This window comes from Antedon bifida, chromosome 3 (genome assembly GCF_963402885.1).
Source record: "Antedon bifida chromosome 3, ecAntBifi1.1, whole genome shotgun sequence".
NCBI classification, from domain to species: domain Eukaryota; kingdom Metazoa; phylum Echinodermata; class Crinoidea; order Comatulida; family Antedonidae; genus Antedon; species Antedon bifida.
In genome coordinates, this window is record NC_136228.1 from 5805503 (window position 1) to 6929420 (window position 1123918).

Consider the following 1123918-nt stretch of genomic DNA (forward strand, 5'->3'; position numbering starts at 1 on the left):
AAGGGTCGAAAATTTCCCTGTACTATAGTACATGGATTTTTTCAAAAAATGACCAAATTTCGACCTTTTTATTTCCCGATAAAACTGGTTACTATAGCATAATGGACATGCGCAGAACCCAATATATGACTCTGCGCATGTTTATTATGCTATAGTAACTATTTATGTCAAAAAATAAAAGGATAGCCTAATTGACATGCGCAGAACACAATATTCGACTCTGCGCATGTTTATTATGCTATAGTAACTATTTATGGCAAAAAATAAAGGATAGCCTAATTATCGTGCGCAGAACCCAATATTCGACTCTGCGCATGTTTATTATGCTATATTAACTATTTATGTCAAAAAATAAAAGGGTCGAAAAATTCCCTGTACTATAGTACAGGGATTTTTTTCAAAAAATGGCCAAATTTCGACCTTTGTATTTTCCGATAAAACTGGTTACTATAGCATAATTGACATGCGCAGAACCCAATATTCGACTCTGCGCATGTTTATTATGCTATATTAACTATTTATATCTAAAAATAAAAGGATAGCCTAATTGACATGCGCAGAACACAATATTCGACTCTGCGCATGTTTATTATGCTATAGTAACTATTTATGGCAAAAAATAAAGGATAGCCTAATTATCATGCGCAGAACCCAATATTCGACTCTGCGCATGTTTATTATGCTATATTAACTATTTATGTCAAAAAATAAAAGGGTCGAAAAATTGTCATTTTTCGAAAATTTCCCTGTACTATAGTACATGGATTTTTTCAAAAAATGGCCAAATTTCTACCTTTGTATTTTCCGATAAAACTGGTTACTATAGCATAATTGACATACGCAGAACCCAATATTCGACTGTGCGCATGTTTATTATGCTATATTAACTATTTATGTCAAAAAATAAAAGGGTCGAAATCTGGTCATTTTTCGAAAATATTCCTGTACTAATGGTGGTAAATGGCAATGAATACTGTGTGGTTAAGTAATATTACAGTTGAATTGTGAAATGTTTTTATTTTTATATATTATTTTTTATGTAGGAAAACGATTTTTGAAATTAATATGGGCCATCAAAGGCAATATACTATTTGTAGCCATGAAGCAGAGAAAAACTTTACTAAATCGGTAAGATCAGTAGCGGAGAATGTTCCTTAGAGAATCTATAAAATACAGACTCTGCCTTGTGTCGTAAAAACAACATATTTTACTTCAATATTATGATCATAACTGGCAATATATAAACACAAATGGATGGTTTTATATGCACGTATATAAGACTTGAAAAGAACACTGCTTTTCTTTTTTGCCTTGAATGTTTTTGATAAGCTGAATTTGCGTTCGAAGTAGGTTGCATGTGGTTCAATTCGAACCATGCTTGTGGAGGCAGAGTTCAGATCGTTGGGCAATTTTTTTGTAACTGAAAATATGAATAAAACGCATGAGATATTAGAAAATAAATGGGAATAATCAAACCATTAAATTAAATGCAATATATTGAAACACGTAAATTGTCTAAGAAATGTCGAAGATCCCAAGGCATGAATAATTATTTCTAGATTCGTCACATTTTATTTTCTTATATGAAACATTCGAATTATTTTAGAGTAGTTTATTAAAAAGGCGCTAAAATGATGAAAAGGTAGAATGAAATCGACGACGAATTTGGTTGGATTTAAGAAGTATTCTTACTACTCCAACAATAATTAAATAAATAAATATAATTCAATAGTTTCTATGGGCCTACGAATTAATGCGCACAATAACTAATTATTACCTAAATAAATTCCTGTCGTTTGACCGGAAGATTGTGGGTCACATGACGTGCAATAGTACGTACTATTTAGCGCAAAATAACTAATAATATATAACACTAAAAATCATGGAGTTAAGTTAGGTAGTTAGGGGGAGGGGGGATTTCGTTGCGCCCGTAAGCCAATTTAGAATTTAGTATCTTAATTCTTAGTTACGCATGTAGTTAGTATTGTTGCTGCGCTTGTTACCTAAATACATTTTGTTTTTCTTCTCTTGTTCCAACCTCGTTTCATATTTATTTTTTATCCTGGTTACTTGTGCCTAATCAACCTTAATACACCACGCATAAATTCTGAAATATATTGTATATAATAATCACAATTTTATGTAACGATATTAATATGACATGAAATACTATCGGTTTATGCGAGAAATACGATGCCATCTAAGACACGTCAGAACACTTTAAATTGAAGCGTCTTCCTCTAAGTCAACGGCCTTACATTATGTTACAACTGTCACATGTAAGTACGTGGTTTCACGAATCTGTATAATTGGCACGTCTTACATTGAAGTTACTGCTCGTTGTCGACATGCGGCTGATACAAACGATATATAAGGCCTCTCGTGGCGCTTCTTATGCGATCACAGCTTATCCTTAATAACTATGCTGTTAGTTTCCAGCGGCCCATTTAACTTTGATTGCGAATGTTAAAGGATCATAGTTCACAGGAATTGCCTTACTTATATAGGCCTACATAAATTTACATTAATGTCTTTAACTTGTAGAATGCAATCCTTTAATAATTTTGAAACATTTAATAACACAAACTTTTACAAAGAGTTGCATTTTTAAAACGTTTGAAATGTTATTAAGCCGCAAACGACATTATAAAAAAACATGCATTAAATTGATTAGCGCTTGTGGCGACAATTACACTGATAAAACATTTAAAACAGCATCTATTGCTAACATTGTTATCGTTTCTTGTGTTTGCACCTTACGATTTCATAAAACAAAAGCAATTGAATACTTTGGAACTACTTCTGGTTCCCGTCGGATTACATTAGTCACCAGTGATAAATCATGGCGTAAATTGCTTTTCAGTTTAATCACGTGATAAAGCAAAGAATACTAAACGATATATCGTATACTGGCATTAAAATATCACAGTCGATTTTCTATTAAGAATCGTAGATATTGTAGCAAAATCTTTATATTTAAGATTACTATTTTCTTTCAACCAATATTGCACGTTGCACCAAAACTATATGATATTTTTACAAATATTAAAATTGAATAAAATATGTACCTGTACCTGTACTCGATTTTCTATTAAGAATCGACGATATTGTAGCAACCTCGTTATATTTAAGATTACTATTTCTTGTAACCGATTGCACGTTGTACCGAAACTATGATATTTTTACACATATTTTTACAGATTTTAAAATTGAATCAAATATGTAGGCTACCTGTACTAAACAGTAGCCTTATGCTACTTGAAACGAAGTAATATGTCGTGCTACTTAAATACAGTACTATATTTTAACTAAGTAAATATGTAGCCCACATTTTAAATACAGTACAACATTTGAAACTAAGTGAGATAACCTTACGTTGTTATATATTAATGTATACACATTGAACCTAAGTGAGTATGTAGCCTATACATGTGTTACTTAAATCATGGAGAAACTTATTTCTCCATGCTTAAATACAGTACAGGATTGAACTAATTAAGTAAGTATACCGTAAGTATATCCAACATTGTTACTTAATTACAGAACAAGACTTGAGTACTAAAGTAATACGTTGAACCATGGAGGTATAAAAATGTATACCTCCATGGTTGAACTACTGTAAGTAAGTATGTAGCCCACATTGTTACTTAAATACAGAACAAGACTTGAGTACTAAGTAAGATCTATGTTCTTATAAAAAACACATATTCGTTGAACTACTGTAAGTAAGTGTGTAGCCTACATATGTTAATTAAATACAGTATCAGATGCAGATTGAAAATAAACGTGTATTAATTCAACACGCGATTAATTTGTGATACATCTGTCCTATATCTTGCATACGGTAAAAACCTTTAACGTGTATGTTTAAGTCCAAATGACAAGTAACGGCTCCTATAACATTAATTACATAGTACTGGTAATTAACGAGCATTCACAGTATCTACGACATACGACAACATGCAACAGTTGATATCAAATAAGGAGGTCACGAAAAATATCCAGAAATTAGAATCAGACGATCAGCACGTACAAATGCCAACTTTTCGCGGAATTGCTTTGCATAAGCATTTACCAGTCTTAGACACCCATCTATAGGGTTTCTTGTACCTCGCATGAACTGGTGCCGAACTTTTATGAAGATTTGTTGATGGGGATTTTTTATCTTCATCAGTTTTGTTATCATCTTCATTCGTCACCTCTTCTGGAACTTTTCCTTCTTCCGGAACTGTTTCCTCTTCCGGAACTGTTTCCTCTTCCGGAACTGTTTCCTCTTTCGAAACTGTTCCTTCTTCCGATACTTCTTCCGTTACCGTTTCATCTGGAGACGTCTGCCACACCGTTGCAACTTCTGGACTTTCCAACTCTAAAATATCCTTCACTGCCACTGTCGACAGCTGATCATCTGGCTTTAGGTTTGTGTTTGTGTTGGCGGGAACCTTTACTGTGGTTCCACTACCGTCTTCTTCATTATCAAATAGGTCTTTATCTGGAAGTGCCGTAACGTAAACAAAGGCCAGAGCAAGCAGCAAACTGCTAACGACTAGTGAGCGTTCCATAGTTAACCTTCAAAATAAAACTACCAATATTTAGGCATATAAGTTTCTGCAAAAATAATTTTGTTAAATTATACTGGTTTTACATTTACAAAAACAATGTTTTTTACCTCAAAAGAAAATATACCGTTCGTTCAACAATGTTTTTACCTCAAAGACTTGCAGATAAAATGTTCGTTCAATCACACGAAAAACGTTAATCAAACTTGCCGTAAATATTCACAAAAAAATCACGACGAATATATTAAAATATTACAAGTGAGTGTAGAAAAGCTGTGTGGACATGACCGCGTTTCACGGAGAACTTATCGACAAAGATCTCTATAAAATGTTAACGTCTGTTTTAATTCCATTCATGTTCACCGCGCTTGCGCAAACTGTACTAATGATTGGTCGAACCAATTCGGAGCCAAAAACACTACACGGTTATAAATGGACCTAATACAAAAACCTGTCATTTCTATTCTAGCAGACAGAAAATCTAATTTTGTAGAAGTTTAATAGTATTAATGTATTGTTCGCCTTTTAGAGAAACACATTATTTTACGACTTGAAATGAAAATACTAAATATGCGTCTTATAGTATTGTGTTTGCGACAAATCAGTAACGTTCAATAAATTTTAATGGATTTTAAATGTTGACAATTATAGATTAGTTCGATTCTTTTAAAATTAATACTAATGAAAACAAATTCTCAACAAAAACAAGACCACTTTGCGGGAACCGAGGTTCTTATGAACTGTACATAATCGATCCGTCATCCGCCGCAATCATCAAGTATTAGGGTGAAGGGGATACAGAAGCCTTAATAAATAATAAAAACGTGTAGCGTACATTTTATATCATGGAGGAAATTATATGATAGGAGGGCTAACTTAATATCAAAAGCAACAACCACCACCTTTCGTTGCCGTGTAAATAGATGAATAAGATTTCACGTATTAAGCTTGGTTCCCACTTTACTAGGACGTAACGCAAGGACGTAAGAGCAACGCAAGCGAGCTGATCAATGACAAGCGACAGTTCGAATAATTTATCGCGTGTGATTGGTCAAATTATTTGCGTTGCTCTTACGACTTTGCGTTAGGTCCTAGTGGGAACCAATCTTTACACTGTGCACTTGGACATATCGTTGCCGTGTAAATAGACGAATGAGCAGTAATATTCACGCGGTGTTTTCCTTCGAAACATTGAGTACCAAAGCTGTACATTTTTAGTTGTCTACACTATCAAACTTTATGTGACATAAAATGTGATGTGCCCATATATGGACACGATGATGTCATATCACTACCATATCTAAGCATAGACCTATCCCTACCATGAACACACATCACACTTTTTTGTCAAACTGGTTTGTTAGTGTAGAAAGAGCTTTAAAGCATGAAGTTAACAAGATTATAATTCACACTCTGGCGTTAGGGAATATTGTATTGACGGTTAATAATCAGTAATTTGATCATGCTACGGTTTTTATTCAAGTTGTCTCACCTTTATATTCAATTAAGCAGAAACTTAAAACGCACATTCTGTATCTTTTTCGATACGTCTTATATTTACCTGAGATCAGTTACATGTATTATCATTACTTTATTTTATTATTATTTCCGTTCGTCTCATAAAAGTTTATTAGTAGGTCGAATTATATCAACTTCCTCAAAATCTGACAAGTTTTAAATTAGAAATACATAACGTTTGAAAGCAGAAACCCCGAATGTATTTAAGATGACCATAATAAAAGAAAAAGATGCCTAGATAAACTCAACCATCCAAAAACATTTCTCAATTAACATAAATGTTATGTTAGCTAGGGACTTTCTTAATGGTCGCACAAATTCTATAAAAAAGCATGTCCGAAGTTTTCCAGTTAGTATACACTATATATACACTAATTATGTCCAAATCAAAATGTTTCCAAAATGGCGATTTTACAAGAGAATAACAATACAAGAAAAATGACGATGATTATGACGCTAATCATTATAAAATATGTATTTGTTATACTGTACACTAAAGCTCTGTCTACACTATCTACACTATCAAACTTTATGTGACAAAAAAATGTGATCTGTCTATATATGGACATGATGATGTCATATCACTACCATATTTGGTCATATCACTACCATATTTGGGCATATCACACTTTTTTTGTCAAACTAGTTTGATAGTATAGACAGAGCTTACATTGATATAATGAAACGCCCCAAGTACAACTCGATGAATATAGCCTACCACAAACGAATTCTCTCGTAGTACAAATTCTAGGTGGAAGGGAACGAGACTCGCACATTATTAAAATTAAGCTCTATCTCCACTATCAAACTTTATGTGACAAAAAAAAGGTGATGTGCCCATATATGGACACGATGTGGTCACATTACTACCTTATTTGGGCGCATGACACTTTTTTGTCACATAAAGTTTGATAGCGTAGACAAAGCATTAGGCTAACATTTCACATTTTCGCACTTTTTAACTCGCATTCATACCTTAATGTCAGTCATCAGAAATTTCAAATTAATGTAAACAAAATGAAGATAACTTTATGTATACATAAACACATACATAATGAGAATACTAGTAATGTAAAAATATTCTACATGAATTAGATATTCAAGTTAAAAGATGTTTAAAGTGAAAACAATCAAAATCAGGTTAATATAGTCACATGACATAACGACCTGCCCGAAGATACGTACATATAAACGACATGTTTAAAGAGTTCACGTACAAATAAATGATAAATTAATGAGGTTGCGTACATATTAAAGAAAGATTAACGAGGTTATGCACATATTAATGATAGATTATTAGTAATTTAACTATAGAACAATTGTAATCTGTCAATTGTTATGTTTATTACCAACTTTATTACCTTTGTTTGCTTTGAAAACTGTTACTTCAATACCTGCTAAATTGCAATATAAAACACGTTTGTAGATGATCCTATACAACGAAAAGTTCTTATACCGTCTCTTCAATGAGCTTTCTTGCTTATCATATTATTAACCGCTCTTAATCAACGACTGTAGGTTCTTTGTGTACAACTGCAGAGGGGACATTGCCCATTACTAATGTCTATGATGTCAGATGATGAATACTACCCAAATGAAATCTTCCCAAATACTTTCCATTATTTACTCGTATATCATGATCGCAAGATGAGGTCTAGCAGCAACAAGTTCCATCAATGCAGAAAATAAATCTATTTGTTCGACAAAACAACCACAGGGCAATCGGTGCTGCATACTGATTAACATTAATGAAATACATGAAAAATAAACCTGTAAGCTAATATGTACCATTAGTTATTTATTAATTTAAATAGCTATATAATGGAAATGTATACATACTTGCATTGGTGCATGGCAGAGCAATTTAAACGCATTTGTGTCGAGCGCCTCTATGCTAATACATCTGACTTGCTCTAAAAGAATAAAATGATTTAATATTGTTTATTTCAGAATAATCGCTGGATAGATTTTAAATTCTGGCAGTAAACAGTACTTGGTGTTAATTCCTTACCCTTTATCAGTTGAGTTCTACTCAATTGTTTTCAGTGTTCTACTCGGTTAATATCAGTGTTCTACTCAGTTGCATCTTGTAATGTACTCGCTTATTATAAGAGTTCTACTCAATTGTTTTCAGTGTTCTACTCGGTTAATATCAGTGTTTTACTCAGTTGCATCTTGTAATGTACTCGCTTATTGTAAGAGTTCTACTCAATTGTTTTCAGTGTTCTACTCTGTTAATATCAGTGTTCTACTCAGTTGCATCTTGTAATGTACTCGCTTATTATAAGAGTTCTACTCAATTGTTTTCAGTGTTCTACTCTGTTAATATCAGTGTTTTACTCAGTTTCATCTTGTTAATGTACTCGCTTATTGTAAGAGTTCTACTCAATTTTTAATTGGATCTACCAATTAGGTCAGCTGCTGTTGATTCCTTGTTTTTAAATGTACGCAGCTCTCACAACATACAGAAATTAAAAGAGTAAAAATTGATGTTTAAAGTACTTCCTTTAATATGCACCATCCACAATAATATCCACTTTTGCAAAGTAATTCCAAAACAAAGTAAAATCCCAGAAATATACAATAGAAATAAAGTGTAAATAATAAAACTGTAGAGCTAGAGCTGGTAAAAGAAAAATAATGGCTGCTTATGCACTTGCACAGACCTGTACCCTTGCACAGGCAAACAACAACTGAGCAGAACAAAAGAAATCAGGACAAAAGGAAACAAAGGAGAAACAGCACACTGTGCACACTTGGCAAATAATATGTAAATGAGAATGCAAATAAGAAAGTAACAGAATAAATGAATATTCATAGGGCAGAAACTTCTAGAATAATAGGAACTAAAGTAATATAAAATAAATACATGCACTCTGCAGTAACATGGCTCCCTCAAGGACGTAAAGTAATTAAATTAACATTGAAGTCCTTGTAAATTATACATAAAAGTTCTTGTTGAAACATTATAACATAAGTTCTTCTCAACAAACAAAGTTCATTGTTTACAAAATACTCAAAAGTTCTAATGCATATCCAAGTAAAACGTTCATAAAAAAAATAAACAAAGTTCTTGATTCCATTCATCAATGCATCAAACGGTTGGCTCCCTGACTGGGATTGGACCACTTCAAGAATCACTAGCCACTAACAATATCAACTTGTGAATAGGTCGTTCGTAATGACCACTCTGATGACGAAGTTTGACCTTCCTTACGAGATCATCCTTGCTCTTCATCACTTCCACAATTCGACCAAGCTTCCAATCATTGCGTGGTGCATTTTCATCCTTGATGATAACTATGTCACCTACACAAAAATTTCTTCTAGTGACGTTCCATGTTTGTCTGGTTTGAAGAGTGGTGAGATACTCGTTACGCCACCGATGCCAAAACTGATTGGCCATAAACTGGACCCGCCGCCATCTCCTTCGGCAATATATATCACTTGCCTGGAATTCGCCTGGTGGTGGTAATAGAATATTTGACTTCATTGTCAATAAGTGATTCGGTGTGAGTGCTTCTGGAGCTGTAGGATCTGAAAGATTGTTTACAGTTAATGGACGTGAATTTACAATACTCTGTACCTCACACAAAAATGTGCGAAAAGTTTCATCACACAGATGATCTCCACAGCTATTCAATAACGGTGTCAACGCACTGCGCACAGTCCTTATTTGACGCTCCCATACGCCTCCCATGTGACTTGCTGAGGGAACATTAAGTATCCATCTGCATTGCCGGTCACGTAGAAAGTTTTGCACTTTAGAGAACTCGTTGATCGCCCCAACAAAATTTGTTCCCTGGTCCGATCGCATCTGGTAAACTGGACCTCTTATGCTTAAGAAACGTCGCAAGGCGTTTATGAATGAATTTGTTTCTAGTGAGTTGACTGATTCAAGGTGTATAGCCCTAGACGCCATACAAGTAAATAATACACCATATCTCTTGACTCGACTCCTTCTCTCTTTGATAATAAATGGGCCAAATAAATCAACTCCACAATATGTAAATGGAGGCGATTCCGACAGTCTATCCATAGGTAAGTCGGCCATTTTTTGGGCACCTAGTTGACCTCTGGATCGTCTACATGTCACACATTTCCGTAAGTATTGCGAGACAGCGGATACTGCGCCGATCAACCAGAAACCACCTTGTCTTAGACTGTTTAACGTGGCACTTCTGCCCATATGGTTTACTTTCTTGTGGTGGTGATCAACAAGAAGAGTCATTAAAGGTGAGTATTTTGGTATGATTATAGGATGTTTTATTTCCATAGGCATAGATGAATAATGTATTCGACCGCCAACTCTCAGAATTCCAGATTCATCTAGAATTGGATGTAATTTACACAAACGGGAATTCTTGAGTGCAAATTTCTTGCTTTTAGCCACATCTCGGTCCGGTAAGTCATCTTTAAAGTTTTGCAAAACATTAAATTCAGGTAAGTAATGTTCACATTGTACAGAACGAATGATTATTGTCTCTGCTACCTGCAAATCGTCAACAGTCGGTATGAAGTCTCCTGATAACTTGTTCATGATGCCATTGGTTTTAAGTTTGATTTTTGCTGCAGTCATTAATCTTGTCTTAAGGTTTAAAAGTCGAGCAATCACTATCTTTACCATTTTCCATTTGGAGAACTTCTTAATTACTCTACCAATCACATCATTCTGACTTGTAATTACAGCTGTGACAGCAAACGAGCGTTTAAATTCTGTGGAAACAAGTTTTGTTGCTTCCTCATCGACGGCATTTTGTCCCAAACATTTTAATTCACCATCCTGCTTCAGAAAATCCGGTCCACTGATCCACTTTGAAGTTGTGAGTAATTTGAGAGTTGTCAGCCCTCGGCTTGCCTCATCACTTGGGTTATCTAAAGAATTGATGTAGTGCCAATCATCAACATTAGTTTGGTCATGAATTTGTTGCACTCGATTACCAACAAACATTTGATACCGTGTAGCTACATTCTGTATGTACCCTAGTACAACTTTACTATCGGTCCAAAAGTAATCCTTTATTGGTACTTTAACATCCATCTCATTCTTCAGGATATGACTGACTCGAGCTGATACCACTGCTGCATTCAGCTCAAGGCGAGGTATCGTAATCTTCTTATTAGCAGGAGTTACTCTGGCCTTGCCAAGCAAAAAGGAGACAACTGCCTTCCCATCTCTATCAGTTAATCGCAAGTACGAGCATTGACCGTACGCAGCTTCACTTGCATCTGAAAAATGATGACATTCTGCGGTCACTGCTTTAAAATTGGTTGGTTTATAACAACGTGGTATGCTTAGTGTATTTAAGTTCTTTATGTCTTCGCACCATCTCTCCCATTTGCTCTGCTCTTCGGGACCCAAAGGATCGTCCCAATCGAGATTCTGTGCACAGACACTTTGCAGAACCATCTTCGCAACAATGAGGACAGGAGCGATAAATCCTAACGGATCGTAAATGGAGCATACGGTCTTGAGAACATTTCGTCTGGTAGGGAGATAATCATTTAGTTGCACCCTAAATTGGAACTCATCACTTTCGATGCACCACGATACGCCTAACACTCTTTCAATAGGTAGAGTGTCAGACTTCACATTGATGTTATATAATGACTTGCCTCGTTGTCCTTCTGGAATACAGCTGAGAACTTTCCTATCATTTGAGATCCATTTATGCAGTCTCAAACCGGCTTTAGCACATATACCTGTACTATTTTGTATTAAGCTTATTGCTTCATCAGCTGTAGACAGGGACTTTAAACCATCATCGACGTAGAAGTCATTCTTTATGAAGTTTGCTGCTTCTTTTCCATAGAATTTTTCGCCATCTTCAGCTGCTCTCTTCAAACCAAAATTAGAGCAACCTGGTGAGCTAGTTGCTCCGAATAGATGAACCATCATTCTATATTCAATTACTTCATTGTTTGGATTATTGTCTTTAAACCACAGGAACCGCAGCAGATCTCTATCCGCATTAGCAACAAAGAATTGATGAAACATCCCCTTGATGTCAGCCATTATTGCGACGTTCTCCTGTCTAAACCTCAGCAAAATTCCAAGTAGACTGTTAATTTGGTTCGGACCGGGCAACAAACGTTCATTCAATGATGTACCTTGATACATGGCAGAACAATCAAATACCACTCTAATTTGACCAGGTTTTTTTGGGTGATATATTCCCGTGTGTGGTACATAGTTTATTCTTCCGATAACAGGCTTTGTTTCTTTAGGAACTTCTTCAGCTACATCCGTCAGTACATCCTTCATGAAACCAAAATAATCTCTCATGAACTCTGGTTGCTTTGTAAATCGTTTCCTCAGACCGTTGAAGCGTTTAACAGCCAATGGTTTATTATCAGGAAGATTTACATTTGGTGAACGGAGTGGTAATGGCATCTCGTAATGTCCGTCACTTCTCTGACGAATATTATCACTCAGGATGTTCAGAAACCGTCTTTCGTCAACTGACATGGAAACGCCAACACTTCTATCTGAAAAATCAACTTCCATCATTTCTTTAATGTGAATTGGTGATATTATTTCTTTATGTTTAACAGTGTTAGTAATGTAGGAAACCAAACGATGAGACGTAACATCCTCCGGTTTACAAATGGTGCCAATTATTCCCCAGCCAAGTATAGATTGTTGAGCATATGGATGGTTTTCTTCACCAGCAATTATGTTCCGAGGTCGTAGTACACAGGGCACATTATTTCCTATTAACAAGGCAACTGGAACATCTTGCATATGAGGCACAATTTTATCAGCAATTTGTTTTAGGTGATCCCACTTGCTCGCTACCTCCGGTGTCGGTATCTGCGACCTTTTAGCTGGTATGCTGTCTCTCGTGTAGACGGCTGGTAGAGGTATTACTTCTTTCCTGTCAAAGCTTACTATTTCGAGATCAGCTACCCTCATACAATCTATTAAGGAACATGAAGCATGCATGGTAGAAAGTTTAAGTTGTGCGGGATGAGATTTTACACCCAGTTTACCAACCATATCTTCTTTAATAAAGCAGGTATTGCTTTGTGAGTCTAAGATACAGTAAACTAGTCTTTCGGATATACTACCTCTACCTCTAACCCATACCGGTAAAATCATAGAGTTGTCATTGCATACGGTTTCATCTCCGCATACCACAGTGCATTTGCCATCCACACTTGCTAGCTTGTCGAAGTGAAGACAGGATATATGTCCTTTGCTATTACAGTGATGGCATTTCACCTCAGTCTTGCAGTGCGCTGCAAAATGACCACCAGTACCACACCTAAAGCATAATTTTGATGCAAAGATAAATTTCTTCTTTGTATGCACTGGCTGAACTTTAAAGGAATCACATTTGTCTAATGAATGCGAGGACTTACAAAAGGGACATGTAGTACTAGTAGGTGCCTCACTCTTCTTTTGGTCTGTTTTGATGTTCTCAGTTTCCGTCGATACATCTGTCTTCAAAGTCAAATGGCTGGATTTTCTTGGTTTGTGGTCCTCCTTTGCATAACGAGAAGAATCCTTCATCTGTCTCGTAGCTTCCAGCATAGGAAGATTAGCTTCTTCTGCCTTATTTGTCAAAAAGACAGCAAATTGCGCAAAGGATGGACTTATTTGATTTTTTTGACATGAAGCTACTATCCCTCTCCATTTGGTCTCAATGTAAACTGGCAACTTATTAAGAATCTTACAATTCTCCGCAGAATAGTTAAGTATGCCTAAATCTGGGATTGTGGCCTGAGCAGTTACAATTTCATTTATGTAGTCAGAAAAGTCGCGTAATCCTATGTGATCTCTTCCATTAATCTTGGGCCAGGAATCCAACTTCTTCAGGAACGCCTGTGCTAAAACGGAGCTGTGACCATACCTATTGCGCAACTCTTGCCTAGCCTTCAAGTACGCATTTTCCGTTCCAAGTAACAAGTAGTTCTCCACCAAACTCTTTGGTTTACCATCCAGATGTTGTCTCAGCAGATACAATTTTTCATTAACTGAGACCGCCTTACATTCTATCAAGGAAGAGAATGCTGCTTCCCACGTAGGAAACTTCAGTGGGTTTCCATCAAATTTCTCCACTACAACAGGCGGTAGCTTAAATGAATCGGTAAGTTGACGTAAAATGTTAGTGTCATAAATGGATACTAGATCTGGTCGCACATCAGCTGCAGGCACACCTACAGTAGACGACTGAATAGATACTACAGGTACACTCTTAGATGATGATATAGAAGTTGTGTTAATTGATGAAGTATATAGATGCGTCGAAGGTGTACTGCCAGATGACACACACACCGGAACAGGTAGGTAAGTCATTGGTACATTCACTGGTGCTGCACTAAATGGCACGTAAGTACTAGGTACTCCTGACGACGCACAGATTGGAACGTAATTTGATGTGGGCTGTATACTCACTGATGCTGTACAAACTGGTAAGTAATTCACAGGTACACCAACTGACGACGCACTAGTAACGTAAGTTGATGTCGCACACACAGGCACGTAGGTAGAGGTGTAAACTGGAACGTACAGTGATGGTACATTAGTATAAATTGAAGTTGCAGGAACTGTGTACGTCTGAGAAGCTGTACAATTAATATTAAAGTTAGTTGCAGGCATTGCATTAGAGGCACTAATATTTGGGACCCTGGTAACAGTAGTGTTGCGTACATCTGCAAATGATAATGGTTGATTAATGTTAGTGGAAATAATATGGGTGGAAGTGTCTATTGCCGACTTTGCAATATAAGTAGAAGTGGCAGAGGTACGTACAGTCACACTCGTGGTTGTAGATACATTTGAGGAAGGAATAGTAAATTGAGCTGATTCTGCAACAGATTTAGATCTTGCCACAACTGCCGTTGGTTCACCAACTGCCTTTGGTAGATCATCAAGGAATTTCTGCAACCCAAGAGGAATGTAATCATCGTCATCGCCACTTAGCAATGCCTGTGAGTCATCACTCACTACATCATCCTCACGCAAGACATCTATTCTAGCTTCCATCTTTGCTAACTCCTTCTGTTGCTCAATCAAAGTAGTCTCAAACTCAATTTCTAACATCTTCTCCTCCATCTTAAATTTATGTTCTGCCGCTTCACGTTCAACCTTAAGTTTATGTTCCTTAAGTTTGTGTTCCATTCCACTAAATTCTAATTCAGCTTTCAATTCTGCCCTTTTGGCTTCTTCGAGAACTCTTAAGTGTTCCCTTTTTGCACTAGACGAAGACCTCCGGGTAGTAGAAGAAGAATTAGATGAATGTTTCGACTTCCGAGACGAATGTCTTGATGAATTAGAGTGATGTGAAGAATGTTGTGTTGAGTGCCTAGAGGAATTACTTTTCACTGAACGACATGGTTTCACACTAGCTTGTACATTACCAGATGTATCTACACCTAGATTCTCAGCTTCGGCAACTTGACCTCGTCGATGCAGATCTTTTGTCACTTCATTATGCGACAACTGCAACATATTAGTGTATTCTTCTCTTTCAACAACATTCAAAAGTGGACAGAGCTCTGAGTATACTTCACGCAGTATTATCTCCTGGTCTACCATGTCACTTAGGACACCCTCATTTGGTTCCACGGCATCACTCACGGCGTCTATGAGTCTGTGCAGCCGCTTTCTTTCTCTAGTAAATGCCTTAATTTTAACCTCACGGTTATATTCTAGACCCTTCTCGGTCAATGTTCTTCCTCTTTTCTCCATAATTATTACTATATAATTATTTTTCTTTTACTTTAATTGGATCTACCAATTAGGTCAGCTGCTGTTGATTCCTTGTTTTTAAATGTACGCAGCTCTCACAACATACAGAAATTAAAAGAGTAAAAATTGATGTTTAAAGTACTTCCTTTAATATGCACCATCCACAATAATATCCACTTTTGCAAAGTAATTCCAAAACAAAGTAAAATCCCAGAAATATACAATAGAAATAAAGTGTAAATAATAAAACTGTAGAGCTAGAGCTGGTAAAAGAAAAATAATGGCTGCTTATGCACTTGCACAGACCTGTACCCTTGCACAGGCAAACAACAACTGAGCAGAACAAAAGAAATCAGGACAAAAGGAAACAAAGGAGAAACAGCACACTGTGCACACTTGGCAAATAATATGTAAATGAGAATGCAAATAAGAAAGTAACAGAATAAATGAATATTCATAGGGCAGAAACTTCTAGAATAATAGGAACTAAAGTAATATAAAATAAATACATGCACTCTGCAGTAACACAATTGTTTTCAGTGTTCTACTCTGTTAATATCAGTGTTCTACTCAGTTGCATCTTGTTAATGTACTCGCATATTATAAGAGTTCTACTTGTTGTTTCTCAGAGTAGTACTTGGTTAATATCACAGTTGTATTCAGTTATTGTAAGAGTTCTACTCAATTACTTTCACTGTTTTACTTAGTTAATATCATAGTTCTACTCGATTTCTTCTCATAGTTCTACTCAATTGCTTCTTGGATATCTACTCGGTTGCTTCTCAGAGTAGTACTTGGTTAATATCACAGTTGTATTCAGTTATTGTAAGAGATCTACTCAATTACTTTCACTGTTTTACTCAGTTATTAACATAGTTCTACTCGATTTCTTCTCGCATTACTACTCAGTTGCTTCTTGCTTAATATACAGTATACATATATATATAATAAATATATAAATAAGTGTTATATTAAGTTGCTTTATCAAAGTTCTACTAAGTTTCGGAGTTCCAACTCGGTTGCTTTCTGTAGTATGTATTACTAAGTTGCTTCCACAGTTTTACTCAAGTTCTTATAGAGTTCTACTCAATTTCTGACACTGGAACAGATTCTTTTCACATACAAGTTCAATAATATTTGCCTCATACTTTATTTCGAATCAAAAAGTTCCAACTGTCTAACCATTGTAATGAATGTAGCTCAGACATACTTAGTGATCTATCAGCAAATGTCAAAGGCCGGAAACTTAAATATGTAATAAATACTGATGTACACCAAACAGCTAGCAGCGACAGGAACATGTTTCTTAAGTTTGATGACCTGAAATAAAGTACAGTAATTGATGAGGCTAGTGTATATTGTATTTTAGATGACTGGAAAACATTTTGAACATTTAAAAATGATTTGCAATGTTATAATTACATTGCTTTCATTTTTACTATGGTGTTCATCAAGTGAGTTTTGCTTAATTTAGTGTATGTGAAACTTTTATGGAAATTAAAAAACGATTTGTTGTTTGTCATCAAAATAAATGTTTAATTTGTTTATAATTACCTTAGAACATGAATGTATATAACTTCAATGGTAACGGCCAACAGAATGATTTTGAAGATGAGCGCCGATAGATAATGATGAATAAACAATGTCCTTTCCATAAGAAAGAAGGGAAGATAATGTATCAACCAACCACCAAAAAGAAGCAACAAACTCTGTAACAATCGCTCCCATTCATCTACAAGAAAAATAAACAGAATTGATGGTAGAACAAGTCTTCTCGGATAAGGACTATAAAGGTCCAGTTTAGACATCTAGCTCATGTGCACTTTAAAGATGAGAAAAGGGGTTACCCTGGTGTACTAGTACATTACAGCCACTAACTGGGCTCTATGGGAGTCTAGTCTTTGGCTGAAGACGTCGCTAAGTATAATAAATAATAACAAACAAAACAAACATAAATAAATAATGAGATACTTTTTTAGGGTTTTTTTGAGTGACAACAATTGATAACAGGTAGCTTTAATTTTTATTCAGCCAAACAATCTGCAAACTGATATTAAAGCTCTGTGTACACTATCAAACTAGTTTGATTTGCCCAAATATGGTGGTAATATACCCAAAAATGGTAGTGATATGACATCATCATGTCCATATATGGGGCACATCACTTTTTTTGCACATAAAGTTTGTAGTAGTACACAAAGCTTTAAAAGCATTAATCTGATTGCTGTTTTATGCATTCAAGACAAAAGCATCATGGCTCAGGTTTCTTGACACAATCAATCTCAATATACAGTTGTATAATGTTACATACATGTAGGCCATCTACTGTCATTCACAGGCTTCTATATCAAGTTTTTTTACATCTTAAACTTGATACAAGTTAATGATTTATGACAATCTCTTGTAACCATGGAGATATTATTAACACTAGAGGGCGAACTACAAAGTTACGCAATATGGATCTACCAAAATGGCCATCATTTCTGTTCAAAAATGTCTTAGTACAGTCAACTCTCCCAATCCGGATACCTTTGGGCTGGCAAAATAAGTTTTCAGAATGTGTTTTTAATCATAAAATTAATTTGGGACCCTTTTAGACCTCAAGAAGAGTTTCCGGTTTTCAAAGAGTCCGGTATTAGGAGAGTTGACTGTATATAAAAATATGAAGAACCCATAAGACATGACAATTATGTGTATACTCAATAGAATGTTACTGCAGTACCTACATTATGCAAGTACTCATTTATACTCCTGGGTAAAAAGGGAATAAAATATCAGTTTAAAATTCAAATTCTATTAAAATATTGTATTGGGGCAATTCATATCTGACATAATGGAAAACAATGTGGCAATCTAATATCATACCATCATTCAAATCTTGACACTGTCTTCTTTGTCTAATGACAAAAATGAGAACGATGGCGACAAACACAGGAATAGCAAGCGAGGCCGTCCACCAAATTACAGCATTACCAAGAAAATGGATTTGAGCCTGTAACCAAGAACAAATATATAAATAATTTTGTTGTATTACATCAATCATTCTTTCCATCTTTAAAGCTCCATTCCAACATAGCGTGTGTGTGGGTGTTTTCCCAAACGATCACTTGAAATGATCAACTAGCATATATGTTCCCACCTAATAATCCATTCATAGAAGTACTTAACTGAATTTTATATAATAGAAAGTTTTGAATAGTCTGTTAGGATAGAAATGAACGATGTATATGTTTTACTGACGCTTTATAAATAACTTTGTGCATAAATTGTGAAAATAAATATATATAATTAATAAATACAATTGATAATTGCATTACATCAATCGGCATTCCAAAAGTTTTCTCCTTGGAATATGCAAGAGCATGAATAATGCATATGCTCAATATAATTTTTATTACAGTTTAAGCTTACATTTGATTGGCTGTCCATCCAATAGGCCACACCCCTTTCCATAAGTAGCCACTCCAGTGGATTTGAACTATACTCATGTTCTTTGATGACATTCTTATTGGCTGCTAGCATCTTCCACTAACAATAAAAAAGTTTCTTAGTAATATTTAAAGTCTGCTACTATATGCGACAAAAACTGTTATGCGCCCATATATGGACACAATGATTTCATATCATTATCATATTTGCGCACATTTTGTTTAATAACATATACTGTTTGTATACCTGTAACTCTAAAAACTTCTGCCAAATACTCAGTTCCTTGTCTGGCATTCCGTACCCTTCTTCTGGTCCAACTTCCACACCTTCTCCTTCTGCCTCTTTGTATACTAGATATTGTAGAAGTAGAAATAATGTTACACAATTACCAAGATATCCATTCATTCATTTTAAAATTTATGTTTAGATTAATAGATATATATAAGTATAACGCGATGGTTAACAATTTTGCCTACTAGTACCAGGAGCCAGGGTTCAAATCAAAGTCTGTACTTACATCTAGTGTATTTGTGTTCTTCAACATTCCACACAGTTGCCTCTTGACCTATGACCCTATCTGCTGCGACCTCAAATTGGTTGAATCCCCAATCAGGAAGTTGGGAACCAGTAACCTAGAAAACAAAAATAAAGATGCAAAAAACTATAGAATATTTAACATTATGGTAGAAAGTATAGGAAATACCTAAAATAACTTTTACATCACTGTCACACCACTAAGGTTTTTGGAACTGTTAATATGCTTTAACTGAATTTCTATAAATTCCAAAACTATTGTCATTAATTTGTGATAATAATTAATATTGAAGGAAAGAGATATTTTTTATCCAGAATCCTGCAGACTATAAATAATTTAGAATTAATACATAAAGACAGTTATCAAACCTTTACAGCACATGAAGTGTTCATATGTACAAGTCTAATCTGAGATTTAATGGTTTTCCAAATACTGCCCTCAGTTTCACGATTCACAATATCCTGGAGAAAATAAACAAGTAGACAAAAGTTTTTATACATTCTCAATGAACAGAGCTCCTCATTTTGAATTATACTGTTAAACCTCTACATAGTTTGTTGGTTCAATTCAATTGAAAAACTTTATTTAAACTCGACATGTAAATCTTATATATAAATTTACATATAAAACACAGTATAATACAAGAGTTATGCTTACAAAAAGATCAGTTTGTGAGGAAAAAATTAGGTGACAATAACAATATAGCACAAACAAACAAATTGGTATAAAATTGTATTTGTTGGTCATCAGTCCTACTTATAATACAATCATCAATAATGTAATTTAGGTAATTATTTACCACTTTCCATAGATTTTGTGCAGGATATGAAATGTTGTAGTCAATATAACAGGACACTTCCATGCAATATGGCGACATAGGTGCTGCAACATCATGGCTAAACAAATTCAACAAAAGAATAATATATTTTAATCTCCAGTGTTTTGGATACATTAAAACTGATGAGGGTGAATCTCCCCTCTATTTCCCCTTTATTCATACATGACATGCATGGATGATTAATCCATAGCAACAAACATAATTTAGGTAGATAATCTATATTTTAATAATCTTACCTGTTTAATTAAATAAATCAATGTTAACTTTTTGGTTAAACCAGTTGACAAGTACTTACTTGCTACGTTTCAGCTACTTTCAGTAGCCTTGATCACGCAAATGACGTTGACATGATGTTCTGTCATTCGTCATAGTTCGGTGACTTGCGCCATCTTTCGTCTGATGTTCAGCTATCTGCTGGTGTCCCCCTTTGGATGCTCGGGTGTCCCTTTTTATTAAGTCATCATAGATGTGGCTCAGTTCATGTCCTCCCTGGTCTCTGTTGATGTTCATATTTGTTTTTCTTATCCAAATGGCTTCTTTTATTTTTCTTGATAAGTAGTGTTGTTCTTTGTCTAATATTTTTGTATTTTCAAAATCCGGTATGTGATTTTCTATGGTGGCGTGATCTGTGATAGCTGATTTGTGTAGAATTTTAGATTGTGAGTGGCGAGCGCTCCTGGTTCTTGTCCCTACCGTATTTTTTTCCACGTCTGTTTTGTGTTCTATTATTCTTGTTTTTAATGCTCTGCCTGTTTCCCCTATACATAGGGGAAACAGGCAGAGCATTAAAAACAAGAATAATAGAACACAAAACAGACGTGGAAAAAAATACGGTAGGGACAAGAACCAGGAGCGCTCGCCACTCACAATCTAAAATTCTACACAAATCAGCTATCACAGATCACGCCACCATAGAAAATCACATACCGGATTTTGAAAATACAAAAATATTAGACAAAGAACAACACTACTTATCAAGAAAAATAAAAGAAGCCATTTGGATAAGAAAAACAAATATGAACATCAACAGAGACCAGGGAGGACATGAACTGAGCCACATCTATGATGACTTAATAAAAAGGGACACCCGAGCATCCAAAGGGGGACACCAGCAGATAGCTGAACATCAGACGAAAGATGGCGCAAGTCACCGAACTATGACGAATGACAGAACATCATGTCAACGTCATTTGCGTGATCAAGGCTACTGAAAGTAGCTGAAACGTAGCAAGTAAGTACTTGTCAACTGGTTTAACCAAAAAGTTAACATTGATTTATTTAATATATATTTGAAACCAGATGAAATTTTTTGAGAATTACCTGTTTAATGTTCTACCCGAGATTCCATGAACCAGTTGAATGACATCACCATGCCTGACGACATGGGGCTTGTTTTCCACAATCAGACTAGTGCTAAAAATAAAGGCAATACAATATATTATGTCATAGTCTTCTGTACTTTATAGCAGTTCAAACACCCTTTGTCACTAATACACATACAACATGGAAGTTCTGTATGTGTTGAAGCCCCCATGACAGTCACACAAGACAGCCAACATTATATAGCCCAGAATTATTGATATTCTATCAAAAACGGCATCATTAATGAAAATTAAATACACAATAAATTACCTTTGTGGATCTTTTACAAGCCACCAATTATTGATATCCTTAAACGAGTAACATGTGACCTGCTGCTGAGCGCTACTTCCGCGTCCATCGGCGTAACGCATTGGATACGTATGAGGGTGAGAATGCAACCAGCATGTTCTTCCATGTGTAGGTCGTAAAGTGACCTGTGACCCAAATGCAATCTCTAATGGTTGACCTTTTGTAATGGATGACAAACCGCCCTGCAAATAAAAAGGTCAACATACATTAATACAAGACAAATAAAGATTATTACACCTACACTCTGGAATAAAAATCTGAAAACTACACAATTTTCGAGTTATGTTCTCCCCTCAAAGGGGAAAAGGCCTATGTCATTTTATCCAGGTAAGCTAGTCACAAAATACACTATAGAAACTTTCTAAAAAATCAATAGTTTCAAAGTCATGTTGGATATTTTAAGTGAGTACAGATGTAGCTAGAGTCTAGAGAGGGGATGGGTGTCAAAGTGTTGAGGGTGAATGGTAAGTAGGCTTTTAGTTTCAGTATGATCACAAAGATATAATTATATCTTTGTGATCATACTGAAACTAAAAGCCTACTTATAATAATAATTTCTTTATTGACTACTAAATTAATAAGCTGACCTGAAGTGTGGCCTGAAAAGCACTGGTCATCCAATCATCATGAGGTCCACTGCGGTTCAAAATGGTCAAATGTACAAAGAAAATACTAAGGTATATAATGACAGGCACGATGATTAACAACCCAACATGACAACCAAACTGGTACAGTAGATCCCTCTAAAAAATAAATTAGACACAGGACAAAAAAACAACAGTAAGCACATACATAAACACTTAAACATACATTTTGATTGGATTTAATCAATCTTGTAATGCTATGTGTAAAATCATCATAAATTATCTTATATTACCAATTGTAAGGATTTATCTGCTATTAGCCTCCAAAGGTCCAGACTGATCGATGCCATCACAATCAGGACTGTAAAGATACCATTATATTTCACACTGAAAAAGGATAGCAATTTTAGAAATTAAAATGTGCTATATTATTTTTTTTTTCAATTCCAATTTACAATTAATTCTATACAAGACAATGTTGTATAGATAGATACAATACAACCTTAAAATTGATTAATGTCTTTTATTCATTCTGCATGCATATGCTGTTTGGTTAGTTATTTATTTTATTATTTATAGAAAAATATTTTAAAATGTTATTAAAAAAATTGCTATTATGGCCATATGATGGATTTGTGGTCTAATATTTTATAATGTGTTTATATTAATGTTATTGCAAGTTGAAAAGAACTGAAATAAGGTAGAATTTCAAAATGTAATAAATTGACATTTGGAAATTACAAAATTGTTCTTGAACTTTCTTGGTATTTTCCAAAAATTCTTTATTATATATGATATAGACACAAATATATAGACACAAATGGTTTAGTAGATATCATAATATGAAGAATATGTTGTGGAAAAACTAAATATCAGTTTATTCATAATTCCTAATTTGTTCACTTTCTTTGCCACATGATTCCAACTTGAAAAGTAACACTCTGAAAACTCCTCATTAGAGAAGATTTGAAGTTATATTTCTATGCTTTAAATAACAAGTAAACCATTTCAAAACAATGCCTCTAACTTTACCTTCTAATTTTCTTTAAAAGAATATCACATATTCACATATCATAAAATGAGATAAAGACTTTGGATAAAACCTAAATCCATTGGCCTGTAATTTGAGACTGTGTTGGTAAAAATGAAGATTTAATTGAAAAATGTGTTTAATATAATAATTAAGATATGCATGGCAATGAACCCGTATATATTAAGGTAAAGTTTACAGACTATTCTAAAAAACATAGCCTATGTAAATACGTGAACGTGATTGGTTGAAACTGCATCACATAACTACCACTGCGAGGATCGTAAATCGTATGTATATATCCTCAAGAACAATGATATTGACTGAGTAATTTTCGTGTGGCAACACTCGCGTTAAACAAAAGTCATCTACTGGATCTTGAACTCGCGATGGAATTGTCACTCCATCACAAGACAACGCTTTACGCGCTGCGCCACGGAACTTGCTTGAAGAATTTAATCAACTAAACTATTTAAACTATGCATACATAGCGCCCTCATTTGTTATTAGTCCTCCCTAGATGTGATGAGACCATTTGTGATTGGTTAATACTCACAGTAGTAACCGGTACGCGCGCGACGCACGATACTCGCAACTGAACATCCGGTGATTCGGCTCGAAGGAAGAAGATGAATTATTATTTATTCGGCCTATGATAACATTATTATTATTAATGTAGGCTTATTGATGGAAATTCTTCTGTTATTATTTAAACGACCTAGGCTAGTGAATATTTTATTGCCAAGGAATCATTAATTAGTAATTATCTGTATATTATTCTTCGCAAGGTAAGGTGTCTAGGCAGCTTGTTTACATACAATACAAAAAGGAGGCCTAGCCTAGCTTCACCCGACCCAGCAGACTTGTTCTTGGCTATGTAATATAACAGATATCGCCTTTTATATCGGTAAAATATAAGATTTAACATCCCCTCGGGATGATATTATGTTCTCGGGGATGTCAAATCTTATATTTCACCTCTAAGCAGGTAATATCTGTATAATAAAGACTTTGGATAAAACCTAAATCCATTGGCCTGTAATTTGAGACTGTGGTGGTAAAAATGAAGATTTAATTGAAAAGTGTGTTTAATATAATAATTAAGATATGCATGGCAATGAACCTGTATATAGTAAGGTAAAGTTTACAGACTATTCTTAATTTTCAGGTTTTTCCAAAATGTTATTTATTATGTCAATATTTTATGCACTTCATTCTGAAGGATAACTTGAGTAGTTTGTCACAATTGATCAAAATATTTATTAACTTGGAAAATGCAATTTAGGTGTTTGTTTTACATAAGATTAAGAAGAAAAGGATATATAGATAAAAGAGCAAACAATGCAACAATGCTATTTGCACCACACTTTCATTATTTGAAAGTTATATAGGCAGGGGCGGACGCAGGGGCCCCAGTTGCCCGGGCAACACTCTTTCATACTTATTACTAAATGTTTTTTTCTGCCACTAAGTTAAAATTTAGATCCCATTTCATTACATATATTAACCATTAACGTTATAAAGTCCAGGGTTGGAAGAGTCAATATGTAAATTGACTGACTGCAGCGTAAAATTAACTGTGCACAATTTAACGGCGGTCAGCATTTTTTTTTTTTAGATACGTTTCTGAACATGCTCAGAATGAATTTCTGACTGTTTGGATTGCTTGTGTGCGTTATGAAAAGATACACTACGTGGAAAACCCCGTCATATGGGCCGTTTATAGACTGTGTTGGTAAAAATGAAGATTTAATTGAAAAGTGTGTTTAATATAATAATTAAGATATGCATGGCAATGAACCCGTATATATTAAGGTAAAGTTTACAGACTATTCTAAAAAACATAGCCTATGTAAATACGTGAACGTGATTGGTTGAAACTGCATCACATGACTACCACTGCGAGGATCGTAAATCGTATGTATATATCCTCGAGAACAATGATATTGACTGAGTAATTTTCGTGTGGCAACACTCGCGTTAAACAAAAGTCATCTACTGGATCTTGAACTCGCGATGGAATTGTCACTCCATCACAAGACAACGCTTTACGCGCTGCGCCACGGAACTTGCTTGAAGAATTTAATCAACTAAACTATTTAAACTATGCATACATAGCGCCCTCATTTGTTATTAGTCCTCCCTAGATGTGATGAGACCATTTGTGATTGGTTAATACTCACAGTAGTAACCGGTACGCGCGCGACGCACGATACTCGCAACTGAACATCCGGTGATTCGGCTCGAAGGAAGAAGATGAATTATTATTTATTCGGCCTATGATAATATTATTATTATTAATGTAGGCTTATTGATGGAAATTCTTCTGTTATTATTTAAACGACCTAGGCTAGTGAATATTTTATTGCCAAGGAATCATTAATTAGTAATTATCTGTATATTATTCTTTGCAAGGTAAGGTGTCTAGGCAGCTTGTTTACATACAATACAAAAAGGAGGCCTAGCCTAGCTTCACCCGACCCAGCAGACTTGTTCTTGGCTATGTAATATAACAGATATCGCCTTTTATATCGGTAAAATATAAGATTTAACATCCCCTCAGGATGATATTATGTTCTCGGGGAATTATATATATCCCTCAGCTGCCGCTTCGGGATATATATATTCCCTCGAACATAATATCATTCCCTCGGGGATGTCAAATCTTATATTTCACCTCTAAGCAGGTAATATCTGTATAATAAAGACTTTGGATAAAACCTAAATCCATTGGCCTGTAATTTGAGACTGTGGTGGTAAAAATGAAGATTTAATTGAAAAGTGTGTTTAATATAATAATTAAGATATGCATGGCAATGAACCTGTATATAGTAAGGTAAAGTTTACAGACTATTCTTAATTTTCAGGTTTTTCCAAAATGTTATTTATTATGTCAATATTTTATGCACTTCATTCTGAAGGATAACTTGAGTAGTTTGTCACAATTGATCAAAATATTTATTAACTTGGAAAATGCAATTTAGGTGTTTGTTTTACATAAGATTAAGAAGAAAAGGATATATAGATAAAAGAGCAAACAATGCAACAATGCTATTTGCACCACACTTTCATTATTTGAAAGTTATATAGGCAGGGGCGGACGCAGGGGCCCCAGTTGCCCGGGCAACACTCTTTCATACTTATTACTAAATGTTTTTTTCTGCCACTAAGTTAAAATTTAGATCCCATTTCATTACATATATTAACCATTAACGTTATAAAGTCCAGGGTTGGAAGAGGCAATATGTAAATTGACTGACTGCAGCGTAAAATTAACTGTGCACAATTTAACGGCGGTCAGCATTTTTTTTTTTTAGATACGTTTCTGAACATGCTCAGAATGAATTTCTGACTGTTTGGATTGCTTGTGTGCGTCATGAGAAGATACACTACGTGGAAAACCCCGTCATATGGGCCGTTTATAGACTGTGTTGGTAAAAATGAAGATTTAATTGAAAAGTGTGTTTAATATAATAATTAAGATATGCATGGCAATGAACCCGTATATATTAAGGTAAAGTTTACAGACTATTCTAAAAAACATAGCCTATGTAAATACGTGAACGTGATTGGTTGAAACTGCATCACATGACTACCACTGCGAGGATCGTAAATCGTATGTATATATCCTCGAGAACAATGATATTGACTGAGTAATTTTTCGTGTGGCAACACTCGCGTTAAACAAAAGTCATCTACTGGATCTTGAACTCGCGATGGAATTGTCACTCCATCACAAGACAACGCTTTACGCGCTGCGCCACGGAACTTGCTTGAAGAATTTAATCAACTAAACTATTTAAACTATGCATACATAGCGCCCTCATTTGTTATTAGTCCTCCCTAGATGTGATGAGACCATTTGTGATTGGTTAATACTCACAGTAGTAACCGGTACGCGCGCGACGCACGATACTCGCAACTGAACATCCGGTGATTCGGCTCGAAGGAAGAAGATGAATTATTATTTATTCGGCCTATGATAATATTATTATTATTAATGTAGGCTTATTGATGGAAATTCTTCTGTTATTATTTAAACGACCTAGGCTAGTGAATATTTTATTGCCAAGGAATCATTAATTAGTAATTATCTGTATATTATTCTTCGCAAGGTAAGGTGTCTAGGCAGCTTGTTTACATACAATACAAAAAGGAGGCCTAGCCTAGCTTCACCCGACCCAGCAGACTTGTTCTTGGCTATGTAATATAACAGATATCGCCTTTTATATCGGTAAAATATAAGATTTAACATCCCCTCGGGATGATATTATGTTCTCGGGGAATTATATATATCCCTCAGCTGCCGCTTCGGGATATATATATTCCCTCGAACATAATATCATTCCCTCGGGGATGTCAAATCTTATATTTCACCTCTAAGCAGGTAATATCTGTATAATAAAGACTTTGGATAAAACCTAAATCCATTGGCCTGTAATTTGAGACTGTGGTGGTAAAAATGAAGATTTAATTGAAAAGTGTGTTTAATATAATAATTAAGATATGCATGGCAATGAACCTGTATATAGTAAGGTAAAGTTTACAGACTATTCTTAATTTTCAGGTTTTTCCAAAATGTTATTTATTATGTCAATATTTTATGCACTTCATTCTGAAGGATAACTTGAGTAGTTTGTCACAATTGATCAAAATATTTATTAACTTGGAAAATGCAATTTAGGTGTTTGTTTTACATAAGATTAAGAAGAAAAGGATATATAGATAAAAGAGCAAACAATGGTGATCCTGCCTACTATTGTGAAAAAAACACTAATGATCATAAATTATTGACATTGGCTGTTCAGTATTCGATATAAAATGAATATTTTGATGTTGCTTTCCACATTCTGAACAGCCTTAGACGACGCAACAATGGCCGAGCAAAAAGAAAGCCCATTGATTCCATGCATAAGACAACTTGTTAAATGTTCAATTTGCAACAATCAAAAGTTGAATCCTAAAGTTCTTCAATGTGGCCATTCATTTTGCAGTAGATGCCTAAACAACAATCAGCAGGCTGAGATATCATGTACTACCTGTGAAAGGGTAACCTGCATTGATCAGATAACTGGTATACAAGGACTTCCCAATTGTCCTGTGTTTCACAGTGCAAAGAAAGCCTTGGATAAACATATCAAATTTGGCTTCAATGTTAAATTTCCGATGTGCCGCAGACATAAGCAAGTTGAGAAATACTGGTGTGAAACATGCAAGAAACTAGTATGCAACAATTGCAGACATCAGAATTTGCATGAAGGCCACAATGTAGAAGAGTCGAGTTTCAGTGAAGGGTTTGACAAATATCGTGATGAAAATCGCCACCGTGAAGAAATAACTGCATTACTAAATGAATTGGAACGAGATGGAGCTGCCAAAGCAGCTGAAATAATAAGCATTAAAGAACAATTGAATGAACAGAACAGTCAAATTGCAGAACAGAAACAGAGGTTAGATAATATAATTACTATGGGTTTTATAAAGTGGTGTACATATTTCTTTCAAAAAATGCCAGAGAAAAAAGATTTAAAAGAAAGGAGAAGGGCTGAAGCACGACAAGAACAAGCAAATGAATAGAAAGAAGCAGAAGGAAATGCAGAACACTTCGGCCATAATCAACATTAAAAAATTGTTCTGATTTTTCATTTTCATTAGCTTTTTCATTTAACTTTATTATGTATTTGCTTAAAATAAACAACCTAAATATTGTTAAATATATTACATAACAAAATTGTTGTTTGTTTCTAAGAAAAAAATGTCTTTAAAATGTTTTAATCAATAATCAATGTAGATAAATGTGACTTCATTTTAATTTTGTGTTATTAATATTAATCAACATTCATTTTAATTAGCAACTTTATTTTGTATTTGTTTAAAATAATCAAAATATTTTTTATATAATTATTATATATATATGTTTTTGTTTGTTTCTTAGAAAATTTGTTTAATAATAAACAATGTAGATTTCATTTTGTGTTATTTTAAGTACTTAAGTTTGATGTGGTTATCATTACTAGTCTAAAAGTTTTAAGATAAATACTTAAACCTACTTTTAAGTTTTAGATTTAAAATGTATATTGGCCTATACTGAAATGTAATCAATTTTTTAATGTATAAATCAATGTTGAAAGATAATTAAATTGCTTATTAATAATACTAACCAAGACAAAAAACTGAAATGTTCTATGTGATGTCTTGGTTATCAGATATTATTATAATATTATACAGACTTAAAAAAATGTTTGTTTTGTTTGAAATAAAAATAAAATTAGCACATTTCTATTTGTACTATTCTTCATTTCTTGATCTAAAGAAGTAATAATTTCAATTTGAATTCAAGCTGGTTTTCATGATGTACAATATGACTAGTAAAAAAGTAAATGAAAGCACTGAATTACTTGGCAAAATATATCAGAGAAAACTATATTCGGGGAGAGAGGGCTCACTACTTGATATTTCGGTCTATCTTAAAAGAAGCAGAGGGCGTGCTATTTAATCTATATATATAAAAGGCAAACACAAAAAGTCTGTCCTCTATGCACACCGTGGTACAACATCCTATCGGTGTGAATTCTGCACTTAAGATCAATCTTGCAACGGAGATGGTCATGGGCTACAGTTGGTAAACCAAACATTTACTGAATTATGACTTATAAAATATTTTAAAAATTTCAAAAGGCTATGAAATGTGAAATTTTCAGAGGGCATCATTAAAGCAGGAACCTACAAAACGGCAGCATTATTACCATTCAGAGAGGTGAGTCGATAGGGTAGGCATACAGTAATTTTTAAGAAAAGTCACATGGTCGTGGATTACCTCAGTTCACTTCCATTTGTAATAGAACATTTATATTACATGGTGAATGGTTGAAACTGCATCACATGACTACTGCTGCAATGATCGTAAATCGTATATTTCCTCAAGTAAGATGATATTGACTGAGTAATTTTCGCGTAATTACCGTGTCCCTGTCATTAAACATATAAAATCCAGTAAATTTTCGAGTACGATGATATTGACTGTGTAATTTTCATGTGGCAACACTCACGTTTGGCGATAAATAAACAAAAGTCATCTACTGAGAATTGAACTTGCGAAGATTAGTCCACATCATCACGAGACAATGTTTTACCCACTGCGCCACCTAACTTGCTTGAAGAAATTAATCAACTAAACTATTTAAACTATGCATACATAGCGCCCTCATTTGTTATTCGCCCTCCATAGATGTGATGAAAGACCGTTTGTGATTGGTCAATACTCACGGTAGTAACCTGGTACGCACAGCCGTGCTTAACATCCGGTGATTCGGCTCGAGGAAGATGAATTATACTACCTGCTAATAATATTATTATTATGTGTAGGCTTATTGCTGGAAATTCTCCTGTTATTATTTAAACGACCTAGGCCTAAGTGAATATTTAATTGCAAAATCGTACATTAAAATAAATCATAAAATTATGTTACTATACTGATAATATAAAATAAATAATAATAAACTGAAAATTAGCAGACTCGGGTGGTGTAACGTTGACAATGCTGAATACGATGATACAATGGGACTTGTAGATACATCAGTATCTTTCATGTAATTTAAATTAATTAAAATGCATTCCAAACTTTTTGATTACAAATTAGGAAATCCAAAGTAAACAAATTATGCCACATATGTTTGTTAGTGTATCGGTAGCGCAGCAGTTTTTGATACGCATATAGAAGAAGATGATCAAAGAAATAATGATTTATTTTGATGTCAAAATGATTAATTGTTTTGATTGACGTGTGATGTCCAAAGAACTAGATAGTGAGTGATAGAATTACTCGCCTTAACATTTTTTCCCCATATACTGTAGCTTATGTTAGTTTTCAAATTTTGTCTATCCAAGTACACTATTGTAATGAAAGTCATACAGTTAAATAAGTGTTAATGTATATAAGCCCATGGAGTAATTTATAGTTTTTTCATAAGATTCCCAATTAATGAATACAGTAAAGATAAAAGCGTTTAATTTTATATCTTATTTGTTTTGTGTATTTGGTTTGTATTTCAGTAATATGTTTTATTTTACGAATTTGTAAATAACAGTGGACTTTCTTTTTGAACTTCAGATTACGGACGTACGTAAAACTTGCAAGTGTATTTAAAATATGTGTAAAATGTTGTATTTAATTTTGTTACAATGAATTTTACTGACCGCATATATTGCATACTTATAATAAGCATTCTTTTTAATCCTTTGTGTACAAATGGATTTAAAAAATAAAAAATGAGAATTGATAAGAATCTCCATTGTGCTTACCTTATACAACACACCATTGACAGACCTGTGGAGATAAGCCAGAACCACCAGGCTAAGGAGTATGACCTGGAAAAGTAAATACAATAAATTATTGCAATATCACAAAAGAACTAGGCTTGAACTCAGTGCACTTTGAAGAGTTAGTTATAAAATGCACACAGAAAAAAGATTTATGCTATTATGATCTGAAGATCAAGAACATTGTTGTTGTCAGTGTGCCCTCTATTTTGTGTCTTTTGAGTATATAGGCCTACAGTATACACTATATATTGTGTACATACTACATACAGTGTAGCGTAGGTGAAAATATGGGACCCGCCTTTAATTATAATTTTTAACACGACGTCATCAAAATGAATGAAAATTGTCGGAGCAACAACATATTTTAACGTGTGAAGAAATTTGGCTACGTAGAATATAGATACGCGCACTTTCATATGTGATGAACTATGACGCTGTAAAAAAAGACATAATTTTGACGAGTTTAACTTTTTCATAAAAAACATGTGCGAATTGTCTAATTCGACGTGCTCATATGACATGATTTTAATTCTAAATGTTTTCAAATTTGGTAAAATTAATAGAAAAGGATGGAAAGCATGATGTTTGTCTTAAATGACGTCCCATCCTTTGATGAGTTCATTAGAAAATCTGTTTTTAGTTTTAAAAATCGTGTGAACACAAGTAGTAATTCTTGATCATGGCCATTAATCTGCACGTTCTTAATGTGTCAAGAATGCACATACAATGGAATGCCTTGTTGCATTGACTTTATATATATATTTTTGTTTTTGTTCTCTTTTCAGCTCTTAGATTAAGATTTTTTTTTCTCTCTTTTTCTATGGATATATTATGTCACCATGGTATTCCAAATAAAAAGATGAATGAAAGAATGAAATACATAATTCACGCAAACAAATTATGTTTTTAACACTACATGAGCACCGCGCACGTAAAAATTTGCATGCGCATGGGAGTTTTTGACATGCGCAAAATGCCATGATTCGCTTAAAAAGTTGATTAGAAATTAATTTTGCACATTTTAAAATTTTCACCAAGTGTCAACACAAAATGACTTTTAGTTTTTAATCAATCAATCATTGAAATTCATAAAATCGTACGTAAGTCATGTTGCGCAATGACGTTTTAAAAAAATAGGAGGTGCACAACTTCACGTAAATATGTTGACAAAGTTACGATATGTTCTCTTTACACGTTTTACAGAAACGCGACTCACAGATTTGAACTTGTCACTTTGACGAATTCGGGTTATCCGCGGAAATGCATGTACATACGTTAAACTATATGAACATCGAGAATTATTATGCCATCCTATGACATGAAGGAAGGAAAAAGAAAGGATATAGGAAGAGATAAAATGTGGATAGAAAAGAATGAATGCAAATATGTGAGGTTCAGTACTTTGTATGTATTATTTACAAAGAAAAGGGATCAAACCTATGCATAATTGCGCTGATTTTTAAACTTGTCTAGACTCTGTGCAAAGACAAAGATTAAGCAAGTCCTTGTGCATGAAGAACTCCTGTATTTAGATGATGCTGGCAATGTTGCCCACTTGCTGCTCCTTTTCAAAGGCCTGCTCAGATTTTGGAATGTTGATCAACATCGGCAAAACAGTAATCCTGGCTCAGGGTGCACATGAAGAACCACCTAACATTTTAATTCTCGGTTCTACAGTAAGTGACACTAACTCACTAGATGTTGAGCCTAATACACGAATTGGAAAAGCAGCAACCACTTTTGGAAGACTTCATGCTCGTTTATGGAACAACCATAACCTTACCATCAAATTGAAGACTCACATCACATTGCATGTGTGCTAAGTGTCCTGTTATATTGCTCGGAGTCCTGGGCCATGTATCGTCATCAGGAGAAAAGACTAAACTCTTTTCCCTTTTGTTCACTGCGCTCTATCTTAGGTGTTTCTTGTTGTGATCGTGTACCCAATAGTGCTGTGTTGTCAATTACTGGTACAAATGATATATTTACGATTCTTAGGAAACAGCGCTTATGCTGGTCTGGTCATGTTATTCGGCAGGAAGATTACAGCCTACCAAAAAATATTTTCCACGATGAACTAGCTGACTCATCTCGACCATGCAGACGTCCAAAACTCCGTTTTAAAGATGTTATTAAGCGTCATCTTTTATCTTTTTTCTTTTAACATTCTTACTGGTTCTTGGGAAACTCTCGCCTCCAACCGAACCTCCTGGCGTTCTAAATTGGTAACTGGTCACCAATTATCTGCCAATGCAAATGTGAAAGGCTCCGTAGTATTCCTAATTGCAGATGTTTATAAATTACTGTATAAAATATTAACAAATAAATGAACCCAACAGAACTCATCCGTAGCAGATAAGTACTTAGCTTAGTTAAATAACATTTTGGGCCTGAGGTTATCATCTGTCAAAAATGACCGGGGTAATATTATATGAAGCGCTTAGAAGCTTTGTGCAACAAGCACTATATAAGAACAAATAATATTATTATTAATCCAGCATACAAATTTATCATAATGATGATGATGTATTTACCTGTGTTTCTGTTGTTTGAACTTGAGTAATGATAACACAGAGAGAACATTGAAGAACAACAGCATAGAATCAATCAATATAAACCGTGACTGTATTATCAACGTGTTTTCTGAAATAACAAGATCCATGTAACAATTATATGATTTTGTACCATTATTTACTTTTACACACCATAATACAATATCTGTACACACAATTTTAGTTACCATTTATTTGTGTGAGAATACCCAGTGATTTACAACCTACTCTTCGCTGAAGTAACCAAGACAATAATCTCCTGTATGACAATGGTCATACTGGGCACCATTCTAATAGCAATTTCTTCAAACTAGCAATTTCTTCAAACTCGAAAAACTTAAACCATTAATATTACTATAGAGATCTCTGGTACACAAATCTGGTCCCTGTGAAAAAAATTCCTGGAAGCACATTATCCTATCTCCTATACATTATGGAAAAGGGTTTACCTTTAACATGCGCCATGACTCAAACTCTATTCTATCCCACAATGACTTTCAAAATGTTACACATATTCAACAAACAGGAAAAAGTGTTATAGGTTTTTTCCCTACATTCAATTACCAATTAAATTATCTTAACAAATTTTATATCTAGACTGGATAAAGAATAATGATAATGGCATACTTACCAAATAGAACCAGAAATGCAGCCAGTGAAGCAGCACCATGTGAATATCCAACAGCTAGCACCAACTGGTATACAGCAGGGATGAGAAGACTACCAAATATGGCAGGAAGCAATCTGAGATGCCACACTGGTATGGATGGTGGATATGCTGAAAGAAAAAACACAATCAATGCAAACATGTATTATATCTAATAATAACTATAGACAATTGCATCCACCTCGCTCCTCCTCACCCAGGTGACTGAAATGGGTACCGGTATGTAAAAAGTGCTGGGAAGGTAATTCAGACTCGTTTGTGAGGGACTGGTACCCACTACAAACATGTACAATACAGTGTGGTCTGGCCTAAATGCTAAGTGGAGATAGGCCAACAATAATAATATACCAATCTTTATGTTCTCAAAATACATCAGTAGGGGAAAAAGCTTTGTCGAAAAGCATACATTTGTTTAAAGGGATTAATGTCGGTGCCCTGATCTCATAATTTTGGTTTTTGTGTTTCTTATCAATAGTTCTATACCTTCACCAATTTTATCAAAAAGAAAGTTTCCTTCAAAACCAGAGATGTAGGCTGTGAGTGCAAGCAAAAGTTTCCCCAGTGGAGGATGGACATCAAAGAAGAAGATCCTGTTGATGTACAGACTTGTAAATTGACCAAAATGTACTTCATCAAATCTGTAAATATAAAAGTAACGATAATATACAACACATAAATGTAATGGAGCATGACAATTGAATGACATTGGGTAAGAAATGAGGAGGGCAAAAAGGGGTGATGTAAAATGTTGTAGTCAAAACACCACATTATTTTTCATCAAGAATAGTAGAATTTAATCACATGCTTATCTTCAGAAAACCTTTAGTCAAGATTTTATTCTCAAATACAATTAAATGAATAACAACTAAACTACAGATAATGTAATAATTTAAAATAATAAATGTTCGCTTTGCTAGAGAAAGAACCAACCAAAACTTACACTACTCCTCGTGGGTTTTCAATGCCAACAATCCTCAACCAAGCTGCTAAGATAGTAAAGAAAACTAAAACAACATTCACTTTTACGTGGAATGTTAAGTATGGTTCTGAACTGATGAATGAACCTCTGATGGCGACATTCTTGCTTCCGTCTTCATCCTCTTTCTTCACTTGCTCTATCATCGTTTAATTTTGAACCTAATTAATAATTATAAAGTTAATATTTTGCTATTGTACTTTCGCACCTCATCCATCAATGTAAAAATACTCGCTGCGTGAAGTGGATACCGAGTCTTAAAAGAACTCTTCTTTTATGCCCAGTTAGGTGCGAAAGTACAGTGGAGGCCCTGGGCCTAGATAGAAAAGTAGGAGAGGATTGGAACAGAGCGCTACGCCCTACTAAGGCCGATTAAAATATCAAGATCGGTTTTTAGGAATGTACATTCTATTAGAAAACATTGCTAGGCGTCTAGTCTACCCACACACGTATCTCGGATTCCCCGTATCTCAACCGTTCGGTTCCCCTCATTCAGTCTCTTCTTCTTCGCTCGACTTGTGATTTGTGAGGCATTTTTAGAACGTCATTTTGACGACTGGAGCATTCTCTACTTCTATGGAGCGCCATTTATGCATTTATTAACTTCGAAAACCCAATTTGCCAATCGAAACATAGGGTTCAGTACATAATGATGAAATAGCTCAAGAATCACATACACAAATTCAGTTTCCTAGCATGTTATGGGCATACCGACAACGATGGAGCAGGAGAGGTTTGAACAATGTGTGGTACGACAATGAGTAATTTGCAACAAATGAAACATGGCTTCATTATTCCATTCATACTTAAACATAGTATTTACACACACAAAATAAATACAAAGTTGAAGTTCGATCTTACCACATTGTTCAATTTCTCTTTGTATTATTCCTTTCTTCTAGCAAAATATCGGTCCATTTTCAATATTCCCTTGCTTAGTATATCGTCGTTAAACAATTCCAATCTTTGGTGCCGCCTTTTGATTGGTTCCATTGAGATCTATTTGCATGTGACACCTGCTTTGGTCGTCGACGCGATATACTGTAACAGCCCGAGAGTTAATACTGCAACTAAGCACAGTGTTCGACACATTGAGCACAACATACGAATAATAGAAATTAATATATAATATTAACTATATTTCTATTTTTTATAATTAACAGTACTACTCCATAGTTGACAATTTAATTCACCTTGAGTACAATATATTAAAGATGTATTGTCCCCCTGAACAAATATTTTTATTTTTTTTTTTTTTTGAATATGCCATTTTAATGAAAAATGAAAAAATGTAATTTAAAGCTAAAAAATGGTCAAATTGGCTGCCAGCCAATGGTTTTTGGTGAAATTTAACTATTTATTTTGCCATTTTATAAGTGATACGGAAGTGATTAACTTGATTAAAACTACAAAATAACATATTCAAAGTCTGATTTAATGAATCTTCATTTTTTATGTTTTTGGGGGACAATAGATAGGTTTCGCAATCTTACGACTACGATAACGAAAACGGATACGTCACGCGCACGTATTCGTTTTCGTAAGCCATAAAAAAATCTGTTTCGCATGGCAACGAAATATCGAGGCGCGTCCAAAATATGACTGCGGTAAATTTGAGCGAAGCGCAGGTGGTACGTGTTGCTTGGTGCTTGGCTGCCTAGGCCTAGCGTAATATCAAAGCGAGTGAGGACTTTAAATACTGCTATTTATCAAAATTGACTGGCATTTTAGTAAATTACTTTAGTAAATTACTTTCAATAAATCTATAATTATATTATAATCATGAATCATTCCTGATTCAAATGCAAAATGTGCAAAATATATCAAAAACTATACTCGTTTTGTAGTTACGAATATGACTGGTGATATTCGTCAACACGAATACGCTTTACGAATATGAAATGGGGATCAGCTCAAAAGTTTCACAAATGTATGACGTATCCGTTTTCGTTATCGTATTCGTAAGGTTGCGAAACCTCCCTATTACATCTTTAATAGACGCGTACCAGCAGTATGCAATATTTTAGAACTTCTGACCAATCATAGAACAGAATAATGTGTTACGCCCAGTCGGCAATAATTTAATGACTCCCTAGCTAGCCACACATTTTAAAGACCACACAGTGATACTACCATAAGCATGTTTATTATGAAAATTTCCGATAAAATTTTTGTTTAATAATCCTAAATTGTGTAGATGTATACCTACACGCTTCATACGTATGATAAAACTACTTGCATTAATATTACCGTTTATTCAAGGATAACAATTTAAAAAACAAAAGGCACAAATGGCGCGACATAAAGGTATAGAACCTCCAAGTCGTCCAAAATTACGTTATAAATGTACCTCGAAATTACTGATGATGAAAAGCGTTTAACGCCAAGTTGGTATGTGTTCCGATCCTAGCCTAGTTTTTGCGTTTATTTTCATTATTATCAACACATTTACACTGTGTATATTTTTCGCTAAGTTTTTATTATCTTGTAGGCTATATAGTAGGCCTAATAAATGCCAACAATTAGCCTACTAGGTACCTACTTTACTACTAACTAGGCTAGGCCTAGAGGAGGAGGCCCTGTTAGACTTAGAGAGGGTAGTCTAGACCACTCTGGCCGCCGTGCGTCTGCTGCCCTTTCCCTCCTAGTATATATAGGCCTACTAGGCCTACACATACTTTTCTTTTCCCTGATTTGTAGATAACCATATAAATAGATAGCCTAGGAACTATGCCTTAAACTAATTAATCATTTAGCGGCAATTAATATATTTAAAACATTTAAAATTATTATTTTTCACCATTTTTAGGCAATTACTGCAGTAATCTATGATTGTTACAACAATGAACAGCAGTCAGTTGCTTACAAAGTACTTCAAACTTGAGATGAGCGTGATTTCTGGCATTTTTATTCGTGTCTTTCACTTGGCACTTACCGTTTCTATCATCTGTGTCCTCATTTTCATGGATACAGGTACAATCTGACAATTATTTTATTCAATTTGAAACTTTAAAAAAACAAAATATTAAATGTATCACATTGTTTAGTACACAGCAAAATAATTTATTTTATTTTCCATGTCTTTTTGCTAGAATTGAAGAATGCAATCAATGACCGAAACATTTTCCTAATTTCTGCATTTACTGCATTGGTTACAGTGTCTGGATCACTGTATTTTGCTGCTAGCCTCATGGATCCAGGATATGTACCAAAGGGTAAAGAAAGGGTAAATTTATTGGTGTTTTTTTTCCAAAATCACAATCAATTTATTCACGTTACAGATACAGATAAAATTTATTCCATCCTTCACAGGAAATTCAAGGTCGCAGTTCAAGAATACAATAATGATGAAATGTATACAGCATTAATAAAAGACAAGACAAATTATCTCCAAAAATTTTCATTAATAAAACCATATGCCTGATTGATATTATGTAGCTTTTTTGGAGCAAATTACATGAATTCTACATTTATCTTTTTCAGAGAAAAGCCACGTTTACCGTCAGCTTGAGTTCATCATCTGATGATTCTGAGGAAGACGAAGACCGTAACATAGAATCCGAAGCGGCCATGATGCTCGGAAAGCTACGTCGCAGGAAGTGCGACTCCTGCTGTGTAGAAGTAATTAATATTTTGATAAAAGATAATCACTTTTCATTACTGTTGAGTACTTTATGCATACATACACAATTTATATTGCGCCTTATCAAAAAATGTGAAGGCGTATTACAAATAAGAATAACTGGCATCTCAGTTTCAAACAATATGAACAAGTTTTATTTGAGAAGTTGTTTGAACTTAAGGAGAGTGGATGCCTCGCACGAATATGCTGTGGAGGCATAATTCCAAATATGGGGAGTCAGCCACTGATTCAATAAACTTTGTTTGTTTTCAGCAACCAGTACGTTCAAAGCACTGCTCAGAGTGCGGTCGATGTGTACGCAAATTCGATCATCACTGTCCATGGCTAGAAAACTGTGTTGGGGAACGAAACCATAAGTACTTCTGGTTATTTCTTCTCTGTGAGATGCTACTGGTTTTATGGGCCATTAAACTAACTTGGTAAAGCCTGCTGTTCTTGTTTTGTAACCCAAGGTGGTGGACCTCTCGGGCCATAACCAGCATGAGGCAGACGAGGTGCTCGCCCCGTCATCACCCACCCCAATTTCCCGTATTTTATATTAATAATTATATTTAAAGCATCTTTGCCTTGTCTGTTTTTAACCTCTCACTACAGCCTTGCAGTGTTTGGTCTGGCAGCTATAATATGCTATAATTATTATACAATATACTGTACAAAGTAAGAAACAATGGGTGACTGACGCAATGGCAATATGCTGGTTGCCCTTAACTAATTGTTAAATAAAAACCAATTTATGTATAATACAGTGTACTTACAGAACTTTCTCCTTAGTAAAATTCTAAAAAAACCTTAATTTTCTTTTTTTACAGGAGTGGCTTTAGAACCGAAACGACGCCTGACAATTGGTTGAAAATGAACGCCATAATTCTCATTGCATTTTTAGTACTTTTATTTTCTGGGTTCGTTGTGGGCAGTCTGTTCTGCTGTCACACGTTCATGATGTTTACTAACCAAACTACATGGGAATTTATGGCACGTCATAGGATAACGTATTTAAAGAACATCGGCGAGGACGTGAACCCGTTTGACGAGGGTTATATAAGAAACTGCCTCAAGTTCTTGTGTTCGTGTGCTTATAAACCTTGGGAGCTTGCTTTAGGAAGACATTATGAACTACAAAAAGTTTAAACAATGTTAAAACTAACAAAGGAAGATCCTTGGTTGTGGTGGGAGGGGTGTTGGCAGGGAGGGCCCCTAAACGTTGAAAATTGCAATACAAATGATTGGAAATTAGGTTCAGCACTCTTTTACAAACCTGAAATCGCCACTGTTAAGTACTGTAGTTAATTTCATTGTTGCCAGCTAGAAATGAATGGGAGTACAAACTCAACTTAATCAGATGTGCTCAGCATATGTTGATGCCGTGTGGTAGTATGGATGGTAATACTGTATTTACACTCCTAACCTCATGATAGAGTAACTAAACTATGACTAGTTATAAAGCATTTAATTCTGTATTGATAACCAAATAAAAGTGTTAAAGTAATATTGCATTTAAAAGCGTATGAATTACATCTTTGATTAAATTAGGCAAAAAAAAGAATAAACTATCATTTTACATTACCAGTGTTTTTCATTCCAAATATGGCAAATTATTTAATTCTGTAACAATTCTGCTTGTAATTTATTCTCTAGAGTACTAACAGTACTGTATATGCAATATTTTCTGTTTATTAAATTGTATAATTAATTCACTTGTGTGTGTTTGTACTTTGTTTTTAATTATTAGATAAAGACAATACAAATCGTAGCCACCATTTATCAGGAATCCCATTTATCTAGCCTTTAAAGATATATTGTCCCACTTAAAAAATATTTGATTCAATATTTTTTTTGAATATGCCATTTTAATGTCACGTAAATAGTGAAAAATTATTTACCTGAAAAAAATACTTTCTGTCAGACAATGGTTTTTGGTTAAAATTAACAGTATCTTTTTATAAGTGAAATCATTTTTTTTTACAGAATTAAATAACTTTATTAAAACTGCAAAATTACCTATTTTATTAATCTTCATTTTTCATGTTTTTGGGGGACAAAACATCTTTTGTGTATTTGATTGTACAGTATTTGTCCTCTCACTAGAAATGATTAAAACAAATGAGGCATAATGAATTCCGTAACAACGCACCACATGGTGTTGCGACAGCAGCTACACAAGAATGAAAAATTAAAAAACGGGAGAAAAATTGAGTCTAATGGAAATGGTAATTAGTGTGCCAATTAAGAGGAAGACAACTGGCTCTCAATTGTTTTTATTTTACAACCAATAATTGAAATACATTTAATCACACAGGGATCATGTCAAGTTATTCTACTGTAGGTAAAAGTACACCATAGCTACATTTTTTTATGGCAATGTACGATTTTAGTGGCAATGTACGATTTTAGTATCAATGTAGGTGTATCTTTGCAATAATTATACTCTGTGTGGTTACTAATAAAAAAACTTACTCAATAAGTGAATATATCGGTTAAAGAGTAGAAAATGTATTGCAGAAGGCAATTTTGACATTGTCCCTTATTTATTTTAATTTTAGTTAGGCCATGTTTCAGCAGACATAAAAAAAATAACAGATAATTTTTTTTTTAAATCAGGTGTGCATGATCGACCATTACCGTAACACAAATCGCTCAATCACAATGCAACAATTTTTCCTTTGGGTCAAACGTTTTATTTGAATGTGATAATTATCTGTTAATTTTTGGCTGCGGAAACGGCCTTAAAATGCTTGTCTGTTGCACATAAAAGTAAATTGGGATGAGTGCAAAGAAACATTGACAAACCCCATTTACCTCACATCCATAGAATTGTCCATTGCATACAACGATCAGTGAGTGCTTTTCTTGAACAATTAAAAGTTGTACAGTTAGTAACTGCTGTATAAACATTTTCCTCTTTTGCAATCCATGAAAAAAATGTGTACTAACTATTTCAGTTCCACACACATGAATGTGTCCCTTTTCCACTTACCAACTTCTTTTCTTGCATTATTATTTATGTTCATTATCAGTTGTATATTTACAGTATTATGCTACTCTGTATTTTGCTTTATTATTTGTGGAAATAAATATTATTATTAATTACACAAAAGGTTGTTAAATAAAGAAACTCAACAATGTTGGTCGAAAATTCTAGATGACGTCATGTGACATTGGTAGCGCTTTAGTTTGTTCTGTTCATACATTTAAGATTTGCCAGGTTTTCCCACAGCCATCTTTTGAAAATCTTGTTGCAATTTGGACAGTTTTTCTCGGTGGCCATCTTGTTTTTTGTCAATACTCTCTATTAGTGTCTGTTGACGTTTTCTGAGGGGGAAAACCCAATCAAATGCAACTTAATTTAAGAGAAATTATGTTAGTAGTTTGCAAAGAAAATGAGTACAGGTTAAATGGCATTTTATACTTACAATTCAGCTCCAATGTATTCTATTCTTTTGGAAACGGTTTGTTTAGCTTCCACAAGATCTTGAGGCACTAAAACAGGACCTAACATTTTGTAAACTTTACAATCTGCTTCCAGTAAATCTAGCTCCTAAAAAACAAAGGAAAAATTTTCAACATTAACACTGTGTACATATTATTACTGGGTTCAAGTCACGTCACATGTCAGAATTTTTTCTAAGGACAAAATTACAACTCCACTCCCAAAGACTTGTAATAATACTTTGTTTATGCAGAGCATCTTGTGTATATGTTTGTCTTGTGAATCCCTAATGATCAGCAATTGCTGGATGGATCAACCTCATTAAATATGGTTAAAAAAAAAAAAGCTTTATGAAACCAAGGACTTATTGCATTGCTGGTCGTCACTACCTGGACCTAACATCCGACAAACCATAGAGATATACATATAACCACAGTGAATTTTATGAAATTGAATTCTTCCCCTACTATGGATTGACTAGTTAGTTATGAGGTTTTGTAATTATTATAATAAAGTTTAACTTAAGATTTAGTCTTACATCTTTAACGATGGTGTTTTCACTTAACTGAGCATCAAGCTGTTGCCGTGCTGTTGCTGCTGTTTGGAATTCTAAATAAAAAGATTATCACAATGTCATTTAAACAAAATTTATTTGTAGATACAAATAAAGTCAATATCAATCTACGCTTTGAGATCTGCATTCAAAATCACTTACAGTACATTCATCACCGCAAACTAAAAAACATGACCTATTACTCTTCCTTCACATGTCATCATGTTTGTTTGTTCATGTGTCTCTTTTTCCCCCTCTAGTTTAATTGCTTTCTGCTGTCTTCTTCTTCTTCTTTTTTTTTATTTCTCTTTTAGATTTTTATTATTTAATCATAAGATATTTATCAACATTAATTAGGCTGGGCCTATAATCTACGTAGGCCTAGGCTGTTGGGCCTAACTAGTACTTACCTAGACTAGGCCTAGTAGAAGTAGGCCTAGGCTAGTCCTGAATGAAAGGCTAGATAACCGCATCGATCGTTTTACGCCCCTACCATCCTAGTCTATTTGCTTGTGAGGAAGAAACACTTTTTCTGGCCTGAAATTTGAACTTTTAGGCTCTACTGCATATTTACCTGATTGCACAGCTCTCAATTTATTCACTTCCTCTTGCATTTTCTTCTGAATAGCTTGTTGTTCCTTTTCCGATCCCATTTTGTCTTAGGTTTAGCCTAGCCTGGTTCTCACGTGTTCTGTTTTCAAATGGTTTGATTCTGGCTGGCCGGGACCGGCAGCCTCTGCCTGCCTTCTTGCCGGTTGAACGCGTGACCGAGTTGGTTGGGTGCGAGTTTTGATTTAATAAAAGTCATAAACTATGACACGCAATACATGCATTTCGTAACCCGTTAACCTTCGATGAGCTAACTTGGCCTACCATTTTATTTTATTCGGTAAAAATATATATATTATTACATTCTAAGAATACATGGAAAAGAAATGGCATTACACAATCTACTAACTGTATTATTGCTTTATTTATTCAACATTTGACATTGACGATGTTTGCTTTTCATAGGAGAAGCTGATTCGCTCGAGATAAACACATTTTTTTACTCGAGCGGGATGTTTGATTGCCAGTCGCGGATCTGCTGAGATCCGCTGATCAGTCTTCTACCCCTTATGCACTAAAAACTTGATATTTAAGTTGTTTTTTTTATTAAGCTAGAGACAGGTTTGACAACTATACAGTATGGAGCTTCTAAAGTGTTCTTTACGGCGAATATTTATGCAGGTTAAATGCCATTTATGTGTTTGGTCATGTCGCGAAAATTCATTTCATTGAGAATATGGAAATGTTTAAACAAGATATGAAACGCTAGATGTGCATAAATAACACATCCTCTCAGATAGTACTGTCCTTCATGCTCTAAGCTATTTTCTGTCTCTGCTTTAATCTAAAACTAAAAAACATTTATCTAAATTAAAAACCTTTTATAAATTATGACTAAATTTGTAATCATAATAAAATTTGTGATCATAAGTCTTTAGCGTTGATAAAACTAATTCTTTTTGCAGGCAAAAAAAACAAGCACTATTTGCCGATATTCCTCAAATGGACGGAAAAGTGAAGAACCATCGCCTTATGGCAACTTGTTGCTTAGTATACCAGTCATTACATTCTGTCTGGGAACATGGCAAGTGAAACGAAGAAAATGGAAGTTAAACCTGATAGAAGAATTGCATAATAAAACCACAGCTTTTCCAGTACCACTATGTTTAGAGTAAATAGTTATATATTATTCTGGGAGTGTTGGGGATAGCGTGGCTGGGGTAGGGGATGTGGTGGTTCGATGGGTGCCTAATATATACTGGGAGAGGTGTCTATACTGAAAGGGGTGCCATTGTCAAATTCTGCAGTATTTGGGGTTTTTTTTTAAATTAAGTGACAGATATTATTTATTATTTTCATTATGTAAAATGTCTAGCTGTTTATCATTGTATAAATGTTATGGGTTTTAAATTAGAAATTGTTGCACCCTAATTATTTTTAAATCCAAATTTTGGTTGCAATTTGCAGCCAAGATAAACTAGCAGAGTTGGAGTATTGCAGAGTGAGTGTGAAGGGAAGATTTGAGCACAGCAAAGAGATGCTGTTGATGCCAAGACATCTTGTAACGAACAAGGTGGAGAACCAAGGAGGAAGTCTGTTCTCAAGTCAGGGTGAATCTGGTGCTCAAGTCATTACACCATTTCACTGCACAGAACTAGGGTATGTCTTTAAAAAGAAAAAGTGGAGCTATAGCTTGGTGGTGAACATGCTTGCCTTCCAATCCCAAGATCCAGGATTCAATCCTGACCTATTCCCCGGGTGTAACTCCCGACTCTTTCAACTCCACTCCCAAAGCCTGGCTTTAAAAAGACAAAGTGGAACTATAGCTTGGTGGTTAACATGCTTGCCTTCCAATCCCAAGATCCAGGATTCAATCCTGACCTAGTGCCAGGGTTGTAACTCACGACTCTTTCAACTCCACTCCCTAAGCCTCAAATGAGACTTAGTTTATAAGCACAATAAATTATTAAATAGTTTATCCATCCTGTAATTGGCGAGTTACTCATTCTTGGATGCGTATGAAATTAAAAAAAAAAGTTCTGAGATCTGTGTTCTTTTACAATTTCAGTAAAACCCTATCATTGGGGTTCTACTGCTTAATAGGGGTTCTAGTCAAATTTGTTTTCAATAATAAAACAAGTTTCGTTACAATTTATAATTTCCTTTTGATATAGTACAACTATTTTAGTAAATCGTGGATGGGTCCCAAGAAATCGAATAAAACCAGAGACAAGAATTGGCGGACAGATAGCGGATGAGGTTACAATTGTAGGGATTGTTAGGTCTAGTGAAAAGGTGGGTTTTGGAAATTGTACCACCTCACAAATTTATTCATAAAATTTATACCATAACTAATAACGTAACATGGATCAAACTATTATTTTAAAAAATAGAAAAATATTTGTATACAACAAAGTTCAAAATGAAAACAAAAGCTATTTATTCCTGCATTCGTCATATTATTTCTAACTCCTCATTTCGACAGAGAGCACCGTTTTTACCAGATAATGACGTAAAAAATAATCGTTGGCATTTCCGTGATCATCAAGCGATGGCAGTATATTCTGAAGCTAGCCCAATACTAATCGACAACGATTTAGGTTGGTAACCAAAGTTATATATATACTTATACAAATTTACTGTACTGTACAAACGTACATAAGTGGATTCTAAAGATGTCCTGGATTTAAGTTTTAAAACTTTCTTCTTTTCAGACAGCAGTATTCCAGGAGGACCTATAGGGGGGCAAACGCGGGTCACATTAAGAAATGAACATTTGAATTACATAATAACTTGGTAAGTTTATTTTAAGTCAATGTTTTCAAAACTTACTCAAATGTATATTATGCTTTATTAATGGTTTTGAATTTATAAATAATATCACGGAAAAGGGAGAAATTTAAAGTTTATGCCAGCTCCTAAAGAGTATGGGAATACCTTCTCGTTACTATTAACGTTTTATTCTTGCATACAGGTACAGCCTCTCAATTGCAACGTTATTACTGTGGTATTATGGTATTTTCAAAAAAAGAAAAGTTCTATCTATGAAAACACCGTAAATACAGGTTAGTTATTAATTATATATCTTTAAAAAGAAAACAAATACAAAATGTATCATTAAATAATATAATTAATGTTATCACAACTGCTAAATGGAACTATGTAGAAGAAAAAACTACTAAAAATGTAAATAGTTTAAATAGAATATAATTATACTGTATATTGCTGTGCAGCTGTGTTCTCAGTAATACATATTTATTGTATGTATCTGTGAAAATAAAAGTACAATTTAATTTGTGATTCACTTGTTATTCCTGTAAACAATGTTGTCGGTCTATAAAGCAAATATGCTAAATCAATATTTCAGCGTACAGTTTGTTTTGTATTTTTTATAGGCACCTGAACAAATTCAACATACCATTGAAGAATCTTGGAAACAAATAGATTCCCTTAGACAGCCACAGAATGTAAACATACAGACATATGTTAGTTTATTATTTAAGTACAATTTATACAAAATTTATTTATAAAGAAATTATAATCTAGTTTTGATTATTATCAAACAAATAAGTACTATAACAATATTTTAACAAAAATTAATTTATATTAAGAGTAGCTGAACAACTCTTTGAGACAGTCACCCCTATTCAGGGGACACTTGAGTGTCTCATTAAGGGCTAATAATACTGTATTACCAATATTCTTAATGATCACATATGGACCACTGGGCTAGTTATCTTTACACTGTACTTTAGCCTGAATTGTCCAGATATAAACATTTTAAGTGAGCCTGATGCTGTCAATTGAATCTACAATAATTACATTGGGCTAGTTTAAAACTAGAGAGGAATCGAAATAAAAAAAGCTTGATTGATTGTGTTGTGCAGTTTGATAAATAAATTATAAATAAACTCAAAATCAATTTAAGTAATGATTAACTAAACTAGCCGGTTATTGAAACATAACAAATACAATTTACTTTATAGCTTTCTAGCGAAAATAATGTTGATTTAATTTTTCCCTCCGAGTGCAAAATCTCACCACTGCTGATTACATTGCACTGCAGAAAAAAACTGAACTATGGTTACACCATCATCTATGTGTAGTTCATTTATAATGATCCGTTGTAGCCTCCATGTCCAGAGTTACAGTATCATTCTTCAGTTAGATCTTCAGTTGAGAGTAATGGTGTTTTCTCTCCTGTAGCAGCCTTTTTTACTTCTCTCATGACCAATGGCAGACTTGCAAGGAATAGCAGAGCTCTACAATCGATATGAAGCATATTATTTACATAACATTTTTAACAAAATTAAAAATGAAATAAATTCAGACATATGAATGGTTTGCTGAAAAAACTTGTGTTAAGCTCTGTCTACACTTTCAAACTTTATGTGATAAAAAAAGTGTGATGTGCCCAAAATATGGTAGTGATATGCCCAAATATCGTAGTGATATGACATCATCATGTCCATATATGGGCACACCACACTTTTTTTATCACATAAAGTTTGATAGTGTAGACAAAGCTTTAGTTATCGGGACATTTGTAATAGTAAGCTACCTTAGTAAATGTACATTCATTCTAAGCTACTGTACATATCTATAATACTAATCTTTAATTTAAAAAGGAAAACTTACCCGGCCACGTAGCATCCTGGGTAGAGGAGCAACAAGGCAAAGCGGAAATTTGTTGCGTCTTTTAGTGGAGGCACAAGTAAAGGCATGTTACCACCAATATTGCTGATGATAAACAAATAGACGGCAACGGCAGAAGCGCGGTTACTTGATGGTACAAGTTCAACGACCACGGCTAAGGTCACGCCAACCCACATTTCACCTTCACAAATAAAATTTTAAAAATTAATAAAATGGTGAATGCTTTAATCTGTCAAATAATATCAAATTTACAGACACTAGTTTGATACTCCCTCCCCAACTCATCTTTCAAAATCTTGGTTAAGCTTTCAGTTTACTGTAGGTACCAACAAAAACGAAGGCTTCCTTTTATATAAAAAAGTATTCTTACCAAATATATAGCATGGTATTTGACTAATAAAGGCCAGAGGTGGTTTTAAGTACAAAGTACCAATAGCAAATGGAGCAGCTATCAACTGTTGATTTAAAAAAAAAGAAATATAGGTTAGTAACTTTGATAAACACTAAATATATGTTACTAAAACAAATCCTGTACACTTTCAGGCTGCAGAAATTATGTCAAATTTCTTTGCTTGCTAAATTCTCAGACGGGTTTGGAGGCATGCATAGTTGGCTTGTCTTTTGTGTTATGTAGTGCAATAGTAACATTCTTTAGTGTTATGTAGTGCAATAGTAACATTCTTTAGTGTTATGCAGTGCAATAGTAACAGTCTTTTATGTTATGTAGTGCAATAGTAACATTCTTTAGTGTTATGCAGTGCAATAGTAACAGTCTTTTATGTTATGCAGTGCAATAGTAACAGTCTTTGATGTTATGCAGTGCAATAGTAACAGTCTTTGATGTTATGTAGTGCAATAGTAACAGTCTTTGATCTTATGCAGTGCAATGGAATACTTACTAAGCTGGCAATCAATATCAACACTCTGGCACTAGGTCCTCGTCGTTTCACAAATCGATCAGAAATAAAGCCTCCAAAGGCAACTCCTAGGCTACCACCAACCAATGGGATCCAAGAAAACCAATTACCAGTGTTGATGTCAGGGTAGTAGGTGTTGAAGAACAGCTGTGTGTTATAGCCCCACACATACCCAGCTTAAATAAGATGAAATCTATAGTTAGAGAATGTCGCCGGCTGGCAGGATATCAACATCACTCAGTAATTATCAGAATAATATAACATAATGGTGTCATACAGCTAACATATGAAAGTGTATGTTGTGCCCAAATGTGGTAGTGATATGACTAAATATGGTAGTCACATCACACATCACATAAAGTTTGATAGTGTAGACAAGGCTAACTGTGGATCACTGGAGAATGACGAATATGTTGTGAATGTAAATCTTCTGAAGCTCATAAGAATTACAAATACTTACCGCCATTTCTAATAGAGCCTGCGATACAAATCATAATGAGGGCAGGCTTCAGGAACGGTTTCCACATGCTGACCAGCTTCTCCGACGTTGTCTGTTGTATTAAACCATGCTCTTGGACTTCGGATTTATTCTTCTTTCTTTCTGGTTCTTTTAAAGTCAAAAAAATGATGATTCCGAGCAAAATTCCAGGCATGCCTGCAATATAGAACGCCCATTGCCATCCCTATAACATGTAAAACATAACATATTATTAATCACTCGCTCAGTGTTACAATATGCAATGCAGTATAGTACTGTATAAACAAGTTTGTCATATAGGGACATATTTATACTAAAGCCTTGTCTACACTATCAAACTTTATGTGACAAAAAAATGTGATGTGCCCATGTATGGACATGATGATCGTCATATTAGTGCCATATTCGTGCACATCACTACCATATTTGGGCACATCACACTATTTTTGTCAAATTAGTGTAGACAAAGCTTTTTGAATCTACTGTAAATTATTTTCATTACGATACTCACAAGTGCATCTGTGATGAAGTTGCCAACGGCATAAGACATACTGTAGCCCATGTAAATACCCCAGTTGTAGATGCCTATAGCAAAGCCTCTCATGTCCTCAGCAAAGTAGTCTGTTATGATACTAGCAGCGAATGGCGTACAACCTGCTTCACTGTAATACAGAAAACAATCAAAACATAAACAGCACTTCGCTTAAGCTCTCTGTCTACACTATCAAACAAATTTGACACAAAAAGTGTGATGTGCCCAAATATGGTAGTGATATGATCAAATAATGTAGTGATATGATCATATCCGTATATTGGCACATAATATTTTTTTGTCACATAAAGTTTGAAAGTGTAGACAGAGTTTTAGAAGAAATGTATAATTTTTTTGTTCTTTCTTTCTTATTAGTAATTAACTTACGCTGCTCCCAAAATAAGCCTTAAAATCACCAAATGCCAGTATTCCTTAGAAAACCCAGTTACTACAGTAGTTGCGCTCCATAAGATGATGCAGCCTGCCAGTAGATTCTTACGATTCGTTCGGTCAGCTGCATACCCAAGAAAAATACCAGAAAATGTATAGAACACAATAAAGACAGGACCAGCCAGCAGTTGGTACTGTAATCCATTGCCGGTGTAGTCCCACTTGCAGGAATGTAATGTTTCGTTGTTGTATGTTACCGTGGTATTATCACAACTGAAATGTACAATCAAGAAATTATATTTTTTGTCTTTTGTGAGATCCACTTACTCACTGCATTGTGGTTATACAGTATATATCCTGTTCAAGGGAAACCCTTTATTTAAGGGACACTACTATTCAAGGGACACTACTATTCAAGGGACACTAATATTCAAGGGACACCACTATTCAGAGGACACCTCTATTCAGGGGACACCCCTCTTCAAGGGTACACCTCTATTCAGGGGACACCCCTCTTCAAGGGTACACCTCTATTCAGGGGACACCCCTCTTCAAGGGTACACCTCTATTCAGGGGACACCCCTCTTCAAGGGTACACCGCTATTCAGGGGACACCCTTCTTCAAGGGTACACCTCTATTCAGGGTACACCCTTATTCAAGGGACACCTCTATTCAAGGTAAACCCCTATACTTTACATTTTCCTATACACTTTACCATGAAACACGGCACAAGGGAAAGTATATGTCATAACACTATGGTCAATTCCTATTCAGAGGACACCCTATTAAAATATATATAGCGTTATTTCATAAAGATCAGAGCGCTTTGAGTGTTTGTTGATTATTAAATTATCTAGACTCTGAGCAGGAAATAGGCTAACCAAAGACAACCATTTAAAAAGGTCTTGAAGGTTTCCCAATAGGGGGTCTACTGCCATTGTAATGACTGCTTTTGTCTCATTGCACATAAAAGATATTCGACATGACCAATAGACTTACTACTGTTGTTTAACATCAGTGCAGTTAACATGTGCGTTATCTTCAACCGTTTTGTTAACGGTTGAAATACACCCTTGGTCGCCATAATGAATATCTTGGGCCATATGTTTTGTCACCTAGAAATAAACATATTTATGCAAGTGAATCCTAATTAATTCCAAGTATCAACATCTCTACTAAGCTGGTAGGCCTAATGCTCATAAATTCAACATATGGGACCAAAGTAGCATGACACAGCAAAAAATAATGAGTAAAATATGAATGACATTTAAATCTCAATAAGTCATAATTCATTATAGGCCTATATCATGGTTGCTAGATTCTTTGAATATGGGTCCCCCCGTACCCTCCCTTTAAAATTAATTGGAGGTGGGGAGGGGGTGCGCCTATTATTGCAAATGTCCATTTATTCTGTATAACTTACAATGGCAAGAGTATAGCGGTCAAGTTGGTTCAAGAGGTACGCCAGTAACAAGAGCAGCAGTACGTAAAAAGAATAAAATAATTCCTTTCGGTCTTTTCCAGCAGCCATCATATTTGAAACGTTAACTGTGCCAACTTCTGTAAAATTATAAAAATTAAACTTCTGTTTGTTAAGACAAAAAAGTGAACTTAGAACTACTGCAAGATCCTAATAAGTATGAATGTTTAAAATAAATTATTTGTTTATTTCAATGAATAAAGCATTACCTAAAATATAAATAACTACAATAATGAACCAACCCCGTGGTCTGCTTTTATATCAGTTAGGCTACCCCTGATTGAGCAGAGAACTTTGTACAGGTCCACTTGTCCAAAGTGGCCTATTATATCAGCAGCAGAGATCTAATCTACTAATTGTTATCATGCGGCCTAGCCTAGCTTTAGTCATGCGGCAAGAATATACTACAGGTATTTTTATTTAGTAACAGAACTTACCTGTAGTAAAAAGAAATCTATATTCGCTAAATCAAACAACTTATATAGGACTGGCCTAGCCTATATCACCAGGAAAAGACTTTAGGTTCTCTGCTTTAGCTCATCATGTGATTATGTGTATTGTTGTGTGGCTCTATGTTATGTAAGTTCTTTCGTCGCGCTTCGCCGCGTATTTTCTTTCAACACAGATAATAAAATCAATGCTGCTTTTTGATTGGTCGGATGTTCTGTGCATGGAGGAAATTTCGCTAAATTTGCATTTTGTGGTCAAAGCATAATTAGCTCAAAATTAGAAGTTTTACATATTTCTATATTTACATTATTTATGTATTCATTAATTTTATTTTGCTATATTTTTATTTTAATAAATGATAAGTTTTTAATTATCTCTTTTCTTCAAAAATTACATTTATTATATATGACACTTATTTTGTAAAATAAAAAAAAAAATTAATTAATTTAGAATTATCAACTAATTTTCCATCTTGGATATAATCAGATAAACTAGACTTATAAAATATTAATTATTCCATTTTTATTATTTCAACATGTTTAAATATCATCATGTAATACTTCTTCTTAAGATTAAGTTTGTCAGCTTAGCATGCAAGCATACATGAACAATGTGTATTATGAACTTCTTTTTTAGTTCCTTTCCCCTTTGATCCTGGTTGGACACCAACACTAATAATTGGTTCCCACTAGAATGCCACGAAATGATGCAACGCAAGCAAGCTAGTTGACCAATGACAAACAGCAATTCAGATAATCCATTGCTTGCGATTGGCCAATTTACCAAGCTTTAGTCAATAAAGCAGTACCCATTGCAACTGCACTAACATAAGAGTGCACTCCGCCTCCCAGAAGTGGATCATAACATCATACTCTCCTCTCCCCCTCCTCCAACTAAAACATATAGTATACGTTCGATCTGAATAGGAAACTAGATATTTGTTCTAAGATAACAGAGTACTGTATTTCTATATTATCTTAATAAAGTAAATATATTTCTATAAGACAACATCAACAGAAATAATACATAATATATAATACACTTCTATTGTGTTTTAAATAGTGTAAAAAAAACTACAAAAGTTCATAAAAATCATAAATTATTTAGTGTAGAAAACGTCAGTCAAAACTGTAAAGCATAAGTCTATATAAGGTTTGCTTACAGTATATTATTAGTTATATTGACACTACTATCATAATTTTTAACAACACCTTTCACCTATAAGTATGTGTTTTTAATCTGAAACATATTTCCATTTAATATCTCCCTGTAATATTTCCTTGTAATATCCCCCTGTAATATTTCCTTGTAATATCCCCCTGTAATATTTCCTTATAATATCTCCCTGTAATATTTCCCTGTAATATCTCCCTGTAATATTTCCCTGTAATATCTCCCTGTAATATCTCCCTGTAATATCCCCCTGTAATATCTCCATCACCCATATTATTTGTGGTTATACAATACACTGTTAAACGTTAGAGAACATCTGGTGTTGCAAGCCCACTGCTGTTGGGCTGCGGCAAAATTCACTTAAGCCTGTTTTCCTGTCGACGTTATTCGATGATATCGTTAACAATAATCGGCAATCTTCTACTTAATCATTGAAATGTTAACGATTTACAGGAAAAGGTACTCGCTATCATTATAATTTCAACTTGATCGTTTTCAAACGATCGTCGTTGAACTGTTAACGATCAACCACGATATCGTCGAATAACGTCGACAGGAAAACAGGCTTTAACTGGTGTTTTACTGCAGATAAGGAATTTCTTTAATTCCGTTTCCTTAGCCTTGGACCAATGAATATGGCCACTGGTGCCATAAAGCTTCCGATGCTGGCCTGGTGCTTCCATTCTGCTCTTGCAATAATACTTTCTCTTTTTCCCTAGCAAATGTATTAATTACTATATTAATTTTGAATTAATTTTTGAATATTATTTTAATCAGCTCTTTGGCAAAACAAAAGGCGCCAACATGAGGTCTGCAAATATGATTGACGGGATGTTTATAACCGTGAAGTCAATGGCGGAACTTCACCCACTGTTACTCATCTGAAAACAGAAATAAATATCACATAGTAAAATATTATGACACTAAAATATACAATATCCAATGCTCTAATTACACTAATTTAAATAAGTGAAGTGCTAATATGAATAATTCATATTGAATTATGAATAAAAACTATACACTTTATACTATACAGTTTATTCAAGGTAATTTCATATTTATTTATTCAATACATTAAATATTTATTTTTGTATGATTATTTTTTTTTATTTAACAACACATTTATCCAGGATTACACAATCAGGTAAAAGAAAAACTTATTTTATACAAAATAAATTTGGGGATAAAAAGTTTTAGTTTGTGAAAAGAAATTAGATCAATATCTAGCTTCAAATAAAGCAATATATCAGGTCAAAGGTCAAAATATTGATGGTAACACTAACACGTTATTGCTTAATCTTAAGCTCTGTCTACACTATCAAAAAAATGTCATGTGCCCATATATGGACATGATTATGTCATATCCCTACCATATTTAGGCATATCACCACCATATTTGGGCACATCACACTTTTTTTGTCAAACTAGTTTGATAGTGTAGACAGAGCTTTTAATTAATAATTGAATACTCACTGCACGCTCAATACTGTGTTCTGATAACTCGGACATACTTGACATGAACATTGAAATGTGGTGTGGCACAAACAGTTTTTCCACTGCTGACTTCTTGGTCGACACTTTTCCTTTCATCGTGGGTTTTACGTTATCTCCAACCCTACAAAAAATAAATATATAATTTGGTATTGATCTCTCAATCTATTCTTTTAGATATCAATATTTGACATCAGCTAGTCAACTCTTCCAATACCAGACTTTTTTTGGGGTCCAAAAGTTCCCAAATTCCTTTTTACCGTAAAAAACCACATTCCGAAAAACCAGACATATTTGGCTAGCCCAAAGGTGTCCAGTATTGGGAGAGTTGACTGTATTATGGTATACCCTCGACATGTACAGCAAAAGTTATTCAAACTTTTCTGATACAGCTATGTTCTAACTTACCAAGCAATGAAGATAAACTTAACGGTTGACACTTCATGTACAACGTCAGTTTTCCTATAAAGAATATAAATAACTTTGTCATCTTCTAAAATATTTTTAATCTCATCACTATCTCCGGTTCCTTCCGACAACAGAACAAGCGGTTTTTTAACGTCTCCATTGTCAAATCCTGCGGCCACCCACGTTGTTGGATTATCATCACTATGCAGATTTTTTACAGCTGTCATTAAATCTTCATTTGCATTCACACCTGGGCCGGTTGGCACAGCGATTGCTTGTACGGTTTTCTTTGTGTCTTTCACCTGATGCTGTGTGAAACCCCTTTCTGGTAATCCATGTTTTTCATTTTCCAAAACTTTATTGTAGACGCCACTGCTTTCCTCTAACTGACAAGCAAAATGAATATGTATTCTTTTTAAAATCTCCTTTTTATGAATAAATATTATCTCCCAATATGTTTTAAAATTATTTGTTAATAATTTATTGAATGTCGAATGGATTTATACCCCAGAGTTTGGTTATATCTGGATCAATAATAATGATTAGAATAAAATAAATTATTACTTTGACCGTAATATATAAAAGGAAACGAAACCATAAAAACCAATAAAGATGTATTGTCCCCCAAAAACATGAAAAACAAAGATTAATAAAAAAAGACTTTGAATAGGCCATTTCGTAGTTTTTTCAAGTTAATCACTTCCGTAGAAAAAAAATAATTCAACATAAACATTAAAATAAAAAAAAATTTTCTGGGAGACAATATATCTTTAAATTACAGTAGATGAATTATTAGTACAGCATTTAGCAGTATATGATAATATGTTAATTAGATATGTGTGTATAACATAGAGGTATAAGTACTCTATCTCCCCCTCTAGTCGTAATAACTCTATGTACCTGTTTAGTTATTAATTCCAAGTTAAGATCATCAAGACTACTTGTTTCAATGGTTAGATGAGCATCACCAATTTGAGCTCTTACACTTCCATGGACAACACCAAAACGACCCTTTTTAGAAGCCGGAACTTTTGATCCAATCCTGTGAAAAAAAATCACGATAATATAGTCAATCATTTTTCTTGGTTGTGTGCAAATGAGAAATTATATATATATATATTTGTTTACATTTTGTACATAATTTAGTTCAAGTTTCCTTGTAAATAGGCCTATTAAATTGTTTTTTTCTTTACCTTTTATTTTACTTACTCTGGATGCACCTTCATTCAAGAAGTGTGCCACAGTTCGTGTAGCTTCCAAATAAATTATTATTATATAAAGATACATGTAATCAAGTGAAATGTGTCATTATTATATAGATTCCTCAAATAAAAAGAGAAATTTGAGGTTGAGGCAGAACTTTTACTTACCAATGGACATAGATAAATTTGACAGCTACCGTCATATCAACGGTCACTGAGTGGCGCAAGAGTCCATACAGAACAAGGTCGTCAGACAACTTTGAAACGAAATCACTGATTTGAGCCTGGGAGCTATTATCAGTGTCAACGAGACTAATCACATTTGGATTTTTATCTACATGGCCAATCAGAGCCCAGCTTTGCCGAGCGAGTTCCGCTTGGTCAGATCTTACGGATGACAATGCAGACTGAAATGCTTCTGTATCTTGAATTTCTACAGCAGTACTCATTCTGAAAAATGAATTGAATTGATTCTGATTTAATTAATTTAATATAAATAGAGCACACAAATAAATAGGTATAGTATACTCTATCTTAAAGCCCCCTTCCCTATGTTTTTTAGATCTAATTTAAGATCACAAACTATATTTAATGTAAAAATAATACTATATGGTCCTATTGCGATACCTTTTTTCGTCTTTAAACGGTTAAAAATGTGAAAAATAAGTCGATTCTAATAATTATAGCGGCCCGCTATAAATCCCAAAATGCATTGCGCGCGGATTGATATTTTTGTTTTTCACCTGTATTTCGCCCACTTTTCGATCGATCGTGAGGCCAAAACAAACAACTTTTCAGCGAAAATACCGGGTTTTCCCCGATTTGTATCAACGGAGTCTGGCAAAAATAGAAAGACAATTAATGCAGCAACTATACAACGTCAGGCTAGGTATATAGCTAGCGTACGATGTTCGTACATTACCGATGTTTACCAGCTAGGCCTACAAAACTAAGCCTAGCTAGGCTAGGCCTAAGACCGTCCACGAGAGATCGATCGCCGCGAGCTACTTAGGTAGTGCATTGTTTCTCACTTTTTATCATAATTTACCATAAAACGTACATTTAAGACAAGGAATGACATGGTTTAAAGTGATATACAGTATATGTATTATTTTCCAAAAAACGTCCAAAATTGCAGGGAAGGGGTCTTTAATAAATATAATAATTTCTACAATTTGAAAAATAGATATTAAAATCATTCATAGATGATATGAAGATTCATTATAACAATTTTAATATCTTTGAATATTAAATGATTGGAACAACATGGACCTTATAATATAACATCACAGCCTACTAGAGGTTAAAATATAGCCTACTTCGCAAATTCACGGCCACCTGAAGGATCTCTTGGCTCTTGTCATGACTCGACACAGCACTAATTTTACAGTGACTAGGCCTAGGCCTAGTTTTGCTCCATGCAAGCAGCATGGTTTTATTATCATAGGCCTACTAGTAGTTCACTTATTCATTAGTTTTACCAGTTCTGTTTTCGACAATTACTTTTTAATTATCGGCAATTGATATCTTTTTAGGTTTAACTTACATGATTTAATTTTCTAGGCCCAGCACATGAACTTAAATTACCGCACCCTGACAAACCAAAATAAAGTACCGCACTCTACACTTCCGCATGTGTTTTTTGTTGATTGTGGTAGAATCATAGAGGGCGCTCATCATCTAATGAATGATTGAGATTTTGAGTTTCAACTCATGAAATAAAAGTTTTAGCAAAGAAAACTTTGGTTTTAGAAATTGATCTCTATCGCTATAAACATACATATGACATGATCCCGACTAACATGCACTATCTGTATTTTAAATTGCATAATATGTGACATTTTGTATATTTTGTTCTTTTTTTGATTTGGAAATTCTCTGCAAGATTCATATTTGTTTTCCTCAAAACAATAAAAAGATGCTATGAGTAAATCACATGCCACTATCAATTATGTCATCTTCTCTTTTAATGTGAACGCACACCTTAGTATTGAGATTGGTTGATGATGTTGTTAATTAGAGCGCCACTGAAATAACCAGTATACATCAATTTGATTGAGGATGAAAATTACTTTATTTTTGGTAACTGAAATAGAACATGCTTCTACATGTAAGTATACACATTTTATCACTAAATATCACTTTATTAATGAATCATAAGTTTGAATACATTATTTGACTAAAATATAAATAATTTAATTTATAAAACAATGACATTTATATTAAAATTATTAGAACTGTTGCTGAAAAACTTATCAACGATATCGCTTGGTTTAACGTTAGACCATGTTATGTGTACTTACAAAAAAATCTCACAGCTGTTCTTGTTTCCTTATACATGACACCATAAAAAAAACTACCATATTCTTAACCATTGTTCTTTTAAAATTGAATTGTGCTTGTTTCTGAATGTTGCCTGGTCTGTTTTAGTCTAGGTTATAGACTGCATTTTCGTTTAATACTTTTGAAAAGATAAATATGTTGGCACACATGGCGTTTCATACGTATAATACTTGAGCTCGAAACATAGTAGTTTCTGACTGATGGACTAAACATAAAAAAGACAATAACTACAGACTTGGGGTAAGTGTACTGTAGGTCTGAATCTATCAATGCAAATAATTGGTATCCAAACTGACTAGCACTTGCTTCTTTTGTTGCCTTTTGTAAATTTCAATAAATGTGATTTAATCAAGTGGACATTTTGAATGTGAACACAGCACTAAATGATAACCGGTATTACATCAGTATTGATCCAGGTGAAACTTTCTTTATTTTCAACCAACATTAATTTAATAGAAATTTATTTCTGTGCCATAAGTTAAAGCATATATTGTTTGAAGGTTTGCATAGCAAAATAAAATGTTGATATAAAGTTTGCGGTACACCAGTTCTGAATATATTACATATTTTTAAATTAATTTATCTATTTCAACAATATTTTACGAGGGTGGTCCATCCAGCCGAAGCTGATCATTAGGGACCCTCACAAAAATACAACATGATGAGACATAAACATGTGGTGTACCAAAAATATATCAACAAGCTAAAGCATCTTTATTTCATTCACGTGTTGCGCCTCCTCTTATTCTTTACTCCATGATTAAATAATTTTAATAAATCTATTAACATTATATTTTTGTTATGGAGTCTAAAAGCAAAAGAGCAATTATTAAAATAAAATAAATATTTAAATTAAAATTCTATAAGAAATTAATTAAAAAAATGAAATTTATAAATTAAAATTATTAGAATTGTTGCTGAAAACCTTATCAACGATATCACTTGGTTTAAGAAAACATGTACTGCCAAGGAGAATCTGCAAAAAACAACAAAAAAAACATAAAATTTGGATTGTTTGTCGATTAAAAGATTAGATCTGAAAGGTGTTGACTGTAAATAGCTACTATTACTACTACTACTACTAATTTCCGATACAATATTATTATTCTTAATTTTTTAGAAAATGTTTTAACATTTTTTTTATCTCATACCTCTTGATTTGATTTATTTGAAATTTCATTGACAGCTTTCACTTCAGAACACGTCACTCCACCAATGACGAAGACAATTAAAAGTGGATGATCACTGGGGCGTGGTTTACTTACATTCATGAACATTCTATTAAAAAAGGAACATAAATTACATAGTTTGTGGCACTTAAATTGAATCTGTTCTTGGGCTGCAGAAGGCATCAGCTTGGGCTGCAGAAGGCATCTGCTCGGGCTGCAGATCTACACAGTACTGGATTAAATGTATCAGTCTTTCAACCTGTTTAGTGAATGTTTTTGGTCTTTGATCTTGTCTTGTATTTAAAACGGTTGTAAAATGGGAAAGAATTAGATAAAAAATTAAAGATTTTATCAGACAAAAATAAAATTAAAATCAAAATAATGCACTAACCTGAAGCTAGTTTTAAGTCGATCACGAAGACCAGTAGATCTATGTTGTAAGTCAGTCAATTCAGGTTTAGAGGAGTCTACAATCTGCTCCAGCAAGTGCTGTATGAAAGACTTGTATGTACACGGAAATACATCATTTCCATCAACGACTATATTTCTGAAATAAACCATTATTTGGGTAAAAAAATATTAACTGTGACTCGTATTCATTATTCAATTCAATTCATTTTCCACATACTACAAGCATGTACATGGAGGATGCATATGATATGACCTTAAAATGTAACAATTCTCCTGTATAAATTAATACCACTTAAGTAAATATTTATTGACTTAGGTGCGAAATACCTTTACTGAAGTGTGATTGAAGATGTTGGAAACAAAATGCCACATGATTTTACCTAAAGCTCTGTCTACACAAGTTTGACAAAAAAAGTGTGATGTGCACAAATATGGTGGTGATATGACATCATCATGTCCATATATGGGCACATCACATTTTTTTGTCACATAAAGTTTGATAGTGAAGACAGGGCCTTAACTACACTATCAAACTAGTTTGACCAAAAAAAAGTGTGATGTGCCCAAATATGGTGGTGATATGACATAATGTTCATATATGGGCACATCACATTTTTTCGTCACATTAAATTTGATAGTGTAGATAGAGCATAAGAGCCCTGGGCTAGGTAAGCAAGCATATTAAACACAAGTTCACTCCAACCAACTTACCTAAATTGTTTTAAGTGTTCTCTTGCCATTCCAATATTATTTAACTGTTCAAATATGGCATCAATACCTTGTTTTGAATCTGTAAAATGTTATATTAAAACACTGATAAAATATGTGGTGTTGTCTGTTATACAATTGTTCATACAAGATAAAATGGACTAAAACAAAACAGAGATAATTGTGGGACAGCCCAAGGAATTGACTGTATACTATACATTTACCATGTCAAATTATTCTACTGCATTTACTGCAGTATCTACACTTTCACCTGTTTATGAAATTATTAGCAAGCTTTTTTTGGTAACCATACACACAATTATTGCCTTATTATAAACCTACATTGAAACATACAAAAATCATAATTGCAGTAGAATAATTTTGACATGATCTATAAATTATACATAAAAGATGATGTTTATTTAACAAACTAAAGAAAATAATCACCGAAATAAGACTGCATTTGTTCGTTGTTTGATGCTACATAATCAGTAAGAAGTTCTTTCAGTTCATCTTCATCTTCTCTTGAAATTGTTCCGTGCAAAGAGTACAGATAAACTAAACTCCTTAACATTTCTTCTGCATCTTGGCTAGAAAAAAGTAATAAATTGTTAAATCCTTTTAAAATAATTAAGACATAAGACAGAAGAAAACTTTATTATCTCCAACAATCCAAAGAAATTAAAAAGAAATTACTATAGGTTCAATTCTGCAGTAAGTAATACCAATATAATCAATCTATTAACACATAATTAATACATAATAATAAGTTTCCATAATTTGTCCTTATCTTATAGTATTTCTTTGTTTACATTTTTTTGGTGGTTTTATTTGTCACAGGAGGAGAAAGTTCATGTTGGTACATAATGGTTCTATGTGCATACATAACTAATGGTTCTTCAAGAATTAGTTTTTTCCTGTCAGTCATTAGGGCGCTCAATGACCAGTAATGTGTGATCAAAGTTTGAATGATCAATTTCGTATTTGTAATTTATTGTATATTTAATTATTTATTAACACTGGAACCAATCAATTTTCTATAATGTATGTATTTCATGTATATTGGACAGAATAAATTATTGAATTGAATTGTTGGATCAAGATGGCCTAAAAACTGATGAATGCATTTACCTTGTTTTTTCAGCGGCATTGTCTTTGTAAGAATCTATTAAACATGCACTTGGTGAAGTAGGTCCACTTTTTGCCTGTAAAATCATCTTTTCTAACAACTTGTACTTGTCAAATGACTGTTGTTGTTGTAATGACTGCAGACAAGCCACACTTAATTGTAATAATCCACAGTTTTGCTCAAACGCTTTGCTGGACTTTTTAACACTGCAAGGATAAGTGAATGGTTTATTATTATTTATTTATACTGGACGACCTCTTCAGTCAAAGACTGGTTTCCCAGATTATGATCATGATCAGTGGCTGTGATGTACTAGTACACCGGAGTAACCCCTACTCATCTCGAAAGATGTACTAGGTTCTTTAAAGTGTGCATGAGCTAGATGTGTCCACTGGATCTATGGTTTATAGTCCTTATCCGAGAAGACTCGTTCTTCCACCAGAATCATGGAGCGAGTGAGCCTCAAACCCATGCCTATGTTAAGGCTACATAATTACGGTTCCACTCACTCACATGGCCTTTATGAGTTACAAATAAGCACTGTTTGATGGCAACACTTAACCCTGGAGGTGATTAAAGTTGTATTTTTAACACTTACGATTATCGTATAAACACAATATAGATATGATTTCATTATCCATTCAAAAAACAGGAGCAAAATACTAAATACAGACAAAATAGTCATTAATAGTTAGTTTAAATGTTGTTAAAACAATCCATTTTTTTTAATTACCAACTAATAACTAATATCTAACTAATTTTCGATTCAACCTTTTAGTAAAACCTCTCTGAGCATAACCTAATTAGAGTGTCAAATGTGTCACCATAAAATCTCACTAAATCATTTGTTCTTACTTAAACAATTCTAAATGCGACTTAAGCAGATCCACTCCTCTGCCCATCTTCATTGACACCTGTGGGTTTATTTTTTCCTTCGCTATTACGTCAACAATTTGCCGGTTCACTTCCATCAAACTCTCCTAAAAGAAATCAAATTTGTTAACGAAGAAGAAAACAATTACTGCAACACGATGATCAATTATTACTCAAACCCATAATACATTGTAACTGATTATACAGTAGAACCCCTCCTTTGGGACACCACTATTCAGAGGACATCACTATTAATGGGACACCCTATTAATAAGGGGACATCCCTATTAATAATGGGATACCCCTATTAATAATGGGACACCCCTATTAATAATGGGACACCCCTATCAATAATGGGACACCCCTATTAATGGAAGACCCTTATTAAAGGAACACCCCTATTAATGGGACACCCCTATTAATGGGACACCCCTATTATTAATAGGACACCCCTATTAACAATGGGATACCCCTATTAATGGGACATTACTATTCAGGGCAAACCCTTATTAAAGGGACACTTCCTTATCAAAAAAGAAGGGAGGCAATACATGTTTTAACACTAAGGTCAAACAACCCCTATTCAGAGGACACTCTTATTGAAAGTTTGTTGTGTTCAATATGTTTCTCTTTAATAAGTGTTCAAATGGTTACCTTAGTTTTGCTCATTATTAGTGTGTTAAGTACATCATGACAGGTGTTGTCTTCAGGCTGTGACAGGCAACCAGGACTCAACACTGATCGTTTATTATTGCTAAAATAAAAAACAGAAAATTACAGCTTAAATACAAGAACAATGAAATCAAAACTGTACTGTTAGAACCTTAAACTACACTGTTAAATTTAGTCTATTAAACCGTAAAATACGTTATTAACTCAATGAATTTATGGATGAACAAAAAGTATTGTAATTCTCATATTATTTTTTACCTTTCGTTTGAACACAGCATGGACATGTCGATTGCAACATCTGCCGTATGACCTTTTAATCTGGGTAGAAACTCAAAGATTTTATCAGCTATCGTTTCAGAGGCATGACTGACAGGCCCTGCAAGATCCAGTGTTCTGTCAAGCACAACTAATGACGCTCGCTTTGATGCGGCCTGCAAAAAAAATTATTGTTAAAATAAATAACTGCTATTGTCATTAGTAAAGTTCGGTCTACACTATCAAACTTAATGTGATTTGCCCATATATGGACATGATGATGTCATATCACTACCATATTTAGGCACATCACTACCATATTTAGGCACATCACATTGTTTTGTTACATAAAGTTTGATAGTGTAGACAGAGCTTAAGGTGTAAAGAGAGACATTTTACACACACAGTAGTATTCTTAATATGATTGAATCATGCAAGACAGTGGTGCAGCACCCTGAGGATTGCCATGAGTGCAAAGCACTATCGAGATGGCTCTCCATATACTGCACTTGAACATATAGAAGTAAACAATAAAATACAAAGATGTAAAAATTGAAAATCAAATTGAGCAATAATTAAAATTGAATATAAAAATATATATATATATAAATATTATTTACAGATAAAAATGATTGTTTAAAGAGAAAAAATAAATAAATAAAAAATAAAAAAATTTAAAAATTAAATAAAAAAAAAAAAAATACATACCTTTCTTCTTAGCTTAGCAGAAGGCAACGCTGCCAGTTGCGTGGCGATCTGTTGACTTGTTGCTCCAATGCAGTAGATGTCTTCATTTATTTCCAACCTTTCACACAAATCATCAAGATAAGAAATCATCAACTGAAAATAAAAAGGAAAACACTTTGAAATAGTTTAAGAACTTTTATAGTAAAAAAATAAGTTTATTGGGACACATTCAGGCTTACTTATTTACACGAGTATAAAGGTGGCTTCATGGACATCAACAAAATCAAGTAAATAACTAGCATGCCCTTGGTGAAGTCTTTAGCATTCAAATCATACATATGCTACAAAAAATGTATTTGATTTTATTAAACGTTTGTGGGTAGATCATCAACAAAATCAAGTAAATAACTAGCATACCCTTGGTGTAGGCAGTAAGTCTTTAGAATACATATGCTACAAACATTTTTATTTTATTACTTGGTAAAATAGAATTTTGCCAAGTATTACTTGCTTTGTTTGTTTGCTAGCACAATAGCACCTACAATTTTTAAGTTATCGTCCTGAATGTTTGGGTGTTAATAGGTATATACTTACAGAACATGTCTATTAATTTTCTGGAAAATTTTTTCCTGAAATATTTTGCCAAGTAATTAACTCAGTTTCTGAGTGCTTTTCATTTAACATGTTTAAATCAGATAGATCAGTTAAATCAGAATAAGATAGATCAGTTAGAATCATGATACATACTTTATATTCTGTCTGCATTTCAGACGGTAACATTTCAAAATAAACATCATTTACAATATCTGAATCACTATGTTCACCAGCCTATAATAAATAAAAAATAAGACTTTTATTATTGTTGTTAAACAAATGAATATTCATTGGATTGGTATGACAACTTGTGTTTGCGGCCACCACATGGCTTTTTCTGATATTACATAATAATAATATAATTGATTGTCACACAGCTGAGATTAACTATAGTACTGCCCTCAATTTTACTACAAGAAACAGATGAACAGAGCTCAGTTCATATGGCTTAGATTTAGAGGGCTATTCCTGTTAATTAATCCTGCCAATTGTTTTTACCTGTGCTTGATCTTTCTGCTAATATCAATAATCTGATATAGATATCACAAGGTCAAAGTTGATAGCTTGTCAAGAGGAGTGCTACCCACCCTACGCCTCTGTTTAACTCACCTTAGAGGACAAACCTTTGATCTTCCTCAAGTCTGTTGTAAACATTGGAACAAGTTGAGAAAAAGCTGGTACAATAAACAGATTAGAACAAACACTGAATTCCATCAATGGTAGAAATGATACGCTACATCGAGCATACTGCAACAAAAATACATCGTCTTAATTTAATTTAGTTTAAGTTTAGCTTCTTAAGCTCTGTCTACACTATCAAACGAGTTTGACAAAAAAACTGTGATGTGCCCAAATATGGTAATGAAATACATCGTGTCCATCACATTTTTTTGTCACATAAAGTTTGATAGTGTAGACAAAGGTTTATACTCTATTAACCAATTACTCAAATGGTAAAATTGTTTGAATAAATTTTCAACATCTCACCTTATACTTCATATAATACTCAATGCGTTGTTGAATTTGCTCAAATACAGTTTTTTCGCCGGCATTTTGTTGGTTAACAATTGGCTTGCTCGTACAAATGACAGTACAGTTGTGAAACTGACTAGCCTCTACAATGTCACAAATGGTATCCTGAACATCGTCGTTTAGTTGTCTGCTTAGCACAAACACTGCTTTTGTGTCGCCTTTTTCTCCACACTGAAATAATAATTGATGGATGACTATCAGTATTTCTCAAATTCTCTAATTGGTCAGATGTTTGCCCTAGTATTCCTCTGATTGGTCAGATGTTTGCCCTAGTATTCCTCTGATTGGTCAGATGTTTGCCCTAGTATTCATCTGATTGGTCAGATGTTTGATGAATAAATTAACAGATTTAAATTCAACATTTTGATTGATGTATGTCAATGAAATACTAATTTAATATAGCAATGATATAGTGAAGATGATCAGATAAATAATAATAATGATATTGATGATGATGCATAACAAATTGATAATAATGATTATGATAAAGATGATGACACATGACAAATGATGATTATAATAAAGATGATGTGGTGTAAATTATAGTATCACCTCAAATGCATTAAAATCTTTGATAGCGATTGCTCCTGCCTTAAAAACAGAGTCTACACTAATCGACCAATGAAGACACTCGGCACTGAAATCATCAAGGAACACTACAGCCTTAGAAACATGTTGTAATAATGCATCCCATGATGCACTCTGGCTCTTCTTTAAACCATTCATTCTATAATCTGTTTTTTTAAAATATAATATAAAAAAATACAAATGAAAATGTGTGTAAATGTAGTATATATAGGCCTAGTAAGTAAAGATTAATTTTAAAATGCAAAAACTAGTCTAATCTAAATAGTAATTATTAGATTATTATTAGTAAGTATTATGTAGGCTAAATATTATATGTTATCATTACTACTGCTTTGACCTAGGCCTAGACTAGGCCTAGATAGCAGAGAGGCCTAGCTAGCTAAGCTAGCTGGATAGAGAAGTTTATACAGGCCTATCTAGCTAGCTACTACTACTACTACTAGTAGTAGTACTAGGCCTACCTACCTAGTTAGGCCTAGTAGTTAGTAGGCCTTTTAGCTAGGCCTAACTGGGCTTAACAACGCTAGGTCTAGGCCTATCCCATATAATATAATATAGTATAACATATCATTTATGCTATATGAATTGTGCAAGCTAAAAATAATAATAATATTTAATATAGGCCTACTTAATAATTTTTAGATACAAACAAACTGCTGCTGCTAAAAAGTACCTGGTTCATTCAAGCGTGACAATTCTCCATGTACGTGTCAAAGGTTGGGGAAACCCACGTCGTCATGAGGTATAAAAATATACCAGATTGGTAGATGAAGCACGGTCGACTTTTCAACTACCGTACGTCTGGATGATAGAATTGATCGGAGTAGCTAGGGACTGTTCGATTTTGTACTTCCTCGTGATTGGTCAAATTAGGCCTACTAGCGTACTTGCGTTATTGTGGGAACCAAGTTTTCTGGGGGAAAAACCGCAACGGATCATCTCCCTGGGAAAATTTAATAGTTAAAATAAATGTAAAAGTCTAATAATAACAATGTCACAAAATACAGCGCAGACTTTCATAAGCGTATAGATACGTAGAGCGGCCGCCTATAATTGTAGTTGTTTTTATGGATTTCTTTATTTATTGTAGACAGAGAGAGAGAAATAGATAACAAACAACGTAGAGCAAATTATAATTACCGGATCTGGCTCATGCATGAAATGATCCTCGCGTGAGCTCAAATGGGTACGACAATATTACTTATTCACGCAGGGCCACTGATAGCAAAATCCATAATTCTTAGATTTTGTTCAATATATTAATTGTTCTGTATCCGCTATCAATTGACATCTAGTTAATCTTTGGTAATCGATAACAGTGAAAGAACAATAGGCTAAAAAACCGTGTTTGTGGATTCAGTCAATTACAGAGCAGGACAAGACACATCTGTACAATTCACACGGTTAAAGTGTGATCTATACAGTGTTCTATATTTATGTTAGTCTGGGCTCAGTAACCCGTGTAAATGGACACAAACTCGGACGGGAGACGAATTAATTACTTAGGCCTACACGCGTTGTGTCTGATGTAATTATAGCTGAATAAGATAATTAATTACTGTTTTTTAAAATGGAGGAATCTATCGGTAAGTTGATAAACAATTCGTATTGTTATTAAAAAGTTTCTTTTTAATTATACCTAACTTTATTTATTTATTTTATAAACTTTTAAATTAAAGCGAATTAGTATGTTAGGCTGCATAACATACATATTTAAAGATTAAATACAGATTCAGGGCCTACGTGCAGAATGAGGGTACACAACTGTATTTTTTTTTCACTCATTAATTTTCGTTTCAGACATTTTACTGAATTACGCCGACTTCTCGTCATTTTTTTTTATAAGGGTTTTATTTTGAAGTTTGTAATTATTTTTGTATAATTTTAGATAGGCCTTCTAATTGTGTATCATAAATTATCTTTTAATGAATAATTTATAATCAACAGATATGCCATCATGTTTAGTTGGCATCAACATATTCAACAACACTAGACCATTGCTGATTCCCAAATTATTTTTTTTTAATTTCAAGTACAATTATTAATAGGCATAAATGCCTAGTTATTTTTATCAAGTTTCTGTTTTTACATGTTGGCCGCCTATATCGATCTCTTACGCTTAGCCACATAGCCATCATGTATTTTTAGCCGTGGTACCAATAAGTTCAAACCCAGGGTACATGACAACCAAACTATTGTTGATAAAACCACGGACATAATACAAGCAATTTCACATGAAAAGTAGGCTAAATAAAAATTAATCTTGTCAAATATTGTTGAAATAAATAAATGGTATTTGTTTAAATTGGTTGGGTGTTGCTATTGCACGGACAGACATGTAGCAGTATATTGAAATACGTGACAAAATATGTTGATCTTTTATTATGATAAAACAAAACAAAAGTTATTAGCTGATTCTTATTATTCATTGGCCTATTTATTCATAAATCAATTTACAAAATATGTATAAAATTGGTTAAAATTACTGCTATAGGTTATAAAAAACAAATTTGAACATCAAAACACATATATGAAGAAAGAGTAAAACTACATTAAAAGGCAAAATTACAAATTATTCATTTAAAACTAATCAAATATGGAACACTGGACTGCACAAATGGCGTTTGGTATCACATTGAGTTTCAACTAACGTGTGTCTATGGCTAGTATTATAAGGAGAAGGGCTGTAAGATAAAAAAAAAACATGTAGAAGTCTAAGAGAATCTCTACAGAGGCTTTTGGCATAAATAAGGTTCTCGACGTCTGTCAATGTACCTAAGCACAGTTCGACCAAGGTATCATCGTAGGTGGAATAACACGGCCAAAAAGTATTATCAGCTAAATTGAAAATGTTGATAGCTCAACAAAATTAATAGGCCTATACAGTAGTACATTTTGCCACGGGGAAAACACTTGTTTCTCCATGAGTATACTAATGTAAACGTACTTGCTGCTTGTGGATGTGATCGTATTGTATAGGCCTACCAGCTGTTACACTCCAGCACCTTGATCATTAGATAGATATCACAAGATAACATAATTAATCATTGTTTACTTAATCTATTAAGTAATGTTACAATAATACCAGTATACCACTGCTAGGTTCCAAAGCAACCGGAACAAATTAATAATATAATTGCCTACAAAATTATATAGTAACGCTTAGAATTGCTCATTTTGGTCTTTTGGTGTATCATGAGCACATGGTTGTTCGCAATTCTAGGACGCAACGCAAGGACGTAAGCGCAACGCAAATTTATGACCAATCACAAGCGATTGATTAGCCTCGAGTGATTGGTCAACTCGCTTGCGTTGCGTCTACGCGCTTGCGTTGCGTCTACGCGCTTGCGTTGCGTCTACGCGCTTGCGTTGCGTCTACGCGCTTGCGTTGCGTCTACGTCCTTGCATTTTCTCTCCTAGTGGGAACCAAGCTTTACACCCAAATTATTATTATTATTATTTTGTTTTGATAATTAGTGAGAAAATGATTTAATAATAATCTGATGACGATCTTGACAATGACATCCATGGATAATAACAAATTACAGACAAATAGAATGTTGACAGATTTTCTATTTTTAAACATTTTTTCTTGCCCTTGTACGTGACCGTGTGCTCGTAACTGGGGTAAACAAGTCTAGCAAAGTGACGACTTTTACATATTTTGCGTTAAATAAACCTTGGAGATGAAGCCTAGACAAATAGTCCGAATAAACCAGCCGACAGTTCAATCTGAATGTCTTATTGTCTCAATCGAGTTTTTATATTTACATTAAACAAGTCTGTTCACCGTTGTTGGAATTCGGCATCGGCTACATATGAGCTTTTATACAAACAATTCAATTATGTATTGTCATGATTGATCAGAGGCGAGAAGTTGAGCGGTAGTCAGTTTATCGACAAGTAGTCGGGGATACAGCGTGGGAAATGGTTGCACGCGGTACGCGATCCGGTTAAATAGCGATCAATATAAATGATCTGATTAAATTCAGATTTAGAATAGTTTGTATAGGAACAACAGAAACTTGACTTTGTGACTGTGATTTCCTAATTGAGTTGCTTTGTTACGTTTGTTGTTGACAAAAATGTTGACAAATTTGGATTAAATACACAATCGATCGAACACGAGTTCCAAACAAACATCTATTCAAAATTTACTGATCCTGTTGAAATTCATTTTTTTTAGGAACTGGGTTAATTATAAATCACGCGTCATAATCAATATATTGGGAATGTATCCATTTTGTAATTAGAATTACTGATGAATTCAAAACAATTTGGCAAAACTCGGATATCAGGCCACCAACAGTCAAATCTCATAGAAAAAGATCAACAACAATTAAATTCGATGTCTAATTGAATCTAAGAATTGGGGAAAGTTGCTCTAAAAAAAGAAAATATCTTTCAATACATGTAATTACAATATGTAAAGAATTAGTACTAAAGATAGTATAAAATTCGGCAAACTGTGGTTCCTATCACTGATTTGTATATTGGTATCAAAACAATCAATATTTTGGGAAATTGCTTCCCATATTTTTCTTCAGAAGCAGTTCGTCAAAAGATCGACGAAACAGTTATGTACTTAAGGTAACTTTTTAAAAGCAATGTTTTATCAAAATCTATGAATTGTTTTCTATTTCTTGAAGGATTAAATTTGACACAATGTCCAGGAGAGCTAAGCCCTAGTCAGAAAGCCGAAATCCTGTGTCAAGTGTGTGGCGACAGGAGCTCAGGGCGACATTACGGCGTCTACAGTTGTGACGGTTGCCGGGGTTTCTTCAAGAGGAGTGTTCGTCGTAACTTGGGCTACGTGTGCAAAGAGTCCAGCAACTGTATCGTTGATGTCGCCAGAAGAAACCAATGCCAAGCATGTCGGTTCAAAAAATGCCTCGACGTCAATATGAACCGTGACGGTAAGAAATACATTTGTTTATTATTCTCCCATCTTCATATCTCTAGTTTTAGCAATAGCTTTGTTAAGACGGTTTTACGAAATATGCGTAGGTGTAGCCAAAGTCACCGAGTCCTCGTCACCAAACACGTTTTTATGCATAACATGAATTAACCACGAGTAAATCATTTCCCAAGATGTAATTTTTACACATTTGGAAACATTGGATACTTTATTAATTAAAACAATTAAAGACATTCGAATACAACATATGCAACAGAAATTTTCTAACAAGTTTTTACTATAAAAACTTTCATTGAAGAACATTTTTTTCTAGACCTATATTTTTTAAGTATAATAGTTTGGAAAAGCAGGTTGGGCTATAGCATGTTGTGCTTGAATGGTTTGACGAATTAATATATTTCACGATCAACAAACAACTCAACAATTGGTAACTTATTGATAATCTTTGCCTTTCACTTAAGATCGAAGAACATGTTCTTAAGTTGCTCGCCTTGCTGGATATTTGATAGTTTAAAGAAGTGATACCAAACAAAAGCTATTATTCTACATAAGAGGCTATTAATCTATAGACTGTTTAATTATTTAAGAATGTGTACTATAAAGTATCAGCGATCACGTATTTAAGTACCCGTATGTTAAAGAGAACCGGTATCCGTTGCTAAATGTTGCGTTGAAAGTCGGGAGCAACGACGCAATGAAAAATGACGTAGACGAAACATTTGACCAATGACAACTCACCGCCGAGGAGCCGTGGCTTGCCATTGGTCATCAATTAGGACTACTTTATGCTTGCGCCATGGTGTTGTGTTAGTGTATTTCAACTCGCGGTTGTCAAACTCATAAACATTTTTTCAAGTCTTTGCTCTGATATCGATATATTCGACGGTACTACAGCAACCAAAGAATAAGGAGTAGTAAAATAGGCATGTTTATGAAATGATTCACATTTTCTATTCGCGTACTCTAAAATGTGCGCGTACATCGCATATCTAACGCATACTATTGCAGACCATAGTCATTGACTATTACGTGCAGACAGATCAACCATTTCTAAAGATTTTGTGAATGTGTATTATTTCCCGTCAGCTGTTAATTACTCGTAGAGGCACGATCAAATTGTCTAAACGTTCGATGATCGTTTGTCGTCATTAGTAATTGATCGACGTATTTCATTGACAAATTTGCTCAGCCATTAATAGTGAATAGAAGCCATACTTCTTTATAAACGTCAGGTGAGAACTAGCCAGTGTTCCAGCTAGCAGACGATCAATGATGGTACACCGTCACAGATCGCAGAGGCACGCGACTATTTGGTTTTATTGACGTTGGGCACATATAACAATCAGCCTATAGGGAATTCGGTGATTTCCGCTTGTTTGCTTTCATTGATTTTTTAACGTCAACAGTTCAAACATATTGGTATATATACTTTTGTTACTTTATGTTTTATATTCCATCTGGTTTTCAGTTTTGGTTCACATTGTCGCGCGAAACACCAAAAAACAATTTTTAGATATATAATTTTATATATTAAAGATAAATATTTTGGCACATGTAGCGTTTCATACGTATACTACTAAAAATCGAAAAAAATAAATAAAAAAGACAATAATACAGACCTGGGGCAAGTAGTCTAGGCGTAGGCCTACACAACATATAATTGGGATTGAGAGCGAAAAACGCGATGGAATAATCGATAAATCGAGTTTGAAACCATTTCATAAACGATATCATTTTAAAAGCTATTTTTAGTATCATTAATCTATATTTAGATCTCGAGTCTAAAATTACTTATGCATCTAGAAATATATTGACTATGGGTCAAGATGGGGTCTTCAAATAAAGTGTCGATAATAATGAAGTCATGTAGAAAGTATGACGTAAGAGCTATCAATTTTAAAATTTAAGATTATGATCGTTCAATTGCCGTGATGATTTATAGTTGGGCGTGGAACGCTTTAAAGCTAGCTCAAAATACTCACTAAGAAGTGTTCAACCCAGAGAGGTGATATTAAGTCGAAGATCTTTAAGGTCTTTGATTCAACCAAACATTACACAATTTTTCAAGTCAAAAATATCATCAACATTTTTAACTGTTGTGTAAACTGTACGTTTGGTCGTTGGCGTTTAAATTGTTACGTAACGTTTCCACTAGACGCGACGCACGTTTGACCAATCACAAGCGATAGATAACTGTCGCTTGTGATTGGTCAACTCACTTGCCCTGCGCCAACGTCGTTGGGTCCAAGTGGGAACCAAGCTTATATTTTATTACGTTAAGATTGGTTACGTTATTATCAAATCCGGTTTAATATCAATTACTCTTTCAATTTGAACTTGATACGGTGATAAAGACTAAAAGTCATTAACACCACAAAAGGGTATAAAGCACTTATGATATCAACATATGTTCTGTTCCCATTGATATGAAATACGCCATGTAAAGAGTATATCGATGTCCGCATGTAACCTGTAGGCCTACTTTCGGTTTATTTATAAGCTCAACTCCTTTATACCGTTCACCCAAGATGATACGAACTGTGTGTAGTAGTGATTTAGTCAAAGCGCTGCGCGTATGTCTACGTCACGACGCTTAAGAAAATGCCCTTCCAATCATTGTGTTTGCCCCCGCCTGTGTGAAATCAAACCTACGACGTTTGCAGCACTATTGCGTCGTCGGTTCCTACTTGTGATTACGCAATACAGCACTTTGCGTGATACGTCGCTGCGTTGCGTTCTAGTGGGAACCACGCTTTTAGTAGTGATTTAGTCAATGTGCTGCACGTGATTTAGTCAAAGCGCTGCGCGTAGGTCTACGTCACGACGCGTCGTTCTGTTGCGTCAAAGGAAACCATATCGAGCAGTCTTACCGTAAAGGTGTCACTCATACTATAAATATCTTCCTTTCTATTTATAACTGCCGATATACTATTTATAGATTTACTTTACGATCTTTAAATACCATATAAAACATGAACAAATGCGTGAATAAGTCAACTAGATAATACCGATACAGAAAATCAATTGGTTCTTGAAGTGTGCTGATCGTATGTCATTGTTTTATGTCGAATAGTTCAAGTGCAGTCATTCGCAATCAAGGTTACAAAATAAATATACGTCAAGTCATGGATTTCAGGTTAATTATTACAGACATCAAACATAACGGTTATTAACTTTTAAATGAGCTTTTAATTATCTAATAATCGACAGTATCCAACCACACCTTTCAATACTACTAAAATACTTCTATTGATCAGTTTGCTTCGTCGTATCTTCGATCACGGAGGAAATAATATTATACAGTACAGTAGTTACAAATAGATTTTGTCGTTTCTTGCGTACGTAATGGTCGGTAAAGCGTGGTTCCCACTAGAACGTAACGCAGCGACGTATCGACACAAAGTGCTGCATTGCGTAATCACAAGTGGGAACCGACGTTTGCAGGACTGTTGCGTCGTTGGTTCCCACTTGTGATTACGCAATACAGCACTTTGCGTCTATACGTCGCTGCGTTGCGTTCTAGTGGGAACCACGCTTAATGCTTGGTTTCGACTAGAGACGCAACACAACGAAGTAAATGGATTTGACCAATCACCAGCGATGGATTTATTCGACTGTTGCTTGTCATTGGTCAACTCGTTTGCGTTGCGTCTACGTCCTTTCGTTGCGTCCTAGTGGGAACCAAGCTTCAATCTTATGGAAACTTTCTACAATGTTTCCAGTTCAAGTGTCCTACTGTAGGCCTATATGTAATTTAATGTCTTAATTACAGCCGTGCAACATGAAAGAGCACCGCGGTGTTACCAGTTCAGACGAGAAAGTCCAAATTCTGAAGATTCAGTAGGCCTAAGTCCGACCAAAGAAGACCAATACAGAGCTCTTCAACGTGAGGATCCAAGACGATCCGGCTTTACCCCAGTCACCCCTGAATATGTAGCCCGCTTGCCTCCACCATCGGCAACTGATGTTCGTAGCAACGGGTTCTTCACAAGTCTCATACAAGCTGAACCACGCCTGGAGATCAAAACCGGACAACCTACTGGTCAAGGCAACGACAATCTTGGTAAAATGTCTTTTTATTTTATTAGTAGAGCATTAACATTGTCCGTCATCACAGGAAATCCCTACATTTCGAATAGTACAAAAGTTATGACATCAGATTAAGCTCATTTCACCATTCGGTACACTATTTATGGTACTGTATAATGTTTGGCTCTATTTCAAAATCCCAGCAGATCCGCCACTAGTCGTAGTAAAATAGCGGAAACATCGTTGTCTCACCTTAACTTTTGCACTAACGGTACATTATTTATGCTCAATAATCAAGAGTGAAATTACACCTACAATTTCACTCTTTTCTGGTTCTATTTATCTCGTATCTAATCAGTATTATCTGATACCATCATTTTTTTGTTTACTGTAGGTGAGAGGGCGAGCGGTGATGTATTGTTTGTCAACCCGACAGAGAATGTCTACGAAGCCGCCGCTAGGGTCTTATTCATGACAGTCAAGTGGGCCCGTGGTATACCATCATTCCTGTCACTTCCTTTCCGGGATCAAGCAATCTTACTGGAGGAAACTTGGAGCGAACTGTTTATCCTGAGTGCGTCGCAGTGGTGTGTTCCGTTAGATCTTGGTTAGTATTTACAAAGGCTACGAAACCGTGTATAAAGGCCAATTTTTAAAGACGAGCGGTAACGGCAAGCGGAAAACCGCGTAGCCTGTTCCACGCAGAACCTGTATCTATCGTGAGCGGAAACCGCCCGTCCACTCCCCGTTGTGTGTAAATGGTCATAAGGAATAACATGATCCTATATTTTTCTTACTGTTACAGCTCGTCTGTGTAAATTGGCCTTAATGGAATAAAATGACACTTTACATAAAACAACAGACCCTGCCGCGAGAGCGATGACAATACTGATAGTTCTACGGAACTACCTAGACCAATCTAACAACATTCTTTGGTTTTATTCGCAGGTATGGCTATCGCATCACCAGGATTTCTATCAAAATTAGAATTGGGTGACAATTTAGAAGTACTTGCCGATATCAGACTTATGCAAGATGTTATGGCACGCCTAAAACACATGCGAGTCGACCCAGCAGAGTTCGCGTGTCTCAAAGCAATTGTCCTTTTCAAGAGTGGTACGTATATTTACTTGTTTCTGTTGTCCACTAAGGAGGACCATTCCCATTGGTCATCACGATCAATCACAACCACACGTCACAACTCAACAAACCACCGAGTGCGTAAAGATACGCACGTACGCACATACATCCACCTACGTGAGTGCAATGGTTCCAAATGATTGAGTGCAATGGTTCCAAAGGATTGAGTGCAATGGTTCCAAAGGATTGAGTGCAATGGTTCCAAAGGATTGAGTGCAATGGTTCGAAAGGATTGAGTGCAATCGTTCCAAAGGATTAAGTGCAATGGTTCCAAAGGATTGAGTGCAATGGTTCCAAAGGATTAAGTGCAATGGTTCCAAAGGATTGAGTGCAATGGTTCCAAAGGATTGAGTGCAATGGTTCCAAAGGATTGAGTGCAATGGTTCCAAAGGATTGAGTGCAATGGTTCCAAAGGAACCAAAACCCAATGCTCTAATATTTATAAATGCCATATATAGGTCCTCTGTTAGCGTCATATATGACACATTCAATGTTAATATTTTTGTATTCGCCAGATATTCGAGGGTTGCGACAACCAGCTCAAGTCGAAGCCATTCAGGATCAATCTCAACTAATCCTGTCAGAGTACATCAACTGCAGATCGCTTGCTCACAATGTCCGCTTTGGAAAGCTTCTCCTCCTACTTCCATCCATAAGAGCCATCAAATCGAAAACAATCGAAGAACTATTTTTCCGTAGAACAATCGGTAGCGTACCTATCGAACGATTGCTGTGTGATATGTTTAAATCAAGTTGAAACGGACAGTGGCGGAGGAATATACCAAAGACAGCTGTTGTTCGAAATAGATTTATTAATTGTATCGATATATAAATAAAATGTAATGTTAAGATTGGCGGGCACCATGCAAAAAATTTTGTGGAAATAACCGTTTGGAAAACCTACCCTATTTATATGAGGTATCCCGCGAAATGTAAATTTAAAAACACTGTAGTTGATTAATTTTCGTCACTTATCACGACAAAAAGTTGGTTTCGATTCGCGTTGTGTTGTTACTTCAGGATTTGCGCCTTATTATGATATAAATATCAACTTTGATTACAGATTTTTAATTTTAACAATGGTAATACCCATGTTTTGTTTCGCTATTCCATTTCAAACGCTGTAAATTATTTATTTAAATAATTTTTATTTATAAACCAAAGACAAACCGTTATATATTAGGGATTGACCTAGTTTTTAAACATATTACTGTCTCTTGTCTACTAGGAGTGTCTTCTGAATAGGGTTGGTGATTAAACACATTGTCTCTTGTTTATTTCATGTGAAAATGTCCCCTTTATATGGGTGTCCCAAATGAGGGGTTGTACTGTATAAATTATTTTGCTTCTTATACCGTTCGCAGTTGACGTTCATTATCTTCCATGATTATTTAACAAAGATAATCATTTTATATTTAATTTAAAAAATGTTTAATTTTTATTTATACATTAGTGCTGAGTACAACTCATGATCAACAAGCAATAAATGTACATACAAATAACAATAATTATTATAAAAAAAATGCAATAAATTTATGTATAATAAAACATTTCTTGAAAATATGAATAAATTTAAGAATTTTAGTTACTGACTTTTTTTCTTTCCCTTTTTCGACTACAAAATAATTAAAGGGGTTTCTTTATAAAAACAACAAATATTGAAAATAAATTTTGTTTTCTAATTTCTGGGGAAGTTGTAATCGGTAAAATACGAATACTGTACAACTAGAGACACCACCATTTCCATTACTGGATATGCTGGGAAATTAGGCAACCATCATTCCATTAAAAAGAGAACACTCTGAAGTTCAATTTCCAGCAAGTATATCCATATCTTAGAGCCTGTTCAGACCTACGGAGTTATGCTTTCGAAAGTCAAGCATCAACGATATTGACCTCTAACCAATCAAATTTACACCTGCATACCAGATGTTCACCCCAATCGGTGACAATTCAGTTCGTAATGAAAGCGTTAGGTAGGCAAATTTGAACACTTTGCTGTTACGATGGTAATTATATTATGACATTGTTTGCGATACGAAAGCATAACTCCATGGATCTGAACATACCCTTAGACTTTACATTTTGATACACTAATATCCTTATTTTGTACCTGTGGTATGCGTCAGTTCTCAAATTCTGATAATAAATCGATTACCAGTTATTCCCTCTTTTCCTCTGTACAAAGAGCCTACCTTCTATACTTTAGTTGGACTATGTATGGAAGGCCGCATGAGTCAAATATTCCCTGCATAAAAAGTGTTTGTGTGCAGGGTGTGTCTTTGTTACATTATGGTTATGACATCACTGATAGTAAAGTTCAAGGTTCATCCCATCATGAATTTCATCTGATTTTTAGATATTGAGGAAAATAATTGTGACAATTATAGTTTAATTAAGTGACAATAATAATGTATGTTTGTCACTTGTTGTGTCAGGAATGTCACAGATTGACAAAAAAAGTTTGATATGCCCAAATATGGCAGTGATATGACACTATGTTCATATATGGGCACATCACATTTTTTTGTCACATAAAGTTTGATAGTGTAGACAGAGCTTAACAATGATGATGCCGGTTGTAATGATTCTTATAATACAATAAGGATACAGTCATCCAATGAGATGTGATTCTTGTACACTGTATACCATTTCTTGATAACTATTCTGTCCCATTTTGTACCGGTCTGAGCTGCAACTATCTTCTTTAAATCTCCTATTGTGTCTGAGCCGCTGGTAAACCAAGTTAAGGATTAAAAACAGACTTTATGTTATAAGAAATTTTTACAAATAGACTGAATACAAAGCTTGGACAATTTTCCAGGTGGTTTCTGATGCGAGACAGGCGGAAAATGCAGTTTTCGCCTTTTTAGTTAAAGATGTATTGTCCCCCAAAAACATGAAAAATGAAGATTAATTAAATCAGACTTTGAATATGTTATTTTATAGTTTTAATAAAGTTTGACCATTTTTTGCTTTAAATTACAGTTTTTTCAGGTAAATACATTTTTTCGATCCAATTTTTGGTCAAAGTGGATAACTATTATGTTACATTAAAATGGCATATTCAACAACAATTTTGTTAAGAATTATATTTTCAGGGGAAAATACATCTTTAAAAAACCTATTAGTAGTAACAGCAGTAGTAAAGAGCTTAAAGTTTATTATACATTTACTGTATCAGGATTTTTTTCCATATCAGAAATAATCAGGAAAAATAAAATAGTAGGACGATTAGAAATATTGGGAGGAAGAGGTCAGCATTGCGTTTGTACATTGTGTTCAAAGGATACTTGCACTTAACTCGGACCTTCTTGCCCAATCGGTCATTGCAGGTCACCTCAATCATCTTGCTTTTGTGTATCAGGAATTGTTGAAAGGATCTGAAATGCAATTGGTCTTATTATAAGATTCATTTCTTGATTACTACTGTATATAATCAGGCATTTACTTTAATTAATGTATTTATGCCTAATAATAATACATTGTTTACAGCCACCAACGATGTCAATACAGCTGCTGCATAATTTTTATGGAAGAAAGAGTTTATGTTATTATTAGAGATAGAGTAGGCTACAGTAAAAATAATTTAATTAAAATCTTAAAATAGATTAGGTATTATTTTGAATTTACCTATATAATATTACCAGGTATTATAATTTACTAAATAAATTAACAAGCATCTAGGCCTATCTAGTGATAGTTGTACTACAGTTCAGTAGTGGCTAGGCTACACAGAGGGATGCCTAAACCGACGAGTATCCACCGATAAAATCGGCTTGAATTGCCATACGTCGGCTTTACGCGAGTATTGAGTAATAATTGGCCTAGCCTAGCTATATCAATGATTTTTGTTAAAATTAAAAATGAGTTGTCGTTTTTCAGAAATCCAATCTATTCTACCTTAACTCTATTATTACAGTCACTAAACATGCCATTAAACTAATTTAATCTGAATTATAATTCCACTTTCTTTAATTTACTTACGCTTACGGTTACGAAGAGCGTTCGTCGTGTGTCGTGTGTGTTTTGTTGGAATTTAAAATAGCGCCATCTACAATAGTTTAAAATTCACCTTTCATGATGATTCGCATGAATGACTTCAAACAATAACAACAAACATGTTGAAGAGAAATGTAAAAAAATTCTGTTTCAAAAATTAGTCACAAGCCATACTAAAAGCATGTTACCCGTTATTCTTTAGGTGTAATCTAATAAAGGTTTGATTTGTTTTAACTTCATACGTTTTTATATAATTCATAGTTTCCGACTACTGTATATAGGCCTAGGCTAGGCATAGCTAGGCCAATTTAGGCCCTGCTACTAGGGGGACTAGCCTGCTGACTGAGTAGAGATGGGTTTGTAATTGGTAGGATCCCCCATGGGGGACAGGGTTAAGATCAAAGAGAAGCGGAAACAGTGAAACCTCGTTATAATGGCCTTGCAATACAGTTTCACTTTCCATTCCATTGTTGGTTAGTGAAATGAAAATGATATTTATTTTTATTGTTTGTATTTCGATATCTGTAAGAAGTAATCAATCACCCTTTTTATGATCATTGACAAAACATTAAGGATTATGTATTCTTACTTTATTCATACGAAATAATGAAAAAAGAATGATCAACAGTAGCAAACAAAATTATTGTGGGATGGTTTCTGAAAAGTCCCTAAAAGATTTATGTATATTTACGATAAAGGTAAAACCCCATAAATGAGGAAGTAAAGAAATTAAACCCTATACCCTATAAACCCTATAATACATTTACAAGGAAGTTTACACATGGTCTAGACATTTTTATGTTCTTTCTAGTGAGTCATCATCTAGTATCAAATCTATTAACTTGTCCTAGTTGTTTTCTTACTGTATATGAGGTAGTGTAGAGACTGTGTATAGTCGAGTCATAACAATTCAGAAACAATTATATACTGGATTACGTTATACAGACCTCTGTAAGTATTGTTACTGTTGTATTAAAATAGCTTGTAATCTTACGCTCTGTCTACACTATCAAACTAGTTTGACAAAAAAGTGTGATGTGCCTAAATATGGTAGTGATATGCCCAAATAAGGTAGTGATATGACATCATAATGTCCATATAAGCACATCACATTTGTTGTCACATAAAGTTTGATAGTGCAGACAGAGCTCTGAAATTTGAATTCTGTAACTTTTTAGTACAGTACCATTGTTTAACTACAGTAGTGATGATAAACTGAGTCTGATGCTCAAATTACTATTACAGTAAATTGATATTTTAAAGTAACAATCACCATAGTTCCTGACTTTGTGCTGGTATATGTATTTTGTATTCATTTCTTATTTGTAAATTTGTAAATATGTTTTCCAGATGATAAAGAAAAAAATGATGAGGTTGATATTTTTCTTCGCTACTGTCCTTCTCATCGGTCAAGTCTATGGCTACAAACCATTAGTGATTGTTCATGGAGTATTGTCTGACCCATCTCATTTTGGTGGATTTGTTCAAATGGTTACCAAGGTATAGTATAACCCCTATTAAGGTGTTCCTTAATAAGGCTGCCTCTGAATAGATTTGTTACTTGGAAAAGTATCTCTTAATGGGGGTTAAATGTATCCACTGAATAGGGGTAAATTAAAAGCAAGATTGTTTTATTTATTTATATTAAAGTGTTATTGCATTTCAACTGGTAACAACCAGTAAAATTAATTACATGATTTTCCTGAGTTGATGCAGTATGCCATATTTTTATTTTAGATTTCCAAATTCTGAGTACAAAATGACTCACAGTAGGTCAGTTGTCAAAATAGTTTGGAATATTAATAACAAATGATATATTTTGGTGCTGGGGTATAATCTCTGTTTTCAAAGCCCAGTTAATCAACAATACTAATAACATATTTCAACAGGCTCATCCAGGAACAAACATCACCATTATCAATGAGTATGACGGGACCGAGAGTCTAACTTCCTTGTGGGAGCAAGTTGATAAATTTCGGAGTGATATAAAAGCTGTTGTAGACAGCAGTCCGCAAGGAATTCACCTTTTATGTTACTCACAGGGTAAGTTAAAATAAGTTCCTCTCTTAAAGATGTATTGTCCCCCTGAAAAATAATTCTTCAAAAATTTTTTGTTGAATATGCCATTTTAATACCACCCAATAGTTATCCACTTTGACCAACAATTGGATCGAAAAAAATATATATTTACCTATAAAAATGTAATTTAAAGCAAAAAAATAGCTTTAGTTTTTCATTGAATTTAACAATTTATTTTGTCATTTTATAAGTGAAATGGCAGAGAAAGTTGGTTTCATCATGCAACCAACAACACCAACTTCTTTTTGTCCTCTCTGAAGGACGTATACACAAATAAATAGCAAAAATGATAGAATGTTTTTTTTTTCATCTATAGGTGGTGCTATTTGCCGTGGTGTAATCGCAACATTACCTAACCATCAGATCCACAACTTTTTTAGCTTATCCTGTCCTTTACTCGGACAATATGGTGGTAAGTTTTCATTATGAAAAATATTGTCATAATACAATATAAGTCATATTACAATACCATGAGCATTGGCTAAGTACAATTGACAAGCATATATACAAAAATTTGATCATTCATTAGTGTACAAACGAATAAAATAACCTGATAAACTTTTTAAAATTATTATGATTACATTAAATGTGTTATAAATTTGTACGAATTATATTTTTCGTTATTGTTTCAGAAACTGATGTCTTTACCAAGTATGTCCCAGCAAAGTACAGAAAGGATATTTACAAGTAAGTTGGTCATTAGGAGGGCTAGCAAATCATGGCGTGCGGGATAATTAAATGGCAGGTTTACTGTTAGTCATTCAAATGTGTTTTGTGTTGTAATTTTGTCATTTTTCTCTTGATTTGTATTCCTTTTAAATAGATTTTGTTACACAGAGCTGGGTCAAAAAATCTCAGTATGCAACTATTGGAATGGTAAGGTTATACAGTTTTAACATTTTATTTCATGCTATTAGAAACATGTGGCATTATGCAGAATGCCATATTTTTCACGATTTAAACTACTACTTTTTTTTCATTTAATTGCAGATCCACATCAACATGAATTATACCTAAAAGAAAATATTTATCTACCAATTCTAAACAATGAAACTGAAAATCAAAATAGTTTCGGTAAGTTAGAAAAGATACTGTATTCCAGATTTTACTTTTTTTGTGATAAATAGAAAAAAATACAGGCTTGATTGAAATAATAAGTATCAACATTGAGATTTGGTCATCAGTCTGTTGGTCATCAGTCTGTTGGTCAGGGGGAAGTACAACTATCCAGAACTGACACTTACAGAATGAAATACTTATGAAACTAGAGAACAATTCAAGCACTTCAAAATGCTCAAACATTTCCTGGTTTTAGGTTTACATAATAACAAAGAAGAGGAAGATTTCATAGAAATAAGTTATTAAAGCAATTATGTAATGTTTCTACATGTTTATTACATTCAAAAAGGTTTTTACTTCATTTTGTTTTAGAATGGAAGAAAAACTTTCTTCAAATAAAGCAGGTAGTTTTGATTGGAGGTCCAGATGATGGGGTCATAACCCCATGGCAGTCAAGGTACTGTGCCTTAATACATTATTATTGAAAGACTGAGCAAAAATTGGGTGAAAATGAGGAGCAAAGAAGCCTGCTTGTTTGCCCTCTACTAGGCCTATATGTTGGTGCTGGAACAAAAATCTTCTCACATAAAATCCATAGCCAATAGATCAATATATGTCATACTACAGTCCTAATACAAATTTTAAACTATTATGTCTTTTAGTCAGTTTGGTTACTATAATGCTAACAACACTGTGGTTGAGATGCAAGGCCAAGAGGTATTGTACATTAATATTTCATTAATTTAGTAATTGAGCTTTTTTCACAGAATTTTTAATTAAAAAGCTGTAAAAAAAGTGTGCATTATAGAATGTGTACGTTACAGATGTTGAATCTAAACATGTTTACTGGGCTAATACTGTATACATTATACAGTGACCTACAATAATAAGGAGGAGGGTTTGGGAACATCTCTCTAGCCAACATAATACACAAATTTACTCTTTTACATCTAATCAAGTATATAATAACACATCACACCTACACCTATATGAATTATATGTTACTAACCATTTTTATTTGATTCTTAGGTCTTTTTAAAAGATTCATTTGGTTTACAAACCATGTACAATAACGGACAAATCCACACATGTACAGTTCCTGGAGTAGAACACACGACCTGGCATGACAACCAGATGGTGTTTGACAAATGCATCGTGCCATGGCTGACATAGGTGGGACGTCTTCCATGAGACAACAGAATCAAAATCTCAAGTAAAGGTCTATAGTACTCAGAAAAATGAAAGCAATAACTGACAAATAATGAATAATTTAATTTTATAAAACTTGTTCATTCAGTGTATTTAGTCAAAGGTCAACGTTGGAATATTAATAATTTGTTTTTGAAATATTGATTAGACTATTTCCTATCTTTTAAAGTATGTTTAAAAGTATATATATATCTTTAACTAATTTTTTTTAGGAAGCCAGTTATGTTTTGTACACATACAATTACCTATAATGTTTACAGTATTTGTACTTTTTAAGTTTTGTTTTTTTTATTTATTTTGCCGTTAAGATTAAGTAACTTATTTTAAAAATTTGTGTAAAACCTATATTATAATATATATTTTCTATATTAAAAATACTGTAAGAAAAAAACAAGAAAAATACAAATGTGTTTAATTATCAAAAAGGGGTTAATTAATGTATAAAATATATTTGAAATAATGCTCTACATCGAATTAATATGGCAAAATATATATTTCCAAATTGGCGAGTATTCCAAAGAAACTGCCAAATATGGATTACTGTATACCTAAATGCAGATAAATATAATTGTTTATTTATAACATTTTTTCAGTGAATAAATTGATTTGAATGTGAATTAGTTGGCCATACAGTGATTGGTGATATGTTATACTAATACGCCTTCTTGCCAAGATCAGCCTTTTATTTATTTATTTTTTATTTAAGAACAAAATAACTTCGAATGAATTGATTGCATACACATGCACAATATTTGCACAATTTGATAAAAATAAAATTTATAGAAAGAAATTTTTTTTTAAATTTTACTTTTTGTTTCTTTTTTCCATTTTTTATAATATGAAGAATATGATTGAAAAGGTTTCGTATGATGTACTTTTAAGCAGATATAAATATTGTTTATAAAATGAATTAATTTATGCAAAGTTTTTTAAATATTCATAAAATTTAAACACATATTCAAATTTATTTCCTTTTATGGATATATGATGGATGATGGAGGTGGTAAAATTGTAAAGCGCCATCTATAGATCGAAATATTTGCTGTGTCAACTTTTTTTTAACAAAAATAAACAACATTGTTGTTGTATTTTTCTTCCTTGCGGATAACGTCTGCTTTTAAAAGATGGCTAGTTTGACAGCACCTACTGAAACCATAACTAAAACAGAAGAACAACAGCCTTCAGTGCGTAAAACGTGAATTTTATAATCATGTTAGGCTAGGCTGTAGGCCTAGTCTAGGCTAGGCCTACATTTAATTAAATACCTCACATGGAAGGTGGTCCAATACAAAACATGAGTCTGGTCGTTTCGGCCCTCTGTATATAATGGCAATAAGACAAACACGAAAGGGACAGCCAACAGAAAACGATTAATTAAAAGAAATTCTGAATATATTCTAAATAAATATAATTTATTATCTGTTTTGTTATCCAAAAAGCCATCCGTTACTTTGAAGTTAAGAAAACCAAAGTCGGACAAAAAAGTTAATTGGAAAGAAGGTACAGTGGACAATGAAAACATGGGGAAAAAGAAATCGAAATGTAAGTATTTATGTTTCTAGGCCTATTTCCTTCCTTTGTAATCACAATTTAAATTGGGAGATGCCATTGAGTGCCAATCTAGAATGACATTGACAAGTACCTCATATGAACTACTAAAGTACAACTTAGAAAAAAACCTACAGTATTTAATCGTGGAAAAATCTTCTTTTTTCTTTTTACTTAATAAATCTAGATATATGCTCCGATTTCTCCTATTTAATATTTTCAATGGCTCGGCCTACTACCACTATATTAGACATGTGTTTATTTTCTTACACAATTTTAACTTGTGGTTGGTAGCCAATTTATTCCAGTAAACTTACTGGAAAAAACCAACTAAAGCATTCTATTGATTAATATTCATTATTTATTTTAAGGTTGCTGCATCTATGAAAAACCTCACACATTTGACGAGAGCTCGTCAAGCAGCGGAAGCGACGACGACGACGAATGTAAAATGTGCAAACACCAAAAAAAGGGAAAAAAGCCACATGAACATGAAGATGACACCCAGCAACCAAATGAACATTGACATTTATACCAAATAAATTATAGTTATGCGAGTCATCAATTACTTTTGAATAATGAACATTCAAATGTTATTAAATATATGGACACACTGAAATTGCAAAATGATATAAGATCGTAGCATATTATTTTGTATTAATAATACACAGAACTCAACTCAAGTGGATGCTTAACTCATTTGGCAGAAATGCATACTTGGTACAGTAACCATGCTAGCTAGTTTTCATATGTTGGTGCAATAATGTTGTCATCTGTTGTAGTGAGCTACTTGTCATGTGATAGTTGCAACTGATGTCAAAGTTCAGTCTTAAACTGTTGTAATGTGTCAAGAGGAACTGTTGTGTATAAAATATGCTGTGTGTGTGTGTTGATAAAATGTACTGTATTGAAAGAAATATTGTAAAAACAGCAATGGTGTGCGCAGAACTTACATAATTTATTACTTTAGATGAATTGATTTAATGTAATATATCCAATAAAAAAATTATCTATAATATAGAAATACATATTATAATATGATATAATAAATTTACAGCCACTAAAGAAAGAAAGAAGAAATTCGAAACCACTCGTAAATGCAAGAGGCTTGGGTGCAATGTTTGGGCAAAAGTAGGGGGTAGGATTAAACTCAAAATTAATTAACAGTGTATCCTAAATTTTATTTATATATGTGTGCAGCATCACTTTCTGCAGTAAATATGCTGTTATGCCTCTTTTTTTGTCAATGGTGGCTTGGTGGTTAGCGTGCTTGCTTTCCAATCCCAAGGTCCGGGGTTCAATCGTGACCTAGTGCTAGGGTTCAATCGTGACCTAGTGCTAGGGTTGTAACTCGCGACTCTTTCAACTGCACTCCCTAAGCCTCAAATGAGACTTAGTTTATAAGCACAAACAAATTGGAAACAAAATTGTTACCTCCTAATTTGGGCAAAGGGTCAGATTTTTATATATCTGAATTCAGGCATCTGTGAAAAGTACTGGGTTATTGGTTCTAGTTTCATGTAATAGAGGTATGAATAAATACCACCTCTGCATACCCTACAGTGTCATGTTAAATTGCAATGTTTTTTAAATGATATTTTATAAGTAATTGTATGTTATTTTGATATTTTATAGCATACAGTAACAGGGAGGGGAAGTCCCTCAAATTTATTATGTGTGTACTTATTGTGTTGGATCAACAATAAAGAACAAGAATATTGAAAGCACAAACACTTCTGCATTGTATCTTGTTTAATTAATTTCATACTGGAGAATCCTTATGTCTACAAATATATTGTAGTAATGTAATATTGACATAATACAATTCAGAAATAAAACTGCACAAATGCTATTTGTATGAGACCCATAACCTTAAATATTAAACTTAACTTAAGCCACTCCCTTTCTGGCCTGCATTCGAAAATGTCAATGCAAAAGATAACATCTTTTTACCTTACCTTTTTTAACTCCATTTTACAATTGTTATCCCCTTGTCAATAACATGGAGAAATCTCTATGGTATTATAAAGCTCTGTCTACACTATCAAAGTTTATGTGACAAAAAAGTGTGATGTGCCCAAATATGGTAGTGATATGACATCATCATGTCCATATATGGGCATGCACATAGACTTTGACAGTGTAGACAGAGCTTTAGACCATAGAACACATTCTTGGTCTATGGTAATACTAAGTTAGTAGGTCTATTGAATAATTTGATAAAGATACAAACAATTGCTGTTAAACAGTATACACAGTTTAAGTTAATAACAAATAGGAAACTATAAAATTAAGTTACCTCCTTTCAATCCATAGATCTTCTTTATAAATCCAATAAAATAAATTCAGTAAAATAAATCCAATGTAATAAGAAAAGAAAGGTGGAGGATGAGATAAGGTGTGTTACTGTACACTACCACACTGCAACTGTACAGGTACAGGTAGCAGAGAGTTAAACAAAGGAACATAACACAATAGAGAACAGAACACTTGGCCTGGAGATGCAAATTAGCCAAAAAAATGTAGTGAAATTAAAATGAGAAAAGGAGGAATAGTAAATTAGAATATACAAGAGGGATAGTAAATTAGAATATACAGGAGGGATAGTAAATTAGAATATACAGGAGGGATAGTAAATTAGAATATACAGGAGGGATAGTAAATTAGAATATACAGGAGGTAAATTAGAATATACAGGAGGTAAATTAGAATATACAGGAGGGATAGTAAATTACAATATACAGGAGGGATAGTAAATTAGAATATACAGGAGGAATAGTAAATTAGAATATACAGGAGGGATAGTAAATTAGAATATACAGGAGGGATAGTAAATTAGAATATACAGGAGGGATAGTAAATTAGAATATACAGGAGGGATAGTAAATTAGAATATACAGGAGGGATAGTAAATTAGAATATACAGGAGGGATAGTAAATTAGAATATACAGGAGGGATAGTAAATTAGAATATACAGGAGGGATAGTAAATTAGAATATACAGGAGGAATAGTAAATTAGAATATACAGGAGGGATAGTAAATTAGAATATACAGGAGGAATAGTAAATTAGAATATACAGGAGGGATAGTAAATTAGAATATACAGGAGGGATAGTAAATTAGAATATACAGGAGGGATAGTAAATTAGAATATACAGGAGGGATAGTAAATTAGAATATACAGGAGGGATAGTAAATTAGAATATACAGGAGGGATAGTAAATTAGAATATACAGGAGGGATAGTAAATTAGAATATACAGGAGGGATAGTAAATTAGAATATACAAGAGGGATAGTAAATTAGAATATACAGGAGGGATAGTCAATTAGAATATACAGGAGGGATAGTAAATTAGAATATACAGGAGGGATAGTCAATTAGAATATACAGGAGGGATAGTCAATTAGAATATACAGGAGGGATAGTAAATTTTAAAAAATACAGCATTCTTTCAGTGAATTTAAATAATATATAATTTAGCATAAACACTTTCTATATTAGACAAATATACATGTTAAAAATTTAAATATTTACAAACACTGTACACACAATAGATGATATAAAATTGTTCAATGATATACTGTATAACTAAAAAAACTGGCTGAATATTTATATGCAGTACAAAATCCAAAAAGTTACATTATTTAATAAATGGGTCACTTTTATAACAAATATCAATATTTAATCTAACAGTCCAAATTGGGATTTGCATAATAATTATTTTGAATTCTAAATTTGTGATAATGAATTGCTTTTTGGAAACGACAATTCAAGCATAATGATCAATTGTATTTTGTAGTCCTACAAATTGTTTTATTTTAAATACCTTTTATTTTTACCGTTGCTTTATTTTAATTGCCTTTTAATTTTACCATTGCTTTATTTTAATTGCCTTTTAACTTTACCATTGCTTTATTTTAATTGTCTTTTATTTTTACCAATCGTTTACCATTTCATTTATTTCACAAAGGTATGCATGAATATCAAATAGCAGTAGCAGTATGTGCAAATAAGAGAAATTGAATTCATTCAAATCAGTATATCTTACAATGACATCATTCACCTGCATATATATCATATTTACATTATATTTGCTGAAACCAATTACAAATTGTCATTATAAAACTTCAAAGATAATTAGTAACACAAGTATCATATATGCTATAAATATTTAAAATACCAAAAATGTTGCAAGAAGTTAGCAAGTTTGATCAACCTAAAGCTCTGTCTACACTGACAAAAAAAGTGTGATGTGCCCAAATATGGTAGTGATATGCCCAAATATGGTAGTATATGCCATCCATATATGGGCACATCACGTTTTTTTGTCACATAAAGTTTGATAGTGTAGACAGAGCTTAACAATCGTAATGCGACAGTTTTTCTGACATTCTTTCTTTAAGAAAGGGTTGGCTGTAGTGTTAAAACATATATTGCTCTGCATTCGTTTCATGAGAAAGTGTCCCCTTAATAGAGGTGTCCCAGAGGAGTGGTTCTACTGTATAAATAATGCAACTACATACTAGCTGATGGCCTAATATGTCTAGTTTTCCAGTATCTGATTTTTAGAGAGTCTGGTATTGGGTACTTTTTAAGTACAGTATATGCAACTTGCTAGTCGACAGCAGCTACAACCACTGAAAGGTGTGACATAATAACTTGATCAATTTCAGATGCATAGCCATGAAATTTCCTGTTTTAACTTTTGTAGGTCAGATGCATAACGTTGCTTGATGTGCTCTGAACATGGATAATTTTATAGCTTCATGCCCTGAACAAGTAAATTATCTATTTGATCTGTTCAGTTTGATCTTTGTCTCTATTGGTGGTCTGCATAATAGACACAGGTTGATGGGCCCTGAACATGGATAATTATCTGTTCAGTTTGATCTTTGTCTCTATTGGTCGTCTGCATAATGGACACAGATTGATGGGCCCTGAACATGTAAAACAGCAGCACACATGTCCACAGTTCAGGAAAAGTATGTTAGACTAAAAATAACAAATCAAAATTATTATTATTATTATTAAAAGTTCCAATTTCAATTAAATATACAATGTACACTTTTGTTCTAAATTAAATACTGATTATTGGCTTTTCTAAAAAAAAAAATAATTCAAATTCCAAAACACTCACATTATTCTCCAAACAAACAACGCATTCAGTGTTGATATGAACTGTGACTTCCGACGGAGCGAGGGCGCCAGCAGCCGATTCAATCTCTTCCGGTGGTGCGGATGGCATAGCTGATGCTCCTTCAATTTCTTTGGTTTTCTTCTCGGAGTTCGCTTGCTCAGCTGCATAGTCATCGATAGCCAATAGGATGGCTTTACGAAGATGAGGCTCTCTTACGCCAATCTAATAATAAAGGTACATAAAGGTAGAATGTGATGTTGAGAAAGGCTACCTGTTAATCTTCACACACATAATCAAATGCATTGAGCAAGACTAGAGCCATGAACACATATAACATAAAACACACTGACTGTCTAACACTTTATACTAACCTTTGCTATAAACAGCTGGTGGATATAAAACATGTTGCCTTTTACAGAATGATTATTATGCATGCATGATCTCCTTGATTCATGAATAATTCATAAAAAATATTGCAACATTTACCAACCAGAAGTCTATTTAAATTTCAATCTCACAATCATCATGATTAAAATAATAAATGAAATAGAAGGTGACGTACTGTTTTAAGAGATTCATCGTCCATCTGCAGTAAGCTCTCAATTGAGACATGGTTCCTGGCAAACATTGGGATATATATAGTAGCAGCCGATATGTTTAAGATATTTTCCACGGCATACTCCAAGTTACTTTCCTGATAAAACAAAACAAATAAATTATATTTATGTAGTGGAGCTGTAGCTTGTGTGTTAATGTGCTTGCCTTCTGGGCCCCACAACAATTAAGATATTTACTTTTTGGGATATCCATTTAACTTACTGTTGTACTCATGATTGTATTGTTTTAATGATATAATACTGTATGTATTGTGTGACTCTGGTTTAATAAAATCAACTTACCAAGTTGATGAGTGACTGTGGCTTACGATCAAGGAGTCGTTGGAACTGAATCAACCAGTAATCTTGTTCGTCATCTTCGCGTCTTTTTTCCATTTCCTCCTACAAATAAATGTAAAATTATTTTATTTGAAAGATGGCATTTAATGTAATACTGTACAGGTTATTCATATGTAAATTGTAATTACATTTCCCAAACTGTCAATGTAACAACATACTTTAAAAGATGATTTTTTAACAATTTTATGATCAAAAATAATATTTATATATATTTTTACGAGTAAGAGATAACTAGATTGTCTATTTACAGTGCTCGATACCATTGGTAGAGCTAGATATATATCAAAAATTAAAATTGGTTATTTCATAGTGCTTTATTACACGGCAAATTTGTTTCATATGCTAGCAGGGCTAACGCACTCATCAGTGATAAGTATAAACATAATGTTTGTCTTTTAATAAAGTACTATGAGGTATTACAAGTTTTATTTTTGATATACACATATTTATTTGTATGTATTCAATTTATATATTTGCATATTCCTTCATGATTTAACTACTGTATCTATGTATTTGTTAGCATATATTCATGGTACGTACTAATCTCTTCTTAAGTTCAAACTCTCTGTTCTCTCTTTCCAGCATCAGTTGTTTCAATAAGCATGTCAAATCTAGCCTCTTCTGCTCCAGGACTGCCTGCTCAGTGTCTGCCCTGGCGGCTGCCTTTTGCATCTCAAACATTGTTAAGTCAGCTAGCTGCTGCTCAATTAACCCAATCTAAAGTGGAAACAAAGCATTAAGTACACACTTAGTGTAATCGCTTAAGAATCTTAATATCATCCTTCAATCCTTATCTATGGAAGCAATAAAGGTGTGCTTCAATAATGCCTTACACCTTATTTTCTCTGCAGTAGATATATGCAACAAATAACATCAGAAGCTAAAATTAAAAAAAAAAATTTGCAAGTAAAGCTCTGTCTACACTATCAAACTTTATGTGACAACAAAATGTGATGTGCCCATATGGACACGATGATGTCATATCACTACCCTATTTGGGCACATCACACTTTTTTGTCACATAAACTTTGATAGTGTAGACAGAGCTTAAGTCAAGATTAAGTGGATATTGTCTTACCTCTCCAGTAAGTCTCTTGTGCCTGGCATCTCTTCCAACCATCAGGGTCTCAAAGGCCTCTCTCTGGAAGGCTTCTTCCTTCATAAGTTCTTGTACAATACTTTGTTGGTTAACTTGTTTGGCATTTAACATGTGACCAAGTCTTTCAAACGCATCATTTTCACTGAATAAAAAAAGTAATGTTTTATAATATAATATATAAAACAATCATTTAATATCTTTAAAATCCAGTTTGTAGATATTTATTGACTTAAGTGAAATACTAATAGTATTTAAGGCAAACATCTCACTGAAGTGCGATAACTGAACTCTAAAACTTTTACTTTGACTGAGCCTTCCTCATAATATCTTCTTTATTTCTTTCATAAGCCATTCATAACTTACCTTGACTGAGCCTTCCTCATAATGTCTTCTTTATTTCTTTCATAAGCCATTCGTAACCTTTCAATAGTAAAGCTTTCGTTCAGAATAAGATTCATGCCGTCCATGATCTCCTGTTTACGGAGGCTAGCATGTTCCTCTGTTGCGACCTTGAAGATTTCTTCCAATTCCATTCTACAAATAACAATTCACAAATGTTCACAAAAAGTATCATAATTAACTATTGTAGCTATTGAGAAGTGGCTATGTAAGAGACGGGTACATATCAGTGGTGTTTAACAAATTGATTAATTTATTTACACAAAGCAAAATTCAATATAACAAAATATGTACAGCAAATAGTTTATGCATTGTATCTGGAGAAATCTAATAAGCTCAGAGAGGTTTATAACATGTTCCACCAGGAAAAAAAGTTGTAAAAATGCAGATCAATGGACAGAGACAAACAGAGGTTACAGACGGTACATACACTAAGCAAGAGACAAAGTATGGACAAGACAAACAAACAAACAAGGGTAAAAGAGGAGATTGAAATTGGTCAAATTAGTTGAAATATTATAAGATAAAGGTAGTAACTAGTCATAAATACAAATGGTTATTAGTTATGAATTTGTAATGTGCAAAAAACAAAAATGCTGTAAAAATGAGATCAAGGAGAAGTGAGAAAGTGAAAGTTCATGTCAGCAACTAAAGGATGTATTGTCGCTAACCGGGGTTCGAACTAATGATCTGAGGTTAGCGCTTGAGTGTTCTATTCATTCCATGTGTTTCCCAAAGTATGCTTAAGAATGTCCTGACATCTCAGTTATTATGCAATGCTGGAGGACATATAAACAAATAAATGAACCCTACACTCACCGTTCTTTTTCCAATTGTTCAATAAGTGCCTCTTGTTTACGAGCTCTGGAAAATAATATATTTTCATCACTAATTTTTAAAGCATTCAATAACTAAAAATTGTCACAATACAAATATTATGTTTATCTTTTTGTGTTTCTTTATTCACATGCAAATGAGTATAAAGTATGTTGTTACTATATTTATGCGTGTAATACAATAATCTGGAATAGCAATTCAATTAATAATTAATCTGTTAACTAAAAAGAATATAAATTACTCACTTTTCATTTATTTCTAACAGCTGCTTCAAAAGATGATCAGATTGATGTTCAACTAAATAAAAAAAACAATTTTTTTTACTATTACTAATTAGAAAATTATTGTTACTTAAATCCACGCTCCCTCGTAAAAGGAATATAAATTTTGTTTAAAACCATGCCACTACCAAAGTCACATTATTATATCACCAACTTATTTTTAAAATGTTCTAGCCTAGGCAGGTCAGTCAGTGACCTTGGCATTACGTTTGAGTGAATACTCACCATCTGAAAGTGTTGCAACCATTTTCTTTCTGTTCACATCACTCACTGTTTGTAGTTTAGCTATTCCACTATCAAGCTGTTGCTGATCCTAATTTTCAAAATAAAAAATAAAAAATGATTTATACTCTGTCACAAGTGATATACTGTACCACATTCACACTTGCTAGAAAAATCTGGAGTTTGCACACAGCGAGGAAAACACCATACACAACATGGGTGTGGATGCCTGGTGTGTGACTTTTGATAGGGGTACTAGAGTATGATAGCTTATGTCAACATTATCTTGGGAATATAAGGATAACAGATGTCTCAAATTGAGTTAATAAAGACAAATTCTTACAATGATTAAACCTATTATGGCACCAGGGTCTAGTGGTTAGGGCACTTCTTATGAAGAAGTCATGGGTTCAACTCAATTTCTGAAAATCAATGTTCCTACATAGTACATTACTACACTTTATTAATTTATAAATATGTAATTCTTCTGACCCTAGCTAGGTCCATGACAAGCCGTTGTCTCTGGTGATTGTTCTTTATCATCAGCTTGGCCGTTTCCTCATCGTACTTGTGCATTTCTTTTTCCACCGTCAAATGTTCCAAACGTTTTTGTTCCTGAAAAAATTCAGATTCATATATCAAACAAACCGACCTCTATTATTGACCTTCGACCTCTTCATGACTTAATATTTGTAAGTCGTGGGTCGCAAATCAAAAGTTTTGAATTTATACTCAGTAATAATAAAGCTGTAAGTTGAACGTTGGTTGTTGATAAAATGAGGTGGGCGAGGTGTTAACACTCAAGCAGAAGGTTTTGGGATCTGACACTACATGCATAACACTGCAAAATCAACACGTATTACATATGGAATCATAATAGATAATACTATTGTAATAAAGCTGTGAGGAAACCTGAGAATGTTAAATCTTTTGTTTGTTCATTCCATGACTATTCTCCAGACTAGGCCTTGCTTAATATACATATTTATTCTCAAAATTTCTTAAGTTCTGTCTACACTATAAAACTTTATGTGAATGTGCCCATATATGGACATGATGACATCATATCACTACCATATGTGGGTATATCACTACCATATTTGGGCACATCATACTTTTTTGTCAGATAGTGTAGACAGAGCTTTAAAGCAAGTACAGTAACAAGTGTGTGCTGTTGTAGTTATCTATTACAGGTATCACATACATTTATTTAAAAAAGAAACAACTAAAAACTTTAACTTACTATAGTTAGTCAATTACTAATAATCAATATTTGGATAAAATCATAACTAAGAAAAAATATAATATTTAATAGAACACTATTCACACTTACACCTTAAGCTCTGTCTACAATATCAAACTTTATGTAACAAAACAATGTGATGTGCCCAAATATGGTAGTGATGTGCCTAAATATTTTAGTGATATGACATCATCATGTCTATATATGGGCACATCACATTTTTTTAACCATAACGTTTGATAGTGTAGACAGGGGTTTACAAAAACAAGAACAATCAGGATAGGATACACTTTGGATCATGCAATGTATTTTGGAATGGTCGCCAAGCAACATACATACATCACCCTTGACAACATGCATTCTACTATTTAACCAACCTCCTTGTCATTCACCATAGCAATGAAACAACCAATCAAATTTCATAGAAAGATAAGACACAAGAATCAAGTCAGAAAGAGAGAAAAAGTAACAAAATAAACTGATAGAAATAAAGTGTTTTGCCTCTTGTTTAAAATAATAATATAAGATAAGGAGTGCTAAAGGAAGAGGGTTTTGTTTCTGTTGACCAGGTTAGTGGTCAACAAGGGGACTCATTGTGCTGCAGTTGTCATGCCTCAGCCTGGCTGGTGCTAAGGATATACAATTTTAAAACTGGCAACCAGCTATCTACAATATGGCATCCAACTTTTGTATTATTGAAATGGGCTAAATAGTCGAAATTTAAAACATCAATTTACCTTAATCTTCTCGTACTGCATAATCGAGTTCTCGAGGGCAGCATCTTCCTGTTCTATCGCCCTTAGAGAATGCGCTTGATGATTGCCTGCTGTGAATACTGGAGGATCAAGAATATTTAGAAGATGTTGGCTCGGAGGGCTATAATCTGTTCCACATTCTGCAAAGAAATAACACACCCATAATCAAATTATAAAGTAGTTAAGAACAGAATGACTAAAGCTATGTTTATATTATCAAACTTCTTTGACAAAAAAAGTGTGATGTGCCAAAAGATGGTAGTGATATGATCAAATATGGTAGTGATATGACATCATAATGTCCATATAAGCACATTATATTTTTTTGTCTCATAAAGCTTCTTTTTTTTTTTGCAATTGAATTGAATTGAATTGAATTGAATTGAAGAAGGACTTATGTTGGGCAAGCCTGAAACATAATATAAAGCTTGATAGTGTAGACAGAGCTTAAGGTTGAATGAGCATTGCAAACAAATAATTCTAGTTGCATTTTTTCAGAGCGTCTGCTTAAGCTTAAGATTGATCTGATTGGAACCAAAATATAGATGCAAGATGGTTCCATTTTATTTATCTTTCACCTAATAATAATGGCAAATCTTAGTTGTACAGTAGTAGACTCTCATGACATAGACTGTACAAAATGATAAATAGATGTTTGCCAAGAACTTCAGACAGATTTGAAGTTGTGTGAAGTGATGAGGGTTGAAGATTAACGTTTATTACCTGCACACAGATATCGCATAATGGCTTCAGTTCCGCCTGAACAAACACTAGAGGGAGGCACTTTGAACTGATCAGCATCTAACGATAAAGTCTATAGGAAAATAAATCTTTTTGTTAAGCCATTACATTGCTGTACAAATTATAGGATATGAATGACCTCACAAGTCTTTAGATAGACAGTTCCCTCAGCCTGGTATTTAAGAGAGATTACTTAAATATCAGGAAATCTCTACCTCCAGTTATCTGTCATCCAAATCTCTTCAAATTAGTTTGGATATACAAACAAAATCATATTTATAGTGTATATAGATATATTCTCTACTGCCTACAAGACCTTTTAATTGAAGGTGCAAAATGGGTCCCAAATTGGATACCTCTAGTCACCTTATACAAGTTGGACTAGAGATACTATGTTCAATAGAACATAAACCCAGTCAGAGGAATACCATTAAAATAATAATAGTTTCATAAGGGTCAAAAACATTATATTTACGATACTCTTTAACATGATGTGTACTATTAAATAGTGTATGGTAATTTCTGCTTTTATTTATAAGGCGCACGTATATTTAATGATCATTACTAACCTCTAGTGTCCGGACATAACACAGCTCTAAGGGCAGCTTGTTGAGCTTAGGGTTGCCCACGACATCCAACATTCTCAATGATTTCATCTCACGTACTGAACCAGGCAGACCTTGCAGCTGATTACCTATAGACGTAAATAAATTACACAAATTCAAACGAAATAATATTTATTTATTCTTTATACTGGGTAGCTTCTTCAGTCAAAGACTGTTCTCCCAGAGGGCCCAGTTATGATCAGTGGCTGTGTGTGACAGTGGCTATGTGTGTGTACTACTACTACCCCGGGGTAACCCCCTACTTGTCTCAAAGATGTACTAGGTTCTTTAAAGTGCACATGAGCTAGATGTGTACACTGGACCTACAGTTTATAGTCCTTATCCAAGAAGACTTGTCTACTACCAGAATCATGGAGCGAGTGAGCTTGAACCCTTGCCGATGGCTACATAGTTACTGTCTTAACTGCTCAGCCACTCACTTGCCTATATAATATTATGATTTAATTACTACTGTTTATTTTTTTGTGTTAATTGTTTGCATTATTATGTCACTGTTGTCACATCAGTTGCACAGCCAATTCTATTTTATATAAATAATGAGAAAAAAAAAACCTTTTAAGTTGAGTGTCTGTAGTGATTTCAGTTTTCCAATCTCTTTTGGCAAAAATTTCATTTTATTATCTTGTAAATTTAACACCTGTAAGCAGATTAGCTGAGTGATGTCATCAGGCAATTCTCGAATATCATTGCTATGCAAATCAATCACCTGGAAAATAGTTATTTAAAATTATTTATTATTACATTGTATAACTTCTGACATGAACTAATAATCATTTTGTCACATCTGTTTAAGGTTCAACATAGTTAAGTCAATATAGTTATTATTAATGGAATCTTAGCTTGGATGGTTCCATTATTGTTTTAGGGACAATATCATCCAAAAACATTGGTCATAGATAGTTTATCCAGGTAAGTGTTCATGATTTACATACCCTTAAATTGCAAAGGTCTTTCATTTGTCCACCTCCTTTCAATGTCATCAAATTATTGTTATGTAACAACAAGCCCTAAACATTGTAAAATAGAAGAGAAAATGAAAAGGAGTTTTGGATGGAGTAAGAAATAGATATGAGAGTAAATGGTCAAGTCTTTAAGACAGTGGAAAGAGCCATAACATCAGCAAAGATTTGAGGCTCACTCGCTCCATGGTTCTGGTAATGTTCGATTTATTATTATGGTAGAACGTGGTGGTAGAACAAGTCTGATAAGGACTATATAGGTCCAGTGTACACATCTAGCCTATGTGCACCTAATACATCTTTCGAGACGAGTACTAGGGGGTTCCCCGGTGTAGTAGAGTACACACACAGCCACTATCACACACAGCCACTATCACTCACAACCACTATCACACACAGATCATAAACTGGGCCCTCTGTTCATAATAAAGAAATAATAACAAACAAAAAACATGATGTTGATATACAGAAATTGGTTTTACCTCCTTCCTAAGCACATTGCAGAGTGAGTACACACCAGGAGGCACCTGTAGGTATACAATACAAATACATTTACAATATCCTGATTTAAAATTGAAGTTATAAGTAGATATGTTTCACTTTTTGTAACTCACGCAACATTGACAATTTAAATATAAACTTTTAAATCTATCTTACCTCTGTCATCTCACAATCCGACAGGTCAAAGGTTGGCTCAGGACTCTCTCGTGCCTAAAAAAAAAACAGAACTACAATTTACAATATTTCCAATTCTAAACCAATATAACCGCACTAAAAAAGTTCTGGTCTGATCACCCGTTAAAATACAGCCCATCAAAGAAGAATATGTTCTGGTCAAGTGAGGCACAGAATAAATAAATGCTTTAAGCCTTGAAATCAAGGTAGAGTCAGGTAGGTAGATCCAATTAATATCATAATTAAATATTGTAAAACATGGAAGACTGTAATTTCTCTAAAAATGAACAGAAGAAAATAAATCTTACCAAATACATTTTATGTTCCATTTTCTTCTTTCCCTCATGGCTTTGTTTTTTCCTTAAAAATGGCATAATAATCTTGTTTTGACAAAAGCCTTCAATATAAAAACATATTACTCACATTAATGATTAATTGAATTCCCACACTGTATCACAAAAATGTGTCCTTAAAACCTCTTGTGAATAAAAATTAACTTTTCTATTTTTGGCAAACCTCTATGGATAGTAGTAAGTTGGTCTATGCATGACCCATAAAAAAGAGAATTTACAATCATATGCCATGGAACCATCTCCGTGCTACTTATAATATATTTTAATACTTTGCTGGATGATGACCGACCGGTTTGAGAGCCAACACCCCCCCCCCCCCCACAAAAAAAAAAGAATTGTAATTTTTTTTTTGTAATTATCAAATCTTTGAAACTTGGGTTGGATCACGTCTGATCTTTCTTTATCGCCTTATTATATTAATTAATGGAAGGCCTATCAGACTATATTCTAGACCTCACAACACCACCTAGGCTAGGCCTAGGCAGATTATGCCTACCACGCACCGAACAACGGGAAGCACGTGACCGTCAGGCACAATCGGACCCTAGGGCCTAGCCTAGACTAGAAGGAGAAACTGCAGTAGCGCCGGCCTAGTAGGCTAGGCTAGGCCTACTACTACTAGCCCAGGCCTCTTTTTGTTTGGCCTAAGCTATTATTATTAGGCAAAGCCTAGAGTTAAGTCGGCGTAAACATAGTTTATGCTAGACTTAATGGAGATCCAGACTTAATTATACAGACGACTATATCTATGATCACAAATGATTGTAAAAAACATTAACATTTTACCAGACGATTTCTGTCGACGAATATTGAAGACTTGCCTTTTTATTTTTCTCTGGTTGTTGTTTTTATCATCCTAAACACGCCCTCTATAGTTTGAAGAAGGTACTAAAAATAACTATTATGTAATAAGTCATGGAGTTATTAGTCACTAGAGTCACTGGCCTACACCAAGTTACATTTCTCAATCTTCAATTAAAAAATTAAAAACAAATATATCGATATATTTTTATAATTAACTTTATATATGATGGTGATCAACAAACATTATTTGTGGAACTGTGAGAATATATTACTAAATCTATAGAACTAATATAGTGTAAACATTATTTTTTTTTAATGAAATATAGGTCTTTGATTATAATCAATAACTGTAATTATAATTGTTATGGCAAATTTAAATCGATTTTTTTTCTTTAATACAGTGGAAAAATGAAATCTACTATGATATGATGTTTTAATACTGTTTTTCATACATTTCTTCTTTCTTCTTCATATATGAACATAGTAATCTCTAGTTCTCACTTATATTCAACACAAGAAAATAAACAACAATCTTATTAGTGCAAAGTAATCTTTTATTCATTTCATAAATACTATGAAATATTTCAATAAGCAAAAAATAATTATCGTTTGCAAACAAAATCTAATCATCATAAATTAACACAGAAATATGAATTCATTAAATGCAGCAACATAAATATAACATTATGTATTTATTTAAACAGAAGCTTTGGGGTTTTATGTAGCCATTCATTGTACAATAATTACAATATAGCGTTTCTTTTTTACAATAAACACATTATTTAAAAATAAGCAAATAATAGGAATCAAGAATTTTAAAATGCAGCAACATAAATATAAAAAATATTACTTATTTAAATGGGGGAGTGTATTTTTATGTAATTTTAATCATTTTTAATTCAAAACAGTGATTTGCAGTTTGTGACGATTTCAGACGGGTTTTCTAATTCATTAAAAGCAACAAAATAAAGCGCAAAATAAACAATTTACACTAATAAGCAATATTTAAATGCTAAATATATTTGAAGAATGATTCAAAATTCGCGGAAGCATGGAGATACTTGAATTTAAATTGATCTTCCCTCCAGTCTGTTTCCTGTAAAGAATAAAAAAGAAATCATCAATATTACGAATTAAAAGACGTTTACTATATCATTTCAATATAAAATTTATTGACAAAAAGAGAGATCAACGTTTCGGTACCATCATAGAACCATTTTCAAGATCAAGTGAATACAAAACAATAATAAAGTTGGTGACAGGAAATGTTAGTGAGGGCTAATTAAGTAATTAGCTCCTCCTATTGAGTTAGATAAACAATTTAGCTTTGATGGAAAATGGCTCTATGATGGTACTGAAACGTCGATCTCTCTTTTTGTCAATAAATTTTATTTTGAAATCATCACTATTTAATTGTTAAATATTTTTAAAATAGCAAAAAGACTAACAAACTTACTATAAAGGGCAGGAGTTGGTCTTAGCACCAGGTGAGTAAACCAGTTTATTTTTACTTTGCAAAAATTGACTCATATAGGCCAGTTATTGAGAATGTTTTATTTTTATTTAAATGCCCAATAAAAACCTATCATAGATTTTATTATTTTATTATCACCAAGCTACAGTGCCATGACCAATCAGACATAGTAAACCACGTACCCCAGAGGTTGTAATCAGTCTCTTTGGTTGTTCCTCTGTTCCTCTGATACGTCTTAGCATCAGATTTCCAATAACTGTCTTTTGTCCATTCCAGCGTGTATGTCACATCTTCACATGGCACACATTCACAGTTGACAGCCACATCGACATACTTAGTATAACCCTCTCCATCTTCGCAGGTGAACTCTGCCGGTTTCTTGATGTGTTTGGTTGGACGGCTGTCAACACAATAAAAAACATAATATAAATACTAAACAAAGAACTTAGAGCGAATGAATGTAATAATTAATTAATTAAGCATTCATCCAAAATTCATTTCAGTTATCTACCTATTTAGGAGTTTGACTAAAGTTGCGATTGGTGATCAAAAGGTTAATAATAATTTGGAAAAATTTAACAAATTAAATATACCTGCACATTTCCGCGGTTACTGCTTTCTTAACACCAGAACGTCCAACAGAGAGGACTTTAGCTGGTGGGGCACCAACACATATTAAATCTTTGATGACAGCATTACAGGCTCCTTGACGCTCGACGATGACGCTGGAGTACGTCTCACCGTAACACTTGTGTGCATCTTCTTTCCACCAATCCACTAAATACAAGAAAAACACAATATTCTTCTAAGAATTTTTTACTGGAGGATCTGATAAGTGGTCAAACATATAAGACTTTGATGCTCCAGTTAAAGAACATTCAGGAATCTACAGAATGGATAAACTATTTATATAATTTACTGTACTTCTAAACATAGTCTCTTAGGGAGTGGAGTAGAGTTGCGAGTTACAACCCTGACACTGGGTGTGATTGAACCCGGAATCTTTGGATTGGACTGCAAGCACGTGAACCACCAACTCAACTACAATTTTCTTATTAAATTAATTATTGTAACTATACATACAGTTAGATGGCTTGATTATGGCTTCCATGGAACGGAGCAGGTTCTGACCGATGTACACTTCATAGATCTGGTCCAAGATATCGATTGGTTTCACTTCAGTGGTGGCTACATCAAACACGCTGTTCACCCCAAATATGGTAAACTGATCTTCATGTTGTTGCTCACGGTGCTGGACAACACCAAAGGCCTTTTGAGCCTCCAGTAAAGCTTTGGTTACTTCCCATCTCCATGTGCCTGTAAATAAAATACTCATTTAATTTTACCATTCTGCTTATCAATAGGTCGGTCTACATAAAAGATTTCTTTGGGTTTCTGAGCATATTTAATTATTTTTTTTAATTTTTTATTTAATTAAACTTTGTTTAATGAGGGTGACTCAAAACAGCCGAGGCTGACATGCATGAGGCCCTCAACACTTAAAAAACGATATAAATACGTAGATCACCTATTAACGGGACAACTTCAGGACCAACGATGCAAGAAAACGGCAAAGGTCTACATAAACATTTTTGTGGGTTTCAAGACATAGCATTACAGTATATAACCTATCAACAGGACACCTTCGGGACCAATTAAAGTGCTCCCTTAATATCCCTTGAATAGAGGTTGACCGTTGTGTTAAACTACACCATGTTCTTATAACAGGAGTTTCCTTTGAATAGGAGTGTACCAAAACAGGTGTTATACTGACTGTATAGTTATATTGACTGATGAGTTCAAGGAATTAAAGAGGAACCTACCAGTTCTTTCCTGACCAGTCACAACAGCAGGATAAGGAACTCTGCCAAAGTTACATTGCTCAACAACGCTGACATCCTTCTCGTACAACCTAATCGCACCAGTTGGGCAAACAAGAATGTATTCTTCTGGTCGTTTAGAACTATCAGCGTTCAGTAGCTTCTGGAATTCTTGAGCTTCAAAGAAAGAGATGTCACCACCTTTCTCTTCCAGACAAGCAAGAGCACCAGCGTAATCGTAGTATGGTTCAGCAGTTGTCTCTTGGCATTTTTTGTCTCCATATCCAATGCAGCTACTGCACATATCTTTCTGGTAGGACTAAGGAAATGACATGAATATGTTTAATTAGCCATTGAGGAAATACTGAAAGAGAACAGTTGCCACAACCTTTTAAGATCTCAAGGGTTTTTACTCACAACAACCAGTTGACAGCATATTGTAGGTGATCTTGTCCCGTCCAAGGTATTTTATTACACCAAAAATTTATGGAACTATATCCATTGTGAGCTAGACTATTTCACAGTGTCCAGTTTAGATAGTGTATTACTTTTGGTTAAATCTATCTTATATCCTCATCCTAAGACGTGTATTTTTGTTAGGCGCTCTGTTCTTGGTAGGGCGCCATATAAAAGCTTAATATATTAATAATTGCACAACTAACAACATCTTTGATTTATTATAATTATATTATTACAATTATAATCATAATATAGTTTATTCTTTTATTCAAAAACAAATGTTACAATATTTTTCAGTTACCTGCATGGTGTTAATAAAGTCAGCATAGCCTGAAGACAGCCAGATTGGGTTGTTATAGCGATTGAATTCACGTTTACGTATTTCAGCATCTTCAAATATTTCACTGGCAAAACCGACCATGCTTGGGAAGTATATCTGGAGGTAACTCTAGTAAATAAATATAAATTTATTTTATATATATATTGCTATGCTAGGATTACATTGAATAGACAAAATGACAATATGATTTAGGAAATATCATATGAATAAAGCTGAACATTGACATTGAAGCTGAAAGAACCAGAGGTGACAGGCTAAAATAAGATGCTGTTTTACACACATCATGCTTAATCAAAAATTTAAAAAGAAATAAGCACAAGCTTAGGGAAAAATGAAGCAGAAACACCAGCAAAAAGGAAAGTAGAACACAAGCAAAAGAATAAAAAAGGCAGAAAGAAGATAAGTAAAAACAGGCAAGAAAAAAGGGGAGTGAAACACAAGCAAAGAAAGAAAAAAAGCAGAAAGAAGGTAAGTAAAAACAGGCAAGGAAAAAGGAGAGTAGAACACAAGCAAAGGAAGAAAAAAAAGCAGAAAGAAAGACAACTATTTTACCTGAACAGCTGGATGGCTGAGCCAATCCTCATCATCTGTGCGGATGTCTTGTAGAGTTGGAATGTTGTGAAGTAATTGCATGATCTCTCCTAATTTTTCCATTCTCTCTGTGCGTGTTTGAAGCGCATATGACAATATCTTCCTCCTTATTTGCTTGTCGCTTCTGAAATGAATGAGAGTGTATTATTATTCTCAATTTAACAAATTTCCAAGGATAGCCATAAGCAAATGAATACACTGTCCACCACAAAGGTGCCAACCCTGTACACAAACAAAGTCTTTGATTGTGGAGTTATTTTTTATCATGAGAAAAATATATTGACCGCTAAATTCTTTAAATGAATAATATGATTCTACTCACTCTTTTCTCTTGGAATTAAACATGTTGATTGGAGGATCGTCCAATTCTGGTGACTAAAACAAGAACATTATAATGATTATATACAAATAATATTCACTCTCCAGTTGAAAATAGATGTGAAACATTATTTTTTATACCTATTAAAAATACTAGAACACCATAAATGAGTTTGCTTAATTGCGCACTTCCCCAGCAGAATTAGTTGAAGACACCTACCATGAGACCATCTGGGTAATTGAGGATATCTTCCAACATGTCCCAATCAATGTCCTCATGTTGACCGTGTTCAACTCTTGAAATTCCTACTTCTTCATCAACTAACTCCAGCAATGATTTCAGAGTGCTGTTGTATAAGAACAAGTACAGTACAAATATAATCAACCATTTTTTGCAAGCCATATCTATTTCATTGCCATTGCCAAAGAAGGCTGTTTAATCATCACAAGCTAGGCAAGCCTTATGTACCGTTACTTCCGCTGCTAAAGTGGGGAGGGCCTTTTAAATACTCTAACCCTCCTGACTACAGACATGATGTTCAACTAATTGATGACTTTAGATGCTTATTCTTACGCTGGAGTATATTTGTTCCAGTTGTAATAATTCCAGGTAGCTGGTGAGTTCCAAATGAACCAATCAAAACCAGTAAAGTTGTAGAAGTTTAGGCTCCTGAATCCCCAGTTAATTTCATGTCCCATAAGCAAGTCAGCGTCCATTCTCCATATTGCCGGGTCAGATCCTTGTAAAAAAAAAACCAAAATGATCTTAAAGCCTGTTCCGACTATACAAAGTTATGGTTTAGTATTGTACGAGACAAATAAAGCTCTGTCTACACTATAAACTCTTTATGTGACAAAAAAATGTCATCACACTTTTTGTTAATAGTTTGATAATGTAGACAGAGCTTAACTCTATGAATTAAAAAAGATCACAAACAAATATAAAAAAATAAATAGTTTCAAATATATTTTTTCTTTTACCTGGAAGGCAAGAACGGCCAAAGTATCTTTTGACGGACTCGAAAATTGAACCGATACGTGGAACAGTTCCATTGGCCAAGAGCCAGCCAATAGGATGGTGGAAGGATGACAACTGAAATATAAAACAAAAACTCCATATAAAAACAAGACTATTTGTGAGCCTTAGGCTCTGTCTACGCTATCAAACTTGAATACCATTTGCGCACATCACACTTCTTTTTGGGTCAAATTAGTTTGATAGTGTAAACGGAGCTTTACACATCAAATAAAAATGTTAAATTAAAGCTCAGGTACAGGCATGAATTTTAAATATAATATTTGGTCAATTGTACATAAATCAAATATTTGTAACAGAAATCAAGACGAAAAAACATGAATTTCCCTTAATATGGTCAAATACAAAATATGGCAAAATTCTTCCATAAAAACCAGGAAGACTTTTTTCAGTAGTTAGGTAGTTAACCTAATGTAATAACATGTCTGGTGACTCCCTAGAAGGTGAAAAAAGATGGTGGATATACGGTGGATAATTTTTGCTATAGCATGAAAATAAAAATCTGAAGTTGAACTAGATTTGAACTCGTCACTACGGACGAGTTAGGTTATCCGCAGCCCAAAAGCCAAGTGCACGTCATACGTTAGAATATTGCACACAGAAAAAGATTATTATGACTACTATACTATACTATAGGTCCCTGGACCTATTTGTTTATCACAAATATCCAATCAGTACTTAGTCTTATTTGGCCTGCTACATTATAGCAGTAGGTAGGAAATAAATGATTTGGGCTATACCAAATGCCGTTACAGTATATACAGTATAATCTTTATACGTACTATATACAGTTCAGAATAGGTGAAAATAAGTGACCAAAGTTATTGACGCTTTTGAACATGATGACGTCATCACAAATTTAAAAATGGTAAATCATGCGAAAGATAATTGATTGACCTAGACATTATATAAAAATAGGAGGAAATAGAATACGGATAAGTAGAGATGAGCTCTACTAAATGTGATGCGCTATGACAAAAGAGACAAAAATCCTATATTTTATATTCGAGTGGCCATACGATGACGTCACAATGTCCGGTTAGCCATATTCATGCATGATTCGATATCTACAACTCATCTACTTCCAGAATATGTAATTTAAAAAAAGTTCACCACGTAGTTTAGAATTTATGACTGTTTGAAAAAGGGCATAATTTTCACAAATTTTGGAACTTTTTCAACAAAAACGCGCGCAAATTGTGCAATTCTACGTTCTCGTATGACGTGATTTTAATTCGAAATTGTTTAAAAGTTGGTAAAATTACTAGAAATGGCTTGAAAAACCAAAATCTCGCAAAAAAGGAGGTTTTTTGCGCTACGTGCGCACCGCGCGCGTAAAAAATGCGCATGCGTGGGAATTTTTGACATGCTCAAAATGACATGAAACGCGTAAAAAGTTGATTAGAAATTGATTTTTCGCATTTTTAAATTTTAAACGCGCGTGCGCGCGTAACTTCGTGTGAAACATGCCATTTTTTTCCACAGTCAGTTAGCGCAAGACATAAATTAAACTTTTGTTAAGTTTCAATTAAAAATGTTATTTGGTTTTTGACCTATGTTAAATACGCGAAATTCATAAAATCGCGCGAAAATCACGTTGCGCAATTGCAAACGTCGTGAAAACCTTCGCTGCACAACTTCACGTGAATGGCGATATGTTGAGAAAGTTACGAAACGTTACGTGTGCAAGTTTTTGAGATACGCGTGACACAAAAAATGGAGTAGAAGGGTGGAAGGTAAGAAATAAATACTAGATTTGAACTCGTCACTACGGACGAGTTAGGTTATCCGCAGCGCAAAAGCCACGTGCACGTCATACGTTAGAATATTGCGCGCAGAAAAACGATTATGCCATTGTAAAAATGTTAGTGCGCTCTCTATTTTGCGTCACGTCAAAGTATATACGGTATACACTATATTCTGTATACGTACTACATACAGTGCAGAATAGGTGAAAATAAGGGACCCAAGTTATTGACGCTTTTGGACATGATGACGTCATCACAATTTAAAAAATGGTAGATTATGCGAAAGATAATTGATTGGCCTAGACAATATAACAAAATGGGAGGAAATGGAATACGGATAAGTGGAGATGCGCTCTATTAAATGTGATGAGCTATGCGAAAGAGACAAAAATCCTATATTTTATATTCGAGTGGCCATACGATGACGTCACAATGTCTGGTTAGCCATATCGATGCATGATTCGATATCTACAACTCATCAACTTCCAGAATATGCAATTTTAAAAAAGTTCACCACGTAGTTTACAATCTATGACTGTTTTAAAAAAGGCAAAATTTTGACAAATTTTTTAACTTTTTCATTAAAAACGCGCGCAAATTGTTTAATTCTACGTGCTCGTATGACGTGATTTTAAGTCGAAATTGATTGAAAATTGGTAAATTTACTAGAAAAGGCTGAAAAAACAAAAATCAAGCAAAAAAAAGATGTTTTTGCGCTACGTGCGCACGTGCGCGTAAAAATATTGCGCACGCGTGGGAATTTTTGAAATGCTCAAAATGACCTGAAACGCGTAGAAAGTTGATTAGAAATTGATTTTACGCATTCTGAAATTTTAAACGCGCGTGCGCGCGTAACTTTCTGTGAAACATGCCATTTTTAATCCATAGAAAGTTTGCACTTGATATGACTTAAATGTTCACCAAGTGTCATTACAAAATGACTTTTGGTTTTTAGTCTATGTTAAATACGCAAAATTCATAAAATCGCGCGTAGCTTACGCTGCGCGACTCTAAAGTAAAAAAACGAACTGTCCTGCACTTCTACAGATAGAGGTAAATCTTCTGACAAAGTTATACGATGTAATGTTGATCAGAATTTGAGATACACGTGACACAAAATTCTGGGAAAGAAAGAAGAATAACATAGAAAAACTAGATTTGAACTCGTCACTTCGACGAGTTCGGGTTATCCGCGCAAACGCAACATGCACATACTTTAAACTATATGAACTTCGTCAATTATTATACCATCCTATGACATGAATGAAGTATGTTTACAGTGCTGAATTGTACCTATTTTGTAGCATACAGCATATTACAGTATTTACAGAATACACTGTATGTTATATACAGTGTAGCATAGACGAAATTACGAGACCCATCTTTTAAATCCAATTATTAACACGATGACGTCATCAAATTGACATATAAAGATAACTATTTTAGAAGATAATTATCTAAATAATTACATTAATACAAATTTGAAGAATTTTGGGCACGTAAAAGTGAGATGCGCTCTCGTTTAAACGCAATGAACTTTTGCGCAAGAGATGAAAATATGACTTTTTGAATTCAACTGGCCATATAATGAAGTCACAACATCTGATTGGCAAAATATTCACATGAATTTGTATCTACAATCCAATAGCTTTCAGAAAACGTTTTAATCATGATTATCACTTTTTATTCTGACGAGTTATAACAGATTGAAATTTACTGTAAAGATGAAAATAGGTGACCCACGTTATTTACATTTTTAGACATGATGACGTCATAAAAATTAAAATATTTTTAACTCATGCGAAAGATAGTTGATTGACCTAGATAGTATTAAAATATATGAGGAAATGGAATACGTATAAGCGAGATGCGCTCTATTTAATGTAATGAGCAATAACGAAACAGTCAAAAATCCAATATTTTACATTCGTGTGGCCATACGATGACGTCATAACATCCGAGGGGTAAAGATTCTGCATGAATTCATATCTACAACTTATCTGCTTCTATATTAAATTAAAAAAATTGGGGGTAACGGTTGATCCTGAGGAGCTATAATAGATTAAAAATAGGCATAATTTTGACAATATTTTGTCACTTTTGCAACTAAAACGAGCGCAAATTGTCTAAATCAACGTGTTCATATGACGTCATTTTAATTTGAAATGATGTAAATCTTTTTTAAAATGACTAAGAAAGGCTGTGAAATCATAATTCAAGAAAAAAACACATGATTTTCATGCTCCGCGCGCACCTTACGCGTAATTTTTTTTGCGCGCGTGGGAATTTTTGACATGCTTAAAATGTCATGATCAGCGTAGAAAGTTGATTAGAAATTAATTTTGCGCATTTTAAAATTTTAAATGCGTGTGCGCGCGTAACTTCTTGTGAAACATGTCATTTTTAATCCATAGAAAGTTTGCCCTTGATATGACTTAAATTTTCACTAAGTGTCAAAACAAAATGACTTTTGGTTTATAATCTATGATCAATCATTGAAATTCATAAAATCGCGCGTAACTTACGCTGCGCGACTCTAACGTCATTAAAAATATGGAGGTGCACAACTTCAGGTAAATGTCCATATAATGACAAAGTTATACAAAAGATATATTCACAAGCAATAGGGGATATGCGACGCACAAAAATCCGGGAAAGAAAGAAGAATAACAAAGAAGAAGATGAAAAAAAAGATATTTACAATCACATGGGTTATCCGCAACTTCTAAGTTGCGGATAACCAAAAAAAAAAAAAAAAAAAAGATCCTGACAATAACAAGGGGTTATCCGCCAAGTGCGGATAACCAATAAAAATACCAGAAATGTAATTTTCAAGTTATATTACCTATATTTAGTCATCTGATAACATTTTTTACCACACCGTTTATTTTTCATAGCTTTTTAAAATGACTCTCTATTTACAAAACTTGTGTACAAAAGAATAGAGATTTTACTGTGTAATTTGAACTATCCCCCCACTGATAAGAAATTGCTTATTTTCAACAAGCTTGTGTAACACAAATAAAATCTCAAAAAATATGAAACATAGGGGAAACTATAGATCGATAATTATTGGAATGTATGATCAATAGAAATTTTTTGCCCGCACCTGGCCTTTAATACTTCATAATATGAAACGACTATATTAGTTTTCCAAACTCACTTTTCTCATGCCAGCATGGCAAGTGTTCAAATCACGTAGACTGGTGATTTCACGGGTATCAGCACCATATAAATCGTAAAACCGATCTTTCTTCATGATACCAATGGTGTACGTGTAGGTAGTATCATTAAATGCATTCTTGGTGATGCCTGGGTAAATATCCTAAAAACAAAATTGTCAATTAATGTTAATAATACTATTATTTATCCAGATGACTAATAAAGCAATTGCATGATGGTAATGAAAGGTACTCTTTTAAAGATTAGGTAGTGGCGTGGTCAGTAAGACAAATAGCTCTAAGAAGGTTCAGTACCAGTCAAATTGAACCTCTATTTTATGCCAAGGATGTACAGCAAATTATTATCAAGTCAACGGCAATTTTCGCTTCTAAATTATATGTGTTCTGCCATAGTAAACACATATCTGTATAAAATCAACAAACTGAACTTACAGTAGTAAGGGTATCAAAGTACTGGCTGAGGATTGGTTGAAGTTTGAACTCACGACCCGCAATGAATGTTTCAGTGGCGTCGGTTGATAGGAGGTCTGCAGATCCCTCCTGTACAGCTCGCATACACTCCATTTTGGACGGCTTCAACACACATCCCCATGCTACTGTATTAACCTATAAACACACAAAAAGCAATACCAGAAATATATAGACAGTGCTCTGCAGTGTTTGTTCTTCACTGTATCATCAAAAACCCAAAATTGTTTTATTAAAAATTGTTACAGTAGAATCCCTCCTTTTGGAAACACCTAACAAAGGTCAATATATGTTTTAACACTCTGGCCAATCCCAATTAATTGGAGATTTTCTTTGGCCCTAAAGGTATCCCCTGAAAACAGAATTCTCCAAAAAATACAGAATTTGGTCAAATCTAAGCATTTCTATCTTCCATTTTGATTTTGATCTTAAAAGATATTCTTTCTTTTTACCAATTCCGTTTTGTCAAAGTTTTCTTTAATCTTTAAACACTTGTCATAGGCGGTCTGAGTAACAACACAGAACTTAGCCCTAGGTTGAGGAACCATTGTCATGCAGCTTGAATACTCTTGGATGTAATCTGCGGCAAAAGGTTTATCACCAATGGCCACAAATTCACGTATCTCCTGCGCTTCAGCGTCTCTGAAGATGACATCTTTTTCGTAGACGCCTTCACTGATTTGACATTTGTAGCTGAGAGACTCAAACAGTTTAAAGCTGCTCACAGACTTCTTGCCATAATTCTGTTGGCAACAAAAATATTATGTAAATGCCCAACATATTTTTATTTTGATATAGTTATTTTAACCATCATTATTTTGCATATTATTTTGTCTTAAGTTCTGTCTACACTATCAAAATAGTTTGACAAAAAAAAGTGTGATGTGCCAAATATGGTAGTGATATGACATCATCGTGTCCATATATGGGCACCCATCATACTTTTTTTTGGTCAAACTAAGATTAAGAAGTGTTGGAAACTAAACATCTGTACACACAAGATGTGTTTTAGCATTTTGTCATTAGTTTACTAAATCTGTGTACACAGCAAACCTAAATTTAATCACACTACAAACTTGAACATACTTTAGATGCCTTGGTCAAAAGGTCCATAACAGTACTAATGTAGTCAGCGGTTTTGTGAGGGCTGACCATCACCGTGGGTCTAGGGGTCACAGCAAGGTGACATGCTTTGTTGGTCTTCCACGAGTTGGCGTCATTCTCAAGGTCAATAGATTCCCCTTCACAGACCACCTTGTATTTGCTTGCACCTGTATATTAAAATGTATGCAAATTAGATTGTTGAATTGAAACAATAGACTCCTGTAAATTTAAGAAATTTTCGTGCATGATCATTTTTTCACAAAATTTGACAACGCTGTTATAAGTGACTCTCACAAAGATGGCGACCCAAATACGAGTAACGTCAGTAAACACATTTGAGTATTATAATTGAAAGTTTAAAATGGAGATTCTGTGTGGCATGCAGTACAACTTTTATTTCATGTTATTTATAGTTTTATTTGTGAGATTCTGTTTTCAGACTTTTTTTTCTGTTGTCTTGGTCAATTTATTCGGTTTTCTTAGGCTATTTCGTGGTTTATTTTACATCAACATTTTCATTTTTACACTTGTGCTAAACAACGCATAGAGACTATTTGTATTTTGCGCTATATAAATTTAAAACCATTAAACCCTATTGTTTAATTTACCTGTATAAAGTTCTATTTTAACTGTTTGTATTGTATGGAGTGTGTGCAGAATCTTATTATGATCTTAAGCATTTAATTTACATTTAAAAGACTTTCTGTTGAGAAATGATCAGAATGTCTTCTTGGTAACCCTTTCCTTTGACTATTTCTGAAAATGTCTTACCGCCATCAGCAATGATCTTCTCCAAAGATTTGTTGTCAATGAACGTGACCTGTCCCTTTGACTCATCGACACATCGAAGAGAGCCCTCAACGCCTGCGTATCTATCAGAAATGCCGCAAAGTCCGTTGTTTTTAGCGCAAACATCACAGAGTTTCAGTGGGTAGGTAGATTGAACATTATATTTCTCATCAAGAATACCTATGAAACAAAATTATCAGTAACCTCTGTCTACACTATCAAACTAGTTGGACAAAAAAAGTGTGATGTGCCTAAATATGGTAGTGATATGACATCATCATGTCCATATATGGGCACACCACGTTTTTTTGTCACATAAATTTGATAGTGTAGACAGAGCTTTACATGGATACTGTACATGTAATCAATAAATATAATTAACAGTCACCTATAAACAAAGTGTAAAGTTCTGTCTACAAAAAATGTGCCCATAAATAGACACAATGATGTCACATCACTACCATATTTGGGCACATCACACTTTTTTTGTTAGACTAGTTTGATAGTGTAGACAGGGTTTTAGAGTTGACTAAAATTATGTAATTGCAAGAAATATTAGAGCACAATAATAATTTAAAAAGTTCCTAATTTTAGTGATTTTGAAAAAATCCATGACTATGTGTTTTGTTGAAAAGGCTAAATGGAAGTGCTATAGGTTCTTAGGTCAGTTTTTGAATATATTCCTATAAACTTTTGTCTTTGGTCAAAAAGTGCCGCACCTTTATCGTACAACATCTCATACTGTAGAAAGCATGGGTGTGTGTGTCATATCCTATGTGGAAATTAAAACAAAAATCATATATCCATTTGCAGAAAAGATAGCAAACAAAGTGTTTTACCAGGAACACAGCTTCCTGAGAAATACTGACTAGCACTTTCAACGTAATCTCCATTCCGTGGAATGATGTCTTTTTGGATCAGGCTGCAGACTGGAGCTTTGAAGCTGAATATTTCTTTGATGCCAGCATGGCAAGACTTCTTTCCACGAAGATCAGACCATCTGGTGATGTCTGAATTATCTCTTTTAGTTATGGCAAGAGTGATACTTTCCCATACATTCAATGCCTCAGATTCTGATGAACCCTGATATAAAAAGCACAAAATTACGGATAAGCTTATAAATACAATGCATGTCAATCAATTAAACTTATATAGCGCTCATGGTATCCATATATTATTGTTTAGAGACAAAACAGGAAATGCTTCTGTGTGAGTTTTTAGACGTTTTTTTGACATTTGCATGTATTTGATGCAAAGGATTGGAAACAATGGTTTAATGATTATGTAAAAAGAATACAACATTTATTTATTTCTTTATTATTTAACACTTTCAATCGTTCAGTGACAACATAATATAATAATATATACAATATTTTTTTTAAATGTAAACTATTTAGTTACAATAGTAAAGGTAAACAATTGGTTTTATAATAATGCTTCCCAGAGTGAAGATTTAAAAGTAGCAAGAAACAACTATTATGCGACAAAAAACGTTTATTTTAGATGGACAATATATATTTAAGGTGAGATCTGTGATTTAAATAATAAAAGCATTTTAAGTTTACCAATAGGTTAAAAATAGGCACTACCTATACTCTAACAGAATTTTCTGAAAAACAAAACTTAATATAAGCTGTACTACCTTGATGACAGGTGCCTCGTACGCAATTGGTTTCAATTTGTACTTCTTGATAGCGGTATAAATGCCATCTACACGGGCAACAGCGACATCAGCAAATCTTTTAGAAACCCTAATACACACCAACAAATAAATAATTATTATTATCAATTGATTCAACATTGTATTTATAAATTGTATGTCTTTAAATAAATGTATCTATCACTCATTGTTTTGTTGTATCTTTGTAATGCTTTGAATGAAATAAATAGAATGAAATATTATCAATCAATGTAAATTATCTACAATCAAAAGTGTCTTAATCAATATATCTATCAATCAATGACTTTATTTGAAAAATCAATTGAAACAACTTAACTAAAAAAAAAGTTCAATAATAGCCAAAATAATTATAAGGTAAATTATCAATCACTCAGTTTATCTATTACTCAATAAATTATCAATCACTCAATTTATTTATTCTATTAATCAATAAATTGTATATCAATCAATTTATCTATTAATCAATAAATTGTATATCAATCAATTTATCTATTAATCAATAAATTATCAATCACTCAATTTATATATTAATCAATAAATTATATATCAATCAATTTAACTATTAATCAATAAATTATCAATAAATCAATTTATCTATTAATCAATAAAATCACTGAATGGGGCTTACAAGTATGCACAGTGTTCTCTTGACTCAGCCTGTATACATCTCCAATCTTGACGTGGAATTAGATTATAAATCAACTCGTTAACCATACGTTGGCATTTCTTGTATTCGCAGGCACTAGGGACACAAAATCGTATTCTGTCTTCCGCCTCTGGGATGATTTGATCAGGTCGTAAATCGGACAAGGTTTTATCTATTGATTTTGGTTTTTATTTAAAAAAATAAAATAATGTCAATTATAGTCTCTATCAAAGCAGAACATGAGTGAAGACGCTATACTTCATATACTACTATATGTTTTTATTTATATCTATTTATCTGTTTTGTTTTATTTGTTTACTATTATTAGAACAAAAACATGAAAAACAATGAGGATTACAAATATTAAAAAGTAAAAATATGCTTTAAAAAGTTGAAAGGTTACACGAGCCGCTGAGGAAAAATAGATTGCAATTTAATGTTTTATAAATTTATTAAAGATAAACAATTTGAAAACAATTTTAACAATGTGTTGTCACATAATAGTTTCATTAAAGTTTAAAACTTTATTTAACTAAAAAAACTGTAATTTAAAGCAAAAGATAGTCAAATTGGGTGCCAGCCAATGTGTGTTTGGTTGAAACAACTCACAACAAACAACAACCTCAGTATGGACGTGTTGGTATTTGTTTAGGCTTAAACGTCAAAATGATGAATTAAAAAAGTTCTACTTCACATTTTACAAAAGCATTCAGGGTGTCTAGAAAAGTCAGATCTCAGATATATCTGAGTTTTCTAGATCTAAAAAACTCAGATATCTGACTTTTCTAGAAAAGTCAGATATCTGAGTTTTCTAGAACTAGAAAACTCAGATATCAATATCTGAGTTTTCTAGTTCCAAAATGGAACTAGAAAACCCAGATCTTCAAATGGATCGTTCCATTAGTATTAGAGGGTAGCATATTTGAAATACTACACAGTATACGTTTTCTTACTAATAATAATAATTATTGTAACTTGTAGTAGCAGCCTACGACTTAAATCATAAAGAAATACAGTATACTTATAATACTTTACACCTTTTAAAATGTAGGCTTAGCATTTAGGCCTAGCTAAGCAAACTCAATTAAGGCTCAACGTGTGGGCGCTATCGCGATGTATCGCGAAGAGTAGGCCTGGTCCTACTAGGCTAGGGGTCAACTCGTACCCAAAATAACTCGTACCTATTCCCAACTTAGCTAAAACTCGTACCTCAACCAACTCATACCCACACCAACTCGTACTGTACATACCTCATTTTTAAGCCTACATTTTAACGGTAACAGCCGTAGGCCGCTTCTACATGTTACAATATTAGTAAGAAAACGTACACAGTAATTAGTTTTAATAATACTCTAGTATTTCAAATGACCTACCTTCTGATTAATAATGGAATGATCCAAATGACTTACCAACCAATCATTTGATATCTGAGATCTGAGTTTTCAAGATCTGAGTTTTCTAGACACCCAAGCATTCAATATCTACCCAATATTGTTGATTTAAGATGTAAAGCACAGGATGGCTGACCATATTGCTCACAACATGTTAAAGGCAGACCCAAGTAACTATACTGTGAACAGTGGGCTGCATGGACCCATGATAGCAACATTAATTGAACACAGAGGAAGCCCTGAGGAAAATAGACAACTTGTATTGTGTGTTGATATTGACATTAGCAGCGCTAATACATTTTCACTTAATATATTACACAATGCATGAATTACATGCGTTTAGCGAGTGGAGTTGAAAGAGTGGTGAGTTACAACCCTGGCCCTAGGTCAGGATTGAACCCTGGACCTTGGGATTGGAAGGCAAGCACATATTAACCACCAAGCTACAGCTCCACTACAATTCTAACAAAAAAACACATTATTATTATTATAACACCCTTGCTATTTGATTTGTTTCAATTACGTATCACATGCGGTAAAAAAATTAAAAAAATATCCTCAGCAGGAATTGAACTAGGAATCTAGGCTCAATATATAACCATTACACCAAGCTCACATTCACAATTAGACAGTGCATTGAATAGTACATGAAAGGATGATTTGTTTTTTATTCAAAAGAGTGTATCTTTATAATTTCTATCTTTTACTTGCGCTTTTCACAAAATAATGGAACATCAATGAAACTTACCAGATATTAAAGATTTAGCATATGGTAATGCGCACATTGATCGACCATTAAAATTACAGCACATTGGCATGTGACCAGTGTCTACACAGTCTTGCGCTGTATTGCATGGATGTCCTGATGGGTAATAGCCAGGTGGACAAGTAGGATTATTCTCTGAGGAAAAAAAAAATGTTTCACTTATTTATTTTAAAAATTGTATATATTTTTCTTATTTTATGCGCTTCCAACAGCGATGGATAAACTATTTGAATAATTTAATTTATAAACTAAGTCTCATTTGAGGGTAGCGAGTGGAGTTGAAAGAGTGGTGAGATACAACTCTGGTCCTAGGTCAGGATTGAACCCTGGACCTTGGGATTGGAAGGCAAGCACATATTAACCACCAAGCTACAGCTCCACTACAATTCTAACCAAAAAAACACATTATTATTATAACACCCTTGCTATTTGATTTGTTTCAATTACGTATCACATGCGGTTTGGTATTAGTGAGTGAAAAATACTATCAAATGATGATAAAATGTTTTAAAAAAATTAAAAAAATATCCTCAGCAGGAATTGAACTAGGAATCTAGGCTCAATATATAACCATTACACCAAGCTCACATTCACAATTAGACAGTGCATTGAATAGTACATGAAAGGATGATTTGTTTTTTATTCCAAAGAGTGTGTCTTTCCAATTTCTATCTTTTACTTGCGCTTTTCACAAAATAATGGAACATAAATGAAACTTACCAGATATTAAAGATTTAGCATATGGTAATACGCACATTGATTGACCATTAAAATTACAGCACATTGGCATGTGACCAGTGTCTACACAGTCTAGCGCTGTATTGCATGGACTTCCTGATGGGTAATAGCCAGGTGGACAAGTAGGATTATTCTCTGAGGAAAAAAAAAATGTTTCACTTATTTATTTTAAAAATTGTATATATTTTTCTTATTTTATGCGCTTCCAACAGCGATGGATAAACTATTTGAATAATTTAATTTATAAACTAAGTCTCATTTGAGGGTAGCGAGTGGAGTTGAAAGAGTGGTGAGATACAACTCTGGTCCTAGGTCAGGATTGAACCCGGACCTTGGGATTGGAAGGCAAGCACATATTAACCACCAAGCTACAGCTCCACTACAATTCTAACCAAAAAAACACATTATTATTATAACACCCTTGCTATTTGATTTGTTTCAATTACGTATCACATGCGGTTTGGTATTAGTGAGTGAAAAATACTATCAAATGATGATAAAATGTTTTAAAAAAATTAAAAAAATATCCTCAGCAGGAATTGAACTAGGAATCTAGGCTCAATATATAACCATTACACCAAGCTCACATTCACAATTAGACAGTGCATTGAATAGTACATGAAAGGATGATTTGTTTTTTATTCCAAAGAGTGTGTCTTTCCAATTTCTATCTTTTACTTGCGCTTTTCACAAAATAATGGAACATAAATGAAACTTACCAGATATTAAAGATTTAGCATATGGTAATACGCACATTGATTGACCATTAAAATTACAGCACATTGGCATGTGACCAGTGTCTACACAGTCTAGCGCTGTATTGCATGGACGTCCTGATGGGTAATAGCCAGGTGGACAAGTAGGATTATTCTCTGAGGAAAAAAAAAATGTTTCACTTATTTATTTTAAAAATTGTATATATTTTTCTTATTTTATGCGCTTCCAACAGCGATGGATAAACTATTTGAATAATTTAATTTATAAACTAAGTCTCATTTGAGGGTAGCGAGTGGAGTTGAAAGAGTGGTGAGATACAACTCTGGCCCTAGGTCAGGATTGAACCCTGGACCTTGGGATTGGAAGGCAAGCACATATTAACCACCAAGCTACAGCTCCACTACAATTCTAACCAAAAAAACACATTATTATTATAACACCCTTGCTATTTGATTTGTTTCAATTACGTATCACATGCGGTTTGGTATTAGTGAGTGAAAAATACTATCAAATGATGATAAAATGTTTTAAAAAAATTTTAAAAATATCCTCAGGAAAAAAAAATTGTTCACTTATTTATTTAATTATTTAAAAAAATTGTATATACTTTTCTTATTTCATACGCATCCAACAGCGAGTAACTCACCAATTACAGGATGGATAAACTATTGAATAATTTATTTATTGTGCTTATAAACTCATTTGAGGGTTAGCGAGTGGAGTTGAAATAGTGGTGAGGATTGAACCCCGGACCTTGGGACTGCACATTACTGTGAAAGGATCGATATATAACCGTTACACCAAGCTCATATTCACAATTAGCCTAATCACACTCAGCGCTAAGACATAAAAATAGCAAAATAAATGTTGGGGGAAATCTTATGTAGGGAAATTATAATATAGATGTAGGTATGCACTCTCTACCAGTGATGTAGCCACAAGAAATATATTGTGTGCGGTTTTTGTAAGAAAAGTGAAGAATCTGTGTTCAAAAGCCACTGGGTTGTCAAAGCCCTCTGTGAAAAAGTGGCCAGGTTGAAACCTTACCAACCGTACTGGTGGTTACGACCCTGCTCGGAATGCGCTTCTAGTTCTTAATAAAAGTGAAACAATAATGCAATATCTTACCACCAGATATTAAAGATCTACTGTTAGGAACAGCACAGACTGAAAAACCAGGCATAATCTCACAACATATCTGATTAGCTATGTTTGGATTTTTCTTTGAACAATCTTCTGTTGCGTTGCATTCCATTGAATAGACCTTCACATTCCCAGCTGGACAAGCATCTACCTCTGAGGAAATAAATAATAAATTACCTTTGTTGTCTGATATTTCTTCAGATACTGTATGTGTAATTTGTTGCATTATTTTTATAATTTACAATTAGCTATCCAATTTAGAATCATACTGATTTTCATCTTTTAACTTGGCAAAATAGAATTTTGCCAAGTATAATAGTACTTGCTTTGTTTGTTTGTTTACACGATAGCGCCTACAATTTTGAAGTTATCAATCAATTTCTCGGTGTAAATAGGTATATACTTACAGAACATTCCTATTGAATTTCAAGAAAATCGGTTCATTAATAACTTCACAAATTTTTTTAACATGGGCCAAAATATCAACATGCGCCCTCTGTGGCAATATTTTACCAAGCACTTCAGTCACTGAATGCTTTCATTTTATCACTTTGGTGTTTTTTAGATAATAAAGAAATAACTGTACTCTTTGAACAACACACTGTTTATGTTTATTAATAAAAAAGTAATATCAATTAATATTATATTATATTAATAGGCAACACTTCATTAATTGTTAAACATCAATAGACATAGAATAGACTTATAGAACTATTTGTGCCATTTATTCTTGTCGTGGGCCAAGAATAATTAATATTAATAATTATTATTATTATTACTAATCAATTTATTAATAAAAAAAATAATACGATAAAATTAAATGATTAAATGATAATTAAACAATGATAAGATTTAATAATAATGTGAAAAATAAAGACAAAAATATAATACAAATTATTTTTGAAAATGTTTGTGAAAATATACAATAAGTGATGACTATGAAAATAAATTGTAATTAATTAAAAGTTATTAATAATTTCAAATTCTAGACATTCACAAAATAAAAAAAAATGTAATGAAAATAGAGAAGCATAATGAGATGATTAAGTACTTCTCACAATCATACCTGTCCCTCCACATTTTTCTCCAGGTTTTCCAATATCACAAATTTCCCACCTTGACGTTGGATCTGCCGTGTAACACCAAGCAAACGGCTCTCTATCAGGGTTACGGCAGAGGTTGTGATCTCCCAAACCCATATCAGGGTAGTTTACTGACGTTCTTGTATGACCATGAGGTGTCTGTGAGGTCCAAGGTTGACACGCTTTACCAGTTTCAGTTGTATTGACTGAGCCTCGGTAATCTACAGCATCTGCCATTCTAAAGCACTCTGGATATTTCTCAGAGTGCCACTCTAAAACATGTGTTAATTTTTATTAAAGATGTTTATTGAAGAATGAAAAAAAAAGAAACATGCTTAATGTATGACAGTTAAATGACTGTAGGAAAACTCATCAAGCCATCAAGCAATTACTATAGGCTCTGAAATTAGAATAAGAATAGAATAATCGCCGCAATTGCATTACAAACAAAAACAACTTGATTTTTTAAAATAAAGCTCTGTCTACACTATCAAACTAGTTTCAAAAAAGTGTTATGTACCCAAATATGGTAGTGATATGCCCAAATATGATAGTGATATGACATCATCATGTCTGTATATGGGCACATCACATTTTTTTGTCATATAAAGTTTGATAGTGTAGACAGAGCTTAAGGTTGAATGAGCATCGCAAACAAATAATTCTAGTTGCATTTTTTTCATAGCGTTTGCTTTCATTGTGACTATATAAATTAAGATTACGATACTGAATTTTTAAAATAATACAGTAGTAGTAATAAAAATGATTATGATTATATCAACAATGACAATGAAGATTATGATTGGTAATAATAATACAAAGCTTTTAATTTGCGACAACCAATGAACAACCTACATATCTCTATTTATTATTATTATTATTATTTTATTATTATTTTATTATTATTATTTTATTATTTAACTTTATTTCAGATTTCTCCATATACAGTACATATAAAAATATAAAAAGTAAGTAAAACATACAAACTACATATAATAATAATAATAATAGTTCATTCTTATATAGCGCATATAAGCAAGCTCTCAATGCGCTGAACATTATTACCCCAGTCATTTTTTTGGATCAAACACGTATGGAAACATACTTCCATAATGCAGCTAGTAATCAGCGCAAAGTTGTGTCTTGATCTAACCGGGTACCCATTTATACACCTGGTTGGAGAGAGGCAAACGTAAGTATCTTGCCTACGGATACAAGCAACACACTGCGCCACACGCCCTCACATAAATATATATATATATACAAAAATATCATAAATAATTATGTCTTTGGTCGTTGCCTGTGGTGGGGTGGGGGGTGGGGAGCAAGGACACACATTCCAATATATCTGCATGTGCACAATGAACTAACATGAGATAATCGTCAGTCATCGCAATGTAAAAGCTTCCTAATACCAGCTAAAATTTGAGTAAAAGTATTAAAAGAAGTAATGATGATTTTTATGAAAATGAATATTAGTAATTTTTAAAATAAATATATTTAACTATCAAGTAAGATTTGTATAAACCTTGTCCATTCTCAGTTTTCATAAAGAACAATAAAATATATTTAAATTTAACACATACCAGATTTTATTTCCTTTGTTTTTGAGAAAGCACAGACTTGGCCAGCAGATTCTCTAAAACAGCATAAAAGATCGTCCTCACACTCATTGTCGGAAGAGCAAGGAATATTTGTGAAAAACATGTGTTTGTTGCTCTTAGGACACATAGAATTAAGTTCTGGAAATGAAGAAAAAAAATTCTAATATATCCTGTATATGAATGTACAAGATTTATTTGGTCATTTACAACAAAAACATGCTTAATAACATTTCTTGGATATGCAGAAGGTTCTTATTTTGGTTCCCACATGGATGCAATGCAACGACTGTCTACCTTCTGTCTACACATCAAACTATTTTGACAAAAAAAGTGTGATGTGCCCAAATATGGTAGTGATATGACATCATTGTATCCATATATGGGCACATCACATTGTTTTATCACAAAGTTTGTGTAGACAGAGCTTTAAACAACATAGGGGATCTTCCTCATTCATTGTCCGCTAAGCAATGAGTGCGAGACAAGTTAAAAAGTACAACCAACTGTTTTCATTGTTCTTACCTAATCCGCAATTTTGTCCAGGTCTTCCAATATTACACACCTCCCATCTTGTCTTTGGATCGGTTGTGTAGCACCAGGCAGAAGACTCCTTATCAGGGTTACGGCAGAGGTTGTGATCTCCTACACCAGAGTCTGGATACCTGTCTTGCCGTCTTGTATGTTTATGAGGTGTCTGTGAGGTCCAAGATTGACATGCTTTACCAGAGATGGTTGTATTGGCTGCACCTCGATAATCTACGGCATTCTCTGTTTTGTAACATTCTGAAAAGTAGATTTTGGGTAAAGTATATCACAAAGGGATTCTGAAAAGTAGATTTTGGGTAAAGTATATCATAAAGGGATTCTGAAAAGTAGATTTTGGGTAAAGTATATCACAAAGGGATTCTGAAAAGTAGATTTTGGGTAAAGTATATCATAAAGGGATTCTGAAAAGTAGATTTTGTGTAAAGTATATCACAAAGGGATTCTGAAAAGTAGATTTTGTGTAAAGTATATCACAAAGGGATTCTGAAAAGTAGATTTTGGGTAAAGTATATCATAAAGGGATTCTGAAAAGTAGATTTTGATTATCATAAAGGGATGATAGATGCAGAAAAATTTGGTGGAGGTGGGGGGGGGGGGACAGTGCCTTGTGTAGCACGCATCCTTGTTGTTCACATGTGCAAATGAATTCTATGATGTCATAATCAATGATTTGAAATCAGGCCAAAAACATAAACTCACCAGATATTAAAGACTTGGTCTTTGAAAATGCACATGCCTGGCCTACATTATCACCATGACAACATAGCAGATCACTGGGGCAATCATCATCCGTTCCACAGGCAATGTTTGTGAAATAACCAGGAAAGGAACTTAAAGGACACAAAGAATTTAACTCTGGAAAAAAAACCAAAAAAACCTAAAAAATGTTTGTGAAACTAATTATTGAATGATATATGTCATTATTTATACTATAAAATAATTTTGTATCTCTAGTCATGCTGCAGCATCAACCCATATTCAGGGCACACTTTCAGGGCCAACAAGGTGTCCCTTTAATAGAGGTTAGCTGTAGTGTTTCCCTGTTTTTTTTTCATGAGAATGTGTAACTTTATAATGGGTGACCCTACAGCATACTCAGAGCAGGATATGTACACTTGTAACTTAATTACCTGTAACTAAGTTCTTTGTTTTTGAGAAAGCACAGACTTGGCCAACAGATTCTCTAAAACAGCATAAAAGATCTTCCTCACACTCATTGTCAGAGGAACAAGGAATATTTGTGAAAAACGTGTGTTTGTTGCTCTTAGGACACATGGAATTAAGTTCTGGAATAAAAGAAAAATTATTGAATACATGTGGGTACACATATTACTTTCAGTATTTGATATTTTGTTGGTGGACAAACATTTAATTTTTAATCAAACTGGGTTTAAAACTACTAAACAATACAAATAATTTAATACAATACAAAAAGTATTTAAAGAAGCATAAAAATGTTGAATTTCACTTATCATAAACAAGTTTTATAAATAATTTAAAATTAATAACTACAACACACTTAAAAACTCCTACCTGGTGTTCCGCAGTTTTCTCCCGGATTGCCAATGTCACACATTTCGTACCTCGTAGTCGGATCTGTTGTGTAGCACCAAGCAGAGACCTCTCCATCAGGGTTACGGCAGAGGTTATGATCTCCCAAACCTTTGTCAGGATATTTTACTGTTGTCCGTGCATGCTTATGAGGCGTCTGCGAGGTCCAATATTGGCACGCTTTACCGGAGATGGTTGTATTGACTGAGCCTCGATAATCTACAGCATCGCCCATTTTATAGCACTCTAGAAGTAATATATTTGTGGTGTATGATAACAAGTTTCAGTAACAACCATTTTGTGCGAGTAAAGAAGCGAGTCAACCACGACTCAAGTTTGACTAATTTAACAATCCCAAATAAAAATTCTGTACAAAGATTTTAATGATAGTATGCTTTCTATTCTCATTTTGCTGCCACTGCATTCCGCCACTGCAATGCCGCCACTGCAATGCCGCCACTGAATTCTGCCACTGCAATGTTGCCACTGAATTCCGCCACTGCAATGCCGCCACTGCAATGCTGGCACTGAATTCCGCCACTGCATTCCGCCACTGCAATGCTGCCACTGAATTCCGCCACTGCAATGCCGCCACCACAAAATAATTTGAAAACTTACCAGATATTAAAGACTTGGTTTTTGGATAAGCACAGATCCGAATACCTTTAGAATCCAGACAGCATATCATACCAATGGGACAAATATTGTCGACTGAACATGGAATTTCGGTAAAGTAGTTGGGGAAATAATTTGGAGGACACATAGGGTTTGAATCTGAAAAATAACAAAAGTAAAAAGTTGTGCTCCATTATCATAATCAGTGATGACTATTGTTTTAACAAGAGGCCAGGCCAAGACCTAAACCCTTTGAGAAGGCAGCAATCACATCATACTCGAGCATGGGATTATACTTGAGCATGTGATTGTAATCAAGTAATATTCAATTCAAAAGACATCTATTTTTGTGCAACAAACAGGCAGTAAGAAAAAATAAAGTAGAAATTGAAATTTAACTAAAGACAGAATACTAAAAAGATAAAAAAGGGAAAACAACAATAAAAATAATAGCAATATGACAATAATTTAACATAAGATCTTACCGGACAGTAACGCTTTACTCTTTGGCTTAACACAATACGGGATACCAGCACCGAAACAGCAAAACGTACCAGTTTCACAGTTGGCGTCTGTTGTACATAGTAAGTATGTGATGGTGAATTTATCCGGTGTTTTACATATGTCATTCAACCCTATCAATGAAAATATATAATAAATAATAATTAAACATTTGGCAAATAGCTCAAGAGGAGACCATGGGCCCATATCACTTGGAAACCTCTTGAAATATCTGTAGTCTATTTGACAAATACTCCAGATGGAATGCCATCCTGAGATTGGTAGTAGTAATTTGTCTTGTTTATTTTATTTCATTTATATGTAATTTTTACTTTCTATGGACCAGAGATTCCGAAATAAAAGATTGAATGAATTTATTGACGTACAATCGTTGTTTGTAGAGGAAGACAAAAATAGCAAATAGGATGCTAAAAAAAATAAATATAAGAAAGGTCAAAACAGTGAAATCTATATTTTGTTGCCTATATGTTACTACTTTCATTACTTTTTTACCGTTTTTTGTGTTTTTTAGGCAAAATAAAAAATGAAAGGTGTTAAATCTTGTATTAGAAAACAATTTGAAAAAAAAACATTACCAACAAAGTTCATTTTTTAATTAATTTCTTTTTTATAAAAAAAATAAGCAAATAGAGATACAGCACCTTCTGTGAAAACTCCCTGTTGTAAGCTTCGACTGGGTTGTACGTCAACGCATCCACGAGCACCAGGTTTACAAGAAAGAGGGCAGCATTTCTGCGTAGCAGCACACTCTGTGTCCGCCTTACATTCAGTGTCTGGGCAACGTGCCGTTAGCTCCTCGGTTGAAATAGGCGGACATTTACCGGTGTGTGGTTCTAAAAATCACACAAAATTGTGAAATTAATATATTCAATTTATGTATAAGTTTGAGGAATTTATAAAATATTATTTTTTTTTATTTACTGATGAATTAGTTAAGTTTGATAGACATAATGATGATAGTATGCCCATGTTAACGGCGAATTATGTGTGATAAGCCGTAGTACGTTAGGGACGTGCTTAATGGCGCCGTATCAATTGTTTCTCTGTTTGTTTTTGTTTCAGTTTACCGGATGAACGGATGAATAGTAATAAAGTGAGCAAGTGTAGCTCAAGAAAGAGAAGCTATTCTTCTGTGGTTTTGTCCGCGTTTAAACTGCGGGGGTTCCATGCAGAACAGATGTATATAAATCAGTAGACTTCAAAATTTGTCATAGAAAATAAGGCTTTACAAGTTGAGTAACATTTGTATTTAGTAAATATTAAATTACCAAATTGCAGCCATAATTATAATTAATTTAATAATTTTATTAATTTGTTTTATAAACTTACCAGACACTAAAGAATATGACGGAATACCACAGACCATGGAACCCCAATCCGATATACAACACCGATAATATGGTAGACAATCTGCATCTGAAAAGCAGATAACATTCTGACATCCCCACGTGCATCGTGGGTGATCTAAAATAATAATATGAAAAATGTATTTTAATTTTATAGAGTTTTTGTTATTTAAATAACACACCTTAATAATATATTCTTCTCATTTGATTGGACGATTGTTGGTCACATAGCATTTGATTGGACGATTGTTGGTCACATAGCATTTGATTGTACAATTGTTGGTCACATAGCATTTGATTATCTTGAATGATTGGTACATTTCAAACATGAATTAATTATTTATATAAAAAATTTAAAAAATAGAATAAAAACAGGTTGACGATAGTTGTAATTAACAACTGAGAAATATAAGATCATAATATAAAAACAGGGCCCAGTTGACCCAGCCGTAAAGTAAATAAATTAATTAAATGTACCTGCATTTTTAGTAGCCATGGGATTCATGGTAATACCTTGCTGTTGCTCTTCTAGCATAGGACCAGGTGTAGGTGATGGTACGGCAGTAACGCAGGCAGTTACTATCCTATTAGTGTCATATTTAACGCAACTAACTTGGCAGCACTTTTCATCAGGCCTCGTACATTCGTTATCGCTAACACACTTGGAAGAAGGACATGCCCTTCCATGTGGATCTAGATCAAGTTTTGGACATCGGCCATCATTCACTAAATAAACAGAAGAGAGTGATACATTGAACCAAGTCAAGTTGTTTGAAGGTGTTACTGCTGCTTCTGGTGCTCCAAATGGGTGTACCATAATCAATAATTGGGAGTAGCCAGTAACCAGCCAGCTTTTGGGTCAAGATCAAGTACTGGACATTGGCCAGAGAGTGATACATTGAACCAAGTCAAGTTGTTTGAACACAGAGGTTCCAAACGCAAACAAAAGTTTTATAATTAGTGGGTGTATGAGAGGGTGAGCTCTATTTAGCATCTTTTATAGAGGTGTTACTGCTGCTTCTTGTGCTCTAAATGGGTGCATCATAATCAATAATTGGGAGTATCAGCATATTGTAAATGAGAAGTACAGTATTGGCGTCAAGAAGGCAAGTCGATCGTGCCAGTTAGATCAAAGCTTATACTAATTAATAGTAGGCCTATGCCAAGTGAGCTTATTGTCAATATAATCTCCAAGTAAAGGTGTTTATGAGTGGAGATAAAAGAAAATTATAAGATAAAAGATGTATTGTCCCTGCTGAAAAAATAATTGTTCCAAGTTTTGTTGTTGAATATGCCATTTTGATGTTCCATTTAATAGTTATTCACTTTGAACAGAAATTGGATCGAAAAACAAATTGATTATCTGAAAAAAACTGTCATTTAAAGAAAAAATGGCTGGTTGCTAGCCAATTTTATTTGTCTTTTTATAAGTGAAAACATTAATTTTTTTTTCTGCAGAGGTGATCAACTTTATTAAACCTACAAAATGGCCTATTCAAAATCTTAATTTTTCATGTTGTTTACATCTTTAATAATTATTATTCTTAATCAAAATCATTGAAGACATTAATGTTTTTGTGTTTCTTACCATTCTCACATTCATCGAGATCACATGCTAATATTTCCGTAGTTTCACCAACACAGTCGGTAGTTATGCACGGTCTGCTACGTGTCTTTGTAGCTGTACCGCAAGTAGCGCTACATTCGCTCCAGTCACCCCACCCTGAATAAGAAACAATACATCCATTAAGGGTGTTTCAAAATTATTCCACTGAAGTTACTGCAGTAACTATGTTTTGTTTACATGTTTATCTGTTTTAAACCTCAATATAATGGGTCATACAATCAAGTGCATGAAATTTGAAACATTTGAACTAATATTATTGTAACAAAAAAAGTTCTGGCAATGGATTAGGTACTGGACCTAGAGGAAGAGAGAGGTACAGTACCTTTGAACCAAGTCAAGTTGTAGTCAAGGTTTAGGGATCAAGAAGGGGACCTTTATAGCCAGCCACCGCCTTATTAATATTACTGTAGCATTTATGATTTAGTACAAGCGCCACATACGTTTTTGTGATATGTAGAATAATATTAAATAGGCCTAGGCCTATATAAAAGAAAAAATGGAAAGGCGCGGATTTCAAAAGTATACAATAAAAACGTGGGTATCACAATCATCCGAGCGAGAGAGGGCGGAGTACAGAATAGATATAAAGCCTGGCACAGCCGGCCTAGAGTAGGCTACACACAGCACTCTCTCAATAAGTTTGTAACTGAGCATAAATCTCTCTTAAACTGAAGAAAACTACAATAAAATGTTTTTGACTAGTTTAGCCCTTGTTTTTGTCTAGTTTTCCCAAACCCTATTGTTGTTCTCAGTCGACATTTCAGTATGTGGTGGTCGCTGCTGCTGCTCTGGTCAGCTCTGGCCGCCGGTGGTGTGATACTTGGTAGTATCATACGTATGAAACGCAATATGTGCATTTTACAAAATATTAAGTAGAATCGTCGTCTTACATAAACCTGACATAAAATTTTGATCTAATTTCGTAGTGAAGACGTGACGTTCACTGGTCTACAAAGAAACTTTATCAAAACTTTGTTTACTAAAAGGTTATCCGAATCCTGTAGAGAACATTTTAATTTGTTTTTTAACTGGTATTTATGCACCATTCTGACGATCAGTTTCCTTAACTTTGCTGCTGGATCTGCGACTTACGGAAGTGAGTCGCGATTTTTTTTGTACATTAGTTGGGGACTCATTGTGAAAAAAACTACTTCCTAAATATAACTTAATCTAAACCTCTAAATAATCTCTCTCTCATTAAAGAAGCTCAGCTAATGGGATTCGAACCCCATATATCGGCATGATATGCCTACAAAGTCCATAGTTCCATTCGACTCACACAGGCTGCTCTTACGTCACACCACTGATGGATATGGCTAATCAATTTTTATGTTATTTTGTGACGGGTCCCATGCATAAATATTGAAAAATACATAATATATGGTTGAGAGGTCCTCCTCATTTCAAATCCTGCATCTACTACTGCACACATCAACACAATACAAAATGTATACTTACCGCTAGGAGTTGGGACAGCAAAAGCGGCCGCCAATAAGCTAAACACTATGAACGACTTCATGCTGTGTGTGCCTCCACACTTTTCTTATGAAAGGTTTGATGGGCACAAAGACAAGACAATTGTGATTATCTGTTTGCCTGTTTCTTATATAGCATCTACGCTGCCAGGAACCGCCCATTTTAATGATTGGCAGATATAGATAACTACCCTGGATCCGGAACCAATAACGATGTATTCCATCACTGTCAAAAATTATAAGGGAACATTATACCGAAACACAAACCAATATTGTTTCCATTGATTACTGTAAACCATTGACCTATAAAAAATCGGTCGATCATATTATACTGCATGCCAAAGTAAAATATTGGAGTTATCGGGACACAGACTGCTACAACCAAGGATTCCGATAAACCGTTCCTTTATTTGAGGCTACAATACAACCATGGATTCCGATAAACCGTTCCTTTATTTGAGGTTACATTACAACCATGGATTCCGATAAACCGTTCCTTTATTTGAGGCTACAACAATAGAACCACGGATTCCGATAAACCGTTCCTTTATTTATTCTTATTTTACGGTTACTGTAAATTTACAGAGAGGGAAGAGGTGTAGAAAGAAGTGTGTTTCTGTAAAATGCGTTATGCAATAAACGAAACTATTACTGTAAAAACAATAAAAAACAAATACAATATTCATCAACCTATCGAATTATGACTGCTCATGCGCCATTTAAGCATAACAACATTGTAACTAAATTACATTTAACATTTAATTTTACGTAATTCAATGACTGCAGATTAATGTAATCTATGAAATAGATACCTTGATATGGAATTCATCACATCAGCAGTTTCTTTTATTATCTTATTTTTTAGTTTCCTAAATTTGTTTTTCTAAAATTATAATCGTGTCATTCTATCCTTCCCATATGGTACAAATGTTCTTCAACGCGTATAAAAAGAACTTCGAAATGGACAAACGAAACATAGTTCCAATATCTTGCTATACTAAGAACGTACACGTAGACTTCTTGCGCCAATATCGATTAGGCCTATACACTGTCGATACTTTACAAACGACATACAGTATATAATCTGCTCATCATTGACTAAACAAACCTAACAGGTCACAACAAGTTCTTAAAATGTATTAACGTGAATCTAAAATTGTTGATATAGGCATAAAAGTATCACCGAGAACCATACCGAATAAGATCAAATAATATTATATTATGTCTGTCTCTATTCACTAACATTAACATAGGCCTACCACATGAAATATACTAGTATATTGGTTTAAAATGTTCAGTTTCCGAGTGGTATGTTTTACATTTTATATGTTTATCTTTTTGTATAATGTATTTTTACTATGACGATGTACATACTTATTTTATTATATTTGTAAGAATGAAACTAATATATATTTAAAAAAGCATAACAAAGAAACAAAAACAGCAATTTCGATTCAAAGAAAGTTTGTATTACAGTATGTTTACAATGTTAAAACATAATTGTTTTTTTCTCTCTGTATATGTACTGAAAAGGAAATAAAGGTGAGTGTATCTCACGAAAGACAAACACATAATACTAGCTAATGGGGACATAGGTGCGGAACATAGGCTATAGATGGATGTTTCTGGCTTAACTTGAACAGTCTCTTGAAGAAACCATTTTTGAATCGTTGCTAGGCGATTGATTGCGCGTCAAACTCCATTATCTAAGCCAACTTAAGAAAGTATACAATCGTGTATAACTTGCGTAAAACTATAAACCTGTGAATTTATAACACAATAAGCTATTGTTGACGGTTTAAAGGATTTCGATTTATATTACACATTATTACCCTTGATCGTTATCCGCTCAACGGATACTTGTTCCTATAATTTCTACATTTCCATTACCAATAGCCCTAGGCGCCAAGGTCAATAAAATAATTTCACAATAATAGTACAAAATGACAACAAAACCTAATTTTGACCTTTGATGAACTAACATATGTTTGATGATTGATCATGACATCCAGATTTCGATATCACTGATATCAGTGGTGATGGTGTGATTGTGAAAACAATACACTTAGGCCTATGCTTCAATCAACAAAAAGCATTCTGTAAACGGAAGTTATAGTTGTTTGCAGTAAATTTAGTCTTTTTTTGGACCTCAACAAACTTAAAAAGGGGGAGGAACAACTTTGAATGTGAATTGACATTTTACAATCATCTATAAACGATTGGTTCACTTCATACTACTGTAGGACGTAAACACGCCGACACACATAGATTGCGTTATAAAATCACAAGCGACGGCGGAAAATCCGAACTTGCGCTTGTAATTGGTCAAAGTATTTGCGTACGTCGTAACTGCGTTGCGCCCTAGAGTGGCAACCAGTAAACAGTTCTCGTATTTGTTATTTTTTCACCAGTCTCTGATGCTTGTTGCATACATACAGTAAATCGGTTTAATTTATCTATTTAATATTTTCTTCCAAAAAGAAGACAAGGTTGCATTCACACGACCCTCGGTCTCTCAGGCAAACCAACACTACATTGATTTACACGATAATTAAATTGTATAATAAACACAATTTCAAACAAAATGAGTACTGCTATTTCCTATCGATATATAAGCAAAACTTGAATCACATAATACTAAATTAAAACATTTATTTTCCTTCAATTATTGCGATAACTTCTGAAAACAAAAGTTAGATACAATGAAAATTGACGGATTGATTTAGAATTGGCAAAATTATGTCGTTTTGAAAACAATTTTTACACAATTGTTTTTTTTTTAGATTAATGTATATGGTAGTCACCATAGATATATAATTTATAGTATTTGCTCAGCAAACACTGTTCCCAGCTACAAACTAACAATAAATAACATGCCAACTCATTTTATATACACATTTTGGCTTTTCAAAACAAAACTCTACAGTAAGGCAAATTGCTACATCTGTCAATGCACAGAGTTTTGATCACGTGTGCGTCAAAGTTTGTGGTATCTCATTTGTCGACCATGAACATTAAGCTTGGTTCCTATGACGTGCTTTAAGCTTGGTTCCCACTACAGACGCAACGCGAGGACGTAGACGCAACGCAAGCGAGTTGACTAATGACAAGCGACAGTTCCAATAATCCATCGCTTGTGATTGGTCAAATCGATGAAGTTGCGTTACGTCCTTGCGTTGCGTCTGTAGTGGGAACCAAGCTTAACGCAAGTAAGTTACTTTGTGCGCGCTTTTTACGTCCTTGCGTTAAACCAAGCTTTCTCAATGGCAAGAAACTAAATCATAACCCAAAATGAAAACAGGCTCAAAAGCTACGCCATTAAGTGCAGTTACAAGGTCCGATTTAAAAATTGAATAACAAGCAAAATAAAATTAAAACACAATCAACTATCCATCTTACATTGCTTGATTATAAATGGTTAAATGTGGTTTACTTTCCAAAAAGATTGGTTCCCACTTGGACGCAACGCAATGACACGATCGCACCATAAGTGATTTGACCAATCATGACCTGATAGATCATCCAAATAGTCGCTTGTGATTGGTCAACTCGCAAGCATTGCGCCCATCAAGCTTAAAAGAAGATACCTTTGTAAATCGACACAAAACATATATTTTCAGATGTTTTATGAACAAATTGATATTCCTAAACCTACAAACCGGTATGTTTGATACTGTTGAACTTATTGCTACTATTCACCCTATGTTATAGATCACCACATTTTAACTCTGTTTGTCAGTGAATTTGACGGAAATATAAATTTTAGATTTATTATATGAATTACAAAAGTAACAGCACCATTTGGATATGCTTATTTGAAAATTGGATGATCACAGTATAAAGCTCTGTCTACACTATCATACTAGTTTGACAAAAAAAGTGTGATGTGCCCAAACATCGTAGTGATATGTTTGTTTTTATATGATATGACATCATCATGTCCATATATGTGCACTTTTTTTAACATACACTATCAAACTCCTAACAGTGTTGGTATAACAGACAAACTAGCATTCCAATACTGTCATACAATTCTTGGTACTGTATCTATATTTCTCCAGTATCGTAGGAAAATGCCATAAAACAGCATGGATCACAAGTATTATCTAGTATCATACCATAACCTAACGTTACATGATACAGGCACCACATGTGATAAATATAAATGAGATACTGCATTACCAAATATTCGTATGATACTGGGCAAATATTGTTGTATGTGGAGATACAGCACTGAGAATCGGGAAAAATGGTAGAGAAATGGAATATATGCTTCCCTCTACTCATTAAAATTCAAAGATGCTAAATATCGAACCAAATAATTTTATAAACATATAAAATATATATCTATATATAATTATTATTTTCTGAATAGCATAGTAGAGATATGATGAACTAATTCACAATAATTATAAACTAGAGTTTTAAAAACAACAATGTTGTCTATGGCAAGAAATAAAATAAGCAAATTATAGCTATATAAAACAAGAGTAAATTATAAACTGCCTAATTGATAAAACAAACACTTTGTACATTTTAAAAAATAAATAATTAAAAGAAAAGCATTATATTTCTTTTAATTATTACACTTTGTGCCTCCATAATTTTCAAATAAAAAATTGTGTTTTTTTTATAATTGAAGTTCAATAATGTACTATTTTGGAGTTGTGATGAAATGCAAAGGCTACCTAGATAAAAACAAGCTATTATTATTATTATTATTATCATTATTATTATTATACTCACTTAGCGTAAGAATAAATATATATGTGATATAAAGATTAACAACATTATTTATATGTACACTATTATACAAAAAAACATTAATTGTACATCTGAATTCCTATATGTCCAGTTAACATTGTACATATGATTTCCTATATGTCCAGTTAACATTGTACATATAGTTTCCTATATGTCCAATTAACATAATTCTCAAATTTTGAACAATAATGCAATAAGATATTTATCCAGTTAACATTGTATATATGATTTCCTATATGTCCAGTTAACACTGTACATACAATTTCCTATATGTCCAGTTAACATAATTCTCAAATTTCAAACAGTAATGCAATAAGATATTGGTACAAATTGGCCTGTGAAATGAAACAGATGTGGTCCTGAACCTGCATGCATTAAACTAGGCCAGTTAACCCTCATTTATTCCTCCACAAAGGGCAACAGATGTGACCTAGGTCTTAATTCAACCATATTTTATTCGATCAAATCCACAAATAAAGTAAACATTCTGGAGCCTTGTTGACGACGTCTAAAATAATGTCAGTGGGCCAATATCAAATTAGTACATGGTTCGTTAAGAGTTTAATTTAAGAAATATTAATCACCCTTTAAAACAAAGAGCACCAGATTTCAACCTTCATTCAGTATCTATACAGTAGTCTCGCCAGATTTGGACCCTAATCGTTCCCGCGATTGTTTAGCAACAGATTCCACGCCCTCAATGCCGTCTGCATCCTCAAATATTGACGAGTCGATGTCAGGAAGGTTGATCGATGCGTTGTCGTCATCTAGATCTTCGTATTCGTTTAAGAAAGCGGCTGCGTCTTCTTTAACTGATGTTTGTTTCACTTTCTGCGCCATTTTTAATCGTCTTACCTAGAAAATAAAATTAATATTTGTACAATGGTCGTAAAAAAGCAACAGTATTCAAGCAATTTAGAGGCTCTGAGAAAAAATATAACAGCTATAGTAAGCTTAAAATAGAATAAAAATGCTGTACATGTTTACATTCACTATTGCTAGAGATTATAAGTAATAAATAAATATTTATTTATTTATACTGGGTCAAAGACTGGTCTCCCAGACGTCTTAGTTATGATCAGTCGCTGTGAGTGTGTACCAGTATACAGAGTAACCTCTACTCATCTCGAAAGATGTACTAGGTTCTTTAAAGTGCACATGAGCTAGATGTGTACACTGGATCTGCGGTTTATAGTCCTTATCCGAGAAGACCACCAGAACCATGGAGCGTTGAACCCTTGCCGATGTTATGGCTACGTAATTATGGTTCCACTGTTTTAACCGCTCAGGCACTTACTCAGTTAAGTGTGCTGATATGTACTATAGTCTATTACTTTTCATTTATGTGAGAGCAATTTCTGCAACTAAATTATGGGACAGAACCAATGAATGCTAATTACCTCAGCTTGTAATCCTTTAATTATATTGTAGAGTTCATGAACATTCTGAAATGATTCTGTGTTGCTAAGCTGCTCTTTAGCTAATAGTTCTTGTTTCTGAAAAAAGGTAACAAACAATTAGTAATTAGAGTGTGTTCGGAGTGAACGTGTAGCTTGTTTTAACTTCACTCAAAATTGGAAACTTCATCTAGGTCTGTAATGTACACCAGATATTTCACAATTTTGCTGCCTTTTGTCATTTTAAAAGTTGGAAAACATGAAAAAGAAAGAGATGAATAAAATCAAACTTTGAATATTTTACTTTTCTTCCCACCCATGGTAAATGTGGATTACTATTAAGCTTGGTTCCCACTAGGACTCAACGTGAGGACGTAAAGGTAACGCAAGCGTTGACCAATGACAAGCGACAGTTCGAATAATCTATCGCTTGTGATTGGTCAACTTACTTTCGTTGCGTCTACGTCCTTGCATTGCGTCCTATTGGGAAACAAGCTTTATGTGACATTAAAATGGCACATTAAACAAATAAAAAAAAAAAAAAATCAAGGGTAATAAAAATTGGAATTAATTCTAGGTGAGTGAACCTGGCTGCCTTCTGATATGTACATTTTTATTTTTTTTTAAATAATAAATATCAGAAATTATATAATCTGTAAACGAAAAAAAAAGAATAATTGTATGATATATGCACTATATCATGTGTACGTATATGTAAGCAGTGCTGTGAAAATACAAATGCTTGTTATAGCCACACGTCCACCATTTATTATTATTATACTCCCATTTTATATTTAAAACACTTCTAGGCTCTGTGTGTATCTTTTTAACGGACTAATATGAAGAATTCAAATCCAATTCACCAATAGCATAATTTCACTGTTATTATTATAAATGAATGTAGGTTTGAGAAAAATTTAAAAAGCAAAGGATAGATTTACAGTATAAGATATAATTCAACCAATCAATTTTTAGTGTTGCTAAGCATTATGGGATGCATGTCCTTTAATGAAATGAAGCAGACAACCTTATGACCTTTAAGAACATTACCTCTATCATTTCACAAAGAAACTGTTGAACTTCCGGCTTAAAAATAAATACATGGAAAAATGCATGCAACGTAAATAAATTTTAAATTTTATTAAAGATTTATATATAAATAAAATTGAAAAAAAATACGTACATTATACATGCTTTTAGAAAGATAGATTTGTTTTGTTAGCACAAAGAGAAAAACACCAATAAATATACTGCACAAAACCAATCATGCATATTGTATATGAAGACATAAATTACCTCTACGTGTAGATCTGCTATACGTTGGGTAAATTCTGCTAATGTTGCTCGTGTTTCTGTTTCTCGTAAACGTATCGACATTAACTCTTCTTTGTTCTGTCCACAAGAAACACACAAAAACAAGTTGAGATAAATATATAAATGATTTTAAAATGACAATTTGTGTATGCAAACATTCATAAAATTCAGATGGCCACTGTTCATGAGAAGAATCAGATTAGATTAAAATAATAACCGATTTCTCACCTTAGCTTCCATTTGACACAACTCTTTCTTAACTGTGTTTAGTTCCAATCGTAGACTTTGTTCTCGTTCTAACGCCGTGTCTAACTCGGATTTTAACATCAACCTCTCCTCCTCAATTCGTCTCATCTGGTTACTTGTCATTTGATTCTAAACGATTAGAAGAAAAACATAGACAAATTGTTTAAAATTTCATTTAAAACTAGGATTACATTCATTTATATTTCATACGATAAATTCCTGACAATTATTGTCATTCATATAACAAATGTTAAGGACACATAGAAAAATTGACAAGCCTCAAAATATATCAAAGAGAAGGTTGTTCATCTTGCATTGGAAATTAACAAATGAACAATGCTTATTGACTCATACATACTACAAATTTTACTTACTACAATAATACTTTTCCTTTCATTAAACAGCAGTACCGTATTGTTTTTCTAAATATCATGGTGCAACATATTATTTATTTTGTTTTCTTAGTAGGGTAGGCCTCTCAGTAATATTAATGAAAACTACCCCTCCGAGGAGCCCTACAACACATTTAAAACATAATTTAAAACAGCTTAAACTAAACAAAACTAAATCATTGAAAGGTAGTATATGACTTAAATTAAAAATGTGTTATGACTGTTTACAGAACCTGGTGGCTACTTTAAACCATCCTGTAGTAACATACCCTCACTCAAACAATTGACCAAATGTGGTAATGATATGCCCAAATATGGTAGTGATATGACATCATTATGTCCATATTTGGGTACATCACACTTTTTTTTGTCACCTAAAGTTTGATAGTGTAGACAGAGCTTTAGAATCTACTTGTATATTAGAGGATGGTTTTACTTTTACAATTATGTTAATGCACAGTATTAGTGTATCAGTATTTTAATGATATTTATTTAAGCTCAAAATTACGCGTACGTGCAACGCAAGGACGTACTTGCAACACAAGCGAGTTCACCAATGACAAGTCACTGTTCGAATAATCCATCGCTTGTTATTGGTCAAATCACTTGCGTTGCGTTACGTCCTTGCGTTGCATCACTAACCAATCTTAATTTTTAACTGTTCTTTAAATAAAGATATAAAGAAGAAGACGACCTCTAACGTGGTGGTTTTTGTAAACATACTTAAAAGGAAGAAAGCGGGACATAATGGCAGCTATGTGTTAATGAAACAAGATCTAAGAATATTGACCTATAGAGCTACAACAACCAGCTTAGCTTAAAAACCTCAGACAACTTGCCTTATAGTTGAATGAACTTTCTGTTGAGTTTTCATCAGGCTCTTCGTCTACACTACTGGAGCGTAACTTAAGTTTCTCTTTCAGCTTAAAAAGCCGCAGCTAAAAATGGCAACCAACGATCACTGTGATTCATTCTGAACACTATTATATTTTGAGTTATTAAACCTTAACCGTGACACACTAGCTATACCACCATACAAACCAGAGATGTAGACATGCCTGAGGCTAAGAGAAGCCAGCAAACACATGAATTCATACATAAGACGACGTGCCATATATATGTTGATTAGATAGGAACATTGCAGAGTGCTTTGTATATCAATATAAAATATAAATGTACAAAAATGAATGTTTATATGTAGTTGTATGCTCATCTTCCTACACATCAATTTTAAACAATTTTTGAAGAAGATATGAAATATCTAAAAAGTGAAAATTACGCTATATAAATAGTATGAAACCTATAAAGAATACTGTAGCACTTAAGCTCTATCTACATTATCAAACTTTATGTGACAAAAAAAGTGTGATGTGCCCATATATGGACATGATGATGTCATATCACTACCCTATTTGGGCACATCACCACCATATTTGGGCACATCAAACTAGTTTGATAGTGTAGACAGAGCCCAAAAAAGGATGTTGAATAAGAAAAGTCAGAAACTATATGAAACTACAAAAGACCAGAACTCAATTGTAACTGAAGAAAAGTTAACGTTTGATGACAATAAAATATAATTTTATTTTCCTTTGTACCATTCTAATCAAATAAACCTTATTTGTTCCAAGAAAGATTAAATGAAAAAATCTTTCCGTCGACAGAACACACTAATAAGACACTTTCTCCACACATACAAACAACAAATTCTTTCAACGTTGCATTGAAAAGATTCACCTACTGTTCGTCGTCTAGGATTACATTTTGCGTTTACGTGGATAAACTAACTCGTCACGATGACGAGTTAAGTTTAATTCATAATTATGATTATTATATAAAAATGTACAAAATTACTATACAAGTTCATTTAGTTGATATATTATGGAATAACCTTGAAAGTACAAGATTGTTATTAACATAACTATCTTACTAAACATTTTTCCACATAAAACCTGGAATTACCACACTATAATATGTACAAAAGTGTATGTCCTTGTCTTTCTACACATATGAAATTGAAATGCAATTAATATACTATTCAAAGTGAGGCAGAGTATCTAAATATCTTAAGATGACTCATGGCTAATTAACATAATTGTAATTAAAATAATCAAATTTATCAAACAATAGGATAGAAAGACCTTGGTTGTGTTTGACGCCGAGGCAATGCGATGAAAGCTGGGATTATATACACTCTCATCCCTCAGGTTATTATAATGATCAAGCATAATACAGTAGTTCAACTTCCAACAGCAACAAAATATAATCTACGATAAATTACAACGCTGATATATTTTGTAATCCACTCGCTGTGTGTGTCACAACAACAAATAAGTAATGATTTACTATTTACTGTTGTGGAATCATTAATTTGCATAAACAGAATAAAAATGTTAAAAGGACAACTTTACCGAGAACTATATTTTGACAACATATTAGGGATGTACATATGATTTCAGAACAATTGCAAGATTTACAATTTCCCCGCACACGCTCACCGTATATCTGTTGCTGTAAATTTTGAAATCTATCTATTGTACTATGCATTAGAGTTAATTATTAATGGTGGAAATTTGTTTTATATTTTTGTTAACAGAACTTTTAAATGTTGTAATTTTGATGTATTTAGTAATGCAATTTTTAAATGCCCCTTTTCTCAATGTGTTTTACATGCTTTTTTACCTGTATATTTTCCAATTTCCGTTTAATGTAAAGCAATCGAATTCAACATATACCTGCTGATTGCCATTTTTATATCATAATAAATATTTAAAAAAAAAACAAATTAAAAATTTGAACTAATATTATTTGGCACACATTTCTGAATTGATATTTTGTTGTCATTTATATGTCATCAGCGTCTTATTCAAAATACGGTATGTTCAATGGGGGCAAGGAGTGAATTTTTTAAATAAATTAATTTTGTTTGCATATTTTAAGTTTATTTTCTTCAATAAATAAATAAATTTAATTTTTGAAAAACAAAATAAACAAATTATCCATTTAATTCATAAACACAATATATTATAACTAACTTTAATCTTCATTGTTTATATTGTTTAATTTAATAATAACTACATTGCCCTTTTGAGATGAAATACAATTATAATTCAATTATTCGACTCTAAATATAGATTATTTTAATATTATTAATATGTTCATTTACTTTGTCACTAAACAAATATGCATAATTTAATTAATATTCATGAGTTTATCATCATTTACCATTGCAGAATAATTCTGTAAATTAAAGTAAATTTTCATAATTTACAGTAATTTATGTTATAATTATAATAAGAAAACATGGTTCATCGGGAAAAAGTTTGTAGTACAGTATTATGTCAGTAATAAATAATGCCATATTTCACCATAGGATCAACCAATAGCTTTACCGATTTATATTATGTCCTAACTATGCAATATTCAGCCTATAGGATAAACCCTGCTGATCTAATACACAAAACTAAATGAGTTTTTTATAACCAAATGCTAGCAGTCTCTATTAATGTACATTTAAACACCTCATTTATGCTTGGTTATTATTTATTTCACTATATTTCAAGAAAACAACCCTACCAATGTAAGAATTTAAAAAATATGTCAGTAAAGATGCAAAATTCATTATGTGATGAAATGTCAACAGAAAATTATTTGGGTTAATGGCTAAAACACATGAGCATATTACTGGGAGAGACCTAGTGTTGGTTGGCTCAGTGAATGTGGTGTAATCTAGTAGTTACATCCATCAAATAGAAGCTATATTTTATCTTTTAAATAAGCAAATACATGAGCATATTACTGGGAGTGACCTAGTGTTGGTTGGCCCAGTGAATGGATGTAATCTAGTAGTTAAATCCATCAAATAGAAGATATTTTATCTTTTAAATAAGCAAATATCTCCACAAACAAATACATTCAAGAACATAGCAAGTCATATCCACCAAGCAAGAAGAATATTAAGTATATTATAGAACAGGATACTTGCCCTAGCTCTACACACACATACATTCAAGAACATAGCAAGTCATATCCACCAAGCAAGAAGAATATTAAGTATATTATAGAACAGGATACTTGCCCTAGCTCTACACACACATACATTCATGAACATAGCAAGTCATATCCACCAAGCAAGAAGAATATTAAGTATATTATAGCTGAGATGCAAATAGTATTAGTAATGCACAATAATGGATGCAATATATATGTTGCTGTAAGCATAGATCTCAATATAACAACATAACATAAAATACTTTAATCAATATTTATATCGGTTTATCTGTTAACTACCATAATGTGTACTATTAGTATTACAGTGTGGGCCATTATATATAAGCAGTATTATATAGAAATAGATATGACTCTAATATCACAATTAATAAAAATATACAAATACTATATATCAAATAATAGAAAAATAGGTCAGATAATTTCATTTTTCTAATTATGACAGGGATTTTAATTGAATAGAGACTGCATTGTTACAAAATTGTGCTAGAGCTTGAACCTAACCCTGCAGCTATCAGCGCAAACTGGGTGGTCTAGAGCATAAATGCCAGGCTAATGATCCGCAGGTCGTGGATTCGAGTACCACCACAGAACATAAGTATTTTCATATGTATTTCATATTTTATTTATTCATGGTCAAACACAGTAAAACAAAATTGAGTATTGGATCAAATTACTGGAGAGTGTTTAGACAAGAAATCTGGTAATGATAAAAGCAGAATTGAGAATATTGACACAATGTAATGACCTACCTGAGTCTCAAGCTCCAAAACTCGTTGACGCGATTCTTTAAGATCTGCTACAGCTTCGGCTTCTCGTAAGCGCACACCTATCAATTCATCTTGTAAACCATTGACTGTTAATTTACTATTAGGATCCTTACGTCTTGACCCCGACGATGACCTTTGCAAGTGTTTCTAAACAAAAATAGAAATAAAAATTCATTAACAAGTCTGGTCCCAAGATCAGAAATCTCATGTGCATATCTTTATGTTTTTTTGGTTTTTATATATTTAGATAAATTGGCAAGGATAACCATAACTGAATTCATTATCCTTCTTAAATGTGATAATTCTGTTCACAAGACAAACATATACACAAAGTCTTATTATAATTCTTTGGGAGTGGAGTTGTAATTTATCATTTGAAAAAATCCTAACATACAGGACTTGAACCCAGCACCCTTGGATTGGTAGCCAAGCACCATAACCACCAAGATTAAAAGAAAACAGAGAATGGCAGCTCTGAAGATTACTGCACTGGTGATTTCACCAATTAATTATTTCTCCCATATTAGTATGATTAACATTATCCATATATTATATTATCATCAATATAAGAATTACTGTGTATATATTGAAATTGAAAATCTATAACTAATAAATTCCAATACATTATTTTGGGTGATCAAATTACTTGGGTGTTATTATACTGTCTTGAAATTGAACTTGGACTTGTCCATTAATGAACTTTGACCTGTGCATTACCTGCCAATGATCTTCTAACTCCAATACTTTATGTTTCAATTCTTTAAGTGAGAGGTTAGCCTCAGCCTCTCTCAGTTTCACTGCTATTAGCTCCTCCTGCATTGTGTCAACCGTCATCCCTGCCTCTGCCTGTCTTATCTTTTTATTTGTCTAAATAAATGAATTAAACACAACAAATATATAAAATAAAACGTATCTTACCATTGTTGATGTTAACATGTTGATGTAGAGCAAGCAAATTATATGATAACATAAATCTGCTTTGCTTTATTAAGGTGTTTTAGTTGAATGGTTTTTATGTCGCACATAGACGATTGAGGTAATATTTACTCTCGTTGCACCAGACAGTGAAAATCCAATACAACAGTTGATACTACTCAGAGCGGATTACTGCTCTGCATAAATAATATCTCCAATGAATTCTAAATTCCATAGAATTGATTATTTATTTAAAATTTACAAAACAATAGAACGCTCGGAGGAAGACTAGCAGCAAAGATGTACACTTTCAGACACGGTGTAATTATGTTTTACATCTGCACGAGCAAAGTCTTTCATAACGTGACTAATAAATTTAATTATCATAGAGTCGATCAAGCGTAACTTATGCTTGAACGAGTATCGTTTGCATCAAGAGACATGCTACAAGACTAGAGGGAGCATGTCCATTAGGCAAATGAAAATAAAAGAAGCGAAAGTCTATATTAATGGTTTCAACTGTAATATGCATGCTATTACGAAGATTTACGACAAAAACCTGTATGCTAATGTACACTATACTATTTCAATTAAAATGTACTATTACTAGTGGAGCAGTTATATTGAGAAATTCTGACATCATCCTTTCGTATTATAAATTTGAAAAACAAAATTTATCAATGCAAATGCTTCTTATCATATATTTATGAACGGTTCTATTTATATAATGGACAACAAATAAATATAATTCCTATACATGAACATTTAATAATATAACCAACACATAATGAAAACAACTAGTTTTGATTAGTATATTGATGAAGTCTAGCTGACAGCTATACAAAACTGTCTTGAAACGCAAGTTACATTTTATACTGGTATACAATCAATGAACTACATTATTAAATAACATTACAAAAATTACATTATTATATTTTGGCATAAACATAATTAAGAAATATAAATACTAATGTTTTTATTGATCTATTTTGTATGCATTACCATTAATGTTAATTATTATAAATGTATTAATGTTTAGATAATATTTCTTTTAGAAGCATGTAAAATTGCATTTACTACCACTACCATATTTAGGCACACTTTTTTGGGTCAAACTAGTTTGATAGTGTAGACAGAGCTTAAGAGAGTAGGGGTATGCTCAATCATGGAATTCTTGGTCATATACGGTATGGTACTTTGCTTAAGAAAACTAGAACATAAATATATTTTTTGGTAGCTTTTAATGGTTATATCAATTTATAGCTTGCAAAAAAATGTTCATCTTATTTTAATATTGAGCTCATTAAAGTTAGTAAAAATTAAAAATAAAGAACAGAATAAATAAAAAATTTTTGTTTAGCCAGTTTTTATTGCATATTTTAACTAATTATTGGAACCAGTATAAAGTAATGTTTATAGTATTTTTGATGTTCTTATATGTTGCTTTTAAAATGTTGTATCTCTGTAGTATTCATGTCTGTTTTTAATATATTGATTGTTTTAAATAATATAAATATTGTATATAGTAATAATTTTATTAATATACATTTTAAAATTTTGAAAATGTACTCATATTATTTCCATTTTAATTGGCAAAATAAAATTGAATCTTGAATCTTGAAAATGATAAAATTTACCTTTTCAAGTTCAATAATTTTCTGTTCCATTTCCCTAAGAGATTCCGACGTCTCCGCTTCTCGTAGTCTGACTGCGATTAACTCTTCTTGTAATGCTAGAATGATAGCTTCAGCTTCTGAGTCTATGTAAACATTTGATGTTCCTTCTCGAGCCTGAAAATACATTTACATAGCCACAACATATAAATATATTAACATGCCAGAGATTCACTATTGTAACCATCATGTTCTCATAAGGACCGGACTATACAACCATAAATACAGTAGAACACAAGAGTGGACAATTTTATGACCTAAATAATAAAGTTCCCCCCTTAATAGGGATATCCCTCTATAGCGGTTGGCCTTAATATTAAAATATATATTGTCCTTGTTTGTTGTAAGGGAAAGTGTCCCCTTAATAATAATATGGGAAACCTCTCAATAGCGGTTGGCCTTAGTATCAAATCATTTATTACCTCATAGTTCGTTTCCAATAAAAGTTTCCCCTTTGACAAGGATGTCTCATAGAAGGTGGGGGGGGGGGGGGGGCGATACAGCACAACCTTAGTACCCAATAAATATATACTATAAACCTGGAGCTGAGGGAGGGCTGGGCAGAGGTGGGGAGAGGGAAGATAGTTTTCCTAGTGTTTAAGTTGCCAGAGAGTACAAACAAATAAGATTTCAACTAAAAGGAATTCAAATTTCTTTAAAGACAGGACTGGTCACTGCAGATACAAAAACCAAGGATAATCAATATCAATCAATATCATCAATATAATTAAGCAAGTTCAGCCTTGAAAAATAAGCAACATTTAAAGAACTGAATCTAATTCTTTCCTTAAACTATAAACTTCTCTACATTATTATTATTTTACAGTTATTCTATGATGTAATTTTATGTATCTATAACAGGTTAAATTCTTTTTATAAAACATATTCTATAATTCTGTAAAAAAACAATTGAAAGCAAAACTTTAGATTTTTATCTTCGGTATGAACTGATCATTTTCTTATAATGTGATCTTTCGTAGTTGATGTCGAACAATAAAATAGAATCCATTGAATGATGTGCGACAACCATTTTTATTGCAACAATATAAATTTTATGCAACAAATTCTTCTGTAATAAAAATTGTCCACATGAATTGTTTTTAAAACCTACTAATAATAAATAATAAAAACCAAAACATGGTGACCACCTGTAAAATGTTAATATTTGATTTATGTAAACAAATTAAATATGCTTTATTTAAAAAAAAACATATAAAACCAGTTTATACATGCAATGATTTGTTTCTTAGGAGATAAAAAATAATAATTTGAGTTTTATTTTGATGCATTTATTTGTGAAAACATGATAAAAACTAATAAAAGATATGTAAATAAAATAATTATGCAAATAATATTTAGTCATGCAGCTTATGCAAATATATGCAAATTATGATATGATTATTATATTTACATGCCATAAGAATCACAAACACAGTGAATAATCAGCCACACAAAAAATAATCACCAGCAAAAATGAACCATCAACTCAATTGAAAAACTAATGCAAATTGTTTACAAATAATGAAAAAAAAAATATCCCAAAAATTAAAAAACTGTAGAAGTATCTCTTTCAACTTGTTTATTTTTTTAAAAAGTCAAGAAGTTAAATATGAATTAATTCAATTCTAATGTAAACATTATTTAGACATTGATCTGACAAAACACCAGCACCAAATTGGGGTTACTAAAAAAAGCATTAATAGACTCTGTACCAGCCACTACATATTACCTTTTGAACCATATCTTTCATGAACCCTTGGGCCTTGAGCAGTTTGTCCATGGTCTATTTGGAATAAGTGACAGCGTGATGATTAAGAACAACAAGTTTTGAAAAGCCACATTCAATAGATGAACCAAAAAGAGGACACCAACAAATGCAACATGGAGAGAGATACACTGATGTTTACGTAAAACTTGAAGAATTAAGAATAATGTCAGCGGATAGGAACTATACATACACACAGACTTTACTTACTGAAATAAGCCTGTATAAACACACTATCTTTTCCAGCTCAATATTAACAACAACAACAATACTAATGTTTAGACAATTGCTTGCTGAAGTCCACAGCATCAGGAATTGGCATGATTCCTAAATTAGTACCAACAGAACTACTGGAACCGATATAATGGTAGAACTACAAGCATACAATGCATTCAGAAAAAAAGGTGTGTTTCACTGTTTAATGATAGAGTGGTTTAATATGTTAATATGAAATAAATAAACCAGGTAGTACAGGTGAATAGGTTTACTGTGTGTGAACTAATCATTTTAACACACGTAGCAGCAGATTGGAATTTTAATAGTAATACCCCCTGCTGTTACTTTACACTTTACTTTTATGTCTATTCAGAAAGAATCAATGGTACTCCAGTCTATTGACCACATGGTTGTAAGTTCAAATCCTGAACTAGATACGTACCCTATCTTCACATTAATCTCTAAAGCTCTGTCTACACTATCAAACTAGTTTAACAAAAAAAAGTGTGATGTGCCCAAATATGGTTGTGATATTATGTTTAAATATGGTAGTGATAAGACAACATCATCTCCATGTGCACATCACATTTTTTTTGTCACATAAAGTTTGACAGTGTAGACAGAGCATGACGATGATGAAACTTCAACTCCAAATGTTATAGTTTATTTGAAGAATTTACAAAAGCCATTTATACATCAAAACAAAAACACATTTACACAACAATCATTAGCATTTGTACTCATATCACCAATGAACACACAACATTTTAACACCAAAGTGCTAGTCTAAAACAACAAAGAATTTTTGTTTTCAAAAGATGATAGAAGAGCAAACAATACAAATATAGTAAACACATTAAAATTAACTATTAGCAATTTACTTGAATTACTTGTTGGTCAATTTGTTGAGAATTTTGATAATTATGCGAGATTTAGAGTGATTTTAATTTCTTGGCTGTGACAGCCTCGATTAGAACACAATTCACAGATTATGGGCGATCTTTATTGCAATATCTAACACATGGGTAAACTAAAATTTAATTTATACTTTCTATCTATTGCGCTTAGCTTTTGTACTATTTTAATCAAATTTTTTTACTTTATTTAATACGCACTTTGTAGACTAAAAGATCTAATTCCTATTTTCAAAATATAAGCAAAAAAATGTGTTGGAACCAAAACAAAGTGATGTTAAAAGAAACAGCTCCACAACAAATGTTACCTACTTTATTCTTTTTGAACCTGAAGCTGAGACGTCCTTTAGGCTGCTTGCAAATGAATAGTTATTAAAAATATTAAATTGTTTTTACCAATAAAAAAAAATTTATCACACGAAAAAATGGTATTATCACTGCTCTATTTACTTCTTAAATAGTATCGCTTCATTATAAATATGTTAGAATAGAAGGAATGGTGGTTTTACCATACTGTATAAGCCCACTTATGAATTTTAAGGATATGGGCTTACATCTGAGACTGTAGTAATTAGGACTCTTTAAAACCTGGACTAGTTGGTGGTTGATTTTGAGTTTGTTATTATTTATTTATACTGGGCGACCTCTTCAGTCAGCAGCCAGAGGGCCCAGTTATGATCAGTGGCTGTGAGTGACAGTGGCCGTGTGTGTACTAGTACACCGGGGTAACCCCCTACTCGTCTCGAAAGATGTACTAGGTTCTTTAAAGTGCACATGAGCTAGATGTGTACTACGGTTTATAGTCCTTATCTGAGAAGACTCGTTCTACCACCAGACCCATGGAGCTAGTGAGCCACGAACCCTTGCCGATGTTATGGCTACGTAAATTACGGTTCCACTGTCTTACTCAGCTACTGCAATGATATGCATGACTTCACAAGAGGGTTGTGAAAAAGTCCAAAGGCGAGACAAAAAGTCATTAAAATTCAGAAATTTCTAAAACATGCAAGAATGTTACCTTCTCTTTGAGGTCTTTAATGACGATCTGAGCGCTATCCAGCTTGTCCAACGTCTCCTGTTCTTGTTGCTTAGTATAATGCAGTTCTTGCTTTACTTGGTACGAGTCTTCCGCCTCTTGCGCCCGTGTTAGTTGGTCCTGGATTAGCTTGTCTGCCAGGGTAATATTCTCTTTTTCTAGGATGTCGATTCGCTGCCGAAGAAGTCTAGTTTCTGTGCGTAACCTCTGTGGAAAGATGTAGTTATAGTTTATCATTAAGGGGAATTTATGAATAAAATTATTTTATATTTCATTTATTGGAATTTAATTAAAACAAAAAAATTATTGAATTATATTGAAACATTCAGCAGTTATCTTTCATTTTTTAAAACAAATTTGATAAACTTTTTTTATTTTTGTTATTTCATACGCATCGTAACTCGCCAATTACAGGATGGATAAACTATTTTATAATTTATCGGGCTTATAAACTAAGTCTTATTGGAGGCTTAGGGAGTGGAGTTGAAAGAGTCATGAGTTACCACCCTGGCACTAGGTCAAGATTGAACCCCGAACTTTGAGATTGGAAGTCAAGCATGTTATCTACCAAGCTTCATACTCTAAGCTCCAAGCTAATACTCATTTATACTATACTAATTTGTAAAATTATGAAGGAATTGTGCTTTCTAAAAGCTTTGCCCTTCTCTTTCTTACTGTTTTATTTTATAATTTTGATTTAGCTTTCTGCTTATCATATTTGTATCTCTTGTCTTGTATCCAGTCACTGATACACACAGAATTTTTTCAGTAATTTGCCTTTTGATTTATACAATATATTAATGTTTGTTTGCTATATGATAACCAACATACAACAATGAAAACAAGTCTAACTTTGTATAATTAATTGATGAAATGAAAGGGAAAATGCCACCTACCCTCATTTCAACCTGTTCTTCCGTCTCTTTGGTCTTAAATGCTAAGTAATCCTTTTCTAACCTGTCAAATACAAAGAAGAAATGGGTTAAATGTATGGCTCTGTCTACACTATAAACTAGTTTGACATAAAAAGTGTGATGTGCCCAAATATGGTAGTGATATGCACATTATTTTGTCACATAAAGTTTGATAATGTAGACAGAGCTTAAGACAACAAATCAATAAAAACATCTCCAATCCATTTTGTTTGTTTCACGAGATGATGGTTTAAGGAGGCAACTGTCTACTGAAATATTCAAATAATATTCTTACTAACCTTTTCATTTTTTTGGCATTATACTTGACTAGAGAGGCACTATTAATTAATATATCATGATCTTGACTATGTTTTAAAGGCACTGTTTTTTGAAGAAACTGAAACAAAAAAAGAAATATATGTAATCCGAATTGTTAATCAAAAAGTTAGAGTGGCGTTTGTAGTCTAGAGACCAATTTCGTTACCGTTTATGAGTATAGGATTAGTGACCAATTTGGTTACCATTAATGAGTACAGAATACAATTAGAGATCAATTTGGTTACCTTTAATGAGTATAAGATTAGAGACAAATTTGGTTACCTTTAATGAGTATTAGATTAGAGACCAATTTGGTTACCTTTAATGAGTATACTGTAGGATTAGTGACCGATTTGGTTACTATTAATGAGTATAAGATTAGAGACCAATTTAGTTACCTTTAACATCTCTTCCATATCCATGGCAAGAAGTTCATCATGATGCATTTGAAGTATCGCCATTCCAATGCGAAATATAGTTTCCATGCCCTGAAAATATACAAATTTATAAAATTAATGTGTATTTACTATTAATACTACTATTTATTTTATATATATTATTTATTGATATACATAATTGCCATGTAATTTGACCAATTGTAATGCGATGGATCATCTGAACTAATGATTGTGATTGGTCAACTCACTTGTGGGAACCAAGCTTAAAAAAAAAGACTAAAGCTCTGTCTACACTATCAAACTTAAGTGTGATGTGCTCAAATATGGTAGTGATATGTAGTGATATGACATCATCATGTCTATATATGGGCACATCACATAAAGTTTGATAGTGTAGACAGGGATTTAAATATAGATAATACTTACATCTTGAATAAATAAATCCATAACCCTGCATGATAGTGGTATAGAGAAACACACTGAGAATAGCGTGAGGAACCAATGTGATGCGTACATAGACGTGTGAAAACCTTGCGTGATAAAGTGGGTGTACAAATCTGGTAACAGTTCCTGTAGAAAATAAAGACAGATAATATCCATTTTTTAGGTTGGGATAATATGATTTCATTTTTATTAACTTAATTTACAATGCTGTGTTTTTATCATATATATGCAAAAATCCGTATAGTGCTTAACTTTATTTTTAACAAAATGCCCATAGTTTGCTTTGTGTAAGTAATTTGTCTTATTTGTTTATGTTTGTCATGGTTTTTATTGTTCTTGTTCTTTTTATATGTATAATGGTAGCCACAAAAACGAGCATTGCTCTTCTGGTTTACGTTTTGCTTCATTTAAATATTTACTTTATTATTCTTATTGGGGGGTGGTGGTGGGTTTGGTTGGGGTGGGTTTGGTCGGGGTGACTGTGTGCTAATAGTGTGTATGATGAAGGAATAGTATTTTCAGAAAGCACTAATTTCTTGCTCTTGTTTATCGTTTTGATTTAGTCACTGATAACCATTGTCATAATTCAGTAATTTGCTTTTGGATTTAAATATAAATAATAAAGCTCTGTATACACTATCAAACTAGTTTGACAACAAAAGTGTGATGTGCCCAAATATTGTAGTGATATTCCCATATATGGTAGTGATATGACATCATCGTGTCCATATATTGGCACATCTCATTTTTTTTTTGTTTGATAGTGTAGACAGAGCTTTAGTCTTTAATGAAAGAGAAAATGTGGAGACAGAAAGTAAATCCATCAGGAGGTGTTTACATAAAGAACTTTCAGTTTTGATTTAGAGAACGTTTAAAATCTACAACAAAAGCCATCAGTAGACAAATGAGATCTTAATGTAACGTAGCTTTTTGTTTATCTGTATTGTTCATTACATTATAAGTATAATATTATATTAGTAATTAAAAAACTAGTGAAAACAGGCCTAAAGCTCTGTCTACACTATCAAACTAGTTTGATAATAAAAGTGTGATGTGCCCAAATATGGTAGTGATATGCTTAAATATGGTAGTGATATGACATCATCATGTCCATATATGGTCACATCACAGTTTTTTTTCACATAAAGTTTGATAGTGTAGACAGACCTTAAGAAATTTGAGAGGAAAACCATACCTGAACCATAGATTCCAGCTGATACATACATAGGCCTAGCTCAGCCATTGAAGGCTTGAATAACTCACGTAGTCTGTACTCCTGCATTAGTTTGACTAGAACGCAGAATGCTTCCTCTTCTGGCATCTTAAACAAAATCAGAACATTTTATAAATGTTTAAAAATGATGCAACTCAGACATTTGATACTAGATCAGTGTGGTACTTGGTGCATTGACGCCTGCAGCTCAAAACAAAGCTGGTATTATTTTAACTACATGTACAGGGAAGATTTTAACCAGGGAAGCATAGTCAAATGCTATACATTACAATACCATCTCTAAAGCTCTGTCTACACTATCAAACTTTATGTGACAAGAAAATGTGATGTGCCCACATATGGACATGATGTCATATCACTACCATATTTGGGCATATCACTACCATACTTGAGCACATCACACTTTTTTGTCAAACTAGTTTGATAGTGTAGACAGAGCTTAAATGGTAAGCAGTTATGTCTAAATTTTCACCAAAAATGTTGCATGTTGTAGTTGTATATCCTTGATATTCTTGTTGATATTTATTTGTTTGTGTTTACAGTTATCACCTAATTCTAGTATTATTTTAATTAGATACAGTAAGGCACCAAATCGTGTCCTTCCCACCCCACTTTAAAATGGTAGAGTCCATTATGGATGGTCCTATATTTGATCAAATGCAACATATATTTATTATCGAATTATTTTTAGTAGGAACTTAGTTTAAATGAAAACAAAGCAATAATTATCTAAAGGAAGTGAGTATATATTTTGTGTGATTTGAATAATCAAATATATTAATATATTTAATCCTTACCTGCATTAGTAACAAGCCAACAATAAAGGCACTACCTTGGCAGTAGCCCACCTCACGATCATGTAATGAGTATGCCTAGGAATCAAATAATACAAGCAATATTAATTGTCATTTTTAACAGTAATTTACCTTTGGATTTAATTTTTTTTTATTTCACATAAATAACAAATACTGTTGATGAACAATAACTATTTTAGATGAGAATATTTCTTACTTTCATAACATTAAATAATGTTTCTTGTCCTGGTCCATCTTTTTCTTTAAAGAATGCGTGTTCTGGATAAGTTCGTGCAATATCCCTTCGTATAAGCTTTTCATGCGGTGATGTTTGTTTTAAGTATTCCGCGTAGCGATCTCGTAGAGACGACCCATATGCACCACACAACAGCTGCCAGACAATACCACGGAAATGGTGAGGAATTCCTGCTTTTACCAATTCCTGATGGGACAAAAATATAATTTTATTATTAATATAAGTTAATAACATATTAAATAAGATAAAATGATAAAAAAATTCAACATTGTCTTCTTTCTTTCTCACCTACTTTCTACCTACAGTAATAGTAATAGGATGCTGTTAGCTACTAAACAACAAAAGATGCATTACACATGTTACAAATGAAAGTATGACATATAAAGCTATTTGTTAAAGTATGTGGTGCTAACTAAATTTAGACACACCTTACAAAACTCATGGTGACACCTACACCTGTTTTGGGCGTGACCATTACCAATATCATTACATTAGCTCCACCCAACTTAAATTCAAAACAATTCCTAACTAGCCTAAAGCAGCCTTATCTACACTATCAAACTTTATGTGACAAAAAATGTGGTGTGCCCATATATGGACATGATGATGTTATATCACTACCATATTTGGGCATATCACTACCATATTTGGGCACATCACACTTTTTTTGTCAAACTAGTTTGATAGTGTAGACAGAGCTTAAGACTACTATAATACCTTTAATTGTTTAGGTTTCTTTCTTGAATATTCTTCCCAGTCGTTAACGATCTTGCCCCATGTTACCCACAATTCATTGATGTCCATCTCACCCCCGCTGCTGGCGTTTGTGTTGCTCATATTGCTTTGAACCGATCCTGTCGATCTAAGACTTGAATTTGACCCACGCCGTGATGACCTTGTTGAGTCCGTCAGCGATTTCATAGACTTCGTATCAGCTTCTAACAATCTGAAAAATATTTTAAAAATGAAAACATTTAGAAATTAAATGAGTAAAACACTAGATAGATAGATTTTATTATTTTAGTCAACATTTAAAGGGTTTCAAAGTGGAAGTCTTTTTAGTCTTCAGTTTGAATAACAACAAACAAACATACTTCTTGGTGCAAACATAAGAGATTTGTCCCGAGTACAGTATACAAATATGAGAGAATCATGTGAAAACTTCAACAATAATATTATATTCATACTACAGTAAGAGTATGTCAACAAAATAATATACTGATAATTATTCAAATAATAAAAAAATAATACAATTTTAAAATACATACATATACAAATATTATAAGTTATGAAAAAAATACATATTCAAATGTATAATCTTTTCAGCAACAAAGTGTAAAAGAAAACAAAATGATTAATGAATATATGTACTTTATACCATCATATCATTGACTGTAAGCTGACCCAATGATTCTATAGCATATAATCAATGTATTTAATCACACATGAACAGCATGTACACTTGCAAGGTCAAAGGTTGATTATTGTACACAGTTGACTCCAATACAAGCACGATTGACTTTGTACTACAGTATATGAACTTTAAAATAAACACGTGCTTGTTTTTCTAAGAGAGTTTGACTGTACAGTAAGACTAAAATAAATTACTAAATGTTGCAAATCCCTTCATCGTAAAAATAAATGTTGACTTTCGGATGTATTGTCGTATTGAAAAAGAACGTTAATGTAGCATAAAACATGTGGTACACACTACATGTGATGAATGTTCTTTCAAGACCATGGCATAACCAAATATGGGCAAACAACATAGGTTCGAAGGTCAGACACTGGCTGTACAGTACTAATATAATTTTCACTATTAAAGCAAGGTTAAATTAACTCTACAAAAATCTTACTCAAAAAGTCAACACAAGTAATCATTAAAGTATAACCATACTCCTCTTTCACTTTCTCCGACACACGACATAATTGTCTGGTACCGTGCAGTGTTACCAGTCATTATATACACAGTAATGCAACAGTCTTTTTCAATATTCAATAACTTAGTAGAAGTATAAATACCTACCCATCTCCAAAGAAACTTTGTAAATAAGTGAAAGTGTCCATTCCATATACTCCTTACAATTCCACTAAAAATGTTTCTAGGCCTAGCAAACTGATCCAATGATTGAGACAAGAAGCAGACCGTAAACAGAGTTTAAACACATCAACAACTGTGAGAATTTAAACAAGCTGCAGGGCTTGGTAGACTAGGCCTCCTTATGAGTTTATTATGTCAACTGAGGTCATCATCGTTATCCAACTGAGGATAAAGTCCAATCAGAAAAGAGCTTTCACACAACTGTATTATTGGAGTACAGTGTATTGGAATATAGTGTTTGTTTTAGCAAGTTGTAGACAATAGTGCATTCCATACATTGTTCCCATAACATGCCCAGGGAATTACAATATCTGTTTTATTTTTTGAAGTATAATATTATTCACCTCAATAAATTAGAAATAAATTTAAAAAAAATTAACTATATGAAATTTAAAATAAGTTAATTACTAATTAATTAAGAATTCATTAACAAACAAAATGTACTATTGTGTGAATCCAGTCCAGTCTATATTGGCAACCTACCAGTATTTTTGGCTTACTATAATAATACAAGCTATGCAGTTAAAACTAGGAATATCCAGTAGTATATAACAGGGAGACATCTCCCTGTATATAACAACCTCTTGTTTGGACATTCCTATTTTTAGACTACGGTCAATGCCTACAGTAGGCTATTCAGGGAACACACACCTATTTTAGCAGGCTTTGCAAGATACTAAATTTACCAACCTTAAAACATAGAAAATAGATATTCCTGCAAAACATCTACAATATTGAAAAGAAGTGTTTGCAAAAGTCAAATGCAATCTCAATAAGTACTGATAATTGACTGCTGAATGTTGCATCTCATTTAAACATTGATAAATTTAAACTAACAGGTCATATTGGACACATTGCTAGTATTAAAAGGTACAGTAGTAGTCCATTGATTCTATATAGTGTCTGAAGTTGCTGTAATCAGGGTGTAATTGGTACTTTCCAAGTGAATGTACAGTATTATTGTAAGACTATAACGATTTCCTTTCAATAACAAGTTCCTTATATAATACAATTTAATAATGATAGAATAAAGAGCAAACGGAAACATTAAAAAGTTACAATTAAAATAAAAAGTAGAACAAATACCGAAAGCTCCTAATCCAACAGCTTGGATGGGGGTGGGGGTGGTAATTTGGTATCTATCATGCTCCAACTCAGTGTAAAATAAACAAATTACTATTCCTGCAATGTAGGAAAACAATACACAAACCAGAAATGGTGGTTGTCTAGTTCCGCTTACCTGGAAAAACTAACCTAATCCCTTTCCCTGAGCCACTAATTCTTTTCCTGCAGGAAAATTAGGGCTACAGTAATGTTTGTTAAGGAAAGCTAGGTATGAAATAGACAATTTAAATGCTTGTACAGTACAGTAGCTATAAAAAAACTTTATAATAAGTCTGAAAAAGACTCTTGAAACTAATCTGAAAAAAAACCCCTTACTACCTTACCTGTTGCTGATACAACATCCCAGTGTCTAATACCGTAACAAACGCTGTACAAGGATGTCCTATTCTCTATAATTTCATACAGTGTGGCTTTCGAAAAGTTCTGCAACCATTTACAAAGTATGCCTTTTGTTCTTATAATAAATTAAGTTTCTGTTTCTAATCAAACACTTTCATAATCTATTCTATATTATTTTTTAAAAAGCGTTTCGCTGACTATTCTAAGAATTACAGTATAAAAAAAAAAACTGCATTCTAAAAGTTACAGTTAAACTACAGTGAACTATAACACTATAGTATATAATTTTGTATTAATTATTAATATTCTATTAAAAAATGAATGAATAATTTTTATATTCAAACACAATAAATGAAGCTACAGGTGTAATCTAAAGAGGGCAGCATTCAGAAATTACTTATTCTGTACAAAGTGGAACAATTGATAATAAACAGTATTAAGCAAATATTTCACAGGCAGTTATGAATTTTGTATTAATACTATATAAAACTACTGTACATTAGTAGTAATAGAAATACTGTACTATCATATACAATATGTTCCAGTTTTAATTGAACAACCATAATGACTTTTTTCTCTAGATGACATGGTTCAAATTATTTGACAAAAAAAACTTGTTTTCCAAAATGTCAGTATAGAAATAAATAGAATTTGACCTAAATTGTAAAAAAATCTTGTAATTTACAATACCTTCACCTTCTTCAAACTTGAAACTTTTCCAAAACCAGAATTTGTTTAAAGCTCTTCATAAATTAATTATTAATATCATGTAAAAAAAAACTTTCTCTAAAAGTAGACATTTTACTGTAGGTGTTTCTGTTATTGACCAGCTTGGCAAGGGTATCCATTTTGGGATTATCCTACCGACTTTATGTATACCAATAACTGATCCATAATATATCACGGTTTTTACCTGTTTTGAAGTTCTAACTTGGCCACAAGCTCTGCCTCGCTGTTAGCCGTGATAGACTCAATCGCTGCTGTCTTCTCCATCAGTAAGTCCACACTTTTCGTTGAACTACTATCAACGCCGCTATCGCAGCCAGACAGTTCCGATTCAATGCTTTTCATCTCTGCGCTTTCTACACTGCTACAGTTTGACAAAGCCTTGCCATTGGGGGAGTTGTTCGGACTTTCACCGGTATCGTTGCATCCTTCCACGATTATCCTGGTAGGGGTGGATGATGGGGTCGACACACACGCCATCAACTGCTCACAGTCTGTATACTGTACCTATAAAAATAGATTAAAATTCATGGGTTAAAATGTGGCAGAAAATGCTATAAGTCAATACCCAATAAAAAAATAATTTAATTATTATTGGTAAAAAGTGATCCAGGTGTACAAATGGGTTTGGTCAAGACACAACTTTAATCTGATTAATATCTGCTTATGACCGGGGTAATGAGGGCCCCAGTGGAAAGCAGTGATATCATTGATCTGGGCTTCCCTCTCTAAAGAAGACTAATAAAAAAAAAGTTAATATAAATTTCAGATACAGATACTGTAGATCCTAAAGTTACCACTCAATATCTGGTGCTGTATACCGAATTCCTGACCGAATCTGAACTCCATGAAAAACTACACACTACTGTATATAACGATTTTTCTCTCTTGTCAAACATGGAAGTTACTCACTACTGTATGTTCCATGTCAATAATAAAAAGGGCAGAAAATAAGGCAGAATTGAAGTGTATTTTTTTAAATCCAAAACTTCCTTGTTTACATAATACTATGAAAAGTAACTAAATAATGAATTCTATTGCAAATGAATTCAAACCAATCGTAGCTCACAGATTGTAATTATTAGTTGTGTTATGCGTTTATGACAAACATATTAATATTAGAAGTAAATCCTTTAAAAGAAGTAATGAGTCGACCTCGCCGATTAGGTCAAATAATTACCTACTTGTTTTGAAACATATGTTCAACATATTGATTGATTCACTAATGAACAAATTGAAAGGCACTAAAAATATTACTGTATCTCTAGTGTCAAGTACTGTATACTATATAGGAAAAGTTTATAAACATTATCAACTTTAGTTGTACTGTAACATGCTTAGGAATAAATTGAACAAATTTCACCATACATGGACACATTTTGTACTGTAGTTGTTGTGAAGAATGGAGGTACACTAATAGGCACTTTACATCAGGTCAGCCCACTCTCCCAATACCAGACTCTTTGAAATCCGGAAACTCTCCCAAAACCAGATTTTTCATGAGGTCCAAAATGTTCAAAATTCATTTTTACCATTATTTAAAAATTACACAAAACAGAAATGACTCCCACTTGAGTGCATGCTTTGTGGACTGTACCATTTATGGAAAGGGACCTTCAATGAATTTTCTACTTTTCAAGTATATCTCACTCTTCGAGGAGAATAGGGCATTTTTCGGTTTATCCAGGTAACCTAGGCACAAAATAGACACAGGATACCAGACTTTTCAGAAAACTCAACATTTTATAATTACTGTAGGCAGCCCATCGTGTCCAGTAGGAGGATATTGGGAAAGTTGACTGAAGTATTATTGTTTATAAATTAAGAAGTCTTTGAAGCCAAGAAGTATATTCCTTGTACAGTGATACAGGTACAGTCTAGGGCCCATAAATGAAAACAATAACTAATTGCTAAACACTGCATTTAATATACATTGTACAACTTTGATAATGTTGTTTTTTGGCGGTTTAAAATAAGAATTTAACCAGAATATAAATAAACAGAGACATTTTCTACAATAATGAGCACTTAATAAGTTAGCAATGTTCCAGAGTGCAATTTCAACTCCCTATTTGAGCATTGCAGCTTGCAATGTCCAGGGATGCAATTCCAACTTGCTATTTGAGCATTGCAACTTGTAATGTCCAGGGCTGCAATCTCAACTTGCTATTTGAGCATCGCAGCTTGCAATGTCCAGTGCTGCAATCCCACTTCCTATTATTGAATGGGATGTACAGTACAGTCTCTACTATGTTGAATGAGAAACAGCTGTTTAAGTACACTAGTAAGTACAAACCTAAGCTAACATCTAATACTTGGAATATCACATGCTTAATCAAGTCTAAAATCATATTAGACCTTTTTTGTTTTGAGAGTTTAAATCAACAATCATCAGAGTTTAAAAGGTACACCTATTAATCCAAGATGGTTTGATCAGCAGCTCAATAACTTGCCTATAAGCCATCAAACTTGATGTGACAAAACAATGTGATACGTCCATATAGACGATGTCACATCATTACCATATTTAAGCATATCACTACTACCATATTTGGGCACATCACACTTTTTTGTCATAAAGTTTGATTGTAGACAGAGCTTTAGAATTTAAATTTAACATGACAAATCGTTAATATTGTAGATTTGATGACTTTGAAATATTTGCTTACTTTCTTCAAAGAACTTTTAAACTAAAGATTATTTTAAAGTTAACTGCAGAATTAAATGTTTTATGTACTGTACCTGTAAGTTTACAAAGGTTGTTCTTATTTATTAACTGTTTATTATTCAATGTTTATGGTCTGAACTTGATTAGTTCCATGATTATTTTTCAGCCCTTTCCTTGATATTGATAATGATGATGTTAAGTTTAATTTATGTTTACAATGTTTATAAATTATTTTTGGGTAAATAAAAGAAAATAAAATCATAGTACTGTAAACAAATTTACACTAAAAACTTTTATCAAATTAATCTAGTAAATGTACAGTAGAAGCACAATACTATACAGTACATCTCAAAGTGTTACAAAAGACTTTACATAATACATTCTTCCCATGACAGATTATTATTATTATTACAGAGGTTATTCAATAAACATATGACAACAACAGTGACAAAAGTGACATAACAGGTAGTCCCCTTTGACATGGAGCTTACGTCATTACATCAACAATACTACTTCCTGGATGACATGACCCTGACAACAGATTAGATCATAGAGCAATTTTTTTTGTGGATATATAGAGTTAAACATTTAAGATCTGTATGTTCTCCTTTAAAAACAAAGCACTTCCTTACAGTACTGACCAATGTCAAAGATGGAGCTATAAATTAATACTAATTTTATAGCTCCATGGTCAAAGTAAGAAATAAAAATGAGTTGTAAAGATATTATGGAGTTCAAATAAGACAGTTGCAGTAAGTAAAGATTCCTACTATATTATACAATAAAGTACTGTAACCCTGATATTTAAAATAAAAGATAAACAAATTTATACAATTTTATACATAATTATAACAAAAATGTAAAAAATTAAAACACTTACTACAGTACATTAAAAAAGAAGGAAAATTCATGTGACAATCTGTACGACAAACGTTCCATTTGAAAATGATTATATTCGTTCAATTCACACCTTAACTTTAATATGATAATTAGAAACAATTAATAACTGGTTAACCATTTCCTAAACATCGTTTAAATTGACCAATCACATTCATGATCTAATTCATGTTATAATTCTATTTGGGTAAATGAATATTTTCAGGTTAACTATCCAAAATAATGTTTAATTTGACCAATCACATTCATGTTATAATTGTTAAATGGTGTGAACTCTTTTTATGGTCAGATGTTTATAGGTCCTTGAAATGTCACGTCCTTCAGTTACGCAGAAATATATAATCTAATTTTCGCTTTTTTAATTCAAAGTACAAAGAATAATTTTATATTTAAAATACAACTGATTTACTAGAGAAAATGATTGAATTGATAAAGAAAAAATAGAGTTAGGAGAAAAATGTCAAAATCAGCACAAATAGATATATAGATTATCTGATTTCCCATCCTAGAAAGTAGGTCTTTTGCTACCCCCCCCCCCCCCCCTCCAATGACTGTACTGTGATAGCTACATTCACTCTTGTAGTTTGTTTAAAAATGGAAAATCATACTACTGTATAAGAATTGAGCAGTGCCATTTTGCGTTCCATAAAACAGTGAAGGTACTGTACATTAGCTTTAAGTTTAATATAGCTTACACTACAGTAGCTATACTTTAAAAACAAAATTACAATATGTCTGAGCATAATGTAGACTGACATGGAAGATGCATGTTAAAAAAAAGAAACTACAGAGTACTGTACTCTCTCCAATAGTGGATATTTTGAATGGGTTATTTTTTATTTATTTATTTTTTGACCATATTTAATGAGGGTGATCCATCCAGCAATTGCTGATCATTAGGGACCCTCAGAGGTTCACAAGATCACCAAGCCACAACTTCACTCCACAGAGTACAAGTCACAACCATAACACACTTACTGTATGTTGTACACATTTGTGTCGTCGTCATTGTTCAAGTCTTCTGGTTGCATATTAAAGTACCAGTATCTTTCTTATTGTACAGTAAGCTGGGTATTACATACTGTATAGCTTCTAACAATAAAGAAAATAAAATCTAAACTTTACCTTCATAGTATTAGTAATGATAAACATTTAAACAACTCTTTAGAGAACAAATAGTGAGTTGAGTATGTGGCATCACATTAGGTACAGTAGATAGATCCAAGGGAAGGGGGAGTGCTGCCTTCTAAATTCTAACAATTTCTACTAAAAAGATAGGACATTGTGTAGTTATATTTCAAATCTATATAGAAAAATTCAGATGAAAAATGACCTAATTAATCTTTACATCAAGACGAATTGTAGTTTCCATTGGAGTCAATTAGTTTATTTAAGTGCAGCATTTCATTTCACCGTTTTTAGGCCTTGGGTCCTTCTTTTTAAAAAATCTGGATCGGCCAACTGGGTAATATGAATAATATGTAGACTTACTATCAGTACTGTACGTCTTACTCTTTTCAGCTTAATGTCTTAATATACAGTACAGTATAACAGATGTAGCACTTCCCTCCATGCATTAACTAAGACTATGTGATATTAATAATTATTTTCAAAACCCTGTCTCACAATTGTGGCAAAATGATTACTACAGTAATCATTTCATAATAATGAGTTATTTTTTCCACTATTCATTTCAAAACAGCCCAAATTTCCGGCTGAGGTAACGTAAGATTGTCAATAGCAATGAAGGTGAATAATTAAAATCAATAAAAGACAATAACGTTCACGTTACTATATTAGCTGGATTGTACCAACTACTACTAGTACTGTACCTGTACCAATGTTTACTGTAAGTTGCAATGTCAACAACTTTGTAGCCTACAAAATACTAAGTACAAACTAAGTAATCTTGTTTGTTTTTTATTTATTTTTCCAGAAGTGAAAGCTTTCAAGGATTTTTGGAAACAATTGAGTTTTAGCATTTTTTTGGAAAAATCCTTATACTGTTACTAATTAGCCATCTTCTGAAGGCATTCAGTAGTCATTACTTTCTGTTGACATTCTTAATTACAACATTTTTTTTTTACTTTTCGACCATAATATTTCACTGTTAAAAAATTTAGATCCACAGACAATATCGGGGATAATTTTGGAATGAGAGTTTATCCAACATAATTATAATTTGTGTAGTATGTTTTATCCACAGTACATTACAACCATTTTTCAACAGTACAGTATAAGTGATTTAGCAGACCTATGACCTAATATTATTTATAAGGTCGCTATCCAATGTACACTTTCTACCCTGGATAAATTACCTATTTGTTTTGCTTTACACCAGTAATAATAATAATATCACTAAGATTGTTTTATTATTAGCTTCAACAATAAGGAATTTTTTAACTGTAACTGAATGACCAACTGAAAATAAATTCAATTATTCCCACAACTCTATGAACTATTAGTACAGTATATAAATTTGAATCCATATACAGGTACTCTGTACTGTATAGTTAAGAAAACATTTCCGTAAATGATCCATTTTTCAAGTGAAATCTAGATCCTTAGATTAAATCAACAAGTAACAACTGTATAAGCATTATTATCCGTCAATAATTATCAGCATATCCTCTGCAACAAGAATAGCTTAATTGTAAACGTCACTTTTGTTCATTTTTTCCCAACGTCATCAGTAACTTAAATGACCTTCATAGGTTTTAACCAGACACAAGAATGAGTAATCCAACAGGTTAACAATGGCATACAGTATTTTAATTTACAAACTGAAATAAAATATTTTGTACAGTACAATCATCTGTGAATATTTCCATTAATAGTAATGGGAACTTTTCAAACTCACAAAAACTTTTGATTACATTTTTGTTTTGTTAGAGGAAGGAAACATTCAGTAATAACTGTAGAACTTTGGGACCTATTACCATTAATGGTTTCATTGTTGTATATACTTAAACTGTACTACAGTAATTATTGAAATAATATTTATTGAAGCTACACCATTACAGCGGTGGCACACGTTCATACACGTTGAGTTTTTTAAATAAATATATATCTAGACAAAATCAATACAACAGATACAAAATTTAAATTGTATGAGAACAGATGATATTTTATATCTAAATTATCTAATCTATATCTAATTAACTTTAGTTTAATTTTATATCCTGTATTTATATTACACTGTTTGATTTGCACTGTCTCTATTACATACAGTACAATAAAAAATATCAAAAATATTGACAATATAATAATCAGTTGTGAAACAACTTTCAACTGGTATTCAGATGTAGATGTTTATTTTTAATGATATCCTGTATTTTTTTTTTTTTTTTTTTTTTATTTAGTTATTTTGTTTTTTTATTTTTTTAACTTGGTTTTTCTGTTTTGTTTTTCTAGATATATTGTACAGTTTAATTAAGTAATGTATTTCCATACATATCTGTAATTAGTTATTAATTAGTTTACATTTTGTGTTGATGTTATGTATTAGTATTTAGAACTTTGTGGCTTATGTTATTTGTAATTTTGTCTGTAAATTGGATGCACCATTAACTGATAAATGTGTGCCACCGACATAAAGGTGATTCCTATGAATATGAATCTTTCTGCAGGAAATCATACTGTACTTTGTACAACAACAATAAAAAAAGTGGTATAAGAAAACAGGAAGTAGAATGATACTGTGGTACAGAACAGACAGTATGGAGTAATTTAATAATTTACAATGTTATCTCATTAGCTCTGAACAAATATTGCTTTTCCTAGCAAATTCGAGTATTCAAACAAAAGAAGCAAATAATAATTTTTGAAACATTTTATATTTAGGCACTCTCTTAGTAGGCCTACAGTACTGTATACTAGGTATACAGTAGTACACTATGTAAACTTTGTTATTTAATCAAAAGAATTGAATGTTTTCTTTAACTTTCTAGAGGTTTATGGTTTAATAATGAAACTATATAATAAAAATAAATAAAATGAATAATTCATTATTTATTAAACAATATCGGTAAAGTATCCACATGAGAAAGACCTAATTTTATAATTTATGGATTGATTTCACTACAGAAATATTTATTTATGTCATTAAATAAATCAATTGACACACAAAATGATAATACATCATTGAATGAATCCACTGCATAGTACAGTTTTATGCCATTCAGCTTACATTATTCACAGTAGAGCAAACTAGCCTTTACAATAAAACACACACTGGGCAGGGACACCCACTTTGTATGACTCACTACATATTACTGTACAAGTTCCACTACTAGTCATGATACAATTTTATACACAGTAGAAGAGCTTACTATTATAGTATTATATATCACTATTTTATCACAATGACAAATTTTAAAAGATTAATTATAGCTCCTTGCAGAAACTCCCCAAAAACCATAATTGTCTTTAGTTTAGGTTGAACTGATTTCTCTATGGATTGAAAAGGTCCCTAATTTTTAACTAACTGTATTACTATTCCTTTTCCAGACTGTAATAGACCAATGAAGCATGGAGAATTAACGATAATTGTTCGATACTCTAATTCTCAGTTCTGGATAATTCAAAATGTGTGGCTTATGACTATAATTGGTAATTATAAACACTCAAAATAAGTTGATAGTTCTACATCCTCAAACCAAGACATATTTTACATTGTTTTTTTTTTAAAGTCCTACTTTAATAATCAAAATATTTGAACAATATCCAAGATACTGCATTAGACTAGACAGCCTGTTGTTAGTCATAAATTAGCTTTTAGGAAGACTTGGATTATATCGCATTATTCATTCTTTCTTATCTGTCTAGCTGTAACAAACTATTTAATGTTACTTTCTACATAATTGGAAGAATATACTGAAAAATTAGAAAATACAGTAAATATAAAATTTAAATTTTTAAATAAAATGTTGGTTTTGGTTAATAATCTTTTTTGTGTTCATTATCAACACATTGTTCAGTACATTCTGCTGTGCAGCTAAAGAAGGATAGTACAGTATATCGTATCGGCGTCGCCAATCAACAAGGTGCTGTTTCTCAAGGGGGGTGGGGGCTGTTATTAACATAACTATTGATTGTTTTCAACTACTACTTGATAGGCCCCGTATGTAGTCTTTCAGGAAGGGCCCTCAATTTTTATTTGAAGGATTCTACAGTTTTTCCAGAAATGATATCTTCTGGTAATTTATTCCAATGGGGCCTAGGCCTAAATTAATTATTTAATAGTATAATAATTATTACCAAAAATAGTTTTTTTGTGATTTCTGTTTTTGCCTGCCTATTTTTGGATGGCCGTCGGACTAGGCTAGATAGCCTAGTGAGGCTCAACATAAGAAAATTCTAGTCTGACCTCTCTTTAGTAGTCTAGGCCCTAGAGTATGCCTAGCTAGCAAGCAGCATGAGTGCAGGAGGTAGGTATCACCTCCACCACCGTCGCCGACCAAGCAAAGTACAAAAGTAGCCTAGCTAGTACTAGGCTAGCCTACACTGACTATTAAGTAGGCCTATTATCAATATTTATCATTCAATAGTTTAGGTTACTTACTTTTAAAGCACTACTTCTTGCAGAAGAAGTATGGATAAATCACTAATTAAATCATGTCAACTTTCACAACTAAAAATATCTTAACTTGTCCCTCCTGTGTCAAATCAAAACACTGCTGTTTTACAGCAGCAAGCCTACAACTCGACAAAGCAGCGGACTTTGTGGGATGGACCGCGAAACGGAGATTTATCAAATCACGCCCTCATTTTCAGAACAACACAGTACTGTACATTGTCATCAGTGACACGTAGTTGAACACTGTATGGCGAATACCACTGCAATGCAAAGTGTCTATGTTTTTTTGACGAAAGTAGTTTTCATTCAGTCGTTTTGCGGCAACCAAAATAAAACAGACTGGATTGACAACTAACACTCGGTCCGGTCCACTCTCTCCACTCTCGCAAAAAAAAAACATGGCAGACCAAGATTTACCGGAGGGATGGGTTATTCGTGAAAGTCGTAAAAACGGTTAGCTGTTTTTGCTTAATTGAAAGAAAATAGATAAGTAACATGTAAAAGCCATATTGATGGCCAAAGATTTTTCATAACAAATTTTCCCCATGGAATTAATACTTAATTTGATGTCTAAAGTTAGGCCTATCTCGGGTTGGTTTGAGTGTGATGCATGATTGAGAATTTTCTTGGGCGAGGAAAGGGGTTTTCCCTGGCTTTATTGGGATTTACCCTATTGCCATGATAATACTACTGTAATAACATGTAACTGCTCAACAAGCACTAGTCTTAGTAGGACTTAGTAGCCATATGCAGGACTAGAATATAGAGAACTAAGTTTTACATACATAATTATTTTTTTTCACTTTCCATCAAAAAGGTAAAATATACTATCTGAATACGAAGACAAATGCGAGTCAATGGGAGAAGCCCACAGCAGCGGCATCGGATACTATGAGGTGTTCTCATCTGTTGGTGAAACATGTGGAATCGAGAAGACCATCGTCATGGAAACAGGACACCATAACCCGATCCAAGGACGAGGCACTGGAGATATTAAAAGGTTTAAATTGTATTTAAATCATGGTTAAATTAACATTAATTTTAACACCTTTTTTCATAATAATTAATACAGTATATATTGTTGTGGAAGAGCTTTTCCAGTTACAGTTTCAAAATCTAACTTTTTTTCAGGTCACAGAGAACGAATCGTTAGTGGTGAAATAGAGTTCAGCGAACTAGCATCTGAAGAAAGTGATTGTAGCTCAGCTCGTAAGGGCGGGGATCTAGGATGGTTCGGTCACGGTCAAATGCAACGTCCATTTGAAGAAGCTACACTGGCCCTTAAAATTGGCGATATTAGCGAACCTATTTACACCGATTCTGGAATTCATATTATTTATCGTACAGGGTAAACAAGGATGAAAGACTCTTAATAATGTCATACTCAATGTTTCCTTGCTTTCCTACCTTCTAAACATGGATGTCGCAAAGCTCTGTTTACACTATCAAAAAAATGTAATGTGCCCATATATGGACACGATGATGTCATATCACTACCATATTTGGGCACATCACACTTTTTTTGTCAAACTAGTTTGATAGTGTAGACAGAATTTTACAAAGTATTATAGGCAAAAAATATTAATATTAAATGTACTATTATCTCTTTTCTTAAAATTGAACAAAAATTAAAGATTATTTAGATCCTAAATTCTTATGAAGATTTGAGTAAATGTTTTTCTAGTATCACTAATCATGATCAACATTCTTGTTCTTGCTAATACTTCATTATCTTGTATTAAAACCGTATTGCACAATTATTGGACAAAAAAGTAAATTACTGTATTTTGCTATAATCAATGAAAAATATGCCTTTTCAAGTTTTTTTTACATATAAATTAAAGTTTTAGTTGAGTTTAATTTGATTTATTTATCGTATTTTTGTCAAAAAACTTGTGTACTTAATACAAATTCTATTGTACAATTGTTTTGTTAGATACATTTATTGCAAGGTAACATTGTATCAATGAACGGAACTCTACACCTAAACCATGTCTCTTGCTATACTAATTGCCAGTATTTATGGAAATTCTACCCAATATCTATTCAGTTGAGTACCTTCCTAATAACATACAAAAAAAACATTGTACATTCATTACACCATTATAAATATGTTTTTTTATGGTATTTAAGTGACCTACAGTAAGACTTATTAATTGGTAGCCCTTAGCAGTAGACCACACGGTCAACAAATCAACACCTATCTATAATCAGAGGCCATTCAAGACTCCCAATGTATATAAAATGCAACAAGTTTTATATACAGCTTATAGTATATGAACAGTTAAGCACAAAATGTGGATTGTATTGGCCTTTTTGTAGTTTATTATGCCATATAAGGACAAAAATGTTTAGAAAGAAACAACTTACATGTATATTAATAAATAAGAAATCACATGATTTTTGTTAACACATACTAAAGGAAACATTTTAACCTGTGAAAAAGTAAGATTTTGTCAGACAAATCAATTTTACATTGTACCACCTGGAATAAATAATCACAGGTGTCAATGATAAAAAATCTAAAGAAATAAACAGTTCTTCTTTTTCGTAAGTTTCGTACATTTTTAAAATAATTGATATTTCTTTTGTTTCCTTGATATTTCTAAAAATGTATATAGTGTAATATAAAAAATACAAAAATCAAATACAAAACCATAGCTGCCACAATCAATGATATGGGATGTGACCTAATTTAATCAAGATTACCCTCAGGTTAAACAAAATACATACCAACATACCTAAATATTTTCGTATTTCTGAATATTTTCGTATTTCTGGTATCTATTTTAACGTTTTTGTATTTTTTCCACTACTTTCCCATTGTTGCAGATGATAAAAAAAAGTGGTTTGCCAAAATATAATCCTCGATTATGAACATATTTAAGCAGTAAAGTAATATTTTGAAATGTTATAATAAAATTAGTTTTTTTTGGACGATTTATTACTAAACTCAACTGAAATATCTTTTTGGTTTTTACGTATAACACTATTGCATGTTAGTTATTTCTACATTCACCAAAACAATACCAAAGCCATGCTCTTAAAAAAAAAACCACATACATATTAACATAATTTATGTATATATCTATGAATAAATCAACATAAATTAATAATATGGTGGATATACAAGTAACTGTGTGAAGTGGTGTACACATTCAAGGAATGCTTTCAGTCAACTCGTTCGGACGCAAGTTGCGCAATGTTTGATGACGTGCGTACATTGTTCATTTCTTGTGACCACCAGACGTACGGGGAAAGGTGTAACGGTTACGTGATGCTGCCTGATACTGGTATTCATATGCGAGTGGGTGGATTTTAAAACCGTAAAGTCTGAAAAGTAAAACAAAAAGTTATGTAAATGTCTAAAATGTGAATTTTTTATTTCCATAAATCTTGGTTCCCATTTCAACGCGGTGCAACACAAATGAGTTGACCAACCACAAGCAACATTTTGGTTTGGTCAAATTAATTAATGGTTTTGCATTGTGCCCAAGTGGAATCAGAGATGGTTGATACAAAATTTTAAAATAGTGAGAAAAAAATTATAATTCTGCAGTTTTGGACAGTAATCTATTGGAGGTAAATATTTGGTACCTATTTACACCTCTGGGTGTGACATGACAAGTCTACATACCTGGGCACAAACTGGTTGGCTGGTCTTTTAGGACGATACTCAGGATGAACCATAAACAACATGTGTGGGAAGCCGGTACCAAAATAAGCACCGTCTGTGTGGTGGTGACGAGATGACTTAGGTGTGTAGACATCTTGACATTTTGGACAGTAAAGTTTCACCATTGCCTCCCCTGGCACGTCTGATAAACCTGAAAACATAACCAATAATAATTTACACATTTTGTTTTTTTTTTTCTAATTTTAGATATATAAGAACATTCACTAATTACTAGTACAACAACGTTTTCTAAAGCTCTGTCTGCACAATCAAACTTTGTGACAAAAAAAATGTGATGTGTGCCCATAGAATTCTGCGGTGTTGACGTCACACTGATAGATGGCGCACGTCACGATAGATGGCGCTGCGTGGTTGTTAGACAACCAAAAAATGCTATGATGTTTGTAATATACATACCTATTGGTAGGACTGGCTGATTTTCACAATATACCCGTGGACAATGGCCGAAATCACCCTGCTGATACTTTTCAACCTATAAAATCATCAAGAAAAAATACTATTGATCAATCTATTTTACTTTACATATTCATCTATTTGTTTATAAATTTTAAATTTACAAAGTGCTATACATGTACTGAAGTTTTACTATTTTGATTAGTATTTACTTGGGCCAACTACATTATACTTAAAAATAAACGAAAGAAACCTCATGTTTAATACGGCACTCCTACATAGAACCCGGACACCCCAATTAAGACACTTTCAGAAGGTGTCAAGTTTAAAGCTATGTCTACACAATCAAACTTCATATTATGCAACAAAAAATGTGATGTACCATATGGACATGATGATGTCATATCACTACCATGTGGGTATATCACTATCATATTTGGGCACATCACACTGTTTTTGTCAAACTAGTTTGATAGTGTAGACAGAGCCTTAAGCTAAGTTTTTAATACAGCATGTAATATTAATATCCAGTAGTACTAGAACCCCTCACCCCCATGGGGCCTACTAGTTATTTATCTAAGATGGAGGTAAACACAGCCCTGAGCTCACCATTAATGCAATACCCCTATTTGTCATTATAAATCTGGAGTGTATGAGTCCATATAACATCTCTGCCGCCTGTTCTATCAAATCACTCTGATTCGGATTCTCTTCTAGTTCATCATCTTAACAAAACAGAACATTTCATTATTACAAAAAAGTTACTCAAATTTATCAAGTATGAAGTACAATTAGATCGGGGAAAAATATCTGCCCAATTTCATTATCCAATTTCAATTAGAAATGAATTGCCAACATTTTGCCAGTGACACAACCATTGTAACGCTCATGCATTTAATATATTAGTATTTAAAAAAGATTTTCTAGCTATGCTATGCATGCAAATGAAAATGTTAGAATCCTACCAGCGATGACCTAAATTTCTTGATGATAAAATGTTGTTTGTTTTGTTTGTGAAGCTCTCTCTTTTAATCACTCTTTTTAGTCAAACACTGAGATTGTGTATAGAAAATAAAACTGGGTTGATGATGATGACTATCGATGCTAATGACATACTAAGAAAAGACAGGTTTTTATTTGATCACAAATACCTGGTTCTAAGTCTAATATCATATCTAAAGCTTGTCTGTAATGTGGAACTTGTTCATTCAGTCCTGTTAGGTTAAACTTGTCTTGAATATAATCTTCATCAACCTAAAAGAGAAAAAATATCATAAATTATGTTAAACATATTAATTGGGTGAGATGGAGTCATGGGCAGATTCATAATTTAGGAAACAGGTTACACACAATAATAAAGAAAGTAAACAAATGGCAAATAAATAAAATAACACAATTAAACGATAACATTATCACTTACTTCACAGAAGAATTCATTTCCTCGTAAACCACAGAACCAGGAAATCCATGAAACCTCTTCTGAACTGCTCATTTTCTGTAAAATGCAAAATTTTCTGTAAACATCATTTTATTTCACAGTGTTTCAAAAGGGAATAGAAAACAATAAGGTACCACCATTGACGGGAAGGTGAATTTTTTTCAATCACACAATCATATGAACAACAAACAACCCAACTATTCCCTAGTTCCAGAGTGTCTCTGACATCATTTCATTTTGATCCGATTAAAAGCACAGATCCTAACCACAGAGAGGTCACACACAGCAAGAAGGAGGGCAGATAGAGGGCCTACCAACAACAGAAGAGATGCAGTTAAGAGGACATTTAAACAAGTCACAAAAAAGTAAGATAAATAGTAATCAGATAAATGTACATAAAACCGACACGCATTTCATGTAAGTTATAACAGAAATCAAGGCTAGCCTCATCGTTTTCCACATAACAAGCATAACCGCAACCAACCACAGCAGCAGTCACCAGTTACCCGGCGACTGCACACCGCGAGGAGAGCTCATCATGAAACCTCAGCCTGCCAATCCCAACTCCCGCGAAATACCACCTTATCAAAAGTTAAGATAAAATCACTTACATTTTGTTTAATTTGTAGATACTACAACTATACCAAGCCCAAGATTATCACGCTTTTAAAGGTGTTACAAAAAACATCAGTCACTTTCAGTTATAACACAAATTGATTGTTTTAATTTTGTAAATTTCGCCTAAATTCTCTGAATCAATGGACTTTCCATACACACCGTACCTTCCTGCTCAAATACCGCCCTCTCTAGTTACCGGGTTGCAAGAGATTTTATTTTTATAAACTTTTTATTTTGAGTTGTACATTTTTTATGCAAATTTGTTTCAAACTAATTTATAATATTAGTAGTGGACCAGAAGAAGGCCAATCTAACCAAGACACACATCAGGATGATATGGTCTGGTAGTAATTTAAATCATCATGATTTATTTCTGTAATTCCTGTTTATAATGTGGCTTGTTTCCCCATTATTTTTTGTCAGGATTTTGTTAACAATGAATTTGCAAGAGCAATTGGCATCATCCAAGAGATCACTGAAGCCAGTTAGCACAAAAGTCATTACAGTTGATGGTCAAACGTTTACAGAAAGAAGAAATGAAGCTGGACAATTTGATGTGACAACAAGAGGAGGAAGTGACGAAGGAGCATGCGGTGGAGGGGGCTGTTTCTTTGTAGTAGATTCTAAACCTGACATACAGGTTCTGAAAGTTCGACCTGGGTTATATCTAAGTAAATGTTTAAAATAATTATGTTTAGAGATACTAATAAGCACCAACTACCATCGGACCCAATTGCCATCAACAGATTTGATTTTGTCCTTTAAACTATATATGGGGGTTGATGTCCACGAGTGATTACATGTTGGCTATACTTTTGTTGTATTATATATGTATTATATTTCATGCAAAGCTTATGCTTTCCTTCAATAATTATTTCTTTATAATTATCAAATTCCATCATTTTTTTCCGGAAGCATTTTAATTAAAAAATTTTTCTTTTCTAGGTAGCCAGGATGTAGCACATCGATTGGATCTTTTGAAAGAGCATGGTATTACGCATATTTTAAACACAGCTACTGGTGTACAAAACATATATCCTGATGTGTTTGTATACAAACATGTTGAGCTTTTGGATTTACCGGAAATAGATCTTACAAGGTATTTATTAAGGCCATGTCAATTGGGGTCACATGTTTTTATAAAAAGAAATGAATGCAAGTACAGTAACATGAAGCAAGGCAATCTAACAACAGAACACTGAGCTTGTCTTGCCAATATAGAAACTCCAGTGATGTAGCCACAAGAAATAAAGTGGTCCGCAGGTTGAAACCTTACCAACCGTACTGGTGGTTACGGCCCTGGACTCGTAACTGTCTTTTGATCTTATGTATGGCTGCGAAAAATACCACGTAGTACTGTACTATGTATATATTCTCTGTTGTGTTTGTGATGATAGTATCTCAGCCACATATAAACCCTTTGATCTCCGGAGCTCAGCATTCTGTTGTTAGATTGCCTTGCTTGAAGGCATGAATGACAAGTATAGCATACTACATGAGAATATGCAAGGATATCCATCCAATGCGATACTGGCCACTGACGGCTATGAGCACTCTCTGGCTAAATCCAGGAGGCCCTGCATGTCATGCCCTCTTACAAATAATACCCTGCCCAAAAAAAAAGTATTTTAATCAAATTATGTTTCCCCCTAGTTTCTTGGATGAATGTATTGAGTTCATAGATAAAGGAAGAAAGGATGGTTGTACGTTAGTCCACTGCAATGCTGGAGTATCTCGATCTTGTACAGTGATACTTGCCTACCTGATACGCACTGAAGGTGTTGATGTCAAACAGGAATTATTAAAGCTAAGAATACTGCGACCAAGCCTACGGCCCAATGATGGGTTTATGAAACAATTACAGGTTTTACAGAATGATCATAAGACTGAAGTGTAGAGAGAAGAGGAGCAGTGGCGTAGCAGCTATGAGCGCTCACTGGCTAAACCTGAGCAGCCCCAATGCAACTACTGTACCCAGCGTTGGAGGGTCCCTTAGGAGTGCTAAACCAGGGGCCCAGAGCATAAGGGGACCTACAACATGAGCAGCCTCAGTGCAACTACCCAGAGTTTGAGGGCCCCTTAAGAGTGCTAAACCAGGGGCCTCTGCTCCATGCGTTAAGCCTAGAGAAGAGTGTTGATACTGAAGCCTGTACTCAAAATTGATTTGTGTGTGAACTTATGCTTGCATATATTGTCAGTCCAAGCCATGAATTTAATATTTTTATGATGGCATAAAAGTATTCTGGATTATAAATATAGGATCTATGTCTACCAGTTGTTATGTTGAGATAAACAATATTTGTACACTATAAATGTATCAGTTTTATATTCTTATATTCATTGAAATAAATTTAAGCAATAAACATTTAAATAACTTTTATTAAAAATGTAGATAGAATAAAATTAAAACAAAACATTTCTTTACATATTTTTCTTGGAAACAATGAAACACAAAATGCATACTTTCTGATATTCAAAATAAATCTAAAATGTTCTAATTAGAAAAATAAAAAGCACCAAAGTTTGGGAAGGCATACAATAGACCAGGTTTATGTGAACAAAACATCATCATCTTTTTAGTTTTCTTATTTTGCTGATTATTTGGCAAGACATTGTACAAATAGGTAAAAACATAAACATGTGGCACAAGAGATAAAGCATAATTATCGGTGCTGGTGATGCAGTTGGCTTGGTTCAATCCTTTGATGAATCATGTAATTTCATGCTGTCCAGCTAGTGACACGATTGACACATATTATCTTTATATAAATAAGTTTTTATAATGTAGACATCTAATTCACATACATATACTGTATTGTGTTATACCATTAGGATTCCTTCTGGTCTAATGGCTAAGATACTCGCTCTTGTAAAAGAGAGTTACAGGTCCGACTCCTGACAGACAATGCTTTATCATGCAAATATATATTGTACATATAACATTACTTTCCTAATTTGTATAATTCATATTAACATTGAACAATTTTACACATATGTTAAAATGGAAGCTTATAAGAATATTATGGTTCTTACAACAATGATACGGTTACAAAGGTACGGTTAAAACTATCCCATAATTTGAGGTAGTGATTTAAGGATGATGTAGTCTAAATAATTAAGTTAATAAAATGCTTTTATTTAATTGTTGCAGATTTTAATAAATAAAACATATTTTCAATAATGGAAAGAATATCAAAGATGCCTTTTTAGTTTACCAATGCTGTAGTTTTAATATGAGATTTATAAATTATTCATTATAAATTGACCAATTGAAAATGAGATTACTAATTATTCATTATAAATTGACCAATGAAATGAGATTAATAATTATTTATTGTGAATTGACCAATGAAAATATGATTACTAATTATTCATTATGAATTGACCAATGAAAATGAGATTACTAATTTTTCAATATGAATTGACCAATGAAAATGAGATTACTAATTAGTCATTATGAATTGACCAATCAAAATGCGATTACTAATTATTCATGTTGAATCCACCAATAATTACTTATTAAATAAAAGTATCACACAAAATCCATGCAAATTACAGTACATTATCCTGATTATTGTATACACATACTCTATGTTTTTTAACAATCTTTATCGTTTGATTTATATTAATTCTCTTATTATTTATATTACATGATAAACGTATTTGTTTCCTTTATTACTTAAATAAATGATCTTTGGCACAACATCAATAATTCGCATAGGTTTACTTCTAGTTTTTCATGTACAATTTAATATTAACACTTGGTGACTAACAATAGGGCAGCTCCTTTTGCTGGCACTGTGTGCGGTGATCACACAATGGGCTCTGTAGGTAATTGTATCATAGAGTAAAGAAACAGTTCCTTCTTTTGCTTTATGCTTGTATGTACTATGTTCTGCTGGGGGTTGGGTGGGGCGGGGTGGTTGGTGTTACAGGATGGGCTCAATAGGCACTTGTATCCATACATTCTGAAAAACAAAAATAAAATTAATACTATAATTTTTTATTTTATTTAAAAAGCAGTGAATATGATAAACTTGTGTGATATTATTTAACTTGTTTTTATGGACCTTCTGTACACAATGACTTGTGACCCATACAAATCCGGGATGAGGAATAAATCGAAGATCACATACCAACTTCCCTGCAGGCGCACCATGAATTGACATGACATAACTTTTTTCTAAATAACAAGGTCTCTTTACACTAGGAAATATTACTTTGAATGAGCCACTGAAAACACTAGATTGATATTATATGTTTATTAAATAATACCTCTCTGGCATGACATGTCCACCTCAAGGCAGCCTCATCGTCTCCAAAATAGCCAGCACAGCTAACAACTGCTGCATCTTGTGTCCCACTAATACTGCAATAATATGGATACAAATGCATGGTTAGAAATAATCAGTAAATACCACTAATACTGCAATAATACAGATACAAATGCATGGTTAGAAATATCAGTAAATACCACTAATACTGCAATAATACAGATACAAACGCATGGTTAGAAATAATCAGTAAATACCACTAATACTGCAATAATACAGATACAAACGCATGGTTAGAAATAATCAGTAAATACCACTAATACTGCAATAATACAGATACAAACGCATGGTTAGAAATAATCAGTAAAGAATAAAAAGCTTGTTGGGTAGAGTCTGTTTTGTATTAATGTAAAATAATAATAATAATTTCAATTTCAATTTCTTTTTACTTTGGAAATATCATCCATATTAATAAGCTTATAAACAGAAAAAGAAAAATCGTAAACTCTAAACTTAAGTTTAAAATCCTGGATCTATAAAGTGCCTAAATGCTGTAAATAAATAAAAAGCTCTAAGCGCTGTACTTATGATCATTATGTAGTCTTACTCAAAAAACTATTATTACTGGGCCAAAAAAAAATTTATAGAAAATGTACTTAAGGATGTAATTTATACTTTTACTAATTAATTTCTAGAGTATACAGGAATCCAGCCAGACATTCTCGAAGCAGCGCCCTCTATTGACTCGCTCAAGTATAATCCCATCATCTTATTTCTCCCGAATTCCATACCCAATGCAACTGGCACTTGATGCAGTTATATGGTATAAACAATTCAACATGTACATACTATTACTAACCTTGATTGTACAAGACATCTAACTGGACATTCAGATATCTTATGCTGGACTTGTACTTCCAGGTCAAATCTCGGTTGAACAGCAATTTCTGAAAAGGCAAAGCTTGGCGGCAGTTCTCCTTGCAAGAGCATAGACATCACTGACTTTCTCTGTATTTTCTTAGGGTCTTTGCTGAAGTCCTCTGGATCCTCTGGTACTGGTGTGATGGTAGAGTTGGTTACATGTTCCAAACAAGTGGAGTTATTTGGCTCTTCAACGAATATTTGACTCAACCGGTATCTCCTTGACTTCCTTGTTGCCCCACGTTTCAACTTATTAATTTTACCAATTACGCTCTGAACTTTTTCCATTGGTTTCGATGTTTCTGGTCCACTGACTTCATCTTCAGGCTTTTTAACTTTTGTTGAGGCAATTTTTTTCGATCTTTTAGAACTTGAATGAAGAAGTTTTCTAACAGTTTGAGGACTTGATACCATTTTAGCCTTGATTTTTCCTCTTCTATTTTGTTGTTTGCGACCATTGCGGTATTTAGTGGTATACTGAGCTTCTTCTACTTTTAATTGCTCAACTGATGAGGGAGGCACGATTACAAAATCTCCTTCACTTTCAAGACTCTGTTTATCAACATCACTGATACTAGTTGAAATAGCAGATTGTCCATCTCTAGAATCGCTATTACTTCCACCAGAAACCGCAGAGCTCTTATTGGACGACACACGAAGAAATGTTGACTTTCCACAAACTATGTTCCCTGACCTTAATTTTACGCTGGAAGTAAACTCTCCGCTAATGGTCAAGTCGTCGCTCACTAGAAATTCACCAGATGCACACAAAGTTCCATTGGTTTCGATACTTGATTCTAAGGGGTTTTCAAATTCTGGTGGGTAAGTTCTGTCATCTGGTGGGAAGGTTCTGTTTTCTGGTAGGAAAGTTCTGTTTTCTGTTGGGTAATTTCTGTCATCTGGTAAGTAAGTTCTGCCATCTGTTGAATATGTCCTTTCTACCTTTTTTCTTTCATTTCTTATATTCATTCTTTCATTTTCTTTATCACATGGTTCTTCTGTTTGAACCTCTTTTTCAACAGTTTGTTTATGAGCATGCTCCATGGGAAGGTGAAATATTGGAGGAAGTCTTCCATCTAAGCTCAAACCAGAAGTAGCCTGTGACAGACTATCAAGATCACTGCTTCCACCAATATCAACTGATAGTACAACCGGCGTTATGTCCGTCACAGAGGACGCCACCGATGCAGATTCTGAAACAGATTCAAAACAGCTTTCTTTACTGTGAGCTGCAGAAATTCTATTTCCATCAGATTCAACATCACTTTGCTTCTGATCCCCGGAGAAGGCACTCACATTGCCAGAATCTCTTTGTCCAGGAATTCGAGATATGTCGCTAGAGGTTATGTCCGATTCTGTTACAGATCTGTTCTCTGGACAAGGATATTCTGGTGCAACTGGATTATTAGCAACCATTGATGCTGCAAGATCATAAAGGTTTACAATGACACCCTGATGGTCTTCGTTGATGTTGCCAAGTTTATCCATTAAACCATGCTGTTCTGTCATTAGGCCAGTCTCCATTAGATTCTGGTTTTCCTGTAACTGGTCATAGTTTTCCTCTAGGTGGTCATAGTTCTCTTCTGAATGATTATAGTTTTCTTCTAAATGATCGTAGTTTTCTTTCAAATGTTCATAATCCTCCTTTACATGATCACAGCTTTCTATGTTCCGATATTCATCTTGTTTAGCATCAGATTCACTGGTGTCTAAATCTTTCTCAAATGATGAATCCGTATTTTCACTTTCTTTTCCAATACTCGTTGAGTTTTCTCTTGAAACTGCTGCAATTACACTGTTTCTATTTTCTGAAAAAGCTTCAGTGACATCGTTTCTGGAATCTGAAGTTTGTTCTGAGCTTGACTCCTCTCCAATATCAAACAACGGCCTTCTTGGATCATATCTGAATCCATCCATTGTCACGACACTCTCCATACTTGCTTCATAACCTCTACTGTCCAAGCTCTCCTCAAAGCCTCTACTATCGATGCTGGTGTCAAAGCCTCTACTGTCGATACTAGTTTCAAAACCTCTCGTCTCGAAGCTGCTTTCAAAACCTCTTGTATCAAGACTAGCATCAAATCCACGGCTATCGACACTTGTTTCAAATCCTCTTGGATCCACACAAACCTCTAACCGCTTCATGTCTGCCTTTGCTTGCCTTCCATCGTCATGGACTTTGACTGCTCTTGCGCTTACACTGTCTTCAAGGTGATCTTCCTCTGAAAGAAATCCTTCGGAACCCTCAGACCTGAAGCAATCACGAGAATCTACCATTCCTTCTAGGACAGATAATGGATCAATTTCGTGGATGTTGTAAATGATCAGGTGACCATCTGCTGTTCCTACCCACACGGTGTCATGATATGGTAGAAGTGCCGTCACTCTTGGCGCTGTCAACTCGCGCATCTGAAGAAATCAAGAATGGTTGGTTATACAATAAATAACACTGCATGGCTCTATTGTGCCTATCTTATCAAGTAATCTTGTAAAACATACTCAAATTTGAAACGATACTCATTAAAAGAGTATTTAATTTAAACTGATGAAATACAATGTATGCATCTATAGTAATCAATACTTTCAAAAATTGTTATGTGCTACGTAAAAGAACATATGCATTTATATACTGTAGCATTTACTTAAATAAATATTATTACAAAAACGAAAAGTTATAGCATACTTTTAGAGATGCTGGAGTACACATATAGTCCATAGCTGTGTCGAAAACCATAATGCACGTTAAAGTTTTCACGTCCCAGAGACCGAAGGCAGAAGAGTTACGGATCGTGATCCACACTCCGTGCACGTCAACCACCATGTTGTTGATGTGCACACCAGGATTCTTAGACACATCAAACGTTTCCAACAAGTCAAGTTCACTAAATATGGTTGAAAAAATATTATTAAACATGTTTACTCTATCAAGCTTTATGTGACATATATGGACATGATGATGTCATATCACTACCACATTTGGGCACATCACTCTTTAGACATAGTGTAGTCAGAGCTTTATGATAGTAGTACATCACACAGCATGTAAAAACAATTTCTCTTCTCAAAAGTTGCATTATGTTTGTAGATATTAAAACAGAACTTTTAAAAACACTGAATGCATCCATTAAATCAACCAATAAATCAACCAATAAAGACTCATCCATCATCAAATAATTATTATCATATCTAATCATAAGAGTCATTATCATTCCCATCATTCTCCTACATCTTGTTGATTACCACCACAAAAATCATTAACAACAACCATGGAAATCATTATGACACCATCCAATGGCGAAACGGATATGAGCGATCACTGGCTAAACTCAGGGGCCCCAGAGGTTAAAGGGCCTTGTATGAAAAGCCCCAATGCAACTACCCGTTTGAGGGCCCATTAGGAGTGCTAAACCAGGGGCCTTTGCCCCATGTGTTATGCTACTGACACTATCACCATCCACAAACATACATCATAGTCTACTTCTTTGTGTTTGTAATTTACAATCTTATGATGGTTTATAGGCAAAACTTTGTTGATAACTAAAATGAAATAAATACCCAAAAACCAAATCGATCAGTCAATAATATAATGATTTTAAAAAAAAAAGAAGATTTTGTTAAGCATGCAGTACATATAGCTAATTATTCTTACTCGCTAAGAATGCTGACAGAGTTTCCACATCCACACCATATCTGCTGCATGCCTTCCAAGTAGAGCACAGCTTTCACTGGACTCACTCCTATTGAATGGTAGAAATTATCCATTGGCGTAGTGTCCGATATAGTCTAAGAAATAGATAAAGACAGAATTTTAGACACTGATCAACTGACATGTAAACCAGGGGCGGATCTAGCATTATATAGCTAAATATTTCATAAATGATAAAAACAATCCGCTGCAGAAAAAAAAAATTTAAATGACATGGCTGTTAAATTTTATGGGGCCTAAATTCGCACCTGCTAACCAAAATTATTATGGAGGGTCTAGGCAATCCAACCAACAAAGTTTTAAAGTCTAGGTTTGTCTTATGAATGGATTGTCACTTGTATCAGGCATCAAATAAAATTCCCTTTTGATAGTCCTTGGCAATGTGCGTAAATAAAATAACAATTAAAGCCTACATATTATGCACTATCTATTGCATATTTACCTCGACAATTGCCAGTGTGCCATTGGCTAACCCCGCATACAGGTTGCTACTCTTTACATGGAATGCTAAACTAAGAGGAGTGTCATGTAATCTTAAACACCAAAGCTCATCTCTACAAAACAAAGATATAGATAAATTACAATTACAATTTACACAGATTATATTTTCTTTTCATAATAAAGAACTCCTCAAATGTTTTACCACTACAGTATAAGCGCTCAATAGCTAAACTCAGGTGAACCGGAGCTTACGTGCACCTTGAGCAGGGCCAGAGGAAAAACAGGTTTTAAAATATGTCAAAAAAGGTTAAAAGCACCAGAAGCCTGGGGTCCCTAAACTAGGGCTCCGGGCCTCTGCGTTTATGCCACTGCACTCCTCTCTTATATATAGGTATCAAAATCAGAGTCATAATTAAAATCTATTTTCATTGACTAGACAGGACAATTTTAGAAGAAAAGGTTCATAATAAAAAGAAAAACAAACTTACTGGGACCTTATACTATAAGCATACAGATACCACGATAAAGTTCCTACAAGCACAATGTCGGAACCAGCCATAGTCATACACACAATTTGAGAATCCAACTGTAACAGAAAAAAAAGAAGTATTAACGTCTTACAAAAAGTGATTTTTCAATCATAAACACTGGTGGTGAGTACCATGTTGTATAGCGGCATACAAACGATGAAAAACAATGACTTCTTGATTAAAGCTCTGTCTACACAATAAAACTAATTTGACAAAAAAAGTGTGATATGCTCGAATATGGTAGTGTCCATATATTGGCACATCACATTCTTTTGTCACATAAAGTTTGATAGTGTAGACAGAGCTTAACTTACTACAATATTAAGCGTGTCTTTTGTACATTTTTCAGCGTCCACAATGCCAAGCCAAGCCTCACGGATATCGCCTCTACATACAAGTAATTTACCTAGCAAAAGTAATTATAAGTTATTAGTACATTGCACAGAATGAAGGTGATGCATATATTAAATAGTATACAAATAATGAATGTTTATGAGTGAAATGGTACAAATATTTTCATGAGACGAAAGATGAAAGGTTATATTTTTACTGAGGTTAAACTTGTGAAAACAGAACAATGGAGTATTTATTAAATATCATGTGACCTACCATTCTATGACATTCATTCAAATGACAAGGATATACTTTAAGTGTTATTTTAATAATTATATAAATAGTAGTAATAGAATAAGTTTACTTTTACACAAATTACACAAAGCACATCCAACACCAAAAACATTAATTTGTAAGGTACAAACTGTCTATAATTTTAAAAGCTCTCAAATTGTAATTAACTATTATTTTAGCAGTCCTACAAAACACCACAGGGAACCACAGGGAAGTAGTACATCATTTTGAAAACCAGAAAAGCATAAATAATTATTTGGAATAATTGTATTATTGCCTGCCCATGAGATTTAGCAGCAGTGTACATATTTATTGTACTTTTTAATTTGATTAATATTAGACAAATAAACACATGGTACATTTACACAAAACACAATGAAAAAAATGTTCATTTAAAGATGTATTGTCCCCCAAAAACATAAAAAATGAAGATTAATTAAATCAGACTTTGAATAGGTTATTTTGTAGTTTAAATAAAGTTAATCACTTTCGTATAAAAAAAAAAAACCAAAAAAAAAATGTTTTTACTTATAAAATAACATATAAATGGTTAAATTCAACCAACAATCCATTGGCTGGCAGCCAATTTGACCATTTTCTTCTTTAAATTACAATTTTTTCAGGTAAATACAATTTTTTTACATCCGATTTTTGGTCAAAGTGGATAATTATTATGTGACATTAAAATTCCATATTCAACAAAAAAATTGTAAAAATTATTTTTCAGGGGGACAATACATCTTTAAAGTGTGCACTGCTCCATTTTATAAACAGGGGATAGATATACTAAAACTAAAACAAACAATAATGATCACATTTGATGGAATTAATTTAAACATTTATGTTAGTAGCTAAAATACAGTACATCATTCTAAATTAATAATACTGTAGTATAAAATAAGTAAAAGTACTACAGTTACTACTGACAGACACCAATCACAGAAATAGAGATATTTGTTTGGTGCCAGTGTTAATACACAATATGAAGGCATGTTATTTTTTTTTAGGCTTCAGTGAGTACATCAAGAATTATAATATTCTACTTCAACTATGGTGAAGCTGCAGCCATGGTAAATCTGCAACCATGGTGAAGCTGAAACCATAGTGAAGCTGCAGCCATGGTGAAGCTGAAACCATGGTGAAGCTGCAACCATGGTGAAGCTGCAACCATGTTAGAAGATACAGCCATGGTGAAGCTGTAACCATGGTTGAAGATGCAGCCACTGTGAAGCTGCAGCTATGGTAAAGTTGCAACCATGGTAAACCCGCAACCATGGTGAATCTGCAAACAATGGTGAAGCTGCAACCATGGTAAAGGTAGAACCATAGTAAAACTACAACCAAAGTGAAGCTACAACTATGGTTAAGTTGCAACCATGGTGAAGCTAAGACAAGCATTGTTAACTACAAAGTTTGATGATCTCTATTCTAAAATTCAAAAAGTTTTCCATATAATACCAAGCATTTTCTAGATTTCTACATACGCCACAGACACACACAGAAAAGCAACGAAACAGTGGTTAGCAAAAAAAAAGAAGAAGAAAACGTACAACTCCACTCACATGTTAATCATAATCCTGTTTCAACTGAATAAAAGAAATCAATGGCGCCTGCAGTATCCAAATATTCACGGCCAGCTAAAGTCTTATTGCTGCTGCAGGATAAACTAAATGATTCTGTACACAACAAATTCTCGATAGTCTCAAAATTCTACAAGTTTTTAAGGTCTGTTTGCCGCAACGTTTAACTATACGTAGATGCTAAATATTTACATTACTATAGAACATATGGTAGAAATGGGTAAAAGGCGGACTGTAGTAGAAAAAGTGTGATTGGACGAAATTAATCATCAGACGGACTGTTCTGAGCATGCTCGGCATCTTCATGCTCAGATCCGTTGGTCATGTGATCCTCACCTGGTGAGCTTTCAACGCAGCAATCCATTTTAAGGTCATTATTGCAATTTTCTCGGACCTTTTGTTTTTCTTTTTGAAGACCTTCTTGTCTGTCAAACTCCTCGCGCGCCCTCTGTTGTTGATCGTAAACGTTACGCAGAATCTTGATGTGATGGTTCTGTTTTTCGTTGATGAGACTCATACTTGGGAATGGTTCCAAATCAGAGTATGCAATCTTTAACAAACAAAAATACTTAAAAGTACAAACAGGTACACAGTATATGTATTAAAAACTAATCATGGTTACAATAATTGTTATTTGGTGTAAAGGTGGCTCTACCTAATCTAAAGCTCTGTCTACACTATCAAACTTTGTGTGACAAAAAAAATGTGCCCATATATGGACATGATGATGTCATATCACTATCAAACTAGTTTGATAGTGTAACAGAGCTTTATTTTCAAAAATAATATGTAGGGCATTGTGGGATATACTTTTTCTTATTACACTGTGTATATTTAAACATTGTAGTTGTATTTTGTATGTGCATGACCCCAGGGAAGAACAACCATAAGTTTATCTGGACCTCCGTGGTAAAATAATATAATGTTGTTGAATATAATTGAAGGAAAGTGTTTGTTTTTTGTTTCTTTTTTCTTTTAGACAAGAACGAATACTTTCTAAATGTTCCATTTGGCGCACAGAATATACTGTCTAGAGTTGGATAATATATTCATTCTATGTGTTGCCAAGTATCAGTCACACTCTACATACACTTTTTATCCGTCAATCACCAAACCTACTGAGATTGATTCATGTCACTTTTAATCTTTGTGTCATGACATTCATTATTCAGAATTGCGTTTCTTTTCTACTTTAGTTTAATATGAAGTTCATAGCACTCAACCTAATGTTCAATTTAAAACAGTATTACATGTTATCTATATTCAATGTTCCATCAAACAATTTCAATATACAAAAACTATAATATTCATAAATAATTTGATTAATATTTGCATAAACACCTTGATGAGTGTGTCGGCATCGTAGGTAACCTTTGCCAGATGTCTCATGTCCTTCATGATTGCCAGTGTATCGTCTTTTTCTAATAGCGACATCTCGTGCATTTGTAGAAGACCGACAGCAAAACGGAAGAGAGCCTCAAGACCATCGAGAAGAAAACAGTCCCACACTCTAAGCATCACCTGAAAGGTAAACAAGATGATTTCATACAACAAGTGTTTGGCTTTAATTCATCAGAAAGACAGAGAGCCAATATGCTCCAAATAATTACAATGACTGCTAAATCAATTTTAGGCTACAGCTCTGTCTACACTATCAAACTAGTTTGACAAAAAAGTGTGATGTGCTCAAATATGGTAGTGATATGACATCATCATGTCCAACTTTGGGCACATCACATTTTGTCACATAAAGTTTGATAGTGTAGACAGAGCTTAAGGCTCACCTCAAATGGGACAATGTCATAGAACACACCAAGGAACCAGTTGAGAGTGAATGAACACATCTCAATGCCAATATCTTCAAGATGAGCGTGTAGTCGTGGTAACTTGATCTGAAGCAACTCTTTGAGCACGCTCTGATCAGCTTGCGCTCCGATTAAACTGATGTCAAAGTAATTGGGAGGAAAACAATGTTCTACAATTGCAACAAGACTCCTGTAATTAAACATAAATAATAAAATTATGACTACATGAACAAAAGTCATTAAAAATCACCTAGCATTGTGGGATACTTTACTTACACTTCTTGTGTATTATATTTAAAAATTGATAACAAATGTATTACCAGAATGCTGTTTCCTCATCCATGAAGAGGAGACTAACTGACGTGATGAAGTTCATTCCTTGACAGTAACCAACGGACGGATTATGAATGCAAAATGCCTTTAATACTTCCTCTAAACGACAAATCTACATGAAAACAATTTGCATACAAATGAATATTCAAAATAACATATTATTGAATAAAGTCTCTGAAAAGGGGGAAAAAAAACTTAAAATGATATATAAAGTATACAAAGTAATAATATTAGTAAAAATGAAAGTTTTTATATTCAATATATTGTAATGAGCCCAGTATTGCGAGATGACATTTTAGTGATTTCTTCTTTACTATGAAGTATGCTGTTGTATTATTGTACAGTTTTTGTATGACATTTTTTTTGATAGATATTATTTTTATCAAGAGGTCTTTGGTCTATGTTCAAGTGAAGGAACTGATCATTAAGGAAACTTTATTTAATAACAAAGAAGTAAACAAATGAAAGTGATATTTAAAAAGATAATATATATGTATATCAGTTACCCCATCAGATTTCTTCTTTTCAAAGTGAATGTTAAAAGGCATTGTTCTTAGAAGATCTAAGTTGATTTGTCGACGATACTTCTCCACTTCAGATGCATTATCAATACGATTACATAAACTTATGTAGTAATCACTGCCCTGTGGAGAAATAAAAATAAAACTGAAAATTCAGAATATCATTAAAATATCTAATTTCATCTAGCTCATGTTTACTTTAAAGAACCTAGTACATCTTTCGAGACGAGTAGGAGGTTACCCCAATGTACTAGTATACACAAAGCCACTGTCACTCATCAAGAGTTGATTGTCAGCATAAGTTGTTTAGGGTCATCCTCTATAAATAAGGTGTAATCAAAATAAAAAATAAATTAATAAGATTTTCCTAAAGCTTGTTTTCGTTTGCTGCTTACTTATAATTTAGTTTTTGTCGATTTATTTAGCAATTTTGTAAATAAAATATTTAAACATCAGCCTTAACATTGTTGTTTCTTTTCAGTATTTTGTTTTTGATATTTATACAGATGAAGCGTTGGAGGAAAGGTCAGAAATAGAGGGCAGCGTCTGATCCTATGACCGCAAGGGTGTTTAAATCTCACTCTTTCCACCTGGTTTGGCACTAAGCAATGACTGGCATATATTATTGGGTGATAAGACACCAGACAACGAGTTACTCCATTTTTTTTGGACAATTGGACAAGTATGAGTAATACAGGGGAATATCACTACTATGTTTTTCATTATAAGACTTGACAATAACCTAAAAACTAAATATAATTCCAGACAGTGTGTCTACAGATCTAAACTTTGGAAAAACATGAATTTTGACTGACATAAACCTTCTTGAACATGAATGATAAACGAGTCTACAAAAGTAAGACTATTTTTCAAACTGTCATAAAGTATCTAAAAGTTTTTGTATGATTACATATGCATTTCATTTAATTTATTATTCAATAAAATTTCTCCTATAATGTTTCAGACATTTTCTTTAGTGTGGAATTAAATTTACAAAATTTATATAACCATTTAAAAGTTAATTAAGCTCTGTCTACACTATGAAACTAGTATGAAAAAAAGTGTAATGTGCCCAAATATGATATCATCATGTCCATATATGGGCACATCACATAAAGTTTAATAGTGTAGACAGAGCTTTAGTTTATTAAAATCTTTTTGTTATAAATGAAATTCATAAGTATCAACAAAGGAGATCAGATTGAAAGTTCGGACATAGTTTCTGATTTACAATATCCCATCATATCTTAATACATAATGTAATTCAATCTGTTTTAATGTCTGATAAAAACATACATTGAAACATATTACAGATTATGTGCTTTATGTAATAGGATTATAGAAACGAGGACAAGGACCGTGTCAAATTAGCAACAAGACATGAACTTAAGTGAATAATAACGTCTACTTAAAGAAATAAGTGCTTGGACGTATTAGAGGGGTATGAGTGGGTATGTCAAATTCCTCATTAATTAAGCGAACAAATTACTACATCTAGTTATCTTTCGTTACGACATTTTGATCAGAATTTCGGTCCCGGTTGGTTTATGTTCTCTTAAATTAAATTAATTTCAAATTGTCCGCAGTGACAAATTTAAGTGCAAATCGGTTTGCGTTTATAAGTACCAGGTTCGATGCCATTGCAGACGTCACATGACTAATGAACATGCACCCTACGAACCCTATCTGCGAAAGATCATGCTCCGGCCAGCAATTACAAGAATAAAATTAAATTTGATGGAAAGCAGGGACGTTCGAGCACCCCTAGTATCCTCAGGGGGTATGTTTAACATTTGATACGTCTCTTTAAATGGATTATTAGACATATTCAATTTGTTTGATAGAGGTCTTTGTACCTTTTCTTGTTGCACTTGTCTAACTCTGTTAAGTACCAACTTAGTCCATACATCACTGCGGATTTCTGAAGGAATTCCTCGTCTAACAAGACTTCTCAACTCATCCTACAATAAAAAAGAAACAAATATTAAATTCAGTAATAGTATATTTGCTTTCAAACTTATTTCAACTTGAAAGTATAAAGCTCTGTTTACACTATCAAACTTTATGCGACAAAAAATATGATGTTCCCATATATCGACATGTCATATCACTACCATATTTAAGCATATCATTACCATATTTGGGCATATTACACTTTTTTTGTCACACTAGTTTGATAGTGTAGATTTAGCTTTAGGTTTGTGGTACACCATGTGTTTCTAAAAGGAAAGGAAATAAAGTAAAATTGAGTTGAATCTAAATTATTTTGACTTCTTTCCATGTTAAAATACAAATTATATAATATATATTAATATTAATTTTGATAAAAGTGTCTAGAGAAATTAAATAAAAGAAACATATTAATATATTTATATATATTAATATAACATATTATAATATAATACTATAATTCCATGCTCGAGTCCTGGCTCGATTGTGTATAATCTCACCCCTAATTTAGACTAAATTCAGACACACACCATTAGTAAATCCACTGTAAATACCAACCAAGTTTAATCCCATACCCTAATTTTCATACCCAGCCACCAGAAACCCTGAGTCGTATACAGTATATAATTTCACAGGCTTACTTTTCATTAATAACAGAAGGTAGTAATGTTTTACAAAGATTCTCTCAACACAATCAATGAAAAAACCTGCTTGTTAACCGCAGCGAGTTAGCAACATATGAAGGTAATTTAGACTTCAAAGCGCACTTCCACATCAGGGTGTGAAAAACAAGATGTGCCTGAGTGCTTGCAAACACTAATGTAATCGCATTCTCACACTCTTGTAATCAAATTGTGTTCATACATAAAAATAACTACATTAAGACATCAGAGAACGCAGCATAATGTTGTCCATAACATTAGTCATGTATGTATCGTGGAAAACATGTAAGAGAGAATGGCAGAACATGAAAACGATGTACAGTACATATCAATATTAACATTTTAAATGTATAATATTAGTCATGTATGTATCGTGGAAAACATACAAAAGAGAATGGTAGAAGTGACATGAAAATTATTTACAGTATATATCAATAACATTTTGAATGTATAACATTAGTCATGTATGTATCATGGAAAACATGTAAAAGAGAATGGTAGAACATGAAAATGATGTACAACATACTGTATGAATAACATTTTGAATGTATAACATTAGTCATGTATGTATCGTTGAAAACATGCAAAAGAGAACAGTTGAGAACATGAAAATGATGTACAGTATATCAATATTAACATTTTGAATGTAAAACATTATTAATGTAAAATAGAGCCTCTTTATCAAATTTGGATGCTCAAATGATATGAAGTATGAGTTTTTATTTTAAAGTGTGGCTCAAAATCTCCCTGCATGTTATATCTTTTTTCATGTTAAATCTTAATTATGTGTTAGATTTCGAAAAGGTTTCACCAAACAAGCATGGAAGGGAAATCAACAATGAATATGCTTAGTTCTTTGTTTTTAAATCCTGTATTACTTTTGTTAATGTTATTTTGTACATACTTTAAGTTTCCTTGTAAATAAGCCTATTGTTAAATCTTTATATATTTCACTTATTCTGGATGCACCTTCATTCAAGAAGTGTGCCTGTTTTAAAAGTGTAGCTTCCAAATAAATTATTATTATTATGTAAATTTAATTTAAAGAAATTTATTAAAGCAGAATATCAACATTTTAAAAAACTGGATATCATTTTTTACTGCATAATTTAAGTAAACTAGTGTAATACAGGAAGAAGCATGGGTAGTAATGTGTCTCAAATCTATCAATAAACTGACGATTGAATGTAATCAAAATGCCACAGAGACTGGACTTGAGGAAGTAGTTCAAATTAAACATTCAAGTAACGAATACATAGCTGTCACATTTATTTAGTGTTCATTAAATTATAATGTAAAACTATAATTATTTAACAGAAACTGCAATTTATGACTTTTAAGACTTTTGGTATTGAGATATTGGTTGATAAATGTTCAAAAGGAATACGGCGTATAAAGCTCTGTCTACACTATCAAACTTTATGTAACAAAAAAAATGTGACGTGCCCATAAATGGACATGATGATGCAATATCACTACCATATTTGGGCATATCACTACCATATTTGGGCACATCACACTTTTTTTGTCAAACTAGTTTGATAGTGTAGACAGAGCTTAATAATTTTGGTATTAAGATATTGAATGATGAATGAACTAATTGATTCTCAGAAAAATGTTAAAAATGAATACTGCGTATGCGTATAAAAACAAGGCACAGAGGGTGGTGTAAAAATGGGTACCTGGTAAGGTCAAGACACAACTTTGCGCTGATTACTAGCTGCATTATGGGAGTATGTTCCCCTACGTGTTTGATCCAAAAATGACCGGGGTAATAATATTCAGTGCTTAGAGGTTTCACAACATTAGGTGCTTTATAAATCCTGGATATTATTATTATTAAACAATATTAGCTGAATCTTTATTTATCTACTATATTGATAGGATTGTTTGGAAAATCTCAACAAATCCAATCATGTCAAAGGTCAACCTACAGAATACTGACATTATGTTAGATGTTACCATTTCAGCATTTCTTGTACAAATAGGTTCCGAACAGTTTCTTTTGGCCGCTGTTAGAGCACTGAATGTACGAGAATCATGTCAAAGACACAATCAATTGAACGAATGAATATATCCTAAGAGTATATCCTTTAATGAAGTAATGAAGTATTAGTAAAACGGCATATACCAGGGAGATGTATTACATCTCCCTGCATATACCAACATTTCTTTCATTTGCTTTTGTGAAGAAAAATGACCTTTGACATTCATGCAACCTTTGACTTTTTTTTTCTTTTTATACATCTGTGACATTTAACTTCTTTACTCACTAATGCAATTATATTATCTGAAAGCATGCAAGTCTAAAATAAGTTTTTTTTTTGTATTAACAATGGTTGTCAGTTAACACCATATGGTTTGTATTACGTACTCCTTAACTTACTTTTTTAATAACTTGCTTTTAATTACCAAAAATACTGCTACACGAGATTAGTAAACTACTCTATATATGACCATAAAATGACCATATTCACTAGCTTTCTTTTGTTTTAAAAACACACAGGTTTTTCTACTAAAGGTATTTATTGCCGCCCTCAAGCTTAACTGGAACTCGGATTAGGCCCTCTATGTAAACTTACCGTCACAATAATTTGGTTGGAATGGGCTTCAAAGTATTTTTGCCACTGTAGTAACACTTGCCTTTCCTCCTGTGAATTGAATACAAACGGTCATTACTGTCGAAAATGAATTTGTGTTCAATTTTACAAATACCTAGTTTAACAGGGTGAGGGGGAGGGGGAGAGGGGGAGGGGGAAGAAGAAGCATAGGTGTTGTCCTATTTGCCCAGGCAACACCCTTCATACCTATATTTTTTTTGTCATAAATAATAAGTGTTAAGATGAAATCTCCCAGATTGTCAGGTTCCCTAAACCTTCTTAAGGCAGAAAGGTTTCACCTTTGAACTTTCACCTTTGACCTTTGTGGGTATATGTACCTCTTTCATATGTGTATCTATTGATAAATTTAAAAGTCACCTTGATCTGTGATTTGAACTGTGTACAGATCTTATTGCACAACTGTTGCACTAGTATTGGCTGGTTGTCTGGGTAATTAACAAAACCATAACTATCAACAAAACCATCTTGCATCATCGTTCTACAGAAAACAGAAACATTATCAAAATAATATTTTTTTTGGTGATTTTATTAAAAAAACCATTAGAAAATAACAAAAATATCATAATTAATGAAAGTAAAATGAAGATTTTATGGTGATGACATGACTATGATGATATTATTGTGATTAAAAATGGTGTTTACGTCACAAAAGAGAACAAAAAACCCATTATTTCTTATATTAGTAGTATTCATACATTGTGTTGCACATTACTGTTATATTACAACTGTGTACTTTCCTAATCTATGATGGGTGACTTGGATCTGCTTAAGTTGTTAGCCTTTTTTTACATTTCATAAGTATATTTATTGTGTAGCACGTATGAAGAAATGATGTTTCTCAAAGCCTGGCAATTTCTTTCTTTATAGTTTTGATTTTTTTAGATTATAAACAGATTTCAAATAAGTTAACTATGATTTAGGTCACATCTATCACTGTCACAAATGTTCTCATCTTCAAATTTATTCACATAGTTTTTATTAAGTGAAGTTTCTTAAATTCCTTGTCTATTTAAATATTCTAAGATTCCTTAAAGATCTTATCGCCATAGCGATCCCTGGATTTCTAGGGTAAATTTGGCCGACACCACGGCACAAATACATTGCAATTTAAATTGAACTATACTGAACCAAAAAATGTATCAAAAGTTAATTTAGATCATCAGAAAAAGAAACAAAAAAAAAAGAACATTTTAATAAAGTAATAGTATAATTGGCAGGGGATGCACTTAAGTTGACGCTGTTAGGAAAAGATTAGTTAGGACTTAAGACAACCAGTAGACACGAGACTTAATTGTGTACTTAACATTTATATTTAAGTTTGTACAAATTATTCACTTACTTAAAATCAATTAACTCATCACATGACCCTCTGGCTTCTCCATACACTTGTTGAAACCGTTTCCATTTCTAAAATAACACAATTAATAAAATATTAAACATATTAAATTGGATTAAATAAATATTAAAAAGACACCTTCGGAACCAAACTGTATCCCTTCAGTATTTCATATTGGGAGGGGTGTCATCAGAATAGTGGTTTGTTGTATCATGGCATGATCGTATTAAAAAATGCCTTTATTTGGGAAAGTGTACCCTAAAGATCTGTCTACACTATCAAACTAGTTTGACACAAAAAGTGTGATGTGCCCAAATATGGTAGTGATATGACATCATCATGTCCATATATGGGAACATCACATTTTTTGTCACATAAAGTTTGATAGTGTAGACAGACCTTTACAGTATGTAGAGTTCTACTGTAAAGGTATGATAAAATAACATTATTGGAAAGTATATGTTCTACCCATCTGTAGAGAAGTAGAGAACATGAATTTGATTAATGTATAATGCACATTAGTGTTTATATTTGTAAAATTGTACAGCCTTTATGATGGCTGCCTGTATGATTTCTTTGGATGAATTAATGAATAAATAATAATTGTACTTAATCCAAATAACGGAATACATTCTAATATCGAAGAAGTTTTAATTTCAAGACAAACAAAACAAGCTTGGATTTTTTTAAATGTTTTTTTAAATCCAATGTTTCAATACCTGGCTCTCCTGATGCAATCTAATTTGCGCTTTATCTTTTGTATCAAATGACGTCACCACCAAACTGTCTCGCAGCATACATACAAAGTCAATCTTGGTTTGTAATAATTCGGTTTCAAGTGATTGAATACACCTACAGAAAAAAAAAAACATTTGCAAGTGACAGATTACACATATAGAAAAAAAATTATGAGTTTCAGATTTTATAAATAATCTTTTTTTTTTAGAGTAAAACCAGCTAAGCAAATATACTGACCAATACTAACCATTATCTCTTAGTGTACGTGAATTCTGTAATCCGATTGGTCAATATGTATGAGATATAATTCCGAATTACAATTTTATATGTTTAAATGTATATTGTATGTTATGATGTTATGATATGATAAATAATTCTATGTAGTTAAGTTCTTCTACATTTTTGATGTCGAATAAATAAATTAAAATGAAAATATATTTAATTGAAAATTTGTTTGAAATGGATGATATCATGTTGATTCAGAATACAGATACTGTATATAGATACTGATGTACACACATGAGGCTACTGATGGCTAATGGCAATATGTATCACCAATGACCTAGGCACACTGTCAAATTCCTGAATGTTGTTGACAAACACATTAGTAATTATTTCCATTTTGTAATTGGTTAAGTAGTAAACAAATTGCATGCATACTACGTGGATGATTCAACCAAGGCAATCTTGATTTAATGATGACATAAACTGTAGATAGATTTTACTCACTACTATATTATTAGTCTCAAATGGTCAATGGGATCGGAAATCTATTTGAATGGGGTCCTCCTAAATACCAATCCCTACTAGTATAAATTAGATTTTATTTTTTTTTACGCCAACATTGCTATAAAAGTAGGATTATTAATAATGAAAGTGGAAATAACACTCTAATTATAACCTATTTTGTATAATTTACACTTTAAGGCCAATTTACACACACAAGCAGTACTTGTAAGCAAAAAACAGCATAGCTTGTCCCACATAAAATCGGTATCTATCCTGAGCGGGAAAAAGGCCGTCCGCTCCGCATATAAAAACATAGATTCTATATTTTTATTACTGTTACTGTTCATCTGTTTATATTGGCCTTAATAATAATTCTAGTTCTGTGCACTTTTATTTATTTACATTTATTACATTTATGACACCAACAATTTTTCTTCCAAACCGGAAATCTTAATTCATACTCTTTTTTTGTTGTTTTTAAATTTTGTATTTATTGTAACCTGACCTGTGTACAAGCTTTGCTTCTTGATTTCAGTACTTGTATTTATACTTATTATTATTTAATTATTTATACATTGTATATACAAATGAATAAATCAGTTAGGTTACCATTTATAGCAAATTTTAGTAGGCTTATTTAATGTTTTATAGGCAATGTCTTATATAAGTCAAAGATTATTTCCAGGTGGAATGCCATCCTGAGATGAGTAGTAGTAATTAGTACAGTCTTGTTTATTTTTAATTAAATTCATTTATAGGTAATTTTACTTTCTATGGACCAGAGATTCCGAAATAAAAGATTTTGAATTGATTTATAATAAACTTCTTTGACAATGTGTTCTTTTTAAAAATATCAGATGTATCTAGAAATGAAAGTAGTGAATAGAGGCAGTTATTTTGAAACTGACAAAAATTATTCCTTTGTGGTTCTTAGATTGTAACATTTCCAGCAACAGTCAGTGCTGGGGATTTGGCATTAACATTGCTATCATTTCTATAAATACAATTGAATGTTAGAACCTTTATTCTTCAAATATGGCTCAAACATTTTATACTTTTGCATAATTTATGTTTTCTGGCATAGCACTAACCCAAATGACTTTATTTTTACACAATACATCTACATGTACACAATAAGCAGAAGAGTTCCATTAGAACAATCATTCATACTATACAAATTGTAAAATTGTATGTTATGCTAATATATCTCTAGATTATGCAAATTCATATAGTTCTAATTATATAAACTTGACTTTAAACAGAAACTCAAGTCTGACAAACAGGTTACTATAAATCATAAATCTAAATTAGCAAACGGCATTTCCTTATAAGGTGGGTTATAATAATTAGCAGATTGGGAATTTCTTTTTGTTCAATTAAACGCAACCTTACTGTAGTGTGTGTTCGAAGGTGCTGCAATCATTAAATAATGTACTATATTTCTTACAGTTGTTAAAATGGTAAATACTATTACACTACCTACCATATATCATCTGGTATAATCCTATCCTCACTAGAACACAGAATTGGGCCAACTTTGGGGAATATACCCAATTCAGGGAAAAAAAATTGTAAGCATTTCTGAACTTGCTAGAGAGAGGCCAACATCCAGACCAAAAATCAATACTGGGACTATACCCGGGGATATGCTTGTTTGTGAAATCAGACATAAAGTAGGGGGTGGGATTAGAGTTAAAGTGGGATTATACCCGAGGATATAAGATATATACTGTAACTGAATATAATCCTATGTTAAAGTATAGTCTCACCCTCTAAATTAGGCTAATTTAGGACACACGACTGGTTAATTCATTATTAATTCGAGTATAAATTTTTTCATATACTGTACAATATATTTATTGATAGGGTAGGTATGTCTGAATTAAAAAAAATATAGCGTTTATATAAAATCTTGTTTACTTTTATCCTTTTTAAAAGCTTTTAATATTTCCTAGTGGAAGTCCTCTTATTATCTGCCTAATTATCTACGTAGTTTTAAGACATGCCACGCCCTGGAAGTGTGCTATACTGCTGTGAGCGTAGGTGAGCATCTGCCAACACAAACTGGATACTATCAATTACATTCTTAATTAATGACCTAAACTTGTTCTCGTTTATTTTGAATCGGAAGGGTAGATAGTATAGAGATATTATGTAGTGATTTCATTTTCAGATTTGCAATTTATATAATGATTACTTTTAAGCTATGAAAGTAAAACAATAAGATTTTTTTCAGTGAGGTCTTTTCAGTATTATACAAGAAATATTTCTTACAAAAAACGCTGCTCGCTTATTGACGTAACAGTTTTAAAGATATATTGTCAGTGTGTAGTACTATAGACTGCTGCTTGTTTCATCTAATAAATGATTTATCTCTTGTGACGTAGCGGGCTAGAGCAGCAGCGTGAAAAAACATTGAAACATTCAGTTTAAACATAATGTAACAATAAATATTTCTTGCAAAAACACCGCTCGCGATATATGCGCTACGCATGTAATTGTATTGCCATATGATGAAATATGTCCTGAAATTTATGAGTTCCAAATTTGGTTAAATTATGATACATGCTTGTGAAGATATGATTCCAAATGTGATTTCGTTAAATCGCGCGTAGACCACGTAATTTTTTATTGCGCACTGTGAAAAGATAACCACATCGATTCCTGGCCATAAGGAATATATATTGACGTAGCTAGATGAAATTGATCTCAAGATAATTGATTGACAAAATAGTGCTAAGGAAAGAATAAATAAATAAAGATCCTGACAAAATCAATAAGATAATGCATATAACCTGCTGTAATAAGCTATATAAATTGACAGGCATAAAGAAACACTAAACAGCCTGGTGACATACCGGAAATCCATTAATTTTTAAACGATTAATATGGGGGACATCTTTGAGATTAAAGCCGCCCAAACCAAGATTTGAAACCAATATCGTCTGCTTGATATGCAGACATCTTACCCTTAAAAATAGGCCATCCATTTCTATGTTTTTTATGTTATCAGTAATGAACTTCCAAATAAATTACAATCAAATCAATTTTACTCAACAGTAGTTTATTTATGTCAGTAAATAGTTTTCCTGTTTATATTAAGTTTTTCATTAGATGAATGATAAAGACATAAATACATCATTAACAAAATGTCAAGGTTACCGTTACAACAAATCTTGATAATTTGAGGCTGAAAAAGTCCCATTGCGAAATAAGTTTGATATTGTGCCGTTTGTAAAATTAATTTGATACGAAAGGTGTTCCACAAGTATGAACTTAACATCTATGCAAATTAATTTGATGCGATAAGGTCCCTGGTACGAACTATGCAAATTTGTGTAAATAGTTTAAAACTCCTAAGGTGTCTATAAAGATACATTATGTGTTAAGGTCAATCCAATACTGTGACCTCTATGTCATTGGCAATATCGTAAAGTGAAAACAATTAGCCATACCGCATCAACGTGGTGCACGCAATGAATACATTTAAGATTTCATTAACTGATAAAGAAATTGTCGTCAAAACTTACTTTTAAATATTTTTTGTGGAAAGCCTTGTCTACACTATCAAACTTTATGTGCCAAAAAAATGTGATGTGCCCATATATAGACATGATGTCATATCACTAGTATTATTTGGGCATATCACTAGTATTATTTGGGCATATCACTACCACATTTGGGCATATCACTACCACATTTGGGCAGATCACACTTGATAGTGACAGAGCTGAAGGTATACAGAGTAAAGTATAAAATCATGGTTATATTGAATAGAACGCCTAGGAGTTTTTTTCATATTTACATAATTGTATAGTATTTTATTAATTTATTTTTTAAATTTAATTAAGTAATATTCTATTCATTTTTACAAAATTTGTGATTATAATTACTTCTAACGATTAGGAATAATTAAACCGCAAAGTTGTACACACTTTAGTTGATCACCTTGGTGTTACTTTTAAGTTAAGCATAATACAATGAGACAAGGGTGGTGAGAGCTGTTCCACAGCGTAGCCTAGCATAGGAAGTACCTAATTACACTAGTACACTAGGAAACAGTCAAATGAGTTGACAAGATCGGCTAGGCTAAGTATATCCTTGCTGGCAGCAACGACTTCCACGGCTGAACACCTGAGTACTAGTCACAACAAAAGCCAGCCTAAGCCCACGCACATGAAAGTGAAATAAACGGCGGGGTAACGTGTCATTCGTAATTATGACAACGGTGTTTGAATTTTTGATGAAATCTTAGTGTGGTTGACTAATTAAAGGTAGACTAATTAATATAGACATAGACTGAGTTTACATAAATTAAACAGAAAACAATAGGCAACCAATTTTTCACTACTCTGGTACTTCTTTTTGAGTAAAGTTACTTAGTCAATAGTTTAATAATTATATGCATTTCATCACTAGGAAAAAATATATATATTTAGAGGTATAATGTGTTCAGAATCTTGTTAGATTCTTTTTTTATTACGATAATAACAAATAATTTGACAAAATACCTTTTTTGTTTGTGAATTTTTTCTTTGTCCAGCTTTCGCAAGGCTGACTGTTTTTGAACTTCGTTGTTGAGGAAGATGTTCTGTTCTTGGTACATTCTACAGGTGTCTTCACTGTCTTGTATACGCTGCTTAGCTGCCTCTAGGTTACCCCCAGGTGATCCTGTATGTCTATGCAAATTAGCAAAAGTAAATTTAAACCATTTGACAACATTAAACAAATGTAAAGAAATAATTGAATGTAAAAATATTTTCAAATCCCTGTTTTTAAAATGATTAAAGGAGTAAGAACAATATCGGAAATAAATTCACAAACATTTGTTATTAAATTGGTCAGTGCAGATTTAAAGGGACATGGCAAAACAAACTTGCATGACATTCTATCTTTTTAATAACAGTAACTAACTTAACTTTTTATATAACACCTAAATAAATTACTGTCATTTGATTGGACGATTTTGGGTCACATGGCGTGCAATAGTATGCACTATTAAACGATAAATAGTACTTTTGTTCGTGTATGTTTTCTTTTCATTATTCACCTTATGCCATTATTTGTACCATTACACTCATAAACATTATTTGTATACCATATATTTCTCCTTTAAATGCACTCAACCATGAGAAGATATTTTGTTAAAGGCACACTTACTTGGAAAAACACAATACTGGCTTTATTTCTATGATTTCAAACATCATTAGGATCCCCCGTGACAAAATGGAGCAGTCTAATATCCCTACAGTTATAAACACCATGAAATTTCTTTTCATATCATGGTGATTCTCTTGAGAGAAATAAAGCCAATATCAGACTTATCCAGGTAAGTAGATGTAGAATCGCAGATATTATGGAAGATTTATGCATAAAATTATGCTTGCATTTAGAAGAACTTATTATGCTGCAAACACTTCATGCTAAAGACCTGTCCACACTATCAATCAATGTTTATGTGACAAAACAATGTGATATGCCCATATATGGATACAACGACATCATATCACTACCATATTTGAGAATATCACACCTTTTTTTGTCAAACTAGTTTGATAATGTAGACAGAGCTTTAAAGAAATATAATTCATTCAGTAATTAATAATTACAAATATCATTACTACTTCACATTCGAATGCCTGCCTCACGCTGGCACCAAGTTATTAATATAATTTATTCAATTAATTTGTTGTCTTTATACATACCTTCCTGTCAAGGTAAAAATGTTCATTAAATATGCAACAAATATAAAACATAATATGATAATTATTTGTTATAATTTTGAACAGACAGTGATATTATTATATCTGGCAATATAAATTTGTTCAACTTAGATAATTTGATCAAATGGTATATTTAAACAAGCAAACAATGTTTTAACTTTTAGAAGCAGACAAAAAAAAAACCCCAGACAGTGTACAATAAAGAGATAAAAGATGAAATGGTTTGTAGTTCATGTTGATGTGTGATTGTAAAAACATTATTGTACAGTTAAAAATATGCTTCCTAATTTAGAGAATTGGCTAATAATGTATTTTCAGACTTTCCTTTATTTTTGTGCTAAGTACCAAAAGATGTGCAACCAATTGGAATTTAGGAATGTTGACTTCACATGATATAATAAAAAAGGAAACAATGATTAAAATGAAAAACCCACAACTCATAAATCACTATTTATTTGTGATTATAACAATTTTTGTTTTTGGTTATTCTTGTCTAAAAATTTGCAATTTTCACCACTACCCCCATCCCTGGCACATCGTATAACTTATGTTATACTTTATACTTAAAACATCGTTTTCTATTTTTAACCTTTCACTACAGCCTCATCTGTAATAACAGATTAGATCAAATTGAATATGGGAGAGATAAACACTACAATATAAACATTAATATTTGATTTGAGTTTTTAGAACATACAATGCATGTCAAAGGTTAAATACATGTCAAAGGTTAAAGTGTTAGTTTGAAATGCTTACACATGCTGCATATCCTCTTCGTGGTACCTTGATAACTGTTCATCTAACGACATTATGTATTTCTCTCGTTGTTGACACATCTGTTTATACGCCGATTCACGGTCCCGTATCTTGCTCAATTCTTTCCTCGTAATCCTACGAAAATGAAACATATGCACAAACAATAAAAAAATCTACGTCAACTTTGTAAGATCATTTTAAAGAAGTAATTTTATTTGTGTTAAAACTTCTCATAGATTTTTCAGAGGCAATATAATGCACACATAATGGTGCAATATCTCAATGGTGTTGAAAAACAGCCCAACGATTTTGTCCATATTTTTTTTTATTAAACTGGTCGATAATTTTATTATACAGATTCCATTGTCTCAGTAGGTCTTTGGTGCTGCATACAGAGTAGGTAATTTAATAATGTTTAATATTGACCTTTAAGGGTAGGAACCAGCAAGAAATATGATGGATCCAAAGGGTGGGCACACACAGAAGACAACAAAACACAAAATGATGAAGAGAATAACTTTTAATGATGATAATGATGATGAAAATAATGATTATAATGTTGATAATAATGATGATGATAATGTTGATGATTATAATAATGAAAATGATGTTGATGATGATGATGATAATGATGATGAAATGTTGATATAAATGATGATGATGTTGATAATGATGTTGATGATAATGATGATAAAATGTTGATATAAATGATGATGTTGATAATGATGATGATTTTGATAATGATGTTGATGATAATGATGATGAAATGTTGATATAAATGATGATGACGATGACGATGATAATGATGATATTGATAATAATGATGACAATGGTCATGATGATGATGATGATAATAATGATGACGACGATAATGATGATAATGATGTTCATGTTGATAATGTTTAGGTCTCACAATAATACATTCAATGCTTTGATTCATATAATGAAATATAATTGGCAGGTAATTGTATTAGTACGTCATTGACTTGTATTAGTACGTCACTGCATACAAATTAGAACATTATTCCTATGATAACATTAATCAAATCAATATGTGGAAATATAGGCTTACCTAGTCATATATTAAAAGAATTATGCAACAAAAGATTCTATATTTAAAATGTTGTTTTTCATCCAGTATATTATTATATAATGTTGATAACAATGATATTGAAGATGATATGACATTTTTGTGCTTGACCAACACATTTTAATAATTGTTGCTTATATGTAAAAACTGAGACTAAGGCCAATTTACAAAGACGAGTGGTAACGGTAAGCAGAAAAACATGTAGGTTGTCCCACACAGAGTCTGTATCTATCCCGAGCAGAAACCGCCCCTCCACTCCGTGTTGTGTGTAAATGGTCATAAGGAGTAACTTAGTTTCTATTTTTTTATAACCATGACTACCATTCATCTGTGTAAATTGGCCTTAATGAAACTGATTTGAAATCCAATATGCCGAATGCGAATATCTATAATTTAAAAAGATAAATTACCTTAATTCTTTCTCCATCTGTAATACGCGGGTAACAAGTTCCTCTTTGTCAAGAGCTAGCAAGTAGTCCCTGTCGATCTTTTCTCCTGCTTCCGTAAAAACCCTGAAAGAAAAATAAATGATTTAAGGAAACTAGAAATAAGAGAATTTTTCAATGAATACATTTTGCAAAAAATAACAGGTGGTTATGAGAGATGGTACCAAAATGATTTTTTTTTTTTAAATCATTTTTTGATGGATTTGTTTAAAACATAAAACTTGATCTAGATCTACAATCATTTGAGAGATTCATCACAATTATCAAAAAGACCTACTCTTCTTTTTCTTCTTCTAAATTTGTAGCCATCTTTTCCGATCTTTCATCAACGTTCTGATTTGTTTAGCGATCCTTCAGGATAGAGACTGGTACTAACGAACCAACTGGGCACAACTACGATCGTATTACTTGGGTTATACCATTTTAATGTACGTCAATCAAATTAATTTAAATCATGATTACTTTGCAATTACAAAGAGGTTTAATATTTAAAATAATTTGATAGTTTAAACAATAATTAAGCATCATTAATTTTAAACACTGGGATTGTTATATTTATCTGAACAACACCATTTTTTTAGAAATGAATTTAAAATCTCCCTAAAGGTAATGGAATATTCTTGTCATAGCTCAACGCCTTAGTACTACACTACATACCACATAATGTGCTTATTACGATGCCTATCAATTTATGCAGGATTCCTAGATACTTGGACACTCAGTCCGTTGTCTAAAGGTCATAAGGTCATTTAGGAACTGGCTTGATAAATATATTCTATTGATTATATAATAATATTATTATAGCGATTTTAATAATTCTTATTCTTTTCTAGCAAATAATTAAACTGATAATTATTGTTTAACCACAGAAATATAATATTAAATTCATAAATCTAGGTTTATTACTGTATTCTTATAACAAATTCAGATTTATTGAGGGACCATTATATTTTCTAGGACCTACAAGAAATGTAATGTTAATTCACTGTGCATTAGGATGTGTTTCCTCAACACAGTTTTTGCCTGGCATATACTAGGTACAGGCAACTACTGTATTTGACACATATACTTCAGTTGTCACATATCAAAATCTCCATATTGACACAGAAAATTAAATTTCCAATGTATTAAGAAATACATATTTCATATAAAAGTAATCTGGTAAAATTCAAACTTCAGCATTGATATGGCTGTTAAACCTGTCTATCACCGTTATGATAATGATCTGCAAGATGGGGCCAAACAGATCAACTCAGCTTTACTGACTGATTTTAACCCAGCCTAGAATTGTCAGTTCCAATTTAGTACCTCATCATCTAAGATTATATTATAGGTTATCTTTCAATATTTAACCTCATTCTATTTATATCGAAATATGTTGAAAATAAACATGACTTTAATATTGATTCTTTAAAATGATTAGTTAATATTTATAGAAAAAATAAATGCCATACATGATTACTATGAATAACCAATTAAAATATTTAATTAATTGAGCAACAGTAAGCAGGCTGATGACGCTGTGCTTGCAAAGTTCATACATTATTCTTAAAGAGCATTAAAATCCTTTTCTAAAAAGGAGTTTATTTCAAGATGAATGTTGTGTCCTCTTAATAGCGATGCCCCCTGAATAATACTGTAGGACTGGCTGTGATGATAAAACATATGCTGCTTCTTGTTTTATAGGGATGTCCTCTGGATAGGGATTGGCTGTAGTGTTGAAAGCTGTCTACACAACATATTGTTCCTTGTTTGTTTCACAGGAAAGTGGGTATTTTCTGAATAGGAGGTTCCTAAAGAAGTTCTACTATATATTTTTAAATATATAACAAAAAATATTAAAATAGATTTTAATAAATGCAATGTTTACTTACTCTATATCACTGATTTCTGTACTTATGGTACAGAATGATAACGTATCGGTGCTAGACATGGCTAGAGATATACTTCCGTCATCATCGGTATCTATTGAGGGCACCGATCGATTGCTACTGAAACTGGATCGTGGGATTGATAGTGAGGATGGTGTGCTGCAGATCGAAGAATGGCTTCCGTCTGTGAAATATAAAAATATTAAATATAAAATATTTGATTGTTGTAATGCTTAATTTTTCAAGACATGAATAAATATCGCAATTATGACTATGATGATTAAAAAAATATACTGATTGTGATATTGATGTTAAAATAAAGACAAAATATTGTTTGAAGGTTTGATTCATGGCACAGAAAAATTATAAGTAAATTTAAAGTAAAATCCAAAATACCTTAGATCATGGAAGAATTAGAAGATACATAATATTATGAAATTTAGTAAACGCCAATTTACACAGACGAGCGGTAACGGTAATAAAAATATAGAATCTATGTTATTCCTTATTTACCATTTATGCAGAGCGGACGGGCGGTTTCCGGATAGATACAGATTCTACGTGGGGCAAGCTACGCGGTTTTCTGCTTACCGTTACCGCTCGTCTGTGTAAATTGGCTTTAAGCTTTCAAAGTGAAAGAAACACAGTGGATTTACTTTGTGAAAATAAAACTGTAGAAATATACATGTTGACTGTGAACAAGATCATAACGGCTTCTTATTTCCTTGTCAATAATTATATTGCAAAATTTTAATCCACATAAATATTTTTCCCTGAAATGACCTTATTTCTTGTCTTTTTCAAGAGGGACAGGCTTAAAAGGTCAATGATCAGAAGCAAAAAAAAAGTGATATCTACATATAGTTATTACTTCTATTTTACTATGTTCAGTGTGATAATGAAATATGCAAGTATCATAGGCAACGTTTATATTTACCATTTACACTATAATAAATATAATAAATAATAATAAACAGGCACAGAAGAAATTCTAAACTGCCCCCGTTGATATATTGAAAATTGTTTAATATTATACAAATAATGAATGTTTATGAAAAAAGGTACTATTAAACGATCGTTAATTGTGCGTACTATTGCATTCCATGTGACCCACATTCGTCTAATCAAATGACAGGAATTTATTTAGGCGTTATATAAAATAAAATAATTAATCTAATAAAATAATATTTATACATGAATAACTCAGTAGACTACTCACTATTGTATTGGCAATTTTATTCAGATAATTACATTTTGTAACTTTTATTATTTTTTTAATCATTCCTTTTAAAGTTTAATTTGTTTGTTTAATTTAATCAGAGAGTGGGAGAAAACAAAAAGAAACATAAGAAAGCCGAACTAGATGTTTAGTTCATCCAAAATCTTATTTATGTTGGTACATTTTGTATTTGTTTTGTAACTGTTCAAACTTTATGTGACAAAAAAATGTGCCAATATATGTACATGATGATGTCATATCACTACCATATTTGGGCATATCACTACCATATTTGGGCATATCACACTTTTTTGTCTAGTTTGATGGGATAGTGTAGACATAGCTTTAGAATCCACCATCAACATGCAGATTTGAAAGCAATGTTCAAAGGTTACAGTTTTCACAAAATTTTTATAAATAACTCATCGTTTTCTGTCATCATTTTAACATAACCATGACCCAAACAGTTAAGTACTGCTAACTCATTTTACTTGGAACCTTATTTATGCTAATTAATAACAAATTGATTATAATTTAATAAGATTATGATTCATAAACAATGATAATTAAAAGTTAATCTAATGAAATAATTTAATAATGTGAGATAATATGTAATTTACACTAATTTGGAAATGTACCGACTTACCAAAAGGTTATTTTTGTATTTGATTTTTCAAGGTTAGTAACACTGATATACTTAAGAGTAAGACTGTATAAACTAATCCATGCTTTACCCCAACCGAAATTTGGTACATTTTGCTAGAAAATGATTCTATAAAATGATGAAGAAATTATTTCAGATGTTCTGCTGTGGCAGCCAAAACATGGGCTTGTAAAACAAGGAAGGCCAGCTTTCACATACATCTAGAGACGGATACTGGTATGCAGAGCGATGAACTGGCTGTCACAATGGCAGATAGGAAGTTATGGAGGAATCTAGTCATATAAGTTTGGGTTGTACCAGACTAACTAAGTAAAATGACCTGGGCAAGGGAAGCAAAGAAGAGAAATAATTGAGGATCTAAAAAAGATGAGGATGCCATGTACAATATATAAATTTGTTGACAAAATGCATCTTGTGTATGTTTGTCTTGTGAACAGGATTGTCACCTTTAAGAAGAATAAGTGAATGAATTCGCTTATGGTTATTCTTGGCAATTTGCCTAAATGTATAATAATAAAAATAATAATAAGTGTTTACGGTACATTTCCAACCAACATGGAGACGATGAATACAAACACACGAGGTAAACGTAAATCTGACCTTTCTACCTGGCACGGCGGCCACAAAGCTACAATCAAACTGCATGTGACAAATAAATATAAATATCAATTTTTTTTTTGTCAAACTAGTTTGATAGTGTAGACAGATCTTTACTGTATTAAGATCTATACATTACATAAACTTCATGACTGAATGAATATGTTTTATAGAAAGCAATAGATTGCATTTTACAAGCCGACACACACTATATATGAACATATTTCATCAATTAAGCCATTTGGCTAAGTCATAACATACAACTTTCAATTGCAAATTACAGTAAACACTCAAATCAAAGTGAAATCATTAGTTTTTCTCTCATGAGGTGCAAACCTATTTTATAGAATTAAATTCAAGAGCAAGTTTCCTGACATAATCTAATTTTCTTTACTTAATAACGTGGCACTATGTTAATAAAGTGTATGGGACTATATACTCGAGTATAGGACTATACTCGAGTATGGGACTATACTCTCGAGTATAGGACTATACTCGAGTATGGCACTATACTTTGTCATATACGGTTATAATATACTTTTTGATAATTTGCAATCTAGAATTAAATTAGTTTCCATGACTACCCCATGTTATCATACTTTGGTACGATTAAAATACATTGAAACTTTACAATATTCAACATTTTTTAAATGCACTATTGTTTTAACAAAACCAATAAAGTTTTAAAAAAGAAACATTTTTTTCATCAAATTATCTTAATTGATCTTTTAGTAAAACATTGTTAATCTAGTGTATCATCAAAATGAAGTGAGATTAACTCGCCCACGACTACAGGATGATAGATTAAGTCTTGTCAGTCTTAGAGATGTCAGGAACTGGAAGAGGTGGGGACAACGTACTTGAACAAAATGAGATGCAAAAACAGATAATTTGAAAAATTATCCAAAATAAGTTGTTTGCATTTCTACTGAAATGATCTATTTTCTTTGAACAAATATAATATAAACTTGGTATGCCAAAATAAGATAAACATAGCTTAATTAAATATACAAGTAAATTAAATAGTAAATATATTAAATTTATATATTATATTAAAGAAGCTTCTGAGAATTTATAATATTAGTTTTGTGTCCATACTTTGGGACACCCTTATTATTGGGGAACGCTTCCTGTGAAACAAACAAGGGGCAATACAGTATATATTAACACTAAACAAACACTTTTTTCTACTGTATAGTAAACCCTAACAATTTTATATATGGTCCAATATGGAGAACACTCTGACTGCAAGAAAGTGAAAATTCACTGTAAATGAGTTGAAATCAAGCGAGTGTAATACTTTGATGAAAATTTGCCTGAATTTAATTTTCAATTAGAATAGAATGTCGATTCGGGAAGATCACGATTCTAATGTGCAACACCATTGATTCAACAAGATAATTCTGAGTGGTTGATAATAATTTGCATATTGTTGAAGGTATAATAAGCAACTCGTTAACACAGCTCTAAATTAATTAAAAATGACAGGTGTTCACCTATCAGGATTAAGGAAGCTCCGATATTGAGTCATGTTACAGTGTGAATGCACATGTAAGATGATCATGGTCATATAAACTACCACTACCATATTTGGGCACATCACACTTTTTTTTGTCAAACTAGTTTGATAATGTAGACAGAGCATAAAACAACAAATGTCTAATCAGAATTAACAGTCTGATTTACCTTTAATAGCTATACCTAAGATAAACAAATTAATGCTAAAATATTCCAATTTTAGCAATAGTAAGTCGAAATCTACAATTTCAATCTTCAAATTAAATATGTCTAGTTCTTAAATTAATTTCACTCTCACTATGAAAATGAGAAATCGTATCCTTACGTAAACTTAAAATCCAAATGAAGAATTATCCATTTAAACACTTGTTTACTTGCAATGAAAATAAATTGATAATTTCACTCTCATTAATGCAACTATCCCATGAGTTTATAATAGAGACATACTATGAGCATCAATGGTCCCACTGGATTAGGATCATTGGGTGCATGACCTTCTTAAATATTATTAAGTCTTTTACATAATTGCTGTGTGCACCAATGAGATAGCACAATATTAATAAATATGAATAATTCATGTATGCAAATGAATATTCATAATTATAATTGAATAATTAATTTATGTAAATGAATATTCATAATTAAGATGGATTAGTTTATTTCTCCTTTAGTTCTACAATGCTTTTTTCACCTTAGCATAATGTTAAAGTGTATGAATAATTCATTTATGTAAATGAATATTCATAATTAGGATGGATTGGTTTATTTCTCCTTCTGTTCTACAATGTTCTTTACATCTTAGCATAATGTTAAGGAATGAATAATTCATAATAATTCATTTCAATTTAATGAATATTCATAATTATGATTGATTAGTTTATTTCTCCTTTAGTTCTCCAATGCTTTTACATACCTTAGCATAATGTTAAAGTGTATGAATAATTCATGTTTGTAAATGAATATTGATAATTAGGATAGATTGGTTTATTTCTCCTTCAGTTCTACAATGCTATTTACACCTTAGCATAGCATAATGTTAAAGTGTATGAATAATTCATGTCTGTAAATGAATATTCATAATTAGGATTGATTGGTTTATTTCTCCTTCAGTTCTACAATGCTTTTACATACCTTAGCATAATGTTAAGGAGTATGAAAAATTAATTTATGTAAATGAATATTCATAATTAGGATGGATTGGTTTATTTCTCCTTCAGTTCTACAATGCTTTAACATACCTTAGCATAATGTTAAGATGTATGAATAATTCATTTCTAGTGATTGAATATTCATAATTACGGTGGATTGATTTAAAAAAGTATTAGGCTATAGTATTGTACTTCTACCATATTATTGTTAGGAATATGAATTATTCATGCATAGTTGATGAATATTCATAATTAGGATGAATTATAGTACTGTATTTCTACCATAATGTTAATGAGTTTAATATGTTAATAATTATTCATGTCTAGTTGATGAATATTCAAAATTAGGATGAACTACAGTAGCACTTCTAACATAATCATGAGTTTAATTTATGTTTACAGTAATAATTATTCATGTCTAGTTGATGAATATTCAAAAAGTGATAATAAATCTACAGTTTCTTTTTTTTATTTCCTGTGAATAATGAAGTTTACCTATCACGTCAAATCAAATATGACAACTTTGATAACTAGTCTATTTAATTGCAAATGGCATTAAGTAATTTTGATGAAAACAATATTAGAAAAGATTCTTAAAATAATTTGTGCACTAACACTAAATACATGGAAATAAAAATTATCTTTATTATTGAATAAAAGAAAGAAAGAAAGAATAATATTTATATTAGTTAAAAGTGCTTATTATAGACTTTAAAAATTAAATATAAATTGATAATACCTAGAACAGAAATTAGTATAAAAAATGTGTACTATTTAGAGTACTAATAAAGTAAGTGTTTATACTAAAAAAAAGAATCTCACAAATATCACCGATATCACCAGGTTCAATAATTATTGAAAAGTTTATAGGGGCTTGAATCGATTAGTATATTGCATTTGTCTAGCTCCTTCTTTGCTATGTTAATTATGCTATACTATTATATTATTTTATAAGAAAAAAGAAAGGAATTAATTTTGAATTGAATTGAAATAATTGTTTCTAAATGGTAAAAAAAAAATTGGCATAACTTTTGAAGGAATCTGAACTTTCTTTGAAGAAGCCAATGAATGACGTTAATGAGTGACACCCAAGGCAATACAAGTTCTTAAATACACGTTATCAGCCGCCATCTTGATTTCTAACACCAAACTATTGTGTATGCCAACACTGATAACATTACAGTTAGTTGATAAAAAAATAATAATTTAATTTATATTATCTAATTGTATTTGAAAGTTTGTGAAGCATTTACGTAAATCAAATAAAAAAAAAAGAAAAGAAGTCCTATAAACTTGGGGACATTTTTTATAGCAGATTGTTTTTTATCTTTCTGGTCATGAATTTAATACATATAAATCGAAAGGCACATTACTGAAAAAATTACAATGCTGTGGGTATCAGTGGCTTGATCTCAATGGAGATACAAAAAAAAAAGCGAAAAGCTAAACCACAACGATAAAGTAAAACAGCCAGAAAAATTAGCAGACTAGCTTTCAGGCAACACTAGCCCTTCATCATTGCAATACATATATATAATATATAAATGAAAAGTCATTGTAGATAAAACAAATTAAAAGACACAACTTCTTTATATACTTATTAAATGTCAACTACCGTACATGTCATACTACAAGTAATATTTATAGTAATTCTCAAGGAATAACTAAGTATAATTCAATATAGCAATTTATCACAAGCATAATGCATATGTATGAAATTTATATCCTTTAATATTCAACAAGATTAATGTAAAGCTGTGTAAATTAAGATATTTATAAAGAGCTTGTCACATGGTGATACTGTTTGGCTTTACCGGTTACCATGGGAGATATTCTAGGTGACTAGATTAAAAACTAGGCATTCAGAAACACCTTTTCTATGTGTTATTGCTAAATGTTTCACCTTGCTGAGTTATGATAGATTAAAATTATATTAATATTGATAATTCTCATCTGAGTAATGTTATTCCTTTGAATGAGTGGATATTGAATGTCATAAACATTATCATTTCTAGTGCGATAATGCAACATTCTTTGCTTTTTAAACAAGTTATCGATGAACATATGGCACGAAAGTTTCATTTTTTATTGAACCATGTTTCATGAGGTTAGCAAAGCTGATCATTGGGGCACTCGACAATACATACAGAAATACATATCATAAAAATTCAATTATAAAAATGTAAGTTTATGTATTCTAAAGCCTCAAAATGTTTTTTTCTTTCTTTTTTTAAAAAGAAATTATAGTATTAAGATAAATAAAATTTCCTCTCATATTATTCATAGAAAGAGAAAAACCATAAGAAACAGAAACATAAGTAGTCTCACTTTACCCCTTCCACATCATCTACAATACCAGGTGGAACCCATACACCTATGTTAACGCCCTGATGAAAACTTTAGAGCTACAGTAGGCAATGTAAAGCCCTTCTACACTATCAAACTTTATGTGACAAAAAAAAAATGTGATATATGGACATGATGATGTCATATCACTACCATATTTGGGCATATCACTATCATATCTGGGCACATCACACTTTTTTGTCAAACTAATTTGACATTGTAGACAGAGCTTAAAAGGTATACCCTCAACTTCACTGTCAATGTATATGCTGAGTCAGCAATAAACTACTCCTATAGCAAGCGGCGGTGGATGATAATTATATAGTCAACTTTCGATTGGCATGGAATATATTTTTAGAAGAATTTAATAATTTAATTTTTGTGTAAAGTTTTATGGATTAAAACTTTCAGGTGAGTCTGTGAGATTTGCATAATTATTTTAATATGTATTCATTCTGACATTTAAAAGGGTAAAATAGTCTGTTTCAGAATTTGAATCCAAGACACTGGGATCGGTAGTCGCATCTTAAATACCAATTGGTTATATGGTGTGATGGTACTCATTTAAAAGATGTCATTTAAAATCCTAGGATGGGTAGGATAAAGTGGCCTAAATAAGTTTAAGTCTATAGACAGATTGACTTCAAGTTTAAATAAATTAAATTCTATCTATCTATATCTGGATTTTGGTGGTCAGATTAAAGAGGATTAGTCTCCAATTAGTCATTGATTAGAGAGGTCATTAATTAGTGGTCAAGTTGACCAGAGACTCAAACTAATTTAGAAATATCAACTGCTATAAGGATGAGAAAAACAACTGACCTTTGACATCCGGTGATGATGCAACAGTTGAGAGTGAATTGGTCTTTGGTATGTCCTTTGTTTGCGAGTACGAGCGTAGATCCTCCGCGCCAAGCGGTTCACCCTTATCCGAGTAATTCCTTCGCCTAGATGCTGGATTTGTCACAAGCCCCTTACACTGTGCCCACTGTTAAAAGACAAACTACTACTATTAAAGTAGAACGACTTGTTTGTATAATGTCAAGATAAAGAACTGAAAGAGAATAAGTTCTTCCTCAACATAATTCCTCGCCAATAGGAAATACCAAACTTGTCTAAGAAAGTTTGTGGTCACATTACAGTGCACAACCTAAGCGTAATAAATATAGAACAACGATTATTTTTTTTTTTATCAATAGGAAAAGCATCATTAATGGAGTTTGCTCACTTGTATCCCTTATAATTAGACTGGGGAGAAATCAACGTAATCAAGCTAAATTTACGCATAATTTTCTGTTTAGTTAGAACGTGGATACGTAGTTGAAACAAGCAGGAAATTATTACGATATTTTGCAGCTTATCATTACGTCTTGACATGGTTCTAAATACAACTTCAATGTCACTGCACTGTTATGACTCAAATCTTTCTGTTTTAAGCGATAGTATGTCGCAAACTGCTTCAAGGAGAAAGACGTCTGTGATTGGTTGATGATGTGTATTGTCGTAAATTGTTGCGATAAAAACGTGTGATTGAATGATGAAGTACGTTAGGAAAACTATGACATCAAAATGATATTTATAATTTTGAAAAAAAAGTTTACAAAAAAAAAAATGTAACTTTTTATAGTAGTCTAAAAATTCACCTTTTCTTTTTGTCTAATTAAATTATAACTGTAGCTAGCATTTTATTTATTTGTAATAAAGTTGAAAGGAAATGATATTATTTTTGCTATTCAAGTAATGATAGAAATAATTAACAGCAAATTGGTTTGTATTACTAATATTAATAAATATACAGTATATCCATTTCATAATGTTAAATAAAGAGATATGGATGAATCATGTAACACTGTTAATGACATGACCCTACGCTATATCTTTTCCATCACCTTTCTCTCCATCACTTCCGTAATAGTTTTTATCCAGCTGTTAGAGCACTGAATATAGAGAATTAGTGAATTTTTTCAACTGTTTTTTTTGTATTGTGTAAAACTGCCTCATAGCAACAAAATTGTCTATGTATTCTTATATGCAAATGATATAATAAATGGAAATTCAATTAATTTAATAATAAACCTTATTTTGAAAGATCGAAATACTAGGTTTTTAAGTGCAGACAAGCCACAATTGTGTATGATTATAGATTATAATCCTTTATTCTCTACTACCACCACCACTACCACCAGAACCACTACCACCACTACCACCAGAACCACTACCACCACTACCACCAGAACCACTACCACCACTACCACCAGAACCTTGGACTGAGTTAGCACCTATCAATGTCCCCAGCCAAACCATTTAGCATTAAAACACCTTACACAACACACCTGCATGTTAACTTACCAACACCTTTGGTTAAACACACAAAGCCTATAAAACTTCTATTCTACTACCATGAAAAGTACAGTGTATAGTAATGCAGATGACTTTCCCAAAACCGGAAATTACTGTATCAAAAATCAGACTGTTCTTTAGGTCCAAAAGGTAAAAAATTCTATTTTACCTTTAAAAAACATTCGGAACATCAGAATTTTATTCTGGAAAACTATATATATTGGCCGGTAGAAGGGTGCCCGGCATTTAGACCCGAGGGTGTCCGGTATTGGGAAAGTTGACTGTAGATCAGATGCAATTAAGCAATGTGCTATTTTAAAAAATAAAAATGCTTTTTCAATTTACACCAAGTTTTACCTTTTCTAAATCTTTTGGTAACTTTTTCTGTTAATGAAAATCAAACAAAACAAACAAAAAGTTTGCATAAAATGAAATCCTTGATCTTATTTGATAAAAACAGGACAGGAAGTTCTGAAACCTTTAATTGTAGTAGTGTAGGAGGAACACTGATACAGTACTTCCTCAACTTATATAAAAATGAATTACATAACTCTAGTGTATGTTATGTCAACATACTTATAAACCAAGGAATCGCTGGAACAAAAGCTTATCAAATGCTGATATCAAAAGTAAACTACTTACGGAATTGTTCTTTGGTTTCCAGGATCGTGTATGCCGTGTTAATTTGCCTTGGGTAAATAAATCTCTTGCGTCCTTTAAGAAAATGTAAAAATAAAACATAAACATTAAAAAACATGAATAATCTCAAGAAAGAAGATTAAATACTTATAATTGCTTTTTTAAAATTTTATTTATTTTATAAATTATTTTTATGTGAAGCGCATAGAGGCTTTATGCATTATGTGCTTAAAAGTCAAAATTTATTATTATTTTTATTATACATATCAAGAATGTATAAAGAAGATAAGATAATTATTCAATAATTTCCATCAGCCACTGTGACTGTGGTATAAGTTTCTGAAAGGTCTGGTAAACAAGTAAAAAAGACCAACATACAGTATCTTTAATTTTTCACTATTATTTTTATTATTTTATGTGACTGGATAATGAAATTACTAAATTGGTATCATACATGTCTACAAAACTGTTTTTATTTTCTTTCATTTTTTAAAATGTTTACTATCTCTTTTATTTTATGTTTGCTGCCATCTTTGAAAAGACCCATGGAAAGAAAACTGACTGGTGGAAATGAAATGACTAAATTGGCGTTAAACTTGAAACATTTGACAATTTAACCAAATATGAATCAGCAGGTTTATCATGGATTGTCTAATCATTGTTATCATTAATGCCGGATCAGATTACAATCCAATCACCCATAATTCATCCAACATTACATTTATCTTTGATTAGCATTGAGTGACATGTTAATAAGTAAATGATTTCTTGTGACAGTAGGAGAGAGCGCACTCGAATCTCAATGAAATGTCCCGCAAGGTTAAATGTCATGCGAAGTGAAAGAGATTGTTTGACATTCTGAAAGAATTAGAGCTAAAGATGACGGACATGTGTAAGCACACCGATATCGTGCGTGCGCAAAGCACACTCTTGCACAGTTCATAAAATAAACATTTTTTGTCTTAAAATTTCTCCGAGTTAATAATCATTTTTAATTGACTATGGTGTTAATAAATAAAGTGATTTAAGTGATTTTAATTGGATACCAACACTGTCTGCTCAGTGCGGATGATTTAAAATTTCATAATTTTCAGCTATCTATAGTAACGCTTTTGTCTACACTATCAAACTAGTTTGACAAAAAAAGTATGGTGGTGATATGCTTAAATATGTAAGTGATATGACATCATCATGTCCATGGGCACATCACATTTTGTTGTCACATAACGTTTGATAGTGTAGACAGAGCTTTAGACTAACTGTACAATTAAACATTTTTGTCGTTAGGGAGTGTCTGTAGGTAAATCTTGAACGGCAATACAAGGCTACTCTAAAAATAACGATTTCAACACACAGGGTAGAGTAGATAGTAAACATTTAAAAGGTCAACCATTTACAGAAATTCTGTTGCAAACACACTTTCACATTTCAAAAATATAAAAATAAAACACATTCAAAAATCTATTAATTTAATGTTGTCTTATTGATTCTGTTTTGGAAATGTCTACAGCTCTGTCTACACTATCAAACTAGTTTTACAAAAAGTGTGATGTGCTTAAATATGGTAGTGATATGCCCACATCATGTCCATATATGGGCACATTACATTTTTTTGCCACATAAAGTTTGATAGTGTAGACAGAGCTTTAGAGATGATGAAGAGGATGAGTAACCATCAACATTATTAAATTATTTAAAGTCATAAAAGTTACACTTTGCATCCAACTGCTTTGCTATTCACATTAATCCAGCAAGGTTATACACAAATCAACATTGATGTTTAGTAATGCAAGAGATTTGATTTGAAATTGATGGACAATTCATGATATGAGAATTTATGAGTTACATAATATGTTAGGTGAAGTTTTGCTAGCTAAGTGATTATTTCATGACGAGGTGGTTTGCAATCTAAGGTAACTTAAACGTTTGATGAAGACAGTGATTAATTGATATCAGCAATTAAAGTAACCAATCAATTTAAATCAATCAATCAATTAATTAAACTCTGTCTACATTATCAAACTATTTTGACAAAATGCCCAAATACCATATTGTAGTGATGACATCATCATGTCCATATGTGGGCACATCAGGTTTTTTTGGCACACAGTTTGATAGTTTAGATAGAGCTTAAGCATTTTCTCTGGTTTAAACTAATTGTGATTTGGCTGTCAGGCCAAATTAATTGTCCCTTGACAATCTTTAGAGCAGACATAAAGCTGTAGGTCCTCTGTCCAAAGCTACCCAAGTTGTACATTTTAGTTTAATATTGTAGTTTTAAAGCTCTGTCTACACTATCAAACCTTATGTGACAACAACATGCGGTGTGCCCATATATGGACACAATGACATCATATCACCACCATATTTGGGCACATCACACTCTTTTGTCGAACTAGTTAGACAGAGCTAGGTCTTATATACCTGTAATGACTTCAACCATTGCATCATGATCTCATGACTCTCAGCTGTCAGAATGTGTTCTTTGCCTCCTGTTCTGAAAAAGAACACAAAAAAAATATTTCAATTTGCAAATTTATTTAATATTCTTTCTTTATACACTTTCAGTACTAGTGCTAGTGTACAGTTTTGAAAGTGGTAAAGATACAAAACAGGAAATAAAATAACAGTACAAACAAATGAAACTAAATATAAAAGTAATTTTAAATAATTTATAAATTAAGAGTATTTGTTAAAAAGCTTGTTGTATCATGTATTGTGAAGATAATTCTTCGTTGTTTTTTATTGTTAACAATATTTTGTTTGTTTCTACGGACTCTGTCTGAAGCAAGATTGAAATGAAAATGAAATGAATGAATTGAAACTAAAAAGAGTATTGTAATTGACAATACAAAATTGTTGTATATAGTTCATTGTTAAAAGGTTTTAAAGGTCACAATATAAAAGAAATTCAAAAAATAAGTTTATAATTTGGAAAACATTTATACAAATCCAATTGCAGCTTTATTTGATTATAAATTATATTAATTTTAAACGATGAAAAATGAGATAATATTTTGTAATATTATCTTGTTCACAATCAGCATCCTCCACCCCATCCCCCATTACTAACACCTAACAATTATGAAAATAATTAATGAATTATGTCAAACACTTTCACTATTGCACAACACAAAAACGTTTACACGCAAACACAAAGCCAAATAACAAGCCTAAAAGATGCGATGTGCACTTCAAAAGGCCTTAGTCATTGCCGTAAACCGTGACGTCACCGAGACACGCCGGTTGTTCAATTAACATGGAGCGCGCTTAACCTGTTTATGATATTACATGACATAAATTTGTAACCGAGATATTTGGGACTCAGTGCCAGGAGACTGTCGCATTGAATGTAACGAGAAGACTGGGGTTTTTAACGGAAGTATTTCGAGTAAATCTGATCGCTATCATTAAAGGGTGAAATGTAGATGGCAGTATAACATATTCAGGTTATATGTTATGCATTTTTTTCTAATAATTTAAAATTTCAAATGAAAAAAAAATGCTAAGATGATTATTGAATTTTCATTGATTAAATTTAGTATATTATATGTAAAAAAAAAAAGATTTTCTTTTTTGAAAGCGCTATTTAAAAAAGACTGGAACGTTTCGATCTCTATCACAGATCTTAATCAACTGACTGCTTGTTTACAAACAGCCTGGTAATGTCGAAACGTTCGAGAAAGTACTCTCCGTTTTTTTTTAAATAGTTGAATGAAAATATTATCTTTTATAAACATAGAAGCTCAATGAAATTCTTTAATAATATATTATATGTATTAAATAAATTACTGTAGTTTCATTGTGAGACAAAGATAAATTATAACAATTTTATACTGTTGGAAGGTTTGCATGGAGAAAATATAAAGATATAAAGTTTGTACTCTCACTACAATCCGGAGGACGATCAAAGCATATTGATCGAAACATGGGTAAACTCAGCAGTTCTTTTTAGAACTGTATATTTGGTGTAGTTTGTTAACTTAGTAACTAAGTTTCTTTTTAAACTACTGTATAGCACAAAAACAAAGCAAAGACTATATTTAACTATAAAACAGGACCTGGAAACTACAATAGTAATATCTTAACCACAAACCTATCACATGGGTCATCATGCATCATATATCACAGGTGTATTGTTCATAGGAAGGGGAATAGAATTGGAGGTCTGCACACACTGGAGTTAACTTTTTTCTATGCAGGCTTAAATTCCACTTTCTGTGTTATTGATTATCGGTTAACACAACGGAACCGAAATATGTAGCTATAACTAACACTTGGCAAAGGGTTCAAGTCTGAGTCTTCTCAAATAAGGACAATATAGTCCAGTGTACACATCTAGCTCATGTACACTTTAAAGAACCTAGTACATCTTTCAAGATGATTAACTCGGCCACTGATCATAACTGGGCCCTCTGGGAGACCAGTCTTTGACTGAAGAGACCCCCAGCATAAAGAATATATAATACTAATAATTTTTTTTATTGATATTTAGTGAAATTTAGACCAAAAGTATTCACGCTCTTACATCAGTGTGAAATGGTGATTTATCTTTGTTTTCTAATAGGGCACAGTTTTAGATAATTAAAGACTACAAAATAATTTTTCATCGCTATGATTGAGGACGTTAACTTTTGCTGAATCTGCAAAAACCAATAAATTATTTGTGAGAACAAAACTTTGACCTTGTAATATGTCATTTTTAATATAGTTATTCGTTGACACAATTTGTCTTTCATTGCTTAACTTAGTTATATCGATATTGATGGAAGATTCCTGGCTTTTTTCGCTTAGCAGGAAACATTCCAATCCCAATGGAAAACACCATTAAAAATATCTAATCATATTTCAAGTCTACAAATATGTTGCAAAAAAAAAAAGGAAAATTCTTAAAATGATTGATCGTATGTTTTAGTAATTAGAGATCAGAGTGTAACAGATAATGCATGAGTTTTTAATTGGCGTTAAGTGCTATGATTTGATTTTATTTCTGATTTGATTTTGGAGTCAGGCGTTTTTTGAAGCGCCATTCTGGGATATGTGACACACGCTTTATTACGAGTCCCTGATCGTTTACAGGAAATGATAACACTATTAGTCAGTGAGTATATCAGGCATACTTGCAGATTAACTTGTCAGCTAGCACGGTCACATTTACGATACACGGTCAAAAACCACAACATTGAAAAAAAAACCTGCGCACACAATAACTGCACATGGCAATGAAAGGATTACGAACATTTTTGCAACATGTGTTTTAATCTGTAAGTGGAGAATACCGTCAAATAGGTGAACGGTCAAAAACCACAAAGAACAAGTATACAGAACCATACCAACCACTTTATAGAAATAAAGCGGTAACGGATAGATTTAAAAGATTTCAACTTTAATGTGCATTTTCCCAAAAGAATTGAAACATCTTTTTTGACTTTGCAAATTTAATATATATAAACTTATATTTTATTAGTTTAAAGTTAATTTGGCAATGTGGATAATTTTTAGTAATAACCAGATGTTTGGGAACTGTCAATAGCAATTCAGATTCTAATCAGAATTTTAAAAATAAGTTTTATTTCCAACGGCTATTTGGCAGGTTTATCAATTCATCGTTTCTAAAACTGTAAAATAGCTAAAAAATGAATTACAATAATTTTCTATGTATACAGTAAAACCCCTTAAGGGGTATCCTTTGATGACAAGAGTTGGTCATAGTGTTAAAATATAGATATCCTATCACAGGAAAGTGTTCCCTTAATAGTGGTGTCACAAAGGAGGGGTTCTACTGTATTTTACAATCTTCTCTGTGATATGATATCAAAGTAGAAAATGAATCAAAATAAAGAATTTAATAAAAAATTAAGTAGCTTAATCATTAACTGAATGAAGAATGGAGTAAAATCATCCTTTATTTAAAAAAAAAGAATATAACAAACATCCCAGGTCGCAGCTTGGAGGACCAAGCATATGCAGGGCAAAACAAGACAACAAATACAAAACCCCTAATTAAAATTAACATTAAAATAAGAAGGTAAAAAATACTATGAATAAATGGATGGATGAATAAATGAAGGAATATAATGAAGGTGAAGGTAAATTGACTCAAAGATGGAGGAATGGACGATGTATATTATGAATGAATGCATAAATAATGAATGAATGAACGAACGAAAAAAAATCAAATACAAATGTTCATGGCATGCACAAAATTCTCAAATGCTTCAATTGGATTATGGGAAATGACACACATAGTTTATGTATCATAGGGTGAAGACAGTTGAGAAATTTAAATTCAAATTTTGTGCATTTGATATCATGAAGCTTATTTGAAAAAATAATAATAATAAGACCAGGGTAATAATATGTACAGCGCATAGCGGTTTCACAACATTAGGTGTTTTATAAATCCAGGATATTTTATTATAATTATTATTATTTTTAAACAAAATATTGATTGATTGAAAACCTACGAAATAAGAAACTGGTTAGTATGTTCTAAAAGCAATGAAATACAAGCATCCTTAATGTCCACTGCTCCTATTGGACAAGCTTGGTCACTGCTACTGGACTTGTGAAAGACAAGATGGCATTTCAGCTGGTCAACAACAAACCAAAACCGCTTTTTCTTTAATCGTCCTAAAGCTGTAAAAAAAACGAGATTTTATTAAATTAATTGAGGATTAATTTCATCAAATAATCATCAATTTAATCAATTTCATCAAAGTAAAAAAAATTGTATTACAGTAGGACCCAATAATTGATTTAGAGGTTGACCTTAGTATTAAAACATATTTCCTATCATTCATTTCACGGAAATTTTTCACTGAAGCGTTACGCTGAGGACATGCATCCGCCATTTTACTCATGTCCAACAGGTTGAACATAATTGATAAAAGATTGAATACACTGAAGTTATGTCTACACTATCTAAAGTAGTTTGAAAAATATGTGTGATACCCAAATATGGTAGTGATATTCAAATATGGTTATGGTAGTGATATTACATCATCATGTCCATATGGGCACATCACATTTTGTTGTCACATAAAGGTTGATAGTGTAGATAGGGTTTAAAGACTGAATTAAGCTAAATATAGTAATGGTAATCAGGCCTTGTCTTTTAAGGCGAGCAAGTGCGATCACTCGCCTAACACACTCCTAAACTGCCCTTGAGAAGTGCGATTTACAACACGCTTAAATTTGGTAAATTTCTACACACCAACATACAAACAGCACACCTACAGCACCCCTGAATGTATTGAGGAGTGCAATTTGTAGCACACCTATAATTTTCAATAGACAAGGCCTGGGTAATCCTAAATATAGTAAAGGTAATCCTAAATACGGTAATGGTAGTCCTAAATATGGTAATGGTAGTCCTAAATATGGTAAAAAGTAGTCTTAAATATGTATAATATTAGTCCTAAAATGTCCTATTCTGGACAGAGAGGTATTGGCAATTTTAGTGTTTTTAAGTTAAAACCCATTTAGGTGTAGCTTTATCTATCTTAAATCTACATAAAAATTACATGACAAAATATATGATTCATCTTAAAGGTTAAAAGAGTCTGTGAGAAATAAAAATTGTAGTACGTGACAGAGTTCCCAGAATCGGACGGCAAGCTTGCTAAAATCCAAGGTAGTCTGTTACAATGACCAAGTTGAATGCTACCACCTTCAGTTATAAGCTCACCCCGGGGCATGAACACAACTTCATATTTTTATCTATGCATCATTGGTCATCGCAAATATAATATTTTTGTTTATTAACTTTGTTTACGATCAATGGTATGTACGTCTGCTTATAGTGCCTGTTTTGGCAAGTATTTTAAAATCTTACCAATTTCAAGGCTATCTTTAATAATATCCGCAATAATCTACTTCATGAATTGCTGTAGGCGTGGCAATGATACTATTTAACATTGAGGTTTAATGTCTATAGAAAGTAGACGTCTTTGATATCTTTGCCCTCATTACATCATCACTAACTTTGTAATCTTATTCCTCCTAATTATGCTATGACTGTGAGGAGGTGGTTAGGATTGGCGGAGTATGTTGAGGTTTTTAAAGGTGCTTCCCATTTCTATAAAAATTATTTGGAAATTCAGTTTTTTAAACAATTTTTAATAATAGCATTCCAAAACATTCTAATATTTAAACTTGGATGTTATAATTTGGAGAAAATGTAACAAATTAATCAAACTATAGTCATCCTATTATTAATGAAGACAAATTAATTAATAAAAATGCAATTTTTTTTTATAATTAAAACAATTTAAACAGATAGATTTTTACATTCTCCCTTTTCAACCTCAAATTTAATTTATTGCACTATAAAGTAAAAAATATAAGATGGATATAAAATTTAAAATATAGTCAGTTACGTAAACTGTGCATTTAAAAGCCATATTGATTATGTAAATAAGAGCACATACATCAATTCTGGTGAAGAAGTCATGATAAATTCTGACAGCCTCAGTATTATGTATGTCATGTCAGAAACTAGATACAGAATATCCAATGATACTCAGTCACTGTCAACAAATTTGCAATTTTATGTTTAACATTTTGTCAACTTTACAGTAGTATGAATTTAAAAAACGCTGTTGCTATTAATAGAAGTATTCTAATGAAAAATAAAGCATTGGTGTAAATGTAATTTTGCCAGGTGTAAATATAAACTTTCATCTTTTACCCCATTGCACGAATATAAAACATTCCTTATTATACAAATAATGAATGTTTATGAGTGCAATGGGGCAAATAAGTTCATGAGGTGAAAGATACAAATATTATGTCATTCATCTTTTACCCCATTTCACGAATATAAAACATTCAATATTATACAATAATGAATGTTTGTGAGTGCAATGGGACAAATAATTTCATGAGGTGAAAGATGAAAATAATACATTCATCTTTCACCCCATTGCATCAATATAAAACATTCAATATCATACAAATAATGAATGTTTATGAGTGCAATGGGGCAAATAATTTCATGAGGTGAAAGATGAAAATAATACATTCATCTTTCACCCCATTGCATCAATATAAAACATTCAATATCATACAAATAATGAATGTTTATGAGTGCAATGGGGCAAATTATTTCATGAGGTGTTTTCAAGAATTTAGTAGCCTTGATTAAGAAGTTGGATTATATTCTCTCACACTGTATGTGGTAATATTAGATACGGTAGGCCTATTTTATTATGTTATAAATTAAACTGTAGTGTAATATTATTGATATCTACTGATAGGTCTAACTACTAATAATAATGACTGTATACCAATTGACCTACTATTGAAAATAGCACTGAATCGGTAGATACAAACTTTTAAAAAGACTGCCATAAATTCTATTTTTAGTGGTTTTATTAACTACTATACTACCAATTGATTAGTGTTCTTGAACTTAGTTTAAAAAAAAACTAAGTGATGATTAGAAGGAAATGCCACTTTTCCTGTTACTGTGAAAACGTTATTAGTGATTCACTAATCATCAGCTAAATGTTTGTTATGGTATACTGCACACACTCATCTTAAGCTCTGTCTACACTACCAAACGTTATGCGACAAAAAATGTGATATGACCATATATGGACACGATGATGTCATATCACTACCATACTTGGGCATATCACTACCATATTTAGGTACATCACACTGTTTTGATAGTGTAGACAGACATGTAGAATCCCCTGAATCATGTGTCAGAGCATACTGTAGGTGTTATAAATGCATATTACTACAGTAGAGCCCCTATTAAGGGGACAACATTTGGACCCATCAAAGTGTCACCTTAATAATAGGGGTGTCCCCTGAATATATTGCTCCTCATTGCTAAAATGTTTGTTATGATATATAGACACTCATATCCTACAGAACTGAAAGAGTTAGGTGTCAGTTAAATGCTAGGGTTCCCTTTATAGCTTTATAGGGGTGTCCCTTAATGTGGTTTGGCCATAGTGTTAAAATATATTGCCATCGTTTCACAGTAAAGTGTCCCCTTTATAGGGATGTCCCAACGGAGGGATTCTACTATATATTGGTCTGGTAAGTAATGAAGGCTCTAGCAACATGGACTACGTGCATTTCATAGAAAAAAAAAATGAAATCTTTTATAATACATTTTTAAATTATTGTTATTCAATCAGTCATGTGGATTGCTCTGCAGCTGCTTTTAACAAATTTTTAAATCCATTTATTCATATGAAAAATATTTTATATATCTACAGTAACTATTAGATCTATGTTGAACTATGTTTCTAGTGCCTTTTTGATATTTACATTAATGTAATACCAATTATTTGTTAATGTACTTTTAACAGCATAAACATGCAATGTAAGAACCAGGGAAGAATGAAGTATTTCATTCTTCCCTGCAATGAACTAGCCATTTGTAATGCAAGTGTTTATTTAATGGCATCAGGGAAACCCCCTTTATTACAGACAGCCTATTCAAACCTAGATATCTTTTGATCAATCTGGTGATTCCTGAAGCATAACTATCATATGAATGGAAAATCTGTTTTATAATAGTTTTGTAAAAATAGGGAATAACTAAAAGATTTCCCGCTTTATATAACAAATTTGTATATTATACAATAAACCCAAAAAAAAGGAGAAAAAAGAATGATAAAGAATGCAGTATTACCTCCACCGGGGCGATGATACAGGTAGCCAGCCTTACCCATCTTCACACCTGTCTCTCCCGAATCTTCCAACATCTTTTCCTCCTACAGTGATACAAATTTAGTAATGAATTCAAAATTTGAAAAATGTACAGGAACAACTACCAATTTTATTTATCAACTGAAATCATGAAGTTATATTACTCACTGAGATTGTAAAATATAATTCAGATAAAGTCTACATCGGCTTCTGTGCTCGGTCCCCACCCCTCTCCTCCTTCCCACTCCCCCTCTTCTCCTCTTAGAGCTTAAGTTGGGCACAATGGGAATTTAATCTAACTAGTGGGAATGTAATCTAACTAGTGGGAATTTTCTCTCTCTCTTTCATCTGCTTACGAAACACTAATAGTAGTAGGCCACTGTCATTATTAAACAAAAAATCTTAACATTAAACGAGGGCAAATTAATTAAAAGTAACAAAAGGTAAAATTTTGAAAAACATTAAGAAAGCATTACGGAAATTAGCTTTTTATGAGGTAGTCTAATCATACAGTATAAACTAAACCGATTGGTGTACAAGAATGTAAATCACATGGTCAGTTTCAATCATGTGGTTATTATTATTAATAGACAGGAAAATCCAAACATTTTAGGTTAATGTTTGTTTGAAATTACATTTTTAGTGCCTTAAAATTAAAAATTAAATCTACAACTATAAATTTTCCTTCGTTGAATTGTTGATATGGTGAAAAATATTATTTTATTTTATGGATTATTTTTATTTAATGTGAAGCGCATAGCGGCTTTATACATTGTGTGCTTAAAAGTCCAATTTATTATTATGAACAATTACAAAACTGAAATATTGATTATTTTTTCTTCCTTTTTTTAGATTAAAAATACAAATTTTTACATGTTCAAACTTTTATATTGGTAAAAATTCAGTTTTACTACAATCATTTACAATTTTGTCTTTTAATATACAAATATTGACTGTTGTTTTATGCAATTCAGAAATAAAAGTTGAAAGTATAAAATAATATACAATACAATATCTTAATTATCAAAATATAATAAATACATATTGTAGAAAAAATCTATTAAGAAACGGGTAGCTATATGATCTTAAAGTTCAAAATATTGTGATATCACCTTCTTAATCCGGTCACTAAAGTTGTGATGTCACCTTCGTAACCCGGTCACTAACCTTTAAATTGGTTAGAAACACAGGAAAATGTGCGACTTTCTTTTACTTTTAATTAAAAAGGACATCATTGTGGTCAGGTCAAATATTATTTGATTTAAGTCATTTAAAAAAAAATTGTCTCAAAGTGATATAGGTCTAAGTACAAAACAAAATATCATTCAATAAATCCAGTTTTATAGGCAAAAATGTTAATTAAAGAAAGATAAATTTTTAATTTCTTATACCACACATCATATTAAAAAAAGAATATTTAATTTATTACAATAGTACAGTAGGTAGTATAAAATAAAAAATTATTACAAAAATAAAATCAAACCTAGAAAATAAAAAAATTTCTAAATTGAGTGAAAAAAAAAATGTATTGAAAAATTATGTTTAGTATTTTGTTTTAATTGCACATTTGTCTTATAGAGACATTTTCAAAGCTATACAATGATTTGTAGAGAACCTTCACAAAAATCCTGATAAAAGTGATTCATTACCTGTAAACTAAGCAAGAAACTTAGGCCTACTTCAGAGGATATCTGAGCTATGAAATCTCAACCAACTAAACACCTTGCCCAGACTACTGTTGTGCTGCTAGCTTCCTCCTAAACCAGTGCTCATCGGTATTGTCGTCTGGTGTCTCTCCCAATGTCGGAAGAGAATTACTTTAATACATTCTAAACAAACTGAAACTATTAAACATTGTTGTTTACTTATCTCTTCTTAAACATCCCTAGATTTTGTACCCACGACTTCTTGTGAAGGGACTCACCGCAAGTAGGTTGCTGCTGAGCTAGCGGAAAATGATACCAAGAAGGAACCTTGGTTAAAATAGATGGCGCTGTTCTGTTTAAAAGTTATACAAGTTGCAAAAGTTGTATACTATCGGAATTTAATAAATTTCGTAATAGAAATAAACTTTTTCCAATAAAACTTTCTCAAAGCTAAATTAAAGCTAATTAATCATACCATATTTTAATCTAATATCCAACTTGAAAGAAATAAAGATTGAATGAACAAGAAACAAAATAAGGCCTTGTAACAATACTTTTAAGACTTTTATTTTCATCAACTATTTCAGTTCACCAACAGTGGTTTTAATTTCATTTGATGGATCTACACATGTTTTGTTTTCATATACATTACACAGATATTAAAGATAATAACATTAAACATCAATAAACTAGAAAGCACTAAGCATTACAGATATTGATATAAATTGTGAATTAATTTAATTATTTTAGGTTTCACAGATTTTTAAACATTCACCAATAATGAAATTGGTTAAAAAATGTTACACATAATATTTAATATAAATATATTACAAATATAAATTATACGACTCAATAGTAAAATATATCTGTGTTGATGATTATGCTACAGTATTTATTCAAATAAAATGTACAATCTTGTCAGAGCCAAACAACGCAACACAGTCGCATAACAGCTATGTTTAAGGGGCTTAAGAGTATCCATTGGAGGGCCTTAAGAGTGCCAGGGGCCTTAAGAGTGCCAGCGGCCTTTTCCACCTGCGTTATGCCACTGATCAATCAGCTAGACATTTTTTCATTTGTGTGAAGAGAGAATGAGAATTACACTATTTACTGCTGCAGGGCCTAAAATGAAGTGAAATGAAGTGCGGAGCTTAATTTGATGTCATATCTTTTGCATTACATTTGTGAATTTGTGAAATCTAGAGGGGGGCCCGGGCCGGCTGGGCCCCTCTTGAATCCACCCCTGTTTTCTTTTTCAATTTGTATACACTTGTTTTTCCAAAGGACCAAATTGACAGCTACCGGTTCAAACCTCAAATTAAAAGGGAACAGAAAAGTAGCATATAACTAAATGATGTGAACATTAAAAAATGTGTGGTATTATCCAACAATTCAAAACAATTCATCAACATTTGCATTAATATTATTATTAGCTTTTAAATATTCTAGTTCACAAAACTTTCAATTATCATCTTTTCTGTACAACAGGACTGTCACTTCATCCATGGAGCATACCTGAATAGTCTATTTTAAAGATATGTTTCTGCTATTGGGAATAAGTTGTAGATCACGCCTAATATCAATGGACCATACTCAGATGGTCTTTCTTTTCAACTGAATGGTCTTTTAATATCCATGGAGCATTTTTTTTAACATACATTTAACTGCATATTTAAACCTCATCTAAGTATGCACAAAAACAGTATAAACTACTGTCTACACTATAAAACTTTTTTGGACAAAACAATGTGATGTGCCGAAATATGGTAGCGATATACCCAAATATGGTAGTGATATGACATCATCATGTCCATATATGGGCACATCACATTTTTTTGTCACATAAAGTTTGATAGTGTAGAAAGTGCTTAAGATTACATTAGGACTGGAATTAGGATCTTTCTATTTTTTCCTTCCTCTGAGCATCTATCATTTTTGTTTTTCCTCCTCATATACATTGGTACCATTCAGTTCATAGCTTACTATCTTGATTTTCCTTATTAACAACTTCTTCATTGATTTCTTCTTCTGAGCATGACTCATCCTTTGCCTCATTATCTCCTCTTGCATCTTTCATTTTATCTTCTTCCTTTTCATCCTCCTCCTCCTCCTCATCATCGGTACCATTCACTACGTTGTTGGGTTGTTCGATGACCTCTGGGCCTCCTCCATAGATTGAATATAAATATTCCCAGGTTTCTTTGGAAATTTGGCCAATCTCGGCTCCTAAAAATCCACCAATAAAAGTAGAATTATTGTAAACATAAGTCAGTTTTATTCAAGAAAATTAAAAAAAAACAATGTCAAAAATTTCAACATAACAAAATTAAACAATCAACCACAATATAAACAAGATAGATTTCCGTTCTTACCTTTAGTATGACGTCCTTTTGAAACAGATATTGCACGGTTATCAATTGGTCCGGGTGGTTCAGGAAAATCTAAATACATAAGTAAAAAAATGGATAACATTCACTAAAGCTGTGTCTACACTATATTAGTTCTGAAATTTCAATCAATATGACGTTTCGACCAAAGCATATTGATCGCAACGTTGAGAAACTTTTCAGAACTAATATACATGGTGTACCACAAACTGCAAATTTCTACAAGTACTGTATTATTATTATTCTTCTTACCTGTTGATTTTGAGTTTAGGAATTTTTCCCACTGTCTAAACCAGCTGAGGCTAATACAATATATTGTGTTGGTCTCATCTACTTCTTCCTGGAACTTGTCATGGAACTGGGGAGATTATAAAAATGTCACATAAAATCAACATTTTGGGATTTTTGAGAAACCCTTTCTTTCTGGTAGGAAGGCAGATCTATTATAGCTCTATTTTGTGTGCACCCCTATAATAGGGGTAAACTACTTTTTAATATCTATTTGTGACAGATTATTAAAATTATTATTTCAACGCTTATCCGTCTCCATGGGGAGTTGACTGCGCAAGTAAACTATTCAAAACTTGTTTATTCTTTTAAAGCTCTGTCTACACTATCAAACTAGTTTGACAAAAAAAAGTGTAATGTGCCCAAATATGGTAGTGATATGCCCAAATATGGTAGTGATATGCCCAAATATGGTAGTGATATGACATCATCATATCCATATATGGGCACATCATATTTATTTGTCACAGTTTGATAGTGTAGACAGAGCTTTAGACACTGGACTAGTGCAAAATATGATTGACAGCAACTATAATTATAATTGGTATTGTGGATGAGACACATGCATGCACTGCTTAGCGTGGGTTATAGTTCATAAACTACTAGAATAACCTCTACCAGCAGATGTGGTTGGTGCGATTTCCACCAGAGTATTTTAAAAAACGATGTGAGGTAATCACTGGCAGAAAAAGGATGTCAACTGTATCCTGGGTGATATGGCAAGATTGTGGGTCTCCTCAAGAGGCTGAATAGCCTATACATTTATACCCACATGTAATCAGTTGTAAGTTGTAAGGGCATGGTAATAATTAAAACCTGGTGATTAACCAATCAGATGCTGTGAATTAAAAGGTGCCGGTATATACAAATATATTAATGTGTTTACCTTGATAAAAGTCTGTTTTTCTTCTGTAAGTCTTTTTTGTAGTCTATCTAGTTCCTCCTGGCAAGTCTTACAAACATGAAGATGAGTCACCGTAGGTCCACCACCATATCTAATGGTAATAAACAAAATGTCATTCATTTTTATGAAAGTAATATTTTTGTGTGATTATAACAAACATAAAGCTCTGTCTACACTATCAAAGTAGTTTGACAAAAAAAATTGTGATGTGCCCAAATATGGTAGTGATATGACATCATCATGTCTATATATGGTGATTATAACAAAATATAAAGCTCTGTCTACACTAGTTTGATAGTGTAGACAGAGCTTTTAAGCTCTATCTCCTGTTTTTCCAGTTGGAAAACTGGAAAAACACGAGAAGAAAAGCCACACTAAGTCCATACACTGGTTTTGTAATTATTTTGTAGCAGTTTTACAAATATAATATTGATTGATTGATATACCCACTCATGGGCCAGGAAGGGTTACCCATGGACACGGAGCAGTAATTACTAGCTGTACTGCACACTATGCTACAAAATCAAAAGTAATTGATACAGACCTGTGTTGAAGACATTCCCAAACTGTTTGTGGCACCTTTGTAACTAGCTCATCGACTACAGCAGATTTGCAGGGAGGAACGCCTAAAACATATCAATACAAATATAGTTAATCAAAAGATAGGTATAATTAACTTTAAAGCCAGTAGTAAAGCGGTTCTGCTGTCAGCCTAACACAAGTGTGTGAATAGAAGAACGTTTACCTCCATGCTTGCATAAGAAGTCATTGTTGGTGATTGGACCTGGCTCTGCAAACGTTTGAAACTTGTTGAACCACTGGCTTGAGATGTAAAAATGCAATAGACTCTGAAAAAAAAATGTATTGATTGTAAATATTCATCTGGTTTGCAAATCACAAATGAATTCAATAACATTTATTAGTAATTAATCAGGTGTGACAAACAAATGTTTTCAGTATTTTTCAATACAATTTTCTAAATAATGTTTAATGTTCTATATATATCAAGTGGTCTGCAATCACGTGTAATGGCACAACCCTTCTAAAATTGTCCAATCAGATAACATTATTTTTTTTATGATGGAATCAATCTTACCTCTTGTTCATCACATAAGCCTACAACCTTTTCTCGCATCTTTATTGTTTCATCCGAACATTTTCTGTAAACAACATATGTGCTAATTAAAGCATACCTTATAAAGCATGATTTAAGATGATTAAAAAGATAAACACAGGTGTACGACACCAGGTATCCCAGGCGGTCTCCCATCCAAGTACTGACCAGGCCCGACGGTGATTGAAAGGTAATAGGTGATTTAAACGTGGTATGGTTAAATCTGCCTTGAAAACTCATCTTTTTCTTTCAAATTGAGCTCTCTCATACACCGTGCCTTTTATCACGCATTATTTATGGCGCATTAGAAAATTATTATTATTTGAGTGAAAATCTACTTTTTGAAGACAAGATCACAGAATAGTAAGGTCATTGAATTGTAAGGTCATTGAATAGCAAGGTCATTGAAAAGTAAGGTCATTGAATAGTAAGGTCATTGAATAGTCTATTTTAAACGAAAATGCTTTGGTAAAATCTAAATTACTTACTTATAAAACAAGACATAAGCTTCAGCATCAGCTACTTGACTCTCTGACACTTCAGTCACAAAGGTATCATCAAACTCATACCATTGTTCATCTAACCAATTCATTGCATATGCGGTATAATGCCCTCCTAAATATGAACATGATGATGAAACTGGTAATACTGTGTTGATGTATATAAGGTCCTGAACACACAAAGCCTGGATTATGGTGTCATGGCCATACAAAAATGGGTGTGGTGTTTAAAAACTCATTCCAAATTCTGTACCAAGCACATACATGTGATAAAAAAAACGTAATGCAGCCCGCGCTTTTTCCGGCCACTCTACTGAATCTAGGCTTATTGTGAAGTCTGCTGACCTTTTGGACATAAACATATTCTAAAATATATCATGTCATTATCCAAGAAAAAAAAACTACATGTTAAGCTCTGTCTACACTATGAAACTTTATGTGACAAAAACATGTGATGTGCCCATATATGGACATGATGATGTCATATCACTAACATATTTTTGAATATCACTACCATATTTGGGCACATTACACTTTTTTGTCAAACTAGTTTGATAGTGTAGACAGAGCTTAAGTCTTGAGGCATATTCATGTCATGTAAACCATTAAATTTTGGTTCATAATTACATGTTTATGTCTAAAAGCACAATAAGTAAACAAGTCATTAAAGCTATTCTGATTATTAAAGCTATTCTGAATATTAAACCTACCCCCTGCTGTTCCATGATGGCATATTACAGCATTGAGGTCATACGTGGTGACCTCTGATGAGCAATCTTTGTCCAGAAACTTTCGAATATCAAGTCCTTCAAGAGGATACTTAACATAGTTGCTGATCTTAGATGAGTATGACGTCATAGACTCATGTCGGAACCTCTTTAGATGGATGCACAGCACCTCTGGCAATCTGGTGAGGGTGGAATACTTTACACCATTTCTAAGTCTGATTAAAGACATAGCAAATATTAATGGTTAGACTTTTCATGGATGATGATTATATCAAGGCAATCTAACAACAGGATGCCGAGCTCCGGAGATCAAAGGGTATATCTGTGGCTACAAAACGATCGGTTCAACGCCCCTTAACAGGCACTGCATGCCACAGAGAATATGTACATAGTACAGTACTGTTGGTATTCGTCGCAGCTAGACGTAAGATCAAAGGACTGATACAAGTTCCTATCATGGCAAAGCAAGCTCAGTGTCCTGTTGTTAGATTAGTTTAGTTTAAAAAATTTTCCAATTGAAATTAATGATTTTGGAAAAATAAAACAAAACAACTGTATAGCTTTAATTGAAAAACTATTTGTTTTGCTCAATTTAATATTTATATTCAACTATCATTAATACATATTTTACACATTTCTCAATCTGACAACATCAAAACAACTGTCAAAATACAATCAGGCAACAGGAAATTGAATTAAAAGAAAACTTACTTTTTGCATTTATCGCAGCTGTACATATTATCGCCTGAAAAAATGAATCATATTAATAAAATGATTGACAATAATCCTTTGTTGTTTACAATCTATTATAATTATTTTGGTATAAAATTAATAAAGTTTAGTGTTCGGTACAAAAGATCCTGTTCCACAAAATAGATTATCTATAGTGTAAAGCTCTGTCTACACTATCAAACTAGTTTGACGAAAAAGTGTGATGTGCCCAAATATGGTATTGATATGCTTAAATATGGTAGTGATATGACATCATCATGTCCATATATGTGCATCACATAATGTTTGATAGTGTAGACAGAGCTTTAGATTCAGTTTATTCAGGGTAGATATACATGTATTGTAACTGTTACAATATTTGGCTTTTTGTAAATCATGTGGTCAATTTCATTGGCAGCCATACTTACCTTTCAATTCATCTGATGAGAAAAATGCAGATAAACAATCTTCTAATGTAACTTTAGGGCCCCAAAACCAACTACAAAAAAAATTATAAATTAATTGTAAAATAAGTGATAAAAGTTGGGTTATAAAACTAACAATTATTCTATGTAGCCATATTTCTTGTGAATAATACAGTGTCTTCTTCCTACTGTATAACATTTAGAATCTGGGGTAGTTACAGAAGCTATCACAATTCTGAATAAGGTTCTAAGCATACTCTGATACTTGATATAGTGCAATTTTTTGGTAAAATGGTGAAAATTTGAGACAATGCAACAGCTTTGCCTCAAGCTGGGCCCTACAATCCTGAATGTTTTAATATAATGTTGATAGGTCTCACCTGACAAGGACATTGTACATCCAACTAGTCCATCCCTGTGAGTTAGTGGTATCTACACACGATACCATTCCTTTACTGGTCATGTTTTGTTGTGAGGCATGGATGCGGGCTAGGTCTTCCTTGCCTACTACGAACGATAAATTTGAAAAACTGTCAGTTGTAAATAAAGTTTATATATAAATCCAATAAAAGGTACATTACTGAAAATAATGACAATGCTGTGGGTATCACTATCAGTGGCTGGATCTCAATGTAGATACAAAATAAAATATGCACTGAGAAAATGACAATGCTGTGGGTATCAGTGGCTGGATCTCATTGAGGATACAAAATGAAATAAGCTAAAAACTAAATCAAAACGATAATGTAAAACAGCTAGAAAAATTAGCAGAGCTTTCAGGCAACACTAGCCCTTCATCAGTGCAAGTGAGCGTACTTGGAAAAAGTTTTATATATATATATTTTTTAAATTATTAATTTATTAACAATAACCTTTGACCTGTCATGCATAATTCTAGAATCACTAGACTATGAAGGATGATGGGACTAGTCTAATATTAAACCACTAACCTGGTATAGGTAATGATAAGTCCTGAAATGCTTCAATTCGTTTGGATTTCTGAAACATAAACCAAATTTAAGAAATTTATTAATATTTTTGTTACCTTTTTGGAATTTTAGACAAAGTCTCAACAATGACAGGAATGGTGTATAGGCCTACTGAGTTTTATACTTTTGCACTAATTTATCCTTTCTCTTGTCTACTGTCCTAAGTGAAAGCTTGCTAATATTTTGAGTAAAAGATGTATTCCCCTCAAAATTATAAAAAATAAAGATTTAGAAAATCAGGCTTTTAATAGCCCATTTTGTAGTTTAAATGAAGATATTCACTTCTATAGAAAAAAAAAAAAAAAATTATTTCATTTATAAACAGACAAAATAAACAGTTAACCAAAACTCATTACAGTTTTTTCAGGCAATTCATTTTGTTTTATCCAATTTTTGGTCAAAGTAAATAACTAGTATGTGAAAGGGGGGGACAATACATCTTTAAAGATAAATCTGTTCTACAAAAATAATAACCAAAATTAACTAATACTGACCACTGTTGTTTAAAGCACATTTAGGCCAAGAATATGTAGAGTTTCTTGATACTTACCGTGTCACATGTAAGGCAGACAACGGAGCTAAGAACCCGTCCATCAAAAACATCAGAAACTATGCTACGATACTGAACTGGCCTTTTTTTGAAAACTGCAAGAAATATATAAAGAAATACATTGCAACAGTACAGGTGGATTGACTGGTGACAGGTTGGCCATATGCAACAGCGGTAGTGTTACTATAGAGATAGTATTAAAAAACTAGAGAGTCAATTCTTATAGCCTTGTTTTACATATAACTTTGCTGTCGCCTAGTTGACACTCTAGTAGTATATTAGTATCTCTATGTGTGTTATTTGTTTTATAATGCAAGTTGCATTGTTGTCTTCTGTTGTTGCTTCTCGAGATCATAGTTTTGTTTATTCCTAAAGCTCTGTCTACACTATCAAACTATTTTGACAAAAAAAGTGGGATGTGCCCAAATATGGTAGTGATATGCTCGAATATGGTAGTGATATGACATCATCGTGTCCATATATGGGCACATCACACTTTTTTGTCACATAAAGTTTGATAGTGTAGACAGAGCTTAAGATAAAATAATAGTTTAATAATCTAACCATTGACATCAGGTGCTGCTGGCTTCCTTATCATGGGTTCTCCATCACCATCTTCATCGTCACCTCCGTTGTTCATTTCTGTTGGGCTATTAACTTGGTCCGATTCTGCTCTACTCACCGTCCTCTTGCGCGATCTTCGCGGCTTATTTCCTTTCCTACGATCAGGAGGTGGGCTTTGAGATGAACTTCTAGAGCCCACCGATTTCTCTCTCATTGATGCTTCAGATTCTGGCTCTAGTTTTTCTTCTTCCGTTAGTGAGATTGAATTGCAAGATCTGGCTCGGACACGTTCTGACGTGACAGGCTTTTCGACGATTCCACTTGGCTCATCTTCATCGTCGCCCTTTTCACACAAATGAGGAGGAATTGGTTCCTTAAGTTCTTCATGTATTCTATCCATTAGGCAGCGAAGAAATTCTTGAGTGTCCTAAAAAAATGGCAAGTGAATTAATTTTACTGAAGCTCTGTCTACACTATCAAACTTTATGTGACAAAAAAATGTGATGTGCCCATTTATGGACATAATGATGTCATATCACTACCATATTTGGGTACATCACACTTTTTGTCAAACTAGTTTGATAGTGTAGACAGAGCTTTAAACAATCTACTGGCATTATTTGCAGTAAGCCTACATGACAATTATGCTAACCTCCACAATTTGCAGATTTAGAACACTATGTTTACCTGTTGCAGAAACCCCTTGAACATTGGAAATACTTGCTTGATGCCATTCACAAGACTTGATGGTGTCAAATGACTTGGTCTAAAAAAATATAATCATTACAAAATATGAACTAAGAATATATCTTGTGCAAATGGTTAGGGTTAGATTAAAACAGAAAGTGGCGGAGACTGTAAAAACTATGTTAGAGTAAAACATATGACCAATTAATTAAGTCCCCTCAGCAAAGTTTCTTTGCACAGTAGTTAAAAAGGCCAAAATTCATTTATCCCTTACGATGCATTCTGAAACTAATTGCTGTTCACTTTTGATGCTTTCAAGCTCTGTCTACACTATCAAACTAGTTTGAAAAAAAAGTGTGATGTGTCCAAATATGGTAGTGATATGATTAAATATGGTAGTGATATGACATCATCATCTCCATATATGGTCACATCACATTTTTTTATCACATACAATTTAATAGTGTAGACAGAGCTTTAGACACAAAATAACATTTACCTTCTTCTTCCCCACACATCTTCCATCAGTTTTTGGTAAGATTTTGCAATGTATGGCTTCCGTTCAGTTTTCACATAACCTCCACACTCCAGAAAAAAATGTGTAAATGGTGGACTGAAATATTGAATACAACAAAATGACACTGAGCAGCTAAAAACACCGGACATTGCATAGGTGGTGGATTCATGGTTGTGCCCAGGTTAGATATGACATTAGGTTCAATCCTGGAACCGCCACTAACCTGCTAATAATTATCTTATTTCTCCTGGAATAAACTCTCCAAAAGGTCTGTCTACACTATCAAACTTTATGTGACAAAAAAATGTGATGTGTCCATATATGGACATGATGATGTCACATCACTGCCATATTTGGACATATCACTACCATATTTGAGCACATCACATTTTTTTTGTCAAACTAGTTTGATAGTGTAGACAGAACTTTATAGGATTTGGAAGTTTTACTGCAAGGGGTAAATCATTGAATAGTGTAAGCTATTTCATTGACTCCATTTTGCTTTCAGTGAATAAAGAATTTGTTAATTCTCTGGGGGTAACAGTCTTTTACTGAAGAGGTCACCCAGTATAAAGAAACATATAAATAAATGAATTAAATATTATTGATATTAAATATGATAATTTATTTATTTTCAGTCACATTCGAAAGCGGGAAACCACTAGAATGGATTAAAAATATTTAAAATTATATAAAATATTTAAAAACACAGTACCAGTTAGAGAGAGCTTGAACTGCAGCATTCAGGTAGCAAGTGTTGCCAATATTTCTGAAACCAGTCAGGCCCCGTGGACTCTTACCGTCTTCAAACTCTGTAACAGCTTGAGTGACTGGTGAGTCAACACGAAAGACACTCTGCTGCTGTTGTTTGACAAGCCTTCAAAATAAGAAGTGGTTACTGTGATAATATAGTAGTAGTGGAGCTGTAGCTTGGTGGTTAACATGCTTGCCTTTTAATCCCAAGGTACAGGTTCAATCCTGATCTAGTGCCATGGTTGTAACTCACGACTCTTTCAACTCCACTCCCTAAGCCGCAAATGAGTTTATAAGCATGATAAATTATAAAAAAGTTTATCCATCCTGTAATTGGCGAGTTTGTGCTTGCTGTGGCATAAATATGAAATAAAAAAATATTGCAAGTATTGTAAAATTTTGAGAATTTGTATACAATTCTGTATATTTGCCAAGGATAGCCTTACCGATCTCGCTGATTTACGCTCTTTACATTCTTTATGGTTGATTGAACAAATGGGTGAACTTCCATCTCACAACTATTACACCAAGTACGTATTGTGGACAGATTAATAGCCAGCGCATGGTTAGAGTCGTTCGAGTGTTTTGAACTGTGGTCAGAGTGAGCCTCGCCACAGCCTAGGTTGCCGCAGCCCATCTAGAAAGATGTATCAAAGAGTAAGGTTAGAAAAAAACAGAAATTCTAAAAGGTAAAATAGTTAAATCAAGTTTTTACATAAATTATTATTAAGACAGTGTTGGTTAAGAATGTTTACTTTTTCTTATATTTTAAAATTATAAATATATTTAAATATTTAAAATAAATGAATTTTTTAGAAACCTGTAAACACAGCCATAGATTTGGTCCTTCTGTGGCACATGAAGAACACTTGCCCTGAAAAAAAATAATATTTCAATTGTCAAACTTTATATGGCATAAGGTTTATCGCAAATAGATTGAATTCACGAGGAACAATTGTCAATTGTCAATTCACAATGCATCATGGGAAGGGTTTGGAGCAAATGCCATGACGCGTGCTCCCAAACCCTTTCCTTCATGCATCCCGGATGCTATTTGCAATAAACCTTATTGGTATAGATTATTCTATATTTTTTATCCAATTTAAACTTTCTGCAAAGATCTTTTTTTATACTGGCAACTTGCGTCCATGACACCCAAACATTTAATGACACCAACCCCCTTGGATTTTTGCCCTTATTTTTTTTTAACTAATGAAAAATCACCCGAGAAAAGAATTTTTTTAGTAAATGATTCATTTCGAAAATTTCATGTTTTATCTTCCTTACTTTGTTGGCAAACACCGCAAGCTGCCTTTTGGTATATGGTTCGAACTTGCTTAGATGTGGACACTTCATAATTACGTTTTACTGAAAGAAAAAAATACACCATCATTTAGCTAGGCCTAGTGTAGTGTGAAATGTAAAGGAGACAACGTCATCCTCAACGGTCAACCCACCCTTCTATGCGCATAGATAGCTGCTAGATATTAGGCCTAGCCCTACTCATAGTTGTTTCGAGGAAATGGGGGATAATTTTCACACAATCATGAGAATATATATTTTAATATACTCACAGTCGTCGTGTTTAATGCGTCAATAACCTAGTTTTTTAGGCCTAATAAATCATTTCGGTACACACCGTCCTCTCGTCGCAAACCGTGTCGAACAATCGACAAACTGCTGCTAGTTTACTCTCTATCCTCGATACAAATACCTCTATGGGTTTGAATTGTTTTTGTTGATAAATCATCATACTTCCTGTGTCTCTCAGTTTCTCTACCGTACTTTTATAGGAGATTTATTTTATATCTCCTTGTTTAGATTTAGTTAAATCAATCAAGATGGGTAACCGTGGTATGGAAGACCTAATTCCAATTGTGAATAAACTTCACGATGCATTTTCTGCCGTTGGAATGTCATCGTTTATTGACTTGCCACAAATTGCGGTTGTTGGAGGCCAAAGCGCTGGGAAAAGTAGTGTGTTGGAGAATTTCGTCGGCAGGTAAAGATTGCGTTATGCCTGTGTGGTTTTTGACATGGAGAGGAGGCCTAGCCTAGGCCTATAATTATGTTTATTGTAAATTGAGTAACTAAAACCAACAAAATGGTATTAGGCCTAGGCCAAGGAACGTTGTGCCCTTTGTTTTTTACCTGTATTGTACTGGTATGGTAGATTAAATATATTATTAAATATTATAAAAAAATGTTATTTTATTTTTATAGATAAAAAATACTAGACTAGGCCTATATTTACAATACTACTAGATAGAGGCCTATATATACCCACAGTATATGATATTATTATTATATAACCCTAAATTAATTCATGTCATATGATTGTACGATTGTGAGTCACATGTCATGCAATAGTACGCACTATTGAATGGTTGTTCAATAGTACATTATCTTCGCATTTGGAAAATATTTTTTTTATACTAATAGTTTTGGAATCTAACATCGCATCATCATTCACCTCATGCCTTATTTACACTCATAAACATTCATTATTTGTATAATTTATTTTCATCAATTCAATAATTATTGTTTCAGAGACTTCCTACCTCGTGGCTCGGGAATTGTAACAAGACGACCATTAATTCTTCAGCTTCTGTACAATAAAGCAGGTACATTAGAACCCCTCCTTTTGTGAACCACAATGTTTACCAGATGTGCGTCTCACTATTCAAGTAACTTATCAAATATAATATGTATAACCAGAATTTAGACAGTAAAACATGGGTTTGAAAAATTTTGGGAGATTTTTTTAATATTTGAGAGATTGTGAGATTGGATGACATCATTTTGGGAAGCTCCCAGAGAAATCGGGAGGATTGGAATGTCAGAATAACTGAGGAGGAGTACATATGTTTTGACATTATGGATAACTCCTATTCAGGTGACACCCCTATTAAGGGACACTTTTCTTGTTATAAGTGGCCATATTTATTTGACCACTACGTCCATCCCTTGGTTATCCATACCATGAAGTATAAAATGGTCTGTACTGCCGACAATCAATCCGTCATTTCTTGTTTTACTTCTCAGAGTATGCTGAATTCTTACATTGCAAAGGAAAAAAGTTTGCGGATTTTGATGAAGTTCGAAAAGAAATTGAAGCTGAAACGGACCGAGTCACTGGTTCTAACAAAGGAATCTCAAATGCACCAATCAACTTGAGAGTCTACTCTCCTAATGGTATGCAAATTATGCTTGTTTATATTGTTTGTTTACAAAGATTTGATTTATTTAGATACCATAAAAGTAAAAATACAGATAAAAACAAACAGAAAATGCCATTTGTATGGTGACAGTGATAGCCCTATAAATCCCCCAAATGGGGATTTACATCCTGAGGGGTCCCTGATCTGATACACCCACTGTAAATAACAGAAAGGTTTTGAGTATATGATATCCTTTGACTTATGTAAATTATGCATTATGTTATATGTCCATCTCTGATCCAAGTATTTAAAATACTGAAAGGATTTGACAAATTGGACATTGAAACCTTTTTTAATATGTCAACTATCCATTATACTAGAGGTCATTCTTTCAAACTATCAAAGCCGCGGGTCAAAACTAAATGGGGATCAAATAATTTTGGAGCAAGGGTAGTTAACGATTGGAACACTTTGCCAAGAGTTGTTGTAGAGTCAAAGTCATTGAATCAGTTTAAGTCTAATTTGAAAGAACACTGGAAAAACCACCACCAGAAGTTTCAGCCGTATGTAAGAGATTTGTAATTCCAGAGAGGCGAATAAGCAATTTGCTTTAGCCTTAATTTCAAGGTAAATCCAAGTGGTCACCCAGCTCTGTAAAGCAACCATATACACAAAAAGGTTGAAATGCACATACTGAAGATAATACTAGACCTAAACTCAACCAAACCAATAACAAAAACTTGACATTGATGGAACTAAACTCAGTATGCGAATATTACCATCTAGTCTTGGTTCTAGACGGAGTTTTGACTTAATATTAATAAAAAGATAAATATTTTGGCACATATGACCTTTCATACGTATACTACTTAAACTTGTATTTTCAGACAAAAATCTAAACGTCGACTGGTGGATTAACATAAAAAAGACAATAAATACAGACTTGGAGCAAGTCTAATTAAGTACCTTCATATGATGTCATAGTCATAGGCCATCGCAAAATCAAAGCTCCCAAATAACGTCAAATTATTACATTTCTTATTTTCAGTTTTGAATCTGACGTTGATTGACTTACCTGGAATGACCAAGGTACCAGTCGGAGATCAACCAGTAGATATTGAGATGCAAATACGCAATATGCTCATGGAGTTTATCACAAAGGAAAACACATTGATCCTGGCTGTGTCACCAGCTAATCAGGATCTTGCCAACTCTGATGCCCTCAAGATTGCTAAGGAAGTCGATCCTTCTGGTGAGATTTATTCCAAGAATATGTCGCAATATTTGATGTAGAATAATGTTTGTTTATAACAATATGGCGTGAGTGTCAAATATTTATTTATTGTGGCACTCACAATATGCGGTGGAGTCTAAGAAACAAAACAGAACATAATGAGAACAAAATAAAACCTGAATAACTATAATTAACTAAAAACTATGTACAAGCAACAATACAATAATCAATAAAATAAATCATTGGGAGTACTCAGAATACTGAGAATATATTTGGTTTTAGACTATTCTCACTCCTGGTTATAGGATACGATTTACGATAGTGACCAACAGTGTTTTTACTGCAAATCTTTTCACTATATAATCCACCATTCCCTCTGTTTACCTATCCGTCCATTTGTTTTCTTTTATCCTCCCTTCTTTACATTTTTCATAAGTAATACACACATGTATTTGTAACTGTGATATTCATATATTAATTTGTATACTTATACATGAGCTGGTTGCCATGATAACCATAGTAAGCACGGCGTCGGTATATGCGTAATTGTATAACCGCCACTGGCGAGACTCTAGTTCGGGCAAGCAAATAAAGAAGACAGAAAGAGTCTTACATTCTATATAATAATAACCACCAAGTTATTACAGTAACATGGTAGAAAAAGTGTAACAAAATATTCCTTATGTATTTGCAGGAGCTCGTACCATTGGTGTGATAACAAAGTTGGACTTAATGGATGATGGAACAGATGCCAGAGCTATTCTTGAAAATCGGCTGCTTCCATTACGAAGAGGTATAAACTGAATGACATCTTTTACACAAAATACCTCACACTGTATATAGGTGTACACTGCTGTAGTATTTGTAGTATCAATGTAACCCTCTAACTGTAATGAGATCATATTAAGGTCAAGATTTTTTTAAAGCACTTAATGTTGTGAAACCTCTAAGCGCTGTACATATTATTACCCTGGTCATTTTTGGATCAAACACATATGAAACATACTCCCATAATGCAGCTATTAATTAAAGCTATTCATGCAAAGTTGTGTCTTTTAGACCTGGGTGGAGAGAGGCAAACATACGTAAAGTGTCTTGGAAACAAGCAATGCGAAAAGCGTTGGATTCGAACCCACGATCTCGCGATGAGTAGTCCAACACACCCTTAGAAGTTACAGTACAGTTGCAAACCAAACACTCCATATATCAAACCGAATAGCAAAACCGAACAGTCCATTACATACAGAACATCAACTAATAAAATACGCTATTATAAAATGCAATTTATAATCAGAAAAGTATAATACAATATTCTGGTTTCATTTTTAGGGTATGTTGGTGTTGTGAACAGGAGTCAGAAAGACATTGATGGCAGGAAAGACATCAAAGCAGCTTTAGCTGCCGAGAGAAAGTTCTTCTTGAGCCATGATTCATACAGGCACTTGGCGAGCAAGATGGGAACGTCTTATTTACAGAAAGTCTTGAACCAGGTACGTTACATACTCAATGAGGGAGATGTATTATTGAAAGGTTTGCATGGCGAAATCAAATGTTGATATAAAGTTTGCGGTACACCATGTATATGATTCTGAAAAGAACTGTTGAGTTTCTCGAAGTTTCGATCAATATACTTTGATTGTCCTGAGAATGTGAGATAATTCATACTTTACCCAGCTTATATGAAGAGCTCAACTAATTGTTGAAAAGAACACAGTTCAGAAGGAATATTGCTTTACAGCAAAGGTCCATGTACAGTACTTCTCTGCATGGCTTTCAAGTTTCAAAAGGAATCCCCTCACAAGACTGTGAAGCTAATCTTTGAATGAACTTCTCCTATTTCAATGTTGTTTTTATTACTTAAAGATGTATTGTCCCTTTGACTAATTCCAAAAAAATAAAAAATAACAGATTTCGAAAAAAGGTGGGTCATTTTGAAGTATCATAATAGTTATTAACTATCACCAAAAATTTGTCGGAAAAAAAATCATTTAACTGAAATACAGACGTTTTTTTGTTAAAAAAATAACTCTGACTTCCAGTCAAAGTTTTCGATCAAAACATACCCCATAATGAAACGCGCTTGTTTGGCTACTCTGTACGCATAATCATAAAACTTCCTCACGATCTGTGTGAAAATACCTTCTCAACCGTGACGAGTTGTAAACAATCCTAATTAGCATATGCATAATGCATACTCGTGGTTTGAAATCTTTGTTTACTTTCACTCGCGACGATTTTCCAGACGAAATGTAATCAAACTAATTTACCTGTTAATTACGTAAACTTGTTGCTTTTGGCTCGAATTTTCGACTTAAAGTGAATAACTTTAATATTACTTTGATATGGCCAATTTAAATTTAGAATATTTTGACCTTCATTTTTTTGTGTTTCAAGGGACAATACATCTTTAAAGATATATTGTCCCCCTAAACATTTAAAAAAAAAATTTAGTTAATATGCCATTTTAAGGTCGCATATTAGTGAAATAATTATTTGTTTTCGTTTTTTTTTACAGAAGTGAATAACTTACTGCAAAATGGCCTATTTAAAATCTGATTTCATTAATCTTCATTTTTCATGTTTTTTAAAAATTGTTTACATTTTCAGCAACTAACAAACCATATATGCGACACAATACCCCAGCTTCGCAACAAACTCCAGGGCCAATTACTCTTGTTAGAGAAAGATGTCGGGGAGTACAAGAATGTTAGTGCGGACGACCCTACTAGAAAGACAAAGGCTTTATTAATGTAAGTCACTAAAGCCTTGTTCACACTTGAATGTAATGCAACAACGTAGGTGCAACACAAGTGAGTTGGCCAATCAAATGATCTATCGCATCGTAATTGGTCAAATTACTTACGGTGGACTTACGTTGTGCATATGTGTAAACTATTAACTGTAGTGGAGCTGTAGCTTGGTGGTTAACATGCTTGCCTTCCAATCCCAAGGTCCAGAGTTCAATCCTGACCTAGTGCCAGGGTTTTAATTCACAACTCTTTTAACTCCACTCCCTTAGCTTCAAATGAGACTTAGTTTATAAACATGATAAATTATAAAATAGTTCATCCATCCTGTAATTGGCAAGTTGCTTACTGTTGGATGCGTATTAAATAACAACTGTTTCTTTATGATTTTGTACGTTCACCGTCTTTGAGATTTTGTGTGACTTTCTTCCAAAATATAGTAAACAATTAAAGACAATTGTTTTTTTTAGGATGGTACAACAGTTTAGTGAAAACTTTGATAGAATTCTTGTTGGGTCTGGTGACAAAGTGGACACATCTGAATTATCTTCCGGTGCCATGATCAACCGAATATTCCACGTTCAATTTCCATTTGAGATTGTGAAGATGGAATATGATGAGCGAAGACTAAGAAGGGAGATCAGTATCACAATAAAGAATGCTCTTGGTGTGAGAGTTGGGTTGTTTACTCCAGACATGGCATTTGAAGCCATCACAAAGAAGCAGATATCAAGATTGAAAGAGCCTGCTCTTAAATGTGTTGATTTAGTCATCTCAGAATTAAACAACATTATCAGACAATGTGGAGAAAAGGTACGAAAAATAAACGAATGGTAATATATAAACAGATAATAACATTACGGAGAAGTAGGTGATATGAAGAGGTTGAAAAAATAAAATACAACACAATTTTTCAAAAAGATTTACAATTGGCACAGACTCATATAATTGAAAACAACTATTTATTTTAATTTATCATAATCTTGATATTTTTGCTGATATTTTTATTTTGCAGATGACACGGTATCCAAGATTACGTGAAGAAACCGAGCGAATAATCTCGCAGCACGTACGTGAGCGTGAACAGCGCACTAAAGATCATGTGCATCTTCTGTTTAACGTTCAGTTAGCATATATGAACACAAATAATGAAGACTTCATTGGATTTGCCAAGTAAGTAAAGCTCTGTCTGTACTATCAAACTAGTTTGACAAAAAAAAGTGTGATGTGCCCAAAATATGGTAGTGATTATGCTTAAATATAGTAGTGATATGACATCATCATGTATATGGGCACATCACGTAAAGTCTGATAGTGTACTGTAGGCAGAACTTAGAAGAATCATAAACTCTGTTATAACTACAAACAAACAGTACTGTATAGAGAATGTTGTTTTGTGGTGGTGATAACAATGCACATTTTGTTTTTAATAGTGCCCAGAATAAAGCTAATCGTAGAACAGGCGAAAAGAAGAGTGTCGGCAATCAGGTAAGGATTAAGTATAAAATGAATGCTCAGCACATAATTATTACATCATAATATTTTGAGTAGGTCACATGACCTTTAAATGGCGTTCATACAGCTAAACCACTGAGCTTGTACTTATTCGTTTTAAATTACAAACCTGGCGTTCATACCTGTATTTATTGTACCTAGCCGTCATTAGAAAGCTTTCTATTTGCGACAACCGATGATCAATCTATATATATCACCTAGAAACCATCAAAACTATTCAAAGTTGTGGAGCAAAGAAATGCGTCACAATATCCCTGCATGTGAACAATGAATTAACGTGACGTAGTTTTGTCATCGGTCTTCGTAGACGAATTGAAGGCTTCCTATTATGTAGCTGATGATGTATGGTGTTTCTTGATAGTAATATAATGTTAGATGAAATTGATTATCAATTATTAAGACTGTCAAAATAATATTGTATGGTTGGTTATTATTGCAATTTTTTTGACTTTTTTCCCCCCAAAAGAATCCAACAAACAAAGTTGTTCATGATATTGTAAGTTAAAATATAATAAATAGTGTTTCCTGTTGTATTGTATTGTTACATTAAATTTAGTTTTATTTTGTTAATATTTTCTTAACATTAAAATTAACATTTAACCAAGTGTACAAACAAAAATGACCATCACAAAGTTATGTTTTTTTAATGATTCTTTTCCAGTTTTTGTTCCAATTGTGTATTTTTGTTTGGAAAAAAGTAATTTCTTAGGTTTCATCTAGTTTGGTTTTGTGTTTGAATCTATAATTACGATTTATAATTACAGTTAACTTAGTTTGACAAAAAAAGGTTGATGTGCCCAAATATGGTAGTGATATACGCAAATATGGTAGTGATTTGACATCATCATGTCCATATATGGGAACATCACATTTTGTTGTCACATAAAGTTTGATAGTGTAGACAGAGCTTTAGAGAGTCAGGTATTGGGAGAGTTGACTGTAAAAAATAATGTTTACATTCATATAATGATATATATATTTTGTAGGTGATATTTAAGGGATGGATGAGTCTACACAATATTAGCTTCATGAAGGGAGGGTCACGTGACTACTGGTTTGTGTTGACAGCTGAGAATTTCATGTGGTTCAAAGATGAAGAGGTAATCAAATCTTGTGTACACAGAAATATATGATGTCATCAAAAGTTGTTGAAAGTTGAAAATGATGACGAATAGTTTAAACACAGAACACAGAAAAATATGATGTCATCAAAAGTTGTTAAAAATGATGATAAATTGTTTACACAGTATATTTTTAAAGACATAAAACACAGAAATTGATGATGTCATATTTAAACAATTGATTATGGAAGAATCATTTTATTTGTGTTTTTTAGGAGAAAGAGAAGAAATTTTATCTTCCTCTTGAAGGGTTGATGTTGCGTGATGTTGAACAGGGTTTCATGTCCAAAAAACATGCATTTGCTCTCTTCAATCCAGATCATAGGTAAGAGAAGTTAGTGGATATTAACCCCACCTCTTCAAACACTGTGAATATAGTATGTGTGTGCTTTTAGTACCAACATAACTACAATCATAGAATAGTATAACCCATGGTTGCTATTAGAGTATATCTTCTCTATCCTACAACCACAATCAAAGAATAGTATAACCTAAGCTTACAATATATATTCATATTGCTAATTCTTTCTCTCCATAGAAATGTATACAAAGATTACAAACAGCTGGAATTATCATGTGAAAGTGAGGATGCTAGTTATCGATGGAAGGCGTCTTTCCTGCGAGCTGGTGTCTACCCCGAGAGAAACCAAGATGATGATGATCATATACCTGTAAGTTACAAGTTTGATAAAGAAAGTGTGGTGTGCCCAAATATGGTAGTGACATGCCCAAATATGATAGTGATATGCCTAAATATGATGGTGATATGACATCATCATGTCATATATGGGCACATCACATTTATTTGTCAAGCCTTACTTACCTTACTTGATTCTTTACCCCAATTTTGGTGAATTCAACATACTGTAGTACAACAAATTCAATGGGAATATTTACACTGTAATATCTTTTTCGAAGAAGACTTTTACAAGTGTATTTATTATCTGGTTTTTAGGCACATGATATAGATTCTAACGATCCTGTTCTTGAACGTCAAGTTGAAACTATCAGAAACTTGGTGGATTCGTACACGGCAATTGTCAGTAAACAGGTCCGGGATATTGTACCAAAGACGATCATGTGTCTTATGATCAAAGACGTAAGCAATTTAATTTATAATGGTTTGTAGAAGGAGTTGTGGTATCTGAGTGGTTACTTTGACTACATAAAGACCTGGGTTCACTTCCCGATAGAACAACTCTCAGTTCAGTCAGCTGTAAATGAGTTCTTGGTTGAAGTATACTATGGAGGATAAGGGCAGAAAACTGAACAGAAAGCTCCCAGTCAGGGTGAAATTTGGTACTGAACCGGGGCTATACCACATGGTACCAGGGCTTTACCACAAGGTACCAGTGCTATACCACAAGGTAACAGGGCTATACCACAAGGTATCAGGGCTATACCACAAGGTATCAGGGCTATACCACAAGGTACCAGGGCTATACCACAAGGTACCAGGGCTATACCACAAGGTACCAGGGCTGTACCACAAGGTACCAGGGCTATACCACAAGGTACCAGGGCTATACCACAAGGTACCAGGGCTTTACCACAAAGTATTAGTGTGCACCCTAATATTTATTATTCAATCACCAATAGCTAGTTAAATAGTACCTCTGTATACAAACAAAATCATTTTTATTTTCTAGACCAAGGAATTTATTAAGTCAGACTTGTTAGCTTACTTATATTCGTCTGCGGATCAAAATGACTTGATGGAGGAGTCAGCAGATGAGGCCAATCGTCGCGAAGAAATGATTCGGATGTACCATGCCACAAAGGACGCCCTCAAGATTATTGGCGATATCAGTATGAAGACTAAAGCAACACCAATGCCGCCTCGGGTCGATAATGATAATCTCATTAAACCGTTTTCTAACGGGTGAGTGTGTCAAGACACAATATATCAATTGGTAGATTCCTTTGGCTTGGTCTACTTATTGCCAACAAATGCTAACTGATAAAATTATAGATATTATCAATAATTTTATAGTATTACTTTATACAGTATATATTTAGTTTATTTATTCACTTATTGCCAAATGCTGACTGATACATTATATTATCAATAATTTATTATAGTTACAAATTAAACAAAAAATACTTTAGTAAACCCAATTTAAATTTTAAAGTGTTAAAACTCTTTCATATTTTTCCAGTGCTTCTACTGGTCCTCCACAAGGTAGAAAACCTCCCCCAAGGCCTACTGCACATGCTGCACCACGGAGTGTTCCTGCTAGGCCAGATTTACCAAACAGACCAGCCCCAGGAGTACCAAGGTAGGCAAACACTTGCATTACTTGCAGTACTGTTAATAATAATAATAGTTCATTCTTATATAGCGCATATAAGCAAGCTCTCAATGCTCTGCAGATTATTACCCCGGTCATTTTTTTGATCACGTACAGAAACATACTCCCTTAATGTAACTATTAATCAGAGCAAAGTTGTGTCTTAATCTAACGTATGTACTGTATTAACTTAAATTTCGTCTCTTGAAGAACATAATAACAATTATATTTCTGTCTATTGTGTGATATTGTATTTATAATATTTCATATTCATTTCAGACGCCCTGATAATAAAGGTGTCCCAGCAGTTCCAACGAGGCCACGATAGATTAACATTCATTAACTGGAACAGTGGATGTTGATTGGTTCAGAACAATTATTGCAAGGTCATGTGATAGTTTAATCGTTTGTACTTATTTTATTTGAGAGTTTAGATGAGTTATTCCGCAATATGAGGTGAATGTGGCCGTGAGGAGTAGAAATGCTTCCCAAATGAATTGTGTACTAATTGTTTTTTACAATGGTTATTCAATCCAGTCATTGCCATGCATTTCGCATTCAGAAATACTGTATTCAGAAATGTTTATATTTTCAATTTGCAGAATGTTATATCATGCTTATAAATTAGGTTTCAATTGAGGCTTAAGCTCTGTCTACACTATCAAACTAGTTTGATGCGCCCAAATATGATAGTGATATGATTAAATATGGTAGTGATATGACATCATCATGTCCATATATGGGCACATCACATTTTTATTGTTTAATAGTTTAGACAGAGCTTAAAGGCCAATTTACACAGACAATAACGGTAAGCTGAAAATCACGTAGCTTGTCCCATGTGGAATCTTATATATACCGAGCGGAATCCGCCCGTCCGCTCCACGTTGTGTGTAAATGGTCATAAGGAATCACATAGATTCTATATTTTTATTACCGTTACCGTCTGTAAATTGGCCTTTAGGGAGTGGAGAGTAGAAACAGTCTGGACCTTTGAAGGCTAGCATGTTAGCCACCAAACTCCACTAAATGTAATTAACTGTACAATTTATGAGAGATGACTATTTGTGCTTGTTTTAATATTATCATATTGATTTATTTGTTGGATATATCATACATATATATATATATAGAATATATAATGCAATAATTGTAAAAGTAGTTTATAAACATTATTGGACATTGTTATAATTTGGTCAGAACATGGATGAAGAATTATTAGTCCTTCATTGTCAGAAGAATGTGAAAAAGAAGTTGTATCGAATCAAAACACAAATTTATATATAAAATTTAAATGAAATAGTGTTGTTAGTTTATGATAGATTAACATAAATGATTTATATTATAAATGGGTTTTTTTTTCTTCTAAATTTGTGTCAAAATTTATGAAACCTATTATTGATAATGTTCAAATTAAAATTGTCTCTGTGGGTTATCAGATCATGGTGCTTCACAGATAATGAAGAAAAGTAGTAAAAGAAAGAAGGATTTAAAGCTGAGTATTACCGTAGTTCCCGGGTAGTTTCTCACCACAGGTATAATCCCACCCCGACTTTTATTTGATTACCTATCTTGTATTCTGTGTACAGGACTTTGTACATTAATGTTAAAAATAAAGACTTCTACAATAGCTAAGTGTTTTCATTTTGTATATGTAGTTGCAGACAGCAGATTTTTCGATATATAATGCTATATACCCTTTTCACATCTGCATAAATTGTTACAAGTTGTAATACGGTTTAATCTCCCTACTTATTACCTGTATATGTTTTCACACACACAACACATATGCGAACCTTGTGAAATCTCAGAAGAAAAGCGCAGTTGCAAGCTTTTTGATTACTACGAATATGAAGTTTAATACCACGACAATACACACGCACCCAGTAGCAACTCAGGACATCTCAGAAACATGAGTCAATAATCTTTAATATGCAAACAATTATTTTTGCTACGATGACTGGTATGCAAAGTTATTTACAATCTAATTTAAGGCACTTGGTAAATGTGTTTTGAGAAAACAGGCTTTGAATTTTAGGTCAATTTTGTGTGTATAAAAATGTGGTTTTCAACGCACCTTTGACACAATTTTAGTTTTATTCACTGTTTGCATTTTTGGCTTATTTTCTAAGTGATTAATTCATTAATCTTACAAAATCTTTCAATACAACAAAAATAATATTACAAAAAAATCATAGTTTGTAATACTTTATTCTAAATATTTGACCATCACAAATGGGGCAACCACCAAACTGCTACTTAAACGTTGCTGTGTTTACCAACATTACATTCTAACCCAAACAATATTATAATAATCATATATATATATTTGTAATTCCTTACTATAGTACACATAAAAGGTTTAATTTAATAGTTTTCTTTGAAAATGTAACATGGAATGCCAGTGTTACAAAGACGTTATGTGGACACACCCATTATCACTTGTATTAACAACTTTGCATAGAAACTGATGTATTCATAATTTAATACCAAATTATTGTAATGACATGTAACTAAGTAAAATAATGTTTGTGACTAAAAAGTCATGGAATGGAACACTATTTAAACAGTGTAGATGGATACTAAAACATAATAAATACATAATTAATGTGTCACTTTTCTGATTTGATTATATTATACCACATCATGGTTACTACTTCACGTTATCACATTTAATACTGGTCATTTTTAGTACCATTTCATATGAGTAAAGTTGCAACAATGGTTGAATTTCTTTCTCCGTATAATAATATTTCAATACAAAATATTAATGGAGCCAGTCAGGGAGATCATTATCAACTTTTTCTGAACACACAGTAAACTGGATCTAAACTGGATCTTAACTGGATCTTAACTGGATCTTAACTGAATCTTAACTGGATCTTAAACATTAATAACCACGATACACCTATTTTAGTACATTAATTATAATATATTAACATTTATTAGAGTTTGACATTTTGATGCAGAGATGGTTTAATTTCAAAGACCATGTTAAACAATTGCTCTAATACAACATCCCTGTTATCATGTACACGTTGATTCAGCTCCAAGATTTTGCTTTCAGTTTGTTTATCTATTTCATCTGCTTGACTTCCCTTTGAGCCCATGTACTGCAAGAACAAAATATTATATTAAAGAAATGTTATAACATTATTCACACATTTACTACCCCAAGAACATACACACCAATAATGATAAAATCACATTTGAGATCGGTCAGAATAAAACCAATTTTCAGTATTTTGTATGTAGTAGTAAGTAGTAAGTAGTCAACGTATGATAATACACTTTTGATCACATTGTTTATACTCAGCACATGTTCAATCTGTGTTAAAATACATTATTTAGCTAGCGGGACTCCATATACAGTACCAACCAGACCAGAAGTTGAAATTTAAAATGTGACCGATAATATATCGCCTCGTAAACCGCTCCCCACCTTTTGTTGTATAGCTGCAAACTGTGTATCTCTTTCTTTTCTATAGCTTTCTATCTCTGCATGAGCCTCTTCTTTTGCTTGTTTTAATCTTCGTGCCTTACCTATCAAATAAAACGGTAGGAAAGTTAAGAGTATTCCAACTAGGCGTAGGCCTAGGTAGGACGTGGCCTAGCCTATAAAAACCAAGTCCAAAATGATGATTTCACCGCCTCGCAGTCTGCCGGGATCATGTCCAGAAACCGGCCGGTGACAAACCTTATCTGTTTACATATAAATACATCTAAAAAACTACTAATAGTTTTGATATTTCTTTTAGATAACATTTGTGTCATAACATACGTTTTTTTGCCTCTGAAACCTTCTCGGCGGCTCTTTTTTCAGCCTGTAAAAGTTGCTGGATTCCTTGGGTTTGTGCAGCCATCTTTTCTCTCGTGACTTTTCTCTCTTTCCTAATCAAACTTAAGAGGGCGTGATAATATATACAAGAAAACTACTTTACTGTGAAAAATGAAAGTGTAGGTAATTTGTTACCAGCACCTATTAAAAACTAATTAAATAATAATTTTCTATTCCATGCTTAAATTAAGATATATGATTTGATCCACTTTATTTCAGAAATATAAAACAAAATAGAGGTCACACTAAAATATTTAGCATAAGAAGTATGTAATTGTGATATTTGGAGGAATTAGTGTGGAGCAAAAAGCAAAAAATAAAAAACAAGTCTTAACAGTTAGGTTCCATGCCTTTGTTTATTCCCTCCTCAAAAAGAAAGAAAAGTGAAACAAGTAAATATGCAAATTTATCTACAGTACAGCCAGTATATTCTGTTCTCAATATCATTTTGCTTTAAAATAAACTCTTTATTATATAATAAAATACAACTTATTTTCATCAAAAGTAAATTAAAATAGAACCATTATTTACACTCCTTTACCCATGAGGTGAGTTTAGAAAAATGATGAATCATTGTTTCAAAATCGATAGGGGCCTAAATACAAATAATATAGCTTATTCTCTGTACTGTGTCTAATTTCTTAAGTATCATAGGCAAATTCTGTAATATAGTGTCATATGTATCACATGTAATTCCTGTATCATAGGGTAATATAAGCATCACATGTGATACATATGTGACACTGTATCATAGAATTTGCCTATGATGCCAGATATATATGAAGATTCAGTACAGGGAATCAGGTGAATAATAATAGCAATAAAAATAATCTATATAACAAATAACTTATTTAGACTGGGAATATAATATGTTGGAAAAAAAATTATCATTTCACATTCCTCCGTTCACTTCGACAAGTGATCAGTATGATTTCAATGCATGTTTGACTGTATTATGTATTTATTATTTAATATATGCATTTATTTTATATGTCATACATTAGTTAATGTTTAACCCATCTCGCTGTTTCAATTTACTTGTGACACAGTAATATAGTTATTATCATATGATTGGGTAACCCTGGTAGAAAATTCCAATATATAACATTAAGTTATGCACACACAATGCCATTTTAAATTTTGCATAATAATAAAGTGCAGTAAAATAATAAATATATAAATAATAGAAGTTTAATCAATCATAATTTATACTAAATTTAACAAAAATATAATTATATATTTATTTATTTTTTAATTTTTTTTTGGTGATTGTGCATTTCCAATTAAATATTCAGATGACCGAAAAACAAAGACTTTTGAGAAATTTGTACAAAACATGAAATTAACACTCAAGGAAATCACCAATATGTTATGTGTATCATTTATATTATAAAAAATGATAGACAAATCATCAAATAACTAAATTCATAATAAATATGTACTTGGTTGCCATTTACCCATAAAAGGAAGAAACAACAGTATTCATTTTATACCAAAAAAAAGAACCAAAACAGATTTGAGAGAGAAAATAACATCATTTTCCCAGTAAGGTATATCATTACATGGATTTAATCCATGACCATATAAGTACATATAAAATTATCTTTATATTATATCATAGGAATTAATTTTTATCTTCGTCATGATTACAATCAAATCATTATCTTAAAATCTGTTTAATTATCAATAAGTATAGAGGGACAACCAGGACTTAAGTTGCCCACTGAACCCAGAAAGACATTAGTATTAGTAAGACACTATAGCAAATCCAAAGGCAATAAGGAGTTGTACTTTTTATAACAGTGTTCTTAGCTTCCATACTCAAATGGAGATATCAGCCTTACACCCCATTGCCTAGCAAAACTCTGAGAGTTTACATACACTGGGGCATCAACACCAGTGTATTGTAAAGCCCTGTCAACACTATCAAACTAGTTTGACAAAAAAAGTGTGATGTACCCAAATATGGGTCATCGTGTCCATATATGGGCACATCATATTTTTTTGTCACATAAAGTTTGATAGTTTAAACAGAGCCTTACACTACTTCACATCACCTAGCAAAATTCTGAAGTTTCAACACCTGTATTTTGTAAGGTGTGTCGAAACTCCAAGAGTTTTGCTCAGAAATGTGAAAGGGGTAGTATTTTGTAAGCTAGCATTATACATCAATTATTCTTCCTTCACAGCATTTACAAGGTAGGAAGCTATGGTCTAAAATAGTGCCTCTGTCTATGATGTTGGGACCACTAATCTCTTCTAGAAGGTTCATAATTTGCTGCGCTGTCTTCTCACGTTGAGGGATATGGTTCTGGTGTGGCGCTTCTGGCATGTGTATGGGTGAGATATCTGGTAGTCTGTTTTCCATTGCTTCCTCTACGCTTTCGGTGTCACTTGAGGACCAATCATCGCTGTAGTCTGCAATCAAATAAAACATTCAGATGTGTGTGTTACATGTCTACTATCAAAAACTGTGTATAAATTAATAGCAATCACAGGGGTGTAGCGAGAGGTTAATAATAGATGAGGCAAAGATATGTTTTAAAATTAATGTTATATTTTTTCAAAAACAAAACAAAAACAGGACCAACACAGCGGTAAAACACAGAAAAAAAAACAGATTCTGCAATAAAAAATTATTATAATGAGTTGTGCAGCATATAATTATGGCATTATAAAATACATTTAAAACTATGATTAGTTAGTTTAGAGTTGTTAGTAAACCTCTCACCATCTAGTGTTGTACTGTCTAAACTACCTCCAAGGTTTCTGTTTTTCTTCACTTTGTGTATTGGTCCATTCATTGAGGTAGAAGCAGCATTTGGTAGCACTGATGTCACCATATCCTCAGTGATCAGGTCAGCTGAATGGTGCAGGTGGGCTGGCAGCTCAGACTTCTCACCCAATAACTGCATCACAAGATTCTGCAACTGTGCTAACTTCATCTGTGAAAAGAAATAATTGTTAGGTTGCAAATTACAGATGTAAAGCTCTGTCTACACTATCAAACTAGTTTGACAAAAAAAGTGTGATGTGCCAAATTTGGTAGTGATATGCTTAAATACGGTAGTGATATGACATTATCATGTCCATATTTGGGCACATCACATTTTTTGTCACATAAAGTTTGATAGTGTAGACAGATCTTCAGAAACGTACAGTCGAGTCGGAAGTAAGCTCTAAAGTAGCAAGTAGTGTTGTGTAAATGCAATTACAGAGACTATTACACTGGAGATAATGTTGTGGTTAAATTATGCTAAAAAGGTCCCAATCTCCTAGTATATCTGTCTCTTTACTAAACACCTCCTAAAACTTGTATGCAAGCCTTGCACTTAGAAGTGTGCTAGTCCAATCACACACCTAACACTCAACAAAAATGCCCTTGAGGTGTTCCATTTACATGCCCACTTTAATTTGGTAAACTTCTATACATCAAGATACAAACAACACGTCTGAATGTGTTGAGGAGTGCAATTAGTAGCACATCTGCAATTATCAAAAGACAAAACCTGCATGATTGTCTCTTACCTGCATCGCTTCTTTTTCCTTTGCTAGAGATATTACGTAACGTTCCCTGTCGTCTTGACGTTTCTTCATTACTTGTCTCTGACTATGATACAATGAGATATACTCTCCTGAAAGTAAAGTTATAAAACACATATTATATTTCTCTTAATATAAATACATATACAGTGGTGTAACGGCTATCAGCGCACACTGGCTAAACCCAGGGGCCCCGGAGCTTATGGAGCCCCTGAGTAGTGTCCAGAGGAAAAACAAGCATTAAAATATGTCGAAAAATGATAGAAACGCCAGCTTTGGAGGGCCACTTAGGGTTCCTAAACCAGGGGACTCACACCTCTGTGTTACACAGACCGTTTCTTTTGTCTTTTTACAAATAAATAAATTGGTTTATTTTACAGAAGTGAATAACTTTATTAAAACTGTAAAATGGCCTATTTAAAGTCTGATTTTATTAATCTTCATTTTTCATGTTTTTTGGGGGACAATACATATTTAAGTTTTTGTTACCTATTGTCTCAGTCTCTGACTGTAACTGCATGTTCTTATGCTCTAATTCCTGACACAGGTCATCCATATCAGCCTTCTGTGCCATCACTTGTAGGAACTTTTTCTGAAGCAGGTCCATGGCGTGTGACATAGTCTCAAAATCTTCATTTGTCACAAATGTCCCTTCTGGTGTCATTGCTGGAGCTATTTATAAACAAATATATAATGTTGTATTATCTTATTGTTTTTTGGCAATAAAAATTGAAATTTTTTTTTCTAATCTTACTGAAAAACAACTTTCAGTGTTCATGAATAAATAAAGCTTATTATTAATATTTTTATCAAGTAATGTTAATTTAATCTAAATATCTTATTGTGTGTATATAGTAAGTCAGTTGGCAATCTAGTATTCATTTCATATTGTCTCATTAAAGTGCATGAACTTCCGTTACAAAATAAATATTTTATTATTTCTAAATTTGACTTGGTTGTGGGAGCTACCACAACACTCATTGGTTTGTAAGCATGTACAATGTTTGTCACGCTCTATTGCTCTTAAGACAGTCCTAACGACTAAAATCAGGTAATATTTTGGGTCCTGAAGGTGTCCCTTTAATAGGGGTTCTACTGTATTTTTATTACCAGTTGGCAAAATAATTGCCATTAAAAATAATAAACGATAGTGACTATACCTTGTGAATGTTGGCTTTGGATATCCTCCATTTGTTGCAGTAGTATGTGATGTTGCTCTCTCTGGTCATTAAATGATTTTGATAACTGATCACGCTCCATCTCAAGCTGCCTCAGGGCAGTTGATAGAGTATTAACCTACAAGAAAGTTGCCCTCTTAGAATCAATGACCGATTTGCCTGTAACTCAGCAAATTTTGACATGTAGTAGTAAACAAGTAGTGCCTGGCATTTCCTATGATTTTAATATCGTATCTTTGACTCGTTAACTTTAACAACCCAGATTTTGAGACAGAATTCAAAATGCCATAAAATCAACTCTCCCAATACTGGGCACTGGCCTAATTTGTCTGGTTTTCTAGAATTTCTAGTATTCTAAAAGGTAAAAAAGAATCTAAGACATTTTGGACCTCAAGAAAAGTGTGGGTTTAGGAGAGCTTCTGGGTTTGAGAGAGTCAACTATATAGTTTGTACAAAGTTGAAAGATGATTTCAGAAAACTTACCATCTCGTCTCTTGCGACACTATCATTGTAGGTAGAATTAGGGTGGTCGTGATCATGGTCATGTGATTGGTTTCCTACTGACGATGACGATACAGCCGCTAACTGGGCTATCAAGTTATCATTTTCTACTAACAGCTTTGATAACTTTTCCTTTAAATATAACATTATGAAACATATTAATTTTAGAGCTTTACTTTATTTTATTTTGAAGTCAACTATTGTTTATGGATTTTAAAATTAAAACTTGGTGCATTCACATATGGTAGTTTATATCCTTTTAATCTCAGGCCATGTACACTTAAACTTAAGGCTTTGTCTCTATCTTCACATAAAACATGGTGGGAAACAAGCAAAATGTCATTTTGGGCAGTATATAAACTGTATTAGATAATTCATTGTTCCCATATGCTAGTGTAACTCCTGTTTAACCTCAGGCTAAACATTGCCTCTATCTTCAAATAAAACCTGGTAGAATTTTTGCACTAAACTGAATTGTATTTACCTGTGTGTCTGCTAATTCTGTTTCCAGCTTGTCTTTCATAGGCCCATGGGCTTCATAGTGGTGTATCCTATCTTGTATCTGTGATTGGTGCATTAGTTGTTTATTAAGTTCAAATGTTTGTGTCTTCAGTCGGTCGGTTTCACTTTCTTTTATGCGTAACTGAAAATCAACAATCCATCCAAAATAAGTTAATTCTATTCTATTTTGTTTGCTGTACACATGTATAAGAATTTGATTGTAAGCCCAGTGTAAGGTGTAAGCCCACACCAAATATGGAGTGATTTTCTTACCTGGTTTTTAATACTACTTATATCGTCTTCATAATCAGCAATTTTATTAGAAAGTTCTTTATTTACGTGTTCTTCTGTCTGTACTTTGGTTGTCAACTCCATGTTATCATTGCTCTGTTAAGACAAAATGTTGAATAAAATTGTATTTATTTTATGACAGTTTGGTCCACTGGGGAGGCCAGATAGTCATATAGCCTTTAAGGCTAGTAGTTAATAAAGCGGTATCCCCCTTAAATAGTTATGAAGACAAACATATACACAAGATGCTCTGGACAAACAAGTCTTTGGGAGTGGAGTTGTTCTGTCATGAGAAAGAATCCTGGCGTCTGACAGGATTTGAACCCTGAACCATGGTAATCAAGCATCTAAACCACCAAGCTATTTGTTTTGGTAAGATACTTGTATATTTCCCATCAATTTGCGCATCATCTACTTCTAGATGTTATGTGTGCTATACACTTACCATTTTTACAAATGCATTTTGAAGTTCTTGTAATTGTGTTTTTAATTCTTTATTTTGTGATAATGCTCTGCTAATAGTTGCTTTGTCACTTTGTACATTTTCTAGTAAAGATGATCTATCAGAAGCTTCATCTCTTAATCTCATCACTTCATTATCTAATCTCTCTCTTTGTTCCTCAGCTTCTCTATACATGTTGCTTAGCTGTGCATTGTCGTTTACCTGATGGTAAAAATATAAATAACAGATTTATTTTATGACATTACCCCAATTCATAATTATTTTCTGTTTATATACATATACTAAAGCATTAGTAAAGTATTATATTATATTTTGCATACAAGTATTACAATTAAAATTCCTACATAAATATCTATTTTTTCACTGTATTTTAAATGTTAGTAGTGTTTTTGTATGACTTTTTTATATATTTTTAATTGTTTGTTCGAACTTGTCAAACAGAAATTGGAACAATAAAGATTCTGTATTCTGTAAAAATAAATTTACAACAAGGTATGTCACTATACATCCAGGTCAGTCATTTTATATCCAGGTCAGTAGAATATGATTAACTAACTTGTGCTTTATATTGGTGTTCTAATGAAAGCTTTTCTTCCTGAAGTCTTTGTATTGTATCAGTGTGACCTTTCAACTCATCTTCACTTATACTGCTGCTGGTTACATTATTCTGTTGTACTTTTTGGTTTTCTGTAAACAAACAAACAAACAACATATTTTTCTTAAAATTATCCCAGCAAATCGAGATCCTTATATTTCAAATCTAGATATTTAATTAGCATTCGGGCTAGGCATTTTGCATTAAGTCAGTCAATATGAATCCAGGTCAGTTAATTTGAATCTAGGGTAGTCAATTTGAATCTAGGGTAGTCAATTTGAATCCAGGTCAGCCAATTTGAATCCAGGGCAGCTATTTTGCATTAAGGTCAATTTGAATCCAGGTCAGTCAATTTGAATCCAGGGCAGCTACTTTGCATTAAGGTCAACTACATTTATATCCAGGTCAGTTACTTTGCATTCAGATCAGTCAATATGTATCCAGGGTAGTTATATTTACATTAAGGTCAGTCAGTTTGAATCCAGGGTAGTTATATTTAAATTAAGGTCAGCACATTTGCATCCTGGTCAGCTACTTTGAAAACTGAGGCAATTATGATAACTGGAACTCACCTAGTTCATCTTGTAAATTAGTTATTTGTTGTTGATAAGATTGTATATTGCTAACAAGTTGTTGTCTTTCTCCAAGTAATGTATTTGTCTGAAATAGAATATAAATATATTGTTTTTGTTAAATAAACTATAAACAATATTTTAATAGATGTAAAAATAATCTATAATTCATGATGGTACAACCACCATATGCCAACCTTTCCCCTACTTATAATTCAATGTTTATATTATACATTTTGTTTGCAGAATGTTCCATTTTCCTTTTGAGGGGTGTCCTTATTCCGGGAATAATGGCAATTGTGGTGTCTCAACAGGTAGTGGTGTCTCAACAGGTAGGGAACTCACAAAATACTGAATTTATATGTCATGTACCTTGACCTAATAAGGATGTGTTGACCTTTAACCTTACCTGTGATGCTAGATTCTGCATCTGTTGCATGAGATGGTTGTTTTGTTGTTGACTCTGTTGGTTTAAGTGTTCCCTTTCCATTGTCAACTGTTGTAGTGATTGTTGGTACTGAAATAAATATATCATTAATTTAATATCTTCATTGCAAATTTTACTTAAAATTAGTACAATGAAAATTAAAATTGTAAAGCAGAGGACCTACTATTAAAACTCATTATCAACTTGAACTTTATTACTTCATTTTAAATTATTTTAAGTAATGTTTTTTCAGACAACATTAAGAAATTTGGTGGAAATATTTTTAATACCATTCCTAGAATTATATATGGTGTAATGTAAACAATATGGTGTAATGTAAAAATAATAATATCAATTTTCTTAACACAATTTACCTGAGCTACTGTTTGTTGGAGGGCCATGTTTTCTTCATGTAACCTCTGTAGATCCTGTTGATAATCGACAGGCTCTGATTGGTTGGTAAGTTGTTGTACTCGTAACTCTGCCATATTCAAACTGCTCTTTGAATCATGAAGGGAGGTTTCTAAATGTTGATTTTCTGAAATCTGTTAAGTTAAATTTTTCTTTTACTGCACATGAATCTTTTTTTAAATTTTATTTTACACTTTCACTTACAAGATAGGAAAATATATTGTTTGTTTGTATTGCATGGTGAAATCAATATGTAGAGAATCAATCTCACTTCTGAGGACAATCAAAGTATATTGAGAAACTCAACAGTTCTTTTCAGAACTATTTATACATGGTGTACCGCAAACTTTATATCTACATAAGATAGGAAAACTCATATTTTTTTTCTCATATAAGTAATGGCACTGTATTGGCTGTGACAGGATTCGAACACAGGACTCTGGGATTGGTAAGCAAGCATGTCAACCACCAAGCCACAGTGCCACTACCCAACATCAACTCGAAAACAAACGCAACAATCATTTTTTTAAACAGTTCAGTTACCAAAATATTCAGATTCTTAACAAGGTTTTAAAAAATCACTATTTTTAAATAAGTCGATCATGTTTTTGTTTTCACATCCCGTTATCCAATATGTTTACAGTTGTTATACATAATAGTAACTAAGTGGCTGCAAATTCAAGTAGAAAAAAAGCCTGGAAACATAATGAACTTACCTTGGCTCTTAATTCGCTAACTAATTCCGAATTTTGTTGTGATAATTCCTCATTACTATTCCTAAAAGACAGAAAATATTGTATAATTACACAATCTTACTGGAATAAATCAAGTACATAATATTAAAATTAAATCTACTAGATTCATAATGGAAGTAAACAAAACTCACCTTAAGTGATTAAGTTCTGCTAGTAATTGGTCTCTTTCCCGATCAAGATCAGAACTTGTCTAATAGTAAAAATAATCATATAATACAAAATTAATTATTTATTTATTCATTCATTTATTTTTTCAAATATCCCCAAATCACAGAGAAAACTTAATTGCTTGGGATCTACAAAAAACATAGATATATAAAAAATAAACATCAATACAAACAATCAAGAATGAGCAGTAACAGAGTTATTATAATTATAACTAGAGAGTCAATTCCAACGTGATCAAAGCTCAAAAAGAAGTGAGCTACAATGGAATAAAGCTGCAGCAGATACGCCATTTTGATTTTTTTATCATACCTGAATTATGTCTAGTACACCAGACATAAAAAAATACCTATTGTGCACCTGTGTCATTATTCATGCTTACACAAAACACCTGTATTCTGTAATATATGCATAATACTTACTCGTTGTAACTGTTGACTACTGTTATGCGCATTAGCAAAGTCTCTTTCCAAATCTGCTACCCTCTGTCTTGACGCCTCCAATCTACTACTCAGGTTATTTATTTCCTCTTGACAAAAAAAATAATTTAATTTGAATAACAAATGAATTTTGAAAAAAAACCCCAAATTCTGACATTGGATCATCAAGAAACTATTTAGAAGTAAATTAATTTTTTTTATTTTTACAATTTTTTTAAAAATTTAAACGTATCAATTTTGTAAAGCTCTGTCTACACTACCAAACTTTATGCGACAAAAAAAAATGTGATGTGGCCATATACAGTATGGACATGATGATGTCATATCACTACCATATTTGGGCACATCACACTTTTTTTGATAGTGTAGACAAAGCTTTAGTTTAAATATGTCAAATATAAGATTTCCAATTAAGAACTATACAAATTGCATGGATATTACCGTATATTTGTTGTTTATTAATGCCAAATATACAATAGATACAAATTCAAACTAGAATTTAATTCGTCACTTTGACGAATTATAGGTGATCATTTTTATCATTTTACTGAAATTAATTTTTTTTTAAACATGCACGTACGTTAACATACGATCGGAAAATGTTGATGTATGCCATCCTATTATATGCTTATAGTGCTGAGTTGTGCCTATATGCCATATACAATATGTACAGTATATACTGTATATCTATATACAGTGTAGCATAGGTGAAATTGCGGGACACATGTTCTAATTTTTTGGCATGATGGCGTTATCAAACTAAACTTTAAGATGACAATTTCGAAAGATAATTAATTGAGCAAAAAAATATAAGATTTGGAAAACAATTTGGCACGTAGAAGCGCTGTGCGCGCTCTTTGAATTGTGTATAACTTTGACGAAAAATATGAAAAAACTACTTTTTCACTTCAACTGGCCATATGTTAACGTCACAACATCCGATAGGCTTAATTTTTATATGAATAAATATCTACATTTCATCAGCTTTCATAATAAATTATAATCATCAAGGTAACCTTCAATTCTGAAGAGCTGTAAGATATTCAAATTTACTGCGAAGGTGAAATTACACGGCCTACGTTATTCAAGTTTTTACGCGTGATGACGTCATTAAAATGAAGATAGTGTCAACTCATGATAAAGATAATTAATTAAGCAAGCACATACTGAAAGTTGTGCGAAATTCGAGCACACATAACCAAGATGCGCTCTGTTGAATGTGATAATCTACACAAAAAGATAACAAATCCTAATTTTTAAATTCAAGTGGCCATTTGATGACGTCAAAACATTTTGTACGTAAAATGTGTACATGAATTCATATCTACAACTCAATGGCTTCCAGAATAAGTTAAAAAAATCGGGGGTCATCTTGCATTCTGAAGAATTATTTTCATTTTAAAAAAGACCTATTTTTCACCATTTTCAGAACTTTTGTAAAATAAATGTGCGCATTTTGTCATTTTTAACGTGCTCGTATAGCGTTATTTTAAGTCGGAACTGACTCAAATTTGGTGAATGTACTAAGGATGGTGAGTAGAATGAGATTTGTAAAAAAAATTCATATTTTTTACGCTTTTTAAGTATCGCGCGCGCAAAAACGCATTTTTGCGCAGTAATTTTTTGAAACACGCAAATGGCCTAATTCATGCTCTAAATTGATCAAAACTTAATTTTGAGCTTTTTAAATTTTTAACGCGCGATATCACGCGCATGAACCTACGTGCGCGTGCGTTTTTATTTGCTAATATTTTTACCCTTGATCTGAAGTTTACGTGTAGTGAATTTCATTAATATGTGATAATGAATTATGGAGATATGATTGATAATGTGATTTCGCAAAATGGCGTATAAATGTCGTCACGGATGAGTGATCACGCTGGAAAGCTTATTAGGATTAAGTTGTATTATTTGAAAGATATTCTGAAATTTTTGTAATCATTGACATTAAACTTTTTGAGATAATTGTTACACAAAATAGTGTACAGAAACAATAAAAAGAAACTAGACATGAAACTCGTCACTTTGACGAGTTAGTTATCCGCACGACAAACGCCATGTGCACGTCATACGTTAGAATTTTGCACACAGAAAAAGATTATGGCATTATGACCTGATCTGAAGAATATGATATGTTGTTAGTGCTGAATTCTGTCAATTTTGTGTCATATAGTATATACAGTATAAACAGTATAATCTGTATACATATTACATACAGTGTAGAATAGGTGAAATTACGGGACCCGCCATTTATTCCATTTTTTAACATGGCGACGGTATCAAAATGAAACACTAAAATAATAATTTCGGAAGGATATTATCTCAGCAACAACATATTACCGTGTAGAAGAAATTTGAATACGTAAAATATAGATGCGCGCCCTTTTAAATGTGATGAACTATTACGCAAAATATGAAAATACGACTTTTTTTATTCAACTGGCCATATGATGACGTCACAACAACCGATTGGCAAAATGTTTACATGAATTCGTATCTACAATCCAATAGCTTCCAGAAAACGTTTTAATCATGATTACCGCTTTTTATTCTGATGAGCTATAACAGATTGAAAGTTACTGTAAAGATGAAAATAAGTGACCCACGTTATTTACATTTTTAGACATGATGACGTCAAAAAAATTAAAATATTTTTAACCCATGCGAAAGGTAGTTGATTGACCTAGACAATATCAAAATCTGGGTTAAAATGAAAAACGGATAAGTGGAGATGCGCTCTATTAAATGTGATACTCTATGACGAAAGATACAAAAATCCTATATTTTATATTCGCATGGCCATACGATGACGTCACAATGTCCTGTTAGCAATATTGATGCATGATACGATATCTACAACTCATCATCTTCCAGAATACGTAATAAAAATAACTTTTACCGTTTAGTTTAGAAACTACGACTGTTTTAAAAAAGGTATAATTTTGACAAATTTTAAGGAATTTTTGAACTTTTTCATAAAAAACGTACGTAAATTATCCAATTCGACGTGCTCGTATGACGTTAATTTTAAGTCGAAATTGTTTAAAAGTTGGTAAAATTACTAGAAAAGGCTGGAAAAACATAAATCACGCGAAAAAAATTGTTTTCAACGCTACGTGCGCACCGCACGCGTAAAAATATGCGCGCGCGTGGGAATTTTTGACATGCTCAAAATGACATAAAACGCGTAGAAAGTTGATTAGAAATTGATTTTTCGCATTTTAAAATTTTAAACGCGCGTGCGCGCGTAACTTCGTGTGAAAGATGCCATTTTTTTCCCACAGTCAGTTAGCGCAAGATATAACTTAAACTTTTTCTAAGTTTCAAATTAAAATGTTATATGGTTTTCGATCTATGTTAAATACGCGAAATTCATAAAAACGCGCGTAAGTCACGTTGCGCAACTCTGACGTCATTCACAATAGCGGGTGCACAACTTCACGTGAATGCCCACATGTTGACAAAGTTATAAAATGTTATGTTTACACGTTTTTGAGTTACGCGTGACACAAAAATGACAGAAAGAAAGAAGAATACAGAAAAAAAACTAGACATGAAACTCGTCACTTTGACGAGTTAGTTATCCGCACGACAAACACCACGTGAACATCATACGTTGAAATATTACACACAGAAAAAGATTATGGCATTATGACCTGAACTGAAGAATATGTTGTTATTGCTGAATTCTATTGTTTTGATTCATATATAGTATACACAGTATAATCTGTATCCGTATCACATACAGTGTACATGTAGAATAGGTGAAATTACGGGACCCGCTATTTATTGCAATTTTTAACATGTTGACGGTTTTAAAATGAAATGCGAAGGTAGCAATTTCGCAAGGAAATTATCTCAGCAACAACATATTACCGTGTAGAAGAAATTTGAATACGTAAAATATAGATGCGCGCCCTTTTAAATGTGATGAACTATGACGCAAAATATGAAAATACGACTTTTTTTATTTAACTGGCCATATGATGACGTCACAACAACCGATTGGCAAAATGTTTACATGAATTCGTATCTACAATCCAATAGCTTCCAGAAAACGTTTTAATCATGATTACCGCTTTTTATTCTGATGAGCTATAACAGATTGAAAGTTACTGTAAAGATGAAAATAAGTGACCCACGTTATTTACATTTTTAGACATGATGACGTCAAAAAAATTAAAATATTTTTAACCCATGCGAAAGGTAGTTGATTGACCTAGACAATATCAAAATCTGGGTTAAAATGAAAAACGGATAAGTGGAGATGCGCTCTATTAAATGTGATACTCTATGACGAAAGATACAAAAATCCTATATTTTATATTCGCATGGCCATACGATGACGTCACAATGTCCTGTTAGCAATATTGATGCATGATACGATATCTACAACTCATCATCTTCCAGAATACGTAATAAAAATAACTTTTACCGTTTAGTTTAGAAACTACGACTGTTTTAAAAAAGGTATAATTTTGACAAATTTTAAGGAATTTTTGAACTTTTTCATAAAAAACGTACGTAAATTATCCAATTCGACGTGCTCGTATGACGTTAATTTTAAGTCGAAATTGTTTAAAAGTTGGTAAAATTACTAGAAAAGGCTGGAAAAACATAAATCACGCGAAAAAAATTGTTTTCAACGCTACGTGCGCACCGCACGCGTAAAAAAATGCGCGCGCGTGGGAATTTTTGACATGCTCAAAATGACATAAAACGCGTAGAAAGTTGATTAGAAATTGATTTTTCGCATTTTAAAATTTTAAACGCGCGTGCGCGCGTAACTTCGTGTGAAAGATGCCATTTTTTTCCCACAGTCAGTTAGCGCAAGATATAACTTAAACTTTTTCTAAGTTTCAAATTAAAATGTTATATGGTTTTCGATCTATGTTAAATACGCGAAATTCATAAAAACGCGCGTAAGTCACGTTGCGCAACTCTGACGTCATTCACAATAGCGGGTGCACAACTTCACGTGAATGCCCACATGTTGACAAAGTTATAAAATGTTATGTTTACACGTTTTTGAGTTACGCGTGACACAAAAATGACAGAAAGAAAGAAGAATACAGAAAAAAAAACTAGACATGAAACTCGTCACTACGGACGAGTTAGTTATCCGCACGACAAACGCCACGTGCACGTCATACGTTAGAATTTTGCACCCAGAAAAAGAGTATGGCATTATGACCTGATCTGAAGAATATGATATGTTGTTAGTGCTGAATTCTGTCAATTTTGTGTCATATAGTATATACAGTATAAACAGTATAATCTGTATACATATTACATACAGTGTAGAATAGGTGAAATTACGCGACCCGCCATTTATTCCATTTTTTAACATGGCGACGGTATCAAAATGAAACACTAAAATACCAATTTTGGAAGGATATTATCTCAGCAACAACATATTAGCGTGTAGAAGAAATTTGGATACGTAAAATATAGATGCGCGCTCTTTTAAATGTGATGAACTATGACGCAAAATATGAAAATACGACTTTTTTTATTCAACTGGCCATATGATGACGTCACTACATCTGATTGACAAAATGTTCACATAAGTTCGCATCTACAATCCAATAGCTTCCAGAAAACGTTTTAATCGTGATTATCACATTTTATTCTTACGAGCTATAACAGATTAAAATTTACTGTAAAGATAAAATTAATGACCCACGTAATTTAAATTTTTAGGCATGATGACGTTATAAAAATTAAAATATTTTTAACTCATGCGAAAGATAGTTGATTGACCTAGATAATATTAAAATCTCGGAGAAAATGGAAGACGGATAAGCGTGATGCGCTCCATTGAATGTGATGAGCAATAACGAAAGAGACAAAAATCCTATTTTTTAAATTTGTGTGGCCATACGATGACGTCACAACATCCGTAAGGAAAAAATTCTGCATGAATTCATATCTACAACATATCTGCTTACATATTAAGTTAAAAAACTCGGGGGTAACGGTTGATCCTGAGGAGCTATAATAGATTCAAAATAGGCATAATTTTGACAATATTTTGTAACTTTTGCAACTAAAACGCATGCAAATGGTCTAAATCAACGTGTACGTATGACGTCATTTTAATTTGAAATGATGTCAATCTTTTTAAAAATGACTAGGAAAGGCTGGAAAATCACAATTTAATAGAAAAAAACATGATTTTCATGCTGCGTGCGCACTGCACGCGTAAAATTGTTCGCGCGCGCGGGAAATTTTGACATGCGCAAAATGTCATGAATGGCGTAAAAAGTTGATTAGAAATTAATTTTGCGCATTTTAAAATTTTAAATGCGCGTGCGCGCGTAACTTCTTGTAAAACACGCCATTTTTAGTTAACTAAAAGTTTGCCCTTGATATGACTTAAATTTTCATAAAGGGTAAAAAAAAAATTACGCTTGGTTTTTAAGCTATGATCAATCATTAAAAATCATAAAATCGCGCGTAAGTCACGTTGCGCAACTCTGACGTCATTCAAAATAGGAGGTGCACAACTTCACGTAAATGCCCACATGTTGTCAAAGTTATGAAATATTATGTTTACACATTTTAGAGATACGTGAGCCACAAAAAAACGGGAAAGAAATAAGAATAATACAGAAAAAAAATAATGATCCACTACAATAACAAGGAGTTATCCGCTACTAAGCGGATAACTAACTAGACATGAAACTCGTCACTTTGACGAGTTAGTTATCCGCACGACAAACGCCACGTGCACGTCATACGTTAGACTTTTGCACACAGAAAAAGAGTATGGCATTATGACCTGATCTGAAGAATATGATATGTTGTTAGTGCTGAATTCTGTCAATTTTGTGTCATATAGTATATACAGTATAAACAGTATAATCTGTATACATATTACATACAGTGTAGAATAGGTGAAATTACGGGACCCCCGGTTATTCCTATTTTTAACATGGCGACGGTATCAAAATGAAAAACTAAGACAGCAATTTCGGAAGGACATTATCTCAGCAACCACATATTACCGTGTAGAAGAAATTTGAATACGTAAAATATAGATGCGCGCCCTTTTAAATGTGATGAACTATTACGCAAAATATGAAAATACGACTTTTTTTATTCAACTGGCCATATGATGACGTCACAACATCCGATTGGCAAAATGTTTACATAAGTTCGTATCTACAATCCAATAGCTTCCAGAAAACGTTTTAATCGTGATTATCACATTTTATTCTTACGAGCTATAACAGATTAAAATTTACTGTAAAGATAAAATTAATGACCCACGTAATTTAAATTTTTAGGCATGATGACGTTATAAAAATAAAAATATTTTTAACTCATGCAAAAGATAGTTGATTGACCTAGATAATATTAAAATCTCGGAGAAAATGGAAGACGGATAAGCGTGATGCGCTCCATTGAATGTGATGAGCAATAACGAAAGAGACAAAAATCCTATTTTTTACATTTGTGTGGCCATACGATGACGTCACAACATCCGTAAGGAAAAAATTCTGCATGAATTCATATCTACAACATATCTGCTTACATATTAAGTTAAAAAACTCGGGGGTAACGGTTGATCCTGAGGAGCTATAATAGATTCAAAATAGGCATAATTTTGACAATATTTTGTAACTTTTGCAACTAAAACGCATGCAAATGGTCTAAATCAACGTGTACGTATGACGTCATTTTAATTTGAAATGATGTCAATCTTTTTAAAAATGACTAGGAAAGGCTGGAAAATCACAATTTAATAGAAAAAAACATGATTTTCATGCTGCGTGCGCACTGCACGCGTAAAATTGTTCGCGCGCGGGGGAAATTTTGACATGCGCAAAATGTCATGAATGGCGTAAAAAGTTGATTAGAAATTAATTTTGGGCATTTTAAAATTTTAAATGCGCGTGCGCGCGTAACTTCTTGTAAAACACGCCATTTTTAGTTAACTAAAAGTTTGCCCTTGATATGACTTAAATTTTCATAAAGGGTAAAAAAAAAATTACGCTTGGTTTTTAAGCTATGATCAATCATTAAAAATCATAAAATCGCGCGTAAGTCACGTTGCGCAACTCTGACGTCATTCAAAATAGGAGGTGCACAACTTCACGTAAATGCCCACATGTTGTCAAAGTTATGAAATATTATGTTTACACATTTTAGAGATACGTGAGCCACAAAAAAACGGGAAAGAAATAAGAATAATACAGAAAAAAAATAATGATCCACTACAATCACAAGGAGTTATCCGCTACTAAGCGGATAACTAACTAGACATGAAACTCGTCACTTTGACGAGTTAGTTATCCGCACGACAAACGCCACATGCACGCCATACGTTGGAATATTGCACACGGAAAAAGATTATGGCATTATGACCTGAACTGAAGACTATGATATGTTGTTATTGCTGAATTCTATTATTTTGATTCATATATAGTATACACAGTGTAATCTGTATACATATCACATACAGTGTAGAATAGGGGAAATTACGGGACCCGCTATTTATTGCAATTTTTAACATGTTGATGGTTTTAAAATGAAACGCGAAGGTAGCAATTTTGGAAGGAAATTATCTCAGCAACAACATATTAACGTGTAGAAGAAATTTGAATAGGTGAAATATTAATGCGCGCTCTTTTAAATGTAATGAACTATGACGTAAAATATGAAAATACGACTTTTTTTATTTAACTGGCCATATGATGACGTCACCACATCCGATTGGCAAAATTTTCACATGATTTTGTATCTACAATCCAATAGCTTCAAGAAAACGTTTTAATCGTGATTATCACATTTTATTCTTACGAGCTATAACAGATTGAAATTTACTGTAAAGATGAAATTAATGACCCACGTAATTTAAATGTTTAGGCATGATGACGTTATAAAAATCAAAATATTTTTAACTCATGCGAAAGATAGTTGATTGACCTAGATAATATTAAAATCTCGGAGAAAATGGAAGACGGATAAGCGTGATGCGCTCCATTGAATGTGATGAGCAATAACGAAAGAGACAAAAATCCTATTTTTTACATTTGTGTGGCCATACGATGACGTCACAACATCCGTAAGGAAAAAATTCTGCATGAATTCATATCTACAACATATCTGCTTACATATTAAGTTAAAAAACTCGGGGGTAACGGTTGATCCTGAGGAGCTATAATAGATTCAAAATAGGCATAATTTTGACAATATTTTGTAACTTTTGCAACTAAAACGCATGCAAATGGTCTAAATCAACGTGTACGTATGACGTCATTTTAATTTGAAATGATGTCAATCTTTTTAAAAATGACTAGGAAAGGCTGGAAAATCACAATTTAATAGAAAAAAACATGATTTTCATGTTGCGTGCGCACTGCACGCGTAAAATTGTTCGCGCGCGCGGGAAATTTTGACATGCGCAAAATGTCATGAAGGGCGTAAAAAGTTGATTAGAAATTAATTTTGCGCATTTTAAAATTTTTAATGCGCGTGCGCGCGTAACTTCTTGTAAAACACGCCATTTTTAGTTAACTAAAAGTTTGCCCTTGATATGACTTAAATTTTCATAAAGGGTAAAAAAAAAATTACTCTTGGTTTTTAAGCTATGATCAATCATTAAAAATCATAAAATCGCGCGTAAGTCACATTGCGCAACTCTGACGTCATTCAAAATAGGAGGTGCACAACTTCACGTAAATGCCCACATGTTGTCAAAGTTATGAAATATTTTGTTTACACATTTTAGAGATACGTGAGCCACAAAAAAACGGGAAAGAAATAAGAATAATACAGAAAAAAAATAATGATCCACTACAATAACAAGGAGTTATCCGCTACTAAGCGGATAACTAACTAGACATGAAACTCGTCACTTTGACGAGTTAGTTATCCGCACGACAAACGCCACGTGCACGTCATACGTTGGAATTTTGCACACAGAAAAAGATTATGGCATTATGACCTGATCTGAAGAATGTGATATGTTGTTAGTGCTGAATTCTGTCAATGTTGTGTCATATAGTATATACAGTATAAACAGTATAATCTGTATACATATTACATACAGTGTAGAATAGGTGAAATTACGGGACCCGCCATTTATTCCAATTTTTAACATGGCGACGGTATCAAAATGAAAAACTAAGAGAGCAATTTCGAAAGGACATTATCTCAGCAACAACATATTAACGTGTAGAAGAAATTTGGATACGTAAAATATAGATGCGCGCTCTTTTAAATGTGATGAACTATTACGCAAAATATGAAAATACAAATTTTTTTATTCAACTGGCCATATGATGACGTCACAACATCTGGTAAGCAAAATTTTCACATGATATCGTATCTACAATCTAATAGCTTCCAGAAAACGTTTTAATCATGATTATCACTTTTTATTCTGACGAGCTATAACAGATTGAAATTTACTGTAAAGATGAAAATAAATGACCCACGTTATTTACATTTTTATACATGATTACATATTAAAAATTAAAATATTTTTAACTCATGCGAAAGATAGTTCATTGACCTAAAAAATATCAAAATCTGGGTGAAAATTGAAAACGGATAAGTGGAGATGCGCTCAATTAAATGTCATGCGCTATGACGAAAGATACAAAAATCCTATATTTTATATTTGGGTGGCCATACGGTGACGTCACAATGTCCGGTTACCCATATTAATGCATGATCCGATATCTACAACTCATCAACTTCCAGAATATGCAATAAAAATAACTTTAACCGTTTAGTTTAGGAACTACGCCTGTTTAAAAAAGGGCATAATTTTGACAAATTTTGACGATTTTTTGAACTTTTTCATCAAAAACGCACGTCAATTATGCAATTCGACGTGCCCGTATGACGTAATTTTAAGTCGAAATTGTTCAAAAGTTGGTAAAATTACTAGAAAAGGCTGGAAAAACATAAATCACGCGAAAAAAATTGTTTTCAACGCTACGTGCGCATCACGCGCGTAAAAAATGCGCGCGCGTGGGAATTTTTTACATGCTCAAAATGGCATGAAACGCGTAGAAAGTTGAATAGACATTTATTTTTCGCATTTTGAAATTTTAAACGCGCGTGCGCGCGTAACTTTGTGTGAAACATGCCATTTTTTTTTCACATTCAGTTAGCGCAAGATATAAATTAAACTTTTGTTAAGTTTCAGTTTAAATTGTTATATAGTTTTCGATCTATGTTAAATACGCGAAATTCATAAAAATGCGCGTAAATCACGTTGCGCAACTCTCACTTCATTCACAATAGGAGGTGCACAATTTCACGTAAATGCCGACATGTTGACAAAGTTATAAAATGTTATGTTAACACGTTTTTGAGATACGCGAGACACAAAATTGACACAAAGAAAGAATAATAAAGAACTAGACATGAAACTCGTCACTTTGACGAGTTAGTTATCCGCACGACAAACGCCACGTGCACGTCATACGTTAGAATTTTGCACACAGAAAAAAATTATGGCATTATGACCTGATCTGAAGAATATGATATGTTGTTAGTGCTGAATTCTGTCAATTTTGTGTCATATAGTATATACAGTATAAACAGTATAATCTGTACATACATATTACATACAGTGTAGAATAGGTGAAATTACGGGACCCGCCATTTATTCCATTTTTTAACAGGGCGACGGTATCAAAATGAAACACTAAAATAACAATTTCGGAAGGATATTATCTCAGCAACAACATATTAGCTTGTAGAAGAAATTTTAATACGTGAAATATTAATGCGCGCTCTTTTAAATGTAATGAACTATGACGCAAAATATAAAAATACGACTTTTTTTATTTAACTGGCCATATGATGACGTCACAACATCCGATTGGCAAAATGTTTACATGATTTTGTATCTACAATCCAATAGCTTCCAGAAAACGTTTTAATCGTGATTATTACATTTTATTCTTACGAGCTATAACAGATTAAAATTTACTGTAAAGATAAAATTAATGACCAACGTAATTTAGATTTTTAGGCATGATGACGTCATAAAAATTAAAATATTTTTAACTCATGCGAAAGATAGTTGATTGACCTAAAAAATATCAAAATCTGGGTTAAAATGAAAAACGGATAAGCGAAGATGCGCTCTATTAAATGTGATGCTCTATGACAAAAGATACAAAAATCCTATATTTTATATTCGCATGGCCATACGATGACGTCACAATGTCCTGTTAGCAATATTGATGCATGATACGATATCTACAACTCATCATCTTCCAGAATACGTAATAAAAATAACTTTTACCGTTTAGTTTAGAAACTACGACTGTTTTAAAAAAGGTATAATTTTGACAAATTTTAAGGAATTTTTGAACTTTTTCATCAAAAACGTACGTAAATTATCCAATTCGACATGCTGGTATGACGTTAATTTTAAGTCGAAATTGTTTAAAAGTTGGTAAAATTACTTGAAAAGGCTGGAAAAACATAAATCACGCGAAAAAAATTGTTTTCAACGCTACGTGCGCACCGCGCGCATAAAAATATGCGCGCGCGTGGGAATTTTTGACATGCTCAAAATGACATAAAACGCGTAGAAAGTTGATTAGAAATTGATTTTTCGCATTTTAAAATTTTAAACGCGCGTGCGCGCGTAACTTCGTGTAAAACATGCCATTTTTTTCTCACAGTCAGTTAGCGCAAGATATAACTTAAACTTTTTCTAAGTTTCAAATTAAAATGTTATATGGTTTTCGATCTATGTTAAATACGCGAAATTCATAAAAACGCGCGTAAGTCACGTTGCGCAACTATGACGTCATTCACAATAGCGGGTGCACAACTTCACGTGAACGCCCACATGTTGACAAAGTTATAAAATGTTATGTTTACACGTTTTTGAGTTACGCGTGACACAAAAATGACAGAAAGAAAGAAGAATACAGAAAAAAAAAAAGATGATGAAACAGGACAGTTACAAGGAGTTATCCGCTAAATGCGGATAACTAACTAGACATGAAACTCGTCACTTTGACGAGTTAGTTATCCGCACGACAAACGCCACGTGCACGTCATACGTTGGAATTTTGCACACAGAAAAAGATTATGGCATTATGACCTGATCTGAAGAATATGATATGTTGTTAGTGCTGAATTCTGTCAATTTTGTGTCATATAGTATATACAGTATAAACGGTATAATCTGTATACATATTACATACAGTGTAGAATAGGTGAAATTACGGGACCCCCCCGTTTATTCCTATTTTTAACATGGCGACGGTATCAAAATGAAACACTAAGATAGCAATTTCGGAAGGATATTATCTCAGTAACAACATATTAACATGTAGAAGAAATTTGAATACGTGAAATATTAATGCGCGCTCTTTTAAATGTGATGAACTATGACGCAAAAGATGAAAATACAATTTTTTTTGTTCAACTGGCCATATGATGACGTCACAACGTCGGATTGGAAAAATTTTGATATGAATTCGTATTTACAATACAATAGCTTCCAGAAAACGTTTTAATCATGATTACCGCTTTTTATTCTGACGAGCTATAACAGATTGAAAGTTACTGTAAAGATGAAAATAAGTGACCCACGTTATTTACATTTTTAGACATGATGACGTCAAAAAAATTAAAATATTTTTAACCCATGCGAAAGGTAGTTGATTGACCTAAAAAATATCAAAATCTGGGTTAAAATGAAAAACGGATAAGCGAAGATGCGCTCTATTAAATGTGATGCTCTATGACAAAAGATACAAAAATCCTATATTTTATATTCGCATGGCCATACGATGACGTCACAATGTCCTGTTAGCAATATTGATGCATGATACGATATCTACAACTCATCATCTTCCAGAATACGTAATAAAAATAACTTTTACCGTTTAGTTTAGAAACTACGACTGTTTTAAAAAAGGTATAATTTTGACAAATTTTAAGGAATTTTTGAACTTTTTCATCAAAAACGTACGTAAATTATCCAATTCGACGTGCTGGTATGACGTTAATTTTAAGTCGAAATTGTTTAAAAGTTGGTAAAATTACTTGAAAAGGCTGGAAAAACATAAATCACGCGGAAAAAATTGTTTTTAACGCTACGTGCGCACCGCGCGCATAAAAATATGCGCGCGCGTGGGAATTTTTGACATGCTCAAAATGACATAAAACGCGTAGAAAGTTGATTAGAAATTGATTTTTCGTATTTTGAAATTTTAAACGCGCGTGCGCGCGTAACTTCGTGTAAAACATGCCATTTTTTTCTCACAGTCAGTTAGCGCAAGATATAACTTAAACTTTTTCTAAGTTTCAAATTAAAATGTTATATGGTTTTCGATCTATGTTAAATACGCGAAATTCATAAAAACGCGCGTAAGTCACGTTGCGCAACTATGACGTCATTCACAATAGCGGGTGCACAACTTCACGTGAACGCCCACATGTTGACAAAGTTATAAAATGTTATGTTTACACGTTTTTGAGTTACGCGTGACACAAAAATGACAGAAAGAAAGAAGAATACAGAAAAAAAAAAAAAAAAGATGATGAAACAGGACAGTTACAAGGAGTTATCCGCTAAATGCGGATAACTAAAAAAAAAAAAGATGATGAAACAGGACAGTTACAAGGAGTTATCCGCTGAATGCGGATAACTAAAAAAATAATTAAAAAAAAAATAATAATAAAGATTTTATACAATAACAATAGGTGATCATTTTATTCTAAATGATCACCTAATTAGGGTTGTTATACTAATATAAATTAAAATCCCACATAAATTAATATAAACAAATTAATTTTTTTATCATAATGCAATTAGCATTGTAAATTAGTTTATCAATATAGGACTGTGCCGTTAACCAATCACAATCAATTAAAAATACTATTTCATTTTAAGACACTGTAATGAATTCCTAAACTGTTAATATTGTAGTTATTATGTAAAGTACAAAATACAAATAAAATATTATTATGATGTCTGTCTCTGGCAAAATGTATCTGAAGCCTATATAATAATGTAGAATCAATAAAAACAATAAAATTGGTTTTCAAGATAATAAATAATAATAATCTACAGTATATGAAGTACATTCATATTAAGGACATTGTTGTTGGTGTACATCTAATTGCCTGTTGTAGCCTGTATTTTACAGTTATTAGGTTAAGCACAATTTTCAGTGTGTTTAAATTGGATAAGAATTTATTGACACAAATTAGAGCGTATCAGAGATATTGTTATATTATAAATTAGATAATTACTGAATGGTGAGCGTCGTAACGAGTTTGTTTTAGTATGCATTTAAAGAACATTATTATTATTATTACATTGTACGTAGGTTATTACATTTTATTTATTATTATTAACTTTAAAGATTTTATTGTAAAGAAGCCCACTATAAAAGCTACATTATAGAGTTGTCAAGTTTTAATGAATATTTGACAAGCATGCTGACGGTGGACAGTATTTTTGTTTTTAAAAAAGCTATTTTGGTAATATAATAGAATGCTAATAAGGTGACTTCAGGACCCAACAAGGTGTCCCAGGAGTGTTCCCCTAATAGGCCCATGTGTTATATTGTCCTTGTTTGTTTAACAGGAAAGTGACCACTTCACAGGGGTGACCTAAAGAAAAGGTTCTTGTGTACTTGATAAATAAGACATGTTGCAATGATACTAAACAGTTTTCTATGATTTCAGTAAATGATCTAAAGCTCTGTCTACACTATCAAACTAGTTTGACAAAAAAAAGTGTGATGTGCCCAAATATGGTAGTGACATGATGACATCATCATGTTCATATGGTTTTCAAACTAGTTTGATAGTGTAGACAGAGCTTAATGCAATGTCCTTTCACAGGATAATACTATTATTGACATTAAAATATTATGGTGTGGACATACCATTTCTCTGGTGTATACTCATATTGCTTTGGTTTAGATTTGATTGCAGGTCGGATTTCTCCGATACTAATATTCCAATAGTTTGTATGTGAACTTGTAGCTGTTCTTTCAATGCGCCTTGCTCCCTCTGTGACAAATTGTGAATATCTTCCTTTTCCTGTTATTAGGATTAGATTGTAATATAATTTAAATTTACTTGCATAAAAGTGTAACACCTTGATTTTTGTGTTTTATACTAAACTATTAAAGATGTATTGTCCCCCAAAAACATGAAAAATGAAGATTAATAAAATCAGAATTTTAATAGGCCACTTTGCAGTTTTAATTAAGTTATTCACTTCTGTAAAATAAATAAATAAATAAAAAAATAATCATTTCACTTATAAAAAGACACAATAAAAGGTTAAATAAAAACTCATTGTCTGACAGACAATTTAAGTATTTTTTCTTTAAATTACATTTTTTCAGGTAAATATTTTTTTCCCCATCCAGTTTTTGGTCATAGTGATTAACTATTATGTGAAAATAAAATGATATATTCAACAAAAAAATGTAAAAAAAATTATTTTATAAAATATCTTTAGGAGTGGATTTAAATAATTAGAGCTCTATAAAGCCTTTATATTGTACAGTGTATACATAATACATACCTTATGTATTTGTTCTTGTAGTTTATTACATTGCGATTTCTAGGAAAAAATGATAACAATAACTTATTTGGGAGTTGTTTTTAACAGCCGTATGTGAGAAACAAACATTTTCTGTACCAGTGGTGGATAGGAAATGCTAAAACAGGGAGGACACAGGACATAGAATATTGGCAGAAAGTGGTGAACTGAGCCTTTTGTAATGTGGGCCTTCCTTGCGTATGTGTACACATGTTATTTACTTACTATCTCTTCATACTGGAATGATAATTGTAAGTTGTCTTGACTTTTCTCTTTCAGCGATGCTGCTAACTCTTGATTCCGCAGCTATTAATAGTAAACAAGTCAAATGATAACGGTAATTTAATAATACGATTAAAATATATGACTAAATAACGATTTGCAAAGCAATAAATTATGGAATACGCCTAATGGACCACAGCCTATGAAACGCTTGTATTTTTGTAAACATACCTCTAAGTCATGTATGCTTGTGTCCAAGTCGTTCTTGCCACCACCGTTAAGAAGCGACGCCTGTTAAAATACAATCAATTCTCAACTCAATTCACAACAAAATTACATTGTTTTCTTTATCTCCACTAGATATATAGAACAAACAAAGTTATTTGTGCTGATCTAATAATCATTTATAAATAGTATGAATAAATATACTATTTTAAAAATAATAATGATAATAATGATTGAAAATTCCAAAATTGTGCACTACTTTGTGCACTGTTATTTATTTATGTATTGTAATTAAGACTTATGTGTCAACAACTCAATTTGCAAACCTAAAGGTCTACACTATCCAACTTTATGTGACAAAAAAATGTGATGTGCCCATATATGGACATGATGTCATATCACTACCATATTTGGGCAAATCACACTTTTTTGTCAAGTTGAGTGTAGATAGAGCTTTAAAGTTGAAAATGTGACAACAATATCTTATCTTATTCCATTTTGCAATAAATCATTTTGTCTTGTGTGACCTCTTTTTTGTTGTCTTCTTTAACTTTCACTTACCTCTGATACCAAACCATTTAGTTGATGTTTCATCTGTCTTAAACTTTCACTTGAGGAAATTGTTCTGAAATTGACATTTATGATTTTAAATAATAAATGTAATCATACATAGATCATGTATATGAATGACAATTAAAGGGCTTCTTAGGGGGTGGATGCTAACTTTAGACAGAAATTCTTTTTAAAATGTAGGATGTAGGGTAGCAAATCTAGATGTTTTAACCATTAAAAACAGTTACTGTATACTGTAAATTTAATTAATTCAACTGTTCATATGTTAATCATTATTAATATTCATGTACAATAAAAGTAAAATACACAAATACTGTTTATTTGAAGTAGACAGAACCCCAACTAGAAAAGGTAGTAGCATATAATTCTATTTATAAACTTTGAACAACTTGGATAAATGCAAGTCCCAGGTGGCTAATAATGTCTGGAAATCAAGAGGCCAGGCAGGAGAATTGCTATAGAATTATTGCAATGCAACTTAAATTGCAATAATAAAATAACAGTTAAACATTTTAGTATAATAAATAAATAAAGTATAATTAATAATGAAATATGAAGTTAAGAATTAATGAGTTAGATTAACATATTTTAACATCCTTAAACTGTTAAAGGTACAGTACCAAGAAATAATATAGTTTTTTAAACATTATTTTTTTCTCCAAAGCCATGTTAAATGAGGAATATTTTTTTTCTTTTATTTGAAAAAACAATTTTAGTATTGCAAAAGAATGCATAATATCACCATCTTTATATAGAGTATTAAGTGTTTAGATAGAGTATAGTAGTATTACAAATAATTGTCTTTAGTCTGTCCTTACCTGTTGGAAGTAGGTGGTGACATTTTCTCTACCCTTTGATCACCTGCATGTGTGGCCTATACAGAATATAAACATGATGTACAATAGTTAATTTATAACTGATATTGAGTACTTGTGGTCTCTCCAAATAAAAATTAAATGTTCTACAAATATATAAGATATCATCACTTTTAAAAGGCAGAGCTACACTGTACCTCCTATAATCAACCTCTATTATAATTTAACAAAATTTCTGATGGGGAGTGTCACTTCAACTTACAGGTGTTCTTGGAGCAGTGGCAAAGCTTTCGTATCCATCAATTGAACTTGTTGAGCTTACGTCATTGGCCAATGACCGGTTGTTCACGGATTTGTCAGATTTCTTAACTTTTTGAGCTGGTGAATTAGACGGGGTTTTCTTCTGTTGAAATTGCTTCAACTAAAAATGACAACCAATGCATTAATAAATAATATAACTTTATAAATTACAAACATTTTTATATTATTAGCTAAAGGGGCTGCATCTACTGTAGTCCTTGGCGTTAATCCTATCCAGGCACTATTACATATACAGGTACGCCTAAATAGAGAACATACGTCCAAAATAGCTTACGCTGATTCAAATTGTACTGCTCAATTGGAATCAGGTATTTTGAATCAAAGTGCGAGGATACAAACAAAGTTGAAATCACCACTCACTACAATTTGCACACTATTCATACTAATAAGTTGAACACTGATTCGTTTGTACAACTGATTAGCATCGTAATGCATTGTGTGTGGACCAACCCATCACAATAAATATGGACCGGTGCAGTCTTATTTTAAATTTATAGGCCTACTTACTTTACTGTGTATTGCTAACCTAAATTAAAATTATAATTTTATTATCATATTTTATCATAATAGTATTTATAAATATAGGCCTCGGTTAACGCAAAGCGAAGTGTCAATCTAGGCTTAGCTATGTAGCCCAACTAATAGTAACACTAGCCCTGGCGATAGGACCCTTTTCTGGTTGGGTTTGGCCTGGCTCACCGACCCTGCCGGCCGCGTCTCTGGCTAGCCAGCGCCTACAGCCGCCAACAACTAGGCCTAGCTAGGCTATACACAACTGGAAATTTTATGCAATCCAGGTGACAATTATTTCACACATTTAGGTAATTGGAAATTGTATACATATTTGGGTTTATCTAGTATGTCTCACCTTTCTTCGAGCAGCAGCTAACTTTTGTTGACGACTACTGTCCGCCATTTTGATAGCCTTTAAATTTTGTGACTGTCTAGTAGGCCTTCTATGTTGCTAAAGAAAAAGTTATATCGCGGACACTTTCCATTTCTATTTTCGTATTCCGGTAAACTAAACTATGTTATATTAAACAAATTAAATAAAAAAGTATAAGGTATTTATTAATGTATTTGTATGTAAATTATTTACAATTATGTAATTAGTTATTTTAAATTTTTTCCTGTATTTATAATTATAATAAAGTTAAGTACCTAAATAAATTATCAAATGCGCATGTTTGACACGTCTTCTTGCTCCCACAATGCAACATTTCCTGAGGTGACGTAATCAGTGTGAGTTAAAAGACGTGTGAAAGGGAACTTTCAGTTCACAACGAAAATAAAACAATACTATAATTTACATTTAATTTAAAAAGCGCGAGTACGGAAGTTGAATTCAATTACAGCATGGCACATTATATAATAACGCCCTTTTCATGAAAAAAAAAACATCCTCAAAGGCGCTTGTTAAGACTAAAAAATGAAAAAAAAAGTAAAAAAAATGTTTTTTTGAATAGGCCTACTCATGTAGGTAATAGGTTATAATATCACGTAGGCCTATCACGTTGACAACCATTGGATCGAAAAAATATATATTTAATATAGGTAGGCAGGGTGTTGGAATTGGACCGTTTATTTTGTCAAATCATTATTTTTGTTCGTTTTTTTCAACGGTGAGGTGAATAAAGTGCAAAATAGTCTGATTTTATTAATCTTCATTTTTCGTGTTTCGGAGGACATCTCTACAATCTTTAAAAATTACATAGTTAAAACATGGAGAAAAAATAAATATTTTTTCCTCCATGGTTAAAAAAAAAACCAGTATAACGGACTGATCCATTGCAAATTTCACAATAATGGGAGAGTCCTAATATCTCAGGTGTTGAGTATTTTTCTACATTTATCACATTATACGTTAACTACATGACGCCATGGTGCCGCCGCCGCGTTTTGTAATTAGGATCATCTTTTTACTTTGTATGGATTTTATATTTTTCAAGTTTGATAAATATTCCTACGGTCAATTAGGTACGTTAGTAGTTTAATTAAATTTTAACGATGAGTTCTATTTTTAGTAGGGCCTATTATATCTAGGCTTTATTTTTGACAAGCCTACATTATTAATGTAGATCACTTTAATGTATACTATTCAGTCCAAGTAGGTCATACGTTATTGTCGAAGATGCAATCGACTCTGCTCCTAAATCCTAACACCCTATAACAATGGAATATTGAAATACCAAGTCTCATCAATACTGATTAGATAGGAAGAAGACTATTTTATAGTAAGAAACATACATCACAAATGAAACAAAATTGATCTGCAAAAATCCTACGTTTAAAAAAAAGGTAACTTGCCACAATTTAGGCCTATATTGTAAAATGTAAAATCAATATTCTGTCTGTCACGCACTCTCTGTAGAAGACCACCTTGGGCGAAAATATTCAGATAATAAAATGGCAAGTTCACTATTAGGGCCTATTACCGTAAATTTTGTTTGTGTGTTCTATGGATCTAGCCTAATACACTGTCAAATATAAAGAGCACTTCATACTCCCTTGAATTTCTCCCTTCTGTTTAAAATTACATGAAACTGACTCTAAACAATTTCAATTTAATTTATTTCCACAACTTAATAAAATACATACATAAATGCAATGAAGTGATTATGTGGGTGGGGGGGGGGGGGGGGGGAGTCATATAAGTCATAAAGACTTTGAGTTTGACTCATCCCAAGATAAAAAAAAATATACATAAACTAATAATAAATAAAAGAAAACTCAAAGCTACAATTTCTATTTAAACCATATTATCCTATCTTAACTGGTCTAATAAAATATATATATTTAACGTTCATCATATCTTGAAAGTAAATAGTTCTTGTATACTAATTTAAATTTAGAAATTGTAGATGCATTTTTAATATCTACATGGATTGAATTCGATAATTTAGCTCCTTGCTATTTAATAGAGTTCTTGATCAAATTGTTGGTACATTTACAGTAGGTAAAAGATAATCACTTGCATTGCGTGTAATATGACTATGTAGTTGACTATGTTTCATAAAGTAGTTATTAAATGATTTATTAAATTCGTATTTGTACATAAAGAAAGCAGATTGCAAACTATTGATATCAAATATAACAGTATTATTATTTAATGTGTTTTTGTTTAAAATCCTCTAGAAAATTATCGCGATGATAAGCAATGTGGAGGAAGCGTGCTTGCGCCAAACGGTGAAGTTGCTATTTGTCCGTGCATGTGCTGTTCAAACTGGGGATGGTGCGGTATCACTGATGACCACTGCTTGTGTCCTGAATGCCAGGACCAAAGGCATATATGCCCAACTACCCTCCCACCAACCACACCCCCGCCAACTACTTTACCACCTCCAGGTAGGTACTGAGTATTCTTGGTTATATGTGCCCACCACCTCCCAAGCTCTTTAATGCGTGGTTTCCACTGGCGACGCAACACAAGGACGTAACGCAACGCAAGTGAATTGACCAATCACAAGCGATGGCTTATTCGCTTTTGATTGCTAACTGTCTATAACTTCGCTTGTCATTGGTTAAAACGCTTGCGTTGCGTTTACGTCCTTGCGTTACGTTCTAGTGGGAACCAAGCTTAAAGCTTGGTTCCCACTACCGACGCAACGTAACGCAACCGACGCAACGTATGAAATGACCTTTTGCCTTGCGTTGTTGAGTGAAATCAATTTGATTTGATTTCCCGTAGCGATGTTTTCAGCAATGTTGCGTCGATCGTCGGTTCCCACTTGTGATTACGCAATACAGCACTTTGCGTCGAAGCGTTACGTTGCGTTTCGTTCTAGTGGGAACCAAACTTAAGTATAAATGATGATAACGCACATTATATTGTAAAGACCGGGTCCACAGCGAGGAATTGGAATTATCCAATTACAAATAGTATTTTATAAATAATCTTCCTTTAAATTTGGTCAGTAACAGCATCACATCCAGAATACATAACGTCGCGCGCGCGTGCCAAACCCGCGTGTATCATCATCAGCATTTGAACGCGACGTGCGTCCAAGCTGTGTTATAGTTTCATGTGTGTCATTATTTGAATTCTAGTAATCTACTACGCTACTTTTCGGAAGATTATTGGCAGGTGCTTAGCTCAAACAAATGGCTCTGATTTTGAACTACAAGTCGGCAGTAGCACTCGGTGTGGAAAGGCTTGTCTAATGATCAGCCTCCTTAGTTCAGGCTGTAGTGCATTTGGATTTGATCGTGCATTTTCTGACAATGTTGACTGCTTTCTCTACAATGCAACCACTTGGACATTGCAAGATTTACCAACTTATATTAGACAACAGCGTGGATGTAATTTCTATATAATGCCATAGATTAAGAATTTTAATGCGTCCTTATTTCCAGTAAAGATGTATTGTCCCCCAAAAACATGAAAAATGAAGATCAATTAAATCAGACTTTGAATAGGTTATTGTGTAGTTTTAATCAAGTTAATCACTTCCATAGAAAAAATACCCCAAAAAATAATGTTTTCACTTATAAAATAATAATAAATTCAACCAATTGACAGCCAATTTGACCATTTTTTACTAGATCCAATTTTTGGTCAAAGTGGATAACTATTATGTGACATTGAAATGGCATATTCAACAACAAAAATTGTACAAATTATTTTTCAGGGGGACAATACATCTTTAATGTTTATCGCTTCTGAATCAAATGATGCAAAATGTAAATATGATAAAAAATGTTGTAGAAAACAGAATTGTAAACTTCTTATACAGGAAGGACCATTGCCATCAATTATAAAATACTGAAATTGTAATTATAATCGATGACTAAAAAAATGTGAATGAATCAAATGAAAAATGAAATGAATGAATAGGCATGAAATCAATTTCAATGGAATTTCAATATCTGTTTTTTGTTAAATAAGTTATTTCAAGTTATTATTCATAGACACAACACACAACCATCCTGCCCATAGGAAAGCATCATATGTCGCAGCTGATGATGACGATAATGATGATTGTATTTCAAAATAAGAATAATTGTTTGTTTGATTAGAAAAATTTAATTAGTGTTTTGTGAATTTATTCAAGATATTGAAGTAATATTAAACTCTGTCTACACTATCAAACTAGTTTGACAAAAAAAGTGTGATGTCCCCAAATATGGGAGTGATATGCTTAAATACGGTAGTGATATGACATCATCATGTCCATGGGCACAACACATGTTTTTGTCACGTAAGGTTTGATAGTGTAGACAGAAAATTAAAATCAACAAATATTGTCTGATTTTCTAAAGCTTTACGAGATAATATAGATCAGTAAAAACAGAAATAACAGTACACAAATTGTAATCATAATTATGTATAGGCCTTCACAATATAATACACTTAAAACACTTGTATGTAAGGTTATAGTGTTAACAAATAAATGTACATCTTCATTGAAATGAAATATTCTTAATTACATTTTGTGTGATAAATGAATGTTTATTATCTTGTGCTAAAGTTCTTTTTTGTCAATAAATGTAAATTAAATGAGCTAGGCGTTCTCCTCCGCGGTAGAATGGACAGTTTCAGATGCCGTGAAAGAGTGCTCAGAGTGGTCTCCTCGTTGTTAGGGCTCTACTGATGCAACCATTGCCGCCAATGATGTGAACCTGTTGAAAATAAAAACTATCAAATTATCAAACCCTATAATAAGACATAGAGTACTCTGTAAATCGTTCAAAGTATGTACAGTGCAATAATACAAAATGTATACCATTTTCGGGTACAATTATACAGTACACTACTGTTACATAATTGCCATATTTTCTAATTATATTTTCATATTTTAAATTGTCACAATTCTTCTATTATATAAAAAAAAATCTTTTATGGGATTGCATTTTGAAAATAAAAATGATCTTGAATTGAAATTGTACAATAGCAAGCAATAACTATTGTTTTATTAGGCAATTGATGTTAGATTAGGAAATTAAAACCGCGTTTACTGATGTAATGCAATCTACCACGTTTTTCACATTTGTCTCAGTCTGAGGTATATATCATTTTTCCATCACCACACCATTATCGTTGTTGTATAGGCCTAACTAATTATGAAAATAATAGGTTTGTTGAAACACGACTTATTCGGTGAAAAAGATAAATCTACAAATACCATCGCCGTTATCTTTTCATAATATTCGGCCATAGCGCGCCAGCGCATACTTCAGTATCTGTTCGAATCGATACACTATCAAACGTGCTTGACAAAAAGTGTGATGTGCCCAAATATGATATTGATATGATGTTATCGTATCCATATATGGGCATTTCTTTTTTGTTGTCGACTCACATAGAGTTTGATAGTGTAGACTGAGCTTTATATTATATGGAAGAACGTGGTATGCACGTGAAATACATACCTTCTGATGCCATGCTAATAGAACAGCACATGATTGACTGGAAGGCTCGTTAAATCCTTTATAGATATACTGCATTAAAGCATCTAAGTCTTCCTCATCCAGAGATTGAATAGCTTTATCTATCTCAGTCGATTTGAAAGAGGTCAATACCTGTGTCACTAAAGACGAGCACATGTTCTACATTTGAAATAAAGTTTAATTATATTCAGGAGAATTAAATAGTTATTTTATAACGAGATGATGAGTAATATAATATAGACCAAACTAGTCAGAATGGACACAATTATTAACGGTTATGGCAAGTATACATATACAACACAATAGAGCACGAGAGACGAAGACAAGGAATCATGGAGTGATGACATCAAGAAAAATCTGACATAAAGAAGCGAATTACTAGTTGGAAAGCCATGGTGGCCAACCTTCGTATCAACACAGCATAATATAATGATGATGATAAGAATTTATGATGTTGAAGATGGTGATGATGAAGATGATGATAATGAATATGTCAGATGATGATGATGATGTCAGATGATGATGATGATGATGATGATGATGACGAAGATGATGATGATGATGAATATGAGATGGTGATGATGATGTCAATAATGATGATGGTGACGATGATGGTGACGATGATGATGATGGTGACGATGATGATGAATGTTGATGATGTTGATGATGTTGATGATGTTGATGATGATAATAAATGATGGCAACGGCGATGTTGACGACGACGACGACGATGAGTGGATATGGAGAAAGACGTCCACGACTTACACGTAGTTTGTCATCTGTCGATCCATAGGGTGGGTTCTGAAGAACAGCGTGTAGTACTTCTTGTTTCTTTCCTGTATATTGTAAGTCAAGGCAATTTAAATGAGTGTAAAAAGTATATATACATTATCAAACTTTACAGAATAAAGCTTTTATGCAAATTTGGCTTCTGCAGTTTGCCGAAGTTTGTAAACTGGTCTACACATTTGGAAAAACATTGCTTGAAAAACTCCGAGTTTGCAAACAAAAGTTTAGCAAGGCGGACTATCAGCCGATAGAGTACTGTATCTATTTCCGAAGTATCATAGGAATATTAGGTAATACAACATCACATGTATCTAGAAGTAACCAAACTTTATGTGATACAGGCACCCCATGTGATATAAATACTGTATAATACCAACCATTGAGTTCGGAATAGTATGTGGCGCTACAGCACTGAGAATCGGGCGAGATTATATGTTTTGATCTAGACAACACATCTCAGACGTCTGATTCAAGATTCAAGAAATTTTATTTGTCCATAAAAATGGAAATTCACTTTGCTTGGTAGAGTCTGTATCATAGAATTCGCCTAATAAATTGAATTTTCTGAAATTAGGACCGAAAATCGGCCAATCAAAGGATATTCTCTCAAGAGAGTTGTCACGTGGGCTCTGTCTGGTCCGCTGGATACATTATCTTCAACAACATCTTTAAAAGCATTCTCATCTAACTCATCTATGTTGACTGTTCTGAAGCGGCGGTTACCTGTTGTCTTCGACATTGTTCACAATGTTTTCAGAAATAAGCCCAGTTTTCTTCAGGGTGATGGTTGAGTCAGTACAATTTAACCTGGACTTTGAAACGTACTTTAGATATTGTTTATATTTATATATTTGTTTTATTGTCGATAATAAAGCGGGTGCTTGAACCGCAATAGTTGTGCACCCGGACTTGCTTGTCATTAAATTTGTCTAATGATTTTGGTAATGGAGATTTGTTAATTAACCTATTAAAAGAATTTGCTAAAATTTTTCATAAATTTATAATGGATGATCCTTCGCGCGTCGTGTTTGGTAAAATTGCTTGCACGGTGCGCTTACGTCATCAATTGCGTTGCGTCGAAGATCAACTTTATGTGACAACAAAATGTGATGTGCCCATATATGGACACTATGACATCACGTCACTACCATATTTGGGCATATCACTACCATATTTGGGCACATCAATATCATATTTTGGCATATCTCTACCATATTTAGGCGCTACAAATCAAATATACCACAATAAAAAATAATACAAACAGAAATCAAAACACGAAGACGATTTTATTAACTTTTACAAGAAAAAAAAATTGCAGATGGTATAGAAAACAATTTTAAAATAGAAAAGATATTTAAAGTTTATGGCATGTAGTAACTGGCTTCTGGCAATACTCTAAAATCGTATTTTACACTGAAAAGTTATACAAACTTATTGTTTGCAATGCAAGAACTAAATTATGAATATTAACTGTTAAAAAATAAATATTAAAAATAACTGAAAACTATAAATATTCTACCCAGGATTTAAATGTATTCAACAGTAGTTGGTTGTAAAAGAACACTCACTCTGTTGCTATGCTACTCATAACAATTTAATAAAAAAATGTTTTTCGTTGTTAAATTGACAATCGTCTTTTGACTATTGAAAGATAAACAACAGAAATACATTACTGTGATTTAAAATACAGTACAGTATAATCAATAATATTGGAATAATAAATAATAATATTGAATCATTAGAGACAATATAATTAACAAGGCCAACAGCCATAAGTCGCATGCTAAAACGCATAGTGATACCAGACCGACCGACCGACCGACATAGTGAACTATAGAGTCGCGTCCACGCGACTAAAAATGGGAAAATCCATAACTTTGTTTCTCCACAAACTGTCCACTGCTGACAGCAATGCATATTCATAACATCTCTTATGAATATTCATAACATCTCTTATGAATATTCATAACATCTCTCTTGAATAATCACATCTATTTTGAATATTCATAACATGTATGAATATACATTGTCTGTCAGCAAGTGAAATTAACATTTCACAGCCTTTATTTTTATGGATCATAAAAAAAAATATTCCAAAAAACATCATTTAATCTCAATATAGTACTAATATAGTATTCCCATTTTATGTATCATATCATGTATTATAAATTATATTCTAACTTACTGGAAATTATGACATTAAAAAAATATATAAGCAATAAATTTGTCATGCTAATCATAAACTATAATTTTTAATGATAACTTTATAATAAATTTGTAATATACGAGATGAAATTGATGACAAAAATGATCTTTTAATGAAAAATCTTTTAGAATAGAAAGTTCAACTTGCTGACCTACTGTATAATATATGCAAATTAAGTAACATAATATTTACATAATTTGCAAATAAGACAAAATCATTTGCATAAGTGGGAAAGATGGATTGAGCCAGATAAACCCAGTCAATAAAAAAACAAGATGACCTTTGACATGACAGAATAGAAAAGAACATGTCATTTAATTGTATATTAGGCCGACAACACATACAAAGAATAAGTTGGCTTCATTTGTTTAATTTTAGGTTATTGCAAATTGAAAACTCCCTATGACTGCTATTACAGCATGCGTAGAAAAATACTTTGTTCTATTCATTTTTCATATTCTATGACTGTGGCTATCTATCTGTTGTTAATGCTATTTCCTCAAACAGATTTCCTGTCAGTGAGACATCGGATAATGATACCAAGTTCTCCAACCGCCACAACCTGAAAAAAATATCAAACAAAATGTAGTATTAAGCCTGGTCGGGTCAGTGCTTGGGTCGCACTCACCTTTTGACAGCTAAAATGACATTATAAACAACTTTTCGATATCTATATTTTTTACAGACTACTAATAATAAATGTTAAGCTCAGTCTGTCTGCACTATCAAACTAGATTGACAAAAAAAGTGTGATGTGCCCAAATACGGTAGTGATATGCTCAAATATAGTAGTGATATGGCATCATCATGTCCATATATGGGCACATCACATTTTGTTGTCACATAAAGTTTGATAGTGTATACAAAGCTTTAGTACTTCAGGTTTAAAAGACCCAGATGCGGTTCGTTATTTTTGTTAAAAAGTGCCAAGTATGTACGTATGATTGTGAAAACCTCACAAGACTATTAACCATTATGTTCACTTACTGCTGGTCGCTTGTTTGAAAATAAAAGGGCACTTAAGGAAAAAGACCCCTGGAATCATAATTAAATTGATTTAATTGCAATTTGTAATTACAACTTTAAACCAAAACAAGCATCTGACATGACCCCAGACAGCAAAAGGCACTTACTTTTTCATGCCATGATAGAAGGATTCCACAGGTATTTTCACTAGGCTCAGCAAACCCTCTGTAGACATACTTCATTAAAACGTCTTTTGAATCGTCGTCTAGTGCATTTATTCCTGAATCAATATCTGACGTTTTGAACGAGGAGAGAACTCGGATGACAAGCGAAAATGTTTTATCCTGTAAATAAAAAATGGTTGAATCAACAATCAGGAGAATATGTTTAAAGTTTCTACTCGTAATTGTGTTTAAATAAATAGTAATGCTGTACGACGTGACTGATTAAATATAATGATGGCGGTGATAAATATTAAATATATAAAAAGATAAAAATGACAATGACAAAGCTGATGACAATATGCATATTCATAAGAGATGTTGTAAATATTCATGAGATGTTATGAATAATAATGATTTTAAATTGATAATGGTTGATGGATGTGTTGATGGGTGCTGCTGATGACAAAATATTGATATGATATTAAATGATAACACGTTGATTGATGGCAGATCATACAATACATTACCTTAACAGCTTGATTTTTAGTGTTAAGAGGTGGGTTCTTTAGTACAGCTTGTAATGCTTCTATATTTTGCTTAGTATTCTTTGGTTAAAGAAATAACAACAAGGTATCACCTTTCATCAAATCATCATCTGACATTTATCAAATGTTTTGTCTATTTCTATTTCATACGTCAATCTAATCATTCATTTAGAGGCAGATATTTGAGGTTTATTGTGTTAACTAAGTAATATAGAATGTCACAAAACAGATAGGACTAGATAAAGCATTTGAAAATATAACTAAACCTAGCTTTTTATGCATACAAAATAAAGGATATTTGTTTAGTAATCTTTGAATTTCTGATTCATCTGGTCCACTGGATTCCTGTCCCTCAACTTGGTCGTCTTGAAATTTATTTTCATCAAATTCATCCACGTCAACTTTCCTAAACATAGAACTTCCAGTATTCTTCGACATTTTGGTACCTTTATTTTAGAATTTTCCTCACAAAACTACAAATAAACTGCATACAAATACACTGCAACTCAGCTCCTGCACACTGTACTTCCTGATATTTTTTCACACCCGATATATCGTGACCTCTCTGAAGGTCAACTAGTTAACTTCCGTGTATCCCATCCTGCTTTGAGGCCTTTTTTATTTTGGACTTTCGGCCAACAGCAGAATGGTATGACTATGGAATAAAATCTAGTATTATTTAGTTAAACAAATACAATCAATAGCTATATTATACACATAATTAAACAATATTAATATCAGATTACGGCTACGTTAAAATTAGTAAATATATTTTGCTCTGTCAGTGGAATTCTTTCCGTAGATTTAAGTGGTTACTTTGACCCAACTGCAGTCGGCTATGCTTGTTTGGCCCTGTGTGTCGAGTATGGGTAGGCTAGGCCTAGCTAAACAAATCTACACGTAAATTAGATAAGTAATGCAATTTGTGTTGGAATATGATGTTAGGCGAATATCGGACGCCGATAATAAGCTTTTTTTGCTTTTTGTGTACAGTATTCTACCGAACCAACATTGTCATTAAACAATGTTCAATAAATACAAATTTTAATTTTAATGTCAATCAATGATTTGATATTTGATAATGCACTTGTCAATTGTATGACCCACTATACGACCCCCGGGAGAGGTGCGTCATTTGTCCGATGTGCGTCATACTTTTGAATACCATGACGCACCCGTGCGTCAAAAAGGTGACTTACCTTTAGGTGACCATGACGCACCCATTTTGACGCACTGTGACCATGTTGTTTATGATATGGTGGGTGGTAAAGTGACGGACATTGACACACCTTGTTCATTGATGTGACATACCATCTAGGTTTTTTGACGCACCCCTGCGTCAGTAATTATTTGTAAATGACGCACCCATGACGCACCTCTCCCGGGGGTCGTATAGTGGGTCATACAATTGACAAGTGCATAAGTATGCAACGTATGAAAATATTATGTATACCATGACGCACCCCTGCATCAAAAAAGTTACTTACCTTTACGTGACAATGATGCACCCATTTTAAAATTAGTGATGGCCCTTTTAAGTTTTAAAAAAGATCAATGACGCACCATGACTGTCCTTTTGTGGTACAGTGACCGACATTGATCTTGATGTATTAATTATTTGTAAATGACCACTTATCCCAGTTCAATACTCAACAACAATTTTTTTGCTATTAAATTTACGTTTAAAACATGTAAATTTACCATGCTACTGTATCTTAAATATTTATGATAAATATGATGTTTCTTTCAGGCGAAGATAAAAGCCCATGAGTTGCGTGGAAAGAAAAGGGACGAACTCGAAGATCAACTCGGCAAGCTGCGGCAAGAACTTGCCCAACTTAGAGTTGCCAAGGTGACCGGGGGCCAAGCCAACAAACTTTCTAAAATGTAAGATTTTGGTTTTTTGTTTGTTGTGTGATATTACGCTAAATTTTTCAGGCTGACTGACCATAAAAAAACATTGATGTTAAACCAGGAATGTTGATACAGTAGTTAAATGTATGTTTATATTTTCCTTTATGTAAGTAATGTATACCGATTACTGTATGCATATATTGTAATAATGTTAAAAAAACTATCCACAATGTTTCATATGTACTTAAACTTTATAAATTATCTTTTGTTTAGCCGTGTTGTGAGGAAAAGTATTGCAAGGTGCTTGACTGTTTACAACCAATCACAAAAAGAAAATCTTCGCAAATTCTACAAAGGCAAGAAATATAAGCCTTTGGACATTCGCCCGAAGAAGACTCGTGCCATCCGTCGTGCACTCACAAAGAGCGAGTTGGCAAGAAAAACACGTAAACAAATAAGAAAGGAACGATTGTACCCCATGAGGAAATTTGCCCTGAAAGCGTAAATACCAACTTCTCTTTGTAAGATAGTAATGTCAAAGTAATAAAAAAAAATTGTGAAAAAACCTTGTTAGTTTTTGTTTTAGAGTATTGTTGTATGGCTTCAGTTGGTACATTCTATAGTCGCCACAGATTGACTTCTTTAGTAATTTTTATGAATGGATAACCATGGAGCTATCATTGGATAACTAATTACAGTATTGGTGGCACGAGTCCTAATAATGTAGTAAGTACTGTACTGTCTGTTTTGATTTTACGATCATTCAGGGAAAATATCTTTCATTAGTTCTCAGTACAACAAAATTCCAACGTGTAGTTCGCGCTAGAACTTGATATTCTTTGAAAACAAATCAAGGATACTCTTGAATTGTATGTTAATTTGAGCATTAACAATATCATTGGTTCCCCATACACAACAAATTAAAAAATTCTTTTGACTGGATCATTAACGACACAATATGATACAGTAAATCTGCCAAGATATCTACAACAGTTTGTCTGCAGTCAAAAATTTAGTCTAGGTTCCAGAGCAAAACAAAAAAGCTTTTGGTATGTATGCGTTCGTGCCAAAAATACTTTAGCTGAAATCACCAGACAAAAATTAAAACAATGATGGGAGACGGGCAGCAACATAAACAATACTGAAACTGAATGAAACATTGTAATAAAACATTCTTTATTACTTAATAATAAGGCACTTAATTTACTGTGATTGGAACAATGTGATTCAATATGCGAGGCTGTCGCCAAGTCATCAAAACCAAAGATTCTGTTAAAGATATTGAATAATTATACTGTACAATACTGTTCTTAATATAGACTTTCTTTCAATTATCTAATAAATATGTTTAGTAAAGTACTGAAAAATATAGTATAATAATTTATAGTAGCCTCTAGTTTGTAGAAGTGCTTAAAATACTGTTTACTGAAGCTAAATAACATGTCCCTGCTTTTAAAAAGGTAATGATGTGGTTTTCAGCCATTATTATCATTACGCATTTAAAAAAACTTGAATCTGATGTACTCTACAATAACGTTTGATATAATGAATTTATAAATATAGATAAAAATATAAGTAAAGCACCAAAAAGCACTTTGACATTTTTGGGGGAACTAGACCAGAGTAAAGTGTGTCAGATTTTGTCGGTGACTATATGTGACGTCGTTAGATTATCTCAATGCAATCATTTTAACCGTGTAAAGTTCTAAAGGAAAATTTCTCTGTGTGTACTCCTTGACAACTGTGACATCAGCTAATTTGAATATTTTCTGCATCTCATTATAAGAGCGGGTAAAAGAGCTATCTTGATCATCAAAGATGACACCATCTTTAGCGATATTCTCCTTTATGCAAATTAACCCACCATCCATTAGCCCCTCTTTGCATCTTTTAAGAAAAGAGACCAGGTGGTCATCTGACAGGTGGCCTAAAACCCACTGGCACCAAATAAGGTCATACTCGGCGGATGATGGTGTAAAATCTTGAAGTCCTTTGTGTATATATTTCCCGACTCGATCAGCTGTATCACCGAGATATGTTTTAGCTTCGTCCAAAAATGATTTCTCTTGCTCTAGTAAATCAACTGACTGGAAAATTGGTAAAAGTAGGTGTTTTGAAACTCTGCCAATACCTGCACCACAATCCAATGCCTTTCTGTTCTGCATTCTCTGCGCCCATGGTGCCTAAAAAAAGAAAAAAAATTATAACATAAATAATGTATGGATTTAATAGACTGACATCAGAAATATTTATACTATACTATTATCTCAATACCAACGCAAAGTTTGCGATAATTTCTTGAAAAGCACAATCATCGCTTAAACGATAGCCTATTATTGAGTGCAAACTCTCTATGTAAAAACATAGTCCTTGTACAATTGCACTGAATATTCATAATATGATATTAATGAACCTTACTTACATGCAAAAAAAACTTCAAAAATTTCTGAGATCCTATAATATCATTGCTGGATATTGACCCGTATCCACCAAGCATGCCATCTACAGTGGCTGGGATTTTTTTCCAATATTCTTTGGCATCGGAATAAAATGTGTTTTGGTTCATGGTCTCTTTGGCTTCTTCTGCCATACTCTTAACTGAATGAAGCTAAATACTAAACATGGGAAGTAACAAAATATAGTTTTTAGTATAAATTCAGTTCAATCAACACATGCTCATTTCTCATTTTTCTCAAATCCAATACAAATAGCGCCCTCAGTGGGAAACTAATGAGGATTTGTATTTTGTGTACATACTCCCTTCATTTAAGTATGTTTTTACTCTACCAATTGTTTACTTAATTATTCTAAAATCAGAGAATTACAAAATGAACAGATATTTGATAAATTACTTCTAATTAAAAAAATACAAGTAAACTTTTGCATAAAGTAAACTAATAGTAGTATGAAATAGAATTTAACAGAGGGGTGCTAAATCAATGAATAAACCGCTCAGCCTTCCCTGCATTCCATTTTCAAAATGATTACCTCCACCACCAAAACAAAATATTATTTTTTTAATTTTGAGGGTTGACCTATCCTACATAATATTGATTTCGATTTATATATTAATTTGTAAATTATCGTAAAATAATTAAAATGCAGGTTGAAGACGCACGATATCTGAAACGGTAAGATTTACACAATCAGATTGTTTAGCTAGGCTAGTGACAAGAAGGTTTTGACGTCCATCACCCAGCCGCAAGTCCGAGGAACGCAGCCAGGCCAGCCCTATCTGGGACTGAAAGTCGGCCATCCTGGCCTAGGCTTAGATTAAGTTATATAGGCCGCAGGTAGCGCCTTATAGGGTTTTGGTGGCATTTTATTGAGTAGGCCTATGATGTTATTAGGTGATCATTTAGAATAAAATGATCACCTATTGTTATTGTATAAAATCTTTATTATTATTTTTTTTTTTATTATTTTTTTTCTTTTTATTGTTTCTGTACACTATTTTGTGTAACAATTATCTCAAAAAGTTTAATGTCAATGATTACAAAAATTTCAGAATATCTTTCAAATAATACAACTTAATCCTAATAAGCTTTCCAGCGTGATCACTCATCCGTGACGACATTTATACGCCATTTTGCGAAATCACATTATCAATCATATCTCCATAATTCATTATCACATATTAATGAAATTCACTACACGTAAACTTCAGATCAAGGGTAAAAATATTAGCAAATAAAAACGCACGCGCACGTAGGTTCATGCACGTGATATCGCGCGTTAAAAATTTAAAACGCTCAAAATTAAGTTTTGATCAATTTAGAGCATGAATTAGGCCATTTGCGTGTTTCAAAAAATTACTGCGCAAAAATGCGTTTTTGCGCGCGCGATACTTAAAAAGCGTAAAAAATATGAATTTTTTTACAAATCTCATTCTACTCACCATCCTTAGTACATTCACCAAATTTGAGTCAGTTCCGACTTAAAATAACGCTATACGAGCACGTTAAAAATGACAAAATGCGCACATTTATTTTACAAAAGTTCTGAAAATGGTGAAAAATAGGTCTTTTTTAAAATGAAAATAATTCTTCAGAATGCAAGATGACCCCCGATTTTTTTAACTTATTCTGGAAGCCATTGAGTTGTAGATATGAATTCATGTACACATTTTACGTACAAAATGTTTTGACGTCATCAAATGGCCACTTGAATTTAAAAATTAGGATTTGTTATCTTTTTGTGTAGATTATCACATTCAACAGAGCGCATCTTGGTTATGTGTGCTCGAATTTCGCACAACTTTCAGTATGTGCTTGCTTAATTAATTATCTTTATCATGAGTTGACACTATCTTCATTTTAATGACGTCATCACGCGTAAAAACTTGAATAACGTAGGCCGTGTAATTTCACCTTCGCAGTAAATTTGAATATCTTACAGCTCTTCAGAATTGAAGGTTACCTTGATGATTATAATTTATTATGAAAGCTGATAAAATGTAGATATTAATTCATATAAAAATTAAGCCTATCGGATGTTGTGACGTTAACATATGGCCAGTTGAAGTGAAAAAGTAGTTTTTTTCATATTTTTCGTCAAAGTTATACACAATTCAAAGAGCGCGCACAGCGCTTCTACGTGCCAAATTTTTTTCCAAATCTTATATTTTTTTGCACAATTAATTATCTTTCGAAATTGTCATCTTAAAGTTTAGTTTGATAACGTCATCATGCCAAAAAATTAGAACATGTGTGTCCCGTAATTTCACCTATGCTACACTGTATATAGATATACAGTATATACTGTACATATTGTATATGGCATATAGGCACAACTTAGCACTAAAAGCATATAATAGGATGGCATACATCAACATTTTCCGATTGTATGTTAACGTACGTGCATGTTTAAAAAAAATTAATTTCAGTAAAATGATGAAAATGATCACCTATAATTCGTCAAAGTGACGAATTAAATTCTAGTTCATTTTTACATTTGTGGTCATTTTTTTTTCTACCATCAGAAATAATAATAACTAGAATTTAATTCGTCACTTTGACGAATTATAGGTGATCATTTTTATCATTTTACTGAAATTAATTTTTTTTTAAACATGCACGTACGTTAACATACGATCGGAAAATGTTGATGTATGCCATCCTATTATATGCTTATAGTGCTGAGTTGTGCCTATATGCCATATACAATATGTACAGTATATACTGTATATCTATATACAGTGTAGCATAGGTGAAATTACGGGACACACATGTTCTAATTTTTTGGCATGATGACGTTATCAAACTAAACTTTAAGATGACAATTTCGAAAGATAATTAATTGAGCAAAAAAATATAAGATTTGGAAAAAAATTTGGCACGTAGAAGCGCTGTGCGCGCTCTTTGAATTGTGTATAACTTTGACGAAAAATATGAAAAAACTACTTTTTCACTTCAACTGGCCATATGTTAACGTCACAACATCCGATAGGCTTAATTTTTATATGAATTAATATCTACATTTCATCAGCTTTCATAATAAATTATAATCATCAAGGTAACCTTCAATTCTGAAGAGCTGTAAGATATTCAAATTTACTGCGAAGGTGAAATTACACGGCCTACGTTATTCAAGTTTTTACGCGTGATGACGTCATTAAAATGAAGATAGTGTCAACTCATGATAAAGATAATTAATTAAGCAAGCACATACTGAAAGTTGTGCGAAATTCGAGCACACATAACCAAGATGCGCTCTGTTGAATGTGATAATCTACACAAAAAGATAACAAATCCTAATTTTTAAATTCAAGTGGCCATTTGATGACGTCAAAACATTTTGTACATAAAATGTGTACATGAATTCATATCTACAACTCAATGACTTCCAGAATAAGTTAAAAAAATCGGGGGTCATCTTGCATTCTGAAGAATTATTTTCATTTTAAAAAAGACCTATTTTTCACCATTTTCAGAACTTTTGTAAAATAAATGTGCGCATTTTGTCATTTTTAACGTGCTCATATAGCGTTATTTTAAGTCGGAACTGACTCAAATTTGGTGAATGTACTAAGGATGGTGAGTAGAATGAGATTTGTAAAAAAAATTCATATTTTTTACGCTTTTTAAGTATCGCGCGCGCAAAAACGCATTTTTGCGCAGTAATTTTTTGAAACACGCAAATGGCCTAATTCATGCTCTAAATTGATCAAAACTTAATTTTGAGCGTTTTAAATTTTTAACGCGCGATATCACGCGCATGAACCTACGTGCGCGTGCGTTTTTATTTGCTAATATTTTTACCCTTGATCTGAAGTTTACGTGTAGTGAATTTCATTAATATGTGATAATGAATTATGGAGATATGATTGATAATGTGATTTCGCAAAATGGCGTATAAATGTCGTCACGGATGAGTGATCACGCTGGAAAGCTTATTAGGATTAAATTGTATTATTTGAAAGATATTCTGAAATTTTTGTAATCATTGACATTAAACTTTTTTAGATAATTGTTACACAAAATAGTGTACAGAAACAATAAAAAGAAAAAAAATAATAAAAAAAAAAATAATAACTAGAATTTAATTCGTCACTTTGACGAATTATAGGTGATCATTTTTATCATTTTACTGAAATTAATTTTTTTTAAAACATGCACGTACGTTAACATACGATCGGAAAATGTTGATGTATGCCATCCTATTATATGCTTATAGTGCTGAGTTGTGCCTATATGCCATATACAATATGTACAGTATATACTGTATATCTATATACAGTGTAGCATAGGTGAAATTACGGGACACACATGTTCTAATGTTTTGGCATGATGACGTTATCAAACTAAACTTTAAGATGACAATTTCGAAAGATAATTAATTGAGCAAAAAAATATAAGATTTGGAAAAAAATTTGGCACGTAGAAGCGCTGTGCGCGCTCTTTGAATTGTGTATAACTTTGACGAAAAATATGAAAAAACTACTTTTTCACTTCAACTGGCCATATGTTAACGTCACAACATCCGATAGGCTTAATTTTTATATGAATTAATATCTACATTTCATCAGCTTTCATAATAAATTATAATCATCAAGGTAACCTTCAATTCTGAAGAGCTGTAAGATATTCAAATTTACTGCGAAGGTGAAATTACACGGCCTACGTTATTCAAGTTTTTACGCGTGATGACGCCATTAAAATGAAGATAGTGTCAACTCATGATAAAGATAATTAATTAAGCAAGCACATACTGAAAGTTGTGCGAAATTCGAGCACACATAACCAAGATGCGCTCTGTTGAATGTGATAATCTACACAAAAAGATAACAAATCCTAATTTTTAAATTCAAGTGGCCATTTGATGACGTCAAAACATTTTGTACGTAAAATGTGTACATGAATTCATATCTACAACTCAATGGCTTCCAGAATAAGTTAAAAAAATCGGGGGTCATCTTGCATTCTGAAGAATTATTTTCATTTTAAAAAAGACCTATTTTTCACCATTTTCAGAACTTTTGTAAAATAAATGTGCGCATTTTGTCATTTTTAACGTGCTCGTATAGCGTTATTTTAAGTCGGAACTGACTCAAATTTGGTGAATGTACTAAGGATGGTGAGTAGAATGGGATTTGTAAAAAAAATTCATATTTTTTACGCTTTTTAAGTATCGCGCGCGCAAAAACGCATTTTTGCGCAGTAATTTTTTGAAACACGCAAATGGCCTAATTCATGCTCTAAATTGATCAAAACTTAATTTTGAGGGTTTTAAATTTTTAACGCGCGATATCACGCGCATGAACCTACGTGCGCGTGCGTTTTTATTTGCTAATATTTTTACCCTTGATCTGAAGTTTACGTGTAGTGAATTTCATTAATATGTGATAATGAATTATGGAGATATGATTGATAATGTGATTTCGCAAAATGGCGTATAAATGTCGTCACGGATGAGTGATCACGCTGGAAAGCTTATTAGGATTAAGTTGTATTATTTGAAAGATATTCTGAAATTTTTGTAATCATTGACATTAAACTTTTTTAGATAATTGTTACACAAAATAGTGTACAGAAACAATAAAAAGAAAAAAAATAAAAAAAATAAAAAAAATAAAAAAAATAATAATAAAGATTTTATACAATAACAATAGGTGATCATTTTATTCTAAATGATCACCTAATAAAGATTTTATACAATAACAATAGGTGATCATTTTATTCTAAATGATCACCTAATAATTTATTAAAAATATTAATTATAAAATAATTATAGAATGAATAATTCCATATATTTATTATATTATTGATTTAAATGATCGATGTTATTCAGCAGAAATAGAAATATTACATTTTAGAAAGATTACTATTTAGTAGAATTCTGTTCTAGCCAATTTAATTTTTGGTAGAATGCATAAAAACTTTATATAGTATTTTTTCATTCCACAATAAATTACATTAGAATTTACAATTTCAATCTTCTTTTTTCTATTTTAATTTTTTTTAAATGGCCAAAAATGTCCATTGTTTTCACTTGTATGTATTTTGTCATTGTTGCACAGTATTCAGAATTATGAAGCTATTATTAATTAGTGTTGTGTTGTATCAATAAGTTTATTAAAAAATAAAATGTGTAATAATAATGTCGCATTTTGTTGCACATTTTATGTATTTTACAATTTGTATTAAATTAAAATATTTTATCATAAATTTTCAGGAAAGTAAAGGGAGGTAGTATTGATGTTCATCCAACGGAGAAAGCCTTGGTTGTTAACTATGAACTTGAGGCAACAATACTTGGAGAACTTGGGGATGAAATGCTGGGAGAAAGAAAAGAGTGTCAGAAAATGTAAATAATGTAATTGTAATTATGCCGTCCATGAGCTTGTTGGTCCTTAGTCCTGTCAGGTGTCTGGATTTTTGTCTCATGACAAAAAACAACTCCACTCCCAAAGACTTTGTTTTAGACTCTGTAGAACATCTTGTGTATATGTTTGTCCTATAGACAGGAGAAAGATAGTGAAGAATGAACGGTTATCCTTGGCAATTTGCTTAAATAACAAAACAATAACATCAAAACTTATTATGTACAGTTTTGGAAATCAAGTTGATGTATTTGAAAGTAAAATAAACAACAATCTTGAACTTAAATAAATGAAATTCTCAAATTAAATGTTGTGATTTTGTTTGTTTGATTTGTTTCAGAATACGTGTTCGAAGTTTAAATTCAACTACAAATATTGGTTCATTGTCAAGAGAGGTAGTAGAAAAATGCAAGCTGATTCATCCATCAAAGTTACGAGAAGTGGAGCAGTTGTTGTATTATTTACAGAATCGAAAGGAGTCTCAAATGTCACATGGTAATTAAGTAGCAAGAGAAGTAATAAAGGAGTTGGTTATATCACTGATTAAATCTCTCGCCATTATCGTCAGTAAGGGTGTATTTAGGAAACTTAAACTCTGTCTACACTATCAAACTAATTTGACAATTAAAGTGTGAAGTGCCCAAATATGGTAGTGATATGACATCATCATGGTCATATAGGTCCATGGACAGAGCTTTATAAATTATACATATGAAGGATAAACAGATAACAGAATTGTTTATAATTATTTTAGGTTCTGGTAAAAAGGGTGAGCTGACTGGAAAATTAAAAGATCCCCCTCCTTATGAAGGCACTGAGGTAATGTAAAAATCATTCCATTATTCTTCCCATCTTACTGGTATTATCATTGTTACTACCAATATCATCATTGTCCTGCTGCCATCATTATCATCATTGGTCATTATCATCATCATTGGTCATAATCATTATCATCATTGGTCATTATCATCACCATCATTGGTCAATCATCATTGGTCATTATCATCACCATCATCATCATTGGTCATTATCATCATCATTGGTCATTATCATCACTACCATTGATCATTATCATTGGTCATTATCATTGGTCATTATCATCACTATCATTGGTCATTATCATTGGTTGGTCATTATCATTATCATCATTGGTAATTATCATCATTATCATTGGTCATCACTCTCACTTGTACGAGTGTTGTCATCAACACTATCTTTCAATGGTACTGTAAGTTATATATAGCTACTTTGATCAAATCTGCTATATTTTATCATAGCTTGATGAAACAGCTAACATAACAGAAATTGAAGATTATATTGAACTATTATATGAAGACATTGCAGAGAAGGTTAAAGGCACAGCCTTGATACTTCAGATAGCAAGAAATCCAGACAATCTAGAAGAACTGCTTCAAAATGGTAAGTGGCTATCTTCTTTATTGTAAGTTATTATATTAGTAATAAATGATATGATATGAAAATGTGATTTAGCAAACATTTCATGATGACATTTTAGAAGAAACTGTGTTTACTTTACATAAATATATTTGAATATAAATCAATTCATTTATTTGATTGAGTATATATTTTGTATCTGTCATGAAACAATAATAATAAAGTGTAAAATAGTGGCTTTATGTTCCTCTCTGCACCAGAGCATCCCAGTTTAAAACCACTACATATAAATTCATTTACATTTTTTCTTTCAGAAACTGTGCTCGGGGCACTCGCACGTGTATTACGTGAAGACTGGAAGCGAAGCGTAGAACTAGCAACCAATATAATCTACATCTTCTTCTGTTTCTCAAGTTTTACTCAATTTCACTCTGTTGTGTCTCACTTCAAAGTGGGTGCTTTAGTCATGACTATCATTGAGCATGAACTTAATAGACATGATGTTTGGATGGAAGAACTCACTAAGAAGAAGAAAGCCAGTATCCTTTGTATTATAGATTATTTATATCTTAAACTCTATCTACATTATCAAACTAGTTTGACAAAAAAAGTGTGATGTGCCCAAATATGGTAGTGATATGCCCAAATATGGTAGTGATATGACATCATCATGTTCATATTTGGAAACATCATATTTTTTTGTCATCAAATTTGATAGTGTAGACAGAGCTTTAAAAGAAATCATTTTTTCTATCATATTTATTATAAAAATTTGACCATGAATTCCCATTGTGTTATTTCAAAGCTTGGTTACAACTTGCACGCAACTCAGGTGCATACAAGCAACACACGTGAGTTAACTAATCACAAGTGACAATTCAAATGATTCATTGCGTCGTGATTGGTAAAATCACCTTTGTTGCACTTATGTTCGTTGTATCCTAGTTGGAACCAAGCTTTAGAGATCCATCAATCTATACAGGTGGAAGCCACTGGTAGCATAACTATAAAAAAACAATAGAATAAAAAATGAATCTTATAACGTAAAACCTCGAAAAAAAGCCCATGGGCTTCTTTTTTGAGAACTCTTGGGTTGGCTTCTTTTCGAAATGGTCTTTTCGAAATTACAAATTCTGCAAAAAGTATGTCTTTTAATAATAACATATTAATACACAATAACATAATGATAAACTAGTTAGTTAAAAGGCTGTAGGAGAGATCTCTGTGCATTAAAGTGAGATTGTTTCTTAACTGTAACGTACTCAGGTGCTAGTGATCTGCAACTCAAGAGAGACTACGACAGGAGTTACAGAAAGTATCAAAGTCTTTTGAAGAAACAAGAACAGCTATTAAGAGGTATCTATTTCATATATTAGTGAATTTGATACTGTTAAGTTAGTTTGACTGTATTAAGCTATGTCTACACTATCAAACTTCAAATGTGCCCAAATATGGTAATTATTTAGTTTCTGTATGATTTTGTTAATTTCAAATCATAATGTATTGTGGATTTTATGGATAGCAATAAATATTACAAACAAACAATGTGACATCATCATGTCCGTATATGGGCACATCACATCATTTTTTTGTCACACATCAAGTTTGATAGTGTAGACAGAGCTTTCTAGTATATAATAGTGCGTGTTACTAACTGTATATTTTTTTAATATAGTTTTTTTAAATACTCTTATTTTTAGAAAATATTTCTTTGCCAATAACTTTCAAGTATTACCCAAATAAAATAATATTATGTACTTGTTTCAGTGTCTTTTTACCTGCTTCTAAATTTGGCTGAAGAAACAAAAGTGGAAATGAAGATGAAAAACAAAGGAATTCTGGGAATGTTGATCAGAACATTAGAGCGAGAAAATATGGAACTGCTCATCCTTGTCGTCTCGTTCCTCAAGAAACTCAGCATCTATGTAGAGAACAAAGAAGAGATGGTAAATTATCTACAAATCAAACTTTATTTCTTCAAAAGCCATAGAAAGTAAAAGGAAAGATCTTTTCCTTTAAAGCTCTGTCTACACTATTAAACTGACAAAAAATGTGATGTGGCTATATATGACATGATGATGTCATATCACTACCATATTTGGGCACTTCACTTTTTGTTAAACTAGTTTGATAGTGTATACGAGCTTTACAGAACATGTCATACATTATATAATAGTATTAGTATGGATGTATAGATATATATATATAGGGATAGTGTGATGGATGGGTTTGGGATGGGATGGATTTGATGGGATCAATGGATGGGGTGTTATAGGATGGGAGCGATGAATCCTTAGTCATTTAGTTGCTTTTCTCTTCTTTTTCTTCTTCATTTGTTTCATCTTCATATTTTTTTGCTTTTTACTATTATTTTACGGATGAATAAAAGAAACTGTATACATACAATGGGAGGGATGGATGTATGTGTCCTCCATGCAGTATACTGGTTTCATATTGCCTCATATTTTTTCAATGTTCTTGGTTCTCCATTTGTAGCGTGAAAAACACATAATTGAAAAGTTAGGAGGTATTATACCATGTGACCATGAGGATCTGCTCAACATAACCCTGCGACTGCTACTTAACTTGTCCTTTGATTCTGAGATGAGAAGCCAGATGATCAAACTTGGATTGTTACCAAAATTTGTGGCACTTCTTGGTGAGTAGGATGTATTTTAAACTCCGTCTTCTACACTATCAAACTAATTTGACAAAAAATGTGTGCCCAAATATAGTAGTGATATGCCCAAATATGGTATTGATATCACATAAATATGGGCACATGACATTTTGTCACATAAAGTTTTATTGTGTAGACAGGGCTTAAGTCAAGTAATAATACTGTAAAAACAATAGCCATATAAATTGGCACAGCTTTAGAACTCTCCTTGACCATAGTTCTGTTGGTCAATGTGGAGGGATGAATGAGTGCCGTTTGGTGCCAGCTCGAGACAGGATTAATTGATGTATTGAACATTGTCTAATCCACTGCGCTTTCTGTGGATTATCAATCAATCAAAATCAATTTATTCCATAAAACTAAGGATATGTACACAAAAGTCAAGACCCTTAAAAAACAATAATAATAATAATAATAATAAGGGTAATAAGAAGTTATTAATATCAATACCAATAACAAAAAAATAAAATAGTCTATTGTGCACTGTGATGGAAACGCTATATAAGCAATTTATCATAATATATATAATGAAGTCATATTTTGCCATTTCTTAAAATTTTAAATTGTTTAAAGAAGGAAGGATTTATTGCTTGTTTTATCTTGGTATCTTTTTTTTTCTTCATCAGATAATGATAATCATAGTTTAATAGTGTTGTGCCTGTTGTATCACATTAGTATGGATGACAAGGCAAAGTCTATGTTTACATACACTGACTGTATCCCTAAGGTAAGTTCTTATTATTTTCCTTAGCTTAAGGTAAAGAGCAGCATACTTTTAAAGCACTTTATTTACTAGTATATTTTGCCTGCTTGGGTTGTCCTCTTCAAACATCTTATTTTCTGATTTTCTGTAATTTTCTTCTCAAATCCGGCATTCTTGGTCTCTCTATTGAAATAATAAACAGAATTGAATATATTTCACTATTTGTATTAAAACTTTTCAGGTCATAACTTGAGAAACAAAATACATCCAAATATATAGATTTGACATCAACATCTATAGTAAACAATGGGTACATATTATATAATTATTGTTACCATCATCATCATTATCATCATAATTATTATTATCATTATTATCATTATCATCATTTCATTCATTGACAATTTTAATCTTATATCAAAAGATTTCACAATTTTTGTTTTTTATAGGTTATGAAATTAGTCTTGTCAAATCCAGGAGATCGCATAGATCCTGAGTTGGTGGCGCTGTGTATAAATTTAGCGTGCAATAAACGAAATTCACAAATAATCTGTGAGGGCAGTGGTTTGCGTCTTTTGATGCGAAGGGCATTGAGTCTACGCGACCCATTGTTGTTAAAAATGATAAGAAATATTTCGCAACATGATGGGCCAACAAAGGCATTCTTTATTGTGAGTAGTCTTGTTTTTTAAATTAATAGAATAATTTATAGAACCTACTCAATAAGAATCTAGAGACATGCAAGTGCAATCACACACCTAAAGCTCTGTCTACACTATCAAACTTTTTGTGACAAAAAAATGTGCCCATATATGGACATGATTATGTCATGTAACTACCGTATTTGCGCTCATCACAGTTTTGTTGTCAAACTAGTTTGATAGTGTAGACAGAGCTTAACAAAATGTATACTTACCAAATAGTCTTGGAAATAGCCGAATAGTGGCCATTGAAATGATTTAAATTGACCCACAAATACGTAGTTTGTTGTTAAATTGCGCCCTCAAAATAACACTTTACTAAAAATTATGACGTCATCGGGCATTTCATGATTTCATTCACGTACGTAAAATCCAGAGAACGTAAAATCAGGGTACATAAAACACAGGTTCTACTGTACTTCGACTTCCATGTCTGTTACTTACTGCAGTACAGAATACTTAATGAATAAGTATAGTAAATAAAGTACTGTGCATTTGTTTTATACATGTAAACAATCAATTTGTTTTCAGGAGTTTATCAGTGACATAGCAGAAGTGATAAAGCAATCGGACGATGAAGATTTGGTGTTAGAGGCTCTCGGCATCCTAGCCAACCTCACTATTCCAGACCTCGACTATGAACTGATCCTTAGGGAATACAAGTTCATACCATGGATCAAAGAGCGTCTGCAGCCTGGAGCTGCTGAGGATGATCTGGTTCTTGAAGTGGTGATGCTGGTTGGCACAGTAGCTACTGATGACGCTTGTGCAGCGATGTTGGCCAAGTCTGGCATTATTCAATGTTTGATTGAATTGCTTAACGGTGAATATTCATGATGTTTTGTTTCTGTTTTGATGGGCAATTGATAATCAATGAATAATGGATTAATGTTCATATTGTGCTTTATATGAGAAACATCTCAAATCATTGATATCCTCTATGGGTCTCTTCTTGTCGAGTGATGCCACCAAACAGTGTCTGTCTGCGCATGACAGGATTGATATCGACCAGTATACCGGACTAACCCCCAACTCTTCCAAAAGATATACTGTGTTCTTTATTGTGCACTCAAGCCACAAATATGGTAATCAACTGAATGAGTATGATAGACCAATGAAAGTGATATTGTGATTAATACATATGTTAAAAAGTGTCTTAATACTGTACATAAATCAGCTGACATTAATGTCTTTGCAGCTAAACAAGAAGATGATGAGATAGTATGTCAGATTGTGTATGTCTTCTACCAGATGGTCTTTCATGAAGCTACTCGCGAGGTTATAATAAGGAAAACTCGTATCCTTTCTGTTCATTTCAAGGTGCTCTAAACAGTCCTGGCTTTGTTTGTATCAAACCTATTCGTGACGGTAATTATCGTTGTTGGTTTCGATTGAATAAAATAAATAAAATAAAATAATTCTCATTTGAGGCTTAGGGAGTGGTGTTGAAAGAGGCGAAAGAATGAATATTTAATTGAAAGTGTTATTATTATTAACAACTGACTTCAGAGGCACCTGACTACTTGATAGACTTGATGCATGACAAGAATGTGGAGATTAGAAAAGTGTGTGATAATACATTGGACATTATTTGTGTAAGTATCATTTTATAAAACTTACAGTGACCAAGGCAATTGAACAACAGGATGCTGAGCTCCGGAGATCAAAGGGTTTATCTGTGGCTGCGACATGATCAGTTCCACACCCCTTAACAGACACAGCACCGCCGTACATAGTACAGTACTGTTGGTTTTTTTCGCAGCCAGACATAAAGATCAAAAGACTGTTACAAGTTCCTATCTTGGCAAGGCGAGCTCAGTGTCATGTTGTTAGATTGCCTTACAGTAACCCAACAACACTCTGCAAGACTTTGTCTATGCAGAGCACTAGTGTGTATATTTGTATGGATTTTTGGTGAATGTCTGGTATAACATTCACTTTTGATAGTCCTTAGCACTATGCCTGAATAAAATAATAGTTTGTTTGAATTTTTTAAGGAAGCCATAAGCCGATTTTTTTCACGCAAATCAAAAGTGCCAGCTTATGCGCATGCTTATTTAAATCTTCCAAATTCCTATCTACACATCTACAAATTTGTGTAGGAATATTGGCGTTGGGCTAGGTATGGACTAACATTCAGCACAGTAATTACTCAAAGCAAACCATAAGCTGGGTAGTACAATTTTATCAATTTGTTCATATATTTATTATTTTTGTAGGAGTTTGATCAAGAATGTGCAAAGAAGATAAAACTTGAAAAATTCCGCTGGCACAACTCACAATGGTTGGAGATGGTAGAGAGCCACCAATTGGATGATGAGGGTCTCATGTATGGAGATGAAAGCTACAGTCCTTACATCCAGGAGTCTGACATTCTCGACAGGCCTGACCTGTTTTATGGTAAGTACAGTTGACTCTCCCAAAACCGGACTCTCTAAAAACCGGAAACTCTCCCTCTCTTGAGGTCCAAAAGGTCCAAATTTAATTTTTACCATTAGAAACACATTCTGAATACCAGACTTTCTGGAAAACCAGACAAATTAGGCCAGCCAAAAGGTGTCCGGTATTAGGAGAGTTGTAATCCAGCTGACATAGCATATGTATATATAGTGATACTCAAATATAATCCCACCCCCTAATTGATGCTAAATTTAGTCACAAGACTTAATAATCTATTTTTAATATAACCCGAATATAATCCCAAGCCCTTAGTTTTGCCAGTTTTTGTAACCAGTGGCTGTATTCACCAATCACACTTAAGTGAGAAATTACCCTTAAATATTAAGTATTTCATTTAATCAATATAGAGTTAAATTGTATTTTTTTAATTTTAAGGGTAAGTGTTTCCTTAGCTTGGTGAATACGGCCACAGGGTCCCTGACACTATACTCTGCCATTAGTAGCTCTATGCGGCTACTACACATCACATGATAACCACAAACAATAAACACATACAGCAAATAACAGAACAACAAATGAATGAATTCTAATCATACTGTATTATTCAGTAACACAGTGATTAGGTGTCAAAATGGGTAATATTATAATGAACATAAAAAAACACTACAGCCATATAAGTACTTTGATTCTTAAGTCAATTTCTGATTATTTTAGGTTACGATGAAGGTGAAATGTATGATGGTGCAGTCACACCTGATTACCTTGATGATTACGCAGTACCCATGCAGAATGGAGAGTACCTAGGCCAACCAGGGATGTCTATGTACGGAAGGTGAGCTAACGCACCAGTGTTCCACCACCTTGTTCATGCTCACTTGTTCAGCTAATTTTGTTCAACTAATTCAACTTAAAGTTTCAACTAATTCATCTGCGCCATATTTTGAAGTGACAGTTCAACTAATTTATCTCCACTCTTTCTTTAAAGCTCTGTCTACACTATCAAACTAGTTTGACGACAAAAAAAAGTGTGATGTGCCCAGATATGGTAGTGATATTCCCAAATATGGTTGTGATATGATGTCATCATGTCCATATATGGGCACACCACATAAAGTTTGATAGTGTAGACAAGGCTTAAGTTAAGGTTCTACTATGTTATTATAGAAATTCTTTCACTCTTGTTTTCTTTAATGTTAGTATGACTTCTCTAAAGCTCTATCTACACTATCAAACTCTATGTGCCCAAATATGGTAGTGATATGACCAAATATGGTAGTGATGTGATCATATGGCCAAATCACATGTTTTTGGTAACACAAAGTTTGATAGCTTAGACAGAGCTTTAGACACTACACGCACAAGTTATCTTAACTTTCTTTAAATACCGCCATTTTGGATAGGAAGTAAATTTTCCTACCATAATTTTAAAAAAGTGTTTTGTTTACATTATTAAAAATTTGTTTACTGACTTGTTAATCCAACATTTACCATCACACAATAGTAATAACACTTTGTATTGACATGTTTATAATGCTGAGTACATAGCATTTTCTTTAGACATGGGCTTCTTTCTTCTATCCTAAGTTTTGCGGTGATTAAGTTATCTTACTACAAATTATAATTAGTAATGGTCATTAGAATGGTGAGAGAAAAACTATTATCGCATTTCATATCACAATTTCAACCATTGAGTTATAATATAGTGTTCTCACATCATGATTTCAATGTTTATTTTAATAACTTGTTATGATTAACATGGAATTTTATTTATTTAACTGTTCACCCTGCATATCACAATTTATATTTTAAGAAAATATTATCAGGTATGTAGAGTATTAAACTTAGTTATCTCACCATCATGATTTTACCTTTTATATCAATTCATCAGTTTGTACTTTTTTAAGTTACTTGCAATTCATCACTTGAGTTGTACGTTAACTTAACATGCTGATGCAGTAAGTAATCAACATATACATTATATTTATAATATATTTTATAGATAACTTAAATCTCATGATGTAACATTTTTTTTATTCTTAAATTACCTTTAAATCTATACCATCTGTATCACAATTTTGACAATCATATTTGTGTTCATTAACTGTATTCAGGCTTTGCTTTTTTAAGCATGCGATTTGGATAAAGCTCTGTCTACACTATCAAACTAGTTTGACAAAAGAAGCGTGATGTGCCCACATATGGTAGTGATATGCCAAAATTTAGTAGTGATATGACATCATCATGTCCGTATATGGGCACATCACATTTTTGTCACATAAACTTTGATAGTGTAGACAGAGCTTTACACTAGCGTTAAATGTCCTTGCGGCACTTACAGCCAACTTAAATTTGGAAAATCCTACACACCTACATTTCACCTGAATGGGTTGATAAATACAGTTTGTAGCATACCTGCGATTTTCAAAAGGCAAGGCTTGTTTAATAATGTTTACACTAGAATTAGCTTTAATAGTTTTTACACTGTACTAGCTTCATTTCACAAGTTCAATAATATGTTGATAAAGTTACTCATTCACTCCATGATTGGTAGTGAAGTTTCCTTGAATTTAGCTATGTAACACATTGCACAAATATTTGCCTTTTGCACAACTGTATACCGCCTAAAGTAGCTTGTATATTTAGATATGTTGCAGATTTCCAGTATAAATCCTTTTATTCAGATATCTAACAAAATGGAAGGCTTAAAATAGTTAAAGGATACTTTACAATTTAGAGATCACATTTTATTTAGGTACAGCCAACAAGAGCTTGATTTAGAAGAGCTTGCATCTGGGGCGTACATTATCGACGGGCAAGTGGTGGACCAGTATGGGAACCCATTAGATGAGTATGGTCGACCAATGCAAGTGAGCTATGATTATGCTTATGATGCACATGAGAACGTCAGAGATTACAAATCAAATTATTATAGATAAGAAGGATAGCCATATTGGCCAATCACAATTAAGTAAAATATGTCTCTTTGACCACAGGATTCACTAATAATATATAAGAAAAAATCACTTTTTTTTATTTTGTTTTATAATATTGTTATCATTTATTTTAAAATAATACTGCAGATTTAATAATTTATTTATTTATTTCCATTTTATGTATGTTACCTTAAAAATATATTGTCCCCCTGAAAATTCTTCTTTTTTTTTAATATGCCATTTTTATGTCACATAATAGTTATTCACTGAACAAAAATTAGATCTAAAAAAAATTTATTTACCTGAAAAAACTAATTTAAAGCAAAAATAGTCAAATTGGCTGCCTCAATGGATTTTTGGTTGATTTTTATAGGGGAAAACATTATTTTTTCGAGTTTTTTTCTACGGAAGTGATTAACTTTATTAAAACTACAAATAACCTATTCAAAGTCTGATTTATTAATCTTCATTTTTCATGTTTTTGGGAGACAATACATCTCTAAAGCTTGATTCCCACTAGGATGCAAGAGCATAAGTAACTTGATCCAGTATGTTTGTATGTGAATTCAATTCAATTGAATTATTATTTTATTAGTCAAGCACTCTGGCTCGAAATTTGTCTTGCTTGTCACATATAAAAAACACAATAAAATATGATAAAATGGGTAAAAAGAGACAGTATGACACCAAAAGGGTAAAATACAAATGCAGCAATCACTGATTTCCTTTTAACCAAAATATACACTTTTTTACTTAAAACTCTATGTTTAAGTGAAGTAACATTCAATGTTTTAATTTAAACAAATTAGGCAATGCTATGATTTATTGAATCATTGGTGAGAGATGATAAACAATAAATGTGTTTTAACTGAAATAAATATATAGATGATATATAAAGTTCAAAATTAATGAATATTGCTTATTATTAGATTATGAATATTACCTTATTATTTTCATATAATTTTCAATTTATTTAATACATAGCTTTACTTTATTACAGTAGAGTGTTTTAAAAGAAAAAGTATTTATAGTTTCAGTGTTTCCTGCCATGTTTGTGTCATCTTGAATAAAGCGTGCAATTAAAACTACCGTGTTTTTTCTTGTATTTTGTTGTTGTATTGCAAATGCACCAGCGGCGTGCCACATTCACTTAACGCACTTTTGGCGTTTCAGATTTTAAACATGGCGGCGCCCAGTGATGTTTGCGTAACTCTAGAATTTAGGTATTTATTTTGTTTTTTCTTATGATATATCAAATAAGATTTCGATAAAATATTTATGAATATTGTAAGAAGGCCTAGGCATAATATTTGTACGACTGGCCTTTAATTAAACTAGCTTAGGCCTAGGCTAAGCGAGGAGCGGTTTTTGAGCCGACCCGCTGGACACGGTCGACAGTGCGCGGTAGGCTGGCTGCTACTTACTACAGTACTACCATTTACCTACCTCCATGCTACTACTAGTTACTACTAGGCCGCCAAGCTAGTGGGATAGGCAACAACCAAGAAAATTATTTAATATAAGGGGCCTACAGTATTAATAATATTAAATACTGATATTATTATTGTTAATTAATCATTTTTAAATAATTTACAGTGGTGGAGCAGAATTACTGTTTGATAAAATTAAGAACCATGAAGTCAAACTAAAGAAAGTTGATGATAAATGTAAGAAATTCATTTATTTTTTTATCAAAAAGGTAAAAATGCAAACCCATTGTTAATTTTACATAATCATTGCTTTTTAGGGACAATAAAAAGGTTACTTGTATGGATCAAGGATAACATGTTGAAAGAACGCCCAGAACTTTTCATCCAAGGAGACTCAATGTAAGTCAGTTTGTAAAGCTCTGTCTACACTATCAAACTTTATGTGACAAACTTATGTGATGTGCCCATATATGGACATGGTGATGTCATATCACTACCATATTTGGCCACATCACACTTTTTTTGATCAAACTAGTTTGATAGTGTAGACAGAGAGCTTTAAGGGTTTTTATTTTGTCTCAATATGCACAGCACTAACTTGCAATTGCAAATATCTATTTTTATCAGGATTTACAATTTAATTTTGTTTTGTTTTAGACGGCCTGGAATTCTAGTTCTGGTGAACGATGCCGATTGGGAACTGCTTGTAAGTGACTTTATAATTCTTGTAATTTTATTCTTATATTTTTAAAATGTTAATAATATAGTTATTGTTTTACTTTTTAACAATTATTATCATTCTTTCCCTTTTTAATAAATATATTTTGTAGGGCGAATTAAACTATGAAATCCAAGAGAATGACAAGATTACCTTTATATCAACTTTACATGGAGGATAACGTAACACTGTGAAGATGCAATACTGTATTGTTGGATAACAGTCTGCAAAAAATACATTGTTATGAGAGAAAGAGGAAGAATACCGTTAAGCTTGGTTCCCACTAGCAACGTGATACAGTGTTATGTGAGAAATACCAGGGAAGAGTTAAATTAACGAATATGGAGAAACATACATAATCAAGAAGAATTATGCTATAACTGGGTGTAACATTAAAATGACAAAATGTTGGCAGGAATAATGTGTGATGGTCTCTATGACAACGAACATCAATTTCTTCGTTCAGGGAACTTTAAAAATGAATAATGTCAAATGATTTAAAGTTTAGAAATATAACATGCTATATAAAATCTAATTTTGCCCTTTGATGAAAAAGCACCGAATATCAATATATACAATGCAGGCCTAAAGTAGGTGAAAGTAAAAACATGTTAGCAGATCCAAAGTGTACCACATTTAGGCATGGTTCACACTAGAACGCAACGACAGTTTGCCATTGGTCATTATAAATAATAATCCATTTATTATTTTAGGGATGGATTATTGGAACAGTTGCTAGCTCGTCGAGTCGTCATTGCGCGCGTTTACGTCCTTGCGTTTCGTCCTAGTAGGGGAACCAAGCTTGCCGTTGCGTCTACGGCGTTGCGTTCTAGTAGGAACCGAGCTTGACGTTGCGTTTACGGCGTTGCGTTCTAGTGGGAACCGAGCTTGACGTTGCGTCTACGGCGTTGCGTTCTAGTAGGAACCGAGCTTGACGTTGCGTTTACGGCGTTGCGTTCTAGTGGGAACCGAGCTTGACGTTGCGTCTACGGCGTTGCGTTCTAGTAGGAACCGAGCTTGACGTTGCGTTTACGGCGTTGCGTTCTAGTGGGAACCGAGCTTGACGTTGCGTCTACGGCGTTGCGTTCTAGTAGGAACCGAGCTTGACGTTGCGTTTACGGCGTTGCGTTCTAGTGGGAACCGAGCTTGACGTTGCGTTTTCCTAGTAGGAACCGCGCCTAAATGTGGTATTGAAGAACCGTAAACTGAATCATAAAAACAGCGAACAAATTATGTGATATCTTCACTGTCAAATAATTTGTAATTGTAAAATAAATGTTATATTTGTAAATCTTTTCTCATGACGTTTTTATATTGTGTTCTTGTGAAACGATGGACGTATTGATAAACAAGATACAACAATGAACTAACAGTGTTTCACTTTATATGCAAACAGTGTTTATATTCTAATATAGCATCATGTAAATAAATATGAAGTTTAAAGTAAAAAAACATCAAACCCATCACATAATCAATATGTACCAGTTTGTGTATAAGTACATCATTAAGTTTGTATCAACACTAACGGCAAAACTAAAGACAAACATGACAATGAAGGGATTAAGGATGGCTTCATTTGATCAATAGGACGAGATGCGATCAATATTAATCTCACGATAATCCGATTGCTAGGAGCTATTACATGGTACTTTATTACCAGACTATAGATAGTGCTTTGAGACGGCCGATAAAGGAGCTTATTCACAATTCAAAAGCTTTATCGGCTTACGAGGTGTATAACGGCACTGCAATGGGACAGTAATTAATGTGAATACATTTGTCGGAGAAACTTTCCCAGATTTAGAAACCTTATAAACGGTAGCAATAAGCGGAAAAAAAGCTTATCTTGTCCCACGTAAAATCTGTCTATCCTAAGCGGGATTCCGCTCCGCGTTTTGTGTAAATTGTCAATCATAAGAAATAGATTCTATATTTTTCCGCTTACCATTTACCACCACCGCCGCTTACCGTTAATGCTTGTCTGTATACATTGGCCTTAATGTGCGTTCACATGAGGATCATACGACATGAGCTTAAATAAAAGCGGAGTAATCTCACTCCCTCTGGTAGAAGTAAACTGTTGACATTACAGCCTCAACCACTGATGTCCATACACAGTTCTTGGACTTAAGTTTATCAAGAATTGCGTTTGGACAATCAAGGGCTGAGACCTGACCACTACTTCCAACTTGTTTTGTCCGGTGCATGTTCACGGTTGATATACTATTGTAAGGCATGGACAGTTCTGAAATAATCATAGTTAATATTAGGCCTGTTATAAGTAAACAGCTAAGCAATATAGGCCTAATGGTACAAGAAATAGAGAAAAAAAAGTTACAACCAATCAAAGATGAGAGCAGTCAAGAAGACACCGGATGTGAAAGCTTCCGCTCTCCGCGCTAAGCTTTTAGATGAGGCGGCAGTTTTGAAAAAAAGTATGGAAGCCTAGACCAAAACAAAATACAACATAATTCTAATTTTGTAACATTAGAAGAATTTTGATATGTTTGATGAATCTTAATATGGATTTCTCTACACTGTGCCACATTATAGGATGATATGGTAAGTACTTACAAAATAAGACCTAGGCTAGCCTACCGCCTGCCAAGAGTAGGGCCTAAGTCCATCGGAATGCTTATCACATATTGTAGTGGTTGGTGGCGGCCGATTCGATGACTTAGCCCAGTGATCCTACGCACAGGGCCTGGAATCAGAACAGTACTGCTAGGCCTACACTGGCTGCAAGAAAAGGCGATCCGCCGTCCTATCTACTAGCGTATTGGTATTAACCGAGCACATTTAGCTCAGTTTAAATTTGAAAAAAAACTAGCTGCTTTCAATTAGAAACGTCTCCTGGTTTGGCCATGGCTACCCTCGATGAGTGTCATTCATAATATTCAATGCTAACATGATGATATCCCCAGGGGCCTAATCCGTCTAATTGACTTTACTTAATAACCAAAAACTTAGCAACAATTGCTGCTACTAAGACAGGTAGAAAACGAATCAAATTGCTACAAAGATCATCAACTTAAGTAAATCCGATCTATTCAGTTGTTTGACTTAAGAATAGAAATCTTTCACAATTACGAGAGGTAGGCCTACAATTGACTATCTTTTGTTTAAAATTCGACTGAGAGAAGTCAGTATTCCACCGGATTATATAACCCTATACATTGTGGCATTGGTGACTACATTTTAATTATAGAAAATATCAGTCATTTTTAGAAAAAAAAAGTTGTTGCAAGGCAACGTTGGAAATTTGACAACACTTTATTATCTACTTAACATTGTTTTACACCCGTTTGAACCAATTTCATTTAAATTTTGTTTAGCGCACAACACAGGTAATTCGACCAATCACAAGCGATGGATCATCCGAACTGTCTCTTGTGATTGGTCATCTCACTTTCGTTACGCGTACGCCTAATGTACTCAAGTGGAAACCAAATTTTACTATATAATATAATGAAAAACAAATTTTAATTTTCAGAATTATACTTAAACCCCTAAACATTAATTTTAATTTCCAAAATGTCATAGTTAGTAAAACATTATGATATTACGTTAATGCTGTACATATTTGTTAAAACTATCTTCTATCAAGTAATAGTTTCTACCCCGATTCTAGTTTCGAAAGATTACCTGTAAAACATGCATTAGCCGTCACACTTGAAGCGACCAATCGTCCCGCCGAATGTCTTGCTCTCCTCAGAAATGGTCAGTGTTTGGTTGACCACTCTTTTTATACCAGCGGTCAATGGGGTGGAGCAAAGCTGCTTATCCGCCGTTGTAAACATCCAACCAGTACCCTCTTTTCAAAGTTTCTGTCCTTGAATCGTTGTCAATAATCTTAATTAATACGGTGACATTTCGAGAGAGCGATCGTTGAATCCAGGGACACATAAAATGTTGTATTTATCACTGGTTTCTTTTATTAAAATCAGAAAATAAGTAAGCAATTACGAATTAAGAGACGTTTACTATATAACTTTAAAATAAAATGTAATGACAAAAAAGATCGACGTTTCGCAACCATCATGGAACCATTCTCAAGAACAAATGTTCCGAAACGTCGATCTTTTTTTCATTAAATTTTATTATTAATCAATATAAGTTAAAAACGTGTCCACACATTATTATTGTTTGATTTTCATTCTTCATGTTAGTATTGAATGTAAATAATGTGTAGGCCCTATTTTTTAACATTTTGGTTTTAATAATGTTTGTAAAACTAATTACCACTGTACTCGATGTATGAATCAAATCAAAGTATGATTTTCTAAATATGGGAGGATGACTGTGTTGTCATGTAATTGGCACCGGGTATGGCGTGTTACGACTTTATTACCAGGAGTATGGTTTCGAATCGAAATGAAATGTTTATATAAACATAATGAAACAAAAGTATGGGAGTATAATATCATTATACGTTTATTATTATTATTTCGTCAGTAGCAGTACCACGGGACAATGTTATGTAAATGTGTATAAAAGTATATACCATACTTTCTGTCTTTCTGAATAGGGCCCTATTTTATACCATACCATGTGGCTTAACGTAGAGGCTTGAAGCCCCTGGTTTAGGGACGCTAAGAGGACCTCCAACGCTTGAGGCCTCGAGCGTTTTTAGCCCTTTTCGACATATTTTAATGCCTTATTTCTCCTCTAGGTCCTGCTCAGGGGGCCCTATATGCTCCGGGCCCCTAGGTTTAGCCAGTAAGCGCTCATAGCTGTTACGCCATACTTTTACAAAAAAAACATCAGGTTGAAATTGAAACATAACAGAATTGCAGACTTGGTTCCTAAGTTTTCAGACTTAAACTATACTAAAACGTTTTAAAACCTATTGTGTGAAGATGATCTTATTTGTAAGTCTACCATTCGTGCAATGCAAGATTTAAGGTTGCCTAAAACCATTCATAAAATCAATCTGATTTTAGAGGAATAATCTGATTCACGAATTAATGAATACAGTACAACTCTCCCTGCAATCCTTGAATGAATAGGTGATTTAAAAGTCAAAAAGCTACCAGACAAATGGCAAAGAATTTGTGAGAAAATAAAGCATGAATGAATAGAAGGTTCGACGTGGCAAATTAACTGTTGAGTTCATTATGTCTACTTTAATGACATTCTTTTTGAGGAATAAATTGTTTTTTACTTTTACTGCGGTGATTTAGAATTAGCCGTTCAGGCAAAATCCCTGGTTTTATCCATTATTGTAATATAAATTCCATAGGCATATAGATTCATTGAAATAATATCGGCCTAACTTTTAAGATCTATTGTCTTCTGAAAAATAATTGTTTTTGTTGAATATGTCATTTTAATTTCACATACTAGTTATCCACTTTGACCGAAAATTGGATCTAAAAAAATGTATTCACCTGAAAAACTGTAATTTAGGCCTAAAGCAAACAATAGTCAAATTAGCTGCCAGCCATTGGGTTTTTGGTTGAATTTAACCATTTCTTATGTTATTTTATAAGTGAAAACAATTTTTTTTCTTCGGAAATGATTAACTTGATTAAAACTACAAAATAACCTATTCAAAGTCTGATTTAATTAATCTTAATTTTCATGTTTTTTGGGGACAATACATCTTTAATGTGATGTGGCCATGGACATGATGAGGTCATATCACTACCATATTTGGGCATATCACTACCATATTTGGGTACATAACACTTTTTTGTCAAACTAGTTTGATAGTGTAGACAGAGCTTATATACCTCAATCCATCAAAAATTCAAACTGAAATAAATCGAAAACTATTAAACGAAACAATCTTGTCATGCCACAGTAATTACAACTCGGAAACAAGTTCTTTCAGTAATTAATCGATAAGTTGGTTTTCACCTTGAGTAGTGGGGGTTTAAACGAAAATCGAAATATATAAGCCCCGTATACCGCCAATGTGTTCATTGTCTGAGGTGAAATTAAATGTTGTTTTGTTCTTTGTTTACTTATAGTCTTGTTCCTAATAGCTTGTTTTTGGCTAACATTACACGATTCTGGTCGTTGGTTGGAATGGGACATTCTTATCAATATCGATCTGTGTTAATATCGATAACCTCTCTTTCTTCAGTGGTCGCATCTGAATTTCAGGACAACAAAAGTTGTGACCGTTAGGTTATTGATTGGCTGATATTGCACACGTTACTACAGTTGTTGTTTTTTTGCATGGGCATGTGTATTTTCCTATATTCCTGTTTACTTACGAGTCAATCGTTCTTTATACAGAATAATACAGGCCGACTGTACATGCTGGCCATTTGTGTTTACGGTTATGGACAGATTATTTTTTAAATACAGTGCATCTTAAAGGCCCATTTACACTAGGACGATAACGATCGACGATAAATAGATAAACATACATTTTCTTACATAAAACAAAATAAATTGGAAAAGTTTTCGTTTTAGAACTATAGGAAAATCATTTATGCTGTCATAAAAATAATATTTATAAAAATCCGATCAAATGACATCATGATCAATAAAAATAATAACATTGTTGTATTTCCACGATATTATTGCCCTTACTGGTCATGACGTCATTTGATTGGACATGTGAAAATGTAATTGTTATCAAAGGCAGCATATATGGTTCTATAAGGATGAAAATTCTTTAGATTTCCTTTGTTTTATGTATGAAAAATGCATATTTATCTATTTATCGTCGATCGTTATCGTCCTAGTGTAAATATTGGCCTTAAATGATACATCCGTGGACTCAGTGTTATAAGTAGAACCCCGACCCTCCTTTGGTACACCTTACTCGGGGACTTCCTTAAGGAGAAACTTTCGTGTGAAATAATCGAATGTGTATAATTTTGTTTAAAGCTACGGCCAATCACTTTCCAGGGGACACTTTTATCAAGGAACACTTTTTTTGTTGTGTTAGATTCCTATTCACTTCTTCCATCACCCTTTCTTCGAACCATGTAAATAAACATAAATGCAACGTATGCTTTATAATAATTCAAATATTACTATTTGTATACCGGTATTTCTGTTTAATTAATTCAAAGAAGCATTCTGTTATTATTTTAATTGTAGCTGGTTACAGTAGTTAACCTTGGTTCCCACTAGAGGCGCAACGCAAAGTTATTTTAAAACCAATTGTGCACAAGCGATGATTCGAACTGCTCATGCAATTGATCAACTCGCTTGCGTTGTGTCTACGTCCCGCTAATCAAATGTTGAATAATTATTATAATTATCTATAGTGATAGGCTACAGTACAGAGTCAATAGTCCATCTCTTAATCTAGTCTTGTGATCAACGCTAACACTGCATCTTTTAGTTTAAAATAATCTTCTTTGCAGTTGTAAATTTGGGCTGAAATTCGAACCCAAAATTCTCCATCTATAACTGTAAATGCGCAAAAAATATCATACTTTTTGTAAAATATAGATATTAGTTGTTCGGAATTTGTGTAATTCACAGGAGGCAATTTATCACCATCTTTTCTTGGTAACTTTATAAGCGCCATGAAAGGCGCCCTCACGGTAGGATGTATTGCTAGACGTGGAGTGCCCCATGCGTTTGATAGCATGTCTGCAGCCCATTCGACCATATTTGTATTGTAATGAGTTATGGCATCCTGCAAATGAATATTAAAGTAAAATTAGTTTACATAATGATACATATTCGTTTTCACCATAAGGCGGTTTATGAAATATGATAATATGAAATAAAATATGAATAAAATCCGCGGCATACCATTCCAATTTCTTCGAGAAATTCAATCGCAGAAATTGCTGCGCAAAATGACGTGTAGTCCCTGGTAGCCTGGCTTTTAAACCGATCGCACAAACGAGGTTCAAACTGACCATGTGACGTCACCAACGGCTGAATGACATCAGAGTATTTTGGGTTAATATGTAGAAATGCACATCCCCGGGGAGCAAAACACCACTTATGTAGGTTACCTGTAAATAATATTCAAAATGTATGTATTATAATATGTAGTCTGGGTTCCAGACGGAGTTTTGTCTTAATATTAGTAAAAAGATAAATATTTTGGCACATATGGCGTTTCATACGAAATAAAAACAAATAAATTATAAAAAAAAGACTCAATCAAAGTCTATAATATGGTGTAATATATTGATATCTTAAATCATCAGTGACAGCATTGAGGTGGCAACTATAGCAGTAGACATATTGGTACTAACAAGTTCTCCATATTAGGACGCATCGAAAGAACGGCGCAAAGCAAGCGAGTTGACCACCAACTTCAATGACCAGCGATTCGAATAATCTACCATTGCGCTTACGTCCTTTCTTCACGGATCGGAACAAACGACCAAGACGGCGCCGTTCAATGTATGATGTTCCATTATTTAATTCAACACGACGCCGTTTTCGGTTCCGTTAAATGGAACAAGTGTGAATGTAGTTTCAGTGGGAAGCTTAAAGTGTCCGATGTGCTGTCTTTTCCGATTAGGAATAAATGGCTGCGGTTTGAATTATTTAGAGGTTTCTACAGTTAGAATTGGTTGTGTGGCTGAAAAAAAAACTCTTATTAAAATTTGCTTATCTTAATCTAACAGTCGCGCCCCTGGCCTTATTAAATCATGGAGGATCCTCCATGATTAAAGCAACATAACAATATACAGTATAGCATTATTACCAGTGTAGAAATCAGCTCCAAGTTTTTCCACATCTAGAGGCACATGCCCGGGTGCGTGCGCACCATCCACCATTACCATGACATTCTTCTGTCGGCACACTGGTATCATGTCTTCCAAAGGCATCAAGAGCGCAGACACACTAGTCATGTGATCCAATATTACCAACTTCACACCTTCATTGGCATCAAGCGTTTCTTTTAACGTGTTTACCAATTGTGTCTTACTTTCAATGGGAAAGGTGATTTTCATGGTAACGACATCAATTTCTACATAAATTAAAAATCATACAATGATTCGTAGACCTATACAAATTTTGTATGCGATTTTTTTTGTTACATGAAATTTGGCCATCTGAGATGTAAAGTTGGTCAGTATTGTTGGAAGTAAATATATACATATTATAATGTCTGCGCATGCCTACAAACCTATTCGGGCTTTGATAGCCTCCGTGACGAACATGTTATATTTGACACATGACTTGCTTTATAGTATTTTGGTAAAATCGTCACTGATCTTAATTACGCGTCGCTATTGCGTTTATATTTAAAGCAACGCAGCATACCGTGTTTGTCGACATATAGATAAACATTGGGTTATAATAATTATAGACCTTATCCTACGGCTTACCTGGGTTCATTTGATTCACAAAAACTACGGTTTTCTTAATAGCCTCGTAAGTATGATTTGTTATCAATATCTTGTCACCCGGAGACCAGCGAAGAGACTTGATCACCGTGTTCACGCCTAAAAAACATGCACAAAGAAACACTACATCATCGTTCGATTTATGCTATTTGCCAATATGATTTAAAAGTTGGTATTTTCTAAATACGTTCTCTTTCCATAACATTATAAAACATTTTATCTCCCACATGGGAGTGCCCCACCGGAGGTGCTGACCGGTCGTGGCTGACCAATGTTTTTTACTTTTTTTGTACATAATTGTTGTTGTATGTTGTATGTACATGTAGATGCATTTAAATAATAGTCACCAAACTGACAAGCTTCACTCGCTTCTTTTTGGTGTACTGTTGGATGTAAAATTGTAAATTGTAATAATTGAAATTGTAAATTGTAATTGTGAATAAGACTTATATAATTAAATTACCAGTTGTCACGTTGTCTAGCAAAACAAGATTGTCTTTGTCAGATCCCACAAATTGAGCAACTTTATCACATGCGCTTACATAGATATCTTCTACCTGGAAACGGTACCAACAATCTGGGTCACTCTCTCGTTCCAGCTGAAACCTAAAATTATTAGTTCGTAAAATATTTAATGATTTCCTTGGTAAAATTATGTAATCACGCGATCAGGGACGTATTCAGAGATATATTATGGGCCTGGGTAACACACAGATTGAGGTGAAGCGAATCTGTGATTCGAATATTGGTAATACGAAACATTTTGCACGCATGACGTGTTATATGTATACTTGAGCTGGAATAACGTCGTTTGGTGGCGATAAAAGAATTAACAACATAAGCAAAGAACAGACTTAACGAGAGACTTGGGCAAGTGCACTATAGGCAATGACTCATTATCATAGGCGAATCCCAGGGGATTAGCAACACAGTTAGTGGCAATGGCTATGAGCGCTCACTGGCTAAATCCAGGGGCCTCAGGCCTCTGCGTTACGCCATTGCAAGACGGATAGACTTTTTTGTGTTCGCGGGCTTTTCTGTTGGTCGGGTTTCACAGGACGTGTAGCAGCAATGGAGTATAATTATTTACAGAATCGACCTGACACTTACTTCCTCTGAGTTTCGATAACTTTTCTAGGCACTGTTCCAAAAGATCCATGGTTACAGTACGTTACCCACTCCTTCAACATAAAATCGTTTAATTTGCACTTTCTTCCAAACACAATCCGTTTACTTCTTCTATTATTCCATGCATACCACACCAAGGCAATGCCAGCTGCTGTAACTGAAGTATACCCTAGTATAACATAGTCAACCATCTGAAATATAACGTAAAATTAGTCATCGATAACTAAGCCTGAGTTAAAATCATGGATGTTAGGGATGGCATTTCTGGCTCAGCCCGCGGTAGAAATAACAATACTCCAGTGATTATCAATGGATTAACGTATTATAGTTGACGTACATCGACAAATATATTTAATTGTATTCCGAGATTTACTATTTGCAACGCAGTGCTTTTATTTAGATCCCCACCCGGCGAACAAGAAGACAAGGCCTATCGTTACACTGTAATCGTTATTACCTTATAAGCCTAAGTGTGGATTAAGTTATGCCACCATCTATCATAACACGTCGTTTTCTAATACAGTACATTTTACGATGTTTCAATGTTTGCACCCTTGTGATACCACCAGGCAACAATCATATCAAAGTAATAAACACAAATACGATCATAAATGTAGTGTACTTACCGTTTAGCTCTCACGTTCAATTCTAGCCGCTGCTTGTTGTATGTGAGCTCCTTACGCTTCACTGAATCACATCATAAGAATATTAATATGATTATTTTGTACGTCACGCTCTATTAGTTGTTTTGGCAAAAACTTAAGCTCTGTCCACATTCACGCTTCATTAGTTGTTTTTGCGAAAACTTAGGTTCTGTCCACACCACGGAATCGACATGCATACTACAGTTTATTCATGGTTTATTCTTTTTGCCTAATTGTGCTTAATGAACGTTATGTTTAAAAATCGAAATCATTTTTTCATTTCTGTTTTCTTGACGTAAGAAAATCTACCCCATAGTTTGTGAGTTAAATAATACAAAAACAAATCATGTTTTCATCATCAATTCGTGTTAAGTCCTTATTACAATACATTATTAAACGAATTACGTAATATATGATTTATAAATATAATCAAATAATCATAATTATCATTTTCTTTTCATCCTCTTAAATATTATTTCAGTTTATGCTTACTTCATGCCTGATTTATTTTAGTTTCTACTAAAAGCTTTCAACTATATGAATTACAAATTATAAAATATTATAAAATATTTCATAACCATAAGGTTATAATTTAGGTAATTTAGCCTAATATTCAAAATAATGAAATCCATTAATTTATAATAAAATAATTATTTTTTAATATTCTGAGCAGCTCGAAATTCAAAGCCAAAATCGTGCTTTTTACTCGAGTTTTTGACTGTTTTTTTTAAAATTAAAATTTCATATGATTATAAAATATTTCATAACTGTGGACCATAAATAATATTCACTTAATTTAGGTAGATAAATTTAGAATAAAACATTTCAAAAAATACAATATATAAATTATTCTATTTAATATTGGGTGCTTATATATTAACTTAATTTAGGTAGATAAATTTAGAATAAAACATTTCAAAAAATACAATATATAAATTATTCTATTTAATAGTGGGCACTTATATATTAACTTAATTTAGGTAGATAAATTTAGAATAAAACATTTCAAAAAATATAATATATAAATAGTGGGTGCTTATATATTATTATAACTTAATTGAGGTAGATAAATTAGAATAAAACATTTAAAAAAATACAATATATAAATATATAATATCGCAATGATTGGAAGGGCATTTTCTTACGTTGCTTCGATTGCGTTATGTTGCGTCGCTAGTGGGAACCAAGCATTATATATTAACTTAATTGAGGTAGATAAATATGCATAAGCGCATCTCTTAATTTATAATAATCATCTTTTGTATTGTATATGTGAGCAGAGAGGCGAAGCCAGAAGCGGTCGTTCACACGGGTCGCTGCTATATGCACTTTGTGTTTTTGGTACACACTCAGGGCTATTGCCTTACTTCCATCTGGAGTTAATGGAATGTTTTCAATATCAGGTAGTTTTATCAGAATCATAAACGGTGCCTTTAAACTGTCGTGGATGGGAATTGTGGTGGTCTTCCAGGCTTTGCAGAGCATGTCAGTCGCCCACTTCAACATTGGCTCGTTGTAGTTCTTTACAGCAGACTAAAAATAAAGCATTGGGAATGATAATGTTTCAAAAATTATTATGCGCATTTTGACAAGGAAATTGCAATAGTGTGTTTGCACTACCGTGGCAATGACGGATTTAGAAGCCGAAGAATTAAGGCCAATTTACACAAACGAGCGGTAACGGTAAATAAACAATATAGAATCTGTATTATTCCTTATACACAGCGCGGACGAGAGGTTCCCGCTCTCAGATTATACGTGGGACAAGCTACGTGGTTTTTTGCTTCCAACGCAGCGACGTATCGACGCAAAGTGTTGTATTGCGTAATCACAAGTGGGAACCGACGACGTTTGATTTCACGCAGGCGGAGGCAAACACAATTATTAGAAGGGCATTGCTTACGTTGCATCGGTTGCGTTACGTTGCGTCGCTAGTGGGAACCAAGCTTTACCGTTACCGCTCGTCGTGTAGATTGGCGCGTACATCCTTTGTGGTCGATTGTGCAGCCAACTATATACCAAATATACAACTTAGAGGCCTACTCACCAGCCCTCCGATGCCCTGAAGAAATTCTACAGCCGCAGACGATGAGCAGAGCGCGGTGTAATCCTTGCTTCCTTGCATCAGGAATCTGTTACGTAATCTAGGACATTCTACCTTTGATGTTACTAATGGATTTATTTTATCTGAATGTTTAGGATTAACATACAGGATGGAACATCCACGAGCTGAATAACACCATTTATGAAGATTTCCTGAAAGAATAAAACATATGAAAATACCAATTACCAAATATTAGGCAATGGAACACCATTTGTTGGAATTCAGAGAGTGTTTAAAACACAGGACATGTCGAAAATGTTTTAGAAAATGTCAAGACAAAGTTTACGCGCGCGTACAAATGCCATCGCATTACCATCAATGTTTGAACACGCGTGTCAAATTGCGTCACTGAAACCTGGTGTATGTAGACGATTTTCAACATACCAAAGTAGAAATCCGCTCCGATTTCTTCTAAATTAAGCTCTACCTGTCCAGGAGCATGCGCACCATCTACCATTACCATTACCCCTCTTTGATGACATAGTGGTATCATGTCTCCAATCGGAAACAGAATGCCAGACGGGCCAGTGATGTGGTCTATGATGGCGAGTTTGATCCCACGATGACAATTGAGCATCTCTAGAAGACTATCAACCAATTGCTGTGTACTTAGTATCGGTAAATTCATATCCATGACAACTACCTCAACGCCTAAAAAATCAATTGATAATTGATGATAACAAGGGATAGGCTTGATATCAAATAGCGTGATGATTAGTATTAAGTTCTGTCTACACTATCAAACATTATGTGACAATAAATGTGATATGCCCATATATGGATATGATGATGTCATATCACTACTATACAATATCACACTTTTTTTGTCAAACTGGTTTAATAGAGTTGACAGAGCTTTATGTTTAAATAGCCTAATAATTTATTTTTTTAAATTTTTTTTTTACTTTTGGGCTAGCCTATACGGCTAGATAGATATGGTCAATGCATACAAACAGAGTGGTACTACTACACTGGATAGTGAATGAATTTACTTGTGGTTATCCTTGGCAATTTGCCTAAAATGAGAATTTAAAAAAAATAAAATAAATAAATGGAAAAAAATTAGCTTATTCTTACCTGGATTATTATTAGCTATAAACATGGCGGCATTTTTAACACACGTAAATGTGTGTGTGGTTATCAGTATCTTATCGCCTTCAGAGAAACTTAACGATTTCAAGATAGTATTAGCAGCTATGGAATAAGAAGAATAAAAGCATGTTATTATGCAACAATACTGAGATCGCAACAAGTGTGTGGAAGCCGAAAGCTTGGTTCCCACTAGGACGAAACTTAACGCAAACTACGCAACGTAAGAAAATGCCCTTCCAATCATTGTGTTTGCCCCTCCTGCCTGCGTGAAATCAAACTTTGCAGCACTTTTGCGTCGTCGGCTCCCACTTGTGATTACGCAATACAACACATTGCGTCGATACGTCGCTGCGTTGTGTCGCTAGTGGGAACCAGGCTTAACCACTTGCGCGCGTTGCGTCTACGACCTTGCGTTCAAGTGTCCTAAAGCTTGGTTCCCACTAGCGACGCAACGCAACAAAGAAAATTCCTTCCAATAATTGTGTTTACCCCCGCCTGCGTGAAATCAAACCTGCGATGTTTGCAGCACTATTGCGTCGTCGGTTCCACTTGTGATTACGCAATACAGCACTTTCCGTCGATACGTCGCTGCGTTGCATTCTAGTGGGAACTACGCTTAATGGGAACCAAACTCAAATAGCCAAGCCAACTAAAGAGTATATAGAATTTAAAACATTTTCTAAAAACCACTGGGGCCGCCAATGCTGTTCTCAAAGAATGTTTAGTTGTTGTCTTACCAGTAGTTGCATTTTCTACTAAAACCAAGTTTTCTTTATTTGACCCAAACATGTCGGCAACATTGTCCGTCGCATTAGAAACGGCTTCTTCAACTTTATAGCGAAACCAGGCTTCTGGGTCCGTTTCCTGCATATACCTAAATCTGAATAAAACTCAATTTTTAATTATCAACTACATTGATCAGCTGAAAAAAAGTATAGAGGACGACCACGATCCATACTACCGGTAACTCTATCGAACGAGACCCTTCATAAACAATCATCTGCACTGCACTACCCCCTAGGATTAAGTATAAAGGATATAGAAACGATTCGGAGAATAGCAGAAAACGGACTGGAGGAAAGCAATCCGAGATATAAGCAAAGCAGCCGAGGCGGGAAAGTCAGCAGACTATCTGGCGGACCGGCAATAAAGCAAAGCACATTGATCAAACTTGAAAGAGTACTGTTTATGGTCTTGCATTGCAGAAGTGACCGTAGGCCTACCATCATACCGTTTATTCCGTCAATTGTACCCTTACTTAAATTATACAAATTTCCTTACTTAGCCTGTGAAAATAGTACTTGCTTCGGAACAGCTGAAAACGCCCCATTATTACAAAACGTCACATCTGGATCTAGTACATATTCCGAATCGCGAAATACTTTTCCAAACGTTGGTGTTATCTTCATCTTCTCCTTCGTCAAGTGAATACAAATTCTTCTCATGAAGCCAGCCTTCCACATAACACAATGAATGTAACTGGTTACGCTAAACAATTCACAGTGCCAATAGCGTTTGCTGCTGCAGTTCTGTCGTCGTGTAAATAGCACAGATTATATACCAGGGAGAACTCCTGATTATACCGTTGTCGCAATGTTGCTTCCCTTTTGATATTAAAGCTCAGTTCACACTTGGACGCAACGCGCTATGACGAAGTACAACGCAGGTAAGTTGACCAATCACTTGCGACAGTTCGGATGATCCATTAATCATGACGCGAAGTTGATCAAAGTACTTGCGATACGTTTATACCTTATTGAGCTTGCCTTGCCAGGTGAGAAACGCGTAACAGGTCCTTTGATCTTTTTTAATTGCTTTGATTATATTTTGATAATGCTAATCGTTTTTTATAATTGAATTAAATGAGAGGATGTTTTCAATGCAAGTTTTAATGTGAGAAACATTAGGCCCTAAATAAAATAAGTCACCCTATATTTTACATTATATTTTATTTAGCATAAATAATTATTATTTATATTTAAGATTAGATTTTAACTTTCAATATTAGTTGCTATTTGCTTTTTAATGTAATTAAAATCACTTCGCACAATGGCGTTTCATACTTTGCTTCTTGGCGTTCCATAGTTAGAACTTATTATAATAAATATGTTGCCCCAGTACCAGATATAATCAATAAATGGAAACCTAATCAATAAATGGAAACATAATCAATATTGAATATAATCAATAAATGGAAAATAATAAATATTGGATTTAATCAATAAAGGGAACCTAATCAATATTGGATATAATCAATAAATGGAAACCTAATAAATAAATGGAAACATAATCAATATTGAATATAATCAATAAATGAAAACTAATCAATATTGGATATAATCAATAAATGGAAACCTAATCAATATTACAGGGTCACTGGAATCATTGCACAAATTTGTTTTTTAAACTTTATAAAGTTTACTGCATATACCGTTGCTTGCTTTAAACCTTACCTTAGAGAACTAAATATTAGCTATTGGTAAACCACAGTAAGGGCCTCTAAAAACCCATGGTATGATATTTCATGGTTCTTAATGTTTAATAATTTGAGATAATATTTCTATTTTAGTACATGTTAAACTTGTAAAATATACATATCTATTATAATATTATATTATGATCATTTTATATTACATTATTACAATAATAAAGTAATGGTTTTTAAATAATACTTTTTGTGAAATTCATGTGTTTGTTTCCCTTCAAATAAAATCAATTGGTCCCTAATTAGAATCAAAATGATTAAGTTTTGAATCAAGTCATAAATAAGTTTAATACTCAATTTGTACTTGATAAAAAAAAAGCTATTACTATTCTAGTTAAATATAAAAGTTTTAAAAGTCTGTTCAATATTGTTTCACTTTTAAATTGAGTCCACCCTTTTTAACTTACCGTTTAAACTAAAACTTCATCTAAACCAAGTACATTATCCCAAGTCCCTCGTTTTAAACTAAGTCCCTCGTTTTAAACTAAGCACCTTGTTGCTGTGTAAAAAACAAGCACACATACCGTCAAAAGCACCCCAATAAATTCATATCATATACAGGCACCTAAGCAGTTTACATTTTATTTTTTTCTGGAACCCTGAAAGGTTCTGGAGATTTATGGACAAGCTAGGGGGCCCCAATAAAATTCTGGAGATCCTCGAGATGTGTACAATGTTCAGATAAACAGGCATGGATTTAGGAAGCGTGTGCTAAACAAGCTTTAGCCCTCCCCCACTAAAAATTAACAGGCATATCTTTTTTACCTCTTTTAGTGTCATTTCCGGCCAACTAGATGTGATTTATCATGTATTTTATATGCGAGAGTACCATTTCCGACGCTTGTGGCTTAAATACTTAGTGTATACATATCAATATTTGAATGCCCTGGCACCTCCCCCACCCCCACACCCCCTATTTCAAGATCTGCCCCAGATAAATGTAACATAATTTATATACGTATCTGTAAATAGATGGTTTTAATATGAGGAATGATAACTTGGAATGTGTAACTACAACAAACATGCAGTAAATATATATCGTTTCAAGGAATATCTTTCGTGCCCATTGCTTGTTCGTTTGCAACCAACTTGCTCATCTCCACCTTGCGGTTGACGTGAGCTGTTTGCACGCCATCCCCTCTGAAAAAGAAGAAGACAAATATAAAAACAATGACAACTAATGCTAATTGTAAATGTACGTATTCTTGGTCCTTAATCTTAACTGGAAACTGAGGAACTTTGTTGCTTGAATTCGATGATCTGAAAATGTACGACCCAGTGTTTTTCATTTAATTAAATGTTTATAAGAAATATTCAGTTCTTTTTATCTGTATTGTGATAGTGGTGATCGTGATATTGGCAGGAGTTGATAATAATGGTACCGTGATGTAATTTTAAATATTTTTACGAGACGATGATTACTTACTTTTTCCCAACAAATATTAAGCCATACAAAACTCCTGTAGCGAACACTGGTAAAACTCCCAAAAATACAGTTAGTGACGTGCAGAAGATAACAGGTACGATTGCAAGGCTGTCATGAAATAATTATAATTAATAAAAATATTATTATAAAAATACAATCATATCATATCAAGTTAAATATCATTAAAATATTAGAACTTTCCCAAATACACTAAAAACAATGCAATATTCATTAAAATACAAAGCAAAAACATGTAATATAAATAGTTTGTTAATCGTCAAATGTGATACACATGTGATACTGTATTATGCTGCTGTACCACATAGTATGATAATGCCAAAATATATATATAGTATATAAATACAGTAAATAAACTACAGATACACATTTACATCATTTCTAATATTGTATTATTATTTACTACTTACACAAAATATGAAATAGCCTTAAGCCAAGGGGGCCTGTTCTCACTCCATCTATTCATTGAAGCTGTAATTTCTATAAATGAACAGCAAATAGGGGCTTCTAACATTAACACAATCACACCAAACAATCTGAAAAAGTAATGGGTAAAAATTTACGGTTCTAAATTCTGTAATTAACTTGAACTGTAGGACTTTGATAACTATGCTCGTTTGTCCTTCCTGATCATTCTTGAAAACTCTTCATTTGTATATGGGCAATATTTCAAGTGGTGATCAGACCAGATTTTCTCTATTTATGGAAGAGGCACAAACAACATTCATTAATAAATGATCACCAGATGATAGTCTGAATTATGTTTTTAATGATTGAAAACTTACATCATGAGGACACCAGCAATAATACAATGTCCACTAATAGATATACATGTGAGAATTCCAAGACCTACCAAAACTGAAAGAAAACACAAATGATTGAAATATATTTATTATTATAATTTATGTATAAATAGTGACCCTATTTTTTCTTCTTCTCTTCTTTCGGGTACTGCTTAACGGATCAAAACAAGCAGGGTTTGTGCGCATGCAGGGTCTTTGAATTTTGATATTTAGTCTCTGATTTCAGGTGATATGTTTTTAAAGTGTTCCTTTACTGCTTCCTTGAAAGATTCACTTGTTTCAATGTTCTGTATATTTGGAGGTAGTTCGTTCCAGTCCCTAGTTGTTCTTGTCACATATGAGAACATGTATTTATTTAAGGCTTAAGCATATCTACTACTACTACCACTATCTACCACTATCTACTTGTACATGTACAGTAGTATTAAACTGTATGTTATAGATATTGTATGTGTATGTATTTTAGACCTATGTATGTATTTTGTATTAATATTATTATCCACCAGTGTAGTAGTAGATAGTAGTAGTAGTAGTAGCCCATTTTATTTAGTAAAAACACATTAAAATGTATCATAATTGATTGCCATTCATTCATTGTTATCGTTTAATTATAAAGTGACTGTTCGTAACACAACACTAAACAATTAAGCTAGGCCTAAATTGCCTACCCACATACCTAGGCCTGACAAAGCACCGACGCCTCTAACAAACATTCGAAAACAGAATCCCATCTCCTGCGGATTCGGAGGCGGACCATCTCCGTCCCTCTGCATGTTCTGTCCGTTTGGTTGGGCTTCGCCTACGGTACCGAAATTTTTCGGTGGATCTGCTGATGAACTCATCATTTTAGGGAAAATTGATACTAATAATGAAACAGACGATATCTGGAATCGTTTTAATAAGGAGCCTTCGTTGCTCGAACTATTCTAGGCCTAGGCCTAATGCATTTGTTTATTTCTTCTTTTATGATGATGACAAACGTCAACATGTCCCGTGTGGTCGCGAGTCATCACTTCCGGTGTTATCGTCATCGTCGTCACGCGTCAGCAGAACATGTCATACGCCACCAACGACAACAAAAGTTTTGATTTTTGTAAAGCTCTGTCTACACTACTGCCACACTATCAAATTTTATGTGACAAAACAAATGTGATGTTCCCATATGGACATGATGATGTCATATCACTACCATATTTAAGCATATCACGGAATCCCATATCACTACTATATTTGGGTACACCACACTTTTTTTGTCAAACTAGTTTGATAGTGTAGACAGCGCTTAAAGGAATTAAATGCAAAATGACTGAAATCGATATTTAAAAAATAGACTTTATCAAATGATACACGCTACATAACAAGCGTTTACACAACCTTCTCACAAACTTTATTTTTAATCAGCTTTCATCTCATAATACGTGGTTACAATTTTGTTACAACAAAAAAGTAATGATTTTCCAGTTAATTCGGAATCAGAGGAATTTATTTAATAGTGATCAACATTGTTTTAGTGGAGTGCGCCATCTATTTTTGTAAGTGACAAAAAATGTCAAGGAAACATATGACCGTGGAGTTTTGTTGCACATGAAAGTCCGTGCAAGTAGCATAAAATACATGTTTCGTCTGTTTTTAATAACATAACCGTTAATAATGATAATTAGCAAATCATTGTTTAATAAATGACGTTAGTGATGATTATATTATTACTGGTTTTCGCGTTTGCCCATGGGTATTGATAGATTTGACCCAATTCGTTATTCGAATGTGATGCACTTTGAGTCAGCTACTATTTGACGCCAGCTAATATTACCAATTTCCATGGTTCAAGGAAATCGTGGGGCCAACTGTCACCTTGACCCCTCCATAAATAAATTGACCTCTTGAAGAAGTCAGTGAATGTATAGATAAAAGAGTAGGCGGTGTTGATATATTTGAAAATGCATTTAAAATAAAGCAATACATTTTATATCCAACTTTATGCTAATGCTATGTATTTTATTATTTTTGCTAGGATCAGTAGCCAGTGATTGGTCAAGTATTTGCCAATTATGTTTAGCTCACTCCCTTTATCCAATAAAACACATAACCTACAGTACATAGATATAAATCGGGCAAATCAAAAGAGTTCAAATGAAACATTACTTTACGTACCTTAGAGGCTTCTTACATAAAGGTATTGAATAATGTCATTCATTTCATGACGTGAATGTGTCCTCTGTTGGTATTTAGTCAATATTCGCATGTAGCTACAAATCAGTTGAGCCCTGGTGATTATTATTGACATATTACTTAATGTTCTCTGTCCTCTCACCGGGGACAGTTCATTTTACGAAGACTGTGTCTCATCACTCGTATGCTACTAATTAACTAAACCACAGACGCTCTATGCTAGCATAACCTTACGGTAAGTAAAGAACGCGTTGAAATAAGTGAGCGCGCTGTATGAATTGGCTCGCAGTGTGTGAGGAGTTCATTGGAAGAAACGGGTTACGGATGAGCGCACAGTACGATGTGGCTCAAAAAGTTCACTAGGCCTATTAGTAGTAGTAATGTTCTAACATACCTTCAGCGAATCACTCCCCGAGTCCTCTACTACAGGTTCATCGATTAAATGCAGGTTAATAAAACAATTGCTTGACGGATTCTGATTGGCTGAAGCTTCAATAGGGATTATTACGTACGCTACTTACTGAAGTACTATACGGTACTTACGTTCTTACCGCGGATAGTTATCTATTGAACACACGTGCAACCGGTATTTACCAATTGCCTAAATTTGGAATATTAGTCGCAAATACATTGTAAAGTTTTAGATGTTTGAGGAATGTTGAATGGTCGATAGATCGAAACTACTGGTGAATGTGAAGACCCGGAGGAGTAGTACAAACACTCAGGTATGTCGTGTAAATAGACTTGTGGGAGATCCCATTAAATGATTGACACTTTTCGTTTCCTGTGGGTCGGTTGCTCAGGTGAATAGGTCCAGGCGGTCATAATGATGTAAAACATTTCATATTTCTGAGATGTACGGTATTATGATTCCAAAAGTGGAAGTTCGTATATGCATATTATACATTCTCCTATTAAAAGTTCCGTCAACCATGGACCTATAAATGTTCTATCTATAACATATTTTATTAGAATTTCAGCTGTCCCCCCACCTCAATATTTTGGTGCTGAGGGTATCATCTGGTCAAAAAAATCTCCAGATATGCTTGACAGTATTATAGTCTATAGACCGAATTGACCAACAGTGGATACACAGAGTTCGAGACCATTGACTAATCATCTGCGCTCAATCATTTGATAAATTGAGTCTGAAATGTTTGATTATTAACATATGGTATAATTATTAAGATTATTATGTAATTTGATGGTTTATTCAATTTTATTGAAAATAAACCTCTAGCTAGTTTTAGTTTGTAGGTCATTACGTTCTCTGGCTGACCTTTTCGCCACCTTCTGTGTAATAGATGATAAATTGAATGAAATATGCTGTAACATAATGATTTGCGATATTATGCGAGTTTATTTAGAATTCAACCATTTGCCCTTATTCGTTTATTTCTAAACAAAGGATTATTCAATATATCAGAATCAGATGGCAGAAAAAGAAAAAAATACTGTGTTTTTATGGGTTGTTTAGTAACCAAAATGCAGATTTTTTTTAAACTGGTGACGTCATTTGTTGATCCCCTCATCTCACCTTGTCAATTACAACTTGTTTTTTTTAAAGCAACAGTCTACGTAAACAACCAATCAATGACATTACTTTAGTTTTGCATCATTCTTTTTATACAGCAAAATTAATTTATTAATTGATTGTCATATTTTAATAACAAAGTTTATTTAATTAAGTTAAAAGGTTTTCTAAAACATAATGTAGAACGTAAAGAAATGTACGTTTTTAATAAATAAAGATTTATACAATTAAACTGACACAAATTAATATTAATAAGTTCCTGAATGTATGGTTTGTAGAAATGTGATATCGGTGTTAGGGTACGTTTCAGGGTGCTTTGTGACATCGGAGTGGCAAGCCTAGCCCCCACGAGGAACCTGTCAAAATATCGCTTCACGACAGCTGTTTTTTGTTGACATTTTACGCTCTTATATTGCGAATTAAAATAGTCTCCTTCGTGAGTAATTGCCTTCATTCATAGCTTATAAATGAACTAGTTGGCTGTGGGAATACGATCTCTATCCAGGTATTTTTGTGTGTACTGTACGTGTTTATACAAAATGTACGCTAGCTCACGTCTCGTATCGTATTTTACAATTTTTGGCGCAACCAGGTAAATTCTCAGAACAATTATTGTTATTTTATATAAATTAAATACATTATTAATTAAATTAAATTATGTACTACTTATTTCTATTTATTTTTTTACCTGTTGACTTGTATCCATTCATTTCATATTTATTACGCATTCTTTGTATCGCATTTCTATTTACTATTCTGAATATACAAATGTCATTGAAAGAAAAGTTAACAATACGTATATATCTCTTTCATGTTCTTTACAAAATCATTGTTTGTCGCCATTGTCCGAATGTGTTACAGTGGTGTGCATCTTTTCAATGCTTGTATCTCTTTATTTGTACTAGAATTCATGTTTATAATCCTCAGCATGGCTATAGGATTAAACTACTTATGTATAATCTCTATCTAGTTATGTTTACCTACTTTTTAGCACTAAGAGATCTATTTGGTTTGGTTGGATACATTATTTGGATCTTTAATATCACGGAAGCACACTCACAGTGATTGAAGATTCTATCTTCTGTGACGTGTGACAGTGACCAGTGTACCCATTTATCCTCCATACTACATGGTGGATTTGCTCCACATTTTTGAAATGTCTGTTTTCTTTTCCATAGCATCGTTTGATATCAGTAGAGCGTGCGGTCATTGTAAACACGTACTGATCGAAAGGCTAATAAATTGGGCAGATCTGTACACGTAGGCGTACTCCGCGCTAGAGGCGACTGAATTAACGTACTGGATTCCCGACTGGATCATTGCTCTAACAAGACAGGAATATGGCAAATTTAATTTGTGTTTGTTTAATTGTAAGCCTCGTCTTTGGTTCCTGTGAAGGTACCGGGGAAGGCCTCCAGGGTAGGCGTGTCCGCCCTGTCAGTATGTCAGGTATACAGTTTCCTCGCTCTTTCTTCAAGGCCACCCTCCCGGAAACGTCTCCGATTGGCTCAACCGTGATCGAGGTACCACTGACCACAAGTAATTCAGGTAAGACTTTGAACTTGTCGTCAAGACATTCTTAAAATAATTTAAGTATTGTAAGGTTTAAATATAATTTATTCTTGACCTGATCTGACTAAAGATAGATATATAGAAGATGTAGGTCTCGGTCGGTGTTTAATTGTATAGGCTACTTTACATTTATAATACTTTAATATGCGAGACCAAATTGTACAACATACTTGACTTGACTTGAATTAGGTAGGCCCTATCGCACTGTTCTCATCAGAGAAGAGACAAGACACTTTTGGCTGTTTTGAGGTTTCAAAGAGTAAACACGAGTAATACTCTCCATTTCTGAAACAGGAGTTTTCTTTTTATGGATGAGAAATGAGTTGACGTATCGGGTGGGGTGGCGCGCCATATGATGATAATGACAGCTTGGCGCGCCATATGATGATGTCGTGTCCTACCAAGGAAGACTGGACGTAGTTCTATCTTATTACTTTTCCCCTCCCCTGGTTGCGTTGCGTCAGCCGTTTGATCTGCGGATTCTTTCTTTCAAATTCCTGAGTTATAAGGCAATCCACATATTAAGTTCCTTTAAGCAATAAAAGGGTCATTCGTATAAACATTTCTGTAAAATATTATAAACACCTTATTTAGTTATTTGAATAGTTTGGCACAGGATTAAATAGCAATGACAGTGTCAATTTACTATGGCTTTCATTGTGTACAAGACGATGTCAATGTTCGTATACAATACCAAATCGCAGCACAAATATATCTGACCTGTTTTAATAACCACTTATAATACGTGCATATAGAAATGACTGAATAGTTGCAAGTGACTCCGCGGCTTAGCACAATTGTTAACACTATATAATAGGGTATTATTCATTTAATCGTTTGAGTTTTATTTCTAAATAAATATAATTGTATAGGTTAGGCTTTTCTGATAAAGTTAACTAGTGTAACTGAACTTTCTTTACACAGACGGGTATATATTCGGGTTATTCAAATGGCATGTCGTCGTGTATATACTGTAGATAGGTGTTGAACCTTACCGTCTAAGTCTTTTTTACGTCCCTGGATCATCATCTCTTGAAATTCGAATTCATTTTTTCCATCCATAACTTCCTACACCGCAATTGGAAAAAATACCTATTTCTACGACTGCCGTTTCAATTAATTATTTCTTATAAATACTATGTGTTTTTCTTATTATATTTATTTAAAATTAATGCTAATTCATCATAAGGGAACCCAGGATATTTGAATTGATTTTATGCACCCTCACTTACCTAGGCTTGCGGTCAAATCATGATTTCATATGGGAGTCACTAAATGCAAATATGCTAGGCTGCATTAGTCATCAATTAAAACCCACCCTACAGTGACTACTAAAATTGTTATTATAAAGCATACTAATATTGTGATGCAATACTTTCGTGTATTTGTAATTGTTTCTGATGAATGGCTTTCACAAACTTGGGTTGTATCCAACTTACAAACTAATATTCAACATATTGGACAAATAGGATAAATAAACATAATTGAAACGACTTTTAAAATAGTTAAACGCATTTTAGATCATGCATGTTACAATCAATGATTATATTTCGGTATATCTTTTTTTTTTAATGACACAAGCAGCCACTGGCTGAAACCGTAGTCGTACATCATAGCATACATGATAAATAGGTAAAAAATGAGTATAAAAAACCCCCAAAAAAACAGACCATCATACATCAAAACATCATTTACAAAACTTCGCTAATCATCCACTTAGGACGCAGAGCAATGACGTACGCGCACGCGCCGTAAAGTAATGAGACCAATCATGACGTACATGATGGATCATACAAACTGTCGCCTATGATTGGTCAACGCACTTGTGTTGCGTCACGTCATTGTGTTCAAATGAGAACTAAGCTTTATTATAATAAATAGACAGGAAAATTGCACGTCTATCTGCCTCATCTGTCATTACACCTTTAATTGTGTTACTCCATTAACTTAAATTACCATTCCAATTCCTTTCATCAACAGTTATTTAATTTTAACTCGAAATCAATAGACCGTTGAAACACCGGTTCTGTTCAGCCGAATTATCGGATTAGACATTTTGGGTTAATTGTTCTGTTAAAATAAATTAAATTGGTGTGCTATTATACCTTTGTTTGAGACTTTTAAAATATTCTGTCAATCTGAGTCAAGGACGTATTGGCCCATTTTGTATGGTGACAAATTTACATTTATACAACTAATAATAATATTAAGAGAAATACAACGAAGACGGCTACTTTTTCCTCCTTGATTAAAAGTGTTCTCGTCATGGTTGTTTGGTTGTAATACAGTAATTATCTTGTTTTTGTAAATGGTATTCATATACAGCACAGTGTTTTTTCTGCGTAAAGCTCTGTCTACACTATCAAACTTTATGTGACAAAAAATGTGATATGCCCATATGGACACGATGTTGTCATATCACTACAATTAATACTTGTGCTTATCACACTTTTTTTTTCAAACTACTTTGATAGTGTAGACAGAGCTTAAGACTACATCATGGGCTTCACCTTTGTGCCAAACTTTTCTCTTTTATTACGCAAATTGTCAATACGATTAATCATGTAGTTTCTACATATGTCTACACATCAACACAACATAGCAAAACAGATACAAAGTGGCCTTAAGCGTTGACACCTAAGATTTCAACTTTAATGTGTAATGCATTATTTAAACTCTTGTTAAAGAACATAAGGAGACGAAATTAATAATTACAGTAGCGATCTTGTAGCGAACAGAAGCATTGTTCGAAGCGGACTCATTCACTTTATGGAATTCATCACTCATAACTCATGACAAATCCCTTGGCTTAAAGCAAAGGGCCCTCGAGAATCGAGATTATAGCACTCAAAGGTACACGTAATATACCGTAGGGTTATGAGTTACACCGTAGAGATATTTATCTATGGTTATATTGCAAATAGCAACCAAAATGGAAACTTTCAGGATTTTTATAACGATTCTGTGTGTCATTTTGGCTTAAATCAGTACAACTTATTATTACGCTTGTAAATGATGTTATGATTGGTTCTCACTAGAGACGCAAGGACGTAACGCAACGTAAGTGATTTGACCAATCACAAGTTGCATACGTGATGGGGATATACATAATACTATAATTTGTATTAATAATCATGCGAATAATTCTAATGATCTTTGGAATATTGTTCGCAAATGTCTTTATATCGAAAAACACGTAGGTACTACAGGACTCCTCTTCTAAGAAACCATGACACCCACCCGTTTTCCCATTCTCATTGCATTTAAATGGAAGAAAGTTTGGTGGTTAAAGTGAATTAATCTGAATGCTTAATTCAATTTCGATATGACGAGAATGCACTTTACCAAAATCCACCAGATGTTGCTAAAGGGGTCGGAAAATACAGACTGGCCGTGTGTTTCACGACCCCTGCTCAGATGTTGTACAATTCCTTGTTTTATAGGTTACTGTTGTAAAAAATTGAAAGAAGTATCAAATACTTAATTAAGTGGGACTTTAATCAAATTATCCTATAATACTGTTATTGTGAAATGTTTGTGGTATATGTCTCTCGTTGCAACTGATGCGGAACATTTTTATAGCAAAGGTTGAAACTTGTTGAAACATTTATGCATGTTTATTGTTCGCTTGGGATTGTCTGAGGTATTTGTGATCGTTTCATAATTAGGAATACAATTGTAAATAAATCATGTAGAGGAACAGAATGGTCAGCTTATGATTTATGTAGATTTTGGTGATTTGGAAGTTGCCATTGCACGTGCGCAGACTCGTGCGTAGCGGTGTAAATAGACTAAAAATAGAAGTGACAAAACTTGTTTAGAAGTTACTAGATCAGCTGCTGTGCCAGTCTTTAACATCTAAAGGTACAGGTTTAACATTGATCATGGAAGGTCTGTTTTGTTTGCCGGAAGTTTACCAAGTCCCATGTGTAGACCTTCTAAAAAAATTAGCTCGATTCAAATTCAATAACATTAGAAAGCGATTATTAAATGTGGCTTAGGAATGTTTTATTTCTGAAGTAGGCCTACTGGAATTATAAGAATAATTCTTACATTACAGATATTTGCTGTCAACGTAACGTAATAATATCAACAGACCTTTTATGAATAAAAGTTATGTTATCTTCCGATTATAAAACAATGCATTTACAATTTGCCCGCAGTTGTCAAAACTACAAGTGGGATATTTAAAATATTCTGAATAATGTATGTTTGGTAAATCCATAATAAAACTTCACTAAACCACACATGATGTCGTTAAGTGTTTTAGTTTTCTTCGTGCTTGTCTTCATAATCTCGAAGAAGCAGCAGTTCCCTTGTTTACCCCCTATCTGATCGGTCTATTGCCCGCTATCTGGGTGATATCAATGTGGGGCATTCATACTCACACATTACATGACAGTAGGCGCTTACAAGATATAAACTATTGTCGATTTAATAGAATCAAATTAGTTTTACAGACGTGCTTCTGCTAGCCAGGCATAGCAAACGAACTGCATTGGCATTCATAGTTCTCTTGTAACGCTTAGTTGTAGAAATTAATACAGTGTTCACTTCTCTGTCATCTCACCAATTAGGGTTAGATGTAAAAGTTCGAAAAGTTAATTTAATTCTTAAATGCTGTAGTTCCCAACCCTGGAAAGGAAATGAGGGTTTGGGAGACCGTCACGAGCCACTAGTGTCCATTCAAGCACGGCATTGAATTTACTCTATGCAATGTGCTAAATTTACGTTAGAAAACAGTCCTAGAACCAGTGCTCTTGCAAACAATTACGCCTTAATAATAGGGGAAATTATTTAATATAGGAAACGGAAATATATAAATATATTACAATTATAGAAATGAAAGAATGTGGAGTTATAATGTCAACAAAATGGACGTCGATTGCTACTCCTTTTATACATAAGCCTACGTATGTACAGTTTTGCCAAAATCTAATGGGAATATTTGAAGATTTGAAGCGATAGCACATACATATTTGTCTATCATTATATTTAATATTTGATAAGAATTCAAGAAGGATTTGTAAGTAAACCCTAGGGCCACCTGCACGTTTCTTGACTGGTGATGGATTCTTATCGTAAAGTGTTCACAACCGAAGGGGAAGTTCGTTAATATTTACAAGAATAATCTGTACAGACAGCGATTATTCACTTTTTCTGCAAATACTGTAATATAGGTTGAAGTATGATTACTCCTAAGTTCTGCAGAACCCATAGTAAGAACATTTTTAATTGACTATGCCAAACAATTCGACTCACAATACAAAACATCATTAAATCAATTTTAATTAGATTAGTGTCAATTACAATTGCTTAATACAAAGGACAAACTTTGTAATAAGTTTGAAGGTAGCAGCTTTAAACAAATCTGATTTCCAATTTGTTTCAGATTATGTGCAATACAAGGTTCATTTTCGTTAACAAATAATTACTAACTAACAAAATAATAAACTAATATCTTACGTTATGGAGCTAAGTTGTTCTTTCTGTCAATCAACCTATTTAATCATAATTAAAAACTGTCCCAATAAAATATGACATATTCCAGTTATAATATGTACAGTATCTACATGTCAATCATTAACACACCATTCACACGTACGAAAATTCATTTTAAATTGAATCGATTCTTGCTCAGTCACGCGATAGGACATTACGTTTAAACTTTAAATTTCCTATTAGATACACGCGTGTAAATGAATAAACGGCATAATTAACACAGGAAGTACACGCGCGCGTATTTTTTCATCGTTTTATACGGGCGCGTGTACTTCGTGCTTCGTGTACAAAACGATGAAAAAATGACACGCGCGTGCAATCTAAGAAAAATTAGATTTTTTTACAAATAACCATTTTCACAGATCATTAAATAAATAAAGTGTAGGCTAGGCCTTGTATCTGGAGATGAATCACGTCTGGGGTTGCTTTCTCCCACCGCCTCTCTCCCAAGAACTTTCCTTTTGAAGGAAACGATAATTAGCGATCATATCAGCAAGGTCTCCAGTGAAATTAATAAAATAACTTTACAATTCGTATCAGTCAAATCGGATTACTACACTTAGGTGATCTCGACAAATTGTTTTATGTTTATTCCATGCCAATTGTCTTGAAGTTTATACTCCACTCTAAATACAGAATGTTATCTTCCCTTTTTTTTATTCAATTAAAAAAGCCTCCAGCAAATTTTACAATCATGAATCAAATCTTTAAAATAAAATTTAATGACAAAAAAAATCGACGTTTTGTCATTAAATTTAATGTTAAAGTTATATAGTAAACGTCTCTTAATTCGTAAAAATCAAATCGGATTTATTATCCTAATTTAAAAAATATTTTTATAGAAAAAAGTTTGCACAATTATGTGGAATTATCAATAATTGATTGGCTCTTCTTCTAGATGACATTCTCAAATCATAGCCCAAATACTTCTATAGAATATTTAACCAATCAGATTTGTCTAAAATGACCAGTCCAAACAATCAATTGATCAATTTATTAATCGATCAATGGACCAAATATATCGATCGGGCAGTTTGTTAATGTTATCATGATAGTGGATATATATTTTCATCGATTGATAATAATATATAAAAATAGATTTTTTTATGGGCTTTCAAGTATTGATTTAAAATTATGTGTCATCTTACAAAGTTTCAAAATATTCTTCAATTTAATATTTAGCATTGATATGTAATTGTATCTTCCTTAATTGATTCCATAGACGAGTAAAACAGGAACTGCAATTTCAGTTGCTTAACATGTCGTCGGCATGTCCCTTCCATGTCCAACATCATCCTTGAGAGAAATTGTTTTCCCACTGCCACGTCACAAAAAAAACCTAAAATTGAATCGTCCGTGGACATTGAACATCACTTTATCATAATATCCGTTAAGGTCTGTTTACACTATCAAACTTGATGTGATGTGCTATATATGGACATGATGATGTCATATCACTACCATATTTGGGCATATAACTACCATAATTGGGCACATCACCCTTGTTTTCAATCAAACTAGTTTGATAGTGTAGACAGAGCTTTACTTTAATCCTTCTCTTGACGCGTATACGCAACGCAAGGGCACACACACGCAGCGCAAGTAATTGGACCAATCAATGGATCTTCCGAACTTCTGATTGGTCAAAATTACATGGTTACACATAAATTCTTTCTATGCGTCCAATTGGAACCAACCAAAGGCACGCTGTTTCACCATCTGTTCTCAGCGTGGTTATATAAATTAAGTTTAAAATATAACATTTAATTACTACAGGCCGACTGTGTTATAATATATTCGGCTAATAAAGTGATTATTCGAACATTGCTTTATTGTATTTTTATTGTATCTTACAAAACTGTAAAGCTCTGTCCACACTATCAAACTAGACAAAAAATGTGTGATGTGCTCAAATATGGTAGTGATATGACCTAATATGGTAGTGATATATCATCATGTCCATATAAGGGCACATCACATTTTTTGGTCACATAAAGTTTGATAGTGTAGACAAGGCTTAAATCGTTTAAATCGATTCGAGCAATGACTTGAAGAGAATGGGTCGTCGAACGTCAAATAGTATATTAAATAATAGATTATTGTATGGCTTTTCAAGATTTCAACACAGTCTTCAGACATTCAGTAATACTCCTTTTTTTCATAGACATAAATAGGTCTAGGTGAACCATACAAACAAGACGGAAACCTACTGCTGGTCAATGTAACATATTCTGCAAATCTATAGTCCCTCTCCACACATATTGTTATAATGAATTGTATTTTTTTTTTCTTGAAGCATTTCCAAAATGATGAATGACAGATTTTGATAACGTAAAGCTCTCTCGGGTTTCCAGGGGCTTTCCCCACTAGAATGATAAACACGAACATGGCAGTAGGCCGGGTGTACGAATCCCCTGACCTACTGTCCCGCTGTGCTGATTACAAGGGTAGCCCCTGGACTAATTGCGCCACAATGTCGCCTTAGTAATGCGACTGTACAGTGAATCGTTTGCCGGCGTACCGGGGGAAGGTAATTGCCCATCCCACTGTGTCATTATTTCAAATACTATAGCAAATCATAGATTTGGGTGTCTAGATAAATTGCCCGTCACTCATTTTTTCCCGCGCATACAAATGTTCACACAACGACCAGACGTGAAGTTTGACTCCCGAGAGTCCCGCGTTTAAATGATGATGTGTACGCACGCGCTATCTATCTGCTGCTTCTTCGTATTAATAACTTACTATACATAACAGATGGTTTTAATTTTAGTTTAGGAGAACAATTTCGCTATCGGGTCATCACTACTTTCACAAAAGAAAGCAATGTTCAATATATTGTCTTTAATATAGATAACCTGTTCCTTATTGTATCAATGTGGCCTTGATATCTTAGGGTTCCTGTTGTTGACCACTGCAGAAGTGTCACGAAATGTGTATTTCCTTTATCGACTGCAACCTCCATCATGTATCATTTTAAACACATCATACATCTCATAGTTCTGTGTTTTAATTGTTATAATTTGAGCTCAGTTCACCGACTGTTTACGCACGTAAATGTGCACTTAAGATAATTTCGTATTAATATTTAAATCAATTATTCACTTTATTGTCAGAAGAGGCATAACCTAATAGCAGACCACATACTACTGTAAGGCATCTCATGTTTAACGCCAGGTGATTCACCTAATATCAGGGGTCCAATTCAAATTAACTTGCTACATGTTAAACCCTGTTGAGTTTAAATGATTCTCTAATTTCGATCGTCTCGATTTTTCAGTCTGGTATTTAGATGCATAAGATCCCCAGATCGAATTGACTTCAAGGTTAAAACCTTGAATACCAACGCAACACAATTCGCCACCATCACCACCACGTAACATTGCGCGTATAAAAGAGGATAACTTCTGAATCCACTCGTTCAGATGGGAAAACATTAAACTACCTTTGTATATGCGCGCAAATAAAAAGGATAAACTTCTAACGAGTTTTGTACGCGCGCGTTCAAACAAGGATAAGCTTCTAACGGGTTTTATACGCGCGCGTTCAAACAAGGATAAACCTCAGACGACTTTTTTACGCGCGTATCAACTTTGAGTTGTCACTAAACAGTAATATTGTTTAATATTGTGATGATGTAAAGCTCTGTCTACGCTATCAAACTAGTTTGACAATAGTGTTATGTGCCCAAATATGGTAGTGATATGCTCAAATATCGTAGTGATATGATCATGTCTATATATGGGCACATCACATTTCTTTTGTCACATAAAGTTTGATACTGCAGACAGGGAAAACACATATTTATCCACGTGTTCAATTAAACGCTACTGTTTTATAATGATCGGCATAAGAAAGATGATTTCAATAAGTAAAAACGTTTGGTGAGTCCCGATAAAGCAGGAGCTGTGTTTATGCACTTATTTGAAGGGATTAAACCCGACAAGATGTACTTTACTGGATTTGTAACTTTCTAGAGACTTGCTTAAATGATAACTAACTCTATACTTAGATTACTTCCGTTTTTAATTTAAAGGTGGAAGTCTGAGCCTCAAATGTGTTCCATCGATACACACCTGGGACCTATTATAAAAGCCCCATCCTAAGTCATAACCATTTGATGTTTCCATCAATGTTCCATATCTTTAAGAAACAAATATTATATAATTTTACATATTTCCCCTGAGACCTGCAAAAAAAAATGATAAGTGAATCATAGTTTGTAAAGTGTAACCAATTTGAAACTTTTATTGACCTGTGAGTTTTGACTTAATTATCAACTATTATAACGCTTTGATAAAAATGGAGGTTACGCGTGAAAACTGCTGACTAATGGTTACTGAACCGAAGCAGTTACAAGAGTATTGGTAATCCTGTTTATATCACAACATGCTGATACATATTATTAAATAATAATAATAATAACAATATTAAATTTATTTTTACAAACCAAAGATGATACATATGCCTACTTTACTCAAGTAAAGTAACTTTGTGTATCAACAGAATGAGGAAGTTTACATTTTCCCCCGCGTTAACTATTTTGATTATGAGAGTATTGTTTTCCAAAGGTTTGGCACTTTCTTTCTGTCTGTTTTACTTTATCGTTTTCATTTAGCTTTCTGCTTATATTTCTATGCAGCCACTGATACCACATCATTGTCATTGTTCCGTAATTTGTCTTTTGATTTAATGATGTGGTAGTTACTGTACTTACAATATTTGACATTTCTGATAAAATTATGCAGCCACTTTGATCAGATACTTTTAATGCTTTCTTTTAACTTTATAGAATATCGGGACAATGTGGAATTCAGTTTAAAACTAAGGACATCGAATGAAGATGCTCCACCGTTTTCGATCGACCGAAACACTGGTATCATTACGACAACAGGTTCACTCAAAAGCCTCCCGGCTTCCAAGTATAATCTACTTGTTCATGCTAAAATACGACATCCTATTGACAATCAGATCTCTACACGAGTCCAAGTTAGAATAATTAGCGCACCGAAATTCCCACCAAAAGGATTTAAAGGTTACATTGAAGAAAACGTTGTTGGTAATGTTAATGAAACTGTTTTCGCAAAGTGTTCAACGGCTAAACTTCAACGAAGTGTTCGTTACACATTGACAAGAGTAACACCAAATCGAGAAGGTCTTTTTAAAGTTTCGAAACTTACTGGTGTGGTGAGCGTTCTCTATCCACTCGATTACGAAGACGTACACAGGTATGACCTCACAGTTCGCGCCAAAATTGGAAGACTTTTCTCGGAAACAACTTACGTTGTTCATGTAACGGATAAAAATGATAACGTACCAAAATTCTCGTTTAGTATTCTACACATCAACATCACTGAAAATGATGAATTATCAGATCACCCCCTTAGCCAATTACATGCTAATATTGCAAATGATATTCTGGGTTCACAATCAATAGAATATATCCTTCACAAGGGCGGAAAGGATGTCGTTGATATTGATCTGAAAACAGGACAACTTTTCAACAGGCAGACGATTGATTTTGAACACTACACAAGATTCAACCTGATTGTGCGCGCATATCATGATGATGTGTTCTCCCAAGCCAGAGTGGTTATCAACATTTTGGATACAAACGATAACAGACCAACATTGCCAGACTTTGTTGCATTTGTTAACTACTTCCAAGGAAAGACCGGATGGACGGGTTTCTGGATCCCTGCTAGAGATGGGGACGCAGACGACAGGTTGAAATTCAAGGTAATTGAAGGAGGCCAGACGGCAGACGGTAAAGACCTAATAACTGTGGACAGCAATGGGCTAGCTAGGCTGGGAAAAAGCGAGATAGCTTTAACGATCAACGAAACCATCACGACGAGAATGTATATCAGTGTCAGTGGTAAGGAATAGAATATTGATTTTTACCAAGGCTAGTTTTACAAACAACTTTCTTGTAAATAACAATAGCATTGATAATCAATGTCCAGTTATTGAAATTGATGTCTCTGTATCAATACTTAATTATCTAACATAACATCTTTATCGACGAAACAATTATTAATTGCCGAGAAAATGTTTTATTAACATCGCGGACATTGATATAATCTCCCTCATAGTTAATTCATAACATTACTAAAATAAATTGTAATCTCTCTGTACTTGACTATCTCCATAATTAAAAGTTTTCCTTTCTGAATACTGTATTTCACTTACAAGCATTCACGTCTGTGTAATTTCACTCAATTAACTATCTAATTATTATGCAAATTTATACGATGAATATTTATTTTGTAGATGGGACACACACTGTCAAGTCACACTGCCTAATCGAATTGACAATGGTGACTGAAGAGATGTCGTCTTATAGTTTTAAATTAAGGGTGTTTGACGTGACACAGGAGGAGCTTCTTACGATTCCTGGAATAAATCGATTCAGAAAAGCCATCGCTGAAATATTCTTGGTCGACTCCAACAACGTCTTTCTCTTTGACATCGAACCAGTTCATCAATCACGTGATACATACGTCACCGTAGCTGTACGAGATAGCAACGGGAAGTACTTCTCTGTGGAGTCATCCAAGACGGCTCTTTACCTGTCGTCAGCACAATTGGAATCTAGGCTAGGATTCAGATTCGAACAAGTGCACGAAGACCCTTGTCTGACACGACAGATGTGCTTTAACCATCAGGTATGCCAGCTACAACGTAACGTGTACGATACGTCTATGGTGTTTTCTGAAAGACGTGATGTTGTGTACGCGGGTTTATTAATGTCAGATGACACAGAGTGTGTATGTCCGACAGGATATGGCGGTGAAGACTGTTCGGAACAACTGGACTTGTGTCTAATCTCAAACCCATGTGAAAATGACGGTAAATGCTCGATGGAAGATGGCAAGGTTCTCTGTAATTGTACTGGCTTATTTAAAGGTAAGAATGCAACTTTGCTGGTGAAATTGAATAATATTCCATATTATGCCACCTGAATTAACCTTTGAAAATAACTTTACTGTATAAATCAAATTCCGATATTACAAAAATAGGACGGCCAATGATACATTTATTGTGTATAGACCTACGGGATATCTGTAGATAAACTTCCCATTCTGCATCCATTGTCGATAAATCTAAATACTTAACTACTAATTAGATTACATTTGTTGTTAAATCCTATAAATGTCAATTGTAATCGGTAGATAACTATTTAATGCTTATTTTCGGAGTAATTTTAAATTCCCATTCAATAATTTTAAATCCAACGATTTCTATTTATTTCCGTTTTATTTTTATCGGAATTAATGGTATAAAGATATTAGGATTAGTATTCTGGTAAAATGTATACAAAATCCTTGTAGAAATATACTGATATTAAGTGTGCGTGTGTGCGGTGTTACGGATATCGAATCATATAATAACACATTACTAATAATAATAACCTAAGTAGAAACATCAAAGGAATTCCCAGGACCAAATTCAATAAGTATTGTTTTATGATGATAATAATGTTAAATCATTTTGGCATTAAACCTACGCTGTGTAAGTTACATTAAATTAATTATTAAATGGTGCGTTGAATATCCGCTCCGTTAAGCCTTAATAATCGCTCATAATTTAAACCATAACAAATATGCTATTAATAATGGTACTTTTTATTCAATACATTAATCATAGGTGATACGTGTGCAGAGAGTATTAACATGTGTGAAGCCGACTTCTGTAAGAATGGGGGACAGTGTGTAACCCGTCTAGATGCCACGTTCCAATGTCTTTGCAAGAACGGCTATGATGGCGTTCACTGTGAGCTAACGTCACGCCATTTTACAGGAGATTCCTACCTAGCATTTCCAAGTCTACAATCAAGAAAATCTCTTAATATCACTTTTAGGTAAAATTAGTAACACGTAATGTTTAGTTCAAACTAGAGACGCAGCACAACGACGTAACTCAACGTAAGGGATTTGACCAATCACAATCGATGGATTTATTCGACTGTCGCTTGTTATTGGTCAACACACTTGCGTTGCGTCCTAGTGAGAACCAGGCTTTAGACACGTGCGTTCAAATTATGATAGTAGCATTACGTCTTTTGTACGCGGACTTAAACTCCAGACAATGCGGATGAATAAAGAGCAAAGCATGCGCTAACGAATATAAAGGTTTAGTCCATCAACGAAGCTTAAATTATGAAATTAAGATACTTTTTGATATCTTATAATAATATTATGAACATTTTGTTGTACGAACATCAGAACAATTTAGGATATAGGCATACTTTTGGTTACATGACAAATAAGTAGCTAGTATTACAACATCACGTAGATGACTTGTATGTTGTCTTACTGAACAGTAGAGTCACGCATCAAACTATTGGCTAATAGTTTGTTCTACTGGCATTTATAGAACCACAATTGGACTAAAGCACTCCTTATCACTATATAGGAAATCTCCATAGATTAGTGATGCTTTAGTCTAGACGGCATTACGACGTGCAGTATCTAAATCCAACTTGACAATGCGATTTGTTTTACTTTAACGGTCTTACCGACAACCCGCAAAACATCATCAGTGACGTCACGTCGCGCGTCTAAATACTGATAATAATGGAACGACTCTTGTACGCGTAATTTACGTTTCTACCTTTCGCAATTATTAATGAAGTTACAGTAGTAGTAGAGTTGTTAATACTGCCGAAAGAAACTCATAAAAAACAATTGCTGATATGCGATCAAGAAAATATCTTTATATCACTTGTAGCTAAAATTGGACGCGTACGTTCAAATTGTGATAGTCGTCTTTTTGTATAGCGCCATTTTGTATAGCTCCAGAAGTCTGTTTAAAATGACGACTCTTTTCAACTAACTCTATATATAGGACATAGCATATTGATGTGTCTAAAATATGATCCGTATTATTTAATTCATTGATTTGATATAATGGACTTTAACATTTACTTCGGATGTTTTGCAAGAAAGGAACGTGATAGATTGGCAGAAAATATAATGTAATTATATTAACGACATACAGTGGGTATAACTGTCATTCGACGCATTACATCGACGATGGAGAGAAAGGGCACCGTGTGATGAATTCTGCATGGACCGACACCGTACATTGAACTCCGCTAGAGTATAGCATTTGATTGTGTACGCGCGCGTACAAAAGACGTATCACTCTCATCAGCATTTAAATACGCGTTCTTTCTTCACGGAACTAAACGTCTCTGCGCCCTAATTTTGATTTAAAGCGTTTCTTTATATTTCAAACCTAGATAATCAGTTTTTTAATAATTCGATGTTTGTGATTTTATGATGAAAGCTAAATTTAGCGTACAAAATGTTGATGTCATTCTTTTGTTGATTCAATTCACATTTGTTGTCTGTCTGTGAACCGCATTATATTTTCTTTTGTCTGTCGACCATTTCTGGAATTATTTCAATGATCACATTATCTTATACATTTGTTTTAAATCTTGGAGAGGTTAAAATGTTTAAAGAATAAAATATTTCAGTATTCTTAGCTCATCCTCGTATCCGTTTCTTATACAGTACGGTAATACTTTTATTAAGCACTGTCTACACTATCAAACTTTATGTGACAAAAAAATGTGATGTGCCCATATATGGACATGATGATGTCATATCACTACCGTATTTGGGCATATCACTACCATATTTGGGTGCATCACATTTTTCTTGTCAAACTAGTTTGATAGTGTAGACAGAGCTTTTGGATGACTTTTTTTATCGTGGTCGAGCGGTTAAGACAGTAGGACCGTTATTACGTAACATCGGCAAGGGTTCGAGGCTCACTCGCTCCATGGTTCTGGTGGTAGAACGAGTCTTCTCGGACAAGGACTATAAACCGTAGGTCCAGCGAACACATCTAGCTCATGTGCACTTTAAAGAACCTAGTACATCTTTCGAGACGGGGGTTGGGGGTTAGGGTTTACCACGGTGTACGAACTAGTACATCACAGTCACTGATCATAACTGGGCCCTCTGGGAGACCAATATTTTACTGAAGAGGTCACCCAGTATAAATAAAATATTTCAATCCAATTCGATTGGAAATATAGACTCTAGGTTTTATTAATAACGATACAGATATTTATCCAATTATATTTTTAGTTTGCAGACATCTCACGAAGATGGCATGCTGCTTTACATAGGTCGTTACAATCACCGGCGAGATTTTCTAGCCCTGGAGATCGTCGACTCAAACTTAATTCTGTCCTTTTCCTTCGGACAGATGACCATGCGGGTGCTAGCTGGAACAGCATGGGGTTTGGATGACCAGGTCTGGCATACCATTACGATGCTATACCATAAGAAAGTGAGTCAGTTCTTAAATATGATAAGTTAATGTTGGTGGTACTGCAGAGTTTTGTCTGTTGTCGGCGCTGATAAAACAGTTGGATGTAATGGGGCAATGGATAAGACCATAGGCCCTATTTAATTTAAAACTCACAGCTGTTTGTGTATTTAATTTTCTTATTAGTGGTGTTAGTGTGCTGATTTAACGATAGACCTCCTTCCATATACATTTTTAAATTTCCGTTGATTTTTGAAATTCATATTAAGTCACACATATTTCTAATTTTGAAGGAAAGCGCCAATTGCATTCGTAAATTGGCAAGGTCGCCTTTCTACCACTTAAACTTGTCTTTAAAGTTATAGAATTGTCACAAAAACAGCAAAAGTTACATCATCACGTGTTCACAAATTCAAATATCTCACGTAACTTTCTAATGATTGCTACAAAATGTAATTTCTTCGATTGTCAACTGTCTATTTTGTCAAGATGCCACTTGAGAATTTTCCAACAAATAATGTTTGTTCACATACTAGCGTGGCTAGGCTAGGCTAGCCTTTAAAGTACTAGTGAACCGCCAGCCAGCCATCCTGGAAGAACACTCATCAGCGGAAATTTAATTTAAACGTAAGTTTTCTAGGCCAGCTATTCAGTTGTTGACTTTGGGGTCGTTTTTTTTTGACAGATTGTAGATGTTGTAGTTGATAATTGCAGAAGTAACGAGAATGAGCATAAAATTAGCAACGTTCCCTGTAGTGCCACGGCAACCCAATCAACCAAGGTCAATTGGTAAGTATTAATAAAGAAAATCATAAATTGAATTATATTTAAATAAATACTTCAGATTCCTCGCCTTTCAGTGAAAACTCAAATTTATAGCATCATTTAATCATTTTGGAAAATACACACAGGTGGTAAACTAACGCTTGGTTCACACTAGGATGTAATGCAAACGACGTAGCACAATGCAAGTGAGTTGACCAATCACAAGCGACTCGTCGTGATTGGTCAAAATACTTTTGGCACTAAAAGTTCCTAATGGGAACCAATCTTTAAACAGCACATTAAAGATGTATTGTCACCCACAAACTTGAAGATTAATAAAATCAGACTTTGAAAAGATTTTGTAGTTTTAATAAAGTTAATCACTTTCGTAGAAAAAGAAAATGTTTTCACTTATAAAATGACAAAATAAATGGTTAAATTCAACCAAAAACTGGCAGCCAATTTGACTATATTTTGCTTTAAAGGTTTTTTTTAGGTAAATACATTTTTTTCGATCCAATTTTTGGTCAAAGTGGATATTTATTATGTGACATTAAAATGGAATATTCAACAAAAATTGTTTAAGAATTATTTTTTCAGGAGGACAATACATCTTTAAGGGTATCATGCGCCTCGACTGTGACTATTCAGCAGATTTAAAATAAATATAATTTAACCATAATTACCATTGTATAGATAATAATCTGCGTAATCCAGGCAGTATCTTGTGTTAACGGCAGTTCATACTTAGATTCTCGGTTCGAATCTACGGTACTGCAGTAGTCATTATGACTAAACCCTTTCTAATAGTCAGGGGGCCAAACGTTGAGTCAACACGTATACAAGTCTAATATATGTCTCTAGACAGAATGGCTGTGAACCACAGTAAACCACTAAGGAAGTTAACTCACCTTCTACCTACCGCTTAACGTGCGTTCACACATATTCGATTCCCAATTGTGCACAGACGATGATGATAAGAACTTTCTGGGTGATTAAACCTAATGTTTGTGATGATAAATGCAACGGCGTCGATGATTAATCTTTAATTTATGGTTTTGATGACTGGTATAAATTACAGTTCACTTGCCAAAGACTTGCCTGTGGTTCAGGGCCTTTCGGGTGAATTGAGAATTGAAGGCTTGGTGACTACATTAAAGCAGCTCTGTCTATACTATCAAACTATACTTTGACACAAAAAAAAGTGTGATGTACCCACATATGGTATGCTTAAATAATTTGTTAGTGATATGACATCATGTCCATATATGAGCACATCACATTTTTGTCAGATAAAGTTTGATAGTGTAGACAGCTTTAGAAGAGACTTGTTTAACTCACAAAAAGTCCGTATCAATCTGTTTGTCACCCGTTCATTCTATTTCGTCACTTTTTTTCCCAAATATAGCGATGAAAATATATTTTAATGATTTTCCAAATTGTTACACAGGTTTTTAGATGTGACGTCACCTCTACTAATTGGCGGTTTACCAGATAATCATAAAGATGAGCGCGTACTTAGTAACGGTTTCCAAGGGTGCTTACAAAACGTGTACGTTGATGGTATCTTGATGGACTTTGCTAGCAACATCATGGACAAGAATACGATGGCTGGATGCAATGCGATTGGTCAACTATGATAACAATTTAAAATGATTGCGTTGAAATTGTAACTATTATTATTACGTAAGAAAAAGTTGTTGATGGCTGTTTGTGTTTGTAATATATTATGATGTTGAAGCTAGGATGTTGGTATTTTACCCCTGTAGATTTGAAATTTGAGGGTAGATAAAATAGTGGACATTACTGAAGACACACTGTCACATATGTATCACATGTGATGCCGGTATCATAGGCCATAAGTATAAACAAAAACTGATGAGTGATACTATTTGATACTGTATTGGAGAATTTTGCCAATTATACGGGACAGAATGCCATAATATGTGCAGATACAGTAAAGAGAATCGGGTGATTTAGTATACCAGTAAATTACGTTACTATAAAAATTGAAATGACGTCACGTCCCGCACGGATACTGGACATGTCGAATGGTAACTGCAAACATACCGTACTAAATAATTAATTGTGTGTGAGGAGTGAGTGATACCACGACTTGTATCCTGATATCGCATAGTTATATGCGTGGCGTTGACGTTAAATTGATGAGTGAACGCTTTATGTCCCTACAGCCTCCACATTAAATTCATGATGTTTTAAGTTGTTCATAATGTTGATCGAAAATGTATTTGTCATAAGCTTGCATAAAATACAGTACATTGAAGCTTTGTTCCCATCCACTAGAACGCAATGCAATGACGTAACGCAAATTGATTTGACCAATCTCAAGCGATGGATTATTCCAACAGTTGCGTGTGATTGGTCAACTCGCTTGCGTTACGTCCTAGTGTGAACCAAGCTTTAGACGCAACGTATAATTCGACAAATCACAATGAGTCCTTCGCTTCGCTTCTTGCGTTGTGTCATAGTGAGAACCAAGCTTTAGTTTGTTAATCCGTTTGGACAATCAAATCCAGACTGTCAATAATAATTGTGCAAATAAATAAGTAGTGAATAATTTGTAAAAATATTGTTAAAGTTTGCACCATTTTATATTAATAATTTTGATGGATTTGTTAAGTTTTAATATACGTGTTTTTAAACTATATTGTTTTTACGTACGTCTATACAGTACCGTAGCTTATGTCAATTATAGGTGTATTAATATTATGCAGGGCATATGTAATTATTTGTTTTTGATATCAACTATTATAGGCGTTTTGGAATATGTTATATATAGTAGGCGATATTATTAGTCTTTGTAACGTATTATTGTTAGTGAGTGGCACACACTTTTGACGCGCACGTCATAATCTGCGCACGCGTAACATGATGTAAAGCTCTGTCTACACTATCAAACCTTATGTGACAAAAAATGTGATGTGCCCATATATGGACATGATGATGTCATATCACTACCATATTTGGGCATATTGCTACCATATTTGGGCACATAAAACTTCACATACACTTTGTGGACTGAGCTTAATAAATACAAGTGGTGAGTTAGAAATAGGTTGAAGTTTAAATATTGACTGCTAAAATATGCACTAAGTGGGACTTGGGGAAAATGTGCAAGGGCGTACGTGGACGAGCCCACGAGCGACATCATCACTTCCAGATTGTCGCGTTGGTATTCTATTATTCAATTTAAATAACAACAAAATCACGTTTAGTAAATTCATATCATTTCAAATTTTGAAAAAAATATGAATGCATAGGTAATACAGAAGGTTAACATTTTAAACAGGGTCAATGTCATATGTATTGTGTTATTACTGTATCTGTACTAAACATTTTTAGCGTCATTTTTAATGTTGACATATTGGGTTGTTGATAGGCCTACTGACTTAGATAGCTCCACGTTCACTGTTTATATTCTAGTTCGTGGCTTTATGTTGAAATTGACAATTTAATATTGTTAAAAATTAATACAAAACGTACAGGCCAAATTGATTTAATCAGTTTATTAATGATTCTGATCTAATCCGTACAAGGCCTCTCTTAATTGAATGATGAATGTCGATATCTTTTAAATCAAAAAGCTACCGATATTGTAAAGGCTATGGTCTTGACATTTCAAAAACTTATGATTGAAGTTTGATGATAGGTCTAAGTTTAAAACCTAAAATGCGAAATACAATTGTGTCTAATTTAGGTATATTCTTTAGTTCAGCGTCTAAAGAACAATAAATAGGCCTACTCTACGATAACTAATACTGTATTATAAATAGTAGGCTTTAATAAGCCTATATAAACAAGCGATTCATTGTGTATATTTCATTTTATAAAAAAACGTGACAATGTGACTAATTACAGTATAATTCAATAAAATTTGCTGCAATTAACTTGTTTCTGAATGTTTTGTATTTTGAGTCGTGTTTTTCAGCGAGCAAAAGACTCGTGACAGCAGCTGCGCTGCTGCAGTGAGTCCACTGTAAATAGTGGTATAATGGTATAAGTGCACGCATATAAGCAGAAGCTGCAGAGTTCGAATCGCAAGATAATCTTACAGCCTCGTAGACCACTGTTTTGTAATAAGGATAGTATTATTTTAAAGACACACTGTCACAGAAATAAAAAGTAATGAATCTACACAATTTAATTAAAATAGTTGTGTATAGTATTATTTGAAAAAAAAAGATGTTTTTGTTGAAATTGTGTATTATATACATTATATTATATTGAAAGTAAATTAACTTGTGATCAATTCACAACCAACAGAGTGTAATGCTTCTAATTTTAATCAAAAATCGTGTTGGACAGCGACCAAAATCTGTCAACACTTTTGTAAATCTTCCTGGTCATAGGTCAAACATATGGCCGCTTCCAGAGTGTGGCGGTAAATTGTGATAAAAAAAGACGTAAAAATGACAAATCTAAGGTACAATATGTGCAAATATTAGGTGTTACAAAACGTTCACATTCGTGTTATTTTATATATTGTAGATTTTAAGTTGTAATTTAAAAATATGTAGGCCTAGGCCTAGGCTTACTAGGCCTAGGCACACACTATCCAGCATGCAGTGCAGACTGGCAAGTCTGCATGATGTACGCTGTCTGTAGAGTGAAGCGGGTAGGCCTAACCGGTAATCCGGCTGGGACGGCATACCTAGGCTAGAGCTGATTTAAATGGGCAGTGCTTTGTGTTTTACTAAGTAGAGTCTTGGTACTTATTTATGTTAATGGCTATATAGCCCAGACCTCGTTTAAATAATACAATTCATTACATTCAACAAACAATTTACTTACATTTTTTAATGACATTTATTGACACAGATTGAACCATGACTTCTTTCAACTCATCTCTGGTAGATCAGCAATACGCTCAAAGGTTTGTGTAACAAAGATATTATTTTGATAGGATAGGACCTCTAGTACTACTAGGCCCTATCCTAGTACTACTATCAAAATAATACTACTAGTACAGTAGTAGTGAATTACTATAATTTATAAAAAAAATTAGCAAATGTAAAAGTGTAGTATGTAGTATCATTATCAACTTTTAAACATAATGGTGCATTGTTATTATGATTTATACCGTATATCCAAACATTATTTGATTCTTAAAGTTATTATTCATTTTAATGAAACAGCTTTTTAAACTTAGTAACTCTATTAAACAAAGGAAATTAACTCATACATACTCTATACTAGTTACTAACAATTTTGTATTTTTTATTTCATTTGTAGGAGCTTGTTAAAGATGAATTATCAGTAAATAAACAGAAACTTTTAGATGGATTACTTTTTTACAAGAAACCAAGGTACTATAGTATAAGTAACAAAATAATGTTTTATTTAAAAATGTATTCAAATACTCAAATTATATTTTTGTTGAACCTAAAAAAGATATTTTTTGGAAAAAAAAAATTGTATCACAATTATCTAATTTTAATTTCTCATTCATTGACTTCCAGTGGATACATCCATCATTCACACATATCCTAAGAGAAACCTTACTCTTAAAAATGTTTTATCTAAATAAATTGCTATTCATTGACTTAAGTAAATATACTGGTTTGGTTTTTGTGGTTTGGTTTTTAAATGGAAACAACCACAAGGATATATATTTCCTTAGAAGTCCGAACATGGACACCAATTCAATAAGTGTAATTGTTGCTGAGCACCAATTCAATAGGTACATTTGCTCTTCCAGTCTCCTTATCCAGGTACCCACTTAATATCCTCCAGGTACCCTCTTAATATCTTTTTCAAAAACAGGAAATTGAAAACATTTTATAGGCCCATCTTCAAAAACTTTGACATAAAATGTCACTACTACATGAACATCCTTCATATCTTCCTAGGTAAACATCCATCAAGGTTAAGGTCACACCATCTGGAGGGATATTAGTAATTGATGATTTGATTGTTTATTTTCTTAAACAAACTATACATCAAATACTAAACATATTACTGTATATTTCTCTGCTTTAATTGCTCTGCTTTAATTGCTCTGCTTTAATTGCTCAAAAAGACAATTACATCCAACAAATATAGCTAAAGGTGTAGTTTAAAATCAATGTTAATGAGACAGCCTTGATTAATATCAATAAGTTGTAGGTCTCAAGGTACAGCAGTGTTTGCCAATTATTGTGTCTCAAGTCTACCCTGCCAGGGCTATTTACTTTGACAAATCCGAAGCCCAGTTTTTAATTCTCTCACTATACTATAAAAAAAAAGATGTATCACCTGTTATCCTCTCCCCTGATTGACACTATTTTTGTTCTTTATTTGTTTGCCATGTGAAGCTTCTTATCTTAAAAATATTCATAACATATTTATTATAAAACATATTTTCATAACATATTTTTTATTTTAAATTGTTTGTACTTTATTTTATCTTTATAAATTATATTTATTTTTATTTGTATTGTTACATGTCTTGTCATGATGTATTTCTGTGAGGGTCCCTAATGATCAGCTTCGGCTGGATGGACCACCCGCGTAAAATATTGTTGAAATAAAATAAATAAATAAAGCCTTTGTATGTATTGTAAATGTAAAATTAAATACTGAAATAATGTGCCGTATATAAATTTAAAACTGAACAGAGTGCAGGGAACATCGCTTCCCTCACTGGCCGACGGCGACTGGAACCTCTCCATTATTTACTTAATATTCCATAAATAATGTGTTATTTTAATTTCAATTATTAATTACAGTGCTGCATCTGCTGTTAAGCTCAAAGGAGACAAAGCTATTGGAAAACCTGAATTGAATTTCTGTGTTAGACTTTCCAAATTTTTGGTATGAAACTTTTGATATTTATTTACTATAAAATATGTATTTGTATTTATTGATTGTTGTTTATTTAAAATAAGGGACATGGTAGTAGGAACTATTTAGTATCTATTTACATCAGTTGGTGTGGCAGGTGACCTCTGACCACTCCTTACCACATTCAAAGTACAGGTTTTGTTTTAAATGTTCCTGACATCAATAGAATACAAATATATATAAAAGTTATACAAAAATATCAAATATAAAAATCATTAAATTTATTAATAATAATGTTGATGAAATTAAAAGGAAATGAAATGGTAGACTTAAGCTCTGTCTACACTATCAAATTTCATGTGACATAAAAATGTGATGTGCCCATACATGGGCATGATGATGTCATATCACTACCATATGTGGGTATATCACTACCATATTTGGGTATATCACATTTTATTTGTCAACCTAGTTTGATAGTGTAGACAGAGCCTTATTAATAACTGTATGAAACCATCTCGACAATAAAGATTTATATTATCTAACATCTTAAAATAACTGATATTTTAACTTTCTTTTACTAGACTTTAGATGAGATACAAAGTCAGCATTTATTTGAATCGTTTCTCATACACGGTTTCCGAGGATCTGCTAAACAGCTACAGGTTAGATATCATTTATTCTCTACATACACCATCCTTGTATACTTAGGTAGGATAAACAGTTACCGGTATTGTACTGGTTTATCTACACCTTCCTTGAGTAGGAAACTGGGATGTAAAGCTCTGTCTACACTATCATCAAACTAGTTTGACAAAAAAATAGTGTGATGTGCCCAAATATGGTTGGTAGTGATATGACATCATCATATATGGGCACATCACATTTTTTTGTTACAAATATCTCTTTACATTTATCACTATTAGTGGCTTTAATAGCTTCTTGGGGGAGTTTATTCAACTTCAAAATCTCAAAGGGAATACACCACATTTTGCAAACCATTCTCAAAAAAACAATTAAATTGATTAAACTAAATATGTATTTTATACTTAAGCCTTGTCTACACTATCAAACTTAATGTGATGTGCCCATATATGGACATGATGATGATGTCATATCACTACCATATTTGAGCACATCACACCTTTTTTTTTCAAACCAGTTTGATAGTGTAGCATTCACAAACTTGATGAACTATATAAACTGTCAATTACAAATGGATTCTATCCTATAAAAGTTTTTATATGGCACCCTACAAAGAACAGAGCGCCTAAATGGATTCTCTTTCCTGGAATTATTTCAGTTGAATTGTATTTGATAACACATTATTAGATATGTTATGATTTAAAGTCAGTTGTTATCCCTGAGGTCCAAGCTGCAACATGATACATAATGTTATTGTTACATTTGTCATGTTCTACCCTCCAGGCAATACTCAAAGATGAACGTAGCGTTCAAGCTCTACTTTTAAAGGCAAGTTGAAGGCTCCTTATATATTTTTAATTTGACTCAAATGTTTCTTTAAATTGAATTTGATATTAAGCATGTGAAAATATTTTATACCGCCAATTTTTTATTTTTTTCTCTTTGCACTTTTAATATCAAGGGAAAGTACATTCAACAAGAAGCACATAACTTTATTGTAATATGAACCTGTTGACCTTTGACCATCTTATAGTTGGCATGGGAACTGCTCATACTTTTGATAAAAATGATGAATTTATTCATTCAGTATCATGAATAAGTATTTTTGTACTTTTCTTTTAATATTTTAAATTGTCTATATATGTTTTTAAATTGACCTAATATCAAAATTATTGTTAATATAACCATTCATTCTAAGATCTAAAATTGGACTACTACCAAATAAAAACCATTTGATTATCTTTGAGGAAGTTTATTATTTAAGCAGCTGTCTTATTTTCTTTTAGGTGTGGGAGTATTATCAAACTGAGAGAATACAACTATTACACTGTCTTAAACAAGTTCTGAGCTTTTGTGAAGAAACCGGTCATCCATACCATGTAAGTATTGGTCATCCATATCAAAAAATATAGTATAAAAGACAATAATGGATAAAAATAATGATAATAATATGCCAGTTTTAAACATGAACATACCTTTACTGTATTTTATCTTAATACTTATTAAATTGTTTTATAATATTTTTCATCTGTCACATTTGTTTCAATACAATTTATGAACTTTTTTTTTTTCAGAGTATCTACCTTGAATGTTTTGTTGATCTACAACGTAAGAAGATAATTGATAACTTAATTAGTCAATATGAGGAACGATTCCAAGCAGTGGCCCCAACCAAGCAGAACGTAGGACCTCCTATGGTACGCCAACTCTTTGCACTTTTAAACATCCACATTCCATCTGTTACACTCCATCCCCTTTTCAATTCAAATCTCTCCTGAAAACTCACCAATTTCAATAGCTATTCTTTCCATGCATAAATGTTCAATATTATTACTATTGTATTTTTTTCAGTATATCCTTTTTTTTAAATTTGTAATGATAAGGTACATTTAAAATTTGTATAACTATTTATTATTTCTTTGTAGACTGACAGACAGTCTTTGAAATGGTCACTGCAATGCTTAAGAGAACAGGTAATAATAATAATAGTTCATTCTTATATAGCACATATAAGCAAACTCTCAATGCGCTGTACATAAATTAAAATAGACGAGAAGTGGCAATAATTTAAATTAATGAAAAACTTGTACATACAACTGCATATCCACATGTGTAAATTGTGTTTAATATTTTAAAATGGTAAAGAAATGCTGGATAAAGTATATATGTGTCTAAAGTAATGAAGAACATCTAAATGCTGGATAAAGTATATTTTTATTGTCATTAATATAATATTTATTATTCCCCTTATCTTTCAGTGTGAATTGTTGGAGATTATTCTGCTTTATTTCAAAAGTTTTGATGCGTCAGAAAAAAGAATATTAAGCCTAATCAAACTTTTTCAGGTACTTTTTTGTAATTAACTAAAGATGTTATATAATGTTGAGAAAAACAATGAAATAAATTGCTTGGAACCTCTATAGTAGATCTTTAGCTATCGTTTGCCTGAATTGGACTCTATGTCTTCCTCTGCTTCCAGTACATTTGTCCATAGTTTTTTTCTTATATAATGTGTCAAATACATTTTTTTTTGTACTTTATTCTTTAAAAAAAATGTTTAGTTACAACCTTTCTTTTTTACTGTGTGACATTTAGTTTATAGAATTTGTTTGTACAAATCATGTGCATTAGGTTTTGGTACATTTTTTTTCCCATTTATTAAGAAACAAGGTTTTGGTACAAGGCAAACCAATAAACATCTGTTTGATGGCGATCCCACGGCGGATATGTTAATGAACAGATTAGGGTATGTACAAGAGTATTAAAATAAATTATTTACAATAGATAAGTTAAATGGAAAGAGCAACAACTTTTTAATCATCACATTTCTGTATCAGTTTGACATACAGCCACTGATCCAGAGACCAGTCTTTGACTGAAGAGTTCGCCCAGTATAAATTATTTCAATTCAATTATAAATAAACGATAAAAACTTCTTGTGACATTAATAAAATCATGGCATGGTCGGTTGGTATACCTATTTGCGGAAAAATTTAAACTTGAAAATTGTGAGCGTAAACATACAAGCAAGTAATATACTTGGCAAATTTTTATAGTTTAGAGCTGTTAAACTTTTTTTATCTGAGATAATCACACTTGAGTCTTTCTTGGTTATGTAAGGAAATGAATTGATAAAAGGTTTATTTTCTTTTTCTGTAGATTCACCTGTTGTCTCATAATCCTTGAATGTTTGGATCTATATCATTTTCTTGGTGAAACTACAAGTGACAGGTAAATACTGATATTTACAAAACATTACTGTCTGTTTCTATGTTTGTAATAATTGAAGCTTTTAATCAATGTATTGCTGGTTGTGTATAAATACCATCCTGATACGATACATAGTTGAATAAATATAAAAAAACAAATGCTGTCATCCACATGTCTGATTGTGTCTCACTGATCGCGAACTACCACATTTACACAATCTTATCTTATTCTTTATTGCCCAAAAACTTCAAAAACAACAACAAACAAACTACAAAGTAAGGGTTAGGAAACACAAAAGGGAACTAAATCCATATGACAAAGCCAGTGTACTCTTACCAAGTAGCAAATAAAGATGAAATATAACATTTCAATAAAATATATAAAAAAACATCGGGAAAAAATCTTTAAAATCATTCACAAATACACACAAACTAGCAGCACTTGCAACTATGCATAAACAGAACAAGAAATTAAATTTGAGTTTAAACAAGAATGTTGGTAAACTATCGGTTCTAAATGAGTCTTTGTGTTTATATTTCAGGAATTCACAACACAAACTTGTTTCATGCCAGGAGACTTTTAAGGTTAGTTGGAATTATTTTATTTCTCCTGGTTGTTCATTTGGAATAACGGACAATGTACAATTCTGAATGTCCTATTTGAATCAAATGATTGTGCATACTGAAATACAGGAGAGCCCCTTGGGGCACCTTCAGGACCCAATAAAGCGTCCCCTTAACAGGAGTATCTCCTGAATATGGGTTTAAAGTTTATATTTTTTATTGTCTTTTGTCATTTTTCAATAGGACGGAATAACAACAGAAGTTTAACTCTCAATGGCCTAGTTATAACAGTAAACCATTAAATGTCTTTCAAATAATTACACAGTAGAACCGCTTGGGCACCCAACAAAAATAGTTAAAAATGAAAAATCGCGAAAATTTAGTGCTGCGAAAATGTTGGGCTGTACAGTATATATTATATTTAATACCCACCACAACAAATTATTAGGCAATTTACATAATTTTTGTATGCATTTCCATTTATTTGTCTTCTTTTTCAGGAATTAAATAAGTTAGTAAGCTCACTGGGCAATATCATACATTATGGACCGTTGGTTTTAGCTTGGACTAGTCTCCATGCAGCTGCTTTTCCAGACAAAGATGCGGAGTTTGTTCAGAAGCTTGGTCAGTCTGCTCTTCAGCTACAGGTCTTTCAGTACCTGTATACGATGCTTAATCTTGTGCCTTTCAACACAGATGCTGTAAGTGTTTTTCTAAAGTGAATACCACTTATTTACTTAAGTAAAATACTAATATTTAAGGGACCAGTCAGTGGCGGATCCAGGATTTTCAAATATGGGGGTGCCCAGGGCCTAAAAATGGTGAAATATAGGGCTGAGCTTAATCCACTTGGATCCGCCTCTGACCACTAGAGTTGTTGTATTTTAATAACATTTATTTACCTTTGACAGGTGCTTTCACCATTAAGTCACACCATTGTGTATGGTCTTCTCAACTTGGTGCTTTCAGTGTTTGATGAGCAAACGCTGGGTTCGCCCCATATCTTGGTCCATCTCACATGCCAACTGTTGGAACAGAAACATCTTTGTCAAACATTCTGGGACGAAGTAAGTTTGAATTTTTTGATCGATTTATGGTCTTCACATCTCCGATTTCTCTTGCAATGGACCCCATTGGAAATAAATTGACTTGAATTGATTTTATGGGTCGTCTTTGCATCCATTCACTTTGGTTTTATACAATTTTAATATTCCAATTGTTTGTATATTTTCTTTGTTATGTATTTTAAATGCATTGTTGAATGAATGCTAAATGAATAAATAAAAATAAATAAATAAATAAACAGTATAAATAACAATATGAATTATTTATTATTGTTAGTTATTTGTTAAGAAACTTTCCAAAGAAAGATGAAAGCACTGTACACTATGAAGTAGACTAACATATTGAGTTCTTCAGAAACAAATGAGTTTTGAGATGTTTCTTAAATGCACTAGAATTAGGAACCTAATTATAAAGGCAATGTTACTCCATAGTAAATTCTCTGTCTCCAAAAACCTTTTGGTGATTAAAGCAGATTTATTGTCCATCGATCTAAGTCCAATACAACAAGACTTGTTAATTTAATTATAATATCCATGATATATTTTACCTTTATTGTAGGATTCTGAAGGAGGTATAGCAATGCTTTTACAATCAGCTACCATGAAGTTTCCCATGGAGTTCAGCCCACTGTTGAAACTATTAAAGGCAATGGCTACTACCGGTACTAAGAAGGTTAGAAAGAACTATATATCATTTTTTTTAAATTGCCACGATTGCCAGAAAATAAAAAGATGTATAATTACAATACACCTATGTAAGAATTGAGATTAAAATTTATAAAAGTAGGCAGTTGATTAAAAAGTAGTCTTTAAACCAAATGTTTATACAACAAGTATGTTATCCATTGGAAGACTTCCATATTTTTTTCATTTTTTTTTTTTTGGCTAAATTTGGATTTTAACATTTTCATTATTTATTATGCAAATAATGAATTTTTATATTCAAAAGTAATAGCAAAAAGATTTTTTTTTTGTACACGGAAAAAAAGTACTGAACAACCGTTCAATAGTGCGTACTATTGCACGTCATGTGACCCACAATCGTCCAATCAAATGACAGGAATTTATTTAGGTGTTACATAATATTGTTTATTACATCAGGTATTTGAATATGCAAGTCACCTGCCTCACTTTACTGAGCTACTTGATAACAACAGAGCAGATGAGATACAAAGTATGAAGCATACAGCAGTGTGGACACGGGTCACAGACAAAGTTCTGTTTTCTAAAGGTGCGTTTGCACATATATTGCCGATGTGCAGCATGTAACGTAGTATTGACTTAGTTGGTTAAATAGGTAATTTGATTCAGTCTTAAATATTTTACTGAATGTTTTGTTTTGTTTTTACAGCGGATGGCTCAAATAGCTTTGTAATTCCAGCATTAACAACCGGTGTGCTCTTCAACCAAGACACAGGTGCGTAATAGTGGAGGTTGATTCTTTTCTTCCAATCCCAAGGTCCGGGGTTCAATCCTGACCTAGTGTCAGGGTTGTTACTCACCGTTTTTACTATACTACTACGCCTAAAATGAGACTTAGGGCTTTTAATATCTATTTTCTAATTGTCATGTTATTTGCTGTTGAATGGTGTGTTGTAAATGAATACTAACAGCTTAAAAATAATAACTAGAGACTTGGGGGCAAGTCTAGTGTGTGAAATTAAATCAAAATTGCAAAAACCGTTAAATTTATTTGATAATTTGTTTGTAGGTACTCCTTTAATCCGCTGGGATTATGAATATAGTGGTTGGTTTCTGTTCACCTGTCAGATTGAAAATCTTCTGGAATCAACGATCCATGGACAAAGCCTAGGTAGGTGTAATACTGGTGCAAAGTATACAAATCATGTCCAAAATATCCTACTGCAGTAACAATTTCTTACTGCAGTAACAATTTCTTACTGCAGTAATGTATGATTTTAGCTTAGCACGTTTATGATGCAATCACTGTAAATAAACTTGCTAAAATAAAAGTAAACAAAATGTAGTTACTGCAGTAACTGCAGTAGAATAATTTTGAGATGGTCCCTAAGTAGACTCAATTGATTTCCTTCAGATATTCAAGTTTACCGAGTGCAGGATATTGTAGAACTTGTAGGTCACATGCTAAAATCCAATTGGGGAATATCTGCCAACTTCCGACCAATCATGAAGCAGATGTACAGACTTATTCAGCAGTAAGTAAAAGATTTTGTCTTTATCAATCCAAGCATTTCTATAATTTTTTCATGTTTTTTAACTTCTGTGGAGTAGCTTTGCGTCAGGGTGATTGGTCAGATTCCTTGCCCTACCCAATTACTCAACACCCTGACACAAAGCTACTCCACAATAGTTTCAAACAATTACAATCATGTTGGTGCAGTACCCGCTGCGTTCTTGGGCTCGAATCTAACCACTAGCTATCATCGCAAGCTTGGTGGTCTAGAGATATGAATGCCAGGCTAGTGATCTGGAGGTCGTGGGTTCGAGTCCCACCCGAGAATTACTTCATTTAATTAATTAAGTATTCTCAATGTACTTGGTATAAAAATAATGAATTATTTCAGAGTAGTGAAAAACATCTCACAATTAAACAGACAAGTAGTAACGGTAAGCGGAAAACCGCGTAGCTTGACCCACATAGAATTTGTATCTATTCTGAGCGGAAACTGCCCCTCCACTCTGCGTTGTATGTAAATGATCATAAGGAATAACATGGCTTCTATATTTGTATTACCATTACCGCGTAAGTTGGCCTTTACTCATACTTTTGTTATATATGAAACTTTTTATGAGTGAATTGAAACACACTTAAATCCAAAAATATGATATTCATACTTTTGGATGTTTTTTTATATGATACTGATTCTTTGTTGCAGGTTGTCAAGTATTCCTCATCCTCCTTTGACACTCATTACATCATGTGTTGATGTCATAGCAACAATTGCTGAACACCGTCCTCAAGAGGTGATGCATCATTTAATTTCAATTCAACAATTAAGTTTAATATTATATTATGTCTTTATTTCGTAACTTTCATTTTTTAGATGACCTATTTTTGCCATGTTAATTCATTAATATGCATATGCAGGGACATTGAGATAAGATTACTAGAAAGTGAATGTGAATTTTAGGTTCAGACAACCATTAGCACAATGGTCACAGCAAAATAAAAAAAAAAAGCTCACTGGTTTTTAAAAATAAATAACTTGTTTGTTTTAGGTATGGCAAGAGCTACAAGTGATAGGCTTTCTACCACATACAGGCAATCTATACACAGAAGTACCAAAAGCTGCGAGGTGATTCACAAATATCTCATTTATTGTAATTTTATTTCAACAATATTTAACAAGGGTTGTTCATTCAGCCAAAGCTGTCCCCCAAAAACATGAAAAATGAAGATTTATTAAATCAGACTTTGAATATGTTATTTTGTAGTTTTAATGAAGTTAATCACTTCTAAATAATGTTTTCAATGAAAAAAAAAAGGTTAAATTCAACCAAAAACCTTTGGGCTGGCAGCCAATTTGACCATTTTAGCTTTAAATTACAGTTTTTCAGGTAAATACATTTGTTTTGGTCCAATTTTTGGTCAAAGTGGATAACTATTATATTACATTAAAATGGCATATTAAACAGAAAATTTAAGAATTATTTTTTCAGTGGGACAATACATCTTTAAGGACATAATAATAATAAATAATAATAAATGAAAATTTATATAGCGCCGGTATCCTCCACCCATGTGGCGCTCATGGCGCTTTGTGCATTAACAACGTGCGAGAACATCAGCGAATAGCGACGTCTTTAGGTTGGTCTTGAAACTGTTTAGACATGGAAACCTATTCTGATTGATTTTTATAACAAATAATTAAATGATGTGATAAAAATGAAAAAATAAAGTTTTCATGTTTTAAATGTGTTTTATTGTAGTGGTGATGGTATTTTTGCTGGTCACTATGGAAATCTGCTACATCGTCATGAGCAACCAAGCGGTGTCTATCCTGTGACGTTAGCGTACCTTAATCTTCTAAATCAACTTGTTAAGGTACTTAATTAAAGATAATAATTATGAAGATGAAATAATTATGATGAAACATCCCAGTCTAAAAAAACAATTGATTGCACCAATAAATATGTTGTAGAATTCCTTTATAAAGCTCTGTCTACACTATCAAACTAGACAAAAAAAGTGTGATGTGCCCAAATATGGTAGTGATATGACATCATCATGTCCATATATGGGCACATCACAGTTTTATGTCACATAAAGTTTGATAGTGTAGACAGAGCTTTAGATTCATAATAAATGTTCTTTTGTTTTACAGGGACTTTCGTCAAACGTTGATATCGCTGTTGGACAGGATCTGTTAGCAAGTGTCGTATTTATGCAGAGAGACATTTTCACCGTCTTCCATAAATGGCGTTACAATACTTTTTCCAATCGTGAGACTATTGGTCAGAAATGTTTAGAGATATTTCACTTAGTACTCAACATACCTCAAATTAAATCGGCAGATTCCAGGAAAACGTCAGGGTAAGTTTGTTTTTTTATTTAAAGATTTATGAAATAGATTCATAAAAAAGTCATAAATTTAGTAAGGGCGTGTGGCGCAGTGTGTTTGACATTGCATTAATGATCGTGAGATCATAGGTTCGAATCCAATGCTCGTCGCATTGCTTGTATCCTTTGCCTCTCTCCACTCAGGTGTACAAATGGGTACCTGGTAAGGTGACGACACAACTTTGCACTGATTACTAGCTGCATTATTGGTGTATTTTTTTTTTTTTAATGAACGGGTAATATTATTAGATTCAATTTGTACAGCACTTACAGGCTTCACATAAATTATTATTATAAAAAAATGTTGTTTTATGCTGTAATTAGATCATTATGCAAATTTCTTTTGTTTTCAGTGTCTCGGTACGTGATGCTTGTATATATGGTTTCTTGAACTTTGACTCTGGTCAAGCTCTACTGAACATTGTGTCAACTGGGGTCGATGCCATTGACCAACGTGCCAATGAAAATGGCTGGTAAGTCGTTCTTATTCCACTTATCTGTTAAAAAATATGATCGAATTAGATACCGCTACTGTATTTATTCAAGTGTTGTTTATTTCGCCATATTTCAAGAGGGTGGTCCAGTCAGCATTAGCTGACTTCATGGGGCCATCCACAAGACAACAAACAAAACAAAGAATTATAGAATATAAAAAAATACATATAATTAAAACTTCATAAAAGCAATTAAATTTAACTATTATTCTTTTACTTTTTTTTTTCTCGTAGTACTTTCTCCGGTCCAGTAGAAAGGTTGACACAACTAGTAAAACTAGCATTCTCCGTTCTGAATCGACTGTTAATCTGGCAGCCAGCCAATCACGAACCTTCACGCATGGAACAAGTGTTGACCTCTCACACCACTGGTCTCCCACACCAGCCGCACTTAGTCGCTCTTATTGCTGGTTATATATATCATAGGTTTGATCCTAAATTACCAACACTTGCAACACTCCTGTTAAAGAGACTAGCTGTGGTAAGATTCTCTTTTTGTTACTGTCATAATTTAAAATTACACTGAGAATGTAAATAAACTATATCATGTTAATATCATCAAATAAATTAAGCCTCATTTGAGACTAAAGCTCTGTCTACACTATCAGACTAGTTTGACAAAAAGAGTGTGATATGCACAAATATGGTAGTGATATGCCATCATCATGATCATAAATGGGCACATCACATTTTTTTGTCACATAAAGTTTGATAGAGTAGACAGAGCTTTTGGGAAGTAGGGTTGTTTCACAGTTTGTGAACTACAATCCTGGCACTAGGTCAGGATTGAACCCCCTTGAGATTGAAAAGCTCCATCACTTTCTCAGACATCAATCAGATTAGATTATTTATGGACCAGTAGGAGCCTTTATAAATGTTATCTAAGTGATTAGTATTTCCTAATTTACTTTTGTTTCAGGTCGCTCCAATGTCAGTTTACGGTTGCCTAGGAACACATGCTGTTGCTATTAGAGACACATATTTATATCGATTACAATCACATTCAGAGGTAAGAACATTAAATTTCTGCAAATTAATTACTAATAATAAAAAAGCCTATCACGGAAATCAAGTGAAATTCTCAGTAAAGACAACAAAATAACTAAATTGACAAAAAAAAGTGTGATCTGCCCAAATATGGTAGTGATATGACATCATCGTGTCCATATATGGGCACATCACATTTTTTTCTCATAACATTTTATAGTGTATACAGAACACTAACTCCACACTTGTCAAATAAAAGATGAACCTGTACATTTATGAACCATTTAGTCAAGTTTTAGCCCACAAGTAAACCCATGTATACCAGAAGTAGAAATAAATATTTTTCCCTTTTCATCAACATTCATTTTATTCTTGCATTTCTTTCAGGATTCTAGATTGCGTGTTGTAATTTTAGAATTCTTAAGCGCTGCTGTTGACAGTCAGCCTGGATTGATAGAAATGTTTCTTAACTTGAATTTCCAAGAGAAAAAGATGACAGTAGCACCTGGAAAGAAGGGTGATAAAACAAAAACAAAACAGGTAAAGCAACCAAGTATAGATAATATATTTAGAAAGTTATTCCAATTATCTCTTCAAATGAAAACGCATTATACTATTTATACTAGACTACACTATAATTACTGTAATTTATTGCAGGTAATAGAGATTGGAAAGTTGAGTTGTTTGCACACAGTGCTGGATATACTTGATGAACAGAAACAGGTCAGTTTTATTCTTTACATATCCTTACATAGGATACAATTTGATAAAAAAGATAGCAATATTAATGAATAAATAGAAATGTGTTTTTTCTACACTACATTGTCTAGTATTAATACATAATAATTATCACTTGGTTAGTTTAAGTTTAATATATCTGTTTTGTGTCTTTGTTCTGGGTCCTACTGTAGTGAGACAACTAACTAGGGCCCATGACAATAATGTTACTTTTTATTCATACTTCAATGAAATAAAATTGTTTAAGTTAGCTATTATTGTGATTGTAGGGTACAACGCATTGTCCGCCAGACCTACAGTGTGCTGCCATTGGCTTCCTACTTGCTTTGTGGCGAGGTAGACAACAAGCTGCTATGACTGTACTAAGAGAAAGGTAATATAACTAGTTTAATATATACAAAGCATGCAATAGTATACAAAGCATACAATAGTATACAAAGCATACAATAGTATACAAAGCATACAATAGTATACAAAGCATACAATAGTATACAAAGCATACAATAGCATACAAGAAAATAAAATACATTCATTATTATTTATGTAGTTTTTAAATGTTTATTTCCTTTGGCATTTGTAAAAGCACAAATGATGATGAATTTGTTTGAAAATTTTCTTATTAGAAAAGAAAATGCATCACTGTATATCTGTGATTTCAATTTTACTTAATTTTTCCTTTTCTTTTAGACCTGAATTTTGGAAAGAAATTAGTGCTCCATTGTTCAAGGACTTGACAAAGTGTACAGACATGAGTTCACAAATGAAGGCGTGTGGTTTCGCTCTCAAACTAATGGCATTGGAATGTTTCTACATCCAAGGGTTAGTAGAGCTAGTGATATCTGCATTGTGATAGCTTCTGCAACTACCCCAATTGATAGTTATGATTTTTGCAGTTTGCAGATTTTTTCTTCCTTTTATTATTTATTTTCCATAACTTAATTGAACTTAAGTCAAGTGGTTAAATGGATAGCAAGGCGCCACAAACTATAGCCATAAAAGCGGCGCACGTTCAAGTCACTCGGCCATAGTTCTAGTGGAAGAATTCTTCTCAGATAAAAACTTGAACTTTAACCTCCGATCCATTACAATTTGAGATCATCTTGGACACAATAATAATTATTTATTTAATTAATGTACAATAATCTCATTGTAATATTTTTTTTTTCATTTACATATATACTTAATGATTTATAATGAACAATATGTATTGTTTGTGGAAATCAATAAACAACAACAATATTAATATGATAATCAAACTTAACAATAGATTTGTTTATAATTAATTTATGGTTTTCTGTTCTAGTTCAGCATCGCTGGAAAAGGGCCTACAAGATGTCCTCAAGAAATTTAACCAGGAGCAGAAGTTTAAAACATGGTCTCATGTTAGTCTCAAATGTTGTTATACATTACAAATAGGGTCTATGATAGATATATTGTGTGTATATACAGAGAATAAAGATAATTAGCTAAAGATATAATGATATTTATTCACTTTACTCAACTTATCACAAATTCCTACTTTGTATGTTTCTGAGATGAAAAACCACAATTCACAAAGTTGTAAAAAAACAAACTTAAATGCGATTATTTTCAATTAACTTGTCAGTGTTTTTGTTTTCTGTAGATCATCAGAGACATGATGGAAGACAGAGCTGGTGAGGAGGATAATGTTGAGGATGTGTTTATTAGAGAAGATGAGGGATTGATACTGCTGCAGGCTTGGAGGGTGTTCCTTCTTGTCTTGGCTTCTGTAAGATTTTAATAATTGTCTTCAATATTATTTCACAATAACAAAATAATGGTTTTTCTCCAGTTTAATGTATAGCTTATTTTACTATCAGCTTCTTGTTAATTTTTTACAGGGTCCAGCCAGCGGTCACCCTTCTGACCAGGTCAAGAATATCATTCTGAATGACATCATATCAAGTATAAAATTTCAGGTAAATTTAAAAACAAAAAAACACAAAAAGATTGTTCCCTTGCTAAAATGTTTTTATTTAATTCGCTAAAAGTTCAAAGAAAAGATAGTGATCAATTATAGCTGAAGTAATTTACAGTATTTTGGTTTTTTTTTTAGGTCGTTGCTGCAATGTCCACATTTCATGTCAGAGCTTGTCTTCTTCTTGGATCAATGTATCTTAGTCTCTTAAAACAATGGCCAAGGTACTATTAATAATATTAACATCAAGTATGAGTCATAAATGACAAATAGAGCATTATTATTGGCCGTCTCTTAAGCTCTGTCTACATTATCAAACTAGTTTGACAAAAAAATGTGTGATGTGCCCAAATAATCGTAGTGATGTTCCCAAATATGGTAGTGATATGACATTATCATGTCCATATATGGGCACATCACATATTTTGTCACATAAAGTTTGATAGTGTAGACAGAGCTTTAAAATTCTATCTAAGGCCATGTCTGTGTCTTCTGTTTTGTCTGCAGCATATGTTTATGCAAATTCTGTTTTATTTACCCTCATTACAGTCTCCATGGCGATCAGTGGAACAAACTAGTTGACGTTATCTTCATCACTGAACACCTGACAGATGAGGATCTAATGTCCTTTATTCGTCTACGAGTTGTCATGTTGTCTTCGATCACTATTTTGTTACAATACCAAAGAGGAAGAAACCCCAAAGGTATTTATTTTGTATTTCTTTATACTGTGGGAAGCCTGTTCAGTAGTAAACTACTGTTCTCCCACAGTGCCCAGAATGTGTGAGTGGCAGTGGCTATGTGTGTTTATGGTTTAAAATGTAATTGTGGTGAAATAAGCTTCCTTGCAGTGTAACTGGGCTGAATTGTTAAGAGTATATTTGTGTCGAACAGCCAATAAACAATACTAATTTGCATGTCCACACTGACAGGGGCTGAGGTGGTCAGTATACTTGGGTAACCACATATCCTAACGAAAGATGCACTGGGTTCTTTTAAGTGCAAAAGAGCCAAAGGTGTACACTGGACCTTCATTTTTAAGTCCTTAACTTAAAAGACTTTACCACCAGAACTAAGTCGAGGAGGGGCTTGAACCTGTGCCGATATTAAGGCTAAGTAATGTTTAACAATTCTCTGTCTATTCTCTTTTTTTCTTTTCCTTGAAGCTTTGGAAGAGACTACCATTTCTAGACTTTTATCAATAATCTGTTCATCACTGCGTCACAGTAAAATGTATTACCAGAAAACTGGATCATCAATAAGCAAAGTCGCAATTAAAAAACCGTCTTCAAAATCCGAAAACACAGTTGACAACACGGAATTACTTGGAAAACTAGAGAAAAAGTCTGAGCAGGTAAAGGGTAGCTCTGTACTTGATTGTGGAAGGCCGTTATAGCATAGCGTATAGTTCCTCTATCATTGTAGTGTTTTGTTACCTAAGCAATGAGACATGAGCTTTGTCTTTTCACTTTTGTGTATTGTAGATGTAACTACTTAGCTTAAGCTTGGTTTCCACTACAGACGCAATGTAAGTATGTAACGCAACGTAAGCGAGTTGACCAACCACAAGCAACGGATTATTCGAACAGCTGTATGTCATTGGTCAACTCGCTTGCATTGCGTCTACGTCCTCGTGTTGCATCTTAGTGGGAACCAAGCTTTAGAGATATTGGTTTATTATTGATTTTATAAGTTATATCTGTGATTTTAGAATCTATTTTAAGACTCTCCTATTCTCTCTCCTATTCTGTGAAGCATTTCCAATATTGAGAAAGTTATTAATATCTTCTTGCTATTTTACAGTTACCAATAGTTGCTGTATATATGCTGGATGAATTAATTCTATCAGTTGGTAGTGAAAACCGTTGGTTACCAATAATAAGGCAACACAGTGTCTTAGCGCTTCTCCTCTCAACTGTACAAGCATGTATGGAGGTAAGGTCATGCTTGATATACCATAGGACTTTAGCACCAAAAGGTTAGCCTCTGGATCAAATTTTGTAAATATTCTAAATTAGGTGTGGGCATATACCTACTGTACATCTGTAAAATGACAATGCTGTGGGTATCAGTGACTGGATCTTAATGGAGATACAAATAAAATAAGAATTGAAAAAATGACAATGCTGTGGGTATCAGTAACTGGATCTCAATGGAGATACAAAATAAAATAAGCACTGAAAAAATGACAATGCTGTGGGTATCAGTGGCTGGATCTCAATGGAGATACAAATAAAATAAGCACTGAAAAAATGACAATTCTGTGGGTATCAGTGACTGGATCTCAATGTACATACAAATAAAATAAGCTAAATACGATAAAATAAAGCAATCAGAAAGAAATAACAGATCTTTCAGGTAACACTAGCCCTTCCTCAGCACAAGAGAAGTAAGAATACAAGGTAGACATGATCTGCCTGTTGTAATTTCTAGTTTTAAAATTAAAAATCAAATGAATGTTATTTTTTTCTTGTTTAGTCTATGAAAGGTTTGGAATACGTTGAATCAGTCCTGTTGCTATTTTTAGACATCGCTACCTTCCCCGAGGTAAGTTATGATCATCACATCATTAATATATACATTTGGAAAAATAATTTATTTGCTTTTTCTGTTTTCTAACTATAAACAGACTACAATCACAACATTTAATTTTATCAATATTTGTCTTTTGATTTGATTAAATGTTTAGGCTGCTGAGGGATTGCAAGTGACTGGTCTTATTCAACATATATGTTTACCATTGAGTCGAGTTTACACTAACAATATACCACAAACAACTAAGGTAATTTCTTTGATAGTTATTATTAATAGCTTCTTAGTCCATTAGAGACTAATCTAGGCTGCTTCTTCTGGTATCATGTCTGGTTGCAGACGTTGAGGTCCATTGTTCTCCAGAGTTCCCTGTTATATGCAGTTTGAATGAATGTATGAATGAGCTAGGTCACCAAGATAGCACACTAATTTTGCATTTAAGCTCTGTCTACACTATCAAACTCTATGTGACAAAAAAATGTGATATGCCCTTATATTGACATGATGATGTCATCACTACCACATTTAAACATGTCACTACCATATTTGTCAAACAAGTTTGATAGTGTAGACAGAACTTAAGTCTCATCGTCAGTACCCACAACTGCATGTTGCAATTTCTGAATCTTGTCTCTTTCTTTCTCAGGCTGACAAGACAGAGAGTAGTGTGACATGGCTTGGTGTTTACAGATTGTCATTATCCCTGATGACTGGTATGCTCACAACGTTAAAACATGGCTTCCTGACGGATGCTCTCAACTTTTTTGGAGTCCATCATGACAGAATGCAACAGGTAAGATTATAATATTTTATTTATTTCGACCATCAAGAGGGTAACCCTTTCAGTTTAGCCTAGTGGGTTAACTGATATTGAGAGGCCCTCTCTAAGCATCCATGCTTATCTTATCATTTCCGGCAGCCTCTGTGTATAGTCCATTGTACCGCCGGCGATCATGAGCATCTCCAACTTCTATTGACGAGTTTATGTGGTGTAGAGTAACTAAAACACACACAATGTCTATATATGTATATATTTCCTCCATGAACTTACCATGAACAAGATTACTAATAATAGCTGAATTCACGTTTTCAGTGTCTGAAAGCAGTTGAAAGCAACTACACTGCATCATGTCAGAAGGAAGGCGATCACACAATGCAGTTTGTATTCCAATTGTCGAAATACTTCAAGGAATGGAGGTTTCAAATGCCACAGGCTGTTGAGCAGGTCCAGGCCAGTGTCTGCTACCTGTGTCACCATATCATAGCCTTGCTGATGAGGCCTAGACTTCTACAACATCTTATAGAGGTACTGTACTCATTATCTTGTTAATGAGCTTTTATTTTGTATGACTGACCACAGGTCGACATGAGTGTTTGCAAATGATTCAAGACATTTTATTGGTCCACTTTAAAATGGAAATTTGTTTTGCTTGGCATAATTAAGACAATAAAACAACAAAGAAAAATACATCAAATTGCAATAAGGCAATGTTAAAATACTATTAAAATGTTAAAATACTATTAAAAATGCAGATTACAAAAGCGCCAAAGGCTCTGTAAAATACTGTTAAAACGATTAAAATTTTAAATAAAAATATTTATTGACAAACGTTAGAATTGTACATATTAATGCTATTTGCAACAAATATGTTTCCCTGTTGGAACATCATAAAAATTATGAAACTATATATATTGAGTCGAGTGGCCACACAGGTACCGCAAACCATAGCTATACAATCAGCACAGATCCAAGGCATTCCTTAAATGAGTGCCGTTTGGTGGCAGCTGTTTATCACAAAGGGACCCTAAAGCTCTGTCTACCCTATCAAACTAGTTTGAAAAAAACGTGTGATATGCCCAAATTTGTACGTGATATTCCCAAATATGGTAGTGATATGACATCATCATTTCTATATATAGGCACATTACATTTTTGTCACATAAAGTTTGATAGTGTAGACAGCGCTTTAGGGGAGAAGAAAGTGTCGATAACATTAATTCATTTATCAGTTTGAAAAGAAAGGAGGGAAAGATGACAAACTACATATTGTACACAGTATGGGAAGTTTAACTAGACTCCAACACCAGACGTCTACAGAAGACTTTGATTTGCCTAGTACAGAATTACAAACAGTACAGTCTGGGTGAGTTTTTTTTATTGTCTATACATTCAATAGATATAAATAAAAGTGAATTTTGAAATAGGAAAGATGGCTTAACAAAGAGATGTAACATTTAATTCAAATAATAGACTTTTATGTTTTCATAATTGATTAAGCGAAGTAAAAGGGATTAATTATGATATTAGCAATACACCATTTTGTATGGACATGTTGTTTTATTTCCAATGACATAATGACATAATATTGAAATATTCAACCCAGACATTACCATATATTTCATTGTTCTAAAGTATGTACTGTATATACATACTTTAGTCTTAATAGGTGTCATTCAATTCAAAGCAACATTTATTTACTCCTTTCATTATACAAAATTGATTTCAATGTACAATATAAAAAAAAAATTTTGAAAGAAGAAGGTACAAGCCCAGAAAGATGAAAAACACATCTTGTGGAGGGCGTACCTATCACTGACACAGACAATTAAAAAAATAAATAAATAATAAATAAATAAAAAATAGGTTTCTTTACCTTGGTGGCATTTATTTTCAATTTTGTTTTTCTTGCAGGTTGTTTACAATAGTTGGGAATGGCTTGGCAGCTCTTAAACATTTTACTCCAGATTTCTTAGAAATACTCTGCAGTCCAGTGAGTTTTTATGAAATTGTACCTGTTTTCCGTCTAACCTTAGGATAGGGTCAAGGTTTCACACCCATTTCAGTTCACAAAACAACAATATTTCAATATGTATTATGTCATGAGTTATGTTACTGCATGAGTATCGAATATCATTCCTTTAGTTTAGTTTAACAACAACCAACAGTGATGAAACCGCCACTAATATAATAATAATAATATAATATAATGCAAATTTGTAAAATGTTTACTTGTTTAGTATACTATATGTGGTGAATGTACTTGAACTTGTCATGTGTGATGGTTGAGACTCACAGCTAATGTACTAAACTAAAGGTCCATTTACACTAGGACATTGATAAATATATAAGCATGCATTTTTTTTTACATCAAACAAAAGTTTTGATTACTTAAGATGGTCTTTTCTAGCTTTGGTGTCTATCCATCTTTGAAGATTCTATAATTTGTGAATTATTTAAAAAAAATTCAATGTAGTCACTGTCAAGTGCAATTACATCTAGAAGATACTATCATGTATTACTAAATAAAGTGGAAATAAAAAATAAAATAATTTTTGTTCTTTTAGATTATAGACGTATCCGAGTACCCGTTATTATTTGCATTAGCTTTCACGAGTCCAACGGTCGATCACGACTCGGCTCCATCGTTCGGTTCTCTTGTTGCTTGTATCAATACGTGTGTTAGATTTCTTAGCAAGGTAGGTGGTTTTGTTAATTGTATCAACCTATTTATCCGCTTGACTTTATCAACATCACAACTGTTTCTACCACTGTGTCTTCATTTTTCTTAACATTATATATCATCAATATCACCGCCACAATGTTTCCTAGCTTTTATATTTGTATCATATTTTCAGCTTGAGGGTGTTAGAAGTACATCACCAATAAGGTCACCAAGCAAGTCACCACAGGCCAGACTAGTACCACTTAAGGACTCACCTATCCAAAGGTAAGAATAATATTAATTAATTCCCTGTAATTGGTGACGTTTTTTTGGAAAGAGAAGATGCATATTAGAAACATTAAACCAGGTCATTCATTGTCTTAAATGTATGTTCTCTGTTTTAACAGATAGTTAGTTAGTTTACAGTTAGTTGGTTTCACATTTAGTTAGTTTCACAGTTAGTTAGTTTCACAGTTAGTTAGTTTAACAGTTAGTTAGTTTCACAGTTAGTTAGTTTCACAGTTAGTTAGTTTAACAGTTAGTTAGTTTCACAGTTAGTTAGTTTCACAGTTAGTTAGTTTCACAGTTAGTTAGTTTCACAGTTAGTTTCACAGTTAGTTAGTTTCACAGTTAGTTAGTTTCACAGTTAGTTAGTTTCACAGTTAGTTAGTTTCACAGTTATGGTAGTTAGTTTCACAGTTTAACAGTTAGTTAGTTTCACAGTTAGTTAGTTTCACAGTTAGTTAGTTTCACAGTTAGTTAATTTAACAGTTAGTTAGTTTAACAGTTAGTTAGTTTCACAGTTAGTTAGTTTAACAGTTAGTTAGTTTCACAGTTAGTTAGTTTCACAGTTAGTTTAACAGTTAGTTAGTCTCACAGTTAGTTAGTTTAACAGTTAGTTAGTTTAACAGTTAGTTAGTTTCACAGTTAGTTAGTTTAACAGTTAGTTAGTTTCACAGTTAGTTAGTTAGTTTCACAGTTAGTTAGTTTCACAGTTAGTTAGTTTAACAGTTAGTTTCACAGTTAGTTTCACAGTTAGTTAGTTTAACAGTTAGTTAGTTTAACAGTTGTAGTTAATAGTTTATTGATTGATGATGTACAGTAGTGGTTATATAAAAAAATATTTAACAATTTAAATATGTTTTTTTTAAACAGATCTGTAGTTATGTTTGTTTTGGAAAATGCGTTATTTCTGATAATGTCGCAATGTCTACGCTACCTGAAGGAACCTACGTCAGTTGGACAACGAGACAAACAGCTTCTAAAGAGGGAACTCGGATCAGAATTAGTAAGTTTCTTTTTTTTTAAACTAAACTAAAACAATTCCCCAAACTTTGGTTGTTCTAAAAAAAATACATTAATTTAAATTACTTACATTTTAAAATCTATTCTTGTAATTGAAAAGAAAAGTTTACGTATTTTAGGAATTATTTTTCAAATCGGTTACAGGTGCCGTAAGGCTATATCACACCTGTTATGCAAAATTGCAAATTTTGACAAACATTTTAATTGCTTCGTGTATGATTTCCAAGATTAGAGAATGAATTCTGGGCAGATAAGGTGTATGTTGTTGTTTTTTAACGTGTAGGGTAATGCACGATTCAGATAACATGGGCAGGAAATTACTTGAAACCTGGTCATGATAATAAACAGTAATACAGCCAATTAATTACCTGTCCTTAATTAAGTAACTGATGGATTGCATTCTATAAATATTAAACAACATTAATTAGTTGTTAATGCCTTTAGGTAATCGCTTATTTCCTTTTTCTTTATCAACTCTTCCTTTCTGCTCATTTACGAGAAGATTTGATTTTTGTTATAACATTGCTACTGTGCAGTATGTTCCTAGGTTTCCAATTTACACGCTTCAGTGGCTCGTTATCAAAATCAGATTATCACGTCAATTTACAGGTTTTCAAAAATCACAATATACTTCCATTTTTGTTGACATCCTTTATTTGTTCTTTTTTTTATTTCTATATTTATAACAATATCCTTTGACTTTCATTAGAGAAAGTTAAAATGTGTTTTTTCTGTCTGAGAAATTTATTTAAAACATTTTCTCGTATGTCTATGTTGATAATGATATCTTTTCACAACATTTAATAAAGACTTTCAATTTTAGTTACAAAATACATGTTTTTAACATTAATTTTTGTAGTATTTATAGAAAAAAATATATCTTTTTCAACCACAAGAATATTTAATATTGATATCCTTACTGTCTATAGCCGTCTATATATTTATATTTTTATTTATATAAATAAAATCATTTTGAGATATAGTATATCTACTGTATATTATAGCCATACCAATGGACAAATGAAACTGACCCGTTGCGTGTGGCGCTAATGTACAGTGTCCATTTTTAAGGGTATTCGTGTGTTTATACAGGAAGCGTTGGTGCCAGTCAGACTGTGGGCGTCTGTCCAGTATCCAAGTCCTGTTTCTTATGTATGTGACTTAGTCCATGCCATCATATAATTTACAAACAAATTATTTATTATTGTAGATTATATTGTAGATTGTGGTTATTGTGCTCTGTTGTTGTTGTTTTTAGACTTCAGACATCAAAACAAGAGGTTTTTTTTTTTCACACACCATCAATATATCAACACACAACACAAAAACAACATTTCTGTGCCAATAACAAAGAAAATGAGAAATAAATTACTAAATATATTATCTTTATTTATATATTTTAATGGTTAGGACATCTATAAATCAAGCAGAAGGTTCCGGGTTCGAATCTCGGTTGGGGCGACTTTTTCTCATTCTCACAGATTTCCTCATTTTTATCGTTTTAAATGAATTAATTAAACTTCAGTATCACCGAGCGGTTTAGAATTCATGTTCTGTGCCTGTTGTGTTTATATATTATTTTATTATACATGATTACAACATAGTCATGTTTTCATTTAATATCATACAGTATGTTATAAAAGCAGTCTTTTTACTGCCTTCTAAACAGTGATGAAACACAGAGGCCTGAGGCCCCAGGTTTAAGAGCCCTAAGTGGCCCTCCCATGCTCGACGCCTTGGATTTTTTTAGCCTTTTTTGATATATTGTAATGCCTGTGTGTGCTGCTCAGGGGTCCCTGTAAGCTCCAGATCCAGTGAGCACTCATAGCCATTACGCCACTGCTTCTAAATTTTCATTTACGATACCAATCAAGTTTTTAACAATTGTTTTATCAGGGAGCATTTCTGCAAACATTACAGAGATTCTTTCGGCGTGGAGGGAACGTGTCGTCACCAGGTGTGACAAGTCCGCTGTCGTCTTCTCTTGGTAAATCCTCATCGCACCATGGACCATTCACAGACAACCAAGAACAAGCTTACTTTAATCTTGTCAGACAATTTGTCAATCAAATTTTGAAATAAATATAAATGTATATATTTATAAATCTGTCAATAAAGATGAAAATGAACTTGTCTGTTCGAACTACTCTTAAGCTTAGCTCTTCACTATCAAACTGACAAAAAAAATGTCAGGTGCCCATATATGGACATGATGATGTCATATCACTACCATATTTGGGTATATCACTACCATATTTGGGCAGATCACTTTTTTTTTTCAAACTAGTTTGATAGTAGTGTAGACAGAGCTTTACTATTGTTCATAAAATTTAAATAAACGTTTATAGCGTAACTTAAACTTTCTTTAATCTTGGTTTTTACAAGGACAGAATGCAAAACGCAAGTAATTTTACAAGATGATCCGTCCCTTGTGATTGGTCAAATTATTTGCGCTGCGTGTACGTTATTGTGTTGCACTTGGTTCCCTAGGATCCAATGGCATAATACGCAGCACAAATTATTTTACCATTTTACCAATCAAAAGCAGATCTTCAGAATTGTCCCTTGTGATTAGTTGAATTAAGTTACGTTGTGCTTACGTCCGTATATTGCGTCCTAGTGGGAACCAAGCTTAGTTTTGTTTTATTACACCATAGGTCCATGATTACACTAACGTTTATAAACAATTAAAGAAATGAAGGATTATATGAATAAAAGTGTTGACGCCACAAACGTGCATTATTTTTACAATCTTATTTGTTTGAAACAAATAAAATGTTTGTAATTGATAGCATTGTGAAGTCAAAGTACCAAGGTTACAGGATATCAAATGTTAAATTGTAAAAAAAACATAAATATTGTAGATTTTTTATTACCAATTAGCAAGCAACCATAAATATTGAACGACATTTTTATGTAACAACTTTATTTGTGCTTTACTATCGCAGGAGAATGTGCTTAAAAAGTTACTAATATTCTCTATAATAGTACAGTTAGCCTTGTATTAGTAAAAAATGAAGATAGAAAAATGAAAAAAAAACCCAAACAAATGTCTTACTTCATTACTCCAATTAGGCTCCGTCTACACTATCAAACTAGTTTGACAAAAAGTGTGATGTGGCCATATATAGTAGCGATATGCCCAAACATGGTAGTGATATGACATCATCATGCCCATATATGGGCACATAAAGTTTGATAGTGTAGACAAGAGCTTTACACCAATCATATGCTGCACTTGGTATGTCATTGATATTTTTATAAAGAAGTTGAACAAAAGAATGAATAACCGGTATTAAACCCACCAATTAAACATTTTGTAAACATTATCTTCTAAAATAGCATTTTTAAAACTCTGAAATTACCGTTTTTTGTAATCAATAAATCTAACTACTTATTTGTACAAAGTATTATGTATTTTTTCATCATTAGAGTATCTTGTCCATTGCTATACCTCATAATACAATGCTTAATTTTCTCTAAGGTTGGTTGGTTCACACTTAGACTCAGCACCAAGGCGTACGCGCAGCGCAAGTTAGTTGACCAATGACAGTTCAGATATTGCGTCGTAATTGGTCAAATCACTCGCGTTGTGCTTGTTTTCTTGCGCTGGGTCCAAGTATAAGATCAAGTTTTTAGATGTGTAATTTTATCAGCTGAATTTATTACCCTAACGCTTAATAATTCCTGATATATTTTCCTAAGCAGCTTTAAATGGCATGACTATGTATAAATATGCGTGACAATGTTAGTAGAGAAATAGTATCAGAATGTACACTGTCACTGCGGGCAAAGTATTACTTTATTTGCTTCGATACATCCGACATAACAGCACGTTGTCAAATGAATTATAATTGATACTGTCAAAAAAGCGGCAAAACAACCACATTTATAGCCGAATCATTTAGAAATATTTTAAAGGAAATGGGTATTTATTTTAAAAGGGAAAGAGGGGCTTAGAAATGCATGTGAAACAACCTCACGTGGACTGATAGGGATGCGATTTTCAATTTGTTTTATCTCCTCACATGATCACCGAGAACAGTTGAAATGCCTGTCAACACTAGAATTGGAGACTAAAGCTCTGTCTACACTATCAAACTATTTTGACAAAACAAGTATGATGTGCCTTGGCTAATTGATATGACATCATCCTGTCCATGGGCACATCACATTTTGTTGTCACATAAAATTTGATAGTGTAGACAGAGCTTAATGTATTGTATACAACAACACACAACCCTACTACCCACATTTGTCTAACGATCTCGGTAAATTCTAATTAGTCCTACCCATGATTTTCATTTAGCTTGATATTCTTATAAAACATGATCATATGTTCAATGTTAGGTATAATTTAAAACAAAAATAAATTTATGAGTTTGTTTACGTACAAAAATTATAAATAATACTCTTTTTTCCCTGAAAGCTCTCCCAGGAAGTTGAATACATTGTTAAGATAAGTTGTTAGGATTTTGGTAATACTGTATAAGGAAAACTGCTCGAACGTGATCAATTCATTTCAGTACGACGGTATCGAATGCCATTTCCAGGAATTCTAAATTTAAATTCGCTTGATAACATTCATTTTCACTGCAATAACGTATGGTTTTAGTTTGTTTCAGTAAACAGGTTTATGAGACAGTGACTGCAATAAACAATGACGTGTATGTTTATCAAAACAAAAGCTTGCTAAAAATGTAGTTGTAGTCAACAAATAATGTTGTCTTTAACAGAAGTGGTAGAATTCGCTTCCTTATAATGAAAACTAATAAATTCTTTTCTCCAATCTGCTATGAGGCTTTTTAATGCAAATTTTGTTGCGAGGTGAAAATACTTTTTATCCAATTTTTATATGACACTGTTCTATACATTTGTATGATATTTTTTACTATATTGCTATGTTTTAACCTTATCTAATGTTGTATGTGTTGCCTTTTTTACCCCTTGATGTCGTACTGTTTGTATTTTACCCATTTTATCATATTTTTAATGTTTTTATATACGTCGTGAAAAGCAAATAATTTTTGAGCCAGAGTGCTTGACGAAAAGAGATAATTGAATTGAATTGAATAGTTACTGCAGTATCTGCAGTAGAATACATTTGCCATGGCCTCAAATGCTTCAAACGTAGGCCAATAATATAAAGTATCCACAAAATTATTTTTTAACATATTAATTTAATTAAGTCACGTTTTCATCTCCTTTTATATTATAAAACGATCGAAACGTATTGTTCTTCATTTTAATGCTAGACGGATTTTTGCCAATAACGTTATTGCTTAGTTTTTCTAATTTTCCGAAAATAACAATTATGCATTAAGTTGTTCTAGGTTCATTGACTTAGGCTAGGTTATTAGTTAATAATCAATATTGATATTCGTACGGGTATTTAACACTCACAACACCCATTGCTGCTGCAAGAACACTTCTTTATAATATAAAGAAATGTTCTTGATTATGTGGATCCTTGTTTGACTTTAAATTTCTTAAACTAATTATTCAGAATTCCTAGCATTTGCATACGATCTGCATCAATCAAAACCTGTAGTCCACCTGTATGTGTCTTATTACTCTGCCCAGTAGTGTGTTAGCGGAGAAATAAGCTTCTTTCGGGAGAGTTCTTGAACTATGAAGTATCAATTTGGTTTTATTGGAATTATATTACTACATGTATAAAGAAGATCCATAGAATAAATGGAAGTAAGTTTCGTAATGTTTTAAGAACTTTAGAAACTCTAAAATTATAAGAAATTTACGAATATCGAGGGAAAAAGTTAGTCACTTTCTTGGACAGGCTCAGCTCCCTCATGCCACAGGTCGCGATCGTAGCGAGTAGGCCTGTTTATATTCCATGCTACAGGTCGTGGAGGTCAATTCCCATGCCAGCCATCAGTTAGGCCTAATGATCTGTATGTATTTCAATTCATTTTTCCTCGAAATTCTAGTTAAATCTATAAACTTTATGATAAAGAAAGCGCTGCGTCACAACACATCCATACGTTTATTTCAACAACAACGGTGATAATTCGGCGCGACAGGGCAGGCAATTGAATTGAAGATTTCCGAAATTAAAACAAATCATCTATCATTTAAAACTGATCTCCATCTTGATCCATATCAATGCCAATGTACTGTGTGGAGTACGTCACAGTATTTACAATTAAGCGTCTTCTACATAAATACTTTGACGTTCAGTTTTGTTTGTGAGCGTTTAAAAAAAGCTCACTAAATATCTTGTTGATTGATTTTATGTGCGGATGTCGTGCCTAACGTGTAGGGTAGGTTTCCACGGCAGCAGGTGCAGTAGCTTAGTGCGTGTCAACTGTCGGTCCACGCGAGACAAACCGCATTCCGTTGATGGCACTAAACCCAAGCCCCCTGATAAATAATATAGGCCTAGTGAAGAACAATACGCCCTTTTCTATACAATTTTAAAAACAGACCTAAAAGTGTAAAGGTCATAGACCTATGACATTGACCTTCAGACATGTCAGGAGTTACTCCTGACATGTCCGAGGGTCCGAGCTCTTCGAATGTGATGTTTGCTTTACTCTCCAATGTGCAACCCTAAAACTCATCAATAATATGTTCTTACACTATTTTCATGTTTTTCAAAAAAAAATAATGAATGTTTATGAGTGCAATGGTACGAATTAATGATGTTATGAGGTGAAAGATGAAAAGTTATATTTGCAATTGAAAATACTACACATTTTCATCTTTCACCGAATACAATTATTGTTTCATCTTATATGAAAATTGTTTGACTTGCCAACTTTCTTTTGTTTTAGTTTATTTTGCAAACGGAATCTGCGAAACGATGTTATTTATAAACCTCCCAGGATACTGCTTGGAACAAATTTTATTTAGAAAGAAAACTCTCAGTTGAACACAAATTATAAGTTGAACCTTTAACGGAGTTTAAAATCTGTATAAATCAGGCATACTGATCTTGTAACCCATACCGTAGCAGCCGATTAACTGTAGGCCTATCTATTCCTGAAGTATCATAGGAATATTTGGTAATACAACATCACATGTGTTTACATGTATCTAGAGTAACTAAATATTCCTATGATACTTTGGAAATAGATAGTATGTGGAGGTACATACATCCATTCTTTTGTTTTGTAATGATTATTTATGTACGTTTATGATTTTGTGAATGGAAATAAAGAAACAAACTAAAACTACAGCACTGGGAATCGGGTGACCGTAGTTATGTTTGTTTTGCAAATTAATTACTCATTTAAATTCATGTGATTAGAATGTGTCAGTCCGTTTCCTATTGGAAGGGCGCTTGGGTTTTGATCATGTTATATTATGGAACTTATGGTACAAAGTAACGTTGAGCAAAAATGACACTCCCTTATACCGTCACTTGCTTCTTCATCAGTATTTACGGTATGAATTTATATTACATTTTTTAAATAATTTGTTAATCTCCTGCAGTCTCACCATACCCTAGGCCCTAGCCTATACCAAGGAGTGCGATAAACTATTAAAGGCGCGACTGCGTGTCGGTTTTTGGCGTCAAAAAACAACCTACTTTTGTTCCAAAAAATCGCTACTCTCTTAAAAACTAGCAGGTGCAATACCCAAAGGTTCAATTTCTGCAAATGCTGTAATTTTCAAATTACATGAATGTTAAACTGTAGGCCTAAATGTGACGTCGAATGCGCGTAAAAGTTAAATATTTGAATATAATAAATGGAACAATGAGAAATTTTCATCTCTCTCTGACAATTGTTTCTTCTCGAGTCTACTTTGCTATCAAGTAGGCTATAAATAATATTCTTAAGGTCTATCCATGGAGGAAATATACATATCCTCCATGCTCTATCTACACTCTATCTACCAAGTTTATGTGACAAAACAATGTGACGTGCTCATAATTATATGGACATGATGATGTCATATCACTACCATATTTGGGAATATCACTACCGTATTTGGACACATCACACTTTTGTCAAACTAGTTTGATAGTGTAGACAGAGCTTAACTTGTACTCAACAGCAATGATTGTTGGTAAAGTTATTGTTATAATAATATCTTGTCTTGTATTATATTTATTTCTAGTCCTTTTCCTCCTCCCACCCACTTCAATATTTCTGATTTAATCTGTTTTTCGTTTGAAATGGTGAGAAAAACACTATACGCTTGATATTTTACCAAATACCTACAGATTAGATACGATTTAAGCCTAAGCTAATATTCATACATTCATATACATTCCACCTAAATATAGGAAAATGTACAAACAAGATTACCAGGTATTGAATGCATTGTTAATGCCATCCGGTGTTGACAATATCACTTAGAAAATGTCGATCTCACACTTATTCAATCCAACTCAAGTGAAACTGAACGACGCGTGCCGCTTTCGTGATGCCGTGTACGCGGTGACGGTACAATTTCGGACGGACATAAGGCATAACTTCTAGTTTCAGTCTTTTCTTTCATGATTGTAACACGGAGTCTTATCATTTCTGTCGCAACTAATTAATAATTATTAATTCATAGAGGAGTAGGCCTAGTATCCCTGCAGCTATAAGACCTAGTACCTATATTGTATTTCACACGTAACTCAAGACCTATTATGTGAGGCCTACACATGGCGGTTAAAGTTTGTTTCTTTTAGTAATTACCAAATTGTTGTGTCAATTTAAATTAAGATTAGTGACTGGAACCAAAGAAATGCAGACAATACGCAACTCAATGTCGCGCCAAGTTCTAGACTATTCGACACAATACGAATAGCGTACTTAATTAATTAGACAATAGGCTAAATCCAGTATAAGTTTCTGGGGGACACGTCAATCACGTAAAAGTGAGCCTACTATTTAAACATTTATTTAAAAGCTTGACATTTGTACTTGTAACTTGTCCCAGTAAAATTGATCGTCACTGTTGTGTGTGATAATTATAACCGAAAACATCATTAATGCAGAACGATCGATAGGCTTGCTTGCGTTTACGTTTCGTGTCCAAATTTAATATTGGTACATTATGAGTGACGATGTCATAGTAAAGCTTGGTTGGACCACTAGGACGTAACGCACTGATGTCAAAATGTCATCTCTTGCAAATTAGTGGAAAACAAACTTAAAATGACAAATATTCAATAATGAAATCGAGTAAATTCGTTTCTTCTTAAAAAAAATCAACAATTTATAACACAAACTGAAGCAATAGAATTATTGGTTCCTGCTATAGACAAGGGGAACAACGCAAGTAATTTAACCAATCACAAAACGAAGTGTCATCAAGTTCGGATGGCCCGTCGCTGGTGATTGGATAGATTTGCGCTGCGTAACCGTAAAAACATTCTTGGAATCTTGTGTTGCGTAAGTGGGAACCAAACTGTATAGCTGCGTTTCCATTGAATATAAACACATTTTTTACATACAAAAAACAGTGACACGTCTCTATATTTTTTCATTAAAATTTTATTGTATTTTTGCATTAATTTTAATTTTTTTTTTACATAATCCATATTTTACAATACCTGTATATAAAATAATCTTAAATAACATGCTGTACACAACAACTTGTATAAGTACGTAAGACTCTGACTTCACTTGAATTCAGTCTTGTTTTGTAAATACTTAACTTTGACCTTTGGCCTTTTAATTACAAACAATTACATTTCAATTACAAATTTTGAGTTGTGATAAATTACATCTTCGCTTCCTGCGGTTACATATTTATTCCACAGAGCAAATTTACTACATAGTTTTAATAACACATTCCATCAATGTTTACAGACAAACACTGTGAACGCCCTTTACTGTACCTAAAGATTGGTTCCCACAAGGACTCAATGACGTAAGCGTAACGCAAGTGAGTTGACCAATGACAAGTGACAGTTCGAATGATCCATAGTTTGTGATTGGTCAAATTACTTGAGGTGCGCTTACGTTATTGCGTTGCGGGAACCAAGCTTAAATCATTAATTTGTTTACGTTTTGTTCTTTTATTGCACATTCTGTCAATATGGACGCATATACGAAGGGTTCTAGAGCCACACCGGCTTTTATGACACCTAACTTCATATTAAAGTCCACATTGACTTCCTATTGGTCAATCAGGGTCCATATTGGCCTTCTATTGGTCAATCAGGGTCTATATTGGCCTCCTATTGGTCAATCATGACAACAATCCCCTCCTTGTTAATTCTATAGGGTTCAGTTCCATACATTCTATGCATTTCGGTCCCGAAACCTCAAATCTCTATAATTATTCAATTCTCTTTTAAATCACTCTTATTTACGAAACTGAGACTTGTATGACGTATAAATGACAAAATGTTCATTAAAACTTCCCGAGGTCCCAGCAGGTAATGTCCACAATAAACACACTTAAATAGCACCTACGTCGTATCTCCAATGAGTCGTTTATGTACAAATGATATCTCCAGGCGGCTGTCCCTTGTGAGCTACCAAGTAAAGCCCAGGACAGGAAGCCTAATGAACGTGGTTTCCTATTGCAAATTAAGTTTGTAGTGAAAGAATTAACAACCAGTTGGCGAGTTCACTGATAAAGAAGGTTAATTAGCAGTACCTAACAATGTCTTCCTCATTTTCTGGTAGTCGATAAGCAGGTAGAGAGATCTTGCGAACTCTCATAGCAGGCTTTGGAGTTACTTTCTTTTCCTCATTATCTAACACATCTTCACTAAATCGTACTGTCCGTGGTGAGCTCGAACGTCCGGTGTGACGTATGTGTGTGTATTTTGTTGGAAAGACATCGTTATTGTTCAGTAAGACTCCTGGTGGAGAGGTCGGAGACATTGCTGGAGAGGTCGGAGACTTTAATGGAGAGGTCGAAAACATTGCTGGAGAGGTCGAAAACATTGCTGCTGGAGAGGTCGGAGACATTACTGGTGGTGATGATGATAGAGATGACGGCGATGCTGGTGAAGACGGTGGAGAGGAAGATATTCTAGATTCGTGTAAACTTTCGAGTAACCGTTCATTTGCAGAGTTCAAAGCTTTTATCTCTCTCTCCTGTTCTTTTATTCTTCTGTCTTGTTCTTTTATTTTCCTATCTCTTTCATTCAGTTGATTCACAATACAACTTCTTTCTCGTTTCAATGTTGCTTCAAAGTGGATAAGTTCAGCGCAGATATGATTCAATTGTGTGTCTTTTTCTTGCAGTTGTTTTTCTAAAGTGTTCTCTTTGTCTTGTAGTTGCAGCTTCCAGCCTGCAATCAGCTGTTTTGTTTTGCTCGATTGCATTTCAAGTCGTTTTGTTAAATCTTCCACTTGATCGTTCCTCTGCCTCAGTTTATACTCGAGGTGTTTTATCTCCCTTTGTAGCTGCAAAGAGAATGAAAAATTAACACAGCGTTAGAAATAAATACTCGTATATAAATTATGCATTGAATCGTAATGGTTCCCAAGATACACAGTTAATGTGCTCATTGGGCCATAGCGGTGGTCGTGTGCTCGGTAAACTATTAATTCTTCATGATATAACCCTTAACACAGAAACAATTATATGCTGTTTTTACATAAATTATTTCTTTCACAATTTTAGTTTCGAAAGGAAAGTCAAAGGTTTATTATTATTGAACAATTATATTGTGTTATGAATGGCCACAAAAGACAGAAGAATAGCACATTATCTTGCTCTTATTGTCTCAAATCATTACATGACGTAAAAGTCCGTATTAAATGTTTCCAATATTGTTTTCTTCTGTAACTTATTTGTAGATTCTTTACATTTTTATATACATTTTTTTGATTAAAACAATTATGTGTTGCTTTGATCGAAACTATTTCGATGCTTGCTTGAACGACAATTATGTCAATCCAAAAAAAAACAACAAAAATGTTTATAACAACACGTATTTTGTTGATTGGCAGCTAACCACAGAATGTCAGAATGGTGTATTATGTGTAAAAGTAAAATCAACATTAATGATTGATACGTTGTCAATCAATGATTATGTAACAGTGCTTTGAAATGTGTTTACTTAAAACACAATCGTTTTCTAAATACTGACATAAACTTCGTAATAACTCCATGGAATAATAATTGTTTTGTAAATTCTTTAGTCTTCGTGTTACAAACTTTAATCACGAAAAGTGTAGTAAAATCCCCGTTGACATAATATAGAATGAACAATTGATTTTCAGGGAAAGTTTCACAGAAGAACCTTTCACATAAATGTTAACGAATTGTTATAAGAGTGTTCAATGCTAAGTCATCATGTTACACACTTTAAACACGAAGAAAGCAAATTTCCCATTAACACAGATATAGATGAGCTATTATTTTTTAGGGAAAGTTTTAGACAAGAACCTTTCACTCGTTCATTTGTTAAAGAACAGTGAATTCTTTGTGAAACTGGCAATTGTTATTCTGTTTGTATTTTTATAGTTCCTGTAGTACTGAAAGGGTGCAGCAATCATTGTCGTAATTATAACGTAACCATTTTCAAGTACCATAAATGACCTTTAACTATGTAAACAAGGATACAAGTATTGCATGCAAAAAATAATGATATCCAACACAAGGTTAAAAGTCTTCAACGTTTGTATTATTAACTTGTTATCGTCCAATCAAGTACCTCCCCATGGTCAGTTATTAAGGTCCACATTTTCGTGTTTTCGTCCAATTAATTCCCATGGTCAGTTAAGGTCCCGGACTTAGGTGACTTAGCACATAATGGTATTAATTAGGACAAATCTTACGTTATTAAATACAATTCAATCGAAGAAACAATCAGAGCAAAACAAACATCGTCCGTTATATTAGTGAGTTTTTTTTTGTACTTTTTGAAATAAAATATCACCATACACCCATGTTAAGCATCGACCATGGAGGTAAACAAATAAATTTCATGCATCGATTCCCTTCCCCCTCTCCCACTAATGAACGAAAGTATGTAAATAAATAAATAAATAATCTTACCAGGGCTACATGGTTTTCCTTCTCAACTACAGCGTGGTTTCGCGTTAACAGGTTAATAAGTACCATATTGACTATGAACGTCAGACAACAAGCATAACAAATAACACAACCTGTTTGCTAGTGCAGACTAAACTGATTTAACAAGTTCGACGCTAGTTTCCCCTTTTATAACACAAACTTCAAACGGTTTCCTGCCAGCAATTTTCACTAGGTGTTCACCGCGCGGCGGTAAACGGTTAACTAAATCTTCCGATGATATTTTGTGCTGTTTACTTGTGTTGCGTGTGCCGTAATCCCCCGCGGTGTTGAATACATCCTTTGTGTTATCACCGCGCTTCAGCAAACACACGGTACATACGGGTATACAAGCTATATTATTATGACAGGTGAACGGGTGGCTCCAGGTGGTATAACCTCCCCTCCAAACCCAACCACCTGGTACGACTACCCCTTTAGCCTTTATTTTTGCTGGGAACCAAGGATAATTAACCTGTAGCTTTTGTAAATGATACTGACCGAATACATGAGTTTGTTACCAGAGCGTGGGATAACGACATGTAGTATAATTAATGTATACACATTACCAAACTAACAATATTTGATTAAGTTTTACGCTCATTACGAACCAACTGAAACATATGCTTTGAAAATAATAACAATAAAAGATCTTACGATATCGCATTAACAATAATACATTTACTAGAGAAATCACGTCTAAAAATAAAATCACTAAATTTAGTTTTATTGCTAAAGGGCGTCGGTATATTTTCAAACAAATTTTGTTAATGTTGTGCTTAAAATGTATTTTTATAATATGTGAAAATACATGAAATGGGGGCATGTTGTTATTAACTAAAATGGTATTTAAAAATAGATTTGTAAGTGTCGCAGACGACGTGTCCGTAGTTTTAAACGTTCCCAATGCGCGACATTTACATTTGGCGCCGATAACATTTATCTCGACAGACAGCGCAGTCAAAAGGGTAAAGCTTTTCCCGCCAAGAACAATTAACTATCTACTCTTTATCTTTACATTTAAAAGGACATTTATCTTGTGTACAAATCTAATTTGAAAGCAATTTGTATTGTATCTTGATCGATATGATAAAGAGTAAGGTTCGGTCGACTTACTATGTTAATTGTAATTACGATGTAAATCAATTGAATTGAACTTATTGTCGCATTAAAGATATAGGCTTTATAGAATATCCCATTTTAATGTCGCATAATAGTTATTCACTTTGAAATTATTTACATGGAAAAACTGTAATTTAAAGCAAACAATAGTCAAATTGGCTGCCAACCAGTGTATTTTTGGTTGAATTTAACAATTTATTTTGTAATTTTATAAGTGAAAACATTTTTTTAACAGTTTTTTTTTTCTACAGAGATGATTAACTTTATTAAAGCTACAAATTAACCTATTCAAAGTCTGATTTAATTAATCTTAATTTTTCATGTCTTTAAGCTATCGATTCTCGGCACTGTACCTAATAATCGGTGACGCCGTCACATGTGATACATATGCGATTGTGTATTACAGATTTTGCATACGATATTGGATAGACATTGTATACTGTACTATAATGATATCTATAGGTATTTTTGTGTACAATCAGAACTAGTAACTACACCGAACTGTCTTTTAATGATATCATAATGTGATACATTATGTGATTGTGTATTACAGATTTTGCATACGATCTTGGATACTGATATTGTATACTGTACTATAATGATGTCTATAGGTATTTTTGTGTACAATCAGAACTAACTACACCAAATTTTAATTAAATAAATGTAGAGTCATCCAATAAATAAATGAACAAATAAATGAACATATTGTTATGATTAATAATTAGTGGCCCGGGGACCTGGACGTGACCAACCTGATTCCCCTGAATCGCTAATAATCATTTTAACACTGAATCCATTTAATTGATGAATCTGACCTACTTAATCTGGAGGAAACTATTAATTGGGAAACGACGACAATCGCCCATTCATTTTTTATTTATCAATTATTTTAAAACTATTTTTAGGATGGCTCTAAAAGTTACTCCATGCTAAAATGTAAAAAGTAAAAGTAAAATTTTCGTTCAAATTAAATATTTATAGGCCCTATATTTAGATTGCTTGTTAAGTTGTTTAGTTTCATATTATTAAGTGGGGTGTGTTTTTTATGATCCATTGTATTTTTAATGTGGGCGATTGGTTGAATTCCGATTGTAGGCATTTATATCGCGTGCAAACAATTTTCGCGAGGCAATTTATTGCTTAAACGAAGAATTTGTAGGCCTGTTTACTATATAGAGCGAGAAAATTTGTTATGAAAATTTAGCATGCCAACCGTGTATATTTACCCACACTTCAAATCTGTGTGGGTGTAGTTTTTGCATACCTTTTAAATTTAGAATACAAATTGTCATTTTTGTTATATTACCTGAAGTGTGGTAGACCTTATCCATTAGTTACCTACACTGCGATTTCTGTAGGCCTATTATTTCTCCATGGCACGAATAAGGCTATTTTTATACAGTAACTAGAGTAGATCTATATTGTCTTATCTTGTCGAGTTCCTGTGTATGCTTTGATAACTTTTATTACTGCAGTAATACAGGAAATACGATACAGATTACATAATTATTGAAACATGTTCCATCTATTTCCTCATCAATTTACACTTTTATATTAGTTTAATTATGAGCTAGCTTTTGTGTTTTGATTTCATTCATTTTATAAACCTATTTATAAATGTTTATACAAGCTCTTATCTCACGGATGTAATCTAATTTTAAACGATTCCTCACATCATGAAAATAAACACGTACAAAACGTAGCTATTATGAACCACGCCCATTTATTAAAAAAAATATTTCACCATTATGCACCACGCCCATTAAAAAAAGATATTTTGGTTCCCCCATGATAATACTCCACCTGGATGTGTATAAAACCACAAAATGAGCAATACAATTTACCAATCTACAATATTGCTCTGACATGAACGTGACCCTGAGTTCAACTTACAGTCAAGGTCATTTACTCCACTCTAATTGGTTAAAAGGTAAGAATGTACGGAAACAAGTTTTGGAGTTAGAGGTCCGTGTTCAATCACCGGATCTCGATAACATTTATAAAGGATTTATTTAAAACACGCCTTTGTTTATTTATTGTTAGGATTGTAATAAAATAATTCAAGAATAACGTGTTACTATATTATATATCAAGTTTAAGGAGCTGTCTTACAATTCCAATTGGCGTTTCATACGAACCATTGGTATCCCGAATACGATTTACCTTGTAGGTAGGCTAGTGAGTTTCGTATAAGAAATTATTTTGCTTTTATTCTGCGTAAGACTGAAGTTTATTTTAGTTATTCCTATTTTTTTGATTTCGTGCTGATCCTCAGGATACTCTAAAATGACAGACATGGGAATTTCATTTTAACTGATAAAGATTTAATGGTGTATAGCTTCATTGTCTAGTTATCATTGTACCATTTATAGAACAACACGCGACGGAATGCTGAAATCCATTTGTGTTCTTTTAACAATAATAATTTTCGCACAATCCCATTTTAAGTTATCGCTCTGATCACTAATATCATGTCAAAGTGATTAGTGTGCGTTCCGCGTGATTAGCTAAGCGCCTACCGGAGCCACTCAGTACCGTTCTGTACTAAATCTGTATTGTTAATAATAAGGACAAAGCAGAATACAATTGAATTGTGTCAGACAAGAGTTGTGTGGGCCTAATTTGATTTGAATATTCTGTTTGTTATACAATAGTGTCTGTAGGTTTATAATGATATCTGATGCTATTTACGATCAGATAGCCTAGACTTTACATTATTAGATTAATTGAGACCTGATAGTTGTGTCGGAAAGTAGGACCGCATTGGTACGTTTTGTAAAATAGGCATTCGCATTTTACTTCATCGTCTGAACAATAAATAGTACTCGCTTATTTTCATCGTGAAGATAATTAAATTCGTATGTAGGCCTACTTATAGTGTAGTCCCAGTGAAGAGTGAAATTATACTCTTTCCTTGTAGTCCGGTGTTTTTTATGATGGTGTGGACGAAAGTTGACAGTTCCACGTTTTCCGATGTTGTCTTGCCATGTGAATGTGACAGTCTGAACCACCGTACTGTGGATGACGTAACGGCTTTGAGCACTCACTGGCTAAACCCAGGCAGGTGCCCCAAACCCAGGTGCCCCTGAGCTTATCGGACCCCTGAGCAGTACGCAGGGGAAACAAATGTAAAATGACGTACAACATTGTCTGGGCATGGGCGGGGGTGGGTGGGGGTTCAAATCAACCCGATACCGGCGCCTACAATGTAAAGGTACCGTAAGGTTCCACCCGCACTTGTACTATACCGGTGCCAGTCCCAAGTCCACAGTAAGGGTGTACCGGTATCCCTTTATAGTCGGTACACTTAAAAGACATTTGCCTACCTGCTCACGTGACTTCATTGTTCCGCTATTGTTGTTATTGTTCTCTGTCGGTGAGGCCGATTCCGACGATATGTTATTGATGAACGTCATTTGGTTGATTTGGCAATAACTCATCTGAATTGTGAACAGATCTAGAGTAAATGAAAACAGAAACGGAAGATGTTGACTTACTTTGGTCAGTATACAGTCGTCTGGTACCGTGAACCTGAGCGCCAAAACCGATTCTCTTGGTTGGTAAAGACGTCAGCTGTATCGGTGTTGCGCAGCGTACGATGCACAGTACATAAATGGACCTCGTTATCTTAATCTATTTTCCATGATTAATGTAATGAAAAGACATACGACGGATGTTCTTTGCAACTTTAATGAAACAATAAACCTGCAACATGGTCCTATTATGGGCCTAATAAATTTAGGCTATATCACACATACGTACGTACCTCATGAAATGTATCCAAACACTGTATCTAGCAGGAGGAGCAGGTGTCAAAGCGGCCTATACGAGTTAGCAGGACATTTACGGCACAACACATGGAACGTGTCTTTGATAATGGACCAAGTTAAAATGAATGAACGGTGGACAATCAATAACAAGTTTGTCCTCGCATTTACGAACCATTAAACAACGTTGAATTATCGACAAGGACGTAAAGAATTATGCCGAAAAAACAACCGATATCTCAAGCTTCTAAACCGGTTATATTTTAATATCCAGTTCATCTAAATTAGGTTATGTCGTAATAACTGCCATGCAGCCACTTCGATAAATTAGTGTCACTCGTAAAAACCGTTCTCCTGTTTGGCGGATTTGATATTTATTTTTTGCAACAATATATATTTCCACTATTGCCAACTTACCCCATTAGGCGATGTTGTACGAGATGGCATGTCGTTGACATTCCAGTAATTCGTAACCCTTATATTGAGTCGCATTAAAAGTGGAATATATTACCTAGTTTTACGTCAAACTGTATTACATCTGGGACTACAATATGTCTCTGATTTATATTGAGGAGTTAGACCACGCTATATGTGTAACCATGTGATTTTCCATCCCGGTATCCGCAGCGCCCCTGGCTGTTTCATCAGCTCAGACAGTGCCCCTGGCTGTTCCATCAAATCGCAGACAGCGCCCCTGGCTGTTTTAGCAATCTCAGTGTAGCCCAAGCGCCCCTGGCTGTTTTAGCAACCCCAGTCTTACCGCAGCGCCCTTAGCTGTTAAACATGCAATCTTATTATTTTAAAACCATTGTATTTTCGACCGAACCTTTTCAGGAATGGTTTTAATTTTTAACATTGTATCGATAACAACCAGACAACTAGACGTAATTCTTCCTTACGGTTTTCATACAGGCAAAAAAGGACTATTAATCATGACCTGGCCTTTTAACACACCCCTGGGGGTAAACCATGTGTCCATATTTGTACTGATTACAGCATCATTACACCATTATGCAATTTATACTTACGAAAGAATTATTTACATTATTTTAATTAATAGCTAAGAGATATCCTTGAGTATTCACTCACCTTGTCTGATTCATTTCAGGTATTTAGAGCCTCCAATTCTTGTTTGAGGGTGTTCAACCTTCGTTATAATGCCACATAAGTGACAATTTACAGCAGGGCAAACTTGAGATAACACGTAGGCCTACCTATCTGATTAATGAACTTGAGGTCCAGTGGGAATGAATCCTCATCCAATACAAGACAGCCCCGTCGTCGAGTTCTAGAACAACAAAAAAACTTTACCTATCACAATAACACAATACCGTTGTTATTCTGAACACTTTGGGATTTTTTAAATTTGTACACGATACTATGACGTCACACAGATGTTTAAATCCCTATTGTGTGGTAAAAGGTTATATAAATCGCATGTTTAAATATTTGGTTCAGATTAAACCAACGTACTATTCTATTTAAAAAAACAACCTCATTGACATTTCACTGAGAGGCACTTACATTTTGACGGACCCACTTTAGACCCACTTAGATACGTGTTTGTTATCTCATCTATTAAAGTATATTCCAGCTAGATAAGTTGAATAAATATTGAAATTACAGAATGATTTGGTAGTGTTTTTCTTCTTCTTTACAAAGAACAGAGGAGTGATTCAGATACAAAAGAAATTGTTGATGCGTACGAATTCCAGGATTACTATTAAAAAAGTAAACATTTAACAACTCTTACAATATCAAGAAGATAAATTTGTCTAAATTAGTTCAATTGGGGAAATTACAGTTTAATGGTCAAGGAGGGGAAAGGGTGCAGACGGGCCCTAGTTAGAGCGATAATACAGATAAGTTGTCTACCTATTTGCCATTAAGTTATTGCTTAATTTGAAAAAGAAAACAACCCGTTGACAATCTTGATGTTATTGATGATAAGGAGGACCATTCTGATGGATCCCACCCCCTCTTCCTTCCCCCTCCCCAACAACAGAAAATAGAGACTGAGAGGATAATGGAAGAAAAGAGACAAAATCGCCATTCCTATAGTTGAATATCCCATAACAACATTTGCGACTGCGTCCGGGTGGTAGTCTGCAAAACAGTACCATAATTCAAAATATACGCCTACTCCAATAATTCTACCAGTTTTTCCAAATAATTTATTTCAAAATTGTGATAACCTTGAAGACAAGGGGGTGCTTATATAAAACATTTTTTGAGTATATTACCATCATCGATATATCACTCAGTATTTCCCTAGTTTTATTGGGTTTTTAACTTGTTTGTGTGTTAAATAGTGTCCGATTTTCGAAGTTTTGACGTTGATTTATGTCTACTTCCTCCCTTGGCTTTTCCTTCAGCTACTGTTCATTAGTTTTTACGGAAGGGCGGTGATGCCCAATGACAACGAGAGACATGCAAGGTACATTAGTGTAAACAGGTTCTGTACTGCCACACTTGTTGACAGCTAGCCGTTCTACCTAATTTACGACGACACAATTAGGGAAGGGGTGTGTATATATACGTATTTTGTAGGCTAATTAGTAACCTACAGTACTCCAATTAAATAATAATAAATTCTGATTTCGGAAACTCTATTATATGGTGTATGGTTAGATGTACCTAATTTAGGAGGGATTGTTTTTATTTTCGATTTCATTTGCATATTACCAGTCTACGCATCATTAATTTATTTTATAATAATTTTTTTTCTAATGAATATCAATAACACATAGAGGGCGACGTTTAACTTATGTAATTAAGACAAAACAAGAGCTGGAAGAAATTAGGGGTGTCGGGGGTGGGGAGATAATACTGTCAATAGTGCTCAACGCATTTATAAATGTGCTAATTGAATTACTAGACTGCCTTATATTTCGTGTTTATAACATGATTTCTGGAGTTCAGAAATTCACTCGACAGTCTTGTGTTTTAAAAGCATGATGATAAATCATTGAACATTTCACAAATATTAATGTATTTCTTTCTGTGTTATTTGATTTGCTAATGTAATAAATCGTCTAATAGTACCGTGCATACGATCACGCTAACATCTAGCTCAGAAGGAGAACAATTTGGTAATGCTATAAATCGTTCAATAGAACCGTACGTTAAGCTCTGTCTACACTATCCAACTTTATGTGTAGGGTAGGGGATCGAAACATAGGAGGGGGTGGATAGACTAGTAGAGGGAGGATAGACTAGTAGAGGGATGTGTGTTGTATACAATACATTAAGCTCTGTCTACACTATCCAACTTTATGTGACAACAAAATGTGATGTGCCCATATATATGGACACGATGATGTCATACCACTACAATATTTGAGCATATCGTTACCATATTTGAGCACATCACACTTTTTTCGTCAAACTAGTTTGATAGGGTAGACAGAGCTTCAGATTATGCTAAGATCTAAACTAAGAATACAGAATGTATTAGTTCCATATGGTTCATTATTTTTTCTACGTAAGTGAACAACTTTATCGAAGCTGCAAAATGACATATTTAAAGTCTGGTTTAATCTTACTTTTTCATGTTTTGGAGGATAATACATCTTCAAAAATTATACTTGGGGTTTTTTGACCAAAATAATTACACAATCTCTTCTGCCACAAGAAGAATAGATTAAAATTTAATTATTTATTTGGCACAAACATTACAGATAACTTACCATGGCCCATAACAAGTTCAAAATTATAAAACCAAAAAACACAAATTACACATAGTTTAAATCTTTATTGTATAAATTATCACCGTTGGATAAATGCATTTACAGCAAAATTCAATTCATTTTTCAAACATTTGGAAAAACATTATTTCTTTTAAAATTAATAAAATTATGAAAATAATGATCATTTCTCATATTAACATGTTATTTAAAACAAAAAAATATATAAATTTTAATATTAAAAACAGTGCATAGATATACCAACTATAGCATTAATTTTGTTGCCTAAAATTTCTAACAATAGAAATCATTTATTCAATTTTCCTATCATCATACGTTTTCTTTTATTAATGAAACTTGTTTTACGTGTGTATTGGTGATCGAGGTCGATATGGAGAGGACGCTAGAGATGTGTCACCAAAGACATTAGAATACGAGCTCTTTAGGAACTGCACGTAGTTTTGCATGCTGCGGTTAGTACTGTGTGACTGCTCTAGGCGATCTTTTAGATCGTGTAACCTAGAGTTGAACTTGCGTTCTCCCTGAAAAGACAAAAACGTGTTGGATACATGATTAACAAAAAGCATTTATAAAGTTCTCTATTACAGGTTGTTTTAAGACCATAAAACTATTGAAACATGTGTATTCTAAAGCTCTGTCTACACTATCAGACTTTGTGACAACAAAATGTGATGTGTCTATATATGGACATGATGATGTCATATCACTACCATATATGGGCACATCACCCTTTTTTTGTCAAGCTAGTTTGATAGTGTAGACAGTGTGAACAGAGCTTTAGAATTTAGTTGAATTTATGAAAAGTTTTAGATGCACAAAGTGTATACATTTAGATTGTGTATATTTCAAAAGAGTAGGGAACCACCCCAGTGTACCCCTGTTGTGGACGCATGAATGAGTGCCGTTTGGTGCCAGCTGTATCACACAAAGAAAAACCATCCAAAAGAAAAAACATAAAGCATTATTTATTAACCTCTTCCTTTCCTCGTCGCAGTTGAACAGATTCCGTTTTACTTCGACTCAACTGAGACTCGAGTTCCAGGATTCTTGCATGCCAGTTACGCTCACGCGCGATAGACTTCTCGCGAGACTCTTCTTCCATTCGACGGTTATCTGCGATAGACTGTTCTAGTTGTCTTGTTAGGCTAGCTAGCTCTCTGTTTTTATCTTCAACTTCAAGCTGTGGAAGAAATGCACTTTGTAATGTGTTGGATATAATTCCTGATTTTATTATTAAGCTCTGTCTACACTATCAAATTTTATGTGACAAAAGAGATGTGCCCCATATATGGACATGACGATGTCATATCACTACCATATTTGGGCATATCACTACCATACTTGGGCACATCACACTTTTTTTTGGCAAACTAGTTTGTGTAGACAGAGCTTAAGGATGGATCCAGGGAGTTATAGCTATATATGACATTATGAACTTTTTTTACTATTAATATTATAGGTGCAACCTATTATTGCCGCTCCCGTTCTTGGACCCGTCCTGATTTATGGTTAGACAGACAAGTATATTACCTGATTCTGACGAAGCGTCTCTTCTCTCTTGCTCAGTAGACCATGCATATCCCGATTCTCGACTTCAAATTCATGAGATTTTCTAATAACGAAAACAAATAAGCAGTTTGAAAAACAATTATTTTCATACCATTTTGCACAAACAACCATGGAGTTGCATCTACATATCACAATTAGTGCCCACAACCCATTATCTTCTCATTGGCTGACTAAAGCTCTGTCTATACTATAAAACCTTATGTGAAAAATGTGATGTGCCCATATATGGACATGATGATGTCATATCACTACCATATTTAAGCATACAACTACCATATATGAGCACATCACATTTTTTTGTCACATGAAGTTTGATAGTGTAGACAGAGCTTTGCCTACTAGAGAATAAAAACACTGCGATCTTCACACAATGTAAACACATTTAGTTGTTACCTTTCTAGAGGTTCAATTTGCGATCTCAACGTACGGCATTCATCCTGAGCTTGGTGCCACTTGTCCCGCATAGCTTCCAACTGTTCTCTCTGCTGGTCCATCTATCATAAAATATAATACATGTAATAGCATAGGGTAGGTAATTATTATACAGGCTGGTCCTGTGTGTGTATTCCTAATGTATTACTGGTACTGGTTCAAATAACCGTCTCATAGAGACATCTGGTAGCCATTGACTTAAAGTTGGCATTTGGATGTGTTACCTTTAAATGTACAGTACGAGATAAAACTATTTTGGAATCAAATAATGTAAAAGTTTGTTAAACCACAATAGAAAGCCTTTTTTCCCAAAGACTGTTACATTTAGCACGTTACCTCCAGAATTTGTTTTTCTATTTAACCATTTAACAGTCAGCATGAATAATGAATTAACCAAATTCATGCTCGGTGTTAAAGCATGGTAAATGCTCTCGATATTTTTCTCAGGGCTCTGGACCGAATCCGGTGTGATGTGAAAGTAGTTTAAAGGAACATTTCTGGACAACAACACAATTTTAACCCCAAATAGAGGTGTCACCTGAATTGGAAGGAATTCTAGTTTAGTTAAATCTACTCTGCAAAAGGTGAAATAATTTTTCGTTTCATTATGGCTGGTGTACCTTTACAGTAATGTCAGTGATTAGTTGGGTTTGTTCCGAGGATCGTTTTTCCTGTGCAGTCAGTCGCTCTGTTGCTGCTAGCAGACGTTGTTCCGACGATCGCAACATTTCTGGCAGGGGTTGAAGGTCATCCAGTTGCTGTTCAAGACGTGAACGAACCTGAAAGCAAAAATAAACAAAAGTTACTAAAAACAATATTTTGTAGAACCAGGGACAAGTTCAGGACCCAATAAAATGTTTCCTAAACAGAGGTTGGCTGTATTTCTTTGTTTATTTTACAGGTAAGTGTCCCCTTAACAGGTGCTAGCCAAAGTGTTACATATTGCCTCTTATTCATGTTAAAGTGTCCCATTAATAGGGGTGTGCCCCGAATATGGGTGTCCCAAAGTAGGGGCTGTACTGTATAGGATTTGGTAAACCCTATATATGTTGACAGCTCTTATGATCTTTTTGCTTTTTACCAATCAATTGTAACATGCCACAATTGAACCTGATGACATATTATTGTGTAGACAGGGCACGAACTTCTAACCCTGGTAGAGTAAATTTGAAACATGCACAATAAAAAGAGGTTTACACTTGTAAATGCTAAGAACAAGATTTAAACATAATCCCAGCTACCATTAAAGTGTCACCCAACATTAATCATGCAGAAACATATAAAACAAAAAAGACATGGAACAGAACATAAAAAAGTAAAAAACAATGTACACATTCCAATGGGAAGAAAAAAACAATTCTGCAAATAAGAGAGTAATCTACTTTTAAACCTTCTATTGCCATTTTTTTTGTTAATATCTGTTTTCTGGCAATAAAGTTAAAGCCTTGTCTACACTATCAAACTTAATGTGACAAAAAAATGTGATTGCCCAGATATGGACATGATAATGTCATATCATTACCATAATTGGGCATACCACTACCAAATTTGGGCACAACACATTTTTTTGTCAAAATAGTTTAATAGTGTAGACAGAGCTTAAGAAAATAAATGAACAATAGAAAATAAAACATGCTTTGTTCACATTGAACAAATTATAGAAGTGAATGCATGCACGTAAAGATACCAGTCTACTTACTTTAGAAAACCACTTTTCACAATTATTAGGAACATTCTACGTTTATGTAAAATACAAAAAGGTATTGATAAAAAGATAGAAAATGTATCGGGGCCATAGCCAGCATGACATTTTCACCACCCACACCAATTCCCCAGCACAGATCGTCATATTTTATAGTAATAATTATATTTAAAGTATCTTTGCCTCGTCTGTTTTTAACCTCTCACTACGGCCTTGTGTATTACCCATTTCATATGTTTTTTTGTTGTTGATAAAAACAAAGAAAACACTTGTAGAAAACTAGTAACACAGTACCAGTATAAAATTGAAAGTTCACCAAGTACGGAAAACAAAACAGAACCCAAATATATAGATTTAGAAAGCATAACACACCCTTTCTATTTCAGAATGACTCTCATCCAGGATGCGCGACTTTTCTCTTTCTTCTCTTTCCAGCCGTAAATTAGCGTCAGCAGCCTCTCTTTGCGACTTGGACATCTGAAAGGAATAAATATAGAAGGCAATCTAAATTAAGTATATTTTATTTGATGCCTCACACATCTGGCTTTAAAGAACCTAGTATATCCTTTGGGGGAGTAGGGGATTACCTCGGTGTACTGGTCCATCTCTGTCCTTGATGGACATACGAATGTGCCATTTGTTGGCAGTTGTCTGACACAAAGTTACCGTTTGTGCCGGAGAAGAATAAAGGTTGTTATGCATGTTGTCTACTATTTAGGCTGCAGGTCATTCCCCTTCATTTACTTTAATAAACTTTACTATAAATCATTCTTTTTATCTATATTCTATTTATGTACAATTTATGTCAAAATTACAACCATCATTCTCTTCTCTCATGTTTATTTTTTTTAATTTTTTTTTATTTATTCAATTTTCTGCCATATACAATACAAAGAAGACAAAAAAATTACAAAAGGGGCAAGGAAAGACCAAACAGGTGCTAAACACCTATGCTGGTTGGTCAAATGTCAAAATGATGAAGTAGTTATGGTGATTTTTTTATCAATACATCAAACAGCTTCACTTACCCGAGTCTTTTGATCAGACATTAGTGACTCATATTGACCTACGGTTGATTTTAATTGGTCAATTTCTGAATTCGAAAACTTAAGCTTGTCTTCAATCGTTGCCAAAGTTACCTGCCAAAACACCAAATGAATATATAGTACCGATTATATAATAATACATGCAGTAGATAGCGCTGCTATGCTATTTGGTTCTCCATTTTCATGTAGTATTAATAAATGCCAAAGATTTAATTACTGTAGTTTTAAAGTTAAATATATAAATGCAAATATGTATTATGTATGTGAAAAGTAGTCTCAAGTTTGTATAAATTACTTTGAGTCTTTCATTATCAAGTTTAAGACTGGTCACTTCAGCAGTTTTGCTAGCAATCTGTACGTTCAGGTTTTCATGCGTAGACCGACCAGCTACTTCTGTCTCTCGCAGAGCTCCTTGGAGATCTTCTACACGTCTGTAAAGATCAAAACAAATTAACATTGCATAATCCAAACAAAAACATATTATTGGCTAAAGCTCTGTCTACACTATCAAACTTTTTTTTACAAAAAAAAAGTGTGATGTGCCCAAATATGGTAGTGATATGAGATCATCATGTCCATATATGGGCACATCACATTTTTGTTATTGCATTTGTTTTAACACTTTAATAAATACTCATTTTTGATAACCAACACTTACTGGGAAAGTAGTTCATTTTCATGAACAATCTGCAGCTTTTCACGTTCAAATTTCGATGCTTTTGCCTTCCACTGTTCTATCACGGCCACGCTGTCCGCAATCTGAGCCTCTCGTTCAAGAACCTGAGAATTTAATTGATCAACAGCATCCTCACTTCTGCTAGCTCTTTGTTTCTGAATTCTGAAGAAAGAGATGGAAAAATGATGAGACATAGAGTAAAGCTTTGTCAACACTATCAAACTTTAAAATTTGATGTGCCCATGCATGCATATCACTCCCATATTTGGGGCACATCACACTTTTTTTTGTCACATAAAATTTGATAGTGTAGACAGAGCATAACTCTAATCTTTCAAGTAAAAATAATATTTATGTCATTTAATTAATCAAGCACTACTTTGTACCTCGTGGCTTTCTTCAGAGCTTCCTTATCCGCAATGGCCTTCTCTTTCGCGCCACTAAGAAGTCCCTGCAGATGTTCCACCTCAATCTTCTCCTGTTCCAGCTGGTTCTCTATGTTCCTGATCTGCACTGCCATCCGGTTGCAATCTGCTTCTCTCTTCCGCAGCTGGTTTTGCAGATGAGCTCTGGTGGATTCCAGAGAGGACTGGAGATCCTGCATCGTGTTGCTTTGTCCCTTTTCTGCAGCCAGCATCGCTTTCAAAGATTCCACATCGTGTTCCCTGTCCAAGATCGACAGGCGTAGCTTCTGGTTCGTGGCATCGGATTCGGTGAGTTTTTTTAGCAGAACGTCTCTTTGTACATCCACTTGCTCTCGAGAAGCCTGTTGATAAAATATCGGATTATAAATTGCATTTTTAGACACTCTGCCCCCTATACTATTTCAAATTATATCTACTACGGACTATCCCACCAATCATCTAGTTTCGTTTACACTGGATCCGCCACTGTTATAGTTACGTCATTATAAATATAGTCTTATGTGACGTATTACAGTATTATTATTACAACTTGCTCATTCTATCCTTTGGCCAACAAAGCAGTATGGTAATCATGGAGGTAAAAAATAAAACCTCCATGTCCATGATGGTAATCGTGTTTAATAGGTCCTCTGAAATTACCTATCTCTATCCGTCAGGCAATCATCTTTTTTATAAAAAAATTTCAGAATTTTTTAGCATTTAATGTGTAGTATATAAGCACAAAATGTTTTTACTAGGAAAGGAATTCTTAATATTTATGAGGTACAATTAATAATAATTTCCAATCAATAAATATTGTGTGTATAATGTCCATAAAGGACTAAATTACTTTGTTTCGATGATGATCCCTAAGCATCTTTCGCAATACTCTGTTAGTATTTTCAAAATCATTCAGTTTATCAAGGAGGAGATCTCGCTGTTTTGTCAAAATCTTGCCATCGTGGGAAGACATTCGTTTTTCCTTCAAATAGAAAAGAAAGAAAATATTTTACTAAACTTTAACACATATACAGACATATCTGATACGGAAGTGTCTATGAAGAAATTTGTTATATAATGGTAAGAAAAGTAAGAAAGTCATTTTAAGCTCTGTCTACACTATCAAACTTTATGTGACAACAAAAATGTGATTTGCCCATATATGGACATGATGTCATATCACTACCATATTTGGCCATATCACTACCATATTTGGGTACATCACACTCTTTTTTGTCAAACTAGTTTAGAAAGTGTAGACAGAGCTTAAAAAATAGTACCTCTTTGAACCTGTGAACAGTCCTGCGTAGCTCATTCATTTGCTTAACGGCCGCCCCAGCATCCATCTCAACCTCTACAAGTTGCTTCATCAAACGATCACGCTCTGATCGACTAACATCATGCTCTGTCCTGTGTTGCAAAATTATTTGAAATAATTAGTCAAGCATTAATTTTCAATAAATATGGGAACTACAAATGTCCACCCTCTATTGATTGTTCCACAGTATCCATGATTCTCAATCCTGAGGACGATTGAAACTTAACAGTTCTTTTCAGAACTACATTATGTGGTGTACAGCAAACTTCACATCAACATAACAATATACAAACACTAACTCTAAAGCTCTGTCTGCACTACCAAACTTTATGTGACCAACAAGTGTGATGTGCCCATGCCAAAATATGGTAGTGATATGACATCATCATGTCCATATATGGGCACATCACACTTTTGTCACATAACGTTTGATAGTGTAGACAGAGCCTAACAGCTTATATCCTCCACTTATCATCCCTGTCCATCACCCTTCTTACCTTGATAGGTTGATCTCATCTTCCATTCTCTCCATCGTTTCCTGCAGTGTCTTACTCTGCCGCTCTGTCGTATGCAGCTCTTGTTTGTAATCCAGTATCTCTTCCTCTTGGTCCTCCAGCAGTTTCTTTGACAGCAACAACTCTTCTTTTGCTCGAGACGCTTCACGTTTTGTTTTCTGCAGTTCACGCTAGAAACAACAATATTAAGTGATTATTATTTTGACAGCATCAATTCTTTCTTAAATTTCTTCATGCTTTTCCCGACAGAAATTGAATAATTAAACCGGAAAAAAATACCAGACTTACAATTATGACTTATAATGTACTACACTATACAGATATGTTTGAACCATTTAACATAAGTATATACATCTTGCCTCGCAAAAGTTGAACTAATACAATACTAATATACCTTGCATTGATGAAAACAAGATCATCTAATCAAATTAATTATCTCAGATGACTGAATCAATTCAAACCTAATTATTCAATTGTAAATAATCAATTTAAGCCTAATTGACTCTTATTGTTTTTTACCACATTAAAAAAGTGAATACGTAATTAACAAAGATATCACCAGGTAATAAGACCGTTACGGTTGATTGATTACACTACTACTGTTTGACTATACCCTTTGCTACAGTATTACATAATCAATATTCATTTGAATTTATTATTACTCAATATTTATAACAACATCATTATATTCATTTAGAATTTTAAATTTGGGTCTTTTTTTAAAGACAGCAGTTAAACAAAAACAGAAGGAAAGTTAACAAGATCCAATAATAAAGCTCACATAAGTTTGATAGTGTAGACAGAGCTTAAAGCTTCTGAAGTTTCTAAAAACTTTTTTTTAGGTCAAACAGTTTTAAAATTCTTTTTTACCATTAAAACACATTCTTAATACCAGACTTTTCAGAAAACCACCAGACATGTTAGCTCATCAGCCCAAGGGTGTACCTCCATGGAGTTCGACCATGCTATATCTTGACAATAGTATGATAATTTTGAAAGGCCATTAAAATTATTACTTGGTTCCTAGTTTGGAAATATATCTACTGAAGGGTGAATGGAGGAAAGATGTTGATGAGTTTCTTTTAACATTACCTCCGTTTTCATCTGGCCAACCTCTGACATTAAACTGTCAATTTTTTTCTCGTACAGCCTATATTTGTCCTCCTCTACTTCAGAGTCTAGATCTTCAACACGTAGGGTTGAGTACACCGTATCTTGCTCCGGCGCTCCCAACTCCAGTCGATGGCTGGAACTCTACAAAAATAAAGAATCAAATACATTATTAAAACAATTCAATCATTTTTCTTTTTTTAAGTTTTCTAATTTCTTAGTATTTAGCTAAGTGTTTTTTATTTAGTAATTGATTTCTTACCTCCCATGCCAATGGTTTGGCTTTGGTACTTCGTCCAGGAGCTGGCACCCATGGTCCCCGAGACGAGGATGGGCGTACATTCCCTGATGAGTAACGTCCTAGCTGTGATTTGGTAGATTTCAGTCTATCCTGTATACAAACGAGAGTAAAAATGAACTTGTATGTTTTGTACACATTTCTTTTCCATTTCAATTCATGCCAGCAGTCAAGGTTGAAATTGTTGGGAAAAGCAGAAAATATTAGAATGGCGATACCACAAATTTAACAAAATACATATATTTTTTTGCAGCAGTCATGAGAAAAGGTATCTTGTATTATTGATGCAAAAGACTATAATTATACTATTATTAGTATTTTGACAAGCAAAATTGAATAATCAATATTTTATGTTCAACTAGAGATAGACCTCCTCAAGGTGGTTATGAATATAAAAAGTCTATAAATACTTCAACGGCAGAGGCTGTAGAAGACTTCTTTCCCGTCTTTTTGACATGAACATGTACGGGTGTGGCCTTGTCAACGTGAACATGTAGCGGAGGTGAAGCATTCCTTGTTGTGCCACGCTCAATTGTCATCTTAAGATAACTGCAGAAAAAAATAATAATAATTGAAATGACATTAGCATTTAAAAAAATTATAACTAGGGGGCCTAGGCTAGACAGAGATCTGGCCTTTTTTTTAAAATCTAAAATTATTATTATTCTAGATCCGGTTATTCAAAGTAAAATTCTAGGCCCATGCTAAATTAAAAGGAATAAACAGTGCCTCTATTTATGCTGGCTTGCCTCAGCAGACTCATTTATTGCTTAGGCATACTGTAGGCCCACCCACCACAACCCACTCTACTCTTTCAGTCGACATTGATTGATTGGCCCGGTACTCATCTTATAGGCCTAGCAATAATAACATGCATAAATTGGTTTAGACAATCTCAGTAACTTAAAATATCATATTTTATAATTATCTATAAATGAACACAGAAAAAATATGTTCATGTCGATGTACTTACGAGGCACTTTTGGCCAACTTATTGGAAACTTTTTCGATCGGCAAACCCTTCCTTCGCGATTTGTGTTGTCAGCTTTTTGTTTACGTTTTTTAAACGTGACGCGGAATTAAGCGTTTTCATTGGACGTCATATATCACAGAGACCAATAAAATGTTGTAGTTATATATGGAGCGCCATTTTGGACATTTTTATTAGTCACTTTCTTTTTATTATTATTTTTTGTCTTAAAATTTATGTTTTTTTAATTTCTTTTATTAAGCGCTATTTACATAGCGCTTTACACCGTTTACATCTTACGTTGTGGTTATGGTTTACTCTCTTCTTCTTTATTTTAATAATTTATTTAATTTAATAAGCTATTCTTTACCAGGAAACGATAATTTGTGCTGCCCCGGTGCTGCCTCTTGTTAAATTTAGGATAATCAAAGATTGTTCATTTAATATTTTAAATTTGTTTTTTTTCATAATTAGTTTTGCTTATGTATGTCATTCTTTCTTTTGCCAAGACGTTTTTTTTTAATTATTAAGATAATATTAATTGTAAATTCATTTTATTATGTTGTCCTCCTTTCAGGAGATGCTGAAGAAAGGGGAAAACAGATCAGCATTTAATTAGATCTCCCTGCATTTACTAGGACTTATTGATTAATAATAAACTTTAATTACCGGAATGTGAAAATGTTAATAGGAAAACTATTAAAGATTATTCACAAAATATGCAGAATATTGGAACAAGAAAACAAACCTAAACTTGGTTAGGATGCAAAAACCCCTTAGGAACATTTTCTTTGTCTTCTTTGGCTTACCATACCGTCAGTCAACAAACTTTTTTCGCGATCCGAGAGATAAAAATTGTCTTGTGATTGATTGATTGGTAGAAGAAAAGATAGTACAATAATTGCACTTCGTGCCTTATGCCAACAAGAATAGATCCTACAGTTTCTGAAAAAATGCAAAAAACGGTAAACGACGACCGAGCAGATATTATTGGAGGTATGTATTAATTAATACACCAAGATTTTGGAAGTGTCGCTCTAGGCCTAGGCCTAGGCTGACAATTCATCCTCTCTCTTCAGATGCTGCATCATGGTTGTTTTGCTGTGCTGTCACCTGTGAGGTTATTGTACTTTCACAATTTGAGTGAGGTATCCTAGGGCTAGGCCTGGAATACCCTATTATAACTACTATTTTATTTCCAACATACCGACAACTATTTAAGACTTTTAAAATTAAGAATTGATTGATTTTTTTCTTCTTTTTATACAACTTTTTTATCCACTACCTCAGCCAAAACCAAGGTCTCTAGGTAGGCTAGACCACCAAGGTATAACCGTTCCTATTTTCAGATTTGCGAGTACAGCGGTTTCAGCCAAGTCCTGATTGTTCGATTAATTATATTAAACATTTTCACACACTATGCAAAATTTAACATCAACTCGTTTGATGTAGTAATGTAGTCACATCGTAATCGTATGGATGTGCTTTCATTCCTAACAATTTAAACAATTTGTTTTTATTCACCATTGTTTTTAAGAAGATGGTTTGCAGGCTTTAACACCATTTTTAGGGTGTGCTGCCTTAGCGTTTTTTTAACGGTTAAGTTATTTTCAGACAAATAACTTTTACTTAAAATATTATTTATAAAAAATAACTCTTCATTCATATTCATAATGAAACGGATTGTAACGAGGGAGCAGGTGTTGTGGTGCGGGTGCGGTTGCCCAACCTATTATTTAGGTTTACCCAGACCAAAAGAGTATTTTTAAACTTTCAAGTTTTCAATAAAAGAAGCCTCATATCAACCTCTTTGACTTACAGTTGCTTAAAAAAATCTCACCCAGCATTGTTTGTACCCAATTAGCTTTCTCATTATCATAATTAAGTACAAGAAAATGTGGTAATGCTATTTTAAGTGGTTGACTGCCCTCTATTGTTCTGATTACTTATTCAATAACGACCTCCTACATAACAAAAGCTTATTCAGAACATTTATATTGTTGCTATGAGGAAAAGCATTGGAGTCTAGAAATTACCTGGTGTATTATTGCAAACTGAATCTTTGAAGTTGCTTGCACCATAAATGTCAAATAGGGTCATACCTGACAATTCACAACTGATCGAGATGGAAAATACAAAAGCCAACGGAAATGATGATCGGGCTGAAGTTATTGGAGGTAAACATTATGTCACTTGGTTTTAATTCAGCTATCTTGAATTTTAGTGTCTATTACGTGACTAGCTTACCTGGATAAACTGATAAATTGATAAATAAAAGAACAGTATACCCAGTATTACTGTATTTCTTGAACTCTATTTTGTAATAATAATAATAAATTGATAAATAAAAGACAAACCGACATCTAGGCCTTTTCCCCTTCTAGGGAGTATTGGGTGAATCTAAATTGTGAAAAAAAAAAAAAAAAAGGGTAAATGTCATCTAAATTATAAACTTCTTAAGTCTTTTGTCATACTAGAGGAAAGATACAGAGTGGATCCAACCTAAGGTAGTTAAAACAACTGCACAACTGTATACTATATTATAGTGGTACAACCTACCTCTCTATTCCATCAGTTATAATAACAATATAATGTTATACAAATAATAAATACTATTGCACGCCATGTGACCCACAATTGTTCAATCAAATTACAGGAATTTATTTAGGTGTTAACAGTTATAATAATAAATATATACATAATGCTCATTGTAAAGTAACAATTGTACTGTAGATATTGTTAGCTACATCTCCCCATTGGGATCCTTTCATTTTGAGCTATATCATCATGTGTTTGTCCACCCAACAGGTCTCACAATATTATACACACATTTCTTATTAGAATAGTATTACTATATTTCTTGAACTCTATTTTGTATCTTTTTTTTTTCTTTTCAAATTAAATATTTTGAAGCTCTTATAATTTATTGTGTTCACCCTATAAATGGCAGTATACAGCTGTATTTTATATTCTGTTAGTTAATAAAAATAAAAGATTTGGATGAAATCCTAATAAAAGATACACTACAGTTAAAGTTTATGATACTGAAGTATTGGCAAGGCTATGGTTAAAGAGAATATGCAATTATAGTGAGTACGTTGTATATTAATGGCTTTACATAATGTTGACGCAGTCGTACGCAGACCGTGACACCATGACAGTAATTTAACAATTCACTAGATGGCCAAGATTGCATATATTACTTTGATGGAAGTAATCAATAGTAATAAATAGTAATCAATAACGGCAGACCAATGAGTCGAGAGAAATTAATTGATCATGAAAAGTAATAAACTATAATATAGTCATGTTCTGTAAAGTAAACAACGTAGTCACTATTGGCAAGTGAAAAGGGTATTATAACCCATTCCTGCAAATATCTTTTAATTTTTTTTATACAATAGAAATAAATATTTTACTTTTTTGGATATCCATTTAACTTGAGTTTTACTGTTTACTGTACTGATTAGTTTTAAATGTTTATTGTATGTATTTGTGTGACTTTGGTTAATAAATTAAATCAATCAATCAATAATCACAAATAACAAAATCAGCAAAGTGGAAACATATTTTGAAGAAACAGTCATAACTGTCCTGCTAAAATAAGGTGGGGTTGTCAGAACTAGAAAGCAAAATAAGGCTCTGTCTACACTATCAAACTAGTTTGACAAAAAAAAGTGTGATTTGCCCAAATATGGTAGTGATATACCCTAATATGGTAGTGATATGACCATATATGGGCACATTACATTTGTTTGTCACAAGTTTGATAGTGTAGACAGAGCTTAAGGATTCTTTGACAAGCTTTCCTATTTCCACCAAGTAGGATAAATAGAATTCCTGAATTAAAGCTTGACCTTTTCTTAAATTAGTTCAATTAGTTTACTTTTAACTAATTAGATTTACTAGTGAAAGATAATATCATTAACTACAAACAGGATTTAATTTTGTGATTATTGCATTGATGATAAATAAATTGAATTGAAAAGATTGAAAAAAAAGATGTTATGTTGATATCAAAGATAGATAATATTTCTGTGAATATGTACTACTTTATGTTATTAATGTAAAAAAATCCATGTATTAATAAACATATTGTTCAATCAATAATAAATGTAGAATATATAATGTGTTTATAATAACAGTAATGATACAACAATATATTATTTACATACGTAATCGCCGATAGAAGCCTTGGTGCAATGAAGTTATTTATTGTCTCTTATAATGTTGATATTTGTGTTTGCCGAATTAATAAAAAAATAATAACAGGTTCAAATTATTTCATAAGAAATAAAAGCTGAATGCTATTAAATCTAGTCATAAGTTTCTAACGGTTACAATTAATAAATATCTTTTGTCAGAAAGCCAACACGATTACAATTATCAGATCAAAATAATATGACATTTAAATAACAATACAATTTATTAAAGTTAATAATAATACAATTTTTCTTTTTTTTTATTTTCCATATAAATTGTATTGTAGTTGGTAATCATTATTTCTGATGTTATGCTTTTAATCCAATTCTTCAAAGCTAATTGTCTAAATATCTCTACTGTTGCCTAGTTACAATAATTTGCATGCAACATCACGATTACATCTTGCTGTTTTTTTTTAACTGAATAAAAAAACGTTTAAATCACATTTCGATACTTTTCAACCAAATCTAGTCAATCATAGTCTTTTTTAATTAATTTGTTTTTGGACGCCCTTTCTGTTTTTTCTTGCTACAGTAATGTTTTACATGGAAATCTTTTTTTTATGTCATGATTCATTCTTTAAAATTAATTAAGAAAGGTCTTTGATATATAATAATGCTTTATGCTTTACAGTAAAAGTCAAATAAATACTGTATTTTAACCTTTTAAACAACAATATCTTCATTGACTCACTGTAGTTTTAAATTCATCTATACTTTAATATTTTGTAAAGGTTCTAAACTGTATTAAAACTGGTATACTAATGTATTTCTATTTTGTTACTTTTTTAATTAAGAAACCCTGAGCCATATACCAAAGTAAACTAAAAAATAGTAATAGTACCCGTAATTGTAGTTTGAGTATAAATATGATTTTTTGAAAATATTGATTCTTTTGAAATGTCATATGAGTAAGGTTGTACAGATTTATTCCAGGATGTTTGTCTTTGTTTACGATGACCTGTATTTTCCATTCATTTTCATGTGATGTGATGACATCATCAATACATAGTAACAATGCTGTAGCAACGATATAGTAAACATATACTTATAATGATCAAAGCATACAATTAATTCTAGATATAATTATAATTATTATAAATATAATTAATCTCATATTGTTTTATGTTAGGTTTTTTTCATGTGATTCAACCACTGTACCTTATATTTGTATTGCCCAACTTGATACTGTTGTACCACCAGCATTATAATATTACTGGCTGGCATTTATCCAGAATTAAAATGCATGGTTTCCTAACAGTCCCTTATTTAAATAATGCTTCACACGTCAGTGAGTTTCCATTGTTGGGAAATTAAATGCAATTGGCTTTCAAAGAGTTATTACTTATTTTGATTAATTATACTCCGTGTGGGAACGTTGTCAATTTTACGTGCGAGAAGTAACGTGTGCCGTTAAAATGGAGAGCAGTAAGTTGGCGGTCGACCATACTGGAATTATTGGGGGTAAGAAAATGGAATTAGTTAAGTGTGGAGGTTGTTGTTTAAGCCTTGATAGTAGCCATTGGAATGGGTATATAGTGTCTTTGAACAGTGTACGATTTCTTATTGTTAGTGCTTTCATGTCTGTAGAAAAATCTTGTGGTAGAAGAGTATAGCAGGCCTTTATGCACTTTTGATAGTTTTTTAACAGTATTTTACCATAGGCCTATAAATAGTATTTTAACATTGCATTTTGCAATTGTATGTATTTTTCTTTGTTGTTTTATTGTCTTAATTATGCCAAGCAAACAAATTTCCATTATAAAGTGGACCAATAACATTTTTGGGGACAGTGGCAGCAACCGATTCCAGACCTTCTACAAACCTCTTTATACCAAGGAGCAGTTAACTCCTTGTTTGTACTACTGTAAGCATTCTGCTGAACAAACTTTCACATCATATAAATTCAATAGCCCTTCACAATATGTAATGTAAATATAGAATTGTTAAACTAAATAAATAATGGTAATTATTTTCCAGGTTGTTAAATATATAACAATCTGTGTTATGTTTGTGGGGGCGTGTTCAGTGGTAGTACAAAATACATTTACTATGCGACCAATTGTGATGTATAGAAAAGGAGGGGAGGTAAACAAACCATGTGTTAAAGGTCATAGTTCAAACGTGCTGCCTTTAGGGTCAGTGTAAACATGTTTGGTATGTAGATGAGGCTGATATGTGTTGGCCAAACATGTGACTATGATAATACATACACTAGTATTACAAGCATTTAGTAATTAGCTGACGTGAAGAGTGTTTCGTTGAGGCAATGCAAGATTTTCAAATGGCGGATAAAGATTTTGACGCAAAACGAAGCAGTATTCATGCCGACTCAACAGGCATTATTGGAGGTATACCTGTATATCCTATCCTACCATTAAAAACCGTTTAGCGATAGGTGACTGCACTGGAAATGCAGGAATATTGGGTTTATTGAAGGGAAGCAATTCAATGTTGTTGTCATGTGTCATGTCAACTGATCTTGATTCATTCTTTTCATAGTTATGTGTCCACAGCTTTTTCTATCGTATCGAATTTCAGGAGTTATGCGATTATCAATCAGAAAATAGGTCAACAAAACAAGTTCAATATAGTGTTACTCTGTACTGTTGTTTACAATGATGATATTTCATATAAAATACAGAAATTGATTTAAACCGTTTTCCTTTTTCTAGAGGGCATGTCTCTCATGCGTATATTGCGACATGCGAATTTCCTGTCAAGAGCTTTTAATAATGGTAACTAACTTTCAAAATAAAACAAATTTGGTTTTTTTTTTTCGTCTTCACAGCTGGCACCCCTGAAGGAGGTGTTGGAATCTGTGGCTGGATCTTGACCGCTCTGGCCTGGCTAATGGTCATCTGTACCCTACCATTCTCACTATGTGTTTGTATCAAGGTAAGATAATTTTAACAACGAGATTGGAATAAATTTAAAGTTTTGTTTTAAATGAATTTTTAGATCAGTTTGCTGATTTCCACTGGGTAATTTGTTGAAAATTGGTTTAGTAATAAGAATAGAATAGGATGATGCTGCAGTAAGAATTGTGATAATAATAACGGCTAGAACTGATAACGTTACAACTTGGATTGTTTGTTTATTATGTTAGAAAGTAACTATAATCTATGATCTAAATATTTATTTATTGATACTCTATTGAAATTTCAAGACAATTTATGAGGTGATGTTTTAGTAGATACAAGATCAATATTTGACAATTTGACATTCAATCAATCAAAAATATGTTTAAATACAAAGCCAAAGCTTATGTTATTATACAAGACAATATAATACTGTAAGTGTAAGTAAGAAATGCTAGGATTTCGGACTTGCGAGTTACTAATACTAATAGTATTGCAGTTCCATTGGTGTCAAGCAAATAAATTTAAATCTCATTTATTTAATTTCTTTTTAAAATTGAGTTTATAATTAGGTTTTCTCTACTAATGATTTATTTTTTACAACTATTTGTACTTCATTTTAATATAAAACATAAAAATCAATTATGGGATGTCGAATGTATTTTTTATTTTTAAGCAAAATATAAATAAAACAATACAATAAAAGAATGAGCCTTTATTGCTTCTACAATGTAACAAATACTCTCATATTGTGAGTGAAAGATTTTATTTCTTTTGTATAGGTTGTGCAAGAGTATGAACGTGCTGTCATATTTCGACTTGGTCGTCTTCTCCCAGGGGGCGCCAAAGGGCCTGGTAAGTATTACATAATACATGCTTTTACATTCAAGTTATCATTCATATGTAGTTGAGGTTTACCATTAATAAACACATTTCAGTTTATGTGTGTAAAAATGATAACATAGCTACAGATAAGCCAAAAAAAAATCTGATATATGTTTGTCCTTTTAATTCATCCCTCAGTTGAAAACCTTATTGCCATAAATAAAATTTGCATATTTAGGATAAAGATATTCCATGTTGCAATGCATAGCACATGAAAAATTGACTATTTTTAACTCAGCTCCACCTTTAAAAACAGTCAACTCATGAAATATTCTCACTATTTAACTAATAAACATTCATTATTCGTATACTATTATTACTATTGTGCCTTGCAAGGGAGGAGTTAAATAGACTTAGATTTAACATCAAGTGTTTGCATTAAATACATATTTGTGACATGTTCTGTGCAGTGTGTACCAAGTCTTGTGTGGGTTGGTTCACACCCTGATAGTATATTTGATCGCTACAACTACTTTGCTTGCCAAGTATTACTCACGAAGACATTTTGTAGTATGTTATTATCAAAATTTGTTATTTATTTATATGGGCAACCTATTCAGTCAAAGACTGGTATCCCAGAGGGCCCAGCTATGATCAGTGACTGTACACCATACTCTTCTCGAAAGATGTACAGTACTAGGTTCTTTAAAGTGCACATGAGCTAGATGTGTACACTGGACCTACGGTTTATAGTCCTTATCTAAGAAGACTCGTTCTACCACCAGAACAATGGAGTGAGTGAGCCTCAAACCCTTGCCGATGTTATGGCTACGTACACTAACACGTTCTCAACGTCCTTTTCATTTATTTCTACTTGCTTAGGTACATTATCTTTAGTAAGCTTGCTTATAAATAATAAAGTACAACAATGATGGATAACACATATTATAAGGAAATGGCAAATTACATACGAAGTGTTATGATGATGAATATTTAATGAGAACTTTTCATGGTAAAATGGTTTAAATTACAATAACAGACAATGAATCTAGTTTTAAATTGATTCAGATTATAATGGTTAAAACATTCGTAATGTTACATTTTTAATGATAACGTCGCCGTGGAGTAGCAAACATGTAGTTTGATGTTCATTTCACATGGGATATAATTATCTAACGCATATTGCCGCCATCGTATGCTATCAAAAGTTTAAAAGCTGCTATCGTCTCATTGCTAAATTTATTAAAACTGTCCATATGGTAGTTCTCGGCTACAAATGCTTAATAAATCATTTTAAGCAAAATCCGATTTTCCCCAACGGCATACTGATTTGCGAGATTGTGTCGGATCAAGCATACAAATTAATTGAGAAAATTAAATTTAAATATATATTTTAGGTTATGGCCGCTTGAAGCGATGTAGCATCAAATTGAATGTGATTAATGTCGTAGGAAGTACATTTTTTAACACTTTTGAATGTTAAATGAAGCGCGAAAGTCGATCAAATAAATTGTCCGCATTTTAAAGTTGGATTTAAATCCTTTTAATTGGTTTAGTTTACTGGAAGGTTTTCTCTTGTGGAAGAAATAAAATTTGTTTCTCGCTATTTGTTAAAGATGTATTGTCCCCCAAAAACATGAAAAATGAAGATTAATTAAATCAGACTTTGAATATGTTATTTTGTAGTTTTAATAAAAGTTAATCACTTCCATCTAGAAAAAAAAAAAAAAAATGTTTTTACTTATATAATGACAAAATAAATGGTTAAATTCAACCAAAAATCCATGGCTGGCAGCCAATTTTCTTCTTTAAATTACATTTTTTTCATGTAAATACATTTTTTTTTTTTCGATCGAATTTTTGGTCAAAGTGGATAACCATTATGTTACATTAAAATGGACTATTCAACAAAAAATTGTTTAAGAATTATTTTTTCAGGGGGACAGTACATCTTTAATTATGCTAAAACAGTTAGTTACAAGTACAGGATTTTAATTTTGTTATTTTTTCCTACAAAATGAAAACAATAATACAGCAGGAACTACCATTTATTTGTTTACCATATTTTGAGGAAACATTTTCTTTAGATTGTGTCAAATAACATTTATTTCAATTATGTAATTTAACATAAACATTATCACCGAAAATTGATGAAGCAAATAATAAATTTTTCTTTAATATTCAATGTTGCAGAATTCATTGTATGCACATTATCATTGTTATATTTCATTGTTATATTCCATTGTTATATTTCATTTTTTTATTTCATTGTTATATTCCATTGTTATATTCCATTATTTTATACATTTGTATATTTCATTGTTATAGTTCTACGTTACATTTCAATGCAAAATGTCAATAAATTTTAGAAAATCATAGTACCTAAATTAATTATGAATTTAATATTTTCGTAGACCTCTGACATGGAGTAAAAACAACCAGAATGAGAGATTACAAATGCTGATGATCTCAAATAGAATTTGTCAAGAATTATTTATGAAAACAGATTTTGAACTCATTAAATTTATATTGATTTTAAAATTGTATAATATCCACAAAGCAGCAAGTTTTAGAAGCCTAAAGGGTCACTTAGAACCTCTTATGATATTTATGATGGTATTTATACAAACGGTCCTCAAGTCATATTATTAACCATAGTAAGCTTTTAGACTGCTGTTATTGGTGATAAAAGTTTGTCAGAAGATAAATTTTTCTGAATATTTTATTTATTCGTTTTATTTTGTGTGATTAATCAATCCTATACGTTGTCTCTGAAATAAACCACTTAGTACAACAAATACAATACTATACATGCATTTTGCACACAATGGTGATTTAAATCATATGTTATACTTGTACGGTATGTGTAAATCATGAATGTTTATGAGTGCGATGTTACAAATAATTTCATATTTCACCAAAACTATTTGTACCATCGCACGAATATAAAAACATTATTTGTTTTATTTTATATAGCATTATATGCATTACATTATATACAGAACATTAAATATTTTCCTTGATTTGTTTATATGGATAATTTTTTCATCCTCAATTTAACTGATTTCTGTATAGTAGCTGTGGACATCAACAGGAATTGTATTTTACATGAAATCATGTTATTTTATTATTATTATTTTAATTTTAGGTATCTTCTTCATCCTACCATGCATTGAGGATTACACCAAAGTTGATCTGAGAACCGTATCGTTTGATGTTCCTCCCCAAGAAGTAAGTAATTTATATAGGGCCTCCTCTTCCTCCTCCGCCTTCTCCTTCAGGTCACTCGTATCTGGTCTCAGAGGAGAACGCAAGTTTTGTTATAAATGTCCAAACTCCAGCGTTTTGTTAGGCAATGTTAAAGTTGTATTTTAAATGTTTCATTCATTTGAGGTGTTTTGGATGGAATTCATGATTAGATTAGAAGTATCTAAATTGACAATAACACAGTCCCTAATCGACATGGTCCCTAATCGACACGGTCCCTAATCGACATGGTCTCTAATCGAGACGGTCCCTAATCTACCAGATATTTAATTAGAAGGGTCCTTAATTGGTGACCCCTTTAATTAAAGATGCCATTAATATAAAGATAGATACATTAATTTATTCAAACTATTTAATTTATGTGTGAAATTAATTGGTTTTGAATGTTTGAAGGTACAACGTACTTACTTCATTCCGTTTTCACACAATAATTTATGTAATTAATAAATTATTAACAACATGATGGTGTTTTGGATGGAATTCATGATTATGTATCTTAACCTAATCGACACCATCCCTAATTAATATAAAGTGATTTGAACTAGATACATAGAATGTGAATGTAGAATGTTCTTCATTTCATTTTCACACAATGATTTATGTAATTAATAAATTACTAACAACATGATGGTGTTTTGGATGGAATTCATGATTCGATTAGAGGTATCTTAACCTAATCGACACCATCCCTAATTAATATAAAGTGATTTGAACTAGATACATAGAATGTGAATGTAGAATGTTCTTCATTTCATTTTCACACAATGATTTATGTAATTAATAAATTACTAACAACATGATACGATTATGAACCGTATGTTGTTGATTTATACACAAGTTAATTACTGCATTGATTAAAAGAGTTAATTGAATGATTGAGTATGGATATCTATTACGGTGTTATCAATCATATTTATCACATTTCCAATTGGCATAATGTTTTATGGCTTAGCTGTATTGTGACGGAGTAGCTTAAACTATGTCTACAGTACAATATCAAATTTTATGTGACAACAAAATGTGATGTGCCCTCATGGACATGAAGATGTTATACTGTATCACTACCATATTTGGGCACATCACACTTTTTTGTCAAACTAGTTTGATAGTGTAGACAGAACTTTAAGGTTGAAATAATTTTTTTGGTAATGTTGGTATTTATAAGTATAGTAGTCTGTGCTATTCATTACAGTATACATTGTGTTTGTATTAGTTAAATTTATTTCATTTTTATTTGTTCATGTTTTTGAGTACCACCAATAAAAGGTGTAGCAAATAAATAATTAAATTTATGAAAACTATGCCTGGTTCAATTTAAACATCATTTTGTAATCCATTCCAATTAAAGACTAGTATTAGTTCTCTAGGTACAGTATTAGTTCAACGTGTTTTTAATTGGTTTCGTTCAAATTTAGAGTTTGTTGAATCTCTCGTTGACTGTAAAGATATTATTCTATTTGTATGCATGAAAGGGTGTCATCATCATAAAGTGATGTCATCATCATAAAGTGAATGATTGGTAGATAGAAGTAAACATCAAACATTCTAAACATCATCAGTAAAATCCTTTACGATTGTTTTTTAATTTTTTTTTTCATTCATTCAATCTTTTATTTTGGTCCATAGAAATTAACATTACGTATAAATTAACAAAGCTAAACTCTACAGACTAAATGCAATAAGATGTGGTCTCATCTCAGGATGCTATTCCACATGGAGAGCATTGATTTTAAATATTAAATTAAATAAATATTTAAATATAAGACATTATCTATTATTGTTGAGACTAAAACATTTTTATTTGAATTAAGTCTACACATGAGGCCATGTACAGAGTTTATCCATCTTGTAATTGGCGATTTTCTCACTGTTGGATACGTATGAAATAAAAAAATAAATAAAATATATCCATTTTTTTTATTTTTAAATTCATAATACATCTTCCATAGTACCAGTACCATAATATTATAAAGGATTTTAGTATTTATGTTTAGCCCAAAACGCTTTTTAAATTGACTGAAAACAAAACAAGCTAATAACACATCACGTAGTATTAGTTTAATACCATTTGCATTCAGGCAGTTAAGACACTCCTCTTCATTAAGATTTATTTTCCAAACTGCTTCGTGGAATCATTCACGTTTTTAAGAGGCATTTGAAGAAAGACGATCTGCATGCATGGTACCCTGTTAATCTGCCAGAGACAGCTGTGCCTACTGTTTTAATGATATGCAGTCTATAAGATGACTCTTGTGTGATGGGGCCTCATTACAAAATCAGACATATCGTTGCCAAGATCGAATTGAGATAATAATCAAATAGGTTTACAAAATCACATGCTCTTTTCCATTACTGTAATTTATATATATCGTTTTGTAAAGTTGGTTTTTTTTATTGATTGAAAAATATTACCTAATATTCATTTTTATAATTAAACAATTTTGTTTTATTATTAGTTTTACTTTTTCCACATCAATCAGTATCCACAAATTGAGGCTACTAAATTCCAGATAAAATTAATAATTGTTATTAACATTAAAAAAGGAATTATTTTTATACACAATATGCGGCCAGTCGATAATATAGTTAAGCATTACATAAATTAATACCAGATGACAAATATTTAAATTAACTATAACAATTGTGTAATATATTTAATTTTAATCATATTTCTGAAATTTTGCTGAGATGATAACGTTGCTAGTCATCTTTTAGTCATCATTGTTTTTTTCTAGTTACATTTTTTGTCATTTTTAATCCGTTTTATGTATTTTTTAATCGGATTTGCTGACAACCGCCATTTCTTTGTTTTTTACGAAGACAAATAAAGTATCTTGTATCATCTCCTCTAATGAAGAAATTGCAAAATATTCGGGTTGGGTTAAATTATTTCCCTAATTATTAAGGTCCAACGCCTTTTTGAATGATAGATCATAAATAAAATTGTAGACTTGATTTAAACAGACAAGACTAATCAAGATGAATAAAACAGACTTAGCACGCGGCTGTGTCGCCAAACGAAGCATTCATCATAATCGTTGATGTAAAATTTATAGCAAAGAAGAACACACTCAGGTTAAATTACAAATTTAATCTTAGTAAATCTTTGCACAGCAGATATTGTGCATCTTACAACATAAATTCCACACAGCACTGTAATAGTAGGCTGTAATATAAATGTACAAATATACTAATATTTGTGTAACTTATAAATTCATTATTTTTACTTAAATTGATTATTGGATATCTTAGCTCTGATCGTTATATTCAGATTTATTTGTTCTAAAAATATTAGAATTTAGTTTTTAGAATTTAGTATTTTATATTTGTATTGTACATTACAGAATCACCAAATGATAGCATTTTTTAGTCCAAAAATGAACTGTAAAATATTGACATTTGGTCAAAATCCTTGCAATAAAGATGCCAGTAATTTGACCAAAAATATTCATCCATCATTTACAGTTAATAGTATTATTATAATTGCTATTTTAAAATACACTTTAGTTTTAAGTTCAAAGGAAAAGTAGATTTAATTTATGAAATATCCTGATAATACGATTGTCAGAAATTAATAGAGCGATGGTTTACCACACAAGAAGAAAAAATACAATTTTGTATATAATTTAAAAGAAAATCTCATTTAAATTTATAAATATTTAAATTTAATTGAACTACAATTGGAGCAACGGTGAAATATTAATGAAAAAACGCTTCCTTTTAGTGATTATAAAAACACTAGCTTATCTGCATTGTATTGTAATAACAGAAGATTGTGTTTATAAGTTAAATTTATGTTTTTCAAAGATAATTAGAAATTGACTTTATGTTCATGGCATCGAATACTAAGAGACGTATTAATATGCCATTATGATTTCACAGTAAACCTACAATTTTGCATTATTTTAGTTATAATAAAAAATTATTATTATGAATAAATTTTAGAGCACTAGATTGTAGTGGATATTTTAAGAGAGGGCCTTAAGATTTTAAAGGCCACACCCATTGGGTGGGGTCCCATTGAGACCATGTGAGTTTGATACCATTTTCATATTTCACTAAGAATTAATACTAGAAATAACTGATGTTACGTTTTTTGGCCAATCAAACCATTTTTTAAATATTTTTTTATATTTATGTAGGCCTAATTTTGTCATAAAATCCTATTGTTTTACAGTACTATTACTAGTATAGTAAATTTTGCTTTTTTTCTAGTTAACTAGTTTAGTATGTCTAAAAAGTTCTTAAGCTCTGTATACACTCAAACTAGTTTAACAAAAAAAGTGTGATGTGCCCAAATGTAGTGATATGTCCGAATATGGTAGTGATATGACATTATACATATATGGGCACATCACATATTTGTCACATACAGTTTGATAGTGTGGACAGAGCTTAAGGTAGAGAGGAAGTTCACTAATGTACATGAAGGAGATTAATGGTATTGATGTTTAGTGAAATAAAGTAGGGACATTGTCAGGTAGATGACAAGGAGGGTTAGGGATCACCTTGGGTAGACGACATCAAGGGTAGGGATCACCTCCGTTACACGTGATCTGTGAAGATTCCAATAATGAGGAATCGGAGAATATTGTATATTGAAGCGTATCGGCATACAAGAAAGTATGAAAATTATGAATTATAATTAGTGCTGTATAATGATTACGCTATGAGTGATTCCACCCTCTAATGTACTGTACTGTATGTAAGAGTATTTATCTAGACTATCAAACTAATTTGACAAAAAAATGTGGTGTGCCCAAATATGGTAGTGATATGCTTAAATATGGTAGTAATATGACGTCATCATATCCATCACATTTTGTTGTCACATAAAGTTTGATAGTGTTGACAGAGCTTTAGAGTTAACTCTGAACTCTCGAGGCCTGAAATTTTTGTAAACTTTTGTTGTAAAGGCTGCAAACAAATTACATCCATCGCAATATTGACAAAGGAATCCCACCCAGTAATTAATTGTCTTTATATGTGAAACATTACGATTTAAATGGTTGTTAGGTAGAGTAAACAAAACGATAACTGCTCTACAAACAAAGCACTTAAAATAATTAATGACCAACCTTTTCTCTAGAGCCGTTAGTTCCAATTATAATACATTTGTTATGGCTCAAACGTTTCAAAATAAAATACAGCAATATTACACAGGGTACTATCACTTAGGATAATACCCTCATTGGTATTATTTTTATTTCCACTTTTTGAAGTAAAGTCTAAATTCACCTAACCTATATCCCATATTTATTGAAATTCATCTTTTTGGATGTTTTATATTTTTATGATGTCCTATTAATTATGTAAATATTGTGGTTTAGCCTTCAGGCTACTTTAATACATTATGATGAATTTTGCAATAAAGACCAATATATATGGATTTATATAAACACATCATGCATAGAACATTAATTCTAAACCGCCCGGTGATATACTGAAATTTAGGCATAGAACATTAATTCTAAACTGCCCAGTGGTATACTGAAATTTAATTAATTAATATGAAATGATGAGATGAGGAAATCTGTGAGAATGAGAAAAAGTTGCCCCAACCAAGATTCGAACCCGGACCTTCTGCTTGATATGCAGCTGTCCTAACCACTAGGGCTTTCATGGTATAGTTCAAACCCTATATATAATAACTTTACCATTATAACTGATCAGGCTCTTGTTTTTGTTTGTATTGGAAGTTGTTGCTATTAAATTAAGTTGTAGACCACTGAAGACCACATTAGCACGTTCACATTTTCAAATTAACAAAATTGCAAGGCAAGACATTTAACTGACATTCCTCACCTTTGTTTATAATAATATTTCATTTATAATGCATATCGACCATGAACAAAATAGGGTACCATATACAGTACCTTTTCGTCAATATTTCTTTAATAATACATATCAACCATGAACAAAACAGGGTATTATTATACCTTTAAACCCAACAGTAAGTGAAAAAGGAAGTTGACTTTTTTCATTCTTTAGAATAATAGGACTACCTGTACTTCAATAAACCAGCCTGAATAAACAGTTCATACTGTATAACAAAACAAGGTACTGAGTCAATTCAGTACACAATAAGACAAATCTTACTTTTGTTACAGCAATAAACCACCATTATTAGAAATAAGAGTGAATGATGAGAATACCATTTCAACATATTGACATGAATGAATACACGATTTACCGTAAAGTACTTTTAGTACTTCCTTATAATAAATTGGTTTTCCAAACCTAGCAAGCTTCACACTGCAGGGTTCCATAGGGTTTTGTAAACGGATAATATTAACAGTCTGTCAAAAGGGGAGCATGCGCCCTTAGTTCTACCTCCCTTGATCCTGATGATGAGAAATGCTTTCCCCAATAAAGAAATGTTTTTACTGCAGAAGAATCAAAATAAACGAAAGTTGAAAATGTTTGTGCATATTCATAATTAACTTTTCATTTTTTACTTAATAGATTTTGACGCGCGACAGTGTGACAGTGTCTGTGGATGCCGTTGTCTATTATCGTGTACAGAACGCCACCATCTCAATTGCAAACGTCGAAAACGCTAATGGTTCTACTAGACTTCTGGCCCAGACCACACTCAGGAACGTACTGGGAACGAAAAATTTGGCCGAGATACTATCGGATCGGGACAACATTAGCACATTTATGCAGGTTAGTTTATCCTTTACCTGTCCACACTGTATGACATGGTAGGTACTTAAAACATGTTCTAAGTAAGCATGTTTATGCAGGTGAGGCTTTCCATACCTGTCCACAATGTGTGATGTGGTAGGTGCTTAAACATGTTCTAAGTAAGCGTGTTTATGCAGGTGAGGCTTTCCATACCTGTCCACAATGTGTGATGTGGTAGGTGCTTAAACATGTTCTAAGTAAGCGTGTTTATGCAGGTGAGGCTTTCCATACCTGCCCACAATGTACGTCATGGTAGGTACTCACAACATGTTCTAAGTAAGCATGTTTATGCAGGTAAGGCTTTCCATACCTGTCCACAATGTATGACATGGCATGACTTCTTATGATGGAAGCATTGTTTACATTGGCTTAGAAATAAAGTTGAGTATATCGACTCTATGAATTAGTAATGGAAGCTTATAACATTAGACTACAAACTATTTTATGGAATGAGAATTGATAACAACAAAGAGTTTCCATTAAGTCCTGTTAAAGAATAGTTGGCTATATTCTACAATTTTACAACCTGTCATATACATAGATTATTAGCAATCTGTCATATCCATACTGTAGATTATTATTAACAATATGTCAAATCAATAGATTATTAACAATCTGCCAATATTGATTGATTAATTGTGCGATCTCTCAACGATTGTTGAAATGTCCAGTAAACCAGGTAGAAGTCAAACAGCGGAAACAAACATCTTCAATTAAAATGCACTTTACGCAGATGTAGTTGACGTACTAAGTTATGCATTAACACAATACTTAATCTACAATTCAGAATTACAATTATAATAAATATTTTTTAACTGGATCAATATTGAGTAAAGTCAAAGGTTGATGACATGGAAACAAAGTTATCAGAAATTAAAATTAAATTGTGCATTTATTTTTATAAGTATTGTAAAAGTTTGTAATTTATTTGTTCTCATTACAAAATGATAATGAAGACTAGATTGGTATAGGGTTTTCTTCATGCTCTGAAATAACAAATTGAAAGACATACAGTGTATATTCATATATTTAATTCAAAAATAAATTTATTTCCTAAAATAAAAACAGTGAAATCTTATAATTCATTCAACATTTATTTAGAAACAGTTCAAGAATTAAAAGAAGCATACATTTACAATTAGAAAAAAAAGTAAAAGAACTTGTCAAATACCAACCCCAAATAATCAATAATTAATAATAAAAATAATAATTAAAATCTTGAGAGAAAAAAAAGGTAACACACTTATTGCAAAGCTTTAATTGTCCAAGCAAACTAATATATAGAAAAGGTAGATAAGAGCAGAAGGGTAGAAAAAGTCAAATGCATTGAAATAATTCCAAAATAATTATTGCATTTAAGTGTACCCTTTTAATATGGACTTTTTCTATTTGAAACACAGCCTTTGAAAACAACCATTTACTGGTTTATAAATAGAAATCTGTGTTATAGTTAATTATTGGTGTTATAACCATTGCATAATAATTGCTAAAATTTAATTTGTTTTCTGCAAAGTCATAATTGCATGTTTTGATTGCGTAGCCTATTATGTATTACTGATCGAATATTAATAAATTATGATAGAGGGATGTCAGTCTCGCGTCTCATCATGTTTCGCTCGATGTAAATTGGAATATTTAATTCATTGACCTTACGATGTTGTTAGTTGCTGAAAGCAGGAGGCCTGGCAAGTAAACACAGATGCATTGTCAATTTCCATTAGCCTGAGTACTATACCTACTAGTAGTAGTACTCTTTTATTATTTACATTTATTAAGATTTATTCTTTCCTGCTCACAAACAAAAACCAATTATTATAATAAAGAAATATCATAATGATAATATTATTCATCCACATGCAATGAAAAACGATAATGATGTGGGTGTTTCTGAATCTAGGTTAAAAAGATACAAAATTAAAAATCCAATTCAATTCCGATCCAATTTATGGTCAAAGTGGATAACCATTAGGTGACACTAAAATGGCAGATTCAACAAAAAATGTTTTAAGAATAATTTTTTTAGGGGACATACATCTTTAAATGGAGTGAAAACAAAATGTTATATCATGTTTGTCCCCCAAAAACCTGAAAAATAAAGATTAATAAAATCAGACTTTGAATAGGCCATTTACAGTTTTACTAAAGTTATTCACTTCTGAAAAAATATAATTATTTCACTTTATAGACAAAAGAAACGGTTAATTTTAACCAAAAACCATTGTCTGACAGACAATTTAGGTATTTTTTGCTTTAAATTACATTTTTTCAGTTTTTGATCAAAGTGAATAGCTGTTATGTGACATTAAAATGGCATATTAAAAAAAATATGTTTTTAAATTATTTTTTAGGAAAACAATATATCTTTAATATTTAATAAATAATGATTGTACATATTAATTACAGTATTTCAATCATAAAATTTTAATCATTTCCATATGATAATTAAAATATCATTTACTATGCCTACAGTACAGTTGTCATTAGCTATTATACTCTATTTAGAAAGTAGTTGCTAGATTGAATTGTTGAAAGCAATAAACAAAGTAAACCATTACATCTTTTGTCATCGTTGTAAACAAAATCAACATCGTCATCGTCGCCTTCTTCTCCGTCATCGATTTTACCCATTATCAATTTCAACACACTTTCACATCTACCCCGCCGTAGTACACACAGACTGGCAATGCCAGTCTAATTAAGATATTTACACAAGGTTTCGTACTGACTGGATATTGGATGCATTGATTAACTGCGAGTCTGTGGTGTTTAGTTTCCATGTAAAAATCAATTTTTGGTCAAATGTAATTTACCTCGCAATGGAACGCGGTTTAGCACTGTGGTTTCTATACTGTGTTACTACAGTACTTTTAAGTATACGGTACTTTGTAATTCCTAAAGCTTTGTCTACACTATCAAACTAGTTGTGATATGCCTAAATATGGTAGTGATATGACAGTTTAGACAATGCTTAAATTTTTGGAAACACTTGTGTCTATACCCACAAACCTAACTTTAGTTTCATTCACCATAGTGATCAATCAACCAGACGTCATCAAGGCGCCATTTTGTCAATTCACATTATCCATCATATTTTTATAACTGCTTGTCAAACCTCTCTGTCTACACTATCAAACTTTATGTTTGACAAAAAAATGTGATGTGCCCATATATGGATATAAAGATGATGTACCACAACCATATTTGGGCACATCACACTTTTTTTGTCAAACTAGTTTGATAGTGACAGAGCTTAAAAGTGTATAATGGTGTAAATTTAACTTCCTTCAATCAATTAAACACATTTGCACATTTTCCGTTTCATGAATAGAAGATGTTTTGTTAAATAATTAAAAATCATATAATTGAATTGAAGTGCGATGCGAGTATAGCTTAAATGTTCCCCAATTAATCTTGTAGAGAGTTTTATTCCCCAATAAAAAAAATTTAGAAATTATTGGTGTTTGATTCCCAAGTTTTCTGACGGTAACATTTTATATCCCCCACACATTCTCGGTACTGTCTCTATAAAGCTCTGTCTACACTATCAAACTAGTTTGACAAAAAAAGTGTGGTGTGCCCAAATATGGTAGTGATATGACATCATTATGTCCATATATGAGCACATCACATTTTTTTGTCGCATAAAGATTGATAGTGTAGACAGAGCTTAATGTTATTATTGTGATATGTGGAGATACAGCACTGAGTGTCAGACTTCCACATCTAAATACTTACCCACTACTTGTTATTTGATGTACTTTTTATCTCTGCATATTTTTTTCTTCTTTAAATTTTTCTTGTTTTCTTCTTTTCAGTCATCTCTTGATGAAGCCACTGACCAATGGGGTATCAAAGTGGAACGTGTTGAGATGTAAGTAATTCTACCGTAGTATTTATTTTTAGTATGTTTTAATCACAATTTCAGATCAGTTTCAGATGTTAATGACCTAGACAGATTATACATCAACGTAAAAAAACATCTATTTACAAATTAAAAAGATATGCATTTGCACGTTCCACTTTTGGATTTAATTTGACGCACCATTGTTTAATAATTTTTTGTTATAATGGCAAAAAGAAACAGTTGGCAATAATGGCTATGAAGTTGAAACAGGCAAGATGTAAAAAGTCATCTTTGTCGTTTTTAAAATGTAATTTCAACGATGCAGTATAATGAAACTTGACAACTCTAAAAATGTAATTTCATTCTAAAATAATACATTGTAGTGTACAGATGATTAACATATGAAATCTGAAAGCATCATTAATTATGTTATTTTCCTTTAATTGCTTAATTTTAAACCTAAGGTAATTTTGACCTAAAATATATAATAGCAGGATATTCATAATAATCTAAACAAAAATCAGTTTGTACTTGGAGGACAAAATAATTTAAATATAAATAATTATTTGTTCATCCATGTTTTGTCCAATGTCTTACATAGGCACATGTTTATCTGTTTACTAACATAAAATATAAATAAAATAAAAATTGTTATAGCATAAGCTCTGTATACACTATGAAACTTTATGTGACAAAAAAATGTAATTATTGTATGCCCATATATGGACATAATAATGTCATATCACTACCATATTTGGGCATATCACTACCATATTTCAACATTAATACGGTAGTTTGATAGTGTAGACAGAGCTTTACAATGTTTTATTCTTGCATTGTAGTAGAAGTTGGTCTATTATTAATAATAGATTCTTGAATACAAGTTTAATTATATGCAGGAGGAGAAATTAATATTTACTGGAGAAATCAGACACTGATCATCTTGTTCTAGCTATAATTAATTGTTGAATTCTTAGGTTACGTTTACACAGGTATCTCAACCTGTAAGATGTTGTCTTGTCTATAGCTGTAATTGTTGAACCCTTAAGGTTACGTTCACACAGTATCTCAACATGTATGCTGTTGTCTTCAATATAGCTATAATCAATTGTTGAATCCTTAAGGCTATGTTCAGGTATCTCGACATGCTTTAATGGACAATGCATAATGCGTATGCTTAGCATGTCAAATAAAACTACTAAACAGAAATTTAAGTGTTGTTATAATGGCCAAATAAAATCAACATCTTTTTATAACCATTATTGGATTTAGTTTTTCATTGCTTTCATTGCTTGCTAACATAAATTATGTATTCTAAAGCTCTGTCTTCACTATCAAATTTTATGTGCCCATATATGACTACCATATTTGGGCATATCACTACCATATTTGGACACATCAAACTTTTTTTGCTAGACATGAAAGTCCAATCTATATTGAAGATTCAAATTTGATAATGATAAACATTTGTATTTTACAGCAAAGATGTGCGTCTGCCAGTGCAGTTACAACGTGCCATGGCTGCCGAGGCCGAAGCTGCAAGAGAAGCAAGAGCTAAGGTAGGTTACTATGTTTGTAGTTGCAAAACTAAGGTCATTCAGTGGAGATAAATTGTTTGTCCTTTTGGTCCTAAAGCTCTGTCTACACTATCTAACTAGTTTGATAAAAAGTGTAATGTCCAAATATGGTAGTGATATGACATCATCGTGACCATATATGGGCACATCACATTTTTGTCACATTAAGTTTGATAGTGTAGACAGAGAAAGACAGAGACAGACAAAGAAAAGTTTGGTTTTGGAGAGTTTCCTGTAGTATTAAAACATCTTACAGATGCTTTCAATTTTGAAAGTTTGTTTCTTGTATCTTTAATTTTTGCTTTTTATAATGGAATGGAATGCACATTTCTTCTTCTTCTTGTTTTAAATAAATTATTTATAAGGGACGACAGTAATAGACTTGAGTCTGTATGTCGTCCCTTGACCAAATGATTCTTTGTTGTTTGTACACATACTGTATGTTGATTTTGTTCGAAATATTTCATACTTTTAGGTCATTGCTGCTGAAGGTGAACAGAATGCTTCACGTGCATTGAAAGAAGCCGCTGACGTTATCGCGGAATCACCCGCCGCTCTCCAGCTCCGTTATCTGCAAACACTGAGCAACATTTCCGCCGAGAAGAACTCTACGATCATCTTCCCGTTGCCTATTGAGCTTGTTAGGTAAGTGTTCAGTCGGTCAACTCTCTATCAAAACTGAAAAAAAAATTTCTATTCATTACAACCAGAAATGACCAGGAATACCTGCAGGACAACTGGATATTTTAGGCTAGTCCAAGAGTGTCTAGGAACACATCCAGGACAGCTGGATATTTTAGGATAGCCAAAAGTGTCTAGGAACACATCTAGGACAGCTGGATATTTAGGACAGCCCAAGAGTGTCTAGGAACACATCTAGGACAGCTGGATATTTTAGGATAGCCAAGAGTGTCTAGGAACACATCCAGGACAGCTGGATATTTTAGGATAGCCAAGAGTGTCTAGGAACACATCCAGGACAGCTGGATATTTTAGGATAGCCAAGAGTGTCTAGGAACACATCCAGGACAGCTGGATATTTAGGATAGCCCAAGAGTGTCTAGGAACACATCTAGGAACACATACAGGACAGCTGGATATTTTAGGCTAGCCCAAGAGTGTCTAGGAACACATTCAGGACAACCACATATTTTAGGCTAGCCGAAGATGGTCCAGGAATCTCTGCAAGACAGCTGGATATTTTAGGCTAGCCCAAGATGCGAGTCTCAGTTGGATGCATATGAAATAAAAAAAATAAATAAAAAAAAACAACAGTTAGTTATAGAGTTCAGGTGTAATATTTGATTTAAAAGAAAAACAGATTTTAAAAAGGCACTTTCTGTAAGCTAAATTATTGAAAGGCAAGTAATGTACAGCAGTCGTAAGTGTAAATAAGTGCACCATGAATATTTAAAATGTCTTAAAATTGTTAAGTAATAAAGCAGACCGTGGCTGTATGCATAATTTAAAGGAATCAATAGATGTAATGGATTAGATAAGACTATTACCATACACTGCCTCCAGTGTTGTATTCAAGAAAACACTTTGGCTTCAGCTTGCGTGCATGTCCTGCTTAGCTGAAGCTTTTAAATGTCACCATCTTGAAATCAGTCAATGAAACAATATATATAATTTTTCAGTAAATTGCCTTTGGATTTATATATATAAATCCAAAGGAAAATTAATGAAATGACAATGCTGTGGGTAACAGTGGTTCGATCTCAATGGAGATACAAATAAAATAAGCACTGAAAAAATGACAATGATGTGCGTATCAGTGGCTGGATCTCAATGGAGAGAAGCTAAATCAAAACGATAAAACAGCCAGAAAAAATTAGCATATTTAGCATATATATATATACAATACAAAACATAATGAAATCACATTTTTATTTATTAATTTATTAACGTTAAAGGTGGCCTACTGTATCATTTAGTGCTTTCTATAAATTAAAACATACAATAATATGAAAAATAATGAATATTCAGTGACAAAGGTATCACAATCAATTCTGTACATCACAAATTAGAATTAATTAATTATTGTTAGTGTTGTTATTAATAAATATCTTTTTTTTTTCTTACAGTGGCCTTTTGAAGAAGTAGACGAAACACGAAGAACCTATGAACATGGAGTAAAGCTATGAATTGACTCACATATTTTTTAAGGATTTTTATCACTATGTAAAAGTTACTTTTTATTATAATTGCTATTATATTTAGACACTTTAGTGAGAATTCACACACAGTACATGTGGTGTATTACTCTATATTTTATCCAAAGAAACCAACGTATTATTAATTAGTCTTAATTAATTTATCTTCTGTGCTGATTAATTTCTTCCAAGGTTGCTAATATGTGCCTATTTCCTTCCAAAGGCTTAGGTTCTCACTAGAGACGCAACACAAGGACATAATAACGCAATGTAAGCGAGTTGACCAATCACAGGCAATGGATTATTCAAACTGTTGCTTGCCATTGGTCAACCCGCTTGCGTTGTGTTTACGTCCTTGTGTCGCGCCCTATACAGATAATCACGGACAAAGGGTTAGGTTCAGGACAGACAGTGTCTGTGTGAAGTGTAAAATCGATGGGAGGAAGAAAAACAAAACAATATTCTCCCTATGGTTAGAAAAGGCAGTATTATTATAATCTAAAAGGACTGACAAGTTTGGTATTCTGGTTGTCACAGTTGTTGTGGCTCAGGCATTCAAACTGATCTTGGAGGCCTACTGATTGGCTATCGATATTCTTGTAATCAAATCTAACACCCCAACTGCTGTAGTCCTGAGAGATTGCCTGGGACATTAATTTCACAACTTTTAGTTAGGCCTAGCATCACATTTCCTTGTTATTCTCATCGTATTACCCACAAGCTCACATTTACAATCAAATTTTGATACTGTTAAGTAACCTTACTCAGATGAAATGATTTGCGCACCTTTTTAGCACAACGCTGCGATGTAAATATTAATTAGATAGATTGTTAGTTTGAATGTGTCTCCTGAAATGTTGCAAGTAATCCTAATATGGTGTAGATATGATTCTTATTTATTCACATCTGTGTTGTGCCTTTTAAAATTGTTTGTTTCGTTGGTGGTCTGTGTATCCATTGGTCAGTTGGTGCAAACAATGTTCTGGTTTCTTGACCAATAGTTTAAATCCCACAAAATCGCTTGTATACATGTTGTGAGAACTACATGTCTGTTTTCACTTGGCTGTATAAATGGGTACCTTTAGAAAATTTACATTGACTGTCTACAGAAAATGGCCATCTTATTTGTGCACAAGGGAAAAAAAAGTGATACGTTGTACCATCTCAACCTTCTAGGTCTACACTATCAAAGTCTGTGACAAAAAATGTGATGTGCCCATATATGGACACGGTGATATCATATCAAACTAGTTTGATAATGTAGACAGAGCTTTAGGTTTTCTACACTATCAAACTTTATGTGACAAAAAATGTGCCCACTTATGGACACAATGACAGTCATATCATTGTATAGGATAAATATTCCTGCGACTCGTCAAGGGAAAAATGACAGTGTGCATGTCATGTGCCACGCTATACCATCATGACCTTCTTGGCTGAGATAAGGATATTTTATGTAGAATCACATGAGGACACTTAAATTATTTACTTGTAATAAAGACTTTTGGCACACTTTGATATTACCTATTTGTTGTTATTACCCACTGGCAAGGCATCATTGTTTTTTTCAAATTAATTTTTTTTTACTTTGAGATGTACGTTTGATAACTATTTTTTTTTCTATTGAAAACTTTTTAAAGAAGCTAAATGAATCTTTTGGCCAGGTACAGATTTTTAACTAAATTGAGAGAATTTGTAAAGTTTCTAACTTTGTACTATACTTTAAGGAATAACAAACCCCCATTTTACACGTAACAGAGCTTGTAAAATTTGTAACGTTTAAGTTCATATTTGAAAGACCTTGTCCTTAAAAGAGCTATCAGTCTTGTTGCATATTGTTTAAATGTTGGGCATTCTATTAGTTAAAATTTTCTAGTTTTTATGAAGCCAAAGTAACAAAGTTGTTTTTGTATTCGCCAAAAACGTTTTATTAAATAACATCAAAGATCAAATAGATTGTGTATAGCTGCTACTAATTGAACATGACAATGCAATTAGACTAGTTGACAACGTACAGGGCTACACATTAATACCAACGCTTGCAAATATAACATGTAATGTAAGAAACACAGATGTGGAAATTCTATTGTTCCTTTTCAAACAAGTGATCATGTTGGCATAAAATTAAATGTATGCTTTCATCGTGTGTTTGAACATGACAGCTTATTTGAGCAAGAACTGTTTGAGCTTTCATTGCAATGAACTTTTTGCGCTTATTTACCGATTATAGATTCAGGTGTCAATTGGATTCCTTACAAACATGTACATATTTGAATGTATGATCGTCACAAAAAAAATTAATTTTAGTGGATGACGACACATAAGTCGAGATAGAATTTCACAAATCGAAAGCCGTATAATACTGATGCCAAAAGAAGCAGAGAAAATTAACAACTATAACAACAATTCATTTGACTTGGGTGTTATTTCAACTAAAAAACGGCGTACTGTTGTATAAATTTTGTGTAATTTATTCTAATGTTTTCATTCTCTTTTAGCTCTGAAATCTGTACATTGATATTAATAAATGGAAAAAAAAAGTTTGTTTTTTCTTTTTTGTATTGTATTGCTTATATGTAACTTCATAATTATGAAATATGACCTGAAGATATTTATTAGAATTTATTGTAGCAGAGTTGATATCATTTGGCATGATGAGGCTAGTGAACACAAAATGGCTGCAGTATGCCCCCAAGTATGGTACTTGCTAATTATGAAATACGACCTGAAAACAAATGTTGTCATTTACAACGCAGGAGTAAATGCTTTACGGCAGCAGTGTACTATTTATTGAAAAACTAACTTTGTAATTATAAAATATAACTTTAACGCAAGTTTTCCCATCAACAAAGATTAAATTTTCCTTGAAATTGCAGATATTTCATTATGTTTATTCATAGCTACCAGCATTGTGTCTCCGGAAGTACATGTTTGTCTGACTATAATATGGTATAGTCAATAGCAAATATTCAAAATGAATACATATTGATTTTCTTTTCATTTAAAATCTACCAACTTTAATCATCTTGAATATTATTACCGTTAGATATTTTCTAATTTACGATAAATACGCCATAATTAATGTCAACCCCACCAGTGTATCAAGGAGCATAATTTGCATACTATATGGCCGAGGGCTTGCTGATTCTAGAGGCTTGGCTCCGACTGCGTAATGATTGCGTGGCTGAACCAACCATCTGTTCTGCTGTAACGAATGCAATAGTAAATTAATATAATTAGTGAATACACTAATTATTAGTCAATGCACTATTTAATATATTCATTATTGAATACACTATAATATCTTTAACTGTCTGAGTTGTACTTTATGCTGTTAAAAGGTTTAACATTATGACATTAGTTTGCACGAATATTGAATATTATTATTCATCCAAACTTATGAGTCAACGAATCGTTTCAAATCTTCTAAATCGTTTATAAAATGCATTCTATTAATATCTGGATGATTTCTTTGCAGTGTACCATCTCTGTCTATAATAAGAGCGGTCATCCCAATATCTTTCGCCGCATAATAATCATTTTTAACACTATCGCCAATATGTAAGCATTCGTTTGGTGCCACCTTCATCAGATCTAAAGCCTTTTGAAAAATTTGTGGTTGTGGTTTCTGGTATTTTGCGAAAATGGAAGGGATGATGAACGAGAAATGGTGAGCCAGTTCTAGATTCTTTAAAACTTGAATTAGTCGCTCATCAAAATTTGAAATTACACCCACGCACATCCCCTGTTTGTTAAAATAACTTAACACATTTTTAACCTCGGGATAAACATCCCAATAACTAGGTTCTAGAAAATCCTGGTACAGTTTGGCTCCTATTTGTTCAAGCGTTTCTATATTTGAATGACCTTGTAAAATAAAGGTTTTTTTGACGATATCTGTCCACCATCTTTCAGTGGTCGTATCCAACCCATCTCCATAATTTGGTTGCTTAGATTTCTGTTCTCTGTAGGCTTCTAAAAAAGCCGACTGGACTTTTGCGGGATCTGCTTCAACGCCAAACGCAGATGCGGTTTTAGAGTAATGATGACCGACGGAATGACGTACTTTGATGATTGTATTGTTGACGTCAAACGTTAAGAGCTTCAACACATTCTTCATTATCCGCGGAGCTTTTAATGTACCTGAAAAAGATCAACTTTCACTGCATCATTCACATAAAAATGCACATCAATATCATTTTAGTAATAGTATGCAGATTTTTAGACTGAGGTATAATTTGTTTATAGGCAGGCATATATTATTATGCACAATAATGATAAACAAAGTAACTCATTTAAATATTAATAATACAGGTGCATACAATATAATTAATGATCTAAAAACATGATGCTAACCTTGAGTCCAGAATAGAGGCCACAAACAACAAAAAATAGGCCTGTTGCAGCTACTATTTGCTATAACCTCTACTGTGTTGTAGCACGTAGTAGTAGAATGGATTTAAAGTTTATTTCCTAGGATAGATTCCAAATTAATATAATATTATTACAAGAATAATTGCCAAAAGGCTTGATATATAAAAATATCAATGTTTACAAAACTTTTGAACTTTGACATTCACAAAACTGTTAGTTGTTAGAAGCAAGTCTGTGATTGGTTGAAAAATCCCCAACAAAAATATCATGCAAAAGCGGCCTTTTTCAAGAGAGAAGTAAGTAAGTTTATGACAATATTTGAGGGATTTTAACATCCAATATACATTAGTTTAATCACGTAAAGTAATATTAGTTATTTATTTAGAACTAGGGCTTAGGCCTAGGCCCCCTAAAGGAAGGACAGGCTCTTTGGTAGAGAGTCAATCCAATCGTATTGTAGCAGCAACCGTCTCTAGTTAGGCCTAAATAATAATAAGCCTATCTGCCTAGCTAGGGCCTAGCTAGATACTGATAGGGTAGATATGAAGGCTAGTGTACTACTACTAGTAGTAGAGAGGAAGAGGCTACTAAGATTTATGAAAGACCTAGGCCTAGCTATAGGAGGCCAGTCAGGTAATATATAGGCCTAGCTATGCACTGAATTACAATAGTATGACCCATCAGACATTAGATTAGTATTAACTATTAGTAAAAAGTTAATATTTAAAAAAAGGTTTAAATTTAATAATAAAATTAATTTTAATAAATCAACATTTTATTTATTTTATCAATTTTCCAGAGGGCGTAATGATATTAAAATGAAAATAAAGGTATAGATTATGAAAAGGAGCAGTAAACCCACCAAAGCAATGTCTGCAAGATCAAGCGGTAGGAACCAACCAAAAAGTTTAAAATCATCCCCACTTACCCCTTCAAATATCAGCAGCAGTCATGCTACAGAAAACAGGCAAGGTAACCGTCACACATGGCCGTCATCTTGTTTTATGAATCTTATTTTTAATAGTGTTTTGATTGTAAATAACTTTGTTTAAGTTTATACTTAACAAAAGAGAAAAGTAATACGTTCATAATTGAGTTCTCCTTTCAGAATCATCCCCTTCAAAGTATCCAGTCAGATACATCACAGAGAATTTAATCAAGAAAGTTTCGGGCAAGGAAAATGTGGCCTGGGTGACTACACTGAAACTTAACCTTCATCTTGAAGGCGGAAAAAGGTTTAAGGTATAACAATGCATATTTAACATATTTGATTAAATGTTTAATTTCTGCCTTTGTGAGTCTTCCACGGCTAAAACAATTTTGAAAATTGAAAAACGTTTTACTAACAAATTTATTTAATATTGATAAAAGTTTGCATGGTGGATAAAAATAATAAAGTAATGTTTGTAGTATGCCATTTTTTTTTCTAAAAAACAATTGAAAATGTCTTGATATACAGTGCTCCAGTAAAGAAAATGTTGCATAACAAACATCAACATATTAGGGAGGTTTCGCAACCTTACGAATACGATAACGAAAACGGATACGTCATACATTTGTGAAACTTTTGAGCTGATCCCCATTTCATATTCGTAAGGCGTATTCGTGTTGACGAATATCACCAGTCATATTTGTAACTACAAAACGAGTATAGTTTTTGATCTATTTTGCACATTTTGCATTTGAATCAGGAATGATTCATGATTATAATATAATTATAGATTTATTGAAAGTAATTTACTAAAGTAATTTACTAAAATGCCAAGTCAATTTTGATAAATAGCAGTTTTTAAAGTCCTCACTCGCTTTGATGTTTACGCTAGGCCTAGGCAGCCAAGCACCAAGCAACACGTACCTGCGCTTCGCTCAAATTTACCGCAGTCATATTTTGGACGCGCCTCAATATTTCGTTGCCATGCGAAACAGATTTATTTATGGCTTACGAATACGTGTGCGTTACGTATCCGTTTTCGTTATCGTATTCGTAAGATTGCGAAACCTCTCTATTATTATCATACTAACTTTAGTTCTTTTTTGTACCACAAACTGTACTTTTAGTATTGTTTAAATTGTTTAAATAAACTATAATAATATATATGTGAGCCTACTATATAAAATGCATTTTATGTCTAGTTTTTGGTAATCACTTGAGAAATATTTATATCTTGTTAAATAAAAAGTATATAGAGAACCTGGAGAAATGCCGGCACCTTGAGGTGTTAAGCCTCAGTTGTAACCAGATTGCCAAGATCGAACGTTTGGATAAACTGACAAGACTTAGGGAGCTAGATCTTAGTTTTAACTGCATCACGCATATTGAAGGCCTTGAGACGTTGGTTGGCCTACAGAAGCTGAACCTTACTGGGAACCTAATTGAAAGCATCCCAACATGGCTTGGAAAAAGGCTTAAGAGTCTTAGAGTTCTCCGGCTAGGAAGAAATCTACTATTCTCAGTAAGTCAGATATTTAGATACATTTCAGTTTTAATCCTGATTACAATCCTAATGTTGACGCACTCTTTATTATTATCCTCCCCCTATTTTCGCATCCTGAGATATTCAGGATCTTAAACTGAAAAATAAATACTTGGTTTATGCAGTAATCCTCTAAATGAAATAAATGTTGTTTTTCATTTTAGCTGCATGATATAGGTCATCTACGCGTAATGCGAGACCTAACTCAATTGTCAATAGAACAGAACCCATTGTGTGAGCTAGCTCACTATCATCAGTATATAGTCTTCCAGTTACGTTCTTTGGAGATTTTGAATGGTGTACAAATTACACATGATGATCGCATAAATGCTGACGAAAGATTCCAAAAAGGTAATTTTTGAATATTTATTAATTAATTTGGATTGATAAGATGAGGAAATCTATAAGAATGAGAAAATGTCGCCGCAACCAAGATTCAAACCCGGAACCTTCTGCTTGATATGGAGATGTCCTAACCATTAGACCACTGGGGCTTTCAAGGAATCGTTCAAACCCGATTGGATAGCAACTCTTTAATATTCTCGGCGTGGTACGGCGGAACAGCACTAGTCCCTCAATTGTACACACATATATATGTAGTGGAGCTGTAGCTTGGTGGTTAACGTGCTTGCTTTCCAATCCCATGGTCCAGGGTTCAATCCTGACATACTCTAGTGCCAGGATTGTAACTCACGACTCTTTCAACTTCATTCCCTAAGCCTCAAATGAGACTTAGTTTATAAGCACAATAAATTATTAAATAGTTTATCCATCATGTAATTAAATATGGCAATATGACCGTTTTGAACCCATGCTTGTCACATGCTAGTCCTACATGATAAGGATTGAAATAAGTATTTTATGATATTTTATTTTAATTTTCAGAGGAACTTGAGAATTTAGAAATACAGATAAATAAAGATAATGAAAAGATAAAAAACCTGGAACTAAATCAGTCAAGAACAGAAGAGGAGATGAAGAGAAAAGACAAATATGGAACACAGTTAGAACAAAGGAATGCAGAACAGAAGAATGCAATGAAAGAGTTAGAAAGGGAAATAGAAACAAAGAATGAACTGGTATGTTTATGATATGGTCTATATAGTAGATTTGCTGTCTCCTACCCCCACCCCCTTTGCTGTCACCACACCTTAGGCTATGTGTACAGTAGGGAAGGATCTGTTAAGCATGCATTTGCCAAGTATATGACTTGCTTTGTATGTACATATGTTTGTTAGTATGCACAATAATGTCCACAATTTTCCTATTCATCTTTTTACCAAACAGCTCTGTATACTGGATACACCAGCTTGCCATTTCTATAACGATGACATCACAAAAGCTTACTATACCGAAACCTTTAATATATCTGTAACTTCAGTAGTACACACACAGGCGCTTAATTTATTTATTATGTTCTGTCTTGTAGTTCACTACAATTCACTAAAATAAACATGTTTACTTTGATTGTACAAGAAAGCATATAGCATGCTTTAATTATTTATTCCAATGTTTTATTTATCTAGCTGAGGAGAAAAACAGCAGAGCTGACAAAGGCTTGCGAGAAACAATACAGGCTGGAGCAAGAACTGGCATTCTACAAAATAGACCACAAGTTTGACCCTCTTGGCCCTTATCCTGAGGTAGTAGTATACTTAAATCATGGAGAAATAAGCTTAAACTCTGTCTACACTATCAAAGTTTATGTGGCATGCCCATATATGGACATGATGATGTCATATCACTACTATATTTGGGCACATCACATTAAGAAACAAGACAAAAAATGTCTATTGTATTCACTCACATAAAACCTAATTTACACCTGTAAGTGTTATACATGTCAATAGAGGTTTTTAACTAATAGTTTACGATGAATGTAATTAAGTTAGGTATCTCATTATCATTAGATTAGGACCCTTTTAGCAGTTTTATTAAAAGACCACTAGCTAATAGTGTACTTTATTTAAGTATAATTTTTTAATTGTTCATAAAATCCTATATACACTAATCTCAATCAACAGATAAACAATGAAACAGAAGATGGAGGAACCGAAGAAGCAGCGTATTTAGGCAAAGCAATCTTTAAGCGCAACGCTTATGCTGGAGAGGGAGTGATCAAAGCTAGAGGGAGACAGATAAGAATGATGCAAGCACCTCATGAGATGAGTGAGGAGAAAGCAAAGATTGAACAACAGTTGCACCAAGTTACCGATGACAGGTTGGCAGAAAAGCAAAGACAAATTGAAAGAGGTTAGCTCCTAGAGTTTTGTTATTAGTTAATTTATCACATATTTATGACCAAGGAACTAGTAGGTTATCAACATTTGAATCTGTTGACTAAGCAGTCATAGAAGTTATGTAGATAAATAAAATCACAGAAAGTATGGGAAAAAACATCCTTGCATTGGAACTATGCTTAAGCGCTGTACATATGATTAGTCTGGTCATCTTTGGATCAAACACGTATGGAAACATACTCCAGTAATGCAGCTAGTAATCAGTGTAAAGTTGTATCTTGACCTTACCATGTAATATATGCTTTAACAGTGATATCAAATATTTCTTGTGTTTTACAGCTGAATCTAGACTTGAGAAGTTGCAAGATAACTTGAGGAAAACAGAACAACAAGTACTTACAGCTTCTGAAGAGCTGAAAAACATATCAAAGGTCAAACCAGCTAGTGTAAGTTAAACCAGCTAGTGTAAATTAAACCAGCTAGTGTATATTAAACCAGCTAGTGTAAGTTAAACCATTTGGTGTACGTTAAACCAGCTAGTGTACATTAAACCAACTAGTGTATGTTAAACCAGCTAGTGTAAGTTAAACCAGCTAGTGTAAGTTAAACCAGCTAGAGTAAGTTAAACCAGCTAGAGTATGTTAAACCAGCTAGTGTAAGTTTACTTTTTATTTGTCGACTTAATGGGTTATCCTGGTATTCTTTTTGTACATTGTATATTTTAACTTTTGTGTATGAATATCGAATAAAATCAATCAATCAAATCAGCTAGTGTAAGTTAAACCAGGTAGTGTAAGTTTATCCACCACTTTATTATGACGTTAAAACATGTGTGACAGAAAATTTATAACATCAACAAAATTCATATTTTACAGATGCCTATAGAACAAGAAAAAATCCTCCAGAATCAACTAGCTGACAAAATGGCTGCCATCAACCAATTGCGAGAACAAGTGATAAGAATTGAGCAAGACATGGATCGAACCAACGACATCATACATCAAAAAGAAAGACAGATGGCTCAGCTGAAGCGCCAGTTGGATAAAGTTGCTAAAGACGACCCGAAGCATGTGAGTATATTAGAATTGAATTTTCCAACAATTGATAATTTAGCATAAATATAAGCATAAAAAGTAGAAATTTAAAAACCAACTCATGAAAGCCTACTATTTGAAGATTTTATCTGAATGTATCAGCAGAGGGTTTAAGTTCTGTCTACACTATCAAATTTTATGTGACAAACAAATGTGATGTGCTCATATATGGATATATCACTACCATATTTGGGTACATCACACTTTTTTTGTCAAAATAGTTTGATAGTGTAGACAGATCTTAAGATATAGACTCAATAGAAGTTAGAGCCAAACTATTTTCCAGATCTGCCGTTCTTACTTTGCTAAGTAAGAAAATTCTACTGTATAATATTTTGCTGTAGAATTAAGCTGAGATTTATGTTCAGATAGGATCTGTTAGAAGGATAGTTGATATATTATTTATGTTTGTTCTTGTAGGCCAATATTGAAGCTGCCCTCAAACAACAGATAGGATCTGTTGAAAGTGAAGTTGATAACCACGAGCAACTGAAGCGTGACATGGATAGAATGCTAGCAAAAATCGCCAAGGAGACTGAAGCCTTAAGAGATATAGAAGAACAACTTGTTCTTGGTAAGACTACATAAAATAATTAGAAACATTACAAGAACTGCAGTATTATTAATAATTACTGCAGTAAAATACTATTCTCTTTTTTTAAAGGACAAGCAGATATGAATGATGAACTGAAAGAAGATTTAGAAAATGTTGTTGGAGGTTTGACAGATTATTTGGAGAGGGTGAAGAAGCAGTCAGAAGAATGCCAAAGAGATAACCAACTACTACATCAAGAAAAAGATGCATTGATACAGGAGTTAGAACAGGCTGAACAATTAAAGCAGGAATTGGAAGCTGAAAAACATCAAGCAAAACAAAAACAAAAGGTTTTATTATTAATTTATTTCACACCAATTACAGATCTTACATTATAAAATATCCAGGTATTAGGAAAATAAAAATATTTCTTATTTTTAACAAAGAAAAAAAAAATATTTTGGATTTTGTGCTTTCATTTTACCTTGTATTTTCCTCGTTTTTTTCTATTTTGCATGTAGAAAACCCGAAATTAATTAGATTACAAATTGTATTTTCCTGACAAAAGATTAGAGCTGTTCCAATTCTTTACTTCCAGGATATTTTTCCTCTTCATGTTTTATAATAATACTCTATACATTAACCGTACTAAAGTAAAATGTTATGTTACAGTATAATATGAATGATGAATGAATACCCTTACACCAATCTTACTTTTATTTTGTATTATTATTATTATGTTTTCTTTTTTTTTTGTATCATAAACAATGTATTTTATCTGTAATTTACCAATTTTTAACCTTTTTAACTGTTGTGTGTGACCATGAATAAATGAAATAAAATATTTACCCTGCAGTATGTGGATGATCTGGAAGCAAGTTTGGCAGAGTTACAACAAGACAATAATGCACTACAAAAGTCAATGTTGGAGACAAGCCAATATATACCAGATCTTGAGAAGAAATTGAAAAGATCACAAAATGATAATGAGAGGTTGAAAGCTGAACTCTCTGGAAGGGATACAAAGGTGGAGGTAAATAAAATCAATTTTTTAAGCTCTGTCTACACTATCAAACTAGTGTGATGTGCCCAAATATGGTAGTGATATGCAAAAATATGGTAGTGATATGTCATCATCATGTCCATATATGGTCACATCACATTTTCTTGTCACATAAAGTTTGATAGTGTAGACAGAGCTTAAAAATTATAATTTAAATAGTGAATTTGATGTACCAGTTAATCTCATAAATAAATAGTCTAGTATATGTCTATTGCACTTTAAAATAAAAGAGCTTATACAATGTTCTATTGGAAACTTAGCCCAAACAGCAATAGAACTGCAAATATCACACTTGAGCTGTGAGGCATAGCAGCTAACATGGTTTAGTGGGATAAATTAAGCCTTAATAATCAACAACAAGTAGAAAAGAATACAATATATAAAGCTCTGTGTCTACACTATCAAACTTTATGTTACAAAAATCATGTGATGTGCCCATATGAACATGATGATGTCATATCACTGCCATATTTGGACACATCACACTAGTTTGTTAGTGTAGACAGTGCCTAAGAAAACCTCAATAAATTGTTTCTGTTTCAGGATGATATCCATGCTTTAGAGGATGAAGTAGAAGCAGAAAAAGAAAAGTTAAAGCAATACAAAGATGTAAATGAAGCGAGAGAGCAAGACTATCACAGACTGGTTGATCAACTTGGTGCACTACAGGTAAGAAGCTTCCACACTAGTTACACACACACTGCATAAAGTATGTTTCTCTATGCTGATAGTTGTACTATTGTAAACACTATAAGTGAACTCTATAGAGAGCGTTAAGGGTGAGACCTTGTGTGTGTTGAGGATGGAGAGACTCATGTTTTAGACTGTTATGTTGCTATACAGTCATAGGTTACACTATTTATACCAACCTAGAGAAGCAAGTTTGACACAAAAAGTGTGATGTGCCCAAATATGGTAGTGATATTCCCAAATATGGTAGTGATATGACATTGTTTTCTTCACGATCTCCATTTGGCGTTACAACTCTGTTGATCCCCGTAACTTTAACGATCAACAATAAAAAATGTCCGGAAATCATGATATTCTATCCATATGGGCACATCACATTTTTTTTTGTCACATAAATGTTGATAGTGCAGAGCTTAAGGTTGTAACCTACCCTCAGTCGTAATTTTCATGCAAAAGAATAAATGTGCCTATACTATCAAACTTTATGTGACAAAAAAAATGTGATGTGCCCATATATGGACACAATGATGTCATATCACTACCATATTTGGGAATATCACTACCATATTTGGTCTCACTTGTTTTGTCAAACTAGTTTGATAGTGTAGACAGAGCTTAAAGCAACTTATTTGTGCTGAAGGAGAGTGTGAATAATTTAGCCAAAGTCTAAAACATTTGGTAATAAATGTAAAGCCAAGTACTTAAATTATTGTCAACCCATTGCTCTATTAATGGTTTTGCTTTTATTTTCTTCCAGGCAATCAATCGTTCTATGAAAGACAATTTAAAGGAACAGGAACAAAGAATGAATGACCTTGCAAATGAATCTATCAACCCGAATGATGTGTCAAGGAGAATCGACCAAGTTAAAGAAAGAATACACGCTAGTAAGAAAGGAAGGTTAAAGCCAATCAATGAAGAAGACCAAGTGGGGAAATCATTGGGAGATCTTCAAGATGTGATGGAGGGAAGGTTAAAGGAAGCTAAAAACGAAGTTCAGAAATCAAAAGAAAGACAAAAAGAGGTAGGCAAGCATTATTGGACTTTCTGCATTCTCACTCCAAAGTGTATTGATCAAAACGTCAAGAAACTCAACAGTTCATTTCAGAACTATATATATACACAAGGTGTACCGCAAACTTTATATCAACATATTAACAGTTAACTTCCCCATGCAAACCTTCTAACAATAAATATTCACTTATTTACTATGATTTCAGGTTGAGGCAGAACTGAAGAACCTGAAACGTCAACTGAGAGATAAATCCAAATCAGACCCACCAATCAAAGAGGTACGCTTTCTACTAGGATACACAATGAATCATGAAAGATAAAAAAGAAAACAAAAAAATTGAATACATTTTTCAACAAACAATTTTTTTTTCTTTTATTGATGGAAAATGGTTGGGTAATTATCATTATTACTTGGGATGCAAACATTGTATCTTTTCTAAATTCAAATATATTTTAGGATGATAAAACAGAAGAAATCCAGGCACTCCATGGTGTAATTGATAGGCTAAGTAAACAACTTGAAGATGCGCAGAAGAAAAAGGGAAGAGATGAAATAGATGCAACGCCAGTGGAGGTTAGTGTGGAGACATGCTGAATGTGTCATAGATGCTAATAATTGTTTAAAACACAGCTATAATATCGGCACAAGTTCAATGCGCTCCTCAATCATGGTGGTAGAACAAGTCTCTCTGATAGCGACTGAAAACTGGCTTGTGTGCCAGTGCATCTTTCAGAAGAGTATGGTTGCCCCGGTGTTCTGGTCCTTTTCAGCCGAGTCGTATCACTGCGTTGAGCTAATAACCCTACCAGTTGAATTGCCTCATTACGGATACCAGTGACCCTAACTATTTTCTCCGATACAGGATGATTGGCCAGATTGGAAACAGCATGATGATTCGAGTGATACAACAATGAAAGGAACGGGAACGGGAAAAGGAAGGAGAGGAATGAAAGAAAAAGATGGTAGAAGACAAAGATCAGATGAAAAGGTAACAGCCTGGCTAGAGAAAAGTAGCTAAAAGAGTTTGATAGACATTCTGATTCCACTACCAATTTCATGAACACAATTTTAAATATCTTTGAACTGTATACAATTGCTAGAGATATAACTTTTACCAAAATTTTTCTTGTAAGTTTTGTTCTGTTTTGGCATAATTAATGTATTGTTTTATTTTCATGTTTTTATATTGTATGTATGTATTATTTTTTAATTAATATCAGTTCCTTTTAAATGAAGACATGCACATTTGATCCTCTTGATAGTTAACAAATATAATAAATGTTGCATGTTTTATATTCATTTTCCTTATTTCATTATCAGATTGGTGAACTAGAAGCTGAGCTCCAACACCTGAAAGACAAGCTTGACCAACAGACATACCAACCAGGTGAAAGGAGTACGAGAAGACCAACTGAAAAATCTAAGAGAGAACTTGAAATCAGGAAGCTAGATGCCATTGCTGATGTTAGTTTTAAGTTTCATCTTCGCTTATTTCTTATTTTTTAGTATTTTTACTTTTCTTTTAAAATTTAATAATTACAATTATTTCTACCACACTATATCTTTCTTAAGCATGTATTTCGATTGCCGCAATAATGAATTGGTCACTTTCCTTATAGGATAAGTTTTCAAATTAATTACGGTGATTTTTAATTAATACATTTATTTATTTAAGCTTTTATATGGCACCCGACCAAAGTAAAGTCAGATAGGATTTGGACCGAAAACTCTTTTATTGACAGGCTAGCTCCTTAGCCACCATTAACCAATGCTGATACATAGTTCTCTCTCCTTTATAATTTTAGGCAGAGGCACATGCAAGTGAACAAGTTAGGAAGGCAGCAACAGAATTAAGGAAAGCTCAAGAGGAGATTAATGGCTTGGAGAATGCTCTATCTGAGCGTGAGCAGGAACTTGTTAGTGAAATAGACAGAGGGGACGCTGCCTCACAAACCATAGGTAATGTCCTTACCTTGTTTCTCTGCGTGTTTTTTTAAAACATATTGTAGATTATGATTGTTGTGCTTGTGCTTGCCTTTTGTGTACTGTTAAATGTTTTTGTAAATCTTTGTATTACTACAACCAAATGAATTTCCCCCAGAGTTTTAAAGTTTTATAGAATTGAATTTGAAGACCCAGCTATTAACATTTCATTTTCATTATTGTATGCTTCCATCATAGCTTTAAGTGTTATGTGGAATCTTGTCGCCTCCTTTTGTATCAAAGATAAAGTTTGTTTTTCTTGTATTGTTGGATGAATGACCTATGTAAATGGGGGAATAACTTGCAACTTGCAGAAAATGCTTCATTTTAGCTTGCCAATTTATCTTGTAAAATACAAACAATTTCATTAGGTGATCAGCAGCAAGAAATAGGCATCCTGTATGAGACTCTTGAAGATCAGAAAGCAGAAATCCTGCGACTTCATGACATGTTGAACCAAGCTGTTAATCAATCTGAAGGTATCAGTTTTTGTTATCATCGTTTTATTATTTTGGATGATGAACTCCACTGTGTTTAGCATCAGTCTCTACTTCAATTCATTTCAAAGACATTTATTTTCGTCGAAAAGACAATAAGTAAAAACTAAACAGTACTGACTGACTGAAAAATAATGGACGAAGGCAGAATCCCAAAAAGATTATGATTGTCATTTTGTTACTTCTAGATGACTTGCATCCAGAAGGTAACCCAATGCAAGCACTGCTTGAAGAAGTTGAAGCACTGAGAAGAGCAGTTACAGAACAAGGGCAACATATTGCTAAGGTTACAACACCAAAGCAACATGGAATCCTTAAAAAAGGGGTAATGCTCGGTTTAATTTTATTAATGAAGATTATTCATCATTATTATTATTATTATCGTCATCGTCATCGTCATCGTCATCGTCATCATCATCATTATCATAATCAACACTATCATCATTATTATTATCATCATTATCATCATCATAATTATCATAATCAACAACATCATCATCATTATTATTATCATCATTATCATAATCAACATCATCATCATCATCATAATCAACATCATCATCATCATAATCAACATCATCATTATCAACATCATCAAGTATTTAAAGCCATTTTACTCTGTTATGATTGTTTCAGGTTGTGTCTATATCATCTTTCTTTTGGTCTACTTAAGTTCTTTTAGTGCAATTTTTGCAGTGGCCTCTTTGGAGAGTCTTAACATTTGTAGTCTTCATTTTTTAATTGTATAACTCCAGTATATGTATTTGCCATTAATAATGAACTTGAGAGTGTTCCTACCAAAAGAAATAAGTTGGTCTGTGCCTAAAGGTTTTTTTATGTATACTCAGGCGCACGGAGGAGGTAGACAACATCATGGAGATATGAGGCATAGTAGGTTACGATTTTCTGAAGAGAATCAGCAGTATGGCGGCGCTTACCAGCCTGAAGACGGAGGCAGCTTTATTCAAAATGGTAAACATTTTTATAATTGTTGTTTTCATACCTCTCATCTGTACAATATTCGTATTGTGTAGACATTGTGTATGCTTGTCATTTCCATGATTCTTTAGGTGACGGTCTGTCATTCACTTTTGATAATTGTTTTTGTCCCAAATTTATAATAAATAATTCAGTTAAGGACTATAAACCATAGGTTAAGTGTATATAGTTTAAAAGTGTGTCAACTTCATAGAACCCAGTTTATCATTCAAGACGAGACGAAAAAAGCCCCTGTGTCAGGGGGGATTACCACCTATCTGATAGGACAGTAATTTGCTATTGTCGATGTGCCTAAAAAAATAAATAGAATAAAATGATAAGCCTCTAAACCATGAAGCTACAACTTGACTGTGATTTGATTTTTTATTTATAGGTCCTTCTGGATGGGTATCTTCATCTCAATCTGACCAGTTGGGCTTTACCCAGCCCCCAAATGCGACATCAACACCACACCAATCTAACTATTACACTCCTACTCATCAACTGCCAAACCATCAACCTACACATCAAGTGATGAGTCATCAAGTTCCTACCCAACAGTTACCACATAATGCACAACAAATGCCACATCATTCACAACAAATGCATCATCATCAACCTACACACCAAATGCCACCTCATCACTCAGTACAGTTTGCAGAAACTGCAGAAGTTCATAACCGAGACAACGAAGACAAACGTCAGAGCAGGAAAATGGAGGTTCCCGACGATGTTCTATTTTGTAATGTTCCAGAGCATCATGACTTGGTAAATATGAACGCAAATTACAATAACATTTTAGAATAGTTACAGAATACTTTTTATAATGTGTAGTCACAATGTGTGCATTGTCATATGACTACTCTGCTTATTATTTTTTTAGGAGGATTATGTAAAAGATCTTGAGAGACAATTTGCCAAGAAAAAGAAGGTGTGTATGTAAATAGCAATATCTGTAATGTGACTAATGTGGTTCTTAAATAAATAAATAATCATGAATTATAGTTAATAGTTTCAAGAAACATAATGTGACAAAACATGAACATCACATTTAACATTGTGAACAAGATTCATGATGCATTTCTTTTTTCTTACAGAAGTCAAAGTCTGCTAAAGTTAGGGATGAAGAATTAGAGGCAAGTACTAATAACAACATTTATTGTACAGTGCTAAAAAAAACTATTAGATTTAAATTAATCGTTCTACAATCAAGTCTCCCAATACCGGATGCTTTGAAAATTGGAACTTGTTTTTAACCAATAAAAACGCATTCAAAATACTAGACTGTCTCCTAACAGACATACTAAACTATCACACGGGTGCCCGGTAATCTTCAATAAATCAATCAATTAATACAGTGTCTATTTATCTTAGAATCGCAATGACGAGTTACAAGATCTTGATTTAGCCATTGAGAAGCAGAAAGATAAGTTAGATTCTTTAAAATTAAAGAACCACGATTTAGAAGATGAACGAAGATGTACAAATGCAGAACTTGAAGAAATAATACGAGGGATGAATGAACTGAAAAATGAAGTAGATGAACTTAGATTAGAGAAAGGAATGATGGAGAAAGAAATGCAGACAATGCGTATGACTGAAAGAAAGGAAAGAAGAAGGTTTGTATCACAGCAACTAATACAAACCCTGTTAAAGGGGACACTTTTGGGACCCAATAAAATGTTCCCTTAATAGGGGTGTCACAAGAATAGGGTGTCCTTGAATAGGGATGTTCCATGAATAGGGGTATTCCATGAATAGGGGTGTCACTAGAATAGGAGTGTCCCCAGAATAGAGGTGTCACCAGAAAAAGGGTGTCACCATAATAGGGGTGTCCCCAGAATAGGGATTTCCCAGGAATAGGGATTTCCCAGGAATAAGGGTGTCCCAAAGGAGGAACACCACTGTATAATGTTAGAGCTTTTGCTCTGTAAGTTGGAGAAATTGATTTTAAAGTTTGTTTCTATAGAGATTTTTTAGTGGAAGACCAATTGTCTGAAGGAACCTATTCGGAATACTCGTCAGACTCAAGAGGGCGCGTCCAACATATACGGCAAGAGATAATCTGCACAGAGAAAACGTTGACAAAGAGAAGAGCAGAGTTACGAGAAGCAGACAACCTTCTACATGAATGTGAGGAAGATTTGAAAGATGTCAGACAAAAGGTGTTTGTTTTTATAATTTTCATCATCACACCAAGTTATTATCAGCATAATCACCATCATAATCATCATAATCACCATCATAATCATCAACATAATCACCATCATAATCATAATCACCGTCATAATCACCATTATAATCATATTATAATCATAATCACCATCATAATCGCCATCATAATCATATAATCATAATCATAATCACCATCATAGTCATCATAATCATAATCATTGACTGCAGTTGGAAAACTATAATTTAACTTTTTAATTGTGCTCTTCACTTGGATTTTGATAATAATTTATGTCATGCTTTTCAGGCGAATGAAACATTAAACCAGTATGACGAGGTGACTGAAAAGTTAAAACAAACGCACGATGAGGTTGCAGAGATGGAGAAAAGAGCGCAAGAGAGTGGAAAAGAAATCATCCATCTGGAATCGCAACTAGAAGATCTTAAAGAAGAAGTTGGTGAACTAAAAGATCTTAAAACCCAGCGTGAAGAGGAATTAAAAGCCATCGAAATTGTCATCGCAAGTCGAGACAATGAGTTTAGAAGTTTGGAAACAAAAACACAGCACTTGAGCGCAAGGTTAGAATTTTTTTAAGATATATTACATTTTTTCATGTTAACGTGAAATAGTTGATAATATTTTTAAACTCTGTCTATACTATCAAACTCTATGTGACAAAAAATGTGATGTGCCCATATATGAACATCCAAATAATAATAAGTAATTTCCATTCTATATCAGGCTTGAAAAAATTAATTCCGAGTTGTTAGTTGGTGAGCAGAAAGTATTAGAGCAATCGTCCGCTATTAGAGACGCAACTGGAGAATTGGCAGAAAAAAGGGCAACATTAGACAACATTACAACCCGGGTAGGTAGAAATATCAGGAGCTACAAATTAATGTTAACAAAACTGACTGACTGATTAATGTTTCTCAATGGTTCAAACCCAGAGAAGCAAATTGTTGCCTCAATTTCCAAACCCAGATTGTGCCATGTGGTCATTGTGTTAATGTCCCTGAAGATATCTGGAGATTGTTATCAGGTTATGTTAAATATGTACATGAAAAATAAAGATTTATAAAATCAGACTATTAATAGGTCATTTTGAAGTTTTAATAAAGTTATTCACTTCTGTAGAAAAAAAACCAACAAAAATAATTATTCCACTTATAAAAGACAAAATAAACGGCTTATTTAACATTTTTTTATCTAGATAAGCAATCAAGAAGAAAAGTTAGGCTCACTTCTACAAGATGTAGCACAGAAAGAAACTGAACTACAGCGCTTATCAAATAGTGTAGACACTAGCAAGCAGAAACTGATCATGGCCTTGAAGGATGGAGAGGCCGAGGTCACCGAGACAGAACGCAAGATTGGGGTAAAGTTTGATATTGATAATAATGATGATACTGATTGCAATAGAGTTCATTCATTCATTTAAACACTATTATTCCCATAGGGAAACTATGTTGGCCTTATCAACTGTAGATACATAAGATATATATATATTATATTTTTTTAAAAAAAAGAGTAGCTTGTACATCAGTAAACTTCTGTAAAATAAGAAATAACATTTCAGACAATTTGATTAAGAAAGGTTTTGATTTGTCAAAATTGCAGGAAGCTAAATTCAAGCTTGATCAACTGAACAAAGAAAAAATGCAACTGACAAAAGCTGTTTCCGCTGGCAACGCGAAGCTAGAAGAATCAAGAAGCCAAAGAGAAGAAACAGACCGAGAACTACAACATATTGAGGGAAGTATAGATAAGAGTAAAACAGAATTGAAGCATACGTTGGAGTTGATTCAGATAGAGAAGACGGAACTAGAGGCATTGAGAATTCAACATGAGCGCAAGATGGCTGAGCTAGAACATACGCAAATTGCTGCATTAGAGGTAATTATGGTATATCAATAGTATCTTTTAAGATTGATAAAAATCAACACTTACTTTTTACACAGTTTTAAAACCAAGTGGTTAATGTAGTTATGAATATAATACCAAATAGCAGTAGAGTGGCACTGTGGCTTGGTGGTTGATATGCTTGCTTACCAATCACAGAGTCCGTGGTTCAAATCCTTTCACAATTCCATGATTTTTCGCAACCACCAATGCAACGCCATTACCTAAGCCCTAAGCTTAAACTACCTAGGCTTAGTTTATATGTCATGGGTTTACAATCCTGTAATTTGTGAGTTGTGTACTTGTTGTTGAATGGCATAAGAATCAAATCTTTTTTTTTAAAGATTTTTGTAAGAAAACCCTGTGACATCATTCTCCTTGTCAGCTATCAAACAATGTTAATTTTACATACATACATAGTTGTTTTATTATGTTTGTAATATACAAATTTATGATGGTTACCTATAGGCAAAAGTTATGCAAATAACTGAAATAAGAATAATAATAATAATCAATCAATAATATTAAGGATTTTTTTTTAAATTCTTCTTATATGATCTATAATACTGTATCTCCTTAGTATACATTGGTCTGAAATTAAGCTGTTGATTTCTGAGAAACCAAGTACAATACAATATACAAGAACCATTTTATGTAATACAGTAGATATCACAAGCCTTCTTTCAATGTTGCTTTGTCATATTATGCATCTCCTTTTATTTTGTTACTATGTTATTGAAAGTAAATAAATGTTTAAATGCAATGCAATATATAATTCAAACCAATTAAATATTGTTTTAGGAACGAGGGCAGCTAGAAAACTTACAATCAGAAGTACAACAGAAACAGTTAAGTTTGGAGTGTACCCGACAAACTATTGAAATTGAGAGAGCAGTGAAAGAACAACTGACAGAAGAGAAACTGTCAATGGAGGCTGGTATAAGTAACCTACAGAGAGAGAAAGAAATGCTGGAAGGGAATTGTGAAAGCATGGGGTCAAAGGTCAGACAGTTCAGAAGGTAACTATGTAAACTCTGGATAAAACAATTGTGGAAATTATTGTGAAAATTGCTTAAAAATCATTATATAATAATGTCCTAGACCATGTAAAGTTACAACTGACAACATTTTTTACAAAAAACCTTTCTGTCAAAAATATCGATTTCTTTTTAGGCAACAATCCGAGAGTGAGGGCGCTTTTGAGACCTTACAAGGGCATCTTGAGAAACTGAGCACAGACGTGAGAGCAGCTGAAAAAGACCTCAATGAGATGAACAACAAACGTTCTACAATGTTGAAAGAACTGCAGGCTACTAAGCATAAGCTTAAAGGTAAGAATGGAAATGTTTGGTTCAAAGTTCATTGTATATGAAGTCCTTTTATTTTACAACAGTGTGGATAGTATATTTATTCTTTGTATTTAAATATGTGTACTAGTACTACATACTGCCTCTCCCTGAGGAAGTTTTTGAAATAAATTGATAAATTGGAGCTGTAGCTTTGTGGTTATGGTACTTGCCTTTCAATCCCATGGTCCAGGGTTCAATCGTGACCTAGTACCAGGGTTGTAACTCATGACTCTTTCAACTCCCTAAACCTCAAATGAAACTATAGTATATAAGCATGATAAAATATAAAATAGTTTATCCATCCTGTAATTGGTGATTTGCTCGTTGTCACACAGCCGCAATTACGGCTCTTTCGGACATGTAATTGCTGGTAACCAACGGTGAACAACGGTAAATAGCCACAACTGTACACATATAAATGTAAAAAGTAAAATTTAATAATAATCTTCGACAACCAATTCTTTCTTTTATAATTCAAACCCCCAAAAAAAAAACCCACAAAAAAAACCCCAACCAATTCTCCAACAATGATACCGTGTTCCTATTCCCCACAAACTTTATGCAATTCCCCAAATTTCCCAATCCTTCCAAACCAAATATCAACAATCTTCTTATTTTTAAATAAATCCCCGAAACCCCCCTTTCAAATACAATAATATCACCAGATGAATAATTAAACAATACTAAATGTCCACAATATCGTTCCTTCTTGCCTTCTCTCCTACGCTGACACAAAACAAATTAGAAAGATAAAAGTTAAAACGATTCTGCAAATAAACAACTCCCACGCCTCTGCTCCCGTTCTGCTGGTATTATCAATTATAATTCTTCCTATTTTCTGACATATAAATAAATCAAATATAAAGTTAAAATGTTTCTTGATGTCGTTCTGCCCTGCAATCCGCTCCCCGACCAACTATTTCTTTCTCCTTTCCACGTAAAATAATATCGGTATCAATCCAGTTACTCTTCAATATTTCCAAACGATTCTTTACATGCAACAACGTCTGCTGTTTCCAACAGTTATTTCTTCCGTCAATTTACATTCACAATTTAAATTAATCCTCAGTAATCTCAACAATTAACAGTTCTACATTTAAGTACAGCCTTATAGTATTACTTCCAACTCACAATTTATTAACTTCATGTATATCACTTTATTTCCTTTCTGCTTCAGCTCTATATCACCATAATTATCTCCAACTCACAATTTATTAACTTCATGTATATCTCTTTATTTCCTTTCTGCTTCAGCTCTATATCACCATAATTCAATTACTTCTTCTCCTGTACGTCTTAGTTTCTCATATCAATATTCACCTATCCCTTTCTGGCTTAACATAACATAGCCCTCCTTCTCTGTCTCCTCTCAATTTCCATCTACCTCAAAATTCCCTCAATTATCCACATATCACCACCTTATCCTTCTCCACCAATCAGCAACTCACACACTAACTTAACTCTTATACCTCTCCTCCAATCAGCAAACACCACACAATCCTTCTCTGCAACACAAAAACTCTGCTCCACTGGCTTCACACAATAGCTTCCTAAAACAAAAGAAAGGTTCAAATAGTGAAAACAAAAGGAAAAGTAAGAATGACTTGCAAAATATATACACAACTTTATGTCACTTGTGACATTTACTCCCCTCTAAAAGAATAATGTATCAACATTTTCTCCATACCGTGACGGGTCCTATTTACACTCGACTTAAATAATCAGCTCCTACATTTTCACTGCCTTTAATCGCCTCTATTCGGAACTTGTACGGTTGTAGAGCCAGGGCCCATCTCATAATTCGCCCATTGGACAATTTCGCTCTGTGCATAAACACAAGCGGCTGGTGATCAGTTTCCAACGTGAAGTTTCGTCCATATAAATAAGACTCAAATTTTCGTACACTCCATACAATGGCTAAGCATTCTTTTTCCATCACTGAATATGCTTTTTCTCGAGGAAGCAGTTTCTTGCTAGCGTACGCCACGGGAAACTTCACGTCACCATACTGCTGCATTAGAACCGCTCCCACTCCATATTCGGACGCATCTGTTCTCAAAATAAAATCTTTGTTTAAATTAGGAAGGCATAAAATTGGAGTACTGTTTAATTTTTCCTTAAGTTTAACAAACGCACTTTCCTGGGCCTTCTCCCAACATATTCGGTTAGGTTCCCGATTCTTCGTTTTGTCGGTTAATGGACAAGCAATCACAGAGTAATTAGGAATGAACTTTCTATAGTAGTTGGTCATCCCAAGGAATGACCGGAGTTGTTTCTTTGTTTCTGGTTGTTTGGCTGACAAGATGCTTTGTATCTTCTCCACTCGAGGTTGAACATTTCCTTTCCCTACCACATGGCCAAGAAACTCAATTGTTTCATAACCAATGAAACATTTGCTTGGTCGAGCAGTTAGATTGGCCCTGCGGAGACGTCCAAACAATTCAGACAAACATTTCATATGTTGATCCCAAGAAGCTGTGTGAATTAGAATGTCATCAATATAATTAAGTGTATTATCCATTCCTTTTAGTAATTTTCTCATGATACGACTGAAAGTAGCCGGTGCATTGACTAAGCCGAACGGCATGACATTAAATTGAAACAAACCATCTGGTGTTAGAAAGGCTGTTAAAGGTTTTGACGCTTCATCCATGGGAACTTGCCAATACCCTTTACTTAAATCTATCTTAGTAAAATAATGATCATGGGCCAACTTTGTGAACAGTTCCTCTTGGTCCGGAATCGGTTCGGCGTCAAAAACTGTAACCTGATTAAGTTTTCGAAAGTCCACGCAGAATCGATTTGACCCATCCGGTTTCTTTACCAATACTATTGGAGAGGCAAACGGTGCCCCTGAAGGCTCCACTACACCCAGATTTAACATCATATTTACCTCATCCTTAATGGTACCTCGCAACGCATGTGGAAGTGGATAGGGCTTGGAACGGATTGTATCATCAGTTTCCAGCTTGATTTCATGCTGCCCAAGTGTAGTCTTACCCGGTAAATCCGTCAGTACATCTTTGTAGTTTCCGATAAGTCGGTGCACCTCATGCTTTAGTGTATCATCCAGGCTTTCGTTGATGTGGATGTCGGCTGTTGTTTCTTTTGCTAGTAGAGGGTGGAGCTGTAAAAGATTCTCATTAGATAGATGATAATTTTGGTTATTTGTAAATGTTTCATTAGGTTCGCATTCAATAACAGCGGTGCTAGCTTGAGACCGGGTAACAACAGAACATCCTTGAAGGTTTCGCTCTGTCCATGTGGGGTCTGGATTTCCTGGTGCTCGTACTCCTGCAATATTACCTAATATCAAGTCATAAATAGGGTTATTCATACATAGTGCATACGTCTTTCCTGAAAAAAATGGAGTATTAACATGTATTAATGCAACCGGTAAGTTGCGGACCGTGCCATCAATCAGCACACAGGTTTTCTCCTTACCAGTAAGTTGTTCGGCTGATACAAGATCTTTCTTCACAACCACCCCACTACAGCCACTGTCACGAAGAACAGAGACGCAGCGTGACCCAACACAACCTGTATAAACGGGCATTTTACTAATTGAATTATTTAGAGCCGCTGTCATAATTGGAAGACAGTGCCCACATTGAAGAGTGACCTTATCACCATCATTATTGATACAACATTGATTTAAAGACTCTGACATTTTCGTAACCATACTGGCACCCACATCGGGAATTTCTTCTTTGGCTTTACATTCGTGTTGTTTTGTACATTTCTGGCAATCAGACTCTGTTTGTGGTGAAGTAGACAACCCAGCGCAACTGTTGGCGTCCTGTCTACAATTTCTGGCAATATGTCCTGTTTTTAAGCATCGGTAACATTTTGGAGGAGAGTTTGGCTTATGCATAGTTGATGCTCTGCAATTTCTAGCTAGGTGACCTACACGATGACATATAAAACAAGTTGGACTACGGAAACTAGAAGGGCTTTGTGATGAGGATGTACTGGGAACATTATTAGAGGAGAGTTGAGGAGAATTTGGCTCTTTTTGTTTAAACTCTATTGGTTTACCAAATAATCCCCCACGAGCTTCCAAATATTGCTCCGCAATTTCAGCCATCGCTTGTATCGTTTTCGGTTGACGTTCCCTTAGGAACAGAGCTAGGTCCTTCCCACACCCATCGGTAAACTGCTCTCGCAGCAATAAATCTGTTAACCCCTGAAAGGTTTTTTCCCCCTCTGCTAGGTCAATCCACCTATCAAGATAATTGCTTATCCTCGCAGCAAATTGCGGGCCGCTTTCTCCGTATTCGGGCTTAGCTGTTCGTAACTTATGTCGAAATCCATCGGCGGTTAACTGAAACCGTTTTAGAAGAGCCAATTTCAACAGTTTGTAATCGTTAGCTTCAGCTGACGACAACCTGGAATAAACCTCGAGAGCCTTCCCAGTTAGTAGGGCACTTAAGTTAACCGGCCACTCAATTTCTTTCCACTCCTGACTAGTCGCATACCGTTCAAACCTTTTCAGATAGGCATCTAGGTCATCTGTTCGATCATGGAAAGGGGGTAATTTAGGTTTACTGGCCTTAACCCGTGACTCAGGATTGGGTAATACTCTACCACCCGGCCGTGCCCGATTCTTTTCTTGTTCTAATTGGATTTCTAACCTTCGCATTTCTATAAGATAGGCCTGATTCTCAGCTTCTTTCGCCCTTTCGTTTTCTCTCTCTTTTTCTTCACTCGCTCTTTTTCTCTCTGCTTCGTCCCTCTCTAGTAACTCTCTCCTCTCTCTCTCTTCCTTCTCTAGTGCCTCTCTTCTCTCTCTCTCTTCCTTCTCTATTGCCTCTCTTCTCTCTCTCTCTTCCTTCTCTAGTGCCTCTCTCTCTCTGTCTCTGTTTCGCTCCATTTCTTCTCTCTCCCTGTCCCTGTTTCGCTGTTTTTCTTCTCTCTCCCTGTTTCTCTCTTCTCTCTCTAGTGCTCTCTCTTCTCTCTCTCGTGCTCTCTCTTCTCTCTCTCTGGCAGCTTCCTCTCTCTTTTCCACAAACTCTCTTAATTCCACTCCATCTAACCCCAACGCTTTTCCTGCGTCAACAATTTTAGTGAGATCCATTTCTTAAGAAAAAAAATAAATATATATATATATAAGTATCCAATATAAGTATACAGTATGCCAATAATATGGCAAATAGACAATCCAAGAATCACGTACAATTGTTTCATCTACCAATGTTCACGCTAGGTTACAAAGTTTCCCGGACGAGCCCCCATAAATGTCACACAGCCGCAATTACGGCTCTTTCGGACATGTAATTGCTGGTAACCAACGGTGAACAACGGTAAATAGCCACAACTGTACACATATAAATGTAAAAAGTAAAATTTAATAATAATCTTCGACAACCAATTCTTTCTTTTATAATTCAAACCCCCAAAAAAAAAACCCACAAAAAAAACCCCAACCAATTCTCCAACAATGATACCGTGTTCCTATTCCCCACAAACTTTATGCAATTCCCCAAATTTCCCAATCCTTCCAAACCAAATATCAACAATCTTCTTATTTTTAAATAAATCCCCGAAACCCCCCTTTCAAATACAATAATATCACCAGATGAATAATTAAACAATACTAAATGTCCACAATATCGTTCCTTCTTGCCTTCTCTCCTACGCTGACACAAAACAAATTAGAAAGATAAAAGTTAAAACGATTCTGCAAATAAACAACTCCCACGCCTCTGCTCCCGTTCTGCTGGTATTATCAATTATAATTCTTCCTATTTTCTGACATATAAATAAATCAAATATAAAGTTAAAATGTTTCTTGATGTCGTTCTGCCCTGCAATCCGCTCCCCGACCAACTATTTCTTTCTCCTTTCCACGTAAAATAATATCGGTATCAATCCAGTTACTCTTCAATATTTCCAAACGATTCTTTACATGCAACAACGTCTGCTGTTTCCAACAGTTATTTCTTCCGTCAATTTACATTCACAATTTAAATTAATCCTCAGTAATCTCAACAATTAACAGTTCTACATTTAAGTACAGCCTTATAGTATTACTTCCAACTCACAATTTATTAACTTCATGTATATCACTTTATTTCCTTTCTGCTTCAGCTCTATATCACCATAATTATCTCCAACTCACAATTTATTAACTTCATGTATATCTCTTTATTTCCTTTCTGCTTCAGCTCTATATCACCATAATTCAATTACTTCTTCTCCTGTACGTCTTAGTTTCTCATATCAATATTCACCTATCCCTTTCTGGCTTAACATAACATAGCCCTCCTTCTCTGTCTCCTCTCAATTTCCATCTACCTCAAAATTCCCTCAATTATCCACATATCACCACCTTATCCTTCTCCACCAATCAGCAACTCACACACTAACTTAACTCTTATACCTCTCCTCCAATCAGCAAACACCACACAATCCTTCTCTGCAACACAAAAACTCTGCTCCACTGGCTTCACACAATAGCTTCCTAAAACAAAAGAAAGGTTCAAATAGTGAAAACAAAAGGAAAAGTAAGAATGACTTGCAAAATATATACACAACTTTATGTCACTTGTGACACTCGTATGAAATTTAAATAATAGATAAAATAAAAAATAAAATAAATTATTTATTTATTACTATAAATTGTTCAGCTTGCTCTATTACATTTATGTTACAGCTGATCCTTGTGTTATTCAATCTGATTTGTTTTTTTTTTCTGTGTGCATCTAAAGCAGATAATATCATTGTATCCGATGATCTCTTTTAGATCTCCATGTTCAGTTGAAAACGTCAAGCAAAGAAGTAAAAGGTAACATGGATAAGAAAACTCATTTAGAAAATGAACTAAAAGATGATTTAAAACTGAAAGAGCAAGTCCTTCAAGATGTTGAACAACTGAAGACGGACGTTAGCCGAGAAAGAGACGCACTGACCGGCATTCTGTCGCAACAACATGCGCGACAAGAAGAATTGCACCAGCTGTTGATAGATGTTGAACGACGACAAACTGAGGCTGAAGATAGTAAGAGGGTGTTGGATAAATTTAGGGCTGATATACAACATGAGAAAGAGAAAATGATCAAAGTGAGTACGAATGAGTCTCTTGATACCAAACTCTATTTAAAAAAAGCCAAAACTCAATAATTATCAAACTATTATAAATGCATTCAGTCCAACATTCTAGTGTACATCCCCTTCATTGAATCAGCTGTTTATTCATAATATATAAACAATTCTTACCAAACAGTAAAGTATTTGAGAAAATTAAATGTTGACCTTTGACCTTTATTGGTCACGTGACTTGTTTTATTGCTATGTAACTATGCATTTTTCGATATGGGTATAATGGGATGAAATGATCAGTATTACATTCCCTTTCCGATGATACCATGGAGGGCAAAGTTTAGTGTGGAGTGTTGGCCGAAGGGGTGGTCGATGGATGCTTTAATTCAGCAACTCAAGAATAACCAAGTTAGCCAATAAAATAAAATATTTTGGCACAAATATCGAGCTGGAGCTAGTTAAACTCACATATCAGACCGCACTATTTTAAGTTTACTTTTTTTAGTTTCAGAGTCAGTTTGAAAAGAAAGAAAGTGACTTAAAATCCAGCTTGTCTCAGAAGACGTCAGACTTAAGGACTGCCAATGAACAGTTAAAAGCCTTGCAGGTTGAAATAAGCAATCTAGACACTGCCAGGACAAAGATTCAACATTTAGGTCAGCATTGCTTATAATTCATTTATAATTCAGTTCCATTTCTTTCATTTCGGATGTCATACATCCAATCAAATAACAAAATTCTTAACAGCTGTACTGCAAAATAAGTTATAAACATTGTAAACATAAATAAAACTTAAAGATGTATTGTCCCCCAAAAACATGAAAAATGAAGATTAATTAAATCAGACTTTGAATAAGTTATTTTGTAGTTTTAATAAAGTTAATCACTTCCATAGAAAAAAAAACGGAAAAAAATAATGTTTTCACTTATAAAATAACATGATAAATGGTAAAATTCAACTAAAAATCCATTGGCTGGCAGCCAATTTGACCATTTTTTGCTTTTTTTAGGTAAGTAAATTTTTTTTCGATCAAATTTTTGGTCGAAGTCAATAACTATTGTGTGTCATTAAAATGGCATATTCAACAACAAAATTATTTTTCAGGGGGACAATACATCTTTAACATATCAAGGGAAGGGCTAAAAATAGTCAGAACTAATAAAGTTTAGCCCCTAAATATTGAAGAATAATTAGTAGATTTTTTATTTATTTGATATAATTTGTTCTGCCAGTGGGCTATATACTAATCATTTTTATTTTTATTCATTCATCTTTTTGTTTCAGAATACCATGATTACATAATATATCCATAGCAAATAAAGAAGCTTAATCTAAAAATTCTTATTTTTATTTAATTACTAAAATTAATCTTACCATGATCTCCACTAGCATCTAAAATACTTACTTGTATCTAAGCTGGTTTGCAAGGGTTAATTTTTGTTTTGTTTCTATGGCCTTTTTCTTCTTCCATTTTACATTTTTATTTATTTTTTCTTTCAGATACCGATTTGGACACTTTAAGACGTTCATTAGAAGAAAGAAATGAAGAGAAAACTCGATTGGCAGAGACTTTGAATTTTTCACATATTGAGATTCAAAAGCTAAGAAATGTAGATTTACAGAAATTCATTATTAGCAGCATCTCAAAGATGTTGTTTGCTTTAGCTTGTTTGCAAAGAGGACCCCATTTGAATTTTAATAAAACTATTTAAATCAATATACATTTAGGCTAGCCTTGCAGGATCTAAACATCATGTTTAAAATTTATTTCAATAATATTTTACAAGGGTGTTCCATCCAGCCAAAATAAATACATCATTCAAAAATTCCGATAATTGTTATATTTTAGGAGAAAAGAGAAATTGAGAATCAGATGCTTGAATTGGAATTGACATTACAACAGAAGCAGCAGATGGTCCAAGATGCAAATCAGGTGATCATCTCATTTACATATGCAAATTAATGTCTTCACTATCAAATACCAGTTTAAAATATAAAGGTATTACATTGTACCATTAAAATGTAATGTGCATTGCAATACTGTGTATCTACCATTTGATATTGTAGTCTACCTATAATACCATGTACTGTAGTCTACCATGTTTGTTAAGGTGAGTCGCCGGGTGGTTAACGCAGGAGAGCCACAAACGATAGCTCCACAATCTACACAGGTTCATGGCTCTCTTCGACTATTATTGTGGTGGTAGAACAAGTTTTCTTGGATAAGGTCCTATGTACATATCTGGCTCCTGTGCACTTTAAAGAACCCATCGTCTTTCAGAAGATTAGGGGGTTACCCCAGTAAAAGGGGAGGGGTACCCTGGTGTACTGGTCTATCTTAACCATGACATGAGAGGATCCTTATGGAAGACGAAAGTTCTTGCTTGTGTCATCCACACCTGTCTGCCATTTAGCCCAGTAGGCTGTGAGTCGCAAGTAATGTTAACATTTACATGAAATAAAAATGGGGAAAACTCACAAAAAGAAAAACAAAATAGTAGAATGCTCTACAGTTACTTTAGAAATAAACCAATGCAGTGATACACATACCTCATTTTCTATGATGTTCTAAATGTGGTCTTATTTATATCGTCAGTCAAACCAAGAGGCTCATAAAAGAATGAAGAAGCAACTTAATAAACTAACGCAAGCGGTGGAGGAGCATAGAAGCAGAGCAAATCGCTTAAACCAAGAGTTATTGGACACTCGTCAGCAGTTTATACAATTACAAGAAAAGGTTCTTTATTAAATATTTGTCTTAATTCTCAAAATAATACTTTTACGATTTGAAATTTTGGAATGTTCATGGAAAGGTTTGTTTGTTCTGATTTGTGTGAGAAGAGAAAGTTGAGAGTTTGTTTGTAGTGGAGCTGTAGCTTGGTGGTTAACGAGCTTGCCTTCCAATCCCAAGGTTCGGGGTTCAATCCTGACCTAATGCCAGGGTTGTAACTCATGACTCTTTCAACTCCACTCCCTAAGCCTCAAATGAAACTTAGTTTACAAGCACGATAAATTATAAAATAGTTTATCCATCCTGTAATTGGTGAGTTACTCTCTGTTGGATGTGTATGAAATTTAAAAAATTTTTAAAAACTAGGGCACCACGTTAAAGACAAATAAATACAGTGTTTGTATTGATTCTTATGATGCTCATTTGGTTGTTTTCTTGTTTGTTTTACAGAACACAAAGTTATCTGTTGAAAGCAGAAAAGATAAAAAATTGGAGGCATCTTTACAAAATCTTCGTAAGGAGATCAAGTCGGAGGTGTCAGTTGGCTTAAAAGATCTGGAAATGTCGCGATTTGAGGTATTGGATGAATTACAACAGATGAACGAACAGAAACGAGAGTTAAATGACCAATTAGACACACTCAATCACTCGATACAAATGGTAAAATAAGAAATTTTATTTCAAGTCACTCTTCCGAATACAGTAGGATCCCTTCTTTGGGACATGCCTATTAAGGGGATACGTCCTCATGAAATGAATGAGGAGCCACTAATGGCCAACTTCTATTTTGGAGAAACCCTTAACAGAGCAATCAACTTGCCTATGAATTTAAGTAACCTCAAATTTCCTATGATTATAGTACACGTTTTTCTTTTATCATGATGTTAAGCTCTGTCTACACTATCAAACTAGTTTGACAAAAAAAGGTTAATGTACCCAAATATGGTAGATATGCTTAATGATAGTGATATGCCATCATCATGTCCATATTTGGGCACATCACATTTTTTTGTCACATAAAGTTTGATAGTGTAGACAAAGCTTAACACTTTCTTATTTCAAAATTTATTTATTCACATAACATATATAAAAAATACAATAATTTGTAGAGCAAATATTTATCCAAAAAAAGTTTTCTTTGGATGTTTGCTGCAGTTTCTTTGATATTATTGTTTGTATTTACTCATTGTTGTATATCTGTCAGGCTTCCCTGGAATCTCACGTGGACCGGGACGTTGGTTTGTTGCCTAATGTAAACCGTTCACAGTATAGGGACACGGTTAAGGAACAATTTGAACATGAACAGGCTATGCTTAAGGTAAATGACCTTTGCTTGTTGACTATGATATGTTTTGTTCCAAATCTTGAAGAATGACGTGTTTGTACCCTTGTTGATCCTCTCAAAATGCTAAGGTTGTAAAATGTATATTTAGTGTATATAAGTGGGTATTTACTCAAATGGACTGTATTTTGGGCTTCAATAAAACCATTCCTAAAGTTCTGTCTACACTATCAAACTTTATGTGACAACTGAATGTGATGTGCCCATATATGGACTTGATGATGTCATATCACTACCGTATTTAAGCATATCACTAATATAAATGGGCACATCACACTTTTTTTTGTCAAACTAGTTTTGATAGTGTAGACAGAGCTTTATTCAAGTACTAATTTTGTGTTTTATTTCTCTCAGCTGAAGATTAAACAGCAAGTTGAAAGGCAAGCAGAGATCCTAGACAGTGTCCGCAGGAAATCTGAGTCCACGTTATCTGGAGTCCGACAAAAACTGTGCAATTTTGAAGAACTTGTTAATAAAAGTGGTGTACAGTCAAGATTATTTTTAGATGATGAGTCTTTTACTATATAATGAGGTCTGACTGCTGCACCTCAAGATTATTATTAGATGACGAGTCTTTTACTATATAATGAGGTCTGACTGCTGCACCTCAAGATTATTATTAGATGACGAGTCTTTTACTATATAATGAGGTCTGACTGCTGCACCTCAAGATTATTATTAGATGATGAGTCTTTTACTATATAATGAGGTCTGACTGCTGCACCTCCAATCTTCATGTTGTTTGTATATTCTTATTATAGCCAAATATAATATTTTTATATCAAACTTCATGTAGTTTAAATTTGTCATCTTTTGGGTTGTCAATGTCTAGGTTATATACAATTTTTTTTGGAAAATGGCTAAAATATATAATTTTAAAAGTTGAAAAAAAATTTATTGAGGTTACATACATGCGCAGACCATAATGAATCTGTGCATGCCACTTTATTATGTTATGTCGAAAATGTTTTTGAAAAAATCCCTGTACAGGGATTGTTTAAAAAATTGCCAAAATATTGACTTTTTAAAATTCAATTATTATGCAATAATATTACCATATATGCACATATGCACATATGTATATGGATGTGGTTGAGTTGGAGCTTCGTGAGACCCCGGAATTGAAGTATAGCAAGTTCGAACTCCAAAAATAAATACAACATTTTGTTATGTCACGACTGGTGGACACACAAAATTACTTCTTTAAAAAAAAAAAAATTCTACCACATTTGTGTTTCAACTGAGACAAGTTGTTCTAAGTGGGGTCCGAGCATGGACCATAAACAAAATTTATAGGTTTAAAGATTGTTTCCAGCTACGGTGGAACATACACAACAACGACGTACGTAGGTATTCAAGACGCACTTGAAATTGACGACACAAACAACAGATCCATCGCGCCGCCATGATTGGACAACTAAATCGCGTGCTCACGTCCTTAATTGCGTTGCATTAAGTTTGAAAAAATCAAATAGAATTGATCTTAAAATATTTGTCATGTCAATTTACTTATTCGGAAACATCTTTGCCTCAATGGGAATGCCCGAGGTCATCTGAACATTCATTCTTATTCCAAGGAGTTGTTTAGGTAGGCTACAACTTAGTCTGATCATTCTTCTATTAAAACACCCGCCTTTTTTCGCGCGAAAGTTTTTGAACATATGGGGGCGCTATCCAACTACAGTAAAACAGTACGCCCTCAGCATAAAACAATAACAAACCACCAGAGAGGAGGAGCGATCATCCAACCTCTTGGGCCTAGATCTCGGAGATGGTATGTAGGCAGTCTAGACAATTGCCTAGCTTAGCTATGTTTTCTAATGCAAAAAAGAACATACATTACTATTAAAACCGTTTAAATATTAAGCGTAGCCCAGCTAACCCAATATTATGTTTAGGCCTCTTCTAGCTAGCCTAGGCCTAGCCTAGCTAAGTAAAGTAGGCCCACCCAGCCAGGGCAGGGCCTAGCTAGGCCCTCCAAGCTATACTTGTTTCAGATAGGCCGCCTAAATAGAAGTGTAGGCTAGCTAGGCCGGGGCACCCTCCCTCTGTTGTTCATTGATAGCCTAGGCTATATGTTAACTAGGTAGTCTAGTCCAAGCAGTTCTACTACCTACTACTACTAGCTCTATGTCTTCCCTGATTTACGAGACGCCTCTATTTTAAATTTAAAAAAAAAATTTCATTCGATTATTGCAAGAATACAGGAACACTATTGCATTTAACAAAAAAATTTAAAAAAAAAATTTCTGTAAATTATGATAATTGTAGTTAGTTCAATCACAATATTAATTATTATTAATTATGAACATTAGCTCGTGTATCATTACAATATTCTTTAATTAAAAATGTGTATGAATGGAATTTTGTATTTACAATTAGTTAAAAAAGGTTTATTTAAAGTAAGAAGACAGTACAAATAATTATGACATGATGATGTATTTTCAGGGAACCCAAGTAAAAGATGTGGTAATCAAAGCTGATGCACCCACAGAACTATTGCTAAAGAAACATGCTGATTACATTGAAGCCTACGGCAAAAAAGAAGATGGCTATGTGAGATATTTTACAACAGTTTATACTATTATAATAGGCTGTATTGTTACACCCAAGATGAACATGCAATCAATGTTATGATAGTATCTAAAAAATGTGTGTTTTTTAAATATGAAAAATAAATGTATATGTTGTTAAATTCCTTCTTTTTACGAGCATGTCCACAAGTGTGTCTATGGTTTTAGAATAAGAATTGGTAATAGTGAAAATGATCTTGATAGGTGTACTACAAACTGTATCTGTTACGATCGTCAACTTTTCTATTTTAGTGTGATTTTCCGTTTATTGTATTGTTTGTTGTATATGCAATTTTTATTCTGAAATAAAGTTATCAATCAAATATACTATGGCGATGTACGCATTGACCTAGAAGCCATGTGTGAAGACGAAAGTTCCAACTTGTGATCAATTAAAAATAACATGCCCTACTGTAACATGTTCTTCGCTCCCTATTATATTCATGCTTTTTAAAAAAAGAGACAGATTATAATTATTTCATTTGGATTGAAATTCTCTCGAATCCACACCAAAGTAAATACTTAAATAATATAAATAAAATAATATATCAATAATTTCTTTGCAGGAGTTTGTAATGACGGAATTTCTAAGATTAAATGGCGTGTACTGGGGAATCACAGTCATGGACTTAATGAAACAACTTGATAGAATGAACAAAAATGACATTCTCAAGTTCATATCAGATTGTCAGCATGAATGTGGAGGAGTTAGTAGTAGTCTTAAACATGATCCACACCTGCTTTATACACTTAGTGCAATACAGGTTGGTAATTAGGAACATATATATCCTATTCCTGAAAATTATTCTCCCTAAACCAACCTCATCACCAAAATCAGTTACCGATCTTTACCAGCTAGGCCTACACAACTAAGGCTAGCTAAGCTAGGCCTAAGACCGTCCACGAGAGGACATTCAAAGCGAGCTATTTAGGTAGTACAATGTTTCTCTCTTTTTATCATAATTTACCATAAAACGTACATTTAGTACAAGGGATGGTTTAATGTGAAAAGTGATATATATGCATTATTTTTACAAAACGACAACAATTGTAGGTCTATTTTCTTTAAAATCTTGCCTCTCATATACATTCATGTGATTAAACTATAAATTATTTTTTTTGTCTTTAAGATTTTAACCATTTATAACAGTTTAGACACAATTAACATTGAAAAGGTTGTTGAGTACGTGTCTGGTCTACAGCAAAAAGATGGATCATTTATGGGAGATAAATGGGGTAAGTCTTTTAAAATTCAAATCTATTTAGATCTACATGTTCCCTAATGATGGACCTCCGTTTTTTTCTGTCCTGTATCTTTTTCTTTAGTGCTGGCTTTCCAATCGGCCTTTTCCCCTGTGTTGGCCTCTAGGCCACCAGCACGGTCACTACACTTCCCTGCGCCAACCGTAGCCTTCTCTTATTAATATTGTTATCCCTGGTAAGTCTCCGTATAAATTGAAATAAATTGAAGTCCTTTGTTGTGAAAAGCATTAATACAAGTTTAACATTCAAAGATATCTCTTTGTTGTAATTTTTATTTTAAATTTTAATCGTTTTAACAGTATTTTACAGAGTGTTTTTGTAATCTGCATTTTTAATAGTATTTTACCATATAAATAGTATTTTAACATTGCCTTTTGCAATTTGATATATTTTTCTTTGTTGTTTTATTGTCTTAATTATGCCAAGCAAAACAATTTCCATTTTAAAGTGGGCCAATAACATTTCTTGAATCTAGAATGTTTCTCCAAACCATTTGAATGTCTCTTTTGCATTCAGCGCATATTAAACCCCATTAAGGTAAAGTACATACAGTAAATGAAAATACTATTATGATTATTTTAAAACAGGTGAGATTGACACTAGATTTTCATTTTGTGCTGTTGCCTGTTTGGCATTGCTAGTAAGTATGCCCATTGTAGTTAAATTACCCATGTAGTCTTTTCAGTGAAACTAAAGGCATCTCTTCATCCTGCAGTGTATAAACAAAGATTTTCTATTTTTATATAAATTAGACCAATAAAAGATGAATAAATGAAGTATACACAATGGGGAGCTTTTGATTTCTGACAACCTATGAAGTTAGGTCATGTCATTTGATGTGTCATAGGTCATTGCCTGAACCTAAAAACCACCAACACTGTGTTGATGTATAGAGCAGAGAAACATGTCCCAACTTCCCCTCATGCGCATAATTGATGGTGCTTTTCGTTTTACTTTCTTCAGGGTAGGCTTGATGCCATAGATGTAGACAAGGCTGTAGAATTTGTCATAGCCTGTATGAATTTTGACGGTGGGTTTGGGTGTCGCCCAGGTTCAGAATCACATTCTGGACAGGTACTGTATACTATATATCTTGTTACCATGCACAGTGTTCAATTAATGTATATAGTGGTACGTTACATTGTTTAGTGTTCGCAGAAAGCTGCTTGTGTCTGCCTGTAAATATATTTATGTTTTTCCCCTTAATAAAGCTCTGTCTACACTATTAAATTTTATGTGACAAAAAAATGTGATGATGATGTCATATCACTACCACATTTGGGCATATCTCTACCATATTTTTGCACATCACACTTTTTTTGTCAAACTAGTTTGATAGTGTAGACAGAGCTTTAGAGTTTTCTGCTGTTTGCTGTGATTGTTAAATAAATGAAACATGTATGCTTTGTATTATAATATATTATAATATGAATATTAATAGATAATGATATTTGTGTTAATTTTCAGATATACTGTTGTTTAGGTGTACTATCTATAACAAATTCTCTGCATTTTGTGAATGTTGATATGCTAGGCTGGTGGCTGTGTGAACGTCAACTACCATCAGGTGGCCTCAATGGTAAGTTATTAGAAAACACCGTTCTAACCATGGAGCGAGTGAGCCTCAAACTTTTGCCGATGTTATGGCTATGTAATTACGGCTGCACTGTCTTGACCGCTCGGCCACTCACTCGCTTTTGATGATTGTTTTTTTATAGGTAGACCAGAGAAGCTACCAGATGTATGCTATTCATGGTGGGTGCTGGCATCATTGAAGATCATTGGTAAGATTCACTGGATTGATAAAAAGAAACTTGAGATGTACATCCTAGCATGTCAAGATGATGAGACAGGAGGCTTTGCTGACAGACCTGGTGATATGGTAATTCAATTCAACTTAACATTTATTTCTTCCTTCAAGAAAATTAGGAATCATAACAAATTCAAGTAAAATATAAAACAAGTCAATTGATGATAAAAAAAAAGTATACAACAGGTATCAATAAAAGGAAGTAGGCAGTGCCCAAGAAGATACAAATCTTGTGGCGGGCCAGCCTATTTACAGACACAGGTAAGACGGTCAAAAATTTAAAAATACAGGATGTAAGGACAGGGACATAACAAGACAGCAAATGGAGGAAAAAAACAATGATCAACAGAATGACAGCAAATCATATCCTGACCAAGAACTGACAAATGAAACTCGAAAAAATTGCCGGAATAAAAAAGAGAGATCAATACTTAGCAACCATAAGTACGTTATAATAATAATAATTTATAATAATTCAGGTATATTTATTGTCCAAAAATGCCACAAATAGCCGGAAAGCTAAAAACCGTAACATTTTACAATACAACAATTAAAATTCATAAGAAAATATATGTAAAAATGTATAGACAAAAACAGATTAATAATATTTATTAAAATAGATAGAACCTTTCCTTAGGGACACCTATTAAGGTACTGGTACTGGTCCTTGTAACTGTGATACTAGATCACATATGGTGGCTATTGACTGTATACAGTTAGTGCTTACGGACACTGCATGTTGATGCTCAAAACAATATCACTGCTTCATCCCACTAGACCACTATCATATACATATATATATATATATATATATGCATTTTTTCCTGTGAAATGGAGAATGGAAATTTATGTTTTAACATTGAAACCTTTGTTGGAAAGTGTCCCCTTAATAGGTGTTCTACTGTAATTAAGATTATCTTTATTACCAAAAAGAAAACCATAAAAATACAAAATAATAAATATAGGAGATATGAGAAAATTACTATTTGATTGAAAATTGCACAATCATTACAAAATCAATATGTTTTATAAATCAATACTCTACAGAAACAAATGTGTACAATACCTTTAATATTAAATAATATATTTATGGTTTTAGTAGTACAAAAGCTTATTAAACCTATAATCAATAACCATAATATTTATCTTAATGACAATATTATCGAACGTAAAATTAAGATTATGATTACCCAAGCGTATTTGCAATAAAACATCAAAATATATTTAGATTATAAGTATTTCTTTCCTCAACATATTCTGCTTACTTTGTTAATTTAATTCATTTACAATATCTTAATACAGTATATTGTCTGGCTGCCAATTATACCATGAATGTAAAGATTTGCGCTATATAAAAAATCTACCTATTATTATTATTAAAGCTCTGACTACACTTTGTGACAACAAAATTTGCCCATGGACACGATGATGTCATATCACTACCATACAAACTAGTTTGATAGTGTAGACAGAGCTTAACAGTGTTTTCTTGTCTTCTGAGTGGATCTGTTCTATATATGGGTTGATATCATCTATTGTTAACACTATTTCTTGTCTTTCAGGTGGATCCTTTCCATACACTGTTTGGTATAGCTGGTCTTTCACTACTTGGTAGCTACACAGAAGACATCAAACTAGTAAACCCTGTATACTGTATGCCTGAGTACGTGCTGAAACAAAACAATATTTGTCCTCAAATTTTATGATGGATTCTCCAATATGAAACGGGTTAGTAGTTAATTCTTTCGAGTTATGTATATCCATATATGGCATGGCAGTCAGTGGCTGGATCTCAATGGAGATACAAATAAAATAACACTGAAAAAATGACAATGCTGTCGGTGGCTGAATCTAAATGGAGATACAAATAAAATAAGTAAAAGCTAAATCAAAACGATAAAGTGTAAAACAGCATAAAGAAATGCCAATACCAGGAAACAATATTTCTTGGTCAGTGCAATTATATGTATAAGTATAATAAATGTATTATGTAATAAGCAAAGTTGTAGTGCAGGAAAAACAACAGATGGGGTTCAAACACACAGCATTTTATTTAGCTAGAAAAGTGGCACAGGATGCACGATAATAATAAGATGCTAATGAAGCCAAGTTTTCCCAAAGTAAATGTAGAGGAGAATACTCATTGGATGCAAGGGTGCCCTGAGAGCGTATAAGGGCCTTAAAATGCAAGGAGGAATGGTAATAAAACTGAAAATTGTGATTTTACATTGCCATGTTCATGTACTGATTGAAACTGATGAAAATAAATTAATTTTTTAACATTATTATAGATTATGTAAATTATTATTATCGTTCGTTATGTATCATCAAGTTACGTAAAGTTATGCCTGGAAGTTTATCAGAGTTTTGTTATGCCCGAGTTGTAGCATTCTTTACAGCTGAAATTTTGAGTTGTACCGTTCATTACATTGGACATTCTCCAATAATAAAAAAAAACTTTCCAAATATAAATTGGTTTATGTATATCGATTAAAAAGCAGTTAGATCTACGCGTGTGTGGCACAATTATTGATACCAATGCATAGTTTGTTCTGTAGTGTTTGGCCATGATTTTAATTTTCTGTTTTTGACAATGGAAGAGTCCATTGTATCAGTGATTTAACCTTTTAATTGTTAAGGTTCTTTCCTTTGACTGGTTACTTTGTAGCCTATTATCAGTGATGTGGGTGGTACTAAGCAATTTGTCGGGATCATTCATTCGTGCAGGATTTGTCATCGTCACCGCTTGATTGCTTTCAACGACTGTGTTATTGACTTAATCAACAGTTAGGCCTACAGTACTACAATTTGTATTCGGGTTGGTTGTATAGCCTCCGCGATTATAACTTATATCTACCATTTGCTGTGAGAGTTACAAAAGTAATCCTAAGCAGAAAAGAACACGATCGTTAAAATGAATGACTCGGCGGTTAACTGTGACTACACGCTCAAAGACATTCTGTTGTTTACGTTTAAAACAGAGGAACGGTATTTATACTGCGTGGTTATTACGTATGTTTTAAGTATTTTGTCATTATTACTCAATATGTACATGGTGTATACGTTTGCAACGGAACAGACGCTTCACAAACGTCATTATCTGTTCACGGTATCTTTAGCAATTACGGATGCGATATTCGCTCTGACGTCATTGGTTTCGGTAAGCGTTGGTCAGTCTGTCGGTCAGACGGGAACTCTAATCCTGTCAATAATTCGGACTTCATCGGTCATGGCTTCATTTCAAACACTAGAAGGTATTGCTGTAGAGAGACTCTTTGTTATTGTTTTGTACCCACTGGATAAAAACATAAATTCTCCAAAAAGAATTCTTGGCGGGATTTCAGTAATCTGGGGAGTATCAGCAGTCGTGGCTGGTTGTCTGCACTTCATTAACGAGTTTGACATCCTTTCAGTGATCGTTCCTATTTGGAATCTTACCATACTGATTGTGGTTACTATCACGTACGCTGTTATCTACCGAGCCATCTTTAAACACGAGAAGAAGATATCTGCACATCGATCACAAGAATTGAAACTATCGAAAAAGTTACTAAAAACGTTCTCAATCATTATATGTACTTGTACAGTGTGTTGGCTGCCCGCAGATATTTTGTCTATTGTTGATTTGATATTGAAAGATGACTATTGTACGTATGATTACTTTGTTGATGTACACGCAATGGGATACAACTTGGCTTTAGCTTATTCACTTATTAATCCTTTAGTGTATGGTCTTGGAATATTGGAGTTGCGCACTCTGAACAAAAAAAGGATGGCAAGTATGTGCAGTGGATGTAGACAATGATAATGTTCACACAGACGGCGGCTCTTTGTGTAACTCCTTAAAGCTTGGTTCCCACTAGGACGCAACGCAATGGTGTAAACGAAACGCAAGTGCATTGACCAATGAGCGCGAATAATCCATCGCTTGTGATTGATAAAATCACTTACGTTGCGTAATTGTATTACGTCTCTAGTGATAATGCTTACTTCCCACTAGCAACGCAACACATCGACGTAATCGCAACGTAAGGGTTTTGATCAATCAAAAGCGATGTATTATTTGAACTGTCGCCTGTCATTGGTGTACTCGCGTGCGTGGTGCCTACGTAGTGGGAACTAAGCTTAAAGTAGAGGTGGCGAACATTAATGACCGTATAGCCTGGGCGCAAGTCACTCCCAACAACTAAGGAGGAAGGATACAACCACGATCTTTACAGAGTCAAGTGCACACCTTTAATGGAGATCTGCGTATTCATTAGATGTGTATAAAAACCATTACAATTTTATATGACCAGAAACAACACTTATTAGTAAGAAATAAAGTTGCTCGTCGCCACCTAATAGCCAGAACCATAAATTCCAAATATTATTGATTGAAAAACTATGACAACTGGTGACTTATTGTATTATTGATATTATATGTTATCGTAATTACATGTAAAGCGGTTATTACGTTTTCATGCTTAGTTATTTAAAGAGATAATAAATTAAATCAACCTTTTATCTGTTTTCTGCACGAATATCTTTCTTTTTTTCTGCGATTATCATCCTAGCGTTCTAAGATTACATCCCAGTATGAAAGATGTACTTATTTAAGAATATTTTAATTGTTTTGTGCATAAATAAAAAATAATTCTTAATGTAAAGCTCTGTCTACACTATCAAACTAGTTTGACAGAAAAAGTGTGATGTGCTTAAATATGGTAGTGATATGACATCATCATGTCCATATATGGGCACATCACATTTTGTGTCACATAACATGAGATAGTGTAGACAGAGCTTTAAACGTTTGGAGCTTATGTAAGATATTGTGTTTGATAAAATAAAACGTTTGTAAATGTAATGTTACAAAATGTATACAAAATATCACAAACTAGGACTACTATTAGGCACAAGGTTAACGAGTATCGGCGGAAATACTGATCTAAGCAATAATAGATTAATACCAAGCACGACGACGCTATTAAAGTACACGGTAGCAGCCATTGTCATCTCCGTAATTGGTTTATTCGGCAAAACAAATCAACCTTTCAACAATAATTTGCTAGATTGCGTCGGAAACCATCTTGTAGTTCATTATTTTCTACCAAGTTATGTCGAAAAAATACCATACAATTGCTAGTATATTGCGTTAGTATCATTTAGAGTCATATTACCAAGTTATGACGAAAAATAAAACGGTAGTAATTTTGTAATTTTTGGGGGAAAAAAATGTATTATTTATTTTCCTCAGATGTTGAGGTAACTTGCAGAGCACATTACATTTTTGACATAACTAGTTACTATGGCTCTAGATGATGATAACGCAGTATATGTGCATATATGGCAATACTATCGCATAATTATTTGGTTTTAAAAAGTGGATATTTTGGCCATTTTTCGAAAAAAAATCCCTGTACTATAGTAGGGACATTGTCGAAAAATGGGCAAATTTCGACACTTTTATTTTTTGGCATAACTAGTTACTATGGCACTATAAGATGATGATAACACAATGTATATGCATATATGGCAATATTATTGCATAATAAATTTAAAAAAGTTGATATTTTGGTTTTGAATTGTGAATAGTTGCTATGGTAGACTACATATATCACTAAAAAGTCAACCAGCGCAAAATCCATATATTTTTCCTTTAAATTAAATAATAAGCACTGTACATTCTATGGACTGGTAAAAATGCAAGCAGTTGACCAGTCCAATGATGACCTTTTTGTGACCTGATTGGTCACATGGTTGAGGAAGATAAAAGAGGACACAATTTTAAGTTTGTATAATTTGTTTTTATAGTAAAATTGTATATACAGCAGAGGTATTAAAAATAATAACAAAAGCTATATAATATTAAGCACTGTTTCAATCATTTGACAGTATAATTATATAGAGCTAAAAATAATAGTAAAATTATAAATAAAATTATATTCTTGAACCTGGTTTAACAGCAACATTCTTCCTTTAATATAACCTTAAATTAATCATTTGCTCTGATAAGATGACCACCTCTCCCTCTCTCTCTATATGATCTCTATAGAAAAAATTGTACAATTAGAATTTGCCTATTTGTTTTTATTTTTAGAAGGTGTTCAGCTGATCTCTCTGACCCAAAAGAAACACATGATAGCAGAGACCTTATTAGCACTGCTATGGCCAAACAACAAGGGTTTAACAAGCCAGATAAGCTCAAAGGCTGACCTGACCTACATAATTAATTGTGTTTCCTGAAACATATACATGTGTTATAAAGAAATTATACATATAAATAAATTATCTGTCAAAACTGGTTACTTTTCTTCCATATTTTTAGCACCATATGTGCAGTAAATATATCCATGATCTCTTTCTAGGATGTCATAGGTTAAAGGTCATCATGCTAATGTTCGTTATGAAACTAGTTCTTTTGTATATCTGATACTTGGATGTAAATACACATAACACATTTCTTGATGTCTGTTTTGATTGACCTCATTTCAGCCATGTCATGGGTCAAAGGTTCAATACAACGTTTGGCAAAAGTTGCAACAATGTCTGACCGTTCTGAAGGGTATACTGAAAAAGACAAAGGCAACAAATGTAAGTAATTGCACCACAATGAATTTTAAGTATGCAAATAAGTTACATAGAGTATTGTGTTTTAATAATTTTTGTGTAAATAGCCAAGAATCAAATCAACCAAGTATTGCTGTTTTGTTCTTTCTGACTTTTTCCATGGAGTATGGTGGTTACCTAGTTACTAGTCCAGATATTGTATGTTGTGCTATTACAGTACTACCTCCACGGATGCTAAGAGGAACCAATAACCGTATTCACCAATCACACAAGATATTTTCCTTAGATATTAGGTATTTCACTTAGATATTAGGTATTTCCCCTTAGATATTAGGTATTTCACTTAGACAGGAGTAGCCTAGTAGTGTGAATGGTGAATACGGCCACAGTTGTATAACAAATATTAGCTTACCTGCTGGGAATGGTTTTCCAAATTGTATCTGACTGCCATTGTCACTTGATAGAGTCTGCATCCAGGGTACATCAGTGCTTAGTTTGAATCTGACATTGCCAGCAGAACCTAAAATAAAATATTATTTACAAGCAGTGTTAAATAAAGATACAAAGATTTTAAAGTTTGCTACAATATTGTTTCTTGAGTGGAATTATTTATGCAACGGTGCGTGGTGCACACTGTGTTGGGCACTGGACTTCTGGTCCACTTCACCCTCTTTGCCTCTCTCCACCCATGTGTACAAACGGGTACCTTGTAAGGTCAAACACCACTGTACTGATTACAAATGTTCTATACGTGTTGGTCAGGATAAAAATGATAATGAAGCTATATAACAACGAAGCATTATCATTATTAATTAGTTAACAATGTACGATTTTCATTATTATTATTAGTTATTAAAATTAGTGGAAACTGGTGCCAGTATTTCACACTGATAGATTAAGAGCACCACTTGCAGTGACACAACAAGAAACTTGATACTAAATGAGAATTGAACCAAAGACTGTCAGATTTGAGGGCACGTACCAATCAACAGTACCATAATACAGATTTACTTACATTTTGTGATAAATATGTTTCTTGGTTGTGACCTTCTTCTGACCTTTTTCTTGTCTTTAGATTCATCATCGTCATGGCAATAAGTCAAAGTACTTACATAATAGCTGTAGAAAAAAAACCACATTTTGTTTATTTATTTAAAATCCAACAGTGTGTCAAAATACCAATACAGGATCGCCATAAAGTATAAAATTAGATTTACATAAATATATATATATATAACTTTAAGACTTGCACTGATGAAGGGCTAGTGTTGCCCGAAAGCTCTGCTAACTTTTCTGGCTGTTTTATTTATCGTTTTAATTTAGCTTTTTGCTTTTTTTTTTGTATCTCCATTGAGATCCAACCACTGATACCCACAGCATTGTCATTTTTTCGGTAATTTGCCCTTGGATTTATATATAACATTAAGAAAAGGAACAGATTTATATAGTACTTAAAATTTCAAATAATCATGGATTTGTCAGGATAAATTACAGATACATGCACAAGAGCAAAATGATTCCACAAATTCTAAGGTCTACATTTTCTGCTCTATAAGCTATAATAGGTATCAATCATAATGTGTTGAATGAAAGCTCTGCTTATTTTTTTAACTGTTTTACTTTATCGTTTCGATTTAGCTTTTTGCTTATTTTATTTGTATCTCCATTGAGATCCAGCCACTGATACCCACAGCATTGTCATTTTTTCAGTAATTTTCCTTTGGATTTAAAAATCATAATAAATCAACATTTATTTCTCTTGTAAATTCATAATAAAGTATTGATAATTTGAGTAAATAAGCGGAGACCCAAAAAAACCCCAAACAAACAAAGCTGCCCATAAATTATTATTAGCCAAAACCGTCTAAATGGAATATACTAATGTAAACTAATTTCAAATAGCCATATTAAGATAAAATCTTATTAAAGAAAAAGCTCATTTCAAGAAATGATTCTTCTATCAGATATTGCACTTAGCTGAATCAGTTGAGTGCAATATCAACATGTAATCATCTTGAGTTGTATTGCTGCGAGCCTTCATTGTTGCTGGTTTCATTATAGCGTTCACAACATCCACAAATAGTGAGAGAGTTTAGTAATTAGAAATTGATTAACTTAGTCTTAAAGATATATTATCCCCCAAAAACATGAAATTGAAGATTAATTAAATCAGACTTTGAATCAGACTTTGCAAAGTTAAGCACTTCCGTAGAGAAAAAATCCCGAAAACATAATGTTTTCAGTAATAAAATGACAAAATAAATGGTTAAACCAAAACTCATTGGCTGGCAGCCAATTTGCCTATTTTTTTTGCTTTAAATTTTTTCAAGTAAATAAATTTTTTTTTCGGTCCAACTATTATGTGACATTATAATGTCATATTCAATAAAAAATTTAAAAAAATATTTTTTCAGGTGGACAATACATCTATGATGAAAATGTCTCTTACTTGTTTAGCCACACTGCAATGTCCATCCAATTAGCCATATAAACACTGCCCTCTATTGATGGTTCTGATGACTTCGATTCAATAGCGTACATAAGTTGGTAACTATGGTGATCAATCGCAAACAACCATGACTCCAATGCAGACTTGCTCTTCTAAAATGGGCCAAAATTATTATGGTATATTTTCTATGCAATATTATGAGCATTTTTATATTATTTTTTTTAATTTTTAAACAAATAGCATCGCTAATACAGCAGAACTCCTGCTGAATACGGGTTGGGGCGTAATGTTAAAAACTTTGATAATTCACATGAAAGTGACCCCTGAATAGAGGTCTCCTAAAATAGGGTTCCCAATGGAATGGTTCAACTGTATTAGATATTATACAGATATTGACTGCTTAGGGGTGTATTATAACATTTGAGATCCCCCCAGAGAGAATTATATGTTTATTGAGGGATTATATTTTTACATAGGCTATGTAATACATCAAATATTATAAAATAAAGTAAACTTGACGTAATTACCATATGTAATGGACGCAAATTGACAAATCTACTGCAAGTAGGTGGTAGCCATAATATAGGTTCTAGTAGAGCAGCATTTGACAGACATGGTACGTGTGAAAAGTCTATACGAATGAGATTCGGACAGTTCTTCATTTTTACCTCTCGTAACAACTGCAGATCATAACCTGCAAAACAGATTTCAAATAAAATTATTGCCACAATTTATTATTAAATATTATAAATTGGCACTCAATTGGGACATTAACGTTGAGTATAGTATTATAATTATACTTAATTTATTGTTTATAAACAAACTCTATTATCACAAGAGACAGTAACCCTGAAAACTATACAAATTAGCATTAAATGTTTTAACCTTTAACATTAAAGCTAATATTAATTGACCAATAATAAGGTTAACATCTAAAAAATACAATATAAATGTTTTAAAATGCACTTTAAATTGCTTTTGTAAATAATTAAACTTTCAAATATACTGAATTGAAACAAAATTTATTCCAAATCGTTACCGTATTTAAAAGTAATAAATACTGCAATTATTAGACATAAACGACCAGTAAATGTACTCATTTCGGGTAATAACCCATGATAATGTCGGAATGCACAGGAGACCGTTACGCTTCAGTGCTTCTATCATGTCATTGGTCAGATGTTTTATTCTACTCTGACATAGTGTATAGTTATATACTCAATCCATTGGGGGGGGGGGGGGGTGTCAAGATCAGTAGTTCCTAGAGAACCGAACTTGCACCGATGGCTAGGGTTAGATTCAAACAAAATGATAAAATGTAGTAAAATCATGTAGCTATGTGTCTCCAGAATACCACTGTAAAATGTACTGTATAATATAAAGCTGGTACAGTAATCCATAAAAAAACAATATTGAATGCTATTTACCTGATAATGTTTGAAGTTGGGGGCAATCCGTCAAATGCAGATGTGATATACCACACGAGTCAAGAGTTAAACCTTCTAAAGTTTTGGATGTTATAACCATCACTTGTACTGGATCATCTTCTGGTACGGGATCACTAGTACTGGTGGACTGGTTCTTAGTTGAGACTTTTTTGTCACTTTGAGACTTTTTCGTAGGGCTAGCATTTGTACTTTTTGGTGTCAGTGAATTTTGCAATTTACTTTTAGAAGTACTTTCGCTTTGTGGTGTTTTTAATTTTTTTACATCACATGTTGAAAAAGGTTTGTTCTGATTGGACTGTTTTGTATCAAGAAGATGTTGTCTTTTGGATCCAGTAGATGTAGTTGGTAATGAGTCTTCTCGTGTGCTATCCATACTGGTATCAATGTTTTCTTCAAGAACTTTGTCAGTGTTCTCAGATGCATTAGTAGAGATGACATCACCAGTGGTGACAGACTCAGACGAGAAAGACCTTTTTTTGGTATCTTTGTTAACGGCAGAAAAGTGGTTGTAATTATCAATGCTTTTCAAATCACATTGTTCGTTTGGTAATTTACGTTTACTACAGGATTCTGAGCATATTTTATCCAGATCCTTCTCAATAGAATTGTCAGGTTTCAGAGTGGATTCTACCGTCGTCGTACGTTCTCCACTTTTCAGTTGGTCAGTATGTAATGCACTGCTTCCTGGCTGTACATCTGGGTCACCCACAAGGTCACTATTTGGTATGATAACACTGCTCTGGCCACTTTGAGTACGCACTGCACGAATCATCATCTGACCCGAATGGTCATGATAGGTACATTCTTGCACGTACGCTTTGCTTGTAAGACCAAAGTTTTCCTCAAGAGTTGGACAACGATTCTGTATCGCCGTGTTATGTTCCGACGACGATCGCTGATGGAGATCACAGCCAGTTGCGGGAGTTTTTGCCAAGTTAGTTTTATCTGTTTGGCTATGCCTTCGTTTTTTCTTTGATGGTGAATCTTTGATAGACTCGTCATTTTGATTGTGACAAGATGATTGGCCAACAGATGATGAAGGTTCTGGGTTTGCTAAAAGTGAAGAAAGTGTATCTGTTGAAGAGGAGGGGCGGTACGATGATGATGTTGATGAGATGGAGTATGATGATACTGATTGAGAGGATGCAAATGCCGGTTGTGACGATGTTGATGGTGGTACGAATTGTGATGGTGATGACGAAGGTTCTGATGAGGGTAATGATGTTGATGATGTAGGTAACGGTTTTACCGCTTGGGGTAAAGATGGCGAGCAAAATGGTGGTTTTGATAAAAATGCAGGAGGAGTTGATGGAGAGGAAGAGCCACCCGATTTTCTTTTTATGCTTTTTTTCACATCTTTTCCTTCTGGTTTTGATATTTCTTTATTTTCATCCTCCTTGCGAGATTCATAGTGTCTAGAACCTCTGGCCTCCGATTGTTCACTACTGTCATCTTTAGGAAGTTTGCCGTACCGCGGGCCGGTATCAAGCTGGTGTAATTGCGGTTGAACACTGGTTGATTGACAGCCTTTCTCATTTAGTGAGTTAGTTGAGGTTTCTGGCTGCAAGTCCCAATTTATCTTCTCATCTACTTCTACAGTTTGATTAGCATTGACGCTTACTGGGGTGTAAAAATTAAATATATTAATTAGTTTTATCCTTATACTTATTCTTTATTGCCAATCATAAAAACAACAAACAAGTACAGAGAAGGGTTTAAGTATTTATAGATTGTACTTACCTTCTTGGTTATCTGCGCTATTTGGTGGTGCATCCGTTGCAATTGGGGCCACAAGTGCAGATGACACACCTAGCCCTGTTCCAGCGCTCAATCCAACCCGAGAGCAACCTTTCGGTGGTGCTCTAAACATGTGCTCAATTCTGATATCATGAATGACTGGGAGGTCATTGGTCAACCACTGGCAAAACTTGTCCAGTTGGATAGAATGGCAGTGGTCAAGATGTAAACTCTTTAGCCATTCCCACTTTTCTATAATTTTTGTAAAAAAATAAAGAGTTAAGTAGTCAATTGTTATGATTCTTGCCTAGCGATTCTAGGGGCTTTTGTTCAAAGTCCACTTCCAAAGATTCTTTACAATCTACTAAAATTTAGTTGGTTTTCAGAATGCATTAGAAAATCAGAAATAATTTTGTACTTTTGTCTCAGAGAGTTAAAGATACCTAAAGAGTATTTTATTGGTAATTTTCCTTTCCCTAATTTAACATGAAATAATTACATTTTCAAAACTTACTCTCTTCTTCACCCCACAACAGAGGGTTCTGGAGATGAGGGCAGTTATGAATTGTCAAGCTGATGACAGAGTTAAACACAAGTTCTACAATCCTCATACCCATATCAGATATCAGTCCAGGTGACTCGGTATAGTCTGTCAAACCATGTTCTACAAACCGCTGGTTTGTCCATTCACCAGATTTAATGGATGGATGGATGTAGCCTAGTTCGAGAGTTTCAAACATGTTGAAAGTGACCTTAGCTAGCTTAAGTGCCCAGAAGAAGCTGTCTTTTGACAGAGATGGTTGTAGAGACAGCTCTTCTAACCAGTACTCAGACGCCAGTAGAAGATAGCCTATATCAGTTTCAAAGCAGTTTTTGCACGTTCCAATTCGTACCTGAAAACAATAGTTCATAAAAAAAGGCTGTTTTAAGAATATTGGATAAAGTGTGTGATGATTCAATTAAATTATCACTTAATGAAAAAAAAGAGTAATGAAAATGTATTATAGTTATACAGTAGAATCTGGGTTTAAAATCACTAACCTATCCTTATGTAAACCTTGGTTAACAGGCTAGTAGATAGTAGATAATGAATATACACATTTTATTATACAATTTACTCAATTATTATTTAAACAACAATCAGACCTTTTCAACTCCAGAAAAACCGCCTTTTTTCCACACGTCTTCGACCACATGTTGCAGAAGACCTCCAAGAAACGGAACTCTGACGAGATCCAAACGACGCAGATGCGTAGCGTTACCCAAGGCAGTCAACAACGGTACATAATGCAATGGGTTCGTTGGACCAATACAGTTGTGCATCATGAACGAAAGAAGCCATTGGCTCTGAAAATGTTGAAAGGGTTGTGGATTTGAAAATTTTACAAATTGTAGATGTAATTCATCAAGTCCGTTTAAGGCTGGAAGTTCAGGCATAAGGATTCCATAAAGGTGAAGGCAGGTTAGCTTGCTGGTGGTTGGTAATGTCAATTGTGATGACTCACTACACGGAAAACAACCATTACGATTTCTGAAGTGTCCGAGAATTTCAATGTTCGGTAATTCTGTCAGAATGGCTTCAAGGAGATGAATGTCAGAAATCTCAACACCAATTAAATGTTGACAGAGCTGGAGAGCATTGGTAATACCAGCAATACTGATTTTTCTCTCACTGTCTTTTTCATCTTCTTTGCGTAGAAGAAGATTTTTTGGATGAAGTCCGTAAATGTACTCGATGTCTATGCAGCGACTTAGAAGATGATGTAATGCCTCATCATCTATTGTTTCTGGCATCCATCCGTGCCACGTATCAGAGGTGAAATCCAAAGATTTGACCAGCTGCAAGTGAAGTGCAACTGCTTTCTGGAGATGTCGTGACAACCGCTCAAGGCGCAACAGAGACTGGACTGGTAAGTAGCGCAATATTCTTACAAGCATCTCAAATGAAAGCCTACTAAGGAAGTCAGTGTCATCTTGAACTTCCTCCATTTTGCCTCCTGTTGCTAGTCAAACTTCTACCACTAAAACAAAACCACTACCTACAAAATATAAATAATATATTATTGTGATCTTATTCATCTGGTGATACAGTGTTTTTTTGTAACCACTCAATACGTAGTCCTATGACATGCTTCAACAAATTGTTAGCACTCATGCACTTCTTATTATACCGTAAATCTTCAAATTGTAACCCTGGGTTATTATTCTTTGATTGTTTTTTAGGGTGGGTTACTATTACTAATCTTAAATTAGGCACCTGAAAATAGTAACCCACCCCAACTTTTCCGGTCAGCTCATAGCAAAATATAAAACAGTACGAATAAACAAATTTGGTTGAACTTTATTTCATAAACTCAAAAACACTCAATCCCGAGATCAACATGCTCCTTATTTTCAAAATACGGCTGCATCATAAGTTTTTGTGACTCTATAGTTAACTCCCATGGGTTACTATTAGAGTAGTGGGTTGTTAATATTAGTATAGATTGACTTATAAGGTGTGGGTTACTATATTAGAAGTAGAAGGAGGGGTTACTATTAGGGTGTGGGTTACTATTAGAAGATTTACGGTACTCCCTGCCAGATGTAGAGTTGAAGCCTGGGCTGGGTTAGTAAATGTTATGTAGCTTCTATCTAGTTTTAGGCCTAACTAATCATATATTTACTTATTTATATTTATTACTAGCCTCACGAATTAGGTAATTAATTGTTTAAAAAAGAATTAAAAATTAAAAGATATAATATATAATTATAGTTTTAAATAATACTTCTGATATTATTATCAATCATAAACATTCTACATGCTAATAAACAAGGACTAAACGACTTGAGGACAAACAGCAGACAGGAAACCCAAACTCAGAAAGGGTAAACAATTCTCAAGTTTCCGGGCCTAGGCCTAGCACAGGATTACTCTGGCAAAAACTAAATATATATTTTAAAAAATGCATACCAGACCAACGGAAAAGGAATCATGTTTATCCTAATTTATTTGGAATGCTAATTTAGCTGATCATTTTGATTAAATGTCGTTTTAACTTGAAAACATGATCTGACACTCGCGAAAAGATCCACAAAATCTGCTGCCCTGCTGCACGATGACTATGACGCGCCAAGATCGCCATTGACTGAGTTAAAAAAAAGAAGTGGTCCAAAAAAAAACAGTAAGCAAGTAAAGTAAGCAATTACTGTATTGTAATTATAGTTTTTAATATAATCTATTAGTATACTTCAAATACTACATCACATGACTACTTGTTAATGTTGAGGTAAACATATAAAGTTATTATCAGTTCTTGTTTTAAAAATGTTGTGAACCATAATAAGCATGGAACTCGTATGGAGATGAATTAAAATAATGTAACTCATGATAAAGGTAAGTTACAAGTTTCACATACCTATGTAACATAAATATATATGGAATGATCGAAAGAATGACACACCCACGAATGAGAAACAAAACCACGTCCAGAAGTGTAATTATTCTATGTTATTCTTTATCATCCTAAGTTTCCACAAAATATTATCATGTTGATTATCAGGACTAGTGTGGTAACAGTTTTTCACAGCAGTTTTATCTATTTTTATTAGAATATTAAAGCAAAGAAAGTATAATAATTATTACATTTCTTTCCCAGTATGTTTAAAAAAAAAACAAATGGTAGTTAAAAAGAAATATTTACAGTATTATTTAAGGGTTTCTATTCTTTTATAAGTAGAAAATATCTTAGATTACGGTTGTAGCATCTATACAAATATATTTATTTCACAAAAAGGAATTAAAATGTAGTGATGTAATAACAACAGTCCAATATCAAAACCTATTTGACAATTATTGACTGATTTAAAATAATTAATTGAAAAATTGTTAAAATCCTCAGAAGCCAGGGAGTAGTTTACCCTTCTTCTGTAAGCGTTTAACCTTTTTCTTTTGTTTCTGATCCTTTCTCGATTGAATATTTTTTGTTCGTTTCTCCTGTTTATCGTTCTTTGTTTTTTCTTGTTGTTCAATTCTTTCTTTCCATTGCTTTGCGCTCTTTTGTTTTATTTTCTTTTGTTTCTTCATTGTTTGTTTAATTAGATTAGGATCGTCTTTTACTTTAGTTCCCTCCGCTTTCATGAGCGCTTTCTTCCACGCCTGGCTCTCTGCCGTTTGTTTAGCTTTCTCTGGATCCGTCTCTTTCAGTTCTTTCATCTTTTTTGCGTCCATTTCTGCCTTCATTAACAACCTTGTGTAATCTCTATTACTTCTTGGTTGATTTTTCTTCACCCATTTCTTCTTTTTTTCACTTGAATTAGTAAATTCAAATTTACTAAACACAACCTCACCCTCGCTATTCAAAACAGGGGGCGCTGTTGGCTTATCGGCTTCGTCTCCCTTACTCTTTTTATTCACGCTTGCTTTTTTAAGCTCCTTTTTAGATTTTTTAATTGCCTCAAGTCTTTCTTGTTTCTGATCTTGCGACAGTTTTCTTAACAGTTTCGTAGGTATACCATTGTTCGTGTTATCCAGCGTATTACGTTTATTTTTCATACGTGCAATTTTCACATGTAATTTTTCACGCAACTCTTCAATTGATTCAGAACTATTGATTTTCTCAACACTGATTGGTTTGGTAGGAATTTTCTTCTTAACTTCATCTGAAAAATAAAGGTAATACATTTAATAGTCAGGATTAATTAATGTGAATGAAATGAAATCAATATTTTTACCTACGTAGTCATTTAATTATAAACAAACATTAGGCAGTGGACGAGTATAATCTTGATTCTTGATTACCTCTCTGTGACCCAATTGTGACGTAGAGATTATGGCCGAGAATTACCGAATGCAGAATATGGCCATCGGAAAAAATGAGTATAAAAAATACATTCATGAAACACATTCATACAAGGATAATTAAAGATGTATTGTCCCTTTCACTAATTCCAAAAAAATAAAAAATAACAGATTTCGAAAAAAAGTGGGTCATTTTGAAGTATCATAATAATAAACCAAAAATTTGTCGAAAAAAAAATCATTTAACTGAAATACAGACGTTTTTTTGTTAAAAAAATAACTCTGACTTCCAGTCAAAGTTTTCGATCAAAACATACCCCATTAATGAAACGCGCTTGTTTGGCTACTCTGTATGCATAATCATAAAACTTCCTCACGATCTGTGTGAAAATACCTTCTCAACTGTGACGAGTTGTAAACAATCCTAATTAGCATATGCATAATGCGTACTCGTGGTTTGAAATCTTTGTTTACTTTCGCTCGCGACGATTTTCCAGACGAAATGTAATCAAACTAATTTACCTGTTAATTACGTAAACTTGTTGCTTTTGGCTCGATTTTTTCGACTTAAAGTGAATAACTTTAATATTACTTTGATATGGCCAATTTAAATTTAGAATATTTTGACCTTCATTTTTTTGTGTTTCAAGGGACAATACATCTTTAAAAGATCATACAGCCAATTGATTAAATTCACTAAAAAACAGGATTAGGTACATTGTCCCCATAACAATTTTTTTTAAAAAAATATGCCATTTTAATGTCATATAATAGTTATTCGCTTTAACCAAAAACTGGATTTAAAAAAAAATTATTTACCTGAAAAAAATTGTAATTTAATGCAAAAAATACTAAAATTGTCTGTCAGACAATGGTTTATTTTTGGTTAAAATTAAACGCTTCTTTTGTCTTTTTATAAATAAGTGAAATAATAGTTATTTTTTTTTTTTGCAGAAGTGATTAAAAATTGCATATCTGATTTATTAATCTTCATTTTCCATGATTTTGGGCAACAATACATCTTTAACTAATAAAATTAACTAAATAAACATAATAATGTAATATCTCAAACCTGTATGATCATGAATGTCTAGTTGTTCTACTTGTGTAGTGATTTCAGGGTTGTCTTTTGTCCTCTCCTGTTCAGCACGCTCAGTTTCTTCCTTTTCTGCGAGTACTTCTTGAATCTTTGTAACACTCTTGTGTTGTGCAGGATCAAGTTTCTTTTTTTTTGACTTCTGAATTTTGTGACTAGGAACCTTTCCTATAAATCAGTAATAAATAACAATTTAAAAATAAAATTCAATGACAAAAAAGATTGTTGTTTCGGAACCATTCTCAAGAACAAATGAGTAAAACTAACAACTAATTTAAAATTATATTATACATAAGTATCTTATAAACTGTGCGAAATAATCAAACCATATCATTATTATTATTTAACTTTGTGCAGCATTGGTCTTTTTTTTCAAATTAATTATTATCATAAACCGTCCCTTTTAAGTAAATAATCTACACTACCTGAACTTTCTTTGCCATAGAATCCATACTGTTTGTCCTCATTGCTGAAGTAAAACTTTGCTGGAATAAGATTAACCATCTGATTAAAGTATCGATTGCGATCAGTAAGACGCTTCAATAAGTCCGTCTCCTCCATCTGTAAAAAAAAAATTATAATAAGTCTCATATTTCTTTCATTTCCTCAAAACATTTATTTAGTTTTCAGAATATTTATATAACCATCCATCCATCTCATGGTTGAACGAACAAAATATTTGTACACGTGACATGTACAACATTCATAACTCCTAACTTGCTAGGCCATGCTTTATCTCGCTTTATATACTGCTGCGTGAAAAACGTATGGCCTTGCCTAGTCATCACTACTGACACTGTCTCATGTCTGTCACAGCTAGCTAGCCTACCCTCTCTACAGTAGTGTAGAGTACGTAAAGTAGGCCTATTTCCAGCCTCCAGGCCTCTCTCTAGACTCTATCTAGTTAGCTTGCCTAGGCTTTTTCAGATTAAAAAAAAACAATAATTTACACGCGATTTAATGGTAAAACAATAACTTACAATATCTATGCGAGTTTAACTTGCACAATTTAACTTTAAATGTATTGTCGGATACCTTTCCTCTGAAAAACAAGCACGATTTAAATCATAAATGGTCGAAACCGAAATCCACATGCAGTCACGTTTTTTTGTTTCACGAACCCAGACTGACCTTTCTCAGGCTTAGTTTTGGAATAATCCATTTTCAATTTTGGATAAATCAAGTTTTGTTTAATTATTCATGTTTTTTAAAGTTAGATAAAATTACACTATGTACAATAGTACAAACACATTTTGAGTTATTTACACACAGATTGTTAATATTTTGCAACAATAAGAAAATGGTTTAAAAAAAGACTTTACACATGATCTACACATCCCTCGTTTCTAATGACCTGTACCAAAATGGCAGCGCCCGTAATTTAGAAAACAGAGAGGGCAAATTTGCCCATAATTTCTTTGATTTCGTAAATTCCATATCATACATTTAATAAAATTATTCGTAAGTATATAAAGGGTTATCTAAAATAGTTTCCAATTCTAAATAGATAGAAAGTTTGCTATAGAAATAGAAACAAATGTGTAGGCCCAGGCTACACGGGGTTTCAGATGAAACAGTTTATGAATGAACGGTACACAAAGCGAGCGAGGTCGGTCCGCCGGACTGACTAATTATTGGGAATCCTAATTGTTTTTCTAGGCCTAGAATTCATGTTAGCCTTGAGCTGTTCTATTGCACTTGAAGCTATTTGATGATCAGTTGATGACATTTTTTTAACAACATTTTCATCATATATTTTTCAGAATAAAATTGTTACGATGAGTTCCTCAAAACCTCGAACAAGAAGGGGTACCAGCCAAAAAGCACCAGAAAATGATGGAGGAAGTGGTATAGAGAAAAAAGAAAAATCTGGACGAACAAGATCTGTTTTGAAATTGGTAGACTCTGTTGATGAAGAATTAAAAGGAAGATCTTCTAAATTAAAAGTCTCAGAATGTGAACAAAATAATGGACAAGATCATAGAAAATCAACAAACCAAAAAACGCCTAGTAAAAAAGAGGAAAGAAAAACCTCTCAAGGGGATGTTAGTATAAAGGAGGATAAAACACCAACAAAAGAAAAGAAATCCTCCGATTGCGATGGGGGTATTCCTAACTCTGGTTCGCGGAGAAGAACTCGTTCAAGCGGAGTGTTTAGTCAGACTGAACAATCGCCTGACAATACAACAGAATCTAAAGTACATAAAAAACCTGAAAAAGAGTCGAATTTGAACTCAAAGAACAAATCTGACCCAATTTCAATAGATGTTGTTGCTACTCCTTCATCGGCCAATAAGGAGTCAGCAAATATAGGTCAAAGGTCAAGTAGAATAACGCAGATCGAGAAAACTGTTGGAACACTTCATACCTATGCAAAAGACAGTAGTAATAGTTTAGATACTGATCAAACCATTGTGGAAAATTCTACTCTTGATGAAGTTGCAAGAATTCCAAAAAGAGGACGGCCACCAAAGCATGTCAAACAAATTCAGCAAAAAAGTCTGTTGGACGTAGATACTTTAAACAGATCAAAGAATAAATCTGAGCCTATATCACCTCAAAGAACTAGCCCTAGGCGACCTAAAACATCAACAAAAAGTGCAAATTTTGATCAAACTGATAATGTAATTACCTCAGAGCAGAACAACGTTGATGAAATTGGAAAAAATGATGTCGCAGTCAATAATAAAACAGAGGGTATACTTACGGCTATTTCGACGAGAACTTCACCCAGAAAACGATCAACAACAGATACAAAGTGTAATGATGTTGAACTTGAAACAAATGTCTTAGAGCCGCTAAGCAAAAAACAATGTAAATCAAATGTAGCAAAAGATCTGAATAAACAGTTTAATAATACGACAGAGAATGAGCTCCCTCAAAATGACGACAATGTAGCACACAATTCCAAACAAAACATTCCATCCTCAGATTCGTCTATAACAAACAAATCAAAAGAACATCTATTTTCACGAAGAAGCAGGCGGCTATCAGGAAGGGACCCGGATTGTGAGGAAGCCAATCAAACGACTCAGGCACCAGAAAACATCCAATCACAAGCAGTCATAGAGAGTGATGATAAAGAATTAAAAGCTTTTGATAGTGAACAAGAAATTAATTTACAGGCAGATACCGAGACATGTGATATAAAAGTGTTTGAAGAAGATGAGATTGGTTACGAAGGGTTACCATGGTACCAAGATGAACCAGATGAGAATGAACCATTTTATTTTGAATCTGATCATACAGCTTTAAAGGGAAACAAGGAGTATGCTTAAATTTTTCCCTTTTTACACACAAAATATACAAAATAAAGACACACAAAATTCATCTTTGTTATTTATTATAATCATCACAATCTTCTACTCAAAACAGCTCTTAAGCTCTGTCTACACTATCAAACTTTATGTGACAACAAAATTTGATGTGCCCATATATGATGTCATAGCACTACCATATTTGGGAAAGTTGTACATTATAGGGACCGTTCAGACTTAGTTATTTACCCGGGTAAGTTAGTTTTATAGGCATAGTTAGCACTAATTTAGGTGGGACCAAACTTGCCCGAGTAAATAACTAAGTCTGAATGAACCCATAGAGCAAGTTCCAAATGAATTGCATTATTTAAAATGTTTCCATATTTCCTTTTTCTTTACAGTTATCGAATGTTACTTCGTACTTTAGCGACGTTGGAAGCCCAGCGACAGCAAGCAATTCAGAATCTGGAGAAACTATCAGAATGTCAAAAAAGTGCATTGTGTGAACCTGTAGAATTTGTTAAGAACCTACAAAATAAGGTAAACATTGTAGCACTGATATAACATATTGATATCATTGTGTTTCACGGAACAGCTAGATGGCGCTGTTCAATTCTTTATTATTGACTTCCATTGTATAACAACACAGCATCATTGTCCTTTCCGTGGAACGGAACAAGTGTGAATGTAACTTTAGTGGATAGAAAATTACTACATACATTACTGTCAGAATGAGATATTATTAATGGTACGTGCATGTGACGCTTTTTGTGCGGATAACTAACTCGTCAAAGTGACGAGTTCCAATTAGTTATGGTATTTGTACATTTACTGATAGGTTGATATTAATCTACCAGTGGCTCAGCGAGTCGTCGCAATACCAAACATCAACTGGGAAAAATACATCAGTAAGCTTGAAGGCACGCAACTCATTAAATTTTCAACAGACGTACGCAACACAAGAGCATCCAAATCATCATCAGGTAAGCTAGCAATAATAAGTTTAAAGCTCTGTCTACACTATCAAACTAGTTTGACAAAAAAAGTGTGATGTTCCCAAATATGGTAGTGATATGCTTAAATATGGTAGTGATATGACATCGTGTCCATATATGGGCAAATCACATTTTTTTTGTTAAATCACGTTTGATAGTTTAGACAGAGCTTTACATGTTTAGTCTCTTTACTGTATTTGTTGCCTGATGCTTGTTCTTTTTCATATTCTTTAGCGGCTTCTGTTTCAATTGACACCAATAACCCATCCACCAGTAAAGATTCTATGCTGAGCTCAAATGTATCAATTAAAAAGGTAATATATCTTTTCATTTTTCTTTTAATACCCAATTCACACATTTACTATTTCTAAACTACAAGACTTTACTATTTTAGGAGGAAGATCTAGTGAGAGGTCGCCCTATTGATATGAGTAAAAGCGGAACATTTAATCAGCTGTGGACGGTGGAAGAGCAAAGACGTTTGGAAGAGTGTCTAGTGAACTACCCACAGGAGGATGTGGAGGCTAGACGATGGGAGAAAGTTGCTAATGCTTTGGGAAACAGAACTCCCCAACAAGTAAGACACACATAAACATTCTTCCAAGATTCAAATTGCTTGATATATGGACACCTACTATACCATGGAGCTATAACCTCCATGTACTGTACCATGGAGCTATAACCTCCATGTACTGTACCATGGACGTATAACCTCCATGTACTGTACCATGGACGTATAACCTCCATGTACTGTACCATGAACGTATAACCTCCATGTACTGTACCATGGACGTATAACCTCCATGTACTGTACCATGGACGTATAACCTCCATGTACTGTACCATGGACGTATAACCTCCATGTACTGTACCATGGACGTATAACCTCCATGTACTGTACCATGGACGTATAACCTCCATGTACTGTACCATGGACGTATAACCTCCATGTACTGTACCATGGACATATAACCTCCATGTACTGTACCATGGACATATAACCTCCATGTACTGTACCATGGACGTATAACCTCCATGTACTGTACCATGGACATATAACCTCCATGTACTGTACCATGGACGTATAACCTCCATGTACTGTACCATGGACATATAACCTCCATGTACTGTACCATGGACATATAACCTCCATGTACTGTACCATGGACATATAACCTCCATGTACTGTACCATGGACGTATAACCTCCATGTACTGTACCATGGACGTATAACCTCCATGTACTGTACCATGGACGTATAACCTCCATGTACTGTACCATGGACGTATAACCTCCATGTACTGTACCATGGACATATAACCTCCATGTACTGTACCATGGACGTATAACCTCCATGTACTGTACCATGGACGTATAACCTCCATGTACTGTACCATGGACGTATAACCTCCATGTACTGTACCATGGACGTATAACCTCCATGTACTGTACCATGGACGTATAACCTCCATGTACTGTACCATGGACATATAACCTCCATGTACTGTACCATGGACGTATAACCTCCATGTACTGTACCATGGACATATAACCTCCATGTACTGTACCATGGACGTATAACCTCCATGTACTGTACCATGGACGTATAACCTCCATGTACTGTACCATGGACATATAACCTCCATGTACTGTACCATGGACGTATAACCTCCATGTACTGTACCATGGACGTATAACCTCCATGTACTGTACCATGGACATATAACCTCCATGTACTGTACCATGGACATATAACCTCCATGTACTGTACCATGGACGTATAACCTCCATGTACTGTACCATGGACGTATAACCTCCATGTACTGTACCATGGACATATAACCTCCATGTACTGTACCATGGACGTATAACCTCCATGTACTGTACCATGGACGTATAACCTCCATGTACTGTACCATGGACATATAACCTCCATGTACTGTACCATGGACGTATAACCTCCATGTACTGTACCATGGACATATAACCTCCATGTACTGTACCATGGACGTATAACCTCCATGTACTGTACCATGGACGTATAACCTCCATGTACTGTACCATGGACATATAACCTCCATGTACTGTACCATGGACGTATAACCTCCATGTACTGTACCATGGACGTATAACCTCCATGTACTGTACCATGGACGTATAACCTCCATGTACTGTACCATGGACATATAACCTCCATGTACTGTACCATGAACGTATAACCTCCATGTACTGTACCATGGACGTATAACCTCCATGTACTGTACCATGGACGTATAACCTCCATGTACTGTACCATGGACGTATAACCTCCATGTACTGTACCATGGACATATAACCTCCATGTACTGTACCATGAACGTATAACCTCCATGTACTGTACCATGGACGTATAACCTCCATGTACTGTACCATGGACGTATAACCTCCATGTACTGTACCATGGACGTATAACCTCCATGTACTGTACCATGGACGTATAACCTCCATGTACTGTACCATGGACGTATAACCTCCATGTACTGTACCATGGACATATAACCTCCATGTACTGTACCATGGACGTATAACCTCCATGTACTGTACCATGGACGTATAACCTCCATGTACTGTACCATGGACGTATAACCTCCATGTACTGTACCATGGACGTATAACCTCCATGTACTGTACCATGGACGTATAACCTCCATGTACTGTACCATGGACATATAACCTCCATGTACTGTACCATGGACGTATAACCTCCATGTACTGTACCATGGACATATAACCTCCATGTACTGTACCATGGACGTATAACCTCCATGTACTGTACCATGGACGTATAACCTCCATGTACTGTACCATGGACATATAACCTCCATGTACTGTACCATGGACGTATAACCTCCATGTACTGTACCATGGACGTATAACCTCCATGTACTGTACCATGGACGTATAACCTCCATGTACTGTACCATGGACATATAACCTCCATGTACTGTACCATGGACGTATAACCTCCATGTACTGTACCATGGACATATAACCTCCATGTACTGTACCATGGACGTATAACCTCCATGTACTGTACCATGGACATATAACCTCCATGTACTGTACCATGAACGTATAACCTCCATGTACTGTACCATGGACGTATAACCTCCATGTACTGTACCATGGACGTATAACCTCCATGTACTGTACCATGGACGTATAACCTCCATGTACTGTACCATGGACATATAACCTCCATGTACTGTACCATGGACGTATAACCTCCATGTACTGTACCATGGACATATAACCTCCATGTACTGTACCATGGACGTATAACCTCCATGTACTGTACCATGGACATATAACCTCCATGTACTGTACCATGAACGTATAACCTCCATGTACTGTACCATGGACGTATAACCTCCATGTACTGTACCATGGACGTATAACCTCCATGTACTGTACCATGGACGTATAACCTCCATGTACTGTACCATGGACATATAACCTCCATGTACTGTACCATGGACGTATAACCTCCATGTACTGTACATGGACGTATAACCTCCATGTACTGTACCATGGACATATAACCTCCATGTACTGTACCATGAACGTATAACCTCCATGTACTGTACCATGGACGTATAACCTCCATGTACTGTACCATGGACGTATAACCTCCATGTACTGTACCATGGACGTATAACCTCCATGTACTGTACCATGGACATATAACCTCCATGTACTGTACCATGGACGTATAACCTCCATGTACTGTACCATGGACGTATAACCTCCATGTACTGTACCATGGACATATAACCTCCATGTACTGTACCATGGACGTATAACCTCCATGTACTGTACCATGGACATATAACCTCCATGTACTGTACCATGGACATATAACCTCCATGTACTGTACCATGGACATATAACCTCCATGTACTGTACCATGAACGTATAACCTCCATGTACTGTACCATGGACGTATAACCTCCATGTACTGTACCATGGACGTATAACCTCCATGTACTGTACCATGGACGTATAACCTCCATGTACTGTACCATGGACATATAACCTCCATGTACTGTACCATGGACGTATAACCTCCATGTACTGTACCATGGACATATAACCTCCATGTACTGTACCATGGACGTATAACCTCCATGTACTGTACCATGGACATATAACCTCCATGTACTGTACCATGGACATATAACCTCCATGTACTGTACCATGAACGTATAACCTCCATGTACTGTACCATGAACGTATAACCTCCATGTACTGTACCATGGACATATAACCTCCATGTACTGTACCATGGACGTATAACCTCCATGTACTGTACCATGAACGTATAACCTCCATGTACTGTACCATGGACGTATAACCTCCATGTACTGTACCATGGACGTATAACCTCCATGTACTGTACCATGGACATATAACCTCCATGTACTGTACCATGAACGTATAACCTCCATGTACTGTACCATGGACGTATAACCTCCATGTACTGTACCATGAACGTATAACCTCCATGTACTGTACCATGGACGTATAACCTCCATGTACTGTACCATGGACGTATAACCTCCATGTACTGTACCATGGACATATAACCTCCATGTACTGTACCATGGACATATAACCTCCATGTACTGTACCATGAACGTATAACCTCCATGTACTGTACCATGGACGTATAACCTCCATGTACTGTACCATGAACGTATAACCTCCATGTACTGTACCATGGACGTATAACCTCCATGTACTGTACCATGGACGTATAACCTCCATGTACTGTACCATGGACGTATAACCTCCATGTACTGTACCATGGACGTATAACCTCCATGTACTGTACCATGGACATATAACCTCCATGTACTGTACCATGGACATATAACCTCCATGTACTGTACCATGGACATATAACCTCCATGTACTGTACCATGGACGTATAACCTCCATGTACTGTACCATGGACGTATAACCTCCATGTACTGTACCATGGACGTATAACCTCCATGTACTGTACCATGGACGTATAACCTCCATGTACTGTACCATGGACGTATAACCTCCATGTACTGTACCATGGACATATAACCTCCATGTACTGTACCATGAACGTATAACCTCCATGTACTGTACCATGGACGTATAACCTCCATGTACTGTACCATGGACGTATAACCTCCATGTACTGTACCATGGACGTATAACCTCCATGTACTGTACCATGGACGTATAACCTCCATGTACTGTACCATGGACGTATAACCTCCATGTACTGTACCATGGACGTATAACCTCCATGTACTGTACCATGGACGTATAACCTCCATGTACTGTACCATGGACGTATAACCTCCATGTACTGTACCATGGACATATAACCTCCATGTACTGTACCATGGACGTATAACCTCCATGTACTGTACCATGGACATATAACCTCCATGTACTGTACCATGGACATATAACCTCCATGTACTGTACCATGGACGTATAACCTCCATGTACTGTACCATGGACATATAACCTCCATGTACTGTACCATGGACGTATAACTTCCATGTGATCTCTGACCTTTCGTTGTATGTTGTTGTGCACACCCCTTTTCACCTTCTATGCCTTGCAACAGTGACAGTTCTCATTTATATGCATATGCAACAGAAATTACATTATAATATAATTTAATCCACGCCACACCGAATATATCTCCTTTAGACATCCTTTTGCACAGACAGTTCGCTCTCCAATACACTGGAATTCTTTACCATTATTTATCAATGATTCCGCAGTCATTTTTTCTCTAAACACCTTTATCTCTAAACACCTTTATCTCTAAATTCAGACAATCACTCCACTGCTTTGTTTAAATTTTATATTTTTATCCTGAAATCTTAAATTTGTATATTCTGTAATTGGATTTTTATTGTAAATTGTGATTTTCATAATTAGCAAATTTATTTTGTTTTTATTGTTGTTTTTTGGTCAAACAAATAAATATTATTGTACATAACAGGTTGCGAGCCGTGTACAAAAGTACTTCATCAAACTTAGCAAGGCGGGATTACCGGTACCTGGCAGAATGCCAAACCTTAATATGTATATGAATAAAAAGACAAACAGACGAATGCATCAATTTACTAGGCCTTTGTTGCACCAGAATTCAACGTTCATGCAGGCCTACAAACCACCAGTTTACATGCCAGATGAAGAGGATGATTTTAATAGATTAAATAATAGTTTTGACAATGAAAGAACACTTTTGGTAAGAATTATGTGACTACAATTATTGTTATAATTTAATTATTGCTTAACGTCTGAAATGGTGCTGTACAATTAAAAATAAAAATTTGTATTAGCTCTTTAAACATCTGTCTACACTATCAAACTTGATGTGACAAAAAATGTGATGTGCCCATATATAGACATGTACCATATTTGGGCACATCACACTCCTTTGTCAAACTAGTTTGATAGTGTAGACAGAACTTGACAATCAGGATCCTCTCGATTTTTTTCAAGGCCAAAATGTTGTCATTACCTGCTAGCCTCATAGATATACTGTGACATCATGCTACCATGTGACATGCCTTTCAACCCAGATTGCAGTCAATGCCTTCCCAGATTTCTCTTGTTTTCAGTACTGCCTAGCCTATGAAATAGTAACAAAATTTCAGTCCACAATTTTTATTTAAAAAAATATTTCTTCTATGGATTGCGAGTCAAATACTTATTTTAGTTCAATATATATATATATTTATTGTTATTTATTTATATTTTGAGTGTTCATTGTGTGGTAAGAGAGAGAGAGTTGTTTTTTTTATAGAAAAACATCCATATTTGGAAAAATAAACACATTTAAAAATATGATCTGTCTGTTTTTTCAGGATGATAGTATTCCAGCAGAATTACAAGACACTGAGGAATACCAGGAATTGCTGAGATTAACAAGACTTAAAAGTGAAATGCAAGAAAGGGTAGGAGAACCCCCAAAACATTGAAATTGAATAAAAACAGGCTTTAAAAAATAGGCCATTGTGCAGTTTTAATAGTTATTAACTTTCAGATTTTACTCATTTAACAAAATTTAATTTTCGTAATCCCTGTTTTAGGACCAGGGTGAGCATTTGGGCTTTAAGTGTGACCAGTGCGGTATTGAACCAATCACTGGAACAAGATGGCATTGCAAAGACTGCCCTCAACATGTCTCAGTTGACCTTTGCCCTATATGTATTGACAGGTAAGATTCAACGATTAAACAATTGAAGATGCTTAAAATAAGTTTGATTTAAATCATTATTTCAATTGATTATTGGCAAATTAATTTTTACTTTTTTATCTTTGCAGTAAATATTCCACAGATGTACACACAGTAACACATCGGATGGAGCCTATCCAACCAGCCAATCAAAATAGAACATTTGAGGATAAAGATTACACAAAATTCACTATGGGATTATGGGATTACAACTACCTTGATCCTAATTATAATCCAGCTAACCTATGACATTGAACTTTGACATGATATATTTATACGTAGTAAAAATAATGGAACTTGATGACCTACAGTACATAAGAGTCTACACTATCAAACTTTATGTGACAAAAGCATGTGATGTGCCCATATATGGACATGATGATGTCATATCACTACCATATTTGGGCACATCACACTTTTTTGATTGTGTAGACAGAGGTTTACACAGACCTTTACAATACAAATTTTTACATAGGCCTACAAGTTGCGTGTTCACGATTATTAATTACTATACAGTAAAATTAAATCCAAAATATTTAGAGTAAAAACTATGAAAATAATTTTGTTTATCATTAGTTCAATATTCCGAGGGCTTATTGTTTATTTTTTTAAATAATGGAATTTCAAAGATTGAATTAGTGATCATAGGTTTCATTTGTATGTGGAGTGTTCACTTGCATTTTACATTACTAATTAAGCTTCTCTTAATGATAAAATAAATGAAAGAAAGAGAAGGTCTCAAATCCGAGTGAATTGCGTCTTCTTTTCTTAACAGTTCATTTCAAAAACAGTATTTTGAGTTCGATTTAAGCGAAAAAAAGTAGGCCTACAGTTGACTCTAAAAACCAAACTTGCCTTCAGGTCCCTATTTCATAATATCTGGAAGAGTTGACTGTACATGGGTCTGATCATTTCAATCAATGGTATCATTTCTTTATTTAAAATAAGACTAAGAAGATTAATCGATGAAATAAGTAAGCCATTTTATGAACATTGATTGTCTAGCCCTACCTAGCCTTGATATGTCCAACAAACCTCGACAGAAAGCAACTTTTCCAGCCAACTGTAATTATCTTAGCTTGGTTGGTGGGCCTAGCTCCTGCACAACATTCCTGCTACATAAACATGACTGATAATGATCAAGAATGATTTGATTTAAAAACCAGACGATACAAATATTGCAGTGCATTATGGGATTTGACACTTTCAAAACAAATATTTTTTTTTTACTACTTTTATGAATTTATTTTCGTATATTATACAATTATTATTATATATCTAGGAATGCATATGAATTGATGGCCTATAATTATATAGGCCTAGTAATGGATTAAAAAAAAAAAATTTATATTTTAAAAAACATTAAAATGTACATAGTTTGTGGCATAAAAAATAAAGTAATAAATACAGTAATAAATCACGCATTAACAAATAAAAAGTTGATTTCTGTGGAGTAAGCTTTTATTTAGCCAACAGTTTAACAACGTTTTTAAGTTCATTGCACTTTCAAAATATAGTTTCACCACCAAAATAACAATGGTGGCTTCTTATCTTGACAATAGTTTATTTATAGACAAATATTCATAACCTATGTATGTAAATGAATAATTCATGAGGTTATTAAATATTCATAAATGTCTACTTAATTATTCATGATTCAATGAGATTCTTGTAATTACATAATTAAATATTTATAATGCATTATTCATTAATAATTATTTTTTCTTAATAATATTCATGAGATATTTAATAAACTAATCATGATTAAATGTTGTAATTCTTGATAACTAATAATTATTGAAAATATATAAATGTGATGTGACATTTTCTATCATATATTCTTTAATTATTCAGACACATATTTTATAATTCACAGTAATATTCATTAAATATAATCAATAATTAATTATTAAAATACATAATTAAAATATAGTTCTAACATTATTTTCTTTTAACAAAAATGTTTAATTAAAAATCCGTGAAAAATTTGTATAGACACTTAAAATATGGAGACATTATTAGCTAATCTGGTGTAAACAATATTGTTTGTGAATGTTTTTTAACGTCTGGGACAACATATTGTTTGAGTTATGCTATGTTTTATAATTAATGCATTTGCATAGTATTGCGTCTGCACCGTAGGGTAAATTTATATCAATTCTATAACTTTTTTTTCAACCATTGAATTAAAAAGAAATCAAATTCTAATGGATTTTGATACTAAATTCTAAAAAACACATTTTTTATCTTAAGTACTTGAAAATATGATTATGAATAAAAAACATTAAGCACTATTCATAATAATTAAAATTAACAGATTAACATAGACATCATTATTTATTATATTAATTAAACCAAATAAGAACAAAACAATGTAAACAAAAACAAAATATACAAAATATTAATCATATACAGTAAAATAACAATAATCATATGTATCACTATCATCAATAAATGTTTATTTTATAACTAAGTTAATAAATATGTCTATTTTTCAGTTTACAACAAAGTTTACAAATTTACAACATGGATCTCCATATATGGATAATTAATTTTTGTCCAAATATGGATGTTTTCTCCAGAAAAGGACATACTCTCTCTTACTACACAATGTACACTCAAAAATAAAAAATATAAAACAGGTAATAAATAACAATAAATATGAACTGAAATATGAATTTAAATGAGTTGTTTTTGCAATTAACAGTAAATGTATTAATATTGGGAGGAAATATTCCCGACATTTTACTACAAACATTTCCATTTTAATCGATTAAATTACCAAATTAAAGGTAATTAAATATTGGTGATTTATTGCTTACTAATATTACAATTTCTATTTTCGTTATATAAATAAAATCAATTAAACTTTTATTACATCATCATTAATGAGAATACACATTTACAATCAATTTTCTTCTGAAATTCAAACCGTTGAAAACATGTTTTTGAGAAGTTAACATAACATCATTTCTTTCCAACTCATTATGTACATTCTATTTCAGATAGGACTACTAGATGTTGGTCACAATTCTTAAACGCTATTGGTCTTCTTTAATACAATATCCATTCAGTTTATCTTTCAATTTTTTTTTCTTTCCAGTTCTCCAGAGACTTTATCATTAACATAAAGTAGGTTGTGCCAGTACATTTTCTATCAATGTCTTGCCTCACACGCTGTATTTCTTTATCTCTGCTTAAGTGTTAAAAAGACAATGTATTCATGTCCGGTGAGACCTCCTACAAAACATAAAAAAACAAAGCAAAACCATGTTTTCTAGCTGACAAGACCATCGCTCAAAACGTTTACATCTCTTTTAACAGTTGCTGCTTTTCATATTTCCGTTGACAGATATTTTCGAGCTGTTTTTGTTTGTCTCTGCTGACACTTTACGGCTGTGGTAGCGATCTTTCAGCTGGTCTAGCGCACTCATCAAACGATGGTTGGCGGCGTCCAGAGATTCGATTCTGCGTTCTTGTGCATCGATGATCTTCTGCTTAGCGTTGACTACCGCTTTCATTTCTTCTTGTTCACCCTTCAATTTCTCTTCGACGCAAACTAACCTGTAAATAAAAATAAAGTATATTTTTAAAATTAAAGAAGGAAAAATTGTGTTTGCAGAAATAACTAAAAATAAATATTATATTTGAATTTGTATATTTCTTATAATATACTATTTGTATTTACTATATGTATGCATTTAAATAAAGGAAATATAAAAAATAAAAATGTAACTAAATTAAATGCACACGACTAAAAAAAAAAGGGTTGAGAATCAATGAATAACAAAAGTAATGGTTGCCAGAAAGTTATTACAATTCAACTAAATAATGAAATGATTTACTATACTTAATTTTATGTGTCAAATATAAAATACCCTAATTAGAACTATTCATAAGTTAACATTTGAATAAAAATAATTTGAATAACGTATCTTTTTAAATCATACTGAAAATGTAAGAAAGACAATGAAATGAACACAATACAACCCTGGATTTTTTAAAACAAAAAAGAGAACTTATTCAGAAAGAGATATTTACATACCAATAGGGTGCTGACAAAGAGAGCAGAGAGAGGAAAAAAGTAGAAATCAGAAACTAAATTAGTAATGAAAGAAATTGTCAAAAGAAAGATTTGTTGTTTGAAATAATGTTCTTATATAATAAATCTTAAATAAACAATAAAGGTAAATAATAGCAGTGATTATGTTGTTATTACTTTCATATAGCTAGCAAAGGAGGAACTTAAAACTGCAAAATTAAAATAATATAAAATGCCACTGCGGCTGCACGATTTTCCATTTCAAATTTGCACCACTAACAACAAAAACATCCATTTTTGTTTGCATGAGATAGAAAATAAAAGCTGTTTTTATAGAAAAATGAAGCTGCTTTTATAGATTAAAATATGAGCAGAAGCAGTAACATGTTGGTTTTAACAAGAACTCTGATCAATAAGCTAAAGGTATGGATAATGTCAGAGCCTGCCACCATCAAGCTATGTAGCCTAACCTAGTCTACTCTTTATTGCTTTTAATACCACACAAACCCAAGGGGCGTGCTAGGCTATCAATATTATGTTAGCATTCCCCGGTTAATCTGGGATCCGCTTCTCCAAACAGCCTAGCATATTTATATTATATGTATGAAACGCCATATGTGCCAAAATATTTATCTTTTTAATACTAAGTTAGGTCTAGAATCTAGACTAAGTCTAGCACAATCTTTGCACCCATTAGCATTAATTTAAACCCACAACGTTGCTTGCAGTTAACCCACAATATTGCTTGCAGTTAACCCACAACATTGCTTGCAGTTAACCCACAACATTGCTTGCCGTTAACCCACAACATTGCTTGCAGTTAACCCACAACATTGCTTGCCGTTAACCCACAACATTGCTTGCCGTTAACCCACAACATTGCTTGCAGTTAACCAACAACATTGCTTGCAGTTAACCCACAACATTGCTTGCAGTTAACCCACAACATTACTTGCAGTTAACCCACAACATTGCTTGCAGTTAACCCACAACATTGTTTGCCGTTAACCCACAACATTGCTTGCAGTTAACCCACAACATTGCTTGCAGTTAACCCACAACATTGTTTGCCGTTAACCCACAACATTGCTTGCAGTTAACCCACAACATTGCTTGCAGTTAACCCACAATATTGCTTGCAGTTAACCCACAACATTGCTTGCAGTTAACCCACTAAAACCCTACTATCATCCTACTTTCCACTATCTTTGCATCTTCTTATTTACACCCACAATCCTTTGCACCCCTTTAACACACCATGACACCTATTTTAAGCATGGAAACAAATTTGATATCTAGATCTATATGATCATTGACTGAAAGTTATTATATGTAGATCAATGCTAATAATATGTTGTTTCTTATCTCAGAAAAATTATAAATTTTACAAAAATAATTGAAAAGTAACAGAACAAAAAAGGAATAATGCACATGAAAGGGTCTGGATTTGTCTGGGTATTTCAAAAAGCTGCATAATATATATAATTTGTATAATATATGTATAATTTCTACAAATATGATCATGAAGTATGAATCAACAATAGGCTTGCAAAACCAACAGACTAGGATGGTCTCTGAGAAAACAAATGGAAGAAATTTTCACACTGCGTATAATATGATAAATATGAAACTTGGCTAGTTTTCACAACAAATAAAACACAGCACGCCAAACAGAAATGATTTGATTTTTTGATAGAATTGTAAAAAGAATTTGGAGTGCATCCGTATCAGTACTATAACTTGACAGAATTAAAGTGCTTTTTTTTGATTAGTTACCAATTGTGCATTGGGCTAAAAGTTTGGATTTTATTAATCTACCGGTTAGAACACAGAATGTGAACAATTCCATCAAATAAGTTTTGGTGAAAATGTGATTTTGTTTATATACCATGTTTACTCGCTCTGCAACAGAATACATCCTCTGTTTAATGAAATAAAAAGAAATGCGTTTTACAGTTATGAAATCTTGTTATCAACCAACAACAACACCTACCAAGCAGATTAGACACATTGAGCTTCTTTTAAAAGCTTTATATTATGCAAATAAATTACAAAACTTGTAACAGATTATACAAGCAAAAGCCTCAAGCCAATAAAGACAGACAAAGATAGCCTGCCAGCATTTCACAACTAGAGTACAGTTACAAATTATATGCAAGAATATGGTCATATGGTATGTTGTAAAATGTGGGATCTTACAATGTTGGAAAAAACAGATGTCTACTTCTGATCACAAAACATTTTGAAGAACCTATCATATCATCGGGCAACTGTGATGCAACTTACAGAACCTTTGGTATAATACTTAGATATGTATTTGATGAATTTTCTGCTCAGAAGGGTAAATTATTGTTTGATTTGTACCCAATAGTACTGCAACAACCTTCATGAAACCTGCAACTTCTCTCTACAAATTGTCACCTGTCTGTGAATACACATCATACTTGTAATTGAAACAAAATAATTACCTTGATATAATGTTCTTAATTTGTTGTTCCTTCTCCGTCTGTTGTTTGTGTATCTGTACTTGGTTTTCTCTTGCTTTTCCTTCCATCTCTGCGATGGCAGCATTAGCTTTCTTTTCCTCTTCTTCCAACTTTTGTTTCGTCTCGTGGAGCTCAAGCATGACCTCGTCCAATTTCTTATTTAGTACTTGTATTTCTTGTTCATACTGGTGAAAGAAAAAATTAATTTATGATAAGATGCTAGAAAATATGTAATGTTAACATTAGGAATGCTAACTATTCTTTGTTAAAGTTGAATTTGAGTTGTTAAATATGAATTTATATCAACATACCTCTGTTGGTGATTTCCCCTCCGTCTGTATTTTCTTCTCCGTTGTTGAATTCGATTCAAATTCTAACTTGAATTGATTACTGAACGATGGTGAATTGACCAATATCTTGCCACTGTCATTTGACGATGACGTGATGGAAGAGATACTGGATGAAGGCGTCACAGAACGATTCTTAGCATCTTGAAGAATAAAAGCATTACTTCTGATAGAGCTAACTGGACTGACGACAGGCGTGGTGTGGGGTGAATCCGGTACGGGAGTGGTTGTCCGTGATGATGATGCAGATGAGTTGGCTTTGACAGGCTTCTTAGCGTATTGCGTAAGGATATGTTTTCGAAATGGATAAATGGTCGTTGGACTTGCGAGTGGTTGAATGTGTGAATTTCTAGGTAATGATGAAGTACTGCTAGCTGATTGGATGGTTGGTGAAACCATTTCTGCAGATGGAAGTGACGATGATCGTTCCAATGATAGCGTTCCCATGAAAAGCTTTGGCTGAACCGGGCTAAGAGGGGCAGCGCTTTGCTTCCCATGATTACTGCTGGTTTTTGGTAACGGAAGAGTGTGGGATTCCCAGATGGGTGATAATGGAGATTCGGCGGAAGAACCAGATCTAGAATGAGGCTGAGCTGTAACTGGCGATGGCGGACCAATGGATGATGCTGATTTACTCTTACCGAGTGCTCGTTGGAAATGATGTGATTGGGGAGATGGCAGTGTTTCTTCGGAGTCTACATGTTGTAAGCTGATTGACGATTCAGCATGGTTATTACCAGATGTGCTAAAATATAGATTATCGTACAATGGCTCCGAATTGCCGCAACTGCTGATATCAGTACTGACTGATGAAGAGGAATGTGAAATGACCTTTGAACTTGAACCTGACACAGAGCTGCTGCCAAACTTACTTTGTACATTGATAGCCTTTGATAGGCCAGTACTACTGTGGCTTTCAGTCCATAATTTATTCATATCTGTGAAGGTATGTGAAAATCTTGAAGCTGCTTTTGGTAAGGTATGGCATTGTGTATGATTGTCCATTGCGGATACTAAACTACTACTGGAGTTGACGCCATCGTCTGCTGTCGATGATAGACTCCCATTATGCTCATTTCTGCTACCATTTGACGAGCTGGTACTACTTGTCGCATAGCGTACATGTGACCTTGACGAACTGAACTGATAGGCTGGATTTGAAAACGACAAAGCAACAGGTTTTGATTGACCGCCATCTTCTAAACTTACATGAGATGCGTTCTCATTCATATTCGATTCAGAGACCGTCCTAGATGGTGCAGCCCTTTTTTGCGTATAATGATTGTTCGTATTATTCTCAAACACAAAATCTGAATCGTTTGAATTTCTCGGTGATCCGTGTTGAATGGCATCCACCAATTTGTTCACCTCCGATGGCATACTTGTTTTCTTATCGCATGCAATGTTATACGGAGGCAGTGGTTCGACCGATTGGTTCGTAAGATCTGCATCTCGGAAAATATCGTCAAAGCTGTGGGGGCTGCCGTCACACACACTGCTTGGCGTACTGGAATGTTGATGTTGGTTTCTGTTCACTTCAATATCTTTGTCTGGATTATCCCGCATCGCGGAGATTCTTCTTAAAATTCCAAATAATACTTCATGCTCATTATGTTGTTCACTTTCTTCCACCTTTTTAAAACCAAGAAATTTTTTTTATCAAAAACAAATAAATGAAAGTGAGGCACAAAAGAGTGAAAAAGCAAAACTTTTCTTACTATGGGTCTGTTTCTGCTGCATAGTGCCGAATAAACCGTTTATTTCAAAATAGATTATTTTTTTGTATCGACTGCATTTCTGCTCAATTTTAAATCGATGGGGTGTTTTAACCGCGTTTTTCAGGCTGCCATTTAACCGGTTACTGTAAATTTGTCCTGTTACTGCTGCCAAAAAATTGGGGTTAATTTATTAACACAGTTTTCAACCGGTTATTTTTATGCAGCAGAAGACCTATATTACCCCCACCCCACTTTCTTCCTAAATGACAAGTTCAAACTTACTTGAGATGGCAACAAAGTATCTTCTAGAATTTTATGAAGAATACCAAGTTTACGTCCAAGATCAACATAACCATCAAACTTTACAATATTTCCATTCTTGTTGTCATTCTAAAATAAGAAAATATTTGAGTTTAAATCAAATTAAATTGTATCTATTGACTAGTTTAATGTTAAAAATGATAATTTTCTATGAACTTACTGATATTTCAGACAGAAAACACCTCATGTTACTCCACTCTCTTTCTAAGAATTCATTCATGAAATCCATATAATGTTCTTTAGCACCAAAACTAGGAAAGAAAGATTATTTTTATTCATTAATTACATAGATATAAATGTAACCTGCGACTTGCAACTTACTGAGTAACAACTTTCTTCTCCCCTAAAGGCCAATTTACACAGACAAGCAGTAACAGTAAGCTGAAAAACCTGCGGAACTTGTCCCACGCAAAATCTATATCTATTCTGAAATTAGGAAACCACCTGTCTGCTCTGCATTGTGTGTACACGGTCATAAGGAATAACATAGATTCTATATTTGTATTACCGTTACCACTTGTCTGTGTAAATTGGCCTTTAGGGTGTCTTTATGTCGGACAGCTGCCACCAAACAGCGCTCATTTGTCTGAGGCCGAGCTCAATTTGTATAAAAACTAATTTTATTAGATAATTAAGGAGGAAGGACTTGATATATTTATATAATATGTTTCAAATGTAAATTAAACTAACCTTGTAAAATTTGCTAAGGCCTGTATGGTTTTTGTGATGAGGGTTAGCGTCCTGGCCTTCTTCACGTTAGGGTACTCCTGAATAAGGTCAAATAGACTGGGCGACATGATAGCTGGGGTCAAGAATCGTAAGAAGATACAAGCACTGTCAAAAGGAAAAAAGAACAATTTCTTTAAAATACATTCTTAAAGTGACAAAAATAGACAAAAAAATAATAAAGATGTATTGCCCTCATAGACAAAATATGAACAAATAATGATTTCACTTATATCATAAAGAGACGAAATAAGGATTTTCTGGAAAATAATTTTAAAAATACAAAATTAAAAACTATTATGTGTCATTAAAATGGCATATCCAACAAAAAAAATAGAAAACTAAATTTTTATTTTTAAAAATAAGAAATTATTACCTAATTAAACGGTCACTCAAATCTGGTTTATTTTTCACCTCTGTGAAGTGGGTTCGAATCCTGTGAAACACTTCTTTTAAGTCACTTGGAAAGATGTTTGTAGAATTGATAATCTTGCCATAAATCATTTCACAAAACATCATCAAATCCTTCTGGTTCTTTTCTAAATCAACACCTTGCTGCGGACATTTTGATGGATCAACCTAGAGCAAGACAAGACAAAAGAAAACATGTTAATGAAATCAATCTGTGTTATTATAATTCATCAAACACAATGTACAAACAATATTACAATAGTACCAATGAGTGGCAAAATTCCCATAACAAAAACAGAACATACAGAAACAAATTAGTTTAAATATGGTTCTCATAATTCTTTTTAATAATTTGATTCAAATGTTTTTATCTTTCAATGTAAAGCTATCAAATTCAGCATAAGACAAAAATTCCATGCCAGTAGCTAAGTAATCTCCAAATAATAATTAAATTTAAACCGTCATGGAAATTTTATTTAAATTATTTTAAATATTAACATACCTCACACGATTCCTCGGATTCATAAATATTGACTACAAAATCTCCTAGTGTGTCTTGTAAATACTTTCCACCAATCAGCTTCATGTATGCTTCCATCGATTTGGTTGCCATGGAGTTAGCACGCAAAACATTGTTTTCATCCTCTGTAAAATTGAAGTATGATAATTTATATATGTACCAATTAAATTTGAACCATTTTATAAAAGCCCCAGTGGTCTAATGGTAGGATGTCTGCATATTAAGCAGAAGGTTCCGGGTTTGAATCTTTACTCATCTTCACCATTAATTTCCAGTGTATCATTGGAAGAACATGTCAAATTAATAGTTTTTACTAAAAAATGCCATTCAATAACCCGGACAAGAGTAAAGCTCTGTCTACACTATCAAACTAGTTTGAAAAAAAAGTGTGATGTGCCCGAATATAGTAGCGGTATGCCCAAATATGGTAGTGATATGACATCATGTCCATGAATGTTGAATAGAAAAAATAAAGAAAGGAAATCTTACTTTCTTGCTCCGATTCTTGAATAACCATCTGCGTAAGAAAATCCTTGACAATTCCAAGACTATGCAACACCGCCACCAACGATGTCGCAATCTCTTCCTTAGCTTTGGCTTGTATTGTTTGTAGACTTCCGCAAAGATCCAATGCGTTGCTTTTTAAATACTGTATACAAAAAAGATATTTTACCAGTCTGGATTAACAATGGAAAGAGCGCAGCTAAGTACGTATATTTATATATGGTTTTTAGTGTCTCAACACTGTCTTAAACTCTGTCTACACTATCAAACTTTATGTGAAAAATGTGATGTGCCCATATATGGACATGATTATGTCCTATCACTCCCATATTTGAGCATATCACTACCATATTTGGGCACATCACACCTTTTTATCAAACTAGTTTGATAGTGTAGACAGAACTTAATTCTTTCAGTCTTAATCCTTGAATCCTTATTATATCATAATTTTATTGAGCATTACAAATTGTTTTTATTCATATTACCACTGATGATTAAATGTTCATTAAATTGAATTTCTTCATTATTATACTATAGACATGAAAATATTAAACGAATAAACTCGACGAACCTCAATAAATTCTGCATACTGTTGAAGTGGAAGAATGTCAATACATTGATACGTTGCCTTAAGGCGTATAGAGGGCGTTTCGTTACTCTTAGGTGTAGTCACGTCATACCTACAAAATAGAAATGTTTATAAATAGATATAAAGCGATACAAAGGTAGAGTATTGCATGTTATATTTCAATAACCTATTTTAATATATTTATTTTAATATATATGTGTGTTGTTCTTCCATATTTATAAAGGTTTAACAATTTAACTTTATGCGTTGGTTTGAGCAAATTACATTTTTGAGGTTAATAAAAAATGTTTACTGGCTTACCTGTGTTCAACTGTTGTGCCTTTTAAATCTATCATTGGTATTTGAATGTAACCTGTAAGAAAAAAAAAATAAGACATTACTCTATGGGTCAACAAAGGGTCATGTGTTAATATGTTAATAGTAACTGTTATGCTAAAATGTAACAACATTGCTTAGAGATATAACATTCATTTTATGAGATGCTGAAATATTCGTTTTCAAATTATTTTGATATTAAACAAGTGCCGAAATAGGCTCAATATAACCCACATGGGTCACACAAATGATTTTGCACAAATTATCTGCGAAATGGGTGATAATTGAGAGCGCCCTCTTGGGATCTCGCTAATGTTTTTTCGTGTTAGCTTGAGAAACTCAAGAAGAACGTTATGAGTCAATAGTTGATTGTTATCTGTCTCATAAAAATGATTTTCGATAGATAGGTGAAAGGAAACTAGAACAAGTTGAATTTAAATTGACCTTAATCATAATCAGGTCAAAGTCAAAATAAAAACAAGAAGATCTAGCAAACTATTTATACAAAAATCTTTTAAAAACATCACAATTGTCACACACACTGTTTAAAAGGCTGAATCATTATTATCCACTGTAATAATGATTTAAATAGTTATCTACACTTGGGGGATAATCACTTGTTGTGATTGTCATTTTGTTTTGTTACAATTGTAAATCAATTTAAAATGTAAGATTTAAATACAATGTTATCATTGATATACAAGTAATAAAAATGAATGCTGTACAGTAATTGTAAATAAAAATCATATATATATAATTCTCCAATTTTGAGAAATATATTTATGCATTAAATTCTAAGAAAAGTTTTGATTTTAAAATAATTACTCTGTGACTGCCTCCGTCCCCTAAAGATATTAAGTGAATTTAACGGCTTATAGCAATCACGCGTTAGTGGTTCATAAATCAAGCCTACGCCGCCGACAACTAACTTAAGTATCATCTCCATCCTACACACCTAATCACTGTTAATACCAAACAAGGTTACAGTCACTAACTCAATTAAATCTGAACCACTTTAAACATGGCCTAGGCATTGCAAATAACCATAAACAGTAGATATAATAATCATTAAGCGTGATAATAATACTTGAGGTGGTTTAACACGGTGACGGTGGCGGGGAAAGCACCCGACAGGTTGGCTCAATTACTAATCTCTAATGACAGATATTATAGGGTCATTCGTAGTGCCACGGTTAAGGCCAAAAATAAACACCTCTCAAAATTAATTGCTGTAATCAATTTTCAGAATTTTTCAGGATATATGAATTTGGAATGCTTAAAAAATTGACTGTGTAGTTAGAAAACAGATGAAAATTATCTATACTAGCAAAGATAGATAACCTATTAGTTATGTTAGTTTAGTTGTTACATCATTGCTAAAACTTAATTTCATTTAAATGTCATCAAGAAATATTCATTTTCAAATTATTTTGATATAAACAAGTGCTGAAATAGGCTCAATATAACCCACATGGGCCACACAAATTATTTTGCACAAATTATCTGCGAAATGGGTGATAATTGAGAGCGCCCTTTTGGGATCTAGCTAATGTTTTTTTTTTGTGCTAGCTTGAGAAATAATAACATTTTCTTCCATAACATTATTAGAACAACAATTTTTCCTCAATAAGTTTTAGTTTTCTACTATGTAAGTGATTCATACAGTGTTACTGGAGCAGTTAATTCAAACAAACAAACACGGGGGACGTGGGAAGGTCACAATCAGGTAAGAACACGGCCTAACAACGAGACAGAATAACTGCAGAAATGTCCCACCTGATCATACAGAAACATGATTACGAAATGTGCCAAGAATAAAAAGTGAAGTAAAACGGGGGAAAAAAAGTATGGATAGAAAAAGTACAGATAATATCTGTATTTACAGGTGTAAAGATGAGAAGATTAAAGTTGTTTATAAAATACAAAGATGACTTGCACAAAGCGCATCTGGTTCTACATTTGAACACAATTATCGCGAAAGCGAGAAAATTAGAAACGGGGAGTACTAAACAGGAAAGAGATTTAGTTTAAAGTGTTATAAATCTTGTAGTATACAAGCATCAAGCCTAGTTCCCACAAGCGTAACGCAAGCGAGTTGACCAATCATAGGCGCCAGTTGGATGATCCATTGTGATTAGTCAGGTTATATCCTTTGTGTCTTAGGTATAGGTAGAGGACTTTGGTTATGTAGTTGCCACAAAGTGAACACAATGACTACCTTATCACAGGTACAGTAGTGCTCCGAGTAAATCGCAGCTTGAAGTTAAAGATATACAGTACAGTACGCCAAACAACTACTTTCCGAAAATATCAAAGATTTTTTCAAACTCTGTTTTGCAAAAGAGTGAGGGGAGTTGTAAGGAAATTAGTGGAAGTAAAGTAGTTACACCTGTGTTATCTTAATACAGCAGTATAGTTGTACTAACAATCACATTTCAATCAATTATTAAAATATACATGTTTACAAAGTCGGTTTTCATGTTAAAATCTTTTCTTCTTTTTAAAGAAAAAGAAATAATAGAACAACAAAGGTCTTAAAAAGGTCAGTTAAAAAGTAGTGTTTTTTTATTTTTGGATTTTTTTCTAATGCCCAATAAAATATAAACCTGTTTGAAGTAAAAATCAGGATATTGAGAAGTGAGTCACGTCATTGGGAATGAGAGATGAAATCAACGTTTAGATGACCCCAACGCTTAACAATATGCTTTTGATTTGATATTACGGTTCAAAATCAGGTTAAAAGAACAATATTTGGCAAATACACAAGTATAAACTTAAATAGTATTAAATTAGGTTTCTTACCAACATCTTTCTTCTTCTTTTTACCGTCTTGTTCACGGAACAAGTGAACCGTTAACGCATGAGTATCAGGAAACGAGCTAAGATAAAATGAAAAAAGTAGTAAAACAAATCGTTATTATAAAATAGCAAATTAAAATTTTAAAGAAAAATATTATTGTAATATAGTTTTTGTACTTTTTAAACTATTTGTTTATTCCATTTCATTATTTTAATTTCTACAAACATACATAGAAACATTGTGTGTAATATAATAAATTACAATAATATAAAACAAAGGTGGATTATACAAATAAGTTCATATAAGTCAGAAAACTTACCTACCAAAGTAAATAAAACATATTTGTTAAGCTCTGTCTACACTATCAAACTTTATGTGACAAACAAATATGATGTGCACAATGATGTCATATCACTAGCATATTTGGGCACATCACACTTTTTTTGTAAAACTAGATCACTGACTCAGAGTTTTAGGTTTTAATTATGACAGAAGAAATTAACGAGATAAAATTATTTAATTAAATACTTACTCAAGTTTGAACTGTTCACTCCAAAACACTTCTTCGCTTGATTTGTCAATTCCGATTAACGGTTTTGATGTGGTTTTAGCGCAAAGCTCATCATCCAGAAAAATCTCACAAAAATACCTGGAGGCGGGATAAAAAAATCAACATCAATATTGCTGGAAAGTTTGGAGTTTAATGAACTTTGCGTCTCATGGAGAAATTAAAAATAGGCAAGACAATAATGAAGATGTATTACATTGTCATAGAGTTCACAAATTAAAATGTAACAAAAGTGACAATTCATAGGTGACAGTAGGAACAATTGAACAGGAAATTGTCACAAATTATAAACACTGTCACAAAATGACAATGTAATTAAAAAGTGACAATAAGACCAATTTAAGAAAGGTTTTGACTGTCAGAAATTGACAAGAGAATCTTGTATGGAGGGCACAAAGTGACATAATAATTACCAATTCTCAAGGGCTTTAAAATGAACACAGAACAGACAAGGGTCGCCAGGTGTAAGGGTCTGAACAAAAAGAGGATGTCAATAAAGGGTCACAGAAAGCAACAAATTACAGGGAACAGGTACATACAGTGGGTAATAACCTATACCTCTTTCACACCATCTGGCAATCCTCTGGCGGTTAATCACCCACCTGGACAACAACACCTGTATATTGTTTAGTGTGTGCCCCAGTGTGTGTAAACTTAGTTTTATGTGTGTGATATGAATGTATATTTGTTACATGTACAAACATTTTACTACATTAACTTAATAGCTACTATACCTAGAACTTTCCTTAGGAGGCCCCAACCTTAATCCAACAAGCTTATAAGTTACTTTCAGGTCCAAACCCTAATCCAACAGGCCTAACCAAACTTAATTCAGGAGGCCCACAACATTTGACATGTACTGAATATTATCATCATATGTCCTTATACCTTTTCTTTGAATTTGCTGACAGTTTCTTTGCTTCCATGATCCATAATTGTAAACTACGATAGTGTCTTCTTTTATCATCTTTTTCAGGATCAACAGTCCTAAGTATACTGTAAAAATAACAAATATTGTTATTAAATTACTCATGAATGATGGGTAAATATCTAAACAATGAAAGAGCCAACGGACAGGATAAAGAGAAGTTTGAATAAAACAAAAAAGTTATTTATGAATTTTAAAATCATACCTTTCAATCCATTTTTCTCGTTCACTTGCCGACCTACAAGAATAGAACTTTGACCCTAAACTGGATGTGATCTGAAAGCAATGATCTTGCGCTAGTATACTGCTATGTAGAGGGCGTATTTGCATGTCATTCGGCATAAGGTCAACGCCAAGCGATGTTTCTGGGTTTAGCAACGAGTCTTGACTTCGAGACGTCTTTAAATGCGGCATCATGCTAGCTGACCTGTTCAATGAAGTGTGAAAATGAATAATGAAATAAGAAGCTGAATGAGTTTGCAAAATGAGTGACAGGGATTGAAAGAAATAATTTACCATAATTATTTAATATAAATGTAAAAGATTTGATTGTGCAATTTCTGTAAAGTGTAATGCGAATTCAGAACACAACGCAAGAAGTGATGATAGTGAATTGTAAGCCACACGATTCAGTATTTACAAGATCATATCAAAAGTTGAGGAGAAGAAGAATAAGTACATTGTACTAGAGGATCAAAAGGTATAGGACAGGCCTGTAACAAAAGCTTCCATGAAAATCACTGCATCTCCTAATCTTTTATTTGTGAAGTTCTTAAATTACCTTTTTAATTTTTCTCTGGATGATACTGGCTTCGCTGATGGCCTTCGTTTAACTCTTTTTGATAAATTCTTTAATGTATTCTGTAAAAAAAAGGTTAAAGAAATGAAATTAAAACAATTTATAATACAATATATTTTCAAAATAGCAGAATCAGAAAATTTGTTAAACACTGTGAAATATAAGAATTACCAAAAGGGTGATTTAAGCAAGGCAATGTTTTTTTTCCAATTTGGAGCATAATCTTAAATTCAAACACAACTGAAGTATATGTTATGGCATACTACATCATATACCAGTGGTGCATTATGTGTCAGGTTGTACAGTATTTGATACCTTAGGGTGGGCTGCTACACATGTTCATAATTATCATCTATTTCTCATATATCTTTCATTGCTATAGATTTGGGTTACATCATGAAATTGAAAGTAACTACAAATCAACTTTAGTCATGATACAGGGGTTATACAGCCAGGTGCACTCCCAGGGGCTTGCTGTAGTCAAACTAGGGTTCTGTACTCCATAGTATCAGGCCTGGCTGTCTGTCCAGGCCAGCTTTGAACAGACTGGATGCATTGACCTAATTGTGCAACAAATACTTATAATTCTAAGATAAATTTATGTAGAAAAAGTATATGAATCTGATAAAACAGAAAAAATATAAGTCTGATTTAAAAAATGGATAAAAAATGAATATTTCTGCAAAAATACATTAGTGATGTAGGAATAGAATAGCTGTTGTTTATGGGCAGTATTAAACCTAATAAAAGAACGCTTTTTAAAAAGAGATAATATCATACAGTATTTCCTTAGAGGAACCCGATGCATCTGGATACAATATCAAATACTGGTAAGATTTAATTATGAGAATAAATTATATAACTTATAGAAAAATTATCTTTTCTGCCCAAGGCCACACACAAAGGGGCTGAAGTACTTTAAACATCACATCATCCTTCTCTCAACACAATTAAATCATCTCTTCACGTTAAATGCATCCCAGGTTGTAAAACGCTTCAATAGGACACAGAATCAATAAATATGCTATGCTTCCGTGACCATATCCGAGATTGTCCCGATAAAGCAGTGTTTACAGAGGTAGCAACGAGCCAGGGAACTTGTAAAACGAGACAGCATGGTAGTGGCTGTCCAGGGTACAATATCAACAATGCTGGATTTTATTAGAAGTGACAACAACAGGGTGATGGAATCTTTAACAGGATGGGTCGTGAAGCCATCTTTATGAGAGTCTCTGATTATTTGGTTTTTAACAGTTTATTTTTATAATGTTTATACGGGATATATATTCGTGAACTTAAATAAACTTGCTATTACTTTTTTGTTTAACTTTAAAGAAAGTATCTATTATACTGAACTGGAATAGAAAGGAACAACTCAATTTTTATACTTATTGAAAAACATTATAACATTGATTTCTTAGCCAAGTTGTTTTGTACAGTATGTCAGCTTTTATTCCACATTATCTGTCCTTGTTTATTTGAAAGACAAATGTTTCAACGCAAGCGTTTTTGTGATTATTTACTTAACGATATTACTTAATACCAGAAAAACAAGCTATATGTGAAAATCTGCAATCGAATACGCAAATTACTAATAGTTAAAAAATAAATAGGTTAAATAAAGTTCAAGAAGCAAATGAATCATACTTGTATTATGCTCAGATTATAAACTTTCAATCATAATTCATCTAATATTTATATAAGCTAGAATTTAAGAAAGTGACTATCTTTTCTGACTCATCGGTGTTCATCAAAGTGACCACATTGTACTCAAATGCACATTAAATCCATTTTCTCCGATAACCTCGTCGCCTAGTGTGGTAAATTTCACTTCCTGCCGTTAAATATAATGTTTCCTGTACAATACTGTAAAAGATACATTAATGTTTAAATAATGACATTTTATTTATTGGTCTTACTGTGGTACAAATGCCTATCACATATTTTTTTCTGTGTCAAAATGTTTTAATGTTTTTTATTATCTTGGCATTAAAATATTCTTAACAGGTAAATGTCAATCTGCAGCTTACTATGTGGCCTGCTATGCAGGTGCATGTATGTCCTGTAAATTTGAACTTCCAAAAATAAAATTGTTAATTCATGTTTATTAATTGGTTTAGTGTTTAGGATTGGCAACCTGCTTAATGTCAGTAGTGTAGTACGCATACTGTTGTCACTTCTATTGTTGAATGTTATTATTGATTTTGTAATGTTAAAAAAAATTAAAATGTAGCATTATGAATCACATTTGTTTGTACATCAACTGTGGGTCCTGGGTCGCCCTGAGTCACCCTACTGTAGGATTGAATCTAAGCTTAATTGTTTAAGTCTGATCCAGCATTCCAAACTACAGATCCAAGAATTCATGTTCACTTTCCAAGCCATTGTTGGTATTTCACTGTGTAGGCCAGACCAACTCATTTGGACCGACTCACGAGTAGGTCTATTTTACTTAGATATTTGAAGAGTTTTAGATTAGAGAAAGAAGGAATAAGGGAACCAAGTAAGTAGTTCTTAATAATCTGTAGGTTGATCAGGTGTGGCTGGTGGTTAGGATGTGGTTTTGCTGCTTCCCACCACCAGGGTATTATGTATCTTATTTGGATACTTCTTGTAAATATTGGTTGTTCTTCGTGTAGGCCTACAGCATAGAACAATGTAGAAAACACTGTAGATGATTCGAGACAGTAAACCAAGTCAAATTTAAAAAGTAGGTTTAATTTGTAAACAAGATGGCAATTCAAAGAATAGGGACAAAAATATAGTGAATCTACCTCCATTACAATGGTTTTATATCACTTGTTTTGCTACTGTATAACCATGGATAAAATATATATTCAGGAAGAGTTAAAGTATAAGGAAGAGTTAAAGTAAAGAGTTAAAGTAATTTAACCCTTCCCTGCTACAGTATAACCAGGGATTTGTTAATTAACAACTCCCTGGTATAACCATTCCTCCATGCTATAATAAGGTGGTCCTTGCTATCATGGAAAAATAAATTGGCATAAGTCAATGTGAACCAGCATTAATAAATGTTGATTTACATTGTAACAAATTAATTGAAGCTAACAAGTCTGATTTGATAACAGCGTGTTAATTATAAAACCTTACACAACAGTCTAGGGTGGCTGGGATCTGAATTAACATTCTGGGTGGCAACATTTAGTACATGATAATGAAATAATCCTAGCAGGAGGTCTTTAAAATACTCCAAAATAATCCCAAAACAAGTATTCCTAATTTTAAATTACTTATTACTTATTCTTGGATTGTAAGCATATTCATTTATTCATGGTTTTAATTTTCAATATGAAATTCAACGCCTTGTAGCCAGAAGCACAGGCATTTGTAATTCCACACTTGCTAGATTAATTAACTTAATTAAAAGAGGATGTAAGGTTGTGATAAAACAATAAACATGAATCAATCAATTATGTTGATGCTTGATTTCCCTTATCAACAGATGACCTTTGACATTCATTAATAGCAGGGAAAGAAACATTTTAAATACAGTAGAGCAGTACAGTAAGCAATGTTGTTGGTACCATTTTTTTTCTTCTATAATTATTGTAACAATCCCAAAACTTTAGTTTACATTTTCCCAAGATGATCTTACTGCTGTAAGAAATTAGATTAAAAATTCCCAGCATGCAGTTGAAGGAAAGCGCCAACAACGTGCCTCGGTGAGCTAACTAGACCCAATACCCTGCAACTACCAAGGCTACACAGCGACGGACATGTCAATAACACATGTTGTACAAGTTTGATGCTGAGGGGAAAAAATTGTTAATAGCAAATGTTTGTCTGGATAATGCCAATGCTTACAGTAGTACAACATTGAAGATGATGTGATTAAATGTTCATTTACTGTACACATGATGATGAGCATGATGATATAACAATGAATGATACGGATAAATAGTAGTATGATAATGACATTGAAAATTATGATCACAGTTGCGGATCCAATACTGTAGCTGGTCCTATGGATCATGATCCTACAAAATGATAGTTAGTTACTGATGATGTACTGTAGAACTGTCTTTGTGTACTGTAATATGTAAATTTAGTACCAATGCGACTATTAAAACTTAAGAGTATTTCTAAAAATAGATACAGTAGATTTCGCATCAAACTACAGGTAAGGTCACCATCTACTGGAAGTGTAAATTACCAAGTTAATAAAAATTGCATTAATTATTCAGATCAACACCTAATACTGGATTGTTAAAAGGATGCCGTCTGATAACTCAATAATAACATATCGTCTGTAGAATAAGGTGTTGAATTTTGACCCATGGGTGCCGAAATAAATCGCACACTCCGTCACGGTATAATTCAAATATGAACTAATTAGACAAGTTAACATGGCTAGGGACAAGATAGAACCAAATCAAATTTATTATTACATATTTATTAGTTGGAGCAAGTATCTACCTTTATTTTCATTAGAAGGATTTAAGTGCATTTAACCACGGAGGAATTAAAACCAATTCTACTGTGATTTAACATACAGCACGGTACCTGTGCATTTACAGTAGATATTGAAATGTGTTCGTATTGTGCTGTACAGGTATGGTATTTGTATTGAACAGTAGCTAAGAACCAATCATTTGGGACACATCCCTTTGAAGGGGACACCCCTAATAAGGGGACACTTTCCTGTGAACTGAATGAGGAAAAAATTAATTTCTTTTGTTTCAAAGCAGTACAGTACATTCATAAACATTAACTTAACATACGATACCAAAAATTGTTATAGCAAAGTCTGGACTTTTTGATGTGATAATGTCGATGCCTTATTACAACATTGAAGATGATGTGATTTAAATGTTCATATGCACATGATGATGAGCATGATGATAATGATAACAATGAATGATATATACTGTACACTATGGCCAACTACTATTCAGGGGACACACCCCTATTAAGGGGACACACCCCTATTCAGGGGACACACCCCTATTAAGGGGACACACCCCTATTAAGGGGACACTTTGTGGGGTTCTGAAGGTGTACCTTTAAAAGGGGATTTACTTTATACAGTATTTTGTAATATGAGACCTGGTTTGGATTAATTTTGAGCAAATAAGGCCTGTAGCAGAAAGAGAAACACAAATTTAAGAATACTGGGGAAAACTCTGTTTGGTGATGATTCAAGTAAGGAAATGGGACCAATACCCCTAAATAAACATTTTGACAGTTAAATCAATCAATTAAAATAACATAAACATTATAAATACCAACGGTAAGTTACTCATTGGGTTCATTTCCTACCCTTGTAAATGTTAAGTGAGAATTACTAGTTATTTATCGCATTTTAGAGTGGTAAATGTTACCCTATTTGACATAAATATTGAACAGTCCCAAAATATAGCTGTCATCGAGTACAGCGATGCCGCATAGATACAGTTTTGGTAATTAATGGCACCTACTGTACTGTGTACTGTATACCTCGGTTTACAAATGAAAACAAAATAGTGAAACTAACAAGTCCTCTTATTAAATGTCAAAATGTCTGTAAGTGGTTGTAAACTTGATGCTACAGATTAATATTCCAGATTTATTGATAAAAGCACTCAATGATTGATGATGACTGACGCATGCAGTAAATAATACAGTGAATACTGTAATAATACTGTGTGGCACACAGTCTGTACAATACTGCTTATAATGTGTACTACTAATTATATTGTTCAGATCACAAAATCTTTGCAAAGTACAGTATATGTTAAAGATGCTACAGTACATTATCAAAAGTGTTCCCAAATATGATAGTAATATGACATCATCATGTCCATATATGGGCACATTACATTTTTTTGTCACATAAAGTAGACAGAGCTTACGGTTTTATTCTGTATCTTTATACTGTAAATACATTATGATGGAAAGTAGTGTTACTACTATTAACTACTGTACATGGATATAATGATAAACGCCTTTCATCATTTATCATCATCTGTTACAGTTCTTATTTAAAAATAATATTAAAAGGTGTGTGTGAAAATAAGTTTTGTGTTCTCCTCCTCCTCACCTGTATTCTATGTGATGATGGTTCATCTGCTAGTTGCACCGGTGAATTTGGAACACTTTTTCTTCTTGCTCTTGTTCTCGGACCTTCAACCTCATGGTAGGCAATTTCTGAAAAATACAAAAATAACAAAAATTTAAATTAAATATTCAAATTGTCTTCAAATACAAACATCATCTTAAAAGATATCTTAATAAAGATTGACAAATTACACATGTTTTTTCCCACAAAAATTATTCAGTTTAAAAAATGAGGATATTTATATGTACAGTAGGTAATAATAAAAGTTCTCTTTGTATTTAAATTTCCATATTACTATAGTATATATACAGTATGTAGATTTATAATTGTTTGCAATTTCTCTTCTTCATAAAGCCAACACAGTACTGCACTTGTATAAAGTACATCCATTAATGTACTTTCCCAAGCCAAAAGGCCACCACCACAATTTGTATACCAAATCTATTTTGCAATAACAGTACTGTGCAATCACTTGTGTCTCTGAATTAATTATGTTTGATGAGTTTAACATTGACAGGATGTGGTTACAAGCTGAGTTTCTTTCTTTCAGGTGAAGTCGGCATCCTCAATATCTTCAGGTGTATTATGCCGCTGTGACAAATGCTTCGTTATGCCGCCATAATCGATCAATAATAACTTTACGGCACTTTAAATTTATCAATATCAACAGCTTGGCAATTTACTGATATTATTTTAATGTTGGCAGGGAATTATTTCAGAATTTCACAGATATATTAATGTAAAAATAAAATGTTTTTAAATACGCCCGTAATAGTTTATAAATTTGACCAAAAATTGGATTGGCGGAAAAACGCAAAGGAAAAATACTTCAGGTGTATTATTGTTTTAATAACATAACAACTTTTGTCATTTTTACCATTAGTGTATGTAAACATTAATTATAAAGTGATGACTGAGTCAGTCAGAGTCATTGGCAGCGGAAGAAGGATTTGAAAGGCAATTGGCGAGTACAGTATGTAATAATCTTTGTGATTAGATATTGTAATTGTGAACAATTCCCTGGTGTGATAAAAAAAAACCATTATTGATAAGACCAGCGACAAGAATTTTATTATGCAGTGGTCTGTTGCAGATTATGAAATGAATAAAATGATATAATACAAAAATGACTACAGCACTAAGGTATTTCTACAATAGATAAGCTTCCACCGAGTGTAGTTAGTAGTATTGGTTGAGTCAGATTTTATTGTTTAAAAAATAAAGTGTTTCATTAAACCATTTGATTCATAGAGCTAGTACTGTATAATTACTATTGTCAATGTTAAGCTGAAATCATCAAAACAACAACTCAACTTATGTTATACAAGACACAGTACATTATACAGTATATTACCCTGTATTAATACCTGTTTGTTAGACTAGGAATAAATGGGCCGCCTATAAAGTACAAGCGGTTCTTTTTATGTACTTTATTCTGCCGGTATAAGATAATTGTAATCAATAATTTAGTTCATGCTTATTATAATACCATATTGATATATTCAGCACAATAAAACTGTGTATTGTTTGATGCAACCGCCATATCAAATATTCATTATATACTGAATCAAATAAACAAATTTGGGATAGCTGAGTACAGGATTAAAAATATAAAGGCCAATGGGTACTGCCTCAAAACTGCCAAAATATGTAGTACACAACTGTGTCCCACAACCAAAGCCAACTACTACAGTACTACTACTGTATGTATAAGTTACTGCATATAAAGGCTTTCTCTATTTTAAAGCGAGTTTGCTATATAAAATATATTCTGAATGAAAGGTTAACACTACAGACATCAAAATACAGTTGGGAAAAATAATGCAGACAAACTCATTACAAAGGTAATATTATAATAGAATATAATTGTGTGCATTATGTATTAAAACTTTCTTTTCCTATGTTAACAAAAATCTACTGTATAGTTTTACAAATGAAAGTGTACATTTGATTTTTTTTTGCTGCGTAATCAACAAGTTTCTTTTTTGTTGCTTTAAAGTAATTTCTTTACGGCATGCATTGAAGATGAGTTGAAAAGGAAATATCACTCCAAGCACCTTGTTACCAAACTTGGCTGGCAAGTAAATATTTAATGTTAAAATCTAACAGTCGTTAGTTGATGTAGTGACATAGTCAGTGGTCAACATCCTTGCCTTCAACCACTGGTCAAGAAGGACTTCACAAAGATCTGAACCCTGGCCTTCTGTTTTATCTTACAACAATACTATTCAACTACACTACACTACTGTACAATAAACAACTTGAAATTACCTCTACTTGTCTGTGACCGCTCTAAAAATGCTTGAACCATTTTGAACAGTAAGTATATCAACGGCAAAGCACAAAATAAAATGTAGGCCTATACAATCCTAAGGTATGGTTTAAAATAAACTCCCCACTAAACCAAAAACTTGATCATTGCGTGAGTGTGTGGATGTGTGAGTTGGTGGAATGTTTATGCTGAAGCCTTCCTGTAAACCTTTACCAACGTACAACGCTTCAAGCAGTTACTCATCAAATACTGCTCTCTGATTGGCCAATTCATGTACAGTCTCCTATTGGGTACTTAATTGGATTGTAGAATGACAGTTGCTCACACAGCAAGGTAAATGCAACTTAACACAAGATAATGTACACTAACGGTTCATATTAAAAACAATCGTGATCTAATTTTCTTTCAACATTAAAAATTCCTCTCAAAATGATACCAATAAAGAGTTAGATTCCTACAAATTTGCGATAACGCTTCATAATTTCAGTATTCAATAATAAAATTAGGCGCCGATATAATATCGTTAAATCTTGGTTGAGAGTAATAAAGAGGGTCAGTCTAAATTTGTAATTTTGCCTCGGGCTATGTCCTTGAAAAGTAGCCAATAAAATTGTCAAATCATTCTGTTAAATTTTTTAAAGGTACAGTACTGTATATATATAATACAAACATATAATATAAAAAAATACAGATTTAAATGTGCTAGGTACAAGTACTAATACAGTTTCTTTTTTTAAACTCATGAGGTACTGATAATTAACAATCCTTGTAGAGATCTAAATTTGAGACTACCAACAATTCCTGAAGAAAATCAAGAAATCTCATTTAAAAAAATGGTTAAAAAAGTGTAAAATCCGTATTTGTAGTAAAAACTACATTTACCATTAAATACTATGTAGAATGCCAACTATTATTATTAATTATCAAAGCATTAATTTTTATTTCATCATAATAAAAGTATTCAAATATTTTTATAACAACCGTCCGTATCCTGGATAAACAATTAAAACGGAAAAACCAATAAAAGTTTAATTGTACTTGTTAAAAATACTATACTGTACTTTGGACGGTACCTTACGGAAATAATTTAGATTGTACCATATCTATTAACTTTGAAATATTTTAACAAGTATAATACAATGAATTGAATAATAAATACCTACAAACAAACCAACAATACAGTACCTGCAACTTACTAATTCTCTATCATTGTTTACTATACACCAACTGTACAGGCTATTGTGATGACAACAATGTACAGTATTCATTTATTAGTAATCATAAAGTTAGAAGTAATTTCCCATGTAAGTTGGTTTGTAATACTCTCACATAAATGAACATGAAATAAACTGCCAATTAAGGTATTATATTATAAGAATTTCTATATTATAATTGCAGAATATGTTTAATTGTTGTTTATCTCAAGAACAAGAAATGAATCACAGTAACACGCCCACTGAAACATACCATTCACTATGAAAATAAACTGGCTTAGTCTTATGAAACAACAAATAAGCTTGATAAACTACTGTAAACATTGAGATAACCATAAAAAAAAAGTTAAATATAATTCATAAAAATGGTTGTAATTTTGATAATATTGATAACTTCGTCGACATGAGTGAATGAGATCATCATGGTTTTATAAATTCTGGCTTCTGCTTTTAATTGTGTGGTTTAACAAATAATGAGCCACAACCGTATCCTCATACATACTGTACAGGTGAATAAGGTATTATAGCAATTAAGTCTACTTATTTAGTCTACTAATCAAGTGTACCAATCAAGTGTACTAATTTAGGAAGTACAAATCACAGGAAAGCAATTAAAAAACAAGGACAAGGTAATTACCATCTCTAATGTTTATATTCATTAACAGCTTTCAATTATCGAACTTAACAAATTAATTTATTTAAATTAGATGCAAAACCTAAAATCCTAAAAAGTAAATCGTTTTCTTAAATTTGCAAAATTGAAAGTTTGAAAATGTTAATGATGACAAATTGTTATAAAAACCCTGCCTTTGAAAACATACTATTTTAAAAGTTCTACTTTTCACAATATTTATACACATTTATAACAACTTAATTTCCATTTATGACTTGTCTCCTTCCTGGTCTAAATAAAAACAATTCCCATACTAAAGGCAGATTTCTATAGTCCCATTAAAAAAACAAAAAGTTACAATTATAAACCAAATTTACCGTAGCCTATTCATAAAAACCTAGTCTCGAGGGGTTTCAAAAATTGGGACAGACTTGTTCTACTAATTAATTAAATGATATTGTTATCTTTTTCTGTGATTACCTTCTTTTAATAAAAGTCAATAAATTGTTTAAGTCTCAAAAGACTACATACAACCCTAAATACAGGAACTGTGACCTGGCAATGTGCCGTAAAACACATTCAAAAAGCCGGCTCAACATTTTTTAATAACTAATAACTTCTTTATAATCAATTAAATTATAATTTATGTTCTGATGATTAGCCTATTAATGTTCCAATGAGATTTTCTATAGCATAGCAAAAAAAAAACACTCTTTATACGACGTATAATTGCATGATGCAGTACAGTACTACAAAAGTAATTGAAAATGCTGTGTTTTGTATAAGAGCAATGCTTACAATATCGCATCCAATTATTATTTAGCCACCTTTCTTCAAAATCACAAGAGTTTAATGTACGCTTCACTGCACTTTGAATTCATTATGTTGTTACATAAGGATATTATAATATCTCTATGGTTGTTGACATATTCCTAGTCACCCCAAACAACGATTATTCATTATCAAAATAATAACTTGGCTTAAGTTTTTATTTTTGAAGTGATGATGAATTTTGAGACACGGTGAGTGTGATGTCAAATTAACCGCAGATGTTGTCGCAAGTCACACCCAAAAATCTAAACATTTAACTAAAAAACATTTGCGAACAGAAAGGAAGTAACCAGCACAGGTAAAGACTAGAGTTGCTCCGCCGAGGCAACAAATTATATTTCTCTAGAGAAGTCGTATCAAAATATTTGCAAGCATCATTCTCAAAAGAAAAATATTATAATAACATAGGTCATAGGGCAACAGAATCTTAATTCACAATAACATTAGGAAGACACTTAATAATGGAAAAAAAATGGCCCAGTTTCTGCTGCCAAGAATATACCGCACTGTACAGTATATTTTCATGGCAGCAGAAACGAGTCTCGTATATTTATATATACGTGGTACATTTTTTATACGTATTTTTATACCGAATATTGATGATATGCTGCAGAAACAAGGCCTATGGCAAGTAGGCCTACATGTGTCTTAAATGCATTTGACCTTCAGATAAAAACAATGCATTAGATTACAACCAAACTATTCTTCATTTTAATTTTTTTTAAAGCTTTATTCTAATGTTTCATCAAGCAGAAATTTAATACATCCATTCACGTTATATTGAGGGATATTAAATTTAATTAACAACATACATTATACTCATCAATCAACACTACACTATATTAAATTAACATACACATTGCTGCCAGATTATATTTACTTATTAAATGAACAAAATCTCACGGATGTCATCAAAAATAACATTATTCAAAGCGATTATATTAACGCCAACTTATATTACAAATATTATTTAACTTGGCTTTCATGGGACCTGTACTAGTCACTTTAACATGTGCGTTTGAAGTCCCCATTCTCCATTATTGGGTGTGTACCTTACGTTAACATAACTGTGCGGTATTTCATGACATGTTTCCATGCAGCCTAGCCGTTAGTCACCTCGTTCCCAGGTTAATTTAATAATTGCAATATATTTAATCTACTTTTAGCCTGCGTTTACACATGATATTCTTCAACACTGTAAGATCTATTTTTAGCTTGCGTTCACACATGATATTCTTCAACACTGTAAGATCTATTTTTAGCCTGCGTTTACACATGATATTCTTCAACACTGTAAGATCTATTTTTAGCTTGCGTTCACACATGATATTCTTCAACATGTTTATGTCTTTTATATAATAATGCAAGAAATGAAACACAATGCTGAAATTATAAAATAATTTAATATTTCAACAAACACGCAAGTTGTTTGCTATGAAACACTAACTCATGTACTGTACAGTAAATGTAAAAATGAGGAAGAAAGTTGAACTGTAAAACATACAGTACTGTTCGTACTGTCTGTAACCTGGGATTATTATTTCTTAATCCAGCAAAGTGATAATACTGATAGGAAATTACTGAAAAAATGACATTTAATAGATGACTAATAAATCATAATAAAAATAACAAAACAATAATAATCCTAGTACCTCTTAATCCACCAGATTAAGTCCGTAATTATCCTGACGAAAATAACCAATTTATCCTCCATTGTTTGGAGAAAAAAAATCCTAATTTCAGCAGGTTCATTATCTTCTCATTTCATGTTTGAGAGCACATTAATTACCCCATAATCACTCATATACCATAAGTATGCTGCGCTAATGCCTTATAAATGGCACGGTAAAATCATTAACCTCATCAATATTTAATGTACTGTCATAATGAGATTCTAAAATGCTAGCAGCTACAGAGAGCTAATAGACTATCCAAGGAAACATAAAAATACACCAGAAATAATTGCAGTTAATGATTATGACCCGTACTATGTGACCACATCCAAAGGACGTTGATGACATTAGAACACTAATTAGGCTAATTACTGTACAGTACTGTAGGTTAAAATAATTACAGTATAACAACATATTGTCTGAAATGTCCAGTACAGTACATGGAGGGATAATACAGTACCTACTGTACCTCCATACATGGAACATGATAACAAACACATTAAAATATAATTTAATAAGGTACAGATGAAGACTAATTCGATAATACTGTATGTCATCCGTTTCTTTATTGAGATTTTTTTTTCCGACTACAAAAACTGAATTTGGCCTACAAATCTTTGACATATTCTGGATATAAATTTGATAAAATTCAATTGTTCAAATTCAAATGTTTTTCTTTACAGTACGTGAACATTTTTCTTTGACCATGTAATGACTTGATCTGAATCATTTGCTCCTATAACATTAAGACCGGTCGACGGGAAAACAGCTGCCCTCATTGCAACGTTTAAACCGCGCAAAACCATCATGCGCTCCTAGTAACATTAAGACAGGGCAACAGGAAAACAGCTGCACTTATTGCAGTGTTTAAACCGTGTAAAACCTCACTTATTTCCAAGGAAAGCAAATGTTAGCATCAGAGCAGGAAAAAGCTGTCAACAAAATGGCATTGGCCTAGAACTCTACAAAAACCTGGATTTAAATCTTCCATTGTGAACTTTCACCCTTCTATAGTATAGACTAAAGCTCTGTCTACACTATCTTGTGCTATGCCTAAATATGGTAGTGATAAGTTGTCATCATATCCATATATGGGCTCATCACATTTTGTTTCCAGATAAAGTTTGATAGTGTAGACAGAGCTTTATAACTAAAATAAAAGTAAATTGTGGCAATGACTACAGAATAAACCAGGCTACTATACCCATTTTACATGTGCATAAACATTAATTTTTTTTAAATAAAAAAAAAATTAGCATTTTTTATAAAATAAATAAACATATAATCCAGTGCGAGTGTACAATACTGTATATGATTTTTTTTCCTTTAATTACAAGTTCATGATTATTATGTATACATTACAAGCGATGTATTGTAATTACCCTGTATATATTAAATGTGGTTCAATAAAATCTTTTAACTTCAGTATATTACAGTATCATGTCAAATAAACAGAAATAAGTATAAACTAATAAAAATAATAAATAAAATATTGTCTGTTTACAAGACGTGACGAAGCCAGGCTATTACATTCTGGAAATTGACTAAGTCCATCGCGTACTCCTTCGGGAATCTCTACAAGTCATCGATTATGCTAGTTTCATCTTTCATGTCTGATCCCGACACAAAATGTTGAATAAAGTTTAGCAAATACGACGGCTAAAAACGTGACTCATATAAAACAGATATGATGTTAGTGCCAGGTAACGATACACTCAAAACTTAATTTTACAGGCAATATTAAGCCCACAATTCACCCCCTTAAACAGAGTTTGTGCTTTACAGATTACCTACATCATTGCTAAAGAATTCCCAAATAGAATCAGGTTTTAAAACCTGTTTTCACTTTTGGGGTATATACTTAATTTGAATATAGAATATCTGTAATATGGATCTGTAATACTTCAAGTAATTGCATTAGGTATGGAATTGTTTTCATTTGCTAGGGGAATGTAATGTAGTCATGTTCTTACACCTTGTCTTGTACAGTACTGTACACTTCAGAATAGAGTCACACTTACTACTGTACCCATGGAACAGTAGACTTGATAAACCTTGTTTCCAACTAGGAAAACAACGCAAGGATTCTGAACAAGCAACAGTTGCATGATCCATCGCTTATAATTGGTCAAATTATTTGTGTTCGCGTACGTCCTTGTGTGGTATTCTAGTGGGAACCAAGCCTTATGCATAGACTATGTAGGTAGTATCTTTTATAGTAATAATAATAATAGGTAGATTTATATAGCGCAAATAAACAAATAAAAAATAATATAAACGTCTCTATGCGCTTGACAATAAAGAGAAATAGTGGAAAACAAAACGAAGAGAAAAAAAAGAGACAAAAACACCAAGCTAGCACCCAAACCAAAGTATGGGGATACACCATCACCGCTAACTGGGGAACAGTTTAATTCATCCACCTAAATAATGTATTTATAATAAACAACATAATATATTTTGCTTACTGTACAGCATTTCATTTTAAAGTATTTGTATGAAATATTTATTATCCCAAATTTGTTAATGCACCTACCTGGCTCATCAACACGCCCTACAAACATGTAAATGACAGCGCAAGACATTTCTCACAACATAATATAAAACATGCGTTTCTTTCATCAGACACAATCTTTTCTTTACAATGACAAGACTTCACACAAGCATAGGTGTGGTCCAATTATTTTAATCATTATTGTTGTTAAAATGAATAACAATATCTAAGGCAGGTGCTTTTGTTGATTTGTCATCAGCTTAATTGTATATTATTAGTTGCTACTCAATTTCAATAACATTTTAGTGTGGACACTGAGTCACTGAATGAGTCACTACTATAGAGGGCGCTATTATACATTTTGATTTATGATCAACAGTTGAAATTTCACACACACACACACCAGGGAGTTGTAACACACACTGTGGTGTATTACAGTTGAAGAAACAAATTACTGTTTATTAAAACACAATAATCACAGTAAAAACAGAAAATTGAAAGATGTGTTGTTCCCAAAAACATGAAAAATAAAGATTAATAAAATCAGATTTTAAATATTAACATATGTATTTTTTGCTTTAAAACATATTTTTTTCAGGTAAATAATTTTTTTTTTCCAGTTTTTGGTCAAAGTGAATAACTATTACGAAACATTAAAATGGCATATCCAACAAAAATTTGAAAAAAAAATGTTTAGGGGGATATAAAAGGTGTTTATTAGACAAATATTGCAATTATTACAGGCAATATTGTTGCCATTGCAAACTTGTTGGCAATTGTTTCTTACCATTTCTTGGATATTATGATATAATTACTGAAAAAATGACAAAATAAAATAAGCAAAAACGGTAAAGTAATACAGCCAGAACAAAATTGAAGAGCTTTTGGACAACACTAACCTTTCCTTAGATTTCAAAATGAAAGTGGGATATAATTAAATTTATGATATTTAATAATTTATATTTAATAGTTCTCTTCTCTCAAATACTAATTTTTTTTTTTTTTTTTAATACTGTAGGTAGGCAAAGTGGCACTGAAAATTTCAACTTACAATATTATTATTCTAATATTAAATATTCTGTCACTTTTAAAGAATTGTAAACAAACGTCATAATACAACAACCGGATGCATTGTACTTATCACAAAAATGTAATCTAAATCTTAGGATTGGTTAGCCCTATGTAAATAATTTAGCTGTTGTTGTCAAGGTCAAAATAGTTTATGACATCAGAGTTGTTTTTAAGTTAAAAAATAATTTTCCAACTAAACTAAAATTATGCAATAATTAATAATGAATTAAACAATAACTGACACTGAAACGTGATCGTGAGGGAGGCACGAGTGAAATTTAACAAACATTAAACAGACCTTTACCGCAAATAGAAATTACTACTAAAATATTCTCGTATAGGGATTACTGTATACTTTTTCATATCTACTGTACTGTACAATATTTGCAAAAGAATTGTATGATTTTGGCGTAAATGTGTTACAATCACAGACTCATATGTGAACTCTTGAAAACCGGAAAATCTTATTTTCTCAGAGTTCATCATGTCAAATTATTACTACTTCCCTAAATACCAAACTTTCAGCATAAAGGGAACCTTTTGGGCCAGCACACTTTGACATGAACGTAAAGTAATATAAACTTCAACTTTATACTATATTTGTTCCTCTCCATGTATGTATACATCCGGTTAATTTAGATTTCAAATTCATTTCAGAGGATTGTTTACTCCAGCAGATTGTAAACAATGGCTTCCTTTACATGATGACTCATTAGTTACTTATGTAAGATACAGTACTAATAATCACCATTGTCCACTCACATGAATATAATGCATATGTCAATTATGGATAAAACACAAAAGGTTTCTGAAGAATGTTTTCTGTGTGATATTACTCATGTATCTTTCCAGGAAAAGTTAAAACAAAGAAAAGTGGACACAATGGATGAAAATGGCTACTGGTGCTAAATACAGATGGAACAGAATTGTTTTTTTAAAAGAGTAACCTGACATTGACAACTATTTCCCAGGGGCCTTTGACAACCTAGTGGCTTGAACAGAGACTGTTCCTCTTTCTTGCGAAAACCGGACCACTTAATTTCTTGTGGCTATTACACCACTGTAAATAATATAAGATGAAATTCTACTGTAATCAAATAACGAAGAGAAGTTTTGTACTTTTATTTTTTATTGTAATCCCACCTCACCCGTCTGAGTCAAGTGCTTAACGAGGATATCCTTCATAACAACGCGGTTATTGTTATTTATTTATAGGAAGTCAAGTCACACCTTTACAATCAAGCCGCAAAATAATCAACAAAGTTCAATCGACATTTGTTAATTTTCAAGATCATTGCCGTATTTTAACTTCTTTACCTAAATTAAAATAGATAAAAAATGAAAATTATGTTTATTAGATTTACTAATCTTCCCCGGTATCGGCAGCAGGGCATCCGTCGCAGCAGGTACTGCGGCTAGGTAGCTGGTAGGTTTTTTTTTTACTACATATTATAGATACTGTATATGCCAACATCACAATACAGAACAATTTAAAAAGGACATTATAATTATAAACAACAAATTTAAAATATATCAAAAATATTATAAGTAAATTTATGAACTAATTTGTGGTCGTTATTTAGGTTAGGACAGGTGTAAATATTTGACTTTCATTTTAAAGACCCTCAACCACAAATAATTTTACTTTTTATTATCCGACACAATTCCTAGATCCTGTTTCATGCCTATGACATTGCAATGACAATCAGTTTTTTAAATATTTAGAAATTACATTTTTTGATAGAGGTCTAAAGGTAATAGTGTAGACATACTGTACTGTACAGTAGCTAAGAATATAAATAAATTAAATTCCTTATCTACACTATCAAACTACTGTAGTTTGAAAAAAAAAAGTGTGATGTGCCCAAATATGGTAGTGATATGCCTAAATATGGTAGTGAAATGACATATGTCCATATATGGCCACATCACTTAAAGTTTGATAGTGTAGACAGAGTTAAGTAACCAACCACACTATATTTTTTTTCAAATAAACTGAATAAAATACTAACCCTTCGTCGGACTAGAAGGCCGAAGACACCAGAACAAACTACTTGACTTATGCCCATGTCTGCTGATTGGCCTACGCTTAGTTGACCTACGACCTGGCCGTACTCTCGGCCTATATTCCTTATAAGTCATGATGACCGTTAATTACAAATTATATAAATAAAAACATTTCAATTTCAAATAATCGGAGAAAATAAAATCCTGTAATTATTGATAATCAAATCACTTGTTGATGACCGATATTATTCCAATGATGAACGAGGAATGACGAGTTTGAGATGTAAAGTATTTTCCGATTGTGACAGTAATGACTGGTTTCTAAATCAACACAGCGTTAGTAATTGTGTCATTAACCACGAGGGACTAAAACATTATCCAGAAATAATCCAAGTTTTACAGATTATCCATGCTAAACAGTGAAGCCTCTGTTATCCACGTTGAAGTAGAAATGTTCTTCACAAAATAACAAAAACTTAGGCCTACTCAATCACTGATCTGCTACTGAGAAAAGCTAAAACTAAGGACCAATCAAATTTAACCTTGAATGACCTGTAAACAAGAATAGGTGAACCATGACCTGTTTACCAGCCAATAGGAAGCTGTTATGATTCTTAATATAACAATAGCCACTTCAGGTAGGCAGACAGTCATACACAAGAAATGTGTACTTACAATTTAAGTAAACAACATCAAGGCTTTGACATGTGTATTTTATTGATTTTGTTTACTACTATACTATTAGACATACTGTAATATTCATCTATTCTTTTTTATTTTGGATAGTAGTACAGGCATATACAAAAACATACAAAACAAATTCACCAGGAAATTAACAAATGCAATATCCACAAATTGTTGTATTATTATGTTTACAAAATTTGTTTTTTTTATACATTTTCTACATAATTAGTTTTTTTGGAGTGGAGTTGTGGCTTGGTGGTTATGATGCTTGGCTACCACTCAACATGTCACTCATTTGAACAAGGCTACCGATGCTAGTAGCCGAAATGTTGAAAATATAGTATAGTATTATGAATGTATTTTTGTCTTTTTGGTATATATTAAACCATAAATTCCTCCAAGTATAAACCATATCAAATAAGTGATACATAAAATAAAAATGGTACGTAGATTTCAATATTAGAATTATGATCTACATATATTATTTATAATCTTTTTCTCCAAGAAAAACAATAACAATGATTATAGATATTAAATGCAACAGGATATGAGATTAATATTGATCAAGATTTGCGTCAAAACAGACAATTTCCTTGTCACAAACTTTGTTTTTACGCAGTAGATTAACTTGAAGGTGTGAATTGGGGCTTAAAATAAAATCAAATTACACTACATAAAGCACACTGAAATGAATCACATATCAATTCACCATGGCAACAGGAAACAATTGGTATCATTGAATAAAATGGCTAAGGCATTTTATGATGACACAAATAAACAGTCTGCTGCCACCTATAGACATACAATATGCATTTACCGTATCAGTGATTTTACAAATTACACAATTGACAAAAATATATTTTATTGTCAATGAAAGAATTCACGCTGATCTGACAAAGATTATCTTATCACATCTGAATTGTATTGTTTCTCTTTCAAACAAAATGACACAAAATAAGAGACATCACTTTATGCAATACAAGCCCGTCGCATGGTTTGGAAAATTAGCTTTTTTGGCAACCATAGCTCAAATCAAATTGAAAAAAAAACCAAGTGAGCCAAATAGAAATAAACATAGAGGGCTCACTTCATTCACGGTTCACCTCTTATTCAACTTTTGTTCAACAAGTTTGAAAACAAAAGTATTTAGCACCTGCCGTTATAAAAACAAGGGAAATAATCAATTCTAAGCGCTCCTGATGTGATCAATAAAATTGGAAAGATAATTCTAAACAAAGAACAGAATTAAACAATACAATTCCTTGTTGAGTAACTCATCTAGGCAAATATAACATTTGATAATGTAAACATACCTTTACACAGAGATAAAGAAAACGTTTAACATTTATATCTTTAGAAACAATGTAGAAAATAAAATGAAAAAATAATATTAAAAATAATAATTATTATATTATCAAAGAGGTGACGTTTTAAGGGAAAACAAGAAAAAAAAAAGTATAATTTAATAGTATACTAAATTGATACCCATGTAAATATAAGTATTTTTCAATTCTTTTAAAAATGGTTTAAACGTTTACTGATACAGATACTGGCTAGTCTTGGACTTCATGAGTATCAATAAATAAAATTTAATACAAATTTAATAAATGTAATTAATATTTCCAGCAATGAAAAGTAGATCAACAAGTGTTTAGAATTACACATAATCAATGAACAACTACGTAATTTGGTCATATTTAGAACAATTAATTCTCCACTTGAAAACAAATGGATACTGTAGGTTAATTCATTCATTAGTCTATAAATAAAGTGTCTAAATTGTTGGCATATTGAGAGCAAAATGATACTAATGACAATGCTGTAATGCGCCTTTTAAAATGTCCCCATGAGGGACAAATAAAGATATATTGAATTGAATTCTATAGGGTGTAGCCACCAGTACGTTTGGTAAGGTTTCAACCTGATAACTTTTCACAGAGGCCTTTAACCAAGTGGCTTCAACAGAGATTGTTCCCTTTTCTTGTGAAAACCGCACCACTTTAATTCTTGTGGCTACATCACTGATAAGGATGTAGCTAAAGAAGTCCAAGAGGTGGATCCTGTGTTGTAATTAGGCTGGTTGAACAGCCTTACAATAGCAATGACTACAATGGCTTTAAATTAGACTTGGTGAAATACTTCAAAGGTGGGCGTCACCATCCACCTCAATACATCCATGGACCTAACACACAATACACATAATTATCAAACAAGAGTATGAATTCCATCTTCACAGGTTTTTTTTTATCAATCAACAACAAAGGTGTTTGTGCTTCACGCACTAAGAGCAACGATGCGAAGCGGCTAGATTGTAAATTACACCGTTCTTTATTGGAACAAGCCACAACAATTTGTAACTAAATTTGTATAATCAATTTAATTAGATGGATACCATACATCTTGTCTGTCTGCTTGTCTGTCTGTCTTGTATATTTCAGATATTTTGTTGGCATACATTTCTTCCTAATTAACTGGAATATCTCAAGTAACTACTAAATTTAATATTAATTTAACATACTGTAACACCCGAATGTATCACATGTATATTTCAGATATTTTCTGTCAGCAGTGGCCTACATTTCTTCCTAATTATCTGGAATATTATGAGTAACTACTAAATTTAATATTAATCTAACACCCGGATGTATCACATAGAATGATACACATCATTTTCATTGTTGAAATTTATAATTATGTAAAATATCTTGGAGTCTGGGAAACCAGCTTACATCAAATACATCGGATGTGACATCCTTCCAAATTAAGGAACATTTACACATACAAACACACATCAAAATGTCAAACTATAGTAATTTAATTAGCAGAAATTATTTTTAGAAAGTACACTTTAGCCCTATTGCATTTACTTCTTTAAAAAAAATTACTTGCTCCTAATGTTGGCCCCATTTCCAGTATATAACTTTAATTCTGCCTGAATTCACAAAATAAGCAAAATCTCATCTTCTAAGTAAGAAATCCTGAAGGCTTTAAGAAGTAGAACGGGCAGTGAGTACGAATCTCACAATCTTGTTAATAGCGTGTTATTACTGCCTCTCATATTAATTGGCAAGTTAAGTCACTTCCTCGGGCAATAAAATACATTTTACAATTTATACTTTCTCAGTAATGTATTGATTTAAAAAATGACATTCGCCCTTTTTTATTTTAATTCCATTTCTATGTCGACCTTTCTTGGTAAAATTCAGGGAAATATTTTTCTATATTACTAAAAAAAACACAATCAACGATTACAATTATGCAACCATGACATTTACATATTTACTACTGGTAGTAGACATTTAAATATAGAACATTAATACCACCAATACACTTAATAGTTAAGCACGTAGAATAAGAAATATGATTTACTAAAGAACTTACAGTTTGACATTTTGTAGAACTACGTTTTGTAAGAATGACTTCTGAAATTTTTATAGACAGGCACTTAGCGTACTGGAATTCAACCATCATTTTACCAGACTCATTATATTTTAGTACATAATACCTATACTTAAAGACCTTTATGATGCATGGATCCAAAGTTGGTTATTGATTTTCATAGAGATATACGATAAAAGGTTAAACTTGGTTGGTATCAATGGATGAAGTGACCTGCATTTAATCATAAAATCAATCTTCATCTTTCATTTTAATTCATCATAATCAAACTCTTTCCTCATCATAAGAAATGAATCTGAGCAAATGACAATCTGCAACAACATCACAATATCATCCCAGGAGTCTTTTTAATCTAAGGATGGGTTGCGGTATAGTGGTTCTTGGTTCTAGTCCTAAAAATGTTTAGTACATTGAATCTGGGCAAATGATGATCTGCAACAACATCTCAATATCATCCCATTCCCAGGATTCAATTTAATCTAATGATGGTTGCAGTGGCTAAGCACTTGTAATAGATTTGTAAGGTTCTTGGTTCTAGTCCTAAAAACGTTTAGTACATTATTTGTATTTAATTTTTTTTAATTTTTAAAATATACTACACTACTAAAAAAATAATTCCATGAAAGAGATACAGAAATCTGTAGTGCATTTTTCAATGCAAGACTGTCGGAAAAATTAAACACAATTTCTGATTAATTATTGAGAACTACTTCTCTAGTATTCATTAAATTATTTAAATCTGTAGAAAATTATGTTACATGAATTACTATCATACTGAAATGATAGGAACGGTTTATGCTTGTAAATTGCATTATGTAAAAGTAAGATTTATGTATTTCCGATCATTACAAATAACAATATAAAGGCATATCAACGATTCATATTGGAAAACAGATGTACAATAATTTTATTAGGTAATAAATGGTAATTTTGATGCTGTTTTGGTTGGTGGTTCGTTGTACAGTAACAAACAATGATGATGATCACATCATTAGACTACCTTGATTATGAGGTTAATTGGTTTATTGAAATCACATTATCAATTTCTTTAGTAAGGTCACATGGAAAATAACAAATGATCTAGTTATAGGTACACAAACGTTGAGCCACAGGAAATCTAATACGCAGCCTATATATTATCTAACATAGCAATACCAATATGGTGCATAACAAGCTTAAAATAATCAAAATTAATTATTAAACAGGGAAGTGCTTTAGTAGGTTTTCTGGTGCGATTCTATTTGCATAATGCATATGTGTATGTGTAGTTAAACATGATCCAGGTGCTATGTCATTTGCATAATGCATATGTGTATGTGTAGTTAAACATGATCCAGGTGCTATGTCATTTGCATAATGCATATGTGTATGTGTAGTTAAACATGATCCAGGTGCTATGTCATTTGCATAATGTATATGTGTATGTGTAGTTAAACATGATCCAGGTGCTATGTCATTTGCATAATGCATATGTGTATGTGTAGTTGAGACATGATCCAGGTGCTATGTCATTTGCATAATGTATATGTGTATGTGTAGTTAAACATGATCCAGGTGCTATGTCATTTGCATAATGCATATGTGTATGTGTAGTTGAGACATGATCCAGGTGCTATGTCATTTGCATAATGCATATGTGTATGTGTAGTTGAGACATGATCCAGGTGCTATGTCATTTGCATAATGTATATGTTGTATAGTTGAGACATGATTCACAGGTGTTATGTCATTTGCATAATGTATATGTTGTGCAGTTGAGGGAAATGGCACAGGTGTTTTGCATAATGTATATGTAGTTCATGCATATGTTGTGTAGTTGCGACATGGTCCAGGTGTTATGTCATTTGCATAATGCATGAATGTAGTTGAGACATACAGGTGTGATATTATAAATTGACTGTCTATCCTAAGGTTTCATTTTGGAGAATAGATTACTAAAGAATTAGAAATACAAATATACAGCTAAACTAAAAAAAAAAATTTTTTAACTCTCTCAAAAAAATCATTTTTACGGTATATTTTTTAGATTTCAAAGAACATTGAATGTAACATTAGATGTAACAATGATGATGATCACATCATTAGACTTGAATGTAACATTGAATCATAGAGTGTAAGAATGAACGATCCCATGAACTTTGTAAGGCGTTCAGCCATAACCTAGGTAACCACTCACCTTTCACCTTTAAAGAAATATCATACCTTGGGGAACACAGTAAGCAATCAGGAAAATAGCCAAAAAAGCTTTGTTTCACAAAATATACCACAGTGCTACTACTAGTAAATACTACATACATACTACATACTTAACATGGGTGGATCCAAGGAGTGGCCCAGTTGGCCCAGACTCCCTTAAATTTCGCAAATTTTAATGCAAAAGATAGGACATCAAATTAAGCTTCACCATTTTTAGGCCCTGCTGGTAATCCCCCCACCCCCTCCCCACCCTCATTTCAAAATCCTGGATCATCCACTGTTTAATCACCGATTTTGATGCACATATGCCCTTTATAGGTTATAAACCCCTCCCCCACTATCTCCATTCACCCTAAAAATATGTTTTCTCAACTCATTTTATATTCTCAAACCTCAGTGTTCTCCTATACTTGCATACAATACTCCAAAACTTTAGCAACTTTTAGTTTTTCTTTTCACAACATGTTCATAAAACATTACAGATCTTCTTAAAACAAAGAAAGAAAATAATATTCTGATACCAGCAGTATTGCAATTTCATATTTGTTATCTACACAAATATTACAATACATAAAACATCTGTCATCAGTATTGTTCCGCAGGTCATCTAAGATTATCTTAAACCACCTATTCATTGTAAACACAGCTTCCCATCTTTCCTAAAGTTTTCATAAAGTTTTTATGGAAATAGTTTCAAGGTGTATCACATTGGTAATCTTTTTTTAACCCAATACTTGAGTCACTTCCTCGAGGCACTGAGATCAAACCGAGAGACGATAATCTCCAACTGAGAGAGACAGCGTTCTAAACGAGGACACATTCACTTTTTTTTGTTTTGAGGACCAACTAAAGATCTAAACTAACATCGTTATCAATGTTAAAGTTGATTGTGTTTCTCTTGCAAGTGATATTTTACTGTTTCATACGGCTTCTTCCACTCTTCTTCCATCTGTCCAATTTTTTTACAAGTGGTCACTCATGGTCACTCACTTTTTGCTCATACACCGGGCACCCTCTCATCACTTCTTTTTATCTTGCTTATCCTTCCTTCAATCCTTCTTCTCCATCTTTTTCACCGGATCATGTTCATGTATCATGTTCCACCTATCTCAATCAAAATAATGATTTTAATCATTATCATTTTCGAATCTAGTTGGACAATTTTACATGTCAATTACGGCACTGTATGACTTATAGTCTCAACAGGAAATCTATTATTACCAGGTTGGGTGTAAGTGAAAATCTAGAGTAGTTAAAATACCGTACTTAGTCATTAAATACTCCATGGTGGTCTAATTGGTTACTTAGAAAATAATTTATATATACATTATAATAGATGTTGAGATTAGGATGAGTATTGGATGAAAAATGTATTTTGATGTCAACTAATGGGCTGAAACAATGTCATTGTTGTTACTGTATATAATATGGCGTATCTACAGTATACTATAGTTTTCATCCTAGAGTACCTTTACCTTTCCCAGGGTCAACCCTAATATTTTCATATCATAAACTTTCTGTTAATATAAGATACGTTAATGTAATAATAATTCCTTTATAACTTATAAAAATAATAATTATTGATGGAAAAAAAAACACAGAAAGTAAAACAAGTTCCAAAACAGTTTTGTAGCGATCTGAAAATATCTTCACATATGTTATGATGATGCTTATGATATTGCATATTTATCTACTTCATTATCTAATATTAATGACATTAATAAAATCCATGTATCTATTCTTTATACTACAAACCACTTTCATTACTTTTACAGTTTTGAAAACTCGCATTTCCAATTAGAATTGGTTTTCACACAAATGATAGTTCGCAAGTTCAACACCTAAAAACCACGACTCCTATTTTCTACAGAGTATTAACAGCTTGTGCACATATTGAAATTACATATCTGTTTGCTTCCTTATTAAGATGTTCATTAACAAAGTACACGTTCTTGTTGGCGCGGCACCTTAGTCAACGTACCCCACGTGGGAATTCCTCGTCGACGGAACAACAAAACAAATTGAATTTTGTTAATAATGAATATAACAAATGAATAACAAATGAAAGAGTTTGCATTAGAGTGGGAAATGGAATATTAGATATTATATTGCCTTAATCAACAATATGTTTCTTTTCTAGTATACTTCAGAAAATGAATAAAACATATAACAGGATATCGGAGATGAGTTCATTAATTTCCACATACAATTAACACCGCGTTCTATAAATATAAAGGAAATTGCCAACATATTGTGAATTTACCAAAATATTTAAACAAAAACTGGATGAAATACGGTTCAATGATTAAGCAGTGTCCTTATAATCAAAAGGTCAAGGGTTCCAGTCTGATGCTAGTCTAATTATATAATGTATGCTTTTACTCTTGATCAATGCTTATCCCTTTGGGCAACAACATGCACCTGAATTTAAAATTGGATGTTAAAAATATCCACAATCAAGATAAAAACCTCTAAAAACACTGAGACTGAGATATCATGAAAACCAAAATACAAAAAAAAAACTTTAAGAAATTCATATGGATAAGCAACAGTATCATAAAAATAATTACTACAGTGACGGATTCTGGATTTTGAAATTAGAAAGGGGGAGGAGGTTGGAGGGGTTGGTTTGAGGGACCAAAAAATGTGAAAATAAGTACAAAACAATAACACAATGTCCTATCTTTTGCATTGTAGTTTCCAAGATTTAGGGTTGGATCTGCCTAGATGCAATTTCAATATCAACAAAATGCTTTAGACAATAAATTATGCTAATGGCTGACCATCCTACTGAAGGGCATGTACAATTAGTATAATTAACAGAAGTACTTTGAACAAGATACTTGTCTCAAATTTCAATCAATACTCTATCTATATGTTCTTATTTTAATAAACATTTCTAGAATCTTGATTTGACTAAAAGATGAATTCTCAAGGCTATTGAATCCATGACATTTGTAAGTAAATAAATATGATCTAAAATTAGAAAACTACTTTGCCATCAGACTATAATAACATACATTTTAATATTCATTTAATTATAACAGAAATAATCTATAAAGAATGAGTAATTATGGAAAATTAAAAAAATACTATGACAATATTGATAATAAGTAGTAATAATTAATTATAATTTATTACTGATTTTGATGAATAACATTTTAGAATTTAGCTAATATGGTTATGCCAAATAATGTATGAATCGCCAAATACAGAATATTCATGTAACCGATGAAATACATGGAATCGGTAACATGACATGAAGAATAAATGCATGAATGAAAGTGTAATAATAGATATTATTATATAAAGAAGATGAAGGTCATTATGGTAGAACTCTATTGCTGCAGGGAGCTCCCTGATTGCTGCTTCTAATCCAATAGTAACCCCTACTCAGATATAGTAACCCATTTTATTCGCTCAATTTAGTACTAGTTCCAGTTCATCATGTGCCTAAATATGGGCAGGAGAATAATAATGTTAAAATCTATGCATATAACAGTAATATATAAACAGGCGTTCCCTGAAAAAAAAAAAAAGGGGGGGGGGGGGGTTTGTTTGTAATTAATATACCATGACATTAAAGAGAATTTTAAATGGAAATGTGTTTTAATTTCTTGTTTTTATTTTATTTACAGACTACAATATGTTTCATAAGTCTCTCAAATTATTTCTAGGTAACCTTGAGCTTTTAATTGTTTCATATTTCCATTGCTTTTAGCTTACGTTGCCTAGCATTGTCAAGGTCGCACACTAACCAAACTTGTTAATGATCCTCGAATGTCTCTCCCTTTGGGGGATACGTGCGAAGACACGTGAAAATGACGACATATTTATTAAATTATCTCTGTCACTCGATGCTAAGTGTACGACAATGAGCAATCTTTTTGCAATTTTCAATCGCTGACGAGCAGGCGAGTCATTTTTGACGCGCAGTCGAGTCATCTCTGACTGACGCGCAGTCGAGCTAAATATAAAAATCCACTTTACAAATATAAACCTCAATGATAAAGTGACAGCTTACAAATACTCTATAGAATAGCATTTAATACATCGTCTATTTGTTCTTCAAGAACTATATTCAGTCAAATTTTTCAAACATGATGTATTTTTATACTCGAAGAAAGATCGTCTTGATCACTAAAATAAGTTCATCAAAGTATTTTTATACTTCATTTGACATTTCTTAAAGTGAAGAATAACGAAATTGACCTAAACATCATAGAAACGTAATAAAATATTTGAACATAAAATACAATTACTCTGATATCTGAATTTAACGACATGTAAAGTGTATAACCAAAGTAAATCTATAAAAAACATCCCCAAAAGACAAAACTAGATACTGTGGACATATCACTTGCCAAAATCTGGAATAACTTACAGTACTCCAAGATCTACAGTATATAATGTCAAAATTGTCAACTTTATTCTATACATAAATGTTCTACCACTAGAACTATGGTCGAGGTGAACTTGAACCTGTGGCCAACCAGGGAAAAATTTCAATTTATCAAACTGATTTTTGAGTCGAGAAACATAGTTTTGCATTGTATTTTTTGCTACACAATTTTCACAATGTGTAGCAATAAGGTTGTTTTGTATAGCTTTTTGATATGCTACACTGGCAAAAATGTTCCCTGCCAATGGAGTGTTGTGAGTATATTATTGCTAAGAACAGAAATCCATTTAACAAAATGTAAACCAATTCGGTTATTGAAAAATGGAGTGATAATGGAAACAATAATATAATGTTAAAACAGAAGGAAAAAGGAGGAAGGATAAAGAAGGAGAAAAAAGGGAGAAATGTGGAACACAGACATCAAATACTGTATAAAGTTTTTAAAAGTTTATTACGAAAAAAGAAAGATAATGTCGTTGATCCTATAAAACTAATATATTACATGCGCATCTGTCATGACATTTAAGAATTATCAGCTAAATAAATTCAGTTGATTACAATTAATGAAATTGTCATGTAATACACCATTTAAATGTCACTTCATCTGGATACGTGCAATGCATAAAAGACAGTATTAACATTCAAATAACATTCAATACAAGGAAAAAAAGTGATTAAAAAAGGAAATAACATTTGATATTACTCGTTAAGAAAAAACTAAAAAAACTAAATTAATAAATATTTAAGATTATAATGACATAAACAATTTAAATATATAATTGATTGTAATAGTTTTTCATAATGATTTTTAAACTGTCATCTGTAACTTATAGAATAAGGTACTGCAGTTCTAGTTTTTGCTAGTCTGCTGCACTGGTGAAAATATTTCCTCTATAACTGTATAAATCAAGTCAAATAAACAATGCTGTGCTATTAAATATTTTTATAACACTCATCATAAACATAAACATTTTACAACAATTCAAATTTATATTAATAATTAGATTAAATCCATTGGTAAAACGGATGTGTAATATGTATTGTTTATTCACAGCCTAGTTATGGGCAAGGCAGTCTAATGCCAGCCTTATCCATATCAATGAGCATTTAAATTAATTACTTCAACGTCTCTATTCTGATATTCATAATTACACCTAATAGCAGTTTTATTGTGATTTATAAATCAAAGAATTTAGTATTTTGATTGGCAGATATTCTCGAAGGACTGAATAGAATTGCACCTAGTGTAAAATCCTAATGGCCTTCAGATTAAACAGTCTATTTGTAATTTCTGAATACTGTTATCAATTTTGATAATGACAACATAATCTATTCAGGTGAGTCACTATTCATTTTCCACACATAATTCTGAATTTTTCCTGTCGGTATTTATGATACAGGCTACATACACAGTAGATATTTATACTAGAGCTAATAACGTAATATGAATGTTTGGTTGAAACGTAAACAAGTTTGTTGGGCGAGTAACAATACAGAAAAATAAGAATCATTTTCCAAAAAAGTAGAACTGATACAAAAGGTCACACATCTTGAGAACCCACAAATGTGTCCCCTTAATGGAGGTTGGCCCTAGTGGTAACACATATATCACATGACTATCGCATGACTATGCCATGATCAGTGTGTCGGTAAACCAAGTTGACATCACAACATTGAAAAAAGTGCGATGATAACGCATGAAACGTCGAGTTTCAACGTAACCTTTTTACTTCACCATAAACAAAAATATTATCAAATAGTATTTGTTGGAAGGAGATGAATTTTTTCAATTTTAACACATATATTGTCCCTAATAAATTTCATGGAAAAGTGTACCTGGTCCTCTAATATTAATAGGGATGCCCCTGAATAGCATATCAATATTATTATTTATGACACAAGAGCTTTGTAATTTATTTATTTTGTTTGTAATTTATTCGTTATTGTTCTCCATGATTTCATGGAGTGTAATTGGTTGTACATCATTATCAGGAGGTAGTATACAAGATCACATTAACATTTTATCTTCTACTTTAATGCACAGTTATAATAACACGCGATAAACATTATCCCTGCAAACGAAAACAGTTGATTAGTATGCAGGTACTGCAGTCCAAATCAAGGAGAAGGAATATAGCTCATACAGGTATCACAAGATCCACTGATTAATCTCACATTAAGAGGAGTAACTCAAAAATGACAAACGTGAGGAGATCATAATTGATTCTAAGTTCCATCCTTTGTTAGAAATTTGTTGTCAAGAATTTAATACGTACTTATTCTTGATAATGTTATAATAATGCCAAAACGTAGATTGCCTATGCATGGTTGTCAATTTTGCCATTATCAACTCGTCGCAAAGTATAAATTTTATTTAATTGTTCTGAAAACGTGTGTAGCTAAAAAGCGTTGGTGGCTATTGGCATTGAACAAAGGAAAGCGTCATAAAGCAAAAAGAACTTTAATAATTCCAAAAACAATACTTTATCAGAATATCTACTTGACGTTGATTATCATATTAAACTTTATGTATAATTTCCTTCTTCCCATAGTGGTTCAACAATACAAGACATCATGAGTATTAGTGTCGACGTATTCAAAATGGTCAAACAAAGGAGATACAGCATAGTGGAACTGTGTCTTGGTGGCTATATGCCTTCTAAGGTTCAATCCTGGCTCAGTACCAGAGTTGTAACTCACGACTTCTCATGCTAGAACAATGTCCTGCACGTTAGGCTTGGTTTCTACTAGGACGCCATGCAAGGATGTAGATGCAACGCAAATGACAATCGATAGATAACTGTCACTTGTGATTGGTCAATTCATTTGCGCTGCGACTTACGTCTTTGCGTTGCATCCTAATGAGAACCAAGCTTTAGTGGAGAGTAAAATTATTGCACTCCCTAAGACTCAAATAATAATTTTACAAAGGAATGCAGACAATGTTCATCAAACTAAATATCAACATTTAATATTATTATCCAGCAATTGTTGCAAAATCTTAAATGATCAGTGCCCGGCAAGGCGTTAATCCAGGGATAACTAAAACACCTGATAGAACAAGTTCTTAAGAATGTGCTTAACAGAGAAAGACATTTAGGCCTAATAGGTAAATCCTCCAACATGATAAAATGGACCTTGTAAACTAATGATTGTAAATCACTGTGCACATTGATATAGTAGCCACTTTGAATTTGTGGAGAACACTATAATAGCTATAATAATTTCTTTATTTCTTTATTCTTTGTACTGGGAAGCCTGTTCAGTAATAAACTACTGTTCCCCACAGTGCCCAGTATGTGTGAGTGACAGTGGCTGTGTGTGTACTACTACACCAGGTAATCCCCTACTTGAAAGATGTACTAGGTTCTTTAAAGTGCACAAGAGCTAGATATTTACACTGGACCTACGGTTTATAGTCCTTATCCGAGAAGACTTGTTCTACCACTAGAACCATGGAGCGAGTGAGCTTAGAACCCTAGCGATGTTATGGCTACGTAATTACGGTTCCACTGTCTTAACCGCTCGGCCACTCACTCACTTATACAAAAGAAAAAAAAACGCCAAAAGCCAGGTCTACTAGACATATTAAACTAAACATAATTGTTACTGTTACTCTTATTTTTTGTTGTTGATCACAACCTTTACCACAACTGGATGTTCATTAGCAGGTCAAGGGGATGAATAAGCCTGCTAACAATGACATAGCACTTGTAATATCGCAAGGTGTCATTTGTACCACATAATACCATATTTTGAGAATATGCAGTGCAAGATATAATAAACACTATCTATAGTTGACCCGCTTCTGAGGAGTTCCGTAAAGTACTATTTTAAAAATCTAAATTCTCATTTTGATATAGGCACTTCAGTTTATGTTTGATGAGTGGTGTAAAAAAATGTAATGTGCCCATCTATGGACACAATGACATCATATCACTACCATATTTAAGCATATCACTACCATATTTAAGCATATCACTACCATATTTAAGCATATCACTACCACATTTGGGTACATCACACTTTTTTTGCTAGTGTATACAGACTGAGCTTTAAACCTTTAAATGTCATGCTTGAATATCGATTCACTCAAAATTCATTACTCTTCTTCTCGCACATTGAACTTTTTATTTTCAATAAATTAGTTACAGTTGTAGTAGATATCATCCTTACCCTTTGCAAAGTACATTTTTCAGACATTCCTCACTCAGATATCATACAGCCGTAGGTGATGGCTTTAGTTGATATCTTAGGGCCTGTTTCTGCTGAGCAGAAATAATCGATTATTAACCGTTTATTTTTTTAATCGATTATTTTTGGGCAGCAGAAACGGCGCAAAATAAAATAACCGATTAAAAATAACCGATTAAAAACACTCAATCCATTGCGTGTTTTAATCGATTATTTCTTGTTTTAACCGATTATTGCGGAGCAGTTTTGAGCTGCAACACAAATAGCGATTATTGACCCCACTTTGACCTCTAGAGTATGGCAACCCGACCCTCTCATTCACAAAGCATGCTGTTTATTTGCGCGATCGACGATGATCAGCGATGTGGACCGACCGAATAACAATCAAATGTTAAACATTTGATTTTTATTATTTTGTGGGGGAGAATTATACCGAGAGACTCCAGGATTCTGCGTTACAAGTACACCGTTACATTCCACCAGTCCAGGCTAACGATGTTTTGCATGTCCTTTTTTAGGCCTGTTGTTTCGGTAGAAATATATAGCCTACTAGCTAGGCCCTACAGTAGAACCAACGCCGAACGGCGAAACTAACTTTTATCGCCGACGTGCCCTTATTAATATAAAATCATTATTCTGTTGTATGTGGTACGGTAGTAGGCCTAGTTTACTAGATGTTTATTTTACAAATAATATAGCTTTACGAGTTCAATTTTTAATCCTACATGTTAGAGTTTTAGGCAGCGATAGGATGTAAACAAACCAACTCTCATCGGCCTTCCATAACTTGAACTGCGCTGTGGGTATGGATGACGTGATTTTTAAAAAGCGATTACCAGATAACCGATTAACGTCGGAGAACATTTTCAGTTGCAACGCGATCATTTCTGTGGTTTGTGGTACTTAGAAAAAATCGATTTTTTTTATTTTTTCAGCAGAAACAGGCCCTCTATGTTTGCTTGGTTGGATCTTGTTACTCAAAGTTCCTAGGATCATCACACATACACTAACTGTTGATTTCAATAATTCTGTATTATCATTTATGAATTTTATCATTGCTTTGTTATTATAAACATGTATTTAATTAATTAAAGAAAATTTAAATTTAAAAATCTGCTAAAAGATAATCATTGAAGATGATAATGATTAACTGATTATAGCCATTCACGATGTTACATTATTTATAAATATATGTATATATTTAAAGGAAATGTTAATTCATTTTAATAAAAAGATGGCAAAACCCTTGATGATGATGATGATGATGATGATGATAATAAAGATAATGATTATATTAAAAAATATTGCAGATTATACATTGATTATATTATGATAATCTAGATGAGATTGACATCGACATTGTAATAATCAACGACAATGATAATGAAGTCAAATGCAAACACAATGAAAATACCCAGTAACATTATCATGTACCATCGTTTAAAATCGTGAATGTCTACTAATATTCAAATTTGCATAATATATGCAAATTTATTCAGAATGAAAAGGAAGATTTATGAAAATATTGATCTGTCACTTTGACATGAATTGAAAGCTATGTTTGCCCATTATTGCCAATCTACTGATATTCATTACAGCAGATTATTCTAACACTAACTAGCTTACGACTATGGCGAAGTCGGCGATACATTTCATATCGCCTCACTTGGCCATAGGGGCTTTCACATTATTACCCTGATTACAAACAAATGTTTTTATAATCTACACTATAATCACACTGGGGGAGTGTTCACATTATGAACTTAATAATAGGTATGGGGGAGTATTTTGTAACACAATAAAGTCTGATAAAAGAATTTTTAATGTGCGAATTTATGAAAAACAACAAGTCATAACAATGTTTATCAAACACACCTACGTGCATCCTTGCCATTTGATGTGCCATACATTGTTAAATATCTATAGCAACAATTTGTTTGCATTTAATGCAGTAGGCCTAATAACGTACAACAGGAAACACTGTAGAATGCGCCGTCTACAACTGCTCTGTCCCTCAAATATTGCATGGCCTACCAATATTTGGGAAAAAGTTTACTCTACAACACTGTACATGTTATAAAAAGTAATTAAAGTGTTAAGAGTGTTTTGTATGTTTAATGGGGAGAAAGTTTGTCCTATTCAACCCGCCTGCCTCGTCAATTGTTCAACACATATACTATCCACTTCAACTCATAAACATTCATTATTTGTAAAATAATAACAGAGATATTAAATTAGTTTTTCTCATAGGAACCTGGGGTTCAAAAGTTGGTATGCCTACGATGGATGTAATAAAGGATACCTTTGTTCCTACAGGATGTCAATGATGTAGCTATAATGATTAATGAGGAAGGATACAATAAAACAGAGTAGGATAATGATCTATATCTATACTTGTTGAAAGTGACTGTTTATGAATAAATTAAGACATAACATTTGGAAATCATCAAATGGATACAATCCTTGTATACATCATTTGGTGACAGATGAAGAATCAGTCCATGTGTACACTATCAAACTTTATGTGACAAAAAATGTGATGTGCCCATATATGGACATGATGATGTCATATCACTACCATATTTGGGCATATCACTGCAATAATTTTGTTGTCAAACTAGTTTGATCGTGTAGACAGAGCTTAACATTGGGTGTTAAATCTGAATAGCTAAGAAATGTCATTCGTCTTACTTCGTATTAAATGGTTTAAGTTCACATTCTTATCTGCTTCACAGGAGTTGTACAAAGAGTTCAATCCATAGAGGCTGTAAAACTACACATTGTAGCCAGGTGGGTGCCAAACAGTTATGGGTGGGTGGGGCAAAAATAGCAGTACTAACAAGTAAGTACTTTCTTGGGTAGATGCTATGTTGAAGATGGTTGGATGAAAGACCAACAAACAAGCTCTAGATAGAAAAATGTGAAAAGTGGGTTCTCTCACTCACCTTATACAAAATTAAATTCATGCTACAGAAACTATTTTGAAAATAATCAATTGAAAGAATTAAATTAAGTTTAAAAAACTAGAAAAGGCAGTTTATCAATCCTCATCCTTGACAGAGAGAATCACTAATGTTATGAATTATATTTCTATAATTGAAATTTATTACAGTACAGTCCGTCACGTTAACTTTGAACATGGCTGTCATGTAACAATGTCTTTGTAAAACTACTCTACAGTTATGATAACATGAATCATGATTAGCACATGACGAGTGTTCATTAATAGTTCCTTGACGGCGTGACTCATTTTGTCATAGTTTCTATCCACGGACAAAATTAAACTTTTAACATGAATAAAATATAAAATTGTCTTATTAACAAAATCTAAAAGCTCTTGTGTTCATAAATCATTTGGTATTTTATTTATTGGCTATATCTAAAAACAATAATATCAATTAAATATCTATTGGACTGATATATTGAAAAACACTATCAAACTTTGTGTGACAAACAAATGTGATTCTCATATATGGACACGATGATGTTATATCACTACCATATTTGGCCATATCACTACCACATTTGGGCACATCACATTGGTTTGATGATAGTGTAGACAGAGTTTTAGATTTGACACTGGGATTAACTGTCATTACAGAGCAAAGAATAAAAAATACCAAATGAGAGAATATATTGATCGAGACCAGAACTGCTAGGTACAGAAGTGTTAAGCTCTGTCTACACTATCAAACTAGTTTGACAAAAAAGTGTGATGTACCCAAATATGGTAGTGATATGACATAATCATGTCCATATATGGGGACATCACATTTTTTTGTCACATAAAGTTTGATAGTGTAGACAAGGCCTTACAGTTACACACACACATGGCGGAAATGGTAGTAAAGAAAGTAAACAGTAGCTAGAAGTAGGCAAGTAATGCAGTAATCTCTATTCTGAACAAACGTTCAAAGTCTATCCAAAGACCAACCATCATTATGTTAACAATCTCCAGACTAAATAAATAAAACATTGTTTGAAAACTTCACAGTTCACATCATAACAGCACTACAATAACTAATAAATAACTAGAATTTAATTCGTCACTTTGACGAATTATAGGTGATCATTTTTATCATTTTAATGAAATTAACATTTTTTAAACATGCACATACGTTAACATACCATCGTAAAAAGTTGATGTACGCCATCCTATGACATGATGCATATACACTTATAGCGCTGAGTTGTACCTATTATGTGTCATATACAATATGTACAGTATATACTGTATATCTATATACAGTGTAGCATAGGTGAAATTATGGGACCCACATCGTGTTCTAATTTTTTGGTATGATGGAATTATCAAAATAAACTCGAAGATGACAATTTCGAAAGATAATGAATTGAGCAAATAAATATAAGGATTCGAAGAGAATTTGACACGTAGAAGCGCAATGCGTGCTCGTTGACATTTGATTAACTACGACTAACGAAATTTAAAAACTACTTTTTAACTTCAACTGGCCATATGATAACATCACAACATCCGATAGGCTTAATTTTTATATGAATTCATATCTACATTTCATCAGCTTTCATAATAAGTTTTATTCTTCAAGGTCACCTTTAATTCTGAAGAGCTATAAGACATTCAAATGTATGGTGTAGCTGAAATTACACGACCTAGGTTGTTCAAGTTTTTATGCGTGATGACGTCATCAAAATGAAAATGTTGACAACTCATGAGAAAGATAATTAATTGAGCAAGCACATACTAACATTTCTGCGAAAATCGGGCTCAAATAACGGAGATGCACTCTATTGAATGTGATAACCCACACAATAAAATAAATAATTACTAATTTTTAAATTCAAGTGGCCATTTGATGACGTCATACCATTTTGTACGTCTAATGTGTATATACATTTATATCTACAACTTATTGGCTTCCATATTAAGTTAAAAAAATTGGGGGTCATCTTCCATTCTGAAGAGTTATATTCATTTTAAAAAGGCCCTAATTTTTACAATTTTTAGCACTTTTGTACAATTAATGTGCGCATTTTGTCATTTTTAACGTGCTTTTATAGCGTTATTTTAAGTCGGAATGGACTCAAAGTTGGAGAATGTACTAAGGATCTTGAGTAGAATGGGATGTATACATCAAATTTTATTTTTTGCGGTTTTTAAATATCACGTGCGCAAAAATATTTTTTTGCACAGTAATTTTTTGAAACACGCAAATAGACTATTTCATGCTCTAAATTGATCAAAACTTAATTTTGAGCTTTTTAAAATTTTAACGCGCGATTTCACGCGCATGACCTTGAAACGCGCAAATTTTTATTTGCCAATATTTTTTACCTTGACCTGCAGTTTACGTGTAGTGAATTTCATTAATATGTGATAATGAATTATGGAGATATGATTGATAATGTGATTTCACAAAATGGCGTATACGCGACGTCACATATGAGTGATCACGCTGAAAAGCTTATTAGGACTAAGTTACAGTATTTGAAAGACATTGTGAAATTTTGGTAATCATTGACATTAAACTTTTTGAGATAATTGTTACACAAATTTGTACAGAGAGAAATAAATAATAAGAATAAGAAGAAGAATAAAGATTTCATACAATAACAATAGGTGATCATTTTATTCTAAATGATCACCTAACTAGAATTTAATTCGTCACTTTGACGAATTATAGGTGATCATTTTTATCATTTTACTGAAATTAATTTTTTTTTAAACATGCACGTACGTTAACATACGATCGGAAAATGTTGATGTATGCCATCCTATTATATGCTTATAGTGCTGAGTTGTGCCTATATGCCATATACAATATGTACAGTATATACTGTATATCTATATACAGTGTAGCATAGGTGAAATTACGGGACACACATGTTCTAATTTTTTGGCATGATGACGTTATCAAACTAAACTTTAAGATGACAATTTCGAAAGATAATTAATTGAGCAAAAAAATATAAGATTTGGAAAAAAATTTGGCACGTAGAAGCGCTGTGCGCGCTCTTTGAATTGTGTATAACTTTGACGAAAAATATGAAAAAACTACTTTTTCACTTCAACTGGCCATATGTTAACGTTACAACATCCGATAGGCTTAATTTTTATATGAATTAATATCTACATTTCATCAGCTTTCATAATAAATTATAATCATCAAGGTAACCTTCAATTCTGAAGAGCTGTAAGATATTCAAATTTACTGCGAAGGTGAAATTACACGGCCTACGTTATTCAAGTTTTTACGCGTGATGACGTCATTAAAATGAAGATAGTGTCAACTCATGATAAAGATAATTAATTAAGCAAGCACATACTGAAAGTTGTGCGAAATTCGAGCACACATAACCAAGATGCGCTCTGTTGAATGTGATAATCTACACAAAAAGATAACAAATCCTAATTTTTAAATTCAAGTGGCCATTTGATGACGTCAAAACATTTTGTACGTAAAATGTGTACATGAATTCATATCTACAACTCAATGGCTTCCAGAATAAGTTAAAAAAATCGGGGGTCATCTTGCATTCTGAAGAATTATTTTCATTTTAAAAAAGACCTATTTTTCACCATTTTCAGAACTTTTGTAAAATAAATGTGCGCATTTTGTCATTTTTAACGTGCTCATATAGCGTTATTTTAAGTCGGAACTGACTCAAATTTGGTGAATGTACTAAGGATGGTGAGTAGAATGAGATTTGTAAAAAAAATTCATATTTTTTACGCTTTTTAAGTATCGCGCGCGCAAAAACGCATTTTTGCGCAGTAATTTTTTGAAACACGCAAATGGCCTAATTCATGCTCTAAATTGATCAAAACTTAATTTTGAGCGTTTTAAATTTTTAACGCGCGATATCACGCGCATGAACCTACGTGCGCGTGCGTTTTTATTTGCTAATATTTTTACCCTTGATCTGAAGTTTACGTGTAGTGAATTTCATTAATATGTGATAATGAATTATGGAGATATGATTGATAATGTGATTTCGCAAAATGGCGTATAAATGTCGTCACGGATGAGTGATCACGCTGGAAAGCTTATTAGGATTAAGTTGTATTATTTGAAAGATATTCTGAAATTTTTGTAATCATTGACATTAAACTTTTTTAGATAATTGTTACACAAAATAGTGTACAGAAACAATAAAAAGAAAAAAAATAATAAAAAAAAAAATAATAATAAAGATTTTATACAATAACAATAGGTGATCATTTTATTCTAAATGATCACCTAATTAACCAAAACAAATTATTACAGTTTAAGGAAAATTAAAATATAATATTATTATACAACACACACTTCAGATTGTAAAGCAAACTACGATTATGAGCACTGTTTCTATAATTTACAGTATGATTTATATATACTGTACTATATATACACTAGCAACAATTTTCCAGAAAATAATTTTAAAGAGATTCCGGGTGAAAAAAAAACCAGATGCTAAATCTAATGCTATGCTTACATTATAAAAATATGGACTTATTTTATAAACGTGAATTGCTTTTAATAATTTTAATAGATGAATGCTATTGTTTAAATAGTAAATGATGTTGCATCCTTGACATTGTGTAGGCTTATTATAATCCTAATTCTGTCATATGGGATAGAATATTATTATTTAACACTTTGCGTAATTATTATTCTAAATTACAAGAAATATCGGCTAAAAGAGGAAATAGCAGAGGAAAAAGGAAATCCTAATTTGAATTTAAGTATCCTGTTAACTTTATTTTAAATTTTAATAATATTAATCAGCAAATAGTATACTCAAGTATTTGAACATTTACAGCATTACAGTATACCTCACATTTTAGAAAAAAAGAGACACCTACTTTATATTAATCCAAACACAGGTCAGAAATGCATTTAAGGGGTTTGGGAGGAGGTGACACAGAGAGGAAACATGTTTTTTTTAAAGAATTCTTCAAAAAAGAGGAATGTTTGTTATAATATGGACACTAGTCTTCTATGACTGCTAACATTTATAGAATAGATATTTCATTTAGTACTGTATAATCATCAACCAACATACAATATTAATTTATTATTAATTTATTATTTTGATACTTTAACACCACTGTTTCTATAAAATATTATTATTCAAACGGCATAGAATCGTTTTATTATTCGATATTTCTAACAATTTGACATTTGCTCATGATTTACTTTCCTATCATCATGACGGAATTCATATAAACCGTCGTATTATTTGATATACTACGCGATCCTAATAGCTCAAGCATTTGTTTAATATCTCTCCGTCAATCTGTCTGCTACACAAAACATAGATAACTTTATCGCATCCAGGCATCCATATCGAGGAAAAAAAGAAACTAAGTTCCATATGAATATATAGTGTTGTTTAATTTAAACAGCTTTAACAGAAAAAAACAGATAGTTTGAAAGAAAATCTACAAATTAGGAGATGAATAAATATTCTGTTTAATTATAAATAAACTTCTGTTTAAAATTTGTTATCCAAATTATCAACCTTTGACCTACCAATTCATCAAGCATCATTGCAAAGCAGATAGAACATTGAACTTTTTGACGATAAACGCCATATAATAAATGATCAACTGCATCAAATTACTAATATGAAAAAGTAAAGACAACAACAACATAATTGGCACAACTGACGCTCGAACTGAGAATCCTCTGTTTGATATGCACACACTCTTACCACTAGACCACCAGACCTTACTTAGTATGCATATAAGAGCAACTTTTTTCACCCTGTATTATTTTATCATTTATACTATAGTACTGTAAATCTTCTTCTTATAATAGAGAACAGCGGGGTAGGATAGGTGACAAATTGAGATTTGGTCACATTCTATTCCAATCAGAAATGGATTAACATCAATCAATTTCATCAGCTTTAATTAGGAAGATGGACAGTACATTATCATCATTATCCTCATTATAAACCGGATACAAGTGCAATGCCGATTATGCTTTTTTTTTTAACCATTAAGAAAATTCTCTTTCAGATTCAACAATTCATTTGTACCTCATCTATAAACATTTTAACATGATTTATTATCAAATGAAAATAGAATTGAGGTACATGATGCTATGCAAGTTATTCACAAGATTGTTTGAACATTCAAAACATTTCCATTCACGTTGAATGCTATATGTTTATTGTACTAGCACATACAAACTCTAAACATAACACAGTAATAATAAATATCATACCTGGTACACTTCGTGATTGTCTTAGTTGATGGCGTGCTTTAGGGGGTTCGGACGACGCTCGTCTACTACGAACCCGCAAAAACACTTTATCATCCTGATCATCATTTGAAGTATCCTTTCGTTTACGTGACCGCCTGAAGCTTGATCGTAATCTTTGGGTTACACTTTTTCTTCGCCCTCTATTTTCAAATTCCTCGCAACCAACTCTTTTCGAATCGATATGCGATAGAGTTGATGCTTTGCGTTTTTTTTCAACATGTTCTTCATCATCGGATGATCCTATAAAATATGTAGGTTGACGGTTTTCTTCTTTCGGTCTTGTGATACGCCACGACCTATTCCGAGTTAAACGAGTTCCTTCATTCTCATCTCCGCTACCTTGGTTCCCTTGCTCTCGCGGTTGTGAATGGCTACGGCGCGACCGTCTTAGACTTGATTTAAACATTATACAATCCTTGTTTTACAATACAAAATTGTGCAAATATTATGTAAAGATTCCATATATATAATCCTAATAGCGTTCAGTTCTGGATAAATTTGTAACCTCTCTATCGCAAGTCTAGGCCGCCTACCTGTAAATCATTTGAATAACGTTTGTGCTTATCAGTAACAAATTCCAATATAGTTCACTTAGGTCTTGTGTTAGGCCTGCACACTTGCCAACTTGCAATGTTGATACTTTTTATACTAGTGTTGTTTTTCTGAATGAGTGAGAAGTGGATCCAAGAGCTTACCTGTGCTGAACCGCCCTGGGGCTACAAAGCCTGTAGGTTAATATATGACACCTAGCATTCATATAGTCCATAGCTCAAAGTCAATCCAACTAATCACACAACACAGTAAACATAAAAGCATAGACAAACATCAGTCAGTTAACATGATGAGGTTTTGTGTTTTGAAGTACTGTTGTTCTTCAGAGCAGAAAAAGTGAATGAATATATTGACAGGCTATCGCTAGAGAATAGGTGGGCTATTATTACACTGCCTTTGATCTGAAAGACCTCTTCCTACGACTCAACCATTATCACAATAGGGGTGATTCACAGAGCACTAATTGATTCCACATAGCTGGCATAGTTTTGGTTTCTGTCTCAACAGTATCTGTATTTATTCTTTTTATTAAATTTCCGAAACATGTTTTAATACCTTTTAAATTATAATTATTGTTTTATATTAAGGATATGCACATGATTGTCACATTCCTACAAGACATGTGATACAATTGCATCATGTTATTTTTTTAATTAAAGCAATAGATCAAATTCATGCCATAAAGTATAATGAACGTAAATAAGAGAGCAGAGAAAATAAATAGGCTGAACTTTTAGTTTTGTGTATAGTAGTACAATCGCTTTTGTTTTGTTTTTTTATTACTTATTAGTTATCATGTTGCTATATATTTTTTGGAAATAAATGAATTTTGAATTTATCTGTATTGCTGTTGAATACTGGCAGTTCCATATAAATATTTTTATTGTTTGTTAAATTGATGACGATGTTATCCTTATTTCCAATTGTTCGATATTAACAAACATTTTAAAAAATAAAGTTGATTTACAAGCTTTTTTGAACCATTTCATTTTATCCATTTTTATTATTTTTAAATGTTTTTTTGTTAACAAACCAAATTTGAGAACATGTGTTTAAACCTGAAAAGTGGTAAACAAAACATAGTATGAAGTTTAAGTAAACTAGTTGACTGCTTACTTAAGTATATGGATTTGGAAACAAGCAGGTGTGTATAGACTGTAATAAGACGAAGCTAAGTAAAGTAAATAACGCACAAGATGACTCACGCCAGTAAATACAACCACCCCTCCCTTCAATCAAAGTAATAATACGATAAAACCTTAATATCACAACGGTATCAAATATCTCCTAGAGCATATCGGATTTATCTTGAATTATATGTCCCTGAATTACATTTAAATTGAAAATACATTTTGCAAAACAATTTTGTAAAAACCATTTCATAATCATCAGTCATATTGCATTCATTGAATGTCATACTGAAATATTTAAACATTGCAACCATATCAAATATCAAGATATATGTCCAACATTTTAAGGAATTCTTAATTCTGAAATTTTAATACTGAAAATAATTCCATTTTTAGAATAATTTGAATGTAACATAAAGTTTAAAAGAATAAGAAATGATATTTAATATAATTATGATTTATCACAGCAGTATCAAATATCATCACCAGATTTTTATTTCTAAATTATGCTTCATTTTCAGTTTGAAAAATATTTCGAAATTTGATAACTAAAATGTTTGATATCTTTTCCTAAATATTGATTTAAAATATTTGATGTAATGAATAACAAACCAAAGTTATTACATTTGACACATATCGTATCCACATTTTAAATGTACATAAATATTAAAACTAAATCCATAATGTTATGAACTCGGATGAGATTAATATGTATTTAAACACAATATGGCCGTTATTGGCTACATTTAAAAACCATCTTTTTCTACATGATGTTTACAAAAAGTGATTAAACCCTCTATGTATATAGCGCTTTCACATTACTAATAGCAAAACACACCAGGCTGCACGCCATCCAAAACGCTGTGCTAAGCGTATTAGGGGTATTAGTAGCACCCTGCAAACCTACCCTATTCTCAGTGCTGTATGACAGTATTTGTACAGTATCGTAGGTAAATTTATAATACAGCATCTCATGTGTGAGGTTAGGGTATAAAAAGTGTGATGTGCCCAAATATGGTAGTGATATGCTCAAATATGGTAGTGATATGACATCATCATGCCCATATATGGGCACATCATATTTTTTTGTCATGATACATGCATCACAGAATCTGGACACATTTAAATAACCATATCACGAATCAGGTGGAAAATCAAAGCAATGGAGATATGCTAATGAATTGTTTTTTCCGCCGTTAATTCATAATTTATGCATGCAGGTAGAATGTAATTAATTTATATAATAACAATATATTATAAGTAGGTCAACAAGTTATTAGTATTTTGTATCTAATTATATATGCCACCACACCCTAAATTTATATCCATTCAAAGTAATTATCTACACACACACAAACACAATCTGTTATTTGCAACAAGCTCGATTTAAAATGTCTTTATTCCGTACTGACTGCATTACTTCATTAATCCATTTGTTATCCACCCGCAAAATATAATACAATAATTTATTCCCCTAAGTGGATAATGGTACAGTCCATTGATCAATGATCTGTCTATGGGAACTACTAGTATGGCATAAGTCAAGTGGAAATGTGTAATTACCTTTTATAATTAACACATACAATACTCATTTTTGAAATACTGTATGAATTGTATGTTTGAGGGGACAAAATAAGTTTAATTAATAAAATGGTATAATGATCATATGATCCACAAAATTCAAAATTGTGTTATGCAACAAAAAGTAAATATATGATGATACGCACAAATGCAACATGCACGTATAGTATAGAAAAAAAAGCAATTTCTGCATTACTCTATATTATTATTATTACATTATTGACTAATACAAATTTAGAAATATGACACAGGTATTAATTTCCAGATGCCGGTCACTCTTGGGCGGACATCTGGTTTTCTAGAAAATCTGATACTCCAAATGCAATTTTAAGGGAGAAAAATTGGGACGTTTAGAGCTAAAGTAAAGCCTGGTTTTCTATATACTGTGTTATGAAATGGTTTGGTGTTGAAAATAAAAAAGTAAAATCAAAAGTTGAAAAATTAGAAAAAACTCTTCAAACATAGATGGCAGTAGACAGAAATGTTCAACTATCATTACTTGAAAAAGTTCAGTGAATATTGAGGGCAGCAGACTGAATCTACATGTTACCTTGTTCAGGATAGTTTGAAAGCAGTCATGATTTGACGGTTTTCAGAAATGACAAACCGTACACTTGGGGTTTGAGTAGTTAAGATCCGACACTCCGTCCTAGTATCCTTGACGCCTGCAGTTGACCCCGATGTCTTGTCTGATGAGGGCGGCGAAGGGTGACGAATGTTAATTCTCGATCTAGTAAACTAGTACTCTGTAATTTAAATGTTGTCTTTAAATGGTAACTACATTTTAAACAGTTTAAATCGAAATTTAACTGTAAAAAGGAATTCTTATTTTTTTTAAATAATTATTTTTACTAATTTTTTTTACCTTCTTGAACTAAAATGATTTTTCCTCCACTGGGGCCCTTACAAATAAATGTTTGTATGTTTCTAACTACATAAATATTTGCTCATTAAATGGCATTGATATGTCTAGCAAGTAGTGACCATGACATTGGACCAATAACAAAATGACATTGGCAACTGGCAGAAAAAGACCAAGGATTTTTACCAAATAACATGTGACCATGGTACAGTTACTCATTCAAACATTATTATTCACTTGAATAAAAGAACATACTGTACAGTAGTAAGTGCATTGTTATATAGCCCCCTCTATAATGCATTTTTATGTAAAGTCTATCAAAACTTTTAAACCAAAATTGATCATACCTAATTATTTAACCTACAGTACTAATAAACATCGGCATTGATATGTCTAGCAAGTAGTGACCATGACATTGGACCAATAACAAAATGACATTGGCAACTGGCAGAAAAAGACCAAGGATTTTTACCAAATAACATGTGACCATGGTACAGTTACTCATTCAAACATTATTATTCACTTGAATAAAAGAACATACTGTACAGTAGTAAGTGCATTGTTATATAGCCCCCTCTATAATGCATTTTTATGTAAAGTCTATCAAAACTTTTAAACCAAAATTGATCATACCTAATTATTTAACCTACAGTACTAATAAACATCAGGAAAACAAGAGTTCGTTTAAACCCACTGATTTACAGGCTTGCACACAATCGGAACTCCTCAAATAAGGAGGTCAATCAACCTCATTTTACTTGTGAACGCATTAATAACTCATGCTTTTAACAGCGCATTTTTCAAGCAATTTGTTTTGTTATAATCACTTTTTAGAATAAACTAAGCAGTGTCGTATTACTACCAGTTGATTAGACGACACATCTTCCACGCCCCTCGGGGGAATACCTTAGACTTGTGCGTGTCTGTGTGTATATATTTGAAGGAAAGAAGATACGAGATGCAGATGCTGTTGAAAGTAATGTATACAATTTCTGCATATTATGCTATGGTAGGTATTTTTTATCAGTTGTTAAAATCCAAAATACATCTCTGAAAGAAGTTTGGAATAAAATGAATATATGCAACTATTACAGAAAATAAGACTATGCAACTATTACAGAGAATAAGACTGAAATAAGTAAATACAACTTAGTATGTATTATGTTAGTGGACTCTCCAAATTTAGAAATGACATCACCAATTCTATGACTGCAAAATGAAGAAAAGATGGACGCATATTAAGGCCCAACAATGTATCCCTTAACATAGGTTTTCCCTAAGTAGGTAATGAACATTAATGTTAAATATATATAACAGGCAAATGTCACCTTATCGGTGTCCTATTCACATCGGGTATCTTCATAATAAGGATGTCATCTAAATAATGTTAATGTCCTCTTAATATGTGTGTCTTAAAGGAGGGTTTACACTGTAGTAGATTTCGGTTATATTTTCCTACTTTACATCCAATTTTAAACAAATACACACAAAGCATCGATCTCTAAAGTGTTGCAGTTAAATCCATATTTTTCTGGATAAGAACATGCGACAAAAGTTGTGTAGGTGGAACATAAATAAAATAATGTTAAACATTTGTTAGACCCGTAATGGATTGTCATAACGTTTAATCATTGCTTGATGACTTTAATGCGGCATAGGAGTGTTATGGCACGTTGAGAATGAATTTACGATCGAAAACATTGCACCGTTAAGTAGAAATTGTTATTGAATGAACTCAAGTTAATTAAACTTGGTAAATGAATTTAATGTAATATAAACATGAACAAAATTAACTTATTTATAATTTACAATAGCTAAACATAATACATCCTTTCTAAAAATTCAACCCATTTAATAGGATTTTATTTTAAAAAAACATTCTCTGAAAGAGTTGGAACTTACCTAATGGATAAACAAATCCAATAAAATTATCAATCAAAAATCAACCACCAGCCAAAAAAAAGTTTTCAGCATTATATACTTAACATCCAACTAGCATGTATCAAAATAAATCATGGAAGAACACATGACAAATATCAACCAATCAGATTTAACTAGTGCCGTATCTACATTTTGCAAGGCTAAATAAAAACTTTGTTTATTGCATACACACCCAACGCCCGCCGGTGACTAGGCATTGCCCTCTTTAACTATGTCACTCATAAAATTCACTTTTGCCAGTTATTTTAGATTCATTATACCTTTGGTGACCGCAAAGCAATTACATCCTACTTAATCCCATGGGAATGCTGTTAATCTCCTTAATCCTGATAGTAGGTGACAGCTCTGGGGTCACCGCCATATACCATCCGTGGTCTACGCAAACCGACAAAACAAATTGGGGCTAACTGCGTATTAATATACTCATTTGCCATTTTAGCGGTTTCTTATTTCTTTTCTGTTTATGTTTTCTAATGAAATGCTGTCCGATTCTAAGATATTGTCACAAAAAATGATGTTCAACATTTTTCTTAATGACTCATACAAACGAGGAACGCCTACTTTGAATTTCCTTGGAGGAAAAAAACAACCATAACCTTTTAATTCATTTAAAAAAACTTTATAAAACACAACACAATATATTTACAAATTTGTCAGGTATAGAAGAAATTTTAAACCGGCCAGTGTTATACTAGAAATCAATTAATTAATTTAAATCTCTGTTGAGGTTGCTTTTTCTCATTCTAATTCTGTTTAAAATGTTGTTTACAAATATAAATATCACATGGGTTAGTTTTTTTATGATGGTGAAAAAACTGTTTGTTAATACAAGAACGAATTTTATTATCAATTAATATTTAGTTTATATGGTAGTAATAATTATCCGATGACCTAGAGGATCATAGAGGGCGTAGCGGATAAGATACAATGTACCAAGTCTTTTTGTTGATAGTAATTAAACTCCAATGGCACACCAAGAATTTTGAAATTGGGAGAGGAGGCCATTGTTCAAAATATAAGAGGTAGGGGCGGCTGAGTATGCTAATAGATCTGGTATGCGGTCTACTGTAAACAAAATAATATGTGCCTGTAATACGTATGGTTAAGGGACGATAGTCCTGTCAAGCACTTGGACGTCAGCCACTATTATCATAGGAAGTAGAAATCAAAGACGGTAAAGCCTCCTTCAGTCGGCTTGCCATCCAGGATGGTACAGCCGCCAAGTGCAATGCCTCAAGGGAAGAAGAATATAGATCATGCTAAAATAAACTAGTAAACAAAACAATCAACTTAGTTGGAGCTAAGCTAACTCTTGAATACAGCTGTGTTATGGTATCCATAATTTACTCGTTTCGCTTTTGCTCGAATGTGAAATTCAAAATCTAAAGCGATTAGCGATCTCGTTGGCTAATTTATAAAATGTTGATTATTTCCTTGCACTAGTTCAATGGATGTTCTGAATCAGCGGTGTTCTAAATTGGTCTTGCGGTTATTATATAATGGTAATTTAACCTTCATATAATGATAATGAAAATATGATGCCACTTGGTGTTATAACCGATTCAAAACTCCACTTTCTGAATACATAATCTGGATTATATAACAGCATTTGTCAATTTAGTAATTTGCATTTGAATTATTATTATACAGGAAATACGAACACCACAAATGCCAAGGCCAAGTGAAACGTCTAGTCTACTTATATAGTAAAATATTTAATATATTAATTGGCCGCGAAATAATTAAAAGATTTACCACTAATTGCTCTAATTTATACAATGATGATAACTTTAAAAGACATCATTTGTAGCTAAAGTTCAGAATAGGATTCTAAACCATGGCTGGAGGATACATGACCTGAGAAGGAAATGCTTATTTCCCACAATGTAGTAAGGATGTCAAAAACAACCTAAATTTATGTCAGAACATAACATAAAAATACTAAATATTAAAAAACAAAATAACGAATAATTAAACCTTTTTATTTCCAATTAACAGTAATTTAAAAACTATAAAAACATTAATAGAATTCATTGAATTTCAATCTATTTCCAAAATATAACATACATGAAATACACAATAGCATAATGATAAACTAGTTTGTTAATAAATAAAATAAGGTCTAAAATAATCTATTTGTTCTATTAAAAAAGAAATGTGTACATTTTAATGTTTTTATTTGATAACAACCTGAAATGATGTGCAGATAAAACTGGATTTATTATTTTAACCTTGTACATAATTTAAAGAAAACTAGCTATTAAATTTATCAAGAAAATTATCAAAGAAAATTAGCCGATGGAAATGCATATATATGCATCCATCTTCAACTCAAAACGAAGTGACTCATTTTAAAATGATATGAATCTATATAGCAATAAATTAGCAAATTGCGAGTCACTTAGCAATTTACTAATTACCTAAAATATCTTGCGGGTGATTAAAACACAACATATTTAATAAAAGCACTAGTACAAATTTGTTTCTCATAGCGGGAAACATTTAGTTTATATCAAAGATGAAAATTTAAAAATAGAAGATGTACCTTGAGGCGTTATTTGATCAAACGAAGATTGTTTCTGTACGGCACGGTTTAAGTTCGCTCCCATTAGCTACCTATACACACTTTACATTAGTAAATCCTATGTTGTTCCACAACCTCCATGGCTGTATCATGGAATTGATTCTTCCATGGCTGTATGCAGTTTGCGATGATGTCTTAAACTACATGCAATTGAGCAGGAACATATCTTACAAATTATCAGATAATAGCTTTTACCTCCACTTCAACTCCCCAATGTATACCAAGCTGAGGAGGCGTGTAGGCCATGGCATAAATACTTAAATGTGTTGGGGTCCTTTAGTTCACAAGTCAAGTATAACCCCTCGACCGTAACTAAGAAATGCTCTCCCATGAAATACATAACAAATGAATAAGATACAATACACCAATAAACCTTTTACCGACATCAATTCAAATAGTAACACCACAGAACCAATAAATGTAAATGGCTCTACTAACATTAACTAACTTCTAAATATTAACTAACCAAACCCTCTCAATAATCTCTTCTATACAGTAGGCCTACTATCAATCAATCGTTCCATTTTTATAGCACTATTTTAACAATCATTAATTGCTCATGATGCTGTCAAAAAGAAAATCAGAAGATTTTAGAAGTGACTTAAACTTTCCAATGATGATAAAGAGGGATAGGGATTTCCTGAATCATAAAAGACAGTCAGTGAACACGGAATAAATAACAGTTTCGACATATTAAATTAAAAAACAAATACATATTTACATCAATGTATTGCAGCATAATTAACACACTTTTCATCTACATTTTGATTTAAGGAAGGCCGTTTGACAAACCATAACACTTTACCAATGCTAAATATAGTCATGTGTTATATTATACAGTATACATTTCACATGTCTAAGCAGTCGTACACCGCATGTTGTCTGTTGTTATACCATCTCACCTGCGATCAAATTAATGACCTGCTTTTAAATCGTCGTCATAGCTTATGGACGTCACCGCCACAGCCAGTGACACTCAGATTAAACTATCACATATAATTATCCGAACCATCAACTGTAAATTACTCAACCAATCTAATCATAACAAAGTAAGCTTCTCAAAATATATTCAAAGTTAAGTAACAGTAAAGGTGACGACATCGTAATATTGCATAATGTCTGTATGTAGAATGTACCAGTACTATTTATGACCGAACCCTGGACCTTGGGATTGCAAGGCAATTAGAACGTCAACCGCCAAGCTACATAACTCCACTACAGGACTTTTTTGTCAACAGCAAAAATACAAAATTGTTAATTAAATGAAAATCGTTGATCAGCTCGAACTTATGACCTTTTGTTTGCAGGCCTGGAGCTTAACTTTTCATACTAGGTACTACTAGCAGCATATGTTGTTTGTTAGTTCAATATTTACTTAGATTTGATGAGACAGAAGAAGACTGCTGTAAACAGGTTTTTACTGAATCCAATGAATCATTCAATTAAAACCCAGATACAATTTTATGCTTACTGAACTTTTAGTGCCAAAAAAAGAAAAAAGAGAAATATCACCGGATATAATAATATATAAGTTGCCAAACAATGTGGCAAGTATGGTAGAATAAAGAGGGATACAAACATGTTTTCATAAAATTAATTAAATGCGGGTTTAACTAGTAGCGGGTAGTAATCAATATAAACAATTTATAAAAATGAATAATGCAGTTTAACTTAATATGTAAAATGTCACATAGAATCCGAGTTAAACAAACCACTGTACATACTGTATACTGTCAAGTGTCCTAACCACAGGAAGACCTGGGTTCAACTCCTATAAAGTACAACTGCAAATACTAGGGGCAGCATTAAAAGGAACTGGTCACTGTAGCACATAGTGCCCAGACTTAATACAATTTTGAAGACCTAAGTTCAGAATGAATGTGCGACTCGCCTTATTGTTATACTGTGCTAATATCAGCAAAGACATATTACAGTAAAATTTTTCCCTGAATAGGGATGTCCAAAAGGAGGGGGTTTTACAGTATTCCTATATAACATAGGCAACACACCATTTACTGTAGCAAAAAAAAGGAGCGAGGCCAGTACAATAAAAATGTGGAATTTAAGAGGTGTACATTAAATCTATCATCCTTAACGGCTTAAATAACTTCACATACAAATACGTTATTATTTTCTATTAACAATATTTTTTGAATATTCAATTCAATTCAATTCAATTCAAAGTAACATTTATTTTCTTCAAATAAAACAGTAAACAAATGGTGTAAAGAAAGGTAAAATGATTGAAAACAAGTAGGTTACAGTATTCCTATTTACATAATTTATACAAATAAAGCTGTTGACATTATGAAAAGCAATAAAGACAAATATAGTCACCTGTTCACACGGAAGACAGCTGGCGTTAAATCGACAGCAAAACACAAACTTCATCTGAAACGAGTCTACAGTAACACTAACAGCGAACGTCAAAGCTGTGGTCATCGAATATCAACGCACGTTGGCATATAGGCTTTAATATGCATTTGGTCAATCGTTCAGAAACAGATGCATTATCAATATATTCTCTCACATGTTGATCCAAGTACTTAGCATAATAATGACTACATATGTGTTATGTATCCGCAAAAAATATCTTCAGCATCTTAATGATGCCCTTAAAGTAGTTTGTTCACAAGTGAACGTTGGATAATGGTTGTGACATGCATGGTAATGGTTGGCGAATCCAGTCAACTGGATACTGTCATACTGTTAATGTTATGAGACTTTTTGAATTGTTGTATGGGTAAAGGGCAAGAAAATACCTTGTCTCTAGCAGACGGGACTCAATTGCACATGGATACAAACGATATTGCAGATAAAACCCAAGATGAGACGGTACCATCTTTTCTGTGGCTAATAGGCTTGTATGACCCAAAATTAAATAATAACTAATAATTAATTAAATAGCTGGGTTGAAAATAGAGAGGCACAAGATTGATCTGAAGGAACAGAAATGAAGTTCACGATTGATTGATCTGTACGACGACATAAAGGAATTATCAAATCCATCGGATTTCATCACAGAATCAAAATGTTTGCGTTTACTGCTTATAAGAATAAATTAGTTTTTCCAGATAAAATATATCGGTCGATTCTAGGAACTACACAAAACAAGTTCAATAAATCATAATTTATAAATATCAAATATACAACAAATAATCATTTAAATATATCATATTTAATTCGTTTCCAGCGCTTGAAAAAATGGATTACATTGATCAGTGGTGTACAGTTATAAGCGCTCACTGGCTAAGCCCAGGGGCCCCAGAGCTTAAGGGACACCAGAGCATGAGCAGGCCCAATGCCCAGCGTTGGATGGGCTCTTAGGAGTAGGCCTACTAAACCAGGGGAATTTCCCTGTTACATCACTGGTAATGATCTTTAACAAAACATGAGGATAAAGCAACTCTTATCTACAAACAAATATAAAGTCAGTATCATAACAAAAATGATATTGATATTGTGCCTACAGTAATAGCATGGCCTTCTGTAAAGTGTGAATTAAAATCCCACAAATTAATACTCTAACCACTTCCTTCACAAACCAAATATGTAAATCTTTTAATCGGGGCATTTGATAAGAATTAAATAATCACACACCCATCATGCAAATACTAAATTAATATTACAACCACATCCACACAAACAGGGATATTTAATAATTACTGTATATAATCAGGATTTCTGATAAGAATTTACATACACACCTGGGAATATAATAGCACCTGTGAATATAATAACACAACGCTATAATAACACACCTGAATGATAGTACAGTTGATATTATTAATGAATATTTATATGATTAAGAATTGTAGTGTAAACACTGGTTACAGATCACTAAACTATTTAATAAATATTTATTATTTATTAATTTATGCAATTGATGCATAAATAACATAGGCATATTCTTATTTATTTGAAGGAAGGTGCAAAATGAGATTTTAGTTATTTACCAGAAATTGTGCATACTTACAATTCTAGGTTTGATGATGAACAAAAAGGTCCGTGGGGGACAGAAACCAAATGTCTAAATAAGGATGAAGACAGCGTTTAACATTTGGCTAAACTGTACTGTAGTCTTAGGGGGCAGAAACCGAATGCCTAAACATAAGACAGAGTTTAACATTGGGAGGTACTGAGTGAACAAAAAATATGAATGCTCAGAGGTTTGTTCCACTATAATAATGCGAAAAAATAAATACCTAGACAATTTTATATAAATGTTCTACTCTATATGTAGATGAGTCACAAGTGAGGAAGTATGAATATTTTGTCAAAACAATTGTCAGGAGATTTGGATCATAAGGGTTTCAAAATTAGTCAAAAATTAAATAAAACATCTGTTACAATCACCATGCTGTTTTATAAATTGAATTACCATCGAGAGGTTTTCAACAATGGGCAAAACTATCATAATAACCTGGCAACCTTGATTTGTACATGACATCAATTGAAATTGGGTCGAATGATGGGTGAAATTTAATTAGAAAATATAGGAATTTTAAACTTTTTTATTAATTAGTAAAATAGTATATGATTTTAAGTGTACACAGTGTACATAGATACTATACACTAAAATATTATTCTATGCATTATCAATTTGAGTAAATTGAATTTCCAAAAAGGGTCCATGGCCTACAGTAAGAATTATAAAAGATAAACTATTAACATAATGTCCCGGTCACGATGTTGTTGGCCTCCACCGACACCCTTCCCCCAGCCATCTGGATCCACCTATGCCAAACAGACTATTGATCAAAATATAATCATATTCCATATGGGACCAAAAATGTAACGAAAATATAACATTCATAAAAAAAAATACATTATTTCATAATAGAAAAATTAAAAAATGGTATACTAAAAAGTCAAAATATATTGAATGTTGACAGACGTGGATTAGCTCAATAAAAATAAGTGAGGCTGCGTTTAAGTTTCCTAGGATTATGATCGATCAATAGGTGACGAAGACAGCTTCATACCAACATATTTCATTAAAAATCCAATCCTCTCCCGTCTAATTAAGTAAGGGTTTTTATAGTCGATTACACATGCTACAAGAGTAAGCTGGCAAAGCAACGGACTCACTGTGTTATACCTCCATGGTTTGTGTGTGTAGAAGCCCAGTACGGTTTAATTCTATACAGCGTAACGGTCCTTAAAGGTTATGATGCAATGTAGGGAGCGAGCACCTCGACTGTTATTTCTCTTAATAATATTTAGGTAATCCTGCCTCATTTTTTTCAATTTTGTTTTGTTCATGTCTTTGTCAAGATATAAAATGAATATGATAAACTAGTTTGATAGTGTAGACAGAGCTTTATAATATGATTATGATATGCATAAATACATAGGTAATGAAATTAGTTTTCATGAGATCCAATATTGGGAGTTTGAAATACAAGAAGGTACACTAATTCAGGTTACATAGGCCTTGATAATGAAAGATGCCTTGATAATGAAAGACAATATAGACTAGAATAAAACTTGGAAAACAGCAAAAACTGTCCAATCTAAAAAAAAAAACAACCAACCAAATTTCATTTGTACCTATATATTTGATATCGTATCGTATAATACATGAAAAGTACATTTGTCAATATACATCTATCTATCCCTAGATGATATTACTAATATTAAAAAACACACTCACCCAGGAAATGGGTGCTTATTCATCAAATAATAGTTTTTTCCAATGATTCAATGTTCTTTCGTATACGTGCCGAGTCCTTGCTATAAACTAAACACTACAAAACGTCATAATTATCATCATTACTCCAAATACCCATAACTTTAATGAGTGTGACAGAAAATAGCACTTTAGTCAAAGCATCTTTTACAATAATTATTTCTTCTACAGAAAAATAAAACATCTAAGGCCTGTGATCTTTACACGAACTATTCATGTTGTATTTTGATAAATTTATGGAATTGATGGAATTCCCAGAAATTGGTGTCAACTAAATTTAAATCTTAATTGTCATAGTCCTGCAGAAGCTCTTAATTTTTCCACAAAAGGGGGAAAACCTTTTCATGAGCTTTATAACATAGGCCTATCAATGACATAACGCAGAGGCCTAAAGCCCCTGGTTTACAAACCTTATGTGGCCCTCCAACGTTTGAGGCCTTGGTGTTTTTAGCCTTTTCTACATATGATAATGCCTGTTTTTTCGTCTGGGCACTACTCATAAACTCTGGGGCCTCTGGGTTTAACCAAAAGAGCGCTCATAGCCGTTACGCCACTGAGGCCTATAGTTTGTTTAAGTCCCCTTAGACGATATAATAATTGTCTCATTCAGCCTTTGATGACACAATTACCTAAATCCCAAATACAAATTTACAGAATAAAACTTGACATACCAAAATACAGTAAACAGACTGGATAATACTAGTAGTGCAATGGTAGTGGCTATCCTCGGCTGGCAAAACACAAAACTCAAGTCTGTCTAATGCAAAGTATTGGCTCACAATAGTATCAATGACTGTATTTAATGACAGAATGATAATGCATACGCCTACCTTATTTTTAATGAGGTAAAGAGTATACTAATTAAACTTGAAGATATTTGAAAACACCGGAAAGAAAGAATCATATGCAAAAATGTTGAACAACAAGTCTAAGCATTTGCAAAACCTTCAGCGATGTGTATGAATATAGGAATCAAAAGAAATGACAGAATACGTTAATGATGCGTACGACTTATGTTATTGTCAACGACCAATCAAGCGTTTACATACATAGATGAGGTTATACCTTTGTAATGAACTCTTTTATAGACAGACGTACAGTACAGCTATTATTGAAATTGTGTTGATAAGAGTTTTAAGGTTAATATAATAATATGGTGATATAATAGTTTGTAAAGGCAGACTCCAAGAATAAAACAAAAGGATTGAACAAGATTTATTGTGATATAATACAATTAACCTGCAGTCTTACTGGTTCCAGAAATCGGTGTTTGTGTGAAACACATTTTTTATGCAATATCCTGTTCTTTAATAACTCAAAAAAATGAAATGCAATGTGACAGAAATAGATATCACGCTAATGAAGGCATGACTGGTAAGGTAGAGTCATTTTGAGTACATATAGTTATACCAACGACGCGTCTGAGGCTCTTTTATCATACCCTCCTGATCCTGCTCAGGAGCCCCTGGGTTTAGCCATAGCCACTGTGTCATACATATAGATACACAATAATAACAACTACTGTATTGTATGTAACTACTGTACATATTCTACTGGTTGCTTAAGACCTCCTCCTCAAATAGCCTGCGGAGCTAGATCTCCTCAAAACAGACTAGTTGGATGGGCCGTTTTTAATTCAATTTAATTCCATTTCAGAGCTTTAAACAGTTTGAATATTTTACAGAAAATGAAACAATTCTACAGGTTCATGTATCGTGAATTCTCACAATAAAAACAAACAACTAAGCGAATACAGTGGAGCCGTTAAAGCAACCAGATTTATGGTTTAATTTTAAGTTGCGGTTATCTATATATAAACTGTCTCCGAGTTCATAATCTGTACACAGTCTTAAAGGACAAAGTAAAATCATAACCTATAATTAAAATCAAAACAGACTATAAACAAAACTAGCAGCAGACACCGCTAATCTAATATGAAAGATGACACTAAATCAGTTTCACTTCTAATGAAAAAAAAATCGTACAAGAGTTAGTTTAAGTAGTGAGTGAAAACGTTACGATTCTCGCGGGACGGCCATCTTCCTTATGACTATAATTAAACGGACTAATTTGCATTGTGCTTAATCATGCGTATCGATAACATACTTTCCAATATAAACACATCTGATCTAATGTCATTATATGTAGAAGTTTGTGTCACTTATAATGACATATTAAGGAGTATAAGGTTTTTTATATTTAATGGAATAAATCACGGCTTGAGTTTTCCACAAGACTGGAATTTCTCCCGGGATGTTCACATTCATGTCTAGCTGCTATAATACCAGCTTTTGCTTCAAATGATTACAGTATTGCTTGGACTACGGTAATCTTCCATGCTTGTACATTTATATTACTTTACTTACATTACGCCGTTCCACCGAATAGTCTTCTGACTTTTTCGCCTCGACCTCTTATTTCTGCTGTAAAATTTCTCCAAATGCTATGATCTTTATTTTCTGTAGGTCCGTTGCAGTTTTGAATTTTTTTTAGTGCTTTCAAGTCCCTCGTAATTTAGATATAATTGTAAAAATATGACTGAATACACAATATTTGGGCTCCAGTTGTGTAGCTCATAAATATTATTAATTCAAAATTACCAATTTTCAAACAATAAAATGCCTTTGTGAGAAAATTCACATAGGATACTGAAAGTCACCTCTGTACCATGTTTTCCTTCCTCCCTTAAGCCAGGTCATTTGGTAACATTCGATGTCAGTGATAAAAATAACAAAGTTGACCTAAAACCTTGTAATATTATTGAAAATTGCCATTTTTAATTGATATTGTACATAATTAGTGACCTCTAGCTTCCTTTTCTTGTTGAACTTCCTTCTGTGTTTTGAAGATTCAATTGCACCGATAGATTACATTGAATGTCGTACAAGATGGGTGAAAATTGTAGGACCACATTTAAGGAATACAGTATTTATAGTGTATTGAGTCTCGTATTGTCATATAACACATAGAAAACTAATAATAAACACAGAACAAAAAAAAATGAATAGCCTAAATAACCAAAATTTTAAAAATTGTTTACACATAAGGACATCATAAAAATAAAAGGTAACTTGCAAAAGGGATGAAAATCCCTTTAAAAAGAATTAAAATGACATACGACATCACAACATAGTCTTTTTTAATCCTGTGTTTAGGGTTCGATTCCGATTAAATAGTAAATGGACGTTTCTCTATGCAATAATAGAATCCAACAACAACATATATGGACTTGTCATATCACTACCATATGTAGGCATATCACTGCCATATTTGGGCACATCACTACCATATTTGGATCAACCAATTCAGAAATAAATCAACAGTTTGTGTACCAACAACTGTACACTGTCGTCACTAAATTCTATTAAATTCAATGTTGAATGACATAAACCCAATATGTCATGTACATTCAATATCAAATGTTGTAGAAATGACATTAGCATTTAATGTATCACAGATTAATGACATTTTGATGAGAACATTAATTTACTCATATTAGAATATGGTCTATATTCAAACAACATGAAAAAATGTTGTTGAAAGGATGATGATAAAAGGGGGAAAATGAATCAATTAAAAGTGTATGAACGGAAAACAACAAATAATAATATTCGTTCTTATATAGCGCTTATTGCACAATGCTTCTTAGTGCTTCACATTATTATTCACATTATTTTTTGGATCAAACACATATGGAAACATACTCCCATAATGCAGCTAGTAATCAGCGCAACATTATGTCTTGAACTAACCGGTACCCATTTACAGACTCATGCCTAATTACAAGGCTTGGAATACATGTTTTTGGAGCTTTATTTTAAAATAATTTCTATCTCTTCTATTAATAGGCAGATTATCCAAAATAAATTTAGGTCAAGTTATGTTCTAAGAATTTTAAAAAAGACTTGAATAATGAAAGATATTTACTGGCAAATGCATGAATAAGCACATATACATTTTATCTGTTCGTGTCAGTGAGGATTTTCCCGTCGAAATCATTGACAAGAGGGCCAGGTGAATAAAAGCAATCTCTAATCTCAATTTAAGGATGAGTGCAAGTTTGAGAAAGAGTTGGCAAGTGTATCTAACAAGCTAATCTGAGATTTTAACCGCATTTTGGTATTTTAAAGTAAAAAAAAAACATATTATACATCTGCTTAAACTGTCACATAAATTTTTGTAAAATACTTGAGACTTTTAGAACAATTTTACTAAGTCATGCAACAACAAAATACAGATTTTCTCATTGATTTATTTATTTAATCATCAAATCATCGATAACGTACATGGCAAATGTAGATTTATTTCTTTATTTGATTATGCACATTTTGTTTGCACACAAACACATGGTAAAGTTTTGTATTTTTGTTAACGGACAAGACCACAAAGTGGTATGAGTCAGACATGCCTGGATCAAACTGATAAGACGAACAAAAATTGCCTTCAATGTAAAAATAAAAAACTTTATTATGAGTGTTCTAAAAAGAGCCATCCTTTCAGGATCTCTGTAGTATTTTAAAAATAAGCATAATCTTAATAAAATCTCAAAAGCTGTTATTTTTCTGCAAATTCTAGAGTATTTTTATAAAATATGTATTTAAAATACAATATTATTTTCGTAAAAGACGAGAATGTTCATCTTTATGATACATAGAATATAGATGAAATTCTCCATTGAGATCCAGCTACTGATATCCACAGAATTGTCAGATGTTCAGTAATTTGCTTGGATGTATAGGCCTATATAAAAAGATGTGATATAAAAGTAAAGTATTTCATAGGAATGTTTATAACAAGTAAATCTTTCTCTTTTAAACAAGTGCATCCATTAAATGTCAGCCTCTAATTATTGATGTCAGATGATGTTATTAATAAACTCAATCATTTTTTATGCATAAATGTCTGGAAAAAGTAGAAAAAAGCAAGCAGCCTGGATAATAAAACTTACTGTACACCACATCAAACAACACATTTTCAAATTATATTATGTCCATGTGAAATGGATAAGTTACATGGATAAAAGAATTCATTGTTTTCAAACCACATCATATGACCACTAATCCTTGTTCATTTAAAGTTATGTCCAGGTAAATCGACTATCGTATATTAATAATTCGTTTTGAAACATGAAAAAAAAAGTATAATAATTTTCCGAAATTGGTGTAAAAAAAGAACAACCACCTCATTAACCAAAGGTTAATTAGACAATGACAGTTAATGGTTGATTATTGTAGCATAAAATATGTTGTTAACTACAATCATTGTATAACCGCACTGATACACAAGGGAGGTGAACATACTGGAGGTGACAACACCTGGCTTCCTAACAAGAGTTCTCACAAACCTGGATTTGTCAGAAAGATTTAATAGAAAAAACCGGTATTAAAATAAGAAAATGTTGACATAAAATACCGGACTTCTTGAGTTAGCCTAGCTATTAAAATATTACACAAGAGCAAACAAATGTAAAAATAAACATATTATTGTTTATTTAGACTAGATAGATACATCTAAGAATCGGTATCTCACTTAAATGTCCAGAACACTGGTAAGCATACTAACGTTTAAAAGATGAATGAGTAGAATTTTTAAAATAAAATACGGCTTTACGATTTACACAGTACAACACACACAATACTAAATAATGTAGATTTATACAGAGTTGAGGCATCCACAGCATGGCAAAGTTTTACAAAAGACAGTAACAACTGTCACCAATTGAGAGACACCTTTGCCCAGCATTGGGATGATATGGGCTAAAGAAAGAGAGAAGAAAGAGACGTTCACTCCATCTACTGTTTTTAACAGGAAAAATTGGTCAAATTTATTGTAGTCCATGAATTAATTTAAGCCAAATTACACCTCTTGCTAAATAAACTACTGAACACACCATTTTAATGGAAACAATAGCCACAAAACAAAGTTCTACTTTGTAAGTAGCTTTTGTTTTCAATCAGGGAGGAATTAGTTGTCCATAAAACTTTATAATTCATAACAAACATGGAATGCACAAAGACTACTCACTGCCAGTTCTAAAGGTTATCAGTGAAAACTGGAAAACAAACAGTGTTAATCTCTCTGTAACACTCCACACAGAAACACAGTATAATATGGTTAACCAAAAATAATTCACACAAATTAGTTCCAGTGCTAATGGTATTCCCAACCAAACCAGAAGCTTGATAAGAACTACAATACAGCTGTAGAGGCAGACAGACGTATTTCATTGTGGCCAATCACAATAGTTGTTTTGTTGCGTTTAAAAGTAGGTTGATTTCTATTGATAGAGTATGGACGTGTTGGTTCAAACATAATTGAAGGGGAAAAAATACACTTTGACTGTAATATGCAGAAGTAGCAGCAACGATTTTGAGGCCACCATATAGGAGGGAGGGGGGGGGGGGCGGGGGAGTGGGTCGAGATCATCATCATCATCGTAACAAAACCTATTAAGTTTCATCCAGATTAATATGTTTTCTTTCATCTCAAGAACCCTATAGCATGGTATAAACATAGACCTCGAGTACACCAGCAGTGAAAGTCAAGTGATACTAAATATCCGTCGATGACGGCCATGTGGCTACGAGAACAGCAACAGTAACCCATGACAAAATTTAGGAGTCTATAATGAACCGGAAAGAACCTCTGTTAAACTTGTCTTACTCTTCTCGATCATACATAGTGACAAGTGTAACAAAATCCCTTTTCCCACCTCCCCCACAACCCCATACTTTTGATGCTATAGTAGTACTAGTAGGTCAAGGTTAAAACACTCACTGGGGGAAGGGCATGCAACAGATACAACATCCCTCCCTCCCATACTTTTTGACGCTACAGTAGTAGGTCAGGGTGAAAACACTCACTGGGTATAAGACCTTGGGGAGGGAGGGCAACAGATACAACATCTCTTTCTCATACCTGTCACATGACATCATCTACCATGGCTTAGTGGCGTAACAGCTATGAGCGCTCACTGGCTAAACCCCCTTAAGGGCCCCAGAACATGAGCAGTCCAATGCAACTACCCAGCATTAGAGACCCCCTTAGGAGTGCTAAACCAGGGGCCTATTCCTCCTGCATTACACCACACAGATATGACATCCCTTTCTTATACCTGTCAGATGACATCATCTCCTACCTCCAAATGGCTTAGTTCAACCGACCTGAAGTCCACTACAATAGTGATGACAGATTGCATTTTACCACATGACTGAATGACACATTTTAAAAATGTAAAATATAGGTAAACGTGATTGATAGACCAACTGCACATTTCAAATTCTTTTATTGGTTTATCAGGATAAAAAATTGAATTGCTCATGTCAATTTCAAATCATGCATTTTCCATGGGGTTTAACATCATCATTTTTTTTGACCTACTAATTTTGACATTGACATGATTCTGTCAATCATAAATCACAACCAGAAAAATGTCATCAAAGAGTGCTTATTAATATAAACAAAAAAGTTGTTTTCATTCGTTTTGACAAGAAACTTAGATTTGTGCTTAGAAAATTATCCTTCATTTTTGATCAGATAAGCTGCGACTTATCATTTTTATCTCTAGGGAAATCAAGAGTATTATGAATACAGCAAAGACATTCTGTAGTATTGATGTGAATCATACTTCTCCCAGACAAAAAAAAACCCTTTAAAAATGTTGTTTATATTCTTAGAAGCAATAAGCATAAAATAAATATAAAATATGTTATTGATTGTAATATGGTTTATAATCACAAATGAATTTTTAAATTTTTTTTTATCAAACGAAACTCTCAAGAAGGTATTTACCAGCTAAATTTGTATTTTTACATTGGTTTGATAAAAAGAAATTTTTTACATTCGTAATATGTTATTGCCTAAATATTTTCAGAGTTGTAAGGTACCGGTCCATCACTGCTTAAGCTCTGTCTACACTATCAAACTTTAGGTGACAAAATAATGTGATGTGCACATATGGACACGATGATGTCATATCACTACCAAATTTAGGCATATCACTATTCAAACTAATTTGATAGTGTAGACAAGCTTTAGAGAAAATGTTATTCCTAATATTACTGTAGCTCGATTGTTGTCAATTCCAACACATTTTATTTATACTTTAGTACTATTCTTATACCATTACAGTATTATTCAGTAGTTATTTTTACCAAAGCAAATACCATATACGAAATAAAATCTGAAATTATATTAATTATACAAGCAAGGTGCTTGGGGTTAAGTAGAGGCTAATCTCTAAATGGATATCTACGCCGACAGATAATCAATCTTCTCATGATCATGTTTAATTACCAACTGGTATAGAAGACCGTTCTGGTCGGTAAATGCGATGCACTAGCATGCCGAATCATGTATTTATAGTTGTTTTGATAGGCCTAAGTATATGTGTCATAGATTGGCACAAGTTCCCTAATGCCAAGGCTAATTAACAGTTTTGGTAGGTTATAATTGGCATTGATACACTCTTCTAAATTCTATTGCAATAACATCATTTCTGCGCCCTTGGTATTATTGTTATAATAATCTCATTGTGCAATCTGTTCATATTTCTAAGAATAACTGAATACATGATTCTTTTTTTAAATCTTTTAATTAATAACTGTATATGAATACACGACACATTATGACATTTCTTTAATTGTATTCTCTGAATACATTTTGAGGATTCCCTCCCTAGCAATTACATCCTTTGCATTCAATACAGTATTTCTATAAAGCATATGAATCTTTTCATTCCTGGATATCATAATAATTTTCATACATATCCATAGCAAATAACATACTAAACCAGAAAAAACTATTATTAAGCATCATACAGAAAAAACATACCAACAAAAAGAATTGAGAATTTAACACTGTATTTTACAGTATTGTACTATATACAGTATAAATAGCTAAGATGAAATAGCTAAAATGAAATAAATAATTGAAGAAAAACTTAATTATATGAAACTAAGATAAAACTGCTGTCGTGATCTCAACAAAACCATTTTAATTACAACTATTAAAACACATTATAAAATGTACAACTTACCTCATCAAAGTGAAAATCCAATATATCAGACTGATAATTATTATTTATGGAAAATAAAATATTAATAACGCTGTTAACAGGGAATCCACGTCAAAAAAATTCCAGAGATACCAGTGCATTCATCAGATACAAGTGCTATTGACGATAATATCATTTACAATACAATGATAGAACAGCTCTGATGTACAGATAATCCTATAGACACACTTGAGATACAACGAACAGTTGCTTGTAGATAGTCTTCTGATAAAGTCCAAAGGCACTTCTGATAAAGTCCAATAATGGTAGTTTACAGAGCAAAATAACTCATTAAAGTTTGAAGAGTTCCAATGATAATCATAGAGTTCTTCAGTATAACACAAATCTACAAACTGTTTACTGTTTGAACTGTGTATAGTAATATCACACAGAAATACTACACACATCAATACATTCAGCTCTCACTCAGTCACAATGCCCTACAGCTACTATGGGATAGTCCATTTCCAAATAAGGTGTGCTCACTATTGGAACTCACAGTGTTGTATGAAGAAATTGGACTGTTCCATTATGATTACAAAATAAAAAGACTTCAACCAAATCAAAAATTGCATAATAAATCACTGAAAATATGAAAGTTATGAAAATAATGAGAAATAAAGAATGCAATCAATATTTTATTTATCAAGTTTTATTTTCAGTATTTTTAGGAATATTTGTTCTGAATTACTCAACCTTGAAAGTACAAAAGTTGAGGTAGTAGAAATCCCCAGAGAGCACACATTACTAACTTCCCTTTGTCACCTGTTGTCAAAATATATATAAATAAATGTATATATCACTACCCACAAGTGAGAGATCTACACACACTTCTGACAAAATATATATAAGCAAAAATACATCTTAATATTGGTACAAACAAATCTACACCTTTATGTCTTGATTTCATAAATAAACATAAATAAAGTTTAGGAAAAACATAAAACCACAATGTCTGTACTGGTGAAATTGAGTGGTTAAAAAATCAAAAGTGATAAACCACAGATGAAATCCCAATGGAAAAGCATGGGAAAAATGTCTCATCAGCAGTATTATGGGATGTAGCTACTAGACTGACTCCAGTATGAAACTATTAGTTTATATTATTACATGATGTGGCAAATGTAATCTGAAACAACGGAAGCACACTTGCCATAAAATATAAACACATCATCGGGAACAAATATCTTTATATCTTTTCTGTCGTCAAATTTTGGAGCTTTTTTTTTTTTAAATAAAAATGTTCATACATCATAATAACTAATACGTAATTGTTCAAATGTTTTGCCCTACTCTTACAAACTAATACCTAATGATAATACCTAAAACAAACAAAAAAATACATTCAAACCCAGGACATGAATATATTTTTATGTGGACTTGTTCATTTCATAGAAAACAATCGTGGTACTTTGAATGATCCAGATTGACTAGCACGAGTTTAACTGAAATTGATTTTAGGTATAAAACAAAATTGATTATTCTCTGAAATCCCATTTACATGCGTACTTAATTTTGAATTAACCTTCAACGCATCAACAAATTCTGTAAATTGATTAATTTGCTTTCAAATAATGCATAATAATTAAAGAGAATATGATAATTAATATAGCATTGATTAAATTAACACTACAAAAAAAATTGCTATTATTTATTGTTGTATTTTAGTGAGTATTGTTAATCCGGTTTTAAGCCATTAAATGCATTAATAATTAACAATAAAATACTCCACAATACATTAATAAATATAATAATTAATTAAACAGGTAAATCATAAATGGGTTAATAATATATCTATAGACAATGGTACTGTACAAACAGGTCATATCATACGTTGGGATGTTTCCACAAGAGCGCGTGGTTGTCTTATTTTCAGATACTATTCAACTGAAAATTCCTCACTTTTGAGAGAAGGGCAAATGCTAGGCACAAAAAAGACAGGTTATATTACAATTTGTAAATTTTGAATTATTATATTTTTTATTTAAAATAAAACACCTCCTTCACAAATGCAATAAACTGACTGACAGCAGCAGATGCATCAAATGTCTCATTTTCTCGTGAACATATTTTTTTCCATTTCATTTCTCATGAATTTTTTTCCATTTCAAACACATCATGATGGGAAACAGGCATACTGACAAAAACGTCGGGCTCCATATAATTTGTATCACTTCCGCGTCATCATTAGCCAACTTCCGACGGCGATGATACGACACCTGTGATACGCGGAATATCATGCTTTTCTGTATCATCTTTTTTTATTGAAAATAAAACAACTTTACGGTTTTTAAAAGATTTGTAGAGGTCAAATATGAACCTACTTTTAAACTCACATAGACATTAAAAAGCTTTATAATTTTACCATTTTAAAAGCAATAAAATGTCAGTTTTTAGTCACAAATTACAGTAGAACAATTGTATTTTCTCATACTGTACACTTCTGTATAAACTGGAAAAATATATATCATCATAATATATGTCGGGTCAATTATGGCAACAACTAAAATATACATTTACAGTGAAAACATAAAAGCATATCATAGAAAGTGAAATTATAAAAAGTACTGTGAAGGAAGAGTAATACATTTTAATTGTTAATAAAACTAATGTCTGTAGTTTCTGTAGATATGTTGAACTATCACAGGTTATGTAGTTATGCTTGATTGAGTGACTGACTTTAGACATTGACTTTTTTCCAATGGTGACCATTCCGAATCATAGTAATAATAGTAAGAAGATGTAGAATTAAAAACCGGTAAAAATTAAAAAATATATAAATATATCCACATTAATCATATCATAAAACAGTTATTATAGAATAGTTACATTTATAAATCACGATATGTTCTTGACACATTAAATTTAAAATAAAAATCTAGAGAAAAATAAATCTGACCAAGAATTGTATACGATTTAGCCACCCATTAAGGAACGAAAAAATGAAAAAAAAGTTTAGAACAGGAAAAAGGAATTTAGAAAAAAAGTTCTGAATGCGACCAAAGTAGTTTATAAAATGACAGCAGACAAATAGCGAAAAAAAAAAAAATTTAAAACTCTGCGGAATAAATAAGAGTGCATTCGATTACATTTGACAGGTGGGTATTATTAAGATATATTGTGATAATTTTATTGCATCAGCAAAAATTTATTCAAATTAAAGCTGTAAATGATAAAAGCAAATCAGAAGATTGTGGTTTAGTTTATTAGAATAAAATCCTTATTTGATGACATCACTCAATAAGTGAGTAAAATTAACTCCTTAAACGGAGAGAATATCAAGAAAAACAGCTTAATATAATTTATGACAGAACCGCAATATATTCAAACGAATTAAAGCTCAGGTACAGGCATGAATTTTAAATATAATATTTGGTTAATTGTACATAAATCAAATATTTGTAACAGAAATCAAGATGGAAAAACATGAATTTCCCTTAATATGGTCAAATACAAAATTTGGCATAAAAACCAGGAAGACTTTTTTCAGTAGTTAGGTAGTTAACCTAATGTAATAACATGTCTGGTGACTCCCTAGAAGGTGAAAAAAGATGGTGGATATACGGTGGATAATTTTTGCTATAGCATGAAAATAAAATAAAAATACCAGAAATGTAATATTCAAGTTATATTACCTTTATTTAGTCATCTGATAACATTTTTTACCACACCGTTTATTTTTCATAGCTTTTTAAAATGCCTCTCTATTTACAAAATTTGTGTACAAAAGAATAGAGATTTTACTGTGTAATTTGAACTATCCCCCCACTGATAAGAAAGTGCTTATTTTTAACAAGCTTGTGTAACACAAATAAAATCCCAAAAATTATGAAACATAAGGGAAACTATAGATCGATAATTATTGGAATGTATGATCAATAGAAATTTTTTGCCCGCACCTGGCCTTTAAAGTTTTTTTTTTACTACAGGTAATGAAAAGTAAAAAAAAACCTGCTCATCTGAAATCTGAATGATACAAAGAAATCAGCTCCAGGAATATTATATCCAGAGATTTAAGCGTTCAACTAAACCACATTTTTCCTGAAGCTTTTTTCAACTAGATAATTTGTTTTTTCATACGCATCCAATAGCGAGTATAATTTATCAAGCTTATAAACTGAGTCTCATTTGAGGCTTAGGGAGTAGAGTTGAAAGAGTCGCGAGTTATAATTCCCTAGAACTATGTAAGGATTGAACCCGAACATTGGGATTGGAAGGCAAGCATGTTATCCACCAAGTTACAGCTCCACTAGCTCAGTAGTAACTTTTGTTGAAAAAATCCATCCCTGTAAAATTCCCATCAACAGGCTTGACACCATGCAATTCAACAAAACATGTTACATACTATATGACTAAGAACCGAGAGGATATAACCACTAACATAGTGTGAACGCATTGAACTTAAACATGATTGGAACGGGATACATTCTAAATTAAGATAAAGGAACACATCAATCATTGTCGTTTTTTATTTTAAAAATAAAGTAAACTACTGTAGTGAGTGCAAGAACACTTTCTTCAGAACTTATCAAAGATATAAGTTTATTTATATGGATGATATTTCCGAAATAAAATGAAATTGAATTGAAATTGAATACAGTTTGATTTTGTGACCACTTTTTATGTAGAATAAATAATGTTCGATATTGGTCAATAAGAAAAATAAGCTTTCTTTAAAAGCACTTTTAGTGTGATTCTGTGACATTTTTGTGTCTCAAATCACATGGATTTGCATGAATAAATATTTTCCGATATTGGTCAAAAAGTAAAAATAAGCTTATTGCACTATGATTCTGTGACCATTTTGAATCTCAAATCGTATATCTGGTTATGTTCAACAAGAAAAAAACACACTTTATGTTGTACTAACGATATACAATGTTGTTATGACTAGATACATTTAAAATATTACTTGTAGCATGTTAATGTGTTCAATGCACATTATACGCTTATCAATCATTAACACATTTAAACGAACTTCATTTCGTGAACTTTCACAATTCAAATTACCAAAATATGAAATTAATAAAACATAATAACAAGAATAATACGGTACACCGCTACTGGGGATTCTTTATAAAATAACTACAATCTGGCGACATCTAAATTAGTATAAAAATAATTAAGAAAATTCTGCATAGTGAAGTTATTAGTGTAGGCATGTCGCATCGTTCACAATTGATTATATTGTTGAGGGTTTGATGTGAAGACATTAACTTTAACAGCATTGGTCAGTTTTGTATACCGTGGAGATTTTTACTCCGTCTGCAGCTTCCAAAACTGTTGCTTCCTGGCAGAAATCTCTGAAGGGAATTAAACACTACTTGTAAGGAAGTCTGTTCTCGTAAAATTTATCCTATTTGAATGATGTAAGAATACAAGGTAGGGTGTTTGACATACATATTCACAACAGGTTTTGATGTTGTCCATTAAGTATGTGTGATGTCATCATAGATGCATTATGAAGGAAACGTCTATTGAATTATATTGCTGTCTTTCAAAACAATAAGAATCAGGATTTAAAAACCAAACATGATACCCGATTAATTGTATGCATTTAGGCACATTTCCCAGGATTACCAATAGTAAATTAATTACTGTCCTATCAGATAGGTGGTAATCTCCCTGACACACGGGCTATTTTGTGAACGAGTTCACCAGGGTAACCTTCTACTTGCCTTGAATGATAAACTGGGTTCTTTAAAGTGGACAGAAGCAAAGGAAGGGAATTTGAAAGAAAAAGGGAGGAGTGGGAGTTGGAGAATAAAGAGGAGATTGAGAAAAAAGAGGAAGGAGGGAGTTTGACAGGTAATGGGAAGGAAGGAGTTTGAGAGGAAATGGGAAGGAAGGAGTTTGAGAGGAAATGGGAAGGGAGGAATTTGAGAGGAAATGGGAGGGAAGGAGTTTGAGAGGAAATGGGAAGGGAGGAATTTGAGAGGAAATGGGAGGGAAGGAGTTTGAGAATAAAGAAGGGATTGAGAGAAAGGAGGAGGAGAGTAATTTGAAAACAAATGGGAGGGGAGAAATTTGAGAGAAAAGGAGAGATGGGTTGAGAAGAAAGACAACCAAACGAAGGATGCAGGAATGAAATTATTGTCTAGATACTGAAAACTGCTATTTCATAAAAACTTTTGCAGAAAATCATTGACATTGACAAGGTTGTGATAGGTCTATTTACTTTTGATTTATATGACTTTAAGTGTTAAGTATTTAAGCATATTAAAATGTCCATCAATGACAAGAAAAAATTAGGCAGGATACGCGTCTCTAGGTAGACTCTTTGGAGACGATTCATTTCCATGCAAATTCTGCGTTCAGAAAATATTCATAAGTCGGACGACTTGCTGGCGACTCATTTTCCAATGGGTATTGTCTTAACAAAATTAGACCACAATTCAGTGAGTGTGTTCTTAAATTGGATCATAGGCGGAGATGTCTTATTAGCATAAAGCCAAAGTTTGCCTCAATCGTTAATTCAATTTAACGTTAAAAAAGAAATAATTGAAGAATTTCTAGTAAGAAATATGGACAGCAACCATAATATAATTGGAGGGGTTCACTAGTAAGAAATACAGACAACAAAAATGGTGCAGTAAGTCACAGGGACATGGGTAGGGTATAATTGGAGGGGTTCACTAGTAAGAAATACAGACACCAAAAATAGTGCAGTTAATATGACAGTCATAGGGACATGGGTAGGACTACAGCAGAAGTGTAGCTAGGGTAGTGTGGGTTTTTAAAACAGTGGGAAAACAATATTTCTAGGGTGGGTGCTATGTTGAAATTAGGCTGTAAATCACTTATTAATTAGGCTACAAATAAGCTTTATTTAGGCCAGGTAAAAAACATTTAGCGTAGGTGACAATCACTAAAAGATTAGAAAATTGTAACATTTTTATATATTACTTAATTATGTACAAGCAAAAAAAAAAATCAGACAAGTTGACAAGCAATGCATGAACCCTGGAATTCATGGTAGAGCAACATGACCACAAATAAACAATTCTAATATATTTAGTACAGATCAGTAGCCTACTTCCTTCAATGAGCCAATAGAACTAATATAGATCTTAAAGTCTGTGTGGATGTTCTAATGATATCAACTATTAGTGCCTGCTGGGGACTAATCCTATCAAGTAACTGTTTTTAAGGTGTTGCATGAATATGCAATAATATGTAACATCGATTATATAAATATATAAACATTTTTAACAACCATTTCCTTGTAGAAAAAATGAATGCAATAAAAATTATTTTAGATAATTTTTTAATAGATAAATAAAGAAATATTTTGATATGACAGTCATACATATTTTTTAAAATTCTCCAATGAAAAAAAAAACTTTCATAATCATAAAATAAACAAAATGAAATAATTCCAGAGGGCCAAATGATTGATTGTCAGATTGACAGATGAGACAAATGTTGGTGTTTCAATGATTTCTTAAAAGCATGATCTCCAAGATCAGTTGTAAAACTCATTTGGAATATATATATATATATTTTCACATCTTTTTTAAACTCTCACTTCCCAATCTTTTTCGTAGTTCTGATTACTTATGACACCTTTCAATCAAAGTCATTCGGGAAGAATTAAACTTTACGACAATTATACACAAGAATTTCAGTATCGCAACACAACATTTTAAGTTTCTGAAGTGCCACAACATATAAATGTCAACCAATGACAATAAATAAATGTCATTTAGCTTTTAGTTTACAGAATAAACCCAAAGAAACTAAAATTTAAATATATTCAATGAATGTAGACTGCTGGTTTCGTTCTCGCACAAACTTAAATAAGTCAATGACAGGCTGAATAATGAAGACGGTCAGCAAAGTATTTAAAAAACTGCTGGATTTTCCGTCCAAGAACAAAGTGCGAACATCAAACCATACCAACAAATTTACTCCAATATCACACTTTTTTAAAATAAAAAATATTCATTTAAAAACATTTTGAAAGACTATATTTATATTAGAATGTCTCTGTAAATTTTCAAATTTACAGTATATATTTAAATTTTTAAAATAATCCAAACAATATGTTTTTTTAAGCAAACATCCTCTTTTCTTTAAAATCCAAAAAAAAACATAAACTTTTCTTCAACTTTACAAAGCAGACGTTCTCAAGTGTGTTAAATAAATTTGATTAAAAACTACAAGTTAATTTAATCCAAATTAATTTGTAAACACGCTATAACTATCTGTCTATTAATCTAAATTACTAACAAAATCAAAACAACTCCATATATAGAACCAAACTAGTGTTTGTAATCCCTGGTGTAGGTGTAAACTGGAAAAGGGAGGATCTCCCAGGCAGGATGAACACACCCACATCAACATGCGTGCTCAACGCTGGCTTATCGTCTTTCCTTCGCATACTTATGTCAGACTGGACACTACAAGGACTAATTGGTCGATGATTGTTACTTGAGAGGTTAATAATAGGCCATTTGAAAACAATCTGAAGGATCAGTCAGTCAATTGACTTCCTTAGGAAGAGTTAAAGGGCTGATGACTATGTTTTATGTAAGTTATTAACCCACAATTAGAATGACATTATCTTCTTTATTCTTTCCTGCAGTATTGTATGCAGAGTGCAATGACATTGAAACTAATAAAAATGGCATATCCAAGGGCTGCACTCGCAAAATGTATTATTATACTGTACAAAGTAAAGTAAAGTACTTACCAAATTTTCAGTGCTGTATCTCCACATACTAAACTATTTTCCCAGTATCATATGATACTAGTATTAGGTATATACTGATATGACAATACAGGATATCATTTGTATCATATATGATGCCTGTATCATGTAAAGGTTAGGTTATGGTATATATGTGAAACACATGTGATGCTGTCTTTAATATCAAATATTCGTATGATACTGGAAAAATTTAGATACAGTACCTGCCAAGAATCTGGTGAAGTACAGGTACTTAATTTTAGTTTGCTGCTATTACAATGTCATGCGCCTGCAACGGCAAGCAACTCTGTAATACACTGTTTTATATATTTTTTCATACTCAGGGCTGTAGCCAGCATGAGGCTCACCTCGTCTGAAATTTTCAATTTTCACCAACCACCAAAATTCCCCAGCGCAGATCGTCATATTTTATACTAATTTTAACCTTTCGTTACGGCCTTGATGCTTATAAACTGAGTTTAGGGAGTGGAGTTAAATGAGTTGCGAATTACAACTCTGGCACTAGGTCAGGATTGAACACTGGACCTTGGGATTTGAAGGCAATTCAACTACTACAATTGTTATTGAAATACAATAACAATGGTTTTGAAAAACTTTTTATAACAAAAATGATTCAGACGAGAGTACTAAAAAAAGCTCTTGAAAAAATAAAATCATAAGGAAAAAAGTGGTAATTCAATTTAAAAGATAGCACAGATTGTCTTAATCATAAGTTCATGATACAACTGACCAATCACATCACTAGTTCAGGACACAATCGACCAATCACATCATCTAAAAAAGGTGATAATGTACTTTTGATAAAGTCAGATTGGATAATTGACTATAAATAGGTGAAAGTGTCAAAAGATTACTAGGAAGGGTTTAACACCTGTCGTATACTACCCTCATGTGATTGCGTCGATTAACCTCACATCGTATCCGATAGTTTACCTATTTCTACACAAATATGCACATTACATGATAAAAGTATCACTTTAACTGTCGTGCTCACTGTTACGATATTTGTCTTGTGGCCATTACACGCACTAATCGTTTCCTTGACTCTTTTGGTGGTCCAACATAACTTTATGACCAATGTGTTTGCTTTTTTTAGTTCAATATTTATGTTTTTCCTCCATATTTTAGTGATAATATTAATACAACTATATTTATACAAAAGAATACCATATACAAACATTATAAATTTCAAATTTGTCTGTTATATATTCATAGGATGATAAAATACAACATTATCAAATAATTACCGGTACATAATCTTTTTTGGCATGAAAATTAGAATAAAAATAAGTATTATGAATTATGCATAAAGCTCTGTCCACACTATCAAAAATGTGATGTGCCCATATATGGACATGATGATGTTATAACACTACCACATTTGGGCATATCACTTATTTTATAGTGTAGACAGAACTTAAGTAGATAGAACTATGAAAGCAAAATGTTTTTGTACTGACATTGGAAAAAGTTTATAGTTATTTTATTTTATTTATTGTTAGTAATGTTACTAATTAGATACATTTACTATAATAACATAACATATTACATTATAATAACATAATAATAATATCTTGTGAAATACAGAAAGTGAAATGATAATTACTAATTAATTTATTAGTAAAATATGAGTTATAATTACATGGCAATGACTCTACCTTTGATCAAATACTGTATACATGAGACAAAAAATACGAAATTAACAATATTATTACAAAACAATTTCTTACTAGTTAAAAATATGAAAGTGGAATCATATCTTAATATTAATACAGTTATAATTAAAGTGACATTGACGGAACGCTTGATAAAAAAATGCGAATATTTTATCATTTTTGGAATAAAAACAAATTTGCAAAAGAAGGAAGTACACATTAATTTAGTTTTTAGATAATTAAAGGTCTTGTGAAAAAGAAAACAAAAAGCATCAATAAAATATTGTTATCAAATTGTCATCAAGTCAGGACATTAATTAATTCTTACTTCCTGACAAAAAGCTTTAAGTAGTTCACAATCCAAGGTTTCAATATTTTCAAACTGATTAATTTGATATCAGCATATAAAATAAAAATGTATTGAACTTGGGGAGGGGGGGGGGGGGGGCTTGGTGTCTATTAGAAAATGAAGAACAGACGAATTAGAACTATAATTGACAAACAATTTATCTGAGAGTCATTTGGACCGTTCAACCTTGCATGATATTATCGGTGAGAGATAATCAAAAAGAAATAATTGCCATAATTAATAACAAGATATATAATTATACACTAAATAGGATTTATAAAAATGGATATGTATTTAAAAGAATCAAGATGAATCAACAATAATTAACAGTTTTCCTTCCAAATAAGGGATGCAATGTAAGAAGAACCGTATGTTAACCATAAGTTTTATTACGGAAACAAGGTACAAATAGCAATAATTTGTGGTGAGAATGAACGAGACACGATGGAAAATAGCAGAATATTAGTCGGGTGATAATAAGACGGAAAGAAAATAATAAAGCATCTATCATATACTGTAAGGAGGAAAATGAAATAAATATATTAATTATAATATTAAACTCGTCAAATCAATAACAAACATGTGTCACTGTGTATTGTGAGACACAGGCATATTAAATGTTGTTTTTGCAACTTAGGCAAAGACAAAAGGAAAGTTCTTTTTAATAATTAAATAAAGAGAAAGTCGGAATGTAGACTTAATGTCATTATAGAATGCAGAATGTGATTAAACACCTATTAACATACTTTAAATGAAAAACATTTTGTTTCATATTTCCAAAAACATGGAAAACAATTACATTTGTACAAACAACAATATAGAGTGTTTCCTATCACATGACTTTTCCATTAATATTAATAAATAATACTGAACAAACTAGATGGGTGATTGAGGAGATAGAATCCAATATAACAGAACCACTTGGTATAACAAAAAGAATAATATAAATATTTAGGGGCACTTCTATTAAGGGGACACTTTATTATGAAACAAACAAAAGGTTACTATATGTTCTAGCATCAAGGTCAACCTCTATTCAAGGGACATCCCTAAAAAGGGTCACTAAAATGTGAAAAAAATAAAAAGGGTTAATTATATGTTTCAACCCCTATATAGGAGACAAAGGGGGACTTTATAGCAGCAAAAATATTATGGGCTCAGAAATTGAGCAAAATACATGTCAAAATAAAGAGAGCAATAGGGGGCGGGCTACTTATAATTTCGGCCTATTTTGAAGATAAAGATAACTCAAGATTTTAATAAGCATTTGTGATGTCACCAATATATATAGTTTTAATGTATTGTATTGATATTTTTAATGTTTTATATATTGTATGTGTTTTTAAGCATTCAAGGAAAACCAATTTCATGTTCGTCTTGTTGTGTTCATGATAATAAAGATTTTATCTTATCTTATCTTATATCAATACATTGATTAACAGCCAAAAATTCAGGAAGATAATGTGGATGCTATCATGCAAACAAACAAAAACATCTCAGATATAAAAATATAAAGATATATTCCATGATTAAGAAATACAAGTTAAAGACCAACTCTTTGAACATTACAAAATATATGAATGAATACATTTTAATTTAAAATTATTTTTCCAATTCAAGGGTCTACTAAATAAGATAGCACAAAATAACAACTAAATTTAAATAATCTTTATCAGATTACTAACTGTAATAGTCAAAAAGAGTATTCTACCTGAGTTTCGTCCCAATGTTTGTGCTTTTCTCTTAGTAATCCTCATCTTGAAAACTGCTTTCAACGTAGATCACAACATTAATTATGCGAAAAACATTACAAATTCCAAGGTCGACTCACAATAAACAAATGCTTAATAGAAATATGTCATCATATACCAGTTAGAAGAAGAGCACTGCCGCTTAATTCAACCAAGTACAATAGGAAATGACTGAGTAACTACGCTTTCATCAATGTAGGTGCACTCACGAATCACGCATACACAGTGGTTGCTAAGTCATAGTTTTATATCAGATAAATCAGTGAAAATCCTTAATATAGAAATAGGATGTACGAACAAAATAATAGACGCTAGTCTCCTTTACCGTGATTATCAATCATAAGACGTTGAATTTAATCTGGGGGAAATGCAGCCTTACGACAAAGAAAGCATTTTCTTAGAATCGATAATGCAGACGACACAAGTTGACAGTTGTAGCGTTGAATGCAAGCAGTTGATGGAGGAACGTGGGGTTCAGTAGATTATATAATGATGAATGTCATTTGAACATTATCCAAGAATGTCACTTTATCCAACAAATGTGCTTCTGTTAAATACCAATTTTTTTTAGCTGATTTAGCTGGATCTAACACCTGTTGATTAACATACTAGTACCACCTGTTGTTGATTTTCCTCTCATAAAACTAAAGCTTCAAACAATAATCCTAATAATTATGTAAAAATTCCTGCAGACAACAAGGATTTCTGGATGTTGATTCAGTTTTTAACATTAATGTCAATCACATTCTCATGTTCTAGGCACACAATCCAAAACTACAAATCCTTGGTATGTTGTTGAGAAAGAACCAAATCCTTTTAATCCGATGTATAAAAAAATGATGAATTAAAATCAGGATTTAAACGTAAAGTACAGTACTTGTTCAACTAAATGAATTACTGTACACATGTTGTTTTGAGATAGATCCACAACCCTGACTTTGAGTCCAATAAGTTCATTCAAAATCAAATGAAGCAATCTGTAAACACTCAGAAATGAGTTTAATTAAATGCAATATCATTTCAATAACAAAGAATACATCAATTTATATCTTTATGGCTAGAAACAGAAATACATATCACAGCTGTTTTTTAATTCCTGATGTTTATACTAGATAAGAAACTTTGCATACAAATGTTAGCAATAAAGAAAAATGACTTTGCAAAATAAATCAGAATCTTTAGAAACTTTTCAGTTGAGTAAACTGTAATATAATGGATGCACTTCATTCAAGAAGTGTGCCACTGTTTAAAAAGTGTAGCTTCCAAATAAATTATTATTATTAATATATAATCACAGATTTGGAAAAACGTTGATGAAACTTTTCCAAAAAATCACCTTGTCATAACCAACAGGCCGTACTTAGCGACACTCTACAGAATCTTATGTTTGGGATATTGTTTCCATATGATATTCTGTCAGGAACAATCTTCGTCAACGGCCACAGAGAAGTAAAACTGGCAAAAGAAAATGAATTTTGTATCACTGAAGCAAGTAACAACTTCGATCAATAAGGTTGGCCTGCAAGCCAACATTAGTTGAAAAATATGAGCGTTATCAAAGGCAAATGACTAAAAACAAAACATGGTAACAACAGTGGTTGGATCTGATTAGACAAACAATAAAATACCAAATGAACAAAAATCTGGAGTCAGTGTCAAAGTGTCCGGTCTGCAAATCTACATAATTATAAATTCAGACAATTTTCACCCAATTAAAATAGTTTATGAATATATCACCATGGTGATGTAAACAATATAAGATGGAATTTCATGTTCATTAATACAGATTGCTTCATGGCCAAATGTACAGGTACGTTGTATTATAATCTTATCACTCACTGACCAATTGAAAAGCTCTTGAGACTAAAAGTCAAAGACGCCTTGCACAGGAAGAAGATCATAGACTTACACAAAGTGACTCACGACAAGTGGAAAAAAAGTCAGCCATTCTGACATGTGCTGTTGACTTATTAATTATGATTCAGTGATTTAAAAAAATTACATATTTTTAAGTTTAAAAATATGACATATATGGAAGTATATAAATTAATTAATATTCAAAGTTTATTAATTCATTTATATATGTATTTATGAATTGATTAATAAAATCAATTGTTTCAAAGATGTAAAAAGTATAAATTGAGTGTACTATGTCAAATTACTTTGATTATACAGTAGATCTAAGAGATATTAAAAAAATTAAAAGGGTTCCTATATCTTGATACAAAAAAATACACAATATGTAAAAAAATTCTGACAATAAACCTTATTAAAATGTAAATAAATATATAATAATATTAATATAAATCAAAGAGATGCATGGGCAAAATCAACAAGTTAAAACTGCTTCAATCAATATATTGAGGAAGTTTTAATTTGTTTGATTTTTATAATAACTATGAATTATCATGGATGTATTTTTTATACCTCCATGGTATTATGAATGGTTATCAACCGGAAAAGTGCCTTCTACAACACGGCGACAGTCACTATGTATATTACATATCATTATTTTACATAATCAACTTGTGTCATTAAATAGATGTGAAAAAAATAATGTTAAGTATTTCCTAATTCTTGTTGTTGGAGAAACACAAAGTGAAATAGCATAGCACTTCTACCCACTTGTTTCATTGGGTGGCCAGATAATGATTACAACAGTAAAAATAAACAACAAATGTTAATCAATTAATTTGACAGACATTATGATTAGTTCAATAGTGAAGTGTGTATTTGAAGAATGCCGTCAAATGTGAAATTAAATTTTTAAATATGTAAATACAAAAACTGAAAACACAAACGGTGGTTGATTGTGAGGACAAACATTTCTTTATAGCAATAAATATATACTGTATATTTGCTGAAATAAAATATATGGTACTGCATGTATATAAAAGGGACATTTCATTGGTAAATTACAAATAATCTTTGTAAAAATTAATTAATATTGATTTTGTATATCTCACAGCAAACATAATTTCTATGTATATTTTATATGCAAAATGACAATAAATGGATGTAATTTTCCACTGCTGAATGAATGAATATTAATAAACATTGTTGTGGGATTCTTTATTGTCTGATCAATATTATCAGATTTGCTGACAACCGACATTTCTTTGGTTTTTTTTTCGAAGACAAATAAATTTTTTTGCAACTTGTATTAACCAGACATGTGGACAATCAAATTATTTTTGATGAATGAATATAAACACATTACTGTACAATGATATAAACAAATAATCAAGTGAAAAGTATGACAAAAATATGATAAATATCAAACAATAACAAATATAAAATGAATATTTTACTATATCCTGGGCTCTGACAGGAGTTGAAGCAAAATTTCAAGAGAAAACCTATATCATGCAATAGAATAAAGATATAACAATCTACAATCGCAAAAACACATTTTTGTAAAAGCAGTTTAATAAAAATGATTGCTTTGTGGAAAATGGAAATTAAGTTTGTACTCATATTCAGCGTCGTAACGCAGAGGCCTAAGGTCCCTCTTTTAAGGAGCCTACATGGCCCTCCTGGAGGCCTCTGGTGCTTTTATCCTTCTTCAACATAGTACCTCAGAGGCCTAAGGTCCCTCGTTCAGGGACCCTACATGGCCCTCCAATGCTGGTGGCCTCTGGCACTTTTAGCCTTTTTGCTATTTTTTTCTCTGGGCCCAATGAACCCTGGGAAACTCTAAGAAGGGAGGTACAGATTAGCTATCATAGGATAGTTAAAAAAACGTCATGTCCACAAGGTTCTTGGAATGATATTCATCAAGCAGCAAGTGTAAAATAAATTGATAATTTAATTTAAGCACTTACCCTGAGAACCCGTTTCAGATAACGAGTTAAGTTTGTTAGACGAATGCATATTTACTCCAAGATCATCTACAATAAGACAGAAAATAATAATTGTTTTTGACATCTCACACAAGACTTTGAAGGCTGTGACAAACTTGAGTTAAGATAAGTAAACTTAAAGTAAACTTAAATCAAGATAATTTTCTTATGCAATTAAAATAAAGTTGGAAACAAATTAAATGATTGTTATCGTGTTAAAATATATGATTTTTCTTAAACTCTGTTTAAAAAAATTATGTCAAATAATAATTTTTTTGACATATTTTTAAAGATGTTAAATTTAATTTGTCAAATTGAAAACATTTTATGCAGAGCACAGAATTACCGAGATGTTTAAATATTATAACTTTATAGTATGGAAAAAATGCTATACACAGTTTATATAGTAGAACCCCTCTTAAATACACTAAGCATAATCAATAGACTTTCTATTGACTATGACGTAAGGGACACCACTATTAAAAAGACACTTTCCTGTGAAACGTTAAACGGACAATTATAACTAAAACTACAGGCCCCAATTCAAAGGTGACTAAGACTACAGGCCCCAATTCATAGGTGACTAAGACTACAGGCCCCAATTCAAAGGTGACTAACACTATAGGCCCCAATTCATAGGTGACTAAGACTACAGGCCCCAATTCAAAGGAACCCAATACTCTGAGGACAACTCTATTCAAGAGGATACTGTGATGTTGGGTCCTGAAGGTGTCCCCACAATAGGGGTTCTATTCTACTGTATATACTCAATGAATATGTAAGTGGGTATGCATTATTGGCAATGGCATGATATGCAAATCTCAGCAATATTATGCAATTTGCTAATGTTTAATTTCAATACAATGAACAGAAAGGGTTGTTTTACGATCAACTACTTGAGTCATTGTAAAGTCTGTGACTTTAAATACAATTCTTAATATATCTTTTAAAATCAACAAATTATAATAGATCCACCCAAGTGAACAAGCCACAATTTGCATGTTTACATTACCTATACAATGCTTTAAAAACCACTTTGTTATTTTACAATAAAACGTTAACATAAAGAAAGGAAAATATATTTTAATTATGTAGATATTCTCATAACACAGTCTTCTTGTAACAAAAGTCGAATTATAGAAACCAATTTGGAATATGTTGTCATTATCACATTGAGCATGCTCACATTAAAATACATTTAGTGTTTTACATGATTTGACTGTCGATTTACTGCATACTTTTTATTAGAAAAAAAATATTGTAAAATCCAGAGTTTGTTTTAAATGCTGAGTGCTAATTAAATATAATACTAAATAGTCTGTCAGTCATAGCTACAACAGCTAAAACTTTGTTTTAGCTGTTAAAACCACTAGAATCTGCCTCTGCAATCTGCACACACCCAACATAAACAGTAAGTTCGTCAATGATGGCCATGGGTCTTCAGAAGATTGATACAAGGATATTATATAGTAATTGCTTTCAAAATTATGGGGTCTCAAGATAAATAAAGCAATTCAATTTAACCAACATTTATTTTATTAAATGCCATACAAATAATGCAGACCATAAAAATGAGGACCAACCTAGAAGTGAACTTGTCTCAGCCCTTTAACATGGTTAAACAAGGCCATATACATGGCTGCAGTCGCGTGCACAAATTTAAGTTGGTGTTTTAAATGACCGATTGACCAACCGACCGACATAGTGAGCTGTAGAGTCGCGTTTGCATGCGACTAAAAATAATTTACAACAATGAAACATCAGTAATAATAGGCCTATATTATAATACAAAATGAAATGTTTAATAGTTAAGTAAAAAATATTTCTTTCATTCTTTAATACTAAAGATACCTAAAGATGGAATGGCCATTGAATGAACATTTCAAACACTAAAGTACTAATTATACATTATTATTTATGTCAACAATAAATAAAAGGGTAGGGACATTAATGACAAAGATAATGGATAAGATAATCACAGCCATGATATTCCTATTACAGAAGAGACACGACACTGAATGAAAATCTTTTTGTTTTTAAATAATTGTGGACTTACGTGAACTGGTATCGAATCCAAAATAGCAATTTACTGATATATTATCCAAGAAATAAACACAATCTCGACAGCCCACATATAATAACAGATCACAACAGGCAAGGTTTGGTTGAAAGCATAATGAAATACAAATCACATCATCATATAAAATTCAAAACACAAGATCAAGGTTAAAGCCAATTTCCGAATAGATGTTTATGCGAGATATGTGTAAATCCACAAGTATCATTAATAACAGAGTACCAATTATACTAAGTAAAAGATAGACAAATACACATGAAAGCTATTTGGTCGGGTCACCTTTAATACCATTTCAAACAAATCTGTTTTAAATACCTTGTTGAATGAAAGCAGAATCCTAAACACAAATCATCGCCCCATTGTGCTCATCAGCATGTAATCCATGCAGCTTATTCCGCATTCAAAGAAGGAAAAACCACGACAAACACCGACGTTTTACAGACATCAAACAACCAGGATGGAAAAATGTATTTTCAAAAACGTTTGACCTGTGCCGCTCGGCTGGTTTTATAATCTTTTTTCTGTCTTTTTTTTTGTTCATACAAAGTTTATCTTTTGTTTTCTCCTGAGTCAATTGGTATGTGTTTCACTTTGTATATTACAGTATTTGCAAAGTTTATTATGGTACACAGAACAAAAGATGACTGTTGTGGTAAAATAGTAATGTAAAGTTTAACTATTTATAAAATAGTTTAAACATAATTTGCCTTATAATAATATTCATTTATCGTCAAACAATCTAATAATATAAAATTAGGAAACTGTAAATTTGGTGTACACAAAATTACTGAATTTAACATTCCTATAAAATAATTGATTGCATAGGTCATGTAGTCCACAGACTGCACATTTCCAGTAGCTGGACCAATAATTTGGAACGATTTTCCAAGCAACATTAAACTATAACAGTATTACCTACCTGGATATATACATCACACAGTAATCACACAATCAGATAAATAAAATTCTGCTAAAATGACAACAAATGTAACAGTCATCATAATCCTCAGTACTACTGTAGATGACTGGATTTATATTGGCAAAACCAAAACCAATTATGCGAGAAAAACTATACCACATTGGTACCAATACTACTATGCCATATGGTAAGAAGATTATGTCAGAGAATGGAAAAAAAACAACAGAATACAAAGCTGCATGCATATTTGCATTGGTTTAATAATACTGGTAGTACTACATAACAGGCATCACAATAGCAAACAATAACAAAATATAATAGAATATAATATAACATTGGTGTTTAACTTTTGATAATGTTATAGGCCTAATGTAGCAAATCATTATGGATTTTAATAAATTAACACTCAAATTTATGCTTCCTATTAAAGTCTTGTTGATTGCCTTTGCATGTCATGTGTTATAATTTGAACCCAGGATTCTATTCCAGGCCTACATTATCAGCAAATAGGTCTATGGATTTTAATAATTTAACAATCACATTTATGATTCCTATTATTATTAAAGTCTTATTGAGTGCCTTTGCATGACATGTGCTATGATTTGAACCCAGGATTCCTAGCCTACATTATCAGCCAATATGGACTTTAATAATTTAACAATCATATTTATGCACAAAGTGTTAAAATGTTAAGCACTGTCTACACTATCAAACTAGACAAAATAAGTGTGCTCAAATATGATGCCATCATCATCATATCACATTGTTTTGTCACATAAAGTCTGATAGTGTATACAAGGCCTTAGTTATGATTGTACACCTTTCAAGTGTTCCTTAGCATGGTATGCCCTATGATTTGAACCTAGGAATCTGATTTAGAAAACAAATTACCACTTTTAAGACCAAAAATATCAAAGATAGATACAACTTACATTTTTATTTTTCAAAATATTGCAAAAACAGATCCAATGACTTTGGCATTAACTAACCAATCATATCATATCAATTATCATATCATAGGTAAGGTATTTATTTATTTCAAGATTATACAGTCCAGCTGAATTTGCAGGCCAGCAGATATATAGCCAATATACTGTAGGTGGCAAATGCATGTGCTAATTAGTAAAGTACACAAAGTAATCTAAAATGTGCGGTCTAAACCAACACTTTGCTCGTCAATTCCTTGCAATAGAAACTATTTTCTATTGACATCCTTACTAACGACAGATATCATCGTTATTACGGTGCATGTGCGCTATCAACTCCAAACGCCTACGTAATAAGTACGACACACACATACCGGTGGTTGATACTTGAAACCGATGAAATAATGTTAAAATAACAGGAAGTAAGTGATTAAACAATATTTGAGTGAGGAGTGAAACACATTATGATTATTAAGGCTTATTAAATTGGGTAAAAAGGGGGAGTGGTGGGCTTACACGTATCATATAACATCGCATTGAATCTTGTTGCAAGAGTACAAATGCAAATTTGACAGTCAGCACAACAAGAGTTTGTTTCATACACACAAATATAGATAGGCACAATTATGGTGAACCACAGTTACATAGGTACAAGTCTTTGAAATACAACACATTTAAGATAATTAAAGAGCTGAAAGGGAATTGTATGTTCAAAACATAGTGGGTTGAACTATTAAAAATGTCTCACAATATAATAAACCATTATTAAGAGGGTTGAACAGTGTTGAATATAATTGCCCCTCTTCTTTCTTTTTTTATATTGAAAGTTGAAAGTGTCCCCTTTAAATAGGTGTGTTCCTTTTAAATAGGTGTGTCCCCTTTAAATAGGTGTGTTCCTTTTAAATAGGTGTGTTCCTTTTAAATAGGTGTGTTCCTTTTAAATAGGTGTGTTCCTTTTAAATATGTGTGTCCCCTTTAAATATGTGTGTCCATTTTAATTATGTGTGTCCATTTTAATTATGTGTGTCCCTTAAAATATGTGCGTCCCCTTTAAATATGTGTGTCCTCTTTAAATAGGTGTGTCCCCTTTAAATAGGTGTGTCCCCTTTAAATAGGTGTGTCCACTTTAATTATGTGTGTCCCCATTAAATAGGTGTGTCCCCTTTAAATAGGTATGTCCTCTTTAAATAGGTGTCCCCTTTAAATAGATGTGTCCCCTTTAAATAGGTATGTCCCATTTAATAGGTGTGTACCCTTTAAATAGGTGTGTACCCTTTAAATAGGTATGTCCCCTTTAAATAGGTATGTCCCCTTTAAATAGCTGTGTCCCCTTTAAATAGGTATGTCCAATTTAAATGGGTTTGTCCTTTTTAATTATGTGTCCCCTTTAAATAGGTGTGTCCACTTTAAATAGGCGTGTTCCCTAGAGAATTTCAAATAGGGTTGTTTATTTCCAAACAGTCAAGCAAGAAAACAAATACATACAGACAGAAACCTAATGTAAATCTATTATTCTCTTTCACTTTAATGAACCAAAAAACTGAATGTTTATATTTAGTTAAAGGTATGTGATACACGCGTCATTCAGTACTAAAACTAAATCCACAAAATCATGACAAAGTGTCAACATGTTGGATATAGACACTTGGATATAGACCCTTGGATATAGACACTTCAAATGTATCAACTACAAACACTCCCAGATCTACTTATAACTTTCTAAACGTGGTATACTACAATTTATATGTTTAATTAATTAACTAATTTGCGTTGATTGATGAGTAATTTCATTTTAATAACTTGAGCTTTTATGGAAGCTTTTCTCCCTTTTTGTCCCCAAGGTTTTTTAAGAACATTTGTTGCTGAAGTGATAACTTGAAAACTTTTAATGTAATTTGACTGATAATTATAAGTTGGATGATTAGGCATTTTTTTAAACCTTGAGCCAGAGAGCAATGGTAATGGAACAAAAACATTTAAATGTAGTTCTTGGAACATAAATATTTCAGGGCTGTGTTAACGAAGAAGATCAAGTAGAAAAATACATTAGGTTGGTGAACATCAGTTTAAAATTATGCAGACATTTTTTTTAAATATGTCAACTTCAGGGCGCTAAACTAACCCAAAATTAATTATATAGTGCCCTAAAGTTGACATTATTTGGAAAGTCTCACATATTTTTGGGAGGACCAATTGGTACAACAGAATTCTCTATAAACTAGTTCTACACCCAAATAAATATTAGAGACGAAAATGAACCACATAAAAGTTCATTGTTTCTGCATTAACAAAATCACTGATATTTTGGACATTTATAGGTAGAGTTACATGAAGACGGTGTTGATATTTGTGTTTACTAAAATAATTTTGATTCTAAAATAGCAGTCCATAATTTGTTGTAGTCAAAAAAATGCACTTCATATTGATTGTGCACACTGATTTAAAAGACCATCTAAACTAAACCAGAATTTCCTTATTCATATTAAGTATGTTATAAATCCAAAGCAAACATAGTAACAACAAATAAACACTAGTACTTATATTCAAATAAAGTGAATAAGTTCTGCTTGATATCTCATAAACTAGTGAGGAAGTTTTGGAGAACTTTTAACCTCACTTCACACTAAACCACAAAAGTGCTAACTTTATGATTATGAGAACTATGTCATGCTCACTAACTATTAAAATCTAATTAGATTTTCCTTTAGGAAGCGCCGATATCGTGTTATTGCTATAAAATGGTGAAAACACATACGATGTAATACTTTATTATTAATACTACATTGCCTTTGTGGATATAATGTTAAATGTTGATAATAATACTGTACAGAATGTTTAACAGTTTTGCAGTGAGATACTAAAAACAAAGCAGTAATATTAAATAGTAAGGAATGTACTATTATCTGATAGGGGTGTTTTATAAAATTGTATATTTTTAAGCTGTAGCTCTCTTCTCGGAGAGAATAGGCTAATGTTGATTTATCCAGGTAAGCTAGGCACGAAATAGACAGTATTGTAAACATGATAGAATGAGTCTAGTATAGCAGTTGTTTCTGGCTTGTTTGGAGAGTGGGAAGGGGAAAGATTGTAGATTGTGGTATAGGATGCAATAAGCCCCAGGGGTTCACGGTTGATGTAAGGTTGCTGTAGTAATGGGAAGCTCCAAAACAGCTGAAAAATAGATAGACTAAGATACGAATGGACCGTACTTAACTGCCTATTTAGGCTACAATTTCATTCATTCATCTTTTATTTCAGAATACCATGATTAACAAATATCCACAGCAAAAAAAGGTTAATCTAAAAATCATTGTACAGGATGACAGACAAAATATATAATTTGTTTTAATGAAGCTAAATAAATTAAAAATAGAAAATTACTTAAAGATGATTAACATATCCAAAGCAAAAAAAAAAGCTTAATCTAAGAAATTATTGTACAGATAACAAACAAAGAAAGAGTTGAGGTTGTACGGGATGACACTTGACAGACAAAAAATTATTTGAAGCTAAATAAATTAAAAATAGGAAATTACTTTAAAGAAATGAACCCAATAATAACTTACCATATTGTTAATCAAATGAAATGAATACAGAGTAGAAATATGGTGTTAAAAATATTTCCTTTTTATACCTTATTGAATGATAATCCTACTGGTCTAGCACTACTCTGTTCGCACTCCAAATACTTCAGCCCCACTGGCTATGAATCCAATGATAATATTGACAGACCAGCCCGTTAAAATGTTATAGTGTATTAATGAGCCATGCAAGGTATGGAATCATTGCATTCATTTGTCACACTTATTATTGATAAGCAAAGATTAAAGCACAGATATCAATGCTTTATCTAGTAATTTAAAAGATTAGAACGAGAAATGTCAAATTATTCACAACCCATCATCAATATCATCAATTTAAAGCATTTTATTAATTTTTGGCCAAACGAAACAATGTCCCTGGTCTGTCCCGTGTCAAAATGTCACATTTTTTTGCACAATTTTAGCTTGGATTTTAGCTATACTTTCGTCTTAGTAGTTCCAAATCCATAGTATTTTCAGTAAAATTGGTAGCACAAGTGCGTCATGTCTTGAAGTGGCTGCTGCACCGGCCTGTTTGGGTTTTGGGCTATATGTGCTAAAAACTGTAATACGTTACTGTAATAAATTAATAGGATGACAACATTTTCTTGAAATGTTAAAATTACCATTTCATTTTTGGCACAAAACCTACAAATAAAATACAGTACTGTGCTACTTTAAAGGCCTGAAGTTTGTACATCTGTGATTTGTTTAAAGCACAGTGTGAAACAAACTTATCTCAACTTTACCTGTCATCCTTATCAATGCAAAGTTATATACTTTAAATATTTTGTTTCATATTTAATATTAAATTATATAAAAAACGAAACTGTGCAAGAAAAATAATATTCTTGAATTACAGTCAAATTCCATATAGCTTAAAATTGAATTTATTACTATTTATACTTTGACATTTGTTAAATGATAAACAAAGTTTATTTTATAATTTTAAATTTGTGTATTTTTCTCAAAGATCAGACGAAATCAGAGGAAAGCAATTGTCTATTAGGACGTCTTTTCCGAAGTAATTGTATTAAATTCATCTATCTTTTAAATTCATCCTTTTCCTTGCCCTGTCTTGGGAAATTTGGCACGAAAGAAAAATATCCGTAACATTTGAACAGGTTCCTCTCGGACGTTTTTAATCCAAGGATTATATTGTTTTAAATCTATTAAATGTCAGCGATTATTATTATTGTCTATGAGAATTACTCCACCTAAAGCTTTTACTAAGTCTACTAATTTATAGATAAACATACAGTGGTTTCCTGTAATTAGAAATGTATTATTTACAAAGAAAATGAATACTTTTTTAATTTTTGCCAAATAACAATGATTCTATATAATATCCATACCAATATGAGAGAGTTTGTGAAAAATGTCTGTAGTGTATACACATATGTCTGTATACACTATCAAAAAAGTATGATGTGCCCAAATATGGTAGTGATATGCTTAAATATGGCAGTGATATGACATCATTATGTCCATATACTGTATGGGCACATCACATTTTTTTTGTCATCACATAAAGTTTCATAGTGTAGACACAGCTTTACACAACAAATTCTAGAATTACAATCCAATAGCCAGGATTTTTACATGGGAGTACATTATTCACAAAAGGGGAAACATTGTAATATCTGCTATCATTCTCTAGTATAAAAAGGATATTTTCAGGAAAAATTGTGTTCTAACTTTTTTTAGTATAACAAAAAGTGAGGAAGGGGGAAACAGTGGTGAGTGAGGGGTCCTGTTGTGGTGGGATACCAAGACATACTCTCAGGATCCTAAACCCCAACATGATATCAATAGGTAGTGCATCCAAATGGTAGTTAAAAAACAATAGAGATAACCTAATGCCCCATAATGTAATCATACAACTATTTCTATCTAATGATATATTATATTTTATGTATAATGAAACATAACCCAACTAGTATCTATAAAGGTCCTTAAGGCCACATCCTACCTACTTGGTAGTAGCACTTGTTAAAGATAAGATTTCATGTGTCAAGATTCTTCTAACTCCTTTCAGTCTGAAGTATAAAGCATTCACTTAAATTGAAGGCGAGTGAAGTACATTGAATATTCAAGTTTTACTCAAATGTATCCCTAATAAAACTGGATGGATGACATTTCCTCACAGATTCTTTTTTTTTTTAAATATGGAAAGAGGGGGAAAGAGGGATGGGGAGAAAGAGGGGTGGGGAGAAAAAGGGTGAGGGGAAAAGAGGAGAAGGGAAAGGAGGAAGGAGGAGGGTTGAAGTTTTTGAATAATAAATCATGTTTGTACTCACATGAATGTTATTACCAATAATATTACCATTCTCTAAATTTGATTTGAGCATTTATTATGAGCATTGCAGTGAGCATATATGGTTCTGTTAAAATTTCATTCCAAAGCATTAGGTCAATCTTACTCATCAACAATTTAGGGTTCTTCTTTTGAAAAAAAAGTTTTTTAAGAGGCTTTCCTAAAAAACTTGGCTTTCAAAAATCAATTTTATAACAGCTTGACTTTACACATGGTAGCCGGATTTTTGTGTTTTTTGATACCAATTTTTTCTGCTAGATAAAATAAACGCAACTTTTTCTTGGGTTAGTTTTTCCAGAGTGAGTAACCGGATATAAAATGTATAAATTATTCAAAGTAGACTCAGAAATAAATCCTTTTTACGTGTCATTCTTTGGAACATGTCAATTCTTGGTAAATGCTAAGGATATTCATTTATGGGTTGAAACATATCTATACTTGACAAATTACACTAAGGTAGTGATATGCCCAAATATGGTAGTGATATGACATCATCATGTCCATCACATTTGTTGTCACATAAAGTTGATATGGTAGACAGAACTTAAGACTTAACAAGGCCCATAGTCAATTTTAACAAGATTTTATGTATAAAAATACAATACTATAGTACACTTTTGGATAATTAAGTTGGATGTGCTTTGAAAAACTTCACTTTAACAAAATTACAAATAAAAAATGTAAAATTGTGGTCTATATTAAAATGAGTGTATTCTTAAACCACATACTAAAAATGTGATTATGTTCACATTACCAGTACCGTATTTTAATTTACACTTTTTCTTACCTTGGAATCCTCCAGGGGGCGATATAAAGCCTGCTAGCCACGATTGTCTCGGGATTAAGCTTTTGGTGACAGTAGATAATGTAAAACGATGGCAACGACATTCTTTACTTGTAAATTGGCTCGATTCCTAAAATAACCCACATCATATGACAATAATTATTAAAATATGTAACATACATGGTATATGAACAAAGCACATAATATTTAAATACAGTCAATTATTCCTTTCATAACATTTTATAGAGATTCTTTGTTAAAATTGTCATAAAACCAGGAAAAATAATGCTGCAAACAATTATAAAAAAAAGTTACTTTTGAATAATATATTCCTTAATATTTTGATAATGTAATGCAAATAGTTTGAATTGAAAACAACACAACTCTGAAATTGAGGTTGTTAGGAATATACAATAGCATAAATGAAGATGTTTGGGTACAGGTTTGTTTCACTGAATAGAACATACGTATAACCTAAATGGATTCCCGTAATTTGATTGGACAATTTAAGGTCACATGATAAAAACAAGTGCCTTATTTTTTTAATATGCTCAAATTGTGCGGATATTCCTATTTTTGTCAGCAGAAGACCTTTCCTCTTTTACTTCTTGAAATTATTTGTACCATCACACTAAGAAACATTCATTATTTGTATACAATTTCACAAATTGTTACCTCTCTGTTATTGAAGAAATAAATTTTACGACATCCTTTACAGAGCAATGTTCGTTGCCGTTTCCAGGGGATACAGAAATCATTATTTGAATAACCATGTAGAATTTCTAGCAGGCCTTCAAAATAATCTGTAAATAAAAAAAAGAAACAATTCAATTTAAGGTCATTAAAAGTTTCAAACTAAACATGTTCGTTGTTATTATATTCTACAAAAAGTTTACTAGAACAGCAGTCATGGGCATAATCCATCAGATTCTTTATAGAGGGCGGCATATAACTTTTTCTTATTATCACATGATGAAATTCAATACATTTTGAAAAAAATAAAACATTATAAATTATTATTCCATTCCAAAACTATTATACAGTTGGGGGTTGCGCAGACTGACACATAATTCATTTCATAATCATTCCATTTGATAGGAAATTGGAAATCCATTAAATGTAATTTATGAGGTAAATTATTAGACAACATATTTCTTGGTTAAATATATGCTACTGTTTTGTCACATTACTTTATAACATGAGAAATCATACAATTATAGTAAGGAATATATGCCTTGCTGGAGATTAGCCACTGCCTACAATGTTCTAGACTAGCACAGGTAGTGGACTATCTATTATAAGTCATTAAATATTTAGATCAACTACTGTCAGGGGCGGATCCAAGGGGTGGATGTTGGGGCAGCTCAGCCCTTCATTTCACCATTTTTAGGCTCTGCCACCCTTCCCCCAACCCCCTTATTTCAAAATCCTGGATCCGCCACTGACTGTCCAAAAGCAATCTAATCATTTATATTTGCATAGCAAAAGGTGTACGACCTCAGACGAGAGCCATCCTTTTATATTACCATGTTTTAAAATATCTTTAATAAGATGATTCATCTGACACGCATGATGAATAAAATACCAGCAAATACATCTTAAAATAATGACACAAGCATGACGGACTACAAGTTTACAATACAATACAATACAAAGTCAAGAATCTATGTGCAAATACTACTTTTTTTTTCATTCATTACAAGTTGAGTTCATTCAATTTTATCAATGAATTATCTTAGAATAAAGAGATAAATATCTAAAATGATCTGTAATCCAACCAAAGATAGCATTGATCAACTGTAATGATAACAATCAACTGTTAATGAAATCAGAGTTTATTGACCTTAAATGTGACCTCAGTATAAATAAGTTTGAAATTTTCAAGAGGAACTTCAAAACATGGATACAGTAGCATCCAGACAATCTATCGGTAGGCTAATAGTTAAATCTGCGAGAGATAAACCAACTTTTTAAATTACGTTTACTGTACTTAGTAATAAATATTTTTTTCCTACTTATTCTCGCATAAGGAAATAATTATATTATTATGCAATTATCATCTATAAAATAAAAATAAAAAATAAAATGCATAATATTCTCTACTGTACAGCATTTTACCCTAAGCATAAATTATCACTTATCCTATAATTGATGTTTTTGCACAAATTTTATTTTTCACTAGCATGATGTCTAGTATTCTAAGAATATATTTAAATACTGTACTGTAAATACAAATAAATTATTTATCTAAAGTCATCATTTCTTATAATATTCAATCACCATCCAATTCAATGCATTATCTACGTAACTTCTATAATATGTTTCAATTTTAAGTAATTTTTGAGGTGTTGTTTCAGTTTTTTCAAAGTATTTTCAGAAATAACTTGTCTACTGCAAATGATAAAATAAAGAGAATGTAATAATGAGTTTCAAAAAAGCTAGAAATTTAATGTTGTAATCCTCTATTTATAGCACATATCCCACAAGGCAACATTTCAGTTTAAATAACTGTTGTTCTTTTGATTTTTAAACCATGGTTCTGAACCCTAACCCACAAATTACTATATCAGTAATTTTCCCACAGTTCTTCCATAGCTATACCACTCTTAGTCTTTGACTACATTTTTTAAAAAGGATTATTAGGCCTATAATTATTATTATTATTTTTTTTTTTTTGGCATATCATTATCAGGAAATCTTGACAATCAGGAATTAAAATGTTGAGAATATTATCATACTTCTGCTTCCTGCAATCAAAACAAAACTAAAAACCAGAAAAAATTGTCTTGAATTGTATTGAAAGTTTTTGTTTGATTTAAATTAGCTTTTGTTTGTTTTTGTTTTTATATTTATTTTGGTAGTTTCATAACTTTATCTGTATTTTCTTAAATTTACACAAACTACCAATTTGTGCAAGTGATGGTTACCTGGACAAACTGACAATAGCCTTTCTCCTTAAAGAGCTAGATATACTGTAACTCAAAAAGTAGAAAATTCATTGAACACCCCTTTTCCACAAATGGTATAGCCAACAAACAAGGTAGCATCCCACCATGGAGAAAATATACAGTTCCTCCATGATCCCACAAACCCCCATACATCATTTGTTGTTAATCTTTATACATTGCCTACACGGTAACGGGACGATTCGGCCCTGAGACGATTCGGCCCGGGACGATTCGGCCCTGGGACGATTCGGCCCGGGACTATTCGGCCCGGGACGATTCGGCCCTGAGACGATTCGGCACACTTACATTTATCGGCTTTGATATGCATTTATAATCATAAAATAAGCTTTTTTCCCCAAACTTTATTTTCAGAGTGACTATGGGGTAGCACTACTAGGGATAAAGATGTAATAAAGCAAACATTTTGAAAACATTGTCAAAAATAATCATTTTTTAGTCACGCGAACGATGTAAACAAGTTACGCCCTCTGTTGGCCGCTTGGCGAATGCACGAAATAAACAAGGTTTTCGAAGTAATAAATTGAATATAAAATTACGTTTTTTTAGTAATTTATTATAAATATTATATCAACTTTGTCAATATCAATAAAATACGGATTGTTAAACACCTTTAAAAACTTGATAAATAAAAAAAAAATGAATATGAATTTGGTCTAAAGTGAGACGTTTCGGCCCACAAAGTGGGATGTTTCGGCCCAAAAGTGGGCCGAATCGTCCCACCAAAAGTGGGCCGAATAGTCCCGGGCCGAATCGTCTCAGGGCCGAATCGTCCCTGAACCGCCTACACCAGATGATTCTACCATCTTTTCAGTAGTCAGTCTGTCTGACATTTAAATGTTTAATGTTTCCTAATGTTTTTATTTTATAGTTTACTATTCATTTTTGGTCTGTCAATAGATAATATTAATAACTCTGTTAATATTTAAATAATGTTAATAATTAATCTTGCTTGCACAAGTCGAGGTTTGGAAGGGAGAGGTGGTTGGGGATTTGAAAGGGTTGAAGAAACAAGATGATGGACCTCTATACCAACCACAAAATACTACCAATTCTAAAGCTCTGTCTACACTATCAAATTAGTTTGACAAAAAAAGTATATGTCGAAATATGGCAGTGATATGTCAAAATATGGTAGTGATATGACATCATCATGTCTATATATGGGCACATCACATTTTTCGTCACATAAAGTGTGATAGTGTAGACAGACCTTATATATAAAAATAACATAATATGGGTTACTTCGTTACTTTTCCTTTATTCTGTCTAGCCCTCATCACCTTCATTTACAATTCACTGCACATCCATTCATCCATGAGTCACTTTCAAGAGAGCTCCGCACATAATGAGAATGTTCAAGCACTGAATCACTATACCATTCTAATAGCTTTTAAATGGTTCTTGAATTACCCTTGCCGAAAATAGCATGCCTCAATGATAATGAGTAATTAAAAAGCGGAACTTTCAAGTTAAGTTTAGTGGCATCATTTGTAGAGAGTGGTATCAAATTATTGGAGGTCAAGGCCTGGTCTACACTATCAAACTTTATGTGATGTGCCCATATATGGACATGATGATGTCATATCACTACCATGTTTGAGCATATCACTACCATATTTGAGCACATCACACTTTTTTGTCAAACTAAATTTGATAGATATTGTAGACAGAGATAGCCTGTTTAATGCATAAGATACTATGCATACTGTATATACAATTTACATAAGATTTCCCATTGTGGCCATTTGTATACTACATGTACACATACATTCCCTCTTTAATTATTCTTTTCTTTTTACATTAGCAAAACCTAACCCTAACCTTAGTTATACTGTACTCAATTTAGATTGTACTTGGTTACTTGATTCTGTCCAGACTTATGTATGCCATATAAATATCTGAAAACCTAACTGATAGAGCTCATTTACTGTAAAGGGGTTAAGTTCTGTACACTATCAAACTTTATGCGATAAAAAAAAAATTGATGTGCCCATGGACATGAGGTCATATCAGTACCATATCTAATCATATCACTAACATATTTGGGCACATCACACTCTTTTGTCAAACTAGTTTGATAGTGTAGACAGAGCTTTAGGGACAGACAAACTGTCTCCTTATAGAGATGAAAGTGAAATGATGAAAATTATCACTTTCATGTAGATTGATACATGCAGTTTTTAAACATCAGCAACAAAGAGTATCAATGGCCCTTTATGTAGAGTACATTTTAAACATAGATAATATTTGAGACAAATAGGGGGTTACCATGATGTTCTTACAAAGCCACTGTCAGTGTCATGAACGTCCAGATACCACCTGAATTAGCTCTACTGACATGATGTGACCTAGCGCCAAGAAAAATGATCGTTAGAATGGCGAAAAATTAACATTATCATTAAACTACCAAATGAGTCAACCATGCGAATAGGGCAGGGGTCCCTCAAAATGGCTTCCGTAACCATAAATAATATCTAATATGTAAAATTGGTTGAACATTTTTTTTAGTACGATTGCGTTGGAGTTGACAGTTCTTCTTAATAAGTCTATGGGTATAACACATGACAATCCCATGTGAAAAATAGAATGTTTATTGCTTATTTGCCAATGAGTTACTTGCCTTGAACACTGTATAACAGATTAACATATGTATTGCCTTCAGCAATAGGATGTCTTAAAAGGAAATTTTATATTATTCGAAAAAGAGGGAGTTCAAATTAGGGTAATGTCAATAAATGTCAGATCACATGACATGAGAAATATAGTCGCATTTATTTTATTAGCTTTCTCTGTGTAATGGGTAATTTTTATGTTTCCAATTTGTGAGTATTGGTGATATATCCATTATCCTAAACAGCCGTACGTAGCTGTTTATTTTGCAACAACACTACGCTGGGGAATACGTTATGTTAAACTGTTTTAATATTCTATCTATAGAATAAGGTAGGAATCACAGAAAGCTATTCACAGATTTACAATTGCATTGTCTGCTTGATAGTTCACATGCTTGCTTACCAATTCCACGGTACTGGGTTCAAATCTTTCTCAGATTTTTAATACAAAATGGTCGCTTGCTACATAGTGACAAATTGTACCAATTCTAAGCCCATGGGTTTTCCAGAAAAAACTTATTGAACTCAAAAAAAATTATAAAATCTTTGTACAACAAATTACAATTATTGTATCAATTATTAAATCTCAAATTAAGTACAATACTCATTAGACAACACTTTTAAAAAAATCCCCAAATATCTAATAATCAGTACTATAAATTTTAAATAAATAATGTAAAAAGTATTTTCACTGGGGATATTGGTGCAAAATCATTTGGCAGGGATAATTTACTCACACAGGATAAGTTTTCATGCATTGAATGCATGGAACAATATAGATTTAATAGGCTTCCATACCTATAATAACATAACATAGCCAACATGTAATTACAAGAATGAATACATAATGTACAGCAACCTACATTATCTTTAAGCCTATACATGGCATGTTAACATTAATATGGCAATCACATCTCCAGCATGTGTTTATTCTGAAAATGCACCTTTATCTAAGAGGTCGGACAAGTTAATGCACACATAAGTACTTATTTCAATTTAAGTTTTCTGCGCATAATGAGATTGCAAACTGCAACAATCCAGATACTGAAATCATACTGTAATAGTAGAGCCCTAGCCTAGTATTCAGAAGACACAGGGGTTCTGAAGTTGTCCCCTAAGTAATACTTAATAATAAACATTCGCAATAACACTGAACGGCCGGCCAATAGGCAGTTAAATGTGTGGCGGACCAATTTCAAATAAACAAGTCCGATTGGCCGGTTAAAATTTCAATAAAATCTGACGAAATATCAATATTTTTACTCAATTCATCTCTTCACGATATTTCCTACCTGGACTACTGTAAATATACACAAGGTAGATTGTCTGTACCTCATTAGTTAATTGAAGGCCTTCCTATTATGTAAATTGAGTGGAGGAAGAGTAAAAAATGTAATTTTACTGGTGCTCTTGTCCAGTTTAAAAAAACCATAACAGAGACCACTGATAATACTTTTGCACTCAAAAAATAAAATAATTTATCATAGGAAGTAGTGAAATCAATTATTGATCTTAATTCCTATACAGTCCTTGACGTTGGATCAGCAAATCCATGGATAGAAAACATGGATATTGGACAAGGATACTACGATATTCAAGCTCCCATTCCAGCATATTTATAATCCCAATGAACTTACGATATCCTTTTACACTTGATTCCTGGAAACAGGAACAGTACAGGATGAAACGCAAGACTATCGATAATTTATCTGGTCAAGATTTTTTAACAAGTAAACAATGATGAACCTTTTTCCTGTTCTGTACAGTAGCAATGCTATAACTTCTGAACATATACCTAATAATTATATCATCTATTATTAATAAAGCCATTGTTACCAATTGTTCAACCTTATCAATCAAGTTGCCAACTTGCTTGGTTTCCACACATGCAATGGCATGCAAAACGCAAGGGCTTAGATGCACGGGCTATTGTCAGTTTATCCAGGTAAGCTAGGCACGAAATAGACAAAACATTTTCTTTACATTACTTATCATTGATTTACTTTCAATCTCTGTGTTTAATTATGATTTCAATACAAATGTTATAATATTCAATTTAGTATCCTTTATTGCTTTGTAGGCTAGTTCAGAACTAGGAACTAGATCATGTAAGATAAATACGATTTTAAAAATCTCATTATGAGATGTCTTAAAAGATTTACAAAACATCTCAAATTGTATGTCAGGTGTTGTTACAAATTTACAGTCTGTCATCAGTATTATACTTTCCAATTGCATTGTTATAAAAACAATATAAATCAAACATAAATTATTTTTTATGTTGCTGTAAATACATAATGTTAGTAGGCCTATTAAAACATGATATAAAATAATTACAATACAAGACAACACTGAACAATAAAAATATATGATTTTTTAAAAATTTTTATTCACATACTGTATTAATAAAATCCTTCTTACTTGCAAATTTAGAATTTCATTTAAACTATAAATAATCAAAGATAATATTTTGAACTGTCGTCATGTCAGTAAAAAAAAAAAGATTATATATAATGATTAATATAATATATTATAAGATTTGAGAAATAAATAATTATAAATATAAAACCAACTGAACAAGCTTGCATATTATATTTAAAACATATATTATTTAAGTAGTGTAAGAGTGAGTTGAATAAATCTACCTGTATTAATTCAACATCATTAGTCACGCTATGGTACAGTACATGTGTTTGATGACCGAGCGATCAAGTCATAGCATCCCTCACGGCAACTACTTTTCATTGTTAAATAAGATAAATTTAACCGTTTTTATTAGCATAGATTGAATGATGGTTATTTTATGTGACGATACAAGAAGATACAGATAAAGTCAGAATATAGCGTAATGTGATGGGATTCGAACCATGGATCAAAGGAAACCTATGGTCTTTCACGGTTCAGCACACAACACAATGACTAACAGAAGTTTAGCTGACTGCGCTATGCTTATTTTATATGATGCAAGATAAAGTCACAATATAGCCTAATGAGATGGGATTCGAACCATGGATCAAAGGAAACCTATGGTCTTTCACGGTTCAGCACACAACACAATGACTAACAGAAGTTTAGCTGACTGCACTATGCTTATTTTATATGATGCAAGATACAGTCACAATATAGCCTAATGAGATGGGATTCGAACCATAGATCAAAGGAAACCTATGGTCTTTCACGGTTTAGCGCACAAAACAGTGACTACCACCAGTTTAGCTGACTGCGCTATGCTTATTTTATATGATACAAGATAAAGTCACAATATAGCCTAATGGGATGGGATTCGAACCATGGATCAAAGGAAACCTATGGTCTTTCACGGTTCAGCACACAACACAGTGACTACCACCAGTTTAGCTGACTGCACTATGCTTATTTTATATGATACAAGATAAAGTCACAAGAACTCATTACATAGTCAATAGTATTTTAATGTCCAAATTGACAACAGTAGTGTTTTGACAGCAAAAGGCTGAACACTTTTTAAATTTCAGATTTAAAATGCATTAAACTGTCAAACATGCTGGTTTATTATTCACTTTAACCTTGTACTGTGTGTGTTCCCAATTCAACATACTGACCTCATTCATAAATCAACTATATCCTCAATTACTATAGAATCACACAAAACAATGTATTTTACTCAAAATATTATTAAATAATCTTTTACTCATCCAAAAGTACAATTCTATTCAATGTTAATAATCATGAATTACCAATACATTTATGAATTTGTTAATAATTTAAATTGTAAGGTTAAAATACAGAGATTTTAAGGTGGGACATGCAGGATTAAAATTAAGTTCAAATTTAAGCTGTAAACAAATATTCTGACCTTCGTCAAGAATAACACAGTATTTTTGTCTCTAATTGGCCATGTTTAAAAAATTGTTAAGCACACATTGGTGAGTGGCACTAATGAATAAACATCTTCAAATCTAGTAAGCTGTCCATGAAAACCCAACACCACTAACAGGTTAATTTTTAAAATAATTAAGCCGAATTATCAACATCAGCCCCGGAACTTAAAAGTTTCTAAACACAAAACTGATCTGGATAAACAGAGGCCTATAGTAAAAAAGTACTTTGAGACACAAACTAAAGCTCTGTCTACCATAAACTATCAAACTAATTTGACAAAAAAAAGTGTGATGTGCCCAAATATGGTGGTGATCTGCACCCCCCCCCCCCCCCCCACCCTAAAAACCCTCTTGAACAATGAAGCTATTCAACAAAGAGAATACTTGTATTTGAACACAGAGGATTCATTGCTCTGTATGTAAAGTAAATCATGCTAATTTATATTAAATGACTCTGAGCCAGAATTTATCTCTTATCTTTTAAGTGACAATTATCTGAATACAACTCATTACATAGCAAGGACGGTTCAAGAGTTGGCAATTAAATAAAGATTACACTTCTTGCTAAGTTGGACTTGATGTAGTAATGTTTAAAGGGGCTTGTGGTTCAAAGCCAACTATCGCCGCATTACTTGCATCCGTACCGTAAGCAAGACACTTTACTTATATTTGCCTCTCTCCACCCAGGTGTATACAGTAAAATGGGTACCTGGTTAGATTAAGGAAAAATGTTATTGGGTCCAAATGTGTCCTTTTATTAAAGGTTCTACTCTTGTACTGTTTGATCTTGCTACTGGCAACTCTCAGTCTCAGATAGCATGTGACCCTAAAGCAGGATGATTGAAAGGAAGAGAATAACTGTACACATATTTTTAAATTCCCAGAAACTTTAATATCTTCCCTTTAACTTCTGTTAATAATTCTACAGTGTAGTTACACAATCACATAGGATGAAATTTCTTAGAAAAATATAAATTGATTATTCATTTTAGTATTAAGGATGACACAAGACACATCATTTTTCCTCAACTAAAGACAACAGGCGACCAAAACTTGGGCTTCGATATGAATTCATATGGATAAACACTTCACCACCATCTCCGTGTGTTCTTCACTAGAGTATAATGCAGATCATTATATGAATATCAAATAGATTGAAAACCAAAAAGGGCTTAACAGGAAATAGTATAAATATTATATCTAAATATAATCTTGAACAGCTGATAGAGTTTGGTGAATAATATTCTAGCATACCTTGCATAATTATGTCTCATCATAGTCTCATTAATAATTATCAAAGACAACTCACTCAAACAGATGCATGGTCTTTATATCAGTCTCATGTAGTAAGTTTAAATATTGAATTTCACACACACAATCTAGTACAATACATATTCTTGCATATTATTATCTTTCTTCTATCTTTCGGAACTTTCTTACCAAATTCCTAAATATTTGACAATCAAGAACTACAAACATGCATTGTCAGGAAGACACATAAAATCTAGTACAGCTAAAACTTAAGTTGGAATACTGCATGCTGTACACATACACTAATCTATCATCTTATTGTATTCAAAGTACTGGTATGCTATCACTAATAGACTGAATAATATTAACTTAATGTTTCAGATTTGTACCGGTATGGGAATTCTTTATGGAGGACCCCAATGGAAATAATTTTTTTTATATTCAACTTTCTTGGGTTATCCTCAATTCATTCAGTAAATATTGTTTAGTTTTTATATTGAATAAACTGAAAATGAAATAAATGAAAATGAAATAACTACAATATTTTAGAAAATTTGCTTAAATTTAGCCACTCAGTTTAATGGGATCACCAACAATTTATCAAAATTACAGTAGTTGACTGTGGACTACAAATTATTTATTTATGGCACCTACTTACAGTATACCAGGTCTGTACATAGATACTACCATTTACATGTATTTTACATTTACATACTATGTACTATGCCACCTACCCATACCAGATAGCTATTGAAGCATAAACAGTACTTAAGAGCTGTTAGATATTTTCACTTTGTTCTTTAATGTATGTAAGACTACCGGATTTGAAGCTTATGTTCTAATTATTTGATGTAATAATGTTTAATTACTTGACAAGTGAGCTATTAAATAAGGTCATTCAAGTTCACAAAATATGTTTCTTCTTTTATTTCTAACAATTACATAACAGATGGAATCAGTGAAGCATGACCTACAATAAGGAAGATGTAAACATTTTTAAATTTTTCTTGAAATTGCATTATTAATAATAATAATATCGATAAACTTTATATATATACATGTGTATTATACAATGATGTTATGGTAAACAAAATTTAAAGCATATTATAGACATACCCATCCTCCTCCAATTGTCCCTCTTCCCCAAACCCTCTCAGTTGACATCTCATTCATTCATTCTTTATTTAGCCTTCAAAATCGAAATACATTTAAACATATGTAACAAAAACAAGACAAACGGTCCCTCCTCCCCAAACCTTCTCTCTACGGTCCCTCCTCCTCAAACCCCCCTCTACGGTCCCTTCTCCCAAAGCCCTCTCTCTACGGTCTCTCCTCTCCAAACCCTCTCTCTACGGTCCCTCCTCCCCAAACCCTCCTTCTTCTCCAAACCTTTCCTTCATATTTCCTGAAAGTCTGAAACATAATGTTTTTAAACATTACTGTACTATATTCATATCAGCAATACATCATTTACATCCAGGAAGTTAAAATAGAATATAGGATAGTAGGTCTATGATTAATTAAGTGTTGAACATTGCAAAACCATGGAAATAGAATTACAATGTAAATTTCTACTTTTCGAATTATATCTCACTTTTCAAAGAGAAAGGGTTTATCCAGGTAAGCTAGGCACGAAATAGACGTACAATGAAGTATCCTGGAAAACATGAAACTATTGGTTTAATATTTTAAATATTATATAAATTTAATTTGGTTGCAAATCTATGATTAAACAATTATTTAATTATATATAGCATACATTTTCATAATTTTCATCAAGTATTTATGAAATTTATAATGATCAGTTCAATTTGTTTTCAATTATAGCAACTAGATTCACATTCCTGTAGTACTAAAATTTGTATGTTTCATTTATTCATCGTTTGATCCAGGGATTTATATGCAATTATCATAAGAACTGACGTTGCTAGATATGCATAGTAGTAGGCCTAATTATTTAATTACTAATGTTGGAGAATATGAGAAATTGGATATAAATATATATTATTTTTTTTAATTATTGTGAAATGTAAAAGAGAAAAACTTCTTTTCTCTGGCAGATTTAAAATGTACCCACTTCTGTTATCACAATTAAGGCTGTACCAACCCTAGCCAATAAGAAGATACTTACATACATTTTGTATGGATATAACTGGAGGAGGAGGAGGGGGGGGGGGGGGTTTCTAAGAATATTAATAGTTTAATATAAATCAAAGAGTAGACTCATATTAAATTTCATCTAGCTTTCAAACAGGGGAAGCACCCTTCTAGCAGCACAGGCCTCTCCCTTACCCTTTCCCACCCCTCTTTTGATGTCTTCAAACAACCTTTAAGGTCTTCCGCCTTTATCATATGTTTTCTTTAAAAGTTAATTCTAAGTTCTAACCATCTTTTACTATTTAGTATTACCTTACATCATACATATTGCGAACATGAATGCTAGTTGATCATACCCAGTACCGCTTTGATCGTGCGAATGCGATCATTCGGGAAACCACCTCACGATCTTTGAGTATTACCCTACATGTTTACATAATTTAAATGATGACTCATACCACTTTAACAATTCACTTTACAAAAGAGCAATTAGTGTTATTTCAAGTTCACGAGAGATTGAGCATAATCAGAGGAATTTACCTAACACCCATTGACAAAAACCATCACGGTAACAGGACTACCACGAAAAATGGTGAAATTCTAATAAGACGTAATTAGGGAACTGAAGCGGTAATGATTGCTTTACAATACTGGATAGTATCAATGTGTACAATATTACGTTTCAAACATCAACATCAGGTAGAGTTCCAGCTGCAGACTTGTCAAAAACACTTACACAGTACTACTTAATGAATGCAACATGTTTTTTTTTTCATCTGTCAATAGATTGTTATATTTTGTGCATGAGAATGTTTTCATAATTTCTAAGTTCAGAATATATTTATAATCTTACAGTTTTCAACCATGACCATGGTCTATTTTGGCATTCTTCACAGGCCTACCTTAGCTACTACAAGGCCTACCTCTTTCTTTTAATATATGTTTATATGAATTTATTTTTATAACTATCTTTTCTATATCATTTTTTTTGTAATCATCTTCAATGATCAAATTGCTTTAATTACACTTTATTGCTTTAAAGTCACAGCCAGAGGGCATTATGGGTACTATGAAGGATAACTAACAACCTAAAACTCTTCCACAAATTTCAACTAAGAAATATCAACAAAAATCACATTTAAAACGGAAGTTAGATTGTACCTAAACATTTATCTTAATAATTCAGCTTTTTATTCCTATGGATGGTTCATAATTTTATGGATATTGGGTAAATATAAAGAGTACACATTTAATTTAAAGATTAATTCTAGGCCCTATCCTTGTATGGTATGGTGGTACCACCGGTTGAATCACCCGGTCCTCCCCTCTCTCTCTCACCACAACAAAAAAAAGTGATCATCACCGCACAGTCCTAAACACAGTTTACATTACTTACTTACCGAACACATGCATCCAACTTTCAAGTGTCGTATTTGTTTCCTCCATATTATCATTCACTTATTGCAATTTATTACACCTTTAAAATTATCCATTTGGTAATGTATCCGAAAATTATGGTAGAAGAATACTGAAGCCTCCTATGCGGAATTCCTGCTGTCTGCTCAACATACTTATTTTACAATTCGCGCTTGACTGGGTTTGCCATATTTTTTAAAGAATAAGTTTGTGCTCGTAGATGGCGCTATCCAGATTCTTTTTACTCTCTTTTTGTGATCTTGTTTGTAAAATTACTGATCAGAAAAATATAGTATATAAAACAAATAATGAATGTTTATTAATAATTGACTGGTTAGAATGTTTGGAAAAGGTATGTTGTGTTAACTGTCATTAGGTAGAGTTCCATATATTGTTTTTTACTTTATTTTTATTCGACTGTAACATTTACAAAATAATATATATACCTATTTTAATATTAAAATTTCCGTTGTTTTCATGTAATTTTATTTGAAATTACACAAATGTTAAAATTGTAATATTTTTATATTAGTATTGATATTCTTTTCCCGCCATTAAATATCCAGGTACCAAAAAAAAGTAATGATGACGTAATCTAAAATCCTGTATGACGTAGTGTACGCGGTGTCTAGTCTATGTTATTGTTTTGATGTTACTAGGGAAACAGTCATTCAACCGAGACGTACGTGGCAACAAAAAGAAGAAGCAGAGATTTTGAGATTGTTGATCGAACTTTGATTGATGAATAATATTGAAAAAAGCAAGTAAATTAATGTTTATTTATATGTAATAAGCAAATAAGAAGCATTATATCGCAGACTGACTGAGCAGCTTAGCTAGTGTGGTTAGCCTAGTAGGCCTAGCCTAGAAGTATTAGCCTAGTTAGGATTATCAAGTTTGTACTAAGTAAGTAGGCTAAACTAAGGCCTAAACTAGCCTACTAAAATAGTACTAGGCCTAGTCTAAAGGTAGAGGCTAGACAGAGAGGAGGAGAAAGAGAGTAGAGTAGACTCCATTATGCACGACTGGGCCTATCCTACTACTACTAACTATCATAGGCCTATGCTAGATAGATAGTTTCGCCCCATTTTTGGTAAAATGTTCTAGGCCTATGCTATGCCTATTTCTGCTAGGTCTGCCTCTCTGAGGAGGCTATAGTATAATTAACTTAAGTAGTGAGTTGTTTTGTCATACAATTAATTAGTTACTGCAACATGCATGCACTAACAAATTAAGTTTAAATACATTTATTTTGTTATTCAACCCAATTAATAATAATAATGATAATAATTAATATTTCATATATTGCAGGTTAGCTTTTATCATGAAAGATGACAAGAACAACAAATTGAGATTTAATTATTTTGAACTGGTCTGATGTGACAATGTTTTTGTAAAAACGCAAAATACAAAAAATGTTGTCACTTCCCGATAGACATCTGATTTCATCCTGGGTGTTTGAGCAGCAGAAACCACTTCGACTTAGTGCGTTATTGAAGAAGGAACGAAATGAAGGATTCCTACGCCAAGCCGAAGCCGAGGGTTACATTGTCTCACCAAACCGGCAGTATCTAGAGAGCAGGTACTGTCCATTGAAGGGCGATAGTCTTGCAAATCTCCAAGTGATCAAATTGGTAGGGGTACACCTACGAGATGTGGGTCAGATTCACCTTTGTGAGAGGCTTACAATTTGCAGTCTGGCAAATAATTACATCACAGCAATTGATTGCCTCGCTTACTGCAAAGCTCTCATTAAACTTGATGTTCATAGCAACCAGGTAAATAACTGTTTTTTGTGATTGTGATAACGTTAGTTAAGTTATGATTATAAAGAGGAAAAGATAATATAACTTTATTTTGTCCACAAAATAATTTGAAATAATGGTGCTTGTCTCATTAACGGAAAAACAAGTATAAAAAAAATTCTATCCTAAAGTTCAATCAATATCAAGAAAAAAGTCAAATCATCGTCAAAATAGAAAAATAAATTATCTACAATAATGATAGGTCATTCTTATATAGTACATTATAAGCAAGCTCTTTTTTTTTTTCAATTAATGAAAAACTTGTTTAAAAGGGAAAGACTTCAACTGGGTCTTGAAAGAGTAGTACACTGATTGAAATAATGAAATGATAGTTAAATATGATAATAGTAATCGTGAATGTCATCTCAGGAAATAGATTGATTGATAAAATGATGACATTAACAATATTGTAACTGAAAATCACAATATGCATTTTCTTCCCTGCAGATAACAACATTGCCAAAACCAGATTTCTGGCACTCACTCTCCTCACTAAAGGTCCTCTATCTGCATAATAACAGCATTAGTAGACTGGACTGCGTACATAATATTGGGGCTGCTCAGAAGTTAGAGTTGCTTACGTTGTATGATACGCCAATCAGTCTTAAGAAAAGTTATCGACATCATGTTGTCAACAGGTAATGAATATTCATGATTTTTCACGTTTTATAACAATTTAAATAGTTGTTTACAATGTTATGTTTGAAAATTTCAGGTGTGCAACAAATTGCACTCCTCAACACATTCAGGTGTGCTATAGGTGTGATATATTATGTATCTTTATGTGTAAAAGTTTACCAAATTTAAGTGTGCTGTAAATGGTACATCTCAAGACATGGGTTTCTCTACAATACAAAGCTTGTATATATAAACATATGAATTATTTTTACTTATATTATCATTTTTTTGATAAATATTTTACTTGTGTTGTAGTATTTGGAGTCTTCGTGCTTTAGATTATCATGTGATATCAGATGAAGAAATAATTGAAGATGCAATTTTTGGAGGGAACTTTCAGACGATGCATGTAAACTTTAAGTACAACCCAATGCTACCACTTCCAATGGTAAGTCTCTGTCTACACTATCAAAGTTTATGTGACAAAAAAATGTGATGTGCCCATATATGGACATTCTCTGTACTGTAGATCTACATGGCAAACTGTAATATAGTGTCAAATATGTATCGCATATGACACCTTTACTATGTATGGTCTACGATACAGGTGTCACATTTGATACATATGTGACACAGAATGATACTAGACAAATTATAGATGCACGACGATATACATCCGCTGTACGAATAATATAGAGAATCATCAATAAATATTACAAAAGACAGTATATGGGAAAAAAATAAGTTAAGAACCTACATTACGAAATATCTTTTAGAAGCCAACATTGACAGATGAACTCAACAACATTAAACAAGTGTTGAGACACGTGTCCTTGATTCAGGCCAAGTACAGCCCTGTCCTCATCATTCAGAAGTTTATTCGTGGAATCATTGCAAGACGCAGTTTCAAAAAAGTTTCTGACAACCGTGTATGGTAAGAAGTTATAACATTTTCACTTCTTCCACATAGCTTTTCTCATAACAATTCATTTTGAATGAAAATTCATTTTGAATGAAAATTCATTTTTGAAAGTTAATTTTTTTTTTAAAGTCCATCTCAAAATGAAGTCCATCTTTAAAAAAAGCCTATTTAAAAAAGAGAAGCCCAGGCTTAATTCGAAGGATTTTTTGCTATAAAGCAACCATTCTTTTTCACAATGCACCACAAGCTAAGACTACAGTACATATCTATCAAGTCAAAAAATCATTCTGCACACCCTCAGAATGACTGTACTGGATTCAAAACTTGAACATTGTTGCTTGCCATGTTACGAAAAACACTAGGTTATTGTTAAAGCTCTGTCTACTCTATCAAACTAGTTTGACAAAAAAAGTGTGATGTAGTGATATGCCCACATGGTAGTGATATGACATAATCATGTCCATATATGGGCACATCACATTTTTTTGTCACATAAAGTTTGATAGTGTAGACAGAGCTTTATATAGGAAATGTACATTTGCATCGTTATGTTTTCTGTCAATAGGGGTGCTGTTTGTATTCAGCGATGCTGGAGAAAATACAAAGGCCTCAAATGGGTGGCACCTCCAATAAGGATCACCTCACCAACAAAACAGAGACCCACCAGCACCAGTAAACCTCCAAGCAGAGAGATTGAGGTGAAAGTGCCAACCAATCCTCCTTCAGAGGCCACTGCACCTGAAAGCCTTGGTATTGATTATGACACGTATCTGGTGAACAGAAGACCGGGTTCAATTGATTCAACGTTGGTTCCTTCTGGTGATGATTCTTCAGTGGGCCACAGAGACGGAGAAGTCATTCAACAAGAGGTTTGCTATGTTCTTATTGTTCAAATATCAGTTTCACTTCTTCGCCTTTTCAATTCAAATCTCTCCTGAAAACTCGCCTATTTCAATAGTTATTCTTTTCATTTTGCGCTGTGAGACTCCGGTAAAGAGCGATTTATACATGTTTGATATTATTATTAAAATGCATACAATCATTAAATCCATAAGTAGCCCTCCACAACCACCCTAATAAAAGTTTCCAATAGGTTCATTGTGGAGTTTTTTTTTAATTTAGTTTTGGTTTGTTTTATTGTCTGTTGACTCTTGTTTTGTTTCATGAAACAAAGAAGTGAAAAATAAATTTTTAACAATTTCTGGACCCTCTGTCTACTCTATAATACTGACTGATCTTTTTATTTTGTTACATAAAAAAAGAAATGGAGAAATAAATGTATTACTGTAAATGAATAGTCAATAGTTATTTTTAATTTATCAATTTTCTGGACCCTCTCCTATGTTGTTGACTTTGAAATAGTAAAATAATACTGACTGATTTTGTTTCTCTTTCTTTCAGTTGAATGTTCAGGCAACAGTATCTCCCACTCACAGGAAAAGGAAAAACATACTAATTGACCTCACAAAACTTCAAGAAAACTCACAGTTCACATTGGACAACCCTCTCGACGGCATTGTCATGGAAACAAACGTACCAGACGAGACCCAAATTGAGATATTATCAAAATTAACACTTGCCACCAATGCCACCATGATACCTCCTCGCAAGTTGGAGAAAAACAAAGAAACTAAACGAAAGGTGTTTAAAACCGTTAAACAGATGCTAGGGCCATTATCAGATACTGATCTACTACGAGATCGCCAGTTTTCGCCCATGTTTTCCGACAGTGAAGAAGATGAAGAACCATGTATAAAATTCCAGTTATCGGGAATGAAATCAGCAATAGTAGATGTCGACAAATATCAAGAGCTTTTGGAGTCAAGAAGAGAAGCTGGCAGAGATGTACGCGAAGCTAACAAAACGTTTATAGAAAATAAATGCACAATACCAAAAAAGAAATTGCGAAGAAAACCAATGACAGCTGATCAAAGGTTGTTTGCGCGTGTACAAGGTACGATGGGGATGTCTTGCTTGCGTGCTGTTCAGCAAGCCTACAAAGATAGAACTCGTATGGAAAAAGCCAATGCGCGAATGGACTACGTGATAGGTTTGAGAGAACAGCGCGAGGAAGGTAAACTTCGCGCTAAAACAATTCTTGAAGAAAAAAGGCAACAAGCAATTCAAAAGAATGATAAAGACCAAGCAGATATGGCTAAGCAAAGAGAACAACAGCTTTTACAAGAGAAAAAAGCGTTGAAGAAAAGAAAAGCTGTCTTGACACGTTCACAAAGTTTTACGCATAAATTAAAATCTGATAGGATGTTTTCAGTGGAGTTCAACGGACAACATACATCAATTTCAAATGCATTGCTGCAACATGATAAGACAGCCAAGAGGGAAGAAGATCTACAAAATGTACAAGACTTTACTGAAGCCGAAAAAGAACGGCATCGCCATCAATCCGAGTTAGTCCAGCGATACCTTGAGCATCGTAAACTTATGCGACAAGCGCAGGTTGTGGTTGAGAAGGCAACATTGGACACAAAGATGCTGCAAGCAGCCAATGAGAGGCTTTCAGAAGCACGGAATAAGGTTACATACCAGAATCAAAGAAAGAAGAATGTTCAAACCTTTTATCCACTGCCAAAGACGGCAACAGATCCAGTCTTACCACCAGTAAGACAAGAAGGTAAACCAGATAGATGGAACACAGTAATTGATATGTTTGACGGACATGTGGGAACCCATCCTACCACAGTACACAGTTAAAATACATGTGTGAACTCATCCTATATTACATTAAGTCTTCAAGTATTTTATTCATTATTTATTTACAGCTGCATGTTGTTTGTATAAGCGCAATAAAAGTATAATAAAAATACAGTATTAACTTGTAGTATAGAAAAGGAATTTTAATATGAAAAATGTTGAATAACACATCTAGTTTTAATTGGTGATCATGTTGAGCATTCAAATACTAACTAACATTAATGTCTTTTTAACAATGTTTTATAATGTAGTTTTAATAGCTACATACAATTGGTGATCATGTTGAGAACATTCAAATATTAACATTAATGTTTTTTAAACATGTTTTATAATGTACATATATAACATTTTACCTTGGAGGTGCTACTGGAATAATAAAGACAAAAAAGCAATACAATAATTATTAATATTTGTCTATTTTTAATATCAACTGTTATTTTGAGATGATGCAATTTTCTTAATTTGACAGAAGGGTCTACTGAATGATTTCAGATAAAATAAAACAAGAGTAAGTAACACATATTGAGAATTCAACGATTCATGAATATGCATGACTTCCTTTGGCATGGTTGACATGCATGTCACGCAAAGAGTTCTATATTTTTTAATTCTAAATTTGATGTGTTCTGCCTCTTCATTTGTATTTACAGGTCTAAGTAAAGATTTGTCATTCAAACAATTGGCATATAAATTAACAAAACAATCATTATTCATAATACAGTATAAACAATCACTATAAATTAATAAAACAATTGCTGCTCTTTTTGAATAGTTACCGATAATATAACTAAAACAATATACCAGCTAGAACATTTTGTACTTACCTGTTTACTTAATTTTATTTGAAATTCAACAATTGTTGTAATTTTATTTGAATAACTATCCACAAAATAACATTTTATGAATGTAATTCTTATATGAATCTTATGTTGTGGAAATGCATCCTTTTCAATTCCATTTGTATTTCATTTCTATTTCTTTTTTTCATACATTAATACTTGGACTATCAGAAATAATAATGATTCACTCTCCAATGGTCTTTTCCAATTCTGTTCGCTTTGCTTTGCCTTTTAGAATTGCTAACTTAAATAATTTGCAATAAAGCTTAATAGCAGAGGGGGAATCGTCATTTCCTGGAACAGGATACGTGATAAGATTCGGGTTACAATTAGTGTCCACGATGCCAATTGTTGGGATGTTCATCTTCGCAGCATCCTTCACTGCAAGGTGTTGATTCAAAACGTCGTTTAACATGTTTGTAAATATTAATAAATCAGGAAGACGCGTACCAGGTCCGGTTTGAACTTGTGCATTTGTGAAACACCCTCCCTGCCATTTTCTTGTCTGGGCAAACTCTCCGCATTCTTTTGCTGTTTTTTCCGTAAGATTAACATGTTGTGGTGTGCGATTCACAAACAAAATGATTCCTTTACGGTACGCAATATGTGCTGCGAAATTAAGTGCAAGCTGTAGACGAGGAACTGTTTTTTCTAAGTCAATAATGCACTGTTCACGTCGAATGCCAAACAGGTAGGGCTTCATGTTTAGGTCTAGCAGTCCCTCTTTATGTCCTAAGTGGACGTTTGCATCAAATAATGTTTGAAGATTAAACAGTTTTTTAACACCAAAGAAATCATTGAAATCCAGAGGATTTATTACTTTTGTCTCGACACGGGGCTGTCTAACACATTCTTCTGTGAAAAAATGTCAAAAGTGTGAAATTCATAAACTGAAACAAAAAGTTAATATTAAATGATTTTTACAAACTCTCTTGAGTGAAAGAATGATGTTCTCTATTCTATACCTGTGTTCAGCAGTCTTGCTTGTTTTTCTATTTCTAAATTTTGTTCAGATGTTGTATCTTGACCTTGTGAAATCCATTTCTTCTGACAAACAGTCACACATTTTGCTCTTTGCAAAATTAGACCGCCTGTAATCAAAACAACATTACAATCAAAAGTGGACCGAATCGTCCTAGGCTTGATCGATCCTCGGACCGAATCGTTCTTCCTAGCTGAGTAATCCCGGATTCCTCGCGTCTACAGCCTAAGGCTAAGTTAGTAATATGCCTAGCTACCTAGTGAGAGTTTTTTCCTATCTTTTCGAACATGGTTCAGGCTATTGAACAACATTGCATTTATAAACATTAATCCTTATCCACATGATTTATAAATGAAATAATTTACCTCTATAAAAACCAAAAACTCGTCCAAATTTTAGAAGCCCCATCTAGAAAATAACAACCACATGTACTTTTCAAAAAATCGATCATGTGTTTCCGCTCGAGAGTTTACGCACAACATGCAATCAGAGCCATATATATGGCTCTGCATGCAATGAAAGGAAAGCGCCCTCTTTGTAAATGAAAAAACACAACAATGCCAGATTTTGCGTGCAAACGCGACTCTACAGCTCACTATGTCGGTCGGTTGGTCGGTAAACACTGTCACTAGCTCAAATTTGCGCACGCGACTTGTTTATTTACTTTTTACACGATTTATAAAATGGACAGGGTGCTATTTTTTAAGATGAACATTACACAAAATATACACACTTGTCACATGTACATGATTTTATTAGTTTTTGAAATCTCATACAATTTAATTGATTACAGTAATATGATCAGGGAGATGTATCTCCCTGCTATGATGTATTTTATTCCAAAATAACATCATTCAAATAATCTTTATTGCAATCTAAGTAAATTTTACATAGCATCATCAGAACATTAATTGAGGGAATTCAATATTAATTATAGATTGAAAACCACTCATCAATTTATATAACTGTATCTTGTCTGGGAGTAGTATCATTAGACTTAATAACTGATAAATAAAATTTAATTAAAATAATTAATAAAATTGAACATACCAATAATATGAATGTACTGTACTTATAAAATTATACAACATTTATGTTTATAGTTTATATAATATGAGTGTTGTATTTCCTGGTTATAGGATAGCCCTAAATTACTATCAAAATAATGATATTTTATGATAATGTACATTGAGTTAAAATGATTAGGGATTACTAAAAAATAGAAATATTGGGATGTTTAGTCAATTGTTACAAAAAATAAACAATTTATCTTTGTACCCCCAGGAAATTAATAAAGAATTGCTTGGTGGTGGTTATTTCAACTTATACTAGAACCAGTGCACTCTTCCCTGGTAAAACCTCTATTAAGGGGACACATATTGTCCCTCGGTTATTTAAACTCTCCTGAATAAAAATGGTGTCCCAAAGGAGGTGTTTTACTGTAATTACATTTTAGCAATCATTTATATTTATTAATTAATATCTAGTATATCTCTCTATGCCTGTATATCATACTAGGGTACCTTTTACAATAAAGATGATATAGTCTAAATATCAACTATGGTTTTCACAAAAACAATAAATATTGGTTTACAAATCTTAATTTTAAAACACCCGTTATCAACCGCAAATAATAAATCCAATATACAAGACATTGCAATAAAGATAATAATCAAATTCACATGAAAATGTAAATATAAACATTTGACGTAACTAAATATTTTTTGTTCATGAATATCGCAAGTAATGTTGGGAAGAACTAGTATAAATAGAGATATAATTTTACACCAATTTAATGTTCATATTATACCAAAAGCTTGGATCTGAACAGGATGTATACAAGCACAATGCAAGTACAAATGTACAAGTGACCAATGGAATTGTAACACATTATACTTGCTTATTTATAATTATAATAAAATTGTATTATACTTTGTTTGTTTGTTACCCTTTAATGCATTGACTATGCTAAAAGTAAAATTACAATTTTTTTGACAGTTTTTCGCCGATAATCAGCAGTTATTCTTATTTAACATAGAAGATATCATTTGGTTAGCAGCAAACATCTAAGGTTTCTTGTTCATTTTCACAAAATTGTTTATATAAACCAACTTTTATCTAATATCACAGACTCATCAAAGAATAAAGGTGCACATATTATAACAAGTTACAACCGACATTTAGTAATTTTCTTCTTCGTCCACAATGTGCGGCTAGGAACTGCATAAAATACTAATATTTCCATATAAAAATTGTAATATAATACTAAATAATACAAGACTTTATTTACAAACTACATTGTATAAGATTGTTGTCTGGTATAACAGCACAGATGCATTGCAAGATGTCAACCATGTCCAAAATTATAATGAATGTTAGACTCTCGTTTGAGCGATGCTCTGTAAATTAAAACGTAAATATATTGTCAATATGTTGTCAAGTTTAATTAATGTTTTAAGGAGATAAATCAAAGTAGTGATTTAAATTACCACAAAAACAAACCAAAAAAATGTAGGTTAGCTTAGTTTTTCATATTTATACAGTAGCAAATTAAAGATTTTAAAAAGCCAGATGACCTTTAATTGGCCTGGAATGTCTGCTGTTTTTGATTTTCACAATGAATTGTTAAGTTTACAAAACACATCAACAGAAAAGTTTTTGGAAGAGCTCCCAGCTTTTATGTGGGTATCAGTTTGTAGGAGAGGTGACTATTGTCACATTTATAATAATAATTATAAATATAATTGGGTGTGTAGCAATAGCTATTATAAAATATTGTTTTTTTTTTTATTTTTAATCTATGTGATGTATAATTGTCTTATAAATCATAATGTGCAATTTCAATCAGTTTTACATATTTTTGAATTACTTTGGATATTGTATTTTTCATAATTTTTTTTCATTCATAATTCATTCAAATTTATCAAATAAACCAAAGCGTACCTTATGAATATCAACACCAGTCATGCTTTGAACAAGTTTTGGTAGACGGTCCATGATGTCCATAACCTCACCGGTCAGTTTGCTGGCACCGACGTCACCCTTACCAGAAGAAACCATTGTCACCTTCTTGGCTTGAGCCAGTGGAGCGGCCACTTCAGCAGCAACCTACATAAGTTTACACACATTTGAATGACAGTATTTGTCAAGATAGAAATGATTTTATATAACAGAAGGGTAACAAAGTGGCGGATCCAGGATCATGAAATAGTCGGAGGGGGCCAGGGCCTAAAAAGGGCAAATTTTAGGTGCCAAACTGAAATGAGTCTATGAGCCTATCTTTTGCATCACAATTAATTAGCAAAATTCAGGAGGGGGGTTGTAGAAGCGAGACATTAAATTATAGTTGTATATAACTCGCTCTATGTTATAATAACTCAAAAATAGGGAAGTTAATTTCAATATGTTTTCTGAATATTTTTATGGATTAGTGAGAATAGCGTGAGGCATAAAATCGGCCCTCATACGCGATACTCATGCATTATGCGTGAGAGGTAGCAGGTATAAAATGTACTTACTCTTGGAAGAGTTTCAAGAACCATGTCAATCATAGCAGCATCTTGATAGTCTTTCCAGGCATCAGCCTTCTTGGCCATCTGTTCAGCTTCAGCTTTTGCCTTCTCTTCAATAGCATATGCCTCTGCCTCTCCACGTACCTGGACAGAAGAATGCAACAAACGAACGTCATAAGCAAATATGCATGTAAAATGGAATGATTCAACACTAGACCAACATGTTGAAAAAACAATTGCTAAGCTCTGTCTACACTATCAAACTAGTTTGATGTGCCCAAATATGGTAGTGATGTGCCCAAATATGGTAGTGATATGACACCTCACTCCTGAGGACGATCAAAGCATATTGATCGAAACGTCGAGAAACTCAAGTTCTTTTCAGAACTAATATATGTGGTGTACCGCAAACTTTATATCAACAATATCAAGATATGACATCATCATGTCCATATATGGGCACATCACATATTTTTGTCACATAACGTTTGACAGTGTAGACAGAGCTTAATAATCCATTATCACTGCTGGTATTATGGTCTTATAATAATATGAATTATTTATGATAATATTAGTTACTTACTCTGACAGCTTCAGAGGCAGCTTCTGCTTCCAGAACAATTTTCTTCCTAAAAATAATTATAAAATATTAAGTCAGAAACTACTTGTGCAGAACTGTGTCGATATTCTATTACTGTATAGTAACTTGCCTCTTTATATTTAGCAACATTATATAGTTGGGAAACAAGGGACGGGAAAAGAGGATAAATCCAGAATAAATTTCCTAGAAGTGCTAATTAGTGGGCCCCTTATCACAAGCCCCTTAGGGTTTCCTGGAGGTCCCTTTCATCTTCTTTAAATTTGTTACACCTTTTTGTTATGTGTATTGTTTTGATGGGATGAATAAAATTGATTTGATTTAAAAAGATAATTAAGTCGATAATATTTGCACAGATCACTATGTCGATGGCTCTGCACACTATTGTCAAACTAGTTTGATAGTGTAGAAAGAGCTTTACACGTACTTGTTGGCAGCAGCAATGGTTTCCAGTCTGTATTTCTCGGCTTCAGCTGGTTGCTTCACTTGGGCGCTCAACTCTTTCTCGCGTCTCTGTATCTCCTGTTCCTGTACTTGAATCTGCTGAGCTCTTTCCACTACCTTGATTTGCATTTGTTCTTCCTTGATGGCCTGCTTCGTCTTAGCAGCCTGTATGGGATTAAAATCATGGATTAAGAAGATTGTTAAGCTCTGTCTACACTATCAAACTAGTTTGTGAGTGATATGACATCATTATGTCCATATTTGAGCACATCACATTTTTTTTGTCACATAAAGTTTGATAGTGTAGACACAGCTTTAGATGTAATTATTAATTCTTTTTTACAATTGCTAAAGCCCAACTCAGCATCATATGATGGATACCTCTCATCAGGTCGCGACTCATCAGGGCTGTCTGAGATGACTGGTTTCCTGATGTAGTAGTTTTAGGTCATTTATATGATGGTAATTATACTGCTCATACTGTATGTTTACTGATGTCAGTTGGTTCTATAAAGCAATCAATAACAGTTACCTGCAATTCATAGGCCATCTCAGATTCAGCCTTCTTTGTTTGTACTTCCATGTCATACGCTGCTTTCTTCAGTTCAAAGTCCCGTTTAGCCTTTGCAATCTCTGCATCGTTCAAGTATCTGGCCGCCATTCTTTCTTCATCGGCTCTTGCTTCCTGAGATTAAAGAAACGCAATTGAATATTTATACCATTGCACTCATGACAATGCATAAAATGAAATCAGGGATGCTGTTATGCAAGACCCACCCTAAAAACTATCGGCCAATTATTAAGTAAATTCTGTATTTTACTTGAATGAACTTGAATGGGGATCGTGAAAATAGAAAATTTCATTTTTCACTTCATAAAAATATTTGTACCATTGCACTCATAACAATTCATTATTTGTATACTAATAAACAGCACTAACACATGATCAATATAGTGTCAAAGTAAAATAAATATTCAAAGATAATAACATTAACACATTTTTTTGTCTAAATTAACAAATTCTAACCTTAATGCCAGAATCACGCTTGGCTTCAGCTTCACCAATGCGAGCGTCCTTCTTTACTTGAGCTGTTCGAGTCATACCAAGCGCTTCTAAATAACCCTAAAGAAATCAAAATTTAATATTTTTAATCACGAAAAAAAAACACATTTAGTTATGATCTTTCCTGCCTACCACTCACTCACTAACATGAATGACTGAGCGGTTAAGACAGTCGAACCGTAATCCAAAGACATAATATGATTGTGCATGTAGTTGTGTGTTAGGGAAGAAGCATGTGGTTGAAAAAAACCTCTTGAGTCCACAAAGCCATTATGAGTAAGAATGGCACTATACAAAGAACTCATACATTATTTCATCCCCAAAAAAAGATTGTGTATTTTTAAGAAAACAAAAGCAGTAGACTTACATGAGAGTCTCTGACATCTTTCAATGTATAGCTGACAACAGAAATTCCCATGTTTACTAAATCCGATGAGGCAACTTCAAACACATTCTTTGAGAACTTCTTGCGATCTTTGTAAATCTCCTACAAAAACACATTCATTTTTTAAATGTTAAATTCACATTCAACAGTGTCACTTACAGAATGGGATACAAAAGGAACAAGAACAACTACAATCAAATTATTTCTTAATTTTAGATTTAAATGAAGAGAACATTTTCAAGAATACATCAATAGAAGAGACTAAAGCCTTCATGGATGGTCAATTAACATTAAATACGTAGTTACATTCACAATATGAATCCGGTTTAATGTAAAATGATCAGTGTGCATACATCATAACCTGATGTATCACAAATCATATAAAGTGAGAATACAATAGAAGCCAGATGTGGAAAATACATAAATCAACTCCAGTGTTCAGTTCAAACATGTTAATAAAAGCATTCCTTTGGACAGGCTATTTTCATGTATAATATAGTAAAGTTTTAACAATGAAAATGTTAGCTAAATGATACAATAACTTTATTAAGTCTATGAACCAATTTAAATCCTGAATTTAAATGTTGAGCCAGTAATCTCTCCACATCCTTGTTAGTGCTTTCAAATAGGAAATAATAGAGTATTAGGCTGTAGGAACAGTGCTACTAAGTTATTGAATAATTCATGAAGAAAACACTATTAATAAAAAATGATGTATATTTTAGTAGTACTAAATAATATATATTGAGCACAAATAGATTTAATATTATATCATAGAGTTTTTAAGTTATGCATTTTATTATTATTATATCTATTCTGTGGTAGGTTTTAAGCTCTGTCTACACAATCAAACTAGTTTGACAAAAAAGTGTAATGTTCCCAAATAGGGTGGTGATATGCCTAAATATGGTAGTGATATGACATCATCATGCCCATATATGGGCACATCACATTTTGTTGTCATATAAAGTTTGATAGTGTAAACAGAGCTTAACGATGTTAAGTGTGACTTTGAATAAATGTGATGCAAGCTTCTGATTACATTAACATAAGCTACATGGCTTCAACTCTTTGAATAAAACATTACTGAATCAAATATGAATGTAGACAAGCTCACTGATGCGTAAAGACACAATTTTAATTAGTAGACAAATGCTTTAGCTAGTTGTGTTTTCAGTTTCGGTTTCAATAAGAACATCATAAGGATTGGAGTTTTGTTCAAACCAAACAAATTAATTCAACATTTATGTACTGTAGCTACAAAAAGCCTAATTTAAGAAATGGATGTAAGCAGGGGTTGTGGATGCTAAAGAAAATTAAAAGCGAGTCAGCGGCCAAGTGGAAACATAATTCTGTAGCCATAACATCGGCAAGGGTTTGAGCCTCACTCGCTCCATGGTTTTGGTGGTAGAACGAGTCTTCTCAAATAAGGACTACAAACTAACCAGTGTACACATCTGGCTCATGTGCACTTTAAAGAACCTAGTATATCTTTCGAGACGAGTAGGGGTTACCCCGGTCTACTAGTACATCATAGCCACTGATCATAACTGGGCCCTCTGGGAGACCAGTCTTTGACTGAAAAGGTTATCCAGTATAAATAAATAATTTCAAAATAAATAACTAAAAGACGTTAAAATAAATTTGATGGAAATTACAAATCATATCAATAATTGCTGATTTACTAGATAGATTAAACGTCAGGTACCTCAACTGTCATTGTTCCCATGATAGCTCTCTGATGTCCTTCTAATGTCTCCATAGCAACTTGCTCGATTTCAGTTTCAGATTTTCCGAGAAATTGTTGGCAGGCTGCTTTTAACATTTCTTGATTTTGTCCCTGAACTTTGACCTTAAATAAATGAACTTTGACATTTTAATGTATTATAGAACTGCAGTTACTATGTACTCGAACAAACTAGCATCTATCATTATTTCATACATTAAAGGGAATTTTTTTTCTTAGAAATTCTACAAATGTGTAATTTAATTTCAATTCAATCCAAAATATCACTGATTAAGTATTTTAAAAGTATTTACCTTAAATTCCTTTCAGTTTTTACATATACTGTATATTTTGTAGATAGTTTTGTAAATGTGTGTGTACTAACTAATGTAAATTACTTTTCTCTTTGAATTATTTTTTATTATATTAATGTTTCTCTACTGAACCACTTTGGAGAAAGTGTCATTCAGTAGAAAGACAGAATAAATAGACATTATTTGCATCATCTAAACTGTGATGAAGTTTTCAAATAGATAAAATTATACAAATATATTAGGTAAAATATTGCAGAATTTTCAATGTGTTAAAAGTTAAAGTTACATGCTCTTTATTTATTTAAATTACAATCAATTTACCTGAGCAACTCCAGTGACCGAGATAGGTACTCCCAGCCTGGTGTAGACATTATCTGTACTGATGGACAGCGTCATTGTGTTAAGAGACAGTCTCTGCATCTGTTGGATGACTGGCCACACAAATGCACGTCCTCCAACAATCATCTCTGGTGTTGTATGGCAACATCCTAAATTAAAATTTTACCAAAATTATTTATAATACTAAACTTTTTTCCCTTTTTTTTATACTTAACTTCACGAATTACAGGTTCAGAGGTCGCAAATTTCTACTATACACATAGTAGTACTTGGGAACCAATTTTTATTTACAGTATTTGAATATTTGACAGTTTTTTTAACAGTGAAAGTTTTAATATTATTTGCTGTCATATTCCTACCTTCCTACCTTTTATTTGTTACAATAACAATTTCCATCATTTTTTAATGTATTATTAATATTATATTATTATATCTAAATTGCATCATTTTTAGTTGATGCCTACCTGAAATTTTATTAAGGTTCCACTCACTGACAGACCATTTTTGTCATTTTTTTATTTAATTAATAATTTATTACTTTATTTAGGCCTAGTAGGCCTAGGCCTACAAGGTGCACAGATAATCTACAGAAATTGAATACTGTATCTTGTACCTGAATGGGATGGGGTATGTTTTCAGGCCAGGGCAGAAACATCCAGGCTTAGTAGGCTGGGCCCTAGCTAGAGTATGGCCTACATACATAACGCAACGGGATGGCAACGTCGCCGTACTTGCTTTTTGGCTGGGTGGTACATGGTGCGTGTGGCCTAGCTAGCTTGTATGGAGTCACCAAATTTGCTTAGATAAGATACCGAAATTTATGTTTAAAACAAATTTAATATGTATACACTCATATTAAACATATACCTGATACAACTATTGCCTCATTAGGCCCACAAGCCTCAAAGAAAACCATTTTATTAAGCTTATTTCACACAAAAACAACACACACACACCCCTCAATCAAAATGGTTCCATCCCCAGTCTCTGATGTATTAATGATGTAAGGCGTCACATTTATAAATACCAACTAGTGTTTGTTTTATTTTCCTAAAATGTTGCCATACTATGAAGATTAAATATACAAATTAATATTATTAATAGTAATGACAAACTTTAAGAAAGCTTTAATTAACCTAAATTTGCGACATTTAAATGTGTAAAACAGGTTGCATTGTGGGACACAGTAATAATCTACTTTAGTATAGGGTTGTATTCAATTGTACAGTATTCAAAGGCGGATCCGAAATATTAAACTGATAATATTAATAATAATTAATAGATCCATCATAGAAATTTATTTCTGAATTTACATAAGCCCATTTATTAATTTAGAAATTTAAAACAGAAAAGGCGATGGACTGGTCTTCCTATGATATTAACAATTTAAAAAATCACTGAGAGGTAAAGAAATGCACCAGGCCAAGTTTGCAAGTTGCGCCCCTGTTTTTATTTAATTTTTATTTTATCATTTTTTTTGGGAGCTATAGGACTATTTTTTTAATTTGCTGGCCTACTATTTGATGCAACTTTTATTTTGTACTACCGTAACAAAAATATTGTGCCCTTTTTTCTGTGCGCAGTAGAACTGAACATCGTAACGAATAAGTACGTACTTAAGTTTGGACAGAATCCAAATATCTACGCTTGATTGAGCAAGTAAGTTCATATACTAAAAGTCAATTTCCTATGACTGAACCGAGACGCCATATTTGAAATACTAATGTATGATTCTCCAACCCGTAATTATATAATAATTTTTTATAAATCCATACATGATGGAGATTTTTTCAAAATTCCTCTCTGAGATTTAATTAATAGCAGACTATTTTTAACAAATGGCTGGCTTATAAGCGTTTTGCAATTTGGTGTTTTCTTAATTGTAGTTTTATTGTCTAAATTATGCCAAGCATAATTTAATGTACCAATAAAATTTATAGACAGGGTTGATGCGATTTTAAATAACTGTGGTGCGTCAGTTTAATTAAAAATAACCTAAAAAATCTGAATAAATTATCTAATTGGTTAATTATAATTATTCAATTAATCACTAATCGGAAGAAATGCAAGTATATTTTAACATTTAATTTTCATAAAAATGCTGCTAGATACATATGTTATGTTTCTGCATGCTATAATAATATATGAAGCCGACGTTTGATTGGCTGTCATTAATGTGTTGTGGCTCGAAAGTTTAATATATGATGACCCGCGTGACGTAAATCAGTGTTCAAGTAATACTCGACGTCCATGTTCAAGTGCAGAAGGCAGATAAATATTGTTATATTAAAAATAAAATGATGCAAAAGTACAGAACCGTTTTTGATCCGTAATAGCACATTATTATTATTCTGTGGATTACAATTAATTGTGGCCTCCGTTTTCAATTCGATGGAAACGTACTAGAACAGGTGCACATTTCAAGCACAAAGGTAAGAAACCCCTCCCCACCCGCCACACACACACATACACACACCCACACCCCTCAGTGTGTAATGTGTCACACCTCGGTATTATGCGACACAGGCCTTGAATACGGTAAAAACCGGAATTAAACTATTTCACGTATTCTTGTTTCAGCTGCTGCAGCAGCATCCAGCGACTAATATCCCAATACATGGCCACACTGGCAATTTTACAGCATTGTATTTTATATACCAAAAAAACAAAAACATATTACCTGAAATTACCATGGCTTCGTTTGGTCCACACACTTCGAACCCCATTTTTCAAATATAATGTTGTATTTCAGTTATAATTTGATATCAAACCAACATTTAGGCCTATGTCCGAACACGTTAATGATAATATCCGCCGCACTATACACACACACCGTGAAGATACTACTCTCGCGGAAATCGTTATTATAATGCTCAAGGCGATTCATTACAACAATCATAATACGTTTTATCATCGTCGATGCGTTTTATTTGACGCTGAACCTGGCGCGGTCGTTTCAAAATTAACATCATTAATAACGCAACAATTAAACTATAAATTCTAGCCGTTGACACAGGCTGCGGGCCGTTCCAAAAAGTATTGATGTTAGAATCATGTAATTTAGTTCTAAGGGACGCAACGCGCAACAACATGAGCTTTTGATTGGTCAAAAATCACTTGCGTACAGTATTGCCTTGCCTAGCGGCCGCAACGCATTAGCCTACGCACAAAGTTGACCAATCAAAAGCGACATAGGATGCTCCATCGCGTGGTAATTGGCAAAATTACTTACAGTGCGCTTACGCCAGAGGGCGTCCATTTTTGTTTTCTCGACAATTGAAGTTTAACAATTATAACAATTACAATAACTATTATTATTGTTGAAAAGGATTTACAGTACTTAATTTGATTTAATTCGTATATATAATACCAATGCACACCGATAATAGGGCATATTCAATTGCAGGCCAGTCAGTAGCCGTTGAGTAGAAACGGGGAATTCCCAAATTGTATTCCAGCTTAATACAGCAACGCCCTCTTTAGATAAGTCTAATAATTCGGGCGATTTCATTATAGAACGGGAACAATAAAACAATCAATTAAAATGAATACAATCACAAACAAATTGCAATTTTACATTATGTGATTCATTTTATAATTTAACTACAACTTGCAGTTCTACAGTGGTTTATATAACATTAAAAATTAATAATGTACACGTTTATTAACATTATAGATAGCACAATGAACGGTATAAAAGTGGGATGGTCTAAACTTAAAAGAGCCAAAAATAAGTCAACAAAGGATGGAGCGGTAATGAGGAAATGTTTCGATTTAAATACAATGGGCCTATTCAGCCGGGCGATAAAAAGTAAACATTTACATCTCGTGACAATGTGTTAGGGAGAACATCGTGTTTTCTGTGAAATTACGGATAACAGGTTCAGCATGCCTGCTGCAGTGAGCTTAATAATAACTTCATTTTTATTTATTGTCTTGTTTTGCCATCCAGTTGCATCTTCAGTTGGTTGTCTCGACAGTGATGGAAAACCAATTGATTGGTAAGTACCGAAGAAGGTGTTATTTTTGTGGTCGACGTCTGTCGCGCACGACAATGTCAATTAGTTTTACATTCATTCATCTAAATGATGGATACAACTAAGTCAGGACTGTTTAAACATTCCCTGTATATAGTGTCTGCCTCAGACGTTGGCCATTGAATATAAGGAGAGGGTGGTCAATACAGGAGAGGGTGGTCAATACCAGACGAGAGAAGCCTTAGTGTAAGAGGAAGTAAAGTGTCGAATAATAAAAACTGCGGTTCATGGAAACAGTACACAGAGTACTTACTATTTCCTGCTTTCATTTTCTTTATTTACAACTGTGCGTATGTTAGCCGCTGCATCATAAGCATAGGTTTTTGCAGTGATTTCAGATTTAGGGTTGGGGCGAGCTGAAAAAAACTGTAATTTAAAGCAAAAAATAGGGTTTTTTTTTTATTAATCTTCATTGTTCATGTTTTTTGGGGACAATACATCTTTAAGGGCCAGAAATTGGACTTTGTGCTCAGCTTAAATGATTACATCCTCAAAAAAAAAAGTGTCAAGAAATCCTTAAAGATGTATTGTCACCAAAAACATGAAAAATGAAGATTAATAAAATCAGACTTTAAATAGGCCACTTTGCAGTTTTAATTAAAAGTTATTTACTTCTGTAAAAAGACAAAAGAAACGTTTAATTTTAACCAAAAACCATTGTCTGACACAATTTAAGCATTTTTTTTGCTTTAAATTACATTTTTTCAGGTAATTAATTTTGTTTTGTATCCATTTTTTGGTCAAAGTGAATAACTATTATGTGACATTAAAATGGCATATTCAAACAAAAATTTGAAGAAAAAATGTTTAGGGGACAATATATCTTTAAATATGGGAATAAAACATGAAAACTAGCACACTTTAACCCATACTTAATGTTTCTAATGGTTCACCGTTTTTTATCCTTACATTTTCAGTAGTATGTATAGATATATATACTTTTTTTTTTCTTCTCTCATATATGTATATTCTCATAGTATGAGATGAATTAATCAACAATCAACTAATGTTTAATATTTTGATTCTTTCAGGTTTATTGTACTTAAACTTCACAGAGATCAAAATAGCAGAAACACACTCATCAAGGAGGGTGTAGCCCACCAATACATGGACGCCAATTCTCCTAGTTGGCGCTTATCCAGTGTGTCATTAAATGATAGCCGGCAAGCTATAGGCTACACACTGCAACAAATATATGACAATCCACAATCACAGGTACAGTAGCTCAAACATTGGGATGGTGAAGAGTCTTAAGCTCTGTCTACACCATCAAACTAATTTGACAAGAAAAATTGCGATGTGCCCAAATATGGTAGTGATATGCGCAAATATGGTAGTGATATGCGCAAATATGGTAGTGATATCATGTCCATATATGGGCACATCAAATTTTGTTGTCACGTAAAGTTTGATAATGTAGACAGGGCCCAACGATGCCGTCTGAGTTGGACTCTTAGGCTCTGTCTACATTATCAATACACTACCATATTTGGGCATGTCACTACCATATGTGGCCACATCACACACTTATTTGTGTAATAAGGCTGCAGGCATTATCTGCTCAAAGCAGCCCGTCGAACATGCCTAATTATTGTTTACTACAGTATTATTTAATTAATTTCATCTCCAATTTTGAATTCTTTTCATGATACATGTAGGATGTTGGTTATGTAATGTACAATGACGAGTTCCCCAATGGAACCAGTTCTCAAAACTATGGACATACTAAAGGTAATTTTAGTGTACTTAACACACATGATACCAGATCCTATGGACATGCTAAAAGTAAATATAGGTGCACCATGTAATTTTTTGGGCTAAGAATCACCTACAGGCATTACTAAATTCTGGATCTGCCACTGAAATGCAGAAATAAGTTGCAGTCAAGCACCCTGATCTGAACATTGTTTTATTACCTCCGCCAGAATTGCGAGAGGTTATGTGGTCGATCGCGTGTGATGTTTTCCCGATTATCGTACTATATTTGTTAGCAGGATTACTCAAAAAGTTATTGCCCGATTTTCAAAAGATTTTAAAAGATCATAGTTGTTTGGGAACACGTCATTCAATTTTCATGAGCGCCCTTCTTGTCTTAAAATGATATTCAAAACAGGTTTTGTTCTCACAGTCCTGACCTATGCTAATTTGTCCGACATATGCTAATTTGTGTGACCTATGCTAATTTGTCCGACATATGCTAATTTGTGTGACCTATGCTAATTTGTGTATACATTTTAGGTACACTTGGTTTTGACTCATCTACTGCGTTTTGGCTTATACACAGTACTCCAAAGTTTCCAGAAAGCGCAAAGAGTTCTTATGTATGGCCTTACAATGCTCTAAAATATGGACAGTCTTTTCTTTGCATCTCTATTAACTTTGATCAGCTGGAACCGATCGGTGAGTTCATCTTCTCATTTACAAACATTTTACCTTAATTTTTGGCAATTTTCTCATTTACATCTAATTTATGAACTTTTAATCTCAGTATAATATAATTTACTTGTTTTAACTTTTAGCATCAGGAAAAGAATTTTGCTTTGTATTCTTCCAAAAGTGACAATAAAAATATCTATATATATATCTATATATCTTCGGGAATAGCTTGCGTAACCTTTTTTAAGCTTTGTCAACACTATCAAACTAATTTGACAAAAAAAGTGTGATGTACCCAAATATGGTAGTGATATGTCCAAATATGGTACTGATGACGTCACCCTTTTTGTCACATAAAGTTCGATAGTGTAGACAAGGCTTTAGAAGTAATAGTCACTTTTGGCATATTTATTGTATTATGTGCAGTGGAGCATAACGGTTATAACAATAGTTGGTTTTACATGATCCTATTATTATTCTGTAACTAGATTTTCTTTACTTTTAAATATAAAAAAGGTGGACAATTATTATACAACCATCCACATGTTTACGATTATAACATTCCTGACAAATTTGGAGGCCAACTGACAAACTTAAGCAAAGTGGTGAGAAAGGTATACATTGAGGACCCAACTAAGCAAAGTGTTATCTTAACGTCACAAAATGGAGTAAAGTTTAAAAGCTTTTCAAAAGCAAAAAGTTTTAATGCAGGTAAAGTAATAGAGAGGTTTCGCATAATACGATAACGAAAACGGATACGTCACGCACACGTATTCGTTTTCGTAAGCCATAAAAAAAGCATGGCAACGAAATATTGAGGCGCGTCCAAAATATGACTGCGGTAAATTTGAGCGAAGCGCAGGTACGTGTTGCTTGGCTGCCTAGGCCTAGCGTAACATCAAAGCGAGCGAGGACTTTAAAAACTCCTATTTATCAAAATTGACTTGGCATTTTAGTAAATTACTTTAGTAAATTACTTTCAATAAATCTATAATTATATTATAATCATGAATCATTCCTGATTCAAATGCAAAATGTGCAAAATAGATCAAAAACTATAGTCGTTTTGTAGTTACGAATATGACTGGTGATATTCGTCAACACGAATACACTTTACGAATATGAAATGGGGATCAGCTCAAAAGTTTCACAAATGTATGACGTATCCGTTTTCGTTATCGTATTCGTAAGGTTGCGAAACCTCCCTAATATCTATTGCTTTTTTCAGTTTTAAAGCTCAGGTACAGGCATGAATTTTAATTATAATATCTGGTTAATTGTACATAAATCAAATATTTGTAATAGAAATCAAGATGCAAAAACATGAATTTCCCTTAAAATGGTCAAATACAAAATTTAGCCAAATTCTGCTATAAAAACCAGGAAGACATTAGTAGTTAGGTAGTTTAACCTAATGTATCAACATGTCTGGTGACTCCTTAGAAGGTGAAAAAAGATGGTGGATATACGGTACATAATTTTTGCTATAGCATGAAAATAAAACTCTGAAGTTAAATAAAAATACTAGAAATGTAAATTCAAGTTATTTGAAAGTGCTTATTTTTAACAAGCTGGTGTAACACAACTAAAGTCCAAAAAATTATGAAAAATAGGGGAAACTATAGATCGATAATTATTGAAATGTATGATCAATAGAAATTTTTTGCACGCACCTGGCCTTTAATACTTTTTTTGCTTTATATATAGACATTAAATTGGCATATACAGTACTGTATAACAAATTTGTTTATGAAAATTATTATATTTAATGTATTATATATGTAATATTTAACTGTTGTTACGTTACAGATATTTACGAAGATTGGCTTACCCACGAATTGAAAACAAGTTTGCTAACCGAAACCTGGCAAAACGGGGCTACATACTTAAGAATGAACTCATCTTGCGAACATACATATCAAGTGCACAACATCAACACTACCATCTTTCCTGGAGATTTTGTGCAATATGAGACGCTCGATCACTCAAAATGGGCGATATCTGACAACATCACAAAGGACGCCGACAAACATGTATGCATTGGTGGAATTAATAGAATGGTAATGGTATAACCTTTTTTCAGATACCCTAAATGTGTGAATGTTCAGCAAAGCATCTGCTCCCCAGAATGGTACAAGCCAACTACTTGGTCCTTGATTTAAATTCAAGTGGATTGATTAAAGTTGGCATATATCTGATTGTATTATGTGTAAAACAAACAAACAGCTTTCAATAAGAATGTCTACAGTCCAACTAAGGACAAATAAACTGAACTTACTGTGTAGAAATGTCAAAACTGTCCAAATTGTTGAGTTAATTTTAAATGTATTTCTATTCTCAGACATCCCAGAAGAAACGTGCTGGTGGCACTGTGTGTTTTAACATTCCTGCAGTTTGGCAACAATTTCATAGCCTAGTGACTGTCGTGGAGAAATGCCGATCCAAACCCTACCCCCCACCCCAAAATAATATAAGTATGGATTCTTACTTTCGCAGTAATTAGCAAGCTAGCAAGTGGATGCAATCTTACAATGTCGCCCTTAGGTTGACAAGCTTAAGAATATATGCGCTTCAAAATCTGTCTTCTAGAAAGAAAACTAAAAATGCACATTCTTAAAAAGCAAGTAAAAACATTAAAATTTAAAGTCAGATATAAAAAGTAATTATATTAGTGCAAGGTACGAAACTGAGCTATTAAATGGCTATACTATAGATACTGACATTTTTAATAAGCATGAATGAACATGAAAACAACAGTGCTATTATGGTAATTAAAACTACAAATAATTAGCTTTTGATATTTTCTACTGAAAATAAAAACAAACATTGAAAGTTGTTGTCAGTATTTATATTATTAATTAAAAAATTACCATATTTTTGCATAGAATGCAGGTTACTTTTTCAGGGTAAATGTATTTATTAATTAAGTACAGTATTACGCACAATGAAGAACATACAACTCTATATATTTGTTAAGGCATTTTATTTTTATAACATAATAATTTTTCATTCCATAATGAAGATAATCAAAACTACTCAGTATTATTAAATAAAGTTTTAGCAAAATACCACTTATATGTGTTCTTTGTTGTAATACCAGATCTGTCTACACTATCAAACTTTTTGAGACAAAAAAATGTGATGTGCCCATATATGGACATGATGATGTCATATCACAACCATATTTGAGCACATCACAGTTCTTTTTCACATAAAATTTGATAGTGTAGACAGAGCTTAAGTCACTGCAGAACACACCACTGAACAGCAAATGATCACGCAGCAGAACTTACATTAAGCTTGGTTCCCACTAGAGATGCAACGCAAGGACGTAAGTGATTTGACCAATCACAAACGATGGATTATTCGAACTGTCGCTTGTCATTGGTCAAATTGCTTTTGTTGATTCTCTAGTGGGGACATCGCTTTAGGGAACTATCAATTTGTGACAACCTACGCATTGATGTGATATAACTGTAGGAAGGAATAGAGTAAGGAAGCATGTCCTAATGAATTAACCTCTGACCTAACACTATTACATGATTTGACATGCAACAACTGCTGTCAAAATGGTGGTAGAATTCAAGATATAGTTTCTTATTTGTGGGTAAAAGTATACAATGTTAGTTTTAATTCACATCATGCAACAGCAAGCAGAACTTAGGGAGCTATACATTTTTAACAACCTACTCATTGATGTTTGGCATCATATGGACCTAGAAACCACCAAAAGTGTATCAATAGAGTGAGTGATTTAATATCCGACCTAATAACCATATTATAAGGTTTTACATGCAACAACCGCCAGACTTCATCAAAACAGTGGTAGGATTCAACATACAGTTTCTGTACACACCCCATTTCTGGCTCAGATGCATCCATTTCATCCTCAATTCTCCTCATGTTCACTCAATATCCTTCGTTGCTCCATGTTATCTCATAATCTGGATATTTCTTCTTCAAAATTTCAACTGTAATTTCGTGATTAGCTTTTCCAAATCCCTAAAATATGTAGGTACAGCTTATTTGGTTGATATAAAGTCTACTCTCCCGATACCGGACACCTTTGGGCTGGCCTAATATGTCTGGTTTTCTGGAAAGTCTGGTTTTTGGAATGTGTTTTTAATGATAAAAACAAATTTGGAACATTTTGGGCCTTAGAAAAGTCTGGTTTTGGGAGAGTTTCCGGGTTTCAGAGAGTCTGGTACTTGGAGAGTTTACTGTATTTGGCTATACAAAAATATTTAGCAATAAAAACACACAATCTATCAACAGAACACCATAAATCAGTCATCAGTTTCATTGTACACTTTTTAATGCCATTATATACCAGGAAGTATAAAAATTAGGGTATTTATGGGAGCTATCACAACACAGAATGTATGCTGTATAATACTGAAGTCACTAAAGCTCTGTCTACACTATCAAACTAGTTTGAAAAAAAAAGTGTGATGTGGCCAAATATGGACATTATGACAGCATCATTTCTATATATGGGCAAATCACATTTTTTTGTCACATAAAGTAGTGTAGACAGAGCTTTAGTCAGACTTACCACTGAGTAACCATAAACATGTATACTCTGGTTGAACATTTCATGGTTGATTCTGCCACCTCCCACACACTGACACTTCTTTTGTCCGATTGCTTCTTCTACCTTTTCATATATATCAGCTGTAAAATTAAAATAAGTCTTAAGATTATTAATTATAATGCAGGAAATGTATTATGTACTTTAAAACATTTTTTTTTAACTTCAATCATTCCGATGGTTACTTTTTGCTGGTATCCAAAATTTATGTCCATACAATTTTTTGTTTGGATATTAGATTTCGGGGTGTAGGATCAGTTTATTTTGGGTTTAGGTTGATATATTTGATTTTAAATTTAAATATTGTATTGTAGTACATTTTGTTGGTAGCTGTAATTGATGTTATATCCTTTTTTTTACCATGATATTCTGCCCAAGCATGTCCTCTCACAATGTGTTTTGTACAGGTTTTTCCTTTGACTTTAATAAGTACGTACTTAAAAACGCCATTTTCATCAATTTCTACATCATTAATAGTATCTAGTTCAACTTCAGATCCACCATCAGCCATTGTACAGTCTATTGAAACAAAGGCGAAACAAAGGCAAAACAGATTAATTAAGTAACAATAACATTGTGATATACAATACATACAAATAATATGCCCAGTGTTTGGCGTATACCCTGCTAGGACAGATCATACTTTTTAGGCCCCTCGTTCGATTGGTCTTGTCCCTGTCTGGACTAGCAATACTAAATTTATGTGTAGGGCTAGTTAGTACAGTGTAGACTGTAGGACTACTAGTACTACTAATATAATATTATAATACTACTCATATAGTGTAATATAGTAGGTCCAAGGTCAAGAACAAGATATATTATAGATTTAGCATAAACCTATTTAGTTTATTATGGGTTTAGCTAGGCCAACTTTAGGCGAGGAGGTCGCTAGTGGGACGATTCGACCTGGACTTCGCTAGGAAAGGGGGCCTAGGGCCTCTACTAGCTGCCTACTTACTTTTCTTTACACTACACTACAGACAGGCCTAGCCTAACTGTAATTGCCTAAAAGACTAGGGTCATAGAGGCTTAGCCAAATTGTTTTTCGAAAAAGATACAATAATGTAATTTACAGTTAATCGAAATTCGTAACAACAGAACTAAAAATGAAAGAATACTGCATAATAGGCCCAGACGTACCTAGCTAGGCCTAGTCTGCTGTGTACACGAGGTATATTCAGAGCGTCATTCTGGCGACTGGAGCATACTCTACTTCTCTACGGAGCGCCATTTATGCCTTCATTAACTTCAATGATAGAAATAGTACTACGGTAACTGCTCAAGTGGACCAATTTGGCGCCAGTGGAGCACAGTGATATAAAATAGAAATAAAATCACTACATTTTAATATCTTTTCGTATGTTAACACTGTGCTAAAGTGGACCCAATTTGGCCCCAGTGGAGCACAGTGATATAAAATAGAAATAAAGTCACTTAAACTGTGCTCAAGTGGACCTAATTTGGCGCCAGTGGAGCACAGTGATAAAAATAGAAATAAAATCACTTAATTTCAATATCTTTTCGTATGTTAATAATAATACACTGTGCTCAAGTGGACCTAATTTGAAGTAATTTAAGTTTAAATGTCTTTTCGTATGTTAATAGGTCTACACTGTGCTCAAGTGGACACGATTTGGCACCAGTGGAGCACAGTGATATAAACAACAAATAAGTTACTGAATGTTAATATCTTTCGTATGTTAATACACTGTGCTCCAGTAGATCCAATTTGGCGCCAGTGGTGGAGCACAAATAGTCAAATACAAAAACATCAAGAAAAAATACTTCTGAAAATACAAATATATTTCAAACTTCCAGGTATATAGGCTATGTTAAATATCGGTTACTCCATAAAAATTAGTTTCAAGCCATATCAGTGATTTTAATAACTTGCGTTTGTCTAAGATAAATACTTATTTAGTGTCACCGGAGAGTGCACCTATTCATTGAAATATGAAATTAAATATTAAGTTGGGCAGAGCTAATAATGAATAATAATAAGACTCACCAGGACAATAGAGCTTGTCTACCTATTATAATTATGATAATGTTAAAATTTCAATTATCCAGATGCGACTTCAAGATTTTAGGTGGGGTTTTCTACTTTAAAACTCGACTTCGTGGGCCTACCCGGCGGCGGAATTAATCTAAGCTTCGAAATTGATCTAGAAATCGGCATCTTTGCAAATGTTCTATATTTGATCTTATTTCACTCTCCATTAACCCCATACAAAAACCATCGGAGACAAACTATCTGTTTAAAACATGTTTATTCTGAGGACGGTGCGGCAATACACACCAACTACCATAAAAGTTTATTCATAACATATTACAATACAATATTTTGCATGAATCGAACATTTTCGCTACCAATGTAGCAATACCGATTAACAAAATCAAAATTTAACAGTGTGGCGTGTTGACCGCGAATGACTAACAATACCATCTTTCCCCACACCTGCACAACCATTGCATAACAACGCACGGCATACCAAACCGTTTCGTACACATGCGATGAAAATATAAAATTCAATTTCTTTTAAAATTGAGGGCGGCAAACATAAAATTCACGAGATCGAATACAGGTTGGAAAAAAAATTAAATAAAAAAAAAGATGTTAAATGTGCTCTCCCTGCCTCAGCACTAAGGCCCTGCCACAGCCTTTTGGGGTCGTTTCCAGCACATCACCAGATGCATTGATGTTGTCGCCTCATGATGTGTGGTGGAAAGGGGGACGTATAATTCTGTGAACCCCAAACACAGTGGCCGCATGCCTTTAACTCTATTCCACCGACCAGCGTGGGAATCGAACCCACGACATACGTGTTGTCAACACGACGCTCAGGCGACTGAGCTAACTGATCATTTTGGTTTAACAAGGTTACTGTGATATTTATGATGAAATGATGAATTACGTAATACACGTATAAATAGACTATTATCAGTTGTTCAGTCATGTACTACTTTGTGGCCTAACGGGTAATGCTCAGCTTTGGGTGCTCTCAGCTCTAGTAGATTGGGTTCGAACCTCTACGGATATTTTTTTTTTAATAAATAAAAATAAATAAATAAAATAATGAATATTGTTTTTCTTTTATTTTGAAAGAGAGATATTTTGAGGATTGTAAATATATGTCAGGCCTAAACAAGTGTACCTTTTTAAAATCAGAAGCAAAGTTGCATGGCATTATTTTCCAATGAATAGACTGCCATAAAACCTCGAAAAGAAGCCCATGTGCTCCTTCATTTTTAGTACTCTTGGTTGGGCTTCTTTTCCACATGCAGTTCTTTTCGAGATTACTTTTGCAAACTAAAAGAGGGGAGCTGATAGGTTCCCGGCTGGAAAATGTTTTTATTACATGATTTGAACAATCTTCTAATGTAAAAATTATCATCAACATTTTAACTTTTTTACTCTGCTAAAGGGAACACAAAGGATATTATTCCTGAGGACGATCAAAGCATATTGATCGAAACGTCGAGAAACTCAACAGTTCTTTTCTGAACTAATATACGTGGTGTACCGCAAACTTTATATCAACAAAGGATTTTTTTAATTAAATTTATTAAAACTTAGTGAATTTTCTATATACCACACTGTGCTCCCCTGGCAAATTGGGTTCAATTGAGCACAGTGTATTAACATACAAAATATATTACAATTCAGTGACTGGCAAGTTACCGTAGTACTATTTCTATTTCTGAAGTAAATAAAGGCATAAATGGCGCTCCGTAGGGAAGTAGAGAATGCTCCATCGTCAGAATGACGCTCTGAATATACCTCTGTACACGTGCGATAGACTTTTTTGTTTTTAATTGTAGGTATATGGAACGCCGAATCTGACAAAAGTACTGTTCAATGGAGAAACCAGATTTTTTTTTCATTTCATAAAAAACTTTTATTTGTATAATATAAACATTTTTAATTACAGTTTACAATATGTACACTTGACATCTGTCTACACAATCAAACTTTATGTGACAAAAAAGTGTCATTTGCCCAAATATGTTAGTGATATTCCAAATAAAGTTTATAGTGAAGACAAGGCTTTATAAATATTACACAGAGACAGCATGTGTAAAAAGAGGTCTCTTCGAAAATATTCATCCACTCACTGGGTGTCTCTTTGTAATTAAATATTTAAAAGTAGTAATATGTTACTCCTTATGTTTAATGAGTCCTTTTTACTTGGTTGAATTTTGACTTATGGCATCAAATTTAGCTTCGTACGTGTAGTCCAATTTATGTTCTTGTAACTCTTCATAAAATTTGTGCTGTTTACCATGAGTAATACCAATTATGTCAATGGCCTGTAAAAATATTATTATCATCAATATAAAAATACAGCTTTTAGTATACTGTATATATACTGTATTGACCGAGTATAATCCCACACCATGATTTTCTCTGTTATACCCACTGTCCTCCGAATTATAGTCGGTCATAATAAATAATAATGCAGAACAACAAATACACAAACAAACAGTTATAAATTAGTATTCCAGTAGTCTTTTAAGTGATATATATGTCTTGTTGGAGATATTTAATGCAGCCCACTATGGTGGCTGGACTGTTCCATTCTCCTTTTGAGGTGTGTCAATTCTGGGAATATGGCAATTGTAGTGGCTATACAAGTAAAATAGGGTTCCATGAAATAGACTAATTAAATTCATAAATTCGGTAAAAATATTTACACACCTGTTGTATGTATTTAATAGCGTCAGAATAGTTGTCCAGCCAATCATATAGCTTGGCTAACCTACACAGTTGCACACCAGCCAATGGATGGTAACACGGATAGTACTTACTGGAGAAAAAAAGAAACAAATTTATGGTAAATTAGGTACAAAGGGCATTGACCTCAAAGGTCATGAAATAGGAATTACAGTAGAACTGTTCCTTTTAGACACCCAAATTCAGGGGACACCCCTATATGCTAACACTTTCATGTGAAACAAACAAGGAATAATGTATGTTTTAACACTGTAGCCAGACACACCTGTTAAGGGGACACTTTGTTTGGTCCTTAAAGCCTGTTTTCCAACACATTCACGCAAATCAAAATTCCTGAGTTCTGATTGGTTGCACAAAGATTAAAATATCAATATGCATGTGCATTAGTCAACACTTTTCGATTGGAGAAAAAAAATCCCCTTAAATATCAATACACAAGTGCACTAGTAAACTTTTTTCAATTCGCGCTAAAAAATCCCCTAGTGGAAAACAAGCTTATAGGTATCCCCTTAATAGTACAGAAATCTATATATACATTATAGATCTGAATAATAGGACTTACATGGTGGGTGGTGTAGCCTTTTCACAATATTTTAACGCTTGTCTCCAGTTCTGTTGGCAAATAGCAATATCAGCTAACTTATTCAAAACATGAATCCAGTAAAAATGCTGAGTATGCAGTGTGCCTTCTAGTCTTCTTGATAACTGAATGATTAAAGATTCATCATCTGTTAAACGTGTTAAGTATCATATTATTAACAATAGTTTAATATAAAATAACTTACTAATAACATGTTTTAAAATTACTGTACTGCCTGTAGTACATACAGAAAAAACGAGGTATAAAGTACAATTATGTTAAGGCCAGTCAGATGAGTCGTCTCATCGGGAGAAAAATTAAAACATGTTTAAAGTTCTTCTGACGACCTAAAACCTATGCTCGTTGCTATGCTCAAGATGATTTGGCTCGTCTGGATTCACCTCAGAGAGCACGAGTTAAGATGTTTCTGCGGGTCTCATCGTACGATGCTGTCTGAGTTGATCGTATGACCAATCAGAGAACATTGAGCACCAATTATGTTATCAATATGCCTGTTACAAGGATACTATCAGCTGCTAAGTGATTCAGGTTTACTAAGTGGCTTTCAGAATCGTCTAAAACTTTCTTGCAGTCTTCTTCAAGTTCAATAATCTCTGAAGATCGTAATGTTGAAACCTCTGCACCACACTCAGAGCAGGGCTGAAATGAGGTTCCTAGAAATTAAATGGAAATAGAAAATTAGAAGTTAAATTTAAAATGACATGTGTTATAAAGTTTGGTTTGCAGTACATCATGTATTTATGTATGTATCGCAAACCTCCTGTAACTTTACTAGTGTTTATTCACCATGCAAAATTGTGATTGCTTTGGTAGTGATAAGGTCAATCAGGATGACTACTATATTGTCCTGTATTTGTCTAATAAAAACAGAGTTTGTAGGTTAAAACACTTACTATTTTTCCTTAGAATCTGGCCGGAACATTTCTGACATATAATACTTCCCATCTGTCCATCATTAACACGTTCTTGGCAAGCTGTACAATCACATGTAAAGAAATATTGATCTTGCAGCATTTGTTGACGGGCTTCAGTAGGATACATCAAATCAATGTAACTGACCAAGAGCTATGCAAACAAAATATAGTGGAGCTGTAGCTTGTTGGTTAACATGCTTGCCATTCAATCACTGGGTCCATGGTTCAATCCTGACCTAGTGCCAGGATTAAACACACAACCCTTTCAACTCCACTTCCTAATAAGCCTAAAATGAGACTTAAAATGAATTATAAAATCCATTATCCATCCTGTAATTGGCGAGTTATTCGCTGTTGGCTACGTATGAAATAACTATACAGTATTTTAAAAACTTTGAAAAAATAAACATACTGTAGCAAAATAATCACATAACTGGATTTGCCACTCAATAACATAAGTCCAGTTGCTTAGTTCTATTTTATATTCTCACTCTAAAATATATTTCCAAAATATTTTGACAGCAGTGTTTCAAATTGAGTTTTACCTCTTCTCCTTTTTTGATATTCTTGACAGCGCGCATATGAAGAGTTGTACTAGTAAATACAGCAATACAGTTTGGACTGCAACTATGGTTAAATATTGCTGCTCTGTGATAAAACATAACAATCACAGTATTAGGATAAATCCAAACCAGTGTCAGTTATAGGTACTTTAGGACAGACAAAAAGACAAATACAGTATTCTGTATTATATCATGGGTTCAAGGATGTAGCCAATCGAACGAGCTGAAATGAGTCATGAGCTCTTTATTTTTTCACTATCATGCACTGTATGACTGACTTCTAGTATACAAATAATGCACAAGTCTAAACTGGTACGTTAGTGGAGATGCGACGTACTCTTGGGTATTTACAATGTCGTGCATGTCGTACCATTGTAAATACCCTTGAGTGCGCCGCATCACTCAGACTTGTGCATTATTTGTATACTCAGAGTATACTAGACGTCAGTCATATAAATAGTGTCGTGTGTTGTATGATCATCCATAAAAAAAGCTTAAACAGGTTTATGATTAAACAAAATGTATTTACTAGAGTAGCTACTGTACAGTAAATTTTGACATGATCCTTTATAACACTGTAATAATGTAACTTGCTCCAGCGGAGGGGTTGTACTTACTTGAGGTAGAGTCCAACACCAATCGATTGCATTTCTTTATCACAGATGTTAAATGAGTTACAAGCAACTCTACCAAACAGCTCGAGCATGTCTTGATAGCTGGGCACATTTTGAATTCCTAAGTAATTTCCCAGGCACCTCATAATATCTATCACTAACCCTCTAGCTCGTTCACTAAACTGCTTATGATCTGAGAAAAGAAGAATTTGTGGTTAATACCTCCAATATTAAATATTATATTCAATATATATAAAGTATATTTTGGGTTTGAGCGTATACTAGTCTTAAATGAAAATATCAATTTGTTTACAGAGGAGCCAGTGAAATAGGCCTTGGCTAAAAAGCTATACAAATTGCTCAATTATAAAAACAACAGCATTCTTACTTGATTGAAGTTCATGTAAACCACAAGGCAAGTTAAAGCCACCATTTTGGTACCCTGAATCAGCCTAAAAAACAATAAATCATGCTATTGTTCTCTTCATTGTTGTTTTTAGACATTTTATCAGGGTGGATCCAGGATTTTTGTCAACAGGGGAGAGTAGCACAACATTAGCCTCCATATTCCAGGTGACCTTTATTCCCTGGTGACCAATGCCTGGGGGAGGGTTGTTGGGGGCGGTGTTTGGTGGAACTGGGCAGAGCCATATATATAAAGAGTTACGACATTGAAAATTAGAAGCCATTTTTGTGTCAAAGAATTCGCACGCTGAGGGCGCGCGCGTCTCTTTTGTATAGCGTTTTCCTATAGTTCATGCATTATTTTTAGATTTTTTTGTCTATGAAATAACGCTTATATTCCGTTTTTATTTTAGTAATTAATTTTATTAATGGTATTAATTTGGTAACATATATATATTGTGTCTATAATAACAAAAGAATAAATGCTAGGGCCTACATGCAAGTCAGGATACATCAAAGCATGAACCAATACAAAAAACACACAAATTCACCCCTCTTTTTATACAGTTCAGTATATGGCTCTCTGTGTGTTTTTGACACAAACTTTCAGAGACTCGTTCATCATTTCATTTGTAATAATTTGCCTTTATTATTTTAATATTGTTCATACCCTATTCAATATATTAACAAATATATCCACGACACTTTATTATTTTATTTAGTCATCAAAGCATGCATTATGAATTGAAAATATTACATAATTGTTATTAATAGGACGTAGTTATGAGATGTTTCGTTCCAAAATCAATCAATCGAACTTTATAATGTACTAGCGCACGCGCGCGCAATATTCTTTGCCGCAAGTACTTCTGTACGCTGTGCACATCGATATTTCACCGTAAAATGTGCAATTACATTTTTTTTAATATAAGAAAAAGTTTAAAGTATTTTCTTGCTCCTATACTTTACATGCATTAACGGAGACAAGTTTGACACAAATTGATCTGCATATCACGTGACTATAATCCAATGTCGTAACTCTTTATATATATGGCTCTGGAACTGGGTGCACACAATATATTGCAATATTAAAAGTCTGTCAAAAAATAGATAGTATGGTATGTGATTGGTATCATCAAAAAGTAGTTCAGAATTTCATGTGCGACCCTAGCGCTTCCCACCCTCCCCCCCCCCTGGATTCAGCCCTGTTTACATATCTTATCTTGGGGGCTTACACATTACCTTTATGACTTGAACAAGCCGTGCCATCAGTAGAACAGTTTGTGATGGTCTATTATTACCTACACGCTGCAGATTCTTACATTCCTCTTTGTGCACTTTCCAAGCAGATCTCTGAAGAACAGAATAAAAGACATTATACAAGTGAATTTACAAAAATATTATATAATAATAAATAAAAACAAAATTCACTATGGGATGATAGCAATGGACAAAATGAGGTTATATGTTCAAATGTTATATTTTGTGTGTTGCTATGTTCCTTTTTAACTTACTTTATTAAAAGTAAATTTACAACATACAAAATCCAGCTAGTGACAGAAATCTATGAATAGTTTCATAATATGTTCGTCTAATTTAGTGAGGAGCTGGTGAGTTTTAAAAAATTGAAAAAACAGCACTCTAAGTAAATTTGTTTGGGTCCAAAAATAAATAAATGAATAGAGGCCACAGTCATCGAAGAATTGAAATGAAGATGAAATACAAATTACCTGACATGATCTATCACAGTAACTTTGTAGTTTACATTTAGAGCAACGAAGGAGCTTGTCACTGAAAAAATAAATAAGAAAACATATATTTATTAAATTTATTTTATAACACTGTGCACAGGTATATTCTGTATTCATTAAAGAAAATTACAATTCCGCCCTCTATAGTTATAAGACTTGTAGGATCGGAGGCCTAGGCACTTAAAAACCTTGTCTAGACGACTTCCCGACGGCGAACTGTTGGTGCAGTAATAGGTAGTAGGCCTAGTGCTAGAATTTTAAGCGGTCAAATATCTACCTATATGAACAACAATAATCACATCTACGTTGAGCACGTCTTAAGGAAAATACGTAGGGAACATCAGTAAGAATTTCATCACCAGGAATCAAATCACAAGCAGCAAAAGCACATTTTCCTCTTGTTTTGTCAGTGCGCACGTCGATACGCGAGACAGCAGCCATCTTGAATATTTCGTTGACAGCAAAAGGTTGACAGGTAGTAAATAACTTTTGCCCAATTACATAAGTAAGTAGTGGACATATGAGAAAGTTCTTTCTCTGGTGGTGGTGTGAATAATAAAGTACAAGTTTTTAAATGTTGCTATTTATCATTATCACATGTATTTGTAATTGTTGATAAAATTGTAATTAGGCCTACAGTAACTAATACTTAAACAGTACAGCTCTAACTAGGCTATATTTAATATCAAGTAAAAAAGATTTGCACAGAGAGTTTGTTTCCTTTCAAGAAGGTACAGTAAAGGAAGCAGACAGATAACTGAGCAGACAGGAAGGACACATGAAGTCCTTTGTTGGTTTGCCACAAACTTGATACTGTACTCAGGACTAAGTAAACAAAGATAAATAAATAATATTAGAATAATTATATACAATATATTTTTAACAATTAATGGGAAGTTCCTCTAAGAAATTTATTAAAATGTGTTTTTCTGTTTATAGTATTCTATTATGGGACACTCTTATGGATTGATCAGTTTGCTTTTAGTAGTGTCAATAGGCCTACTAATAACAGTGGAATCAGACAGTAAACATGCTGAATCTAACAATATGGCTGACCACAAGGCAGATGGTGTACATAATGTAGAGTTCGATCATCAGGCTTTTCTTGGCGGTGAAGTAAGAAGCAAAGAAATATATGTTTAAAAGTTTTTATTACATATGACATGCCCCAAATAGAAAGTTGTTAGAGCATCCAATCATATCATCAATCAGCAAATAAATAAGTTGGAGTAGATACTGAAGCTATCACACACATACAGTAGACTCCAAGTGACATTTTGTGTTGCTAATACAATAGAATCCCTCACCCCTATTCAGGGACGAACACACTATTCTGGGAAACTTTCTTAAAAACAGATATTTTAACACTATATGGCCAACTTCTATTCAGGGGACACTCCTATCCTTTTGGGCTGTTACATAGACGTTCTACTGCATATCCTGTGCTATGTTGTCCTTGGACAGCAAGCATAATAGATTAAGCCCCAATTTGACTACCAAATAGTTAGTAGTGGGTAGGCACTGTTAATTGCCAGTTTTGATAAATGAGATAATATATTTATTTGATTAATTTCTCAGAAAGCGGCGAAAGCCTTTGAAGATCTGACAGAAAGTGAAAGCAAAAATAAACTGACAAAGATAGTAGAGAGTATTGACAAGAACAATGATAGCTTTGTTTCAACAGGTGACTTTCAATTTGCAGTTGACCTTTCAAGAAGGCTAATAAAATACCATTTTATTTCGTATAGTGTAAAGCTCTGTTTACACTATCAAACTAGTGTGATGTGCCCAATATGGTAGTGATATGCCCAAATATGGTAGTGATATGACATCATCTTGTCCATATATGGGCACATCAAATTTTTTGTCACATAAAGTTAGATAGTGTAAACAGAGCTTAAGAGTATTGTCATAATATTTTTAAATATCCGATTTAAAATTCTCATTCGTTTCAGATGAAATGGTTAGATGGCTAATGGAGTCGTTCAAAAAGATTGATAGGGATGAATCCATAGTAGTATTTGAGATGCAGGACAAGAACAAAGACAACGTGGTTTCATGGGATGAGTACCTGGAATTTGTTTTTGGCTTTGTGCCAGGAGAGGATTTTAAACCAGAATTATCGTACCAAAAGGTTTGTCCTCAATGGACATATTCATAATATAAGTTATGGACATAGTAGGATCCGGTTTTCACATATCCATAATATAAGTTTTGAGTAGAATAAAATAGTAATCACATATTATGTGTAGGAACTAATTACTGTACAATACAAAATACAATGACAAAAATATGTTATTCCTTATTTTTTATTTTGATAGAAAAATGGTACAATACAAAAATGGTGCCATGCATACCCAAATTTGCGACAACCTAGACATACACATATTGTGTGATTTTTGTTGCTTGAAAACCTACAATCTGTGAAATCTGCATTGCGGAATACACACGATACGTCCTAGCAAATCACAAGGTTCCTAATGCTCTCAATACATTTACTATTACTACTATTAAATTACAGGAGATTTCCCGCAATGAAAAGAGGTTTAAATCATCTGATATGGACGGTGATGGCGTGTTGAATAAGGAGGAATATCTACCATTTCACAATCCACGAATTGCTGATCATATGAAGGTATACATACAGTCTGATTTGTATATTATTATTATTTTAATTATTTGTTGTTAATATGTTGTATGATAATATACTCTACAATTTCTTAGGATATCGTCATAGAACAAGTGTTACTAGATTTAGACAACAATATTAATAACGGAGTTGATTTAGAAGAATTTCTTGGAGATTACTATAAACAAGGTAATTTTAATTTCTTGATTTTGACCAAAAAAATTATTAAAAAATGAAAACAAAATCTTGTATATTTGTATTTTGTCTAGGATTACAACATTTATCTTGTTTTTTTTAAAGATGATGGCAATCCCCCAGGATGGGTAAAAGAAGAAACAGATCTATTTAACAGCATTTTAGATACAGATAAGGATGGTATATTGAAGGGAGACGAGATCTATGCTTGGGTCTCACCAAAATATAAAGATAATGCTGTAGATGAGGTGAGAGAGATTAACTCATTTAATTTAAAAATAAAAAAATGAATAATTTAAAAGTAGATATTTGGATAATAAGGATACCTGGATCACCCATCAACCCATCAATAGCAGTAGATGAGGTAAGAGAGATTAACTCATTTAATTTAAAAATAAAAAAATTAATAATTTAAAAGTAGATATAAAACCCATAAATAGCAGAACTACAGTATTTGTGGTTTGCAAATTTTCCAAAAATGATAATTATTTTAATTTTATTAGGCTTTGCATCTATTAAAAAAATCAGACGATGACATGGATGGAAAGTTAAGTTTGGAAGAAATTCTAAATCATTACGATGTGTTCGCTGGTAGTCGTGTCACTCATTACGGACATGGTTTAACAGGGAACAGTGCACTTCATGAAGAGCTATAGAAATATTATTAGCAGAGCAGGTCTTGTGTTAAAGTTATTAGCAGAGCAGGTCTTGTGTTAAAGCTCAGTCTACACTATCAAACTAGTTTGACAAAAAAAGAGTGATGTGCCCAAACATGGTAGTGATATGACATCATCGTGTCCATATATGGGCACATCACATTTTTTTTCTGTCACATAAAGTGTAGACAAGCTTTACAAAGGATGACACACAACGTAATGAAGAGCTGTATACACACAATGTGTATGTGAGATTTATAGAGTTTTAAAGCATGATAAAAAGATAAAACATTGGGAAAGTCACATCCAGGCAGTAATACCTAAGTTAAAGTACGATTGATATCAGTTGTACTTAAGTTTACATTTATACCACATGGCAGCAATACAATAAGTGAGAGTTTACTCTACCACTATGCTAAATTCACAACATCTATGCATATCTGAACACAATTTTATGTAAAATTACAGTATTTTATAATTTATTTTTGTACATGATCTTTAATTTTTCTGTAATTGAATTAAATACTGTGTTTTGCAGTATTGATAATATGGTGCTTAATAGTAATATCAAAACGAAAAAACAAATAGGTATGGCAAGACATTTGGGACAATAAATGTGTGCATGTTTGTTATTTTTTAACTCTCGTCTTCTTAGATTTTGTTTGTTCGACATATATGTTATACAGTATATAAATTGAATTTTATGGAAAACATGACATATTATATCCTGTGTGTTATACTATTGTAGTAAATACATTAAACTCTCCCAATACCGGACACCTTTGGTCTGACCTAATATGTCTGGTTTTCCAGAAAAGTCTGATTGTGTGTTTTTAATGGTAAAAATGAATTTAGGACTGTTTAGACTTATAAAAAAGTCTGGTATTGGGAGAGTTTCCGGTTTTCAGAGCTCGGTATTAGTAGAGTTTCCGGTTTTCAGAGTCTAGTATTGGGAGAGTCGACTGTAAGATCAGGGTAGAGTGAATTACAAATTTCACTCTTCCCTATGTAGATTGATGTTCCATACTAAATACTTAGTACAATCATTTCAAATTTGAAGAGTAGATATTTGATGCAATGTGTTCCTTAAGGTAGTCCATGCCTTTCTCTTCATACTCTGCTCTTGAACAACTCCCAGAAATAAGTTGATCAGAGTCACTAGCCCACTTCTTGGCCCCATACCACGGATCAAGAACAGGATCGGCTAGAGAAAAAATGTTACAATTTCAGAGTCATATATAAAAAGCACACCTCAAGGGCATTTTACGCGAGTGCTAGGTGTCATCATCATCATCAGCCGTTAACAGTCCACTGCTGGACGAAAGCCTCAGCATGAGTGCTAGGTGTGGCATTGCCCAAAAGGCCTGAGAAAGCATGTAAACAATTCGATTCATACGTGGGGTTCCCAAAGGATAGGGTTATACTATATCACTTTTTTTTTCAGTCCATGGGCTTATATTTGAAACTTTACAATAAAAATTTACTTACCAGCTTTTAGTATATTAAACGTGGATTGAAAGGGTCGCATCTCAAGCAATTCTTTTGTGATTCTTTGCTCTATTCCTGGGTATGACATATTCCCACCAGTTATAAACACATTCTATTTAAAATGTGGAGAACAATCATTAGATTACAGTCAAACATTTTACATAAAGACAAATCAAGAAATGGCTTCCAAGAAAACAAGATTTTAGAGTTGAGATGAAATTTGTAAAACTAAAGTTGTATAAAATGTTATTAAGCTCTGTCTACACTATCAAACTTTATGTGACAAAAAAATGTGCTGTGCCCATGGACATGATAATGTCATATCACTACCATATTTGGGAATATCACTACCATATATGGGCACATCACACTTTTTTTGTCAAACTAGTTTGATAGTGTAGACAGAGCTTTACAAACCTGAACTAATCTTTTCTGAACCTCAGGGCTATATTTACTAAGTACAAACTGAAGGGTTTCTGCTAGGCCTCCTTGTTCTAAGCCAATCATGGAAGGCTGGAACAAAATCTCTGGGGCTCGAATCCTTTCTGTTCCAAGGTGGAGTTGATAGTACTCTGCCAGGTTAAAATGACTAGATGATATGTTTGACTCCCTGTGAAATGAAATTAATTAAATAAAGTGCAAAGGAATAAATAACCCAGTCCAATTTTTGTCCAAATTTTACGAATACTTTAAATTATTTCCAAAAAAGTAACAATGCCATTTTTTGTTTGCATTTTGCTACATTTATTAAAATTCTATGACACCATTTTTGAAAGCTTTTATCTCATGTGTGCTTAAAGATATATTGTTTTCCCTCAAAATATTTTTTTTTCAAATTTGTTTTGACCATGCCATTTTAATGTCACCAAATAGTTATTCACTTTGACCAAAAGTTGAATCGAAAAAAAAATTATTTACCTGAACAAAATGTAATTTAAAGCAAAAAATACTTCAATTGTCTGTGAGACAAATGTTAACATTAAATGTTTCTTTTGTCTTTTTGTAAGTCAAATAATTGTTTTTCTTTGTTTTTTTTACAGAAGTAAATAACTTTATTAAAACTGCAAAATGGCCTATTTAAAGTCTGATATATTAATCTTCATTTTTCATGTTTTTGGGGACAATACATCTTTAAGTGTACACAATAGTTTACTTTTCATAACTAGGGTCAAAATCTTGCAATAACTGTTCAAGTTCCATTAGTTTTTCCTGCTCTTCTTCAGAGTCACTGTCATCACCATCACGACTCTGAAATGGCATAATATAAAAATATGGAAGATCCATTGATGCGTTTGATTGGTAAACTGAAAACTGAGGGAGCATCGAGAAATAATGACAAATTGAATTCTACATTGTAAAGTAATTTTAGTATGGGGAGCATTACTGAATCAAAACAATTGAAGGAAATAATTTCAAAGAGTATGGGGAGCATTACGAAACAAACTAAATTCTTACAACTTGTTTGTATACGTCCCAATCATCATCATTCATTCCAAATGTATCTTCTTTCTTCTTAGCTGATAAAAAAAAACCCCAAAACAAAGTGATTTACATAACAAAAACACATTTTTTTGTCACATAAAGTTTGGAAGTGTAAACAAAGCTTTAGAACCCCAGATGTTTTTTTGTCAAACAAAGTTCATGTTCAAACCTTATAATAACTGCAATAGTTATAGATAACAGTAAAATCTAAACGGTGTAAATTGTAAATAAACATTACTATTTCTGATACGTACTATCTTGAGCCAGTTGGGCTAGTCTTTTCATTCTTTCTTGCGCCTCCAAAGTCCCTCGCTTTGCTTGTTTGCTTCTTTTTTGATGTCTTGTGGTCCTTTTATCCACAATCTCCTACAAAATTGTATTATATATTGATATGAATAATGTGAATGGAGGTCAAATATTAGCAATGAGCTTGAATATGTGTGTTTATTTCAAAATGTTAAGCTCTGTCTACACCATCAAACTTTATGTGACAAAAAATGTGATCACATCACACTTTTTTGTGACATAAAGTTAGACAGAGCTCTACACTCTTAGTTTTTATTCCTACCTGCTTGACAGATTTTACATTTTGTAACCATTCTTGGAACTCTTCTTCTCTGTTTTCTTCTAATAGTTTCAGTCCTTCCTCCATCCTGTTTCTAACTTCTTCTCTCACTCTCTTGGATAGTGTCTCTTGTATCGTTTTCATCACTTGTTGCCGCTTCTTCTTCTCTTGCATCTCCGTTGTCAATTTCTCATCAGAAATTCCTAGCAAGTCGTAATCCGTCCCTTCACAAGCCTAATAGAAAAAACATCTTTAAAAAAAAATATCTTGCACTATTTTTTCTGGCTGTTTTACTTTATCATTTTTATTTAGGTTTTTCCTTATTTTATTTGTTGTTTGAATGCATACCGTCTTAATAGTGAGAAAATCAAACAGATTTGAACCCATGAACCTGGTTAGTCTAGGTATGGTAACTGACCTCTGTGTCATTCATCTTATCCTTGGCTTTATGAATGGATGCCTTCAGCTTGCCAACAGCCAACAATATTTCATCCTCACTTGAAAATCCTAATTCTTCAATAAGTTTCTTAAACAAAGAAGCAGTAAAAACAGTTATTAAAAAAATTTAAAATGGTGGTGAAAGCAGAATCAAATATCAGATTGGGGATCTAGGTATGGTTCTAAGATTTAAGATTTAGCAACAAAACAATCAATAAATCCTTGTCTGTCTGTCTGTCTGTCCTTTCTCTTCCTAAAGCTCTGTCTACACTATCAAACCCATGCCCATATATGGAGACACCATATTTAGGCATATCACCACCATATTTGGGCACATCACTACCACATATTGGGCACATCAAAGTGAATCAGTGTACTTACAAATCTTGAATCATCATCATCGTCTTCATCTTCATGCAATGCTGTAAGAGCTTCCAACAATTGCTTCAACTTTTCCTGGTCAGCAGTTAGCTTTGAGGAGAGACAGGATACATTATAACATACTGTATTAACATGTACCGTATATCCTCGGGTATAATCCCACCTCCAACTTTATGTCTGATTCCACAAACAGGCATATCCCTGGGTATAGTCCCAGTATTTGACTGGATGTAAGCCTCTCTCTAGCCAGTTCTGTTGAGTCTTTACAAGAAATGCTTACCAATCATTTTTTCCTGAACCAGGCTTTCCCCGGGTATAGTCCCACCCTCGAAAGTTGGCCAAATTTCAAGTCTTTGGGCATTGGATTATACCAGAGGAATTATAACAATATTAACACAGTGTATATTTACAGCCTTAGAAGGAATTCTAAACTGAAAATGTTTTACTGAATTGATTAATTAGTTTGAGATAAATTATAAAAAGGAAAAAATTACAAAGAAGAACCAGTGAAGCAAGCTTGGATATTGACATGAAAAAAATAGTGAAGAAACAAAAACTGAGAATTTGATGAAAAATAATTGAAAAAAGGTGATGATTTCATAATGGTTTTACTATTGCAAATTCCACTGGCAAGCTAAATTGTGTCAATTAAGATAAAAAAATAATATTCATTACACAAAAGTTCCAACCTTTTCCTGCCTTCTTTTAGCATTAAGTTCTTTGAGTCGTTCAACCTTTTGTTTTCTTTGTTCAATCTTGTCTCCGGTAGACCAACCTGGTAGCTATAAGTCAATAAAATAAATACCATATATGACCAATTATAAGCCCATGCATGAGTGTATAATCCACCCCCTAATTTAAGTTAAATCCTGCATATCAAAACTGATACGTAATGAATATTTATACTATTATCAAGGAAAAACATTTATAATTCAGAATTTGCTCTTACTGGGGTATATGGTAACTGCATTTTATGAACATGTTCGTTGTAATAGTTTTGTTTACTCCACAGTTCAAGATTAGAACAAAATTCTTCTGCTATGTAACAATGCTCTTTTAACATTTCCTGCAAGAAATGATAAATAACAAAGACAGAGATATTTAAGTTTATTTGGAAGGTATAAATTTGTGGTGATTTATCGTAAGGGACCTGAATGTCATCTCTACTGCCTGAAGTCTATTCTAATGCTTTTGTATAGCACCTACCAATGGTGTGATTTTAAATTAAACTCACTCATACTTTTTTGACACAAACCAAAATGCTTTATAGGAGTTTTGTCTATGAGTATGAAATGTGGAAAGTACTTCAAAAGTAGTGGAGCTGTAGCTTGGTGGTTAACATGCTTGCCTTCCAATCCCAAGGTCCAGGGTTCAATCCTGACCTAGTGCAAGGGTTGTAACTCACAACTCTTTCAACTCCACTCCCTAAGCCTCAAATGAGACTTAGTTTATAAGCACGATAAATTATTAAATAGTTTATCCATCCTGTAATTGGAGTTACTCGCTGTTGGATGCGTATGAAATTTAAAAAAAAAATGTTTTTCTTGCTTTTCCAATATTTGAGACCTGTGTTACTGTTGAGTAATAAAAGAAAAACTTTGAACATTTTTTTATCCCGTCCCCAAACATACGCTTTGGTAACGCAAACTTCTGAGAGCATCCCTACCTCAGATCGGCTAAGGTTAATAGCGGCAAAATGTCTATGGTACTTTAATTGAAGCAGACGATGTAGGAACGCTACAGACTGTGATCCTCCAACGTTGATGCGTCGGCATTGCGTAACATCCAATTTACCATTTACAAAAGGTAGAATATGACTTGTCTGGTAACCAGATGATAAAATGATGCCATCGGATTTCACTGAAAATAAATAAAATACATTGGTCAAATTGTGCAAGGAGTGGTTCACTGTCCACTGGAATGGTCAAGCATATACGACGAAACTTTTAGTAGTGCAATCCAGAATACAGATAATGAATACAAACAGTCCATAAAATGATGGTAAAGTACTACTATTATATAACCAGTGGTGTAACGCACAGGGCAGAGGCCCCTGGTTTAGCACTCCCAAGGAGCCTTCTAACACACTGGCATTGGGGCTGCTCATGCTCTGGGGCCCCTGGGTTTAGACAGTGAGTGCTCATAACCGTTACGCCACTGACTATAACCACAAGAAATTAAATACTATAGGTAAGCCTTACGTGTCAGATTTAAAAGAAAACAGCTATTTCAATAAACATACTTGATTCTGGTCTGTTGTTGTACAAACTGTAGAGGGCGTCAACACCTAATGACACAGATGGAACTTGGTAACACTCAAATAAAAGCTCGTTCATCACTGAAATGGAAAAAATATATTAAACAAGGCAGCCTTTAAGCGAGAAATTTGTCCAAGTAAACACTTTTCTGAAAAATACTAAATTATTACTTACATTGCCGTGAGTGACTTGGATTACACACAGCCTCCATTAACACAATGGGATGTTCCAACGACCCTTGACCTTCTATACCAAGATGAGAAAAAACGTGATCAAATACCTGCTCTTGTAGATCATAATTTACGACCACATCACGATCAAAATGATTTTTTAGCATCCATCGAACAACTTCTATGTTTGTGATGTCATTTCCAATATAAGTTTCATTGATAACATCTTTTTTGCTTCTTTGCTTGGCCACTACATTTCTGAATATAAGTCTAGGGTTGTCTTCGGTAGCCCAGCCTGCCCTGCACTGATATGACCCTAAACAAAATAAATAAGGTATCATAAGTTTATTATTAAACAAATATATGAAAATACTGCACAGCATAATTTCTCATCCCATTTTATTTCAGTTCATTCAATTTAACAGAAAAAAAAAAGAAGAAAAAAGAAAAGGTACAAGAAAACAATATTAACTGAATGAACTGAGGATAACCCACAAAAATTAAAAAAAACTTATTTCCATTGGTGTCCTCAAATACAAAACGAAAACATGACAACTTCCTAAGTTAAATTTTAAAAACAATAATACATAGTAAAATGATCAGAGAGACATGTAAACAGACATGTTATGGTTCTTGTTAATATGAACGTGGCTATGTGTCTTTTTTTTTCAATGTGAAGAAAGGGATTTATAATCCTAAAGCTCTGTCTACACTATCAAACTATTTTGAAGAAAAAGTGTGGTGTGCCCAAATATTGTAGTAACATACCCAAATATGGTAGTGATATGACATTATCATGTCTATATATGGGCACATCACATTTTCTTGTCTCATAAAGTTTGATAGTGTAAACAGAACTTAAAGATCTTACCATTATCGATGATGAGGGGAACTTTATTGGTTTTGATATCAACAATGTAATCATGCTGAGCTTCTGAACATAAATTGATGTGTTTATCTTTGAAAGCAAAAGTCATTTCTGGAAAATATAAAAAGAAAAAAAGAAATTCTGTTGCTATCCAAAACCAGTATTGAGAAATTAATTTGCATTTGAGGTAACACGCTTAGTAGACCTTTCATTGTTCAATGAGACAATTAAATGTAATGTATCTTAAGGTGTAATCATACTTTATAAATAAATAATTATATCTTTTGAGGGGTGCTATAAAGTATAATTCATTGAGAATGCTGTCAGGTTTACCAAAGAATTGAGTTGTGATAGTAACAGGCATGCCACAAGGAGAATACCCTCTTTTTGCGAGTATTATCTGCAAGTGTGTCTCTATGGTTTTAGAACAAGTTTTGAATATTGAAAATAATCAAGATTATTGTTAGCCTATACTATCTGCTACGGTTTTCAAAGCTAGTGTGATTTTTTCTTTGTATTATTTTTTATATGGACTTTTGTTAATCTGAAATATAAAGTGATCAATCAATCGTCATTCCAACATTGGGGCTCTCTGATTGGTCAAAAGTGTTTAGCAATGACTGTGTGGCTCTGCTGCTGCTGTGATAAAAAAGTCAATTGAGTGAATGATTAACTACGTTTCTGTTACTAAAGCTTATTGCATGTTTACTACATTTATATATTACTACAACTATACTACGGATACTAGCATAGGCCTACGTAAGTTGTGTTTAAGGCCAAGCCTTAGCTTAATAGCCAACCAAGTGAAGACGAAGTACTTTCTCTCTAGGCCTAGAGGCTAGACTCTACTACTTACTACCGCGCTTGCCTCTCTGCTGCTGGTGGTGGTCGAATGGGCCTGGATAAGCCTAAGGCCTAGTTAGCTTATTTTAGCTAGGTAAGCCTAATAATAAAAATTAAACGGCTTTAGAATTTAGAACTTTCATTTTTCATACCATGTCCGAGATCTAGGCCTAGCCTAGCCTAGTACTGTAATAAATAGTGGTTCTTTTCTTCACTCCGATCCGATCCTCTCCCCTCCGCTCGACTCGTCAATTGTATGAAAAACGGGCGGCGAGGGCGGCGTATTTGTAACTATGGTGCGCAAAAAGTGACTTCAGGAATAATAATGACAATATAAAAAAAAACTGGTCATCAACATTTTACAATATTAAACATAATATACAAATCAATCCTAAACCAATCGATTCTTGATTTTTAATGTTTGTAATGCCAGATTAAATTGTGTTTGTTATTCACCTTTACTTCAGTATTTCAATATTATTACAGTATTCATTTTGTCAACAATGTAAAACATAAAAAAAACAGAAATTACTTTTACGACTGTCAGAATTTTATTATCTTCAAAAATAAATGCGAAGCAAGAACAAAGAACACAAATCTTCTTAGCTCTGTAATAATAACCTACACTCAACGAAATTTACATTGTTAACAACTAATCATCACTACAGATCATTGTATGTGCAATGCATTTATATTATAGAGAACAATGATTTTCTGCATTTTTATAATTACACTACATAGAAAATACAAAAAGCATGTATGAAAATTTGAAATATGTTTTTATATAGCACAGGGGATTTTGAACAAATTAGTTAAAAGAGTAATCTTCATTTTGAAAAAATGATGAAAGAAATAAAATTAAATTGGATGAAAAAACATGCATTTATTCAAATAATCACACATGCTCAATAGTGCTGCTTTTAAAGAAAATGTTTTTTTTTTGTAGGCATAAAAAAGAACGCTTAACTAATATATAACACTTATTTAAGTAATTTACAATTACTCCATCTTTTATAAGAGGGAGATACATATTACATACTGTCTCATTCCCTGAAATACATCTTAAATTCTTTCTTTATAATTAAATCTTGTTCTATCGCAAAAAAATGTTTTTGATTGTAATTTTACAATATCAATGTACAATGTGTGTATACACTCAACGCATTTGGTAGATATCGTGAACATATGATGTATCATGTGTGCATACATTACTACACTCAACACATTTGGTAGACATCGTGAAAATATAGATAGATGAAACAAATGTATTATTGGAATGATTGTACAGTAATGAATTCTGCTATATTGTATAAATATGTTTTTAAACCCTTAATATCACATTGTTTACTGGCCACATGTGGCAATGAGGTTGTAATGGTTAGCAATCAATCGGTGTTTTAAAGTGTTTCGCTCTGTCTACACTATCAAACTGTTCGACAACAAAAGTGTGATGTGCCCAAATACGGTAGTGATATGCCCAAATATGGTAGTGATATGACAGCATCATGTCCGTATATGGGCACATTACATTTTTTTTTTGTCGCATAAAGTTTGATAGTGTAGACAGAGCTTTACAGGCAGTGGCATGTGTCTGCATAATTACAGTCAACTCTTTTAATACTGTACGGACTCTGTCTCTCCCAACACCAGACTTTTCTTTGAGGTTCAAACAGTTTTAAATTCTTTTTTACCGTTTACTGACTTTCCAGAAAACACAGCTCGAGGGTGTCTAGTATTGAGAGAGAGTTGACTGTATAAATTAAATCTAATAAATAGTTGTAAATATTAAATGTATACTGGAAACATGTAACTCGGAAGACCAACAATTTGAAACAAATTAAAATTTTCAATCAATTAATATATATATAATTACCCTGGAAACTCGCAGTAAGTTCTAAAATACCGAGCCTATCTGTACGTAATGTATTACATTTAACATAAATTTGATTTATGTTTAATTTCGAAAGTTTGAAGCCCAGTGTCTATTTTAACAGAATACAAAATGGTTTACATCTTTTTGAAAACCAACACAGACAACAATATTTCGAGCCGTTTGGTTTTTCCCACTTAAACTAAATATACTTTATACAACATATTGGATTGTTTAACAAATATCAAGAAATAAGATAACAAATTTGAGTACCATGTATTTTTCTGAAAAATAAATATTTTTTTTCTTCAATTCTATGCTCATGGAAGAATTAGTTAGAATTCTTTAAACTTAAACCCTTATCTTTTCTATTAAAATAATTTAACTTCATTTCTAAAATTCAAATAACTTTACTTGCCAAGACTTAACTATGACAATACCACAGATTTCCACACCCCCCAATTCTGTATACCCCTCTCCATATGTAATATACATAAATAAGAAAAAGCAAAATTAAAGACTGACTTCAGCGAAATATACAGTACAATGTTAGCTTAGTGTTTTTAACTAATAAATTTCAACTTATTTACTGCATTATGATTTAAATTCATAAATCATCTATATCAAGTTAGCTGTATGCAAGATGATTTGGTAAATGTACTATTTTCACTTTAATTGTGGTGGCAGGGGAATTATGAGATAAAATCTATCAATCAGCTTTTCAAAAGTTTTTCACTGAACAAGGTATTCATATTAAACCAGTTTCTACAACAAAACTATAATATACCCCTTCCCAGTAGGGAGCTGTAGTTATAAAGAAAGAACAACCCCCCTCCCAAACACTAAAATAAAAGTTACAAATATAAAAAAAAAATTGGGAGTTTTTCAGCACACTGATTTTTTAAACTTTTTACTTGATCATTTAAATACTGTGTATAGAAGATTGTGTATAATGAGTAGGGAACACCATCCGGACCAAACAGTGTCCCCTTAACAGGGGTTTCCCAAAGGAGGGATGCTACTGCCTACCACTCCCTTCTGAAAGAACCAACATCCTAGCATACACATTTTATTAAAGCAAAATCATTCCTGCTCCTGTTTGGAGGCAAAACAAAATGTGCTTCTTAGTTTCTTGTTAATGCTAGCAAAGCTCCCATAGGGCAGGGCAGTGAACAGGCCTAAAGATTTCTCATCATTAGTGGCTCCTACACACCCCCACAAAACCATGTCTGCTCCCTTAAATCAAAAAGTAATGCAACTTAACTTTTTTACTAAATTGAAAAGTATACCAATCTGATAAAGGGAGCCGATATAGAGACTCAAATCCGCCTCTGAATTCTTAAAAAATTACTTAAAGCTTACTATTATATTAATAATTGTGCAATTTACAATGATAGAACATTATTTGATTCTAACCATTATGTCAACACCTGTATGTAAATTACCATTTATTTACATTTGTGTGCCAGATTGTTTAAAAAGTTACACAAATTTAGTCAAAATGGCAATTAGTAAATAATAAATAAAAAATGCATGAAATAATAAATACAACAAAGAATATTGAGAAAGCTGGCGTCTTGAGTTCTTGAGCAACTTTCACTGGAGATTGTGCATGTGGTGGCTAGTAGACATAACAAGGTCATTTGTCAGTGGGGTCGGTTGCTGTTCAATGATTGGTCCCTGTCAGGCCCTGCGTCGCCATTCACCATGTGACTTTTGATTGCTTCTGTTTTTGAAGTTCCGTTCATTCTTTTTAGGCCTCCGTTAGAAATATCGCGAATATGTTGGACAATAAGGCCTATTGCGACTAAAAGATGAAATCAATAATGAATATATGTTTATAAAGACAATTTCAACTCTTACATTAGCTGTTCTCGGTACTGTATCTAGAATTTGTACATAGGAAAATTCTGTGATACAGTGTAACATATGTCATAGGCAATAAGCCTGACCCAAGGCTCTGTCTACATTATCAAAATAATTTGACCAAAAAATGTGATGTGCCCAAATATGGTAGTGATATGACATCATCGTGTCCATATATGGGCACATCACATTTTGTTGTCACATAAAGTTTGATAGTGTAAACAGAGCTTAACAATAATATAATACATGATACCGGACAATTCGATTAGGTAACTTCATAACACTCCTTACCTGTGTTTTCAACACCTCGTGGAATGATTACATCGGCATATTTTTTTGTTGGGAGGCAAAATTCTTCAAATGCTGGTTTTACAAACTGAGTGTACTGAATTAGAATCTGTTCCAAATCACGACCTCTGTCATTGATATCTCGCAATACTACATTACAAATAAAGTTGTTTCATTAATTATAATTAGAGAGAGGTTAATTAGAGAGAATAACCTCTCTCTTAAAAGCAGAAATGTTTAAAAAACACTCAAACAAAATATTTCCTTACTTCACAAAATGCATGATTGTACATTGTAGTATTAACAAATGAGATTGATTTTATCAAAACAATAATAAAGAAGAAACCGCCAAAGAAGAAAGTGCACACCAACTATTTTAAGTCACAGATAGTTACATACCTTTTTCTGGAAAGTTTTTTTTTTTCATATTTAAAAAGAAATTTTCAATCTCATTTATCAAATGCATGCCTAAAAATTTTACTTTTCAGAAAACAATTAAAGAATGTATGCTGCCTATGAATTACCTCTTCTTGACAGCCTTGTGTCAGGGTCTGTATCCACAAACAGTTTCATATGAAACATGCGTCTAATTTCAGGGTAATAGAAGACGAGAATTCCTTCCACTATGACCACATCACCGGGATAAATTACTGTGAAACCTTCAGGTTTTCTGAAAGAACAATCAACGTTCATATTTTACTACCTTGGTTCTTGGTGCTATTGGCGCTGGTTCTTGGCGCTATTTATAGCTGGTTCCTTATGCTATTGTAGCTTAAACAAAAGTATATTTGAGGCCTACAGATATAACATGTTCTCATTGGTCTTGTCAGGGTTGAGTTCTCTATTTTAAGCTCCGTCTACACTATCAAACTAGTTTTATAAAAAAAGTGTGATGTGCCCAAATATGGTAGTGATATGACATCATCATGTCCATATATGGGCACATCATCGTGTTAAAATATAGGTACAGTACATCACATTTTTTGTCACATCAAGTTTGATAGTGTAGACAGAGCTTAACGTACCTGGAATGGGTTTTAAAGTCATAAACTGGCACTTTAACTGTTTTACCATATGCTACATCTTCCAATATCTGTTTCATCATTTCATAATCAAATGCATCTAGAAATTGACCAACAGGATACTATAAATTATTTAGTTCACAAGTATAATAGTAAGAAGACTCTCAAGCATTAAAGTTATTATTATCAGTTGTTAATATCTTGCTTGCCGTATCTTATCAGTACTGTAGAAGAACCTTATTAATGAGACACTTTGAGAAGCCAACAAACAACATTTCACAGTTTCTACTGAATAGGGCTAAGGAAGGGGTTTTACTGTATTATGTGTCATTAGGAAGCAAAATTGTACTTTTAACATTTTCTTATTAATTAAATTGACTGTGACATCGCACCTGGATGATCAAAATTAAACTGTCCCTTGAATGCTTTTTTCTTCTCTTCTTCATTTAAAACTTTATAAAAACTGTCCTGGCCAATCACATTTACCCTGCGTTGCCGATTCTCATTTTCACCAAGTTGTTCAACAATTTCTGCACAAACTGATGACTAAAAAAAAAACATTTTACATGAACAGATCCAGGATGAAAAAGGATTTTAAAATTTGAATGTATTTATTTTACAAAATAAAAATTAATGTCTATCTAACAATGGCTACATTAAAAAAGAAATCAGCATGACACGAGTATCAGGGCCAGAATATCTATGAATCTATATAAAAAAAAATAGTCAGAATTAAAAATCTTCAAATTTCCTGCCACCCCAAAATTAACATTCTCCTTTCAGCTTTAAGTGCAATGCTATAGGAACAAAATGTTTATAATAAATTCATAAACTCTTTTTTCAGATGATTACATCATACTCAGCAATAACAAAAATTGATTAGTGTTCTGGCCTGCTAACACTAACATAACAGTTATGGGTATATTTCAAGTAATTACATCATCATTCATAAATTACCCCAACCCAAGCCTTCTCTTTATAAATTATAACTTATAATAGAATAGTAGAAGTAGCTTAGGAATATTTTCTTTATATTATTATTATTTCGAACAGGAATTATTAACGCAATTCAAGTTAACTAATAAAACATGAATTTTGAAAAGCTGTTCATTTCACACCACGTGTACTTGTTTACAAAGAAAAACTTGTTTTACCCCCTCTACGTATGGAAACTGACACGAGGTCATCAAAAAGTGATTACGTATGCGATTACAATTTCACTAATTTCTCAATAAATGATACATTTACAAACTTGAAAAGTTAAAACTGAATTAAATAAATGTTTGCCTACTTTTCCCGATGAAGTACCACCAGCAACTCCAATTAAAAATGGTCTTTTGCTCATACCATTCAGACCATGCCCATTGTTCCGTTGCACACGTCGCCCCGCCATTTTACATACTAAATCATGAACGCCCAAACTGCTGAAATTATACAAAACCGCAACAAAAAAATGTATCTTTTACATAGAACGCCCTCTATAGTTTGAAACAAAAATTGTAAATTTCTTTCAAGCTGGGGGGCTTTCAACCTGATCGAAGGACGATGAGTAGCTTGTGTTGGTGTTATGAAACAAAAATTACATTAAAACACTAAATATACATAAAATTAACCTCATAATCATTTAGTAAATATATATAATACAATAAATAACAATAATGTTTGCTGATACGCTACTTATTGTCTTTATATCTGTCTGTACAGCTCTTCTTTCGGAGGGTAAGTCTACACTTTATTTTCATGTTGCTAGGCCACCTTCGCGCGTTTGCTGCGCATTCTTGTAGGGTAGCGAGTAGCGGACAAAAGGCGAGTGTCGCTGTAATATATTTGATTACTTGTAAATGTCTCATTACGATTGGGCCTAAACCTTCCTCGAATAATTACCTTAATTATGTTTGAAATTACGATATGATTTTCATGAATAATCTTATAATTGATATTACTAATTAAGCCTACGTGTCATATTTCATTAATAATAATAAATATTAAAAATTTTGTAATTTATGTTTTCAAGTAAAATATTGAAAAAAAAATGGCGAAAAAATGAATTTGTAAAACGTATGTTACATAATGACTTTGTTTTTATTATATAGGCATTACATACTTGTTAGTATATAGAACAGAAACATACAAAAAATTAAAAGCTGAAGTTGAAAAACAAAGTAAAAAGTGTAAGTTGATTGAAATTACCATAGATAGCATATTATAAATATAAATTATAATTTAGAGGTTTTACTCATGTTAAAAAATAGTACTGTACGGTGTACCACCTTACTCATTTCTTGGTGGTAGTGTTGCAAATTGAAGAATGGTATTAATCCAATATATTTTATTGCATCCAACAGTGAGCATAAACTCGTCAATTACAGGATCACTACTTACATTTGAATTAATATTGAGATAAATATTTTTTTACATATCAGTGGAAAAAACAAAAGAGAATTTTGGAGAATCAAGTGATAAAGGACAGAAGAAGAAATTAGGTATGTCAAAGTGTTCTTCATTGTTAAATGAATTTATATTTCATTTATTTTTTAGACATAAGATACAATGAGTCTGACAGATTGTAGATGAAATCACTTTGTGTGATCTCTCCCTATCCTGTACATGCTTCTCGATCTACTGCAGGGCCGTAGCCACCAGTACGGTTAGAAAGGTTTCAACCTTTTAAGCTTGAACAGAGATTGTTCCCTTGTACCAACCGCACCACTTTATTTCTTGTGAATTTCTTTAAATTAGTTTGTTTTTAAATTTTAGAACGTCAAGAAGAAAGGTTAAAGAGTAACAGTCGCGATCTGTCATTCGTCAAGATGAAGTCGATGTTTGCGATTGGTTTCACATTTACCGCCCTCATGGGAATGTTCAATTCAATGTAAGTGCTACACTTTGAATTAAAAGTTGTAAAGCATTCCTAAGGACCCGTTTATACAACACACTAAATCAGCATGGTTCTACGTTGGCCCGTAACTACTTGGAGAGGCTACTTCAGGACCGCGGCCACATTTGGCTGGTTGGTGAGCTGAAGTAGCCTTTTTAAGTAGCCTCAGGAGACAAGTTGCTCTCTTTATGTAATAAAGATGAGAACATAGCAGCAGGAATTTGGTTGTGACTGACCTTCCTGTTCATAACATGGCAGTTAACATTCATGTATGAACGGCTGAGTTTAGGGGATTGACCTACCTTTGTCTGAAAACATGCATATACATAGTGAGCGTGTAAAGTAAGAAGGGTGTTGTATAAACATAGCCTTAGTTACTGCAGTCTCTAAAAATTGACTTTCTTTAACAAATCCGTAGAATTAAAATATTTGATTTATTTTGTTGCAGCTTTGATGGAAGAGTTGTTGCTAAGTTACCATTTACACCAATCAGCTGGATTCAGGGTCTGTCGCATCGCAATCTACTTGGTGATGATTATACTGACTGTTCATTTATCTTTCTTTATATTCTATGTACCATGTCCATTAGACAGGTAAGTCAGTTAGATCCCTTTCACATTATACTGACTGTTCATTTATCTTTCTCTATATTCTATGTACCATGTCCATTAGACAGGTAAGTAATTTAGATCCCTTTCACATTGCCTATGAAAATCCAGACTTTAAGCTCTGTCTACACTATCAAGCTAGTTTGACAAAAAAAAGTGTGATGTGCCCAAATATGGTGGTGATATGCCCAAATATGGTAGTAGTATGACATCATCATGTCCATATATGGGCACATCACATTTTTTTGTCACATAAAGTTTGATAATGTAGACAGAGATTTACCCTTTCACTGGGGCGTCAGCAACAGAATATGATATGGTGTGCACCCCGGTTTGTGTGTAAACTCTGGAGTTGTCATAGACAATGTGAAAAGGGTATTGGCCCACATTTTGTGTATCCAATTCTTCTACAATAGTACCATATGCACATTTTGTTAAATACAAAGCATCAGTTTGTCCTGTGTTTTCTGTGGTTGGAAAAATAGGAGCATGTGAATGAGGTTTATGAGTTGCAATTATCAGTTTTTTACAATTTGTGCTTAAAACTGTGAACAACAATATAACATTTTTCGAAAATGAAGTTGTGTGTATTACATGGTGTTTAGCATATTAAAACATTAATTTGGTATAATAACAGTATTTATATAACACCAGAATACTTAAATACACTATTTTTTATCTTTTAGAACATACAGAAGTTACTTGGGTTTGCGCCCTCAAGAGCAGCATCTAAGCAAGCTGGCGGATTCTTTAGCCAGCAACAAATGGGAGCTAAATAAGACACTGTTCATCAACAACAACTTTATTTAAATTAAAGACCATATTAAATTGTCTAAAAAACTAGATGTAATACCTTTACATTCATACAATATTTTACTAAGAACATCTTCAAGGGGGTAGTGGTGAAGCTTTAACCCACTCATCATATTAAGAAGAATTTACTATGGGCAGCCTAATATATTGTTTATACTATTAATAATGCAAGTACAGTACTGTATGCAATATATGTACAGGTTTGTATTGTACAGCAGTAATATTGATCAAGAATAAATGGCATTCCTTCATAAACTTTTTTGTTTAATTTTATTGTTGCGATTTCAACATTAAAGAGCTTTCGTTTCAGGATGGTAGACGAAGAAGGTGGTCCCGAAAGCTTGGTTCACACTAGCGACGCAACATAAGAAAATGCCCTTCCAATAATTGTTTTTGCCCCCGTCTGCGTGAAATGAAACCTGCTGGTTGCACGTCAACGTTAGTTGCCGTAAATTTTGACCTGGTTCACAACGTTACGTTCTAGTGAGAACCACGCTTTATGAGTGAATTCCGTCCATGTTACCAGCTGTTAATTACCGTCTTGGTCGTTTATCATCCCCAAACGAAAGCTTACTATTATGTTTTTTGTAGTGGCGTATTGTTTTTTATTTAGAAATATCACTACCATATTTGGGTACATGACACTTTTTGTCAAACTTGTTTGATAGTGTAGACTGAGCTTAATAGTTCAATGACAAGTTGAGGAAAGTTCCGCATAAATATATTTAATTTTCAAATAAAAGCATGATTACATTTTTTTTAGACAAATTATAAAATTAACAAGCAACATAATGGAAATTATTTCATACTTAAACACATTGCGAAAATAATAAAAATAAAGAAAATATCTTTAAATTAATATTTTATAATTCTATAAAGATTACATACAAGATATGAGACACAACTTGGCTTGGTGTGTGTTTTAAGTAGCAAGCTAAAAATGTCTTCATCTTCATTAAACCACAGACTTGGATTACCAAATGGGCCACTAAAGTGTCATTATATAACAGGGTTCTTTCAGAGCCTTAAAATACATTTTTTTTATATCAAATTTCAATCCTAACCTGGAACCAATAATCGGGGTGGCTGTACCAATCCCCAAGGTACATAATTTACATATTTATGTAGTGGAGCTGTAGCTTGGTGGTCCAATTTTATGGTCCGGGTTTTAATTTTAATCCTGGCCTAGTGTAAGGGTTGTAACTCATGACTCTTTCAACTCCACTCCCTAACACTCAAATGAGACTTAGTATATAAATTATTAAATAGTTTATCCACCCTGTAATTGGCGAGTATGTGCTCGCTGTTGGATGCCTATGAAATAAAAAAAAAATATAAACAAATATTCTTTTTCATATCCACAAATGATTACATAAATAGAGTTAGTGGTCTGTACAAACATGAAACCCTTTAGTCTACATTTGCAAAACCTGAATAAATAGAACACTTAAGTACCACCACTGTTTCTTGTTTAAGCTTGACTTAAATCTTAAATATTTAATCTCTTGCACAAATCCTTATTTAGTCTATTAACAAGTCTAAATAAAATTTATGGAATGCATTTTCTTAATAGAATAAAATAAAAACTAGTATAATTAACAAACTACATTCAATCCTTACACATACCGTAGAAGAAGTGTAAATAAATATTAATAAAGACAAAATTCTTTCCTTATTTAAATTAATTCATTGTTGAAGTTGACAATTGCTCCATATATGGAACAATAAATTCATAAATATAACAAAACCTATTTTGATGAATTATGATAATACTAGGTTTATGGTTTACAAATACGTACATTTATCCTCTCTTAAAAATAAAGTTTGAAAACATTTTTAAAATTTAAACATTGATGATCTGAGTATATAATTTAACAGGTTCAGATTTCAAACTTGATATATTATTTTTTCTTCAAAAACAAGGGCACTGAAATGAAAAAATTAAAATCAAGAAGTTAAAAAACAATTAAATACCAAATACACAAAAAATCATTCTAAAAATAACTCAATGTGGTGATTTTAGTTTAGTGAACAGACAAGGACTAGAACCTGGAACCTTGGAAGCATAGTACATGTCAACCACAAACTAATATATTTATACTATCCACACACAGTAAAATGATTTGATTAAAATGTTTGTTTATGTGATAGCTTGAGGTTTGCAAATGTGTTTATTATAAGATTAGTCATCTTTAGGTGCTCTATCCAATGGTGAAATATGTAATTGTGTATGAGTTGAGCAAAACATCTTTTGTACAGTACAGTATTATACTTACAAAATATGACTAATAGTACTATGAATACCACAAACAGAATCACAAGGCGAGTCTGAAGAAAGAAAAATGATAATGGTATCATATAGAAGATAGATATGTTGATAAAAGTATTTAAGCCTGTATGTAAACAATGTGTATATACTGTATGTAGATTAGCTTTATTCATCATACTGTAGATATGAACATTTATGAAAATTGTTGATTGAAGATTTTACACTTAAAAAAATTTAAAAAATGTATATATACTAGAAAACAGTGGCCGTATTCACCATTCACACATAGGTTAAGGGAAACACCCTTAAAATAAAAAAATTCTCCTATCAAGTGAATACAATTTAAAAGAAATACTTAAATATTTATTGAGTGAAATACTTAATATTTAAGGAAAATGGCCACAATTGAATGCAGTAAATAACTAGCATTATCAACATATGGCTTGTTCTACTTTAGTTGTGATCTTGTTTGAAATAGATCCTACTATTCAACCCACCTTACATTCTTTCCACCAAAAGTGTGAGCGTAACCCTTTAGCACTGACACGGAAAGCCATGGAACTTAACGCTAAATCATCTGAAAAAGTTAAGAAAAACAGAGGATGTTGTATTAGAGAGGTTATTTATAAAGCTGTCTACACTATCAAACTTTATGCGACAACAAAATGTGATGTGCTCAAATATGGACATGATGATGACATATCACTATCATATTTGTGCACATCACTACCATATTTTGGCACATCAAACTTTTTTTGTCAAAATAGTTTGATAGTGTAGACAGAGCTTTTTGTTTGTTTTATCTTTTTAGGCATTATCATTGTATTTACTTTACATTTGCAGCTTATTTATAATATCCTCAATAAATGGTTTTTTTTTAAAACCCCATTTTGATTAAAATGATAAAGTAATAATAAATTAATTAATAATTATTTGTTAATTAAGTGCATGCTTTACTTTACCATCCTACAATATTTACCTGATTTGTCTTGTAATTCTTCAAGTTGTTCTCCTCTTTCCAGAACTTTTTCTACATTATTTCTCATCACGTCTACTACTTCATCTACTTGTCTTTGCGTCCTAAATTATTATTTTTTGCAAAACAAAAAGTAAAGTATGAATTTAATTTAAGATCATATAACATTTTATTAACACTCCACCTCCCCTCCCACAAAGGCCGTAGCGATAGTAGGTTAAAAACAGACAATGGCAATGATGCTTTATTAATTATTATTAATATAAAATATGATGATCTGCTGAGAAATTGGGATGGGTATTGAAAATTGAACATTTCAGTGAAGCGAGCACTTCTTCTGCATCATGCTCATGCTTTACTAAAGGTAAGAATGCTGGCTACCGCCCTGCTCCCACCCACTTTGTTACAATTTTTTGTTTACACTGTCCAGAGCAAAAATGGCAGTCCATCTCACAGGACATGTAAACACAAAAAGATTCTCTACAGAAAGTCTTGAAACATGTCATTTGGAATGGAGTAGAACACATGACAAAATTGCTTTAAAAGTTGTACCTTTGAATACTAGTATCAAACTTTGATGAATTTGGTAAGGGGCTTTTCTTAAGAAAGAAATCATCGTCATCATCATCATCATCTTCGTCACGATATTCCAGTAAATTTTCCTGAAAAATTTCAATTGAGAATAATTTTATTAATAATGATGAATAAAATTAATAATACTGTACTTGAAAAATAAATATATTTATTTAAAAAGAGGGCTTGCTTGGTCCCTTTAATTCCAACAAAGTCTTTATAAAATATGAAACATACTCGCTCAATCTCGCGTGATCCAAGCATATCACTCTCTTTAAGGTGCCGCTTAAATTTAGGAGGCATTATTGGGGGTTTTTTTTTGCGTCAATAAATATACTGCCAAATGTCTTTGAATAATTTCTGAAAGTAAAAAAAGATAAAATTAAAACATATTTTAATTTTATTATTATTTTATACCTGTGTACAGTATTTAAAATTATTCATTATTGACTATTTGTATTAATTATGACTAGGCTATGTGCTTTAATAAGATTCTACAAAATAAAGTTATTACATTTGTGCAGGTATTATCAGAAATACAATAAGCTACTGTTAGTGTTTGCCCTAGGCCTACATATCGGGATCGGAATACACACTCTATGGTATGCTACTCCTGTCTCTCCTCTCGGCCTACTTTGTCTCTGTACCGTAAATCTAATGAAATAGTGGCCTAACTTAACTAGGCCTAGGCCTAGCCTACTAGCTTTGATTTGAGGTCCTTAGATTCAGGATGTTTGCAATCGTATGCTTGAAACAGTGGTTGCATAATATATATGATTATTTATATCTTTAAAAAAAAGGTTTTTTACAAATCTTTACTAATAAAAAACCAAAACAAAACAGTTTATACACAGCTAGCAGTACGTACGGTATCTTCAATTAACAGGTCAACACACTTTATTACATCATAGGTCATGACCTGACGTACGTGTCCAGTTTTTCAAATCGACGGTACGAAATGTGGTCCTTTTTTTCAAGAGATCCTACAAAGGATTTTGCTTTTGAAATTGGTGAATGTATAGATTCTCTCGAAAGTAAATCTATTTGGTCGCTGCACAGTGGTAAACGTAAGGTAAGACTAATTTGTTTAACGTAAATGTATGTATAAAATATCTAGGCCCTTGAATTCATCAGTTGACAACCACGTTTCGTTTTGCCTGCCCGGGTTCGAATGTCATAATCGAGGAAGGGATGTCGTGTTTGACTCGGCCTAGGAACAAACACGAAATAAGAAGTTTTGTGCTTTATTTGTTTTATTATTACTGTACCGTTGTTCTGAAATAATAGATACATTTTGTGTATAAGTATATAAGAAAATTTTTCGCTAATTAATAATTTAAAAAAAATTAATCAAAAATTTTTTTTTTAATTTAATTTTTTTAAAGTCAAATGGAGAGGAAGTATCAGTATTTGTGTTTGATATGAAAGAAGCTAGTGAGGCTAAGATCCAGACTGCCAAGAACGCACACAAGAGACTCAAGACACTAAGGCATCCCAACATTCTACAGTACATTGATGGTCTTGAGGTAAATAAAGTAATAACCTAATTAAGAAAATAAACTAATTAACTCAAATGGTTTGACTTACCTTGATCCTTATCCTTGTTTATTTTTTGTAGTGTTAAGACCCTTTGAAGAAAAATGTTGAGGAAGAACAATAGAATAATTCAGCAGTCTATTTCGTTCCTATCTTACCTGGAAATACCAACATTAGCCTCTCTCTCCTAAGAGAGGAATACATTACGAAAAGAAACATATCACACCCCGTCGGATAATGGTATAGTCTGTTACCACATAATTTTGTTTTATAACAATATTTTTTTTTTTATGTTTTTTTAGACAGAAACTATGATATATGTAGTAACTGAAGCAGTTTGCCCTCTAGAAAAGTATTTAAAAAATGCAGAGAAAGCAAATGAGTTGGTCATTTCTTGGGGTCTTCATCAAGTAACGGTAAGTGACGTCAATCTTAACTTTATCAAACTTTATGTGACAAAAAAAAATGTGATGTGCCCATATATGGACACGATGATGTCATATCACTACTATATATTTGGGCATATTGTCGTAATGTGGGGTGTGGGGTTATTAATATGTATATCCCCTTCAGATCGTAAAGAATCCAAATAAAGTGAATACGATAAGTATACAAGTTTACAACAGTTTAATAAGTAAGTACTCAACAGTATCAACAATTCTTTGTCTTGAAACTAAAACAATCCCAATATCGGTAAAACTCCAACGATCTTGGTCTGTTATAACATTGAAAACATTGAAACTTTTCGTCCAATAATCTACTTCAAATCTATGAAATCTTTTACAACCGATGTATATTTCGAACTACAGTAAACATCTTCACACTCGAATTCTATTTCCAACGTCGTATTATACCTCTTAAACATCAAATTAGTAACTAACAAGTAATATAAACATCAATTATTACTCGGAAACGTCCACTCAACTCCATTCGTCGTGTTCATCTCCCCTCTCGTGCGTTCTCCTCCTCCGCACAAAACATCTCAAATCCACGGGGGCGCCCTTCACCTCCCGTCAATTTCCCTGTTTGAAAAACATTCGTCCCCGAATGTACAATACAAATAAAAAAAATGTTTCTCTGAAAACTTAACAAAAAAACAAATTAAAAAAAATGTCAAATTACTTGTCATCTATGTAACGTAAACCTCATAAATTATCTGCAATATCAACATAACAACTATTAAAGATAATTCAAGCTAATCCCTAATACTCAAGTGATCTTCTAACAGAGTAGCATACAATTTTAATCATGAACCCCTACTGCCGATGTCGGCAAATGACATGGATTTCCATGTTTCCCTTTATTCAATCTACTTGATCGTCTCAACCCTTTATCCTTATCTTCAATATTCTTAACTTGATTTTCTATCTCCTTGTTCTCTACAGAAGTAATCATATTGTCTATCTCTTTGTTTTCTACAGAAATAATCATATTGTCTATCTCTTCGTTTTCTACAGAAGGAGTAAACACTAATTGTAACAAAGCATCACCCTCGTCATCTCCTTCTTCACTACCCTCACTATTCTCATCTGATACAAATATAGGAAGATGATCTTCCAAGGCATCTGATTCCTGGCCACGTGGATCAAGGTGCAATTGACGTCGATTTACCCATTTGGAAATTCCACCCATTGCTGGTCTAACTTCATAAATATCCTGTTCTTCATTCATGTCTATAATCACATGAGTTACTTCTTGAAATTTATCTGATAACTTATGACGTCCAGTAAACGCATTTCGTTTCAACAACACTCTATTCCCAACCTCCAATTTAAAGTCTGTAGTGCGACCATCATGTCGTGCGGCTTCTCGGTTTGCTGCCTCTTTAAGCCTGCTCGTCACTATCTCATGAGCTCTCTTTATCAACTTCTGTTGGGTTTGGATATGGTCCTCATTCCAACTGTCATCTAGTCGATCAAGTAGGTGATCAATAGGTAATGATGGGGGTCTACCAAACATCAAAAAATAAGGACTGACTCCAGTTACCTTATGTGGAGTTGTGTTATACATATACAACAGATGCTTTACTAATTCTGGCCATTTTCGTCGCTCCTGTACATCTAGTGATCTTATCAGGCCACACAATGTTTTATTGAATCTCTCACATTGTCCATTGCCAGACGGATGATATGCAGTAGTGCGTGATTTACTTATCCCGTACATCTGACAAAGTTCCTTAATCACAGCATTTTCAAACGAACCACCCTGATCGGAATGTATTCTTGATGGAACACCGTAGTGTACAAACCAATTATCCCGAAGTGCTTTCGCCACTGTTAACGCTGTCTGATCCCGACATGGAATAGCCTGTGAAAATTTACTAAATGCGTCTGTCAAGGTTAGCACATCCTCAAATCCCATTTTTCCTTTGTCTAATTTCATAAAATCAACCGCAACTATCTCCTGCGGACGAAATGCCAACAAATGCCGCATAGGAGGACGTACAGTGGGTGTAGGCGTCTTTGTTGTAACACATCTCAGGCAACGGTTAATATATCTCTTCACATCATGATGCATACCAGGCCAAAAACATCGTCTCCTTAGCAATTCATAGGTCCTATTAACTCCTTGGTGAGCCCATTTGTCATGTACTATTCCTAGCAAGGTTGATTGCAACTTCAAAGGCACTAATAATTGTTGGAACTCCCCAAAAATTGAATCAGGAATAATGCGATACAGCACACCATTACTTGGACGAAACTTTGACCATTCTCTTATCCATCCCTTAAGACCAGGTACAGCTCGATCATAGTCTTGCCCCGTTTTCCAATTCGCATTCCACATTTTCCACACCTCTTGTAGTACTTCATCATTCTTTTGCATATCTGACAATTCTTCATGTGAAAATGACGGCAACACTGTTGGTACAACAGAATTTACTTCTATGGAACCACCTTGAACTCTTGTCATCAAACAGGATGCGATCACGTTCAGGTCACTTTTTAACTCCGAGGAATTAACACAGGTATTACTTGGACAACGACTCAGTGCATCTGCACATTTGTTTGTCTTCCCGGGCCGATATTTGACTTCAAGATCATACAACGCCAACTGAGCGATCCACCTCATTTCGGTAGCTCCTAGATTTGCATTCTTCAAATGTGCTAATGGGTTGTTATCTGTCCATACAATGGTATGCTTGCCCTGAATGTACGGACCAAACTTATCGGCAACCGCCCATTTTAATCCTAGTAGCTCCAGCTTAAAGCTCGATAAATCAGGGTAATTTCTCTCTGACCCTCGCAGTCCCCTACTCGCATATGCGACTGGATGAATCTTTCCTCGTTCGTCTTCTTGCAAAAGACAGGCACCCAAGCCAAGAAGTGACGCATCTACTTCGATAATGAAATCCTTATCAAACTGCGGATATTTCAATACTGGTGCTGTAGTCAATGCATTCTTTAACTTAGAAAAAGCTTCCCCTTGTTCATCACTCCACTTGAAAGAAGTCGCCTTCCCTGTTTGTTTGTTAGCCATCCCTGCAGTTACCGCGTGTAAAGGTGCTGCCATTGTTGCAAAGTTGCTTATAAAACGTCGATAATATGAGGCTAATCCTAAGAACGAGCGCACTTCTGAACAGGTTTTCGGTGTAGGCCACAACGTCACTCGTTCTATCTTATCTTGGTTGACAGAGATGCCTTGATCGGATATCACATGGCCTAAATAACTGACTTCTCGTCTTAATAAATCACATTTTTTTCCTTTTACTTTCAATCCATATTGCTGGAGTCTGGTTAACACTTTGTCCAGGCGAACCAAATGTTCTTCATACGTACTAGAAAAAATCAGTATATCGTCAAGATATAGTACCAGTTCTGATAGGTTCATATCTCCAAGAATATACTCCATAATGCGCTGGAATGTGGACGGGCTATTGCTTAGGCCTTGAGGCATCCGTACAAACTCGTAGAGGCCCCACGGCACTCTAAACGCTGTTTTGTCTATGGATCCTTCCTCTAAAACTACTTGAAAATACCCATGTGCTAAATCAATTGTAGAAAAGTATTTCGACCCAGAAAACGCCTCTAATGTCTCCTCAATCCTCGGGAGAGGGAACGAATCTTTTATCACTCGATCATTTAAACGACGATAATCAATGCAGAGTCGAAGCGATCCGTCTTTCTTACGGACCAACACTATAGGACTCGCGAAACTACTCTTAGAAGGTTGAATTATTTTAGCATCTAGCATCTCTTGGAGCATTCGTTTAACCTCTGGGATTACCGATGGATTAATTCGTCTATAAGGCAATCGAATTGGTGGTCCTTCTGTAACTTTGATTTGGTGAGGAATCACAGTACATCTACCAACGTCGAAGATTCCCTTCGAGAAAACATCTTCATGCTTTTGTAATAATTTCCGCAGTCCTGCCTCCTCTTGTTGTGAAAGGCCATTCAGTTTCACTCCTGTTGCCAACAATTTGTCACTGTCCGTCGACAACGTAGGCGTTGCACATTCGTTATTAACATTACTACTCTCCTGCTCCTCCATCACTTCACACAGAGCCACTAAAAGGTTATTCTCCTCTACGTCAAGCATGACTTCATGCTTCCGCGTAGCTGGTACCGTATCCTTACTGCTCTGTATTGGCGAATTTACCAAATGTCTAAGAATGTTGCAGCCTATTAGAAGTGGATACCTGGTGTTCTTCTGTGTACAAGACTGATCTGATACTACTAGAAAACTTCCCATCAAGTTCTCACCATTCACTTCAATCGGTACCTCGATGTAGCCTTCAATTGGAATTTCAATCCCGCCTACTCCAATAACATTTAGGAATATTCCAGATGCGGGCTGTAATTCACCAAGATTCTTTTTTAGTTTATCGTGATACAGTGACGATGGTATAATCGATGCTTCTGCACCCGTGTCGAAAATGCAACCCAGCATGATGCCTCCGATTTCCACATCACCACAAGGACTTTTTGCGACCAGTCGATCTACCAACTCTGTATTTTCCATTGGTGTGGTTGACATCCGCTTTGTTCCCGGTCCTTTAGCTTCCTTCTCTTTAAGTTTCTCCGGACAGTTTCTACTGTAATGCCCTCTTCCTTTACAATTAAAACACAACGTCTCCTCTGTACAGTCTGTCTTTGCATGTCCCTTTTTGCCACAATTGTAACACTTTAACTCTTTAGCTCGTTCCATGTCAGCACTCTGAATATTTATCAAGCTCTGGACACTCTTCGTTAGCATCGCTACGTCATTTTTTAATGCAGCAAGTTCTTCTTTTAGTGCTGGTTCTTCTACCCTTCTTGCTTCTACTGAATGTTCCATAGACACCTCACAAACTCTGGCCTGATGCCTTGGCTCTTCATCCTTAAAAAATTCTAACACTTCCTCCCGCATTTCCAAAAATGTCTTATCTTTACACTGCATTTCTATTCTCCTTAGTTCTCTCCTAACCCAACCTTCTTTGGCACCATGAACAAATCTTTCCTTCAATGTATAATCCCTCAGCCTCTTCAAAGCATCCTTATCTTCTTCTACTGCAGCTGCCTTTACCATCTTTGTGTATAATCTCATTAGAACACGACTAAAATCTGCTAGCGACTCAACATCTTTTTGGTTCCGGTTGTGGAATTCTCGAGTTAGAGAAGGTACTGTTTCTATTGGTCCGAACAAAGACTTTAACACTGTCACTATTTGGTCATAGTCTTCTCTCACGTTTCCTTCTCTGCAAAGAATCTCTTCTTTCGCTGAGCCTGCTAGATGATCCAATAATGACTGCGCCTTTGCTTTTCCTGTCAGGTTATAGTGGTTGGCATAACTCTGAAAGTCATCTAACCATTCTTTTAGTGACAAATCTCCATCTGCTTTTGTAGACCCTCTATACTTGGCTATTTTCACCGGAGGTGGAGCTTGCTGAACTCTTAACCCTTGTAGGACATCAGTCAAAGCCTGCATCATCCCCTGCATGGACGCTTGATCTTCAGCTGGTTCTTCTGCCATAATTGCAGACTGAGCTCTTACAGTACAAATAAATTCTTATTACACAATATTATATACTACTGAGCTTATCTCTAACATGTACCTTAATGCACCAAAATCTTAAGAAACATCTATCGGGTAATGTATATAATTTTTGTTTTTTTCCCTTATTCTACCATAAATATTACACTTATACCATCAATCAATCAAAATAATTCCAATCAATCAACAAATAAAAATGTTTCATAAATATAGTGCTTAAAAGTCAAAATAGTTCTAGCTTCAACAATACAGTATTACTAGTCCAAATCTTGATAGGTGGCGTCCTTCACAATCAAAATATCTGCACAAAAGTATATCCACACGTAACTCGATCTCTTATTCCAAATTATAATACTATAGTCCAAATCTTGATAGGTGGCGTCCTTCACAATCAAAATATCTGCACAAAAGTATATCCACACGTAACTCGATCTCTTATTCCAAATTAGAATTAATACTATAGTCCAATCGTAACTAGGTGGCGCACTTCACAATCGCCGAACTGTCATTAAACAAAAACACTACAACGGTAAAACACTGCAACGGTAAAACACAACAATCTGTTTATATCACACGTACGCCACGTCGTACAATCCTTTCTTTTATAAATAAATCGCTAAACCGCTTCCTAGTTTACTTTCGGAAATGTCATTAACCGTAATCGGGATCTAGGCCTAGCCTATGCTAGAAGTTTACAAATATGGTAGTTGTACAGTACTTACAAACTGCTACATCCCATCCTCGTCGCCATTTGTCGTAATGTGGGGTGTGGGGTTATTAATATGTATATCCCCTTCAGATCGTAAAGAATCCAAATAAAGTGAATACGATAAGTATACAAGTTTACAACAGTTTAATAAGTAAGTACTCAACAGTATCAACAATTCTTTGTCTTGAAACTAAAACAATCCCAATATCGGTAAAACTCCAACGATCTTGGTCTGTTATAACATTGAAAACATTGAAACTTTTCGTCCAATAATCTACTTCAAATCTATGAAATCTTTTACAACCGATGTATATTTCGAACTACAGTAAACATCTTCACACTCGAATTCTATTTCCAACGTCGTATTATACCTCTTAAACATCAAATTAGTAACTAACAAGTAATATAAACATCAATTATTACTCGGAAACGTCCACTCAACTCCATTCGTCGTGTTCATCTCCCCTCTCGTGCGTTCTCCTCCTCCGCACAAAACATCTCAAATCCACGGGGGCGCCCTTCACCTCCCGTCAATATCACTACCATATTTGGCCACATCACAGTCACACTAGTTTGATAGTGTAGACAGAGCTTAAAACTTTAAAATGAGTTTAATTTGTCAAAAGTTGTACATTTGAATTTGAGATACATAGTAGTTAGTACGCACCAAAATGAATTGGTTATATCTGTTTTTACAATGTTTAAATATCTCTTAAATAGCTTTTGATGTTAAAATTCCAATTTTGGAATCATATGGCATTTGATTCAGTTGCCGCCACTGCCAATTGTGATTTCAATAAAATTGAAATGAAACCATATAAGCTATTGGTTTAAATCATATATTAAATGATGTAAATCTTTTAAAAACTTTTAACAAATTTTGTATTTATATTTTTTTACAGAAAGCGTTTGCATTTTTGCTGAATGATTGCAAGTTAAAACACAACAACGTACACATTGGCTCTGTGTTTGTAAGCAAAGCTGGTGAATGGAAGCTAGGCGGAGTAGCGTACATATGCGCTGCGGAGGGAGAAGGAAGCACGCCCCCAAACAAGGGTATTCAAGGCCTACAAAAGTATGACCCACCGGAGATGTCTGAAAGTGGACGAATGAGGAAGAAAACACATATTTGGTGATTATAAGTTTATTTATTCGACTTTTCGCTACATACAAAAATACAAAAAAGTAAAAAACACAAAGACAGTGAAAAGAAAATGTTTTCCCCATACAAATAATGATTCAATTGAACCATCCTTTTTTTATTGCAGGTCAGCGGATATGTGGGGATTAGGATGTCTTTTGTGGGAGGTGTTTAATGGACCTCTTCCACGTACCTCCTCACTTAAGTCATTAGGCAAGGTAATCTTGTTAACATTTTCATTTAAAAATAAATGACTAATCAAAAATCTAATCTAAAGCTCTGTCTACACTATCAAACTAGTTTGACAAAAAAAGGTGTGATGTGGCCAAATATGGTAGTGATATGCCCAAATATGGTAGTGATATGACATCATCATGTCCATATGGGCACATCACATTTTTTTGTCACATAAAGTTTGTAGACAAGGCTTAATCTGTGTAATGATAGTTTTTTACAATTCTTTGTAAAATTCAAATTGCATAATCTCAACATGTTTGTTTTTATTTTCTAGATTCCTAAGTCACTAATTAGTAATTACTGTGAATTGGTTGGTGCTAACCCAGTATCCAGACCTAACCCAGCAAGATTCTTACAATTCTGTCTAGAAACAAATGGATTTATGGACAACAGCTTTGTTAAAACCAACTTATTCTTAGAGGAGATACAGGTATTCTGTTCAGGCTATCTAATCCAACAATATTCATAATGTGTGTTGAAGTTCCTATAGAATTCATATCTTACTTTTTCTATTGATACAAAATTTATGTTTAATGATGTCATATCACCACTATATTTGGTTTGATTTTGTAAACAGAGCTTTAGTGTTTTGTTATATGTTTGTTATGTGTTTTATATATATTTGATGTGTATAAAATACACAATGAATGAATGAATGAATCTATTTATCTATTTGATCTTATTTTGTAATTGATGATAAACAAAATATATTATTGATTGATACAGATAAAAGATGCAATAGAGAAGAATAAGTTTCTAGCTGGTTTAAGTTCTAGTCTTGATGATTTTCCAGAAGAGTTCTGTCGCTTCAAGATCCTTCCACTACTTCTGCAGGCATTTGAATTTGGCAATGCTGGCTCAGCGGTCCTTACACCTTTATTGAAGGTAAACAACATGCTTTATACATCTTAACTAATATTTTCATCTGGTTTTATATGAAATATCTGTATACAATTCTTTACGTTAAACTAGTATAGATACGTACGTGTGCGAACTAATCTTCATCTGACACATACCACAACTTTCTACTCGCCTATAAGTCCCTTTGTGTCGAGTGCTGCCACCAAATTGCGCCCGTTCGTTTGTCCAAATCAAATTTACTTAAGAATGTTATTGTGAATATTAATCGTAATTAAACTTGATTCCTCCAGCTTGGTAAACTCTTGGAAACAGCAGAATACCAAACAAAAGTATTACCGTGTGTTGTCAAGATGTTCACATCGACCGATAGGGCAACTCGTATAAAGTTATTACAACAACTCGAAGATTTCATTGAGTATTTACAATCGGCAGTTGTGAATGATCAGGTGTTCCCTCATATTTGTCATGGGTTCACAGACACAAACCCCGCAATCAGAGAGAGCACTGTCAAGGTAGGAGAAATACTTCTTTACAGTATTTACTTAAAGCTCTGTCTACACTATCAAACTTTATGTGACAAAAAAATGTGATGTGCCCATATATGGACATGATGATGTCATATCACTACCATATTTGGGCATATCACTAATATAGTTGAGCACATCACACTTTTTTTTGTCAAACTAGTTTGATAGTGTAGACAGAGCTTAAGGGTCTGTTATGTTGCAAACACAAAAACAATTAATAACTCTTAAAGATAAGTTTACTTGAGTATTTTAAATTCCCACTTTTTGGAAACAACTTGTCTTGTTAACTCCTGCCAATTTAGATACGTTTTGGTATGCTACTTGCAAATTATTTTAAGAATTCTCAGATAATTTTGTTTTCTTTTTTTTTTCAGGCAATGATACTTCTTTCAGAAAAATTGAATGATCATAATTTAAATGTTGAGGTGATGAAACATTTTGCCCGACTTCAATCTAAAGATCCTCAGGTTAGTACAGTCAAACTATCAGTTATTTAATCAGTTACATTAATCAATCAGTTAATCAACCAATCTCAGTTAGTCAACCAATCTCAATTAATCAATAAATCTCAGTTAATCAATAAATCAGTTAATCAATAAATCTCAGTTAATCAATAAATCAGTTAATCAACCAATCTCAGTTAATCAATAAATCAGTTAATCAATAAATCTCAGTTAATCAATCAATCAGTTAATCAACAAATCTCAGTTAATCAATAAATCAGTTAATCAACCAATCTCGGTTAATCAATAAATCAGTTAATCAATAAATCAGTTAATCAATAAATCAGTTAATCAACCAATCTTGGTTAATCAATCAATCAGTTAATCAATAAATCTCAGTAATTCAATCAATCAATCAATCAATCCGTTAGTCAACCAATCTCAGTAATTCAATCAGTTAACCAATCTCATTAATTCAACCAATCTCAGTTAATCAGTTAATCAACCAATCTCAGTTAATCAATCAGTTAATCAACCAATCTCAGTTAATCAATCAGTTAATCAACCAATCTCAGTTAATCAATCAGTTAATCAACCAATCTCAGTTAATCAATCAATCAATCAGTTAATCAATAAATCTCAGTAATTTAATTAATCAATCAGTTGAATATTAATTGACTGTCTGTTTTTTGTCTATTTAGGGTGGTATACGAACAAATACAACAGTTTGCCTTGGCAAAATAGCTGGTCATCTAAACCCAGCAGTAAGTATTCAAAACATAAACACTAATACATTCTATTGGGGGTTTTTCCCAGACATTTTTATTGCCATATTCTTTATGTGACAAAAATAAATATGAATATAAATATATGGACATGATGCTGTCATATCACTACCGTATTTAGGCACATCACACTTTTTTTGTCAAACTAGTTTGATAGTGTAGACGGAGCTTAAGGCCTAAGCAATCCAATAAAATAGCAGCCTTTAATATTAGGCAAAAAACACTGATAAAATATTAGGCTTAAAGTAGGATCATGATCAGCGTATAAGGTGTTATAGGCTTCTTATGTACTAGTTGAATGTGTCTTAGAGTGGGACAGTCAGCTTAAAGTGTTTTGTTTTTTTTTACAGACAAGACAGAAAATACTTTTATCAGCTTTCACAAGGGCAATGAAGGATCCGTTCCCGCCTTCGCGCATCGCAGGTGTCATGGCGTTGCACGCTACCCACAATTTCTTCTCATTAAAAGACACGTCACTTAGAATTCTACCGGCAATGTGCGCTCTCACCGTTGATCCTGATAAAAATGTTAGAGATCAAGTAAGTCATTTTAAATATTTTAAAATATTTTACTTTTGTAAAATGTATGTTCATGTTTCTCCGACAATGAAATGTGTTCAAAAACATAATGAGCACTAAATGAATTATTTTTCTTTTTAGACATTTCGTGTAATAAAACATTTTGTCCAAAAATTAGAAGATGTTTCAGAAAATCCAGAAAAATTAGAAGAAATGGGTAAGGACTATAATATTACTATTGAGGAATTTGTTGTAAAAAAAAATCAAATTGTACAAAACAGACGGACAATTCTAAATACAAATTACATACAGTATATAGTTATACACTGCACTAATCTACTTTAAAAAATGTACTTGGAAATCTGCCATTTTTTTATTTTACTGACTTCTTTCTTTCTTTAACAAGTAGACTAGGAATCCTGAAAAGTTTATGAAATTTAAATTTGTTTCAATTGTCTTAAATTATAGTTAGATGATTGTTGTTTGATAAACTTTGTTTTAGAGGCAGATGTAAACTGTGCATCTAACACCCAGCAGAATGCAGCTGGATGGGCAGGATGGGCGGTCACGTCACTCACATCAAGGTTCTACAAAGGAGGCCCTCAACCTGCTCAAGCGGAACGTATACAAGACAAAGAAGGTATGTAGAAAGCCCTACTATGTATAGAATGAAAGTAGAATGCATGCTACAGTTAAAGCTCTGTCCACACTATCAAACTAGTTTGACAAAAAAGTGTGATTTGCCCAAATATGGTAGTGATATGACGTCATCATGTCAATATATGGACACATACATTTTTTTGTAGACAGAGCTCAACACTCCAAACTTTGAGACCTTTTTACTGTGAAAAGAGCGATATCGGGTAAAGATCTGTCTACACTATCAAACTTGATGTGACAGAACAATGTGACATATATGAACATAATGAAGTCATATCAATACCACATTTGGGCATATCACTACCATATTTGGGCACGTCACACTTTTTTGTCAAAGTAGTTTGATAGTGCAGACAGAGTTCAAAAGATATCAGACTAGCATGTGAGCGGTATGAATTGATACTGATCATTGACCCTGTCTCTTGGACTGAGGAGGTCAACTAAAGAAATCAACAAGTTAATACTCTCACTGTCATTTCCCTCATGATTAAAATATACACCCTTGACAAACAATTATTCCAAGTGCCTCTTTAATATTATTTAAAAAAATTAACTTTTAAACAGTCAAGAAAAAAGAAACAGTTGATGGTGGTAAAGAACCAGTGAAATTAGAAAAGCACACTAAAGATGAAGAAAAATACGAAACAGCAGATTCCGCATCAGATTATGACGAGAGAGAGGATGCAGAACAATCGGAAGATGGATGGAGTAATAAGGAGGTAATTTAACAAATTTTAATAAACATTACTAAAAGGTAGCTCTAGGTTTAAAATTGTTATTAATTATAAAATATTAACCTTTGTAATAACATTCATTCATTCATCAGTGGAAAATAACTTCCATTTATTGTCATTTGCATATAAAATATACTATACATAGAAATTTTGTTTGATATTTGACAATGACCCTACATATTTTTCATCAGAGGTAAATTAGAACGAATGAAATTAGTCTTTTTTTTTCCAAAGTGGTGGTGTACAGGATTTTTTTTTAAAATGTTATAAGATAATTAGGAAATTCACTAACATTTCAGGCATTTAAAAAAAAAAATATATAAGTTAAAAGTAATCTATTTTATTGGAAGTAGTTACCAATTTAGCATTTGTAAGTCATTGAAAATAATTAAAATTACAACACAAACTTTGTTTTCAGAAGACGTCAAGTAATAAAAACAAACCTGATCTATCAAATCAATGGGAAGATGACAATGACAATTGGAACAATGATGATGATGATGAAGAATGGGGTTCAATTGAAACTACACAATCAACTAAACCCATGAAACTTAACAGCAGCAAAAAACAACCTGATAACTTTTTTAGCGATTGGCAGGATGATGGATTATCATCATCAAAACAAAAACAAACAAACAGTAATAAACGAACTGAAAAATCCCAAAATGTCGCCAAGAAAACGACGAGTCGGCCTTCAAGTTCGGAAACCACCGGTTGGGATAATGACGATGATGGATGGGGTGATGTTTTAAATAACTCAACAAAGACGACGAAATTAAAAGATAAAAAAACTGTACAGAAGAAGAAAGTTGAAGAGGATGATTTTGGATGGGGTGAGGATAATGATTGGGGAAGTATGGAGACAAGTACTACAAAAGGAAAGTTTGATTTTGATGAAAGTGAAGGAGGAGGAGGAGGAGGAGGAGGAGGAGGAGGAGGATGGGGTAATGATGATGACTGGGCACCGATTGAACCAAAACCTAAGGTTAGATTACCCATATTTTTTTTTATTTATTTATATATTGATTGATAGATTATTGATTGAGATATTGATAGTTTTTTAATTAATTTTCGGCCTTTATGTCGGACAGACGATGTTTTTAACATACATGAACTAACAGACTCATCTGATATAAATATATAAATTTACAGTGTTTGGGAAGTTTGTATGTATTATTACTTTAATTAATAATATTGATTGATAGGTTAATAGTTCATATGTTATTGATTGATAGGTATTGATTGATAGATTATTGATTGATATATCAATTAAAATATAATTGATACTATAGCTTATTAATTCAAATATGGTTTTTATATTATTTATTGATAGATTATTGATACATTGTTTGAATATATAATTGATAGATATTGATTGATTGAATATTAACTAATAATTGATGATTTTTTATTGCTTGACTAAAAATTTCTTATATTCTCTTTGGTGATCACTTTAGTAATATTATGCTTACTAATATATCTTTAAGATCTGTCTACGCTATCAAACTTTATGTGAAAAAAATATGATGTGCCCATACAGTATATGATGATATATATGATGATGTTATATCACTACCATATTAAGGCACATCACACATCAAACTAGTTTGATAGTGTAGACAGAGCTTTAGTTCATTAACAACAAATGCATGAAATAATTATTGCAATAACTTAGAATGAACTTTAACACTTCTTATAATATTAAACCTAATTGTTTGTTAACTGCCAATTTAGTTGCAGAAAAACACTTTTAAAAGAAAAAGATGCACAGGTGGTTCATACATATAAAGCCTTGTTCCCACTTAGACGCAACGCAATTAGATGACAACCACATGACGACAGTTTGGACAATCCATCATGTCAGGATTATTGTCAAATTACTTGCAGTGTGCTTACTTCAAGTGGGAACCAAGCTTTAATGCATTCATATATTATATACTTCATAGAGCAAGCAACATTTTAATGTATTTGTATCTGTGCACCATCTCAGTCACCTCCCACTCACCTACCACTTTTTCATAAACATACTAAACGTTTAGCATACATTATGCATGTTGTAGGATTTAAATTAAGACTTAACAAATAGGCGTATTCGCTTGGTTGTTTACGACCTCCTCAAACTGCTCGCTAAATATGTACTCGCAGTCGCACTGCTCATATAGAAACAGCAAGGAGTCTGAAGAGATACAGCTCCACAAAACAGACCAATTGTAAAAGCCTATTGACTAAAACCGATTAGATTATTAAAGCATGGTTTGAAATCCTAACATAAACAGCAATGTAACCAAGGTCAGATACCGCATGCATGGAAATTCTGTAATAATTCGCATGGAAAGAACCAAAACTATGTGCTAACAAAACAAACCTAATTGATCTGTCGCCCTCTAAGAATATCTTTTTAATGTTAGACTCCCCCACCAGGCTGGAATGAGGATTTGGACTTTAAGAAAGTGGATTCAGACTTAGCACCAGCCAGTGCGTATGACTGGGGTCAATCAGAGGTCAATGAGGATTTCTTGTCCATTGGAGGGGCAAATTCAGATGAAGTAAGGATATCAACATTTCTCTGAAATCAAGAAGAATGAATAATATTAATGTCAGAGTTTAAAACAAATTTAATATTACCAATGTTTTTCGTTTCTTTTTTAAAAAAAATTATTATTTTTACTTCACAATGATCTTAGGCACAATTTTCAAAGTTTTTATTTATGTCATATTTTACATCCATACACTTTTTTCATTCATTTTAAAAGTTTAAAATATTTTCTCTCTTACTTTTCGGGCCATTTATATCAACAATGCATTTTTTCATATTTATCTTCTGCTTTTGAATCAAATCACTTACACTTTATGGGGTTAGAGAAAACTAATAAAATATGTGCATCTTTTATTAATTATAATTTATTTCAATCATATTTATTATTCATATATTATTACTGTAAACATTTATACTCTACCTTTGTGGAATTAGGTAGGTTATTGGTTATGGTTAACAAAGTGTATACAGGCTTAGTAAATTACCTGGTTAAAGGGTCTTTCACACCTGTTCCGGAACCGTGCTGGAACAGGTGTGAAAGACCCTTAAGTTGGTTACATAGCCACCAAAGTTTGTTCATGATACCAACTAAGCTTTTACTAAGCTTGACAGAACTTAACAGTGGCCACTCTCTCCAAATAAGACTTCAGAAGACCTGAGTTCAATACATTTAAATTGTGACTCAGTCAGTGTTGTTGTAGCTTTTCTTCTCTCTGTTTTCATTACCATACATGGAATATAAAACACAATTATTAGAAAGTAATGAGGTATATTGAAATTTTAGAACAACATGCAAACAAGTCTAACACCCATTTTCCAGAAATCAATAGGCCCCTACAACAATTAGACATTTGTTGTGTTATTGTTCATGTGGTGTTTGGCTGCCATGGGAATTGTTAAGTACCATTGAATGTCTTTACACCAACCGTACCGATTGTTATTTGTTTCATTTCTATTTTTTTTTTTATTATTATTATTATGGTACACTGTATAAACCCCACAGAATGTATATGAACAATAAAAGGGGAATCCCCTTAAATTTCCAGTGAGAGCATTACTGTTGAAAATCAATAGTTTGACAATAATAAGCTTGAATTTCAATAACAGCAGGCCATTGTTGATGTCATGTCGTATTAGCTATACATTTATTTTGCTCTAATATACGACGACTACTAGATTATTTTTTGCTATTTTTAAATACATTGTATACAATTAAACAGTCTGGTAGCCATGGCTATGGGATCAACAGAACATAACAAACTGCATCTGCATAATTTTTACAATCCAAGCTTGTAGTTGATTTGCAGCATCATTATCATGAACATAAAGATGAATATTATAATGTAACCAGTATTATTCCAAATAAAAAATCTCAATAATAATATAGTTCTATGCAGAATTATTAGCAACTACACTTCAATTAAAGACCGTTCTTAATCTTAATATCCCTCCAAATTAAAACCATTAAAACAAAGATATTAACAATTTATTTCCAAATATAATATCATAAATATATAATCATTTGCAACCAAATTATATTATAACGAGTATCCAATTCCAAATATTCCTGTTTATATAATGAAGGTTTATGAATAATTGAGCTTTTTGTAGTATTTTATTATAGAAAACAAAAGATGTATAAAATATAATTTTCCTTGCAGTTAGGGAAAAAAGTGGCAAAAGGTTTCTCGATAAAAACAGAGAGTTGACACACAGAAATACTGTAGCACAATTTTATATCATGGAATATGAATAATTATTATGTGCAGTAATGTCATTATCATTACTTTCAGAATAAAGCGAGCTCTCTTGGAGTAAAAAAACAGTCAAAGCCAGCAGGGCCAAAGACCAAAACCACCAAACCAGCTCCCAAGGCCTCATCGTATTCAAAGCCTACCAGTAAAGTGTCCAAGGTAGCAGCAGATGAGTGGGGGAGTGACAGTGGGTGGGGTGAGGAAACTGAAGCCTGGGGAGAAATTGATGCAGGAATATCAAATGAAACAGGTAAACATCAATGTTGTAATATATATCAATATATTATTACAATGGATAGTATATAAATAATTATAAATCATTATAATAAATAATTTGCAATGCAATGAGTGGTGAGTGGCCAAGGGGTTAAGACAGTGGAACCGTAATACCTTGTCAGATTAACATTGGCAAGGGTTTAAACCTCACTCACTCCATTGTTCTGAACGAGTCTTCTCAGATAAGGATATAAACTGAGGTCCAGTGTACACATCTGGCTCATGTGCACTTTAAAGAACCTAGTACATCTTTCGAGACGAGTAGGAGGTTACCCCAGTGTACTAGTATACACACAGCCACTGTCACTCATCAAGAGGGCTCCTTGATTGTCAGCATACACTGTTTAGGATCACCCTCTATAAATAAGGTGTAATAAAAAAAAATGGTACAAATAATTTCATGAAGTGAAAGATGATGATACACAATCCTCCAATCAAAAGTATCTGTTCAGGTGTGTTATAACATAGATTAACAGAATGCTAAAAATGATGTGTTTGCATAATGTGATCATTGTGCTTATTTTTGTTTAGTTTAGCTACCCATTGCATTTTTGTTTGTTAAAAATGGAAAAAGTGTGCTTGTTTGTTTTGCACTTTAGTTCATGTGATTTCCTTTGATATTCAGGAAATGGAAACAATTATACTTAAACTTTCAACTACAATTAACTACAAAAATAAATAACAGGATAGATAAGATCTTTATTGCCAATTGATTGTCAGTTGAGAAAGATAAAACATAACAGAAAAACAAAAATGTGTAAAAGTGAAACTTGGTTAAGAAGAAAAACAATTAATTTATTCGTTATTTAATGATTGTGAAAGTTCTATGAGAATATTAAAAACAATTTAAAATAGCTGGCCCATGCTATAGTATATTGACCCAGTTATGTGGGTGATAATTATTTCGAAACCTGAGCTGCAAACTAATGAGATCTAATGAGATTGAAACAGAAAATCTGTCTGCAGCTTAAACATAATTACTGTATATTCAATTTATCAATTTGATTTCTGGGGCGTGTGCGTACAATTCCATTCTGCCGTACCACGCCGAGAGTGTTAAAGAGACGCCAATCAAATTTGGACAATACCATGAAAGCCCTAGTTGTCTAATGGTTAGGACATCTGCATATTAAGCAGAAGATTTCGGGTTCGAATCTTGGTTGAAGCGACTTTTTCTCATTCTCGCAGATTTCCTCATTTTTATCGTTTCAAATTAATTAATTAATTAAATTTCAGTATATTACCGGGCGGTTTAGAATTTATTCTGTGCCTGTGATGTTTATATTCAATTTGTAATATACACACACATTATAATAGAATATTATTAGGAGCAGTACCATTCTGTTTAACTAGTATTTTCATACAATAGCCTTTTATTATATCCTCAGACAGAGATTTTATTATTTTCATTACTGTGTAAACACTTATTAAAACACAAATAAAACAGGAGACTATAAAGACTTTATATTGAAACTACCAATTTGCTTTCTTTCATGTTTTTTATTTAAAAATGTTGAATATTTAATTTTATATTTCAGAAACAAATAAAGCAGATGAAGCAAAACGAAAAAGGGAGGAGCGACGGCAACAACGAGAAAAGGAAATAAAAGAAAAACGTGCTGCGAAGAAAGGAATGGGTGCAATGAAACTAGGAGGAGCAAAGAAGGATTGAAATAATTGTAGAATTATCAACATTATCATTCCTGAATAGAAAGCTAATTTACTATTACAGTAAATTGTTCAACTTGATCCAAAGCTCTGTCTACACTACAAGTGTGATGTACCCAAATATGGTAGTGATATGACATCATCATGTCCATATATGGGCACATCACATTTTTTGTCACATAAAGTTTGATAGTGTAGACAGGGATTTACAACTTTATCTCAAGCTTTCTTTCCTCTTGGATGCAACGCAACGATGCAGAATAAACATAAGTGAGTTGACCAATCACAAACCGCAGTTCAAGTGATCCATCGAGCCATATACTTATGATAAAACCATCATAAATTAATTATTCAGTGTCACTTTATAACCTCCTTGTAGTATATCAATTAAATATGTTCATTTCCACTGAAATGAATACAAGAGTAGAGTGTATATAATACATACATAAACAAATGAATGTAAAACCAATACATAAATAATAATAATAAATGAATAGGACAATTTAATGTTTGTATCAGGAAGAGTTATGTGGGGCGGAGTCCAGGAAGGATTTTTTAAATGTCGTAGTGCTAATATATAATAATAGTCTGTGAAAAATAGACATCAAATTAGTAACTAGCTATCCTCTGGATCCGGCCCTGAGAGTGAGATTGTCCTAAATTAAGGTTAGCAATAATGTGTTATGTGCTAATGGCAATACACTTTAAAAGTATAATGAATGCTGTTATCACCTTATCTCATAAAGCGTCTCCAAAGAGTTGGGGGTGGGAGATGGTGAACTTAGATTTCACACCAGTTGTAGGGCATATCCAAAAAATGGTGTATGGTACCAATTAATACTAATCTAAGATCTACTAAATTTTAAATACATTTTTATGGTTATTTTTTTTCTTTGTTGATGTAGAATGTTGATGTATTAAATTGTAGCTTGGTTTATGTATGTATTTCTACAAAACAATATTAGATTAATATATTATTGTCTAACTTTTAAAAGTTATTTTTCTACTTCTAAAGCAAACGGTAAATAATTATTTAACCAATTAATAAAGTATCACAATTAAAGTAATTTTATTATTAAATTTATTATGAGATAAATTAAATAGTTGTATTTAATTTGTGTGTTATGTGGTTGCAACATTCATGTCAAAAAATTTAATATCTGGTTAATTGTACATAAATCAAATATGTGTAACAGAAAACATGAAGAAAAAACACAAATTTTCCTTAAAATGGTCAAATACAAAATTTGACAAAATTCTGCTATGAAAACTTTTTTCAGTAGTTAAGTAGTTTAACATATCTGATGGCTCCCTAGAAAGTGAAAAAAGATGGTGGGAGTGGATAATTTTTGCTATAGCATGAAAATAAAATTATGAAGTTGAATAAAAACACCAGAAACGTAAACTTCAATTCAATATTACCTATATTTAGTCATCTGATAACATATTTTACCAAATCATTATTTTTTATTGTTTTTAAAAAATGCCTCTATTTACAACATTTGTGTACAAAAGAGATTTTTCCGTGTAATTTAACTATCCCCACTGATAAGAAAATGCTTATTTTCAAAAAGATCGTGTAACACAAATAAAATTCCAAGAATGATGAAACATAGGTGGAAACTTTAGATCGATAATGATTGGAATGTATGATCAATTAGAAACTGTTTGTCCGCACCTGGCATTTTAAAACTTTCAGTTTAATATATTTTTTTTCATTTACGTTTTTGTCCAGGTAAATGATTGTTTTTTTCGATAAATTTCAGTCAAAGATAACTATTAGTCATATGTGAAACTAAAATTTCCTTTTAAAACATTTCTGAACAATTGTTGTTTTCAGGGCGGAAATAATAGATATAATATGTTTTATTGTATCCTTGCATTATGCCTATTTATGGCATTCGCTCCCAGACAAAATTACCTTACAATGACAGGTCAACTCACCGTTCGGAAATTCCAAAGAACCATTTTTAACTTTAAAATACTTCGAGTTGTGCTGTTTCCTTATTATTACCAGGTGTGCGTCATTCTTCTTCCTTTACAGTTGCTATAGTAACGTATATAAATAATTTTCAATTTCAGATAAATGTTTACGTGATACGTGTAAACCTAGCCTACTGCTGTATTTGTATCTGAAAGCTAAACGTGGACATTTATATATAATCATCAATCCCTTTTGATTATTATAGACCTATTCAGAAAATCACTACTACGAAGCCCACATTCTAGTATGCCTATTAAAATAATTGAAGATGACTTCAATTTGATCACTGATTTCATATCTCTCTTTTTATTTACCATTTCATTCTTAGTTTTTCAAACAAATTCAAGCTATTAAATAAAAATCATCACTCCAAACAACTTAAGATGAGTGTTATTATATTAACACTCCTGTGTTGTTTGGAAAAATGATTTTAAGTTGTTTTTCAGATTCGTGAAGAAGGGACTTCCCCGTGTCCCTAATCAATACGCATTTTATAAATGCGGTGAACCATGATAAACTAATAAACTTTACAAGCGAGCGTAGGCAATTTTTTTGGTTTACAGTAGCAGCTCAGGGAAGAAAGAGTGATACTACTAGCTCTCACCTCACCAGCTTGTAATGTGAACTTCCTCCTGCTGACATCATTGCCTACCTATGCGCAGTGTGGAGCAGTGTGTTACCACATTTGAGAGTATTTTGACGTATCTCAAATTTCATGATAAATTCACTAGACTAGGATCGGATCGTACGTAGAGACAGCAGTTCAATCAGCATTGAACAGCAAACAATGCTTTCGTAGTGTTTCCATCAATATTTGGATTACATAGTCTGTGCATACTAATGTATATGACAATCACGATGTTCTATTTAAACGTTTATACGTTTTTCGAGCGCTAAACAGACGTTCATGATAAGCAATTCGTTTTGAATATTCAGTGGCTAATATTTCGAATTGAACGAATTACGTACACCGCCGACGAACAGAAAAAATCCGTATCATGGGTGCTTTTCGGGTTGTCTTCGGTGGCATCTGTTTTCTTTTATCATCTTATTTCACAGATATCGTCAATGGTAAGAAACATTCCGTTATTATCATTTTATGTTACGTTATTACGTTACGTTTAATCCATCAGTGCTCCCGTCGTCAATTTTATCACTCTTATATTTTTTATCATTGAGAGTTTATCGGGATATATTAGGCCCCTGGGAATATATAGGCCTGTATATATCTTACGTATTACATCATGCTTTATCTTTATACGAATCCCCGTTATAGACGTGGAGCTGTGCTTGGTAGTTATTGTGCTTGCCTCTCAATCTCAAGGTCCGGGTTCAATCCTGACCTAGTGACAGGGTTGTAACTCATGACTCTTTGGTCAACTCCACTCCCTAAGCCTCAAATGAGACTTAGTTTATAAGCACGATAATTATGAAATAGTTTATGTATCCATCCTGTATTGGCGAGTTTGTACTCTCTGTTGATAAACCAACTTTAGCAGAAAATAGAATATTGTAGGCCTACTCAGAAGCAATAAATATCTCTTTGTGCTCTTGTAGTAAAAAAAACACGTCACATCTGACAGTAATTGCCTGTTATATTTTATTTATCATTGATTATTTATGAATGAAATCAGCATTTACCAAAGATCGTCAAATAGGCCTAGACCTAATATGGTTTAAAATTTAGTATTTCGGAAAATTAAACTTGCGACACATTTTCTTCAAAATCATTTCCGCGTTCCACAAAAAAGTCTTTATTGCACCGAAGGCCAAAACAAAAAAATCTTGTTTCAGGCTACGGGATATGATTTTTTTTTTTATTAAGAACTTTTTTACTTATATTTGCTTTGCTATTCATTTTCGACAATAATCATACATTTATGCCCAATCATAAATTGGGCCTTTACCGTGGATTCTTTTGTTCTTTCGTCCGTTGATTTATGTCTTACGGCTCGTGACTGCAATGATCGTCTTCATTTTTCAACCATGGCGGAGATTTTACCTATCATGCTATTGTTATGATAAAGATAAAATGGGGTTTAATTTTTTGAACAGAGTTCCCCTGTCCTAAGGGAACGTCGTGAATAATTCTTTTTTTTTTATTCTGGGCATAAATCTCGCCCAGGACCACGTGAAGCTGCTGAGATTGTTTTACGACGAAAATATTGGTTAAAATACTTTCAGTAATGTAATGGAGTTAACAATATACGAACGTAATTTTTTAACACAGATTTTTGTCGTAAAACAATTTTCTTTTAAATAGTTGTCGTAGCAACAATGTTGACGTCATCGTAATGAACTACTAACCAATCAGAATTAACTGGAAAGGCGTGTGTGCGCAAACTATCTTTGGTGGTTGGTTGTTAATGTTGTGGTGGTTTGTGCGCGTGGTGTAGGCTACTTGACTAGCTCGTTCCGTGTGTTATTTTCTGTGTTGAAATAAAGTGCATGAATTAATAATTTATACTTAGTACATGGTTATGCAATTTGTAAGTCCGAAATTGTGCAAGTGGATGAATTAGCTAGGCCCTCCTGCATGCTGGGTGGGTATATGTCTACCTAGCCTTAGGCCGACCTAGGCCTACCTTTTACTAAGCTAGGCCCTAGGCTAGTTTAAGTTAGGCTAGGCTAGGTGGTGGCTGTCTGTATGTTTACAGTGTGAATACAACACATTTACTATACTATTACTATGTCTAGCTAAAAATTAAGGGTATTTATGTAGTAAAGTAAGCCTAGGCCTAGTAACTTAGCATACAAATGAACAAATGTAGGCTAGGCCTCTAGGACCACCTACAGTTACGGTAGGTACAGACTGGCACTGTCACATAGTATAGGTGATCATGTTCTCTGAAAGAGACTCTGGAGGACCACTGAGTAAAAACAATACGAGACATTAAGTTGACTATATGATATTTTTTAAAATCCTGACCCATTGCACTATCTTTCTGAAGTTTTAGCAATATAAATGCACTTTTTTCAGGAACTGGCAAACCACTGACCTGCAATTTTGAAAGTGCAGACAGTCGATTATGTCAATGGCAACAAATGTCTGCAGATGATTTTAATTGGACACCGTTGAGTGGACAGACTGGCTCAGTAAACACTGGTCCTCAATATGGAGACCACACTTATGGTTCATCATCTGGCTACTATCTGTACATTGAGGCATCTGGGCCCGATACTAATGCCAATGCCCGTATAATTAGTCCTGTTATAGATCCTCTGGATTCTACATGTGCCGTAAGAGAAATTTCACAACAATTTCATTTCGTACAAAGATTGCCCAACACACTTGTTTGACTTTTTATAAGTGAAATAATTATTTTTTTGGGTTTTTTTTTACAGAAGTGAATAACTTTAGTAAACTGATTTGATTAATCTTCATTTTTCATGTTTTTGGGGGAAAATACATCTTTAAGAGTTGTCAAAACAATATAGACTATCTGATATTCTTAACTGCATAAAACTCCTAGAAAGTAGGAAGCCTTTTTTTCCCCTCCTGACTTTTGTGTCATTTTCTAGATGCTTTGTTTCGTTTGTAGGCCTACTAATGCTAGAAAGTATATTCTGTTATAGATGACGTTCTACTACAACATGTATGGAGCAAGCATAGGGTCTTTACACGTTTACGTAGTCGTTGCTAGTGATCAAAGTGAAAGTGAAATCTGGAGCAAAGCCGGAAATCAAGGATCATCCTGGAAAGGACAAACCATAACATTTAATGTGGCTTATAAATTCCAGGTAAAGCAATTACACTAATAAATTTGATTGCTAATAATAATAATAATATCCTGGATTTTATAGCACCTAATGTTGTGAAACCTCTAAGTGCTGAACATTATTACCCCAGTCAATTTGTTTGGATCAAACACGTATGTAAACATACTCCCATAATGCAGCTAGTAATCAGCTCAAAGTTGTTTCTTGATCTAACCGGGTTCCCATTTAAACACCTGGGTGGAGAGAGGCAAACGTAAGTAAAGTATCTTGCCCAAGGATACAAGCAATGCGGCGAGAGTTGGATTCGAACTTCACTTTCACGATCAGTAGTCGAACGTCTAACACACTGCACCACATGCCCTTACTAATAGCAATGAAAAGCTTGCACGTTTCATGATGGGGTAATGATGATAAACCAACATGTCAATTCCAAATTATTGATCTTTGTATTAGTGCATGTCTACGTATCTCCCACAATACATCATACTATATCAACTATTTAACGGGTCAACTCAGACAAAACGTCTTGACTCGTTGGTGCTAATTGAATTCTGATAGCGCCGGGTGTTGTTTTTAGGTCGTCGGAAGAACTTTAAACTGGTTTAATCCTCTCCTCCCGATGAGACGACTGGTCGGGCCTTGTCGTACGACGCTGTCTGGGTTGGCCTTTAGATGCCAAAATGTATAATATCTCTTCCCTCGTCCAATATTGCATAAAAAGACTAAGGTTCCATAAATTAGATAATGCAAAAAGAGTTTAATAACTTGTTTAAAATGGTTGGCTGGACTCTTTATCATCATGTTGGACGTTCAAAAGTCTTCATGAAAATAATTTTATGACTAAACCATCATAATTTTTTTTTAAAGGTTATTATCGAGGCTGTGCGTGGCTCAGGCATTGCAGGCGACGTAGCAATTGATGACATTTCATTTTCAAATACATGTGAAAAGTTTGGTGCGTATAATATTAATATAGAGATAGATATTTTAATGACGACGTAGGTCAAGTTAGGTCATGTCAATTCATTGAAGTTAAGACATACTTTTGTTTATACTTTATCATCGTATCATATACTTATATTTTTCTCCAGAATAGCCTTAATGAAAATACCTAAAGTTGTGTTCTTGTAAACATCGATTATTATCATTATAAATGTTTAATTTGTACAGTGAATGGAAGCCTGCGGATTGTCAAACATCAACAATCTTCATACACCAACCAAGGTCGTATTGACGTCTACATTAATGGTAACTGGCGCTCCATTTGCAATCGTAATTTCGACCTTGAAACGGATGGAATTGTAGCCTGTATTCAACTGGGGTACCGAAAGGCTGATTCAAGTCCAACTGAGTACCTAGTTTTTGATGATCAAGACCCAATAATTGATAACATTCAGTGTTTTGGAAATGAAACTAGTCTGTTGGATTGTGGGAATGATGGGGTGGGAATGATCAACCCTACTTGTGGTATGACTACTGTTGTCAACTTAAAGTGTAGTGGTAGGTTATATTCTGTTCTTTTTCTCTCTGTTCTCTATTTTTGAACATAAATTTAGTTATTTTGAAGACAGTACCTGTAATTTAATCTGTTTTCCTTTTTTGTATTGACCCCAGTGGAAATTAAGAATGTTGCAGGGTTTAAAAATGGTGAACTGAAGTGCTGAACTAAAAATGCCAGGAGGCTTGAGGTTGCCAGGCCGACTGCCTCTAACATTACTGTTGTTCCATTTATTTAAAGCATTTGCCCATTTTTATTACATGTACAGTTAATTAAAAAAATGTTAATTTTCTGATGATTGTAATACATTTGTAGATATCATTGACCGGTGTGAGGATATCGGTTATGATTCCTTTCCCTGTGACAACATCCATTGCGTCCCCTCTGGCGAAAAATGTGACTTTGCAAATAATTGTGGTGACAATTCAGATGAAGAACGGTCAATTTGTGGTAAGTCTGTTTTTTTTTTTTTTCGAGGCTTTGTAATCATTTATTATTGTCATAATTGTCATTTAAAAAAATGTCATCATCATTATTGTCAACATCATCATCATTGTTGTCAACATCATCATCATTGTTGTCAACATCATCATCATAGTTGTCAACAGACATCATCATTGTTGTCAACATCATCATCATAGTTGTCAACAGACATCATCATAGTTGTCAACATCATCATCATAGTTGTCAACATCATCATCATTGTTGTCAACATCATCATTATTGTTGTCAACATCATCATCATTGTTGTCAACATCATCATTATTGTTGTCAACATCATCATCATTGTTGTCAACATCATCATAGTTGTCAACATCATCATTTTTGTTGTCAACATCATCATCATCATTGTTGTCAAAATCATCATCATTGTTGTCAACATCATCATCATTGTTGTCAACATCATCATCATTGTTGTCATCATCATCATCATTGTTGTCATCATCATCATTGTTGTCAACATCATCATCATCATCATAGTTGTCAACATCATCATTATTGTTGTCAACATCATCATCATTGTTGTCAACATCATCATCATTGTTGTCAACATCATCATCATTGTTGTCAACATCATCATCATTGTTGTCAACATCATCATCATTGTTGTCAACATCATCATCAACTGATGCTATGAAATTTAATTTAATTAATTAAATTTTAATTTGATATTTTTCCAGAAATGTATCCTGGTAGAAACAGCTTCCAAACGGATTTTGGTGAATGGGCAAATGTGGTTACAAATGGAATTGATTGGTCAAGAACATATGGTCAATCATCCATGGTTGGACCATCTGTAGATCACAATGACCAGACAAGTATGAGTATTTTATTGTTTCTTAATATTTATTCAACCAATCGGAAATTTGGACAGTCCCTCTCTAACTTTTTCTTGTTGATTTATATCCTCATGTAACTTCCTTGAAATTGATGGTCTAACTTAAGCCGATTTTCCACTTCCACTTTCCAAACAAAATAATCTATTCAAAGTCTGATTTAATTAATCTTCATTTTTCTTGAAAACAATACAGTTTTAATATTTTATGTGACATTACTTTTTTACAGCTGGTTACTTCCTTTTACTTGACGCTTCTTCGAATGGTGGGGAGAAAGCTCAACTTTGTTACGAAAGAAAGTTTGAAGCAACCTCTACAAATTGCTCTGTAAGTCGTTTTTTACGAATTTTAACCATCACTAATTGAGGGCTAAAAGTTTTATACATTACTATTTTATGTTCAATTTGAAATTCTATCCAGGCTTTGATTTTTCATCCTAGAAAATATTAAATTTTTTTCATTTGCAATTATGATATTGTTCACACATTTCAAACTTAAAACAACAGGCACTACTTTGATTGTTAAGAACTAGAATTTATATAATAAGAAAGAAAAGGGTTTATACATTTGTTTGTTATACACATTTTTGATACTCCACAAACAGGGTGGGTATTTTTTCTAGTACTGTTCTATAAATATTTCTTTCAATAAAAGTTCAGTAAAAGGATTTACATTATGTATCACCATCCAATATTAGTTATTTTGTGTCAATATTTTAAAAATACTTGTTTTTAAGGTCCGATTTTATTATTACCGAAACATTGCGACTGCAGGAGAAATTAGTTTAATACTACGAACAACATCACCATCGGATTTATGGACAATCTCGTCTACGTTTGCGTCTTACAGCCAATGGGGCTATGAAGACATTAGTATCACTGCGTCTGAATCTTTCCATGTGTGTTTTGAGGCTGTTATCCCTCCTACAGGAAATGGTTATTTAGGATTGGACGATTTATCTCTGACTCCAGGATGCATCATCGGTAAGCATGGTTTTCAATCAATCAATCAAAATCAATTTATTCCATAAAACTAAGGATATGTACAAATATGTCATCAAAAAGCTATGGAAAAGGGAACTAAAAATAATCAAAGCTTTTAAGCCGAGACCCTTAAAAACAATAAGGTAATAAGAAGTTATTTATATCAATAACAATAAAAAAAAAAAAAAATTACTTTAAAAGAAGATGATAGTGAAATATGTTTGAAATTGAGATAAGTTGACCAATTTACTAATGTAACTATAGTTACACAACTCACAGGCACAAAACTTAAACAGTAATAGGACTTTAGAAAGCATCCCACAATACAATGTAAACAATTGACTTCTGCAGTGGACATACCATATTTATTTGAATAGATCAGGGGATAACCACCTATTTGATAGGGCAGATCATTACTATTTGTAATTGTTGGGTACATGCAGTGCCTAAAGAAAAAAAAATTGACAGTACAGGGCCGTTACCATTACAACCTGGGGGTGTCGGGTGGCGTTTATTCATAGCTGGGTGTTTACTCAAATTACGGTAACTGAGTGAAATGCTATAACTATCATTAATTGTATCATTCAAAGTTTAAAACAGTACTATATTGTATGTTCATTAGCTTCGGATGAATGTGAATTGACAGGCCCAATATTTACATGTGATGATGGTCTTTGTATTCATTATGATTACATATGTGATCATATTCATCATTGTTTTGATGCATCGGATGAGAATGCCACACTATGCGAAGACCGTAAGTTACATTTTAGATGTTTCTCAACATCGCATACACTATACAAACAATATACAGTAGTATACTTTCGTAAAAGGTCACAATATAACTGCAAGCGCACAATTCAATGAATGAAAATGACATATTTTTTTCGTTGGTCGTTCGAAGCTCCATGAAGTGAGTGAGTGGGCAAACGGTTAAGACAGTGGAACAATTATTACGTATTCATAACATCGACAAGGGTTCGAGGCTTACTCGCTCCATGGTTTTGGTAGTAGAACGAGTCTTCTCGGATATGAAGTATAAACTGTAGGTCCAGTGTACACATCTAGCTCAGGTGCACTTTAAAGAACCTAGTACATCTTTCTAGATGAGTGGGGTACACACAGCCACTGTCACTCACAGCCACTGTCACACTGATCATAACTGGGCTCACTGTGCAATTGGGACTGGACCGTTTTAGAGGTGTTTACCATATCCCATCCTTCACTAATGTACATCTTAGATAGAAGTTATAAATATAAATATATATTCTTCTTCGTTAAGATGTTGGCTATTGCACATTTGAAAACGGTTTTTGTGATTGGAAACAAAGTGTAGAAGACAACTTGCAATGGATTATGCATTCTGGTGATACACCGTCACAGGCCACAGGACCATCAGTAGACCATACACTTGAAAACCAGTTTGGTGAGATTTCACATTTTACTGTGTATTGCATCACACACAGATCAAATGTTGTATAAGTCTTAAACTCTGTCTACACTATCAAGCTTTATGTGACAAAAAAATATGATATGGGCATATCACTACCATATTTGGGCACATCACACTTTTTTTGTCAAACTAGTTTGATAGTGTAGACAGAGCTATATAGGTTAAAGATGATGATTGAGGATTTGAACCATGAACTGCTGAACCCACTCTATAACAACATTTAAGAACTTAATTATTAATTTAATTTTAACTAAATTTAGCTTCTCCATCTTCTTACTTTGTTCATTTGCCTTATACCAATATTTTAATTGTGAATTTTATACTATGGCCAATGTTAATAATGTCTCTACAGTAATTATCCATTTTATTTTTACTTTTCTTTTTGTTATATTTTACTTGTATTGTTTTTACTTTTGTACATTTGATTTTGTTAAGTGATCCACCAGTGATATCAGTACTACAATACTGAAGGTGTCTTATAATAATAATAATAATTTATATAGCGTGCATATCCACTAAAAGTGCTCAAGGCGCTTCACAATAAAGACAGAAATTGATAAATAAAAAAAACATGTAACCATTTTGTTGTTGCTTTTACAGACTTGATCTTTTTGTTGTCAGTGTTTAGAGTCGACCTCATTAAAAATATTCAATAATAATTTATATTTTTTTTAAGGTTCATATGCCTATCTTGAGACTTCTAACACAAATGATGGAGACTATGCAGACCTTGTGAGTCCGTGGTTGTTCTATAGTGACTCATGTGATGTAAGTATTTCACCCATTTTATTTAGCGTATTAAAGTAATTTTTATTTTAAAGGAAGGAGAAACAAATCATCCAGCAATATGAGCAAAATCCAATTCAGATACTGTATTTTTAGAAACTTGTTTTTTTAGGGATATATTCTAGTATTCTAAATGTGTTTTTGAATTTGTTATTTATTTATACTGGGTAATCTTTTCAATCAAAGACTGGTCTCCCGGAGGTCACAGTTATGATCAGTGGCTATGATGTACTAGTACAGTGGGGTAACCCCCTACTTGTCTCGAAAGATGTACTAGGTTCTTTAAAGTGCACATGAGCTAGATGTGTACACTGGACCTACGGTATATATTCCTTATCTGAGAAGACTTGTTCTACCACCAGAACAATGGAGCGAGTGAGCCACGAAACCCTTGCTGATTGATTGATTTTTAAAAATGAAGAAAGGAAAATAGGGAGAGTTGAGTTACTGCAGTTGATCTAATTTTATTTAAAATATCAGAAAAAAGTATGCAAATTAAAAAGTTACTTTTCCTTCACAGCTTCGCTTATATTTTCATATGGACGGAAACGATGTAGAACATCTAGAAATTGGAACATCCACAAGAAGTTCTGCATCTCCTACATTTAAAACAGAGAGATTCTCCAGAAATTTCTGGAGGTATACTTCGTTATCTGCTGCAGATAATAATGTACCTATAAATACAGAGTTCCAGGTATGATTTCAAAGGTTGCGAATGGCTGCAGTTTTAAAAGCTTGGAAAAAATATGTGCAAATTGTCTTTTTATTGATTTTCTGACAACTACCCAAATATCCACCACCTCCCACCCCCTGTTTGCAGACGCTGATTTAAGCGGGGTCTAAACAGGCTTTAGAGTTGAGTCAACTGTACATGTACATTACTATAAAGCTCTATCTACACTATCAAACTAGTTTTGGCAAAAAAAGTGTGATGGCCTCAAATATGGTAGTGATATGAGATAATCGTGTCCATATATAGACACATTTTTTTGTCACATAAAGTTTGATAGTGTAGACAGAGCTTAAGACTTTGTTGTTTTTATAGTTTATTATCAGGGCGACAGCAGATGGACCTATGGGGGACATTGCAATTGATGACATCTCCCTGTCAGCAGGCTGCATTTTAGCCCCAGGTATGTTGATATACGAGTGATGTGAGTAGGCTAGCTCCTTTGACAGCAAAATGTTCTTCAAACTGTTTATAGTACATATTTCATAATTATAAACTTGAAAAGAAAAATGTTTTTATCAATTTATTTCTATCATACACATGAATGCCGTGGTAGTGTAGTCATACCATAGGCAACTATACTGCTACCACCATATACAAACTTTTAAACAATCAGCGCTCCCTCACAATTTATAAAATCAATGATGCATAAAAAACAAATTCTGTATGTATTAGATAGTGATAATCACGACAAGCAATGCACTGCTTGTGATAATGTTGATGTTACCAATAAAATAGCACACACATTGGGGGTACATACCTGGCACCAAAATGTGATCTTATACCTAGTCAGTAGCATAATGAAAACAGATTGAAATTTGTTCTTGTTATTTCACTACTGTATAGATCTGGGGATAATTTTAGGTTTTGGCAATTTATTTCAGATTTAACAACTACCAACATACCAACAACTACCAACATACCAACAACAACCAAAATACCAACAACTACCAAAATACCAACAACAACCAACGAACCAACAACAACCAACAACATACCAACAACGACCAAAATACCAACAACAACCAAAATACTAACAACTACCAACATACCAACAACTACCAACATACCAACAACTACCAACATACCAACAACTACCAACATACCAACAACTACGAAAATACCAACAACTACCAAATTGACAACAACTACCAACATACCAACAAACCCACAACATTCTACAATGTTTACAGTTCCATTAATGTCAACTGCAGGTCAGTCAACTTCAACTGCAAGCCCGTCAACCTCAACTGCGAGTCGGTCAACTGCGAGTCGGTCAACCACAACTGTGAGTCCCCCAACCTCAACTGTGAGTCGGTCAACTTTAACTGCGAGTCCCTCAATCTCAACTGCGAGTCAGTCAACTTCAACTGTGAGTCGGTCAACTTCAACTGCGAGTCAGTCAACCTCAACTGTAAGGCCAACCAAACCTACAGAAAAGCAACACTTTACTAGTGTGTCAAAAACCGACAAAACAACACTAACAAAAACAATATGCAAGTTCAACATCAAGACCGTGGAATCTTTTTGTAAGAGAGCAATGTTTCTTAATTTTTGCAGAATAGCTTTCTGTATCAATTTTACTATACAATTTTCTCCAGATGTTTCAGACGCAGAACAACAGAACCAAGTGCTGCACTTATTATTAAGATCCTACTTAAGCTTAATATTTTATCAGTGTTTTTTACAGTATAGTAAAGGCTGCATATACATTAGGTGAATTATTGGATTGCTTTGGACTTAAGCTCTGTCTACACTATCAAACTAGTTTGACAAAAAAATGTGCCCAAATATGATAGTGATATGCTAAAATATGGTAGTTATATGACATCATCATGTCCATGTAGGGCACATCACATTTGATTGTCACATAAAGTTTGATAGTGTAGACAGAGCTTTATGTTTTACCCATTTGACCTTACATGACCTTTATTGTATGATTGTGGATATTTTTTCAGCCTCCTGTATAGATGGTTATGTCACAAGTTGCAATAAGGATGGCATCATGAGTATTACAGTTACACTAGGTGATAAGACCTGTTCCTGGACGATTAGTACAGAAAGTGAAAATATCAAAATAAATCTAAACGGTATTGTACTTATTTTATCCTTTTATATTATTTAAAGATGTATTTGTCCCCCAAAACATGGAGACTAATAAAATCAGACCATTTTGCAGTTGTTCACTTCTGTAATAAAAACACCCCAAAATATAATTATTTCACTTATAAAAAGACAAAATAAACAGTTAATTTTAACCAAAAACCATTGTCCGACAATTTAAGTATTTTTTGGTTTAAATTATTTCTTTTTTCAGGTAAATAATTGTTTTTTTCGATCCAGTTTTTGGTCAAAGTAAATAACTATTAGGTGAAATTAAAATGACATATATATAAGGGCTAATAATAACTCACTAGACATTAAATTAAGTGATACCAACAGGGTTGGGGTTCCTCAAAATGGCAATCACATATCTATTTGATGGTTGTACATGTCTTTAAAATGATTTGCTTAAATTATATTTTTGATGGTTAACTTTGTCTTTGAACAGTTCGTTCGTTGTCCTGGGTGGTTGTAGGGGCGTAGCAGATGAGATACAGTAGTACTCATCATGATACAACACTCAGGCATATACCATATCTCCCAGCGGTACCTATCTCCACTCTGGGCTGTCGTTGGTTCTCCTGAACCGACGCCCTTGTGGGTGTCCAACCACCCTCCACACCATGCTCCCAAAGGAGTTGATATGGTTACCGGTTTTGTCGCAGGTATGTGACAGTGGCTGTCTGTGTGACCTAGTACACCGTGGTAACTCCCTACTCTTCCGAAAGATGTACTAGGTTCTTTAAAGTGCACATGAGCTATGTGTGTACATTGGACCTAAGGTTTATAGTCCTTATCTGAGAAGACTCGTTCTACCACCAGAACCATGGAGCGAGTGAGCCTCGAACCCTTGCTGATGTTATGGCTATGGAATTACGGTTCAACTGTCGTAACTGCTCGGCCACTCACTCACTCTCTAATTTGAACAGTTAGGTTTCAATTATCTTTTTTCTTAATTAATTGGGGTGACAGTGTTCGATTGTTGTCTAAACCTCTGCCTAAGGTTCACTTGAGAGCATACATGAAAATAGCCAACAAGAACAGAACGAAAGTCTTTAAGCCTCCACCAGTAAACAAGTGGATTAGCGAGGGTGTTGATCGTAGCAAACACCAATGTACTGTACGCAAAGCTTATGTTTTCACTGTTCAAATCAGTATAAAACTTCACTCCAAATAAAACGCTAATCACAAAAGCAGGGGAATAAAAAATGGCAAAGACTCCAATTAGAATCAAAAATGTTTTTAGAAGTTTTTTAGAACGTTCTAATTCTTGTGAGTTTTGCTGAACTATTACATTGTGTTGATACTTTATACTTTTGTAGATGTTGTAGTACAGATAACTTACTATGCAGAAAGTTAAAAAATAGCTAGTCATAAACACTAAAGACATTCTTTGTAGTCCTGCATATAAGTACAAGAAAAATGGTAAAATCCAGAGGAAAGTGCACACAGCGATGCACCGTTTAATAGTCACAATGATATCGTATCGTAACGGCGCGTAGACTAAAGCGATATACCTATCCGCAGCAACCGCAGTCAAGGTTAATAGAGAGGTAGTCCCAGAAGAGAAAAATGTCAAAGCTGGATCAAACATTTCTAATGAAAATGGCTCAACTTCTTCTTCAAATCTTAAAGTAATATCAACAGCTAAAAAACCACTTGAAATGACATCAGTCAATGCTAGTGATATTATAAACACATTCTGTTTCTTCCAAAGTGTTTTAGTAGATAAAAAAGTGATTACAACAATTATGTTTGTAATCATTGCATATAATCCGAAACAGAATATTATTACAAGGATCTCTGTTGGAGCTCTAAACGTTGATGTTGAACTTGTTGTATTCATACTTGGTATCTTTACTCAATCTTACCCGTATCTTTACTTAGTATTTCACCATACGGATGCTCTCTTGGCGTTTTACTGGTAACTTTATATGGGTATTTCACGTCATGTTCTCTTTATAGAGTTCTACGGGTATCTTTACCTCAATAACAGCATTAGTGGAGTTTTATCTGTACAGGGTTTTGCAACTGGAGTACAGTAGTTTGTCTGGAAATCACATTTGTTAATAAGATGTGAAACTTCAAAGAAACGAGGAAAGAGTGAATTCCCTTAAAGAAATTATCAAGTTGTTGTTCACACAAATCATTAGCACAGTACCCTGAGCTGTATTACAATTTCGAGGAGTTGACTTGTTTGAAAGAAGTGGTAACAGGCTATGTTGTGCTGTTGCGACTGAATTCTACCAGGACTGACACAACAATTCAGAGTCAAGGAATATAGAAACCAGCTACAATAGAAATTTCCTAAATTAATTAGTCTTTATTTAAAACTGAATGCATTTATTTACGTTATAATATTTAATTATGAAAATCAATTTAAATGAGTTGATTACAAATTAGACTACAACACTATAAATACTGTATGTAACATGAGATGTATACTTTTTCATCTAGCATTGCAATTTTGTCTAACAAATTTTCTTAGTTCTATATAAGATGGCACTGTTACTATAGCTACTAAAATGGGGTCACCCCAATCAACTTTGGTTTCAATGTCTATAACCTAATTTTGTGATATAATTGTTAACCTTTTATCAAAATGTGCTGTATTTATATGAAACACTCAATTTCTACAGTTGACTGTATATTTCTATATAATACATACTACTTTATGAAACCATTTATTCATTATTTCTGTTATAGTAGAATCCCTATTAAGTGGACACCTTCAGACCAAACAAAATGCAATAGGAGTGTCCCTTAAATAAGGGTTGGCGATAGTGTTAAAACATATATTCCCTTTTTCAGTTCAACCATCCCTTAGTAGGGGTGTCTCCTGAATAGAGGTGTCTCCTGAATAGGGGTGTCTCCTGTATAGAGGTGTCTCCTGAATAGGGTTGTCTCCTGTATAGATGTGTCTCCTGAATAAGTGTCTCCTGTATAGAGGTGTCTCCTGAATAAAGGTGTCTCCTGTATAGAGGTGTCTCCTGAATAGGGGTGTCTCATGTATAGAGGTGTCTCCTGAATAAGGGTGTCTCCTGTATAGAGGTGTCTCCTGAATAAGGGTGTCTCCTGTATAGAGGTGTCTCCTGAATAGGGGTTTCTCCTGTATAGAGGTGTCTCCTGAATAGGGGTGTCTCCTGTATAGAGGTGTCTCCTGAATAGAGGTGTCTCCTGTATAGAGGTGTCTCCTGAATAGAGGTGTCTCCTGTATATAGGTGTCTCCTGAATAGGGGTGTCTCCTGTATAGAGGTGATAGAGGTGTCTCCTGAATAAGGGTGTCTCCTGTATAGAGGTGTCTCCTGAATAAGGGTGTCTCCTGTATAGAGGTGTCTCCTGAATAGGGGTGTCTCCTGTATAGAGGTGATAGAGGTGTCTCCTGAATAAGGGTGTCTCCTGTATAGAGGTGTCTCCTGAATAAGGGTGTCTCCTGTATAGAGGTGTCTCCTGAATAGGGGTGTCTCCTGTATAGAGGTGTCTCCTGAATAGGGGTGTCTCCTGTATAGAGGTGTCTCCTGAATAAAGATGTCTCCTCAATAGTGCCCCTCAATAGGTGTGTCTCCTGAATAGGGGTGTCCCCTCAATAGGGTTGTCTCCTGAATAGGGGTGTCCCCTCAATAGGGGTGTCTTCTAAGTAGGGGACCGGTAGACCTATTACTGTATATTTGCATGATGCATGTTTTGGGGTTTTTGTTGTTTATGCACTGGGATTTTGTATTCAATAAGCTCTAAATAATTATCATCAATTATTAAGTATCCCTAATTATATTATAATTTTGTCTTTGTTAGGCATGAATCTTGCAGGTGATGACCAGCTAACAGTTAAAGATGAAAGCATGAACAATGCTTTTAAATGGAGTAAAGACGATAAAGCATGGTCATCAGAAACGAATGTCGTCAACGTTACTTTCATTCTTACAAGTGACCGGTTGAAAAGAAATACAGAGGTTGACATGCCTGTGTATCAGTTGGACATTGAAAGTAATTTATTTAAATTTTGTTGGTGCTTTTTCCTTTTTTAGCGGTCAAATACATTATAAATTAGGTGAACATTTATGATTTACTGTCATCTATATTATTGGAAATAAATACACACATACACTTTGCTTCTACATGTTCTACAGAAATTGTAATTGAACTTCAACCACCCCCATGGTTCATACCTATGTTAGTTTTTTTCGGTGAGAGGGGGCTAGAGGTTCCCTACATGGTTCATATCTTGTCAGTTTTTGTGGGTGAAATGGGGTTAGAGGTTCCCTCCATGTTTTTTGGCCTTTTAGTTTTGTTTTGGAGTCTAAAAAAATTCTAGCCTTCATTGTAAATAATACCATTACCATTCTTCATTTTGTATAGGACTTCAAGATGATCCACACAATTTCTCTGTACCTGTAATTGCTATAATTGTAATTGTACTCCTTGTTGTAGCACTCACTGTTTTAGTGCTCATTGTAAAATTTAAGGGAAATAATAGAAAACGGTAAGTTTTTTAAAAAAGTGTCTGACTAGATGCCCTTCTTTGCTCCTTGACATAGCATGCACATTTTAAAGCACCTGATCCAATGGTGCAGGTATTTTTGTAGAGGGTCAGTCCTATTGCCAATGGTGAGTTTTGAGAAGAGGTAAGGGGTAGGGGTAGGTGTAGGGGGTTACTATTGCTGGCCTATTTACACTATTTACTCATTTTAACACTGCACTGTATTATATATGGAAAAGGGGAAACAACAACATTGCGTATTTAAAATAATAACAATTTTCTAGAAATAAGTTTGTATGGACATTTTAATATGTTCTTATTCCTGATTTATTTGATATAATGGTATTTTTTACAGACAACCTGGATTGACTGTGCACTACAGTTGTTCCCGTAAGTCTGTTTTAATTTAATCCATAAATAGTATACCTCAATACATCTTGATTTAACTCAAGACTTAATTTGATTGAAAATCCTAAAATCAATGATTAAAAGTTGGTACTTTCTGGTACTAAAACTCTGTCATATCACTCCCATATTTGGGCATATCACTACAATGTTTGAGTACATCACATTTTTTTTTTCAAACTAGTTTGATAGTGTAGACTTAAAATAGATTTGATGCCCACCCAAACTAGACAAAATATTTTGAGAAAATAATGGACGAATGATCAAAGTTAAAAGGTGGAAATGTTCTATCTACACTATAAAATTTTTGTGACAAAAAATGTGATGTGCCCATATATAGACATGATGATGTCATATCACTACCATATTTAGGCATATCACTACCATATTTTGGCACATCACACTTTTTTGTTTGATACTGTAATGAAATTATGAACTGCTTTTTGATATCTATTTTTGACAGCCTATTAATATTCATGTGGCAGATTCTCCAAATTAGTAATAGCCAAGAGCCTACTTTACCAGGCATAGATAGATGAGCTAGGGAGGATATCTCCCTGGATAAGCTACTGTATAAAACATTTTTAAACTTAAATTTTGTTTGAACATCCAGATCATATGACTCTAATCTTAAATTATCTGTGTAGGAAAACATAATTAATCTCATTTATAAATTCATTTTATAATTTTTGTTTTTTTAAATTTTACAGAAAATGGCAATAATGTGCATGTACAAAATAATGAAATATATAATGTAGTAGGTCCAGCGGAACACCTAGTTGATGATGACTGTATCAAACACCCGTATGATGTGGAATTGCCAAATGTAAACAAAGATGATAATAAGAACTCAAAGAGGATATCAGGTACAACGCTTTTCTACCAAAATAGGCTTATCAACATTTAAAAAGAGAAATAGAGACACCATGTTCAATAGAACATGAACCCAGTCAGCCATTTTGTATATAAACCAGTGTTATCTAGCTCACATGTACTTTAAAGAACCTAGTACATCTTTGGAGACGGGTAGGGTTACCCCGGTGCACTAGTATACACAGCCACTGTCACACACAGACACTTATCATAACTCATCATAAGGGCCCTTGATTGTCAGATGCTGTTTAGGGTTACCCTCTATCAATAAGGTTGAATAAATAAGGTTGAATAAAATAAATAAAAACAAAAGATAAGATTTAAGCTGCTAAATTCTAACTAATTTTGCGTTGTTTTTATCTAGCTAATGAATATGTAAAGATGGATGGCCAGAGGGAGTATGCACAAATGTTGCCCTCTATCGATCGACAAAAACTGCCGACTATTTCTGGACCAAATGTTGCTAGCCTTCACAGACCAATACTACCACCCATTCATGCAGAACCAGAATACTTAGTTCCCAGCACACCACCTCCTAAGTATGAAGAGATTCAAATAAGGGGATTTGATAATTTTGCATATCATGGACATGAGGCTTTAGCAGCAAAGAACTATGGTGGTAGGTACAACGCCCCTTGAACAATCATTAAACTGACACTATCTTTGCACACCTGCAAAAAGTAACAAGTTGTAATTGTAACCAGGTTTGCATAGTGTGAATTTCTCCTGAGATTTCGCAGGGGTCCATACACCGATGAGTTGATGTCCCGAGTTGTTACTGCGCGCACATGTATTGCCTTGGTTTTAAACTTAACAATCATAGTAATCAAATACTGCAGTGCGCAAACTATGCTTTCTCCGAAGATTTCTCGCGGTTCTCGTATTTGTGTGTGAAAACATGTAATAAGTTTGGAGATCAAACCATGTTACAACTTGTAACAATTTATGCATATGTTATATTGCATTCATGATCTTTTTTTTCTTCTCTACAGATAAAAAAGTTTTCGAGTTTTTGAAGAACATCGACCTCGACCGTCACGCCAAATCATTTAAGGATTCATTTGTAGTTTTTGATGACATTCCATATATAGAATCGGAGGAATTACAAGATATGGGATTGAACAAAACAGAGATTAAACGTTTTCTTCGAAAATCAAAAGAAGTTAAAAAACAAAAAGTGGTATGTTTATTTATATATATATTGGTATAAATGACCTGAATCGAGGGGACTTTTAGTGAACGTGCATGACGTTTACGTCCACATGAGTCGTAGTCAGTTTCAAACCTGTGTACAGTACATTCTAATATGTTATTAATTATATCTTTTAACCGTCAACAGCATACATTTACTGGTAGGATTGTACATTATTGATATTTTGTCACAATTTTTCAGAGGGGTGCTTTTGACGATGTCACGGTGCCATCAGACTTCCTGTGTCCAATAAGCAGAAGCATTATGACCCAACCAGTAACAGCTGCCGACGGAGTTACTTATGAATTTAAAAATATTGATGGTAAGAACCAAACTGAAGGGCAAGACTAAACCCTGAAATCGTTTTCCCAAACACTTTAACAAAAAAACCAGAGAGTGCACCCAATTGGAAGCACTTTATGAATATTCATCATATAAGCGAGTCAAATGGCCGAGCGTTTAAGGCAGGGGCGCCATTAATTACCGTACCTAAACAATATCGGCATGGGTTCGAGACCGCTCTTAGTTCTGGTGGTGGAACAAGTCTTCTCGGATAAGGACTATAAACTGTAGGTCCAGTGTACACAGTTATAACCCATGTGCACATTAAAAAACCAAGTTCATCATTCAAGACGAACAGGGGGTTACCCTGGTGAACTGGTTCACAAAATAGCCCCTGTATCCAGCGATTTATTTAGTATTGGTAATCCTTGGCCACATGTGCCTAAAGACATAAAATTTAGGACTATTTACCAGATAAACAGATTACTTGATACAAATTGGAATGGTTATTCAATTTTGTTTTACATTGACAGCTCATCTTCAATCTCAAATTACGTCGCCGATAACGAAGAAGCCTTTGGCAAACAAGACATTGAGCCCAAACATTGAGATTACTGACAAAATTCAGAAGTTTAAAATGAAAATTGAGAATGAACGAAGACGTAAACAACGTCAGATGAGACGAGAGGCATCGGATCTTGGGAATTCCAGACCACAGACACCTATGACTGATGTAGATTGCTAAGCTTAAAATCCATTGTGAACTATTGTATTGGTGCAGACGAGACACAATTGTATATTTTAAATGTATTTTTTGTTTGAAATATTTATATATATATCTACTTATAATCATTCACAAACATAAATTTTGCTATTAATTATGAAATTTCTTGTATCATTGTATACAGTATAATTAAGGTGCACATTCAATATAAAATGTATCGTACTTAATTGAGCCTACGATTTTCAGGACAGGTGCAGGACATTCAAACAATTTCGATTTAAAATCACGTCATACGAGCACGTCGAATTGGACAATTTGCGCGCGTTGTTGATAAAAAAGTTAAAAAAATCGTCAAAATTAAGCCTTTTTTTAAACAGTCAGATTCTAAACTACGTGGTGAACTTTTTTTTAATTACTTATTCTGGAAGTTGATGAGTTGTAGATATCGGATCATGCATCAATATGGCTAACTGGACATTGTGACAATGGACATCGTATGGCCACTCGAATATAAAATATTGGATTTTTGTCTTTTTCGTCATAGCTCATCATATTTAAAATAGGGCATCTCTACTTATCCGTATTCCATTTCCCTCCATTTTTTTTTATTGTCTAGGTCAATCAATTATCTTTCGCATGATTTACCATTTTTAAATTTGTGATGACGTCATCATGTTCAAAAGCGTCAATAACTTTGGTCATTTATTTTCACCTATTCTGCACTGTATGTAGTGCATATACAATATAGTGTGTATACTGTATATACTTAGACGTGACACAAAATAGAGAGCACACTAACATTTTTTCAATGGCATAATCGTTTTTCTGTACGCAATATTCTAACGTATGACATGCACGTGGCGTTTGTGCTGCGGATAACCTAACTCGTACATAGTGACGAGTTCAAATCTAGTTGTAATTAATATTATGTTTACTAATAATTTTATCTAAATTAACTATTTTGTATACATAAATTTATTATATAAAATCTTGATAGTATATTTAGAGTATGGTAAGATGATGTTCCTTACTTTGTATTATTCGAAACGTTGATCGTTTTTTTAAATATTATCATTACATCTAAATTTGTTCATTTATTGTGTAAATTATATCAATTGTCAGTTTAATTTTAGTGGCGGAATGAATTTACTAGGGTTTTAAAATAATGCATGGCTTTTGTACTTCATCTTTTGTACATATATTTGTATATTTTATTACCGTTAATGAGCAGTTTAAGATGTATTGTCCCCCTAAAAAATAATTCCTAACAAAATTTTTGTTGAATATGCCATTTTAATGTAGCATAATAGTTATCCACTTTGACCAAAATTGGATCGGAAAAAAAATGTATTTACCTGAAAAAACTGTAATTTAAAGCAAAAAATGACCAAATTGGCTGCTAGTTTTTGGTTGAATTTAACCATTTATTTTGTCAATAAGGTGAAAACATTATTTTTTTTCTTTTTTTTTTTCTATGGAAGTGATTAACTTTAATAAAACTACAAAATAACAAATTCAAAGTCTAATTTAATTAATCTTCATTTGTCATGTTTTTGGGGGACAATACATCTTTAATAATTAAGACTTGTGTATTATGTGCTTCTGTGTACATATCTAAACTTGCTGAATAGATATTATTTTTATAGTATATTTATATATTTCACAACTTGTAGTGAGTTTAATTTTAAGCTCAGATTGTTTGTTTTTTTTAAATTCTTATTTAAATACTTAATAAAACAATTGTACTAAAATACTTAATAAAACAATTGTAATTAAATACTTAATGAAACAATTGTAATTAAATACTTAATGAAACAATTGTAATTAAATACTTAATAAAACAATTGTAATTAAATACTTAATAAAACAATTGTAATTAAATACTTAATAAAACAATTGTAATTAAATACTTCATAAAACAATTGGATTTAAATACTTAATAAAACAATTGTAATTAAATACTTAATAAAACAATTGTACTTAAATACTTAATAAAACAATTGGACTTCAATTTTTAAAATCGAGTTTAAAGTTTATTTACATAACATTAAGAAACACTTATTTCTTTATAAATAAAGATTTCAAATACTTTTGTAACAAATTTATTTCTGTATCACTTTCGATATTTAAAAAAGAATTAAAGATAGTTGTCCAAAAAAAACAAAAAGGAATGTTGATTTAATGCCTAACATACTTTATGTACATAATAGTACTTCAATTTGTTAAACATTTGTAGATAAAATATTTATGTTTTTAAATAAATTTGTTTTATAAGTTATTTTTCTTAATTCAGTATGACTTCCCGCCCTCCCTACATAATAACATTTTGTTTTGAAAATGTGTTGGACTATTACCACGCCCATTTCAACACAAATTGTGCAGCAGCCTAGGATTCAATTCAGCCATGCTTATGGAGTTTAGTTCCAGTTCTGACCTTTGACCCATCTTGGCCTTTCTTGCTTTTCCATCTGGGCGAAGCGAGTAGTGTAATTTTTAAGGCTCGCGCCTTCTTTTTATCATTCTTTTTGATCATGTTTAGTTACAATCACTGCTTGCTTTGTGTGGATTCCTTTCTTGCTGCGTCTTGCAGTAACTGCGTGTCGCACTCGTCCGCAGGGAGCTGCACGTATCTCACAACAGAACCACGAATAAAACAGTTTTTTACAGAAAGCTGTCAATACAAATAAACCCAGTTAAATCACTATCACTAAATAAAGGTTTAACAAAATGTACATAACTATTGTGTGTAATTGAGGAAACTATAGCGACATACATGGGGAGAATATTTCTTTATGATCATTATAACTGAGTCTGTATACAAATTTAGAAGCAAGTTGCTAGGGTAGAATTTGTAGTTACTTGTTAGTATACAACAATATCACAATTTTAATATACACCTGTATGTAATTAAGTTGCTTACCATATGTGGGTACTTTTCTGGGTCGGTAACGCTTATATCCGTCAATTTAATATTTAGAAATTGATCCACTGAATGCAGAGTACCACAAATGCTACAAAAGGAAATTAAACCATAAAGAACTTTGCAGGGTAAAATATTATTTATTATTTATTGTCTCATATATATTTATATATTATATAATATTCAAATTCAATATAAATATATTTATCATCTAAATAATAAACAAATAAAATTATAAATTTCAGGTTTATTACAAATACAGTACATGGCATGGTTGGATTTTATTAAAATTAAAGCGAGCAAGATTACAGATTTTTCAATCATTGATTACCTCAAATCATTTTTCAGCTCGACTACAACATCCTTGCCAATCAGTGACTTGAAGAAAGAGTAAAACAGCTGGAGGGTGAAAACATAATATGGTATTTAAAAAAAGCTTAATTATTAATAATCATAAACATCAGAATCCATTAATATTTAAAACTTTATTTATTAATATTACTAATTAGCATTATTCATTATGGAGAAAATGTATTTTATTTCATCACGGCAAAATAAAATCAACAAAAAAGACAGAGCTGTTGCAACGGCACTCTGCTATCTCTTCGAGTCGAATCGACTCTACGATTGCTATGGGTCTGACCTAGAAGACTATCCCCCTCTTACCGCCATACGTCTGGGCTAAGACAAGGACTTATGGCCTAGCCTAGCTAGGAAGCCTATCTTAAACTCCGATTTACATGACTCGGATACAAAGTATTCTAATTTCTTGGATGAGTAGACTTACATTACTATATATAATAACTGAAAATGAGTATTTACCATTTCAAACGATTGACTTTAATGTAATAAAATGTAAAACATGTGCGACCACTAAATCAAAAACTTTTTTCTCTTCATAAAATTAAATTGTATTGTGTTGTTATCAATAGAGGGCGTTTTTTGGAGAGTGACTTTGCTGACTTTTTTTCGCACACATTTTTTTCTCAGATAAATTTAGATTAATAATTGTATAACAATGATGAATGTTTGTAATCCAATAAAAGAATATGCTGCAGGAGGAAAACAGAATAGATTTTCTCCTTATGCAATGAATGGAGGGTAAGCAAATATTTTGTTTTTGTAACCTAAATAACGGTGAGCTTAGGCCCTAGAGCTAAGCTAGTCTGGTAAGACCTGTGTGTGATTCGTAGCCTTGATTGTTGGCTGTGATGTGGACGGTGTGGTGTGTAGTGGTGAGAATCTAACATAGGTCGGCGCTACTGCAGTTTCGCACCACACTGTTATATCTTCGATTTCTCACCCAAACTTTCCTTTTTCACACTCACAACATAATATTATGTAACATGTTTATACGATTCGACCACTTACGAAGTAATTTTTTTTTAATAACAATACTTTTCAAAACATTTTAAACGATACTGAACTCGCTGTCAACACACTGCAAAAATGTTCGCCATCTTATATTTATCACTTAACTGCCAGAATGTATGCTTCATTTTCCCCAAAATATGTAGAAACTATAGAGGGCAGTGTTATAAAATCCGATTACACATATATAATAATAGGCCTATTTAGTTTTGAAAGGCAAGAAATGTTTTCGGCTGTCGAAATAGAGGTTAAATTAATATTTCATTATTCAAATAATATTTAAATATGGTTTATGATTTTAAAAAAACTGAATTGTTTTTTAAAAAATAAAATATTATATGTATGGACTCATATCGTCGCCGTTTTGATATGTACAGCTGGTTCTTTATAAAAACCACACTCTGCAGTTTAAAAATAAAAACAGAAAATAAAACATACATTGATTTCTGGCAATTTTCTGATTCTAAAATGGCCACAGTTCGATCGAAGTATTCGAGGAAAAGGAGCTGTTTTGAAAGGCATTTTTTATTGTGATAAAGGTAATATAACGGTGGCTAAATCATGGGAACATGTTACATAATGGCAAAATTGTATGATGTGGGTGTGAGAAAAAAAATTAGGTGAGAAATCGAAGATATAACAGTGTGGTGCGAAACTGCAGTAGCGCCCATAGGTCCATGGGCTGTGTGGATATTTGTATATAGGCCAAGTTCCAGCTCGTCTGCTGTGGATGGTAGAGAAAGAAGTAGGTGTCCGACAGAGTTGTTTTATTATTATCATTTCCAAACAATGAATGAATAAACAAACTCAATATTAAAAATGTTGAAGAAGAATGTCTGAGCTGAGTGAGGGAAGGAAGGAAAAAAAAAAACTTGTTGGTTTCAAAGAACTAATTAATGCAACTGATTCGATCGTACTCTCTGTGCTATTTAATATTATTTATTAATTTTGATTACATTTACAGAACCGTACTGGCCATAGCTGGTGAGAATTTTGCAGTAGTAGCATCAGACACAAGACTAAGTGAAGGATTCTCCATACACAGTAGAGATCAACCAAAAACATACAAACTGTACGTAGGCCTGGTTTTTAATTCTTAATGTCCTCCTCTTCTCTCTTGTTGAAATGTTTTCCATCTGTCATTCAGACACGCTTTCCACGATTTGTTTCCATATTTTACTGTTTTTGGCAGGATGGCTTGTTGTTGTGGTAATGTATTATAATATTAAATATATTAAAGTTAAAATTTTCTTATTAAAAAAAATGCATATTCATACCTTAAATGTCACTCACTAACCTCCCCTTCCCTTCTTGAAACGTTTTCCGTCATTCCGACATTATGCTTTCCACGATTTGTTTCAATATTTTTCTGTTTTGGACAGTTATTGTACTAAAGTCTTTTTTATTTGGTTTATCCAGTTTTCCCTTGGTCTTTCTGGTGGTCTTTTTCCTTTCTTTTCAGTTTCCTTCATTGCTTGTTTAATTGGCGTATCGTTCAGTCAGTAGTCTAATTATGTGTCCATACCATTTCAGTTTTCTTCGTTTAATTCTTTTTTAATTCTAGATAATTATGTCAACTACTTAATTTGATTATTCCATTTAATGAACAGTACTCTATTATATTAGCTAAAAAATAATACTTCAAATAAAAGTTAAAGATGTATTGTCCCTTTGACTAATTCCAACAAAAATTTTTTTTTTAAATTTCGAAAAAAAGTGGGTCATTTTGAAGTATCGTAATAGTTATTAACTTTTACCAAAAACTAGTCAAAAAAAAAAAATTTTTACTGAAATACAGACGTTTTTTTGTTTCCAGTCAAAGTTTTCAATCAAAACATATCTCATAATGCAACGCGCTTGTTTGGCTACTCTGTATGCATAATCAAAAAAAATTTCCTCAAGATTTGTGTGAAAACACCTTCTCAATTGTGACGAGTTGTAAACAATCCTAATTAGCATCATGCATAATGCACACTCGTGGTTTGAATTGAAATCTTTGTTTACTTTCGCTCGCGACGATTTTCCAGAAGAAATGTAATTAAATTAATTTACCTGTTAATTATGTAAACTTGTTGTTTTTGGCTCGAATCTTCGACTTAAAGTGAATAACTTTAATATTACTTTGATATGGCCAATTTAAATTTAGAATATTTTGACATTCATTTTTTTTTGTTTCAAGGGACAATACATCTTTAAATGAAAAAAATATTAATGTAAAATTCATTTTATTTACTTGTACAGTACTTATTTTATTCTTACAGAACTGATAGCACTGTTCTTGGATGTGCTGGTTTCCATGGTGATTGCCTTACGTTAAACAAAGTATTATCATCAAGGTTAAAGGTATCAAAATGAACACCAAACATATTCACTGTCGTCCACTAGTACAGTAGTACTCTGTAGTAAAAGCCCAATAAGCTCTGTCCACACTATCAAACTTTATGTGACAAAAAAATAGGATGTGCCCATATGGACATGATGACATCATATCACTACCATATTTTGACACATCACACTTTTTTTGTCAAACTAGTTTGATAGTGTACACAGAGCTTTAGGCCACTAGAAATCCTCAATACACCACTGTGATATGAATCACCAGTTTCTAGTAAGACAAAATAAACTGAAAATATATTAATATTATACTGTTTTGATAACCAAAAAGTGCTCTCTATTTAAATATCGCAAAATACAACATCTAAGTTTAATAATCCACCAAATACTGTAGATAGGCATTCTATAGTGACATTGAATTTCATGTTATTTTCTTTAAACCAGTCGTATGAATACACACATCATGCCAAGATGAGTTGCAGTGCTGTAGCTGCTATGCTTTCCACCATTTTGTACTACCGACGATTTTTTCCGTATTATGTGTATAATATCCTGGCAGGAATTGATGATGAAGGTATACATTCTACATTTTAATTTTATCCATGTTTTTTTTCACACAATACAGCAGTATATTCTTTCATCACTTAAAAATAAAATTAATTATTATTAATTTGTTAATATTTTAGTAGTAAATTTTATTATATCTGTTCTTTGTTGGTGGGTACTGGTTTTATGTATTGGAAAAAAAATTTCCATTTTTTTATAGTGTTGGTTGAATTATTAAAATCTAATACATACCGAAGGATAAGTGTTCTTCTTCACAAACTTTATTCAAACAACGCTTTTGGATCAGCGGCACAAGCCTATAAAACGGTGCATTCTAACATTAACAGTTACAAAAATACATTACATCAAACTACACAAAAAAATTAAACTTAATGAAAACGGTAAATAAAACAGTATTATAATTATACAAAATACAACCCAAAAATTAAGAACAAATTTGTTCCATGATAGCTTTGTACCAATACATCTGTTGTTTTATTTACAGGCAAAGGTTGTGTGTACAGCTTTGATCCAATTGGCTCCTATGAACGAGAATCGTACAGAGCGGGTGGCTCAGCCAGTTCAATGCTCCAACCTCTATTAGATAATCAGGTAGATTGCATGACAGTACAAAAGATACTTAAAATTGTTACTTTGGTCATGTTACAGGAGTTGTCAAAACAATATAGATTATCTGATAAAAACTCCTTTGCCATTTTTCCCCTGACTTTATTCAATGTTGTACTCCTCTCTAGGAATGGACTGTCGTTCAGTAGTAGTACTGTAGTAAAAGCCCAATAAGCTTTGTGTACACTATCAAACCATATGTGACAAAAAAAATGTGATGTGCCCATATATTATGATGTCATATCACTACCATATTTAGGCATATCACACTTTTTTGTCAATGTTGTACTCCTCTCTCGAGAATGTGCACATAATATACTGTAGCTATAGCATCATACTTACCCCCAAAAATGCCCCAAGGGGTTTTCTGATTAAAATTTCAGCATAAGATTTTGATTCATTTCTCTTCCACCGTTCTCACCATGTTTGTTGTTTTTTTCTTTCAAAATTTAGATTGGTTTCAAGAATCAAGAAGGTGTTGAACATGTACCACTGAGTGAAGAAAAAGCGATTGCTCTCGTCAAGGACGTCTTCATTTCAGCAGCGGAAAGAGACATCTACACTGGAGATGGAATCGTTATTAATGTAATCACGAAAGATGGAGTGAAAGAAGAAAGGTTTCCACTCAGACGAGACTGAGTACTACTCGTTCAATTTCACTTTCTTTTGCATTGTGTTCTCTTGCGCATTATACATCATAAATTCCACATTTGAAAACATCTCGAAAAGAGAAATTGTAAATTTCATTAATAAAAATAATGTTTGGTGTTTCTATTATTTCCGATAACAAAATGTGTAAACCAAGTACCTTATTATTTTGTATGTACACTATGCTTGGTAAAGCTTTGTCTACACTATGAAACTAACAAAAAAGGTGTGATGTGCCCAAATATGGTAGTGATATGACATCATCATGTCTATATATGGGCACATCACATTTTTTTGTCACATAAAGTTTGATAGTGTAGACAGAGCTTCAGGATGCAGACCAATGTTTTGTCAATAAATTAACTATAGTGACAGATAAAGTATGTTTCATTTTTGTTGTAGTTGACACAATAGAGTTGCTTTACAAGAATTCTCCAGGATTAGTCTTCATTCCATGGTGTCTTGTAATAACAGTAGTACCTTCTTTTTGGGACACCATATTAAAAAAAAAGGGTGTCCTAGAGGAAGGGGGTTCTACTCTGGTGATATTGTAGAAAATGTTGTTCACACATATCTGTTATACATCCCTATTGAGAGGACACTTTTCTGAGAGACAAACATGTTTTAATACTACGGCCAATCCCTATTACTACTTTTAATGGGTCCCGAAAGTGTCCCCTTGCCAAAATAGCACAAAAACAATGTATTAGAGGGCGGTGTATGTTTATGTTTTATGTACCATAAAGGTGTGAAGCCAAAAAAAAGGGTCTTCAGGTTTTTGGCCAAATTATGCCAGATTGTTTACAAATTATGCCAGATTTTTTTGCCAATATACCAGATAATATGCTAATAAATCGTGGTGAATATGCTGTAGAATTGCGTTTTTGAAATTATGCCAGATTTTCTAAAATTATGCCAAGCATAACAAATTATGCCAGATAGCATAATTATGCCAGATTTGGCCACTATGTTGATAGGGGCTTTACTTAATCAGTAGTGACACAGCTTTTTTGTTGTCTTGCTTCAAATTCCAATTAATTCTATATTCATATTAAGAATAATTGTAATTTTGTATGCAAAAAAAACACAACAGACTTTTGTAAAAATACAACTGGAGGTCAAAATGTTTTTATTTACAAAATCATGTCATATCGTATTTAAAAGTAAACTTTATTTTCCCAACAAGAATAAATTATTGTAGCGTTGAAAACAATACAATAGAAAACCCATATAAAGATACATGTATACATAAAGGTCTGTCTACACTCACAAACTAGTTTGACAAAAAATTTGCTCAAATGTGGTAGAGATATGCCCAAATATGGTAGTGATATGACATCATGTCCATATATGGGCACATCACATTTTTCTGTCACATCAAGTTTGAGCTTTAGACAGAACCATAACAAGTTAAAGAGGGGAGGAAAACTGCCATTGCAAGAAGGTTGAAAAGTGGCATCTAGGGGCCAATCCAGGGGTACATGTGGTCCCCTTTTGACAGCTAAAATTAATGTTTTTGTTTTTAACTAGTTTTCATAGACTTTCATAGACTAATATATTATGCTGGTCTCCCCAAACAAACCACAAATGATTGTTAATCTGAAATAGATTCATTACTGTTGCCAACATATTGCTCCATTGTGTATAAAAAATTACCTATCTACATAATCAGAAAAAGAAAAACTTTTGGAAACTTAATCTGATAGAACAATACATTCTTCATCATCGGATGAAAGAGGTGGGGGCAGTATATTCTTTACGAATCCGACCATATGGTTTATCCGCTTAACAACTGGTGGTGAATCGTCCAGACTTTCGTCGGAGCTGGACAGGATGATAATATCGGGGAAGCTGTTAGATTTAGTTGAACTGGTAGAAGGTGGAATAATACTGTCCTGTTCCACACCGTTGAGATAATCACCTGTAAATGAATATTAATTACCATATTATAAATTAATCAAAGTGCAGAACTTAATGAAGGAGCTTAACCTCTGTCTACATTATCAAGTGATATGATATTGATATGACATCATCGTGTCCATATATGGGCAGTAAAGTTTGATAATGTAGACAGAACTTTATACAGGAAATATGCAATTGAATATACAATAATTCAGGATTAAATGTTATTAGGAGTTAGTATGAAAACAAAAATTACAATGTGTGCTTCTTAGAAGAGACCTACTGTAGAATTTTAACTTATAAACCAATTTGCTAACTTTGTTTATAAATTATTGTTCTATTGGAGCAAGAGCAGTTAATTCTGTTCAGCTCTATGCCTATTGCTTGCTCCTGGCAAGATTGTGCTGACTGATAACATGCTGAATAAATATTATTATTGTTAGTTGAATATTATGATAAAATAAATCACCAAAGACAGTGGTTGTGAATGCTGTAGTACAGTAATAGAAAAAAAAAAATATTAATCACTGTTTAACATGTTCAATTTTATACCTTCTACAAAAATGTCTCTCCTGCCAAGAAAAAAGTAATGAGTAATTTAGTACATTGACCAATGATTATGGACTTGGGTGTACTATACAACCAATATCTGTGCATTTATTCAAACTAATCAGTGTCACCTGAACCTTCTGTGACCTGATTGAGTTATTGTTGAAGGTGTGGAAGCCAACTCGCTCTGATTGGTTAAGTATTTATTATCGGGTCCCTAATGACAATTATATGGCTTGTCAGCTACACAATAGTTTGTTTAACCTTGGATCCCACTTGGGCGTAACGCAAAGATGTAAGAGCAACGCAAGTAATTTGACCAATCACACACGATGGTTTATTCGCACTGTCGCATATCATTGGTCAGCTTGCTTGCGTTGTGCTTACATCCTTGCACTATGTATTGTACTAGTGGGAACCAAGCTTTACATACAATGTACACAGTATATCATTCTATGGCATTGAACATGACAGTGAAAGATTGTTAGTATGTGCAAGAAATAAGCCACCACCTGCCTTATACTTGCCTGTAGAGGTAGTACTTTGCTTGGAACCCTGTTTAGCACTTTCTATATCAATAGAATTCTCCTCTGCAGCAAAAGCATTATTCGAATTGGTCGTCTTGGAATTTTGTTCTACCGTATGTGGTTCATGCTTAGTCAAGATTTCATTCTGGTGATGGTCATCTTCTATATCAAGACTAACACATTCCATTTCAATGGACTTGGCATCATCCTTACTGCAATGAGCTATCTGGTGGCAATCTCCTTCTACTATTTCAGGTTCATGCTCGGTCTCAGATTCACCTTCAAAAATTGTGAAATCTTCTGGTAAAAATTGGTCATCTTCTGTATCAAGACTTGACGCCACTGACCTCGCAACATCAAGATCATCATCATCGTCATCATCTTCACCAGTTGAAATCTCCAAATTGTCGTCATTTTCACTATCACTTTGTTTAAGTTCATCAATTACATCTTGTAAGTCATTTTCTTCCTCAATTTCATCATTCTCTTCCTCATTTTCATTATCTTCATCCTCGTCGTCCCCATTTTCAGATTCTTCATCACTTTTGTTTTCAACTTTTTTTCGTTTCATTGGAGGGCTATCTTCGTTCGAGTCTTCTGCATTCTCTTCTTGTTTTTTTGAGAAATTATTTATAACCGTTCCTAGTTTTTCTTGCCCGAGTTTGCGATTTTCACGAAGTTTTCGATTCAGTTCTTGATCTATTTTAGAAGGATCATTAGCTACTTTGAAATCTTCTGTTAAATGCGATCCAAAGTTATAAGCAAGATCGACTTCTCGTCGATGTTGTAATCGATTACCAATTGTTTTAAAAGATTTTTCAGCAATGTCATCTACTTCTCTTTCAGACAAATGCAGTTCTTTTTTGGTATTTACTTTTCTTACAACCATCAAAACATCACTAAAATTAGGAAATTCTGGTTTGTTCATTAACTTCTCTAGCTTTACATTGATTTCCTGAAACCGAGTTTCCTCAAATATTAAATACTGTTCCGTAACTCTACCCGTGCTGGTTGAAACGTCTTTAAGTTTACATAATTTTTCCCAAACACGATTAAAGCGTAACTTAAGTTTGCTTTCCATAACATAATCTGAATCGTCATTGTCCATATCATCTAGCGTCAACTCCTTTTCTCCTAATCTCTTAATCTCCTTCGATAAATCTTTTAAATGCAGTTCAAGTTTTTTAATCCTACGTTTTCTCTTCTTCTCTTTTTTTCTTTGAGATTTGGTTTTTACTTCATCTGTGGCTGACGACGTTTCTTCCATATTTTCTATTGACGCTTCATTTCCGTTCTCCAAATTTGAACTTTCAACTTCACCTCCATTTCTAAGTCTTGCAGCACTAAGCATACGTAAAACCTCGTTAATGTGTTGGTAGATAGAACCTCTTCTTTTTCTAATATCTGATAAATGCTCAAACATCATCTTTCGAAAGTCTTTTGAACTTGTATATTTCACATCTGCATTTTTATACTTTTTACGTAGCAATGCTACGATTGAAGGTTTTTGATCGACTTTAGTGATGCGATTTTGAACATCATCAATAAACTGTAACAAAAAAATTATTCATTTTAATTTACACATCACATCATCATCAAAACTAGTTAGGCCTATATAAATGGATTTGCATTTTTTTACGTGTGTGTGTGTGTTTTATGTGCAATTTCAAATTATGTTGTGTGGACTGTGCAGAAAGGAGAAGGCCTCTACTACTACTAGGCTAGTCTAGTACCCTCTCTAATTTAATACTAGCCTCAGTCAAATGCTAGGAAGCTAGCTACTAGCACTAGGCCTAGACTACTTAGTAACTAATATAGTTAGGCTTATTACTATTTTTAGTCCACATGGATGGATGGAGCATGTGTAGGCCTACCTCCATCATGGATGGATAGGCTAGGCCTAGGCTAGCCTAGCTAGGCTCTCTAGGCCTACTACTAGACGGCATAGCTAAAGTTAAGTTACAGGACCTCCTACATAAACTATACCTAGTAGTACTAGAGGTTAAGAGTAGGCCGGGAATATTTTCAAAATTCACCTTATTGAATATTTTTGTAGACATATCGCCTTCTTGGCCGCCTTCTACATTTTCATTTCCCGACATCTTTTTCTCTCTCGACGATCGAATGTTTGTCCCCACACACATAGCCTGCACAGCGCACAGCACAGCAGGAGCAGCTGCCAGTTGTAAAAAATCACTCCTATATTTTCGCATTGGAAAAATTGGTTCCGGAAGTACGTCATACCATGGAGCTTTAGCCCTCTCACGTTTGGAATCACCCGGAGTGGTTTTATGAATATTTTAATGATTTTCATTTGACTTTCAAAATAGAGATGCATTATTATAATATATTTAAGTAGCATATGTGGTGGTGTTTAAAAATTTATTTACATCAGCTTATTATATTCTTTTTTGCAATAATTCTCATAAACATCTACCCACTTCCGTACGGCGGCGCTCTTCTTTATACCGCCCACAATGCATTTCGGGAAGGTAACAATATTTTCGATTTTGTTTTTTATGTGTATCAAAATTTAGGCGCGCTCTCTACTACTTTTTCAACGGAGTGTGTTAAGTTCGTTAAACGTTGGGGACGCGCACGGAATAAATATCAAAAATCAAAAAATTTAAAATGTTAATACAGTTTTCAAAATAATGCCTTTATTTAATATTATTTTCTTTCATATAGTTAGGTCTATAAAACAGTCACTCATCAGAAATTACAAACAAATCATAAAGACATTCTTTTTAAACAGAAATTAGTATTGGTACAATTAATGTAGTATCAGCAATTAAATTTTAAAACACTGATTATATTAAAATAACTTTTATTTTTGGTCCTAAAAATCCCATGTAGGCTAATAAAAGATTGTTTCAATTAGAATAGGCTATAAGGGGCTAATAATTGATATATTCATTTGATGTAATTTAGCTCCATGATTTAATTAAATTCGTTAAACACAGTATTTTAATAACCTCCTATATAAAAAGCTAGTATATATTTATATTTTTGGCACAATTAATATGTTAGTTAGTTATAATATGTTTGTTATACTAGGTGCGCCTGTCCACAAAAATAACAACCTTTGAATTAACATAGTTAATTACTTATGGCAATTAATTATACAGCACCTGTTTTCTATTATATGCAAATTATTATAATAATCTAGCAATGTTACACATGTCATACAAATTAGAAATATTTCATAAAAACAGCAGCGACGACTGCTAAAACTGCAACTATTTTCAATATTTTGGTGAAACTACCTGGTTTGGCCTTTGACTTTAAAACTCTAGATTTTGTAGGATATAAAATTCTATCCATTGCTGTATTTATAGCGTTCTTGGCCCCATCCCACTTTCCAGGGCCATTTAATCGGTACTGGTAGGGATAACATGGCCCGAAAAAACACCTCAAAGCGAACGCAGGATTTCGTAGAAAGATTTTGTACAGATTCGGTTTAACTCCAAACTCTGAAGCAATATCATCCATATAAGTAATCCAATCGACTTGTATAGTATGGCGTTGTGATGTCACGTATCGTGCTGCCATCAACTCTTTTTTTGCAGAGATTTCCTTCGTCATAGTGGCTTGTGATGGGGCTTTTACTGCTCCTGAGATCAAGCGTGTCACCCAACGGCTTTGTATCTCTGATATTGGCATAATAGCACCCCAGGGCTGTGCTAATCCAATAACTGCTAGGGTTGATGGGGTCACCCCAACAGGTAGAACATACTTATATAAAGACGCTTGGTTTTTATCCACTTTCACTATCGACTCGTCGATGAATGGGAAACTGAATGTATACCCAGTAGCCAGGATAATCACATCGATATTATCCTCAAAAGTGCCGTCATCAAATTCTACAGACTTCTTGTTAATGCGCTTAATATTACTCCTTATTTTCAAAAAGCCGGACATAATCCTGTTTGGAAGGTCGTCATTTACTGTTGGATGCTGAGAGAAGAATCGGTGTTCCGGTTGAACACCATAATTAGCATGGTTAAACCTTGAATTTAGCTCTGATTCTGCAACGCTATTGACGATTGAGATGGGTACCATATTATGAAATCTGGTAGTGTTGATTATGTCACCAGGCAGACCATCATCTGAAATACGATTTATTACCCATGCACCCCTTCTGGTACTAAGGAATACCTGAAATAAAACATTTGATAAATAAATTAAAAGGTAGACTGCTAAGTGTTGTTGTATGTGAATGTCCTTTTACATTTGTATGTTTGTAAAATAAATATTGCATGTGATTTGCTTATTGTAATTCATGTATTGTTTCTGAACATTATATTTTGTAATTTGCATATTGTCACCTGTTCTGAATGTCGACTCAACTCAACAGCCGCATCACCACCAGAATTCCCAATGCCAACAACCACAATTCGTTTACCCTCAAACCCATGATGATCTATGTATTCATGGGTGTGTAGAATTCTACCAGTAAACTTGTCTTGACCGGGAAACACAGCAACATGCGGGTCGCAGTGATGACCGTTGCATACCATAACACCATCAAATATTTCTGTTGAAACTGTCTTTGTTTTCAAGTTTGTAATGGTGACTTTCCACTGTGCCGTCTTCTTGAAGTCTTCACACTGAGTAACATGCTCAACTTTAGTCTGGAACTGAATATATTTAGTCAGGTTAAATTGCTTTGCATAAAGCTCAAAATACTTCTGTACGTATGTGTTGTGCATGAAGTTAGGGTAGTCTTTTGGAATAGGAAAATCACTGTAACACATCATCTCTTTGCTTGTGTTGATAATTGTTGACTTGAAGACACCAGCTTGTTCATCTCGATTTTCTCTAAAATTCCATAAACCGCCAATTTCATCGGTTTTCTCAAAGCAGACAGGTACTAACCCTTCATCAAGGCAGCATTTGATAGCTGTGAGTCCGCTGGCTCCAGCCCCAATCACGGCTACACGCTTAGACATGATCTGTGGATTAAAAATAAAGTCACAAAATATATACCGACATATGCATTTTTGTTTATTTTCTCTTGTCAACCAATAATACAGAAAAAACCTAGTAGCAGATAAGGAGGAATAAAATAAAATAAAACATTTCATGTGCCTATAATTTATAAATGAAACAAAGATGCAACAAATCTTCTTAGTCAGATTGAATGAAGTGAAAGTGTGGTGCTAGCATAATTTAGTTTAATCTAGGCCTACTTAATATGCCTAGCTATCCTAGAACTTGTGTATTTTACTAGCCCTTCTAGACTCAAGAGTAACTGGGGATGGAGTCTTAATTATCTTTAGACTTTCCTCCATTATAGGTCTTTAGTGTGCCACTACCAGACTAGCCTTCTTAATCTTAATCTTGCTTAGTTTATGAACAAAATAACACTTTTATATGTTGAAAATACTTACAATAGCGTTCCAGACTGATTAAAACTTGCAAAGAGATGAACACAATTTCATAATATACTGATAAAACTTAATCGTCTGATTAAAGTCCGCATCAAACCCTGGATTTATGTAAACACATCGAGAATCAACATACACGTAGTGTGGTGAGGTCAAAGACCACCACCATCCAGGTACGTATAAAAGTTTGAGTTTGTGCACGTGGTCGCCTGGAGGCGTAGCTCTTTTCTCTGAAAAAAAATAATTGTTGTAATTTTTGTTGTTGTTTGTTGTCCACACATAAATAGTGATTGAGATTCACTTTGACCAAAAATTCCGGATCAAAAAAAACCATCTGAAAATAAACTGTCAAAAATAGTCAAAGAAAGCCTGACGTGTGTCTGGCTTTCATAGATAGATAGTGTCAGGCAATGGGTTTTTTGTACGGATAACTTTTATAAAAAGCAAAATGATGTTGAGTAATGTCATTTCTGTCTGGTCACCGATAGATCGTCCTGAATTCATATTATTTTATTTGTAAAAAGATAGCAAAAACTCAGACTAAAGCATCCACTCTTCTTTTTTAGCTTTTGTTGTAAAATAATAGTATTACCCCCTCTATAAATCACATGAGTCAAAATGGCAGCCTACACGTATTTGTAATTTTTTGCGTGACAATTTGTGAGACAATATTTTTTCAAAGATAAAATGTTTCTTAGGACTAAGAACTAAATAAGTTTCAATGTTACTAGCTTTTGTATAGTCTTACTTAAAAATTAGGAATGAAAAGTAATCATTTTTCCAGCTTTAGGCAGTAGATAGAAGGAGGCCTAGCCTAGCTATAGTTTTGAGAATCGTGTGGGTAGATGTTGAGAGGCAATGACCGATTGAGTCTAGTTTGGTCGTTTCGACCTTTGATGGCATTGCGTACAGTATAGGCCCTATATTTAGAGTAAATAAAGGCCTGGTTTTTGTTGTTCAGTCTATAGTTATTGTTAGTTATGTAGGCTCTACTATTGGTAAATAAATAAAATTAAACTAAAAACTAACTTTTGAAATAAAACTAGTAAAAAATATAATTAAGTAAAAAAATAAATTAAGTGCAATTGTAATTATTTTAAAATGGATTTAAAAAAAATTAAAAGTGAGTAGGACAGAGGGTCATTTAAACTAATCAAAAATATCACGATGCTATATTTTTATTTAAATACTGTATAATATTTTAATAAATCTTCATTTTTTATATATTCATAATAATAGATTACATGACCGCTGCCAGTCAGAACAGAAATTTGCAACATGCTTGAAAAATTATAAACAGCTGAATAATGCAGCACCATCCTGCAAGCTATGATATTGCCGACTGTTTCCATCTGCTGGAATCGGAGAGTATTCTGGTTGTCAAGGACATCAAAGAGGAGATCCAGGGGGTCCTTAATTCTGGTAGGTATGAAATGGGTATGACACCATGGAGGTATCTGGGGAAAATACACATTACCGGTATAGGATGGTTCTAATCATCTAAGGTTTAAGAAACAAACTGCTGCATGCAAAAATAGGTGTTTAGGTTATTTAACTGACTAAGCAAAATCATTGATGATTTTTTTGACTTAAGCAAGTTTGAATAATCTGATCCAAATTTTACTAGTCCATATTTCATCGTCAGATATTAGTCGCATACTTAATGTCTAAAGTTGGCATAGGTTGTAGGTATATGACAACAAATTGTTATATATGTAATAGAGATGAGTTGTAGCTGACCTGATATGATTTTGTTAATGTTATGATTTGTTAATTTTTAAATTATATTATATACAGAATTATATATTATTTAAAATGTTCGGGTGGCTTCCATGCATGCGACTTTTGGCCTTAATGGAAGTCTCCTTGGTCCTTTTGTATATTTTTTGCTTTGTATTTTTTTTTCTTTTGGATCAAATAAACTGATTTGTGACTTGTGTGACTTGTGACTAATATATTTTAACAAATATTATGTATGTTTCTTTAGGATCAGACCCCAAATTTGTGAACTCCCTCCTTGACTACTTTGTGCGGACCAACTCACGAGAAGCACTTGATCTCATATCTGGATTTAGAGAGCCTCATGATAAGGTAAGTTAATAAAAACGTTTTCTGTAGCCCAGACCAGACGGCGCTGTAGTTAGCCCAGACCTCCATTCAACAGCCACTGCTTTCAGTTAGTAGGAAGCTTTCAAATTGCGACAACTAATGACCTAGAAACAAATTAGGTCATGTTAATTTATTATGTGTAGCGGGAATTTGGAAAATGCTTCCTCATTCTATTTCTTGGCACAGTTTTGTCGGATTCAAACTCCAGACCACACATCAATACATGCCTAAATGTAGTAATAGCAATCCTTAATATGGTAATTGTAGTCCTAAATATGGTAATGGTAGTCCTAAATTTGGAAATGTTTTAGTCCTAAATATGATAATGGTTGTCCTAAATATGGTAATGGTAGTCCTAAATATGGTAATGGTAGTCCTAAATATGGAAATGTTTTAGTCCTAAATATGATAATGGTTGTCCTAAATATGGTAATGGTAGTCCTAAATATGGTAATGGTAGTCCTAAATATGGAAATGTTTTAGTCCTAAATATGATAATGGTTGTCCTAAATATGGTAATGGTAGTCCTAAATATGGTAATAGTAGTCCTATATATGGTAATGGTTGTCCTAAATAAATGTATATTATTACAATTTTGCATTCTCTGTACTAAAATCATATAATACTATATTATCAATTTTATTGTATAATAAATCACTTAAACTCATTGAATATTAAATGATTGACCTTTTATCTTATTGATATGTTCTCAGCATTTGTTGGATAGATTGAATGAATACTTAAAACAACCATCAGGAGTGTTACAATGTTTGACTGTACTAGGGAGTCTTATTCAACGCCAGCCTTCCTGGTTGTACACAATCTTTAAGGCTCCAGTTTTCCCGTCATTTATTAAACTACTTAAGGTAATGATAATTATTAGAAATAAATGTCACATACTTTATACTCTTTAATACAGTATTAAGAAACTAAAGATTAATAAGTGAAAATGTTATGTAACATTGCAAAATAATTCATTCAGAAATTCAAGTTCAGTTTAAATTTATTCAGCAAAAATCTTTAATATTGGTAATAGTGAGGCTGTTGGCATTGTAACATTGAATGGAGTTCTAGTGTATATAGTAGATAGTGTTCTATGTCATATATTGTATATACTAATTTAGAATTTGTTTACCGAAGCCTTAGAATTTTATTTAAAATTGCATGTTTTAATTTTAGTTGGTTATTTCAGCTTTTTAGTTGCATGTTTTTTTGGTGATAAATTTGAATAAATGAAAAAAAAATAATGACTATATATAATCTAGCTATATAAAACAATTCATCATCTTAAAAGATGTGTCTAGCTGGTGTCAGAAGAAGCTAGTAATTTTCTGTTGACCCTTGACCTATTGAAATTTTTTATTATTTTTAAGGTTGAAACCAGTGTACCAGTATTAATGTCAGGAGTGCTAAGCATTACAACATTGCTTCCCATCTACCCATCACTTGTCAGCCCGTATCTTAATGACATCTTTCTCCTGTTTTCAAGATTAGCAGCCTGGAACATCAGAAAACCTGGTAAGAACATCAGGACTGGTATTTATCAATCTCTTTTATTTATAGTTAGGAAGGGTGGGGCAGCAGTGAGGACACTCACAAAAGCACTTGAACAAAACATAGACACATTTAAAAAATAATGTCAAAAAATTTTCACAAAAAAAATATAAAATGGACGGACAAATTAAAAAAATAGACATATATCACACCACAAATAAAAAAAAAAGAGGTGCGACACTTTTGTATTAGTTTTTCATTTATCTGTTTTTGTATATCTCAGAGCAAACATAATTTCTATGTATATTTTATATGCAAATGACAATAAATGGAAGTAATTTTCCACGGATGAATGAATGCACTAAAACAAATTTGCTTGATTTTTGTTAAAAGATATATATTTTTATATTATGACAAAACATTAGAATTACTCAATATATACTGCAAGTTAAGCATTTCTTTGTTTATTCCACAGGAAATGTACCAGAGATCTACATGTTGCATTTGAACGTAGCTGTGTATGGCTTGTTCCATAGGTTGTATGGCATGTATCCATGCAACTTTGTTGACTATCTGAAATATTCTTACAAAGACAAAACAAAAGAATTTAATAAAGTTATTCTGGTGAGTTTCTGGTCTAATGTTCAATTTAAAATAATAATAATAATTGACAAGACCTTTTTTCTAATTTTACTTTACAGTAATAATTTAAAGTAAAATGATAATCATTTAAATTTGTTACTCTCAGATGTCTTAAAGCTCTGTCTACACTATCAAACTTTATGTGACAAAAAACATGATGATGTCATATCACTACCATATTTGGGCACATCACACTGACTTTTTTTTTCAAAATAGTTCAGACAGAGCTTTATTTATCTTTAGTCCCCTTATCTGGCTATTCTTAATACTGTACATCTATATTTCATAAGCTACAATTATTAAGTAGATTTTCTTGAGCTCTATGAGCTGCACATTATGAATGATTACGTTATAATGTTTTTATATATTTCAGCCGCTGCTTGAGAGAATGCGAATTCACCCAAGGTTAATCACCGATACATATAGTAAGGAAATCGACCCATCACGGTAAGTACTGTACAAATAGTTTATCATACTTAAGTACTAAATAGTAAATAAGTGGTGTTTTGTATTTGTCCATGTCCATTTTGTACATGTCTCCCAATAAATTTAGCTACTAATTCCCCCTTTCTTTCTTTTCCCCATTTTGCCCAATCAATTCACAATATCCAGCAATCACTTTTCTAAGGGATTGTCTCAAAAGTGGAGATAAATAAGCATATTCACAGTGTTAAAGCATAGGTATTTTTATACCTCTATGATGATCGCTGAAGATGATTCCTAAATTCTCTCAGATTTGCTTTGCTGTATAGTGGTCCTAAGTATTACATTTATACATTCTGTATTTTGAAAAGTCTATAGCCAAAGATTTTACATTCACATTTTGTCCTTTCTTCTTGGTAACAGATGGAGGAAGATGGAGGCACATGATGTTTTGATGGAATGTGCGAAGGTATCCCTTGATTATTCACTGGAGCATACAGGTAGTGAATCCCTGAATAGTTCATCAGTGGGAGAGAACCGCAGCATATCGTCACGCCTTAAACAGTACCTAGAGAGAAGCCAGCGACAAACATCCTCACCTATCATTTCAGCAGGTAAATCTGATTGCTGTAAACCCACTCTATATTGTTACATAATATCCTAAAATTGGGTAGGTTTGAGGGGGTTTATAATCAAAGTACAGAAATGTAGTGGAGAGTTTAGTCTCTAAAGCTCTGTTGACACTATCAAACTTTTTGTGACAAAAAAATGTGATGTGCCCATATATGGATATTATGATGTCATATCACTACCATACTTGGGCATATCACTACCATATTTGGGCACATCACACTTTTTTTTTGTCAAACTAGTTTGATAGTGTACACAGAGACTAAGCATAGAGATTATCTCTATGGAGTAAGGTTTGGGATACTGTGTTTGTATGTATCAGTTTTTTAATTGTCTTGTGAGGTAGTCTTAGAAAATTTGTGAGCAAAACCTTTTAGTTTGACAAAAAAAGTGTGATGTGTCCAAATATGGTAGTGATATTCCCATACATCACAATTATTTATGATTATTATGTTGCCCTTAAAATGAAGTGTGTATAAATAAGATTTTGTTTATTTATTCGTATAGTTCCCACAGTTGAAAACACAAAGGATCTTCCAGATTTGAACAACATTATACAATTAGGAGCTGAAGCTATCAAAGATAGAGTGTTACAACCCGAGAATCCTGACCAATCATGGTTCAGTCCATCCCAAATGTGCCCTCTGTCGACCCCTCCACTATCAAGACCGGCATCTCCAAGCACGAGTCATGCTGACATCAGCTTGACAGGTTCCTCTTTCATTGGAGGCATGATACCATCCGCCGGTAACACTCCTACTCCGCAAATCACGCCAGGTGGATCCCCACGACCTTTTGTCGCAGACGACCTCCGAAGCAGGCTAACGCACATCTCCAGCAGAAGAGGATCTGGCAAATTCAAACCACCATTACTGAAACAAATCTCAATAACATCATTAAACACTTCTGCAGTGAATCTAAATAAATCCAGTGAGGGTAGTAAATCTGTTCCTGTGACTCCCTACAAAAAGACGGATCCTTTTGAATTTCCAGCTATTAATGTTAGCACGCCCTCTAGCGCTAGTAAGCTTAAAATCACAGTTCATGAACTTGCACAAAAAAATAAACAGAATAACACTTCACAAAAAGACGATTCTTTTGAAGAAATTAAACTACCTGGACAACAGTCCAACGAGAGGGTAAAACATCTTTCAGCAGAACCAGTGACAATCAAGAGACTACATGGTGTTATCAAACAGCTCTCACCAGATAATGATTCTAACTTAGATGGTAAGACACATTTGTTTTTATTGTTTTTCTGCACACACACAACATTTACAATGAAAGAACAAAATTACACCAGTCTGATTTTATTAATCTCTATTTTTCATGTTTTTGGAGGACAATACATCTTTAATAATAATTAAGTGATAACTTTACTTTTCAGAGGATGGCATAAACAAGGAATTGTCTCTGATTGTTAGCAATGAAGGGGGAGGAGAATCATTTGATGAATGTTTGCTACCAGATCACATGTCCTTTCCAATGGCTTTCTCGTTTGATAGACTAGAACGCACTGCTAGAATGCACTATAACAGTGAGAGCCAAGCGTATCGGCAAACTCCTCGTAGAGCACGGCATGAAACGTATCCACCGCTCTGGAGAGTTTACGATTCGGAAATATCTACCATTCACGAAAAGTTGTTGCGTGCTGACGATGATGACAAAGGTGCAATTAAAAGTTTCAGTCCTTCCAAAGACTTGGATGATGATATTGAGATAGATGGAAGTGATAAAACTACTGATAATAACCAAGCTACAATCGATCAGACTGTTGATTGCAGTAGTGGTAACAAAAATATTTCTGACGCAGAAGTGACGAATATATCTGAAGATTGTAAGGAAAGTAATAAACCCAATAACATTGACTGCACAGCTAAATCCATTGGAGTTAAACAAATTCTTGAAGGAAATCCACCATCTGTACCACTATCACAACGTTTCACTCCCATAAAAGATCGTTCAGTCGATAGTTTAGAGTCACCTTTGAATACGCAAAGCGCTCGTAGTTCAACCTCTGATTACCCAGATCGCGTATCTGGTTATCATAGCGGCACAACAACTGCTGATCTACGTTCACCGAATCCCTATGCGCAAATATTTCCAAATATGGTGAGTCCAATGGTGAACCCGTGTCGTAAGCAGACTTCATCGGCCAACTCGACGCCAGCATGTGAGTCGAGAGATAGCACTGATTGCTTCCACACGCCGAATGACATGTCGGGAAGGCTGTCTTGGCAGTCCCCATTGTCGCCGCCTGAATTACTTGATCGCTACATTGAACTGGGTGAGAATGTTCATTCTAAAGAGCTGAGTCGGTAAGTTTATTAGTAAATTAATTTGATTATTTAGTAAATGATAATTAGTAATAAATAATATGAAGCATTATAGTTGAGCATAGCTCAAGTTGATTAGATATATCTAAAACAGCGCCTTCCCAGTAAAACATTCAGGCGCAGATTTAAGCAGGGGGATAAACAGGCTTTAGTTACCACACCCCCACCCCCACTAGAATTTAACAGCCATGTCTTTTTTAAATAAAATAATGAATATTTTTATTTTTCTGCAACCCAACGGATCATTTATGAAATTTTTAGCACCTGCTATAATGCTGGATCTGTCCCTGACGTATAGCAAATACAAACTGAGCTTAAGATTTATTTATTATTTTAGTAAATATTGATAGCCTCCCCCTCCCCTCCCCCACTATTGATTGTAATTTGTTTATTTCATAAAATGAATTCATTTCTTGTCAGAATTCCTTTAGCAAGTCAAAACCATATTAGCTGGACTCATTTTGGAGGTAAGGTATTTTCTTGTTTTGTAGATCAATAAAAAACATTTTAGAAATAAATATATTTACTTGAGGAACCCTTGTAGTTTTTGACAATTGTTTGCATAACCTCATTTTTACAGGTGTTGAATAGTATTTTAAATAATTATTTCTCTGTATATTATTTTCAGGTCATCCGCCTGCAGATGAAATTGAACTGTTAAAAGGTCAAGTGTTCTTGTTGCATACTCAGCTACAATTTGAAAGAAACCAACGAGAACAACACGAGCAAAGAAACCGAAGACTACTAAGGAAAACGCACAAAGTTCGTTCACTATTTAGTTTTTACCAATATATGCAATAATAGTAACTTTTTAAACCATTAGATGTAATTAAAAACTGTTTTCACTCCACTCCCTAAAGCTCTGTCTACACTATCAAACTTTATGTGACAAAAAAATGTGATGTGCCCATGTATGGACATGATGATGTCATATCACTACCATATTTGGCCATATCACTACAATATTTGGACACACTTTTTTTTATGAAACTAGTTTGATAGTGTAGATAGAGCTTTAGCCTGAAATGAAAAATTGCCAACACATATTTTGTAATTGGCAAGTTATTTCCTGCTGAATGTTTATGAAATTAAAAATATATATATTATTTTTAAATGTCTCATTGTGAAATATATATTTCCCCTAGTATCGTTTCATGGTACTTTAATAGGGTCGTCCCAAAGGAGGGGGTTCTACTGTAGATGAGATGAGAAGCACACTGTCTTTTATCTTTGTAGTTGTAGTACATTATTTTCAAGATTACTGTCATTTTTTTTGGCTACATGTTTGGAAAAAATTGTAGAAAATGATTAAAATAAATGAATTTTGTCTTGAAGGCTAAAGCATATGAAGAGGGTAACAACGCCTTACAGATGCAATTAAAACACTATCATCGAGAGAAGCTTGAGTTGATAAATGGATGTACTCAAATAAGAAAAGAAAGAGATGAATTGAGTGCTATGTGTGAAGCAATGAGGAAGGACCTAGGCCTAGAAAGAGGGTGAGTAATATGACCATTTGAGGGTGAGCATTTTGATCATTTGAGGGTGAGCAATATGACCATTTGAGGGTGAGCAATATATCCATTTGAGGGTGAGCAATATGACAATTTGAGGGTGAGCAATATGACCATTTGAGGGTGAGCAATATATCCATTTAAGGGTGAGCAATATGACCATTTGAGTGATGAAATAGGTGACCTGAATTTAAGTCTAAAGCAATGAAAAGAGGTGTATGTATGTAAATGTAAATGAAACATTTGTTGTATTCGATTGGTAACTTTTGTACTCATAGATATTCGTTTTTGTATTTGAATTGTAAATTGTAAACGGATTGTGCTCAACAGAAAATCATTCGAATAGAAAATGTTGACAATGCAAGCTTTTTCATTAAGAACAATCTCAATGCTCAAAATACTCTGTTAAATAAGTACTCAACTGAAAACTCAACAGTAAAAGTCTCAATCAAATGCGACAATTAACAAAGGCTTGATTTATAGGGTCAAATCAGAGTAAAATGATGGCATCTCTTGCATTGTATTGTTTTTTTCTCCCAATAGGAAAAATACATTGGTTATTAGAGAGCTGCAAGAAGCCAAAAAAGAACTCCAAAAACTACTGGTAGAACACAAGCAAGAGGTTGAAAGAATTAAAAAGGTTTCTCTTCAATATCCTAAGAACTGTCTACACTATCAAACTTTATGTGACAAAAAAATGTGATGTGCCCATATATGGACATGATGATATATCACTACCATATTTGGGCATATCACTACCACATTTGGGCACATCACACATTTTTGTCAAATTAGTTTGATAGTGTAGACAGAGCTTTATATTTTGTTTTACCATCATTCATCACCGACATATTTATCATGAGGGCGCTATGCGGTGTGGGTAGACATGATTTTTAGTGGCTCCATGTTTAAGTGCTCCCAACAATCATGATAACGATCAAAGATCAATCTTAATATGGTCATTATCATTCTGTTGATGCCTTCTTATCATTATTTCTTTTTTTACAGGATTGGAAAATTGCAGAAAACCGTCTTTGTATTTTAGAAACAGAAAAACAGAACTTGTTAGATGAACTAGATGTTAAAAAACGCTTGGAAAGTGAGGTACAGTAGTTATTTTAAATTGTTTTAATCTATAAATGTGTGTCTTTATTTAGAGACTTAACATAATTGTGATAGAACATGTTTTGTATTATGTATGGAGTGAGTGCAGAATCTGTTGCCTATTCTCACACCTGGTCATTTAGGAGGGCAGGTGGCATGCCTGCTGGATTCTCTGATAATAAATATAAGTTATAAGTTATATATAAAATTAAATTATGCAGGTAAATTTTCTGAATCGTCAATTGTTATTAATGGGTGAAGTGAACATGAAATACCAGGAAAGAGTGGATGATGAGAGGGAAAGCCAGCAGGGAAAAGAGGAACTACAAATGTATAAGAAAGCATCAAGAAGGGAGCTTTATAGTAAGTTCTTAACATGTTATTACACTCACCCACAAAAGTATATAGAGTTCTGGGACTGTATTCACCAATCACACTTAAGTGAGATATTTCCCATAAATATAAGTATTTTCCTTACATTATATTCATTTAAATAGAAGATTTTTTTAAGGGTAATTGTTTCCCTAAAGCTCTGTCTATAGTATCAAACTAGTTTGACAAAAATAATGTGATGTGTCTAAATATGGTAGTGATATGCTTAAATATGGTAGTGATATGACATCATCATGTCCATATATGGGAAGACATTTTTTTGTCAGTTTGTGTAGACAAGGCTTTAGTCTAAGTGTGAATGGTGAATTTAGCCACTGGTTGCAGTAATATGAGAGCAGCAATGGGAATTGAACCATGACCCAAATGAATACTGTTACAGTATTATTGTCTTTTTTTCAGATTTGTCAGACACATGTAAACAGAAGACTTTGCAATTAGAAGCTGCAAGATCGAGAATAGCAGAGCTGGAACAGGCTAGAGAACAACAAGTGAGAAAGCTTTAATAAAGCTATGTCTACACTATCAAACTAGCTTGACAAAAAAAGTGTGATATGCCTAAATTTGGTAGTATATGACATCATCATATCCATATATGGGGCACATCGCATTTTTTTTGTCACATAAAGTTTGATAGTGTACACAGAGCTTAACATTATATAGCACTTTTTATCAAAGCCCTTTACAATAGATATAATTGTACTTCTACTACGGTTAATGATGAGAGCCTGGTACCTGACCTGTGCTAATATTATTGTTGTGGTTTGCAGGGCCCCTAGCATAACCCCTCGGCCACTCCTTTGATATTTAAATTGTGTCCTTCAGTCAATTTTAATTTATGTAGTATTATATTTTATATAACATCTAAATAAATTCCTGTCATTTGATTGGACGATTGTGGGTCACATGGCACGCAATAGTACTATTGAACGGTCTATTAAAATACTATATGCATTATGTGTACTACACTTAACTAATAATTAAGTGTCCAAAGCTCCCAAGAATAAAAATTCGTTCAGACTTTTGAATAACATTTTTGCATTTTCTTTATCATTACTTCATATAAATTCACAATTTTTCATATACTTTAGGAATTATCAATTGTTGAGCAGAAACGTTACCTTGAAAGTGTTAAAAGTCTCTCAAAGGCCAAAATGAAGGTAAGAAGAAATTACTGCTGAAGGAAAAAAAATCATTAGCTGAAATTTTTGCTGAAAAAATTCATGTAATTAAGCCCTCGGCTCACATTTATCAATTTGTTTGCTTTGCCTAAATAAATCTAGTTAAGAAGTGCTTAAACTGAGGCTTTATTTATCAAACCAGTTATTTTTATATTATAGAAAGGAGTTGCAATCTAAAGCCTTGTCTACACTATCAAACTTTATGTGACAAAAAATGTGATGTGCCCATATATGGACATGATGATGTTGTACCACTACCATATTTGAGCATGTCACCACCATATTTGGGCACATCGTAGTGTAGACAGAGCTTTTGAATTTAAGATAGATGGTAGTGCCCTGGGCTGGCATTTATCTCTTTTGCTAAAGTCAATATAATTGTGTAATTTATTATTTTATATAAGTTATTTTTATATTATGGAAAGGACTCATCTAAGATAAAGTATATAAACATAATTTGCTTGGATTACTTTCAAAATGGATAATTACTTCAACATTTTTTTTGTTTGTTTTTTGCTAAGCTTGTTTGATAATTCTCACCTCTGGACTTAAATGCTGTTTTTGTTGCATTTTGCAGGCCATGGAATTCAGGGTCACTTCATTCAAGAAAATTATTCAAAGACAGGAATCGTGGTTTTTTAAACTTCAAAAGCAGATAATTGAACTGCAAGCAGATTCATCGGAATCTAGTAAATCATTAAACAGACGACAAAGTAACATATCACGCACAAGTAATCTGACATCTGGCACTAGCACACCAGAGATGTTTGCACAAGAACGACTACAGCATGTTCCAAACAGCGAAGAGGCAATTGACAATGCTATACAGTCGTGGTCGAAACCTGACAGTCCAGGCGGCACAGACACACGATCATCGAGAAAGTGCTCTTTGAAAGAGGATACAACTTTGAATATAGACTTTGATAGAATGAAGCAATCGTTAAATGAACGCAAAATGGAAATTCCGTGCAAAGCTGAAAATCTACCCAACCAGATTCTGTCTAGTCCGCCGATTACTTTTAGCGCGACATCGCCTTTTAGACGCGTAGAACCAAGAACGAAGGCGAAGAAAACTAATTTACAAGATGTTCATCAAAAGTCAAGCAGTTTGCCACGAACGTTCAAAGAAACATCATCGAAGAGAAAAACGGATCTTGACAAAAATCCTGAAACAACAATTTCCCAAGAAAATACGCAAAAATGCATGGATGATGTCACTAATGATGTCACAATTGGTACTAATTTGATTGGTTCAGATGGCAGTAATGTATAAATGGTTATCCACACATCATGTGAAACAGATTGACTTCAGAAGTGTGCATTTAGGGTGTGTCCCTAAACTTTAAATATGAAAGTTCAAACAATGCATACTTTATTATTATTATTTAATTTTCGCAGACATATTGGACACTTTCAGTAGAGTTAAATGAACTACAGATATTGTAATTGATAATATTACTGTATAATTTATATATTCCATCTATAAAAAATATACATCACCGAGATGAATAGGGGGTTACTCCGGTGTACTAGCCACTAATCATGACTGGGCTCTCTGGGAGAACAGTCTTTTACTGAAAAGGTCACCCGGTATAAATAAATAATATTTAAAAAAAAACGTATTAATTTATGAATTAATGATACTTTTATTATATTTATTACCAAAATAATTAATTGGAATTTGCAGGTTTGCAATCCATTTGTTTTGTATGGTGTGCGCCCTAGATTGTGACATAGATTAATTATGAATTGGAATTTGAGATTACAACCACTGCCAGTTAATTGTCAGTACTGAATAACATTTGAATTTAAATAGTTATTCTATGGAGGAAATTCCTCCATGTTTCATTGTATATTCAATGAATTTAAAAATTGAGGTGCAAGGAATTTTTATTAAATTATTATTTCAATAACTTTTTACTTTTACTGCTGTAATCTTAACTCAACATGCCCTAAAGGCTGGTATTTTTTTTTCATCATACAAGACATTAACAAGGAAAAGGCTGGTATTATAACACTATAGTAATCATATATTCTGTTGAATAATTAAATTTAATACACGAACTGTGTAAGGATTAAATCATGTTATGGATTGTATAAAGTACTACCATATTTGGAAATATCACTACCATATTTGGGCACATCACACTTTTTTTGTCAAACTAGTATGATAGTGTAGACAGAGTTTAATACATAAAATGTATAGTCATAAATTGTATACAATTCTGTAGTAGATTGTCACGTGTGACTAGTAGGCACTGCCCTACGTTGTTGTAGACATGTTAATTCCAATTGGTTGAATCTTCAGAAATTCAACCAATCCGAACGTTTGTCAAACTTGTTTTAGCAGACAACAAAAATTACTACACGCGCACAGTTTACCCACCCCGGAGTTTACCATCTCACTCCTTGATATAAATAAATTGATTTTAATTGATTATTCGAAGAAAATAGACAAGCAAAACAGACAACAAAGGCCCAATGGCCACTTGTGACTAATAGAGGAAATAACATAGGCCTAGGCCTAACAGTACTGTCGAACTTGGAACAGAAGGTATGTTAAAGCTAGCCTAGGCTATGTCTTTATCAAAATCTGTATTGGGTGCCTAGCCTGTGCTGTATGCATGCCTCTCGCCCTGGCATTGTATGCATGTCTAGCCTAGTCTAGGCCTAGCTGAGGGTATAAATATGCCTAGGCCTAATTGATGTTGGTGGTAATGTTTAAATCCAACATTGACCATGTGTGGCTCCATTACGCCATTATGTTTGTTTAAATTTGTTTTTTTTTAAAAATCTCTTTAAAATTATTTATTCAAGAACGCATGGTGACAATGTATATTTAAAATTACCGCTCACCGGTTGTTCGGTTGCGCGTGTGTGCGCACACACTCACATCGTATTTCAATTCAAAGTGTGAAGTGAATAGTGAATACCAATTTATATTGTGTTGCATGGTAGTGTAAGTAAATAAAAGAAACTACCAAGTGTGTAGACATACTGATTTCAATATTCTAGAATTGAAATATTTGCAATAAATTAATGTCTCTTAATTAATAATCCAATATATGAAATGTTTTCTAATATAGTACATATTTTTTTAGGGATGTCTGTTGAATCAATAATGGATATCTTGTCTTCGTTCGTTTCACGGGAAAGTGTCCCTGAATAGGAGGATCTAATGTAGGCTTATTTAATACGCTATTGGTTCAGTTCTCTTTTTTTTTGCCTCTTTTAATGTATCAAAGTTCGATTGCCTAGGCATTGTTACACGTCATTCACGGAGAAAGTGACATCATTATACACCCATGTTCGGCTTTATGTTATCCTCTGATACCAGCAGAACTAGATGAAATACTTTCGTTGCAGTCAAGCCATATCTAAAAAATTATCAAATAATAACAAAATAAATATTAAACAACGTATTTAATTAAATGTTATTACATAAATGTATTAACGGTTACAAATTATACCGGAGTGTTTGATATCTCTCTGCTATTACACGGCCTTGCGTCATCTTTTTTTCCAGTTGCGTTTCCTTTCAGTGAAAATCTGTAGAAGTTATCCCCTTGACGAATACTTTCAGTAGACGGTATGGTTTGTCGCACGGTGTGCCTCCTGCGCATAAACACTGGCAACTTCACTCCTATATGGTGACTTGTCGGGGCATTTTGTTTTGGTAGTGGAGGTAAGCACCAATCTGCTGAAAGTTCTCCTTCTTCATCAACTAATCCTGGAGTAAGAAATCGTTTTCCACGGATCCAAACTTGACTCAAGTTTGGCGATTTGCTTCGTATGGGAATTAAGCTGTCGTTTAACATTTGAAAGTCCTAAAGAAAAGAACATGACAATAAATCATCAGAAAGCTTGGATGCTTCCTGAGTTACTTCAGTCAACAGGGTGACGACTTTAAAACTGAAAGGAGGAAGCTTTCGATTTACGACGACTGGCGTCATGTTAATTCTGATTCATTGTGCGTACGCGGGAAAGTTGAGACGCGCTACTTCATTCTCTCCCTCAGTTTTGGTTGTTCCTAGGTCCAGACGACGATCGACGACACGTCAATCGCGGCGTACAGTCGTCGATTGTCTTTCCCATATTTTTCCTCAACTTACCTTTTCCTTGACAGCGCGTAAATACGTGACAGCGTTGACAAGTCGAGAGTACAGATCGTACGAATGCGAAGGAGTTTGTCTGCGTACAATTCCGGGTGTGTTTCCAAACAATCTGCAAATAATTAGGGAGGCGCATTAACATTACCTCCTTTATAAATGTTTTAAACTACGGTTTTCTATATCGTATTTTCTAAATATCTTTATGCGCCCACAATTAGGTTGTAAGTTTTACCTTTATAGTATTATTATTGAAAGGTTAATAAGAGATCTGGGGAGGATCCAGTGTTTTTTTTAACGGAGAGGGCTAAAATATAATAAATTATAATCTTTCAAAAATACATCAAAAGTATAGTTCATAATTTCATTTTAGATTCAAAAACCCGGTAGAGCTCACCCTGGATCCGCCCTGTGGAGATACAATATAAGAACCAATTGGAAGTGCAAAAGTGTGTGAACGACACGTAGGCGTAGGCCTAATAAGATTAGATTATGAGTTAGATTACGTCACGCAACTTACTCATTAGCGTCGTTCAAATGCAAGTCGTAGAAACATTACACGCTTCTGTAAGTCTATGGTCTTCGATCGATCCGAGAAATAACTGAAAATCACAACAAACAAATTGAAAAATCACAACCAAACCAAAGAAGATAGATATCAACAAAGTTAAAGAAATATGTGCTCACGCCAATAAAGACTCGATTCCATACTCAATACACATTGATTTTAAACAAGTGTTTACATTTTAACCTTACCCGAGTGCTCGATTATGAAGAATTGTGTGACGACTCGACAACTTCGGCGTCTGAGTTGGGAAGTATGGCAACTGGGGACGAGCGGGAGTTGTTCTTCCCGGAGTAAGATTCAAATTACGTCGAATCATGTTTATAACGGGAATATCCTGAGTATTAGCACCGTACGAATTCGCCTGGTTTACTGCATGATGTCGAAGAACATCCACTGCTATGGATCCCATAGATAACTGTTTCTTAAGTAAATCGTTAGAGAGTGCAGGTGTCTCGTCCAAGTTAGTTGGCATTCCGTGATATTGAGACAACTTTGTATTGCAGTGTCTAGACTTACGTCCTGTTGATTCCAATTTAATTGGCTTGTGGTATGATGGATCATCTGTATAATAAAGTGTTTTGTATCGTTTATCATCACCCGATTCGGTCACGCTTCGAAGCGGACCAGAACATGTATTATACCGTCTGTATTGCTCCATATATTTTCTAAGGTTGCTATAATGATGAAAATTGTAATCTATCTGTGGCGTCGACTCGTAACCAAGGAAATTGTGCCTGGCTTCTAGCGATTTCAGTGCCGCGCGATTTGTTACGTGCGTTTTACGGTAACTTATTCGTTCATTCAAAATCCATCCACACAACTCGCAATTGAACTGGGTTTTTACTGAGTCAGATCCGACGGTGTCTAGCGACGCTAGTTCTTCGTCTACTGCCATCAATTCTTGTGACAAATCTCGCTCACAACGTTTCGATAATCTGCAGGATTTTGCAACCATTTTAAAAACTATACAGTAAATTCCACTTTGTATAGTAAGAGAAAGTCCGTCGTAGGCCTCTGTAGCAGCTTCAGATAATCAACCACCAAGTTATGAATAATTCTACTGCATTATCCAGATTTATTTTAGCCAACAAGATCGATTGCAATTCTTATAATTTCCTCAGAGAGTACGGAATCGTCATTTTTTATGCGTGAAGTAAATTTCCAGCTACCTGTAATAACACTGAATTAATATCAAAGAAAACAGCAGGTTACGTAAGCCTAATCTGAAGAATAAATGATCAGAAAAATGAACCTGCTTCAGGTATCGACCACCCGAGTCTGATTGTAATCCTGGCCTTGGTTACCAAGCCTCAATCACCGTTTACGGGCCCCAATCGATCTTCCTAACAATGTTCATTAATTGCCTTATTTGCTTCGGTAACCAATCTTATAAGAATACAATCAATGGTGAAATAAAGATAAATACTGTATATCATCATTATACCTTAATCACTTCATTTGGTGAATTAAACAGTTCTTGTTAATTATTCCCATTCGAACACTAGGCGGCGCTAACTCACAGGACTATATACTACCACCTACGTCACCAGAGCTTTCGTCATATTATTATTCTGCTTTTGAATTATTACCAGTAGGTCTACCTAAAGTGTCATGAAGAAATATAATTAACTCCATGGTTTGTTGTAAAACATATTAAAAGATGAAAACGGTATTTTCAGACTATGTGGGAGGTAAATTCTAACCAATACCGGTCTTTGATGGGTACAAGGGAATAACCGACCCATAGCCTCATTACCGCCCCCCACAAGGCCGTAACCGTTGTTTTATTTAGAAACGTATTGCTCAGTACGTGACATGGCTTGAACACAGAAAGCATCGTAGTTCACCGCCAGGGAGTTGTTATTATCCTGGATATCCCCCCATATCGAAACAATGCTTTACCAATTACATTACATTATAAATAGAAACAGTTCTTTTCAGAACTATATACGAGGTGTACCCAATGATTTTATATAGCCGAAGGCTTTACTTACCTCACTGGGTGTACCGCAAACTTTATATCAACATTATTTTTATAATAATCGATGCGCATTGATTCCAATCGACACAAGTTCGTCAACAAGTGTCACGTGTACTCATTGATTGTGTTCGAACATGATCAAATATGTTTCAAAACATGGAGCTATATCAATTATTTTTTAGTGCGACTAAACAATATCTGATTTTAAAATAAATTGTGATTTCAACTATTAATAAGATTTTTGTAAACATATTTAATCATTTGAAACTGCATTGTATAGGCCTAACGCTTTTAGTTGCTGTACTATAATCACATCTAGTATTAAGGTTAAAATCAACATTTCGTAACAAGACATATTATTGGCTTAGAAACATACTCGATATCTGATAATCTAAATACCTGATAGACTCACTCTCTTCGTCTACTCGAAGGCTAGTCCAGCTAGTTCGACTTACTCGGAGGCCTACTAACCGTCTTTTTCTAAACTCAAGGATTCACAATATTGTAGTACGTATATTTACAGCATTTACAGGTATTTTTTGTGAAAAAAACAATGCCACGAATATAATATGTTTATTATAAAAATAGACACTAAAGGTATAACATTTCGATTTTATTTCGTTGTTACGGGAGCGAAATGTAGGCATGGGTTGGTTTTTAATTAAGGCACAATAGGCCTAATTGGTAGAGAATTATCAAACAAGAAAACTTTCTTATCCGTCATAAGTTATAATATGGCTTAAGCTTAGCATGTTAAGTAGTAAACTAGAACAATATTCAACCGTAGGCTTATGAGATAACAGCACACTAGCCTTTAACGGTAGGAATGAGTTGCTAGGCATACTAGCTGATTTAATGCGAATTACGACCGTGAATAAAGCATTATAGACTGACAAGACCTACATGAAAAAATATATTTGATTGATATCATAAATGAAAGTGTTATAATGTAATGTCGTCAAATGTATGTACACTTTTTACGAAACAGATTATGTCAAAGTTATTTAGTTTGCAGAAGGTGGTTTCGTGTCATCTTCCTAGGAGATATATTACTTTTTTGAGGCACACCAATAATGGACATCATAATGATGATTATATGACCTCTAAAGAATCCAAGAATCCTGCAAAAATCCAACCGTGAGTTTTACAATTTGCGCCGTGAAAGTTTTGCAAACTGTTCTAAAAAAAAAAATATATATATATAATGATAAATAAACCCATAAAAACCACTGTATTATACCCTTTTAATTATAGAAACAAACAAAATTTGGTTGACGATACCACCAGTGCTGCAACGTTAAACCGTCAGAGGTATATTAACAATCTGGAAACATTCGATCTAACAGCTTTGGACGATGTACAAAAAGATGATGTATACACACACAACATTGAGAAGTATATTGGAACCGTGAAGATTCCAATTGGAGTCGTCAACGTCGACGTAAATGGTATGTACGCCAAGGGATCTTACTCTGTCCCCATGGCTACAACTGAAGCTGCGTTAGTAGCCTCCTACTCAAGAGGCTGCAAAATGGTCAGTGCTTGTGGAGGCGTCAATACCGTTGTCGTTGAGAAACCTGTTCTATTGTCTCCAGAATTCTGTTTCGGAAACATATCTGACGCAAACAACTTTTTCCAGTGGTTTAATTGTCCCGAGATATTTGATATAGTTAAGAAGGCTGCAGAAACTGCTAGCAGTCATGGAAAGTTAAAACAAACATCAGCTACATTACACGGTAATAAAGTGCTCACTAAGTTTGTGTACGAAAGTGGAAAAGTTTCTGCTGAACCAGGCTATAGAAGCACAACGGCTGCCAATGTGGCTATTAGAGAGCTACTCCAAGAAGCACCTGTTCAACCACAGAAATGGTGGCTTAACGCAGTTGGGTTTGACCATAACAGTGGGCCTTTTACGAATTCAAGAAGTTTTTACGTGACTGGTGAAGTTATCTGTCCTAAAGATTATGTTGAACAGATTTTAAGAACAACAGGTACTTCTTCGAAATACATATTATGCATTTTCTTTCATATCAAATAAAATTATTTTTTTTACTATCTCCAAGTATACGCTCACTTGCATTGAAAAAAAAGTTAGTGTTATTTAATAAGCTCTGAAATTTCTTTGTGATTGTTTTAGTTTATTGTTTTTATTTAGCTGATACACACAGCATTGTCATTTTTTCAGTGTTTATTTTATTTGTATCTCCATTGAGATCCATCCACTGATACCCACAGCATTGTCATTTTTTCAGTACATATTTTATTTGTATCTCCATTGAGATCCAGCCACTGATACCCACAGCATTGTCATTTTTTCAGTACATATTTTATTTGTATCTCCATTGAGATCCAGCCACTGATACCCACAACATTGTCATTTTTTCAGTGCTTATTTTATTTGTATTTCCATTGACATTCAGCCACTGATACCCACAGCATTGTCATTTTTTCAGTGCTTATTTTATTTGTATCTCCATTGACATCCAGCCACAGAATTGTATTTTTTTGGATTAAAATGGACAAATGAAATAATGTGTTTAATTTGTCCATGGATTATCTTCGACAAACACTTCAATTTGCAATAATTTGAATTGTGTCATTTCAATTTGTCAACTATTTTCCTGTTTATTATAATTATTACTTTTAATGTTAAGTTTATTAAATATATTATTTGTTTAAATGTATTATTAAATTATAAAAACGTATGAACCTTTTCAATTTTTAACATTATTCTGATTAATACTCATATTCTATTTACCAGTTGAAAATTTGATTATTTTGAGCGAATCAGTGATGGTTACTCAGTACATGCAAGGAGTGAAAGGCAAGTTTAAATCATTCTTTTCAAAAAGTAGTATTATGTTTATGTTACGTGAAATTCCCTTGAATACATCCCACGTTAAATTATTCATTACCGTTGAAAACTATTCATTGCGCATTGCATACAGTTTTTTTCAAAAGTTCAATATGTACTGTCTAATGTCTGTACTTTATCATGAATGTCTCGTGACATAGAGTTATACACATTATATTATACAATGTTACACCCTCTCTCCTAAGATCGAAAGTGACCTTATCTCGTACAAACCACAATGTCTGAACAAGGTCTAAATAGTGTTTATTTTGTATGTATATTCTATATCTATAGATAAACACTTGCATGTAACTTGTGCAAATAATTGATCATGATAAATGTTATGATAAATGATATGGTTATGAACATTGTGTTCTATGGTTATTGACGATTATGCGTTGATTGTCAGTAACACCACAGATTGGTACTAAAATGATACTATCTAACGCGCGCATTTAAATCCAGATGGTAATGTACACCTTTTTTACGCGCGCGTCGATGTTGTGTCTTCTTGTGTTACTGGTGGTGAAGTAAGGCCAAATCTGACAGCGTCGTACGACGAGGCCCGACGATAAGGTATTCGGCACCATTTTTGAAGAAAATCTCTCCCTGGCAAAAACATATTGGGTTTTTTTAAACAATATCTAATTACAAAAAACTAATAATCAATATAATTAAAAAAACTTTTAAAAAATAATGTAGGAATAACATGCCATGCCTCTAATGGGTTGGCCGCCATTTATATTGCATGCGGACAAGACGTTGCTTGCGTGGCCGAATCTCAAGTTGGTAGTACAGAGATGATTAAAACACCAGAAGGTGATATTCGGGTACGCACAACTATTCCATCAATGATGGTTGCAACTATTGGAGGCGGCACTGGTCTGCCTTCTCAAAATGTAAGTACCGTTTAATTTTTTTTTGGCACAATTAATTTATAAATGATTGTTTGTTTCCCTTGTAATTTTAGTGACCTAAACTTCTGTTCTGTTTAAAGGAAGTTTAAAACTTAATTTTTATATGCATTTCATTTGTTTTCTGCAAAAGAAAATTTGTATGTATAGTCATGTCGAGAATATAAATTCTCTCTCACATCATACGTTGTAGTTGTACAAGTATTGTACGGTGACATTTTAACAGAATGTTTTCCTTGTATTTTAGACGTGTCTTAGTATGTTACAACTGCCCGAAAAGAACAGCAGAGATGCTTTTGCTGAAGTAATAATGGGTGTTCTCATAGGCGGAGAACTGTCTGTTAGCGCAGCAATGACCGCACATCATTTTTCGGCTGCACACCAAAAGTTCACCAGAGGTTCCAAACACTAGAGGGCTCCTCCCACACTTCACGTTCACACTGCAGGAGTTTTAATTGCAAGAAACCAATTATTTCAATGTTCTGTATATTCTAATTTCATTATTATTAGACACATGAATACCGTATTCATCTCCATGCACACGACTTTAATGATAATAAATGTAATATTATATTAATAATATAATATCACATTTTTCACTTTGTAATTTTTGTTTATTCAGTATACCGCAATATATTAGAATTATTAGGTATAAAAAATAATTGTTATCAAGGCTGTAGCTAGGATTGGACAATGGGGTTCGGACACAAAGTACTTAAAGGGGGCTTCACTGTGAAAAGGGATTCGTCCAAACCATAAAACCCCTCCTAGAAGCCTGTTATTTGTTTTAAATGTATATTTTACAATCATCCGTATGTACTGCAAAAATTATATTTTATATACTGTACTAAAAGCAATGACGTCATCGGTCATTTTATGCGTACATAAAAATCCAGGGAACGTAATACGAAGGTTCTACTGTACTGTAGTTCAGTTGTGTTGTAACTGTTTTTTTTTCTGTTAATAAAAGAAAAAAAAAACATAAAATAGCATCATTACAGTATCGGTTTCATTTATTTACAATTTACCACACAGTACCAACAGAATACAAACTGCAGATGAGAAGGGCACACATAAATCTCAAAATGAAGCTCTTTTCCATATCATTTTGGTAACTTAATATTATAAATCATTCGCAACATTATACCAATTGAGAGGGCATTCTAAAATGACTTGGGTCAATATCTGGCTGTACTCATTTATTTTGTGTAGCCAGATAGTAGTCGTTGGCGACAAGAAACATAGTACACTTCTTTAGAGAGGTCATATCATAAGTGTACACATTCTTTTACATCATCTATGCTGGTTGTACCCATTTATGCTCCTGTGCAGTATTCACTTGTAACATGAAGAGTAGTACTCTTCTTCAAAGTTGTGTAGGGGTCATATTAGCGAGGTCATATCATAAGTGTACACGTTGTTTGCTGGCTGTACCCATTAATGCTCCTGTGCAGTATTCATTTGTAACGTGAAGAGTAGTACTCTTCCTCAATGTCATATAGGTCCTTTGTGAGGTCATCCCGAAGCTGTATGAGTTTTACATCAATATCTGTCTGTACTCCCTTTAAATAACGTGACCTTTTGGTAATGGCTTCATTAACTGATGGAAAGTCATTTAGAATAAGAAACTGCTTGATGTCGGCTACGAGTGTCATCAGGGATTCACCAGCTCGAACCTGAATACAATATTAATTTACAAAAATTATGTACGAAATTTTACATTACACTTTACAAATGTCATTATTTGTACAATGAAGGTATCTTCCACCAGATTTGTACCCATGTTGCTAAATAAAACATACATGACTTGGGATTACTAATAGGCACCAGGCTGGGGTGCACACTCCCCCATTTTGACAGCTTAAATACAATTATGAACTACTTAAGAGTGAGTGCAGAATCTGTTTTTGTTTCTATTCTCACTCCTGGTTATTTCATTAGTGACCAAATAAATATTATTATTACTTTTTGATACCTATTTTTGACAGACTATTAATAACATGTCAGCAAATACAAACACTCTGAACTACAACAATCAGAAGCACGGAGCGAATCAGCCAATCAAGTTGTCAGTGATTTAAGTTTGTCCTTACTATATTTGCAGCTCTCACTTGCATTTCATTATGGTCTTGTTCCCCTTGTGTTTGCTGTGATACTTGACCAACTTCTTCAACCTATAAAAATTAGGGTTAGATTAGAGTAAAAGCCATTATGCAGGTTTGAAAAGTGTACGAAAATATCATTAATAATATAAATTGTAGTTGACATACTTTTGCAAGTTTGATTATTTCTGTGAAATTTTCGAGCATTGATCTAACGTCATCTTTGAGTCTCTTGTTGTATGATCTTAATAGATGGTCTTTACTTTGAGGTATGGAGGAACGTTGTCCAGCCTGTGCCATTATTAATATTATAATATTTACCAAAAGCTGTATAAAAAAAAGTATACAAATTACAATTATTATTTAATTAAATTCAATATTTTCAATTCCAATCAATGTGGTTCAGTTACACTGACAGTATTCATCAACAATATGTAGGCCTAGGTCTACTGTAATAGAAAACAGTGAAGTGCATTTCGGTGACGTGCCATGAATGTGGGGCACCATTCTATAACGGGCGGCCGAAATGACTGGTATGGTGGCCGAAATGGTCAGACACCGCTACACTTCTTTGTGGCCTAGCTAGCTCCTAGCTAGGCTATAAAGTATAAAATAATAATAGAGAGAGGGCCTTAAAATACTAGCTAGGCCTGAGTTACGATATACCTGATCGAACTCTAGGGAATATGCCTACTTTAAAACTTTAGATTCCGATTTAGTTATTATTTATGCTTATAATGAAAGCTAGGCCTAAATGCTAGGCCAACTTACGTGCCAAACGCACCTCTCGTTGTCCCTTGTGTTTTGTCTCAATTTTTCCATCGCGCCCCCTATATTTTAAAGAAATGAAAGAAAAGCAGTTCATGAAATGCAATTTTAAATTTTTATTTTATGAGTTATTACAAATATATTTATTTTAAATGTTATATTTGTAACGAAATATGAATTATTTTGTATGATATTTCCATTCTATTGTAGAATAATACTTTATTTTAGACACTAAATGAGTCGCCTATAGAGCACTTTTCATTGATGAAACAATCCCTCAGCCTCTCAACCTTCGGCCAAAATGGTGAGTGTTCGTAAATGAATAATGTCTGCAAAAATCTGTTTATATCTAGAAAATCACCGTCAATAATTGAATTATTAGTAATCTCATGAAATTATATGAATTTTAAAATTAAAGTTAAGTGAATTTGATATATTAAAATATTAGAACAGCTATGTTATATGAGATTATATGAATACGTGTCTGATCTAATCTAGGCCAACAATACATACATCACCATACAGGAAAGGATAAGCTTTAGTCGCGTAGTCAGATCACAGGGTTGGTGTCACTATGAGAGTAGATAGTACTGTAAATCATATGTTGTCCGTCTAGATCGAATGAGTATTTCATTTGTGTTTTCACTATAATTTGGTTTTGAGAATTTCGTTTTAGGCCTTAAATAATAGAATTAAAACAATCAATGAAATATTTGTACAAATTGCAATAATAATTCATTTAATATGTGACCCGATCTGGCAAAACCCTACTTTTGTCGGAAATATTCATTTTGTATTTTTTTATATATTTGGATTATTTGAATCATAAGCTTTGCAATGGTGTTTATTTCATAAAAATTGAGTAAATATTTAAAAAGTTATTATATTTTAAACACTTACAAATCATTCAATTAGTTTACGAGAAAATCGCGTTTGAAGTTTGCAATGAAATTCTTTTTGATACGCGCTGAAAACTCACTCCGTAGCAACGCGGTATTTTGGTCTAAGGCACAATGACGTCATACCAGGAAGTGTGTGCGATATATAGCAGCAGCGTGGACACTATGGTCAATTTGACTGATTTCAGACGCCGTTTTAACCTATTTAGTCACTCGAATTAACTATTTTGCACTATTGAAAAGCAGCATTATAACTACCAAGCTAATGTTAACTGGTTTCGGAAGTGTTTACGATATCAACAGCAAAAAACCAAGCAGGCCTAGCTTGGCCTAGATAGGCGCGCCTATTCAGATTTTCGCCGTCATCGTCTGTAAGACCTACTGATGATGGGTGTTCATCAGGCCGTGTATGGCAGCGGTGCATCGACACGGGGGCTAGCGTTAGCCTAGACAAGTTAGGCGCCTTGCAGAGTCACAGCTAATTGCAAGCTAACATTACATTGTATTGACGATTACATTTGTTTTTTTTATAACGTGGAAGATTCGCTGTGATGTTTGGGCTTGAATCCAATGATTTAAAAAAATATTTAATATGAAAGGAATGGACAATAAATTAAATAAATAAATAATTAAGAGCCGATTGGATATATAAAATGTATAAATAAAACTATTGACAAAATATAAAGCTAGGCCCTAGTAAGCCTACAACCATAATAAATAAAATTAGGCCTAGGGCCTAGCCCAAAAAAATATAGAAAATACAATTGAATTTATGACGTGAATTGTTTTTGACTTGTCTATTTTACTATGGAATAAACAAATACACACTACAGCTATTGCAGAAGACTTTACTTTGAATATTAAAATCGTTTTTATTCCAATTTACGACATGCAGTGTGTAAAATAAAAATAACCTCACAAAAATGTAAACAACTTTTTATTTCCGCGCGTAGAGCGTATAACATCTAGCGCGTTGACCAATAACGTTTGTTATTGCGATGATGCGCCATAGCAACACACGCAGTTCGCTGTTCCAGAAACTTCGAAGAACCGAATTTTCTGAAATTATGTCATAGTAAATCAAAGTTTTCATTGGTTCCTTCTTTAAACTCCGCCCTAAAACTTCCATATTTGGAATGTCAAATGGATGAGCTTTATTTTGATGTGTGACCTTTCAACATTGTGCAGCGAACTGGCGATCAAAATGTCGTAAAACTCGGCAACTTTCAACTGAATTTACGCAACATTTTAGCGTAGATCGTGAATAAATTGTTAGGCTTGAGGAAAATACATGTTTTTAAAACTCTCTTTTTTCATAATTTTAGTTAAATTTCGGGAGTTTAAATCAGGTAGACGTATTCTTAAATAGTGAAATATTTCGAAAATGCAAAAACATGTAATCTGCCAGGGTAGTCGATTTGGAGGTATTTTGACTGATTACGTGAATTTTGAATTGCCGACAAAGAGAGGGTTTTGCCAGATCGGGTCACATATGGTTCCAATAATATAAATTCCTAACAGTAACTTTATTAGGCTAGGCTACTCCCCTACTCTCAATCTAGATAGAGACCTACTGTAGACTTGGCTGAATAAACTAGCAGTTACATAAAAGCTAGGCCTAAGTTTGATATAACTAATAAGCTTTAACCAATTTGATGCATAGGCCTATAATAATTGCATGTATAAGATATGCAGTCTCTCATAAATATTAAAACATACTGTGAAATTTATAAATTATTTTTTTCTTAATTCAAAGCCAAAAGCCAAGAAAACAAAGGGAAAGAAGGTAGCTCCGGCACCTTACGCAGCAAAGACCGCTGCACCTAAAAAGGTCGTCAACCCACTCTTTGAGAAGCGACCCAAGAACTTTGGTATTGGCCAAGACATCCAACCAAAACGTGACTTGACACGTTTTGTAAGATGGCCCAAGTATGTACGCTTACAAAGACAGAAAGCTGTACTTTATCAACGACTTAAGGTTCCACCAAGTGTCAACCAGTTTTCACAGGCTCTTGACAGGCAAACAGGTAATAAATGAAAAAGAGATTTAACTTTCGATAAACCAATTATCCAGTACTCATTTACTACGTTTCCGCTATTTTCAGTGGCCTTGGTAACGCAAATAACTATTGAGTATTTGATAATTGGTTTATTGAGAGTTAATTTTTTTATACAATATTATTTTGAAACCAGATTACATTTTTTGAGAATGATTCATGGAGCATTAGCAGTGTCGAGAACAAGCCCTTATATTCTGCTTTAAGCCCATGATTTACTGGAAAATAAGTGCTATTACGACATTTATAAGTTCACCTCATGTAGATCAAATGTTACCCCAGCGTAAGCATACTGTATATCAATGTGATACTCCAATGATGCACTTGAATATTTGCTAAATGAATGGCATTGTTGCAAATGAAATAAGCTTTTACAAACTGAGGCGTATCACTTTCATATCTGTACATTGATAAGCCAAAGGCCTATAATGAGTTCAATTGGTTGGTGGATAAATCTTTAATACAGTTACTAACATGTTGAGTGTATATCACATCCTGGCATTACTAATACTACCCACATGTCTGTATTCAGAAGTCTGTATTCAGAAAATTAATTAATACTTACCATGTTAAATTTGGTCAATTTGTTACAGCTACTCAATTATTTCGTCTTCTGAACAAGTACCGCCCTGAAAACAAGGAGGAGAAGAAAGCTCGTCTTCGAGAACGTGCTGAGAAAACTGCAAAGGGCGAAGAAAGTGCTCCAACTAAGCGTCCCCCAGTTGTACGCCAGGGAGTAAACACGGTCACTTGTTTGATTGAGTCTAAAAAGGCTCAATTAGTTGTCATCGCTCATGATGTAGAACCTATTGAGGTGAGGTTATAAGATTTTATTTTGTTTTTCGCTCTGTCTACACTATCAAACTAGTTTGACAAAAAAGCTTGATATGCCCAAATATGGTAGTGATATGCCCAAATATGGTAGTGATATGACATCGTCATGTCCATATGTGGGCACATCACATTTTTTTGTCACATAAAGTTTGATAGTGTAGACGAAGTTTTAGCTTGCAATGATGTTTGAATTTCTTCACCTGAATTTATATGTGGATAAAAAACCGAGCTTTTTAATACTGAGCAAGCACATGCACTCAATATACCATTCTTTTTTTTCTATTCTAATTTTATATACATAAAGTACAGTAGAACCCTTTTTGGGACACTTTCCCATAAAATGGACGAGGATATTTATGGGACACTTTTGTTTGGGCCTATTTTTTTGGGTCCCGAAGGTGTCGCCTCTTCTCTACTGTATTAAAACTTATTAAAATAAAGTTAGTGGTTGAAATTAATTGAAACTGCAGTGTTAACTTCTTTGTTTCTGGTAAATGATTATAGATCGTCATGTGGCTTCCAGCACTTTGCCGCAAAATGGGCGTGCCATACTGCATTGTGAAAGGCAAAGCTAGACTCGGGCAAGTGGTTCACAGGAAGACATGTACATGCTTGGCTTTCACCCAGGTAAACAGCGAGGACAAGGGCTCCCTCAACAAACTCATTGACGCTGTCAGAACCAACTACAATGACAGATCTGAGGAGGTAGGCCATTGTTTCACTAAACTATTTTTAATCGTAATGTGATGATAGAAATATAATTGTATTGTACAGAGTGCTTGCAATGATGCTTGAATTTCTTCACCTGAATTATACATGTGGTTAACTATTGAGCTTTTTAACCCTGAGCAAGCCAAACACATCCTTAAGTTTACACTTTCCAAACTAGTTTGACAAAAAAGTGTGATGTGCCCAAATATGGGCATATCACATTTTTTTGTCACATAACTTTTATTATAGTTTAGACTGAGCTTAAATATATAAAGCTCTGTCTACACTATCAAACGTAAAAAAAATGTGATGTGCACATATATGGACATGGTGATGTCATATCACTACCATATTTGGGCACAAACTAGTTTGATAGTGTAGAGCTTAACAACTGTGATATGACAAAGTAAATTGAAAAGACTGGTTTTGTCTGTATCTACCATAAAAACTTAAACCTCTATCACTTGTCTAGATTACATCACTATTACTTAATGCTATATTTTTCATAATTTGATAAATTTTTTTGCAGATCCGTCGCCATTGGGGAGGTGGACAAGTTGGCAAGAAGAGCCAAGCCAAGATTGACAAATTTGAGCGTCTTAAAGCTAAAGAACTCGCCAGTAAAGTTTAAACAAAAAAACAGGACTAAATATGAAAAACTGTCTTTACTCTGTAAAATTAAAATGAAATAAGAAAAGAAAGTTACTTTGTCAGTCTCTTTTGTTTTAGTTTGAAGTTGTGATGTTATCATTTGCTTATACAACTGTACGATGTTATTGTAGTCTGTATATTAAAACTTGTTTTGTCTTGATCATTCAAAAAGTAGTTTTACCTCACTTTAGTTTTAACTTTAATGTGCAGAATAGTCAAATAATAATCAAATATACTGTGATGGAATTCAATAATAACATTTAATCGGTATAGATGTAAATTATATATATTTATAGACTTCTCCTGTACTGTACAGTAGTTTGATTTGAGCACGGAGAACAGATAAATTAAAGTGATTTTTAAAATACACACCACGTGTGGATCGGTGTACAATGATACTATAGAGGGCGGTTTTTCATAACAAACTAAAGTCACAACATGGCCGAGGAGATGAAAGAAGTGTTACTTTCTTTAGTAGGTTTTTAAAACATTTATAGCACATTACATGCGAAATAGTTTTTACTATTTTATGATGCATGTTCACTAGCTTCAGCAGGCGTCATTCTCTCTTGATATGTGGGCCTACGCCTAGCTTAATTGAAAAATTGTCTAGGCCTAGCTAGCTAGGCTGGCATATACACTGTCACTGCTGCTACCGGCTACACGAAAGTGTACACTATAATATAACTTAATTGATTTATGGACAGAGACCAGCCAAGTAGAATACGGTATTTGGGCCTAGTTTTTATAAATATTGATCTAAACAATGGTTGGCTGTTCAACCCCTCTCTCTAGGCCTAGATAATAATATTAATAATTTGTGTATAAAACTTAATTATTAATAAATTAATCCTTAAACCTTACTTCCTATTTATTATTATTCAGACAGGTATCATAAGTAAATGGTTCGGTGCTACTGCACTTAAGTTCACACTCTCAAGCTTACCCAATTTAAAAATGTCATTCACCCGTTTTCTGGAGGTGATGGCGAGTGACCGTGTTATGGCCAGTTTTAGGTGTTAAAGTGCAGTAGTTCTAGCAAATGATGGCACCCGTTCGCAATTCACCTACTACAGTAAAAGGGGAAGATTCACGACCCAACAAAAGTGTTGTCTTCTTTATCTTTAACCATCATATGATGAACATGGGTGTCCGATCCTAGTACTGATCGCAATGAATTGTTAAAAATGTGAACCTGGTGTGTTTCTGTAATGTATCACTGGAATAATCACCATACATATCTAAATAACCAATTCAGAGTCCAACAATGAAGTTGTAAGGGAGCCAAGCTCAGAGAGTGTTAATTTCCCTCTAACCTGGTATTGTATTCCTTTGTTTACTCAGGAGGAGAGAGGAAAAGTAGATGAAGATGTTTGTATGCGATTCATTGTAGCTGCTAAAGTCTGCCTAAAACAAAAACAGTCAGACATTCTTATCGATGCCGTTACCAATCATGAGGTAGGGATACAATCTGTATACAGGTATATACAAAAGCATAATTGTCCGACACAATTGATTTTTGCCATTATGAATTTATATCATTTACCTGCAATTTGCTCCAGTAAAGAAAAGGTGATATATAAAAACTTCACTTGACATACCAATAGTTGAAACTAAAGCTTGGTTCCCACTAGGACAATGCAAGGATGTAAGTTCAACAGCAAGTTGATCGATGACAAGCAGCGATTCAAATAATACCTGTACATTGCTAGTGATTGGTCAAATATCTTGCGTTGCGATTATATACTTGCTTTGCCTCCTCCTGAGAACCAAGCTGTAGTTAACTGCATACTGGAATATAAACTAAAGCTCTGTCAAAACTATCAAACCACCAACTATGGTGGTGATATGTCTAAATATGGTAGTGATATGACATCATCATGTCCATATATAGACACATCACATTTTGTTGTCAGCTAAAGTTTGATAGTGTAGACAGAGCTTATAGTTTGTGTGTGTGCGTACTTTCACACTATTATGAAAAGTTCTATCTTTCATAATTTACATTGGTGTTTTCGGTTTTTAGGTTCTTCTACTGGATACGGGCTGGGAGTTGCTACCAATCATATGTCCTTATTTGATGAACACTGAAGATAGGGATGATGTAAGCTATGAAAACTGTGTGACACTGTTAGAACTCATTGCAAAGGTAATATATGTTTTTAATTCACTGTAATGTTAAATGAACATGGAGTGGGTTTCTAGAAAAAACTAGTAAAAATGGGATTTTTTAAACAGTATCCAATACAAAACTTTTAAACATAATCACTATACTAAAGAACTGCACGAAATACTTGTCTTTTGAAAATTGATGTGACAAAAAAATATGATGATGTCATATCACTACCATATTTGAGCATATCACTACCATATTTGGGCACATCATTCTTTATGTGTCAAACTAGTTTGATAGTGTAGTCAGAGCTCTAGTGTGTAGAAGTTTACCAAATTGTAATCGCACAAGAGGGCATTTTGGGAGTGTGTTAGGTGAGTGGTCTGTAACAAGTAAATGCAGTTTTTGTATAAATATTTTGTAGGTTGGCAAACCAAAGGAAATAGTGCTTGGTCTATTGGAACAAATTGATCGTTTTCTTGACTACTCAGTGTTTTTAGATTTCATAAACCCTATTCAGACAGGTAAGCATATTGGAACTGGTGCATAGCAACAGAACGTGGCTAGATGCATAATTATAATTAAAATGCCTGGTAACATTAATCCAAACATAAAGGTATTAGGGAAATTAATTTTCAGTCCCACAGGCATGCTATTTAAATATTACATTTGTTAGATGGCCAAGTTCAATCTGCAATAAGATTCCCCTTCCTCTACCAATACCCACTCCCTGCACCACACCCTCCCTCTACCCCACCCCGTTCCTCTAACCCAATCCCCCTTCCTCTACCCCAACCCTCTACCCCTCCAAAAGTTCTGACTTTCCCCAATCTATGGCCGACAACAAGAAATTAGATTCTTCACAGCAAAATGTTTGTGTTTAAATTTAAATTGAATATTGTAATATATTGTGTTTTTTGTTATATTGTGTTTTTGTTCGTTTAGCACTATGTCGTATGGAGACTGGATTTGCAAAGAGTCTAGACATAGTCCTGTCAACCATTTATGCCCATGTTAAAACTATACAGCTACCTGGCTATGAAACACTCGCTGAGGAGGAACTGTTACTGATGACGCAAGACACAAATTATAGACGTTTTGAGGAAATTGTGGTGATCTTGATGGACTTTGTCTCTCCGTTTGTGTTTAGGGTTGTGCAAGCTAAAAAAGATAACAATTTAAACAACAACATGCTCACTATCAGGAGAGATATAGAATTATAGTAAGTATTTTATATTGTATTCACTAGGTATTTGATAACGTAGGAAACTCAGTGGTGGAAATATCCTAGAGACTCTATAGGGATTCCTGTAAATTTATCAGAAATAAGAAAGTGCAATCTATAAAATCTCTTTTTGTACAAAGGTTCACGTAAAATTTGTACAATTGCAATCATTGTGAGTTTAACCTGGGCCTTTCTGTATGATAGTGTCTTAACTATGTGACTACCACAACTCATAAATCGTCTTTATTTAGTACATTTCAACCAATTTGTTTAACAATGCCTTAATTAAGTGACGGAACAAAACCATAATTTTAAATGGTCTTTTTTAGCTTGTTGAAATTACTTGACTATCCTTTGGTGTTCTTAAGTCTTGTGGATAAAGATGATGATAAAGACAAACTACCAACCACATTTGCTACCTGTGCCCAGCAAATAATGGTTAGTGTTTTACATTCATGTTTGCTTGTGTTGTTCTTGCCTATGAAATGTCCTCTCTTTGTAATTTATCAAATTTTTTAAATTTTTCTATTTCATACGCATCCAACAATTACAGGATGAATAAACTATTATATAATTTATCGTGCTTAAAAGTCTCATTTGAGGCTTAGGAAGTGGAGTTGAAAGAGTCGTGACTTACAACCCGGCACTAGGTCAGGATTGAACCCTGGACCCTGGGATTGGAAGGCAAGCATGTTAACCACCAAGCTACAGCTCTACTAAAGATTTTGATGCAATTTTATTATCTTATGTTAAATATTTAATTCAATCATTATTATTTCAGAAATACTTTGAGGACATGAATACTAGTTTTACCAATTTAATATTCTATGCATTAAATAACAATGTGAAGTCTAAGCCTAGCAAACAGGAAGGACCAGTAGGAGAAGATGCGTCTTCAGCGGGGGATGATGCTGATAGCTGTCTGCCTGAACATGGCCTAGCTTGTTTTGCGTATCTTACTCTTTCTGTACAATTGTGTGAAGATCAGTTCCCTAGTATCTATAGGTATTCAATTGTAAACAAGAGTAGAACCCTCCTTTGTGACACCCATATCCAGGAGGAGAATAAGGATTTAATATTAATTTATTGTACTGTAATCTCATGTTTTTTATAATTTATTAATGGTCTCTGCTTAAAGTCTATTTCTAGACTTATTGTAACCACCATCCACATTTATAAATATTTAAAGTTTTTTATTTCTTTTCACATCAGTGGTCAACATGTTTTTCAAGCTGCTTCTTCGTACATCATTAACCTTTTACAACGCCCTCAAGCTTATGCAGTTTCCAAAGGACTTGTAAGTAAAATGTTTAAATTCTAAGAAATTCAACAACCACAGATCATCATCATCTTCCTATAACATTAAGAATCCTGTTTGAATGTACGCGCACATGGGTTGTTTTTACTAAGCTGAGCTTTCTAATTTTGTTCTAAAAATTGTGTGTGCCACACAAAATGAAAAACTGCATTATTTTTTGTTAATGAATTTCAGATTTTTGTAAAATTTATTTAGGACCTTCTAAATTCAACTGTGCATGATGTTGATGATTTATCACTCCCAAGTAAGTGGCTGGATAGCAAAGACTACATGCAAATTGCGAATCTACTTATAACCATTATGATACGTTGTCCTGTAGAACAACTAGTAAGTATATTATTGACTGATTGAAAAAAATATAAAATAGGCAGACTGTTTTTTTTTCTTTTTTTTTCTTTCATTAATTTGTATTACAGGTATAACCTTTTAACATTAAATAGTCAGGTACAGTAACTAAATTTTTCAAGTTAGCCACAATATTCTTTCCTACAGAGAAAAAGTGCTGTTTCATTACTGAAACCATTTATTAAGAAATGGGAGTTCAAAGGTCGCTACCAGTTGCTAAGGAAACAATTAAGAGAATCAAATCATTTTGGTGTTGCTGGCTATCTCATTGGAATTCTTAAAGATTTTGTTCATGAAACATTACAGGTAAAAAAATTAATAAGTAAATTATATTTATTATTATTTTTCCAATAATAAGTTTTAGTGGAGCTGTAGCTTGATAGTTAAAATGCTTGCCTTCCAATACTAAGGTCCGAGGTTCAATCCTGACCTAGTGCCATGGTTGTAACTCACGACTCCTCAAATGAAACTTAGTTTATAAGCATGATAAATGATTAACTATTTTATCCATCCTGTAATTGGTGAGTTACTCGCTGTAGGATGCGTATGAAATTCAATAATTTATTTGTGAATTTAAAGATTAAAAGGTCTTTTTCAATGGATACTTTATTTACAGGATACTTCAAGTAATTCCTGGTTCATAGGTCAACATCTTGTTGACCTCTGTCAGTATGTATTTGACCTTCCAGATGGGGCGGAATCAGACATTTTAGAACAATCTGATAAGTAAGTCTAATATAAATTTCTTATAATTGAATATCTATTTTTACCAATATATTTTTTTAGAAAAAAAAAATAAAAAAATCAGTAGTCATGGCCGCATTCACTAATCACACTTAGGCCAAGAGAAACTTTTGAAATCTAAAAATTCTCCTAAGTGAATGGATCTTAAATTTATTGACTTTTAAGTGAAATACTTAAGTTAAGTGAAATATCTCACAGCAAATATGGCCACTATATATATGTCTTTTAAAAAAGCATAATAACCAAGAAAGTTGTAGGCCAACAATGTGTCTTTTAAAAATTAACTATTGGTTTAATTTCTTTACATCTGAAGAATAATAGCAGCATTAAATTTCCTACGTTACCTGACATTACGAGATAAACTAGAAGTGAATGCAACTGGTGTGTGGACACACCTTAATGACCTAGATGAAGAGTATTTACAACCGCTTCACAAAGGGTTAGATCTATCAATAGCACATTATGAACTGAAGTTAGAAGAGATACAAACAAAGGGAGCAAAGAAAGGTAAACACAGCTCTGGAATTTCACATTTTACCCCAAGAAATAATTAATAAATATTTATGTTCATTTATTGTTCTATTTTTATTTTATTGTATTTTATTTCAACTACATTCAACAGCGAGAAATCGCCAATTATAGGATTCCTATATTACAAACAACATAAAGCGTGCTATACTAAAATAATTTATTTCCAATGCTCTTCAAATGTGAGCCAGTGAGTGGCCGAGCGGTTAAGGCAGTTCAACCGGAAATATGTAGCCATAACATCTGCAAGGGTTCGAGGCTCGTTCACTCAATGGTTCTGGTGGTAGAACGAGTCTTCTCGGAATAAGAACTATAAACCGTAGGTCCAGTGTACACATCTAGCTCATGTGCACTTTAAAGAACCTAGTACATCTTTCTAGACGAGTGGGATACACACAGCCACTGTCACTCACAGCCAATCATAACTGTGACCTCTGGGAGACCAGTCTTTGACTGAAAAGGTCACCCAGCATAAATAATAATATTTCGGAATCAGTTTTATGTAGTAGAACAAAACATTGAATTCTCATTTATTTTGAGTTTCACTTGCTTTATTTATATATTCAGTAATTATTTAGAAATTTGGGAACTCCCATTGAATTGAATTTAAGATTGAATTTTAGTCTTTATCATGATTATTTTTTGTTTCAATCCAGATGATAGACTGAATGTTTCTGTTGGAGGTCAGGATCTTCCTGCTATGCCAGTTGCACAGCAAAAAGAGGTAAAAAAACAAATAAATTGTTAAATGCAAAATTACACAAGCAGTTTGCAGGTTTTGAAAGCTGTGGGTGGTTACACACACACACACACATGGACCCACACACCATTCCTGCGCACCACAAACAAACCGCCTGTTATATCCATACTACTCTCCTCTCTTGAAATGTTTTCCGTCTTTCAGACATTACGCTTTCCACGATTTGTTTCCATATTTTTCTGTTTTTGGCAGGATGGTTTGTTATTGTGTTAATGTCTACATTTTTCCCTTTTAAATCTTTTTTTTCCATTAATTAATGTGTTGCATTTAAATGCAGGACCAGAATCTAGCCGTAATATAAAAACTGTAATTTAACTCGGATAAAGACAAATGCATCAATTCAAATTTTGCGCATCATAATTCATGCTTTGTACAATATTCTTTTGACAGGTTTTAAAATCAGCACAGTTCACCTTTGACCTTATAGCAAGTTTATTAGGCCGAGTTGGAGAAGTGATTTCCACGGAGAAGAGAATGCAAAAAGATCCTAAATTATGGTGAATAAAGTTTAATATCTAATGGAACTATGTTGAATGGCATTTGGGGTTGTATTTCAATTTTGAATTGATTCAAGAGAAGTAATATAAGATCACAAAATACAAATGAATGTGCATACAAATTTATTGCATTTATTCTGAATATTTCATAATTATTAAATAATTAAATTATATAGGGTGCACTTTTGCATATACAGTCACTAAGTAACAATTAGATAGTTTTTATGCTATATATACGTACTTAAGTAACCTAGAGTAAATGTCCTTTAAATCAGCCTACATTGGTTTTTGGCTGTTAAGTACAGTATAATATATATATTATCTGGAAGATCCGAAAACACATGAATAAATATTATTTTATTGCCATAAAACAAATTGCTCATAGACGCATAAATTATAATTGTATTATAATGCATACTCTAGTACAACAATTAGTACAAACACAATATATATTGTTTAATTTAAATAAATGTTATGGATATGTTTAGTATTCTTAAGCTCTGTCTACACTATCAAACTTTCTGTGACAAACAAATGTGATGTGCCCAAATATGGACATGATGATGTCATATCACTACCATATTTTTGGGCACATCACACTTTTTTTTGGTAAAACTAGTTTGATAGTGTAGACAGAGCTTTATATTACAAATTTGGCAAGTATTTGAATATTTATGTATTTTTACAAATTTTAAGTTGATTGATTTAATATATTGTTTTCTGATACAGTTCTTGATGACTTTCGTTTCAACATACAAGCAACGATGCTAAACAGGACACCAGCTGTCACTAAGCAACCAACAATGAGCACCATCATGGTAATGCGCCAACCATACGCATCGGTCATCGGTGTCACCAGTACATTCAAGTTACCACCAATCATGGTGTAACTAAAGTAATAGACAGCCAGACATGAGGTAATGGTGTGTTTGGGTGAAATGTCAATTATTACTGATAGCCCCACCCCCAACCAAAGCTCAGACAGTGTTGCAAAGGCCAGTAACCAATAGAAAGCACCAGGTGGAGGAGTAAGTAATGCACCAACAAACAAAGGACTTGCTACAAACTGAAGATAAAAAAAATATATTCATTGAGAATTGATTAAAGAACAATTTTGGATATGCAGTTTGTGGTGTTTCTCCAATTAGGTATATGTAATATTTTTTTATTTAGCATTCATAAAATACTTCATTTTATTTGTCCAAAAGGAGATTCATGTTGACATAAAATTGCCAAAAATTAGTTTAATTTAAAATATACAACATAGCGACAAAATTACTCTGATGAACAATGAATTAACTTACCGTACTTAAAATAACGACCAGTAAGCGCCCAGCAGATCCCCAACGTCTAGACAGGTAGTCTGCTAATAACCCGCCTATACCTGTTCCTATACATCCAGTGACCACTGGAGACCAAGTCATGAATATCTCGGTTGGGTAATTCGGGTAATAATGGTGAAAGTAGTTGTTTATGTTATATGCAAATACGAATCCGCTACCGTTTCTTACACTCATTGCTAAAACGAGCATGATATGCTCTGGCGACTTGAATACTCGTAGCGTTTCCATGATGTTTACTTTTTTGTTGGTAATCTGTAATATGAAGTAAAAAAGTAGGTCACATTAAATACCGAGTGATTTTATGGTTGCATACAGTACAGTATATTCACATGAAATGTCTCGGATTAAAGTTATTCAAATCTAAACTTTTATATATTTTAATACAGTAATGATCAGAAATTGTCATATTTCAAAATCCTGGATCCACCACTGTCCAGTAACACCACAGAAACTGTAGTTAAACGAAAGAAAAAAAAAACGGTGGCAAATTTAGAGTTTGCAAACCAAAGTTAAGTTTGTTAGACAGTTTAAGAATAGGAAACTTAAGATTGGTCTTGTGTTGAATGAGTATACAACCACCCCCCCCCCCCCCCTTCCCGTTACCTACCAGTTTGTCATCTGGCTTTAACTCCTTAACTGTAATGAATAGTATGACACTTATCACCAGTCCTGGTATGCCACTAAGCCAGTAAGTCCATCTCCAACCCAACGCATCGTCCAAGACCGATAACAAGAAGGCTGAACCAAACCCGACGAAAACACCAATCTGCAACGTTGCTATTACGATACTGCGATGTTTCTACGTAGAAAATACAGGCATAATGATGAGAATTAAAAATGTGTACATTTTAAAATCTTCAGTTTTATTAGATTTTTGATTTTCGATAACCAACCTAGATCAGGTCAATCAATGTGTTGTCGTCTGCACTTAGAAACCTGTGTCGAGGTGAGGAGCGAGGACATGCGTCCCAATATTGACACATGCGCACAATGAACTAACAGTTTGGTTGTTGGACATCACAAATCGAAAGCTTGTTAGTACTCACCATGTAAAACATTGTAGTACTAAATTTACTACCGATCTAAGACAATAGAGATTTTTTCTTACCTTTGAAAAATAACATGAAGCAAGAGAAGAAGAAAAAGTCAAATATGGAGCCTCACTGAAAGAGAAATTAATTTTTAAAATATTTATTCAGCAAAAGAAAAAGGTTGTTTCATTTTCATTCAACACTTAAAAAAGAAAGTCAACTAATAGATTTAGTAATGCAAAAAAAAAACAAAAACAAATAAGATAATTGAACAACATTTTATACTATTAAATTAAACTACAATACTTTTCATTAGAAATCATATTAGAAGTTAAAAAAATCCTCTAAAAAACTGTAAGTTTTAATGACTTTTAAAAATATCTTTTTGCTCAACAGAAAACTGTTTTTAATCAAATTGAATGTTAATTAGCGAAAGCTTATTCGCCGAGTACTAACTTAACGTTGAGCAATAAAATACAATATATGGAATAAAAATATGGTACACAGATAAGTGTTCCTCCTATGCTGTACTTACAACAGTGCCAGCATCATTCGGGCAATAGCCACTTGCCAGTACTGAGTAGCCCATCCTGTGACTAGCGTAGCGATGCTCCAACCAAACACACAAATTGACAAAACAGTCTTACGATTGAAACTCTTTGCTTCAGATACCAAACTAACTGGAATGCCGGTAAAGCTTAAAACTACCATAAACAGCGGTCCGACTAGGAGTTCGTATGTGATTCCTGTACCAGAATACCACCATTTACAAAACTCTGTTAGATTTTTGTCGTCGCATCTTGCTCCATCATTCCAGGAGCAGAATTGAACACTACTTTCGTTCATTTTATTTTCTTTTAGGAAATGTTCTAAAGCTGAAATATTTGAGACATTGCACTTTTTGTCCCCAAACTCAAGATCTTGTGCCATGCTCTGATTGGTTGAAATCAACACAAACCTTTAAAAAATAAATAAATATGGTTTAATATAAGAAATAAAAGAAACACAATTGAATTAGACTTGTACATTTGAGTGTAACCAAGGCAATCTAACAACAGGACACTGTGCTCGCCTTGCCAAGATAGGAACTCGTAACAGTCTTTTGATCTTATGTCTGGCTGCGACAAATACTAACAGTACTGTACTATGTACATATGCTTTGTAGCGTGCGGTGTCTGTTATGGGCCGTGGCACTGATTGTGTCGCAGCCACAGATCAACCCTTTTATCTCCGGAGCTCAGCATCCTGTTGTTAGATTGTAACTAACCTGCATAGCTGATTCAGTATATTTCCAACCATTAATATAATTACAATGTAAACCGCATAAGGACTAACAACTTGCGCAATATCTTTCGCAGGAACTTTCTTCTCTCTACCCGAGTTTAGTAATGGTTCGATCTCACTTATGTTATTCTCTGTTGCCATGGTTTAATCTGTTGGAAAAATATCATTAGTTGGTCAGTACATAGAGTACTCCATAGTCAGTAAGCCTTCTGAAGAAATAATTGTGTAAACAAAAATTGTTTTTCTTTTGGTAAATATTAATTAAAAAATAAAAAAGGCCTAAATTTGCAAACTGTTAATTGAAAAGATAAACTTTATTATCACATTTACAAGTGAGGTGCACATTACAATTTGTTGACATTACAATTTTAGTTTATTTATTTATACTTTCTTTATTTATACTTTCTTTTGACTGGATTGCATTTTCAGTAACATATAAGTAGTACTGCTTTTCAAAATTGTCCAGTTTCAAAGGTTTAAAAATAAAGAAAAGTTATAACATATATACAGAAAAATAAAACATAATTTGAAAGATATACAACATAGATATATACATTGCATTCTGATTAGAAATTATGAATTGAATTTTAAAATTTTGGGCAAAGTTATTACATGGAGGAGTTATACATCCATGGTTATTCTACTAAGGATACAAACAGAGATTTAGACCGGATAGGACATAAATAACTATCTTACTAGCTGACTTAATTCTCATTATTTATACAGTATCTAGCATGTACTTATTACTATCATAGAGTATCTCTATGCTACTATTCTACTGTATGAAAATTACCCGGGTGTTTACCACCACTGGTCCAATTCTTCTTGAGGATCTGGTGGTATAAGATGTCATAAGTACAAAAGGCCCGGCAGTGTAACTCTTGCAGCTCTCAGTAGTCGGTTCCAAGTGACTGGAAAGACAGGATTAAGTTTGACTATGAAACGCCGATAGTGCTTTCTGTCAACAAAGTATTTATCAGCAACTTCATTGAGATTTTACTCTCTATATATGATTGCATATTATTATTTCACACCAAAACAATTAAAAAATAAAGGTAAGGTACTTTTTTCTTCGTATACTATTACGGCAACTTTTTTTTAATTTGTTTTTGCTGCAATAAATTATAGGCCCTAATGTTCTTCCATATTTTCTGAGTAGGATAAGCAGGTGTTACGTCATCAATAACATAACCTTTGCACCCAAAAAGTGAAAACTTTAAACACGCGACACGTGCTCAGCAGCCTTGCTGTTACTATTTTTATAAATATTTACTTGTGATATTCTAGTTTGTAGGTTAAATAAGTATGGGGAAAAAGCAGGTAAACTTTATTAAATTGTTAGTAAGCCAAATGTGAACGAAACGTTTTAATCTAAATAAGAATCTAGGCCTAGAGCTACGCTGGTTCCAGGCTTGCCTAGGCTAGCTAGCCAGAGAACCTTATTGATTGTTCTGTTGTCTGTCTCCAAGCAAGTGGGCATACCTACCTAGTGGGTAATAAATCAGAGTCGTTTCGCCCATTTAACATTTCAAGTCTAGCCAAGTTGGGAGGGTTTAGATTTAATTTATTAGGTAGGTCTATATATTGAATATTTGGATTAGATTTCCTTTTCTTTTGATTGTTTTTAATCTTTTTTCTAATCCAGGGACGAAATAAGAAGAAGTCCCGATTAATGAAAGCAACAAATCAAAATAACTTTGTAAGAGGTCCCCACACATTTGTTTTTCAACGTGGTACAGTTGGTAAAAATGTACAACAACTTGTACTGGACACTCGTCGAATCATGGAACCGTTTACATCTACTGGGTTGAGGGTTAGTGTGCTTAATAATATGATTTTACTTTTTGATTATCTGACATGATTTTATTGGATTGCAATGTACATTTCGTTGTGTGGGACACAGCATATAGAACAATCAATTTACAGTTGGCCATAACCAGTTATAATTGTTTAACTTTATTTTATAAAAAAAGAGATAAGAATGAATAAGTACTGTACTTTTAATTTTTATTTCAACTTTGAAATTAGTTGAATTATACAGATATATTATATACAATAACAATGAAAAAAACATATTAAAAAATAAAATTAAAATGAAAAATAACATTGTAACAACTGTAATTAAATGAGGAAGAAAATAATATGATTTTTTTAGGCACGGAAGAAAAATGTTTTAAAAGATTTTATCAGTGTTGCTGGACCACTGGGCGTTTCCCACCTGCTTACGTTTTCAAAAACACAAACTTCAGTAAACATGGTATGTATTCAATGACAATATTTTTTAAGCGAATTAACTTTTACCCCCACCTCCCTATAAACATCCCTTAAATCTTACATTGAAAGAGCTAACATCACAAACTGTAGCCACCAGTTTGGTTGGTAAGGTTTCAACCTGACCACTTGTTCACAGGCTTTTGACAACCTAGTGGCCAGAACAAAGATTGTTCCCTGTTCTTGTAACCACCTCACCTCTTTATTTCTTGTGGCTACATCACCGCAAAACACTAATTTTATACCTTTAACAAGCTGCCTCTTCAAAAAGGTCAATAAAAATGATTTTACCATTTACAAATTAGATATTAAATACATTAAAAGAATTAAACTAATTTGTCTTTTACAGAGAGTCATTCGTCTTCCAAAGGGTCCAACTATTACATTCAGAGTACAACAGGTATTTGTCTATTTTAAATTTGATTACTGTTTAGTTTCAAATAAGAGCTGGGGGTGGGATTATACTGGAGCACTGGATTATATTCATCATATACAGTATTACTTTAATATTAATTCATAAAAAAACAAACAATACACTCTATTCTGTTTATGTTTTCACAGTACTGCCTAATTCGTGATGTCGTCTCACAACTAAAGCGGCCTAACATGTACGCCTCACAGTTTCAAAATCCCCCACTACTTGTTCTCAACAACTTCAATAAGGACGCTATGCACATGAAGCTCATGGCAACCATGTTTCAGAACATGTTCCCTTCAATTAATGTACACACGGTATGTATAACATTCTCGAAAATATTAATATAAAATGATATTCATCAATTCATGCAATTATATTTTGTATAAATTTACAATTTTTAGAATGAGATTGATAGAATATTTGTTTTAAAACAGGTGAAATTGAACAGAATTCGTAGATGTGTGCTTTTGAACTATGACCCAGAAACAAATATGATTGACTTGCGTCACTAGTAAGTACTGGTTTATACTTTATAATGTTTAATAAATAAATAGAACAAATATTATTTGAAACTAATTAACACTAATAAAATACATAAGTAAATATGTCAGACAATTTGTATCTCCATTGAGATCAAGCCACTGATACCCACAACATTGTTATTTTTGCAGTGCTTATTTTATTTGTATCTCCATTGAGATCCAGCCACTGATACCCACAACATTGTTATTTTTTCAGTGCTTATTTTATTTTGTATCTCCATGGAAATCCAGCCACTGATGCCCACAACATTGTTATTTTTTCAGTGCTTATTTTATTTTGTATCCCAATTGAGATCCAGCCACTGATACCCACAACATTGTTATATTTTCAGTGCTTATTTTATTTTGTATCCCCATTGAGATCCAGCCACTGATACCCACAGCATTGTCATTTTTTCAGTGCTTAGTTTATTTTGTATCCCCATTGAGATCCAGCCACTGATACCCACAGCATTTTCATTTTTTCAGTGCTTATTTTATTTTGTATCCCCATTTAGATCCAGCCACTGATACCCACAACATTGTTATTTTTTCAGCCTTTGGATTTTTATACGATTTTGGATAATCTGCTAATATATTTTATATATTTTTTTGGTCAACAGTTCTATTAAAGTGGTTCCAGCTGGTATGAGTCGCAGTGTTAAGAAACTTTTAAAAACAAAAGTACCGAACTTGAGTAGGTATACTGACGTCAGTGAATACTTCACCAAGTAAGCTTGTTTCATTTGTACTTAAGTCAATTATGAACAATAAAGAATATTCCTTCACCAGCATGGATAGAATAAAGTAATTGTTAATAAGCATGTCTGATGTTTATTTGATTTACAGTGCTGGTGCTTTATCAGAAAGTGAGCCTGAACAAGATGGCCCCCACAATGAAATCAATCTCCCACAATCCATTGGTAGCCGTGGTAACATGGCAGCTGAGAAGAGTGCCATTAGACTTGTTGAGGTAAGTTGTCAGTCAAATTTTGATTTGTGACCTAGGTCAGGTCAAATGATGTGTCGTGGGTCGTCGCTTGAACCTAGAAACCATCAAAACTGCGTCCCAATATCCCAGCATATGCACAATACAATAAAATAATCCTTTCAATTCAATGATGTTTTGTTTTTAGATTGGACCTCGTATTCAGTTCCAACTTGTTAAGATTGAGGAAGGGGTTTGCAGTGGGGATATAATTTATCATCAATATGGTTAGTTAAAGGCTCATTTGTTTTTCATCTCGAATATCAATTGTCAAATTTTCAACTCTTAATTTAGCTGTGAATTACCCACTACAGGTGTGTTTTTGATTGAGTGTGCATTATTCACCAGACTAGGATACACAATAAACAATAAAATCCTCAACGACAACGCACCCATGGGATGGATCCAAATAATAAACAGCTTGTGATATGTAATAAACCCAAAAGGATAAACTTATGTATTTTTTAATAGCCTGTTGACTGTTTACGCTATGGCTGTGCTGTATAAAATGATTGTGTGCCTTTTAAACAGTAGGCTAATGTTTCTTTTATAATTTTTCATTTTCTATTTTCAGTAAAGAAATCAGAAGAAGAAATTGCTGCCACAAAGTTAGCACGAGAAAAGAAGACGTAAGTAAAGCTCTGTACACATCAAACTAGTATGATGTGGTCATACATGGTAGTGATATGCCCAAATATGGTAGTGATATAACATCATCATGTCCATATATGGGCACATCACATTTTATTGTCACAAAGTTTGATAGTGTAGACAGAGCTTAAATGTGGTCATGCTGCTTGTGATTGTAATGCAGTAGTTATTGTTTCAAATAGTCATTCAGTACAAACTTTCAGTTGGTGATAATTCTAGTTAAATAATAATTTGTTTCAATGTAGTTCAGCTAAAGAAAGAAGAAGAAACCAACAGAAGATGAATGTACTGAAAAAGAAAGAGTTAAAAGAAAAACATAAAGAGAAGTCACTTGAGGGAATGCAGATGAAAAATGAACAACAAGAGGAAAACATGGACGATGATGAATGTAGGTATAAGCTAAGACTGACATGGGAAATTTTGATTACGAAGATTAATCTGGGAAACTTTGTTTAAATTATCTGAACTGTATCTCCATATATGGCATATCCAGTATAATAGGCAAATTCTGTAATACAGTGTAACATATGTATCACATGCGGTGCCTGTACTATGTTAAGATTTAGGTTTGGCTTATATCACATATGTATCACATGTGGCGCCTGTATTATGTTATTAAGATTAAGGTTTGGCTTATGGCCTATTATACAGGTCACATGACATGACATCCATGATACTGCACTGTAATGAGAATTGGCTATTTACTTTATAGTACATTTTGTTTACCTTTCACAGCTGAAGAAGTTTCAAAAGCAGTAAATGTTGACGATGAGGATGAAGATGATGCGGAGTATTACAGACAAGAGGTTGGAGAAGAGCCCGAGCAAGGTGAGAAGAACCGCAACAAACAGCTTACAGAACTAATAATAATTTTGTTTGGCTTAAACACGTATGGAAACATACTCCCATAATGACCTTACCAGGCACCCATTTGTACACCTCTGATTCAAACCCATAATCTCACAAGCCCACACGCCCTTACTACTAGATATTCATTCATTCATCCGTGGAAAATTATTTCCATTTATTGTCAGTTGCATATAAAATATAACTAGAAATTATGTTTGCTCTGAGATATACAAAAACATGAATGAAATGAAAAACTAACAAAAACAATTACAAAGTGTCACTCTTGTACGGTATACTGACGAGCATTCAGTGCCTGAATGACAGCTGGATAAAAGTTGTTATGATACCTACTCTGCATAAAAATTACAAAACCCATCAGATGCAGTACTGAAAACCCTGTCAATATTTCATTAGATCTTCTTTTCACTGTGTTATACTGTAAATACAATTTGTAAAATACATTTGTTCATTATACATACTGTTATTCTAAATTAAACTTTATTCAATTAATCTGCTGTTTTCAAAAACTGAACATGTTATAGAACCATTACGGTGCAGTAACTAATACTAAATGGAATGCGATATGAAAATAAAAAAAAACAAAATGTTATGGATATACTCGGTCACATGCCCTTTTCTGTGCATTAAAACCATACCATATTTAGTCAATATTCATTTAAAATTCATTTCTTTTGTAGGATTGTTCCAAAAACGAACACAGTTGAAGAGAAAGAAACAGCATGAAAGTGAAGGGAATTTAAAACGATTCAAGGGACGCAAGAAAAAGAGTGTTCCTCCAAGTCATCGAGATAAACGCACAATTGGAATAGCACGCCCTCCTACTCACAAAGCTAGTTTCAAAGTTAAAAAAAGTCGTTCTGCAAGCAAATCATCCAGAAAAGGGCGTCGATAATAAAATCGTTATGCATCTCTAAAAGAAACGATTAATAATAAATGTTCATTTGATTAAAGATGTATTGTCCCCCGAACACGAAAAATAGATTAATAAAATCATACTTTGAATGTGCCTCTTTGTAATTTTATACCCTTTTCACATCTACAACTTATAACCAGGTTTGCATAGTGTGAAGACAATTTTTTTTGGAAAATCACACTGATGACACCATTTTTTCTTCCAAGATGTTCCGTGTATTGCCTGGGTATTAAACGGACCTATCAAATAGCGCCAACTGCGCTTTCCTTTCGAGATTTCTCATGGTTCCATATGAAAACATATATATCGGGAGCTCAAATCTGGTTACAAGTTGTAACAATTTATGCAGATGTGAAAAGGGTATTGGTAAAGTTTTAACCCCAACAAATGGTTTCATTTACCCCAAATCCTGCCGTCTTCCAGACAATTGGAGCTTCCACACTTTTTTTTGTAGTGAATGTATTAAAATGGTGTATTTAACCATATTTTTTAGGGGACAATATATATATTTAAACCATTTTATAAATAAAAATACTTTACAAAATAAAATACAAGTAAACAAATGATTCTTGTAAAATGTACACGCATTTTATTCTTTAATTTAAATTTGTACAAAACTGTAATTGCAGTTTGAGCAACAAGAGAAAGATCTAACAACAACATAGTAACCAAATGGAATTGAAAAAGAAAAAATTAATAGAGAAATCAAAAACCATTTTTCTTGGGAGGCATTGGTGCCAAACAACAACTTGCATGGTAAAGAGACCATTCATCAACAGTTTGGGATGCTAAAAGGTCAATTTCTTTTTGTGGGCCAGTAGATGTTACTTGGGCAACGACAGTCTTGAAATGGGGCAGCATTGAATTTAACTGGAATGGTACGCAACAGAAATACTGCATAGAACATATCAATTTGCCCCATCAAGTAAACAACCCATATTTAATATAATAATTTAATTTCTTCCCTAATTAATAAAATTTCTCAAAGTTCGTCATGCTCCTCATCATCATCTCCTCCTTCACCCTCCTCTGGTGGAGCACCCCCAGCACCTTCATATAATTTACTAATAATTGGTGTTGCTATATCTTCTAATTCTTTTTTATGGGTTTCAAAATCTTCCTTTTCTGCATCTTGATTGGCGTCTAACCATTCAATTTGCTCATCAATTGCTTTTTCTAATGTTTCTTTTTGCTCTTCCGTTAATTTACCTCCTAATTTTTCTTCATCATTAATTTGATTTTTAAGTGAATATGTATAACTTTCTAATTCATTTCTAGCATCTACTTTTTCTTTTAATAGTTTATCTTCATCCGCATATTTTTCAGCATCGTTTATCATTCTTTCTATATCCTCTGGCGACAATCTGTTTTGATCGTTGTTGATTGTGATTTGTTCCTTGCTTCCAGTTCCTTTGTCTTCTGCCGATACTTTGAGAATACCGTTCACATCAATTTCAAAACTAACCTCGATCTGTGGAACGCCACGTGGAGCTGGTGGGATTCCATTCAAGTCAAATTTACCAAGAAGATGGTTATCCTTTGTCATTGGTCGTTCACCTAAAAGAAAATTTCAATATATTTGTTAATATTTATTCGGCATTGAATTGAAATATTTTATTTATATACCGGGCCCAATGTTATGATCAGTAGCTGTTTGTAGCTGATGTACTAGTACACCGGGGTAACCCCCCACTCGTCATGCCAGGAGCAAGCAATAGACATAGGCGCTTGGTTACCACGAGATGTAAAGCAAGTAATCACAAGCGATAGTTTGGATAATTTACTGTATCGTGATTGGTCAATACTAACCAAGCACCATAATCTGCTTGTGGGTATCATGTTATACATAAAATAAAAGTAACAGTGGGTGCCATGTGTTCAAATTTCTTTCAAGAGTACTTTTGTTATTAAATATTAACTTTACGACACATGTTTTAAATTTACCTGGTATTGTTCTTTTTTTTTTTACTTTTCAAATTGTCAAAGTAAATTAAATATTAATAAAATGACAAGTACCTTCAAAAACTTGAATGGTGACAGTAGGTTGGTTATCTGCTGCGGTTGAGAAGATTTGCGATTTTTTAGTTGGAATGACGGTGTTCCTGGGAATAAGTTTGGTCATGACGCCACCAACGGTCTCGATACCCATAGTCAGAGGATTGACATCGAGAAGTACAAGATCGGCTGAAAATAAAAGAAAGTAATTTTAATATATAATAATATGATTCAAGAAATTTTATTGGTCCACTTTAAAATGGAAATTAGTTATAGGCCTATGTTCAAATACTGTTTAAAAAACCTATGATATGTTTTTAGATAAGGCTTTTATCCACACATTATTACGATTACTTAATTATTATCTTACCAGTATCATCTTCACCACTCAAGACACCAGCCTGTACAGCAGCACCATATGCAACAGCTTCATCTGGGTTGATTCCTCTTGATGGTTCCTTGCCGTTAAAGTGCTCTTTCACAAGTTGTTGTACTTTTGGGATACGTGTGGATCCACCAACCAGAACAATCTCGTGAATTTCCTTCTTTGCTAGTCCGGAATCATCGACTACCTGGTTGACAGGCTTCATTGTGGATTTGAAAAGATCCTAAGTAAGAAAAATTGGTAAATTAAGTTTCATTGTGAAATATAAAATAAAGTGAAATGCAAAAATTAAATTCAACAAATATATTGTAAAAAGATAAAATGAATTACCATGTTCAATTCTTCAAATCGGGCACGGGTAAGAACTTCAGAGAAGTCTTCGCCATCGTAAAAAGATTCAATCTCAACTCTGGCTTGATGTTGGGAACTGAGTGCCCTCTTTGCTTTCTCAACTTCACGTCTAAGTTTCTGCACGGCACGGTTGTCTTTGCGGATGTCCTTTCCTTTTTTCTTCTTGTACAGTTTGATGAAATGATCCATTACACGTTGATCGAAATCTTCACCTCCAAGATGAGTGTCTCCGTTTGTTGATACGACCTCAAAGACGCCATTGTCGATGGTTAGAATTGATACGTCGAAGGTTCCACCACCAAGATCAAATACCAGGATGTTCTTTTCGCCTTCCTTCTTGTCAAGACCATAAGCAATAGCAGCAGCAGTTCTACAAAGAAACGCACATATAATTAATAATTAATGTACAAATATTGACCTTTTGACATGAATGTACTGTGGCTTGGTTATTACCATGATTGCTTACTACAGGGTGTGCGTTCAAATCTTAGTTTAATCATAGTACCAGCATTTTTGTTGGGTTTATATCATGCAATTATTATTCTCAATGTTAATGTGTGGAAAATAATTAAAGTGTGGATTGTTGTTTGAATGTATTTTACTATATAATAGTGGACTGATGGTGGTAGCATTGTTTTGCATTTCATTTTGCTTCACTACACTGGGGAAATGTTCCATGTTGACAGCAAGGGGTGGTATTTGGGCGTGATGCACTTACGGTTCGTTGATGATCCTCATCACATTCAGACCAGCAATCACGCCAGCATCTTTTGTAGCTTGTCTTTGGGCATCATTGAAGTAGGCTGGTACAGTAACCACAGCATTAGTGACAGTCTTGCCAAGATAAGCTTCTGCAGTCTCCTTCATTTTACCCAACACCATGGCGCTAATCTCCTCAGCTGCGAAAGTTTTCCTCACGCCGTTACCGATATCTACTTCAATATGCGGCTTTGCGTTCTTCTCCTTCACTTTGAAAGGGAAGTATTGAAGATCTTTCTGAACGGTTCTGTCGCTCCAGGCACGGCCAATCAGACGTTTGACATCAAAGATTGTGTTTTCAGGGTTTGTTGTCAACTGATTCTTGGCGGCATCTCCAATTAGACGTTCACCCTCGGCGGTGAAGGCTACGTATGATGGCGTGATTCGGTTACCTTGATCATTGGCAATTATCTCAACACGGCCATTCTTGAATACACCAACTCTGTTAAAACATACAAAATACTTGATTAACAATTTTTGTCCCTAGACTGATCTTCATTTTGGACTATTTTATTATTACACAATTGTATATATTGTTTAATTATTGAATAAAACTCAATATGCTTGGTCTGCATTAACACAATATATATTGATTTTTGAAGAGCAAGAATAAGATGTGTAATATGATGCTGTCTTGGTTAGTAATGATTAAACCACTTACACAGAATACGTTGTTCCTAAATCAATTCCAATGACCGTTCCCAGTTTCTTTTCATCTTTATCCTCGGCTTCCTCATCCTCAGCTCGTACCCATGTACAATTCAGTATAAATGCCAACAGGCAAAAGTACAACAGTTTTTTCATCATCTAAATCAATTTATTAAAACCAATATTAAACAATCTTCAAAAACCTATTTCTAACAACAAAAACAGTATTCTAGCCAAGTTAGTACAGTAGTTTGACAATACAGACTATATGAGTATATGTATTAGGCCCCGAGTATATCGCCGGTACCCCCACACCCGCCGGTGTGTGATCCACACCACATGGTGGACGGAATGGACAGTTGAGATGCAGAACACATGAATTAAAAAAGCTTAGGCCTAGCCATCCTTGTTCAGTTATCGCTCATAAATACTTTTTTATTGAATTTAATTACAATAACTAACAACACATACCTTATTTATTGCTGAATAAATTATTAATATTGGCTAGGCTCTGCTCATCAACCAGTCTCATCAGCGGATTGAAATACTTTGACATCCGTTTGGGGATGCTTATGTTTTTACACGATATAAGGCCTAGCGTGTCTTTTTCTGATTGGCTCAACTGGCTATTTGTGGCTACCTCTGATTGGTCCAATCTTTATTACACGTAATGTTACCATTTCTGTACGTGTCCTTTTTCCTTTTTACCCGGTTTCTGTAGTCTTGTTTGTCCAGAAACAATTGCGCCCTCTAATATAGCCTGGACACGGTAGACTAATGATCAAAGACCGCATGGCAAGCGGATTTCCTCTCAACTCTTCCTTTTCTCACCAACTCTCATTTGAGTAACACGTGTACTAGAGAAGGTGAGAAGACTGATGTAATAATTGACTATTTTGGGTTGTAATGGATTAATATAGTTTGCAAATAAATGTATTATTATAAACCATGCAATATTATTTCATTATTCAACGTTTATAAGGTAAAAATAGAGTCGAAAATTGTAGCCTAGTTTTCGCGAGGTGAGTGTGAGTGAACTTAAAGCATGCGCGGCAGAGCAACAATCCGAAGGGCACGTGTGATGTGATGGTCTACCATCTTAGTGTTAAAGTAGCCTAGCTAATAGGAAGGTGTGAATGATCGGCCTACCCTAGCCGAAATATCGACGATGATTTCTATAGAGAGATTTTGATTACTTTACGATAATGACAATTTGTATTCCATTTTTTTGGGGGGTGCTCATAATTTTGATGTTAACTCTGCCTTTTTTTAGGAGACATGATTAATTAATTGCCGATGTTGTTTTGTTGATTATCTTCTTGATGTTAATTTTATCAAATATGTTTTGATGTGTTAATAAAGAATTGAATTATATTTATAGACGTGTGTATCAATTTCAATAAATAATTTCTATTTATTGGTGCGGCAGGGCCAATATAATTTTTGTCTCAATGGAATGCATTTTTTCACTGCATTTTTTTATGCGACTCAATAAGTAACATTGGTTTTGAATGTTCTTGCCAGGTACCTATCTATACTTTATACATTACTAGGGAGAGGCCTAATGAATGTAATTTATGAATTCATGGTAAAAAAAAAATAATTGGCCATATTTTTTGATTAGAATTTAATACATACATTTCACTTTTCGCTCGGTATCAAATTAACCTCAGGGGTGAGGGAATTTCAATTTCTTTCACTTGTCCCAGGACAAGTACCTGCATGGAATTCACTTGTCCGAGAAAAAAATTTACTTGTCCCTCTTTATTGCGCAATAGGCGTAATATTGCGCAATAGGCGTAAAATTGCGCAATAGGCGTAAAATTACACAAGTGTCAACAAATGTCACGCAAGTGTTTATTGTCTATTTAAAATTCAGCAGTTTATAGGCCTAGCCTAGACTTTTTTAGCCCGCTCAATATTTTGATAAAAATAACGGTCATTTTTAGGTTTTATTTTATTAACAAAACAGTGTGAGTACTGTAGGCCTAATTAATAAATAGTAGTTAAATAAAAAATAAAAGAATTGAATTACCAAAAAAACTGTGGTGTCTATTAATAAATACAAACGTATCATAGCCTAGTCATACATGTGAACTGATCTTTAGTACTGCAGCTATGCCGGCTAGCTAGGTATTTTTTTTTTTTTAATAATTTCTATTTTGTCCAGGCATAATTAATTAACAAAATAATACCTAATTAATGTAGGGCTAGCTAGGCCCAATACTAATTAAAGCTTAGGCCTAGACCGTCACCATGGAGAGAGAGAAAAATACCTCCTCTTCAGGCCCCAGGAGGCCATCCATACTCTAGAAGTTAGGCCTCCTACTCTACAACTTCTGTACGGAGAGAGGATGTTTTTGTTATTATCCAATTCACTAAATAAAATAGCTTGTTGCATCATTTCACAGGTAAATTTATAAAAAACACTCTTTTCCCTATGAAACCACTTTATCAATTGTCCGCTCCATGCACGATGTACAGAGAAAAATGAAAATACTGGGCCTACCACCTCCTCGCGTGTGTACAGCCTCCATGTTGATGCATGGTATTTTTCATCAACAATACCTGGTAGAGTCCATTAATTACGGGGGTTCTTTTTAACTGGGAATTTTTTAATTACCCAGTTAACCTATGTCTCAACCACTGCATGGTCCAAAAATGTTTTAATTACCTCCCCAAATAGAAAATCGTGTAATCTATAATGATGTGACTCAGGTCATTGACCAATCAGTGATGTATTAAATGCACTGGGTTTAATGTGCTTTGAAGAAGCTTGCTATTTTTGTTAATGCACATGGCTAAGTGTTGGCACATGGTTTTCTGTGCTCTTAGTTTTAATTTCCTGAATTTCAAAAGTGCTTGTCCTGGGACAAGAGGATATGTCAAATGTGGTTGTCCGACCGTAAAAAACACTTGTCCCGGGCGTCGGGCAAGTGGGTTCGCTCAGCCCTGAACCTTTCCCTTATAGTGTAGAAATTCATAAAAGAAAGGTCTGTAGTATACATAAATACAGGGATTTACTTGAATAGGTTTTGGTATTTAATTGCCCAATCTTGATTATGTATGTAATTATGTGTCTTCCATGTTTGTTTATAGCGAGTGTATGGTTTTGTGATGATTTTTTTTTAACCCGATATTAAATGAAGGAAATATTATTAGCTCTATCTGAAAACCATATTAGTATCTGTAGAATCTACACTAGTCATCATTCCCAAATAAATCTTATTATTTTCTAAATTTACTATATTTCTTGTTTAGAATTGAGCGACTGTTAATCTGTGAACTGAATTTGTCATTGAAATTGAAAAAAAGGTAAATTTTCGTATAAAGAATTTAAATTTAAAGAATTGATTTAGTGTTGCTATGATGCTCGCATAGTTCAGCTGATTACCATGACGATCTTGCCATAGGATTTCGCCCCTATCTGAGCAACACTCTTGAATTGTTTATTGCAATCCCAAGGCTATACTTAATTCAATACATAAATATAGCATAATTATAAAGCTCAACACTATTGAAGTAGTTTGACAAAAAGTGTGATGTGCCCAAATATGGTAGTGATATGCCCAAATATGGTAGTGATGACATCATTATGTCCCTATATGGGCACATCACATTTTTTGTCGCATAAAGTTTGATAGTGTAGACAGAGCTTATGGCTCAATAAATGCAGGTTCATTTCTAATTTACGGTATAATTGTGGCTAATTTGATTGTTTTCAGGATTGGTGTTGTCGAATAAAAACAAAAAATGTTGCAAGTTCAGCTTACAGTAAGTAGTTTATTATTGATTGTATTGCAACAGGCATAACCTTCTGTAAAGATATTTAGCTTCATTTGCTAAAAATAGTATTTTTCTACATTAAATTTATATAGTTTTTTTCTTAAGAAAATTCCTTAAATACATTGTGGGCAAACGTTGGTGAATTTAATGTTTAAACATTAAAAGTCCTATGCCATCATTCTTTAAAAAAAGCTGTGATATAAGTGGGTCATTACTTGCCAAAGAATGTTAAAACTAAAACCATTGTCTCGTGCCGGCAAGACATTCAAGCTCTTGTTTCACTCTATGCTACATCTCTAATGATTATACTAAATACACAATTTTTATTAAATTTAAAAGCATGATATAACTTGTGTAATTATTTTGTAATACGTGTTGCTATGATGCTCGCATAGTTCAGCTGATTACCATGACGATCTTGCCATAGGATTTCGCCCCTATCTGAGCAACACAAATTCCAATATTACAGGATAGGTTTGCAGTGAAACATTTGATTTTTAAATATTTTATTTCATTTTTTTAGGCACTAAATATGGTACATGGCAACATATTATTGAGAAGAAAAGTAAGTTATATTTTATTTTTCATTTTATTAATTTCGGCAAACACATTATTACAAACAAAACAAGACAAAATAGCTAGATTGCACTAAGGAGTGGCAAAAGATTAGGCCAATTAGGCGTGCCACTCGAGTCATAATGCTACTTGAATTTTTATTTGTGTAACCTTTTTTGCAAGTGATGATTGAAGACTAAATTGTCTGATGGACAGTGACTGACCCACGACTTCAACTAGGGCGATCTGATGCAAAAAATTGAAAGTTGATATTTGCTTTACATTTCAAATTTGTCATTGTGTTCTAATTATTATTTTTTATTTTGTAGCACTTAAGATATTGTCGCATGATATGGCCATTGAAATGAGGTAAATTTTCTAGTTTTGTATGCAAGCTTTTACTCTATATTTTTTGATAATTTATAATTTTTACAAAGATTTGTCGAGGAAGAAAACATTGCTACTTTTGACTGTCGTATGATAGTACCCTACCACCAAGATCTCAGAGGCAAATCAATATTAATATGAATTTAGTAAAAATGTAATTTAAAAATATAAATTGTTAAGCTTTATGAATTAAAATTTTTGTAGGTTTACTAAATTGCAGAATGGATGTTCTCTGGACGAAGTAATACGTAAGTGAAATTGATCTTTTTGTCTTTTTCTTGTATAATGCACAATTATCAAACGTGACTATATATTGATATGAATATGTTGTTTCCCGATTCTAGAGTCACTGTCGTTGATACATACGTACATGAAACGACCGGTGCTTAAAGTCTCGGACATTAAACCTCAGTCTTGCCATATTCGCTGATAGCAGATATCCGCTGCTTTTCAGGCACCCGGTTCGACACAATTTATAATAAATATATCTGGATTGAATGTTTTGAACGTAAATAATCTTCATTTAAATGATTTATGATCGGTTTCTGATAAACTTTTTGTTAAAATGCACCGTTTCATTATATATTAGGTGATGCCTACATTGGATGTGTTGGAACGTGCACAGCTTGCAACATTTTATGCACTTGAATAAAATAAGTAAGTTAAAATACATTGACATATGCTTAAAACTTTACCGATTCTAGAGTCACTGTCGTTGATACGAACGTACATGAAACGACCGGTGCTTAAAGTCTCGGACATTAAACCCCAGTCTTGCCATATTCGCTGATAGCAGATATCCGCTGCTTTTCGGGCACCCGGTTCGACACAATTTCGTATCATCTAACAAAAGATGTATTTGATTGGTTACTCGCAAACGCCTCGCAGTTAGCTACTCCCACGAAATAAACAGTCTGTAGTTGGAGGAGATAGATCTGCTGATTATATGCACACAATAGCCTATTTCCCCTCTAATGAATATATGTCTATAAACTAAACTATAAACTTTTATATAAATTTCAGGAAGTCGCACCAAGGAGGAAGACGGACGTTAGTCGCACCAAATGGTAAGAATAATTTATTTTAATTATTTAATTTATTTTTAAAGATTATATTGTTGCAAATGATGACATCAGAAAGTCATGAGTCACATGATTAAACTAACTTTGGATCGATAGGACTGATGCAACTGAAAATTAAACATGTTTGATTATATGTATCTGTGTAAATATTGCCGACTATTTGATTTTGGAAATTATTTTCATAGTGAAATGAAAAATGCTGTCTGTCATTGCGTGAAGTTAGAGTGAAAATGATAAACCTAAACGCAGCTTGCTGGTTGCATCTGATGGCGGTATTTTACATACGTTTTTGGGGGCGTAGCTCCGTGGCGATAAGTCGGCTCTCTCAAGATTGCCTTTTGACAATGGGTAAGGATGTAATAAATTGATAATTTGCAAGTGATGATTGAAGACTAAATTGTCTGATGGACAGTGACTGACCCACGACTTCAACTAGGGCGATCTGATGCAAATTAATTTTATCAATAGCATATCATGGAAAAATTTCATTAAAAAATTTTGTTTAGCAATATTGCTAATCAAACTGATTTTTGAGTCAAGAAATAGTTTTGTCTTGTATCAATTGTATTTTTTGCTACACAATTTTAAAAATGTGTAGCAATAAGTTTGTTTTGTATAGCTTTTTGCTATGCTACACTGGCGAAATTATTCCCTGAATATGAAAATTATTATTCTAGAAATATCGGGATGGTGTCCGACGGGGGATAGTTTCACCAAGTACAAATTTGGATACTGGCACAATTTGGTAAGTAAATAATCTTGTTTCAATAGGACCCTTTTCCTTCCAAAATATGTTGATTGTTGAAAGAGAAGCTGTTTCACACTGCTTCTATGGCAGGCTAGTTACAGAAATTCCTTTCAAGATCATTAAGATTTTGCCATAAATGATGACACTAGATAGGGACAAACGATTTACAATGATTATAACAACCAATAGTAGTAGACCTGATGTGGCAATCTGTTTAAAATAATTCTTGCAAAAAAAAATCCTTTTTATTTTATTAATCTATATTATTTCTTATTTTAACAGAAACGGCTGGTGTCCAATATATACCATATAAGGTAAAGCACATAACGAATCATACTATGTTACACAATGTCCCAGTTAAGCACTGCATTACATTTATCATACAAAGGCCAATTTACACAGAGAAGCGGTAACGGTAATACAAATATAAAATCTGTTATTCCTTATAAACATTTACACACAGCGCAGGGTGGACGGGCGGTTTCCGCTCAGGTTAGATACATATTCTCTGTGGGACAAGGTACGCTGCTCATCTGTGTAAGTTGGCCTTAAAGGTGTATTGTGATAATTTTTACAAAGATTTGTCGAGGAAGAAAACATTGCTACTTTTGACTGTTGTGTGATAGTACCCTACCACCAAGATCTCGGAGGCAAATCAAACCATTAAAAAATAGATTTTTTAACAATTTAAACAAAGAAAATGAATGAGTTTTTATTTCTCTACAGAACAATGAAACATTGGTATGACTGAGCTATGCATAAAGGTATGTTTTAAATATTTGTTTACGATTTGCACGCCTAAGAACTGAAAGCAATTCACATTCCTAGTGGTGAAACAATAGGCTTTTAAACAATTGTTCATTCTAAAATTGCCTATAGACAATACCTGTTATGATGACTCAAGAATCGCTGCTAGGGATTTTATATGTGACCATCTTTACTTAGTCTGAGCAGGTACTTGCTGTTGTGCCCATGTATGGACATGATGTTGTCGTATCACCAGCTCCCATATTTGGGCATATCACTACCCTATTTGGGCACATCACACTTTTTTGTCAAACTGGTTTGATAGTCTAGACAGAGCTTTAGACCAATACAATATTAATAACCTGTATAATTAATACAAAATTATTTTTTCAGATTGACTAGATACTGAATATATCTACATGTTGGTTTAGAAACTAATTGTTACCATGTAAGTAAACTAACTTTAATTAGTTATGTTAGTTGCATCGATGATGATTTTGTATCAGAGTGATCCACTAAATGATATCTTGTGATTTCTCTTCTGAATCTGAGATGAAAAGTTGTTTTTCTTTTGTTACCTACTATCTGCATTTGTAAAATAAATTTCCTGTCTATGTAAATCTATGCTTACAAAATGTATTTAAGTAAAGTTGGTAGAAGTATTCTGCATTTAGCTAGCTTGTTCGGTTTCCTTTTGTATTGATAATATTTCCAGTAGTACCAAATTTACATAACATCCACATGTTTTACAGATTTGTGATGTTGTCGTTATTGGTTGGCACAGTGTAACCACCATCTTTGAGCCAGGTTAGTATACATGCTTATCTCCATTAAGGTCATAGGTCAATGTAGTTTCCTGTGAACTCGCCAATGATGAACAATCTGAGTGATCCAGATGAAAGGAATGATTACATGTATCTTGCAACCTGAGGTGAATCACTGTGATGTGCCCATATATGGACACGGTGATGTCATATCACTACCATATTTGGGCACGTCAAAACTAGTTTGATAGTGTAGACACGTGTATCTGAAACATTTCAACGCAATCTGTACCAAGCATCCTTTTTTTGTTTCAGATGAACAAGCATTTATGATTGCACCGGAACGACACTGAGAACAGTCCCGCTCCGATCTGACCAGCAATAGACAGCTTTTCTGTCAGCTGACGTACAAACTCGTCCGGTATTACCTGCCTCATTCTTTCATTTCATACTCTGCCATTCACTCTGCCTTTTCTTGTTTACATCTGGCCAGCCGATTCCAGAATGCACGAGAGTCATAGTTGCTTTATTATATTGCTGAAAGAGCATCTTTTACAGCATCAATCTTGTATGGGATCACATGAACAGCCTTCAGCATAGTCATTTTCTATAATCATTAATCCATCGTTCGCAATCAATGTTGTAGAATGTATCATTTCGACCACCGTGATTTCAATTTTGATGCAATTCAGTCGTGGCTGGCTAAAAGCTAGATCAGCTTGCAAATTGACGTGTAGCATAATTTATTTCCACAGTAAGTAAAAAAGGGCTTACTTTGTAATGCATGTTCTGCTTTAGCGATAAAAAAAAACAGGGTTAATATCCTTCTTGTTGCCAATGTTTATATTTTAAAACTTTTTTAACCTGGAGTTGCCCTTTAATGTATGTGTTGGTTGATAATGATTTGTGTCTTCAAATGATGACTATGTGAGGAATCTCACTGAATTATAAATGAAGATTTTAAGTAGTGGACTGATGCGGACACAAGTCAAATAGATTTCTTTATTAGGATTGGGAATAACTTATCCTTTTGGCTCATTGTATGGTTTGTGATGTAAATAAAAACAATTCAGTAATATTGTATTTGGATTTTTCAGATAGGTGTATGATACTGTGTTGGCTGTTCACCTGCAATTTTGAAGGTAATAAATTGATAAACATAGTTAATAAATTCTGTATACAGCAACAATTACTGACATTTGGTTTCTCTTGAGTTGAATCGTTTTGACCTTTGACCAATGATGCAAAACTAATTCTGCCATCAAGAGTAATTCGATGATAGCAACATTCCGTTCACTGAGGTCAATCAATCGGACCAGATTTTATTGATGACGTAGATCGATAAAATATATTATTAAATAATCTCATCCATTTGCTTTCCAGAGCTTCAATTCCATGTTTCTTTCCAGGACTTAAAAAAGAGAAATTGTGGTGGTAAGTATCTTCTATTTTTTTAACAGTAGTTTAATTAATTAGTAAATTTAGTGTAGATCAAAATGTTATATCCGAAATGCTTGTTTTGTTGCAGAAAGACATTTGATGAGAACATTTAACTCTCTCGCTGAAATTTGTTGAAGAGAACGTTTAGTTCTGATGTCTTAAAATACTACTACTATATATAAAACCATAAAATAACAAGAAGTTAATATTTTTATTTTATTTTACAGACTCGCAGAAAGCTGTTTGTGTTGTGGGGATGGCTACTCCAGATATATTATTAAGGTTCATTTTCAGCTAGTCACTGAACTATTGAGATTGAGTGGTGGTGACCATGACAAAGTTACCACTGATGTCGTTTGGTGTACTTTACTTGTGGGAAGTTTTAGCAACACAATATTTTATATAATGTTACTATATTTTATAGCATTATGTTCTTTTCACTTGTAAATTTTGATTCAGTTCCTGACTGCAATAAACATTTTGCAAAACATTTATTGGTTTATTTTCATCAACATCCATTAATGCTGTGTGAAGACAAGCCTCCAGCATAGCACCAGCATTCCATTTGCATTGTTTTATTCCCTTTTTCCATGCTCATTTTCGACGAAAATAAAACAGCCGACGAGCACTCTTTGGCAATGCCTTTTGTCACTCCCAGCCCCTGTTGACGTCACATATTGCATATGTGGCTAACTAATTCAACATCATATAGTTTTTCATCTCTATGCAAATAACTTAGATGTTAAAATTGGTCAATTTGAAATAAAAAATGTTAAAAAGATACTGTACTTTGATTGTAGTTTGTAATATTTTTGTGTCACTTTATCTGGGCAACACAGTACTGTTGCTAGATCTATATAATTCCTCCATGCCTAGTATGTGTGTGCATTATACAAATAATTAATGATATGAGAATATTTCATGAGTTGAAAAATTGAGTTGGCCTCGTTCGATAGAGAGTCGACGTTGCGTAGCAAAAATTCTCAAAATGTTTGCAGAAACCTTTTTCATGAGATAGGACTAATTCCAAATGATATGTCATGCCTAACTGACCAATCAAATTGCATGAATACAATCAGGCGTGTTATAAATATGTATAACGGCTATACAGCCTGTTCCTGAAAAATGAGACTGGTTTCATTTTTGGAGTATTATTTATTTAGCATGTGTATGTAGCACACTGTGTTAAGGCAAATTTACAGACGAGCGGTAACAAATTCTCTGTAACGTGCATTAACCTCGAGGCCTACAAGCACCCACTTTCCACCACTCGGCTTGCAAATTACGTGCTCTGTGTAAATGGGACAAGCCAGGCAGTTTCTGCTCGTCTGTGTAAATTGGCCTTTACATTGTGTTGATTTGATTTGATTTGAATTTATTTGGAAAATCATCATAAAAAAAAAAACATACAAAGTGATAACATAAATTACGGACATTACAAATAATACATTTATAAGAGATTTTCCAGGATAGCCCAAAAAGCTTATCAGCTTATTTCCATTGGGATCCTTTTACAATCTAAAATAAAAAATATAATCATTACAAAGTATAGCATTAAACACGTAAATATAACAATAATATTAAAAAAAACAGTTAAATTAGAGACTATGATTGACTTATATAGTTATTTGGTAGAACAGAAATGTGATTTAACATTTTTCTTAAAATTAAATTTGTTTTCTATTTCTTGAATGGAATGAGGTAGGTTATTCCATGCCTTTATGCCTGTATAATAAAACGTTTTAGATATTTGACTATCAGATTTAGGAACTGAAAAACCATTGACACTACTTCTAGTCATATAATGGTGGTTAGATGAAACTCTTTGAAACTTTTCAGTCAAATAAGGTACTGATTTTCCATAAAAAATCTTATGAACATGATTAAGTTTGAGTTGGCAAATTCTATCCTCTAGACATAATTGACCGATTTGGTTCAGTTCGTCTTTACCAATATGTGCACGATTATTTTTATTTAATATAAACCTAGCAACTTTATTTTGACTGGTTTGGAGTCTTTGTTTAAGTTTTTTAGAAACACCTGAAAACCAGGAGCAACATGCATAGTCAAAGTGACAAGTAATCAGTGCCGAACATAGAATTTTACGAGAAAAGAAATTTAGACATGCAGAATGTCTATACAAAAATTTAAGTCTTGAATTAGTCTTACTAAGAACTTTTTGAACCATAGATTCTCCAGACAGGTCTTCATCAAGCAAACAACCAAGATATGAGATCATATTCTTCTTACATATCAACTTATTTTTAAACATAACAGCAAAATCATGATGAACATTCTTAAGTTTTCTTTTAGTACCAAACAATATTGATTCAGTTTTATCAGGATGTAATGATAGTTTGTTGTTTATAAGCCAGTTGTTACATGATTCCAGGTTTGAACTTAAATCATTAGCTATTTGTCTAATATCATTACCAGAAGACAACAATATCGTATCATCAGCATATAACATAATATTGCAATTTACACTAATTGGGATGTCATTCATGTAGCATATGAACAAAAGAGGTCCTAAAATGCTACCTTGCGGAACTCCGCTAGATATAGTACATGGTTGGGACTGAACGCCATTTACTGATGTAATTTGTTTGCGATCTTTCAAATATGATTCAAACCATAATAAAGAATCTTTATCAATGCCCATATGAACCAGTTTTTGCAATAATATCTGATGGTTGACTGTATCAAAAGCCTTTTGTATGTCAAGGACCACCAAACCTGTAAAGTTACCTTTAGATATTTCAGATCTTATATGATCGGTTAAATTAATTAAAGCAGTATCAGTAGAATAATTTCCTCTAAAACCTGATTGAAAATCATTAATTACATTGTTTTCATTGAGATAGTTATGTAATTGTACAAAAACAGCTTTTTCGATTATCTTAGATATTACGGGTAAGATGCTAATAGGTCTATAATTACTAACTTCCTGCCTATTGTTCTTTTTAAATAATGGTGTGACCTTAGCAAATTTCATATCATTAGGAAAAACCTTTAGAGATAATGATAAATTAACAATATGTGTTATTGGCTGAACAATAATATTAGCTCCATCCTTAAGAAATCTAGCAGGAATGTTATCAAGTCCTGTACTTTTGCTAGGATTTAAAGAATTTAGTTGGTCAAGTACAAAATCATTAGATATAGTTTGTAAAACGAAACTGTTCTTCTTTATCCCTTTGTTCTTATAGTATTGTTTGAAGGGTGTAGTATTAACACCAAATATATTATTACAATTTGGTAATTTATCAGTTAACAAAGAAGCAACATTAGTGAAAAATTTGTTGAAGAGATTAGCTACAGAAAATGGTTCAGTGCATGGATGACCATTATTATTAAGTACAATTGTATTTTGAGATTTACTTTGTTGACTAAAACCTGTAGATTTTAGGGTTTGCCAAAGTTTTTTGGGATTACCCTTGTTTTCCTCAATCTTAGTTTTGAAATATTCTGACTTAGCTTTCTTAACATCTCTTTGTATCTTATTTCTTAATTTACAATATTTAGAGTACATGTCTTTACAATGGTATTTCTTAAATAAAAATAGGTGTTTGTCTCTTTGACGAATATCCAGAAGGATATTATCATTCATCCAAGGTTCAGTTCTACATTTAATTCTAACTTCTTTCACAGGAGCTATTTCGTCAATGACACCTAAAAATACAGTTTTAAACCTAAACCAAGCCTCATTTACTTCGTTACATGATAAAGTTGACTCCCAATTAACATTAGCAAGTTTGTTAAGCAAGGACTCCTTATTGTAATGTCTCATGCTACGAATACGTATTGTATTATGTCTGTTAATTTGACATTTCCATATTTTACGGGTACAATATGTGATCAAGTGATCACTTAGACCAACATTTAAAGTACCATATTGTAATATTTTTTCTTTTGAATTGGTAATTATATGATCAAGAGTAGTAGCTGTAGTATCGGTTATTCTAGTAGGGATGTCTATAATTTGAGAACAATTAAATAAACTTAATACATCTTTATACCTTTTCAATAGTGGTTCATCTTGACTATTAAAATTAATATTAAAATCACCTAAAAGATACAATTCACAATCAGATCTTAAGTTTAAGAAGGATGACTCTAAGTTTTCAAGAAATGCTTTACAAGTGGGAGGGCGATAAAAACATCCAACAGCAATAGGTTTCGACTTGGGTAGCAATATATCAATCCAAATTGATTCTAGACTGTCAATATTCATTTCAGGTTTTGTATTGAACGATACATCATTTCTTATGTAGATACACACTCCTCCTCCATTTCGATTTCTGTCTTTCCTTGTGATTGTATAACCTTGAATCTCTACTTCAGCATCTGTTACACTGTTGTCTAACCAAGTTTCAGATAATGCTAATAATGTTGCACATTCATAACGATTTGTAAAGCTCTGTCTACACTATCCAACATTTGGGCACGTCACACTTTTTTGTCTAACTAGTCAAGACGGAGCTTTAGATGCGGTGTGTACAAAAACATAATAATGCTTGCCTTAGTTGAATGATTAATGATCGACTGAATAGTTGAATACAGAATTTGACCTGTTCATTTTCAGCTAGTCACTGAACTATTGATATGGAGTGGTGGTGACCATGACAAAGTTACCACTGATGTCATTTGGTGTACTTTACTTATGGGAAGTTTGAGCAACACAATATTTTATAATTATTAAATACCATTCACAAGTATGATTAGTTACAGAGAATTTAATTTGTGTGTACAATATAAACTAAATATATTACTACTGGTTGTAATGCAATACACCGTATACAGAATTGTACTATACTATTCTGCAAGTACGATTCATTATAAGAAACAAAACTACAATCATGGGCACATCACATTTTTTTGTCGCATAAAGTTTGATGGCGTAGACAGAGCTTTAAATTACAATGTGGGAGTAAAAGAAACCAAATGTCGCTAGTTGTTGCTGTATACAGAATTTATTAACTATGTGTATACATGTACAGATTACAATCTGGGAGTATGAGAAGAGAAAGCAAATAACGCTATTAGTTGCTGTATACAGAATTTAAAGTGTACATTAATATCTGCAAGTAGTGTAGGAGTATATATTCCAGGTTGTTGTTGATTGTCACTGGTGAAGAATATCTATTCACAATTAAGTACTCCCAGACGGTCTGTAAAAAAAATACATTTGTATTAGTTTTTTGGTTTGTTGAGACAAATTGCCTGAATTCATTCACTATCCTTCTTAAAGGTGGCAATCCTGTTCGCATACATATACACAAGATGCTCTACATAAACAAAGTCTTATTACAAGTCTTTGGGAGTGGAGTTGTAAATTGTCATTAGAAAAAATCCTGACATGACAGGACTTGAACCCAGGACCCTTGGATTGGTAGCCGAGCATCATAACCACCAAGCCTCAACTCCACTAAACTAAAAATACTGTATTACAAAGCATGAGAGATTTCTACTTACTTTGCCCATTCAACTTTGAGAATTAAATGATCATAACCATAACCGGAGACTCCAGCAATAGCTCGAGCGGCGTCCTCTCGATGATGAAAATTAATAAAAGCAAATCCCTGCAATAATAAACAATGTATCCATAAACGATGTCTGTATTATGTGGGTTTTACTATTTGCAGTGTTTTAATATTTGATATCAACAGTGTATAAAGCTCTGTCTACACCATCAAACTAGTTTGACAAAAAAATATGCCCAAATATGGTAGTAATATGACATCAACATGTCCATATATGGTGACATCACATTCGTTTGATAGTGTAGACAGAGCTTTAGATTTTTGATTTACCTTTGACATGCCTGTATTTTTGTCCATTGCGAGGTATATCCTCTGAATCGCTCCAAAAGGTCGGAATAATTCTTGAAGGTCAGGCTCCCTGGTATCTTCTGATAAATTAGTAACTCTAATAGTTGCTCCATCATCTAACAAAAAACAAAATTTAACCCTTTTTATTTGGTCAAAGCTGTAGATGTGGTGTACAATCACTCACCTAACACACCTAAAATTCCCTTGTACACACAAGATACAAACAACAAACCTACACCCCTGGATGTAGCTACACCCCTGGATGTAGCTACACCCCTGGATGTAGCTACACTACTGGATGCAGCTACACTCTTGGATGTATGTGTAATTAACACTTTAGATTAGAAACATTTATCTTACCTCTTTTGTTATCACGATCACCCCCTCTGGCTGCTTCTGCTCCCTTCCTCTTGCCAGGTGGAATGTACTTGCCAGTTGAGGCCCCTGTAGATCCAGGCTCGGCAGCTTCAAATAAATAAGATTATAAAAATTAGTTAACTACATAATTGTTAATGCGTCTTTGTGTACGTTCATAATATAATCACCAACTTGGTGTGTTGGTCCAAATAGATGCACCATGGTATCATTAAAGTTATGCCCTACTGGCAACGTTCGTCGATAAATATTTGTTGTAATTTATTATTTTAATCGTTTTAACAGTATTTTACAGAGCCTTTGGCGCTTTTGTAATCTGCATTTTTAATAGTTTTTTAACAGTATTTTAACATTGCCTTTTGCAATTTGATGTATTTTTCTTTGTTGTTTTATTGTCTTAATTTAATGCCAAGCAAAACAAATTTCCATTTTAAAGTGGACCAATAACATTCTGGAATATTCTTGAATAGGCAGATCCAGACCAAATTGCAATGCAAAAGATAGGACATAGGTTAGGTTCAGTACCTAATTTTACAATGTTTAGGCCCTAGGCCTAGGCTACCCTACCCTGCTGACCAACTTACTTCCGTTCTCCTCAGGTGGCTTGTCTGCTGCTGCTAGCTCTTTCTGCAGTGGTTCCAATGTATCCTTATATGGACATTTTGTTGTCCAATGGTCTCCTTTACAGACACGGCACATTACCATCTTTTGCGCAGCGGCGATACGCTTGATTGGGTCATCACTCTCATTGGTTGCATTCAACTCCTGAAAACAAGAATACATTTTATAAATAAATTCAAATAACGCAAAATATTTGTCAATCCATTCCAATCAACTGGCATTCATTTACTGTATTTTTTCTTCAATTTTCGAATTCGGTTATGCATTATCATGCGTAGTTATTCATGCTCACTGCTGATTGGACAAAAGAAAAAACAATTTCAGCAAGCAAATGGCTTCTTGATCTATTGCACACAAATTTGGAGTCCGAATCAGGTACGGATTCAAATCATACAAATTCAATGTGAACGATCTTATGCTTTGCATTGAACCCATTTTCCTTGATAATTTACTCAGGGCACCGGAGTAAATCTGGGCGTGATGTGAAAGCAGCAGCTCTTTCTCCACAAAAAAATGTGATGTGCCCATATATGGACATGATGATGTCATATAACTACCATATTTGGGCATATCACACTTTTTTGTTAAACTAGTTTGATAGTGTAGACAGAGCTTAATATTGACGATATCTGTTGATATTATCTGGCTTACATCTTTGGCCGTGATGAACTGCATGAATATATCGTCAGAGATTGTAGTTGTAACTGGGTTAGGTCCTGAACCATCTTGGCTAGCTGAACCAAACTTAGGCCAAGCCTGCAAGAAATCACATCATATAATACTACTCATTTTGTATTTAGACTTTATGTGTATATTTTTATTGCATTATTATCATTACTTATTCTTTATACTGGGTGGCCTTTTCAGTCACAGACTGTTCTCCCAGAGTGGCTGTGTGTGTTCTAGTACACCGGGGTAAACCCCTACTCGAAAGATGTAGTAGGTTCCTTAAAGTGCACATGAGCTAGATGTGTACACTGGACCTACGGTTTATAGTCCTTATCCGAGAAGACTTGTTCTACCTCCAGAACTATGGATCGAATGAGCCTAGAACCCTTGCCGGTGTTATGGCTATGTAATTACGGTTCCACGGTCTCCACCCTTTAGCCACTCAATCGTTACTTCATGTGTCTTGTGTATTGTCAATTGAAGATAGATTAAATAGTTACCTTTCTTGTTGCAACTGTTTTAGAAGCTTTTCTTTGTTCTATATTGAAGGTTCGTATAACCTAAAAGAAAATAACCAGAAATTACATGAAAGAGAATGCAAAGATACAAGAGAAGAAATACTCTTTTAAAATCATTTTAGGTTGTGTTGTAGTATTGAACAATTTTCTTTCTTTTTTAAAATAAATTTACCTTCTGTAGTTTTCCGTTTTCTTCCCGTCTGTATTCAATCAATTTCTTTGTGTTTCCTTTAATTATTTCTTCATTTTGAGGAACGTCTAATTAATAAACATATTTATAAATATTACATTAATTAATAGGCTTATTAAATTAGGCCACTGACGCAAGGACCTGGCCTATAATTATAGTATTATTATTCAATATAAAATAAAAAGGTAAAGTAAATTTAGAATTAGGCCTAGGTTCAAATCAAAGCTAAGTATCTGCTGATTGATTGACAGATGATTGAAACATCGTATTTTTATTTATTTATACATCACAGAAAATGAACCACGTGTATACGTTATATTGCAAATATCCTAGGCCTTGTATTCGCCTAAAACACAAGTCAACCAACACAACACAGTTGCCCAACGGCAGAAGGCCAGTCTGTTCGGTCTACTTACGTCGTTCCTCTTCGACTTGATCGGCCCAACTTTTGCTGTTCATTTTTATCTAAGCAAGTAAAAATATTTCGGTCATTACACAAAATCCTTTATTAAGCATATTAGGTGTATATATTAGTAAATGGATTTTGTAATTTACTTACGTTTAAGCCTACCATATGAACAATATAATCGCCAAAGAAAAAACCATGCGGCTCACTATCTTCCGATCCTTCTTTTCTTCCCCCTCGTTTTAATTATTTTCCCTAATGTCGTAGCGCGTTACAATTGCGTCAGTAATCTTAAGTGTGAACGCAATCCGCCCAACTTCGGTTTTAATTTACCTGCTGCTGGACTTTATTAAAATGCTGCCCTCTATAATACAGTAAAATAATTCGATTCGTACTACTTTTGCGTTGATTGATTGCGCAACCACCACATGTGCGCGGCGTACATGAATCTGTAATAATATAATGTGGAAACCAATAAAATAATAATAATAATATTTGCAAGTAGACAAAATTCATAACTATATTTTTTTAGTCAACTTTCATTTTGTGTGTCGGGTTCGTACTTATGGTACAAACTAGGTCTGTCCGTCCTTCAGAGTTCGCCACATGGTCGATGAGGAAAGTTTGTTTACTGTTTTTTTTGTTTACTCTGTGTTTTTATATAAAAACAAATCCAGTATGGACCAGTCGTGATAATTATAACAACTGGTCACTGTTGTTGGTTGTTAATTCATTTAAATGGCCACTATTCGGCTATTTCCAAGACTATTTGGTAATGCAGTAGAACAAACGATAAGCATAAGGTTGCGTAAACATGTATCCGGTTCTTTTATCGGTTCTAGGCACCATAATTGTCTAGGCCTAACAAGGACGAGGAATCTGAACACTGACTCGCCGCATAGAAATCGACCTCCCCCTGATGTGGACGTTGTGGTTATCGGTGGTGCGGTGATGGGGTCTAGCATAGCATACTTTTTAAAGAAACACAATTATAACATGTCTGTTCTGGTTGTTGAGAAAGATTCACAGGTTTGTGTATTTTATTTGAATGTTTAAATTTATTGCAGGACAGGAACTTATTCCCGGCCTAGGCCTAGGCCTATATTGAATTGTCCCCTCACCCCTACTAAAATTGTTTGTTCATTTTAATGTCACATAATTAACTTTGACAACAAATTTGATCGAAAAAAAAATTATTTACCTGAAAAAATGTAATTTCTTAAAGCAAAAAGTACCGAAATTGTCAATCAGACAATAGAAAGAATATCAATAGCTTTTGGTTACAATTAACAGTTTCTTTTGTCTTTTTATAATAAGTGAAGTAATTTTTTTTTCTTCAGTTTTTTCCCTACAGAAGAAGTGAATAACTTGTTTGAAGCTGCAAAATGGCCTATTCAAAGTCTGATTTTATTAATCTTCATTTTTCATGTTTTTGGGGACAATACATCTTTAATATTTTATTTACCATCTGTTTAATATTCTAATCAAGTCTATAGACTATATGAAAATTACTAATGTCTTCTCATAGAGGTATGAAAAACCATCCTTTAAAATCTTATGAAAATCTGGCAAAAACTTGTTGAGTAATCCTTTTAAAGCTCTACACTATTAAACTTTATGTGTCAAAAAAGTATGATATGTGCCCAAATATGGTAGTGGAATGCCCAAATATGTTAGTGATATGTTCTTATTTCCATATGACATGTGGGCACATCACATTTTTTTTGTCACATGTTTGATAGTGTAGACAGAACTTAACTAACAAATAAAGAAACACACACTCACACCTGATCGACCTCTCGGAGGTAACAAAAGATTGTACTTAAATTCTCTACCTACCAATCTCCTTGTCTTGCACAATAAACAGTCTGCATTGATTAACCACAAGGGGCCTTGATTTCTAAATATTGACTTCTTTTATACAATAGCTTCTTTCCCCTTCATAAGTTTGACAAGTACAGTAGCTTTTGTCAATTTAATTTGTATTGAAATAAAGGTCAGACTTACTTTAATCAAACTTGTCCAAGAGTAACTCATAACCTTTTTTTGCACCAAACCAAGTTAAAAGATCTTTAATAATCCAAAAATCAAAATTATTTCCCTATACCTTTTCAACAAAATTGTAACATTTTCAGAATTTTTATAAATGCTATAATTCACTAAATCTCTGCGTATCTGTCCGGCTTTATTCAGAGACTAGTATTCAAACTTGGTATAAGAAAAGACGATCTTGCAATCTTTAGGTCGTTAAAGGTCAAATCTCAAAACTCTTGAATTTCTCCAATCACACTCTGGTATACTTGCTAGTACAGTAGTATGAATGTCTACACTATCAAACTAGTTTGAAAAAAAAAAGTGTGAGGTGCCCAAATATGATAGTGATATAACCAAATACGGTAGTGATATGACATCATCATGTCTATATATGGGCACATCACATTTTGTTGTCACATAAAGTGTAGACTGAGCTTTACCCATTTGTTTTAGTACACTAGGTGTGCAAGCACACTGGCAGCTGGTGGCATACGTCAACAGTTTTCAAATGCAGAGAACATACAGATGTCAATGTATAGTGCTGAGTTCTTGCATAATATTAAAGAGAATTTGTGTGTGGCGGATGAAGACCCACCAGACGTTCAGTTCAATGAGCATGGCTACTTGTTTCTTGCCACGGAACGAGGGGCACATATCCTGCAGGAAAATCACAACATACAAAGGTCAGCAAGTAAGGTCGGATTCAAATTACAAAGGCAGACTATCAACTGTCATGATAATTTGTGTCATCTCCCCATAACGTTTTTGATAAATTCATTCTATATTATGTGAAATAATGCATTTTATATTATAAATAGCACATATTATCATAGCACCGTATACTTTTGACATGGTTTCATAAAACCTTGTGATATTCTATTTTTTTCTCTCCAAATTTCGAGGTCTGCAAAGGATATATTCTCCCTGTACTACGTCTCTCATGAAAGGGTGTCAAAGTTCATGCCTCTTTTTACTCCACTCCCTAAGCCTCAAATGAGACTTTATTCATTTATATGCTGGCTGAATTATAGTTTTTTCATCCTATATTTTCTTACTTTTGTGTACAAAATAATAAAAAAATGAAATGTAATTATACATTTAGTATTATGGACTAAATCTCTGTCTACACTTATAAAAATAAAATATATGGGCACATCACATTTTTTGTCACATAAAGCTTGATAGTGTAGACAGAGCTTTTGATGAGACTTTCTGTCTGATACATGAATTTCATTTCATTTCATTTCATTTATTTCACTATCATCATCGCAGCCTTAGCTGAATTACAAAGATATTTACATTTTCTCAATATTAAAATTTGTATAAAAGTATAAAACCAATGATAATTATATATAAAAAAGGAGGCAATTTACACAAGAAATACAATACAGGAACATTCAACAAGTTTAGCATTAAAATATTAAAATAGAAAAAAAAACACCAAAAAGGACCAATAAGAATTGCATAGCCTTGAACTTTTGCCAGTACAGTATTATATTATTATAAATAAACTGATTGTGTGAAATTTATTTGCACATTTCAGGGAATTAGGAGCAAAAGTTGAGTTGTTATCACCAACAATGCTTAAAGAAAGGCACCCATGGATCAACACAGACGATATAGCGCTTGCCTCATATGGTATGTCACTGACAGCTACTGATCATAAATGGGCTCTCTGAAAGGTCACCCAGTATAAAAAATAAGGAAAGCTAAAAAGTATTAACCTAAAAACTACCAATCCATCCACAAGACAGACAGAGCTTTAGAAAGTAAAATGTAAAGTGAATTTGATAATTTTTGTTGTAGGTTATGAGAATGAAGGTTGGTTTGATCCGTGGTCATTGCTGTCCGCCTTTCGTAAAAAAGCTATTTCCCTCGGAGCTAAATACGTCGATGGTGAGGTCAGCGGGTTTCAGTATAGTGAGGTGAAGCCAAATGAAAGTATGGCATATGGAGGGTGCGGTCGTAGGATCACTGGAGTCAAGGTGAGTGCAATTGCTACATATTACTATTTTTTGTGAACAATTTCCCATCTCACCCGATTCCCAGTGCTGTATCTTTACATACTATTTCCGAAGTATCATTGGAATATTTGGTAATACAGCATCTCATTTATATCACATGTGGTGCCTGTATCATGTTAGGTTAAGGGTTAGGCTAATACTAGATACATGTGAAACACATGTGATGTTGTATTACCAAATATTCCTGTGATACTTAGGAAATAGATATTGTACGAAGAATGGGCTGTCCATTTTATTTTGAACTGTGACTTTTTTGTAGGTTCGCATGTTAAAAAGTCCAGAAACAAATGTTGTAAATTGTTCATATGTTGTCATGGCCGCTGGTCCTACCTCAAATGAAGTTGGAATGTTGGCGGACATCGGATGCGGCCCTGCTGATGGTTTATTGGATTTAATGATCCCAGTGGAACCACGAAAACGCTATATCTATGTGTGCCATGCTCCAGAGGGCCCTACTTTAGATTGTCCATTTGTTATAATGCCGGATGGATCTTATTTCCGACGGGAAGGATTCGGAGGAATGTATATAGCGGGAAAAAGTCCTCCAGAGGTAATGTTCTGTCATTATCTAACCGTTGATAAATACCGTATTATTCAAATAAACACCTCCCTCGAATAAAGCCCCCATAGAACATCATTTTGAATAAATTCCCCCCCCCCCCCCAACAAAGAATAAATGCCCCCCCCCCCCCCCATAAATGAACAATCCCCCACTCGACTGTTATGAATGAATTGCATATATAACGTACACATAAAAGTGATATTCAGTAATGGGACTAATCACGATCATTTTAATTTAATTTATTTGTCTCAAAAACAAGGACAGTTACAAAGTTACAACAATAAAAATCCAAACTGTCTCTTGTGTTGCACCCATGTCGTGGGAACCAAGTCTCGGCCTGGTCCAAAACGTCTGGTTTGCGCCTTCACAAAATTAACACATGCACAATGCTTAATATTCTTTTTAATATTAACAACAGGATCAGGAGCCTAGCTGTGAAGACTTGTCAGTTGATTATGAATGGTTTAACGATCAGATTTGGCCGTATCTGGCCAATCGGGTTAAAGCATTTGAATGTCTTAAAGTAAGTATGCTTTTCATTTGTATTGGATGAATGTTAAATATTTGATAGTCTAAATCCATGCTTAAAGATGTATTGTCCCCCTGAAAGAAATAATTTTGTTGTTTAATATGCAATTTTAATGTCACATAATAGTTATGTTTAAAAAAAAAAAAATAAATAAAAGGATACCAATGGAAGCTACTAAGCTTTTTGGCTATCCTTGAAAATCTGTTATAAATGTATTTATTTGTAATGTCAGTAATTTATGTTATCACTTTGTATATATTTTTTATGATGATTTTCCTAATAAAATCAAATCATCCACTTTGACCAAAAATTGGATTAAAAAAAAAATCTATTTACCTGAAAAAAATGTAATTTAAAGCAAAAAATAGTCAAATTGGCTGCCAGCCAATGGGTTCTTGGTTGAATTTAACCATAAATAATAAGTGCAAGCATTCATTTTTTTTCTACAAAATAACCTATTCAAAGTCTTATTTAAAATTAATCTTCATTTTGTTTTTGGGGGACAATACATCTTTAAGTTTACAACTTATAGTATGAATGCTTTGTAGGGTTTCACAGAAAATAAAGTTAATTAAACATGGAATCTTCATTCTTTTGCACAGATTAAAAATGCTTGGGCAGGATATTATGATTACAATACTTTTGACCAAAATGGTATTATTGGTTATCACCCAGCTTACCCGAATCTGGTGGTAGCAACAGGGTTTAGCGGTCATGGCATCCAACAGTCTCCGGCCGTTGGTCAAGCGGTTACAGAACTTATAATAAATGGCTGCACGGTTTCCATAGATTTAACTAAAATGGGCTTTGACAGACTATGGGATGGTACACCGTTAATAGAAAAAAATGTAATATGACAAAATAATATCAATATTATTATAGCACACAATATTTTTGCAGTTGAGTAAATACAGACAAAGATTATTGTTTGTGTTTAGCAGGGTTATAGATTTAGGTGTTAATTTTGACACCATTATTTAATAATAATAATATAACAATTTATATAGCGCACATATCCACTAAAAGTGCTCAAGGCGCTAATCACAACACTATTTGTTTATGCTTCATTAATACCATATGCCTCAGCAAAAAGGTATGATTTTAATGATTTTTTAAAAGAATTAATTGTATGGCAATGCCTAATCCATTCAGGAATATCATTCCACAGATGCGGAGCATTAATAGAAAAAGCACGATCTCCAAATTTGTATGCAGTTGAAAAAATAATGTGTATACAGTTTTTTAAATATATATAATTCCAAAGGCAAATTGACAATGGTGTGGGGTATCAGTGGCTGGATATCGAGAGATATACAATAATAAATATATTATTGGTTATCCGCACTTGGCGGATAACCCTTTGTTATTGTCAGGATCTTTTTTTTTTTTTTTTTTTTTCTCTTTTTTTTTCTATTTTCTTCTTTCTTTTCACGAATTTTGTTGCACGCATATCTCTAATTATGGCCAACATAAGATTGTGTAACTTTGTCATAATATTGACCTGTAGCGGTAGATGTGCAGGACGTTTAGTTTTTTTACTTTAGAGTCGCGCAACGTGACTTACGCGCCATTTTATGAATTTCAATGATTGATCATAGATTAAAAACTAGAAGTCATTTTGTTTTGAAACTTAGTGAATATTTAAGTCATATCAAGCGCAAACTTTCTATGGATTAAAAATGGCATGTTTCACAGGAAGTTACGCGCGTTTAAAATTTCAAAATGCGAAAAATCAATTTCTAATCAACTTTCTACGCGTTTTAATGGCATTTTAAGCATGTCAAAAATTCCCACACGCGCGCAATTTTTTTACGCGTGCGTGCGCACTTAGCGCAAAAACACCTTTTTTTTGCTTAATTTTTGTTTTTCCAGCCTTTTCTAGTAATTTTACCAACTTTTAAACAATTTTGACTTAAAATTATGTCATACGAGCTCGTAGAATTGGACAATTCGCGCGCGTTTTTGATAAAAAAGTTAAAAAATTCGTGAAAATTATGCCTTTTTTAAAAAAAGTCATAGATTCTAAACTACGTGGTGAAATTTTTTTAAATTACAGATTCTGGAAGTTGATAAGTTTTAGATATTGAATAATGAATCGATATGGCTAACCGGACATTGTGACGTCATCGTATGGCCACTCGAATGTAAAATATAGGATTTTTGTCTCTTTCGTCATAGCTCATCACATTTAATAGAGCGCATCTCCAATTATCCGTATTCTATTGCCCTCCATTTTTTTATATTGTCTAGGTCAATCAATTATCTTTCACATGATTTACCATTTTTAAAATTGCGATGACGTCATCATGGTCAAAAGCGTCATTAACTTTGGTCACTAAATTTTCACCTATTCTGAACTGTATGTAGTATGTATACAGTATATAGTGTATATACTTTGACGTGACGCAAAATAGAGAGCGCACTAACATTTTTTTCAATAGCATAATCGTTCTGTGCGTAATATTCTAACGTATGACGTGCACGTGGCTTTTGGGCTGCGGATAACCTAACTCGTTACTTGGGTAACAAAAAGAAAAATGAAATTTGCATGCTGTAAATTTTAATTAAAAAAGATATCTATAAATGGTAAATGTTACCATGGCAGTGCTGCAACTTTATGGGGGAGGGGGTGAATGTGGTGGAGCCATTCAGTATTAACAGATTTTGTCCTCAATGGTTGGCAGAACTCGCATAATGGGGCAAATACAAAATGCAGTTGATTCTCAGGTGTGTGTGCACAGCGATGTGTACTGTAAGGCTTAGTAAAAATGTATAAGGTCTAGTAACAATGTATAAACAATGTCATAAAACTAATAACTAGAATTTAATTCGTCACTTTGACGAATTATAGGTGATCATTTTTATCATTTTACTGAAATTAATTTTTTTTAAACATGCACGTACGTTAACATACGATCGGAAAATGTTGATGTATGCCATCCTATTATATGCTTATAGTGCTGAGTTGTGCCTATACGCCATATACAATATGTACAGTATATACTGTATATCTATATACAGTGTAGCATAGGTGAAATTACGGGACACACATGTTCTAATTTTTTGGCATGATGACGTTATCAAACTAAACTTTAAGATGACAATTTCGAAAGATAATTAATTGAGCAAAAAAATATAAGATTTGGAAAAAAATTTGGCACGTAGAAGCGCTGTGCGCGCTCTTTGAATTGTGTATAACTTTGACGAAAAATATGAAAAAACTACTTTTTCACTTCAACTGGCCATATGTTAACGTCACAACATCCGATAGGCTTAATTTTTATATGAATTAATATCTACATTTCATCAGCTTTCATAATAAATTATAATCATCAAGGTAACCTTCAATTCTGAAGAGCTGTAAGATATTCAAATTTACTGCGAAGGTGAAATTACACGGCCTACGTTATTCAAGTTTTTACGCGTGATGACGTCATTAAAATGAAGATAGTGTCAACTCATGATAAAGATAATTAATTAAGCAAGCACATACTGAAAGTTGTGCGAAATTCGAGCACACATAACCAAGATGCGCTCTGTTGAATGTGATAATCTACACAAAAAGATAACAAATCCTAATTTTTAAATTCAAGTGGCCATTTGATGACGTCAAAACATTTTGTACGTAAAATGTGTACATGAATTCATATCTACAACTCAATGGCTTCCAGAATAAGTTAAAAAAATCGGGGGTCATCTTGCATTCTGAAGAATTATTTTCATTTTAAAAAAGACCTATTTTTCACCATTTTCAGAACTTTTGTAAAATTAATGTGCGCATTTTGTCATTTTTAACGTGCTCGTATAGCGTTATTTTAAGTCGGAACTGACTCAAATTTGGTGAATGTACTAAGGATGGTGAGTAGAATGAGATTTGTAAAAAAAATTCTGTTTTTTACGCTTTTTAAGTATCGCGCGCGCAAAAACGCATTTTTGCGCAGTAATTTTTTGAAACACGCAAATGGCCTAATTCATGCTCTAAATTGATCAAAACTTAATTTTGAGCGTTTTAAATTTTTAACGCGCGATATCACGCGCATGAACCTACGTGCGCGTGCGTTTTTATTTGCTAATATTTTTACCCTTGATCTGAAGTTTACGTGTAGTGAATTTCATTAATATGTGATAATGAATTATGGAGATATGATTGATAATGTGATTTCGCAAAATGGCGTATAAATGTCGTCACGGATGAGTGATCACGCTGGAAAGCTTATTAGGATTAAGTTATATTATTTGAAAGATATTCTGAAATTTTTGTAATCATTGACATTAAACTTTTTGAGATAATTGTTACACAAAATAGTGTACAGAAACAATAAAAAGAAAAAAAAAAATAATAATAAAGATTTTATACAATAACAATAGGTGATCATTTTATTCTAAATGATCACCTAAAAAAGCAAAAAAACATTCACTAATCTGGGATTTTATTTACTGAATACAATAGAATTGAAATATATAACAATAAATACATAATTATACATAATATTAGCACATTTATACCATCATTTTCTGTATACAAACTACTGTACCATAGAATCAATAGTCAATCAATTGATTTAAACGTTGACATATACAACTTTGTATTTTTCCAAACTGAATGGATCTGGTGAAGTTTACTGCAGACAATTTTAATATCATTTTATGGATTTCTAGCTTAATGGTTTTGAGCATATGGGTATGTACAGTATATTTATTTGCGTGTACATCAATTTCTGGTCTTGCACAGCAAATCAGAACTTAGGAATGTTCATGATGAGTGCGCCGTCTATGTATCGAGTAATAAGAAATTTGAGGGGTTTAGTTGAGAAGTGTGATGTAATTTGGTGAAGAAATACCTAATTCATTTAAAAGTAGAGATAAATTTGCGAGGTGAGGTTTGTACAGTATGTTGACTTTCAAAATCCCAGGTAATGAAGTATTGTGTATTGGTGTATTTTCTATTGATTTTGATTTTACGATCATTCGGGAAACATAGTATAAATTAGCCATTAGGAATTCAACCCACAAAACCCAAAAAATTTCACTTTACAAAATTCGAGTTTTTGTTGTTGTTTTACCTTCTACCTGTTGGAATGTGAATTATTGGTAAAGCTCTCTCTATACTACTACTATACTTTATGTGACATAAAAAAAGGGTGATATGGTAGTGATATATCACCATCATGACCACATATGGGCGCATCACATTTTTTTTGTCACATAAAGTTTGATAGTGTAGACAGAGCTTAAAGGGTGTGTTCATTAAAAGTTAGGTTTGTATTTCTTCACTTCGACCATGATGTGATGAATATTAATCAGTTGACTTCGTACGGCCATCGTTTTAAATGGCGGCTTTGATAGCACTTCCTTGAATCGATGATAGTACTGAATTAGTTGAGTGAGGGCGCCCTGCAAAATACTGGTGCCATTTTTGAAGTTAGTGAAAGACTTCATTACTTCCTGATTCACGTTTTCAATCGCTTGCTTCCACTCGGCCACGAAATCTCTTACTAACTTCTGAATTCTCTCTAAAAAATAAAGACGCTTGTTTATTATTATTTAAACCACTTATTTGAGTGGATCGAACTCAGAGAGCAAACATCAAAAAGGAAACAGAACTTTTCACATGCGGACCTATTACACATGCTTGCTAAAAAACGTACAGAGTGGCCAACACAAGTGGGACACGTAATGTCTAACGGTGATTAGCGTTTAAGATGATGACTTATTAGAGAGTAACACTTTGTCCAGACCCTTTACCCATGTGCCCAATAAAATTCCACTATTTAATTTTCAATCTACCACATATATATTAGGTTGACATTCACATAAAACTTACGTTCCTGGTATTTCATTTGATCGGCTTGACCCTTCTCAACGGCACTCTCGGCTTCTTTGACAAAAGTCATCATGCCTCCAAAGTACGGACTTAAAACCTCTTCAATGAATTCCTGTGTTCGCTCCTGCAGAAGCTTCCGGAAACTTTCACCCTCTCTAGAGTCTTCGGACGTACGCTCCTATAAAGTTAATTCATTAATTTTTTTAAATTTCATACGTATCCAAAGGCACATTTTATAATACAGTACATAATTTATCTTGTTTACTAAGTCTCATTTGAAGCTTGGGGAGTGGAGTTGAACTTATTGTCTATTTATAAACAAGATTTGTGCCCAAGTAAAGTATGAGTATTGTAGTGGGGCTGTAGCTTGGTGGCCTTTCAATCACAAGGTCTAGGGTTCAATCCTGACCTAGTGCCAGGGTTGCCAATGTCAACTTGAAAGGTAAATTTAATAATGATGTTGTTAGCATGCTCAGTGTTTTATCATTTTCAAGTAAAAACCTACTCACCGTTATAACGGAGAGCATCATATCATAATTATTAATCAGGAAGATGAGCTGTTCCTTGCGTTGAGGGAACTCGGCTGCAAGACGTAGAATGAAGTTTTCAACTTCCATTTGCAACCGTGCCAGACACTGGTTCACACGCTCGTCTGGGAATGTTTCATTTAGACTTACAAGGGCGCCAGAGAATTCTGCGTAACGTCGTGTGATCTGTCCAAAAAATGTCAATAAAAAAATTAATATTTAAAATATTCTACAGTAGAAGTGTCATTCTATTGCATTTTCAAATGCTTTTCAAATTGGAAAATGGGACGAGAGTAAGGACTGTCTGACAGATTTCCATGATCGAGAAATAATCTAGGCTAAATATGGAAATTCCATTGTTATTGAAAAGTGAGTATAATCCCACCTCTTAATTTTTGCCATATTCTGTACTCAGACCAGCCATATACAGTAATAAGATCGATTTAAAAAAAGGTAAACAGTGTAACCACACCTTTTGATTTGTTATAATCATAATACAGTACTATCAAACTAGTTTGACAAAAAAAGTGTGATGTGCCCAAATATGGTAGGGATATGACATCATCATGTCCATACTGTATATGGGCACATCACATTTTTTGTTATGATAGTGTAGACAGAGCTTAATGATTAATTAACTTTCACTTGTAGGCTTACATAATGAGGTCGATAATCCACTGATCCTAGTTTTTGGGGGTCTGTATCTCGGATATTGGCAATATTCAACTCAAGTATATACTGAAATCGTGGCCATAACATCTCAAGCATCGTCTCCCAGTATCTGAAAATAAAGGAATTGTATGTTACAATTGAGTGGAGTTGTAGTTTGGAAGGTAATGGGCTTGCCTTCCAATTCCAAGGTCCAGGGTTCAATCCTGACCTAGTGCCAGGGTTGTAATTCACGACTCTTTCAACTCCGCTCCTCAAATGAGACTTAGTTTATAAGCATGATAAATTATAAAATAGTTTATCCATTCTATAATTGGCGAGTTACTCACTGTTGGATGCGTAAGACATTTTAAAAAAAGACATCTGGAAGAAGAAAACATCGAAAAGGACAGCAAAGTGGGTGACTTACTTATCTAGGGCAGGGACTGCTCTCTTATGCATCATTAGTTGAAATCGGAATATAATGTGAATACAAAGATAGACAGCGATTGAGTCAAAACAGTCGCTACTGTACACGTCCATGTGTTTCTGTAAATAAAACATAAAATAACAATGTTTTTGTTGTACCTGGGCTGAGAGATAGCCTGTAATGGACTATCATTTACACAGGATTTTTAGTAGTCCCCCAGGCTAGTTCATTTTGAAATTCGTTAGCCCACACATTAGCCACACAACAGAAAGTTGGCTTGGAGTAATTTTTACAAGACTTTGTACACCGGATTTGTGAAATATCGAGCCCTGTTACTTTTCTTGTTACTTTATTTGTGATACTTACCAGGAACATGGAGAGAGTCTTTCCCATAATGCTGTTGAACAAGTCTTGTGCACTGTTGCCAGACACCATGAAGAAGTCACAAATGAATAAATACTCTCTACAGCAATTATCAACAAGAGCATAATGCTGGCTACGAAACAAACTCTCAAATGTATGCTGTGAGAAGGTAAAATTTTAGTGCATATATTACAATTATGTGAAGAGGTGTTAAGCTCTCTCTAGACTATTAAATAGTGTGACAAAAAAAAGTGTGATGGCCCAAATATGGTAGTGATATGGTCAAATACGGTAGTGATATGAAATCATCATGTCCATATATGGGCACATATTTTATTGTCACATAAAGTTTGAGAGTGTAGACTTGAGGCTTTACAGCTACTGTAGATACTAAAGATGTGTTTACATGGACTATAATTTAAAAAAATGTTTTTTTCATTTTTTATAGCATATCAGTCGCAGTTTACATTCCCTGAAACAAATACTAAAATCACATTTCTTTGTTGAATTAATGTCCCATGATACTGTCATTCACTTTGACCAAAAACTGGATCAACATTTTTGTTTTGAGACTGAAAGTTTTTGGTTAAATTTAATCATTTATTTTCTATTTTTTAAATTGTTAACTACAAAATGGTCTATTTAAAATTTGATTTTATTCATCGTCATTTATCATTTTTCATGTTTTGGTGACAATACATATTTAAAAACATTTTGTAATTTTTAATCTTGAGAGAGCAAACCTTTGTTTCAGCCTTCTGAGCAGCATGTGGCACAATGATCGGTGCTTCCAATTCTGTTGTCAAAACGCTGTTTCTGTTTCCGATTGTAAAGACAGTAGAACGATTCTTGAAAGATACTTTTGATGAAAAAAAGCCTACAAAAGATTGAAATGATGCATTATAGCAACATGTATAGAGTGGCTTGGCTATAAATATATAAAACAAAACAAATGTATGAACAGGAGCAGGTCCAGAGAAGCTCCGTCATGCACTACAAACTGACACATATTTATGTGACAAAAAAATGTGCCCATATATGGACATGTCATATCACTACCATATTTGGGTATATCACTACCATATTTGGGTGTATCACACCTTTTTTGTCAAACTAGTTTTTATTGTGTGGACAGAGCTTTAATGTTACTTTACCTTTTTTAGCGTTGTCCTCTATTCCCATTAGGTCATCTTTATCAGCAACCTCATCGTACTATGGAATACAAATTAAACAAAGTTATGTTCACACTGGATTCAGGTCTGGCTGCCAGATAAAAACCATGAAAAAGGGGTGTACTGTTGGGCTAAAACTACATTCTGTACCAATGTATGCATGTGATTGAAAAACGTAACATAGCACAGAATTTTCTTCAGCCACAGGACCAAATCCGTGGTCAATATGAACATACGGTAGTTTTATGTAAGACTGTGTCCACAAGCAATGTTTTTATATACACTCTGCTGTAATAGATTATCATTGTAAAAAAATTGATATACACACCTGTAACTTCATTAATCTGTTAGTGTATCCCTTGAAATAAGAAAACTTCATCTTACTCATAGTGTCAACATACTCATCTCGAACTTCCTTCGCAATGTGCCGTTCATTTCCCAACAAAAACTCATAGAAAAACCTAAACAAAAGAATTGAAATAAAAGCCAATTATTATAATACAGTAGTACCTCTATGATTGGACAATTTTTAGGCGTGTCCCCTAAATAAAGGGGTGTCCACCAACAGGAAGGGTTGTACTATATATATTTTGCCACCAATGAATAATGACCATGAGTGGGAGCAAACAGATTGCTGAAAATAAAACTTCAAATCTAACCTTGACTTCAGCAATGCATTCTGGGGAACTTGGTAGTTAGTCATTGGTTTCTTGAAATGGTTGATCTTCTGTAGTAGGTATTCTCGAATCTTTGCAATTGCCTACAAGTTATGAAAATATCTTTTTATGTATTTGTTTATTTACTGAATTTATCATTTCAATTGTTTGTAACTACAGTACTGTGGAGTAGCTTTGGGTGTTAAGTAATCGGTCAGATGTTTTGCCCTACTCTGACATACTTGTATACATACATACATTGAGAATACATTCTCGGGTGGGACTCGAACCCACGACCTTCAGATCACTAGCCTGGCATTCATACCTCTAGACCACCAAGCTTGCACTGAAGGCTAGGGGTTAGATTTGAGTCTAAAGCTATGTCTACATTATCAAACTTTGTGACAAAAAAATGTGATTTGCCCATATATGGACATGATGATGACATTTTTGAAAGGTTGAATTGAACGCATGGCAAATAAATCACCTTAATTTTGAGTTTTTCAAGTACATCTTGCACGTCACGGCATGCGAGTGCATCCTTAAAAGATTGCTCCTTTACAAAGTTTATCTTGTGATTCAGTTCATGAAGTTGTTCAAGAAACTTCCTTTCTGTAACTGGTGTTTCCAAGATATGACTACACAGACAAAAAAAAACACCAAATTTAAATGTATATCAATCAATTCAAGTGGGTGGTTGGGTGGCATGCACAGATCCCTAGGGGTTAACCACCTACTGTATGCATTATAACCCACTGTGGTATTTTTTGTTTGTTTTTATTATATTTAGGCAAATTGCTAAGGATAACCATAAGTGAATTCATTCACTATCCTTCTTAAAGGTGGCAATCCTGTTCACAAGACAAACATATACAAAAGATGCTCTACATAAACAAAGTCTTTGGGAGTGGAGTTATAAATTGTCATTAGAAATCCTAACACTAACAGGACTTGAACCCAGGACTTGGTAGCCAAGCATCATAACCAATCATCCAAGTTCTAAAGGAGAGGTATTCCTGATGAAATTGTGAAAACCCAACCCACAAAAGCACGGAAAGGATGACCGTACCGTATCATAGATTCTGTTACCGCCATCTCGTCCACAAACTGACTAAGTTCTCCACGTACAGCTTGTCGGTTTTGTAGTTTTATGTTCATTGCAATTGACTGTTCTTGTAGATTTTGGATTTCAAGGCTAATGCTACCGAGTGCTGACTGAAATCCACTCAACATATCCTCCATTCGCTGTCAAGAAATTCAAACAATTAAATTAAACAATTGCAAAAAAAGTTGAATGTTCTGTACTCATAATGGAGTAGAGGATCATTTCCCGGTGTGCTGGTAGGTACTGCACTGCTGGCTGCCGTGCACAAAAATCTAGGGCTTAAAGTCTAGCTTATTTAAACACACTGTTTTACTATATTGTAGGCCTAATTTCCATAGTTTTCAGTTTGAGGACCAGAATAACCTCATTTGTACTGATATGGTAATGGTTTGGTTTAAGTTTTCTTTAAAATAATGTACAGAATCAAGGGTAGGATGAGGAGCAGCATTATAGCTACCTACCTCTAGAATAGTGTCACATGCTGTTATCTGGTTATGTAGGCTTGCTATATTTTTACTTTCTTTGATATCTGTTAAATAGTTATGTCAAAGAAAAATAAAATGTACTTCTAGTTTATTATTATATATTTTTAATGCATTATAGATGTTATTTTTATTGTTTATGTCTCGTCATATTATATTTTTCTGGAGGGTCCCTAATGATCAGCTTCGGCTGGATGGACCACTCTCATAAAATATTGTTGAAATAAAATAAATAAAAATATAATAATTGAAGGATACAGTCTTGAATAGATTCATTTTCCACTTGTTGTAATTCTGCTTCTATCTGTTTAGAATATTGTCGCAAGTCAACACCCTAAAAAAATTATTTTATGTACAAAAAAGCAATGTTAAAATAGGCCTTAATTTAGAAAAAGCCATGGTTGTAAATAAACTAGATTGAAAACACAATTATGACTAGGCCTATATAATATGTTAATTTAAAAATATTTTCATCTGGTCTCTAGTAATCAATCATATAAATTGTTGAATTGAATTGAAATCAGCTAATTGATCACATAATCATGAACATACGAGATAGAGCATCATCTCTCTTTAGAAGCCCCAGATGTTTTTGTGAAACAAATAAATGAAATGATGTGTTGACGTTGTACTGTTGACAGATGTCCACAATATCTCTCACTCTAGCTAAATGAATGATTTTATACCTCTTGTAGGGCCTGTTTAACAAGGTCATCGCCAAGGTTTTCCTGGATATGTAGGTCAACTTCTTCTAAAGCAAACTCCTCGGATGTCAAATCAAGAACTCCAAGATCAAGATCAGAAAAATCATTTACCTATCAAAGAGAATTATTAATATTTGAATTATTATAATTTATAAATAATAATTTTTATTATTAAATTAATTATCAAATTATTATAAATAAAAAAAAACACACATGCATTTAGGCCTAGAACTGAAGTAGGACTTAGTCAATGCCTAGGCTAGGCTAGTACTAGTGATGGGCGACCCCTTCTTTCTTTTATACCACGCCTACTACATTCGTCAATCATCCCGTCCAAATCGAAAATTTCACAAAAATCTAGGGCTAGCTAAGCCTAGCTTATTTAAACACTATATTGTAGTGTTCTTAAAATGTAATTCTGAGAAATGGCCAATTAAAAAGGACATCAATAATTTACCTCGTCCGCTGCCTCGGTCATTTTATTAATGTTAACACTCTAAAAAGCAAAAAAAGGTAGGAGCCTAACTTAACTGGTGTATGTAGGCCCTTTTTAAGGTAATAAAAATGTAACGCGTTTCAAACGAGCATTAACGCATTTGAAATGTGGAAGAATTTATTTTGTAGTCCCGACCGCATATAAGTTAGCACTTTTGATTTGTTTTGTCGTACTAGAATATGTTATGCTAGCCAATGGATGAAGCTCTTTCAAATTAGTTCGGAAAATGTGATGTAGACTTCTGGGAAACGTTCTTTTCCGGTGGTGAATCCAAATCGACCATGGTAATAATAATTAGGAGAATTTCAATCTATCTAAATCACACTTATTCAACTGTATTATAAAACCCTACTGTGCCTATATTTTTGTTTAAACATTGTTTTATATTTCTGGTGTTTTATTTGTTCCCCCACCCTTTTTAAATGATTATTTTATACCAATTAATCTATCCATCGTCCAGCTAGGCCAGGGCCTGGTGGGGGCCTGGCTTTGTGTTTCGAGCTCTCTCTACAAACCCTCTTTCGAAAGAATGCACTGAAATATTTTACTATGGATATTTGTTTAATGTAATAATATGTGTCTAAATCAATATATCTAGGCCTAGGTACCCTAGCTATGCCTGACAAGCTAGGCTAGGATTTAGAGTCGTTTCGGCCCAGTAGTGGCAGAGTGAGCCAGGCGGGCTGGGAAAGTTCAGGCGGTACGTAGGTTAACAGAAACTATACTACTGTAGGCCTAGTCTAGTAGTAGTACAGTTTGTGTAGTTACACTGACCATCCCTAAATAAAAGAACAATTACTAGTTGTTTTGTTGCATTCAATCAATTCTGTTAATTTATAATAGGCCTATAATATAATATATAATATAACATTTTTTAACAATTTTTTTCTGCAGAGTCTTGTAATTCCAGAGAAGTTTCAGCACATTTTGCGTGTTTTAAACACAAACATCGATGGCAAACGTAAAATCATGTTTGCCATGACTGCCATCAAGGTAGAGACAATTTCAGATTAACCTAATAATAATGCACTTGTCAATTGTATGACCCACTATACGACCCCCGGGAGAGGTGCGTCATTTGTCCGATGTGCGTCATACCATTGAATACCATGACGCACCCGTGCGTCAAAAATGTGACTTACCTTTAGGTGTCCATGACGCACCCATTTTGACGCACTGTTACCATGTTGTTTATGATATGGTGGGTGGTAAAGTGACGGACATTGACACACCTTCTTCATTGATGTGACGTACCATCTAGGTTTTTTGACGCACCCCTGCGTCAGTAATTATTTGTAAATGACGCACCCATGACGCACCTCTCCCGGGGGTCGTATAGTGGGTCATACAATTGACAAGTGCATAATTCACTTGTCAATTGTATGACCAACTATACGACCCCTGCGTCAATGTCCATCACTTTTACCACCCACCATATCATAAACAACATGGTCACAGTGCGTCAAAATGGATGCGTCATGGTCACCTATAAGTAATTCACATTTTTGACGCATGGGTGTGGCATGGTATTCATAAGGTATGACGCACATTGGACAAAAGACGCACCTCTACCGGGGGTCGTATAATGGGTCATACAATTGACAAATGTATAATATGCAAAAAAGAAAAGTTTAATTCAATCTAAAATAAAATAATCAAATTGCTATTAAAACTAAATATAATCTGAAATCCAAAACAATAATTCTGCTTGTTTTACAGGGTATTGGTCGTCGTTATGCCAACCTTTGTTGTAAGAAGGCAGATGTTGATCTTAGCAAGAGAGCTGGAGAATTAACAGATGAAGAAGTAAGTGATAACATTCGTATTAAATGCTTTTTTTAAAGGCCCATTTACACTAGGACGATAACGATCAACGATAAATAGAAATTTAAAAAGTTTTCATAATATTTTTCAAAATCCAATCAAGAACAATAAAATCATTGTATCACTACGATATTATTGCTCTTACTAATGATGCCATATGATTGGACGTGTTAAAAAATTATTTTCACCAAAGGCAGCATAGATGGTTATTCTATAGTTCTAGGATGATTTTTTTTGGTTTATATAAGAAAAATGCATGTTTATCTATTTATTGTTGATCGTTAACGTCCTAGTGTAAATGGGCCCTCCTCTTCATGGTGAATCTCTTTTTGAGTTGTGATCGTATTGGAATTCACATATAACCCCTAGGTCAACCACCGTATTGGAATTCAGATATAACCCCTTGGTCAACCTCCCATGAGATTGCCAAGGAAACCGTGTTCAATAAAGATATTCTGTTATGGTGGTAACATCAGCGTACCCATGTTTTGGATCAGAATAAGAAGGAGGAATTAATTGATAACATTAAGGCAGATTTTTCTGTTCATCATTACCCACGTATAATCATTAATTTTTGTTCATGACAGGTAGATAAATTGGTGACCATCATGATGAACCCACGTCAATACAAAATTCCTGACTGGTTTCTGAACAGACAAAGAGATGTAAAAGATGGTAAATTTAGTCAGGTACTCGCCAACGCCCTTGATAACAAGCTCCGTGAGGATCTTGAAAGACTAAAGAAGATCAGAGCTCATAGAGGTCTGCGACATTACTGGGGGTAAGTTTGTTGGTGAATGTCATATCACTACCATATTTGGGCATATCACTACCATATTTGGGCATATCACTACCATATTTGGGCATATCACTACCACATTTGGGCATATCTCTACCATATTTTAGCACGTCACACTTTTTTTGTCAAAAAATAAAGAGATAATGTAGACAGAGCATTAGAAATAACTTAACCTAACATTAAATTGAAAAACAAAACAAGCATTTGCAAACAAAAATAAAAACATCAACGGTAGATTTTGTCTGGCCAGCTAAGTGCTATATTTTTAAATATGTTTAAATATAAACTGTTAGGGAATAAAATAAAAATAAAACTGTATTATGTACAATGATGTATTATTCTTTTTTAATCAACCGCATTTTTTGTTTACAGATTGAGAGTGAGAGGTCAACATACCAAGACTACTGGCAGACGAGGTAGAACCGTTGGTGTATCCAAGAAGAAATAAACAAAATAAACTATAAATATGGACCACCACTTGGGTACAGACACACCAATGTAATCACGATGTGAGGCACTTAAAATGATGCCTTACTAAATACAACATGCTTACAAAACTATCTTTAAATTTAATACAAGTGTGAACTGCACAATCTGACAAATAAAGCAGAAATGTAAAAATATATTGTTTGCTGTGTATGTTTGTAAAAGTAGTAACTGAAGTATTGAAGTACGGTATTAGCCATTGAACTTTAAAGCTTGGTTCCCACTAGGATGCAATGCAAGGACGTAGATGCAACGCAAGAAAGTAGACCAATCACGAGCGACTCTTTGAATGATCCATCAATTGTGATTGGCCAAATCAATTTGCGTTACGTTCTTGCATTGCGTCGTAGTGGGAACCAAATTTAAAGAGAACCAAGCACCATATCAAATGTGATGCTACATGATTATACAAATGTACAAATCGGATCTGTCAGTTTGAAGAAGTGCGATAGCGTTCAAGCACCCTCACCTCCCCCCCCCCCCCCCACCCAAGTTTTCCATCATCACAATACAGTTGTAAAATACATTTTTAAGACCAATAATTCGCTATTAAATCGTCGTATTTCTCAGTAGATCTGACACATTTCACAGTTTTGTGATCACTTTTTACATATACTGTATTCTACATATTTTAGAAAAAAAATTGGGAGATATTTCTCACTTTTATGTAGAATCAATAAACGTTAAGAAAGTATGGGTTAGCTTAGTGAAAAATGAAATTCACCAGAAATATTTTGGAACTAGCAGATGATATTTTTTTCAATAAACAGTACATCCTTTCTGCATGCTGTGTATGTGTGAAGATGGTAATAAATTGAAGTGCGCCCTCTCTATGCCCATTGTGCTTGCTCAAGTGGAAATTAAGAAGACGGAAGAAAAGTTTTTAACAACTTCGTTGTCAAAAACGGAGGCCTGGCTAGCCTAGAAAAGAAAGATTAATTTGTACTGTAGTTTTGTTTTAATTTCACCAAACAACCTACGACGAATATTCCGAAGAATGTTTAGACGTAATTAAATATAACCCTGAAGGATTGCGACACATACATCATCAGGTTTTGGAGTTATTAAAAGTCTAGCTAGGCCTCTATTATCTAGCTTTAAAAACTTTGTTGAACTTCTTGGACTACCTACCGCGGGACGAGGTCGGCCACTCAGGTTGGCTGTACACGTAAGCAACGACAGCAGAATATAGACCTAGACTAGGCCTAACTAGTAATGGTATAAATATAGAATGTTATATAAATAATCATTTATATTTAATTGTTTGTTAATATATTTAATTTAATTTTGTTGGAAATGTCTGAACAAATGATTGTTGAAGGTGAAATTGAGAACCAATGTTCTGGAAATTGTAATGGATCTTCTGCTGCTGCTGACAATGTTTCCAGCAGGACTGAGTTAATTGACTTAGATTGCAAATCATGTCACAAGCGGTATAATGATCCGCGATTACTTCCTTGTCTTCATACGTTCTGCGCAGAGTGTATACGTTCTTTTGAGCCGTACATCATCAGCAGTGACGATAGAAATCCAAATTTGTCAATCTCGATGAACAGTCTGTCAAGTATTTCCAACACTGTCGTCACGGTAATGTGTCCAACGTGCGAATCCGAGGTCGATCTACCGAGGCGTGGTGTTTACGAACTACCAGTAAATTTCATGATACGAAAAGAAATCTTACAAAAAGCTCTGAATCCAAATGAAAATAACGTTCATTGTGATCTGTGTGAGGAATCGAACGCCATTTCCAGGTGTATGGAATGCACCGTCAATTTATGCAATTTCTGTTCGCAAGCTCACAACCGTCAACGAAAAACTGCATCTCATAAAGTCATCAGCTTGGAAGAGGTTCGCAAAGAAGGTGTTGATGGACTGTATAGCCCCCTCAAGTGTCAGTCACATCTACGAGAAGAGCAACGTTTATTTTGCGAGACTTGCGATAAAACAATCTGCCGTGATTGTTGCATCGTGGAACATCGTGATCATGTGATAGAATTTAATGATGACATTGTAGATGAAAGTAGGACATTACTTTTGAAACTTATTTCTAAAAGCGAGCCACATATTTCGACTTTGCAGGGTACGCTTAAGAAGATTAACGAACTTGACGCACAGATTGAAAACAAGAAGGAAGCCGTGAAGCATGAAATCGATACGTATATACAGTCTTATATGTCTGCATTACAGAAGCACAAGGAACAGCTGTTTGTAAAAGTTGACAAAGTTTGTGAAGAGAAAAAACAAGCTTTGAAAGCTCAACAATTCTACATGAAACAGACACTTGAGGACGTGCAACACAGCTGCGCTGTTGCGAAGATAGCTCTCACTGACGGAAATAATGATGAGTTTTTATCACTTAAACCGTTATTGACACAGCGAATGGGCAACTTCAGTCGACTCCAGATTCATTCTTCCCCGAGAGCTGATGCTTTTTTAAAGTTTTTGCCAGATGTATCTGCGGGAGAAATAGATTCTTTAGAAGTTTTTGGAGATATAAAGTCAAAGATAATTGACCCTCAGAAGTGTAGCGCAAGTGGAGATGGTAGGTACATCTTTTTTCTAGCACAGTCAACTTTCCTAAAACCGTAGTCTTTCCCAAATATTTTTTTTAAGATTGTTAGATGATTCTGGTTTTGGGAGAGTTCTTTTAAAGGTTGGGGACCAAAAAAAAATTCCCATTATAACTATAGTCTTATGACAAAATGGATATAAGCGCAATTTTACCAATCACGACATGATGGATCATCCAAAATTTTGATTGCGATTGGTCAACTTTAGGACTGAGGTAGTTTAACATAATGAACTCTATAGATTTGCAATAAGATCTATCTAGTTTGTTATTAATTTGTCTTAATATTTGTTAATCTTCAGGGTTGTATGTTGCTAGAGAAGCAGAAGAGGCCGAGTTCTGTGTTGTTGTCCGAGACAATGAAGGCAAGGAATGCCCCCAAGGGGCAGAAGACATCAATATTGAAATCATTCAGAGAGGAAGACGAAATGGGTAAGATTATTGGTGAAAATAACATTTTGTTTTGTATTAGGGAGAAAGGTGAAAAATTGAGTAATGCTATCTACAAAAGAATTGTTATGATGGTTACAAATTGGACATAAGGAAGTTATTTATAGTATCCAATTGTAACAATTGAGTGTTGAATTTCATTTCATTAATTTTATACAACCAAAGAGAAAAGAAAAATATCATTTAACAAATAGAATAGGAACTACAGATATTTTATGACACTTTACAAGATAAGATAAGAACTTTCTCTTAATATATTTACAGTAGTTCAACAAGGATAAAAATATGTAGAGCATTTAACATTAAACAAGGGTTTTAGAGGAGAAAATTCTTTTTCAGTTGAGAAAAACTGTACAAAATAGTTTAGAAATTCCGAAACAGCTACCCTTAGAATTTGAATAAAAGGTTTAAATTGTAAATGTACTGTAGGTTTCGCTTGAAGAGTTTCTATGAATAGCCCCATGTCATAAAGCTGATCCTAATCTTGTAAGCTAATAGCCTTTTGTCAATTTTGCCTCTTGTTGAAAATTTAAATTGACTCAGCAGTCTGAGAAATAATTTACTTTTTTTGAAAATAGATTGCCTGATACTTTTTTCTAGGTATTGATTTCATGTACCATATTGATACACCCCTGGGCTTCAAAGCTTGACAAAATTAAGAAAAGTTGTATAACATAGTCCAGTCAAAGGCCTGAACCCCCAAAAACTTGTCTAGAAATTTTTTTTCTTAAGCATATGTTTGGTAAGCAACTGTGTTGCTTTTCATTCTTTTCTCGGATATAAGGACTATAAACCCTAGGTCCAGTGTACACACTTTAAAAAATCTAGTACATTTTTCGAGACGAGTAGAGGGTTACCCGGTGTACTAGTATGCACACAGTCACTGTCACGCAGACACTTATCATGGCGGCCCCTTGATTGTTAGCATACGCTGTTTAGGGTCACCCTCTATAAATAAGGTGAAATAAATAGTTAGTAGTAATTATAGTTATAGTAATAGTTAATTATAATATTCATTATTTGTTTGTAGAGAGCATGTTATGGTTGATATTGAGGACGAGGAAGACGGATCACATAAAGTATATTATACGCCTGACATACCAGGACAGTACTTCATTAGCGTTTTTATTCATACTCAACATATTCAGGTAAATTAACTTTTTTTTTCTTTTTTGACCAATGAATATAACTATTTTACTGCTTTGTTGTTACTGAATAAGAAATGTGAAGTTTGCTACTATAGGAGCCATATATAGCTCTCTTTCAATTCAATTCAATTTTATTTTCATAAGATACATCATTTTTTTTGTAGTAGTATGCACTTATGCTGGAGAAATTTAAAAAGAGGTTTTAAGGCTAGTTCCACCAGAAAAATAAAAGAATTCAAAAAGTATATATAACTGATAAATAGATAATTTAAAAAACCTATCCTTTTAACACAGAATAAAACAAAAACTATTTGTTTTAGGTAATTAGAGAGGGGATGGAAAGCAGAATGGGTAGGGGGATGTAGCTATAGTTATTTATATTACCTACATATTTCATTTAGAACGATTGTAGTGGAGTATCAACTGAGGACCATCAAAGCAATAATTATAATCTTTTAGCACCTTGAGCACTTTTAGTAGATATGTGCGCTATATAAATTAGTATTATTATTACGATGTATATCGCTGATTTTAATGATAATTACTTAATCTATTACAGGGAAGCCCTTTTGTGGTAAACGTTCGAAGTGCATGGAAAGAGCATTCTGGGAAATTTCACTGTTGTACTTTCTGCTCAAGTGAAGGTCGTAAGGATGTGACCTGTGCCTGTGGCGCAACCATGCCAGGTAAAAAAAAAGAAAAGTGGTTTGCCAATTGCTAGAATTTATTCTAATGTCATGCAGAGTGTATTTCTGTTATCTTGATCAAACTGCCCTACTTACCCAACAACAAAAAAAGCTTTGTGAATCATATACATGCACAACATTTTGACTGTGACAACACTCTTAATTGGACAACTAAAACTATTTCAATTCATATTAATTATATATTTATATTCGTAATTATTGATTTTAAAGCTCTGTCTACACTATCAAGCTAGTTTGACCAAAACAGTGTCATGTGCACAAATATGGTAGTGATATGCCCAAATATGATAGTGATATGCCCAAATATGATAGTGATATGACATCATCATGTCCATATATGGGCAAATCACATTTTTTTTGTCACATAAAGTTTGTAGACAGAGCTTTACATACCTTAGTCACGATAGTAGTAGTAGATATTGATTTCTATAAAAAATATAATATTTTAAGTTATTTTTTTCTTTACCTTTTTGTAACAATTAAAATCAATATACTGATCAGTCAATGGTATATAGCTGTCCATTCAAGATCATAAATCAATACATTTCCATTTAGAATTTTTTGATTAACTTAATTTAAATATTTGTTTAATACATGGTATGTTGTATTTTTAATTTAAATAATTTTTTTTGACCTTTTCAGGTGGGTTCAAAGGTTGTGGGCATGGACATGAAGGTCATCCGGGTAAACCGCACTGGTCATGTTGCGGCAAATCAGATGAGAACTCCGAGTGTGCGCGAGTTTTTAATGAACCATCAAAAATGAAAACCATTGCTGTATAGAATATATCAAACTTGAAATGCTGTACATAAAGATTGAAATAATCTGTATTAAATGTATATGCTATGTGATGACATAGAACTGCATGCTGTCAAAGTTGAAGGGCTTTTCTTGTATTAATTCCCAATTTAAGGTAAGCAGTAAAATGTAGAAAATTTAGGTACAGTTAATTGTCAATACTAGAATTTAAAGTAGCTTTATCCAATTTCTTATGAAGTAAATAAAACAATTAATTTTAGATATATAACTTGCTGTATCTTTAATACAGCTAGACTCGTTTCTAGATGACTTGCAATAGTCGGTTAGATTCTATTTAGTGACTGCTGCTGCTAAATCGGCTGCAATGGTGGTGGTGTTGAGTTTTAAAACATGTTTCAGTTATATACCTTGCTGCATCTTTAATACAGCTAGACTCATTTCTAGATGACTTGCAATAGTCGGTTAGATTCTATTTAGTGACTGCTGCTGCTAAATCGGCTGCAATGGTGGTGTTGAGTTTTAAAACATATATTTCAGATATACAACTTGCTGCATCTTTAATACAGCTAGACTCGTTTCTAGATGACTTGCAATAGTCGGTTAGATTCTATTTAGTGACTGCTGCTGCTGAATCGGCTGCAATGGTGGTGGTGTTGAGTTTTAAAACATATGTTTCAGTTATATACCTTGCTGCATCTTTAATACAGCTAGACTCATTTCTAGATGACTTGCAATAGTCGGTTAGATTCTATTTAGTGACGACTGCTGCTGCTGAATCGGCTGCAATGGTGGTGTTGAGTTTTAAAACATACGTTTATAATATAAGGATAAACAAACAGTTTTAATTATTAAACCCAATTATTGCCTTACAAATAAAAAAACTATTTACTTTATAAGAATTGTATAATATACATAATTCCTTGCACTTTGGACCAATTAACACACTCTTTCAAACCTTCTAATAATATTACATTTTGGAATAATTTGTAATTAAATTAAATATATTTTATTCAGTTATGCATTTATGATGAGATAATGTCACTATTATCTAGACTTATTAACAAGTTATGTAGAAAACCATTTTTTGAAAACATCCCTGTAGTATAGTAGGCCTACAGGGATTAAAAAAAAAAAAATGGCCAAATTTCGACCTTTTTATTTTTTGACATAAATGGTTACTACAAATCTATAAGATGATTATAATGCAATATATGCGCATATATAGCAATATTATTGCATAATAACAGTATTTTAAAACAATGGCCAAATTTCGACATTTTTATTTGTTGACATAAATGGTTACTATACGCCTATAAGATGATTATAACGCAATATATGCACATATATAGCAATAATATTGCATAATAACAGTATTTTAAAAAGTGCATATTTTGAAAAATTCCCTGTACATTGATTTTTTCAAAAAATGGCCAATTTTCGACCTTTTTATTTTTCGATAAAACTAGTTACTATAGCATAATTGACATGCACAGAACCCAATATTCGACTCTGCGCATATTTATTTTGATATAGTAACCATTTATGTCAAAAAATAGATAAAACTGGTTACTATAGCATAATTGACATGCGCAGAACCTAATATTCGACTCTACGCATGTTTATTATGCTATAGTAACTATTTATATAAAAAAATAAAAGGGTAAAAAAATGGCCATTTTTCGAAAATTTTCCTGTACTATAGTACAGGGATTTTTTCAAAAAATGGCAAAATTTCGACCTTTTTATTTTCCGATAAAACTAGTTACTATAGCATAATTGACATGCGCAGAACCCAATATTCGACTCTGCGCATGTTTATTTTGATATAGTAACCATTTATGTCAAAAAATAGATAAAACTGGTTACTATAGCATAATTGACATGTGCAGAACCTAATATTCGACTCTGCGCATGTTTATTATGCTATAGTAACTATTTATATAACAAAATAAAAGGGTCGAAAAATGGCCATTTTTCGAAAATTTCCCTGTACTATAGTACAGGGATTTTTTCAAAAAATGGCAAAATTTCGATTTTCCGATAAAACTAGTTACTATAGCATAATTGACATGCGCAGAACCCAATATTCGACTCTTTATTATGCTATAGTAACTATTTATATCAAAAAATAAAAGGGTCGAAAAATAGCCATTTTTTGAAAGTTACCCTGTACTATAGTACAGGGATTTTTTCAAAAAATGGCAAAATTTCGACCTTTTAATTTTCCGATAAAACTAGTTACTATAGCATAATTGACATGCGCAGAACCCAATATTCGACTCTGCGCATGTTTATTTTGATATAGTAACCATTCATGTCAAAAAATAGATAAAACTGGTTACTATAGCATAATTGACATGCGCAGAATCTAATATTCGAATCTGCGCATGTTTATTATGCTATAGTAACTATTTATATCAAAAAATAAAAGGGTCGAAAAATGGCCATTTTTTTAAAGTTTCCCTGTACTATAGTACAGGGATTTTTTCAAAAAATGGCAAAATTTCGACCTTTTAATTTTCTGATAAAACTAGTTACTATAGCATAATTGACATGCGCAGAACCCAATATTCGACTCTGCGCATGTTTATTTTGATATAGTAACCATTTATGTCAAAAAATAGATAAAACTGGTTACTATAGCATAATTGACATGCGCAGAACCTAATATTCGACTCTGCGCATGTTTATTATGCTATAGTAACTATTTATATAAAAAAATAAAAGGGTCGAAAAATGGCCATTTTTTGAAAGTTTCCCTGTACTATAGTACAGGGATTTTTTCAAAAAATGGCAAAATTTCGACCTTTTAATTTTCCGATAAAACTAGTTACTATAGCATAATTGACATGCGCAGAACCCAATATTCGACTCTGCGCATGTTTATTTTGATATAGTAACCATTCATGTCAAAAAATAGATAAAACTGGTTACTATAGCATAATTGACATGCGCAGAACCTAATATTCGAATCTGCGCATGTTTATTATGCTATAGTAACTATTTATATCAAAAAATAAAAGGGTCGAAAAATGGCCATTTTTTGAAAGTTTCCCTGTACTATAGTACAGGGATTTTTTCAAAAAATGGCAAAATTTCGACCTTTTTATTTTCCGATAAAACTAGTTACTATAGCATAATTGACATGCGCAGAACCCAATATTCGACTCTGCGCATGTTTATTTTGATATAGTAACCATTTATGTCAAAAAATAGATAAAACTGGTTACTATAGCATAATTGACATGCGCAGAACCTAATATTCGACTCTGCGCATGTTTATTATGCTATAGTAACTATTTATATCAAAAAATAAAAGGGTCGAAAAATGGCAATTTTTCGAAAATTTCCCTGTACTATAGTACAGGGATTTTTTCAAAAAATGGCAAAATTTCGACCTTTTTATTTTCCGATAAAACTAGTTACTATAGCATAATTGACATGCGCAGAACCCAATATTCGACTCTGCGCATGTTTATTTTGATATAGTAACCATTTATGTCAAAAAATAGATAAAACTGGTTACTATAGCATAATTGACATGTGCAGAACCTAATATTCGACTCTGCGCATGTTTATTATGCTATAGTAACTATTTATATAACAAAATAAAAGGGTCGAAAAATGGCCATTTTTCGAAAATTTCCCTGTACTATAGTACAGGGATTTTTTCAAAAAATGGCAAAATTTCGATTTTCCGATAAAACTAGTTACTATAGCATAATTGACATGCGCAGAACCCAATATTCGACTCTGCGCATGTTTATTTTGATATAGTAACCATTCATGTAAAAAAATAGATAAAACTGGTTACTATAGCATAATTGACATGCGCAGAACCTAATATTCGAATCTGCGCATGTTTATTATGCTATAGTAACTATTTATATCAAAAAATAAAAGGGTCGAAAAATAGCCATTTTTTGAAAGTTACCCTGTACTATAGTACAGGGATTTTTTCAAAAAATGGCAAAATTTCGACCTTTTAATTTTCCGATAAAACTAGTTACTATAGCATAATTGACATGCGCAGAACCCAATATTCGACTCTGCGCATGTTTATTTTGATATAGTAACCATTCATGTAAAAAAATAGATAAAACTGGTTACTATAGCATAATTGACATGCGCAGAACCTAATATTCGAATCTGCGCATGTTTATTATGCTATAGTAACTATTTATATCAAAAAATAAAAGGGTCGAAAAATAGCCATTTTTTTAAAGTTACCCTGTACTATAGTACAGGGATTTTTTCAAAAAATGGCAAAATTTCGACCTTTTAATTTTCCGATAAAACTAGTTACTATAGCATAATTGACATGCGCAGAACCCAATATTCGACTCTGCGCATGTTTATTTTGATATAGTAACCATTCATGTCAAAAAATAGATAAAACTGGTTACTATAGCATAATTGACATGCGCAGAATCTAATATTCGAATCTGCGCATGTTTATTATGCTATAGTAACTATTTATATCAAAAAATAAAAGGGTCGAAAAATGGCCATTTTTTGAAAGTTTCCCTGTACTATAGTACAGGGATTTTTTCAAAAAATGGCAAAATTTCGACCTTTTAATTTTCCGATAAAACTAGTTACTATAGCATAATTGACATGCGCAGAACCCAATATTCGACTCTGCGCATGTTTATTTTGATATAGTAACCATTCATGTCAAAAAATAGATAAAACTGGTTACTATAGCATAATTGACATGCGCAGAACCTAATATTCGAATCTGCGCATGTTTATTATGCTATAGTAACTATTTATATAAAAAAATAAAAGGGTCGAAAAATGGCCATTTTTTGAAAGTTTCCCTGTACTATAGTACAGGGATTTTTTCAAAAAATGGCAAAATTTCGACCTTTTAATTTTCCGATAAAACTAGTTACTATAGCATAATTGACATGCGCAGAACCCAATATTCGACTCTGCGCATGTTTATTTTGATATAGTAACCATTTATGTCAAAAATAGATAAAACTGGTTACTATAGCATAATTGACATGCGCAGAACCTAATATTCGACTCTGCGCATGTTTATTATGCTATAGTAACTATTTATATAAAAAAATAAAAGGGTCGAAAAATGGCCATTTTTCGAAAATTTTCCTGTACTATAGTACAGGGATTTTTTCAAAAAATGGCAAAATTTTGACCTTTTTATTTTTCGATAAAACTAGTTACTATAGCAGAATTGACATGCGCAGAACCCAATATTCGATTCTGCGCATGTTTATTTTGATATAGTAACCATTTATGTCAAAAAATAGATAAAACTGGTTACTATAGCATAATTGACATGCGCAGAACCTAATATTCGACTCTGCGCATGTTTATTATGCTATAGTAACTATTTATATAACAAAATAAAAGGGTCGAAAAAAGGCCATTTTTCGAAAATTTCCCTGTACTAGTTTTTATTTGTTGACATAAATGGTTACTATACGTCTATAAGATGATTATAACGCAATATATGCACATATATAGCAATAATATTGTATATAACAGTATTTTAAAAAGTGCGTATTTTGGCCATATTTTGAAAAATTCTCGGTGCAGGGATTTACAGAGAAATTTTCGAAAAATGGCCACATTTCGACCCTTTTATTTTTGACATAACTATTTACAATGATGATAACACAATATATGCGCATATAATATTATCGCATATTTATTGAATTAAAAAAAAGTGGATATTTTGGCTATTTTTCAAAAAAAATACCTGTACAGTATTTTAAAAGTAGAAATTTTGGCCATTTGTCGAAAAAATGCAAAATTTCTCCATTTCTGTGTTAACAAATCGATATTTGTCCGTTTTTCGACAAAAATGCCAATATATATCATATTGCGAGATGCACAGTATCACATTAATGTGTTTTGGGTATGTTGCCTCAATAGATATTAAAAAAAAGATTTTTTTCAAAACATTCCCAAATTCGACCTTTTTATTTTTCAAAATAACTTGTTCGTATGATGATGATACTGCATTGGAGATATATAGCAGTATTATTTGCATAACATTTTGGCCATTTTCTAAAGAATAAAATTTGCAAATTTGAGATTTGTTTAAATTTTCCTACTCTTTATTTAAAATGTATTCCTAAAAGCCTGAATTAAAATTAATATGTCAAAGTTTAAATTTACAAAGTTGATCGCTTTAAAAAGACATGTATTTTTTTCAAATTGTAATATATTCTATAGAATAATAAATTGCTTTGATATTAAAAAAAAACAATATACAAGTTACAAGTTCAACACTGTATAAAAAATACCTATTTGTTTATAAATAAGATCTAATATTTATATAAAAATACATTATTTTAATATATACATGAAAGTAAAATAAAAATAGTTTTATTGTCGAATATAATGCCAATTTGGACGGATTCTAAAATACCCTAAAAGTTGGACTAAAATGTATTATTATTATTAATTATAAAACTTGTTCAAAATTAAATACGAATTTGTTGTTTCTATGCTGATAGCTGCAAAATATAATTTGCGTTGTTGTTGTCCCTACTATACTGATTACAGTGTGTTTAGCTAAACAACACTAAATGTTTTATATGAAAGATAAAAAATAACAAAATGTACATATGATTCCAGGCCATTACATCAAAAATCGTAAAGAAATAAAAACACAACGATAACTAGAATATAAACAAGTAGAAAAAGCACTGAACCAATTAAAATGTATAAATAAAAAAATACAATACGTACAATGAAATGTTGGAATTTTCTCACACCTAGCATTTGATATAGTGTAGCCCACATAAAGATCTTTTACAAACTTTTAGTAAAGTAATAATTTTGGTATAACGATGTGCAAACTAGACATCAATAAGAACGTAGAAACATGCTCTCTACTCGCATGCAGTTCCAGAGGATGGACAACTATTTGACCAGAAAAGAATGGGCAACTATTTGACCAGAAAGGAACGGGTAACAATGTGACTAGTAACAAATGGGCAACTATTTGTCCAGAAAGGAAGGGCAACTATTTGACCAGAAAGGAACCGGTAACAATTTGACTAGTAAGAAATGGGCAACTATTTGACCAGAAAGGAACGGGCAACTATTTGACCAGAAAGGAACGGGTAACTATTTTAACTGAAAGGAATGGAAAACTATTTGTCACTGCCTGTAGTACTGTTATTTTCAATACTGTACTTATAAACATTGCCTGTGAACATTAAATACACGATGAAGTGAAAATAAAGCGAAAGACACTAACTATTAGTTAAGGTAATTATAATGTTCGTCGGAATCCGAGTCGTCGTATCTGTGGTTAGTTCTGAAACCTCGATTTGCAAATCCAACAAATGCACTTTGACGAGGGTTGTGTAAGTAGCTAAATGGTACATGCTGATCTTGTAAGGTCTGTTGAGAGAAAGATAAACTAGGGTTGTGTAAGTAGCTAAATGGTACATGCTGATCTTGTAAGGTCTGTTGAGAGAAAGATAAACTAGGGTTGTGTAAGTAGCTAAATGGTACATGCTGATCTTGTAAGGTCTGTTGAGAGAAAGATAAACGAAGGTTGTGTAAGTAGTTAAATGGTACATGCTTATCTTGTAAGGTCTGTTGAGAGAAAGATAAACAAAAGGAAACGATAACAGAAAGTTACTTTGGTAATTCTGGATGAAATTCAAGACAATTCTTTTAAATACCACACATTGGATTTTTTTGTTATCACTGTAAACATTTACAGTCAATAATTCACATTCAAAATACAATAGAACCCCGATTATTATTAGTAGTATTTTGTAGTTAGTTAGTAGTTTTGTAGTAGTTAATTTGTTCTGGTAAAATAAGGCTTAAAGCTTTCTTGAGCTTATTTGGTCTTTTCAAGGTTTTGTATCTTTTACTTATCACTTTGAATTAATCTGCAATAACTTATCAAGTGTGATGCATTGTGAAATAAAAACGAATGAATGAATGAATTAAGGGAACATCTTCAGTTCTCCAGTACTACAATAACAAATCGATTACAGATATCCTGGTTTAATGTAATACATTACCTCATAATCACTATATTGAAACATACCTGTTGTTCAGCACTCTCCATACCAGTTGCTACGTACGGTCTGATGAAGTCGCTCGTGTTGCTGGACAACGCGTCGTCTTGCAAATCAAATACATGATTCTACATTACATTAAAGGAATATTTTAACGATTATAATAATTCTTTCAGAATACTGATATATATTCACAATTTATCATAAATATTACCATATTCCGGACTGGAAACCTTCCCAAAAACATATTTTCCAGAAAAGTTTATTATTGAAAGAGTTGACTGTAATACTTATATATTTAATAGTTAATACTTTAACTGTTAATGGTCGTATAATGAACGATATTGTGGGACCAATTTAGTTATCTATGATTCCTCGTCGATTGATTCTAGGCTTCCTAGCCTCCAATAATAATTCTAGTATTCCACACAGACAAATGCAATCTAACAACAGGATGCTGAGCCCCGGAGATCAAAGGGTTGCTGCGACACGATCAGTCCCACGCCCATGTACATAGTACAGTACTGTTGGTATTTGTCACAGCCAGACAACATATCAACGGACTTATCTTGAGAAGGCGAGCTCAGTGTCTTGTTGTTAGATTGCCTTGCACAGACGCATGAGACTTACTCGACGATGAGACATAGCGTCGATAGCACGTGCAACATGTGCCATTTGGCTGGAGTCACTTGCTCTTGGATACGTAGAACTAGATGAATCAGACATGCTTTGGTTTCTTGCTGGATTCCAGACAGCTGGGTATTGGAAATTTGGCCATGATTTCCTAGCAGGTGGAGTATCACGCCTTTGTCGTTTAATGATGAAGAATAAACAGCAGAAACAAGCTAATAATACAATTATGAACACAACCCCCAACACAACCAACAAGATCCACAAAAGAGAATCACTGCTATTTGCTGGAAAAAGAAAAGAAATCCAAATTATTTACCAAAATATATTTAAAGATTTCCATTATGGAAAAGTTTTTTTATACGGCCACTGTCGTCATCCCGTTATGTTCTCTCATTACTCTGCTCAATATGAAAACGCACATTGCAACATTCAGGTCTAAATTTATTAATACATTTTATAGTGACACAGACTTAAAAATTCAATTATTATTATTACAATATAAATTACTGTAGTTTACCTTTAAGATCACAGTTATCACCACTGTAACCATCCACACAACTGTATTTGAAAAACAAGTTCGAGAAAAGGAAAAAATAGTAAAATCTTCTCTTAAGATTGTTTTAAACATATTACATTTGAATAGTAATAATTAAAATGCAACAGAAATGAGAATAGGTGAAAGGTCAACCAGGTCAATCTCACTAGCAAATAGAAAATGTGCAACTAATGACGTGCAAATAATGATGTGCAACTAACAATGTGCAACTAATGGCGAATAACTAACCTGCATGATCGATCAAATAAATTGTTAATTTGACATGTTCCTCCATTCTTACAGTAGTCATCTTCACAGACAATCGGGAACTCTAGAATGAATAACAAACATTATTCACTAGCTATAGGTTATCCTTTATTATAACATACCTGCCTGTATTCTCGTCATTAAATTGGTTAATTACGCCTGCGTTGTTCATTATTTTGCACTAGTGAACGATGCACAAACGCCGAGTAAAATAAAGCCGTCAAATCTTTCAACTCTTGAAATATTCTCACCATCCAACTCATAAACATTCATTATGTTGTATATTATGTATAATATTTATATTTCATTATTCAGACACATATCTATGATATTCAGTGTAGCTGTTTTGACTTGTATTATAACATTTTCAGGAGAATAGTCTCGAGAGAAAAATATTATGCACCAATAGAAAAAAAAATTGATAACGTTGAACGTTGACAAACCTTGGATAGTAACCTGGCTTGGATCAATACGCACACTTCTAACGTTATCAATGCTATGCAACCGATCCTCAACGTCTGTTTCATTAAGTAGTAACTCTACAAGACTGTTCGCTGTCTCTGTTGAATTGGCATAAAACTGAATCTCATACACCGATATTATACTGCCCTCACTAAATCCTATGATACTGCACGTGTAGAAAGTAGCGGTTGTTTGTAAAGATTCTGCATAAATATCATCGACCTATTAGGATGTCAATTGTAAAAAAATCATGAATGAAATTGCTGAAAACACTTTTTAGAATAATGCACGACTTTCAATACGTCTACAAAAACATGACTTTTGTACTCGAGAGCAAACGAATGCTCCATTTTACAAAGCTTTACTCCAGAAGAAAAGTTTGAGGTGCTGGCGAATGGAGAGAATATAGTTCGGGGCGCCGTCCGACATACTACTTATTCTGGACAGAATGAAGTAGTGCCAGACGGCGCCCCGTAATATAAAGACTCTCGATATTAAATAACGTTTGAAAACTTACAATGATACATATATGCGTTGCGTAGGTCTGATATTTGTCACTAGTATTGTCAAGTAGGTCGTTGTCCCATTCTGCAAGTTCTGCTGATCTATTGACCTCAATGACACGTATCTGACCTCTGAACCGTCTTGATGCTAATCAACAAAATACAAATTTCATTTCATTTGGATTTAATGAAAAATTTAAATGTTCCTAAGTCGAAAGCTTCAAAATATTAGTACATTAGGAACACTCAACTTACTTAAGCATTCCCCATTAGAACGAATAAAGGTAGGTTCACATTCACAACGATAGCTTCCAGGTGTGTTTGTACAAACTTCATTTTCATTGCTGCATATTGAAGATGAATACAAGCACTCGTTCACATCTAAAACGAATACATTATTATTAATATAAATAAACAGTAATACTTATGAATATACTCATACAATAGCTGTATTCAACCAATTTTGAATAGTCAAGTTTTTAGTGAAATGAAATAGCAGTCCTAGAATTTCTCTCTCAAACATGGCAAAGGTTCCCGCCATTACCTTGGCAGACTTGTTCGATGCGAGTGTAGCCTGAATCACAATCACAGGCATATTTTCCAGGCAGATTTATACAAACTTCGTTACCGTCAGCACATACAGAATCATTGTTACACTCATTTATATCTAATTGAAAAAAAGAGCATTAACATAATTCAATATATTTACTTTTAAAAAGAAATTCATTCAAAGATTCTCTTGATGATTTGAGCGAGTGATTTGCCGGTCGAGTGGTTTAAGACAGTTCTGACGGTAGAACGAGTCTTCTCGGATAAGGACTATAAACCGTAGGTCTAGTGTCCATATCTAGCTCATGTGCACTTTAAAGAACCTAGTACTTCTCTCAAGACGAGTAGGGGGTTACCTCGGTGTACTAGTACATCACAGCCACTTTCACACTGATCATGACTGGGCTCATTGTGCAATTTGAACTTTATCGTTTTAGAGGTGTTTACCACCTGTTGGTCCCATCCTTCACTAATGTGAGAAGTTGAATAAAAAATGATGTTTTCTCACCTTCACAAATCTGATTACTATTATAACTGTAGCCAGATTCACATTGGCATGCATATCCTCCTGCTGTGTTTGAACACAGTTCGTTTACACCAGTGCAATCATGGGTGTCTGTCTCGCATTCATCAACATCTGTAAGAAATATCATTGTCTATCAATACATTTTACTGAATACTAAATACATATGTTAGTGGATGGGCAGGGTTAATGGCGTAAAAATGAATTTTGTATTCATAATTCTCAAAATTATATACTTACCAATACAAGAATCATCGAAAAGCTGATATCCATCAACGCATGTATTACAAGTGTAAGTACTGTTTTCAATGTACACACAGTTGACAAAGAATCTCTCAGAACAGTCGTCTGTCTTCGTCTCACAGGGATCAACTATTACAAAAACAGATTCATTGTTTAGTGGAGAACTTTGTTGAAACAAGGCAATCTAACAACAGGATGTTGAGCTCCGGAGATGAAAGTGTTTATCTGTGGCTGCGACGCAATCCGTTTAACAGACACCGCGCGTCACAGAGAATATGTACATGGTCCAAAACTAATGGTATTTGTCGCAGCCAAACATAAATTTGAAAACTTCATCCGTGTAACGATTCTGGCAGTTTCCCCCTTAAAGCACCCTACTACAAAGTACTGTTACGAGTTTATATCTTCACGAGTTCAGTATCCTGTTGTTAGATTTCTTTGGTTGAAATAAGGTTTATTTGTTTATTACATGGTTGCAAAACTGAAAACTTACCTGGAAGTTGTGAGGCTGTATCTGCTACATCAACTCTGTTATATGGCTCTACAAAGTCTTTATTTCTACCCGTCAAGTTGTCCAAGAAAACTCTCAACAGCTTCTCCTCACTAATATCTGAACCTTCACGGAACTTCACAGCAAACGATGCCTCAATTCCTCCTGACGTGTTGGAAAAGCTTGTAGCAACCACCTCCAAAAAACTATTAGACAACTCGGATTTGTTAAAGTGCGCATTCATCTATAAAACAAAACATTTGGTATAGTTAATTGAAAAAAAACCCCTTCAAAATGAAAGCACACGGGGTCTTATACTAGGGAAGAGTCACTCTTCATTGCTTGTACTAACTGCCACAATCAATGTAAAAGACATTCTATAAAGCTCTGTCTACACTATCGACTAGTTTCACAAAAAAAGTATGATGTTTCCAAATATGGTAATGATATACACAAATACGGTCAATATATGGGCACACCACATTTTGTTGTCACATAAAGTTTGATAGTGTAGACATTGTATAAAAAACGTACCTGGTTTTGTATTTCATCAGAGTCTTGTTCAAAGTCAAAGAGATGAAAGAAAGTATCAACTTTCCAACCAAGTAAATCGGTAAACACAACTCTCAACATAACAGTCTCAACCGCTAAAAGAAAAAAAAAACCCAAAATGATCGGTTTTCAAGGTCTAAATACTGCTGTGGGTTGTCATGACTTCATTAGTGTCTGAACACCTCCTTTACAGCTCCTACAATATTTCATTTTTTACTACAAATGGTACCTCATTGGAAAATAAAATCTGTAAATATTTGTAGGAAATGTGTTTGTTTGTGTGTTTCACAGTATTTTCCTTACCTATACATGTTCCTAGTTCCTGAAATGAATCGTAATCACAGGGACATGTATACGATCCTTGTTGGTTCATACATTGCCGGTTTTCATTCTCTGCACAAGGATCTTGATCACATTCATTTATATCTAGAAAAATCAACAAAATTGGCGTATTTGTCGTTTTAAAAATGCTTTAGTATTATTCATCTTGTGCAGGATTCGCGTTGTACCCTAAAGATAGCAAACACTGCCTCTACTATCCTGACCCATTCTCTCTCTTTCTTAATAATCCTGATTATGAGCATGAAAGACTAAGTAAGTCAGAGCAGAAAGTTACCTTGGCATGCGACTCCATCACCTGTATAACTAGGGTTACAAGTACACACAAATGAACCAATAGTGTTGTTGCAACTGGCAGTAGTGGCACAGTTGTTCAAGTTATACAAACATTCATCATAATCTAGTAGAAAACATTCATGTATGGTTTTATAAACTAATTGTAGCAATCAATTAAATATAAAGTTGATCTTGTATTACATGTATTATTTGCATAGGTGTTCAGTAAGAAATTTATTTCCAACGTTAGTTAATCATTCAAAAGTCTAAATACCTTGACATGTTCCAGTCCGTCCGTTTCCACCGTCAATGCTAACATACCCAGTATTACAGGTACAAATAAATGAACCATCTGTATTTAAGCAAGATGCGTTTTCATCGCAGTTGTTAGAAACATCTTCACACTCGTTTACATCTAAAATAGAAACAGTGTTAAAGGTGAATTCTATCTAGCGAGTATAAACATCTTATTGGGCATCTTATAACCAAGGTGCATTACTGTCAAATCAGGACTTCTAAAACTATACAATAAACTACACAACATGTCTAGGCCTACACAAATACTTGGAGAATGGATTTGAATATGTCGTGAGAGGATTTGACGCCAGGACCAAGGGATTGGTAGACGAGCATCCAAACCACTCCACTCTACGCTCAGGCGAAAAATGGCAAAAAGGCTTCCTACTTCCTAGTAGTTTTATGTGGTTAATTTATCAGTCAGTCAGTTATTAGTCTATTGTTTTGACAACTCTCTACCATGACCACAGTGTTGATTTTGCCATTTTTTTCCTAACTGTATATAACACATGTTTTAAATCTTTATCATAAATCTTGACAATACTATAGATGGTTATTACTCTTACCTATACATAACTGTCCACTTGATCTAAATCCACTGAGACATGCACAGTTGTAGGAACCACCTGTGTTTGTACATTCTGAATTAGCTGGGCAGCTGTTCACAAGGCATTCATCAATATCTAAAAAAACAAAAGTTATGCATTGTCATCCTAAACCGTATTTGTAAAAAGATGGCCATGGTACAAGATGAATACATGCATTTTCAATTAATGAGAAATTATGTAAATTAGTTCATAATATAATTCAAATAATTCAATTGTGTGCTTTTAATTGGACAGATTATTTGAGTATTATTCCAATATGAATAATAAACTTTTGTTGCATTTCATAAAGTATTCTCTTACCAGTACATGTACGAAGATCATTATCTAACGTGAACCCGTCAGCACAGGAACAATTATAACCCCCTATAGTGTTGTGGCAGATACCATTATCCATATCACACAAATTAAGGCTGACATTAGTGCATTCATTGACATCTGTAAAAAAAAACATTTTATATAATTTAATTAGCTTACTAAAGTGCTGATTCAGACATTGGAAATAGGATCCTGAAAATGATGATGAACTTAATCACCTAATGTTCTATTTTATGGTTATCCGCACTTCGCGGGTACCATTGTGATTGCCAGGATAAAAAATATTATTCTTCATTCCTTCCGCCATTTTTGTTCGGAAGGTTTCTCTAAAAGTTTTACACTCTGTGAATTTGTTCACAACTTTGTTTTTAAGACATCAGAGCCGCGCAGCGCAAGTTACGTGTGATTGGTCATAAACAAATAAACAAGAAATGACAGCAGAGATGTTGAAAATTATTTTGGGAATATGTCAATTTTACAGCAAAGATCTCTCTATTTTGTACCTGTACATGTCGTGTTATCTTCAATTTCCATTGCAAAACCAATGAAGCAAACACAGTGTGGTTGTTCATTGAAGAAACAGTCAGCATTTGTACAGGAATCTGCCACACAACTTGAAACAGCTGATAAAATAATGAATTTTCAAATTAATAAAAACATTTATGGATATTTCGTTCATTTAACGTTAGGAAAATTTCCCAACATTTAAAGTTGAAAGTATTGACAATTTTGTCTTCTTCCTTACACAGTGTATCTCTTGCAATAGCATGAAATCCTTTCTATTTTTAAACAGCACGTATGAGGCCCTCATATAAACATATAACAACAAATATGAAAAAACAAAGAACTATACAAAAATATACATTTCGGTGTCAAATACTTTCTTAGAACAGACTTAAAATAATTCCTATTTATGCCCGTTTATGCATTACGTCATTCATACATATTAATCAAGCATAACAGATGTAAACAGCGCCATCATATTTAATTATTACTTTATTATTTTTTTTAAACAAATTTAAAACTTACCATTACAAGTAGTTTGATCAGCTTCAATTTCAAAGCCGTCATAACAGCTACAATTGTATGACCCTACATCGTTTTCACAGGTTTGTTGGCAGTTAGATGTTTGTAGCTCACATTCATCAATATCTAGAAAAGTTTAAAACAAAATTTGTAAATAAATTAGACAGCTTTCGTACGGTCCTAAACCGAAAGCTTGCAAATGATTACCATTATACTGCTATAAACCAAAGTTCTTTTTATCCAAAGTAGCCACTTGAATCACTGATAATGTTGGTAATGATAAGATAATGACGTCACTAGACTTGCCTCAAGTCTGTATTAGTTGTCTTTTTTTTATTTATTTGATCTTATTTCGATTTTTTTCTGAAAATCCAAGCTAAGGTCCTATACGTATGAAACGCCATATGTGCCAAAATATTTATATTTTTACTAATATTAAGACAAAACTCCGTCTGGAACCCAGACTATGACGTCAACTAGACACTACTTTACTATGCACCTTTGCAGATGGATTCATCCATCCTAAATCCGTCTTGACACGTGCATGCAAATGAACCAATTGTGTTCATACAATCAGTGTTCTCATTGCACAATGACTGAGAACATTCATCAACATCTGGAAAAAAAAAACCAAAAAATACACAGCATGGAGTTAATTACAATCGCTTCTGTTATTTGTTTTGGATTTGAAAATACAAGTTATTTCCAGTTTTCACCATAATTGAGAACATGCTAAGTTTCACTGTCTGATCAAAATCTATGATCTGCTCCATATTTTACAGTCTAATATAAAGTTATTGAATGAGCATCTATAAATATTACCGTTGCATTGTGAGCCATCTCCGCTGTAGCCATTATCACAAGTACAGACAAAGGAACCCACGGTGTTGTTACATTGTGCGTTGACGTCACAGTTGTCAATATCCAGATCACATTCATCAACGTCTGCAGTAGAAAAATATATAGTTGTGTATACTACTACAAAATGATTTTGTACCTTAATTGTTTTAACTTGAGGATGATGTAAACTTTACTCATTTGCTATGACATTTTCCATTTTAACAGATTCTTCTTATGGTACAGTGAGGTTAATGCGAAAAGGACTTGTTTACTGATACAACATACTGTTGAGTGTTTCTATTGGTGTACATCATACATACCAAGGCAAAATTTGCCATTAGGGTGAAGACTGAAACCAGAACGGCAAGCACACGTGTAACTACCAAGCGTGTTGGTACACAACTCCTCATGATCACAGAACGGTTGATTGTCATTGTCCATCATTGAGGCACATTCATCATAATCTGAATAACAAAAATGTAATGCTTCAATGATTTTAGATTAATCATCATTCAAGATTGATTATAAAATGTGTTCACAGTTTAATGTTCTCCTTGCTCCATTCCAACTTCTTTTAAAAAAATACCGTCTTAAGCCATTCAGTAGTGATATTAGTAAGTTACTGTTTCTTTTACTGTTGTGCAGAAGTCCTAACAATCAATTTTGAAATTGAAATAGCCAGCAATTCACATCAGAAAATAGTAATACATTTTAATGATTCAACTTAGTGTTGTGTTAATTAATGTGTCCTCACCATAGCATTTAAATCCATCTCCAATAAGTCCCGAGGGACAACTCCCGCAGGTGTTGCCGACTTCTGGTGCTAAGTTATCTTTACATGTGACCCCAGGGTGACATGGGTCATCACTACAAGCATCAAAGTCATCAGAGCAGTCCGCACCAGACCATGCTGGTGTACAGATGCAGTCGACAAGCTGCAAGAAAACAGAAATAAAATGTACACTACGCATTGTCTAAAATAATAGTGGATTGGTTTTTTTTTTACTTAGGAAAACATCCACGAATAACCATAAGCGAGTTCATTTACTAAGCGAATTCAATCATGTTAATAACAGGACAGTCAAAAGATGCCCTACATGAGAAAAAGTCTGGAAAAAGACAGGATTTGACACTTTTGTTTCACTATTGTTTTTAGTTATTTTGTAAGCCTATTTTAAACTCACAGCAAACATATTGTTAACAATATCGTATCCATCTAACAGTGCATCATACTTGCATTCCCCATTCACACATGCACAAAGACGAACTTCTAGGAAAACACTAGAAGATAACACTCCATCAGATACAACTATCTCCAACATAATAACTTCTGTATTCATTGGTGTCCAAGTAAAGATTCCATCTGAAACACAAACAGTTAATTATTGTCATTACACATTTTTATTACTAAATATCTAAGTTTGTTCTTAACAATGTGATCTAATAATACCTGCATCAATGGAAGCACCCGCTACTGAACTTCTTAAAGAGTACGACAATGAAGACTGTACACTAGCAGGATTTGCGACAATAGCAAGAACAACTGGTTCTCCGACTTTTGCAAATATCTGCATCGTTCCATTCAGTACTGGGGTCGGACTCATGTCTATTATGCCAGTTATATTTGGTGGGAACAGGCCTAAAAGAAAGTATGCGAGTTGGTAAGTAGAATTATTAATTTACTTAGTAAATATCCGTCACTTAAGCTCTGTCTACACTATCAAACTAGTTTGACAAAAAAGTGATATGCGCCCAAATATGGTAGTGATATGACGTCATCGTGTCCATATATTGTGCACATTACATTTTTTGTCACATAAAGTTTGATGGTGTAGCTTTAATAAAAAAAAATAATAGCTTTAGATATGAGAATGTTATGGATAAGGTGTTTACATCTAGTAAAATGATGAATACGACCACTAACAAATCTAAAAACTCAGTTTACCTAAATTATATTCATCGTCATGGAATATATCATTTACTTGTTTTGTGTTCACACCGACAGCTAAGTTTTCAGTCACCAACGCATCATAAAGACACTCCTTACTGTTACCACATGCTTCTTGAACATCAAGTAGGAAGTCCGTCTGAACCTCGTTGAGAAGCTCATCAGTAAAGGCTGGTACAAAAGATAGGTTGTTGATGCTTTCGTAATTGTTATCAGCAGTGTAGACAAAGAGAGACTCATCGGCAGATATCCTCCCTGAATAAAAAAAAACCACAAAATAATAATACAATATTTGATTTACATATTTGTAGGGCTAAGTTGTTAAAGTCTTAAGAAAAGTTAGAAGCAATATTCCAGTTATATGCTACTTACAACTGTTACCAACATCAAACAGTTGACGTTCCGTAAGATTCCTCTTAGTTGGATCAATACAAGTTTCATTTCGGAAACAAACATCGTCACTGATATCATCATTCCATATTCCTGATATAAAATAGAATAATCTGAATTCACGAATAAATAACATTTTTTCCTAAGAAAGGATTGTTTGTATAGACAAAATGCTTTGCCAATTAGGAAACAGAAGACTAAAGCATTCAGTCAAATATCAACACTTGTTTAATTATGTTTGACCTCCATTAGGAAAGGTCAGACACAATGAACAAATCTTATTGTTGTCTTTGTTTTATTCAAAGTAATTTACCAAACAGTCCTTTGGTGCGGCCAATGTAAATTTGAGGATATTGAAGTACTACATCCAGAATCTGCTCAGAGACTGCAACTCCAAAGTTGATTCCAGAATCCCAAGAAACAAAGACCCGATCACTACCACTGGTAAAGTTGTCCATACTTAAGAAAATTGAAAGTGTTGGGTCATTTGTACTGCTGTATTGACCTACAAATAGAAAGCAAGATACATATACAAATTGTTTACATGGCGAATAACCTGTTCCCCAAAACTGACTTGAAAACCGGAAATTCTTCAAACTCTCCAATGGTCCCAGAATTGTTTTATGTTTGAGGAGATAGAATATCCTTGTTGAAATTAAAACAAACAATTAACTTACCTTCCTTCAAGTCATCTACTCTAATTTCTTCTGTACCATTTATCAAGATATCAAATCCTGTTCCATTCTTCCACATTGTAAACTCAACCTTTTAAATGCCAAACAAAAATATATTATTTTGAATAGGATTTCTTATAAGATTATTGTAGAAATAAAGCAGTACTTGGTTTGATAGTCAAATAGTAGTCATTCATTTATAGATGTACTGTTTTTTAGTGTCCTCTTAATTTGGAAAATCGATTTCGAACTATTAACCAAATCCTAATGTGTGATACTGTATTTCGTACATATTATGTTTAATACCATTTATTATCTTTTTGGCAAAACCACTGCTTAATTTACAAATGAATGTTTTGGTCAAACATAGTAATAGTACCTACCACTGTTTCTGTGTCTGTAGAATGCTTAGCAGCAAAGGCTGAGAATATTGTTGCCTTGAGAGGACCGTTGAGTGGGTCAGACATTCGGCCTAACAAACTGAATTGACCATTGTCTAAGATGGAACACACATATTCTCCTTTACCATTAAATGTGTAAGTATATCCATCCATAGTTGATAGATGAGGATCACCCCAAAAGAAACCTTAATAAATTGTAGAGAAATTTTAGTATGAGAAGATAAATGTTTACATTCTTTATAAATTAAACTTCACACTGCATTGTAAGAGTTGAACAAAGGACATCGTAATGAGAAGAAAACATAATATTAGCACAGCTGCAGTACCATAATGAAGTAGTAAATATAATATGTTATTGGTATTTATTCCATTAATGTGTTGATGGTATTCAGTGATGTCACGGTACATAGGCTCTATACCATAACGTAGCTTCCATACAAGTACTTTTTACTAATGTTACTACATTAGATACATTTCTTGTCTATTAAAACACCTTAATACCATTTATAATATTTTAAACTTAAGGAGGTTTATAGAACAAACATTTGCACAGAGCTCTACATCCCATAGTGTACTGCTGAATACTTACTTGTTTGTGGTGGCCTATAGGTGTCACATGATGCAGGAGGCCGCTTTTCATAGTATAAATCACAACGGTTACGGTCATTGGATGCGGTGCAGCATTGATATCGTGCGAAAAGATCACCAACTAAATACAATTAATAAATCACAAGTTTTATCTATATCGTTTTTCTATGATTAATAACAATATACAAACTGTCTTTGCATTGTCGTGGACCTGAACACATACAAGTTTAAGTGTAAAAATACCAATTAATATCATACTTACTAATATAGTCATAATAGTTGTTTATTTTCCCCCATAACCCAAATTGGAACAGTGAGCGTTGAGCAAAACTGCTTGCTAAGACATCATAATACCCTTTGATAAGTTGGTTGTCTAAGTAACAACAGTTTACTCCAGCGTTGTCAAAATTTGAAGCCGACTGGAAACATGTCACTAACGTTTCTGAAAGTATATTTGATGATTTATTATTTTAAAGAATTGATGACGTCTTTTTAAAAGAAAAAAAGTCACCAAAAATGACACTTTTTGGACACAATAAAAATGTGTTAAATACTGATGAAGACTGAATAAACTAGTCTGGTCTGCAACCATGTTAACCAAAGGTGAAGTACTATATTTACATTAATTATTGATAGGATATATTGACAGAGAGATTCAATTCAGGTCATAGATGCAGGAAAATATCATTTTCTTTGAAAATGTCTGGACACGACGGCATGATTTTAACACTAACCTGAAGATTGAAGAACAGTATCAAGGTAGCTTGGATCATAGTTTTTCGATAACAGAAAAAAATCAACATCTGAGCTTCGTCCCTGGCCATAACTAAGCAACGAAATTACGGGTGCCCATGTAAAACGCCCGTCCACTATAGCCTGTCTGTAGGTACAAGGACAAGTATTAAGTTCTTCGCGATTCCAGGTGGTCGCAGGTGGCTCACTGTTATACCAGTCAATACATCTCTGCAGTGGGTTAACTGTGGTGACTGTGTTCAATTCAAGTCTGTATATCCATCGACCATATTCGTTGGTATTACCAATAAACTGATCGGGTCGGTATAATTCGTCAACACTGAGTGATGCTGGTTTGATTAATGATGTTGAGTCGGTACCATTTGGATGAACCAATACAGCATACCCATTGGCTGCGTTGAAGCCAATAAGAGCATCTGCTGGACTCTCTGTGTTTCCATTCCAAATCATCGCACGGTTTTCAAAATTAAAAAGAATAAAACTATATATACCGTCTGTAGCAAGAGTTCCTTGAAATGTGTTGGTCTGGAATATTAAGAAATTTGAGAAACAACAGTAAACAGTTTACCAATCTTGATTTTGTTCGTACAGAAAATTGTAAATATGTTTTTATGTTGAAAGCAGTTCCGATGAAACATTAGGTTTTAAGGTGTCAATTTTAAAGGCGTTCTACACTAGCTCAAATTTTGTCTTGAATAATTTCAAACACCAACCTGTTGTACATTGACGTCATAAGGCCTCTGATGTAGATTTGTCCATGTGGCTTGTAATACCCAAGTTGGTCGAAATTCAACTTCTGTAATACTTTGAGGTGAGTTGTTTATATTGTTAGCTATGATGTCAATCATGCCAGAATCATCTGGATTAGTACTTACAAATTCCTGGAAGAGTAATAATAGACAATACATTTGAAAATGTCTTCATTCGATTTTCATTCCATTGAGAAATAGCGCCACTCTTGTGCTTTTCATAACAGCATGATTTCAGGAATGTTAGCTTTAGCCCAACGCAGGCCAAGGGGCACACCGAGATAACTCCTACTCTTAAGCTTTGTCTACACTATCAAGCTTTACGAAAGATGCACTGGGGTTTTTAAGTGCAGTGAAGTTGTTATCCGAGTTGATTTGTTATCTACCACCAGAACTATGGTCAAAGAGAACTTTGGTCGTATTGGTATTGGTCCTATATACTGATATGTTTGCTTTAGTTTGCAGCTCAACGCAAACATTTCGGCCACTTGACTCGAAACATTAATATATTGTGAAATTTAAGATATTAACATGTTTAATTACGTGAAAAAACACGTCTCCATCATCACCCAAGTCACCATCGGCCCAGAATGGAGCTGCAAACTTGAGATTGTTGTCCAGCTTAGGATGAGCACTGGTATAGGTTATATCTCCAACTTTCTTGAAAAAGAACACGCCGTTCTCTGTGAACTAAAAAAAAACACACAATTCCTGAAGGTCTATTACAAATCTTAAAATCCATCCAAATCAACACCAATCTCACTTTAGTTTATTTACTGTATCATGTCCTGTCTATGGAAAACCTGCTTGATGATAACTTACATATATCTGTGGATAGAATTCTGATCCTAAAGGAAACCAATTGGGTGGTTGGAATGTATGAGAAACATAGTCAAGATGTTCCGAGTCGGTGTTCATGTATGAATGATCTTTACGTAGACTTGAGTCTCCTACTTCTTCTCCATATGGAAAAAGATATGTTTCTGATAATAAAAAATCATATAATAAAAGATAAAATGTGATTTCATGTCATTATGTCTTTATGTAATCATATTTAATCTATCCTCATTATGATGCAACAACTCTACCTAATTCTGATAATAGCACCATTATTATGGAAATACCCGATAATTATTAATAACACATTAATTTACAATTAAACAATTAAATGAATGTGCTTATTAGGCAATATGCTTAAAAACAATTGTAAGTAAGTTGCAATTATTATATATATTATTATTATTTTGTAGATAAAATAATACCTCGTTGTGACACCGTCTTACCATTTATTGTATTGTAATGTAATATATGTATTCATAGGGAAATAATAAATGCTATGCCATACCTAGACAATCGACTGCTGTACAAGAGACAGCAGCACCACTTGGTTCACTATCCAATGTAAAGTCCACTGATGAACTATTGGCTTTCTCCAAAGCTACACAGACATATGGCACCGAGGAGCAGACAATATCTGAAAAGTCAAGTGCCACGGCCACATTTTCTAATACAAATGTATCCACAGTTGACATCAAGCCAATATCTGTCCAATCAGCATCTGTAGTTCCTGGTAACCTGGTTGTGAATAATGTCTCACCGTTCCCATTCTCTGCATCGTTGATGAACACAGCCAAAGCCCACAGATCAAAACCATTTAAAGTAAGACCGGTACTGTTTGTGGTGACAACAACTGACAAAGTTAATTCTACTGTGCTGTCTTTTTCTTTAATCGGGTTACCGTCAGTTATTGATAGCGTAGTCTCAGTTATAGTAATCCCTAAAAGAGAAACATTAACATACATTAAACAGTTTGAAATGTGGTAGAACAATGATTGTACTTATTTTTAGTATAACATTTTTTTTAACTTACATGTATATTTATTTGATGGAGATTTGATATGTATTATGTACTCACTTAAATCAGGCAGTACCGTCTGAGTGGTTTGAATAGTAGTAAGTGGATGACTTGCTGTCATTGAAGCTACAGTTGATAATTCTAATAGTACATCTTCTGTTGTTGATTCTGCTGTTGTTATGGGCGCGGATGTAGACTGTTCAGTAGTTACAGCATCTGTTGTTGATTCTGCTGTTGTTATAGGCGCGGTTGTAGACTGTTCAGTAGTTACAGAATCTGGTGTTGATTCTACTGTTGTTATAGGCGCGGTTGTAGACTGTTGGGTAGTTACAGCCTCTGTTGCTGATTCTGCGGCTGTTGTTATGGTCGTGGTTGTAGACTGTTCAGTAGTTAATGCGTCTGTTGTTGAGTCTGCTGTTGTTATGGGCGCGGTTGTAGACTGTTCAGTAGTTACAGCATCTGTTGTTGAATCTGCTGTTGTTATGGGCGTAGTTGTAGACTCTTCAGTAGTTACAGTTTCTGTTGTTGATTCGGCTGTTGTTAAGGGCGCGGTTGTAGACCCTTCAGTAGTTACAGTTTCTGTTGTTGATTCGGCTGTTGTTATGGGCGCGGTAGTAGACTGTTCAGTAGCTAAAGCTCCTGTTGTTAATTCTGCTGTTGTTATAGGTGTGGTTGCAGACTCTCCAGTAGTTACAGCATCTGTTGTTGATTCAGCTGTTGTTATGGGCGCGGTTGTAGACTGTTCAGTAGTTACAGCATCTGTTGTTGATTCTGCTGTTGTTATGCGCGCGGATGTAGACTGTTCAGTAGTTACAGTTTCTGTTGTTGATTCTGCTGTTGTCATGGGCGTGATTGTAGACTCTTCAGTAGCTACAGTTTCTGTTTTTGATTCCGATGTTGTTATAGGTGTGGTTGCAGACTGTTCAGTAGTTACAGCCTCTGTTGTTGATTTTGCTGTTGTTATAGGCGCGGTTGTAGACTGTTCAGTAGTTACAGTTTCTGTTGTTGATTCTGCTGTTGTTATGGGTACAGTTGTTGATTTTTCAGTAGTTACAGCCTCTGTTGTTGATTCTGCTGTTGTTATGGGCGTGATTGTAGACTCTTCAGTAGCTACAGTTTCTGTTGTTGATTTTGCTGTTGTTATAGGCGCGGTTGTAGACTGTTCAGTAGTTACAGTTTCTGTTGTTGATTCTTCTGTCGTTATGACTACAGTTGTTGATACTTCGGTAGTTACAGCCTCTGTTGTTGATTCTGCTGTTGTTATAGGCGCGGTTGTAGACTGTTCAGTAGTTACAGTTTCTGTTGTTGATTCGGCTGTTGTTATGGGCGCGGTTGTAGACGCTTCAGTAGTTACAGTTTCTGTTGTTGATTCTGCTGTTGTTATGGCTACAGTTGTTGATACTTCGGTAGCTACAACGTCTGTTGTCGATTCTGCTCTTGTTATAGGCGCGGTTGTAGACTGTTCAGTAGTTACAGCATCTGTTGTTGATTCGGCTGTTGTTATGGGCGCAGTTGTAGACTTTTCAGTATTAACAGCGCCTGTTGTTGATTCTCCTGTTATAGGCGCGGTTGTAGACTGTTCAGTAGTTACAGCCTTTATTGTTGATTCTGCTGTTGTTATGGGCGCGGTTGTAGACTGTTCAGTAGTTACAGTTTCTGTTGTTGATTCTGCTGTTGTTATGGGTACAGTTGTTGATACTTCGGTAGTTACAACCTCTGTTGTGGATTCTGCTGTTGTTATGGGTGCGGTTGTAGACTGTTCAGTAGTTACAGCATCTGTTGTTGATTCGGCTGTTGTTATGGGCGCAGTTGTAGACTGTTCAGTAGTTACAGCCTTTGTTGTTGATTCTGCTGTTGTTATGTGAGCGGTTGTCGACTGTTCAGTAGTTACAGCCTCTGTTTTTGATTCTGTTGTTGTTATAGGCGCGGTTGTAGACTGTTCAGTAGTTACAGCCGCTGTTGTTGATTCGACTGTTGTTATGGGCGCGGTTGTAGACTGTTCAGTAGTTACAGCATCTGTTGTTGATTCTGCTGTTTTTATGGGTACAGTTGTAGACTGTTCAGTAGTTACAGTTTCTGTTGTTGATTCTGCTGTTGTTATATGCGCGGTTGTAGACTGTTGAGTAGTTACAGCCTCTGTTGTCGATTCTTCTGTTATTATGGGCAAGGTTGTAGGCTGTTCAGTAGTTACAGTTTCTGTTGTTGATTCTGCTGTTGTTATGGCTAACGTTGTTGATACTTCAGTAGTTACAACGTCTGTTGTGGATTCTGCTGTTGTTATAGGCGCGGTTGTAGACTGTTGAGTAGTGACAGCCTCTGTTGTCGATTCTGCTGTTGTTATGGGCGCGGTCGTAGACTGTTTAGTAGTTACAGCATCTGTTGTTGATTTGGCTGTTGTTATAGGCGCAGTTGTAGACTGTTGAGTACTTACAGCCTCTGTTGTCGATTCTGCTGTTGTTATGGGTACAGTTGTTGACTTTTCAGTAGTTAGACCCTCTGTTGTTGATTCGGCTGTTGTTATGGGCGCGGTTGTAGACTGTTGAGTACTTACAGCCTCTGTTGTCGATTCTGCTGTTGTTATGGGCAAGGTTGTAGACCTTTCAGTAGTTATAGCTTCTGTTGTTGATTCTGTTGTCGTTTTGGGTACAGTTGTTGATACTTCGGTAGTTACAGCCTCTGTTGTTGATTCTGCTGTTGTTATGGGCGCAGTTGTATACTGTTCAGTAGTTACAGTTTCTGTTGTTGATTCTGCTGTTGTTATGGGTACAGTTGTTGATATTTCGGTAGTTACAGCCTCTGTTGTTGATTCGGCTGTTGTTATAGGCGCGGTTGTAGACTGTTCAGTAGTTACAGTTTCTGTTGTTGATTCTGCTGTTATTATGGCAAAAGTTGTTGATACTTCGGTAGTTACAACCTCTGTTGTGGATTCTGCTGTTGTTATAGGCGCGGTTGTAGACTGTTGAGTAGTAACAGCCTCTTTTGTCGATTCTGCTGTTGTTATGGGTGCGGTTGTAGACTGTTCAGTAGTTACAGCATCTGTTGTTGATTCTGTTGTTGTTATGGGCGCGGTTGTAGACTGTTCAGTAGTTACAGCATCTGTTGTTGATTCGGCTGTTGTTATGGGCGCGGTTGTAGACTGTTCAGTAGTTACAGCATCTGTTGTTGGTCCTTCTGTTGTTATGGGTACAGTTGTTGATACTTCGGTAGTTACAGCTTCTGTTGTTGAGTCTGCTGTTGTTATAAGCGTGGTTGTAGACTGTTGAGTAGTTACAGCCTCTGTTGTCGATTCTGCTGTTGTTATGGGCGCGGTTGTAGACTGTTCAGTAGTTACAGTTTCTGTTGTTGATTCTGCTGTTGTTATGGGCGCGGTTGTAGACTGTTCAGTAGTTACAGTTTCTGTTGTTGATTCTGCTGTTGTTATGGGTACAGTTGTTGATACTTCGGTAGTTACAACCTCTGTTGTGGATTCTGCTGTTGTTATGGGCGCGGTTGTAGACTGTTCAGTAGTTACAGCATCTGTTGTTGTTTCGGCTGTTGTTATGGGCGCGGTTGTAGACTGTTCAGTAGTTACAATCTCTGTTGTTGATTCTGCTGTTGTTACGGGTACAGTTGTTGACTTTTCAGTAGTTACAGCATCTGTTGTTGATTCGGCTGTTGTTATGGGCGCGGTTGTAGACTGTTCAGTAGTTACAGCATCTGTTGTTGAGCCTACTGTTGTTATGGGTACAGTTGTTGACTTTTCAGTAGTTACAGCCTCTGTTGTTGATTCTGCTGTTGTTATAGGCGCGGTTGTAGACTGTTCAGTAGTTACAGCATCTGTTGTTGATCCTGCTGTTGTTATGGGCACCGTTGTGGACCCTTCAGTAGTTATAGTTTCTGTTGTTGATTCTGCTTTTGTTATGGCTAAAGTTGTTGATACTTTGGTAGTTACAACCTCTGTTGTGGATTCTGCTGTTGTTATAGGCGCGGTTGTAGACTTTTGAGTAGTTACAGCCTCTGTTGTCGATTCCGCTGTTGTTATGGGCGCGGTTGTAGACTGTTCAGTAGTTACAGCATCTGTTGTTGATCCTGCTGTTGTTATGGGTACAGTTGTTGACTTTTCAGTAGTGACAGCCTCTTTTGTCGATTCTGCTGTTGTTATGGGTGCGGTTGTAGACTGTTCAGTAGTTACAGCATCTGTTGTTGGTCCTTCTGTTGTTATGGGTACAGTTGTTGATACTTCGGTAGTTACAGCTTCTGTTGTTGAGTCTGCTGTTGTTATACGCGTGGTTGTAGACTGTTGAGTAGTGACAGCCTCTGTTGTCGATTCTGCTGCTGTTATGGGTGCGGTTGTAGACTGTTCAGTAGTTACAGCATCTGTTGTTGATTCGGCTGTTGTTATGGGCGCGGTTGTAGACTGTTCAGTAGTTACAGCATCTGTTGTTGATTCGGCTGTTGTTATGGGCGCGGTTGTAGACTGTTCAGTAGTTACAGCATCTGTTGTTGATCCTGCTGTTGTTATGGGTACAGTTGTTGATATTTCGGTAGTTACAGCTTCTGTTGTTGAGTCTGCTGTTGTTATAAGCGTGGTTGTAGACTGTTCAGTAGTTACAGCCTCTGTTGTCGATTCTGCTGTTGTTATGGGCGCGGTTGTAGACTGTTCAGTAGTTACAGTTTCTGTTGTTGATTCTGCTGTTGTTATGGGTACAGTTGTTGATACTTCGGTAGTAACAACCTCTGTTGTGGATTCTGCTGTTGTTATGGGCGCGGTTGTAGACTGTTCAGTAGTTACAGCATCTGTTGTTGATTCGGCTGTTGTTATGGGCGCGGTTGTATACTGTTCAGTAGTTACAGAATCTGTTGTTGAGCCTGCTGTTGTTATGGGTACAGTTGTTGACTTTTTAGTAGTTACAGTCTCTGTTGTTAATTCTGCTGTTGTTATGGGCGCGGTTGTAGACTGTTCAGTAGTTACAGCATCTGTTGTTGATCCTGCTGTTGTTATGGGCACCGTTGTAGGCCCTTCAGTAGTTATAGTTTCTGTTGTTGATTCTGCTGTTGTTATGGCTAAAGTTGTTGATACTTTGGTAGTTACAACCTCTGTTGTGGATTCTGCTGTTGTTATAGGCGCGGTTGTAGACTGTTGAGTAGTTACAGCCTCTGTTGTCGATTTCGCTGTTGTTATGGGCGCGGTTGTAGACTGTTCAGTAGTTACAGCATCTGTTGTTGATCCTGCTGTTGTTATGGGTACAGTTGTTGACTTTTCAGTAGTTACAGCCTCTGTTGTTGATTCTGCTGTTGTTATAGGTGCGGTTGTAGACTGTTGAGTAGTGACAGCCTCTGTTGTCGATTCTGCTGTTTTTATGGGCGCGGTTGTAGACTGTTCAGTAGTTACAGCATCTGTTGTTGATTCGGCTGTTGTTATGGGCGCGGTTGTAGACTGTTCAGTAGTTACAGTTTCTGTTGTTGATTCTGCTGTTGTTATGGGTACAGTTGTTGATACTTCGGTAGTTACAACCTCTGTTGTGGATTCTGCTGTTGTTATGGGCGCGGTTGTAGACTGTTCAGTAGTTACAGCATCTGTTGTTGAGCCTGCTGTTGTTATGGGTACAGTTGTTGACTTTTCAGTAGTTACAGCCTCTGTTGTTGATTCTGCTGTTGTTATAGGCGCGGTTGTAGACTGTTCAGTAGTTACAGCATCTGTTGTTGATCCTGCTGTTGTTATGGGCACGGTTGTAGACCCTTCAGTAGTTATAGTTTCTGTTGTTGATTCTGCTGTTGTTATGGCTAAAGTTGTTGATACTTTGGTAGTTACAACCTCTGTTGTCGATTCTGCTGTTGTTATGGGAGCGGTTGTAGACTGTTCAGTAGTTACAGTTTCTGTTGTTGATTCTGCTGTTGTTATGGGTACAGTTGTTGATACTTCGGTAGTTACAATCTCTGTTGTGGATTCTGCTGTTGTTATGGGCGCGGTTGTAGACTGTTCAGTAGTTACAGCATCTGTTGTTGATTCGGCTGTTGTTATGGGCGCGGTTGTAGACTGTTCAGTAGTTACCGCATCTGTTGTTGATCCTGCTGTTGTTATGGGCACGGTTGTAGACTGTTCAGTAGTTACAGTTTCTGTTGTTGATTCTGCTGTTGTTACGGGTACAGTTGTAGACTGTTCAGTAGTTACAGTTTCTGTTGTTGATTCTGCTGTTGTTATGGGTACAGTTGTAGACTGTTCAGTAGTTACAGTTTCTGTTGTTGATTCTGCTGTTGTTATGGGTACAGTTATAGACTGTTCAGTAGTTACAGTTTCTGTTGTTGATTCTGCTGTTGTTATGGGTACAGTTGTTGATACTTCGGTAGTTACAGCCTCTGTTGTTGATTCGGCTGTTGTTATATGCGCGGTTGTAGACTGTTGAGTAGTTACAGCCTCTGTTGTCGATTCTGCTGTTGTTATGGGCAAGGTTGTAGGCTGTTTAGTAGTTACAGTTTCTGTTGTTGATTCTGCTGTTGTTATGGCTAACGTTGTTGATACTTCGGTAGTTACAACGTCTGTTGTGGATTCTGCTGTTGTTATAGGCACGGTTGTAGACTGTTGAGTAGTGAGAGCCTCTGTTGTCGATTCTGCTGTTGTTATGGGCGCGTTCGTAGACTGTTCAGTAGTTACAGCATCTGTTGTTGATTCGGCTGTTGTTATAGGCGCGGTTGTAGACTGTTCAGTAGTTATAGCATCTGTTGTTGATCCTGCTGTTGTTATAAGCGTGGTTGTAGACTGTTGAGTAGTTACAGCATCTGTTGTTGATCCTGCTGTTGTTATGGGTACAGTTGTAGACTGTTCAGTAGTTACAGTATCTGTTGTTGATTCGGCTGTTGTTATGGGCGCGGTTGTAGACTGTTCAGTAGTTACAGTTTCTGTTGTTGATTCTGCTGTTGTTATTGCTAAAGTTGTTGATACTTTGGTAGTTACAACCTCTGTTGTCGATTCTGCTGTTGTTATGGGAGCGGTTGTAGACTGTTCAGTAGTTACAGTTTCTGTAGTTGATTCTGCTGTTGTTATGGGTACAGTTGTTGATACTTCGGTAGTTACAATCTCTGTTGTGGATTCTGCTGTTGTTATGGGCGCGGTTGTAGACTGTTCAGTAGTTACAACATCTGTTGTTGATTCGGCTGTTGTTATGTGCGCGGTTGTAGACTGTTCAGTAGTTACAGCATCTGTTGTTGATCCTGCTGTTGTTATGGGCACGGTTGTAGACTGTTCAGTAGTTACAGTTTCTGTTGTTGATTCTGCTGTTGTTACGGGTACAGTTGTAGACTGTTCAGTAGTTACAGTTTCTGTTGTTGATTCTGCTGTTGTTATGGGTACAGTTGTAGACTGTTCAGTAGTTACAGTTTCTGTTGTTGATTCTGCTGTTGTTATGGGTACAGTTGTTGATACTTCGGTAGTTACAGCCTCTGTTGTTGATTCGGCTGTTGTTATATGCGCGGTTGTAGACTGTTGAGTAGTTACAGTTTCTGTTGTTGATCCTGCTGTTGTTATGGGTACAGTTGTTGACTTTTCAGTAGTTACACCCTCTGTTGTTGATTCGGCTGTTGTTATGGGCGCGGTTGTAGACTGTTGAGTACTTACAGCCTCTGTTGTCGATTCTGCTGTTGTTATGGGCAAGGTTGTAGACCTTTCAGTAGTTATAGTTTCTGTTGTTGACTCTGCTGTTGTTATGGCTAAAGTTGTTGATACTTTGGTAGTTACAACCTCTGTTGTTGATTCTGCTGTTGTTATAGGGGCGGTTGTAGACTGTTGAGTAGTTACAGCATCTGTTGTTGATCCTGCTGTTGTTATGGGTACAGTTGTTGACTTTTCAGTAGTTACAGCCTCTGTTGTTGATTCTGCTGTTGTTATAGGTGCGGTTGTAGACTGTTGAGTAGTGACAGCCTCTGTTGTCGATTCTGCTGTTGTTATGGGCGCGGTTGTAGACTGTTCAGTAGTTACAGCATCTGTTGTTGATTCGGCTGTTGTTATGGGCGCGGTTGTAGACTGTTCAGTAGTTACAGCTTCTGTTGTTGAGTCTGCTGTTGTTATGGGTACAGTTGTTGACTTTTCAGTAGTTACAGCCTCGGTTGTTGATTCTGCTGTTGTTATATGCGCGGTTGTAGACTGTTGAGTAGTTACAGCCTCTGTTGTCGATTCTGCTGTTGTTATCGGCAAGGTTGTAGGCTGTTTAGTAGTTACAGTTTCTGTTGTTGATTCTGCTGTTGTTATGGCTAACGTTGTTGATACTTCGGTAGTTACAACGTCTGTTGTGGATTCTGCTGTTGTTATAGGCACGGTTGTAGACTGTTGAGTAGTGAGAGCCTCTGTTGTCGATTCTGCTGTTGTTATGGGCGCGTTCGTAGACTGTTCAGTAGTTACAGCATCTGTTGTTGATTCGGCTGTTGTTATAGGCGCGGTTGTAGACTGTTCAGTAGTTATAGCATCTGCTGTTGATCCTGCTGTTGTTATAAGCGTGGTTGTAGACTGTTGAGTAGTTACAGCATTTGTTGTTGATCCTGCTGTTGTTATGGGTACAGTTGTTGACTTTTCAGTAGTTACACCCTCTGTTGTTGATTCGGCTGTTGTTATGGGCGCGGTTGTAGACTGTTGAGTACTTACAGCCTCTGTTGTCGATTCTGCTGTTGTTATGGGCAAGGTTGTAGACCTTTCAGTAGTTATAGTTTCTGTTGTTGACTCTGCTGTTGTTATGGCTAAAGTTGTTGATACTTTGGTAGTTACAACCTCTGTTGTTGATTCTGCTGTTGTTATAGGCGCGGTTGTAGACTGTTGAGTAGTTACAGCATCTGTTGTTGATCCTGCTGTTGTTATGGGTACAGTTGTTGACTTTTCAGTAGTTACAGCCTCTGTTGTTGATTCTGCTGTTGTTATAGGTGCGGTTGTAGACTGTTGAGTAGTGACAGCCTCTGTTGTCGATTCTGCTGTTGTTATGGGCGCGGTTGTAGACTGTTCAGTAGTTACAGCATCTGTTGTTGATTCGGCTGTTGTTATGGGCGCGGTTGTAGACTGTTCAGTAGTTACAGCATCTGTTGTTGATCCTGCTGTTGTTATGGGTACAGTTGTTGATATTTCGGTAGTTACAGCTTCTGTTGTTGAGTCTGCTGTTGTTATGGGTACAGTTGTTGACTTTTCAGTAGTTACAGCCTCGGTTGTTGATTCTGCTGTTGTTATAGGCGCGGTTGTGGACTGTTCAGTAGTTACAGCATCTGTTGTTGATCCTGCTGTTGTTATGGGCACGGTTGTAGACCCTTCAGTAGTTATAGTTTCTGTTGTTGATTCTGCTGTTGTTATGGCTAAAGTTGTTGATACTTTGGTAGTTACAACCTCAGTTGTCGATTCTGCTGTTGTTATGGGCGCGGTTGTAGACTGTTCAGTAGTTACAGCCTCTGTTGTCGATTCTGCTGTTGTTATGGGCGCGGTTGTAGACTGTTCAGTAGTTACAGTTTCTGTTGTTAATTCTGCTGTTGTTATGGGTACAGTTGTTGATACTTCGGTAGTTACAACCTCTGTTGTGGATTCTGCTGTTGTTATGGGCGCGGTTGTAGACTGTTCAGTAGTTACAGCATCTGTTGTTGATTCGGCTGTTGTTATGGGCGCGGTTGTAGACTGTTCAGTAGTTACAGCATCTGTTGTTGAGCCTGCTGTTGTTATGGGTACAGTTGTTGACTTTTCAGTAGTGACAGCCTCTGTTGTCGATTCTGCTGTTGTTATGGGTGCGGTTGTAGACTGTTCAGTAGTTACAGCATCTGTTGTTGGTCCTTCTGTTGTTATGGGTACAGTTGTTGATACTTCGGTAGTTACAGCTTCTGTTGTTGAGTCTGCTGTTGTTATACGCGTGGTTGTAGACTGTTGAGTAGTGACAGCCTCTGTTGTCGATTCTGCTGTTGTTATGGGTGCGGTTGTAGACTGTTCAGTAGTTACAGCATCTGTTGTTGATTCGGCTGTTGTTATGGGCGCGGTTGTAGACTGTTCAGTAGTTACAGCATCTGCTGTTGAGCCTGCTGTTGTTATGGGTACAGTTGTTGAATTTTCAGTAGTTACAGCCTCTGTTGTTGATTCTGCTGTTGTTATGGGTGCGGTTGTAGACTGTTCAGTAGTTACAGCATCTGTTGTTGATTCGGCTGTTGTTATGGGCGCGGTTGTAGACTGTTCAGTAGTTACAGCATCTGTTGTTGATCCTGCTGTTGTTATGGGTACAGTTGTTGATATTTCGGTAGTTACAGCTTCTGTTGTTGAGTCTGCTGTTGTTATGGGCGCGGTTGTAGACTGTTCAGTAGTTACAGTTTCTGTTGTTGATTCTGCTGTTGTTATGGGTACAGTTGTTGATACTTCGGTAGTAACAACCTCTGTTGTGGATTCTGCTGTTGTTATGGGCGCGGTTGTAGACTGTTCAGTAGTTACAGCATCTGTTGTTGATTCGGCTGTTGTTATGGGCGCGGTTGTATACTGTTCAGTAGTTACAGAATCTGTTGTTGAGCCTGCTGTTGTTATGGGTACAGTTGTTGACTTTTTAGTAGTTACAGTCTCTGTTGTTAATTCTGCTGTTGTTATGGGCGCGGTTGTAGACTGTTCAGTAGTTACAGCATCTGTTGTTGATCCTGCTGTTGTTATGGGCACCGTTGTAGGCCCTTCAGTAGTTATAGTTTCTGTTGTTGATTCTGCTGTTGTTATGGCTAAAGTTGTTGATACTTTGGTAGTTACAACCTCTGTTGTGGATTCTGCTGTTGTTATAGGCGCGGTTGTAGACTGTTGAGTAGTTACAGCCTCTGTTGTCGATTTCGCTGTTGTTATGGGCGCGGTTGTAGACTGTTCAGTAGTTACAGCATCTGTTGTTGATCCTGCTGTTGTTATGGGTACAGTTGTTGACTTTTCAGTAGTTACAGCATCTGTTGTTGATTCGGCTGTTGTTATGGGCGCGGTTGTAGACTGTTCAGTAGTTACAGTTTCTGTTGTTGATTCTGCTGTTGTTATGGGTACAGTTGTTGATACTTCGGTAGTTACAACCTCTGTTGTGGATTCTGCTGTTGTTATGGGCGCGGTTGTAGACTGTTCAGTAGTTACAGCATCTGTTGTTGAGCCTGCTGTTGTTATGGGTACAGTTGTTGACTTTTCAGTAGTTACAGCCTCTGTTGTTGATTCTGCTGTTGTTATAGGCGCGGTTGTAGACTGTTCAGTAGTTACAGCATCTGTTGTTGATCCTGCTGTTGTTATGGGCACGGTTGTAGACCCTTCAGTAGTTATAGTTTCTGTTGTTGATTCTGCTGTTGTTATGGCTAAAGTTGTTGATACTTTGGTAGTTACAACCTCTGTTGTCGATTCTGCTGTTGTTATGGGAGCGGTTGTAGACTGTTGAGTAGTTACAGCCTCTGTTGTTGATTCGGCTGTTGTTATGGGCGCGGTTGTAGACTGTTCAGTAGTTACAGTTTCTGTTGTTGATTCTGCTGTTGTTATGGGTACAGTTGTTGATACTTCGGTAGTTACAACCTCTGTTGTGGATTCTGCTGTTGTTATGGGCGCGGTTGTAGACTGTTCAGTAGTTACAGCATCTGTTGTTGATTCGGCTGTTGTTATGGGCGCGGTTGTAGACTGTTCAGTAGTTACAGCATCTGTTGTTGAGCCTGCTGTTGTTATAGGTACAGTTGTTGACTGTTCAGTAGTTACAGCATCTGTTGTTGATCCTGCTGTTGTTATGGGCACGGTTGTAGACTGTTCAGTAGTTACAGTTTCTGTTGTTGATTCTGCTGTTGTTACGGGTACAGTTGTAGACTGTTCAGTAGTTACAGTTTCTGTTGTTGATTCTGCTGTTGTTATGGGTACAGTTGTAGACTGTTCAGTAGTTACAGTTTCTGTTGTTGATTCTGCTGTTGTTATGGGTACAGTTATAGACTGTTCAGTAGTTACAGTTTCTGTTGTTGATTCTGCTGTTGTTATGGGTACAGTTGTTGATACTTCGGTAGTTACAGCCTCTGTTGTTGATTCGGCTGTTGTTATATGCGCGGTTGTAGACTGTTGAGTAGTTACAGCCTCTGTTGTCGATTGTGCTGTTGTTATGGGCAAGGTTGTATGCTGTTTAGTAGTTACAGTTTCTGTAGTTGATTCTGCTGTTGTTATGGGTACAGTTGTTGACTGTTCAGTAGTTACAATCTCTGTTGTGGATTCTGCTGTTGTTATGGGCGCGGTTGTAGACTGTTCAGTAGTTACAGCATCTGTTGTTGAGCCTGCTGTTGTTATGGGTACAGTTGTTGACTTTTCAGTAGTTACAGCCTCTGTTGTTGATTCTGCTGTTGTTATAGGCGCGGCTGTAGACTGTTCAGTAGTTACAGCATCTGTTGTTGATCCTGCTGTTGTTATGGGCACGGTTGTAGACTGTTCAGTAGTTACAGCCTCTGTTGTTGATTCTGCTGTTGTTACGGGTACAGTTGTAGACTGTTCAGTAGTTACAGTTTCTGTTGTTGATTCTGCTGTTGTTATGGGTACAGTTGTAGACTGTTCAGTAGTTACAGTTTCTGTTGTTGATTCTGCTGTTGTTATGGGTACAGTTGTTGATACTTCGGTAGTTACAGCCTCTGTTGTTGATTCGGCTGTTGTTATATGCGCGGTTGTAGACTGTTGAGTAGTTACAGCCTCTGTTGTCGATTCTGCTGTTGTTATCGGCAAGGTTGTAGGCTGTTTAGTAGTTACAGTTTCTGTTGTTGATTCTGCTGTTGTTATGGCTAACGTTGTTGATACTTCGGTAGTTACAACGTCTGTTGTGGATTCTGCTGTTGTTATAGGCACGGTTGTAGACTGTTGAGTAGTGAGAGCCTCTGTTGTCGATTCTGCTGTTGTTATGGGCGCGTTCGTAGACTGTTCAGTAGTTACAGCATCTGTTGTTGATTCGGCTGTTGTTATAGGCGCGGTTGTAGACTGTTCAGTAGTTATAGCATCTGTTGTTGATCCTGCTGTTGTTATAAGCGTGGTTGTAGACTGTTGAGTAGTTACAGCATCTGTTGTTGATCCTGCTGTTGTTATGGGTACAGTTGTTGACTTTTCAGTAGTTACACCCTCTGTTGTTGATTCGGCTGTTGTTATGGGCGCGGTTGTAGACTGTTGAGTACTTACAGCCTCTGTTGTCGATTCTGCTGTTGTTATGGGCAAGGTTGTAGACCTTTCAGTAGTTATAGTTTCTGTTGTTGACTCTGCTGTTGTTATGGCTAAAGTTGTTGATACTTTGGTAGTTACAACCTCTGTTGTTGATTCTGCTGTTGTTATAGGCGCGGTTGTAGACTGTTGAGTAGTTACAGCATCTGTTGTTGATCCTGCTGTTGTTATGGGTACAGTTGTTGACTTTTCAGTAGTTACAGCCTCTGTTGTTGATTCTGCTGTTGTTATAGGTGCGGTTGTAGACTGTTGAGTAGTGACAGCCTCTGTTGTCGATTCTGCTGTTGTTATGGGCGCGGTTGTAGACTGTTCAGTAGTTACAGCATCTGTTGTTGATTCGGCTGTTGTTATGGGCGCGGTTGTAGACTGTTCAGTAGTTACAGCATCTGTTGTTGATCCTGCTGTTGTTATGGGTACAGTTGTTGATATTTCGGTAGTTACAGCTTCTGTTGTTGAGTCTGCTGTTGTTATGGGTACAGTTGTTGACTTTTCAGTAGTTACAGCCTCGGTTGTTGATTCTGCTGTTGTTATAGGCGCGGTTGTGGACTGTTCAGTAGTTACAGCATCTGTTGTTGATCCTGCTGTTGTTATGGGCACGGTTGTAGACCCTTCAGTAGTTATAGTTTCTGTTGTTGATTCTGCTGTTGTTATGGCTAAAGTTGTTGATACTTTGGTAGTTACAACCTCAGTTGTCGATTCTGCTGTTGTTATGGGCGCGGTTGTAGACTGTTCAGTAGTTACAGCCTCTGTTGTCGATTCTGCTGTTGTTATGGGCGCGGTTGTAGACTGTTCAGTAGTTACAGTTTCTGTTGTTGATTCTGCTGTTGTTATGGGTACAGTTGTTGATACTTCGGTAGTTACAACCTCTGTTGTGGATTCTGCTGTTGTTATGGGCGCGGTTGTAGACTGTTCAGTAGTTACAGCATCTGTTGTTGATTCGGCTGTTGTTATGGGCGCGGTTGTAGACTGTTCAGTAGTTACAGCATCTGTTGTTGAGCCTGCTGTTGTTATGGGTACAGTTGTTGACTTTTCAGTAGTTACAGCCTCTGTTGTTGATTCTGCTGTTGTTATAGGCGCGGTTGTAGACTGTTCAGTAGTTACAGCATCTGTTGTTGATTCGGCTGTTGTTATGGGCGCGGTTGTAGACTGTTCAGTAGTTACAGCATCTGTTGTTGATCCTGCTGTTGTTATGGGTACAGTTGTTGACTTTTCAGTAGTTACAGCCTCGGTTGTTGATTCTGCTGTTGTTGTAGGCGCGGTTGTGGACTGTTCAGTAGTTACAGCATCTGTTGTTGATCCTGCTGTTGTTATGGGCACGGTTGTAGACCCTTCAGTAGTTATAGTTTCTGTTGTTGATTCTGCTGTTGTTATGGCTAAAGTTGTTGATACTTTGGTAGTTACAACCTCAGTTGTCGATTCTGCTGTTGTTATGGGCGCGGTTGTAAACTGTTCAGTAGTTACAGCCTCTGTTGTCGATTCTGCTGTTGTTATGGGCGCGGTTGTAGACTGTTCAGTAGTTACAGTTTCTGTTGTTGATTCTGCTGTTGTTATGGGTACAGTTGTTGATACTTCGGTAGTTACAACCTCTGTTGTGGATTCTGCTGTTGTTATGGGCGCGGTTGTAGACTGTTCAGTAGTTACAGCATCTGTTGTTGATTCGGCTGTTGTTATGGGCGCGGTTGTAGACTGTTCAGTAGTTACAGCATCTGTTGTTGAGCCTGCTGTTGTTATGGGTACAGTTGTTGACTTTTCAGTAGTTACAGCCTCTGTTGTTGATTCTGCTGTTGTTATAGGCGCGGTTGTAGACTGTTCAGTAGTTACAGCATCTGTTGTTGATCCTGCTGTTGTTATGGGCACGGTTGTAGACCCTTCAGTAGTTATAGTTTCTGTTGTCGATTCTGCTGTTGTTATGGGCGCGGTTGTAGACTGTTCAGTAGTTACAGCATCTGTTGTTGATTCGGCTGTTGTTATGGGCGCGGTTGTAGACTGTTCAGTAGTTACAGCATCTGTTGTCGATTCTGCTGTTGTTATGGGCGCGGTTGTAGACTGTTCAGTAGTTACAGTTTCTGTTGTTGATTCTGCTGTTGTTATGGGTACAATTGTTGATACTTCGGTAGTTACAACCTCTGTTGTGGATTCTGCTGTTGTTATGGGCGCGGTTGTAGACTGTTCAGTAGTTACAGCATCTGTTGTTGATCCTGCTGTTGTTATGGGTACAGTTGTTGATATTTCGGTAGTTACAGCTTCTGTTGTTGAGTCTGCTGTTGTTATAAGCGTGGTTGTAGACTGTTGAGTAGTTACAGCCTCTGTTGTCGATTCTGCTGTTGTTATGGGCGCGGTTGTAGACTGTTCAGTAGTTACAGTTTCTGTTGTTGATTCTGCTGTTGTTATGGGTACAGTTGTTGATACTTCGGTAGTAACAACCTCTGTTGTGGATTCTGCTGTTGTTATGGGCGCGGTTGTAGACTGTTCAGTAGTTACAGCATCTGTTGTTGATTCGGCTGTTGTTATGGGCGCGGTTGTAGACTGTTCAGTAGTTACAGCATCTGTTGTTGATCCTGCTGTTGTTATGGGTACAGTTGTTGATATTTCGGTAGTTACAGCTTCTGTTGTTGAGCCTGCTGTTGTTATGGGTACAGTTGTTGACTGTTCAGTAGTTACAGCATCTGTTGTTGATCCTGCTGTTGTTATGGGCACGGTTGTAGACCCTTCAGTAGTTATAGTTTCTGTTGTTGATTCTGCTGTTGTTATGGCTAAAGTTGTTGATACTTTGGTAGTTACAACCTCAGTTGTCGATTCTGCTGTTGTTATGGGCGCGGTTGTAGACTGTTCAGTAGTTACCGCCTCTGTTGTCGATTCTGCTGTTGTTATGGGCGCGGTTGTAGACTGTTCAGTAGTTACAGTTTCTGTTGTTGATTCTGCTGTTGTTATGGGTACAATTGTTGATACTTCGGTAGTTACAACCTCTGTTGTGGATTCTGCTGTTGTTATGGGCGCGGTTGTAGACTGTTCAGTAGTTACAGCATCTGTTGTTATAGGCGCGGTTGTAGACTGTTCAGTAGTTACAGCATCTGTTGTTGATCCTGCTGTTGTTATGGGCACGGTTGTAGACCCTTCAGTAGTAATAGTTTCTGTTGTTGATTCTGCTGTTGTTATGGCTAAAGTTGTTGATACTTTGGTAGTTACAACCTCTGTTGTCGATTCTGCTGTTGTTATGGGAGCGGTTGTAGACTGTTCAGTAGTTACAGTTTCTGTTGTTGATTCTGCTGTTGTTATGGGTACAGTTGTTGATACTTCGGTAGTTACAATCTCTGTTGTTGATTCGGCTGTTGTTATGGGCGCGGTTGTAGACTGTTCAGTATTTACAGCATCTATTGTTGAGCCTGCTGTTGTTATTGGTACAGTTGTTGACTTTTCAGTAGTTACAGTTTCTGTTGTTGATTCTGCTGTTGTTACGGGTACAGTTGTAGACTGTTCAGTAGTTACAGTTTCTGTTGTTGATTCTGCTGTTGTTATGGGTACAGCTGTAGACTGTTCAGTAGTTACAGTTTCTGTTGTTGGTTCTGCTGTTGTTATGGGTACAGTTGTTGAAACTTCGGTAGTTACAGCCTCTGTTGTTGATTCGGCTGTTGTTATATGCGCGGTTGTAGACTGTTGAGTAGTTACAGCCTCTGTTGTCGATTCTGCTGTTATTATGGGCAAGGTTGTAGGCTGTTCAGTAGTTACAGCCTCTGTTGTGGATTCTGCTGTTGTTATGGGTACAGTTGTTGATACTTTGGTAGTTACAGCCTCTGTTGTTGATTCGGATGTTGTTATAGGCGCGGTTGTAGACTGTTCAGTAGTTACAGTTTCTGTTGTTGATTCTGCTGTTGTTATGGGCGCGGTTGTAGACTGTTCAGTAGTTACAGCATCTGTTGTTGATCCTTCTGTTGTTATGGGTACAGTTGTTGATAATTCGGTAGTTACAGCTTCTGTTGTTGATCCTTCTGTTGTTATGGCAAAAGTTGTTGATACTTCGGTAGTTACAATCTCTGTTGTGGATTCTGCTGTTGTTATAGGCGCGGTTGTAGACTGTTGAGTAGTGACAGCCTCTGTTGTCGATTCTGATGTTGTTATGGGCGCGGTTGTAGACTGTTCAGTAGTTACAGCATCTGTTGTTGATTCGGCTGTTGTTATGGGTGCGGTTGTAGACTGTTCAGTAGTTACAGCATCTGTTGTTGATCCGTCTGTTGTTATGGGTACAGTTGTTGATAATTCGGTAGTTACAGCTTCTGTTGTTGAGTCTGCTGTTGTTATAAGCGTGGTTGTAGACTGTTGAGTAGTTACAGCCTCTGTTGTTGATTCTGCTGTTGTTATGGGCGCGGTTGTAGACTGTTCAGTAGTTACAGCATCTGTTGTTGATCCTGCTGTTGTTATGGGCACCGTTGTAGGCCCTTCAGTAGTTATAGTTTCTGTTGTTGATTCTGCTGTTGTTATGGCTAAAGTTGTTGATACTTTGGTAGTTACAACCTCTGTTGTGGATTCTGCTGTTGTTATGGGTACAGTTGTTGACTTTTCAGTAGTTACAGCCTCTGTTGTTGATTCTGCTGTTGTTATAGGTGCGGTTGTAGACTGTTGAGTAGTGACAGCCTCTGTTGTCGATTCTGCTGTTGTTATTGGCGCGGTTGTAGACTGTTCAGTAGTTACAGCATCTGTTGTTGATTCGGCTGTTGTTATGGGCGCGGTTGTAGACTGTTCAGTAGTTACAGCATCTGTTGTTGATCCTGCTGTTGTTATGGGTACAGTTGTTGATATTTCGGTAGTTACAGCTTCCGTTGTTGAGTCTGCTGTTGTTATAAGCGTGTTTGTAGACTGTTGAGTAGTTACAGCCTCTGTTGTCGATTCTGCTGTTGTTATGGGCGCGGTTGTAGACTGTTCAGTAGTTACAGTTTCTGTTGTTGATTCTGCTGTTGTTATGGGTACAGTTGTTGATACTTCGGTAGTTACAACCTCTGTTGTGGATTCTGCTGTTGTTATAAGCGTGGTTGTTGACTGTTGAGTAGTTACAGCCTCTGTTGTCGATTCTGCTGTTGTTATGGGCGCGGTTGTAGACTGTTCAGTAGTTACAACATCTGTTGTTGATTCGGCTGTTGTTATGGGCGCGGTTGTAGACTGTTCAGTAGTTACAGAATCTGTTGTTGAGCCTGATGTTGTTATGGGTACAGTTGTTGACTTTTCAGTAGTTACAGCCTCTGTTGTTAATTCTGCTGTTGTTATAGGCGCGGTTGTAGACTGTTCAGTAGTTACAGCATCTGTTGTCGATTTCGCTGTTGTTATGGGCGCGGTTGTAGACTGTTCAGTAGTTACAGCATCTGTTGTTGAGCCTGCTGTTGTTATGGGTACAGTTGTTGACTTTTCTGTAGTTACAGCCTCGGTTGTTGATTCTGCTGTTGTAATAGGCGCGGTTGTAGACTGTTCAGTAGTTACAGCATCTGTTGTTGATCCTGCTGTTGTTATGGGCACGGTTGTAGACCCTTCAGTAGTTATAGTTTCTGTTGTTGATTCTGCTATTGTTATGGCTAAAGTTGTTGATACTTTGGTAGTTACAACCTCTGTTGTCGATTCTGCTGTTGTTATAGGCGCGACTGTAGACTGTTCAGTAGTTACAGTTTCTGTTGTTGATTCTGCTGTTGTTATGGGTACAGTTGTTGATAATTCGGTAGTGACAGCTTCTGTTGTTGAGTCTGCTGTTGTTATAAGCGTGGTTGTTGACTGTTGAGTAGTTACAGCATCTGTTGTTGATCCTTCTGTTGTTATGGGTACAGTTGTTGATAATTCGGTAGTTACAGCTTCTGTTGTTGAGTCTGCTGTTGTTATAAGCGTGGTTGTAGACTGTTCAGTAGTTACAGCCTCTGTTGTCGATTCTGCTGTTGTTATGGGCGCGGTTGTAGACTGTTCAGTAGTTACAACATCTGTTGTTGATTCGGCTGTTGTTATGGGCGCGGTTGTAGACTGTTCAGTAGTTACAGAATCTGTTGTTGAGCCTGATGTTGTTATGGGTACAGTTGTTGACTTTTCAGTAGTTACAGCCTCTGTTGTTAATTCTGCTGTTGTTATAGGCGCGGTTGTAGACTGTTCAGTAGTTACAGCATCTGTTGTTGATCCTGCTGTTGTTATGGGCACCGTTGTAGACCCTTCAGTAGTTATAGTTTCTGTTGTTGATTCTGCTGTTGTTATGGCTAAAGTTGTTGATACTTTGGTAGTTACAACCTCTGTTGTGGATTCTGCTGTTGTTATAGGCGCGGTTGTAGACTGTTGAGTAGTTACAGCCTCTGTTGTCGATTTCGCTGTTGTTATGGGCGCAGTTGTAGACTGTTCAGTAGTTACAGCATCTGTTGTTGATCCTGCTGTTGTTATGGGTACAGTTGTTGTCTTTTCAGTAGTTACAGCCTCTGTTGTTGATTCTGCTGTTGTTATAGGTGCGGTTGTAGACTGTTGAGTAGTGACAGCCTCTGTTGTCGATTCTGCTGTTGTTATGGGCGCGGTTGTAGACTGTTCAGTAGTTACAGCATCTGTTGTTGATTTGGCTGTTGTTATGGGCGCGGTTGTAGTTACAGCTTCTGTTGTTGAGCCTGCTGTTGTTATGGGTACAGTTGTTGACTTTTCAGTAGTTACAGCCTCGGTTGTTGATTCTGCTGTTGTAATAGGCGCGGTTGTAGACTGTTCAGTAGTTACAGCATCTGTTGTTGATCCTGCTGTTGTTATGGGCACGGTTGTAGACCCTTCAGTAGTTATAGTTTCTGTTGTTGATTCTGCTGTTGTTATGGCTAAAGTTGTTGATACTTTGGTAGTTACAACCTCTGTTGTGGATTCTGCTGTTGTTATAGGCGCGGTTGTAGACTGTTGAGTAGTTACAGCTTCTGTTGTCGATTTCGCTGTTGTTATGGGCGCAGTTGTAGACTGTTCAGTAGTTACAGCATCTGTTGTTGATCCTGCTGTTGTTATGGGTACAGTTGTTGACTGTTGAGTAGTGACAGCCTCTGTTGTCGATTCTGCTGTTGTTATGGGCGCGGTTGTAGACTGTTCAATAGTTACAGCATCTGTTGTTGATTTGGCTGTTGTTATGGGCGCGGTTGTAGACTGTTCAGTAGTTACAGCATCTGTTGTTGATCCTGCTGTTGTTATGGGTACAGTTGTTGATATTTCGGTAGTTACAGCTTCTGTTGTTGAGTCTGCTGTTGTTATAAGCGTGGTTGTAGACTGTTGAGTAGTTACAGCCTCTGTTGTCGATTCTGCTGTTGTTATGGGCGCGGTTGTAGACTGTTCAGTAGTTACAGTTTCTGTTGTTGATTCTGCTGTTGTTATGGGTACAGTTGTTGATACTTCGGTAGTTACAACCTCTGTTGTGGATTCTGCTGTTGTTATGGGCGCGGTTGTAGACTGTTCAGTAGTTACAGCATCTGTTGTTGATTCAGCTGTTGTTATGGGCGCGGTTGTAGACTGTTCAGTAGTTACAGTTTCTGTTGTTGATTCTGCTGTTGTTATGGGTACAGTTGTTGATACTTCGGTAGTTACAACCTCTGTTGTGGATTCTGCTGTTGTTATGGGCGCGGTTGTAGACTGTTCAGTAGTTACAGCATCTGTTGTTGATTCAGCTGTTGTTATGGGCGCGGTTGTAGACTGTTCAGTAGTTACAGCATCTGTTGTTGAGCCTGCTGTTGTTATGGGAGCGGTTGTAGACTGTTCAGTAGTTACTGCATCTGTTGTTGATTCTGATGTTATAGGTGTGGTTGCAGACTCTCCAGTAGTTGCAGCCTCTGTTGTTGATTCTGCTGTTGTTATGGGTACAGTTGTTGACTGTTCAGTAGTTAGAACATCTGTTGTTGATTCTGATGTTGTTATAGGCGTGGTTGTAGACTGTTCAGTAGTTACAGCATCTGTTGTTGATTCGTCTGTTGTTATGGGCGTGGTTGTAGACTGTTCAGTAGTTACAGCATCTGTTGTTGATCCTGCTGTTATTATGGGTACAGTTGTTGACTGTTCAGTAGTTACAGTTTCTGTTGTTGATTCGGCTGTTGTTATGGGCGCGGTTTTAGACTGTTCAGTAGTTACTGAATCTGTTGTTGATTCTGATGTTATAGACTGTTCAATAGTTACAGCCCCTGTTGCCAATTCTGCTGTTGTTATGGGCGCGGTTGTAGACTTTTCAGTAGATTCAGCCTTTGTTGTTAATCCAACTGTTGTTATGGGTACAGTTGTTGATTTTTCAGTAGTTACAGCCTCTGTTGTTGATTCTGCTGTTGTTATGGGCGTGGTTATAGACACTTCAGTAGTTACAGTTTCTGTTGTTGATTCTGATGTTGTTATATGTGTGGTTGCAGACTCTCCAGTAGTTACAGCCTCTGTTGTTGATTCTGCTGTTGTTATGGGTACAGTTGTAGACTGTTCAGTAGTTACAGCATCTGTTGTTGACCCTGCCTTTGTTATGGGCGTGGTGGTTGTAGACTCTTTAGTAGTTACAGCCCCTGTTGCTAATTCTGCTGTTGTTATGGGCGCGGTTGTAGACTTTTCAGTAGATACAGCCTTTGTTGTTGATCCAACTGTTGTTATGGGTACAGTTGTAGACTGTTCAGTAGTTACAGCATCTGTTGTTGACCCTGCCTTTGTTATGGGCGTGGTGGTTGTAGACTCTTTAGTAGTTACAGCCCCTGTTGCTAATTCTGCTGTTGTTATGGGCGTGGTTGTAGACTGTTCAGTAGTTATAGCCTCTGTTGTTGATTCTGATGTTGTTATGGGTACAGTTGTTGATTTTTCAGTAGTTACAGCCTCTGTTGTTGATTCTGCTGTTGTTATGGGCGTGGTTATAGACACTTCAGTAGTTACAGCCTCTGTTGTTGATTGTGATGTTGTTATATGTGTGGTTGCAGACTCTCCAGTAGTTACAGCCTCTGTTGTTGATTCTGCTGTTGTTATGGGTACAGTGTTTGATTTTTTAGTAGTTACCGCATCTGTTGTTGATCCTGCCGTTGTTATAGGTGTGGTTGCAGACTCTGCAGTAGTTACAGCCTCTGTTGTTGATTCTGCTGTTGTTATGGGCGTGGTTGTTGACTTTTCAGTAGTCACAGCCTCTGCAGTTGATCCTTGCGTCGTTAAGTGAATGGTTGTTAATCCCTCTGTTGTTGAATTCTTAGTTTCTGATGGTGTAACATCTGTAGTTGAAGCTATACTCAGTTTATATAGAAAAAAGAATGAATGTATTAGTGTATTTAAACAATTTTAATCAGACGGGATTTTTAGTGAAAAAAATCAACCCATTAACCACATAGATGACACTATAAGTATATATTACAGTTATTGTATGAACTAAATAATTTGCATTATGTGCAGACACGCGGTAGGAAAATGGTATAAACTTGTGGAAAAGGTAATTAAGACAAAAGGCGAAATTAGAATCATTCTCCCACGAAAATGAGAGCAACACAATAATTAAAAAAAAACCATACTAATTCGTAAATGAAAAGTTGCTTTTGATAATAATGATATTATTAATAACTTATTTAGAAAACTACACTTTTGTAGTGGCACGTTTCTAGATAGAAGGTTGCGTCCAAAGTAATTAAAATAAATTGAAAGAAAATTGATTTAACAAAAGTCCTATTTACAATAATAATAAATAATGATAAAGTTTAAAAAAGTCTTTTTCTACGAATTTATCCCAGAATCTAGAGTATTATGATATCAAATTAATCAATTTTTAAAACTGATTTAAATTGTTACAAACACAACATTCGTGAACAAAACTTGTCTTCAATAACTACGCCTGATTCACTGCCGACTTAAACTCAATTTGCAGGTTTTACCATATATTGTGACATGGTTGATTATTGTGTTGCAATATCATAATTGTCACTGAATCAATGATAAAATGAATGCAGATACAATTACATTTGGCGGCCAGAACTTCGATTCATTTTATATTGTCAATATGTCTAGAGAACAAATAGCTTTAGCTACACGTGTTTACATAATATATGAATTATTACAGCCAATATTTGCACAACTAAAATTAGACAAAAGGTGGTAACATTTTGAAAGATGCATTCAACATATTATGTCTTATAACTGCTGGGGCTATTCACTCGCATTTCTAGTGTTTTAAGGGTCACACGTTCCAGAATAATATGCAGACCTAAAGCCTATTAGCGGACTGATGTTGTATTGAGATATCCGCAGTCGTTTCAAATTGTACGAATTCGGTTAATTTGCGTGTGTTTCGGATGATTAAACGAGTAAATTGATACATAGAAATAATATTTTGTATTCATTAAGTTATTGATAGTTTAGGCGTGGTTATGTCGGTTTATGATTTATCATATAAGCGCTGTATTGATCAAGGGTTCATATTTCGATTGTCATGGGAACGAAGAAGAAAGAGCCAACGACAAAAATCGATAATCAACGGGAGATATTAATAAAATAACAAAATCTATTTGAAAATGTTACAATTATTGTAACATTTTCATATAGATTTTTACTAATAGTAAATATGCATACAATTTTAACATAACTGTACCATTAAATAAATTTTTAATAAATCAAATTATTAACGTTCATCATATGGGACTAAAGTAAACTCAAAGAAGATAAAATCAGGTCTATTTAAGCAATTGAATGCTGTTTAACTAAAAATGTCTCATGTGACGTTTTATGATAATTAATTTATCATAATCATAATCACAAACTCATTATCTCCACATTCAAACGACACAGAGTTGTCACTCTGGTATTGGTTAGATACATCATAATATTTCATATTTAACTCTTGATTTAGTGACTTTCTTCAATAATGAAAAAATCAATTTTTCGTTACGTCACTGTCTTTCACTTATCATCAAGGTATTCACTTGAACAATACACATTCAAATGACGTGAACAATAATAGAGAAAGTACATCATAAAATACATTGATAAATTCAATTGAAGTTTTTGAATATAATTTTTATGTATTTAGATTAGAATATATGGCTTTTTGTAGTAATTGGTTATGTCGTATAATACATTATAACGGAATAATGGATCAACTTAACAGTAGTCGATGAATTGAAGGACGTGATCAATATAATTTTAATTTTAAAAAAAATCCACCTCCAAACCGATCAAATTTAGTTGAAATTTATGTTCATTAAAAATATTGATAATAAAGGCTATTTTATATTACATCCTCGTAAAATATTGTTGAAATAAATAAATAAAATAAAAATATTCTTTTTTTAAAAATTGTTTTCCACGTCACTTTACATCCTCCTTACGCAACTGCATACTTTAACAGGTAAATATTGAAGCACTTGACGTCACGTACGTACCGTTTTCAGGTTCAGATAAGTTACTAAAGATACAAAATGTCATATTAGGCCCATTTCTCTTTCATGTCTAGCGACGACAAACAGCGCCTACAGTAACATGTCTCGCATCAACATTCATTCCAAATAGCCTCTTTTTAAAACGTTTAAGCTTTCCAATCAGACCATGTTTAAATAATTGTACGGGGAACGGTATCTTCTGTATGCAAACAGTAGCCTGATGATATTTCTTATTTTACAAAATTAGGCTGCAACAGTGTCAGTTTTAATTGGTAAACAAAATATTTACGAGTTTTAAGAAAAAAAGCAGAGAATTTATAAATGTAATGTATGAGTGAGTAAGTTGAATCGAATGAAAGAGACACAAGGACACCTACAAACATACAACACGATTTCATAACATTTCTAGTTAATCAATACACATTACAAAAAGTATACACACTACTATGTCAGATGTAACCTTGATTATGACCATGTCTGGTAATATAAAACAATATTATAAAGACATACACGATTCTCATGGACTGAAAGCTTTTTCTAAAAGAGAATTTTTGTAGAAAACATAATAAATCTATAAAAACAAACTACATAAGATAAAATGTACCGTTTGTAAATTATTTAAGTTTAATTAATTAAGCATACAAAGCACCAAAAAAAATTGTCGGCAAACTATAAAACAATAGTTCCAATTTGATCTTCGTAAGTTGAATTATATTATTTTAACTGTATTTTGCCATTTGATGAACATAACACAAATGGATTACTAATAATTTCAGATAATAGCTAATTTAATAACTGTAATCAAATAACAAGACGAAGATCCGCACGAGATACTCTGTATAAACACAGTTTTGTTAAAAGTCTATGGAAGCGAAGATGGTGGTCTGCATGCTAATGCGTGGTTCATATCAAGAAATTAGTTTTTCTTATTATGTAGGCCCCCTAGTTACTCATGTTTTTTATATATTCATATAATCCAACCTACATCGTTGGTGCGAATTGACTCGGATATTTTAGGATTGTAGGTTGTTTTTGTGGAAGTTGCTATTGTTAATTTTCCGGTGAATTTTGTTCTCATTTTGTATTGTATGATTTGTATATGGATGAACTATCCAAAATAAAGGAAATGAATGAATAAATGAATATTCTTCGAGTCGATAAGATTATATTGTTTACACGAGATTTACATGAGATTAGGCCTACTTCATAAATACAGTGTGGCAACATGGTTGGCGAAGGTACTCTGCTTAATAGCCCATAGTCTAAATTAAGTGTATGGACATAAACATAATCTTTCCATAAATGAATTTCAAACCAGGACTGATTTGATTTGTAGTCACCAACAACTTACTTAGTCAAACTTTATCATAAACTTTGGTTGTACTCATTTAACGTCCTAAAAACAATACCTACTCAACATCCTCCAGACTTTTAAATATAATATACCGTTCGAAACAAAATAGGGACCGATAATTCTTTTTAACACTACCGCCAAACCCCTTCTCCCGTTTTGGATCACGGGTTTGGAATATATTGTATTATATTATTATAATATATTTTATTTTTTCAATTTCTGCCCTATAGCAAAGAAAAGACAAAACGAAATATAAAAGGCAAGGAAAGACCAAACAGGTGCTAACACATATGCTAGCTAGCAGAACCGAGCACAGAAATTAACAAAATAATTACATTCTATAATTAAAGAATTTTTTCAACATGAAAATTATTTAAAAAATAAATATTTAGATAATTTAGTAATTTGGTTTTAAAAGAACAAACATATATATCTAATTCACTGGGTAAGTTATTCCAAATTCTTGTAACACGTGGGATATTATTGAAAAGAAGATTCTGTTATATATTATTATCATTAATTAGGCCTATCTAACATACCTTTAGATTCATTGGTCATCACTAATATAAATCCAATTAAAACAAATTGCGTAAAGTTCAGAAGGGATATACCCATCTCAGTACATTATCTTCGTTATCAAAACGCTGTCATATTAATATAATATTTCATATAAAATGATGTGTACATATCAAAATTATTTCACAATGTTTGTGTCTAATCGATCCGGCATTACGTGCTTACATTACAGTAGACTGGCGCTTGTGATTCTACCGAGGATACTATACCGTTAAGGGTTACTATGGTGACGAACGGCACGAATAATTTGTTTATTTTTATATTTTACACGTTTAACAGTCTATCACATACGATTGTACGCGATTCAGGGTTATGCAAATGTCATTGTTGGACTCGATACAAAAGACGACGTCTTGTACCCAGTTCATAATTGGATTTTCGCTACTGATAATTTCATAACCTCTTCTCCCAGTGGCGCTTAATTGGAGTAAGTGTTATCAGGCTTACTTAAAGTAGGTGGTATGTCTATTGGTGGTATAGATGGAATTGGTATATTGTCGATATTGGTATTAAATAAATATATTATTGGTAAGTATTAGGGAAGATGAGTTTCACTCTTCCCTGGTAAATATGTATTAGTGCAAAACAATTGTTTACAAATTTCGAACAGACTCTTACTTTCGACTACACGATGGTAGAACCGCGTAGGAGAGATCAATATCGCGCCCTGCTAAATTGACTTCTCGCTCACAGATGTTCATATATTGTCACGAATAACCTTATATATACAATTGCGTTTTAAAGCATAAGTTTATGACTCAATGTACTATAATATCACACACGACTCAGAATTATTTTATTAGCTTCAAATATTGTACTATAGGCTATACTAGTGCCATGACAACGTCGACGCGGAAATACGTCACCATATTCACACAATACATTCAACACCTGCACAAAAGATAAAGTTTACCATTCAATACAAAATAAATTCACTCAGTTTGAAGCTATGTTTAAAACGAGAAAACAATTAACGTAGGCTGTACTCACCGAAAAACAATCATTTTTGTTGGTGTCGTCACCGCCTGGAAATAGAGGAATTAAAACGAATACCCAAGTAAATAGGCCTACATATCACACCTAATAACAAACATTCGTGTTCGTGTCGTCACCGTCTGGAAATAAAAGAATTAAAACGTACATGCCATCCCTGGAACACGTGAAATTCCATGCAAATATGGTCACCTGTTACGTAATGAATATGTTGTATGTTTTACGTTTTGTAGGATCAACGTACGTGGATTTAAAAAGAAACAAAGCAAATAAATGAGTTACGATATTTATGGTTTGTATCTAACTAATAATATTGGAATAATGGGATTTCTTAATGCGTACCTTTTAGTATTATTTTTAAACGTTCCTCACATTTGTTCCTTGATACTCTGACCGCTACTAAGGATCACGCACACAGTCTCGATGTACAGTAAGTAAAATAGGTTATAAATGGTACGTAACATTCGATTATTTTTTTTAACGAGTATTTTATACAGTCCAATCCTTCCTTCGTGAGATTCCTATTCAGGTGACACCCTTATTGAACACTTTCCGTGGATTGAATGAGGGGATATTTAACTGTACAGACAATCCTTATACTTAAGGGGATATCAAGGGGGTACTGTGATGGGTCCTAATAGGGGTTCTACTGTATGTTCCAGCATGGAGGTATAATAATACCTCCATGATGAAACACGCATTAAAAATACTCACTTTTAGATACTTCGTGTTTTCGAATCATGAAAAGCACGTCTCTCTATGTAAATCCACATTTTGTGCAAGAATTACTTGTGTAACAATTATAAGGTGTCTAATACACCAATACAGGTCCTACTTGCAATTAATGTTATTGTATTTTAAAAAAAACAACCATTTATTCATTAAGTATATATTTGTTTATTAAAAAAGGTTTATTAAATATTTGAAAAAGTTTACATATTTCAATTCACTATTTAATATTATATAAATACTGAGTATGATTACATTTTATACATGAATACACATCTATTGTATAGTTTTATTAAATAAATATAGTTTTATTATTAGTTTTACAATGTACACAACTATCATATAGAATTGACTGCAGTTCGATTATATTTTATTTAATAAAACATTTTATGATTTATTAAAATAATAATAATAGTAGAATAACAATGTTTTGTCTATTTACATATGACTAATTAAAATACAAAAATATATTTTATATAGATACAAATATAAATGATATAATACATTTGTTGTTAAAATAATGTTTATAAAATAGTCCCTATAATAATGTATGCATACTATAAGTATTACGTACTGCAATGACAATCTAAAAAAAGGACTCATTTCAAGTCTCAAGCCTGGCAAGAATACAAACATCTTGACATTTATAATCACCCCTAAATAGACTACCCTCTATCGCGTAAATGTCACAAAAGACTTTACAATACTGATTCTTTGCATATTACTGTTCATATAAATAGTGGATGTGTTGTCCATGTAAAAGTGTCTATCTAAAAGTAACCATTACGATTGTTCTGGGAAAATCTACCACGTTGTTGTCGGTAATCGTCACTGCTCGTATCTGACGCATACTCCTGAAAATCACAAAAACATTATTATATTCATATGGATGAGAAAACACAGTTATGAAAGAGAAGCCTTGCATCGTCATATTAAGCTTGGTTCCTGCTAGGACGTACAGCAAGCGAGTTGACCAATGACGACCGACAGTTAGAATAGTCCATCGCGTATGATTGGTCAAATTACTTATGTTGGGCTTGCATCGTAATATACGGTTTTAAAATCGCTGTGTCATGCATATTAACCACTATTTAAGCTTGGTTGCAGCTAGGACGCAACGCAAGCGAGTTGACCAATGACAACCAACAGTTTGAATAATCCATCGCTTGTGATTGGTCAAATTACTTGTGTTGCGCTTGCATCGTAATAGACTGTTTCAAAATCGCTGTATCATGCATAGTAACCACTATTTAAGTTTGGTTGCAGATAGGACGTAACGCAAGCGAGTTAGAATAATCCATCGCTTGTGATTGGTCAAATTACTTGCGTTGCGCCTAAATCCTTGTGTTGCGTCCTTTTATACTCGACAGTGATGAGGAAAATGAAAAGAAGGTGGAGAGATAATATCAAGAGATTTTCCGAGTACTGCGAACTGGTCGATTGCTTCAGTGAAGAGGAATGGAAAATGTTTCTCGAGGAGGGTTACATCAACAGTGGGTGCATACATAACATGTGATGACGATGATGTTGATGATGTTGGTGATGATGATGATGCTGATTATTATTATGACTCACTGTAGCAGACTGTAAACGTATTGCTGTACAACTGATGAAAGATCATGAATACTCAAAAGTTCCCTATTATACAATTCAATATTAAAATGAGTTGCTAAAAAGGAGTCTAGGCCTACCTCATAAGAGCTGGCTTCATTCCCTGTTACAACATATGGCCGCATGAATTGGTCTGATGAGACTGAATCATATTCTCTTGGCCGATTTGGTCTATTCGAAGTCTACAATATAGACAAAATAATAGTTATAATCTTGCTAATACTCATTAGGTTGAAATCACATGTTAAAACAATCTGGATGGACAACCCATGTGAGGATTACGCAACACCTTGACTGCTTGTGTCAAATAAACAAATGAAATGAAAATATTAAGAGGACAATCCCAATAAACGACCGAGGGACAAAATCTATTGGCAATCCCCATTCAGTCAGAGCACACCTCTATTAGTGGATACTTTGTAGAGTCCTGAATGTGTCCTCTTAATGGAGGTTCAACTGTATCTCAAAACTTACATTGAAATACGTCGAATTCCTGATTCCAGTTGCTAAATGAGCCATTCTATCTGTATCACTTCTATAACCTTCGGCGTAAGAAGACATCGAGAGTCTGTCATCATCTCTCTCGGGTAACCGAAGACCGGCTGCCGGATTTGAAACAAACCGACCTTTGAATATTTCCTGTCTTCGTTTACGAATGATGAAAACAAAACAAGTGAGTAAGAAAAGAACGAGGAGAAGGAAGAAGACTGTGACGACGATGACGATAACTGCTACCGGCACTGGTTCGGCTATGAAAATAAAATGAATTGAATGAAAACAATAATAATAAATAAGATGAAGACGTCCTGTACTTCTCCTCTGTTACAAGTCTACAAATACGTTCCGTTATACGTTATCAAGTATAAGCAATAATTGATAGATGCATATTTTGTGGTATAAACAAAAAATGGGATCTGGGTTTCTGGGTAGTCTAAAAATTAAATTCACTTACTCTCTTTTTCACATTGATCTCCGCTATAGTCTTCCATACACCTGTATTTAAAAGACATTTTTGCAAATTTACTTAATTGTTGAATAATTAAATTGCACCAAGTCGTCAATTGATGACGACTATGACAAAATTGTGTCCTGGGTTCACACAAATTGTAAGATCTCTAAGTAAATGCAGTAACGTTTCATTTTGCAATGAAGATACTTACAGGCATTCTCTTGTACTTTCAACAACTGAACAATTTCCGCGATTGTTACAGTAGGAGTTATCACAATTTTCACATGCATCACCATTAAATCCATCAAAACAACTGAATAAATAACAATATGTATGTGAATAATCTGTTATGTCACTCATAATTGAAACAATAGATTGTTTTCAGGAACAGTTATATTGGAGTAATTTACTATCCTATCATTTATTTCGTCATTAACAAATAGGCCGTCAGACAATAAAAGAGAACAAGGTAAGGAGTAAATCAATGTGGCAGGATCACCTAAAACAACAGTCGATTGGCTCTCCATAAAGAAACAGCAGTACTTACAAAATGTTAAATATAAAATATTTAAAAACGTTACATGCATTTTTGCAAGTTAAATTGCATTTCAAATAATGCAGTACAACACAAACCTGCATACAATTTCTTCTAATGTACTAACAGAGCAGTTTCCATTTTCGTTGCAGCTTGAACTTGTACAGTCAATTGGAAGGTCTGAAATACAGAATAGTAGTAAGTATATCTGATTCTCGGCGGTTCTAATACTAATCCAATACCAAACAGAGGTATCAAACATACTTTCAAAACAATCATCTTAACGATTTTTCAAAATAACCAAAGCAAATATGTTTACATAACTTTTGTCTTAAAAGTCCATTCCAGAGATAAAAAGAACAGTTTCGGATAAATAGCCTAAAGACTCACATTTTAAGAACATCACATCTTTACTATCTCAACTTACTGTACAATTACCTCAACATTCATAAATAAATAAATAAATACAATGGTAAAACATATAATATAGTATACCATTAATAGAGGATCTTGCAAGAAGAAATGGCCGCTTGTCACGTAACACCCAACTTAAGCAATCATGACAGATTGCCTACCTAAGCATCGTTCAAATTTTAGTCTCCTCATAATTCAACCTTCCAAACAGTGGCGTAACCAGAGGCCTGAGGCCTCTGGTTTAGGAACTGTGGCCTTCCAACGCTGGAGGCATTGGGCGTTTTTAGCCTTTTACGGCATATTATTTTAATGTCTGTTTTTTCCTCTGGGCACTGCTCATGGGCCCCTGTAAGCTCTGGGGCCCCTGGGTTTAGCCAGTGAGCGCTCATAGCCGTTACACTTCCAAAACTATCAGTACTTACTATACACAACCGCTTCATAGTTCATATCTACTCCTATACTGAATCCATCAGGTGTCGAAAGAACACTGTCAACTGTACTGTTCAACAGCATTGTTAGAAGTTCTTCTGCCTCATGCTGAGTAATATTAAAGAAATCTAACTGGTATACAACAATTATACTACCACTCTTGTACCCAAGTATCGAACTTCCGAAAAACGTATCCCCAAGAAGTTGTTGGTAGAAGTAGTCGATCTAGAACGAATACCAATGTATGTTTGTTACAATGTTCAAATATTTACTGTTATGTTACAGCAATGTTTCTGATATTATTGTTGTTATACAACATCAGTGTTAACGATTCTTAGCAGTATCATTAATAGTAGTAAACTGAAATTTAATTCAATTCCGTTTAAAATTACTCAAAGATTGAGAAGAATGATGACAAAATGACAAAACCATGGACAAAACACTAAAATCATGTGCATAAACATAAAATGCCATGATAAATTAATTATAAGTATTAGTTACATTGTTAAAATAAATACAGTTCTTTAGAGAGGCATATATTCAATGGTTCATGCATTTAATCTTTATGCGCAACGCAAGCGTTTTGACCAATGACAAGCGACAGTTCGAATAATCCATCGCTTGTGATTGGTAACCTAACTTACGCGGCGTTACGTCTTTGTGTTGCGTCTCTAGTGGAAACCAAGCATTAGAGAGACTACCTATTTAGAAACATTTTTTGGGGGCGGTAAATGGATTTCAAATATAATATCCAATATTCTATCTCTTGAATAGAGTACCATTTTAAGGTATGCATACTTACAATTGTAGTAAAAGTATTGGAATACTCTATATACAATGCTGATGTAGGATCTTCAAGATCTGGTGTAAACTCTACTTCAGATCCATTCAATGTAACGGCAAGAATTTCACCACGGTAGGATAAAGCAACTATATGCAAGACAATATGATGTTATCTAACATTCAATTTAATTCAACATTTTTTTCCATCATTTATTTCAAGATATTCATGATTCAAGAAATTGTATTGGTCCAAATCATTTCAACCAAAATCAACATATGTACATTTACTAAACAAATAAAACAACAAATTGTATTAAGAGAAATCAAAAGCTTGGGAATCGTCATAGACAGCAACAGTTTGTTCTTTTTGCATTAGTATTCTATGAAAACAAATTGATTTGTGAGGGTCCCTAATGATCAGCTTCGGTTGGATGGACCACCCTCGTAAAATATTGTTGAAATAAATAAAATAAAATTGGGAGCTGAACAAATAGTCTTTTGAAATTACCGCAATTATATTGTTTAAACATCTCGTTAAGCGTTGCATGTCTGGAGTATACGTAAAAAAATGTAATACATACCTGAACATTGAGTGTTTACTGGTACATATCCCGCTACACAATCACAGCTGTAGGCCCCATCTGTGTTTACACACACTCCGTTAGTGCCACATATATCAGGGTCTGTACATTCGTCATTATCTATCAAATAGAAGTATGTTATAGGCTAACTTTAATACTTAGAAACATAGGCCTACTAATAGGATTTGTCACTCTTGCTTGCTAGTTTCCCATTTCTACTCAGATAAAGAAAAATAATTTTATTTATGTTGTTTATAGTTTTGATTGCATTTTAACTTACCTGAACACACGTTATCTACAAGGCTATAACCAACTGCGCATGTACAGGTGTAATTACCCTCTGTATTGTTACACACTGTGTTGACGCCACACACCTCAGGCATAGTGGTACATTCGTCAATATCTTGAAAAGAAAAATACACAGTAATGCTTGGAAATTAATTATGTAAAAGTAGTTACTTATTAGTGTGATAATGCAATTACGAAGAGAAATTTATGTAATCACTAGGATTTAGGACAACAATATTTTAATAAAAAACAGCTGAACATACCTGAACATATATTATTTACTTGTACATATCCAGCTACACAATCACAGATGTAGGCCCCATCTGTGTTTACACACACTTCGTTAGTACCACATATATCAGGATCAGTGCATTCGTCATTATCTAAATTAGAGAGGTAGTATAGTTATATGCTACAGTAACCGTTATACACATGTAGGGTAACTATTTATTGTAATGTAATAATTACTTTCGTATACACATATTTTATAATACAATTATTTTGAAATAAGTTATGGTATAGTAATCTCAACTACAACAACTTGTACTCTAAAAATTTGATTTGTCACATCAACAAGTGAACTTACCTGAGCAAATGTCCTCTACAAGGCTATAACCAACTTCGCATGCACAGGTGTAACTACCCTCTGTATTGCTACACACTGTGTTGACACTGCATACTTCAGGCATAATGGTACATTCGTCAATATCTTTAAAAAAGTGTTTTTAATTTTATGATACAATACAGTTACAGTATTTTAGTAATATATTTATCATAGGGCACACATTGGTGTTTTTCTTCTTTCTTCTTTTCTTGTCTTACGTATGAAAAAATGGATAGATAAAAAAAATCTTGACTAAAATATGATTTCATGAAAACAGAAGTTCCATGTATATATTTGGTTATTATCTGTAAATATTGAATTTTTGTTGTAATGAAGTCATGAAATTAAATGATTGAAAAATAGTGAAGTACAGTATAATAAAGGCATGTACGAAACGAGACAAAATAGCCTACTGCATATAACACCATCTTACCGACACATTCTCCTCCCTCTACGCTCATATAACCTGTTGTTTCACACAAGCAGATGTAACTACCCATCGTGTTCTGGCATGTGGTGACCTCTGGACACAGGCCATCGACCAGACATTCATTAATATCTGAAAAACAACATTGTAATTGTACAAAATGTAGGCCTAACAATAATAAGTGAAATTTAAAAAAAATACATTATGGTCTACCTTCAACTGTGCACGTGTTCAGCCTCTTTATATTATCATTGTTTTAATCAATCAAATATAGTATCTTTTACTAAAACATTAGAGATTCCTTGATGTTCACAACATGCGCTCTAAAGCTTTGTCTACAAACTTTATGTGACAAAAATATGAGCCCATATATGGACATGATGATGTCATATCACTACCATATCTGGGCATATCACTACCATATTTGGACAGAGCTTAAAAGAAACAATTATAGTCACATCATAGAGCAGTTATAACGCACATTGCAGATTGGAATATAAACGTGTACCATTCAACAACCTAGAACGTCTCACAAATTGATATTTAAAATCTCTAATCGTTAAATGGTAGAACACAATGCATGGTAGGCCAACATGATACAAAATCGACCAATCGAATGGCAATAATATACTTCAGGTGTGTAAAGCTCTGTCAAACTATGAAACTAGTTTGACAAAAATATTTGGGCACATTACATTTCGTTGTCACATAAAGTGTAGAAAGAGCTTTAGGTATGAAACATCACTTACCGCTACATGCATCCTGTGCTTCGTTGATTTCAAATCCATTAAAACATGAACTACAAACAAACATGTCATTTCCTGTGGATTCACAAACTTCGAAAAACCTTTCTGTGCAGTCATCAGTACCATCAAAACAACGGTCGATTACTGGAAAAGAAAATGGACAATAGTGGTTTAAATAGAAATTGTAGATTTGTGTTCTTTTATGTATTATTAATTTATGTATATATTTTTTTTCTTTTTCGTATTTAATGTTATATCTTGGTGTGGGTCAAACTTAAAGTTTTTCTTCTGACTTTATGACTCTCCCCCCACATGATTACTTCATTGTATTTATTATCGAGTATGTTATATATTGTGGAAATAAAATAAAATTGAAATTGAATAGACAGGCACTATATAGGTAGGTTTCCCTATTGAGGAATACTCAGGCATGGCAGCACAAGCACTATATATGTAGGTTCCTTATTGAGCAACAAAACATTCTCAAAATGGTTACAAAAGCAGGCAATCAAATTCCAAGGATACACTTAGGATACACTACCCCTTTCGCACCACTTCAGAGTTTACATACACCGAGGCGTAAAAATATATATTTGTTTACACCATGGTGTGTGGTTTTTCTAGGCTAAATAGTGTTATATTTACTTGGCTCGGAAACGTCTGTAACATTGGTGAATATTTTACTGTCTGGTGGTAGAATATCATTATCTCGTCCTGTTAGACCGTCAAGGAACGCTTGCAATAACTGGGAATTGGTAATGTTTAATGTTACGTTAAATGTTACAATAAATGTTGCCCGTATGCCATCAGGTGCACTTGAGAATCCAGTGGTTTCTGTGCCATAGTACTGATTTGCATATACACTCATTCTAAACAAATCGTCCATCTGTAGAAATGTAAAAGAACAGGTGTTTAAAGGATGAATATGTTGTGATATGATACAATATTTATAGATATACCAAAAACTGGATTAAAAAACAGGACAATTATTTGCCTGGAAAAATGTAATTTAAAGCAAAAATACTTAAATTGTCTGTAAGACAATGGTTTTTGGTTTATATTAACTGTTTCTTTTGTCTTTTTATAAGTAAAATAATAGTTTTTTTGGGAACAATACACTGATCATACAACTTTCACCTCTTCTAAAGTGGCCCCTATCGAGTGCTTCCACCAAAACGGCACTCATTCACGTCACTTGTGACTTGTCCAGGGCCTAAGATAGACCCATACACCAGCTAACACACCACTCAGATAAACTGGACCTCAAGTTTTATGCCCTTATCCGAGACTTTAACCATATTGTTTATTATTCTTACAACAGAGACACATACTTGTTCAGGCCCTATCGTTAAGACTAAATACATGTAGCACCATACTTACATTCATGGAAATAGCTGTACCAACTTCATCAGCGTTCAATGAATCAAAGAACATGCTTGCTTGCAAGCCTTGAATGTATTCAAAATCAATAGCCATATTCTTTGCGTTGGCCTCTGTAAATTCAAAAGTCCAAATACAAATTCAACATTGAAAAGAAGGAGGTTTATGCCTACTCGAAAAAAGCACAAACCTAGCCTAGGCTGGTTTAGAGTGAACGCCGTGTTTGGCAAGAAAGGTTTTCAAAAGTTTTGTAGACTATTTAAACTTCGGCAAACTAACTTGCAGAAGTTATATATTATGCACTTCTTTTAAAAACTAGTTAAATAAAAGTCGGGCAACATTAATTCTGAATAAGAGAACAGAAAAATCAAGTTGAAATTAAACAAACATATAGGCCTATTGATATGTTATTTACAACTATTACCTGTACATTGTCCACTTATGTTGAAGAAGTTTGTTTGACATGTGCAGTAAAAAGCGCCCTCGTTGTTGACACATCGCTCATTTTTGTCTGTATCACAAGGATTCACCATCTGTCTACATTCATTAATGTCTAAAATAAACAATAAATATTATGTAAATACGCACAAATACCAGTAAACAAAATCATCTGGATAACTAGTGTATGTAGAAACATACCTTTTTGATAGTATTCTGGTGTATTCATATTTACTAAAGGGGACGCCTTCAGGATCCAAAACCAAGTGTCCGTTAATAGGTGTATGATTTACTAAGGTGTTCTCTGAAGGAGTAGTGAAAACTGTAGTGTTAAAGTTCTGTCTACACTATCAAACTTTATGTGAACAATACGTGATGTGTCTATATGGACATAATGATGTCATATTACTACTATACTTGGACATATCAATTTGGGCACGTCATACTTTTTTGTCAAACTAGTTTGATAGTGTAGACAGAGCTAAAATATATTTTCCCCCTCATTCGTTTTACGAAAAAGTGTCTCTTTTAGTAGTATCTTATATTTTTCAAAGGATGGGTTACTCTATAAACACAGGACAATGATATTATTGGACGTTTACATTTATTAAAGGTTTATGAACTCTCTTACCTGAACAATTAAAGCCATTTCCTTCAAAACCTTCAATACATGTACACGTATATGAACCATCTGTATTTGTACACACAGCTTCGTTAGAACACGAATCAGTGTTATACGCACACTCGTCGGAATCTTATAGAAACATTGAATAAAACATTAAAAATAATCATTACAATAGTTGTATATATTCAATTACATTTTTTACTCTATATATATTTAAATATATTTCTTTATAAAGTTTACGGCAGTTTTGAGACTTGGACTAAAAAGAGATTCAATATATACACTCCTAATTGTGTAATAACAAATGTATCTTGCTTCTTTAGCAACTTTAAGTTGACCCAAAGTCAAGTCATAAAACTGTCTACCAAAAGTACACAATGTGTCGAGGAATGAGCGAGGAAGCACGCCCCAACTTCTCCGCGTACGTACAATGAATTAACATTTTCTTAGGTGGTGAGTCGTCTTCGTAAAGCTCTCATAGAGGAAATCAATTACCTTGGCATTGCCCCATTCTCGCGTTTCCTCCTTCAGCACTAAAATAGCCATCATTACAAGAACACGTGTAAGATCCCTCAGTGTTTATACAGAGAGCATTTGTATCACAATTATCAGTACCATCCGTACATTCATTGACATCTTAAAATAAAACAATGCAACATTTTTGATAAGAGAATAATTTAGAAATTGCTTACACTATGTTTTTATGGTTCTTCCTAGTCTGGGTTCCACGGAGTTTTGACTTTGACAGATAAATATTTTGGCACATATGGCGTTTCATACGTATACTACTTGAGCTAGAAGGGACCCGATTTCAGGTTCAGACAAACACCGAAAAGCCTCGAAATAACTACAGACTTGGAGCAAGTTTAGGTTCTCCCATACAATTAAGCTCTTTCCAGCTGGGACACTGAATGTACAGAATTATGTGACTTTATGTTTTTGTCGAAATTACTGCTGCACTGTTTTTTTAAATTTGTTTTTGTCGTCATTTTAACAGAAAATAAAGTATCGTTTTATTCTCACCAGTACAATCACGACCAGATCCTTCAAAACCCATATTACAATCACATGTGTAAGATCCATTGTTATCTGTACAGCTGGCTAACTCATGACAATCGTCAAGTTGTTCAACACATTCATCTATATTTACACAACTTATAAATCCGTCACCACGGTAACCATCGTTGCAAGTACATATGTATGATCCATCTGTGTCTTGACATGTAGCGTTTACGTTACAAGGATATATTATCGAATTCATACATTCATCGATGTCTAGAATAAAAATATTCATTTCAAAGACAATACATAAGTTCTTTTTCTCTCTTTTAAATGGCAAATTGCCAAGGATAACCATAAGCGAATTCATTCACTATCATTTTTAAAAGTGGCAATCCTGTTCAAAAGACAAACACACGATGCTCTACATAAACAAATTCAGTAACAAGTCTTTAGGTGTAGGCCTATGTTATAATAAAACAAATCCTGAAATCTGAGGATTTTAACCAAGGATTGGTAGTTAAAGCTCTGTCATCTACACTATAAAACTATTTTGACAAAAAAGTGTGATGTGCCTAAAATGGTAGTGATATGCACAGATATGGTATTGATGTGACATCATCATGTCCATACATGGGCATATCACATTTTTGTTGTCACATAAGTTTGATAGTGTAGATAGAGCTTAAAAATAGAACTACAAAATATAGCAAATAAATAAAGTATTTGCTTACCGATACAATCGTCTGCTCCATCAGAGGTGTAACCGCCAAGACATTCACATGTATAGGATCCTTCAGTATTGTTGCACACGGCACGGCTATTGCACGTATCAATTTGCAAACATTCATTCACATCTGTATGTGTAAAGTTAATAGTTTATTCTAATCAATTAAAAATGCAGTATATATATTCTTATGCCTACTGGATATATGCCTTTCGTTTGTGCAATTTGATATATATTTCTTGTAGTTTTATTGTCTTTTATTGTCCTAATTATGCCAAGCAAAATGAATTTCCAATTAAAGTGGTCCAATCAAAATTTCTTGAATCTTGAATCTTTCTGCTCCAGTCACTAAAAAGGTTTTCGAAGTATTTTTTACTATCCCTATTTTCGTGAATCAAATTTCTTACCAACACACATGATTTCATTCCCAGAGAATCCTGATTTACAGACACATCTGTAACCTCCCTCTTGATTCATACACTCAGCATTATCAGTGCAGTTATACAGTTCTGGTGACGCACATTCATTGATATCTGAAGAAGAAGAAGAAGAAGAAGAAGAGTGAGCATAATGCATAGCAGTGATTGAAAGAAATATTACCTTTTCAGTTACAGACCAAAATGACATATTATAGACCACACAATACATACAGTAGAAGCCCACTTAATGGGACAATTTCTGGACCTAAAAAAGTGTCACATTATAGGAGTGTATCTTAGCATATTGTCTCTCTCACGAGAAAGTTGGTTCTTAATCCACTGTCTATTACGTTTCGTTTTAGGCCTTTATTCAAACTTCAGTTAGAAATCATAAGAAATGTTTTTAAACATGCTCTTCTTCTGTACAAAATCCACACATTTCAATGTGGAATTACACTAGAATGTTAATGTTCTTTAGGCCACAACTAATTTTAAATATGTATCAAACACTACCTGTGCAGTTTTCTCCAGTAAATCCATCAAGACAATTGCATCTGTACGTTCCTGGCTCATTGATGCATTCAGAGTTTGCGACACATATACTACTATCAAGACATTCATCAACATCTGTTTGAAATTTAAATATTATTTTATAAAAGCTGAATATAATCATCAAAATCTTTATTGCATAACCTGATAGCTGATATCGGAATATACATGCATCTAAATTTATCTGTTTTAACTTTGGTATGGATTAATCTACCCGATATGTGAATATAGTATTGAAATAATGGTATAATGTTTAAAATCCCAATTATATAACCAGATAGCTGAAAATGCATGTTTCTAAATCTATTTAGAGATCCAGTCACTGATACCCACAGAATTGTCAGTAATTTGCCTTTGGCTTTGTATCTAAATATATTGTTATAACTTGGGGATGGAGTACCTGATATGATATGATCGTTATAACTTGGGTTGGAGTAACTTATATGATATGATCTTATTAATAAATTGAACAATAACATGCCTTGACAAGATCGAAGGTCGGATGCCAGGTCATAACCACTGCTACAAGAGCAAGTGTAACTACCATCAACATCAACACAAACATCCTCACAAGCATTGTCTGTAGTATTACACTCATTTATATCTGAAAAACAAATTAATAAATAAATTAATAAATAAATTAAACAAATTTAAAGCTGTTATGTATTATAGCAGTTTTTAGCATTGTATACTCTGATTTGATCACAAATGTATTCTTATTTTATTAATGTTTAATCATTTATTTCAAACAAATATGTACATATAGATGTACATTTGGCGACAACTTTTATTACAGTGCGACAATTTCTAAATTGAAAAAGTGCGACAACTTTGTTACAAAGTGCGACAACTTTGTTACAAAGTGCGACAGGTATTACAAAGTGCGACAACTTTGTTACAAAGTGCGACAACTTTGTTACAAAGTGCGACAGGTATTACAAAGTGCGACAACTTTGTTACAAAGTGCGACAGGTAATACAAAGTGCGACAATTATTACAAAGTGCGACGCAATAAACGTACAACAGAATACAAACTAAGTAACATGTGTTAAGCATTGTATATACTATCAAACTTTGTGACAACAAAATGTGATGTGCCCGTATATGGATATACTCATGTCATATCACTACCATATTTGGGCATACCACTACCATATTTAGGCACACTTTTTTTTGTCAAACTAGTTTGATAGTATAGACACAGCTTTACAATATCTTTCCTACAAACTAAACATACTTTGACAAGTTGTTCCATTAATAAGTTCATAGCCACTATTACAGAAACATGTAGCATTGCCGTTAACAAACACACAAGTAGCTGACGTGTCGCAGGAGTTGGTATGAGCACATGACATTCCGTCCACAACTGAAAATAATGATAATTGTTAGCTTTTGACATTGTCGTTCGTGACAAATGCCTACCAACATAGGCTACACACATAAATGTATATATATATATACAGATCCTGTCAAATGACAATAACTTCAGCTAATTGATATGGTACATATTATTTAACATTGAGTATTTATGAAATATAAAACTCAACAAAGTTAATCATCTATCGGTATTGGAAACTACTTCCAGTGTATTAGATAGTAATTTTCTTGTTGAGGTAACTAACCTGTACAGGAGTATTCATCATTTGCAAGCTCGAAGCCTGGAAAACATGAGCAAGTATATGAGCCATCTGTGTTTTGACAATTTTGACTACATTCATCAATACCAATTTCACATTCATCTACATCTAAAATAAAGATATAAAGGACATTATTTTGTTAACCCTTTTACAAAAGATGGGCTTATTAAAAAGCAGCAAAACATAAATTTAATAGTGAATGTTTTTAGGTTCTACCGATGAATGTATAAAATATTGGCTAGACAGCGAATTCCAATGTTCTACCAGTACTTTCTGATCGTTATGGTAGGTCTAGTCAAAAGCTTAATATAAATGTACCTGTACATGTGACACCATCTCCCATGTATCCACTATTGCAATCGCAGCTAAATGTTCCTGGCAGGTTTGTACAGTTCCCATTGGATGAACAAGGACTAACTTCACTTGCAGTACATTCATTAATATCTAGAAAAAGAAATAAATACACAATTACACTTCACCAAAATAGCAGGTTTTAGTACTCGAACCAAGGACCTATGGTTTGGAAGATAAGCATCAACGCCCACGAAGCTCGACTTAACCTTTATTATATAAAACTACAAAATGAACAGTATTGAACGGTATTGGGGACTGCATGCACTAGTAAATACACTAAATATCTTTACAAGATTAAAGGGTCTTTCACACCTGTTCGGCACGGTTCCGGTCCGGCGAATCTAATGTCAATTTTCACGACGCTCCACCGGCTATGCGCCAATTGATATTCGCGTAGCCGAATGAAAACGGAACATTGACGTTTGCTTTGCCAGCGCCGGGCCGAACCGTGCCGGAACAGGTATGAAAGACTCTTAAAGCCTGGAGTATTTTACAAGACAAATAGAAACACAGTCACAGTATATACCTGTACAAACAGCTCCTTCTCTCAGATAATTGTTGATGCATCGGCAGTTATAGAACGGGACAGCATTAATGCATTCCTCGAACTCAGGACAAATGTCAGGTGTCTCTACACATTCATCAGTATCTAGAATGAATCAAAGTAAATAATGGAATACAACAACTTTTTAAAACCATGTTTTTTCAAATAATATTTCATATAACACTATGTACTCGATACCTGAAAGCAGTAGTTCAACTTACCAAAACAAGCCCGACCGTCGCCATCATACCCATCCATACATGTGCAAGTATAACTGCCAAATATATTGGTACAATTTGCATTCGGATGACAGTCTGCGATTTCGTCCGTACATTCATCAATGTCATTACAATGTGTGCCGTTACCAGTAAAACCGGATTTACATTGGCATCGGTAAGAACCAACCTGATTAATGCAATCTGCATTCGTGTCACAATCATCTAGATCCTGACGACACTCATCCGTATCTGAAATTGAAAATTACGTTAGTTAACACACATTTTAGACTAGGTTAGTAAAAAGATCAATATTTTGATACATATGGCGTTTCATACGTATAATACTGTGCTTATGTAGTATTCAGAAAAAAATCGAAACGCCTACTGGTGGACTAACATAAAAAAAGACAATAACTACCAGGGAATACAGACTTATGGCAAGTCTAAACACACATGTGAAATGTTGTGATACCGCGACTGCCACCCGTCGCTGAGGGTGGAATTGCTGCTTCGTACATTCACACATTTATTGCATTTATTTTAGTTACTGAATCTAGTGTATCCTAATTTCTGAATTATAGTTCCAATTTTACGTACCTTCACAAGTTATTCCTGTTCCTAAATAACCATCACTGCATTCACATACAAATTCACCAATAGTGTTTCGACAACTAGCGAAAATACTACATGGAAATATCCCGGTCTGACATTCATTAATATCTAACAATAATATTAATCAATATTTGTGATCAACAGAAAATAATGAGTTTTGGTATTACACCAAACGTTTTACATTTGATTAAAGATGTATTGTCCCTTTGACTAATTCCAAAACAATTTTTAAAAAAGATTTCGAAAAAAAGTAGGTTATTTTGAAGTATCATAATAGCTATTAACTTTCACCAAAAATTAGTCAAAAAAAAATCATTTAACTGAAATACAGACATTTGTTTGTTCAAAAAATAAGTTTTCGATCAAAACATATCTCATAATGCAACGCGCTTGTTTGGCTACTCTGTATGCATAATCATAAAACTTCCTCGCGATCTGTGTAAAAACACCTTCTCAATCGTGACGAGTTGTAAACAATCCTAATTAACATCATGCATAATGCATACTCGTGGTTTGAAATCTTTGTTTACTTTCGCTCACGAAGATTTTCCAGACGAAATGTAATCAAATTAATTTACCTGTTAATTACGTAAACTTTAATATTACTTTGATATGGCCAATTTAAATTTAGAATATTTTGACCTTCATTTTTTGTGTTTCAAGGGACAATACATCTTTAAAGAATGTAGATAATGCAAGAAACTTGCAAAAGCAGACGACGATATCAATCTCTTAAAGTAATAAAGAATAGATTTAGCCGTTTTCTCTTCCTATAAGCACAGTTATGATTTATGAAGCTGTTGAGACTAAACGTCATTCTGTGTATGTTCGTTGCGTATCGTACAAAAGGAAACTTAATTTCAATGAGATAAGTACTGAATAATTGTCATGATTTCAATTGCTCAAAAATAGCCACAATACCTTCACACGTTACTCCATCGCCATCATAACCTTTATTACATGTACAATTAAAACCTCCACTGGTATTCTCACACGTGGCACTATCATTACAATTATGTGTTTGTCTATCACACTCGTCTATGTCTGAAAAAAGTAAAATAATAATCATATTTTAAGCAGTTCGTTTAAAGATACATTGTATCCTATGGACTAAAAAATAAAAATACATATTCGGAAATAAAAGAAGAAGCACTGATTAGAGAAGTATGAAGAAAGAAGACTGCCACGGACGTACCTGCCAAATGGCAGATGACGCGGTATACAAGGTAGGTTATTATATACCACTAGGGGTCATTTCACAGGAAAGTTTATTATGTATGTAGAGTAGTGCGTATAGTATAAAAAGAAAAATCAATCAATGCAGTAAACACAAAATGTGTCATACTTTACCTAGGCAGTCTCGTTCATTTGGATGCAGCTCATATCCAGACCTACAACTACATGAGTAGCTTCCCAGCGTATTCGTACATAGTTGGTCACAGAATGGGGCACCTTCAACCTGTTCTTGTCCAGCAGTGCATTCGTTGTAGTCTAACATTTTAAATCAAATCAAAGTATTCTAATGAATAGGTAACGTATGTTATGATATTAATTAAAAACATTTAGACAGGAATTAATCACTACTACACCAAGAAAAGCAACATGCGCAATGAACCTCGACCTCTTACCGTAGCAACCGAATCCATCGCCTATTAATCCACTTGGACAGCTCCCACATGTCGCATTCACTTCTGGAGCCATATTGTCTATACAGATAACACCGGTGTGGCAGGGACTTTCCATACAAGCGTCGAAATCTTCAGAACAGTCGAAACCATCCCAGGCCACTGAGCAGACACACTGTACAACCTTTCAATGAATACAACATAATCATCAAGTTATTTGATTGACATAGACTTATTCATAATGAAAAGGATGTGTAATTATATCAACTTTTCATTTTTAATAGTTTCACAAAAATACATCAAAGACTATACTATTGTAAGAGTCAAACCATTCAATTTAGAAGATAACATATTCAATCTAGTCTTCAGCGAGAATTTCTTATATTTGACGTTTGAATGTTTCAGGTAGTATGATAAACAGTTTGCAGCACACCACGTACTGTATGTACTTTCTGGAAGTGGTTTCCGTCAAGAAGCTCAAAAGTTCTTTTAAGAACCACACTTTATATCATATGATAACTTTAAATCAAAGCTTAAGACCTTTATCATCTGCTCGGACTATGATTTTTACTGTGACGATTTCATCCATTGTATTAATGTTGAGCCAATGCGCCATGAGCATCTCTTTTTTAATGTTATAATGTAGCCTAAATCATTACTTACTGCAAACTTGTCATCATTAATGTCATAATCGTCTAGAAGATCATCAAAGTCACACGTTCCGCCATTGATGCAGCTGCATATACGAACTTCCATTGTGAAGCTTGTAGTCTGCGCGGTGTCACTCACATCAAAAGTAATGTTTACTCTTTCAACATTAGTTGGTGTCCACGTAAATAATCCGGCTAAAGTTAAACAGAATGTATGATGGATATATAAAGAAACACTTAAACCCAAAACAGTGATAAAAAGAGACCAGAAAACTGGGTTAATCTCTTACTCGCTCTGAACGATACCCTGGTTTCTTTTAAGTGCACACGAGTCAGATGTGTACACCGAACTTCCAGTTGTATGTCCTATCCGAGAAGACTTGTTCTACCACAATAACTTTGGTTGAGGAGTGGCTTCAATCTGTAGCGATAATTTCTTCTGTGCATTTACATTTATATTATATTCAATATAGATATATAATATTCCGAACCTAATACCTCCATGAGATCTATTTTGGTGGAATAAAGCGTGGTTCTCACTACGACGCAACGCGACGCAGCGACGTATTGACGCAAAATGTTGTATTGCGTAATCACAAGTGGGAACCGACGACGCAATAGTGTTGCAAACATCGCAGGTTTTATTTCACGCAGGTGGGTGAAAACACAATTATTGGAAGGGCATTTTCGTACGTTGCGTAGGTTACGTTACGTTGCGTCGCAAAAGTGGGAACCGACGACGCAACATTGCTGCAACCATCGCTGGTTTGATTTCACGCAGGACAAACACAATATTGGAAGGACTTTTCTTACGTTGCGTCGCAAGTGGAAACCAAGCTTAAATCATCATTGCATTATAATTATAATATATTTACTTGAGCTATCCATGTTAAAATCTGGATATTCCACTTCAGTGGAGTATGTTAACACTTCGTTAGTGTTCTCGTCACTGGCGTTTACTTGCAAGATGACAGTTTCATTTACACGAACATACAACTCATCCTCGCCTATCAATACGGGAACACTGCTTTGATCAATAATGTTGAAAATAACTGGTGGTATGTTCTCTGCAAAGATAATGTGACGTAATTATTACTTAATACAAATCATAACAAGGTATTGAAGATTTGTACCAATCCAAGGTTTCTACCGATGATCAGATGTAAAGTCACTTATTTCCAATAAGGGCAGTAATATGGTAGGCTTGGTGAAATAAACTCAATATTTTGGTGGATTACCACCTATCTGATAGGACAGTGATAAATTTACTATTGGTAATCCTTGACCACATTGCCTAAAGACATAACATAAAAAATAAAATAATATACTATACTCTTTGATGAATAAAGCTCTGTCTACACTATCAAACTTTATATGAAAAAAAAGTGATATTCCCATATATGAACATGATGATGTCATACCACTACTATATTTGGGCATGTCACTACCATTTTGTTTAGCATCTCATTAATTGTTGGGTTTAAATTATATTTGTTTATGTGGGTTTACAATATTTATACATAAGCATTTATATTACAAAAACAAGAAGAAAAAAAAATAAAAGAGAAAATAACATACCTAATGTTTCTGCATCATTGATATTTGATTCTTCAGTAGCTTTGGTACTTTCACCAATAGCTAGATTACCCGTTGCTAAAACATCAAACAAACACTCTTTGTTGTCGGCACATAATGCTTCCCCATCTGATAACAAGTCTGTTCCGGCATTTTGTTCTATCAGTTCATCAAGGAACTTTGGCCTAAAAGCATTATTGTTAAATTCGGCATAACTTTCGTCCTCGGAATACACAAACATTGCCTCTTCTTCTGTCAATCTCCCTGTAGAAAAAAAGGTAACATTCCAAGATTATGCAATGTTTAAATATAAAATAATTTCATGAGGTGAAATAATAATAATAGTTCATTCTTATATAGCGCATATAAGCAAGCTTTCAATGCGCTTTTTTTTGGGGATCAAACACGTATGGAAATATACTCCCATAATAATAATAATAATAATAATAATAATAATGCAGCTAGTAATCAGCGAAAATGTGTGTCTTGATCTAACCGGTACCCATGTTATACACCTGGGTGGAGAGAGGCAAACGTAAGTAAAGTATCTTGCCTAAGGATACAAGCAATGCGGCGCGAATTGGATTTGAACCACGGTCTCACGATCAGTAATCCAACGTCCAACACACTGTACCACACGCACTCATGATGAAAGATGAAATGTTCTGTTGAAAATATAGCCTTTCATCTTTCACCTCATGAAATTGTTCGCACTATTACATTATTTGCATATGTTATTGTTTTTCTTGGGTTGTCCTTTTGGATCTGTCCTGCATTGACATGTTTGTATTTGATTTTCCAATGTCTAGATAAACAGTACAATAACACATAATACGAACATGAGTGGATAGAGACGTATCTAACAACAACCAATAAATAAAGTTGTATAATACTCCGAACTACACAGATAATAATATGAAGGCATAATACTAGAAAGTAACTACAAAACCAATAAAAAAGGCTACTTGTTATATTGCATACTTCATATGCGATATTATTTCCTTAACATGATCTAAATAACAATAAAAAAAAAAACTAAATGAAATCAATCAGCCATTGATTACTTACAGGTATTAGCAAAATCAAATATTTCAGACTCTGATGACGTGTTTGTATCCAGACATAGACTACTTGTTCTATTGCATACTTCATCCGTATTGTTTCCATTCCATACACCTAAATGAAATTGTCAGACTTCGTTTATAAGCACAATGAAGTATAAGATAGTTTATCCGTCCTGAAATCGACGATTTACTCGCTGTTGGATAGGTATGAAAAAAAAGCAAAAAAAAAAAAAGCACCAAGATTCCACATTTAAGGAGGATTAAACCATTCAATCACTACTGTACTTGTTGGTTAACGGTACTGCTTAATTATGCTGTTTCTAAGGGTCTAGTTACGTCAGAGGAAAGACGATGGCCAAAGGCGACGTGGAAAGAGAATGGCAAAGACGGAAAGAAGTGGATAGATGTTGTGGCAGCATGTATTGAGTGACAGTCAGTAACCGAGCGAGAAAATGATCATATACTTTTAAGATATACTGCACGTCTATCTATAGTATATAACTTACCAAATAAGCCCATAGTTTTTCCCATGTACTTCTCATCATACTCTACCAATACATCCAACATTTTCTCAATAATAGAGATTCCAAAGGCTATCCCGGTGCTCCATGAAGCGTAAACTCGCTCACTACTCATTGTCAAGTTGTTTTCCTCTTTTATAAACAAACTAAATGCCGGATCAGCATCCACTGCATACGTTCCTTTTAAAAAAAACACAAATTACAATACCAATATAAGGTCACCAGTAAGACATTTTTTCATTTAATTAAGTACGGTAGTAGGCCTAACTGCAGAATACTTTACCATTTCTTAATGTGTCGACAGTGATCTCAATGGTTTGATTAATCAGGATGCTAATTTCAGTGCCATTGTTGCTCAGTGTGAATTGAACCTATAACATTTGTCATGAAGGTATACATTTTAGTACATTTGTCACATTTAATCTCGTCAACGGTTAAAAACCTAATGGAATAGTCCAAGAAGGTGGACATTGATATGGTAATCCCGTGTCCAGCAAACAGTGGTGAACCCACATAGAGAGGAAACTAAAATACTTTCGTTTATTGTTTTATACACCGGGTTGGTATCCGGCGAGGCTTATTTTTCCTTTCTCATTTCTTTATTTTTTTCATTACAACGAATGATCTTGATGAAAAACAACTTTTGGTGAGTCAGGTGTTTCCCGTGAGAAATAAAGTATATTAATATACTGTTTAATATTAATCTTTTCAACATAATATCTTACATAGGTTTCACTTTCTCCTGTATGCTTTCCAACGAAAGAACTAAATATTGTAGCTTCTGTAGATGGATCAGAGATTGGAGGAGTCATTCGGCATTGCAACTGGAACATTCCATTTTCAACATCGGAGCAAAGAAACTCACCGTTACCATTAAACGTGTATTGGTATCCATCTTGTGTACTTATATGTGGATCACCAAACATCCAAGCTAGAAATATATCAAGAATACAGTAGAAATGTTACTAAGCCCATATAGACAACGCTACCCATTCATTTTCAATACAGAATAACATGGCAAGTAACGTTGGGTTCAGTGGAAACCCGTAGGCCTATGTATCAAGGTTTTGCCCCCATACTAACAAATATATTGTATACAGTACAAAAAATAGCAATGAAATAGCAATGGCAATACATAGCAATGAAATTAACATAATAAAGTACATAATAATAAAGTAAGTAATAAGGAATAGAGAACGAGATGCACGGGTTGAAGAACGTAGATAGTCTAATCCAAACTTGGTTATAATATATGTTATAAAATTGAAAAATGTATTAAAACTTACAAATTCGAGGAGGTCTGTAAAACCAGCAGTTGGCTGGTGGTCTTCGCTCTATATACATTCTGCAAAACCTTGGATTTTTAGCCCAAAAGCAGCAATAGTACCGAGGCATGATGTCCGAGGCTAAACAAGTAGGAGAAAATAAGAATGCGTACAGAATTTATTTCCATACATTGCAAAGTGTGCTTGATCATCTTTCTCCATATAACCACAGTATAAAATGTTTATACATATTATCATTAAATATACTTACTTATATGTTTAGTATACCGTTCACTATTAAATGTAAAACCAAATCCAGAGTAAGCATAACGAATTTCAAAGCTGCTAAAACCAAATCCTCCATAACCTCGAATCAATGAAAAGCTGTACCACCAGTAACAACACTCAGTTCCAGAAAATGCAAAGTTAAAAGTAGCGCTTTGGAAACATATTGCGAAATATCGACCTGCAAAAATTGTTAACAAATTATTTTACAGTTTCTGACCAAAAAGTATTTCTAATGGTTTTTGTCAAATAACTAACATAACCTGAATGCTGTAAAATACTGTATTTAGGCCTACTTAGAAAAACACAATCAAGAGAAAACATTGTCAATCGGAAATATTCTACTATTACATATTGTAGAGCGATTCTAATAACATGATTTTATTTAATGAGTAATTTGTTGGTTTATAAATTAGTTGGTTTATGCACATTCTAATGTAGATGCAGGGTCGATTTCCTGAAAATATTCTTCGTGTTTAACTACACTTTGTTTGGAACAATACAATTATGTAGGACACCTTATTACTGCAGCATATCAGATATATGATTTATCTGTATCGTGCTAAACTTATCATGATAATTAAGTCACAATATTTTGTAAAAAGGTGCATTTTGATTGGAAACATACTGTATGTATATATATATATATATATATTTAATCTTACCAAAATTAAGGTAATATACAACAAGTGAAAATAAACTTGATGAGATTCCATCTTCAGCTAAAACTGCATTAATGCTCTCACTTCTCCCCGGACCAAAGGCGTTGAGAGAAATGCGAGGAACATAGTTGTATCTGTTGTCTCTCAGTACTTGTAACAGTCCACAAGGGCATGTTCCGAGACCAATAGTGCTGAAAAGGGTCATTTTATCCTCGTTATACCAGTCTAAACAACGCTTATTCCCATTGATTGTATAGGCTGTATTTGATTCAAAACGCACCACATATTGCCCTTTTCTATCAGTATTACCCAAAATTTGATCTGGTCGATATTCATTTAGCTGGAAATTTTGACGTCCATATCCTCTAATGTTGTAACCAATAAGAGAATTTGGTGTACTCTCTAAAGACGGATCCCACTTCATGCTTTGCTCTTCAAACAAGAATATCCCAAAGGTGTAGAGTCCATCAGTAATAAGAATTGCTTGAAACGTGTTTCGCTATTAAAATAAAAAGGTGTAAGCTATAAGTTGGCTAGATATAAGGAGACTTTGTATTTTGCAGATATACAGCCCCTGGCTTTTGAACCCCAAGTGGCCCTCCAACGCTGGGTGTTTTTAAGCCCTTTTGACATATTTGTTTCCCTCTGGACACTGCCCAGGGCCTCCATAAGATCAGGAGCCCCTGGGTTTAGCCAGCAGGTATTCATAGCCGTTACGCCACTGTATTTAAGTTCACTGTACAGTATGTCTGATAAAATTTGATTAACTGCAGTATGTAGGCCATACTCAATAGTGTTTTGGTGATTGATTGCACCGTGAAAATGTGGCAAGGAAGGAAGCTCATTCCAATGTCTCTGCATGCGGACAATAAATTAAACTTTACAGTTTTTGGTAAAAAGAGAGCTTATAATCTAATGTATAATGTAAATTTAGTTACTTCAATATAAAAGATAGATATACGTGATTTGCCAATTTGTTTCAAATTCTAAGGATGCGAGATAATAAGAATGATTAAGTATAATTGATAGCTCTTGATTTGAGATGTTTCAACTAGTACTATAAATTACAAAACATTATTTCAAAAAAGATATACGTGATTTGCCAATTAGTTTCAAATTCTAAGGATGCGAGATAATAAGGATGATTAAGTATAATTGATAGCTCTTGATTTGAGATGTTTCAACTAGTACTATAAATTACAAAACATTATTTCAAAATACTTACATATTCCAAATTTGGATCAGACGGAAACTGGGAAATTTGATACCATGTAACCTTTAAAGCCCATGAAGGTGCGAAGTCTGAAGGAATGGTTGAGGTGTAGATTTTGTTCAATGTCACAAGTGCATCAGCAAAAAAGGAATTTCTTTCATCTGTGTACTCCTATTAGTGATAGAAGAAATACTTTTTTATCTAACAGATATTGAAAAAACGTATAATAATACATAGAAACATCACGACATAGCGGTTAAAATATAGATTTAAATTACTATTTCATGTAAATAAAGTTAATACATTCTGTTTGGAAAGTGCCTCCCTTCAGAATTTTAATTGTAAATTTTGATGACATCTTGGCTACTTGGCATATAATTGAATGAATAGTACTATAGAGTGGGGGGAGAGAGAAAGCGTGTATAGTTGTTGCTATTGTATGCATCCATACAATATGAGGTATTAAAATGACCGGAATTGTACTGGGATGGTTGTAATGTAAAATATAAAGATACCTGATAAAAGACATCGTTAATATCATCACTAATCAAGTATCCTTTACTCCAGAAAGGTGAAATGATGTTAAGTTGATCAGAACTAACAAACCCATTTAAGGGAGGTCTGGGATAAGTTACCACAACAGCATCGTTATCTTGCAACACAAAGTTTCCATTTTGAGTGAACTATTAAGAAAAGAAAGGCAATATTTGTTTTATTTACTGAGTATTTATTGCAGGTAAGGAACATACAACCATCCAATAAAACAACAGCAGAAGCAGTAGGTTATACCATGGTTATACGTCATCATCTGGATACAATGCTAATATACAATTCGTAGGTAAGTGATGCAGAAAACATGAACTATTCATTTATAGTCTTATTGAAAAGATACATTAAGCTCTGTCTACACCATCAAATGTTATGTGACAAAAAAAAATGTGATGTGCTCATATATGGACATGATGATGTCATATCACTACCATATATTGGGCACATCACACTTCTTTTTTTCCAACTAGTTATTGCCTTTTTTTATGTTAATATTCCAGTTGGAATTTCGATTTTTGCCTATAAAACATGTATGGATCACCAAGTGTGCCAAATGTTTAACTTTTTCATTATCTAGACTTCAATTAGTGGTAGAGAAAGAAAGTTGGTGCCCATGTAACTGCATGCTATTAAAAAAATGGTACGTGATTTAGAATCACACTTAGAGTATTGCCCTAATCAAACAAAGCTACATTATTAATGATATTTGTTTACTTACATAGCAATTTGATAAAAATTGTCTTCCAAATGCAATTCCTGTTGCTGGTGAGAATGGTCTAGAAACATAGTCACCAATAGTCTTAAAGTTGTTTTCAGACGATGCAAGCAAGCTACTATCACCAGCTCTTTCACCATAGGCAAAGTACAGTAGTTCTAAAATATTAAATAAAACAACAATAATGTTGAAATTTCGCATGTCGAAATTATATAAAGTGTGGGCTTTTTTTTTTTGCTGAAAAGAACTGTTGAGCTTTTGACGTTATCAATTCATGGTGACATGATGATGTGCTTCGATCGGGTGCGATGAGGGTACAGGATAGTCAAGACAATTGGAAATATACGTGAGATGGATAAAAGAGTTTCGGTTATCAGAATTTGTCTTGGTTTTGACAATAAAAGTAACCCAGCTGAATTTAAGCCATAAATAGTGATGCAACTTAATGCATGTCAGAAAACAGAGATGCGTCAGTCTACAGTTTACTGCTAATTGATTGATTGGGCGCAATCGTGTTGATCTACCATTTAGAAACAAAAATTCTAACCATAACAGTACTTCCCATCACCGCCATAGTTTTTCCTACATTCGCAGTCATAAGATCCAATAGTATTTACACAATCCGCAAATTCAGAGCATTCAAAATCACCGTTACATTCATTAATATCTGTATTCAATTAAAAATGAATAAAATAAATGTTAGAAGATTTGGTTTGTTTCAATCAAATAAAGGCCTAGCCTACAGCTACCAATTAGGGTTTATTGTATGTTATATTTTCTTATACCATTTTCTAATGGAAGCAATTTATTTCGGTAAATCTTGCTGGTAAAACTGGCTTCGAGATAACACTGTTTTATTGATTATGACTACTTTCAATTACTGAGAGTGAGATTATTAATTTGACGGCAGTACATTACCTGAGCATGTCATACCATCACCAGAAAATCCTTCATTACAAGCACATGTGTAAGAGCCAACATTATTTGTACATATAGCATTTACATCACAGTCATTCTCTCCATTTTCACATTCATTAACATCTAAAATATAATATGTGTTTATTCGTTTATTAGTCTTTTACATGACTATGTTTGGAACCACACTTCTATTTATTATGAATACATCAAATAGGGTTTAAAATGAGGAGAGAAATCGCACGTAAAGTAAAGCTTCTTTAAAACATTCACATACTTACCTCTGCACTGTTTCCCAGAATTTGTTGAGAAGCTCTCTCCATCACTCTCTGATGGATCAAAAATGCCATCGTTGCATGTATATTCTATTGGCATCGGTGGCTGCAGTGTATACCCATAATTGCAGGTAACAGAGACGCTATCACCGTGTTCAATAACAGCCTCTCCCGTCCATTCACCATTTTCTACAGCAGTTGGCTTAGAACACTTTACTAAGTTGGCAAAATTAAAATTAAATTTAAAATGCTATATTTAAAGCAGGTAGTGTTAACATAGTCTATATATATTATTTTGTCAAGGGTGCATATTTAGCTTCGTTCGTTTCATGCAGGTTAGTTTTACCGTAATTTTACCCAAATTTAATCGTGTACATATTATATGTGGGTGGTGTATGTGGAAGTAAAAGATTAAATTGAAATAATTATCTAATTACTTCTTTTTTTTTCGTTTATTTTATATTTCTTATATGAAAGTTACCCCAAACTTCAAAACTCAACTTTTTAATTGTTACAAACTTACGATAACAGTTTGGCTGATTGTTGACCAATTCACCATTTAAACATACAAGAGGTACAGGATAAATCAAGGTATACCCATCATTACATTGAAATGTAAACTGGGTGCCATTTTCGTATCGGAGTTTAACTGTGGGACTAGTTTGCCAACCATTAGACAGCGGAACTGGTGGGTCACAATAGTCTAGAATATAAACAAATATATGATGAAATCATCTCAGAGATATAAATAAATAGTCAAACACTAGTTATACCTTGAACATGTCAATGTACTACAGGCTCGGCCCGGCTCCAGCTCCGGCTCCAGTTCGCGCCAGATTGTCGTACAGCATTACCGATTATACTTGCAGGAGCCGAGTCGAACCCGAAGCAGGTGTAAAAGTACCTTCACAAAGTGGACCAATTTCATCGTAATTAAATGAGATTTTACAATCGAAAGGATATCCATCACAAAACTTTGCTTCATCCATACAAATCGTATTTCCACAACGCAATTCATTTTCCAAACAATCTACAAAATGCAAAAAATATAAAAAAAATACAATGTCATACATTGAAATTTAGCAGCGGGTATACATATTATTGTGTAACACAATGAAATCAATATGATAAATATATCCGGAGTATAACATAGAAAGGTAGCAGAAATGCAATTTCAGAAAGAAATGTCTCCATGGTTATTCCAATGCATCGTCTGAACTGAACTAAGAATTACAAAATGTAAACTTAGCTGAACTTTAATATAAAAACATCTATTATCATTTTAAATTATTTAAAGCAGTCGTTTTGGGTTAGGTGTTAAAGTGTATTTATTTTTTTAAATGTTATTCAGTATGATTATGAGTTTTTTTTATTTCAATGTTCTTGTAATGTTAAGGGTACAGTGGCGCAGTGTGTTGGACGTTCGACTACTGATCGTGAGATCGAGGTTCGAATCCAACTCTCGCCGCATTGCTTGTATCCTTAGGCAAGATACTTTACTTACGTTTGCCTCTCTCCACCCAGGTGTATAATTGGGAACCCGGTTAGACACAACTTTGCGCTGATTACTAGATGCATTATGGGAGTATGTTTCCATAGGTGTTTGATCAGGAAAATGACTGGGGTAATAATGTTCAGTCCTTAGAGGTTTCACAACATTAGGCGCTATATAAATCCAGGATATTATTATTACATTATCATCAAGCTCATTGCGATTTTATTTCGAGAGAGAATTTGTATTTCCTTATGTTTTCTTTCCATCGACCTGTTTTTATAATTCTGATTTTTCTTTATATTTTGAGGATAACGATGATGAATAAAGGATATTTGATATGATTTGATCATCCTTGGTTCTGCCTGCGTGAACTATTGAACGGACAACAGTTTTACTGTGCATAACGGATATATCAAGAGGAAATATCCCGAATGATCGAAATTAAAACGGTACTGGGTTTGGTCTATTAGAGTTCCTGCTAGTCATCCATTCATGGTAATAATATTGTAGTATGTGATATAAATAATGTAAATTAGTGGATAAGGCACTTTATGATGAAATATAATTTACATAACATTGAATAAAAAAAAAAAAGAGAAGCAGCAAAGTCTGATTTTATTAATCTTCATTATGCCTTTGGGGAACATAACTTTAATAAACATTCTGTATATCTTGAAAATCCGTGCATACCAGTACCAGTAATAGGTGGAAACACAGAATTACTAAAGTTTAAAAATCCGATGTTTAGCAAAAACTTACAACAACCAGCATCTTCAGTCTCGTCTTCACCGTCAGGGCAATCATGCTCTCCATCACAAAACCAAGTGATCGGCATGCAAATGTTTGTTGTTTTGGGGCATAGACGCAGTCCAATCATGCACATGGAAACTAGAATTTAAATATGTTGTAAATCAAGTACAATTCATAAATTTAAAATTTCAGAGCAAAGAACTCTAAGGAACAGTCAAAATAAAAGCATGTAAGAGCATTTGTTCAGTGCTAATAACTGTATTAACTGTAAATATATTTAAATTGACTGAATTGAAAAATATAAAGGGCCAATATTCATAGCAATTTCAAGACTTACCTGCCATAGCTGACAGCTCTGTAGTTGATAATTCTGTCGTTAATGTCTTAGTAGTCAACGGCACTGTTGTCGAAGGCTCAGTAGACGATGGCTGTATAGTCGACGGTTCCGTACTCAAAATGTCAGTAGTAATAGTTGAAGTAGTGGGTGGCACGGTAGTTGAATGCTCAGTAGTCAAACGCTCTGTAGTGGATGGCTCAGTAGTTAAAGGCTTTGTAGTGGATTGTTCAGTAGTCGAGAATTCAGTAGTAGAGGGCCCAGTAGTCAAAGGCTCTGTAGAGGTAGTTGTTGATGCTTCAGTAGTTGATGGTTCTGTAGCTGGTGGTTCAATAGCCGACGGCTCAGTAGTTAAGGGTTCAGTTGAGGACTCAGTAGACGAGGACTCAGTAGTTGAAGGCTCTGTCGTTGATGGTTCTGTAGTTAAGGACATAGTTGTTGATAGTTCAGTAGTTGATGACTTAGTAGTTGAGGGTTCTGTTTTAAAAGGTTTAGTAGTTGATGGTTCTGTAGTTGAAAGCGCCGTCGTTGACGAGTGTGTAGTCGATGACTCAGTAGTAGATGGTTCAGTTGTCGAGGACACCGTTGTTGAGGTCTCAGTACTTGATGGTTCAGTCGTCGAGGGTTCAGTAACCGAGGACTCAGTAATTGATGGTTCAGTAGTCGAGGACTCAGTAGTTGATGGTTCAGTTGTTGAGGACTCAGTAGTTGACGATTCAGTAGTTGAGGGTTCTGTAGTCGATGATTTAGTGGTAGATGGTTTAGTCGTCGATGGTTCAGTAGTCAGTGATTCAGAAGTTGATGTATCTGTAGTCGAGGGAGCGGTAGTAGACGGCTCTGTGGTTGATGATTCAGTTGTCAAAGGTACAGTAGTCGACGGTTCTGTAGTCGATGAATTAGTACTTGATGACTGAGTTGTCGAGGACTCAGTAGTTGACTGTTCAGTAGTCGAGGACTCAGAAGTTGACGGTTCAGTAGTGGAGGTCTCAGTAGTTGAGGACTCAGTAGTTGATGGTTTAGTTGTCGAGGACACAGTAGTTGATGGTTCAGTAGTCGAGGACTTAGTAGTTGATGGTTCAGTAGTTGAGGAATTAGTAGTTAATGACTGAGTAGTCGAGGACCTAGTGGTTGATGGTTCAGTAGTTGAGGGTTCAGTAGTAGATGGTTCAGTAGTTGAGGGCTCTGTCGTTGATGGTTCAGTAGTAGATGGTTCAGTAGTTGACGGCTCTGTCGTTGTTGGTTCCGTAGTTGAGGGCTCTGTAGTTGATGGTTCAGTAGTTGATTGCTCAGTAGTAAATGGCTCAGTAGTAGATTGTTCAGTAGTTGATGGCTCAGTAGTTGAGGGCTCTGTCGTTGATGGTTCAGTAGTTGATGGCTCTGTCGTTGATGGCTCAGTAGTTGATGGCTCAGTAGTTGAGGGCTCTGTTGTTGATGGTTCAGTAGTAGATGGTTCAGTAGTAGATAGTTCAGTAGTAGATGGCTCTGTGGTCAATGGATCTGTGGTTGATGGCTCTGTCGTTGATGGTTCAGTAGTCGATGGTTCAGTAGTAGATGGTTCAGTAGTCGATAGTTCAGTAGTAGATGGTTCAGTAGTAGATGGTTCAGTAGTGGAGGGTTCTGTAGTAGATGGTTCAGTAGTTGAGGGTTCTGTTGTTGATGGTTCAGTAGTTGAGGGTTCAGTAGTAGATGGTTCAGTAGTTGAGGGCTCTGTCGTTGATGGTTCAGTAGTAGATGGTTCAGTAGTTGACGGCTCTGTCGTTGATGGTTCCGTAGTTGAGGGCTCTGTAGTTGATGGTTCAGTAGTTGATTGCTCAGTAGTAAATGGCTCAGTAGTAGATTGTTCAGTAGTTGATGGCTCAGTAGTTGAGGGCTCTGTCGTTGATGGTTCAGTAGTTGATGGCTCTGTCGTTGATGGCTCAGTAGTTGATGGCTCAGTAGTTGAGGGCTCTGTTGTTGATGGTTCAGTAGTAGATGGTTCAGTAGTAGATAGTTCAGTAGTAGATGGCTCTGTGGTCAATGGATCTGTGGTTGATGGCTCTGTAGTTGAGGGCTCTGTCGTTGATGGTTCAGTAGTCGATGGTTCAGTAGTAGATGGTTCAGTAGTCGATAGTTCAGTAGTAGATGGTTCAGTAGTAGATGGTTCAGTAGTGGAGGGTTCTGTAGTAGATGGTTCAGTAGTTGAGGGTTCTGTTGTTGATGGTTCAGTAGTTGAGGGCTCTGTCGTTGATGGTTCAGTAGTTGATGGCTCAGTAGTAAATGGCTCAGTAGTAGATGGTTCAGTAGTTAATGGTTCAGTAGTTGAGGACTCAGTAGTTGATGGTTCAGTAGTGGAGGACTCAGTAGTTGATAATTCTGTAGTCGAGGACTCAGTAGTAAATGGCTCAGTAGTAGATGGTTCAGTAGTTAATGGTTCAGTAGTTGAGGACTCAGTAGTTGATGGTTCAGTAGTGGAGGACTCAGTAGTTGATAATTCTGTAGTCGAGGACTCAGTAGTTAATGGTTCAGTAGTTGAGAATTCAGTAGTTGATGGTTCAGTTGTCAAAGACTCAGTAGTTGATGGTTCTGTAGTCGAGGACTCAGTAGTTGTTGACGGTTCAGCAGTGGAGGTCTCAGTAGTTGAGGACTCAGTAGGTGATGGTTTAGTTGTCGAGGACACAGTAGTTGATGGTTCAGTAGTCGAGGACTCAGTAGTTGATGGTTCAGTAGTTGAGGAATCAGTAGTTAATGACTGAGTAGTCGAGGACCTAGTAGTTGATGGTTCAGTAGTTGAGGATTCAGTAGTTGATGGTTCAGTTGTCGAGGACTCAGTAGTTGACGGTTCAGTAGTGGAGGTCTCAGTAGTTGATGGTTCAGTAGTCGAGGACTCAGTAGTTGATGGTTCTGTACTCGAGGACTCAGTAGATGATGACTGGATTGTCGAGGACTCAGTAGATAATGATTGGATTGTCAAGAACTCAGTGGTTGATGACTGAATAGTAGAGTACGTACATATACATTCAATAGTTGACGCTTCAGTCGTCGAGGGTTCAGTAGTTGAAGGCTCTGTTGTTGATGGTTCAGTAGTTGACAGCTCTGTCGTTGATGGCTCAGTAGTAGATGGCTCAGTAGTTGATGGCTCAGTAGTTGAGGGCTCTGTCGTTGATGGTTCCGTAGTTGAGGGCTCTGTCGAAGATGGTTCAGTAGTTGATTGCTCAGTAGTAGATGGCTCAGTAGTAGTTGGTGCAGTAGTTGATGGCTCAGTAGTTGAGGGTTCGGTCGTTGATGGTTCAGTAGTTGCTTTCTCAGTAGTAGATGGTTCAGTAGTAGATATTTCAGTAGTTAATGGCTCAGTAGTTGAGGGCTCTGTTGTTGATGGTTCAGTAGTTGATGGCTCAGTAGTAGACTGCTCAGAAGTAGATGGTTCAGTAGTTGAGGGTTCTTTAGTTGATGTCTCAGTAGTTGAGGGCTCTGTTGTTGATGGTTCAGTAGTTGAGGGTTCAGTAGTAGATGGTTCAGTAGTTGAGGGCTCTGTCGTTGATGGTTCAGTAGTAGATGGTTCAGTAGTAGATGGTTCAGTAGTTGACGGCTCTGTCGTTGATGGTTCCGTAGTTGAGGGCTCTGTAGTTGATGGTTCAGTAGTTGATTGCTCAGTAGTAAATGGCTCAGTAGTAGATTGTTCAGTAGTTGATGGCTCAGTAGTTGAGGGCTCTGTCGTTGATGGTTCAGTAGTTGATGGCTCTGTGGTTGACAGCTCTGTCGTTGATGGCTCAGTAGTAGATGGCTCAGTAGTTGATGGCTCAGTAGTTGAGGGCTCTGTCGTTGATGGTTCCGTAGTTGAGGGCTCTGTCGAAGATGGTTCAGTAGTTGATTGCTCAGTAGTAGATGGCTCAGTAGTAGTTGGTGCAGTAGTTGATGGCTCAGTAGTTGAGGGTTCGGTCGTTGATGGTTCAGTAGTTGCTTTCTCAGTAGTAGATGGTTCAGTAGTAGATATTTCAGTAGTTAATGGCTCAGTAGTTGAGGGCTCTGTTGTTGATGGTTCAGTAGTTGATGGCTCAGTAGTAGACTGCTCAGAAGTAGATGGTTCAGTAGTTGAGGGTTCTTTAGTTGATGTCTCAGTAGTTGAGGGCTCTGTTGTTGATGGTTCAGTAGTTGAGGGTTCAGTAGTAGATGGTTCAGTAGTTGAGGGCTCTGTCGTTGATGGTTCAGTAGTAGATGGTTCAGTAGTAGATGGTTCAGTAGTTGAGGGCTCTGTCGTTGATGGTTCCGTAGTTGAGGGCTCTGTAGTTGATGGTTCAGTAGTAGATGCTTCAGTAGTAGATAGTTCAGTAGTAGATGGATCTGTGGTTGATGGCTCTGTGGTTGATGGCTCTGTAGTTGAGGGCTCTGTCGTTGATGGTTCAGTAGTCGATGGTTCAGTAGTAGATGGTTCAGTAGTCGATGGTTCAGTAGTAGATGGTTCAGTAGTAGATGGTTCAGTAGTGGAGGGTTCTGTAGTAGATGGTTCAGTAGTTGAGGGTTCTGTTGTTGATGGTTCAGTAGTTGAGGGCTCTGTCGTTGATGGTTCAGTAGTTGATGGCTCAGTAGTAAATGGCTCAGTAGTAGATGGTTCAGTAGTTGATGGTTCAGTAGTTGAGGGTTCTGTCGTTGATGGTTCAGTAGTAGATGGTTCAGTAGTAGATGGTTCAGTAGTTGACGGCTCTGTCGTTGATGGTTCCGTAGTTGAAGGCTCTGTCGTTGATGGTTCAGTTGTTGATGGTTCAGTAGTTGACGGCTCTGTCGTTGATGGTTCAGTAGTAGATGATTCCGTAGTTGATGGCTCAGTAGTTAAGGGCTCTGTTGTTGATGGTTTAGTAGTTGAGGGCTCTGTTGTTGATGGTTCAGTAGTTGATTGCTCAGTAGTAGATGGTTCAGTAGTAGATGGTTCAGTAGTTGATTGCTCAGTAGTAGATGGCTCAGTAGTTGATGGCTCAGTAGTTGAGGGCTCTGTCGTTGATAGTTCAGTAGTTGATGGCTCAGTAGTAGATGGCTCAGTAGTAGATTGTTCAGTAGTAGGTGGTTCAGTAGTTGAGGGCTCAGTAGTTGATGGCTCTGTTGTTAATGGTTCAGTAGTTGAGGGCTCTGTTGTTGATGGTTCAGTAGTAGATGGTTCAGTAGTTGAGGGCTCTGTCGTTGATGGTTCAGTAGTAGATGGTTCAGTAGTTGACGGCTCTGTTGTTGATGGTTCCGTAGTTGAGGGCTCTGTTGTTGATGGTTCCGTAGTTGAGGGCTCTGTCGTTGATGGTTCAGTAGTTGATTGCTTAGTAGTAGATGGTTCAGTAGTAGATGGTTCAGTAGTTGAGGGCTCTGTCGTTAGTGATTCAGTAGTTGATTGCTCAGTAGTAGATGTGTCAGTAGTAGATAGTTCAGTAGTTGATGGCTCAGTAGTTGAGGGCTTTGTCGTTGATGGTTCAGTAGTTGATGGTTCAGTAGTTGATGGCTCAGTAGTAGATGGCTCAGTAGTAGATGGTTCAATAGTAAAAGGTTCAGTAGTTGATGGCTCGGTAGTTGAGGGCTCTGTCGTTGATGGTTCAGTAGTTGCTGGCTCAGTAGTAGATGGCTCAGTAGTAGATGGTTCAGTAGTTGAGGGCTCTATTGTTGATGGTTTAGTAGTTGATTGCTCAGTAGTTGATTGCTCAGTAGTTGAGGGCTCTGTCGTTGATGGTTCAGTAGTTGATGGCTCTGTAGTTGATGGCTCAGTAGTTGATGGGTCAGTAGTTGAGGGCTCTGTTGTTGATGGTTCAGTAGTAGATGGTTCAGTAGTAGATAGTTCAGTAGTAGATGGCTCTGTGGTCAATGGATCTGTGGTTGATGGCTCTGTAGTTGAGGGCTCTGTCGTTGATGGTTCAGTAGTCGATGGTTCAGTAGTAGATGGTTCAGTAGTCGATGGTTCAGTAGTAGATGGTTCAGTAGTAGATGGTTCAGTAGTGAAGGGTTCTGTAGTAGATGGTTCAGTAGTTGATGGTTCTGTTGTTGATGGTTCAGTAGTTGAGTGTTCAGTAGTTGATGGTTCAGTAGTTGATTGCTCAGTAGTAGATGGTTCAGTAGTTGATGGCTCAGTAGTTGAGGGCTCGGTCGTTGATGGTTCAGTAGTAGATTGTTCAGTAGTTGACGGCTCTGTTGTTGATGGTTCCGTAGTTGAGGGCTCTGTCATTGATGGTTCAGTAGATGATTGCTCAGTAGTAGATGGCTTAGTAGTAGATGGTGCAGTAGTTGATGGCTCAGTAGTTGAAGGCTTGGTCGTTGATGGTTCAGTAGTTGCTTGCTCAGTAGTTGATGGTTCAGTAGTAGATAGTTCAGCAGTTGAGGGCTCTGTCGTTGACGGTTCAGTAGTTGACGGCTCTGTTGTTGATGGCTCCGTAGTTGATGGCTCTGTCGTTGATGGTTCAGTAGTTGATGGCTCAGTAGTAGATGGCTTAGTAGTAGATGGTTCAGTAGTTGATGGCTCAGTTGTTGTGGGCTCTGTTGTTGATGGTTCAGTAGTTGAGGGCTCTGTAGTAGATAGCTCAGTAGTTGAGGGCTCTGTTGTTGATGGTTTAGTAGTAGAAGGTTCAGTAGTTGAGGGCTCTGTCGTTGATGGTTCAGTTGTAGATGGTTCAGTAGTTGACGGCTCTGTCGTTGCTTGTTCCGTAGTTGAGGGCTCTGTCGTTGATAGTTCAGTAGTTGATTGCTCAGTAGTAGATGGCTCAGTTGTTGATGGTTCCGTAGTTGATGGCTCTGTCGTTGATTGCTCAGTAGTAGGTGGTTCAGTAGTAGATGATTCAGTAGTTGAGGGCTCTGTCGTTGATGGTTCAGTAGTTGATGGCTCAGTAGTAGGTTGCTTAGTAGTAGTAGATGGTTCAGTAGTTGATGGCTCAGTAGTTGAGGGCTCTGTTGTTGATGGTTCAGTAGTTGAAGGCTCTGTAGTAGATAGCTTAGTAGTTGAGAGCTCTGTTGTTGATGGTTCAGTAGTAGATGGTTTAGTAGTTGACGGCTCTGTCGTTGATGGTTCAGTAGTAGATGGTTCAGTAGTTGACGGCTCTGTTGTTGATGGTTTCGTAGTTGAGGGCTCTGTCGTTGATGGTTCAGTAGTTGATTGCTCAGTAGTAGATGGCTCAGTAGTAGATGGTGCAGTAGTTGATGGCTCAGTAGTTGAGGGCTCTGTTGTTGATGATTCAGTAGTTGATGGCTCAGTAGTTGAGGGCTCTGTCGTTGATGGTTCAGTAGTTGATGGTTCAGTTGTAGATGGTTCAGTAGTTGACGGCTCTGTCGTTGCTTGTTCCGTAGTTGAGGGCTCTGTCGTTGATAGTTCAGTAGTTGATTGCTCAGTAGTAGATTGCTCAGTTGTTGATGGTTCAGTAGTTGCTTGCTCAGTAGTAGATGGCTCAGTAGTAGATAGTTCAGTAGTTGACGGCTCAGTAGTTGAGGGCTCTGTCGTTGATGGTTCAGTAGTTATTGGCTCAGTAGTTGAGGGCTCTGTTGTTGATGGTTCAGTAGTTGAGGGCTCTGTAGTAGATAGCTTAGTAGTTGAGGGCTCTGTTGTTGATGGTTCAGTAGTAGATGTTTCAGTAGTTGAGGGCTCAGTCGTTGATGGTTCAGTAGTTGACGGCTCTGTCGTTGATGGTTCCGTAGTTGATGGCTCTGTCGTTGATTGCTCAGTAGTAGGTGGTTCAGTAGTAGATGGCTCAGTAGTAGATGATTCAGTAGTTGAGGGCTCTGTCGTTGATGGTTCAGTAGTTGATGGCTCAGTAGTAGATTGCTCAGTAGTAGATGGTTCAGTAGTAGATGGTTCAGTAGTTGATGGCTCAGTAGTTGAGGGCTCTGTTGTTGATGGTTCAGTAGTTGAAGGCTCTGTAGTAGATAGCTTAGTAGTTGAGAGCTCTGTTGTTAATGGTTCAGTAGTAGATGGTTTAGTAGTTGACGGCTCTGTCGTTGATGGTTCAGTAGTAGATGGTTCAGTAGTTGACGGCTCAGTAGTAGATGGTTCAGTAGTTGATGGCTCAGTAGTTGAGGGCTCTGTTGTTGATGGTTCAGTAGTTGAGGGCTCTGTCGTTGATGGTTCAGTAGTTGATTGCTCAGTAGTAGATGACTCAGTAGTAGATGACTCAGTAGTAGATGGTTCAGTAGTTGATGGCTCAGTAGTTGAGGGCTCTGTCGTTGATGGTTCAGTAGTTGATGGCTCTGTTGTTGAGGGCTCTGTTGTTGATGGTTCAGTAGTAGATGGTTTAGTAGTTGACGGCTCTGTCGTTGATCGTTTAGTAGTTGACGGCTCTGTCGTTGATGGTTCTGTAGTTGACGGCTCTGTCGTTGATGGTTCAGTAGTTGATTGCTCAGTAGAAGATGACTCAGTAGTAGATGGCTCGGTAGTAGATGGCTCAGTAGTAGATGGTTCAGTAGTTGATGGCTCAGTAGTAGATGGCTCAGTAGTAGATGGTTCAGTAGTAGATGGCTCAGTAGTAGATGGATCAGTCGTAGATGGTTCAGTAGTTGATGGTTCAGTAGTAGATGGTTCAGTAGTTGATGGTTCCGTAGTTGAGGGCTCAGTCGTTGATGGTTCCGTAGTTGATTGCTCAGTAGTTGATGGTTCAGTAGTTGATTGCTCAGTAGTTGATGGCTCAGTAGTTGAGGGCTCTGTCGTTGATGGTTCCGTAGTTGAGGGCTCTGTCGAAGATGGTTCAGTAGTTGATTGCTCAGTAGTAGATGGCTCAGTAGTAGTTGGTGCAGTAGTTGATGGCTCAGTAGTTGAGGGTTCGGTCGTTGATGGTTCAGTAGTTGCTTTCTCAGTAGTAGATGGTTCAGTAGTAGATATTTCAGTAGTTAATGGCTCAGTAGTTGAGGGCTCTGTTGTTGATGGTTCAGTAGTTGATGGCTCAGTAGTAGACTGCTCAGAAGTAGATGGTTCAGTAGTTGAGGGTTCTTTAGTTGATGTCTCAGTAGTTGAGGGCTCTGTTGTTGATGGTTCAGTAGTTGAGGGTTCAGTAGTAGATGGTTCAGTAGTTGAGGGCTCTGTCGTTGATGGTTCAGTAGTAGATGGTTCAGTAGTAGATGGTTCAGTAGTTGACGGCTCTGTCGTTGATGGTTCCGTAGTTGAGGGCTCTGTAGTTGATGGTTCAGTAGTTGATTGCTCAGTAGTAAATGGCTCAGTAGTAGATTGTTCAGTAGTTGATGGCTCAGTAGTTGAGGGCTCTGTCGTTGATGGTTCAGTAGTTGATGGCTCTGTGGTTGACAGCTCTGTCGTTGATGGCTCAGTAGTAGATGGCTCAGTAGTTGATGGCTCAGTAGTTGAGGGCTCTGTCGTTGATGGTTCCGTAGTTGAGGGCTCTGTCGAAGATGGTTCAGTAGTTGATTGCTCAGTAGTAGATGGCTCAGTAGTAGTTGGTGCAGTAGTTGATGGCTCAGTAGTTGAGGGTTCGGTCGTTGATGGTTCAGTAGTTGCTTTCTCAGTAGTAGATGGTTCAGTAGTAGATATTTCAGTAGTTAATGGCTCAGTAGTTGAGGGCTCTGTTGTTGATGGTTCAGTAGTTGATGGCTCAGTAGTAGACTGCTCAGAAGTAGATGGTTCAGTAGTTGAGGGTTCTTTAGTTGATGTCTCAGTAGTTGAGGGCTCTGTTGTTGATGGTTCAGTAGTTGAGGGTTCAGTAGTAGATGGTTCAGTAGTTGAGGGCTCTGTCGTTGATGGTTCAGTAGTAGATGGTTCAGTAGTAGATGGTTCAGTAGTTGAGGGCTCTGTCGTTGATGGTTCCGTAGTTGAGGGCTCTGTAGTTGATGGTTCAGTAGTAGATGCTTCAGTAGTAGATAGTTCAGTAGTAGATGGATCTGTGGTTGATGGCTCTGTGGTTGATGGCTCTGTAGTTGAGGGCTCTGTCGTTGATGGTTCAGTAGTCGATGGTTCAGTAGTAGATGGTTCAGTAGTCGATGGTTCAGTAGTAGATGGTTCAGTAGTAGATGGTTCAGTAGTGGAGGGTTCTGTAGTAGATGGTTCAGTAGTTGAGGGTTCTGTTGTTGATGGTTCAGTAGTTGAGGGCTCTGTCGTTGATGGTTCAGTAGTTGATGGCTCAGTAGTAAATGGCTCAGTAGTAGATGGTTCAGTAGTTGATGGTTCAGTAGTTGAGGGTTCTGTCGTTGATGGTTCAGTAGTAGATGGTTCAGTAGTAGATGGTTCAGTAGTTGACGGCTCTGTCGTTGATGGTTCCGTAGTTGAAGGCTCTGTCGTTGATGGTTCAGTTGTTGATGGTTCAGTAGTTGACGGCTCTGTCGTTGATGGTTCAGTAGTAGATGATTCCGTAGTTGATGGCTCAGTAGTTAAGGGCTCTGTTGTTGATGGTTTAGTAGTTGAGGGCTCTGTTGTTGATGGTTCAGTAGTTGATTGCTCAGTAGTAGATGGTTCAGTAGTAGATGGTTCAGTAGTTGATTGCTCAGTAGTAGATGGCTCAGTAGTTGATGGCTCAGTAGTTGAGGGCTCTGTCGTTGATAGTTCAGTAGTTGATGGCTCAGTAGTAGATGGCTCAGTAGTAGATTGTTCAGTAGTAGGTGGTTCAGTAGTTGAGGGCTCAGTAGTTGATGGCTCTGTTGTTAATGGTTCAGTAGTTGAGGGCTCTGTTGTTGATGGTTCAGTAGTAGATGGTTCAGTAGTTGAGGGCTCTGTCGTTGATGGTTCAGTAGTAGATGGTTCAGTAGTTGACGGCTCTGTTGTTGATGGTTCCGTAGTTGAGGGCTCTGTTGTTGATGGTTCCGTAGTTGAGGGCTCTGTCGTTGATGGTTCAGTAGTTGATTGCTTAGTAGTAGATGGTTCAGTAGTAGATGGTTCAGTAGTTGAGGGCTCTGTCGTTAGTGATTCAGTAGTTGATTGCTCAGTAGTAGATGTGTCAGTAGTAGATAGTTCAGTAGTTGATGGCTCAGTAGTTGAGGGCTTTGTCGTTGATGGTTCAGTAGTTGATGGTTCAGTAGTTGATGGCTCAGTAGTAGATGGCTCAGTAGTAGATGGTTCAATAGTAAAAGGTTCAGTAGTTGATGGCTCGGTAGTTGAGGGCTCTGTCGTTGATGGTTCAGTAGTTGCTGGCTCAGTAGTAGATGGCTCAGTAGTAGATGGTTCAGTAGTTGAGGGCTCTATTGTTGATGGTTTAGTAGTTGATTGCTCAGTAGTTGATTGCTCAGTAGTTGAGGGCTCTGTCGTTGATGGTTCAGTAGTTGATGGCTCTGTAGTTGATGGCTCAGTAGTTGATGGGTCAGTAGTTGAGGGCTCTGTTGTTGATGGTTCAGTAGTAGATGGTTCAGTAGTAGATAGTTCAGTAGTAGATGGCTCTGTGGTCAATGGATCTGTGGTTGATGGCTCTGTAGTTGAGGGCTCTGTCGTTGATGGTTCAGTAGTCGATGGTTCAGTAGTAGATGGTTCAGTAGTCGATGGTTCAGTAGTAGATGGTTCAGTAGTAGATGGTTCAGTAGTGAAGGGTTCTGTAGTAGATGGTTCAGTAGTTGATGGTTCTGTTGTTGATGGTTCAGTAGTTGAGTGTTCAGTAGTTGATGGTTCAGTAGTTGATTGCTCAGTAGTAGATGGTTCAGTAGTTGATGGCTCAGTAGTTGAGGGCTCGGTCGTTGATGGTTCAGTAGTAGATTGTTCAGTAGTTGACGGCTCTGTTGTTGATGGTTCCGTAGTTGAGGGCTCTGTCATTGATGGTTCAGTAGATGATTGCTCAGTAGTAGATGGCTTAGTAGTAGATGGTGCAGTAGTTGATGGCTCAGTAGTTGAAGGCTTGGTCGTTGATGGTTCAGTAGTTGCTTGCTCAGTAGTTGATGGTTCAGTAGTAGATAGTTCAGCAGTTGAGGGCTCTGTCGTTGACGGTTCAGTAGTTGACGGCTCTGTTGTTGATGGCTCCGTAGTTGATGGCTCTGTCGTTGATGGTTCAGTAGTTGATGGCTCAGTAGTAGATGGCTTAGTAGTAGATGGTTCAGTAGTTGATGGCTCAGTTGTTGTGGGCTCTGTTGTTGATGGTTCAGTAGTTGAGGGCTCTGTAGTAGATAGCTCAGTAGTTGAGGGCTCTGTTGTTGATGGTTTAGTAGTAGAAGGTTCAGTAGTTGAGGGCTCTGTCGTTGATGGTTCAGTTGTAGATGGTTCAGTAGTTGACGGCTCTGTCGTTGCTTGTTCCGTAGTTGAGGGCTCTGTCGTTGATAGTTCAGTAGTTGATTGCTCAGTAGTAGATGGCTCAGTTGTTGATGGTTCCGTAGTTGATGGCTCTGTCGTTGATTGCTCAGTAGTAGGTGGTTCAGTAGTAGATGATTCAGTAGTTGAGGGCTCTGTCGTTGATGGTTCAGTAGTTGATGGCTCAGTAGTAGGTTGCTTAGTAGTAGTAGATGGTTCAGTAGTTGATGGCTCAGTAGTTGAGGGCTCTGTTGTTGATGGTTCAGTAGTTGAAGGCTCTGTAGTAGATAGCTTAGTAGTTGAGAGCTCTGTTGTTGATGGTTCAGTAGTAGATGGTTTAGTAGTTGACGGCTCTGTCGTTGATGGTTCAGTAGTAGATGGTTCAGTAGTTGACGGCTCTGTTGTTGATGGTTTCGTAGTTGAGGGCTCTGTCGTTGATGGTTCAGTAGTTGATTGCTCAGTAGTAGATGGCTCAGTAGTAGATGGTGCAGTAGTTGATGGCTCAGTAGTTGAGGGCTCTGTTGTTGATGATTCAGTAGTTGATGGCTCAGTAGTTGAGGGCTCTGTCGTTGATGGTTCAGTAGTTGATGGTTCAGTTGTAGATGGTTCAGTAGTTGACGGCTCTGTCGTTGCTTGTTCCGTAGTTGAGGGCTCTGTCGTTGATAGTTCAGTAGTTGATTGCTCAGTAGTAGATTGCTCAGTTGTTGATGGTTCAGTAGTTGCTTGCTCAGTAGTAGATGGCTCAGTAGTAGATAGTTCAGTAGTTGACGGCTCAGTAGTTGAGGGCTCTGTCGTTGATGGTTCAGTAGTTATTGGCTCAGTAGTTGAGGGCTCTGTTGTTGATGGTTCAGTAGTTGAGGGCTCTGTAGTAGATAGCTTAGTAGTTGAGGGCTCTGTTGTTGATGGTTCAGTAGTAGATGTTTCAGTAGTTGAGGGCTCAGTCGTTGATGGTTCAGTAGTTGACGGCTCTGTCGTTGATGGTTCCGTAGTTGATGGCTCTGTCGTTGATTGCTCAGTAGTAGGTGGTTCAGTAGTAGATGGCTCAGTAGTAGATGATTCAGTAGTTGAGGGCTCTGTCGTTGATGGTTCAGTAGTTGATGGCTCAGTAGTAGATTGCTCAGTAGTAGATGGTTCAGTAGTAGATGGTTCAGTAGTTGATGGCTCAGTAGTTGAGGGCTCTGTTGTTGATGGTTCAGTAGTTGAAGGCTCTGTAGTAGATAGCTTAGTAGTTGAGAGCTCTGTTGTTAATGGTTCAGTAGTAGATGGTTTAGTAGTTGACGGCTCTGTCGTTGATGGTTCAGTAGTAGATGGTTCAGTAGTTGACGGCTCAGTAGTAGATGGTTCAGTAGTTGATGGCTCAGTAGTTGAGGGCTCTGTTGTTGATGGTTCAGTAGTTGAGGGCTCTGTCGTTGATGGTTCAGTAGTTGATTGCTCAGTAGTAGATGACTCAGTAGTAGATGACTCAGTAGTAGATGGTTCAGTAGTTGATGGCTCAGTAGTTGAGGGCTCTGTCGTTGATGGTTCAGTAGTTGATGGCTCTGTTGTTGAGGGCTCTGTTGTTGATGGTTCAGTAGTAGATGGTTTAGTAGTTGACGGCTCTGTCGTTGATCGTTTAGTAGTTGACGGCTCTGTCGTTGATGGTTCTGTAGTTGACGGCTCTGTCGTTGATGGTTCAGTAGTTGATTGCTCAGTAGAAGATGACTCAGTAGTAGATGGCTCGGTAGTAGATGGCTCAGTAGTAGATGGTTCAGTAGTTGATGGCTCAGTAGTAGATGGCTCAGTAGTAGATGGTTCAGTAGTAGATGGCTCAGTAGTAGATGGATCAGTCGTAGATGGTTCAGTAGTTGATGGTTCAGTAGTAGATGGTTCAGTAGTTGATGGTTCCGTAGTTGAGGGCTCAGTCGTTGATGGTTCCGTAGTTGATTGCTCAGTAGTTGATGGTTCAGTAGTTGATTGCTCAGTAGTTGATGGCTCAGTAGTTGAGGGCTCTGTCGTTGATGGTTCAGTAGTTAATGGATCAGTAGTTGAGGGCTCTGTCGTTGATGGCTCAGTAGTTGATGGCTCAGTAGTTGAAGGCTCTGTTGTTGAAGGCTCTGTTGTTGATGGTTCAGTAGTAGATGGTTCAGTAGTAGATGGTTCAGTAGTAGATAGTTCAGTAGTAGATGGCTCTGTGGTCAATGGCTCTGTGGTTGATGGCTCGGTAGTTGAGGGCTCTGTCGTTGATGGTTCAGTAGTCGGTGGTTCAGTAGTAGATGGTTCAGTAGTTGAGGGTTCTGTTGTTGATGGTTTAGTAGTAGATGGTACAGTAGGTGAGGGCTCTGTTGTTGATTGTTCAGTAGTTGAGGGCTCTGTAGTTGATGGCTCAGTAGTTGAGGGCTCTGTAGTTGATGGTTCAGTAGTAGATGTTTCAGTAGTAGATGGTTCAGTAGTAGATGGTTCAGTAGTTGAGGGCTTTGCTGTTGATTGTTCAGTAGTAGAAGGTACAGTAGTTGAGGGTTCTGTAGTAGATGGTTCGGTAGTAGATAGCTCAGTAGTTGAGGGCTCTGTTGTTGATGGTTCAGTAGTAGGTGGTTCAGTAGTTGAAGGCTCTGTCGTTGATGGTTGAGTAGTTGACGGCTCTGTCGTTGATGGTTCCGTAGTTGAGGGCTCAGTTGTTGATGGTTCAGTAGTTGATTGCTCAGTAGTAGATAGCTCAGTAGTAGATGGCTCAGTAGTAGATGGCTCAGTAGTAGATGGTTCAGTAGTTGATGGCTCAGTAGTTGAGGGCTCTGTAGTTGAGGGTTCAGTAGTTGATTGCTCAGTAGTAGATAGCTCAGTAGTAGATGGCTCAGTAGTAGATGGCTCAGTAGTAGATGGCTCAGTAATAGCTGGTTCAGTAGTTGACGGCTCAGTAGTTGAGGGCTCTGTCGTTGATGGTTCAGTAGTTGATGGCTCTGTAGTTGATGGCTCAGTAGTTGATGGTTCAGTAGTTGAGGGCTCTGTTGTTGATGGTTCAGTAGTAGATGGTTCAGTAGTAGATGGTTCAGTAGTAGATAGTTCAGTAGTAGATGGTTCAGTAGTTGAGGGCTTTGTTGTTGGTGGTTCAGTAGTGGAGGGTTCTGTAGTAGATGGTTCAGTAGTTGAGGGTTCTGTTGTTGATGGTTCAGTAGTAGATGGTTCAGTAGTTGAGGGCTCTGTTGTTGATTGTTCAGTAGTTGAGTGCTCTGCAGTTGATGGCTCTGTAGTTGAGGGCTCTGTTGTTGATGGTTCAGTAGTAGATGGTTCAGTAGTTGAGGGCTTTGTTGTTGATGGTTCAGTAGTAGAAGGTTCAGTAGTTGAGGGTTCTGTAGTATATGGTTCAGTAGTTGAGGACTCTGTTGTTGATGGTTCAGTAGCTGAGGGTTCTGTAGTAGATGGCTCAGTAGTAGATGGCTCAGTAGTAGATTTAGTGGTTGATGGTTCCGTAGTTGAGGGCTCTGTAGTTGATGGCTCTGTAGTTGAGGGCTCTGTTGTTGATGGCTCTGTAGTTGAGGGCTCTGTTGTTGATAGTTCCGTAGTTGAGGGCTCTGTAGTCGATGGTTCAGTAGTAGATGGTTCAGTAGTTGAGGGCTTTGTTGTTGATGGTTCAGTAGTAGAAGGTTCAGTAGTTGAGGGTTCAGTAGTTGAGGGTTCTGTAGTAGATCGCTCAGTAGTAGATGGCTCAGTTGTTAAGGATTCTGTTGTCGGAGGCCTACATATACATTCAGTAGTTGACGGCTCTGTCATTGATGGTTCATGAGGTACAATTTGTTTAGTTACTGACACAACTATCAACAAAACTAAAACCAAATGATTGGTGTTAATGTTTTAAATTTAACACTGCTGATGTACAAAAACTCTAATTCACTTATTTTATCCATTAAAAGATTTATCTCATATTACACACATTTTGCGTAACACATTGGATAAGCTACTAGTATGGATAGAGAGAAACGGATGATCATGATAAAATGTTATCAATTATACAGGCTAACATCTAAATGCTATTTGGATATTTTAATTGTTTGTTTTATGCAATTTTAAATTAACACCGAGCGCGTTGTTGTTGACGCGTTTCCACGAAGATGGTTTATAATATTTCAATATTAACTTAATTGTTTAATATACAGTATTATCATAATTCTATATAACGACACATGTATAATATCTATTTAAATTAAGTCTTCTTTAGTCTGTATACATCCGCGCTCTTTTAAAGGTTATACAAATTTCCAATGCAAAATTTGCGGATTGCTCATTTTTCTGATATATTATATTCTTTAATCAAGAAAAGCCGGCTTATCTCAGTCGGAGAGCCGCGTTGGGAAATATGACCGTTATCGTGAAATTTTCGACTTTGCATGACGTCATCAATTTTAGACGCCCTCTCTCGTCACAGAACCGTCAATGGTTCGCGCGAAAACATTTGCATATAGTGTACGTCATTTAATTGCTGTTAAATAAACATTAGAGGGCAAGAGACATACCATATATGGTGATATCGATTCCTTATATATCTAAGATGTACCAGGTAACCACCTTTTCATGAATAATGCATTAGATTAGTTGTCAGGGAAAGTTTATTGAAATCTTCATGTGCGTCCACCGAAGCCAACATTTTTTGGATGGGTGTTTGTTTACAAAGTTTCCATTAGTGGGATTTGCATCCCAGACAGTAATTTTGTTTAAAAACGGTATATATGGATAGAGTAAGTATTAATGGTCTGTTTTATGTTGAAATTGGCTTGAAACCTTATTCAAGCTTCCTTTACCGAACATTTGAAAAAAGGTCCTCATGTCACATGTTGTATGCATCTGCAGCGGCGTTGACAGTGTACCGCACGCATGTGTCAACGACTGTTGAGTGTTAAACTTAGTGTTAGTGGGACCGGTGCATGATATATCAATCAAAATTACATACAATATCGAAACATTTACTTAATTGTTATAATATGATATAATAATTATACTTACATTTTAACCTACTAGGCCTAATTGTAATACTATTGGCAACAAGCTCACCCAGCCAGGGCCTCTAGATAGAATAACATAACAGGCCTGCTGGCAAGGCCTAGTTATGCAGTAGTCACAATATTAATCATGATGCCTATATTTTTAGTTCAGATGTCTTATATTTAATGTAGCCTAATGTATAGCCTTGTAGGACTAAATATTCTGCTCTGGAATTCTCTCTCAACTGTTCTATATAAATAAAACAGGATCAAAGATGTCTTTTTTTTAGTCATAAAATGTAGTTCATTTTGCCTATAGTTTTATATTTTTTGGGCAATTTGATAGAAATTTATTTATTTTGGTTTCTGTTGTTAATTACAGGCATACATTCATAGCTTTCATCTACTACTACTGTTACTGCAAGTGGTTATTTGTTCCTCAGTTTTAGGTAGGTATGCAGTAATTGGGAATCAGAATAGCATGGCTCCACCTAAGCAATGTCAAATTATACATCCATTCAAAGAAAGTGGACCATGTAAGTTGTGTGGTAAATCTGATAGTAAGGAAAAATATTGGCATATTAAGGCAAAGCAACCACAACATGAGGTTGCAGTTAAACATATAACAATGTATTGTAAAGATATTAGTGAGCTTGACTGTATATGTTGGAACTGTGTTCGAAAATGGAACTCAGATGAGCCACCTCCATTAAAAAAGCCTAAGCTTAATGCTTGTTTGAAACAGTGTATTTTACCTAATTGTAATTCCAAAGATACAAGTATACATAGTACACAAAAAGGGGACGAATCTTCTGTTAGGAATTGTTTTGGAATAGATTTTGAAGAGGGAACAATAGTTACAATGTCTGATGGTAATTTTAATTTTTGCAAAATCCATTACAATGAATATCATAGATTTTTAAATCCGCTTGTTAATTGTGATGCATGCAGTCGAATTTGTGACCACAGATATCGTAGTAATATTAAGGATACCTCTGCCCTAGAAGAATTTTTTCAGTACAAATCTCTTTTAACAGCAGCATTTGACTTTCAGAAAACAATTCTCTGTTTGAAATGCTATCTTGCATTTGAAAAGTTCTGTAAAGCAGATGAATTTTCCAACAGAGAGTATGGAAAGAAAGAATACTTAAAGAGGTTACTATCTGGTGTTATAGAGGAGGCAGACAGTAGAGATTGTATTAACAACTCTTTACAAAAAACTGTCGTCTTTTTAGGGGATGAACTTCTTTCCGATAAAGCTATTCTATTTGACACTGTTTATCGTTATTATTTACAGGTTTACAGTCAATTTGATGTAACTAATTGTGTTAACCATAATAATGATCATTTGATTTCAGAGAAAAATATCAAGGCCTTACTCAAAAGGCGGATAAATGCATTAATTGGCCAATGTATTATCACTTTTACTGGAAGTGATACTGGTAGAGAGCGCCTAGGAATGATTTATAGACGAAAGAACTCAAACATTGAACTTTGTCTTTTGGTTTCTTTGTTTGAATGTAGGAAAAGTATTAAGTCTCTAGAGGAACAATTAGAAAAGAGCAATAACAAATGTGAAGCTTTAGAAGAAAAGCTCAGAAAGAAGTCCTTAGATGCAATTGGTAACTTAAATGATTCTACTGTTGATAACTTGCGTGACAAATTATGGTTGATGGGAAAGTCTTTTACTAGTTGTTCAATAACCATTGACAAATTTAAGCCATTAGCATTAATTGAGATGTTTGATCCATTTATTTGGAATTTCCTTACTAGAATGACCCTAACTGATGTTGAAAAGACAGTGGTTTGTAAAGCAGGTATTAACTTCAACTGGGCAACACATTGTATGAAAACACATGAAAATGCTCAGATGAACCACACTAGACTGTTGAAAAGGATGAATATCATGTGTTGCCTTATGTTTTTAATGAATAATGAGGCTTACAAGCCATATCATCTTCTGATTTCTGATATCATTGACAGGTTCTCTCATTCTTCCACAGAATGTTTAACCGAATTGTCCCAATTTGGGATATGTACATCAAAGTCTACTACGCTCAGGTATCAAGTTGCTATTGCTGAAGCAGAGATAAGGTCTAAGGAGAAAATTGTTACAGAATCATTTCCAATTATTTCAATAGATAATGTAAATAAGCAAGCCAAGTATGCTGCTGTACGTGCTAATGATAAAGCCAGAGGTTTTAATGGAACATCTGTACAGGCTGTTGAGCCTCTTCCTTTCACAGCAAAGTTAACCAATGAAACAGTTTTGATTTCAGAATCTGAGAATGAAATACCCACAACCAGTACAGCTAAAGCGTCAAAAACCTACAGTAGGCATAGGAAACTTGAACCTGCATTAGTAGCAGACTATCATAGTTCAAATTACCAGCCAGGTGAGGTTCTCCCACAGCTTCCTAATAAATTGCCTCTTAACTTAGATGATTTTAAACCATCTATTACAGAAACTCAGGCACTTGAAAGGACAGGGGATTTCCTGTTTAGGTATGTTTTATCAAAGGTTATCAACAATAAATCACAGCCTGATATTTCTTTGCCAGGTATTAAGGGGACATCATATGCATCAAGTTCATCTAAATTAACAGAAATCTCAAAGTTTCACTTTGTCTCTGTCTCTGCTTTACCTGCAGACAATAAGGATACCATTTTTAATATTCTGTGGCAATTGTATGATAGGTTTGGTGTTGGTGACTCGTGTAAGTACCTTGTTGTTGCTGGCGATTTCAAGACTTGGGACATTGTATGGAACCTAAAGTTAATATATGGTGATGAACTGGCTTGGGTTCTCCCATACATTGGTGATTGGCATCTCCTCAAAAACTATCAGGCACCTCTGATGAAAGTTTACTTAGATGCTGGACTAAAAACTTTGTTAGAAAGGTGTGGCTATCAGGGAGCAAAGTTTGCATCGGTAGCTAATGCTACTGGTTTTGATGCAACCCACCAATTTCTGTTGCAAGTGTGGGAATGTTTTTATAGGTTTGAAGTTGCTCAATATCTGTTGACTTGTTCTGAAACCACCAGGCATACAATCGAAAGTTTTGTAACTAGTGTTACTTTTGATAATTTGCAGGACAATGCTACTGATTGTATATCTAACCATGATATTCATTTACTTAATTCCCATACAGCTATAGCAGAATTTCAGGAACAGTTTAAAAAATACACTGACAGACATTGTGCCAATAATGCTACTTATAGATTTTGGCACAATTTTATCCACAGGGACATGTTCCATTACATTTCTTTATATCTGTCACTACGTGGTCGTGATTTTGACTTAAGAAATGCTTCAGTTTTGCAAATGGCTCCAATGTTCCATGCACTAGACCGGCAGAATTATTTGCGAATAATACCTTTTCACATTGCAGATTTAAAGAGATTTCCAGCAGAGGTAGTAGACTTTTTTGGTAAAGGTGCTTTTGTTGCCAGTATAACAGGTACCAATTGGTCATGTGTTGGAGTTGACGAAGCACATGAGATGATCATTAACAAAAATATCAAGATGGCCATGACAAACTCTGATGAGGATTATTTATCAAAGCTTTTACACTATTTGCCTCATAGAACAAAAGCTATTGCTAATCTCAATTCTATTACAAACAGAAAGTCAACTTCTTCTAATGAACCGTTTTTATCATCATCAGTGATAAAATACCAAGAACAGAATGTCCAACTAATGCTATCTGAAATTAACAAAACATCTTCTCTAGTTTCAGGTAACAAAACAAACATTCAGCATTTATTTACAAACGAGTCAGCATCCTTGAAGGCAAACACAGATTTAACTTCCTTTTATGAGGTAGGAAAAGAAAGTTTTATTTCTTTTGTTAAATTTGTTGTTCTGTCACTGCCATCTTCAAAACGACCTGTCAGGAGAAGACATAACATCTGTACTTTTACTCCTCCAAAACAAACAGTGTCGAGGCAAAAAACAAAGCTAAAAGACACAGAACTTCAACTGAAAATAATGAAACTAAGGTTTGCCAATCTTTGTGCTTCAAATAATGAAGACAATGTACATAATCAGTGTGTTCCTCTCCCAAAGGCACTTTGCACAGAGGATGGTCTGCCGTTTAAATCTAACAAAGCCATGTCTTCTGCTGTATATCAGACTAAATATCCAGACTCATTTACTGATGTTTATCCTCAGAAAGATGACCAAACTGCATACATCGCAGAAGGAATGATTATCATCCATGAACACCGACCATTGCCAAATCATGATAAATTTATTGATTTCTACAACCATCTTTACAGACAATGGGTGCTCAAACCATTTAGAGATTATGGAGCTGCTGAAGTTCATATCATCTTTGATCATCCAGGAAGGCATGGGCTAAGCCCAAAAGATCTAGAAAGATCAAGAAGGGATGAAAAACACTGTAATAACAAATCAGTTTCAATTTCAGTTGATGTGAATTCCAAGATTCCAAAGCAGTGGGCATTATTTTTAGGTGATAGGACCAATAAACGCAAGTTAGTTAACACATTATCTTCATTTTTCCTTTCTAAAGCAAAGCAGGATTTGAAGATTGGACAATTACTTATCACAGCAGGTGGGTTTGATGATGATGCTACCGACAAAGCATTTATATCGCGTTTAGGTTCCACAGAAGAGGCTCCAAATTACAGATCAAATCATGAGGAAGGAGATTCCCGTGTTTGGTTCCATTGTCGTCAAACTTCTTGTGCTAATGTAATCATTTTTAGTCCTGACAGAGACATTATTCACATTGGGTTGCCTGTTATGAAACATATGCATGGGAAGAACGTCAGCATCCAACTACGGGCTAAAAGAGGTGACAATTTGTTTATGAATATTAATTCATTTTTATCACACCTACAGGTTGATGCTCAGTTGGATAAACTGAACAATTACAAAGACGAAATCCCTAATCTTTTACAGATGCTGTTTGTGTGCAGTGGTTGTGACTTTGTTTCCTTTTTCAGGTCTCATTCCAAAAAGACATTCATGAACGCCTTTTTTGAAAATTGTAAATTTATTACAGGTAGCTCTCTTACAGGTAAACTTAACCAGATAGCAACATGTGACAGGGATGAAGGTTATTTAGCTTTCTTAAGGCTGGTTGCTTGTGTGTATCACAAGAAACATCACAATGCATTTTATGGATGTACAGTAGAGCAGGTTTTTAATGAAGTCAAAGTTGAAGGATTAAAATCAGGTCTTTCTGATGTTAAAATTCATTCAGTGTTCATGAAGAGGTTACGTGATGCTATAGATTGTAGGGTCGGTCTGGAAGAGCTTATGATTCCTTCAGATGATGCTTTAAAATTTCACTGGTACCGTTCATGTTATGTGGTTCAGATGTGGTCTCAAGCAAGTAATGGTTTTGTTGAGCTTCTCAACATGAATGATTATGGATGGAGTACAGTTGATAATAAAGTAAACATTGTTTGGGATAGTGAGGATAATTTGAGAAAAGTCAGAGAAGAAGCAAAATTTCTGAAAAAGGGTTGTTCTTGTAAGTCAGGATGTAAAAGGAAACAATGTTCATGTTTGAAAGCAGGTAGAAATTGTGGTGTAAGTTGCAAATGTGTAGGCTGTCTAAATGTTCATGGTGCTAGTATCCAGGTAGATGAATGCTCTAAAGAGGTAGCAGATGTAGTAATTCAAAATAAGGATGAAAACAGTGATGTCGATTATGACATAGATGATGAATCTGATATAGAAATAGAGGAACTGGAAGAAATGTTCAGGATTGTAACAGAACGTTTTAGTCATGGTGACAATGATTGAAAATTGTTGTTCTTTTTCGTTTTCTTTGTATGTGATGGTTAGTTGTTTCTTGCACAGAAATTTTCTAGTCTTTCTTACATTTCCACAGATTGGAGCTTGTCTTTCTGGAGAGGAATACACATTTTTCTCGCAATTAATATATGTTGTAAATAATTGCTATTTATATCGGTTTACGGTGGTCTTTCAGTTTATGCAATAAAACAGTTATTGTAATTTGTATCTGCCGTTTCATTACTGCACTTCCTTTACACAAAACCCCTATATAATACAGGTATTCAGATTGAATCATTTCTTGAAGAGATAGGTTTTGTCACAGTGACAATGATTTAAAATATTTAAATTACTAGTATTCGCTCAATTTTCATTATTTAGTTTTGCTCCTTCGTTGTCACCCAAAACCATCCTGCCCATGACCGACCACAATGGTATCTTGCTAACATTCCTTCCCTAATATCATTGCTGTCAATTTTCCAAACCTTACTTTTTACATTCCACTTAAATTTCCATATTATGTCAAAATACTGTAAACATTTATATTTCTCAGCATACTATTTTATTTTAGGCAATAATACTGTAATTACAAAAATGTACAGTATATGTCTACAATATTGAATTTGATATTGTTTTGTCATGAAGTGCATATGATCTGTAAATCTAGGTTAAAGGAAAGAGTATTATTTGCTCATTGTAATTAATACATACATACACAGTATTTTGTGTTATAAGGTGTTTGTGTTTAATATTGATGCAGGTATTTTAATTGTTTTCTGAGGAGATATGTTTTGTTTTTGTTGACAATGATTTCAACTCTTTACTTAGTTCTTTACATCTCAGTTATTCGGTTTACAGTAACAATTAAATATCAAATTCTTATTTTTCAAGGTATATATTTATAATTATATCAAAGGAAATCATCTTGATGAAGGTTAAATAGATTGTATTATGATTTTTGCACTACACAGTACTTTGTGCAACATTTTTATATAGAAAATCATATTATGCAACTGGCATTTTTTATATAAGTAGTTGGTTAATTGTTTTTTTTTATGTTGGTTAATTCAGGTACATTTTGCTATTAAAAACAAATTATATAGTTATTTATGGAATTTTCTAGAGATATTATTTAATACTAAATAGTATTAATATTTATATTGACTCAGTGTTTTCACCTAACAAAGTACAAAAACAACTATTAATCCAGATGCATGGTGCTATAACAAAAACAAGTTTAACATAAAGTATTTAATATTGATATTGGTTGAATGCAATGTATACAGTACTTGTATATTAAAAATAATTATTATTTCCGATGCCTGCTATAAGAACCAAGTTACAGTATTTTATATGTGTATTCGTCACTGAACTCAAAGGTATAAAAGGTGCTATATCAAAAAGAGTAATTTTAGTGTAGGATAGTATTGGTTGAATGTACTCATTTAATACTTAGTAAAAATTGTTTTCCATTAACCATTTATAATTAATTTGTAAACATATTTACTTGCATTAAATGGTGGCATTTTTTATTAAGTAGTTTTTTTATGAAGTTGGTTAATTCAAGTACAAGAAGGTGTTATTAAAAACAAATTATTGTAGTTATAGTAGTTGTTTAATAGTTATTTATGGAATTTTCTAGAGATACTATTATTAGTAGGCCTAGTTGTTATAGTGTGTTAAAATAATATTTATATGGAAATGCAACTGGCTTTTTCACATTCAATGAAAAGTGCAAAATGTGCTATAAAAAACTGGTAAGTTATGCTAGAGTAACAGTATTATTTATTATGTGTGTGTATTTGTTATTGTAATTTAACTGAAAGGTATATAAGGTGCAGTAAGCCTGGCATATCATTCATAAGGTGCATTATAAAAAAAAAGAGACTAATAAGTTTGTTAAATGTGCTAATCTAATTATACTTAATTAAAATGTTTTCAAGTAATCATTTATAGTGATGATTAAGGTTACTGTAGTTATTTCAGATGGCCAAGGTGCTACAAAAAGAAATTTTGTATGTTACAGAATTTAAAATTGTTTGAATTTGAACTTTAATGATTGAGTGCAATGATTATTAAGTGCAAAAATATCAATAAAAATCAGAAAATGGCTCAGTATTTGTGTGTCTATTGTTGTGAATTGCAAATTGTATCTGATTCATTTGGCTACCCTACTAATACTCAGAGACAAAATATATAAATATAATAATAAACCAACTTTTTTTATATAGGCCTAGGCCTACGTTTTCATCGACAACCGGATTGAACCGATTTAACAGGGAGACGGTTCGGTTCGGGACGATTCGTACCAGGTTCGTAAAAACGTAAACAAAGATTCAAAATGGCGATTTTTCGATCGAAACAGAACAGAAATGTAGTAGGTTTGGTTTGATTAGTGGGAGTTGCATCCCAAGAAAGCTTAAAATTAGATATTTATTTTTATTGATAGTTTATTAGTTTATCTTGGAAAGATTTTAAATTCGCTTTGAAACCTTATCTAGAAAATATGAAATTTAATGATTTTTTACCATCATTTTAAAAAAAATATAAGTAAAAAAGTTTATACATAAAATAATGATATTTCTCGAAACAAAAAAAATGTGGAATTTAAATGACAGTTTTTATCATTATTTACGCTTGTAGTTCAACTATTGAAATACGTTTATTGATTTCATCTAATATCAAAATTATACCTTTTTTGAAGTGTACTAAAATGGCAAAAATTCCAACATTTTCCACGAAGCGCGCCCTCACAATGAATGAAATCAGTGATGCGTTACCAACGCGGCTTTCCGACTGATCTGTCTGTGGTCTCTGTTTGTTGTTTATTTGCGCCCTCAATGTACAGTGTCCACTAAAAACAAGCTAACATGAAAAGAATATAAACGCATTTGTTTTGCGATATAATTAGCGCTGATTAATGACTTCGAGATCAACTTCGCGGGCACCAAGCAAGAGCGAGTTAGCATAGTCAAGGTGGGACAGGATCAGTCCCGTGACGGCATTGTGGCATGTATCCTTAGTTAGTAATGTATTTCGGTCGGTAATTCAATTACTTGCATAAAACATTTACTTGAGAAATCTATTGAATAAAATTGTGGCCAACTTTATTCAAAATGCACTGAACAAAATAGCAAGAGTAAAAGAAAAATATAAATAATAATATCTATATAATAATGCTACTAAATTGTTGGCGTATTTTACTGAACGGTACGTGCTCATATTTGGCACACTGATGTTTATTGATGGGCAGCACACGATAGGCTATGTCACTTTCCTGAATAAAATGAGTAAAACGCCGTGGCCATTGAAATTAATGCTTAGTAGGTTCGAGTTCGAATTCGCGATAGGGCCTATGTGTAAATAAAAAATATTCCGCTTAACGCAAAAAATCTAAACCACAATTACAAAACTAGCAAAAAATATACCAAACCTCACGCAAAAAATTGCAAAATATTAAAACCATTGAAATAAAAAAAAATGTAAATGAAAAAAAAACACACACAAACAAAACGATTACAAATGGTTTAATACATTGTTGAACATGAAAACAACTTAACAATTCGTGTTGCCACAGCAATGCGTTTTTCATTTGATTTATGTCCACTTTTTTTATTGTATCTATATATATCAAATAATGAATACACCACGAAAAATACCAAAAATAATATAGTTTGGTGTTTTATACTTTCGTTAGTGTTTGCACGCATCATCTAACTAATTCACACAGCATGCCAATTTTTGTTTAGCGTCTTTATTTTCGTAAAGTCTGAACAGTAAAAAGTAAAGTCTAAAGTTTTGCTTTTACAGATATTTTAAAGTGAAGGGATAGTGTATAACAAAATTAATGGCCATAAAATAGTTCCGAATTCTATTCTTGATACAATTTTTTTTATTTTGATAATTTGTCAAATTACTTTTATCAGAGTGCGCTTTTGTTATACATGCAAAGTATATAACCACATATTAAGGCAGAAAAGACCGTGCGGAGCACGGGTTATTGTTAGTATAATAATTATGATAATATAAATAATATATATAAATTTAATTTAAACTAAGTCAAAACAATAATATTACATTTCGTCAAAATATTTAGATTTGTAATGTATTTATCTTCTTCTATTAACGTATATTCTGCTTTTAGCAGATTCATTATAATATTTGTACATTTAACATCAGGTAAATTATGCGGTTGGAGTAGGCATACCTTAACCTTTCCGTCAAAAGGCAATACAAATCGCTGGATAATAGAGATACAAATAAAATAAACAATGAAAAATGACAATGCTGTGGTTATCAGTGGTTGGATCTCAATGGGGATACAAAATAAAATAAACAATGAAAAATGACAATGCTGTGGTTATCAGTGGCTGGATCTCAATGGGGATACAAATAAAATAAGCACTGAAAAGATGACAATGCTGTGGTTATCAGTGGCTGGATCTCAATGGGGATACAAAATAAAATAAACACTGAAAAAGTGATACAATGAATGTTTTCAGTGGCTGGTACTCAATTGCATAGATACAAATAATATAAGCAAAGGGTAAATCAAAACGATGAAGTAAATTGCATCGCTTTCTGACGATAAATATACATTTTCTATACATAAAAAAAAAAGTTTTCATTCTAGAACTCTAAAATAACCATTTATGCTGTCTTTGGCAAAAATAAATCCAATTAAATGAAATTTTACTCTTTTGAATAATTTGATTGAATGTGTGAAAATATTATGTTTACCACGACAGCACAAATTCTTTCTACCACCAGGTCTGCAATGAAACCTTGTCTAGTTTTTTTTGTTTGTTTTATGTAATAAACAAGTAATCATTGATCGTTAACGTCCTAGAACGGGCTTTAAGACAACCCTAGTGTAACTGAGTGTAACGAACGCTAACCGTTATAATACAGATAACGTACGTGTTGTACATATGTGACACTGTATTACACAATTCGCCTATGATACTGTCAACATACTGGACATAAGTGTCATAATGTGAAGATAAGATTAAAGTACGTACATAGAATTGGGGTTCGCTGATTCTGATTACGACTTTAAGCCCTGTCTACACTATCAAACTTTAGGGTGGTGTGCCCATATATAGACATGATGATATCATATCACTGTCATATTTGGGCATATCGCTACCATATTTGGGTACAATTAAGTAAGGATATAGAAGCATGAACATCTATTGATATGTTTAATTGTGATGTTATATGATGAATACAACAAAAGTGGTAGTTTATACACAACCACACTTAAGAGAAAAGTGGCAGTGTCCTCACTCTGAAACCACTTTACATAATCAAAATTTTAGATTTAGCGTCATGCTCGGCAGCTAACATTAATTTAAGCTATACCGTAAGTCTGAATTGCTCCGTCTAATAAGTCGGAAATTTAATCCTAAAAAACGACTAAAATGTTACTTCTCAAAAGCTAATTTAATAATAAATAATAATAATAAACGTTTGATGTTCCGAATATAAAATTAAATTGTTCACGTAAATGAAACGTAAAACTCAGAATTGCTACTGCTACTTACGGAAATAAAAACGGTCCTAAAACATTTGCTGCTCGCAAATAAAATCTCATACATTTTCACTGAATTTCTACGTCTTTGGAAATTAAGTCATAAAAACGATTATGCTTATGAATTGTTTCTCAACACTAATTTAAACTAACTGGAAATATTAACTACATTACTACGTCTAAGCAGCGCGAGAACGATTCGTAACTGTTTCTGCTCGGCAGCTAACATTAATTTAGGCTAAAACGGAAAATAAATCGTGTGTATTAAATATCTGAAATCTATTGAAAGTAAAATTGTGGCCAACTTTATTGAAAATGCACTGAACTAAATAGCAAGAGTAAAAGAAAAATATAAACAATTCATTAAAAAACAATGTAAACATTTAATTTAAACTGTGGATCACTAATCACTTATATTAATAGTTTACCTTCGTCGAAATATTTTATTTTAAATTTGACCAACACAGATGAACGTTCATGTTTGAGTTTTGAAACAGTCATGTCTCTTGGCATTCATAATGTGCCAGGGGCGGATCCAGGATTTTTCAAACGGGATAGCGATAACAAACACTAACAGTCAAAATCTGATACCAAACAACATAAATATAACAATGCATTTTATTAGAATCCAAGCAGTCTTTAATGTTTCGAGAACCATTTTCTCATAATCAGTACAATAAACAGCTCAGCCGAAGGTTTTACTTATACCATCTTAACAACTGATATAAAAGTGGCACGCTATTTGATTGTTAGGCCTATGCTGTTTGTCTGCTTTCGTTATAAGCTATTTAATTACCACATGTATATACAGTTGTTTAAGATGGTATATTATAACTATCGGCTGCTGAGTATTGTGCTGATTATGAGAAATGGTTCTCGAAACATGTCTGAGCTCAAATTAAAGACAGTTTGGATTGTAATAAAATGCTTTACTTGTTATAGTTACGCTTATTCGTAATTTTGGTGGTAAAAAAGTATATATATTTCATTTTAGCTGTCAAAAAGGGGGAGCGCGGCCACAAATAGGCCTACTCTCACTCACTATTAAGTCAATTTATTTGCTGAAAATTATGCTTGATAATCTTACAATGTAATTAATAAATAATCCTTACCGAAAAGTGTTTCGTATTTAAACCCCATCACGATAAAAACGTAATCAGTATCGTTCTTGTCAAAACAGCATTCGCTAATCTTGAATTTCGTTCATCGCAACATCCAGACAATTTGAAAGTTTCAAAGAAAACAGGGGCGGTCGCAGGACTATTTTAAGAGGCTTGTCCAAAGACTGCAAAGCAAATTGTTAAATGACACCCCTAGACGGCCGCAAATGGTACTCTCGCACGTAACATTCATAATAAATTGCCAATGTCACTCACTCTATAGTGATTGTAGCCTATATTATTCTGCCGGTAATAAAACATACGCGACTAACAATACAGAATAACTTTTGTTTTCGTTCAATGCGAACGTCACGGGGAAGTCCCCGATGAAGGTACTTTTGGTACGGTAATACATTCTAATAACTGTACTCAATTAATGTAAATTAATTATCAATTAATAATTTTAAAAAGCTATACAAAAAATATGAAACTGTTGCTATAAATATATTGAGCAAAACGTTAGATTGTATTATTTTGAAAATGCTAAATAAAGTCAGATGTTAAAACCACAATTTCCAAAAATTCATTTTTATTTATCCACTATAAACTTTACAAAAGTGTTGTTTTAAACCACACTCCAAAATAAAACAAAGAAAATAATGATAGGACATTTGCAGAAAGAAGCAAAATTTGCTCTGCTACCGGTATAACACGGTTCAAATTTCGGAACGTCCATAAATTACTACGGAAATTCGGCCTAATATTTACAGACGTACGGAAGTGAAGATAAATAGGGTACTACATGCATCGGAAATACAAAACTATACAATTATGATTTGGCCTAAAAATTGGCCTTAGATTATGGAAAAACCCCGGCAAAACGCAATAATTATGGACAAATCGATTATTAGCCTTGGCTCTATGCATAATATTTAAAAGGAATGAATATAGGCTATATTTCGTTTGTGTGAATGCTTGATCTATTAGAGGTAATCTGTGATGGCGCTAGTAAAACTGCTATGCGTGGGTAATTTGTGAATGACGTAGTAGGCTACATACACGAGCCTAGATAGGGAAGATCTGTACTGCCGTTCATTGCGAGAAAAGGGTAATGTGTCATGATAATGTAACAAGCCAGAGATGAAATAAAATCAAGAATACATTTAGCTGATTGTCATTGTTTTAGTCGTAAGAAGTTTATCAACCGACATCTATTTCTTATGTGTAGTAGATAATTTTGTTTGTATTAATAGGCCTACACAAGTTCATTTTGGATTTTCAGTAAGCCTACCAATGGTTTATTCAAAGTCAACACTGTAACGAATCCCTCACTATTCAATAAAAATGTTATTATACTACTATATTGTTGAAATAGAGATTGCGTGATATGAAAATGGATTGATAGTAAAACTAAACAAAGATACGTTCTTATCTGGTTATTACGTATTGATGCAGTGATGAAACGGAGGATTATTTTTGTAGCGTTTCCATTTAAAATAAAGGTCGTTAAATTCGTTGGCGCTAGCATTACTTCTTTTACCAATTTTAACAATTAGGCCAACATCAAAACATTCAACAATGATGAAATGCCCTGCAACTCTGTAATTACTTTATACTTATATACTATTGTAACGCTCTTTGTCTTAATAGTCACAACGCCCAAATAATAAATAATGTCAGGTATTTCCCGTTTTCATAGCCTAATACATATTGACCAATTTTAGGCCTACAGGTGTGAAGGATTTTGTAAAATCATTATATATTATTGTTATTACTATACTGTATAGGAAACCATTTCAATATTAACTATCATGATAATTTTAATAGCATCATCAACAATTATTTTTGTAACTACTTCCTCTTTATTGAAGCGTGTTTTATTTCTGCGTGAATGAACAAGAAATGTCAACAATACATCTTTTGAATGTATTATTTGGCATTATCTTCATCTCAAAAGAATAAACGCTTCACTAAATAATAGCATATTTGTGTAAAATTGGTTATAGAAATATTTCAAATTCAACTGTTAATTAACTTGAACCATAAAGTACGGATATTATAACAATAATAATAACGACGCGATGAATCATCTGAACTGTCGATTGTGATTGGTCAACTCACCTTCATTGCACGTACGCCCGTTCAGATGGGAACCAATCTTGAAAGAAAACATAGTATTTTGTGTGGTTTTTGGAAACCCAGTTAAAACCTAGGATAATAACATTAAATATTTAAAGGCATACCTCCAGTGTACTAGCTTCCATTCCTGTGGCGACATATAAACGCATGAATTGATTGGTTGACACCTCAGATTCATCAGATTTTGTTGACGATCGTACTTGATTATGTACGATATGCACACACTACATCCAACACCTGCACAAAAGATAAGTTTACCATTCGATATAAAATAAATTCACTCAGTTTGAAGCTATGTTTAAAACGAGAAAACAATTAACGTAGGCTGTACACACCGAAAAACAAACATTCGTGTTGGTGTTGTCACCGCCTGGAAATAGAGGAATTAAAACGAATATCTCAGTAAATAGGCCTACATATCACACCTAATAACAAACATTCGTGTTGGTGTCGTCACCGCTTGGAAATAAAAGAATTAAAACATACATGCCACCCCTGGAACACGTGAAATTCCATGCAAATATGGTCACCTGTTACGTAATGAATATGTTGAATGTGTTGCGTTGTTTGTAGGATCAACGTACGTGGATTTAAAAAGAAACGAAGCAAATAAATGAGTTACGATATTTATGGTTTGTATCTAACTAATAATATTGGAATAATGGGATTTCTTAATGCGTACCGTTTAGTATTATCTTTAAACGTTCCTCACATTTGTTCCTTTAAGATACTCTGACCGCTACTAAGGATCACGCACACAGTCTCGATGTACAGTAAGTAAAATAGGTTACAAATGGTACGTAACATTCGATTTTTTTTTCGTTTCACGAGTATTTTATACAGTACAATCCTTCCTTCGTAACATTCCTATTCAGGGGACACCCTTATTGAACACTTTCCGTGGATTGAATGAGGGGATATTTAACTGTACAGACAATCCTTATACTTAAGGGGATATCAAGGGGGTACTGTGATGGGTCCTAATAGGGGTTCTACTGTATGTTCCAGCATGGAGGTATAATAATACCTCCATGATGAAACACGCATTAAAAATACTCACTTTTAGATACTTCGTGTTTTCGAATCATGAAAAGCACGTCTCTCTATGTAAATCCACATTTTGTGCAAGAATTACTTGTGTAACAATTATAAGGTGTCTAATACACCAATACAGGTCCTACTTGCAATTAATGTTATTGTATTTTTAAAAAAACAACCATTTATTCATTAGGTATATATTTGTTTATTAAAAAAGGTTTATTAAATATTTGAAAAAGTTTACATATTTCAATTCACTATTTAATATTATATAAATACTGAGTATGATTACATTTTATACATGAATACACATCTATTGTATAGTTTTATTAAATAAATATAGTTTTATTATTAGTTTTACAATGTACACAACTATCATATAGAATTGACTGCAGTTCGATTATATTTTATTTAATAAAACATTTTATGATTTATTAAAATAATAATAATAGTAGAATAACAATGTTTTGTCTATTTACATATGACTAATTAAAATACAAAAATATATTTTATATAGATACAAAATAAATGATATAATACTTTTATTGTTAAAATAATGTTTATAAAATAGGCCCTATAATAATGTATGCATACTATAAGTACTACGTACTGCAATGAAGATCTAAAAAAAGGACTCATTTCAAGTCTCAAGCCTGGCAAGAATACAAACATCTTGACATTTAAAATCACCCCTAAATAGACTGCCCTCTATCGCGTAAATGTCACAAAAGACTTTACAATAATTATTCTTTTCGTATTACTGTTCATATCAATAGTGGATGTGTTGTCCATGTAAAAGTGTCTATCTAAAAGTAACCATTACGATTGTTCTGGGAAAATCTACCACGTTGTTGTCGGTAATCGTCACTGCTTGTATCTGAGGCATACTCCTGAAAATCACAAAAACATTATTATATTCATATGAGAAAACACAGTTAAGTTATGAAAGAGAAGCCTTGCATCGTCATATTAGGCTTGGTTCCTGCTAGGACGTACAGCAAGCGAGTTGACCAATGACGACCGACAGTTAGAATAGTCCATCGCTTATGATTGGTCAAATTACTTATGTTGCGCTTGCATCGTAACAGACGGTTTAAAAATCGCTGTCATGCATTGTAACCACTATTTAAGCTTGGTTGCAGCTAGGACGCACAAGCGAGGAGTTGACCAACGACAGCCGAATAATCCATCGCTTGTGATTGGTTCAATTACTTGCGTTGTGCTTAAATCATTGTGCTGCGTCCTAGTTGGAACCAACTTTTCTACTCGACAGTAATAAGAAAAATGAAAAGAAGGTGGAGAGATAACATCAAGAGATATCTGATTACTGCGAACTGTTTGATAGCTACAGACAAGAGAAATGGAAAATGATGATTGAGAAGGGTTACATCAACAGTGGGTGACGTAACCCATGATGATGATTATGATGATGATAATGATGACTCACTCTGTAGCAGACTGTAAACGGATTGATGAAAGATCATGAATACTCAAAGGTTTCCTATTATACAATTCAATATTAAAATGGGTTGTTAAAAAAGAACCCAGGCCTACCTCATAAGAGCTGGCTTCATTCCCTGTTACAACATATGGCCGCATGAATTGGTCAGATGAGACAGAATCATATTCCCTTGGCCGATTGGGTTTATTCGAAGTCTTCAATATAAATGGAAAAAATAATAGTTATAATCTTGCTAATAGGCCTACTTCATTTGTTTGAAATCACATGTTAAAACAAACTGGATGGACAACCCATGTAAGGGTTACGCATTGACTGCTGGTGTCAAATAAATAAATAAAAATATTAAGAGGACAATTTCCTCATAAACGACCGAGAGCTAAAAACTATGGGCAATCACCATTCAGTCAGGACACACCACTATTGATGGATACTTTGGTGTCCAAGTCCACTTAATGGGGGTTCTATTCTACTGTATCTCAAAACTTACATTAAAATACGTCGAATTCCTGATAACATTTGCTAGATGAGCCATTCTATCTGTATCACTTCTATAACCCTCGGCGTAAGAAGACATCGAGAGTCTGTCATCATCTCTCTCGGGTAAACGAAGACCGGCTGCCGGATTTGAAACAAACCGACCTTTGACATGGTGTTTGAATATCTCCTGTCTTCGTTTACGAATGATGAAAACAAAACAGGTGAGTAAGGAAAGGACGAGGAGAAGGAAGAAAACTATGACGACGATGACGATAATTGCTACCTGTAGTTCCTCGGCTATGAAAAGAAAATGAAAAAAAAATCATTTATTCCGTATGTAGACCAGTGGCCTTAAAACATAAACATTTCTTAGTGTGCCAAATAACATTTTCGTTTCTTAACAGCACATACAATAACATTTGCTAATAACTTAATCGTATTTGGTTTTCTAGATTTAAATAATAAAACAAATTAGAAATATAATTTAGAATGAAACGATTTCTTTTTTGATTATATAATGGACAGTTAAAAATAAGATGAAAGACGTCCTCTACTTCTCCTCTGATACCAGTCTACAAATACGTTCCGTTATACGTTACCAAGTATAAGCAATCATTGATAGATTCATATTTTGTGGTATAAACATAAAAATGGGATCTGGGTTTCTGGGTAGTCTAAAAATAAAATTCACTTACTCTCTTTTTCACATTGATCTCCGCTATAACCTTTCATACACCTGTATTTAAAAGACATTTTTGCAAATTTACTTAAGAATTGTTGAATAATTAAATTGCATCAAGTCGTCAATTGATGACGACTATGAAACATTACTTAACACTGGGTCCTGGGTTCACACAAATCTTAAGATCTCTAAGTAAATCCAGTAACGTTTCATTTTGCAATGAAGATACTTACAGGCATTCTCTTGTACCTTCAACAACTGAACAATTTCCGCGATTGTTACAGTAGGAGTTATCACAATTTTCACATGCATCACCATTAAATCCATCAAAACAACTAAATAAATAACAATATGTATGTGAATAATCTGTCACTCATAATTGAAACAATAGATTGTTTTCAGGTACAGTTATTTTGGAGTAATTTACTATCCTTTCATTTATTTCGTCATCAACAAATAGGCCGTACAAACAATAAAAGAGAACAGGGTCCTGGAGGTAAGGCGTAAATCAGTGTGGCAGGATCACCTAAAACAACAGTCGATTGGCTCTCCATAAAGAAACAGCAGTACTTACAAATTGTTAAATATACAATATTTAAAAACGTTACATGCATTTTTGGAATAAAGTTAAAATTGCATGTCAAATAAAGCAGTACAACACAAACCTGCATACAATTTCTTCTAATGTACTAACAGAGCAGTTTCCATTTTCGTTGCAGCTTGAACTTGTACAGTCAATTGGAAGGTCTGAAATACAGAATAGTAGTAAGTATATCTGATTCTCGGCGGTTCTAATACTAATCCAATACCAAAACAGAGGTATCAAACATACTTTCAAAACAATCATCTTAACGATTTTCTAAAAATAACCCAAGCAACTATGTTTACATAACTTTTGTCGTAAAAGTCTATTCCAGAGATAAAAATAACAGTTTCGGAATTAATAGCCAAAGACTCACATTTTAAGAACATCACATCTTTACTATCTTAACTTACTGTACAATTACCTCAACATTCATACATTTCTATCAATGATACAATGGTAAAACATATGAGGCCTCTGATTTAGGAACTGTGGCCTTCCAACGCTGGAGGCATTGGGCGTTTTTAGCCTTTTTCGGCATATTATTTTAATGTCTGTTTTTTCCTCCGGGCACTGCTCATGGGCCCCCATAAGCTCTGGGGCCCCTGGGTTTAGCCAGTGAGCGCTCATAGCCGTTACACTTCCAAAACTATCAGTACTTACTATACACAACCGCTTCATAGTTCATATCTACTCCTATACTGAATCCATCAGGTGTCGAAAGAACACTGTGAACTGTACTGTTCAACAGCATTGTCAGAAGTTCGTCTGCCTCATGCTGAGTAATATCAAAGAAATCTAACTGGTATACAACAATTATACTACCACTCTTGTACCCAATTATCGAACTTCCGAAAAACGTATCCCCAAGAAGTTGTTGGTAAAAGTAGTCGATCTAGAACGAATACCAATGTATGTTTGTTACAATGTGCAAATATGTACTGTTATGTTACAGCAATGTTTCTGATATTATTGTTGTTATACAACATCAATGTTAACGATTCTTTGCAGTATCATTAATAGTGGTAAACTGAAATTTAATTCAATTCCGTTTAAAATTACTCAAAGATTGAGAAGAATGTACATACAGAACTACATCAAAATGACAAAACACAACAATGAAAACATGTGCATAAACATAAAAAGTTAAAATGCCTTGTTAAATTAATTATAGTATTAATTACATTGTTATACACACATATTCAATGGTTCATGCATTTAATCTTTAGTCTTATACCACATGGCATTGTATTGTTAAATATTAGAGACTATTTAGAAACATTTGTTTTTTGGGGTAGTCATTGAAATTCAACTATAATATCCCATATAAATTCCTCGTATCCCCACAGGGGAGTGCCCCACCGGAGGTGCTGACCGGTCGTGGGCGACCAATGTCTTTTTTTGTACATCATTTTTGTTGAATGTTGTATGTACCATACATTTAAATGCATTTAAATAATGGTTACCAAACTGACAAGCACTCGCTTCTTTTGGTATACTATTAAATATTGTAAATGTAATTGTGAATAAATGTGTAATATAGATGAAGTATTCTATTTCTTGAATAGAGTATCCCTCTAAGGTATGCATACTTACAATTGTAGTAAAAGTATTGGAATACTCTATATACAATGCTGATGTAGGATCTTCAAGATCTGGTGTAAACTCTACTTCAGATCCATTCAATGTAACGGCAAGAATTTCACCACGGTAGGATAAAGCAACTATATGCAAGACAATATGATGTTATCTAACATTTAATTCAACATTTGTTTCAACATTTATTTCAAGATATTCAAGATTCAAGTAATTGTATTGGTCCACTTAAAAATGGAAATCATTTCAACCAAAATCAACATATGTACATTTACTAAACAAATAAAACAACAAATTGTATTAAGAGAAATCAAAAGCTTGGGAATCGTCATAGACAGCAAAAGTTTGTTCTTTTTGCATTAGGATTCAATGAAAAAATATTGAGGGTCACTAATAATCAGATTCGGCTGGTTGGACCACCCTCGTAAAATATTTTTGAAATGAATAAAATAAAATTGGGAGCTGAACAAATAGTTTGTGAAATTACCGCAATTATATTTTTTAAAACAACAAACTTATTAAAATGTCACATGTCTGGAGTGTACGTTAAAAAGTAATACATACCTGAACATTGAGTGTTTACTGGTACATATCCCGCTACACAATCACAGCTGTAGGCCCCATCTGTGTTTACACACACTCCGTTAGTGCCACATATATCAGGGTCTGTACATTCGTCATTATCTATCAAATAGAAATATGTTATAGGCTAACTTTTAAACATAGAAACATACTTATAGGATTGGTCACTCCTGCTAGACAAGAGTTTCCCATTTCTAATCAGATAAAGCAAAGTGATTTTATCTATATTGGTAACATTTAGTTTTAATTGCATTATAACTTACCTGAGCAAACGTCATCTACAAGGCTATAACCAACTGCGCATGTACAGGTGTAATTACCCTCTGTATTGTTACACACTGTGTTGACGCCACACACCTCAGGCATAGTGGTACATTCGTCAATATCTTAAAAAAAGACAAATGCACAGTAATGCTTGGAAATTAATTATGTAAAAGTAGTTACATTATTTATTATTGTAATAATGCACGAAGAGAAGTTTATGTAATCACTAGGAATTAGGACGAAATAAAAAATTGAATAAAAAACAGCTGAACATACCTGAACATATATTATTTACTGGTACATATCCAGATACACAATCACAGCTGTAGGCCCCATCTGTGTTTACACACACTTCGTTAGTACCACATATATCAGGATCAGTGCATTCGTTATTATCTAAATCAGAGACATGCACAGTTATAGGCTATGGTCTGTTATACATAGAAACATGTAAGTTAACTGTAAACAAAATATTATTATATTGATAATTAGGTTTATAAAAAAACTTGTACTCTAACAATTTGATATGTCAGGAACTTACCTGAGCAAACGTCATCTACAAGGCTATAACCCACTGCGCATGTACAGGTGTAATTACCCTCTGTATTGTTACACACTGTGTTGACGCCACACACCTCAGGCATAGTGGTACATTCGTCAATATCTTTTTAAAAAAAAAGACAAATGCACTGTAATGCTTGGAAATTAATTATGTAAAAATAATTTATATTTATTATTGTAATAGTGCAATTACGAAGAGAAGTTTATTACTATATGTAATCACTAGGAATTAGGACGAAATAAAAATTTGAATAAAAAACAGCTGAACATACCTGAACATATATTATTTACTGGTACATATCCAGATACACAATCACAGCTGTAGGCCCCATCTGTGTTTACACACCCTTCGTTAATACCACATATATCAAGATCAGTGCATTCGTCATTATCTAAATCAGAGACATGTAAATATAGGCTACAGTAAACGTTACATAAAAAAACATGTAAGCTAACTGTAAACAAATTATTTTAATGTAATAATTGCTTTCTTATCCACATATTTTATAAAAAAAAAAATTAAAAATTCTTGTATAGTTATCCCAACAGTATTCTAACAATTTGATATGTCAAATCGACAAGTGAACTTACCTGAACAAACATCGTCTACAAGACTATAACCCACTGCGCATGTACAGGTGTAATTACCCTCTGTATTGTTACACACTGTGTTGACGCCACACACCTCAGGCATAGTGGTACATTCGTCAATATCTTAAAAAAGTGTTTTATCGTTATGCTATTATAGTACAGTAGTAGGCTAGAGAACAGTACTTTCACTATTAGCTATATGACTGGTTCATGAACATAGGACACACAATTCTCCCAATCATATGTCAATTGTTATATACTACCGAGACTACTACTGAAACTGAATTTAAATAATACTTAATCACAATCAACTTTTTAGAAACAGATTCACACAGAAATTGATATTTTCCACAAGATCGTATTAGCTTACTTAAGATACAAAACAAAAAAAAGTTTCGACTAAAAATATAATTTCATGAAAACAGATGTTCTAGGTATATATTGTATCTTATATCTCATTTGGTTATAATCTTTATATGGTAATATTGAAATTAGTATTGTGATGGAGTCATGAAATTAAATGATTGAAAAAATAGTGTAGTATAATAAAGGCATGTACGAAACGAAACAAAATACTGCATCTTACCGGCACATTCTCCTCCTTCTACGTTCATCATATAACCCGCTGTTTCACATAAGCAGATGTAACTACCCATCGTGTTCTGGCATGTGGTGACCTCTGGACACAGGCCATCGACCCGACATTCATTAATATCTGAAAAACAACATTATAATTGTACAAAATGTAACAATAATAAGTAAAAATACATCATGATCTACCCTGTAAACGTGTTATATAATGAAATAATTTTCCATTTTATAATATTTAAAAATAAACTGAATCTTGAATTTTCTTCACTTACCTTGACAGACGTCATCCATATCTAAGATAAAGCCAACATCACAACCACATGTATAACTACCCATTGTGTTGTTACATGGTCGTGAGTCTGGACATGGGTTATTCATACATTCATTAACATCTAAAAGAGATTAATCAATAAATCAATTTAATATCAGAATCTGAAAATATAAAATTTATTGCAGAATTATTCATAGCAAATTGTGATTGGTTATCACTAAGATGAAATTCAAGAACGCACAACACATTGACCAATCACAAGCTATGGATCTCGTGATTGGTTCAAGATGTCTTTGCATTGTATCCTGTTGGTCCCTAAAGGCCAATTCAGATAGCATCGTACGACGAGGCCCGACGAAACGTCTTGATTCGTTGGTGAGTTAAATTCCGACGCCGACGAGTCGTCTTGAGATAGCGTCGGCCGTAGGTCGTCGAGAACTATAATCATGTTTATTTTTCTCCCGACGAGAAAGTTGGGTCTCGTCGTACGACGCTGTCTGAGTTGGCCGTTAGTTGCGTCTCACATAATGGGTGAAAAGAAATGATAAATGATACACTTTACCATCACATGTGTTGTCATTTTCGCTGAACAAATATCCATCGTTACACTGACAGACGTAACTGCCAATTGTGTTGTTACACATAGCATTGTCAGGACATGGGTTGTTAGTCATACATTCATTGACATCTAAAAACAAGTAGAATATCAATATGGTATTAAAAGAAAAATAGAAGTAAAACAAATAAATAGGAATCATTCAGTAATTTACTTTGTCCATAGAAAGTAAATATTTATTCTTATAATCAACAGCCTCATATTTCGATGGGCAATTTTAAAAAGGAAGTGCTCAGATTATAGTCACGGCATAGAGCAGTTATAACGCACATTGCAGATTGGAATATAAACGTGTACCATTCAACAACCTAGAACGTCTCACAAATTGATATTTAAAATCTCTAATCGTTAAATGGTAGAACACAATGCATGGTAGGCCAACATGATACAAAATCGACCAATCGAATGGCAATAATATACTTCAGGTGTGTAAAGCTCTGTCAAACTATGAAACTAGTTTGACAAAAATATTTGGGCACATTACATTTCGTTGTCACATAAAGTGTAGAAAGAGCTTTAGGTATGAAACATCACTTACCGCTACATGCATCCTGTGCTTCGTTGATTTCAAATCCATTAAAACATGAACTACAAACAAACATGTCATTTCCTGTGAATTCACAAACTTCGAAAAACCTTTCTCTGCAATCATCAGTACCATCAAAACAACGGTCGATTACTGGAAAAGAAAATGGATAATAGTATTAAAGTTACTATATGAGTATTTGTTTGGGTTTCCATATTGGGCAATACTCAGGCATTGCAACACAAGCACTATATAGGTAGGTTTCCCTATTGGGCAACACAAAATTCTCAAAATGGTTACAAAAGCTGGCTGTGCAATATAGAAAATAATGCACGACTTGTAATACAAAAGCAGTCAATCAAATTCCAATGATACACTTAGGATACACTACAACTTTCGCACCACTTCAGAATTTAAATACACCGAGGCGTAAAAATATATATTTTTTTACACCATAGTGTGTGGTTTTATAGGCTAAATAGTGTTATATTTACTTGGCTCGGAAACGTCTGTAACATTGGTGAATATTTTACTGTTTGGTGGTAGAATATCATTATCTCGTCCTGTTAGACCGTCAAGGAACGCTTGTAATAACTGGGAATCGGTAATGTTTAATGTTACGTTAAATGTTACAATAAATGTTGCCCGTATGCCATCAGGTGCACTTGAGAATCCAGTGGTTTCTGTGCCATAGTACTGATTTGCATATACACTCATTCTAAACAAATCGTCCATCTATAGAAATGTAAAAGAACAGGTGTTTAAAGGATGAATATGCAGTGATATGATACACTATTTAAAGATGCACCAAAAACTGGATTGAAAAAAATCAATTATTTACCTGAAAACATGTAATTTAAAGCAAAAATACATAAATTGTCTGTAAGACAATGATTTTTGGTTTATATTAACTGTTTCTTTTGTCATTTTATAAGTGAAATAATTATTTGTTACAGAAGTGAATAACTTTATTAAAACTGCAAAATTCAAATTCTGATTTTAGTAATCTTCATTTTTCATGTCTTTTGGGGACAACACACTGACCATACGACTTTCACCTCTTCTAAAGTGGCCCCTTCATATCGAGTGCTTCCACTAAAACGGCACTCATTCATTCATTTGCCCTGTCCAGGGCCTAAGATAGACCCATACACCAGCTAACACACTACTCTTCCAAAAGATGCAGATAAACTGGACCTCAAGTTTGATGCCCTTATCCGAGACTTTAACCATATTGTTTATTATTCTTACAACAGAGACACATACTTGTTCAGGCCCTATCGTTAAGACTAAAAACATGTAGAACCATACTTACATTCATGGAAATAGCTGAACCAACTTCATCAGCGTTCAATGAATCAAAGAACATGCTTGCTTGCAAGCCTTGAATGTATTCAAAATCAATAGCCATATTCTTTGCGTTGGCCTCTGTGAATTCAAATATCCAATACAAATTCAACATTGAAAAGAGGGAGGGTTAGGCCTACTCGAAACCTTCTAGCCTAGACTAGTTTAGAGTGAACTACGTGTTTTGCAAGAAAGGTTTTCCAAAGTTTTGTAGACTATAGTTAAACTTCGGCAAACTATCTTGCAGAAGTTATCTATCATGCACCTAGTCTAGTATCGTGCACTAGTTTAAAAACTAGTTTATTTAACTACTAGTAAATATAAAATTCGTTGGTCATGTGATCGTGCAGATAGACAAAAATGACAACCGATTTAGTAACTAGTCTTAATGGGAATCACAAACATAACCAAACAGTGGAGAACTCAATTCAGAGACAAAAGTCCGGCAACATTAATTCTGAATGAAAAACTGTCACGGCCAAAGTCAAGTCTGCCCCCACGTTAAGACTTGATATTGGCCGAGACGGTTCAGGACCGACTTGGATCGAAATTAAACAAACATATAGGCCTATTGATATGTTATTTACAACTATTACCTGTACATTGTCCACTTATGTTGAAGAAGTTTGTTTGACACGTGCAGTAAAAAGCGCCCTCGTTGTTGACACATCGCTCGTTTTTGTCTGTATCACAAGGATTCACCATCTGTCTACATTCATCAATGTCTTGTAAAATAAGCAATACATATTATGTAAATACGCACAAATACCAGCAAACAATAGCAATGCAATAACTAATAATGATAATAAACACTTTCGGATCCATCACAGTACACAAAATACATTCTCTCAGTCAGTGTGTAAATGAGAATCTCTCAACATATATTGTGGTCATTTAGAAAAGACATTGCTACACACTCTGAAGTAGAATATGTGGAACATTTGCTAATATTATTCACTATAGGCGCAGAATTCAACACGTTCCAACTAGTCCCTGCATCTGGATAACCAGTGTATGTAGATACAGACGTCTTTAATAGTATTGTGGTGTATTCATATTTACTAAAGGGGACGCCTTCAGGATCCAAAACCAAGTGTCCGTTAATAGGTGTGTGATTTACCAAGGTGTTCTCTGAAGGAGTAGTGAAAACTGTAGTGTTAAAGTTCTGTCTACACTATCAAACTTTATGTGAAAAATATGTGATGTGTCCATATGAACATGCTGATGTCATATCACTACTATATTTGGACATATCACTACTATATTTGGGCACATCATACTTTTTTGTCAAACTAGTTTGATAGTGTAGACAGAGCTAAAACATATTTTCCCCCTCATTCGTTTTACGAAAAAGTGTCTCTTTTAGTGGTATCCCATATGTTCCAAAGGAGTGGTTACTCTATAAACACAGGACAATGATATTATTGAACGTTTACATTTATTATAGGTTGATGAACTCTCTTACCTGAACAATTAAAGCCATTTCCTTCAAAGCCTTCAATACATGTACACGTATATGAACCATCAGTATTTGTACACACAGCGTCGTTAGAACACGAATCAGTGTTATACGCACACTCGTCGGAATCTTGTAGAAACATTGAATAAAAAAAATAATAATAACAATAGTTGTGTATATTCAATTACATTTTTTACTCTATATATATTTAAATATATTTCTTTATAAAGTTTACGGCAGTTTTGAGACTTGGACTAAAAAGAGATTCAATATGTACACTCTTAATTGTGCAATAACAAAGGTAGCTTGCTTCTTTAGCAACTTTAAGTAGACCCAAAGTCAAGTCATAAAACTGTCTACCAACAGTACACAGTGTCTTCATATGATGTATTTTCCAAAAGCTTATTATTAGGAAGCTTTCGATTTGTGACCTACGCATTGATTGTCGCCTAGAAACCTAGAAACAACGACAATGTGTCGAGGATTGAGCGGCCGGGAAGCACGCCCCGACTTCTCCGCGTACGTACAATGAATTAACATGTTCGTAGGTGGCGAGTTGCCTTCGTAAAGCTCTCGCAGAATAAATTAATTACCTTGGCATTGTCCCATTCTCGCGTTTCCTCCTTCAGCACTGAAATAGCCATCATTACAAGAACACGTGTAAGATCCCTCAGTGTTTATACAGAGAGCATTTGTATCACAATTATCAGTACCACCCGTACATTCATTGACATCTTAAAATAAAACAATGCAACATTTTTGATAAGAGAATAATTTAGAAATTCCTTACACTATGTTTTTATGGTTCTCAAAGTTTTGACTTTGACAGATAAATATTTTGGCACATATGGCGTTTCATACGTATACTACTTGAGCTAGAAGGGACCCGATTTCAGGTTCAGACAAACACCGAAAAGCTTCGAAATAACTACAGACTTGGAGCAAGTCTAGGTTCTCCCATACAATTAAGCTCTTTCCAGCTGGGACACTGAATGTACAGAATTATGTGACTTTATGTTTTTGTCGAAATTACTGCTGCACTGTTTTTTTAAATTTGTTTTTGTCGTCATTTTAACAGAAAATAAAGTATCGTTTTATTCTCACCAGTACAATCACGACCAGATCCTTCAAAACCCATATTACAATCACATGTGTAAGATCCATTGTTATCTGTACAGCTGGCTAACTCATGACAATCGTCAAGTTGTTCAATGCATTCATCTATGTTTACACAACTTATAAATCCGTCACCACGGTAACCATCGTTGCAAGTACATATGTATGATCCATCTGTGTCTTGACATGCAGCGTTTACATTACAAGGATATATCGAATCCATACATTCATCGATGTCTAGAATAAAAATAGTTATTTCAAAGACAATACATAAGTTCTTTTTTTCTCTTTTAAAATAGCAAATTGCTAAGGATAACCATAAGCGAATTCATTCACTATCCTTCTTAAAGGTGGCAATCCTGTCCACAAGACAAGCATACCAAAATGCTCCACTTAAACAAATTCATTTACAAGTCTTTATATTAGATGTATGTTATAATAGAAATCTGAGGGTCGGTAGTTAAATGATGTAAAGCTCCGTGTACACTATCAAACTATTTTGGACAAAAAAAGTGTGAGGTGCCTAAATGGTAGTGATATGTCCAAATATGGTAGTGATGTGACATCATCATGTCCATTATGGGCACATCATTTTTTTTGTATTTACTTACCGATACAATCGCCTGCACCATCAGTGGTGTAACCGCCAAGACATTCACATTCATAGGATCCTTCAGTATTGTTGCACACGGCCCGACTATTGCACGTATTCATTTCCAAACATTCATTCACATCTGTATGTGTAAAGTTAATAGTTTATTCTATTCAATGCACAATATATCTAAGATATTCTTATTATGCTCGAATAAGGTTTATCGCAAATAGCTTGAATTCAAGAGGAACTTCATTTTACAATGCATGATGGGAAGGGTTTGGGAGCAAACGTCACGACGCTTACGTACAAACACCAAATCAAGTACGTATGCGTTGTTACGTTTGCTCCCGAACCCTTCCCATCGGAGCGTCGCGCACACTATTTGCGATAAACATTATTGAGTCATAGGCTTACTGGTGTTAGATCAACTGTGAACAATTTATGCCTTTCGTTTGTGCAATTTGATGTATTTTTCTTGTAGTTTTATTGTCTTTTATTGTCCTAATTATGCCAAGCAAAATGAATTTCCAATTTAAGTGGACCAATTAAATTTCTTAAATGTTGAATCTTTCTAATCCTGTCACTAATACGGGTTTAGAAGAGAGTATTTTTACTGTCCCTGTTTTCATTTCATTTCTTACCAACACACATGATTTCATTCCCAGAGAATCCTGATTTACAGACACATCTGTAACCTCCCTCTTGATTCATACACTCGGCATTATCAGTGCAGTTATACAGTTCTGGTGACGCACATTCATTGATATCTGAAGAAGAAGAAGAAGAAGAAGAGTGAGCATATTGCATTCCAGTGATAATAATAATTGTCTTTTGTACAACGCCTATAGCCAAAATACATGTTTCTCTAAAGCGCTAGGACAACAAGGCACGAACGAGATATAAATTACGTCATATCTTCATATGCTATTCGAAAGAGATGTGTTTTCTGCAACTGTTTGGAAGCTGTCAATAGAATTAGCATCTTCTTTATTCAAACTTCAGTCAAAAATAATAAGAAACATGTTTGTAAACAGGCTCTTCTTCTGTTCATAATCCTCATATTTCAATTTTAAAAATGTATCCGACGCTGGTTACCTTTGCAGTTTTCTCCAGTAAATCCATCAAGGCAATTGCATCTGTACGTTCCTGGCTCATTGATGCATTCAGAGTTTGCGACACATATACTACTATCAAGACATTCATCAACATCTGTTTGAAATTAAAATATTATTTTATATGAAAATGAAACTGTTACATAAAATCATTATAGATATTTTTAACAATAATTTGTAACATTGAACAAATATTGGAATGGTCGAACGTTTAAAATCTCTATTGCATAACCTGATAGCTGAATATACATGCATCTAAATATATTTTTTTAACGTGGGTATGGAGTAATCTACCCGATATGTTAAGATAATATTAAGAAATTGAAACAATGGTTTAAAATCCCAATTATAACCGGATTGCTGAAAATTAATGTTTCTAAATCTATTTAGAGATCCAGCCACTGATACCCACAGCATTGTCAGTAATTATTAGTTTAACCTGGGATAGAGTACCTGATATGATATGATTGTATTAAAATTAAAATTGAAACAATAACATGCCTTGACAAGATCGAAGGTCGGATGCCAGGTCATAACCAGTGCTACAAGAGCAAGTGTAACTACCATCAACATCAACACAAACATCCTCACAAGCATTGGCTGTAGTATTACACTCATTTATATCTGAAAAACAAATTAATTAATTAATTAAACAAATTAACTAAATAAACACATTTAAAGCTGTTATTTATTATAGCAGTATAGCATTGTGTGCTCTGATTTGATCACTAATTTATTCTTAAGTACTGTCTACACAATCAAATTAGTTTTTGACAAAAAAAAGTGTGATGTGCCCAAATATGGTAGTGATATGTCCATGGTAGTATTTAAATCATAATTTCCATATATGGGCTCTTCACAATTTATTTTTTCACAGAAAGTTTATTCTTTTATTAATGTTTAATTATTTATTTCAAACAAATATATATACTGTACTCATAGCTGTGCATTTGGACCAGTACAGTTAAAAAGTTGTTAAAGTTATGAAAAAAACTTTATAATATAAATTAAATAATTATAATATTGTACCATCGTGGACAATTTTGAAACTATACTATTTATGTATTCATAAACTCTATTTTGAAGACATTGAACTTTGATAAAGATAATTGTATTGTGACTGATGTAAGCGTTGATTATTAAAGGTTGGAGTGTGTTGGATACAAAGTAGGCCTACGTACATCAACAGAATACAAACTAAATACATGTGTTAAGACTTGTCTACACTATCAAACTTTATGTGAAAAAAAATGTGATGTGCCAATATATGGACACGATAATGTCATAACACTACCATATTTGGGCATACCAATACCATATTTAGGCAAACTTTGTTTGTCAAACTAGTTTGATAGTATAGACACAGCTTAACAATATCTTCCCGACAAACTAAACATACTTTGACAAGTTGTTCCATTAATAAGTTCATAGCCACTATCACAGAAACATGTAGCATTGCCGTTAACAAACACACAGGTAGCTGACGTGTCGCAGGAGTTGGTATGAGCACATGACATTCCGTCCACAACTGAAAAATAATGATAATTGTTAGCTTTTGACACTGTCGTTCGCGACAGATGCCTACCAATATAGGCTACACACATATATATATATATATATCTGGCTGTTTACTTTATCGTTTTGATTTAGCTTTTCGCTTTTTTTATTTGTATCTCCATTGAGATCCAGCCACTGATACCCACAGCATTGTCATTTTTTTCAGTAATTTGCCTTTGGATTTATATATATATATATATATATACAGATCCTGTCAAATGACAATAACTTCAGCTAATTGATATGGTACATATTATTTAACATTGAGTATTTATGTAATATAAAACTGTCTACAATATCAAACGTTATGTGACAAAAAAAGTTATGTGCCCATATATGATGATGATGATGTCACATAATACCATATTTAGGCATATCACACTTTTTTTGCCAGACTAGTTTGATAGTGTAGACAGAACTTAAGTTGCAGTCATAAAACAGATATTTGAAAAGCTATTCCAAACTGGTTCATGCAAAGCCGGGAAAACATGTGTTCTGAAAACCCAACAAAGTTAATCATCTGTCGGTATTGGAAACTACTTCCAGTGTATTAGATAGTAAAATAATACTTCAATTGTCTTGTTAAGGTAACTAACCTGTACATGAGTATTCATCATCTGCAAGCTCGAAGCCTGAAGAACAGGAGCAAGTATATGAGCCATCTGTGTTTTGACAATTTTGACTACATTCATCAATACCAATTTCACATTCATTCACATCTAAATTAAAGATATAAAGGATATTTCAATTTTGGAAATCTTTGATTGTCTATGGTCCAATGGTTAGTTATAATACATTACTTTGTCAACCTTTTTACAAAAGATGGGCTTATTAAAAAGCAGTTGTACTTGATAACAATATCGCAGCAAAACATAAATTGAATAGTGAATGTTTTTAGGTTCTACCGATGAAGGTATAATATATTGGCTAGGCAGCGAATTCCAATGTTCTACCAGTACTTTCTGATCGTTATGGTAGGTCTAGTCAAAAGCTTAATATAAATGTACCTGTACATGTGACACCATCTCCCATGTATCCACTATTGCAATCGCAGCTAAATGTTCCTGGTAGGTTTGTACAGTTCCCATTGGATGAACAAGGACTAACTACACTTGCAGTACATTCATTAATATCTAGAAAAAGAAATAAATACACAATTACACTTCACCAAAATAGCAGGTTTTAGTAATCGAACCAAGGACCTATGGTTTGGAAGATAAGCATCAACGCCCACGAAGCTCGACTTAACCTTTATTATATAAAACTGCAAAATGAACATTATTGAACGGTATTGGGGACTGCATGCACTAGTAAATACACAAAATATCTTTACAAGATTAAAGGGTCTTTCACACCTGTTCGGCACGGTTCCGGTCCGGCGAATCTAATGCCAATGTATCGTTTTCACGACGCTCCACCGGCTATGCGCCAATTGATATGCGCGTAGCCGAATGAAAACGAAACATTGACGTTTGCTTTGCCAGCGCGGGGCCGAACCGTGCTGGAACAGGTATGAAAGACCCTTAAAGCCTGGAGTATTTCACAAGACAAATAGAAACACAGTCACAGTATATACCTGTACAAACAGCTCCTTCTCTCAGATAATTGTTGATGCATCGGCAGTTATAGAATGGGACAGCATTAATGCATTCCTCGAACTCAGGACAAATGTCAGGTGTCTCTACACATTCATCAGTATCTAGAATGAAGCAAAGTAAATAATGGAATACAACAACTTTTTAAAACCATGTTTTTTCAAATAATATTTCATATAACACTATGTACTCGATACCTGAAAGCAGTAGTTCAACTTACCAAAACAAGCCCGACCGTCGCCATCATACCCATCCATACATGTGCAAGTATAACTGCCAAATATATTGGTACAATTTGCATTCGGATGACAATCTGCGATTTCGTCCGTACATTCATCAATGTCATTACAATGTGTGCCGTTACCAGTAAAACCGGATTTACATTGGCATCGGTAAGAACCAACCTGATTAATGCAATCTGCATTCGTGTCACAATCATCTAGATCCTGACGACACTCATCCGTATCTGAAATTGATGTTTAGTTTAACACACATTTTAGTCTAGGTTCTAGACCGAAATTAGTAAAAAGATCTATATTTTGGCACATATGGCGTTTCATTCGTGTAATACTGTGCTTATGTAGTATTCAGACAAAAATCGAAACGCTGACTGGTGGACTAACATAAAAAAGACAATAACTACCGTCGCTGAGGATGGAATTGCTGCTTCGCTCATTACAACTTAAGAAGTTTTATTGTACATATTTTGCTACTGAATCTGGTGTATCCTAATTTATGAATTATAGTTTCAATGTTACGTACCTTCACAAGTTATTCCTGTCCCTGAATAACCATCACTGCATTCACATACAAATTCACCAATAGTGTTTCGACAACTAGCGAACATGCTACATGGAAATATCCCGGTCTGACATTCATTAATATCTAACAATAACATTATAGATATTTGCTATTAACACAAAAACTAATGAATTTTTGTATTGTATTACACAAAACTTGTTACAATTTTTAAAGAATGTAGATAACGCAAGAAACTTGCAAAAGTAGACGTCGATATCAATCTCTTAAAGTAATAAAGAATAAATGTAGCCGTTTCCTCTTCCTATAAGCACAATTATGAGCTGTTGAGTTTAAACGTCATTCGGTGTATGTTCGTAGCGTATCATACAAAAGGAATTTCAATGAGATAATTACTGAATAATTGAAATGTAAATATCTAAATTTTTAATGATATCAATTGCTCAAAATAGCCACAATACCTTCACAAGTTACTCCATCGCCATCATAACCTTCATTACATGTACAATTAAAACCTCCACTGGTATTCTCACACGTGGCACTATCATTACAATTATCTGTTTGTCTATCACACTCGTCTATGTCTGAAAAAGGTAAAATAATAATTATATTTTAAGCAATTCGTTTAAAGATACATTGTCTCCTATAGACTAAAAAATACATATTCGGAACTAAAAGAAGAAGCATTAAATAGAGAAGTATGGAGAAAGAAGACTGCCACGGACGTACCTGCCAAATGGCAGATGACGCGGTATACAAGGTAGGTTATTATATACCACTAGGGGTTATTTCACAGGAAAGGTTCTTCTTACGTTTGTAGAGTATAGTGTGTATAGTATAAAAGGAAAAATCAATCAATGCAGTAAACACAAAATGTGTCATACTTTACCTAGGCAGTCTCTTTCATTTGGATGCAGCTCATATCCAGACCTACAACTACATGAGTAGCTTCCCAGCGTATTCGTACATAGTTGGTCACAGAATGGGGCACCTTCAACCTGATCTTGTCCAGCAGTGCATTCGTTGTAATCTAACATTTGAAATCAAATCATAGTATTCTAATGAATAGTCAAAATACGTATGTTATGATATATTAATTAAAAACATTTAGACAGGAATTAATCACTACTACACCAAGAAAAGCAACATGCGCAATAAACCTCGACCTCTTACCGTAGCAACTGAATCCATCGCCTATTAATCCACTTGGACAGCTCCCACATGTCGCATTCACTTCTGGAGCCATATTGTCTATACAGATAACACCGGTGTGGCAGGGACTTTCCATACAAGCGTCGAAATCTTCAGAACAGTCGAAACCATCCCAGGCCGCAGAGCAGACACACTGTACAACCTTTCAATGAATACAAAATAATCATCATGTTATTTGATTCACATAGACTTATTCATAATGGAAATGATGTGTAATTATATCATTTCATTTTTACTGATTTCACAAAAATACATCACAGACTATACTATTGTAAGAGTCAAACCATTTTCAAGAAGATAACATATTCAATCTAGGAACTCGTCTTCAGCGAGAATTTCTTATATTTGACGTTTGAAGGTTTCAGGTAGTATGATAAACAGTTTGCAGTACACCACATACTGTATGTACTTTCTGGAAGTGGTTTCCTCTCTTGACGACGATAGGAGCACATTGGTAAAACGTCAAGAAGCTCAACAGTTCTTTTAAGAACCACACTTTATATCATATGATAACTTTAAATTGGACTATGGCTTTTACTATGACGATTTCATCCATTGTATTATTGTTGAGCCAATGCGCCATGAGCATACTCTTTTTTTAAATGGAAAACAGCGCAAGATTAGATATTACTATGTCATTTAATGTCATAATGTAGCCTAAATCATTACTTACTGCAAACTTGTCATCATTAATGTCATAATCGTCTAGAAGATCATCAAAGTCACACGTTCCGCCATTGATGCAGCTGCATATACGAACTTCCATTGTGAAGCTTGTAGTCTGCGCGGTGTCACTCACATCAAAAGTAATGTTTACTCTTTCAACATTAGTTGGTGTCCACGTAAATAATCCGGCTAAAGTTAAACATAATGTATGATGAATATATAAAGAAACAGTGAAGAAGGGGGCTGAAAATGGGCCAGAACACTGGGCTAACCTCTTACTCTTACTGAAAGATACCCCCGGGTTCTTTTAAGTGCACACGAGTCAGAGTACACTGAACCTCCAGCTGTATGTCCTATCTGAGAAGACTTGTTCTACCACAATAAGTTTGGTTGAGGAATGCCTTAAATCTGTAGCGATAATTTCTTCTGTGCCTTTACATTTATATTATATTTAATATAGATATATAATATTCCGAGCTTAATTCCTCCACGAGATCCATTTTGGTGGAATAAAGCGTGGTTCCCACTACGACGCAACGCGACGCAGCGACGTATTGACGCAAAGTGCTGTATTGCGTAATCACAGGTGGGAACCGACGACGCAACAGTGCTGCAAACGTCGCAGGTTTGATTTCACGCAGGTGGGTACAAACACAATTATTAGAAGGGCATTTTCTTACGTTGTGTAGGTTGCGTTACGTTGCGTCGCTAGTAATAACCAACCTTCAAGTGGGAACCGACGACGCAACAGTGCTGCAAACATCGCAGGTTTGATTTCACTCAGGGCAAACACAGTTATTGGAAAGGCTTTTCTTACGTTGCGTCGCTAGTGGGAAACAAGCTTAATAAATCATCATTGCATTACAATTGTAATATATTTACTTGAGCTATCCATGTTAAAATCTGGATATTCCATTTCAGTGGAGTATGTTAACACTTCGTTAGTGTTCTCGTCAGTGGCGTTTACTTGCAATATTACAGTTTCATTTACACGAACATACAACTCATCCTCGCCTATCAATACGGGATCACTGCTTTGATCAATAATGTTAAAAATAACTGGTGGTATGTTCTCTGCAAAGATAATGAGACGAATAAAAAGTTATCACTCAGGGGCAATTATTACTTAATACAAATCTTAACAAGGTATTGAGGATTTGTACAAATCCACGATTTCTACCGATGATCAGATGTAAAGTCACTTTTTTCCAATAAGGGCAGCAATATGGTAGGCTTCGTGAAATAAACTCAATATACTATACTCTTTGATGAATAAAGCTCTGTCTACACTATCAAACTTTATGTGACAAAAAATGTGATGTGCCCATATATGGACATAATGATGTCATATCACTACTATATTTGGGCATATCACTACCATATTTGTTTAGCATCTCACTAATTTTTAGGGTTTAAATTATATTTGTTTATGTGGATTTACAATATTTATACATAAGCATTTATATTACAAAAACAGAAGAAAAAAAAAATAACATACCTAATGTTTCTGCATCATTGATATTTGATTCTTCAGTAGCTTTGGTACTTTCACCAATAGCTAGGTTACCCGTTGCTAAAACATCAAACAAACACTCTTTGTTGCCGGCACATAATGCTTCCCCATCTGATAACAAGTTTGTTCCTTTATTTTGTTCTATCAGTTCATCAAGGAACTTAGGCCTAAAAGCATTATTGTTAAATTCGGCATAACTTTCATTCTCGGAATAGACAAACATTGCCTCTTCTTCTGTTAATCTCCCTGTAGAAAAAAAGATCGATTATACTGTGTTAACTATGTTAAAATAACAAATAATTTTATGTGGTGAAAGATGGAATGTTCTGTTGAAAATATAACCTTTCATCTTTCACCTCATGAAATTATTTTAACTATTACACTCATACACTATAATACTCCAAACTACACAAATAATATGAAGACCTAATACTAGAAAGTAACTACAAAACCAATGAAAAGCCTACTTGTTCTATTGCAAACTTCATATGCGATATTATTTCCTTAACATTATCTAAATAACAATAAAAAAAGATACTAAATGAAAAAACTTGGCTATCACCGCCCTCAATAAGCCATTAATGACTTACAGGTATTAGCAAAATCAAATATTTCAGACTCTGATGACGTGTTTGTATCCAAACATAGACTACTTGTTCTATTGCATACTTCATCCGTATTGTTTCCATTCCATACACCTAAATGACATTTTCAGACTTAGTTTATAAACACATATATCTATAGTATAGATTAATTAACGCAATCGAATACTTTATGTTACTGGAAAGTTATATTATAGATAGAAATCAGATAGAATAACAAAAAAAACCATATTTTTTCTTATAGATAGTAGGCAGATTGCAATAACTACCAAAAAGGCCCGTATAGGTTTCCATAGTAGGCAGATACAATAACTTACCAAATAAGCCCATAGTTTTTCCCCATACAGTAGGCAGATACAATAACTTACCAAATAAGCCCATAGTTTTTCCCCATACAGTAGGCAGATACAATAACTTACCAAATAAGCCCATAGTTTTTCCCCATACAGTAGGCAGATACAATAACTTACCAAATAAGCCCATAGTTTTTCCCATGTACTTCTCATCATACTCTACCAATACATCCAGCATTTTCTCAATAATAGAGATTCCAAAGGCTATCCCAGTGCTCCATGAAGCGTAAACTCGTTCACTACTCATTGTCAAGTTGTTTTCCTCTTTTATAAACAAACTAAATGCTGGATCCGCATCCACTGCATAAGTTCCTTTTTTAAAAAAACACAAATTTTATTACAATAGAATACTTTCATTTAAACTCTGTCTACACTATCAAACTAGTCTAGACAAAAAAGTGGTAGGGATATGCCAAAATATTGTAGTGATACGACATCACCATGTACATAATGGCTACATCACATTTGTTGTCATATAGTGTTTGATAGTGTAGACTTTAATATGAAATACAAATGTACAATCAAAATGTATCATTTGGGAAACAAATATTTAAGGAATTGATCATTTATTAGAAGCTCTTGTGAAATATTTTATTAGGCTACCGGTTCTCAACAACAGTTGGATTTATCTTCAGATCAGCCTCCTATAGAGCCTAGTGTCACAGGTGTGGTCCAAGAAGCATAAGGGGTTTTAAAGAAATATTATGATGTATTGTCCCCCTGAAAAAATTATTTTGGTTGAATATGCCATTTTAATGTCACATAATAATTATCTAAACTGGCTGCCAGCTAATGGATTTTCGGTTGCATTTAACCATTTATTTTGTCATTTTATTAGTGAAAACATTTCTTTTTTAGCGGAAGTAATTAATTTGGTTAAAACTACAAAATAACCTATTCAAATTTTCAATTAAATTCAATTAATTCAATTAATCTTCTTTTTTCATGTTTTTGAGGACAATACATCTTTAACATTTTATATATATTTTTAAGTATTAGCTTTTCACGGACCATATAAAATGTACTCAATGGCCGTCTTTGACCCACAGGTCAACAGTAAGACATTTTTTTTATTTAATTAAGTACGATAGTAGGCCTAATTGCAGAATACTTTACCATTTCTTAATGTGTCGACGGTGATCTCAATGGTTTGATTAATCAGGATGCTAATTTCAGTGCCATTGTTGCTCAGTGTGAATTGAACCTATAGAATTTGTCATGAAGGAATACATTTTAGTACATTTGTCACATTTAATCTCGTCAATGGTTAAAAATCTAATGGAATAGTCCAAGCAGGTTGACATTGATATGGTAATCCCGTGTCCAGAAATGTCTAGCAAAGAGAGCAGTGATGAACCGACATAGAAAAGCAAACGTTTATTATTTATACACTGGGTTGGTATCCGGCGAGGCTTATTTTTCCTTTCTCATTTCTTTATTTTTTCCATTACAACAAATGATCTTGATGAAAAACAACTTTTGGTGAGTTGAGGTGTTTAAATAAGACGTGAGAAAATAAAGTATATTAATATACTGTTTAGTATTAATCATTTCTAAATAATATCTTACATCGGTTTCACTTTCTCCTGTATGCTTTCCAACGAAAGAACTAAATATTGTAGCTTCTGTAGATGGATCAGAGACTGGAGGCGTCATTCGGCATTGCAACTGGAACATTCCATTTTCAACATCGGAGCAAAGAAACTCACCGTTACCATTAAACGTGTATTGATATCCATCTTGTGTACTTATATGTGGATCACCAAACATCCAAGCTAGAAACAAGAGTACAGTAGGAATGTTACTAAGCTCATATAGACAACGCTACACATTCGGTATTTCAATAAAGAATTGCATGTTAACATGCTCAGTGGAAAACCGTATGTATCGGGTGCTGTATAGACCTTTCTTCGGAGCGTCATGTGGTATAATTATTATTATTCATTATTCACCAATGGCAAATTGGAGCAAATAAAAATCGACGGTTTACCCCCATACTAACAAATACATTGGATACAGTACGAAATAACAATGGCAATACATAGCAATGAAATTAACATAATGAGAAAGTAATACCTGTAAATACATTTAATACAAAATTAAAACAATGGATGTGTCGGACTTGAAGAGCGTAGAGGGTCTAATCCGAATTTATTAAAAGCTTGAGGTTATAATATGTCACAAAATTGAATATAATGAAACTTACAAATTCGAGGAGGTCTGTAAAACCAGCAGTTGGCTGGTGGTCTTCGCTCTATATACATTCTGCAAAACCTTGGATTTTTAGCCCAAAAGCAGCAATAGTACCGAGGCATGATGTCCGAGGCTAAACAAGTAGGAGAAAATAAGAATGCGTACAGAATTTATTTCCATACATTGCAAAGTGTGCTTGATCACATTTCTCCATAAAACCACCAGGGAATAAAATCTTTTATACATGTTATCATTAAATATACTTACTTATATGTTTAGTATACCGTTCACTATTAAATGTAAAGCCAAATCCAGAGTAAGCATAGCGAATTTCAAAGCTGCTGAAACCAAGTCCTCTATAACCTCGAATCAATGAAAAGCTGTACCACCAGTAACAACACTCAGTTCCAGAAAATGCAAAGTTAAAAGTAGCGCTTTGGAAACAGATTGCGAAATATCGACCTGCAAACAATTGTTAACAAATTATTTTATAGTTTCTGACCAACTTTTTAAAAAGTATCTCTAATGGTTTTTGTAAACAAACACAACTTGATTGAATGTCATATTATACTGTACAAACACGATCACCGTAAAAAATGTCAATTTATTACATATTGTAGAGTGATTCTGATGTTATTCAATGTGTAATTCTGCTTTATATTTCGTTTATATAATATTCTTTTGGTTAATCTTAAGAAATGCACATTCTGGTATAGATGCAGAGTAGATATATTCTTCGTTTTTTACGATAATTTAGTTTAGAACAATACAATACTAGGTATGTGCGCTTTCACCGTGGATAATGACACCTCATTAGCACATTATTACATGATTTCTCGTGGTCAACTTATCATGAGAGATCATGATAATTAAGTCACACTATTTTGTAAAAAGGTGCATTATGATTTGAAACCTATGTATATAATATTTAATCTTACCAAAATTAAGGTAATATACAACAAGTGAAAATAAACTTGATGAGATTCCATCTTCAGCTAAAATTGCATTAATACTCTCACTTCTCCCCGGACCAAAGGCGTTGAGAGAAATGCGAGGAACATAGTTGTATCTGTTGTCTCTCAGTGCTTGTAATAGTCCACAAGGGCATGTTCCGAGACCAATAGTGCTGAAAAAGGTCCTTTTATCCTCGTTATACCAATCTAAACAACGCTTATTCCCATTGATTGTATAGGCTGTATTTGATTCAAAACGCACCGCATATTGCCCTTTTTTGTCAGTATTACCAACAAATTGATCTGGTCGATATTGGTTCAACTGGAAATTTTGACGTCCATATCCCCTAATATTGTAACCAATCAGAGAATTTGGTGTACTCTCTAAAGACGGATCCCACTTCATGCTTTGCTCTTCAAACAAGAATATCCCGAAGGTGTAGAGTCCATCAGTAATAAGAATTGCTTGAAACGTGTTTCGCTGTTAAAATAAAAAGGTGTAAGATATAAGTTGTCTAGATATAAGGAGTTTTGACTAACTTTGTATTTTGCAGATATACAGACCCGTACTAGTATTGAAGCAGTGGCGTAACGCAGAAGCCTGAGGCCTCTGGCTTTGGAACACCAAGTGGCCCTCCAACGCTTTAAGCCTTTTTCGACATATTTTAATGCCTGTTTTCCTCTGGACACTGCCCAGGGCCCCTATAAGATCCGGGGCCCCTGGGTTTAGCCAGTAGGCGTTCATAGCCGTTACGCCACTGTATTGAAGTTCATTGTACAGTATGTCTGATAAAATAAAAGAGTTTGATTAACTGCAGTATGTAGGCCATACTCAATAGTGTTTTGGTGATTGATTGCACCGTGAAACTGTGGCAAGGAAGGAAGCCCATTCCAATGTCTCTGCATGCGGACAATAAATTAAACTTTACAGTTTTTGGTAAAAAGAGAGCTTATAATCTAATGTATAATGTAAATTTAGTTACTTCAATATAAAAGATAGATATACGTGATTTGCCAATTTGTTTCAAATTCTAAGGATGCGAGATGATAAGGATGATTAAGTATAATTGATAGCTCTTGATTTGAGATGTTTCAACTAGTACTATAAATTACAAAAAATTATTTCAAAATACTTACATATTCTAAATTTGGATCAGACGGAAACTGGGAAATTTGATACCATGTAACCTTTAAAGCCCATGAAGGTGCGAAGTCTGAAGGAATGGTTGAGGTGTAGATTTTGTTCAATGTCACAAGTGCATCAGCAAAAAAGGAATTTCCTTCATCTGTGTACTCCTATTGGTGATAGAAGAAATACTTTTTTATCTAACAGATATTGAAAAAACGTATAAAACATAGAAACATCACGACATAGCGGTTAAAATATAGATTTAAATTACTAATTTATGTAAATAAAGTTAATACATTCTGTTTGGAAAGTGCCTCCCTTCAGAATTGTAATTGTAAATTGTGATGACATCTTGGCTACTTGGTATATAATTGAATAGTACTATAGAGTGAGGAGAGAGAGAAAGCGTGTACAGTTGTTGCTATTGTATGCATCCATACAATATGAGGTATCAAAATGACCGGAATTGTACTGGGATGGTTGTAATGTAAAATATAAAGATACCTGATAAAAGACATCGTTAATATCATCACTAATCAAGTATCCTTTACTCCAGAAAGGTGAAATGATGTTAAGTTGATCAGAACTAACAAAACCATTTAAGGGAGGTCTGGGATAAGTTACCACAACAGCATCGTTATCTTGCAACACAAAGTTTCCATTTTGAGTGAACTATTAAGAAAAGAAAGGCAATATTTGTTTTATTTACTGAGTATTTATTGCAGGTAAGGAACATACAACCATCCAATAAAACAACAGCAGCAGCAGTAGGTTATACCATGGTTATACGTCATCAGATACCAGTGGAGGATACTAATATACATTTCGTAGGTAAGTGATGCAGAAATCATGAATTATTCATTCGAATACGTATTAAGCTTACTACCATATTTGGGCACATCACACTTCTTTTTTTCCAACTAGTTATTGCCTTTTTTATGTTAATATTCCAGTTGGAATTTTCGATTTTTGCCTAAAAAACATGTATGGAACACCAAGTGTTTTTCATTACCTAGACTTTAATTAGTGGTAGAGAAAGAAAGTTGGTGCCCATGTCACTGCATGCTATTAGAAAAATGGTACGTGATTTAGATTCATATTGCCCTAATCAAACAAAGCTACACTATTAATGATATTTGTTTACTTACATAGCAATTTGATAAAAATTGTCTTCCAAATGCAATTCCTGTTGCTGGTGAGAATGGTCTAGAAACATAGTCACCAATAGTCTTAAAGTTGTTTTCAGACGATGCAAGCAGACTACTATCACCAGCGCTTTCACCATAGGCAAAATACAGTAGTTCTAAAATATTAAATAAAACAACGATAATGTTGAAGGTTCGCAAGTCGAAATTATATAAAGTGTGTGCTTTTTTTTCTCGTTTTTTGCTGAAAAGAACTGTTGAGCTACGTTATCATGATGATATGATGATGTGCTTTGATCGTCCTCATGAATGATGGTGCAGGATAGTCAAGAAAATTGGGAATAAAAGTGAGATGGGTAAAAGAGTTTCGGTTACCAGTATTTGTTTTGGTTTTGACAATCAAAGTAACCCAGCTGACTTTAAACCATTACTGATGCAAATTAATGCATGTCAGAAAACAGAGATGCGTCAGTCTACAGTTTACTGATAATTTATTGATTGAGCGAAATCGTGTTGATCTACCATTTAGAAAAAAAAACATTCTCACCATAACAGTACTTCCCATCACCGCCATAGTTTTCCCTACATTTGCAGTCATAAGATCCAATAGTATTTACACAATCAGCAAATTCAGAGCATTCAAAATCACCATTACATTCATTAATATCTGTTTACAATTAAAAATAAATACAATAAATGTTAGAAGCTTTGGTTTGTTTTAAAACAAATAAATCTGAAACTAAGAAAAACATGGTTCATCATCTCGTCAAATCATACTTTATTTTAAATCAAAAACATAAGAATGTAACAAACATCCCAGGTTACAGCTTGGGGAGAACCAAGCATATGCAGGGCAAAACAAGACAACAAAAAAGGCATAACAATTCCGTTTGTTTTATGGTATCTTGATATTTTCTTAAAAATGATTAAATGTGACAAAATCCAAAATATGACTATAAAAGACAAATAGAGTAATGTTTGAGAATAATATTTGGCAATTTTTTGGGGGGTAAAATTATGCAAAAATGTATTGTTCTTTTCAGAGTTATTTCCAGACAATTAAGTAAGAAACTGAATACTGAGTACAATTTGTATCTGAAGTCTAATGTTGTTTTACGCATACAGCTACTGTACTAGGCAATTAGGGTTTATTGTATGTTATATTTTCTTATACCATATTTAATGAAAGCAATTAATTCCGGTAAATCTTGGTGGTAAAACTGGCTTCGAGAGAACACTGTTTTAATAATTATGACTACTTTCAATTACTGAGAGTGAGATTATTAATTTGACGGCAGTACATTACCTGAGCATGTCATACCATCACCAGAAAATCCTTCATTACAAGCACATGTGTAAGAACCAACATTATTTGTACATATAGCATTTACATCACAGTCATTCTCTCCATTTTCACATTCATTAATATCTAAAATACAAATATGTGTTTAATCGTTTAGTAGCCTTTTACATGACTATGTTTGGAACCACACTTCTATATATTATGAATACATCAAATAGGGTTTAAAATGAGGAGAGAAATCGCTCGTAAAGTAAAGCTTCTTTAAAACATTCACATACTTACCTCTGCACTGTTTTCCAGAATTTGTTGAGAAGCTCTCTCCATCACTCTCTGATGGATCAAAAATGCCATCGTTGCATGTATATTCTATTGGCGTCGGTGGCTGCAGTGTATACCCATCGTTGCAGGTAACAGAGACGCTATCACCGTGTTCAATAACAGCCTCTCCCGTCCATTCACCATTTTCTACAGCAATTGGCTTAGAACACTTCACTAAGTTGGCAAAATTAAAGTTAAATTAAAAATGCAATATTAAAAGCAGGTAGTGTTAACATAGTCAATGTTTATTATTTTGTCAAGGGTGCATATTTAGCTTAAAGATCTGCGATTGTTCGTTTCATGCAGTTTAGTTTTACCGTAATTTTACCCAAATTTAATCATATATATGGGTGGTGTATGCGGAATTAAAGAATTGAATTTAAATAATTATTTTAATTACTTCTTTATATCGTTTATTTTATATTTCTTATATAGATACATGTACAGTTGTAAAATAACAATACAGTTTTAATTGAAAGTTACTCGAAACTTCAAAACTCAACTTTTTAATTGTTACAAACTTACGATAACAGTTTGGTTGATTGTTGACCAATTCACCATTTAAACATACAAGAGGTACAGGATAAATCAAGGTATACCCATCATTACATTGAAATGTAAATTGGGTGCCATTTTCGTATCGTTTAACTGTGGGACTTGTTTGCCAACCATTAGACAGCGGCACTGGTGGGTCACAATATTCTAGAATATAAACAAATATAAGATGAAATCATCTCAGAGATATAAATAAATAGTCAAACACTAGTTATACCTTGAACATGTCAATGTACTACAGGCTCGTCCCGGCTCCGGCTCCAGTTCGCGTCAGATTTTTGTACCGAGTGTATACTTGCAGGAGCCGAGTCGAACCCGAAGCAGGTGTTAAAGAACCTTTATAGTACCTTCACAAAGTGGACCAGTTTCATCGTAATTAAATGGAATTTTACAATCGAAAGGATATCCATCACAAAACTTTGCTTCATCCATACAAATCGTAATTCCACAACGCAATTCATTTTCCAAACAATCTACAAAATGCAAAAAAACATTAAAAAAATACAATGTCATACATTGAAATTTAGCAGCGGGTATACATATTATTGTGCAACACAATGAAATTAATACTTAAATATATCCGGAGTATAACATAAAAAGGTAGCAGAAAGAAATGTCTCCATGGTTATCCCAATGCATCGTCTGAACTGAACTAAGAATTACAAAATGTAAACTTGACTGAACTTTAATATAAAAACATCTATTATCATTTTAAATTATTTAAAGCAGTCGTTTTGGGTTAGGTGTTAAGGTTATTTTTTTAAATGTTATTTAGTATGATTATGAGTTTTTTTTTTTCAATGTTCTTGTAATTTTAAGGGTACACTATCATCAAGCTCATTTCGATTTTATTTCGAGAGATATTTTGTATTTATGTGTTTCCTTTTCATCGACCTGTTTTTATAATTCTGATTTTTCTTTATATTTTGATGATAACGATGATGAATAAATGATATTTGATATGATTTGGTCATCCTTGGTTCTGCCTGCGTAGTGAACTATTGAACAGACAACAGTTTTACAGTGCATAAAGGATATATCAAGAGGAGATTTCTCGAATGATCGAAATTAAAACGGTACTGGGTTTGGTCTATTAGCGTTCTTGTTAGTCATCCATTCATGATAAAATTATTGTAGTATGTGATATAAAGAATGTAAATTAGTGGAAAAGGCACAATACTTTATGATGTACTTTATATAATTTACATAACATTGAATAGGTTCACTATCGCTACAGAATAGAATGTGTGACTCGCCGGGTACAACAAAAAAATAGTCAACCAGAAGCCCATTTGCTGGTAACCGTTTATATTTTTTATAGTGAATTCATAATTTTTTTTTTACAGAATTACAGCAGCAAAGTCTTATGTTAATAATCTTCATTATGCTTTTGGGGAACATAACTTTAATAAAGATTCTGTATATCTTGCAAATCCATGCATACAAGTAAGGAATATCATGGAGCTGGAAACACATTAGGACAACTTACAGAATAACTAAATATTTAAAATCCGATGTTTAGCAAAAACTTACAACAACCAGCATCTTCAGTCTCGTCTTCACCGTCAGGACAATCATGCATTCCATCACAAAACCAAACGCCCGGCACGCAAATGTTTGTTGTTTTGGGACATAGACGATATCCACTCATGCATATGGAAACTAGAATTTAAATAAGAGTAAGAGAATTTGTTTAGTGCCAATAACTGTATTAACTGTAAATATATCTAAATTGACTGAATTGAAAATTAAAAAGGGCCAATAATCATAGCAATTTCAAGACTTACCTGCCATAGTTGACAGCTCTGTAGTTGATAATTCTGTCGTTAATGTCTTAGTAGTCAAGAGCACTGTTGTCGAAGGCTCAGTAGTCAAACGCTCTGTTGTGGATGGCACGGTAGTTAAAGGCTTTGTAGTAGATGGTTCAGTAGTCGAGAATTCAGTAGTAGAGGGCCTAGTAGTCAAAGGCTCTGTAGTTGAGGACATAGTTGTTGATCCTTCAGTAGTTGATGGTTCTGTAGTTGGTGGTTCAATAGTCGACGGTTCAGTAGTTAAGGGTTCAGTAGTTGAGGACTCAGTAGACGAGGACTCAGTAGTTGAAGGCTCTGTCGTCAAACGCTCTGTAGTGGATGGCTCAGTAGTTAAATGCTTTGTAGTAGATAGTTCAGTAGTCGAGAATTCAGTAGTAGAGGGCCCAGTAGTCAAAGGCTCTGTAGTTGAGTGCATAGTTGTTGATCCTTCAGTAGTTGAGGACTCAGTAGTTAAGGACTCAGTAGTTAATGGTTCAGTAGTCGAGGTCTTAGTAGTTGATGGTTCAGTAGTTGATGGTTCAGTAGTTGATGATTTAGTAGTCGAGGACTCAGTAGTTGATGGTTCTGTAGTCCACGACTCAGTAGTAGATGGTTCTGTTGTTGATGGCTCAGTAGATGATGGTTCAGTAGTCGAGGACTCAGTAGTCGATGGTTCAGTAGTTGATGGTTCAGTCGTTGAGGACTCAGTAGTTAAGGACTCAGTAGTTGATGGTTCAGTGGTTGATGGTTCAGTAGTTGAGGAGTCAGTAGTTGAGGAGTCAGTAGTTGAGGATTGAGTAGTTGAAGGCTGTGTCGTTGATGGTTCTGTAGTCGACGACTCAGTAGTAGATGGTTCTGTTGTTGATGGTTCAGTAGTTGATGGTTCAGTAGTTGATGGTTCAGTAGTCGAGGACTCAGTAGTTAATGATTCAGTAGTTGATGATTCAGTAGTCGAGGACTCAGTAGTTGATGGTTCTGTAGTCGACGACTCAGTAGTAGATGGTTCTGTTGTTGATGGTTCAGTAGTCGAGGACTCAGTAGTTGATGGTTCAGTAGTTGATGATTCAGTAGTTGATGATTCAGTAGTCGAGGACTCAGTAGTTGATGGTTCAGTAGTCGAGGACTCAGTAGTTGATGGTTCAGTAGTTGATGGTTCAGTAGTTGAGGAGTCAGTAGTTGAGGACTGAGTAGTTGAAGGCTGTGTCGTTGATGGTTCTGTAGTCGACGACTCAGTAGTAGATGGTTCTGTTGTTGATGGCTCAGTAGTTGATGGTTCAGTAGTTGAGGACTCAGTAGTTGATGGTTCAGCAGTCGAGGACTCAGTAGTTGATGGTTCAATAGTTGAGGAGTCAGTAGTTAAGGAGTCAGTAGTTGATGGTTCAGTAGTTGAAGAGTCAGTAGTTGAGGAGTCAGTAGTTGATGGTTCAGTAGTTGATGGTTCAGTAGTCGATGACTCAGTAGTCGAGGACTCAGTAGTTGATGGTTCGGTAGTCGAGGACTCAGTAGTTGATGGTTCAGTAGTTGATGGTTCAGTAGTTGAGGAGTCAGTAGTTGAGGACTGAGTAGTTGAAGGCTGTGTCGTTGATGGTTCTGTAGTCGACGACTCAGTAGTAGATGGTTCTGTTGTTGATGGCTCAGTAGTTGATGGTTCAGTAGTTGAGGACTCAGTAGTTGATGGTTCAGTAGTCGAGGACTCAGTAGTTGATGGTTCAGTAGTTGAAAAGTCAGTAGTTGAGGAGTCAGTAGTTGATGGTTCAGTAGTTGAAGAGTCAGTAGTTGAGGAGTCAGTAGTTGATGGTTCAGTAGTTGATGGTTCAGTAGTCGATGACTCAGTAGTCGAGGACTCAGTAGTCGAGGACTCAGTAGTCGAGGACTCAGTAGTTGATGATTCAGTATTTGATGATTCAGTAGTTGATGATTCAGTAGTCGAGGACTCAGTAGTTGATGGTTCAGTAGTCGAGAACTCAGTAGTTGATGGTTCAGTAGTTGATGTTTCAGTAGCTGAGGCGTCAGTAGTTGAGGACTGAGTAGTTGAGGAGTCAGTAGTTGAGGACTGAGTAGTTGAAGGCTGTGTCGTTGATAGTTCTGTAGTCGACGACTCAGTAGTAGATGGTTCTGTTGTTGATGGCTCAGTGGTTGATGGTTCAGTAGTTGATGGTTCAGTCGTTGAGGACTCAGTAGTTGAGGACTCAGTAGTTGATGGTTCAGTAGTCGAGGACTCAGTAGTCGAGGACTCAGTAGTAGATGGTCCTGTTGTTGATGGCTCAGTAGTTGATGATTCAGTAGTTGATGATTCAGTAGTCGAGGACTCAGTAGTTGATGGTTCAGTAGTTGATGTTTCAGTAGTTGAGGCGTCAGTAGTTGAGGAATGAGTAGTTGAGGAGTCAGTAGTTGAGGACTGAGTAGTTGAATGCTGTGTCGTTGATGGTTCTGTAGTCGACGACTCAGTAGTAGATGGTTCTGTTGTTGATGGCTCAGTAGTTGATGGTTCAGTAGTTGAGGACTCAGTAGTTGATGGTTCAGTTGTTGAAGAATCAGTAGTTGATGGTTCAGTAGTCGAGGACTCAGTAGTTGATGGTTCAGTAGTTGATGGTTCAGTAGTTGAAGAGTCAGTAGTTGATGGTTCAGTAGTTGATGGTTCAGTAGTCGAGGACTCAGTAGTTGATGATTCAGTAGTTGATGATTCAGTAGTTAATGATTCAGTAGTTGATGATTCAGTAGTCGAGGACTCAGTAGTTGATGGTTCTGTAGTCGACGACTCAATAGTAGATGGTTCTGTTGTTGATGGCTCAGTAGTTGATGGTTCAGTAGTTGAGGACTCAGTAGTCGATGGTTCAGTAGTTGATAGTTCAGTAGTTGAGGACTCAGTAGTCGAGGACTCAGTAGTTAATGATTCAGTAGTTGATGATTCAGTAGTCGAGGACTCAGTAGTTGATGGTTCAGTAGTTGATGGTTCAGTCGTTGAGGACTCAGTAGTTGAGGACTCAGTAGTTGATGGTTCAGTAGTTGATGGTTCAGTAGTTGATGGTTCAGTAGTTGAGGAGTCAGTAGTCGAGGACTCAGTAGTTGATGGTTCAGTAGTCGAGGACTCAGTAGTTGATAGTTCAGTAGTTGATGTTTCAGTAGTTGAGGCGTCAGTAGTTGAGGACTGAGTAGTTGAGGAGTCAGTAGTTGAGGACTGAGTAGTTGAAGGCTGTGTCGTTGATGGTTCTGTAGTCGACGACTCAGTAGTAGATGGTTCTGTTGTTGATGGCTCAGTAGTTGATGGTTCAGTAGTTGAGGACTCAGTAGTCGATGGTTCAGTAGTTGATAGTTCAGTAGTTGAGGACTCAGTAGTTGAGGACTCAGTAGTTGATGGTTCAGTAGTTGATGGTTCAGTAGTTGATGGCTCAGTAGTCGAGGATTCAGTAGTTGATGATTCAGTAGTTGATGAGTCAGTAGTTGATGAGTCAGTAGTTGATGAGTCAGTAGTTGATGGTTCAGTAGTCGAGGATTCAGTAGTTGATGGTTCAGTAGTTGAAGAGTCAGTAGTTGATGATTCAGTAGTCGAGGACTCAGTAGTCGATGGTTCTGTAGTCGACGACTCAGTAGTAGATGGTTCTGTTGTTGATGGCTCAGTAGTTGATGGTTCAGTAGTTGAGGACTCAGTAGTCGATAGTTCAGTAGTTGATAGTTCAGTAGTTGAGGGCTCTGTAGTTGATAGCTCAGTAGTTGAGGGCTCAGTGGTTGCTGGCTCAGTAGTTGAGGGCTCTGTTGTTGATGGCTCAGTAGTTGAGGGCTCGGTTGTTGATGGTTCAATAGTAGATGGTTCAGTAGTAGATGGCTCTGTGGTTGATGGTTCAGTAGTAGATGGCTCTGTGGTTGATGGCTCAGTAGTAGATGGCTCTGTAGTTGAGGTCTCTGTTGTTGATGGTTCAGTAGTTAAGGGCTCTGTCGTAGATGGTTCAGTAGTAGATGGTTCAGTAGTAGATGGCTCAGTAGTTGATGGCTCAGTAGTTGAGGGCTCTGTAGTTGATGGCTCAGTAGTTGAGGGCTCTGTTGTTGATGGTTCAGTAGTTGAGGGCTCTGTTGTTGATGGTTCTGTTGTTGATGGCTCCGTAGTTGATGGTTCAGTAGTTGAGGACTCAGTAGTCGATGGTTCAGTAGTTGATAGTTCAGTAGTTGAGAACTCAGTAGTTGATGGATCAGTAGTTGATGGTTCAGTAGTTGATGGTTCAGTAGTTGATGGCTCAGTAGTCGAGGACTCAGTAGCTGATGGTTCAGTAGTTGAAGAGTCAGTAGTTGATGCTTCAGTAGTTGATGGTTCAGTAGTCGAGGACTCAGTAGTTGATGGTTCAGTAGTTGAAGAGTCAGTAGTTGAAGAGTCAGTAGTTGAGGAGTCAGTAGTTGATGGTTCAGTAGGTGATGGTTCAGTAGTCGAGGACTCAGTAGTCGAGGACTCAGTAGTAGATGGTTCTGTTGTTAATGGCTCAGTAGTTGATGATTCAGTAGTTAATGATTCAGTAGTCGAGGACTCAGTAGTTGATGGTTCAGTAGTCGAGGACTCAGTAGTTGATGGTTCAGTAGTTGATGTTTCAGTAGTTGAGGCGTCAGTAGTTGAGGACTGAGTAGTTGAGGAGTCAGTAGTTGAGGACTGAGTAGTTGAAGGCTGTGTCGTTGATGGTTCTGTAGTCGACGACTCAGTAGTAGATGGTTCTGTTGTTGATGGCTCAGTAGTTGATGGTTCAGTAGTTGAGGACTCAGTAGTCGATGGTTCAGTAGTCGATGGTTCAGTAGTTGAGGACTCAGTAGTTGAGGACTCAGTAGTTGATGGTTCAGTTGTTGAAGAATCAGTAGTTGATGGTTCAGTAGTCGAGGATTCAGTAGTTGATGGTTCAGTAGTTGAAGAGTCAGTAGTTGATGGTTCAGTAGTCGAGGACTCAGTAGTCGAGGACTCAGTAGTTGATGGTTCAGTAGTCGAGGACTCAGTAGTTGATGGTTCAGTCGTTGAGGACTCAGTAGTTGAGGACTCAGTAGTTGATGGCTCAGTAGTTGATGGCTCAGTAGTTGAAGGCTCAGTAGTCGATGGCTCTGTAGTAGATGGCTCTGTTGTCGATGGTTCAGTAGTAGATGGTTCAGTAGTTGAGGGTTCAGTAGTCGATGGCTCTGTAGTAGATGGCTCTGTTGTCGATGGTTCAGTAGTAGATGGTTCTGTGGTTGATGGCTCTGTAGTTGAGGGCTCTGTAGTTGAGGGCTCAGTAGTTGAGGGCTCAGTGGTTGATGGCTCAGTAGTTGAGGGCTCTGTTGTTGATGGCTCAGTAGTTGAGGGCTCTGTTGTTGATGGTTCAGTAGTAGATGGTTCAGTAGTAGATGGATCTGTGGTTGATGGTTCAGTAGTAGATGGTTCAGTAGTAGATGGCTCTGTGGTTGATGGCTCAGTAGTAGATGGCTCTGTAGTTGATGGCTCAGTAGTTGAAGGCTCTGTTGTTGATGGTTCAGTAGTTGAGGGCTCTGTCGTTGATGGTTCAGTAGTAGATGGTTCTGTGGTTGATGGCTCAGTAGTTGAGGGCTCTGTTGTTGATAGTTCAGTAGTTGAGGGCTCTGTTGTTGATATTTCAGTAGTTGAGGGCTCAGTAGTCGATGGCTCTGTAGTAGATGGCTGCTCTGTTGTCGATGGTTCAGTAGTAGATGATTCAGTAGTTGAGGGTTCAGTAGTCGATGGCTCTGTAGTAGATGGCTCTGTTGTCGATGGTTCAGTAGTAGATGGTTCTGTGATTGATGGCTCTGTAGTTGAGGGCTCAGTAGTTGAGGGCTCAGTAGTTGAGGGCTCAGTGGTTGATGGCTCAGTAGTTGAGGGCTCTGTTGTTGATGGCTCAGTAGTTGAGGGCTCTGTTGTTGATGGTTCAGTAGTAGATGGATCTGTGGTTGATGGCTCTGTAGTTGATGGCTCAGTAGTTGAGGGTTCTGTTGTTGATGGTTCAGTAGTTGAGGGCTCTGTCGTTGATGGTTCAGTAGTAGATGGTTCTGTGGTTGATGGCTCAGTAGTTGAGGGCTCTGTTGTTGATAGTTCAGTAGTTGAGGGCTCTGTGGTTGATGGTTCTGTAGTAGATGGCTCTGTTGTCGATGGTTCAGTAGTAGATGGTTCAGTAGTTGAGGGTTCAGTAGTTGAGGGTTCAGTAGTCGATGGCTCTGTAGTAGATGGCTCTGTTGTCGATGGTTCAGTAGTAGATGGTTCTGTAGTTGAGGGCTCTGTGGTTGAGGGCTCTGTAGTTGATGGCTCAGTGGTTGATGGCTCAGTAGTTGAGGGCTCTGTTGTTGATGGCTCAGTAGTTGAGGGCTCTGTTGTTGATGGCTCAGTAGTAGATGGCTCTGTAGTTGATGGCTCAGTAGTTGAGGGCTCTGTTGTTGATGGTTCAGTAGTTGAGGGCTCTGTCGTTGATAGTTCAGTAGTAGATGGTTCTGTTGTTGATGGCTCAGTAGTTGATGGTTCAGTAGTTGAGGACTCAGTAGTCGATGGTTCAGTAGTCGATGGTTCAGTAGTTGAGGACTCAGTAGTTGAGGACTCAGTAGTTGATGGTTCAGTTGTTGAAGAATCAGTAGTTGATGGTTCAGTAGTCGAGGATTCAGTAGTTGATGGTTCAGTAGTTGAAGAGTCAGTAGTTGATGGTTCAGTAGTCGAGGACTCAGTAGTCGAGGACTCAGTAGTTGATGGTTCAGTAGTCGAGGACTCAGTAGTTGATGGTTCAGTCGTTGAGGACTCAGTAGTTGAGGACTCAGTAGTTGATGGCTCAGTAGTTGATGGCTCAGTAGTTGAAGGCTCAGTAGTAGATGGTTCAGTAGTAGATGGATCTGTGGTTGATGGTTCAGTAGTAGATGGTTCAGTAGTAGATGGCTCTGTGGTTGATGGCTCAGTAGTAGATGGCTCTGTAGTTGATGGCTCAGTAGTTGAAGGCTCTGTTGTTGATGGTTCAGTAGTTGAGGGCTCTGTTGTTGATGGTTCAGTAGTAGATGGTTCTGTGGTTGATGGCTCAGTAGTTGAGGGCTCTGTTGTTGATAGTTCAGTAGTTGAGGGCTCTGTTGTTGATATTTCAGTAGTTGAGGGCTCAGTAGTCGATGGCTCTGTAGTAGATGGCTGCTCTGTTGTCGATGGTTCAGTAGTAGATGATTCAGTAGTTGAGGGTTCAGTAGTTGAGGGCTCAGTAGTTGAGGGCTCAGTGGTTGATGGCTCAGTAGTTGAGGGCTCTGTTGTTGATGGCTCAGTAGTTGAGGGCTCTGTTGTTGATATTTCAGTAGTTGAGGGCTCAGTAGTCGATGGCTCTGTAGTAGATGGCTGCTCTGTTGTCGATGGTTCAGTAGTAGATGGTTCTGTGGTTGATGGCTCTGTAGTTGAGGGCTCAGTAGTTGAGGGCTCAGTAGTTGAGGGCTCAGTGGTTGATGGCTCAGTAGTTGAGGGCTCTGTTGTTGATGGCTCAGTAGTTGAGGGCTCTGTTGTTGATGGTTCAGTAGTAGATGGATCTGTGGTTGATGGCTCTGTAGTTGATGGCTCAGTAGTTGAGGGTTCTGTTGTTGATGGTTCAGTAGTAGATGGTTCTGTGGTTGATGGCTCAGTAGTTGAGGGCTCTGTTGTTGATAGTTCAGTAGTTGAGGGCTCTGTGGTTGATGGTTCTGTAGTAGATGGCTCTGTTGTCGATGGTTCAGTAGTAGATGGTTCAGTAGTTGAGGGTTCAGTAGTTGAGGGTTCAGTAGTCGATGGCTCTGTAGTAGATGGCTCTGTTGTCGATGGTTCAGTAGTAGATGGTTCTGTAGTTGAGGGCTCTGTGGTTGAGGGCTCTGTAGTTGATGGCTCAGTGGTTGATGGCTCAGTAGTTGAGGGCTCTGTTGTTGATGGCTCAGTAGTTGAGGGCTCTTTTGTTGATGGCTCAGTAGTAGATTGCTCTGTAGTTGATGGCTCAGTAGTTGAGGGCTCTGTTGTTGATGGTTCAGTAGTTGAGGGCTCTGTCGTTGATAGTTCAGTAGTAGATGGTTCTGTGGTTGATGGCTCAGTAGTTGAGGGCTCTGTAGTTGATGGCTCAGTAGTTGAGGGCTCTGTTGTTGATGGTTCAGTAGTCGAGGACTCAGTAGTTGATGGTTCAGTAGTTGATGATTCAGTAGTTGATGATTCAGTAGTTGATGATTCAGTAGTCGCGGACTCAGTAGTTGATGGTTCAGTAGTTGATGGTTCAGTAGTTGATGGTTCAGTAGTTGAGGACTGAGTAGTTGAAGGCTGTGTCGTTGATGGTTCTGTAGTCGACGACTCAGTAGTAGATGGTTCTGTTGTTGATGGCTCAGTAGTAGATGATTCAGTAGTTGATGATTCAGTAGTTGATGATTCAGTAGTTGATGATTCAGTAGTCGAGGACTCAGTAGTCGATGGTTCTGTAGTCGACGACTCAGTAGTAGATGGTTCTGTTGTTGATGGCTCAGTAGTCAATGGTTCAGTAGTTGATAGTTCAGTAGTTGAGGGCTCTGTAGTTGATAGCTCAGTAGTTGAGGGCTCAGTGGTTGATGGCTCAGTAGTTGAGGGCTCTGTTGTTGATGGCTCAGTAGTTGAGGGCTCTGTTGTTGATGGTTCAGTAGTAGATGGTTCAGTAGTAGATGGCTCTGTGGTTGATGGTTCAGTAGTAGATGGCTCTGTGGTTGATGGCTCAGTAGTAGATGGCTCTGTAGTTGATGGCTCTGTAGTTGATGGCTCAGTAGTTGAGGGCTCTGTTGTTGATGGTTCAGTAGTTGAGGGCTCTGTCGTAGATGGTTCAGTAGTAGATGGTTCTGTGGTTGATGGCTCAGTAGTTGAGGGCTCTGTAGTTGATGGCTCAGTAGTTGAGGGCTCTGTTGTTGATGGTTCAGTAGTTGAGGGCTCTGTTGTTGATGGTTCTGTTGTTGATGGCTCAGTAGTTGATGGTTCAGTAGTTGAGGACTCAGTAGTCGATGGTTCAGTAGTTGATGGTTCAGTAGTTGAGTAGTCAGTAGTTGAGGACTGAGTAGTTGAAGGCTGTGTCGTTGATGGTTCTGTAGTCGACGACTCAGTAGTAGATGGTTCTGTTGTTGATGGCTCAGTAGTAGATGATTCAGTAGTTGAGGACTCAGTAGTTGATGATTCAGTAGTTGATGATTCAGTAGTTGATGGTTCTGTAGTCGACGACTCAGTAGTAGATGGTTCTGTTGTTGATGGCTCAGTAGTTGATGGTTCAGTAGTTGAAGACTCAGTAGTCGATGGTTCAGTAGTTGATAGTTCAGTAGTTGAGGGCTCTGTAGTTGATAGCTCAGTAGTTGAGGGCTCAGTGGTTGATGGCTCAGTAGTTGAGGGCTCTGTTGTTGATGGCTCAGTAGTTGAGGGCTCTGTTGTTGATGGTTCAGTAGTAGATGATTCAGTAGTAGATGGCTCTGTGGTTGGTGGTTCAGTAGTAGATGACTTTGTGGTTGATGGCTCAGTAGTAGATGGCTCTGTAGTTGATGGCTCAGTAGTTGAGGGCTCTGTTGTTGATGGTTCAGTAGTTGAGGGCTCTGTCGTAGATGGTTCAGTAGTAGATGGTTCTGTGGTTGATAGTTCAGTAGTTGAGGGCTCTGTAGTTGATGGCTCAGTAGTTGAGGGCTCTGTTGTTGATGGTTCAGTAGTTGAGGGCTCTGTTGTTGATGGTTCTGTTGTTGATGGCTCAGTAGTTGATGGTTCAGTAGTTGAGGACTCAGTAGTCGATGGTTCAGTAGTTGGTAGTTCAGTAGTTGAGGACTCAGTAGTTGAGGACTCAGTAGTTGATAGTTCAGTAGTTGATGGTTCAGTAGTTGATGGTTCAGTAGTTGATGGTTCAGTAGTTGAAGAGTCAGTAGTTAAGGAGTCAGTAGTTGATGGTTCAGTAGTTGAAGAGTCAGTAGTAGATGGTTCTGTTGTTGATGGCTCAGTAGTTGATGGTTCAGTAGTCGATGGTTCAGTAGTCGATGGTTCAGTAGTCGATGGTTCAGTAGTTGATGGTTCAGTAGTTGAAGAGTCAGTAGTTGATGGTTCAGTAGTTGATGGTTCAGTAGTCGAGGACTCAGTAGTTGATGGTTCAGTAGTTGAAGGGTCAGTAGTTGAAGGCTCAGTAGTTGATGGCTCAGTAGTCGAGGACTCAGTAGTTGATGGTTCAGTAGTTGAAGAGTCAGTAGTTGAGGAGTCAGTAGTTGAAGGTTCAGTAGTCGAGGACTCAGTAGTTGATGGTTCAGTAGTTGATGATTCAGTAGTTGATGATTCAGTAGTTGATGATTCAGTAGTCGAAGAGTCAGTAGTTGATGGTTCAGTAGTCGAGGACTCAGTCGTTGATGGTTCTGTTGTTGATGGCTCAGTAGTTGATGGTTCAGTAGTCGAGGACTCAGTAGTCGATGGTTCTGTTGTTGATGGCTCAGTAGTCGATGGTTCTGTAGTGGATTGCTCAGTAGTAGATGGTTCAGTAGTTGAGGGCTCTGAAGTTGATGGTTCAGTAGTAGATGGTTCAGTAGTTGAGGGCTCTGTAGTTGATGGCTCTGTCGTTAAGGGTTCTGTTGTCGTACATATACATTCAGTAGCTGATGGTTCAGTAGTTGACGGTTCTGTAGTCGAGGGTTCAGTCGTCGAAGGCTCAGTTGTGGAAGGCTCAGTTGTTGAGGGCTCTGTACATATACATTCAGTAGTTGACGCTTCAGTAGTTGTTGCTGACACAATTATCAACAAAACTAAACCAAATGATTGGTGTTAATGTTTTTAATTTAACACTGCTGAAATTCACGACTATATACAAAAACTCTAATTTACTTATTTTATCCATTAAAAGATTTATCTCATATTACATACATTTTACGTAACACATTGGATTCGTAAAATCAAGGTTGACCACTAACTACGTAGATTCTACTAACTACCCACAGATGTTTGTGCCGTGTTTGCCTACTACCTACTAGCCTACTAACTATTTTTAATAGGCCAAGCCTCTAATTTTAAATCCAGCGCCTACTTAGGCTTAAGCAGAGGGATGTATCACTGGCCTATCTAAGCTACTCGTATGAATAGAGAGAAACGGATGATCATGATAAAAATGTTATCAACTATACAGGCTAACATCTAGATGCTATTTGGATATTTTAATTGTTCGTTTTGTTTGAAATTAACACCGTTCGCGTTCGCATTGTTGTTGACGCGTTTTCACGAAGATGGTTAATAATATTTCAGTATTAACTTGTTTCTTGTAGAAAAAATAAATATCAATTAAATTTAACATTTTAGCCAATCAAAACATGTATTTTATATTATTTTATATCATAAAAACATGACTTTATTTATCGGACGTAGATTCGTACGCGGCAATGGCAAAGAATAGGCCATGTTGGGTAACGCATGATTTGTGTTGTTGCTTTCTTTGTGAACTAGGTGATAAAACAATTTTCTGTAAAGTGAATGTACAATAGTTTGTTTAAATATTTTCTATGAAATGTTATATAGTTGCAAATATACAGTATTATCACAATTCTATATAACGAGACATGTATAATATCTATTTAATTCAAGTCTTCTTTAGTATACATCCGCGCTCTTTTAAAGGTGATAGAACATTTCCAATGCAAAAATTGCGGATTGCTCATTCTGATATATGTTTTTTGATTGTTGTTTATTTGCGCCCTCAATGTACAGTGTGCACTAAACGCAAGCTAAAATGAATATAAACGCATTTGTTTTGTGATATAATAGCGCAGATTAATGACTTTTAAAAAGGAATATCATTTAATAAAATGGAAAATAAACAGAAAACAACACACTTAATATGTATTAAATTATGACGTCATCGGTCATTTTATGCACGTAAAAAAACATATAAGGATACGTAAAATCATGGACTAAATAATTATTTAATCCATGGCAAAATGAAGGTTTTACCACGAATTAAATAATTACATATAAACACAATACTGTTATGCATTCTAAAGGCCTCGTTATGCTAACTAGCGCCATCACATCGATAAGCTACAAACCGGTATAGCCTACACGGTGGAATGTTGTCTTCTAAAGCCATATCGTCTGCTATAAAAAAAGACGTTATGTTTTTAAAAAAAAGTAAAAAGTAAATTATAAATTATTCGCTCAAAAATCTTAGATAAACAAGAAAGTAACGAGATAGGCCTATAGTTTGCAAACCGATGTTTGTCTTCTTTTTTGTAAATTGGAATAATTTTGCAATTTTTAGGATATCGGAAAAGGTGCCACTGGTTAGGCCTAAAGAAATAGTGAAAATATGGGACAATGGAGTAGAAATTAAAGACGAAACAGACTTAATAACCTTATTTGAATAGCCATCAATGCCAGAATGTTTGTTGATATCTAGATTTGAAATAAGATTGGAAACCTCATACGACGTAACAGGTGTAAGAATTTTTTTTTTATGGTTGATTTAGGAATGATGAAAAGTTAAGATTACTGTTTTGTGGAGTTTCAATACTATTTGCAAGTTTAGGACCAATATTTGGAAAATAATCGTTAAAATGTCAAGCCATAGATAAGTTTTACTTGGCTCTGCCGGCTATGATGGATTAATATACAAAAAGTAATTATAAACAGTTCCTTTATGGTTTCACAACAATACAACAATGCAGTCAAGTGTAACAACATAGGATAAACGGTTGAATTACGTATTGTTATAAAATCAGCCCATTGGGTGCTAGTCTACATTTAACAAGGCATATCTTAAAGCATAGCTATCAATGAACTGTATTCCGTTATTTTATTTGTTCACTTTATTGCTTAGAGCAGATTTTTATTTCATAATAGGACCTTTTGATTCTTTTTAACTCTTAATTGCATTTTATTAGTTTTAAGACTATTTTCTGGGTTGAATATATTAAATGATTTACTTCAATGTCGTATTTGTATTATTCTGAGTATATATTAGATTTTAATTTATTTATCTTCTTCTCTTAACGTATCTTCTGCCTCTCCAACAGGTTCATTATATAGTTGGTCCGACTAAACGGTCCTAACGGTGCTAAAATTTTCTGCTCGCAAATAAAATCAATCATTTATCTGTCATTATACATTTTCACTGAATTGCTACATCTTCGGAAAGTAAGTCCTATAAAACGACTAAAAATGTTGCTTCTCAACAGCTAACACTAATTAACTGTAACGAGAACCATTCTTAACTGTTGCTGCAGCTCGGCAGCTAACATTAATTTAGGCTAAAACAAAAAATAAATTGTGTGCATTAAATATCTATTCTATTCTATAAAAGTTTTTATATGTCGCCCTACAAAGAACAGAGCGCCTAACAATACTAGTAATTAATTAAAAAGAAAAGTTTTAAGTAAAGTTAAGTTTAAGAGGTGCCGAATTCGCCCCTCTCAAATCGACAGGTAGCGCGTTCCATATCTGCGGAGCGGTGACAGAAAAAGAATTGTCACCAGCTTTTTGATTAGATCGTGGAACGAAAAGTCGGGTAGGATCATTAGAGGAGCGATGTCGCACCTGTAATTAAATGAAAGCTGGTCACGGTTAAACTTAATTAAATCAAAAATGTACAAAGGAACAACAGAGTAAATACATTTATAAACAAAAACGATAATTTTGTACAAAATTCTTCTTATAAAAATGACAATGCTGTCGTTATAGAATGAAAACTTGTCTAGTTTCTTTTGTAAAAAAAAAAAGCGTATTGTTTTAATCTAGTTATTGTCGATCGTTACTGTCCTAGAACGGGCTTTTAGACAATAACATTCCTAGTGCAACTGAGGGTAACACTAACTCGCAGTTATAATACAGATATCTTGCGTGTTATACATGTGTGACACTGTATTAGACAATTCGCCTATGATACTGTAAACATACTGGACATAAGTGTCATAATGTGGAGATAAGATTAATGTACGTACATAGAATTGAGTTTCGCTGTTTCTGATTACGCCCTTACAGCTTACAATTTTCCCGAGTTAAAATAATAAAGTAAGGATATATAAGTATCTATTATTATGTTTAATTGATATTATGATGAATAAAATACAAGTGGTAGTTTATACACCACCACACTTAAAGATGCATTGTCCCCCAAAAAAATAAAAAATGAAGATTAATTAAATCAGACTTTGAATAGGTTATTTTGTAGTTTTAATAAAGTTAATCACTTCCGTAGAAAAAAAAAGGAAAAAATAATGTTTTCATTTTTTTGGATCCAATTTTTGATCGAAGAAAAATTTTAAAATTTATTTTTTTTCAGAGGGACAATACATCTTTTAGAGAAAAAGGTGAAAGTGTCGTCTGATTAACCACTTTACATAATCAAAATTATAGATTAAGCGTGTCATGCTCGGCAGCTGAAATTAATTTCTATACCGTAAATTTTAACTGAATTGCTACGTTATACGGAAATTAAGTCCGTAAGATTTAAAAAAAACGATTGCTTTTGAGCAGCTAACATAAATTAATTAATACTAGATGGTACGCGAGCGAAGCGAGCGTACCATCTAGGTCGTGTCCACAGATGGTTCTCGAATACACAGTAATTTCAGCGTAAAAAAACTGGTGATTTCAAATGTACGTACCGCAGGACTATAAATACATTGTCGTTTTCAGAAACGAATAAATAGACACGATGATTAATGTAGTCAACTAAAATTAGCACACTGGGAATTAGGCCTACTTCCAAAGGAGAAACTTGTCTTAAAATGAGTCCAAAAAACTAAAACTGTCCCTGTTATAGTCGATTGAAATAGTAAAGTACATGATACACCACTACGACGTTTATATTTTTTATAATTACTAATTATTGCCCTTACGTAAATTTATATATAGTTAGTTAGTTAACAGATAAAGATGTATTGTCCCCTAAAAACATGAAGAATTATTAAATCAGACTTTGAATATGTCATTTTGTAATTTTAATAAAATTAATCACTTCTGTAGAAAAAAACCCCAAAAAAATAATGCTTTCACTTATAAAATGCCAAAATAATGGTTAAATTCAACCAAAAAACAATTGGCTGGCAGCCAATTTTACAAATTTTGTTTGCTTATTTTTCAGGTAAATACATTTTTTTTTCTATCCAATTTTTGGTTAACTATTATGTTAAATTAAAAATTAAGTTAAGAATTAATTTTTCAGGGGGACAATACATCTTTAATTGTTACGCCTTGCGAAAAATTTAGTCACATTCTAAAACGATTGCCAGTCGACAGCTAACATTTCCCCTAAGTTTAACTGAATTTCTCCGACTAATCAGTCTTAAAACACGACTAAAATGTTGCTTCTCAACATTTAACACATTTAACACTCCGAAGATAAAATTAATTACATTGTTCACGTAAATGTTAATTTAGAATTGCTACTGTGTCTTACGGAATTTAAGTCTCATAAAACATTTGCTGCTCGCAAAAATCTCATACATTTTCACTTTCTACGTCTTCGGAAATTATGTCCTAAAAACGATTAGGCCTATGCTTATGAATTGTTTCTGAACAGCTAACACTAATTTAAGTTAACTGGAAATATAAACTGAATTACTACGTCTAAAGGAGGCACGATTCCTAACTGTTGCTGCTCGGCAGCTAACATTAATTTAGGCTAAAACGGAATCTATTGAATTTTGGTCAATTTTATTTCAAATGCGTTGAATTAAATAGAAAGAGTAAAAGAAAAGTATACAATCCATTTAAACAAAAAAAAACCAATGTAAACATTTAATTTAAATTGTGGATTACAACACTAATAATAATTTACCTTCGTGAACATCTTCGTCTATTAACTAACATTTTTAAACATTTAAAATGTTTTTAACAACTTTACAGATTCATGTTTGAGTTTCAAAACAAAACAACATTTTTCAAACGGGATAACAAATAGTCAAAATCTGATATCCAAAAAAAAAATTAATATAACAATGCATTTTATTAGAATCCAAGTAATCTTTAATTTGAGCTCAGACATGTTTCGAGAACCATTTTCTCATAATCTGTACAATACTAAGCAGCCGGTAGTTCTTATATACCATCTGAACAACTGCATGTATATAAAGTGGCACGCTATTTGATTGTTATGTTGTTTGTCTGCTTTCGTTATAAGCTATTTAATTGCCACATTTACATACAGTTGTTTAAGATGGTATATTATAACTATCGGCTGCTTTTAGTATTGTACTGATTATGAGAAATGGTTCTCGAAACATGTCTGAGCTCAAAGTAAAGACTACTTGGATTCTAATAAAATGCTTTACTTGTTAGAGTTATGCTTATTCGTAATTTTGGTGGTAAAAAAGTATATATATTTCATTTTAGCTGTCAAAAAGGGGGAGCGCGGCCACAAACGCAACATGTGGTGTGCCTAGAAAGAGCATTCCAGACCGGGGGAAGCGGATCAAAAACACGGTCAACTAATGTAACTTTCAAGCGACAGGTTGGATAACACCTATACCCTCACTCGCTATTAAGTCAATGTATTTGGTGAAAATTATGCTTGATAATCTTACAATGTAATTAATAAATAATTCTTACCGAAAAGTGTTTCATATTTTAACCCCATATTTAAACAAGTATCGTTCTTGTCAAAACAGCATTCGCTAATCTTGAATTTCGTTCATCGCAACATCCAGACAATGTGTAATTATTTCAAAAGCTTATTGGTGGGCCGCTAATAACGGAGCAGTGATAGTCAGTAATGGATTGTTCTTACAATTGTGATTTACTCACGCTCGGCTAGTTTTACACTTCGGCAGAGATTTTGGGAACCGACCATTATATTTATGGGAAAAAGCATTTTAATAAATGAAACTTAAGTTTAAAATTGTGAATATATAAACAATTATTGTTTTTAACCTGTCGTACATCTTAAAATGTTGGATTTTAGGTCTTGGATCTTTTGTTTCGTGATCGTAGGTTTCGTAACATTCCCGTCTGTGTTGGATCCGATGGGTGGTTAGGTAGTGGCTGAGACAGCAGGATTTTATATATCATAGCAGTAATTACCTATTTAAGCCTGATTACTAATGCCAGATAAATTATTTCAAAGAAGGATAGCTTTCTGAAAGTTTTCTGGTTATTCTACTTTATAGTTTTTATTTATAATTTTTGCTTATTTTGTTTGTATCGTCATTGAAATCCAGCCACATTTCTACCCAGTAATTTGCCTTTGCATTTATATATATATTTTTTTATATTTTGAAATATTAAAAATATATTTTTATACTCAAATGTGAGTGGGGTAATTCAGACATAACTGTTGCTATTAAATCGATTTTGTAATTGTCGCTGTAGTAGGCAAAATTGGCGCTATTTTCTAAGTTTGTTTTTTACTTGGACTTACGCGCAACGCCAGAAATTTGACCAATTACAGTGAAGTATCTGTCGTGTTGTCATTGGTCAACTCGAATACGTTGAGTCGATTGCGTTGTGTCCAAGGAACCAGGTTTTTTATTCGTTTATTCAATAAATATTCTCCACACATATACTAAAAATAAAAATAATATAATAATTATATTAACACGTTCGATAGCAATTAATAACACATAATATGTGTGGAAGAAAGCATATAAAAACGTTATGCTTAGGCACCTAGAAATAAGTGAAGTACAGTAACAAAAAAGTTGACAAGAAAAAGATACTATGTAAGATAAATCATAATACAAAAAGTAGGGAAGGGAGAATTTTCGCCGTTGAAATTGTCCCGGTTGGTTTTATCAGGGAGGAAATGAAATGGATTATTATATACTCCACTAGTTTTAAAGGAATGCTATTCATCCACGCTACACACACTGTGTGTGTCAACGTTCGAGGTAACAGCTTGGATTGGATTATTCAAATAACAATAACAACCGCACTTTACAAAGGAAAATTTCCAAATTAAAATACGTATTTGCTCATACACAATATACTATTGTAACGGTCTTTGTCCTTAAAGTCACAACGCCCAAATAATAAATAGTGTCAGGTCTTTCATTTTTATATAGCCTAATTGCCCAATTTTATGCCTACAGGTGTCAAAAAAAAAGAAATGAAGTTTGAAGGTAGGGTAATAAAAAGTATCGTATGTTGCAAACACTCAGAACCACCAATAAAAACTTAGACATACAATTTACTAAAGGTAAATAGGCCTACTATGGTGTATTCACAGGCGTATAGAAACTTCAATCAATCTATAAAGCGTGGTTCCCACTAGCGACGCAACGCAGAGACGTATTAAAGCGTGATTGCCACTAGCGACGCAACGCAGCGACGTATTGAAGCTTGGTTCCCACTAGCGACGCAACGCAGCGACGTATTGAAGCGTGATCGCCACTAGCGACGTAAAGCAGCGACGTATTGAAGCGTGATTGCCACTAGCGACGTAACGCAACGCAGCGACGCAAAGTACTGTATTGCGATACGTAATCACAAGTGGGAACCGACGACCCAAACAGTCGCAAGTTTGATTTCACGCAGGAGGCGGGAGCAAACATTATTATTGGAAAGACATTTTCTTACGTAGGTTGCGTTGCGTTACGTCGCTAGTGGGAACCAAGCTTATTTTAGTCATAATTAATTAATTTATAAACGGTGAAGATAAAGCTGGGTTCCCACCTAGCGACGCAACTCAGCCGACGCAACGGAAGCAAATGCCCTTCCACTAATTGTGTTTTCCCCCACCTGCGTGAGATCAAACCTGCTTGTTGCGCGTCAACGTTAGCATGCCGTAGACTTTGACCTGGTTCACCCCGCGTACCTTTGAGTACGCGCTTTCCTATGTTTTCCCGTGTTATTTCGCTATTGCGTTGTTGCGTGAAATCAAACTGATTTGATTTCCCGTAGCGATGTTTGCAGCACTGCTGCGTCGTCGGTTCCCACTTGTGATTACGCAATGTAGCACTTTGCGTCGATACGTCATTGCGCTACGTTGCGTCGCGTTCCAGTGGGAACCACGCTTTAGCAAATCTATGAGATGATCAGTTATATTGGTATATTTGTTGGGTAAAGTTGAGTTTAATTGTCTCAGGGCAAAGGATAAAGAACAAAGATAAAAATCGAAAAAAAGTGACTGGAATATGGCGATGCACTTTTGTAAAACGCGTGCTCTATTAACCTTGAGCCTCGCTGACGAAATAATGTAGAGGAATCAAAACTCAGAATCCAAAAAACAATCGACGTCAGTTGATTGACACGGCCAGACAGGGCAACACATATGTATCAAAAACAATTGTTATTTTTGTTGGCTTCGCATCCACTGATCTGAAAGAAAACTACTTGGAAGTTTGTTTATTTATTTTACACATATTTACTTCGTTTACTGCTGCTGTGATTGTATAATATTATCTATTTTTTTTCTCTTTTGTGGGAATCGCCAATCGTTATTATTGCTATTTCATCGCATGTTTGTTTCTTTTATGCGCGCCTCCATAAATTATTCTGCATCACGACCATCATAATGATGACATCACATTACTGCATACCAGTGCCGTAAAGCAACGCGGCGTAGGCGAAACGTAACGTTGGTTCCCACTACAAACTTAGCTTGGTTCCCACTAGGGACGTAACGCAACCTACGCAACGTAAGAAAATGCCCTTCCGATAACTGCGTTTGCCCCCGCCCGCGTGAAATAAAACCGGCGATGTTTGTTGCAGCACTGTTGCGTCGTCGGTTCCCACTTGTGATTACGCAATACAGCTCTTTGCGTCACTGCGTTGCGTCGCTAGTGGGAACCACGCTTTCCCATTTGGATGTCACGCGCAGCGTAAGTAATTTGAGCAAACGGTTGGAACCATACGGCATTGGTATGAAACATTAGAGCATCAAATAACATGCCATCGAATCATATAATAACAATACTCAATATTACAATAACAATATCCAATAACGGTTGGCAATAATTCTCACAAAAGAGAAACAAAATCGTTACGTTGCATCCATAGGAACCATGCTTTAAGCGTGGTTCCCACTAGCGACGCAACGTAATATACGCAACGTAAGCAAATGTAATAATTGTGTTTGCCCCCGCCTGCGTGAAATCAAACCTGCGATGTTTGCAGTTTGTGTTGCAAAAATCGCAGGTTTACTTTCATGCAGGCGGGGGCAAACGTAATGATTGGAAGGGCATTTTCTTACGTTGCGTAGATTGCGTCGCTAGTGGGAACCAAGCTTAACAAGTTCGCTTACGTCAAAGCTTTCTGACAAGTGCCGTTATTATTATTGTGTTGCCAAATGCTTCATTTTACATTTACAATCTGTATTTGTGTGTCTGTCATTCGGTGAGTTGGGAACACTTCAGACCAATGTTTAAGGTGTTTTCTTGTTATCGAAATAGGATTTATATACCTTATATCAAGCATAAACAATTCACATTTTGATAAGAGTTCATTTGCCAGTCATTTCATAGAATCGTAGATTTTATTGTTAATGATGTGTTTGTATTAGGCCTATGTATTATGATTTGAAAAGGGGTGCTTTATTTCTGCCTGAATGATGAACAAGAGAATGTTAACAATACATCTTTTGAATGTATTATTTGGCATTACCTTAATCTCAAAAGAATGGCGCTTCACTAAATAATAGCATATTTGTGTAAAATTGGTCAGACATATTTTAAATTCAACTGTTAATTAACTTGAACCACAAAGTACGGATATTCATATTTTATGTCGACTTGACAAGATAAATTGTCTTGACAAGTGGCTAAGTGGATGGCACTGAAGCTTGGTTCCCACTAGCGACGCAACATAACGCAACCTACGCAACGTAAGAAAATGCCCTTACAATAATTGTGTTTGCCTCCGCCTGCGTAAAATCAAACCTGTGATGTTTGCAGCACTATTGCGTCGTCGGTTCCAACTTGTGATTACGCAATACAGCACGTTGCGTCAGTACGTCGTTGCGTCCTAGTGGGAACCACGCTTTAGACGCTTCCGTAATAAAGTGTAATGTTAAGCTTGGTTCTCACTAGGGACGCAACGTAACGCAATCTACGCAACGTAAGCAAATGCCCTTCTAATAATTGTGTTTGCCCCCGCCTGCGTGAAATCAAACCTGCAATGTTTGCAGCACTATTGCGTCGTCGGTTCCCACTTTTGATTACGCAATACAACACATTGCGTCGATACGTCGCTGCGTTGCCTTCTAGTGGAAACCACGCTTTAAGCGTGGTTCCCACTAGCGACGCAACCTACGCAACGTAAGAACATTCCCTTCCAATAATTGTGTTTGCCCCCGCCTGCGTGAAATCAAACCCGCGATGTTTGAAGCACTGTTGCATCGTCGGTTCCAACTTGTGATTACGCAATTTGCGTCAATACGTCGCTGCGTTGCGTTCTAGTGGGAACCACGCTTAACAGAATAGTATTCTATGAATCCAAAGGCAAATTACTGAAAAAAAAGACAATGCTGCAGTTATCAGTGGCTGGATCTCAATGGAGATACAAATAAAATAAGCACTGAAAAAATGACAATGTTGTGGGTATCAGTGGCTAAATCTCAATGTAGATACAAATAAAATAAGCACTGAAAAAATGACAATGTTGTGGGTATCAGTGGCTAAATCTCAATTGAGATACAAAATAAAATAAGCACTGAAAAATAACAATGCCGTGGGTATCAGTAGCTAAATCTCAATGGAGATACAAAATAAAATAAGCACTGAAAAAATGACAATGCTGTGGGTATCAGTGGCTGAATCTCAATGGAGATACAAATAAAATAAGCACTGAAAAAATGACAATGTTGTGGGTATCAGTGGCTGAATCTAAATGGAGATAAACATGTAAAAATAAGCAAAAAGCTAAATCAAAACCGCCAGAAATATAAACTTTATGTTAATGTTATGTTCGTACTATTATATCAAGATTTGAAGGGTGTTTTATTTCTCCATGAATGGACAAGAAATGTTAACAATACATCTTTTGAATGTATTGTTTGGCATTACCTTCACCTCTAAAGAATGACGGTAACAGTATTATATTGTGTAAAAATCATCAAAGGCATACTTACTTCAAATTCAACTGTTAATCAACTTGAACCTGAACCATACAGTATAATAAAGTACAATGTAACAGTATAGTGTAACAGTTTATGTATACATCTACTGTTCTCTGTTTGTTAGAAGTAGGGATAGGTATAAAAATGATATGTATCAATTACCATGGTGTAGACAGAGCTAGATTAATGTACACACCCGGAGTACGCTCGGTACACGTCCGGAGTACGCCCGGTACACGTCCGGAGTACGCAATGTACACGTCCGGAGTACGCCCGGTACACGTCCGGTAATTCAGTTGACCAATCACAAGCAATGAATTATTCGAACTGTCGCTTGTCATTGGTCAACACGCTTGCGTTGCGTTACGTCATTACGTAGTACAATAACAATGTGAAGTTCGATTTCTATAAATATTTTTTTAACTTTCAAGAATAACGAAAAAATACCTTTGCAGTACCAGTTTATTTAGAATATTAGATATATATATATATATACTACAAAAATATTACAATAAACAAGTAAAATACTATTTAGATTATGTATACTTTTTATAATTTTATATAAATTTACATTTAAATAATTTACTAACTAATAACTAGCATGTATCCTGTATGCACAATATATTTAAATTATTTGCCGCATTTTCAAGATTATTTTTTTGTCTCAAATTATTTTTCATATATATAAATTACACCATACATATACCTATACACAAATAATTAATACCTGATTTATTTTATCTAAAAATATTTAATTCTCGGATATAATACACCTAAAGTAATTTATATCTGGTTTATTCATATAAAAAATATTCAGTCTGCGATAAATACACCTATATAAAGATTATTAAATGTTATTTATTTTATTTCTATTTATCGAAAAACCATCACACACAAGTGTATTCAGAATACATACTTAAAATAAAGACAAATATAATTTATATATAGTTTATATAATAATTTTTAAAAATGTAATTATTTTTTAATAGTATCAAATACGTCATTATAGGCTAATAAACTACTTTCTAATATAATTATTATACAAACACCTCTAAACAATAACTGCTAATACTTTGACATTGGTTTATAAAGACTATATTAAATTATTTATTATAATGTATTAATATTATTTAGTTTAGAAGTAGAACTGCCTACTTGCAGTGTTAGGTGTGAATAGGTAGCGATTTCGTCGTTCTCTCTCGTCATAATCACTACCATCTGTTGTATACCCCTACAAGTTAAACAACATTAGTGTAAATATGTATTTAAATCAAATCTATAACTTTATTATTATAATTATTAAAGATGTATTGTCCCCCCAAAAACATGAAAAATGAAGATTAATAAAATCAGACTTTAAATAGACCATTTTGCAGTTATAATAAAGTTATTCACTTCTGTTTAAAAAAAAAATGATTTCACTTGTAAGACAAAGGAGATTGTCTGACAGACAATTTAGGTACTGTTTTGCTTTAACGATATATTGTCCACTATTTGTTGAATATGCTATTTTAAAGTGGCATAATAGTTATCCACTTTGACCAAAAATCGGATTAAAAAAACACTTAATTACTTTAAAAAAAATTTAATTTAAAGCAAAAAAATCAAGTCAACTTAATTTTATAAGTTTTTCATTTTTTCCCTATGCAAGTGATTAACTTTGTTAAAACTACAAGATGGCCTATTCAAAGTCTGATTTTATTAATCTTCATTTTTCATGTTTTTTGTGGGACAATACATCTTTAATATTATTATATTATTTTAAAGTGCATTTACAGAGATGATCAAATCGTTGATAAGAAGGATTGAATTTTTATGATATTAATTTAGCCATAATAAGTTGAGAGAATTTGATTAGATATTCAGTTTTAACCTAAATAAAAGTTGAATTTATGATTATATTATAAAATAATTATTTTATTACACATTTTTAAGGATAATTTAGCATGTTTTAAATGCAAAGTATAAAGGATAAAATCAATGTTCAGTTTAACCTGAATAAAAGTTTAATTTATGATTATATACTGTAGTATTTAAGAATTCTTTTATTATACATTTTTGGGAGAATTTAACACGCTTTAAATGTTGAAATGACATGACGCAAGAAGGAAAAACAAAATAAAAGTATAAAATCAAAGACGCTTGAACAAACAAAAGTGGGCGGATAATTGATTCAGCAAGTTGAGTATAGTTTATAAAAACAGTACAATATTTTATTTAAATATTAGAATGAAATGAAATCAAGGAATGTAGAATTGTTCTATTCAATAAAGCTCTGTCTACACTATCAAACTAGTTTGACAAAAAAAGTGTGATGTTCCCAAATATGGTAGTGATATGGGCACATCACATTTTGTTGTCACATAAAGTTTGATAGTGTAGACAGAGCTTTATAATGGCTTTAGCTTGGTTCCCACTAGGATGCAACGCAAGGACGTAAGCGCAACGTCAAACGTAATTTGACCAATCACGACGCAATAAATTATCTAAACTGTCGATTGTGATTGGTCAACTCACTTGCGTTGCACGTACGCCCGTCCAAATGGGAACCAATCTTGAAAGAAAACATACTTTTTGTTCATAGTATGTTGTGTGGTTTTTGGAAACCCAGTTAAAACTTAGGATAATAACATTAAATATTTAAAGCCATACCTCCAGTGTACTAGCTTCCATTCCTGTAGCAACATATGGACGCATGAATTGATTGGATGACACCTCGGATTCATCAGATTGGGTTGACGATCGTACTTGATTCTGTTTTGTAAAATGAATATTTACGAATAATTGTTAAGGTAAAATGAATTATTCTAACTATCAATAATAAATCAACCAATCGACTAATTAATCTTTGAAATTAATTATAATCAATGATTAATTTGTTAACTAATAATTCAATAAACACTAATAAATTAATTAACCAAGCAAATCAATCTATCAACTAATCAATATAGTATAATTAATTTATCAATATATCGATTAACAATCAAGTAATAAATTCAATATACTGATCAATCCAATACTCTTATAATTATTAGATCAATTAATTAATCAATCAATTAATCAATCATCAATCAATATAATCAATTAAAAGTAAAACCAGCATTTAAATCCAGCTATCAACATTTATCCCTAAGATTGGCAAGAAAGCATGTCATAATATTTATGTTGTATCATAGAGATATTATAGTTCACTATAATATCTCTATGGTTGTATTTCAGGGTCAGGTGTTTCTGGTGGTGTTGTCGTAGCCCTTGGGGTACCATGCTACTTTTTAATATCTATTTTTGACAGCCTATTAATATTATATGTTACCGCTCCTCTTGTTTAACAAATTTTGGATCCGCCTCTGTATTTTCATTTTAAACAAATTATAAAAGAAATACTGTTTATTTCACGTATTATATTATTTTATCTTTTTAGTATGTATTATTTGTTATTGGAAAAGCTCCACACCACAGGTGCGTATTGTACTTTCTATTTTACCTTGAAATAAATAAATAAAAATACCCTAAAACCTCAAACAGAAGGCCCCCTGGGCTTCGTTTAGGAAAGAAGCCCATCTTAAAAAGTAGCTTCCATATTTGGTCTGCAAAAGTAATCTCGAAAATAATCTTGAAAAGAAGCCCACCCAAAAGTAAAGCCCATGGGCTTCTTGTCGAGGTTTTACAGTATACAATTTAAAAAAAGCAATACTTACAGTTAGATACGGTGATCTGTTGAGTACACCAGCTAAGTGGCGCATTCTGGCATCTAAACTATTATGACGAGAATAGTCATCATTTGATTCGGTCTCGAAATCTGTCGTGAACACTGGTATTCCAGCCGTTGGATTACGCACCATGAAGGGGCCTTGCTGCTTACTACGAAATTGGAACTTATCGTGTTGTTTACGGCGGATGAGTATGATGAACACGATAAGCAGTAGTAATGCAATCGCTAGGATCACACATGATACAATCACAATAATTAACACTACGATTGGAGATGAAGCTGTCGGGCAAAATAGATTACATCAAATTAGACAAATTACTTTTGGATTTCTCAGTGGTTTTAAGTTTATTTACAGAATTTGGTTTTTTTTTCAGGTACTGAATTATATATTTAAAAAAAATATATAAAAATTGGCTTCACTTACTTTTATCCTGACATTGGGTTCCTTCATATCCTTCCAAACATCTGGAAAAAAAAAATTTACCGAATAAATTGGTTATTACACATTATATACATAAAATCAAGTTGAAATCATCGAAAACCAACACAATCATGGAGGAAATATACATCCTCCATGATAAGATCAACCAACCAAGACATAAATGGGGCATAATTGTGCTATATTCACAAGTTTGGATTTTGTCATTACAAATCATTTATTTCACTAAATAATAATTTCATAGATTAGATATTCATGCTCTACTCAGGACCTAGCACCTAGTGATTGGATATACTCAATCACTGTAGTTTGTTTATCTATATTTTCTGCTTCTTCGTTTTGTATTTCGTATATTTTATTTGGACCCCAATGGAAACCGATTCTTTTTTTAGGACTAATTGGGTTGTCCTGAATTCATCATCAAATGTTTTTCCTTTCCTTTTCTTTGCTTTATCATTTGACTGTTTTTATGATATGTATGATGTATGGATTCAAAATAAAAACAAAGAGAGATTTTTATGTTCTACATGAAACAGTCTGTAGATTGAAAATAAATTGTACAAATTTCATAAAAAAATAAAATTAAATCTATCTATTATTTATCTAGATAAGATATTATAAATTTATTAATAAATTCTGTTAATAAATTATTATTATTATTATTTATAATTACATAAAATCAAATAAAAAAAAATTGAAGCTACTCACGTGCAAGTACGGGTGTTATCATTTACTGAACATGTTCCTTTATCATTACAGTAAGAGTCGTAACACGCATCACATGTTTCGTTAAAGAAACCGTCAAAACAACTAAAATCAAGAAGTTCAATTTTAACAACATTTTAACGCATGAAAATATTGTTCTCATTCAATTCATAAACATTCATTTCTAAGAATTGTTTTTGAGATGGTTTTTCTATTGGTTTTAATAGTGATTTTATTGTTTTTTCCCATCTTCTGTTTTGTTCAAATATAATAAATGAGGATATATTGATAAATCCATATTAATATAGAGAAATCTACCACTGCAACTACACATTCTTTGACTCCATTTAAAAATATATCGATTGCCGAAATCGTAAGTGTAAATGGGGTCTATAACTTAACTTTTCATAAGCATAAAAAAAATCTCCCATTTATTAGTGCTCATGATCAAAATTCTAATACAATAAATTTAAGAATACTGTTTATTTATTTGTTGGTATTCAGTTCATTTAACTTATATGTATTTCCAAAAAATAGAAAAAAATAAATGTCATATTCACAAACAAAAACACAGCCATTACATAATTGTACTTACATACATACTCTCTCTAGTAAATCATTTACTGTACACTCCCCGTTCCCATTACAATGTGAATCATCATTACAGAAAAAAGGATAATCTACAAAGAGAAAAGTGAAAATATATATAATTCATTTAATCATACAAGGATGAAAATCTGGAAGGCTAAAACCTTGTCTACACCATCAAACTAGTTTGAAAAAAAAAATAGTGATATGACATCATCTTGTCCATGCAGTACTGTTTATGGGCACATCACATTTTTTTGTCACATAAAGTAGCCTTGTCTACACTATCAAACTTTATGTGACAAAAAAATGTGGACATGATGATGTTATATCACTACCATGTTTGGGCATATCACTACCATATTTAGGCACATCACACTTTTTTCTAGTTTGATTGTGTAGACAATGTTAGCACCAGGTACAGAGCTTGCTTGTTGCTGACAAAATTATAATTTGGCAGCAGTATTAGGTAGGGATCGTGTAATAAGTACTTTTTCAAAATGTAAGATTGGAAGTTCTATAGCACAGCTTTATGATTTAACAAGGTTGGTTCAAAAGGTTATTATTTTACAATAAATAATAAACAAGCTACTCTTCAAACAAGCTGTCATTGTTGTTCTTTTCTAGTACTGTGCACTGATACACAATACAGTTTTAACAATCTTTAAAACATGAACAATGAAGATAATAAACGACTTTGAATATGCCATTTCGAAGTTTTAATAAAGTCAATCACTTCCGTAGAAAAACAAATGTTTTTACTTAAAAAGACAAAATAAACGGTTAAATTCAACCAAAAACCTATTGTTTTGCTTTAAGTTACAGTTTTTTTCAGGTAAATAATTTTGTTTTTGATCCAAGTTTTTGTCAAAGTGAATAACTATTATGCAATATTAAAATGAAATATTCAACAAAAACATTAATACCAAAATTATTGTTTCAGGGGAAACAATATAATTATCTTATATCAATCATTTCTACAGTGTATGTAGTGATTAAAATATGATTTCATTCTATGTCATTGCTTATTGATTTATTTTATCAAGCTCTACCTCCATATATTATACATATATGTGTGAATTTTAACTTTTTTAATCTGTTTTTAATTTTAACTTTATGATTCCTATTGTATCTTTATGTTTGAATGTTGTTTGTATATTTTTGTATTGTTTTTAAGAGGGCCTCTTCAAGTCAGCTGTACTGCTGTAGTACAGTTGTTAGAGCTACCCTTGTGAAACAAAGTTTAATAAATAAAGTTTTTATTAAAAAAAATAATTAATAAACAGCATACCTTCACCCACAGCATCGTGTTCAACATCAAGCGTTACACTTCTACCGTCGTCCAACGTAATTAAGCCATCACTGGAACTCATAATTAGATCTTGTAGGAGTTGATCGGCTTCTTCAGTTGAGTTGGTCAAGAAGTCTAATAGATACACTGCAATAATACTCCCTTCTTTAAATCCTACTAACGAGCTTTGGTAAAAAGTGTATGGATATTGAGTACTGTAGTAATCGTCGACCTGTAGAATGTTTGAATGTGTTTAAATACAATGTGATAATTTGAATAAAATGGTAAAGTGTTGTAGCAGAGGGGTATTTATGATTTTGAGTTAGAGGGATGAGGTCCTAAAAATTGTAAAATGAAGTGTTGAAAGATATGACCCATGTTTTGCATTGTAATTTTGGAAACTTGGAGTGGGGTGGGTGGTGCTATGCTTTTAGCCATAATATCGACAAGTTTCGAGGCTCACTCGTCCCTTGGTTCTGGTAGTGGAACAAATTTTCTCAGAAAAGACTGTAAATGGTAGGTCCAGTATACACAAAATGAGACAAGTAGGGGTTACCCCGGTGTACTAGTTCACACATAGCCACTGTATTAAGTGCCTTGAGTAGTCTGTGAGAACATTTTTGACTGAAGAGGTCTCTCCAGTATAATGAAAAAATATATATAATATACTACTACTATACTTACAACTGCTAATATTACTGTTTCAATGGACTGATATAATTCTGTTGAACTATCCGCAAGGTCATCAACATACTGTGCTAAGTCTGCTGACCCATTAACTTCTATCACTCGTAATTCACCGCGATATTGGAGTGAAACTATAAAGGGAGGTAAAAGGAACGTTTAATAATTTGTGATTAAACAGTAATAAAAAATGTTAACCGAAAATATCTTTTTGTGATTGAGGGTCAGATCTATCTTTGGAGCACAAATTCTTTAAGAACTGTACACCAAAATAGTACCGGTATACGGAATATACAGCAATGGAACCGAGTGGCTCAAATCTTTTTTTGGCAATCCAACGGCCCTCTAACACTGGGGACAGAGCATTGCCGTGAAGTGTAAAGTCACCCCCTTTGGTACCCACTGGGTTTAGCAGTGAGTGTCATAGCTATTTCGCCATTGTTCAAATCCGGAGTGTCACAGTACCAGGATTGTTTTAGATTCCCATCGCATAATTGGCTTGTAATGTACTTTTTGTTGGGATGGTGAAAAGCGATTTTTCACAAAAGTGTAAAAAAAATAGTATTCGGATAAGCTTTTCAAATAAGTACATGAACAAACAATTTAGCTTTGCTACTGACCTAAACATTGTCCATTCATTGAAGGTGCAAAGCCTGGCGAGCATGTACATGTGTAACTTCCGATTGTATTCGTACAGTCTTCATTTGATACACAGGTATCGGTGAGCGTATCGCATTCATTGATATCTAAAGCAAACAAATGTTACGTCAAAAATATTAATTTATGTGAATAATGGATGGTGTAACTGTAAACTGAGAACGAATGCACTGAAAAGGCACAAAAAGGGTGGCAATGCTGCTGTTGAATAGTTTAAAAATAAAATGGGACATATATTGTTAAATATAGGGTGATTTTTTAGGAAAACTGAAACAACCATTTATCATTTTGTACTTTGCATGTTTTTCTAGATCTGCCACGGAATAACATATAGCAGTAGTAGGTGATTCCCGTGTTCATTCTGAACGTAGGGGAATGAGCTGTTAGGAGCTCATTGTACTAAACCTCAGCATTATGTGGTAGGGTGCCAGTTCCACCTTTTGCCGCCCTTTTTCTCCCTAGTAACTAGGTACTCATTTACAGCTGAGCGGACTGGGAGTTGTCGGGAATTGAACCTGGGTCTATCTGTATGACAGTCAAGTGTCCTAACCACTCGGCTATCCAACTCCTAGCAGTAGTAACAAGATTCTATTAAACATCTTCTATTTTCTATGATTTGAATTGTAATGATGATGAACTGTAGCATACAGATTACACAATATTAGGCTTTAAATCTTACCAATACAGGGGTTATTGCCGTCACGTTCATATCCTGTGACACAATCACAAGTGTAGCTACCATCTGTATTCACACAAACTTCAATTGTCGAACATGGATCGTCATCACATTCATTGTCATCTAGAATAAAATAAAAATAACAAAATAATGTATTGAATGGTATGGTTTTAGTCCAAGAAATAACCTCAAATTCGTAAAAAATAAAAAAAAAATGACCTGGAAAATCAATTATTAAAGCTTACCGATACAATTGTTACTGCCATCACGAACATATCCTGTGGCACAATCACAAGTGTAGCTTCCAATCGTGTTACTACAAACTTCATTTGTTGAACATAGATTCATATCATCACACTCATCATCATCTAGAATGAAATAACAATGGAATTTTAATTATCAAATGGTATAGTTCTACCCAGAGATGTGACTTTAAAGGAACAACTGTATGAAAATTGTAATATAAAATTTTAAAATGTACCCGAAAAAACAAATATCAAACCTTACCGACACAATCGTTATTGCCATCACGTTCATACCCAGAGTCGCATTCACAATTGTAGCTTCCAATCGTATTATTACAAACTTCATTTGTTGAACATGGAGAACTTATAGTATCGCATTCATTGTTATCTAAAAAAAAACAAACATAAAGCATCAACATGGTATGGTTCTAGTCTGAGAAATAATTCTAGAGGAAAAAGAACTGTAATTCATTGTACACATGAGGGGAAGTTGGGGGCGTGCTTCCTACTGTAGCTCTCTTTCTTGACACAGTTTGGTGGTTTCTAGTTCCGGGCGACAACAACCAACACATCAATGCATAGGTCGCAGGTCATCGCCTATTTCAACTACTTATTATTTTATAATCGAAAAGTTTACTCAAAATAAGAATACTAAAAAAGAATACAGATATCATCAAGTCTTGTCCATTAAAGGAATATATATATGGATTTAGCGTTCTTTCAGTGGATGACTTACCTACACATACACCCTCTACGCTAATAAAGCCTTGAGTTGCACAATTGCAAACGTAACTGCCCATCGTATTAGAACAAGTCGTGAACTCTGGGCAAGGATCATCACCATCATTACACTCATCAATATCTGTAAGAAAATATGATTCTTATATAATAATATATAGCAAAATACCACGATGAAGTACTAAGGAGAAAGGAGTCTTGTGAATTATAAAAATATAAATTTTAAAACCATCTTGTAAAAGATTGTCAGAAATTAATGTGGGTTCTCACCACAAAAGAAAAAATTAAAATTTAGAAATTTGGTCTGAAAATCAAGACTTACCAATACAGGCGTTATCGCCATCACGTAAAAATCCTGTGATACAATTATCACAATTAAAGCTACCATCTGTATTCTCACAAAATTCATTTGTCGAACATGGATTGTCAATACATTCATTGTCGTCTGAAATAAGATAAAAGTAAAAATCGTCAGAACGGCTCTATAGTTGCAGAAACTGCAACATTACTAACATACTATAATTAAAAAATTAATAATTTTAACCTTACCGATACAAATGTTACTGTCATTACGTACAAATCCTGTGATACAATTATCACAATTAAAGCTGCCATCTGTATTCTCACAATTTTCATTTGTTGAACATGGATTATCTTCACATTCATTTTCATCTGAAAAAAAGATAAAAGGAAAAAAAACATGGATTAATATAACATTTCATTTTGAACTAAAATAAAACATTTTTATTATTTTTACATTTAATATTGATTCCTCTCTTAAACACATTTGGATTGGACCTTTTAGACCATGGTAAGTTTTATTGGACTTTCCTTGTCACTTTAGCCGGAAACTCGGTTAATTTGACCAAATTAAATCCAATGCGATCGAGGCTTTTGTATAAAAAATATATAACTTTACCAATACAAGCTGTGTTATCTGCATTATACTCATATCCAACGTAACAAGTGTGGCAGTCAAACATGTCATCTCCTGTGAAGACGCAAACACTTAAGAACCTTTCTCGACAATTATCAGTTCCTTCAAAGCAGTGGTCAATTACTGGAATAAAATAATAAATATAGTGATTTAGATAGCACAATTAAATTTAAATGCTGGATTTTGAACTTTAAAGATGTATTGTCCACCAAAACATGAAAACTGATTTAATCAGTTTTAATAAAGTTAATCACTTCCGCAGAAAAAAAAATGAAAAAAATGTTTTTACTTATAAAATGACAAAATAAATGGTTAAATTCAACCAAAAATACATTGGCTATTAGCCAATTTGACTATTTTTAGCTTTGTAGTACAGTTTTTTCAGGTAAATAATTTTTTTTTCAATCCATATTTTGGTCAAAGTGGATAGCTATTTATGTGAAATTAAAATGGCATATTCAACAAAAAACATTTTAAGTTATTTTTCCAGGGGGACAATACACCTTTAATATAATGAATTAATTACACATTTCGTACCTGGGTCTGGTACAATTACGTCTGTTACAACCTGACTGTCTGGTTCTAGAATATTACTGTCTCGTCCTGTTAGACCGTCTAGGAACACCTGCCGCAACTGGTCATCGGTAATATTTAATTCTATGTTAAATGACACGACAAATGTTGCACGTATACCAACGGACACATTCATGAATGAGATGGTTTCAGTGCCGAAATATTGATCCATATAAATACTCTTTTCAAATAAACTGTCCATCTGCAAAAACATAAACACAAAATAATGTATAATTCAAGTCAATACAGCCATACTTTATGCAAACACAATCAACAAAACAAAAAAGAACACATTTAAAATAGAAATATATTGTTTACATGGCGAAATCAAATGTTGATATAAAGTTTACGGTACACCACGTATATTAGTTCTGAAAATAACTGTTGAGTTTCTCAATGTTTTGATCAATATACTTTGATCGTAATCAGGAGTGAGATTGGTGAAAGGTTCTCATGCATAAAGGTCATTCAAGAAAATAATATGGAATGTATTCTATGACAAATGTGTCGGCTTCAGGAAATCCCAATGACTCAATGTGTCAAAATGAGTTTGTCCTCAAAGACATCAAACAAATAATATTAGCTACTTACATCTGCACTTATTTGAAGAGCAACATCATCAAAGTTAAAATCATCGAAAAACATGTTTGCGTCTAATCCTTCGATATATTCAAAGTCGATCACAAGATTCTTCGAAACCGCAGCTGAAAACATGAAAAAGTATCATTTATAAGATAAGTTAAGTTGCCAAATACATATTGTAAAGCTCTGTCTACACCATCAAAGTAATTTTACAAAAAAACCTGTAATGTGCCCAAATATGGTAGTGATATGCCCAAATATGGTAGTGACATGACATCATCATGTCCATATATGGACACATCACATTGTTTTGTCACATAAACTTTGATAGTGTAGACTGAGCTTTAAACATTTGGTGCAATACCAACATTCAATAATAATAAATAAAAACCAATTTTAACAACTTATTTATATTATGTTTTACATAGATACTCTGGAATTCGTTTGATGTTTCTTTAAAAAAATGTATTCTCAAACGAATGTAAAAACAGAAACATTGTTGTATAAGTGAAGTTTTTTATTCCCTGAAATTTGTTATATCGATATTGCCTTATGTCGTAACTTAATCGTACACAATATGATTTAAAACAAATGGGGAGATGAAATCTTCTTACTTCCTTTTACTGCACTTTGTTGACAAGAAATGATGTACTTTATTATGTTATGTTATATTAAAACTGTTGGAAACAAACATAATAATAATATAAAAAAACATACCTATACAGGTTCCACTGACGTTGAAATAAGAGGTCTGACATGTGCAGTAAAAACTGCCCTGGGTGTCAACACATCTTTCGTTAGACTCCAGTTGGCATGGTGATATGAGAGATCTACATTCGTCTATATCTGTTTGACAAAACAAATTAATTCAGTTAAAAAAGAAAAGAAAAACATTGGCAAGCAAAAGTCGGGAACCTTTAAGTCACATGACTTGTGATAATTGGGAGCTTTCAATTTGCACCGACCGAACAAGGTCAGGTCAATCGAGGCATGTGGCTCGTGTGCACTCTTAATAACACAGTTCATATTTTGGGAGAGTAAGGAGGTTACCCCGGTGTGCTGGTCTATCACAGCCCCTGTAGTTATGAACAAACGAACAAGCGTCATCTAATGGCAGCTGTACGCCCTATTGTGTAAATCGTAAACGTTGGCTGCGAGACACAGGTTATTCCCACACACTTTATTACTGCATATTTTCCAATCTTTATTCAAATATGAAAGCTAACTTACTTTCACAATCAAATCCATCTCCTTGGTAACCATTTTGACATGCACATGAATAAGAGCCAATAGTATTGCTACATATCCCGTTGTCCGAACAGGAATCAATATTAAAATCACACTCATCATAATCTGAGAAATAAGAATGTTGAAATATAGATTATAGATTTAAGAATCATAATCAAAACATATTTTGTAGTCTTATTACCGTATATCCTCAGGTATAATCCAGCTTCGGGTCTAATCTCACCCCCTACTTTATGTATGATTTTACAAACAAGCATATCCCTAGGTATAGTCCCAGTATTGACTTTTGATCTGGATGTAGGCCTCTCTCCAGCCAGTTCAGATGAGTTTTTAAAAGAAATGCTTACCAATCATTTTTTTTCCCTTTCGCAGGTATTAGTCCCACCCGCCAAAGTCGGCCCAATTTCATGTTCTAGCGGGGTGGGATTTTACCAGCGGATATACGGTATTGTAGTTTATACTGTAAGAAACATCTGTTAAAAAGAGAGATTATACAGAAACAGCATAGACTGTCAGAAAGAAACGCATCAGAGGAAACAACAAATTGAAGCATACCACAATACTGTTTAGGCCTAAAAACAGAACATTTACCTTCGCATTGACCAATTCTAGCATTTCCACCAGGAAGACTGACATAACCAATGTAACAGTTACATGTGTAGGATCCAAATGTGTTTGTACAGTTTGCAATTGAATCACAAGTGTCAGTTTCAATTGCGCATTCATCAATATCTTAAAAATGTAAAAACAAATTTGTATAATCAAAAGAAGCAAAAATGAGGTTAAAATAAAAGAAGCGGACATTTTTGGCAAGATATACACTAGGTAGGAAAGAGGAAGAGTTGTTGTACTAACTGCATAGTACAGTAGCTTGACAAATAATGTTGAGTTAAGCAGAGAGCTTCAGAAATGTTTAATTGCACAAACTTTAGTGTCACTTCGTGAAATAAAAACTGTGGTGTCTTTATCACTTTATAGCGTCACTGACAAAATGATGTTACGATTTGGAGAGGATTATGTTACATCAAAAGTCACATGCCAAATGCTATATTTCTTTTATATTTATACACGTTGCTATTTATGTATGTATGAGAAATATATTTTCCATACTGAGCTATTCTCACTTAACAGCAAAAATGAGCTACTGTAGTATCAACATGTAGGTACAAAACGAAATATTTAATTAACAATAGGCAGCACATCCGTAAACAATAGACCTTTGTAAAACATAAACAACAAAACTTCCTGGTCATTCATTATCTGCAGTCCTGGACTAATTGCGTCAATCATGTTTTGTAATTCATCTGAAGAGTGTGACCAACTTTGCTGGCCATACGAAACAAGCTTGTAGTGAATAAATATGAAGTCATTTTAGTTCATCTTGTATCGTTTTATTATGTAGTTACTTACCAGTACAATTAAATCCAGGCTGTGAAGAGGAGTCTTCAAAACCCATATTACATTCACATGTGTAAGATCCATTGTTATCTGTACAGGTGGCCAACTCATGACAATCGTCAAATTGTTCAAAACATTCATCTATGTTTGCACAATTTATAAATCCATCACCACGGTAACCACCGTTACATGTGCATAGGTATGATCCATCTGTGTCTTGACATGCAGCATTTACATTACAAGGGCTATTCGAACATTCATTGATATCTGAAGACAAATCAAAACATTTAAATTACAGTTGTTACTTAAGAAAAGTGCAAGAAATAATCATATATGAATCATGTTTATATTTCCTATTAATCGGTTCTCTTCAATTAGGAATTTGATTTGATTTATATAGTGTAGCTTAAGCATAGAAAATAAACAGAATTATAACATATCTTACATAATCTTGTGGGAATCTAATTTGTCTTGAGTAAAGGTAACTTACTTGTACAATTTGTTTTGCCGTCACCGGTATAACCAGTTATACATTGACACTCGAATGATCCCACAGTATTATTACACGTTGCGAGCAAATTACATGAATCAATTGATAAACACTCATTATTATCTATGAATAAATGAAATGCATTTATTATTATACATAAGCAATGACAATACAGAGAATTTTCTATATTAAACCAGCATAACCATAGCTTTTCTCATTTTATCTTTAAAATAAATTATTACATACACGTTGAGGACCTGTGTTCACAAGTTTGTATGATTCAAATTCCTTACCAATACAAATATTTTCGTCGTTTCTCGAGAATCCTGTTCCACAAGCACACCTGTAGCTGCCCTCTTGATTTATACACACCGCATTCTCAGTACAGTTATACAGTTCTTCAGAATTGCATTCGTTAATATCTGAAAAAGAGTATGCATTTTATAATTCAATGATACAAACATTTTAATTATTTACTGAATTAACTTAAAGATGTATTGTCTCCCAAAAACATGAAAAATGAAGATTAATATAATCAGACTTTGAATAGGTTATTTTTATTTAAACACTTCGTAGAAAAATAACATAATAAATGGTTAAATTCCACCAAAAATACATTGGCTGGCAGCCAATTTGACCTTTTTTTGCTTGAAATTACAGTTTTTTCAGGTAAATAAATTTTGTTTAGATCCAATTTTTGAATGTGAATAACTATTATGTGACATTAAAATGGCATATTCAACAACAAAAACAGTAAAAATTATTTTTCAGGGGAACAATACACCTTTAACAAATAGATGTATTTATCCCATTAGTCAATGAAAATAGTATGTAAAGTGTTATAAAAATGTAGGTCTATGTAGGAAGATTTGTACGTGCAAGACCTCAGATTACAAATTTAAATTCATTTGTATAATGAATATATTATGCTGGACGAATAAATAAACAAAATGAAGTGACAAACTTCAATAATTTTAGAATTTAATAAACCTAAAAATGATAATTTAATTTAATATATATAGCGGAAAATGCTTGTATTTCTTACCGTCACACATTTCTCCAGCAAACCCATCCAGGCATGAGCACATGAAAGTCCCAGGCATATTAATACACTCAGCATTTGCCACACAAATAGTGCTATTCAGGCACTCATTAGTGTCTAAATATAAACAATACAAAACAAATTAAATACATTTGAAAGCAAAGCAATTAAGACTGGGTCTGCAAACCAAGTAATAATATCGGCACAGGCTCATGGCACTGATCAATGATAGTCATGGGAAAGCAAGATAAATCTCAGATAAGGACTAAAACTGGAGGTTCAGTGTACACATCTGGCTCATGTGCACGTAAAAGAACCCAGTGTAAATTTCGGAAAGACTAAGGGTTGTTCTGGTCCATTTCAGTCACTGTCGTTTAGTGCTGCCTTGGGTTTAAAATCCTACCAGTGGAATAATTCTTTCTTTTATTTTAATTGTTCACACTTCAAATACAAACAGTACAAATTTAGTAAGCAGGTATTAAAGAAATAATAAATATGGTAATCAAATTAATTAAAAATAAGATACTTGTACTTGCTAATCAGAGAAGTGTGAGAGAAGATCAAATAAGTAAAAAAACCGTAAGCTTTGTTATGGAAAGCACAAGAGTGGCTTTACACCGCTGACTTATTTACAATATAGAAACAAGTAAAGCACTTGCCTCGACACGTTCGTTCGTCAGTGGACAACTCATAGCCATCGTTACAAGAACACTCAAAGCTTCCTTCATTATCAATGCAATTGGTTTCACATTGGTTAGTATTATCACTAGCACATTCATCGATATCTAAAATAAAAATGTATTAGAATTAAGGTGAGTAAATCTGTGCTATTAAAAAGAATTTAAAGCTCTGTCTACACTATCAAACTTTATGTGACAAAATCATTGTGCCCATATAATGATGTCATATCACTACCATAATTGGGAATATCACTAACCATTATTTGGGCACATCACACTTTTTTTGTCAAAATAGTTTGATAGTGCAGACAGAGCTTTAGCCTAGTAAGGATGTGCGAGAGACAATTTCTTAAATTATCATGAAATAGCATTCGTGCTCCATTTATAGAAGCACTGATGAAGAAAGTCTATCTGAGGTGAATAGGCTTAAGACGAAATTGTATCAATGTTAAATACTTTATGAACTGTAATATATTTTTGGTTGAATACAATGAAAAGTAATCTTGTTGGTTTAAATAGAATCCTTGAAAATACATACTCTGGCAAGTGGTTGCACTTGCCGCAACATAACCATTGTTGCAGATACAAGTTGGGTCGCCAGAATTATCTAGTATACACTGAGAGAAGGCATCACAGGGGTTAGCTGTGCATTCCATTCCTGCTAGAGCTGAAATCACAAACAAAATATGAGTATGTGGAAACATAATGCAATTCAATGTGCCGTTATTGTCAGTAGTGTTAGAATCAGTGAATGCGCAAATGAGAGATTATAATACAATAATAACATATAATATCATTTTTAGTGTTTGCCAGTCATAAGAAATGTCATTTTCATCTTTTGGACAATAAAGTTATTTTGTATTTTATTCTAAATGTCTTAGTTTTGCAAAAAAATTGGGCCTGCAGTCAAATGGTACAAGATAGTTAACTGTGTGTACGAAAAAAGTTTTAAAAAATGAACACTTTAAAACTTACGATTACAAGATACTGCGTCATTCTGAAGTTCGAAACCAGTGTCGCAACCACAGGTAAACGATCCAGCGGTATTGGCACAGGTTTGACTACAGCCATCTGTTTCCAAACTGCATTCATCAATATCTGGAAAGTAATTATTAGATTTGTCATTATCTCAATTCGCCAATCATACTAAGACTAAAAGAAACGTAACCTTAGCAATTCTCATATAAAAGTGAATACAAAAAGGAAATTCATCTTCATAATAAATATGGATCATATAATCAATAAATGTTTAATCATTTATCAGTAAATTTTTGTAATTGTACTTGTAGAGGAGAGAGATGTATATTTTAACAAACTGTTCACGAGAACAATAATCAATGTGGCAGTATTAATACCTAATGTTGTAACAAGAATAAAAGGTAAGAAGCTCTCCACAAATAAATAGTACTGTATAATTATAATCTTGATTTTCGATAATTATACATAATTCCAGCCTTACCGTCACAAGTAACACCATTGCCCGTGTAACCACTATTACATTCGCATTCATAGGATCCTATGATATCATTACAAGTACCGCTGCTTGAACAAGGGGAAATCCCATTCACTGGAACACATTCGTCGACATCTTGAAAAACAAAAACACATTTTTTTTAATGCAATAAGTATGGTATTGTAAAGTAAGTGAGTCGACACTACTGTAAACAGATGTGATATTTATTAAGTATCACCTGTACTCATAGCACATGTATGCAATTAGCACCCTGTGTGATAACTACAGTATCCTGTATATAACCACAATCAATATATACCAGTAGTTAAGAATACTTTTAGTTAAGTTAGAATCACTTGTACGTTGAACATCAAACAATAAAGATCATTTTACTAGCAACTACGCCTTGTGCATATTACTATAGCAATAAGTTTATAACTACTATTAGTAATATTTGAGGAAAATCTACAATACAAAATTCGGTGAGTGAGTGGCCAAGCGGTTAGTTAAGACAGTGGAACCGTAATTACGTAGCCATAACATCGGCAAGGGTTCGAGGCTCACTTGCTCCATGGTTCTGGTGGTAGAACGAGTCTTCTCGGATAAGGACTATAAACCGTAGGTCCAGTGTACACATAGCTCATGTGCACTTTAAAAAAACCTAGTATATCTTTCGAGACGAGTAGGGGGTTACCACCTGTTGGTCCTGATCCTTCACTAACAGTGTTAGTGAGAAGTATAAATACAATCTCTTTATTGTCAAAATCTAAAATAATTATAATAATTACATTGCTCAACTTGTTTGACAAAAAGCTTTCGCTTATATGAAACTTACTTGTACATATGGCAGTGTCATTCACTCTTGCATAACCAGGAATACACCGGCAGAAATAATCAGGGTCGGTATTAATACACTCCTCGATATCGGAACAGATATTCATATCAACTGTACATTCATCAATATCTAGGGAGTGAGAAATAACAATGACATCATTTCGTGGGGAAATATTTTACTCTATTTCTTATGATGAAAATGTAGTGTCTCGGTTCTCACTAGAACTTAACGCAAGGAAGCAAACACAACAAAAGGAATTTGAACAATAACAGGTGATAGTATATCGTTACTGACTTTTGAAACTCCTTTTGATCCAGAGTTGCATTGACACGTGTAGCTACAGTACCTTCCACGATTCAGTGTTGCTCCTAAATAATTTCCTGACTTACCCACACAAGTAAATCTATCTCCTTCAGCCCCTGAGTTGAATTGACACGTGTGCTACCTTCCACATTTCAGTGGAAATAATTTTACCGACTACATAACTTCCTGACTTACCCACACAAGTAAATCCATCTCCTTCAGCCCCTGAGTTGCATTGACATGTGTAGCTACCTTCCACATTGGTACAGGTGGCCCTTGAGCTACATTGTTGGTCGCCATTGACACATTCATTGACATCAAAACAATGTGTGCCATTGCCTTGATAACCTTGTTGACATGTGCACATGAACGAACCGACGACATTGACGCAATCTGCATTCTCATCGCAGTTACTCAAACCTTGGAGACACTCATTAATATCTATAAATGAATACATCATTTATATTATATCTTTGTTTATCATTCTTAAAATATATTTTATTATAGATGTATACCAGGGCCGTAGCAAGTATGAGGCAGACTAGGCGCAATTGCTTCGTCTGAAATTTTCAATTTTCACCACTCACCGCAATTCCCCAGCAGAAAAGTCATATTTTACAGTATATTTAATAATTATATTTAAAACATCTTTGCCTCGTCATGGCAATCCCGTTCACAAGAAAAACACATAAAAAAGTCTTATTACAAGTCTTTGGGAGTGGAGTTGTATTTTGTCACTGAAATACGAGAGGATTTGAACCACGACCCTTGGTAGCCAAGCATCATAACCACCAAGACACAACTCAAAGTACAAAAAAAAAACACTTACCGTCACAAGACATTCCATTGCCTAAGAATCCATCTTGACAAGCACAAGAAAATGAACCTACAACGTTGTTACAATCTGCATTGAGGTCACAAGGAAAACTTCCAGTTTGGCATTCATTTACATCTGTATATTAAAATACATTTTATGTACATATCATTTTTGACGCACTTTAACAACCAATGACATACAACCAGGGAAGTGTGAAATTTCAGTGTAATTTCACTCTTTCATGCATACGACCAATAGAAATAACGGAATAAAATCATCTAGCATTAATCCAAACTTTTTTGGGACCTACAACTGATTCTTTTGTAAGTCTGGACTCAATCTATAAGTTGTGGATATTAAACTACCTCCACATCCTCAATTGGACACTGACGTCACCAAATTCAATGTTCACATTATTGCAAACTTATAAGAACTGTTTAGCTAAAGAAGTTGCTTAACATTTCCATGATTCTGGTCAACAGAGAAAAAAACAACCCAAAACTCCCAAAATAGTTATATATCTATTCATTTTTTATTTATTGGATTAATAACCTTACTAATAATAGGAACTCCTTCCGTTAAAATAAATACATTTTTTTAAACATTTTCTGATGTTTGGTGATATTAAACTGTGATGGCTTCAGTATTTTACATGTATATAATGTCATACCTTCACAAGATATACCATCCCCACTGTAGCCAACATTACATGAACAATTAAAGCTTCCAACGAAATTCTCACACATGGCATTAGAATCACAGTTATCTGTATGTCTATCACATTCGTCTATGTCTGCAGAAAGAAACACACTTAATTGTTGTCAAATGGCCAAGTAGTAAGTATGTAAAACATTCATTCACTTTTTATTTCAATTTACTAATAACGTATATAAAGTTGAGGAGTCTAAATAAAAGCATAGCTTGTAGTGAATAGACTCCTCAAAACAAAAAAATAAAATATAAATAATATAACAAAATTAGTATGTTTTCTCTAACACATAATTAACATTTATATGTCCAAACTATTTTCTAAAATATATCAAACTATCAAGGGTCTCTATTAAAAATCTAAATTAATATTAAAAATAACAAACATGGGTTATTTTCCAGCAAGCAAAATAGAATATATGGTACCAACTCATTATTTCACTTATTAAACAATACATGAATTGGTTATAAAAATCATACGGATTCTCATTCTTTATCTAGAGTATAGAAATGATAGATATCAGGAGAGGTCTTCATTAATACTTAAGTGAGCTGTAAATAAATGTTATAAATAAGATCAAAGTGGATACCTAAACAATCCTTTAGATTTGGATGAAGTTCAAACCCAGATCTGCAGTTACATGTGTAACTTTGAAGAGTGTTTACACAAAGTTCTGGATGTTCACAGAAGTTGACGCCCTCTACCTGGTCTTGACCAGCTGCGCATTCATCAAAATCTATATAAAAACATGTGTAATTAAAATATTTTGTTGTTGTTTTGTTTTATATATTTAGGCAAATTGCCAAGGATAACCATAAGCGAATTCATTCACAATCCTTCTGAAGAGAAAGTCTTATTACAAGTCTTTGGGAGTGGAGTTGTAAATTGTGATTAGAAAAAAATCCTGATATATGAAAGGACCCTTGGATTGGTAGCCAAGCATCATAACCACCAAGCCACACAACTCCACTGTACAGTTGGCAACATTGGCAGACAATAATAATTGTACCTTATGTATGTTTTAATTAATCTTTTTTTGTAAATAGTAATTTACAAAAATGTAAATGTATGATGTTTTGTTTGATGTACCATATTTCTGTCGAGGAAAACAATTTTTCCATGTACACATTTTTGTATGGAACAAATAAAGATTTGATTTGAGTATAAAAATATTGGGAGATCAATCTTGTACTCAAAGTGAAATATCTATATAGAGGGAGGTACTCCTCATGACACAGTGTACATATTTAGTTTCTAAAACAGCATGAACTATATTTCCTTATTTCAATTTTATATAAAAAATAATATATATATATATATTTTAGAATATTATATATAAAAATATACACATACCGAAACACTTAAAGCCATCTCCCTGCAATCCGCTGGGGCAGTCTGCACATGTTGCATTTACTTCTGGAGCAAGGTTGTCCTGGCAAATGACCCCAGGGTGGCATGGTTCATCCATACATGCGTCGTAATCAATAGAACAATCAAATCCTGTCCACGCAGCTGAACAGATACATTGCACAACCTGCATCAATCAATCAATCATTAACATTTATTTCCAAAATGGTTGCGTCACCAACAAAGCAAATGCTTGTGTCAGGGACGCCAAAACAAAACAGACAAAAGCAAACAAAACATATATATATATATATAAATCACTTGCACTGATGAAGGGCTAGTGTTGCCCGAAAGCTCTGCTAACTTTTCTGGCTGTTTTACTTATTGTTTTGATTTAGCTTTTAGCTTTTTTTTTGTATCTCCATTGAGATCCAGCCACTGATACCCACAGCATTGTCATTTTTTCAGTGCTTATTTTATTTGTATCTCCATTGAGATCCAGCCACTGATACCCACAGCATTGTCATTTTTTCAGTGCTTATTTTATTTGTATCTCCATTGAGATCCAGCCACTGATACCCACAGCATTGTCATTTTTTCAGTGCTTATTTTATTTGTATCTCCATTGAGATCCAGCCACTGATACCCACAGCATTGTCATTTTTTCAGTGCTTATTTTATTTGTATCTCCATTGAGATCCAGCCACTGATACCCACAGCATTGTCATTTTTTCAGTGCTTATTTTATTTGTATCTCCATTGAGATCCAGCCACTGATACCCACAGCATTGTCATTTTTTCAGTAATTTGCCTTTGGATTTATAAATATAAATCACTGTATGTATGATAATGAAATAAATGGAAGCTCAAATTCATCAGTAGAAGAGTGATGTATACATTTTACAAATAATGAATGTTTACAAGGTGTATTGGAGAATATTTCATGAGTTGAAAAATTATTATATTTAACAAGGCAAAGCAGAGCACTCAATCTTTCATAAAATGAGATATTCATTTCATTTCGTCTTAACATAAAAATAGATACAATAATAAAAAAACAATAACTTTTCAAAGTGTGAATAATTAACTAATCAAATTACAGGAATATAATCAGGTGTGTTATAAAAATATAATAATTGTTTATTCTTTACATGCAGGCTCTCCATGCACGGTACATAAACTGAAGGAAAGAGGAAACTGTCAAATCTTCAAAGAAAAGTCTTCAGTTGGGTCTTTTATACTTTTCGAATGTTACAATAAAGATTACAATGATTACTGAATATATATAGAACAGAAGTGTATCAATGTTCTTTTGTAATATGCCAAAATATAATATATCATACCGCAAACTTTTCATTATTGATATCAGATCCCTCGACTAGATTGGTAAAATCACATTGTCCGCCGTTAACGCAGCCACACAGGTACACTTCCATTGTGATGATGACGCTTTGTGCGCCATCACTGACTTCAATCGTGATGTTTACATTATCAACAGTAGTTGGTGTCCAGGTAAACAATCCAGCTGGTTAAACAACAACAAATAGATTATAAATTTAAATAAAAGTTTTTATCAAGTTATTCACTTATTTCATTTCATTTCTTTATTCGAATTCAAAACAAAATAACATTAAAAAACAGTACAGGACTGAATTCAGGGTAGCACAAAATAGTAACCAATGGTCAACTTATTTCCATTGTGGCCTTACGCAAAAAAAAAAAAAAAAATTCAGTTATAAAAGACAAAATTCCAAAAACCTGTTGTCTGACAATTTGTCAGGTAAATAATTCGTAAATTATTATATTACAAAAGATAGAAAGCCATCATATTAAGCTCAAGGTTTTAAGCATGGGCCACCAATTTAAAAATCCTGGATCCTCCACTAATAATATTAAGATCCAGCCACTGATACCCATATCATTGTCATTTTTTTCAGTGCTTATTTTTTTTTGTATCCATTGACATCCAGCCACTGATACCCACAGAATTGTTATTTTTTTCAATAATTTGGCTTTGGATTAAGTATACTGTTTATAAGTAATTAACAATTATTGATGATATTAATATTATAGATAGAAGTATATCTAAGCATAAGTATATAAAAGTATATATAAGTATAATATTGATATATATATATATATATTACTTGAGTTATCAATCTGAATTTCAGGGTATTCCATTTGTGTTGAGTACGTCAAAATATCATCATTTTCATCGCTTGCAGAAACCTGTAGTCGCACCGTTCGGTTTAATAATACATACAGCTGGTAATTGTTCTGGAGAACTGAATAACTGCTCATGTCGTCGACAGAATTTAATACTGGTGGTATATTTTCTGAATAAAAAAAATCATACATAATCATCATCATACTGTACATATGCACCAATATCACTTTTATTCATCATCATCATCATCATCAAACAAAATATATTTATCAATCAACATTATTTTGACTATTTAAATATTACATAAGGTAAGTTTGTTTATATATTTATGTAATAGACTGATGAAGGGCTAGTGTTGCCCGAAAGCTCTGCTAACTTTTCTGGCTGTTTTACTTTATTGTTTTGATTTAGTTATTGGCTTTTTTTTTTTTGTATCTCCATTGACATCCAGCCACTGATACCTACAGCATTGTCATTTTTTCAGTAATTTGCCTTTGGATTTATATGTAACGGTAAAGATATAAACATTTAAATTCAAGTTTAGAAATGACTTCACATAAATAATAGTAACAAAATACATACATAGTAAATAAATTATTATTTATTCTTATTTATTATTCTTATATTTTCAAAGTTTAGGATTGTTTGATTGGAGAAAGTAGATGATTTTATCATATTTCATTTTTTTTCCAAACTTAAAAAAAAAAATATTATATATATGGTAAAATATTCTAAATGTTTGAAACTTTGAAAACGAAGTCACCCAAAAAAAAAATATATATACCTAATGTGGTTTGATCCTGTAGATTGGTTTCTTCAGTATTTCTAGTGCTCATACCAATTTCAAGATTTTGCGTTGCTAAGGCATCAAACAAACATTCCTTATTGCCCTCACACGTGTCTTCTGCTTGCTGCAGAAAGGTGGGGTCTGCAACATCTTGTAAAACATCTAAAAATACTGGTTGAAAATCAGGATCGTTGAAATCTGAAAAACTTTGTCCATCCGGATAAACAAATGCGGACTCGTCTTCTGTTATATTCCCTGGGAAAATATTCACATTTATTAACTTTAAATTAATGATGTATTGACAACACAAAAATGAACAATAAACTTTGTAGTATTTATAAAGTCATTAACTTTAAATAAAAAGGTTAAACAGACCATACTAAGTTGAAACACCGGTTCTCGTCAGATCACCGAAGTTAAGCAACGTTGGGCCCGGTTGCGTTCTGCATGGGGGACCGTCTAGAAATCGCGGCGGGTGCTGTATATACTGGAGAGTGATGGTGTAATGGTAATATCGGACTAGCATGTGATAGGCATGGGTTCGAGGTTATCTGTACCAAACTAATTGCATCCTTAGGCAAGATGCTTTACTCTCATTGCCTCATCCTTCGGATGGGATGTAAAGCCGTGTACTTAACAGAACTTAAAGAACTTGGTACACTATTCGAAAAGAGAAGGGGATCGTCTCCCGGTGTGCTGATCTGGTAGGCGCTGCACTGCTGGCTGCCGTGGGTCCGTGGAGGGCCTAATCCGAATTTCCTCAGTTTCCAGTTAAGCTTGAGGACAAATATAAATACCTTTACCTTTACCTTTACCTTTAGTCTCCAGATCATTAATGACTATATTTTGAACCATGCCCCTCAGCACAGTTAATATTTGTATACTATATCGAGGCAATATAAAGTAAAAGAAAGACAACAAAAACTTTGTTGTGAATCACAGATTATTAATGTTCAGTAAACTTACAAGTTATGGCGTAACCAAATATCTCTGACTCTGTCAAATTTCTGTTGGTTGCATTAAGACAATCGTTGCCATAGCGTGTACAGACTTCATCACTTAGTAGACCATTCCAAACACCTGAAAAATAAAAAAAAAAACAGTGGTGCACATACAATATTATAAATTTGTAAGTAATGTGTTTTACAATGAAGCCTTGTGAATGTATTTACTGCTTGATACTGAATGTGAATGAACGTTGGTCAGCGCTTAATACACATAGGAGTGGAGTTGTGACTTGGTGGTTATGATGCTTGGCTACCACTCCAAGGGTCCTGGGTCCCGTCACATGTCAGGATTTCTTCTAAGGACAAAATTACAACTCCACTCCCAAAGAATTACAATAAGACTTTGTTTATGGTCAAATAAAAAAAACACCCTCCCCAGTGAACCTTGCTATTGTTTCTAGCTTTCACACCAGTCCCATCCAATTTCACTTATAGTCCCAGTTTCCTAAAGACGATCAAAGTATATCGATCGAAACGTTCCTTTCAGAACTATATATATATGGTGTACAGCAAACTTTATATCAACATAAGATAAAACAATTATTTAAATTAATAGTTTAAACTGTTTTCCTTACCAAACAATCCTGATGTTTGGGTTCTGTATTTTTCATCAAAATTAAATACGATATCCAGCATCTGTTGATTAACTGCCACTCCAAAAGATAAGTCTGTGCTCCATGTAGCGTAAGTACGGTTTACAGCCACCAAACCTACTTTCTCTTCACTATAAGAAATAGAGAATCCTGGATCTTCTGAAGGTGTGTAACCTAAATAAATTAGACATAATAATAAGAATAATAATAACAAGAATAATAATAACAATAATAATAATATCAATATCAATAATAACATTTATGAAGAGCTCTTTAAAAAAAATAACTATTGAATTAGGCGAGTTTTCAGGAGAGAGAAAGAGACATAATTCATTTTAATCATCATGTTTTAAACAATATAAGAAAATGTTAATCCTTGCCAAGATATTATATCTAAACAATTTAAAATACCCCAAAAAATACATATAAAACAAATTAAAAATACTTATAAAAACAAATTAAAAATACTTATGAAAACAAATTAAAAATACTTATAAAAACAATTTAAAAATACTTATGAAAACAAATTAAAAATACTTAAAAAAATTACCGTCTCTAATATCGTCAATTGTAAGTTGAATTGTGCCATTCACCAACAATTCAATGTCTGTTCCATCAGCATTCAGCGTAAATTGTACCTTGAAATTAATCATATATAAATTGATTTATGTTCTTCAAAATACTTTGTAACTAATATAATAAAGTTGATTTCAAAAGAAGTATTTAAAATCAATTAATTATAAAAAAATTATAATACTTAATAATGTAAAACACTTATATTAAAATGATCATGTTATAAACTTATTATTACTGTTAACAAAGATTCTAACATTATTATAAAGGCCTTTTAAAATGTAGTCAGAAGATGCTAAGAAACAAGTTGGTTTTACTTACGAAGGTGTTACTTTCTCCACCAGTGTGTGAACCAACAAAGGCACTGAATATTGTAGCTTGGGTATTTGGGTCTGAGATAACACCAGACATTCTGCATTGCAATTGGAACATTCCATCGGCAACATCGACGCAAAGAAACTCTCCTTTACCATTAAACGTGTATTGTAGTCCATCGAGGGTTGTTATATGTGGATCACCGAACAACCAAGCTGCAATAAAGAGTGTTGTTTGATGAGTAATTCATACATACGCCCTCTATAATGATCCCTTAATTAAAATTTAAGTTCTCACGCACAAATTGGATGAGGGACTCGTTTGGTCGAAAAGCTATTATACTATGGAATTCGTTATCGGAGGATGTAGTATCTTCAAGATCAATCAATCAATTTAAGTCAGGTCTTGAACGGGCATGGTCCAACCACCCTCTAAAATTTGCGCCATATTCAAGAGTTGATGTAATTATTAAGAGGGGCTTATAGGCATAGCCTAGCCTCGACTCCGGACCCAGCTAAGCTGAGCTCCGGAAACAAGTAAACAAGTAAGTAAGTGTTATAGAGTATGTGTTGTTATGTCATGTGTTTAGTGAATGATGCTTTACTAATCTTGTTTGTAACTATACTGTTCTTTATTATAAACATGTGTAATCATTAGCCCAGTCAAACTACTGTTTGACCTAAACAAAATTAGAACAGAATTTATTTTTGCTGTAGGTACTTCCCAAGACTCATCTAAACAACGGAAACAGTTATCTCTCAATTTTACCCAAATATAGATATTAAAGCATATCTAGCATAAAAACACTCCAACTACTCCATCTTCTCTATCTATCTACAGTATCGACGTTGTTTATTGTTCGTAGTATCTCATTGTCAGTATCTTGAGTGAGAGCACTCACTGGCTAAACCCAGGGGCCTCGATGGGGCCCAGAGAAAAAAAGCGTTGGAACTTGGAGGGCCACTTAGATTTCCTAAACCAGGGGCCTCAGGTCTCTGCCTGCTTCCTCGCTTTATTCCTCAACATAGTTTGGTGGTTTCTAGGACCAGGTGACAACTGAAAACATATTATTGTGGAGATTGTAGGCTGGACAAATCAGAAACTACTTACCAAGGAATGGAGGAATATAGTTTTCACAGGTGACTGCTGGTCTTCGTTCAAAATACAATCCACATAGATCATTATCTCTTGATTCATAGCAACAGTAGTATTGAGGCATAATATCATTTTCTGAAATAAAATGTATAGTGCAGTAAAATCATAGTAAAACCACTAGTCTCTGTTCAAAATTACTTTCTCTTAAGCTCTGTCTACACTATCAAACTTAATGTGACAAAAAATGTGATGTGCTGCCTATATATGGACATGATGATGTCATATCACTGCCATATTTGGGCATGTCACAGTTTTGTCACTAGTTTGATAGTGTAGACAGAGTTTTAGACACTATTTCTGCAGTTTTTGACGTTTTGTAAAAATAATGCATATATCACTTTAAAAACATTAAACCAGATCATTCAAGTTGGTTACTCTCACACAACCAAGAACAGTGGTGTGTATCACAGAAGCAAAACGAAGATATTAATCTGTCCACGATCCATGCTGGCATTGTAGCAGGCTGCTTACATTATAAGATTTTACTTATTTTTTCTTAGTCTTTTTTTTAATGATTTAAAGTCCAAGAAAAAACTCTATTTTGTTTAAACACCGGTGTCTGTAGAATGTAATTTGTAACCTTATAATTTTAACTGTCTTTTAACAGTGTTTTTTTATTTCTGTAGAGTGAAAACATTTTCCTGTGGTTGGAAAGGAGTCATCATAGCATGCAATTGTTGAAGTCTACTGACAGCTTGACGAAACTGTCTTGCAATGTAAGTTAATTTACTGGTTTACAATTAATGAAATATATCTCAAAGTTTATGTATTTTTAATTGGAATTGCTGTCAACATTTCATTGTATTTTTACAAAGAGACAAATAAAGTTTCTTGTATATAGTTTTCATTTTTACAATTTTCACAGGTTGTGACGTTAAATTAAACATGTAGGAAAGTGTCTTTAAATAACCATAACCTATGAAACGAAAATCTATTGTAATGTCTTACCCACATGATCGATGTACTGATTTATAAAAAAGAATCTTCCAAATGTGTAACCGTAGCGGAATGCATAGCTTGTAAACCCAAGTCCTTGATAACCTTCTATCAGGGAAAATCCATTCAACCTATAACAACATTCAGTCCCAGACAGGTCACGGTTGAAAGTTGAGCTTTGTAGACAGATATAACTGTCCAATGCTGAAATAAAATAAATTATAATTGAAATACAAGAAGAAATTCTAATGCACCTACTGCAACTCTTAAAACAAATTTCATTCTCCTATTTATTTTAAAATTTGCTGTAAATTTATATTTATTTATTTGATTTACCCCTTCTGTTCTGTACATAGTTTAGTAATTCATTTTACCTATATGGTATTGAAGACAAAAAATCAATGTGAAATGATAATATAATCAAGATGCATTATTAACTACTGCAGTAATTACTGTACACTTTATTTCCTCTTCTTTGTTTTAGGAGTAACTCATTGTTTATTGTAGCGTATTGTAACATTGAAACCAACTAAAATCATCCGTTATTGCAGAAAAACCTGTAGTTACTGCAGTAACTGCAGTAGAATAATGTTTCATAAGGTTGATAAAATCTGTGGGTCTGACACTAGAACTTATGTCCTGACATTCCAGCTTCTTGGCACATATTGTTCAGATTGTATAGTAGTATAGGAGGTAATAATATACAGTAGTAGTATAATAGTATACATCTTACCATTATTTAGAAGAGCCACAACAAGTGAAAACAGTCCAGAAGAGATTCCTCTGCTTCCCAATAGGAAGTTTATATCAGTTCCTCTACCACGGCCAAAAGGATTCAGTGATATTTGAGAAACAAATCGATATCTGCCATCTAACGCGGCCAGTAGAAGTCCACAGGGACACGTTCCTTGATTTCCGGGGTAAACATAGTTTGACGCCTTATCCTCTTCATACCAGGTTATACAACGCTTCCTTGGGTTTACAGTGTCATCTGTATTTGCTTCTAATCGGACAGCATATTGGCCCTTTCTTTCAGTATTACCATTGACCTCATCAGGTCTATAAGGATTGCTGGAAAGAGGAGCCTGTGTTTGGAAGTCAACGGTTTCAAAGAAAGGAATGTTATAGCCAATGATAGCATCTGCAGGTGTCTCTAGTGCTCTGTCCCATCTCATCTGTCTCTCTTCAAAGAAGAACATGGCAAAACTATATAGACCATCGGTCAAAAGAATAGCCTGGAAGGTATTTCGCTATAAAAAGAAATGATGCAACAAAATGATATATTATATGCTAATAAGATAATCAACATCATATATGGCACAATTTAGTAATGTCTCAAAGTGCTTAAAATCAATGTTTGGACCAATAATACCATTGACGAAGACCCAATTTACTCAATGCCAGGACATAACAATTATAATCTGGCCACGGACCAACCAGGTATGTTAAAGGTAACATTCAGAATGTTTGACAATATTAAAACTAAAAGAATTAATACTTACATGATCATTACTGGTACTAACTGGTCTTTGAGGTATGTTTACCCATGTGACTTTTAATACCCAGGTTGGAGAAAAGGTTGATGGGACATCACCTTGATACAGATCTATTAGTCTTTGCTTTACAATTTCAATGAAAGTCATCTCTTCTGTCGTGTCAGTTGTGTATTCCTGTTGATAATAAAGGCAACAATGGAGGAAATTTGACCAATCACAAGGAATAAATTATTCGAACTGTTGCTTGGCCATTGATCAACTCACTTGCAACACATTGTGCGAACCAAGATTAAGCAAAGACACTACTAAGTCTTCCTCTTGTTAGTTTTTATCTCAGTATTCTAGTTTTGCATTTGGGACTTAAGATGTTTTGCCATTACACTGATGTACTGTTACTGTTAACTACTGTAACTTCTTTACTCTTTCTCTGAAAGTGGTGTGACATATATAAATAAGAAATAATCATCATACCCGAAAGAAAACGTTTCCAATGTCACTACTCAGGTCTCCATCTGTCCAAAAAACAGAAATTATGTTTCTCAGGTCAAAACTTTGAAACTGAGTAGATGAGGGTCTTGGATAACTCATCTTTTCCTCATCATCATTTACTAGCACAAATATTCCATTTTCTGTGAACTGAAAAATTGGTTTTGTATAATATTTAGGTAATTGTTTAAGGATAGAAAAGTGAATTCAATCCTATTCAAGACAAACATAATACAGAAGCTGCTCTACATAAAATAAATCGAGTGGAGTTGTTTTTAAAAACATATCTGCTTTATTTTGTTTAATATAACATGCAGTAAACCGTGTGTACGATTCCTCCCACAAAAAAAAGTTGCTAAATAATTGCCTTAACAGGTTACAGAATAAACAAATGTGGTTACTGCAGTGACTGCAGTATGATAATTTTGACATGTTCCTTTATTTCTATCTTTAACTTACATAAACAATCGGTAGGAAATTCAGGCCATAAGGAAAGCCAAACTGAGGATTAAAATTTCTGGACACTAATTCTCCCAGTGGTCCTACGGAGAGCAATTCTTCATCACCATTATCGATCCCACTTGGATAGTATAAAATTTCTAAAGAAAAAATATGTATTGATGAGTACAGTCGCTGCAATACCATTGTGCTCACTGTAATACCATTGTGCACGCTGCAATACCATATTGTGATCGCTTCAATATCACTTTTCTCACTGCAATCCATTGTGCATGCTGCAATATCATTGTGCTCGCCGCAATATCATTGTCCTCACTGCAATACCATTGTGTTTGTCGCAATATCATTGTGCTCACAGCGACATCATTGTGCTCGCCGCAATATCATTGTGCTCACCTTGATATCATTGCGCTCGTTGCAAATATCATTGTGCTCATCGTGGCATCATTGTGCTCGCCGTGATATCATTGTGCTCACATCGATATCATTGTGCTTTTCGCAAATATCATTGTGTTCGTCGCAATTTCATTTTGCTCGCCGCAATATCATGGTGTTTGCTGCAATATCATTGTGCTCGCCTCAATATCATTATGCTCACAGCGATATCATTGTGCTTGCCGCAATATCATGTGTTCGCTGCAATATCATTGTGCTTGCCGCAATATCATTGTGTTCGCTGCAATAACATTGTGCTCACCTCAATATCATTGTGTTCGCCGCAATATCATTGTGCTTGCCGCAATTTCATTGTGCTCACTGCAATATCATTGCGTTCGCTGCAATATCATTGTGCTCACCGCATCATGTACATAAATTGTAATGAGGTAATAGAATACTTGCCTGCACAAAACGTGCCATCACCCTCATATCCGTCGATACATATACAATCGTAAGACCCTTCTGTATTTTCACAATAACTGTTATCAAAACAGTCAAACGTTAGTTCTTCACACTCGTCAATGTCTAGGTGTATAAAAAAAAATGTATTAAGTAAGTAAAAAGTGTAAATATAATAGATAATATTGAATAAGTCTACCACACTGGTAATCAGCATAACTGTTTATAACCGGTATTAAATTTAGTGAATAAATAAAAATAAACAATAATAAAAGAGTGAAGCCTTTTCTCATCCTAAGGTCAAACTGTTCATTCATGTGGTCAACTTGATATTTGACCTAGGCATATAAAAATGTAATGACGTGTTCCGATACAGCTATGAAACCATCCTTTAAAATCTTATTAAAATCGGGCAATAACTTTTTGAGTAATCTTGCTAACTAAAAAATATCGAAAGAAACAAACAAACACACATGCATGAAAACATAACTCAACTCATGAAATATTTTCATCATCCAACTCAAAAACATTCATTATTTGTATATTATTATTTTTATCTATATTTTGGTACCTTCACACATTTCACTGGTTACATTTAGTATGAAACCAGTGTTACAGTTGCAAATGTAGCTGCCAACTGTATTTGAGCATGTAGAACGATCTGGACATGTGAACGTATCAGCAAGGCACTCATTGACATCTAAAAAAAAACACCAATATTTTAAAATTAGGGTAAATAGAATAAACATGTAATACTTCTGTACATAGTTATCTATACTTACTGTACATGTATCCTAAATCATCTGCCCTAGATAATGAAAGTCGTAAGAATACAAGATTAAAAATTTTGCAATTTAGGTATTTTTTAGGCTTAAATTTGTAAATATCTTAATAATTGTATATAAAAAATTCTCTTATTATAACATAAAATATTATTTTTCTACCTAATTAATTCTGCTTAAACGATTAAGTATTATTTTAATTCATTAGTGTTTGTGTATGTAATCTACTTTTTGCTTCTGTTTGTTATTTTATGATTGTTAACCTTCACTTTATGATTTAAAAAATTTCAATAGAATGATTTGTGTATTCGTATATTTGTCAGGATCAGGTGTTGCATACTGCCTATCAGCTGCCTGTGAGAGGGTGCACAATCCAATTTATCCAATTAATGTAGCCTATACTACTATAAAGATTTGTAGAACTTTCATAAAGCAGGATATAGATATGTTAATGTTGTTCAAAAGATTGTGCCAAAGCGCTGAAAGAAAAACAGAAAAATCACGTACCTTGGCAACGTTTTGTAGCAGCAGGGGAAAATATTCCAGACAGACATTGAACCTCTGTTGGGGTGGGTGGATCAAGCATATATCCAGTATCACATACAGGTTCAATAAAATCACCATTAGCAATAATTACACTTTGTGCAATCCATTTACCATTCTCAAAATTAGCTGGCTTGTCACAATTCACTAATTTTTAAAAAGAATAAATTCCAAAATAAGATTAATATACTGTTAAAATCAGATTTCGCTTCTCTACAGGCCATTTTGTTTAAATGTACATTCCAAGTCTTAATTTTACTAGAAATTGTAAATATGACTACAATTGTCACTATTAGGTTTTGCAGTTCAATGATAATCACCTATTTGCATTCTGTTTGTCTCTCTTTTTTTAACTCTTATGTAAAACAACCCTATACAATATAATGGTCCTATGTTTTACTTTACCATACGCACCTTTTAATGAGAGTTACTGTAGTGAAAAAGCTTATTTTTTATGAAAATAATGTATTATGGAAATAAATACAAATTGAAATAAATTTTAAACAAATAATTATAGTTAATTCCTTATTTGCAAACAATTTAGTGATGTGTACATGAACTTTACCACTTTTTTAATGTATTTACAATTTAATTGTTTATATTTGTAATAATCATCTAATTCAGTGCTTGGCTGCAATATTGTTATTGAATAAAACTGAAATGCCATACATTGACTTTATAACCTACATAAACAGCTTGGGAATATTCCCTGTATAGTTCCATCTTGACATATAAGAGTGCTGTTTCCTTCTAAAGTACGCCCACTATAGCACTCGTAAATGAACACCTGGTTCTCAAGGTACCGAGAGCGTTGAACCGATGGGCTCAGCAGATTACCAAACGCTAGTGTTTGAGGTGCAGCACAGCTTCCTATTGTAATGAAGTTATTAAACATGTTATATACTGATTGGCCGACAAATTGAAGAAATTATTATTATTAATATTATTATTATTATACTGTATGTGGTACTCCTCATGAAACAGCCTGTAGATGGATTAAAATGTCCAAGTTATAACTAGTGTCTTTGATATTTAATTGTAGTCTGCTCTGCTTTGCATCGAAAACCTTTGCCTACATGACCTGGTTCATACTTAAACATTATCTATTAATATATATTATAAGAGATTATACTGATATTAACAGTTGAATCACTCCTTTGGGACAACCCTATTAAGGGGACACTGTCCAGTGAATGTATTTATTACTTTATACTTTATCAATTTCATTATTTAAAGTATTATATAGGACATTAAAGTGAAACACCACATGCTCTTAAAATCCTCTTACCATCGCAAATTGTGGCGGTCTCATCATAGTTATCAGGACAATCATTAATATTGTCATCACAGAAGAGACTTTTATCTATACACAAAGCATTATCACATCGAAGTTCAGTTGTATTGCAAGGACCTAAGAAGAAGAAAAAAAAACTTCAGCAAATGTTTTTTGTAGTCCTACAATTTTTGTTTTCATTATTTTGTTTTGCAATATAAAACCACAAAATTAATGCAAAAGACCATATACAACTTACCACATGCAGCTTCATTTTCATCTAAATAATCAACACAGTCTTGAACCCTGTCACAGAAAGCATCTTCAGGTATACAATTAGTTGTTCCAGGGCATGCTTGAAACGTGTTAGGACACGGATTAATAACTGTACATAAAAAACATATGATAGTTAAAAAAGTTCTAGATTCCTTCAAAGAATGACTATGAAATTAAAAACTCTAAAGAATAAATATAAAGACAAATACAAAAATCGCTATAGCTAAATTAGATGAAAAAAACAAACAAATTGTATCTTATATATGATATGAAATTGCATATAAATTGTACAAGTAGCTTTTGCTGAGGTTGAAGACAAATTAAATAGGTTTGGGTGGTTTGGTAATATATGATACCATGTTTGATGGTTTGGTGGTTCTTTGATAGTTGAGTTCGGTAGCAGATTGGTTTAGTAGCACGTTGGCTCAGTTGTTTAGGTTTGGGATGCCTTTGTAGTAAATGGTTAGAATCTTCCCTCATCGACAGTGTTTGTTGATGGTTCTGAAATGGGCACGACTTAGTACTTTGGAGTAAAATGGCTCTACTATTGGTTCAGTTACAATACAACATAGCAATACAACATTAAGTAGTTGATGCTTCCGTAGTCACAGGTACTGTGGTTAACACTTCAAAAATAATATTTCAAATATATTTATTAACTCTAATGAATTATGATACCTCTTAAAACAAATTAATGAAAGAAAAAATAGCATAGAGGTATAAAATTAATTTTATAAAAAGTAATTTTATACCGTCATGTAACGAAAGGTTACAAGTAAAACAACATAGAACAATGTAATGAAAACACAATTCAGTAAATATTGTCAATAAATCGACTCAGTAGTAGAACGCTCAGGAGTTTAACAGCTCTGTAGTGGATGGCTCTGTAGTTGACGCTCAGTTGTAGATTTAGAAGTTATATATTATTAAATGAGAACAAATTGTCTAGTCTACAAATTTAAGAAAACTCAATTGCATGATTATTGTTAAGAAGTCGATTACCTGAATCAGTAATGGTAGCTGATTTAGTTGTAGCTGGTACAGTTGTAGCTGGTACAGTTGTAGCTGGTACAGTAGTAGCTGGTTCAGTTGTAGCTGGTTCGGTAGTTGATGGTTCGGTAGTTGATGGTTCTGTAGTTGACGGTTCTGTAGTTGATGGTTCTGTAGTTGATGGTTCTGTAGTTGATGGTTCTGTAGTTGATGGTTCTGTAGTAGATGGTTCTGTAGTAGATGGTTCTGTAGTAGATGGTTCTGTAGTAGATGGTTCTGTAGTGGATGGTTCTGTAGTAGATTGTTCGGTTGTAGCTGGTTCAGTTGTAGATGGTTCAGTTGTAGCTGGTTCAGTAGTTGATGGTTCAGTTGTAGCTGGTTCAGTTGTAGCTGGTTCAGTTGTAGCTGGTTCAGTAGTTAATGGTTCTGTAGTAGATGGTTCTGTAGTAGATGGTTCTGTAGTTGACGGTTCTGTAGTAGATGGTTCTGTAGTAGATGGTTCTGTAGTAGACAGTTCTGTAGTTGACGGTTCTGTAGTTGACGGTTCTGTAGTTGACGGTTCTGTAGTAGATGGTTCTGTAGTTGATTGCACAGTTGTAGATGGTTCAGTAGTTGATGGTTCTGTTGTAGATGGTTCTGTAGTAGATTGTTCAGTTGTAGCTGGTTCAGTTGTAGATGGTTCAGTTGTAGCTGGTTCAGTAGTTGATGGTTCAGTTGTAGCTGGTTCAGTTGTAGCTGGTTCAGTTGTAGCTGGTTCAGTAGTTAATGGTTCTGTAGTAGATGGTTCTGTAGTTGACGGTTCTGTAGTAGATGGTTCTGTAGTAGATGGTTCTGTAGTTGACGGTTCTGTAGTTGACAGTTCTGTAGTTGACGGTTCTGTAGTTGACGGTTCTGTAGTAGATGGTTCTGTAGTTGATTGCACAGTTGTAGATGGTTCAGTAGTTGATGGTTCTGTAGTAGATGGTTTGGTAGTAGATGGTTGTGTAGTCGATGGTTGTGTAGTCGATGGTTGTGTAGTCGATGGTTGTGTAGTCGATGGTTCTGTAGTAGATGGTTCTGTAGTTGACGGTTCTGTAGTTGACGGTTCTGTAGTTGACGGTTCTGTAGTAGATGGTTCTGTAGTTGATTGCACAGTTGTAGATGGTTCAGTAGTTGATGGTTCTGTTGTAGATGGTTCTGTAGTAGATTGTTCAGTTGTAGCTGGTTCAGTTGTAGATGGTTCAGTTGTAGCTGGTTCAGTAGTTGATGGTTCAGTTGTAGCTGGTTCAGTTGTAGCTGGTTCAGTTGTAGCTGGTTCAGTAGTTAATGGTTCTGTAGTAGATGGTTCTGTAGTTGACGGTTCTGTAGTAGATGGTTCTGTAGTAGATGGTTCTGTAGTTGACGGTTCTGTAGTTGACAGTTCTGTAGTTGACGGTTCTGTAGTTGACGGTTCTGTAGTAGATGGTTCTGTAGTTGATTGCACAGTTGTAGATGGTTCTGTAGTTGATGGTTCTGTAGTAGATGGTTTGGTAGTAGATGGTTGTGTAGTCGATGGTTGTGTAGTCGATGGTTGTGTAGTCGATGGTTGTGTAGTCGATGGTTCTGTAGTAGATGGTTCTGTAGTAAATGGTTCTGTAGTAGATGGTTCTGTAGTCGATGGTTCTGTAGTCGATGGTTCTGTAGTCGATGGTTCTGTAGTCGATGGTTCTGTAGTAGGTGGTTGTGTTGTCGATGGTTGTGTTGTCGATGGTTCGGTAGTCGATGGTTCGGTAGTAGATGGTTCGGTAGTAGATGGTTCAGTAGTTGATGGTTCAGTTGTAGCTGGTTCAGTTGTAGATGGTTCTGTAGTAGCTGATTCAGTAGTAGCTGGTTCAGTTGTAGCTGGTTCAGTAGTTGATGGTTCAGTTGTAGCTGGTTCAGTTGTAGCTGGTAGTAGTGGTGGTTCTGTAGTTGATTGCACAGTTGTAGATGGTTCAGTAGTTGATGGTTCTGTAGTAGATGGTTCTGTAGTAGATGGCTCAGTAGTAGATGGTTCGGTAGTATATGGTTCTGTAGTTGATGGTTCTGTAGTTGACGGTTCTGTAGTTGATGGTTCTGTAGTAGATGGTTCTGTAGTTGATTGCACAGTTGTAGATGGTTCAGTAGTTGATGGTTCTGTAGTAGATGGTTCTGTAGTAGATGGCTCAGTAGTAGATGGTTCGGTAGTAGATAGTTCTGTAGTTGATGGTTCTGTAGTAGAGGGTTCAGTAGTTGAGAGCTCAGTAGTTGAGGACTCTGTTGTTGATGGTTCTGTAGTTGAGGGTTCTGTAGTAGATGGTTCTGTTGTTGAGTGCACAGTTGTAGATGGTTCTGTAGTTGATGGTTCAGTAGTCAATGGTTCAGTAGTCGAGGGCTCAGTTGTTGAGAGCTCGGTAGTTGAGATCTCAGTAGTTGAGGGCTCAGTAGTAGATGGTCCTGTAGTTGATGGCTCAGTAGTAGATGGTTCAGTAGTTGAGGGCTCTGTAGTAGATGTCTCAGTAGTAGAAGGTTCAGTTGTTGATAGCTCAGTAGTTTGAACTAAAGATGTTTGAATTATATATATGTAAATTCAAATAAATGAATAATAATAATATCCTTTGATATAAAACAAGTTAGAAATATATGTTTCATTCAATGTCAATATATTTTTATTTTTTGTTTATATGTTGTCACTTTCACAAAAAAATACAAACACAAATAACGATGGTATCCTATTTTTAACATTTAAAAGATAAATTAGAAGATGATCATTCCACCTGTTGACTAATTTTTTGGATAACTGTTCAATCATGATTTTGTTAATTGGGATATATTATTTGGAAAATTTGGAGATCATGTATTAACGTAGTAGGATCAACAAGAGCAATCACAGAGTTACAATCGCGGTCGGGTGTAGAAAGTGAAAATAAATCTTAAAATCCAGATCCAAGTATTACTGAAGCTGTCATAACTTATGTACTACGTATCCTGCGTAGTGCGTGGGGTAGGCAATCTTTCAAATACTCTTAAACATTCTCTAATTTAGTTAAAAATGATATAACTGTTCATTCATGATTTTGTTGATTGGGATATATTATTTGGAAAATTTGGAGATCATGTAGTAACGTAGTAGGATCAACAAGAGCAATCACAGAGTTACAATCGCGGTTGGGTGTAGAAAGTGAAAATAAATCTTAAAATCTAGATCCAAGTATTACTGAACTGTCATAACTTATTTACTACGTATCCTGCGTAGTGTGTAGGCAATCTTTCAAATACTCTTAAACATTCTCTAATTTAGTTAAAAATGAATTGTGTTCATTTTTGCAAATGGCAAACGTGTGTACGTGCATGTTATAAGTGCTGTGGATTTTGTTCAATTTAATGAAGTGTATGTTCCCTAAATATGGTATATTTACGATTTCTGGTTGCGAATATGTAAGAAAAAATGTTGATCTTAGAAAATTGGTTCCCTATTCTCTACTCAGGCAAAGGAACATTAAAAAAGAAAAAAAACAGAACAAACATGTAACATATTACATACAAAACAAATTTAATAGTTTTTCGTGAGCTAAAGTCAATCTATGGATAAAATTTGGTAAAAAAACAAATAGAAGAACATGGCGATTTAACTATAGTTATTGCCTTTTATAAAGTACAGTACTGTTTACTAGTTACTATCTAAATAACATATATATTTTGTATTGTATTTCCGTTATTTGTATTTTGGAAGCGCGGAATAGTGTGTGCCACTGAATCAAACATGTTTCCAAAAAAAGTTGAAGCTCCTGAACCTCTGAGTTACAGAGTCAAAATTTAATTGAAGACATTTTGTGAATTATGGAAATAAAAGATGATTACCTGGCTCAGTAGTTGAAGGCTCTGTAGTTAAGGGCTCAGTTGTAGATGGTTCAGTAGTAAATGGTTCAGTAGTTGATGGTTTAGTAGTTGATGGTATTGTAGTCGATGGTTCAGTAGTAGATGGTTCAGTAGTTGACGGCTCAGTAGTAGACGGCTCAGTAGTAGATGGCTCAGTAGTTGAAGGCTCTGTCGTTGATGGCTCAGTAGTTGAGGGCTCAGTAGTTGAGGGCTCAGTAGTCGATGGTAATGTAGTAGATGGTACTGTAGTAGATGGTTCGGTAGTAGATGGTTCAGTAGTAGATGGTTCAGTAGTCGATGGTTCAGTTGTAGATGGTTCAGTAGTTGAGGACACTGTTGTTGATGGTTCTGAAGTTAAGGGCTCAGTAGTTGAAGGCTCTGTAGTTGAGGGCTCTGTAGTTGAAGGTTCTGTCGTTGATGGTTCTGTAGTCGATGGCTCTGTAGTCGAAGGTTCAGTAGTTGAGGGCTCAGTAGTTGATGGTTCTGTAGTTGAGGGCTCTGTTGTTGACAGTTCTGTTGTTGATGGCTCGGTAGTTGATTGTTCGGTAGTTGAAGGCTCAGTAGTTGAAGATGCAGTAGTAGATGGCTCAGTAGTTGAAGGCTCTGTCGTTGATGGATCAGTAGTTGAGGGCTCAGTAGTTGATGGCTCAGTAGTTGATGGTTCAGTGGTCGAGGGCTCAGTAGTCGATGGTACTGTAGTAGAAGGTTCAGTAGTAGATGGTTTAGTAGTTGAGGGCTCAGTAGTTGAGGGCTCAGTAGTTGATGGCTCAGTAGTTGATGGCTCAGTAGTTGATGGTTCAGTGGTCGAGGGCTCAGTAGTCGATGGTACTGTAGTGGAAGGTTCAGTAGTAGATGGTACTGTAGTAGATGGTGCGGTAGTAGATGGTTCAGTAGTAGATGGTTCAGTAGTCGATGGTACTGTAGTAGATGGTTCAATAGTTGAGGGTTCTGTTGTTGATTGTTCAGTAGTTGAAGGCTCTGTAGTCGATAGCTCTGTAGTCGATAGCTCAGTAGTAGATGGTTCAGTAGTAGATGGTTCAGTAGTTGAGGGCACAGTAGTTGATGGTTCAGTAGTAGATAGCTCTGTAGTCGATAGCTCAGTAGTAGATGGTTCAGTAGTAGATGGTTCAGTAGTTGATGGCTCAGTAGTTGAAGGCTCAGTAGTCGAGGGCTCAGTAGTTGAGGGCTCATTAGTCGATGGTACTGTAGTAGATAGTACTGTAGTAGATGGTACTGTAGTAGATGGTACTGTAGTAGATGGTACTGTAGTAGATGGTTCGGTAGTAGATGGTTCAGTAGTAGATGGTTCAGTAGTTGACGGCTCTGTCGTTGAGGGCTCAGTAGTAAATGGCTCAGTAGTTGAGGGCTCTGTAGTTGAAGGCTCAGTAGTTGAAGATTCAGTAGTAGTTGGCTCAGTAGTTAAAGGCTCTGTCGTTGATGGCTCAGTAGTTGAGGGCTCAGTAGTTGAGGGTTCTATTGTTGATGGTTCAGTGGTCAAGAGCTCAGTAGTCGATGGTACTGTAGTAGAAGGTTCAGTAGTTGATGGTACTGTAGTAGATGGTTCAGTAGTAGATGGTTCAGTAGTTGAGGGCTCAGTAGTTGAGGGCTCAGTAGTCGATGGTACTTTAGTAGATGGTAATGTAGTAGATGGTACTGTAGTAGATGGTTCAGTAGTCGATGGTACTGTAGTAGATGGTTCAGTAGTAGATGGCTCAGTAGTTGAGGGCTCAGTAGTTGAGGGTTCTGTTGTTGATGGTACTGTAGTTGATGGTTGAGTAGTAGATGGTACTGTAGTAGATGGTTCAGTAGTTGATGGCTCTGTAGTTGATGGCTCAGTAGTTGAGGGCGGAGTAGTAGATGGTTCAGTAGTAGATGGTCCTGTAGTTGGGGACTCTGCAGTTAATGGTTCTGTAGTTGAGGGCTCTGTTGTTGACAGTTCTGTTGTTGATGGCTCGGTAGTCGAAGGTTCAGTAGTTGAGGGCTCAGTAGTTGATGGTTCTGTAGTAGATGGTTCAGTAGTTGAGGACTCTGTTGTTGATTGTTCTGAAGTTAAGGGCTCAGTAGTTGAAGGCTCTGTAGTTAAGGGCTCTGTAGTTGAAGGTTCTGTTGTTGATGGTTCTGTAGTTGAAGGTTCTGTCGTTGATGGTTCTGTAGTCGATGGCTCTGTAGTCGATGGCTCTGTAGTCGAAGGTTCAGTAGTTGAGGGCTCAGTAGTTGATGGCTCTGTTGTTGACAGTTCTGTTGTTGATGGCTCAGTAGTCGACGGTTCAGTAGTTGAAGGCTCAGTAGTTGAAGATGCAGTAGTAGATGGCTCAGTAGTTGAAGGCTCTGTCGTTGATGGCTCAGTAGTTGAGGGCTCAGTAGTTGATGGTTCAGTGGTCGATGGCTCAGTAGTCGATGGTACTGTAGTGGAAGGTTCAGTAGTAGATGGTTCAGTAGTCGATAGTACTGTAGTAGATGGTTCAGTAGTTGAGGGCTCAGTAGTTGAGGGTTCTGTTGTTGATTGTTCAGTAGTTGAAGGCTCTGTAGTCGATAGCTCTGTAGTAGATGGTTCAGTAGTAGATGGTTCAGTAGTTGAGGGCTCAGTAGTTGATGGTTCAGTAGTTGATGGTATTGTAGTCGATGGTTCAGTAGTAGATGGTTCAGTAGTTGACGGCTCTGTCGTTGAGGGCTCAGTAGTAGATGGCTCAGTAGTTGAAGGCTCAGTAGTTGAAGATTCAGTAGTAGATGGCTCAGTAGTAGATGGCTCAGTAGTAGATGGCTCAGTAGTTGAAGGCTCTGTCGTTGATGGCTCAGTAGTTGAGGGCTCAGTAGTCGATGGTACTGTAATAGATGGTACTGTAGTAGATGGTACTGTAGTAGATGGTTCGGTAGTAGATGGTTCGGTAGTAGATGGTTCGGTAGTAGATGGTTCAGTAGTTGACGGCTCTGTCGTTGAGGGCTCAGTAGTAGATGGCTCAGTAGTTGAAGGCTCAGTAGTTGAAGATTCAGTAGGAGTTGGCTCAGTAGTTAAAGGCTCTGTCGTTGATGGCTCAGTAGTTGAGGGCTCTGTAGTAGATGGTTCAGTAGTTGAGGGCTCAGTAGTTGAGGGCTCTGTCGTTGATGGTTCTGTCGTTGATGGCTCTGTAGTTGAAGGCTCTGTGGTCGAGGGCTCAGTGGTCGAGGGCTCAGTAGTAGACAGCTCAGTAGTAGAAGGTTTAGTAGTAGAAGGTTCAGTAGTTGAGGGCTCTGTTGTTGATGGTTCTGTTGTTGATGGCTCTGTAGTCGAGGGCTCTGTCGTTGAGGGCTCTGTTGTTGATGGTTCTGTTGTTGAGGGCTCAGTAGTCAAAGGCTCTGTCGTTGATGGTTCTGTTGTTGATGATTCTGTAGATGATGGCTCTGTAGTAGACGGTTCAGTAGTAGAGGGCACAGCAGTCGAGGGCTCTGTTGTTGATGTTTCAGTAGTTGACGGGTCTGTGGTTGATGGCTCAGTAGTTGATGGCTCTGTAGTAGATGATTCAGTAGTTGAGGGCTCAGTAGTTGAGGGCTCTGTCGTTGATGGTTCTGTCGTTGATGATTCAGTAGTTAATGATTCAGTAGTAGATGGCTCAGTAGTTGATGGCTCTGTAGTTGATGGCTCTGTAGTAGATGGTTCAGTAGTTGAGGGCTCAGTAGTTGAGGGCTCTGTCGTTGATGGTTCTGTCGTTGATGGCTCTGTAGTTGAAGGCTCTGTGGTCGAGGGCTCAGTGGTCGAGGGCTCAGTAGTCGAGGGCTCTGTCGTTGATGACTCAGTAGTAGATGGTTCAGTAGTTGAGGGCTCAGTAGTTGATGGTTCTGTTGTTGATGGCTCTGTTGTTGATTGCTCTGTTGTTGATTGCTCTGTAGTAGATGGCTCAGTAGTCGAGGGCTCAGTAGTCGAGGGCTCCGTCGTCAATGGTTCTGTAGTTGAGGGCTCAGTAGTTAACGGCTCAGTCGTTGATGGTTCAGTAGTTGAGGGCTCAGTAGTAGATAGTTCAGTAGTTGAGGGCTCTGTAGTCGATGGCTCTGTAGGCGATGGCTCTGTAGTAGATGGTTCAGTAGTTGAGGGCTCAGTAGTGGATGGCTCTGTCGTTGATGGTTCAGTAGTTGATGGCTCTGTAGTTAAGGGTTCAGTGGTCAAGGGCTCAGTAGTCGAGGGCTCTGTCGTTGATGGTTCAGTAGTTGATGACTCTGTAGTAGATGGCTCTGTAGTAGATGTCTCTGTAGTAGATGGCTCTGTAGTAGATGGTTCAGTAGTTAAGGGCTCAGTAGTTGAAGGCTCTGTAGTTAAGGGCTCTGTAGTTGAAGGTTCTGTTGTTGATGGTTCTGTAGTTGAAGGTTCTGTCGTTGATGGTTCTGTAGTCGATGGCTCTGTAGTCGATGGCTCTGTAGTCGAAGGTTCAGTAGTTGAGGGCTCAGTAGTTGATGGTTCTGTAGTTGAGGGCTCTGTTGTTGACAGTTCTGTTGTTGATGGTTCAGTAGTTGAAGGCTCAGTAGTTGAAGATGCAGTAGTAGATGGCTCAGTAGTTGAAGGCTCTGTCGTTGATGGCTCAGTAGTTGAGGGCTCAGTAGTTGATGGTTCAGTGGTCGATGGCTCAGTAGTCGATGGTACTGTAGTGGAAGGTTCAGTAGTAGATGGTTCAGTAGTCGATAGTACTGTAGTAGATGGTTCAGTAGTTGAGGGCTCAGTAGTTGAGGGTTCTGTTGTTGATTGTTCAGTAGTTGAAGGCTCTGTAGTCGATAGCTCTGTAGTAGATGGTTCAGTAGTAGATGGTTCAGTAGTTGAGGGCTCAGTAGTTGATGGTTCAGTAGTTGATGGTATTGTAGTCGATGGTTCAGTAGTAGATGGTTCAGTAGTAGATGGTTCAGTAGTTGACGGCTCTGTCGTTGAGGGCTCAGTAGTAGATGGCTCAGTAGTTGAAGGCTCAGTAGTTGAAGATTCAGTAGTAGATGGCTCAGTAGTAGATGGCTCAGTAGTTGAAGGCTCTGTCGTTGATGGCTCAGTAGTTGAGGGCTCAGTAGTCGATGGTACTGTAGTAGATGATACTGTAGTAGATGGTACTGTAGTAGATGGTTCGGTAGTAGATGGTTCGGTAGTTGAGGGCTCTGTCGTTGATGGTTCTGTCGTTGATGGCTCTGTAGTTGAAGGCTCTGTGGTCGAGGGCTCAGTGGTCGAGGGCTCAGTAGTAGACAGCTCAGTAGTAGAAGGTTTAGTAGTTGAGGGCTCTGTTGTTGATGGTTCTGTTGTTGATGGCTCTGTAGTCGATGGCTCTGTAGTCGATGGCTCAGTAGTTGAGGGCTCTGTCGTTGAGGGCTCTGTTGTTGATGGTTCTGTTGTTGATGGCTCTGTAGTTGAGGGCTCAGTAGTCAAAGGCTCTGTCGTTGATGGTTCTGTTGTTGATGATTCTGTAGATGATGGCTCTGTAGTAGACGGTTTAGTAGTAGAGGGCACAGTAGTCGAGGGCTCTGTTGTTGATGTTTCAGTAGTTGACGGGTCTGTGGTTGATGGCTCAGTAGTTGATGGCTCTGTAGTAGATGATTCAGTAGTTGAGGGCTCAGTAGTTGAGGGCTCTGTCGTTGATGGTTCTGTCGTTGATGATTCAGTAGTTAATGATTCAGTAGTAGATGGCTCAGTAGTTGATGGCTCTGTAGTTGATGGCTCTGTAGTAGATGGTTCAGTAGTTGAGGGCTCAGTAGTTGAGGGCTCTGTCGTTGATGGTTCTGTCGTTGATGGCTCTGTAGTTGAAGGCTCTGTGGTCGAGGGCTCAGTGGTCGAGGGCTCAGTAGTCGAGGGCTCTGTCGTTGATGACTCAGTAGTAGATGGTTCAGTAGTTGAGGGCTCAGTAGTTGATGGTTCTGTTGTTGATGGCTCTGTTGTTGATTGCTCTGTTGTTGATTGCTCTGTAGTAGATGGCTCAGTAGTCGAGGGCTCAGTAGTCGAGGGCTCCGTCGTCAATGGTTCTGTAGTTGAGGGCTCAGTAGTTAACGGCTCAGTCGTTGATGGTTCAGTAGTTGAGGGCTCAGTAGTAGATAGTTCAGTAGTTGAGGGCTCTGTAGTCGATGGCTCTGTAGTCGATGGCTCTGTAGTCGATGGCTCTGTAGTAGATGGTTCAGTAGTTGAGGGCTCAGTAGTGGATGGCTCTGTCGTTGATGGTTCAGTAGTTGATGGCTCTGTAGTTAAGGGTTCAGTGGTCGAGGGCTCAGTAGTCGAGGGCTCTGTCGTTGATGGTTCAGTAGTTGATGACTCTGTAGTAGATGGCTCTGTAGTAGATGTCTCTGTAGTAGATGGCTCTGTAGTAGATGGTTCAGTAGTTGAGGACTCAGTAGTCGAGGGCTCCGTCGTCGATGGTTCTGTAGTTGAGGGCTCAGTAGTTAACGGCTCAGTCGTTGATGGTTCAGTAGTTGAGGGCTCAGTAGTAGATAGTTCAGTAGTTGGGGGCTCTGTAGTCGATGGCTCTGTAGTCGATGGCTCTGTAGTAGATGGTTCAGTAGTTGAGGGCTCAGTAGTTAAGGGTTCAGTGGTCGAGGGCTCAGTAGTCGAGGGCTCTGTCGTTGATGGTTCAGTAGTTGATGGCTCAGTAGTAGATGGTTCAGTAGTAGATGGTTCAGTAGTTGAGGGCTCAGTAGTTGATGGTTCTGTTGTTGATTGCTCTGTTGTTGATTGCTCTGTTGTTGATGTTTCAGTAGTAGATGGTTCAGTAGTTGAGGGCTCTGTTGTTGATGGTTCTGTCGTTAATGGTTCTGTCGTTGATGGTTCTGTAGTCGATGACTCTGTAGTAGATGGCTCCGTCATTGATGGTTCAGTAGTTGAGGGGTCAGTAGTTGAGGGCTCAGTCGTTGATGGTTCAGTAGTTGATGGCTCAGTAGTCGAGGGCTCTGTCGTTAATGGTTCTGTGGTTGAGGACTCTGTGGTTGAGGACTCTGTGGTTGAGGGCTCTGTCGTTGATGGTTCTGTCGTTGATGGTTCTGTAGTCGATGGCTTTGTAGTAGATGGCTCTGTAGTAGATGGTTCAGTAGTTGAGGGCTCAGTAGTTGAGGGTTCTGTTGATGATGGTTCAGTAGTTGATGACTCTGTAGTTGAGGGCTCAGTAGTTGAGGGCTCTGTAGTTGAGGGCTCTGTCGTTGATGGTTCTGTCGTTGATGGTTCAGTAGTTGATGACTCTGTAGTAGATGGTTCAATAGTTGAGGGCTCTGTCGTTGATGGCTCAGAAGTTGATGGCTCAGTAGTCGAGGGCTCTGTCGTTGATGGTTCAGTAGTAGATGGATCAGTAGTTGAGGGCTCAGTAGTTAATGGCTCTGTTGTTGATGGTTCAGTAGTAGAAGGCTCTGTAGTTGATGGTTCTGTTGTTTCAACTAAAGATGTTTATATATAGATATATATATATTATATGAAACGATAAAGATGAGGAAATCTGTGAGAAGGAGAAAAAGTCTCTCCAACCAAGACCCTAACCCGGAACCTTCTGCTTGATATGCAGATGTCCTGACCATTAGACCACTGGGGCTTTCATGGCATTGTTCAAACTCGATTGGGTAGCATTCTCGGCGTGGTACGGAGGAAAAGCGCTAGTTTTAATTATATTATTTCTTTATAAATAAGTTTTAAAATATATGTTTTCTACAAAATGTATTTAAAAAAATAGAATCACAAACAAACAACCTAGCTTTCTCAGTTGCAGTAAAAACGTTATAATACACCTGATGTTACGTGCTAGCAATTCACTTACAAAGAAGACTTGATGAAAAATTACATTTTTTGACGATAATAATGTACATCAGAAAATGAACGTAAAGAAATGGTAAAAAGTGTAGAAAAACTTATTTAATGAAAATTAAAAATATAAATAAATAAATTATAAATATCAAAGAACTTATAACAACAACAAGAATCTCGATAAATGTAATTATTAGAAAAAGAAATTATATTTAGAAATAGTAAAAGGAATGTATTGCACATTGATTATAGATACTACATGATACAGTATATATATTTTTCTTATTCATTATTTAATAGACATTTATAGCACTTATGCTAATTATTTAATAATACTGTGAGCAAATGATACATTCACAGAATGTCAATACTGTATGTTTTGTTTAAAGGTGGTGTATAAGTATAAAGGTAAAGGTGAGTCCCGTGCTCATTCTGAACGTAGGGGAATGAACTGTTAGGAGCTCATTGTATTAAGCCTCGGTATTATGTGGTAGGATGGCAAGTTCCTTTCCACGCCACCTTTTTTCTTCCTAGTATTTTGAACTAGGTACTCATTTACAGATGAGTGGACTGGGAGTTGTCAGGAATTGAACCCGGGTCTGTCTGTATGACTGCAGTCAAGCGTCCTAACCACTCGGCTTTCCAAATCCATAAGTATAAGTGAAGAATTTAAAAAAATGTCTTTTTTTCCTGTCAGTTGCAAGTACGAGAAAGGCAGATTATTGAGTGGACATGATTTCATTTCTCGGAGGAGAAAAAAAGCAAAAATGGATTGAAAGTGAAATAAACATTTATTGTATTTCTTCATTATAAAGTTTTAACAATGTATGTTTTTACAGAGATTTCTAAACTTTCAAGACATGACATGATTAGACATGATGATTATCAGAGTTTTTTTAATGCAAGGTATTGGAATGTTGATCATTGTGTCTTAACATCTTGACTTCCATAAAACTACACTATCAAAATAATGTGACAAAAAAAGTGCCCATACGTGGACATGATGATGTTATATCGCTACCATGTTTGGGGATACAGTATCTCTACCATGGGCACATCACACATTTTTGTCACATTTTGATAACATAGACAAAGCTGAAGAGTCTGAAATTAGAATCTACAACCATTCACCAATCACACTTAAGTATTTCACTTCAATTCAACCAATATTTAAGTGTTTCCTTTAGCCTAAGTGTGAATGGTACTGGCACATAGGTCAAGAATGAACCCTGGACCTTGGAATAGGTTCAAGATAGAAGAATAAAAGTTTACTTTAGAAAGGTAAGTGTAATGTATGAAAAAACAAAGGATGAATGTTTTCTTATAATGAAAAAATATTTTATTATAAATTGACTTTCATATATAACCCGATTACATCTCTTTAAATAACAGTGAATATTTTAAGTATGAGTATATGTTCCCCATTCAACTCATCAACATTCATTATACATTAAACTTATTTACAAATCCAAGAAAATTTATTTTATGTAAATGTAAATATTGAAAAAAAAAGTTTCTTACCCATTGTTGTTGACGGTTGAGTAGTGGATGGCTGAGTAGTGGATGGCTGAGTAGTAGATGGCTCTGTAGTAGATGGTTCAGTAGTTGAGGGCTCTGTGGTTGATGGTTCTGTAGTAGATGGTTCAGTAGTTGAGGGTTCAGTAGTTGATGGCTCTGTAGTCAATGACTCTGTGGTTGATGGCTCAGTAGTTGAGGGCTCTGTAGTTGATGGCTCAGTCGTTGAGGGCTCAGTAGTTGAGGGCTCTGTTGTTGATGGTTCAGTAGTAGATGGCTCAGTAGTTGAGGGCTCAGTAGTTGAGGGCTCTGTTGTTGATGGTTTAGTAGTAGATGGCTCTGTCGTTGATGGTTCAGTAGTTGAGGGCTCTGTTGTGGATGGTTCAGTAGTTGAAGGCTCTGTTGTTGATGGCTCAGTAGTTGAGGGCTCTGTTGTTAATGGCTCAGTAGTTGAGGGCTCAGTGGTTGAGGGCTCTGTTGTTGATGGTTCAGTAGTTGATGACTCTGTAGTTGAGAGCTCTGTAATTGAGGGCTCTGTCGTTGATGGTTTAGTAGTAGATGGTTCAGTAGTAGATGGTTCAGTAGTTGATGGCTCAGTTGTCGACGGTTCTGTGGTTAAAGGCTCAGTAGTCGAGAGCTCTGTCGTCGATGGCTCTGTCGTTGATGGTTCTGTAGTAGATGGTTCAGTAGTTGAGGGTTCAGTAGTTGATGGCTCTGTAGTCAATGACTCTGTGGTTGATGGCTCAGTAGTTGAGGGCTCTGTAGTTGATGGCTCAGTCGTTGAGGGCTCTGTTGTTGATGGTTCAGTAGTAGATGGCTCAGTAGTTGAGGGCTCAGTAGTTGAGGGCTCTGTTGTTGATGGTTCAGTAGTTGAGGGCTCTGTTGTGGATGGTTCAGTAGTTGAAGGCTCTGTTGTTGATGGCTCAGTAGTTGAGGGCTCTGTTGTTAATGGCTCAGTAGTTGAGGGCTCAGTGGTTGAGGGCTCTGTTGTTGATGGTTCAGTAGTTGATGACTCTGTAGTTGAGGGCTCTGTCGTTGATGGTTTAGTAGTAGATGGTTCAGTAGTAGATGGTTCAGTAGTTGATGGCTCAGTTGTCGACGGTTCTGTGGTTAAAGGCTCAGTAGTCAAGAGCTCTGTCGTCGATGGCTCTGTGGTTGATGGTTCAGTAGTAGATGGCTCAGTAGTTGAGGGCTCTGTTGTTGAGGGCTCTGTTGTTGAGGGCTCTGTCGTTGATGGTTCTGTAGTAGATGGTTCAGTAGTAGATGGCTCAGTAGTTGAGGGCTCAGTAGTAGATGGTTCAGTAGTAGATTTTTCAGTAGTTGAGGGTTCAGTAGTTGAGGGGTCTGTAGTTGATGGCTCTGTAGTTGATGGTTCAGTAGTAGATGGTTCAGTAGTTGATGGCTCAGTTGTTGAGGGCTCAGTAGTAGATGGCTCTGTTGTCGACGGTTCTGTGGTTAAAGGCTTAGTAGTCGAGCGCTCTGTCGTCGATGGCTCTGTGGTTGATGGTTCAGTAGTAGATGGTTCAGTAGTAGATGGTTCAGTAGTAGATGGCTCTGTTGTTGAGGGCTCTGTTGTTGAGGGGTCTGTCGTTGATGGTTCTGTAGTAGATGGTTCAGTAGTAGATGGCTCTGTTGTTGAGGGCTCTGTTGTTGAGGGGTCTGTCGTTGATGGTTCTGTAGTAGATGGTTCAGTAGTAGATGGCTCTGTTGTTGAGGGCTCTGTCGTTGATGGTTCAGTAGTTGATGGGTCAGTAGTAGATGGTTCTGTAGTTGATGACTCAGTTGTTGAGGGCTCAGTAGTAGATGGCTCTGTTGTCGACGGTTCTGTGGTTGAAGGCTCAGTAGTCGAGGGCTCTGTCGTCGATGGCTCTGTGGTTGATGGTTCAGTAGTCGATGGTTCAGTAGTAGATGGCTCAGTAGTTGAGGGCTCTGTTGTTGAGGGCTCTGTCGTTGAGGGCTCTGTCGTTGATGGTTCTGTAGTAGATGGTTCAGTAGTTGAGGGTTCAGTAGTCGATGGCTCTGTAGTCAATGACTCAGTGGTTGATGGCTCAGTAGTTGATGGCTCAGTAGTTGATGGCTCAGTAGTTGAGGGCTCAGTAGTTGAGGGCTCTGTAGTTGATGGCTCTGTAGTTGAGGGCTCTGTTGTTGATGGTTCAGTAGTTGATGGCTCAGTAGTTGATGGCTCAGTAGTAGATGGTTCAGTAGTTGAGGGCTCAGTAGTTGAGGGCTCTGTTGTTGATGGTTCAGTAGTAGATGGCTCTGTCGTTGATGGTTCAGTAGTTGAGGGCTCTGTTGTGGAAGGTTCAGTAGTTGAGGGCTCTGTTGTTGATGGCTCTGTTGTTGAGGGCTCTGTTGTTGAGAGCTCAGTAGTTGAGAGCTCAGTAGTTGAGGGCTCTGTTGTTGATGGTTCAGTAGTTGATGACTCTGTAGTTGAGGACTCAGTAGTTGAGGGCTCTGTCGTTGATGGTTCTGTCGTTGATGGTTCAGTAGTAGATGGTTCAGTAGTAGATGGTTCAGTAGTAGATGGTTCAGTAGTTGATGGCTCAGTTGTTGAGGGCTCAGTAGTAGATGGCTCTGTTGTCGACGGTTCTGTGGTTGAAGGCTCAGTAGTCGAGGGCACTGTCGTCGATGGTTCAGTAGTCGATGGCTCAGTAGTAGATGGCTCTGTTGTTGAGGGTTCTGTTGTTGAGGGCTCTGTTGTTGAGGACTCTGTCGTTGATGGCTCAGTAGTTGAGGGCTCAGTAGTTGATGGCTCAGTAGTAGAAGGTTCAGTAGTTGAGGGCTCTGTAGTAGATGGTTCAGTAGTTGAGGGTTCAGTAGTCGATGGCTCTGTAGTCAATGACTCTGTGGTTGATGGCTCAGTAGTTGAGGGCTCTGTAGTTGATGGCTCAGTAGTTGAGGGCTCAGTAGTTGATGGCTCAGTAGTAGAAGGTTCAGTAGTTGAGGGCTCAGTAGTTGAGGGCTCTGTTGTTGATGGTTCAGTAGTAGATGGCTCTGTCGTTGATGGCTCTGTAGTAGATGGCTCTGTAGTAGATGGCTCTGTGGTCGATGACTCTGTGGTTAATGGCTCAGTAGTTGAGGGCTCTGTAGTTGATGGCTCAGTAGTTGAGGGCTCTGTAGTTGATGGCTCAGTAGTTGAGGGCTCAGTAGTAGATGGTTCAGTAGTAGATTTTTCAGTAGTTGAGGGTTCAGTAGTTGAGGGCTCTGTAGTTGATGGCTCTGTAGTTGAGGGCTCTGTTGTTGATGGTTCAGTCGTAGATGGTTCAGTAGTTGATGGTTCAGTTGTTGAGGGCTCAGTAGTAGATGGCTCTGTTGTCGAAAGTTCTGTGGTTAAAAGCTCAGTAGTCGAGCGCTCTGTCGTCGATGGCTCTGTGGTTGATGGTTCAGTAGTCGATGGTTCAGTAGTAGATGGTTCAGTAGTAGATGGCTCTGTTGTTGAGGGCTCTGTCGTTGATGGCTCTGTAGTAGATGGCTCTGTTGTCGATGACTCTGTGGTTGATGGCTCAGTAGTTGATGGCTCAGTAGTTGAGGGCTCAGTAGTAGATGGTTCAGTAGTAGATGGTTCAGTAGTTGAGGGCTCTGTATTTGATGGCTCTGTAGTTGAGGGCTCTGTTGTTGATGGTTCAGTAGTAGATGGTTCAGTTGTTGAGGGCTCAGTTGTTGAGGGCTCAGTTGTTGAGGGCTCAGTTGTTGAGGGCTCAGTAGTAGATGGCTCTGTTGTCGATGGTTCTGTGGTTGAAGGCTCAGTAGTCGAAGGCTCAGTAGTCAAAGGCTCAGTAGTCGAGGGCTCTGTCGTTTGTGGTTCAGTAGTCGATTGATCTGTAGTAGACAGTTCAGTAGTTGAAGGCTCTGTTGTTGATGGTTCAGTAGTTGAGGGCTCTGTTGTTGATTGTTCAGTAGTCGATTCCTCTGTAGTAGATGGTTCAGTAGTAGATGGCTCTGTCGTTGAGGGCTCTGTCGTTGATGGTTCAGTAGTTGATGGGTCAGTAGTAGATGGTTCTGTAGTTGATGGCTCAGTTGTTGATGGCTCAGTAGTAGATGGCTCTGTTGTCGACGGTTCTGTGGTTGAAGGCTCAGTAGTCGAGGGCTCTGTCGTCGATGGCTCTGTGGTTGATGGTTCAGTAGTTGATGGTTCTGTAGTAGATGGTTCAGTAGTTGAGGGTTCAGTAGTCGATGGCTCTGTAGTCAATGACTCTGTGGTTGATGGCTCAGTAGTTGAGGGTTCTGTAGTTGATGGCTCAGTAGTTGAGGGCTCAGTAGTTGAGGGCTCTGTAGTTGAGGGCTCTGTTGTTGATGGTTCAGTAGTTGATGGCTCAGTAGTTGATGGCTCAGTAGTAGATGGTTCAGTAGTTGAGGGCTCAGTAGTTGAGAGCTCTGTTGTTGATGGTTCAGTAGTAGATGGCTCTGTCGTTGATGGTTCAGTAGTTGAGGGCTCTGTTGTGGAAGGTTCAGTAGTTGAGGGCTCTGTTGTGGAAGGTTCAGTAGTTGAGGGCTCTGTTGTTGATGGCTCAGTAGTTGAGGGCTCTGTTGTTGATGGCTCAGTAGTTGAGAGCTCAGTAGTTGAGGGCTCTGTTGTTGATGGTTCAGTAGTTGATGACTCTGTAGTTGAGGGCTCAGTAGTTGAGGGCTCTGTAGTTGAGGGCTCTGTCGTTGATGGTTCTGTCGTTGATGGTTCAGTAGTAGATGGTTCAGTAGTAGATGGTTCAGTAGTTGATGGTTCAGTAGTAGATGGCTCTGTTGTTGAGGGCTCTGTTGTTGAGGGCTCTATTGTTGAGGACTCTGTCGTTGATGGTTCTGTAGTAGATGGATCAGTAGTTGAGGGTTCAGTAGTCGATGGCTCTGTAGTCAATGACTCTGTGGTTGATGGCTCAGTAGTTGAGGGCTCTGTAGTTGATGGCTCAGTAGTTGAGGGCTCAGTAGTTGATGGCTCAGTAGTAGAAAATTCAGTAGTTGAGGGCTCAGTAGTTGAGGGCTCTGTTGTTGATGGTTCAGTAGTAGATGGCTCTGTCGTTGATGGCTCTGTAGTAGATGGCTCTGTTGTCGATGACTCTGTGGTTGATGGCTCAGTAGTTGAGGGCTCTGTAGTTGATGGCTCAGTAGTTGAGGGCTCAGTAGTTGAGGGCTCAGTAGTAGATTTTTCAGTAGTAGATTTTTCAGTAGTTGAGGGCTCTGTAGTTGATGGCTCTGTAGTTGAGGGCTCTGTTGTTGATGGTTCAGTAGTAGATGGTTCAGTAGTTGATGGTTCAGTTGTTGAGGGCTCAGTAGTAGATGACTCTGTTGTCGACGGTTCTGTGGTTAAAAGCTCAGTAGTCGAGCGCTCTGTCGTCGATGGCTCTGTGGTTGATGGTTCAGTAGTCGATGGTTCAGTAGTAGATGGTTCAGTAGTAGATGGCTCTGTTGTTGAGGGCTCTGTCGTTGATGGCTCTGTAGTAGATGGCTCTGTTGTCGATGACTCTGTGGTTGATGGCTCAGTAGTTGATGGCTCAGTAGTTGAGGGCTCAGTAGTAGATGGTTCAGTAGTAGATAGTTCAGTAGTTGAGGGTTCAGTAGTTGAGGGCTCTGTAGTAGATGGTTCTGTAGTAGATGGCTCTGTCGTTGATGGCTCTGTAGTAGATGGCTCTATTGTCGATGACTCTGTGGTTGATGGCTCAGTAGTTGAGGGCTCTGTAGTTGATGGCTCTGTAGTTGATGGCTCTGTAGTTGATGGCTCTGTAGTTGAGGGCTCTGTTGTTGATGGTTCAGTAGTTGAGGGCTCTGTTGTTGATGGTTCAGTAGTAGATGGTTCAGTAGTTGATGGTTCAGTTGTTGAGGGCTCAGTAGTAGATGGCTCTGTTGTCGACGGTTCTGTGGTTAAAAGCTCAGTAGTCGAGCGCTCTGTCGTCGATGGCTCTGTGGTTGATGGTTCAGTAGTCGATGGTTCAGTAGTCGATGGTTCAGTAGTAGATGGTTCAGTAGTAGATGGCTCTGTTGTTGAGGGCTCTGTTGTTGAGGGCTCTGTCGTTGATGGCTCTGTAGTAGATGGCTCTGTTGTCGATGGCTCAGTAGTTGATGGCTCAGTAGTTGAGGGCTCAGTAGTAGATGGTTCAGTAGTAGATAGTTCAGTAGTTGAGGGTTTAGTAGTTGAGGGCTCTGTAGTTGATGGCTCTGTTGTTGATGGTTCAGTAGTAGATGGTTCAGTAGTTGATGGCTCAGTTGTTGAGGGCTCAGTTGTTGAGGGCTCAGTTGTTGAGGGCTCAGTAGTAGATGGCTCTGTTGTCGATGGTTCTGTGGTTGAAGGCTGAGTAGTCGAGGGCTCAGTTGTAGATGGCTCAGTAGTCGAAGGCTCAGTAGTCGAAGGCTCAGTAGTCGAAGGCTCAGTAGTCGAAGGCTCAGTAGTCGAGGGCTCTGTCGTTGGTGGTTCAGTAGTCGATTGATCTGTAGTAGACAGTTCAGTAGTTGAGGGCTCTGTTGTTGATAGTTCAGTACTTGATGGCTCAGTAGTTGAGGGCTCTGTTGTTGATGGTTCAGTAGTAGATGGCTCTGTCGTTGATGGTTCAGTAGTTGAGGGCTCTGTTGTGGATGGTTCAGTAGTTGAGGGCTCTGTTGTTGATGCCTCAGTAGTTGAGGGCTCTGTTGTTGATGGCTCAGTAGTTGAGAGCTCAGTAGTTGAGGGCTCTGTTGTTGATGGTTCAGTAGTTGAGGGCTCAGTAGTTGAGGGCTCTGTCGTTGATGGTTCTGTCGTTAATGGTTCAGTAGTTGATGGTTCAGTAGTAGACGGCTCAGTAGTTGAGGGCTCTGTTGTTGAGGGCTCTGTCGTTGATGGCTCTGTAGTAGATGGCTCTGTTGTCGATGACTCTGTTGTTGATGGCTCAGTAGTTGAGGGCTCTGTAGTTGATGGCTCAGTAGTAGATGGCTCTGTTGTTGAGGGCTCTGTAGTAGATGGTTCAGTAGTTGAGGGCTCTGTCGTTGATGGCTCTGTAGTAGATGGTTCAGTAGTTGATGGTTCAGTAGTAGATTGCTCTGTCATTGATGGTTCAGTAGTTGAGGGCTCTGTTGTGGATGGTTGTGTAGTAGATGGCTCAGTAGATGAAGGTTCAGTAGTTGAAAACTCTGTAGTTGATGGTTCTGTTGTTTCAACTAAAGATGTTTATATGTATATATATATATATTTATTAATTTAATTATGTTTTCTCTTTATAAACAAGTTAAAATATATGTTTTCTAAAAAATGTAGTAGAAAAACTAAGCATAAAAAACTATAGATAGAATCACAAAGAAACAACTTTTTGATGGCTTTGTAGTCATTTTTTTCTAATTCAATAAGCTCTGTAGTTGATGTCTGAAATGAATCAGTTGATAATGCCTTTTTTGTTGATTGCCTGGATTTATATTCAATGAATGTTGTAGACAACTTGTTGTAATTTTCTGATGAATTTCAAGTAGAGTTTCTGGACTTAAAATAGGTTTATAGTTGAAGGTTTAGCAGCAGAAGATTCGGTAGATGATGATCGTATTTGATGGTTCTCTAGTTGTTGCAGTAAAAATGTTACAATACTTGATGGTACGTGCTAGCAATTCACTTACAAAGAAGGCTTGATGAAAATTATATTACATTTTTTGGAGACATTAATGAACATCAGAAAATGTAGTCATGTATGTAAAGAAATGGTAAAAAGTGTAGCAAAACTTATTTACTGAAGAAAAACCATTTCAGTGCAGCGCGAAGTGTTGTTATTTCTTTGTAAAATACTTATTTACTATAAATACCAAACAGAATACTAAGTACTATCAAAGAACCAATCCTAATTTAGAATTTTAAGAAAGAAAATGTGTACTGAGAAATGGTGGTACGAAATTAAAAAATACAGTTCTATTGTTTATAATATTGGTTATAATAAGACATGATCTACATGGGCAGTGTACAACACAATGTTCTCAGAGGAATGAACCACTAGACACATAAGTTTTTGGAATAATAATAAAAATAATAAGCCCATTAAGTACTGGCTCAAACAAGCAGTGAGTTCATATAAGAATAAACATAACAGTTAAAGGTTTACGAAGGTACAACATTACCTAATGTACACTTTCAATATTCGTAAATTAGAAATTGGCAAAAAAGGTGGAACTTTTTCTACCGAGATTTGAATAACTCGGTAATTTACAAATTACATTGTTTTCATGAATTTGCAACTGTAGGCTTATTAATTATTGAGTTTACTGAAATGCATAGGAAGGATAAGGATAATACTAAATAGGAAGGAGACTCCCGGATAATACTAGATAAATCTACATAATAGCACAGACCGTGGCACAATAGAATTATACATAATATATATATTACCAACTTTAAAAATTAAGATATGTAGATTTTCTTTTATGTAGTTTTTTTTTAAATCTAACAAATTTATCATTTCTTTTGTGATTATAAAAATGTGTAAATAAGGTAAGGGTTAGAGGAACTCGATAAATGTCATTATTAGAAAAAGAAATTATATTTAGAAATAGAAAAAGAAATGTATTACACATTGATTATAGATACTACATGATATTTCTTAATCTTTATTTAATTTACAGCACTATAATAATACAAGTGAGCACACGTTTACCATTGTTTACACTAGACACTGAAATGACCACATGTTCACAGTTTTATTCACAACATGTGAGTTCACATGATTTATTCACAACATGTGAGTTCACATGATTTCTTCACAACATGTGATTTCACATGATTTCTTCACAACATGTGAGTTCACGTGATTTCTTCACAACATGTGAGTTCACATGATACATTCACAACATGTGAGATCACATGATACATTCACAACATGTGAGTTCACATGATACATTCACAACATGTCACTACTGTATGTTTAAAGGTCGTGTGTATAAAGTGAAGACAATTTTAAAATAAGTTTTTTTTGTTCGTGTCAGTTGCAGGTTCGTGAAAGGCAGGATATTGAGTGAACATGATTAAACCCTGGACCTTGGAATACGTTCAAGATAGGAGAATAAAAGTTTACTTTAGAAAGGTAAGATGTATGAAAAAACAAAGGATGAATGTTTTGTATTCTTTTAATGAAAAAAATATTGTATTATAAATTGACTTTCATATATAACCCGATTACGTCTCTTTAAATAATAGTGAATATTTTAATTCATGAGTATATGTTCTCTATTCAACTCATCAACATTCATTACATATATACATTAAACATATTTAGAAATTCAAGAAAATTTCTTTTATGTAAATGTAAATATCGATAAAAAAAATTTCTTACCCATTGTTGTTGATGGTTGAGTAGTGGATGGCTGAGTAGTAGATGGCTCTGTAGTAGATGGTTCAGTAGTTGAGGGTTCTGTCGTTGATGGTTCAGTAGTAGATGGTTCAGTAGTTGAGGGTTCTGTCGTTGATGGTTCAGTAGTTGATGGTTCAGTAGTTGAGGGCTCTGTTGTTGATGGCTCTGTTGTTGATGGCTCAGTAGTAGATGGCTCAGTAGTAGATGGCTCAGTAGTAGATGGTTCAGTAGTAGATGGTACAGTAGTAGATTTTTCAGTAGTTGAGGGTTCAGTAGTTGCGGGCTCTGTCGTTGATGGCTCAGTAGTAGATGGCTCAGTAGTTGAGGGCTCTGTAGTAGAAGGCTCAGTAGTAGATGGCTCTGTAGTAGATGCCTCAGTAGTTGAGGGCTCTGTCGTTGATGGTTCAGTAGTAGAAGGCTCTGTAGTTGGTTCAGTTGTTTCAACTAAAAATGTTTTTATATATATTATTTAACCCAAATAACAGTGACAATTTCAATTCATGAAATATTTTACTCATTCAACTCATGAACATTCATTATATAATTCACTATATAATGAATGAATTTAAATTAATTTTCTTGAATTTTGTAAATAAGTTGTGGTTTAATACATACAATAAATTAATACATACATATATACCACGACTTATTTTACAAATTCAAGAAAATTGATTTTATGCATATATTGAGAAAAAGTGTCTTACCCGACTCTGTAGTTGAGGGCTCAGTAGTGGATGGTTCAGTAGTTGATGGTTCAGTAGTTGATGGTTCAGTAGTAGATGGTTCAGTAGTTGATGGTTCAGTAGTAGATGGTTCAGTAGTTGAGGGCTCTGTAGTTGACGGCTCAGTAGTCGAGGGTTCTGTCGTCGATGGCTCAGTAGTAGAGGGTTCTGTAGTTGAGGGCTCTGTCGTTGATGATTCTGTAGTAGATGGTTCAGTAGTTGATGGCTCAGTAGTTGACGGTTCAGTAGTCGATGGCTCTGTGGTTGAGGGCTCTGTAGTTGATGATTCTGTAGTTGAGGGCTCTGTTGTTGATGGTTCAGTAGTAGATGGTTCAGTAGTTGATGGCTCAGTAGTTGATGGCTCAGTAGTAGATGGCTCAGTAGTTGAGGGCTCTGTCGTTGATGGTTCTGTAGTAGATGGTTCTGTAGTAGATGGTTCAGTAGTTGATGGCTCAGTAGTTGAGGGTTCAGTAGTCGATGGCTCTGTGGTTGAGAGCTCCGTAGTTGATGGCTCAGTAGTTGAGGGCTCCGTTGTTGATGGCTCAGTAGTTGAGGGCTCTGTTGTTGATGGTTCAGTAGTAGATGGTTCAGTAGTTGAGGGTTCAGTAGTCGATGGTTCTGTAGTAGATGGCTCTGTTGTTGATGGCTCTGTGGTTGATGGCTCAGTAGTTGAGGGCTCTGTAGTTGATGGCTCAGTAGTTGAGGACTCAGTAGTTGAGGGCTCTGTAGTTGATGGCTCAGTAGCTGAGGGCTCTGTAGTTGATGGCTCTGTAGTTGACGGCTCAGTAGTAGATGGTTCTGTGGTTGATGGCTCAGTAGTTGAGGGCTCTGTAGTTGAAGGCTCTGTAGTAGATGGCTCTGTTGTCGATGGTCCAGTAGTTGAGGGTTCAGTAGTTGAGGGCTCTGTTGTTGATGGTTCAGTAGTAGATGGTTCAGTAGTTGAGGGTTCAGTAGTCGATGGCTCTGTTGTTGATGGCTCTGTGGTTGATGGCTCAGTAGTTGAGGGCTCTGTAGTAGATGGTTCAGTAGTCGATGGCTCTGTGGTTGATGGCTCAGTAGTTGAGGGCTCTGTAGTTGATGGCTCAGTAGTTGAGGGGTCTGTTGTTGATGGCTCAGTAGTTGATGGTTCTGTGGTTGATGGCTCAGTAGTTGAGGGCTCTGTAGTTGAAGGCTCTGTAGTAGATGGCTCTGTTGTCGATGGTTCAGTAGTTGAGGGTTCAGTAGTCGATGGCTCTGTAGTAGATGGCTCTGTTGTTGATGGCTCTGTGGTTGATGGCTCAGTAGTTGAGGGCTCTGTAGTTGATGGCTCAGTAGTAGATGGTTCAGTAGTAGATGGCTCTGTGGTTGATGGCTCAGTAGTAGATGGCTCTGTAGTTGATGGCTCTGTAGTTGAGGGCTCAGTAGTTGAGGGCTCTGTTGTTGACGGTTCTGTAGTAGATGGTTCAGTAGTTGAGGGTTCAGTAGTAGATGGTTCAGTAGTCGATGGCTCTGTAGTAGATGGCTCTGTAGTTGAAGGCTCAGTAGTAGATGGTTCTGTGGTTGATGGCTCTGTAGTTGAGGGCTCTGTAGTTGAGGGCTCAGTAGTTGAGGGCTCAGTGGTTGATGGCTCAGTAGTTGAGGGCTCTGTTGTTGATGGCTCAGTAGTTGAGGGCTCTGTTGTTGATGGTTCAGTAGTAGATGGTTCAGTAGTAGATGGATCTGTGGTTGATGGTTCAGTAGTAGATGGTTCAGTAGTAGATGGCTCTGTGGTTGATGGCTCAGTAGTAGATGGCTCTGTAGTTGATGGCTCAGTAGTTGAGGGCTCTGTTGTTGATGGTTCAGTAGTTGAAGGCTTTGTCGTTGATGGTTCAGTAGTAGATGGTTCTGTGGTTGATGGCTCTGTAGTTGAGGGCTCTGTAGTTGAGGGCTCTGTAGTTGAGGGCTCAGTAGTTGAGGGCTCTGTTGTTGATGGTTCAGTAGTTGAGGGTTCTGTTGTTGATGGTTCTGTAGTAGGTGGTTCAGTAGTTGAGGGTTCAGTAGTCGATGGTTCAGTAGTCGATGGCTCTGTAGTAGATGGCTCTGTTGTCGATGGTTCAGTAGTAGATGGTTCAGTAGTAGATGGCTCTGTGGTTGATGGCTCAGTAGTAGATGGCTCAGTAGTTGAGGGCTCTGTTGTTGATGGTTCAGTAGTTGAGGGCTCTGTAGTTGAAGGCTCAGTAGTAGATGGTTCTGTGGTTGATGGCTCAGTAGTTGATGGTTCTGTGGTTGATGGCTCAGTAGTTGAGGGCTCTGTAGTTGAAGGCTCTGTAGTAGATGGCTCTGTTGTCGATGGTTCAGTAGTTGAGGGTTCAGTAGTCGATGGCTCTGTAGTAGATGGCTCTGTTGTTGATGGCTCTGTGGTTGATGGCTCAGTAGTTGAGGGCTCTGTAGTTGATGGCTCAGTAGTAGATGGTTCAGTAGTAGATGGCTCTGTGGTTGATGGCTCAGTAGTAGATGGCTCTGTAGTTGATGGCTCTGTAGTTGAGGGCTCAGTAGTTGAGGGCTCTGTTGTTGACGGTTCTGTAGTAGATGGTTCAGTAGTTGAGGGTTCAGTAGTAGATGGTTCAGTAGTCGATGGCTCTGTAGTAGATGGCTCTGTAGTTGAAGGCTCAGTAGTAGATGGTTCTGTGGTTGATGGCTCTGTAGTTGAGGGCTCTGTAGTTGAGGGCTCAGTAGTTGAGGGCTCAGTGGTTGATGGCTCAGTAGTTGAGGGCTCTGTTGTTGATGGCTCAGTAGTTGAGGGCTCTGTTGTTGATGGTTCAGTAGTAGATGGTTCAGTAGTAGATGGATCTGTGGTTGATGGTTCAGTAGTAGATGGTTCAGTAGTAGATGGCTCTGTGGTTGATGGCTCAGTAGTAGATGGCTCTGTAGTTGATGGCTCAGTAGTTGAGGGCTCTGTTGTTGATGGTTCAGTAGTTGAAGGCTTTGTCGTTGATGGTTCAGTAGTAGATGGTTCTGTGGTTGATGGCTCTGTAGTTGAGGGCTCTGTAGTTGAGGGCTCTGTAGTTGAGGGCTCAGTAGTTGAGGGCTCTGTTGTTGATGGTTCAGTAGTTGAGGGTTCTGTTGTTGATGGTTCTGTAGTAGGTGGTTCAGTAGTTGAGGGTTCAGTAGTCGATGGTTCAGTAGTCGATGGCTCTGTAGTAGATGGCTCTGTTGTCGATGGTTCAGTAGTAGATGGTTCAGTAGTAGATGGCTCTGTGGTTGATGGCTCAGTAGTAGATGGCTCAGTAGTTGAGGGCTCTGTTGTTGATGGTTCAGTAGTTGAGGGCTCTGTAGTTGAAGGCTCAGTAGTAGATGGTTCTGTGGTTGATGGCTCAGTAGTTGAGTGCTCTGTAGTTGATGGCTCAGTAGTTGAGGGCTCTGTTGTTGATGGTTCAGTAGTTGAGGGCTCTGTTGTTGATGGTTCAGTAGTAGATGGTTCAGTAGTTGAGGGTTCAGTAGTCGATGGCTCTGTAGTAGATGGCTCTGTTGTTGATGGCTCAGTAGTTGATGGCTCAGTAGTTGAGGGCTCAGTAGTCGATGGCTCTGTAGTAGATGGCTCTGTTGTCGATGGTTCAGTAGTAGATGGTTCAGTAGTTGAGGGTTCAGTAGTCGATGGCTCTGTAGTAGATGGCTCTGTTGTCGATGGTTCAGTAGTAGATGGTTCTGTGGTTGATGGCTCTGTAGTTGAGGGCTCTGTAGTTGAGGGCTCAGTAGTTGAGGGCTCAGTAGTCGATGGCTCAGTGGTTGATGGCTCAGTAGTTGAGGGCTCTGTTGTTGATGGCTCAGTAGTTGAGGGCTCTGTTGTTGATGGTTCAGTAGTAGATGGTTCAGTAGTAGATGGATCTGTGGTTGATGGTTCAGTAGTAGATGGTTCAGTAGTAGATGGCTCTGTGGTTGATGGCTCAGTAGTTGAGGGCTCTGTTGTTGATGGTTCAGTAGTTGAAGGCTTTGTCGTTGATGGTTCAGTAGTAGATGGTTCTGTGGTTGATGGCTCTGTAGTTGAGGGCTCTGTAGTTGAGGGCTCAGTAGTTGAGGGCTCTGTTGTTGATGGTTCAGTAGTTGAGGGTTCTGTTGTTGATGGTTCTGTAGTAGGTGGTTCAGTAGTTGAGGGTTCAGTAGTCGATGGTTCAGTAGTCGATGGCTCTGTAGTAGATGGCTCTGTTGTCGATGGTTCAGTAGTAGATGGTTCAGTAGTAGATGGCTCTGTGGTTGATGGCTCAGTAGTAGATGGCTCAGTAGTTGAGGGCTCTGTTGTTGATGGTTCAGTAGTTGAGGGCTCTGTAGTTGAAGGCTCAGTAGTAGATGGTTCTGTGGTTGATGGCTCAGTAGTTGAGTGCTCTGTAGTTGATGGCTCAGTAGTTGAGGGCTCTGTTGTTGATGGTTCAGTAGTTGAGGGCTCTGTTGTTGATGGTTCAGTAGTAGATGGTTCAGTAGTTGAGGGTTCAGTAGTCGATGGCTCTGTAGTAGATGGCTCTGTTGTTGATGGCTCAGTAGTTGATGGCTCAGTAGTCGATGGCTCTGTAGTAGATGGCTCTGTTGTCGATGGTTCAGTAGTAGATGGTTCAGTAGTTGAGGGTTCAGTAGTCGATGGCTCTGTAGTAGATGGCTCTGTTGTCGATGGTTCAGTAGTAGATGGTTCTGTGGTTGATGGCTCTGTAGTTGAGGGCTCTGTAGTTGAGGGCTCAGTAGTTGAGGGCTCAGTAGTCGATGGCTCTGTTGTTGATGGTTCAGTAGTTGAGGGCTCTGTAGTTGATGGCTCAGTAGTTGAGGGCTCTGTTGTTGATGGTTCTGTAGTAGATGGTTCAGTAGTTGAGGGTTCTGTAGTAGATGGTTCAGTAGTCGATGGCTCTGTAGTAGATGGCTCTGTTGTCGATGGCTCTGTAGTAGATGGCTCTGTTGTCGATGGTTCAGTAGTTGAGGGTTCAGTAGTAGATGGTTCAGTAGTCGATGGCTCTGTAGTAGATGGCTCTGTGGTTGATGGCTCAGTAGTTGATGGCTCTGTGGTTGATGGCTCAGTAGTCGATGGCTCTGTGGTTGAGGGCTCTGTAGTCGATGGCTCTGTTGTTGATGGTTCTGTAGTAGATGGTTCAGTAGTTGATGGTTCTGTAGTAGATGGTTCAGTAGTCGATGGCTCTGTAGTAGATGGCTCTGTTGTCGATGGCTCAGTAGTTGAGGGTTCAGTAGTAGATGGTTCAGTAGTAGATGGCTCTGTTGTTGATGGTTCAGTAGTTGAGGGCTCTGTTGTTGATGGTTCTGTAGTAGATGGTTCAGTAGTTGAGGGTTCAGTAGTTGAGGGCCCTGTTGTTGATGGCTCAGTAGTAGATGGTTCAGTAGTTGAGGGCTCTGTTGTTGATGGTTCTGTAGTTGAGGGTTCAGTAGTAGATGGTTCAGTAGTCGATGGCTCTGTAGTAGATGGCTCTGTTGTTGATGGTTCAGTAGTTGATGGTTCTGTGGTTGATGGCTCAGTAGTTGAGGGCTCTGTAGTTGATGGCTCAGTAGTTGAGGGCTCTGTTGTTGATGGTTCAGTAGTTGAGGGCTCTGTTGTTGATGGCTCTGTAGTAGATGGCTCTGTGGTTGATGGCTCAGTAGTTGAGGGCTCTGTGGTTGATGGCTCAGTAGTCGATGGCTCTGTGGTTGAGGGCTCTGTAGTCGATGGCTCTGTTGTTGATGGTTCTGTAGTAGATGGTTCAGTAGTTGATGGTTCTGTAGTAGATGGTTCAGTAGTCGATGGCTCTGTAGTAGATGGCTCTGTTGTCGATGGTTCAGTAGTTGAGGGTTCAGTAGTAGATGGTTCAGTAGTAGATGGCTCAGTAGTAGATGGTTCAGTAGTTGAGGGCTCTGTCGTTGATGGTTCTGTAGTAGATGGTTCAGTAGTTGAGGGCTCTGTAGTTGATGGCTCAGTAGTTGAGGGCTCTGTTGTTGATGGTTCAGTTGTTGAGGGCTCTGTTGTTGATGGTTCTGTAGTTGAGGGTTCAGTAGTAGATGGTTCAGTAGTCGATGGCTCTGTAGTAGATGGCTCTGTTGTTGATGGTTCAGTAGTTGATGGTTCTGTGGTTGATGGCTCAGTAGTAGATGGTTCAGTAGTTGAGGGCTCTGTTGTTGATGGTTCTGTAGTTGAGGGTTCAGTAGTAGATGGCTCTGTAGTAGATGGCTCTGTTGTTGATGGTTCAGTAGTTGATGGTTCTGTGGTTGATGGCTCAGTAGTTGAGGGCTCTGTAGTTGATGGCTCAGTAGTTGAGGGCTCTGTGGTTGATGGCTCAGTAGTCGATGGCTCTGTGGTTGAGGGCTCAGTAGTCGATGGCTCTGTAGTAGATGGCTCTGTTGTCGATGGTTCAGTAGTTGAGGGTTCAGTAGTAGATGGTTCAGTAGTAGATGGCTCAGTAGTAGATGGTTCAGTAGTTGAGGGCTCTGTCGTTGATGGTTCTGTAGTAGATGGTTCAGTAGTTGAGGGCTCTGTAGTTGATGGCTCAGTAGTTGAGGGCTCTGTTGTTGATGGTTCAGTAGTTGAGGGCTCTGTTGTTGATGGTTCTGTAGTTGAGGGTTCAGTAGTAGATGGTTCAGTAGTCGATGGCTCTGTAGTAGATGGCTCTGTTGTTGATGGTTCAGTAGTTGATGGTTCTGTGGTTGATGGCTCAGTAGTTGAGGGCTCTGTAGTTGATGGCTCAGTAGTTGAGGGCTCTGTTGTTGATGGTTCAGTAGTTGAGGGCTCTGTTGTTGATGGTTCTGTAGTAGATGGTTCAGTAGTTGAGGGTTCAGTAGTTGAGGGCCCTGTTGTTGATGTCTCAGTAGTAGATGGTTCAGTAGTTGAGGGCTCTGTTGTTGATGGTTCTGTAGTTGAGGGTTCAGTAGTAGATGGTTCAGTAGTCGATGGCTCTGTAGTAGATGGCTCTGTTGTTGATGGTTCAGTAGTTGATGGTTCTGTGGTTGATTGCTCAGTAGTTGAGGGCTCTGTAGTTGATGGCTCTGTTGTTGATGGCTCAGTAGTTGAGGGCTCTGTTGTTGATGGTTCAGTAGTAGATGGTTCAGTAGTAGATGGCTCTGTGGTTGAGGGCTCAGTAGTTGATGGCTCTGTTGTTGATGGCTCAGTAGTTGATGGCTCAGTAGTTGAGGGCTCAGTAGTTGAGGGCTCAGTAGTTGAGGGCTCAGTAGTTGATGGTTCAGTAGTTGATGGTTCAGTAGTTGATGGTTCAGTAGTTGATGGCTCTGTAGTTGATGGCTCTGTTGTTGATGGTTCAGTAGTTGATGGCTCAGTAGTAGATGGTTCAGTAGTTGAGGGCTCTGTCGTTGATGGTTCTGTAGTAGATGGTTCAGTAGTTGAGGGCTCTGTTGTTGATGGTTCAGTAGTTGAGGGCTCTGTTGTTGATGGTTCTGTAGTTGAGAGTTCAGTAGTAGATGGCTCTGTTGTCGATGGTTCAGTAGTTGAGGGTTCAGTAGTAGATGGTTCAGTAGTCGATGGCTCTGTAGTAGATGGCTCTGTTGTCGATGGTTCAGTAGTTGATGGCTCTGTGGTTGATGGCTCAGTAGTTGAGGGCTCTGTAGTTGAAGGCTCAGTAGTCGATGGCTCTGTGGTTGAGGGCTCTGTAGTTGAGGGCTCTGTTGTTGATGGTTCAGTAGTTGAGGGCTCTGTTGTTGATGGTTCTGTAGTAGATGGTTCAGTAGTTGAGGGTTCAGTAGTTGAGGACCCTGTTGTTGATGGCTCAGTAGTAGATGGTTCAGTAGTTGAGGGCTCTGTTGTTGATGGTTCTGTAGTTGAGGGTTCAGTAGTAGATGGTTCAGTAGTCGATGGCTCTGTAGTAGATGGCTCTGTTGTTGATGGTTCAGTAGTTGATGGTTCTGTGGTTGATGGCTCAGTAGTTGAGGGCTCTGTAGTTGATGGCTCTGTTGTTGATGGCTCAGTAGTTGAGGGCTCTGTTGTTGATGGTTCAGTAGTAGATGGTTCAGTAGTAGATGGCTCTGTGGTTGAGGGCTCAGTAGTTGATGGCTCTGTTGTTGATGGCTCTGTTGTTAATGGCTCAGTAGTTGATGGCTCAGTAGTTGAGGGCTCAGTAGTTGAGGGCTCAGTAGTTGAGGGCTCAGTAGTTGATGGTTCAGTAGTTGATGGTTCAGTAGTTGATGGCTCTGTAGTTGATGGCTCTGTTGTTGATGGTTCAGTAGTTGATGGCTCAGTAGTAGATGGTTCAGTAGTTGAGGGCTCTGTCGTTGATGGTTCTGTAGTAGATGGTTCTGTAGTAGATGGTTCAGTAGTTGAGGGCTCTGTTGTTGATGGTTCAGTAGTTGAGGGCTCTGTTGTTGATGGTTCTGTAGTTGAGAGTTCAGTAGTAGATGGCTCTGTTGTTGATGGTTCAGTAGTTGATGGTTCTGTGGTTGATGGCTCAGTAGTTGAGGGCTCTGTAGTTGATGGCTCAGTAGTTGAGGGCTCTGTTGTTGATGGTTCAGTAGTTGAGGGCTCTGTTGTTGATGGTTCTGTAGTAAATGGTTCAGTAGTTGAAGGTTCAGTAGTAGATGGTTCAGTAGTCGATGGCTCTGTAGTAGATGGCTCTGTTGTCGATGGTTCAGTAGTTGAGGGTTCAGTAGTAGATGGTTCAGTAGTCGATGGCTCTGTAGTAGATGGCTCTGTTGTCGATGGTTCAGTAGTTGATGGCTCTGTGGTTGATGGCTCAGTGGTTGATGGCTCAGTAGTTGAGGGCTCTGTAGTTGAAGGCTCAGTAGTCGATGGCTCTGTGGTTGAGGGCTCTGTAGTTGAGGGCTCTGTTGTTGATGGTTCTGTAGTAGATGGTTCAGTAGTTGAGGGTTCAGTAGTAGATGGTTCAGTAGTCGATGGCTCTGTAGTAGATGGCTCTGTTGTCGATGGTTCAGTAGTTGAGGGTTCAGTAGTAGATGGTTCAGTAGTTGATGGCTCAGTAGTAGATGGTTCAGTAGTTGAGGGCTCTGTCATTGATGGTTCTGTAGTAGATGGTTCAGTAGTTGAGGGCTCTGTAGTTGATGGCTCAGTAGTTGAGGGCTCTGTTGTTGATGGTTCAGTAGTTGAGGGCTCTGTTGTTGATGGTTCTGTAGTTGAGGGTTCAGTAGTAGATGGTTCAGTAGTCGATGGCTCTGTAGTAGATGGCTCTGTTGTTGATGGTTCAGTAGTTGATGGTTTTGTGGTTGATGGCTCAGTAGTTGAGGGCTCTGTAGTTGATGGCTCAGTAGTTGAGGGCTCTGTTGTTGATGGTTCAGTAGTTGAGGGCTCTGTTGTTGATGGTTCTGTAGTAGATGGTTCAGTAGTTGAGGGTTCAGTAGTAGATGGTTCAGTAGTCGATAGCTCTGTAGTAGATGGCTCTGTTGTCGATGGTTCAGTAGTTGAGGGTTCAGTAGTAGATGGTTGAGTAGTCGATGGCTCTGTAGTAGATGGCTCTGTTGTCGATGGTTCAGTAGTTGATGGCTCTGTGGTTGATGGCTCAGTAGTCGATGGTTCAGTAGTTGAGGGCTCTGTTGTTGATGGCTCAGTAGTAGATGGTTCAGTAGTTGAGGGTTCAGTAGTCGATGGCTCTGTAGTAGATGGCTCTGTGGTCGATGGTTCAGTAGTTGAGGGCTCTGTAGTTGAAGGCTCAGTAGTCGATGGCTCTGTGGTTGAGGGCTCTGTAGTTGATGGCTCAGTAGTTGAGGGCTCTGTTGTTGATGGCTCAGTAGTAGATGGTTCAGTAGTTGAGGGTTCAGTAGTCGATGGCTCTGTAGTAGATGGCTCTGTTGTTGATGGCTCAGTAGTTGATGGCTCAGTAGTTGAGGGCTCTGTAGTTGATGGCTCAGTAGTTGAGGGCTCAGTAGTTGATGGTTCTGTGGTTGATGGTTCTGTGGTTGATGGCTCTGTTGTTGATGGCTCTGTTGTTGATGGTTCAGTAGTTGATGGTTCAGTAGTAGATGGTTCAGTAGTTGAGGGCTCTGTCGTTGATGGTTCTGTAGTAGATGGCTCAGTAGTTGAGGGCTCTGTAGTTGATGGCTCAGTAGTTGAGGGCTCTGTTGTTGATGGTTCAGTAGTTGAGGGTTCAGTAGTCGATGGCTCTGTAGTAGATGGCTCTGTTGTTGATGGCTCTGTTGTTGATGGCTCAGTAGTTGATGGCTCAGTAGTTGATGGCTCAGTAGTTGAGGGCTCAGTAGTCGAAGGCTCTGTAGTAGATGGCTCTGTTGTCGATGGTTCAGTAGTAGATGGTTCAGTAGTTGAGGGTTCAGTAGTCGATGGCTCTGTAGTAGATGGCTCTGTTGTCGATGGTTCAGTAGTAGATGGTTCTGTGGTTGATGGCTCTGTAGTTGAGGGCTCAGTGGTTGATGGCTCAGTAGTAGATGGTTCAGTAGTTGAGGGTTCAGTAGTCGATGGCTCTGTAGTAGATGGCTCTGTTGTCGATGGCTCTGTTGTCGATGGTTCAGTAGTAGATGGTTCTGTGGTTGAGGGCTCTGTGGTTGAGGGCTCTGTAGTTGATGGCTCAGTGGTTGATGGCTCAGTAGTTGAGGGCTCTGTTGTTGATGGCTCAGTAGTTGAGGGCTCTGTTGTTGATGGTTCAGTAGTAGATGGTTCAGTAGTAGATGGCTCTGTGGTTGATGGCTCAGTAGTAGATGGCTCTGTAGTTGATGGCTCAGTAGTTGAGGGCTCTGTTGTTGATGGTTCAGTAGTTGAAGGCTCTGTCGTTGATAGTTCAGTAGTAGATGGTTCTGTGGTTGATGGCTCAGTAGTTGAGGGCTCTGTCGTTGATGGTTCTGTAGTAGATGGTTCAGTAGTTGAGGGCTCTGTTGTTGATGGTTCAGTAGTTGATGGTTCTGTAGTTGAGAGTTCAGTAGTAGATGGTTCAGTAGTCGATGGCTCTGTTGTTGATGGTTCAGTAGTTGATGGTTCTGTGGTTGATGGCTCAGTAGTTGAGGGCTCAGTAGTTGAGGGCTCTGTAGTTGATGGCTCAGTAGTTGAGGGCTCTGTTGTTGATAGTTCTGTAGTAGATGATTCAGTAGTGGAGGGTTCAGTAGTTGAGGGTTCAGTAGTTGAGGGTTCAGTAGTTGATGGCTGTGTAGTAGATGGCTCTGTTGTCGATGGTTCAGTAGTAGATGGTTCAGTAGTCGATGGCTCTGTAGTAGATGGCTCTGTTGTCGATGGTTCAGTAGTTGATGGCTCTGTGGTTGATGGCTCTGTGGTTGATGGCTCAGTAGTTGAGGGCTCTGTAGTTGAAGGCTCAGTAGTCGATGGCTCTGTGGTTGAGGGCTCTGTAGTTGAGGGCTCTGTTGTTGATGGTTCTGTAGTAGATGGTTCAGTAGTTGAGGGTTCAGTAGTAGATGGTTCAGTAGTCGATGGCTCTGTAGTAGATGACTCTGTTGTCGATGGTTCAGTAGTTGAGGGTTCAGTAGTAGATGGTTCAGTAGTTGATGCCTCAGTAGTAGATGGTTCAGTAGTTGAGGGCTCTGTCGTTGATGGTTCTGTAGTAGATGGTTCAGTAGTTGAGGGCTCTGTAGTTGATGGCTCAGTAGTAGATGGCTCAGTAGTTGAGGGCTCTGTCGTTGATGGTTCTGTAGTAGATGGTTCAGTAGTTGAGGGCTCTGTAGTTGATGGCTCAGTAGTTGAGGGCTCTGTTGTTGATGGTTCAGTAGTTGAGGGCTCTGTTGTTGATGGTTCTGTAGTTGAGGGTTCAGTAGTAGATGGTTCAGTAGTCGATGGCTCTGTAGTAGATGGCTCTGTTGTTGATGGTTCAGTAGTTGATGGTTCTGTGGTTGATGGCTCAGTAGTTGAGGGCTCTGTAGTTGATGGCTCAGTAGTTGAGGGCTCTGTTGTTGATGGTTCAGTAGTTGAGGGCTCTGTTGTTGATGGCTCAGTAGTCGATGGTTCAGTAGTTGAGGGCTCTGTTGTTGATGGCTCAGTAGTAGATGGTTCAGTAGTTGAGGGTTCAGTAGTCGATGGCTCTGTAGTAGATGGCTCTGTGGTCGATGGTTCAGTAGTTGAGGGCTCTGTAGTTGAAGGCTCAGTAGTTGAGGGCTCTGTAGTTGAAGGCTCAGTAGTCAATGGCTCTGTGGTTGAGGGCTCTGTTGTTGATGGCTCTGTTGTTGATGGCTCAGTAGTAGATGGTTCAGTAGTTGAGGGTTCAGTAGTCGATGGCTCTGTAGTAGATGGCTCTGTTGTTGATGGCTCTGTTGTTGATGGCTCAGTAGTTGAGGGCTCTGTAGTTGATGGCTCAGTGGTTGATGGTTCTGTGGTTGATGGCTCTGTTGTTGATGGTTCAGTAGTTGATGGCTCAGTAGTAGATGGTTCAGTAGTTGAGGGCTCTGTCGTTGATGGTTCTGTAGTAGATGGTTCAGTAGTCGATGGCTCTGTAGTAGATGGCTCTGTTGTCGATGGTTCAGTAGTTGATGGCTCTGTGGTTGATGGCTCAGTAGTTGAGGGCTCTGTAGTTGAAGGCTCAGTAGTCGATGGATCTGTGGTTGAGGGCTCTGTAGTTGAGGGCTCTGTTGTTGATGGTTCTGTAGTAGATGGTTCAGTAGTTGAGGGTTCAGTAGTTGAGGGTTCAGTAGTCGATGGCTCTGTAGTAGATGACTCTGTTGTCGATGGTTCAGTAGTTGAGGGTTCAGTAGTAGATGGTTCAGTAGTTGATGCCTCAGTAGTAGATGGTTCAGTAGTTGAGGGCTCTGTCGTTGATGGTTCTGTAGTAGATGGTTCAGTAGTTGAGGGCTCTGTAGTTGAGGGCTCTGTAGTAGATGGCTCAGTAGTAGATGGCTCAGTAGTTGAGGGCTCTGTAGTAGATGGTTCAGTAGTTGAGGGCTCAGTAGTTGAGGGCTCTGTTGTTGATGGTTCAGTAGTTGAGGGCTCTGTTGTTGATGGTTCTGTAGTTGAGGGTTCAGTAGTAGATGGTTCAGTAGTCGATGGCTCTGTAGTAGATGGCTCTGTTGTTGATGGTTCAGTAGTTGATGGTTCTGTGGTTGATGGCTCAGTAGTTGAGGGCTCTGTAGTTGATGGCTCAGTAGTTGAGGGCTCTGTTGTTGATGGTTCAGTAGTTGAGGGCTCTGTTGTTGATGGTTCTGTAGTAGATGGTTCAGTAGTTGAGGGTTCAGTAGTAGATGGTTGAGTAGTCGATGGCTCTGTAGTAGATGGCTCTGTTGTCGATGGTTCAGTAGTTGATGGCTCTGTGGTTGATGGCTCAGTAGTCGATGGTTCAGTAGTTGAGGGCTCTGTTGTTGATGGCTCAGTAGTAGATGGTTCAGTAGTTGAGGGTTCAGTAGTCGATGGCTCTGTAGTAGATGGCTCTGTGGTCGATGGTTCAGTAGTTGAGGGCTCTGTAGTTGAAGGCTCAGTAGTTGAGGGCTCTGTAGTTGAAGGCTCAGTAGTCGATGGCTCTGTGGTTGAGGGCTCTGTTGTTGATGGCTCTGTTGTTGATGGCTCAGTAGTAGATGGTTCAGTAGTTGAGGGTTCAGTAGTCGATGGCTCTGTAGTAGATGGCTCTGTTGTTGATGGCTCTGTTGTTGATGGCTCAGTAGTTGAGGGCTCTGTAGTTGATGGCTCAGTGGTTGATGGTTCTGTGGTTGATGGCTCTGTTGTTGATGGTTCAGTAGTTGATGGCTCAGTAGTAGATGGTTCAGTAGTTGAGGGCTCTGTCGTTGATGGTTCTGTAGTAGATGGTTCAGTAGTCGATGGCTCTGTAGTAGATGGCTCTGTTGTCGATGGTTCAGTAGTTGATGGCTCTGTGGTTGATGGCTCAGTAGTTGAGGGCTCTGTAGTTGAAGGCTCAGTAGTCGATGGATCTGTGGTTGAGGGCTCTGTAGTTGAGGGCTCTGTTGTTGATGGTTCTGTAGTAGATGGTTCAGTAGTTGAGGGTTCAGTAGTTGAGGGTTCAGTAGTCGATGGCTCTGTAGTAGATGACTCTGTTGTCGATGGCTCTGTAGTAGATGACTCTGTTGTCGATGGTTCAGTAGTTGAGGGTTCAGTAGTAGATGGTTCAGTAGTTGATGGCTCAGTAGTAGATGGCTCAGTAGTAGATGGTTCAGTAGTTGAGGGCTCTGTCGTTGATGGTTCTGTAGTTGATGGTTCAGTAGTTGACGGCTCTGTAGTTGATGGCTCAGTAGTAGATGGTTCAGTAGTTGAGGGCTCTGTCGTTGATGGTTCTGTAGTAGATGGTTCAGTAGTTGAGGGCTCTGTAGTTGATGGCTCAGTAGTTGAGGGCTCTGTTGTTGATGGTTCTGTAGTTGAGGGTTCAGTAGTCGATGGCTCTGTAGTAGATGGCTCTGTTGTTGATGGTTCAGTAGTTGATGGTTCTGTGGTTGATGGCTCAGTAGTTGAGGGCTCTGTAGTTGATGGCTCAGTAGTTGAGGGCTCTGTTGTTGATGGTTCAGTAGTTGAGGGCTCTGTTGTTGATGGTTCTGTTGTTGATGGTTCTGTAGTAGATGGTTCAGTAGTTGAGGGTTCAGTAGTAGATGGTTCAGTAGTCGATGGCTCTGTAGTAGATGGCTCTGTTGTCGATGGTTCAGTAGTTGATGGCTCTGTGGTTGATGGCTCAGTAGTCGATGGTTCAGTAGTTGAGGGCTCTGTTGTTGATGGCTCAGTAGTAGATGGTTCAGTAGTTGAGGGTTCAGTAGTCGATGGCTCTGTAGTAGATGGCTCTGTGGTCGATGGTTCAGTAGTTGAGGGCTCTGTAGTTGAAGGCTCAGTAGTCGATGGCTCTGTGGTTGAGGGCTCTGTAGTTGATGGCTCAGTAGTTGAGGGCTCTGTTGTTGATGGCTCAGTAGTAGATGGTTCAGTAGTTGAGGGTTCAGTAGTCGATGGCTCTGTAGTAGATGGCTCTGTTGTTGATGGCTCTGTTGTTGATGGCTCAGTAGTTGAGGGCTCTGTAGTTGATGGCTCAGTAGTTGAGGGCTCAGTAGTTGAGGGCTCAGTAGTTGATGGTTCTGTGGTTGATGGCTCTGTAGTTGATGGCTCTGTAGTTGATGGTTCAGTAGTTGATGGCTCAGTAGTAGATGGTTCAGTAGTTGAGGGCTCTGTCGTCGATGGTTCTGTAGTAGATGGTTCGGTAGTTGAGGGCTCTGTAGTTGATGGCTCAGTAGTTGAGGGCTCTGTTGTTGATGGTTCAGTAGTTGAGGGCTCTGTTGTTGATGGTTCTGTAGTTGAGGGTTCAGTAGTAGATGGTTCAGTAGTCGATGGCTCTGTAGTAGATGGATCTGTTGTTGATGGTTCAGTAGTTGATGGTTCTGTGGTTGATGGCTCAGTAGTAGATGGTTCAGTAGTTGAGGGTTCAGTAGTCGATGGCTCTGTGGTTGAGGGCTCTGTAGTCGATGGCTCTGTGGTTGAGGGCTCTGTTGTTGATGGCTCAGTAGTAGATGGTTCAGTAGTTGAAGGTTCAGTAGTAGATGGCTCTGTAGTAGATGGCTCTGTTGTTGATGGCTCTGTTGTTGATGGCTCAGTAGTTGAGGGCTCTGTAGTTGATGGCTCAGTAGTTGAGGGCTCAGTAGTTGATGGTTCTGTGGTTGATGGCTCTGTAGTTGATGGCTCTGTTGTTGATGGTTCAGTAGTTGATGGCTCAGTAGTAGATGGTTCAGTAGTTGAGGGCTCTGTCGTTGATGGTTCTGTAGTAGATGGTTCAGTAGTTGAGGGCTCTGTAGTTGATGGCTCAGTAGTTGAGGGCTCTGTTGTTGATGGTTCAGTAGTTGAGGGCTCTGTTGTTGATGGTTCTGTAGTTGAGGGTTCAGTAGTAGATGGTTCAGTAGTCGATGGCTCTGTAGTAGATGGCTCTGTTGTTGATGGTTCAGTAGTTGATGGTTCTGTGGTTGATGGCTCAGTAGTTGAGGGCTCTGTAGTTGAAGGTTCAGTAGTCGATGGCTCTGTGGTTGAGGGCTCTGTAGTTGATGGCTCAGTAGTTGAGGGCTCTGTTGTTGATGGCTCAGTAGTTGAGGGCTCTGTTGTTGATGGTTCAGTAGTAGATGGTTCAGTAGTTGAGGGTTCAGTAGTCGATGGCTCTGTAGTAGATGGCTCTGTTGTTGATGGATCTGTGGTTGATGGCTCCGTAGTTGAGGGCTCTGTAGTTGATGGCTCAGTAGTTGAGGGCTCTGTTGTTGACGGTTCAGTAGTTGAGGGCTCTGTAGTTGATGGCTCTGTAGTTGATGGCTCAGTAGTAGATGGTTCAGTAGTTGAGGGCTCTGTCGTTGATGGTTCTGTAGTAGATGGTTCAGTAGTTGAGGGCTCTGTTGTTGATGGTTCAGTAGTAGATGGTTCAGTAGTTGAGGGTTCAGTAGTCGATGGCTCTGTAGTAGATGGCTCTGTTGTTGATGGCTCTGTGGTTGATGGCTTAGTAGTTGAGGGCTCTGTTGTTGACGGTTCAGTAGTTGAGGGCTCTGTCGTTGATGGTTCAGTAGTAGATGGTTCTGTGGTTGATGGCTCAGTAGTTGAGGGCTCTGTAGTTGATGGCTCAGTAGTTGATGGCTCAGTAGTTGAGGGTTCTGTAGTAGATGGCTCTGTTGTTGATGGCTCTGTGGTTGATGGTTCAGTAGTTGAGGGCTCTGTAGTTGAGGGCTCTGTAGTTGATGGCTCTGTAGTTGATGGTTCAGTAGTCGATGGCTCTGTAGTAGATGGCTCTGTTGTTGAGGGCTCTGTCGTTGATGGTTCAGTAGTAGATGGTTCTGTGGTTGATGGCTCAGTAGTTGAGGGCTCTGTAGTTGATGGTTCAGTAGTAGATGGTTCTGTGGTTGATGGCTCTGTAGTTGATGGCTCTGTAGTTGATGGCTCAGTAGTAGATGGCTCTGTTGTTGATGGCTCTGTGGTTGATGGTTCAGTAGTTGAGGGCTCTGTAGTTGATGGCTCTGTAGTTGATGGCTCTGTAGTTGATGGTTCAGTAGTCGATGGCTCTGTAGTAGATGGCTCTGTTGTTGATGGCTCTGTGGTTGATGGTTCAGTAGTTGAGGGCTCTGTAGTTGATGGCTCAGTAGTTGAGGGTTCAGTAGTCGATGGCTCTGTAGTAGATGGCTCTGTAGTAGATGGCTCTGTTGTCGATGGTTCAGTAGTAGATGGTTCAGTAGTTGAGGGTTCAGTAGTCAACGGCTCTGTAGTTGAGGGCTCTGTAGTTGATGGCTCAGTAGTTAAGGGCTCTGTTGTTGATGGTTCAGTAGTTGAGGGCTCTGTCGTTGATGGTTCAGTAGTAGATGGTTCTGTGGTTGATGGTTCTGTGGTTGATGGCTCTGTAGTTGATGGCTCAGTAGTTGAGGGCTCTGTAGTAGATGGCTCTGTTGTTGATGGCTCTGTAGTAGATGGTTCAGTAGTTGAGGGCTCCGTAGTTGATGGCTCTGTAGTTGATGGTTCAGTAGTCGATGGCTCTGTAGTAGATGGCTCTGTAGTTGATGGTTCTGTGGTTGATGGTTCTGTGGTTGATGGCTCAGTAGTTGAGGGCTCTGTAGTTGATGGCTCAGTAGTTGAGGGCTCTGTTGTTGAGGGCTCTGTAGTAGATGGCTCTGTCGTTGATGGTTCTGTGGTTGATGGTTCAGTAGTAGGTGGTTCAGCGATGGGTTCAACTTAAAAATAAAAAAAATTTAAAATAAAATGAATTAATAATTATGATATCTCTTTAGTATAGATTTTAAAGTGAATAAGTTAGTTTAAAAATCATTAGTTTGATGTTTTGAATGACAGTAGTTATGTCAAAACACATACAATAAAGACTAAAACTAATATTAGAAATTAAACACCGGCAACGACAACAGCAACAACAATAATAATAAATGAAAATTTAATTCTTTGTTCCCTCCACAAAATTGCTTTTTGGACAGATTAAGACCATATATTATTGGAAGTAGGGATGCATATACAATTATTATGAATTATGCACAACAATTGTCAATTTCTAAATAAAAGATCACAAAATGTGCCTGCATTTAAACTTTCGTACTACTCTAGACATACTAATATCAGTCTTGTTTATAATCAATGCATGTTTGAAATAATGCGAGTTGGCAGCGCATTTTTCAACATTGGGAGGTCTGTAAAATAAAATCCTACAAAGTACTAAATCATTGTGCCCAAATCTAGCATAATTATGCTCAGGATTTCGATTCATCTGGCATTTTATAGGTAGGCCTACAATTTTAGAAAATCTATCATAATCTGGCATAATTCTGAAGCATATTTCCCATGATCTAGCATTTTTCGAAAAATGTAGCATAATTGTAACCAAATCTAGCATAATTTGCCCAAAAACCCGATAACCCCTTTTTTGGGTTTCCGGCCGTCACCTAGGCCTACTTACTACTAGCCTACTACTAGTATAATTTTGCTTTCATCACTGACCACCCTGTGCAGTACATTACAATAACGTCATTTGTGAGAATTGGCAGAATTGTACTTTATTACTGACAAAAAAAACTTTTGGTTTAGGCCTAGGCCCTAATTAGTTTTCGATCAAAATGCAGTATATAGGGCTAGGCCTATCATATGCCGAAAACAGCACCCTCAGCTTTCAGTCCTCCTACACCTCACCATATAGGGTGGATAAAGACTCACCCACCTCAGGCCTGTCATAAAACCCCACCCCCACACCACCAAATTAAAATTATTTTGTTCACGCCGTAACGTAGGGAAATTTTCCATCGCCAACACTGTCGCACTTTACAATTCCCATAAGATTCTCGCGTGTCCGGCTTGCAATCGATGTACCATGAGAGCTGAGCCCAACCCATCAACCTGAAAAAAAAGGCGGGTGAGCGTCGTCAAGCGTGGTTCCCACAAGCGATGCAACGTAACCTACGAAAATGCCGTTCTGATAATTATGTTTTCTACGTCTCTGTGAAATCAAGTGAACTTATGATTATCATCAAACGGAAAGGGGAACTAATTATTGTCCCCCTAAAAAAATTATTTTTTTGATGAATATGCCATTTTAATGTCACATATATAATGGTTATTCACTTCAACCAAAAACAGGATCGAAAAAAATATATTTTCCTGAAAAAATGTAATTTAATGATATGTGTAAATAGTGCAAATGGTTTGATACATTGTTGAACATAAAAACAACTTAACAATTCGTGTTTCCGCAGCAATGTGCTTTTCATTCGATTTATATCTTGTATCTATATGTATCAAACAATGAATACACAACGAAAAACACCGAAAATAATATAGTTTGGTATTGTATACTTTCGTTAGTGTTTGCGCGCATCATCTAACTAATTCACAGCACAATTATTATTTAGCGTCTTTTATTTTCGTAAACAGTAAAAAGTAAAGTCTAAAGTTCCATATCCAGTATTGCTTTCATTTTTCAGCTTACAGATATTTTAAAGTGAAGGGATAGTGTATAACAAAATTAATGTCCATAAAATAGTTCCGAATTTTATTCTTGATACAATTTGTTTTGATAGTTTTTCAAAGTATATCAGAGTGCGCTTTTATTATACATGCAAAGTATATAACCACTTAAGGCAGAAAAGACGGGAGCACGGTTTACTGCTAGTTTTTATTATTTTATTTTTATTATTTTTTCTACCGAAGTGAATAACTGCAAAATGGGCTATTCAACAATACATTATTAAGGAAATAAATACGGTATATTAATTTGTGAACGCGAAAACAGGGAGAGCATGGCGGATCGAAAGAGACCATTTAAAGATTATTGTCCCCAAACACATACAATTGAAGAATAATAAAATCAAACTTAGAATAGGTAATTTTGCAGTTAATCACTTCTGTATAAAAAACCCCAAAAAAAAAATATTCACATATTTAACCAAACCCCAATTGTCTGATATACAATTTGACTATTTTTTGTTTTACATTTTTTTTTTTGAAGTAAATCATTTTTTCGATCCAATTAATCCGAATAACTATTGAGTGACATTAAAATAAAATATTAAAAAAATGATAATACATTTTGTACAATTCCTATATTTTCTTACGATTTATGTTATGGTTGCGGCTATTTGTTCGTCTTTTTGACAATAAATATACCTGAAATACAATTCACGGGGACAAAATATCAGTCGTAAGGTAATTTCCTGCATGATCACAATCAAAACGGTAGCCTACTGCGTTTGGTCTACTAGCGTTCCTGCTCCCAACTAGTCATCCATTCATAGAAGCGTTGATGAAGCAAGCCTACCTGGTGCAGGCGAGTATAGAATGGTCCCGAGATTACGACTATACTTCGGCTTCAGTTGATAGAATATTTACATATTGGTTAGAGATAGGGTATACGATGTTTGATTATAATTATAGATATGCGACTATATTCAAATGATGTTCTGCTTATTATAGATAGGAAGATGATGATGGTAGTTGGATGTAATGATCTTGTATATCGATTAAGACTGTCATGTGATAAATTGGTTAATCCATTAATATATACATAATTAATTATTGTTATGATTATAATATTAAAGCCCCCTTCCCTACGTTTTTTAGATCTAATTTAAGATCACAAACTATATTTAATGTAAAACTAATACTATATGGTCCTATTGCGATAACTTTTTTCGTCTTTAACCGGTTAAAAATGTGAAAAATAAGTCGATTCTAATAATTATAGCGGCCCGCTATAAATCCCAAAATGCATTGCGCGCGGATTGATATTTTTGTTTTTCACCTGTAATTCGCCCACTTTTCGATCGATCGTGAGGCCAAAACAAATGGAAGACTCCTAACTTTTCAGCGAAAATACCGGGTTTTCCCCAATTTGTATCATCGGAGTCTGGCAAAAATAGAAAGACAATTAATGCAGCAACTATACAACGTCAGGCTAGGTATATAGCTAGCGTACGATGTTCGTACGTTACCGATGTTTACCAGCTAGGCCTACAAAACTAAGCCTAGCTAGGCTAGGCCTAAGACCGTCCGCGAGAGGTCGGTCGCCGCGAGCTACTTAGGTAGTGCATTGTTTCTCACTTTTTATCATAATTTACCATAAAACGTACATTTAAGACAAGGAATGACATGGTTTAATGTTTTTAAAGTGATATATATGTATTATTTTCCAAAAAACGTCCAAAATTGCAGGGAAGGGGTCTTTAATAAAAAATGTCTGCCACTGGGAGAAAATAGAAGATTACCCCCATGATAATGCAGTATATGGGTCTGGGGTGGATGAGGCTAGTCTAGATTTTGAATTACAAAGATAGGACGTTAGGCTACTTTTTGGTTATCCGCACTTGGCGGATAACCCCTTGTTATTGTCACGATCTTTTTTTTTTTCTATATTCTTCTTTCTTTCCCAGAATTTTGTGTCATGTGTATCTCAAATTCTTATCAACATTACATCGTATAACTTTGTCAGAAGATTGACCTCTAGCTGTAGAAGTGCAGGACATTTCGTTTTTTAACTTTAGAGTTGCGCAGCGTAAGTTACGCGCGATTTTATGATTATCGCGTATTTAACATAGACTAAAAACCAAAAGTAATTTGTAACGAGCACGTGGAATTGGATAATTTGCGTGCGTTTTTGATGAAAAAGTTCAAAAATTCGTCAAAATTATGCCTTTTTTTAAACAGTCATAGATTCTAAACTACATGATGAAGTTTATTTTGTATTACATATTATGGAAGTTGATGAGTTGTAGATATAGAATCATGCATCGATATGGCTAACTGGACATAGTGACGTCATCGTATGGCCACTCGAATATAAAATAGCGGATTTTTGTCTCTTTCGTCATAGTTCATCACATTTAATAGAGCGCATCTCCACTTATCCGTATTCCATTTTCCTCCATTTTTTTATATTGTCTAGGCCAATCAATTATCTTTCGCATGATATACCGTTTTCAAAATTGTGATGACGTCATCATGTCCAAAAGCGTCAATAACTTTGGCCACTTATTTTCACCTATTCTTCACTGTATGTAGTACGTAAACAGTATATAGTGTATACTGTATATACTTAGACGTGAAAATAAAATAGAGAGCGCACTAACATTTTTTCAATGGCATAATCGTTATACTGTGCGCAATATTCTAACGTATGACGTGCACGTGGCGTTTGCGCTGCGGATAACCTAACTCGTCCGTAGTGACGAGTTCAAATCTAGTTTAGCACTTAATTTTAAATTGTCTGGGCTTGTGTTTCTAATTTCTAAATCAAAGTGATTCGAAAACATTACGTTGCTCAAAGATGTTTTGCTCAAAGTAATTCTTCCCTGACGATTTCTATAACTCGGTTATGGCGGCAGAAACGGTTTACACAGGCGAGCGGTAACGGTAATAAAAATATAGAACCTTGTTATTCCTTATGACCATTTACACACAACGCGGAGTGGAGTTTCCCGCACCGAGGATAGAGATACGTACAGATTCTGATGGAACGCCATCGCTGCCTCCGGCAGGGCCGAATTAAAAAGAGCCGAACGTAATGGTAAATGGGCCGAATAAAAATGGGCCGAATAAAAAAGAGCCGAATGCTGAAAGAGCCGAACGTAATAGTAAATGGGCCAAATAGAAATGCGCCGAATGCTGAAAGAGCCGAACGTAATGGTAAATGGGCCGAATAGAAATGCGCCGAATGGTAAAAGAGCCGAACGTAATGGTAAAAGAGCCGAATAGAATTAAAGTTTGCTGGTGTTCGATGGCGTTCCATAGATTCTACATTGGACAAGCTACGCGGTTTTCCGCTTCTCCTCATGTGTACATTTTCAAAAATTTAAAAACATCAATTTGGGAATTCACAGTAATAGGTCTATCAATTCGCAAGTTTCCTAAATAGTTTGCTTGTCTGGCACAAAAACTACTTTGTAGGTTCATCATGTTGGTGCAATATTCGCCGCTTCGTTTTTGGCTCGAATGGTATGGCTAGTTGTGGTATCGATAGAATCGGGTCCAACCAGTGAAGTACCAATATAATAATAAAAAATAATTTTTGCTAGTAGGCCCTTGTCTAATTTGTGCAGTACTGTATATATGGATGAATATAAAAGGCTTATCTATATATAAATGTACGTAAGGGCAAAATTCGGTAAATCGCGCGTTATTTCTAGAATGTTTACTCGATGGTATATAAAGTTGGATAGATAACCTACAAAAATGGATGATATAATGAACTATTTACAGTATTATCCACTTTGTTTACGAAGAATTGGTAAAGTAATTTGTCAAAAAGTCTTAAGATAGGAATAAACTTAGTAACATTTATTTATTGTTAGATATTTTTGGAGGAAATGATATTCCCTAGAACCTTTCCATACCTCAATAAAACCATTAAAAATGGATGCTAATTATAATGAAATATTTACGTTTAAATTTGCAGTAATATCAATTTGGTTCAGTAAAAGAATACTAGAAATTTGTCGAAAATACGGAAATAATATATCTTGCGCAATACAGTACTTTACATAAAACTTATTTATCGATTTCTGGTGAGTCATGTATTTTGACACAAAAGCAAATTGTTTCACTTTTACGAACTATTTTAAAACCATTGAAAGAAGAAAAAACATTTGTGATAGTAATGATTATAAGTCACTTTTGTGCGTTTAGTTTTTAACACGCCCGTGCCTAATTAATATTAAAAACGTATTCAGATAATTCACAATTATACTAAGGCAATCTTGGTTAAAGATGTACTGTTCCCCAAAACATGAACAATGAAAATTAATAAAATCAGACTTTCAATAGGCCATTTTGCAGTTTTAATAAAGTTATTCACTTCTGTTTCACTTATAAAAAGACAAAAGAAACGTTGCAGGCCCTATTTTAACCAAAAACTATTGTGAGACAGACAATTTAAATAGGTTTTGCTTTAAATTGCCTTTTTTCAAGGTAAATAAATTGTTTTTCGATCCAGTTTTTTGTCAAAGTGAATAACTATTATGTGACATTAAAATGTCATATTCAAATAAAAATTTGAAGAGAAAAAAAAGGGGGACAATATATCTTTAAACGTAGACTGTAAGTACAAGTTTGCGGGTACATCATGTAATTCATAGAAAGGAAAAACTAAAAGTAGACTTTAGAATATCTCGACGTTGGCTGTAGCTCACTATCAACAACTTTCTTGCGTACCAAAGTATTGTCAACTTTAAGCAACGTTCACACCGACGCAGGATTACAGTTATCCGGGCTACGTTGCGTATTTCGTACAAAATCCGGATATAGTTAGTGTGAACGGATATATATTCCTAAACACTTGCATCTCTTTTTCACTTTTTTTTATCTTGCCATTGGACCAGTGTGAACGCAGTGAAAATGTTATGCCTCATACGGACGGTAACCGGACAAGATAAACGTAGTGAAACTCCTTTGCCTATTTCCATTTTAAGAATTACATGTTGTACCGCATACCCGACTTGAAGAATAAAACAACATCACTTTTTTCAAAACTTACCTTGTCTTAATATCATAAACAGTAAAAGGATTTTAATAAATCTTCCTAAAATGTATTTAATTCCCATAATGAAAAGTTAATATGTTCGTACACACATAGTAAAATAAACGAACTTCATCCGATCAACTGCTTAAGGCAAGTCAGGTTGTGCATCGATGATGCTATGTCAAAGTGATTGATAATAAAAGAGAAATTACAATAGAGAGGTTTTGTTGAACCTATTGATAACCATTTTGAAACCCTTTGTTAATCTGACGTCGCGCTTCAATTATTCATAGTCTCAACAAGGCTAATCTATTTTACTTGATCTTTCAAAGTCAACAGTTATACATTTAAAAACAAAATATGCAACCGTTTGTGCAATTCGTCTACGAAAAAATACGGCGGGATTTGGAAGCGTAGGCCGCCATAGTTGTTATTTTATTTTTTTATTTTAGGATGATAATGAAACAAATAAAGCATTTCGGTATTCAGTAGTAACGTTTTTTAGAACGATGTGAAGGTTAATTAATTAAAAACCAAAATCATTCTACTAAGAAAAATTCTCAAACGTCAGCATTGGCACTAAAGGTCGAATTGTATATAGGTCTAAACAGCATTTGATTTATTAAATACATTTATAGAAGTTATGATAAAATAGATTTTAATTGAATAGGTGATCCTTGCGATACAAAATACGTTACCCGATATTTAATGATAAACAAGTGGATTATGATAATGATTGAAATAGCTAGCCTGTTATCATTATCATTTCAATGATAATACGGTACCAGATAAGAGCGAATATATTCCCTGATAATAGGCCTACAGCGTCTTATACTGTACAATAACTGAAAGGAGTTCAAAAAGTAAAATTTTAAATAAAGAAATGACGTCGAGTTAAGCCCAAATATTTTCTTTTTCATGCACATGACGTCATCGATCTGTACGCGGAAAACTATATGGAGTAAATGAATAGGGCCTACTGCTTTCACGGTAACTGTTGTGACAAACTAAAGGTAACATTTATGTGTTTATCAGATTGGAACAACAATTTTGAATTGTGTTTTTTTACACTATATTTTAAAACCAAGTTGCGTAGGTCGGGCCCGCAGCGAACTGTGTAAAGCGTGGTTCCCACTAGCAACGCAACGCAGCGACGTTTTGACGCAAAGTGCTGTATTGCGTCATCACAAGTGGGAACCGACCACGCAATAGCGCTGCAAATATCGCAGGTTTGATTTCACGCAGGTGGGGGCAGACACAATTATTAAGCTTGGTTCTCACTAAGACGCAACGCAAGGACGTAGACGCAACGCAAGCGAGTTGACCAATGTGACAGTTCGAATAATTCATCGCTTGTGATTGATCAAATCCATTACGTTGCGTTACGTCGTTGTGTTGCGTCTCTAGTGGGAACCACGCATTACTAGAACGCAACGCAACGTAACGCAGCGACGTATCGACGCAAAGTGATGTATTGCGTAATCACAAGTGGGAACCGACGATGCAATAGTGCTGCAAACGTCGCAGGTTTGATTTCACGCAGGCGGGGGCAAACACAATTATTGGAAGGGAATTTTCTTACGTTGCGTAGGTTGCGTTACGTTGCGTCGCTAGTGGGAACCACGCTTAAAGCGTGGTTCCCACTAGCGACGCAACGTAAGGACGTAACGCAACGCAAGTGAATTGACCAATCACAAGCGATGGCTTATTCGCTTGTGATTGCTAACTGTCTATAACTTCGCTTGTCATTGGTTAAAACGCTTGCGTTGCGTTTACGTCCTTGCGTTACGTTCTAGTGGGAACCAAGCTTTAGAAGGGCATTTTCTTACGTTGCGTAAATTGCGTTACGTTGCGTAGATTGCGTTACGTTGCGTAGATTGCGTTACGTTGCTTCGTTAGTGGGAACCAAGCTTTACTTGAAACTACAGCACGATTTCAATTCATTTACGAATTGACAAATTAGTTTTTCTTTATATTATAGTATCATTACTTTAATCCAGCAAGATTCTTACCCGGACTCCAACCTGTACTAACAGTTTTGACATTTAAGATTGCATTTTTCTCGTACTTATTATTACATAGTTTATTTATTATTTTACATAGCAACACACATACAGTAAGTGTATCTTGTATCACGTGCCGTGCATTTTTTTTCTCCCATTTCAACGACTGAAGGTACTATTGCACGTACAGCTTGTTAAAACTATTAAATCAAACTCGGAAAATGTTGACCTTGCTTAACCTGATCAATGAAAGAAAAGTTTTAGAGTTGAATAGTACAAATAATGAATGATTTGTATTGTATAGAACATCGTCATTCTTTCAAATCATGAAAATATTCTTTACATTCAACTAATAAACATTATTTGTACAGCATTCGATTATCCACTAACATCCCCTATAAAAAATATAACAAATAAATATAAAAGAAATGCCTATACGACTTTCATTTGACAGAAGAACTTCTCAATCAAAATTCTCATGCACTGTGCTGCTTCAATGTGGTTTAAATTTACTGCAGCCTTATAGGAACTACTGCAGCACTGCCTTCTAAGAATTCGTCTGGTACAGTCAATAACTGTTCTTATACAACAAAAGCTTTTCTTCTATGTATATCAATGTTTTCACTTGTTTACTTCATATGGACTTTATTATAATGGGGATCTGTATTTTATGAGCTTAAATTTCAATTAAAATTGATTTATACTTATAGTAAATGAGAGAAAATATAGAAGATATATATATCATTTCTCAATTATGAAATTCACAATAATGAACAAATACTTCTTACAATTTGTAAGAATTTATTAAACTAAACTAGTTGTAGTACAGTATATACACACCTGTCTGTGTTTATCAAGTATAGTTAGTTGTCGTTGTATAGGTGTCGGGAAAGCCTAGCACACTCTCTCACACTGACCACATGGTGCTTCTCTGGGTGCAGTACACGACCCTTTAAAATTAAAAAAATTTATTATTATTGAGATTTTTTAGTATTTCCTTTTTTATCATTATTTTATTAAAATACAAAACCATCACATATGAAGATGTTTGATTGAATAATAATAATACCTGTTTTCCCATAGGTTCTGGGTTAGTAAAAGTTGTACTGAAGAACCCATCCCACTCAAGGCGACCATAAAGGCCAGCCCAGTGGTTATGTCAGTTACCGGTGTGAGGTAGGCACCACAGAATGAGTGTTTTAAACTGCCTGTTGACCATTTACTATTGTTATCTGTGTTTAACATCTTAAAGAAAAAAACTTGTTTTTTTTACGGTTTTAAATGAAAAAAACTTCAATAGCAATTCTGTACAAATAATATAATATGTATGTGTGTGAAAAGATTTCTTAATGAATCAATTGAGATGAACCGGGACACCAATTCACGAGCAGATTCCATACATTAATAATGTCATAATACTTGCTTATATCAACCAAAAGTAAAAAGCAATTAATTTAGTTGTATACATGATATCACATCACTACCATATTTGGGTATATCACTACCATATTTGGGAACATCACTACCATATTTGGGCACATCACACATTATCTGTCAAACTAGTTTGATAGTGTACACAGGGCTTAGTCTGTAGTCCATGTTGATTACAAAAGTTGATATATTGAACAATTATTATTGTTATTAATATGTTTAGGAGACAGAAGATTTAATTGGGATATGGTAGTATCTTTGATATTTCAAAAATTGTTAAATTTTTAATATGTCAACACATTTGAGGTTGGTATTGTACAGGAAAATTTTCGAAAAATGACCAAATTTCGACACTTTTATTTTTTGAAATAACTGGTTACTATGACTCTGGTGATAATGCAATATAGTGCATATATGTTAATTATTATTATTACTATTATTATGGTGATGCCAAAATAAAATACCAACAAACAATTAAGAGTACGTGTTTCAAATTTTACAAAGAGTTGGTACGATATCCTTCATTAGTCAACCAATTTTATTTCATGTTGACAAATGATGGATATCGTACCAACTCTTTGTTATACAGTATTTGAAACACACCCTACTCTTAACACTGTTTGTTTGTATTTGAGTCACTTATGCAATGATGTTGCATGTCTACCTCCCTACATAGATAATAGTGAAATACATATTTTCTTTTACAACCCAAAATATAAATTTGTCTTAGTATGTTTGTAAAAACACTACATATAAAAAACTGTAAAAAAAACATATATTTAAACTTTTACAGTTTTACTGTAAAGTCAGTGGTCCATACTATTTATAGATGGTTCTTTGTTTTGGACCACTTAACCATTAAAAAAATATTTATTCCATTTCAAAAACATGAAGCAAATAATAATGTTAATATTATAAATATAAATCAAGGAAAAGGACTTTCTACACTATCAAACTGTATGTGATAAAAAATATGTGATGTCACATCACTACCATATTTAAGCATATCACTACCATATTTGGGCACATCACATTTTGTTTTGTCAAACTAGTTTGATAGTGTAGACAGAGCTTAACAAAATGAACATTTCAAGAACCTGCTAATGCTAATACAGTACAATAGACAATTATCAAGGGGATACACCTACAGTATACAGTGCCTTTAAATAGGGTGACTGTTCTCTGCGTTGGGATTGCAGTTTTTTGGTGCATTTTTTGGCAGGAAAGGTCTCCTATAGGAGTGTTGCAAAAGAGTGGGCGCAATTGTATTTGATTGATCTATTTAATAGGTGTAAATCACGAATCAATTCAATTTGGTTTTCATGCAAGATATTTGTCATTGACAGAGGATTTCAAGAACAGAAGGATATTTATCAAGGATTCCAACTGTGTAACTGGTCACAATAAAAGAATTGTTGATGATATGAACAAATTCTAAAACAGGCTAATACCATGGAGTTGTAATTACAACTCCCTGCTATACAAAACTGTAGTCATGTTGTTAAGGGCCTTCCAAATTTTGTTTTATTGTGCTTTTAAAATTATCTTATATTTATACTAGGACCCCTTGATTTAAACTAAGTATTTGGTTAAACCTAAATAAACATTTTTTTATTTACAACACCAGCTGATTCTGGCTTATGAGTGGACAAATATATAACATAAAATAGACACAGATAAAAACAAAAGTTTTAACAGTCTTAAAACACCAGACGACCAAATCATCATAAAACAGTGACTAAACACAACCGGGTAACTATTTATTTTTAAAAAAATAGAAAAAGTCCTGAAGCATTTAACTTTTTTAAAAAGGGGATTATTTCACGATGCTTGTTCTGCTTTTCCTGCTAACAAAAAAGAAAATTTTGGTTATAATAGAAGATAGTTTGACAAAAAAGTGTGATGGGCCCAAATATGGTAATGATATGCTCAAATAGGGTAGTGATATGACATCATCATGTCACATAAAGTTTGATAGACAGAGCTTTACTTCCTTTGTATTATGTAGGCTATGAATGAAATGTTGTACAAAATGCTTTCCCTGTATATGGTACAAGGGTTAGATTTAGCAAACTTTTTAAGCAAAAGATAAACTATGTTTTAAGTGAAGTCAAATTATTTTATTACAAATGCCAAGGCTCTCTGAACTACCAATATTAATAATTAAAGAAAAACACACTATTTCCTCTTTCAAACCAATCATTAGCGTTGATTTCAAGTATATTGATTAACACCAATACTAATTTATTGACATGCACCATTTAGCGGCACTCAAAACCAAAACCCTTCTCTGGAGAATGCTAGGCAAATAAAATTGGATATATTGTCTGGAAATGCTCATAATCTACACATAATAATAATATTTTATTTATTCAGCAGGTTATATCAAGGACAGTCTTGCCAGGAGAAAGCAATAGGCGTAGGCCTGAACAGGGTTAACTGCTCTTTCTCCAACTAAAAGCCAAAACAGATTGTAAAAAAAAATACATAATTGTAATAAGCAAGAATAGACCGTTTTTTGTACGTTGTCTTATCACTTTTTTTTTAAAGTGGTGCCACATAAAAAGGCTTTTTCATAGTGCTTGTGAATGCTATAAAGATAAGAAATTTCATCAAAATTGTTATCAATTTGAGCCATTTTCTTGGGGAAAAAAAAGTATATGAATCAAAATTGCAATCAATCAGTTAGTTATTTTAAGTCATTGAAAAACATATATACAGTTATACAATAACATCATGAATTGAATAAGGTCATGTAACTCCACTTTAAAAAGGGCGTATATTTCACAACGCTTGTGCTTTATGATGTTGTTGCAAAGGTTTCTATTGAATAATGAACAGTAGAATTTTATCCACCCAGAGCTACCCTTTCATCTGCCTGTTCTATCAATTTGAAAGCAATTACATCAACCACTGACCTTCACAAATAGGAAAGTATAGTATAATCATGTGCACCTGAAGTAGTCTCATTGTTTACCTGGAGGTAATGCCACTTATTGTACAAATGTCAATGAGAAATTACAATAGTATTGTGAATACTATGCACCCTTGCATTCCATTGTTACATTTTAGAATAGGTGTTGGATTGGTCCTTTAATTGTTAGTGCCTGTGGTCTGTTTTTGCTTGCCGAATAAACAGTTTATTTAAAAATTATAATTTTAAGACCGATCACATTTCTGCTAACCGTTTAAATTTGTGGTTGGTCATTAAACAATTTTAACATTACCCAAAATGCAGTGCAATCAAATAACCTTAATTTTGCGTTAAAAATGTATTGTCCCCCTGAAAAAATAATGTTTTCAATTTTTTTTTTTTCGAATATGCCATTTTAATGTCACATAATAGTAACCACTTTGAACAAAAATTGAATCGAAAAAAAAATGTATTTACCTGAAAAAAACTAATTTAAAACAAAATATAGCCAAATTAGCTGCCAGCCAATGGGTTTTTGGTTGAATTTTGTCATATTATATGAGAACACATAATTTTTTTTTCGTTTTTTTAAAATTCTGATTTTAATAATTAATCTTCATTTTTCGTGTTTTTGGGGGACAATACATCTTTAAAGTTGTACAGCGATAAACGGTTAAATGGCGATCAACTATTAATTTCACGCTGCCATTTAATTTAACCGGTCAGGGGTGATACTAAATTTTTTTTCTGCCACTAAATTAAAATTTAGAACGTTATAGAAGTCCAAGGTTGGAAGAGCCTATATGTAAATTGACAGAATTCAGCACAAAATTAACAAGCAGTCATCATATTTTTTATTTTTTTTGTAGATAATGTTTCTGAACATGCGAGCAAGAGTACAATTTCCGGCCATCTAGGATTGTCATTTAACAAAAATTGCCTCGCCACAGGTCCCAACATGGCGGCCTTGGCACAAACACTCAGGATCTACCTTGGATTGTCTGCCTAAGTCTACCTGCCCATAGAAGAATTATCTGATCAATCAGTTCATGATTGAAGAGACCATGAGAAGTCGTGTTAAGTATTTCAAAAGAGAATTTAGTTACCATTGACAGCGACAATGAGCTATTATTACAAAATTGACTCCACCCGATATGCTACAATGCCGTAGCAATCTAGCGGAACTCAACTGTGAACAATGTGACATAAAGTTTCCAAACTGTCTACACACAATGGCAGTTTAAACTAAAATTACACAACAACATAAAAACAGGTGCTTTACGAACAATAACTTGGAAATTCCATCATTTTGTAAAGGAAATGAATTCCATCACCTGATCAATTTAACCGGGTGTATTGTCCCCACAAACATGAAAAATGAAGATTGAGAAAAAAACACTTTAAATAGGCCATTTCGCAGTTTTAATAAAAACTAAAATAATGTTTTTATTTATAAAAAGACAAATAAACAGTTAAATTCAATTAAAAACCCATTGACTTCTAGTCAATTTGACAATTTTTTGCTTAAATTAGAGGTTTTTCCAGGAAAATATTTTTTTTTTCGATCAATTAATTATTCGAGTGAATAAATATTATGGGACATAAAAATGGCATATTCAAGAAAAAACATAAATTTTTTCAGGGGAACAATACATCTTTTAAGGTCTATTAGAAATTGTGGATTATTCAATAAAATTATTATTGTATTATTATTTAAATCAATTTAATTTAACCTATTACACCCATTGGTTTAAATAATGGAAACAATTACAGCACTATATTCTGTTTTGTTTCAAAAACATGCTCATACAATTATTTTAGCAAGTTTTTGTTGAGGTATTTGCGGTGACCACCTCGTAAACATGACATTGACATGACCCTTGATAGAATTCCTTCAAATTATTGAATTAACTGTGTATTACAAGAAAATTACTGTCTATTTGGTGTTGTCAAGTGCTTTATGTCAGGGGTTAAAAGTTATTAAACCGTTTCTTTCTTTATGGATTACTTTATGGATGCAGTATGGTGTAACTATAGAAATTCTCAAATGGAAGCGAAAATGATTCATAATGGGAATAGTTCACAGATAAAAGTTAAATCAGTTGACCTGTATATTTTAAATAATTGTTTACAAGGCCAATTGTGTCTGTCTGTTAAAATAGGTTTTATATCCGAATGGTAAAATACTGTCAAGTCAGAATGAACCACTCATTAAAATTAAATTAGGTAATTTTTTCAATTCACTAGGCCAGTCATTTAGATTTTTACTAGTTTTGATGTTGTGCTCGTTTATTTTAATGTTTTTATATGATGTATTGTGTGGTTCTCAATTTTTGATGTTATTTTATGCTATCTTTTTAAAACATTTTAAATATTTTAAGTACCCTTTAATAATGTAAAAAATTGTCACAATTCAGTTTTTCTGTGAAGATAATTTTAATAAATATACCATTATGAATGAATGAATGAATAAATTATAAAAATAAACAATTATAAAGCACTCTTTACTGGAGTCTCACAGCCAACATGAAAAGAATAACTATTGAAATAGGGGAGTTTTCAAGAGATTTAAATTGAAAAGGGGATGGAGTGTAATGGATGGAATGAGGAAGTTGGTTCCAGATCTCTGGTGCCTGACTGAGCAAAGAAGCCCATAGTCACAGATTTTAGGTTGGTTCATTGTGGTATTAACAAAAGAGGATCCATTTCAGAACGAACCCCTCTGCATAGTGGGGCATATGGTATAATACGTTCATGAAATCATATTTTGATTTGATGTTTTAGTCCAAAGCAAATAACATACAATAAATACAGAACATTAAACAAATAATACTTTTTAAAACACAAAAGCAATAAATGTCAATGAATTAGCAACTAACTGATGATGAATAATATACAATAAAATTTGATGGAAAATTTATGTTTAACAACAAAATATAATTATCTTAATTATTCTTATATCATAGGCAATGAGGAAGTACTACTGTAAGTTAAAACTTTTGTAGGTACATATAAAATGGTTAATTCCTTATCTTTTGTACACATTCATTCTGTTATTGTATGTACAGTGTAATATATATATTATATTAAATAAATTAAACTTGCAGAAACCACTGAGCATGAAACATAGGCTCACCTGTCACATTGACATAACACAAGCTAAAAACAACAGCTTGCTCGGGTTATGTACATAAAGTAGTCACCAAGCTACCATTGAAGTCTTTCTAGCAAAACCCCGTCTTCCAACAGACATTTTTTCATCCTACCACATTGACATCACAACAGTAAAAAAGCTTGCTCAGATCATCAGGTCGATTTGGTAGCTCCAGTCTGATTGTTCTGATCCTTCAAACCCCCGTCTGCAAAATAACACCATGAATAAATACATGTTACACCATTGTTAAAAGAGTTTAAATGGCTACCCGTGGAGTCACATGTTCAATTTAAGATCCTGCTGCAGGTGTTCCGATGCCTAAATAGTTGCGCTCCCAAATACCTCTCAGAATTATTGATAATCAAGGAGAGAAAGCGAGAGCTAATATCTATAGTCACCAGGTGCTACTGGACATTCCGAGGAGCAAACATAGTTGAGGAGATCGGACTTTCAGTATTGCTGGAACCTTTGAACATTAAACAAACATCATTATTGAGCCCTTTTAAGTTACTAGTACTCAAAACTCACATTTTTTTGATATTTTTGACAGCGCCATGAGCGCAATGACTGTTGGAATGGCGCTATATAAATCGAACGATTGATTGATAGTCTTGAAGATGGATGGGATGAGAGATTGAATTTAATGTTTACTTTATTAATGTTCAACTCTCATACTCAGTAATAATGTTCAATTATGAAATCAGTAAGACTACAGTTAAGTCACTACTTATAAGGCATCAGATTTCATCTTAGTCAGCTTCATCTTTTAGTGAGTTAATTGTGACTTACCCACTATTACTGTGTTGTGAGAGCGTGTGTTGGGTCCAAATCTCGTCAATATCTTCTTATTTGGCGCCATAACTATATACATATATTTCACTATTAGTATTATTATTATTATTCTTTCTTCTATGTACATGTATAGAATACGCAAAACAACGTAGTATGTATGGTAATAGTACCAGTACATCCTGCTAAGAATTCTGTTGTACTTAACACGTCCTGCTAATTATATGCAATTAGTACAATTGCCTCTAAAATCTAAAGTCTTTTGAAGGGAAAGATATATGGTTATAAAATGGACTGGAAGATATTATTATTATGCAATGCAGTTCTATATTGATTGATGAAAGGTTATAAAGATAGTAGGGGCTAACTTATGTGTACCTCAACATCTCATTCTATTATTATCTGATCTCATAAATACCAATAAAAATACCAAGCAGAAAGTGCCGTCTTTAAATTCAATTCAAAAATCAATTTTGATTCAGTAAAGAACTAATTACTAAGTTCACTGATCCTACCTCCTGTGGCTTTAATATAAATAAAGTTCTACACCTCTTTAATAAACAAAAGAAATCATTGATTTAGTTAGATTACAACCAAATGTGTGAATGGAAAAAATGCCCAACAAAAGGCCGAAATGACCTTGTTGAAATCTTCTTAGTAAACACATGGGGATTTCCGGGTACGGAGACAGCAAGCAAAAGGAGGACTCGCAATAATATGTATAGGCCTACATCTAATCAACCATGCATTGATTGCCTACATTATGAAGTAATTAATGATAATCAACTGATTCTCCATATCGGCTTTACTACCCTATAGGCCTTCCTTGGCCGCATTGTCGCAAATCTTGAGACGACA

The 1123918-nt window shown here is 34.1% G+C and overlaps 85 protein-coding genes, 2 long non-coding RNA genes and 4 other non-coding genes across 130 annotated transcripts; 41 read left to right on the forward strand and 50 right to left on the reverse strand.

The window, feature by feature from the left end:
* Positions 1–1875: 1875 nt before the first annotated feature.
* LOC144837409 (uncharacterized) lies at positions 1876–8952 on the reverse strand. 3 transcript variants are annotated; one of them, XM_078692485.1, is made up of 3 exons: positions 8086–8952; positions 7914–7987; positions 1876–4566 (listed from the first exon to the last, which is right to left on the reverse strand). In XM_078692485.1, exons 2-3 carry the CDS (start codon positions 7946–7948, stop codon positions 4023–4025), a joined length of 579 nt encoding a protein of 192 aa, XP_078548611.1. In that variant the 5' UTR covers positions 7949–7987; positions 8086–8952; the 3' UTR covers positions 1876–4022. The 3 variants fall into 3 exon arrangements, 1 of the variants encoding a protein (XP_078548611.1); XR_013611474.1 differs by lacking the exon at positions 1876–4566 and adding an exon at positions 5976–7809; XR_013611475.1 differs by lacking the exon at positions 1876–4566 and adding an exon at positions 5976–7765 and having other exon boundaries at positions 7914–8952.
* A 252-nt stretch (positions 8953–9204) lies between these two features.
* On the reverse strand, positions 9205–15771 carry LOC144838097 (uncharacterized). Its single transcript, XM_078693455.1, has one exon. It carries the CDS (start codon positions 15769–15771, stop codon positions 9205–9207), a length of 6567 nt encoding a protein of 2188 aa, XP_078549581.1.
* A 1126-nt stretch (positions 15772–16897) lies between these two features.
* On the reverse strand, positions 16898–37324 carry LOC144837090 (protein O-mannosyl-transferase 1-like). Of its 2 annotated transcripts, none has more exons than XM_078692085.1 (18): positions 37237–37324; positions 36340–36536; positions 35883–36037; positions 35364–35510; positions 34715–34823; positions 32160–32225; positions 23122–23215; positions 22832–22987; positions 22206–22426; positions 21894–21986; positions 20535–20631; positions 20104–20196; positions 19718–19832; positions 19447–19550; positions 19183–19299; positions 18637–18763; positions 17326–17503; positions 16898–17091 (listed from the first exon to the last, which is right to left on the reverse strand). In XM_078692085.1, exons 2-18 carry the CDS (start codon positions 36519–36521, stop codon positions 16914–16916), a joined length of 2232 nt encoding a protein of 743 aa, XP_078548211.1. In that variant the 5' UTR covers positions 36522–36536; positions 37237–37324; the 3' UTR covers positions 16898–16913. The 2 variants fall into 2 exon arrangements, with proteins under 2 accessions (XP_078548211.1, XP_078548212.1); XM_078692086.1 differs by lacking the exon at positions 37237–37324 and adding an exon at positions 36821–36892.
* A 1383-nt stretch (positions 37325–38707) lies between these two features.
* LOC144837093 (palmitoyltransferase ZDHHC12-B-like) lies at positions 38708–41712 on the forward strand. 3 transcript variants are annotated; one of them, XM_078692089.1, is made up of 6 exons: positions 38708–38766; positions 39185–39348; positions 39468–39601; positions 39859–39996; positions 40271–40437; positions 40828–41712. In XM_078692089.1, the coding sequence occupies exons 2-6, from the start codon at positions 39204–39206 to the stop codon at positions 41144–41146; spliced, it is 903 nt and encodes a 300-aa protein (XP_078548215.1). In that variant the 5' UTR covers positions 38708–38766; positions 39185–39203; the 3' UTR covers positions 41147–41712. The 3 variants fall into 3 exon arrangements, with proteins under 3 accessions (XP_078548215.1, XP_078548217.1, XP_078548218.1); XM_078692091.1 differs by lacking the exon at positions 38708–38766 and adding an exon at positions 38856–38874; XM_078692092.1 differs by lacking the exon at positions 38708–38766 and having other exon boundaries at positions 39169–39348; positions 40828–41150; positions 41195–41712.
* A 517-nt stretch (positions 41713–42229) lies between these two features.
* LOC144837101 (prefoldin subunit 6-like) lies at positions 42230–44768 on the reverse strand. The gene is made up of 4 exons (XM_078692101.1): positions 44573–44768; positions 43984–44054; positions 43429–43553; positions 42230–43327 (listed from the first exon to the last, which is right to left on the reverse strand). The coding sequence occupies exons 1-4, from the start codon at positions 44649–44651 to the stop codon at positions 43207–43209; spliced, it is 396 nt and encodes a 131-aa protein (XP_078548227.1). The 5' UTR covers positions 44652–44768; the 3' UTR covers positions 42230–43206.
* Positions 44769–45072: 304 nt separating this feature from the next.
* On the forward strand, positions 45073–48265 carry LOC144837096 (surfeit locus protein 1-like). Its single transcript, XM_078692097.1, has 8 exons — positions 45073–45228; positions 45513–45718; positions 46015–46206; positions 46722–46842; positions 47033–47147; positions 47262–47343; positions 47522–47612; positions 47943–48265. Exons 1-7 carry the CDS (start codon positions 45187–45189, stop codon positions 47604–47606), a joined length of 843 nt encoding a protein of 280 aa, XP_078548223.1. The 5' UTR covers positions 45073–45186; the 3' UTR covers positions 47607–47612; positions 47943–48265.
* A 54-nt stretch (positions 48266–48319) lies between these two features.
* Positions 48320–53566, reverse strand: LOC144837091 (protein spinster homolog 1-like). The gene is made up of 10 exons (XM_078692087.1): positions 53439–53566; positions 52945–53081; positions 52521–52636; positions 51518–51793; positions 51110–51260; positions 50581–50803; positions 50103–50296; positions 49574–49658; positions 49186–49384; positions 48320–48809 (listed from the first exon to the last, which is right to left on the reverse strand). The coding sequence occupies exons 2-10, from the start codon at positions 53053–53055 to the stop codon at positions 48701–48703; spliced, it is 1464 nt and encodes a 487-aa protein (XP_078548213.1). The 5' UTR covers positions 53056–53081; positions 53439–53566; the 3' UTR covers positions 48320–48700.
* A 392-nt stretch (positions 53567–53958) lies between these two features.
* LOC144836967 (uncharacterized) lies at positions 53959–59370 on the reverse strand. Its single transcript, XM_078691924.1, has 6 exons — positions 59272–59370; positions 57894–58175; positions 57424–57565; positions 56524–56909; positions 56098–56239; positions 53959–55505 (listed from the first exon to the last, which is right to left on the reverse strand). Exons 2-6 carry the CDS (start codon positions 58172–58174, stop codon positions 55488–55490), a joined length of 969 nt encoding a protein of 322 aa, XP_078548050.1. The 5' UTR covers position 58175; positions 59272–59370; the 3' UTR covers positions 53959–55487.
* Positions 59371–60709: 1339 nt separating this feature from the next.
* LOC144837390 (sec1 family domain-containing protein 2-like) lies at positions 60710–68851 on the reverse strand. The gene is made up of 15 exons (XM_078692462.1): positions 68815–68851; positions 68151–68332; positions 67554–67769; positions 67176–67313; positions 66720–66800; positions 65994–66125; positions 65289–65461; positions 65013–65112; positions 64341–64465; positions 63488–63691; positions 62804–62946; positions 62360–62438; positions 61629–61784; positions 61220–61346; positions 60710–61044 (listed from the first exon to the last, which is right to left on the reverse strand). Exons 2-15 carry the CDS (start codon positions 68322–68324, stop codon positions 60958–60960), a joined length of 1935 nt encoding a protein of 644 aa, XP_078548588.1. The 5' UTR covers positions 68325–68332; positions 68815–68851; the 3' UTR covers positions 60710–60957.
* Positions 68852–69651: 800 nt separating this feature from the next.
* Positions 69652–79776, forward strand: LOC144837092 (nuclear receptor subfamily 2 group E member 1-like). The gene is made up of 6 exons (XM_078692088.1): positions 69652–69772; positions 72836–73102; positions 76877–77167; positions 77528–77740; positions 78082–78249; positions 78789–79776. The coding sequence occupies exons 1-6, from the start codon at positions 69757–69759 to the stop codon at positions 79028–79030; spliced, it is 1197 nt and encodes a 398-aa protein (XP_078548214.1). The 5' UTR covers positions 69652–69756; the 3' UTR covers positions 79031–79776.
* Positions 79776–90824, reverse strand: LOC144837103 (ubiquitin-like protein 5). The gene is made up of 5 exons (XM_078692104.1): positions 90470–90824; positions 82261–82373; positions 81567–81656; positions 80885–81006; positions 79776–80621 (listed from the first exon to the last, which is right to left on the reverse strand). The coding sequence occupies exons 3-5, from the start codon at positions 81620–81622 to the stop codon at positions 80578–80580; spliced, it is 222 nt and encodes a 73-aa protein (XP_078548230.1). The 5' UTR covers positions 81623–81656; positions 82261–82373; positions 90470–90824; the 3' UTR covers positions 79776–80577.
* On the forward strand, positions 82383–87239 carry LOC144837094 (lysosomal thioesterase PPT2-like). Its single transcript, XM_078692093.1, has 11 exons — positions 82383–82493; positions 83087–83226; positions 83626–83775; positions 84165–84318; positions 84671–84766; positions 84987–85041; positions 85178–85230; positions 85345–85428; positions 85786–85870; positions 86076–86130; positions 86443–87239. The coding sequence occupies exons 3-11, from the start codon at positions 83626–83628 to the stop codon at positions 86584–86586; spliced, it is 876 nt and encodes a 291-aa protein (XP_078548219.1). The 5' UTR covers positions 82383–82493; positions 83087–83226; the 3' UTR covers positions 86587–87239.
* On the forward strand, positions 87658–89891 carry LOC144837102 (uncharacterized). Its single transcript, XM_078692103.1, has 3 exons — positions 87658–87806; positions 88062–88164; positions 88542–89891. The coding sequence occupies exons 1-3, from the start codon at positions 87747–87749 to the stop codon at positions 88694–88696; spliced, it is 318 nt and encodes a 105-aa protein (XP_078548229.1). The 5' UTR covers positions 87658–87746; the 3' UTR covers positions 88697–89891.
* Positions 90825–92977: 2153 nt separating the features above from the next.
* On the reverse strand, positions 92978–134139 carry LOC144838098 (uncharacterized). The gene is made up of 55 exons (XM_078693456.1): positions 134024–134139; positions 132527–132661; positions 131416–131664; positions 130922–131056; positions 130234–130425; positions 129556–129705; positions 129074–129229; positions 128438–128701; positions 128035–128190; positions 127604–127759; positions 126881–127141; positions 126341–126496; positions 124739–125026; positions 123658–123825; positions 122532–122684; positions 121795–121947; positions 121057–121209; positions 118900–119089; positions 118233–118341; positions 117430–117673; positions 116573–116770; positions 115784–115968; positions 115150–115440; positions 114662–114835; positions 114211–114372; positions 109245–109356; positions 108838–109003; positions 108484–108610; positions 108268–108320; positions 107907–108069; positions 107316–107462; positions 106559–106874; positions 105819–106052; positions 105329–105512; positions 104874–105135; positions 103244–103313; positions 102413–102501; positions 102087–102140; positions 101912–101956; positions 101403–101477; positions 101023–101176; positions 100414–100538; positions 99827–99917; positions 99086–99243; positions 97598–97720; positions 97109–97196; positions 96848–96899; positions 96585–96629; positions 95730–95900; positions 95346–95508; positions 94808–94984; positions 94211–94309; positions 93874–94005; positions 93312–93533; positions 92978–93166 (listed from the first exon to the last, which is right to left on the reverse strand). The coding sequence occupies exons 1-55, from the start codon at positions 134082–134084 to the stop codon at positions 93047–93049; spliced, it is 8556 nt and encodes a 2851-aa protein (XP_078549582.1). The 5' UTR covers positions 134085–134139; the 3' UTR covers positions 92978–93046.
* Positions 134140–136667: 2528 nt separating this feature from the next.
* On the reverse strand, positions 136668–171341 carry LOC144837086 (EVI5-like protein). 5 transcript variants are annotated; one of them, XM_078692078.1, is made up of 20 exons: positions 171228–171341; positions 162287–162606; positions 158526–158754; positions 157770–157994; positions 157556–157630; positions 156720–156845; positions 155507–155650; positions 155081–155170; positions 154664–154761; positions 154347–154407; positions 153433–153657; positions 152727–152765; positions 149484–149636; positions 147649–147798; positions 146914–147078; positions 142993–143091; positions 141744–141890; positions 141498–141593; positions 140205–140300; positions 136668–139659 (listed from the first exon to the last, which is right to left on the reverse strand). In XM_078692078.1, the coding sequence occupies exons 2-20, from the start codon at positions 162577–162579 to the stop codon at positions 139432–139434; spliced, it is 2739 nt and encodes a 912-aa protein (XP_078548204.1). In that variant the 5' UTR covers positions 162580–162606; positions 171228–171341; the 3' UTR covers positions 136668–139431. The 5 variants fall into 5 exon arrangements, with proteins under 5 accessions (XP_078548204.1, XP_078548203.1, XP_078548205.1 ...); XM_078692077.1 differs by having other exon boundaries at positions 152727–152768; XM_078692079.1 differs by lacking the exon at positions 152727–152765.
* A 210-nt stretch (positions 171342–171551) lies between these two features.
* LOC144837100 (peptidyl-prolyl cis-trans isomerase NIMA-interacting 1-like) lies at positions 171552–173105 on the forward strand. Its single transcript, XM_078692100.1, has 3 exons — positions 171552–171695; positions 172060–172242; positions 172374–173105. The coding sequence occupies exons 1-3, from the start codon at positions 171641–171643 to the stop codon at positions 172592–172594; spliced, it is 459 nt and encodes a 152-aa protein (XP_078548226.1). The 5' UTR covers positions 171552–171640; the 3' UTR covers positions 172595–173105.
* A 668-nt stretch (positions 173106–173773) lies between these two features.
* Positions 173774–177565, reverse strand: LOC144837097 (casein kinase II subunit beta). Its single transcript, XM_078692098.1, has 7 exons — positions 177382–177565; positions 176753–176827; positions 176484–176586; positions 175942–176057; positions 175336–175411; positions 174880–175069; positions 173774–174575 (listed from the first exon to the last, which is right to left on the reverse strand). The coding sequence occupies exons 2-7, from the start codon at positions 176822–176824 to the stop codon at positions 174470–174472; spliced, it is 663 nt and encodes a 220-aa protein (XP_078548224.1). The 5' UTR covers positions 176825–176827; positions 177382–177565; the 3' UTR covers positions 173774–174469.
* LOC144837099 (dual specificity protein phosphatase 19-like) lies at positions 177079–179738 on the forward strand. Its single transcript, XM_078692099.1, has 4 exons — positions 177079–177135; positions 177812–178059; positions 178334–178487; positions 179042–179738. The coding sequence occupies exons 2-4, from the start codon at positions 177825–177827 to the stop codon at positions 179283–179285; spliced, it is 633 nt and encodes a 210-aa protein (XP_078548225.1). The 5' UTR covers positions 177079–177135; positions 177812–177824; the 3' UTR covers positions 179286–179738.
* An 11-nt stretch (positions 179739–179749) lies between these two features.
* Positions 179750–233104, reverse strand: LOC144837085 (uncharacterized). 2 transcript variants are annotated; one of them, XM_078692076.1, is made up of 28 exons: positions 232843–233104; positions 231177–231258; positions 226987–227158; positions 222944–223016; positions 220523–220594; positions 218363–218528; positions 210052–210232; positions 208142–208243; positions 206669–206776; positions 204674–204841; positions 199415–199547; positions 198699–198766; positions 197717–197837; positions 197321–197389; positions 193983–194087; positions 192112–192249; positions 191593–191717; positions 191252–191462; positions 190809–190988; positions 189804–190017; positions 187575–187666; positions 187219–187316; positions 186732–186843; positions 186233–186366; positions 185267–185465; positions 182522–184992; positions 181664–181757; positions 179750–181356 (listed from the first exon to the last, which is right to left on the reverse strand). In XM_078692076.1, exons 2-28 carry the CDS (start codon positions 231247–231249, stop codon positions 181318–181320), a joined length of 5718 nt encoding a protein of 1905 aa, XP_078548202.1. In that variant the 5' UTR covers positions 231250–231258; positions 232843–233104; the 3' UTR covers positions 179750–181317. The 2 variants fall into 2 exon arrangements, with proteins under 2 accessions (XP_078548202.1, XP_078548201.1); XM_078692075.1 differs by having other exon boundaries at positions 206642–206776.
* Positions 233105–233398: 294 nt separating this feature from the next.
* Positions 233399–245653, reverse strand: LOC144837088 (ubiquitin carboxyl-terminal hydrolase 20-like). Its single transcript, XM_078692083.1, has 22 exons — positions 245531–245653; positions 245244–245324; positions 244777–244830; positions 244403–244593; positions 243919–244080; positions 243186–243299; positions 242687–242765; positions 242000–242426; positions 241436–241530; positions 240847–240895; positions 240277–240403; positions 239900–239970; positions 239472–239505; positions 238743–238975; positions 238021–238147; positions 237515–237578; positions 237164–237266; positions 236963–237044; positions 236401–236509; positions 235479–235584; positions 235212–235280; positions 233399–235065 (listed from the first exon to the last, which is right to left on the reverse strand). The coding sequence occupies exons 2-22, from the start codon at positions 245310–245312 to the stop codon at positions 234812–234814; spliced, it is 2619 nt and encodes an 872-aa protein (XP_078548209.1). The 5' UTR covers positions 245313–245324; positions 245531–245653; the 3' UTR covers positions 233399–234811.
* Positions 245654–245730: 77 nt separating this feature from the next.
* LOC144837089 (dynamin-1-like) lies at positions 245731–257655 on the forward strand. The gene is made up of 17 exons (XM_078692084.1): positions 245731–245958; positions 246507–246580; positions 247002–247151; positions 248166–248369; positions 249046–249144; positions 249681–249841; positions 250959–251101; positions 251569–251911; positions 252114–252271; positions 252532–252586; positions 253600–253713; positions 253950–254059; positions 254273–254405; positions 254690–254833; positions 255384–255616; positions 255894–256013; positions 256305–257655. Exons 1-17 carry the CDS (start codon positions 245798–245800, stop codon positions 256351–256353), a joined length of 2451 nt encoding a protein of 816 aa, XP_078548210.1. The 5' UTR covers positions 245731–245797; the 3' UTR covers positions 256354–257655.
* Positions 257656–258399: 744 nt separating this feature from the next.
* Positions 258400–259962, reverse strand: LOC144837162 (V-type proton ATPase subunit G-like). Its single transcript, XM_078692176.1, has 3 exons — positions 259807–259962; positions 259468–259568; positions 258400–259138 (listed from the first exon to the last, which is right to left on the reverse strand). Exons 1-3 carry the CDS (start codon positions 259886–259888, stop codon positions 258971–258973), a joined length of 351 nt encoding a protein of 116 aa, XP_078548302.1. The 5' UTR covers positions 259889–259962; the 3' UTR covers positions 258400–258970.
* A 244-nt stretch (positions 259963–260206) lies between these two features.
* On the reverse strand, positions 260207–289369 carry LOC144837316 (golgin subfamily A member 2-like). 2 transcript variants are annotated; one of them, XM_078692366.1, is made up of 24 exons: positions 289291–289369; positions 288364–288522; positions 288105–288160; positions 287275–287338; positions 286720–286779; positions 286492–286572; positions 286249–286287; positions 285599–285755; positions 269688–269794; positions 269232–269290; positions 269062–269122; positions 268309–268479; positions 267917–268024; positions 267508–267595; positions 266897–267027; positions 266323–266541; positions 265860–265973; positions 265570–265728; positions 265068–265217; positions 264567–264702; positions 263896–264078; positions 263392–263498; positions 262622–262808; positions 260207–262281 (listed from the first exon to the last, which is right to left on the reverse strand). In XM_078692366.1, the coding sequence occupies exons 1-24, from the start codon at positions 289336–289338 to the stop codon at positions 262025–262027; spliced, it is 2901 nt and encodes a 966-aa protein (XP_078548492.1). In that variant the 5' UTR covers positions 289339–289369; the 3' UTR covers positions 260207–262024. The 2 variants fall into 2 exon arrangements, with proteins under 2 accessions (XP_078548492.1, XP_078548491.1); XM_078692365.1 differs by having other exon boundaries at positions 262595–262808.
* Positions 289370–290318: 949 nt separating this feature from the next.
* On the forward strand, positions 290319–293085 carry LOC144837817 (uncharacterized). Its single transcript, XM_078693087.1, has 3 exons — positions 290319–290399; positions 291558–291767; positions 292470–293085. Exons 1-3 carry the CDS (start codon positions 290351–290353, stop codon positions 292742–292744), a joined length of 534 nt encoding a protein of 177 aa, XP_078549213.1. The 5' UTR covers positions 290319–290350; the 3' UTR covers positions 292745–293085.
* A 714-nt stretch (positions 293086–293799) lies between these two features.
* LOC144838099 (actin-related protein 2/3 complex subunit 5-B-like) lies at positions 293800–296378 on the reverse strand. Its single transcript, XM_078693458.1, has 3 exons — positions 296176–296378; positions 294792–294968; positions 293800–294041 (listed from the first exon to the last, which is right to left on the reverse strand). The coding sequence occupies exons 1-3, from the start codon at positions 296335–296337 to the stop codon at positions 293979–293981; spliced, it is 402 nt and encodes a 133-aa protein (XP_078549584.1). The 5' UTR covers positions 296338–296378; the 3' UTR covers positions 293800–293978.
* A 487-nt stretch (positions 296379–296865) lies between these two features.
* Positions 296866–300041, reverse strand: LOC144836831 (actin-related protein 2/3 complex subunit 5-A-like). Its single transcript, XM_078691704.1, has 4 exons — positions 299778–300041; positions 299462–299534; positions 298938–299114; positions 296866–298366 (listed from the first exon to the last, which is right to left on the reverse strand). Exons 1-4 carry the CDS (start codon positions 299915–299917, stop codon positions 298304–298306), a joined length of 453 nt encoding a protein of 150 aa, XP_078547830.1. The 5' UTR covers positions 299918–300041; the 3' UTR covers positions 296866–298303.
* LOC144836832 (large ribosomal subunit protein uL29-like) lies at positions 300036–301893 on the forward strand. The gene is made up of 3 exons (XM_078691705.1): positions 300036–300128; positions 301230–301366; positions 301607–301893. The coding sequence occupies exons 1-3, from the start codon at positions 300126–300128 to the stop codon at positions 301836–301838; spliced, it is 372 nt and encodes a 123-aa protein (XP_078547831.1). The 5' UTR covers positions 300036–300125; the 3' UTR covers positions 301839–301893.
* Positions 301894–302487: 594 nt separating this feature from the next.
* LOC144837417 (N-terminal Xaa-Pro-Lys N-methyltransferase 1-like) lies at positions 302488–304040 on the reverse strand. Its single transcript, XM_078692497.1, has 2 exons — positions 303756–304040; positions 302488–303516 (listed from the first exon to the last, which is right to left on the reverse strand). Exons 1-2 carry the CDS (start codon positions 303921–303923, stop codon positions 303004–303006), a joined length of 681 nt encoding a protein of 226 aa, XP_078548623.1. The 5' UTR covers positions 303924–304040; the 3' UTR covers positions 302488–303003.
* Positions 304041–304323: 283 nt separating this feature from the next.
* On the forward strand, positions 304324–322043 carry LOC144837289 (kinesin-associated protein 3-like). The gene is made up of 17 exons (XM_078692337.1): positions 304324–304464; positions 310007–310138; positions 310495–310649; positions 310909–310973; positions 311432–311573; positions 311864–312088; positions 312816–312905; positions 313317–313495; positions 314046–314208; positions 314856–314956; positions 315382–315603; positions 316165–316456; positions 316832–316930; positions 317143–317228; positions 317853–318033; positions 318748–318865; positions 320786–322043. The coding sequence occupies exons 1-17, from the start codon at positions 304433–304435 to the stop codon at positions 320967–320969; spliced, it is 2466 nt and encodes an 821-aa protein (XP_078548463.1). The 5' UTR covers positions 304324–304432; the 3' UTR covers positions 320970–322043.
* Positions 322044–322126: 83 nt separating this feature from the next.
* On the forward strand, positions 322127–324404 carry LOC144837282 (ubiquitin-related modifier 1-like). The gene is made up of 5 exons (XM_078692332.1): positions 322127–322189; positions 322563–322633; positions 322714–322795; positions 323054–323102; positions 323227–324404. Exons 1-5 carry the CDS (start codon positions 322149–322151, stop codon positions 323293–323295), a joined length of 312 nt encoding a protein of 103 aa, XP_078548458.1. The 5' UTR covers positions 322127–322148; the 3' UTR covers positions 323296–324404.
* A 5702-nt stretch (positions 324405–330106) lies between these two features.
* On the reverse strand, positions 330107–334206 carry LOC144837661 (uncharacterized). 2 transcript variants are annotated; one of them, XM_078692863.1, is made up of 7 exons: positions 334156–334206; positions 333512–333720; positions 332865–333007; positions 332384–332500; positions 331756–332022; positions 330843–331051; positions 330107–330723 (listed from the first exon to the last, which is right to left on the reverse strand). In XM_078692863.1, exons 2-7 carry the CDS (start codon positions 333718–333720, stop codon positions 330382–330384), a joined length of 1287 nt encoding a protein of 428 aa, XP_078548989.1. In that variant the 5' UTR covers positions 334156–334206; the 3' UTR covers positions 330107–330381. The 2 variants fall into 2 exon arrangements, with proteins under 2 accessions (XP_078548989.1, XP_078548991.1); XM_078692865.1 differs by lacking the exon at positions 334156–334206 and adding an exon at positions 333987–334051.
* A 176-nt stretch (positions 334207–334382) lies between these two features.
* Positions 334383–339098, reverse strand: LOC144837113 (uncharacterized). Of its 4 annotated transcripts, none has more exons than XM_078692119.1 (7): positions 338651–339098; positions 338107–338249; positions 337355–337471; positions 336662–336928; positions 336221–336429; positions 335385–335706; positions 334383–335063 (listed from the first exon to the last, which is right to left on the reverse strand). In XM_078692119.1, the coding sequence occupies exons 1-7, from the start codon at positions 338830–338832 to the stop codon at positions 335050–335052; spliced, it is 1254 nt and encodes a 417-aa protein (XP_078548245.1). In that variant the 5' UTR covers positions 338833–339098; the 3' UTR covers positions 334383–335049. The 4 variants fall into 4 exon arrangements, with proteins under 4 accessions (XP_078548245.1, XP_078548243.1, XP_078548246.1 ...); XM_078692117.1 differs by having other exon boundaries at positions 335063–335153; XM_078692120.1 differs by lacking the exon at positions 338107–338249 and having other exon boundaries at positions 335063–335153.
* A 201-nt stretch (positions 339099–339299) lies between these two features.
* LOC144837198 (calcium channel flower homolog) lies at positions 339300–343102 on the reverse strand. Its single transcript, XM_078692214.1, is given in 6 exon segments — positions 339300–340969; positions 340972–340994; positions 341281–341388; positions 341709–341834; positions 342084–342156; positions 342778–343102. Coding segments are annotated over 6 exon segments (603 nt in total). The 5' UTR covers positions 342947–343102; the 3' UTR covers positions 339300–340865.
* Positions 343103–344866: 1764 nt separating this feature from the next.
* On the forward strand, positions 344867–367797 carry LOC144838624 (cadherin EGF LAG seven-pass G-type receptor 1-like). Its single transcript, XM_078694049.1, has 8 exons — positions 344867–344995; positions 346983–347352; positions 357671–358756; positions 359152–359787; positions 360529–360742; positions 362985–363189; positions 363854–363957; positions 365384–367797. The coding sequence occupies exons 2-8, from the start codon at positions 347145–347147 to the stop codon at positions 365571–365573; spliced, it is 2643 nt and encodes an 880-aa protein (XP_078550175.1). The 5' UTR covers positions 344867–344995; positions 346983–347144; the 3' UTR covers positions 365574–367797.
* Positions 367798–368305: 508 nt separating this feature from the next.
* On the forward strand, positions 368306–395589 carry LOC144836835 (nucleoporin NUP188-like). Its single transcript, XM_078691708.1, has 48 exons — positions 368306–368377; positions 368773–368827; positions 369187–369260; positions 370662–370746; positions 371301–371381; positions 372145–372189; positions 372648–372740; positions 372936–373058; positions 373287–373334; positions 373620–373706; positions 374025–374107; positions 374521–374592; positions 375113–375155; positions 375635–375835; positions 376046–376201; positions 376758–376871; positions 377300–377429; positions 377550–377615; positions 377910–378011; positions 378255–378375; positions 379057–379144; positions 379400–379476; positions 380111–380225; positions 380506–380714; positions 381095–381214; positions 381470–381716; positions 382155–382244; positions 382610–382762; positions 382880–382945; positions 383230–383333; positions 383648–383779; positions 384264–384342; positions 384585–384710; positions 384823–384900; positions 385038–385123; positions 385449–385603; positions 386066–386253; positions 386703–386834; positions 387378–387446; positions 387589–387681; positions 388078–388224; positions 388525–388737; positions 389442–389575; positions 390124–390202; positions 390777–390908; positions 391068–391159; positions 392030–392162; positions 394076–395589. Exons 1-48 carry the CDS (start codon positions 368364–368366, stop codon positions 394259–394261), a joined length of 5316 nt encoding a protein of 1771 aa, XP_078547834.1. The 5' UTR covers positions 368306–368363; the 3' UTR covers positions 394262–395589.
* Positions 395590–397758: 2169 nt separating this feature from the next.
* LOC144838627 (uncharacterized) lies at positions 397759–416588 on the forward strand. The gene is made up of 2 exons (XR_013611674.1): positions 397759–397882; positions 416166–416588. It is a non-coding gene; the product is annotated as an uncharacterized LOC144838627 (long non-coding RNA).
* On the reverse strand, positions 401638–410186 carry LOC144838626 (uncharacterized). 2 transcript variants are annotated; one of them, XM_078694053.1, is made up of 3 exons: positions 410010–410186; positions 409570–409700; positions 401638–403506 (listed from the first exon to the last, which is right to left on the reverse strand). In XM_078694053.1, the coding sequence occupies exons 2-3, from the start codon at positions 409681–409683 to the stop codon at positions 402739–402741; spliced, it is 882 nt and encodes a 293-aa protein (XP_078550179.1). In that variant the 5' UTR covers positions 409684–409700; positions 410010–410186; the 3' UTR covers positions 401638–402738. The 2 variants fall into 2 exon arrangements, with proteins under 2 accessions (XP_078550179.1, XP_078550180.1); XM_078694054.1 differs by lacking the exons at positions 409570–409700; positions 410010–410186 and adding an exon at positions 405107–405334.
* Positions 413802–423902, reverse strand: LOC144838625 (outer dense fiber protein 2-like). Of its 2 annotated transcripts, XM_078694051.1 has the most exons (18): positions 423761–423902; positions 423198–423336; positions 422752–422880; positions 422472–422633; positions 421362–421549; positions 420827–420956; positions 420397–420528; positions 419529–419908; positions 419125–419304; positions 418762–418897; positions 418449–418559; positions 417793–417897; positions 417418–417453; positions 416339–416497; positions 415680–415780; positions 415248–415329; positions 414691–414897; positions 413802–414238 (listed from the first exon to the last, which is right to left on the reverse strand). In XM_078694051.1, the coding sequence occupies exons 2-18, from the start codon at positions 423324–423326 to the stop codon at positions 414059–414061; spliced, it is 2547 nt and encodes an 848-aa protein (XP_078550177.1). In that variant the 5' UTR covers positions 423327–423336; positions 423761–423902; the 3' UTR covers positions 413802–414058. The 2 variants fall into 2 exon arrangements, with proteins under 2 accessions (XP_078550177.1, XP_078550178.1); XM_078694052.1 differs by lacking the exon at positions 417418–417453 and having other exon boundaries at positions 413803–414238; positions 423761–423901.
* Positions 423903–424618: 716 nt separating this feature from the next.
* LOC144837236 (stomatin-2-like) lies at positions 424619–450697 on the forward strand. Of its 4 annotated transcripts, none has more exons than XM_078692270.1 (9): positions 424619–424753; positions 430751–430857; positions 431603–431675; positions 434794–434876; positions 441378–441581; positions 445418–445473; positions 446927–447005; positions 447499–447668; positions 449111–450697. In XM_078692270.1, the coding sequence occupies exons 1-9, from the start codon at positions 424675–424677 to the stop codon at positions 449127–449129; spliced, it is 870 nt and encodes a 289-aa protein (XP_078548396.1). In that variant the 5' UTR covers positions 424619–424674; the 3' UTR covers positions 449130–450697. The 4 variants fall into 4 exon arrangements, with proteins under 4 accessions (XP_078548396.1, XP_078548394.1, XP_078548397.1 ...); XM_078692268.1 differs by lacking the exon at positions 424619–424753 and adding an exon at positions 425748–425934; XM_078692271.1 differs by lacking the exon at positions 424619–424753 and adding an exon at positions 429265–429423.
* A 1063-nt stretch (positions 450698–451760) lies between these two features.
* Positions 451761–453778, reverse strand: LOC144837239 (haloacid dehalogenase-like hydrolase domain-containing protein 3). Its single transcript, XM_078692273.1, has 2 exons — positions 453536–453778; positions 451761–453322 (listed from the first exon to the last, which is right to left on the reverse strand). Exon 2 carries the CDS (start codon positions 453297–453299, stop codon positions 452577–452579), a length of 723 nt encoding a protein of 240 aa, XP_078548399.1. The 5' UTR covers positions 453300–453322; positions 453536–453778; the 3' UTR covers positions 451761–452576.
* Positions 453714–483447, forward strand: LOC144837226 (uncharacterized). 3 transcript variants are annotated; one of them, XM_078692246.1, is made up of 42 exons: positions 453714–453853; positions 454353–454525; positions 454662–454795; positions 455734–456006; positions 456192–456378; positions 456913–457106; positions 457554–457670; positions 458052–458280; positions 458607–458713; positions 459143–459337; positions 459782–459935; positions 460026–460246; positions 460753–460929; positions 461503–461628; positions 462407–462673; positions 462870–462941; positions 463121–463237; positions 463527–463652; positions 463985–464128; positions 464470–464623; positions 465019–465126; positions 465333–465469; positions 465993–466116; positions 466517–466890; positions 467006–467053; positions 467220–467258; positions 467497–467741; positions 468092–468287; positions 468602–468873; positions 469037–469163; positions 469509–469673; positions 469916–470191; positions 470999–471216; positions 471371–471528; positions 478292–478608; positions 479093–479243; positions 480089–480198; positions 480438–480521; positions 481185–481325; positions 481770–481979; positions 482524–482637; positions 483016–483447. In XM_078692246.1, the coding sequence occupies exons 2-42, from the start codon at positions 454393–454395 to the stop codon at positions 483187–483189; spliced, it is 6915 nt and encodes a 2304-aa protein (XP_078548372.1). In that variant the 5' UTR covers positions 453714–453853; positions 454353–454392; the 3' UTR covers positions 483190–483447. The 3 variants fall into 3 exon arrangements, with proteins under 3 accessions (XP_078548372.1, XP_078548371.1, XP_078548373.1); XM_078692245.1 differs by having other exon boundaries at positions 453714–453849; XM_078692247.1 differs by lacking the exon at positions 453714–453853 and having other exon boundaries at positions 454340–454525; positions 479099–479243.
* A 930-nt stretch (positions 483448–484377) lies between these two features.
* On the forward strand, positions 484378–490592 carry LOC144836815 (geranylgeranyl transferase type-2 subunit beta-like). The gene is made up of 9 exons (XM_078691686.1): positions 484378–484435; positions 485110–485217; positions 485801–485998; positions 486365–486470; positions 487085–487137; positions 487461–487571; positions 487965–488076; positions 488216–488379; positions 489870–490592. Exons 1-9 carry the CDS (start codon positions 484433–484435, stop codon positions 490011–490013), a joined length of 999 nt encoding a protein of 332 aa, XP_078547812.1. The 5' UTR covers positions 484378–484432; the 3' UTR covers positions 490014–490592.
* A 629-nt stretch (positions 490593–491221) lies between these two features.
* LOC144838100 (melanocortin receptor 4-like) lies at positions 491222–492112 on the forward strand. The gene has a single exon (XM_078693459.1). The coding sequence runs from the start codon at positions 491222–491224 to the stop codon at positions 492110–492112; it is 891 nt and encodes a 296-aa protein (XP_078549585.1).
* Positions 492113–493698: 1586 nt separating this feature from the next.
* On the reverse strand, positions 493699–503582 carry LOC144837459 (F-box only protein 38-like). Its single transcript, XM_078692584.1, has 10 exons — positions 503447–503582; positions 501640–502532; positions 501008–501386; positions 500497–500745; positions 498736–500376; positions 497836–498002; positions 497309–497460; positions 495875–495978; positions 495272–495379; positions 493699–494859 (listed from the first exon to the last, which is right to left on the reverse strand). The coding sequence occupies exons 2-10, from the start codon at positions 502480–502482 to the stop codon at positions 494702–494704; spliced, it is 3801 nt and encodes a 1266-aa protein (XP_078548710.1). The 5' UTR covers positions 502483–502532; positions 503447–503582; the 3' UTR covers positions 493699–494701.
* An 84-nt stretch (positions 503583–503666) lies between these two features.
* LOC144837327 (uncharacterized) lies at positions 503667–507486 on the reverse strand. The gene is made up of 4 exons (XM_078692378.1): positions 507350–507486; positions 506795–506930; positions 506346–506537; positions 503667–505134 (listed from the first exon to the last, which is right to left on the reverse strand). The coding sequence occupies exons 2-4, from the start codon at positions 506928–506930 to the stop codon at positions 504371–504373; spliced, it is 1092 nt and encodes a 363-aa protein (XP_078548504.1). The 5' UTR covers positions 507350–507486; the 3' UTR covers positions 503667–504370.
* Positions 507487–507722: 236 nt separating this feature from the next.
* On the forward strand, positions 507723–518651 carry LOC144837231 (uncharacterized). Of its 2 annotated transcripts, none has more exons than XM_078692260.1 (10): positions 507723–507830; positions 508133–509637; positions 510028–510166; positions 510465–510609; positions 510856–510935; positions 511016–511198; positions 516662–516910; positions 517533–517622; positions 517758–517885; positions 517993–518651. In XM_078692260.1, the coding sequence occupies exons 2-10, from the start codon at positions 508148–508150 to the stop codon at positions 518150–518152; spliced, it is 2664 nt and encodes an 887-aa protein (XP_078548386.1). In that variant the 5' UTR covers positions 507723–507830; positions 508133–508147; the 3' UTR covers positions 518153–518651. The 2 variants fall into 2 exon arrangements, with proteins under 2 accessions (XP_078548386.1, XP_078548388.1); XM_078692262.1 differs by having other exon boundaries at positions 510465–510604; positions 510854–510935.
* Positions 518652–519342: 691 nt separating this feature from the next.
* Positions 519343–641942, reverse strand: LOC144837227 (uncharacterized). Of its 7 annotated transcripts, XM_078692249.1 has the most exons (22): positions 641819–641942; positions 628305–628432; positions 627633–627759; positions 617008–617073; positions 616495–616542; positions 541018–541124; positions 534960–535039; positions 534384–534605; positions 534139–534246; positions 533215–533331; positions 532685–532761; positions 529868–529919; positions 529550–529658; positions 528964–529123; positions 528457–528599; positions 527920–528122; positions 527508–527651; positions 526978–527068; positions 526779–526886; positions 524743–526410; positions 524414–524616; positions 519343–521467 (listed from the first exon to the last, which is right to left on the reverse strand). In XM_078692249.1, exons 1-22 carry the CDS (start codon positions 641862–641864, stop codon positions 521221–521223), a joined length of 4254 nt encoding a protein of 1417 aa, XP_078548375.1. In that variant the 5' UTR covers positions 641865–641942; the 3' UTR covers positions 519343–521220. The 7 variants fall into 7 exon arrangements, with proteins under 7 accessions (XP_078548375.1, XP_078548376.1, XP_078548374.1 ...); XM_078692250.1 differs by lacking the exon at positions 616495–616542; XM_078692251.1 differs by lacking the exons at positions 616495–616542; positions 617008–617073; positions 627633–627759; positions 628305–628432; positions 641819–641942 and adding exons at positions 523834–523866; positions 577280–578500 and having other exon boundaries at positions 521344–521467.
* A 576-nt stretch (positions 641943–642518) lies between these two features.
* On the forward strand, positions 642519–648003 carry LOC144837328 (uncharacterized). Its single transcript, XM_078692379.1, has 7 exons — positions 642519–642594; positions 643146–643612; positions 644087–644277; positions 644573–644705; positions 645034–645191; positions 645745–646048; positions 646581–648003. Exons 2-7 carry the CDS (start codon positions 643250–643252, stop codon positions 647889–647891), a joined length of 2460 nt encoding a protein of 819 aa, XP_078548505.1. The 5' UTR covers positions 642519–642594; positions 643146–643249; the 3' UTR covers positions 647892–648003.
* Positions 648004–648014: 11 nt separating this feature from the next.
* On the reverse strand, positions 648015–650203 carry LOC144837329 (small ribosomal subunit protein uS2m-like). 2 transcript variants are annotated; one of them, XM_078692382.1, is made up of 3 exons: positions 650078–650203; positions 649696–649821; positions 648015–649582 (listed from the first exon to the last, which is right to left on the reverse strand). In XM_078692382.1, exons 1-3 carry the CDS (start codon positions 650118–650120, stop codon positions 648915–648917), a joined length of 837 nt encoding a protein of 278 aa, XP_078548508.1. In that variant the 5' UTR covers positions 650121–650203; the 3' UTR covers positions 648015–648914. The 2 variants fall into 2 exon arrangements, with proteins under 2 accessions (XP_078548508.1, XP_078548506.1); XM_078692380.1 differs by having other exon boundaries at positions 648015–649585.
* Positions 650204–650764: 561 nt separating this feature from the next.
* LOC144837502 (flotillin-1-like) lies at positions 650765–660924 on the reverse strand. Of its 2 annotated transcripts, none has more exons than XM_078692652.1 (11): positions 660774–660924; positions 658076–658242; positions 657423–657566; positions 655697–655816; positions 655294–655389; positions 654799–654951; positions 654250–654431; positions 653808–653853; positions 653231–653368; positions 652656–652820; positions 650765–652111 (listed from the first exon to the last, which is right to left on the reverse strand). In XM_078692652.1, the coding sequence occupies exons 1-11, from the start codon at positions 660817–660819 to the stop codon at positions 652088–652090; spliced, it is 1281 nt and encodes a 426-aa protein (XP_078548778.1). In that variant the 5' UTR covers positions 660820–660924; the 3' UTR covers positions 650765–652087. The 2 variants fall into 2 exon arrangements, with proteins under 2 accessions (XP_078548778.1, XP_078548777.1); XM_078692651.1 differs by lacking the exon at positions 660774–660924 and adding an exon at positions 658961–659094.
* Positions 660925–661829: 905 nt separating this feature from the next.
* Positions 661830–667574, forward strand: LOC144836978 (plancitoxin-1-like). Its single transcript, XM_078691941.1, has 7 exons — positions 661830–662094; positions 663162–663345; positions 663789–663861; positions 664369–664530; positions 665023–665217; positions 666316–666566; positions 666848–667574. The coding sequence occupies exons 1-7, from the start codon at positions 661982–661984 to the stop codon at positions 667007–667009; spliced, it is 1140 nt and encodes a 379-aa protein (XP_078548067.1). The 5' UTR covers positions 661830–661981; the 3' UTR covers positions 667010–667574.
* LOC144836979 (14 kDa phosphohistidine phosphatase-like) lies at positions 667473–670323 on the reverse strand. Of its 2 annotated transcripts, none has more exons than XM_078691944.1 (4): positions 670238–670323; positions 669458–669616; positions 669062–669180; positions 667473–668508 (listed from the first exon to the last, which is right to left on the reverse strand). In XM_078691944.1, exons 2-4 carry the CDS (start codon positions 669606–669608, stop codon positions 668416–668418), a joined length of 363 nt encoding a protein of 120 aa, XP_078548070.1. In that variant the 5' UTR covers positions 669609–669616; positions 670238–670323; the 3' UTR covers positions 667473–668415. The 2 variants fall into 2 exon arrangements, with proteins under 2 accessions (XP_078548070.1, XP_078548069.1); XM_078691943.1 differs by having other exon boundaries at positions 670171–670265.
* Positions 670324–672970: 2647 nt separating this feature from the next.
* LOC144837234 (histone-lysine N-methyltransferase SMYD3-like) lies at positions 672971–679127 on the reverse strand. Its single transcript, XM_078692266.1, has 11 exons — positions 678958–679127; positions 678660–678720; positions 678172–678282; positions 676913–676976; positions 676528–676717; positions 675893–675995; positions 675327–675498; positions 674940–675086; positions 674395–674560; positions 673797–673905; positions 672971–673408 (listed from the first exon to the last, which is right to left on the reverse strand). The coding sequence occupies exons 1-11, from the start codon at positions 679119–679121 to the stop codon at positions 673283–673285; spliced, it is 1413 nt and encodes a 470-aa protein (XP_078548392.1). The 5' UTR covers positions 679122–679127; the 3' UTR covers positions 672971–673282.
* An 87-nt stretch (positions 679128–679214) lies between these two features.
* On the forward strand, positions 679215–682358 carry LOC144837235 (calumenin-B-like). Its single transcript, XM_078692267.1, has 8 exons — positions 679215–679240; positions 679620–679796; positions 680259–680364; positions 680636–680814; positions 681202–681315; positions 681405–681498; positions 681610–681752; positions 682008–682358. The coding sequence occupies exons 2-8, from the start codon at positions 679629–679631 to the stop codon at positions 682158–682160; spliced, it is 957 nt and encodes a 318-aa protein (XP_078548393.1). The 5' UTR covers positions 679215–679240; positions 679620–679628; the 3' UTR covers positions 682161–682358.
* Positions 682359–682966: 608 nt separating this feature from the next.
* Positions 682967–690890, reverse strand: LOC144837232 (actin-related protein 5-like). Its single transcript, XM_078692263.1, has 16 exons — positions 690806–690890; positions 689814–689921; positions 688947–689258; positions 688757–688852; positions 688181–688374; positions 687464–687580; positions 687204–687296; positions 686515–686604; positions 686114–686221; positions 685699–685929; positions 685385–685496; positions 685104–685165; positions 684802–684896; positions 684066–684258; positions 683649–683760; positions 682967–683364 (listed from the first exon to the last, which is right to left on the reverse strand). The coding sequence occupies exons 2-16, from the start codon at positions 689917–689919 to the stop codon at positions 683204–683206; spliced, it is 2082 nt and encodes a 693-aa protein (XP_078548389.1). The 5' UTR covers positions 689920–689921; positions 690806–690890; the 3' UTR covers positions 682967–683203.
* A 291-nt stretch (positions 690891–691181) lies between these two features.
* Positions 691182–697115, reverse strand: LOC144837238 (uridine-cytidine kinase 2-B-like). Its single transcript, XM_078692272.1, has 6 exons — positions 696991–697115; positions 696092–696245; positions 695703–695799; positions 695202–695347; positions 694681–694827; positions 691182–694330 (listed from the first exon to the last, which is right to left on the reverse strand). Exons 1-6 carry the CDS (start codon positions 697090–697092, stop codon positions 694170–694172), a joined length of 807 nt encoding a protein of 268 aa, XP_078548398.1. The 5' UTR covers positions 697093–697115; the 3' UTR covers positions 691182–694169.
* Positions 697116–697212: 97 nt separating this feature from the next.
* Positions 697213–700247, forward strand: LOC144837240 (calcium load-activated calcium channel-like). Its single transcript, XM_078692275.1, has 6 exons — positions 697213–697418; positions 697793–697870; positions 698123–698182; positions 698457–698571; positions 699026–699170; positions 699872–700247. Exons 1-6 carry the CDS (start codon positions 697358–697360, stop codon positions 699962–699964), a joined length of 552 nt encoding a protein of 183 aa, XP_078548401.1. The 5' UTR covers positions 697213–697357; the 3' UTR covers positions 699965–700247.
* A 456-nt stretch (positions 700248–700703) lies between these two features.
* LOC144837241 (vesicle-associated membrane protein 4-like) lies at positions 700704–704176 on the reverse strand. The gene is made up of 6 exons (XM_078692276.1): positions 704054–704176; positions 703796–703905; positions 703247–703347; positions 702765–702844; positions 702275–702326; positions 700704–701925 (listed from the first exon to the last, which is right to left on the reverse strand). Exons 1-6 carry the CDS (start codon positions 704117–704119, stop codon positions 701900–701902), a joined length of 435 nt encoding a protein of 144 aa, XP_078548402.1. The 5' UTR covers positions 704120–704176; the 3' UTR covers positions 700704–701899.
* Positions 704177–704755: 579 nt separating this feature from the next.
* Positions 704756–725275, forward strand: LOC144837230 (N-terminal kinase-like protein). Of its 3 annotated transcripts, none has more exons than XM_078692257.1 (18): positions 704756–704888; positions 705202–705342; positions 705655–705768; positions 712937–713166; positions 713303–713393; positions 713687–713842; positions 714139–714297; positions 714564–714785; positions 715175–715267; positions 715945–716007; positions 716379–716567; positions 716688–716763; positions 717049–717186; positions 717771–717925; positions 718359–718925; positions 720349–720486; positions 722270–722480; positions 724045–725275. In XM_078692257.1, exons 1-18 carry the CDS (start codon positions 704775–704777, stop codon positions 724176–724178), a joined length of 2991 nt encoding a protein of 996 aa, XP_078548383.1. In that variant the 5' UTR covers positions 704756–704774; the 3' UTR covers positions 724179–725275. The 3 variants fall into 3 exon arrangements, with proteins under 3 accessions (XP_078548383.1, XP_078548384.1, XP_078548385.1); XM_078692258.1 differs by having other exon boundaries at positions 718362–718925; XM_078692259.1 differs by lacking the exon at positions 720349–720486.
* A 1456-nt stretch (positions 725276–726731) lies between these two features.
* On the forward strand, positions 726732–748419 carry LOC144837228 (MAM and LDL-receptor class A domain-containing protein 1-like). Of its 2 annotated transcripts, none has more exons than XM_078692255.1 (24): positions 726732–727229; positions 729139–729398; positions 729735–729899; positions 730746–730833; positions 731049–731378; positions 731692–731826; positions 732558–732695; positions 732943–733040; positions 733450–733696; positions 734319–734453; positions 734979–735122; positions 735826–735917; positions 736456–736629; positions 736981–737068; positions 737550–738194; positions 738624–738755; positions 742561–742752; positions 743125–743248; positions 743601–743635; positions 744361–744516; positions 744888–745142; positions 745516–745703; positions 745917–746037; positions 746531–748419. In XM_078692255.1, exons 1-24 carry the CDS (start codon positions 727157–727159, stop codon positions 746740–746742), a joined length of 4227 nt encoding a protein of 1408 aa, XP_078548381.1. In that variant the 5' UTR covers positions 726732–727156; the 3' UTR covers positions 746743–748419. The 2 variants fall into 2 exon arrangements, with proteins under 2 accessions (XP_078548381.1, XP_078548382.1); XM_078692256.1 differs by having other exon boundaries at positions 737880–738194; positions 746531–748415.
* A 329-nt stretch (positions 748420–748748) lies between these two features.
* On the reverse strand, positions 748749–750551 carry LOC144836818 (U6 snRNA-associated Sm-like protein LSm2). Its single transcript, XM_078691689.1, has 4 exons — positions 750464–750551; positions 749973–750040; positions 749642–749732; positions 748749–749392 (listed from the first exon to the last, which is right to left on the reverse strand). The coding sequence occupies exons 1-4, from the start codon at positions 750464–750466 to the stop codon at positions 749267–749269; spliced, it is 288 nt and encodes a 95-aa protein (XP_078547815.1). The 5' UTR covers positions 750467–750551; the 3' UTR covers positions 748749–749266.
* A 16-nt stretch (positions 750552–750567) lies between these two features.
* On the forward strand, positions 750568–755547 carry LOC144836817 (proteasome subunit beta type-1-like). Its single transcript, XM_078691688.1, has 6 exons — positions 750568–750742; positions 751977–752084; positions 753274–753355; positions 753791–753920; positions 754398–754504; positions 754973–755547. The coding sequence occupies exons 1-6, from the start codon at positions 750660–750662 to the stop codon at positions 755156–755158; spliced, it is 696 nt and encodes a 231-aa protein (XP_078547814.1). The 5' UTR covers positions 750568–750659; the 3' UTR covers positions 755159–755547.
* A 732-nt stretch (positions 755548–756279) lies between these two features.
* LOC144837233 (death domain-associated protein 6-like) lies at positions 756280–760314 on the reverse strand. 2 transcript variants are annotated; one of them, XM_078692264.1, is made up of 3 exons: positions 760182–760314; positions 758146–759694; positions 756280–757088 (listed from the first exon to the last, which is right to left on the reverse strand). In XM_078692264.1, the coding sequence occupies exons 1-3, from the start codon at positions 760287–760289 to the stop codon at positions 756862–756864; spliced, it is 1884 nt and encodes a 627-aa protein (XP_078548390.1). In that variant the 5' UTR covers positions 760290–760314; the 3' UTR covers positions 756280–756861. The 2 variants fall into 2 exon arrangements, with proteins under 2 accessions (XP_078548390.1, XP_078548391.1); XM_078692265.1 differs by having other exon boundaries at positions 758135–759694.
* A 487-nt stretch (positions 760315–760801) lies between these two features.
* LOC144837114 (flavin-containing monooxygenase 5-like) lies at positions 760802–763667 on the reverse strand. The gene is made up of 3 exons (XM_078692121.1): positions 763539–763667; positions 762474–763100; positions 760802–762303 (listed from the first exon to the last, which is right to left on the reverse strand). Exons 2-3 carry the CDS (start codon positions 763095–763097, stop codon positions 761338–761340), a joined length of 1590 nt encoding a protein of 529 aa, XP_078548247.1. The 5' UTR covers positions 763098–763100; positions 763539–763667; the 3' UTR covers positions 760802–761337.
* A 480-nt stretch (positions 763668–764147) lies between these two features.
* On the forward strand, positions 764148–777284 carry LOC144836765 (hamartin-like). Its single transcript, XM_078691613.1, has 19 exons — positions 764148–764195; positions 764775–764957; positions 765523–765626; positions 766358–766510; positions 767018–767162; positions 767614–767762; positions 768154–768227; positions 768627–768817; positions 769341–770063; positions 770221–771151; positions 771590–771636; positions 771798–771931; positions 772505–772668; positions 773227–773323; positions 773692–773787; positions 774009–774150; positions 774580–774668; positions 775269–775337; positions 775936–777284. The coding sequence occupies exons 2-19, from the start codon at positions 764843–764845 to the stop codon at positions 776629–776631; spliced, it is 4119 nt and encodes a 1372-aa protein (XP_078547739.1). The 5' UTR covers positions 764148–764195; positions 764775–764842; the 3' UTR covers positions 776632–777284.
* Positions 777285–778020: 736 nt separating this feature from the next.
* LOC144836766 (uncharacterized) lies at positions 778021–780009 on the reverse strand. The gene is made up of 4 exons (XM_078691614.1): positions 779988–780009; positions 779471–779582; positions 778829–779185; positions 778021–778735 (listed from the first exon to the last, which is right to left on the reverse strand). The coding sequence occupies exons 3-4, from the start codon at positions 779174–779176 to the stop codon at positions 778679–778681; spliced, it is 405 nt and encodes a 134-aa protein (XP_078547740.1). The 5' UTR covers positions 779177–779185; positions 779471–779582; positions 779988–780009; the 3' UTR covers positions 778021–778678.
* A 2431-nt stretch (positions 780010–782440) lies between these two features.
* LOC144838101 (3-hydroxy-3-methylglutaryl-coenzyme A reductase 1-like) lies at positions 782441–785199 on the forward strand. Its single transcript, XM_078693460.1, has 5 exons — positions 782441–782523; positions 783025–783153; positions 783271–784007; positions 784778–784840; positions 785165–785199. The coding sequence occupies exons 2-5, from the start codon at positions 783113–783115 to the stop codon at positions 785197–785199; spliced, it is 876 nt and encodes a 291-aa protein (XP_078549586.1). The 5' UTR covers positions 782441–782523; positions 783025–783112.
* Positions 785200–785578: 379 nt separating this feature from the next.
* LOC144837307 (uncharacterized) lies at positions 785579–786313 on the forward strand. Its single transcript, XM_078692358.1, has 2 exons — positions 785579–785769; positions 786032–786313. The coding sequence occupies exons 1-2, from the start codon at positions 785671–785673 to the stop codon at positions 786194–786196; spliced, it is 264 nt and encodes an 87-aa protein (XP_078548484.1). The 5' UTR covers positions 785579–785670; the 3' UTR covers positions 786197–786313.
* A 466-nt stretch (positions 786314–786779) lies between these two features.
* LOC144837410 (mediator of RNA polymerase II transcription subunit 22-like) lies at positions 786780–788891 on the reverse strand. 3 transcript variants are annotated; one of them, XM_078692488.1, is made up of 5 exons: positions 788873–788891; positions 788658–788716; positions 788055–788213; positions 787878–787958; positions 786780–787460 (listed from the first exon to the last, which is right to left on the reverse strand). In XM_078692488.1, the coding sequence occupies exons 2-5, from the start codon at positions 788706–788708 to the stop codon at positions 787242–787244; spliced, it is 510 nt and encodes a 169-aa protein (XP_078548614.1). In that variant the 5' UTR covers positions 788709–788716; positions 788873–788891; the 3' UTR covers positions 786780–787241. The 3 variants fall into 3 exon arrangements, with proteins under 3 accessions (XP_078548614.1, XP_078548615.1, XP_078548612.1); XM_078692489.1 differs by lacking the exon at positions 788873–788891 and having other exon boundaries at positions 788658–788734; XM_078692486.1 differs by lacking the exon at positions 788873–788891 and having other exon boundaries at positions 788671–788688.
* Positions 788892–791294: 2403 nt separating this feature from the next.
* Positions 791295–793860, forward strand: LOC144838102 (large ribosomal subunit protein eL8-like; the record flags this gene model as incomplete). The annotated part of the gene is made up of 4 exons (XM_078693461.1): positions 791295–791580; positions 792204–792424; positions 792949–793149; positions 793685–793860. Coding segments are annotated over 4 exons (810 nt in total), but the record flags the coding sequence as incomplete, so codon positions are not given.
* Positions 792619–792692, forward strand: LOC144838886 (small nucleolar RNA SNORD36). Its single transcript, XR_013611724.1, has one exon. It is a non-coding gene; the product is annotated as a small nucleolar RNA SNORD36 (small nucleolar RNA).
* LOC144838887 (small nucleolar RNA SNORD36) lies at positions 793224–793297 on the forward strand. Its single transcript, XR_013611725.1, has one exon. It is a non-coding gene; the product is annotated as a small nucleolar RNA SNORD36 (small nucleolar RNA).
* A 292-nt stretch (positions 793861–794152) lies between the features above and the next one.
* Positions 794153–802205, forward strand: LOC144838801 (glomulin-like). The gene is made up of 15 exons (XM_078694292.1): positions 794153–794280; positions 795151–795264; positions 795833–795955; positions 796344–796443; positions 796865–797141; positions 797474–797582; positions 797926–798149; positions 798357–798441; positions 798658–798789; positions 798955–799113; positions 799424–799533; positions 799865–800058; positions 800736–800803; positions 801230–801336; positions 802066–802205. The coding sequence occupies exons 1-15, from the start codon at positions 794245–794247 to the stop codon at positions 802070–802072; spliced, it is 1845 nt and encodes a 614-aa protein (XP_078550418.1). The 5' UTR covers positions 794153–794244; the 3' UTR covers positions 802073–802205.
* On the reverse strand, positions 801468–805902 carry LOC144838803 (D-galactonate transporter-like). 2 transcript variants are annotated; one of them, XM_078694294.1, is made up of 7 exons: positions 805788–805902; positions 804978–805143; positions 804246–804668; positions 803788–803842; positions 803287–803478; positions 802641–802931; positions 801468–802402 (listed from the first exon to the last, which is right to left on the reverse strand). In XM_078694294.1, the coding sequence occupies exons 2-7, from the start codon at positions 805133–805135 to the stop codon at positions 802028–802030; spliced, it is 1494 nt and encodes a 497-aa protein (XP_078550420.1). In that variant the 5' UTR covers positions 805136–805143; positions 805788–805902; the 3' UTR covers positions 801468–802027. The 2 variants fall into 2 exon arrangements, with proteins under 2 accessions (XP_078550420.1, XP_078550421.1); XM_078694295.1 differs by lacking the exons at positions 804978–805143; positions 805788–805902 and adding an exon at positions 804856–804942.
* A 293-nt stretch (positions 805903–806195) lies between these two features.
* On the forward strand, positions 806196–811715 carry LOC144838634 (suppressor of SWI4 1 homolog). The gene is made up of 13 exons (XM_078694061.1): positions 806196–806314; positions 806640–806807; positions 807150–807251; positions 807615–807665; positions 807827–807997; positions 808118–808194; positions 808828–808935; positions 809054–809177; positions 809341–809419; positions 809767–809821; positions 810089–810231; positions 810579–810671; positions 811391–811715. The coding sequence occupies exons 1-13, from the start codon at positions 806300–806302 to the stop codon at positions 811603–811605; spliced, it is 1401 nt and encodes a 466-aa protein (XP_078550187.1). The 5' UTR covers positions 806196–806299; the 3' UTR covers positions 811606–811715.
* A 477-nt stretch (positions 811716–812192) lies between these two features.
* Positions 812193–816374, reverse strand: LOC144838633 (endoplasmic reticulum chaperone BiP-like). Its single transcript, XM_078694060.1, has 7 exons — positions 816236–816374; positions 815778–815923; positions 815076–815558; positions 814337–814727; positions 813992–814229; positions 813643–813810; positions 812193–813183 (listed from the first exon to the last, which is right to left on the reverse strand). The coding sequence occupies exons 2-7, from the start codon at positions 815921–815923 to the stop codon at positions 812609–812611; spliced, it is 2001 nt and encodes a 666-aa protein (XP_078550186.1). The 5' UTR covers positions 816236–816374; the 3' UTR covers positions 812193–812608.
* A 211-nt stretch (positions 816375–816585) lies between these two features.
* Positions 816586–825929, forward strand: LOC144838635 (uncharacterized). The gene is made up of 18 exons (XR_013611677.1): positions 816586–816630; positions 819026–819079; positions 819490–819538; positions 820074–820115; positions 820435–820474; positions 820697–820740; positions 821082–821149; positions 821516–821559; positions 821760–821922; positions 822252–822319; positions 822605–822636; positions 823049–823086; positions 823463–823517; positions 823822–823876; positions 824149–824587; positions 824931–824975; positions 825217–825267; positions 825501–825929. It is a non-coding gene; the product is annotated as an uncharacterized LOC144838635 (long non-coding RNA).
* On the forward strand, positions 819122–819203 carry LOC144838890 (small nucleolar RNA snR60/Z15/Z230/Z193/J17). Its single transcript, XR_013611728.1, has one exon. It is a non-coding gene; the product is annotated as a small nucleolar RNA snR60/Z15/Z230/Z193/J17 (small nucleolar RNA).
* On the forward strand, positions 819922–820003 carry LOC144838891 (small nucleolar RNA snR60/Z15/Z230/Z193/J17). Its single transcript, XR_013611729.1, has one exon. It is a non-coding gene; the product is annotated as a small nucleolar RNA snR60/Z15/Z230/Z193/J17 (small nucleolar RNA).
* Positions 825930–830227: 4298 nt separating the features above from the next.
* LOC144837386 (eukaryotic translation initiation factor 3 subunit G-like) lies at positions 830228–834179 on the reverse strand. Its single transcript, XM_078692459.1, has 10 exons — positions 834037–834179; positions 833894–833942; positions 833460–833545; positions 833270–833329; positions 832752–832856; positions 832064–832244; positions 831465–831569; positions 831087–831220; positions 830749–830855; positions 830228–830444 (listed from the first exon to the last, which is right to left on the reverse strand). Exons 1-10 carry the CDS (start codon positions 834049–834051, stop codon positions 830426–830428), a joined length of 861 nt encoding a protein of 286 aa, XP_078548585.1. The 5' UTR covers positions 834052–834179; the 3' UTR covers positions 830228–830425.
* Positions 834180–834510: 331 nt separating this feature from the next.
* LOC144838810 (FAD-dependent oxidoreductase domain-containing protein 1-like) lies at positions 834511–840508 on the forward strand. Its single transcript, XM_078694306.1, has 7 exons — positions 834511–834912; positions 836371–836600; positions 837461–837555; positions 837724–837902; positions 838201–838491; positions 838922–839026; positions 839635–840508. The coding sequence occupies exons 1-7, from the start codon at positions 834622–834624 to the stop codon at positions 839887–839889; spliced, it is 1446 nt and encodes a 481-aa protein (XP_078550432.1). The 5' UTR covers positions 834511–834621; the 3' UTR covers positions 839890–840508.
* Positions 840509–843445: 2937 nt separating this feature from the next.
* LOC144838799 (vacuolar protein sorting-associated protein 52 homolog) lies at positions 843446–851508 on the reverse strand. Its single transcript, XM_078694287.1, has 16 exons — positions 851401–851508; positions 850926–851054; positions 850498–850573; positions 850219–850286; positions 849722–849897; positions 849140–849290; positions 848656–848756; positions 848325–848457; positions 847979–848036; positions 847568–847701; positions 846828–846983; positions 846462–846580; positions 846041–846164; positions 845366–845569; positions 844857–845034; positions 843446–844545 (listed from the first exon to the last, which is right to left on the reverse strand). The coding sequence occupies exons 1-16, from the start codon at positions 851419–851421 to the stop codon at positions 844280–844282; spliced, it is 2094 nt and encodes a 697-aa protein (XP_078550413.1). The 5' UTR covers positions 851422–851508; the 3' UTR covers positions 843446–844279.
* A 65-nt stretch (positions 851509–851573) lies between these two features.
* Positions 851574–854685, forward strand: LOC144838808 (small ribosomal subunit protein uS13). The gene is made up of 5 exons (XM_078694304.1): positions 851574–851723; positions 852334–852432; positions 853159–853245; positions 853851–854044; positions 854435–854685. Exons 1-5 carry the CDS (start codon positions 851721–851723, stop codon positions 854508–854510), a joined length of 459 nt encoding a protein of 152 aa, XP_078550430.1. The 5' UTR covers positions 851574–851720; the 3' UTR covers positions 854511–854685.
* A 766-nt stretch (positions 854686–855451) lies between these two features.
* On the forward strand, positions 855452–860449 carry LOC144837686 (E3 ubiquitin-protein ligase TRIM45-like). Its single transcript, XM_078692903.1, has 5 exons — positions 855452–857090; positions 857420–857549; positions 858598–858715; positions 859275–859401; positions 860065–860449. Exons 1-5 carry the CDS (start codon positions 855845–855847, stop codon positions 860202–860204), a joined length of 1761 nt encoding a protein of 586 aa, XP_078549029.1. The 5' UTR covers positions 855452–855844; the 3' UTR covers positions 860205–860449.
* Positions 860450–912353: 51904 nt separating this feature from the next.
* LOC144836993 (uncharacterized) lies at positions 912354–938356 on the reverse strand. Its single transcript, XM_078691959.1, has 46 exons — positions 938159–938356; positions 937407–937574; positions 936904–937062; positions 935682–936177; positions 935003–935197; positions 934753–934872; positions 934192–934397; positions 933750–933837; positions 933452–933646; positions 932950–933057; positions 931885–932145; positions 931182–931373; positions 930320–930501; positions 929660–929840; positions 929382–929522; positions 928953–929075; positions 928017–928139; positions 927423–927668; positions 927184–927306; positions 926622–926747; positions 926289–926411; positions 925904–926032; positions 925148–925270; positions 924631–924744; positions 924106–924231; positions 923706–923828; positions 922996–923247; positions 922468–922608; positions 921979–922101; positions 921334–921462; positions 920910–921022; positions 920175–920415; positions 919533–919673; positions 918790–918915; positions 918339–918461; positions 918016–918135; positions 917745–917867; positions 917465–917584; positions 916903–917030; positions 916094–916325; positions 915356–915437; positions 914934–915035; positions 914726–914766; positions 914248–914522; positions 913854–913955; positions 912354–913016 (listed from the first exon to the last, which is right to left on the reverse strand). Exons 1-46 carry the CDS (start codon positions 938354–938356, stop codon positions 912933–912935), a joined length of 7167 nt encoding a protein of 2388 aa, XP_078548085.1. The 3' UTR covers positions 912354–912932.
* Positions 938357–939241: 885 nt separating this feature from the next.
* On the reverse strand, positions 939242–958830 carry LOC144836994 (uncharacterized). The gene is made up of 9 exons (XM_078691960.1): positions 958824–958830; positions 949743–950219; positions 944231–944486; positions 941928–943045; positions 941600–941728; positions 940250–940375; positions 939869–940048; positions 939352–939561; positions 939242–939261 (listed from the first exon to the last, which is right to left on the reverse strand). Exons 1-9 carry the CDS (start codon positions 958828–958830, stop codon positions 939242–939244), a joined length of 2523 nt encoding a protein of 840 aa, XP_078548086.1.
* Positions 958831–974856: 16026 nt separating this feature from the next.
* Positions 974857–1000859, reverse strand: LOC144836995 (uncharacterized). Its single transcript, XM_078691961.1, has 47 exons — positions 1000406–1000859; positions 999735–999929; positions 999481–999600; positions 998844–999049; positions 998391–998478; positions 997239–997586; positions 996910–997017; positions 996305–996565; positions 995689–995880; positions 994814–994995; positions 994102–994282; positions 993818–993958; positions 993390–993512; positions 992932–993054; positions 992390–992635; positions 992151–992273; positions 991582–991707; positions 991171–991293; positions 990417–990545; positions 989519–989641; positions 989001–989114; positions 988547–988672; positions 987922–988044; positions 987299–987547; positions 986788–986928; positions 986201–986323; positions 985332–985460; positions 984704–984816; positions 983883–984123; positions 983401–983541; positions 982809–982934; positions 982248–982367; positions 981971–982099; positions 981385–981507; positions 981066–981185; positions 980774–980896; positions 980509–980628; positions 980232–980354; positions 979951–980070; positions 979387–979514; positions 978454–978685; positions 977873–977954; positions 977441–977542; positions 977221–977261; positions 976536–976822; positions 976141–976242; positions 974857–975476 (listed from the first exon to the last, which is right to left on the reverse strand). Exons 1-47 carry the CDS (start codon positions 1000824–1000826, stop codon positions 975393–975395), a joined length of 7221 nt encoding a protein of 2406 aa, XP_078548087.1. The 5' UTR covers positions 1000827–1000859; the 3' UTR covers positions 974857–975392.
* A 680-nt stretch (positions 1000860–1001539) lies between these two features.
* On the reverse strand, positions 1001540–1007096 carry LOC144836996 (uncharacterized). The gene is made up of 10 exons (XM_078691963.1): positions 1006658–1007096; positions 1006404–1006532; positions 1005218–1005343; positions 1004841–1005017; positions 1004280–1004489; positions 1004001–1004123; positions 1003242–1003361; positions 1002698–1002852; positions 1002054–1002221; positions 1001540–1001716 (listed from the first exon to the last, which is right to left on the reverse strand). Exons 1-10 carry the CDS (start codon positions 1007094–1007096, stop codon positions 1001540–1001542), a joined length of 1824 nt encoding a protein of 607 aa, XP_078548089.1.
* Positions 1007097–1029108: 22012 nt separating this feature from the next.
* LOC144838795 (uncharacterized) lies at positions 1029109–1087871 on the reverse strand. Its single transcript, XM_078694284.1, has 55 exons — positions 1087761–1087871; positions 1064410–1064535; positions 1064166–1064288; positions 1063565–1063747; positions 1062842–1063024; positions 1062124–1062252; positions 1061556–1061678; positions 1060716–1060855; positions 1060242–1060406; positions 1059777–1059944; positions 1059008–1059524; positions 1058287–1058478; positions 1057294–1057413; positions 1056190–1056398; positions 1055846–1055933; positions 1055278–1055469; positions 1054662–1054775; positions 1053693–1053950; positions 1052889–1053077; positions 1052085–1052266; positions 1050748–1050928; positions 1049984–1050130; positions 1049356–1049478; positions 1048698–1048820; positions 1048064–1048309; positions 1047566–1047694; positions 1046737–1046865; positions 1046253–1046375; positions 1045816–1045944; positions 1045257–1045382; positions 1044601–1044714; positions 1043849–1043977; positions 1043556–1043678; positions 1043078–1043332; positions 1042259–1042399; positions 1041650–1041772; positions 1041137–1041265; positions 1040429–1040541; positions 1039802–1040039; positions 1039247–1039387; positions 1038877–1038999; positions 1038650–1038772; positions 1038326–1038451; positions 1037852–1037977; positions 1037590–1037712; positions 1037348–1037467; positions 1036632–1036757; positions 1036012–1036145; positions 1035328–1035559; positions 1034044–1034128; positions 1033452–1033553; positions 1032729–1032769; positions 1032291–1032583; positions 1031245–1031346; positions 1029109–1029823 (listed from the first exon to the last, which is right to left on the reverse strand). The coding sequence occupies exons 1-55, from the start codon at positions 1087762–1087764 to the stop codon at positions 1029728–1029730; spliced, it is 8319 nt and encodes a 2772-aa protein (XP_078550410.1). The 5' UTR covers positions 1087765–1087871; the 3' UTR covers positions 1029109–1029727.
* Positions 1065385–1070462, reverse strand: LOC144836998 (uncharacterized). Its single transcript, XM_078691965.1, has 3 exons — positions 1070444–1070462; positions 1069254–1069274; positions 1065385–1067951 (listed from the first exon to the last, which is right to left on the reverse strand). Exons 1-3 carry the CDS (start codon positions 1070460–1070462, stop codon positions 1065385–1065387), a joined length of 2607 nt encoding a protein of 868 aa, XP_078548091.1.
* On the reverse strand, positions 1073984–1085781 carry LOC144836999 (uncharacterized). Its single transcript, XM_078691966.1, has 6 exons — positions 1085760–1085781; positions 1082584–1083336; positions 1079001–1079166; positions 1078358–1078361; positions 1074146–1074204; positions 1073984–1074014 (listed from the first exon to the last, which is right to left on the reverse strand). The coding sequence occupies exons 1-6, from the start codon at positions 1085779–1085781 to the stop codon at positions 1073984–1073986; spliced, it is 1035 nt and encodes a 344-aa protein (XP_078548092.1).
* Positions 1087872–1123918: the final 36047 nt, after the last annotated feature.

Bases quoted from the DNA above. Each gene is read 5' to 3' on its own strand.
- LOC144836832 (XM_078691705.1), top strand. The intron at 301,367-301,606 runs GTAAGATTTTGG...TCTTTTGTTTAG, and splicing joins GCCAACAAACTTTCTAAAAT to CCGTGTTGTGAGGAAAAGTA.
- LOC144837289 (XM_078692337.1), top strand. From the start codon at position 304,433: ATGCAGGTTGAAGACGCACGATATCTGAAACG. The intron at 311,574-311,863 runs GTAAGTGGCTAT...TTTTTCTTTCAG, and splicing joins AGAAGAACTGCTTCAAAATG to AAACTGTGCTCGGGGCACTC. The intron at 314,209-314,855 runs GTGAGTAGGATG...TTTCTTCATCAG, and splicing joins AAAATTTGTGGCACTTCTTG to ATAATGATAATCATAGTTTA.
- LOC144837090 (XM_078692085.1), bottom strand. From the start codon at position 36,521: ATGATAGAGCAAGTGAAGAAAGAGGATGAAGACGGAAGCAAGAATGTC. The intron at 35,511-35,882 runs GTATAGAACTAT...TTTTTCTTTCAG, and splicing joins TTTTGATAAAATTGGTGAAG to CATATCCACCATCCATACCA. The intron at 19,833-20,103 runs GTTTGATAACTG...TTTGTTTTCTAG, and splicing joins ACACTTCATGTGCTGTAAAG to GTTACTGGTTCCCAACTTCC.
- LOC144837502 (XM_078692651.1), bottom strand. From the start codon at position 659,009: ATGGTTTTCTTTGAGGCTTGTGGGCCTAATGAGGCAATAGTTGTATCA. The intron at 658,243-658,960 runs GTATATGTTTAA...ATTTTAATTTAG, and splicing joins TGAGGCAATAGTTGTATCAG to GATGTTGCCATACAACACCA. The intron at 652,821-653,230 runs GTAAGTACATTT...AAACTTATGTAG, and splicing joins TTCTTGAAACTCTTCCAAGA to GTTGCTGCTGAAGTGGCCGC.
- LOC144837233 (XM_078692264.1), bottom strand. From the start codon at position 760,289: ATGTGTGTGGGGACAAACATTCGATCGTCGAGAGAGAAAAAGATGTCG. The intron at 759,695-760,181 runs GTGAATTTTGAA...TTTTTGTTACAG, and splicing joins CTACAAAAATATTCAATAAG to TTTATTGATGATGTTCAAAA. The intron at 757,089-758,145 runs GCAAGTATAAGG...ATTCATTTACAG, and splicing joins GCAAAGTACTACCTCTACAG to GTGATTATCTCAACGGTGTG.
- LOC144837307 (XM_078692358.1), top strand. From the start codon at position 785,671: ATGATTAAAACACCAGAAGGTGATATTCGGGTACGCACAACTATTCCA. The intron at 785,770-786,031 runs GTAAGTACCGTT...CTTGTATTTTAG, and splicing joins CTGGTCTGCCTTCTCAAAAT to ACGTGTCTTAGTATGTTACA.
- LOC144837410 (XM_078692488.1), bottom strand. From the start codon at position 788,708: ATGGAAAAATTGAGACAAAACACAAGGGACAACGAGAGGTGCGTTTGG. The intron at 788,214-788,657 runs GTAAGTTGGCCT...TTTTTTATACAG, and splicing joins ACGAGAGGTGCGTTTGGCAC to CTTTTGGTAAATATTATAAT. The intron at 787,461-787,877 runs GTAAGGACAAAC...TATTGTATTCAG, and splicing joins AAGTGAGAGCTGCAAATATA to GTTCGAGCTGGTGAATCCCT.
- LOC144836978 (XM_078691941.1), top strand. From the start codon at position 661,982: ATGCCTGCTGCAGTGAGCTTAATAATAACTTCATTTTTATTTATTGTC. The intron at 662,095-663,161 runs GTAAGTACCGAA...TGATTCTTTCAG, and splicing joins GATGGAAAACCAATTGATTG to GTTTATTGTACTTAAACTTC. The intron at 664,531-665,022 runs GTGAGTTCATCT...AATATAAAAAAG, and splicing joins TGATCAGCTGGAACCGATCG to GTGGACAATTATTATACAAC.
- LOC144837088 (XM_078692083.1), bottom strand. From the start codon at position 245,312: ATGAAGTGTCCACATCTAAGCAAGTTCGAACCATATACCAAAAGGCAG. The intron at 238,148-238,742 runs GTAGGTTTAATA...GTTCATATTTAG, and splicing joins CCATCATGGAACAGCAGGGG to GAGGGCATTATACCGCATAT. The intron at 237,045-237,163 runs GTAAACGTTCTT...GATATGTTTTAG, and splicing joins CTTCTTATGCAAGCATGGAG to GCGTTCCTCCCTGCAAATCT.
- LOC144836766 (XM_078691614.1), bottom strand. From the start codon at position 779,176: ATGTTAAACGACAGCTTAATTCCCATACGAAGCAAATCGCCAAACTTG. The intron at 778,736-778,828 runs GTATAATTTGTA...ATAATTTTTTAG, and splicing joins GAGAGATATCAAACACTCCG to ATATGGCTTGACTGCAACGA.
- LOC144837235 (XM_078692267.1), top strand. From the start codon at position 679,629: ATGGGACACTCTTATGGATTGATCAGTTTGCTTTTAGTAGTGTCAATA. The intron at 680,365-680,635 runs GTGACTTTCAAT...CATTCGTTTCAG, and splicing joins TGATAGCTTTGTTTCAACAG to ATGAAATGGTTAGATGGCTA. The intron at 681,753-682,007 runs GTGAGAGAGATT...TAATTTTATTAG, and splicing joins AAGATAATGCTGTAGATGAG to GCTTTGCATCTATTAAAAAA.
- LOC144838100 (XM_078693459.1), top strand. From the start codon at position 491,222: ATGAATGACTCGGCGGTTAACTGTGACTACACGCTCAAAGACATTCTG.
- LOC144838795 (XM_078694284.1), bottom strand. The intron at 1,047,695-1,048,063 runs GTAAGTCAGGAA...CTCACTCCCTAG, and splicing joins AGATGGATTTACTTGTGTGG to ATATTGATGAATGTACAGTT. The intron at 1,039,388-1,039,801 runs GTACGAAATGTG...ATTTTATTCCAG, and splicing joins CGTAATTGTACCAGACCCAG to TAATTGACCACTGCTTTGAA.
- LOC144838625 (XM_078694051.1), bottom strand. From the start codon at position 423,326: ATGACAATTGAGCGTGGCACAACAAGGAATGCTTCACCTCCGCTACAT. The intron at 420,529-420,826 runs GTACTATTTTTT...TTCTATTTGAAG, and splicing joins CTGTTCACAGGTTCAAAGAG to GAAAAACGAATGTCTTCCCA. The intron at 417,454-417,792 runs GTGTGTTATGCT...ACATAAACGTAG, and splicing joins GTCATTCTGAAATAGAAAGG to AATGTTCCTAATAATTGTGA.
- LOC144837240 (XM_078692275.1), top strand. From the start codon at position 697,358: ATGTTTGCTGATACGCTACTTATTGTCTTTATATCTGTCTGTACAGCT. The intron at 697,419-697,792 runs GTAAGTCTACAC...TTTATTATATAG, and splicing joins TACAGCTCTTCTTTCGGAGG to GCATTACATACTTGTTAGTA. The intron at 699,171-699,871 runs GTAAGTCAGTTA...TTTATCTTTTAG, and splicing joins GTACCATGTCCATTAGACAG to AACATACAGAAGTTACTTGG.
- LOC144837232 (XM_078692263.1), bottom strand. From the start codon at position 689,919: ATGACTTTTGCTTTCAAAGATAAACACATCAATTTATGTTCAGAAGCT. The intron at 688,375-688,756 runs GTATGTTTATTG...ATTTATTTTCAG, and splicing joins CAACAACAGACCAGAATCAA to TGAAATCCGATGGCATCATT. The intron at 686,222-686,514 runs GTAAGTACACTG...TCTTTGTTTAAG, and splicing joins ATGATGATGATTCAAGATTT to AAACTTATTGAAGAATTAGG.
- LOC144838098 (XM_078693456.1), bottom strand. From the start codon at position 134,084: ATGAAGTCGTTCATAGTGTTTAGCTTATTGGCGGCCGCTTTTGCTGTC. The intron at 131,665-132,526 runs GTAAGAAACACA...CTGTTTATTTAG, and splicing joins TCTCGATGAATGTGAGAATG to TGAATGATGGCCGATGTCCA. The intron at 130,426-130,921 runs GTAAGTTTATAA...TGTGATTTTTAG, and splicing joins GTCATATTCTTTAGTGTCTG to AACCACACACCGGTAAATGT.
- LOC144838634 (XM_078694061.1), top strand. The intron at 808,936-809,053 runs GTAAGCTTGTTT...TTTGATTTACAG, and splicing joins GTCAGTGAATACTTCACCAA to TGCTGGTGCTTTATCAGAAA. The intron at 809,822-810,088 runs GTAAGTAAAGCT...GTTTCAATGTAG, and splicing joins TTAGCACGAGAAAAGAAGAC to TTCAGCTAAAGAAAGAAGAA.
- LOC144838626 (XM_078694053.1), bottom strand. From the start codon at position 409,683: ATGAGTTATTGCCAAATCAACCAAATGACGTTCATCAATAACATATCG. The intron at 403,507-409,569 runs GTAGGCAAATGT...TTCTCTTTGCAG, and splicing joins CAATGAAGTCACGTGAGCAG to CTACAAAGGGAGATAAAACA.
- LOC144836998 (XM_078691965.1), bottom strand. The intron at 1,067,952-1,069,253 runs GTAATCATCTTT...AAACATCTTTAG, and splicing joins GCCTTCAACTACTGAGCCAG to TTCAAACTACTGAGCTATCA.
- LOC144837686 (XM_078692903.1), top strand. From the start codon at position 855,845: ATGTCTGAACAAATGATTGTTGAAGGTGAAATTGAGAACCAATGTTCT. The intron at 857,091-857,419 runs GTAGGTACATCT...GTTAATCTTCAG, and splicing joins GTGTAGCGCAAGTGGAGATG to GGTTGTATGTTGCTAGAGAA. The intron at 857,550-858,597 runs GTAAGATTATTG...ATTTGTTTGTAG, and splicing joins CAGAGAGGAAGACGAAATGG to AGAGCATGTTATGGTTGATA.
- LOC144837227 (XM_078692248.1), bottom strand. From the start codon at position 577,724: ATGTTTAAATCAAGTCTAAGACGGTCGCGCCGTAGCCATTCACAACCG. The intron at 541,125-577,279 runs GTATGATATTTA...TGTATTTTTCAG, and splicing joins ACAATCACGAAGTGTACCAG to AAATTGCCTACCATGAGGTT. The intron at 526,887-526,977 runs GTAAGTTCATAG...TTCTTATTTTAG, and splicing joins GTTTTCTGTCTGAAATATCA to AATGACAACAAGAATGGAAA.
- LOC144838101 (XM_078693460.1), top strand. From the start codon at position 783,113: ATGACCTCTAAAGAATCCAAGAATCCTGCAAAAATCCAACC. The intron at 783,154-783,270 runs GTGAGTTTTACA...TTTTAATTATAG, and splicing joins AATCCTGCAAAAATCCAACC to AAACAAACAAAATTTGGTTG. The intron at 784,008-784,777 runs GTACTTCTTCGA...TCTATTTACCAG, and splicing joins ACAGATTTTAAGAACAACAG to TTGAAAATTTGATTATTTTG.
- LOC144838803 (XM_078694294.1), bottom strand. From the start codon at position 805,135: ATGGCAACAGAGAATAACATAAGTGAGATCGAACCATTACTAAACTCG. The intron at 804,669-804,977 runs GTTAGTTACAAT...TATTTTTTAAAG, and splicing joins ATACTGAATCAGCTATGCAG to GTTTGTGTTGATTTCAACCA. The intron at 802,932-803,286 runs GTAGGTAACGGG...TTCATATTACAG, and splicing joins TAAAGCCAGATGACAAACTG to ATTACCAACAAAAAAGTAAA.
- LOC144837096 (XM_078692097.1), top strand. From the start codon at position 45,187: ATGGAGCTTCTAAAGTGTTCTTTACGGCGAATATTTATGCAG. The intron at 46,207-46,721 runs GTATGTCTTTAA...CTTTTGATATAG, and splicing joins TTTCACTGCACAGAACTAGG to TACAACTATTTTAGTAAATC. The intron at 47,148-47,261 runs GTTGGTAACCAA...TCTTCTTTTCAG, and splicing joins ACTAATCGACAACGATTTAG to ACAGCAGTATTCCAGGAGGA.
- LOC144837327 (XM_078692378.1), bottom strand. From the start codon at position 506,930: ATGGAGGAGACGGACTTATTGAAGCGTCTTACTGATCGCAATCGATAC. The intron at 506,538-506,794 runs GTAGTGTAGATT...ACTGATTTATAG, and splicing joins CTATGGCAAAGAAAGTTCAG to GAAAGGTTCCTAGTCACAAA. The intron at 505,135-506,345 runs GTTTGAGATATT...TTTATTTTTCAG, and splicing joins AGACATTCATGATCATACAG to ATGAAGTTAAGAAGAAAATT.
- LOC144838099 (XM_078693458.1), bottom strand. From the start codon at position 296,337: ATGTCGAAGACAACAGGTAACCGCCGCTTCAGAACAGTCAACATAGAT. The intron at 294,969-296,175 runs GTCCTAATTTCA...TTTCAAATGTAG, and splicing joins CTTTGATTGGCCGATTTTCG to AACATGTGCTCGTCTTTAGT. The intron at 294,042-294,791 runs GTATGTATTTCA...TATTTTCAACAG, and splicing joins TATTAGCATGGCATCAGAAG to GTTCACATCATTGGCGGCAA.
- LOC144837329 (XM_078692380.1), bottom strand. From the start codon at position 650,120: ATGGGGCTTCTAAAATTTGGACGAGTTTTTGGTTTTTATAGAG. The intron at 649,822-650,077 runs GTAAATTATTTC...TTTTGATTACAG, and splicing joins AGTTTTTGGTTTTTATAGAG to GCGGTCTAATTTTGCAAAGA. The intron at 649,586-649,695 runs GTATAGAATAGA...ATTTTTTCACAG, and splicing joins AGCAAGACTGCTGAACACAG to AAGAATGTGTTAGACAGCCC.
- LOC144837114 (XM_078692121.1), bottom strand. From the start codon at position 763,097: ATGTCTAAGCGTGTAGCCGTGATTGGGGCTGGAGCCAGCGGACTCACA. The intron at 762,304-762,473 runs GTGACAATATGC...GTTTTATTTCAG, and splicing joins TGAGTCGACATTCAGAACAG to GTATTCCTTAGTACCAGAAG.
- LOC144836835 (XM_078691708.1), top strand. The intron at 373,707-374,024 runs GTACTTTTTTGT...CCATTTATTAAG, and splicing joins GCCTAATCAAACTTTTTCAG to AAACAAGGTTTTGGTACAAG. The intron at 388,738-389,441 runs GTACTGTACTCA...TTCATTTATCAG, and splicing joins TTCTACAACATCTTATAGAG to TTTGAAAAGAAAGGAGGGAA.
- LOC144838624 (XM_078694049.1), top strand. From the start codon at position 347,145: ATGGCAAATTTAATTTGTGTTTGTTTAATTGTAAGCCTCGTCTTTGGT. The intron at 359,788-360,528 runs GTAAGAATGCAA...CATTAATCATAG, and splicing joins TTGTACTGGCTTATTTAAAG to GTGATACGTGTGCAGAGAGT. The intron at 363,958-365,383 runs GTAAGTATTAAT...ATTGTTACACAG, and splicing joins CAATCAACCAAGGTCAATTG to GTTTTTAGATGTGACGTCAC.
- LOC144836995 (XM_078691961.1), bottom strand. From the start codon at position 1,000,826: ATGAAGTGGGATCCGTCTTTAGAGAGTACACCAAATTCTCTGATTGGT. The intron at 994,283-994,813 runs GTAAGTAATGAT...ATTCATTGAAAG, and splicing joins TTAATGATGACAAGTTTGCA to GTTGTACAGTGTGTCTGCTC. The intron at 993,959-994,101 runs GTAAGAGGTCGA...TTCAAATGTTAG, and splicing joins CGATGGATTCAGTTGCTACG to ATTACAACGAATGCACTGCT.
- LOC144837226 (XM_078692246.1), top strand. From the start codon at position 454,393: ATGAAAAGGAGCAGTAAACCCACCAAAGCAATGTCTGCAAGATCAAGC. The intron at 459,338-459,781 runs GTGAGTATATTA...TTGTTCTTGTAG, and splicing joins CTAAAGACGACCCGAAGCAT to GCCAATATTGAAGCTGCCCT. The intron at 480,199-480,437 runs GTAGATTTACAG...GTTATATTTTAG, and splicing joins AGATTCAAAAGCTAAGAAAT to GAGAAAAGAGAAATTGAGAA.
- LOC144837386 (XM_078692459.1), bottom strand. The intron at 831,570-832,063 runs GTAAGTTGGTCA...ATTTATTTGAAG, and splicing joins GCCACCTGAGGAGAACGGAA to CTGCCGAGCCTGGATCTACA. The intron at 831,221-831,464 runs GTAAGATAAATG...GTTTTTTGTTAG, and splicing joins TGATCGTGATAACAAAAGAG to ATGATGGAGCAACTATTAGA.
- LOC144837238 (XM_078692272.1), bottom strand. From the start codon at position 697,092: ATGGCGGGGCGACGTGTGCAACGGAACAATGGGCATGGTCTGAATGGT. The intron at 695,800-696,091 runs GTGCGATGTCAC...GTCAATTTCTAG, and splicing joins GTTTAATTTTGATCATCCAG to ATGCATTTGATTATGAAATG. The intron at 694,828-695,201 runs GTAATTCATAGG...TTTGTAATGTAG, and splicing joins CACAAGGCTGTCAAGAAGAG to TATTGCGAGATATCAATGAC.
- LOC144837228 (XM_078692255.1), top strand. From the start codon at position 727,157: ATGGGTGCTTTTCGGGTTGTCTTCGGTGGCATCTGTTTTCTTTTATCA. The intron at 738,756-742,560 runs GTATTGTACTTA...TGTCTTTGTTAG, and splicing joins TATCAAAATAAATCTAAACG to GCATGAATCTTGCAGGTGAT. The intron at 742,753-743,124 runs GTAATTTATTTA...CATTTTGTATAG, and splicing joins GTATCAGTTGGACATTGAAA to GACTTCAAGATGATCCACAC.
- LOC144836817 (XM_078691688.1), top strand. From the start codon at position 750,660: ATGATGAATGTTTGTAATCCAATAAAAGAATATGCTGCAGGAGGAAAA. The intron at 750,743-751,976 runs GTAAGCAAATAT...TTACATTTACAG, and splicing joins CCTTATGCAATGAATGGAGG to AACCGTACTGGCCATAGCTG. The intron at 753,921-754,397 runs GTATACATTCTA...TTTTATTTACAG, and splicing joins GGCAGGAATTGATGATGAAG to GCAAAGGTTGTGTGTACAGC.
- LOC144837459 (XM_078692584.1), bottom strand. From the start codon at position 502,482: ATGGAGGAAGTTCAAGATGACACTGACTTCCTTAGTAGGCTTTCATTT. The intron at 501,387-501,639 runs GTCTGATTGTTG...TATTGTTTTCAG, and splicing joins GTTTTTCTGGAGTTGAAAAG to GTACGAATTGGAACGTGCAA. The intron at 498,003-498,735 runs GTAAATAGCATT...TCTGTTTTGCAG, and splicing joins CCAACTTCAAACATTATCAG to GTTATGATCTGCAGTTGTTA.
- LOC144838810 (XM_078694306.1), top strand. From the start codon at position 834,622: ATGGCCACTATTCGGCTATTTCCAAGACTATTTGGTAATGCAGTAGAA. The intron at 836,601-837,460 runs GTCAGCAAGTAA...TGCACATTTCAG, and splicing joins GAAAATCACAACATACAAAG to GGAATTAGGAGCAAAAGTTG. The intron at 837,903-838,200 runs GTGAGTGCAATT...ACTTTTTTGTAG, and splicing joins GTAGGATCACTGGAGTCAAG to GTTCGCATGTTAAAAAGTCC.
- LOC144837099 (XM_078692099.1), top strand. From the start codon at position 177,825: ATGAATTTGCAAGAGCAATTGGCATCATCCAAGAGATCACTGAAGCCA. The intron at 178,060-178,333 runs GTAAATGTTTAA...TTTCTTTTCTAG, and splicing joins TCGACCTGGGTTATATCTAA to GTAGCCAGGATGTAGCACAT. The intron at 178,488-179,041 runs GTATTTATTAAG...GTTTCCCCCTAG, and splicing joins CCGGAAATAGATCTTACAAG to TTTCTTGGATGAATGTATTG.
- LOC144837316 (XM_078692365.1), bottom strand. From the start codon at position 289,338: ATGGCGGACAGTAGTCGTCAACAAAAGTTAGCTGCTGCTCGAAGAAAG. The intron at 286,288-286,491 runs GTAAGTAAATAA...ATTTTTTCCTAG, and splicing joins CATTCCAGTATGAAGAGATA to AAATCGCAATGTAATAAACT. The intron at 269,795-285,598 runs GTATGTCCACAC...TTTTTTGTCAAG, and splicing joins GAGTATACACCAGAGAAATG to AGGAAATAAATAACCTGAGT.
- LOC144836815 (XM_078691686.1), top strand. The intron at 486,471-487,084 runs GTAAGTCTTTTA...ATTTTAAAACAG, and splicing joins ATTTATGGGAGATAAATGGG to GTGAGATTGACACTAGATTT. The intron at 488,077-488,215 runs GTAAGTTATTAG...GTTTTTTTATAG, and splicing joins ACCATCAGGTGGCCTCAATG to GTAGACCAGAGAAGCTACCA.
- LOC144837328 (XM_078692379.1), top strand. From the start codon at position 643,250: ATGTTGTCACTTCCCGATAGACATCTGATTTCATCCTGGGTGTTTGAG. The intron at 645,192-645,744 runs GTAAGAAGTTAT...TTCTGTCAATAG, and splicing joins GTTTCTGACAACCGTGTATG to GGGTGCTGTTTGTATTCAGC. The intron at 646,049-646,580 runs GTTTGCTATGTT...TCTTTCTTTCAG, and splicing joins GAGAAGTCATTCAACAAGAG to TTGAATGTTCAGGCAACAGT.
- LOC144837103 (XM_078692104.1), bottom strand. From the start codon at position 81,622: ATGATTGAGGTGACCTGCAATGACCGATTGGGCAAGAAGGTCCGAGTT. The intron at 81,007-81,566 runs GTATCCTTTGAA...TTGGTTTACCAG, and splicing joins AAGGTCCGAGTTAAGTGCAA to CGGCTCAGACACAATAGGAG. The intron at 80,622-80,884 runs GTATCCTTATTG...TCTAAAAATCAG, and splicing joins TCACATCTCATTGGATGACT to ATGAAATTCATGATGGGATG.
- LOC144838097 (XM_078693455.1), bottom strand. From the start codon at position 15,771: ATGGAGAAAAGAGGAAGAACATTGACCGAGAAGGGTCTAGAATATAAC.
- LOC144837230 (XM_078692257.1), top strand. From the start codon at position 704,775: ATGTGGTCCTTTTTTTCAAGAGATCCTACAAAGGATTTTGCTTTTGAA. The intron at 704,889-705,201 runs GTAAGACTAATT...ATTTTTTTAAAG, and splicing joins TGCACAGTGGTAAACGTAAG to TCAAATGGAGAGGAAGTATC. The intron at 717,187-717,770 runs GTATGTAGAAAG...ACTTTTAAACAG, and splicing joins ACGTATACAAGACAAAGAAG to TCAAGAAAAAAGAAACAGTT.
- LOC144836999 (XM_078691966.1), bottom strand. From the start codon at position 1,085,781: ATGACTACAAAGCCATCAAAAA. The intron at 1,083,337-1,085,759 runs GTTGTTTCTTTG...CATTGACTACAG, and splicing joins GACTACAAAGCCATCAAAAA to AGCCATCGACTACTGAACCC. The intron at 1,074,015-1,074,145 runs GTCAACTACTGA...CATCTACTACAG, and splicing joins GAGCCCTCAACGACAGAGCC to AGCTATCGACTACAGAGCCT.
- LOC144836765 (XM_078691613.1), top strand. From the start codon at position 764,843: ATGCAGCACCATCCTGCAAGCTATGATATTGCCGACTGTTTCCATCTG. The intron at 771,637-771,797 runs GTAAGGTATTTT...TATTATTTTCAG, and splicing joins TAGCTGGACTCATTTTGGAG to GTCATCCGCCTGCAGATGAA. The intron at 774,669-775,268 runs GTGAGAAAGCTT...CATATACTTTAG, and splicing joins AACAGGCTAGAGAACAACAA to GAATTATCAATTGTTGAGCA.
- LOC144837231 (XM_078692260.1), top strand. From the start codon at position 508,148: ATGAGTTCCTCAAAACCTCGAACAAGAAGGGGTACCAGCCAAAAAGCA. The intron at 510,936-511,015 runs GTAATATATCTT...TTACTATTTTAG, and splicing joins CAAATGTATCAATTAAAAAG to GAGGAAGATCTAGTGAGAGG. The intron at 517,623-517,757 runs GTAGGAGAACCC...TCCCTGTTTTAG, and splicing joins AAAGTGAAATGCAAGAAAGG to GACCAGGGTGAGCATTTGGG.
- LOC144837097 (XM_078692098.1), bottom strand. From the start codon at position 176,824: ATGAGCAGTTCAGAAGAGGTTTCATGGATTTCCTGGTTCTGTGGTTTA. The intron at 176,587-176,752 runs GTAAGTGATAAT...TTTCTCTTTTAG, and splicing joins GAAATGAATTCTTCTGTGAA to GTTGATGAAGATTATATTCA. The intron at 175,412-175,941 runs GTGAGCTCAGGG...ATGATTTTATAG, and splicing joins ATAGGGGTATTGCATTAATG to GTTGAAAAGTATCAGCAGGG.
- LOC144837236 (XM_078692268.1), top strand. From the start codon at position 425,841: ATGTCAAATAGGGTCATACCTGACAATTCACAACTGATCGAGATGGAA. The intron at 434,877-441,377 runs GTAAGTAATTTA...TTTACTTAATAG, and splicing joins TTGATGTTCCTCCCCAAGAA to ATTTTGACGCGCGACAGTGT. The intron at 447,006-447,498 runs GTAGGTTACTAT...TCATACTTTTAG, and splicing joins CAAGAGAAGCAAGAGCTAAG to GTCATTGCTGCTGAAGGTGA.
- LOC144837092 (XM_078692088.1), top strand. The intron at 77,741-78,081 runs GTTAGTATTTAC...TTTTATTCGCAG, and splicing joins GTGTGTTCCGTTAGATCTTG to GTATGGCTATCGCATCACCA. The intron at 78,250-78,788 runs GTACGTATATTT...TGTATTCGCCAG, and splicing joins AATTGTCCTTTTCAAGAGTG to ATATTCGAGGGTTGCGACAA.
- LOC144837390 (XM_078692462.1), bottom strand. From the start codon at position 68,324: ATGAATGGTTTAAAGAAGAGCCAGAGTGCATCATGGGATGCATTATTA. The intron at 67,770-68,150 runs GTGATACTATAA...TTATTATTTCAG, and splicing joins AAGATTTTAATGCATTTGAG to TGTGGAGAAAAAGGCGACAC. The intron at 65,113-65,288 runs GTAAAAAATAAT...TTTTTATTTTAG, and splicing joins ATGCTGTGTTCAAACGAAAG to CAATAATAAACGATCAGTGT.
- LOC144836993 (XM_078691959.1), bottom strand. From the start codon at position 938,356: ATGCGAAATTTCAACATTATTGTTGTTTTATTTAATATTTTAGAACTA. The intron at 931,374-931,884 runs GTATGTTATTTT...TTATCTTTGCAG, and splicing joins CAATGATGCAGAAACATTAG to AGAACATACCACCAGTTATT. The intron at 926,748-927,183 runs GTATATACTGTG...TTCTTTTTCTAG, and splicing joins AGAAGGAGCTGTTTGTACAG to ATATTAATGAATGTACTGCA.
- LOC144838808 (XM_078694304.1), top strand. The intron at 853,246-853,850 runs GTAAGTGATAAC...TGTTCATGACAG, and splicing joins GAGAATTAACAGATGAAGAA to GTAGATAAATTGGTGACCAT. The intron at 854,045-854,434 runs GTAAGTTTGTTG...TTTTGTTTACAG, and splicing joins GGTCTGCGACATTACTGGGG to ATTGAGAGTGAGAGGTCAAC.
- LOC144837817 (XM_078693087.1), top strand. From the start codon at position 290,351: ATGGATTTTATATTTTTCAAGTTTGATAAATATTCCTACGGTCAATTA. The intron at 290,400-291,557 runs GTACGTTAGTAG...AAAATCCTCTAG, and splicing joins ATATTCCTACGGTCAATTAG to AAAATTATCGCGATGATAAG. The intron at 291,768-292,469 runs GTAGGTACTGAG...TTTGAATTCTAG, and splicing joins AACTACTTTACCACCTCCAG to TAATCTACTACGCTACTTTT.
- LOC144837100 (XM_078692100.1), top strand. From the start codon at position 171,641: ATGGCAGACCAAGATTTACCGGAGGGATGGGTTATTCGTGAAAGTCGT. The intron at 171,696-172,059 runs GTTAGCTGTTTT...TCCATCAAAAAG, and splicing joins TCGTGAAAGTCGTAAAAACG to GTAAAATATACTATCTGAAT. The intron at 172,243-172,373 runs GTTTAAATTGTA...ACTTTTTTTCAG, and splicing joins GGCACTGGAGATATTAAAAG to GTCACAGAGAACGAATCGTT.
- LOC144836818 (XM_078691689.1), bottom strand. The intron at 749,733-749,972 runs GTAATCAATGAT...TTCCTTTTGTAG, and splicing joins GAGCTGAAAAATGATTTGAG to CATTTGTGGTACTCTGCATT. The intron at 749,393-749,641 runs GTAAGCAACTTA...TTGTATTGACAG, and splicing joins CAGAAAAGTACCCACATATG to CTTTCTGTAAAAAACTGTTT.
- LOC144837102 (XM_078692103.1), top strand. From the start codon at position 87,747: ATGGCTAGTTTGACAGCACCTACTGAAACCATAACTAAAACAGAAGAA. The intron at 87,807-88,061 runs GTGCGTAAAACG...TTATCCAAAAAG, and splicing joins CAGAAGAACAACAGCCTTCA to CCATCCGTTACTTTGAAGTT. The intron at 88,165-88,541 runs GTAAGTATTTAT...ATTTATTTTAAG, and splicing joins GGGGAAAAAGAAATCGAAAT to GTTGCTGCATCTATGAAAAA.
- LOC144837091 (XM_078692087.1), bottom strand. From the start codon at position 53,055: ATGATGGCTGCTGGAAAAGACCGAAAGGAATTATTTTATTCTTTTTAC. The intron at 50,804-51,109 runs GTGAGTATCGTA...TACATGTTATAG, and splicing joins ACTTCATCACAGATGCACTT to GGATGGCAATGGGCGTTCTA. The intron at 49,659-50,102 runs GTAAGTATTCCA...TTAAATCAACAG, and splicing joins TGATATTGATTGCCAGCTTA to TTGATAGCTGCTCCATTTGC.
- LOC144837162 (XM_078692176.1), bottom strand. From the start codon at position 259,888: ATGGCTGCACAAACCCAAGGAATCCAGCAACTTTTACAGGCTGAAAAA. The intron at 259,569-259,806 runs GTATGTTATGAC...TTTATTTGATAG, and splicing joins GGTTTCAGAGGCAAAAAAAC to GTAAGGCACGAAGATTAAAA. The intron at 259,139-259,467 runs GTGGGGAGCGGT...TTGTTCTTGCAG, and splicing joins TTGCAGCTATACAACAAAAG to TACATGGGCTCAAAGGGAAG.
- LOC144837239 (XM_078692273.1), bottom strand. From the start codon at position 453,299: ATGAAGAATGTGTTGAAGCTCTTAACGTTTGACGTCAACAATACAATC.
- LOC144837409 (XM_078692485.1), bottom strand. From the start codon at position 7,948: ATGCGTTTAAATTGCTCTGCCATGCACCAATGCAA. The intron at 4,567-7,913 runs GTATGTATACAT...TTTATTTTGAAG, and splicing joins TCTGCCATGCACCAATGCAA to GTTAACTATGGAACGCTCAC.
- LOC144836996 (XM_078691963.1), bottom strand. From the start codon at position 1,007,096: ATGCACTCAACTACAGAGCCTTTGACTACTGGGCCCTCTACTACTGAA. The intron at 1,005,018-1,005,217 runs GTACTATAAAGG...TTTATATTCTAG, and splicing joins AACTGGTCCACTTTGTGAAG to AATATTGTGACCCACCAGTG. The intron at 1,001,717-1,002,053 runs GTATCTTTATAT...TATCACCAATAG, and splicing joins TTAACGATGTCTTTTATCAG to GAGTACACAGATGAAGGAAA.
- LOC144836994 (XM_078691960.1), bottom strand. The intron at 944,487-949,742 runs CAGAGCCCTCAA...CCTCGACTACAG, and splicing joins AACTACTGAACCATCAACAA to AACCATCAACTACTGAGTCT. The intron at 939,562-939,868 runs GTAAGTTTGTAA...TTGCCAACTTAG, and splicing joins CAATCAGCCAAACTGTTATC to TAAAGTGTTCTAAGCCAACT.
- LOC144836979 (XM_078691944.1), bottom strand. From the start codon at position 669,608: ATGGCTGATGGTGGATCTGAAGTTGAACTAGATACTATTAATGATGTA. The intron at 669,181-669,457 runs GTAAAAAAAAGG...TTAATTTTACAG, and splicing joins TGCTTGGGCAGAATATCATG to CTGATATATATGAAAAGGTA. The intron at 668,509-669,061 runs GTAAGTCTGACT...TACATATTTTAG, and splicing joins ATGTTTATGGTTACTCAGTG to GGATTTGGAAAAGCTAATCA.
- LOC144837094 (XM_078692093.1), top strand. From the start codon at position 83,626: ATGATAAAGAAAAAAATGATGAGGTTGATATTTTTCTTCGCTACTGTC. The intron at 85,231-85,344 runs GTAAGGTTATAC...ATTTAATTGCAG, and splicing joins AGTATGCAACTATTGGAATG to ATCCACATCAACATGAATTA. The intron at 86,131-86,442 runs GTATTGTACATT...TTTGATTCTTAG, and splicing joins TTGAGATGCAAGGCCAAGAG to GTCTTTTTAAAAGATTCATT.
- LOC144837417 (XM_078692497.1), bottom strand. From the start codon at position 303,923: ATGGCAGAAGAAGCCAAAGAGACCATGAACCAAAACACATTTTATTCC. The intron at 303,517-303,755 runs GTAAGTAAGGTT...TTCTTTTTTTAG, and splicing joins TTTTGAAGTTTTTTTTGCAT to GCACCATGGGCGCAGAGAAT.
- LOC144838799 (XM_078694287.1), bottom strand. From the start codon at position 851,421: ATGACCGAGGCAGCGGACGAG. The intron at 849,898-850,218 runs GTAGGTAGCTAT...ATTTCTTGACAG, and splicing joins CATGTGACACTATTCTAGAG to CGAATGGAGGATATGTTGAG. The intron at 848,757-849,139 runs GTGATTTATTTG...CATAACTTGTAG, and splicing joins TTGAAAAACTCAAAATTAAG to GCAATTGCAAAGATTCGAGA.
- LOC144837113 (XM_078692119.1), bottom strand. From the start codon at position 338,832: ATGTGGAAGGCTGGCTTCATGAGAAGAATTTGTATTCACTTGACGAAG. The intron at 338,250-338,650 runs GTAAGGAAATTT...AGTTTTATTCAG, and splicing joins GTACTATTTTCACAGGCTAA to ATTTAGGTATATGCAGGAAA. The intron at 337,472-338,106 runs GTAAGACAACAA...CTTATTCCATAG, and splicing joins AGTAGAAAATGCAACTACTG to CTGCTAATACTATCTTGAAA.
- LOC144837101 (XM_078692101.1), bottom strand. From the start codon at position 44,651: ATGGGATCGGAAAAGGAACAACAAGCTATTCAGAAGAAAATGCAAGAG. The intron at 43,554-43,983 runs GTAAGACTAAAT...TTTGTTTTTTAG, and splicing joins AAAACACCATCGTTAAAGAT to GAGCTAGATTTACTGGAAGC. The intron at 43,328-43,428 runs GTAAGTATAAAA...TTTCCCCCTCAG, and splicing joins GAATACATTGGAGCTGAATT to AAAACGTCAACAGACACTAA.
- LOC144837241 (XM_078692276.1), bottom strand. From the start codon at position 704,119: ATGCCTCCTAAATTTAAGCGGCACCTTAAAGAGAGTGATATGCTTGGA. The intron at 703,348-703,795 runs GTACAACTTTTA...ATAATAATTTAG, and splicing joins TTTGATACTAGTATTCAAAG to GACGCAAAGACAAGTAGATG. The intron at 702,845-703,246 runs GTAAATATTGTA...TAACTTTTTCAG, and splicing joins AGAATTACAAGACAAATCAG to ATGATTTAGCGTTAAGTTCC.
- LOC144837085 (XM_078692075.1), bottom strand. From the start codon at position 231,249: ATGTTGGAAGATTCGGGAGAGACAGGTGTGAAGATGGGTAAGGCTGGC. The intron at 187,667-189,803 runs GTGAGGATCACA...TACTTTTGCTAG, and splicing joins CTGCGTTGAAAGCTCACCAG to GTAAATTACTTGTATGTAGA. The intron at 186,844-187,218 runs GTAAGTTTGTTT...TTTGTTTTGTAG, and splicing joins GCTTATAGTATAAGGTCCCA to AGATGAGCTTTGGTGTTTAA.
- LOC144837089 (XM_078692084.1), top strand. From the start codon at position 245,798: ATGGGTAACCGTGGTATGGAAGACCTAATTCCAATTGTGAATAAACTT. The intron at 247,152-248,165 runs GTATGCAAATTA...TCTTATTTTCAG, and splicing joins GAGAGTCTACTCTCCTAATG to TTTTGAATCTGACGTTGATT. The intron at 252,587-253,599 runs GTAAGGATTAAG...TATATTTTGTAG, and splicing joins AGAAGAGTGTCGGCAATCAG to GTGATATTTAAGGGATGGAT.
- LOC144838801 (XM_078694292.1), top strand. From the start codon at position 794,245: ATGGCCGAGGAGATGAAAGAAGTGTTACTTTCTTTA. The intron at 794,281-795,150 runs GTAGGTTTTTAA...TTGTTTACTCAG, and splicing joins AAGAAGTGTTACTTTCTTTA to GAGGAGAGAGGAAAAGTAGA. The intron at 797,142-797,473 runs GTAAGTATTTTA...GGTCTTTTTTAG, and splicing joins AGGAGAGATATAGAATTATA to CTTGTTGAAATTACTTGACT.
- LOC144837234 (XM_078692266.1), bottom strand. From the start codon at position 679,121: ATGGCTGCTGTCTCGCGTATCGACGTGCGCACTGACAAAACAAGAGGA. The intron at 676,718-676,912 runs GTAAGAATGCTG...TTCTTTTCTCAG, and splicing joins TTTACATGAACTTCAATCAA to ATCATAAGCAGTTTAGTGAA. The intron at 675,996-676,527 runs GTAAGTACAACC...GTTTTATCACAG, and splicing joins GGTGTTGGACTCTACCTCAA to AGCAGCAATATTTAACCATA.
- LOC144838633 (XM_078694060.1), bottom strand. From the start codon at position 815,923: ATGATGAAAAAACTGTTGTACTTTTGCCTGTTGGCATTTATACTGAAT. The intron at 813,811-813,991 runs GTAAGATAATAA...TTTTATTTTCAG, and splicing joins GAGTGGTGAAGATGATACTG to CCGATCTTGTACTTCTCGAT. The intron at 813,184-813,642 runs GTACTTGTCATT...ATTTTCTTTTAG, and splicing joins CACCATTCAAGTTTTTGAAG to GTGAACGACCAATGACAAAG.
- LOC144836831 (XM_078691704.1), bottom strand. From the start codon at position 299,917: ATGTCGAAGAATACTGGAAGTTCTATGTTTAGGAAAGTTGACGTGGAT. The intron at 299,535-299,777 runs ATATCCTTTATT...ACCAAAGAATAC, and splicing joins ATTCAAAGATTACTAAACAA to TAAGCAAAATATAGAAGCAT. The intron at 298,367-298,937 runs GTAAGTGCCTTT...TATTTTTTTCAG, and splicing joins TTCTATCATGGCATGAAAAA to GTTGTGGCGGTTGGAGAACT.
- LOC144837093 (XM_078692089.1), top strand. From the start codon at position 39,204: ATGATTGTTACAACAATGAACAGCAGTCAGTTGCTTACAAAGTACTTC. The intron at 39,602-39,858 runs GTAAATTTATTG...TATCTTTTTCAG, and splicing joins TACCAAAGGGTAAAGAAAGG to AGAAAAGCCACGTTTACCGT. The intron at 39,997-40,270 runs GTAATTAATATT...GTTTGTTTTCAG, and splicing joins GCGACTCCTGCTGTGTAGAA to CAACCAGTACGTTCAAAGCA.
- LOC144837661 (XM_078692863.1), bottom strand. From the start codon at position 333,720: ATGGTTGACTATGTTATACTAGGGTATACTTCAGTTACAGCAGCTGGC. The intron at 331,052-331,755 runs GTAATAATGCTA...TATTATTTACAG, and splicing joins TGGAGCTGATTTCTACACTG to GTAACCTACATAAGTGGTGT. The intron at 330,724-330,842 runs GTATGCCGCGGA...ATTCATTTGCAG, and splicing joins TTCTCGAAGAAATTGGAATG to GATGCCATAACTCATTACAA.
- LOC144837282 (XM_078692332.1), top strand. From the start codon at position 322,149: ATGGCGGCGCCCAGTGATGTTTGCGTAACTCTAGAATTTAG. The intron at 322,796-323,053 runs GTAAGTCAGTTT...GTTTTGTTTTAG, and splicing joins TTCATCCAAGGAGACTCAAT to ACGGCCTGGAATTCTAGTTC. The intron at 323,103-323,226 runs GTAAGTGACTTT...TATATTTTGTAG, and splicing joins ATGCCGATTGGGAACTGCTT to GGCGAATTAAACTATGAAAT.
- LOC144836967 (XM_078691924.1), bottom strand. From the start codon at position 58,174: ATGAGTACTGCTGTAGAAATTCAAGATACAGAAGCATTTCAGTCTGCA. The intron at 56,910-57,423 runs GTACATAGAGTT...TTTGCTTGTCAG, and splicing joins TGGAATTAATAACTAAACAG to TTAGAGGAAAGCAGTGGCGT. The intron at 56,240-56,523 runs GTAAGTTAGAAC...TATTTTTTGTAG, and splicing joins AAGTTTATCTTCATTGCTTG to GGTTGGAGATAACGTAAAAC.
- LOC144837086 (XM_078692077.1), bottom strand. From the start codon at position 162,579: ATGGCGTGTGTGTCGACCCCATCATCCACCCCTACCAGGATAATCGTG. The intron at 141,891-142,992 runs GCAAGTTGTCTG...CTAATCGTTTAG, and splicing joins AAAGTTCATTCAACTATAAG to AATCAAATGACAAGTAACCA. The intron at 141,594-141,743 runs GTGAGAAATCGG...TCTTGTGGACAG, and splicing joins TGTGTCAAATGGAAGCTAAG to AACAAAGAAGAGTTAATGTC.